Raw genomic sequence first — 1,153,433 nt, forward strand, 5'->3', positions numbered from 1 at the left:
TGCTCTTCTAATTTACAAAGGAAAACAATTCAACAGTAATCTGAAAAATAAATTTAAATAATCACAGGATGTTAGGGGTTGAACATAATTTCCTGTCACAAACACACCCACTTAACTTCAATCAGTCTTTCATTGTTTTGCACCACCCCAAAAATTAATTTGTTGAAAACCCGTCAGGCAGTCCCATTGCTGCTTGAATTAAATGATTAAGAGAGCCATTATCTCATTAGTGGACCATTTTACTAAACTGTAGCTACACAAATTGGTAGTTTGTAATATGGGCACCAGTGGTTTTCTACAAAAATTGAGCAAAGTGGTTCCAGCTCAGGCAACACACTTACTGCCCTTCAACCTGCAAGAATGCCAGTAGACTTAATAAAATAGCTTAGCAGTTCTTTTCCACTTCCACAGAAAGGGTCATTCATCATTTTCACCATAGAACAACAAATTTCCTTTTAGCTTCCTCCTGTTCCCAAAAATATGTTTTAAAAAAATTAGAAGAGATGGTCTCCTGGCAGTGAGATATTTTCCTCTTATCCTTAGGAGCTTGTTGACACTAGGAAAATGACCTGTTATTGATAATTTGTCCAACCTGGCTCCTCTATAAGTGGTATTGAAACCGACTTGGCTGCAAGGAAGCACTGCTCCATTTTCAGTGTCCTCTGTAGCAGTGGCTCTCAACCTTTCCAGACTACTGTACCCTTTTTGGGAGTCTGATTAGTCTTGTGTGCCCCCAACTTTCATCTCACTTAAGAACTACTTTCTTACAAAATCAGACATAAAAATACAAAAGTGTCACAGCACAGCATTACTGAAAAATTGCTTCCTTTCTCAGTTTTACCATATAATTATAAAACAAATCAATTTGAATATAAATATTGTACTTACATTTCAGCATATAGTGTATAGAGCAGTATAAACAAGTCACTGTCTGTATTAAATTTTAGTTTGTACTGACTTTGCTAGTGCTTTTTTTATGTAGACTGTTGTAAAACTAGGCAACTATCTAGATGAGTTGATGTACCCTCTGGAAGACCTCTGCATACCCGCCTCAGGGGTACGCGTACCCCTGGTTGAGAATCACTGTTTTATAGCATGTGTGCTAGACTCTCCGCTGATGGAATATGCTGCGTAGTATATTTTCTGTAGTGAGGGCTGAAAAACAATGCTAAGTCATAAAATCATAGAATATCAGGGTTGGAAGGGACCTCAAGAGGTCATCTAGTCCAACCCCCTGCTCAAACCAGGACCAATCCCCAACTAAATCATCCCAGCCAGGGCTTTGTCAAGCCTGACCTTAAAAACCTCTAAGGAAGGAGATTCCACCACCTCCCTAGGTAACCCATTCCAGTGCTTCACCACCCTACTAATGAAAATTTTTTTTCCTACTATCCAACCTAAACCTCCCCCACTGCAACTTGAGACCATTACTCCTTGTTCTGTCATCTGATAGCACTGAGAACAGTCTAGATCCATCCTCTTTGGAACCCCCTTTCAGGTAGTTGAAAGCAGCTATCAAATCCCCCCTCATTCTTCTCTTCTGCAGACTAAACAATCCCAGTTCCCTCACCCTCTCCTCATAAGTCATGTGCTCCAGCCCCCTAATCATTTTTGTTGCTCTCCGCTGGACTCTTTCCAATTTTTCCACATCCTTCTTGTAGTGTGGGGCCCAAAACTGGACACAGTACTCCAGATAAGGCCTCACCAATGTTGAATAGAGGGGAATGATCATGTCCCTTGATCTGCTGGCAATGCTCCTACTTATACAGCCCAAAATGCTGTTAGCCTTCTTGGCAACAAGGGCACACTGTTGATTCATATCCAGCTTCTCATCCACTGTAACCCCTACGTCCTTTTCTGCAGCACTGCTGCCAAGTCATACGGTCCCTAGTCCGTAGCGGTGCATGGGATTCTCCCGTCCTAAGTGCAGGACTCTGCACTTGTTCTTGTTGAATCTCATCAGATTTCTTTTGGCTCAATCCTCTAATTTGTCTAGGTCCCTCTGTATCCTATCCCTACCCCCAAGTGTATCTACCACTCCTCCCAGTTTAGTATTAGCTGCAAACTTGCTGAAGGTGCAGTTCATGCCATCCTCCAGATCATTAATGAAGATATTGAACAAAACCGGCCCCAGGACCGACCCTTGGGGCACTCCGCTTGATACCGGCTGCCAACTAGACATGGAGCCATTGATCACTACCTGTTGAGCCCAACAATCTAATCAGCTTTCTATCCACCTTATGGTCCATTCATCCAGCCCATACTTCTTTAACTTGCTGGCAAGAATACTGTGGGAGACCGTATCAAAAGCTTTGCTAAAGTCAAGGAATAACACGTCCACTGTTTTCCCCTCATCCACAGAGCCAGTTATCTCGTCATATAAGGCAATTAGGTTAGTCAGGCATGACTTGCCCTTGGTGAATCCATGCTGACTGTTCCTGATCACTTTTCTCTCCTCTAAGTGCTTCAGAATTGATTCCTTGAGGACTTGCTCCATGATTTTCCAGGGACTGAGGTGAGGCTCAATCTATGGGAACCTATTGTTGACAGCAATTCATTTTCTTAATATATCTGTGGACAGAATATGTATATTAACCATGGATCTCTATCCTCCTTTTTTATAAAATGATGGGGAAAATGTAAAGCTTCCAATGAGAAGTACAAAGACATATCTTATAAGATCATATCCTCCAGCAGATACCAAGATGTACCAAGGTATCGTAGATAGAATACTATAAAATATAAAAACTAGGACACTTTTTAGTTTCAGAAAATATTAATATAAACTACACCTGGTGGAAACGTTATTTAGATGTCCACATGTAGTTATTATGCTCATGAAGTTGTTTTGGCTATATTGAGCCTGGCTCTGGTACTCAGCAGTAACAGAGGTCAGTTTCTGTTCCAAGGGAGGACTAATCTTTTCTAGAGGCCTTATCAGATTCTGTCTCTCGTGTCCTAAGGTCAGATTCCGTGCCTGTGTTCCACCTCATTTTTATCTATGGCAACTAGGATCATAAGAATGATACTGAGTGAATAAACATGAATTCTCTGACATCCTAATGTTGGAGTGAATAGATTCTCACCCAGTTGTCCATAGAGTTTTAGGAGCTCAGAGAGGGCTCTTTATGGCTGTCTCAGAGCTCAGCTTGCTACAATGAGACAGTATGTCAACTGAAAGCAAAAAGAAGAACAGGAGGACTTGTGGCACCTTAGAGACTAACAGATTTATTAGAGCATAAGCTTTCGTGGACTACAGCCCACTTCTTCGGATGCATATAGAATGGAACATATATTGAGGAGATATATATACACACATACAGAGAGCATAAACAGGTGGGAGTTGTCTTACCACCTCTGAGAGGCCAATTAATTAAGAGAAAAAAAACTTTTGAAGTGATAATCAAGCTAGCCTAGTACAGACAGACAGTTAGATAACAAGTGTGAGAATACTTACAAGGGGAGACAGATTCAATGTCTGTAATGGCTCAGCCATTCCCAGTCCTTATTCAAACCGGAGTTGATTGTGTCTAGTTTGCATATCAATTCTAGCTCAGCAGTTTCTCGTTGGAGTCTGTTTTTGAAGTTTTTCTACAACAGAAAAACTTCAAAAACAGACTCCAACGAGAAACTGCTGAGCTAGAATTGATATGCAAACTAGACACAATCAACTCCGGTTTGAATAAGGACTGGGAATGGCTGAGCCATTACAGACATTGAATCTGTCTCCCCTTGTAAGTATTCTCACACTTGTTATCTAACTGTCTGTCTGTACTAGGCTAGCTTGATTATCACTTCAAAAGTTTTTTTTCTCTTAATTAATTGGCCTCTCAGAGGTGGTAAGACAACTCCCACCTGTTTATGCTCTCTGTATGTGTGTATATATATCTCCTCAATATATGTTCCATTCTATATGCATCCGAAGAAGTGGGCTGTAGTCCACGAAAGCTTATGCTCTAATAAATTTGTTAGTCTCTAAGGTGCCACAAGTCCTCCTGTTCTTCTTTTTGCGGATACAGACTAACACGGCTGCTACTCTGAAACCTTTCACTATGTCAACTGAGATTTCCACATACTCCATATAACCTATTCCGAGGAGTTCTGCAACTGCCTTCCCTGGAGGGGGTGGCCTTTTTATTTTTTTCTGGTGGGAGGAGTTTCTGTCTCAGGCCAACATTTCTTCTGGACTGGTCCCAGAATTTATAAGATAGTCAGTCTGCTAAGGAAAAAGATTTTTTTAAAAAAGAATTGCTTTCAAGTAGCATTTGACATCTTATTATTACAGTTTAATTGTTACAAACATTCTCAGTGACCTAAAGGGCATGCCATTAAGTTCTGCTGGCAAGTTCATTGTGATGTAAGATGTACAGAAATATAGGGTATGAAATAACTATAGTAAAATTAAATTACCGTAGCATACATCCTAGCTTTGCAAAAATAATAGGAACATGTGGCACTGTGTAATTTACAGGTAATCAAAGCTTGTTCTGCTTTCACCAATGTCATAAAAGGAGATTTTTTATTAAAGCTTCTTTTTTAATGAACTGGAATAAGTATGTTCTGCTGCCTTACAGATTACACAAATAACTGCACAAAAGCCAAAATAATGAGACGCATTAAAAAAATTACATTGGTTGTATAACTCCTCCTCCCTCCCCAACAAATATGGAGATAGCCTGCATTTTATTATAGGTTTCATCAGTAGATTCAGATCCAGAGCTGTGATTAGGGTCTCAAAGTCTTGGGCTGAAACTGAAAGATGCACTTCAGCTGCAAATATGTAGCAATTATCATGAAATGAAGTTCATTCCACATTTTAGCAAATCACCATGGAAACCTGCATTCATTGGATTCTAATTGGAAACATTGCAGACTTTGAAAACATTTTAGGTTTAGGACTGAATAATTTCTTATTTGAGCAATCATACTATTATTTTCAGGATGCAACCATACAGCATGGTGGGGATTTTTTGACAATAATCTTTGCAAAAATATACTCCTCTAATTACACTCAAGACCTCATCTTGCAGTCTTTATTCACACTTCAGTGGGAGTTTTGACAGAATAAGGATTCCTGGATCAGGCCATTGGCATGCTAACACACACACAGACACACACACACTCACTCACTCACCATGAGAGGAGGCGGTATTGATTGTTATCTAGCAGCTTTGACTTAAAGTTAAAAATTGATTGTCTGGATATTTCCTTTTTTTTTAAATATGGTATTAAATTGCCTTCAGACACAAAACATTATGCATATAGTATATTCTCCTCCTGAAAACAGGAGGAAGTTCCTCCACATTCTGTACAATAAAAAGAACAGGAGTACTTGTGGCACCTTAGAGACTAACAAAATTATTTGAGCATAAGCTTTCGTGGGCTACAGCCCACTTCATCGGATGCATAGAATGGAACATATAGTAAGGAGATATATATACACATACAGAGAACATGAAAAGGTGGGAGTTGTCCTACCAACTCTAAGAGGCTAATTAATTAAGAGAAAAAACTTTTGTAGTGATAATCAAAATAGCCCATTACAGTTTGACAAGTGAGAATACTTAACATGGGGAAATAGATTCAATGTGTGTAATGGCTCAGCCATTCCCAGTCTCTATTCAAGCCTAAATTGATAATGTCTAATTTGCATATTAATTCAAGTTCAGCAGTTTCTCATTGGAGTTTATTTTTGAAGTTTTTCTGTTGCAAAATTGCCACCTTTAGGTCTGTTACTGAGTGGCGAAGTGTTCTCCTACTGGTTTTTGAATGTTATGATTCCTGATGTCAGATTTGTGTCCATTTATTCTTTTGCATAGAGACTGTCCGGTTTGGCCAATGTACATGGCAGAGGGGCATTGCTGACACATGATGGCATATATCACATTGGTACATTGGTTTTTTATATATACCACATCTACCGTTAAAGACTTCATTAATCCATCACTTGGTCATCTGCTGTCATGGTACCCATCGTGGATAAGTTTACTGGGTGAGGGTTTTATGGTAGAGGATGTGTGGTGAGCTTCATGGTCCTCAAAGAAAGTGACAAATAGTTATCTTGGCTTGGACCCCACGCAACATCAACACAGGTTTGATTTACCACAAAGGCAATGGAGCCTTCGGAACTCGTTTCATACCGAACATGGAATTTGTGCTGCAGCCAGGGGTGACTCTAGCTCTTTTGCTGCCCCAAGCACGGCAGTCAGGCAGCCTTCGGCGGCATGCCTGCGGGAGGTCCCCAGTTCCGCGGCTTTGGCGTCCCCACCACCAAATTGCTGCCAAAGCCGTAGGACCGGCGGACCTCCTGCAGGCATGCTGCCGAAGGCAGCCTGACTGCTGCCCTCGCAGGGACCGGCAGGGCACCCCCCCGCGGCTTGCCACCCCAGGCACATGCTTGGAGTGCTGGTGCCTGGAGCCTCCGCTGGCTGCAGCAGAATTTCAGTAGTATTTTAGAGACAGTCCACTATGTCAATGTGGGCAGCCACAAACCATGACACACATTGTTGAAGACTGCAAAATGACTCAACTTCCTGGAGGTCTTCGTACCTTAAACATTATTAATGAGAACCCTGTGGCTTGGCTTGACCAGATTGCATCCACCAAATAAATAACCATTCCCATCAGCAGGCAGGGTGGTGCTGCAGGGCTCTAGATTTTAAACCTTTCCTGTGTTTTGTAGATCACTTGTCTTTCCACCGCTGTCTTCTATATTTTTTCACTTATATCTTGCTGAGTGTATTCTTGTGTTTACTTTGTTAATTTCTGGTCTCAAAGAATCTCATTGTTGCCTAGTTATTTGTGGCATGGATTTTAGTCTCTAGTTTTACACTGGATGTTATCTCAAGTAGCTAAGCTACTTCACTTGTTCCTATTCACTTCAGGGTTGTATTTTACATGGTGGTAAAAGGCAGAAAAAATTCTTCTTTCCTATCTGACCTTGTAGCAATGCAGTTGTATGCTACCGACCATTCCAGTCAGCTAGTATAAACTTTAAAGGAACATAGGCCTTTTATAAATCTTTTGCATTAACTTCAATAGAATTTGCAGATGTTAGGAACCATACTTGCAAAACATCTCTGCCCAGAATATCAGTCTAGCTGACTATGGAATGTGCCTCTGAGTACACTCCAGGCCTGGATCCACATAGGACTTGGGTGTTGCAATGCTCAGCAATACAACACCTAACTTTTGGGCACCTAGAAAATCATAGGAACAACACTGCAATCCACAAAGCCCAAATTAGTTGCCTAGGCTCCCTGCAGTGAATGAGGCGAGATGGGCACTTTACAATGCAATTCATAAAGCCAGCATGCTAGAAAGGGAGAAATCTAAGTTAGCCAATGGGAGGCTACAGTTGCCAGGTGTCCAGGTTTCAACCCAACACCCAATCAAAAAGGAACCCTCCTCAGCCCGGTGAAAATGAACAAGTGAGGGTGGGCGACAGGTGAGCGACAGAATGAGAGAGGATGGAGTGAGCAGGGCAGGGCCTCGGAGAAGGGGTGGGGCAAGGGTGTTCAGTTTTGTTCAGTCAGAAAATTGGCAAGGGAGCTTTGGATGACAGAGGTGTGTCCTAAGTCCTGCCCCTATCATACAGGTAGGCACCCAGGTCCAGGCTTCAGGGAGACATACATCTCTGCTTGTGGTCCACAAACCAGAGGAAGATCCTACGCCTAACTCACCTGCGGGGATTGTTCTGCGGGGATTGTTCTGGTAGGCGTGCACAGAGGCTGCCTAGATCCGCATAAAACAGCCAGGATGAGGGAAGGAGGAGAACATCCCTTATAACCTTTTGCCCTGTCATTAGAGCTCTCATCTAGGATGTGGGAAACCACTGGTTCAAGTTCCCCATTTGCCTCATGAGGAGGAGTGATTTGAACAGGGATCTGCCACCTCTCACGTGCGTGTTCTAACCACTGAGCTATAGGATACTGATTCTGAGGTGGGCCTCTTCAATCTCTCCTATTGAAGTTGTTCCCCTTAATTAAATATTTGAATTAGATATTAATTGGGCAAGAAAAATAAAGAGAATGACTCAATAGCCCAATTCTACTTCTTTCATGTAAACATTTGGTAGACCTTAAACATTTTGACTTAGTCTTAAATTTAATTGTGCTTGATAAGAGTTGATACCAGTAGACCCTAAATGTTATCACTGTTCCCCAGCTTTGTTTCCCTAAAGATAATCACTTTATTTCCATTAAAGTCCTTACTTCAGAAATGAATGTGATGGTCTTTTCTGGTTGCTTTACAAAATGAAAATATAGCCCAATTTTATGTCTATGAATGCAGTCAGTAGATGTTTTAGATTCTAATTCTCTGACATCCACTCACATACATGAAACTCCAGAAATACTTAAAGTGATATTACCAAGCATTTCTTGTTAGAAATCTTATTGTTCACCTGATAGTTATGTATATAATGTATAATTAATACCATAATCATTGTGCTTACCTGAGTTTGGTAATTATTTGACTTAGACTAAGCACTGCTGCCTCCAAATCGTAAAACTTTACTGAAAATCAGCCTTTTACAATTTTATAGATTAAAATGATGGCATGTGGAATACATATGCTGCATCTAGCTATACTAAAACCTTTTCCCGCTCTGGTGGACAGAGGCCTGTAGAAAGAGGTGTTATAATTCTGATATACTTAAAAAAGCAAATGTAACTAAAAACTTTGCAAGGAAGAGATAAGAGAAAACACATATCGGTAGGATTACTAAAACAGTGAGGTACTGCAGTTTGAAAACCTTTATATACACATTTTATAAGATTAATTCATATCCAGCACATTATTAAAGTTATTCAATGTCAGTTTTTTCTTACAAAGAACTTTTAGGAGCTCATATACTACAGTGGTGGGTGCCAATGTAAGAGGCTAGATAGATAGAAACCGTGGTGCTAAGATTAAAAAAAAGCCCCTCCAAACCGCTTGATAAAATTGGCTTGACAATTGTCTATATAGTTTAATGAATGTTCATAATGTCACAGTGTTTGCATAGTAAACTAATTGGGATCATTACAGTGGCAACCAAAACCACTAATATGAAAACTTGTGTTTAGAGATAATAACTAATTGAATGCCTTTATTTCTAGTGAGATTTTTTTTTGTAAAAGTAAATAGTTCTAACGGCATGTGAGATGGGCAGCAGGGCTGGTAATTCAATTTAAATTCTATGGCTCAAAATCATTATTCTTCACAGATCCAAAGGGAATGGTAACAAAGGTTGCATAATGTTGACTCCTCTACCCTTGAGACTGTGTTGATTGTCTTATCATTAGTGAAGCAACAGCTAGCCAGTCAGTTAGTGTCAATCAAAGCTTCTGAGGCATTTTACAGATTAGTCCTTATTGATATATAATGATATATGACTCAAAAGCAAGAGATGGAGCAATTTGTCATTGTAACAGCCAGGTTTCCAATTAGCCTTTTTAGCTATTTTTGTTGGATATGCCATGCGTTTTTTATTGCTCAGTGCATTTTAATTGCATAACACAAACGCTTGAAGGAGTTGACATTAATCCAAAATCTTTGTTTTATAATCTAGTCAAGGGAAAGCACATGTGGGGAAGAAGGAGGAGGGTAGATTTTCTTATTTTATGCCTTACCTCATCTAACCTATTTTATTTACTTCTGAATTCTTGACACACTGAGGAGCTTAAGTTATAAGCAAAACCCATGAGATTCTGGCAGCATTTCAGGATTGATTTCTGCTACAAGGAAAGTAACAGAGAATTCTGTGGCAAGGGTAAACTAGTAACATGGGGCTGGATTCTGATCTCAGTCATGGTGGTGTAAATCCAGTATAACTCTGTAGATTAAAGTGGAGTTACTCTAGTTTTACACCATTGTATCTGAGATCAGGGGCTGCTCATTCCCTCCCCCGCCCCTCTGAGCCCCTGGGGAGCAGGAAGCTACTCAAGGAATGAGGAAGGACAAGGAGCAGGTAGGGTCATGGCGTCGCCCCTTCCTCATTATACTACAGCATGGTTCTCTATTCACTGGACAGAGAACACTTATACCAAAGGGAATCAGTTCAGCAGTGGCTGATAAGCCATGCAAAGGAGATTTGGTGCAATGTCAGGAGATGATCTTCTATAGTTAAAAAAGGATAGCAGTACTTTAATTACCCTGTGTCTTCCAGGATTATAACCAGTAGAATAGCAGACTATTTTGTTCTTCTCTTTTTAATTTATAAAATGTAGCTTTTGGGGGTTATTATATTCCTTATTGTATCAGGCCAGTAATCCTGCTAAAATTATTCTTGAGTTGGCATTGTCATTATAAATTCCAGTTTTTAGGTTTCAGATCTCAGCTATTTAAAATCACACGGATCTGCCATTTGGCTGGCAGCTTGATTCAGAAACTATTGTAGCTCCATTAAGTAACTTTTAGAGGATTCTATATTTTAAGGCAACATAATAGCAACACGGAATAAGATGCTTTTCTCAGAATAAGAACAAAGAAAACTTTTAAAAACTTTTAAAAAATAAATGTAAGCTATAGATTTCACATAATTAAATCAAATATTAACACAAATCTACTAGGATATGAAAGAATAATCACAAGTAGACAAGGAAATGGTGACAGAAATTCTGTTCATAAAGACCTAGGCTCTGAAGAAAGATTCTTTCAGGTGTGGACCATGTCTTTATCAGCTTGGGTGGGTTTTTCAGAACTTAAGAGAGTTAAGTGCCCAACCTCCTGTCAGAGTTCAGGGCACCTGCACCTGTATCCCCACCTATGGTCCAGCAAGGACACCCGCTCTTAGGCTTCTGGCTCCCCAGCCGTGTCTCTCTCCCTCCTGACTAGCTTATTTCCAGGCTGCAGAGTGAATTTGCTATGAATTTCCCTGGCAAAATCAGACTGCCTCAGCAGGCCTTCTTTACTTTTCTCCTGAGCAATGGTTAATAGTGCAATTCCCCGCAGTTTAAATTACCACGCACCTAGTTCTAAGCAAACCCATTTATTCTTAAGGTAAAGCATTACAGGGGAAACCTATTGAAATCATTAAAAGAACTTACACACACGCTAAGAAGCTTACCAGAAATCACACCAACTCCGAAAAGGGCTCTGGCTGTTGAACAGTCCTTCAAACCACACTCTGGGGGTTTCTTGTGGTTACAAATTCATAACTCCTTTGGCTCAGAACAAGAAATCCTAGGAATCTATGAGATACTCCTTTGTGCCATTTGGGCCTTTTGATCCTGGGAATAGGTAATTCATAGACAAAGGTCCCCTTCCCAAAGTGAAGGTTCTAAAGATCAGATCCAGAAATTTGCATCCCCTCCACCCACATATTTCCTAGGAAACTAACAAATCATTCTTGTCCCATTGTTTAAAAGAGTTGAAGCTCATAACACTTCCCAAGGTTTACATTGGTCACGTCTCCTACCCAAGTTACATATAATCCCACAACAACACATAGGCATTTGCATTTTTAATACAGTGAGCTCCTAAAATGCTTAAATGATCAATCTTAAATCAATATGATTTAACTTAATTCAATAAGGTTTGTCCTGGATATTGCAGGAACTTGCCATAGCTGTCACACTCTCATTAAAACTCAAAGGAATTTGGACATCTATTTGTGTCTTTGAAAATCCACCCAAAGAAAATAGACTATAATGCATTCTACATAGGGATACGTCTGGAGAACACTTGGAAGCTGAAGTGGATGCAGAATAATGTGGCCTGCATATTGACCTTGATCCTGCAAAGTCCTTACATGTGTGCTTAACTTTTAGCACATGCATAGTCCCCAGTTTTTATTATGCCAATCATGGAAGCCTTTATTGCTTGTTAGTCAAGTTTTCCCTCTTACACCTTTGTCCTTGTAAAAATCCACAGTCACCACATTATTTTCCTTCAAATCCCTCCTTCAAGTTCTCCTCTTTCATGATGCTTATGAAGCATCGTCAGCCACTGTGCTGTTTATTGCACTAATCATAATCATCTCACGGTTACCTTGTCCTGTTTTATCTCATCACATCATATATTTAGACTTTAATCTCTTTGGGGCAGTGACTGTCTTGATTATATATGTGTGTACAGTACATGCCCAGTGAGGCCCGGATCCAAACACAGCTACTGGATACAAAGCATAATAAATAAGATTAGGTGTGGAGAAGAGTATTTTTAGGGGAAAGGCTAAAACATGGCACTCTCTTCCAAACATAACTTTTAGTCACATCTGGTGGGGTTATGTAAGTGTAGGAGAAACATGGCCAGGCTAGAAGCAAGTGTGTTGGAGCAAATGGTCTCTGAGTAGGGAGAAAAAGAAGGTGGAGTAATCTTTCGGAAGGGTGGGAGTGAAGTTGCTGAAAATAATTTTATTCCCTTTCAGCTCATGAAGTTACCTTCAACAGTACAGATTTGTGAAAAACCATCTAGTAAGCCCCTTTGCACTGATGCATTGTAAATGACTACAGTAGATGTAAGTCAGCAAGGAATCAAGCTCTAGATCTACATAAATCATTAGGCAGAATAGAAATAAATGCACTTACATAAAACTATATTACAGGAGAGGTATCTTCCTTGAAAAATGTGTGTGTGCCCTCCGTATTTATTTTTCATAAATATCTTAGCATTCATGTAGAAGAAAGAGACCGTTATCCTGTGACAATGTTCTCTTCAATTCATATTATCTCTTAATTAAATTAATGTATGCTGTATTGCAGACACTTATTAAACTAATCGCCTGCATAAAGCAGGGATATAATAAATATAAACATTCCAGTCATTGTTTCCTTATGAATCAGAGATCATTGTTAATGGCTTGCTAGCGTAAAAATCTGGATTTGGTTTAAATTCGGTTATAATATGAGAATTAATATATATTAATATTATAATATTAATAGTATAATATACTAGTATAATTTTAGACTGTATTGGGCCTAATTCTCCTTGACATTACACCACCTTTATATCAGCTTAGTTCCATTGACTTCAATGGAATTTCCCCAGTGTAAAATGGCATAACAGCGTGGAGAATCAAGCCCTAGAATTGAAGAGTTTGTCTAACATTACGAAAATTTGCACCTGCGTAACTGTATTAATAGAGTTACAGTGATGCAACCACCTAATGTAGAAATGCTAACCTGGTGTAGAGTGGTGCTTACACTGGTGTAACTTCATTTGGCAAGTTATTCTCGAGGGGAAGTTTTCTGAAGGCACGAAGGATAGGAAGTTGGGCACCTATCTGCCCTTTTTGTCTTGGAAAATGGCCCCTTTATTCTTTCAATTGTCCCAATATACAGCTGGGCATTTTATGGTTTGTAGCATTTATGTTTATATTAGTTCTACTAAGAAATTTAGAGAAACAAACTTGTTTATTCACATATTAGGGTTATTTTCCCCCAACAGTTTTCATGTATTACTCGATATTAATTGTAATAAGTCTCATAACTGGTGCAAGGTTTTTAACTGTAAAACCCTGCCAAATTATATTTTACTTAAGAGATCAAATTTTTTTTGCCTTGTGCATTACCTCAAGAATCTACAGTATATATTAATTATGAGCCAAATTTGCCCTTTGAATGAATACATTCTGCTCCCACTGAAGTGAATGAGAGTCAGATGGATTCATGAGTAGACTTTGCCATTTCTAATTTCCCTGGCAACTGCATCAAAATTCCTTCAGTGAATTTAGACCTAGATCCTCAAAGGTATTTATGCACCTAACTACCATTGACTTAAGTGAGAGTTAGGTACCTACATACCTTTGAGGATCTGGACTTTAGTCTTTTCCTCTAAATTAGAGATGGGCCTGAACCAAAACCTTACACCAGAACATCCTAGACACGAACTTCACAGGTAGCCTTATTATAAAGGTTGACCCAAAACCCACCCTCAAATTTTGGGCAAGTTTGGATCTGGAATCAAATTTTGAGATTCATATCCACCTATGCCCTATAAAAAGCATTATTCACTATAAACTTTTATACTCATGTTGGGGAAGGGTTTTTCAGTAGCTAAATACCAAGGAGTTAGGCACGTTAGGAATAATGAAGATAGGTGATTATCTGTCTTTCTGTAACTGGTATAATTTACCCTGATGTGTTTCCAGGACGCTTAAAGATTTTGCAGAATGCCAAACCATCTTTGAAAAATATAGCAGAAAAGAATAGGCTTGCGTGTAAATTGTGGAGTAGGCTGCCAACCCAGCAAGGGATTGGTTGCCATGGCTGCTGGTTGTAAAAGCAGATAGCTTCTTGAGCATCTGATTATTGTAATATATTAGGTAGCAATCTACATGTATGAGAAAGTAAAAATGATGTAAAATAAAATCTGCATAAGCAGCATTATGAACAAGATGTACTGAGTCTTTTGTGTCTATCTGTGTAAGATTTCAGGTATGGGTCACAGCAGACATGGGGTTTGGATTTGATGGACAAGTGAGCTGATTCAGTATGCTAAATTCTCTGCTCCTACATCTGACAAATGCAGGCTGATGCTATGATATTTATCTTCACTTGTCAGGATGGGTGGGATAATTCATTCATGTCTACACTGCTTAATTATTTCTTTTCCTTCTCATCATGAAATTGAAAAGGAAAAGGGAGAGAGAAGGATACATCTGTATTCGAGCTTCATGTAGCCATGATTTTCACACAAATAAAGATTTGCCTATCATCAGGATATCTTTAATGATTCTTTTTGTATACCATTGTAAAACAGCAAAGCCAATTTTTCTTATGGTAATTTTATGTGTCATTGAATTAGCTGAAAATAAAAATGAAAAAATAAAAATAAAACACACTTACAAACTTCTAATTCATAATTCAGTTACTCCAAGCCTTTTATTTTTATTTTTTCTTGCTCTTAGAATGTAAGTACAGGTGTTTGTTTCTTTGGTACACAAGTCATTATTGATGCTTGTGTGATGTCAATTTGCTATAGTATAACAAGAATTTTCATGTTCAGCTATAATGACTTTCAGAGGGAATCAGTTGTTTCCAAGGCTTAAGCTGCGATTGGAAAAGTTCCAAATCATTACCTAAATTTACATTCCACTGATGTTCAGAAATGTATCTTTTATAACTAAGGACTATGTCCCACTCCCATTAAAGTCAATGGGAGTTTTGCCACTGACTTCAATTTGAGCAGACTCAGGTCCTAGCTTTTTAGGAATAAACAAAACAGTTCTGTTCTGCCAATATTGTTGATATATTGTATGTTTTTGTATTGAAACAAAAGAGTGGCATGAAGTCTGGTAAAGAACTGCATCCTTTGTAGAGAATGGATGATTATGGGAATAGCAGTAACATCCTTGCAGATAAATATATTTATATACACTACATGTATTGCTGAAACTTATTTCTTATCCTTTAAGGTGTAATGTAGCAGCTTGTACCAGAATGTAAAAGCTCTGAGAAAGGAGTTTTGCAAGACAGGTGGGTAAGGCTCTTGTTTACCTTAATCATCAGTTAAAAATCCTTATGATGAGACAACCTGGCTGCTAATTATGGAAGGGAAGGATGGGAAATAGGAAGACTTCACCAGTTACAAGAACAGGGATATATTGAAGAACAGGGATATAATGATATTGACTTCCATGGAGTTTAACATTTCCCTTGTTGATACAGGTTAGGCAAAATATAAGAAAATATTTGAATTTGGAAATAAAACATGCTGAAAACTCACCTGTATAATGTTCCAGCCCAGCAAAGAACTTAGGCACCTGGGACTACTCACATGCTTAAAGTTAATCATGTGCTTTGCTAGATTGGGGGCTAAGTGAGATCAAATCCTGCAGTCCTAACTTGGTCCTTACTTGGGCAAAACTCCCATTATTCAGTTGAAGGATTAAATGAGGTTTGAAGGATTTAACGGACTGGTTGTGTAAATGTGAAAGAATGAGGAATGTGTGAGTCTTCCTTCTTTTTGTGATAAGTCACATTATATCTTTCCTACCAAGATTCATAGATTATAAGGCCAGCAGGGATCTCGGTGATCATCTAGTGTGACCTCCTGTTTAAAAGTGCTAGTCCCAGAAGCAGAAATAGGCAAAGACAAGGTGGTGTTTTGGGCAAATTTACTGTGTGTTTGGCTACACAGAAAGGCAAATACATACAGCAACTTAAAAGTTTTCCCTGCAGTAGGAATTCAGTAGCCCAAAATTGCCTGCCAAAACACAGCCTAATTGGCCATTGGAACATTTTACCAACATTTGTGGTAGAGTCTCCATCACTGACAATTTTTGTCAAGATTGCATGTTTTTCTAAAAGATCTGCTCTAGGAATTATTTTGGGGAAGTTCTATAGCCTGTGTTGTACAGGAGGTCAGATTTAGAGTGACCCAAAGTAAAAATTTCCTTAAGTAAAAACTGGACACTGTGTGGGGCTGGCATCACCTGGTGTCATCACTTGCCAGAGCCCCACCGCCTGGCACCTCGCATCACCCCTGCCCCCCCCCAAATGTTCCTCCACATACCCCTTAGGGGGTGCACCCCAGTTTTTTGGCAAAACCCATTTTTACCGAAAACGTCAGGATGTCTGGAACAGGGCTTAAAAAGGGGACTGACCTGGCCAAAATGGGAAGTTTGGTCACCCTAGTCAGACTAGATGAACATAGTGGTCCCTTCTGGCTCTGGAATCAATGAAATACCATGCTATACAAACCTAATTTGTCTGGGGAACTCTCAGACATTATGGGAAGTGTTATTAAAATTAGATGATAGATAAGTTTTACAGTCCAGGAGTGCTTGTTGGCCAGTTCAAGGCATCTCTTATTGAACTGAGTTCTTTAAAAGCAATATTGTAGCAAATGTTGTCTGAAGACAAAAGCTATAATACATCACAGTGGGCTTCCTCTGAACTCTTCTATAATCCTGTCATGAAGAAACACTTCATTCTTTTGTTCTTTGATAAATGTGCATCCCTGAAGCAATAGCCACATGAGGTCACTGTTGTTCATATATGAATTATAAATTTAAACTTTGATGGTTTGAGTTGACTGATGCCAAGATGTGAGGCTGAGAAAAAGCAAAGTACTATGCACTATACACTGATAAAAAGTACAACTCAAGAATTAACAGGCACTAGTGATATTTATTTTAAATAAAAACTTTAACTCTGAAATATAAGAATATTATCAATTGTAAATCAATTCTTTAGATAAGGTTTTAAAAATGATCTGAAAAGTTTTTTATATTGGCCAAAAAACTAATGACATTATGAAACATATTGTATTGTTACATTCACTTTGGGGCTATTACCACATATATCTGAGTTATATTTTAATTGATGGGCTGTGTTGGCACATGAATACCAGCAGAGCCCTGAGAATGAATTATAGCCTTATATTCTCTGTGATTACTTTGTGTTTTTCAGAAGACAGGTTTTTTGTTTTTGTATTTAAAGTTCCATGTCTGGAGAGGTGTGACATTCCACAATGCAGCATTTCCTCTCCCACTCCCCCAAATGCTGTGTTCATGGTAAGAGGGTCTGGCATTAGAGGAAAGATTATCACGGACTGTACTAGTGCATCCTATGCACTGATTTGATGACTGTGATGTGAAAGCAGCCTAACTGTAAATCTACTTATTGGATTCTTTTCCTTAGCCTCTTATGAAAAAAATTCTACCTCTTCTCTATTAGGCTGATATAATTTATGTGATTGGCTCCTCTCTTACACAAAAAACTGCCTTCATGTAATATTGATAAGTGAATTGCACAAAAGTCAAGAATTTTTCCTCTTATTTATGTGCATTAGACTGAGATCTTATTAAAATACCAGACAGTATATATGCAGTAACACAAAGTGCATTATGAGTGTACCTGACATTACAGAAAAGGTGCATTTACTTTCCATTATATTATATTAATTAGAGAATAATATTTCACAGTGTTCATTGTTGCATGGTCATGTAATGAAAGACCTTATTGTAATGATACAATCAAGAGGACAGAATTAACTTGGCAATTGAGAATCTCAACTCTGAATTTCTAGAATGTATATGATTTATTTATATGATTAAATATATATTTATATGATTAAAATCTTCACTTCTAACATGGAATCAAATTCATTATTACATTATTTCAAGAAAAATTGCTTATAGTAGTTGTGTTCATCAATGCACATTTAAACACAAAACATGATTTGCACCATTCCTAAAATAACCAGTCAGTGTATACAAAATAAATTAATTTTACAGCATATTTCATAAAATAATTTATTTATGTATATAAACCTCAAAGCGTTTTACAGGATTATAAACAAACTCTATATAACGTACAAAAAGATGAAGAATGTTAAAATGGCAAAGTCAAGCATTCAGCAGAAGTAAGGAAATGCTAAAATAAAAGTCATGCATGTATCCTTAACTCTATTCCAGACATAAGCACTGAAATACATTCTTTGTTTAGAATACAGTATAATATTTTTCAGATGACAATTATTTAATCAAGTTTAGACTAATATGTAGGACAGTGGAGCACTGTGCACTAATGTCAGAAGGTAAACAAAAATAAAACATATATATCACTGATATGAAATATACACAATACAATAATAAAACTTAAAGGATATAGCGCAGATGCGGTATAATAAAATGGGTAAATAGTAGGTTAACAGGGGACAGCATTGTCAATTTCCATCTATAGTATATTGGCTTAGAAGAATTACATAAAATGAACTATTTCCATAATTACATAACCATGAGCTATAATTCTATAGTATATCTTACTGTTCTCGCTGTGTCTCAGTATTCCGTTACTAGAAACATTACTGTGTAATACAATTAACTATACTAATACAGGTAGGCCACACTAATGTTTGAATGGCAATGTAAAGAACATGCCATATTTTTCAGTTTAGTTTGTGACTGTGGGGGAAGTCAAGATGATGGATCTTGAAGGAGAAACAGTTTACTTTCTCACTGAGGTTCAGTTTCTTTCTTTCTTCCTTTCTTAAAATAAGACAAGAAAATATATGCCCTTGATCCTGCAAATACTTAAGCACCTGTGTAACTTTACTCACGTGAATGGTCCCATAGACTTGATGAGACTACTCACCTGAGGGAAATGATGAACATCTTTAACTGCTTGCAGGTTTGGGGCCAAGACAGAAAGTATATTTTTTGCTCTTAGTAGAAGAAAACCAAAGCATTGCAGACTTAAATTATCTAACATGCTCTTTCCATGTGAGTATTTTGCAGCTCTTTATAGATGTTAATGAATTAAGCTATCTTAAAACAAAACACATGGGCCAAGATTTTTCAAAATATGTAGGTGTTGCTGCATTCAATGCCCAAGTTTCATTTTCCAAAGGGATTTAGGCACTTAGGAGCCTATATCCCATATGTGTCAATGGGATTTTGGCTCCTCGGTGTTTAAATCCCATTTGAAAATGAGATTTAAGCTTCTAAATTAGCTGAGCATTGCAACACTGAGGATAGCAACACCTAAATACCTTTAAAAATCTGGGCCTTAAACATAGGCTAAACTTTACTCCCAGGGAAAGGGACTTTAAGGAGACCACTCATGAATGTAAGGTTAAGCTTGGTTTGAGTGCTTTGCTGGATCAGCGCCTTGATCCTCTCAACCCCCTTCTGAAGTAGATACTTATTTTTTCTCCAGTTGTTACAGTGGAGGATACTGATGCACAAAGAGATTATGTGGCTTTCTCAAGGTTCCACAAAAAGTGTACAACAAAGCCAGGAATAAAACTCAAATCTACTGCTTTCAGTACTGTGCTTTAACAGCAGCATTTTGTCATACTTCAAGACAAAAATATACCTGTGTGCAAGAGCAGGTCGCTGAAGGATGTGGACTGATCCAGACTTCCTGACCCCTGACGCAGACTTGTTTCCTTTGAACATTACATTGATGCCTGGTAGTCCTGTGCTGGAGGGCAATTCCAGAAGATCCTTGTTAAAATGTCTCCACCAATTTGAAGGGAAGATTTGGATGATTGCCCTACCTCATACTGAGTCATTCCCTCTCTGGATACTAAGTCATTCCTGCCAGAGAGCTCACAAAAATACTTAAGAAAAGCAAAATATTTTATCTTTGGAATGGACCAGATTGCACCCAATGACTGGTATTTTGAAAATAAAAAAGTCTCCATGAAGGATAACTCCAGACTTCTCTACAGTGTTTTCACTGCATGCCCTGCCCTTACAAATTATACAAGATGAACACCATGGTATTAAATCAATATATTAGGTATATTTTCTGGATCAAACCTTATGGCAAACATTTTCAGTTTAGTACAGCTTAATCTGTTTGTTTATGGAGTAGTGTTGTCTCTTTCTTTTGTTATTCTTGTAAGAAAATATTTCTGTCTGAGTGAGAAAACAAACTGTTTTTCCCCCAGTCTCTTACCTTTCTTTGTTGAAAGAACAAGCACCTCTGGTGCAAAAAGTTTATTGCAGGGTAAGGAAGACATTTTTTTTTTAATCCCCTTATCTTGGCAGCACATTACTGCAGCCCTGGGAGTGGTTTCCATCCTCTTTACTGAGAAAATGTGTCTTATTGGAGCCAGCCACTACTATTCTATGAGATCAGCAACCCAATAAAATGCATTTGATACCAATGGTCACTGGGCATTGCTGCCCAAGTGCATCAACCAGCTAGATGTGGTTGAAATTGCTGGAGGGGAATTCTATTAATGTCTTCAGGTAACTTTAAATCAGTGGCAATGTCTAATTACTTCTTACCTTTCTTCATGGAATTCCACAGGCATCTCTCAATGTTGTTCAATGTGTATGTGAAACCACTTGGAGAACTGATAAGTCAACATGATCTTTTGTATCACCTGTATGATGACTAGATCTATACTGCTGTCTGATCTAATCACAGTGCTTAGATCTCAGAGTTAATTTTATCAGTAATAGTTAAATCTTTAGAAATTTCAGGAGTGGTCTATTTGAGGGACCCATGTGATTCTATGTGCAGCGAGGTTAAAAATCGGTGGGGTTGGAAATTCTCAATGTTATCCAGTGAGGACAAAACTCTGGGTTGCTCTCCCCTTGGATCCATTACATCTGTGGTGTCATTCAGGGTAAGGCTCAGAACTGTTTAATTTCCATTTTTGATGACGTGGGCTATGGTAAGGGAATATAGGGTGGCATGTGGGGTTTTTGTTCACTGGCTCTTGGATTCTTTACAGAACTTTCACCCTATGTGATGGCAATTTTCCTTTTATGGCCAGATTCAAACACCCATTAAACTCGGTAGAAAGATACACACTGATTTGAATGGGTGTTGTTGAGTCCATATTTTAAGGCATTTAGCGGTCATTAGGCATGGATATCACAGAATTTAATATAATAATAATAATAATAATAATAGTTGGTCTTTAAATTGTGCATTTCAATAAATGAATGTATTGTTGTGTGTACAATAAGGACAATTCTCTGGATTATGAAGACATATTTTCACTCCTGAGCAAGAAACATTCTCTTGATTCATTTCAATTATCAGTACAAGTTACAGCCAAATATAAACATCTGAATGGACATAAATTATGGCATCTAAATAATCTGATAGTTTACTATTAAGTAAATTCTGCAAACTGGCCTTTCAGTTCACATTCAAACATAAATGTTTCCCCTGATATCTTCTTATATATTTTGTTGGGATATATAATCAATAGTGATAAAAACCGATTTAGGCATGAAGAAATTGCTTTTATTGAATTCGATAGTCTTAGGGCATTCTTTTTCAAAACCATGGTATTCCTCTCCCTGACCCATCTATAAAAAGAAAGCCAATTAGGTTTACTGAAAGAGTTGAAGGTACTTTAAACAAAAAGCCCCCTTTCTCTCTCTCTCTCACTCACACACACACACTTATTTCAACCTCTTCTAACAAAAGTATCATATTATGAGATGGACACTGTACGTGACATTTTGAGAGCACATCAGTTGCCCTTCACTACATTTTGTATCAGCTTAACAAGTCAATGCTAACCTGGTTGACATCTAATTTAGACACTGCTAATGAGGCTGTAAAAATTGGGGTCTCTAGAGACACTTGATTACTGACATATACTGCTCTTTTTATCCAAGAATTATATAGCTGTCTGTCTTTGGTCATTAGACAGGGAGAAACATCGCCGAGTGAAAAAGTTTCAATATTCTTCAATAGGTTTTCAAGAGCACAGCTTTCTGTTGTAAGTAGAAAACAAATGTACTTAACCATGCAGTTTTCAGCAAATCTTGGCGCATTATACTTTTGTATTCATACAGAAAGAAAATATGCATGATGTAGTTGCTGTAGCATTATAATGGCTTAATAGAACCAATATTAGGCATATTCAAATAACAGAATATAAACAAATGTATGTGCTGTCATTCTGAAAGCTTTCATATGGTAGCAATTTTCAAATTAGCAAACTGAAAGTTATCTAAAAGGCAACATATTGTTATATTCTAATGGCCCATTATGGCATAACTTATTTACTTCTGTAGTTATCTGCTCAAGCTTAAATTCAATTTCTGCGGTTTTGGACACAGACGCCCCACAGGGCTTTTACAATTTGGCTGCTGTTGAGCCTAATCTTGATTCAAGAACCAGACGTTTTTCTGGATTATTCCAGTGGAGCTAACACTTCAGTGTTTGGCAATGCATCTATCTAAAATAATGTAATTCTGTCTAGGCATTTGTACTCTGTTCATTAGCCCTAAATAGTACAGTGCAAAGAATCACATGTGCTAACATCCCCTCACATACAATGCTGAAACAAGACTGTCCTGAGAATATTTAGATAGAATAACTTTTATCAATGGTGAGAGGTTGAGTGAAGCCAGATTGCAGTCAATTGATCTGAAAGGAAAACATCCAAGGTTCTATATATTGGTTCTATTGCTCTACTGACTGACAGGCATTTAAATACTCTCATTCATGATCGTTTCCCTTGACTTTTCCTTTTGCCTAGCTCTCAAGGAGAGAACATGAATAAAGTCTGCTTTTCTTTCCCTATCCCTAACACATACTGCTGCTGTCCTCTCAGGTTCAGCCTCTTAACTTGGCTGTCAACTCTCTAGGGCAATTACACAACTGGTCTCTTAGCCTGTCTCATAATCTCTCATTTCCCATTAAGTTCAACCTGTAGTATTGTCACAGAAACATTGTAGGAATTAAATATGGAAAATACTTTGAACATTTTGTCTATCTCTCCTGCCTCTAAAGGATTGTTCCTTTAAATGAGCCAGATCCTTAGATGGTCTAAATCTAAGTAGCTTCATTGAAGTCATGAAGCTATGCTAATTTACACTATTGAGGATCTGGCCAATATATTTGTGCTATTTTAAATGTTTGACCTGTGCTATTTTAAATGTTTCAAGCTTCCACTGCCCAGTATGTTTTACTATTGGGATTTCTTTTCTAATATTCAACCTAAATTTTGCATTTTTCTGTTTCTACATTATTCCTCTCCATCCTGATCCAAAACCCACTGAAGTCAGTGGAAAAACCCACACTGATTTCAATAGGCTTTGGATCAGGACCAGGTTAGGTTCCCTCTCTAGGTCCTCAGTTAGCCATGCTAATCGTATTCAGGATAGGATTTTCAAACCTGCCTGAGGAATGTGGATGCCCTGTTCCCACAGGCATAGTATACAGGCACCTTTATTTTTTTTCTCATGGACCAGTTCCTCCACTAATTTTATAATTCTATCACAAAAGCAATCAACTTTGTCTGGAATGAAATTTAAAACCGTTGTACTTGTTGCTCATTGTTAGAACATGGCCTCCTTGGAAAAAAATTATCACAGAAGCAAAAACAGCACACAGGACACTCAATGAGTCACAACTCTCAATTCCCAACTTGTCACCCCCTTCTTGCAATTGGTGGAAGAGACAAACTGTTTTCCAGCTAGTGGAAGCAACCAGTGGTGAAGCTGTGAGAGTATAAACTCTTTGAAGAACCGGGAATGTTTATATAAAAGATTCTATTTTAAAAATTAAAAAGAAAAACAATGGCCAAACACAAATATAAGGTAGATCTCATTTTCAAAAGGGATTTAGACACTTAAGAGCCAAAATACCATTGACAGTTGATGTGATTTAGGCTCATAAAAGAGTTAGGTGTAGCACAGAGCACAGCAACACCTAAATATCTTTAAAAATCTGGCCTTATGTCCTAATTTAAAACACTAAACACTAAAAAGACTAAATTCTTCTGATCCCATGTTACCTTTGTAGCCTTCTTTGGGTCTTTATACCACCAAAACCAATTAATTCCCAAACAACCTCCTCTTTCCACTCCCAAAGAACCTTCCTTCCTTCCCCTCAAAACAAACAAACAAAAAAAACAGTTAACTCCACATGATGAAAATGGATCAGGTAAACCTTTGCCCTCATTAATACAAGAAATCCTATAGTATTTATTTAATGTAACTACTTTACAGCATTGTTGGCAATGCTGGCAAAAATGCTGGCAAAAATGGCTACCAAGTTACTAAACTACATTTCCCAAAAGGCATACACAGTCTAAAGGCAAATTTCATATTAGCCTCCCAGACCTAAGAAGCCAGTGGTCACATCTCCATTTCAATGAGCATCACACTTTGAGGGAAGACACATAGGGTAAGTAGCATCTTCACATTCCAATGGCCATATAACTGTCTGGGAAAATACACAACATATTAACCACAAGATAAAGTACCCCAAAAATACATAAATCATTAATGACATCCTATCACTCTCAGGTTTGCATAATATAACATTCATTTTATAATCAGCTGCATGTTTGTTTTCACATTCCTCACCAGAAAGAACTCCTGAACACAGAAGTCCTCTCAAAGATTCTTTTAAATACGTCTTTTGCCCAACTGGGCTGAATTAAAATATAAAACAAATAAACAAACAAAAAACAAAAACCCAAACCCTGAATATTTTACAAAATCTTTTGGCCTATCTGAATCATGTACAATGCTACATAGGGTATTTTACTGAAATTTCCCTAAGCAGCTTCGCAGAAGTAACCAAAACAAGCTTCTGCTACCCATGTGTTTTCTGACTTTTGATTGAATAGTTTGTAATGGTGAAAAAGCCTGTTTCATAGAAGAAAGGCTGCGTAACCACTGATGGAAAAGAGACATTAAAGCATAATTTTCTGAGATGTTCTGAATTGTTGCATTACTGTTATTAGGCTCCAAATAGAAAAACTGGTCTTCAAGACAAATTTAATGGCTACAGACATTTAAATGGCATGTGAAATGGAAAAAATATTCTGTTTTTTTTTAAATAATGATTACTTCTTATAACTAAATTTTATAGCACTGCATATTTACAAAGCTTTGGAAAGACACATTGAAATAGTCATTACTAAAAAAGGATTCTCCTTTCATTCGGTCTCTCTTCTTCCACATAAAAGAACATATTGCAAATATAAACACACTTCAAGTGAATATGTACACATTTTTTAAAACTATCATTTTGCAGGTAGATGACGAGATCTTACATCAAAAAATAATTTGTAAAAGTTTACTGATACTCTTGTTTCTGATATGTGTACTGCCTGCCTGGAAGTGCAGGCCCAATATCTTTATGTATTATTGACCATCTACATCTTAGAACAATGTCAATTGGATGTCTGATAATGCAAAAGTCAGTTACAGATGCCCCCCAGATTATGCAAACCTGATTTACGCAAATCTGCACTTACGGAAAAAGTTCCGTAAATTAGAAATAGGAGTGGGTGCAGGGGGTGGGGGGGTTGCGTGTAATTGTCGGGTATATGTTTCTGAGTTACGCAAAATTCGAGTTAAGCAAGGCGTTCCGGAACGGAACGCTTGCGTAAATTGAGAAGCGTCTGTATATGGAATGTCTATGACTCTAAAAGCTGCAACCTAAATTAACTCAGTGACATTATTAAAAGCTACATACATAAAAGCTTGTTTGTTTCTATACTCCAGCTTGTATCTGCATACTGTATTGGTGTTAACAAAAAGGGAAGGACATACTCAAAACTAGGCTGAAAACTAGCATGTAGAATTGAGATTATGACTATTGGCACAGACCTGACCAAGATAAACCACAGTAAACCAGCAACAGCCCCAGGAAATATTGTACGTCAGAGACACCCCTCTGAGTCAAAATTCCTTCTCTGCTTCCTCTTTCCACCAGGAGAAATGGGTTAGAAATTTACTGCTGGCCAATAAATTGCTACACAATCTTTCCCCATTCCTTGATAAAATAAGAGTCCTGTGGCACCTTATAGACTAACAGACATATTGGAGCATAAGCTTTCGTGGGTGAATACCCACTTCATCAGCTGCATGCATTCTATTTTAATATTATGCCATTACAAACTTGTTTGCACCTTTACTAAACATTAAGATATAGCTACAAGTATGTTTTAGTCAGAATGCTTGAAACATAACAATATCTATGTATGTTATAGTTAGTTACGATATAAAAGATTCAGGATGGTTATGAAAATTGCAGGAGGCTTCTGTTTTGCGTCATGCAAAGACAAGCCAAATGTCAGGAAGACCCTTCTTAGCCATGAAACCATGTTTATCACCCCTAAGAGTGTCTTATCTAGACCAGGACATCTCCTTATGTATAAAATACCAGTTTGGTACAAATGTAATCCTTATCTCAAGAAAACAAAGCATGTAAAACATTTATGTTTTAGAAAAAGACCCAACTGTGAAAAAGAATGTACAGTTGTATTATCAGAGCAATAAATCTATGTATTAAGTGGGTTTTTCACCCTCCTGAGAAAAACTTAAGTAAACCTACGCAAACAATTCTAGAAATATCCTTGTTGAAATGAATTTTCTAATTACTCTAAAAACTTCCTCCAAAAAGCCTCTGGGAAAAACGTGTAGTTGGAAATGTTTTAAACTTTTGTTTATTTCTTAAAATTACAAATTATTTCTGCTGGCATAGTTGCAAGTATTGTTTAAATGCAAATTAGATAAGATTTGATTCTCTTGTACCGTGTGACACATGAGTGTTTCCACCTCAGTCTGTCTAGCATCACTTTTCTTGATTCATCAGAGTCTGTTTCCATGATAGCGGCATCTTCTCAGTAGTTTTCTAATATGTCATCTGCTATTCCATCTTCCACCAGGTGGTATCCTGTCAAGGGCTTGTCCAGGAATATGAATTTTTGACATCCATACAACATACCACTTCAGTCTTCTTTCTTAATATATTGTCTGTAAGTGACCAGTCCTTTGTAACACATCAGTGGAAAGCACCTAACATAGTTTCCTAATGTCATTTCTATGTAAATAGTAAAATGTTATATGCAACAATATGGAATCTAATGATCTTGCTAAACTAATGCCTAATGTAAGAAAACATTTAAGTGTAGAATATTTGTATTAATGGGGTTAATTCAGTACAGGTAGTGCTCAAGCAACTCCCACACCCAACTCAGAAAGACAAGATTCATCATGACTCCAAATATTAGTATAAAGAATCAACTTCTTTAATAATTCTTTAAGCTTAAGAGTTATTTAATTGACAGAGACTTCTGAGAACTAAAAACTTTTATATAAAAGAACAGGAGCATTTGAACTTTTGAAAAGTTTAGTAGTTATCAGTAGTTCAAAGTCAAGCTGGAAGGGCATATTGAGTGGGGTCCCGCAGGATTCAGTTCTGGGTCAAGTTCTGTTCAATATCTTCATCAATGATTTAGATAATGGCATAGAGAGTACATTTATAACATTTGCAGATGATACCAAGCTAGGAGGGGTTGCAAGTGCTTTGGAGGATAGGATTAAAATTCAGATGGACAAACTGGAGAAATGGTCTGAAGAAAATAGAATGAAATTCAATAAGGACAAATGCAAAATACTCCACTTAGGAAGGAACAATCAGTTGCACACATACAAAATGGGAAACAACTGCCTAGGAAGGAGTACTGCAGAAAGGGATCTGGGGGTGATAGTGGATCACAAACTAAATATGAGACAATAGCATAACACTGTTGCAAAAAAAGCAAACATTCTGGGATGTATTAGCAGGAGTGTTGTAAGCAAGACACAAGAAGTAATTCTTCCTCTCTACTCTGCACTGATTAAGACTCAACTGGAGTATTGTGTTCAGTTCAGGGGGCCTACATTTCAGGAAAGATGTGAACAAATTGGAGAAAGAGCAGAGAAGAGCAATAAAAATGATTAAAGGTCTAGAAAACATGATCTCTAAGGGAAGATTGAAAAAAAATTGGGTTTGTTTAGGCTGGAGAAGAGAAGACTGAGAGGGGACACGATAACAGTTTTCTAGCACATAAAAGGTTGTTACAAGAAGGCGGAAGACAAATTGTTCTCCTTAACCTCTGAGGCTAAGAGAAGAAGCAATGGGCTTAAATTTCAGACAGAGCGGTTTAGGTTGCACATTATGAAAAAGTTCCTAATTGTCAGGGTGGTTAAGCACTGGAATAAATTGTCTAGGGATGTTGTAGAATCTCCATAATTGGAGATATTTAAGAGCAAGTTAGACGAACACCTGTGAGGGATGGTCTCAATAATACTTAGTCCTGCCATGAGTGCAGGGGACTGGACTAGATGATGTCTTGAGGTCCCTTCCAGTCCTACGATTCTATGAAAATAGAATTAATTTTCCCATTGAATTCTAATAAAATTGAAGGAATTCAATAAAAAGAAGACATTATTCACTAACTTTAGAATGTTTTCTGGGATTTTCCTGACACAAGAACAAAGCCAGTTAGAAATGTTGTATATTCATTAAACAGACTGCATATTCAGAAGCTGAAGGTGTTACCTTAAACCAACTCACAACAGCTTGGAGCCAATGAAGGATGACAGCAAACATCTTTGAATCTAAACAAGCTTGAAAAAGATTCCTGCTTTCATGAAAATAGGAAGAAGAAGAATATAAAACTCTTATGTGAGCAGCTCTCTCACTCTCACACTCACCCTGCTATCTTGTTTAAACAGCAAGCACTCCAAGACTCATCCTGTCCATCTCTATAAGCAAGCTACCACAGACAGTTAAGAAAAACAGAGAAGACTGAAGAAGAAACCAACCCAAGGAAAACTTTCCCAATGCTTCAACATGGATTGGTAAAAGGCAATTAACTAAGACACTGCCAAGGGATTAGTTTTAAAACTCTTGTAATGATTTTATTGTCATATGGAAATACTGTTGTAAACTAAGATACTAACAGTTGCTCCTGTTAATCACCAAATGAGTAGACTATGTATTCCTAGAGAGGAGACAGGGGCTAAACATTGGCAAACAGAAATAGTGAGCTTTAACTGAATTTAAATTTCTTAATATTTACCATTGGCCTGTCTCAAGGCAGCTCCTTAAATGGTTTCTTTTAAGTAAATGATTTAAATGTTTTCTTCAATTTCATAGGACTTAATTAAGATTGGTTACTTTGCCCAATTATGAACTGTTTCGGTTATCATTGATATACCAAACAGGACCTACCTGCTCTTCAATGAATTCTTTTGCCCAATTATAATCAGTTTCAGTATCTATGATATACTAAAATGACTCTCAATAGATTTGGGAAACACTATACTCTGGTCTTAACTTACCAAATGAAAGAATGCCCCCAAAGGCAGTCCACTCTCAGAGGTGTAATCTCTGGTGAAAGCTCGCCACAGAGACATACAGATGAGATTGTAATGGAAATAACCTGTTTATCAGTTGTATTCTGTCATTTCTATTGTTTTGTTTAATGTTTTCTTTTTCTTTCTTTAATAAAATAGCTCTGGTTAATAATTGTGATTATTTTGCTTGCTTTTAATTATGGTGCCCCCTCAGGTTTGTAAAACAACCCCATGACTAAAATAGTGGGAGTCACACTCCTGAGTTAGCAGTTAGAGAAACAATCAGTTAGAGCTAACCTATCATATCTTATTTCTCTAAACTAACTATTTTTAGTATTTTTTAAAATAAAATTTGGGACAGGCCCTCACACAGACAGAGAGGAGACTAATGAGCTCCTCTGGGCCAGCTCAACACCAACGAGGGCACCTGCAAGACCTGTTCTGGCTGGGATAAGGGGAGCTTAAAAAGAAACTGCCACAGGGAGGAGCAGTGAATAGGAAGAAGGCTGCCCCACCTCAAACATATGAGACAAGCTTGCTGTGAGTGAGACTGCAATAAAAAAAAAATTCAGCCTCAGAGCAGTATGCCCAACATGGAGGGGCTGGAGGTAGACCCCATTTTAGACTAAGCCCAAAGGGCTGACCCAGCAAGATTGTCTGAGATCCAGGTCATCCTTCCTTCTCTTTGTTTTCTTATGGGCTCCCCTCTCCTGTAAGGGAAGAAAGAGGAGAGAGGACTTTTGTTTATCAGGTTAACGTGTGTGTCAGGAAAAGGAAAAATCTGAAGAAAGAAAAAGCAAAAGAATAAACCAAATGAAACTAATAGAATGAGAGAAGAACCCCCTTGTGCATCTGCTGGGGGGTGGGGCAGAGAAAGACATTATGAAGGACCTGAATTGTGGATGGAGATAAAGAGGAATGCATACAATCAATTCCATTCAAGTAGGTGTTATCCTATTCCTTTATCTAGTATGATTTGCATTATACTCACCAGACGTGTCCATTCCTAGACTCTTGCTTGATGTCATAAAAGTAGGTTTAATGTTACAGTTTATGGAGGGCATACAGAACAAGTGTGTTTGTTCTTAAATTATAACCTTATTACTCATGGAACATATATAAGAAATCTTCCTTGCTATAAGTAGGGAAAATGAAGATTTTACAAACTTCTTATATTTAATTTATTGTATTTAAATTACACTTCCCATATGATTTTTAAATTCCTTGTTTAAAATATACAAATAAAATCAACTAACATGATCTAAGAAGCACTTAGCGTTGGAGATTTTGGCAATGTAAAAAACTGCCTGGTCAGAGCATCTTCATTTCATGATTGTACTTTCCTGTATCATATGTTTTATAGATAAATGGCAGGAATAGATAACCAACCTTTTAAATTCAGAAGAGTGCTTATAATATATCTATTGGCATCCTCTTAAGACAGCTGACTTCCCCTGAAGGGTCAAGATAGATCATCACAATTTTAAAATGACAGCAAAATCATGAAAAAGAAAACCCTTAAAAGCTTCAAAGTGCTTAGATCAGGGAAACTGGGCAACATTTAGTCCAGAGGGTTGAAAGGAAAATAATGTAAGATATTTCTTGTTGGTTACAATTATGGTCTTAATATTATGACATTGTAAGTAAAGATTTTAATAACAGTCAGCTTTTATGGAGCCAAATCCTCAATAGTTTTCAGTGGTAATTCGACCAGATCCTTAGTAGTTACCCAAAGTCACATAGTGGGCAAATAGTCAAAATGAGACTAGAACCCTGGGTTCCTGACTCTTAACCCTATGCTTTATCCCCTAAACATGTGTAGGATACACTGGAGTGAATCTTTTCTCACAGTTGTATTTGAACAGCAACCAGAATCTTTTGAATTATGTCTGTGGGCTAGGAAAATAAATAACTGTAATTGAAATTAAGAGAATAAGAACTGCAGGAGTTAACTGAAAGTGAGCTGGAGAATTCCCCAAAAAATTGGGGAATAGAAAGGATTTTAGCAAGTGGGGAGAACCAAGGTGAAGGAAGTCCAACAACAGCAGCAGGTTCTACAAGTAGTGAGCATTAAAGGAAACAGGTTAACATGTGTGTCAGGAAAGGGAAAAATCTGAAGAAAGAAAAAGCAAAAGCGTAAACCAAATGAAACTAATAGAATGAGAGAAGAGAAAGTTCCACCAGGTGAGGGGTAGAGGCTGCCCAGAGGCAGAGCCTTTCTTACATGGGTGCATCAAATCTGTTCTGACATTGGACTCTTGGCCGGTCAAGCCTTTGCAGCTGCATAGGAACGGACCAAATGGTGAGCGATCGCTCCGGATGACCATTCGGCTAAGCATAGAAGAAGAAGAAGAGAAAGTGGTGTTACTAAGGATTACCTGATGAAATGGAATCTTCTTCGTTAGTCAAAGAGCACACCAGGCTTTGACAAAATAATTCCAGGGTCCAGACTAAATGAAAATTCTGTGGTGAACACAAGACGATATTAGAAATGGTATTGCGCCTTTCATCCTTACCCATCAGTAATCTCTTCTCTAGTCTTTGCCATTAACATCAGTTACCTCAACAGGCCTTTAAAGTTTATTAATTATTATTATTTACTTTAAAGGCTGAGGCTATCTTAAATATTTCAGGGGTATTATAATGGCAAATACTGGTGAAATTAAAATTACTGATATCCCTTCCTGGCTAAATTCATCTGAAGTCTCTTCAAGGCAGTGACAGCACCTAGCATACTGAGGCACTAGTATAATAATATTCCATACAGTACATGTGAAGAATATAATATAGCTAGCTCTCTGAATCCTGGAATGGAGAAATCTGGCTAGAGTCTTTAAAGTCCCTCCCCTGCTAATAGGGGCTACTCTGCTATGCACTCATGCATCTTGATATAGTTATGGAAAATGGATTCTGAGGCTACTAAAAATGAGACATCTTCACCGGAGGATGGCTGTCTCTAGAGAGGATAGCAATTGGGGATGCATACACTGGAACGTCAGTAAAATTTGTATCAAGAGAAGGGAAGGCGCGATAAAGGAAGTGCTAAAGAATCTTAAAGAAATTGTGTCAAAGTCCCATGGAATTATTGATAACTAGGTAGAAAATACTCTAATAAAGGCTCTGCTCTGGTGGCTGCAGGAATTGACAAACCTTTCTAGTTCAAATCTAACCTTACGGCAGAACATGAAAAATTGGAAAGAGTATTAATTGCAGCAGATCAGACAGTGCCGACACCTGCCACCACTGAAGAAAAATGCACATAAAATCACTTTGAAAGAATCTGTGAATATTAAAAAGTAACCAAAAAACCTGTAATAAATGTTAATGAAGGACTGAAAAAAGGCAAAGGCAGTATCAAGTGTTTATTCAGTGTACGCTTGTAGACAGCTTAATGGTTCAAGAGGAGGGAGTTATACTTGCATCTTGTAAAGAGAATGTCAGAAATTAGTTTGGAGGAGTGATTTGAATGAGGAGAGACTAAAACTAAGAGGTTAAAGCAGGTATCCCATGGATGGAGAGGGGAAAGGGGATAAGAGAAGATTCATGCAACAGTTCAAATATTCCATGAGTCTCCAAAGTCAAGATCTCAACAGATCTGATCATTTTGACATTAGAGGAGTCTATTCTTATAAAGAGAAAATAATCATGATGAGGGATCAAAGCTTACTGTGATTTCAAGGCTCACTGGGGAGTTAGTGTTACCAGTAGAGAAGTTTACTTCACAAGTATTATGAGAAGGTGGTAGCCAGCCTCTCCAAAGTTATGATTGCAACCAGCTTCTATTATAAGAACTTATTTGTGCCTCTCCCCTGAAATTTTGACCTGGTAAATTGTTTGACTTGAACATTCCTGTATTTTACTCTTAAAGAAAAGGAGAACGGTTCTGCAAAGACTGAAGAAAATTCATCAAACTGTTTTTCGAGTTATAGGTCACTAAAAATTACTGATCTGAAATTTCTTTCTCTAACATTTTTGTCTGTCTCTAGCTCACAAATGGCTTCTTACTACTATATCTATATTTAAATCCTGTATGCCAGATACCTATGAAGAAAATTAGAATCCAAGGAAGACAGATAATCCTTTTGGGAGATTCTATACTAAGAAGAATAGAAAGGACATGCTGCAAGGGATAAGTGGACAACAGTATGGTGTGCTGTCTTCCTGAAGCTAACACACAAGGTGTGACTAAAATGGTTTCTGAAATCAGTGGACAAGAATCCACTGGTGATGGTGCATAATGGCCCTAATGATGCTGCTTCACAGGAAATGCACAGAAGCAACTCACTGGCTCACACCCCTTTGTGGCTGGGTACTGGGTCTTCACCCAGTCACCTCCTCCTGTTGGTTACCTGTGTCTGGGTCTTCTGTGGCCTTGCCCTCCAGCCATGCCACTTGAAAGTTCAATCCCTGGCTGGGGTATCCAGGTCCAGTTGCAACCAGTCAGGACCAAGCTGGCTTCTCGCAGCTGGCCTCTTCAAAGTCCCTTCACTCTGGGGAGGGACCCTACGACAACTTGGTACCAAACGTGGGATTATGAGACAGGGCTGTGCAGTTCAGATGACCTGCATCTCAGCAGAAGAGAAACCAGTCTTCTAGAGGACAGGCTGGCTACACTAGTCAGAGTGTTTGAACTAGTCTTGCCAGCTGGCTGGATTTTAACTGGCCTGGCCAGTTTTTATAGTGCTTTGCTGCTTGCAAGTTGCTGGTGAAAATGTACCTGTCTTTTTCCCACAGCACCAACATTCCCTCTTGAGCTATGTGCATGCATGGCAACGGCCGCACAGTGATCTTGTAACTACCAGCACATTCATGTCACATGGCTGAGAGGGGCGCATGGCCGGAGCAGCACCCCAGTCCCATTGCATGTGCCGGGCCCTCAATCTGCTGAAGCTGTGGCAGCACCTCTTGGCACTGGGGAGCGGGATGGACCCAAGGCTAACCAGCAGGGAGGGGTAAGTAGTGAGGACCAAGATGGGGGAGTCAAGAGCTTCTAGAAGGGATGGTAGTGGGGGCTTCCTCAAGGGCTGAGGCTCCTGGGAGGGGGTGGGTATAGGCGGGTCATAGGAAAGTAAGAGAAAAGAAGACTTGAACCACCATTTGTGCCCAGCCTCCACCTGCACTGCTGCCTTCATGAGGGGTGCAGAGGGGGTTTCAATCTGCTAGTGTAGGGAAGAAGAGGGTCAGGCAGTGGAGGGAGGGGCAGTGTCTCGCTCTTTCTGTGTCTCAGTGGCAACCTTCTGTTAAACTAATGGGGAGGGTAAAAGGGGGAACTAATGAGCACTTGGTTAGCTCAAAAAACAAGAAGCTCAGAACAAAATTAATCAAAGCTCCAAAGGATGAAATTCTTTAATTGCCTGTACACCAATGCTAGGAGCCTAGGTAATGAAAGAATAATTGGAATTGTTCATTTATGAGCATAAATTTAACCTATTTGGTGATACCGAAACTTGGTGGGAAGTATTGTATGAATGGAATGTTAAAATCAGTGGTCTCGACCTATTTAGGAAAAAGGTTTGATTGGTCAAAAGGGGAGAGGGAGTGGCACACTAGGTCAACAATGACATTATCTATTTCCAAGCCACTGACAACTCAGACTTAGCAATTGATTTTGAATGCTTATGGATCAATGTTCTAACATATAAAACACAGACACATGTCTGCTACAGACCACCAAATCATACTAGAGAACAGGATGACCATCTCCTTAAGCTCCTATGGGGGGAAGGAAGCTGTGTTATCATGGTGGACTTCAATCTGAGTGACATATACTAGAGGTCTCGAGCTGCCATTACTAAAATATCCTCAGCATTCCTAACAATTATAAATGACAAATTTCTAACTCAAAAAGTGTTGCGTCCAGTTCTATAATAGACTGGATCTTGACAGACAAAAATGAATTGATCACAGAACTAAAACTTAGTGGTTGCTTAGGTGCAAGTGAATATGACACATCTGTTATGTGCAAATTGAATAAGGTCCAAATCTGTAATATGTATACTTGGGCTTTAAAATGGTCATCTTTGCAACGCTGAAAACAATTATGAACTAAATCATGTGGGAGAAAGAATTTAAACAAAAATGTCAATGAAAATTGAGAACTGTTTAGGAACATTGTACTAGATGCCCAAATAACCACAGTTAGAAAGGCTACACTGGTTTAAAAATGTTTGGCTTAGAGGGGAAGTGAAAGTAGCTATAAAACCTTTTAAAAGATATATAACAAATGATAGGGCGAGGGAGGTTGATACCAATTAATATAAAGTAGAGGCTAGGAATTATAGAAAATTGATAAAGGAAGCAAAAGGACAAAGGAGAAATCTATAGCCAGTAGAATGAAGAACAATAGAGTTTATTAAATATACTAGGAACAAAAGGAATCGTAACAATGGCATTTGTCCACTGCTACACAGAAATGGTGGAATTTACAATAATAATACAGAAAAGGCAGAAGTGATTAATAAATATTTCGGTTTTACATTTGGGAAAAAGCCAGATGGTATAGTCAATCATCTGATGATGAAGAAATACTTTCCATTCCAATACTAACTCAGGAGGATGTTGAACAGCATCTACCAAAGTCAGACATTTTCAAAGCAGCATGTCCAGATAACTTGCATCCAAGGGTTTTAAAAGAACAGGCCAAAGAGCTATCTGGACCATTAATGTTGTTTTTTTTTTTTTTCAGTAAGTCTTTTAACTCTGGGGAAGTTCCAGGGGACTGGAAGAAAGTGAATGTTGTGCCAACATTAAAATGGGATAAACCAGGTAATTATAGACCTGGCAGCCTGACATCAATCCTGAGCTAAATAGTGGAACAGCTGGTACAAGACTTAATTGATAAAGAATTAAAACAGTATAATATAATTCATAGATTATAAATCCAGAAGGAACCATTGTGACCATCTAGTCTGGCCTTCTGTGGAAGGGACAGACGATAGGACTTCCCTGAACTAGCTGGTGTTTGAACTAGATCATATATTTTAGAATTCATTGGTCTTCCATTCTGATAATGGCCCTTACCAAGAAAGCTGCTAAAACCGAATCAGTATATGGCTGGCAATCACTTGAGTGGCAAATGCTTTGATGGCATAAGCTTGCTAGCAATGGGCATAAACTGAAAATCCAGCTAGTCCACCTTGAGATCCAGGTGACACTCGATCTGCAAGGAGGACACATCCCTTTGGGATTTTTCCATGATGATGGTTATTGTAGCGGGGTGAACACCCGCTCCAGCCCTGAAGGGATTGGAAAAGCCCTGCAGAGGGCTGGGGCTGTGTAAAGGAGCAAAACCACGCCCCAAACTGAGCCACTCAGCCTTACAAGAAGGCCAGGGCAGCCAGAAGCTGAGGAGTCTCCCTCTCACTGCAGAGAGAGACAGGCCTGGCTGCAGGGAACTCACCTGGGGACCTAGAGTGAGGCAGGGCTGGGGAAAGGCCTTGGGGGCTGGGAAGCCCTAGGCCAGCAACTCCCCAGGCCTAGGTCCTAGGCCCATATAAGTATTGTGGTTGCAGAGGGGCAGCCTGAGGGTGGGTAAAGGCAGCCAGTCCAAACCCCTTGTTGCCTGTGCTGATTGGCTGATAGACTGCAGTCTGCCCCAGGGCACGGGGGCTAGAGGGTGACTGGCAGTAGCCATAACTGAGGCCACATTGGGATAGGAGGTGGGGGTTCCCCTGGGTGGGGAGACCCAGAGAGAGAGTGGGGTACTGCCAGGGGGGCAGCACCTAAACCAAGGGCACCGGGGTCTGGGAGGGACACGGGGGCCAAAGACAGGCGGGACACCTCGCCTGCAGAGGGCACTCCGGATGCTGGTGAGCTAATTCCCGAGACAACCAGCAGGAGGCGCCGCAGGGGTGAGTCTGGGCTTGATTACAGTTATATATATTTTAGAAAACATCCAATATTGATTTAAAATTTTCCAGTGATGGAGAATCGACCACAACCCTAGGTCAGGTGTTCCAATGGTTAAGTGACTGTTTAAAAAGTGTGGCTTATTTCCAGTCTGAACTTGTCTAGCTTCAAATTCCAGGCTTTGGATCTTGTGAGACCTTTGCCTGCCAGATGAAGAGACCTTTATTACTGGAGGGAGGGAGGTTGTTCCACATACAGGTATTTATAGACTGTAATCAAGTTAGCCTTTAACCTTCTCTTGTTAAGATAAACAGATTGAGCTCTTCTCATAAGGCATTTTTTCCAATCTTTTAATTATTCTTGTGGCTTTTCTCTGAACTCTCTCTGATTTATCAATATTCTTGAATTGTGGACAATGGGTTACAGTAAGCCAATAGCAGTCTCGTTAGATACAGAGGAAATATTATCAAATACAGGGGTAAGATAACCTCCCTACTCCTTCTCAAGATTCCCCTATTTATTCAACCAAGGATCGCATTAGCCCTTTTGGCCACAGTGTTGCACTGGGAGCTCATGTTCAGCTGATTATCTGCCACAACCTCCAAGTCCTATTCAGAGTCACTGCTTCCCAGACTACAGTTCCCCATCCAGTAATTATGGCCTGCATTCTTTGTTCCTAGATGTATGACTTTACATTTGGCCATACTGAAACACATATTGTTTGCTTGTGTCTACATGATGAAGTGATCTAGATTGCTCTGTATCAATGACTCATCCTCTTCCTTATTTACCCCAATCTTTTAGTTATCTACAAATTTTATCATTAATTCATTTTTATCAATTAAATGGAAGAAAAAATAAATAGTGTAGAGCCAAAAACCAGTCCCTGTGGAACTCCTCCAGATGCACACCTGCTCAGTAATGGTTCCCTGTTCACAATTACATTTTCAGACCTATCAGTTAGCCAGTTTTTTAATGCATTTAATGTGTGCAATGTTAATTTTATATCATTCCAGTTTCTTAATCAAAATGTTGTATGGTACCAAGTAAAATACCTTACAGAAGTTTAAGTATATTACAGTAACACTGTTAACTTTATCAACCAAACTTGTAATCTGATCGGAAAAGGTATCAATCTATTCATGACCCGTTTTATGGAAAACAGATCATGTCATACTAACCTGCTATCTTTTTTTATGAGGTAACTGAGAACCAGAATGTTTAAATGACTTGCCAAAGGCTATAGAGGAGGTTTATAGCAGACCTAGTAACAAACCTCATCTTGAATCCTTTAAATGACTCCTATTTTACTCACTAGACCAAAGTGTTTCTCATACAAATTGCTTCAAATCTCTGCACCTAGATGAGGTGAAACGGGACCAATAATGCTCACCCATCTTTGTATAATGCTTTAAGAGCTACAAATGGAAAAGACCTAGTTTAATGGAAAGCATTATTATTTGCCATATCTTTCAAATGTGCTAACTAAGGCACAGACAACTCTCCAATACCCAATTCTACAGGCCGCTTTCCTCAGATCCCACTGAGGAATACACTAAGAAACTGCACCATCTACTCAGGACACTCCCTACACTAACACAGGAACAAATCAACATACCCTTAGAGCCCCGACCGGGGTTATTCTATCTACTACCTAAGATCCACAAACCTGGAAATCCTGGACGCCCCATCATCTCGGGCATTGGCACTCTCGCTGAAGGACTGTCTGGATATGTGGACTCCCTACTCAGACCCTACGCCACCAGCACTCCCAGCTATCTCCGTGACACCACAGATTTCCTGAGGAAACTACAATGCATTGGTGACCTCCCAGAAAACACCATCCTAGCCACCATGGATGTAGAGGCTCTCTACACAAACATCCCACATACAGATGGAATACAAGCTGTCAGGAACAGTATCCCTGATGATGACACAGCACAACTTATTGCTGAGCTCTGTGACTTTATCCTCACGCACAATTATTTCAAATTTGGTGACAATATATACCTCCAGACCAGTGGCACCGCTATGGGCACCCGCATGGCCCCACAATATGCCAACATTTTTATGGCTGACCTGGAACAACGCTTCCTCAGCTCCTGTCCACTCATGCCCCTTCTCTACCTACGCTATATTGATGACATCTTCATCATCTGGACCCATGGGAAGGAGGCCCTGGAAGAATTCCACCATGCTTTCAACAGCTTCCACCCCACCATCAACCTCAGCCTGGACCAATCTACACGGGAGGTCCACTTCCTGGACACCACCGTACAAATAAGCGATGGCCACATTAACACCACCCTATACCGAAAACCCACCGACCGCTACGCCTACCTTCATGCCTCCAGCTTCCACCCCGGTCACACCACACGATCCATCGTCTACAGCCAAGCACTGAGGTACAATCGCATCTGCTCCAACCCCTCAGACAGAGACCAACACCTACAAGATCTTCACCAAGCATTCTCAAAACTACGATACCCACACAAGGAAATAAAGAAACAAATCAACAGAGCCAGACGTGTACCCAGAAGCCTCCTGCTACAAGACAGGCCCAGAAGAGAAACCAACAGAACTCCACTGGCCATCACCTACAGTCCTCAGCTTAAACCTCTCCAACGCATCATCAGTGATCTACAACCCATCCTGGACAATGATCCCTCACTTTCACAGACCTTGGGAGGCAGGCCAGTCCTCGCCCACAGACAACCTGCCAACCTTAAGCATATTCTCACCAGCAACCACGCACCGCACCATAACAACTCTAACTCAGGAACCAACCCATGCAACAAACCTCGATGCCAACTCTGCCCACATATCTACACCAGCAACACCATCACTGGACCTAACCAGATCAGCTACAATATCACCGGCTCATTCACCTGCACGTCCACCAATGTTATATATGCCATCATATGCCAGCAATGCCCCTCTGCTATGTACATTGGCCAAACTGGACAGTCACTACGCAAGAGGATAAATGGACACAAGTCAGATATCAGGAATGGCAATATACAAAAACCTGTAGGAGAACACTTCAACCTCCCTGGCCACACAATAACAGATGTAAAGGTTGCCATCTTACAGCAAAAAAACTTCAGGACCAGACTCCAAAGAGAAACTGCTGAGCTCCAGTTCATTTGCAAATTTGACACCATCAGATCAGGATTAAACAAAGACTGTGAATGGCTATCCAACTACAGAAACAGTTTCTCCTCCCTTGGTGTTCACACCTCAACTGCTAGCAGAGCACCTCACCCTCCCTGATTGAACTAACCTCGTTATCTCCACACTGATATATACCTGCCTCTGGTGATTTCCATTACTTGCATCTGAAGAAGTGAGGTTCTTACCCACGAAAGCTTATGCTCCCAGTACTTCTGTTAGTCTCAAAGGTGCCACAGGACCCTCTGTTGCTTTAGACAGGCTTAGTGACTCGCTTTGAGGCACAGCGGTCTAATAATGTACACATTAAGGGACCTGCTCCAAAGCCCACTGAACTCAGTAGGAGTTTTTCCATTGACTCCAATGGACTTTGTATCAAGCCCTAGCTGTAATACCAAACAGACAAGGCTCTAGATGTGGGTCTAGCAGTTAACTTACTGTGACTCTTTGCCAGCATTCTGAATGTTGGTAGGCTGTGTGGTGCAGGCATACATGGTCGAGTTGCCTACCTAGTAAACATATGTAGGTTGCCAGGTGTGCATAGGAGGTCTTCATAGGAGCCTTTAACTTCTTGGGCAGCACCACTCACTCCTTCAATATAATCTTCTAATCTCGTGCTCTATCCCATTCCATTTCCTTACCATTTTGAAACCTGTATTATCAGTTACCGCACAGAAGAAAAATGTGTGTTTAAAACCCTATACTTGGGAAATTCCCACAACAAAAAAGTTTTTTTCAGAAACCAGTTAAGATTGCTAAGCAACAACAATGTAGTTTACCTATCACATCACTTACAAAAGCCTGATTGCTCAAAATCAAGAAAATGAATAGGTAAGGATGTCACATGTTAAACACACTATTCTTATTACTATAAAGAACTTGATATATTCATCAAAAACTGCAGGTTGGGCGAGAGATGGTTTAATAGAAAATCCCCATTACGTTAGCCAGAAGGTAGGTGTAAGGCCAGAGTGGTGGAACCCTACTCCCAATAGGCAAATGGTACTAGATGGTATAGGAAAGAAAAAGCTCAGTTTTCCTCCCAGCAGACAGAGTGTGGTATGAGGAGACTTTAAATTCTCTGTCATATGCTGATGGGATTCCCCAAAGGTGGTCTAGTGACAGGCATCAAACACCTTCCTCTCTGCAACAGAGCACTGTCTCTTTGTTTCACTGATGGAATGATCCCACTCATCCTTTGGATCAGCATCTGGCTAGTTAGTTTGATGAATTTTGCAAGCCTTGATTCCATCATAGGTTGATAATATAGCTCTTGCCATTTAGCTAAAACAGAGCTTTGCTTAAGAAACTTACATATTTAAATCCATTTCAATGCTCTGAATATCATTAATTTCAATAGAAACTGCTTCTTAGTGAAATGGATTTCAGGCATCAGACTGTTATATGACAGATGATTTTGTCACTATGCAAAATGTGAAACCTGTAATCAACTTGTTATGGCATTTCAAAAAAGTATGTGACAGTAAAATAAGTAAACTGTCATTTGGGCAATCAAGTCTTGAAATCCTGCAGGAGGGAGAAAAAGTACTTGACATTCAATCTTCATGGTAGGGGATGAGGTTCAAAAAACAGTTTAAGATTACTACAGCCTTTCAGGTTTCAATAGAGTTCTTGGTGAAAGGTATTTAAGCTTACAATAATTTTCTGTTATGTATAACATTTGTTTTTTCTCCTCATTGATTTTTCCCCATCCCCTAGTAATACATAAAAGGTCTATGATTTTAACAAGTATGTTAGTTAAACTGAAATGACATTTCCTTCTCCCACCATCACCACCGCTGCATTTTTACATTTTGCCAAAACTAGTTTGAAACTAAAACAGGTATAGTGGACAGGTATCTATATTGATTTGCCTAGACTTGTGTCCGATTGTATTGACATGATGTTAAAGGATGGGCATGCTTAGATATGGATGGAATATTGTGTACATATGCAAAATTGCTTGTGATATACATGTACGGGCATATTACTAAGGAAAATAGTAAACAATGTAAGGTAGCAAAATACTGTTTCCATTCATTCACCTGGAAGCTTCACCATTTGGGCTGACATCTCCCCAGCTTGGTCTTTGCTAGGGCTGTCAAGCGATTAATCGCACGATTAAAAAAATTAATCACGATTAATCGCGCTGTTAAACAACAATAGAATACCATTTATTTCAAATATTTTTGGATGATTACTCATTTTAAAATTTCAATTACAACACAGAATACAAAGTGTACAGTGCTCACTTTATATTTATTTTTATTACAGATATTTGCATGTAAAAAACAAAACAAAAAATTTCAATTTACCTCATACAAGTACTGTAGTGCAATCTCTTTATCATAAAAGTTGAACTTACAAATGTAAAATTATGTACCAAAAAAACCTGCATTCAAAAATAAAACAATATAAAACTTTAGAGCCCACAAGTCCACTCAGTCCTACTTCTTGGTCAGCCAATCACTCAGACAAACAAGGTTGGTTACAATTTGCAAGAGATAATGCTGCCTGCTTCTTGTTTACAGTGTTACCTGAAAGTGAGAACAGGCATGCACCTGGCACTGTTGTAGCTTGCATTGCAAGATATTTACGTGCCAGATACTCTAAAGATTTATATGTCCCTTCATGCTTCAACCAGAGGACATTCCAGAGGACATGCTTCCATGCTGATGGGTTCTAGTTGATAATGATTCAAAGCAGTGCGGACTGACGCATGTTCATTTTCATCATCTGAGTCAGATGCCACCAGCAGAAGGTTGATTTTCTTTTTTGGTGTTCTGTAGTTTCCGCATCAAAGTGTTGCTCTTTTAAGACTTCTAAAAGCATGCTCCACACCTCATCCCTCTCAGATTTTGGACAGCACTTCAGATTTTTAAACCTGGGGTCGAGTGCTGTAGCTATTTTTAGAAATCTCATATTGGTACCTTCTTTGCGTTTTGTCAAATCTGCTGTGAAAGTGTTCCTAAAACAAACATGTACTGGGTCATCATCCAAGACTGCTATAACATGAAATATATGGCAGAATGCAGGTAAAACAGAGCAGGAGACATATAATTCTCACCACAATGAGTACAGTCACAAATTTAATTGACTTTTTTTTTTTTAACAAGCATCATCAACATGGAAGCATATCCTCTGGAATGGTGGCCGAAGCATGAAGGGGCATACAAATGTTTAGCATATCTGTCATGTAAATGCCTTGCAACACCGGCTACAAAAGTGCTATCCGAATGCCTGTTCTCACTTTCCAGTGACGTTGTAAATAAGAAGCAGGCAGCAATATCTCCCATCAATGTCAACAAACTTGTTTGTCTTAGCGATTGGCAGAATAAGAAGTAGGACTGAGTGGACTTGTAGGCTCTAAAGTTTTACACATTTTTGTTTTTGAGTGCAGTTATGTAACCAAAAAAATCTGCATTTGTAAGTTACACTTTCACTATAAAGCACTTCAGTACTTGTATGAGGTGAATTGAAAAATACTATTTCTTTTAGCATTTTTACAGTGCATATATTTGTAATCAAAATAATGATATAAAGTGAGCACTGTGCACTTTGTATTCTGTGGTGTAATTGAAATCAATATTGAAAATGTAGAAAAACATCAAAAATATTTAATACATTTCAATTGGTATTCTATTGTTATAAGTGCAATTAATCATGATTAATTTTTTAATCATGATTAATTTTTTGAGTTAATCACATGAGTTAACTGCGATTAATTGACAGCCCTACTCTTTGCCCATGACCAAAGCTGATTTTGGGGAATATGAGTATAATCAGGTAAGCTATTTCTTAGAGCAAGGAGAGTGGGGAAAGAACACGTTCCTCCCTCCTCCTTATGATCATTTTTATGTTACTAACCTTTTGGTGGAATCACTGATGTCTGAAAGTTAACATTTTGTGTAGTACAATCTTCAGTGAGAAGCAGTCTCCAGCCTAGTTTCCAAGGAAATCAGTTTTGATCTGAGCATTTGAAAACTGCTTGCTGAACACACACAACAGATCCTAAGTTAATTATGTTTGAACCAAAGAAACAAATACACTGTACATATGTGCACAGCTGACTTTTCTGCACACTGAACTACATGGGCCACAGAATGGATCCTTACTGACCTGGGGAAGGACCAGAGTGTCTGCCCTACAGCTCTTTTAGACTAGCTCCGCCCTGGCTGATGTAAAGTGCACAGAAGTGAACCTCACAATGGTGGATATGGGGACGGGGGCAAGAGTATAGTCCGCCCTCACTCCATGATGTTCATCAGAGCATAAGCTTCTTTATTTTTTGAAATAATATTTTATGATTGTAAAGAAAACCTTCCAGAGATGAAACAACAGCAAACCTATGCTGTGCCGGCGAGTCTGTTACAGACCATATAGCTAAATGAGAGGTGTGAACTCTTCACAACCATCTCAGTGAGGGTTAACAGACTCCCTCTGGAGGACAAGTTAAAGGTCAACATTGTTAACAATATTTGACTGACATTGGTTAGGAGGGAGGGACATGAGCCTAGCTCTTCTCATGCAAGCTGGGATTTGAACAGGAATACCCAAGCTGTTTGCGGAAAACTAGAGAGATTCTGTAATAAATACATAGGTCATGTGAACTTCTCCTGACCTTAACTTCTCATCTGACTGCATAGCAATGCCCCAAGGATTCAAGAATACTCACAAGAGGAGACAGACATAAGGATTTCAAGCAAGTCATCCAAAGCTAAGACATACAGTTGAACTGGCATATTTATATTCCTTTTTTCTGCTCTGCTAGCTGATTTTCTTTCCTCTTCAGTGCAACTGCTGGTGGAGAGGAGCTGGGGCAAGAATGGAGAGGAATGGTTGCAGAGGTAGAGAGCAGGATCTAGCATTGTGGGGCAGGGAGCTACAGAGCTCCTGGGGAAGAAGCAGGCTACAGAGGGATGTGGAGAAGGCAGGAAGAAAAATAGCATGGAAAGAAACACAAAGGATTAACATGGAAGGGATAGAACAAGATAAGGGCAAAGGGGGTGAGGAAGAAGAGGTGGAAGAAAAGGGGAAGTGGGAAAACAGAGCAAGGGATACAGATGGAAACAGAAGAACCAGGGGAAGGAGGGAACTGTAATAAAGGAGGGGAAGTGGAAGATATAGAGCTCCATGAAGGACTGTACTGTGTCTGGGCTCTTATCATTTTGTTGTAAAAAGTTTACAGTGTAATAAATGTGTAACACACAGGAGTGCTAGTAAGAGGTAACTGCCCCCCGGTCATCTGTCTTGGGCTAGGGTCACAAAGGTTACTACCCCATCACATGACAGTGGTCAGTCTCCAGCAATTCTAGGAGCTACTGTTGCATTGTATCTATTAAAAAGAAAATCAAATTAAAATCAAACATATGAACCAAAATAACAAGTACAAATCAATGACATCGGTTAATAAAACACACGGAGATGTCAAGGGTGGTACTCAAGGTAGACAACCAGTGTTCTCTGGTAGATGAGAACTATTCTGCTTCTTGCTGGGCATTTGTAACAACTGTCTCTGAATCTCCATGGCTTTCTGATCACATGGCCTCTTCTTGTTCTCCAAATAACTCCTTCTGCAGTGACTTCCTCAGCTGCGGAGGTGGATTTACAACCTGGAGCCTGTGTCTGCTGTTCTCCCTGTCTTTTATCAGTGACTGGGCAAGCATGTGTTACTTCCGTCAGCACCATCAATAGCATGCTGGGTGTCTTCAAGAACCAGTCTGACTTTTTGGTTTTGTCTTCTGTGTCCCCTCCTCCCACCCCCCACCCCCCATGGCTGATTCTCAGTGGCAGTTACACCAATTTTGTGTTCTGAATTGGACAGGATCTATCACTTGCAATGGGAGTAACAGTTTGAGCTTCTTGTTGAAATGTTTCTTCTGTTTTCGTTTCTTGCCCTATAGTGCTTCTGTTGACTTGGTTTGAGGTTAAAAAGGTTATGAGCCCTGTTACATGACAGGTGACTGGACATGGAACACTGGGTAGGGCTGGTCAGAGCTCTGGGCATTCCCTTTCTCGGGGACTTGGCTGGCTGGTTCTTACTCATATGCTCAGGGTCCAACTGATTGTCAAAAGTGGGGTTGAGAAGGAATTTCCCCCCACATCAGATTGGCAGTGACCTTGGGGGTGGGGCTGGTTGCCTTCCTCTGCAGTGTGCGGGTACAGGTCTGTGATGGGGGAGTTCACATGACAGCACCCCTGAAGAAGTTAAAATGGCTCAGAAGGGAGTTACTTGACAGGACGAGCTGCACATGAGTGAACTATAGGCTGGATATACAGCCCTAACTGAACCTGAAGCCCAGCTGGGCAGGAAAAGACTAGGCTTGTATAAAGCCAGAGAGCAGAAAGAGGCTGCAGGCGGACTGAGTTAGCAGTCACTGTTGATATTGAGAGAAAGAAGCAGGAAAAAATCTAGGGAGAACTGCAGCATGGGTGAGACCACAGGGGCCTTAGCTGCTGATTGTAGACAGGGCCAATTGGGGAGGAGGGCCATTTGGCCTGGGCCTCAAGCTTAAAAGGGGCCTCAAAGTTAGACACTTGTTAATTTTTTGGCAAATAAGAGATGTGATTTGGTAAAAGACAATTTTTTTGCACAGAAAAGGGCTAGAAAAGCATTTGTTAAAAAAAAATCAAATTGTGTCACTCTGAGCTTTTTTTGTTTTCATGTGTCGTCATTTTTTATTTTTATTATGGATAGGGGCCTCAAAAGCTGGAAGAGGCCAGGCCTCTCTGGACCTCTGAGAGGACCTGAATGTAGGGTCCCTAGACTGAAAACCATTGTAGAGGGTGGACCTGGGTTCTTCTACCAGCCACTCGGAGTGGCATGGACAGGGCAGTGGACTTTGAAGACTGCCTGAGGCAGTTTGGAGAGCCTTTGATACCCCAGAAGTGAGGAGACTACAGTGATCTGGCTGGAAGGCCAAGCCACAAAGAGTAAGCACTGCAGCTCACAGAGAGTAAGAGGCCGCCGAGTGAGAGATTGGGACAAGGGGGTCTGGAGAACTGCAAGAGGAGATGAAAAACCACTGGTGAGCTAATCCTCAGATGAGCCACAAGGAGGTGCCACAGCGGTGAGTGGAGTGAACCCTGTGACAGGGTTACTTGCCAGGATTATCTGGATATATCTCACTTAATAATTTCCCCGCCATTGCAGGGGCCTTGAGCACTGGCGCACCTCGGTCCTTCCTATTCTCTGTCTATGGCACGTAACAGTCTAGAGACCCTTGTGAGTCTCATTTACTTTGGTCTCATTTCTGTTGTTCAGTTTAGTGTGCACCTGCTGGGTGGTGGCCTATAATATACAGGAGGTCAGACTATATGATCTAGTGATCCCCTCTGGCTTTAAGCTCTATGACTGAATGAGGTATCAGGACTCACTCAGACACACATGATCTCAGCAGGCTTGTGGGTTCAGGCTTTGATAGCGCTCATGCACTGAGTGGTTGGTTTTCTGGAGTGAGGCATTCATTCACAGTAAGTATCCAGTGCACTGCATATCCATTGTGTAAGTCATTGTCTAAATTTGATTAGTAAATCTAGTGAGATTCCTGCAATTCATAATTGTTGATATAATTGCTAAAACAACAGCAGTAATCAGTAACTCAGCCAAAAGAGTGACCTCCCTGGAACATTGTGCCAAGTGCTTCTGATAACACAGCAGGTAAATGGCTTTGCACACTTATAGATACTGGATGGTTTAAATGACATAATGCTGTCATTTCCCCCACTTTACCCACATATTTTGGACACCATTGAAATCAAAAAGACAGTAACACACCAGCCAATGCAAATATTTTCCATAGTGCTTTACAAGACACTGAATTTATCTCTTCCAACATTCTTGAAGCAATTTTGAGTGACATCAGAAGTTGTATGCAGTGTTGTTATAGCTGTATCAGTTCTAGGATACTGGAGAGACAAGGTGGGTGAGGTAGAATCTCTTATTAGACCAACTTCTGTTGGTGAAAAAGACAAACCTTTGAGCTACCCCGAGCTCTTCTCCAGGTCTGGGAAAGGTACTCAGAGTGTCATAGCTAAATAAAAGATTGAACAGATTCTTTACCATAAGCACATATTCTAAGGGACCATTCAAGGTAAAGTGGCTTGTTAACACCCCTCCGATCATAGGACAAAAAAGGAGCTAGTTGGTTACAGATTGTTGTAATAAACCATAAATCCGGTGTCTTTATTAAGATGATGGCTTTTAGTGTCTAGCAAAGTTATGAATTTAAACTCCCAGTCTCATCTTTTGAAAAGTGTTGTGCAGATTTCTTTGAGGATGAGGACTGACAGGTCAGATTGAAATGATCACTTTGTGAAAAGTTTTCACTAGGGGACAGGGGGGTGTTTTTGTTTTTTATCGTTTTCTCGTGAGTTCATTTGAGAGCATAGTGATTGTCTGGTTTCAGCCACACAGTTGCTACTGGGACTATATCACATGTTGTGATAGGCATATGTAGGAATCCATGGAGCTTGAAAGGTCTGTTGTGCGGGGAGGTGTTGATCACTGCAGATTCTACATCTGTTCTGGGGATCTGGTGCTGCTTTCAGTTGATGTCCCCTGGTCTGTGGGAAGCTGGCTTCTGATGATGAGCCTGGTGAGGTGTGTGTGTGTGGGGGGGGGGGGGGGGAGGTGTCTGTTTGAAGTGTGTGTGAGGGAGGTTCAGGAAAGATTTCCCATCCGTTTGCTCCCTCCACCAGATCTGCCCCAAGACACTCCCAATTTCCCAAGCCCCTTTCCTCTTTCCAACAACACTCCCCCCCCCCCCAACAAGTCTCTGAGCCCTTCCAGCCAACCTGCCTCTCCATGCCCCTGGGCTTCCCACCGCTCATTCCTTCCATCCCCCGCTTGCCCTTTTATCGCTTTTGAGCAAGGAGAGCTGGGGGGCCCAAGGGCAGCAGCTTCTCTTTCTTAACAGCCACGTGCAAGGACCTGGGACGCGCTCCCGGGAGCCGCCGCTCCAGCTGGCGTGGGGCGGAGGCGCTGGGGACACAGTCCCAGGCAGGCCCCCCGGTGGCACTGCCCGCGTTCCCCGCCGTTCCTCCCGCGGTGACCCGGCAGGCGGCAGCAGAGAGCTCCTCCCGCGCCACATCCCTCTCTGAGCAGCCGCCACCGCCTCCCCTTCCAAAAATGGGAGCGGGGGCGGGGGCCTCAAATGCCCCCGCGGCTCCCGAAGAGGAGCCGTGTCCCCGCCGCAGCCGCCACCTCCGCCCGCCCCGGTACCTGACCCAAAGAGCGTCCCCCCCCAGCAAACTCCGTGCGAGCATCTGCCGCCGGAGCGTGTGGCAGCTACAGCAGCTCCCGCCGCCGCCCATCGCCAAGGCCGCCCGGCTGCGCGGGAACAGGGGCGGGGAGGGAGCGCGGGGAAGTGAAGATTGGGGCGGGGGGCAGCAAAGTCTGTTGCAGAACCCGAGCCCTAAGGAGTGGGAACCCCTCCTCCCCCCCCCGCGCCTCAGCCGGGCTGCGCTGGAGCAGGCAGAGCAGCAGCAGCCCCCACGTTTCGAGCCAGCCCCGTGCCATGCCGCTGAGCAGCCGCCGCCAGCTCCGTGCCACGCTCTCCTCCCGCTGCTGCTGCACTGGGAGCCCGGCCGGCGCCGCATGGAGCAGCTGAAGCCTTCGCCCAGGGGACTGGGGAGACCCGGCTAAGCCTCCCGGCAGAGGAGCGGCCGCTGCTGGCGCTGCCCGAGACCCGGCTGGGGAAGAGGAGGAGGAAGGGGGCGCGCTGCTGCCTCGCGGAGCCCCTCGCCCAGCATGAACTGAGCTCGGCCCCGCCGCCGCCCCGCACAGCAGCGCCGCCGCCCCGGAGGCTTTGCGAGCCGAGCTGGGGGGCAGGCTTTGAAGCCCAGATGCCTCTGGGGCTTCCCAGCACAGTGCGGCTGCTCCTGCTGGCACCTGGCGCAGCATTGCCCCCCGCGCTGCCGCCGACGCGCTTGCTGGAGGCTCGCTCCGTGCTGCACGGGGAGAGCGAAGGTAGCAGCGGCTGCTAACCCGGCGCAGCGGGTCCTAATGCCTGTCACTTCCCGGGACGCGCTGGTGGCGGCGGCGGCAGCAGGCGAAAGCCCCCGGAGCCCCGCGCAGGTTTGCCTGGCCTCTCCCGCAATCTGATTGGATCAAGTTGGGCTCTACGTGGCGAGGGCTCTTGGAAACCATGGGTTATTGCAGCGGCAGGTGCACGCTGATCTTTGTCTGTGGCATGCAACTGGTAAGTGACACGGCGCTGTGTGCGGTGCCTTGACAATAGCGGCAAAGAAGTGCAGGGCAGAGAGTGACACATGGGCTGCAAGGGGGAGGTGGAAGGTAAAAAAAAAACAAACTTTTCAATGGATCATTGATACAAGGTATCATTCGTCACTTGGAGCTACTGTCCCAGCTGTCTTAAAATAAACCCCTCCAAACGAGGGAGACTCCCTGAAATGGGAGAGGTCTGGTGGTACCTTTGATATGCATTGGAAAAAAGGGTCCGTTACAGGTGTTGCTTAGACAGCTATAGAGTTTTGTACATGCAGTAAAGTTGTTAAAAAACACTACAACCTCAGGACCGTTTTGACAGGCATTGGCTAAACTTGGTGTCTGGTTTCTTTCAGCAAACTGATATTTAGTTAGCACTTAGTTTGAGGATGCCATTGTTGTTGTTAGTCATGAACAGCTTGCCATACAGGTGTGAGTGAATTTATATCTGACTTTTTCTGCAGATATGTTTCTTCTTTCAGGATTAGTGGCTGAGGTTTAACTGCATTGCATTGTTACAGAAGTGAAAAAAAAATGCGAGAATACATTGCAGGTATTGTATTCATAGCCATCAGACATAGAAACTGTATGGAGTTTACAAAATATGCAAGAGAGGTACAATAACTTAGAAAAGGCTTTTAATTAACTTTTAATTAACTGCTAACAAGCTAATGAAAGGAAATGGAGAATTTCCAGCTGGATTATTGTCTAATTTGAGATGGTGGAATTTGTAGAATTCAGATTAAATGTGATGCAAGTACACGTCACTAAGGACCCAGCCACAAAAAATGCCACCTCTCTGAATTTCAATGGACCAAGTGTGGAACATGTGGTAGGGGACTTCTTTAAGCAGTTAACCTTGATCAGGAATGAAATAATTCACATTACCCACTCCCCTCTATCTCTTATTGTATAGTCTTGCTGGAAAAGCCTGAACTGGTATCAATGGCAACCAGCATTACCACCAATTCTTCCAATAGAGACAGGTACTAAGAAGACTGCAGAAGAAGAGGAAAACAGTGGATTTCAGAGACCTAAATCCAGTACATAAAAAGTAGATTTATCAGTAGAACTGAAGCACTGTGGTCTTTATATATGTTGTGATTAATCCTTCATCCTTCTGTGTTGTGGGAAGCCTTCTATTTGTACAAATGGTGTTCTCCTCAGAAGTTATCTGATCCTTTGCATTCGGTGTGTCTTAGTAGATTTGATTTATTCATATGCGGTCTAAAAAGAAAAAACTTGAATAGAAGTCTGTAGTACATGAGGAATGTAACCTTTTCCCAGCAATTTGGAAATATAAAATACATCATTGAAGTTTTCCAGATCTATTTAAGTTTCAGACCCATGCTTTTCATTTTCTGTGAAAAGGCAACAAAATGTTTAAAATGTACTTTATATGGACAAAAGATCCTTTTGAACAAATATTAGCTTGAGTGAAGGTGCAGAAATGTAAAAACTTTCCTGTTCTTTGGGTCTGCACATTTGCTAACTCATCGTGTGTGTGTGTGTGTGTATATATATATATATATATAAACAAACAAATCAAAACACCCCACAGGGATATATGAATGAGTGAGTAGGTGAAATAATGCAGGATCTTGTTTCATATTATTTTACTTTTTTATCTTGACTTGGTAGGGCTCTAGAATAAGTAAAATATAATTAAGTATTATATTCCACCATTGCTTATAAAACCTTTGAGAATCAATATATTTCAAATAGACTGCAAGGCACTACTGTTCCCCTTTTTGATTTGAGCAGCTACCCAAAAAATGTGCATTTAGTTGGTTGGTCCAGTTAGGAGGAGAAAGTGGTAATAGTCAGGTACTTCTCTGATGTTTATTTACAAGGATTGTACAGAGTCCTGTGTCTCTGAATGCAGAAGGAATCAAATAGCAGAAAACAGCTTCTTTTGCTCACAGCACCGAGAGTACTTTTAGCCTGCACCCCTAACCCAAAAACATCTCCCCATATATCTTCCAGGGTCAACCTCTGTCAGCTGTTTCTTAAGGCACTCTCTCTATCTCCCATCCCTATCTCTCTTTTCTTTTGTTCTGCCTTCTCCCTACCCCCAATCCTATCTAAAACAATATTCAACAAAAGCTCCTGGGTGAGTTCACCTACTCCTTGTCTTAAGTGGGAGCTTTTATTCACAGTTATGCTAATTGAAAGGTGTCAATCTCCATGGGGTTTTTAACTTAACCCATAACAAGGTTTCAGTTAGCTCATATCAGTACATAGTGTCCTGAGAAACCTGAAAGCTTTAATTTCTTTACTGCACAAGAGGGGGCACATTACTAATAAAACAAAACACCTGAATCATACTGCATCTGTGTAGTGACATTTCAGTAGGTGAAAAATATAGTTGGTCATACAAGAATACTCTTCTCACTTTATAAAAATCGTGTCCCCCCTGCCCTTTATGTGCGTGCATTGACGTAGGTCATGAGCCTTCAAACCCTTTCTCATATGAGTGCTTCCATTGATTGATTGGTGTGACTGCGTAAGGACTGCTTATGCATCAGCCCTGGTCTACATTAAAAAATTAATTTGGCTTAACTGCATTGCTTAGGGATGTGAAAAATCCACACCCCTGAGCTGCGTAGTTAAGCCAACCTAACATTTGTGTAGACCGGGGTGGCCAACCTGTGGCTCCGGAGCCACATGCGGCTCTTCAGAAGTTAATATGCGTCTCCTTTTGTATAGGCACTGACTCCGGGGCTGGAACGACAGGCACCCCAATGTGCCGAGGGGTGCTCACTGCTCAACTCCTTGCTCTGCCACAGGCCCTGCCCCCACTCCACCCCTTCCCAGCCCCTCCCCTCAGCCTGCTGTGCCCTCGCTCCTTCCCCCCCCCCATGAGCCTTAAAACAGATGATCGTGAAGTGTGGGGAGGGAGGGGGAGGCGCTGATGGGTGGGGCTGCTGGTGGGTGGGAGGTGCTGGGGGGGAAACTGATGGGGGGCTGTTGACGTATTACTGTGGCTCTTTGGCAATGTACATTGGTAAATTCTGGCTCCTTCTCAGGCTCAGGTTGGCCACCCCTGGTGTAGACAGTGCTAGGTTGATGGAAGACTGCTTCTTTTGACCTACCTACTGCCTCTCAGTTAGGTGGATTACCTACGCCAACAGGAAAACTGCACTGAAGAGCTAGAGTGGTGCAGGTGCAGGGGAGTAGCTGTGCCACTGTAGCATTTCGAGTGTAGACAAGTCCCTAGCTACCATCGCTCGGGGAGATGGTGTTCCTACTGTGATGGAAAAACTTCTTCCGTTGCTGTAGGCTGTGTCTATATACACGTCTGTGCTGACATAGTTATGGCTCCAGCGCTATGCCACTGTAATCTCTATAGAGTAGAATGGCCTAAATTTTCAGGATTCAGCCCATAATTAACACCATGTTAATGCAGATGAAGATGATTTAAAAAAAATGAAGTCAACTGGCATAATATTGTGAACAGCATTACGTGACTGTTAATAATTTTTTTAATCCACATCATTTTTAACAGAGAACTTTTTTAATGAAACAACAATGGTTTAATTTTTAAAACAATTATAAAACATACACTTTTAAGGGAAAAAAGTTTCAGATTTTAAGGAAGGAAAGGGGTTTTGCACCTGTGTTTCTGTTAGAAGAATTGTTGTATATTTGCTTAATATAGATGTGGTGATTTAGTTAGTCTTGGCAGGATTGGCAAAATATGTAATACAATGGTATACTGTTGAACATTAGAAAAGTTGCTGCAGGCTTATCTGTACAGTGTATGGCCAATCTCTGAAATGGACCATAAAGGCTAAATTTTCAAAGAATGCATCAGGAATGCAGTTAGATGCACTTGAGAGCACCTGCTCAAACACAGAATTATTTTCATAAATGCAATTTAAACACCTGCTGCTTGTGCAATGTACTGTATCATCAATTATCAAAATACTCAAGGAATAGTTTGCTTCCAACTGCACACTGATCAGTGTTCCCTTGATTAACATACGCAGTCCCTCCTATTTGTGCTCTCACTTGTATTATGCAAAGCAGCTTCTGACAGTTCATTTTCTTCTGCGTTTGTTAACCAATAAGAAAAATTAATGCTGCTGTGACTGCTGCTGGAATGCTGTGTCCAGTTCTCGTTCTCAGAATTCAAGAAGGATGTTGATAAATTGGAGAGGTTTCAGAGAAGAGCTACGAGAATGATTAAAGGATTAGAAAACATGCCAAATAGTTATAGATTGAGCTCCTTGAGTCCATTTAGTTTAACAAAGAGAAAATTAGACTTGATTGCAGTCTATAAGTACCTACATGAGGGAGGAACAAATATTTAATAATGGTCTCTTCAGTCCAACAGAGAAAGATACAAGATGATCCAATGGCTGGAAGCTGAAGCTTGACAAATTCAGATTGGAAAAAAGGCAAAGTTTTAACAGTCAGAGTCATTAATCACTGGAACAATGTACAAAGACTTATGGTGGATTCTCCATCACTGACCATTTTTAAATCAACATTGGATGTTTTTTCCAAGGATCTGCTCCAGGAATTTACTTTGGGGAAGTTCTATGACCTGTATTAAACAGGAGGTCAGACTAGATAATTACAATGTTTTCTTCTGGCCTTAGAATCTGTGAATCTATAGCAGGTAAGAGTTAATTTTGCTCATGTCCGGTCCAAACTCTTAATTAATTTAGTATATGAAAATAACCTCAGTATACCTCTTAATTCTTCAAAGATATTAAACTGATTCTTTGTAAATTTCTCTCCTCCTCCACAAGAGGCCACCAAGCATGGATGTGTGTGAGTTGGGGTCTCTGTTTCTTTCACTTCTCACCCAGATTCCATGTTGTTTTGAGAGGAAGTCTCCACTATTCTACCTCTTCCCCAACCTTTTTTTCTTTTGGGTCTCCTTTTCCATTAATAGCCTGTGCTGTTGCTTACAGTCTTCTCACCCAGCAGAAAAATGGAACTGACAGCCTTATTGTCAGTTTCAGTGCTGTCCATAAAGTTCTGAAGAGCAGTAATGAAACTGGCCAGAGCCTTTGCAGTTTCCCTCTGTTACTGTGAAGGAAAACTATGAACAATGGCAGAAGCATTGAGCTGGTCAGCAGGAAATTCAGGAAGACAGTACTTCATTTTGTCAAACTTGGAAGTTATCGTCATAAGCAAAGGCTAGAAATTTTAAAGTGGAACTTAAAAATCTTTAGAAATTAATAGCTTATCACTCCACTTCTGTTCATTGGGGAAAGGGTCTCACTTCCCAGAGGCAAATAGATGAATGGTATTCTTTATCTCATGCAATATTTTATACTATTTCTATATGTCACCATTTACATTTTTCTTTGTGTTCTATACTGTCATGGGGTCCATTCACTGCTAAGGCACCTCCTCCTGGCTGGTTTGGGGATTAGCTCCTTCCAAGTCCAATGCCCCTTTCTTCACTTCGTGGTGCCTCTCTCAATCTGGTACTCAGATACCCCTTCTTAGAGACTCAGTCCTCCAGCCAGGTCACTAGGTCCTCCCCTTCTAGGGTAGCAAAGTCCTTGGATGACAATCCCAGGCAGTCTTCTGCTCCATGTCCCAGTCTGTGCCTCTTCAGCGGTTGGTAGAGGAACCCAGCCCCACCCTCTACTCTAAGTTCCAGTCCAGGGCCCCTGTGTCTAGCAACTGTGATCTGCTTGCATCCAGAGCCTGTTGCTGTTTCCGCTGGACTCCTTCTTCTCTGCTCTTATCTTCTGCACACATGCACTCTTCCCCCACTCTGGATTTATCAACCCAAGCTCTCTTCAGACTCCCTAACTCTGTGGTCTTAAACAGACCTTCCTTCTCCCAAGGAGTGACTGCAAACTACTTCCCGTGTAGCCCTTTTCTGCTGCCAAATTCCTGGCTTTATACCAACCCCGCCTGTGCCTTCCCAGCTGGACTCCATTCTCCATCAGCCTTTCTCCTCTAGGTGCAGCATCTCAAGTTAATTAACTTAATTTAACCTGCTCTCCCTTGTGTGGGGTGGACACCCCATCACATATACCTGATTGGTTATAATAAATTGTGCTCACGATTTGTTTTTTTTTTTTTTTAAAGGCACATAGCCCCATCATTTAATTTGCAGAAAATTTACATACACACTTTACAAATAGGCATCAAGTTTTTGAAATGTTACTAGTGATTGTGGGTACCTCAATTTTTGGATGCTCAGCTTCAGTTGCTTTAAAGGGGTCTGATTTTTCACAGGGTATTTACTCAGGACTTTCTGAAAGTTAAGACACCCCCAAAAAATTGATACAGCAAAAATCACTAGTCATTTTTGAAAATGTAGGCGAGGCATGGGGAACCTTTTTTGTATCAGGGGCCATTGACCCACCGAAAAAAATCAATGGCGGGCCCTGCACGTTCAACTCACGTGCCCAAGGGGGGAATGCAGAGGCTCAGCACTTCCTCCTGCAGTGGGACAAGCCGGCGCTTGCATCTCCAGCCCCACGGTAGGGGGTACCACAAGCACTGGCTCGCCCCACTGCAGGCGGGAAGCCCTGAGCCTCGGCGCGCCCCGCCCCCCCTTCCAGGGCTGGAACCACAAGTGCTGGCTCGCCCCCTACAGGGCTGGAGCCACAAGTGCCGGCTTGTCCCGCTGTGGAAGGAAGCGCTGAGTTTCCACGCCCCCCTGGGAAGGTGAGTTGATCGTATGCGGCCCAGGGGCCGGATGAAAATGAGCAAGGTGTCCAGATCCGGCCTCCGGGCTGTAGGTTCCCCATCCCTGATGTAGGCTTTAATTCTTACCTGTGCTTTATGCCGTTTAAAGTAGTGATCAGACACTTAATGGATTCTGACAGCTTGCTTCAAAAACTCACTTGAGTTTCATGCCCGTGCACAAGTTATTAACATGAGTGTAAAGAAATCTCAAACAATTTATTTCAGAAACACCACCAATTGGGGTATATTCTATACTTATCTGTGATATTGATGTACTGTATGTGAACCCATACTTCGTTACACTGTTGCACCTGTATGCACATATTTGTTCTGCTGGAAATAAAGTCCTGTAAACTTTCAAATGGAGGAAATGAATTACATAGAATCAGAAAGTAATATCTGCAGTATGCCTTTCATGGTCAGTGATACAACTAATCTACAGTACACACAGTGCTAGCCTTCATACTTACAGCATTTTCTCTTCCAATTATTGCATAAACTGTAAAACAATGATATATTTAACCACTCAGAACAGAGCTTTATTCTTTGGAGAACAAGTGTGCCTTAGTGATCATTTTTTTGTAAAAGTAAGAAATATAACGTATCAAATTTTGGCTTGAACAGCAAGCAATCTTTATGCTCATTTTTATCTGTCATGAACAGAATATTTTAAATCATCGTTACTGGGAAACTTGTAGATTCTCTCATGCTTTGTGGGTGTAGGCTTTTCATGTCAGAAACTGAGGTTGAACGCAAGCTTAATGTCTGAAATGAGAATGGTGATTTTAGGTCCGTAGCAGTTTATATCACAATTCTACCCCACTTGATTTGGCACAGTTTTGTATCATTAGTATCCTTATTTTAAGAGACGTACTTGTCTGAATAGCTTGCAGACTGAATTATCTGCAGTCCTCCAGGGAGCTATAGCTATCCAGGTTAGAGCTAAGGTCACTTACAGAGCTGTATTAGAAAACTCACAGGGTTGTGCCTAAGCAATATTTACCTGGTAATTTTCGGAATAATTAATGTTCCATTTTAGATATGTTCTTGCACCATGCTCTTCACCATAGTATCTGTCTGCCCTCCAGCAGTGCATTAAGTGATGTAACTGACATCATGTTTGCATTTGTTCTTTCATCCTCTCTCCAACTGGGAAGTGTGTACAGGGGAGTGGTTTTTTTTGTTTTGTTTTTTAATTCTTTTGATAATGACACATATGATGCTATATTTTTATGTTAGAGGAGGCCATGTCAGAGAAATGTGCCTTGCACTTAGAGCGGAAGGTGGTAGGTTTGTGTGGTCCTTAGTTCCCAGATCCATAGGCTTTTTACAAGAACAAAGATTATTTTTGCTTCTGGAACTAGGTCTCTAGATGCCTTCAAAATTGTGTATGGGTTAAAAACAGGTTGTTTCTTCTTCAAAATTCTTTGTAGTTTTGTTTTAATTTTGTTGGAAAAAAATTGAATGGATGTAGATGAGCACCCTAGCCTCTTTCTGTCCCAAAACTTTCTGATGCCACTAACTATACAAAGGAAGTAAACACAGATTTACCTGCAGCAGACATTCAACAGATGTATATTTTTGAAAGCTGCTGTGTAATGCTGCAGACTGCATTTGAGGAGTTGTCAGGATTATATAAGTCAAGGACTTGAGCTAGAATTTAAAGAACTGATATCTTTTGTTGCAATGAAGAAAATGTATAGCAAACCTTTTAGGTGAGTAAAAACTAGAGGGGGTGAGGGATACACAGTATATTTCTGTACTGTTATTCAGATGAAATACTCCAAATTGATAACTAAGATCTTTATTTCTTAAGATTTTTTGGGTTATGCATGGTAACAGGTACAGAACTTCAATAATACTATAAGTAAGAGATGTTATGTAATTGGATTGTAATGAGTTGACTTCCAATATGAATGATACAATGTTATTTTTTATAGAAAGGTGATTAAATTATATATGTTCAGATGTACAGTACAAATGGATTTTTTTTTTAATTACAGGGTTGAGAGAACCTCAAATGGCTATTAAAAATCGAATCCAATGCTGATAGAAAGTCTCCCATTGAGTTCAGCGGACATGGATTATGGCCCTAAGTTCAAATGCTCAGACACTGTGATGATAGGTGGGAGGTAGAATACCCAAAACTGCCTTTTGCGTCACCTAATGGCCATGAGCAGGAGCGGGTTTTCAAGGTGGAGCAGTGCTAAACCTAGATACCTATTCTAATGAAATCTTGTTTGAGAAAATATGTGTTGATGGATTTTACCTGAAGTTGTTTACATGTTTTCTTGGTTTAATGGTGTTTTACTGAGATGAAAATAGTGTGATTAGTTTGACATTTACAGTGTGACAACAGCCATTGCTGTCTCTTCTACCACTTCACGGCTAAAAAACAGACAAAAATCATCCAGGGCTTGCTTTGTTATGCCTTGTGTTTCGACCATTTTCTATTCACTGGTTTCATGTAGTAGTGAGTTTGTAGAGAAATTCAGTGAAAGTACAAAAGTTTTTAACCATCAAAGATGTTTTATTCTTGTTCTAATGAAGTCTTGTTATTGTTGGTTTTAAATATGGATAGACTAACATTGCTCTTCTAGAGGGAAATAATACTGCTTTCAATATCTGGTGAGTCAGAAGATGGAAGATCTAGTTCCTTATAACTTGTAAAGAGATAGAGTGGCTTGAATGACTCCTCCTTGCCAGAACCAACAAGTAGTCCCAAACCACTACCCAATTTATTTAAAAAAAAAAGATGCAATATACTATTGTCTTGATGTCTGAAAATATTTCACATTCTATAACTCTCTGGAAATGACATCTAGAGGGGGAAACTACTGATCTCTGTGTTCACTAAAAAGTAAACATGCATATCTAATAGTTCTATTCAACACACATCATACTTATGCATTTTTAATTTCAAATATTGCTTTGAATTCATAAATAACTTATGAGAAATGTTTCAGTTTAAGACTATCTGTTGATTCCTACTAAAATTTGCACATCATATACTATACCTTATAAGTGTCCTTCATTTTAAACTCATATTTTACCTTTCATGCACAAACCTGCTGCTCTCCTATATATGTAATTGTACGTTATTTAAGTGAGAGATACTGGAGTGGGAAACTAAAAGTCAGAAGAATGTTACTGATGTTGAAAAAAATGACTCTTACATTGTTTTATGTTTCTTACACTGATAGCTTTCTGATAGCTTTCTAGTGCTCCTCTTTTTAGGCCATTTTACCTACATATGGTTTGATTCTGCTTTTATTGAAGGAACTGAATAAATTACCAATGACATCAGTGGGAGAAGGATTGGATTCATCATATACCTTATTATGTTAAGGTTCAGGGTCGTCCCCCCCCCCCCCCCGCACATCAAAAAGGTCTTGATGGTAGAGTTTAGCGGAGAAGACACCAATGTGAAGTTAATGATATCACTTCTAAGGGAAACTCAGTGTTTCTTCCAATATAACAACACCTACCACCTTTATATTTTGTATCCCCTTTATAGAGTTTGTGTGTGTGTGTGTCACTGCGGCCTAGTAAACCATGCCCTCAACTGGAACTCAGAAGAGCAGGATTTTATCCACAGCTCTGTCCGCGGCCTTCTGCAATGACCTTGGGCAAGTCATTTCACCTCTCTGTGCTTCAGTTTCCATATCTGTAAAATGGGGATTTGATGATACATACTTCCTTGGTAAATCACTTTCAGATCTACTGATGAAAATGCTATAAAAGAGGTAGGTTTTCATCTTCTTTCAGAAAACATTACTGCAAAATCCTTTGCAGACTCTGCCTCTATAAGGATCACATTACTTTCTTCTTAAATCCAGCCACTTCTGGTGGTAGCATTGTCACAGCTGCTTCTTAACAGCACTGCAGAGTAGGACAGAAGTGAACAATAATTTCTCTTATTAAACTACAATGGAAATTGAGACAGAACAGAATATAGAACTGTTAATTGGAATTTAGCTGACATAAGCATAAACAGTACATGCAATTTCATCTGTCCTATATTTAAGCTATGTTGCAGACCTAACAAAAGGGCCAGATTCTGGAATAGTATGTTATACCTTCCCAAATTCTCATACAGAAAACAGTTTATAGAATAAGATACTATTCACTAAGAGGAAGGATAGTGAATCTGGCTTAGAGACAAATGTTGGCTAATATTGTATCTGAAATCTTAACTGCTTTCTGAACTAAAGTAATTCTTTCTCAGGTGACTCATGCTATGGTTCACTTTACTAATTAAAAATTCTTTTAGAATTCTCCACAGAAGAGCTTACTAATTGGCTCTCAACAATTATTTTCCTTTTAACTTTAAGATAAAAAGCTGTAGTGCAAAAAGGAAGATAGATACTATGATGTCTCTTTAGAACAATGCATTGGGGTATGAAAAGTAGTTAACCAATAATTCATAACAAAATGTGAAGCTTACAGATGTTAGCCATGACCAACAATGGCCCTGAGTTTTCCTTTATTCTCTGGTCACAGATTGAACAGACTATCACAGAAACTCTCATAAAGCATTGAAACAGAGAGGAAAAAGCTGGTGTATATCAGTGCTGCTTTCACAAATAAACCACAAATATGTTATGTCTAAGACAACACTGTTCAATGTTCATGAGAACCACCAATGACATGAGTTTTTATGAATAACACTAGTTACTGGCCAGTCATGTGTCATTGCACCATTATTCAAGTTGGCAGTGCAAAAGACAAGAAAACATTAGGAGTTAAGGGAATGCTAAAGAGGAAGAGGCTGAGCTGGAAAATAATTTTAAATACTGATGCTGTATTTCTTGGTAATGATGTTGTAAAGCTTTTAAAAACAAGGTGCACAACCACTCCCATCCCTTGTATTTTTGGCCAATCATATTTTTAGTTTCTTTGACATTAGCAGTTACTTGTCATGACAGCCACTCGTGATAAGCCAGGTGATGGCAGTAGTAGCGTTGATTTTAAGACTCTGTCTCAAATTAACTGTATACTGAAAAGAGAGTTCATTGTCTTGTGTTTTCCATGCTAAGCAAAGCTTTCATGATAACTGGCAGTAAAAGTGGGACTTGCAAAAAGAAACCACAACAAACTTCAGCTGGATGTAGCATCCAGGAACACACCTAGTAATGTTTTATTTCAATTTTTGGCAGCCTCTAAGAATAGTTAGGGGCTCTGGCATCTAGTGCAATGCATTTACTTGTAATGAACGCCCTAACCCACAGTTGGGGCTATAATAGTAGGTAAAGAAAAAGTCGTTGGTCTCTACTTCTGAAAGAGACGTTGTGCTGTATAATGCTCAATTGTTCCTTTCCAGATTCAGAGTAAGAAAGTTATTTATGCCCACTGATAAAGTGGTATTTGTTGTATAAAATCAGATAGGCATGTGAACAGTACCAAAAGGCAGCTAGTTTAGTGAGCCCTATTCACTGCACAAATGTGCTGTTCTCATAGAATCATAGAATATCAGAGTTGGAAGGGACCTCAAGAGGTCATCTAGTCCAACCCCCTGCTCAAAGCAGGAAATTTCTCATGAATTTGAATAAAAATGCTTTTTGTGGTTGCTGATATTTGCAATCATTCCTATTTTGTAGTATGCATAAAAATATCATCATGTGGGTCCCATGTCAGTATTATATCTGCCATGACTAGCTCCCAGTTAGGGGTCAGCTATTCCTCTCCATACAAAACATGCATATAACTCCCACAGATAATAAAGTTCTGAGTGTAATTCACCACAGCATTATACTAATTTATGCTCATATAACTCTATTGGTTTCAATTAAACACTGATATAAAACAGGAGTAGTACAATTCTGAATCAAATCAATGCATATTATTCAGTGGAGACTAGACCATTATTTGTATAGTTAGTGTGTTTCTAGTGCTGATGTTAGAGAATAAAAGGCCAGTGGTAGCATACGCTGGATAAGACTCCTGGATCTTGGCTTTAATACAGGGAACCCTTATAGAAAGCATGTGCTGGAAAATAGAGTATATATGTGGACATCGAAATCATATTAATTGCCTGCACTAGAAAAGAAGGGTCAGATTCTTAGGTGCTCCATTAGCACAAAGCAGCTGGGATGCTGATTTAACTGGCTCCCTGAGGATTCTCCTTGTGTAAGGGAAATCTGAGTTGTATAGAGCCAGCATAGCAGCTCTACACTGACACTCACCATAAGGGGCATTCCTGGGATAAAGGAGTGGTGGCTGGGGCATTCCTATGATCCAGAGATCCGAAGCTGCCAGGGGCATCGGACCTGGATGGAGCTAATCCCCAGACCCAGCCAGGAGGAGGTGCCCAGGAACATATTCTTGAGAGCCATCTACTGACACCGTATCTATTAATAACTAACTGTTTACACATGCAGACATAGAACTCTTTTAAAAATGTGCCCCCCTAATTCTGCCCAGAGTGAAGCTCAGTCAGACTAGAGCACTTAGCCACATGTAGTCCCGTGTTTATGTAAATGTTTCCTATTTTTATACAAAACCCTCAAACCAATTACAAGATTGTATACCGTATTTGGAATAAGGTGTATGTTTTTAAACACTGAACAGAACAGAATACTCTCTTTATTGAGAGCAGAAACAGTTATTACTAAGATGGTGACCGCTATTCCAGACAATTTTGTTGAGGATTTAAGTGGTCTAAAGTGATCTAATACTTCTGTGCTGAATGGATTGAATGGACTGATTGAATGGATACTCTTTTGTATTGCATTATTTGAGAATTTTGCCATTTAAAAAGGGATGTTTTGTTGGCTTTTGACACCCTGTTAGCATCTTTTTATTTGAACCAGATGTGATGGGTTGGATCACAGAAACCCCCTTGGGAACTGCCAACTGATGTGCCAAGACTACTTCTGCCCCTGCTTTCCCTGCCAGCTCGGGACCCCAGCACCCTGTCGTGCTGAGCCAAACACGCCCGTCTCCTCCAACACAGACCCAGGGTCTGAATTACTTGCCCCAAAGCTGCAGACTTAACTGAAAGCAGCTTACAGAAGTGTTCTTGACTTTAACACTCAGATTCCCAACTCCCAATGGGGTCTAAACCCAAATAAATCCATTTTACCCTGTATAAAGCTTAAAAATTGTTCACCCTCTATAACACTGATAGAGAGATATGCACAGCTGTTTGCCTCCCTCCCCCCCACCCAGGTCTTAACACATACTCTGAGTTAATCAATAAGTAAAAGTGATTTATTAAATACAGAAAGTAGAATTTAAGTGGTTTCAAGTAGTAACAGACAGAACAAAGTGAATTACCAAGCAAAATAAAATAAAACATGCAAATCTAAGCCTAATACAGTAATACAACTGAGTACAGATAAAATCTCACCCTGAAAGATGTTTCAATAAGTCTCTTTCACAGACTGGACACCTTCCTACTCTGGGCACAATCCTTTCCCTGGTACGGCCCTTGTTCCAGCTCAGGTGGTAGCTAGGGTATTCCTCATGATGGCTGCCTCCTTTTCTCTGTTCCACCCACTTATATATCTTTTGCATAAGGCAGGAATCCTTTGTCCCTCAGGGTCCCCCCCTTCCCCTCTGAATTCCAGTTCAGGTGACATGATCACATGTCACTGTAAGACTTCATTACCCATTTGCCAGCACACAGGTATACAGGAAGACTTACAGGTAAAACAGAGCCATCTGCAGTCAGTTGTCCTGGTTAATGGGAGTCATCAAGATTCCAAACCACCATTAATGGCCCACACTTTGCATAATTACAATAGGCCCTCAGAGTTATATTTCATATTTATAGTTTCAGATACAAAAGTAGTACATATATACAAGTAGGATGATCATACTCAGTAAATTATAAGCTTTGTAATGATACCTTACAAGAGACCTTTTGCATGAAGCATATTCCAGTTACATTAGCATATTTTCATAAAATCATATAGAGTGCAACATCACTGGGTTTAGGATAGAGATCCTATTGCCATAAGTTTTTTGGCCGCTGGAGGAAGAATGGATGGAAGAATTGAAGGCCCCAGCAGCACTGATCAGTCAGCACCACTATTAACAGATTCAATAGCAATGAGTCTAGGGAAAGGGGACACTTGCTTGCTCTCTCAGTAAGACAGCTAAGTTGATCAGGTGGGAATTGGGAGATAAAAATACAGCTAGTGGAAAGCTCCAAAGAAAAGTCACTTTTAAAAGAAATCAGTGCCTCGCAAAAGTAAAAATTTATAATGCTGGCAAGAATCAGGCAGAGGCCATGCAACCTGCGTCAAAGAGTTGTACTAATGTACCTAGAGCTTGAGTGTAGAATGCTGGCATCACATTGCTGCGTCTGCCTTTGAACATACATGCATTACTTTAGCTTAGGTGACATGGCCCCAACCCCACATCCTGGATCTTAGTATTTTCAAACTTTGGGAGAGTATCCAGGCCCATTCCTACAATTTAGGACTCAATTTTGACTAGTCATATGATGGCAGGACAAGAGAGTAAAGCCCCATCCCAGTCTGTGCTCACAGTAGGACAACTCAGATTTTGGCTGGGGCTTGGGGTAGACTGGGGCTACACACTCAATATTCTCCCTTTGAGCATGTGGATGGCGGGAGGGAACGAGGGTGGAGCCAAGACTGCATCACCCTTACTTCTTGCAATGGCCAGCAGAGCTGGCCTGACCCAATGGAGGGGAATTGGCTGTAGCCTGAAAAGGTGAAGTAACCTATTTCCTCTTTGCCCCAGGGCAAGAAGGAGAAGAGGGGAGGAATTGTGACTTCTTTCCTGGAGTGGTCATCCTTACATTCAACCCCTTATTTAAAGGATCAATCTAGTCCTCAGTGATGGGGATGAATATTAGGTTGATTTCTACTAAACCTGTTGTATGTCACCAAAGCTATACTAAAACCCAAATGGAGACAAGCATAAGGTCAGTTTATTAACATGCAGCCACCTGAATCCTCAGGAATGTCAAAGTTGATCAAGATAAAGCATGGTTCACAAATTGTATTTTTAAAAGGTCAAGAAGTGAAGATGATTTATTCATTTCAATTGAAATTCACTGGGCCTGGGGTTAGGGTGAAGGTAAAAGGAATTAAAACTTGAGCTATTTATATGTTTAGATCAACAATTGTGTCAGCCCCAGCTGTTTGTGAATATTGTCCAAGTCTACATAAATATTTTTGGATAGTAGTTCATTTCAAAACAATTATGTGTGCAAGGCACACTTTCTGCATTTTGGCATTGAATTAGTGTTCCAGGAACATTGAAAGTCTTACTTTTTCCATAGATAATTTTCTAACCAACTTAATTTGTGTTCCCACAATGTTAGAAAGAAAATATTCTGCATGCTGTTTGTTTGACAAACATCGTAAGGAGGAAACAGCATGGTGAATTTTGAAGGTAGAATCTTTTCTCATTGGGGTTAAATATCTTTGAGATATACCCCCCAAAAGTTGTCTTGAAATACTGTACTACTCTAACATGTCATAATGATCACTCAGAAAGAGCTTCCCAAAGACATATATCTACAAAGTTATTTACTTAGTGCCAAACAAAACAAAATCTTCACACAGTACTACTGTGTATTTTCTTACTTTGTCTTATAAGCCTAACAGGAGAGAGGTGGTTATACAGTCTCTCCACTCTTTAGAAGCACTACAAATCCTTTGACTAGTCAACTAGTATAATTTTATAATATTTTTTTCTCATGGAGTTAGAACTTTTACTACTGGAGTCCTTACTGTATTTACCTGTATCCCTGACTTTATCCATTAGAGGCTGCTTTTCCCACCACACTTGCTCTTTACTGTCTTAACCAGAGCAGCTTCAATTCCTCAGAACCTAATTTTTGCAATAATTTGCTTGCATTTTGTGCTACAGTTGAAATTACATTCCCTAATGACCCCTTAGTTATAGTGAGTTTTGCATCTAATAGGCAAACTTTAAAATGTATATTTTAAGATAAATTTAGCAAAAATAAAAAGGTTTTTCCTCAAAGGTCCTAGTACTCTCTTGAGCCCTGAAGCAGTCCGATCACCACGGGTACACGAATAAATAAATAATAAGTAGTCCTTTGACCACTGATAGAATAAAAATAATAATTAATAATAAAGTGGCTTTGTTATAGAAATCACTCAATTGATGAAAAAGAGCTGGGTAGTGAGGTATTGGCCTACACTTATTAGGTAGTGAGGTATTGGCCTACACTGGCTTTACACCATCTGTTGTGATGGAGTGGGAGCATGAGGGAATCCCTTGAGTCCTGGCTGGCACTGTGTCATTTACTGCAGTTCCTAAGCTGCTCTGTGCTGTGCCAGGCTGTTTTGGTCTCCAGTCAGGGTGATGCTTAGGGAGGAAGAAATTTTAGAGTAAACTTCTTCCCCCATCCTCCTTCTCTGGGTCCTGTGGTGAGTACAGCTCAGCCAGACCCAGGGTTCTGGTCCAGAGTTGTTAAATTAGAGCATTTCTTTTACAGTGCCATTAAAGACAGAAACAAATCCACAAAATACCCAAATCACCACTGATGCCACTGGGTGATCAAGATGCTAAAGGAGCACTCAAGGAAGACAAGGCCGTTATAGAGAAGTTAAATGAATTCTTTGCTTCTGTCGTCACTGCAGAGGATGTGAGGGAGATTGTCACCTAAAATGAATGTCTCAGGTGTGGCAAAGCTGAGGAACTGTCCCAGATTGAGGTGTCAGTAGAGGAGGTTTTGGAGCAAATTGATAAATTAAACAGTAATAAGTCACCAGACCCAGATGGCATTCACCCAAATATGGAATTGCAGAACTACTAACTGTTGCATGTAACTATGATTTAAATCAGCCTCTGTACCAGATGATTGTAATGCCAATTTTTTAAAAAGGCTCCAGAGGCAATCCTGGCAATTACAGGCCAGTAATCCTAACTTCAGAACAGGCAAATTGGTTGAAACTATAGTAAAGAACAGAATTATCAGACACATAGATGAATATAATTTACTCGGAAAGAGGGAACACAGCTTTTGTAAAGGGAAATCATGCCTCACCTATCTATTAGAATTCAACAAATGTGGACAAGGGTGATCAAGTGGATATAGTGTACTTGGACTATCAGAAAGCCTTTGACAAGGTCACTCATCAAAGGTTTTAAGCAAACTAAGCAGTCATGGGATAAGAGGGAAGGTCCTCTCATGGGTCAGTAACTGGATAAAAGCCAGGAAATAAAGGGTAGGAATAAATGGCCAGTTTTCACAGTGGAAAGAGGTAAATGGAGGGGTCCCCCAAGGATCTGTACTGGTACCAGTGCTATTCAACATATTCATAAATGATCTGGGAAAAGGGATAAACAGTGAGGTGGCAAAATTTGCAGATGATACAAAATTACACAAGTTAGTTAAGTCCAAAGCTGACTGCAAAGAGTTACAAAGGGATTTTGCAAAACTGGGTGATTGGGTAACAAAATGGCAGATGAAATTCAGTGTTGATAAATGCATATTGGAAAACTTAATCCCAGCCATACATACAACATGATGGGGTTTAAAAAAGCTGTTATCACTCAAGAAAGAGATTTTGGAGTATTGTGGATAGTTCTTTGAGAACATCTGGTCAATGTGCAGTTGCAGTCAAAAAAGCTAACAGACTATTAGGAACCATTAGGAAAGGGATAGATAATAAGACAGGAAAATATCATGATGCCACTATATAAATAATTGGTACACCCACACTTTGAGTACTGCGTGCAGTTCTGGTCACCTTATCTCAAAAAAGATATATTAGAATTGGAAAAAGTACAGAGAAGGGCAACAATCTTCCCATCTTTCAAAAAGCGAAGAAGAAGAACCCGAGGAACAACAGACCGATCAGCCTCACCTCAGTCCCTGGAAAAATCATGGAGCAGGTCCTCAAGGAAACCATTCTGAAGCATGTGGAGGAGAGGAAGGTGATCAGGAACAATCAACATGGATTCACCAAGGGCAAGTCATGCCTGACCAACCTGATTGCCTTCTATGATGAGATAATTGGCTCTGTAGATATGGGGAAAGCAGTGGATGTGATATATCTTGACTTTAGCAAAGCTTTAGATATGGTCTCCTACAGTATTCTTGCCAGCAAGTTAAAGAAGTATGGATTGGATAAATGGACTATAAGGTGGATAGAAAGCTGGCTAGATTGTTGGGCTCAATGGGTAGTGATCAACGGCTTAATGTCTAGTTGACAGCCAGTATCAAGTGGAGTGCCCCAAGGGTCGTTTTTGTTCAACATCTTTATTAATGTTCTGGATGATGGGATAGATTACACCCTCAGCAAGTTCATGGATGACACTAAGCTGGGGGGGAGAGGTAGATACACTGGAGGGTAGAGATAGGGTCCAGAGTGATCTAGACAAATTAGAGGATTGGGCCAAAAGAAATCTGATGAGGTTCAACAAGGACAAGTGCAGAGTCCTGCACTTAGGAAGGAAGAATCCCATGCAGCGCTATAGGCTGGAGACCGACTGGCTAAGCAGCAGTGCTGCAGAAAAGTACCTGAGGATTACAGTGGATGAGAAGCTGGATATGAGTCAGCAGTGTGCCCTTGTTGCCAAGAAGGCTAACAGCATATTGGGCTGCATTAGTAGGAGCATTGCCAACAGATCGAGGGAAGTGATTATTCCCCTCTATTTGGCACTGGTGAGGCCACATCTGGATATTGCATCCACTTTTGGGCCCCCCACTACAGAAAGGATGTGGACAAATTGGAGAGAGTCCAGCGTGGGGCAACGAAAATGATCAGGGGGCTGGGGCACATGACTTATGAGGAGAGGCTGAGGGAACTGGGCTTGTTTAGTCTGCAGAAGAGAAGAGTGAGAGGGGATTTGATAGCAGCCTTCAACTACTGTATCTGAAGAGAGGTTCCAAAGAGGATGGAGTTCGGCGGTTCTCAGTGGTGGCAGATGACAGGACAAGGAGCAATGGTCTCAAGTTGCAGTGGGGGATATCTAGGTTGGATATTAGGAAACACTATTTCACTAAGAGGGTGATGAAGCACTGGAATGGGTTACCTAGGGAGGTGGTGGAAGCGCTATCCTTAGAGGTTTTTAAGGCCCGGCTTGACAAAACCCTGGCTGGGATGATTTAGTTGGTGTGGTCTGGCTTTGAGCAGAGGATTGGACTAGATGACCTCCTGAGGTCTCTTCCAACCCTAATCTCCTATGATTCTATGATTCTTGTATGAACAAAACTGATTAGGGGTGCGGAACAGCTTCCATATGAAGAAAGATTAGAAAAACTGGGACTGTTCAGCTTAGAAAAGTGACAACTAAGATAGAGGTCTATACAATCATGAATGGTGTGGAGAAAGTGAATAAGGAAGTGTTATTTACCCCTTCATGTAACATAGAAACCAGGGGTCACCCAATGAAATTAATAGGCAGCAGGTTTAAAAAAAACATGAGGAAGTACTTCTTCACACAACACAGTGAACCTGTGGAACTCATTGCTGTGGGAATGTTGTGAAGGTCAAAAGTATAACTGGGTTAAAAAAAGAATTACAGTAGAATCTCAGAGTTATGAACATCTCAGGAATGGAGATTGTTTGTAACTCTGAAATGTTTATAACTCTGATTAAAATTCTGAAGAAAGCGGTATGGTTGTTCTTTCAAAAGTTTATAAGTGAACATTGACTTAATATAGCTTTGAAACTTTACTATGCAGAAGAAAAATGCTGCTTTTAACCATCTTAATTTAAATAAAACGAGCACAGAAACAGTTTCTCTACCTTGTCCATTTTTTTAAAACGTTCCCTTTGTTTTTAGTAGTTTACGTTTAACACCGTATTGTACGGTAGAGTATTTGCTTTTTTTGTCTCTGCTGCCTGATTGTATACTTCTGGTTCCAAATGAGGCGTGTGGTTGACCGGTCAGTTTGTAACTCTGGTGTTCATAACTTTGAGGTTCTACTGTAGGTAACTTCATGGAGGATAGGTCCATCAATGGCTATTAGCCAAGATGGACAGGGATTCAACTCCATGCTCTGGGTTTCCCAAAACGTCTGACTTTTAGAAGCTGGGACTGGATGACAGGGAACGGATCACTTGATAAATCGCCCTGTTCTGTTCATTTCCTGAAGCATCTAGCACTGGCCACTGCTGGAAGGCAGAATACTGGGCTAGATGGACGATTAGTGTGACCCAGTATGGCCATTCTTATGTCATCCACAAAAAAATAAATAAAACATACAATCCAAACAACAAAAACCAAAAATACATGCAGGAGAATGTATTGAAAAAAACAAAACAAAATAAGATAGGCTGTTTCTCCAGGCTCACTTGTTAAAGAAGATGGATATAATTGTAAATAGGAAAGCTGTGAAATATAGTTAATAAAATCCATCCTTACAAGGATTATTTACGCTCATAATGGTGACTGAGTTCCTGTTTTTCAAGAGCTGACAGGCAGTGATGGAGTATGTGCCAGTGTTTTTCTTTCATAGCCTCACTTCTGCCACCCTCCATATCTTTTAATTACTTAGGGCTTATGTGCACTGCTTCCTTAAGACTTAGTAGGAACAAAAAGGTAGATAGATTCTAAGCAATGGCTCAATCTCATTGGCTACATATATGTAACTGATTGTCTCCTGAAGTTGAAGTAAGGGGCCAAACTTAAATATCCATCTCCTTTTGGGTTTGCTTCCACTGATAACGGATGCCTCAGCTAGCTAAAAATATATGTAGGGCCTTTGTAGTTACAACCTAGAGAGAAACTCATATCTCTGGGTCAAGTCTTAGTCATGAAATGTTACTGAAAATTATTAAGATTCCTTAAATCAGTAACTCATCTAGTCATGAGATCATCTGTACTCTCTTCCCAAATAACCTCCCATATTTTAGACATTGCAGTGGCCAATGTTTTCATTTCTCCTTTAAGACGAGAGTTAAAAATACAAGGGAATGTCATATAATGACACAGACACACTGGACCCTGCCGCAGCAGAACAGAACAAAAAGTAGCAGAGAAATACAATGTAATTTTGCACACTTTAGGGGAAAATTTAAATCTAGCTATTGATTTAAGTGGCTAGAATTACACTAGGGATTATTAATTTGAAGAAGTGCAGTTGTGGAAAGAAGAGCTGGATTGCTGAAATGTTAAGAGAGCATTATAATAGGATTTTTTTGGCAGGGGCGGGCAGACGAGAATGGAACTGATCTTGCGTTCATGGAACTTTGGCATCACAAAGGATTTTTTTCCCCTTGTACCTCACCTTTTTTCCTCCATCCTGTGGTTTTGAAAGCCAACAATGCAAAATGAATGATGGAGTCAAAGGGGCTTTCTGTAAATAAAGAATACACAGCACACATACGACTGCAGTGCTGCCAACTCTCGTGACTTTTTTGCAAGAGATGGGGTTTCACAGGGGGCTGGAGCTCATCTGGTGATGAAAGTTCAACCCTGCCAGAAGCTGGCAGATTTCTCTGCCCTCTGTTTGCTGTTTTCACAGGAGGGGAGAGGGAAGAAGCAAGCAAAGAGCCCAGCACTCAACACAGCTCTGCCTTCTCCTCCCTCCTCCTCCGCTGTGAGCATCAGGGATGGAACATCTGGTCATCCCCCCTGCAGAACCTGGCCTGGAAAGGGACAGAGAGGGGTGAAGAGCCCCTGGAGATGCACCCCTTCAGCCTGGATGGGAGACAGTGGACCCTCTGCAGCCCATCCCCCTACACCTGAAGAACCTCAGGAGGAGCAGATGTGAGAGTTGGAGGGACTGAACTGAGGTGGGTGATGGGGAGGGATTGAACTGATGGAGAGGGCTGGATGGGGACACAACTAATTGGTAGAGCCCTGCGCAGATACACAAATGTGTATCCACATCCGGTCCACGATCCACAAAAATTATCTGCAGATTCCGCAGATTTGCAGGGCTCTACATCGGGGCTGGACTGAGTCTCCAAGGCACCCTTCCTCCAGAGCCCAGTCGGGAAGAGCCGCACTGGCAGCTGTGGGGAGCTGCAGCAGACCCTCCACCTGCTCTGGGTGAGGGGGCCCGAGCAGCCCCCCATTCAGTGTCCCAGACCCCCACCCAGGGCAGGTGGAGGGACCCAGGCTCCCCACAGCTGCCAGTGCGGTTCTCCCCAGCCAGGGGGCAGCTTGGAGCCGCAGCCCGTTCACGGTAAGAGCTGGGTGAGCAGCTGGGCGGTGCCAAGGGGGATCCTCCACCTGCCCTGGGTGGGGGGCCGATCAGCCCCAGTTCCTACACCCCAAGCCCCCTAATCAGGGCAGGTGGAGGATCCGTGCCATAGTTCTTCAAGCCGCCCACCTGCTCTTACTGTCAGAGCCCTTCTAAGGATTGGATAGGACCTCCAGAGCTAAACCATGTGAGTCTCTACAGACTGAGCTAAAGAGCCATTTTTTCAAGCTGAAAGCTGTAACAGAGCCATGTCCTCTGTGAATCAGGCACAGTTAGGGACATGTAACACACTGACTGGTAGGTTACAGATGCATTTTAGGCAAAATATTGTAACAGTCAAAGTGGAAACTGAGGTCAGAGATTGTGCTTGAATGAGTTCACATCTGTTACAGATTTATTAGTGTATTTCTAGTTAGAGTCAGGTTCTCCCACAGAGTGTAGGTGGTGCTCAAAGCTTTAAGAGAATGAACAGTAAATCTGTTTTTGATGAAAGTATATTGCTGTAACCTTTAGGAATAGATCTGAGTTTACTTTAAAGGGTGTGTTGTTAGTGAACTCATCATTAGCAGTCTATTATGGACAGAATAAGTGATAAATGTTTCATATATTTTCTGCTCAATCAAATTAAAAGAATAGCATAATTTTACATTACCACTTTGCAATGCTACGATTAGACCATTAATTAAAAAAATAAAAGTTAGTGTAAGTGGTATGTAGCAGGGTTCCAGGACGCTGGGTAAGAATGCAAGACTCCTTTCCTGAGTCACTATAAACACAGGTGCCTGAACACTGAATACAAATGGAGAGCATTCATTGCTGACTCTTGATTGTAAATGAACCTTGTTGGCTCCAACCATGCTATAAGAGGGATTGGAATGTCTCCCTTGGCCAGAGGGAGGCCTGTAGGGAAATGGGGAACAGTGAAACTAGGAGAGAAAATTTATGCTGAGCTTTGTTTTGTTATCTGAATCACCAATAAAGCCAAACCCCAGGAAGGGGTAAATTTGGACTATGTATGGCATATGGAGACACTGTTGAAGGCATGGTGGGACTTTCATCTGCTTATAGACTTCAAATGTATAGTGGCCTTGCATAAAAGACTGGAGACACTGTACTGTATGTATGTATCTGTGATGGGGTCCCCAGGGTGCAACCTGACGGTGGGGCTGCTAAGTCCCCCAAACCCACCAACCTGGGTTTCCTCTCACACTGTGATGCTGTTGTCATGCCATAAACCTCTGACAGGTATTGCACCTAGACAGACATCCACGGTCAGGGACAGACCCAACTGAGTTACATGAATGATCTCCCAGCCACTCATGAACTATCAATAGGGAGGCTCCATCCAATTCCCCTCAGCTCCCCAGCCTTGCACCCCAGAACTGTACTGTCTTGCACTGGTCAGAAGCCTGGTCAGTGTCAGGTCACTATCCTTTGTAAACTGAGCTGAGATTTCCCAAGCACTTCAACCAAAACACACTGTTTTAGGTAAAATATAAAACAGAAATATTAACTACAGAAAGATTTTAAGTGATTATAAGTAGCAAGCATAGAGATCAGTCTGAGTTCTACAAGTTTAAACGGGATTTGAATCAAGCAGTGTCTCACCCAAACAGGTCACAAATTCTCAATACGCAGGATGGAACTGCTTTCCAGCCCAGGACCACCCTTCCTCAGTTCAAAGTCTTTGTCCTCCAGATGTTCCTCCAGGTATTGAGTTGGGATGGGGTAGGGGCAGAAAGGCCAAACGATGATGTCACTTCCCCTCTTTTATAGTTTCTTCCAGCTTGCTGGAAAGATCTTTTGCAGTGACCTGGGGATCAGGGAGTCCCCAGTGGTCAAGCAGTCTCCATTGTCCCCGTGTTCTCTCTGAGAAGTCTCCATTGTATACAGTTTCTGGGATAGTGGATTCTTTCCATGATGGGTGTTGATGAGCCATTAACTGCTGTCTAAGCTACTCCATTGTACCTGAAAGGCTGGTTGTGAGTGTTCCTAGCTTCCCAATATATTTCAATAACACACACATAGCAAAACTCCATAATTTCACACACACTGATAGCGCATACCATCTAGCAGGATATTAATGTTCAACAGATCAAGACTTTTAAAATGATACCTTGCAAAGCATATTTTGTACAAAACATATCATAATTATACAACAGTGGTGAATATGGCAATTTCAGGGTGCTGCTTTGAGGTAGAGTATCACAGTATAGCAGGTTCTTTCCCACCTTCATAGCTTTCTCAAACTGATGTCTTCTTTAGGGCTGTTTCACCTAAGGCTTGAGATGAATGTTTTAGGAATGTCTGAGCAAAATCAATTGAACCATTTAAGTCATGAGGACATGAAAAAATACTCCATGTTCTTATCTTCCAACCACAAACATATGCATAACCCAAACATAGCTGTGTGTGTGCACTTCAAACCTGACTTATTTTGTAGGTATTATTCATAATTAATGAATAATCCTAGTTTGGATAAGCTTGGCCCAGTAATTGTAAAGCCATGAGAAATAATTTTTTTTAGAAATGTGTATGTAGCCACTAGAATTTTGTTATCCATGTTATTTTTAATCTGTTTATAGCTAACGAGAGCAGATAACTGTGGTGGGGAGTTTATTATTGTTTATATAACAATAGTCCATAAAGGCCCTCACTGAGACTAGGCCCCCATTGTGTTTGGGTGCTGTATGTACAAAGAGTAAGAAACAATCCCTGTCTCAAAAATGTTATAATATAAAGAGACAATACTGACAAGGAGGAGAAAGGAAGTATTATTTTTCCCTTTTTACAGATGGGGCACAGAGACATGAAGGCCTCGATTCAGAGCCATAGAAATTAAATGACTTGCTTAAGGTCACACTGGAAGTCTGGCAGAAATGGGAACTGAAACCATAATTCCTGAAACCAGCACCTTAACCAAAAGACCACACTGGAGTTTCTGGAGTGATTGAACTTTGATCTTTAGTAAGCTTCTGGCCCATTGTTTAAAAGCCTTGGTCAAGAAACAAGCTGCAACTTGGGTTCCAGATCATCTCAGTCGACAGCAAACCGGATTCAGGAAGCCCCAGGACAAATACCTGCATATCAAATAACTTAAAAGTGCCATTGGCAATTGCATTTTTTAAAATAAAAAAAAATTCTAAGAAAATTCCATACAAAAGGAAAATGCAGCATTAGGATTCAAAGTTCAAGTGTAATTCTGATTCCTTTTGCTTGTGTCTTAAAGTATGTTCTCTCTTTTATATCATCATAAATAAAATGAATAACTCAAAATGGAATTTCTTTAAATACATTTCTCATACTAAGTCACTGTTCATGGCTTGATTTGCATCCAGTGAGATTTTTAAAACAAGCCCAGGTTTGAAAAAAAAATTAAAATGTTCAGTATCTGCTAGAAATATCAAATAAGGCTGCATCCTGCTTTGTGGCTGTTGTCATAAAAGATCATCCTTTTTGTATTCATTTTTTAATCTTCTTCATCTTTTCATCATCTTCATTCCGATAGAGTGCAACAATTTGTGGCTTATTGCTGATACCACCTTTAAGACCTTGGAATCAACGCCAGAAACTGATCTCAAGCATCAGAAACTCAGAGGCAGTGCATATAAGCTTCATTACATTTCCTGCCTTTAGTCTTTGAGGACAATCCAAAATATTCCTATGCAGCCCAATATTTCTTACTTGGCCTTTGAATGGCTTGTTCGGGTAGTTGTCAGACTTGTTGCAGTTACTCTGTAATCCAAGTTTGGCTCTTTCACCATCCTTTTTATACCATCAGTTAAATGTGCCTGCGACATACAGTAACTCCTCATTTAATGTCGTCCCGCTTAACATTGTTTCCATGTTACGTCCCTGCTCAATTAGGGAACATGCTCATTTAAAGTTGTGTAATGCTCCCTTATAACATCGTTTGGCTGCCTGCTTGTAAGATTCTGTGGAAGAGCAGCGACTTTACAAGGGAGCATTGCACAAGCCCCGCGTCTCCACTCCTCCCCCTCCCTCCCAGAAAATCCTAAGCGCCGCTAAACAGCTGTTTGGCAGTGCTTAGGACTTTGGGGGGGAGGGATGTGGCGTGCTCTGAAGAGGAGGTGGAGTGGGGGTGGGAAGAGGTGGGCCTGGAGCATTCCCGGCAAAATCCGAGCCTGTTCTCCGGGGAAGCTGCCGCTGCTGCTGCAAATGTGCTTCCTAGCATCCTTGCCTGCCTGCAGTACTATACAGTATACAGTATAAGGCCTTTTGTCTGCCCCAAAAATATTTTCTTGGAACCTAACCCCCGCATTTACATTAAATTTTATGGGACAATTGGATTCGTTTAACATTGTTTCACTTAAAGTTGCATTTTTTCAGGAACATAATTACAGCGTTAAGTGAGGAGTTACTGTATCTTAGACAAGTATAGAGCTTTTGCACAGCACTGTTCCAGGTCTTTTGTGCCATTTTTATCCAATCCTTATCCATCCACCCTTTTGGCGGTTTACTGCACAATGAATCTAGAAGAGAATTTTGTGGGTTCTGATAATATTTTGATTATTATTGCTGTAAGCTTATTGCCATGTGCCAGGCTTGACAAAAGCATAGCAAAATGTGGCCTTTTGTCATCTTCACAAATACTGTACAGTTTTTATACTACTAGAAGGATGGTCTGATTTTCTGTCTTATCAAAGTTCATTGGTGTCACATCCCTGTTACAAGTCTGCTGCAATACATACGCATGTTCTTAGTATAGCCTGATTTTGAATTTGTGAAAACTGTTTGCTTTAAGGCTGAGATTTTCAAAGGTGCCAATGGGATTTAGACAACCAGTTCCCATTAAAATTAAATCTTAAATCAACTAAATCTTCTTGGCAGTTTTGAAAATCTCAGCCTTAATCTTTTGGAAGCTTTTTTGCAATCTTTGCCCTAATAACTTAACAGTCCATGAAATCTGTACTGTATTTCACCTGCTTGACTACCTGAGTAGTCAATTTCTTCCCCACCCCATGTTGCTCTAAAATATTGACATATTTTCTTGGCCTATACACAAATATAAATGGCATTTCAACATGGAATACAATACTGGGAACTAGCTCGTGCTTTTCTAGTTTGGGTAATTAAAAGTACTACTTATCAGGTCCCCCCACCCCAAGAGCATTTAAAGCATGTGAATTTAAAGTATACACTTTTTTCTGTAAAAGGTGATGAAATAATTGTATGTAAAGCATACTGTATGGAATCAGACAAACATCTAAACAAATAACTTATTGGGCCAAAGTCATAGTGAACAACTAACTTCTGAACATCAAATAACTTCCTATGATGCCTCTATAGCTGTTAGATGCACCCATAATATAAATGTCTATTAGTCCCTGCAGTTATTCCACATTTAAGAACTACTGATGACCAAGAATAGTTGCTATAACAACTTCCATTTGAAGGCAACTAAGAAAAAAAATCTGTAAGCCTGAAGTGTTTGTTTATATTTAATCCATGTTTTCCTTCCCTTCTGTCTGTGCAAATACAAAACCTGTTGATGTTAACACCAGAGCTGGCTTGGCGCATACCTGCACTTGACATTGATGCAGGGGGGAAAATGAAAAAATTAAGTTATAGTGTATTTTGGGAGGAGAAATTATGCTAATGATGAAATAATCAGAACATGACACATCTTCTGTCACTGATATATATCATTATTGTCATTTTTATGGCTGTATCACACAGTCAGAATTAGAGCTTAGTTGTGCAATGCACTGTATAAACATATCAGATAACACAGTTTCCTCAAAAGAGCTTACAGTCCAATGCTGGTTATGATGGCATACATCCTTGGATAAGATATCAAGGGTCATATAATTTTCCAAAGTCCTCAGCCACTTGAGGAGATATAGAACAGATTTGATTGATCTTGTGAGCATAAGGAAACTGCTAATCTCCATTAAATTCATTAGAGCTGTGTTGGTTTATAACAGCTGAGAATCTGGTCCAAAATGTCAAGAGCTTCCAGATGTAAAGAATTGGTTGGAGAACACACACACTCTTACTTTTTGCACTAGTGTTGTTTCGTTTTGGAGCCTTGGATGAGAAATAAACAGGACTGGGCCCAAACTATAAATACTGAGGATCTGTTTTTTCACACTGCAGAGAGCAGGGGTGGCTCTAGCTTTTTTGCCGCCCCAAGCATGGCAGGCAGGGTGCCTTCGGCAGCGCACCTGCAGAAGGTCCGCCGGTCCCGCTGCTTCGGCGTACCTGCCACCGAATTGCCACTGAATCCGCAGGACTGGTGGACCTCCCGCAGGCATGCTGCCAAAGGTGGCCTGACTGCCGCCCCCACAGGGACCGGCAGGGCACCCTCCACGGCTTGCTGCCCCAGGCACGCACTTGGAGCAGTGGTGCCTGGAGCCGCCGCTGGCAGAGAGGTTTCTAAAGAGAATTGGTGCTGCCAATGATAATGCCTGCAGAGATGGAAGTTCAGATCCTAGCATTAAACATATTGAAATTAAAGTTAAGAAGGTGACTGGGATTTAACACTGTGATCTTTTGAAGTAAAGCTCCAGTGCGCAACCAGTCATCCTGCCAGTCCTTCTACATGGATATTTTTCTCTAGAAATGTGCGGAAGGGTCCCAGCTTATTATCTCTAATCTTAGAGTTAATTTTAAATGCTTTTGATTTATTACTGCATACATAATATTTCTGCTGACTTGTGGTGTTTAACAGTGACCCCCCCCATGGCTGATTAGGAAAATTAAAGATTTCAACTGCTCACCTGGCTCTTCCTATATTGGTTAAGGAAGCATTATATCAGTTTTCCGCTTTCTGTGTCCTAATAGAACATAGTGTGGTGCATCTTCAAACTGCTTTACAAACATTAACTGAATTTCTTTGCAACCTTGCGAGGTAGATATCATCTCTGATTTTTGCAATAAAAAAACGGAGATTGCTACTCTGCCATTGATAAAATAGTAATAAATCTGCCGAATTCTGCCTTCAGTTACGTGTTTGCAAGTTCATTGATTTCAGCATCCAACAGGTTTCCACTGAGAAAACAGTTTACTGGTTGGTGCATGTTTAATTTGATTTCATATGCAATCTTCAAATCGTGATACTTTTAACAGAGGCAAAGTGAAGAACTATATGCCCACAATTTTTAAAAGAAATCTGGAAACTCTGATGAAATCACTATGACTTTGGCCCAATATGTTAAATTTTTGCAAACAGAATTTTATACCAGCAGCACACACATTTGACTATCAGTCATAGGAATTAAACTCAGGAGCTGGAATAGCATTTTGGAATAACAACTTTATTTAGAACTGTTCTCAATCCATCTTTTTGAAGAGCGCTTGCTGTCTAAAAGAATATAAAGATGAAATTGCCAGTATGTAGAATATTGGGTTTTTCCTGGGTTTTAATTAAAATTGAAAGTTTACAGTAGGTAGAGTGCATTTTATTAGATACTTTATCTTGTTCAATCAAATGTATGTGTTTGAATGTTTTTCCTTAATATTTTCATTCTTTCTTCAATTTATCCTAGAAGATTTAATAACATGCTGCAAGAATTGTAATTGACTAATGTTATGTTCTTTTTTAATTACAGTTATTCTTTAAATACTAGTTAGACAAGTATTGGTATTCTTACCATATGATTATATACTGTTCTTACAATATTTACTTTTTGAACTGTAAGAGTTGTATTTAGTAAAAATTTACATATAAATTACATATCTTGCTTCAAAAAATTGCAGAACACACAGCAAAAAACACCCCAAACCCAAATCCACAGATTTGCCATGCAATCAGAGCCAGTTTTGGAAGCTTACAAAATTGCTGTTGCAAGCATACCTCTCAAGTGTTCCACATCGTCAGAAATGTTCCGCATTTCAGATTCAAAATATATGTTTGTTCCGCATGCTTTTGGAAAAAATGAGCCCACCTATGTTCCAGAAGGTGAAATTCCCTTAGAATTTTGTGCACACTACATTGAAAATTGTTTTTGATATGTTCTGATCACTTTATTCATTTATTTGGTGAGAAATCAATCTAGTCCTATTATTAGGTATTATTCTCTATTATTCTCTGCTCTACATTAGTGACCTGTGTTCCACATCAGCAGAAGTGAAATATAAAACAAAGAGACAATTCAGATAAAAGACTCCTTACCTTTTAGTTTTACGATTAGCATAAGGGCCCCAATCCTGTACTGAAATCCTGCAAGCGTACCCTGCACTCACACATTGGCTTCAATGGGACTGCCCATGGATGCAGCTCTCAGTGCAGAATCAAAGTACTATTTTGCTTTAAATGTACCAGTTAAATGCAAGGTTCTACAGACTTAAATCCAGTGAGTTCCTCTAAGTTACATTTGTCATGCAAAGACATATTTTTTCTAATAAGTTTTTGATTTAAAGTAGGCAGAGCCTTTGACATTCCAGAATGCAGTAATAATGGGTCCCATGGCATCCTGAAGCAGTGGCACAGAATCCTCCCTCCATCACAAGGTATACATGCTGTCTGAGATACAGAGTACATAAGTAAAGTGCACAATGCTAGATGATATGAACTTTTGTAATTTGTTTAGAATGGTGTAAAGAAAACACAAGTGCCCACAAGTAAGGCAATTGTTTCTGCTTTTAATTTTGTGGGTGCACAATTTTTACATCTCTGTATTGTTTATGCCTTTTGAAATATATAGCAAAATACTATTTGATCATATAGTTAAAGACTGTCCTAATACATAGAATCATAGACTATCAGGGTTGGAAGGGACCTCAGAAGGTCATCTAGTCCAACCCCCTGGTCAAAGCAGGACCAATTCCCAACTAAATCATCCCAGCCAGGGCTTGGTCAAGCCTGACCTTAAAAACCTCTAAGGAAGGAGATTCCACCACCTCCCTAGGTAACCCATTCCAGTGCTTCACCACCCTCCTAATGAAAACGTTTTTTCTAATATCCAACCTAAACCTCCCCCACTGCAACTTGAGACCATTACTCCTTGTTCTGTCATCTGATACCACTGAGAACAGTCTAGATCCATCCTCTTTAGAACCCCCTTTCAGGTATTTGAAAGCAGCTATCAAATCCCCCCTCATTCTTCTCTTCTGCAGACTAAACAATCCCAGTTCCCTCACCCTCTCCTCATAAGTCATGTGCTCCAGCCCCCTAATCGTTTTGGTTGCCCTCTGCTGGACTCTTTCCAGTTTTTCCACATCCTTCTTGTAGTGTGGAGCCCAAAACTGGACACAGTACTCCAGATGAGGCCTCATCAATGTCGAATAGAGGGAATGATCACGTCCCTCGATCTGCTGGCAATGGCCCTATTTATACAGCACAAAATGCAACAAGGGCACACTGCTGACTCATATCCAGCTTCTTGTCCACTGTAACCCCTAGTCCTTTTTTGCATAACTGCTGCCTAGCTAGTCGTCCCTAGTCTGTAGCAGTGTATGGGATTCTTCCGTCCTAAGTGCAGGACTCTGCACTTGTCCTTGTTGAACCTCATCAGTTTTTTTTGGTCCAATCTCTAATTTGTCTAGGTCCCTCTGTATCCTATCCCTACTCTCCAGCGTATCTACCACTCCTCCCAGTTTAGTGTCATCTGCAAACTTGCTGAGAGTGCAATCCACGCCATCCTCCAGATCATTAATGAAGATATTGAACAAAACCGGCCCCAGGACCGACGCTTGGGGCACTCCGCTTGATACCTGCTGCCAGCTAGACATGGAGCCATTGATCACTACCCGTTGAGCCCGACAAGCTAGTCAGCTTTCTGTCCACCTTTTAGTCCATTCATCAAGCCCATACTTCTTTAACTTGGCGGCAAGAATACTGTGGGAGACCATATCAAAAGCTTTGCTAAAGTCAAGGAATAACACATCCACTGCTTTCTCCTCATCCACAGACCCAGTTATCTCCTCATAGAAAGCAATTAGGTTAGTCAGGCATGACTTGCCCTTGGTGAATCCATGCTGACTGTTCCTGATCACTTTCCTCTCCTCTAAGTGCTTCAGAATTGATTCCTTGAGGACCTGCTCCATGATTTTTCCAGGGACTGAGGTGAGGCTGACTGGCCTGTAGTTCCCCGGATTCTCCTTCTTCCCTTTTTTAAAGATGGGCAATACATTAGCCTTTTTCTAGTCATCCGGGACCTCCCCCGATCGCCATGAGTTTTCAAAGATAATGGCCAATGGCTCTGCAATCACATCCGCTAACTCCTTTAGCACCCTCGGATGCAGCACATCCGGCCCCATAGATTTGTGCTCATCCAGCTTTTCTAAATAGTCCCGAACCACTTCTTTTTCCACAGAGGGTTGGACACGTCCTCCCCATACTGTGCTGCCCAGTGCAGCAGTCTGGGAGCTGACCTTGTTTATGAAGACAGAGGCAAAAAAAGAATTGAGTACATTAGCTTTTTCCACATCCTCTGTCACTAGGTTGCCTACCTCATTCAGTAAGGGGCGCACACTTTCCTTGACTTTCTTCTTGTTTCTAACATACCTGAAGAAACCCTTCTTGTTACTCTTAACATCTCTTGCTACTGGAACTCCAAGTGTGATTTAGCCCTCCTGATTTCACTCCTGCATGCCTGAGCAATATTTTTATACTCCTCCCTGGTCATTTGTCCAATCTTCCACTTCATGCACACAAGGGGATGAATTAAGGCTGCACAGGTAATATTATTTCTGTTATTTTTTAACTTTTGAGAGCTTGATTGTGCAGCCTTAATGTTGTTTTAATGTAGTGTTTCTAGATGTGATTTCTTAATTAAAAAATGAAAAAAAAAACCAGAATGTCCTTCATGTGGACCCATGTTAACCCCCAGCTTGGTTCATCATCAGCATTTGAACTTTTAGATCCACATCACAGACCTCTACTATTAGTCCTAACTGAGTAACTGGTAGCAGTAGTAGGCTGTTATCCTCCATTGTATGGACCAGTCACTAAAGGGGGTGACAAACCCTATGTTATGTTTAAGAAACCTAGGCTTCTCATGTTGGTGAGGCACTGGCTGAGAAGAGAGAAATAGTTTCTACTGTGGCACAATGGTCTTCGGTAACACTCTTCTTTCTCTGACAAGTACAACTATGCTGCTTTATAACAGTAATCACACACATAAGTTTCAGCTGTGAACATACTGTACTGCATGCCTAGCATGTGGACAAAATAAAAATGCTGGCATATACTTTTATCTGGCTTTATATGATGTTAAGAAATCTTTAAATCCCACATTTTGAAATTAAGGCTGTTCTGTCACTTTCCAAATAAATTAAATAGAAAATTGGAAAAATCTGATACCATACTTTTTTGGTAGTTTCTGTGTCCATTAGTGTTAGTGAATTCACTGTATGTTATTTTTACATAGTACTGCTTTAACTAAGGTAACATAGTTTTTCGTAAATGCTCTATTCTTATTCAAATTGAAAATAAGGCGTTATAATTTACTCTACGTTATCTTTAAAGTTTGTGCAATTTTTCCTGGCTATTAGTGGTCACAGTAGCCTCTGTTGTCATTATGCCCATGTGCCACTGCCTTTTAGGGGACTGGAATGTCAGACCTACTGAATATTTGTAATTGTTGCCCTGCAGTATCAGTCTCACAAGGTAAATGCCTTAATACTGCTGTGGCCAATAGAGGGTTTCATTGATACTTGAGTCTACTTGCTGAGTCATCAGGCCCTGTGCTTTGGGAAAGAAAGATCATGAGTTTAAATTCAATTAACAACCATGAAACCTGTGGCCACAATATATCATAACTGACTATAATTTACTGGCAAATGAGTCACTAATGTATTGGCCAAAAGCAGCATTTCTTGCCCATCACAGAAGAAAACACAACTTTCACATTTCTATCACACAATTTGTTTTGTTAGATCATACCTGACATATGGGTGCTTCTTTGTCAATAAGACGTTTACACTGAGCCAAAGTTCAATTCTGAAAAGAGTCTTCATTTGCTAGTATGTTGAACCACTGCAAAGCTGATTGAGTGAAGCAAAGTCTTACGCTGAACTCAATGGCATTTTTGTGTCTGTCTGTAACATAAGTGGTATTTTTTTAACCCTGCTTCCAATCAATTCCAAAATTTTAAGGCGTGTTCTATGCGTCAATGGGCAGAACCCTGTTAATTTTGATGATGAAACTTAGAAGGGGGAAAGGGAGGATACATGGAGCACCTTGCATCTGAAAGAAAGAAAAGAAGTAAGAATGGTGTGTGTGTGTGGCCGGCTCCAGCTTTTTTGCCGCCCCAAGCGGCGAAGCAGAAGAAAAAAAAAAAGCCGATCGGCGGCACTTCAGCGGCAGCTCAATCGCGCCGCTTCATTCTTCTGCGGCAATTCGGCGGCGGGTCCTTCACGCCCTCTCTTCCTCTTCGGCGGCAGTTTGGCGACAGCTCAAAGAGGAGGAGAGGGGACCCACCGCCTAAAAGCCACCGAAGACCCAGATGTGCCGCCCCCCTTTTCATTGGCCACCCCAAACACCTACTTGGTTTGCTGGTGCCTGGAGCTGGCCCTGGTGTGTGTGTTGGAATGGGGGAGAGCTTTGACTAAGCATGCCCAGTTTCCATGGCTGCACTTGGAATTTTGGGTGAAAATCAGCTACAAGTTTATTTCAGATTGGACCCTCAGAATCAGTGGCCACTACTAAGAGACTTGCATAATGCTATTGTGGCACAGATTGGGGGAAAAGCTAGATCTCTTGACTTCAGTCCCTGTGCTTTCACCACAAGCCATCCAGAACTTACCATGTATTAAATAAAAAAATAAATAGTAGCAGTATTGGTAGCATAGTAGTTTACTACATCAGCAGTTTGTAGCAAGATTCTGAGTCTGTGGTGTGTGTGTGTGTGTGTGTGTGTGTGTACACACATAAATCATATAGTCTAGGAAAGTGGTTCTCAAACTTTTTTTCCGCAGAGCACTTGAAAATTGCTGAGGGTCTTGGCAGACCACTTAATGATCTTTCCAAATGTTGTTTGTACCATTAGCTAACTATTGTAAAGTGCTTTGGATAAAAGCACTACATATAAAAAAAACCTTAATAATAAATAACTTTTTTTGATCTACAAAGAAAAGCACACAACTCATATTTTAATATCAGTAGTCTTACCTTTCTAATGCGATGGATGTGCCCTCTCTCCACCGCTGCCGCAGCCCCCGAGCTCGGGCTGGGAAGGAGGGGAGGTCTCATCCAACCCTTCTTCTCACCTGACTGCCCCCTACCACCTACCCTCTAGTCCCCCCAAGGCCACCACCTCACCTTACATGTGCGTCTTCTCCAGGGTCCAGGCACCTAATTAGTGGAGCCACGCCTGCGCAGCTCCACCAATTAGGTGGGCGGCCCTTCATTCTCTTATGTGCAGCTGCCCAGGCACGCACCTAACAAAGAACTTTCCGCAGACCACCTGAATGAAGCTCACGGACCACGGATCAGTTTGAGAACCTCTGGTCTAGGATGTGGGAAAAGAATTACAGCTCTGCAGGTTTCAACAAGAATCATTGGTGACTTATTATAAACAGGGTAAAAATTCACTCTTAACTGAAAGCCTATGGCTAACTCAACCTTTTCTCTTACAGCGGGAATAAAATCAAAACAATGTGTGGCACGAGGTGTGTTGAACAAAGGAATTAAAAATATAAGAAAGTCAGTTAGAACTGTGCCTTAACATATCAACTGGAAAACATTTAAATAGCAATTGAAAGAAAGGCTGTTCTTGGGTATTATGTTTCCACCTGTTATGTATTTGACAGACAAATAGATCAAATAAGGGGCCAGATCCTGGAGCTACATTGAATTACACTGGCTGAGGATTTGGTCTATGTTTTTTTCTTTATTGTTGGGGAGTAGGTTTTGCTGCTGCTCTCAGAAAATCAGCTTACACTGGACACAAATGGCAGCACCCATGAATCTGGCAAATATTTGGTAATAATTCTGTGGTTCAATATCTTTTCTGTCTCTTTGTGGTGGCTCATGGAATTCTGCCATTAGCCCGTCATCTCTCAGTTGTGCAAAAGTACTCTCTTCTAGCATTCATGCATGTACTCAGCGTGAAGTTATCCACTCCACTAAAAAGGAGAATGCCACAAAGCAGCGTGTTCCCTTTCCCCTCCGTCCCTCCCTTTCTGACCGTCAAAATCTATGGAGTCCTGTCTTCATAGAACTCTAGAAGAAGGGTTTTCACGGGGAGACAATGTGGTAGCTTCAGCACCCTTCTCCTCTGTGCCTTCTTGGGTAGAATCCAGAAGCAGAGATGGAGGGAAGTGGAAGGGACAGTTGGGCCCTTAGCTAGTGACATCCCTTTCACAGCTTTGTATTATTATATCTTTAGCAATTATGGATTCAGTTAAGTGTTTTTAAATAGCCTGCTCACTTTATTATACTATATGTATTCATTTCAAATGCAGAATAAACCATGTAAAATCATACTGCAAGAACAAAAAAACCAGAGTTGAGTAGCTGGAGACATACTGTTATTAGGCTGTCAGCTTTACACTATTCTTAACTTATCTTAGATCCTAAAATATGCAGGACAGCCAATTTTCAACCAAATGACCCAGAAAGGAATCTATTTTATCTGAAAGTCAGTTTATTTGCTGAGAAGTATACTAGCACAGTGGTCGGCCACATATTGCTGACCTTTGGTAGCTCACTGGGCCACTCTGCCACACTCTATAAACAAACTGAATAGTTATAGCTAAGATGCACAATTAAGGTAATGATTTCACTGTGAAATGTTTAATTGACTCATAACTTTTTGGTCTTATTCATATGCATATTTATGTGTAAGGTTCAATAAAGTTTTATCTCTGTTTTCTACTTAATTTATAAATCAACAGTGCAAGTACAACACCACTTTCAGTGTACAAGTGAGCTACCTGGATTACAGATTTCAAATCCCACTTTCTAAAGATTGCTAAATACTAAATGAATGAGGCAGGGCTTCTATGAACAAAATAATGTGGTCATGTAATTAAAGACTGTATCATAATGCATATGCACAAGAGGGCCAAATTAAGCTTTCAAAGGCATTTCCTAACTTTTGAGTTCTGGACTTAATGTTCTTTTAACAGAGTTTTTTGTGTGTAATTTCCTAGGCTTTTAAAAAAGCAAACAAAAAAACAAGAAATTCTAATGTGAAACCATATTGACACCCTCATGGGTTATGAGTAGGTTTGAAAATTGTATCTGCACAGCACAAATCTCTGCCACTTGAGCTGATGGAGTAACTGTATGTGGGCCAGCCATTAGAGGCACACACTTTGCTAGCAGGTTTTACAGTTATTAGAATGCGGAACATAGGGTCTCAGGAATCCTAGGTGTTCTTTCAGGTTCTGAGGGGAGTGGGTCTAGTGGTTGCAGATCCTTCTGCCCCTTGCCCCCTTAGCTTGTCATGAAGCTATTGGATTTGAAGCAGGTATTATTTCAAGGAAGACCTATGGCCTGTGATATGCAGGAGGTCAGACTAGATGACCTTATGGTCTTAAAATCCATGAATTCTTTTCCTCCCCACTGTCTTGATGCCAGTAGGTGAAGCATTGACTGCACAGAAGAGACACTTTCCTCATTCTTTGTTCCAGAGCCAGTGTGTCACAGTGGCCTGCAGCAGCTGGGAGCAGCAGTTCAAGGAAAAATCCTGCTCAGCCCCTGCAGCTCTGGGCTGAAGCATGCTCGAACCTTCTGATAATTTAGCTGATAAACTCTAATATATCTCTACTGAGCATGCCCAAACTGAGATTTTTCATAGTCTTATAACTTGACCAAATTTGGATGGATTTTCACAGGGACAGCAAAAGGCACAGCCCTGATACCAAGGCAAAGTCTTTGCCATATTTCAAGTGCCTGCTCGAAAGTATGGAGGCACCAGAGCTTCTCAAAAAACAGTTGTAAGATTTTTTTTTAACATGAGCAAAACAACTTTTTTTCTCCTAATGTCTTTCTCAGAAATTGCTGAACCATTTTTGCTGAAACTTTAAAAAAACAAAAACAAAAAACAGCCTGAAGCAGACACACAATATGGAAAATTTTCACTTGAATAGTTAAAATTTGCAAAATTATAAGCAACTGAAAATAAGATCTTAAATTGGAGCACTGCGTATAATGATTTAGAGCTGATACTATCATTAGATCTTTGCAGTAATTGCATTTCAAAAGAGACACTGAAACAAAGGATTAAGTTGGGAAGAATATCAATTTCCTCGTTGTTTTATATCAAGATTAGGGAAAAGGAAGGGGTAGGTCAGCCTAAATACTCAAGCTAACGACTGTATCAGATACATTGTTAGTGGGGTAGAAAACAATGGGGATAGAGGGAATTAAACAGCAATGCAGCACATTCCAGTTATTTGAATTGGTTATCAAGGATTCAATTTATCAAGCTATTCAGTTTTTGGATAGCATCCACGTGAAGTTCGATTACTAAAGGCAACTTATTTTCCTTCTAATATAAAGCTTGGGCATAGGAAATTATTCTGCAAAACTGTGTTTCACTTTTGTCTTGGTTAGTTCTGCATCTCTACAATTTTCTAATGTGCATTATAGCCAATAACAGGCTGCTTACCCATGCTAGTGCCAAACTGACATTCCCGTATCTCCTTCCTATTGAAAGGCGCGGTTATTACATGAGTCATATGTATTAAAGGAAACTGAATGAGACAGAGCTGATGGTAGAATGAATGAACTGGAGAAGTTCATTAGAGAGAATATAGAAAGAAGCTGAGAATGAAAATCATGGGATCATCAAGAGAGACTGTAAACAGGGAGGATAAAATAAGAAGGGTGGGGAGGATAGAGAAGGGGTGTGGTGATGAAAATGGAGTGTTTTGTTGGCTAGGGGTGATTAAGAGCTCAGTCCTGCACTACTGAAGCCCGTAAAAGTTTTGCCATTGACTTTCAGTGGGAGCTAGATCAATCTCTGGGGAGACTGGGCACTTTTCGGGAGTTATCAGAATATAGTATTGCCAGCAAGTTAAAGAAGTATGGGCTGGATGAATGGACTAAAAGGTGGATAGAAAGCTGGCTAGATTGTCGGGCTCAACAGGTAGTGATCAATGGCTCCATGTCTAGTTGGCAGCAGTATCAAGCGGAGTGCCCCAAGGGTTGGTCCTGGGGCCGGTTTTGTTCAATATCTTCATGAATGAGCTGCAGGATGGTGTGGACTGCACCCTTAGCAAGTTTGCAGATGACACTAAACTGGGAGGAGTGGTAGATACGCTGGAGGGTAGGGATAGGATACAGAGGGACCTAGACAAATTAGAGGATTGGGCCAAAAGAAATCTGATGAGGTTCAACAAGGACAAGTGCAGAGTCCTGTACTTAGGACGGAAGAATCCCATACACTGCTACAGACTAGGGACGACTAGCTAGGCAGCAGTTATGCAAAAAAGGACTAGGGGTTACAGTGGACAAGAAGCTGGATATGAGTCAGCAGTGTGCCCTTGTTGCATTTTGTGCTGTATAAATAGGGCCATTGCCAGCAGATCGAGGGACGTGATCATTCCCTCTATTCGACATTGATGAGGCCTCATCTGGAGTACTGTGTCCAGTTTTGGGCTCCACACTACAAGAAGGATGTGGAAAAACTGGAAAGAGTCCAGCAGAGGGCAACCAAAACGATTAGGGGGCTGGAGCACATGACTTATGAGGAGAGGGTGAGGGAACTGGGATTGTTTAGTCTGCAGAAGAGAAGAATGAGGGGGGATTTGATAGCTGCTTTCAACTACCTGAAAGGGGGTTCCAAAGAGGATGGATCTAGACTGTTCTCGGTGGTACCAGATGATAGAAAAAGGAGTAATGGTCTCAAGTTGCAATGGAGGAGGTTTAGGTTGGATATTAGGAAAAACTTTTTCACTAGGAGGGTGGTGAAGCACTGGAATGGGTTACCTAGGGAGGTGGTGGAATCTCCTTCCTTAGAGGTTTTTAAGGTCAGGCTTGACAAAGCCCTGGCTGGGATGATTTAGTTGGGGATTGGTCCTGCTTTGAGCAGGGGGTTGGACTAGATGACCTCCTGAGGTCCCTTCCAACCCTGATATTCTATGATTCTATGATAGTTTGTTTTGAATATTGACATGTTCTGTTTCATATGCATTTTTTATATTTCTGGTACATTTGAAAATTATTGCTTTGAATTTTGGTCCTTGGTTACACATTTATGAGGTCAGTGCCACATATTAAAGGTAAAATTTTCAAAGCACTCGGTGTTGGCCTAACTGCTGTTGATGTCCGAGGGAAAGCTTCTATTAACTTAAATGGTTACTCTTCTCCTGATAGTGTTTTTGAACTAAACTTGTTTTCATAGAGTGTTTTCCCCACTTCAGTTATCCCACTGCACTTTGCAAGGCAAATGGAAACGAAAGTCATGAGAATCATATATTAAATTTTATAGTTTTAAGTTTAGCGTTGTTTTTTCTTACTTAACATTAATCTTGGCCATCCATAAATTGTTATTCGCATTCTCAGCCACTAAGGCAGATACATTTATTTAAGAAAGAGAGAAAACAATTATGTATGGTGCTTTCTTGTCCAATATATGCTCCCGGCATAGTACGTAAGGAAAGCAAATCAGTTGACCTAAAACCACCTATCGAAACCTAATTTCAGTAATGTTGTTATTAGCTGTTCAAAACATCTATAAGGATAACTTCACTGCAGGCTATTTTAATGAAGCCTTGTTTGTTTAAGGCTAATTTTGAACAGGAGATAGCCATATATTTTACAAAATAAGAAGGTGTAAGGCATAATTACTTGCTATCTTGGGTGTTACTTATTCTTTGATTTTGTTCTGTCACTTTCTCCATATATATATATATTCATATTCCTGTTTCCTTTAGCTTGGTGTTCCAGAAAGAAAAAGTAAATTCTTTACGTGAGTGGAATAATTTTCTTTTCAAGAGGACAGCAACTCTGCTAACATGGAAAATAATGAAAACTGCACTTCAGCTTTCTTCTTGTGTACTGGTACTATATGCACAGGCATTTAATTGGTAAGAAAGGCTGTGCAAATAAAGACACAGTAAAGGAAAATATTCTCATTCATTATAAAAGTGACATTTGAAAAATAGGTGTTATATAAAAAAATAATGCTGCCAAGGTAAGATGTGTTACGCCCATGCTAGACACTGATTTAAACAGCAAATATAGTTGAATTGCATTTTGATACCAGTGTAATTTCTTTCCTCCTACTCTATATTATTACCCAGCAGTGGTGTATGACTAACAGTACTGTTCAACATTGGATAATTCTATTGTTCAGCATCGACATATTGGTTAGAATTCAACTTTACCATCCATCTTTGTTGTCAGACTATTATGGTTCCTATAGTGTTTCTGTCACTGAGTGGTATGTGCTATATATGACATGTCTGATCTAACTGAATTTAGACATGCATTTGTGTTTCTGCATTAAATGCTGCTACAGCCTGACAACTTAGCTATTCGTGTATCTAACATGTAAATGTTATTTGACAATATCTAAATTCATGTGAACCTACCCTAAGCAGATGTTCATATAAATGCATAGAGTTATGACAAAACTATTACAATTAGTGTAATGTTTTAGAGAAGCAGTAAGATTCATTTATTACGTTTACTCTGAAGAGTGTAAGTGTATGTTTAAGAAATTACAAAAGATATATAGTTCTGGAAGTTTAGATATAAGTATATTGTGCTCCCTCATATACACCTCTATCTTGATATAACGCTGTCCTTGGGAGCCAAAAAATCTTACCGTGTTATAGGTGATACCGCGTTATATCGAACTTGCTTTGATCCACCGGAGTGCGCAGCCCCCCCCCCCGGAGCACTGCTTTACCACGTGATATCCGAATTCGTGTTATATCGGGTCTCGTTATATCGGGGTAGAGGTATAGCTTGAGATTTTACTATAATATAAAAGTGCCAAGTGACCCATAACTTAAATTCACCAAATCAGAAAAGATATAACCATTACAACTTCACGTTGAGACATTCTGAATGAGTCTTAAATTTCTTTAACCTAGCTAGTTTGACAGATTTTTTTAATGAGTTGTCAAATTTCTGTCATAAGTATTGAGCCAAACCCTGAAGTGATTTTTTTCCCCACATTCAGAATGTGATAGCAGGACCGAAAGTGTAAGGAATGCATGTTATTCCCATGCTGTACAAGAAAACCTTTTTGATCACTAAGCCACAACTGCCCTTCCTGTACCACCCAAAAATATTTCCCTGATTTCTTCCTGAGATTTTTGGGCATATTCCTAGAAAAATTAATAGTAAATAAAGCTTTAAGTAGGTTTGTGAAGCAAGTTGTTGATGTTGCTTGTTAGTGTAAGAACATGAACAAATCACAACCTTAACATGGTCTAAATTGAATGGTGAAGAGAACTGAAATAAATCATATTTTTCCACTTGCTTAGAATGATTCCTAGCTCAGAATATTCTTCTACTTTTAAGAGATTTGACTGTGTTTAGTACACATTGCCTTCGGTGGAGCTATGATGATTTACACCAGCTGAGGATCAGTCTTTTGTGAGTGAAAAATACACAATTTTCCTCATTCACCGTGGTAGCTGTTGTATTACTACACATAGACACAGTTATGTCGAAGTAGTATTCAAGATAGCCAATGTTTTAATTTGTCTTACTATATTGCCATCCGTACTTGAGGTATTCTAAAGAGCTTTATAAAGCCAAAGGCGGCATCTGTTATGTGCTCAGGATTGCTCACCCACAGTTTTCGACATTGGAGTATATTTTGCTAAGAGAGGATAGGTTTACCAACCTCCAGGATTGGCCTGGAGTCTCCTGGAATCGGCATCAATCTCCTGTTGACTATTGACTATTCTGGGAGATTTTAATAGGCTATTTTAAGAAAATGACATTACATCATGTTGGGGGGGGGGGGAAATCTCCCAGAATAGCTACAGTCAGAGTTGGCAATCCTAAAAGAGAATGATGGCCAGGACATCAGGATTAAGCCCCTTTCTTTTCTAACTTAAACTTTGTACCTCTTAGAATGCAGCGATTGGATTCCCCCCACCAATTAAGCACTAAGGCTTCAGTTCAGCAAAGCATTTTAGCATATACCTAATATGTTGCTTAACTGGGGTCGAAAGTGAAGTATCAGCATTTGGTATGAGCCTGAGCCCTGGTGTGACTTACCTCTCAGTTTCCTCTCTGCTGGAAGATGTCAGTCAGACCCTTACTATTAATGTAACATTTTGAGTGTAAGTCTCATTTTGTTTTCACTGCAAATAAATGTGTTCCATAACTATGGGCTTGTCTGCCTGTGTGTTTTTTAGTTAATAGTCTATAATGGCTCCAAAGGAGCTGTAATCCTGTAAAAAAATGTAATTATAGAATTTTTTAAAAAATACATGTAATTTTTTTGGATAGCCCATAATGGCCGCAATGTGTAAACATGTAATTATGGAGTTTTTCTAAACAGTTACTATTTACTCAGTAGGCCGTAAGAGATCCAGAAGGAGTTCTTTATAACTTTGCAGATCATTGAACCTATAGATTGTATAATAGTTCCTTTGAAGCCAATATGTGCTATTTAACGTGGGTGCTGTGCAGAAGTCTACATGCCTAGAATTCCATTTTAAAAAGAGAATGGTAGAATTATCTTTTGTTCATAATAGCAAAGCAGATGTTCCTTATTATGGGAAGCATCAAAATGTTAAACAAAAGTTCTTTGGGAATGTTAGAGATTTAGGATGTTTTTTATTTTAATTTTATGATTATTTTGTTAAGTAACTTTTATTTGTTTCAGGGCTAAGATTGTGCATGTTAAGAATTGATCCAGATTTATTTTTTGTTGCATCTCCATTGGAAATCTCTAGATATAGAGATCTGCCTATAGAACCTTATAATGGAAATACTGATATGTTTTAAGATTAGGCTAATAACACTAGTAACAATCATACTTTAAGCAACCTGCTGTTAAGAGCTTTTCAAGGGTCTAAGCAGGGCCTACCATGCTAGGTTTCAGGGAGATTCCCAGGAGCAGGGCAAGAGTTTTGCCGGAAGTATATTCCTTCCCACCCCACCTTCCCACTGCTGGAAATCTTCAGTGATGTGTTCCCCCCCATGACCAATTTAGCAAGTTCTGTCCTAGACCTAATCATTATGTCTGATCCATAGCCCACAGAAGTCAATGGAAAGACACCTGTGGACTTTAATAGACTTTGGTTTGTGCCCTAGGCCGGAAGCCAGCAGGCAGAGGCAGGTGAGGGAGGGAACTGATGTGGAGATAGAATGGGCTGGAGGGGCAAGAAATCATCTTCATGAAGACAGATCAAGTTTGGGATACTTTCCAGAATAGGAAGATGGCAGGAATCTTGAATTATGGGAGAGATTTGAGTATGTTGAGGGAGAAGGAAATGAAAAATCAGCTACTGGGTGGTGGTCTGATTGCTTTAATTTTTTTTTAAATAAGCTTAAAATCTGCTTTTACAGCTTGTGTTCAGTTTACGCTACATGAAAATCTTGTAGTAGTTCTACACAAAAGACAGCCAAGATTAAGTTTATACAAACAATCATTTCAGTTAAGTCTTCAGCATGAGATACAGCCTCTTTGTCCAGTATATTGTACTTTTCTACCAGTAAAAATAAACAGCGGAACAACACATATCAAACGATGCATTCAAACAAGAGTCTTCCAGCCATTCAGGCTACACGAGACGGTCCATTACTTTAAAGAAATAGATAGTCCAGAGAAGAAATAAAAACGACAAGTTAAAAAAAAAAACATAAAACCCTCCTGATTTCATTACGTGATGGGTCATTTGGAGTTGCATATATTTTCAGAGCCACTGGGGACTGAAAAAGATCCAGGTGCTGCCTAAGTTCTCCAGACACTTGCCTGTGCTCTCAAAGGAGCTATACTGGACTAGAAGAATGGGAATACTCTGATTTTATCTAAGTTAGTCTCAGGACTGCAGCTGCATGTAGGAAACAAGGAATGATTAAGGCATAAGGGTTCTAGTCATGTTGGATGGGGTGGGGATTGGAGAAGAAATTAATCAGTTCTCAGAGAAACTCCTTTTATACTTCTCCTTGCTCTGAGCTGAGGGTAAATATCAATTTTTTAAACTAACCATTTCCATAGTGAAAGGGAGGGGGGAGAATACAGAATTGCGAAGACATATGTTGTATTCCTGTGCAGTATTTCAGGGCCAGGAGATCAAAGCTTTCATTTTCATAATGTCATTGAACCTCTCTAAAATGTAGTCAGCTGTACCCATATGTCGGAGCAATTGTATATGAAGAGTGAAAGTGACAGAGATTGTGGGCATGAAAAGCTAACTAGGTAAAAGCAGATGCATCATATTTAACTGATGACTGAGAAGGGGATATATTTCTGTTTCTTTTTTCATGTGAGCCAGAGTCTATTCAGCTGCTCAAAACAAAAACAAATTTACTCCCTCCCCATCGCTCAACAACTATTCATTTTATGCAGGGGAAGGGCACAGGTCCCTTCAACGAGTGTAATGAAACTAAATAATTATGTTCACAAATAGGAAGAAAAGAAATCACCTTAAACTAGTCAAGAATGAATTTGAAAAATAGTTGTGATTAAGAATAAATATTAGAATTCAAGATGGAGAATTTAATTAAGATAACAAACTGCAGCAATCTGTTAGCATATCTGCGACAAGGGTCTAATCGGAATGAGGAGTTGACTGTAACGTCAACATGTATGTTGAAGTTGGATACAACACCATAAATTAGGAATAGCTAACACTGTCAAATCTTAAGTATGTCTTTAGTTTTGATTTTATGATGTAGTGTAATGATGTGTCATTATCTGACTAATTTGTTGGTCTGATACTGTGTACAAAGGGGCCATTAGAAACACCCAATATAAAACATTTCCTGTCTGTTATTCACAGAAGCACTTATGAAAAGTAACATTGTGAATTGGATTGGGGCTTTGAACCAGTTACTAGTAGGTAATGAAAAATACCATTACCAAAGGCACTAGTTGGCAGTCTCAGTAGAGATATAATGTTCTCTCCACTGAATGGACATGGAGTCTGAACTGCTTAGCCAACAGCTTACAGCGTCAAGCCTCTTTAGCCAGCAGACCCAAAAGCACTCTCTAGAGCTTTTTCCAGGGTTACACTGTGCTCAACAGCTACTGCTTGACTTTCTTGCTTTTGCCTCTGCCTCTCTCTCTCTGTTCCAGTCTTGTTCTCAGTTTCTGTGTGTTCTGCCTACACACACACACACACAGACATACACATACACCTCAGCAAAAGCCCTCCTCCCATTCAATCCAAAACTCCTGGGTGGGTCTATATAACCCTTTTGTCTTAGGTGTGGACTTACTATTCATTTATTTTTACAGTCATGTTAATTGAAGGGTGAGTTCACACCCATCAATCTCAGTGAGGTTTTAACCTGACTCATAACAAAGTTTCACCTAGCTCATAGCAATAACCCACAACTCAGTTTCGGCCATTGTCCCAATGAGGCCTAAAATGGTGAAGCCCAATAGTCCATCCCAAACAGAAAGAGACTAAACAGTTAAATAATTTACAAACGATACAAGGTTAACAATTTTGTACGTCTTCCGGTCAAAATGTTTTCACATCACCAACCCAAATTGATTTTTATTGCCACCCAAACCCCTGTGGGATTTTCGCTCCCTGATGGACTTTCTTTCAACCAGCAGCAAGTGGCCCTTTCAGTCAGCCCCTCAGGAATGCCTAGTGTTTATGTGGAATTTCCTGGCTGAGGCAGACCCTGCCCATTCTGTTAGAATGGGGATTCACCTCAACTTTTCTAGTTTCAAATTCCACAGCTATGTTCTCAGATTTGAGGGGGAAGGGGGCAGCCAAGCTGAAGTTCTGTCCCTCAGACGGTAAGCACTAGCATTAGCATCTGTGTCCAATATGAAAAGGGTTTTGAAACATGGATACGACAGGAGCAGTCCCAGGAGCCCTTTTCAATTGTAAAAATGCTAAATCACACCCTCCTGACCACTGAAATGGTTTCCTTTCTTGACTATTTGCTGCTTGTCAGAAACATTCAGCAAATGAACAGGGATCAGTTCTTGTATCAGATCCACAAGAGCTTTAGTAGCTAAGAGCCCCCCGAGACCCTGGATCTCAAAACAGGTGTCAACAATTCCCCGTCTTTCCCTTGCTGGAAAGGTATCACAGCATGTAGCAGTTATAATGGTTTCTGACAACTTGTTTATTGCAAACCAGTTGTCTACAAACCATTTGTCTCACCTTGGCCTTATCTTTAAAGGGAATTTCCACAGACTGAATTTGTAAAGACATTTACTTTCTGGACATTGATTACAGGGTTATTAGCCATAATGAAATCCAAGCCAATTAGTAGCTCTTTCACTATTTTAGCCACCCAGACTTCTTGTTCTAATTCCAGAGGTCCAGTCCTTAAGCCCAATTTTCCCAGTTTTTGGATGGGTGCCCTTTCCCCAATCACTAGCTCCATTTGAGATCAGTTAGGTGGTTTAGTTTTGGATTCCCTATTCCCTAGCCTTTTTATTGTGTCTGGTCTAATAACTATTATGTTGGAGCCTGTGTTAATCGCTGCTGTGCTTTTTACAGATCCTATTATGAACTCAATAGCCAAACTCCCATTATTGTTGTTAAATTGCCCAGATGTAAACAAAAAGTGTGGGGCTGATCCTTGTACCTCCACCAAGCTTTGCCCCCTCAGCTTGAAGTTCCCCTGTTTCATGAACTGGGTGTGGAGCTTTTACTAGACATTTCTGAGGTGCTGTCTTGGCCTGCATTAAACTAACTCTCCTTTCTGTGGCCAATTTTGTCGCAGTACCGGCATTTAACTTAACTGTTTCCTTTGCTTTAATTTTAGCATTTTTGCCAATTTCCCTTCCAATTTTATCAGTTTTTCTAATCAGTAAGCTCATGAACCAGATTAGAATCCTCTTTTCCCTTATACATATTGGACACAGAGCTGTACTTATAGAACTCGTGGTGATCAACTGCCGTCTTCCTTACTAGTGGCTGCTTCCTCTTCTGGTGCATTGCTGCAAAGGAAGATGCAGGTTTCACAGCCTCTGACTGTCTTTGGCCTATGTCTGCTGATCTTGAACTGCAAATTCAAGTCAGCTAAACACCTATAAATTGGTCCATTGCCAGTCTATCCTGGAAGGCCTTGGTGATATCTGGGTATGGCAGGAACACGTCTCCACAGGTCTCTGCCACTTCAGATGGCATTTCTTCATTCTATCTCCTTCTAGCTCTTAGCTGTGCCTTGACCAGTTCAGATTGATGGCTAGATCCAAAACATTTGTACCAGGTCTGGATAACTCAGTCTCTTTCCTGGGGGTAAGTTCTTCAGCACCATCACAAGTGGGCCATCCAAATTCACTGCAGTAACACCCCCTTCCTGTTCATCCTGCCAGCCATTAATTTGAGCTATAATGCTGAATTGAGCCAAGTAAGCCTCCCAGTGGGCTTTTGCATCACTTGAGTTGGGACAGCCCAACCTCTCCCCTCTGGGTCTCTGTGGTTTACAGTCAGATTGTTGGTCCCCTCATCAGTCTGTTTTACCATTCCAGTCTGGGTGTATTGCAACTGGGTTTCCCAATCTGTATGGGTACTTCATAGTTGCTGCTCCAACAGGGATCTCATCTCAGCCCTCACATCATCTCTGAGCTCCTTCTGGGAAAGCTCCAGTTCTTGTTTAGGATTTTGTCTTAATTTCTTTTGCCAAATCTCTAGCTCCTGTTTTAAGTCTTGTTTTAGATCCTGCTAGCCAGTCTTGAATTCTGCAAGCACTTCCATTATTTGTTCCATATTGGTTCAATTGGTATAGCAGCTGATAATATCTCTCCTTGGAAACTGGATCCCATCCCTTACAGCAGTGTTGCTCTTTCCTGACCTGAGTGGCTAGTCAGCATTCAGGGCCCTGGAGATGTTCCAGTTGGAAGTAGAAATAGATGGAATCTGGTATTTTCTTTGATGCAATCTTGTTTATTTACAGGTGTGTACAAAGTCCTGCTTCTCCAAACACAGGAAGTACCAAGAACCAAAAGGAGCCGTTTCTTAGCATGCATCCTAAAGCCTGTAGCCAACAGATCCAAAAGTGCTCTCTCTAGCTTTTTCCAGGAACACCCTATGCTCACTGGCTATTGCTTGATTTTCACCTCTGCTTCTCTCTCCTCTCCCCCCCTCATACTCCTCTCTTTGATTTGTGTGTTCCCAGTTTCTCATACAGACATCCCCAACCCCCAAAACAGCACTCATCATAAGCACTCCACTCACTCACTCCAAACTCTTGGGTGAGTTCACAACTCCCTTTTGTGTTCCATAGGGCTAGTGGCTAATTTATCCCTACATTTATGTTAATAAGTGCACATCCATCAATCTTAGTGAGGTAACTTGACCCATAACAAGGTTCCACCCAGCTCATAACAATATGCATGGAGTAGATAGGGAGGGAATAAAAGGGCAGGCCCTGAACTCAGTCCCTGCCTGCCATCCCAGAGGAGCTAGATGCTTGCTTCTGTAAAAGGGATCAGCAATGAAGTAGTTAATAATGTTGATATTTAAATTACCATAATTCAGCCTCAAGGTCTATATCTCATTGAGATGAATGGGGAATTTCATACCTCTTGAGACTAAATGTTGTGTCTTTTCAGAGCTCTTGTACCCAGACTTTGCCAAGAGGGTCTGAGAAGAGACTGGATATGCCCTTTCCCACAGCCTAGCAGCTTAGTGTACAGTGGACGTGTAGCTAATCCACTGCCTCTATCAGTACCCGTGTGTATCCCTATATGCAAGGCTTAGCTCTTGGATCTACGTAACAGGCATTGGGCTATATTTTTTGTTGTTTCGACTTGAGTTCTTTATGTGAACAAAACCAAATCCTAGGAAGAGGTTAATTTTTTTTACTCACTACAGTATAACATATGTTCACTGTGTTTGGAGCGGGGCAGGGAAATTGCCTGTGCACAGTGCCATTGAAGATAATAAGAATTTTGCCAGCATAGGATCTCCAAACTTGGGCCCACTGTAGTCAATGGAAGGAGACTTCTCCCCATGCATCATTTATTAAACACAAGCTTCAGAAATCTTTGTAATCTCATGTCCAGCTCTTTTTTTAGTAATGAATAATGTAACGGTTTATAGGCAAAGAAAGAAAACCATTGTATGTTCAACATAAAGCTGTATTTAATACCATAATTCAAAATGCCTTTCCAAAATACACTACAGTTGAAATTATAGGTAAAACCTTTTATCCTAGCAACTAACATTTTGCTAATCTGCTGTTTATTTCCAGTTCCTGAGTCTTCACTGAACTATATGGATAAAATCAGACCCCTTCCTCTCTACCAACTCATTTAATCCCCACCCCCATTTTTTTGGAAACAGAGCCAATAAAAGAGATACAGTTCCATTTCAGATGTCATTTGTGTCAATCTGTGTGAACACTGCTGTTTAGGGACTCTATGAAATCATCTACAGTAAGATTGCCCTAAAAGTCCTCAAGCAGTTGTTGGTTTTAAAATATTCCTGTTTGTAGTATGTTGCCATTAATGGATAGAATTCCTTTAGGCATACAATTTGCATTTTCTCAGTATCAGCCTGCACATAATGACAGGTAAAAAAGCTTTTGAAACAAACATAGTAATAAAATATTTGATGGAATGGAAAAGTACAGAAATTATGAGAAAGCTCTAGTTTGCAAAGAAAAGCTTAACATAACATGCAAATTCCTCTGGCACAGAGAGATTAATTACTTTGTACAGTAGCAAGATGATAAAATTTTCACCAAGAGTGAAATTCACACATCATAGTAATGAGCCACAGAAAGCCACCAATGAGTTGTAGAAGGTGTTTCATTAACTATAAGTGATGCAAAGGCAGACAAAATTGTTGGAAAGAGATCTTTATGATATTATATTATTTATTAAGCTATATAAAAACTAGATATTATTAAGTATGATCAGAAAGGCTAAAGCACAAAATGTGCTACACCTAGCAAGGGACATAAAAAGCAATAGGAAGAAGTTCTTTAAATACATTAGGAGAAAGATGAAGGAAAGTGTAGGCAGGCCCTCTGTTTAGTTGGGAAGGAGAGCTAATAACCGATGACATCAAGAAAGCTGAGGTGTGTAATCCCTGTTTTGCTTCACTCTTCACTAAAAAGGCTAATGGTGACCAGACACTCAACACAAGTAATTTTAACAACCAGGGGGAAGGAATGCAAGCCAAAATAGGGAAACAGTCTAAGGAATATTTAGACAAGTTAGATGTATTCAAGTTGGTGGGGCCTGATGAAATTCACCCTAAGGTACTTAAGGAACTAGCTGAAGCAATCTTGGAACTGTTAGCCATTATCTTTGAGAACTTATGGAGGACAGATGAGCTCCTAGAAGACCAAACATAGTACCTGTCTTTAAAAACAGAAGCAAAGGGACCCGGGGAATTATAGACAAGTCATCCTAACTTCGAGACTTGGAAAAATACTGGAAGAAAAGATTGAACAACCAATTTGTAAACCCTTGGAGGATAATATGATTATAAGGAATAGCTGTCATGGACTTGTCAAGAACAAATCATGCCAAACCAACCTAATTTCCTTCTTTGACAGGGTTACTGGCCTCGTGGATGTGGGGGAGCAGTAGATGTTCTATATCTTGATTTTAGTAAGGCTTTTGATACAGTTCCATATGACATTCTCAAAGCAAACTAGGGAAATGTGGTCTAGATGAAATGACTATAGGGTGGATGCACAACTAGTTGAAAGACCATACTCAAAGGGTTGTTATCAATGGTTGGCTGTCAAACCAAGAGAGTGTATCTAGTGGCATCCCCCAGGGGTCAGTCCTGAGTAAGTACTATTCAATATTTTCATTAATGACTTGGATAATGGAGTGGAGAGTATACTTACAAAATTTGCAGATGACACCAAGCTGGGAGGGGTTGCAAGTGCTTTGGAGAATAGAATTAGAATTCAAAATGGCCTTGACAAATTGGAGAATTGGTCTGAATTCAACAAGATAAAATTCAATAAAGACAAATGCAAAGTACTTCACTTAGGAAGGAAACATGAAATGCACAACTACAAAATGGGGAATAACTGGTTAGGTGGTAGTACTGCTGAAAAGGATCTGGGGTTTATAGTGGATTACAAATTGAATAGGAGTCAATAACGTGATGCAGTTGTGATATCATTAAACATGGGAAGTCATTGTTGTACTTTACTCAGCACTTTACTCAGCACTGGTGAGGCCTCAGCTGGAGTACTGTGTCCAGTTCTGAGCACCACACTTTAGAAAATATATGGACAAATTGAAGAGTGTCTAGAGGAGAGCAACAGAAATGATAAAAGATTTAGAAAACCTGACCTATGAGGAAAGGTTAAAAAAACTGGGCATGTTTAATCTTGAGAAAAGAAGACTAAGCAGGGACCTGATAATATCTTCAAATATGTTAAGGGCTTTTATAAAGAGAACAGTGATCAACTGTTCACTCTCTGCACTGAAGGTAGGACAAGAAGTAATGGGCTTAATCTGCAGCAAGGGAGATTTAGGTTGAATATTAACAAAAACTTTCTCATTATAAGGATAGTTAAGCTCTGGAATAGGCTTACAAGGAGGTTGTGGAATCCCCATCATTGGAGGTTTTTAAGAACAGGTTGCGCAAACACCTCTCAGGGAAAGTCTAGGTTGACTTTTGTCCTGTGACAGCACAGGAGGCTGGATTTGATGACTTCCCAATATCCCTTCCAGCCCTACATTTGTATGCTTAGTGATCAGTGTTACATGGTGGGCTCCAGTGTCTTGACAGTTCACAGTTTGGACTCCTCTTGCATTCCTATGCCCCTGAGGCCATTCCAAACTAGTTCCCTCCTGAAACCCAGCCCTGTTTCTCCAGTTCTACTTATACTGCAGAGTTGTGATTAGAGGATGGACCAGGAAAGGGCATATGGCCAGTCAGTTCGTAGACTGAGCGGCCTAAAACCTGGGTGCAGACAATATTCCAACTAATGGGCTGGAGTAATAGCTGTGGAGAAGAGACTGAGCTTTCTTGCAGTCTGCCTAAAGGTTCAGGTGAGGAGTCTGTCTTCTTTCCTTCCTCACGCCTAGACTTTCAGACTTCCCTGCACAAAGACTCTTTAGTCAGACTATTCTCCGGAGTTGAGAGCTCCTCAGTAAAGGGAGCGAGTTATGGCTCTATGATTCTCACGGTACAGCTGCACCATCCCTGGCAATTCTGAAAATTACAGGAACACAGTGTGCTCCAGCCACCCCCAAATACATTCTCTGTCGCTCCTGACCATGCCCTATGCAGGTACTGGGCTGGGGGATGGTACAGGGGCTGGCAATGCCAGCTCTATAGCACCTGATAGTTTTCCTAAATTTGGGGAATTCTCAGCAGGGGAGATCTACTTATTTACTGACTTCCTTGCACCTATTAATCACAAATCAAAGAATCTGGACTTGCCGTAGGATAAGGGAATTAACTCAACAGCCAAGTGGATAATAGCAAATTGTGGCCAACCTTCCTAACCATTTCTCTGTGTAGTTGATAATATGAATCTTCAGAGATTAAGAATATGGAATCATTTTTTAAACACATTTTTAAAATATTGGCGTCCCAATCACATCCTCCTCAACTGGCAGTTTTGCATTGATGGGTTTCTTGATTAGTTGCAGAACTAACAACGAAGTTTTTGCTGCACTGGGGAAAAAAATGATGAATAAGGCGTTGTACGATGTGTTATCGCTGTTGTGAAATGAAATTGTCAGAGTACAGAAGCTGGAATAAGAAGTGTCAGATTTGCAAATATGGCTATTTTTAAACATGGGCCACCTACGTGAGCATCATCAAGACTGGAAAATGTGTGCCTCAGATTACATAAAGAACACTGGAGGCGGGTTGCCAGTGGGTTGCCACAGGGATTCATGTCAACCCAAATTTTAATTTAATGGGCCAGATTCTCTGATGCATTCTCTGGCACAAAGGGGCTGGAAAGCAGCAGAATCGGGCCAGCTATGAATTCCCACAATGTACCTGACCTTCAATGCTACTCCCAACACACACCCAGAGTAGGGAGTATTTTGAGAGTGTGACAAGAGCATAGTTTGTAGACTGTCACTTGGAAACATGGCTGGAGGAGGAATGGGGTGGGCTTCAGACCCTGAGCTTCAGCTGAGCTGCAACTTCAAAGCACTGTCTCTACAGCTAGTTTTGTGAGTACTAGTGTGAGCCCCACTAACCTGAGTATGTAGACCTGGGCTGCAAAATGCTGCGTAGACATACCCTTATAGGCTCACTGACAGCCCTTCCTGTCTGCTGCAACAAGCAGAAACTTAGGCAGTAAGAATGTGTGAGCCAGCATCTTTATTAATGACCTAGAATGGGTAAGCAGCTTGTTAATTACATTTTCAGACTATATGAGACTGGGAGGTGTTGTGAACATCAGCAAGGAGGGAAAAATAATACAAACAACGAGGTTAGCAATATGCAAAAGAAATGAGAATCAATCTGGGAAAAGCTAAGCAATAATGGTAATAATAAGAAGAAGAAACTGAAATAGCTATCCAGTGGGAGGGCACTCCAAAGAAAGCAGCAAGACCAAAATATACCTAAGGGTGATGGTGGACAGGAAATAAGCGATGGGGTTGCAATTCAATTTCAATGATAAGAGAAATGCAATGTGTTTTTGAGCTGTGTACGTAGAAGTGTTGTCATGCCATGGACCAGGAAGATGACAGCTCATCCCTATGTGGAATGTTGTGATAGGGAAGGAATTGATGGAGACTCTTTATTTTAACAGTGTATTTTTATAAGATTGCCAAGGGCTCCCAGAACCAGGGTTGGGGCTGTTTTGTTTTTTGTTTTTTGTTGTTGTTTTGGCAGCATAGTGCAATTTGATATACATAAACAGAGAACACTGAGGCCAGATACAAAATTCCAGGTTCAGTTTGTGGCACCTAAGAAGGGGAAATTTGTCAACATACTGGAAAGAATTCAGAGAAGAGCAAATTTTAAGAAAAGGTTAAGGGGCTGGAGGAATTGATGTCTGAAGACAGAGTTAAAGATTCTGAGCTGATGTAAATAGGTGTAGCTCCCTTGAAGTCAATGGAGCTACACTGATTTATAATTTCTGAGACTCTTGCCTTTGTGTACTACTTGGCCAAACAATGACAAAGCAGCCATATGATGGTTATCTAAAATGTAATGGTCACTATAAAAGATGAGCATTTACCAACAGTTATCACTTCATACTGGGCTTAGCTGCTTTCTATGGCAATAAAGTGCGGTGGGTTATTTTCCCTTTTTCAAAGGGCTCAAGTGGGATTTATGTAGTGCATAGGCCTTGACCTGGCCCGATACATGAGGTGAATTTCACCTTAAGTGTAGGAAAGAAAAGGGGTAAGTTAGTAGTTTGATGACATAGCTAGTAGCACATGGCAGTGCCACTCAGAGTCCTGCCTCTTGTATTCCTGCTGCTCAGGCTGGCACAGATGAGGATCATTGCTGAAAGGATATTGCTGGTCCTGTTGAGGAGGGTTTGCTTGTGTAGTCACTATAAAAAACAACAACAGGTGGCTAACCAAGATGGGATGAGCGTTTGCCCTCTCTTCACTCTAAAGTTCACAAAAATAAAATGTGTGAGGAAGTCCATCCCCTGTTTTATCTGGGCATTCTAACATCAAACATAAAACTCTGCAGGCCAAGCCAATTAAAAAAGCAAAACACTAAACCTCAAGACAGCTCCTAATTCCAGTGGCAGATTGTAATTTTCACTGTTCTCTGTAATTTACAAGTTTTTGCTCCTTTCAGTTGTAAGATCTTTGGCCCTTTCACATCTTTTGGAGTTTGACCATGGAAACATTTACCTAGGGGTAGGGGTGAATACACTTAAACTGCTTTCTGTGCCATAAAACTTAACCGGAAGGTGCCATTAAGCTGACCTGAGCTCATTCTTTAATAGACTTCAGTTGACCAATCCTATCTGAAAGACATTAGCATGCCGTGTCCAGAAATACAATATTCTGCTTTTAGTGAGGTTATTGCACCAGTCATTAGGTATTTTCTGTTGAAGAAAGGGTCACAGTTTTAATCTTTCAGTCTAAACAAACTGTCAGTAACCAGAGAGGAGTTTTGCCCTCTTTGCCAACTTTACATCTGTGTGATCAGGACTGGGTTGAAAGCTAAATTATTGTCTGTGGCACTCACATTAAATCTGGGGTTCAATTAAAACAGAAGGAATAAAATGTAATAATCCTACACTTGCCATTAAGCCTCATCTGTACTAATAGCAGAGTTCACAGCCAACAGAAGCAGTAGTTAAGTCACTTTGAATGAGATTTCAGAGAAGTTCTTGAGCAATATAAAATGGCTTTGTGATTTCTGAGGTTTCTGCTGGGATGGAAATTAAGGCAGCAAACTGCCAGAACAATCCATAATCCTGGATAGTATGGTTCAAGTCACTACTGCCATAGAATTGTAGGACTGGAAGGGACCTGGAGAGGACATCTAGTCCAGTCCCCTTCACTAATGGCAGGACTAAGTATTATCTAGACCATCCCTGACGTGTGTTTGTCTTACCTGCTCTTAAAAATTCCAGTGATGGAGATTCCACAACCTCCCTAGGCAAATTATTCCAGTGCTTAACTACTTTGACAGTAAATTTTTCCTAATGTCCAACCTAGGCTTAGCCCTTGCTGGAATTTAAGCCTGTTGCTTCTTGTCCTATCCTCAGTCGTTAATTAGAACAATTTCCCTCCCTCCTCCTTGTAACAACTTTTTATGTACTTGTAAACTGTTATCATGTCCCCTCTCAGTCTTCTCTTATCCAGACTAAACAAACCTAATGTTTTCAATCTTCCCTCACAGGTCATATTTTCTAGAGCTTTAATCATTTTTGTTGCTCTGGACTTTCTCCAATTTGTCCACATCTTTCCTGAAATGTGGCACCCAGAACTGAAAACAACACTTCAGTTTCAGAGTAGCAGCCGTGTTAGTCTGTATCCGCAAAAAGAAGAACAGGAGGACTTGTGGCACCTTAGAGACTAACAAATTTATTAGAGCATAAGCTTTCGTGGACTACAGCCCACTTCTTCGGATGCATATAGAATGGAACATATATTGAGGAGATATATATACACACATACAGAGAGCATAAACAGGTGGGAGTTGTCTTACCACCTCTGAGAGGCCAATTAATTAAGAGAAAAAAAACTTTTGAAGTGATAATCAAGCTAGCCGAGTACAGACAGACAGTTAGATAACAAGTGTGAGAATACTTACAAGGAGAGATAGATTCAATGTTTGTAATGGCTCAACCATTCCCATCATGTGCCAGCAATGCCCCTCTGCCATGTACATTGGCCAAACCGGACAGTCTCTACGCAAAAGAATTAATGGACACAAATCTGACATCAGGAATCAAAATACTCAAAAACCAGTGGGAGAACACTTTAACCTGTCTGGTCATTCAGTGACAGACCTGCGGGTGGCTATATTACAACAGAAAAACTTCAAAAACAGACTCCAACGAGAAACTGCTGAGCTAGAATTGATATGCAAACTAGACACAATCAACTCCGGTTTGAATAAGGACTGGGAATGGTTGAGCCATTACAAACATTGAATCTATCTCTCCTTGTAAGTATTCTCACACTTGTTATCTAACTGTCTGTCTGTACTCGGCTAGCTTGATTATCACTTCAAAAGTTTTTTTTCTCTTAATTAATTGGCCTCTCAGAGGTGGTAAGACAACTCCCACCTGTTTATGCTCTCTGTATGTGTGTATATATATCTCCTCAATATATGTTCCATTCTATATGCATCCGAAGAAGTGGGCTGTAGTCCACGAAAGCTTATGCTCTAATAAATTTGTTAGTCTCTAAGGTGCCACAAGTCCTCCTGTTCTTCTTTTAACACTTCAGTTGAGGCCCAATCAGCACCGAGTAGAGTGGAAGAATTACTTCTGGTATCTTGCTTACAACACTCCTGATAATACATCTGAGAATGATGTTTGCCCTTTTTTGCAACAGTGTTACACTGTTCACTCACTGTGATCCATTATGACCCCCAGATCCCTTTCCTCAGTACTCCTTCCTAGCCAGTCATTTTCCATTTTGTATGAGTGAAGCTGATTGTTCCTTCCTAAGTGCATACCCTAGTGGCTGTAGATAGCACAGTCCTTTAGAGAAATTGACCTCACTGGTAACATGAGTGCACTTTCTGAGGAAAGGGTAATGTTTCATGAACAAGTGGTTGGTACTCATTTTAGAAGAGATTTATTTTCATTTATGGCTACCTTACTCTAGAACAGAAATCTCTAGCATGGTTTTGTATAAAAATTAACATTTCAAACACAAGTTGCAGTCATCCTGTGCATATCTGCATCTGATTTGCCAGGATCATGTGTTCCAATGGCCTACTTCAGGATGGTGTTATTCTAAGGCCAACACGTAGCTGAATTGCTGTTAAGTCATTTAAAAGGTTTTATTTTACTTAGACTTAAACACATTATTAGAAAATATTGGACTGGTGTGTGAGCAATAGCAGAAGGTACTTTAAACTGCAATGTCAACTCAAAGCTAAAAAATAATATATGTAATATTTCAATAAAGTTTCATAAAATCCCATTTGGTATAGCTACTAACTCTTATTATACATATGTATAAGCTGCCCATCAACCAAGTATCTGGATACAGTTTACAAACACAATTCTCCACAAATTGTTACCTTTTTCAAAAAAACACTTACTGTACTTGGACCAAAACCAGGTGGGGGCCAAAAACTCTGCAACGCAATTTAGAGGAAAGTTGCAATTAAGAGGCATGGGGATAAACATTAGTTAACATTGGGTATTGCATTGAAGTTGTAAAGTGCTGAAAGAGTAAGTGATAACGATAATTACTGTGAAGTTCTGCAGCCAGAATAAGGTGTTTAGAAAAACCTCAAATCTTACCTAAATCAGGACAATCAGAAAGATGACACTTGATACAATTATGCATACAGTTAACCATCCCCATCCAAGTAAAATGGATTAAAGAAATGCTATGTAAAGCTTTACTGCATAGACATCAAGATGTTTCACATGCCAGAGAGTTCTCCTTTTTTTAAGAGGCAATTCCTCCTTCACCCACAGGGCTATTTTTGTGCCACACAAGGGACTAAGATAGAATTGAATCCATGATCCATATAAAGAAAACAAAAAAGCAATTCTATTGATTAAGGCTACATTTCCTTTCCTCTTCACAGACTTGAAGTAATTGCCTATAATGGATTTTTTTGAAAGCTCAATAAATTAAATACAAAAAACTACATCTAAGTAACATGAAATCTGTGACACAAAACAATAAAAATAGGAAATCTGCAGTGAAAAATAGCTCTCATCCAACTGACTAAACAAGGCATAGGGTTGGGAGGTAAGGTAGAGATGTATGTTAATGTCAAACTCCTTCCAAGAATACTTTCATTAGATTCCATATTACTTACAGTATGTAACGTATAAATTTTTAAAGGCATGCCATTGGATAGATGGAAAACATCCATCAACTTTTTTTTCTGGCTTGCAGACAATTAAAATGTGTTTTCAAAGGGAGTTAAGGGATAGCCAATTCCCATTGGGATTCCCAGGGAATTTCATTAGGAATTGTGCATCCAACTCTGGTAGGCCTCTTAGAGTTTGTCAACACTGCAGTTAAAATCCCATAGCTGGCCCATACCAGCTGACTCGACTCATGGGACTCGGGCTAAGGGATGTTTAATTGTGGTGTTGATGTTTGGACTCATGCTGGACTCTAGAACCCTGCAAGGTGTGACGGTCCCAGAGCTTGGGCGACAGTATGAGACCAAATGTCTACACCACAATTAAACAGTCCCTTAGCCCAAGCCCCGGGAGCCCGAGACAGATGGTATGGGCCAGACACAGGTTTATAATTGCAGTGTAGACATACCCTTAGAAAATCTCAGCTTTAGCATGCTTCACTATATTTGCTAAATGTTCCTGCAAAAAATCTTTTGTAAGACACTTACAGCACATTTAAGCATTACATTTTCTCTGTGAAGCCTGTACATACCAAGGCTTTTTTGTTTGATTTGCTTTTTCTGCAGTCACAATGTTAGTGATATTAATGCAGCACCTGGATTAGGTATATTGGTTAATTGGTGCTGTAAAATGGGCAAATGAAACTCAAGAGCATAAAACATTTATGTGCTTTTTACAGAAAGACTATTTTATAATACCTATATTTTTTTAGTAACAGAAAGGTAGATATTTTTTAAAAAGAGTCTGATAGTCACTCTCTCTAGAGCCCATCGGTAGAGTTATCATCCTCTAATCCGAAACATTTTAGTCACTAATTAAAAAGCCAACCTTTTGCCTATAATTACCATAACATTTCTGAATGGGCAGAGTCCACACACCAGTCTGAATACAGAACATTCACACTGTGTAAATTCCCTAAATTCACTTCCTTGCTTTTGGTTTTCGTGTAGTCTAATCTTTAAAAAAATCACCTAAATCCTTAGTCTGAGAATCTTACTGAGCTGGCTGTCTCTTGGTGTTTTCTCTGTGAGATATTTTATTTTATACCCTAGAGATTCTCCAGCTTTCATCCTACAGAACTGGTGTTAGTAGGACTCATCTGTTCTGCCTACCACGCTGAGTCAGCAGAATAGCCCTGTATCTTAATGCAGATTCCTAGAACCTGATGTTGTTTCAAAGTTTCCTGACACTTAGCCCAGGATAATAAGTAGTGTTTTGGATAGTGTTGCATGGTAACTGTTGGTAAATACACTCTTTTAAATGGGAACCCTTATGTAATAATATATAAAAGATATAGCAGAAGCAGCTTTTTTGCAGTGCCCAGTGTGACTGATTGACTTTATTTTTGTGGGCTGTGAATTTGTCTACCTTTTGGTGATCATACAGAAAGGTAATAACTTCACACAGATGTATGCACAGAAATCAATCTCCAATGTTAATTTTTCTCTCAATTTCGGCTTTCACCTGTTTTAACAATGTCATGTGAAATTAAGGGGTTGACTCTGATATAATTTTGCTCATAACACACATTAGGAATCCATTAGCCTTAATCATTTGTTTCACCAAAAATGGCTTTCCATTAGTACCCTTTGTAGAATCAAGAATGGCTAAATGATTTGCTTGTGAAAGGGAGGGAAGCAGAAATTCAGAGAGATGAGTGCTTTCCTGATCTGTTTATTTTTGTGGTCAGCCAGCTGGAAAATAGTACTAAAATAAGCATGGCCATTAAAATAATAGGACTGGAAAAACTACTCATGCTATTTTCCACAGGGCTATGCACAGGTTTCTCCATTTAATTCCAAAAAGAGTTCTCATACAATCATGGAAATTAGAGACGGGAAAAGATACTATTCAGTCACCAAGTCCATCCCTCTATTCCAACCCTCTGTCAGTGTAGGATTGTTCCCTACAACACATTTTCAGCTGATTTGTGAAGTTTTAGAGGATCCAAGCAATGGGTCTTCAGTCATTTCCTGTAGGCCAGGGATTCTCCAACTTTTCGCGGCGGGGGGGGGGGGGGAGGGGTTGAACCTTTTCTTTTCTATTGTCTCATTTTTCAGATACGATGGTTGTAGGCATCAATATAATAACCTAAAGGATAGATGGAGGCCACCTCCCCTTCTCTTTATTACTTTGCAAATGGATCATCTTCCATCCCATTCATAGTCATACAGCAGCATTGGGCAACTGGAACAATTGCTTACATGGAACAGTAATATTAAGCAATTTATGCATTGTTGCTGTCTTTTAATGTCATTTGGTATCAAGAAGTAAGAAGGAAAATCAGCACCATGTGACCAACCAGTTCTTCATGGACCACCAGAAAGTGGTCCACAGACCACAGATTGAAAACTTCTGCCTTAGGCTATTCCATAGTGTAATAGTTATTACTAAGATTTTTTATATCTGATCTTTTTCTTTATGTAATTTCATCACAGTGTTCCTATTTAAATACCCTGATACTACCCTATATAGTCATCCTCCCTCTGGGGAACAAATTTGTCCTCAGACAAGCTCACACAATACCCACTGAGGTGGTTTCATACTACCCTTAGTTGTGTACCTTGAAGTATATATATTTAGTTATTTTAATCTTCTCTTCAACCTCTTATGTACTGTCTGTTTTTTCCTCTTTATTCTTATTAATATATTGCAGTATTCTCTACCCAAAATATACCATATATACTCATTCATTAGTCCGTTCGTTTATAAGCCGACCCCCCCAAAATGGATAGGTAAAAATAGCAAAAACTGTATGACCCTTTCATAAGCCAACCTTATATTTCAGGGGTTGGAAAACTTTGGCTCCCGGCCCGTCAGGGTAAGCCGCTGGCGGGTCAGGATGTTTTGTTTACTTGGAGTGTCTGCAGGCATGGAGCCCCTCAGCTCCCTGTGGTTGCAGTTTGTCACTACCTGCAGCTGCCATTGGATGGGAACACCAAACCGCGGCCACAGGGAGCTGAGGGGCTCCATGCCTGCAGACGCTCCAGGTAAACAAAACTACAATGTATTAGATCAGGGATCGGCAACCTTTGGCACACTGCCCGCCAGGGTAAGCGCTCTGGTGGGCTGGGCTGGTTTGTTTACTTGCCGTGTCCGCAGGTTCGGACGATCGCGGCTCTCACTGGCTCTGTTCACCGCTCCAGGCAAATGGGGGCGGCAGGAAGCAGCGGCCAGCATATCCCTCGGCCCTCACCGCTTCCCGCCACCCCCATTGGCCTGGAGTCGCAAATCGCGGCCAGTGGGAGCCGCGATCAGCCAAACCTGCGGACGTGGCAAGTAAGGGTCTTTACCTTGGCGGGCCGCGTGCCAAAGGTTGCCGATCCCGGTATTAGATATTCAATTCAATTAGATATTCAATTCATAGAGTTTTACATCATTAAATTTTGGTGTAGACCCATTTATAAGCTGACCCCCGCTCTTTGATGAGTCACTTTTTTACCAAAAATATTCAGCTTATGAATGAGTATATACGGTATGCCAGAACTGAAAACAGTATTCTGGATTTATCAACATCTGTAGAGAAAGAAATCTTTGGATCATGGATCACGTAATGTTTTATTAGGTAGCCCAAAATCATTCTGGTTCCTCCTATCTCTCCTTCTTCCTCTCTGTACGGTGTTACTAACTCATATCTAATTTGATTTCCACTATTGCCCCTAGTTCTCTCTTAGAAGCAGTGTCAATAGGGCACAGAACTGAGACTCAAGAGACCTGGGTTCTAGTCCCAACTGTGCCACTGGCCTGCTTGATGATCTCAGGCAAGTCATTTTACTTCTCTGAGCTCAGTTTCTGCATCTTTAATATGTGGGTATTGATACTTATCCTTATTTGTAAAATGCTTTGAGCTGTATGGATTAGAAGTGCTGGCTAAGAACTTGGCATTATAGTTATGACTGATTTCCAAGTGCCTGCACAATAAATATTTTCTTTTTCTAAAGTCCTCTCTAAAATAACTATTTCCCTAATCCTTGAGTTTAGAAATAATTATAAAAATAAGCCAGAGGGTCCAAGTTACTTGTTATGCAGTTGTACTGTTTTTGTCTTGTTCTGTTAAATTGTTCATTTGTCTGCCTCCGTTGGTGCTTATGTCATCAACATAAGTACTATACAGCAGTTAAGGATTGTGTGTTATCAAAGGTGATGTATTTACTGCAAAGGAGCCGTACACATGGTCTGCTATTAATAATATTCTAGTGGAAAATTATGGATACATTTTTGTAAGAAATGAAAGAGGATACTCCCTTTAATTCTGGTCAATATGCTGTGCATTTATTTCCCTGTTACCTCTTACTGGAAAAAGTATTTTGATTTCCCACCAGGAAAGAGGTTTGGACTAAGTAACTTTCTTTTAATACATTATTTTTAACCTGTAGCAGATTGTATCTCATTTTAGCTGCACCCTTACACTCTAGTGTTCTGTGGAAGCCTCAGAAATGCTACAAATTAAACTTGTATTAATCAGTGCAGTCTCTATTGGTCTTGGTCTTTGCGGTCCTCAGTCTATTTCTAAAGATCTTCCATTTTTTCAGGGAGGCTTGTTTACCCTAAATGGCATCCCTTAAAACAAGTTCCGCTGCCTGTCTCCTCACAGACCTTCGCCTATGTGGAGAAGGCGGAGCTGGGTGAAAATGTCAAGTAAGCCAGCCAGTGCTAAGGTGGTAGAGCTTGAGCTGGCAGAAACAAAAGCAACTTTCTCGGGGAGAAATAACTGGCCCTGAAATAACATTTCAGCAATGAAACATAAAAGCTATACACAATGGGAGATCATTAAAAAGTATCCTGTCACTTCCATAAAATCATGGATTGTAATGCAGATTATATTGATTTGCTGTCAATTTCTGTGTGAAACTGGAGTTTCCTCCAAGTGAGCACAGGTAGTAAATCTCTTTGAGTTACAGTGGTGAGAAGCAGGGTAGCTGGTGGGATGCCTCTCTTACCAAAAACTTGAGATCAGAAGGTTATTAGCAGGAGGTTTCCAGACTTTCTGAAGGTTTAATAAATTATTAACTAATTGTATCCACACTGTTTGCTGTATCATCAGTGGACAGTTTAGGAAGAAAGAAAAAAGAAAGATCATGCAGTGCTGTGCTGTGCCTTTATATTGGTTGTAAAGAAGGATATTATTCTTGTTGTTCGTTTCAAAGATTAAGAGACATTATCTCTGGTGGAAGTAAGTTACACTTTCCCAAGATCTAAATTCAAATCTTACATGTCATGGTTCCCTGCAGTTACCAAGGCTTTGAGAAAATTCCTCATTGGTGCCTTTTTAAAATGCTATAACTTTATCAGTTTTACCTTTCACAGACACTTTAGCCCCTGCCCTCATGGGAGACAACTGCACAGGAAATAGGAAAAGCCACTACAAACAGCCATATCAGGGCTATAGAAGAGGATGCTAGACTTATCCTCTCAAATGATCGCCTGTGACATTTCAAACCATCAAATGTGATAGTAAAATTCTGTGAGTTAAGCTGAGCTGCCAAAATCATGCAGAATAGAGGTTTATTACCATTTTAGTACCATGTACTCACATTGAGCCACTCACAGCTGGACTTCAGTGGAGTCCCAGAATAATGGCTCCCTGCTCCCACCATGATTCTAAAGCGGTACTATGGGAATTTGCACAATGGTTAATGAGTTACTCTTGGTGTCTGAGGACAAATGTCTGAGTAAATCTACCTCTGTGGAAGGCCAAAGACAATGGCCTGTTTCAGTTACTCTAGGTCTCTTTATGTTGCTCTGGGACCTTTAAGAACTTGGAATCAGCCCACTGCAAATACCTGCTGGACAAGAAGCTTTCCCAGCCACTGTAGACCTAGCATTAGGGTTCTACACCAACCCTGCTTGCAGCCCCTGGAGTAGACGTGACAATTGCAGTGTGGGTGTGGGGAATGAGTCAGTAGAGGGATGTGGTGGGTCAGGGAAAGAATTTGCACTGCGGATCAGGCATGCCTCTAGCTATCCCAGAATACTAGCAGTGCAAAGCAAAGGTGGTTTAGAGTCACTTTCCTTACACTGTTTTTGCGTCTAGTGCAAGAATCGAGTAAAAGAACTGGGGCTAGGGAATGGGAATCAGATCATGAAGCTGCGGGTGATACCTTCAAGATTCACAACTCAGAGGCTGAGAACTACTGTAGATTTTCCTCACTTTTCAAAGAAACAGCACTCACTGTGTTTGTGTCCCCTCAGTGTATCGTATCAGATCTGTCAGTTTTTGTTTCATGGTAGAACTAGCTTTAAAATATTATTTTACCATTTCTTTCCCTGAACGGCTTTCCAGCTGAAGCGGAGGAGTGTGCTGTGATTTATTTTTCAGCTTGGTTTACCATTTTGGAGCAGTTTTCCATAGTTAATGTACTGTATGTACATACTACTACTTGTTGCTGAATTTAGCCCTGGGGGAAGTTTAGCTCTGGTGAGAGGTGTCAGCCTAGCAGCCCTGGAGACTGAGCTCCTCAGTGTAACATGGGCATTGGCATTAATAATTTCCCTCACACCACTCCATTAATATGCTCAAACTGGATGTGAAGTGGACCACAGTAATCATCAATCCCATTGGTACATTCCATCTTGGCATCTCTGCTGAGATGTCAAAGGTGCCAATTGCGGAGGTGGCATTATCTCTTTTCTGCTATGGCAACTTGTCCATTGGGAGCTGGACTGAGTTTGCTACCTTATGTCATGCAGGCTGCCACACATGTTTTTTGCAACAACAGAAAGACAAGTATAAAACTTTCTACAGGCAGATCCAGCCAGCCCACAGCTTTTAGTGGCAAGTTATTTTCAGTTCTTCTTTTGTAATTTTAGAATTAATTATTGCTGGCTTGGGAGTTTTCACTATATTAATTACTGGAAAGGTAAGCATTCTGTACTGTAAAATGCCATAAAAATGGCCTAGCTGGATCCATATATTGGGCCAGATCCTCAACTGGAGCTCTGTAGATTTATACCAATCTGGGGATCTGATCCAACTTGCTGATTTCCTAATTTTTCTCAGGACACAGCATAGGCCTGTCAGCCATTTGATATTGATAAACTGTTGGTTTCAATACAGGTTATTGAACATTGGCTATAGGGAAGTTTGAAAAATATGATTCAGGGCTACAGGAAACAAACACAAATTGAAGACCTAAAAATAGCAGGTCAGAATCTCAGCTGTTGTACACTGGTGTAGATTTATTGACCTCAATGGAGTTATGCCAATTTACACCTGCTGAGGATTTTATCCAATGAGAATATTCCAGTTCCTGGAAATGTTAGGATGGCAGAAACTGAGACTTTTTGCAATGGGCATTCATAATTTTGACTTCTCTTTGTAATGCTATGGCAGGAGTTGAAATTGCTCCCTGTTAATTTCATAATCATTTTCTTTCCTGACGTTATTCAAAATCCTCTGCTGCAGGATTTTCTAGATCTTGGCTACAAGAAGTAGATCAGTAGCTGCACCACATGTTAGATTTTAAGCAAACTACAGCCTCACGCCAAAAATAAACACTGTTCTTTTCAGGATTTGAAGACTGAATGAGCCATAACTTTATTTGTTATTGGCCTATTTGGCTAATTATGAATACATTTTTAATTACCCAGTGGTGGCTTTGGATTATGGTTAAATTCAGGCAAAGAACAAGGAAGAGAGTTAATCGGCAAGAGAAGTCAATGAAGTAATCAGTCTGAATTACAGGATACTAGGGATTATTCAATGTGAAGTTCATGTACATCATGATTGTGAGTGCCGATAGAACAAACTGCATTAGGGTCTTGTGTTCAATAAGTCTCTGGTGCATAAAAAAAAATCAAGCTTGAGTTGCACAGGATAAGATATAAAGTCTATTCCACATTCAAAATATTTATTTCAAAATCTAGTCTTGAAAGTGCTAGACCATTGTGAGGGATGGGTCCTCATTTTAGAACCAAATTTACTGTATCTTATCCCTACCTATTGAAGTCATGTTGGCTTCCTTAGGCATTCTCTGGTTGCTGGTTTTCTCTCACAGATAATCACTGAAATTTCTTTCTTTCTGAGGTGCTGAATCATGGAACTGTTTTACTGATTATTGTGTTGTCTTTGATCTTTACAGGGCAAATATTGGAACGGCCTTCCGAGGGAAACGGTGGGGGCGAGGGACTTGTCTGGCTTTAAGATTAAGTTAGATAAGTTTATGGAGGGAATGGTTTAATGGTAAAACATAGTTGTCAAGGAAAACCAAGCAATGGTAGGTAAATAGCATAATGGCTAAAAGGGGTCAGGATGGAGACTCTTGCCTATATGCTCGGGGCTTACTGATCGCCATATTTGGGGTCGGGAAGGAATTTTCCTCCAGGGCAGATTGGCTGAGCCTCTGGAGGTTTTTCGCCTTCCTCCGCAGCATGGGGCAGGGATCTCTAGCAGGAGGGTCTCTGCCGATTGAGGTCACTAATAACAGGATTGGGGACTTCAGCAGCAGAGTCCAGGGAAAGGGCGGGGACGGTTTTATGGCCTGCAGCGTGCAGGGGGTCAGACCAGATGATCATAATGGTCCCTTCTGACCTTAAAGTCTATGAATCTATGAATCTATGAAAGATTTCTAAACCTGCTAAAACTTCTCTATAAAAAGTTTAAAAATCAATGAACCTGGCATCAGAACTCTTCCTCTCTAGGTATTTGAGTGTATCCTTCATTTGGGATAATGTGCTATTATGTTCCAGGAGACTGAGAAGTGGTAAGCTCACGTAGCCACACTTCCCTTGTGCATGGCTGTACCATTTTGCTGCAGGAAAAAAATATTAATAAAAGGATGGCCCCAGAATGCTTTTGGCCCAGTACTAAATCTGAAAGAGTGGAGTGGAGTGTGTGGGGAAGTGGGGATGGGGGCAGGGGGGACGGAGAGCGAGCCTGCACAATTTGGAAGACCCCACAATAACAATAAGTCAGTGTGGTCACAGGAGAGTGGTTTATCTAACTTATTAATAGCAAGCCAATAAAAGATTCTGGTAGAGAGTTTGTTTAGAATTCATTGTTCTTTTTGTTTAGTGTTAAGTGGCAAAGCCTGTGGAGATAAGGACCTTTACAAAATGGTTTTGTTCTCAACAGAAGTTCAGCTCCAGTGATGGCCTTCAGTTCTAAAAGGGATGTTTGTAATTAACAGAGTGAAGGACACAATTTATCAGCTGATAAGACAGGTGCTGAAGCTGCCTTATAAAGAGGAAGTCTGTATTAAGAAGGAATTAAGCTGCTTAGTATCTCCACTACACTTGTACATATTTGGGAAAAGATAAGACAGGAGAACTACAGAGACCTTGAATACCTTTACTAATGGATTTTGACAGTTAAAATTACTTGATCCAGAGAATGCCAGCGTACTTATTTTTTCTCTACTTAGGCTTAAGATACCCTGCTACTTCAGACTCATAAAGTAAGTCTGCATATTGTTAGATAACTAAGCTTACATAGCAGATTCTGGCAGGTACTCTATAGAAAAAAACCCAGCATTAGAAATTTGGTTATAGTTGGAAAGTTGACTGTAAAAATGATTTTCCATATATTTTTTTTCTAAGTATCAGAGGAGTAGCCGTGTAAGTCTGTATCCATAAAAACAATGAGGAGTCCGGTGGCACCTTAAAGACTAACGGATTTATTTGGGCATAAGCTTTCGTGGGTAAAAAACCCACTTCTTCAGATGCATGGAGTGAAAATTACAGATATAGGCATAAATATATGTTGGCACATGAAGAGAAGGGAGTTACTTTACAAGTGGAGAACTAATGTTGAAGGCCAATTTAGTCAGGGTGGATGTAGTCCACTCCCAATAATTGATGAGGAGGTATCATCATGAACAGGTCGGATTATGAACAGGAGTATGCCAGACAACTCTCCAACACCACATTCTACAGGCCACTATCCTCTGATCCCACTGAGGAGTACCAAAAGAAACTACACTATCATGCTCAAGAAACTCCCTACAGCAAGAAACTACAGCATGGGAACAAATCTACAAAGACACACCCCTAGAGCCCCAACCAGGGGTATTCTATCTGCTACCAAGATCCATAAACCTGGAAACCCTGGACTTCCCATCATCTCAGGCATTGGCACTCTTATAGCAGGATTATCTGGCTATTTGGACTCTCTCCTCAGACCCTAGGCTACCAGCACTCCTAGCTACCACTGACTTCCTGAGGAAACTAAAGTGCATTGATGATCTTCCTGAAAACACTATCCTGGCCACTATGGATGTAGAAGCCCTTTACACCAATATTCCACATGAGGATGGACTTCAAGCTGTCAGGAACAGTATCCCTGATGTAGCCACGGCACACCTGGTGGCTGAGCTTTGTGATTTTGTCCTCACCCACAACCATTTCAGATTTGGGGACAACCTATACCTATAGCGGCACTGCTATGGGTACCCCTATGGCACCACAGTATGCCAACATTTTTATGGCTGACTTAGAACAATGCTTCCTTAGCTCTTGTCCCCTAGCGCCCCTCCTCTACTTGCGCTACATTGATGACATCTTCATCATATGGACCCATGGAAAGGAGGCCCTTGAAGAATTCCACCAGGATTTCAACAATTTCCACCCCACCATCAACCTCAGCCTGGACCAGTCCACACAAGAGATCCACTTCCTGGACAATACAATGCTAATAAGTGATGCTCACATAAACACCACCTTATACCAGAAACCTACTGACCACTATACTTATGTACTTGCCTCCAGCTTCCATCCGGGACACATCACACGATCCATTGTCTACAGCCAAACCCTAAGATACAACCACATTTGCTCCAATCCCTCAAACAGAGACAAACACCTACAAGATCTCTATCAAGCATTCTTAAAACTACAATACCCACCTGGGGAAATGAAGAAACAGATTGACAGAGTCTGAAGGGTACCCAGAAGTCACCTACTACAAGACAGGCCCAACAAAGAAAATAACAGAACACCACTGGCCATCATGTACAGCCCTCAGCTAAAACCTCTCCAGCGCATCATCAATGATCTACAACCTATCCCAGAAAACAATCCTCACAAGCCTTGGGAGGCAGGCCAATCCTCACTTACAGACAAACCCCCAACCTGAAGCAAATACTCACCAGCAACTACACACCACACCACAGAAACACTAACCTAGGAACCAATCCCTGTAACAAACCCCGTTGCTTTCTCTGTCCCCATAATTACTCTAGCGACACCCTCATAGGACCCAACCACACCAGCCACACCATCAGAGACTCATTCATTTGCGCATCTACCAATGTGATGTATGCCATCATATGCCAGCAATGCTCTTCTGCCATGTACATTGGCCAAACCGGGCAGTCTCTACATAAAAGGATAAATGGACACAAATCAGAGATCAGGAATGGTAATGTACAAAAGCCAGTAGGAGAACACTTCAGTCTCCCTAGACACTCAAAAACAGATTTAAAAGCAGCCATACTTCAACAAAAAAACCTTCAAAAACAGACTTCAAAGAGAAACTGCTGAGCTACAATTCATTTGCAAACTCAACACCATCAATTTGGGCTTGAATAGGGACTGGGAGTGGCTGGCTCACTACAAAAGCAATTTCCTCTCTCTTGGTATTGATACCTCCTCATCAATTATTGGAAGTGGACTACATCCACGCTGACTAAATTGGCCTTCAACATTAGTTCTCCACTTGTACGGTAACTCCCTTCTCTTCATGTGCCAATATATATTTATGCCTGTATCTGTAATTTTCACTCAATACATCTGAAGAAGTGGGTTTTTTTTACCCACAAAAGCTTATGTCCAAATAAATCTGTTAGTCTTTAAGGTTCCCCTGGGGTCCTCATTATTTTTTCTAATGACTTTCATATCACATTTGTTCAGTTTTCATACAGGTTACAGTTATATCTTTTTAATAAACAGTCATCAGTACATTGTCCATTATTCAGGCTTTATTGAAGGGTTACAATCTAGCCCAGAGTTACACATCTAGCCATAGAAGGCTAGAAGTGTAACTGAATGCATCTAGGCTCAAGTAATGAAAACAAGGAAAAGGGGCTAAATCCTGAAGAAGGGACTAGAAACTATGACTGCATTAAAGAGGCAAGAAGAAAAGCAACAGGGCAGCCTGCTAAATATCTTCAGTGTCTGTATACCGATGCAAAGAGTATGGGGAACAAGCAGGATGAACTAGAAGTCATTGTATATGAAGAAAATTATGACTTAATTGGCTTTACTGAGACTTGGTGGGACAATGCCCATGGTTGGAGTACCAGCATTAGGGCTATAGCTTGTTCTGGAAGGATAGATATGGGAAAAAAGGAGGTGTTGCGCTGTACATCAAGAATGTATACACTTGCTCCAAGGTTCAAGAGGAAGTGAGTGGCAGATCTCCTGAGAGTCTCTGGGTGAGGCTAAAAAGGGAAAAGAATAGTAGCAATGTTAGGGTGGCGGTCTATTATAGACCATCAAATCAGGGAAAGGAGGTGGATGAGGCATTCTCCAAGCAGGTGACAAGATTAACTAACACACTAGCTAATATTAATGGGGGGTTTTAATTTCCCTGATATCTGCTGGAAGACTATTTCAACAAAGCATAATATGTCCTGCAAGTTCCTAGCATGTGTAGGTGGCAACTTTCTGATCCAGAAAGATAAGGAAACAACTAGGAGGTCATCCATTTTGGATCTGGTTTTGACCAGCAGGGATGAATTAGTTGCAAATGCTAAGGTGGTCAAGAAATATGGAGGAAGTGATCATGATCTAATAGAATTCAAGATCCTAAAGAAAGGAGGACACGAGAACAACGAAACAAGGACACTGGACTTCAGAAAGGCAGATTTCAACCAACTGACAGAAATAATAGGCAAGATCCCAGGGAAAGACCAATTAGGAATAAAAGGAGTCAAAGGGGACTGGCAGTTCCTAAAATATGTAATACTCGAGGCTCAACATCAAGCTATTCCAATTCAGAGGAAAGATAAGAAGAGCCACAGGAGGCCAATGTGGCTGCACAAGGAGCTTTTTAGTTATCTTAAAAAACCCAAAGGGATACATACAGGAAATGGAAGGAGGGGCATGTCACCAAGGAAGTATACATGGGAATAGCATGAGTGTGTAGGGACAAAATCAGGAAAGCCAAGGCAAAGAATAGATTTCTTCAGCTAATTCCTTCAACACCCTGGGGTTTATAACATCAGGCCCCAATGACTTCAATTCATTCAAATTGGTCAGAACATCTCTGACATGTTTTTTTACTTATCCTGAGTTGCATCCCTTCCCCTTTATTGTCTATGGTGACTTTGCTAGTCATCCAGTTGCATGTTATTTTTTGTGAGATGACTGAAGCAAAGTAGTAACTGCTGTAACTCATTCTTTGCCTTTCAGAGTAGCAGCCGTGTTAGTCTGTGTCCGCAAAAAGAAGAACAGGAGTACTTGTGGCACCTTAGAGACTAACAAATTTATTAGAGCATAAGCTTTCGTGGACTACAGCCCACTTCTTCGGATGCATATAGAATGGAACATATATTGAGGAGATATATATACACACATACAGAGAGCATAAACAGGTGGGAGTTGTCTTACCAACTCTGAGAGGCCAATTAATTAAGAGAAAAAAAACTTTTGAAGTGATAATCAAGCTAGCCCAGTACAGACAGTTTGATAAGAAGTGTGAGAATACTTACAAGGGGAGATAGATTCCCCTGGACACTACTGTGCTAATAAGCAATGGTCACATAAATACCACCCTATACCGGAAACCTACTGACCGCTACACTTACCTACATGCCTCCAGCTTCCATCTAGGACACACCACACGATCCATTGTCTACAGCCAAGCTCTAAGATATAACCGCATTTGCTCCAATCCCTCGGATAGAGACAAGCACCTACAAGATCTCTATCAAGCATTCTTAAAACTACAATACCCACCTGCTGAAGTGAAAAAACAGATTGACAGAGCCAGACGAGTACCCAGAAGTCACCTCCTACAAGACAGGCCCAACAAAGAAAATAACAGAACACCACTAGCTGTCACCTTCAGCCCCCAACTAAAACCTCTCCAGCGCATCATCAGAGATCTACAACCTATCCTGAAAGATGATCCTTTACTCTCACAGATCTTGGGAGACAGACCTGTCCTCGCTTACAGACAACCCCCCAACCTAAAGCAAATACTCACCAGCAACCATCACTGAACAAAACCACTAACCCAGGAACCTATCCTTGTAACAAACCCCGATGCCAACTCTGTCCACATATCTATTCAAGTGACATCATCATAGGACCTAATCACATCAGCCATACCATCAGGGGCTCGTTCACCTGCACATCTACCAATGTGATATATGCCATCATGTGCCAGCAATGCCCCTCTGCCATGTACATTGGCCAAACCGGACAGTCTCTACGCAAAAGAATTAATGGACACAAATCTGACATCAGGAATCAAAATACTCAAAAACCAGTGGGAGAACACTTTAACCTGTCTGGTCATTCAGTGACAGACCTGCGGGTGGCTATATTACAACAGAAAAACTTCAAAAACAGACTCCAACGAGAGACTGCTGAGCTAGAATTGATATGCAAACTAGACACAATCAACTCCGGTTTGAATAAGGACTGGGAATGGCTGAGCCATTACAAACATTGAATCTATCTCCCCTTGTAAGTATTCTCACACTTCTTATCAAACTGTCTGTACTGGGCTAGCTTGATTATCACTTCAAAAGTTTTTTTTCTCTTAATTAATTGGCCTCTCAGAGTTGGTAAGACAACTCCCACCTGTTTATGCTCTCTGTATGTGTGTATATATATATCTCCTCAATATATGTTCCATTCTATATGCATCCGAAGAAGTGGGCTGTAGTCCACGAAAGCTTATGCTCTAATAAATTTGTTAGTCTCTAAGGTGCCACAAGTACTCCTGTTCTTCTTTTTGCGGACACAGACTAACACGGCTGCTACTCTGAAAGGCAAAGAATGAGTTACAGCAGTTACTACTTTGCTTCAGTCATCTCACAAAAAATAACATGCAACTGGATGACTAGCAAAGTTACCATAGACAATAAAGGGGAAGGGATGCAACTCAGGATAAGTAAAAAACATGTCAGAGATGTACGGACCAATTTGAATGAATTGAAGTCATTGGGGCCTGATGTTATAAACCCCAGGGTGTTGAAGGAATTAGCTGAAGAAATCTCAAACCCACTGGCAATAATATTTGCAAACTCATGGATGACAGGAGATATCCCAGAAGACTGGAGAAGGGCTAACATAGTGCCCATTTTTAAAAAGGGGAGAAAGCAGGAGCTGGCGAACTATAGACCAGTCAGCCTGATGTTGATATGTGCAAAGCTACTAGAGCAATTTATAAAACATTCAATTTACGACAACCTGGAAGATGAAGAGAATTACTAGCAGCCAGCACGTATTTACTAAGAACAAATCATGCCAAACCAGCTTGATTTCCTTCTTTGACAGGAAAATTGGTTTGGTGGGTAGGGAGAATGCACTGGACATAATATACCTGGACTTCAGCAAGGCTTTTGACATAGTCCCACATGACATTCTGAAAAGTACGCCAGAGAAAAGCGGGCTCGGCGGAACTACCATTAAGTGGATACATAATTGGTTAAACAACCGCAAACAAAGAGTAATTATTAATGGAATGGTGTCAGATTGGAGGGAGGTTTCAAGTGGGGTTCCACACGGATCTGTTCTGGCCCAGTGTTGTTTAATATCTTTATTAATGACCAGGATGTAGGAATAAAGAGCATACTGCTCAGATTTGCAGATGACACAAAGCCAGGGGAAGGAGGGTGAGCGGGGGCGGGGAGGTTGCCAACACATTGGAGGATAGAGCTAAAATTCAAAGGGATCTTGATAAATTGGAGAACTCGGCTGTAGACAACAAAATGAAATTCAACACAGACAAATGTAAGGTGCTACGCTTAGGGAGGAAAAACCAAATGTACAAATATAGAATGGGGAATAACTGGCTTGGCAGCAGCATTGCTGAGAAGGATGTGGGAGTTGTGGTGGATCACAACCTCAACATGAGTCAATAGTGTGATGCTGTTACAAAATAAGCAAATGCATTTTTAGGTTGCATTAACAGAGGTCTAGCATGAGAGGTGATAGTACCGCTCTACGCGGTGCTGGTTAGGCCTCAGCTGGAGTACTGTGTCCAATTTTGGTCACCATTGTATAGAAAGGATGTAAAGAAGCGAGCAAAAAAGATGATCAAAGGGATTGGGAATGCAGGCCACATGAGCAAAGACTGAAAGAACTGGGTATGTTTAGTTTGGAAAAGAGGAGATTAGGTGGGACATGACAGTGGTTGTCAAATACTTGTAAGGCTGCCATAAAAAAAAAGAGAGGAAAAATTGTTCTCTCTTGCCACAGAGGGCAGGACAAGAGGGAATGGGTTCAAACTACAGCACAGCAGATTTAGAATAAAACTCAGGAAAAAAAATACCTAATTGTAAGAAGAGAAGAACAATGGAACAGACTGATTTGGGAGGTTGTGGAAGCTCCTTCAAAAGAGATTTTCAAAAGGAGGCTGGATAGCCACAACAAATCCTGCATCTTGGCACGGTCTAAATGACCGTTGCAGTCCCTTAACTCTATAGTTCTATGATTCTATAACCAAGGAATGATTCTCAAACTTGTACATAATACACCATTTTTAAGGTTAACTAGGTCTTCTCATGGATCACTTGCTGTCCCAATCCTAAATGCACACCTTCCCTGCGGCAACTAGAGACCTTGTTAAAGTGTTATTAGATCTCCATAAATGAGACAAAATGAAAATACATATGCTTTAATGTGAAGGATGAGTGGAATGATTACATTTCTGCCCCTCACTACACATACACCAACACACTTATTGTGCATCTGTGATGCTTATTTCTCTTCTATGATGTAGGAATCCATGTTTATTAGTCCTAGAGATGGTCAGAAACTGTGTGAGTTTTTCCATCTCCGTGGAAATTTGCTATGACATTTTTTTTGTCTTTTTGACAATAAAATCAAGAAACCAAAATTTTCAGTGTGGGATAAGTTGAAATTTTCCAAGAAAGCAGTCACTTTTCACAAAAAAAAACAAAAAAAAAACACATTGAGTTGAAAACCTAAGTCCTGTCATAAACCAGTTTCCATGGAAAATTTTAACCAGACCTAATCAGTTCCAAGTCTCCCCTTATTGTCCATAGCCATGCTGTTTTATTTTCTTCTGATGCTTTGCAGTCTGGTTTTGTCCCCCCCTGTGTTTGTCCTCCCTTGAGCTGAATTTTGGTGTCATCATAGATTCTGATCTTGGTTGAAATTACACCAAAGTAACTGGAGACAAAAAAAAATTCCTGGGTAGCAAAGTAAACAGGTAGAGACATACAAAGGAGCTCCGCATGAAAACTGATAGACGTTGAATTGAAATTTTCTGACAGGGTAGGACTGCCTCTTGTTTGGTAGATCTTGTTTTATCATTGCGATGTGTGTGACTGGTGTAGAGAAATAGATAAGGAAGTGTTGTTTACTACTTCTCATAGCACAAGAACTAGGGTTCACCAAATGAAATTAATAGGCAGCAGGTTTAAAACAAATAAAAGGAAGTATTTCTTCATATAACGCACAGTCAACCTGTGGAAATCCTTGCCAGAGGATGTTGTGAAGACCAAGACCATAACAGGGTTCAAAAAAGAACTAGATAAATTCATGGAAGATAGGTCCATCAAAGGCTATTATCCAGGATGGGCAGGAATGGTGTCCCTAGCCTCTGTTTGCCAGAAGCTGGGAATGAGCGACAGGGGATGGATCACTTGATGATTACCTGTTCTGTTCATTTCCTCTGTGGCACCTGGCACTGGCCACTGTTGGAAGACAGGATACTGGGCTAGATGGACCTTTGGTCTGACCCAGTAGGGCTGCTCTTATATGTACCTTACCCTGCCATTTACATCACCCCTTAATTTAGCCCCCAAACTATTCTTGTTGTGCCCTGGTCTGTCTTAGTATTGTAGCACAGACAGCAGATTGTGCAGTAGTAGGAGATGACTTGAGGCAGGAGGATAGAGGGAGTTTCAGATGTCATTTTAAACTGCCTCATTTTTATGTAATGCTTCTACTATAAAAGAGTTAGTGTATAACAATCAGTTTATTCAGAGGGGAAATATCTGCTTCCTATGCACTCTTCTGTGGCATTCAGAAAACAGCTGTCAGACAAAATAAAAATACATGATAAAACCAACTCATCTTTTTAATTGATTTTAATCTAGCTGCATCCAGCCATAAAAAGCTCTCCATTGATGGTATGGCAAATAATGTGAATGCAATTAGTTAGCAATTCAGTGTGCCTGCAGAAAACATTTTCAAAATCTCCTACAAAAAACTTTCTGGTATTTTAACCAGCAAGTTGATGTTATGAGCTATATCAAATAAACTGGTTGTTAGCCCTACTGCTTGGCAATGGAATTCATAAATGCAGTTCAGGTCAAGGGAACACCAACTTTTTTTCTTGTATATTACAATTTTATTTTAATTGACACAAAATTGTAGTAATATAAATATCTTACATTAAATAGACAAAATACAAAGGGATAGATCCTTAGCTAATAAGAACATTAGAATGGCCATACTGGATAAGACCAATAGTCCATAGAATCATAGAATATCAGGGTTAGAAGGGACCTCAGGAAGTCATTTAGTCCAACCCCCTGCTCAAAGCAGGACCAATCCCCAACTAAAATCATCCCAGCCAGGGCTTTGTCAAGCCTGACCTTAAAAACCTCTAAGGCCCAGTATCGTGTCTTCTGACAGTGGCCAATGGCAGATGCTTCAGAGGGAGTGAACTGAACAGGGCAATTTATTAAGTGAGCCATCCCCTGTCATTCAGTTCCAGCTCCTAGCAGCCAGAAGTTTAGGGATGTCCAGAGAATAGGGTTGCATTCCTGACCATCTTGGCTCATAGCCATTGATGGACATATCCTCCATGAACTTATCTAATTCTTTTTTGAACCCAGTTATACTTTTGGCCTTCATAATATCCCCTAGCAACAAATTCCACAGGTTGATTGTATGTTGTGTGAAGAAGTGCTTAGTTTTGTTTGTTTTAAACCTGCTGCCTATTAATATCATTGGGTGACCCCTGGTTTGGTGTTGTGTGAAGGGGTTATTCACTTTCTCCACACCATTCATGATTTCATAGACCTTGATCACATCCATCATTAATCATCTCTTTCCAAGCTGAACAGTCCCAGCCTTTTCAATCTCTCCTCATATGGAAGCTGTTCTGTACCCCTAATCATTCTTGTTCCCCTTTTCTGTAACTTTTTCAAATCTAATATTTATTTTTTGAGATGGGGTGACCAGAACTTCACACAGTATTCAAGATGCAGGCATACCATGGATTCACATAGTGACATGATATTTTATATCTTCTTATCTATTCCTTTCCTAATGGTTTATAACATTCTGGTAGCTTCTTTGACTGATGCTGCACATTGAGCAGATGTTTTCAGAGAACTTATATGGTGACTTCAAGATTTTTTTCTTGAGTTGTAACAGCAAATTTAGAACCCCCATCATTTTGTATGTATAGTTGGGATTATGTTTTCCAATGTGCATTACTTTGCATTTATTAACATCGAATTTCATCTGCCATTTTCTTTCCAGTCACCGAGTTTTGAGATCCCTTTGCAAATCTTTGCAGTCAGCTTTTGTCTTAACTATCTTGTGTAATTTTGTATTGTCTCCAAACTTTGCCACCTCACTATTTACCCTTTTATTCCAGATGATTTATGAATATGTTGAACAGCACTGGTCCAAGGATAGATCCTCCGATGACACCGATATTTACCTCTCTCCACTGTGAAAACTGACTATGTATTCCTACCCTTTCCCCCATGTCTTTTAACCCATTACTGTTCCATGAAAGAATCTTCCCTCTTATCTCATGACTGCTTAGTTTGCTTAAAAGCATTTGGTGAAGGACCTTGTCAAAGGCTTTCTGAAAGTCCAAGTACACTATATTCACTGGGATTGGCCTTGTCCACATATTCGTTGAAGTTCTCAATTAATCCTAATAGATTGGTGAGGCATGATTTCCCTTTACAAAAGCCATGCTGACTCTTCCCCAACGTATGTTTATGTATGTGTCTGATAATTCTGGTTTTTGCTGTAGTTTCAACCAATTTGCCTGGTACTGAAGTTCAGCTTACTGACCAGTAATTGCTATGATCACCTCTCGAGCCTTATTTAAAATCCATGTCACATTAGCTATCCACTAGTCATGTGGTACAGAGGCTGATTTAAGCAATAGTTACATACCAGAGTTAGTAGTTCTGTAATTTCATATTTAAAGTTCCTTCAGAACTCTTGGGTGAATATCATTTGACCCTGGTCACTTATTACTGTTTAATTTATCAGTTTGTTCCAAAACCTCTTCTACTGACCGCTCAATCTGAGACAGTTCCTCAAATTTGTCACCTAAAAAGAATGGCTCAGGTGTGGGACTCTCCTTCACATCCTCTGCAGTGAAGATCAATGTAAAGAATTAATTTAGCTTCTATGGAATGGCCCTGTCTTCCCTGAATGCTCTTGTAGCACTTCAGTTGTCCAGTGGCTCCATTGATATTTTGGCAGGCTTCCTTCTTCTGATGTACCTAAAAAAATTTGTTGCTGTTAATTTATGTGTCCTTTGCTAGTTGCTCTTCAAATTCTTTTCTGGCCTGCTTAATTACACTTTTACACTTGACTTGTCAGAGTTTATGCTCCTTTCTGTTTGAATTCCAATTTTTAAAGATTGCATTTTTGTCTCTAACTGCCTCTCTTATGCTGTTGTTTAGCCATGGTGGCATTTTTGCATGTGTGTCCTCTTACTGTAGCTTCATTGAGTTCAGTAGAGTTGAGCTGATTTTCACGACACTGGCCCAAAGAGAATAACATTGTGGGCTTCTCAAATGAAACCCACCAGCTCATCCAAACATAAAATTACCAGGATACCACACATTCTCACTTGCAATTCAGTTCTGTAATTTGCTCATTTGCTTCATATACAGTAGTTTAAAGGTCAGGTTAAAAAAAGAGAGAGATTCTTATTTTTTTTAAAGATGAAATGATGAGAAACACTATATGTAGTGGCTCTTGAACTTTAATAGTTATATTGGCAATTACTGCATTTGAGGATTATAAATATTTTTAGTCAATGCGTATGTGTTAATTTGCTATAAATATAGAAATCTGTTGCTCAACATTATTTAAATCTATCCACTGAATTTAAAAATAATATTTATTAATACAATGCCTTAGATCTCAAATCATTTTATATCTACTAATTAGTTCTCACCATATCTTGTTGGGAGTAGGTGCCACTTTATAGATTAGTAAACTGAAGGCCAAATAGGTTAAAGTCAGCATCCAAGATCATGCAGTAGATCCATGGCAGAGTTGGGGAGAAATGAAGAACCTGATTAAACAGTGTTCAGCAACACTAGGGAAAAAGTGTTTTTTGGGGGGTGGGTGGAGTGGATATAGGTAGCCAGAATGTAATTATCCAAACTGAATTTGACCAAGACACTGAGGTCAACACCGCTATTCTTGCAAAATATGCTACTGGCTCCTTAATGACCACAAAATGGTCAGCACAATACCTCAGTTTTACATCTCCTATGGATGATAGCACCTCCAGAATCACAATGCCCCCCTTGAACCAGGCTGGGACATTTGATTCAATACTATCTTGGAAGAATCGTACTAGCTACCTATTTTACGCCGTTTCCTATGATACCTATGAGTCACCAATCCAAATTCAAAACCAGCCTATTACTCTGTGCAGCCTTTGATGTCTGCCTAGTACAGCATGTTAATCTTTACATGCTGATAATTGGCCACTGATTGCCACCCTTTACTTCCTGTCTAGGGTGACCAGATCACCACACTAAAATATTGGGACACATTGGGGTGCTATCAGCCCCGCCCACAGTCCACCTCCACTCCTCCCAGGCTCTGCCCCAGGTCCCGCCCCCTCCCCGCTATGCCCCACCACTGCACCCTTCCTCATCCCCCGGCCTGCTGCTGGCTTGCTGCGTCCCTCCTCAGTCTCCCGCTCACCTCCCCACTCGCTCACCCGCCCGCTGCTTGCCTCTTCACCCCTCTGCCTGCCACTCACCCCTACAGAGCTGACTTCCCCTCTGCCAGGTGGGTGGTAGCCCACCTCACACCTCTTCCCTGCACCGCCCTCGCTCCACCCCCATTCCACCCCCTTCCCCCAAGTCCCTGCCCCTGCCCTGCCTCTTCTCCACCTCCAGCTCCTCCCCTGAGCACGCTGCATACCTGCTCCTCCACCCTCCCTCATGGAAATCGCTAAGCGCCACCAAACAGCTGTTAGGCAACAGGAAGCACTGGAGGGGGGGGAGGAGGAGGGACATGGTGCGCTGGGGGGAGAGGTGAAGAAGGAGGCGAGGAGGGGGGAACTTGGCTGCAATTTTTCCCCGTGGGTGCTCCAGCCCTGAAGCACGCACGGGGTCAGCGCCTCCCTCCCACTTGCCTCCTTACCTGAATATCGGGACAAATGGCATCCCGATCATACATTGATCGGGACAAAGGGTTAAACATCAGGACAGTCCCAAGTTTATCAGGACATCTGGTCACCCTATTCCTGTCTCTTAACTGATTTTAATCCAGGACAGTCCTTTATTGCTCACTTTGCAGTCACTAGAGGTTTCCCCTCTAGTCTTTTGTTATTTTGTTTGTGTTAATGCCTAGTTAATCTGCAAAGGCTAATATGGTGAAGGAGCAATCTAATTGAAAGATTGTTGCTCTCTATGAACTGTATGTCTTGAGTCACTCTTCCTTGGAGTGAGTTTAACTCTGCAGCACTAACAAGGTGTTCTTGGGTATGTCTACACTGCAATTGGAGGTGTGATTGCAGCTGGGGAAGGCATAATCATGCTAGCTTTAATTTAGCTAGCCCAACTAAAATAATAGTGAAGAAGTAGTGACACTGGCTTCGGCGTGAGATGTGCTAGCCCACCTGGTCCCCCTGGGTACATACTCTCATTGCTAGCTCATGCTGCCATCACACCTCTGATTGCAGTGTAGCCATATCCTTGGAGCCAACACATCTGGCACCTACTCTCTCTGGCAGTCTGTTAGACCATAAGCTTGGCAAGCTTCAAGGTATGTTACAAGACATACCTCTATGTTCAAGCTTTTGAATGACCTCCAGACCATTAAATCCAGAATGCACAGATTTTAAGTCACTTTAGACCTATATTTTGTAAATTTCATATTTAGTTTTAATTACCATGAGGAACACAGGTGCTGAGGAAAAGGATGCAATTTTCAAACAGGTAAATAAATAATATACTCACCATATATACATATAGGTATATATATACATACAGGTATATATCATACCTGCAGGCAGGCTCCTTGACATTATCCAGCAAGTGAAAGGGGGAGGAGGGTAGAGGAGTGAGCAATGGAAGAGGGCCTTGGGGAAAGAGGCAGAGAAGGGGATAAGGCCTTGGGGAAGAGGCAGAGAAGGGCAGGGCCTTTGGGGCAGGGGCAGGGCTTAGACAGTTGGCAACCCTATATATGTAGCATGTAGAAATCTTTCTAGTCAACATCATTAGTTCACATGATATAAACCTCCAGAGAAAGAGCAATGACAGAACTATAATAGGCTAGTCTCTTCGGTACCAGTATAATGTAAACAGAAATGCAATACAATGCAGTTATAATACTGGGCCCTTAACATCCACAAATCCTGGCAAATGTGCTCTATCAAAGACTTAGTAAAACATGCACTGAAGAACAATAATGATTCTATTCACATCAGTACTAAAGGCACATTTGGCACAATTTAAATGTAAAATGTTACCTATATTTATATTTTTGTGTGCTGCTATCAAAAGGAACCAATGTATTTGTTAAAAATTAAAATACATTGATAAAAACAAGGAAACTTGAATTAAGGCGACTCTCTCTCAGCTTTGACAATAGTGTCTTTGTATGATCTGTAGTACTTAAGTGCAACTGGACAAACTCTTTAGAGTTAAAGCCTTAACTAAATTTCTTGGCTTCTGATATTCAGAGTAAGGGCTTGTCTACACAGTGAGGTAGTGTGCACTATGTGGGTGTGATTTCTAAAGTGCATTAATGTGTTGTGCTGTAGTTGGTCCTTGTAGACCCTGCTTCTGTGTACTAAATGTTCCCTACGGTGCTTTAATGTAGTGCTGTTTCAGACATTTAGCATGTACCAGCAGGGTCTACATTGGCAAATTAATGTACACCATATCATTGTGCTTTTGAAATCACACTCCCCACAGTGTGCATCATTGTACCATGTAGACAAGCCCTAAGATCAAACTGGTTCTACAGGGAATACTCCTATCTTAAGTATTAGCTTTAATCGTTGGTGACCTGCTCCTAAACTGTCCCTATATGACAAGTGATCACTTTCCCTCACCTCTTTTTAAACTGTCATTTGCATTTAGAATTAGTGTTCTAGCCAGTGGTATCACTAAGGACTTCTGCTCCCAGGCTGGTGAATCTGGGATCTCAAAGGAAACCAGAAGGATACCATGGCCAATGTTCCACTCCTCTTTTTCATCTAGGTCACTTGTGCCTGTAACTAGTATTGTCCTTGTATAATACATAGCCTCTTACTTGAAGGCCACAGCAGTTAACTTTCTATGGATCTTCGTTTGATAATGGTTGTCTAAAAAGTTAGATCCCAATGAGGGAGAAGTGAACAGCACCATGAAGACATTAGAAATTAATGAGAATTAGGCACCCAAGTCCCCAAGGTGACCTTAAAATTCTCACCTTAAAAGTCTCATAACTGTCAGCTCAGTATAGTCAGTCTAGTAGCTTGTGGAATGAACCTATTTCATTTCCCCTTTGGTTAGCACAACCTATTTTTAAGATTCCTTGTGCTCATGACCTGTGTCACCTAATTTTTCCATCTAGAGTAAACTAACAAAATTCTCCCCTAAACATGCTGTGTAATTCCCATTGATCCCAACAGAAGTTACACGTGCATGGCAAGGGCAGATTAGACTCCTAAGTTATCTTTATGAGAAAGAGGAGTGAATTACTTTTTGTACTGCTATCATATTGCACATTTTTCCTCTGCAAGAAGTTTCTTTGAAAATATACCTATAGGCACAATATTTTATGACTCTAAGCATAATCAAATATCACTTTAAGAGAGAATTATTTTCTTAGTTGTCATCTAATGATCCCCACTTTTATTTTAAGTACTCTCTATGGGATAACATGAGACCATTTCTGCCTGAAGGGTAACTTTATTAGGTACATGGAAAATATTGATAATTTATATAAGCTAGCTTGCTATCTTCTCTTCTTATTAATGATTTTTGCCTATAGTGGTTTTATTACCTTTATATTTCTTGAATGTATTGATTCATTGGACATCCTCTGGAACTCTGTACTGCATTGATATATAATTCAAAATTTTTATTGTAAGTCTTCACTTAATGGAATATGAGATTTTAAAATTTTAACAAAGATACAGTGCATTCACTTTAAAAGGTTCTACCACACTGAGAGATATTACTAGTTCTACTAGTGTTCCACATTTGAAGTATGGGAAGTGTTTTTTCAAACTGGTAGGCTCTTTCAAAGGGCAAGAAATATTTAGAGTATGATCACTGTATGGCTGCACAACTTCAGTGGGAATAGACAAGTATACCTACATGCCTCCAGCTTCCATCCAGGACACGCTACACGATCCATTGCCTACAGCCATGCTCTAAGATACAATTTGCTCCAATACCTCAGACAGAGACAAGCACCTACAAGATCTCTATCAAGCATTCTTAACACTACAATACCCACCTGCTGAGGTGAAAAAACAGATTGACAGAGCCAAAAGAGTATCCAGAAGTCACCTACTACAGGACAGGCCCAACAAAGAAAATAACAAAACGCCACTAGCCGTCACCTTCAGCCCCCAACTAAAACCTCTTCAGCACATCATCAAAGATCTACAACCTGTCCTGAGAGATGATCCCTCACTCTCACAGATCTTGGGAGACAGACCTGTCCTCGCTTACAGACAGCCCCCCAACCTGAAGCAAATACTCACCAGCAACCACACCACTGAACAAAAACACTAACCCAGGAACCTATCCTTGCAACAAAGCCCGATGCCAACTCTGCCCCATATCTATTCAAGGGACACCATCATAGGACCCAACCACACCAGTCACACCATCAGAGGCTCATTCACTTGCACATCTACTAATGTGATATATGCCATCATGTGCCAGCAATGCCCCTCTGCCATGTACATTGACCAAACCGGACAGTCTCTATGCAACAGAATAAACTGACACAAATCTGACATCAGGAATCATAACATTCAAATACCAGTAGGAGAACACTTCAACCTCTCTGGTCACTCAGTAACAGACTTAAAAGTGGCAATTTTGCAACAGAAAAGCTTTAAAAACAGACTCCAACGAGAAAGTGCTGAACTTGAATTAATATGCAAACTAGATACCATCAATTTAGGCTCGAATAGAGACTGGGAATGGCTGAGCCATTACACGCATTGAATCTATTTCCCCATGTTAAGTATCCTCACACCTTCTTGTCAAACTGTCTGAAATGGGCTATCTTGATTATCAGTACAAAAGTTTTTTCTCTTAATCAATTAGCCTCTTAGAGTTGGTAGGGCAAGTCCCACCTTTTCATGTTCTCTGTATGTGTATATACATTTCTATCCCGATATAACACAACCCAATATAACGTGGAAAATCAGTGCTCCGGGGGGGGGAGGGGGAGAGAGTGGGGCTACACATTCCTGTGGATCAAAGCAAGTTCGATATAATGTGGTTTCACCTATAACGTGGTAAGATTTTTTGGCTCCAGAGGACAGCGTTATATCGAGGTAGAGGTGTATATCTCCTTACTGTATGTTCCATTCTATGCATCCGATGAAGTGGGCTGTAGCCCACGAAAGCTTATGCGCAAATAACTTTGTTAGTCTCTAAGGTGCCACAAGTACTCCTGTTCTGTAGCAGAATTTGATTCATGGTTTTTGAACAAATGGTTCAAACAACAATGAGCCCCATTACATCTTTATGCTATGCAATGCTTCTAGGTGGATCATCAGCACTGAGGAGCACAACAAGGACCTCTGGATCTAAAAGCATCAGCCTCTACTGCCTTAGCTAAAAGATCCTGTCTTGTTAGCTCCAAGCGAGTAGCACACTCGTCAATCTGCATTTGTGGCCCAGAGAGACTTACTGTGTAAGTGAAGGTTACATTTAAAAAAAATCAGAAGATTACGCCAAGCTCTAATCTTTTTTCTTTTTTTTTTTCTTTTTGCATTCAATCATTTGGGTATTTGTGATTTTTCTACAGCAATATGAAAATTGAGAAATAAACTATCATACGATAATCATGAATAATGATGGCAAGCCACTGTAGGGAAAATGGTGCCATAATGTCCACTCATTGACTGTCTTTGCGTGACTTGAATTGACTAAGAATATGATGAGAAAGGTAAATCAATATAAGATATAGTTTATAAGAACTATTCTTCCCCTGGAATCTGATGATGATGATTTTGTAAGTTACACAGAGGAAAAATTTGTCTTTGTGAGGGCAAATGGAAAGGAACTCTGAGTGAACTGGTTTCCAATTGGCTGAAGCATAGGTGCAGTTTGTCCTCTAAACAATAATACATCTGTTCAAAAATAGTACTGTATTTAAATGTAGCAAAATCCACAATACTAAATTATGGCATCTGAATCATTTGACATGAATGAAATAGTCATTGGAATAAATCATTGTCACAGGGTCAATATCTCTTTCTTTGAAAACAAATGGTTGTGTCTTTGCCTGAGCATTTATTTTTGCTCAATACCTTGTCTCCAGCTCTGTATATAGCTACAATACCAGCTGAATAACATATTGTGGAAAAAATCATGTATACCACAATATTTTTATAGACCAAACCAGAGTTGGGTTTCCACTAAATAACAGAACCAATATTTGAGTCCACTGGTCATTTTTAAAACACTTGATAGTTTGGGCATTGCAATTAGATAATATTATTGAAACATTAACATTCCACAGTAATGTTAATTATTGCAAAGGCAAAATTTTGATGATTTTAACTGTGCCTTCTATACATGCATTGAGCCTTACAGTAATGAAAAAAAGATGGAATGAGAGATGATTGATTTCCTTTTGCTATATTCTTATTTGATTTCTTTACAAACAAATTGTCTGAAGCTTGCTTTAGATGTATAGATAGCAGTGTTTAACATAAAGCACTTTCTAATAGTGGCTAAGTGATGGGCATCTTGTTGAGCATATGCTTCAATGATTGTTGTTTGTGCTGCTACATTGCTTTCTAAAAACCAAATGAAAATAATGTGAGAGAGAATGAGGCACCTAACCAGATAGCCCAAGCTGTACTTCAGCTTAAAAACAAGAAACTTCATAATTTTATGGAGAAGTCAAAATCCCTGCTTTTAAAGGACTTGTTTTAAAATGTAAAACCTTGTTCCAGGTGGATGTCACCAATGAAGAGCTTATTTCACAGAAGGCTGGCTGTTAATTCTAGGGCACTACATCAAATTCCAGAAGATAAATTAACAAGGAACAAATTTGTACTGGCTCTGTCAATAACTAATCTGACTCTAGAGCTGTAGTTCATAGACAAAAGGAGCTTTGATAATCAGACGAGATGACTAAAGGCCCTTTCTTTCTGTTCTTATTCAAATGTTAAACGTCTATCAGCACGAGCACTGCTATTAATTAAAAAAATAAACTGCTGATGTTTGCTTCTTTTCCAGAACACACACACACACACACACACGCACACACTTTGTTACTGAGACCTTTAGAAGCTGCTGGTGGCTAGCTCATATGCTCCTGAGGCTGTTCACCCTTTCTGCAGAAAACAAAAATAGCAACTTATGCCGTGACATTTCCAGATAGAACATCTGGGAAGTTTAGTGTGACAGTGACAGCCAAGCTGACAGTGATGCTGACTAGTTTTGTTGCATATAGCCTGGGCATCTGCAATCATTGCCTCTCCTTTCCACCTCCTCACCCCCCCCCCCACCCACCCCCCAAAAAACTCGGTACAGCCCATCTCTATTTTGGCTTTGAAGATAGAATAATATCCCGCATTTACTTCGAAGCTGTACACAGGATTGTATATCACGTGTATCACAAAGCAAGCCGTTCAGAGAAAGGAGAGACGAGCACTATAGCAAGCGAGAGGAAGCGCAGCTGTAGAACGTGGTCTAATTGCAGACATTGGGTGGATTTGATAATCAGATGTCTACTCTGCATAAAATGGAAGTTAAACAGCTAAACATTAATTACTCCTATTATTGCTTTTATATATTGAGATGTGGGATAAGATGAAAGAAGAAAAACATCTTGGGAATAGAGCCAAGGAAGGGGCGATGGGAAAAAACATTTGCATTTAAAATCTAAAATTACTGTTGCAGGCAATGAAAAGCTGTACTGGCCAAAAAGAAGGCACTTTAAAAAAAATGAATCGAGTTGCTCCATCAATATGAATATTTAATACACTTATGTAAATGAATTCAAAATATACCCAGAGTTTTGGAAACATCATTAAAAATATCTTCTTATGCTGCCATTTATAAACATTATAGTGAGGGACCAAAGCAGAGAGAGAGAGAGGGAGAGCTCTGTGCCTGATATGAGTGTTTATGTTGGAGTCAGAATGTGATAACCTCTGTAAAGGTGTGATGCATCTGGGAGAAATTTGCAATGTTCTTAAATAGAGATTTGCTGTTACCTAATGGTGTGTATAATAAACACATAATAACATGATTTTATGTTGGCTTCATTTCCAGCTACATTATTTCTTTACTCTTCCTAGCTTTCTCCTGAAGGTGCACTTTGCAAGGAATGGCGCTTCTGTTATGACTGAAACCCAGTGAGGAAATGTTACACAACGTTACTGGTGTGTTCCTATTTTGACTGAACGAGTGACTGGGTGAGATCATAGAACCTATCAAAGGATCAAGCCTTTCAAATACACTGTGGTTTTTAAAAGTAGTTTCAATGAGAAATGACTTGAAGAGAAATACCCCACTATCTTAAAAAATATTCATGTGGAACATTTAATACCCATCTTTGTAAAGCACTTTGAGAGCCTCTCTTGTCAGATGCTCAGTACAGGGAAAATATATTTAAATATAATTATTTTTGTTTACAATTAATTTGGGCAGACAGTACTATATTTCAGGAACTGATGGATGTGGTTAGAGATATAGTACTTGAATCTTTGCGTGTTTGTTACACACATCTTCATCACAAACAGTGACCTTAGTAATTTTGTAGGGTTCTAGAAGTACCTTTAAAAAGTGTAGAGAAAAAGGGTATAATATATAGCAAAAAGGAAACAACAGTTCTCTATTGGATGAACAGAACTCTTCAAATCAGCTTTCCAGTGAGAAAACTCATATTTATTCATTCAGAATTTGCTTCCATAAGAACACAGGAATAGCTGTAGCAGACTGGCCCTGTGATCCAGCGACTTACTATCCCATCTCCAGTAGTGGCCAATACCAGATACTTCAGATAAAGGTGCAAGACACCTTGAAATAGGCATTTGTGCAATAACCTGCCCACAAGAAAAAGTTTCTTCCTAGCCTCCTTTAATTAAAGGTTTTCTTATGCCCTGAAGCATGAGGCTTTATATCCATTCCAAAATTCTTGCTTTTGATATTCACTTAAAAAATTGTACTGAAAATACCTGCTAATAAAGACATTTAATAGATTTCAGAGGGGTAGCCATGTTAGTCTGTATCAGCAAAAACAAAGAGGAGTCCTTGTGGCATCTTAGAGACTAATGCATTTATTCGGGTATAAGCTTTCGTGGGCTATAACCCACTTTATCAGATGCATGGAGTGAAAAATTCAGTAAGCAGGTATAAATATACAGCACATGAAAAGATGGGAGTTGCCTTACGAAGTGGAGGGTCAGTGCTAACGAGGCCAATTCAATCAGGTGAATGTGGCCCATTCCCAGCGGTTGACAAGAACATGTGAGTATCAACAGAGGAAAAATTATTTTTTGTAGTGACTCAGCCACTCCCAGTCTTTATTCAGGCCTAATTTGATGGTGTCAAGTTTGCACATTACTGGTAATGCCAGTTCTGCAGTTTTTCGTGTAAGTCTGTTTTTTAAGTTTTTTTGTTGAAGAATTGCCACTTTTAAGTCTGTTATTGAGTGTCCCGGGAGATTGATGTATTCTCCTACTGGTTTTTTAATGTTACAATTCTTGATGTCTGATTTGTGTACATTTATTCTTTTGCGTAGAGACTGTCCGGTTTGGCCAGTGTACATGGCAGAGGGGCATTGCTGGCACATGATGGCATATATCACATTAGTAGATGTGCAAGTGAATGAGCCTCTGATGGTGTGACTGGTGTGGTTGGGTCCTATGATGGTGTCTCTTGAATAGATATGGGGACAGAGTTGGCAACGGGGTTTGTTGCAGGGGTTGGTTCCTGGGTTGGTGTTTCTGTGGTATGGTGTGTAGTTGCTGGTGAGTATTTGATTCAGGATGGGGGGCTGTCTGTAAGCGAGGACAGGAATTAATTTGCAAACTTGACACCATCAAATTAGGCCTGAATAAAGACTGGGAGTGGCTGAGTCACTACAAAAAATAATTTTCCCTCTCTTGATACTCACCCCTTCTTGTCAACTGTTGGGAATGGGCCACATCCTCCCTAACTGAATTGGCCTCGTTAGCACTGACTCCCCCACTTGGTAAGCCAACTTTTTGGTATGGCAACATCTTTTCATGTACTATATATTTATACCTGCCTACTGAATTTTTCACTCCATGCAGCCCATGAAGTGGATTATAGCTCATGAAAACTTATGCCCAAATAAATTTGTTAGTTTCGAAGGTGCCACAAGGACTCCTCGTTGTTTTTCCATTTAGTATAATATTCACAGAAAACAAAGACTAGATGGGTACTGTCAAGGCTGCTTCCCCACTTTGAACTTTAAGGTACAAATGTGGGGGCCTGCATGAAAACTTCTAAGCTTAACTACCAGCTTAGATCTGGTCCGCTGCCACCATCCCAAAGCTAATTCCCTTCCCTGGGTAGCCTTGGGAGACCTTCACCAATTCCCTGGTGAATACAGATCCAAACCCCTTGGATCTTAAAACAAGGAGAAATTAACCATCCCCCCTCCTTCCTCCCACCAACTCCTGGTGGATCAAGATCCAACCTCCTTGGATCTAAACAGAAGGAAAAATCAATCAGGTTCTTAAAAAGAAGGCTTTTAATTAAAGAAAAAGGTAAAAATCATCTCTGTAAAATCAGGATGGAAAAATAACTTTACAGGGTAATCAAACTTAAAGAGCTCAGAGGACCCCCCTCTAGCCTTAGGTTCAAAGTTACAGCAAACAGAGATAAACACTCTAGCAAAAGGTACATTTACAAGTTGAGAAAACAAAGATAAACTAACACGCCTGGCCTGGCTGTTTACTTACAAGCTTGAAATATGAGAGACTTGTTCAGAAAGATTTGGAGAACCTGGATTGATGTCTGGTCCCTCTCAGTCCCAAGAGCGAACAACTTCCCAAACAAAGAGCACAAACAAAAGCCTTCCCTCCCCCCCCCCCCCCCCAAAAAAATTTGAAAGTATCTTGTCCCCTTATTGGTCCTTTGGGTCAGGTGTCAGCCAGGTTACCTGAGCTTCTTAACCCTTTACAGGGAAAAGGATTTTGGAGTCTCTGGCCAGGAGGGATTTTATAGTACTGTACACAGGAGAGCTGTTACCCTTCCCTTTATAGTTATGACAGGTACAATGATACCGTGCAGAGGTCCTACCCTTTCCCAGGCAAATGAAGAATTAATAACAACTGAGGCTCACATAGGTGCTCCAGGGAGCGACCATGAAAGCAGTTGCTCCCGGAAGAGGAAGAAAGACTGTCTGAAAGAATGCAGGGCTATTGGTCTGAGGAATTGTTTATGTGTTATATTCTGATGGGTGTTCTCTGATTTTCTGTGACCAAGAGATAATAATGTAGCTCTGTGCTTTTTAAATTCTACCTTCAGCTGGATTCCCTCTCATTGATGTATCATAGTCAACATTGTCTGACAAATTTTTTGATGGTATATTAGGGCTCCTTAGTGATCATTTCAGCCTAAGAGAATTCTGAGAGCTCTGATCTAACTTCCCAACACAGGACATGGGTCAGTATATTACAACAGATCAAACAATCCCTTTCTAAAGTGGAAGTGACATGATGAATTGTGCTTGAGTAGTCCCCACTAACCCCACACACTGGCTTTGTGCTTATTTCAAAATATCTTTCAAATTCTCTCTTCTAGTTTCAAGGTTTCTGGCTCTTGCATTTCATTGTTTTCTATTCTCCGTTCTGTTTCTTAAAACCTAAATTGAGGCCCATAGAACAATGCCAAGATTCAATGTCTCAGGATTAAAGGAGACTATCCTTAGTTGCCAGTGTGCAGCAGAGCAGTATTTGCTGTTTCACAGTGTGAGGAGTGTGCAAATATGACCAGCTGTTCCATGGAGTTTTGGCACACTGGAGCTTTTCTGTGCATCCAGGCTGGCCATGCCCCAAACTTTCGCACTCCTGGGCTCTCTGCAGAGCTCTGTTTGTCAGGGGACACAAAGTCACCCTATGAATCTTCTCTACAATGTGGGGTACATGTGTGTTGTGACATGCAGTCTATATGGTTTTATAAAAACATAATAAGAAGTGAATATAATGTAACTGGAATAGTTTTATAAAAATATGATAAGTGAATATAATGTAACTGGAATATGCTTCATGCAAAAGGTCTCTTGTATCTGAAACTAGAAATATGAAATATAACTCTGAGGGCCTATTATAATTATGCAAAGTGTGGGCCATTAATAGTGGTTTGGAATCTTGATGACTCCCATTAACCAGGACCATTGTCTGCAGATGGCTGGGTTTACCTGTTCCTCTTCCTGTATATGTGTGTGCTGGCAAGTGGGTAATGAAGTCTTGCAGTGATATGTGATCATGTCACCTGACCTGGAATCCATCTTTAACCTGGGTGCTTTTCCAGTGAGCAGGGGTGGAAACCCAGAGGGACAAAGGGTTCCCACCTTATGCAAAAGATATATAAAGGGGTGGAAGAGAACAGAGGGGGAGAGGAGCCATCATGAACAATCCCCTAGCTATCACCTGAGCTGGAACAAGAGCTGTACCAGGGGAAAGAATTGTGCCCAGGCCTGGAAGGTGTCCAGTCTGAGAAAAAGCTTACTGAAGCATCTCTGAGGGTGAGATTATCTGTATTCAGTTTGATTAGACATAGATTTGCACATTTTATTTTATTTTGTTTGGTGACTTACTTTGTTCTGTCTGTTACTACTTGGAACCACTTAAATCCTATTTTCTGTATTTAATAAAATTGAGGATCCTAGTTTTCCATGCCTAGCCATTTCTCCTGAAATGTTTCCTTTGTGCTTTGCCATCTACCCTACAACATCAATAGAGGCTACAGCACCTGTAGTATGTTTTTTAATCTACTTCCTCTATTATAGTTGTATGTCCATTGTGACTCTAATTAGGTCTGAAATAATTTGTGATACTAGTATATGAATGATTCTATGCAAACAAAAATGAACTGTATACACGGAGCTATTGTCTAGTTTAGATCTAGTTTCCTGGATAACTTTCTACAGGATTATCCTTAGTTATGCACATAAATTGAGGGGCGATCCAAGAACCCGAGGCAGTGAGTCTCACCTCTTTTACAGTCCCTGTGTGCTATTGTAGTGATGTGTAGGTACTGTAGGAGTCCCTCAACTAGGTGTGGCAAAATTCCACTGCCACCAGCACCATTTAAGACCGCTCAAGGTTGTCTGCACAGTTCCCCTTGCAAGTCCCAGTGTGAGTGTAGAGGAAGTGCTGGGGATAGATTTAGGGAGGGGGCCTATAGTACATAGTGTTATAAGTATTCTGTGCGGCGATGCCACACATAGCCAGCCTAAAACAGGATGCAGTAATTTAGAGAAACCACCTGAGATACCTAATCTGTGGACTGTTTCAGTCCCAGGAACAGCCTGCAGGGTTCAAAGGTGGCATAAAGTGACCATTGCCTCTCTTTCCCCTGGGCTGTGAGTTCTTTCCTGTGCCAGCAGGAGATGCAGCACAGAATTTTACCCAGAGTTTAACCTTTTACATAGTGTCTTCTATATCACTTATGAAATTTCATAGCTGGGCACTCCCTTAGGCTCCTCGGAATAGCATTGGTGTCATTCTCTGTGAAGAAGAAAAGTTATATATAGCTATCCATTTTGCAAAAACTAGGATCCGCATTATAGTACTTCTAATGGATGGTGAAGATTATATTTAGCTATCTCTATTCAGTATCTTGGACATGGCAGTTTTACACAGGATGTAAACAACTCAAAAATGCATCATTTGGAAGACATAGTAATATAAAAAAATAACTGAGGAGGATAAAATTGGGAAAATATCGGCTATGCAATTTTAAGACTGTGATATGAGTAACAACTATTAGCTTGTGATTGTGTGCCTGTCCAGCCAATCCATTTATTAGGGCTTTTAGCAGTATTAGTGAGATGCAGTTTTGGGATTGCACACACTAAGTTAGAGTTTTGATTTCACTTGGACTACAAGGCTAGCTTTCACCCTGAAGCTTAGTATTATTTTGTGCCATGTGTTAATTTCTTGCATGAATGCCTTATTTACCTTCATTTAGACTATGCTGCAGGTGGAAACAGAACAGTACTTATTGGCAATGTTTCTGGTGGTAAAAACTGAAGGACAGTTCAGGGTCTTGCATAGCTCTAGGGTGTCACTACTGTGAAAGCAATTTTGAGGTGTGATTTGTCATTTAGGAGGAAGACTGGCCTGTTAAATACTGGTACTATCTAGTACTAATTACAGGAATAAAGTCTTCTCAATATCTTCAAAGCAATCAGACCTTACTCTTACAGAGCCTGAGCCAAACCCCATTAGAGTCAATGAGAATCTTTCCTTTGACTTTACTGTGTTTTTAATCAGGACCTCAAAACATTTCTTTTTGTTCAAGAGTACATGGTAACCATAGCTGAGCTCTGTGCTCTAACAGTACAGAGCTATGTAATAAATGAGTCAGTTTCTGTTACTAAATCATTATTAGATTTCAGCGGCTATTCTGGTTACTATTTTCTTTTAAGACATACTATTTATTGCATATTGTTCTCTTTTATGTGCATTGTATAAGTTGTATCAATAGAGTTTATAGTAGGTTTCCTTTAATTCAGACTTCAGTAGTTGTAATTGTAACAGATATTCCACAAGGATAGCTGGATATGAATATAAATGAAGACACTATTGCAGCTAGCTTTGCAGATTCTAGTTGTCGTTTATGGTTTATGCATCCTTATTCACCCTCCCTCATCAGTTTTCTTTTTTCTTAGTTACTTTGGTAGTTTTTGATTTTCAAAGGTGTCTTCCAGAAACTCACCAAATACGTTGATTCAAAGATGTTTCCATTATCCTGGAATTTTTGTGCCAGTTTCATACTGCAATCATTTGGTCCAACATTAATTCAAATGCATTCCAAAATGTGAAAAGACCAACTCAGCTGTTATATTTATATAAAATAATAAAATATATTATAGGTTTGGTTAAAGTCCATTCCTGCATTCCTAACTCAGGTAGGCCTCCACTTAAACTAATGGGAGTTTTGTGGGAATAAGTACTGCCTGACTACATCCATAATAATAAAGGATGAGTGACATTGTTCAGGTAAAATAAGAAAAGCCCTTGTCCTTCACCCACTTTCAAACCAGAACCAAACCTTGAACTGGTTTCCAAAGTTCAGATCACTTGTGAACCATTCCTTCTGCTATTTTCTCCCTCTCCATATTTTGTAGTAACGGAAAGACTAATAGTCCCTTTAAAGTTAGAAGCTTAAACAGCAGAGATAAGCAGATATGTTTCAGATCTGCAGTGACGCTTATTGGTGGTGCACTCAAAAGTGCAAGTGACTATAGCAGAGGGTCGACCTGTATGCTGAACAAAAATGAATTCAGTCTAAGAACCTGCCTAATGCTTCAACTATCAAGTGTTTACATTTAACATTTGGTTGTTTTTTCCGTGTGGAGGACGTTTTATAGAAATTAAGAATGGAGGCAGATTATATTTATATAATGCTATATATATGACCTGTTAGAGCAACAGCATATTTTACCTGCCTCGCATATTATCCAATTGTATCATTGAGAAGTGTGTCCAGTCTGGAATTCTGCTTTCACAAACACTGATTGAATAAATAATATGAGTGTAAGAATTCACATCATCAGAGCTGAGAGTACAGAGTCTCTAAAAATAGCCCAGTGTTTATGAGGCAGAAAAACCTCACATAGAGGAGAAATGGGTATTATGGCGTTTGTGTTACAACTTTGATTTTCCATTCTGATCTCAATCCTTAGTGGTTTTGAGGTGTTTTCTGGCTCTGTTATTTCTGTCATTGTTTTGAATGTGTATACATCTTGCTTGACAGTACGATGGGTAAAAATATTGTTTTCTCATCACTGGGAACTGTTTGTTGTTTTACATACAGAGGAGCAGGCAGAGCCAGCAATATGTAAATTAATTGTTTGTCTTGCCCCAAAGAAACAGGCTCTAGACGAAGATGAATTCTAAGTGAAGTGTGAATGTACTGCCTAGTGCTGTGGTGCACGAGTGGGGGAAGTTAAATTGTATAATCTTCAGTGCCTGTTGAAAGATCTGGGCGAAGAATTAACATTTTATGGCTTATCACTCTAGCAAAGACATTGGAAAGAAAAGGAAGTTCTGATTGGTTAATATATGCACATCCTGAGAATTTTAGATTGTTGAGTGTAATACACCACACTGGCTGAGCAGGTGAATCAAATACTGGGTAGCTACAGGAGCAATCCAAACCCAGGCCACCAGGGGTTTCTGAAAAACCTCTGCAGCTATTCTTTTATAATACTCCAATGCAATGTGGCTCCATTTAAAACACCTGTACAAGCTGGTTGGCAGTAGCTCATGCTTGTTGTTAAAATGACGAAAGTTTTACTCATTTTTAAAACTACATTAGTAACAGCTTCATAGAAATGTAAGTAATTACAACACGTTTGAACGGATAGAACCCCACATATTCACCTGTGCTAAATTTCTGCTCAACGTGGCAGAGAGTGGAGGCCATCAAGGAACCTGTGATGATATGTACTAGCCCCTACCCCAGCACAGGCTAGAGCAGCAAGGGGGCTGTACACCAACTGGGCATAGCTGGAATGTAGCAGGTTCCAGTTGTTCCTCTAAAATGCCCCCTACACTGAAAGTTTACCCCTCATACTGGGTGGATTCTCAGCTGGCCAGATTCGGCTGCCTTCCAGTCTGTGCACCGCAAGAGTGACAAAAAAGGGGCCAGAATGCCCCAAAGTATTTGGCCCATAATGTGAAAATGGACGGTCAATTTTTAGGCCTGCCAACCATCCTTTTAAAGTTATTTCATGATTAAAGGAGTGTTTCAAAGAGCAGACAATTTTTATCATGTTATTTTACATAATGTACAATAATTTTAACAGTCCAGTTTGGCAATAACCCAGTCACCGTCAAAAAGGTTCTTGACATGAATTTATGCTTGAGTAAACTAGCTGAGATTTTTAAAATTGTATGTTTCTATTAAACTCCAATATAAAATACCACGTAAAAACAGAATAATAACTGTTAGTCACCTTCAGACTGGAATTTGTATTGCCTGGTGGTTTAAATAAAACAGGAATATACTTTGTATTTTATGCAAATTGAATATTACTTTGGAAAAAAATCAAACTCCTTAAAATACATGAATGAAAAGTGATACATCCATAAATTATCAAGTTACTGGTTCATTGCATTGTTTTCACATCTCATCCTGCTGCACTTTTCAGTGGTTAACGTTGTCGTTCTAAGAAGGCCAAAACAGAGAGTTCTTTCTAGCTTAAAACTCTAAGTGGGAATATATCTGATCAGAAGCGCAGTGTCTGAGAACAGGACAGCTTGTTCCAAGGCTTTCCTCACGAGAGATGACTGTACAGCGGAGAATCTCATCCAGCAGCTGTAGATCAGGAACTGACCATCCAAGACAATTGAGATAAAATACCTGCTTCCACAGGGATGTAAAGTCAAGATCATTTGGAATGGAGTCAGAAATGAATCAGCTTTCAAGTGAGGTTCATATTTCAAAAAGAAAAGAGGCTATGTGGAAGGCTGTAACCTTGCTGGAGCATCTTTTCAAAGAAATACAATTGTATTAAATGCACAGGGACTGATGTCTTAAGAAGTGTGAAGCTAGATATATGCGAGTTTCTCCTCTTCACAGTTCTATAGCCCAGGCTGCAGTTGTCACTATCAGCAATTGAAAATTCATAATTGGCAGTTGTAAATCTGTAAGATACATTCTAGCAAGGAAAGACAATGCAGTACAAACATAGTGCCATAAATGTACTGACTTCCCTCCAGTGTCCCATTTTCTTCAACAAAGGGAAATATTTCTTAAAACTGTACATAAAGCTTTTCTTGTCGTATATTGCTATTATTCCTGATCCATTAAACACTTTCACTTCTGTAATCAAACTTGTGGGAGAATAGCCATAGACCAAATGTGAAAAATCAAAGCACAATTGCTTGTGCATTATTATTGCTATTAATCAGCATCATGGGATTTCTACAGTAGTGCAGTGTGGCTGCAGTACATTTTACACGTTCATAAGCACTCACTGTTCTGATCAGCAACCTTCGGGCCGCAGCCCGCCAGGGTAAGCACCCTGGCGGGCCGGGCCAGTTTGTTTACCTGTCAGGTCCACAGGTTCGGCCAATTGCGGCTCCCACTGGCCGCGGTTCGCCGCTCCAGGCCGATGGGGGCTGCAGGAAGCGGCGTGGGCCGAGGGATGTGCTGGCCGCTGCTTCCCGCAGCCCCCATTGGCCTGGAGCGGCAAACCACAGCCAGTGGGAGCCGCGATCGGCCAAACCTGCGGACGCGGCAGGTGCTTACCCTGGCGAGCCGCGTCCCAAAGGTTGCCGATCCCTGAGTTATGCCCTTAATCATAAGACTCAGCCCTTCAAGAGAACTTCTTTTGGGAATACAATCCTTTTACCTTAGGAGCTTCTTGCAGACAGACACCCCCCCCCCCAGTGCTCAGCTACAAGCCAGCCTCCTGTGGCAGAAGCAATGCACTAACTCTGAACATCTGACCCCAGCGGCCACTGCAGGCACTCACTCACAGTACACACACCTATTCTTAAAGGGGCAGTCCCCAATTCTCTTATTCTATAATTTTATATTATTAAGAAAACAGCAACAAAGAAATATTCCAGATTGTTACTAAATAGAAACAGTATGAACCTATCTCTATAACATCTATTTGAGAAACATCAGACATCCTCACTGATGCTGCCCTCCCCCATGTTTGTTGCTAGGATTTCTTAGGGTATATCCCATGGTTGTTTGTGCTGCAATGTGCTGAGTGTCTGTCCTTCTGGATACGGGAGTGGGCAGAGAAGGAGGGATTGTGGGAATGTATCGGAGGACTGTCTGCACGTGAGTGTTTTAGCCTGTGTCCTCACTGCAAAGTGGAAGGGTTACCAGTCTGAGTGAAAGTGGAAACTGCTCTAACCCACTCCCACATCTGTACCAGCTAGCTTGGGTTGAAAGCACTGCCAAGCTCAGGTGTGAGGGTTTTGTGTGTGGATCCATGTGGGCTTAGGGGCAACACTTGGATAAAAACCCTGGTTAACTCTGCAGTGCAGACATACCCTATGCAGAAGCGCCACCAGCTTTTCTGCCGCCCTAGGCGGCAGAAGGTCCTGCCCCAAAATGCCACCCCCCCACAGAGGCGGCGGAAGGTCCTGCCGCCAAAATACTGCCGCGGTTGCCGCCCCCCAAATTGTAGTGCCTTAGGCGACTGCCTAGGTCGCCTAAAGGGTTGCACCGGCCCTGACCCTATGTGTTGAGGCAGGTCTGAGTGGCAGAGGGTTTGAGAAAAGATTGTGAGTATTCATCACCTCTAGTAAAGGTTTGCCTAGGTGGGTGGCTTACATTAAATTGGATCAGCTTCTATTTTGAGTTATTCTTCCTTCCCTCAACCCTCTCTTACCCCTTCAGGGCCCTTGCTTCTAACCCTGTGTAAGAGGATGGCTGGATTAAGCTCACTCTAGATAATTTTCCTGTATGAGTGTGGGGGGCTGACAGAAGGGCATGGTGTTTATGTTATCTTGGTGGGGGGTGGGAGTTGAAACATATCAGAAAGGGATGGGGTAGATAGCCCTAAGGAGGGGAGTACAGGGTTAAGAATTTCTATTGTTGATATTTTCCTACTCCCTTTCCCCTAGGTTTTTGTATAATGGGCTAATTTGACAAGGGCGATTGTACAAAGTGTATTGTAATTGGCTGAAGAGAGTGGGGTGTGGAGGAATAAGAAAGATCTTGGTTGGATGGTGGAGGTTATATTATTAGAACAGACTTTGTAGCCTGCCCTGAAGATTCCTGTTTGAGTGTCCATGGTGGGAGCTGCATCTCTTTGATGGCAACTTTAGGGTGGCATATAAATGGAACAATATTCCTATGGACTGGGGGTTTGGGGACCCTGGAGACAGTATGTCTGTATAGTGCCTAAAACAATGAGGCCCTGATTTTTGGCTGGATACTACTGCATGACATATGATAGATCATGATATTAGCAGTTCAGTTACAAAGGCTTGAGCCTTCAATCCCTGTGGTAGAGGTAGGGAGAAATATCATGCATCTGAAGAAGTGGGTTTTTTACCCACGAAAGCTTATGCCCAAATAAATCTGTTAGTCTTTAAGGTGCCACTGGACTCCTTGTTGTTTTTATTGATTTCAGTGGAGATAGGATTTCACCCAGTATTTCCTGACTTTTGAGTGCTTAAATGGGCAACCTTCACGTTCTCTATACAGAAATTTTTGTATGGGATTTTAGTGCAGATGTGAAAACGAGATCTGAAGAGGTTTGTTTCCAAACAGTTAGGTGTATAGTTTGGATGGCATAATGTTGTCAAGCCAAAAGTATATGATTTAGTCTTACAAGTGACACATAACTCTCATGGCAAGATTGTCTCTGCTATGAGTCATGTCATAATGTGCTGTGGATCTCTCATAAAAAATAAACCAGATGTGTTTTGCTGGCTCAAGCAATTTCTGCCCATAAAAAGCCTTTAGAAGTGTAAATATAAAATATTTTAACAAATATCCCAACTGTTTTAACCTCCCCAGCTTTTGATGTGCTTTTAAAAAATATTTGCATTTGCAGACAGTTTACTATAAACCCTCAGCTTTTTTAATATAAACTTATAAAATTCCCCTTCACTGTAAGTGATCCAGCAGAAGGGGACTGGATTTCAGATGCCTTTGAGGTAATTTTGTATTGTGTCTTCATGTCTGACTGAACCATGGAGCAGTTTTAGGAGCAGGGGATGGGGGAAATGTATAACTGGACCAAAGGGATTTCACTTAGGAACAATCAGACTTGAGCAGGATCAATGAAGAATTCAAGTTAGGGAGAGAAATTCCAGCTAAGGAGTTCTAGTCTTTGGAAGACATGACCCCAATGGCAATTATTTGAAGATGATGGTGTAATTTTTTTCATCTTAAGAACCACAACTGAAGACATGGTGTAATGCTGTAGTTAAGAGAACAGCTTTTATTACTGGGTGAAATTTTTTGGTTATGTTATTCAGGAGGTCATACTAGATCGGGGTGGGCAAACTATGGCCCACAGGCTAGATCCGGCCTGTGAGCGCTTTAAGCCGGTCTGCGAACCACACTACATGGCTTGGCCCCGCTCCGGCCGGGGCACTGGGTTGGGGGCCGGACCACGCAGCTTGGCCCTGCTCTGGCCGGGGCGCTGGGTCGAGGCTGCACCAGCGACTCGGCTCCGCTCTGGCGCTCCAGCCAGGGCGCTGGGTCGGGGCCACACCACGTGGCTCCCAGAAGCCACGGCATAGCCCAGCTTGAGCTCCTAAGCGCTCCAATGGGAGCTGCAGGGGCAGTACCTGTGGATGGGGCAGCTTGCAGAGCTGCCTGGCCGTGCCTCTGCGTAGGAGCCAGAGAAGGGACATGCCGCTGCTTCCAGGAGCCGCTTGAGGTAAGCGCCGCTCGGAACCTGCACCCCCTGAGCCTCTCCCCACGCCCCAACCCCCTGCCCCAGCCCTGATCCCCCTCTTGCTCTCTTAACCCCTTGATCCCAGCCCAGAGCACCCTCCTGCACCCCAAACCTCTCATTTCCAGCCCAACCCGAGAGCCCGCACCCCCAGCCAGAACCTGCACCCCTTCCTGCACCCCTGCCCCAGCCCTGATCCCTCTACTGCCCTCCAAACCCCTTGGTCCCAGCCCAGAGCCCGCACCCCAACCCCAATTTTGTGAGCATTCATTGCCCGCCATACAATTTCTATTCCCTGATGTGGCCCTCGAGCCAAAAAGTTTGCTCACCCCTGTAATAGATTATCATAATGATCTCTTAAATCTACAAAATCAAGGTCTCTCTCTCATGGGTTCAGGCTGCTAAGTTTCTGTTTGAATGTTCAGAGGTCAAGCACTTGTACACAGTCATATTGTATTAATCATAATGTAAAACAAGATTTGTCTCTGTGACTTAGTCAAAATAGAACATGTCTTAAATGACCACTGCTTCCCTCCATTGTATGTCATATTAGGGAGTCAAATTATAAAAATCCCCACATAATGCAGGATAGGGGGCTATGAGGAGGGAAAGCCAAGTACAATGCATGTAATTTTCTTCCACTTCTACACACCTTGTAGGGTCTTTAGCCTCTGAGCAATCAAAATTGCAAGGTTACAGATTAATGACCTTAGAGGTAGGGCAGGCTGGAATTGAGGAACGGACATATGCTTAATAATCTCCAACTGTAAGATTGTGCTGCAAATTCACTTTACACTCCATAGGGTGGGAATGTGCACTCTGCAGCCATGAGGCCAGGTAGTGTCAGAGTAGCAGAGAACATGGTCATGTTGTCTGTGCTGTATGGGCCTGAGAGCAGCACAGAATGTCTGAGAGGAGTGAGAGATGTATCTGTAGTTTCTGGGTGTCCTGGGGTTCCACAGGGGCTTGTTGTCACACATTTCCTGGTCATACCACTCTGGTGGAATGTGGGGTTACTAAAGGGCATAGGTCTTTGCAAGTAAGACAGTCTCTTCTGCATGTTTTTTGCATAGAAAGGGGAGAATGTGGGATTCAGCACTTAAATTATGCTCAGATCACAGAATCATCGTGACATAACAGAGCATCCACCTTTAGAAACCCATGTGGAGGGCAGAGCTGATTGGAAAATGTTCTATGAGAAATTTCAAAAGAAAAACATTTTCAACTTTTTCAAGATTCTTGTGGATTTTGCACTTTTATGATAAAAAAAACATTTAAAAAAACAAACAAGAAATGAACATTTTTTCCCTGGAAATGTTCCTTTAAATAAAAAGGCAATTTTTCATTTGAAAGAATAAGTCAACCAAAGAATTTCAACCAGTTCTAATGGAGAATGCAGAATTATTTTGCTGATTTTCTCCATTTACAAGACCAGGAGAGTTTTATGACAACCAAGTCAGCTAGATAAATAGTAGGATTGGTGCCCTGAAGTAGGAGAACATTAGAAAGTGAAAGGGGCGGCAAGTGACCCAGGGAGAAGCCCTTGGAATAGGCCAATTTGGGAGGACATTTGAGCAAGGGTCCTCGTTGAGCTGTTTGTAAATATAGTCCTGCCACAGAGCTTTGTCACTTGAATCCCATTTATAAAGCTGCAGAATAAAAGGGGGGAATTTTGGGTAGGATCATACATGTTTATCTCTGAAAAATGAAAAACAAAAGTCACATGCAGAAAATATACAATACATGGGGCCTGATTCTCGACTCAGTTACTCTAGTTTCACAGTAATGTGACTTTGTTGATTTCAATGAGCTGCACTGACGTACAATTGGAGTAATGCAGTGATGACTCAGGCCCTATATGTTTACTTGTAAGATTAGATGACTGCGTTTTCTGTTTCTATGTCATTGAAATGTCGCATTATTTGTTTAGAACGCTATAGCTGCAACTTTATACCCCTTTGCTTGGCTTTGGAACTAACGTCCTCAATTTAAAAGATATATTGCACCCAAGAGGCATTTTTTAAAAAAAGGTTATTTTGAAGAAGTAAATTGCTATTGTGTCATTTAAAACTGCAACTGTGTTTACAATATAAAAGAAAAACCTTTATTTTAGAATATTGGAGAGCAAAGATTTGAATGGTGTCATAATGATGCATAATCTGAGATAAAATTTTACTTTTACAGCTAAATTCCTAGTAGGAGAGAGAACTCTCTCCAAATTAATATTTCAACTAAAGAATAAGTATATGAGGCAGGAAAAGAATGCTTTGGAAAATTAGGGTGATTAACTAAATTCATGTTTGTGTATATGTATGTGCATCTGTATGTTTATAGAATCATAGACGTGCAGGGATGGAAGGGACCTTGAGAAATCATCTAGTTCAGTCTCCTGTGCTGTGGCAGGACAAAAATACATAGATCATCCCTGACAGGTGTTTGTCCAACTCCTTCTTAAAAACATTCAGTGATGGGGGATTCCTCCATTGGAAGCCTATTCCTGTGCTTAACTATCTTTATAGTCAGAAATTTTTTCCTAATATTTAACCTAAATCTCCCTTGCTGCAGATTAAACCTATTACTTTTTGTTCTACCATCAGTCGACATGAGAACAATTCACCACCAACCTCTTTATAACCATGCTTAACATATTCAAAGACTGTCATCAGTCTTCTTTTCTCAACACTAAACATGCCCAGTTCTTTTCAAACTTTCCTCATAGGTCAGGTTTCCTAAACCTTTTAGAATTTTTGTTCCTGTCCTTTGGACTTTTTCCAATTTCTCCACAACTTTCTTAAAGTGTGGCACCCAGAACTGGACACAATACTCCATCTGAAGCCTCACCAGTGCTGAGTAGAGCAGGGCAGTTACCTGCCATATCTACTACATTATGTTATTGGCTCATATACAGTTTGTGATCCACTATTACCCCCACATCCTTTTCAGTAGTACTACCACTTTGCCAGTTAGTCCCCATTTTGTAATTGTGCATTTGATTTTTCTTTCCTAAGAGCAGTACTTTGTATTAAAATTCATCATGTTGATTTCAGATCAATTCTCCAATTTATCAGGGTCATTTTGAATTCTAATCGTGTCTTCCAAAGTTCTAGCAACCCCACCTCTCTTGACATCATCCGCAAATTTTATAAACATACTCTCCACTCCATTATCCAATTTATAAATGAAAATGTTGAATAGTACTGGACCCAGGGCAGACCCCTGGAGAACCCCACTAGATATATCCTCCCAGTCTGATAGTGAACCACTGATAACAACTCTATGGAATGATCAGAAATATAAATATAGATATATATTTAAATAGACCAAGGATATATACACCTTCCTGTGGTGTTAAACCTACAAATCCTCCTTCTCTAATATTTATTAACTGAAAATAATAACAGATTAATAGCTGAAGATAGTATTGACTCCAGGCAAATTAAAAGAAGGGTATTAGCATGGCTGTTTATATTTGACCACACTTGATGTGAAACATTGTCTACTGCCAAACATTACAACTTCATTACTCTTTTTATCCCCCTATTCACTTGATCATGTTGATAAACTGGCTGTGTGATTAACAAAACAGCATGCTTTATTTTTCCCATTATGGAACAGTACAGTACATGGAGAAGAGATCCACTTACTCTTTGGTTTTCACCTGCTGTGTCAGAATGAAAATAGTAAATCAAGTGTTGTTGTTTTCTTGAAATGTTGTGCAAGAAATAGTTTATTTGAATGCTCTATTCCTTATCTCAAACGGTTAACATTTTTGCCTGTCTATACATTTGTGCTATATAATGGGACTATATGTGCTCCCTCTGGTGGCTAAAATGTGAAAATTCTTAGTTGATGAATTACTTAAGACCAAGTGGGATCTTCAAAAGCAACTACATAATTTATTATGTATTATTTATATTACTGTAAAACCTAGGATTCCCAGTGATAGACCAAGGCTACATTGTGCTAGGCGCTGGTTTAGAAGACCTGTTCCTTATCTTACATTCCATTGTGTATGGGAGGAGCGCAGAAAGGCCCAGAAAAGTGTATCTTCCTCATGATCAAAAGGGGAGATCATTTGGCCTTGATTTAAACATACGGTAGTAATATCCTGACATTAATAGAATACGATTCTGAATTTGGATCACTGAGCAAAATACTATCAGGACTCTGTGTGTGTGTGGTGGTAATTTGAGTGGTCCCATATTTAAGCAGCAGAAGGTGGGTCCATGAGTCGCCAAGAAAAAAAATGGCAAATTTCAGAAGTCATTTTTCAACAGATGGACGCAAAATTAGGAAGGTGACAGCAGGCGGTCAGCAGGTGGAGGAAGCAGGAAAGCAATACCATGTGATGCAATGCTTGACATTAATTACACCTGTCTGAATTCTGCACGCCTTTTGGCTCCAAATGCTTGCTACAGTTAATCACTATGGAGAAAAAATAATACAAGATTAGAACACAATAAAAGTGCAAAATGATTAACTGGATTTAGTGAAAGAGCATAGGAAAACAGAGCATCCAAAAGCACCACAATCAGCCTGAATTTCCAAAATTTTCTTCAACTGTGATGTGTTTACTTGGGGGAGGGTGGGAAGGGCAAGAGGATGGATAGGAAACTGTCATTGTTCATTTAAGAAATATGTTAAGGGCCAGAAACCTTTCCAGCAATAGTCTTCTTAGTTGCTTGGAGTGCAGTCACGGGCATCGTGAGCTTGGGGAGGGGGAAAAGGTTAAGTTTTTCCTCCCCAAAAATTTTACAAGTCATTTTCCATCAGTGAACTCAGTGCTGTCTCTGCTGTGTACATAACCTGTAGTGTTCCCCTATATTAATGCAGGTAGAAGAGTGAAACAGAGTAGGATCTGCTGGCTTTGTCATAGGAATGGATAAAGCAGTATTACCAGTGAGGGAGGTAGAGGAGACAATTCCATTCTTAGAATGTACAATATTTTAAAGAAGATAAAACATTTTCTCTGTGTTGTCCTGATTCAGCAAAGCATGTGTGTAACTTTGAGCACGAGGCATGCCATTCACATCTGTTGTCCTCATACATATGCTTAAGTTGGATCATTAGAAGAAGTTTTTGTTCTGATTCCCACCCAGAAGTTAAAAAATGTGAAGTTCCCTTTGGTGTCAAGTATCAGAGGGGTGGCCATGTTAGTTTGTATCCACAAAAACATCTGTAATTTTCACTCTATGCATCTGAAGAAGTGGGTTTTACCCCCGAAAGCTTATGCCCAAATACATCTGTTAGTCTTTTAGGTGCCACAGACTCCTTGTTGTTTTTGAAGTTCCCTTTGTTTTTTTTACTGGTATTATGCTGGTATTATCCTAAACAATGTAACCTGTCTTTTGTCTGATATTCAGGAGTTCTTATCACCTTGTTTTGGATGAGGCTGAGAGTGACTGCATCAAATGGAGTTAGCAAAACAATGGAAAACATTTCAGCAACAAATCTGGACATATTCTGCTCAGCTCTGGCATCAACTTTTAATTGTTGTCTTTCACTAAAATAAATACCTTGTTGGCAGATGAAAGTAAGATAACGTCTCTCATGTACAGCAAAATTATTTCCCAGCCTTTTGCTTCAACAAGGATTCCTGTCCCCTCTTCCCCCGGGCTGTTGTAAAATCGCAGATGAGCAGATGGACAAAACACTGATGGCCAGAATGACTTAAAGCAAACCCTCATTTAGTAGGGTGGAACTTGATGTCTTGTCTAGACAGTGAGCTCTGCATATAGGACTCTGATATAAAGAAAAGGATCTGGACTGGGAGTGAAGGAAGATCACCTATGGTGAATGGCAACATACAGAGTGGAGTGAAATTATTCCTTAGAACCAGATATAGACAATGTAGCCCAGGAGACAGATATACAAAATGCCAAGGAACCCTCATATCCTCTGTCAAGGTTCCCTCCCCACTCTGAACTTTAGGGTACAGATGTGGGGACCTGCATGAAAGACCCACTAAGCTTATTTCTACCATCTTAGGTTAATTTTAAGCTGCCACCACCATGTGTTCCAAATATTTAGAGAGAGCCGTTTGGAACTCTGCCTTTCCCCAAATATCTTTCAAGTCCCTAACCCTCCTTTTCCTGGGCAGACTTGAGAATAATCCCCCTCCCCCACCCCCACAAGTCCATTCACCCCTTTTCCTGGATAGGCTCAAGAGAATCCCCTCACCAATTAGTCCTGGTGAACACAGATCCAAAACCTTGGATCTTAAAACAATGAAAAATCAATCCGGTTCTTAAAAGAAGAATTTTATTAAAAGAAAAGGTAAAAATAATCTCTGTAAAATCAGGATGGAAAATAACTTTACAGGGTAATCAGATTCAAAGATCCCAGAGGAACCCCCTCTAGCCTTAGGTTCAAAGTTACAGCAAACAGAGGTAAACCCTCTAGCAAAAGGAACATTTACAAGTTGAGAAAACAAAGATAAAACTAACAGGCCTTGCCTGGCTGTTACTTACAAGTTTGAAATATGAGAGACTTGTGCAGAAAGATTTGGAGAACATGGATTGATGTCCGGTCCCCCTTAGTCCCAAGAGCGAACACACCCAAAACCAAAGAGCACACAAACAAAAGCCTTCCCCTCACCCCCCAAGATTTGAAAGTATCTTATCCCCTTATTGGTCCTTTGGGTCAGGTGTCAGCCAGGTTACTTGAGCTTCTTAACCCTTTATAGGTAAAATGATTTTGGTGCCTCTGGCCAGGAGGGATTTTATAGTATTGTATACAGGAAGGTTGTTACCCTTCCCTTTATAGTTATGACATCCTCATTTACTCAGCAAATGCCTCACAATTACCAAATACTCAGAGGCTTTTAAATGGTTTCCACCTAAGATGTTAAGGTAGATCTTTATGACCTGAGGAAAAATACAGGGCTCCTTCTTGGAACAAGAACATAACTAATGGATTCTCAAGCTTCTGGGCAGAATGTGCCTAACCAACAATAAAGAATCTAGCCAAGTCTTTATAAATGCAGTTAAAGAAGTGATTGATGCAAAGGGATAGCCTTTCCTTCTCCTCCACCTCTCGAGAACTAGAAATAGAAAATATATCTAAGAAATAAAAAACGAAAAAAGTTACTAAGAAACAAACCAAGGCTTAGGTATTCACCTTCTTCCTCAAAGAGCTCTGTCTTTACAGAAGAGGTATTGGAGTCTGACCTAGAGCACTTATAGGAAGAAACTCAGGACAGATTTTTCCCAAAGGATTTCTTTGATACTGTGGTCAAAAGAGTCAAAAAACTTTAGAGCTTCAGCTAAAACAGGACAAAAGGAAAAAGCCAAAGGGGAAATACAGATAGTAAAAAAGGAGTCTGATACTTGCCCCTGAGGACAAGACTTGTAGATGAATTCAGAGGGCCGTGAGAAGAAACTTTAAAACATCAGCAGTGGTAGTATAGGCCCATTCATTGCTTTCTTTCAAGCATTGCTCTTATGACCTAACCCATTAAAGGATAAATCAAAAGATAAGCAGTTTATCAGTATTGTGCTAGATTTTCCTAGCAGCAATTCCCCATTTCATATTCTTCTCTAGTCAGAATTAAGATCTCATCTAGGGCTGCGGTATCAAATGCCACTTTCAGGAGGCTGCCTTTGTGGAAAGCTAACACCCCTGGACAGATAAAGCTGCCTCAGAACATGTAGAAAACAAACTAAGGCAAATATGAGGGGGTTTAGAAAGTGATCTTCATTTTTCCCTATCAGTCCAATCACTCACGGGAAGATTACAGCTACATGTCAGGGAGGTATTAGCCCTAGGGAGCAAAACAGCAAGAGAAATCCAGATAATCATTTCCTCGGTGAATAGGCTATTTATATGGTCTGCACATGTACTCTTTAATTGAGAGAGACTTTCCAACAGTTGAAAGACTGCCTTTCTTGAAGTCAATATGGATAGTGACAATTACAGACAATTGGGTGGTTGCAGTTATATGAGAATGCTATGCTCTAGGAAAGATTAAACTAAGGGCTGGGTGAAAGCTGACAGGTGCGGAGGAGCACGTGGTTCAGACAGAGACATCCCTTAGGGGAGGATCTATTAATAGAGATTCTGTATGTCCTAGTAAGGAGGATAGGATGGAAGATGATAAAATACAGGTAGGATCTGATGAGAAACAGTCAACTGTAAAAAAGTCCCATTCAATTACATCATGTAATGCAAGACAGCTAAAAAGTTAAAAGTTTTTAAAGTGCATATATACCAATGCTAGAAGTCTAAATAATAAAACAGGGGAACTAGAGTGCCTCATATTAAATGAGGATATTGATACAATAGGCATCACAGAAACTTGGTGGAATGAAGATAATCAATGGGACACAGTAATACCAGGGTACAAAATATATCAGAAGGACAGAACAGGTTGTGCTGGTGGGGGAGTGGCACAATATGTGAAAGAAGTAATGAAGTAAAATGAAGTAAAATCATAAATGAAAGAAACTGTACCATAGAATCTCTATGGATAGTAATTCAATGCTGTAATAATAACATAGCATTAGGGATATAATACCGACCACCTGACCAGTGATAGTGACTATGAAATGCTCAGAGAGATTAGAGAAACTATTAAAATAAAAAATTCAATAATAATGGGGGATTTCAACTATCCCCATATTGACTGGGTACATGTCACCTCAGGACGGGATGTAGAAAGAGTTTCTTGATGCCTTAAATGACTACTTCTTGGAGCAGCTAGTCCTGGAACCCACAAGGACTTAGTCCTAAGTGGAGCACAGGATCTGGTCCAAGAGGTGAATATAGCTGGACTGCTTGGTAATAGTGACCATAATATAATTACATTTAACATCCCTGTGGCAGGGAAAACACCACAGCAGCCCAACATTGTGGTATTTAATTTCAGAAAGGGGGACTACACAAAAATGTGATTAGTTAAACAGAAATTAAAAGGTACAGTGACAAAAGTGAAATCTCTGCAAGCTGCATGGAAACTTTTTAATGATACCATGGTAGAGGCTCAACTTAAATGTATACCACACATTAAAAAACATAGTAAGAGAACCAAAAAGTGCCACTGTGGCTAAACAACAAAATAAAAGAAACAGTGAGAACCAAAAAAGCATCCTTTAAAAAGTGGAAGTTAAATCCTAGTGAGGAAAATAGAAAGGAGCATTAACTCTGGCAAATGAAGTGTAAAAATATAATTAGGAAGGCCAAAAAAGAATTTGAAGAACAAAAGACTCAAAAAAGTAATAGCAATTTTTTTTAAAGTAAATCAGAAGCAGGAAGCCTGCTAAACAACCAGTGGGGCCACTGGACGATCAAGGTGCTAAAGGAGCACTCAAGGACAATAAGGCCATTGCGGAAAAACTAAATGAATTCTTTGCATCGGTCTTCACAGCTGAGGATCTGAGGGAGATTCCCAAACCTGAGCCATTCTTTTTAGGTGACAAATCTGAGGAATTGTCCCAGATTGAAGTGTCATTGGAGGTATTGGAACAAATTGATAAACTAAACAGCAATAAGTAACCAGAACCAGATGGTATTCACCGGAGAGTTCTGCAAGAACACAAACGTGAAATTTCAGAACTACTAACTGGAGTCTGTAATCTATCATTTAAATCAGCTTCTGTACCAAATGACTGTAGGATAGCTAATGTGATGCCAATTTTTAAAAACGGCTCCAGAGGTGATCCCGGCTATTACAGGTCTGTAAGCCTAACTTTCAGCACCAGGAAAACTGGTTGAAACTATAGTAAAGGACAAAATTGTCAGACACATAGATGAACATAATTTGTTGGGGAAGAGTCAACATGGTTTTTGTAAAGGGAAATAATGCCTCACCAATCTATTAGAATTCTCTGAGGGGATGAACAAGCATGTGGACAAAGGGAAACCAGTGGATGTAGTGTACTTAGATTTTCAGAAAGCTTTTGACAAGGTCCCTCACCAAAGGCTCTTTAACAAAGTAAGCTGTTATGGGATAACAGAGAAGGTCCTCTCATGGATTGGTAACTGGTTAAAAGATAGGAAAAAAAGGGTAAGAATAAATGGTCAGTTTTCAGAATGGAGAGAGGTAAATAGTGGTGTCCCCCATGAGTCTGTACTGGAACCAGTCCTATTCAACATATTCATAAATGATCTTGAAAAAGGGGTAAACAGTGAGGTGGCAACATTTGCAGATGATACAAATCTATTCAAGATAGTTAAGTCCCAAGCAGACTGTGAAGAGCTACAAAGGAATCTCTCAAAACTGGGTGATTGGGCAAGAAAATGGCAGATGAAATTCAATGTTGATAAATGCAAAGTAATGCACATTGGAAAACATAATCTCAACTATATGTATAAAATGATGGGGTCTAAATTAGCTGTTACTACTCAGGAAAGAGATCTTGGAGTCATTGTGGATAGTTCTCTTAAAACATCCAGTCAACGTGGAGCAGCAGTCAAAAAAGCGAACAGAATGCTGGGAATAGTTAAGAAAGAAATATGTAATAGGACAGAAAATATCATGTTGCCTCTATATAAACCCATGATATGCCCACATCTTGCATACTGCATGCAGATGTCGTCGCCCCATGTGAAAAAAAGATATATTGGAACTGGAAAAGGTCAACAAAAATTATTAGAGGTATGGAACGGCTTCCATATTAGGAGAGATTAATAACACGGGGACTTTTCAGTTTGGAAAAGAGATGACTAAGGGGGAATATGATAGAGGTCTATAAAATCATGACTTGTGTGGAGAAAGTAAATAAGGAAGTGTTGTTTACTCCTTCTCATAACACAAGAATTAGGGGTCACCAAATGAAATTAATAGGCAGCAGGTTTAAAACAAACAAAAGGAAGTATTTCTTCACACAATGCATAGTCAACCTGTGGAACTCTTTGCCAGAGGGTGTTGTGAAGGCCAAGACTATAGCAGAGTTCAGAAAAGAACTAGATAAAATTCATGGAGGAAAGGTCCATCAATGGCTATTAGCTAGGATGGGCAGGGATGGTGTCCCTAACCTCCATTTGACAGAAGCTGGGAATGGGAGACAGGTAATAGATCACTTGATGATTACCTGTTCTGTTCATTCCCTCTGGGGCACCTGGCATTGGCCACTGTTGGAAGACAGGATACTGGGCTAGATGGACCTTTGGTCTGGACCTCTATGGCCATTCTTATGTTCTTATGTTTCAGGCAGGAATTCTTGAATTCCCCTACCTTTCAATGGGCTTGCAATCAAAGTAACATGGACAAGGACATATATAGTGTGGAAGAAATCCTGGCCTCAGGGAAGTCAAAGGCATAACTCAGCGGAGCCAGGATTTCACCCTGTGCCCCTAGAAAACATAAGAGGCACCATGCACCTTCAATAAATTAAGTAACGTTAACTGAATAAGAAGGAATAGTAAAACAAAGGAGCCTCCTGTTACAGCTGCTGCCCTGGGTTCAGTCCCAGAAGTCTTCTTACTGACCAGTTTTGACCTTTGCCACTTATGCTCCGCAACTCAAAGGCTCTGTACCGGTAAAGTGATCACAGTTATCGACATCACATAAAACACCATCTTTTGAATGTAGCAGCCATGGGAAAAAACCTGACAGAGGTAGTTCTGAAAGAAACAGCAGGATGAGTAGGAAAAGAATAATGGTAAGATAGATCTCCCCTTCCCTCCACTTTAACAAAATTCAAAGAAGAGGCTGGAGAGGAAACAGATAATAGGCAAGGTAAGAACAAGAAAGTTGTAAAATGTATGTTGCATGGTTTGGAGGATGTCCAGAATTATTGGTACCCAGCTGGTGGATATTCTTGAAGTCCTTGTCATGGAGGTCATTGTTGAGATGGGTGCAAGACAATGTCAAATGGACAACAAAGATGAGTGCAGACCGAAGATATTGGCTTATATGAAGGCTAGGGTCAGAAAATGAAGCATTTTAGAATGTTTTTGTACATAAGGCACTATATTTATTGCTATAGGCTAAAAGTGAAAGCATTGGCATCTGGTTAATGGACTAGACTACAATTCAGAAGATCTGGGTTCAGTTCCTAGCGTAGTTACATATTTTCTGTGTGAGCCTGGACAGGTCAATTAATTTCTTTGGGGTAGATTCACAAAGGCGTAGTGATGCTCAGCATTGCAACACCTAAATTTTAGGAGCCCAGAAGTTCACTGGAACAATACTGTGATTCACAAAGCCTGAGTTAGTTGCCTAGGCTCCCTATACAATGACTGGAGAAAGAAAGAGGCGCGTTAGACTGTGATTCGCAAAAGCCAGCACATTAGGTGGGGAGCTGCCTAATCTAGTCAATGGGAGATGCTGACCACAGAAGTATGTGCTAAGCCCTGGCCCTCCCATGGAGATAGGCACCAAAGTTCATGCTGTGGGAAGGCACCCAGCTTTGCAAGTGATTCTCAGCTGTGAACCCTCTTTGGAGTTAAGCGCCTAAGGCATTTTTGCAAGAAACTGGGGAAGAAGGTCTCCCTCCTGACTTTTAGCCCAGTGATGAGGGTACTCAGCTGAGATGTGGGAGACTACTAGTTCAGGTCCCCCCTCCACCTGAGGGAAAGAAGGGGTTTGAACAGGGCTCTACTACTTCTCAGGTGAGGAATATGGAATATTCTGATGTGAGTCACCCTCAGTGTCTCCTGTTGAAGCTGTTCCACTGTGGATAAATAATTAGAGTCGTTTGGGCTAAAGAAGGAGAGCACAAGCATGGGTTTGACTCTGTAGCTTGGTGGTTAGATCACTCACTCAGGAGGTGGGAGACACAGGATCTTGCCCCCCTGCTCAGGAGACACAGGAAAATCTCCCCTCCCCCATCATAATATCCCATAGCCCAGTGGTAAAGCTTATCCCTGGGAGGTGGCAGATTGCTGTTCAGATCCCCTTTCCTCATCAGGGGAGGACAGACTTGAACCAGGGGTCTCCCACATCCCATGTGAGTACCCTAACTATTGGGTTAAAGGTTATGAGGGAAGGCCTTTGTTTGTGCAAACCCAGCTGAGACCCTCACATGAGTTGGATGGCTGAACGAGGGATACTTTGAGCATTAGCCTGCTAAACCCAGGGTTGTGAGTTCAATCCTTGAGGGGGCCACTTAGGGATCTGGGGCAAAATCAGTACTTGGTCCTGCTAGTGAAGGCAGGGGGCTGCACTCAATGACCTTTCAGGGTCCCTTCCAGTTCTATGAGATAGGTATATCTCCATATAATGACTGTCTTTTCCCAGTTTGTGAATTGCTCTGGGCCTTAGGTAGGAGATAGGCATCTGGAGGCAGGCAGCAGTGCGCATACCCAGAGGCTGAAACATAAGCACCTAGGCAACTTTTTACTGAATAAATTTAGGCACCAAGTTTCAGTGCCTACAGGTTCAATGGGAGTTTGGGGAATTGAAGTGGAGCCTAAAAGTGGGATTTAGGCACCTAAGTACTTTTCTTAAGCTAAGCCTTTGTGCCTTAGTTTCTTCACTTGTAAAATTTAGATAATATTAATTCCTCCTCTTCCCTGCTACCATGTTTGTTTGTTTTTATTTAGACCGTCCGCTCTTTGGAGCAAGGACTGTCTCTGAGTAGGTTTGTACACTGCCTAGCATAATGGGGCCCTGATCTTAATTGAGATCTCTATTTGTATTTGTATTATAAATAATAATATGATTATACAAAAGTTAAATAATAATGAGTTTTGATCAAGTACAACAAACTAGAAAATATAGTTAATAAAATGTATATATGCATTGCTGGTGGCTAATCTTCTAATATAGAAGTTCTAGTAAAGAAGCTTTCACATTTTCAGTGTGAGCGTTCACACCAAACATATGTAATAATTTACAGGGCTTTGAAATAGTAAACGAACCCACATTCTCATTTTTCTTGACAGCTCTGGATGTTATGTATCCTATAATTTCCCTCTGGATCTGCTTAAATTACACAAAATTCCCCATGATTCTCTGGTGAAAACCTTCATTGCTGAGAAACATTAAAGATATAATGACAGGATTTCTGTATTTTAATTTTTTGCCATTTCATTCATACTCTTGTCTTCCCTATGCAAGTTTAATTTCTCTTCAGCTTCAGGAATTGCTCTCTCTGGATTCCCGTTGATAAAAACTTCAAGCCTGAAAGACCTGCAACATTTAATGTATACTGTACATTGTTTTATTCACATTAGCCCACAATTTGAATCTGTAGATGTTGTCTCATACAGCTTGACAAATACAATATATCTTTTCAGTTAATTGCAAGCCTCATGAGTCTTTCACCATACCACTCTTAAGACAGAACTCTTTCACTACAGGAAAGAGAGCTAATGGGATCTAGGACCTGAGTTTTGGATTTGAGCAATTCTTGAGTTCTTATCTAATCTGAGCTTTACCACTCCCTTGCTTAGTGGCCTCAGACAGGTAATTTCCGTCCGTCTGTTCCCCCTCTTGGAACATGGGGATAATACTTACCAGCCTCCCTCTCACCTGGGGGATTAATTAGTGACTTTTTGTACAGTGTTTTGACTATATGAAGCAGTGGTGGGCCGCAGGTTGCCCACCACTGGTATAAAATGATATAAAAAGGATAATCTTTATCATTTGTATTATACTTTCAGTACGTTCCATGGACTTTTAGCCACAGACTCCCACTGCCTTTAATGGGAGTTGTGCAGTTAAAAATCTCATGCAATTCTCTGGCAATGTGGTAAGAGTTTAGTGGCTCGTGCTCTGATTGTTAGACTGCACACCCTTCTTCCTATTCTTCATTATTTTTATTGCACTAGTGCCTAGAATCAGAGCCCCACATGCTAGGTGATGTGTATCTCAATATTACGAGAAAGTTCCTGCCTCTAAGAGCTTGCAATGTAAGGCCCTGGTCCTGCAGATACTTACATATTTCGGACTACTCACATGTTTGAAGTTAAGTATGTGCATACATCAGCGTTTGCAGGTACAGAACCTGAGCAGGCAAGACCAAGTGAGCACTCTTATCCCGATTTTACAAAAGCAGGGCTGAGACACAGAGATTAAGTGACATGCCCACGGTCACACAACAAGCCTGTAGTAGAACTGGGAATTGAACCCAAATCTCTTGAGTCCCAAGCCAGTGCCTTAACAAGGCCATCTTTCATCTTAATAGGCCCAACTACCTGAATTTGTGTACATTTTGCTTGCTCTGGTTAGGAAAGCTCCTTTTACCAGCTTGTTTTTCTGGTTGAGTCTGGTTGAATCTTCATACTATTTTACTTACACAATGGTACTCTTCAATTTATAATATGTACTGATCCATTGGAGAAAATTGTTTTATTCTGGGATTCACATAATAACAACGCTGCTGCCAGTCTCTAAGTATTACAACTGTGTTTTTCTTCAGCAGATGTTTGTGTGTGGAAATATACAATTTGCAGTTGTTCTATCAAATCATGTTTCTTTTGCACAATAACATGTACAAGTGTGCTAATGCAGTGGGAAATGAGTCAACACTAACACAAAGAAATTGAAATTGTGCTTCAGCAGATAGCATTGCTCTCGTACAGAACTTAGTATAATGTTTGTCAGATAACAATGTGACTTGACACTTACATTATAAACTCATGGGGGCAAGGACCCTGTCTACTGTTATGTTTACACAGAGCTCAGTACATTATGGGAACTACAAGAAACAAATAATGACATTTTTATCCCAGTACTTCAGACTGCTTTACAAGTATTATAAGCATGTGTTTGCTAAGGGGTGTCTTCCCCTCAGAGACATTGTTTTGGATTCCTGCTTGTTTACAAACAAGCCTATTCATTTAACCCAGTATAGTCATACAGTAAACATCCCAATATTTAACCTAAAACAGCCATATGGTAAACACCCAATAACAACATCAATATATAGTATTCATAAATTAGTACAGAGCAGCTCTATGCTTGTCACAATGACTAAATTGACTTTGAATGATGAGTTCACTTTAAGCAATGGTCTGTACTGTAATATCTTAAGATTCATCCTGCAATGTTCTATGCAGGAAAATTCTTTAAATCCTAAATTTAGGGCACTGAAATTGTGCAAATCATAATTAGTTGTCCAATCTACTGATACTTTCTTCACAGATATGTGTGTAATTATGTAGGTGAAGCATGTCCTTTGCCTGCACAAACATTTTTATTTGCTAAAATATAATCAGTTATTGGTCAATAAATTCCTTTTTACACTGTATTTTCCTAGGAAGAGTGACTTTAAGAGGTAATTCTAATATGCTCTCTAATATAAATACATGAATTGCACGTCTTCACTTCAAGGCCTTTCATGGCTTATCCCCACCTTACCTATAATATCTCATTCAGAATCAAAAGGTCAACTCCCAACTCCTATCAGCCCATGATGTCCTCCTGCATCACCCACTTGTTCGATTTTCAAACAAGCGCCTTCGTGCTTTTTCCCATGCTGCCCCTCATGCTTGGTAGAAGCTCCCTGGTAACATCTGCAAAACTAACTCATCCTCCTTCAAAACCCTCCTTAAAACTCTCCTTTGCCATGATGCCTACAAAAAATTTCACAACGGTTAGACTACTAGTGTGCTGAGATCACTGCCTAGCATGCTGACCAATAATGTCTCTTTATTTCCTTGTATTTCCCATCTAACTGTATCCATCTGGTGTCTCTTGTCTTATACTTAGATTGTAAGCTTTTTGGGGAAGGGACTGTCTTTTTGTTCTGTGTTTGTACGACACCTAGCACAATGGGGTCCATGATTGGGCTCCTAGGCACTATGCTAATACAAATAATATATTAATATATTATAAGCAGGATCACATGCAATAGCTATAGGCAAAGTTGTCTCAATTATATTTCCATTCCATCCTGTACTGTATATCCATTCCAAACCCCTGATTTCTACCATTCAAAGTTTTTACCTTTCATGCTGTGTTTTCCAGGTTTGTTTTCTGCCTGACGGTGAATTTTTGTGTTGTTGCTGAAAGTCTGAGATTCTGCCATTTTTGAACACTTAAAAAAGTGAAAAAATACATTCTCCTCCCCAAATTCTTTTGATCTGTATTTGAACAGCTCTGTATGCAAAATAGCTGGAGGTGGAAAGTTCAAATTGGCTATAAAAATTGCCCCTATTGAGAAGTTCCTTGCAACGTCCTGGTGACTTTGACTTGTAAGCCTTTCAAAATGGCATGCTCATCCTGGACCAGCTTTAGTGAATCTGGTCTAAAGTTTAATATATGGAGTTTTGCATACACATAGAGTGTATTACATGTACTAAGGAATAGACATGCTATGCACTCAGGAAACCATATACGGTATTCAGTTTTTTATTTACTCTGTATATTTCATAATCATTTTAACATTAATATATTGCAAAATAAAAACTAAATAACCAGAGATATTAACCAAGGACTTCACAATGAAAAAACTGTCCATTTTATATAACAAAAACTGCAAATTCTGAGCAATAATTTTCTTAGAATGTCTTCATATGTATTTTAGCAGTGTCAAAGAGATCACTACGTTTTCAATGTGCAGGCTGAAAAAAATCAATTTAAACTATTCTGTGCAAAAAGAAAAGATAATATTTGATACATTGTTATGTCTAATTTTCATGGAAGCTTGTATTTATATAGATCTTTTTATGAACTACAAAGCTCTCTTTTTGTTTAAACTTCATAGACGTCATATTCAATTTTCAAAAATATGGAAGCCTTTCAGTGGCCTAAACAATACTTCTAAATCCCCATGAGTGTTAATTGATAGAGAGAATGACTGCATCATATTTGAAATGTTGTGAATTCAAATCCTAATAGGATGGTGCTTTCACTCTTTTCCATCAATGCAATTACACTTTAATTCTTGTGGCACCTTAGAGACTAACAAATTTATTAGAGCATAAGCTTTCGTGGACTACAGCCCACTTCTTCGGATGCATATAGAATGGAACATATATTGAGGAGCTCCTCAATATATGTTCCATTCTATATGCATCCGAAGAAGTGGGCTGTAGTCCACGAAAGCTTATGCTCTAATAAATTTGTTAGTCTCTAAGGTGCCACAAGTCCTCCTGTTCTTCTTTTTGCGGATACAGACTAACACGGCTGCTACTCTGAAACTTTAATTCTTAGATTATTCCTAGTGCAAAAAAAAAGTGATCTAAAGGTAAACATAACACGACATAAAAAAACAGGTAAGAAAAATTATAGTACATCAGTGTATGCAGCCATGTTAAGAAAAGGGTTAGCCCTTCAAAATTATCAAAATTACCCTTAAATAGGACACACTTAAGGCCAATGTATGATTCGTCTTTCTGCTGTAAATCATAGGTCTCAATCTAGCATCCTATTTGCTGTGGTGGGTAGGGGCACAAGCACAGAATTGAGGAAAGACTGCCCAGTTAGCCCTAACAGTGTTTTGGGGGTTTTTAAACTTCTCTCTGTCATGAGGTTTTCTGTAGTGCCCATAACTGTAATAGTTCTTTTTTTAACATGACTGTTTTTGTACATATCATATGCAGTGATGTCATTTCTAGGCTGGCTCTTTTACAAATGAAGGATCAGGTCCTTAAGTCCTTTCTTGATTGCCTAAATAAAGACTAAGTACAAACTTCTGAGGTCTAGAAAATTGACTCAAAATGTTGCACATCAGATGGAGGTCTATGTCATTAACAAGGAAAAACACACCACTGATTATTTACAATAGCATATTTGTAGCTCATTAATTTCAAAGGGAAATGAAGACAGTTCCAGATGCCATCAGAAATAAAGAATATGAATTGGCTGGTGCAGTATTTTAAAGAATAGAGTCCAAAGCTGTTAATGAGACGTAGTAACTGCCTTTTGTAAGAAAGACAAGTTGTTTTAATCAAAAAGGTCATGCATGTCAGATAGCATTATTGTTTTCTGTGTTAGCTTGACTCTATCTCCGTCTGTGGGAATTAAGATTTCAATGTACATTACTCATAGTTAAGACATATCTCGGGACATGGAGGTATCTGTATTCCGCTCTGCTGAAACTCTGTTTTTGATTTATTGGCATCACTGTTAAATACTATTTAAATACAAGCAGTCAATGTATGTCACTAAAGCCCTAGAATGATGCAAGTGCTAAATTTACAACACAGAAAATAGCTCAGGGATCAGAGGAGTACAGCTAGATTCTAACTCACGCATGAATGCTAAGAACACCCTCTTCATCTCCAAAAGGTTCAAGCAGTGTAGTCTTCTGTGGCTAATAGTTATCCGGCGCACCACAGAAAACTCTCAACACAAATTCATGGATGCACATCCCACACACGGCCGGCTCACAACATTTTGGCACCTGAGGCGGAGAGCTCAAATGACGCCCCCATGCCCCCTCGCTTGGGCCAAAACTTTGAAAGGTCTCAATTCTGCCTTCTTCCTGTTCTACTCCTCTCATGGTACTGCTCTGCTATCTATCCCAATAAAGGAGAACTAACAACTTAAAAAGCCTTCTTCAAACATTTTAAGTAACACTTAACTTTCAAACGCCTGAACAGCAAATGTAACTTTTCTTATCTGCATAGTAAACACTGGCATTTTTGTCTGTTTGAATAATCAAAGTGGTGCTTTCCGTGCCTTCTTGGTTGCAAAGATTTGAACTGCTTCCTGAAGGTCCACAGTCTGGGCTAGCTCATGCTCTATTGAGATGGTTGCGAGGCCGACCAGCCTCTCCTGTGTCATTGTAGCGTGTAGATGTGTTTTTATTAACTTCAGCTTGGAGAAGCTGCGTTCTCCACTGGCAACTGTTACAGGAAGTGTTAGAAGTATGCACAGAGCAACAAAAGCATTTGGAAAGAGGGTGGTCATCTTATTTGTGCACATATATTCCTGAACAGTCTTTGGAGTTGATCCTGCTGAAATGTATCTTGAAAGGGCTTTCAGTTCATCACCTAAATCACTCGCATCAATATCGCGCACGTCATCATGTGTTAACACTGTCTCTAGTGCCCTGCATTGCTGGTGTAGGTCTTCTTCAGGTATAGTGAGGAGTTTTGGAATATCATACAACATCCCAAATATACTGCTGTGTTCCTTGATCTGCATGAAACGTTCTTCAACTGATTGTATTGCACAATCTAGCACCTGGTTAAAGAATTCAACTTTGAATTGTTGTTTGGGGTCTCATGGGATTATCCCGTGCCTCGTAATCAAAATGTCTTCTTCTTTGGTGACTCTTGTATTCTTAAATGGGTGGGAAAATAACTTCAGTGTGAAGTTCCTCTGCCACCTTCTCTGCACTCTTCAGAACGTTTTGAATTCCCTCATCTGACCAGTAAGACTTTAGGTATCACTTTGCTTTGTCCAGTTGTTCCATTGCTCCAGATATACCAAGGTCAACACCTTGGAATCTCTTGCTTACAACATTTATTTCAAACAGTATGTCATTCCACAACACTAAGCCACGTAGAAATTTGAAATTATGTATGTTTCTGGCGATTCCATTTCCCGCTGCCACTGTTCTCCCACGAACAGTCCCTGTCATAGCATTATCCTCCATAATGGCAACTATGGCATCATCTATCTTCCCAATTTGGTGTTTGATAGGCTTTATCACCTCCACTCGACTTTTCCATTGTTTGGCACTCAGTGGTTTCAGTGTCAGAGAGGATGTTCCCAGATGTTGCTTCAAAATTTGCCATCGATGAGTTGATGCAGAGAAAAATACATAGATGCTTTGAATTACATTAAAAAATTCCGCAGCCTCACTAGAAGCTGATGCTGCATCACTGACCACCAAATTCAATGAATAAGAACTGCATGGGACAAAAAAAGCTTGAGGGTTTAACTCTCAGATCTGTGTCTGCACTCCTCTGTTCTTTCCTCTCACATTGGCACCATTATCGTAGCCCTGACCTCTCATATCAGCTATCGCAATTCCCATATTTTCCAGCTTTTTAAGAAGCACATTTGTCATACCAGCTCCTGTAGACATCAGTGTCAATAAATTCTAGAAAATGCTCTCTGACAGTCACCATTGCAGGGACATTTTCACTAGGTTCTGTTATTGTTACAAAATGCACCATTAAAGTGCATTTGTTCTGTATGGCTGATGTCAGGTGTGCAGAATAACAGAGTAATATCTTGCTGACTCCAGATCTGGCACAATCTTCTGTTTGACTTTTGTTGCCAGTAACTGTATGATCTCCTTTTGAATTGTTTTTCCAAGGTAGTGGTGTGTGTACATTTTTTGGGTGGTGACTCTTCTTAGATGCTCCTGGAGTACAGCATCAAACTCAGCCATCAGCTCCACAATTTTAAGGAAGTTTCCATTGTTTGGCACATACAGCTGATCTGAAGTGCCACACAGTGCTAGGTTTTGGGTAGCAAGCATTCTCACAATGGCAATGAGCCTTTTCAGAATATTTTGCCAGTAAAGAGACTCTGATGCAATCTTCTCTTGCTGCTGATCATCTATGGTGGCCTTTAACCTTAGTCTCATCTCAAGCTCTTTCCACCTATGGAATGCTCTCTGGTGATTTGCTGCCTTCTCATGGCATGCCAGATTTCTAGCCAGATTTTTTCAGTCCTTTGTTCCTGTAGAACCCAATGTGGCTGGAACATTAGACTGGAAGAGTTTGCAACAATAACAGTATGCAGCATTCTGAGTTTTTGAGTACATAAGCCATGGCCTCTCCACTTTGTCACCATTGGGGATTTCACGCCAGTAATGTGTTGGATGGAAACTTCTATTTTCATTGTCTTTGGGGAACATGATGTTTTTTACTTGCTATGGTCCATGCAGTACAAGGAAGTCCCTCAGGCTACTGCTCAAGTGGGTCCACAGTCCTGGATCATCTAGACTTAAGGAACTAAACTTAGCAGCAGCTGTTTCTTGCAGCTCCACCACACTCTTCTCTGCTATACACTTTTCTTCAGGAATATGCATGGTTACATCTATTTGAGATGGAGATATGGATGCTGCAGTAGCTGCCAGGTCACCTGCATTCTGACTAACTGGAAGATCAGGCATCTCCTTACCACTCACATTCTCACTAGGGCCAGAAGGCTCACTGTGAACATTTGTGTCTATGTATCTCAGGAGAGCTCCTTCCTGCTTAGATAGAAAAGCTTCCTTTTCTTTCTTTCTTTCTTTCTTTCTTTCTTTCTTTCTTTCTTTCTTTCTTTCTTTCTTTTTCTGAATGCTGCCCCAGAGGGGCATGTTCTTCTTTCACTCATGACTGCTGTTCTGTGCCAGTTATAGTGGCTCTCAACTCTCAATTGAAGGGGACAAATAAGCAGGCTGGTAGCAGGGCCTGAGTGAGGGAAGATATCAGCATCTTAAGGGCCTAACTGGCTCCTACTACTTCAGTTGACTGCCTGTTCTCCTCAAGTGGGTTCAGGGAAGCAGCAGGAAACAGGAAACTCCCTGAGAAGCTGGTGTTAATCAGTCCAGGCTCCTGGGGGTGCTAGAAAGGTACATAAGAGTCTCCTCCTCCTCTCTCTCCCTACAGCTCCTGCTCCTTTCTGTTATTCCATCTCACCTTTTCTCCTGCCTGCCGGTTCTGTCTCTTGCGCCCTCCTTCGTCCAGCACAGCACTCCACCATCTCTGTGCATCTAGAGCAGAGAGAATACATATGCACCAGCGGCAGACACAATTTTCTACACTCTGGGTCCTAGTGGTGCCCCCCCCCGAGTCTGGCACCTGAGGCGGCCGCCTCAGTTCGCCTCGTGGTAAGACCAGCCCTGATCCCACATATGGAGCAGCTTGAGCTGCATTATTTATATTACAGAAGTGCCCAAAATGTGCTAGGCACTGTACTGACAAGTGAGAAGACATAATCCCTGCCCCAAGTTTACAATCTAAAAGACAAGGGAAGTGTACTCTATTCATGAATCATTCACAAACCATTCCTATTTTCTACAAATGTATTTATTATCTATACATATTCACTAAATAATTTGTGTGAACAAATTTCAGCCTATATGGTGTTTGCAAGCTGTTCAGTTATTCTTTCAGGCTGTCTGATTTCAACACCTAAAGTCACATAGTATCTGTCAAGCTCCCTGGAGTAGCTCATGAGTGTGTATATCACCCTCAGTACAGACTGCTAAGAAGCAGGGCACAAACTCCAAACTGATTCTGAGTTCTATACTTCGTTTTCACCAACTAAATAACAAGTAACTTCTCAAGCACCATAGCAGCCTAATGATGGAGTCACAGCCCCCTTGAGTACTCCAGTCTATCTTGCCACTCAGGCAAACTTGCCATTATAATGGGTGGTCCCTTACACCAAAAATCACAATATTATTCAGGTTACTCCCAGTCCCAAAGGATCAGTCACTTAGCCCAGGTCAATTGCACCTTAGACCTCACACCAAAGACAATCCTTGTAGCCAATCCTATAATAAACTAAAGATTTATTAACTAAGAAAAATAAATGAGAGAGTTTGTAACTGGGTTAAAACAGATAAGTATACATATACAAATGTGTTACAGTCTTAGGTGCTAAAAGGTGATAGAAACTGCTGGGATATGCAAGCCAAACAGCTTGGAGATCCCTTGCTTATGCTTAGAAATATTGCCCTTTCCAAATTCCAAGCAGCATAGTGATACAATTCCTCCTGGTCAGGGATTTTATTCCCTTTCCCAACTGTTTTCTTCTGTCTTCTCTTCATGGGTATGTGTGCGGGGAGGGGGAATCAACAAAGTCTTGATCCTTTGATGTTTCACAATGATTCATTTGGTTTCAATGGACCTCCTTGTATACAGGACCAGCACTTTACATTAATTAATGCTTCTTGCCTGTTTGGTGAGTTACCCAGTTACACAGTGTAGTGAGGCTGAGTGGCCTCCCTCCGACCCTGAGGGGGGAGGGACCACTCTCCGCCTGCTAGGGGATGGAGCCAGGCCAGGCTCGCCCCCCCCTGAGCCAGAAGCAGAGAGGTGGAACAGTAAGTATAAGAGAAGGGGCCTCCAGCTCAGTTGGGCCAGAGCCAGGGAATGAGTCGGATACTTCTGCCTTGCCACTGGCCCCTGTACTGAATTGCACCAACCCCTGGCCCCACAGGAGGACCCCGAGTAGCTGCTGGGACTGCTGGCTGTGGAGTACCCTGAGGAAACGGGGGATGCTTGGACTATGGTGCCCTGTCCCTGGAATGTGGTAGGAAGTAGCCTAGGGAAACCAGATTTTAGTCTGATTTTGCTGTCAGAACATGAGTCAGCATGTTTCGATGGGCTCCCCACTGACCCAGATCTCTCCGCCACTGTTAGGGCCCTGGGCTGGGACCCGGTGGAGTAGGGTGAGCCTGGGTCCCTCTACCCTCTGCTGCCAACCCCACCCCTGGGGTGGCAGCCTACCCACCTTAGATTGAATGACATGTGTTTGTCTGCTGTCTGCCATCTGCCCAGCCAGGCTGTAGACCAGGGGTTCTCAAACTGGGGATCGTGACCTCTCAGGGGGTTGCGAGGTTATTACATGGGGGGTTGCGAGCTCTCACCCACCCCAAACCCCACTTTGCCTCCAGCATTTATAATAGTGTTAAATACAAAAAAAGTGTTATAATGTATGAGAGGGGTCGCACTCATAGGTTTGCTGTGTGAAAGGGGTCACCAATATAAAAGTTTGAGAAACACTGCTATAGACTGTTGCTGCTCTGCCCTATCCAAAGGGCAGAGCCTGACTGTTTCTTCTCTGCCCTAGCCAGATGGCAGGGCTAAAGACTGCTCTTTGCTCTGCCCCATCTGGCAGCCAACTGTGGCTCTAGCCACATATCTAATAATTCCCCACTCCTTGAAGTATGATATTTACAGCAATGGAAGCTTTCAAGCAGCAGATATATGTGTACAGTATAAACAGACTCTCATTACATTTCCTTGGATTGCTAGAGTTGCCTTTTGCTTGCTTGTTTGTTTCTTTCTTTCTTTTCTTTGACAGTTTTACCATTTTGTGGCTTGTCTCATGTATATGTCAATGTATATAGCTGTGATTATCTTGGAGCAGCTGGCAAAACTGTTTTCATCAAATGTGAAAGCTAATACTACATTACCTAAAAAAACAACAACATCATCATCTCCCTAACAAATATCCAGCCCCACATTTTGGGGCACGTAAAGTGTTGGGATGAGTGTGGCTCTCCCAAAATTTTCCAGATTCTTCCCACACACGGATGTGCTATTTTGGCTCTCCAGTTTTATATGGAAGCTTGTCAATACAGAAAAATAAGCAAGGACCTTTAGTTGCACAGGAATTTCCCTTACTACTGGTCATAGCGCTGTTGCTCTAATGGCAATATTGGTCTGTGTATGCTTTAGCCCACACAGAGAAAGTCCTGTGACATAGCATGAGAACAGAGGGAAAAATAAATCTTTTTTTTTTAATTCCTTGGGAGTCGGGGGAAGAGGAAAATGAGAGGAAAATATATTTGGCTCATTATTTGTAAAGGGTTTATTGCTGTAATAGCTGGATTGAAATCATGATCATGCTTTTTGATCGCAGGAAATGTTGATAAAGAGTAACATGGGAAACGGTTGCTTTTACAAATTGTTTGGCAAGCTTGCTGCATTCATTCTTTTCATTGCCGAGGAAAGATTGTGTACTTTCTTTCATTTTTATTCTAACCTTGCTGATGCCCCTCCCCCCACACCGATTCACTTGAGTGAGAACTGGCATGTTTCTTCTGATTTTACTCCTTTTCTCCCTCTCTAAGGTCTTTCTTGAAGTACAATAGTATCTAGGTATTGACTCCTTGTAATCCAGTTTACAGAATACTGGTTGAAGGTGCAGTGAAACCAGAGATGAACAGATGTGTAGCCGAAACAGTCAGGGATAAGGCAGTGCCAGTGCATTTGTGAATAACAATGTAGGGGCATGTATGAATATTGCCTTTGATGGTTAATAACATTAAAATGTATTAGTTCTTATGTGCATTTATCATATACAAAATAACAGTGTGACTGATTGTGCCTCCATGAGCTGTGCACATGTTCCTCCACAGAGAGGAACTGCTGTACCTGAACATCTCACTTCAAAATAGAAAGGGGGTGAGGCAGTCAGTAGCCTCCATAACAGTGCCTCCTGCTTGCCCAAACTCTGTAGAAGACATTCTGCTGTCCTAGGGATCCATTTGGGAACAGGGGAATGGGCAGGCTAGGGGTGCATCTAACCAGGAGAGAATTGTGCATCTCTCCATTAGACCCATAGAGAAGCCCCCGGCACCTTAATGCAGTCCCTCCCAGCCTATATTAACCTTCCATAGCATGGGCCCCTCTCTCCAAGGTGGGGATCCCTTTTAAAGAGGGTCTCTCTGGGCATTTGCTGACCGGGAAAACATGGCAGCACAGTTTCAGTGGTGCTGCACTGAGATTTTGAGGGGAGTTGCTGAGGGACACAGCCACTGTTAACGCACAGGCCTCCCACTGGTCTCCTGAGATCTGTTTTAGCAGCCAGCCCAACAGTCTGTTTCAAGAAGAGGGGGTTGGTAGGGCAGACCTTGTTTTCCTGCAAGGTCTGCCCTACCAACCCCCAGCCCTGGCTCAGCTCCCACTATGCACTTCCTCTGCTCCTCCTCTAGCACTGCAGAGCATCTCTGGTGGAAATCCCATGACAGGCTGACTTCCTCCACTACAGATCTATTCTTTCATTCAATTCTGCTATCTTCCTAGCTAAGTGACTCTACTTCTCTACCCTAATTCAGTGGTTCTCAAACTGTGGGTTGGGAACCCAAAGTGGGTCATGACCCCATTTTAATGGGGTCACCAGGGCTGGCTTAGATTTGCTGGGGCCTGGGGCCAAAGCCCAAGACTAACAGATTTATTTGGACATAAGCTTTCGTGGGTAAAAAACCCACTTCTTCTGGTTCTTTCCCATCACAATACAAACATGATTTAGTTTCTCCCATCTCAAAAAAACCCCCAAACAACAACAAAAATAACAACAAAAAACTCTTTGACCCCAGTTGCCTCCAACTACTGCCCAGTAGGGGAATGCAACTGGACATCTGTGACTAGATTACAGCCCTTTTACACTGTGGATGTGTCCTCAAGGAGTCCAAAGGTAGCTAGAGACCCTGGCCCAGTGTATAACCATACAATATGACATAAAGGTTTTTGAATGCAAAGCACAAACCTAGAAAGGAATCTTTGAACGATAGGAAAAGTATTGCTTCATTGCCATCAGTCACATATCTAAGAACCGACACACAGCAGTGGCTAATCAGAAGTGTCTGGTCATGGATTTAATCTTGTAATTTTTTATTGCTGCCAAAAGAACCACAGCTGGATATAAATTCTGAAGAAATAGAAGCCTTTGAAGGTTTAAATCATATTGTGCTTAAAACACCACAATGTTGTAATATGCAGCAGATACTCTCCAATGGTGGTATTGTGTGTGTATGGGGGTGTATGTATACACACACACACACATATATATAGCATACTGTTCATATCATATATCATAGCAACTGTTCTATCTGTGGAATTAATATTGCATAGAATATGTTTGTTTACAGTGTAAGCAACATGTTTAAAATGAGTATTTTAGAATGTTAGTCATCGTTCTGTTCTTTGGTCCTGGAAGCTCTCCACAGTATTGCATTGCCATGACATTACAATTTGTGCTCTGATGTGATAAATGTGGCAATATAGTTCTACGATAGGGACAAAGGGGATAAACACTCTCAAGTGCTATTTAAAATGGAGTGATTAGAAATAGAGACATAAGCACTAATTGCAAATACATGGAAATATCTCTATTTTAAATATTGTTTCGATGAGGCACCAGTCATTTTCTTAAACTACAGCAATGTGGAAGTGTTTGTAGAGACTCAACTGAGAACCATTACAATAGGCTTCCCAATAAAAAAGGGCCTTTAAAAAGAGAATTGAATGCAAGTTTTATTAACCACAGCAGAGTAAGAAGCTGATAGTACCTGGATTCTTCACTTGACTGCAAACCGAGTAAATAGCAAATGATATTAACACATCCCCTCAGCCAGTGTAAATTGGCATAGCTCCACTGAAGTCAAGGCAGCTATGCTGATTCACCCTAGCTGAGGCTCTGGCCCCATATTTTTATAATATAGAATATATTACATATACACAGATGATACAAAACAATCTATGCTTTGATGGACTGAAGAGGCAAAATAGTTCCCTTCTTTTCCCTGAAAGTGCCATCATCCCAATACAGTTTAAAGCAGAGGGCTGTAGGTTCCAGTAACTCAACTAATTATAATACTATATTACACACAAAAATCTATGTTAAAGGAACATTATTAAGGTTGCAAATCTAGCATGCAAAAGTTACGAAATGCCAGAATTGTGGTTGCCTGTGAAACCTTAATCCAGGTCCCATGTGCATGTGCATTATAATATAATATAATTACATGATAACATACTATTTTTTCCACAGGACCCATTCAGTGCATGGGATTGATCATACATTGGGGATGAATCAGAGCTATGTAGTGAATGCGGCTGTTGTCTGTAGGACTTTTGCTTCATTTGTTGCAGAAGGTGGGTTGTGAATGAGACGGGTTTGCAAGAAGAGAAAGGAGAGTCTCACGGTTAAGGGACTTGAATGCTGTCCCTGGAGAATTGGATTCTATCTCTGCCTCTGCCAGAGTTTCACTGTGATACTAAGAAAGTAACTTAAACCAATTTTTTCACAGATGGCCACTAATTGTGTGCTCCTCATTTTCTGGGTTCCTGATCTGAGACCCTGAACTCTGATTTGCAGAAGGTCTGAGCACTCTCAGGTGCAACTGAAGTCAATGGGAGGTATTCTTTGATCTTATAAAGTGTTATATTCTGAAGTATCCTGAAAAATCAGGTCCTAGGTATCTCAAGTTTAGCACGCAAAATTAGTGGATACTTTTGACCTTAATCTCTCTGTGCTTCAATCCCCATCTGTAGAATGGGGATGATAACAACCACTCAACTCACATTGATATTGTGAAAATATATGAATATTTGTGAAGCATTCAGATACTACAGTGATGAGCACCATAGAAAAGTCCATGAGGAAATTAATAATTCTGTATTCAGAGCAGTATTTGAATAGTGTGCAGTATATAAGGCCAGAGCCACACATTGAACAATGAGAATAAAACAAAATATTGAATAGCTGCTCATTAAGTGAGCACTGTCCTGTAACTGACAGTAGGTTATCATCCTCTGTGTGGATCAACATTATCAGTTTTCACAGATATTTTCTGTCAGCAGAAGAAGGTGAGACTCTGGAACCTTGGGTTACGTTCCGAGCTCTGGAGGAAAGTATCACGCAGACTCTTCTGCCTGTTGCTCCACAAGATTGACCCCTTCTGTCCTGACCCCTCCAACCTGCCCCTGCCCTACTCCTGACTCTTACCCACCCCGGCTCCTCATCAATGACCCGGTCTCCTTGCCCAGCCATCCCTAGTCTCCCAATCCAGAGTTCCAGTCTTCCCCTTATGCTCCCTGTTCTGGTCTCCTTGCCCAACCATTCCCAGTTCCCCACCCTCCAATTACTTGTCCACAGTCTCCTTGCTCAGACAGTATCAGTTCCCCTCTCTTGCTTCCTTGTCCTCCGGCCAACCGAACTGCAAGTTGCTGCTCCAAAGCTTTGGAGCACTAGTGTTTCTCAAAGAAAATGTTGCTAGAACTTTTTAACATGGACAAAACAATATATTTTACCTCACCCTCATTCTCAAAAATGGTTGTACCACTTTGACTGAAATTTCCCCCTAAAAAATTCACCCCGAGGCAGACACCAGCCTTGGAAATTGTAGCCCAAAGAGTTAAATTTGGCCAAAGTTATAAGGCACTGAAAACTGGGTCTTACAATGGGAAGTGTCATGCAACCTTAATAATTTGTGGTGCTACATGGCCTACATATAATTAGAGATGTGATTTCTTAGATTACCAGGGTTCAGATTTAGGGATTTAAAAGTCAAAACCCACATCTTATATTGGACATGGAAACCAATTAAGTTTTGGTACAGTTTTACTAACACTGATGTTCGACGCTCCCTGTGAGTGTGTCATCAAATTTTGGACTTGCTGAAGTTCTTAGGTGTTACTAAGGTGTAGTCCCATGTAGAGCATTTTATCACCTCAAGACTGCATTACTGAAAAGGCATCATAGGCACCAACTCTGTGGGTGCTCCGGGGCTGGAGCACCCATGGGGAAAAATTGGTGGGAGCTTTGCACCCACCGGCAGTTCCCGGCCCCGCCACCCCATCTCACCTCCGCTCCGCCTCCTCCCCTGAGTGCGCTCCATTCCCCCTCCTTCCCCCTAACTCCCAGCGCTTGACTCCGCGAAACAGCTGTTTTGCAGTGGCAAGCGCTGGGAGGAAGGGGGGAGGAGGGGAAATGGGGCGCGCTCGGGAGGAGGCGGGGCTTGGGCGGGAATTTGGGGAATGGGTCCAATAGGGGCAGGGAGGGGCGGAGTTGGGGCAGGGACTTTGGGGAAGGGGTTGGAATGGGGGCAGGGTAGGGGCGGAGTCGGGGGCAGGGGTGAGCACCCACCAGCCCCGGGAAAAGTTAGCGCCTATGAAAGGTAGGGATCAGTATGGCAAGGTCTATATTCAGAAGGAAAGGCTGCAGCCTTGCCATGAAAAAAATGCATCTTGGGGCCTGTTGGCACCTGGATTTCAGAATCTGTTGGGAATCCAATAGGCCACCTAAGTTGTATATGTGGGCAACAAACAATGGGCAACACCCAGTCCTCAGCTGTCCCTCAGTCAAGGGGTATATGTATGTTTTTGCTATTTCTTTCAGTTGCTTCCCCAAACCTATTACCCTTATGTCGATCTTGACCTAGAATGAGTCTCAGGCAGCTAATGTGCATCTAAGACACAGTCTTAGTCAAACACTGGGCACACTGCTCTACAACACTTTCAAAATGAGGCTGATTCCCATACTGGAAGTGTCAAAACTATCTCCTGAACTCCTTGAGCAACATTACATCAATGTTGAAATAGAGGGTTAACAAGATAGAATTTTGTAGAGCCCTGCATGAGGAGAGCCCTTGGGGCAGAAGAGCAGTAATAGTCCAGTACTGCCCTTAGGAACTTCTCACAAAGAACCAATCAGGAACCTGTTGCTCATTTATAACTAAGGCCTAGCCTACATCCAGATTTTGTACCAGTATAACTATTTTTCTTTTTTTACCCCATCTAATCACAGCCGTACAACTCCTAGAGCGGATGCAATTATACTGGTATAAAGGTGTCTTATTCAAGTACACCTCTACCCCGATATAATGTCCTCGGGAGCCAAAAAATCTTACTGCCTTATAGGTGAAACCGTGTTATATCAAACTTGCTTTGATCCGCCGGAGTGCGCAGCACCCCCCCCCCCCGGAGCGCTGCTTTAGCGCGTTATATCCGAATTTGTGTTACATCAGGTCACATTATATTGGAATAGAGGTGTTTACCTTATTCCCTTTCCCCTCTGGGAATAGCTATTCTGATATAATGTACGGTACCTTCATGTGATATATCTGGATCCATACCAGGGGATTTGTATTACTTTAACTATGCCAGTATAGTTAAAGTGGCACAAGCCCTAAGGCCACTTATACCACTCTGGTAGTCTAAAACCTCTCTAAGATCCCTTTTATCCTGCCAGACCAGTGTAAAGTGGCATAAATGTAAATGAGAATCAGGCCCAGGATTCTAATGTAAGGGAGATGAGTGTAATGTTCTCTCAATGATTTGAATGTCCTCTAGTGACATTTCTGATGCTAGGAGATGCCTATTGGACAAAACAACCTAGAATCCTTAACGCGTAGTTAGATGAGTTGATATCCAACACCTCTTATGGCCTCAGTTACATTTAAAAATGAAAAGCCATATGTGAAGGATATACTACCAATGCAAACGCTTCCTGTTTTCACATGTCCAACAAAATGTGATCTCTATAGGGAGAGAGCCTCTTTCTCTTCCAAATAAAAAGATGTGGTGTTCTGTTTAAAGAGCACTGTATAGACCGTGCAGAGACAGAGAATTGCAAGTGATCTGGACATTGTATTAATTTACTTGCTACTTGAAGTCTTCTCTTTATTTTCACAGAACTGGTGATTTTCTTTTATTGAGGTTTTCACTTCAGTGCTTTCTGTAGAATAAAATTAATTACAATTCATTAGCTGCTTTTAATTTAAAGGCATAACTAAATGCTAATGAACCCACATCTTCGTAAATTCCCTCAGCTAAGTCACAAAAGAAACAAATACTTGTTAGTTTGCTTTAACGTACAGTAGCCTTTAATACTCTAAATTGTATTTTTGTACTTTTGATATAAATCTGCCTCCCACTCAATACAATAATATATGCAGATGAGCACCTTATTCTGTCCACAGTGTGCTGGTTACTTCGCAACAATAATTAAACTGTTAATTCAGGCCCTACTGCTACAACGATTGATATGGAATCTCCTTTCCTGCTCTTATGCACAGCCCTACTGAAGTCAATTGCAGGATCAGGGCCACCATTCATTGCTATGTGCCACTAGCCACCTCCCCCCAGCTCAGAATCTTGCTGTTTATTGTTATCCTCTATTTACTCTTTTATTCAGTTTCAAAATTCACATTCCAGGCCCATTTAAATTTTGTGAGACACTCTGTCACATTCCTTTGTAAAATCACCATGGTACTCTGTTCCCTTCCCTAATTTTGTAATTCTATTTAAAAAAGCAGCCAAGGTTCTCTAGTAAGATTCATTCCTTATGGCCCCAGTTTAGGGAAGTACTTAATTACATGCTTAACTTTAACCAGATGTTTATATCCCATTGACTTCAGTGGAACTTCTTGTGGGTGCTTAAAGTTAAGTATATGCTTAAGTGTTTTGCTGAATCGGGATCACTGTGCTATCATGCATCAAATAATATTTTCTTTTATTATCTACAGGCACAGCAATCTTAGGTGCTACTTGTAACAACAGTAGGGACAACATGCTCAGATATTATATAATTTTCAGGTTGACGGAATATTTTAACAATTTAATTTATGCTGGTGCTATTAAATGTCTGATAGATAAAATACACTATATCAAATATTTACATAATATAGTAACAAGTAGCTGCTTCAGTACATGTTAATTACGTACAAAACATTAAAGCTGCAAAACCAACTTTAAAGCATTTGAACTCTAAAGTAAATCTGTTAATTTGCCTTTAACGGCTAGCTATGATGAAAGCACTAGTGAAGGACTGAGTGCGTAGAAGAAAATTCACAAATCATGAACAATGCAAACAAAAAGGCAAGGAGACCATCCTCTTTGCTGAATTGAGGGGTTTACTGGTGAGACAAAAGACCAAAAGGTCAAATTCAACCTGAGACTGTGCCCACTGCTCAGCATCATCCTTTGAGCCAGATGATAAGGAGAAAGCTGAACAAATGAAGGTTTTTATTGGTAGTCACTTAGCACTCGTTAAGGAGCCTCAGGGCTGGACCAAATTTGCATACAAGTACAAAAAGAGTTTTTCCCCAATAAAAGATGGATGCACACAATTAATAAGAATGGCCTTACTGGGTCAGACCAAAGGACCATCTTGCCCAGTATCCTGTCTTCCGACAGTGGCCAATGCCAGGCGCCCTAGAGGGAATGAACAGAACAGGTAATCAGCAAGTGATCCATTCCCTGTCGCCCATTCCCAGCTTCCGGCAAACAGAGGCTAGGGACACCATCCCTGCCCATCCTGGCTAATAGCCATTGATGGAACTATCCTCCATGAAATTGTCTAGTTCTTTTTTGAACCCTGTTAAAGTCTTGGCCTTCACAACATCAACATTTGCTTGTGTTCATCTCTTCCTTAGCAAATTAATTGCACTTGCTCTTTTGAGTTCATTAGCAACCTACACATAGTCATTCTTGACTATATCCTGTAGTGGAAGAGGATGGGAGAGCATGGCTGGCAGTCCTGTATTTGGCCCTTTGGATTGATTATTTGCTCAACTGGAGAAATTGGTTGTATTTGTTGGATACAGTTACATTCAGAAATAAATACACCTTTACCTCGATATAACGCTGTCCTCAGGAGCCAAAAAATCTTACCAGTTATAGGTGAAACCGCATTATATCGAACTTGCTTTGATCCACCGGAGTGTGCAGCCCCACCTCCCCGGACCACTGCTTTACCGTGTTATATCCGAATTCGTGTTATATCAGGTCACATTATATCAGGGTAGAGGTGTATTACCTAATCTTCTGGAAATAAAACAGATGTGTGGGGGGAAACATATGACTATGAATGTGGAGTCTTTCCAGATTTTAATGGGTTTGGGATTTAGGATTAGGAAGATTCAAAAAGCTATTGGACACTTATATAGATATTAAAAAATAGGCAGAGTTATCATAATTAATGCTAACTAAATTTTTAAAGGGATATTAAACCGCATTCTGCCGTGTTTAAACCAATCTCTGATTATTAGAGATTGGGATGAAATCTATATGGGAGGCAGATTATCCGACGTCTTCCTACAAAGGAGTTCTTACACCTTCCTTTGAAGTCTCCGGTAATGGCCGCTGTGTGATACTGGATATTTGGACTTCTGGTCTGATGCTGCGTGGCAGTTCCTGTGTTTCTGTTACACCATAAAGCAACAAACTAAATGTGGCCTCAGATGAGGTTTGTGAAAACGATTAGCATCATAAAGGTCTGTTCAAACTCTGTTATACTCAGGGCACCCCTGGTTGTTTGCCAAGAAGAGTCATTCTTAATTTGCAGATATGTTTTCATCAAGTTTTTTTAAACTTTATTTTTATTTGTGTTTATATAAATTATAAATATGTAACAAAACATATATAAATACATGCACAAAATGGAAATAGCATATAAATAACAAAATTTGATTTTCATTATTTGTAAAACCTGGCAACAAAACAAAATAAAATGAGCCCCGCATCTTCCCCCCAAAAAAACCCAAACCGTGAACCCTTAGAGGTCATGAAGGGCATCAATTATTATAGTGATTATCTAGATAAATAAGTGAGAACATAACCTATGAGTATCAGGGACTAATATATACCAAATTACAAAAGTATGCAATAGTTTCATGTGTGAGCTGACATCCTCATATTTTTTCCAAAAGTTTCTATTAGAGAGCACCATTTTTTCCCATTAGTGCAGTAGTAGAGGGCTCACTAAGTCAGGCTGTGTATGAGGGAAGAATTGTAGAGTTCCATTTTCTCAAAATAACTCTTTTGGCCACTGAAATTAGTTGCTGAAATCCCTTAATGTTAACTGATAATACCACTGCCCTAATATACACAAACATAGAGAAGGAAAGATAGCAACACTTAAAGTTTTTGAGAGAGCACTGAATATGGTGTTCGAGCACACACTTGACAGGTATAGAGGATGTGTGAAATGTTGATATGTGGCTATTTGCATCTCCAGCATTCACTGTGTGTTGCCAATCTAGCCTTAAACAAATGTTCTGGAGTCTAGTAGTACTGTTTAATGTCTTGTTTTGGAAGAATTGCAAGGCTAAAGAATTTGAAGTATCTTTCACATTAAGCCAGATATCCTCCCAGGTTTCAGTTGTGATGGTAAAGCTAAATTGCTTTTCCCATTTTTCTTTGAGACTGAGATTGAGAGGGTAATGCAAAGCATAAGCCACATTTAAGTAATTCCTACAAAGTGACTTTTGTTTCCACATTTCTTAGTATGTTCTTCTATAAGTGAGCGAGTTGAAACAGAACAACTGTCCCTCATCCTTGAGCATAGTTTCTGAAAGAGGGAACTATGAGACAGCAGTAACGGATATTTGTTACACGAGTAATTAAAGGAGGCCAGTTTATCATCTTGTATTATAGCTTTAATTTCTGTTAAGCCTTTTTATATCCAAATTATTTTATGCATGGAGTTGGCCATAATCCTGAGACGTGGGTTGTCCTGTAGTGGTAAGAGAAAAGAATTAGTAAATCCAGATGCTGTAATTATCTTAACGCATTGTAGGATGCCCCAGGTAGAGGCAAAGACTGGATTTTTCCTTAAGATTGTGGTAGTCTCTTAGGGTATATAAAAGAAGAGAGGGAACCAAATGGTATAGCAATTTTTTTTATATATCAAACTGGGCTGATGTGTATGCAGAGCTATTGGAGGGGAACCATTTTGCAACTGGACACATTTGGAATACTTGATAATATAGATACAAGTCTGGCAACCCTTATTTGCCCAGGACTTTGTAAAGATCTGGTGTGACAAGGGAAGTCTTTATGCCACATAAAATTGCATGATAAGCCTATTTGAGCAAAGAGCAAGAGAGAGAACTTGAAAGGCAATAGGCTAATGATATAAGTCATTCTTGGGTAGATATTCATTTTGGCTATTTCTAGTCTCCCCAGTAAGGATATAGGGAGGAGACGCCACCTCTCTAGATCCTTGGAAATTTATTTTAATATAGAGTCCATATTTATAGAATTTTGGGGGGGAAAGTTAGGAGAAATTTTAACACCTAAATAATTTATTTCCTTGCATATTTGAAATAGAAAATGCTGCAAGTGAGAAAGATCTGGTATTTTGGATATATCCATTGTTTTTGTTTTATTTCATTTAATGTGAAAATCAAGATCTTTTCAAAAATATCAACTACAGACGCCCCTCGACTTATGCAATCATTCCTTTCCGGAAAGCCTTGCATAAGTCAAATTTTGCGTAAGTCAGAAACGTATACCTGTACATTACGCAAAAAATTCTGCAACTCGAAAATCCTATTTCTGGCTTATGGAACTTTTTTCGTAAGTGTGAATTTGCATAAGTCGGCTCTTGCGTAACCTGGGGAGGGTCTGTACATTAAATAATGAGGGATTGAGGAGGATGGATTCTTCAGGAGTACAAAAATGTCATCAGCATTTAAATTGATGTTGTAGTCTTTCCACCTTCAATGGCTGAGTGCTGATGTACATTCGTTGCCAGTGGTTCAAGAGAGATATTAAAAAGTAAAAAGGCAGGATAAGAGGGGATAGCCCTGTCATGTCCCTCTTTCTAGTTGAAATGTGGGAGAAAGAATTCCATTAATTGAAGTGAGGGGAGAGTTTTATACTGCACTGACCCAATTCAGGAATATTGGTCCAAAGCTGAATTTTTATAGGACAGCCATTAGATAAGGCCATTCAACCTTATCAAAGGCTTTTTCTGCATCTAGAGATAAGACTATGGAGGGAACATCTGAGCTTCCTGGATCAAGTGAGCGATTTTTCTCATATTATATTATATTATATCTCATCATATTTCTCATATCATACTCAATCTTCCTTTAATGAAACCAACCTGATCTGTATGTATCATTGATGGGATGATGGTGTTCAGTCGTCTTTCTAAAATTTTTGCAATTATTTTGCAATCTGTGTTCAATAGAGATATGGGGTGGAAGTTGACAAAGTTGCAACCCTCTTTTTTCTTCTTTTTAAAGTAATTAAATCCGTTCTCATGTTACGAGCCATGGCTCCTTTTTGGAATGTTTCAGTGAAAACTTTTCAAACACTAGAAGATAGCTGATTAGAAAATGTTTTGTAGACATCTGTTGGAAAGCCATCCACCCCAGGGGCCTTGCCAGAATTCATATTTTTTATAGCCCATTTAATCACTTATGTTGTGATAGCTTTTCCATAAACAACATTTGTTCTGAAGTTAGGGTATTAAAAGGTACACCATCAATGGAATGATCAGATTTATTAGAGTGAAATGTCTTGTCTGATTTATATAAAGCTTGATAGAATTGCTTAATTTGATTATTTATATCTATTGGTTCAAAGATGGCACTCCTGTCTTCTTGTAATAAGGAAGAAATATTACTGTTGGCTAGTTGCATCTTAAGTCTTCTGACAAGCAGTTTACCTACTTTATCTCCCCATTCATAATATCTTTGTTTGACCCTACTGAATGCAAATTTAACTTAGCTGGATCAGCATACACTATATATTTGGCAATGATTAGAGAATGTCCTGTGCATTCTCTCCAACTCATCTCTTTCCTTGTCCAGAGATTCTATTAACTTGAGTCTTTTTCTCTTCTTTTGGGAGGCTTACTTGATCCATTCACCCCCTACAGTAGTTTTCAGAGCTTTCCAAAATATGGTATCTGAGACTTATTTTCTATTAAGTTAGAGATAATTGAATAAACTGTAGAACAAAACTTTGCATCTTTTAGTAGGAGAGTGTTCAGTTTCCACCTAGAAGATTTTAATGATGTGTAACCAGTGTCTATGGTAAATATAATGGGAGAATGATCTGAAATTAATATTTTATCGATATCTGCTTCTAGGCTTGCTGAAATCAGTTCTGAAGATACTTCAGAATTGACTTTTTTCTTGTAAGAGGAATGTACTGTAAAGAAATATGGATAATCACACTCCTTGAGATGTCTCAGTCTCCATACATCTTTTAAATCAAGTTCATTCATTAATAATGATGGTTGGTCTATTGTGTTTTGAGAACTGGGTCTCATGTAATTGGATTTGTCCAGATGTCTATCTAGCATAGTATTCCAAATTGTCTCCTAGTAATACAGGAATGTCTTTTTTTATTAGAAAGAATGTCTGCAGTGTCTTTGAAAAATTCAGAATTACCTCCACTTGGATTGTAAATGCTTTCTAGAATTAACTTTTTTGAGTTGAAACAGCCTTCAAGAAGAATGTATCTTCCTTCTGGATCAGACCAAAACTGTATACATTTAGAAGTTATACTTTTATAAATTAAGATGGATGTGCCTCTGCTCTTAGAATTCAGTGATGAATGATACTCAACACATACCCACTTCTTCTGGATTCTATGGGCATCTAATTTTGCTAGATGATTTTCCTGCAGTCAAGTTACTTGGCACTTTTTTGATCTGAGGTGTCTCAGGATTTTAATTTTTTTGGAAGGTTGATTAAGTTCCCTAAAATTCTAGGTGCACACTAAGAAAATTCATGGCAAAGTTTCAAACGATTATATATATATATATATATATATAACACCTTATTCTGAAGGCACGTATTTCCCTGTTAATATTGTAAAACCACATCTCTACGATATAATATGTATTTATCTGTATTAGAGACTTAGAAATGTATTGGAGCATAAGCTTTCGTGGGTGAATACTCACTTCGTCAGACGCATGTCATGTGTCTGATGAGGTGGGTATTCATCCACGAACGCTTATGCTCCAATACATCTGTTAGTCTATACGGTGCCACAGGACTCTTTTTTGCTTTTTACAGGTCCAGACTAACACAGCTACCCCTCTGATATTAGAGACTTGTGAGCTTTGAATGAATGTATGCTGTCAGTTGTCAAATGTCCTGCACAAATTGAGTAACTAGTGCTATTTAAGATTTGGATTATGATCTACTTTACATGTCAGGAGTATTGACTATTCCAAGGAACTTGTGGTTACCATAACGCAATCCATCAAAGGCAGAGCTAGTGGAGAGGTTCTGTCTAGCAGTGCAAGTTGTGATGATTAGTGAAGATAATACTTCAGTCATTAGATGGTGCTATAAACCCCAATTTAGTGTTAAACTTTTACACTATATGCATTGCTGATAATATTCTTCTCCTCTAGACCCTCAGCAATGCCCAAGAGGCAAAGGATGTTTCATCGAGATCTGTTTTCTAAGTTGTCTTTTTTTTCCTTCCAGTTTGTTTAGTCTAAGCTTTAAGGATGAGATTTCTTCTTTAATTTCACTGGTTTCAATGGCAGTGTCTTGTAGCTCATTTTCTAAGTGAGCCATTTGGGATTTTACATCACGTACATCTTTAGAGAGTCCATGAATATCTTTTGAGATTGAATCCAATTGGTCTGTGAGGAGCTCTTTCAGTGGCACGATACCTTGCGCTATATTCTGCTGTGGCCTTGCAGTCTTCTCCTTCAGCTGCTTAGGTGAGTCAGGTTTAGGTTTTCTGTTGCCTCTCATTTTTTAATTGGAATCCATATTCAACAGTTTAAATTAATTCCCTAGATAAACTTCAAACAGTTATGACAAAACCTTATTGCCAATTTGCTAGGAAAGTAATTCTTAGAGATGAATCGATGTGTGGAATGAGGAGGTCCAGGACTAGGCAGCCATCTTCCTCACGAGTAGCATGAGACTCCTTTTATCAAGTTTTAATGAAAAGATACATCATGTAACCTTAAAGTTAGCATGCACTTATATCTCTCTTAATAAAATAATAGGCATTGTTCAACAATGTACCTCTTGAATTGGTTATTCTTTTATGAGTTTGGAGAGGATCTGATCTTGCAATGTGCTGAGCACTCAACTTCCCTACTTTAAGTGGGAGTTGAGGACATTCAGGATCTCACAGGATTGGGATCAGAAACAGTCTCAGAATTCTCTCCTGGGGTTTATTTTGTGTTATTGCTTTGCAACCCATTAAACGTGCCTATCAGATAAATGACTAAATATGGACGGCTTAGGTTTTGTCTTCCTTTTTATTTGTGCATGTTTTCAGCCACTCTTGTTTCCAAAAGAGTACATTATGTTTACTTCTGAATGCTTAATTATTTTATTTCTGTGATATAAATTCAGGGGTATGAGCCAACTATTGGTTACATGAAGGTTCCTTTCATGCCTTAATAGGGTGCCATAAATTAGATGAGCAAGAGAAATCAAATACATCAGTATCTATGTATCTTTTTAATTCATAAAAATATTCCATAAACCACAGTGTGCTACTTGATTTACAACCTCTTCTTCTGTGTCTCTCTCATGGAGAGATTCCAAGTAAGATTGCACCAAGTGCAAGTGTGAGGCATGTGGTGTGCCTCCTGTAGGTAAAACTTTTCTCTATGCAAGCTGAAAGAGAAGGTAATTTGAGCCAATGGGAATGGATGAATCCTGACTATTGAAAGGAAGGCGGGTCCTGTTTAAATATCTCTCTTAATAAAATAATAGGCATTGTTCAACAATGTACCTCTTGAATTGGTTATTCTTTTATGAGTTTGGAGAGGATCTGATCTTGCAATGTGCTGAGCACTCAACTTCCCTACTTTAAGTGGGAGTTGAGGACATTCAGGATCTCACAGGATTGGGATCAGAAACAGTCTCAGAATTCTCTCCTGGGGTTTATTTTGTGTTATTGCTTTGCAACCCATTAAACGTGCCTATCAGATAAATGACTAAATATGGACGGCTTAGGTTTTGTCTTCCTTTTTATTTGTGCATGTTTTCAGCCACTCTTGTTTCCAAAAGAGTACATTATGTTTACTTCTGAATGCTTAATTATTTTATTTCTGTGATATAAATTCAGGGGTATGAGCCAACTATTGGTTACATGAAGGTTCCTTTCATGCCTTAATAGGGTGCCATAAATTAGATGAGCAAGAGAAATCAAATACATCAGTATCTATGTATCTTTTTAATTCATAAAAATATTCCATAAACCACAGTGTGCTACTTGATTTACAACCTCTTCTTCTGTGTCTCTCTCATGGAGAGATTCCAAGTAAGATTGCACCAAGTGCAAGTGTGAGGCATGTGGTGTGCCTCCTGTAGGTAAAACTTTTCTCTATGCAAGCTGAAAGAGAAGGTAATTTGAGCCAATGGGAATGGATGAATCCTGACTATTGAAAGGAAGGCGGGTCCTGTTTAAATTTATAATAGTTTATGAATGGACAAAAATAAGTGATCTTGCTAAATCCTAAGAAACTGGAGGAGAGCTTTAATTTGGTTACTTAAAGAAGCTGCTGGTAGATCAGGGTTAAGATGACATGGTAGTTCTAAATCAATTGCATGGAGGAGTGAAAAGCAATAAATGTGGCCATCAGTAGTTGTACTAAAAACACCCTTGGAAAAGATGTTTTTTCAATGGGAAGAGAATAACTGAGATGGATATTAAAGGAGTCCTCTAACGTCTACCAAAGCAATGGTGTGATCTCCTGCTGACTTATGGTGCAACAGTGGAATATGTAAAAGATACATGGCATCTCATCCCCCATCAGGATGAAGCTCATTGAGGACTCCCTAATTTAGCCAAGGTGCACGTTGCTAAGAGATTGAAAAATCAACGGTGCCACCTTAATGTCAAGCTTCTCATTTACGTACAGCTACACAAGGTGTGTGTGACATCCTGGTTGCTGAAGCCAGTGAGCAAAAGTGCTACTGCATTCTAAATAAGTTACAAGCAATAGAGAAGCACTGCTGGAAGTCCTGCAAAGAGAAACTACAATAATTAAGTCTTGTAACCCTCTGGTCATGCCTCATTTCTGTGTATTTAGAACAGAATAGGCTGAGGGGCAGCTGGGTGCAGTTAAAGGGAATTTATTTAACTTTAAAAATGTATATAACATTATAAAAATTATACGGAATCTGATTGTATTCTTCTCCCCCACCATTATTTAAACATGATATTGCTTGTAATCTTAGACAGTAAGATCTTCAGGACAGCAGTGGTCTCATATGTTTGTACAGCTCTTTGCACAATGGAGTCCTGAACCTTATTGTGACCTCTGGATGCCACTGTAATATAAATATTAAGGGTAATAATAAAAACATGATAAATCATGCAACTGGGGAAAAACATCTTTGTGCTACAGTCAAACATTTGTTTTTCCTTAGAAAGAGCATGGTTGAAAATGGTATCAGGATTATTTACCTGATTCACTAGCCCCCAAACTATTAATTTCAGTAACATAAGGTATAAAGCTATTTTGGAAAGGTCCTGTGTGTATTTGTGAACTACATGGGTGGTGGAACAACTGTTCATCATCACTAAGTCACTCTTTTCTTCTTTGTTTGACTTGAACTATTTAAGTTCCAGACATAACAGCAAAATTTCATCAAGGATATCAAAAGCTGCTGAGACACATAGTGGATATGAATGTATAGTAATGAACAACTAATCCCTATCCGAAAGCAGCAGATCATTCATGTCTCTTCCATTGACCTAGCTACCACCTTCCACGGAAGTGGATTAACCCCAGCAATGGGAGAACCCTTCCTATCACTATAGAGAATGCCTACGCTGAAACACTACAGCCGCACACCTGCAGTAGTTCAAGCGTAGACTATCTTGACTTCAATGGAAAGCCTAAACCCTGGAATCGAAGTGGAATGTCATTGGCATGCAAATGCACCTGGGACTGTATAGGACATCGTCTCAATCTCCTTCTCCAAAAATTGGAAGGCTTGAAAGTGGTCTGAAATAGCACTTGCTTCATAATCAAGAAATGTTTCTTGACAAGGGGGCAGATCTGGGCATATCTGAGGAAGATCACCACTTTCCCATGCCAAATGAGAGGTTAATAATGTTTGTAAATTATAGTACAACAGTCATAGTACCTGCTTCAGACAAACAGGATGGAAAGGGATCAAATCCAGAGAAAAATGGATCTCAGGGTAGGGTGACCAGATGTTCTGTTTTTAAAGGGACAGTCTTGTTTTTTGGGACTTTTTCTTATATAGGCACCTATTAACCCCCCCCCCCCCCAATCCAGTTTTTTCACAGTTGCTATCTTGTAACCCTATCTCAGGGCATCCATAAAACCATAGATATTCTGATTGTAAAATAAGTCAAATCCAGCTGGAGAAAAGTAATCTATTGCAGTCCAAAGGCCAAGAGAGATCAGGCTGCAGACTATCTCATCCGTGAACGATGTAATAGATTCCTCTCTGAAAGCAAGAAAAGGAGATACGCCCACCTGTGTAAAGTGTGGCTGTACACTATCCTTCTCCATGTGGCTTCTCAATTATCTTCTCTCCAGTCTGCACCCAGCCTACTTCAACTCACACAGATCACCATTATGTTGCAGCAGCTTCTTTGCTAAAGGGGCAGACAGTCTAGTTAAGGCAGGCAGACAGGAAGACAAGGGCCTATTGCAATTAGTATAAAAACCATGATTTGAAGAGGGTAGTCAGCTATGTCTTAGTACCAGTAAGGAGAGTACAAAAAGTCATAGGAATCATTAGTCTCTAAGGCATAAGGAGTTTAATTGGCTCTAGCATGAATGTGAATTACCCCTTGCATTTAAATATATATGATGGTAGTTGGAGTATTCTGTGAGGTGATCGAATTATCCTATGCATTTTAAACCAGCCCAAAAGATGAAGTAGAACATATGTCCAGCCCTGAGGAATTTCTCCTTGGCCCTTGAGGTAAAACCCATAGAGTCTATCACTTCCAGGAAGTCACATGCCAGTTTATACAAGATAACATCTGTATGCAACATAGGTTTAGCATACATAAATTTAAGTAATTCTGTAACAAATATGGTTCTTTTATGTATAGTTCAGCTCATGTAGCATGCTATATGATGTTACCAGGTAAATACATACATTATACAGACTTCTGTATTCATATACCATGAAACTTCTCTCGACTGACCCTCCAAGAAACTGACAAAAATCAGTTGCCTAACAGTACTAGTTGTTTTAATAAGAAGAATTGCACTTAATATTTTTGGTGATATGTTGGTGTAATTTCTTAGGACAGGAAGTTGCATAATAAGAGTGGTTTCTTATATAGGTTTCTCTGCAGTGAAACCTATGTAAATAAGATATTTTAGAGCTCTGAATGAGATTCAGAAAACTAGTTTCGAAGACATGAATAATGTTAGCACTTTCAAACTCGCTATCTAAAGGGATTCATGATTGAGCAATAAAAACTGCATTTAGTATGAAATTTGGCATATGGATTTCAAATGAGATCAGATTTTTATTTTTTGTTTTGTTGATGTTGAAAAATCAAAGCCAGTTTATCTGCTGCTGCAACTCCACTGAAGTCAATAGGTTATGTTAATAAAGTGTTTGGCCTCTACACTCTTTAAGACAGAAAACAATTGTGGAATTTTCTAGACACATTGGGCCAGATTCTCAGGTGATGTAAATTGTCATTGACTTAATTGGCGCTATGCTGATTTACACAAGCTGAGAATATGGTGCATCATTGCTTTTTCTTCATCTTGACTTGCTTATTTTGCCGTTTTAAAAAGTGAGATCAACATTTAATTACCATATGACAACTGAATATGCACAGCATCAGCTAAACAGTTAGTATGATTCATTAGCAGTGACCAATTCTAAAACCTATGCAAACTGTAGAAAGCCTAGAATAAATCTGTGAAAAAACGTAGAGCTGTCTCTGAATTTTAGCAGGCATAAACCAAAAATTACTCTAATGACCGTGTAATTCACTGGTAAAACATTACTACCTCAGGGTTTCCAATTATCTGTATAGTTTTTAGCAATGGCTGGATAGAATTCAAAATGTGCTTGAAAAAAAATTAAAAAAAAAAAAAAAAAAAATCTTGTCTTCCTGGAGAAAAGCACCAAGATTAGAGCTGGTTTCTGCTTGTCCATCCAGCTATGTTAGCAGTGACTAGATCTGATAAAAATCAATAGAAAAGGTGCACAACTGCCTAGAAAACTGTATTCAAAGAGCAGCTATCAACAGCTCAAAATCAAGCTGGAAGGGCATATCAAGTGTGGTCCTGCAAGGATCTGTCCTGGGTCTGATTCTATTCAATATCTTCATAAATTATTTAGGTAATGGCGTAGATAGCAAACTTCTAAATTTTGAGGATGATAGGAAGCTGGGAGAGGTTGCAAGTGCTTTGGAGAACACAATTAAAATTCAAAATGATCTTGACAAACTGGAAAAATGCTCTGAATTAAATAAGATGAAATTCAACAAGGACAAATGCAAAGTACTCTACTTAGGAAGAAACAATCAATTGCACAAATACAGTATGGGAAATGACTGCCTAGGAAGGAGTACTGCAAAAAAGGATCTGGGGCTTATGGTGAATCACAAACTAAAAATGAATCAACAATGTAATGTTGCAAAAAAAAAAAAAAAGATTCATTCTGGGGTGTATTAGCAGGAGTCTTGTAAGCAAGACACAAGAAGTAATTCTTCTCTACTCAGCACTGATAGGGCTTCAGCTGGAGTACTGTGTCCAGTTCTGGGTATTACACTTCAGGAAAGATGGGAACAAATTGTAGGAAGTCCAGAAGAAAGCAACAAAAATGATTAAAGGTCTAGAAAACATGACGTATGAGGAAAGATTGAAAAAAATCTGTTTAGTCAGGAGAAGAGAAGACTGAGGGGAGACATGATAACAGTCTTGAAGTACATAAAGATTATAAAAAAGAGGGTGATAATTTGTTCTCATTAGCCATTTAGGACAGGACAAGAAGTAATGGGCTTAAATTTCAGCAAGGCAGATTTAGGTTAGAGATTAGGAAAACTTCCTAAATGTAAGGGTAGTTAAGCACTTGAACAAATTACCTGGGGAGGTTGTGGAATATCCATCATTGGAGGTTTTAAGAAAATGTTAGACAAACACCTATTAAGATGATCTAGATAATATTTAGTCCTGCAGGGGACTGGACTAGCTGACCTACTGAGATCTCTTCCAGTCTTACACTTCTATGATTCTGTGTTTCAAGAAGACAATCAGAACCCCATGTAACAACCATCAAGGAAATACAGAAATAAACCATTTCTAAATGACATTAAAGTTGTGAGACAGGCCACAAAAGCCAAGAATTCCATAATTCAACTGAAAAGGGCAGGCTATGAATTTTTAAGGCCCCAAGCTGGGACCATTTATGATTACCCTTTATACCAGTGGTGGGCAACCTGCGGCCCATCAGGGTAATCCACTGGCGGGCCACAAGAGAGTTTGTTTACATTGACCGTCTATAGAGACGTGCTGGCCGCTGCTTCCCGCAGCTCCCATTGGCCAGGAACGGCGAACCGCAGCCACTGGGAGCTGTGGGTGGCCATGCCTGTGGATGGTCAATGTAAACAAACTATCTCCCGGCCCGCCAGCAGATTACCCTGACAGGCCGTGTGAAGCCTGTGGGCCACAGGTTGCCCACCATTGATTTATATTTCCCTCAACACTCCATGTAACTTAAAGAGCTTTTTGAAAACTTCTTTTGTTTAAGGAAGACTTTCTGGTCATTGCACATGTTCAGAGGCTTTTTCAAGCCAATAAATTCTTAACATTTCTTAAGTAGTTGCAAGTTTTAGATGGAATCCAAACTAGTGACTTCAGGGAATGTGCACCTGACTTTGCAAATCCCAAAAGGAAAGAACTTTGTGTGCTGTGTTTATTTGTATTGGTTGTCTGTCACTAATACAATGTTATTTCAGTATCATTTGCATCTGTGGGGAAAAAAAACTACCATCTCTGCACACCTTCAGAAATGAGAAAACTGGCAATTTCAGGATATGACTAATTGTATGGTGAAATCCTGGCCCTATGGAAGTCAGTTAAAGATTTGCCAATGAGTATGTTAGGGCCAGGATTTCATCCCTAATTGTCAATCATTACTACTGTATGTTTACACAATGCTGCATCAGAATAAGTTAAGAATGTTCCCTGCCCCAAAGAGCTTTAATTCAAGTACATGTATCATTATATAAATGAAAGAATTCCTTATCTAAATGATAGAAATATAGGACCATCCCAGAGTAGCCTGTGTGTGGTGTCTTCTATAAAGGTTAATAGATATTGCTGAGGATTTTACTTGTTATTAGGGCCAGGTTTTCAAAAAATCTCAAAGCAGCTAATATGAAAATCTTGCTACCGATTTTGGTGTCTCAATGTGAGCTGAACTCTTTTGAAAATCTGAGCCCTTTTGTGGGTCCTAAAAGTATTGTCTCATGGTTAGGGTGAGAACACTGGAATGGAAGACTGAACAATTCTGGAAACGAATGAATCAGAGGATATTCTTGACCATAAGATACATTGAGAATGTGGCAATTGTACAGTCATTTTAAAAAAAGAATGTAGCAGAATTATTGTTTTCTCCACCCTGTTGAGCAGTCAGGGTGTAATATTTCATTACAAGGACACTCAGAAAAATATTTTTGCTGGCTGTGTCCCTTCTTATGGCATCCAGAGGTGAGTTACCGTGTTACCACCTGCCACCAGTGTGAGGGAGTACTGCCTATGTGTGAAGGAGTAACTAACACAGCTGCTCCCTAACACAACCAGCCTGTCAGCTACTCAAGCACTCTCCTCTGGGCTATACGAGCCCTGTTTTTCCCCTGCAGTTTGACAACAGATGCACCCCTGCCCCTGTATCCCTTCAAAATGTCCCCCTGTGGTATCCGGCCCCTGATCTCTTGATACCCACAGAAATTCCTGATCCTCTGTTCCCACAGGAACAGTACAACAGTTTGCCAGTTTTACCTTAGACACCCCCCCACCCCACACACACACACTCCTGTATAATGCATAACACTTGAGTTCAGTTATAAAGTAAAAAAGAAATGTATGTAAGAAAGAATAGAGATGCACATGTAAAATGTCAGCTGATTTATACCAGCCTCCTGATTTTATTTTTCAGGAAACTGAATGCTGGTTTTAAAAATACTTTGAACTGGTGAAACCTAGCTATATGCGGATAACTGTGTATTTACTCAAACTCCAGAGTTACTTAGGTGGAAACAAAAAGGGTGTAAACATTTCCAGCTTGAAATATTAATAAATCATGAGTTTGAAAACCATGAGATTTCTAAAAATAGTGAAATGAGCTAGCTAGGTTTTGTAGAAGAGGTTTTAGGTGGAAAGCTACTTTCCCTTGTTACTTCTAGAGCACCATAAAGTATGTGCATGTGAATCTGTGTCAGGGCCAGCTCCAGGCACCAGCTTGTCAAGCAGGTGCTTGTGGCGGCCGCTCCGGAGGGCGGCGGCACATCCAGGTATTCGGCGGCAATTCAGCGGACGGTCCCTCACTCCCGCTCGGAGCAAAGGACCTCCCGCCGAATTGTCGCCGCAGATCGCGATCGCGGCTTTTTTTTTTTTTTGACTGCTTGGAGCAGCTAAAACCCTGGAGCCAGCCCCAATCTGTGTAATTATAATTATTCATGCTCTGACACACATCTTCCTATATAATTTACACATAACAAAGAAGTTGCACTGAACATTAGCTATGAAGTTGTGACCAGTGCCTCCATAATATAAAGCATCTTAAATATGTTGAGCTGGCCAATTAGGGGTGAAACTTTAATTCTTTTGGCAGTAAAATTGAAGTAAAGAAATAGCAGTGAGGAAACAGAAAGGAATCATCTCAAGAATCTGTCAGAAAGAGTTGACGGGCCCTGCAGAGCAATGCTGAATATGAATTCACAAGCCCATCGTAGCTGAGAAGCTATATTCAACTGGATTATAACTATACCATAGTTAGCTTTGAACTGCCTCCATTTTACTCTGAGCTTCCAGTAAAGCTTTACAGATAGCAGCTCCACTGAGAGCTCTAAAGCTGGCTATGAAGAAAATGACAGAGGTTCTGTTTGGAACCTTCTGACAGCCATGGAAGAAAAAGAAATCCTGACTTTGTGTTTTCTTCTAACTGTGTAGGAGGTATAGAAAACTTTCGGTTCTCAGAACTAAAGTCCTTATTTGGAAACGTGCCCTGTGTATTGGGGAGCAAGGGAGGTTAAAAAAGTCTTTCCTTCCATGTGTCCCTGTGTGTAGCAGGTACAGTAGCAGTCCTTCCACTCTTTCCATGTGGCCTTTGAGGTGCACAAGACCCCAGAACATGCCCTTACTCACCGTGGCCGCATGCAATGATCAGCAGAGCCGACTAGGTATAGCGGCGGCAATATGCTGCACCTCCCAAAGGGGTGTAGTAACAGTCACACTATGCTCCACAGCAGGGAGCAATTCCTTCTGGATCTCCCCCATTACAGGACTTACAAGTAGAACTGAACCTTTTAAGGGCCTTTACCCACATCAAGATAGAAAGGTGGAAGGCTACTCTATCCATATTTCCTCATCCTTTTTTAATGAATTGCAGGACAACACATTCTTCTGATACAGAGACCAAGCATGCTGGCTTGAGCTCCATGCAGCTGTTGATGTGAGGCTGCAGACTTTTGCTCTTTTATTTGAATACAACAGAAACAATGCACTCCCCTCACCTGACAAAGAAAATGCATGGGTGACAAAAGATATGTATGCTTCACTACAAAACAAAATCAGAGCGAAGTCCTGTAGGTTATCCAGGCAACTTCATGTTTCAGCCAGAATACAGGCATTTAGAATCAACAAGCAAAGGGGTATGAACAAGTCTTTAGGTACATACCTTGTCCCCAGAACTCAGATGGCACTCATCAGAAAAGGGCCCTAAATAGCCTTTGATTGACAGACCCTCAGAAAAAGTCTTGACAAATGGTAATTTCCCCTAATCTCAGGGTGAACCAGCACATAAACAGTTCCTGTTGTCCTAAGGGTGAAAGGTGATACAAATAGGGTAACATTTGCCCTGAGTGAAGAGGTCTGCAACAAGGCCCTCTGCACTGCCTAACATCTGCATAGGAGCTATAATGGTGTTCCATAGGTCGAGTAGTCACATATGGGTACTGCACCTTGTAGAAATAATCTTTGTGTAGGCCTCAAAGAGGCCAATGTGGAAGAAAGCATTGGGGGAAAGTAGGGAATGGTTGGTTGTGTAAGGTGGGAAACTGAGTCACAAAGCAACTCAAATTAGGTTTAAGCTATTTTCACCTTCATTTGAAAATTTTCAGACAGAATTATTGTTACTTAGTGTTTCCGGACATATATTTATGCCAGACAGAAACAGATAAGATGGAACAGATCAAGTTACCAAGTTCCTGAGTACCAGGAAGTCTGCCTCTACTTTGTGATGTTCATCTTAGTCTCTGATTCCTAGTCTTGTCCTTCAGTCTTGTTCCTTCAGTTTCTGGTTCAGTTTTTCTCCAATATGGGCCTTGTTCACTTAGTTTCCACATACCTTTCCACGTTACATAGTCATTAGCTTTCCTCCAATCAATGTTAAGCATTGTGTCTTACATAACCTGTACAATATGCACGTGCAAGCTGCAATTTATACAATTTTGCCGTTTATACTATTTTCTGTCATTATGTTTCCATGTCACCTTGCTCTTGTTTTTCCCAGCACAGGAGCACTTAGCATTACATTTGTGTATTTACTAATTAATTTCCTTTTATCTAAATTTTCTAATGCAATAACAAAATGTCACCTTTGTCCTGTCAGCAACAAGCATTATCTAAACAAGCCTATGTAAAAGAAAAATTGGCAAGACACATGCCAGGCAGAAACTTAGATATAGTCCCATCCAAACTCATTCACTATCTATAATTATAAACTAGCAAAATATAACTAACAAAACTCTTCTTTTTACCAATCTACAATTCATCTTTATATTTCAATCTTGTAATTCAGCATGTGTGTATCATCACAGCCTTTAATTTTTATTTGAATGGGGAAGTTATGGCAAATACAGTGACCTTTAACGTCAGTATTTTTTTGGGGGGGGGTTCAAACCTGCATTTTCAGGGGACTTTTTACTCAAAGTCCTAACCTCATGTTTATAAATTATTAAAAGTCTTGTCAATCATTTTGCATTTTAAGGGGTGCTTTTATTTTAGTTTAGTGCAGGATATTTATTTGTATTTAATTGTTTCCCAACAGAATGGTCTGGGGACAGACCTGGGAAAGGGCTGTGGAACTGTGTATGCAGATGTGGTAACCACAGTATTGCACTCAACTGCCACAGAGGGGTTGTGACCACTGCTCTCATCCACAGACTGGGATAGCAGCTCACATCCATCCAGGTCCTAGGATGGAAATTTAGTGCTAGAGAAGTTCTGGCCTTATATGTCTTCTGCAACAATGTTAACTTCAGCTGTGTTGCATATAGAGTAATGACAATTGAATGTTTTATCCATAAATCTCAAAGAGCTTCATAAAGGTGAGTATGCATTATTAGCCCAATTTTACAGATGGGGAAACTGAGGCACAGAGCAGTTCCAAAATTAATTTCCTCTTCATATGAACCTTCATCAATTACTTTGTTGCCTAATCTATACTATAAAATACACAGATTGTGAATTGTAGCCAAGTGGCTAAAACTTTAACTTTTGTATGTCCTTTCTTGTTATTGCTGGATTTCTCTCACACAAAGTTGCATCAATGTTAGCTTTAGTATTTAATATGTGGTCATTCATTACTTTCAGCTTCTTTCTACTCTGCTGGGAGGCTGATTACCAGTCTGCCTTGGCAGTTAAGACACTATGGAGCTGGGCTTGGCTGCTGGGCTTCATGCAGGGTACATACGCCCCATCAAAGCTGACTGATTTTAAAACTTTGTAGAGGTTTCCCTTGAATCTGATGGAGACATCCAATTAGGAGAGAGGAAATAAGTCAGGCTTTTAAACCAATGATAAGTGCGATGGAAACGAAATAAATTATGGTCTAGTTCAGGCAGGTTAAAAGTGACATAGTATTGGCCAAATCAGGTACAGTCATTATGCAGTGCAGGTATATAATAGGGCAGGAAGAATGCTTGGAGGGTGAAAAATTACTGTGCCAGAGTCACTAATAAATTATAACGATGACTACCCTCATACACACAGCTGGAGAAACAATTGGGTCACTGCTCCTATGTGATGTTCTGCATCCCTCAAAAAGATTTCTTAGAAAAATAAAATCAGAGGGCAACTCAAAGGGCAGGTCCCAGGGAGATAAGGTGACTAAAATCATTATGATGTAATTGGAATACAATTTTCAAACATCAGATTGCTTTTGGCACTCTTATAAGCTACTTTGCCTTTTCTTTTTGTCCAAAACAAACTGTAAAATTTGCAGTTCTCCAGGTATCATTAGCTGGATCCAATTATTAGCCATATTATAAGCAAAAGAACATTAAACATTACTAATCTAATGCCCAACCAAAAGAAGGCAGCAATAATCATCTTCGTTCTTTCACTTTTCCCTCCGTTTGAGTTTTATTAAACCCTGTTTTCTCTCTGAAGTCAAGGTCTCTGACCACTGTAGTTATTTATCAGTCTTCTGGCTGTGTCATATTCAGAACTGATTCTTAGACCCTGAGTTCGTAAAAACACAGTGGCAGTCCTCATAACTGATTAGTTGTTTGGTGATTCCAATTCTTGAGACCCCTAATGTCTGATCCTGTTGCTCTTAGTTTTCTCGTCACAAATCAATCAAAAGAGAGCCTAAACATACAGAAGTTGCAACGGCTCTGCTACCCCATGAATGAGATCATGTTACCTTATCTTTAAGCTGAGAGCCACCTTACCCATTTGCAAAATAGCAACATTTAAAGTGTGTTTATAATCAGTAAAGTAACTGTGCAAATATAGTACCACCTTAATAGCTCTGCTCTCTGAGACTATTCAGAGTAATCTCTGCTGACTTTCTATAGAATAGACTCCCTGGTTGAGTTTTCAGTGCTGAAAGTTAGGAAAATTATCTTTTTATATATAAAGTGAACACATTTGATCTCAAAGTCACTAAGAGACAATAAAAACTAGGGTTACCATCCGTCCGGGTTTCCCCGGACATGTCCGGCTTTTCAGCCTTCAATGGCTGTCCGGGGGGGGGGGGATTTCTAATGAAGTAGAAATGTCCGGGATTTCCCCTCCTGTGGAGTACGGCGTGGCTGATTGGACGCCTGGCCTGATTGAAAGCCGCTCGCAGCCACTAGGGCCTCTAGCAGTCAGAGTCCCTCCCCCTCACCCTCCTCCCCCACAGAGCAGCGCGGAAGTGTTTACTCCACGTGGAGCCTGCATTTCTCCCTCTGCCGGGGGAGCAGGGCGTGTGTGTGTGTGTGTAGAGGCTGCAGGGGGGGGGGTGTAGAGGCTGCAGGGGGAGTGGGGAGCAGGGGGCACAGAGGCTGCAGGGTGAGGAGGAGCAGGGCAGGCAAGCAAGGGCATAGAGGCTGCAGGGCGAGTGGGGAGCAGGGAAGCACGTAGCAACCCCCAACCAAGATCAGAGCGGGAGGGAGGAGGGGGAATGCGGGGTGCTCAGAGGAGGGGGCAGAGTTGGGGCAGGGACTTTGGGGAAGGGGTTGGAATGGGGGTGAAGAAGGGGTGGGGTTGGAGCGGGGCCGGGGGCAGGGAAGGGTCCCCGTGGAGTGTCCTCTTTTTTAAATGTTTGAATATGGTAACCCTATAAAAACAGAGCACCATGATTCCATTTTTACAGTCACATTTCAGAGTATAGGACACTTCATCTCTTTGAGCACTTTGTTCTAATGCTGAGAATACACTTTAGCCCTTCCATAGTGTCACATGCAAACTTTTCTAATCGGGAAGCAAAGAATCTTACTCTACAGAAAATAATGGCTGTTCTGCACACAAGGAGTGAGGCTTTCATTTGCTCCCCCCATCTTTTACAATAATTAATTCCAGTGGGGGTCAAAAAGCTTCTGATGTGTAGATTGTAATGGTTAGTGCACAGAACTAAATTGTAAGCTGCCACCCAAACAGCTTGACTTTGATGGGGTTGCATGTCGAGGAGGGCAGAATTTGACCCTTCACAAGTGAGTTTTCTTAGCTGTTGAAAATCTAAGCCTAAATTTTCAAAAGTAACTGCTGATTATATCCATTCTGAAACAGTCCCACCAAAATCTCTACAATATCAGATGTTACAAAAAGACAACTATTACTTCACTTCAGAGCAATATTTCTGCTCTCAATATGTGAGAAATAAGTGATATTATTTTGTTTTATTTTCCTCAATTTTTCCTTCCATTATTTTTGTCTCTAGATAATGAAGGCCATATTAGAGGTTAATGCATAACCTGGCATGAGATTTTTCTAGCCATAACAAAAACCCTGCTTCCACATGTCTAGACAAACTTCCTCAGGATGGAGACCAGTGCAAGAAAAAAAAGTTAGAGCAAATGCTCATTAGTTTCTAAGCAGGGAACAAGTGGATTTAAGACATTAGTTTAGAAAGAGCAAAGTCAGAATTTCAGAAGGATAGAATAAAGTAGATAGAATAAAGATACTGTGTCTTTGCTTAATGTATAATACATTTGAATTTTGATTTAGATTCCTATGGAGTCCACCCTACAAAATCTTTTCATTTAAAACTGAAAGAAAATAAAGATTTCTTTGCTTACAAAGTATTTCTCTTTCTTCTGTAGGGCCCATAAGGGGACCACTCTCTTTACAGCTGATAATGGTGGATTTGCAAAGTGTTGGAACATCTTGCAAACTTTGCAAGATAAGTACCTTAGGCCAGGTCTACACTACCCCCCTAATTCGAACTAAGGTACGCAACTTCAGCTACGTGAATAACGTAGCTGAAGTTCGAAGTACCTTAGTTCGAACTTACCTTGGTCCACACTCGGCAGGCAGGCTCCCCCGTCGACTCCGCGGTACTCCTCTCGCCGAGCTGGAGTACCGCAGTCGACGGCGAGCACTTCCGGGTTCGACTTATCGCGTCCAGACTAGACGCGATAAGTCGAACCCAGAAGTTTGATTGCCAGCCGCCGAACTAGCGGGTAAGTGTAGCCAAGGCCTTAGATAAGACAGAAATGTAGGTTATATGGCTCCCATTACTGTAGAATTTGAGCCTCTCACAATCTTTAATGTATTTATCCTCAGAACAGCCCTGTGAAGCACTATTATCCCCATTTTACAGTTGGCAATCAGAGGCAGAGAGAAACTATATGACTTAACCAAGGTCACACACAAAGTCTTTGGTGGAGCAGGGCATGGAACCTGGGACTTGAGTCCCAGACCAGTACCATAACCACTCGACAACCCTGTCCTCATGTGTTCCATTCAAAGTGCCCCCAGATGCTTTTCACTCCACTCAGCACACTAGCACTGTTAGCAGTCAGTTTCCTTGTTGGCGGTCTATGTCCTAGATAATCCCACCAGCATCCACACAGTTTTAGGCTCCAGTCCTGAAAACGTATGCACGTGCTTAACTTTAACCATGTATGTCATTACAATGATGTAAGTGGAACTACTCATGTGCTTCAAGTTAAGTACATGTATAAAGGTTTGCAGGGTCAGGGTCTTTATTAGCAAAGTCATTAATTATGTTCCTTAAGTAGAGTATATAAGAGCTGTTATTTGCCTGCACAGTACAGGCTAAAAGCATTAAAGGAGTGGGAACCTGACATAAGCCTGCAGTTAAGTTTCTGGGTATTGTAGAGTTCATCACAGAGCACCATTTCATGACTCTAAATCTTGTTGTACAGCTAGGTTGAGTATGTCATTCAAGATGACTAGGAACAACTTACTCTTATTTAAAGTTTGTTATATTGATTTCACCTATGTTTGTTACTAGTTGTAATCATTACTCATTATTAACAAATATCCTAATTATCAATCAGAATATTAAAAATCAGGGAACTTTTTGTTTTTAATGTAATATACAAAAATCAGTAGAAAAAAACCAACAAGAGTTATCAATATTTTGTATTCAAAAGCATTGAAAAACAGTGTGGACTAATTCTACATTTGTTCCTGGGAAATAAACCATATGATCTAACAAGTCCTTCTCAGTTCTAATATCTATGGCCCAGATAATTCCTCATGTGTGGGAGGAAAAAACAAAACACAAAAGAGATAACTTACTTCAAAATTGCTGCATCATTTTCACAGCTGTTTTTTTGTGGCATTATCCTGTTAAAAAGTCAGGGGTGGCAGCTTACTGCAAGGAATTGGGGATGGCATGCCAGCTGAGTGGTCATACAGGATGGGGTTTGGAAGAAATACAGGCCTGTATCCATAAATCCCTGAGCAGACAGGCAGAGCAGAAAAAAACCCCGCTCAGCATACTTGTTTCTTCTGGTAGCTGTCATTGCATTCCTATCCCATCTGTGAGATAGTCTGAGCAGCATTGATCTTCACAACTTTTTACCATGGACACCCACTGCCCAGGGGAGAATGGTGTCTCTAAGTATGGTCTAGCTGACCCCGAATGCATGGAGTACTGCTCGCTTGGAGGCATGGGACAATAGGTCATGTAATCATCATGCTCTTTCCCACTGGCCTCTGACTCACTCCTTCACACACTTTCATCCTTCCCTATTGCTTAAGGGATGAAGGAGAATCTGTTCCTATGATCATGATACTTATGTTAATTTAAGTAAATAACATCTCATCATTGTCATATTGCTATTTTTGCTAAGCCACTCTAAGAACAAATGGATATAAACTGGCCATCAGGAAGTTTAGACTTGAAATTAGATGAAGGTTTCTAACCATCAGAGGAATGAAGTTTGGGAACAGCCTCCCAAGGGGAGCAGTGGGGGCAAAAGACATATCTGGCTTCAAGACTAAGCTTGATAAGTTTATGGAGGGGATGGTATGATGGGATAGCCTAATTTTGGCAATTAATTGATCTTTGATTACATTGCTCTACAGCCAAAATGCTTCTGAAATAAATGTAGTCAAACTTTACTAATTCTGGGTCACTGAGAACGAAAATGATGCTTAAAATTGTTGATTAGCTCTAGTTTTCAAGATATGCTATTGGGTCAGTATATATGATGCTTGACTTGGGAATGGCGAAGGATAAGTGAGTTATAAAGGGAAGGGATCTCAATTTAAACCAGAAATGACTAAAATACATCTTTGACTGGATCTATGAATAAATCTATGACTTGCTTTTTAGGCAAAACAATGAATGATGCAAACTGAAGCTGGTATTGCAATTCATATCATGTATGACGCATCATGTTATTCCTAGAAGTCATGGATGATGCAATCATAATGAAGCTTACATCACTCTGCTGAACAAATTGCCCTATATCAGCTCTAGAAATCATACAGTGTTGTGCTTTCTTATTTGTCAGTGTTTGATTTTGCAAAGGGACACATTTCTGTTTAGCCAAAGTGAGCAGAGATGCCTCGTACTTGTGTGAACAGTGCAGATAACTTCTGCTATGTTTGTGGTGAAGTGACTTTTGCATCACAAAAGTGCAATATAACCACTATGGTTAAGAAAGCCTATCACCTTTATTTTGGCTGCAAAATTGGAGATCAGGACAAGAGGTGGGCCCCACACATATGCTGCCACACTTGTGCAACAAATCTTCACCAGTGGTTGAACAGGAAAAGGAAACCTATGCCTTTTGCAGTGCCAATGATTTGGAGAGAGCCAACAGATCATACCAGCAATTGTTAATTCTGCATGGTGCCTCCAGTTGGGAAAGGTGTGTCAAAGAAGAGAAAGTGGACTGTGCATTATCCAAACATTCCATCAGCTATATGCTCAGTACCCCACGGAGAAGGACTGCCGGTTCCTGATGCACCAGAATCATTCTCACTTGAGTCAGACGAGGAAGAGGAAGAGGATGAAACTTCTGGTCCTGAACCATCAATGTCACAGGACCCACATTTTCTCCCATCCTCCTCCTCTGAACCACACCTCATAACACAAGGTGAACTGAATGACCTTGTCAAGGATTTGGAACTACCCAAGAGTAAGGCAGAGCTGTTGGGCTCCAGACTACAGCAGTGGAATCTCCTGGCAGCTGATGTTATGGTTTCCATGTTCCGTGACCGTCAAAAGGATCTTCTCCCATTTTTCTTCATGGAAGGTGCTCTTGTAGCCTGCAACAACATCGATGGTGTGATGGCAGCCCTCAACATTGTTCACGATCCAGATGAGTGGAGACGGTTCATTGAAGACGAATCTTAAAGCTGTTTTACTGCATAATGGCAATGTTTTGCCATCAATTCCAGTTGGTCATGCAGTCCATATGAAGGAAACCTATGACAACATGAAACAACTTTTGAGGTGCATAAACTATGACCAACATCAATGGCAGCTTTGTGGCGATTTGAAGGTTGTGGCTCTCTTGCTTGGTCTGCAGACTGGATACACAAAGTAATGCTGTTTTCTCTGCGAATGGGATAGTCGTGCAAGGGATTCCCACTACATCAAGAAAGATTGGCCACTCCGACAGTCATTGGAGCCTGGGAGGAATAGTGTTCAGCATCCACCATTTGTTGAATCAAGGAAGATTTTGTTACCACCCTTACACATCAAGCTGGGTCTGATGAAGAACTTTGTCAAGGCCATTGACAAAAACACAAGCAGCTTTCAAGTACCTCCATGGAAAATTTCCAAGGTTAAGTGAAGCTAAGATAAAGGAAGGTGTCTTTGTTGGTCCTCAGATTCGTGAACTTCTTCGAGATGATACATTTGACCATGCACTGCGTGGCAAGGAAAAGACGGCATGGAAAGCCTTCCAGTTAGTGGCAATAAATTTTCTCAGAAACAACAAGGCAGACAACTACAGGTTGTTGGTGGAAAACCTCCTCAAGGCATACAAAAGCCTTGGTTGCAACATGTCACTAAAGATACATTTTTAGCACTCTCATCTAGATTTTTTTCCACCGAACTGCAGAGCAGTGAGCGAGGAGCATGGCGAGCGATTTCACCAGGACATTGCAACAATGGAGAAACGCTATCAGGGCAAATGGAGCTCATCAATGCTTGCAGACTATTGCTGGACAGTGACAAGAGACGCTCCATTTAATGAATACAAGAGACAAGCCAAGAAGCACCGAGTAGACACTGAATAGGTCTAAACTATGTACATAATAGTTGTTTGCCTTTTGTGTCATAATAATTTTTATTTATATAACCCTTTTGCTGATTTTTAAAGTGTTACATAAACAGGACAGGTGAAATATTATCATGTAAAGCAACCATAAACACATGAAAAGACCTAGGTTTACAATTTATGATTAAAACTCTATCTATACAATATACATAGACATAAAATGTAAAAACTTAAATATCTTAGAAACAGTAGCCAGTTGTTTTAATTGTCATATTTGAATTCAGCACATCAAAATACATAATGAATAGCACATTTTATCTCTGAAGCAGATGACTTCTCAAAAATTGCAGACCAGTGTTATTAGTGGTAAATATGCCCACTGGCCTGTGATGGGATGGGATCTGAATTACTACAGAGAATTCTCTCCTGTATGACTGGCTGGTGAGTCTTGCCCACATGCTCAGGGTTTAGCTAATCGCCATATTTGGGGTCGGGAAGGAATTTTCTTCCAGGGTAGATTGGTAGAGGCCCTTAGGGGTTTTTCACCTTCCTCTGCAGCATGGGGTATGGATCACTTGCTGGAGGATTCTCTGCACCTTGAAGTCTTTAAACCATGATTTGAGGACTTCAATAACTCAGATATAGGTTAGGGGTTTATTACAGGAGTGGGTGGGTGAGCTTCTGTGGCCTGCGTTGTGCAGGAGGTCAGACTAGATGATCATGATGGTCCCTTCTGACCTTAAAGTCTATGACTCAAGGATGTTGTTCATGCACTAAAGTGCTGAGAAACAAGCTCATCCACTCCTTTTTTAGCAATGATATAATTATATACTCAGGATTGTCAATTTGTTTCAGAATTTTCTGTTTCTTATACAAGAAAATATATAGAGAGATATGTAGGGAGAGGTGAGCGAAATGGGCCTGTGTAATCTGATTCCCATTTCTGTAATGGAGCAGATTTGAGGAATTTCAATATGGCTGTTCTTATGTGTCAGACCAATAGTCATTCTAGCCTTCTGTCTTCTATCAGTGGTCAGTGCCAGATGTTTCAGAAGGAATTAACAGAACAGGGCAATTTCAAGGGATCCATCCCCATTGTCAGATCCTAGTTTCAGGCAGCTGGAGGTTTAGGGACACCCAAAACATGGGGTTGCATCCTTGTCCATCTTGGCTAACAGCTATTCATGGATCTATCATCCAGGGATTTACCTTATTGTTTTCTGATCCCAGTTATGCTTTTGGCCTTCACAAAATCCCATGGCAACATGTTCTATTGGTTGATTGTGCATTGTGTGAAGAAGAACTTCCTTATGTTTGTTTAAAACCCACTGCCTATTAATTTCAATGGGTGACCCCTGGTTCTTGTGTTATGTGAAGGGGTAGATAACACTTCCCTATTTACTTTCTCCACACCATTCATGATTTTATAGACCTCAATTGTATTCTCCCCCTCCCCCACCACATTAGTCGTCTCTCTTTTCTATCATGAATAATCTCAGTCTTTTAAACCTCTCCTTGTATGGAAACTGTTCCATACCCGTAATCATTTTTGTTGCCCTGCTCTTCACCTTTCCCAATTCTAATAAAAAAAAATAAAAATTAAGAGGAGGCCACCAGAACTGCACACAGTATTCAAGGTATGGGCGTACCATGGATTTATAAAGTGGCATTATGATATTTCCTGTCTTATTTTCTATCCCTTTTCTAATGGTTCCTAACATTCTGTTACCCTTTTTTGACTGCTGCTGTACATTGAGTGGATGTTTTCAGATAACTTTATACAAGGACTCCAAAATCTGAGTGATAACACCTAATTTAGAACTCATCATTTTGTATGTATAGTTGAGATTATTTTTCAAATGTGTATTACTTTGTACTGATCAACACTGAATTTCCTCTGCCATTTTATTGCCTGGTCACCCAGTTGTGAGAACCTTTGTAACTCTTTGCAGCCAATTTTGGACTTAACTATTTTGAGTAATTTTGTATCATCTGCAAATTTTGCCTGTTCACTGTTCGCCCCTTTTCCCAGATCAGTTATGATGTTGAATGGCACAGGTCTCAGTACAGATCTTTAGGGGACAAAACTGCCAAAAAATATTTCCTGAGAAAACTGAGTTTTTACAACTATTTACTCCTAACATTGTACTGCCAATACAGCTAAGAGAGGAGATGAAATCACATCGACGGCTTGCACATTAGTGCATTGTTCTCTGAATTCCAGCTGCAGAAACTCTAGCATGCATTGTAATTAGAAACACACCTTAACTTCACTTATAAATATTTCAGTTGGTTCAGAGATACTGTTGCTGATGCCAGAAAGAACACAACTTGACTTTCAGATTCCAAGTTTGTATTGGTAGGGCTGGAAGTTATAAAATAATAAATAAACCAAACCATTCCTTTTACCTGGAAACCAACCAAAGTTTCTATAGAGTCTCTGAAAGACAATAAACATGGACCCCCCCCCCCCCACAATGTTTCCTGCAGGGTCACTTTTCAGAGCACAACCACACTTTAAATCCACCCTCCAATCTCCTCATTTGCTTCACAATGCATTTTTGGTAATCTTCTGACTGATACTTCAGGTAGCAACCTGAGCTCAGTGTGCCATAATGCAGTGAACAACTTCTTGCATAGATGATATATCACCATGCTACTGTTCAACCTGGTCCATCAGCTAAAATATTTTACGGTTGATTTCATAGTTCACTAAAAGAGTTGCATTTTCACACAGTTAGGCTACAGATGAAAACATCATTGGGCTGTAGGAAACTATATTACTCAGTACTTCTAACCTAACTGGCTATGCCTTTGGTAAGCAATAAAAATCATTAACTGTGACTGCATAATTATGAATTATAACATCTCATTCATTGCATACACATATCGGTTAGCTCAGAGGACTTCAACTGCCTTTCTGTATATGTATATTCATAATATGTGAAACTTTGGGCTATAGATCAGATTGTAACAAGAAGAAAGAGTCAACTAATAAGAAAAGAATAGATTTTCTTTTAATTCTGTCTTCCACAATTGCTGATTTATTATCTTGTGGGTGAGTGACAGAATTTGGGATGAATTATTGAGGAACACAATTCCTACAGTATTTTTTTCTTTCACCCAATTTGTGGATCCTTTTTTCTTACAGGCACTGGGCTAGCGACTAAGCTTTCCCTTCCCAATTTATATAATCTACAGGAGTTCCCTACCTACTCCAGTCTTCCCTCTGTATAGCCATATCTGCACTTGGGAAATATTCTAAAAGTTTCACACTGTTAACGTGAGTTTAGCTGCACAGGTGTTAGCAGCTTCAGCACTCTAGGGTAGATTGTTAGCTAGCTGCTGCAGCCATTTTAAACACTATGTTTATTAAGACCTGCAGCAGGGTTACATGACATGGTGTAAAACAGCAACTGGCTGTAAGGGTGTCTACATCAGTTCTTCCAGCTTCCTAAAATCAGTGGAGCTAAACCTTTGCTAGCAGCAGTAGAGACTGTTTAGAAAGTGTCCCTAGTGTAGAAAGGGTCATACTGAGTGACTCTCCTAAGGAACTGATTGTATTCTTCTAGGTATAATTCTGCTTCCTAGCATTGTTTTATGCACTAGTTCCATGAAGTTAGCTGAAGCTACTTGCAGAATCCTAAACTGTGATGGGATGATAAATGGCACACATATCCCTATTTTGGCACCCACCCACCTTGCCACAGAGTCCATCAACAGAAAGGGCTAGTTTTCTGTGGTTATGCAGGTGTTTGTGGATTACCTGGGACTTTTCACCAATATCATTGTGGGCTGTTCAAGAAAAGTGCATGACACTCACATCTTAAAGAACACAGGATGTTTCAAAAATCTGCAAGCAGGGACATTCTTTCCTGACTGGTGGATTACCACTGGCAATATTGAAATTGCAATAGTGATCCTTGAACTCCTGGCTCATGTACCCTTACACTGACCCCCTGCACAGCAACAAGGAAAGATTCAATACCAGCTCAGCAGGTGCGGAATGACAATTGAATGTGCTTTTTGTAGACTGAAGGGGTGCTGGCACTGTTTACTCACGAGATTGGATCTCAGTGAGAAAAACATCCCAATGATTATAGCTGCCTGTTGTGTCCTGCATAATATCTTTGAGGCAAAGGGGGGGAAAGCTGTCACCAAGGGTGGTGGTGGACTGGGTGTCTGCTGACTTTGGACAGCCAGACACAATGGATATTAGAATAGCCCAATGTGGATGAGGGAGGCTTTGAAAGAGCATTTTATAAAGTCATTCACAGTAGTGTTGTCTGCTGCTTTCATGGTATGTCTGTCTTGTGTAATCTATATTATGTATTGGTAAGTCTTTGCCTACTGGTATCTATTCTGTTAGGCCAGAGCTTTGGGTGCTGCTACAATTTGTGTGGAGCTGGCTGTGCATTAATAAATATGAGTGGGTGTTTTACTGAACTTATGAATTTAGTGGTGCTTGGTGTGCATTTATAAGCACTGTTTGCTTTCTTGAGTACTGCTATGCATTAAAGCATATTTGTTGGGAACTAATAAAGATCATTTGAGTCTCCAAAAGTATAACTTTACTGAGAGGAAAAAACAGTGCAGAAAATCCAAGTGCCAAAAACACATATAATGTTATACACCTTTAATGGGGTAGGGGTAATTTAAAATTAAAAGGAAGTAAACATTTGTGTCCACAATGTAAACAAATGTGTTGTGGCTACACATACACCAACCGTGGCTCTCACAGGTCAGTGTATGTGAAACTGTAGTTTTCCTTGCTGACTCCCAGTGTGCAGTGGTAGGGGTAAGAATGCAGCCTGTGATACCACATGGTACATTGAGAGGGGGGTAGGGTGTAGGGCACACCAACCATGGAGTCCTCCAAGGACTGCAAAGGCATATTTGGACCTGTGGGCCAATCAGAGTCTGCAACATTTGGGTTTCTACCTGAGATGTCCTGGTGGATTTCCTGCTCTTTGTCCTGCTGGGCCTTTTTCCTACCCCTCTCTTTTGCCATGCTGTTGGTCATATTAGCTGTCCAAGCACTTTGTTCATGGTCTGATGCAGCACTAGCTTGCAGGATCTTATAGAACAGGTCCTCGTCTTTCTCCTACTTATCAAGGTCAGGCATTTTGTGGGCATGGAGAGGGCACCCCTCAAGGCCATCATGCCAGAAGCTGTTCATAAAAACAGACAGATGTACCACTAGCTTTACAGTCAAAAGGGAAAGATAAGTTTTAAATCTCCCTTCCCATATTCTCATAAGTACTTTTAATAAGAGATACTTATTGGCACTTTAGCTTTGGAGCACCTTGGTACAACACTGCTCTCCAGAACCTGTCATGATGGACTGGCTGTACACTTGACAATTTTGGATATAGACCCACACATATAAATAGGCAACATCTTTTTATACCTTACCTGTTTACCAGTAAAAGGCGTCTCCTGCTGGTCATCCAGGGAATTAGCTCTTCCAGCCTCCAGAGCACCCTCCGCAGGCCGGTGTCCTGCTTGTCACTGGGCCCAAGTCCCTCCTGGATCCCGGTGCCCCTTTCATGCTGGGGTGCTGCCCCCTGGCAGTACCCCCACAGATCTGGGTCTCCCCTCCCCAGGGAACCCCCCACCCTCTATCTCCATCTCGCCTCAGTCTATGGCCACTGCCAGTGATCACCTAGCCCCCGTTCCCTGGGGCAGACTGCAGTTTAAGTGCCACTCGTCACTGGTAAAGGGGGTTTGGACCTGCTGCCTCTGCCTACCCTTGGGCTGCCCCTCTGCAACCCCAGTATCCTTTCCAGCCTTTAACAAAGCCTGCAGCCTGGGGGGTTTCCAGGGTGGAGCTCCCCCAGCTCCTCTAGCCTTCCCCCAGCCCATCTCCACTTTAGGTACTCTTTCCCAGCTCCCAGGCAGGCAGGCAGGAGGCCCTTCTCCCTCAAGAGCTAGAGGAAGAATCCTTTTAGCACCTGGCTTCACTGGCTTTTATAGGGCCAGCTGCAGTGTGATTGGGGCGTGGCCCAGCTGTGGCTGCTTCCCCAATCAGCGAGTCTTTGGCTCACAGCCTCAGCCCTCTCCTAGGGCTGATTTAAGCCTTTTAAGGCAGGAGCGGGTGACCACCCCGCTACACCACCAATGAAGTAAATTCTAAATGGATTAAAAATTGGTGTAGGGCAGATATTGGAGTGTATCTGATAAGGAACATGATAAGGGTGGAGAGACATACTGTAACATGTAGATTGTCATAAGGAAAGAGTATTGAGCTTAGTTTCCTTTATATTATAGTTACTATAGTAACTTTAAAAAGAAGAACAGGAGGACTTGTGGCACCTTAGAGACTAACAAATTTATTAGAGCATAAGCTTTCGTGGACTACAGCCCACTTCTTCGGATGCATATAGAATGGAACATATATTGAGGAGATATATATACACACATACAGAGAGCATAAACAGGTGGGAGTTGTCTTACCACCTCTGAGAGGCCAATTAATTAAGAGAAAAAAAACTTTTGAAGTGATAATCAAGCTAGCCGAGTACAGACAGACAGTTAGATAACAAGTGTGAGAATACTTACAAGGGGAGATAGATTTAATGTTTGTAATGGCTCAATCTATCTCCCCTTGTAAGTATTCTCACACTTGTTATCTAACTGTCTGTCTGTACTCGGCTAGCTTGATTATCACTTCAAAAGTTTTTTTTCTCTTAATTAATTGGCCTCTCAGAGGTGGTAAGACAACTCCCACCTGTTTATGCTCTCTGTATGTGTGTATATATATCTCCTCAATATATGTTCCATTCTATATGCATCCGAAGAAGTGGGCTGTAGTCCACGAAAGCTTATGCTCTAATAAATTTGTTAGTCTCTAAGGTGCCACAAGTCCTCCTGTTCTTCTTTTTGCGGATACAGACTAACACGGCTGCTACTCTGAAACCTTATAGTAACTTTAGGCATTTTATTTGACAGAGTATTCACAGTCATGGCATCCCATTATTTACTCATCCTGTTTCATGCTAATCACAGACTTATGCAAAGTTAAAGGTAGAGTGGAGCTGAATTCCCTTCCTTTTGTGATTTTAAGATAGACCCTATTTTTTAAACATCTTTTAACTATTATTCACAAGGTGGTATAGCAAAAAGGAAATTCAATTATGCACTATATTATTATACTAGTATAATATAAATGATATTAGGAGTTGCTTAAATCCATGTCCATTGTTAACATTTTCAAAAATGATATATAATGTTAGGGGGATTGTGTGTGACAATATGCAGAGTTTTGGAGAATGAAGCAGTAGGATTATTCTAGCAATGTAAAAAAAACACATTGCTCAGCATACGAAGACCACAGTATATTGCTGAGATGAAAAATGTGTGACAGAAGACAACCACAATTGATTTAGGGGGTTATAGGGCCATAAAATAAGGAGAATAATAAACTAGACATGGTTTCTAGTTCTCAAGACAGAAAAGGAGACCAATGGGGATTTCATAGAAGTAGAAATGATTCTTGAAACAAGTTGCAAAAAAGACTAATAGCATGATATTCTGGGGTGTATTAAAAGGAGTATTGTATGTAAGGTTGTGTCTACACTAGGAGCTAGAGGTGTGATTCTCCTGCTTGTGTACACATGCTCCCACTAGCTCTCATGAAGCTAGTGTGAATATAAATAACAGTGTAACTACAGTAATACCATTAGCAGCAGCGGAGACACGACTGAGTCATGCTGAGTACAAACCTGCCTGTGCTTCTACTCCTACTACCAGTGCTCTTGCGGTTATACTGCTAGATGTAGCTGCTAAACTGTGGCTACACTGTAGATGTAGCCTAAGATGCAAGAGGTTATTGTCAGGCTGTACTTGGCCCTGGTGAGGCCTCAGTACCGTGTCCAATTCTGGGCACCACACTTTAGCAAAGATTTGGACAAATTGGAGAGAGTCCAGCAGAGAGCAATGCAAATGAAAAAGAGTTTAGAAAACCTGACTTATGTGGAAAGGTTAAAAGAACTGGGCATGTTTAGTCTTGAGGTGATCATTTGTCCTCTATGTCCACTGAAGGTAGGACAAGAAATAATGGGCTTAATCTGCAGGAAGGGAAATTTAGTTTATATATTAAGAAAAACACTCTAACTATCTGGGTAAGCTCTGGAGTAGGCTTTCAAGGGAGGTTGCAAGATCCCCATCCCTGGAGGTTTTTAAGAACAGGTTGGACAAACACATGTCAGGGATGATCTAGGATGGTTTACTTGGTCCTGCCTCAGCACAAGGGCCTGGACTGGATGACGTCTCGAGGTCTCTTCCAGCCCTACGTCTTTATGATGCAAGTATGCTGTTTGGGACAATAACTCAAACAAAAAGTCAAGGACCAAAGATGAACAATGGACTAAAGCATAAACCAAGTTAATCAATATTTTTTTACAGCAAAGGTAGCTGAAATATGAAATAAACTTTCGGGATACAATTTTGGCCCTTTTGAAATCAATGGCAAAATTCCCACTGACTTTGGTGGTGGCAGAATTTCTCTCACTATGTCAACAACAGAAGCTGGTGGCACAAATCAATTCAAAAAAATTTCAACAAGAAAAAGTCAAGCCACAGCCATCAGGTATATTTGTGGGTTTAAATATTAGGAAATGGGCTGTTTTCTGGATTTATAAAGGCATATTATTTTGTTCCCCATGATTTTAGGAAAAAATAGTTCAGTTAGACTATGCTTTTAACTTGATTTTGTCAGGTTCTATTTATAATCCATTAAATAGATGAGCCCAACCTAAACAGCTGAACACCACTGTCAGGAGGATTCAAAATCTGGATTAGGAGCCATATTTTTCAGCTCAGACCTGTCTCTTAAATCTTGAGTGTTGAAATTTGGATTCTGCCATAATGCATAAAGGTTTCAAATGACATTATTTCATAGACTCCAAGTACCTAATCCAGCTCCCATTGGCTTCAGTTTGTGCTGGATCAGGACCCAAGAGAATAAACTCAAAAACTGATTTATAAAAGCAATCAAGTGCAACAATTTATAACTTTTTTTATGATTACATTTTTTTATTCTTATATTTGAAAATTTGTTTTTCTATTTAAACCTGTCTAGTTTTGGGTTGCTTTTGTAATGGTTCGCAAACTTTTTGACAAACAGTTGTTTAACTTAAAGAAAACTCCAAGAATTCCTCTTCATGTGCTCATTCGTCTTCATCTGCTGTGTTCTGCTCCAAGGTAACTGTACACGGGATCAGTGAATATAGGACATTAAAGATGGTGTTATGGCACATCACTGATTCATTAAACAATATCATGCAGTTCATTATCAATACATAGAAACTACTTACGTTGTTACTGAGGTTATTCTACCATTTTATTGTATGCCTGTTCTTACAATAACTTATCTGTGCTTAGGAGTTTTTCTTCTAGAGCTAGCTTCATGGGTCATTTAGTACATCTCCTTAGGCTCAAAGTCAGTTTCTCATAGACCATGGCCAGAATTCATTTCTTAGCACTTTTTTAAACTTAATTTTTTCTAATATTTTTCCATATCACAATTTTTCTTATTAACTCTGTTTCTAGTGCTGCTGCATCAGCTGCAATAGGCGTTTTCACACTTCAGTTCTGCTTTGGCTGCATATTCTGCTTCAGCAATTTAAGTTGATTCCCATTCATCACTAAGACTGTGTTCTCCCTTCCTGAATGAATCCCCTCCTTACCTAATATACTAAATTACTGGAACCAATTTTGGCTGCCTTTTCGTGTTTCTTAAACTGAGCAGTGACTATGAAAATCACATTGCAGCTTTGCAGAGCATCAGGCCTAGCTGTCTAGTGTTTTGTACAGTCATGCCAGACTGGAGGGTTTACTGCTGTAAAATAAATTGTAATTGCAATTGTATTAAGCACCCACTACAAAAAAAAACAAAAAAGCAAAAAAAAACATTTATTCAGTCAAGATGCATATGAACATTTTTCCTTGGGGCTTGTCTACAAGGTACATTTGTCCGCACTAGAGGAGTGTTAATGTTGGTGCGTGCTGGACACTAACTAACCCGTGTGAACCTTGCTGGTACACACTAAAAGTTCTATGGTGCATATTAATGTAGTACTGTTTGAAACTGGGCTACATTGATGCACACTATGGAACTTTTAGCGCATGGCGGCAGGAAGGATTGAAAGAATTGGGCATATTTAGGGTATGTCTACACTTATCATATAAAGCGCAAAAAGTCCCTTATTTGCGCTAAAACCGCAGGAGCGTTTACATTTGTGAATGACTTTTTGTGGTGAAACTCAGAAGTTTCACCGCAAAAAGAAAACCACCTTCTCGAGAAGTGTACAGCTCTTACCGCTGTTCTTTTTGCGCTGCTGTGAAAGTGAAGACATGTTCTAGCAGTGTAAACACCTTTTGGCCTCCGGAGGATATCCCACAGTTCCAAAAGCGACCACTCTAGCCAGCATCTCCGCTGCTCTGACGTATGGACGTCCACCCCTCCCTCTGTAAGCCCCAGGAAATTTGAAACTCCCTTTCCCTTTGTTTGTAGATGTGGAGGGGAAAGCAGCCAGACAGCAGGAAGTTTTAAAAAAAATGCCATGGAAGAAACAAGAAAGTAATGGGGCTCCTGAGACATGAAGCAGGGCAGCACGGGGCATTCAGCAGGGACCCAGAATGCCTTCCGCTCACTCCCCCTTCCCACCAGACCTATTGAGAGAGCCGCACTGTGGGATAGCTGCCCTTCAGCGCTGCTCTCATCGGTGGAAGTGCTGCTAGTGTAAACACTCTCTGACGCCTGAGGAATTGACTAAGTACACAAACCAGCACTTTACTTTCACCGGTTCCCTATCACCGGTGAAACTTACAGCACAAAAACTCTGTACGTGTAGACATACCCTTAGCCTAGAGCAGTGTTTCCCAAACTTGGGACACCACTTGTTTAGGGAAAGCTCCTGGTGGGCCGGGCCGGTTTGTTTACCTGCCACGTCCACAGGTCCGGCCGTGGCTCCCAGTGGCCGCGGTTCGCCGCTCCAGGCCAACGGGAGCTGCTGGAAGCGGCGCGGGCCAAGGGACGTACTGGTTGCCACTTCCCACACTAGAAGTAGCACCAGATCCTTCCAGATCAACAGATGCAAAACCTGCAGACATATCTACATTGCTGGGATGATTAATATCCACTACAACACAGCTTTCAAAATTCATGGGTCCTAAACATGCCTAGCACAACATGCGGTACCTCATCCAGTGCACTAAATGCCCCAATAACAACTGAGTAGGTGAAATCAGACAATCATTACACTTTCGAATGAACTCTCACAGAAAATGATAAAAGCCAAAACACCATATTACCCGAGGGTGGACACGTTTCACAAAATGTTCACTCAATTTCTAACCCCTCAGACCTTGTCCTCAAAGGAAAAATGCACAACACTTTTAAAAAACGAGCCTGAGAGCTTAAATTCATAACTTTGCTAGACACTAAAAATCATCAGCTTTATAAAGACAGTAGATTTATGGCTTACTACAACAATCAACCCGCTAACACACACACACACCCCGGTCGCTGTTTCCCTCCCTCTTTAACTACAGGGGTTTAACTGGCTACTTCACCTTGAATGATCCCTTAGAATATGCTAACTACATATGCTAAACAATCTGTTCCACCTTGTATTTAGCTATGACGCTTTGAGTACCTTTCCCATACATGAAGAGCTCTGTGTACCTCAAAAGCTTGTCTTTTTCACTAACAGAAGTTGGTCCAATAAAATATATTAACTCACCCACCTTGTCTCTCTAATATCCTGGGATCAACACAGCTACAACAACACTGCTAGTCTGACTTTATTTAGCTTGATACATGAGATTTACAGTGGCAGTATATGAGCTTTCAAAAAAAAAATAGTTTGACCTATCTAAGAATGAAAATTGCACTAGTTTGAGATCTTGGCCTTGTGAACGTTTTAAAGCTAAATGTATCATGAACCATTAGAGCTGCTAATGGGTGTTGGGAAGCTGCTAATCTTTGCTTTCAATGGTAAACAGCAATTGAGCAATTGTTTCTAGCCCTAACAAACTGTGAGATACCATATCAAATCTTACAATCAGGTCTTTGTGATTACTATCTTGCTTTTATTCTTACCTCCTTTCCAAAACTATTTTGAGAATTATTAGTGATAGAAAAACCAAGACCCCAGTCGTCCAAACACTTATATTTAAACACATGAGCAGTTTCATGATCTACTCACTTGCTTAAAATTAAGGATATATATGTTTGCAGCACTAGAGCTCAGTGCTGTAGCCATATAACACCTGAAATCTGGAAACTCAGGCCTTGGCTACACTTTAAATCAGCCCCAGGCGCCCTAACTCTTGAGGTGTCCACACTGGCAAGACACATACAGCGCCTGGACTCTGCAGCTGGAGCACTCCTAATAATCCACCTCCACGAGAAGCATAAAGCTTGCTGCGCCCCAGCTGAAATGCCCAGGTGTCAGCAGGACCGGTGCAAGGAAGTTTCGTGCCCTAGGCGAAACTTTCACCTTGCGAACCCCCCCCCCTCACCCAGCTAACCCCGCCCCCCCTGCGACAGCTAACCCAGCCCCCCACCCGGGGAGCCCGCCACCCCCCTGCCTGAGGAGCCCCCCCTGCAGCAGCTACCCCCCCTCTGCAGCTAACCCCACCCGGGGAGACCGCCTCCACGGCAGCTAACCCCACCTGGGGAAACTCACCCCACCCCACAGAAGCTTAACCCCCCCTGGGAGCTCCCCCTCTGTGGTAGCTAACCCTGCCTGGGGAGACTCTCCCCCCCGCCGCGGCAGCTAATCCCACCTGGGGAGACTCCCCGCCCTGCGGAAGCTAACTCCAACTGGGGAGCCCGCCCCAGCTCACCTCGGATCCGCCTCCTCCACTGAGCATGCTGGCGCCGCTCTAATTCTCCTCCCCTCGCAGGCTTGCGGTGCCGATTGGAGGAGACTTAGAGCGGGGGCTGTGTGCTCAGCAGAGGAGGCAGAGTGGAGGTGATCTGGGGCGGGGAGCGGTTCCCCTGTGCGCCCTCCCGTTACTGCGGGTGGCCCTCCCTGCGTGCCCCCCCCCCTCCGCCCCAGCTCACCTCCTTGTCTGAGCGGGCTTTTAGGCGCCCCCAACTAATTTGCCTAAATGTTTGCACTGGCCCTGGGTGTCAGTGTGGATGCTGTGTTGCATTACTGTGCTGTGACTGACCTCCGGATACGTCCCATAATCCCTTGAAGTCAAGTGGCCACTCTTCTCATTGTTTTGAACTGGGCCACAGGCATGCGGATATCCTCTTTCAAAGCTCCATTTCTAACAGCCGGCATGCTTATCTGCTCCAGGACAAAGCAAACCATTACTGTGGAATGCTGCTGCTGCCAAGGTGTGTGTGTGTGAGAGAGAGAGAGAGAGAGAGAGAGAGGTGGGGTGGGGTGGGGTGGGGGTGGGGGCTGATGTTGGGGTTTCCCTAGGGTTACCATACGTCCTCTTTTTCCCGGACATGTCCGGCTTTTCGGCAGTCAAACCCCCGTCCGGGGGGAATTGCCAAAAAGCCGAACATGTCCGGGAAAATGGCGGCTCTGCTCCTCCCCGACTCTTCGGCTCTGTTTAAGAGCCGGGCTGCCCGAGCGCTACCGGCTTCGGGCAGCCCCCATGCCTCCAGACCCTGCGCCCCAAGCCGGGCACTTCCCCTCCCGGGCTCCGGCGGCGCAGGGTCCGGAGGCATGGGGGCTGCCCGAAGCTGGTAGCGCTCGGGCAGCCCGGCTCTTAAACAGAGCCGAAGAGGAGCAGAGCCTCCAGCCGCGGCGGCTCTGCGTAACTTACACTGTGTCAGTTACACAGAGCCGAAGAGGAGCAGAGCCTCCAGCCGCGGGGCTCTGCTCCTCTTCGGCTCTGTGTAACTGACACAGTGTAAGTTACGCAGAGCCGCCGCGGCTGGAGGCTCTGCTCCTCTTCGGCTCTGTTTAAGAGCCGGGCTGCCCGAGCGCTACTGGCTTCGGGCAGCCCCCGTGCCTCCGGACCCTGCGCCGCCGGAGCCCGGGAGGGGAAGTGCCCGGCTGGGGGCGCAGGGTCTGGAGGCATAGGGGCTAGGGTGACCAGATGACAGGAAGAAAATATCGGGACACAAGGGGGGGGAGGGGGGGGTCACTGGCGGAGCAAAAAAAACCAAAAAACCGAGTGCTGCCGGTGTAAGGACACAAACAGCTCCCTCTCCCAATTCCCTACTGTGACCCAGTGCTGCCGGCAGTCGGGGGCGGGAGCTGAGAACAGCCCAGGGCTGCGGGCAGTCAGAGGAGATTATGCACCCTTCCTTAGGTATGCATACCTTCAGCCTCTGGTTTTTAGGAGCGGGGGGGGGAGGGGAGAGAAACCAACAGAGAACAGCTGAGTGCTGCCTGCAGTCAGAGGAGAAGAAAAAAAAAAAAAGCCGAGAACAGCTGAGTGCTGGCAGCCCGGCAGAGAAAAAAAAAAAAAAAAGCGGAGTGCAGTGTCCCGACCGAAGATCAATCGGGACGCGGGACAAATGCCTAAATATCGGGACGGTCCCGATTTTATCGGGACGTCTGGTCACCCTAATAGGGGCTGCCCAAAGCGCGAGCGCTACCGGCTTCACGGTTTGCCGGGCAGCCTCCAGACCCTGCGCCCCCGGCTGGGCGCTTCCCCTCCCGGGCTCCAGCTGCGCTGGGGAAGCGTCGGCTGGGGGCGCAGGGTCTGGGGGCTGCCCGGCAAACCCTGAAGCCGGTAGCACTGGGGCAGCCCTTTCCCCCTGGCTGGGAGTGGGAGGGAGGAGGGGGCGGAGTTAGGGTGGGGAAGGGGCGGAGTTGGGGTGGGGCTAGGGGTGCGGAAATGGGCGGGGCAAGGGCCCGTGGGGGGTCCTCTTTTTTTATTTATGAGATATGGTAACCCTAGTTTCCCCCTTCCCTCTGCAGCAGTCTGAACTTACAAGATAAGCGTGCTGACACACTCTCTGCCCCCCAAAACATAGTCTCTCCCCCATATACACACAACACACTCCCTGTCACACTCCACCCACCCCCGATTTGAAAAGCACACTGCAGCCACTTGCACACTGGGATAGCTACCACAATGCACTGCGCTCTGTGGCATTGCAAGAGCTGCTAATGTGGCCATGTCACTGTGCTTGCAGCTGACAGTGTGAACACACTGCAGCTTTTTCCCTGCTGTGGTCTCTGAGGGCCAATTTAACTACGAGCACTCTACATCTGCAAGTGTAGCCATGCCCTCAGTTAAAACATAGGACTGGAAACAACTCCCACGGAAGTCAGTAAATTAGATGAGGCCATTAATTACTAAGGCCCCAATCCTGTGAAGATTTATGTGCACATTTAACTTTACACACTGTGAGTAGTTCCATTGCTGTGCACGGTTGCTGTGCTGCTGCTACTACTCACAGTGTATAACATTAAGCGTATGTGTAATGCTTCATGGGATCGGAATCCAACCCTTATAGCTATTAAGATATTTGCACTAGCGTCATGTCAGAATTGAAGAAGAGAAATTAAAACAAGCGGGAACTTCAGTATGGAAGGCCTGGAAAAATTCTTCCAAGATCAATAAACATTTCTAAGCACCAGTACTGGGGCCCAGTATTCAAAAAGAAAATATTTGTATCCGTGTTGTATTACTAAAAATCTGAGCGAATTTTAAGAAATATGACTCACGTTAAATCATGTATGTGGTTTTGTTTACTGTTTACATTTCACTTAGCTTAGACAGTAAAACTAGAATGAGCAACTCCTAGCCAATTTCATTTTCTGCTTTTCATATATATTAGTACTGGCCTGTACTGTTTAGGATCCTGACAATCCAGGGGAATATTAATGTTAAAATAATAATAATAATAAAAAATGAAATTGGAGGGAAGGGGAGAGAGAAATCATGAAAGCATTTATTTTTAAATTAGGGTTTGAGAAATGTCTTGAAACTTGAGAAACAGAATATTTAAATTTTGAGCCTAAATAAAATTGAACGTTATGATAATGTAGGGAACAAACAGAAAACAAATATATGATTTTTTTCTTTTATGGGGGAGGAGATGATGTAAAAGGAAATGAATGCACACAAGGTGATAAATAGGGTTACCATATGTCCGGATTTTCCCGGACATGTCCAGTTTTTTGGTCCTCAAATCCCCGTCTGGGGGGAATTGCCAAAAAGCTGGACATGTCCGGGAAAATAGGGAGGGGTCTTGGGGCTTGGGTCCAGCCTGGAGCCGCTGGAGCCAGAGCCGGAGCTGGAGCCGCTGGGGCCAGCGCTGCTCGACCAGGGCCGGTGCCGGGCCGAGGCCAGGCCCGAGTCGCTCGGCCAGAACCGGGACCCGAGCTGCTCGGCCAGAACTGGGGCCTGAGCCGAGCTGGGCCGGAGCCGCTGGGACCGGGATTGGGGCCGGAGCTGCTCGGCCGGGGCCAGTGCCCCGGGACCCGAGCCGAGCTGGAGTCGCTAGGGCCAGGGGTGCTCGGCCGGGGCCAGCGCTCTCGGCTGGAACTAGGGCCGGCGCCGCAGGGCCCAAGCCGAGCTGAGCCGGGCTGGAGACGCCAGGGCCGGAGACGTCTGGGCCAAAGCCTCTTGGCCAGGGCCAGCTGGCCGCCGGAGGGAGCCGCTTGGCCAGGGGGGCCGGACTGGGCCGCACCTCCTCACGCCCCCTCCCCCCCCGCCACCGCTCCAGCCCCAGCCCTAGCTTACCTGCTGCCTCCCTATTTCAGGCTTCCCGCGAACATTTGATTCGTGGGAAGTAGGGGAGGGGAAGGAGCAGGGGGGCAGAGTGTTCAGGGGAGGGGGCGGGGACTTTGGGGAAGGGCCGGAGTTGGGGTGGGGCCGGGGCAGAGTTGGGGCGGGGGCGGGGCCCCGTGGAGTGGAGTGTCCTTTTTTTTTTATTAAAATATGGTAACCCTATGATAAGTAGAAGCTAATGAAGGACCTGATTCTGAAATAGCTGCAGAATTCAAAAAGAGGGCCCAGTAAATTGCCATATAACTACATTCTAGAGAAACAAGTTATTAAATTCTATAAATCCTGTTGAGATTAAATGAATTGTTTTGAGTATATGACATTATTAAGGGTTAGAATGTGACTGGAACTACACACCATCCCCCCACATACCTATGTAGGCACCTGGGAATTGGGTCCAGGCATGCAGGAATAAAATGGCACTGTATACCAACTTCCTCCCCTCTCTCCAGAGCAGATGGATGGGACCTCGGCAGAGTCTTGTTCAGCAGCCAACCACTAGCTCTCCAGTACAAGGGGAAAGTAAGGAACAAATTATCCCTTAAAGGGGTGTCTCTGAGGCACAATGCCTCCTGGGGTTACTCCCAGGGTGATGTACCTTACTTACCACCCCTTGCTCAGGATTATGTCTAAACACACAATCTAGCTTTGTGTGTTTTGGTTGTTTTTCTTTTCTGCAATGGAGATTACATAAAAAAGAAAGGCACTGCACTGTTTGTAATGACTCTGATATCAATGAAGTGAGTTTTTCAAGTTAGAAATATCCCACCAATAATAGCAATTAACTGATAACTCTACAACAAGTATTTTCATGCATACTCTAGTGCCTCCTTTGAAAGAAAACAATAGTTTCAAAATAAAGATAGCAACTAATGATAGCCATTGTTCTGTTGAAGGCATCATTCTTGATTAGAGTTGTGTTTTTATCCTTTTGTTTTCACTGTTGTTCAGTGCAAAGGCATTTGAGCAGATTTGCTTAGCTTAACAAAGCTGACATTACATCACACTTGGCACATTAGGAAAATGGACAAAGAAGGGTTTGCTGGTGGCTCTGTCATTAGTGACAAATGCCATCCCACACAAAGAGAGAAATAGAGAGACCTCTGAATTATTAAACATCTGATCAGCAACTCCGCTGGGAATTTTGTTGGATCATAAATGCTGGTAGGTTGTCAGGGAAACAGGAATAATGTAACTGAATGCTCAGATTTGTTGTAAAACGGTTTCATCTTTCATATTTTTGGTTGCTAATAGCTGAGCTGGATTTGCAGACTAGCTGCAATGGAAAAAAATTAATATGCTTTTGGTTTAATACAGACAGCTGTCTAAATATGCACTCAGAATATGTGGGATTTCTATTTTAGTTTGCATGAAACTTATTTTTGCCTTTTTTCATACTATTAAATATTATACTAATCAAACGCTCCCAAATGTCAAGATTTCTAGATATTTTGGTGGTAATGCAAGCAATTAAGTGGTGCTGTGCTGATGACAATACTTGTGTTCCAGTCAACGTTCAGATTCGTCCAAATGAAACTGTTTCAGCATAACACTTCATTTTAGATGGCTTCGCTCATACAAATTATATCCACAAACCATATAGAGTTAATACATTCAGGGCAGCTACATACACTTACAAAAGCTGAGGCTCTGGCCCCTTGGAGCTAGATAAAACAATCATATGAAAGGGAAGGTAAGAGACATAGGCAAGAGAAAAAATGTATGTTCATCTGAGAAATGAGAAGGGACTGAAAATGTGTGAGCTGGAGAGCTAGGAAGACAGTTCTAGATTGCAGGAGCTGCAGAGGGGAAGACTCTCACACCAATAAAGGCATAGAGGAAAGCAGCCTGTGGTATGTGGAAGGGGCCATGAAGAGGGGTACTTGGCTGTAGCACCCTCCAACCTTTCTCCATGCCAAGTTCATCACAGAGGAGATTTGCTGACCATCAGCTAGATGTAAAGCTCACTTATTTTCATGGGCATTTGTGAAGGGGGTGGTTGTTAATTTGGAAGGTGATTTGATAAAAGGAGCATGGCTTTACATTGAGGATCCCCTATCCTGAAGCCTTGTCTACATTCAGGAATAGCCCCAATTCACTCATTGGTGGCTAGCAAGCTGTAACTGCACAGGTGTTGACCTGTGTAGGTGAGGTTCAGTTGGGTTTGCAACCTTTGAGATAATCAGGGTTTATACTGATAATGAGAAGAGGTGAATTTTAATTAACTCAATGGTGCAAATCCCAGTTTGCCATTGTCTGCACTCATGGAATGTTACAGCTTCACTCATTGCTGGCCACAAAGGACCGTTGAGGCTATTCCTGTGTGCTAAAGGCTATATTACTCTGCAACCAGTATTATGAGTTTCTTGCTGGCAATTTTGTGCCTTATTATTCAACATGGAGGAGAAAACCAAGCTTGTCATCCATTCAGACCAAATGTCAATACTGTAATTTTATGGGAAGACCTATAAAGAACATCTATCCTATAGGAATCTTAGACTACAGTGTTACTGATTGTGGGGGGGGGGGAGGGAAATAATTCTGAATCTTTGGGTAACTCCTGCTGTTCCAACACTGAAGATGTGGTATTGGGACATTAAAAACTGTCTTAAGAGGTCCACATTAACCTAAGTTAACATTAACATGGTAGAAAAATACTATGCAATCTGGGGCCAATATAGAGCAGCCTTTGTCTTTTTCTGAGTTATCCTCAAAATAGGTTTAATTTTACTGATGTTTATGTCACTGATAACTGTTATATCACACTTAAAAACTCATGCACTTCAATCAAAAAATTGTACAATGAATATTTCAACCATCTCTAGTCATTAGGGGTTTTATTTAAGTCCATATGCTAAGCTTTCCTTAGACTTCCAACCAGAACAACCTCATTGTAGATGGCAGACATTTTTTTCCTGAGAGGTGTCTGGACTTGAGCTGAGACAGATGTAGTAAGAGCTCAGGCTGTATCTTGGTGTGAAGGGAAACTTTTCTTTTATAGTCATACTTGCTATCAGAAAACATAAACCTTTTCTTTTGTAGTCATACTTACTTTGGATTGCTAGGCTAGGAGTGCATTGAGCAGCCAATGGACTGCTTCTGCTACTGAGCTTAAGCATCAGCCTGCAGATTCCTGCAGCCAATCAGGTGGCACGATCAATCAGACAGCTTCTATTGGGGCCAGCTGCACTCACTGGATTGCCCAGAGACTTATTCTGCTGCAGGTTGGCCACTGTGATGGTCCCTCTAGATTCCTAACTTTTTCAGGTAAGTATCTGAGTTCAACACACTGATTTTGCTTGAGCCTTTTCCTGCAGTCACTAACTTTCTGCCCCCTTACCTATGGTATTTATGATTGAACATTCAATTAAACACATTAGTGCCAATTTTTGTTGAATGGGCAAATTTTAAGAAATGCACCAATGTATTTAGGAAGTCCCAAGATTGAGGCTGAGTAAACCAGAGCCAGTTAAATATGGGAAGGAAGTGGAGTCTGGAATCCGGAAGTATTTGGCATATGTAATAGAGGTGATTACTGATTTATAGCGGTTACTGGTGCATTGCTTTGTGTGACTGCTGAAAAGGGTGACATAGATGTGCCATGTGTATATAAAAACCATTAAAACACTTATTTCTTTTTTGTGCCAGAGCTCCAAAATAGAGATATGGGAGTTTTAACAGTTTTATGAGTTATAATTTACATATTTATAAATTTAACTCAATAATGATGTAGTTATATCATCTACAGTAATTAATTTTAGGTGCCTGGGGCTGCAAAATATTCACACTTGATACATTTAACATCTTTTTTCTTATGACTAATTAGCAAAGTGACAGTGCTCACTTATTTCAGTTTTATGCAGGAAAGCAGTATTATGGAAAAAACAACATTTATCATTAATCTGTGTAGCTGAGAAGGAGGTGTTACTCCATTTTCTCCATTTTATAATCCTTCAAAAGTATACATTATGGTGTATTAATAATATATTATCTTTAGTTGATATTTTCATAGTAGGCATTCCAAATTGCAATCCATGTTCCCTTGATCCTTGGCATTACTACTGAGGTCAGGATTTCTGCACCCTTTGCTTAGCTGGGATTGAGGATGGATCAGAGGGTAAAGCATCCCTTTGAAGTTTTTGAGTTTAGCCACCATGGTATTCTTTTTGAAGGACTTCCCATTTCTATTAGAGTTCCCTAAAACACTTCTGTTTTTATTTAGGCAGCCAAATGAGTGATAGCAGTGAGAATCTGGTTCCTCATGTGTCTCCCTTGCTTTGTCACCTCCACAACGTTCTGAGAGTGTTGCACAGCAGTTGATGGCCTTTCCCATTAGAAGTTCTCTTTGCTTTAACATAAAATTAGATTTTGTCCTTATGGATACAATCTTTGTGTTTCTCTGGCCCCCATTGGCTTTGGTAGGCTTGGATTGGGCCCATTGTGCACATGGTCCACCACTTTAGGATTTGGAAGTGAGAGTATTGCCACACAAAATGAAGGACAAACTTTTCAATAATAGCAAAGGCATGAGAGATGCGATTCCTTCATACCTATCTTTTGCACAACAGATACCTGAGGGTATTCTACAGGATATTGAATATATGTAATTAGCTAAATAACGACACAACTAGGCACAAAAAAGTAAAAGGATTGTTTCACTATGCCTACATAACAATGAGAAGTAAAATGCACATATCATTTTATAGCCAAGTTACTTGGCTTCACAAATTAAATGACAGGACAGACATCTGTGTTTCTTTTAGTCCAGTGGTTCTCAGTCTTTCCAGACTACTGTACCCATTTCAGGAGTCTGATTTGTCCTGCGTATCTCCAAGTTTCACTTCACTTAAAAACTACTTGCTTACAAAATCAGACATAAAAATACAAAAGTGTCACAGCACACTATTACTGATAAATTGCTTACTTTTTCATGTTTGCCATATAATAAAATTAATCAACTGGAATATAAATATTGTACATTTCAGTGTATAGTATATAGAGCAGTATAAACAAGTCATTGTGTGTATGAAATTTTAGTTTGTATTCACTTTGCTAGTGCTTTTTATGCAGCCTGTTGTAAAACTAGGCAAATATCTAGATGAGTTAATGTACTCTCTGGAAGACCTCTGAGTACCTCCTCGGGGTGCACGTACACCTGGTTGAGAATCACAATTTTAGTCCATAGAGAGCTAGACTAAATTCCATGATACAGGCTATGAACAATGAGATATGAAATCAAAGAAAATATATTGGGATCCTAATGGTTTATCACAAGCTTGGCTGAAAGATTCATATTGGTAACAAAATTCATTCTGTGGGCCGAGTTTGTTTGCCCATTCATGTTTGCCCTTGTCTGAATGATCACTGCAAACCTCAGGCATAAGAGCTTAATACTTAACTGATAGAGAATAGGGATGGTAACCTAGTAACCTTTGTTACTTCAGAGGCTTAAAAATGAGGCTAAGTGGTTCTTTCATGGCAATAGTGATTATAGTGTTTCATTTCATTCTTTCTAAATTACATTTAACTCACTTTTAAAAAATCAAAGTTAATATCATGCAGTTTTTAAAAGAACTGAACCTAATTCAGGGTTACTACTGCTATGCCCTTTCCTCCCAGGCCCTTTTAGTAAATATGCAATATATATAAATTAATATATTAAAAGTGTTGTGATAATACATTGTGCACATACAGTTTGTTTTATATTTAATATGTTCATCCGACTGCAAGCAGTATGGATGGCAGAATCTGGCCAGTGAATGTTCCAGTTTGTACAGATATCTAGTACATCCAGACAGCGTGCATTAAACTCACTGGTGTTCCCTCAGATAACCACTTTAATAAGATATTTCCCAGAGTTTGGAGTAGTATCCAAATCCCATTGAAGTCAACAGGATAATTTCAGTTGATTTCAGTGGGAACTGGAACAGGCCCTTGAAATGCTACACACTTTCTTTTCTGTAAGCCAGTTTTGGGAAATTTGCCATAGAGTTTTCACTCACAACTCCTGGCTACCTGTTGCCTGCTGGAGATTTCCTGCTCCTGGAAACGAAGTCATAGAGCAGGACAAGGATACATTTTTACAGAAATTATTATTTTTTTAATCCTCAGCCTGTTTTTCCTGAGCCAGTCATAGTTTCCAAGGAAACAGAAAGGGATTAGGAACCTGAAACCAGTAACTGAATTTACTCCTTACCTTATTTTGTTATACCATGTCTGGGATTTGGGAAAGTTACTAGACTGGGAGTACGAGAATGAAAACTCTCAGACAAAGATTATAGCTTTTTCATTTTGCTGGTTGCCCGCTGGTTATCTGATTTTTTTTTTTAAGACAAATGTTTCTCTCTTCTATGTTACCGTTAAAACTAAATGATTTAACATAATCCAAATGAAGAAGTAACAGTCTAATCTGTTAAAGTATAACAACTCAATATTTTTGCTTCTGAGTCTTCACCTATTTTATTTATGAGTGAAGACCTATAAGTAAAAATAATGAGCTGTTGTTCCTTACAGATAAACAGAATAGTTGGTTCATAAATTGAAGTTAATCTATTTTTATAAGACCTATTTTGGTCACTCCTGCAGTATCTATCTTATTTAGAAATGTTGAGGGTTTTTATTACTGAAGTGTGTTTCTTAGGTAAGTAGTATTACATTTTCAGTGTTGGAAAAGCCATAAGCTTAATAGATTTTCATTAGAATATAATTCTAAGGGGAGTAGAGATCTCCAAGAAAACTTTGCAGCAGGGACAAAACACTAATTCTTTTCCCCATGTATGTAGATAAACTTGCAGAAAGGAGTCTTTGCTCATGCCTAAATAATTCATTTTAAACTGAAAGGAATAATAGAAGCTGCTGATGGAGCATATAAAATTAAATACAGATGTTCACTAACATATTTAAGATATTGAACACAAGTAATTAATCTACCTTAGGTTGTAAAGAAAGAGAAGATAAACCGTATGTAGAGACCAGTAGAAATGCTAAGACCACTAACCTGATTTAGCTTGTGAGACAAGTACTCTCATAAAACCTAGCAGAGCGTAAGGACAAGGAGGGGCATGAGAAGTATTCAGATTAAACCAGTGTGGCCTTTCATTTATGGAGAGTACAAATTCTTAAGGATGCATTTGCCCTTTTCTCATGCAAGAGTGGAATTGTGAGATCTAGATGAAACAATATTTTGGCAAGGTCATCCTAAAGCTGAAAGGTGCTACAACGAATCACTGAAGGAAGGAAATTATGATTAAAAGGTTGTTTTACAAGAGAGTTACTATATAAATTAATCTTATAAGACTTAGGTAATGCTAATATGTTTCCATGTAATTTTAGATCTTAGTGGTCTCTTCTCTGGAAGGAGGAAAAAATGACTTAACTTTTTGTCTTAGTTTTTGAGTTAATCCTAATGTTTTAAATGCCAGTGCTCATTCCAGACTTTTTAATATGAAACTTCTGAGCTGAATGCATTTGATAACGTAGTCTCAATTCAAAACCCAGCAAACCGGATAAATGTTTTCAGCCAGGCAGGGAAGAAGGATCCTTCTGGTCCAGCATGTGGTTGCTACAAATGACGATGGATAATAGATACAAAACATTTCACTTCTGGGTCACTGGTTTGAATATTGCGCAGTCAGTAGTGACTGAAAGTGGTTAGTATATGATAGCTGTTGGTGAGTTTGCATGAAATGAGTTGATTGCCTCCCTCTGCTTTGTAGCTGGTACATGTACATTTCATAAAACTGACTGGTACCTTGTCATTGTGCAATTAGATTTTATATCAGGTTTTTTTACTGTTAAAATTATAGAAGGTAAGAAATGTCATGTCACATGTGGCCAGTTAGCATTTTGTGTAAACAAACATTGCTTACAAAAAGTTTGATAATTCCTTGTTGCCTTTAGAGGAGTCAGCTTCAGGAACTGCTCACTTGGATGCACCAATACTGGAAACATTTTATGTACTTTTCAGCTACAAGTAACAGATATTCATCTAAATCTTAGACTGCATCTTTGCTGAAGTAATTATCTGGGTTATTTAATCTTGCAGTGCATAAAGAAATGTGTGTCGTACAGTAGGTATGTTTTTGTTGTTCATGCTGCATTAGGCAAATCTTTGTGAAATTAGTTTTTCCTAGAAACACATCAGTAATGGCGGGGTTTGAATGTGTCTTTGCCCTCGTCCCCCAAAACCAGATTAATTAAAAGTGGTTCTTTGTAGAAGCCTCTTGTGACTGTATGGGAATTTTTCCTTTTTTAACCTGATGAGCTTAATAAATATTTAAATTATCCCTTGTTAAAAATCAGAACCATAGAGCAAGTTATTCCTGTCACGGAAGCACTGAGAATTTTTTTGCAGCAGTATTTGAATGCAGTTCAAAGGAGATGATGCCATTGGGGCTTAAGGAAGCTGTAAAGTATATGGCTTTTGCCTCCTATCTAAACGTAACTTTCAAATGTATCAACTGGGGAACTTTAAAAAAATTGATCTAAAGGTAAGTATTGTATGTAACTAGGTTGAAATTAAATCTAGCCTCTTGACATCAGAGCTGGGTTAACTAAGGTCCTGATGCAGTGCCTACTGGAGTAAATAGAAAGACTGCCATTGCTTTCAGTGGCTATTAGATCAGGCTCTAAACGATTTTGAAAATAGTCTTATGGATAAAATTACTGTACATAGTACTCAGTTCAAAGAGATTCCTCAACACTTTTGCACTGAGCATCATTCATTGTGTTAATCTATGTCTAATGGACGTAGATTAGCTAGCATATCAGTCACTCTCTTAAGAGGCAGTTGACGTAAACTTATTGGCTGCAGTCACAAGGATTTTAAACAAATATCTATCTTTGTTTAATTTAATTGGAGAAGGACATTTCTCTAATATCACAATCAGAGGAATTTGGCTGGGGATGTTCTTGAGTTAAGTCTCGCATACGTTTTCTAATGTCACACCAAAATTCTTTCAATTTGGGAAAGTCCTATATCATATGAATATCGGTCCCTGTGCTGCAGTGTTTTGCCTATACTTTTATCTGAATTTTGCATCTGTTATTTTTGTAAATCTGGTATATGCAAAATATTTTATCATTTTCCATTTGTACTTTTAGCATGCAAGAGCCTTGTACCGTTTTTAAAGGTTAGCGTTATATTTTTCCACAGCCTTTGGAGAGATTTGTTGGCTTACTTTTTTTCCCAACTTAACCTCATGTTATCAATATTGCCCTGCATTTCTTTAGAAAAATGGGTATTCAATATATCTGTTAGGCTTTTGATTTGTTTTTTTACAGGCAACCTGATTATTTCAAAACTTTTTTTTCCCAGTTAAACTGTGTCTCGGGATTATAATTTTGTAAATAACAGAAACCTGAAGATACAAACATGCGGTTTTTCTGATATATTGTGTATTATATAATTGTGTAAAAGATTTTAGTGGCTTTTTATGTAGATACAGGAATAAAAAAAATTAAGAGAAATGGAAGGAGGTACTGCTTGTTTCAGGCTAAAGTTCATCTGTTTGAAGAAACCTACAGCGGGTGGGATGAACGGATTAATATAAATAATGTATATAGTTTTACAACATTAAAGTACTTCCTGCAATCCATAACCCTCGTTGGCCTGTCTCCACTGTACTCTGTTAGCCCCTTAACCTGCAAGCTGATCTGTACAGGAAGATCCCTGCAACCATTCAGAGCCCCATTGATTTCTAGCTGAACTCAGTGCATGTGCAAAGGCCTAGCCACATGGATCAGTTTGCAGGATCAAGGTTTTAACTTCTGTATCCAACACCCTCTCTTGGAGTGCCAACAATTCTATTTATATTTTATAAAATAAAAACAGTAATTAAATATACTAACGTACTCACAAGTATATGTAAAGTATAGTAAGAGTATCGCCAATATACAAAAATATTCTGCCCTTCCTTTTCTGGGGCAATGCCCTTTTAAATCTTTTGGGACTCACGATAGCACTAATAGGTGTTATGCTGTTAATGGTATGAGCATCAACAGCTAGTATCCGTCTTTAGAATTTTTCATTTTATACCATGAAAATGATTATAGATAAGGTTATGTTTTAGTCACGGGTACTTTTAGTAAAAGTCATGGACAGTTCACGGGCAGTAAACAAAAGTTCACAGCCCATGACCTGTCCATGACTTTTAATATATACCCCTAACTAAAACTTGGGTGGGGGGCTGCGGGTGCTCAGGGGGAGACAGGGGGGCAGTCCGGAGGAAAAGTGGGTGCTGGGGGAGGCAGTCCGGGACCCCTGCTGGTGCTTGGGTGTGGCGGGCCACGACACATGGCCCAGGAATCCTGCTGGAGCTGGGGGAGGGCGGGCCGTGGCGCGGGGCCCGGGACCCCCACTGGTGCTGGAGGGGGGAAGGTTTGGCAGGGCTGGAAAGGGCTCCCTATCCGGCTCCACATATCCCTGCAGCTCCTAGGCGATGGGGCTCCATGCGCTGCTCCCGCCACAAGCTCCAGCTGCGCAGCTCCCATTGGCTGGGAACCGCAGCCAATAGGGACTGCAGGGTGGGGCCTGCAGGCGTGGGCAGAGCATGGAGCTCCCTGGCCCCTCCTCCGCCTAGGAGCTGCAGGGCCATACCAGTGGGAGCCAGGGAGTCCCCCACCCCACACCCTGCAACTCCCTGCCCCGGCCCCCTCCCACACACCGAAACTGCTAAATCTGTGACTTCGGTGACCTCCATGACAGACTCGCAGCCTTAATTATGGATACCAAAAAGATCATGGACAGAATCTCTGAATATACCCCTGCATATGAGTTTGCTGGAAAAGGGCTTAAGTGATTGTGACCCAGGGACCTCTTTGTGCCAAATGGCAGAAGGCACAGGGGTACATAAGGGTTATAGGGATCCCCTGGGTCCAGTGTCTACATATGAAGTCTACCAAATAATATTATATAAAGATCTCTAATGAAAGTCAGTCACATTTACCATCATAATCAGTGTGAGATGTACGTGCAGATAATATGAAAATATATTTATATATACAGAATAATGTTCTTAGGGCTTGAGTTGAAGGCAGATCACTCAAAGATAGTGCGCCTTGGACACTTATCTCTCTAGCTAACCATTGTGAATTGTGTGTCTATTAGTAAATTGAGTTAAATGCTAATGAAGAGCCTGAGGGCACATCAGAAGAAAATTAACAGGAAGAGATAAACATCAGCAGAAGATCCCTATTTTCAGGAGGATATCAAAGGCCTTGTCTGGTATACCTGGGGATGCAGAGAGGTGCCCTCGCATCCTTCATCAAGGGGGGGCAACTTGCTAGTGGGCTTTGCCTCATGAAAGAAAAGTTGCAACCCTCCAGGTTGAAAAATGCTGTGAGAAGAACTTTGGAGTAAGCAGTACCTTATTAGACAAGACAGAATTTTGTTAGCTGAGTTTAGGCTCTAGAAGGTGTGTTATGATTTTGTTTTATATGTAACCCTTTGTTTTCATTATTTCTGTTTGCTATCATAGGAATCTCTATTCTATGTTAAATAAACCTATACTTGCTTTCTCTATAAACAAAACTAAGTGCAGTGTGTTAAGCAGAGCAGTGTTCTGAGGCGAACTAGTAAACTGTGGTTCCTTTGGGAACAGCAGGTCTGGTAATTCTAGAAGTGTCTGGTGGATATGGGGCTGGTCGTGCCTGGGGGGATGCCTCTCCTGCAGCCACTCTAGGCTGCTTGGAGGACTCCTCTACTAGTCTTTTTCTGTGGGGGAGGGAGCGGGAGGGGGTGATGACAGCAGGGGGCCTCTGGCCCTAGTCCGGCCTGTCTCACTCAGCTTTAAGATTATTAACTAATTTTTATATTTATGTTGCACTAGTGCCCAAAGGTCCCAGTGAAGATCAGGACCTCATGCTAGGCATTGTACAAGTAGGTAATGAAAGGTCCTTTCCTCAAAAGCTTATTATCTAAATAGGCAAGCCTTTCAACCAAATCTTCATAAACATATCACAAATGCCGTATGCCTTCATCAACAATCCTTAATCTTACGCTGTATTTTGCTGATTATAGATTAACCAGTTCAATGTTGCAGCTTTAAATCTTTCTTTATGTGTATTTCTTTTTCTAATGTATTGCAAACGTGGCAATCGGTTGTCACGGCTGATGTTCCAATATTACTAGGTGTATAAGTGGGGTACACTCATGGCTCGATTAGTGCTGAGCACTGTGGCCCTGATCTAGCAAATGTTCCTTAAGCACCTGCTTAACTCTGAGCTCATGAGTAGACCGATTGACTTCAATGGAGGGAACTCAGCAACTGCAGAAGTTGCTTAGCTCTTATTATGATCAAGTCCTGTCTGTATCAAAGACTATAAAGGCTTTTCCTTGTGACGTTTAAATCTATTAAAGATAACCTAGTAGTGCTCTTTTTTGCAGTGTAGAATACATGGTATCTAAATATAGGCAAATAATAAATCTGTATCATTAATCATTAATGGGGTAGTAGCAAAGCACAGGATCAGCATAATCCTCTTGGACATTGACGAGTTCGTACTGCCACTTTAAATAATGGCATACAAAGCAGCACTGCTACCGAATATAGATTTACTATAGTAAATGAGTTTGTGTTACTGTATATATTTTGCATTATATACCCTGTTATCAATAACAGTCCTCATGTCTCACAAAGGGCAGCACAAGCAGGAAAAGAATAATTGCCATTCTGCATGGAGTCAGTTTATTGATGAGGTGGACAGAAGTAATATTTTTAGCCTGCTGGCTGTCCATCTGTAAGCAGTTTCCTGGAGCTGCCACTTCTCCTTTCTCTGGAAACTGTTATGGCTTTGTCTGCCTAAGGAAAATAATGAGATCCATCTATCAAATAGAGAACAAACAATAAACTCTATACCTTCCAATTAATTTGTTTTTCATCTCTGTTTACCACTGTGCATTCAGTTAACTATCCATCATATCACATGCATGTAAAGAAGTACATTTTTTAAAAGGTTAAATCCATTAACTCTTTTGCTAGGAAAATATAGTTGAATGCCCTCCAGCTAAATGAGAGACTTGCAAAAATCAATCCCTTTGGAGAGCCTGAAACCTATAGTATTTGGTGAAACCTACTGAAATAATACCATTCAAACATAAGGCCCAGTTCGACCACCCTTGCAATGGCCCGTACCTTTGTTTTACCAAAACTATCCATGGAGTAAGATACCCCTCAACATGAGTATGAGTGGCAGAATATGCCCCATTAGGTTGTTCTTGTGTTTATAGTGGCAAATAAACATCTTCTAAAGATGGTTTGAGACAATACCCCAGGTTCTAATGCTGTCCCTCACTCCCTAAATTTTGGGGAAGTTCTATTCCTGATCTATAATTAGCCTGTTGGCCACAGCTCTACTTTACCCACTTTTAGTTTTTGATGCTTTCCTAAGGAAATTAAAATTTCCTTTAAATTTGTGACTTTTCAAAAAAGTACCAGATACTATCTGAAGAACCATACAATCCTATTGTGGTTGATGTGGACATGTAAGTAGAGGTGTAGAGAGAATGTCACCCTTTATTTTGATAGGGTAACCTTTATTTTTGTGGGCACAATTTGTACCTGTATTTTTTGCGTCCATAATCTTGGCATTTGGATGGCTGACTAATTTACACCTGCAGCTAGTTCACCCTGAGTCCTAAAATATAAGAGTATATACACGTCCCTTCTTTTGTCCCATGTGCTATTCAATCTTCTCATCTAACTCAGTGTAGTTCACGCCGAGAATACAAGAAATCCCTATGATGACAGGAAGAATTAAAAGGTTTCAAGACTGTAGTATGAAGAAAACGGCATCAAAATACGATGGGTAGAGAGGGTCAAGGAAATACAAGACAACCACAAAGAAAAAAAAATTACTTCCTATGGATTTTCTCTTTTTTTATTGGATCTATTTTCAACTGCCCCTAAATAAAACATGTAGATGAGATTTTATGCACATGAATTGACATTTTGCACAGTTTCTGTTATATACGCAATATCTAATATGCAGTAGGTGTTTTAGCTCCAATTTGTTAGCAAGCCACTGTGTAGCCAAATACTTTTTGGGAGCTCACCCACAAATGCATCAGAGAGACATGTCCATTCATTTTGAATAAATGTGAGTTAGAGGGGCAGATGTATAATCTGGGATGACTTCCAGATTTATTTTTTTAAACAACTGATCTGTTCAATGTTGGCTACATTAAATAAGATCCTGCTGTCTGCAATAATACTACAATCAGTGGTAATATTGAAGATGTCCTAGGAGTTCAGGTATGAACAAACTTCACTAAAGGTTCAAATGTTTTATTGGTTCAATATATACCCAGGCTTCAGCCTTGGAAGTTACAAGCCTTTAAATATGAATGGAGGATTTATTTTGGTGCTTTAATTTTATTATTGATGTCTTTATAATATACAGTGGGCCAGATTCTCATCTGGTGTAAGTTGTTGTAGCTTTTTTTGAGCAAATGCTCAGCTGCTGATTGGGTCCAGTATAGTGTATGCATTAGTTATAAAGCTTTTACTTGATTTTTTAAAAAAATCTTTAATAAGAGAATGTTCCTTAGCTTTCCTTGGCTTTTACCATTGTCCAGTTATGTCCTACTGGTTTCTGGCTAGCTGTCTTTCCTTCTGTTCACCCAAATCAGACTGATGCCTCTACTCAAATCCTTTCCAGCAACAACAATAATTATGTACAGCCATAAAAATGCTGCACCATGAAATTAATTTGTTCTGAATTTCAGCAAACTGTGGGCTAAGTCCAGACTAAGTCCTAAAGGAGAAAAATGCATTGATCTCAGTTGGAGTTAGGACTGCAGATGTTGGCTGATTATTAGGCATTTATATATACAGTGGTTACATTAAAAAAATTAAATTGCCATTTACAATCATTAATATTATTTTAATATTCACAGGATCCCCATGTTAAGTATGCTAATTAGACAAAGGGCAAAATCATAAAGATTTTAATGGCAACCATTATACCCAGAAAGGCCTGTGTGTGAGTGTGTGTGTGTGATATAGATATGTGGGTATTTAGATATATTGGCATACCTGGAGAACCCAGTTCCCAAATATGGGCACCTTAACATGATGTCTAAATCCTACTCTTTGGATGTCAAATCATCATTTAGGAGGGGTATTTGGAGGGGACCAAGTTTGGGAAAAAAATAGGCCTACACAGTGGATACTGCAATTCTGATAAAATGGAGTACACAAAGGTGTTGGTGTGACGTCATCTGAAGGCTTGAGGCACCAAAACTGAGTTAGATGAGCAGATTGAGAAGCATAAGGGACATGTATACACTTTTGTATTTTAGGATTAGAGTCTCAGCTGGGAATAATTTAGAGGAGCTTCATTGAATTCAGTGGAAGCTATATCAGTTTACACCAGACGAGAATCTGGCCTTTAATTTTTAAAGACTCGGGGTCTCAGCGTGTTGAAATGTGAAAACATGGAATAAAGAGATTTCTGTAAAACCAAACTGCTTAGTATTAGTCAGGAAACCCTGAAACCAAAGTGGCTAACAGGCTGTTTCTCTCATTTTCTATTCTGAATGAACGCTGGATAATGTGCAACAGCGGCGTTGGAATCATTTGTATAGTGGGGGTGCTGAAAGCCACTACATGAAACCACAAACCCTGTATAGGATGGAAACCACTTCAAGCCTGGGGGTGCTATCACACCCCTAGCATTCCTAATTCCCGCACCTGGGATATGTAGTCAGATAGAGAAAAAACAGGTTTTGCCTGAGCTAGACACAGCTGACTTCTCAGTTTCCAATACACTAAAGGGTTTTATTGGATATCTGTAAAGCTTTACTTATAGAAATATACATGTACCATTATAGAGGCAGACAGAACTTGCCTGCATTAGTCCAGCTCCACTGTATGATAATGAGATACAGTACCATTCAGATTATCTACATGCTTAGCACTTAAAAAGCAATTGGTGCTGGTGTATTTTTGTTGTAGCTGTATTTTTTTAAAAAAATGAGGGAAATCATTAATTTAAAAGAAAAAGTGTCAGAGAGAAATGCAATAAAATCTGCATTCCAGACAGCAATGCAGAAACAGTAATGGCGCTCCATACCCTCTACCTCTGCCCCCACTGCCCTGCCCCCTGGCACATTGAGTAGTTGGATATTTAAGGGGGGGACTTACTTCAGTGATTTTTCTCTGAGTAAGAACTGTAGGATTAGGCCCTACTAGTAAATTATGACATAGGCTTTGCCAAAATTTGTAATGCATAACACACATTCCAAATAGGATTTACATGATAGACTGGAACAATTCAGTCTCCCAGGTATTGTAAATAAAGCAGATTTTTTAAAAGTGTTTTAAATATATACTTCTTTGATGGACTAGCATGGCTCACAAACTACTGCACATTTTAGGTGTTTAGAAGACAGTACTTCAAGCAGATTAAACACCCTTCAAGCTCCAAAAGAGACATACAGCCTTGCACTAATCCAGTAAAGAACTGAAGCAAATACCTCACTTTAGGCTCCTGAGGAGTCCCATCATCCCAGATTTTGGCTGTCAACTCACTTGTATCAGTGGGATTACTCGGGTACTTGAAGTTACACGGGCTTAAATTGCTTCACTGGATTGAAACCCATATATGGCATTAAAATATAGTATTTTTCCTTTTTGCCTTTAGGAAACAAACTCCTCCACATATTGCACATCTCACGCACACAAACTCCATATTTTTCCATAATTTTGTTGTCTCATGGATCAGGCAGAAATTTTCTTGGAACATTATAGCAGAAAGCTTTATTGCATGGTAGTGTTGGTAGGGAAATGGATCTGAAATTTAAAAATAAAGTACCCACATCTAATTCTCTTATCCTTTCCTGTTACTTTAGTTTGATCCTTGTGTGATCTTGCTTAGTAGTTCTAGAGGGGTACTTTAAAGTAAATGATCTTCATGAATTATCTAGCCACTGCTGAATAATAGTAATAAACTTCTAAACCATAAGATTACATGTGGCATCTAGTACAAGATGGACTGTGAATTGTCTCAACAGCCAGCCTCAGAAGATGAAGACTAAAAATAGAAAAGAACAAATCACTAATCATGAGTGTTCATATCCCCTTCAGATAATGTTATGGTGTACTAAGATTTTGGAGTTTCAGACTTTACTTGACTCACTGTCTTTCCTTAACTTTAAATTTATTTCTTAGAAACAAAATCTTAATATGTTAGAGGAATAATCTTCAGTGACAAAGTTTTATAAAGATGGGGCCTGATTCTGATCTCATTCACATGGTGCCACTAAAGTAGGGACCATAAAGAAATGTTGGATAGCCAGAAGCCTGACAGAAGGTTGAAGCCAAGTGGAGAGAAAGACCAACAAAAAGCCAAAGAATCAGATGAAAAGTTTTAGTAGGAGGAAAAGTTTTCCACAGTGTGTGAGAGGGAATAGAGCATGAGAAAATACAAATATGGGGAAAATGGGAACCAGATGAAGCAGAAGAGATGGCACAAACATATAGGTTCATGAGATAACACCAGACATGTAGGAGAAAACTGCATTAAAATCATGCTTTATTTGTATACATGTCCTATGTTTCCATGCTCTCATCCCTGTGAGGTATACTGGTTTAATAAGATATAGTGTGTGTGTGTGTGTGTGTGTGTGTTTTAAGTGCACAATGTTGAGATCAAAGAGGCAACTAAGACTATGGCTTTGTCTATGTGAGAAAGTTGCATCAGTTTAAAATAATTAGTTTTTTCAACTGATTTAGTTAAGCTGGCGCAAACCCCTATGTGAACATTCTTTTTTCAGATAAAAAGTAGTTTATCTGGTATGGCTGAAACCTGTTTCCAGTCAGCTTAACCAAGACCAAAAGAACCCCTCTTACACCCAAATAAAAGTGTCCACAAAGGGATTTGTACTGGTTTAACTAAATAGATTCAAATTCACACCTTCCCTTTAACTAAGGCAACGTTCTTATGTAGACAAGCCCTAATACAACTACCCCCCATATGAAATTGTCAAATGTCACCATGGGACAAGTTTTATAGCTGCAATCTCTTGATAAATTAAGCAATTACTTTTGGGACAGCTAGTTCTAGAGCAGTGGTTTACTGCTGCAATTACCTGCTGCATCTACAGGTTTGGCTAATCATGGCTCCCACTGGCCGCGGTTCGCCACTCCAGGCCAATGGGGGCTGCAGGAAAGGCGGCCAGCACATCCCTCGGCCCGCGCCGCTTCCCGCAGCCCCCATTGGCCTGGAGCGGCGAACCGCAGCCAGTGGGAGCTGCGATCGGCCGAACCTGCAGACACGGCAGGTAAACAAACTGGCCCGGCCTGCCAGGCTTTCCCTGAACAAGCGGCAGACCAGTTTTGAGAACCACTGTTCTAGAGCACACAAGAGGAGAGACTATTTTCAAATTAGTCCAAAGTAACACGCAGGAGTTAAAGTTAAAGTAACAAGAAGTAGCTAAAGTTGAGCCCTTAGTTAAAGTGACCATGATATAACTGAAAATCAACATTCTTGTGATTGTACCAAGTAATGCTTCTGTGATGTTACACATTTAGAATGAGGGAATTAATAAAATGAGTAAGCTAGTGAAAAATGACCTGCTAGTGAAGAAATTAAAATCCTCAGACTCAGTATGGAATACTGATACCTAAATAAGGGTACCATAATAAAGTCATGCATACTTCTAAACAAAAAAGGAAGCACAAATGGCAAGGTTCAAGAGGATATTTAAGGGTTTCCTTCAGAAATTTGAAATCAAGCCCAAAGTGAAGAAAATATAAACTATGGCAGATAAAGTGGAAATTTGGAGGACTAAATTAGAATTGGAAAAACAAATACTCAAAGACACAAAACAAATACAAGAGATTCTTTAAATATATCAAACAAGAAGCCTACAAGAGAATTTGAGGAGCCAGCAGACAACCAGGGAGTAATTAAGAAAGATAAGAATATTGCAGAGAAGCTAAATTTCCAATTTGCATCAGTCTCTACCACAGCAAATGTTATAGAAAGACCTTCTTGGAGTAGAGTCTCTTTTCAGCTAATAAAGCCGAGGTACTAACAGAGATTGAGGTATCAAAAAGAGAAAATGTTGGAACAAATAGATAAATTAAAAATCTTCAAGTCACCAGATTCAGATACTAGTACTTTCATATTCAGATGTAAAACTTTGTTTTACATAACTGGTATGGCTCAGTGTAATTGAAGGGAAGCATATTTACCTATGCTGCACTAGAACTTCAGTACTGGAGACAAAAAAAGAGTAAAGAAAAGCTTTAAAACAAGTGAAATCAATATTTGTTGTAATTTATAGCAGAGAGGGGCCAGAGTAATACTTTTTGTAGTTAAATTGCCCTAAACACAGTTCCTCTGCTGTAGTTCAGGCCTAGATTCTGAATTAAATGTAGAGATGTTACAATAGGGTTACCATATTTAAAAAATAAAAAAAGAGGACACTCCACGGGGCCCTGGCCCCGCCCCTTTCCCAACCCCGGCCCTGCCCCAACTCCGCCCATTCCCCAAAGTCCCCGCCCTAACTCCCCCTCCTCCCTCCCAGCCACGCGAAAAGGGCTGCCCAAGTGCTACCGGCTTCACGGTTTGCCGGGCAGCCCCCAGACCCTGTGGCCCTGGCTGGCGCTTCCCCAGCGCAGCTGGAGCCCGGGAGCGGAAGTGCCCAGTTTAGGCTCTGTTTAGGAGCCGAGTTGCCCGAGCCAGCACTACGGGCTTCAGGCAGCCCCCGTGGCTCCAGACCCCAGCCGCCGGTCGGGCACTTCCCTTCCCGGGCTCCAGCTGCTCTGCTCCGGTGGCGCAGGGTCCGGAGGCACGGGGGCTGCCCGAAGCCCGTAGCGCTGGCTCGGGCAGCTTGGCTCTTAAACAGAGCCGAAGAGTCAGGGGAGGAGCAGAGCAGCCACGGGAGAGGAAGTGCCCGGCCAATATTTTTCCCGGACATGTTCCGCCTTTTGGCAATTCCCCCCGGACAGGAGTTTGATTGCCGAAAGGCCGGACATGTTCGGGAAAAAACGGATGTATGGTAACCCTATGTTACAATCAAAATAACTTCTCAATTATTAACTTTAATTTAAAAAAAGTTGTTTTCTTAAGGGAATCCAGAAATCAAATGCATTCTGTAGAGCTCTCAACCAGGGCCGGCTCTAGGCACCAGCAAAACAAGCTGGTGCTTGGGGCGGCACATTTTTAGGGGCGGCATGGCTGGCACCAGAATGCCGCCCCTAAAAATGTGCCCCAGCCGCCCTAGCTCACCTCCGCTGCTGCTGCCACGGCGTGCAAAACACCTGATTCGCGCGCCGCTACTCGCCCTCCCTCCCAGGCTCTCAAACCCCGAGCGGCCGTTTCACGCGCCGCTGCTCCCCCTCCCCACTTGAGAGCCTAGGGGGAGGAGGCAGGGCTAGGGATTTGGGGAAGGGGCGGAGTTGAGGCGGGGCCGGGGGTGGAGTAATTAAAGAAGGGGGGGGGGCGGCCAAAATTGTTTTTGCTTTGGGCGGCAAAAATCCTAGAGCCGACCCTGCTCTCAACCTTGCTGCTTTAGTTAACAGAAGCCAGTGCTCAAGCTATTCATATCAGGTTTCAGGCTGCTGCTATCTGTCTCTCAAAGTATTTAAGGGACATCATGTTAATATTTAAGCACCTTAGACATATTAGTGAATTTATCCTCACAACACCCCTGTTGAGATTCAGTGATCAAATACCCAGCTCACCCTGAAACCATTGTACATCCTAGGATGTGGGAAGCCCAGAGCATTAATCCAATCCCATCCTGTGCTGGGGAACCATGCTGCTTCCTCTGTCTGCCAAACCTTCTGCATTTGCAGGGGTAGGGAGGGCTGGATTTTACCCAAAGGGTTTGTCTTTCTCTGTTAAAAATATATGATACATAGGAACCAGTGGTTATTTGAAAAGAGATACTACTGACCATGGTTTTGAAGTCACCCTGGTGTCTTTGAGATATACTTTTTTTTCTGTACTGAGCAGGTGGAACTATCTAAGAACCCATCTCACAGAACCTTGCAGATGTGAAAGAGCTCCGACATTTTCATAGTGATTATCATACTATAGTGTATTGAGAAATGAAATACTATACTTGAAGTAACTAACACACATCAGATTTTCATCCCAGGTTTCTGATTATGATTACAGGTGGTGCAAATGAACCCTGTTCCATTCCAGCTGCTCTCTACACATACTTTCATGCACTTAAGCCATAATCAGCATAACTGCATCTCCCTTCACTCTCAGAACTCACGGAAACACCTTTTTGATTAATGGGTTTTTCTATGATAGAGAAGTGCAGTTATAAACCATAGTTCCCTTTATTATAACAAAGGAGAAGAGTGTCTCTACATAGACATTACAAGTTGTACAGAAACCAAATTAGAAAATCTTTGGGCCAAATTCATATCAGGGATGAGTTTAGGAATGATGTTCAAAGATGAATGTGGTCCTTTGTCTGACAAATAATTTGCATAAGCTTATTCTGTTTTATGCTTGGGTAATAGCAATAGGAATGAAGGTTTATTACTTTGTAAATCTCCAACATAGTTAGGCTTGGAAATATTATATTTTTATTGATAAAATAAAATTTCACTGTATACACACAAACCAATGAAAAAACATTTCCATTGATAATAGTCAACATTTACAGAGGCAAATGAGAAAAATCCTTCTTGAGAACTTAAAGTTTGATTTAAGGATATTTACATTGTATATTTTAACATGTGATGTCAACATTTGTGTTTGAACTAGGGCTCTCAATTAATTGCCGTTAACTTACGCGATTAACTCAAAAAAATTAATCACAATTTTAAAAATGAATTGTGATTAATCACTGTTTTAATTGCACTGTTAAAGAATAGAATACCAATTGAAATTTATTAAATATTTTGGACATTACTCTACATTTTCAAATATATTGATTTCAATTACAACACAGAATACAAAGGGTATAGTACTCACTTTATATTATTTTTATGACAAATGTTTGCACTGTAAAAATGATAAACAAAATAAATAGTATTTTTCAGTTCACCTCATATAAGTAAGGTAGTGCAGTCTCTTTATCGTGAAAGCACAACTTACAAATGTAGATTTTTCTTTTGTTACACAACTGCATTCAAAAACAAAACAATGTAAAACTTTAGATCCTACAAGTCCACTCAGTCCTACTTCTTTTTCAGCCAATCACTAAGAGAAACAAGTTTGTTTACATTTATGGGAGATAATGCTGCCCGCTTCTTATTTACAGTGTCACCTTAAAGTGAACACATGGCACTTTTGTAGCTGGCATTGCAAGGGATTTATATGCAAGATATATTAAACATGCCCCTTCATGCTTTGGCCACCATTCCAGAGGACATGCTTCCATGCTGATGATGCTCATTAAAAAAAACAATGCATTAATTAAATTTGTGACTGAACTCCTTGGGGGAGAATTGTAGGTCTCCTGCTTGGTCTTTTACCTGCATTCTGCGATATATTTCATGTTACAGCAGTCTCAGATGATGATCCAGCATGTTGTTCATTTTAAGAACACTTTCACTGCAGATTTGACAAAACGCAAAAAAGGTACCAATGTGAGATTTCTGAAGATAGCGACAGTACTCGACCCAAGATTTAAGAATCTGAAATGCCTTCCAAAATCTGATTGGGACAGAGTGTGGAACATGCTTTCAGAAGTCTTAAAAGAGCAACACTCCAATGCGGAAACTACAGAACCCGAACCACCAAAAAAAGAAAATCAACCTTCTGCTGGTGACATCTGAGTCAGATGATGAAAATGAACATGCATCAGTCCACACTGCTTTGGATCATTATCAAGCAGAACCTGTCATCAGTGTGGACACATGTCCTCTGGAATAGTGGTTGAAGCATAAAGGAACATACGAATCTTTAGCGCCTTTGGCACATAAATATCAACACCAGCTACAACAGTGCCATGTGAATGCCTGTTCTCACTTTCAGATGACATTGTAAACAAGAAGCGGGCAGCATTATTTCCTGTATATGTAAACAAACTTATTTGTCTGAGCGATTGACTGAACAAGAAGTAGGACGAGTGGACTTGTAGACTCTAAAGTTTTACATTGTTTTATTTTTGAATGCAGTAATTTTTTGTACATATGTCTACATTTTTAAGTTCAACTTTCATGATAAAGAGATTGAACTACAGTACTTTTGGTAAGTGAATTGAAAAATACTATTTCTTTTATTTTTACAGGGAAAATATTTGTAATAAAAAATAAATATGAAGTGAGCATTGTACACTTTGTATTCTGTGTTGTAATTGAAATCAATATATTTGAAAATGTGGAAAACATCCAAAAATGTTTATATAAATAGTATTTTATTATTGTTTAACACACGATTAATCACGATTATTTTTTTAATTGCATGATTAATCACCATTAATTTTTTGAATCACTTGACAGCCCTAGTTTTAACAGTTATAAAACTTTAACTTTTTGAATCTGTGTCATTAATTATTGACTGATCCCTCATAATTTCTCCACAACTGTGAAAATTTAAAACAATAAAAATGGAAAAAATGTTTTAAAATATACATAGATATATCTGTCAAAATATATATAAAAGGGAATTCCGCCAAGCCTTAACATAGAGTTTTTCACAAATTGTTAACATTTTTCCATCTGTTCTAAACCCTGCTGAGAAAAAAGAACTCTCCCGGAAACTCTTTCGTGGCAAACCTGTCTAACTTTGTTTCTAATTCAATGAAGAAGTTGTTTTTACTAGGCAAGTGAGGAACTGGGCAATTTTGTAAAACAAATCATGGACAAAGTTTTGGTACTGATTGTGACCTATTTTATTCTAATGGCCATCTAGTGCTACCAGTTTTCAGTTAATCTTTGATAACTCCCTACAACTAGTAATGCTAAGAAAGTAACAAGACATTTCCATTATTAGAATTATTCTTCAGATTAAAGTTATTCATTTTGGGATTGTAACTGAGGGTCTGCTAAACAACCTTTTTTTACTCATAAAGAATTATTGCAGACTACCTTTCGCACAGACAAAGCACAGGCTTTTAAACATTCATGAAACTCCTGGCGAAGCAGCAGCCTGTCTCTTCCTCAAATATATTTTCACAATTTGCTTTCGCTAATTTCTATGTTCTTTTTTGTCTTGCATTGTCAGTGGTTTCCTAGGAATTGAGTATTTTGTTGATTTTTGTCTTTCTGCACTGGGTAAATATTTTTGCTGAGATCTTGGCCCCTGATACAACCCTTAATGCTGTCCCAGGAATAAAGCTGCCCTAAATGAGGATCTGGGGCTTCATCTGTCATGGATGCCTCCTGAAAAAGCCCAAAGCTGAAATAGCAAGTTTACGCTACCCAGCACAGAGGGCTTGGCCAAAAGGCTGCTATGCTCCAGAGCACACCTTGGCCCCTGATCAGGACTGCAAAGATGCACAACCCCACACCCCTTTGTGTCTTGTATCAGGTGCCCTTTAGCTGGACTCAGCCGGCCTGCACGTTGTATTATCATAGTACATCACAACATAGTGGAGAAATGGTATAAAGCACTAAGATTTTGATCGGGTAGCATTTTACAGCTTATTGGCACTTATTTTTCACTGGTGCCAATGATGGTACTGCCCGTTTATCACAGTTGCTAACCGCATGAATGTGTGCAGCTCTTGGGACTGTTTTTTAATTAATTTCTGCTGAACCGAGGATGAAGGCTCTCATAGCTTGTATTTTGGTGTGACCACATCAAAATGGCGGTATTATATTTTTGAATTGCACTGCAAGGGTGCTAGCTATGCCAGGAAAATAGATAATTAGGTGTTGATTATAATCTGGGATATGCAGGCACATGATAAATTACTTTAGTACTAAGTGTATATCCCAAGGTCTTAGCAAATTATAATAAATATATAAAATGTTCACAAGTTAATCACAAAATTTGATTATAGAAAATTACAATGTACAGGTTAATCACATTCATCAAAAATTTTGTGTTAAAATGCAGAGGTTCTGCTTGACTTTGCTATTGCAATTATGTTCCCAAATGATCAGCCGTATTACATAAATCCCATGTGCACATTTCAGAACAAAAATAGTATAGCTGAATGTAATGTTAAAGTGTATTTTTTCTTAAAAGATTTAAATACCAGAAATATTTGAAATTCATTTTCATTATAAATTGGAAATGAGATGACTTACAGGTAAGGAAAATGGTATTTTTCCCCCATTGAGAAATAAATGCTTCCCAAATAACTTCCCAGAGCAGCTGCTTCAATATATCAGGCTATGCAGACCCTTCAGACGATATGACAGCTAAGTCAGTCACCTTGCACTGGGCACTTTCCATATGACAGATTTCTGACTATTTTCTCAATTTGTTCTATTTCTTTGTTAGTGCCCCTGCTCCTTTCTGGGCTGCCCCCAGATCCCCTGTGTCTGGAATCAGAGATGAGTGCTTTAGGGCAGGAATGAGATCAGTGAGATAGGTGAGCAGAGTATGTGACACAGAAACAGAATGTACGGAAGTCATTTGTTCTCTTCCCACATCCCTGCACCCACCTCTGAGGACAAATGACAGCCCTTCCCTTTCTGAAGAATTTTTCTTTAGAAGCTCTGCCTTGAATCATTTCTCCTCCAAATCATTAGTCCCAATATTGTATTTGCTCCATTTTGCTGTTATGATCATCCACTTGGCCTGCATTCCTCCAGGATGGTGCTTACTCTTTAGCTTTACTCCATCTCTGACTCAGCAAACATCATAGACACACAAAGTCAGAAGCTGCTATTATTTACATTGTGGGTTTTTTTTTAATTTAAAAGTATGCATATATGGTATGGCATATTGAGTGCTCTGGAGTGTTTGATCCATCCACTGAACAATTAGAAGCAGTGCAAACTATTGTATATTGAGATATACCTATATCTCATAGAGCTGGAAGGGACCTCAAAAGGTCATTGAGTTGAGTCCAGCCCCCTGCCTTCACTAGTGGGACCAAGTAGTGATTTTTGCCCCAGATCCCTAAGTGGCCCCCTCAAGGATTGAACTCACAACCCTGGGTTTAGCAGGCCAATGCTCAAACCACTGAGCTATCCCTCTCCCCCTATTATGGCATACCCCAACCCTGTCCTAACTACCTAAGGTGCTTATATGGTACCCATCAACGTAGTTACCTGAGTGCCTCATAATCTTTTTTAAAAGCTAAGGGACTTTCTCAATGCCACGCAGAAAGTCTGGCAGTGCAGAGACTTGAACCAACATTTCCCAAGTCTTAGACTATCATCTGAACACTGGGTCATCCAGCCTTCCTGCAAGACAAAAAAGGAATACAGTCTCCAGCCTCATATAGTTCTTGGCCTTCCCACTGAGAATGCTGACACCCAGTCACCATATGCTGTGTACCATGTCTGTAAGTAGAGAAGACTGGGGATGAAGCCTTTAAAGCAAATCAACCTACAGACAACAAATCTAATGGGTAGTCTAGGGTCATTTTCTAGTTATGAACCACTCAGCATAGATGAAAGAACTAGTGTATTGAAAAAGTTGGAGCTCATGGCTTATATACAGCTACGGTTAAGTGTTTTCATCCCCCTGTTGTGTCTAGAGAAGGTGATAGTCATAGCAGGGAGGGGTGTACAGTAACTCCTCACTTAGTCGTCCCTGTTAACATTGTTTCGTTGTTACGTTGATGATCAATTAGGGAACATGCTCGTTTAAAGTTGTGCAATGCTCCCTTCTAACGTTGTTTGGCAGCTGCCTGCTCTGTCCACTGCTTGCAGGAAGAGCAGCCCGTTGCAGCTAGCTGGTGGGGGCTTGGAACCAGGGTGGACCGTCAGCCCCCCTATCAGCTCCCTAGACCCCTAAGTTCCCTGTGCAGCAGCTGCCCAGCAGGCTAGCAATTGCAGCTGTCCCTCCCCCCACTGCCATGTGTTGCTCCTGCCCTCTGCCTTGGAGCTGTTCCCCGAGACTCCTGCTTGCTGTGCGGGGGGGAGGGAAGGAAGAGGGGGGCTAATGTCAGGGTGTCCCCCTCCCCCCTGCTCTTGCACCCCGCTTACCCCATCATCCATAGAGCAAGGGGGGACACACCAGGGCTCAGGACGGAGCTCAGCAAGCTGATCTAATTAACAAGGTAGTGTACTTAAAGCAGGGCCAGCTCCAGGGTTTTGGCCGCCCCAAGCAGCCCAAAAAAAAAAAAGCCAAAAAAAAGCCGCAATCGCGATCTGCGGCGGCAATTCGGCGGGAGGTCCTTTGCTCCCAGTGGGAGTGAGGGACCTTCCGACGAATTGCCGCCTAATACCTGGACGTGCCGCCCCTGTCCGGAGCGGCCGCCCCAAGCACCTGCTTGCCAGGCTGGTGCCTGGAGCCGGCCCTGACTTAAAGGGGAAATGTGCATATCTCCCTCCATTCCTGCTGCCTTGTAGAGTGAGAGAGTTAACCCTTGAGGGCTCAGCCAATTGCTAGTTCATAATTTAGCAGTAAGGGAAATATCCCACCTTCTGACTCCTCCACCTCAACCAAGCTTCACAATCATCATCACTGTGTACCAGTATTAAATTGTTTGTTTAAAACTTATACTGTGTGTGTATACACACATATAATATAAACTTTTGTATGGTGAAAAAAAATTCCCTGGACCCTAACCCCCTCATTTACATTAATTCTTATGGAGAAATTGGATTCGCTTAACATCGTTTCACTTAAAGTCGCATTTTTCAGGAACATAACTACAACGTTAAGTGAGGCTAAGCATAGTGTAAAAGGTGACATGTCATGGTGCGAGGAAGGTGTGCCCAAAGTCTCTCCATAAGATGCATGTATGAAAAGTGTAAGTGTAGCTGAACCAGGCACGTTAAATCTATACTACTGATGGCCATTGATGCTATTTGTTAGGTGTGGCCAGGGAGAATGTTTTTTAATGCCAAGATAAGGAGAGCTCTATAGCAGGGAGGGATTCAGAGGGGTCAATCTGTAGGTATATAGATATACAGCATATATCCACCAGAAGAAAAATGATGGAAGCTGAATCACAAAATAAGATACTCCATGTGTTAGTGCACAGGTGGCTCAAGGGTACAGCTTGTTTCCAGATGGCCCTATACAACCCAGCACACATCAGGTCACCCAGAGAAAGTGTGCAATCAATGTTCATCAGTGCTGGTCCTTACAGCAAGCTGCTATCCAAAGAGAGAGGACAGGGTTTGGGCAAGGGATACAGTCAGCTTGTGCCTTATACAAAGTAAATTCTCCATAACAGAGGCCTGAAATCTGGTATGGCCAATCTCTGTAAAGACATCAACCCTGATGGCAGCTAACATATTCTGGAATCATTCTCGTAACAGCGGATGGCAGCGATTCGTCAGCTAGCCCCACGTTTCTGTGACAGCACAAGAACATGCATCAGGCATACACCGTGAAGTCAGATCACACACGCATTATAATGGCTCTTGCACTTCTCAGTCTAGCAACCACTGTGACTTTCTCTCTCTCACCCTTAGGGCCTTGTCAGAACCAGTACTAGTTATCACAGTAATCACTTGAGCTGCTGAGGCTGCCACTCTGAGCAGTCCTATTTGCTTTTCTGATGGCTTCTTCAGCAACACAGTCCTTATCTGGGTGGGGGAAAGGCGGAGGGCTGGTGAGCTCCTCCCATAACTGGTTGTGCACAGGCCATTCACGCAGTTTTAAGGGGGACAGTTGCATGCTTCAAATTCAGCCTTATTTTGAATTAATCTTTTAATTCATGCAATCTTACTGATCCAAAGGGGAGAACTGGGGTTATACTATGTAGCCAGTAGCAAAATTCTGGATTGACGTAACTAGGCTCACATTCTGTTTGTCTGTCTTTATCTCTGCCTAGAGAAAATTCCCCGGTTTTGTCACATAGCAACACCGTTAGACTCCGTAACTGATCCATTTGAGTCTAAGTTTATCTGCAGTTTCATTCATCTTTCCAAATTCACTAGTTCAAAACCCGTAATTTTGTAAATAAGGGATTTTCTTAGCTGAATATTTCCAGCTCGTAAATTTATAACTGTCCAGATTTCAAGAACAGCCTTCCCAACACCTACAGATTTATCCCGCCTGAATTGATACCGCATTGGAAAATTACAACATTGAAACTCCCAAGGAAAGGAATATGAACTGGGGCTAATTAACAAATGCTATGTTAAGCTACTAGTGCTGCCCTGATTGAATCTGACACTACAAAGCAAATTTCTACAGCTCATTACAGTAGCATTTTTTATAGCTATATTTTTGTAATTCTTTTCCTCTATTTTTACAAATGAGAGAGAAAATTAAAAAAATATATAGTCACTTGATGCAGTGTATTGTGTGGAGGTTTAAACCCACAACTCCCATTAAAGGCAATGGGAATTTTGCAACTGAAACCATGCATAACACTTGGTAAATGTGCCCCCATAATATTGGGGTGTGTGTGTGTGTGTGATGTGGGACTTATAGCATGATTTTTGCAGCACAAAATGAATGCAACTGTGACATCTTGTCTGCCACATCCTGTATTTGGAGCTTGATTCTGCCTGGTGCTTAGCACTATGGCCCCCAATCCAGCAAAACACTTAAGCACGCACTTAACTTTAACTTTGGTAGAACCACTCATATGCTTAAAGTGAAGCAGTTTAAGCATGTGCTTAAATATTTTGCTAGATGGCGGCCAGAGCGCTCAGCATCTAGCAGGTCAAATGCTTGGTGAGTTTCAAAGTTATTAAAATGCCTCTGTTCAATCAAGCTTTGAGTTGAGCTCCAGACTGTTTTATTGGAAAGGATGTGCAGGTTTGCTTGTGGAGTTTTAAAGACCTGTCGTTTGTGAATTTTGTATTCTTCTAATGTAAGGCATGCAAGAGATGAGGTACCAGGGCAACCATTAATAACATGCAAATAAATGAGCGAAAAAGCAAGGATACATTTATGTCATAAATAAAATAAGGATTTCCATTGCACACGTGCAGAGACGTAGCATATATGCAGAAGCACACTCTCAACACACAAAGTCTAGTTTTCTAGTTTTCTTTTAACCAGTTAATGTAGATCAATGGTTTGCAACCTGTGCTCTGTGGACTGCTGGGAGTCCGCAGACTATGTCTAAATTTTCCAAAAGGGGTCGGCAAATGAAAAAAGGTTGAAAAACAGTGATTTAGATCCACAGGAAGATTCTCTGTTTTCTGACATCAATTCAACAGGACCCTTCAATTCAAAGTAGATTGCTTGAAGGGTCTAAACCTGTGAACAGCATTATGCACATGCCTAAATTCTTTGTAAGATTGGGCTTTGCTGAGTGTATTGGGTAACTGAGTTAACTGATATTGGCTCATAACCTTAGAATCATATGTAGAAACCACATGCAAAAAAACTTTACATATGCAAAAAACATGAATACAGAAAATTGTGCCTGCAGTTTTAAAAACTGCTTTTTTGAAAAATTGGCTTAAATATTGCGAGATTCCATTCTTCAAATTTTGTGTAGCTAACAAAAGCCACCTTTAAGAAAACAAATGTGAGAAGCAACAGCAGCAAAAAGTGGATAGTAACTGCTTACAGCCTGTTGCCTGTCCCAAAAATGCCTTGCTGTGCAAGAGCCTTTCAAAATGTGAAGTAATGTAGTGAGATCAGCATGTCCTCCCTGTCACCAACTCAGTCCAGCCCCCCCGCTGGACACTGGCCAGGCTGTTGTGCTTGGACCATGCATGATTCTAAGCCCACTGAGTCTGAGCAGAGTCCAGACACTGTCTATTGGCTTCTTGGTTCACTCCAGGGTACAGACTCACTGGCTCTCAGAAGTGGGACTCTGTGGTCAAGCTGCCATAGACCCTGAGACCAGTACTGAACCCCCCAAAACTCCACAGCAACTTAAATACACCCTCCCCAGAGCTCCACCATTGTGGGTACTCTGGTTTACAGTTTAACCTTTTGGGAACACATGAGAGTTACAGCAAGGAACTCAGAGACTTGGCAAAGTAACTTTTTAAACACAAGTATCAGAGGGGTAGCCGTGTTAGTCTGAATCTGTAAAAAGCAACAGAGGGTCCTGTGGCACCTTTGAGACAGGACCCTCTGTTGCTTTTTAAACACACACATACTTCATAGAGAAAGCATAAGAGACTGACAGATCCGCAGGAAAATAACCATACCTAAATGCAAAAGCCTGTGCCCTCACTAGGGTGACCAGGTGTCCAGTTTTTGTCCAGAACACCTGGTCAAAAAGGGATCTTGGTGGCCCTGGTCAGCGCCGTTGACTGGGCCGTTGACTGTCCGGTTGGAAGCACCACACAGCAGGGTTGGCAGGCTCCCTGCTAGCCTCCGTACCGTGCAGCGCCCGGAAACAGCAGCATGTCCCCCCTCCAGCTCCTACGGGTAGAGGCAGCCATGGGGCTCCCCATGCTGCCTTCGCCCCAAGTGCTGCTCATGTGGCTTCCATTGGCTGGGAACCAACACCCCCACCCCAGCCTGGAGCCCCCTCCCATACCCCAAACACCTCATCCCTGGCCCCACCCCAGAACCCGCACCCCCAACCAGAGACCTCACCTCCTTTCACATCCCAACCCACTGCCTGAGCTTGGAGCTCCCTCCCGCACCCTGAACTCCTCATTTCTGGCCCCACCCCAGAGCCCGTACCCCCTCCCACACCGCAAACCTGAGCCAGCCTGGTGAAAATGAGCGAGTGAGTGAGGGTGGGGAGAGCAAGCAACAGAGGGAGAAGGGGATGGAGTGAGCAGGGGAGGGGCCTCGGAGGAGGAGGGGTGGGACAGGGGGAGGAGTAAGGGTGTTCAGTTTTGTGAGAATAGCATGTTGGCAACCCTAGCCCTCGCCACTTCTAGAACACTTAGGATTTTTCCATCAGCCCTTCCACGGTCCTCAGACCCTCGAGTTCTCATGATCAGCCTTTAGGTTCTTCCTTTCTGCACCTGCAAGGTGTTCTGTTTAGCTTGCCTAGGTCTAGCAGTCAAAATATTCCACCTAGCTCAGAAAACATATCCCTTGGAGTTCCTGGAACCTCCCAGAGTCTGTTTCTTTTAAAAATGCCCTTTATAACATCTGGTTTCTGTTCCTGTGTTCTTCTGGTGATTTTTCACTGCTCCAACTCTGTATACAAGCTGGATGCACTGGTTTGCCCTAAGCTGGAGCTATCCCATTGTTCTAAGGTGCTCCCACTGGGAGGCTATATAGGTTAATGACTTTCCATTGTTCTGTCTAGGAGATACCTGACACAGTCCTTTGTCAACATCTCTTGAAATTTCAGTCTACAATACAGGTAAAGAGTAAATAGGGAAGGGATCCTACAGTCTTACAACCCAAATGGTGCTCAGAAAACAAAATATAGTTTGATATAGATACAGACGTATACTTCCCATTGGTTGGTGAAATTTGCAGCTCCAAAGACAAAAAATAGAAGTGTAGTTAAAAAAGTGCAGAGAAGTTTATTCAAAATAAAAGGCTAAAATTTCCAAGGGAGCTGGGACCTCAGCACCTTTGAAATTGAAGTAATATATTGTGGCTAATTTATTGCTTTAGCTGTTTTATTCAGATACTGCAGCAGGAAAATTTGGCCTAGACTTCTTTTTTTTCCACCGAATATATTGCAACTTATTTTTCAATTAAAAAGAATGACTCTTGGGCAGGATTGGTAAATTTCAGCATAAATTTTTATCGCAGAGTTATAAACCCCTGAATATAAGGGAGAGGATTGTAACAGCCTGACATGACCGTATCTCTGGAGTTGCAAACAGGAGCAGTATAATAAAAGAAGCTAGCAATGTCTTTCATTGATTATGTTGTTTGATGAATGTAAAGTAATTTACTGAAATGCAATTAGCATTCGCAATTGCGTTACTATGGGGATTATTTTTAATGCTGCCTTTGAATTGAAAATCCATACATTTTCTGGTCATGAGCCATTTCTAATGAAGCTTTTTTTCTTTTTATTATTTTAAGGTTTCAGAACTATAATTTGTAGAACGCAGAAAGGAAATAAACCTGGTCTTGTCATTTTTAAGACGTGCTCAAGGGCAAATTGTACTAATTAATGCTTCTACTGATAATATAGATCTAAACAGGTATTGTGAAAGAATTTGTTTGTTTGACTTTTTATTAGAAGGCTATATATCTCTCATGAAAAAACAAAAAGCTTCTGGGGATAGATATCTTAGCAACCTTGAAGTATTTTTTTTAAACCAATGAGTTAAGGGAGCTTATAGAGCAGAGAATAATAAGCAAACCAGTATGCTGAAACAATCCTATCTAAATGTGATGTCATTGTGTCAAAGTAACTATGTGGCAGGGATAAACAATAGAATTCCCAAAAATGTGCAGATACGAATGATTGGAAGGTTAGAATAAATCAAAGGGAGATAGATTTGTAGGCAGTTGATTTGGTGATAGAGATGGGTTGCAATTGGACAGGCACATGATTAATTTATTTTTCACGTATCTCAGTCAATGTACTACTTGGGTATTACCTCTGGATATACAGTGCATTTGAGTGTACGTATAATTATATAGAACATTATGTGATTATATATATATATAATTTTATTGAGAATGCAGTTTAGGGTTTTTTTAAAAGCATACCACATCCCTTATTAAGCACTCAGTCTATTTCAAAAAGTTCATCAATATACAGTAAATAGCTCTCTAAAGGCTCCATTTTTATTTTCTTCCTTTGGAAAATAATAGGAAGCAATCATATTTTTCAACAAGCTACTTTGTATTAAACATCAAGTTCTGTTGTCCTCCTGGGTACTGTTAAATATATTGTCATAATGACTGGTTGAGTGTTTGAAAAATCAGTTGGTGAAATTATAGTGTCTAGATGCAATGGTGTGTGCACATATATGTATGCATGAGTGTATTTCAGATCTCTGGTGTTTCTTTAATATGAGTACTTCCATGAGAGAGTTTATGAACTTGGAAAGGTTATTACTTAAAGAATCAGGACGGCTTGGTGCAGAAAATCAAAAGAAAATAAAACCCTGAAACAAATCAAGCATTTATCTAATGAAGTAAATAACTTTGTCTGCATGAATAGGTTATTATTCTGTCTACTTGTTTAATCAGCTTGACAGCAGGAAACCAAGGTGATCTATTAGTGCTGCAGCATTCTCTTTGCCTTCAATGTCATGTAGTAATCCCCTTTATAACAGATCATGAAGGTTTGACATACTATTCTTTGGTAATTTCATTCCTTTTAATATAGTCTTCTGGAAATCTGTGTGAGCTATTGTCATTACTTAGTTGGACAAATTTGCATACACAAAGTGATAGACGATCATGGGCTCCGCCCATCTGTTTTTATTAGATTAAAAAAAGTCTGATTAGGAACACATTTAATGAAGTCCTTAATTTATAGGCAGTCTTTTCATGGAATTTTGTTTTATGTTGATAGTCTTAACTAGCATAAGAGAGGTCAGGCACGTTACCCATTTCACATTAAGACATTCTGTGTCTGTTATGTTTTTAACCATATGCTTTGCTTGTCATTTGTCACTGTGCCCCTGAATCAGAAAGCACATTCTATCAATAATATCTATATTCAGAATTTTCTCGTCAGCGTTGGGGAAGAAACTGACCTATCTTTATGATCAAGGAAAATACTGATAGACAGGTAGTGTGGATACTTTTAGATATGGTCAGAAGGTTAAACATTTATCTTTAGAGATTTCATTGGGGAGTGGGGCTAAAATGAGCTGAAAATGCAGACATAAAGTCAAGATCCATTGACCTGGGAGTTTTAATCCTGGGTGCCAGGGGAACTCCCACCGACTATCCCCACTTCACCTCAGAATATGGCTACTGCCAGTCAAAACCTAAAATCCCAAACATTCCTATTTGCTATGGTATTTTTATTCCTATCACTGAATGAAAAATATGTGACATTTTTAATGGGTATACATTCACTGGTAGTCCAGCAATCATACTGCAAGATATGCATCATGAAGGAACAGACCTAGTTGGTATGGATTTAAAAAGATGTAAATGTTTTTACATGTACAACATTATAATGAGTGTTTGGGCATGCTGAATGTGTAGACAGACAAGAACTCCTCCTAGGCAATTATGTTTGATGTCAGGTCTGATGCCAGGGCAATTTTTTCTAGGATTTCAGGATATTCTTGGATTTTATCTGTATATGATGAAATATTCCCAGACAAAACCTATATCAAAATGGAAGTAAAGGCAAGACCACATATCCGTAATTAAAGGTAAAATACATTACAGGGATGTTGTACTTATCCCCAAACCAGCTTTTACAAACACAGGAAATTCAGAGTTAAAGTTAAATTTAAAAGAAATCCAAACATTTTAAGAAATAGAAATGCATATTTAGAGCACCAAATAACCTTAACTTTGCCGTGCAATAACCCTGCATATGATTATGATTAAGGCATTTTAATGTTTTAGGTCTTGGATTAAATTAAATGTATTGCGAAAGATACACAACATTTTTTTTCTTTTTTCACTCTCAAACTATCAGTACAAGACAGATCTATGTTGTTATTTTTCATACCTGAAATTTTATGTTTCAGCAGAGATTGGTGTGTAAAATCTTTTTCAAATAAACTCAAAAGAAATTCCCTCTTTCACAAAAGATCACCATCTTCCATTGTTCTCAGTGAGATTGTGGCAATAAACTCTCCTCAGGGAAGAGGGTAGACCCCTATGCTGTCAGGATGCAGAGAGGAACACTCAAAGGTAGATGGCTGCCCTTCCTAAAATGGCCAATTAATTAAGCCATATGGCCTCAGTCCCATTGAGAACAATAAGAGTTGGCAGCCATTTTGAAAGAGGTCAATTCAGTGTGGAATTATCTTTAGTAGAAGTAGTAGAACTACAATGGGGAGAAATTACCATTAAGCCTAAACAAAATATTTAAGTGTGGCATATTGAAGAGATTTCAGTGGGTTTTAATGATATAGGAAGTGTGAAAAGCCTCCATCATTCTGTTATTATGATTGTTAGGTACCATAAAGGACTCTGACACCAGGTGCTACAGGTGCTGAAAGGATTCATTTTTAAATTAAGTGATCTCCTAAAATAAATAACAGAGTTACTTGTAAATTATCAGAAAATTCAGCCTATATTTAGAGTAAGTGCTGTAATTTTTGGGAGAATACACTACAGTATTCATTAAAAACAAAGAGATTGTGAATTCCTATTTTAAGCACAAAAGTCAACTAATCCTAAGTATGGAACCACAAATGGCACTTCCATAATTAATGATATAATACAGATAATATGCTGAAAAACCTTTCAATTTTGACCTTCAGGTGATCCAAAGCTGTATTTGGAAGGAAGGGAAGAAAGGGAAAGGGAAGGGAAGGAGCATAGATGGCTTTCTACCACGTTTCAGACCTCCCTGTCCTGATGCCAGCTGGGAGCTGGTTCAACCACTGTCATAGGACAGAGAAATCTTAAAGCTTTTTAACTTGTACCAACTAGAATGGACCCTAGGTACCACTCCACCAGGATATGATTGGAACTACGTCAATTCCAGCCACACCTCCCTCTGGCCGTAGGACACCCCCAGCATATCACCTATGATGGGGAGGGGCCAGAAACAGATGGTTTTATGTATTTTATATGATCCATGAACTTTTGATATGGATGGATATTTCTCCATCATTATACTAGGTGCACTGATGTCCAGGGATCTTTTAAGGGTTGCTTTTAGAATTGTGCTTTTACTGTTTTTATTGGACAAATTTGAAGTAGTTTGGTCTAGGTACCCAAACCTATATGTTTCTTTTTCTTTCTGTGTGTCTGAGTGTGTGTATGCACACATGTGTGTGCATGTACACTCTTGTACTCATGCTTAGCAATGGGTATCACATATCTTTTGTGCCTGATAATGGTACCGGAAAGTGTGAACTCTCTTTCAGTACCTTTCTTGGCTGCCTATGTTGTTGAGAATGCTTGAGATAGAGAAATATTTAAATTGTATGAAATTAAGAGGACCTAGCTTCACTTTGTGGTGGGAAACCCTCTTCATTCATAACGCACATCATTCCCCTGAGACAATACAGTCTAGTAGTTAGTGCAGGGCTTTTGGAGCCAGTCAATATGTTCCATTTCCCACCTTCCCACTGCTTTTCTGAGTAACCTTGGATAAGTCATGTAACCTCTACTTACTTTAGTTTCCCCATCAGCAATAATACTTTTTTAAAATGCTTTGGGATCTTTGGATAAAAGCACTATAAAAGTGAAAAGTATTATTTATTATTATCATTACCTGAAGACATTAACTATGTATTTTTAAAAAAATATCTGAGGACATTTATCTGGCTATCCATAATATTCAGAGTTATTATAATGAACACTTCTTCTTTGAGTGCTTGCTCATGTTGATTCCAATTAGGTGTGTGCACACAGTAGCTGGAAGTTTTTTCCCCTAGCGGTATTCATTGGGTCAGTTCAGGCGTCCCTTGGAGTCACGCCTCCATGGTGCCGTATATAGAGTCCTGCTGACCCACTTCCACTTCAGTTCCTTTTACCTCTCACTACGCCATTACCCAGCAGGCTAAGGATGATGCAGCCTTTGGGTTCAATCAGCGAACCCATGAGCTCCAACCTCGCCTCCAAGTTCCTGCTTGGGAGTCACCTAATTGGAATCGACATGAGCAAGCCCTTGAAGAAGAAAAACAGTTACCTACCTTTTGTAACTGTCGTTCTTCGAGATGGGTTGCTCATGTCCATTCCAAGACCCACCCACCTCCCCTCTGTTGGAGCATTGCTGGCATGAAGGAACCAACCCGAAGGATACTGCTAGTGAAAAAACCTTCTGGCTACTGTGCACACAGTGCACGCGCACCTAATTGGAATGGACATGAGCAGGGCCGGCTCCAGGCACCAGCTTGCCAAGCAGGTGCTTGGGGCGGCCACTCCAGAGAGAGGCAGCATGTCCAGGTATTCGGCGGCAATTCGGCGGACGGTCCCTCACTCCCGCTCGGAGCGAAGGACCTCCCACTGAATTGCCGCCGCAGATCACGATCGTGGCTTTTTTTTTTTTTTTTTTGCGCTGCTTGGGGTGGCAAAAACCCTGGAGCCGGCTCTGGACATGAGCAACATGTCTCAAAGAACAACAGTTACGAAAGGTAGGTAACCATTTTTTTCAGCAATTTCAGAAGGGATGTAAGCCTCATGCTTCAGGGCTTAAGACAATACCTAAAAACTAGACGTAAGGATTAGACCTCCAACATGGGTCATCAGCAGGCTTATAACTTCTGCAGATTTTCCTAGGATAGTAAAAGGCACATCTTGACATCAATCAAAACCTCCTAACAAATTTCAAGTCCCTAATCCAAACACAGAAGAGCCTCTCCACAAATCTCCATGTTTCACCATGGTGAAACATATTATTCATATTCTCAGAAATGGCTAAATTGTTTTAGTGGAAACTTAAAAAAAATCAATCTGAGGCAGACACTCAATGTGGAAAATTTGAGTCCCAGAAGTTGAACTTTGGCAAAGTTATAAGCATAAGAACGGCCATATTGGGTCAGACCAAAGGTTCATCCAGCCCAGTATCCTGTCTGCCGACAGTGGCCAATGCCAGGTGTCCCAAAGGGAGTGAACCTAACAGGTAATGATCAAGTGATCTCTCTCCTGCCATCCATCTCCACCCTCTGACAAACAGAGGCTAGGGACACCATTCCTTACCCATCCTGGCTAATAGCCTGTAAACTAGCACAGACTCACCCGGCAGCGCCTCCTGCTAGTCCCCCAGGGAATTAGCTCATCCAGCCGTTGGAGCACCCTCTGCAGGCCGGTGTCTTGCCGCCACTGCTGGCTCCCGTGTCCCTACTGGATCCCGGTGTACCTTTAACTGGGTACTGCCCCCGGCAGTACCCCCACAATTCTGGGTCTCTCCCTCCCAGGGGAACTCCCACCGACTATCCCCACTTCGCCTCAGAATATGGCTACTGCCAGTCACCATCTAGCCCCTGCTCACTGGGGCAGACTGCAGTGTAAACTCCATTCATCACTGGCAAAGGGGGGTTTGGATCTGCTGCCTTTGCCTACACCGGGCAACCCCTCTGTAGCCCCATTACCTGTCGTGGCCTTTATCAAGGCCTGCAGCCTGGGGGTTCTCCAGCTAATAAGATATAAAACCATCCGCTACACAGCCATGAATGGACGTAATCTCCATGAATTTATCTAGTTCTCTTTTAAACCCTGTTATAGTCCTAGCCTTCACAAGTTCCTCAGGCAAGGAGTTCCACAGGTTGACTGTGCGTTGTGTGAAGAAGAACTTCCTTTTATTTGTTTTAAATCTGCTGCCCATTAATTTCATTTGGTGGCCCCTACTTCTTATATTATTGGAACAAGTAAATAACTTTTCCTTATTCCCTTTCTCCACACCACTTATGATTTTATATACCTCTATCATATCCTCCCTTAGCCTCCTCTTTTCCAAGCTGAAAAGTCCTAGCCTCTTTAATCTCTCCTCATATGGAACCCGTTCATTTTAGTTGCCCTTCTCTGAACCTTTTCTAATGCCAGTATATCTTTTTTGAGATGAGGAGACCACATCTGTATGCAGTATTCAAGATGTGGGCGTACCATGGATTTATATAAGGGCAATAAGATATTCTCCATCTTATTCTCTATCCCTTTTTGAATGATTCCTAACATCCTATTTCCGTTTTTGAATGCCGCTGCACACTGCGTGGACGTCTTCAGAGACCTATCCACAATGACTCCAAGATCTCTTTCCTGATTAGTTGTAACTAAATTAGCCCCCATCATATTGTATGTATAGTTGGGGTTATTTTTTCCAATGTGCATTACTTTACATTTATCCACATTAAATTTCATTTGCCATTTTGTTGCCCAATCACTTAGTTTTGTGAGATCTTTTTGAAGTTCTTCACAGTCTGCTTTGGTCTTAACTATCTTGAGCAGTTTAGTATCATCTGCAAACTTTGCCACCTCACTTTTTACCCCTTTCTCCAGATCATTTATGAATAAGTTGAATAGGATTGGTCCTAGGACTGACCCTTGGGGAACACCACTAGTTACCTCTCTCCATGCTGAAAATTTACCATTTATTCCTACCCTTTATTCCCTATCTTTTAACCACTTCTCAATCCATGAAAGGATCTTCCCTCTTATCCCATGACAACTTAATTTACGTAAGAACCTTTGGTGAGGGACCTTGTCAAAGGCTTTCTGGAAATCTAAGTATACTATGTCCACTGGATCCCCTTTGTCCACATGTTTGTTGACCCCTTCGAAGAACTCTAATAGATTAGTAAGACATGATTTCATAGAATCATAGAATATCAGGGTTGGAAGGGACCTCAAGAGGTCATCTAGTCCAACCCCCTGCTCAAAGGATCAATCCCCAACTAAATTATCCCAGCCAGGATTTTGTCAAGCCTGACCTTAAAAACCTCTAGGGAAGGAGATTCCACCACCTCCCTAGGTAACCCATTCCAGTGCTTCACCACCCTCCTAGTGAAAAAGTTTTTCCTAATATCCAACCTAAACCTCCCCCACTGCAATGTGAGACCATTGCTCCTTGTTCTGTCATCTGCTACCAGTGAGAACAGTCTAGATCCATCCTCCTTGGAACCCCTTTCAGGTAGTTGAAAGCAGCTATCAAATCTCCCCTCATTCTTCTCTTCTGAAGACTAAACAATCCCCGTTCCCTCAGCCTCTCCTCATAAGTCATGTGCTCCAGTCCCCTAATCATTTTTGTTGCCCTCCACTGGACTCTTTCCAATTTTTCCACATCCTTCTTGTAGTGTGGGGCCCAAAACTGGACACAGTACTCCAGATGAGGCCTCACCAATGTCGAATATAGGGGAATGATCACATCCCTCGATCTGCTGGCAATGCCCCTACTTATACAGCCCAAAATGCTGTTAACCTTCTTCGCAATTTCCCTTTACAGAAACCATGTTGACTTTTGCCCAACAATTTATGTTCTTCTATGTGTCTGACAATTTTATTCTTTATTATTGTTTCAACTAATTTGCCTGGTACTGACGTTAGACTTACCGGTCTGTAATTGCCGGGATCACCTCTAGAGCCCTTTATAAATATTGGTGTTACATTAGCTATCTTCCAGTCATTGGGTACCGAAGCTGATTTAAAGGACAGGTTACAAACCATAGTTAATAGTTCCGCAATTTCACATTTGAGTTCTTTCAGAACTCTTGGGTGAATGCCATCTGGTCCTGGTGACTTGTTACTGTTAAGTTTATCAATTAATTCCAAAACCTCCTCTAGTGACACTTCAATCTGTGAAAATTCCTCAGATTTGTCACCTACAAAGGACTGCCCAGGTTTGGGAATCTCCCTAACATCCTCAGCCGTGAAGACTGAAGCAAAGAATTCATTTAGTTTCTCCACAATGTCTTTATCGTCTTTAAGTGCTCCTTTTTTATCTTGATATTTAGCAGGCTTCCTGCTTCTGATGTACTTAAAAAACATTTTGTTATTACCTTTTTGAGTTTTTGGCTAGCTGTTCTTCAAACTCCTTTTTGGCTTTTCTTATTATATTTTTACACTTAATTTGGCAGTATTTATGCTCCTTTCTATTTACCTCACTAGGATTTTACTTCCACTTTTTAAAAGATGCCTTTTCATCTCACACTGCTTCTTTTACATGGTTCTTAAGCCACGGTGGCTCTTTTTTAGTTCTTTTACTGTGTTTTTTAATTTGGGGTATACATTTAAGTTGGGCCTCTATTATGGTGTCTTTGAAAAGTGTCCATGCAGCTTGCAGGGATTTCACTCTACTCACTGTACCTTTTAATTTCTGTTTAACTAACCTCCTCATTTTTGCGTAGTCCCCCTTTCTGAAATTAAATGCCAGTGTTGGGCTGCTAAGATGTTCTTCCCACCAAAGGAATGTTAAATGTTATTATATTATGGTCACTATTTCCAAGCAGTCCTGTTATAGTTACCTCTTGTACCAGATCCTGTGCCTCACTCAGGACTAAATTGAGAATTGCCTCTTCCCTTGTGGGTTCCTGTACCAGCTGCTCCAAGAAGCAGTCATTTAAAGTATCAAGAAATTTTGTCTCTGCATTTCATCCTGAGGTGACATGTACCTAGTCAATATGGGGATAATTGAAATCCCCCACTATTATTGAGTTCTTTATTTTGATAGCCTCTCTAATCTCCCTCAGCATTTCATAGTCACTATCACTGTCCTGGTCAGGTGGTCGATAATAGATCCCTACTGTTATATTCTTATTAGAGCATGGAATTACTATCCATAGAGATTCTATGGAGCATGTGGATTCATTTAAGATTTTTACTTCATTTGATTCTACATTTTCTTTCACATATAATGAAACTGAAAGCAGGCAAGTGCTGGGCAACCTTAGCCATAGGTGGCACTATCACCTCTGCCTATAATAATAGTGTATGTATTACCACTGGTGGCTTAAGTCTGTGTTTTATTTGGTTTCTTTTTTGTTTGTTTGTTTGGCAATAAGTTCTTTGATAATGTGCGTCTTCGTCTGTCTCATTTGTCTGCCTGGCGGTGGTCTGTCTGATATAATTTGTAAAATGAATTCAAATTTATAAAAGTATTGTATAATTTAGGGAAATGTTCACTATGTACAAGAAAGATTAACTTGGGGGTGTATTCTGGCAGCTGGAGCTGGTAAAACAGGCATTGACAACCTGCCTTGCTCAATTTCCTTCCCTGAAGCAGAAGCTATGTAGATGCTGTCAACTTCTTTGAAGGGGCAGGTTTTTGTGCTGACTGAAGCCTTATTTTAGCAAGAAAGATGCAGTGAAAATCTGGAAGATCTGTTTGTCTGCTTTCTGCACCTGGTGTTTTAGATTTCCACTGAGTAAATTGCAACCTGTTTCTCCCCCCTACAGATTTTTCCTCTACTTTTCATAAAAGCTTAGCCTTTTAGTTTAAATAGTCAAACTGGAACCAACTTGCCAGTCTCAGGAAAAAACTTGCAGAGTCTAAAAAGTGTACATATTCACTAGAAAACAATCATGCCAATTAATCACTTACATTAAAATTCATGTTACTGGTAGTCATTGCTGTCTGGCTATACCGAAAGAAGGCAGGAGACATTTTACATGGGTTTAATTAGGCCATAACTTTATTATTAGATGTCTGGGACAACCTGACAGATAAAAATGTACAATGAAGGTAATTCCATGTTTATTCTGTAATTACCCTGGGGGCTTTTACCAGCTCCCCCTTTTTCCATCCAGGTCCCTCCAGCAAGCAAATCCATTGCTGGGACCTTACCACCACCCCCTCGTAGGAGGGCTAAGGTGAGCTATAAGAATGGGGGGTTGGCTCCCTGCCGTACCAATCATAGAAGTCCCCAACCACCCCCGGTTGGTTCCTTAAACAAACACCTCTTTTTTAAGTCCTTTTCCAAGCCATTTATCCAGGCAATGTATCCCTTCCCTATGGAGTACCTGCACTGGACATCTGCCCTACTCTTAAATAATGAGTTGCGACATACATGCCATGCATGAACAGAGCCCTTCCTGAACCTGCTTTGGGGAAGGTGAAAGAACCCCAACTGCACCCCAGCCAATCTGGAGATAAGGGAAAAATTCCTTCCCATCCCCCCCAAAAAAGGGGCAGCTAGCATAATGTCCATGGCAGGTCTTGACCAAACTTGGTATTTTACCACTTAAAGGGGAGGGAGAGTGGGTCCTGCTTCAGCCTGCTCCGTGTAAAAGGGAGGGGCTTCAGGTGCAGAGCTGCCCCTTTAAAACACTGCATTTCTAGGGGATGAGTCAGTGCTGACCCTTTTGCAGCAGTTTTCATCCTCCTTCTCCCCCCAACCATAAAGCACTGTTCCCTTCATTCAGCCAGCCAGCCAAATACCCCCATGCTTAAAGATGCAGAGCGGTCATTCTGATACTACTGTAAAAACAGTAGTCTGTAGTAAAAGACAGTATTTGCTAATAATTTAATTACCATTCTAAATATAGGGGAAGGCTGTGGTATCTCAGGTGTTAACTGCTGGCAACTGATAGTGTTTTAATGGGGCCATTGTAAAAATGTTGTTATATCTGGTCTGACCAAAGACCTCCTATACCTCACTCTTTGGTTTAGTACAACAAATGGTAAAACAGCCAGGAAAGGACATTAAAAATCCTGGCCATGAAAAATGCAAATATTTACTTTAACATGGAGCATAAAGTGATTCTTTTAGGTAAAGAAAATTCTTTCTTCCTGTTATTACATAGTTGCGGATATTATCTGAGGATCTCAAAGAACTTTACATAAAATAAGCCTCCCAAAACCCTGGTACTGTGCCCAGAGAACTCTGAAAGGGAAAAAGGGAAATAAATTAGAATCAGTAAGTAATATGCCTGTACTGGATTCATTTGTGGGATGTGAAATTCTAAAAAGAGGACAGAGAGAGTTGGGAGTGGGATTCTCAGGTAATAACAGTAACAGAAGCTTTAGATGTGAAAATACTTTGAGAAAGGAAAATCTCCTTCCCCCAAAGGGTCCGAATGGATAAAAATAGTACAGCACATAACTGCTGGAGTATGAAAAATATGATATATTAGAGACACCAAAGAATGGTGGTGTCTCTAATATATAAATGAGGAGAAGGAGTAAATGTCACTGGAACAGAATAGATAACTGTCTTTTGCTGCCACATAAATGCTGAGGTCATAAGGTGAAGCAGGAGACATTTCAGAACAGGTGGCATTGATCCTGTGATAACGGTCCATTACCATGATCTTATTTCTATGAAACTGATTGATACAGATGTAATCATTTCATCTGATAGCTGTGGGTGAAATTGAATAGTATTTACTCACTGTGTGCCTGCTGCTATATGGCATGCCCACTCAGAGCTCCCATTGGCATCACTGTATCATTATTAACATGCCAGGTTATAATCTGATGGGAGAACAGAGGTGGGGCATGCTTGACAGAGACAAACATATGTTCAGAAGTACATTTCTAAAAATGTAACATTCTATTTCTATGGAGAATCTAGTTGCTGCCTGAAATTTCATACTTTTAAAATCATGTTATCAGCAAATCTTGGTCAGGTATCCAGCAGTCTAATAAACCATAAACATTGACACTACATAAGAATGTAAAACAGTGAATCTACAGGTTTTGTAAAAAAGCATGAATGATATAAATTAAAGGACATCCTCAGATGGTTAAATCAGTGTAGCTCTATTGACTTCAGTAAACTACATTGATTTATACTTCCTGAGGATCTAGCCCTAAAATTGGCAGCAGTTTTGTTATTGTTTCAAGAGTTATATAAGCTAAACATTTTCTATTAACATGAGTCAGTAATGAGTAAAAAAATAAGGTACAAAAATCCAATAAATGGACTTCATTGAAACATTATGCATCAATATATTTTGACATTTTATATGCTTGTTAACTCAATGTAATAAATAATATACAGTATATCAATCATCCCAGCCTTCACACCACTTGGAATGTACACTAATTGTGATGTACAGGAGCACAGTTGTAAGACCAAACATATGTCATATAAATGTGAGCCAAAGAGCTCTGTAGCTATATAGGTCTTCAAAAATAGTCAATATGTGATAAACACTGGTACTAAGAGTAAGTTTTGATAAAGTTTTGAAGCACAAAAGTTCCCTCTAATCTTAAAGAGGTTTCATTTACTAATTTGCTTTATTCAAGTAATTGATGGCACGTTTTACAAGAGAAAAGACACAGTTAAGTGTTTCTGTTAGTGCTCCTTTGAAATGGTTTTGTACTCTCAATCAACTTTCCTCCCTTGTCCTTAAAGGATTGCATAATAATAAAATATAGGGAAGCAGTGTGGTGTGCACACGACTAGGATCCTGGAACTCCTGATTTATAATCTCATTTTTGTCATCTGACTCTATGGATTGAATTCTAAACTAATTTACAACAGTGTAAACCAGGAGGAATTCTGTTGATGTCAATGGGTAGAATCTTAGCCCCAGTGAGGCCAATGATGAAAGTTGGACCGGTGTAAAATCAGCGTAAATGAAGAGAGAATCAGAGCCACTGTGTTGCCTGAGGAAGTCCTCTTGGCCTGATTCCCCATTTCCCTACATTTTGTGTAATCATACCCTCTTAGCAGAGATCTAAATGACAACGAAAGGTACAAGGCAGCGGAGAATCAGGCCTTGTGTGTTTTGCTTTCTTACATGTAAAATGGGGATAATACTTAGCAGCTGAACTGAGGCGTTGTACAGTGTGTTGGCAATGCAAAAAGTATGATTAATATTAACTACGGAAGAGGTGAATGGTTTTATTTAGCAGTTTCATTCCCTGGCATATATGCAAAGGGGAATTTAATGTAAGCATATATATTAATTTAAAGTTAGTCCCCATCAAACCAATGGATGGATGCCAAGCTCTAGCTCAGTGGTTCTCAAACTTTTGTCCTGGTGACCCTTTTCACATAGCAAGCCTCTGAGTGCAACCCCCCTTTATAAATTAAAAACACATTTTTATATATTTAACACCATTATAAATGCTGGAGGAAAAGCAGGGTTTGGGATGGAGGCTGACAGCTTATGACCCCCCACATAATAACCCCGCAACCCTATGAGGGGTCCCGATCCCCAGTTTGAGAACCCCTGCTCTAGCTGCTTGAGACATCACAAACTTTATTGCACTTTCACAAAAGAAAGTGGAAGTTAAATCACAGCCTGAAGTTTTGAACCAGTCTGCTCGGTTTGGTGTGTTTTGGTGCTGGTATATTACAGAAAGTTAAAAGCATTGCTAGTAATCTACATGTGAATTTAGTATTCATGAAAATGAAAGACTAACAGCATTGACTTGAGTATAGTGCAAGTATTCTCTGTTCAAGCTTCCCCACTCATACGCTCAATGAAGCCCTGGCTGAACTCCATTGAAGTCAGTGGAATAGTGCTTGCTTATTGAAGAGCTGTATTTGGACTAATTGTATAGCCCTATCAATCCTTCAACACATCCTCCCCCCCCCCAACTCTATAATGCGCACCGTATACCAGGGGAGAAAAAACTGTGGTTACAAGAGAGCTTTTGTGTACAGTTTTTTTTCCCCAATACACCATTTGACAAACTAACTTCTCTTTAGTGCAGTTACTGGAAATATACTTTGTTCCTGAAAAAATAAAATAAAATGAGTACATTGATTGTATCGCACAGTCCATATAGTGTACAGTTATACAGGGATTAGTTTGTATGATTTTACAAGGAGTGGTAGTAGTAGTAAAATACCTTGTAGGCTGATCTTGTCCCCAGGGAATTTTTTTTAAAAGACTTGACAATTGGAACACTGAGAAAGCAACAAAATAATTGCATTTTGTAAGTATTTTTGTGAACCTCAGGAAGAAGTCCTTTCTGACAGGGATTTTAGCAGTGTCTGGAGATATTCCCTTCCCTTCAGTTTTGATGGTGGAATTTTAACAAGGGAACTAGTGAGCAGCCCATCCAGCACATCATTGCCCGTGCCATTTCCCACCTAACTCACACCTCTACTCTGATGGTGAATGAATACTCAATGAATATCCAAGAAGGACTATCAACAATTGAAAATTGTCCAACTTTTTTTTTTCAATTTGCCCTATCCGATAACAGGAATATTATTCAAGGGTTAGAGTAAACTCACTATAAGTGGCTTTGTTTTGCAAGGTTAGCATATGTGAAAACTATTGCCTCATATACTCATCTAGGAAGAAAGTTGTGCCAAACTGTATTATGGTTTACTGATGTGCACACATGGGGACTAAGAAAAGTGAACTCCTATTGACTTTGACTGAAGCTCGGATTTGAACTCTTGTCTCCGGTGGAGGAATGTATTGCATCACTTGCCTCTCCCCCCCCACAAAAAAAAGAGGTGACTAGCATTTCAGGTAAATACCAGGCACAGGATCAAATGGGAACATCAAAGCTGAATCCCTTCAAATTTGTTGGGTGAATGAGGACTTGCATCTCTTTACCTGAGTCTGCCTCCGTGGCTTTGAGTATAGGTCAGATCCGAACTCAGGAGATCTATTTTCCAGGTCTATTTCATATACAATTATAATCTTTTGAGAAGAGTTTTTGAGATTGGATAAAATCAAATCTGAACCAAACCCTTATCCTTATTCTTCCTTCATTAGAAACCCTGAACTTGAACCTAAATGTAATCCAGATCCAGATCTGAATATAACTTTCTCAGCCCATTTCCCTCAGACATGTTTCCCAGAATGCTCTCTGTCTTGATGTTGTGACCTATCAGTGGAGCAGGGTGGGAAATGGCTGTAACTTTAGGGAGTAATTTTACAGAGACTACATGGATGTATTTTAAAATGCAAAATGTTTTATACAGTTAAACCCAACATGAAAAATGCAAAATAGTAGGATGCATTTTCAAAAAATCTCTGCTGTTTTGTAGGAATAATAACTAATTTCATAGCTATTGAATCCCAGCAGAATATGCCACAGTAGTTCCATCTGCTATTCAGTGTGAGCCCACCTGTTGTTTTGAGGTTTGCATAGAATCCTTGATAGATTTAATTGAAATTAATGGAGGATAGTGACCCAGGGACTTCTAGCTGCCTACTGGCAGTGGGCACAGGGGGTGCTCCGGGTTCAGATATGCATAATCGTTCCCCAAAGGATGGCATATAAAGTCTCCACCAAGAGCCATTAGCCCGCTGGTCATCATAGTCACTGTGAAATGTATGTAGAGATAACATTTACGAGGTTATGTATCTATACTGAAAATAATGTTCTTAAAGAGTTGGGATTAGGGCAGATCATCAGAAGGTGACATGCCTCAAGAATGTTCCTTTCAGGTAGGCGGTAAGATACTTATTTCCCCATCTGGTCATATGTGTACTGTGCATTGTCCACATCACAATGGTTATCATACTGAGCCTGATGCTAATCAAGAGATTTATTTTCCCTGTGGCTTCCCTCTCTTGTCAGTTTCACAATCAGCAGGGGGAGGAGGAGAAGGGTGTGATCCTGTTTATTATAAAAATGTATAAAAAAAGGACTGTCATGATATATCTAAGGGTACCTGGATCTTTCACCAAGGAGGCAAGGTGACAGCCTGACATGTCTCATGAACGGAAGATCACAGCCAAGCCTGGCTGTAAAATGCTGGAAGGACTTTGGATGAGCATTGCTCTATCAGACATGATAGTATCTAGTTAAGTAAGTCTAGGTTCTACAATGTGAGTTATGGTTTTATTTTATATGTAACCATTTGTTACCAGTACTTCAGATTGGTATCACTTCAATCTCTATACTTTGTTGAATAAACTTTTACTAGTTTTCACTACGAACACATCTAAGTGTTGTGTGTTAAGCAGAGGGGTGATTTGAGGTGGAACTGGTAAGCTGGAGTATACTGCTTCTTTGGAAGCAGCCAATCTGTGAATATTGCGAGTGTCCAGTGAAACAGGGGCTGGACATTGCAGGGAGATGCTGGGAGGGCTCAGGGATTGGAGTGTGTCAATTACTAATCTGGAGAGAGCGAGGGATCTGCATAGGCTGAGAGGGAAGTGCTTGTGTTGCCAATGACTGGTGGAGTTGGGAAGCTGATCCATGGCAGGCCCAGATTAAGCTTCCTCATGCTAAGGGCAGGCAGTAGCGAGGTGCCTCATAGCTCTGGGTACCCCAGGGAAGCGTCACAGGGATCACATGGATCAAAAATAGATGTTAATGGAGGATCCGATGCTAAACATAAAGTAGAACTAACAGAATTAGACTTAATGGAAAGCATAAATCGGTGGGTGGGTTGCATCACAGAGACCCTGTAAGTGAAGTACTTTCTCAGATTTCATCTCATCAATGGAAGAATTTATTGGAAGTAGCGGAGTTTTGAACTAGTATCCTAATGTGTTCTGTGTAGCTTTGTAAAAGACAGTTAAAAGCATAGGAGGAAAAAGTAAAACACTACTGAGGTGTACACCTTCAAGGATTTTCTATTTATAATACCCTTCAGTATATTTTCTTCCTGGGTGTTATGATAAAATCAGAGCTTTCTGTTTTAGGAGGGGCAGATAAAGTAGATATCCTACAGAGCATGTTTCCCCGTAGGACTTCAAATGAAAAATAAGCTAGCCAAGTTATTTTTAGGTGTCTGGGCTATCATGAGATTTTCACAAGAAATCCCCATGAAGAACATCTTTCTGCAGCTCTGACCCATAATAAGCCAAGGAAAGCAAAAGCCGCTGAATACATTGTGTCATACTATAGAGTTGTTTTTGTGATAACTCATTTCTAGGCCATCATTTTACAAAAAAAGGTAGGAAAATAGATTATAATTGTGCAATATCAGAAGAACTTCGTAGTTGTAGTTGTGCTTAAATTTCTGTTCTGTATGTGAATGGATAGGTATTGAAGACAGATTTTGTTATAGGCAAATACTAGTGTGTGCCAATCATATCATTGATTTAGTAGGGCGTTTCTGGGAATTAAATTGTTAATGTGGATGTAGGGGGTGATATTTATTAGAGTAACTGATATTTCTGCTTGAGTGCTATTCAGTGTGCTCCAATTTTATTTATGGAAGTCTGAGAATAAATTATTTTTGTATGTTTCTTTAATAATAACAACACCGTAAATAGCATATTTAAGTACTGTATGCATGTCTCAATGATGCAACAGACTTATTCAACTATAATACTACAGTCTATTTATTTAACCAGTATATATTAATTTTGTTTTATATTTAATTTAATTGAGGCTGTACCCATATTTGATACATATAGGACAGGGATAGGCAACCTATGGCACGCGTGCCAAAGGCGGCACGCGAGCTGATTTTCAGTGGCACTCACACTGTCCGGGTCCTGGCCACCAGTCCGGGGAGATTCTGCATTTTAATTTAATTTTAAATGAAGCTTCTTGAACATTTTAAAAACCTTCTATACTTTACATACAGCAATATGTTAGTTATTTATTATAGACTTATAGAAAGAGACCTTCTAAAAATGTTAAAATGTATTATGGGCACGCAAAACCTTAAATTACAGTGAATAAATGAAGACTTGGCACACCACTTCTAAAAGGTTGCCGACCCCTGATATAGGACTTTGTACGTATACACCCTTAGGCCCTGACCTGCAGACACATCAATACATCTGAAGAAGTGGGTCATAGCCCACTAAAGCTTATGCTCTAATAAATTTGTTAGTTTTTAAGGTGCCACAAGACTCCTTGTTGACTTTACACATTGTGAGTAGTCCCATTGCCCTAGCTAATTACTCAAGGTAAGCCCTTATAAAGAAACTCTGGTTCTTTTTGTTGCTATCAGGCTTTCGAGTTTGCAAATGCACTCACAGCACTAGCTATGTGGACTTGTTATAATAACACCTAAGTAAAAATAAAATATTATTTCACAGTTAAGGCTGCATACAATATGTTTATGGTAAAACATTTCCAGCCTTCTCTTGATGCATTCCAGGCATACCCACTTGCCAAACACTTGCACCACTTGATGGGCTATACAGGTAGGAGGTATCTGCCTGAGGTCCTGCATGTCTGGCTTGATGAAGTGCCCCACAAACCTAGAACCATCTGAGGTTGAGTCCTGCTCCAAATGTACTGAGACAATGGATGGTGTCATGTAGAAATCTCCCATGATCCCATCATTACAAATTAAGTCTTAGTTTAATTTATAAAGGGCCAGATCTTGCAGCCTATACTCAATTAAAACTCCTCCTTTTTTTTAAAATGAGAATTTCTTGAAGTAAAGACCAAAGGATTTGGCTGGTAGGTAATTAAAATCTGGAGAAGTTGTACCTACTCATGCCATCCTCTTCTTTAACCATAATTGTGTTTTGCTTAATACTTTGTCAATTTTAATTATGTCTAAACATCAGACACAGTATGTAATTTATTTTATCTCTGGTTAAAAACAACAACATGTTGTTTCCTTTATAATGGTTCTCTTAGGCACCAAAGGCGTCTCTCTGTCTTTGGATGTTGCACTTTGCCCTCAGCAGCATACCGGGAAGAACTAACTAATGATCGGTCTGTGAGTGCTCTGTTTGTATTTGTGGGTGTGCATGTATAGTATCCCTGTGCTACTGTACCTGGTTCTTGTTTTACTCTAGTTTCACTTATATAAACCTCCAATTTTAAAGCATGATTATGAACTATCAATATTTATTATCTTACTTTAAAGAGATTAACATAGACTCCAAAGGTGGGATCCAAAAGGAATGTAGACACTGTCAAGCCTCAAAGCTGCTGCTGACTAGACACCCCCGCCCCCTGTTCCTGCCACCTTGTCTGGTTCCTACCGTTTGTTCCTGCTCCCTCGTCCTGACACTAGTTATTGACTTTGCCTTTGACTCCTGGAGCGGCTTCTACCTCTGACTCCAGTTTGACTCTTGGTATTGCTTCTATCTCTGACTTGTTGGCATGGCTCCTGATCATGCCCCTAACTTTGCTCTGGGTTTTGACCATTACATGAGATTGCCCACATATGGGCCCTGGCAGGTGTTGAGTGTCACAGTATCTAGCTTTAAAGCAACCAGAAAATCGCAGGAACAATACAGATTTGCAAAGCCTGACTTAGGCACTCAGGCTTCCAACACAATGAACAGAGAGAGAGAGGTGCCTAAAAATGTGATCCACAAAAGCTGGCGCACTAGGCAGGGAGGTGTCTAAACGAGCCAATGGTAGATGCCAACTAGAGGGGTGTGTCCTAAGCCTCTCAGAATTAGATGCCTATGCCTGGGCTTTAGGGGGACATCTATCTCTGCTAGAAATCCACAAATGGGAACCAGCCACCTGGAGTTAGGCAGCTTAGATGCCTAAGGCAATTTTTGTGAGAAAAAGTTTAGCACCTGCTTTGTTTCACCCAAGATGGCCTGTGGAGGAGGAGGTGGTAGAGCAGAGGGTCTGGGCCCAGGGTCTCCTGCCTCCCAGGTGGGTGCCCTCACCACTGGACCACAGTCATTTTCTCTCTCTGGTCCAAGAATTATTTAAGTGTTCATCCACAGTGGAACAGACATTGGCCCAGAGAGAACAAGAAAACGATGCTGTAGAACAGTAGTTAGGACATCCACCTGGAAGGTGAGAGATCCTGAGTCCAGTCCTCTTGAGCCAATTACTCTTTCATTATTTATCCATAGTGGAATGGCTTCAACAGAGAGGGTAAAGGAGCCCTCACATGAGACTATTCCATAACCTCAGGGATTAGAGCACTCTTCTGAGAGTTGGGAAACCCCCTATTCAAATCCTTTCTCCCCCTCTGGCAGAGAAGGAGGAATTGAACTTGGGACTTCCACATCCTGGGTGTGTGTTCTAACCACTGCGGTAAAAGCCATCAGCTAGCTTCTACTGCCTCTTCTGGATGGATTTTGAATGGGGCATGCTCCGTGGCTGCCTACTTGGTCCTATCCTGCATGTAACTGAAGCAAAATGAGCTCCTGTCTTCTCCTGGTTTGTGAATTACTCTGGGGTTTAGGTGGGAGATAGGTGCCAGGGTGTCTGGAAGTGAGCAGCAGTGTGCATTTCCCAAGGTCTAAACCTTAGGTTGCTAGGGAACTTTAGGTGCTGAGTGAGTTCAGATGTCTTTAGTTTTAGGCAGCGCCCAAGCAGGAGTTTTGTGGAGCACAGTGGTGCAGCACACAGGGACTTGGGTGCCTAACTCTGGAATGCCTAAATTGTTTTGTGGATCATACCTCAAATAACTAATGGAAGAATAATGGGAAGCATGAATTCCTAAGAGAAAATCTCCAACTGGAAACATAGGTGCTGGGACTAAGGGTGCTGCCACACCCCCTGGATTGAAGTAGTAATAACAACCCAAATACAGGGTTTCGCCTTGAGCATCCCCACTATAAATATTGTTCCAGCACCACTGACTGGAACATCTCACTTACCCTCCCTTTCAGCATATAGTAGGCATTTGTGTGAACTTGTGTATATAGAAAGTGTGTGTGAGAAAAATGTGACATTAAACAATGTGTTTGCCTTATGCTTAATAATCTAGTAAGAAATACAGTGTCATTGACTAAATACTTAGATTAACTGTACTATACATACAGTGCCTAGCTCTTCTATGCAGAGGAGTATGAAATGAATGCCACTCACTGGTGGAAGGAGAATAGGTACTATTCAGGCAGAGTGCAACAAAAGCAGCACACTTTATTTGCTGAATGGCAAAGGAAGATTGCAAAGGCATCAGAGGTTTTCATATCTATGTCCATAATTGATGGATCCTCTGAAATGTTGTCAGCAAAATGCTTTTTTTTCCATACCTATGCCTAATGTGATCTTTTCTATGCTTCTAACCCTATCATATTATACTGTAAAGAAGAGTTGCATGAATTTTGCCTATCCTAATAAGCCCTGCATGCAAAGAATTTGGACCTTGAAGGTGGTGATCTCCAGAAATGCAAGTTGAAAGCAAATTTTAGATTACTGTTGTAGCACGTATTCACAAATAAAACTAAAGAAAAATAAGTCCATCACTCTTTGATTCTAGAGTGGGTGCTAGGTACGGTGCACACACAGAATAAGAGCCCAAGAGCCCCAAAGAGTTTACAATCCAAATAGACAAGACAGACAAAGGGCGGGAAGGATTAAACTGTGATCTGACCAGGGGACAACCGTTGGTGGGAGTGATGAGTGGAAAGACCTGCTATTTCATACTCAGCCACAAGGGAGCATACCAGGGTGAGTCCATTCTTCCACACAACACCATTAAAGGGAGGGGGTGAAAAAAAAAGGCAGAAGCCCTGTCCGCTGAATCGTTCCTCTTAGCGGAAATATTCTCAAAAGAGTGCTGTGAGAGATGCAGTCCTGGAGATAGCTTAAGTCACATTGCTTTCTGCTTTGCTACTGTCAGATGAACACTTATTAAAACATTCCTTTTTTTAAAAACATTCTGATAGTGATGGAACTCAAGCCAGATACCCACCTGTGCTCTGATCATCCCATCAATTGCACATGCAGTGTTGACAGTGGTTGGGCCCCAAGTGACTAAGCTAAGTAAAAAGCAACAGTTCCCAAATCTTTTGGGCAGGAGCTACCAGATTAACCCCTTAGTTATACCAGCCACTGTACCCTGCATCCCAGTCACTTGTTTACCTCACACACTAACAGAGTTGTATAATACAATTCGACCTGTATTCATATAGGGTTAGCCTCTGTGCAGACTTGAAGGGCAAGGCAAGAAACTTACTCCCCTTTACATGACTGCCCGAGCTCATGTCCACTAGTCCCTGTGCTCTGGGCAGCAGAGTGACTTCTTGTTCCTGCCCTTTGCTAAGGAGCAGGATGCCAGAAAGGGTACTGGTAACAGACAGGACTGTGGACTGCCCCATCCTATACACACTGGCCCCTGGAGCCATCATGATAGGAGCAACAATGACACCCTCCCATATTGAAGAAAGACTATCTTTCCAGTGCTGTTCTGCACTGCCCCCTGCATAAGAATTAAAGCCACAACCTAGCCCAAAGTATGCACATGCTAACAATTTAGCTGCTCCAAACCACAGCATTCTGGGAAAAAACCTATAGATTAAAGCTGCCCAAGCTGAACTATGAGTTAAAGTGCACACAGATGAATGAGAGACATCAGGGACATTGCACTAAGGCCCAGCATGGATTACTCATAATTAGGATAGAGAGTATGAGAGAATAGAATACTAATCACAAAAGCCTGAAGTGCCAAGCCTGATATGCATGTCAGTGATGGACAACTACTGTGTAGGGAACAGTTCTATAAAAAGCCACCAATAAGACTAACTTTGAGACCATGCTAATATCAACCTGTGGAGGAAGAGCTTTGCAGGCTTCACTATTGCAGGCCACATCTCCCCAGTGTGTCGTTCTGCTACTCCCAAATCTAAAGGCTGGTTGAATCTTTTTTGTAATACTGACATAAAGGAAGTAGGCCTCTTATAGCTGCTCTGACATCCATTTGAACACTTTTGTCAAAATCAGTAATCAAGAGATGAGGCAGTAATATAATAGGATCCCACTTCAGGAAAGCAGTAATTGCTTCCTCCTTCAACTGACAAAAGGATTTTTATTTGTTTATAAATTGTTTAATAAGGGAGGGAAACCCCTTGAGATGCAATCATCTTTCTTTCAAGTCAGTACTGGGAGCAACAAAGTCTGGGGCAATAGAACAAGCAATAAACTTAACCCTTATTGGCAACTTGCTAGCTATTTTCTTTTACTTACCAACAAGTCTGAATCTGTCCAGAGTAGAGAGTGAATGAGATCTTATGACTAAAGTGATAAGACAGTGTTCACCTTCAAAGCTACTGGGAAGTCAAGTTAGATAGAAGGAGATTGAAATTGAGATGATTTAATTAACCTTTGTTGGAATAACAAAACAGGTACTAAGCAGATCAGACTGCTTGTCTTCAGTTGGTGAAATCTTGAGGCTAATAATAGACTTTGTAAATGAAAAATAGTAACTGTCTTATACTGTATAGATCTCATAATACTTGAAGAAACAAATATATAATGTTGTTGTAGGGTTTACCCCACTCTCCCCTTCAGTCACTATTGACAGCCCAGTCAGTCATATATATGTAAGGTTGGTGAGTTCAAGTTACTTTGAGTATCTTAATTTTTGCATTTTCTGATTCTGGAGTGTTTAGAAGTGTGCCCTTATATTCATGTAAGTTTTGTATTTTAATATGTTTTACATTTTTTTGTTTGGAAGTCAAGAAATGCGCAGTCGGAAGCTTTGAACAAATAGAACAAAATGGAAAATCTGTGCTTTTAAACATCTACTTTTTACAAGCTCAATAACTGTTGAGGCCTAGCGCCCAGGCCTACAAGCAGACTCACACAGGCAGACCTCTGTGCTTATAGAATCATAGAACTGGAAGGGACCTCGAGAGGTCCTCTAGTCCAGTCCCCTGCACTCATGGCAGAACTAAGTATTATCTAGACCATTCCTGACAGGTGTTTGTCTAACCTGCTCTTAAAAATCTCCAATGAAGGAGATTCCACAACCTCCCTTGGCAATTTATTCCAGTCCTTAACCATCCTGATTGTTAGGAAGTTTTTCCTAATGTCCAACCTAAACCTCCTTTGCTGTAATTTAAGCCCATTGCTTCTTGTCCTATCCTCAGAGGTTAAGAAAAACAGTTTTTCTCCCTCCTCCTTGTAATGAAGATATCCCATCTCCCAGAACTGGAAGGGACCTTGAAAGGTCACTGAGTCCAGCCCCCTGCCTTCACTAGCAGGACCAAGTACTGATTTTGCCCCAGATCCCCAAGTGTCCCTCTCAAGGATTGAATTCACAACCCTGGGTTTAGCAGGCCCATGCTCAAACCACTGAGCTATCCCTCCCCCCCCCTGTAACAACCTTTTACATACTTGAAAACTGTTATGTCCCCTCTCAGGCTGTCTACTCTGCCACCTTCAACGCTGAAACTTTAGTCGTTCAGGGGTGTGAAAAAACACACCCCTGAGCGACAAATGTTTTAGCACTAAAAAGCACCAACATAGACAGCACTTTATCGCCGGGAGCCGTGCTTCCGGCGATAAAGTTACCAACCCTCATTCGGGGTGGGGTTTTTTTATTCCTGGGAGAGCTCTCCCCCAGCAATAAAGCATGACTACACTGCCCACGTCACAGCACTGCTGCAGCCATGCTGTAACATGGGCTATGTCGACATACTCTCAGTCTTCTCTTTTCCAAACCATGTGGAATCCTACTGACTTTAGCAAACCTTCCTGAAGAAACAAAGGCCCAGATCTATTCTGAAGTCTGGCCTAGGAACTGTCACCTCTCCTCTTTCCTTCTTTCTTAAGGGTCTGTTTTTTCCCCTTGAGATGTTGGGGGTGAGCAAGAGGAGTTACCTTTAATACTGCAAGGTTTTTTGTTCCAACATTCCTCTTCTCCCACAATAGGTCTTTGTTTTAGCAACCTAGCTCCTTTGAGACAAGTAGAAAAATGGCATAATCTGGGCTGGGGTTATTTCCATTTACATTCCAGGACTAGAGGAAGTGACTGATTCAATAACTGTAGAACTGCCGTCTCATCTAGAGACAACATATGTCACCTTCACATTTAGCTCCGTCTTCATTGCTCAAATTGGTAGCCAAATTATCCTTGTAACTGAGATCAAGTATAAAGAACCATGTGTTGCTGCCACATCACTGCATCAGACTTTTAACATTTGGCTATTAGTGACTCATCCTCATTTGTGAAAATAGGCATTCTCTCCTCTCCCCCTTCCCCACACCTTGCCTTTTTCTGTTTCCTGTTTGTTTCCATCTCTATTTGTGTATTTCCCACTGTAATTCCCACTGTTAAAGGGGCTTAGGCACAAACAACTAAAGAATAAACCCCAGCACCTTTCCTTTGTTACTCAGAATTTCTTTTGTTTTTTCGGATCTTGCTTTTCACATCCGAATGTCTCTAATAGACTATGTCTATGCTGCCGTCTTTTAGAGCTTTAATTGGTATTACACCTCCTTGACCTAAAAGAACAAGAGCGCTTTTTCCAAAGCAAGCAAATTATACACTTCTGGTTTTGCAGCAACATTGCGCTCTTGAGCAACTCCTTTAAATGAGTTCTGTGTAGAAAGCACTTTTGAATTACAATATATTGAACTAATAAAGTCCACGTTAGTTATTATGGTACTTTTATGCCACTGTTAACAGAGCAGTGCTAATCCCATAATTAAAGTCAGTGTAGTACCATATTCATCTCCTGTGTGTATATTTAGATCTAAACCATTTCACCTCATTTCCGAAATACTGTAATTGGAGGAATTATTTTACTCTATTATTTTTATGAGTTAAAACCCAGCTTTGGGCATATTACGAAAATTAGAGATAAAACAAAGTAAAAAAAAAACTTAATTAAAGATAAGGACAAAGATAAGTCAAACCACCCAGCACAATTTCTAGGGAATGTCAAACAAACTCTTTATTTTTTTGTGCAGCACGGTTGGTTTTTGAGAGCACAGAGGAAATTCATGCTGGTCAGTGTTTCCCTCACCCTTCCAATTCTGTTTAATGAGAGGAGGAGGGGAAAAGTATTGGTTAATTTTAATGGTGCTTGGTGAATGTAGGGTTTGTGTTGAATAGTAGATAGAGAAGACTTACTTTAAACTCTGCATGGAGAGTGGCATGATTGAGAAAACAAACTAAACATTAGAATCTCTCTTAACAAGATTTTTAAATAGAAAAATGCTCTATTTGAAATTTCCGTGTATTATGGCCTCTGTAAGAAGTTGGGCTCATGGAAGAAAGTTAAAGGTGGCTTTAGGCAGGACATCTTAATACTGGGGCGCACCGCCTGAAAACATAAACCACACACATCTGCACACATTTCACCAGGACATGTTATCTAAAGTCCTGTTGGAAGCTTACTCAGCAATGCCTTGGCGGGAGGGGGTAATTAAACTGAAAAATGTAGATAAAGGAGGAAGTGCCATAGCTGCCTTTAGCATTTTTGGTTGCTCATGTGCAAAGGGCTGGCCTGAGGATTTTGAGGAGGTGCTAATGAAATGATTCTGTAGAATATATATACCCAACTTTAACTGCCTAGTTTCATATGGGGGTGTCTTGATCTGGTTTTGCCAATTCTCATGACTTGGTCATGTCTTTGCAATATTTGGTGATTTCTCCCCCAAAGTCCCACCTGCTACAATCAGTTTATTAATTGAGAATCTCAGTTTTTATTAACTTAAAAAATCAGTTTCTGACCCTCCTGGTTGTGAAAAAAAGCTTGAAAACATAAACTCCAAGAACTCCAGTACCAGAAAGTATATATAAAAAACCCAAAACATTTATTATTTTTAAATCTTGTCCTTTTTTAAAGCTAATTTCATGATTCCCAGGGCCTGACTCATGATTTTTTTTTTTTTAAACGTTGGGATTGGCAGTACTACTTTCCACACTCCCATCACCTTCCTGCATCAGAGGTGGAGGTCAGCTTTCAAAACTGTCTCAGCAAGGAAGAATGTTAAGAACCTACTCTTTCTTTAGAACAAAAGCTGAGAGTCTCTTTTCTATTTCTATTTCCCTGAAAAAACAGGGTTCCTGGCCTTGGGCTTTATGGCCCCCCAGGGCAGGCTCTAGGAAAGGCAAGGGAGTTGGCAACTGGAACTGGCACAAAAGCCAACAAAACCTACCTTTCAGTTGGCCAGTAGTGAGTCATTTATAATAGTGTTTGTGTCATCAGTGCAACCCTGGTAGAGGATATTACCCTCACTTCATTTTAATTAGGGGCCGACAGCTAAAAATAATCACCCTGTTTGTGAAAGGAGAGACAAGGTGAGATAGATACACAGACTCCCACAAGCTCAGAAAAATAGTAAGGTAGAATTCACTGAATAGCAATTGAATTGGGGAAAATTAGTATTAGCTTCAGAGTGAGAGAGGGAGAAAAGCCCAAAAGTAATTCCACATTTTACTGGCATATACAACTGCTTCTCCTCCCACACGCTGAGCACTAATAGCTGCAGCACATCCCGACCAGAACTCTCAGACACACATAGGGGTCATACAGTTCCCTGGAGCTCTTTCCTATTGCAAACCATTAAGTGAGCAGAAGAAATACCACAAAGAACAGAGCTATAGTTCAGGCAGTAAACACATTATGTCTCCTGTTGCGACTGCATCTTCCTGTACCAGCTCAGGAACACTTTGAACTGGAAAATGGTTTATGTATCTTTGCTGAAATTAAGCACTTCTGAAAAATACATAAAGCCTTCGGCAGATATGAGAACAGTATTGCAAACTAGCATAAAAAGACAAAAAACATTGGGCCATGAAGTCCCTCAACAAGAATCTGTATGACTATTTCTTTTTGCTAGGTTTTGCCTAGTTTCAAACCTATTGAAATACCATGTGTGGAAAAGTTCTGCTCCACTAAATGTCGGGTTTACATTCTATTTAGGAGAGACTGTCAAAACAGGAGCAGAGAAGGCAAGCAGGGAAAAAATCAATGGGACACAGTAAAAAAAAACAAATGTAGAGCCGTTGTGAAAAAGAGGAGGAGGGAGAACGATACTATCTAATAAAATAGTGTTGTCTTTTTTTCTTGACACTAGTATAACCTCTTCTGAGTGGTAGAAGGCGTTTGGGGCCTTGCAGATTGGTTTCCCTGCACAGGAGACATCAGTGACACAGCCTGTAACTTGTTTTATTTACTCACACACTCCACTCCTGGAACATAGGTGGTCAAACAGCATACAGGGCAACCTTTCCCCCCCCCCCCCCCAGGAATCTCAACACAAAACCAGTGCCAGGTTCCCAGGCAGTAACTCTGTCTCAAGAATTGACTCAAGTCAGAACAAACTCTCCTGCTGCTCATGCAGCTCCTTCTATCCAGAACGTTGTATATCATCACAAGATTTCTTCCACGATTAAAAACTTGCTTGCATGCTAAGAAAAAGAATATGGAAGACTAGGTAACAACACCACCTGATGATGCCTAGATAGTAATAATAGTTATAGTACAATATATACTGGCTGCTTGCTTGTGTCAGTGCAAATTTTCTTTCATCCCTAATATATATCAAAGGTTACTCTTAAGATCAGTTTTTGTTTTGTTTTAATTCGATTTACTTTTATCCCTGAGGTGGGGTGTAGTTCAATTACAGTAGGTAACGAATACTCAGTACCTTGAATATTGAATACTTTTTGAACGGACACAATGATAAACCTAAAAACCCCAAAAGTTTACCTAGCTCTGTAAAATCTGGCTCTCATCCTGCACTGTTAAGGTTATGTGCAACTCTACCTACCTGAATAGTCCCACTGGTGAATAAAGTTATGTGCATTGATAAGTGTTTGCTGGATCAGGTCCTATAGTATTGGTTTGACCAGCCAGGTCTAAAAATAAAGGCTGGAATATTAAAAGTTGCTGAAAGGAGTTGAGTAAAAATTCTAGTCAAAACTATTGTGTATGCAGTAGCCCAGTACTTCCAGCTCCAAACACTCAAATCTTGAATCTACCCCCAGTTCCCCAAAAATCTGAGACTGGCTTAAAAATGATGATTTTAATGTTTTGGAGGGGTGGGGTGTCTTCTGTTTTCTGGTACTTCAAAGGGTGCTTAGGTTGTGATATCAAGCTTTTCTCCACAACCAGGATAGCTAGAGGCTTACTACTTTTGTCTTTTTTTTTTTTGTTTTTTTTAATGACAGCTGAGATTCTCATGTAATCACTTGTCTCCAAGAGCTGGGACTTTAATTAAAACACCAAATATTGTGAGACTTGTGATAAAATTGTGAGAGTTGGCAACACTGCTTTGTTAATTATTAGCCACAAGTACCATATGTGAGAAGCCTGTTAATGGGTAATGTGCTGTTTGTGGTTTAAGCACATTTGTTTAAAAAACAAAACAAAAAAATCCAGTGCCATTGATACTCTAATCTTCTTCAACAGTTGTTTCTGGAAGAGAAACTGTTCCTAATGCTCCATTCATTCTTTCTTCTTTAAATATACCACCAAAAAGCAAAATAAAGGCTCAGTACAAAGAGAACAAATACTTGATCTGCAGCACTTCTGTTCAGTTTCCAGCAAAGCTTTGTCAATCTAGATACAAAACCTTTGTCCTGTAAGCTAACAATATTAAAAACATCATCTAAAACATGCCAAACACACAATTCACTAAAGGCATAAGTTGTCATGGGATAAAAGGGAAGGTCCTTTCATGGATTGAGAACTGGTTAAAAGACAGGGAACAAAGGGTAGGAATTAATGGTAAATTCTCAGAATGGAGAGGGGTAACTAGTGGTGTTCCCCAAGGGTCAGTCCTCGGACCAATCCTATTCAACTTATTCATAAATGATCTGGAGAAAGGAGTAAACAGTGAGGTGGCAAAGTTTGCAGATGATACTAAACTGCTCAAGATAGTTAAGACCAAAGCAGACTGTGACGAACTTCAAAAAGATCTCACAAAACTAAGTGATTGGGCAACAAAATAGCAAATGAAATTTAATGTGGATAAATATAAAGTAATGCACATTGGAAAAAATAACCCCAACTATACATACAATATGATGGGGGCTAATTTAGCTACAAAGAGTCAGGAAAAAGATCTTGGAGTCATCGTGGACTGTTCTCTGAAGATATTCACGCAGTGTGCAGAGGCAGTCAAAAAAGCAAACAGGATGTTAGGAATCATTAAAAAGGGGATAGAGAATAAGGAGGAGAATATATTATTGCCCTTATATAAATCAATGGTATGCCCACATCTCGAATACTGTGTACAGACGTGGTCTCCTCATCTCAAAAAAGATATACTGGCACTAGAAAAGATTCAGAAAAGGGCAACTAAAATGATTAGGGGTTTGGAACGGATCCCATATGAGGAGAGATTAAAGAGGCTAGGACTCTTCAGCTTGGAAAAGAGGAGACTAAGGGAGGATACGATAGAGGTATATATAAAATCATGAATGATGTGGAGAAAGTGGATAAGGAAAAGTTATTTACTTATTCCCATAATACAAGAACTAGGAGTCACCAAATGAAATTAATAGGCAGCAGGTTTAAAACAAATACAAGAAAGTTCTTCTTCATGCAGTGCACAGTCAACTTGTGGAACTCCTTACCTGAGGAGGTTGTGAGGGCTTGGACTATAACAGCGTTTAAAAGAGAACTGGATAAATTCATGGTGGTTAAGCTATTAGCCAGGATGCGTAAGGAATGGTGTCCCTAGCCTCTGTTTGTCAGAGGATGGAGATGGATGGCAGGAGAGAGATCACTTGATCATTGCCTGTTAGGTTCACTCCCTCTGGGGCACCTGGCATTGGCCACTGTTGGTAGACAGGATACTGGGCTAGATGGACCTTTGGTCTGACCCGGTATGGCTGTTCTTATGTTCTTATGCATAGGCCCGTAGAGGTAAGTTGCTAAGGATCTTGTAAAATCAGGTTACGTCTTCACTTACCGGAGGGTCCGGCGGCAGGCAATCGATGTTCTGGGATCGATCCCGGAAGTGCTCGCCATCGACGCCGGTACTCCAGCTCGCCGAGAGGAGTACGCGGCATCGACGGGGGAGCCTCCGTGTTGCGTCTGGACCTGCGGTAAGTTCGGACTAAGGTACTTCGTTATTAACGTAGCTGAATTTGCGTACCTTAGTCCGAAGTGGGGGCTTAGTGGGGACCAGGCCTCAGCTCTTGCCACTCTGATGCTGAAGCCCTAAAACTCCACCTGCCCTGCAGAAAGGGCGTATCTTTTTTAGAGAAAGGGACAGGAATTCAATGTCCTCCAGTATTATTCACCTTGCATGGCAGGAAATCTTCATAACCGGTGACATTTTAAGGTCCAGGTCTATAGCTGATTTTTAGAAACATGGTGAAGCTCACCCATATATCTGGTGGCAGGACCATGCCCTTTAAATGGTTTGTTCTATCTGCACAAGACTTTCTGATTATTTTGTAACCCAGCATCTTGTGGAGCTGTAACTGATTGCATATTTGGCATTTTTGCTACATCACCTGTGTGCCTTTGTGTTCTGGACTCGCTCATCCATAATAATCGAATCTCTTTCTCTCTGGTGTTCTACCTACTTAGCCTTTCTTCCTCCACTCCGTTTCCCTTTGAAGGCTGTGTGAAATATTTACAGCAAAACCAATAGCTTGTCATATGTGTTTCTTTTCAATTTCAGAAAAATCGTTCAAATTAATCAAAGCACGGTGAAATTTTGTGATGTTTGTCGGGCTTTTTGCTTCAAAAATGAATACAATGTTTGAATGGAAATGAGCCTGTTTTCCCCGGGAAGTGGTAAAACTCTGGCACTTCCACTTTCTAAATTTTATTCTGACAAACATCAGTTTTCGTTTCAAAATACAAAGTATCAACATTTTAGATTTTTAATGCAAAACTGCCACTTAGGAACATCATAAGAATGGGCATATTGGATCAGACCAATGGTCAATCTAGCCAAGAATCCTGTCTTCTGACAGCAGCCAGTGTCAGGTGCTTCAGAGGCAATGAATGGAACAGGGCAAGTGTGGAGTGATCCATACCCTGTCGTCCAGTCCCAGCTTCTGGCAGTCACAGGTTTAGGGACACCCAGAGCATGGGGTTGCATCCCTGACCATCTTGGCTAATAGCCATTGATGGACCTATCACCTGTGAACTATAATTCTTTTTTCAACGCAGTTATACTTTTAGCCTTCACAACATCCTCTGGCAATGAGTTCCACAGGTTGACTGTGCATTGTGTGAAGTAGTTGTTCCTTTTGGTTGTTTTAAACCTGCTGCCTATTAATTTCATTGAGCAATCATACAGAATCATAGAAGATTAGGGTTGGAAGAGACCTCAGGAGGTCATCTAGTCCAACCCCCTACTCAAAGCAGGACCAACCCCAACTAAAGCATCCCAGCCAGGGCTTTGTCAAGCCAGGCCTTAAGAACCTCTATGGATGGAGATTCCACCACTTCCTTAAGTAACCCGTTCCAGAGCTTCACCACCCTCCTCGTGAAATAGCTTTTCCTAATATCCAACCTAGACCTCCCCCACTGTAACTTGAGACCATTTCTCCTTGTTCTGTCATCTGCCACCACAGAGAACAGCCAAGCTCCATCCTCTTTGGAACCCCACTTCAGGTAGTTGAAGGCTGTTATCAAATCCCCCCTCACTCTTCTCTTCTGCAGACTAAATAAGCCCAGTTCCCTCAGCCTCTCCTCATAAGTCATGTGGCCCAGCCCCCTAATTCTTTTCGTTGCCTTCCACTGGACTCTCTACAGTCTGTAGTGGGGGGCCCCAAACTGGACACAATATTCCAGATGTGGCCTCACCAGCCCTGAATAGAGGGGAATAGTCACTCCCCTTGATCTGCTGGCAATGCTCCTACTAATGCAGTCCAATATGCCATTGGCCTTTTTGGCAACAAGGGCACACTGCTGACTCATATCCAGCTTCTCGTCCACTGTAATCTCCAGGTACTTTTCTGCAGAATTGCCACTTAGCCAGTCGGTCCCCAGCCTGTAGCAGTGCATGGGAACCTTAGTTCTTGTGTTATGTGATGGGGTAATAACACTTTTTCTCCACACCATTCATGATTTGTATAGACCTCTATCATTTAGCCCCACTTAGTCATCTCTTTCCAAGATGAACAGTCACAGTCTTTGTAATCGCTCCTCATATGGAACCTGTTCCATCCCCCAATCATGTTTGTTGCCCTTCTCTGTACCTTTTTCTAGTTGTAATATGTCTTCTTTTGAGATGGGGCAAAGAGAACTGCACGCAGTATTGAAGGTTTTATATGGAATTTATAGATTTATATGGAAGCATGATATTTTTCTGTCATTATCTGTCCTCTTCCTAATGGTTCCTAATGTTGGCTTTTTTGACCGTTGCTGCACATTAATCAGATGTTTTCAGAGAACTATCCACAATTATGCCAAGATCTTTCTTGAATGGTAATAGCTAATTTAGGCCCCATCATTTTGTATGTATAGTTGCTCATTTAGTGAGATCTCTTTATAACTCTTTCCAGTCAGCTTTGCACTTAACTATCTTGAGTAATTTAGTATTATCAGCAAATTTTGCCACCTCACTGACCCCCTTTTCCACATCATTTATGAATATGGTGAACAGCACTGGTCCCAGTACAGATCCTTTGGGAATTCCACTATTTACTCCTCTCTCTGTGAAAATTAACCATTTATTCCTACCCTTTGTTTCCTATCTTTTAACCAGTGACTGATCCATCAGAGGACCTTCCCTTTTGTCCCGTGACTGTTTATTTTGCTTAAGAGTCTTTAGTGGGGGGACCTTGTCAAAGGATTTCTGAAAGTCCAAGTACACTATATCCACTGGATCAACCTTGTCCACGTGCTTGTATATATCCTCAAAGAATGGAAAATCTCTAATTTTGCAATTGTGACTTTCCATTAAAAGCCCCTATTCCCAGTTGTTTGTAACTGCCAGATTTGACTGAGTTACAAGCCTGCACAGTTGCACAGTTTTAGACTTTTGCTACTGAAATCTCTAAAATTCAGTCTTCACTGAGCATGCTTCCAACGCCCACTGAGCCTCCTGTGTGGCAGGCACACAGCTCTTGACAGAGGGATGCAGAAACAGTAACCACCCCACTGATTACAGGCTCAGCTGGGAACCAGAAGTAGACCATGAGTTTTCATCTCTGCTCTTCCACTAATTATTCCATAGTTAAGGGCTGTAAAGTGCACAAAACTATTGTTATTGAGGAAGAACTCGTATCCCAACCGAAGGAGGCAGTCATGTATCATTTCTCCGTTTCCTCAATGAGGTAATTGAGAAGTTGTGCAAAATAACTTTTAGTATAGCTGGAAATAGAACCTGGTATCTAATATGGTAGACCCCCAATCTCATTAACTGAGCCACTCTGCCATTCAAAATGTGTGTGCTAAATCTGTGTGCTTGGCTATGCAGACTAGACAACACTTCCTGTAGTATTTCATTAATGCCTAGGGGTCCTGTTGTACATACAAAACAAAAAGATGGTTTATTTGCCCTCAAAGAGCTTGCAAAGTTAATATGAGACAAGAAACAAAAGATGGCCACAACAAACAACGGGTAGCGCAAGTTAACAATGAGCCCCTTCAGGGCCAGCAACAGAGCTCAGGATTCCTGATATATACATTCCTTTGCTACCTGAGAGTGAGCCACTGGCAAAATGTGTCATGTCCCCCTGTAGTAGTTGAGCCACATATAGGATAACAGCCTATTACTTCTATAAATTGCTCCTATAAGATCCCCCTTGTGCCTTATTACTCTAATATTGAAGTAAGATCATAGCTTTACATGTTTTAAGATTAGATTTTTTTCTTTCAAAGAGCAATATGGTTCTTAGGTTAGTGCAAATTTGTGGAGATATGTGTTAAACTTTCTCAGTGAAGAGGACTCCAGGAGCAAGTTGCAAGTATAAAATGTGCAGCATTTCAGGGTTGGAAGAAAATAAAGAAATTTGTCAGATTGTATTTTGGCCACCAATCCAGCACAGCACTTAAGCATGTGCTTAACTCTAAGCACGTGAGTGTCTCCATTAATCAGTGGATTAAGTACTGGTTAACTGACAGGTCTCAATATGTAGTAGTCAGTGGGGAATAGGGCTACCATACGTCCAGATTTCCCCGGACATGTCCGGCTTTTCAGTCTATAAATAGCCGTCTGGGGGGGGATTTCTAAAAATCTAAAAATGTCCGGGATTTCCCCCAGGTCGGCTATTTATAGATTGAAAAGCGGCGGCCAAGCGTCACCGGGCAGCCAAAGCCCCTTCCCGGCTCCCCCATCCCCTGCAGCCTTAGCATGCCGCCCGGCCCCGCAGCTGTCTTCCCCCTCCTCCCCTCCCCTGAATGCTCCGCCCCCCTGCTCCTCCCCCTCCCCTGCTTCCCGCGAATCAGATGTTTGCGGGAAGTCTGAAAACAAGCCGGGGCAGGCGTGCAGCAGCAGGTAAGCTGGGGGTGGGCGCGAGGAGGGCTCCGGGGAGGCGAGGCGTGGCGCGGCCCAGTCCAGCCCTGGCCGAGCGGCTCCCTCCGGCCCTGGCTAAGCGGCTCCGGCCCCGGCTGGCCCCAGCCCTGCGACCCCGGCCGGAGCAGAGTCCAATTCCTGGGCTCTTGCTAAAGCCAGCCCTGGTCAGGGGACAGGGAGGGGGGTTGGATGGGTCGGGAGTTCGGGGGGGGGGGCTGTCAGGGGGGCAGTGGTGTGCAGAGGGGTTGGGACAGTCAGGGACAGGGAGTAGGAAGGGTTAGATGGGTCATGGGTTCTCGGGGGGCTGTCAGGGGGGCAGAGGTGTGGAGAGGGGTCGAGGCAGGCAGGGAGAGAGGGGGTTGGATGGGTTGGGAGTTCTGGGGGTCCTGTCGGGGGGCGGGGAGCAGTTGGATAGGGTGTGGGAGTCCCGGGGGTCTGTCTGGGGGAGGGGGTGTGAATATGGGGTGGGGTGTGGATAAGGGTCAGGGCAGTCAGGGGACAGGTAGGGTCCTAGGGGAGCAGTTAGGGTGGGGGGTTCTCAGGCGGGGGCAGTCGGGACAAGAAGCAGGGAGGCTTAGATAGGGGGTGGGGTCCTAGGGGGCAGTTAGTGGCAGAGGTCCCAGGAGGGGGCAGTCAGGGGACAAAAAGCGGGGGGGGGGTTCTGAGGGGGGCAGTTAGGGGGTGGGAAGTGGGAGGGAGTGGATGGGGGTGGGGCAGGGCTGGGGCAGGGCTAGAGCGGGCCTCCTCCCTCCCCAGTGTCCTCTTTTTTTGACTGTGGAAATACGGTAATCCTAGTGGGGAATCCTTCTTGAATGGAGGTATTTTCTAGTGAGGTTCCACAGGGATCAGGTCTAGGCCTCTGACAATAGTTAATATTTTTTATCAGCCATCTGAAGGAAATATAAAATCATTGCTGATAAAATTTGCAACTGACACAAAGATTAGCAGAGTGATAAACAATGATGAGGACAGGGCTGCCATACAGAGTGGTCTGGATCTCTTGGTAAGATGAGCCCAGTGAAACAAAATGTGTTTTAATATAGCTAAATGCAAAGTTATTGCTCGAGGAGCAAGGAATGCCGGCCACACCTGCAGAATGGGAGACTTTATCCTGGAAAGCTGTGATTCTGAAAGTTATAAACAAGTGGAAGTGAGCTCCCAATGCAATGCTGTCACAAAAAGTACTAATGCGCTCCTTGGATGTATGAACAGGGAGTGGTGAGTGGAAGTAGGGATGTGATTTTTTTTTTTTTTTTTTTTTGTTCTGCCTCTGTAGAGAGCGATTCTGGAATACTGTGTCCACTGTCCACATTTTTAAAAGGATGTTGAATAACTGGAAATGATGCAGAAAAGAGCCACAAAAATTACATGGGGACTGAAAATAAAAGCCTTATACAGTGAGAGATTTAAGGAGCTCTCTTTTGATCTTACCTAAATGAAGATCAAGTTATGACTTTATTATTGTGTATCCATACATAAAGGGGAAGAAAATACCAGGTACGAAAAAAGCTCTCTAATCTAGTGGAAATAGGCATAACAAGACAGGCTGGAACTTAAAGCCTCACAAATTCAAATTAGAAATAAGGCACAAAATATTAACAGTGAGGGTAAATAATGAGCAGAACAAACTACCTAGGGAAGTGGTGGATTCTCCATCAAGACTGGATGCCATTCTAGAAGATAGGTTTTGGCTTGTGTTATGCAGGTCAGACTAGATGATCTGATGGTCCCATTGGGCCTAGAAATGTATCAGTCTCTTAGAACTCTAAACAGAGTTGCTGTACCAGACCTAGCATAGTTACCAGGACACTTGCTGTAGGCCTGATTCAAAGCCCAGTGCAGTTAGTGAGAGTCTTTTCTTTGACTCCACTGGGCTTTGGACAGGTCCCAAGTCATACAGTTCTATTAAATAATAATGAAAGTAAAGATGGGATCATTTCTGATAGCAATTAAGATAGGGTTACCATACATCCGGATTTTCCCGGACATGTCCGGCTTTTGGGGCCTCAAATCCCCGTCCGGGAGGAAATCCCAAAAAGCCGGACATGTCCGGGAAAATAGGGAGGGAGGGACCGGTGGTGCTCGGCCCGGGGCCGGCGGTGCTCGGCCGGGGGCCGGGCCGGGGGTGCTCGGCCAGCGGTGCGGAGCCGGGGGCTGGGGCCGGCGGTGCTTGACCGGGGCCCTGGCTGGGGCCAGCAGTGCGGAGCCGAGGGCCGGGCGGTGCGTGCAGGGCCGGGTGGTGCTCGGCCGGCAGTGTGGGGCTGGGCGGTGCTCAGCCGGGGGCAGCGGTGCTCAGCCGGGGGCTGGGCCGGGCCGGGGCCGGCGGTGCTCGGCCGGCGGTGCAGAGCCGGGGCCCGGTGGTGCTCGGCCGGCGGTGCGGAGCCGGGGGCCGGGGCCGGCGGTGCTTGACTGGGGGCCCGGCTGGGGCCAGCGGTGTGGAGCCGAGAGCTGGGCGGTGCTCGGCCGGGGGCGGGCCGTGCGGTGCTCGGCCGGCAGTGTGGGGTCGGGCGGTGCTCGGCCCGGGGGCGGCGGTGCTCGGCCCGGGGGCTGGGGGCCGGAGCCAGGGGTGCGGGGCTGGGGTCGGGGGCCGGGGCTGGTGGTGCTTGCCTGGGTGCTGGGGGCCGGCGCCCCAGGGCCTGAGCCAAGCCGGGCCGGAGACTGGGCCACACCCCCTGCCCCAGCTTGCCTGCTGCTTCAGGCTTCCCGCGAATCAAATATTCGGGAGAGGGCGGATTTGGGGCGGGGCCGAGAAGGGACGGGGCTGGGGCAGGGGGGGATGGGCGGAGTTGGGGCGGGGCCGGGGCCCGTGGAGTGTCCTCTTTTTGGACACTTAAAATATGGTAACCCTAAATTAAGAGTATATGAAATAAACTATGAATGGGAAAAAAAACATTTTCAGTTTGCTAGATATTCTAGGTTTAGAAGCCACTTGCTGATCTGATGTTTGCAGCTGATGTTCTTGAAGAAAATCATTCAGCACTGGCAAAGTCAATTCACTTTTATGCACTTAATGTTTCATTATAATTTCATTTGTTTTTATGTACTTAGCTGGGCTCTTGTACTCATTCCCCTGAAACACTTTAGTGTAATGTTTATGGAAGTGAACGTAACCTTGGGGACAGACTTCTAGCCATTTCTTTATCTTCTGAGAATACAAAATCCATATGGTGCTCTCTCCAAAAAGGAAAGCATTTCTGCTGCCTTAATGCCAAAGCAGTTGTCATTACATTTAAATAAAAGGTGAGCAGTTTGAGGAAAAATCTAATTATTCATTGTTGCTTGTATTTGTTGTACAAATTGAATATTTACAGTTTTATATAACAATGCAGAAAATCCAAGTTGTACATCTCTATCAATGAAAGTTATTATTGTCATCAATGTTGGCCATAAACTCCTGTGCAGAGCAACTACAGAACTAATTACTTCAAATTGATTGCATACAAGCTAACTAGTAAAAGTGTTGTCAAAATTATCACATGCAAAATCATGAGAAGAGTGTTGTACATTATGTGTACTACTGTTCAAGTAGCTGTCTTTAGTATATTCCAGTTTGAAATTACTGGAATCGAACAGTGTTTTAAAGGTTCTCTTGAAGAGGGGAAGTTTAATAAGGTACTCCTTTATATATTTAATTCATAGTTCATGTTTGTATATATAGATAAATATCTGTGGAGTTGGGGCCTGAATTCCCTGTTTATCCTCAGTTTTTGCATGTTTGGATGACTCCAGTCCCATGGACACATGTGCAAACTGTAAATGTAATAATTGAACATATAACATGAAATTCAAATTCCCTGTTTGGTAGTATTGACTGGTAATACTTGAGCACATGTATGTTTGTGGCAAGCAGGCACAAAAGGGTTGTGAACATGATCAAATCAAATTTCGTATCAAATTCCAGCAAACATTTGTGGAAATGTTTTCCACTATTAGCTCAATCTTAGCCAAAACCAGCACTTCACTTGGTGCCCAGAAATGAATCGGAAAGTATTGCAGACTAGCTGTACTTAATCGAGGGTTAAATTTCCAAAGGAGCTCAGGGTCCATAGTCAGGGCGCAGCACTGAACAGAGCTCCCCTACTGTTTTGGTACTTGAATAAGGACCAGATTTTCAAGTAGCTCCCATTGCGACACTTATGGCTGGAATTTCAAAAGAGGTCAACAGCCAACATTCTGAATTCTTTGGAAAATATGTCCCCAACTGTGGGAGCTTAGCTTTTCTGAATATCCTGGTCAAGAGTGTTTCCTGCAGGGAATTCGTTATAAGTAACTGAACAGCATTCTATATGAGCTGAAGTTTCCAGGTGGTGTTCAGTTCCTGTGTGATTTTTCACTTGTACGGTTTCTTATATGTATTTAGCGGAGAAAAGTATTGTGGTATATGATGCATTCACAGATCTTTTCAGTAGCAACTTCATGAGTGACAGGTAGCTCAGGTAACCTGTATGTGTGTGTTAGGATTACACATCTCTTGAGAGGAATATGACTGGGACTAAACTAAGCAAGTATCTCAAAGAATTTTTAAATTGGACCTATTTTACATGAACATTAAATACTCAACTGCCAAGTGATGACACTCTTGAAATATCTCAAGTTTGAAACACCTAAGTAAGATTGTATGTCAAAACAGAAAGTTTTGTCTTGGTAGCAGAAGAAAGGTTTTGCCTTGCTTGCTCTCCTGAAAGCTATGTTAATAGCTCTTACATGTAAATTAAACATGATTGGATTGATTCTTAACATCTCAAATTTAACTGTGTAATTTAAATGGAATCCTTTATGTGTATTAATTTTAATAAATGACTGGGAAGTTTATTGGAGTGAGGAAGGCAATGTACTGTCTCTGAAGCCTCAGTGGCTAATCTAATTGCTATTAATAAACTGTAGTAATCTAAGTCCCCAAACCTGGGTTATTTAATCAAAGATAGAGATGTTAAAGAAATCACAAACAAAGAGTTTTGCATTCTTCAATGGGGAGCAATCCCAGAATGGAAATTCCTCAGTGCCCCCGAGAACCTCTAAATGGAGGGTGTAAGTCAGTGTGTTGGGGAAATCTCTACTCTGTGTTCACTTGGTTACTTAGCCATATCCAGTATCATTTTATTTAAATTGGCATAGGTTGCTATGGGGCTAGATGATCCCTAGCCCCACAGAGTGGAAGGAAGAGTGCAGGGAGCTATTCTTCTAACTTGCACCCCAGCACAGGGTCCAGCACAATCTTGATCCATGTGGTTCATGAAGCAAGGACTGAGAGACTCCAGCATCACCAGGGGTGCTAAATACCCGAAAGGGGACACAACAAGGAGAGGGTCATGGTACACCTGCCCAGAATGATGTGGGTCGGAGATAGCCATCTACATCCTGCTAAAGGGTCACTCACTAATACACCTCTACCTCGATATAACGCGACCCGATATAACATAAATTTGGATATAACGTGGTAAAGCACTGCTCCAGGGGGGCAGGGCTGTGCACTCCAGTGGATTAAAGCAAATTCAATATAACGCGGTTTCACCTATAACGCGGTAAGACTTTTTGGCTCCCGAGGACAGCGTTATATTGAGGTAGAGGTGTATATGGAGACTTCCTCCAGGAGCTACCTCCATGCAAAGCCTCTTCATGTCTCCCCATACCAAAAGTAGTATAAAGATACACACCAGCCCAGGATACAACCAGTGGCAACTTCTATTTAGCAGAGGTTGAAGGCTATAAACACTATTGCTTTGTTTTGATTTATACAGCCCATCACACCAGTCCCTTTGTTGCCTGTACAATCATTAAAAAATTATATACAACATCCAGTAATTAATGTCACTCATGCACTGTCCTGTTTAGGAAAAGAGCCTGCCTTAAAATGGTTATATAGGCACTCAGAATTTGTCTCTGGCGTTATTATTGCAGGACAATGCTAATGCATTAGCTAGCATATTCAGATTGTACCTTGTAATGATTTCATAGGATTTTTTTTTCTTAGCCAGTTATTCCACCTTTGCAATTCTCCTTATAAAAATAAATTGACCTATTGGCTTCCAGGAGGACAACTTCTATGCTCCTGAAAATAAAACCTTGCACCTTTCTCCTGACCACAGAAATGTTCTTGATGGCTCAGCTTGATCCAAGCCTATTCTAGTTAACGAAAAGACTCCCACTAACTTCAGTGAATAGAGAACAGGCATTTATTGTACAATTGTAGAGTGCACTGGCACCTTGTTTTGCACCTGAAAATTCACATGGACAGAATCTCTGGTCAGTCAAGTTCACTTTGCACTGCTAAGCAGACAGAGTTTGCCCCTGGAGATTTCCTGCTGTGTATAGGGCATCCCTGCTGTTACAAAGCCAGCAAAGGTAGCTCCACTGGCATAGCTTTGCCACCCATTTCTGCCATCCCTTATTCTGGAATCCCCACCCCCCAGCCTAGCATAAGGGGAAGGAGAAGGCATGATAGGCAGGGTGATGGTCCACTATATACTGTTGTCCAGTGGTGCAAGTTAAAGCTGCCCTGTTGTAGCTTTAACACTAGGGCTGGGTGTCACGAAGAGAACTCCCAACCACTGCATCACTTCCATTGCTTGGTCACAGCCAAACCTGTGGATTTAAAAGGCCAGAAAGGACCATGGTGGTGATTTAGTCTGACAGTAAGAGGCAGGAAGATTGTTTCTGTGCCAGATTGGGAACAATATTTAATTGACTGGTCTGAGGCGCCAGAGGAATTCAGGGTACAAGCCTATTAGGACCAGAATTCATTAGATCTTAGTCACATGCTCAAATCACCAGATAATCTATCCTCTGTCCCATTTAGATCATATGTTTATGCAGGTTTGAAGCTGTGTTCAAAGCAGCATGTGATCTGCAACTGTGAGATGCTTTTTACGTATTCTCCCAGCTTCTTGAAAGCACTGTCTGTAACCAAATATTAAAAATATATATAAAATGAGAAAAATAGAGACAAATGTGGGAAAAAATCTTGCTAATATCAAAGTGATGAGAAATAATCCAGTGAATTAAATGAAGTTCAAGTCAATGTATTTAGTACAGAAATAAAAATATTTGATCTTCAGAATTGTAGTAGTTTGAGCCTTTTTTTTTTTCCTTTCGGAGGGAATCTGGACACATGATGGTGTTCTTGCTCAGTAGTGCTGAATTGCATGAGAGATTACAAAAGTCAAACAGGGAGTCTTGTTTCTTATTAGAAAAAACAGACCTTTAGGGGTTGAATAGCTCCGGAACTTGGTAATAAGCTACAAAGCCTTTCATTTCAAGGTCACTGGTTCAACTACAACCCAGGCTGGTGGTAACCAAAATTTACCATCTAGTAGCTGGTAGGTTCTTTTAATCCAAGTAAACTGGTATTGTAAACGTCACTACCAATTTCTGGCACTCTTGTTGGTAGACTCAGCAGCGAAACTGAGTGGGCTATGGAGGATGAACTGCCCTTACCCATTGGAGAAGGTAACTTGAAGTCAGTGAAGTGTGGGAAAGTTGGTGCTGCCATGGCTTGTGCTGTACTGTTTTCTAAGGAAATAAAAGATAGATAAATGCTGAAGGGAAGCGCTTAGTGGTCCAAACCTCAGGCTAGGAAAATGCAAACTCTTTTGATCCATAGAGATCTCATCCTGAGATAGAATAAGTGATTGTTGGGCAGTTTTCTTTGTGTGACTCTTACAGACAAGACCTTGAAAACTGCAATTCTCTCTGCTCTGTGTGGACACCAAATATCCCATGACAGATTTCATAAGTAAAGAGTTTTGTCTGGTGCACTTAGTTAAATGCCTCCCCTCTCACCCTGCATTGTTGTTTAATGGGCTGCACACCAGCTGGCTGCATTTCAATGCTGCTGTATGTGTACAGTTTGATAATCACTTTGCAGCAAACCTTCAGGATGAAAGGCACTGTATAAAAGCCAATTATTTATTTACTTATAGAAGATTTCATTCTCCAGGGCCATAAATCCAGCACCATTCCCTGGCACAAAATTAACTTTAGGAACCCCCACCACCGGCACACTTAGCAACAATCCACATCCTTGTTAGTGGAGAGGCTCTGGATTGAATTGGCACAGAGGCGAAACTGAACCAATGTAAGTGTTTTATTCATGTCAGCTTTGAAGGCATGTTAATGGGTTGTACCTGTTCTATGAATTGCTGTCAGTCTGGCACCTTTTATGAGCAGTAAGGGCCAAATGCTGACTTCATATAGATATCTGTACAGCACCCACTGAAGGAGTTACATGCATGCAGTCTAGAGGTGAATATGATTCTAAGGGTATATCTACACGGGAAATTGTTCCAGAATAGCTATTCCTGATTCACTTCGTGCATGGGCACCAGGGCCGGCTCCAGCTTTTTTGCTGCCCCAAGCGGCGAAAAACAAACAAAAACAAACAAACAAAACCACGGTTGAGCTCCCGCTGAAGTGCCGCCGAAGAGACGGAGTGAAGGACCCGCCGCCAAAGTGCCACTGAAGACCCGGACGTGGCGCCCCAATAGCGGACGGAGTGCTGCTCCTTTCTATTGGCCACCTGAGGTACCTGCTTCCTTCGCTGGTGCCTGGAGCCAGCCCTGGTGGGCACTCTTATTCCAGGATAAGAGTGCTTTCTTACGAATTAGCATAATCCACTTTTGGATCCATTTGCAAAGCGGATTAAGCTAATTCAGAATAAGGCACTTGTGTCCTGGAATAACTGTCCTCACAAGAAGCTAATCAGGAATAGTTCCACTTTAAATGTATGCCCTCCCTTAGCTTTCAAGCCCTAAATTCACTGTTAATAAAGTAAGCACAGGGTACTGCTTCATTTTTGTTATTGCTTAGGTTATTTCATATAGAGTTATGGTTTATTTTTCAGAAATTAATTGTGGCCTCTTGAACACTTTTTAAAAAGTGGCACAAAGCTTTCTTGCTTATTTCCAGGCCATTGATCTGTAACACACATGATGTTTTTGTTTTTGTTGGAGTTACAGCCTTTGGTGGTGTTACTTCTTTCAACTCTCAGCTTTCTGCTGCCCAAATCTGTCTTATTACTTTCATGGCCTTTTCCCAGTAGAAACAATCAATAGAAAGTGTTTTTAGCAGTGTCACAGTACACTGGTTTATTGCAGCGTGGGCGCTGGATGGTATTCAGACAGTTGACCTCCCGTGCACTGTGATTTCAGTTAAATAGCAAGTATCATGTGGTGCTCCTTTAATATGTGTCCTCATTGTGACTGAACATGGAATTGGGCAAGGATAATATGCATACTTTAGATTCTGAGTGAAGACCTCTTCCACAAGACTTTATTTTATTCATTGTAACTTTAAATACCTCTTAAAGAACAATAGTTTACATTTATAAGGCGTTTTTCATCATTGTTTCTCATAACAGTACAATGTTTATGAAATTAGTACAAAAATAAAAAATGTAAAAATTAGGGAGTTTGGGTGAAATCCTGATTTGCCCCCCACCTCCCTTCAGTGGGAATTAATTTGACAGGAATGTTGCCACTTACTTCAGTGGGACTGAGGTTTCATTGCTTATCCCGAATTTCAGGTCTCTGGGTGTCAGTGTATACATACCTCAAAAACTTTATCATCATGCATGTACCAAAAATGAGGCTGCTGGATTTCAAGATATTATACAGTACAGGTTCCTACATACAGTATGACACTTGAAGTTAAAACTCAGTTGTACAAATTATCTTTTTTTTTTTAAAAAAGGTAGGTAGGCTATGCTGAGTTCTTAATGCAAGACTCACCTCTTTCATATGCAGTTCCCTGAGTTTGAGTCTACTTATACACATTAAGTTGCTCGCATGCCTAAGGGTATGTCTTCACTGCAAATAAAAACTCACATCTAGCCCATGCAAGCTGATTCCGGTTTGCGGGGCTCAGGCTGGGGGTCTGTTTCATTGCTCTGTAGACTTCCAGGCTCAGGCTGGCACGGGCCAACCATGGGTGTCTACCTGCAGTGTAGACATACCCTTAGTGTTTGCAGAACTGTTTTAGTTAACAGTTGTTGTTGTCACAGAATTGTATGTTGACTAGATGACAAATACCAGAAATAACAACAAATAACACTTGGCTTTTATGTAACAATTTACATAATCAAATATATGAATATTAACTAATTTCTGTTAAAATAATAATGTATTAATGCAATTCAGAGAATTGTTTGCATACAGGGCAGACAAATGGGAATTAGTATACATTTAGGTAACTCTTTATGTCAGATTTGTTTTTAAATTCTCAGTAGAACTACTTGAATTTACAGTGAATACAGTTGCTCACATGCTTAAATGTTTGCAGGATGGGCAAGCACCTTACAGACAAACAATGTACAGAGGATGGGAGGCAGACGGGTGCAGGAGTAGGTATCAAAGTAAGTACTTTGTATGTATTAAAGTCTTTGAGCACAAGGAGAGTGCAGAATTGAGCAGCCGTTTTTGATTCTCAACTTCTAGTGTGGTGTGATTGGGTGGACTAGGGCCAGAGGTCCCCCTGTTGGAGGCCTCAGGGTCCTGCCACACCTGTCCTGAGATAGAAGCTGTGGAGCTAAGTCCTCCAAGCGGCCTAGAGAGACTGTACAGGAAAGAGGCCAATCAGGGGAGGTTGCAAGGGGTTAGTCAATCATAGGGTTGCAGGCTAGTATAAAAGGAGCTGCAGTGCAGACCAGAGTCAGTTCCTTCTGGAGCCAGAGGAGTACAGGTGGTGCTCCTGGCTGGTGAAAGGGACCTGTAGCACCAGGGGCAGTTCAGTGCTGGTGGGGAGTGAGGAAGAGTTCCTGCCTGGCTGTTGGGCCTGAACATAGAAGAGCCCTGAGGTAAGGGTGAATGTTTGGTGAAGGCTGGGGCTGTGGGGACATGGCCCAGAAAACTGAAAGCAGTTTTGTTAAAGGGACAAGGTGGCACATGACTGCTATTCTTAGGGTCCCTTGGCTGGGACCCAGAGTAGTGGGCAGGCCTGGGTCCCCCTGTAGGCCACTGGTGAAGTGGCTAACAATTGGACAGTGATAAATTCCCAGAAGGGGATCTGAACTATTTAGTGGCCCAGCTGAGGTCAGAAGGACCAAGAGAGTGTGAAACCATTGCCATCAGGGAGGAAGCCCTGAGGGTACAGCCCGATACCAAGGCTGGGACTCTTTAAAGACTGCAGACACACCCAACCAGAAGGGGCGCTCTTGAGAGGCGGGTGCCACACCATTACATGCAGATTGTAAAGACAGGATATGTGTTCTTTCCTTTCATGGAGATCTTTCTTTCTACTACACAACTTGCTTTGTGTCTATCTGTACCTAGCCAGGTTTTTCTAACTACAATGATGAGTGACATATCTCACTTGAGATTTTAATCTCTAGATCCTTCAATCCAACACGTTTTGCCAGGCCTAAATTAGATTACAAGAAAAATAAATTAAATTAAAAAACAAAACAAATACAAAATGCACTGTAAAACCTGAATATAATTTTTATTTTGTAAAGAAGATGTAGCTTGTCATTGAGCCATGAGGTAAAGCCTTATAAATCCTCGTGTTTTAGAGCTGGATTTTATTCTTGCTTAGATTAATCTAGGACTGAGGGCTACAGTGACATGTAATCCACGTGAGGAAACCAAATAGTAGTTATATGGAGCGTAAAGGAGGTTTCATGGTGGAAGAGAAGAAAACAAGTGAAAATGTTATAATGAAAAAAAAAAGATGGTAGCAGAATGTTAACTTGTTGTTGGCCCTTTCTCTGGGATGGGGAGTTATTGTTTTTTTAAATAACAGAACTTTTGTCCTTTTATTTGCTGCCTAGTGATGGATTGTTAGACTTTTCATTTAGATTCCAAAGCTTCAGTAAATTTATACTGTACAGATGTGAGGGAGCACAAGTACATCAAGGGGATGGGAATAAAACCCTAGCTAATGAGGTGGATAATTCATTGGTAAATATAGGAAATGGTTTATTGCATTTTGCCTACTTATTTATTGTCTATAGAGGCAAATAAAGGTCACCGCTTGCTAATGGCACTGCAACCTCAGCCTCCCTGGTATCAAAATGTTTTCTGTGGAAGCAGGGTTTTAATAAATCTTTATGGTTTCATTTTAGCACCAGTCCATTTTCTTTCCATACTCTAGTGCTCAGTAATTTATTCATGACCTTTATCTGCTTTTAAGAAATGCAGATAGGGAATTATGGCTGTCCACACCATTGGAAGTGTCAAGGCAGGGATGCCTTGAGAAACTTCTAGGGATTTTAATAATGAGATCCATTTCTCAATCAGAATAAAACAGCTGAAAATGCTTCCAGTAAAGGGTAGGTGGTGTGTGTGTGTGTGTGTGACATATGTGAGTGCACCTACACATATCAGATGTAATACATGCTCCCACACAAAAACTTCATTAGGGTGAAGCTAATGCTGCAGGAGTAGAGAGGTCAAAGGCAGTCTCAGACATTAGACACCTAGAGACTATTAGCACTTCCTCCTGCATCCTTGAGCTCCTCCTAAATGTTCCCCAGCTGGATCCCCCTGCTCCTGGCAGTTCCCTCAAAAGATACCAGATGTCTTCATGCCCCCCCCCCCCCCGCAGCAGTTCCACGGTTCCCCACCAGTGACCCAATGACTGGGTGTGGGGCTGCCAGGACTAGAGGGTGCAGCTGGAGAAATCATGGAGAGAAGACTTAGTGCTTCCCTGCCTTGTCCACCAGACAAACCTCCCATGGTTTATCAGAGGGCAAGTCTCAGTACTGCGAGCCACAGGAGTATTTTGGGTGGAGAAGAAAGGGAAGCTCTGGTGCTTCCTGCCTCCCCTTCCCTCCCCCCCCCCCCACAGCTTTCTCCTTTTGTAGAAGGAGAAGTTGCTCCTTAGGACCTCCCCCACAATCATCTGGTGGGAATGGGCATGGAGACATGAGGAGAGAGGCTCTATGCAAAGGGCTATGGGAGTATAAGGGCATACAGAGGGTGGGAGATCGCTGAGGACCTGTGGGGCAAGGGAGCTTCCATTAGCCCAAATGGTAACAAAGTGATCAGGAGCAACTCAAGAGGTTGTAGTCTAGAAAACTTGAGCAAAAACAGTTCCGCCACTTCTCAGAATGAGGGTATGGGGAAAAGGTATTGTTTTGCCATGTTGAAAAATGGAAATGAAATGAGAAATGAAAAACTCTAGCACCTCCATTCTTTGGAGCAGAAGCTTGAAATTTTGGCAGAGGTGTGCCTTTTAAGTAAGGGATGTGCCTTTTGGGTTTTTTGGGGGGCGGGGGGGCTTGGAAGGGGCAGGGGTAAAGATACCCAAATGATAAGTTATAAGACTTGAAAGAATCTGAATTCACAAATGCTCAGACTTGTTTGAGTTTGGAAGCTAAATTTTCCAAATATGTCATCTTTAGCCATCAGCTTCCCAGCAGTCTGGAGGAGGAAAAACCTGACTCAAATGCAGAGGGGCCCAGATCTGAACCTGAGTGGGGAAGCGGTGGAGGGAGTAGATTGGGACACAGCCCTAGGGGAGATGGAGCGGGGCTCGATCGGGACTATCTGGGGAAGGAGACTGGAGCAATGAACCTGAGGGGGAGACTGGTATGAGGAGCTTGGGGAGGGAAACTGGGACTGGGAGCTGAAGTTAGGGGAAGACTAGGACTCAGACAAAGAACCCAAAGGGGGAGACTGGGAGTGTTTGCGTATAGTAGAACACACTCCCTTTCAAAATCTGGAATAGAACCCAAGCTTTCAGAGTCTCATCATTCCTTGGCTCTCATTAAATTACTGCAAAACTCATTGCTGTAGTCACTGGCCTGCATAAAAGATAACTCCATGCTCTCAGTTACTCCAGTGGGAATAACCTGCAGTGTGGGTCTGTAGGTTCCACCCTTACTGCTGGTCAATGCCAAACATTTTTAAGTGCCTGATTTTTTTGAAACCTTAATGTTCTTGCAACATAGCTTTTTGGAAGTAATTATAACTCAAATGAAAGTTTACGACTCTGCAGTCATTTGCTGCTGTCATATAGCCAGCAATCCCCAATGGCATTCCTGATTTTAAAATTATTATTTTTTTAAATGAGTCTTTCATCAAGTTTGGTGCTGTGCATTAATCTCTTCTACGAAAGTTCAGTTTTATTTCTCTCTTGTTCTGTTTTTCTGCTTGCAAATAGCACAAAGAGTAGAACGGGTCTATATTTAGTATGTTATAATTCAGGTACCCCTTATTTAATTCAGTTTACACCATCTAGAAAAAAATCCTACTTTGGCCCCAAATCTAACATCACAGTTTTGATGCCAGTATGGTTTGTGTGTGTAGTTTAAAGAAAAGTCCTAAACTTGTCCTATGATAGAAACACAGCTGCAACCTTAACTAGGGAGCGTCAGCTATCACTCCACTATTGTATAAGTAATCATTTATGTTCTGGTGCAGGTTAAAGTAACCTACATGTTCCGTTTCTTGCTTTCTTATCACCCTTTAAGAGATTTTTTTGGAATACTAGGATATTTTTTCTGTATAATAAAAGTCAGTATCATGCTTAAAGTAGAGAGTTTTATTATTTGATCAATGTAAGAGTCTGATAAATTGGAACTGGGGATTAGCGTTCTCTCTCAGCAGTGTAAATTGGATAGTATACTGCAAAAAGAGACATTTATAGTAACCTCCTTTATTAGGCTGCTGTCCTGCCCACTCCCTAAACATTTACATCTTTTATCCACAGTTATAAAAGGTAAGTGGGGCTGGCTGCTCTGATAATTGCGCAGGATTGCATTTGCGCCTTTTATTTTTCACCAGAGATTTCGGCTCTCTTGAGGAAATCCTTTAATATTGTGACAGGTTATTGAATGGTGTCTGGCTTGCAAGGTGTAGAGTGTGGTGCATCATCTCATTTACAGATTCATTTATCTTATTATGAAATGTGGTTAGATCTTTTAGAAGAAAATGGTACCACACCCCTTATGTTTTGTGATTTTGTATTACTTGTATATGTACAATATTCAACTGAATTCTAGACCAGGCTGGTCGAACAACTATTAAGGTTGCACAACACTTCCCGTTATAAAACCCTATTCTGAGTTGCTCTCATTTTTACCAAACTTTTAACTGTTCAGGCTAAAATTTTCCATGCTGGTTGTCCTTCCACCCCCACTCCCCCCCAGCCAAAATGATTTAGCTGTTTCCAAGGCTAGGGAAAACACATTGTTTTGCCCATGTTCAATTCTGTTAAACTTTTTCTGAGATGCTCTAGTGCTGCCATGCTTTGGAGCAGGGATAAGAAACACATTAGGTAAGGAACCATGAGGGCAGAACTGGAGCAGATGGCCCAGGGGAGTGGGAACTGGGATTGGCTAGCAAGAAGACTGGGACAGGAGTAGGGCGGTGGGGGAAGGTGGGACTGGCTGGGCAAGAAAACTGTCCCTGGGATGAGAACATTAAGGCACGTGGGGCTGGGATAAGGAAAAATAGTATGTGCTTATGTAATTGAAGACTATCATAATATGTATACACCAGGGGCCAAATTAAGATTGTACAGGCAACCTTAATTTTGGCATTTCCTAATTTTTGAGTCTTTGACTTTACAATTTTAATCTTTTAAAATAGTTTTGTGTTTGAATATAATATACATATACAGAGACATCTATATACTGTCACTTGTGATACAACTATTAATTATATGATAATTTGATTTAATAAAATATTCCTATTAACTTTATTTTGCATTAATATGTGGAGCATTAACCAGGCTTGTTGAATTGGGCCGGACTCTTTATACACACAGCAAATAACAACTGAGTTGGAGTGTTTACCACAGCCTTGGCTGGTTACATAGTCTTTGAGATAGTTGGTCTCTTCAACTGGTGACCATAGTGGGGGAGACTTATTTCTGTCTCCCTCTCACTTGTCTCTGAGTCTAGTCAACTATCTTTCTGTGGAGTCTCCTTTATCCTGGTGGGGTTGGCCTCCAGAGGTTCCCTGTCTCTCAGTTCTGTGATGATCTTTATAGGGTCTCTCTGGTGTTGTATCTGCTGACTCATACTGTCTTCTGTTCCTTTGGATCACTTATCCCTCTTCTGTAGTCACATCATATGTCCTGGGTACTATTGCTCCCCTCATGACTCCTTTAGTCCTTTCCTTCTGGTGTGTCTCTATCGGCTGGATCCTCACAGGAGACTGAATAAGACCTTCAGAGGAACCTAACAAAGCTAGGTGCCTGTGCAGCACAATGATGGATAACATTTTTTGTTGACAAAAGCAAGTTAATGGCTCTTGACAGAATAATTTAAGCTAAACATACACTTTGCTGGGTTCTACATTGTCAGTAAAGACCTGACATTGTTATGAACAGCTCAGTGACTGTCAGCAGTCAAAAAAGCAAACAATGTTGGAATGGTTTTAGTGGAATAGAAAATAATACTGAAAATATTAGTAATTATATATAAATAAGCACTCATCTGAAATACTATAGTCAGTTCTGACTACCTTGTCTCAAATGATAAAACAGAAATAGAGGCACAGAAAGCCTTCCATACGGAAACTTACTCAGAATGTTTATTTTAGAAAGGAGATGAAGAGGGGCATAAATAGACTTATACAAGAAGACAAAAACTTATGGAGAAGGTAAAGCATGTGCGCCTATTTACACTTCATCATAATACAAGAACAAGGGGTCATTGCATGAGAACTAAAGATACCAAACTTAAAACTAATAAAGAGAAATGCTTTTTTTTTCCACAGTCAAATTCACCTATGGCACTCAGTTCCACAAGATATAGCTGAGGCCAAGAGCTCAATGCAATTATAAAAAAGAGTAGACATTTAAATGGACAACATCTTCTTTATATTAGTAAGTAACTTATCCTCTTGGCTGAAGGCATAAGCCAAATGCTGACTGCCTAGGGTTACGAAGAAACATCCCCCATGTCTCCTTGGTTATATGAGAATACGAATTTAAAGGGTTAAAATTGTAAAACAAGCACCAGGAAATTGTTTCTAAAATTGGATAGCACTTGGATGAAATGGCAGGGCATATTATCCCTAATCCCACAAGGGTCTTCACATATACCTCATCATACAATTTAGTCCTTAGCACACAATGTAACTCCAACTGAAGTCCATGGGAGTCTTCCTCTTGACTTTAATGGACATTAGATCAAGCCTCAGTTCTTCAATGTGCTTAGCAGAATTTAGCAAAATCTTTGTCAAATAATACATTTCTGAGAAATGCATTTTTGGGGCACCAAAAAGATTCAGAAAATCTGATCAAATTAAGTGAGTAGCCAGAAACAACAATTTTTTGAAAACGCCAAACCATTTTGAAACTTTTTTAATTTGAAAGAACATTCTCAAAACAACATTTCAATTTGAAATAACATTTGAAACGTTGTTTCAATCCAAATATATTTTTTTAGTTTCTTGTTTTACATTAAAAAAATTAAGTTTCTGTTCAAAACAAACCAATTTTTGGAGGATTGGCCACTGAACTGAAAAATTCACTCAGCTCCAGTGCTTAAAATGTGCTTAACTTTAAGCATGTGAGTAATCTTATTGACTTCAATGGTACTCTTCATTAAACCTAAACTAGCCATGAGCTTTTAAGTGCTTAGAGAATTGGGACTGTGTTGAATGATAGCTGGTCTGCCAGAGATAACTATGATGTAAAGGCAGGCCATAAAGGCTGTTGCAAACTGATATTGCAGTTTAACAGGCTTTGTGTGAGTTTCTCAAATAATTGGCGGTCTTGCTTAACAGTGTTCTAAACATGTTGGACTTCTGTCCTTTAAAAAATAACTTCTTTACAACTTAAACCTTTTATAGCTCAATTTGATTTAAAATTTATTAAAACCTAGTTCTACCTGAAAGAAATGTGGTGTGTGTAAATAAAAAAGGCCCAGAAGCACTGTGTGCCAGGGAAAAAAAACAACCCTTGGGAATGATACAGAATTCAGCCCTTGCCAACCCACAAAAGCAAGTGATGAGTCAATGTTTTTGTTAACATGCTTCTTGAAAGACACACTTTATATAATGAACAATAAAATGTGTTTTTTCTGCTTACGCCGCCTGCCCTAACTATTATAACTCAACAATGGATTTTGTCTAATTATTCAAATAAGTGTATTTTCCTTTATGCTGTATTTTCACATGTGTGAAGCTATTTTTAAAAAAAGTAGTAAGCTTTTCATGCCTTAAATTAAAAACATCACAGAATATGATAGGGCAGTTTGTAATTGTCAAAAGAACTAAATCTTCCTTTTAATTTTGCTGCCATTTAGATGATTTAACGGTGCAAATCAAATTAGTAGTGTTTGAAATAAGGACTGCTAAGGATAAGGATTTGGTTAGGCAGCATTTGTTAGGAAACAATATTTATTTTAATGGTAAGTACTTATTGACTAATAGTATTGTCACATTTGCTTTCTCAGTGCTGCTCCTTTACAGTGCTCCTCCCTATAGCTCCCCTCATGAGAATTATTCCTAGTGCAGGGGGGGTTCTCAGCTGGCTCAGAGCTAACATGGCAATATCAATTCCAGCTCTGTTCATAGCTGTGGCATGGTAGAGACAGGGAGGGAGTATGGTCTCCAAGGAGCCACTACCATAGTTAAGAGCAACTCTGAGGCTGCTCTAAACCACATCATGTTGTCTTGTTGATTACAGAGCTGCAGAGGCCATGAGCTTGTTACACCACTGTTACTCTAGTTTTATACTGGTGTAACTCCATTGGTTTTTTTTTTTAATGGATTGATGGCAGCATAAAACTGGAAAAATGAATACATTAATCAAATCCTATGTGACCAGCACACAGATGCATTTATATGAAACAGACTTAAGGGCTTAATGGAAAGACTCCGATTGATTTCAAGGTCCGTTTCTTTCTTTTGTGAAAATTGAGCATAAACACAGTACAAACAGGTTAATCTTTGGGCCCTCTTTAATGACAGTTTTAGAGGCTTTACTAATTGCCTGTAGATTGATATCATCATAGCTTGTTGCTCCAAAACCACAGCCAAACCCAGCATTGTCACTCATCTTGAATAGTTCCTTAGGGGTACAGTATGTTGACAGTGGACAATGGTCTAGTGCAGGGGTAGGCAATCTGCAGCACATGTGCCAAAGGCGGCACGCAAGCTGATTTTCAGTGGCACTCACACTGCCTAGGTCCTGGCCACTGGTCCGGGGGGCTCTGCATTTTAATTTAATTTTAAATGAAGCTTCTTAAACATTTAAAAAACCTTATTTACTTTACATACAACAATAGTTTTGTTATATGTTATAGACTTAGGCTACATCTACACTACAGGGGGGAGTCGATTTAAGATATGCAAATTCAGCTACGTGAATAGCGTAGCTGAATTCGACGTATCGCAGCCGACTTACCCCGCTGTGAGGACGGCGGCAAAATCGACCTCTGCGGCTTCCTGTCGACGGCGCTTACTCCCACCTCTGCTGGTGGAGTAAGAGCGTCGATTCGGGGATTGATTGTCGCGTCCCAATGGGACGCGATAAATCGATCCCCGAGAGGTCGATTTCTACCCGCCGATTCAGGCGGGTAGTGTAGACCTAGCCTTATAGAAAGAGACCTTCTAAAAACGTTAAAATGTATTACTGGCACGCAAAACCTTAAAATTGAGTGAATAAATGAAGACTCAGCACACCACTTCTGAAAGGTTGCCGACCCCTGGTCTAGTCTTTGCCTTGGTTTACCACATTCACATTTGGGGGTCACAGTTGCACACTCTATTGTATTTAGATACTTTTGTCAGTGTGTTGCATTTGTTTGTGTGAGATTCTCCATGTGACACTGCAAGGTAGAGAGGAAAAAGACTTAGAAATGAAATATACAGTTTACAGACTTAGCACCACTAAATCTGAGATCGCCTGGAGAGCACTCTCTTCTCTTTCATACTTTATACAGGAATAAACACAGGAAGAGGCTGTACTCTGTACTGAACCAGATGTACATCATGCAAAGGTCTGATGTGCTTTTTATACTGTGTATGACCAGATCTATGGTAGCAGAACAAAGAAAGCCTTTTCTCCTCCATGTTAATGTGCATAAAGACTAATAACCAGTTAAGAGAAAGGAGATGTTGAATGGTGGAAACCCACTAACATTACACTGGTCTACAATTTTTGAGAAGTCGTCTGCTTCAGAGATAAAATGTGCTATTTATTATGTATTTTGATGTGCTGAATTCAAATATGACAATTAAAACAACTGATTGGCTACTGTTTCTAAGATATTTAAGTTTTTACATTTTATGTCTATGTATATTGTATAGATAGTAGAGTTTTAATCATAAATTGTAAACCTAGGTCTTTTCATGTGTTTATGGTTGCTTTACATGATAATATTTCACCTGTCCTGTTTATGTAACACTTTAAAAATCAGCAAAAGGGTTATATAAATAAAATTTATTATGAAACAAAAGGCAAAAAACTATTATGTACATAGTTTAGTCCTATTCAGTGTCTACTCGGCGCTTCTTGGCTTGTCTCTTGTATTCATTAAATGGAGCATCTCTTGTCACTGTCTAGCAATAGTCTGCAAGCATTGATGGGCTCCATTTGCCCTGATAGCGTTTCTCCATTGTTGCAATGTCCTGGTGAAATCGCTCGTCGTGCTCGTCGCTCACTGCTCCGAAGTGAAAAGTGCTAGGAAAAAAATCTAGATGAGAGTGCAAAAAATGTATCTTTAGTGACATGTTGCAACCAAGGTTTTTGTATGCCTTGAGGAGGTTTTCCACCAACAACCTGTAGTTGTCTGCCTTGTTGTTTCCAAGAAAATTTATTGCCACTAACTGGAAGGCTTTCCATGACGTCTTTTCCTTGCCACACAGTGCATGGTCAAATGCATCATCTCGAAGAAGTTCACGAATCTGAGGACCAACAAAGACACCTTCCTTTATCTTAGCTTCACTTAACCTTGGAAATTTTCCACGGAGGTACTTGAAAGCTGCTTGTGTTTTGTCAATGGCCTTGACAAAGTTCTTCATCAGACCCAGCTGATGTGTAAGGGTAGTAACAAAATCTTCCTTGATTCAACAAGTGGTGGATGCTGAACACTTTTCCTCCCAGGCTCCAATGACTGTTGGAGTGGCCAATCTTTCTTGATGTAGTGGGAATCTCTTGCACGACTATCCCATTCGCAGAGAAAACAGCAGTACTTTGTGTATCCAGTCTGCAGACCAAGCAAGAGAGCAACAACCTTCAAATTGCCACAAAGCTGCCACTGATGTTGGCCATAGTTTGTGCACCTCAAAAGTTGTTTCATGTTGTCATAGGTTTCCTTCATATGGACTGCATGACCAACTGGAATTGATGGCAAAACATTGCCATTATGCAGTAAAACCGCTTTAAGATTCGTCTTCGATGAATCAATGAACAGTCTCCACTCATCTGGATCGTGAACGATGTTGAGGGCTGCCATCACACCATCAATGTTGTTGCAGGCTACAAGATCACCTTCCATGAAGAAGAATGGGACAAGATCCTTTTGACAGTCACGGAACATGGAAACCCTAACATCAGCTGCCAGGAGATTCCACTGCTGTAGTCTGGAGCCCAACAGCTCTGCCTTACTCTTGGGTGGTTCCAAATCCTTGACAAGGTCATTCAGTTCACCTTGTGTTATGAGGTGTGGTTCAGAGGAGGAGGATGGGAGAAAATGTGGGTCCTGTGACATTGATGGTTCAGGACCAGAAGTTTCATCCTCATCCTCTTCCTCGTCTGACTCAAGTGAGAATGATTCTGGTGCATCAGGAACTGGCAGTCCTTCTCCGTGGGGTACTGGCCGTCTAGCTGATGGAATGTTTGGATAATGCACAGTCCACTTTTTCTTCTTTGACACACCTTTCCCAACTGGAGGCACCATGCAGAAATAACAATTGCTGGTATGATCTGTTGGATCTCTCCAAATCATTGGCACTGCAAAAGGCATAGATTTCCTTTTCCTGTTCAACCACTGGCCAAGATTTGTTGCACAAGTGTCGCAGCATATGTGTAGGGCCCACCTCTTGTCCTGATCTCCAATTTTGCAGCCAAAATAAAGGTGATAGGCTTTCTTAACCATAGTGGTTATACTGCACTTTTGTGATGCAAAAGTCACTTCACCACAAACATAGCAGAAGTTATCTGCACTGTTCACACAAGTGCGAGGCATCTCTGCTCACTTTGGCTAAACAGAAATGTGTCCCTTTGCAAAATCACACACTGACAAATATGAGAGCACGACACTGTATGTTTTCTAGAGCTGATATAGGGCAATTTGTTCAGCAGAGTGATGTAAGCTTCGTTATGATTGCATCATATATGACTTCTAGGAATAACATGATGCAATTCATATCCTGTATGACGCAATACCAGCTTCAGTTTGAATCATTCATTGTTTTGCCTAAAAAGCAAGTACTGTCCAAACCCAGTCATAGATTTATTCATAGATCGAGTCAAAGATGTATTTTAGTCATTTCTGGTTTAAATTGAGATCCCTTCCCTTTTATAACTCACTTATCCTCCGCCATTCCCAAGTCAAGGGTCGTATATACTGACCCAATAGCATATCTTGAAAACTAGAGCCAATCAACAATTTTAAGCATCATTTTTGTTCTCAGTGACCCAGAATTAGTAAACTTTAGACTACATTTATTTCAGAAGCATTTTGGCTGTAGAGCAGTGTTATCTCTTCCAGGCCAATTTAACATCTATTTTGTTTCTCTTGTAGCCCTGTTATTACCAATGTCTACTTAAGCATTTATAGAGATATACTTAAGCTAGAGCAATATCTGTCCTGCACGGGAGCTTTTCTTATATGCTTTCTTTTTACATATAACAGGAGTGTTACAAACACAGACAATTACTGAATTATTCTTACTTTGCAGACTAGTAAACCTATGCTACAACCCTTGCAGAGATTGAGCACAGTCTGCTAAAAAATTACTGCTTTTCCTATTAGTCACTTTTTTTGCTGCCATAAAAATAAATAAGAAAACAGTTGCACCTTGTTGTGTATTTAAGTATTTTGGCAGATCAAGGCAGAATTATTGAACAGCCCTGCAAGTTCAATAACACACATACCTAAGATGTCAGCAACAATGAAGCAGACTTATGCACAATCAATGATCTTGTGAATTTTGATTTTTAGTTAAACAGAAATTTATCAGAAATCCTTCACGATGACATTTTCAATATGTGTCCAGCACTCACTGTAAGTATTTCTCTGACTGGCCAAGGTGCTATGGGGGAAATGAATAGAAAGCACCAGTGACTTTCTATGACTGAATGTTTTGTTTAATCTGTTCCTGAGACTTTTTTTTTCTTTTTTTTTGAAGAAGAACATGATATGTAAGTAGAGGTTTCCTTCAAAGTTGTAGACACACAACTGGAAACTCTAGTTTAAGATTTACTGCTTGTGACTATCAGAACTTATTCCCTTTAATGAATCTGCGTGGGAATCTTTTTTTCCTTATCTGTCATTATAATTCAGATTACATCATTTGTGCTACTCTATGGGGAAAGGGAAATCTTCTACATCCTTTCAAATGGGGATTCCAAATTGTAAGGGGCAAGTTTTATTTCGGAGATCTTCATATATATCTCTAACTACTACTTTCATATGTGCCATCTACTTCACTGTATCTCAATAGAACATATCACCATGGTATTTAAGTACCCTAACAGTAATTAAAAGATTTGTTCTTTGCTGGTAAGTGATGAGCTTCCTCCTCGCCTCACATGGTCAGAGAAGATCATTGCTTTAAGAGTTTCTATCTTGGGAAAGAAAAAATCTTGCTTGCCACGTTGACACCTCCTTTACTATGTGAATGCCTGGCTATAACCTATGCCTTACATTGTACTCCCTGGGTCAGAACAAAGCTCACTGATAAGACTCCCATTTATTTCATTGGGTGCGGGCTGAAGCCTCAAATGCAGCTCATCCTAATCTGTCAGGTGTTTTTGTTCTGCAGCTGAGTGCCCTTCAAGAAGATGTACTCGGTCTCCCCAGCCACCAGAGATATATCATTCTTAGCCCTATAATCCAGGCCTCCTCCAAAAACAAAGACCCCTTAACTAATGAGTGGATTTCAAAATGAAATCTGGGGCTTTAGCCAAAAAACTAATATGGCCAGAAATGCATCTGTGACTGAAATCCATCTTTGATCTCAGTTCTCTCTGACTTTCTTTCTTAGAGATGAAGACTTCACATGTCCACTTCTGATATGCAAAGTCCTTAACAGGCTGGGAAAATTTGCCCTGCCCTAACTAACCTATTCTGCATCTCCATAAAACTTCCAACAGCGATGAACACTTTACAAATGATTAAAGTCAGTGCTGGTGTGTTGCTTAGGGTTACCATTCGTCCGGATTTACCCGGACATGTCCTCCTTTTGTGTGCTAAAAATAGCGTCCGGGGGGAATTTGTAAAGCACTCACAATGTCCGGGATTAGCAGAGCGAGTGGCTGGGAGGGCTGCAGGGAAGTCCCGGGCTGGACTCAGGAGCAGCTGTAGAGGAGCCAGATCCGCCCTGCATTCTGAGCCAGCAGCTCCCTTGCAGCCCAGTCCAGCAGCACTGTGCAGGGCCAGACCGGGTTTTGTTGTGCAGGGCCAGGGACCAGGTTTTGTTGTGCTGGGGAGCTCAGCCACGTGTCCGGCTCGGCTGCACAGAGCCCAACACTCTGTTCTGAGCAGCAGGGTAAGGAGGTCAGGGGGCAGGAAGGTTCTGGAGGTGGAGGTCAAGAAACGGGGGGGGCTTTTTGGGGGGAGTGGAGAAAGTTTTGGGCAGTCAGGGTACAGGTAGGGGGTAGGGTCCTGGGGGGCAGTTGGGGGGGGTCTTAGGAGGGGGCAGTTAGGGGACAAGGAACAGGGAGTCTTAGGTAGGGGGTGGGGTTCTGGAGGGCAGTTAGGAGCAGGGGTCCCAGGAGGGGGCAGTCAGGGGACAAGGAGCAGGGGGGGAGTGTTTGGGAGTTCTGGGGGGGGCTGTCAGGTGGCAGGGGTGGGGAGATGGATCGGAGCAGTCAGGGGACAGGGAGCAGAGGGGTTTAGATGGGTTGGGAGTTCTGGGGGGGGCTGTCAGGGGGTGGGGAGTGGTTGGATGGGGCGTGGGAGTCCCAGGGGTCTGTCTGGGGGTGGGGGTGTGGATAAGGGTTGGGGCAGTCAGGGGACAAGAGGCAGGGAGGCTTAGATAGGGAGTGGAGTCCTGGGGGGCAGTTAGGGGCAGGGGTCCCAGGAGGGGGCAGTCAGGGGACAAGGAACGGGGGGAGGGTTGGGGGTTCTGGGGGGGCGGGAAGTGGGAGGGGCAGGGGCGGGGCTAGGGCGGGGCTCCTCCCGTCCTCTTTTTTTCTTGCTGAAATATGGTAACCCTAGTGTTGCTCTGAAAATTTACCATATGTGGTGCAACCTAGATTAATAGTTCAGAATAGAGTCACAAAAAGGACACCATAAAAATGGTTCCCATTTCAAACAGAGATATGTGATCTTCATACTGACTTCTCTAACTGTAAGCAGGATTTTTAACAAATTCATATTTGCATCATCCATGACTTGGAAGGTATGGCCCTGATTCTGCACTTCCATTCATGTTTGACTTTAAGCACATGCATAAGTCTTTGCAGGATCAGTGCCTTTGTTATGCCTCAATAAACAGGATATTAAAATCCTTTTCTGTTGCCAAATATTTGCCAGTCTTTTTCCCCCTCAATATTTGTCTTAATTTTCTATCTAAAATTTAAGTGAAACGTATTCATTCAAAACTGAACAACTTTTTTCAATTACAGCATGTCAGTAAGTGATCCTGAGTGATAGCAGCAGACCTAGGAACAAAAAACATTTGCAGTCTTTTAATCTGCTTCATAAGCACTCATATTTTGACAGGATTCTAAGCTTGGGTATATTATTTTGAATACTTGTTCTGGATGAATAGAGGACTCTAACAGTACTTTGTTTATTGCGGATTTTAGAGGACATATTCTGGACCTTGTACATTACTACTCTTATGACGCGCAGGAGCCCTAACAAATCTTCAGTATTCCCCAGAGAAATCCCCCAGTCAGAAGAGCAATGTAGGGCCAACATATGTGACCTTATGCTACCTCCTCTTCCAGAGCTGGGATAGGAGGGTGGTGGGGACAGAAGTGGGTGGATATGGAGTGGGAGACATGCGCTACAATTTGCACTATAGCTTCTGGGTTGCAGAGCAATTTGTTAGCAGTAATACAGAGCCCTCGGTAATTTAGAGCATTCCCCAAGGGTGCTGTAATGCATCGTGAAGCCCACAATCCCAGAGGTCCAAAGGTATTTTACAGCCAGATGTGCCCCCACATCTCCTGGGTTGCGCCTTCTAACTCAAGTTAGCATTTGCTTTAGGAGTCTGCCTTAAGACCATTCCTAATCAACAAAGCACTTAAATATGTGCTTTAAAATTAAGCATGTACTTTGGTGCCTGCTAAATAAGCATGGACTGCTGAATTGGGACCTCTGTACTGTGCCCTCAATATTTTTTTTATCTTGCATTGCTTGTTACAACCTTTTGCAAAACTAGTCAAGTATCTCTTCTACCATTTTGATTCCTTTCCATGTCCATCTCATTACTCACTTCTGTTACTTATGGTGCTTGAAGATAGTATGTTTTTCTCCCCTAACTTTCTTGTTAGTACAACAGCAATGAAGATGTTAACAGCATATCCCAAATCACCTTTTTTTATTTAACCACTTCTGCAGACCCAGAGTGAATAGCATGATAGTGTTTTAGTGCATGTTTTATATCAGGAGTGGAAATTTTAGAGGGTGGTGGTGATTTATTTTAATTCTCACCAATAGAAGTAAAAATTTTTTCTTCCACCAAATGGATATTTAGAAAACACAAATATTACCTCACCAAATAAAAATGTGATGGTAGGTCATATTTTGAGCCTAAATTACTACATAATATGGCCCAGATTCTCTGCCAGGCACGGCATGGGAAAGGGCCTAACGGTTGAGGTTCCCTAATTTTGAGGTTGGACCTAGGTGCTAGTCTATGCTCTTTAGTGAAAGCTCAATAATAAGAACTATCACGTGGTATACAGACTAGATTTTGGGCAAGTCTGTAGTTGAATGCAGGAATAAAATATTATAGAAATTCTATTTACCCTGTCTTAGGGTATGTCTACACTGCAGCTGGGAGCAGGGAAGACAGACGTGCACTAGTTCAAGCTGAGTTAGCGCATTTAAAATAACAGTACAAAAGTTTTTGTTAGGCACCAGCAGAGGATTGGGCTAGCCACCTGAGCTTCGACCCCTGGGGTTGGACAGGCTTGACAGCCTGAGCGGCCACCCATTCTGCTATTTTCAGCATGTTAGCTTGAGCCAAGCCAATGTAAGTCTGTCCACCCGCACTGCAAGGCATGCTCCCAGCTGCAGTGTAGACATACGCTTAGGCACTTATTACCATAATTTCTGAGCACTTCAAAATCTTTAATGTTTTCATTCCCCACCATATGTGATATAGTGGCCAAAAATCTAAACGTATATGGGGGGAAACCATTATAATTTTGATTACAGAAACTACTTTCTCCAACATGAAACATGTTTAAGAAAATCTGTCAAGAAGCCCAAATTGTTTTTAAAGAACTAGTGAGAATGTGAATCTTCTGAGTTTTGTTCATGATGTAGAAATTGGCACAATTATATGACCGAGTCCCATTTCTCACATGTAGCCCACACACTTACTAATTATTATGCTAAAAACCCCTGTTCATGGTGCAATATCTACCCATCAACTCCCCAGCAAGCATATAAGCATATACTGTATTATTCCTCTTATTCATTGACACATGCTGTCAAGGCTGCTTCCCCACTTTGAACTTTAGGGTACAAATGTGGAGGCCTGAATGAAAACTTCTAAGCTTAACTACCAGCTTAGATCTGGTCCGCTACCACCACTCCCAAATGCTAATTCCCTTCCTTGGGTAGCCTTGAGAGACTCTTCACCAATTCCCTGGTGAATACAGATCCAAACCCCTTGGATCTTAAAACAAGGAGAAATTAACCATCCCCCTCCTTTCTCCCACTAACTCCTGGTGGATCAAGATCCAACCCCCTTGGATCTTAAAAACAAGGAAAAATCAATCAAGTTCTTAAAAAGAAGGCTTTTAATTAAAGAAAAAGGTAAAAATCATCTCTGTAAAATCAGGATGGAAAGTAACTTTACAGGGTAATCAAACTTAAAGAGCCCAGAGGAATCCCCTCTAGCCTTAGGTTCAAAGTTACAGCAAATAGAGATAAACACTCTAGCAAAAAGGTACATTTACAAGTTGAGAGAATAAAGATAAAAACTAACATGCCTTGCCTGGCTGTTTACTTACAAGTTGGAAATATGAGAGACTTGTTCAGAAAGATTTGGAGAGCCTGGATTGCTGTCTGGTCCCTCTCAGTCCCAAGAGCGAACAACCCCCAAAACAATGAGCACAAACAAAAGCCTTCCCCCCACCAAGATTTGAAAGTATCTTGTCCCCTTATTGGTCCTTTGGGTCAGGTGTCAGCCAGGTTACCTGAGCTTCTTAACCCTTTACAGGTAAAAGGATTTTGGAGTCTCTGGCCAGGAGGGATTTTATGGTACTGTACACAGGAGGGCTGTTACCCTTCTCTTTATAGTTATGACACATGCATTTAGGTCTGACAACTGCACTATATATATTTCTGGGTTGCTATATAAACTGTGTATTGTGACATCCTCTTTCTGCTGTCTGCAAGGATGCAACCTTCTAAAATCACCCATCTATACTGCTGCATTTAGTGGGGATAGGGAGCACTGTGTCTGCATCATTAGCTGCTGCTATTTATCATTTATTACTTACTTTGATTTATAATACATAAATAGAGCCTATTCTGGGCTCTAGGCTCTTTTGACATAAATGAAAAATACCATCTCTTAAAAAGATTAAACTCCTCACCTCTAAATCAGACAATAATTAATCAAAATTAAATCAAAACCCAACCAGTGCTCCCTTCCCAACAACTACCAGCCCTTTTGCCCAGACTTTTGTGGATTGAGGGACATATAAATGGGAGCTCAAAGCTGGGAGACCACTAGCATATCACTTCTATCAGAAGATAGAGAACCAAGCTATCCCCTGGTGCAAGCAGGCACTTTTCTCACCAAAGTCAGTGGAAGTTGTTTGGGAGTATCCAAACTGAATTTGGGGCAGAATCTTTAGTGGGCGAAAAATTTAAATTCCTGTGAAAGCAGATTCTGACAGGAAGTCTTGAGACCCGGAACATGCTCTGCAAGTCATCACTGACCCCTTCTAATGACAGAATAAAGAAGTACATAGAAGAATGCCATAACATTTCTCAGGCAACTAGAAAAGAGGTGGCACCATTAATCCTCAGTTTGTTGTATATCATTACATTGGTGCTGAAGCAGTTTGCATCACAGATCACCTGACTGAAATTTATGCTGATAATATTGTCTTTCTCTTCTCTCCCCCCGCCAGTACTCTACATCAATGGCCTTTTGGATAGTGGGAAGTACTTCCATAGCTCACACTTTGTCACATTGTTTGTTTTTTCTTGTTGAGCACTAAAAGTGCAAGTAAGTGTTACTGGATCTCAGTTTATTATGAACACTGTCTGGCTAATGGTGCCTTAATATTACTAACCCCTGGAGGAAGCAAATCTTTTGGGTAGCGGAGGTGAAGGGGTAGTATATTTTTGAAGATATAGTAAAGCATGACTGTGGTTGTATCACTAAGTAAGCAGATCAAATATATCTAAACATCTACTCTCCAAAGAGTAGCTGTGTCATTCATTGAAGTACTAGCCAGTACCAAATGTTCTGTCCTGGGAGCAAGAAGTTGAGGAAGATCCTCTGGTGGGCTCATTTTGTTGAAGGCTCACCTTCAAATTTTCCTCTACAGTACAACTTGGTTTAATTTATTTTTAGAACAGTTTATTTTGATTTTTTTCCTCTTCAGTTTCACACTTTGGGCCTGACCAAGAGCCCCTCTCCTCTGTGGTTAAACCCATGTGACGGGAGATGGGGGAGGAATCTCTTGTGAACCTCCTCATTAAGTTCCTTCTGTGTTTCATTAGGAGGCAAAGTTTATGCTCTTTTTGTGGAACGGACAATGGGGCTGTGCCACAAAACCCTGTGGATCCATGGGAGGCAGAGGCCTAGTATCTCCACTGCAGCTCTGTGTCCTAGTGGGTCTTCCAGCCTGCTGCCCAGCTGTCTCACCTCATCAGTGTCTCGCAGGATCTGGCCTTTGTGGCCCTGCAGTCCTACTACACCCTGCCCCAGGAAAGGAGTAGCAAAGTTGGGTTATCCAGGACTGCCTAGAGAGGCAGCCCATTAGAGCCCAGCAGGATCAGATCAAAGGAACTGTAGGGGTCAGTTCCTGACTGGGACCAGAGGGGCAAGACAGGGAGTGTCTCTCTGACCAAAGGAGTTCGAGAGATAACTAGTTTGGTTCTGGCTGCATTTGCTTAAAGTTGGGGGAGAGAGTGGATCTGAGAACTTTATCTTCACCCCTCATCTCAGAGTTAAGGGTGCCAGGTGGGCAAAGGCCCAGGGAAGTAGCACCAATGAATTGAAGTGAGCAGTATGTGGCTGCTGTTGAACCCAGAGTAAGTGAGCAGGCCCAGTTTACTCCATCAGCAAAGTAGTACAAACTTCAAGAAGGGGACAAGGATTTTTCAGAAGCCTGAGCAAAGGATGAGTTTAAAGGGTCCGGAGCCAGGGCTGAACACTGTGGTGAGGGTTGGCAGCTTGTTGAACTCTTTGCTAACTCAGAAAGGGTTCATTTTTGATTGTGTGACCCAGCTGAGGGCTGAGACACTGAAGACCTGCCAAGTGAGGTCAACAACCTACAGGGGGTGCTAGGAGCAGGAACAAGCCTGCAGTAGTACCACATGCTGCAGGAGGCACTCAAGAGGTGATTGCCTCCTGTTACACACTCCTCTGCCAAGGAGGCAGGACTACAATAAAGATAATACAGGCCTAGGCTGTATTACTGTGACTTTTGTTCAGAATTTCCTCCAGGCCCAAGGAGGGACAATATATATCCCATCCAATCCCTCCTGTGAGAGTCTTTCCGTTGACTTCAGTGGGCTTTGCGTTAGGCCCATTATGGCACCTCTCAACTCTAGAGGCTTGTTCAGTAAAACTACCGAATCTGGTTGTGAAGCTCCTCAGATCTTGTTAATCAGGAAATCCTGTTAATAGATTCAAGATGCTGGCTATAGACCAGACTGATTGAAAGGATTCCACTATATCCATTATGACAGCATATTTTAAATCTGTGTGGGATTACTATATATTTAAGTATAATAAAATGGGCCCATTTTGCAATGATCTACATTTTCACATGTCTTCGGATAGTCTTAAATATAGATGATAAAATATGCTGTGGCTAACAATACTATACATAGGTCAAATTTGGAAAATAGCCAGTATCCAATAAATTAATATATATATGCAGCATGAGAAATACACACAAAATTAATTGTTTGATATGCATACTTGAAATATAACATTTATCTACTTTATGAAATAAATATATGGAAATAATTTTTCAGTACAGTGGGTAGAACTCAGATAATGTCTCCAAATATGTTTATATAAAACAATCTTCATATTTGTTTTTCCACTAGTTGACTAAAATACTAAATTTTGACTCAATCCTGTCTTTTTCCTATGGCATCTCCAAATCTTGCAAACTATTTTGCATTATAGGACCCCAGTACAGGAAGGTTGATGTTGCAGGCTTCTGCCTGTTGGTGGCACTCTCACAAAAGAGTCCCTAGTAGGTGTAGTGATGCATGTCTGGATGTAGAGGAGCAAAAATGGAGGTTGTCTCTTATATCTTTTAAATTACTTTTTCATCTAAACATCAATAGATACCATACTATAGCTCATACATCACTCATTTGGCACTTCAGAAAAGCTATAATTGACCTAGGTTACCAAAAAAAAAATCTCTAAAATCATAGGTCTTGCTAGAAATATATCTGAGGAAGTTGCTAACTTTAAGATACAGTATGGATTTCAAAAGTTGTAAAGAAGAGAGGCCTAATGGACATGGGAATGATTTACTATATTTAGTAGGGTTTTTTGTATTCCAGAATTTAGAATTTAAATTACACACAAATACCACAACAAATTATTCTTCTCCTGTGCCTCTGAAGTTTGGTCATTTCATGAGTAGATATTAGGAACGTCACAAAACATTATTACAGCTTTTTTTAAAGAATGTTCAAATTTGAGAACTTGATTACTACTGCAAGACTTGTCCTAATATTCCAGTCTGCAATTTGTGCTGCGTATAAATGATTGGCATATGTAGTAGAGGGTAAGATGGATAGCCCTGCTACCCTGTGCTTACTAATTAGCCAACATTGAATACAGTCTCGTCATGGGACAATAGTCCTCTCCATGAGGATGGGAGAGCAAATTATTTTGCTATTTAAATCAAAAGACTCAGGAAAAAAGCAGTCTGGCATTAGATACCACTACAAGAAAAATGAAAGCAACGTGTTCACAAAAGACTGTGGGACGTTTCATACTGTATTAGGAGTCTGGGATCTCTGACAACAGTAGATTTAAAGATCTGTACCAGTAGCTCTAACCTGAATGAACAATGATAAAGTGAAAAAGAAGAAAAGAGCATAAGCAGACAGTACTGCCAAGGTCCATTAGTTTGATTCTATATAATCAATTTTCTGCTAACATCTTGTTTAATGCTTACAACACTCAAGATTTTTTACTTCTGCTCTCTTTTGAAAAAAATATATTTATATTCACTGGTGGAAGAAAGTTAAGGGTTTGTTAAAAGATAAGTACTTTACCATAAATCTTGATTTTTCTATTGTCTTTCATTTGAAACACACTAGCTAAAAATTGAATAAATGCCCTATAATTCTCCTAGCCAGTTTTGTACTGGGGCTCACATGTTTTGCACAAACTGCAGTTTTTAACACATAATTGAAGCTGCTGGTCTGGTATTTTGCAAAAACAGTGGTACTGAGGGCTGATATTGAAAGTGTATTGTGAGACAAGTTTAGACATTCAAAACCAAATAACTTTTAATAGAAGTCCTAGCAGTTAAGGGAAATTAGCTACTATCTATTGTTGGTGGTGATTTTGTTGGTGGTAGGAGTGTAGCAGTTCTATCAATTCCAGCTAGATGAAGCACCTTAAATAATTGAAAAGGAAAGAATACAATAGTTTCACAATTATCCGGTTATAAATAATTATTTTCAAATGTTTGTCAGTCCCTACTGCTCAGGTACTTCTCAACTGGTCCAAAATATCTGCTTATTTCCACATTGTACAGAGAAGAAAGAAAACAATTTTCTTGGTTATAGTACTAGTAGCTGCATTTAATTTTTGGTTGTTGTTTAGTATTATTCTGGACTGTTGACTTTGTTCACTTTTCCTCTTTGGGTGTAAAGATTACAGCAGTAATCTCTGGGTATGTCACACAGGTCTTCTAGGTCTTCTGCCTTAGGCAAACCATCAAATGTTCACACTTGCCTGCCCAAACAAACAGCAGATGAGATTTTGCTGCCCTCTAATGTTTTACAACTTACGGATGCAACCTGCTCTGCTTGCATGAGGGTGCCTACTATAATGAATTTAAGAATCATAGTAATGTAGGGCTTGGAGGGTCCTCAAAGTCTCAAGTCCAGCCCCCGGAGCTGTGCTAGGACCAAGTAAACTTAGATCTCCCTGACAGGTGTTTGTCCAATCTGTTTTTTAAAAACCTCCATTGAATGGGATTCCACAATTTCCCTTGGAAGCCTATTCCAGAGTTTAACTTTCCTCATCATAGAATCATAGAAGATTGGGGTTGGAGGAGACCTCAAGAGGTCATCTAGTCCAGCCCCCTGCTCAAAGCAGGACCAATCCCCAACTAAATCATCCCCCCCCCCCCAGCCAGGGCTTTGTCAAGCCTGACCTTAAAAACCTCTAAGGAAGGAGATTCCACCACCTCCCTAGGTAACCCATTCCAGTGCTTTACCACCCTCCCAGTGAAAAAGTTTTTCCTAATATCCAACCTAGACCTCCCCCACTGCAACTTGAGACTATTGCTCCTTATTCTGTCATCTGCCACTACTGAGAAGGAGCCGAGCTCCATCCTCTTTGGAACCCTCCTTCAGGTAGTTGAAGGCTGCTATCAAATCCCCCCTCATTCTTCTCTTCTGCAGACTAAACAAGCCCAGTTCCCTCAACCTCTCCTTGTAAGTCATTTGCCCCTGCCCCTTGATCATTTTTGTTGCCCTCCAATGGACTCTCTCCAATTTGTCCACATCCTTTCTGTAATAGGGGGCCCAAAACTGGACACAATACTCCAGATGTGGCTTCACCAGTGCCGAATAGAGGGGAATAATCACTCCCCTTAATCTGCTGGCAATGCTTCTACTAATGCAGCCCAATATGCCGTTGGCCTTCTTGACAACAAGGGCACGCTGCTGACTCATATCCAGCTTCTTATCCACTGTAATCCCCAGGTCCTTTTCTGCAGAACTGCCACTTAGCCAGTCGGTCCCCAGCCTGTAGCGGTGCATGGGATTCTTCCATCCTAAGTGCAGGACTCTGCACTAGTCCTTGTTGAACCTCATCAGATTTCTTTTGGCCCAATCCTCCAATTTGTCTAGGTCACTCTGAACCTATCCCTACCCTCCAGCATATCTACTTCTCCCCCAACCCCCCCCCCCCCAGTTTAGTGTCATCTGCGAACTTGCTGAGGGTGCAATCCATCCCATCATCCAGATCATTAATAAAGATGTTGAACAGGACCGACCCTTGGGGCACTCCGCTTGATACCAGCTGCCAACTAGACATCGAGCCATTGATCACTACCCATTGAGCCCGACAATCTAGCCAGCTTTCTATCCACCTTATAGTTCATTCAACCAATCCATACTTTTTTAACTTGCTGGCAAGAATACTGTGGAAGACCGTATCAAAAGCTTTGCTAAAGTCAAGGTATATAACGTCCACTGCTTTCCCCATATCCACAGAGCCAGTTTTCTCATCACAAATCAGCAAACTTATAATTAAAGTTTTTTACCTAACATCTAACCTAAATCTCCCTTGCTGCAGATTAAGTCCATTACTACTTCTCCTACCTCCAGTGGACATGAACAATTGGCCACTGTCTTCATTATAACAATCCTTAATATATTTAAAGACTGGTCTCAGGTTTTCCTTCAGTTTTCTTTTCTCAAGACTAAGCATGCTCTTTTTTTTTTCACCTTTCCTCATAGGTCAGGTTTTCTAAACCTCTTATTTTTGTTGCTCTTGTCTTGATTCCAGTTTGTCATTCCTGAAGTGCCCAGATTTGGACACAACTCCAGTGGAGACCTCACCAGTGCCAAGCGGAGTGGGACAGTTACCTCCCATGTCTTATGTATGACGTTCCTGTTAATATACCCCCAGAGTGATTAGCCTTTTTTGCAGCTGCGGAACATTGTTGACTCTCATTCAATTTGTGATCCACTGCAACCTCAGATTTTTTTCAGCAGCATTCCCACCTAACCAATTATTTCCCATTTTGTAGTTGTGCATTTGATATTTTTCCTTCTTATGTGTAGTACTTTGCACTTATCTTAAATGAATTTCAGCTTGTTGAATTGTAATCAATTCTCCAATTTGTCAGGTTTTTTAAATTCTAATCCTGTTCTCCAAAGTGATTGCAACCCCTCCCAGCTTGGTGTCATCTGCAAATTTGATAAGCATTCTCTTCACTCCATTATTCAACTCAGTAATGAAAATATTGAATAGTACTGGACTCAGGACTGACCCCCCCCCCCCAAGACCCCACTATATATGTTCTCCTAGTTTGACAGAGAACCATTGATAACTACACTTTGAATACAGTCTTTTAACCAATTGTGCACCCACGTTATAGTAATTTCATCTAGACCACATTTTCCTAGTTTGTTTACAAGAATGTCATGTGGGATTATGTCAAAAATCTTACTAAAATTAAGATGTATCCTAATTGCTGTTCCCCACCCCCTTCCACTAGGCCAGTAACCCCTGTCAAAGAAGAAAATTAGGTTGGTCTGGAATGGTTTGTCCTTGACAATTTCATGCTTGAAATTCTTTTTAACCCTATTATCCTCCAGGTGTTTAAAAATGGATTATTTAATAATTAGTTTAGTATCTTTCCAGGTATCAAAGTTAGGCTGGTCTAAATTCCTGGCTTCTCTTTATTCCTCTTTTTAAAGATAGGTACTATGTTTGCCCCTTTCCAGTCATCTGGGACCTCACCTCCATGAGTTCTCAAAGATAATAATAGCTGAAGCAATCTCAGAACCATTAGCAAGTTTAAGTGCCCTAGACTGAATTTCATCAGGCCTTGCTGACTTGAATACATCTAACTTATCTAAATATTCTTCAACCTGTTCTTTCCCCATTTTGGGTTGCATTCCTTCCCCCTTGCTAATATTAATTATGAAGTATCTGGTCACCATTAACATTTATAATGAAGACACAAAATAGGCATTAAACACTCTCAGCCTTCTTGATGTCATTAGTGCTCCTTCCCTGCTAAGTAGAGGACGTGCACGTTCCTTCTTTCTCTTGCTCTTAATATACCTAAAGAACCTCTTGCTACGTGTAACTCATTTTATGCCTTAGTCTTTCTGATTTTGTTCCTACATGCTTGTGCTGTTCTTTTATACTCCTCCTTAGCAGCTTCTCTATTTCCATTTTTGGTAAAATTCCTTTTTGAGTTTCAGGTCATTAGAGAGCTGCTGATGGAACCCTATTGATCTCTTACAGTTTTGTCCTATCTTTCCTTTGTATCAGGATAGTTTGCAGCTGCGCTTTTAATATGGTCTCTTGAGAAATTGCCAGCTCTCCTGAACTCCTTTTTCCCTTAGATTTTCTTCCCATGGGAGTCCATTGTCCTTATTCTGCTGCTCTCGTTCTATCCTTGGATTTCATCATCACTTTAATCCAAACTGTGTTCCAGCTTCAGATTCACAACCAATTCCTCCCTGTTGGGCAGAATCATGTCTAAAATGGCCGTTGCTCTGGTTACTTCCTCTGCTTTGGAACAAAAGGTTGTCCCCACTACATTCAAAGAACTTACTGGAAATTTTTTGTTTTGTCATATTACTTTTCCAACAGAGATCTGGGTAGTTAAAGTTCCCCATTAATAACAAGTCTTGTGTTTTGGCTATTTCTGTTATGTATTCTAGAAATGCCTCATCCACATCCTCTTCCTGATTTGACCGCAACAATGACATCACCCATATCTTTCCCTTTTTATCTTTACCCAGAGACTCTCAACTGGTTTGCCTTCCACATCCTTGTGGATTGCAGAACAAGTGTTTGTATTCTTTATGTATACTACAACACCACCTCCTTTTTTACCCTGCCTGTTCTTGCTGAAGAAGCTCTATCCCTCTATACCAATATTCTGGTCACAAGACTTATCCTATCAAGTCTCTGATGCCAATTAAGTCATAATTTAGATTATGTACTAATGCTTCCATTTATTCTGTTTATTCCACATACTCCTTGCATTTGTGTATAGACATCTAAGAAGTTGAGCTGATTCTCCCACTGATTTCCTTTTAGATGCTCTACAGTGTGAGACAGGAACAAGATTGATCCAAGGACTGCCAACTGAAGCACCTGAGCTATCTTGGCTGATGCTTCCTTCAGTGGGAATGTGCAGACCAGGGCCGGCTCCAGGGTTTTGGTCGCCCCAAGCAGCCAAAAAAATAAAAATAAAAATAAAAAAGCCGCGATCGTGATCTGTGGCGGCAATTTGGCGGGAGGTCCTTCGCTTCGAGCGGGAGTGAGGGACCGTCTGCCGAATTGCCGCCGAATCGCTGGACCTGCCGCCCCTCTCCGGAGCAGCCGCCCCAAGCACCTGCTTGCCAGGCTGGTGCCTGGAGCCGGCCCTGGTGCAGACTTAGGGTTAAAATTGACCATAGAGCATCTCTGTGCCCATGTGAAGCCCTGTTGACTTCAGTGGATGGTGTGCCTTCATGCAATCATTTGCAGGATCTAGATTCAATTGCTTTCATTTTATATAGGACTTGTTAATATCAGTTTTCCCTTTTCATATGTCACTAAAAAACAACTTCTTAAACACCTAATGGGGGAGATTTTCAAAGGAACAAATGGCAGATAGTTGACTAACTATTTTGCCTATGAGGCATACCTACTGGGGGAGATTTCCAATCACTGTGGTGCTAGAAGTGCTGTTGCAGAAGAGACAGAACCAAGATCCTGATTACTTCTGTTCATTTAAAGATGTCTAGGACCTGTTTTGGCATTTGGAATGTTAGTCATTAATGTTGGACAAATTCTAATGGAGGAGATGCTTTCTATCAACTTTTCCTTTGCAGAAGCAATTGAACACGATGATCTCTTTGCATTTCTGTTGCAAACTGCAACTGTGGAGTAGTGTTGGTTTTTATTATTAAATAGCTGCCGCATTTCACTCCACTGGAGACTACATTTTTAGTGGTGCCTGTAGTTTTCCTTTATATAGTTTATAAATTCAAATTTTGTGAAGTTCTTGAGAAACTTTGTATCGCAAGGAGCTGTATTAATGTCTTTTTATTATTATTATTTTTGATATGTCTGGATTTAGTAAGTTTCTTTATGGATCAAATCTCAACTGAACATATGTTGCTTAATATTTTGTTTCCTTCATGAGGACTTTGCAAACAATAAACTTATGGGAGGGGGAAAGAACCCCTAAAATAAAATAAAGAAATCCAACAATGCCCACAACTATTCTTGAATTGGAAATTAAGGGAAAACTCCAAACAAAACACTTTTAGAGGGCTCCTGTTTCCTTGATGAAAGGATCACATACAACGACTAATAGGTGGTCCCCAGATGTTGAACATTTTAAAATCTCTATTACACTTTATAATACAGTGACCTTAATTACATTGCAATTACACTATAGTTATGTTTGATATGTCTCATTACTACCAAATTGACATAACTGGAAGGTTAACTGCATGATTTAGATTAATCAGGTGCAGCTACCATGTAGCTAAAGTACCTGTATTCTTTAAAAAAATGTATATTTATGGCAATTAAGGGTAATTAATAATAAAAAAGTAACCCCAGGGTAATCACATCGTAATTACATCATTCTGTTATGATATATACCAAAATTGCTTCATTGTTAACTGTTATTTGGTATAATTTTTTCAGAGCTACAATAGACATGTTGGACCAAATTCAGAAGTGATGTAAATGGTGTAAATTACACTAATTTACACCCATTTATATGAACTGTGTATCTTTCCTGATGACAAGCCTGGAAATCAAGGGGAAATAACCAGTAAGAGTTTGTTGAATACCTTTTGGGGAAGAACATATTTTGACCAGGTCTACACTACAAAGTTTTGTTGGCATAGCTGTCGGTTGCGGTGTGGGTGTGGGTATGGGGGGGAGAATACACTGCTTAGCTGATAGAGCTATGCTGGCAAAACCCCCATGCAGATGCAACTGTGCCAACAGAAGAATTGCTATCCTGTTGGAAGCAATGTCATGAAGAGAGTTGGTGTTACTATGCTGACAGAAAAATCCAATTGGCCTATGCTGCATCTACACTAGAGGGCTCTTGTATAAATTACAAAGCATTTGTAGTGTAGAGAAGGCTTCTGGCTTACACTTACGTACAGTCATCCATTGGTTTGGTTTTATATTTTTCTGCTTTTTCCATTCCACTCTGGAGTGTAACATACACCAACACCCATCCATTTATTTAGACCAGTTTCACACTGTTCCTGAATTTAGCCTTTATATGTAAGAGGGCTGACTAGATTGCCCTTGGGTCGGTATGAGAGAGAGAGAGAGATCCTTTTGTCTCTTTTTCACCAGTTCAAAGCAAACACGGGCTTGTGATAACTTTATATGGTTATCTAGAAGACTATTCAGGAGCCTAAGTGGATTGATTCAGAGTCTCAATCCAGTTCCCAATGAACAGGTGTCCACAATCACAAAACCCACCACTAAAACTGGCACTGATTAGTGCTTTGGTTGATAGTCTCTGCAGAGGAGTTTAGAATTAAATAGGAAAAACTTCTGAATCACCCTCCCCCACATAGGAATTTCTCCTCCTGGACAGGGTTGAAGCAAACTAGCTGGGTGGTGAGGTGAAGCTTGCACTGCTGTGTCCATGCTATGCCACCTTTGTAAATAACAAGAGACTTCAAAACTGATGATCTGACACCTTTCACAAACGGTGAATGTATACTTTGAACAGCAGACTAAATAGCTGGGTTTTAACTTTTAAATAATTCTCTTTATGTTTGCAATGAGGTCTGCTACTTGAGGTTGAATATGATCTACTGGTAAGTAAAGACTTGGTGATAAGAAGAGACTACTAGTTAAAGCAGTAAGTCCTAGTTTTTAGAAAAATATCATATACAGCAATCTGCAGTAACCGTGTGGCATGAAGAATGCTCAATATTGGTTGCAGGACTGTGATGGTGAGAGCAAATGAAGTAGATGTTAGGATTACAGAAGACAGCAATGGCTAAGGGGGGGTTTTAAAAAGGAGGGGATAGGAGACATTTTAAATATTGATTCTTAGTCAGTAGTACACTCTTTATGTAAAACATTCTTTATGTATGCACCAAACCCATATTTCTTGTGAACCTAGCAGAGAGTTTCATGTTTATCCCTCCATGTCAATTCATTTCAAGTCACTGCAAGCTTTTGCGTTCTACTTCAACTTTATTTCCCCATTTTTGTGGCAAGCATATCACGTTAGGAAGTCAAATTGGGGTAAGTGAATTAGCTAGTAATATTAGTTAAGTAAAATGAAACAATGTCTTCCAGGCATTGGTTCAAATTTACTGATTGCCTAAGCCTGCCTAACTCCATTGACTTCAATGTAATTGCACCTAGTTATAGTGGCAGTAAATTTTGGTCCTCTTATTGAAAAGGCAAATCCATGTAGCTTCATTGAATCCCAACAGTTCTGACTCCAATGGAGTTATGCCAATTTATACCAGCAGAGCGTATGGCTTCAAACCTGCAGCCTCATACAACTGAAGGAATTATACAGCCAACATCCTTGTTACTTACCATTTCATGTGGTTTAATAATGTTGTAAACTTGGGCTGTGTAATTCTTTCAGTTATATAAGGCACCTGTTTTTTGAAGTCACACACCCATACAGTATACTCCCATTTTTCTGAAACCCCATTAGCCAGACCTCTGCATCATATAAACCCCTTCCTTGTTCCCCTGCATGAGATACATGCCTTCAGCAACATCTCATGCTGGTGAACAAGGAAGAGATTCAGATGATGTGGCGGTTTGGCTAATAGAGCAAAGACACCCTTCTCACCATGAGGAGAAGGAGGACAAGCTCCTGGCCATGGGGGAGGCCACCCTGCTACTGAATGGCTTCCACAGCAGCATAGTGACCCCTTTGCTGTCATGGGGGAGGAGCAAGCAGGGCCACGACAGCAGCACTGCAGAGGGTTTCCTGCATGGCTGCCGGGCCAGTGACAACCGATCCCACCAGGTGGAAGGAGGCTGTGGTCCGGGTAGGGAAGAGCAGGGGTCTTGGCTCTGCCCTGCCAGAACTGCAGCCTCCCCGTCTCTACCTTGCTTGTGCAGGGACTGGGTGTCACCGACCCTTTGGCAGTGCAGGGAGCCCTCTGCAGCACTGTTGTCACGGGAGTGAGCAGGGCGGAGCAGAGACCCCTAGCCAGGACTACAAGGAGGAGGACAATGAGCCCTCAGCTGCAGGGGAGGCCACCCTGCTGATGAACAGCTCCTGCACTCTCAATTATCCAAACTCCTCATTGTTCAAATAAAATCTGTGTCCCCCATGCTGTTTGGATAATCAGGAGCTTTGTGTGTGTGTGTGTGTGTGTGTGTGTAATTGCACAGCTTCCTTGATTCAGTAGACTTTCACCCTTTACAGCAACAGAGAATCTGGCCGACAATAGGTTTATATGCAAGATGGAGAAAACATCCTCTAGGTGTATGCAGTGTGGCTAGAATCAAAAGGGAGTGATCTGTGGAGTTGAGGAGTCGGAGTGCATTTAAGGACTATATTCTGATGAGTGAGAGTTAAGACATCATGTGAAATTGGTTGTGGATATTGTTGATTATTTAACTTTAGGTGATTATGTTGACAGGAAGTACACTTGAGTAAGCTAAACTGTAAATTAAAGAAGTTTTCTTGTGTGGGAATTTTACTAAATTCATTTTTTAAAATATCTCAGATTTGTGAATGCTCATATGTGACGTCTAGAAGAAGAGCACACCACACAAAGAGAATGAACCACATGTGAAAAGTTGTCACCTTGGTTTATGCACTATTGGAAGGCACTCATGCTACAGCATTGAGGGTAGTGTAAGAGCTACCTAGAATAGAAATGTCTCAAAGTGAGTGCCAGGTTCCAAAAAGAGATCACCAGAGAAAGCCATTGACTTAGATTCTTATTCCTAGATTAGTCACACAAAGTAAATGTTCTCCTTATTTTGACAAATCATAATGCTATGGACTTTATTTTTAGAATACCTCTGGCTTATTAAGCAATAAGACCCCTGTATTTCCTATCAGCAGTCATTCTGAGTATATGCACGCCAATGCTGGTGCCCAAGTGGCATTCATTAACAAAAGCTTTTGTTAATTTTGCGTAACAATAGAAATGTATTCTACACCTTATTTTGCTGTAGTCTAGATGATGATATTTTTAAGGACTGTTTCTCATCTTGAGGGGAAAAAAGGAGGAAATTCAAACAGAAAAGGATGGCCTTTGGGGGCTTGTAACCATGGTAACTGGAAAGCCCACTTGGTATAATTTATTGTAATTTAAGAAAGCTAACACTGGTTTATTTTTTCCTTCACAAAATCATGGAATCTCTCATAGGGGAATCCATACTTAAACAGTGTGCTTCTATTCAGTGCCTCAAATGCACAAAAAATATATTTTGGGGGAAATTATTTGATTTATCTGGGATATTTAAACACGTTTCTGCTTTCACTTTGCAGTGAGGTTAAAGTTTTTTCAGGTTGGTCTGTGGAATTAAGTTGGATCAAAGAGCTCTTGGTCTTCCAGTTCATCGAGGACCAGAATGTGTGGGTTTGGGGGCACTGGATGATCTTACTTAAATTTGTCATCTTTGTTGTAGATGTACATGTACTCCTTTCCCCTTCTGCATGCCAACATTGCAGTGATAACTTTCCACTCAGGGATGATTTTCTAAATAAACATTCCTTGGGCAGGGCATTTCTCATGGTTGGCATGATGGGGTGCACACATGCCACTTCCAGCTGTGCGAAGAAAGGGTGAAAATTAAAAGCAAGCACTTAAAGCAGCCCTTTTGCCCCAGACACAATCTGAGCTGCTGACTGGGAAGGGTGATTCCTCCAAATGAGGCAATTTGGGAGCAAGGAAACTCAACTTAAGCACTCTTAAGCTAACTCCCCTCAGGTTGGAAGGGAGAGTAGCCTCCTTCTAACTATACTTGAGGTTGGTAAACCTTGAAGCAAGCTTCTTAGTCTGTGGTTTAACTAACATAGGGACAAAAGGGCCCAGGTAGCTAGCCCCTAGGAAATAAAATAGATTCCCTGAAGCAAGAGCTGGGTTTTTGTTTTGTATTTCCTTCATCTCTGAAGATGGCAAGGATTTTGTTTGGGAAGTAGAAGACTGGTTTTGTTCCATATTTCCTACACAACCCGGGACTATGTCAAGTCTCCCTGTAATAAAGACCATTTGTGAATTGGGCAATGCCCCAGGGGCAGGGATATCATTTATTGTTAACCCTTGTTGGAGAGACCACCACCCACGTTTTTAAAATCCTTCTTGTGTGATGTCCCATTGATTGATTGTGGTGGAGAGATGGAGCCCCAAGTACTCCTCATTCACATTTTAGTCTCAGATTGCACACAATATAAATGCTAGAGTCAGCGTTTATGGTCAGAAGGGAGATCTAGATCCTCTGGTCTGACCTCCCATATATCACTGCCCACCACTCAGCATCTGCACACTAAACCCAACAACCTAAATAACACCAAAACATTACAGCCCACAGAAGATGAAACTATTAAGTGCCACAGGCAGAGAACTCTAATAGTACCTTTTACAGGTAAGTAATCCTTAATAGGAAACAGACTCCGTGCTAATTTAAGAAGTATTCCTTACATCCACATCAATAACTTAATCGCTTTGGGAGCTTCAATACTCACTTCAGCCCTAAGTATCACAGCTAATATTGGTAGCAAGATCTCAGTATGGAAACGGCTGCTATGTTAAAATCTGTCAACTTCTGAAATATCTGTAATGGCCCTAGGGGTATGTCTACATTGAAATTAAGTACTCATGGCTGGCCCATGCCAGCCAACTTGGGCTAAGGGACTGTTTAATTGCTATGTAGTCATTGGGGCTCAGGCTGGAGCGTGAGTCTAGGACCTTGTGAGGTGGGAAGGTCCCAGAACTCGGGCTGATGCATCTGAAGAAGTGGGTTTTTTACCCACAAAAGCTTATGCCCAAATAAATCTGTATAGTCTTTAAGGTGCCACCGGACTCCTCATTGTTTTTATGGATACAGACTAACATGGCTACCCCCGATACAGAACTTGGGCTGCAGCCCCGAACGTCTACACAGCAGTTAATCAGCCTGTTAGCCTGAGCCCCATGAGCCTGAGTCAGCTAGCACGGACTAGCTGCGGGTGTCTAATTGCAGTGTAGACATACCCTAAAAGAGAAGTTCTCTCCTACAGAGTCTATGTTCTGTGAAGGGAGTGCCCATACACCTGTAAAGTGTAATACAATCCTCATCACTTTTAAGCACAGGGAGGCTCACATGTCTAAAAAGCAGCTAGATTTTTATTAACAAACAAAAGAAAACAGATAGGATTAGGTTCTAATTTTGACTTCTCGGAGTATCTTCCACACACACAGAATTCATTCCTTCTGCTCAGAATTCAGCCCTTTCCTTAGGAACTACTTCAGTAATGATTTTCTGAGCACTAATGGATTTTTCTAGTTTGGGTTCACCCTCTTATAGGACTCTTTCCCAACATGCTTTTCTGGTAACCATCACTTTAAATTGGCGAGAACAAATCACCTGTGGCTCTAAAATGGCCATTTTCTGCAGGTATACTTTTTCTCTTATATTCAGTAAATTGTCTTGCTCCTTTCTGGCTTTTTGGTCCTCTTGTTCCCGAGGTTATACTCTGCTTAGGGAAGAGACTTTCTCCTATGGAAGTTATAATCTTGAGAGAGCTCAAATTTCCAGAAGGTCTAAGCTTAAGGCTGGCTCAGTAAATGGAGACCTAGAACTAGTGGTGGTATATGATATTGAATTAAAACAGTATGTGAAAAAACATATGCATGGGAGTGAAGACTTTGAAAGTTCAGCTTTAACTTTTGCATTCCTAACTTATTTTGCATTAATAATTATTTTTCCTGGAACGTAACTCTTAAAAAAAAAATAGAGAGAGATGGAGAAATCTTCCTAGTCTCCTTTCTAATGAAATACTTTGTTTCTTTTTCCACCTTCCTTTGTTTTTATTCTATTACTTCCACCTCAGGTTTGGTTCATTTAAAATGAAATTATTTTCCCCATTTCTGTTGTGAAATGGTGTCTATACCTATTATTTAACCTCCCTCCACAGGAATCCCCTTCGGTTCCTGGGTTTGGAAGGAAAGACTGCCGGCATACAAAAGCTCTGTTTTAAAACAACAACAAAAAACCCCTCCCCTAAGCAATGAAAGACTACCAGTTTTAGTTCCAAAAGACAACGTTTTATTTTCTGAACAGAATACTCAAAACATGAATCTTCTTCATAGCTGTGATGTGGAAGGATGCAATTTAAGGTTCTGATCCTGAAACAGACTCCACTTGGATGGCTACCTGTACTATGCAGAATCTGTTGCTAGATCTGATTTTGACTTCACAGGAATGGCCCAGTGGGTAGGGCCAATCTGGGAACTGAGACTTCCTATATGACATTGGGAAAGTCACTTAATGTCTCTGTGCCTCAATTCTCCCATCTGTAGAAAATGGGAACAATAATATTCCTGACCTCATGGAAATGTTGTGAGGATAAATATATTAAAGATTGGGAAACACTTTGAGATTTACTGATGAAAAGTGTTTATATAAGAACTAGGTAATAGTACCTAGCTATGTCTTTTACATACTATAATGATGAAATATTTTGAAGAAATAGTTGACAGTAGCTATTTAAACATCTGTGTATATTGCCATTATGATGAGTTATTTTCAACAGTACTGGCTTGATGAGTGTAGGTCCAATATATTCTGAAAATTATATTGCACCCAGGTCTCAGTCACTATGTGGTGTCAGGAAACATTTTGCTGGATCTATATTTGGTGACTATAGGCAACCACCTATTTTACCTTTAATATATAGCTGGCCCTGTTCTTCAGGGTGTTGTACCATAAGCGTTTGAAATTTCAGGCTACTCGAAATTTCCTATCAAAGCTGCCATCTCCTTGTACAGCTGTAACAAACAATAGTCTGCCTTGTTTCAACTTCATAAGTAAAAAGCTTCAAAAATATGAACTGTTTCAAAAGCTATTTTTCTTGCCAAGTAAGTAAAGGACAGGTAGGCACCCAGCCCCATTTGTGCCAATGAAAAATATCCCCTTTGAGGTATACAGCACTTAGTCTGCATAAAGGGCTCTACTAACATAGCAGTAAGCCACAATAGGTTGTGCAGTAGTAGTAGGATATTGATGCATACCTCTTTTGTATTATCAATGAACCACGTTGATCAATAGCCTACTGATACATACCCGGGTGTGGCTTATTGCAATAAGTAGAGTCATATGAAATAATGGAAAAAAGTTATTTGCAAATATTTTATTTGAAAATCTTCAAATAAATTGATACACATTCAGAAACTGATACTAATGCCTCTGATTGTATGGCCCAAATAACTTGTAAATACAAGATGCATACTATATACCAAAACAAGTTGCTATCTGATACGATTGAGTGATCACTGTGTCAGCTGCTTGGGCACTAGGTATTGTATTATTTTGACAGAAAAGCCCCAGAGAAATGAATGGGACTTGTTCAGGGAAAGTAATATTTAAAATTATTACAGATTATTTGTTAGCATTCCACTGAGTAACAATAACATGGCTTGTGCAAGATCTTACCTGATAAAAATACAAGAATGGTATTCTTTTCATGGAAATATTCCCTAGAGGATACAATGTTCTAATTTCAAAACAAAACAGTGAAATTAAGTGCACAAAGCTATTTTAAAGTAACACAGTGACTGACTATTAGAAACTGCAGTTGAGTCTAAAGCAAGAGTAAGAACCCTTCTTCTTCTAAGGCTGCATCATGTGTCCTTTATCCTTTAATTTCCTTGTTTTTTTGATCCTTAGCATTGGAACTAAGGTTCCTTAGCTCAGATCCCACTCAAATCCTTAGTACTGTAGCATTTTGTATTGAATGTATCATGACCTCAAATCACATCTCCATTATGTAAATGAAGTGTAAAAATGGCTTACAGCTCCTGCAAGGGGCACTGCTGCAGAGTAAGCTGCTCACTAAATTGCACTGAATAGAATGAATGAAATAAGAACATTCATGCTGTTACCTTCAGTGGATTAAACCTTTGGTACTCATTTCAAGCTAATCAAGACTTCAGACTGAAAATCAAAAACCTGACCTGAAGAAGAGCTCTGGGTAAGCGTGAAAAGTCGCCTCTCTCACGAACAGAAGTTGGTCCAATAAAATATATTATCTCAACTACCTTGCCTAACAAAAAAACATGTTCACGTGGTCTCAGTAGAAGGAAGCACAGAGGTGTCAAAAAAACTTTCTTTGCTCTTAATAAATTCGCTGAATCTTTTAGATATGTTTGTAAGAAAATGTCACACCAAATTATTTTCTAATTATGCATCAGGGTAGCCGTGTTAGTCTGTATCCACAAAAACAACAAGGAGTACGGTGGCACCTTAGAAACTAACAGATTTATTTGGGCATAAGCTTTCGTGGGTAAAAAATCCACTTCTTCAGATGCATGGAGTGATGCAGGCATTACAGGTCTGTCTCATCTTACGCTAGGGTTACGTTCCGTGGTCAGCGCGTAAAGCGAAAACCGGGTATAGTCAAAATTACATCAAGTTTAATGGCGGGCAGAATCGCCCGCACTACAGGAACAGTATTTAAATTGTTATATTTCTCTTTTTTTGTTTTTGCCAACCGTGTAAAGCTGAATTCGCGCATGTTAAATGCGTGTAAGATGTGAAAGACCTGTATTATACTGACATATGAAGAGAAGTGAGTTACCTCACAAGTGGAGAACCAGTGTTGACAGGGCCAATTCAATTAGGGTGGATATAGTCCGCTCCCAATAATTGATGAGGAGGTGTCAATTCCAGGAGAGGTAAAGTTGCCTTTGTAGTGAGCCAACCTCTCCAAGTCCCTAATCAAACCCAAATTAATGGTGTTAAATTTGCAAATGAATTTTAGTTCTGCAGTTTCTCTTTGAAGTAATGGTCACATTCATAAACTTGTAATCCATTCTAAGAGACAGTGTGGCTTAGTGGAAGGGCTGCCACCCATCTGGTTGTCACCCAGACGGTCCTAGTTTTGGCTTGTGTGTCTGTGTGCCATTTGACAAGCCCTGATGTCTGGGGTTTTTTTATCGGGGGAAAGAGGCAGAGCAGGGGCATGGCCTTAGGGGGAAGGAGCAGGGTCCTGAGAGGAAGAAGTGGGGTGGGGCCTCTGGGGTCTGGTTTCCAGCCATTAGAAAGGTGGCAGCCCTCCTCAGTGGATAAGACTATGTTAGAGACCCAGGTTTTGTTCCCTACACTGCAGGGTGTGATCTTGTACAGCTTCTCAGTTAACCTAGTTAAATGGGGGAATTACATCTGCTTCCTTTCTAAGGTGTAGGGTTCAGATCTTGAACAGAAATATAAATAGTCATTAGAGATGGGACCAGACCTTGCTATTCTGGCTTTGAGCTCAGTATACTTTCCCCTAGGCTAATAGGGTATTTGCAATTCTCACTAACATACACATCTGCATGATATTGACATTTTCCTCACTGGGTAGGGCTGTGAAACAGAAACAGCAGGTTCTGGCTAAAGATCCAGTACACTTGAGCCACTCAGTGCTAGGCATCAAGCTCAGTGGTTTGAGCATTGGCCTGCTAAACCCAGGGTTGTGAGTTCAATCCTTGAGGGGGCCACTTAGGGATCTGGGGCAAAATCAGTACTTGGTCCTGCTAATGAAGGCAGGGGGCTGGACTCAATGACCTTTCAAGGTCCCTTCCAGTTCTATGAGATAGGTATATCTCCATATATATATCATCTAGTTCTGTAGCTTTTTGTCTTTGCTTGTGCTAGGTGTAGTGTTCTGCTAAACAATTAGATAAATTCTTCAGGGAATATAAGTGTCACAATTGGCAAGACACGTCACACATGCTACTTTCCCTCTCTTGCTCTGTCCCCTCTTTACTTTCACCCAGAGTCACTCCTTTTTCTCCTTTCATTCAGTTTTTTGTTCCTCTTCTTTTCTTCTCCATCTCTCACAGGCCTTGCAGATTTTGTGCTCCAAAACCAATTCACTTTTGCTCAACGTGATGGTTCTGTCTGGCTCTGTCTGTATATTATTGTCATAGAAGTAGTCATGAGAGATGGGATCAAATAAACTGTCAGGATCTGTGGCGGGCCAAAATCCTCTGGAACTCTTGTCATCCTAGCATAAGTCACAATGTCATCTCCAGCAGAGGGTTTTTGACTCATGGGGTCTATCTTATTTTACTCTGACATTAGCAGTTTCAGTGTGAACGATCCTGCCTCTTGGTTTATTTTCTGTGTGTGACAGAAAGGTGCTCTTGGGTTTATGGTATGGATTACATGTGGTCAAATAATGTTTAATTGAGTCTGTCCTCCACCCAGGCTGTTGATTAGCATTGATTAGGCAGGGCTGTTTTTGGCTGTTTTTCCTGAAATAAGGGTATTGTGCCTTTAAGAAATTACACACTTAGTTCTTGATACAAAAATGTTGATGGCAAGGCTTCTGTTTACTTCAGTAGGCTTTGAATAGGCCCTTAGTGGAACAAGCCAAGCTCAGAGCCATCTTATGGGTGAGGCAGAGGCAACAGTTGAGCAAGTTACAAGTCAGGGCATGTGATTTGTATATATGCTCCAAAGCTTCCTTGTTATCCCCGTGGTCAGGCAACCATAAGCAAACAACAAGCCATTAGGCATTCCTCCTTCCCAACTGAGGTTGTAATTTTGGAGAAGCCTCTTCAGATTCATCAGGAAATTCTTCCAAAATACTTTGTTTCCCAGAAATTTGCAAACTTGACTTAATGAAGTAACTTCCTTCCTTTCACAATTAATATTTTTGATATTTGTATTGCATAATTCTTTTCAGGAAAAAACTCTCATCTGGCACTAAATGTGGAGACAAAAGCTTCTTTTGTCATTGTAAATCTTTACTGTTTTTAATTGAGTGGAAATTTCATGCAAACAACAATTGCATGAGCTGAGACACAAGTTACCACACTATCTGCAGTTTAAATTCTAACCTTATCCGTTGTTTAGTGGCAACACTTGCTTGACCCATGAACTTTCTATTCACTGCTCACTGTTGTGTGGGCAATTTATTTAAATTACTTGATAACTGAATTCTTTCCAGACAATAAACAAGTGCCATTAAATATATTGTCTTGAACACATTTACTTTTTAAAGTGTTTTTGAAGCACTGAGCCCAGCAGAACTATGCACCTAACACCCATCTACAGCATTTACATGCCCTGCTGTAACGCTTGCTGGTGTGGCCAGAACTCATCAACCAACTGCAGATCCCCCCATTACTGAACTTAGCAAATGAGCTATACAGAACCAGAGCAGATGGACCTCTTCTTTTATGATTATGCATGTTATCTTATGAACCATTTTTATAGCTTGTGCTCCTTTAATTTGGCAGTTTAATATATATACTCATAAACAGACTAGCCATCTAGTTAAATTCATCTGCATTACTTAAGAGGTTAAAGGTATATTGCAAAAGCTTTACTGGGGTAGGGACAAGCTTAGGCTAGATTCATTAACTTTAATGGAGCTACACATATTGACTTCTGCTGAGAATCTGGCCACTTGTTTGTAACCTTCCCAAAGAGCAAAAAGCATATAGTTGTTTAAAAATGTAATTAGCGCTGTCTTGCATTCTATTAGAACAGAATCTTCCGCTGCCGCTTGTGGTCCTGAACCACTGTCTCCCTAGACTTAGATATTGCCTTTAATAGTTTGCTCAATGGAACAGAAATTAAAATAAAAAACATAAGTTGAAATAATTATTCCATTGCATTTCTGCTGTCTCATAACGGTCTCAAAAGTAGAGCTGGTCTGGAATGTTTTGACAAAACTAGTTTTTATTGGAAAATGCTGATTCATCAAAACTGAAACCTTTCACCAGAAAGGGTTGGTTTTCAAAACATGCATTAAGAAGGCTTCTCAGGTTCAAGATGGGTTTCTGGAGAGAGAGACAGACAGACCAGCCAATAGCCTAGTAGTTAGAGCACTCGCCTGGGATGTGCAAGACCCAGGTTTACATCCCTGCTCTGTCTGAGTCAGAGCAGGGACTTCAATCAAGTCTCATGATTACTATAACCCCAGAGCTATAAAGTCAGTCTTTGCCCCAATGAATATTTATTTATAGAAAGTGCAATGGCACCAACAGGAGAGTTTGAGACCCACCCCAGAAAAGCCAGATATTTATGACACTTCCCCAGGATGTGGGAGACATGGGTTCAAATTCCTGGTCTGAGCCAGGATTTGAATCTGAGTCTCACATCCCATGCAAGTGTCTCAAACATCAGACTATTCTATGGTAGATCTCTCTTTCTCTCTCCCCACCTCACCTCCTCAACTGTCCCCAATTAAAAAATTGTGAAAGGTCTTGGTTTCATCCCAATGGGCAATGTTTTGAGATCTTGATTTTTATTTTTATTTTTTCAGAATGGGGAAACCCTTTCCTCTCCAGCTCTACTTTTTCCTGAAATATATCCTGGTTTATTGTGATACTTTAAGACAAAATGAATGTTTGAGGGAAATTCAACACTGGTTGAGTCATTTTTATGCAATATTTTTTAAAAAGCATTTGTCATCTGAATTTTTAAAAGTAGACTTATTTTAATTCAAAGACATTTCAACTTCATAGTTGTTAATGGTTTTAGTCCTCACTGGCTCATGAAGAAAAATGAGACAAAAAATGAAACAGAATAATGAAAGTGAAATGTTGTGCAAAAGTACTTATTCTTCACATCTGATGGAGTTGATTGTCTACAAGTCCGTATGTGAGGAAGAGATTTCTGCTAGGAGAAAGCTCTTTAATTCATCAGAAAAAGACATAACGAGATCCAACAGTTGGGTTTTGTGCTAGCAGGGCTTTGGGCCAGCATGCAGGAGTGGGGCTTAGTAGTTCTATCAGCTCTCCAGTAGCTCCTGTAAGCACTGATTTACTCTGGTTCACTAGTCAATAAAAATTACCAGCACTTGATGACTGACTAAAACAGTCCCATATTTATAAAGCTAGCAAGGCAACAGGAAGGAGAATTTAAATACATCTCTTCAGGATTCAAGGCTACTCGTTGAGTTTGTTTCAGTTTAATAGGTCCATGCCTAGAAAAATGAAGACTTCTATTCTAGTGAAAACTTTGTATTCTAATTTTTTTTAAAGTCACAATATGTAGAAGTTTTATGAAACAAAGTTCAGGGTAGCTGCTGAAGGCTTGCGTTCCAACCATTTAGCCAGGTGGGTGACCATTTTACGCTGATAACCACTGATCTCCCTATTTTACAGGTCTATCTAGGTGTCTGTTGGTTTGACAGAACTTAGCATCTTGTCCCAGTTTGTTGCAACCCCTGCAGACTGGTCATCTGAAGGAGTCACCAGCCAGCTGAGCAGAAGGGCAACCCTAGAAAACTGGGCAGTTTTTCAGAATGGTTCCATCCTTCCTGTCTAGTTTACAAAACATATTTTTGTAAAACAGCTTCTGAGCTACTCCTAGCCCTTTTACACTGCTGCAGAAGTGGGAGAGATGGGTTGGCATCCTTTCCCCTGCTCCTAGCCACCAAATGCTTCCCACAGCCCTGTCTTTTCACCAAAACTCTCTACCACACACTCACCCATCACTTGCCCGCAACATGTGTCCTTATGTGTCTTCTCTGTCCCTGCTCCCTCCCCCATTAATAAATCTGTTCATTCTATACCCAGGGAGCAGCACCAACCTTCCTAGAGCAACTTTTGACAGCTGTAAGACTCCGAGGACCTCAAGAATACAAAATATAATCTATCTTGAAACAGCCACAATCCCTGTGGATAGAGGGAGGGAAAAAAGACTGTCTGTTTAAATACCAAAAATCAATTTTAAAATAATATGAAGAGACAACTTAAACCAATAAAAGCCAAGTGAATTTGGAGTGTAAGTTTACTGTTTCAATCTTTAGTCACATAACTATACCTATGTATTGCAGTTGGCTCAGAACTATGTGTTCTATCCTGAAGGTCAGTAAGGTGATTTAAAGTCACAAAGGTAAACTGTTTATTTGTTCATTATTCATTTTTACTTTAATTTTCTTTGTTTTAATACATTAAAGAAAAAATAATGTAGAATTAAAAATAAGTAGATGTCGCCATGGTAGTGATGTTGATTTAATCTATTTGCCATTCTGTTTTTGCATGCTCATATCTTATTGAAAAATCTTTTGGGCTGAAATTTTCTGTGATTTTTCTTTCAGCCCAATGGTGAAATTTTGTGGGGAGTCTGAGCAATGTGAACCCAACACACTTCAGTTATGAAAAAGATGAGGGAAAAGTTATGAGCTGGATAAGGGTTTTAAGTCCTTGCCCTCAGAAAATGCTTTTGCAAGTTTAGAATTTCCAGGGGTCTTATTTTCTCCCTAGAGGATAAAAGTTCCTTACTTGGAAAATTACTTATCCTTCAAAGTGTGTCAGGGGTGTGTGTGTGGAGGAAGGGGGGGGGGGGAAGAGAAATAATAGGAGAGGAAGAAATGGTAAAATTGAGTGCCAATTTGTTAGTCCTCCATTAGGACTTGTCTCCTGACTAACTATGTGTGCACACATTCACACAGGACATGAAATTCAGGTTTGTACATTTGCAGTAAAAAGGCAATAAACCTTCCACCAGTATTAATTATGGGACTACAAATTGAGATAACGATATAATATAATAAGCTAAATTATTTAGGCGTTTGCTCCATGATGTTTTTGTATTGTGATTGCCCTGTGCAGTTCCACAGCTGTGTAAGGGTATGTCTCCATTACAGCGCTACAACAGCATTCCCTTACATTATCCTATACCTTGTTTGCTAAACCTGTCCATGTGGTAACCCTTTTAAAGATGATTCTAGGTGAATTTACAATAGGGAGGCCTTTCAGGATATTAGGGAAAATCTTTTGGGGCTTTCCACAAAAGGAAGCAATCTACACGTGGAAGAGTTCATTGCTTGTATAATGCCATCTCTTCATTGAATTTGGTCCATGAATGCTTGGATTAATAATTTTGGTTTTAGATATACACCTTCTGAGCTTAATTCTGCCTGTAGATTTACATAGACAACTTCAATTGACTTTTGTGGGAGTTAAAAAGATGTTTGGTATTAAGATACATAATTAAGAACATAACTGTAGTAATCCAAATCATGCATAATGTGGAGTGAGTTAGGATTATTATGAAAACTAACTTTTATATTTACATTTCTTGATGTTTGCATATTTAAAACAGTATATTTAATGTTACATTTATATGCATATTTGCTTGAATTAATATTATTAACTATATAGAAAACACCCAATGTTTTTAAAGTTCCTACTGACATTTGTTCAGTAGCTCTTAAATCCCAGTAATCAGTGTTAATTAATCTTTTGATCTACAAATTTCACTGGTGCAAGATCTTTCTGTGAGACTGCATTCATTCATCACATGCAGTATGTGTCAGTGAAACCACCATCCTTCACAGTATGAGCTGGGCAAACCATTCACAGTGAACAATTTACTCAGTGATTTTAGCCCTGTTTTTGGTTGGCAAATTAATGAAGTATGTTCATGAATATTTATGAAGGTTAGTGATTGAAAAGTATTCAACAAATCTGTTTTAGAGTTTTATACTGCCACCATAGTATCTGAGTACCATCTTTGTTTTAGGCAGATAGATTTCATCCTCAGGGTCACTTGAGATATTTTCCTGTGATCATTTCCAGTGTTTGCTATTTGCACTGTAAGATTCACATGCTAAATCCCATGGTATCGATAGTATTCACAGATTCAAATTTGGATAATAGTAAAGAACTTGTTACTGTGTTTCATCAAATCATACTTAGCTTGCTTAGGAACACAGTTATGTAGATTATAATGTAGATTATAATCTTTTAGTTTTCAAACATATGATCACGATAAATGTATTGATGTGGGAAATGGGTAGGGTGGCCAGACAGCAAGTGTGAAAAATTGGGACAGGAGGTGGCGTGTAAAAGGTGCCTATATAAGCCCCAAATATCAGGACTGTCCCTATAAAATCTGGACATCTGTTCATCCTAGAAGTGGGCCCTACTCTCAGGTCTAGTCTTTAGGCTCTAGTCATACAAAGACTTACATGCGTGACTTCAAGGTAAAATCAGGCAGTGAAACTACTCAGTTGCTTAACGTTAAACATGTGCATAGATATTTGCAGAACTGGTGCTTTACTTAACATCTTCATTAGTGATCTGGAAGGAGTAAACAGTATGTTAATGAAATTCACAGATAACAAATATGTGTAGGTGATGCAAACGCCAGTTATAAGGAGAGAAGTAATCCAAAGGTTGGAGGAATTAGTTTATAAGAGAAGATTTAAAAGAGCCAAGCCATACCTATTTAGCGAAGTGATAACTAACAGGAAAGTTCTATATTAAAGATATGAAAGATATTAAAATACAAAGATGGAGAGGACAAGTTTAGTGGGGTACAAAGTGGTATAATTACTGTGGGAGTACTGAGAGACAGTATCAAAAAAAAAAAAAAAAAAAGCTTCCTGACAGTGAGAGAGGCTAGGCTCTGCAATAGCAATAGCAGCCTTTCAAGAAAAGTAGTGGAAGCCTCATCTCTTCAGACTTTTAAAACTAGACTAGACAAAATATTAATAAAATATACTGTAGGGGACAATTCTACACTGAAAGGGAGATGGCTTTTTTCCATCTGTATCTCCAATCTGTAGCTCCAATAATTGTGACATTTTTGTATATTGTATTGGGTCTGCAGTTCCATCCATGATGTTATTGACATTCTTAATCCAGTAGATAACAAAAGTAGCTAGCGCAAATGTTCAGTTGCTATTTTCAGAGGTAAGTAATTTTCTAGTTCACTTTTTTTATTTTTAATTAGAAAACTCAATGGTCCATAAATTACAAGTGCCCTTGGATTTTTAAGGTTGGATTTAATTTTCTGGTTGAATATTCTGTTGAATATTCATTTTGATTGAATATTTGACTCAAAGAAAATAGCTAATCCTGGAAACTAATAGAAAAGACCAAGAATTATGAAGGTAGAGACTAGAACTACAAAAGCATTTTTTTCTAAGACACAATACAAGAGACCAACTTGACTGTGGAAAACAAGTAGGCTCAATTATGTGCTAGAAGAACTACTAAAAAATGCAAGTTGTGTTTTAATATAGCCAAATATAAAGTTATACATTCTAGGAAAAAAGAATGTAAGTTATGAGTCCTCCATCCTGTATCTTGTGAAGTAGTGACTCTGAAAAAGCTTATGGTGATAACCAGCTGAGTTTGAGCTCTAAGTGTGGCCAAAAGGACTAATGCAATCCTTATATGAATAAACAGGGGAATACTTGATATTTTACTTCTGTATTAGGCACTGGTATGACCACTGAAGGAATACTGTGGCAAGATCTGGTGTCCACAGAACAAGAAGGATGCTGATAATTGGAGAGGGCTCAGGGAAAAGAATGATTAAAGGGTTAGAAAACATGCCTGATAGTGATAAACTCAAGGAACTCAATCTGTTTCACTTAACAAAGAGAAGTTTACAGGGTGACTTAATCATGATTTGTAAGTACCGACCGGGGGAACAGAAATGTTGATAATAGAGGGCTTTTCAATCTGACAAACAAAGAAACAGCAAAATCCAATGTCTGGAAGTTTGTCAGACGAGAACTAAGCTGCAGGTCATCATGACGGGGGAGAGGCCGGACCAAATTTGAATGAGTGGAGTTGCAACCTGGCACATGTGCCACTTGCTCAAATTTGGCCTGGTCGCTCCTCCGTCATAATGATGGGGGTGTGACTGGGCCAAACATTAGCAGCACTATGACCCCGTGTGCCAGGTCATAGTGCCCAGCATGGATAGCTGTGCCCAGCCCTGTGGGACAGGAGCTGCCACTGCAGAGTGATTACAAGTCAGGCTCGATCTGCAACACACCCCTCCCCAGGGCCTCCCACCTCTAGGGGGCAGGGTCTGCCACGCCAACCATGTGGATAAAATGAAGTAACACAATTTATGAAAAATAAAATGAAAAATCATGAAAAAACCACAAGGCTTTAGCTATGACCCATTAATTTGAGTTTTGTCTGTAATTTTTTGCCAGTTTCGCCCCAGGATTTTATGATAGAATGTTATATACTTGAATGAAGGTGACAAATAAAGCTGGTATATTAGGTCAGGTAAAATTGATTTGAAGTCTCTATTTTGAAGGTCTGCTTTTGAGACATGATTTTACTTCTCAGCTTTGTCGGAAAAGTCTCTTGGACAATATTGTGATGATAGAGGACGAAACTTTCATGCTCTAGATTCAAGAACAGAAACACTATAATAGGTCAGCTTCATTCTCCAGAGTCTTTTGTCCATTTATTGGGATTCTGTTAGCCCTGCATAAAATAGGAACAATCCTTAATTGGCGTTGTATCATAGGGATCTTCCTGACCCCACTGTAGCTGATTTGAAGGTGCTATTTATCCTGCCTGTATTGTAAATAGTCACATACTGTTTTCAGATAGTTTTGTGCCCTTTCACTGGAAGACTTCTATCCAATTTTAAAAACCAGAATTCAGTAAAAAAAAAAAAAAAGGTTAAGCTCTGCAGCACTGCAGTGTACTATCCCAAGTTTTTTTTATAAGGCAATATTGAATTCACAGTGGTCAACAGGAAATAGTACAGTTGTTAGCTTTAATGGCACCACTTCCTGCAGGAGCAACTTATTAGGCAAAGTGTGGCAAGATATATTGTAAATGTAGCAATTCATTATTAACGTGTGGTAAGTCTAAAAATACCCCATTTAATAAGTACATCTTGTTAGTTGACACACAATTATGTTAATGCAGTAGAGCTGAAGAGTAATTTAAACGTAATTATCGTTTTAGAGCTTAAAAGATAAATGGTACAGAACATGGAACTTGTTCACATACAGTATGTCTGAAATATTGTATTATCTTTCAAAATACATTTCTGCAAAATGAAAAAAATAAAATAGTCATTTGTGAATTAAATACAGGTCTGATGCTCAGAGTGATAGTTCACTTCCAGGTTGAGACTTGCACAGTTATTAAAATCTGGAAAACAAATTAATGATTGAGATTCAGACAAATCGCATTAACATTTCTGGCTACAGTTTTGTCACTATATATATATAAAATCTGCTTTATTGAATAACCTAATAAGTGTTTTTAGCCACTGATTAAATGAGATTCAGAACCCAAATATTTTTTTGAATCTAGGATTTCATATTCTACTTTTCAGCATAGATTTAAATTTCATTCATTTTCATAAAGGAAACTGTACATACTTAGTAAGCAACATGTATCATGATTAACTTTCCTTTGCTTCCTCAAGTAGCACAGTTATTGATTTGTTTTTATTGTTAAATTGTGCAGATTGATCAGGGCCGGCTCCAGGCTTTTGGCCGCTCCAAGCAGCCAAACAAAACAACAACAACAAAAAGCCGCGATCGCGATCTGCGGCGGCAATTCGGCGGGAGGTCCTTCGCTCCGAGCAGGAGTGAGGGACCATCCGCCGAATTGCCACCGAACAGCTGGACATGCCACCTCTCTCCGAAGTGGCCTCCCCAAGCACCTGCTTGGTAAGCTGGTGCCTGGAGCCGGCCCTGAGATTGGTAGCAAAGAGTAGGTCTAAAATCTTGTGCAATATACAGTGGCATTGGAACAACTATTGTAGTGTGGGTGCTGGAAGCCATTGAACAAAACTGTATACCCTGTATATCGGGATGGGGAACCTTTTTTCTATGAGGGGCACTGACCCACAGAAAAAATCAGTCGTGGGCCACACAGCCCCGCGGGGGGGCACAGAGTCTCGGGACTTCCCCCACTGTAGAGGGGTAAGCCAGCGGTCCCAGATCCAGCCTGGGGGAGGTGGGGACGTGGAGGCTCGAGGCTTCCCCTAGGCTCCAGGGTGGGGCCAGAAATGAGGAGTTCAGGGTTCAGGAGGGGGCTCTGGGCCGGGGCCAAGGGGTTTGGAGTGTTGGAGTGGGCTCAGGGCTGGGCCAGAGGCTTGGGGTGCAAGCTCTGGGAGTGTGTTCCGACTAGGGGTAGGGGGTTGGGGTGGAGGTGCACGGTCTGGAAGGGAGTTAGGGTGCAGAAGGAGGTTCTGACCTGGGGCAGGGGGTTTGGGTTGCAGACTCCAGCCAGATGGTGCAGTGGGGATAAGGCAGGTTCTGTGCCTGTTGGGGCTCCACACTGCTCCCAGAAACAGATGCCATGTCTGGCCCCCAGGCGAAGAGGCCAGGGGTCTCTGTGCAGTGAGCGCTTCCTGTGCCTGTAGGTGCCACCCCCACAACTTCCATTGGCCACGGTTCCCGGCCAATGGGAGATGCAAAGCTGGTGCTGGGGGCAGGGGCAGTGCGCAGAGCTTCCTTGATCGCCCCTCCGCCTAGGGGCTGCAGGGACATGCCGGTCGCTTCTGGGAGCTTCGCAGAGCCGACCGTACTTTTAACAGCCTGGCAACCCCAGCTTCCCTCTTCAGCAGGGTGAGCTGGTGCTCACAGCTCCAGCCCTGCTGGGGTGGCAAGGCTCAGGGCTTCCAGCCAGCGCTGTGGAGACTTGCCATGGGCCAGAAGAAATGAAGCAGCAGCTGGATCTGGTAAGTTCCCCACCCCTACTGTATATAATGGAAACCACTTCAAACCAGACGGAGCAACCCCCAGCACCCCCACCTCCAGCACCCCTGGCAATATAGGTCTAGGAAAAGTAAAAACAAAACCCAAATAAAATAATAATGGTACACTGTGTTAAATGGTGCACTAAACCTTTACTGTCATCTGTTTGGAGAAAATATTTAGGAGTCTTGCCCTTCTGCATGAATGTAATTGTTACAAGATGTATATTGATTTCTTACTTTTTTTTATCTTGTGCTTATCTAGTATTTTAAATTTCTATTGTTTTTAACAAAAATCTTAAATTATTTTTCTCAGATCACAAAATATGTAGGTTGTGAAATGTATCTGAGTTCAGTGTGGTATAATTCTTTACTTGGGTTATTTTCTGATGGATGAGTGCTTGATTTCTTAACCTTAGCGCCACATTAATATTAGCCTTTTTAATCATATATCTATTAATCATATCTGGGGCATAAAGGTCACTTACATTATTCAGGCTGACCCCCTTTCTCCTCTTCCCCCCTCCCCCCGCAGTACCACTCACTACATCATTCCCAGTAAGATTCTAGCTAACCTGTTTTTGAATATCTGCTGTGATTGTCTTGCCCCTTAGGCATCGGTTTCCCTGGCCAATTATTCTTACTGTTGAGAATGTTTCCTTTCATATCAAGCCTAATTTTTTCCTTTCTGAGCTTCAGGCCATTGCTTCTTCCTTTCTCAGTACTATCCTTTTTCTTTCTCTTATATTATCTTGAATGTATTTATAGACTGCCATCGTGATTTTTCCCTTTTCTAGACTGTAAATTTAAATTCCCTCATTCTTGCCTCATTTGTTTTCTCCACACTTAGTAAGACTTTTTGCTGCTCTTTTTTTTTCTTTCATGTTTCTCCGCATCCTCCTTAATCTAAGAACTAAAACTACACATGATGCTCCAAGAATGGTCAAATCCAAGCTATGTAGAGCAACCTTGTTTCTTTCCTGTTTTTTTTATGTGATTCCCCTATGTGTACATATTCAAGAATAACATTTTTTCACAATGTCATCACACTGCAAACTCCTATTTACTGTAGCCGGCTGGATACTATATCCACCCCTATTTCTTTACTGGAGTGGATATACTTGGAGCAGGCGCTCAACAATACAAACCCTGTGGTCTTGGTGAAGTAAGTAGGCAGCACCCAAACCAACTATCTGCCTCCCGGATCTGCTGCTCCCTGCAATGCTTTCCCCAGTTGCTAGGTACTGCAGCAAGAGCCCCCTGTTTCTCTGCCTTCCCATCCTACCTCGTCTGTTATATCTGCTGTGCAGAGGTCTCCCATGCTCTGTAGAGAAACAGTTGGTTGGAATTATGTTGAACTGTATTATGAAAAATGATCAAGGAGTAAATAGACCTGCAGCAAGATCCTTAGCTCAGCTAAGACTGCTCTGAGCTTCTTTGGCCTCCCAAGCAGCTTGAAATCCAGCTTGATTGGCAAATAAAGGGTTCTCCTTAGTGTAGTGGTACTTATGCCCTGTATAGCCAGGACATCGCTATGTACTGCGGATCCCTGACAGAATGGTCCTTGAACGTAAGTGGGATTTAATTAGGACATTGGCATTGTGCCAGTCATCTGCACGAGGAGGAATTTCACCTAGTGTCCATTTAAAAAAAAAAAAAGTACATGTATTTTATTACTTTACTAACATATTAGTTTTATATTGATGAATTTACATAGTCAAGTGCACATCCACCAACAAGAATAGCATACAAATGTCTAATATTCACAACAGGATTCTTGGGTGTAAACTCCTTACTGATTCTAATGTCATCCTAAAGTGTAAGTAAATGAAGCCTGGTAATGTTCTTCAACAGAGCCAGCTCTCCCATGTTGTTATGGAGGAGGGCAAGAAAGTGAACCAGCAAGCCAAGCAGTGCAAAACCAATTTAATAATCCTAATGGCTTAGTACTAGCTCATACAAATGATATAGCAACACTTAATAGATACAGATTAGCATTGTACATGAAATTTTGAATTGTGCCTGAGATGCAAACCTTGTCTTGATCTGCCAGCTGTATCTCTCTGTACCAAACTCATCTTTGTAATGTGTCCTTGAAAATTTAATAAAGATAATATTTTTTTAAAAGCCAATCTTATACAACTTCAAAAACTCTATATGAAAATATATTCAGGCTCAGAGGCTAGAGAACATGTTGGATATTAGAATTTTTTTACACTGGATTGGTCACAAAAACCATACCAAGGTACAGCCTGACAAATACCAGTCTGTTCAAGATGCTGTTTGCAAGACATTCTTGCCCTGGAATGACAGTCTCAAAAGGCCTGCTGACATTCCCTATTATTCTGTAATGCATTCTTATCATATCTTACATGTGATTACAATCTGGGATAAAGAACAAAATGTGCCCACAGTGTTGTTCTGCACTAACCAGGGCATTGTAGGGGACAGGGTTACAATCTCTTATGAAAAATCCAGCATTGACCCTGAGATATAGAATACCAGAGTAGGTTGGGTTTTTGGGGTGAAACCCTGGCCTCACTGAAGTTAATGACAGTTTTGCCACTGACTTCATTGTGGCCAGGATATCATCTATGACCTGTGTTGATATGCACCTTCCGATGTTCCTGGACTTTACCACTGTTAAATTAAATGACAGTCTCTAAAATGCAGAGTATAATGTTGATTACGTAATTTTGATATAGCTTTTTATTGTGGCATTAGTAGTGTTTAATAGAAATTTAAAACACCCGGTGTTTAAAAATAGTTTATAACAGTTTAGCAGATTATTCGCATATTGCAGCTGTCTTTCAGGTTTAATGTCCAAAGCTTAATTCTGCATTGTGATTCATATGGGAGGACCTGTATGGAGCCCCTTTGGCTTCAGTGGGCTCCAGATGTGTGCAATAGCCTACCTGTTCAGATCGCAATTCAGGACTGTGTTCCAACTGTATATTTGTTCCTCTCTGATGCTTGCTAGAACAATGACTTAGGTCAACATTTTCAAAAGCGGACACAGATTCTGAGTGCCTCGGTTTTGGGCTATCCAGCTTTGATGCTCCTAAAGTGACTCAAGCTATGTACCACCCAATCAGTGGCCATTTTTAAAATGTGTTGGCTGATGTCTAGTTACAAGCTCCATGAGATTCTTACTGTGATCTACTATTGAGAGATAAAGCCCAAATCAATAATGGACTGCTGGTTAAATATATCCTAATGAAAGGCATGTGATTTGTAACCTGTTGAAACATTAGCAAGAAAACACCATGGGAAAAAAACACAATTCCTATTTTCCTGGGTTTTTGGTCATCATATATCTCTAGATTGGTGTGGTAATTCAGAGCTGAGAATTGAGTCCATGTGATATAATTGTAAATCATTAATCCCTCTTTTCACTGTGTAGTATTTTGTAGATCACTAAGAAGAGAGCTTTTTATTCTTTTCAACAGAACAGCATCTCTGTTGGCCCCTTTTCAGATGATAGGTTAATTTTGTTGCGGATTGCAGGGAGAGCAGGGAGTGAACATCCAAACTGAGTGAATTACTAGTATTGTCATTCTTGCAGTTCTGCTAATTAGTGAACAAATTCTAGTCCTATAGAAATACAACATATAACTTATTCAGAAAATGTTACTTCAAAGGACCAATTGCAAATCCAAAAGCCTCATTTATAAAGGGAAAAAACCCAGTTACCTAATTGATATGCCATAGACTTCTTTTCATCTGAGATCTTCATGACCTCTATGGCTGCTCTGTGTTTTTTTCCCCTGTTACATTAACACAGGGGTTCTCAAACTGAGGGTCAGGACCCCACAGGGAGTCACAAGGCTATTACATGGAGGGTCGCAAGTTGTCAGCCTCCACCCCAACCCCTGTTTTGCCTCCAGCATTTATAAAGGTGTTTTATATATATATATATATTTGTTTTATTTATATATAAATTTATAAGGGGGGGGTCGCACTCAGAGGCTTGCTGAGTAAAAATGTTTGAGGACCACTGCATTACCACTTTAAAACTCTTCTTGATTAACTCATCTGAGACTTGACCTTTGTCACGGAGAGCTGTGTATTCTGGAAATCTTTTTTTCTTTTCCTTTCTTTCTCTCTCTTGAATGCAGAGGTATATAGTGGTGCCTATCTAGGATATTCATTGCTCCCCAGCTGATGTCACTGAGTTCACCTCCGCAATAGGACTGACTGAGGCTGCCCTAGGCATTCTTACTGAAATATGCTTTACATCATTGGCAGTTTCTTGATTTAGAACATAGGCATATTATGATCAGTGGAACTGGAGTCAGAAGGCCCATGATCCCTGGAGGGACTGTTATGGAGAGGTCCCCAGGAAAATGGGGAATGTGAGGAATTCATCTGGAAGCAATGCAGCTACATGAATAGAGCAGTGCATGGACAGGGTTTATTAAAGTTCCACTTTTTCAGCTTAATCTGCACTCAGCTTCACTTTTTACTAATTGAATCATAGGTATGATCATTGATTCATCTTGTCCAGTATTCTGCCTCCAGCAGTGGCCTATACTAGATATGGCCAAAGAAGGCAAAGTTCACCCATAATGCATCTGAGTAACTGTGTGATATTGAATCAGGTGGGAAGATTAGGTGCTTGATCACACAAGTTTCATTCTTGTGAATATTTTTTTAGCTAGTGTATCTGCAATTGTATCAAAGTGTGGCTGGCCCCTTTAAATGAAGTGGGTCCAGCTCCCCTTGTGCCAGCATACATGCATCTCATGTTGACCTGATTAAAAGCAGGGCAGCAGCTGGGGATAATAAATGATGTGAAGACAGTGTAATTGGAAAGAGGTCCCTGGAGGGAGTTCTCTGGAGAAAGCTGAGGGCAGGAAAGTAGTGGAGGGGCAAGCCTACTGACCTTTCCCAGACAGAGGTTTGGAAGCCAGGAAGATGACTGGGATCTCTGTTGTGATATAAAGGAATCTGGAGTGAAGGAAGCCCAGTGTGTCAGAAGACACTGGAGCTGGGGCATGAGGTGATTTGTTGGACTGGCTTTTATTACTACTATTACTATATGCACTGTGTGTGAGATAAATGGACTTTCAAGGACTATTTGCACTAGGAGGAATAACGAACTCACCCCATGCAGGACTATTATGAGACTCAGGAGAACTTATGAACTTTAAGGAACCTGAGAGGAGAAACTGAGAGGAGTAACCCTAACATTATTACACCCAGCTGCAAGTGGGAGCTTGGAGTCAAGGGGGAAATCGTGACAATAGCTATACTTATTCATGTGTCCCTTTTTTTCCCTTTAAATCTCTCTAACTATATGCCTCAGAGTCAATACTATCCCTCAGCAGTGAGTCCCATAGTTGGAAATAGAGAAGACACAGATTTGGCTCCAGGCTATGAGGAATGTTTTTTGGGGAGAGCCAAATGTATTATTTAGGGCTAGATTATAACTGACCTCTGCATGAGTGTGTAAGGTGGAAGAAACCATACAAGGAGTCCCCACTTCCCACCTTGCACAGTCCATGTAAGGGCACATCACAAGTGCAGTCCCAGTGCAAGGGGAAATGTTATCCACTGATTTCCTAAATATCAACAGCACATAGCATTTAAATTCCTTTTATGAAGGTGTCATTAAAGAGAAGAAAATGTCCAGTTTCAACTTTCTTTGGAAACCAGTTAGAGATATCAGACTTTATCTGTAACTAAACAGCTTTCCTAATCTCACTAGAACAAATATGCTGTTAGCTATGGATCGGTTAACCTCTTTGTATAGGGAAACATTTCATGATTTCATATGGCTGCAGTTGCTTTAAAAAAATTGCAAAAAGAGACCTATAATTCCTAAGAATTGCATCACAGTATCGTGTATGGATTTTCTGATTGCATGTTGAAAGTTGTGTTATGTTTACATACTAGTCAGCAGGTTTTGGGGGGAGAGTTAGCCAGTACTTAATCTTGTAATTTGGGGCCTTTAGGAAATAACACTGCATCACGTTTTCAAATATCAGAGCCAGAGATTTTTTTTAAAACTGGATTTGGGGAGGTGGAAAGCAAGACTTAACTAATTAAAAGTGATTTGTTTTCATTATCTGGTTGAAGCATTGTATTCCAGATGCCCAAGATACCTCTGAGATGCAGGCAGAATTTTGTCACATCATCCAGGAAATCCTTATCAAAACACAGCTTGGTTCTCTGGTGGCACTGAGTGTATGGTTTGATAAGTGGGTCTTATTTTGCTGTCTGCACACCGGTCCTTTGTAGCAGAGGGCATTTATTAAGGAAACAGATGGGGAAACATCAGTTATCTTTTGTGCCTTCTGTTTTCTATAAAGGCCAGAAAGACATGGAGAGCTCAACCGAAATAATTGAAGGCATTCTAGAATAAGTCAGGTATCAGGAGAGAGCAGATTTACTCAACTCTAGGACTGGTATGCTTGCTAACAAAGCAAAGTATTTTAATAACCTTTTTTACATTTGTGTTTTTTATAGGTAGGCTATCAAACTAGCTGAAGATTTGAAAAAAAGTAGTGGGTTTTATTTTTAATGAGGTTGTCCCGAGTAAACTAGCTTACATTCACAGGGGCTGTCATGCTGAGGGTAAAAGCTAAACCTTGCTGAGTTGTGAACACAACAGTTATTTAAAGGGAAATGATCTGGTCCCATATGAGGAGAGATTAAAGAGGTTAGGAGTTTTCCACTTGGAAAAGAGGAGATTAAGGTGGGATATGATAGAGGTATATAAAATCATGAGTGGTGTGGAGAAGGGGAATAAGGAAAAGTTATTTACTTGTTTCCATAATATAAGAAGTAGGGGCCACCAAATGAAATTAATGGGCAGCAGGTTTAAAACAAATAAAAGGAAGTTCTTCTTCACACAGCGCACAGTCAACCTGTGGAACTCTTTATCTGAGGAGGTTGTGAAGGCTAGGACTATAACAGGGTTTAAAAGAGAAGTAGAGGTTAAGTCAATTAATGGCTAGTAGCCAGTATGGGTAAGGAATGGTGTCCCTAGCCTCTGTTTGTCAGAGGGTGGAGATGGATGGCAGGAGAGAGATCACTTTATCATTACCTGTTAGGTTCACTCCCTCTGGGGCATGTGGCATTGGCCACTGTGGGTAGACAGGATACTGGGCTGGACGGACCTTTGATCTGACCCAGTATGGCCATTCTTTTGTATATAACTTATCCTATCCTACTTTTTGTGCTGCTAGACACTAGAAGCAGGGCCCAGGACTTCTGATAATCCTAGGTTGGGAACCACTGCTGTTTAATTTGCATTTAGTGAATGCTCAAACTGTGCATTGTGTCTCCGAAGACTGTGCAAGATGTGCTTTAAGCACAAACCCAGGACCATGAAAGAGAGGAGGGGGAGTCCTAAGAAGGCTGAAGGGGGCTGATAAAAGCCCAGAGAGTTTAATTTGTGAAGGATCCCATGGACATAGGAGGAATTAAGGAGCTCATTGGGACCTTTGAGACTGGGGTAGTAGAGAGGCCTTTCCCCGCTTCCCCCAGCAGCCTGCTGGACCCAGAACTGTGCATGGAGACTCTCCCCAACTCTGGGGGTAGGTAGTGCCTTCCCTCCTGCCTACCATGTGGCCTGGGAGAAAAATTGCTTAGAGGAGTCAGCTAGAGACTCCAGCTGGTAGGAACAGGAGCAGCGAACCAGGGACCTTTTTCACCTTCAACATAACTGGCCTGTGCTGATTTGCTGTTTGCGCCAACCTTCCCCTCTCTCACTCCACATCTCCCCCTCTTTTCCCCTGCCCTGTTCCCCTCCTCTTTTTTCCATTTAGATGATCCCACTCCTAAGTAAATGCACCTCCCCACCTCAAAAAAGTGGGCATTTACTGTTATCACATTGTTCACTCTGCTTTTGTGTCTCCCCTTCCCCCAAATCTGCCTTGTCTATGAGACAGACGCTCTTTGGGGCAGGGACTGTCTTTTGGTTCTGTTTTGTACAGTAGCTAGCACAATGGGTGCTATGATTGGGGTTCCTAGGTACCATGGTAATAATACTTGGAACTCAGAGCCTTTTTAAGGTCATTGTAAATGTTGGAATGAATCAATGCAAACATATTTTGATACAATTTGTTTTATTTCATATAATTTCAAAAATGGCTAAAGCCAGTATCCCTTAGGCTGTATCGTTATGTCATTCTCACCTTTTTCTGAGCCCTAGTATTTAGAGGTAAATACTGCTCTCTGGCCTGATGCTGACATAAAAAGATTAAGGGCCCAGGTTTTTAAAAACGAGTGCCTTTGCCTCTGACGAAGTGGGTATTCACCCACGAAAGCTTATGCTCCAATACGTCTGTTAGTCTGTAAGGTGCTACAGGATTCTTTGTCATTTTTTACAGATCCAGAGTAACACGGCTACCCCTCTGATACTTGCCTAAAGTTAGGTTGCTAAGTCTAAATTTAGGCACATAAATAAGTGGCTTGTTTTTTGAGGTGTTCAGTACCCAGCCACTTCAAAATGCTAGACTTTTGGCTGGGTTTACGTAAAATAAAAGCCAGGAACTATTTGCCATATTATTTTTATTTTTTTGGTTAAGATCCCTGTCTTCTGAAGTCTTTGCTTGTTTTCTATTAGTATCATTCATTCTTCCCAAAGAAATTAAATCAATCCATAACAATGACATTTGTCATAATGTGTAGTTTAACTATATATTTTTCTGATAGCAAATGGCTGTGCACTTTTTGCCAGATTTATTTTCTGTAGGCATTTCTTTCTTTCTTTTTGTTACAAATCAAGTTAAAGAATGTGTATCCTGGGCTAGAGGTCTGTGACAATCTTATAATATAGTGACACAAAAAAGGCAGCCTCTCCAAAATAAGTAAATAGCCAGATATAACAATCAAATGAACATTCCAGTGAAACCACAGTCAGAAAGAAGAACCCATATCATGCACCATAACCCATGCAAAGGCATTGGGATATTCCTTGCAATGTACACTGAAAGATTTGGTCTACTTTGAACTAAATGGGGAGAGATTTTCAAAGCTGAGATGCACTTTTTCATGAACAATGCCCTGCCAACAGAGAGACCCTCACCCCCATTGTTTCTTTTATACTGAAGGGATTGCAATTCTAGTGCCTCTGCTGACCACACCGGTAGCAGTATGGTACGGAGAGAGAAATGTTCACTCAAATGAGTAGTTCCAAAGCCAATTAGGGCTCTATAATTGAAAACCAGCTCCTCAAACTCCACCTGGAAATCAGTGTATAGCTAGTGCAGATTCTACAGCAGCGGTATCTACTACCTAGATACATATACCTTTACTAAACAGCTGCCATGTGGTCCAGTAGCTTCAATCCTAGGGTAGATTTTTCTATATTAAGGTGTAGTACTATGTAGAGCACATTGCAATAGTCTAATCTGAAAAGAAGTAAAAAGTAATGGATTATCATTGCTATCTGCATCTAACAGAAATGATTGCAAGTCCTGGCCAGAAGAAGATGGGACGAAAGCCTTCAACACTGCTACTACAATATTCCAAATAAATGAACACTTGAACCTCCCCCAAACCAACATGGATTTTTTTTTTTAAATTCTGATAAGTGCTCCTTTCCACTTCTCTCTAAACAATTCATCCACATGACTCTTGTCCCTTTTCATCCTTTGCCACTATTAATCCTCCAGTAGATCCCAGCTACCTTTCCACTGGTTAACCTTCAAATGGCCCAGAGCAAATAGGCCTTCTCTATCCACAGCTCCCTCTTTCTTCACATCCAATCTACTTGTGATCCCATTGTGAGGTTCTGGCAGCCTCTCTGCTATGTGTTGGCTACTGATAAATTCAGAGCCTGCACGCTTTTAAGAAAGCAGAGAACTCTCCAAAGCACGTTGTCTCAGAGTGTGCAAAATTTATAATGCTTGGCGCCAATAATGGATTACTAGATCCTCTGGCCCCAGTAAAGAGAACTTGAAAGAGAAGGAGAGGGGTCTGTTGGAGGGTTGTGGGTTAACATTGGTGGAACAATCATGGAAAACAATTGGTGGAAAAATCATGGAGCAGGTCCTCAAGGAATCAATTATGAAACATTTAGAGGAGAGGAAAGTGATCAGGAACAGTCAGCATGGATTCACGAAGGGGAAGTCGTGCCTGACTAACCTAATTGCCTTCTATGATGAGATAACTGGCTCTGTGGATGAGGGGAAAGCAGTGGATGTGTTATTCCTTGACTTTAGCAAAGCTTTTGATACGGTCTCCCACAGTATTCTTGCCGCCAAGTTAAAGAAGTATGGGCTGGATGAATGGACTGTAAGGTGGATAGAAAGCTGGCTAGATCGTCGGGCTCAACGGGTAGTGATCAATGGCTCCACGTCTAGTTGGCAGCCGGTTTCAAGCGGAGTGCCCCAAGGGTCGGTCCTGGGGCCGGTTTTGTTTAATATCTTTATTAATGATCTGGAGGATGGACTGCACTCTCAGCAAGTTTGCAGATGACACTAAACTAGGAGGCGTGGTAGATACACTAGAGGGTAGGGATCGGATACAGAGGGACCTAGACAAATTAGAGGATTGGGCCGAAAAAAACCTGATGAGGTTCAACAAGGACAAGTGCAGAGTCCTGCACTTAGGACGGAAGAATCCCATGCACTGCTACAGACTAGAGACCGAATGGCTAGGTAGCAGTTCTGCAGAAAAGGACCTAGGGGTTACAGTGGACGAGAAGCTGGATATGAGTCAACAGTGTGCTCTTGTTGCCAAGAAGGCTAACGGCATTTTGGGCTGTATAAGTAGGGGCATTGCCAGCAGATCGAGGGACGTGATCGTTCCCCTTTATTCGACATTGGTGAGGCCTCATCTGGAATACTGTGTCCAGTTTTGGGCCCCACACTACAAGAAGGATGTGGAAAAATTGGAAAGAGTCCAGCGGAGGGCAACAAAAATGATTAGGGGTCTGGAGCACATGACTTATGAGGAGAGGCTGAGGGAACTGGGATTGTTTAGTCTCCAGAAGAGAAGAATGAGGGGGGATTTGATAGCAGCCTTCAACTACCTGAAGGGGGGTTCCAAAGAGGATGGAGCTCGGCTGTTCTCAGTGGTGGCAGACGACAGAACAAGGAGCAATGGTCTCAAGTTGCAGTGGGGGAGGTCCAGGTTGGATATCAGGAAAAACTATTTCACCAGGAGGGTGGTGAAACACTGGAATGCGTTACCTAGGGAGGTGGTGGAGTCTCCTTCCTTGGAGGTTTTTAAGGCCCGGCTTGACAAAGCCCTGGCTGGGATGATTTAGCTGGGAATTGGTCCTGCTTTGAGCAGGGGGTTGGACTAGATGACCTCTTGAGGTCCCTTCCAACTCTGATATTCTATGATTCTATGATTCTATGAACCAATGAGATGCTACTGGGTGGAGCCAGGGGGCTATTGGAAGACACTGAAAGGGTGCTGGTGAGTGGAGGGTTTTAAAAAGTTCAGCTAGGCATGCAAACCTTCTGACACTTACTCATAGCTAATCATTACCTCTGATTCTGGACTGGCCTGTTGTTCCTTTAAAGTGCAGCTTGAGTTTCTTATGCTTAGCATAAGCTACACATCATTACCCTGTAGTACTGTACTTCTTCACCAGTGCAACTTTGTCTTCCATTGTGTAACTTAATAACGTGTAGCTGTGTTGGTCACCATTCAGTGGATGACAGGTGGCTGATAAAGTATTCAGTGGAATTTTCCATCTGTCATTCCATTTTCTTTTTCTATCCAGGGCTTTCAGGGCATATATTTTCTCCTTAGCAGCGCACTTCGAACTACGAAAAGAATGTCTTTCTTGCGCCTCAACTTGCATGATGCTGCACTAATCTGACAGGTTTTAGTGATTTTTTTTCATTATAAGGTCCTGTAGTGATTTATTTATACTGTATTACTGGATTCTGGGTGTACACCCTGCAGCAGTAACAGATGTGTCACCTTCTGGTGCTCTGCCAACTAGTGTTCATCTGCTAAAAAGGCTAATTAAAAATTAAAGTATATTTAGGATGCTTTTAAGGCATCAGAAACACCATCACTTTGTTGTTATTAATGTACCTCATAGACTTACATTTTTCATGGCATACATTATAAAAGCTTGGTAATATAGTTAACTGACATATTAATTAGTGATAAATAGATAGCTGCCTGCGTCAGGTTATTGCAAATGAGGGGGAAATTATTTAACAATCTTCTTTGGAAGCACTGAGTATTTGGGAGACAGTATGGTTCAGCAGATAAGGCACTCAGCTGGACCTTAGGAGATCTCAGTTCTATTTCTGGCATGGCTGCTGGCCTATTGGGTGACATTTCTTCACCTTTCACTTCCTCAGTTTCCCCATCTGTAAAGTGGGGATAATGATACACTCCTTTTGTAAGGCACTGAGATCCATGCATGAACAGCACTATGGAAGAGCTATGTGGTGGTCGTGGTGTTGCCAGTTCCTGGCATCTTTCTCTTTTTAACTAGTGTATCTCCTACTATTGTTTTATATTCTCATTAGGTGCTTGCTTTTATTGTGCAATGTGAGATTTAGGTTGTACCATGTCCTTAGAGTTCTGGGCAATATTTTATTTTTATACTTTTTTTTTAACTAGCTTTATCATTAAACATGAGCTTATACCACATATGCAAGTATGACCCAATTGAAACAGAAGGTGTATAAGGACTTTCAGGAAGTACAAAATGAGTAAGTGAATGAATCCTAATTTTCAGGGAGAACTCTCTTAATTCTTAGTCCTTCCCTTAAGCCATTAGGCAGCATCTCCCAGCAGGAGAATATTTTCTGATTCTTCCCTTAAAGGAATTTAAAGGGGCATCATTATTGAAATTATCATATTGATGTGGTATTTCATAAATAAGTTTAGTCTCTCTAATTTAAGGTTACAGTATGTTCAAATAGAACCCCAACCTACTAAATTCCTATGCTGCACACAGGGGAGACTACAATACTTCTTTTGCATCATCTCCTGTGACATGGATGCAAGTATACCGTATATTCTGCACTAATTACATATGGGCTATTGGTATGCACAGTTTGTTTGTATCAGTGTTTTTTAACTTTTTTTTAATTGTGGACCCCTAAATAATTTCAATGGAGGTGCAGACCCCTTTGGAAGCCCTAGACATAGTCTGGGAACCCCAGGGGTCTGCAGACCACACGTTGAAAACCACAGCTTTTGTATGGTACCCGTTGTGAGATTGGAGTCATTTCACTGATCCTTGAATGGGAAAAAAGCTTTACGCTTTTTTTTAATAGGTACATGGAATGTACATATGAGGACCAAACCTATAGGTCTCACAAAGGGAAAATTTCCATGGACTTTGCTAGTTTTGTCTGCATAAGGGCTATGTGGATGGGGTCTCTATGAACTATCTGTTTACATTCTGAAATTATTCTCTGCACTAAAACTCAATATCAGAAGGATCCACTGTATGTATATATTCATTTTTATAAAAGCAAAAGTAGATACCCATCTTGTCTTGCCATAACTTAATTTCACGGTAAAGTATACAAACTGCTATTCTCAATATAAAAGAAATGTGTACCAGAAGATAAATCCTTACACAGCAACAACAAACCCTTTCCAACCCTCACTCTCCTCCCTTTCCCATAATCTCCTCTTCCTCCAAATATCTGAGAGAGACACTGCAATTCGTAGCATACTTTAGTGAAATCTGGACTTTGGACTAAGGTGACCAGATGTCCCAATTTTATAGGGACAGTCCCGATATTTGGGGCTTTTTCTTATATAGGCTCCTATTACCTCCCACTCCCATCCCGATTTTTCACACTTGCTGTCTGGTCACCCTATTTTGGACACAAAGCCTACACAAGATCAGGAATCAAATTCCCAAGATTAGAACCCACAGGGAGAACAGCAGGGCAGCCTCTATACTACAGAGATTCCAGCTCAAGTGCCTAAGCTGGTCTCAAAATATGGTCTAGGGAAAGAGGCTGTCTATCAGGTAACCAACTGCCAAGATTTAGAGTCTGTTGATCAACTTTTAGTAGGTAAAAACATATAGTGTAGAAGTTAAGAAATTTCAAAGTAACGTGTACAAAACTCTGCCTTCTCTCTTCCAGAATAACTAATTGTTAGTACTCTAGTATTCACTAGAATTTATAGGTCTCTTCCTTATGTTTGGTTAATAAGCTTTCTCCTTGAGTTCCATAATAATTGCACTGAATATTTTCTTACAAAAAATGATGATGAATTATGCATGCTGTCTCCCCCCACAGAACAAGTTGAAACCAGTTGATAGGAAAGGCATCTGATCAATTTTTATATCCCACCACAGTGATTATTGGTGTGACCGTAGCCCACTTCCCTCCCTCCCAACTGCTTTTTGCAGGGAAGTGGGAGAAAATGCCAGGATAATTTTGAATGTTGGGTCCTGTAATTATTATTTTCTCTACTTTCCAGATGGAAATCGGTGTAATTTTCAAAATTTTTACCCAGAGAGATTGTGATTTGCCTAAATCCAGAGGCTGGTGTAGAGCCTGGAACAGAACCCAGTGCAGTATTTAAAGCATAGACCATCTACCTTATCAGTTATATGATTACTAATGACATCCTTCTCAGATGTAAGAGGAGCATATATTTCTTAGACAGAAGATACACTGGTGATAGGAAAGTTAATGCCACCTCACAAACTAATCTATAATTCCACAAGCTGGCACTAGCATCAAATGTGAACCATGTTTTTAAATGAAATAACTCCTTGAAGGAATGCAGTAGTTGTTCCCTCAGCACATGAGGGTTTAAATTTCCTTGCTCAGCGATGTCTGGCTTTGGGGTTGGGACCTGAGCAGGAAGGTTGGCAGCGTATCAGAAGTAATGCTCACAGTGTGGGAGGTTCTCACCTTAGAGGGTGGGACCAAGCAGAAGGCCTGGCAGCAACAGGCATTCTTACCATTCCTGAGGTGACCGTATGAAATTAATGTTAACATTACTGAAATAGCATGTCGGCAGGTGCGCTGCCAGCTTTTCCGCCGCCCTAGGCAGCGGAAGGTCCCACCCTGAAATGCCGCCTGTGGTTTACATGATTATTCGAGCAACTTACTAAGCACACTGACATAGATGAAGGAAACCCCCCTGCTCGCTCTTTATTGTTCTTTTGTGTATTTGTTTTTACCTCTGCTTAGGCTTTCTCTAGTGCTCTGTCACAATATTCCTGGTGTAGAACTGTCAGTAGCACTGTAAGTTCAATGGGGATTGATCCTGTCTTAGAACAGCAGGGATGGAGAAGGCTGACTCTTCACCGCTTTAAGCTCTTTAGTGTAGCCATAGCTTTAGTCTCCATCTTCTAGTCTAATCCTTGTTAAATGGGTCAAAACAATTGTAAACAACTCTCTTTCTACAGATCATGATTGGATAGATGATCACATTTTGTATAGCTCTAAGAGGTCACTGACTAACAAGTCAAAGCACTCTGAATGGATAAATTTAAGCAGCTAACCTAAAATTGTCAGCTCATTTTGTGGGAGGCACTTTAGAAGAGTTGGAGTCAGACCGTTTAATTTGCCTTTCATAGTCTGTCATGATTATTTCTTACAACAAAATATCCAGTGCAACAAATTAGTGTGTGCTGCTTTGGTCAGGCTGCATTCCAATTCCTGCCATGCCACTGCTGGCTGCCTTAAGCACTTCTTCCAGCACAATAATTATTGCCGAGTTTCTAGACTTCATCAAACCAGCAAGGTGATCACCCCCCTGGAACAGCTGGGGATATGAGGTATGGAAAAGTAAAAAGAAATTGCTGCAACTCTGTGCTATCATGCCAGCAAATGCCACTTGAATGATGGCAGCTATTGGCAGGGGAGGGTTCTGTTGGAGGAGAGCTTGCAGCAGTACTAGATTATAGCTTTTGCTGCTTCCAAGTGGAATTGCGATGGGCACCGAAGCAAATAAACCAAATTGGAGGGCAAGAAAAGTGGAGATTAGCAGGCAGATGCAATAGGGAAACTATGAATTGTGACATTACAGTGTTTACTTCATCGTATATGCTTGATTCTTTTATGAAGCAACAAACGTACACAATCAACAATGTGGCATAAACTAAGGAGCTATATTAGACAGCCCCTTATTTTGTCCATAGCACTTTTCAGCAAACAGGTGTCATTCTTGTTCTTATATGACAAATTACTACTTAGTAATATTTTATTATATGAAGTGTAGCAGCAAAACCAAAGTGATAAATACATCTTGCCGTAGCTGGCTTTTTAAAAAGATTTAACCTTCAAAATAGGTTACCTGGAGTCTGTCACTGTGCTTGAGTGAATGTGTGTGTAAACAATGATGGGTTGATCCAGAGTTGGATGCTTAGCACTAGTGGGTGTTGTGTGTGCTCAGCAACCATCAGAATCAGGCCATAAGTTAGTGGAACATTAGGCCTGATTCTCCTCTCATTTATCTTGGTGTAAATCAGAGTAACATCACTGACACTAATGGAGTAACATGAGCGTAAGGGCTTGTACACAGTGGCACTTACTTCAGTATAACGTAAGTCTCTCAGGGATGTGAAAAAGCCAGCCCTCCTGAGTGACATAAGTTACACCGACCTAAGCGCCGTTGTGGATGGCGCAATGTCAGTGGGAGAAGCTCTCCGGCTGATATAGCTACCACCACTCGGGGAGGTGGAGTAATTATGCCGATGGGAGAGCAGAATTGAGTGTGTGCAGGATCTTGTTTTGTTTAGGGTGTCTCTTTTTGTAATGTATGTGTTGCTATCTGTTTATATTAGAGAAGGCAGATTGAAGAAGTTCACCTTGCACTACAGCTGTACTACAGACTGTCATAAACCTCATCACCTTCTGGTTGGTCAGAATATTTTTATCAAAATTGCATTTTGGCAAAATAGGCTGTTGCTTTGAAGCGAAAATGTTTTTCTGAAACACATCAGTTTCCTCAAAACTTTCTCTCTCTAACCCCAAAACCTTCAGAGAGACAGTGGCCAGGAGAGTCAGACTCACGCTGTAGCGGAGTACTGGTTTGGGATGTGGGAAACTCAGCTTTAAGTCCCTGCCCTGCCTGATTTGGAGTGATCTGGGATGAAAAAAAATCTCATCTGAATGAGGCAGAGAAGGGACTTAAACCTGGGTCTCCCTCATCCCAGGCCAGTACCATAATTACCAGTTTATGGAGTGTGTGACATTTGCAAAATCATTCAAAAGGTTTTGGGGGGTTTTCCGGTGCAGAATGAAAACAAATTTTGAAATCACAGAAGTTGCTGCAAACAGAATTGTCATCATCTGATCAGCTCTAGACCACAGTTCCTGTAGGAGTTCATTCCACACTGACTGGCCTCTGAGGAAGCTCTGAACCCTGCACATATGAGTTTTATCTTTATGGTCCAAATTTCCTTTGTGCCAGAGGAGCAGAGTTGTTGACTATGGCATTCATCCTGGCTCTTTAAGTGATCTTTTTAATATTCTGGGCTCAGCCCATTGAATGCCTTGAAGATAAAGCCTGAGATCTTGTGCTTCACTCATTGGTCTGTGGGGAGCTAGTGAAGAAAGCAAAGGATAGGTCTGTTTGCTGTAGCCCATGTTGCTGAGATGTGCTGCAGTGTTCTGTACTACTTGGAGTTCCCTAAGGGCTGATGGCTTCATGTCCAGGTAGTAGGCAAAGTTTAGCCGTTGCAAACTTTTCAGGAGATAACCAATATCCCATCTCTTTCTTCTACACTGGCAAAGTGATCAGCAAAGTTGAAAGATCTGTTTATAGATAATGCCAACACTTGAAATCTAGTAAATACTTCACACTGTGTAATGATAATGAATATTCTAGCAGGAGTATATTAAAAAGAATTTTATAAGGTCCAATGAAGTCGGGCTTCTGCATATTCAAATTTGATGTGGAGTGAGTGACTATAAAGCAGTAAGCTCTCTGTGCTTATCAGTACCAGCATGGCTTAGCTATTTTTTTGACAATAGCTTTGAGTAAGCTTGGTATGGGAACACAGGTAAAACCACCTTCATGTGTAGAGTCTGGCTATTTTCACCTGATATATTCCTTTGATACCATTCCGCATTGATTTTTACCTTCAATTCTCTCACTCCTGATGAGTTGTGAGCACTCTCTTCTAATGCATCTCAAAAATGATTGGCTGAGGATTCTTATAGAGCATTTGTTTCTAATCCTCTTCAAGCCACCTTTCCTTCCAAAAAGACTTAGTGGGTGAGGTGATGTTGTTGTTGTTTTCATTGTAGGTAGCTAATTTTGTGCAGAGAATAGGCCAAATTCTGCTTTCAACTACACCAGTGTAAATGTAGGATAATTCAATTATCTTCAGAGGAGTTAATCTGGATATACCTTGGGGTAAACGATAGGTTATAGATGTACTGTAGGTTTATATTGTGGAAATGAGAACATAATCTGGCCCTCCATGTGTAACTTGTGCACATCTTTGTGCATTAGAGAGTTTCTGTATTATTAAATATTGTAATAACATGGTAACAGTTTTGATATTCTTGATATGTGCTTGCACCTATCTGAATGCATAGTTCTGCCTGCATTCATACTTTTGCGCAATACCTTTTTTCCCTTCTGATTTAAAAAAATATATATTAGAGGCCTGTTTCAGCACTTCTTCCTTTCAGCTACTAGTTACAGTAACTCCTCGCTTAATGTTGTAGTTATGTTCCTGAAAAATGCAACTGTAAGAGAAATGATGTTAAGCGAATCCAATTTCCCCATAAGAATTAATATAAATGGGGGGGTTAGATTCCAGGGAAATGTTTTTCACCAGACAGAACACTATATATACACAGTATAAGTTTTAAACAAACAATTTAATACTGTACACAGCAGTGATGATTGCGAAGCTTGGTTGAGATGGTGAAGTCAGAGGGTAGAAGAGGGTGGGATATTTCCCAGGGAATGCCTTACTGCTAAATGATGAACTAGCACTCAGCTGAGCCCTCAAGGGTTAACACATTGTTATTAATGTAGCCTCACACTTTACAAGGAAGCACAAATGGAGGGAGGGGAGACAGCATGGCAGACAGAGAGACAGAGACACACACCCTATGTGTGAGAGAGAGATGTGCATTGCCCCTTTAAGTACGCTGACCTCACTCTAAGTACATTACCTTTTTAAGTTGAGACAGCAGCTGCTGCTAGCAAGCTCCCTCCGTCCTGAGCCCTGTCGTGTCCCCCCACTGCTCTATGGAGATGGGGTAAGCAGGGGGCAGGAGCAGGGGGGAGGAGGACACCCTGACATTAGCCCCCCACCCCTCTGCACAGGAATCAGGAGGCTCCCGGGAGCAGCTTCAAGGCAGAGGGCAGGAGTAGCACATGGCAGTGGGGGGAGAAACAGCTGAACTGCTGGCAATTGATAGCCTGCTGGGTGGCTGCCGCACCGGGGACTTAGGGGAGCAGGGAGTTGATGGGAGGCGGCCGGTCCACCCTGGTTCCAAGCCCCACCTGCTAGTTCCAACGGGCTGCTCTTTCTGCAAGCAGTGGACAAAGCAGGTGGCTGCCAAAAACCGTTATAAGGGAGCATTGCGCAACTTTAAACGAGCATGTTCTCTAATTGATCAGCAATGTAACAAAGAAACAATGTTAACCGGGATGATTTTAAGTGAGGAGTTACTGTACATGGAAGTTGATGGGAGTTAGGTGCCTAACTCAGGTGCTTTTGAAAATCCCACTAGGTATTTATCTCCCTCTTAAAGTGCCCAAATGCCTTTATAAATCTGGCCCCATGGGCCTTAAAAATGGAAATCATTAGCACAGATGGAAAGACTCTATTCTGCAGTCAATGTTTTGTTGTGTTGAAATGTGTGGTGAAAAATATTAATGTGTGCATCTAAGCAAATATTGTAGGTATTTTTGATGTATTCTGTCCTTTTTGTCTAATATGTTTTAACAAGATACTTTTTTTCCATTTGTCTGCCTTTAAATAATTCCTCTGCCCCCTAAAATAAACCCTCCTTTATCATGGTTGAGTGATTGAATCCTGCTCTGGGCAAAAAAGCAGGATATTTTTGTCTCATAACATGGTTTCATTTTTAAGGAATAAAATAAATTTCCTATCTTGAGAGGACTTATCAGTTTGAGTCTGAGCCACTTATAGTATCTTTGCTGATTTCATCTATATCTCTTAGAACTTATAGAATTCAAGCATGTCTTACTGAAATCATGCATAGCTTGCTATTGCATCTGTTTATGAACAGGAAATCAAATACTGTATAGTGACTAGTTCTCTTTAGAATAGAACTTCTACGTTAATATTGTGTATAATAAGCCTGTAGCTTACAAGTTGTAGCAATGCAATAGTTAACTTGGGTAGAACATGATTTCCATAGAGTTGACTCTTCACATTTTCTTGCAGAGATCCAAAATGGAGTGTTTGTGATACTTCTCTGAGACTGTTTTCCTGTATGTCAGCCAGAAAAACATAGCTACTTTAACCCTTCAAATAAACCATCCCACAGAGAATATTGCTTCAAGATCCTTTTTCTAATCTAAATACCTCTATAGCATGTGCTTAAATCCATTCCATTTTAACCCAGTGGGACCTGTGCATTAAGTTAAAATTTTAAGCATGCATTGAAGTGTTTTGCTGAATTGGGACTCTAAAACAGCAAAATTACTATGTTCAAGAATTTTTCCTTTTGTCACACATCATTGTTAATAAAATCGAATGTGTGTCAGTTGAGATTTCTTTCATTTAAAATCACCCAGTGAAGGTGGGCAAACAATTTTTGTACAAAAATTAAATCAATGAGACACCCTCCGTCTATCTAAGTAGAGGACATATTGATATTTGCACTACGTTTGATAATATCAAGTGTATCTAATTACTAGGGTTGTCAATAAATCGCAGTTAACTCATGCGATGTAACACAAAAAAATTAACCGTGATTAAAAAAATTAATGGTGATTAATCACACTTATAACAATAGAATACCAATTGAAATTTATTAAATATTTTGGATGTTTTTCTATTTTTTTAACATTGATTTCAATTACACCAAAGAATACAAAGTGCACAGTGCTCACTTTATATTATTATTTTTATTACAAATATTTGCATTGTAAAAATGATAAATAAAATAAATAGTATTTTTCAATTCACCTCATACAAGTACTGTAGTGCAATCTCTTTATCATGAAAGTGTAACGTACAAATGCAGATTTTTTTTGTTACATAACTACACTCAAAAACAAAACTTTAGAGCCCACAAGTCTACTCAGTCCTACTTCTTATTCTGCCAATTGCTAAGACAAACAAGTTTGTTTACATTGACGGGAGATACTGCTGCCTGCTTCTAATTTACAATGTCACCTGAAAGGCGTTCGCATGGCACTTTTGTAGCCCGCTTTGCAAGGTATTTATGTGCCAGATATGCTAAACCTTCGTATGCCTCTTCATGCTTCGGCCACCATTCCAGAGGACATGCTTCCATGCTGATGATGTTAAAAAAAAAAATGTCAATTAAATTTGTGACTGGACTCCTTGGGGGGAGAACTGTATGTCTCGTGCTCTGTTTTACCTGCATTCTGCATATATTTCATATGGATGATGACCCAGCACATGTTTGTTTTAAGAACACTTCCGCAGCAGATTTGACAAAATGCAAAGAAGGTGCTTACCCTGGCGAGCCGCGTGCTGAACGTTGCCGACCCCTGAGCTAGAGTCTTAATTTTATGTCCCCAGGAATAATGATGACAGTTGCAATTTAGCTAACAATTCCATTAATTATATAAGTGAACCTAAAAAGAATCCAGTTCATTCTCCCTTTGCAGTCTCTCTTTTGCAGGGCAAAACTAGTGTTTAAAAGGTATTTTTTAATTATATTTGTTCAGAAGAGTTGGCAGCTAACACTCTGAACACACACATTAATTCTGTGGATTGATCTCAAGCCTTTTTCTACAGTGTTTGATGTGGGTTCATTTTTATGGGTATTGTTTCTGTTTTCTGACTGGGTGAGTATACAATCATTTTGTCTCAAAAACTCAGACCAACTAAAATTTTGGGTTCTGCAAATTCTAGTCTATATCCCTTTAAATTAGCTTCAGATGAATGTTTGTGCTATTAAAAATTACTCACTGGAATGTCAATGCAAAGTGAAATTCATTTAAAAATTTGACTGAACAGAGTAGGGGAGAAAAAAGCCCAGCTGTGTTCATAACTTCTGTTGCTTTTATACTGGTAATTATTATTATTTTTAATCTAGTCTCTTCCTTTCAGCAGCTCTTCTTTTTTCCCATACTATTTCAACTATATATATGTATGGACTTGATTCTCTCTGTTACTTTAGTTCTTTCACTGGGGTAACTGCACTGAAGTCAATGGAGTTACACTGGAAAATCAGGCCCTATATCTGCAATTACAATCCGGAATTGTTTAAAACGTATGCTTTTACTGTGCAAACCACAAAGGGAAGAAATTAAGGCCAACAGTCTCAAAATTGAATGCCTGGTAACACAATGCTCTTGCAGCTCCTGTTACGAAGGTGTGTCTAACTTTAGGCACCTAACTTTGAAAATGTTTGCTCTAAGTTTACAACAATCAGTGTCTTTTCAACAAAGCAATAAACTTTGCATTTTAATTTATTTTTGTGTAAAGTTCTGCTCTGCACACTCATCTGAGGTGTCTAAAAAAGAGTGTGTGTAAAGTTTCATCCCATCAGGTAACCTTAATTATTTGTCAAAAGCAAAAAATTTTTAAAGCTAACAGTAGATGAAAGCAGTCAGATTTTTATTTATTTATTTTATTTATTTAGCTCATCAGCCACAACTTGGACAACTAAAATCCATCTTTAGGCACCTAAATAAAGGAGGGCTAATTTTCAGAGGTGGTGAGCACTGTCACTAGTCACACCCATGTCGTGCTCAGCAGCTCTCCAAAATACTAAACTTTTATTTAGATCTCTAAATGTTAATTAAGGGGCCCAAGTTTAGGCACTCACATTGGAATGCTTTGGCCTTACTTTCTAAGGATGACTAACACGGTCTGCTGTTTGGTACTCAGGCAGTAGAACCATTATAGCAAACTATGTAAAGTCCCCTTTCCGGTGACTTTGGATAAGACCATCAGCTGAAGGCAAGTATCACTCTGTGTAGCTGAAGTGGGGTCACAAAAGTGCTCTTTTTTGACCTCCCCTGGTCCCTAGGGCTGATCTCATAGACTCATGGACTTCAAGGCCAGAAGGAACCATCATGATCATCTGTGACATTCCATCCCCCTGGTGGTGCTTAGAGTACTCTAAAGACTCCTCTCAGTCTCATCTGTGTCAGCTGTTAGTGGCCCAAAAGGTGCATTACTCCAGTCCTTAGCTGGATGAATCTGAAATACTAAGCTTAGATCCATTTAAGTAGATGGCTGGGGCATTTATGAAAAACTGACTGCAGGGTCTCAGATGGCTACATGTATAAAAACCTAGGTAGATGGTAGCACTACCAGACAATGAAACAAATTTCTAATTGCTGGGCTGGCTGAGGGACTTTTGAGCTCTGCTCAAATTGTTTGATTTAATTTTTAATGATGTGTGATTTCAGGACTCCATCTTCATAACTGAATTCAACAACAAAAATTTCTTCATGGCATCCTGACACACACAACTATAATGGCACGAGTCTATCTGTCTCTGAACCTTGTCATTCATAGGCTTCCAGTTTAAAGAAAACAGTCCATATAATAACCTTAGAAAAATGACAGGATTAATAATGGAAAGAGAAATGAATGAAAATATGTTAAGTGAAGATTTACTATAGAATATACTCTTATTCAGTTTATATAGCCTTGTAAGCAATTTTTGACAGAACTATTAGATCTGTCACAAAAAAACCCTTTGATATATGTTGATGCAATTTCTTTTTAGCCTTACAGTTACAGTGGGAATATTAAGTTCCCTACTTTTTTATAATTAACTACAGTACTTCTATTTTCTTCCATAATTGGTACACTTATCTGTGTGATTTCCTACTGTTTGAATGATTTGCCTCATCCACTCTATATTTTGTAACTGACTGACCCCCCATAGTTATTCGACTAGAAGTCTGCACAGTTTATTTTTTTTTTACAACTGCTTTGCCAGTCTCATTTTACTGTTTTTTCAGCTGATGAAAATAAGAGCTCTCTGTTATGAATGAACATTTTCCCATTGTTAGACAGTTAATAATAATGCTTTAGGCAGGTATTTTGTTGATACTGTTACTGGATTTCACAAAGACCTGCACAGTGTCACAGATGGATCTCATTTATATAAATTAATAGTTAAAGTAATTTTATAATGATACATTTGGAGGTTTAGGGGGACTGGGATTTTGTGAAACTTGCAAGACAGCTTGGTCTTTTAGTCACATCATTGCAATTACAATTAGCACGTTACGCCTTGCTTCTTTGGGAATTCTTCTGACATGTAGTGTTGCTGTGGTGTATAATATTATGAACCAGGCTTGCAGAATCCTGGGTAACTTAAGAACAGTGATTGTCTAGCTTGGTCCATGACTCTCTTAAGCAAAATTCTAAGCAAAAATCAGGATGGGCTATCAATCTGATATACTGTATAGTGCTAACCTGTCTCCAGAGAGGAGGAATTACAGTGGTCATCATTAAATCTGGGATTTTAAAAGGAACATAAAACTCAGTGGGATTGGGATGCCAAACTCCCTTAGATTCCTTTAAAAATTCCAGGCTAAGAGGTCAGCATTTGTCAATAGACAACATATAGTTGCACTTTCCTGATATAAATTGGGGGAAAATGTGGTATCTGTTATCACTATGTGGCAGTGATTGGCAAATGCCATCCTTTTAATGGTGATGTATGTATTTGGTAACTTTTTAGCAAGGTCTGGCTGTATTTTGGGTCTTGAATGCCTTTGTGGACAGGGAAATACCTCCAATAAATTGTACCACCTAAAAAATTTCAGTGAACTAAAATTAATTATTCAGCTAGCATTTAATTTCAGACACAGATATTAACTTTTAAATTAAATAAAAGTGTTCCTGACAAAAACACCTAATTCAATTGATCCATTGTGTCTTATAAACTGAGTAACTATTCACCAACAGATTTTGGGGTAGGGGAGGAATTGCAACTTCATATAGGAGCAGCAGATTTAAAAGAAAAAATCCCAGTTCAATAAGGAATTCTCAGAATTCTCACTAGAATTCTTGTCTAGAAAAATAGGTTTGGTCAGGGAATTTTTTTCACTGGAGGATGCATTTAATGTTATCAGTGTTTTTTGGATATGTAGTTTTGAACGTGCATCAGTGTACAGGCTGCATGTTAATTAAATGTAACTACACAAGTTAAGTATCAGGGGGTAGTCGTGTTAGTCTGTATCTACAAAAACAACAAGGAGTCTGGTGGCACCTTAAAGACTAACAGATTTATTTGGGCATAAGCTTTCGTGAGTAAAAACCTCACTTCTTCGGATGCATAGAGTGAAAGTTACAGATGCAGGCATTATATACTGACACATGGAGAGCAGGGAGTTACTTCACAAGTGGAGAACCAGTGTTCAGAACCCCTCAGACAGAGACAAACACCTACAAGATCTTTATCAAGCATTCGTAAAACTACAATACCCACCTGGGGAAGTGAGGAAACAGATTGACAGAGCAAGACGGGTACCCAGAAATCACCTACTGCAGGACAGGCCCAACAAGGACAATAACAGAACACCACTCGCCATCACATACAGCCCCCAGCTAAAACCTCTCCAGCGCATTATCCACGATCTACAACCTATCCTGGAAAATGATCCCTCACTCTCACAGACCTTGGGAGGCAGGCCAGTCCTCGCTTACAGACAACCCCCCAACCTGAAGCAAATACTCACCAGCAACTACACACCACACCACAGAAACACCAACCCAGGAACCTATCCCTGTAGCAAACCTCGTTGCCTACTCTGTCCCCATATCTACTCTGGCAACAGCATCAGAGGACCCAACCACATCAGCCACACCATCAGGGGCTCATTCACCTGCACATCCACTAATGTCATATATGCCATCATGTGCCAGCAATGCCCCTCTGCCATGTACATTGGCCAAACCGGACAGTCCCTCCGCAAAAGAATAAATGGACACAAATCAGACATCAGGAATGGTAACATACATAAGCCAGTAAGTGAACACTTCAATCTCCCTGGTCATTCTATTACAGATTTAAAAGTCGCTATCATTGAACAAAAAAACTTCAGAAACAGACTTCAAAGAGAAACAGCAGAACTAAAATTCATTTGCAAATTCAACACCATTAATCTGGGCTTGAATAGGGACTGGGAGTGGCTGGCTCACTACAGAAGCAGTTTTTCCTCTCCTGAAATTGACACCTCCTCATCTATTACTGGGAGTGGACTACATCCACCCTGATTGAATTGGCACTGTCAACACTGGTTCTCCACTTGTGAAGTAACTCCCTGCTCTCCATGTGTCAGTATATAATGCCTGCATCTGTAACTTTCACTCTATGCATCCGAAGAAGTGAGGTTTTTACTCACGAAAGCTTATGCCCAAATAAATCTGTTAGTCTTTAAGGTGCCACCAGACTCCTTGTTGTTTTTACACAAGTTAACACATTCTGCTGAATTCTGAAAGGTGTTCCTATTCAAATCGCTTTGATTTTCTTACTCTGGTCTAGCTACTTCAAGTGTTCTTGTTTGGCAAGGGTCACCAACTGCCCTAACTTGTCTGGAGATTAACATGATGTAAATATTTCTAAAAAAGAAGCTATCTTGAGGATTGTGTAGCTATTCGTATTTGCTGTGTAACTGACAGCAGTGGTGACATTATTAAGGTTTGTTGGGGCTATTCCCTGCCTATGATGTGTTTTTATATTTGATTTGCATATAGGTAAAGTTTTTAAAGTTTGTATATGTGTGTAATATAAAAATAAAAAACCCAAAACGTCAAACTACTTTAAAAGAATGTCAGGTTTGCAAAGTCAAGCACTCAAAAGTTAGGAAATGCCAGAATAAAGGTTGAGTGCTTACCTTAGTTCAACGCCTTTCTGCATATGCATTAGGATACAGTCGTCCATGACATAATCACATAAAAAAGGAGGGCAGAAGTGGGGGCGGGGAGGGGGTACGGAGGGAGGGAAAAGGTAAGCCAGGGTGTGTGTTTCTATAGCCCAGTCAAATAGAAGGCAGTAAGTATTTGGGAGTAGGGAGAACTACAGTGACAGAAGGGATAGATTAGGGGGAATACAGAATGAATCGGTTCTGCTGTGAAGGAGAAAGAGGGATGGAAGGAGATTGCAGGATGAGGCTTATTGATGGGAGAAAAGATGTTGAGGAGAGATATTGTAACTAGAGCTGTGCAAATAACTGATAGTTCAGTTTGCTGGAAGTTTGGTGGGAGGACAAATAGAAAAAAATAACTTTTTTTTTGAGTCAAATGATTATTTTGTTTAGATTTGGGGCATTTTTAACCTTCTATTAATAAAAGCAAAGGGAATGAAGAGCTAGATTCATAAAACAGAGGCAGTGGTGTCCTCCTTTATCCCATAGCCAAGTGGTTAGGGTGTTCACCTGGGATGTGGTTCAAATCCCTTCTTTAGGCTAACCCTTGGGCTATAGGTTATTCTGGGGTGGGTTTCCCTCAGTGTCTCCTGTTGAAGCTGTTCCACTTTGGCCCAATGACTATTCAAGTGTTTCAGAAAGAGAGAGACTCTATAGCCTGGTGGTTAGAGCACTCACATGAGAGGGACATTCCCAGGTTCTGATCCATGCTCCAATGAATATTTAATTATTTATACCAAATGGGAACAGCTTCAGCAGGAGAGATTGAGTCCCACCCTAGAGTATCGAGTAATCTGGTGGTTAGGTCAGTGACCTGGGAAGGGGGAGACCTGGGTTTCTGTTCCCACTCCAAAGCAGGGATTCAGACCTGGGATTCCCACATCAAGGGTGAGTGCCTGAACCACCAGACAACTGGATATTGGGGGTGTGGTGTGGTGGATTGAGAGAACAGAGGGCTGGCAAACACAAACTCCTGAGTTTTTGTGAATGGTGCCTATCCCTTGTGAATCTATCCTGAAAAATCTAAATGTTTCATTGTGATAGTGTCTGAATGAACCACTTCCACATTTAAAGGGGAAAAAGAATCATTTATTTTTGTTTTGACTAAAACAATTTGCCAAAATCAGCACAGCTGTGGAAATCAGTTAACCAAATCAGTTGATCCAATATGCATTTTTTTAATTGAAAAAGTTTCAGCTGAAAATATTTCACTGAGCTCAGGTATTAAACCCACCACTGACTTTCAACATCACTGAAGAAGTACTTTACTAGCATTTACTAGTGTATATGACAAAATGATTTGTGCTGTTTCTGCTGCAAACACAACATCACTGTGAACAGGGTCTGGTATCGCAGCAGAATCACCCATATGAATATTTTAGCTAACTGCATATAACTCAGTAGACTGTCAGTGAGAAATGCTGCTTTCACTAAAATCAAAGGGTGAAACATCACAAACTCATTTCATTATACTGCTGAGTGTACTAGATTCAAACTCAGGACAATTTTCTTGTTTGGGGGAGGGAACATGTCTTCATATCTATTTTTTTTCTGACCTGTTCTAATCTATGCATTCTGATGCTTTTAAATCCTAGGTTTGTGTGCTGGAGAGGCAGATATTTGACTTCCTTGGTTATCAGTGGGCACCAATCCTGTCAAATTTTGTGCACATTATTATAGTCATACTTGGCTTATTTGGAACCATCCAGTATAGACCTCGCTACATAACAGGAGTGAGTATCATTTATGTTTTTATTTTCTGAGCATCATAAAAATGGGAGAGATGGATGTGCAAACTTTACCCTTTTGCTTAGGAATTAAATATACATCTCACCCTTGTTTAACCTGCATATGTATTTATTGTACAACTGTAACATTGTTATGGTTCACCTACCATAATTAAATAACACCATGGAACAGCAGCTGAAAATCAATAATCTCACCAAATATATGAAAAATATGAATATAGCATAAGACTTAATAAGTTAACATTTGTAAAGTACTTTGGAATCCCCAAAGAAGAGATGATATAGAAGCACAAACTATTATACACCCTGGATTTTACCTGTTGATCATTGAATTACTGTAATTTGTATTGACTGTTTCTTATTAACCCATATTGTTTAGAGAGCCAAAAATATGCCTGCTTCTTACAAACAAGACAGTATTGTGGGTGTGTGAGGAGAGGAAGGTAAGGAAGTGACAAGACAAGAGTATAAAAAGACAGTATGTGAATCTCAGGAGTTGACCTGATTTTTTTTCCTTTCATCCATCCTCCCTATAACCTATCTGCATACACACAAACAAATTGGGCTTTGTTGTACTCTCAAACACATTACAATTTTAACTAGATTTTAGATTTACATTTTTAGCATTTTGTTTTTAAAAAAGAAAGATCTAAAAAGCTTAAATCTTAAAAACATTGCTCAGAATGACTTTATCTAAAAATAAATCCATAATAAAAAAAATACTAATTCAACAGTACAGTGTAGATTTTTCACCGACACAAACGCAAATCAGGAAATCCCGGAGCTGCTGTTTCATCATCAACAGTAATTCAGCCTTCAGGCATATGCTTGTTTGTCTGATTTGTACTGGTCACTATGGGATGAACTGTGACTTTGCCATAAGCCTGTTTTGGAGTTAGTGTATTGTTGAGACGCTCCTGGATCAGCCCAAGAGTGAGATTGTAATTCCCCTTGCTGCTCCAGGGAGGGAAAGGAGTAAGTTGTGTTGAGTGTGTACCTGCCTCTGAAGAGCTGGCATCCCCTCTTACATTGTTACACAAGATGTGGGTAACTGGCCCATGAGATAAGGGGTCATGATGTTCTCCTTATGTCCTTATAGTCCCTGAGCCATAGATTAGTCCTATGGTATTAATGTTAATGAATGAATATTAGTATGTGTAGGAGTGAAAATGTGCTTCTGTATATATGCAGTGGTGTTGTAGCCATGTCGGTCCCAGGATATTAGAGGAACAAGGTGGGAGAGGTAATCCTTTTTTATTGGACCAACTTCTGTTGGTGAGAGAGAGAGAAGCTTTGGGTCTGAAGAAGAGCTTGAAAGCTTGTCTCTTTCACCAAGAGAAGTTGGTCCAATAAAATATGTTACCTCCCACACCTTGTATGTCTAGCCTGAGATCTATACGGCTTCAACAACACTGCAAACATCTTATATATATGGAAAGTGTGTGTGTAAATAATATACGCATGCACATAATTAACAGTGTTGCCAACTCTCATGATTTTATCACAGGTTTCATATTTGGAGTTTTTCATCAAGTCTCACCTTCTGCAATCCTGTGATTATGTGAGAATCACAGCTTTCCTTTTCTGCAAAAGAGTCAGTTTCTAGTCCTTATGGTTGTAGGGGAAAAAAAGCTTGAAAACAGGACCCGAGTGCACCTTAAAGGCTAAGAAACCATAAGGCAAATAGAAAGAACGTAACACTTATTTTTTAGATTCTTATGATTTACATTTTCAGTCAGCTCTGAAAAAAAGAAAACACCCACTTTCACACCTGGAAACATTAAAAGGGAAATGGGATTTTATCAAATTTTTGCTTTTAAAAAAATATTACCTTTGGGCTCAAAACCACTCTAAGAAATTTACGCACTTTTTTTTTTCCTGAAAATGCCAGAACATAGGGGCTTATTCTTAAAAGGGCCACTTCAATAGGGAAAGGCAGAGTTTTCGGCAAGAACAATGACTATACCCGAAATCAGAATGAATTCAAATTCTAGTCATAAATAGATGTTAAACTCCTGGGCTGATGCCATTCCTGCCACTTTTTCCTGTTCATTGTCTCATACACCCTCTCTTAGAGCTGCCCCCGACTTTACTCTCTGTCTTAAAGGGCCTTGTGACCTGGCATCCATTGTCTAGAACTGAAGTATGTGTTCCCACACATACAGCAGGTGCCTGATGCTGCTGCACCCCTGCAGTTGGACAGGGGTGGGCAGCAAGTAGCCTGATGGTCCCAAAGGGCATCTAACAAAGGGAAACACTCCCTCTGTCACTGCAACAGCTGCATAGAGACCACTTTCCCCTTAGTGCTGTTACAAGGAATCACACTAGGAATTAGAAGTTGCCCCAGCTATCAGAAAGTTGGTAGGAGACCACAAACTCATGAGGCATCTATTACCCTCCAGTCAGCCTGTCAGCTGAATGTAGTGGTATAATGCGTGTTTCACTTCAGCTGCTGCTCTGTTTGGAGTGAGTGTGTCTGAGGATGGGAGTAGACTGATTCCCGCCCATCATGGTTTTCATGGGTCCATACCATGTATTCCATTGAAGCTAGGAGATGGAGGGAATTTCCATGTGAAAAATCAGAAGGTGGGTGCTCAGTTCCAGGAGAGCACAGTAAGGAGTAAGACAACAGTCTTCTGGGCCTGGGGACTGTATCAATGAAGTTTGCTTATTTCCAGGGGTGTGGGTAGGGGTCTGTAAAACTCAGACTGCCAAGTGAATATGCAAGGGTTAGGACAGCCATCTTCTGTGAATGTACCCTGCATCATCCCTACTCCTCAGTCATATCAGTATCTGTAATATTTCTTGCTTCTATAACACTAATACATTTTAATTTTATATAACATTCTTCATAAAGAGTATTACACATTTTCTAGAGACAGTGAATCACAAGTTAAAGAGAACAGAAGGACTTTAAGGTGAGATTTAAAGAAACAAGTTAGTGTCTCAGAGGGATGTGGAAATGAGTTCCTCACAGATGTGACACAACAAGTGAATGAGTGACCCTGAACTCTGGAGAATCACAAGAAGCAGAGAGAGAGGGGGATAGGAGGCCAAAACTGGCATACTGGGGAACAGGTGAATATACTGTCAGAGATCTTGGGAGATATTTTAATTGAAATGGGAGATGGTAGAGGCAGACAGAGAAGGTGGTTACGGTAATATTGCAGGAAAAAATAGTATGGTTGAAGTTTAGAGAGCAGATATTAGAGGTCTGTCAGCGTTCAGAAGTGACATGATGGAGATGTGAATGTGTTTTTAGCAGAGCTGTCAGTGGGGACAGGCAGTATAGATGTCTGGGGCTTCACCTAACCAAGGGGCCTGGAAAAGAGCTGATCAATCTCTTCCTCATCCTGGTGTGAGCCACACACAGAGGCTCAATCTCTTCCACTCCACTTAGGATACTTCCTGCAGAGCAGATTCAGAATGCACTGATGTGTGCAGTCACATTTCCTGCTCTACAGCTGGTTTGAAATGCAAGAAGTAGGAGAAAGCTGCTGAACACATTGATGCTGTGTGGCTCCTGCTCTGCAGAAAAGTTCAGCATCTGTATTCATCCTTTTTCCTCCCCTTCCAGGAGTTCTGAATATTAGGGGCGGGGGATGTAAATATTTGCACTAGGTTCTATTCCTGTCTCCTGACAAAGAAGGTGAAAACATTTAGGAAGACCCCCAGTCTGTAGGGATGATGGGGTGGTAAAATTGAACTCTGTGTTGCTCTTTTTGCCATGGGAAGAAGGTGCAAGGAAGGTTAAAATGGAGTGATGTGAAGCAATGAAGGAGAGTTTGGGGATGGGAAATGCGTAGAGGGGAATTTAAGGAGAGAGGCCACTGGGTGTCAGTCTCGCGTCATCTCGGGTGGCAGATGTCAGCTGCCACTTTGGAGCTTTTGTCCTGTTGGTGTTGTTGAACCCGATTCTTCTAGACTAGAGCTTGTTCCAAGGTATGTAAATCCTGGATGTGTGCCTGATAGAAAAGACCAAGATAAAGGAGAATTTTGGCAGCATTTTGGAGGTGATAATTGGCAGCCTTTCAGACAAGGGAGGGGGAGGATTTACAGGGGGAGGGCAGGGAAATGGATTAAAGCGGTGGTTCTCAAACTTTTTTTTTCGTGGACCACTTGAAAATTGCTGAAGGTCTCGGTGGACCACTTAATGATCTTTCCAAATATTGTTTGTACCGTTAGCTAACTATTGTAAAGCGCTTTGGATAAAAGCACGATATAAAAAAACTTAATAATAATTAATGTTTTTTTGTTCTACAAATAAAAGCACACAACTCATATTTTAATATCAGTAGTCTTACCTTTCTAATGCGATGGATGTGCCCTCTTTCCCCTGCCACAGCAGCCCTCAAGCTGGGGCTGGGAAGGAGGGGGGTCTCCGAGCTGGGCTGGGAAGGAGCGGGGTCTCTCCCTCTCTCCCCCACCACAGCAGCCACAGAGCTGACTCTGGGAAGGAGGGGCGGGGTCTCTCCTCCGCCACAGCAGTCACAGAGCTGAGGCTGGGAAGGAGGGGGGGGGGGTCTCTCCCTGGAAGCTGCAGCCCTGAAGCTGGGGAAAGTCACCTCTTTCTCTGCCTGCTGCAGCCCTGAACATTCCAAATTCCCCCCACCCCCTCTTCTCACCCCACCTAGCCCCTATTCCTCCCAAGGCCACCACCTCACTTTGCATGCGAATCTTCTCCAGGGCCCAGGCACCTAATGAGTGGAGCCACGCCTGTGCGGCTTCACTCATTAGGTGGGTGGCCCTTCATTCTCTTTTGTGCAGCCGCCCAGGCGCGCACCTTACAAGGAACTTTCCGCAGACCACGAGGACCATAGTTTGAGAATCTCTGGATTAAAAGTTTGAATAAGATTGCTGATCTTGGGAGTCAAGAAAAGATCTGATATAAGAGATATGAGACAAGAAGACCTTTTTAACCAGAAGAGGGATTTCGGTTTTTTAAGCCTGCAGTAGTAGGGAACGGGGGGAGGGATAGCTCAGTGGTTTGAGCATTGGCCTGCTAAACCCAGGGTTGTGAGTTCAATCCTTGAGGGGGCCACTTGGGAATCTGGGGCAAAATCAGTACTTGGTCCTGCTAGTGAAGGCAGGGGGCTGGACTCGATGACCTTTCAAGGTCCCTTCCAGTTCTAGGAGATAAGATATCTCCATTATTATTATTATTATTAACTATAATGTGACTAAGCAGATTTTTAAAATTACATCTTACCGATTTATAAAATTACATCTTACCAAATTTTAAAATTAATAATAGATATAGATTGTATGTGATACAAACATACAAAGAGGATAAGAAACAATGTAATGTTGCCATAGTTTAATGTATTCTATTATATCCCTCTATTAGGGATAACAATAAGAAAAAATAATAATAGTAAACATTAATGAAGACTCATATAGACCTCTGAAAGTACTAAAGAACATAAAATGCTGGAGAGAAAGAGCAAAGATCTCAATTTACCACAACACAAATTTGCAGTCAGTTAAAGGAGGACGAATCTTATATAGTTTAATACTTGGCCGCATTAAGTCTTGGAGAAAAGGACAGATTATCATTGGTACATTACTTAACATGTAATTGCTGATATATATTAAAAGAGCGAGAGAGAGGCAATTACCTTATGTCTGAGCTTCTTGCAGCATCATCAGTCTGCTGGACCATTAGGCCCCAGAGAGTATAGCTGAGCTAATCCATGCCTCCTTTAAAGCAAAGAATTGCCAATTGCCTCAAGCCTTACAGGTAGACCAACTGAATGCCATATAGTGAATTTATCCGGGAATCTGCCAAGATTTCAAGAAATATTTCAATAATATGTTGAGCTACACGTGGCAACTTAGTACCCACTGTACTGTTAAAAATGTTCATGGTGATGCATAAAAATGTGCAGAAGCTCATCTATAACATACATCTATCAGGATATTGTCAAATAGTTCAGCTACAAATCAGCAGTCCCACAGAAATGCTTAAACATAAGCCAGTAACAAATAGGAATAATAGTGAATTTTAAGAGTTCTGGATCACCCTGTTCTCTGCTACCTTTTTCACTTTGAAATTTAGGTTCTGGGTATTCAGTGAGTTAGGAGTCATCAGTATTGGTTTTGGTAAAATAATTTCAGTGATTATTTTTTTTTACTTCCAAATATCTTATAACAGAAGATAACACAATGGATTGCCAGTGCTTTTCCCAAGAAAAGCTATTTACTCACAGTATGAGAAAGGCTTCATATTTTCAGCATTTTCTAGTAACATTTTTTTGTGAGGTTAAGTCTTGCCTTATTGACCCCGTTCAATTTGCTTTCCAGAGATTTGTTTTCTTTAAAATAAGGCAGTACATGTCTTCAAACCCTGCACAGAAATTATCCAAGAAAGATATTTCTGCTCTTACATTCTGTATACCTTTGGGGAAGGATACTCCTTTATGATCAGTGTAACTAAGAGAAGGCTGAAAGGGAATGAAGTCCCTTACATGTTCTGACCAGTCTGTGAAGCTTGATATTCTTGAGGTTCAGGAACCTCGTATCCTAGCCAGAGGCACTCACTTAAGTGGTGGCTCCTTGAGAAGTTCTTGTCTAGATTACGATCCTTTAAGGCAAAACTTTCAGCAGTTCATTTTACTATTTATGGTATGCTGCAGCACCAAATCATAACATGAGTTAAGGGCATTACAGCCTCAGAGAATCAGCTGGTTCATATATTGCAAGTACAGGTAAACAAATTGTATGTATAAAGAAGCATTTGCTCACACAGTTTACCAGTTTGAAAGCACAAATGCTAATTTGTGTTCGCAAATAATAGGCTTTTGCACACACAATTCGAAGCCCCTGTTGCTGTTGGTAACACAGTTATGGAAGTGTGGGACCTGAACATTTTTTAAACATATTGCCTAAGAACAGATAATTATTTTCTTGAACTTCTCATTATTTGAAATTATTTCCCATAAATATTTGTGACTGTTTGCTTTGTAGAGGAGCAATGTCTTCTGACACTTGCTATTTATTTTGTTAGTCTTGATTGGAAACATAAGTTATATGTTCTCCCCCCGCATTCCCCCCCCCTTACACACACACACGCACATCCTAATTAGAAGACCGTAATTCTTAGATACAGGCTTCTGGTACAAAAACATTTTAAAAATACAAAATCTCCTTTCTGCAAATATTATCCAATATCTGCATCAAATTAACTGTTTCTTTAAACATCCTGCCAATGTCTTCATTTGCTAAAAGATCTGTTGAAATTAAAACACAAGGGAGGTGAGGACAACTGAAGTGAACCCATTTAAAATTTTGAATAAGTAGTTGTAGGAAACATTTTGCAGTATTCACAAAGCTCTTGCTGTGTGATTGGCTTTAGTCAGATTGGAAATATTATGAGACTAGCCTTTTAGTTTGTGTTTTAATACTTGTACTTACTGTCCTGGAAAGAAGAAACCAAGAAGTACATGATCATGGATGTACATTAGAGAGAAATAATAGGGTGTCAGATAAAAAGTGAAATAGGTGCACAATCAAGAGTGCTATAAATATCTATATACCAACACAAGAAGCTGAAAAGGCTAAACTAGGGGATCTTGGATGCCTGGCAATAGAAGATAATTTTGATGTAAAAGAAGTTCTGAAACATGGTGGAATGCCAAAAGTCCGTGGAATACTGTGTCACTGGTGTGTACATTATACAAGAAAGACCCATTTGGGTGTAGAAGTTCGGGAGCAGCATTGTACCTAACAGATGTCATAAAATCTAATGAGAGGGATTATCTGAGTGGAAAGTCCCATACAATAGAATGTATATAGCTACAAATCCCAGATTATAAGAATACAAATATACTAGTAGATTTATACTGCTAACTTTTTCACCAGAAAGATGATATTGAGTGTGCAAAGGAGAGCAAGATCAGAGGCAACAAATCTGTACTAATGGGCTTTAACTACCTGCCGGCTGATCAAATGTCATGTCAGGGCAAGGTTTAGAGAAGCAAATTTTCAATATTTTAAGAAATTGCTTCTTGGAACAGTTAGTTCAAAATCAAACAAGAGCAGAGGCTACTTTCAACTTAGTTCAAAGTAATGCACAGGAGTTGGTTCAAAAAGTAACTGTACTGAGTCAAGAACTAATAGCGACTACTGTATGATTAAGTTCACCACCCTGTGGAGTGGGATCTTACCAAATACTGTCGCTGACACTAAACTTCAGAAGTAGAGATTTTTAAAAAATAATGAGGAATCTAGTTAAAATGACCCTAAAGTCAAAAGTGAGGAATAAGCATAGGGCAACTTAATCATAGCACAATAGAGACCCAGAAAGCATGTATATCGCTAAATGAAAAAGGAGACAGAGGGAAGGGGAAACAGCATGATTACATGCAGGGGTGCCACAAGGGGTGGTGGATTCAGAAGGGTGAAGTGACTCCCCCCAACACCTTTTGGTAAAATGTTGTCTCCTGACTGGTAGTGCTTCTGCAGCCTCCGAGGCAGTGCATTGCTGAGCCCACAGGTCTCCTCCCCCTCTGCATAGAGAATGTCAGTGGTGGAGGAGTTTGGTGCTGGTGCTGTGGGGGCGGGGAGTGGTAACCTGAGAAATGGTATTGCCACTGCCAAGCCTTTTTTACTCTGCAGGCCTCACCCTGGAACCCGAGCTCTGTTGCTGTCTCCCAGTTACACCTGAGGTGGTGTGGGGTGATGTGAGGCTGGCTCAGTACAAGGTGTCTGGCTGGAGTGAAGGGCCAACCTGGCTGCAGAATGCACTAGCACAAAATGGAACATGGCGTAGAAAAGTACCAACCCCACCCAGCAATTCAACTTCATGGCTCAGGATCAAATCTAGAAGGGCCTGTCCCCTCCCTGCACCCTTTCCCCTGGGTGTCTACATCAATCTCCTCCATCTACTACTGATACTATTTGATAAAATTTTGGGAAACATTTGGTAAATTTTTTTAAACATCACCCTGATATGCCTTCTTTAGACCTCAATCGGTGCCCCAGGTGATATGGCAAGGTGCTAGAGGGTACTGGAGCCAAACACGTATCCTTATGGAAATTCAAAGTTGGTGGAGCCATTAAACAGGAACATAAACTGTGGCAATTCACATATAAGATGGAATTCATGTCAGCTGAAAGGGAATTTAAAGAGCAAACCGGCCAAATGCATGAAAATAAACAAGAAATACTTTGAGTGTATTAGAAGCAGCAAGACTGAGAATGGGTGAAGCTGCATGAGGGGAATTCTATTACCATTTATGGTATGCTGCAGTACCAAATCATAACATGAGCTAAGGGTACTAAAGCCTCAGAGAATCAGCCTCAACCCAGAATTAATTCTGAGTTTCATTTTCTTTATGCCAAACAAATTGACGCTAAGGGCACGTCCACACAGTGATGGCCCAGTGGGGCAGGAGAGTTACTGTTAATGGGGCAAGAAACAAAGCAGCTCTGCTGCAGCAGCGGATTGCCCAGTATCTCCACGAGTGTTCTGGAGATCTCTGAGGGAGATTCCTGTGAAGTGAGGGAGTCAATCAACAGCCTGTTCCGCTGCTCAGAATAGGCATGCGGTGGGAGACAAGCCTGCTTTCTGCAACCCTCCTGCCCCCAACAACTCACTTCAGCAATTCCCAAAATCAGATCCACTTACCAGGGGTCTCCTGTCCTGTTTGCACTTTGCCAAGATCTGACAGCTGTGACTGGGTAGGCTCCTACAGGGTAGAAAAGAGCTCCTGGCTGCATGCAGCTCTGGCCTCAGAGTCATCCTCTGCCTCTGGGTCCCCCTCCTCCTGGCTCGGTCCACTCTCGACTGGCATGCAAGCCAATGAAGTATCCACAGGTGCCTTAGCAGTGCAGGTAGGGTCACCACCAAGTATCCCGTCCAGCTTTCTGTAGAACCGGCAGCTCGTGGGCACAGCACTGGAGTGGCAGTTTGCCTCCCGGGCCTTGTGGTAGGCGTTCTGCAACTCCTTTACTTTTACCCTACACTGCAATGTGTCCCAGTCATGGCCCCTTTCTATCATGCATCGTGAAATCTGTTTGTAGGTATCATAATTCCTACGGCTGGAGTGCAGCTGGAACTGCACAGCCTCCTCTTCCCAAATGCTGATGAGGTCCAGCAGCTCGGCATTGCTCTAAGCGGGGGATCACCTGGTAAGTGGAGCAGGCATGCCCACCTGGAAAGATGCGGTGAGACCACTGCACGAATCACCGAGCAAACAGGAAGGGGACTTTCAAATTTGCAAAGGAATTTACAGGGCAGGGATGATGGTTGATCACCTGAGGGCAGGGCAGTAGAGTTCAAACCGATGACCAGAGAGGTGAGAACAGGCACTGTGGGACACCTCCCAGAGGCCAATCGCAACGCTGTAATCACCACGTGTCTACACTGGCATCACAGCGCTGTAGCCCTGGCGCCGAAAGCTCTACGCCTCTCGTCGGGATGGTTTTTTTTAGAGCGCTACACTGGCTTAGCAGTGTGTACACCTCGGGAGTTATAGTGCAGAAAGCTGCTTTACTGCGCAGAAACTTGCCAGTGTAGACAGGACCTAAGTGAAGCACTGGTCTTTTACGGTAGAGTAATTATTGCACAGGAGCACTTTCATGTAACTCCTTCTTTGTCATGAATATCAGCATGCATTCTCCTTGGCATCAGTTGTTCTAAGTCTTCATGATCATCAGCGTTCCTTATGTAAAAGAATTCCTACTGAGTAGTTTTGGTTGAGGAGGCCTGTTGATTGCCCAGCTGTCTCCTTGCTAAAGAGATTAGTTGTTCTGGTCATCTTTGACTTAATCATGCCTGCAGGTCTCATCAGTGATTTGTGAGATACCTGCATATTTATAATCCCTGGCACCACAGCATGTTATCACTGCTGTAGAGCTGAATGGTTTCTTGTTTAAATTAATTATCAGTAATCCACTACATCCAAATGGGGCAGGGTGTTTTTTTCATTTATTTCCTTTGCATATTTTTGCCTTTGACTGCTGGACACTACATCGCTAAATGACCACTGGAAAGTTTGCTGTATTTATTATTTTATTTTCAGAGAAATATTCACTTTTGATACATGCAGTGAAAAATTGGTATGTGCATGTGTGACAACGTCCTTTGGAATTGAAAGAAATTTTACTTCTCAGCACAGTTACTCTGGCCCTAAAAAGTACACTTTGTAATATAGTATTATTTTATTGTTGCATAAAAATGTTACATTTTAGTGTACTACAGGTTTAAATGTTCTTCAGTTTTCATTTAAAGGAACAGTGTTAATAGTTTATTTTTACAGTAGCTCCAATTTTAAAACTTTTAAGCAGAGAAAAAGAGTGTGTGTAAATTTGCAAGTAAACCCTATTGTCATCGCTGTACAGATTAATTAATCCAAGTTATGAGTACAAGAACTGATAAATGCATGCATACATGCCCTCTCATAAAACTTCTGGGATTATAGAGAGAACAATAAGAGAGAGAAGTGCACAAGTCCTCTAATGGTAGAAAAATGATACAGTGTACTCTTTTCCACCAATTTAGAACTCGTGAGCTGCTTCTTTCATCTGACAAAAAAGCCACAGAGATAATCCATATTTAGATTATATGGCGCCTTTGATTTTGGCTTCTCTTTCTGGTGACTTTTCTCTGTACCTTGCAGGAAACCCTAGCAGAGTCTCAAATTTTGCCAGCGTGGGGCCTGAGATAAGCCTCTGGCAAAAAAGACCCCGATTGAAGGAGTTACTTGCTGTATATTATTGCAGAATGTGTCTGTATTGCGTGCAGAGAGACAGAAAAAAGGAGGTAACCTGAACTAAGTATCTTCAGTTCTCTCTGCTTGCCTGGGCCGTAGAACCTGATTTTAATACTGCTTTGAACAAAGCCTAAGGGGAAAAAAAAAAATCCTACTTGCAAAACTGTTTGGCTAAGGAGTGATAGATGGGACATATTTAAAAATGAACGCAGCCTAAATCCCTTCCACGCATAGCTAGATCACTCTGAAGTGATCACCTTTTGTCTCCAACCTTTTTTCCACTGAAAAATGCAGATTCAGGTTGACCAAAACATTCAAATTTGCTGAATTTTTTGCTGGACCCTCCCTCCCTTCCCCCCAAAAAATCCTCTGAAAAAATTAAAATGTTTCAATTTTGTTTGATCTGAAACTTCTTACTTCAAAATATACTTCAATTTTATTTTTAAAATGTTAACTCACAAGAAACAAAATGTTTTTATTTGGGTCAAATGAAATATTTCATTCAACCTGAACCAATTTTGATTTTTTTTCAGTTTGCCAAAAAATTTAATTTTTGGGAGGCAATTTTAAAAAAATCAGCATGACCAGCAAATCAAAACCTCACTTATTTGTACAGCTCTGCTCTAAAACACAAGGGGCTAAAATCAGTCCAAGGAAAATTGTGAAAACTCTTTTCTCTTTAATCTAAAGACCTGTCCTACCTTCTTAATCTCACCTGGGGTCTCATGACACAGATACTTCCCAAGAGAACCCAGAATTTAAAGATTGGAAAAGCTCTAATCAGGCAGTTAAAAAGAGCCTCCAGGCTCTCTGGGTCACTGGGTCTTGAAAACTTAATCTAATTGGCCTGCACTCAGCAATTATGGTGATAGGTACTCTAGAAAACCCTAAAACAGACTGATATATGTTCAAGCCTCTTCTTCAACAATAGTTATGTTTGGAGTTTATTTTCATTTATTGAAAATTCATTTTAGCCTCATTTTCTGAGCGTATTTTAACTTTCCACTACAATAAATCCCCTTAAAGACACTTAGTTAATATTTCACGTAGGTATAAATTTAAAAAATAAGTTATTGGAAGATGACAAATTACAATTTGCATCATCTAATGAAGTACAGCATTGATTTCCAGTAAATTTTATGCATCACCTGTTCAGTACTTGAAGCTTTCTGTTATTTTCACAGTTTAAAGCTTTAATTATGAGATATTTGTAACAGGTTTAATTAGTGCAAAATTCAGCTACAGTCATCCTTTGTAAATGCTTTTATCTCATTTCAGTGAAGAGTAAGCAAATAAAAAAAAGCCATTGAGAATGTCTGTCCCTCATCCTCTTCACAAAAAGATAGATGGCTTTCCCTGGGGTCTTCACTGAGTACAGTTCCAGTTTAGAACTGCTAGTAGTATATAGTGAATATGCATTTTTATTCTAATTCAAGCTGGAGAGTTCCCTAACAGCTGGAAAGGTGCCAAAATATGATGTTCCTCCACATTCTCCTTCTCTTCCTTTAGATTACCTCCTCTGACACATTGCTGTAAATGACAAAAGGGTTCTACTCTAAATATTTTTAACAAAAAACCTTTTATGTTGAAATAATGTCAGATTGTCACTCTGTAGCTTAAATCTTATCAGAAGCATAGAGCAATGAACAGCTTGGTGGATTATGTGGTTCTCAGACATATAATGTAAGAGATCAGGGTGAAGATCTATGTCTTTTGGTTCTGCATCCTACACTGCTGCAGGAAGTATTGACATTTTCTCATAATAGCCATCTAGGGATAACTAAAAGTCATGCAAGGATTTAAGTTATGTTTCTACTGCCCTGGTATGATTTAGGACTAGGTGTTCACCTGTAACCTATGTAATCAAAGGATATTCCTTTTACCTACAGAAATAGCTTCAATCCTTGTTACTATGCTTATGGAGTTATGTGTCATGGTAAAAGTGCCCAAATGCCCCACAAATCCACAGGGAAAATAGTATATATTGGTTATGGGTGGTTGTTTTACAAAATGACCTGAAGCTGTGCCAATGACTGGCCAGGTCATGACTCAGCCTTTCCTCTCAGGCGTGGCTTATGTATAGGATACCCTAGACACTGTTCACTGTCCAGGGGAGAAACTCTGAATCACAGCTACTTGACAGTGTATTGAAATGCTTAAAAACCCACAGGATATGCACTTCTATGTGTCTTCCACAAGAGATGAGCTTGTTGAGTTTCTTAAGCACACTCTTTGGTAACTGCTCAGATGCAGTAAATAATCAGGAAGATGACTGAGGCCTGTGGCTACAAACAGAATTGTATGCCAAAAGCAGTATTATAGAGGAAAACCTAGTACTGTACTTTGTCAGACCATTTATTTCAGTTACTCCTCAGATAATAACTGACTCTTGTGCTGACCTGCAGCAGAAGCTATGTGCTCTCTAGGATGGGTAAATTCTTGTAATGGCCTAGGCTGAACTGAAAAATATTATGATACTAAGGGGCAAAGAAATGTGTTGAACTCCTGCAATCTGACCAGCAAACATGACTACATAACCCAGCTCCTGCTTAATTTCCTCTTATAGAAGTTGCAGTGTGGAAGGCTGCAGATTCACAGACTGCTCTGTAACACATACCCATAATGTTCCATCTTTTCTACTGCTTTTTCTTATCTTTTTCTACTCCCTGACTTTGTACTTCTCCATACTCAGGGAGATTAGAGAGGCTATAAAAATACAAAAACTCAATAATAATGGGGGAATTCAACTGGTGAGGCCACACCTGGAGTATTGCATCCAGTTTTGGTCCCCCCACTACAGAAGGGATGTGGACAAATTGGAGAGAGTCCAGCGGAGGGCAATGAAAATTATTAGGGGCTGGGGCACATGACTTACAAGGAGAGGCGGGGGGAACTGGGGTTATTTAGTCTGCAGAAGAGAATAGCGAGGGGGGATTTGATAGCAGCTTTCAGCTACCTGAAGGGGAGTTCCAAAGAGGATGGAGCTAGGCTGTTCTCAGTGGTGGCAGATGACAGAACAAGAAGCAATGGTCTCAAGTTGCAGTGAGGGAGGTGTAGGCTGGATATTAGGAAATATATTTCACTAGGAGGGTGGTGAAGACCTGGAATGGGTTACCTAGGGAGGTGGTGGAAGCTCTATCCTTAAAGGTTTTTAAGGCCAGGCTTGACAAAGCCCTGGCTGTGATGATTTAGTTGGTGTTTGTCCTGCCTTGAGCAGGGGATTGGTCTGGATAACCTCCTGAGCTCTCTTCCAACCCTAGTATTCTATGAACTATCCCCATATTGACTGGGTACATGTCACCATGGAACGGGATGCAGAGATAAAGTTTCTTGACACTTTAAATAACTGCTTCTTGGAGCAGCTAGTCCTGGAACCCACAAGAGGAGAGGCAATTCTTGATTTAGTCCTAAGGTGAGCACAGGATCTGGTCCAAGAGATGAATATAGCTGGACTGCTTTGTAATAGTGCCCATAATATAATTAAATGTAACATCCCTGTGGTGGGGAAAACACCACAGCATCCCAACACAGTAGCATTAAATGTCAGAAAGGGGGACTACACAAAAATGAGGAAGTTAGTTAAACAGAAATTAAAAGGTACAGTGCCAAAAGTGAAATCCCTGCAAGCTGCATGGAAAATTTTTAAAGACACCATAATAGAGGTTCAACTTAAATGTATACCACACATTAAAAAACATTGTAAGATAATCAAAAAAGTGTGACTGTGGCTAAACAACAAAGTAAGAGAAGCAGTGAGAGGCAAAAAAGGCATCCTTAAATCCTAGTGAGGAAAATAGAAAGGAGCATAAACTCTGGCAAATGTAGTGTAAAAATATAATTAGGAAGGCCAAAATAGAATTTGAAGAACAGCTAGCCAAAGACTCAAAAAAGTAATAGCAAAATTTTTTTTAAAGTACATCAGAAGCAGGAAGCCTGCTAAACAACTAGTGAGGCCACTGGATGATCGAGATTCTCAAGGAGCATTCAAGAATGATAACACCATTGCGGAGAAACTAAATGAATTTTTGCATCAGTTTTTACAGCTGAGGATTCATAGATTCATAGATTCTAGGACTGGAAGGGACCTCGAGAGGTCATCGAATCCAGTCCCCTGCCTGCATGGCAGGACCAAATACTGTCTAGACCATCCCTGATAGACATTTATCTAACCTACTCTTAAATATCTCCAGAGATGGAGATTCCACAACCTCCCTAGGCAATTTATTCCAGTGTTTAACCACCCTGACAGTTAGGAACTTTTTCCTAATGTCCAACCTAGACCTCCCTTGCTGCAGTTTAAACCCATTGCATCTTGTTCTATCCTTAGAGGCTAAGGTGAACAAGTTTTCTCCCTCCTCCTTCTGACACCCTTTTAAATACCTGAAAACTGCTATCATGTCCCCTCTCAGTCTTCTCTTTTCCAAACTAAACAAACCCAATTCTTTCAGCCTTCCTTCATAGGTCATGTTCTCAAGACCTTTAATCATTCTTGTTGCTCTTCTCTGGACCCTCTCCAATTTCTCCACATCTTTTTTAAAATGCGGTGCCCAGAACTGGACACAATACTCTAGCTGAGGCCTAACCAGGATGTGAGGGAGATTCCCAAACCTGAGCCATTCTTTTTACGTGACAGATCTGAGGAACTGTCCCAGATTGAGGTGTCACTAGAGGAGGTTTTGGAACAAACTGATAAATTAAAGAGTAATAGGTCACCAGGACCAGATGGTATTTACCCAAGAGTTCTGAAGGAACTCAAATATGAAATTGCAGGACTACGAACTGTAGTCTGTAACCTATCATTTAAATCAGCTTCTGTGCCAAATGACTGGAGGATAGCTGATGTGAAACCAAGTTTTAAAAAGCGTTCCAGAGGTGATCCCGGCAATTACAGGTTGGTAAGCCTGACTTCAGTACCGGGCAAACTGGTTGAAACTATAGTAAAGAACAGACTTGTCAGACACATAGATGAACATAATTTATTGGGGAAGAATCAACATGGTTTTTGCAAAGGGAAATAATGCCTCACCAATCTACTAAAATTCTCTGAGGGGGTCAACAAACATGTGGACAAGGGGGATCCAGTGGATATAGTGTGCTTAGATTTTCAGAAAGCCTTTGACAAGGTCCCTCACCAAAGCCTCAAAGGTAAGCTCTCATGGGACAAGAGGGAAGGTCCTCTCATGGATCAGTAACTGGTTAAAAGATAGGGGGAAAGGGTAGGAATAAATGGTCAATTTTTAGAATGGAGAGAGTAAATAGTGGGGTCTGTACTAGGACCAGTCCTACTCAACATATTCATAAATGATCTGGAAAAAGGGGTAAACAGTAAGTTGGCAAAATTTGCAGATGATACAAAACTATTCAAGATATTTAAGTCCAAAGCAGACTGTGAAGAGCTACAAAGGGATCTCACAAAACTGGATGACTAGGCAACAAAATGGCAGATGAAATTTAGTGTTGATAAATGCAAAGTAATGCATATTGGAAAACATAATCCCAACTATACATATAAAATGATGGGGTGTAAATTAGCTGTTACCACTCAAGAAAGAGATCTTGAAGTCATTGTGGATAGTTTTCTAAAAACATCCACTGAATGTGTAGCAGCAGTCTAAAAAGCTAACACAGGGATGGGAATCATTAGGAAAGGGATAGATAATATTATATTGCCTCTATATAAATCCATGATATGCCCACATCTTGAATACTGCATGCAGATGTGGTCACCCCATCTAAAAAAAGATATATTGGAAAAGGTTCAGAAAAGGGCAACAGAATGATTAGGGGTATGGAACAGCTTCCGTATGAGGAGAGATTAACAAGATTGGGACTTTTCTGCTTGGAAAAGAGATGACTAAAGGGAGATATGATAGATGCCTATAAAATCATGACTGGTGTGGAGAAAGTAAATAAGGAAGTATTATTTACTTCTTCTCATAACACAAGAACTAGGGGTCACCAAATGAAATTAATAGACAGTAGGTTTAAAACAAAAGGAAGTATTTCTTCACACAACTTACAGTCAACCTGTGGAACTCTTTGCGAGAGGATGATGTGAAGGCCAAGACTATAAGATGGTTCAAAAAAGAACTAGATAAATTCATGGAGGATAGGTCCATCGATGGCTATTAGCCAGGATGGGTAGGGATGGTGTCTCTAGCCTCTGTTTGCCAGAAGCTGGGGATGGATCACTTGATGATTATCTGTTCTGTTCATTCCCTCTGGGGCACCTGGTATTGGCCACTGTCAGAAGACAGGATACTGGGCTAGATGGACCTTTGGTATGACACAGTATGGCTGTTCTTATGTTCATTCTCTTCTAGGCTCTGCCACTGCCCCATATCCACTAACATTACAAATGTCTAAAATGGCCACTACATTGCATCCACTTCTGGCTGAAATTTGTTTGATCACTTTTTTCGTGATTTAAATTAATTTGAATTCTTATCATGACCAAAAAATAATGAAGGGAAACAAAGAAGCCAGATCAAAATAGTTTCATCATTGTCATGGAAAATCCCAAAGGGATGTGACGTCCCTGCAGATCGAGCACCACCCATAGCTATATCTGCCTATGTCCGTAAGGTGGTCTGGCTGGATATTCAATTAATGTCCATCAGTGGCAATCTTCTCATGCCACCAAAGCTTTTGGCACCCACATGATTGCCGTCCATGTAGCGGTATTCCTTAGTACACACACTTTGGAATTTCTTGGTCTTCCATTCTAATGTCCATACCAGTATAGTTGATCCAGTGATGACAGAAGCAGCTGCTCAGTTTGACTTTGAGTATCCTTATTTCTATTCTTGTCCTACCACTTAATATGGAGCAGCTGCTGAAGTTGATGTGAATCAAAAAAATCAATCACATATTTTTCAGCCTTCCTCAGCACCCACATTTCACTTCCATATGGTAGAGTTTGTATAACTGTGATTCTATAGAGCCACAGCTTTGTGAGCAGCTTAATGTCACAGCGTCCACACAGAGTGCCCTTAATGGTCTGAAACATGATGGCAGTTGTTGCTACACAAGTGTCCATGTCTTTTGAGTGCCCTCCAGCACTGCCCAAATATTTGACAGTTGCCACCTACTTGATGTCCTTTCTAGACTGACTAATGTCGAGCTTATTGTAATACTGGAGATGGAGACTGCTTGATGGTAACGGCCAGGGACTTTCTTTTACCAGAATTAATAACCAGACCAATGCATGCTGCTTCTTGTCCGACCAGATTGTCCATCAGCTGCAGCAATTCACCAAACTGAGTCACCAAGATAATGTCATTGGCATATTTGAGATTCATTTCATCGGTGGGGAGATCAGTGGTTTGAGCATTGGCCTGCTCAACCTGGGGTTGTGAGTTCAATCCTTGAGGGGGCCACTTAGGGATCTGGGGCAAAATCAGTACTTGGTCCTGCTAGTGAAGGCAGAGGGCTGGACTCAATGATCTTTCAGTTCTATGAGATAGGTATATCTCCATATATTTATTAATTGTCCACCACCTGCCTTCATGCAAGAAGAGATCTGGAGCACGGTCCATAAGCTATAGTCTGGGAAGGCACCAGAGGTTTGTAATACAACCCCTGAAGACAGGTAAGAGTATTGTGCATAGGCTGTTACAGACCTTTTGGCATACCAATGTCAGATATGATGACAGGAAGAAGGTTGTTTTTCTGACTGTTCAAAAATTGTGATAAGGTTATATGTATAGAAGTATTACACCGGGGTCAGCAACGTTTGGCACGCAGTAAGCACCCTGGCGAGCCGGGCCAGTTTATTTACCTGCTGACGTGGCAGGTTCGGCCGATCGTGACCCCCACTGGCTGCAGTTCACCGTCCCGGGCTAATGGGGGCAGCGGGAAGCCGCGGCCAGCACATCCCTCACTCGCGCCGCTTCCCGCCACCCCCATTGGCAAGCCACGTGCCAAACGTTGCCGACCCCTGTATTACACTGTTGATGTTCCTTGGGAAGTCTTTGCTTCAGTGTTAACATCTCAAATTAACGATGCACTTTGTGGCAAAGGGATACTTAGTGTGGCTTTAGACCTGGTTATTCCACTGTCAACCTGATCTAGATCTCGAAACACCAAAACCCAGTTTTCAACTTGGCAACTGGGTTTTTAACTTATTTGACTAGCTCTAGTTATTCCAATTGCATGATCAGTTATTCAAGTAAGGATGGGCATCTGTCTGTAGAGTAACCTTCTAGAACAGTATTCCCTTTCTATCCTTTTTGTGAAAGTAATGTATAAGTTCTTCTTCTCAGTGATGTGACTGCTTCCTTTCTTTTGTGAGTTTCAATGTCACTGAGGTCATGCTTCAGGAAAGATGCATGGAAAATCACATATAACAGCACTATCCCATTCATTTACCAGTCACTACTTTTGTTAGTGAGAGATGCTGAAGATGGTTTTTAGTCATATTCTAAATGTGGCTCTGCTGCCTTCCAACCAGAACCTTATGTGAACACCTTCCCTGTAAATCATCTTGTCACAAAGCTCTATTTCAGAACTTTAGAGATGTTTCTTGCTTACCCTCTGTACTAATCTTTTTCATTTTTAATATTTTCATTATAATTTTCAACTCCTGAATCTCAGCAGAAAAAGGGACGCAATTTTTTTTTCAAGCTTTGCCTGTCTTTGTGAGTGCCATTACCAAGGAAGAAACATTTTCCAGGTGACACTGAAAAGAAAGATAAACAACATGTATGATAGTAAAATGCAGCACTAAAGATGTTCCAAAATGTACATTGCTCACTGTTTCAATCATTTAGCTGTCAACTGCGCTATTTATTTGGAGATTGTTTTATGGGTTATTATCTATGCTCAGGCTTTGATGATAATGCCACACACATTCATGTGGGATAAACTGAACCATAAATAAGGAATAATCTTACATTTAAAATAATAAAAATCACAGTGAAGCAACATCTTATGTCTGTGAACTCAGCAGATATGGTGTGAATTATAAATATCTACAAGTACACTTTATACATTCCCTGATATCAACATACATTTTGTTTCTAAACCACTTGAGTACAATACTTTTTGTTGTTTCACAAGTAAATGTTACAGTTCCCTCTATGTCAGCCTGGGATACTAAAGGCATTGCTGCTGTGTTTGGTCTCTGGCTACATTCAATACTTTTGTTGGCTAGAATCCTCTATTCTTGTTCCATGAAACTCTCAACAGCAGTTCTCTTTGATTGCAGAGTCACCTTCCTGTGAGTGCAGAGATAATCAACTTGAGGCATCTCTGCTGCTGAATTCACCCAATAAGCCCACTTAAGGCTTCTCAGATGTTTCTGCTCTGAGACCAAGGGAAACTTTGCTCGCCCTCCCTCACAGGGTAAAACAGGGATTAGCATTCAGTTATACTAGGAGTCTACTGTGATGGGTTGACTAGCCATCCAGAAAAATGTAGTGCTTGTTAGAAATGGCTACAGAGCTCATTTAGTTACTTATACTAAAACCTTGGTAATGGACTGATCATCACTCACTGGAAGAATTACAAGAACAGGAGAGGCCGAAAAGATAACCTGGAATATAATACAAGTATTTGGGGCATATGCACCTCAAATGGTCTTTTGAGTCATCCTGTCCTTTAGCTGTTGCTTATTCATATCACATTTTCCCTGCTCCTGTCATCTGCTGCTAAGCATACTGATCAACCTTGATTTAGGCATTATGCTTTCATTAAAAGCATAGCACCCTCTAACTCATGCATAAGCAAGGACAATTATTGTTTAGTAAGCAACCATGTTTTCTTTCCATAAATGTTTCAGTATGGAAATAAATCTAAAAAAAGAAAATCATGAGTTTGAAGGTAGCTTCACTTATGCTAATATTCATCATTTGCTGTCAGATAACTTGGGCATTTCTAGCACAAGCTTACAGTAATCACATCTTTTTTAAAAAAAAATATAATAAGTTATAAGGAAAGAAGGGCTGATTCTAGGTGGTAGCACTGGGAACTTCAGATGTCTTGTGTAATATTAATAGTGCATCTTCCTAAAGAGCAAGTGCCTGTTCAGCACGTGTGTCAGTGTATGCTGTTTAGATCCTGCTTTTCCCCATTCTCCAGATTTAATTTAGGTGCAACAAGAATAAGCAATCTTCCTCCTGTTTTAAATTAAATTACAGGAAATAGCTGTGCATAGATTTAAAATGTCGTCTGACATACAAGCAGAAGTAGAGGAGCTGAAATTGTTTGGTATCCTTCACTGCGTATTGTGTTCCTCTGGCCATGGGAGGGGCTTCCAGATCCACACCACTTTAAATACATAGACCAAATTCTGTACTTGGGTACTTGCCTACAATTCTTATTGCATTCAGTGGGAATTATTGGTCTGTTTCTAAGAGAAACACTGAATCCTATTGAGTGTTCACCCAGTAATGAACCCCCTGTCTAGTGCTGTCTTGTTTCTTCATGCTGCTATGTGCCAGTGGACACAAACTGAATGGGCTTAATAGTCATACTCTAACCTAAATTCACACAGTATTTTCATCATAATTGGGGTTATTATTTGAAGCACACTTATGTTTGTGCTGGGTCATAACAGACAGTTTGAAAGTTTCTATAATAAAGAAAATATAACAGCTGTCTGAACACTCCATTAAGTCATTAAAATCTTTGAGATCCAAAGTTAAAGAGCTCTGTAAAAGCAAGGTGTTTTTATTATGATCTTCATTGTCCCTAAGATGTATGTACAGCATTTCAGAAATATGCCAGTGTGAGCTTTCTAACCCACTTCCCTTTGCAGTACTCGTGAACATCACATATGAATGTTATTTAGAACAATAGCTCTTGAACATACTAGTTAGGAACCCGGTAGTTCAAAAAGTATATATAACATAATAAACCTTTCTCTACACAAGCTACTAATACAATGTTATTCTTGGTATTTATGACCAAGATTTTCAAACCTATTTTTTCCCCCTTCATTGGGAGCTGTGTTTGCTGAGCATACCTGTAATTCAGGCCACATTTCTTTGGATGCCTGAATATGGATTCAGTAGCCTAATTGTAGTCACCCAGTTTTGCAAATTTTAACCTGTTTTTTATTTTTATAGTGACAGTGCCCAAAAGTCCAAAACAAGAGTGGGATCCCAGTGTGCTAAACTGCGTGCAGACTCAATTCATCATCCCAAAGAGCTTACAAATATAATAATTAATATGGAGCCACTTATGTTGTGTTTACATCTGTCATTCTCATTGTGCTTTATAACTGTTGAGTCAGCATTGCTATCCCTATTTCACAGATGGGGAAAAAGAGTCAAAGAGGTTAATGATTTACCCAGTTCACATGGATGTTTTGACACATAATCTGGAAGTGGTCCTTTATGATGCACATTTTAATGCTGTTTTCTTTGGTGTTAAAAGGCTCTTTCATGGTCATGCTATCTGTTCTGACTCTGTCTATTCAGTTAGGCATTATAATCCTTTTCTGATTGCTCTTTTTAAAATATACAGTTTAATATCCTCGTCAAAATATAGAAACAGTATTATAGTCTACAGATCTATAAATTTAAGCTGAAACACAGACAATAAAGGTCACACATAGTTAAAACCTTGTATATACTACCCAGGCCTACAAATGATATTTAGGTGCATCTTTGTATTTTTAAGCTTCTGTGTAGGAATTTAGATGTTCCTAGCATATTCAAAAATCCTAGTTTCAAATCCTTGCATGTAAGAATGGCTGGAGAGTGAGTGCCACTACAAATCTAAGTGTACAAATTTAAATCTTCAATGAAAACCCAAAGTACAATTGCAGTCAGGTTCATGCTAGACTTACGGAAGCTTACAAATAAGAAAAAATAACTTGCCTAAAAAGTTGTAAAGCTACCGAGGAATGATTTGATTCACACAATGCCTTAAAATGCCTCCATGGGGCTGAATTGTCAGAGAACATGCTCTCTTTCGAGGCAAAATCACATAGTGGGAAATTTCCCACTAAAGCTACAATAGTTACAGTAGGGTACAAAAAAACCTGCCAATGTTACTAACTTTAAATAGCTATATTAAGTTTCCCTATCTGCAATAGTCCCTTGTACTTGCTGTGGTAAATACCTTGAATAATGCAAATATTGAGGTTAGCTACGTGGAAATTTTATTTTAAAATATTCAAAATACTTTAATTAAGTGCCACCACTGAAATCCTTTTTGGACCTTGAGGAAAAATTATCCTTTATAGATGTCACAAAGCCAATAATGATGTCATGAAATGGTAAGAAGACATCTTAGAACACAGTCTATAGTTTGAATTCTATTATCCTTTAAAAAGCCACAGCTGCTTAATGGGGGGTACCTATAGTATAGACACCATACCTATGACAGTTTCTAGATTTAATATAAATAGACCTCTACCCCGATATAATGCGACCCGATATAATACGAATTTGGATATAACGCAGTAAAGCAGTGCTCCAGGGTGGGCGGGGCTGCGCACTCTGGCGGATCAAAGCAAGTTCAATATAACACAGTTTCACCTATAATGTGATAAGATTTTTTGGCTCCTGAGGACAGCATTACATCGAGGTAGAGGTGTATTCGGCCTGCAGAGGTCTGAGGAAGGCAGGATGACACTGGGGCTACTATATTCTTGAAAGGGGTACAGCATGCATTCTCTGCAGCATTGGCCCTCCTTCTACCAACTAGTATGGAATCAGGGAGTCTGAGCCTTGGCCTCAAACTACACAAGCATTCACCCTTCAGCGGGTGAAATCCTGAGTCCATTGATATCTGGGAGTTTTGCAATTGGCTTCAATGGAGCTAAGCTACACTGGTGACTCTGATTTTTTCCCCTCCTCACCCCACAACACACCCCTTGCACTCAAGATGGTAAGCACCTGGATTGTGCTGCTACTTGCTTAGCCTGGGGATACGGTTTCTTGAACTCCAGTCTTTCCCGTACAAGGGTAGCCAGAATCTGGCACTTTACTTTCACTAGAAGAAGGGGGAAGAAATCCCATTATGCAATACAGAAGCTTTTAGGCAAGAAGCTTATTGAACACAATGTGAATTTACTGTAGAATTACTCAAGGAGAACCAGCCACCATACAAGTTGTCCTTTAGATTTACAGCTCTAATAACATGCCCTACATGAACTTCACATGGCAGGATAATATTATGTCAGTTCTCTGAAGTATAGAGTGAACTCATATAGATAAGTGGATCAGCCAGACAACGATATACATATAAAGAGAAGCCAATTGTTTCTTTCCTTAAGAATTATGCCTTTTCAAATGTCATCCTTTGGATATATAAGTAGAAATAGAATTATCAGTCATCTACAATAAATGGCATCCATGTAAGTGTTTAATTTGGTCCATTAGAGCAGACAGTTGCAATCTGAACGCAGATCAGACAGATGCATGTATAAAAATGCCAAACATGTTTGGAGTATTTCCTACAGTTTTCTCTTAATTTTAGCACAGGTACACAGTGACTGATATTTCATATTAAAAATGTGCTCCTATATAATGATCTCAGACTTTCATTTTTTTTAAAGTAACAAGAAAATACAAAGTCAAACATCAGAAATGGCCATAAACACCAAATAATTATGAGAAAGATGAATAATTCAGCAGTTCTGAGGAGGCACTCAAATGATCTTTTAAAATAAGAGGCCAAGATGGTGTGTGAAATACATATCTTAGAGCAGTTAATGTGCCAAAAACATTGAGTAGCTCAGTAATGTAGGTGCAGTGTATCACCCCTTCAAAAGAGAGGCAGCCCCTGATGTTGGAACAATTTAGTCAGGATTGTGGTGGATTCTCTAGTGCTGGCAATTTTTAAATCAAAACTGAATGTTTTTCTAAAAGATAAGTGCAAGGAATTATTTAGGGGAAGTTCTCCTGTAGGTCAAACTAGCTGATCACAGCGGTCCCTTCTGCCTTGGAATCTGTGAATCTATGAATAATACATAAGCAGTGTTGGTGCAATGAATTTCTCCATCTACAAAGCAAAATATAATGTGCACTTAATATTAGCATTGGTATCCTTTTATTTCTTAGGGGTATTAACATTTGCCATTGTCAGATACCTACTGAGTTTGGATCCAATCACTAGATCCTGTGTGCTTCTAAGCCCATTGAGTCTGAGCAGCAGCCAGACACCAGCTCTGGCCTCTCAGGCTCACTCCTAGGTTAGCAGATACAGACTTCCTGGCTGGTATCCCTTCTTGGAAGTGTGACTCTGTGCTCCAGCTTCCCAAGGCACCAAGATCAGTGCTGGAGCCCAATCTCCCTATCATTGTAAGCACGCCCTCCCGAGAGCTCTACCCTTATGGGTATTTCAGTTTACAGTTTAGTCTCCAAGGCCTGGCAAAGGAACTTCTTAAAAATACACACTCAACTCAGAGAAAACATGGAGACTTACAGATCCATGCAAATAACAAAACCTGCCTGTAAAAATCCTCCTTCAAGTGTCCTCACTGCTCCTAGAATACTTTGGGTTTTGGTCAGTCCTTTCAGGGTTGACCCTCCTCTCCTTCTGCCCAGCCTTCAGGTTCTCTCTCCCTGCACCTGCAATAAATTATCTGTAGCTTGTTCAGTTCCGGTGGGCAAAGGTTCCCTCTAGCACAGGAATCATGTAGCTTTAACAGCAAGGTAATGCCTCTCCCCCTCTCCTCCTTTTTCTTCAGGGGAATTTCCATTGCTCTAACCTCACCCCGCCCCCCCTGCAGTCAACCTTGGATAACCAATTTCCTTTAGTTTGGCCAATCTCTTTCGTATACTCATTGTTCTTTGAATCACTTCTTTATTTGACTTGTAGCACAGGGTGTGTGATGCATGGCATGGTCCCTGTCAGCAAACAGCTGACTCACTACGAGCTGAAGGTTGGAATTGTATATAGAGGTCATAAAATCAATCAGAATTCATAAGTCATTCATAAATAGTTTCCCCAAACCTTCAGAGGCAAGCTAGTGACTATGCTGGAAAATAAAGTCCTGATGATGAGTGATCCTGAGCAATCCATTCAAGGACTCCCATGAATTTAAGTGAGCCTTCAGAGTGAACCGCACCTTGCTGGATCAGACCTTACATTTCAATGAGCTACATATCACTACATCTGGATGTTCCTATTACTTGAAATGCATACTGTTGCACTATGTGTCTATGTCTGCACAACACTAAATCATATACCCAATATTACATTTCATGTTTTTATACTTCCAGCAACTATCAATTTTTAATCCAGACTATTTTAGGCTTTGTCTTCATTGAAAAAAAGCGTATTATTATGAATTTATGTTTTATGTTATTATTGTGAGATAACTAATGTGTGTTAGTTATCCTGATGTAAAATCTTTGTGGAGACAGGCAGTGTAGTTTTTACCAGGAGGTAGCTAGATGAGGTCAACAATATATCCTAGCCTTTAGTTGACATTGCCTAGCTTAACTCACAGGAAAACTACAGCTTGGGTTCTGAAAACAGAAAATCTTTGTTTCTGTTTTTTTTATTGAAAAACCAGAAAGTTTCTAAAGAAATTAAAAAAGAAAAAGTCAGTTTGGAGTGTGGGAGAATACCCAGCCCTGTCGTGGGAATAGCTGAGATACGAGCCTTTTGCCCATTTGATGGGTAGTGACGTGGAGGCCCCAGGCTGAGGCAGAGCTGATGCTAAGCATCAGTGAAGTATGTGGACACTTGTGGCACACTTTTGCCCATGGCTCCCCTTCTGCTACACCAGGTGCTAGGGCTACAACTGGCTGCAATATAGAAAGTGTTCCTTTTTTAATTTAAAAGATGGAAGGGTGCAGCTTCCTCGGGATAATGGGTAGGAACTTCATTATGGGGATGGAGGAGAGAGCTGAAGAAACTGGCAACCCTTCTCTCTCACCTTCACTTCTCCCTCTTCCTCACTTCCCCAACTGCACATGCATGTCCTTTATGTATCTGAGACATCAGCACAATACTGCGGGAACATCTGGCACTGAAAGGCAAGAAAAGGGAAATAACATCTGAGGCAGGGCAGGGGGAAAAGGTGTCCAGATCTGTAATTTCTTGTTCTTTTCTTTTTAGTTTATCTTACTTTGGAGGGCTGCTTCATAACTGAATAGCCATGAATATGTCAAAAGTTTTCTTGAGGGGGTGCCTGCATTCCATGGATTATTAATTTGTGTGTGTCAAAACACAAGCTCAAAGAAAATTTTTACTAAAAAACAGAAGTTTTAATTTGGATGTGTCACCGGAATACTTTCTGCAAGTTATAGTTCAGGTGCCTCATACTCTCATCCTCTATTGGCTGGGTTCCCCAGATGGACAAAGGTTTGTAACAATTATGGGGTCAATGGGGAAACAGTCACAGCTTTAGTGTTACATTTTTATAGCAGTAAAAGTCAAAATCTAAATATTAAAAGCACACTAAATCCATCCAGAACTAGAGTTAACTTTCAGCTATATTGCTACTTAGTTGCACTCTCACTAAGAAAAGGATACATAAAAAAATAATCATTTACATATTTGACTATACACAAAATATTACAGGTGTACCTGGCTTTAGACAGTGTTGTCTCCTAACTGAGTAGGAGCTTCTGGAAAGAATCACACAGGTGCTGTATATAGATTTAAATTAAGATTCCAGAGGCTGTGTGATAGTGGTTAGCCTCAGAATGAATCTGCCACAGTAATTTGCAAGCCATAGCAGGCTATGAACTTCAGTGGGTTTCATGGGCATGGTGGCATAATGAATGTCCTTCACTTTCTTTAGGATCATTCTGTGATGCCATCTCTGGAGAATGTGTATCCAAAAAATTCTAACATGGGTTTATCTTACATTTGTCTGCGTTTAATGTGAGATTCTGTTCCTACAGTCATTCAAAACCAGCTGCTACTCGAGTGTCATGTTCTTCAGATGTGGTGCCAAATACTAATTTCTCATCATTCATGTTAAGAACTCCAGAGATTCCAGCTAGTAGCTCACGTATGGTCTTTTGAAATATTTCTGTGGCTAAAGAAATGCCAAAACTGAGTTGTTTATAGTGCATAAATCCAAGTGTGTCATGAAAGTTTTTATGTACCTTGACTTCAAGTAAAGCTCAAGTTGGTGGTATCCTTCTGTGAGGTCAAATTTGGGGAAGAATTTAGCTACATTCAGATCTGCAATAATCTCATCTATAGTGGGGTGGATGTGTCGCTTACATTTGATAGCCCCATTGGGTAAACACATATCCATGCAGATTTTGATCTTGCCTGTTTGTTTTGGTTTCTGGGCCACTACTATAGGTGATACCAATGGGGTGGGGCCTTCCACTTGCTCGGTGACTTCAAGCTCTTCCAGGTGTGCTCATTCTTCTTCCACCAGCTTTCTGACATGAAAAGGACCATGTCATCAGTTGAGCTCCACATTTGAAGCATTTTACATTTGTCATTTTTGTGGCTGGACCCTGAGTTTTCCATCTTGATAACTACACACTCAATTCCTGATTGAGTTCCTAGTGTGCAGTACATGTGCTGTCTCTGTATTTGTTGCCAGGTTGTCTTGCTCTATTTGTTGAGCGTGTGTTTCCGACATCTTGTTTGCTCGAACAGTGGCCATCCAATATTCTGATGAGTCATTTGGGGGTCTTGGAGAATTTGTCTTCTCAGTTTAGCTGACAAACATCCTTGTTTTATCTGCCCTCTTATCTTGTGATCCACTTTTGTTAACTCACATGAAATCACAACGTGATGTAGGTACGCATGATACTCATGCATGCTTTTCCTCTCTCACTGACGTTCTTGCTGAAACATATATTGATCATAGTCAGTGTTTTTGTGATTTAAAGTACTTTGCAAGTGTAGGTAGAATCATCTTTCTCCATCACAAGAAATAGATTTTCTAACCTTTTAAGCCAATGTTCCCATCTGGGTCCCAGAGTGTAATAAGATTCATGGACAGAAAGCTCAGGGAAGTTCAAGAACATTTTTTTTCCAAGTTAAGACTACAGTACTGCAAAGCATACTTTGTGGCTGTGGAATATGAGGTAGACCCTTGATAGATTTGTCACAAAACTTTGGTTAGCAATGTTGTGTGTACGCTTGTTTGTTAATTATTTTTGTTATTTAACTTAAGATGGACATGTTCAGGCTTTCTGATTCTCTACAGAAGATATGCCGTACACTTCCAATCTGCGCAAAGTACAGTTGCTAAAAAGTGCCAATTACAGCATGGCACGAGTGTGGCTTCTGCAACTTCAGGTAGGGAGACTTTGTTTCTGAGGGCAGCATTGTACAATCTAAAAATTCAACAGCTACAAAGTTCATACTTTGTTTTTTGTTTGTTTTGTTGTTGTTGGTCCTCATTGCCAGTGTTGTTTCCTAACTGAGTAGGAGCTTCTGGAAAGAATATATGTGCTGTATACCATTTTAATTAACATTCCATAGACCACTTGTTTAATCCTGCAGCTCAGAGAATACAGCATGCAGCTTCTTGACCATAGCAACTGGACTCTCCAGTAAAAACCTAAAACATGAAATGGACTAAAAATACTAAAAGTGCTCTCTGCAGGCTATTCATTTGGATTGAGTTGCTTCTGCCAAGCCAACTGATGAATAGTGTATTCCAAGATAGGACTTCCATATGAATTTTCTATAGCAAATGTAAGAGTTTCTATTTATATACCTGAAACTCTAAAAGAAAAACCTGGCATGGATCACAGAATGAATTCTCCATAAACACTACACACGAGTCTCTCTTCCTGTAAGGTTCCTGGGGGGAATGGTAGGAAAATGGAGAGGGATACTGTTAACAATTTCACTGTTTGACATTTTGATAGACAAATTATTTATATTTATGGAAGAAAGAAAGCTATTAATCCATCTCCCGTAAATGGCTCACAGTCAATAGTTGTGCGTATCCTGTGGTAACACTGTTGGAAGTGGAAGTCTTTTAAAATCCATAAAGGCTGACAATTGTAACTGAAATGCTTTTCCTCCTTTCAGTAACCTAATGAATGAACTATACTTTAAAAACATATCTGAGTAAACAGCTATATTTTGGCTTATCATTTAGTTTAAAATGTTCTCCCAGTTCTAAGTTTTATCCTGCCAATTTGTCTGATACCATATTACCTTCCAGAATAGGCATTTGTCCAAAGCTTTATATCAGCTTTTAACAAATTAGGAGATTTTTGTTGGAGCTAAATTATGTATACTCTGTTAGATTTTAGTAATAAATTACCAAGATTTAGTCACTCTTAGCACATATAAACCAAGGCATAGTTGAACACTTTGGCCAACTGTTAATCAAAAGTTTAAGGGCTCAATTCAGTGCAATATTTATTACAGAACGAGAATATTCTGTTGTAGATTGGGACCTCACTACACTTAAGAAGTTTGGACTATGGTTGATGTGCAAAAAAAGAAGACTTAAAAAAAGGGGGTGAGAATTAGTGCTAATGGAAGCTCTGGCTGGGGATGGGAATGGTAAGGTGTAAATTTTCCATGTAATTCACCCAGTGCAAGTGCTTATTCTACAAATCTCCTTGTGCACCTTTAGATTGACAATTGTGGTGAGTTATGAGAAGTTTTTTGAAGCAGAAAAAATGTATTGCTAGTAAAGCCCCAAATCCTTAAGATACTTTTATATGTGCTTTAACTTTGCACATATCTGTGTTTCCACTGAAGTCAATGGGACTACTTATGGCCATCAAGTTAAGCACAAGCATGTTTGCTGAATTGAAGCCAAAGATGCTGATCCAAATTGAAAGTGAATCAATGGAAATCTTGATCCCAGCCTAAATTAAGATGACCAAATGATTTATCCTATAACCGAAACCCTTTAAAGTGGTAACAGCTTTAGTTCATATAAAGAATTATGGAGATCTTAATTTAGATTTGGATAGAGCCATGTTTTCATTGATGGAAAACATTTTGAAGAAGACCCATCAAATAAATATAACTGGACAACCTTAAAAAATATACAAATAATTATACAAAATTTTAATAAAATTCCTTTGCTCCTTGTGTATTCACTTCCAGAGAGTATTTGCAGAAATGAGCTTTAGAATCATGAATGCTCAGAAGTGGGGTCAGGTATGAGGGGAGAAAAACTCTAATCTTGCATGCTTGAATATTTCCCCAAAGTAAATTCAAATTGTATATGCAATTGTAATATTCACAGTTCTCTGTGTCTGTTAGTTATATAAGTGACACAACCAGGTATACAAACAATCCAATATGATTTATGGAACTAGCCCAGAACAGTACAAATATTTAATTCAATATATTCAGTACAAACAACCTACAAGTCTTCATTATTCTCTATTGCGTCTAATTTCAAATAGTAATTTTCTCAAATGTATTTGCTTTTTGTTGATAATTTATGAAGAAAAAAGACAGGAAAATAGTCCCGTAAACTACTTAATATAGATGTCTTGGCCAGCTCTACCCCAAAAATATTGTAGCTCTCCATTGCATTCACCTCTTCTCTCATTTTCCTAATACATTCTAAAAACTTGTTTCAAATGAAAACATAAAATAAAAGCTGAATCGTGTGTGGGTTTAGATCCTAACTTTTTTTTATAATACATTCAAAGAGATGTCTTTAAACCATGTAAGATGTTTATTAGAGTAGAAACTTGCTTTTTACAAACACGGATCATATGAGTGATCAGTTATATGAACTATTTTTCCCAACTGAAGAAAAAAAGCACATAACAAAAGTAATATCGATGAAGAACAAGTCAACATCTCCCTACACGTTCTGATGCCTTCAGTGCATTGAAACGCGCTTTGCAGTGATTTGAAAGACAAGAAGAAAATCAATGCAGTGCACCATACTACAACTTATGCAGTATAATGTATTTTGAAATATTACATTTGATGAACTTTTCAATTTTTTTATGAAGTCTTCAATCCCCGTTTAGTGTAAAATAGGGATTCTGTCATCACTGTAAAGTATTAAGGTCTTGTTTTCAAAATTTGGTGTCTGCACAAATGCAGTTTTGCCTATACATTTTTGTGTACTATCACCTGCAAACACCATTTGGAAAATTACAGACTTTCATATCTTTTTGCTGTGTATAAGGCTTGTTGGCAGAATCCTGAAAAACTGATGTATCTCCCAGATAATAGTGCATAGATTGGAAAGTTATTGGGAAATCCTCAGCAAGGAAAAGTTGATTTATTATCCAGAATCAGCCCTAGAGACACTTCTTTACCAATTTGTTTCCCTTTCCAACAATATGAGAAATTAGATACCACATGAGTTCCTGAGGCTTGTCTATACAGAAAGTTACTATGCAACACCAGGGTGTGAATCAACAGCACACTAGCTTGCCACACATTAATGTCCGATATGGATTCTGATATATAGCACACTGAAAGTCCCAAAGTGCCATTTGGCTTACTACTAGTAATAGCAAGCTGATAGATTCACACCTTGGTTTGTCATGCAGTAACTTGCTGTTTAGACAAACTTTCAAACTATGTCATATGCAGCCATCACATACAGTTACCCCGAGTACCTGGCAATATGATTTTAAATACAATAGTCCTTGTCGGCAATTCTCAGCTGGTGTAAATCTACTTTAACTCTATTGACTTCACTGGAACTATGCTGAAATATACCAGCTGAGAATCTGAGACTGCCCAGTCAAACATAATATTAGTTAACCTGTTTACAGCAGGATGCATTTTCCCACTGTAGAGAAGTTTAAAAAAAGAAAAAAAAAACAAAAACAAATGCATCACAGCCTGAAAATAAGCAGTACTAATAGGAATTATATATGATGTATAGGATTAGAGGCTGTCAGATATAGTTAGCACTTGCTTATCCAACACCTGATTACTTGCTTCTTCAAATTCTGACATTTCAGGTGTAGAACTAATAGGTTACCCTGTTTGCTGTTTATTTCAAGTAAAATTAATCCTCATGAAAGATGGCAGGTTGAAGGCTGTAGAAAATAAAGTCATGTATTTATCCACTGATCAGCTACCAACTTACCTTAATCATCAGTACGGCAGGCGCCGCCATACCCTCCTGCCAATGTACCTCAACTCTGGCCCACAGGTGAGAGAGTAGTTTTAGACTCCATGTGCAATATTTATGTATGTAAATTTTCCATGACCAAGTATTTCAATCTTTGGCACATCTGCCACATCTAATCTAATCAAAGTGGGTATTTTACAGCACTCATTACTGTAGTGCCATAGTGCTTAACAAATATTTATTAAGTAATTAAAATCTAAAAGTACAATGAGAAAGTAGTAACATCTTTCTTTGTCCTCTTTCTTCCAATATCATTTATTGTATTAGCAGTTGTACTTTTTTTCTAATTTCCCCTCCTTCTTCTTGTTCTGTACATATTTTAGAGGAAGCTTTTGTAGCCCCCATCACTATCGCATCTAAGCACAGCACAGGTAGTTCAGACTTGCTAGGTGATTCCAATTAAGTCCATAGTGGATTTAATGGAGCAATCTTCTCTTCACTTTTCCTTTCCTAGGTGATAGTTTGTTTTTGTGGGGAAAACATAGCAAATGGATTGTTCTTCACTAGTCCATTCTGTTCAGCAAAGCAGCTAATCTTTAGGCATGTGTTCTTAAATTCCATTGATTTCAATGATATTTAAATTCATGCTTAAAGTTTAGCATGTATTTAAGTATTTTGCTGAATAAGCATGTGCTTATGTGCTTTGCTGAACTGAGGCCTCAGTCCTTAAAGTGTGATCATTTTGTCATTGGGCCAAGGTACTCCATAGCATAGCTAAGACTGGCTTCCAAGAAAGCCATTGTTGATGACTGTTCCATTATTCCTGTTAACTGCAGTTGATGCAGTAAAGTCCTGGTCATGGTGGCTCTTAAAATATCTCAGACCCAGTCTCCTGAATGCTTTGAAGATCATAGTTTCAAGACCAGGATTTAGAGTTTAATCTGGAATTCAGTGGCAAACCTATTAAAAGTCTGCAGTACCAGGTTGATTTTTCCATTGCCTTCTCACTTAACATGTGGGATGTCACACTTGACTTCAGCTGGCGCTTCTTAAATGCCATCATAGTCACACCCAGAAATAATGTGGTGCGCTCGTGCACAGTATAATCATATTTGTAAGAAATTACATTATTCAGCGGCAACTCCTTGAACAGACCATTAATAAATGGGGCCTTTATAGAGCAATCATCTAATATTCTAATTTTATGTCTCTGTTTTTTAAAAAAAGTAATAGTTGAAATGTGTGGCAGAATTAATTATTAATTAATTTGTGTGCCAAAGAGAAAAAAAAAAAAGAAAGAAAAGTGACTGGCTGGCTAGGATGTGAAAAGCAGAAGCAGCAGAGCTTCTATTGTGAAAGTAGGCACTGCCATCATAGATACAGAGTAAGCTAGGTCTAAAATCAGCTAAGATGCTCATAGACGATCACCTGTATTTAGTACTGTTACAAGAAGTGAATTCTTCAAGACAGTAATTCAAACTGAAAAGGAAGAAGCTAAGTGTGTGGACAAAACAATGGATGGAGACAAGTGCAGGTCCATAAATGGATTTTTCCATCCCTAAAAAAAAAAAAAAAAATTGTCCATATCCTGAATTGGACTGAAAAGCCAAAGTCTCAATTTTTGGTGAACTGATTTTGTTTGTAATAAAATAAAATAAATAATTTGTTTTAGTTCAATCAAAATCTTTTGATTCAATACATTCAAAATATTTTTCTTTCTCATTTTTAATGTAAAATAACATACGTTTCCCAATGAGAAGTCAGTGCAAACTGCAAAATTAAAACATTTCATTCTGAAATTGTCCAAATGGAACATTTCAATATTATTAAAATGTTTTCTCAAACTTTTCCAAAACGAAAATTTTGTCAAACTGACATGTTCCTGGAGGAAGTTCTGGTTTTGACAAATCCTCATCTTCTGACTATAAAAAAAAAAGTCATTGAAAAATTCCTGACCAGCTATATTGAAGACTCTGGTTGGAAACAGTCCAGCACTCGCACAGAGATGGAATAACTCCTCAAGTCTGTCTATAATTCCTTAGATTCTTTGAGAGAATAAATGCACTGAACAAGAAGTCTGGGTTTTGGTCTGCATACTGTACTTTCGGGCTACAAGGGACACCGTGTCTTGAAATTCTTTGCCTTGAGTTATCTTTTGGAAGTGTGCAACAATTGTTCCAGATGGAATTGAAGTAACAACGAACAGATTGTAATGTTCTTCAGAAAGCAACCCAGACCAGGAGGACTTTTGAGCCCTTCTGCAGAGAAAGCTTTAAACTTTCTGTCAGGAGCTATGACAAAGCAATACTGATTTGGTGATTCAAATTTGTGAGATATATAGAAAAATCATACACCACCTTTTCTGACTCCTATGCTCACAAATGAATCAATAAAGCCATCAAAGCCTCCCAGACAGTTGTCCAGAAAGCGACAGGAGTTTAAAGATAAGGCTATAGATGTATATTTTTTCAAAAGGAAATTGCAAGAAGAAAATAAGCAGATATCATTTATGGAAAAAGTAGTAGGTTACAATGCCAGAGAAAGTATTGAAGGCTGCTTATCTGATTTGTCTCTGGAGAGCAACACAAGGCAGAAAATCTTATACTACGGGGGAAACTCTTATTATGCCAGAAGCAACTGACATATGTAAAGGTATTCTTGGAGCACAGCAGAAGCGGGTGAGAACAGACTAGAAACTATTTCTGTAGTATGTCTGAAAACCGAATCAAAGACATGACTTCCGTTGTAAAGCCTCAGCTCTTGGACAGAAGTGGTGGTAGGTTCGTATTTCAGTTTACTGGATCTTCAGATGCTGTTGGGCTGGGATGACTACATGTGCTATATTTATTTGTACCATTTTCAATACCTGATTGAATGAGGAACTGATTTCTTACCAAGATATCCCTATAAATAAGAGAGGATCTGACATTTGAAGAGGTTTGGATAACGTTTTTTTTCAAAATACCTTAGAGCAGGAGGAAACACGTTGATGCAGTAGGATTTGCACTGATGAAATAACGATCACAGGAAAAAAATAGGTGTTTTCCCCCCTTTTCTCAACTCTAAGGTAAAACTTAGCATTAAAACTAAAAATGTACTCCGCTTTTCATAATGCAGCTAGCACAGTCATGTATGTAAACCCTCCATGGTTTTTATCCCATTATTATCTCACCACTGTGCACTTTTGGCTTATTAGTATTGTGGTGACTTCTCTTTCAGGGAGAGTGGGCTGAACATACCTGAGAACATTGTCCTTGTAGGGCTACTTGAGATAAACAAAAGGCTTCTCCAGTGTAGCCTTATTTGCTGACTCTGCAGCTCTCCCAGTCTCTGCTGGCTTGGGGAGGTGGATGAGCATCGATTGACTACATGGGGATCAAATCACCACATTGTTCAATACTCATTACCTCTCTATCTGCATCATAGGATTTTTCTTTGCTTTATCTAGGGCTTTTAATCTCTGAATTAAAGTTTTCCAAATTGTATTGGCTATGACAAAGAGTCATCCTTTTAAATTTGTTGTTTCTCTTAGTGCTTGTGCTACCATAAGGACAGCCTTTGTCAGTGAGAGGGTAATTCCATCTTGAGCACTTTGGCAGGTGGGCTTTTATGAGGGGTGAATTTCAAGAACTTGAGATGATCGTTCGTTGGTCTCAGAGTAGTATGAGTTCTAAAAATGTTGCAGAAGATCTAGTTCTGGTCTGCATTGTTTCAAATGTGAAGATTATTGAACTAGCTCTCCCTACTAAAAGCCCTCCCATGTTTTGTAGTGTTAACTAATGTGGTGACCTTCCTGGTCATTACCAGATCAACAAATATGTCTTAATAATGAGGCTGTTTGCATGAGTATCCCAAGAAAACTGACAGACGCCTCCATCCCTTGTGATATATTGGAATTTGCCTAGATAAAACAGTTATTTCGGTGATAATCTTGCTGCAGCAGAGAGATGGACTGAATAATCAATATGTTTTTTGCTTTCTTCTAATTTTGGGGATTCTCTATAAAGTAAAATTTAATCACAATTGTTACTCTTGTGGCATCCTGTTAATTACATCCCTGTGTCCCATGCTTTTAGCACAGTAACATTTTGTATTTTATATATCCACATTAGGGTCCCTGTGCTCTCTTTTCACCCTACAGCATGAAGGGGAGTAAAGGAGTCAGACTAATAGTGTAAAGGGCCCATACATCCATGAAAGTGGGGAATAGTGCTAATGTGTGGCATATTACCCCCCTTTCTTCGAGTCCATATGAGCCTGAGCCTCCATGCTAATTCCACATTGTTGGAGATAGGTGCAGTTTCACGGGGCGTACTGGAAGTGGAGAGGAAGGAGTTGAAGAGCAGCCACCTTATGCAACACACTTTCCTCTAAAATTATGGATATCTACGGGCAGGTTTATTGGGAAGGGATTCTGGGGTGAAGCTAATGGCAACATAGATCTGCAAGAGTGATGCATCATGGGACCTAACCTACAGCTCAGACATCCAAGGTCCCTTCCCTTCCAGTGGAGAATCTAGCTGGAGATTCACTCTGGAGGATCCTCATTGTCTGGAATCATGACCTGCAGAGGAGCCAGTATCTGGACAATCTAACATGTGTAGCTGGCTTGTCATAGGCTGCCTAATTGGCTACACTGCCAGATTGGTTGGAAATGTCAACAGGCCAGCTCTTAAGCCCAGCAGCAGAAGCAGTTCAGTGGCTGCTCAAAGCATTTTCCCATAACTGTGATAGCCCCTGCACCTGCTTTTACCCAGCCCAGCTCTTGCCTCAATCCACGAAACCCTGTTCTGACCCTTGGCTCCAATTCCTGACTTTGATTCTGGCATCTGGCCTCTAACCACTAGGCACAACTGTGACTGTTCCAGTCAATGACACTCAGACACTCACTTCTTGCAGGTTTATCCATGTGAGGGAAGGATGTAGCCCTAGATTCCCTCAAGTACCTTTTCTGCTACTAACCTGTAGGATGCCTCTCAGCTGATAGTGTCATATTAAAGGCCAGAAGCAGTTTCCTAAAATCTAAGCAAATTATTTCCATTTGTTTATCATGTTAATTGTTTGATTACTTCTCTAGTTGATCTGAACAAGGATAAAGTGAGACACCTATAATAGGTTAAATGCAGAGACTCCATTTTTATTAAGTAGCTATTAAATCAACATGGGTGGATAGCACCCCAACAACCATACAGCAGGGAATTTCTAGAGTAGATTTCAATGGTCAAAGATATAACAGAAACCATAAGGTAGGAGCGTGATCTCATCCCTTTAAACCAGCTAGGAAGCTTGTCAGGATGGCCAGAGTCCCTAGCCCCCACTCCACACCCAGGGAAAGGTGTAAATATGAAGGAGCCTGAAGCTGTGCAAGACATTGAGACCAGAGCTTTCACTAAACCAAACTAGTTCTCAGGACTAGTCCCAGAGAGAGCCTCCAGCTGCAGTTAGAGGTCCACATCTGCAATCTGCACTTGATTCCTGCTATAGGGGAGGCCAGTAATTAGCTCACACCTTGTTGGGCAGATAAAGCTGAACCAATGCATCCTTTACTTCTTGGTGGCAGTACTTATAGATCATTCACAGACCTCGGTGCATCCGGAACAGCAGCAGCAGGGTAGACAGGAATGCAGGTTGGCCATCCTACTTTGCAGCATTTGCAGCTGTGGGTGCCGCAGCAAGCACTTCCATAGTTTCATCTGCTACTCTACCTTTTCCTTCCAACATACTCGCAGCAGCAAAATGGGTGCCAGACTGAATGTGCCCAGGTATAGGGAATCAAGTATCAGGGGGTAGCCGTGTTAGTCTGTATCTACAAAAACAACAAGGAGTCTGGTGGCACCTTAAAGACTAACCGATTTATTTGGGCATAAGCTTTCGTGAGTTAAAACCTCACTTCTTCGGATGCACTCATGGACTTTCACTCTATGCATCCGAAGAAGTGAGGTTTTAACTCACGAAAGCTTATGCCCAAATAAATCTGTTAGTCTTTAAGGTGCCACCAGACTCCTTGTTGTTCAGGTATAGGGAGGAGGTTCCTATTAAAAGCTCCCACTTAAAGTCTGGGAGCCACATAATTCCAAGGCAGTTAATGGCACCCTTGGAGTCTGAGGTGGCCAAAGTTACCAGCACACATGCTGCCCTGCCCATCACTGGGGTGCTGCTGGCTTCCAGTGATTGAAATAAGTGCAGCACCCCTTTGCCAGAGCAGGTGCTCCTAGCTGAGCCAGTTAAGGGGGTTGGGCTGCATCGGGCTATAAAGGGTCAGAGGGAGTTCAGTGAGGACAGAGTGAAGTTGCAGGGAGAGGAGTTGGGGCTGAGTAAGAAGACCCAGCTGAAAGTTTTGTCTTTTTGGAGAAGGCAGGCAAGGCCTTGCATCTTCTCTGGCTGCTCAGGCAGCAGGAAGGGACAGTACCTCACAGATAAGGGGTGTGCCCAGCTTAAAGCTGGGTGGAAGATTTGTTTTTGTGGTTACTTTTTGACTGGCTGACCACGACCATGTGGAGTTTTGTTTATGGAGCCCTGAAGAAGGGGGAAATAGAGGCAGGGCATTGCAGATGCATCCCTGGACAAAAGGGGATGTTTGGTGTTGCCCACTGTGTTGCACTCCAGAACAGAAGTAGCATCATCTCCCCAGAACTCCAGCAAGTATGGGACAGATGAGGACCATGTGAAGGGACTTAGGGGAGAACTCTAAGCTCCTGGCCCCAGCAGCAACATCTCCAGATACCTGGCTCAATTGAATCCCCAACCTGGCTGGCAAAGTGAGCATTTGTTTAAGTACTAAGGTGAGTGCTGATACTCCTAAAGTCAAGCTTTCCAATTTTGTCCCATCCTATCACTAGTTAATATTTTCCTAGTCCTAGAGCCTACCTTATGCAACAAAGCTATAGTTTTTCTGTATTTCCAAATGTCCATTTCAAAATACACATTACATCACTTTTCTACAGTATCTGAGAGGCTGTAAATATATGCCAGTGGTTCCTTTATCTCTCTTGCCATTTCATTAGTGTTCTTTAATAGAAATCTATCTGGACTAGAAGTTTTCTTAATTTTTAGACTTTCTACTTTTTTGCTCACCAGTTCTGGCCAGACACTGATGTCCTTTAGTTGTTTTTTTTCTCTTTCCTCTTGGGATTTTCTGTTTCTGGCATCCGTCGCCGTGTATCTTTGTGACATCTAAATTTTATCATTGACTTTCTCTTCTGTCAATAAATTAACCTTTCCAGCTCTTAAAGGCATTACTATATCCTTCAATGACCTCTTGTAGTTTATGTATCTGGCCTTTTTTTATTCATTTAACCTCTTGTATAATTTTCCTTTCACCCTTTACTTTTCTTTAATATTTTTTTCTTAAATCAATTCTGTATTATTTCTTATTTTCTTTTTTCTGTTTTACAAATGACCTATCTAACCTGAGTACAGCTGCTTCTGTAGGCTGGCAGAGGAGTTTGCAAACTATTAAGTGTTGCAAAGTGCTGACCATTGAAAAACAGTCTTGCAGGGCATAGAACAAGATCTGGTAAATCCCCTTACCTTACCAAGGTGTTGTGAAGATACATTCATTAATGTTTATGGAGCTCTTCAATACTACAGTGATGAGCACTGTAGAAAAGCCCATGAGAGAATTAATTATTCTGTATTCAGTATAGAGTTTGGATGGCATTCAATACATAAATCATTGGGGCCACATTGACTGATGACGATAAAGAGACAGTGAATAGCTATCTGTTCGTTGAGCAGCATATAGTATAGTATGTGATTGGTCATTAAAAACTGGAGAGGTATTGACATTTCCTAACTTTTAAGTCCATGTCTTTGCTACCCTAACTTTCTTTTAACACAGTTTTTTGTATGTGACACATTAGTATACTGGTATGCGGTGGTGTGAGGGAGTCCTCCTTGACTCCTCCAATTCACCTTGAAGCATGAGTTTTAATTTAATGTAAGCATGAATTTCATCTTGCATAGCAACAAATGTTTTGAATGGTCACAAAATTAGCCAGCTGTTTTAAAAATCTAACAGTATTTTCCTGGGGGACCTCCTGCAGAGCTGATCTCCACACTGCAAAGAGGAGTAACTCCTTTTAGAGATTCTAACTTCACTGCCCATTATTTCATGGGATGCTCCTTGTTTTTGCAATATAGGGTATAAAAAGAGAGACCTGCTACGTTTTTATTATATATATATATACGTATGTATGTATGTAATTTGAATAACTCAGAAAGGCCCCTCAAAAAAACTCATCCCCTTTCTAATCAAAGGTACCAGACAGTACAATTGCTTGTCATAAAACTGCCATCACAGTCTCTCTGGTTTGGCACTTCTAGGTGCAGTGACAAATCTGTCTGGCTCAGTTGTACTCTGAATTTGTGTGGCAATCTGGGCTCGTTGAGGCAAAACTGAACTTAGCTCTCTTGTCAATGTGTGAAAGCTACTGCTCCTTTCATTATTAATATCATCAAATATTATCTTGACATATGGATATATTCCCATTCCATTTAAAGTGTCAGCTGTTTATTTCCTCACTCAGTTGACCTTTCCTATTTCCTTATACTTTGTTGCGCTATCATCCTTTCTACAATCTGCTTTATTTCTTAAAAATGCTAGGAAAGGGTGGGTGTCATTCTGAGTGTTTATCAACATAAATGTGTCTGATTTTCCATTCGTGCTATATATGGGGTCATAGTATTAAGAAAAACCCTTGTTAAAGCCCATAATAATCTTTTGTTGCAGGCCTGGTTTAGGTCTTGCTATTCATATACTTAAATATTTCAGCTGTATTTGTTATGGCCTCTAATGATCCTCTATATATCAGAAACTAGGCTAAACATGATTTTATTCAGGGTACATGGCCAATTTCAATATATATATCTATCAGATATCTTGTAAGAAATTTCTTAAGTTTAAGGCCCTACTTATGAATTTCAACAACTTCTTTTTGAGTCCAGTTTTTGAGGGATTACATGATCTCTCTGGACTCCAACTTGATGAGATAATGCTTTACTACTATTTGATGACAGTACTGTGTGGTGGTGGGGAACTAGGTCCAGAGGCCCCCTGTTGGAGGCCTTGTGGCCCTGCATCACCCTGTCCCAGAATAGAGCAGAGATAATTCCTTCAGGCAGCCTAGAGTGGCTGAGATGAGCAGCCAATCAGAGGGACTGATGGAGCAGCCAATATGGGGCCTGAAGGGCCCTATATAAGACAAGCAGCAGAGCAACAAAGTTCAATTGCTAAGTGGAGTTTGAGGAGTGAAGAATGGATGCCTGTCTGGCAGGAAGAGCAGCAGGACCAGCAGCAGGTCAGTGAAGGCAGGCTGAAGCCCAGGGGGACTGAGCACAGAACCTGACCAGGCCAACGAGGGTACCAAGATGGGCACTGCTGGTCTGGTTGAAGACTGAGCCCAGGGAGCCTGCTGAAATACCACCAGCTGTGGGTACTGAGATGGGCCTGTGCTGGTTGGTTGAAGAAGCCTCCGGAAGAAGCCCTAGAGCTATGGCCCCATACCAGTGCTGAGATAAGAAGTTGGACTGTATACCCCAGAAGGGGGGACAGTGTATGTGGCTCGACCGGAGGGCTGAGTTACTGAAGATCTGCCAAGAGACCCATCAGACGGGAGGGGGTGCTCATGAGAAATGGGTGCCACCCCAGTGTAAGAACTAAAACCAAAAGCAGGCTCACACTCAACCAACCAAAGGGGGCTGTCTGTGAGAAGTGGGTGCTGCCCCCAAAAAAGAGAGTAATTGCAGGTATATCATCCAGAGAAAATGGGGCACTCGTGAGAGGTGGGTGCTGACCCGGTTACAAGTACCTAGAGTAGTTTAACTTGTATTAACTTCTATCTTGAGTAGAACTGTTGGTGACTTTGTAAGGATTTTTCTTCCTTTTTATACAGCTTGTGTGAATAGAAAAGGAGATTGGGAAGAGTTTTCTTCCCAACTCTAATACTGAATCAGTCTGTGACAATTAAGCAAGTCTCTTTTAACTTACCTGTGACTCAATTTACCCACATAAAACATGTCTAATAATATTTATCTCAGAAATGTGTATCATAATTTAATTATTTGTTAAGACCTTAAAATGTAGGACTTGGTCAATTAATGTCTTTACTCCAGTTTTGTGCTAGTTATTATAGATTTTAATGAAGTTAGAGCTGCATAAAACTGGAATAACTCACTGGTGAATCTGGCCCATGAAATATAGCCATGCCATGAAGGGAAAATATTTTAAAAATTATCATTAAAAAGTTTCTTCTAACTTTGGACCACAAACACTAAAGTGATTGTCATAATCATATAGTGATTGCAAATTATATGATCTGATCTGCAAAAGGCAGAGTTAGGGTTGTTTGAATGTCTTATTTGTGTGTTTACATACCCTATCATGTTTGGATTTCCTTTAAGAGTAGCTCTTTCCTGACTTTGTAATGCTTGGTTTGGGATAATTGCAACATTTCTAAAATAGGTTTACCCTTATATTAATGGTATGTACTCTCAGCCTTAACTCCATTTTAATTTAGGTTGTTGTTTTTTATAGTATAGTTTGTTCTGTAGTGCCATTGTTCATGTAGTCTTACCTGTGGGCAACGCATCTCTCTTGCTCTCTTTGTATTCTTTGACTCATTAGCATTATGCGGTTTTCTGCAATGCAGCATGTCTCTGAGTATCCATGACCATAAACAATGTATCTTTTTTTCTCTAGAGGAGTTTTAAAAATTGTTTTGGCACATAGGTTTATTTCAGCAGGTGTGATAGTATGTTGAGAGATATGGTGTATTGGTTCTCTGAGGCAGTGCTGAAACACCAACTTCCTGCAAAAGAGATGCAGGGTTATGCAGGCTAACCACATAAAACCATTATTTGGCATCTATGGCCTAGTACAACAATCCAACTAACTGATGAGTGGGCACCATGCCATCCGAGCAGATGTGCTTGAATGTACAGAGCCAAAAGAGAATGTATGTGCATCAAGTGTGGATGTTGATGGCAGGCTTCCCAGCCAGTGATGTCTTAACAACTAAATGTCCTGAGTTCTTACATTTGTAGTTAAAGGGATGCCAGCCTTACTTGGGATTAACTTTCAAAGTGTAAAAATAAAAAGTTGTAAAGAACTTTTGAACAGGTCATATTAGACAAGAAGTGAAGATAGAGACAAAACATAATGGAGTTTCTACCTGCTAACTTCTCTGAGGACCAGAATATGCTAATGCCAGCTCCTTTACTGCATCCTGAATACTGCAGAACTATGGCTAAATCATGGGAAATGGTGCATAAGCACTCTTCTGGTTTAATGAAACCTTGACAGATTTGTTCAGAAGAAGTATGGTTGTAGGTATGTACTCTTGCTACATGTGTGCACAGTCAAGTATTGATTAATAAAGAAAAATACTTGTAGTACATTGCATTCTTTAAATATGTGCAATCCGTTTTTATTAACGATACATATATATTTTCTGATTTCAGTGCAAAATGTACATTTTCAAATGCTACATTGTTTGTTTCAAGAATTTAATTATGCCTATTTTGATTTTTTGTTTTGTATCTTTTACGCCTACTGCATGAAGGAATTTTGTATTTTATTGGTGTTACAGCTATCATTAATAGTTCATCCAATGATTTTGCAGATGTTTAAAGAAACTGTAATGCTGTAGTGAACCACATTGATTTGTCAAACCCCTCATTTACTGAAGTTCAGTTGTGTCCCTCTAAAACTGCACTACGCTCCTGTAGTCTCAGCCTTCTAGGGCAATGAACAGAATTCTAGCCAGCTCTGCAGACCAGTTGGCTTTAAACCTGTGGTGGGAAACCTGCGACCCATCAGGGAAATCCGCTGTCGGGCCACCAGACAGTTTTTTTTTTTTTTTTACATTTGCACAGCTGGCCACAGCTCCCAGTGGCCGCAGGTTGCCCACCACTGCCTTAAACAGTTGTGTTAGCTGAAGCCCCTTTAAAGCTGGACAGTTTTCAAAGTCACCATAATCATTCTCTTTGCTGTTCTCTGGAGGATGAAGTGCAGCAATTGTAGCTGTCTGATCCTTTTCAAAACAGCCAACATCTCTCAAATCAGGGCTGCCAGCCAGCAGGCTTTGGAGCTCTTTGTGTTCTATCCCCGACCCCTGGAATGTAAACTTTTCAAAGTATCTTAGCTAGCTCTCACTGACTTACAAAACCTGGATTTTCCAAACTTTTTGGGTGGCCTTGATAACTTAAGAAAACTGCTATTGTACAGAACTGTGTATAGAACAGGGATCGGCAACCTTTGGCATTTGGCCCACCAGGGTAAGCACCCTGGTGGGCCAGGCCAGTTTGTTTACCTGCCGCTCTGCAGGTTTGGCCAATTGTGGCTCCCACTGGCCACGGTTCGCCGCTCGAGGCCATTGGGGGCTGCAGGAAGTGGCGGCCAGCACATCCCTCGGCCCGCGCAGCTTCCCGCAGGCCAGTGGGAGCTGCGATCGGCCGAACCTGCAGCTGCAGCCGGTAAACAAACCGGCCCGGCCCGCCAGGGTGCTTACCTGGCGGGCCACGTGCCAAAGGTTGCCGATCCCTGGTATAGAATGAGGAAAGACTCTGTACTTCCTCTTCCCACCCCCCATCCCACCCACAAGTGCTGGAACTAGGGATGCTGTGGTTGCTGTCCTCCCCCTGGCTTGAAGTAGTAATAACAACCCAAATACATGGTTTCCACCTTCAGCACCCCAAAATAAAAATGGTGAAGAGAATTCCTTCTATATGAAGTTATTAGAACATGTTTTTAAGACCAGACTGCCTAGCCTAGGTAAAGGTGATAATCAGATCTGTCCTAGACAAAGGAATGTGGGTTTACCTCAGCTTACATATGAGCAGTAAACAAGCCATTGAGCTAAACTGGAAGGGATTTTCCTGCATCTGACCTCAAGAGACCTTCCTGACTTGTAAGACAAAAACATCCTTTTGGGGATATAAGGAACAGAGAGAGACTCCAACTGTATCCTTTGTTTTAGGAGACAAAGAAACCAAGCAATTTGATCTCCGTGATGGGTGCTGGCTAGCAAAAGCTGGAAATGAGATGGTGAGAAACTATCTTGAAGAAAAACTGTATCTTGCCAGATTAAGTTTTAGTCTTTTAGTTGCGTGGTTTGCTTGTAACCAGATCTACCTACATCCCTATTACTTAGTATCTCTTAATCCATGATTCTTTTCTTAATAGACTTGTTTTGCTTTCATATAAACCATCAGTGCTGTGTACGTTCAGTAATGTGTGCACTTCTAGAAAGCTGACAGGCTGGAGTATTTTACTGTCTCTCTACAGGCAGTGATCTTAACCCTTTCTCTGTGAGGGTCCAGAGAGAGGGACTGGTCCCAACAGTAGGATGAATTCAGGGCTGGAAGCATACTAAGGTCAGCCTGCAAGGAGTAACCAGATTGGGCAAAGCCAGGATGAAGCATGCGGGCTGCTGACAGGCCAGAGCCCTGGACCAAAGTGGCTCAGCCAAAAGACAGCCAGTATTACAAGGCAGACAGCAACCAAACTTACTGGCCTGGGTGAACCCCAAAATATCACAATTGAATCAGCAAAGACAGTGCATAAGGTCTTAGGGAAAAAATAATTTATTCATGTATACATTGGAGGAGAATGATTCCCTAAATAGTTACTCAAATATCCAACAATCCTAAGACACTAGGACACTATTATGATAGGTATCAATATAAGAATCTAGATAAATGTCAGAGCTCTATTCCTAGCTAAGAGTGTACTGGTATATCTTTTTCTTTCTGTTAAAAATTAATACTGGAAGATTTTTGGATCTCATTACTTGTATATTTTATCAGAATGTTTAAATTGGTACAGCTGCTAAAAGCTCTATTCATATAAAACTCCATGACTGAATCATAATCATGATTCTTGTTTCTAAATTTCTTTGAAACAAGCCCTAGGCACTAGGAATGTGGTCTATTTTTCTCCCTGGTAATATTCCTGAATCTGGCTGCAAAACAAAATAAAAAGATCATCCACTTTCTATGTTTCTTTCTCCATTTAAAAACTCTTATGTGAAAAAAACACATTTGCAAAAATTTAGTACGTCATGATTTCAATTCCATTAAATCTGTATACCTTTTCAAGCATTGGGATTTCATTGAAAACCAATCCCTTCAGCTGTTTCTATGAAGATTATTCTTCTGTACGTTTTGCAAAGTTTAGTAAGCACTCAAGAAATAGGAAGTGCACTCTTATTAACATAATATGCACCCAACTCAGAGGAAGTCTGCTTAGCTTTCTGTAAATATCTATCTGGATGTGTTGGAGGCTTATACAGTTTATTAACATAGCCACTCACATGATCTGTATCATGATATCTAAAGATACATGTTACCTGCCATATTGATATGCTAGAAAACTGGCAAAACAATGATTCAGACACCTATTCTATACAGGGATGGTTATTGTAAGAAAGATGGGTATAAAACAAACCATTATGCAAATGCTTAACTAATTACCTGTACCATCTTTCAGTTTTTATAGAATTTACTAAATAGTCTTAATGACAGCACCTAATAGTATAGGATATAAGAAGGCAAAAATGGTATTGGGCTATGATTTGGCCTCATAAATTTTAAAAAATGATGGCTATATAACAGGGGTCGGCAACCTTTCAAAAGTGATGTTCCGAGTCTTCATTTATTCACTCTAATGTAAGGTTTCGCGTGCCAGTAATACATTTTAACGTTTTTAGAAGGTCTCTTTCTATAAGTCTATAATATATAACTAAACTATTGTTGTATGTAAAGTAAATAAAGTTTTTTAAATGTTTAAGAAGCTTCATTTAAAATTAAATTAAAATGCAGAGCCCCCCGGATCGGTGGCCAGGACCCGGGCAGTCTGAGTGCCACTGAAAATCAGCTTGTGTGCTGCCTTTGGCACGCGTGCCATAGATTGCCTACCCCTGCTATATAACCATTTAAATTTTTAGAATCAAATTACAGACACAATAGAAAATAATACATGTACTCAATTACTGTCTTGGGAAGGTGACTTTGTTTATATTTTTGACTAAATGTCCCTCAGAATAGGGCCTGGCTTGTGCCAATTAGTTATCAGTTCTGGTGTTGCTGCTAACATAATGGAGAAAAAACACCTCAAAGCTAGATTACAAAACATTTTGTTAAATTACTTGCATTCCAAGTCACCAAGGTCTCCTTCCCAATAGATCTGTGGTAGTCAACCCTTTTAACCTATTTGTCAGTGAATATTAGCCCAGGATCTAACTAATATGTCTAACTGCCTAAAATAAGCTCCTACATTTATGAAGCCAATGTAGACTGAGTGCAGTACAAGAAACTTGCATACTTAGTCTCATTTTTTTGTCTGTATAAGGACATAAAATGAACTTGAAAGACAGTATGAAACTATTATGGTAGACACACGTACAATTCTACAATCTTAGTTAACGGTAACTTGTAGTACTCTTGATTGGAACCTGTTCCAAAACAAAGGTACACAGTAACTCTGAGACAACCTTTACAGAACATACACAAGCATGTAAACTTCCTTATTTATTAGGCACTCAGTTTCAAGAAGTGGTCAGCTGGCTGATCTAGTTCGTTACCCAAAAGAAAGTCACTGTGTTACTTATCACACACCAGTTCAGCCGCGGCTTTCAGCTCAGTTTCTGCTCACAGTAAGAGATGACACTGCAAACACAGAAGGATCGAAGGATGGACATGACTATAGGCTTTTCCCAATACAATAGTGGGTGATCCAAATTGGTGGAAAATAGAAAGAGTTAAAGGTGCCTATCCAAAAAAGGTACTTGATGTAACCCAGAATTCTTGCAGGTGGCTGGTTTAGGACTGGTCTTCTTCCTTCCAGGTTTAGCTTTTGAGAAGCAATGTGCTGAAGGAGACAGGCCACTTTATCTTATTTCTGCTTCATAGAATTGGAAGGGACCTCAGAAGGTCATCTAGTCCAACCCCCTGCTGAAAGCAGAACCAATCCCTAGACATATTTTTACCCCCGTTTCCTAAATGGTCCCCTCAAGGATTGAACTCCTAACCCTGGGTTTAGCAGGCCAATGCTCAAACCACTGAGCTATCCCCCCCCTTTGATTGTCCAGCTTGATTCCTCTTCTTGGAGGTGCTGGCATAGAGCAATCAGATGCCATACACTTCTTCCAAAGATTCATATGTCCCATCAAAATGAGAGTCATCCTCTCTGACTATCCAGTCAGAGAATGATACATGAGGTTTTGAATTCTTACAATTGAGGCTGGAGTTTTCCAGTCTCTCTGTGTAACACACAAACTGGTGTGACAAGACATAAGACATGTTAGGCCATAACTGTTGGTACTACCATCTTGGTACATATGTTGAATACTAGTTGGTTTACTCCAGTCAGCAATTTACCTCCACAAGTTGCTTTCCCTGGACCCCTTTGTGGTGTACCACTTGGCCAATTTTGCAGTTATGTTTGCTCAATTTGCAGTTTCTCCACCAATACTCTTCTAGCTGCTGAAATGTCCATTTTAAAGTTCATATAATTTATAAAGGCCCTCCATATTCTTGATGCTCTTTAAACTTGTTTTAACAATCCATTATACAATGCAAAGTCACTTCAAAAACTGTTGTTCTCCAGCAGGCTGGAACAGCTGTATAAATCTTCCATTTCTGTTCTCTACAATGGTAGGGCCTATGTATAATGGGGCTGAGTCCATGCATTATTAACCAGACAGTTACATTTCTGATTATTCCACTCTATGGTCCGTTGTCCTTATAAACATATTACTTGGTTTACTGCCTCTTTCAGCACAGTGTATTTTACTAATTATGATAGGAGATTGCAAATATTAGATTGACTTCTTCACTATTACTTAAACTAAAAAAAAATCTATATGAGTGCAACTTTTCTTTCCTACAGCACTGCCCATGAGGTAAATACTTTCACTAAAGTTTGCAATATCTTGCCAAAAGTTGCATCTCTTGGATTTAACTTCCCTTTTATAGATATTTTAATTATCATATTAGAATTCTTCAAGTTCCCCATTTTACTACTATATCTGGCATGTCATATATCAAAGATTGGTATTTATTGGATTTTTTTTTTCATTCAGAGACCAGGAAAAATGGGAAGTCTCCCTAGCTACACCAGTAGTACACTCTTGTGAAAGGTTGTAACATTCTGAGTTTCCTCTGATTCTTGAACAAATCTAGTCATTTGACTGTAGGTTTTTGTTCTCTCAACTAGGGTGACCAGACAGCAAGTGTGAAAAATCGGGACAGGGGTGGGGGGTAATAGAAGGCTATAAAAGAAAAAGACCCAGAAATCGGGACTGTCCCTATAAAATCGGGACATCTGGTCACCCTACTCTCAACCCTCAGTTCTATGTTTTCTAAAAGGTTTTGATGTTTGAGCAATTCTTGTCAGAACTCATGATTTTGGGGGCCTTAGATTCTACAGTACGCAATCTTTTCTTGTACATCTTCTCTTGTTAAGGTAACTAATAGATCAGGGTGGGAAATTGTTTTCCCGCCTTGCAGATATTTGCAAGAATTAAAAATTGTCCCATCTTGAATTGGGACAAAAAGTTAAAATGTTAAACTATTCACAAACTGAATAATAAAATAAAAAATATTTTGGGTAAGTCAAAATATTTTGTTGTGATAAATTGAATTTAATTTGAATTTTGATTTTCTTTTTCATTAACCTTTCTTAGGCTCATTAGCTTAAATTTTTGAAACAAAAAGTAATTTTGAACCAGGAAATGAATTTTTCATGGAGAAAATGTCAAAATGAAACATTTCAATAAATCTTAAACTTTTAACATGACATTTTTTTCAAGCTGGGAAAGTTGTCCAGCCTGTTTTGTGACCAGTTTTAGTTTTGGTCAAATCAGCATTTTGACAAAAAAAATTGTGACCACCCCAATAGTGAAGAACACAACTATCTTAACTTAACTTTACCTGCTCAACTTGCATAAAAATTCCCTTTTCCCCCCATCATAGACTGCACATTTTATGGAAGTGATGTACAAAATTTTCTGAAATACTTTTTCAAATATTCCTGTGATGAGTACACTTTATACAAAATAATATCTACACTAGTCATCTTCATGTAGGACAACTCCCATGATTGTAGTACCAGCATTGAGGGTTATAGCCTGTTCTGAAAGTAAAGATATGGGGGGGGGAAAGGAGGAGGTGTTGTGCTATATGTCAAGAATGTATACACTTGGTCCAAGGGGAAGTGAGTAACAGGCCTCCTGAGAGTCTCTGGGTGAGGATAATAAGGGAAAAGAACAGTAGTGATGTTATGGTAGGGTCTATTATAGACCACCAAATCAGCAAAGGAAATGGATGAGCCATTCTAAAAGGAGGAAACAAGATTAGCTAACACACATGAACTAGTATTAATGGGGAATTTTAACTTCCCTGATATCTGTGGGAAGACTGTTACAGCAAAACATAATACGTCCTGAAAATTCTTAGTACGTGTAGCGGACAATTTTCTGATTCAGAAAGTTGAGGAAACAACTAAGGGGTTGTCTATTTTGGATCTGGTTTTGACCAACAGGGTTGAATTAGTTGTGAATGTGAAGGTGGTCAGGAACTTGGGAGGAAGTGATCATGATCTGGTAGAATTCAATATCCTATGGAAAGGAAGGCATGAGAACTGCAGTACAAGGACACTGGAGGTCAGAAAGGCAGATTTCAACTGACTCAGAAATAGTAGGCCAGGTCCCATGGAAAGACCAATTAGGAAGAAAAGGAGTTGAAGGGGACTGGCAGTTCTTAAAAGATGTAATATTTGAGGTTCAACATCAAGCTATTCCAATGCAGAGGAAAGATAAGAGTCACAGGAGACCAATGTGGCTGCACAAGTTGCTTTTTAGTAACTAAAAACCAAAAGGGATACATACAGGAAATGAAAGGAGAGGCATGTCACCAAGGAAGTATACATGGGAATAGCACAACTATGCAGGGACAAAATCCGGAAAGCTAAGGCAAAGAATGAGTTACAGCTTGCAAGGAATGTTAGGGACAACAGGATGCATATCTTCAAATATGTCAGATAAAAAAGAACTATCAAGGACCACGTGGGTCTGCTACTCAGTGGAGAAGGTGAACTGGTAATGGAAGATGTTAGGAAGACAGAGTTGCTCCATGCCTATTTTGCTTCAGTCTTCTCACAAAAAATAACATGTGACCAGATGACTAGCAAAGTTACCATAGACTATAAAGGGAAGGGATACAGATTGGGATAAGTAAAGAACTCATCAGAGATATTCTGACTAAAATGAATGAATTCAAATCAGCAGGGTAGGATGCTATTCACCTCAAGGGATTAGCTGAAGAAATATCAGAGCCGCTGGCGATAATATTTACAAACTCATGGATGACAGGCAAGGTCCTGGAAAACTGGAGAAGACCTAATGTAGTTCCCATCTTTGAAAGTGGTGGGTGGGGAGAAGGGGCCAAGGAACTATAGACCAGTCAGCGTGACTTCAGTATCTGGAAAGCTACTAGAGAAATGTATAAAACATTTAATTTGCAAGTACCTGGAGGATGAAGGGGTAAATCACTAGCAGCCAGAATGGATTTACCAAGAACAAATCATTGCAAACCAGCATGATTTCCTCCTTTGACAGAGTAATTGATTTGGTGGATAGGGGAAGTGTGGTGGACATAATATACCTGGACTTAATCAAGGCTTTTAACACAGCCCCACATGATATTCTCATAAGTAAGCTGGAGAAATGTGGGCTCAACAGAACTACCATTAAGTGGGTATATAATTGGTTAAACAACTGCAAACAAAGAGTAATTAATAGAACGACGTCAGATTGGAAGGAGGTCTCAAGTGGGTTTTCACAGGAATCTGTTCTGGGTCCAGTGTTGTTTAACTTCTTTATTACTGACCTGGATGTAGGTATAGAGAGCATACTGATCAAATTTGCAGATGACACAAAGCTAGGGAGGGTGCCAAGAAATTGGGGTATAGAGCTGAAATTCAGAGGGATCTTGATAAATTGGACAACTGGGCAACAAAATGAAATTCAACAAAGACCAATGTAAGGTGCTACACTTAGGGAAGAAAAACCAGATGACAAATACAAAATGGGGGAAACCTGTCTTGGCAACAGCACTGCTGAGAAGGATCTGGGAGTTGTGGTGGATCACAACCTCAATGTGAGTCAGCAATGTGATGCTGTTGCAAAAAAGAAAATGCAATTTTAGATTGCATTAACAGAGGCATAGTATGCAAGTCATGCTAGGTGATAGCGCCGAGTAGAGCAGTACTGGTTTAGGCCTCAGCTGGAGTACTGTGTCCAATTTTGGTCACCAATGTATAGAAAGGATGCAGAGAAACTGGAAAGGATCCAGAGTTGATCAACAAAGATGACCAAAGGAGTGGAATGCCAGCCCTATGAGCAAAGGCTGAAGGAACTGGGTATGTTTAGTTTGGAAAAGAGGAGATTAAGGGGGGATATGATAGCAGTCTTCAGATAATTGAAAGGCTGCTATTAAAAAAATGGAGAAAAGTTGTTCTCTTTTACCATAGAGGGCAGGACAAGAGGCAATGGGTTCAAACTACAGCATAGCAGATTTAGATTAAATCTCTGGAAAAACTTCCTTAGGACAGTGGAACAGACTCCATTGGGAGGTTGTGGTAGCTTCTTCAGTGGAGATTTTTGAAAGGAGGCTGGATAGCCATCTGTCTTGGATGGATTAGACAGAACAAATCCTGCATCTTGACAGGGGTTAGGCTAGATTTGTGGTCCCTACTAACCCTATCATTCTATTTGCTAAACTTGTGTATTCTTGTAGCTAAGAGTCATTGCATTGGATCATCAAGTGGTGGCTTGAAAACTATGCTAGATTATGCTAGTTGAGGAGTGTGCAGCTGGAGGGGATTTTATTTCCATATAAACTGTCTTGTTTGTACACCCCTATTTGACACCTACCACCCCACACTGGAATCTATATGGAGTATCCTTAAACACCTACAACCCATACTTGATGGGGACCACATCCTGTAAGAAATCTTTCCTGAACCCCCTCTTCTGGCCTTCAAACAGTCCCCCCTCTCCCGACTCTCCAAGCTCATCATCAGAAGCAAGCTCTCCACAGATCAGGACACACCAACTCAAAGTGGCACCAGACCCCGCCAGAACCACAGATGCAGAATCTGCAGATATATCTTCACTGCTACAATGATCAACACTCCCCACAGCACACCTTTCAAGTTCCATGGGTCCTACACATGCCTATCACAACATGTGGTGTACCTCCAGTTCACTAAATGCTCCAACAACAACTATGTAGGTGAAAGTAGACCAGGGATCGGCAACCTGCGGGAAGCACATCCCTCAGCCCGTGTCGCTTCCCGCAGCCCCCATTGGCCTGGAATGGTGAACCGCAGCCAGTGGGAGCTGCGATCGCCCGAACCTGCGGACACTACAGGTAAACAAACCATCTCAAGCCGCCAGCAGATTTCCCTGATGAGCTGCATGCCAAAGGTTGCTGATCCCTGAACTAGACAGTCACTACACACTTGAATGAGCTGTCACAGAAAGGGTGTCTTTTATCACTTATTAGCAGTGGGCAAACATTTTTTTTTTTCACAAAATGATCACTCTGACCTCTCAGTCCTCATTCTCAAAGTAAGTGTGCACCAACACCTTAAAAAAAGAAGTCTGGGAACTTAAATTCATAACATTGCTAGATGCTAAAAATCATGGACTGAACAGAGATGCTGGATTTATGGCTTATTGCAACAATCTGTAATCCACTAACAGCATCCCCTCCAGCTGCCTCCCCTGCTTTCCTTTCCCCGCTATGACTGGAGCAGTATTGACATGCCACTTCACCTTGAAATATGTGTTAACCAGTTATGCTAAACAATCTATTCCACCTTGTATTTAGCTGTGGCACTGAGTGCATATCCCAGACCTGAAGAAGAGCTCTGTGGAGACTTGAAATCCTGTCTCTCTCACTCTGACATTGGTCCAATAAAAGATATTACCTCACCCACCTTGTTTCTCTAATATCCTGGGACCAACATGGCTATAATAACACTGCATAGTGCTGACCTAGTCCATCTAGAGAGTCATATATGAACATAAATATTGTCTCTTAATATGAAGGCAGAGTGAATTGTATTGATCAATGTCTCTCAAGGTTTCATGGAAGCCCTACTAACCATAGGTAGGTTTGGCAAATAGGTTTCTGGGTGATAGTTCTAAGTGTTTGATAGACTCTCTTGCAGAGCTGCAGTGGTAAGCTGAGAGTGGAGATGAAGGACTAGAAAATGTATGCAGGGGTCAGATGTCACTTTATTATATTAATGTACCAGCGGAGATTTAATTCTCCAGAATCCCAGATTTCATTTCATTTTTTCAGGGGGGGGGGGCAGGGCAGGGCAGAGAGTCTTTTACTCTTATGGTTGTGACTAAAACCTAAAAAATGTTAACTGAGTGTAAACAATGCAGGGATATCCATGTGAGTGTGCAGAGAACTTCGGGCAATAGTTCTGAAAGTCTGAACTGCCCCATTCAACTCAATAAGATGCCAACTCAGATGTCACTTTATTATATTAATGTCAATAATGTCATTTAAATTATTTCATTCCTCAGAAGAGATGAGAGGGAGGATAACACTCTTGCTCAGTTTACTATGAAGTCTCATTTTGGTGCCATAAGTTGGCAGTATTTGGATGAGCTCTATTATTATTTTTTCTTTCACAATCAACGTGAAGCTAAAATCAGAGTACAGTAGAGCTCAGAGAACATACATGATCACATTCTAAACATCTGCACAACTTATAGTGAGTGTCTTCTCATTTTGGAAAGTCACATGGGAAGAGCTGATTTTATGGGTGGAGCTTGGAAGAGTACCGTCATCTATTGCCCCTTCCCCATCTGACTGCTGAGTACTGCAGATGCTATAGCGTATGTTTTCAGCTTACTTGAGAGTAATTTGCAATTTTAAAAATGTAAAAATATAATAAACCAATCTTTTGAATACACAGAGCATCAGAATTTAATGTTGCTTTTTCAATTATAGAGGCAAAAGAACATAAGAACGGCCATACTGGGTCAGACCAAAGGTCCATCAAGCCCAGTATCCTGTCCTCTGACAGTGGCCAATGGCAGGTGCCCCAAAGGGAATGAACAGACAGGTTATCATCAAATGATCCATGCCCTGTCACCCAATCCCAGCTTCTGGCAAACAGAGTCTAGGGACACCATTCCTGCCCATCCTGGCTAATAGCCATTGATGGACCTATCCTACATGGATCTATCTAGCTCCCTTTTGAATCCCATTATAGTATTGGCCTTCACAACACCCTCTGGCAAGTACGTTGCATGAAAAAATACTTTCTTGTGTTTGTTTTAAACCTGCTACCTATTAATTTCATTTGGTGGCCCCTTGTTCTTGTATTATGCGAAGGAGTAAATAACACTTCCTTATTTACTTTCTCTATACCACTCATGATTTTATAGATCTCTATCATATCTCAGCTTAGTTGCCTCTTTTCCAAGCTGAAAAATCCCAGTTTTATTAATCTCTCCTCATACGGAAGCCATTCTATACCCCTAATCATTTTTGTTGCCCTTTTCTGAACCTTTTCCAATTCCAATATATCTTTTTTGAGATGGGGTGACCACATCGGCATGCATTATTCAAGGCATCATAACAATTTCTGAGGAACACATGCTCTTTGTCTGAGGATTTTCAAAATGATATTCAAAAGATCAGTCTCCAAACTTGTTTTCACTTAAAAGGTATGTGGAAGTTTCTTTCCATATGGGGAGGTAACATGGCAAGGACATTGGACCCAGGGAGTCCAGAGACTGGGCTTCTATTGATAACTTTGCCACTGAGTATGGAACTAAAACAAGTCATTTAATCTCTCTATGCTTAACTCTCCTTGTCTGTAAAATGTAAGTAATTTTCTTCTTAACAGATGCAGAGCTCGTCAAGCCAATATGTTGCAGCCTCATCAGTGAAGTGCAGAGCCCACAGACCAAATCTGGTCAGAGGGCATCAGATCTGATCAGAGAGCAGTTGTCAGTGATGTGAGACATTATCTGTCTTTGGCCACAGCCGCATGTGGGATCCTCTCAATGGCCCCAGATGTGAAAGCTGGCTACATATTGGCCCTGGCCCATTTGAAATCAATTCAGAAGGGCCCATGAGCATGTGGTAAATCTAAGTCAGATAACCATGTTTGGGTCAATTTTAACAGATTGGTTTCTGACATCAGCTGCAGACCATTCTTTATGCCACATTGACGTTTCAGAGAAATCTGAGCAGGGCAAGTGAGCCCACAACTGTGGTAAAGACTGACTTAGACTACAGAGTACATATGTACTTCTCATGAACAAAATAATGAATTGGAGATAATCCAGGGACAAGGAACAGGGAGGCTTAGGTAGGGGGTGGGGTTCTGGAGGGCAGTTAGAAGCAGGGGTCCAGGAGGGGTAGTCAGGGGACAAGGAGCGAGGGGTGTGTGTGTTTGGGAGTTCGGGGGGGGGGGGGCTGTCAGGGGGCAGGGGTGGGGAGAGGGATAGCAGCAGTCAGGGGACAGGGAGCAGAGGGGTTTAGATGGGTCGGGAGTTCGGGGGGGGGCTGTCAGGGGGTGGGGAGTGGTTGGATGCGGCATGGGGGGTCTGTCTGGGGGTGGGGGTGTGGATAAGGGTTGGGGCAGTCAGGGGGCAGGTAGGGGGTAGGGTACTAGGGGGTCAGTTAGGATGGGGGGAGGGTACCAGGAGGGGGCAGTCAGGAGACAAGGAGCAGGGGGAGGGTTGGGAGTTCTGAGGGGGGCGGGAAGTGGGAGGGAGTGGAAGGGGCAGGGGCGGGGCTAGGGCAGGATGGGGGTGGGGCTCCTCCCGTCCACTTTTTTGCCTGCTGAAATATGGTAACCCTAAGAGTGGCATATTGATGATTCCATTACAGTTTATGCCTTGTTTATGCAACTCTTTTCACTGAAGGAAAGAATTTTGATTGGCTTCATGGATTGGTGCCTATGTTCCTCACAAATTAGCAATAACTGTAATCAGCATGTAAATCTTCCACTTTAGCCTTCCTGCTATATTTCTTTTCAGTATATATTTTCACAGTAGCAAGATGGCAATTCTCTCCTGGTTGTAGGTATTGCCCCCTGGTGACATCTTCTGTCTGGTAGTAGTCAAAGGTGTGCTCGTTGAGATTCTTGGCTTGTTGGTTTCTGACTGTTGTATCTTTGTGGTGGTCGCTGTCAGATAGTGCAGCTCCTTAGAACTCCCAGACAGGGGGAAAAACCAGACAACTCTGGCTCCTTGAAGATTTCTTATAAAATGTTTCTAATTAGCTACATATAATAGACAGCACCAGAGGGATTTGTTCCTTGTTGCAGACCTTCAGTGTCGAATTTCCAAAATGATTAGCTGAAGCTCATGAGACAAAAAGCGGCATTTATGATTGAATGTGATCCAGAGATAAGAGATGTGCCAGATCTGAAGCAGTTGAAATAACTGCCAGTGGGGAATGGGAGCATCCTTGTTTTTCGAGATAATTATGCTCAATACTCATCTCCAAATGTTCAGGTAGCAAACTCTTAACATGACATTTTCACAAGTAGGGGGTCTTTAAAATAATTTGAAAGCTTTTTGTTGTGGTCGTCCATTAATAGCAGATGTTTGTTTTTAAAAATTCTAAAATTCAGATGTTGGCATTTTGAATGATTGTGACTGGACAGTTGAAAAAAAAAGTTATGTTTTTATTTTAAACATAAGATGCTCTGCTACCACAAACAAATCCAAAGTGGCTTACTGCATTGCATTGATCCATCACTGTGTGCTTACTTTACAAGGTATCTTTTAAATCAGCAATTGCATGAAAGCAACGTGGAAACAGAATTCAGAATCTTCAGCTCAGTCAGACTACCTCCACAAGAGTGCATGTGTAAATAATATAAAAAATAAAATAAGAAGGTTACGTTTGTGAAGCCTTAATTTTGCCCTCTTCTTGCTTTGGCATATATGACCTTTGGTATTGGATAGTAACAGTGCTGTACAGTGAAGCAGCCTGCAATAGACTGAATTGCTCAGTATACCATCACTGAACAGGTGCCTTCTTATTGGCTTAAGGTTGGATTTTTAAAAACACCAACATGACTTAGTCCCATTGACTTCCAGTAGGTATTGTGCTAAGTCACGAAGGTGCTTTTGAAAATCCCATCCTTAGAGAATGGACTTGTATTATCTATAAATCAGAAATCAGCTTGCTCATAAAGCGTAATCTAAACCTTAAATCTAAACATTTATTTAGTCTGCTAGATTAAAGCTTTATTTGCTATCATTTTAAACAAAGGGTGCCTATCCAGTAGTCTGGCTGGCCGACAATGATTTAATTATCGGTAATGTAAAACTTAATAGCTAAAGGTATGTCTTGATATGGTCACATGCAAGAATTTTCAAATAAAGTTAGAACAAGATTATGGAGGCCGATGCTTCAAGTAGAAAGTGGCATGACAGACCATATACAAATCATGAAATATCACATTGAGAAGTACAAGCAAAGCACCACAGGACTCAGTATTAGATTTAACAATTTAAATTTTAGACAGGAAGGTGTAAACAATAGATAAATGACAGTACATTCCTAATACCAAATTAGGAAGACAGATTGTAGCAGGAATGAGAGAGAGATTGCAAAAGGATCTTGAGAATTTAGAGGAGTAGGCAGAACTTAACTGAATGAGATTTACTTTAGATAAAAGACAGATGATGCACTTATAGCAAATTAATATCAAGACCTATAAAAGGTGAAAATGCTAGTTAAAAAGCAGTAAAGTGGGGAAAGATCTGGGAGTAATACATTAATTCAATCTAAACGTTTCACAGTGGAATGCTGTCAAAAAGTAGAAAATGTTCTGTTGGACCATATAAAAACTGAGTATCATACGAAATGGAAGTACCGTAGTTCTTTTTTTCATACAACTATGGTAAAGACTGACTTAGACTACAGAGTACATATGTACTTCTCATGAACAAAATAATGAATTGGAGATAATCCAGTGAAATACAAAAAATATAAAAATATTAAGCATATGAAACAAAGTCAGATTAAAGGAATATAATGTATATGGCTTGGGGAAAAGGAAACAAAACAAAGGGGAATGTGATCATTTTGTGAATTCTTGATCGGCAGAGGACATGGGTGGCATAACAAGGGGAAATGGCCTTGAACTAAAACTGGGGTGGGGGGATAGTTGGTTTATGAAACAACTCTCACATATGTAATATCATGGGCCCATAGAATAAAAATACCAAACACACACAATTAAATCAGCAGTAACTAGCAAATAGGAATAAGTCATTAGAAAATCATTTGCAGATGTTAAGGTTTATTAGACATTGGAATAATTTATCAAGGGAATTTTTTGAGGCACTAACATGATAGACAACAGGTCAGAAATTAGCGTAGAAGATCTTCAGTATGGTAGGGAGGTGGCATATTAAAACCTAGAATGTATGATGTCTCCATTAATACAAAAATGTCACCATATATGTAAATGTGGATAGAAGGGCAGAAGGAAAGTGTACCTCTTTACCCGCACAAAATATGCATATTAGAAAATAGATAACACAAACCATTGAACAGGTTTTGCTCAAGCTTTTCTACCTCCACTGTCCAGTATAATTCAGATGAAACTCAGATGAAAATGAACATTTTCAATGTTGTATTAAAATGAACATTGTGAACAGGATGCCAAATAGTTTTGTGTAATGGTTTGAAATGCCATAAAATATATTTACAGTGAAGCAGTTAGAATTCCCTCTGGATTCCTCACCAACATGGTAAAACAACTAAAGAAACATCTTCCAGATATTCCATATCAGGTGTGGTACAGAGTCAAGTACATGCTGGGATAGGATTTGGGAATTTAGTGAGTGCCATTTGAATAAGCATATAGTGCAGATGCAGGCACTAAAACACGCTTAGGTAATGCCAAAATGTGTCTCATTGCTTTGATACTAAGATTCTCCCATAACTAGGAATGCAACAAAATCAAAATGAATTTGAACATTAAATTTCAGGACCATCGCCTCTCCTGGGATACAGAATTTCTAATGTGAATAAGCACTAAGCAGCTCTCACCAGTTTGTGGCTAGGGAAAAGGAGACATTTCTTCTTGCTTTTATTTGCAAAATGTTTTCACTCAGCTCCACTGTATTTATAGTCTCTCTCTTTTGTGTCTGTCTGAGACTTGGACAAACAGTTTAAGCTTTATTTAAGTTTAACTCATCTGATTGCAGAATTAATAATGTATTATTTCTCTCTTCTTCTCCTGCAGTATGCTGTCTGGCTAGTCTTCTGGGTCACATGGAATGTGTTTGTTATCTGCTTCTACTTGGAGGCTGGGGATCTTTCAAAGGTAATTTACCATCTGATATGTCTAAGCCATCAGTACATTATTAACATGCCCCCATTCAGAGGCTAAGTCTTCTGCTACTTATCCTCTTGGCATCATTTAAATGAGGTTTGCATGATGGAAATTCCGCATATGCCATATATCTTACCATATATCAGACAACTGAGATATTTGTGTTTTTGATATCAACTATACTTTTAAAGGAAAATTCACTTTCTTCTGGTAGTAATTCAGTGCAAATGCCACCTTTGGGAGAGATACTAATCAGATTTTATAAATACAAAGGGAGATTTTCGCAATTGCTGTCTCAAGGGTAAACATGTTCTTTTTGTATCATTTAACTTGCTTATTGCTTTGCTGAAATCTTTCCAGGGGCCTATACTGCAATGTAATAATGGTAAAACAAGGTATCACTGGTTAAATTAAAATGTAAAGTGAGATGCCAGGATAGACTGGATTGTGGAATCAACCTCAGTTTGTTACTCAGAATCCTAGATGACCCAAGAAAAAATTCACAGAAAAGAAGGCATTTTTCACTCTTATTTCACTGTGTAAGTGCTGCCTCTCAAAGCACTCCCCAGAATATAAGTTCAGTGTACTGTTCAACTGTATCTTGTATTCCCATGCGTGCTGCTCCTGCAAAAGACTGGATGAAATCCTAGGCTATGTCTACACATAAGACGCTGCAGCGGCACAACTGTAGCGCTGCAACTGTGCGCCATTGTATTTCTTCAGTATTGTAAGTTTTCAGTTTAAACGAGCCCCTCGTCCTGTTGAAGTCAATGGTAAAATTCACTTTGACTTCAATAGTACCGAAGTTCCCTCTCTGTGCTGCTTAACTTATTTTTAAGAGAGGAAGATATGTCATGCTTTCTGCCTTTGTTACTTTAGATAGACCAACTCTATTAAAGAGCGGGGCAACGATGTAATAAATACAATGACCTTCCGGACAATATTTTTTGTTAAATTACAAATGCTTTGTATAGTGTGAAGTGAACTATAACAGATGTTATAACAAGCTACTTATGCTTCTGGCATCATGTACAAACTAGTATTTTATTTATTTTAAACTCATCCTCCTTAGACCTGCTGCATACATTGGCTATTCTCTGGGTGTGAATGAAAATGTGGGGTGCTTGTTGTAGGCTGATTTGAGAAGGAATTGATTTGTTTTTTCATTGCATTTTAATGGCTAAAAATCATTTAAGAACATGAAAGTGCTGTTTTGAGTAGAGATGGGCCAGAGCTGAGATTTCCCCTCCACAAACGTTTGGGGGTGTTCACCTCAAGGTTGTTCCCCTCCCCACAGAACTGGGTGTCTTGTTCAGGCCTATAAAGCGGATACATCTGAAAAGTTCATTTTGGTTCCAATGATATGCTCTATACTTAGAATGGGGGGAAAAAACAGTGTATTCCCATCACCTAAATTAGGTTTCAAGCTACTTGTCTCATCTCCTGGGGCTGGGCAGCAGGGCATTACCTCACATCTAGGCATTCAGAAATTCCTTCACACTGAATGGTTTTAGTGGAGAGAGAAGGCAGAGAAACATTCATGGATCTGGCCCATGATGGAATATCGCAAGGCTTTGGAGAGGATGGTTCCATTTAACCCTAAATAAATGTGGTACCTAAAACACCACTATTTACAAAAACTAAGCACATACTTTGACACATCTATAGAACAATAGTCTAGGACATGCTGGGGCAAATTCATCCTTGTTGTAACACATTGTGTGCATCTTCAGGCCAGCAGAGGGGTTAAACAGTGGATCACGGCTAGCATTGTGCCTCATACATCTAGCTATCCTCGTACGTCTTGCATTGAATTCTCTTTATTACATGTATTTTTTAACTGAGAATAAATACGACATCAAAGATTTAATGATACTCAGGAGTATTGTCTCCTGTTAGGAAAGGCATGTGGAATCTTATAAAGATATAGCACTGAACTGACTCTAAATAGAGTATAAAAAGTAACCTTTAGGGGAGCATGGTATTAGCCTATATCTTCCACTAGGGACTCTGCTGAGGTCATAAACAATGAGCGAGGAACTTGCACAGCATAGTTTTAGGAATTCCTAAATTAAAATTACAGCTTAATAATAGTTCATCTGGGGATAGTTTATTTTATATGTATGATATATAGCTTTCTACCAAATAAAATCAAATCAAAGTTTTTTTGGAAAGTTTTGAAACTTGCTTCTGTTCTTTGGACATCCATTTTCTTATCACCTAGTAATTTAAAGGAGACAACATATTTCAAGCTGTTAATATATCATACTAATGGTTTACTAGCTTCTTTCTTTCTAAATTAGTTTTCAAGGGCAGAGGTCATGGTATTTTTATAACTGTGCCTTATTACAGCAAAAGGGCCCTGTAAAGACAGTGACATTGTTAGAGCTATGAGATTATTCCCTGTTTAACAGAGCGAAGGAGCTAAAGGATTACCAGTGAACAGCCATGTGGAGCTGTTCACATTCTATGCCGATATGGGGAATGTCTGTCCATACAGTGGAGAGCGGTATTGCACTTTGAGTATTTTCTGTCCTTGTGCGTTTTTTGTAAATGCCTTTGCTGACAACCTAGCTTCCATAACTATCCAGAATAATTATGATTTATTTGTTCATTTCCAAAAAGAAGCAAGTTTGGTGGTGGTGGGGATGTTTTTTAAAGCTACTTGGTTGTTGTATGGGTTTATGGATTGCCATCTGGAATGCCCACTTCACAGTACATTCTGTTACACAGTAACCCTTTTAAGTAATATTTCACTGGTCTTCATGTTTTCTCCTTGGCCATATGGAGATCCTCTTAGTAAGGCACCATACACAATATAAGTGGGAGTTTGTAGGCATCTTTAAGAGAAACAGACAAGATTACTACTTAAAATGTATTCGTTTTTGTCCCAAGGGTGGAGACAACCCACAGCATACAGAAGGTATAAACTCCCTTGGGTTAATATATGCATATGCTGTGCCCTTGTAATAAGCATACTGTCAAAAATCAAAGAAAATGTATTTATCCTTTACAAGACAAAAGTAGGATGAGTTTCCATTGCATTTTAATTTTGCATTTACCACTTTAAAAAGGTCAAGAAATATTTCCAGGTGTCACCCGAGTGAGGTGATTCTGCAACTTTGTAATGGAGCACAAGAGCAATTAAATGTAGGGCCGTATTCAGTACTGCTTATTCGTTATTCAGGCAAAACTCCCTGAGGTTTCTATGGGAGTTTTGCCTGAACAATGACTGCTAAATAAAACCCCTCAATAAAGAAGTGCTGCAAATGCTTATATAACACAGTTGGTTCCAGGAACATGAAAGCTTCCACTAAAGACATCTGCAGATGCTGTAAATTCCACAAGCTGAATAGCTGAGGAATAAGAAGTTTACAAGCCAAAGGCCTGCAAATGTTTTTTTAGTTTAAAAATGATAAGATATTGACTAAAAAAAAAAGTGTTGATGCACTATTTAACTTGTACAATTAAAATCACAACAGCAGCATTAATTTAGACATGTTGTACAAATTAGGGTTACCATACGTCCGTTTTTTCCCGGACATGTCCGGCTTTTTGGTAATCAAACCCCCGTCCGGGGGGAATTGCCAAAAAGCCGAACATGTCCAGGAAAATACCGGACGGGCACTTCCCCTCCTGTGGCTGCTCTGCTTCTTCCCTGACTCTTCGGCTCTGTTTAAGAGCCAAGCTGCCCGAGCGCTCTGGCTTCGGGCAGCCCCCTTGCCTCCAGACCCCAGCCGCCGGCCGGGCACTTCCCCTCCCGGGCTCCAGCTGCTCTGCTCCAGCGGCATAGGGTCCGGAGGCATGGGGGCTGCCCGAAGCCAGAGCGCTCGGGCACCTCGGCTCTTAAACAGAGCCGAAGAGTCAGGGGAGGAGCACAGCAGCCGGAGCCCGGGAGGGGAAGTGCCCAGCCGGGTACGCTACTGGCTTCATGGTTTGCCGGGCAGCCTCCAGACCCTGTGCCCCCCCGGCAAGGCGCTTCCCCTCCCGGGCTCCAGCTGTGCTGGGGAAGGGCCGGCCAGGGGCGCAGGGGCTGGGGGCTGCCCGGCAAACCGTGAAGCCGGTAGCGCTTGGGCAGCCCTTTTCACATGGCTGGGAGGGAGGAAGGGGAGTTAGGGCGGGGACTTTGGGGAAAGGGCGGGGAATGGGCGGAGTTGGGCGGGGCCGGGGTGGGAAAGGGGCGGGGCCAGGGCCCCGTGGAGTGTCCTCTTTTTTTTTATTTTTTAAATATGGTAACCATAGCACAAATAAGGCAAAAGTCTATTTAGACACCTCAGTGTAATTGTGGAGTATGACTGCACTGACTTCAGTGGAGTTTCTCCACAATTGTATGAAGCTGGCTGAGTTCTGCTGATGTTCTACTTTTTGATCTTTGTTGGTTGTTACTGTGTAGGTTAACTTATTTGCATTTGTGTTGCATTTCCTGGCATCTTCCTTTTTTTAACTTAGCAACTGTAATATTGCATTAATGAACTGTAGGTTTGCTTTCTTTCTCTCTCTCTCTTTCTAACATTACACACAAAAATACATTAAAAGAATGTTATATTTGCAAAGCCAAGCCCTAAAAAGTTTAGGAAATTCCAGAATTTAGGTTGCCTGTGCAAACTGAATTCAGCCCCCTTGTGCATATGAATTATGATATGGTCTTTAGTTACATGATCACATACTATTATTTTCCAGAGGACACTTACCACATTCAGTGCACAGGATGGATCTACTCTGAGGATGAATCAGAGATGTACAGTAAAGCAGACTATTGTCTATAAGACTCCTGCCTCATTTGTTGCTGAATTTGGAATGTGTGTAATGAATGAAGCATGAAAGAAATGAATGGATGGTGCTAGTCAGTAACTTATTTTCTCCTCATTGTTCACTGTGTGGCTCCAAGCCATATTTACTTCACACTATTTGCACTTTGCTGAGAATACTGAATGATTATTAATATTACCCTAGCAGCTAGGAGCTCTAGTCATGGCTATGGTGCTCTTCCCTATAATAGCTGAGTGATTCACAAACTTTAATGCAGGGCCGGCTCCAGGCACCAGCTTAACAAGCAGTTGCTTGGGGTGGCCAAGGGAGAGGAGCGGCATGTGCGGCAATTCGGGGGCGGCAGGTCCCTCACTCCCTCTAGGAGTGAAGGACCTGCCGCCGAACTGTCGCTGCCGATTGTGGCTTTTTTTTTTTTCCCAGTTGCCGCCGCCGGTCGCGATTGCGGCTTTTTTTTGCTTCGGGCAGCAGAAATGCTGGAACCGGCCCTGCTTTAATGCATTTATTTTGAGAACACTTCTAGGAAGTAAGGTGGTATTACAAATCCCATTGTACAGATGGGGAATTGAAGTGATCAAAAGTGTCCGCTAACTTTGGATTTCCCATTTGAGAAGCCTAGGGGCTGATTTTCAGAGTACTTAGCACTTTATAGGTTCAAAGCACTGTTCCCACTGACTTCAGTTGTAGCTGTGAGTGCTCAGCACTTCTACAAATCAAACCCAAGGGTCTCCGAAAATGAGGAACACACGGTTAGTGGCCACTTGTGAAGTTTGGTTTAAGTGACTTGCCCAGGATCACATAGGAATTCAGTAGCAGAGGCAAGGATAGAATTGGGTTCTCCAGGATCAGCATTCAAGTGCCTTAACCATGAGGTTGTATTTCACATCTTGGATGGGATTGTTCTGTAGATGGCATAGACCCTTTGTCCCTGCCCCCTCTAGGCTGTTGCTGTTCCAGTCTTCCCCCCTCACATTCCACATACTATCCTGGCTCTTCATCCCTGTCCCAATCTCCATGCCCAGTCTTTGCCTTGGAGCTCTCCATATCATTCCCAGTCTTTCTCCACCCCATCCAAGCTCTGACTCTTCCCTTCCCCTTGGCTCCTCATTCCAGTCTACTGCCTCTTCTTTCTGTCCACACACCAGTTTCTTGCCCCTCTACATTCAGGTCAGGGTGCTTTCTCCTCCATGTGGCCTGGGTGCATTCAGGGGGAGCATGGGAGAAAAGGAGACAAAATATCTCTGTGTGTGGGGGGGGGGGTGTTCTGCTGCCCAGTGCCATACAGTGAGGAGCAAAGAAACGTCCAATTCAGATCAAATCTTCAGAAAATTTACTTACCAAACTCTAACAAGTCTCTACTGAGCATGTGTAAACTGATTTTTTTTCCCAAATTTGCCCAATTTTGGTATCTTTTAATAGGACGTCCCTGTTACCAGAGTGACTTTCTGCCAGATTTCAAGTTCCTGCTTCAAAGCAGGTGGGCACTACAGCTTATCAACTAAATGGTTGTAAGAATTTTTTAATATGGGGAAACAGCGTTTTCCCCCACCCTCCTTGGTCTCATTCTTGGAAATGGCTGAAATGTTTATAATGTATCCAAAAAAAATCAGCCTGAGATAGAGCTCCAGTATGTAAAATTTCACAACCAATACTTTATTTTGGCAAAACAATAAGCAACCAAAAGCAGGGTCTTATAATGAAGGGTGTTGGGCAGCTTTACTACATGTGGTTCTGCCTGTGTTGCCTATCATTTGTGGTAGAATAGACAGCTATTTAACCAGCTACCAATGAAGTGTTGAGTAGTAAGCAGTGTGTTAAAGAAAATCAAACCCTGTTTGCCTTGGCTTATCACAAGGGACATACAGGTTGTGAGGTGTTAAATGCTTTGACCCCAGGACTGTAAATTATGATAGCACAGAAGTTTTCAAGGCCAGTGGAACTGAAGGGTTTCTTTCTTTCTGCCTTTCTTGCACCCTGGATCAAGTCATTCTGTCATTTTTGTTTATCAATCAATCAATCAATCCAAAAGATGGCTAGAGAGGGTAAAATTTTGTCAGCAGCTTCCATTATTTTTTGTTCTACGTTTTTGAGAAAATAAGCTTATACTATGTAATTCTTTAACTTCCTTGGCTGCTGCATATCCTTTCTGGTCAAGGAATACAATGGCAGATGCAATCGGGATCAATGTTGAATGGAAAAGGAACATAGATATTCAACCTCTGAAATGGAAACCTTGAAACCAAATGTATTGATATTGTTCTGAATTTAGAATAAACATGCATCAGTTGAGAGCAGCAAGAGCTGCTGTGTGCTGAGCAGTTGTGAAAATCAAGCTACTTCATTTATATTCCTAAATAGGAACTGAGCTCATTGGCAACCCAGCCACAATTGTGGGTATGCAGACCTGCCATGTGTAATGCATCTACTATGGCACTCACATACTCTCCGCCCTACTGAGATGTCTCTCTTCAGCTGGGCTACACGAATTGCTGTTTCTGGCTACTGGAGCACAGTAGCATCTAATTTCTTCTTGTTGCTCCTCCTACTGGATCCCTGTGGAAGGATCAGCAGAGAGGAGGCGTAGGCGGCAGCAGCCAAAGGGGAAAGAGATAAGGAAGGGGTCCAGTACTGTTGCCTGGCTCACTTTGCTTCCTTTGGCCACCCATCCCTCCCCAACATGAGATTTTCCCACCAGCTCTCTCCAGCCCTGTAGTTTTATTCCTCTAGCGTCCCCAAAAGCCTCTTTCCTCAGTTTACACACCAAATACCCAGCCCTCACCTTTCACCCCCAAAAGCCCTCCAGCTACACATGCCCAATTTTCCTCCTACTTCCCCATCCAGGCCCCTGCTTCCTACCCAGCACCCACCTAAGCCAGAATCCCCTAGACACCTGTCAGAAATTCCAGACTCCCTCCATCATCCTCACATCTAGCCAGTGTTAGGGTGTTTGGGAGGTAGGTACCTCCCAAACACCCTAACACTGTCCATCACCCACTCATCTGCACAGCTCAGACACCCTCTGGTACTCACCCACTTGTGTAACGTAACAGTCTTCCACCTTTTCTAGCTGAAGCTGCCAAGTTTCTACATATCCTGCCCTTGAACTTGCTTGGGGACAGGGTGTGTCAAGCCACTAGCTGAAGTTTATGGGCATATGCAAATATGTATAACTTATATAGACTGTCAGACATGGCGCTCAAGAAAACTCAGCAGCTGAGCACTTTTCAAAATGTGTTCCTAAATCTTAAGCAATTAATATGCTGGAATTCAGTAATGACACTTAAAATAAAATAAACTCAATTCAATTGAAAACATGGAAAAAAGATGTGGAGGAGAGAAGAGGAGAAGAAAAAGACATAAAAAACAAGACTTTAAATTCATCGCTAGTATAATTCTGTAGTAGCAAAAGAATGAGTTTGGCATGAGGGCTGCATTTGCACCACGGACAAAGTGACCCTATATTTCCTATCTGTGACAGTAATAACTATATTGTTTTAGTTTCACATTTACTAATTTTCATAAGAGAGTGATGGTTATCAGTTGAATGTCACTGCTGCACATACTCTAATGAGACAACCTGCAGGATGTTTAATTTTGAACATATTACCTTGCTTGGATGTTGTTTTAACAGATGTCCCGTTACGATAACAGAGAAATTAAATTAGTTTTCCATTCAAAGCATCTGGTTAACTTTGTAGGTAAATGCCTCTGAGCACTAAATCTGACCAGGGTTTTTGGATAAATAGCTATCAGAATGTTTTAAGTAAATGACTTTACTTTTTCACTTCTATTACTTAGAGCAGATTTGACATGCTTGATCATATATCTAACAGATGAAAATTGAAAATATGCTGGCAACCAGCAGTGTTAGGTTATTTTGAGGGTAGTTTCATGGGTAGATACTATTCAGCATGCTTAGGTTCCAGTTAAATTAGTTTGCAGCAATTTTTTAACCTCAAGATCTCAACCAATGAGAATGGAACTGATTACAAAATAAAACTGTTTTTCTGTAGATTCAGTATATGGTTGAAAGCATTTATAAAAACTTGCATTTTTTCTTTTTCATAGGACTGGTAATGCACATGGCAATAGGAAGTGATTCAAAGGTGCAAAAAATACAAAATATGATTGTACAAACTCTGACCGGCATAGAATGTGGCCACATTATTGTAATCATAGCTTATATTTTATGCTAAAATTTAATGTAAACACGTGTGTGTGTGTGTGTGTGTGTGTGTGTGTGTGTGTGTGTGTGTAACACACACACTCTCCCCAGTAATCCCTTTACTATAATAATTATAGTTCTAAGTAAAGGAAAACACGAAAATAGCATTTGAAGGGAAAATTATGGTGATTAATTGTAGTAACAAAGTTGTAATTACCATCTAATATGTATATTAATCTAGGATTATGTTTAAAAATGATCCAGTTTGGGGTGTATTGGAAACTGTTACAGTTGCAAGGGGTTTCCCGATCCTGCTGGCAGGCTAGGGAGTTCTGAGGGAAGGCATGTGATCTGGGTCCTCTGTGGAATCTCTGCAAAGTGGAGCAAGATGGGTTGAGTTGTGCGCTTCTGCCATAGGGAGCAGCCTACTATGTCTCTCTTTTTCGAAGCTATACCTCACAGCAGCACACTGTATAATATGTATGCATGTACATTTGATAATATGTATATACAAGCAATGCAACGTAATGGAGATTTCTTCAGGTTTTTTCAAACACTCCACTCTAGACACTGTAGCAAAAGAGCAGTTTTTAGATGTCACATTATTTATTTATTTTATTGCAGTATCACATAAAGGTCCCAATCAGATATCGGGGCTCCATTGGGCTAGGTGCTCTATGAACATATAATAAAAAAAATACTCCTTGCCCCAAACAGTTCACAATCTTAGCATATGAGGAGACAGAACAGGAGGAGGAAACAAACAAACGGGAAATGCAGAAGAGGAAGGGGGACGGGGCTGGAAGATGACACTGAAAATGTCTTCAAAGCTATGATGTCTTTTAATGAACTACCATTTACCCCCATGCTTACCAGCAGGAAATCCAATCTGATAAGACAGAAAATGCAGTTCAAAATTTTGATGGGGAAAGTTCTATTATTGATTTTTAATATATATATATTTTAAAGAACATTTTGTTACCTCACAACAATGATGAAAATACATTCCACTTTTCCACTGCATTCAAATCAGTTGTATTTCTCTTGTCTCAAACTCAAGGCATCAGACTGTTGTGATGGCCTCTTCTTGTTTGATTAATTAGTCTTTTTGCTTACATTTAAGATGCTTTCATATTGGCCTTAGTGATTTACTGTTCTTTCTAGCTATGGATGAAATTACTGTAATATACTTTTTTCACATTTCCCTTTTCTTTGAATGTAAATGAAGAATTATGCTTCCAATTACAACACACCAAAGAAATCACTTTATAATCCATGTGGAGTTGAGGATGGGGCGAGACTTTTAAATAACATTGAGCCAATATACATTCTTAGGAGGTTGATACTGAGAGGATTTCCCAAAGGAAACAGATTTTGAGCTCACATATACTAAATAATCCAGGAGTTACTACAACATGAAGCTGGTGTGAGATCAAAATTACACCTATTCTGTGGAGTATTTTGCCAGAAACACCATTTCAGTTATAAAAGAAAACAATCTACTTAGCACTGGGATTCTCCAGGGTGGAGATAAAGTGAGTATTCAAGCTTACTTTTTCACTGCTCTTACTTTGGTGTTGCCCAGTGCAAGTCAGTCCCTCAGAATAGTTCAAGCAGCTTGAGGGGCCAAAAATGCAGCCAAGGATCAATACAGCCTCATCCTGACCATGTTTTTCTCTCCTGCTACACAATGGCAGTAGAGAGGCATTGTAGTGTAAGAGTCCCTATGTCTGCTCTACGCCACAAGAGTATTGCAATGCTTTACATTGGGATGAACCTCCTTGGGAGCAGTTATACTGGCAGTAAGGCCAAATTACACTGGCAGTGTGATGCAAAGCAGCTGCATGGTATAAGAATTTTAGGTTCATAACCCATAACTACTACTACTAGACTGCTTAATTTAATACAAATATTAATATAGGTTATTCTCTTGTAGCTTGTCAATAAGAGCACTGTATTAGTTTCTAATGCTACCATTAAAAGGCAGCAGTCTGTGGTATAGTCCTATGTGAATTAATTCACTTTAGCCTCTAGGATTCCTGAGAAACTCGGTGATGCATTTTTATTAAGTGTTCCTGATAAACGAGGCAAATTTCATCCCTAATTTATCTCCATCGACTTCAGTATTATGCCAAATTGAATCTGGTGCACTCAGTGTTTTGTGCTGGTGTTCCCACATACATATGATGAAAGTCTGTTGAAAGGAACATATGTGAACTTTTTTTCTAAAAATCCACTAAACCCCACAATTACCTTTGTGAATTTATTTCCTCAGTCCAGGCTGAGCCTAGTGCTAGTGCTTCAAAACCTGCTGCTGCTATTTCAATTATCTTAATTTTAAGGGGCATCCTATCTATTCCGGAGTAGACTGCAGTACTATGGCATTATATCCCACTTATCAGACTACCACAAACACTTGTTTGGAAAGAAATTGGCTTCTGTATTTGAAGGGTTGGACCGACTTGATTAAGTAACCTTATGAATTGAACAAAAGTGTGGTTTATTGTGGGTTTCATTCTAAAAGCCTGGTGTTCAGCAGGCAATAGCATAACTCAGGCTATTTTTCTTTTATTCTAGAATAGTTGGCTAATTAAGCAAAAATGTAACCTGCTGTGTCTGACAGTCTCACTGATATTTGCAAACGACCAATGAGGCCGTTTTAAAGAAAAGAATAGAAAAATACCTATTTATATATTAGAAGGTTGATAGATGTTCAGCCAATCCAATATTTCTGAAGAAGCGCCCTCTTTTTCACATACTCCATACTTTAATGTATGTGCTGGTGTTTGTAGCTAGAAGGTGAGTTCCATTTGTTCTCAGTGTACTGCATCATTAAATGTAGAGGCATCTCCCTGCCTCATTCAGGGGATGCCGTTTTGTGTGTCAGTTCAGTTCTCTCTGTCAAGGGAACTTTAAATATGTAGTTTCTCTGTTTTAGTCACTTTGAAATAAATAGTTTAAATTGACAAATATATATTGCATTGGATGTATTAGAAAACATAACAATGTACATGTTTTTTTTTTCATGTTGTACCTCTTAACTGCCATTATCCATTGTAGCCACATGTGCCGGGCTTTAGGGGGGCCTAATTCCAGGTCCTATCACAATTTGGGATTCCCAGCCATTCACTGGGCCAGAGAGAGAGTAACTCCATATCCCAGTAGTGGGCATGCCTGTGGACATGGAAGAACCAGGTTCCAGTCTCTGCCCCTTTCAGGCTGAGTGGGGTTTTGAACACTGGGCTCTAGAGTATAACGGCAGTGCTGCCCACTGGTGGATTTTTAGGCATCTAGTGGACATCATCAGAGGAAACTTTGCCACCTACAGTGTTAGGTGGCAGCTGAGCAGTAGTTTCCAAGATATAAATTTTGGATTTAGGTGCCCAAAGTGCCAATAGGGTGCTTAAATTCCTTTGGTAGTTGGCTTATGCCTTGTCGTATGAGAGTTTATATCCTATCAACATTTTTCATTTGAACTAATATAACTGCATCCTTGTAAAAGGCTAATCCTTTTCCTTTAATGTTAAATTTTTAGCCTCTGTATCATCTTGTAGCTATGAGTTCTACATAATACAAATATTATAAAAATAAAAAAATCTTTTTTATCAATTATACATTTGTTGTCCTTCAATTTCATTAGGTTTGCCCTTGTTCTTGTATTATACATTACTGTCCTTATGCTATAATTCATTATTCTGTGCATCTATATCATGTCCCTCCTTATTTCTGTTATCTCTAAACTAAACAGTCCCTATTATGCTCACTGGTATTCTTTATTCACCAAAAGCTGATTGAGTCTCTCTATTTCTTTGAAGTGTCATGCTAGAAAATGTTAGTGTCACATCACTGATTTCAACCCAAAGTAAGCACATACAATGTATATCTATTCATATGACATTAGCAGCTTTTCTGGGGAGTGATACTGTACATTTTTATGGCTAAGGTGGTTAAAGGGAATCAAAGCACTAGCTCGTATATAAAATTACAATTTTAGTTATGCTGTCTGCCTTCTTGAGTTTTAATTTTTAATAAAGGAAATTTTATGAGATTTGATATCATCAGACAGCTGTTTACAACAAAGGTTAGGGGAGTGCTCACTAACTGACTATATGATACTATATAATTTTTGTTCATTAGCACATGTAGCCTGCTATAGGAATGAGAACATAATGAGAATTGCATGACCCTTGGGTTTTCACACAAAGAGGTAGTGTAAAGGAGTGGAATCAAGCACGCATAACAGGTTATTGAGATTTAATTGTAATATTACACTTCTACAAGGCACCTTCAAGAAACTGCAGTTCATATCCCAATTTAGGTCTCCAAGTGGGAATGGATGGGGTGGTCTCCAACTTCTTCATAGGGGACAGCATGACTCTGCTGAGCTATTGAAATAGTCACTCAGGATGAAGTTCACTGGCAGAATTTATGTGGGGAATTTGTTCTATTCCCTGCACCCCTGCTTTAGTCAGTTCTATCAGTCCTTTTTACAAGCACTAAAATTCATCCAGTAAAAAGAATTTATATGAAGCCTTACTACTGACTGTTTTTTCCAGTGCACTGGTATTTTTACATAGATATCATTATGTGCTGTATAAGAGGACAATTCCCTTTTGTCCACTGACATTGTAAAAAACATCATTTTTTATGGTTGTAAATATCAAATAGTGATTATTTTTAGTTTTTTCACTGCATACAGGAAGAGGGCATAATGCTACCTGTGTTTGCAACACTTTGCATAATTTCATATAATTTCCTGAAAAATGTATTTGCAGCCCACATATTCAGAGAAGTGGCCCTTGAACTAATGTGCTTCAATTGTGAAAAAGGGACATCTTCATTTATAATAGATTCAACAGTGAAGTAAAGAAAATGTGGCAGTGATAGCTTTTTATAAAGTTTCAGAAAAAATGCTGCGTGTTTTCAATCACAGATTGTATAGTATGTAAGATACTACCCCCCAACCCCTTTATTATTTATAGGCTTTTATTTCAGAGTAGTTCAGTGGTACTGAACATCAAATACCCTGAAAATCTTCCTAGTATAGCCATGAAAAAACGGCCCAGGTTTGAAAAACCTTATACAGAAAGTCATGCTAAAATGCAAATGAATAGCAAGCACCAATATTTTCACTTTTCTGATGATGGAGTGATTGAATTTCAAGAAGTATGGAGATTTTAAAAACCTGCATAAAATAAGTGCACGCTTGGAAACAAAGAGCAGTGTTGAATATTGTGACTGTAAATTTTTGGTGCTGTGTAAGGCTCTCATAACGAGAAATATGTAAAGGACTACATAAAACATTCAAAACAGAAAAAAATGTGGTTTGGAGATTCTTCATACTAAACAGTGCATTTACACAATCTACAAAATAATGTCTCTTTATAGCTATCACTATTCTGTTGCATATTCTGGTGATAGTTATAATACAATGTTAAAAAAAGAAAAAGCAAACTGCTAAATATTTAAGCATTTCAGCAAATATTTTATTTAATATTTTTGAAATTATATATTGTAGAAATGTGTGCTTTCTAGGCTTCGACATGTAAAGCCACATGGCACTATTTTTAGTTTAAGCACTTTTGGAAGATGATTTGAGTTGTTATTTAGAGCTAAAAATTGTTTATGAGCAAATTACATATTCATGTCATTGTCAAATAATGAGAGCTATAGCTAATAGTTTAAATTGCCTTGCAGATTTTGCACCTGTATTAGGATGATGCTAAACCTACTTGCAGTAAAAGCAGTCGATTTGTCTTTCTGATTTTTTGTTTTGTTTTTCTTAAATCCATGCTGCCATTCATGGTGAAGGTAAATGGAAACCTAGGGTAAAATCTATGTATCCTGAAAATCAATTAGTTTTGCAGTTGACTTCAATAGGGCCAGGATTTGAACTAGAGTCTTTTAAGGGCTCCTCAAAGTGTCATCTCTTTTCCCTCACAGCATGAATATGCCTCAAAACACTGCATATAAGAAAATACTTAAGTTTCATTGATATGGAAATCATGTTATGGAGCATGCTTCATGCAAACAGTAAGTGACTAAACCAACATCCCCTTAAGGCATGCACGCCTAATTTCCTTTCCTGCCAAAATGTTGTTAAACTAGATTTAGAAAAAATACTTACTTGGTATGAGTGATACTATAGAATGAATTCAGGTTTTGATAAATTGCTTATTTCTGACCTTCATAATGTAGCAGGCTTTGAATATAACAGGTGTGTCAATGTTTAGTGGACCAAAATCCTCACTGAGACTTTTTTAATACTTTAAAAACTGGCCTCACTGAGATTAGCCATATATTTATCTGCAGAAAAGAGAGATGATTGTGTCACTGCACTAGAACTCAGGAGATCTGGGTTCAGTTTCCAGCTCTGACACAGACTTTCTCTGTGTCCTGGGGCAAGGTACTTAATCTCTGTCTCTTTTTCCATTTCTGAAAAATGAGGACGACTGTCTCCCTGCATCACAAGGATGTTCAGGCTATATCCATTTATATTTGCAAGGTGCTCAGCTGATACAAAATCATAGAATCATAGAATATCAGGGTTGGAAGGGACCTCAGGAAGTCATCTAGTCCAACACCCTGCTCAAAGCAGGACCAATCCCCCACTAAATCATTCCAGTCAGGGCTTTGTCAAGCCTGACCTTAAAATCCTCTAAGGAAGGAGATTCCACCACCTCCCTAGGTAACCATTCCAGTGCTTCACCACCCTCCTAATGAAAAGGTTTTTCCTAATATCCAACCTAAACCTCCCTCACTGCAACCTGAGACCATTACTCCTTGTTCTGTCATCTGCCACCACTGAGAACAGTCTAGATCCATCCTCTTTGGAACCCCCTTTCAGGTAGAAATAAGGACCTTAATCAGAGAATTCACCCAGCATGACTCTGTTGTTACTATTTGTTTTACAGTTACACCTAGGAGCCTCAGTCATGGACCAGGACCTCATTGTGTGAGGTGCTGTACAAACACAGAACAAAAAGAGCTTACAGAATTTTTTTGTAGCAAGAAATGTGTTTAGTAAATTAAACCTTTTATTTATTTTTTCTTGCCATAAATTGTTTGTAAACTGACTGTGGTGATCATAATTGGATATTCAAAATTATCTGTGTTTCATAAGGACAAATTATAGCTGATGGGTTGCTCACCATGAATAGTGTTCATCTGAAGTTCTTTATTTCCATACACTGTGTGAATGTTGGTCACTTTAGTCCCATAGTATTTTTTTCCATTCTGGGTGAGTATAACTGCAATAAAAGGGAGAGGTGACCAAAGGAATAGGCATTTGGTTCTTTCAGGGAGATCGTGGGAGCAGTTTGCGGTGTTAGAAGGAGCCAGGATATCAAAATAAGGACATTTGATTTTAATCTTTCTCTTTGTGTCACTTGAATTAGGACTTGCCTGAAACAGTCACATTTTTCAATCAGCGATATAATATTGTAGGATGGGGCAGATTTCATTTCCTATCACTGTGTATGTGTAATATACTAGAAGATTGTATAGGTCTCTTGTCATCCATTCACAATGGCCACTGACAAATACCAATTGGATGTGTTATCCATAATTAGAAAGGATGCAACTGGGTCCTTGTAGTGATCTCTGTATCAGCCCCCTGGCCAGGGATTTGGAGAAGAGAGCTGTAATTAAGTCCCTTTTGTATTAATTAAGGAATGTTTTATTTGTAACTGCCTTTTACTTGCTTATCAGTAGTATTTATGATTTACTCATCAGCTGTGGATGCAGGGAACAAGAGAGAGCAATGGGCAGTATTCAGGGCCAGCTCTACCATTTTTGCCACCTCCCCCCCCCCCAAAAAAGGCGCCCGAACTGCCGAAGCAAAACAAAAAAAAACAAAAAAACCCCAAAGCCGCTTGGACTGTACCACCCCAAGAATGGACGGAATGCCGCCCCTTAGCATGTGCCGCTTAGCTTCCTCCGCTGGTGCCTGGAGCCGGCCCTGGCAGTATTGCCAGGGCTTGTGTGATGGCAAGTCTTGTGATAGTTGGTGTTTTCCTTAAAGACCCATGTCTTGGAGTCACCTTCCTCGAGGATTGGTTTTAAGATTTATAACAAGTAGGGGAAGGAATTTACAAGTTGTATCTTTAACTGGGGTATGTAATTTTAATTGCTATTTATGGCAGTTGACAAGTATAGGGAAGAGGCTGAAAGGAACCAGCTTCAAAGAAAATATGAGCAGAAGACCTGGAATATAGTTGGTGAACCCTGTTATGCTGTATGGAGAAAGGTTGACCTTAAGTCTTTGAAGACTCTGATAATCCTCATAAGGAAGAATTAGGGTGTTTGATTTAGAGGTGAGCCAAATACTAAGGGTTGGACTGAAGGAAAACAACCCTGAATATTGGTCATATGGTGTTAAGTCATTTATCACCAGAGTGGATCTAAGTAAATGTCTGTGGGGTTTTGGGAGGGTTGGTTTAATGCCCTATCCACCCAATTAAAGATCAAGTTGCAGCCTGCAGCTTTAAATGCATTCCTGTATTTTATTCTTCATGCCCCCTGATGAAATGATGGTAAATCTGAACCATTGTTTCTTTTGGAAAATATGCCATTTAGGACTTCAGTGGCTACTGTTTAAATGTTATTCATGTCTCTCTTAATATATATTTATTTTGGGGCCTGGATGAGCTGTCTATCACTGATTTAAAACCGGTATAATTATTCCAGGGATTCCTGAAACCAAATGTACTGGCATAAATTATGGAGATTAACTGCAAACTTTACTACAATGGGATTAAAAGACTATTTATGTACTGAAAGTTTATGTTTGACACATATTAAAGAGTCAGATTTTATCTTATGAAAGTTAAGTGTCCCAGACAAAAGCTTCTGGGAGTTTCATTCTGACTAAATTTATGAGTGAGGAAACTTGAAAGTTCATTTCTACAACATAAAATGAGACATAGCCTGGTACTTTTAAGGTTCTTGAGAAGAAGTGTATGATTTATATTTAGATATCACTTTTCATTTGGAAGGATTGCAAAGTACTGTACACACTATATATACAGGAATGACTTCACCCATCACTGAAATTTAGCAGTTGGTTAAGACTGCACCACAAAATTACATAGCAATACAGTACAGGAAGTGAAGAAGAATATATTATTCAGTAGGAGGAATTTAGGTAGGCAAAATGTAATTAATTAATTTTGGAATTAACCAGGGTTGACACCTCTAGTCTAACGAAGGGTACCATGGGACCTTTAACAACCACAAGCACTCAGACTTTGGATTTATGTCTCGTCTGAAAGACAGGTTCTAAGAAACTCTCTAATGTGAATTTTTTTATAGCAAAGTGCTTTTTTACAGAAAATATTTAATTGTAAGCAGTGCTTCACTACAGCAAAAGGGAATCTACCTGTCAAAATAACCCTTCCTCTTCATCTTGGGGGTATTGGCAAAATCCAGCAGCCATGGAAGGCCATATATCTTCTTAATGGGAAAAAGCTGTGTAGCAAGACCTATACTACTCTTCACTCTCTATTTGGTGCAGATGCAGCAAGACAGGGAGACAGGGATTTCTTTTCACCATTTCCCTCCATGAGATTGTACCAATGTCCTTTATTCCTCTCTCTTGTGATCTGCAAGAGCACAATCCGATAACTAGCAAACAGGGTGTTAACTTCCGATTGGCTTCCCTTTCCCCTTCTAGGGCTATCCAGGGGGAAATAATGAAGGGCAGCTGGAGAGTGCAGGTCAATCAGATTTCCCAACAGGAAAGAACAAGGAACTCTGAGTGGCTGCTTGTGAGAAAGGCCACCAACTGTCTTGGAGTAAGGAAGACTCTTTCTATCCATCTGTCCATCCACACAGAGTGTCAGGACTGTGCTGGTAGCCAAGACTTTGGTTTCTCTGTTTTATTTTCAACCAATATGTCATGTTTTGATTGGCTACTTAGAATTGTAAGACTGGAAGGGACTTCGAGAGGTCATCTAGTCCAGTCCCCTGCACTCATGCCAGGACTAAATTAGACCATCCCTGACAGATGTTTGTCCAACCTGCTCTTAAAAATCTCCAATGATGGATATTCCATAACCTCCCTAGGCAATTTATTCCAGTGCTTAACCACCCTGACAGTTAGGTTGGGCATTAGGAAAAACTTCCTAAACCACCCTTGTTGCAATTTAAGCCCATTGATTCTTGTCCTATCCTCAGAGGTTAAGGAGAATAATTTTTCTCCCTCCTCTTTGTAACAACCGTTTATGTACTTGAAAACTGTTATCATGTCCCCTCTCAGACTTCTCATCTCCAGACTAAACAACCCCAATTTTTTCAGTCTTCTCTCATAGGTCATGTTTTCTAGACCTTTATTATTTTTGTTGCTCTTTGACTTTCTTCAGTTTGTACACATCTTTCCATAAATGTGGCACCCAGAACTGGACACAATAGTCCAACTCAGGCCTAATCAGCATGGAGTAGAGAAGAATTACTACTTGTGTTTTGCTTACAACACTCCTGCTAATATATTCCAGAATGATTTTTTGCTTTTTTTCCCGCAAGTGTTACACTGTTGACTAATATTTAGCTTGTGATCCACTGTGACCCTACATCCCTTTCTGCAGTACTCCTTCCCATGCAGTCATTTCCCATTTTGTATGTGTGCAAGTGATTGTTCCTTCCTAAGTGGAGTACTTATTGAATTTCATCCCATTTACTTCAGTCATTTCTCCATTTGTGCAGATCATTTTTAATTTTAATCCTAACCTCCAAAGTACTTGCAAACCTCCCAGCTTGGTATCATTAGCAAACTTTATAAGTGTGCTCTCTATGGCATTGTCTAAGTCATTGATGAAGATATTGAACAGAACCAGATGCAGAACTGATCCCTGCAGGACTCTCTCAATATGCCCTTTCAGATCAAAAGCCTTACTAAAGTCAAGATATACTACATCTAGCCCTTTCCTTCATCCACAAGGCTTGTTATCTTGTCAAAGAAAGCTATTACTTTGGTTTGATACGATTTGCTCTTGACAGATCCATACTGATTGTTGCTTATCACCTTATTATCTTCCATGTGTTTACAAATTGATTGCTTAATTATTTTCTCCATTATCTTTCTGGGTACTGAAGTTAAACTGACTGGTCTGTAATTTCCTGGGTTGTTTTTATTTCCCTTTTTATAGATTGGCACTATATTTGCCCTTTTCCTCTGGACTCTCTCCCGTCTTCCATGACTTTTCAAAGATAATCGCTAATGACTCAAATATTACCTCAGTCAGCTTCTTCAGCATTCTAGGATCTATTTCATCAGACCCTGGTGACTTGAAGACCTCTAACTTGTCTAAGTAATTTAACTTGTTCTTTCCCTATTTTAGCCTCTGATCCAACCTCATTTTCACTGGCATTCACTATGTTATAATCCAATCACTACTAATCTTTTTGGTGAAGACCGAAGCACAAAATTCATTTAGCACTTCTGCCATTTCCATATGTTCTGTTATTGTTCCCTGCTCCCCTCCTGCATTGAGTAATGGGCCAACTCTGTCCTTGATCTTCCTCTTGCTTCTGATGTATTTGTAGAATGTTTTCTTGTTACCCTTTGTCTCTAGCTAGTTTGATCACGTTTTGTGCCTTGGACTTTTTAGTTTTATCTCTACATACTTGTGTTATTTGACTTAGTTTCCACTCTTTGTAGGACTCTTTTTTGAGTTTCAGATCATTGAAGATCTCCTGGGTAAGCCAGTGTGTGTTTTGCCATGCTTCCTATCTTTCCTACTCATTGGGCTAGTTTGCTTTTGCGCCCTTAATAATGTCTCTTTCAAGTCCAGTCCATGAAAACTTACTTATTGTAAATGTTGTTTTCTGAAAACCCTGAGGAATAAAAAAACCTCAAGGACAAATACAGTTGGCCTGCAAAATTATTTTGGGGTATTTTTTTTTGCTTGGTTTTGCTTTGCTTTTCTAACTGGTGAATCACTCTGACAACCCATAACTCCTTTCTTCTGCTCCATTAGAGCAGAGAAGACAACAAATATGATAATCCTCTTGGACTGAAATGTTGTACACTTTGGTGGTGGGTGTTAAAAGCTGCATTTCAAGGGGATTAGCATAGTGAAACTTCATTGAAAGAGTGAAAGTTCTATATGTGCATGGAAAGAATTCAGGACTTCATTTGATCTACTGCACTCTCAGTGTAGTGTCACTGTAAAAGCTCAATGAACAATAGTTGTATTGGTTTAATCAATATCTGTTTTTAAACCAATTTTATTATTCTAGTGCAAACCCTTCTGTGTGCACCATTAGTTTGGTTTACCACTGGCTTACATCAACTTGTCTGAACTTTGGTGTGTAGATAAGAGCAAACTGAGTTTACTTTACAAAAATTTATCATATGGTGTATTTGGGAGAGAGGAAGTTTCAAGTAGTTTCAATGGACTATTTCCTCCAGGTGAAGATTTGTGGTAATCATCATTATTTATGATGGCAGAAGATAAAACGACTCTGCTGATTTAGGCTATAACATTTAAAAGCTGCCGTGTTTGGAAGAACTGCCTACATCTTAGCTATAATTGTTAATCATTTGTTGAACCAACCCCAGTCACTTGTTCATTTTAATCATTTCAATGCCATTAATCCAGTTCATGAAAACTTACTTACTAAATCTTGAGTAAGAAAGAAAACTAAGGGAAAATCTTGTGTTTACCATCCAAATTTATTGCAATGAAAATGATGGTCACTTTTTCTAATACTTTAGGCATTCTACCTCTTCATTTACTTTATTGACTGCAATGTGATTAAAAGGTTATGCTTGAAATTATAAATGATAATTGATTATTAGTGTGGTTTATTTACTTAAGTTATTCTCTCCCCACCCCCATCTTGCCAGTTTATGATCTAAGTAATGCAGTTGCCTAGCTCTCCTGCAACCCTCATAGGAATAAAAAGGCAAATGTCTTACTGTAATACTGTATCTAGTCAATATATGATTTAAAGAACAATGTGGAAAGAGGAAAGTGCAGTTCTTGTCTGGTTTTTGACATGTAGCACTCAAACTAATCAGAAAGCTACTGGAACAAATTAATTTATGGGCAATTTATATTTTGTTTATTTCCCCCACCTTTTTTCATTTATAAATGAAATCGCTAATGCCCAGGCAGGAGACCAAATTGAAATAAATACAAACAAAACCCTATATCCATGACTAAATATCCCTGAGTGTCGGACAGCTCCATAAATCTGAGACGCTAAATTAATGAGGTTTGTTAGGATTTCCTTTTCCCTCCTCACCAAGACTGTTACCCTGTATAGAAATACTGTCCTTCATTCAGAGCTCTGCCAGAGATGGACTACTTTATTTTTAAAATTTTTGAGAGACTTTCATTGAACACAATTGTACATAATTTGAAATACAGTTGTACATCATTTGTAAAAGAATGGCCAATGGGCTGATGTCATTGAATAGGTTGTGCTTGCTTACACTGGCAGAAAATATGGCCTTATAGTCATCATTTTGATAGCTAGACCCAGCCTGATTTCATTAAATTTCAGTAATTAGGCACAATACTGCATCCATTTAATTTTTTTTTTTTTTTTTTTTTTTGCGGGGTTGGGAAAGGGGAGCTTATATGATTATCCATTATGTTCCATTTTGTAGTTGCTGCCTTTCTTTCTTTAGTGATACACCTCTACCCCGATATAACACGACCCGATATAACATGAATTCGGATATAACGTGGTAAAGCAGTGCTCCAGGGGGCGGGGCTGCATGCTCCAGCGGATCAAGTTCGATATAATGCGGTTTCACCTATAACGCGGTAAGATTTTTTGGCTCCCGAGGACATGGGGGTAGAGGTGTATGTCATTATGGACAAAGAAATGCAGCCAGTTGCATGAAATCTGCTGATGTCTGGTGCAGAACTAGGAGAGAAGGGCTTAGAATGATGACTTGGTCAGCCCACATGCAGAATGATTGCTGAAACGTATAAAAGATGCCTTCCTCTAACAAGTTCTTTTTTAAAAAAAATATTTCTGGTGGCCCTCAGAATATAGAGCTCCAAACAGTTCCTATAACTGAATGTAAGAGAAATCTCTGATTATTATCATCTCCATTGTAATGCAGAAAAGTATAACTATCAAAGGCAGAATTCACAAAACACTGAAGTTGAGAATACGTTTTGCCTTGACAGTAAATGCACAGCTAAAATGGTAGGTAACACATTTAAAATACATATAAAGCTATAAGGGGAGAATCTTAACAAATTACAATACTTTTACTCATGCACATGTCATTTTTCATTATTTGAAAAGAGAAGCCAAAATGATGACTAATTAGATAAGGAATTTAACAGTATAATATTGTCATACTTTTATTTAGCCATCACACAAAAAGCCATTAAAAAGTACATTTACGACACTTGGCTTAGAATAGATTACCTCATGGCTTTGTTGCAGCTATGCAGTACAAAATGTATTTATGATGGCAGAAGATAAAACAACTCATCCTCTGCTGATTTAGGCTATAACATTTAAAAGCTGCCGTGTTTGGAAGAACTGCCTACATCTTAACTATAATTGTTAATCATTTGTTGAAATGCTAGAAATCTTCTTGACATATGCAAAAATAAGACTAGTAAAACATTTGCAGATTAATACTGCAATAATAAAAAAAACCTCTAAATATTGTTAGAGGTCTGATTTGATATTTAATATCAACAAATCTACTTTGCACGGGATGTAAGGATTTAGGACCTTAGTCAAAAAATAATGCATGTGGTAATAAAAATCCACAGTATTGCAAAGTCCTTTGCAGTTCAATTCATGAATACATTTCCATGTAGATGAAATATTATGTGACTTTTCACTCACAGATTAGTGCTCCTAAAAGTGCCGTGAAATTTTTTTACTGAGGATGATATCCTATAGACAACTCTAGGACTTAATCACTAATTTCAAAAAAGCCCCAGAGTATCCAGTATATTATTATTCAATCTCTTCTTTAAAAAGCTCTCGACTAGGTGACAATTCTTTCACATTTCTTAATTGGTTGCATAAGACAGGTTTCTCAGTAACTCAAGTAATGTTCGTTTTATTGTTTTTTTTCAGATTACTTAAGAAAGTAATCTTAATGAGTCATGCTGGGTGGTGGGGGTGGTGCTGGAGGCTTAGACTAATCTAACTTAAAAACTACTACCTACTCCACCTATTTTCATTTTTTTACAGACCAATATTTCCTTCATCTCGGTAGGGTTGCCAATTTTGAATGGGGGTTTCATTGCATGATATAACCTTTAATTCAAGATTAATCTTTTAATTCCTGGACAGTCCAGGACAATCCTGGAGGCTTGGCAACTCTACAGGAAGGAAAGCTCAGGAAGTTACTTTCTTGCTTTTCCTAGGGAAAGTGTAATGTTCTCTCTCCAGGGGCTTGGTAAAACCTTGCTGCTCCAAGAAAACAGGAACAGCTCAGAGTGGTTCTACTCTGAATAGCAGCTATATAAAAAGGAATGCACTTAGTCAACAGATTTGCTCCCTTTGTGCAAATAGAGAGACCTCTGCTGACTTTTTATGACAAAAATAAGTTTGTATTTCTTTTTACTGCCTTTGTATTTCAAAGGCAACATAAATGTGAATGAATGAACATGACTCTCTAGTCTTTCTTGCATATAATCAAAAGATTTATTTACTAAATTACACTTGTGCAAACCTTTTAAGGCAATTCAGAGATGTCACTGAAGACATAATCTGAAGATATTGGGAGTCAGACATTGCAATGGTGGACATGATTTGTCCCTCAAAACCATTGTTACTGGCGATGATAGTGAAGGAGAGCCCAGGCTGACCTTCAGATCATAGGTTGAATTTTCATGGGAGGCTCTCTCTCTCTCTCTCTCTCTCTCTCTCTCTCTCTTTAACTTGTAAACTGATAGCTTCTAATCTAGAAATAATTCAGACAATAAAAATGGAACCCTGCTTTGCTATTTTAGTGTCCCTTTTCACAGTAGAACGACACTTCAAGACCTGTACTTGCAGTAGATTTCTCCACTTTTCAGATGCTACTAACTACTCTGCTAGCCTGATTTGATTCATTTATTATGATTGAAATCCTCCTTGTGTTAGGAATTCTGAGCTGAAACTCCTGAAGATGCACGTGAGTAGTCCCACTGGGTTAAATTCGACTACTTGTACACAAAAAAACACTCTTGCCAAAGTCTCTAATTACCTCTTCCTAACAAATCTCAGAATCGGTACTCCATTCTCATCCTCCTTGATGTATTATTCATCTTCAATTCAATCAACATACTATTCTTCCTGAAATCTTTTCCTCCCTTAGCTTCAGTGATTCTGTCGTCGCCTGGATCTCCTCTGACCTCTCTAATTGCTCCTTCAACATATCCTTCGGAGGATACTCCTCATCAGCCCTCCAACTTTCTGGTGGGGTTCCACAGGGCTCTGTCCTTGGTCCCTTTCTCTTGTCTCTCTCTCTAACTTATCTCATCTGCAAACACAAATTACACTACTATCTCTATGCCCGACAACTCTGATCTACCTACCTCCTTGTGTCTAAACTAAAATCTTTACCTGTCTCTCTGACCTTTCCTTGTGGCTCTCTACCAGGAGGCAGTGCTGTAAGGTGTAGGACCTGAAGCTCAACCTGGTTGAAACACATCTGTTAATCTTTCTCCTCAAATCCTCCCTGCTACCTCCATTCTTGATCACTGTTGACAACACCACCATCCTGCCTGTCACTCGGGCCAGTAACCTGTGTGTCATCTTTAACTGATAAATCTGCCTAGGTCCTCACATCCAGGTTAATCTCAATCTTGCAGAATCTTTCTGCATTATATTTCTAAGATCTGACAGCTCAACTGTCCATGGACACAGCTAAAACTCTTTTCCAGGTTCTCATCATTTTGATTACTGCCACATCCTTCTTGCTGGCCTTGAAAAATGTAATCTTGTCCCACTCATATTCATTCTTATGGGGAAATTGGATTCACTTAACGTCATTTTGCTTAAAATAGCATTTTTCAGGAACATAACAACAACGTTAGACAAGAAGTTACCGTACTACTACTAGTGCTACTACTATTACTACTACTACTACTTAATAATAATAATAATAATATTTAATAATACAAAATTATTCACTTGAGAGTTTGAGGGAATGGCCTTAATTTTTCACCTTTCATGCATTTTTTTTTTCATGGAAGGCGCTGATTTGGCCACATTAGTTTTGGAATTATTAGACATTACTGAAATAAAAAGGAAGATTGTATCTCAATCACTTATTTGATATTGATAATCTTTATTTGGAAATCTCAGAAGCCAGTATGGTTTTCAATAGAAAATGTTGAACCTCAGGATAAAATATTGGATTACTAGAGATTTAAACATTAGATAATTAGTCACTTTTCTTTCATTTATAGAACTTATATGTCAGCATGTCAGAGTAAGTTTAAAACGAGGATAGCTTCAATAGTTATGAAAAGCTTATATAAATATTTATATTTATTTAGTGTGATTGTGGGGAAGTATTGAAAGAAGAAATAAAATAAGAGTAATCACAGGAAGTTGTCATCTTGACAGTTTTGACATGCAGAGTTGGATTGAAAGAAGAAAGTAGGAAGTATTGGAAATTAGAAAGATGTTACAAAATAAATTATATAATTTATTTTAAAATTCTTTGTTTTTTTTTTTTTTTAACTTTGCAAATAACAGTTGTTAAACCATAAACTTAAATAACCCAGTTTTTTTAAAAAGAATATTGCATGTACCTTCACTGATTTCCAGGGTTTTCTAATGGGAAAGTCACTTCTTTCAAGCCAATTTTGCATCTTCAAGTAGGGCCTCTGCTGGACAATATCTTTAAAATGACAGATCCCACTGAGGGAGAAAACACTCCTATGCATTGTATGGAGATAAAACAGTCAAAGGGATTTCTGCTATGAGAATTTCTCTCTTATACTTGTGGTATATTCTTATGTAGATAATTACATATTTAGTTGTCTAATATATAGATTCCTGTATTTTAAGGCTACAAGAATTTTTATCATCATCTACTCTGTTGTACTGCATATTCCAGGTTTTTTACTTTCATTAAGTAATTCCTGCATCAAGTCTATATCTTCTGGTAGAGCTACAGAGTAGCATAGCATATATTTTGGAAAGACAGAAATTCTTGATTTAAAGATTTCAAAAGCTAGAGAATCCATCATATCCTATATTTATTATTCCAATGGTTAAGTATCTTCACTGAATTTGCACCTTTCTTCTCTTTTGAATTTGTCTAGCTTCAGATTCTAGTCACTGGCTCTTGTTATGCCTTTTTCTGATAGATTGAAAAAACTTCTACTACCAGAAATCTTCTGCCCATTCTTACAGACCATCATCAACTTCCCTCTTCATATTTTTTTTTATAAACAAAAAAAAATGATGTTCTTAAGTCTTTCCTCGTAAGGCAGATTTTCTAGATATCATATAATTCAGAACCCTTTCCCCGTTTTCAACACTAGATATAGAATTCCAGTAACCGTCTCACTAATGTTGTATACAGTGGTATACCACTCTCACTCTGTATTCCCTGCTTATATATTGAAAGGTTGTATTTGCTCTCTTAGCCACCAAATTGCACTAAAAGATCCAGCTGATTGTTCACTATGGCCAAATCAGTTTTTGAGTAACTGTTTTCCAAAATATAGTTCTCCATCCTATAAATGGAATCTGCGTTCTTGATTCTTGGCTACAAGACCTTAAATCTAGCTGTATTAAAATGCATGTTGTTCATGTAAGCCTGGATTACCACATGATCCAGATTACTCCGTAGAACTGCCTGGTACTTATTATTATTTACCACTCCATCAATTTTTGTGCCATGTGCAAATTTTTCCAGTAACAATTTTATAATTTAGTTCAGATAAATCACAAAGATATCGGGCCAAGAACAGACCCCAGCAAAATCCCCCTAGAAACATCTCCATTAGATCACAATTCTCCATTTACTACAGCTTTTTGAGATCTATCACTTACCAGGTTTTAATCCAATTTAATATGTGCTATGTTGATTGTTTACTGCTAATTTTATAATAAAAATGTGTGGTCAAATGCCTTACTGAAGTCTAAATATATTATGTCAGTACAGTTACCTTTGTGAACCAAACTTTTAAGCTAATTAAAGAACGATATCAGGTTTGTTTGACAGAACCTATTTTCCATAAAATTGGCATTAATTTTGCTATCATCCTTTAATTCTTCACCAATTTGAATCCAATCAGCATTTTCTATTGCTTTGCCTGGGAACGGTGTCAACCTAACTGGCCTATAGTTATCTGTATCGTCCATTTACCTTTTTAAAAATATTGGCACAAATGAATAACTACTGGTGATTTCCATTAAGCCTATACTTTTTACCATAACTTTAGATACATATGCAGAGCTAAACGTCCAACCTTGAAAGCCAGTTAGTGCCGGGAGGCTGTAAAATGAACTAAATCTATGAGTCTCTCAGGAAGTCTCTGTTCAAGCTGGTTGGGAATTTTTTTGACTAAAATGGTTTTCCGTTAGAAAAATGCTGATTTGTCAAAAACAAAACTTTTCAAAGAAACGTATCAGTTTAAACAAATATTGTCCAGTAGGTTTCTTAGGTCCAGAATGGAATTTTTGGTAAAAAAAAAAAAAGAGAGAGAGAGAGAGAGAGAGAGACAGACAGACAGACACCACCACCTGTCCCCCCCCAAGAATAGCCAATAGGCCCATTGATTAGGGTGCTCCCCAGGGGTGTGGGGAAACCCTTATTCAAGTCCTCACTTTGCCTGATTCAAAGTGGAGACTTAAAGCTGGGTATTTCCACATCCCAGGTGAATGCCCTAACTAACCACCAGGTCATGGGGTCAGTCTCTCTAGCCTGATGAATATTTAATTACACAAAATGGAACAGCTCCAACAGAGCTAACTGAGAGAGAGACTAGCATGGTAGTTAGGGCGCTCACCTGTCTGATCTGCACAGCAACTTGAACGTGGTTGCCTACATCCAAGTTGAATGTCCTAGCTGGGCTATTGGCTGTGCCTATCCAAGCTGGGCTATTGACTATTCTATGGTGGGTCTTTTTTTTTTAATGAAAGTTTTCTGAAGGTGTAGATTTTGTTCTGCATTGGAATGGGGAAAAATGATGAAATATGAATTTTTGTGAAATGGAATTTTAAGGAATGTAGGACTGGAAGGGACCTCCTGGGACATCCAGTACAGTTGCCTGCTATTGCAGGCAACCCCATCATATAATCCCATTCATAAATTCATGAAACTCCATCTTAAAACTAATGTTATTATTTGCCCCCTCTACTCCTAGTGAAATGCTGTTCCAGAACCTCATGTTTAAGACTTCTTCCAATTTCTAGCCTAAGTTTATTCATGGACAGTTAATACCATGTTTATATCTTGTACTCCAGCAGCCCTAGGCCTATGGAGCTCCAGTCACAATTCAAGGCTGCTGTCCCTGTACAACCCTTAAGGGAAAACAGTGGGCAAATTGTGCCCCGTTGTGTCAGGGAGGAGGAATGGAATCCATGTTATGTAGCATTTGTCTTGGTGCATAGATGGTTTGTGGACATATGAGGGACTTTATTAACAGATATGTACATGTACAAGGTGGCATATTAAAGGCTGATGTTGGAGCTTTAACCCTAAGGCTGCATCTACACGTGGAGGTAGGACTGTGATTCCCAGCTGTCAGTGAGCTAATGCGCTAAAAATAGAACTGTAGCCATGGCAGCATGGGCAGTGGCAAGTGGTGGTGGTGGCAGCACAGGCTACTGCCCTGAGTACAGAACCACTTGGGACCAGAGGTACATACTCAGGGCAAGTAGCTCATGCTGCCGCTCACCGCTGCCCATGCTTTCACAGCTACACTACTATTTTTAGTGCACTAGCTTTATCAGAGCTAGCCCAAGTAGGTCTACATGAGCTGGGAATTACACCCCTAGCTCCAAGAGTAGACATAGCCTCAGCCTCCTGACTCTTGTTGGACAGTTACATTTTCTGGGCCAGATCCTCATCTGGAGTCACCCAGTATAGCTTTATTGAATTCAGTAGTGCTTCACTGATTTACAACTCCAGAGAATCTGGCTTTCAGTTTCAAAATTGCATTAACATAGTATTTTGCTTTTAATATAACAACGAAAGATTCAATAATTATATGGCATTACCCACAACATTTCGGAAGTCTTTAAAGGTAAGTGTTCTCTATTCATCTGGAGTGTTTCCAATTTGTGACAGTTGAATACATCAAAAGGTGCCCTGTATAATCTCACTGAATGGTAAAACACAGAAAAGCGAGTACAATCAGAACAAAAGTGCTTCAGAAATCATGTCTAATGTTTTCATGCCTGCTATTGCCCACTCAGTGGCACACCTTCAGAAAACAAAGCTTAATTTCTCCAATTTGCAAATCCTGCCTTTTCTTGTGTAATAAGTGTGGTAGGCAAAATTACAGGGATTAATTTTGGTTCTTAGTATTGTTACTCCAGCCAATATGAAATGGAAATATCTTGATAAAATTCCAGATGTACTTAGTTGCCATCTCAATCTCAACAACAAACTGAAGGAAAAAGTGTTCTTGCAAGGTGGTGGCAGGAATATTAAACTGATATTTTAATTGTGAGGTGTCATTGAAGTTCACTGAAGAGCGTAGTGCCCTCTGTAGTCATGAACTGAAAGTATTGTACAGGAACCACGATTTCTGTGTTGAAAGGATGAGGTGGAAACAGAATCTACATTTATAACAAGTAAACATAAAATAAATGTATAGGGATGGGGTAAACAGATTTTTGGGTGGGTTAAGTGTAATCTGCACTTTAAGTAAATTCTGGTTTTCTAGCTGCAGATACAAAAGGAAGGAATAACCCATTCTTCTTTGTGAGATGACCTGAGATTCCTTCACCCCAGACTACAAAAATATTGTTTTCATGTGTAAAGATAGAAGGGGCTATATGAAATATTGTCCATACTACTTATATTTTTCTCCCTCTCAACACAATTTACCCTCTCTTTCTCTTCACTGTATTTATTATAACCATTCCGTAGTTCTTAGCAACCTCTCGATTGCGCATCTTTCTCCTTTTCCCCCACTCAATATTTAGTTGTTACTGTATTCACTAGGGAGATGTTCAAAGGAAGTTTTGTTCCTCCCATACCCCCTCAAGTGTATGAATGGGTAAAAATGTGGTAGTGGTACTTAAATAATGCTTACATTGGCCTTATGTGTCACTGTAGGTCTCTATGCCGCACACTAGCTATACTGTGAACAAAAGCAAACCAATGACCATGCTACAGTTCTGGCCTGGGGTGAATGCATATCTTTCAGTAAAATTTTAAAATTAAATTACTTGGCTTTTGCAAGAAAACAGAAGTCTGGTATGTGGCACCTGCAGTAACTGCTTGTGCATGCACATATTGATTTATAAAGTTTTAGTTTTTATTTTTTGAAAAAGATCCAGCTGAGACTTCTTTGTTGGCATTTGGACTTGTGTAAAAACAATATGGTGATATCTTAGATTTTCATATAGCACCCTTTACACCACAAGATATTTTACAAAGCCTCTTTGGTCTTGAAGTCTCCTGAGATCATTTCAGGAAATTTCCAGTGCTTATTTGCTTCAGGAAATAAGAGGATAGTTGTTGTTTTTTCCCTTGGGCTGTTTCTTCTTCCAGATTTGATGAAATCAGGATGCAAAAAACAAATTCCTCTTTTGAACAAAGAACAATATTTGTGGTTGGTTCCACTTTCTGGCAAAAGTGGAGGGTGGTTTTTATTTCATGGGAATTGGTTTGTATATCCCTTGAAACAAGGGAATTGTTTAGTCCAAGAATACTGCTTTTGTTTAATAAATGCAATTTCTAGTCATTTCTCTCCCCACAAATGTCCAGAAATCATCTGGTCCTGGGCTTTGAGTATTTTGAAAAAAGGATTTAGACTGATAAATTTTCTAAGTTATGATGTATTGCATAACCTAGCACAGATTGTACAGGATGAGTTGGTTACTACCTTCAAACATTTGGTAATTTGTGCTAATCAATCCAACTGCCACAGCAGCTGCCTCTGGATGCAAAAAGTTTGTTAGCCTAGTAGTAATCAACATACTGTGCAACATACTGAAGAAGTTTTGGCTAAATAATTATGAAATGCCTAAGTCACTGATTCTCAACTTTTTAAAATAAGAATTATCAACAATGTCATTTATTGTGTTTGACCTCTAGTAGCCTATCACTAGATAGATGTTAATCAATTAGTAGAGTTCCCCTGTTAGGTGGGTCTCAGCTGGAAGGAATTGATTATGAGGCTGACCCTATCCTTCTTCACCAGTTGCTGCCAGTTTTGTTGTGGACAGAAACTGGAATGGACGCTTGGAAGTAGCTGAGTCCTATCTAGTGTCTGGCCTTGGTGAGTGCGTGGTCTGCACATTAATGCAGCTGAGACCCAAATTGACAGTTTCATGTTCAAAGGCCACTTCTTTATTAGGTGAGCCAAAGATAGTCTCCTCTTGGTGAAGATAATAGGAACAGTACGAACTCCTCTCAGCTGAAAGTCCCTGTTCTGTACTTAATATAAATTTTCACTGTAAGTGCCATTAAAAACTGGCTGTGTAAGTGCTGTGTGTCTGAGTGATCCAAAGATGCCTCGGTCCTTATTTTTAAGGTAGTATTTAACTATCAAAGTTAGGAGGATAAAGTTTAATAGCAAACAGCCTCTAAACAGAGACATATGATCAGATGATGATGATCATGTTTATTGTTGTTTTATATTGCCACTCAGCTTCACTTGCCACTGTGTCATTGAACTATGCTATAGTTTTAGACCAGTGGAGTTCTAAGTGCTTGTTTACAAAGGAAAGCTATACCAGTTTAAGGTAGACTGTGCATTTAAACTATAAAGCCATATAGGTGTACATTAAATTCAAAGCTAGCTCGTGTTTGTCTATGCTTGCTCCAGCCACACCTTTGATCGCAGAATAGAGTTACCCATAGTTAAAACTGAATAATTGTTAACTGTGTGGACACTCTCATTCTGGCATAAGAGTGGCTTTTTTGGTTTAGCTTAACCTCCATTCCAAGTGACATAAAATTAAAAATGACCTCTTACATTGGAATAAGAGCATCCACATGGGGATTATTCAGGTATAGCCGTTTAAATTCACACCTTAGCTTAAAATGGTATAACTTTCCCATGTAGACAACCATTTATTATAGAGGTGGGAAGTCCCTTGGTTTCTGTCCATCAAACAGAACTAACCTACACATTGTCTCAAGCTGGGCATGTTGGCATGATTCAGACCAACTTAGAGGTTAGTAGTTATTTTACTTCCACTTCAGATGATTCAGCACATAGATCTTCATTGGAATGCGCCTTTTCAGTTAGTATATTTCTGTTGTAAATAAAGTACAATGACCAGTGGGGCCATGCACAACTTTAATCTTTCCAACAATGGCATTGCTCACAGGCATTTTGTATTGCAACTGTGAAAGTCTAAGATAGCTTTAAATTTCAATTTAAAGCTATGTCTGCACTGGCACTACACACAATTCTCTGATCTTACTGGGTTCTTTTGTCTCAATGGGTAGGGTTAGCTACACAGCAAATTTAGATTTGGTGGGAGGAGAGATATCTCAAGGCTGATCTTGTATAAACAAAGTGCATTGAAATGCAAAACCAAACCACTGGTTCCAAAATTGTGAACTTCAACCAAAATTTCAACTAGTGTGTGGAGTGTAATAGGATATTACTTAGAAGACAAGTGTAACTCTAATCCACTGTAAGTCTCACTTATGCATAATATTTCTGCCAGAGTTTTACCTATGTATTTCTAGAATTCCAATTACCATGGTATATCTGAAAATCACCCCCTGTGGGTCTTAAATTGGGCCACACAAAGTTAGAGACCACTTTTGAAAATCTGTCATTGCACCACTTCTATATAGTAGCGCCTTGCAGTAGCAATACAATTTATATTAGCTACACAAATATTCAACACAATTCTGTATTCTACTAGTGCAGTGTCAGCCAGTCTGACTTGGCAGAAAAAGAGGGGAGTAGGATATGAAGACTGAAACAGGCATAACAGGCCAGAATGCATTTCCTGGTGAAACTAGAAAATATTATTGAGGCTATTTGTCACTTGTTTAATACCTAGATACACTCTCTTTGGAATCTGGGGCTGTGGTGAGACAAACCAAAGAGAGAAATCCATTGTACAATAAATAAATAAAAGAAGGATTTTTAAAAAGTTCTTTATCTGCTGACAATATTAAAATTAACTCAGGTACTCCCTTGGTTTTGTAAACACTAAAACTATACATTTTAAAGATATTTCTCATGGACTGGCAAATGGAATGAGCAATTAACTTTGTCTTCCCCTATGGATACCATATCAGGATTAGGGGCCAGATATATAGTCTCCTTGAGACCTCTGTTAATCAAAGTGTAGTTGCAGTCAACTTATTTATGAGCAATTATTTAAGAAATGTTAGTTTGGTGACAGGTTAAACAAAATGTGCATTATTTATGTATATCTAAAAACCATAAACCAAATTTTGCATTTAATGGGAAAATCTGCAATTTTGAAAAATAAATAATTCCAAAATAGAGCAAAATCAAAATATTTCAAAAATTTCCAGTGAAATTAAATAAAAAATAAAATGGGTTCATCTAACATCAGTCAAATTTTAATCATATATATATTGAATTTGAAAAATCATTTTGAAACAAAAATGGCAAAACTGGACATAGTATCAAAACATATTGTGTTTTTTTTTTTCAAAACAATATTTCATTGATCAAAATGCAGTATCTAATATAATTGTGTGCATTCTAACAGATGCTGGAAGCAAAGCTGGTCAGAAATTTTTCATTTTTTTTTTAATAAAATGTTTCATCAAAACATTTTGAAAGTGTTGGTTTTGATGAAAACAGCACTTTTAGCAGAAGAATATTTAGGTGAAAAATTTCTGACCAGCTCTACTCCCAGCAACTATTTGATTGCACGCAAGATAGTGAACATCTGCCATCATAGGTGCTGGGGATGCTGCCATGCCCCCTGGCTTGAAGTAGTAGTAACCCAAATATCTAGTTTCCACCTTGAGCACCCCCACAATAAAAATTGTTCCAGCACCCTGTCTGCCATGTGTGTCAAATACAGACCATAGCAAAGTATTTTGTAACAAACATTCCTCCTCCCCAAAAGAGAAACAAACCCAAATTCTAAGATTATAGCAAAAACCCACAAACATTTAGCTCCTACAGTTAAAGACTTTGGCATTGTAATAAATAGCTGGGATTTAGAGAAAGTACAAAGAAAAGGGAAATTCTTGGATTAAATATTCAGTGTCGGTACAGAAAGGAAGTAGAAAACTCCTCTGAATGCAAGACAAGTTTCATTTAACTCCGGTATAGTTTTTGACCCATTAATAATAGCATTACAGCAAAGGAGGTGAAGAAATGCATTAACAAAATGCATACATGAGTAGAAACTCTCCAGGAAAGAGTTAAGCATAAGGGATCATAACAGTAGTAGCAGATCAATAATCTGATCTGTGCTCAGGATGTTTTAGAAATTGAAACTGCACCCAGTTTAACAGTACAATATTATGTTTTACCTATATTCATAGTTATATTGTCAAAGGGACCTGCAAAGAAAAAAAGTCTTCTGTGCTCTAATTTTACTTATTTTTGTTATATGCACTAGGCATGGTTATATATATTTTTTCCTATTTGTTTTTCTTACCTTAGAAATTAAGGAGTTTTATAACTTATGCATAACAGGCAGTTTATTATGATATCACGTATTCTAAGGAGTTGACGTCTAGTGAAATGAGAGAGGGAGTATGTTTTTGTCACTCTGGGTTTTGTTAATGCTTTGTTAACTCAAGCGCCCTAGCTGCAATTGAAAGAAAAGATGAAAGATAAAGAATGGCCACTTTTGGTCCTGCTTTTGAGGGATAACAGAACTCACAACAGTTCTGAAGGAAGACCTGAATTGGCATTCCTGATATTTAAAATATAAAGCAACTGGGATAAAAATGTGTACACACACACACACACACATACCAATAACCCACCACCAACAAAATGTGTACACACAAAACAAAAGCCAACAACCTTCAAGCTTTGTTTATGCTTCAATGAGACAAAAAAAAGACACACACCATTCCCCTCTTCCCCCCCCCCCCCTCCTTTTTACCTTTATACTGTCGGGTTAAAGACAGTTGTTCTTTTCCTATAAGACAGGAGGGTGTCAGTTCTTTCTTTTGTCTGAATGGAGGATCACACGCAGGAAGACTTCATTTGGACCTTAGCTCTGGCAAGAAGTGTTTTTGAAAAGTATTTTTAACAACAACAACAAAAGGCTATTTTAGGTTCCAGTCCTACACAGAGCACCATTGACTTTGCAGAGCTCCTTGCAAGGCTCAGGCCAAAGGGTAGGTTTTGGATTCTATACAGTTGAAGAAAACCATATTTGAGACCAAGTGTTCTTGAAAATGGTATGAGTTTAGCTGGTGCCCTGAAAGGGGTATTGCCATTCTAAGTTTTTTTGCTGTTACTTTTGCCATCTTTGTTCAAGGTGAAGACAATCTGTGCATGTACTGTGAGTAAAACATCTGAGAGAGACTAGCCTGAGCCTCTGAATCACTCAGTTTCTTTCTCAGACCCCAAGTCAGCAAAACATTTAAGTACATGCTCACGCCCATCCATATTCAGGAAGGCACTTAGGCACTGACTTACCTTTAAGCATGTACTTAAGTGCTGTCCTCAGTAGGGATACTTTCCTGAATCTGAGCCTTAATAAACAGTTAATTAATGAACAGTTAATAAACAACCCTTACCAGAAAGCTCAAACTTTTCTTAGCCACTGAAGGCTGGGGCATTTTATTAATTGAATATTTTAATAAAAGGATTTTATTTGGGGAGTATTATTCTTTACCCCATAACATAAATAGGGAAAGAAGATTGTTTTTGTGATGGTTCTGCTGCTTCTGTGTAGTATTTTTCCAGATTTCCTGTTGAGAGTCACAAAGTAAATCCAGGTAAATAAAGAACATTACAGCTACTATTTCTATAGGCCCAAACTTGAAAAAAAAAATCTGGGTTAGTGGTCTGACAGTATTAAGGACTGGAACAGATATGTGTGGCTTTTAGAGACTGAATCAAACCAATATATATAATAAGAATAAATCTCTTTAATTATATGCTGAGATCGAATGTTGCCTCATTCATGGGTATTTTTAAATTAGGAAAATGCTATTTTATAGTCTTCAATTTGTACAAAGTGTGGCTTGCTTTTTTTAGGTATATTATTCCCCAGTTCATGACACTTAAATTTGAACATCATAATAGTTCCATCCAATTTTTTAATTAACTTTTCCTCATAATTCTCAATAAGTTTCTACTGCAATCATGGAAGAATATGGGCTTCCTCTAGAGACCAGTATGATGTCTGTAAATTCCCACCGAAATTACCTAAAGTGACTGTGTAGACTAGTGGATAAGGTCTTTTGTACTCCAAAGCTATTAAATTCAAATCCTGCTGGATTTTTCATTAGTGCAATTATACATGAATTCTTACCAATTTTCTAAAGGGAAAAAATAGTTCAGATACAAACATTTCACATTTGAAATAATCCAAATTAGAGAAATGGTAGGTTCAGACTTATAAAAATGTAATAATTTTTAAAAAATTGAAAAGTGTTAAGCATTTACAACCATACTCAGTGTGAAACAAATAGGTCTAATTTGTTATTCTTTGTCCAATTCATAGTTCCAATATGTGGGTTTATTAACCTTAAGAAAGGGGACCAGGTTACCCCTAACTGACTGTTTCAATTACTTATCCTTTCTTAATATGATGGTTTTTCTACATAGCACATCCTTATAGATTAATATATTTTTAAGGCTAGAAGGAACTATTATGATGATCTATTCTGGCCTCCTACATAACACAGGCCATAGAATTTCCTATGCCAGGCTCCCAGCTTCTGGTTGAGATGGAGTATATCTTTTAGAAAGACATCCAATCTTGATTTTTAAGTGATACAGAATTCGTCACAACCTTTGGTGAATCATTTCAGTGTTCTTTTATCCTCACTGTTTTTAAAGAAAAAAGTTTATTTTTAGTCTAAATTTGTCTAGCTTTGGTTACCAGCCATTGGATCTCCATTTGCCTCTTTTCTGCTAGATCAAAGAGCCTTCTACTATCAGAAGTCTCTTCCCCATGTAGATAGTTGTAGACCATAATCAAGTCACCTCTTATGTTTCTCTTGGATTAACTAGATTGAGTTTCTTTAGCCTCTCACTGTAAATCATGTTTTCCAGACCTCAAATCATTCTTGCAGCTCTTTTCTGAACCCTTTCCAATTTTTCAATGTCCTTTTCGAAATGTGGACACCAGAACTGGAGACAGTATTCCAGTACAGAGTAGGGTTGCCAACTTTATAATCACACAAAACCGAACACCCTTGCCCCAATCCCTGCCCTACTCTTGCCCTGAGGCCCCGCCCCTTCTCCAAGGCCCCACCCCCGCTCACTCCGTCGCTCGCTCTAACCCACCCTCACTCACTCACTGATTTTCACTGGGCAGGTGGTGTGGGAGGGGTGAGGGCTCCAGCTGAGAGTGCAGGCTCTGGGGTAGGGCAAGAAATGAGGGATTAAGGGTGTGGTAGGTGGCTCAGGGCTGGGGCGGGGGGTTGGGGTGCAGGGGATGAGGCCCCTAGTATATAGCAGAATGATTTCTCCCCTCTAATTTATTCAATATATTTATATTCTGATAGTACTCAGAGTCCCTAGTCAGAAAAGAGCTGTGTCATGTTGGCCTTTTCTGCAACTTGACTTCAGTAGATTATTTATGAGGGATGCAGAAGGGGATAGGCTTCTTCTCCCAACTCTTGCAGGGTAGGGTAGAGAGCAACAGTGTATTTATCTGCTTCAACTTTCAGCTCTGTTCTGGGGCGGGCAGGAGAGGCAAAAGGAAGGAACAATAAAACTAGAAGTGACGCTGTCTGCAGGGCAGTGCTCAATGCTTGGCAAGCAACTTTTGAGTTGACATTACTCCAGTGTTGACTTGATTAAATATATGTCCGTGATAATGAGACAATTTACTGATTTAAAATTATTAAAGTTCCAGAATTAATTTAAGAATTGTATGTACCAAAAGTAGTAATTTTGTTAAAAACCTGCCAAATGCTTAGTTGATTAAGGGCACTTGCAAATTGTTTTATTTTGTAATAATTGCCTCTTTTATTTACAGAACTGAATATTTCAATACTCTTATGAAATAAGAGTAATTTGTGGTATGTGTATTGTAAATTGTCATTTTTGCAAAGTGGAAAAAATAAAAACTTGTTGATTTCTAAAGTTGGTAGTCATAATGCTGAGTTTGATTTTCTGCTTTCAGAGTTTATTTTTAAAACATAACATGAACATAAAAATCTGCTGTTCAGAATAAGAAGTTTGGAATGGAGGGTTTAAACATCCTATTCATAGTGATCATTCATATGCCATACATTTCCATCCTTCTCCACCTATCTGTCAGCTTCTCAAAAGGGAAGATATTTTATAGAAGTTCTTTAAAAAGCCAGAGCTATAATTAAGGCTTTTGGAATTTAGCTTCAAATAGCAAAACAAATAACATATCTGGGACTGAATTCGCCACTGCATTTACACCGGTTTTACCTTGGAGTAAATCTGTTGAAGTTTGTGGAATTACACTTACATAAAACTGATGCATTAATATAAACTTTTATGTAGCACAATAAAGAATCAGGCCCTCTGACTTCACAGGTATCATTTGATTTTTCTGGATCTTTTCCATTTGTCTAAATGACGTATTATAAAGGCACCTAATCATCCCAATTATGTTTCATCTAATATCACTGCATTATCTTCCCAATAAGTTTTCAATAGCTTGCTGTGCTATTGTGTAGTACTTTTCATTGAGAATTATCCCAAAGCACTCTACAGATTTTGTGTGTGAGAGAGCAACAGAGAATGCTCTTTCCCTTCCTTTCTAACAGTTGTTTTGGTACCATCTATTCCACCATCCCCATCTTAGGCTTTCCAAAATCTCCTTAGATTTTCCTTTGCTTCACATATTTCATTTTCTCTTTGCATAAGTCATTTTGTAAGTTTTCCCTACACCAAGCTGCCTTTTGTTTGCAGCTGAATTACAATACATTGGCTCAGTTATTTCATTGTCAGTTTCATTTATCACAATCTGTGATACTCACAAAGCACCTACAGTTCACCTACAGCTGCAAAGGTGACTGCATTGATACCATTCACTTGTCCTTTTTTCCACACCCTGATATCTTTGTTGGCCCTTATGGGTATCTTTTCACTTGCCGTGACCTTGTGCTAACTGTTCATATTTCTATCAAGCATACAGATGAAGGGATCAGAACAAAATCAGCCTGGCTAAGTTATGACTAAAAATATTATTCCTCTGACTCATTTTAAGGAGGGGGGCTGGGAAAAGTATAAGAGAGAGAGAGAGAGAGATCCTCTGCCTCCAGTGTGTGTGGTATCCATAAATAAATACAAGGAGGGATGATTAGTCATCCCAAGAAACAAAACCTTCAAATAAAATGGGCACAAGTTTCTCAAGACAGACATTTTTGCTTGCAGCTGTGTCATAGCCATCATCTCAGTCCCCCTGCAATTTTGATATCATTTTACTCTACAAAAGCACTGCAATTAGCATCTCTAAACATAGCCAGCTCAGAACTTGCTGTTTGGAAATTGTATAAATTAGAGTTATTGTATAAAAGATTCCATCTTAAGAATCCATGAAGCTCAGGTTATTAGCAAGACCCACAAGCTTCTAAAAGATGCCTGAACCATGATGGAAAATTCATGCCACTTAAGTGACTTGGCTATAATCTCTTTCCCTTTCAACACCCCTTAAAACTCTCCACATGAAAACTGCAGCAGCCTTATGACAATTCTGGGCTGAATATTTTCTGGATGTTTGCTCTTTGCTTTAAAAAAAAGAAGCCTATGGGTAATATACAGTGTCAGCACATTTGGAATAAGCTAAAGGCAGAAAAATTCTTTGGAAATATAATAATATTCTCTCATTAAATATCAAACCTTTCCAATGCTGGAGGACTGTATATATGCTCATATATAAAATTAGCATGGTATATTATTTTCTATAGACATCTTGGTCTTTTATAAATGCAGATCATGCTAGGATGGGAGAAATCCATGTCAGCATGTATCTATTCTCCTTTTGGATAATATGTGTCCCCTACTATATTATTTCACACCTTTTTTTAAAAAACTGCTTACTTTCATTGCTGCTAAGTCTAAACTTGGTCGTTTTATTCCATATAGTAACTATTATCTATGTGGAGAAATTCCACCTAGCCACCTAGACTCCTTTACCCTCCAGAACTTTTATAATAAGATAACATAATTTTTTTATATTTGCAGTGTTGTAGCTGTGTTGATCCTGGGTTATTAGAGAGACAAGGTGGGTAAGATAATATTTTATTGGACCAACGTCTGCTGGAGAAAGAAGTTGGTCCAATAAAAGATATTACCTTGCCCACCTTGTCTTTAATAAATTATTTTACAACTGATTGAGCAGAACGGCTCACTGCATTTTAACTATAACCTTTATTAGTCCCTTTTACAGTTTTAGAAAAATTCCCTTTAACATAATTGGTGCCTCTGTTTTTATTTTTGCTAGTATTTGATTTGTTTCCCATACACTTGTGCTGTTAAGGACTGGCCTATAGACCAAAAAGAGTTTTATCCACCACTTTCCAATATCCTTCCTTGATTTAGGGTTTTGTAATGTATTATCCTGAAGTGTTGATTGCCTTTTCATGTGTTTATCACTAGTCTTAATATCAAGTTTTTCTATATATTTCATGGGGTTGCCATTTAGGACCATGATCTTGGTATCTCCAAGTCATTCTTAATTTATTGCTGTTTTTCTTTTAATTGCATAGTTCCCAGGTTTGTCTCAGCAAATTTTTTCTTCAGAGTGTGTGCACATTCTTTCTGTTCTCTGATATATAACCTGTGCAAAATTAGCCCCATGGTCCATGCCATCACCAGAGCCAACGGGATAGGCAAGGATCAATTGTCTAATGATATGGACCATACAGTAAAAAAAAGTGGATGGAATAAAATTTAAATGGTGTTTAAAAAAGGGTGGTGGTGGGAAGGGGGGACTTCAGCTTCTCAGGTCAGTGTTTAGTGTTTGCAGCAGTGGGTCCAAAATCTGACGCCAGGGGAAAAGCCTGAGTCCTTCCAGGAAGACAGGCCGTGGTGCCAATATTCAGCCATTTGAGGATGATTAAGCAAGACACACACTCATCCGCTGGGTTATGAGCATAACATTTACAGTACACTTTAACCTGTGTCTTTCATATGATAGTATGTATTCATGAGAGGTTAGAATGGTGGCCTACTGAATCAGGCTCTTGCCTCTGGAGATCTGGTTTAAATCTAGTTTCAGGTGATAAGCCATATTATTGTGATTGTTGGTAGTTCATTTAATCCATCTTTCTGTATCATAGTGGGTTTAATTATTTCTAAATAGATGGGTCACAGGAGTTAAGTTTGATCTACAGTTATCTCCTTTGAACTTTCTTTTGTAGCTTTGCTGCAGTGTCTAGTTAGACTTTTAACATTTTTCCTAGTATTTTATCTAATTTTTTCCTACTGTCGTTTAAGATACATGCCGTAGTCTCCTGGACTAATGAGAACTGAGCTTTCACATCTACTTATGTAAGCAGAAGTGTAATCCATGTCAAGAGTATTGCATTTATAGTCTTGAAAAAGGAACCCAGGCAATAGCAAAATTGATTGGGGAGATATGGCAACACAGTATTATGAGTGGGCATCACTCTGTAGATATCATTTCCTCATGTCACCATTCCATGGCATGTCACCTGCACTGCAGGCCCTCCATCCATAGAGGATCAGGAAGCTATTGCTTAGCTGTCTTTTTATGTAGCCACTTGTGGGGGGGAATCCTAGAAACTCATCCCGGGAGCACTGGATAAAACATAGGCTGATCACTTCCCCATATGATCAGCCTAGCCCACCTTCTATGACCCAACTCTGGGAGCACAGACAGAGGAGTTTGGAGTCAGCTTTGTTGAACTTGGGTAACAAACTTGAACCTGAACACACCTCTAAGTATAGGCAATTGACATGTCTCCCCTCTGTCTTTGCTCCTTAACGTGTTCAATCAGCTTAATCTTCTCTTTACAGATTTGAATTTCAGGCCCATTTATTATTTGTGTTTGTTTTATCACCATACTTAATAGAGCATTCAGTGTGAGAAGAAAAATTGTGGTATCCAATTCATAGTCTTTACTGGATATTGTTTCTATATCATAGAACTACTCAATTCTTATACAGTTGTCAGCCTTATCAGAGGGGCTAAGGCCTAGAATAGAAGGAATAGTGGCAGAGATGTGTGGCAAGCTTGCATAGTGCCTATAAATGCTCAGTGAAATTTACACGAGACTGAGGTGATGCGTAGAGAGCCTTTTGTGGAGACAAAAGTAAAATTGCCTAGTTTACATGATTCCAGCTTAGTGTAACACTAAGATAGATAAAGATAAAGATCTATCTATATATGAACGTATATGGCCATCATCCCCATAGTATCTCAACTCTTCCCAATTTAATAACAAGAACAGCAACAATTAGTGCAGTTTCTTTTCCTGATAAGGTTATGCTGGACATCAATACATTTTTGTCATGAAACTTAAATTGGCAATAACAGAAAAATTAACATTCAAAATGACAAATGAAAGATGAGCTTACAAAGAGCTGAATACACATCAGTGGTAGGTTCACAGGGGTCATGGCCTAGAATATTCCTGTCTAAAGCCTAGTAAAAGCTAGTCTGTCAGTATTTTCTTTCTGTCACCAAGACACACATATATAGTGTGTGTCTGTGTATATGTATGTATAGTGGAACTCAGATTACCGTTTTTATGGGAATGCTTAGCCCTTGTGAGGGGCAGTGCTCTTCAACAACAAGATTGAGTATAAGTCTTATTTCCTATCACCAGCCCCTATGACTTCATATAACATTCCAGAATTCTGATAAACTGTCATGGAGAAAAATGATAAAGTGATTTATACTCAATTTTGCTGGAAGGGAGAAATGCAGGGGTTGTCATTCTGGGTCTTCAGAACAAATGAGTTACAGTTCACGAGGCAGCTCAATAAGGCTATCATTTCCCATCAGCTCCCATCACTGACAGTCACAGATTTACTAGACAGGGAAAAGGAAAATGGCTGCATTTTGGTGCCCAGTCAGTCGACACTATTACTCTATCAACCAGACTTGTATAGACAAGAGGCTACCATGAATATTTGATAGAAGCTTCTTCCCAGAAATGCTTGTGGAATGCAGTAAAGTCCTTCTTTTATTTGCTAAGAAATGCTCCCTCTCTGTCTGCTTGGATCCCTTTGAAATTGGCCATTTGTAAACCACAAAGGTTTCTCTGATTGTGTGTGCGTGTTTATTCAGCAATCTGTTTGTGCCACACTACTTATTTATAGCCCTTTCAGAATGAAACAAAAGAATCCTCAATCTGCTGGGATTTCATATACAATACATTTGTCATTATCCATCTAACAGAATAGCAATATGCACATAGCCACAGAGCCACCTGTGTGCCCAGAGGAAATAGACTTTCATCTGCTATGCTTACAAATTGTTGGAAATGTGTATGTTCCACTTTCAGGCAGAAAAAGGCTTATGTCATGACCGAAGTACTTATTCTCTGCATCTTCTCATTAAGGCAGATCAACATAACTGGCTTCTACATTATCCCAGCTTTCAGTTATGCAGAACTTTTCTGGCAATCTTTGGCTTCTGTTCAAAGAGAGACTGAATATGATGCCTGCATTTTTCAAGGATGCTTGCATGCCATGATGCAACTGAAATCCAAATTGCCTCTGTGATACTCATCTGTTAAAGTATATTAAAAAATAAATCCTAATGGTGAGGTTTTCTTATGTAGATTTCAGCTTTAAAAATTCTCTGAAGCTGGGTGTAGGGGTCTATTCTTTCCTTGAAACCTAAAGTTGATTCCTCTTTACTTTTATTACATCCTTCTCTCACCAATGTTGACACACAGGGTGGAAACCAGTCTCTACCATCCGTCTCTGTCTTTAGCTGCTGCTTCCATCTGCTCTCTGGTTTTGAGGTCAACTGTTCTGCCCTCCTTGCTAAGGGTTCTTGTTAAGATTTCTCTTGGGCACCCTTATTTCCTCACACCAGTTGTGTTTTGGCATCCAGAGTACATGACCCAAATATATCGAACGTTTTCTACTGATTTTGGTGGAGACGAGCTGCTGGTTGATAATTGCTCAGATCTCTCCATCCAGTGAGTCTCTCCATCCAGTGTCCAGAATCTTTTGTAGACACTTACTTTCAAAGGCATCTAGCTTTCAGTTTAGCATGTTAATAGCTCTCCAGCTCTTGCAGCCATATGTTGGCACTGAAATTTTGGTTGAGTTGAAAATTGTCAGTTGTGTTTTGGTACTGCATGTCTTTAATTTCTATACGTTGTTAGGTTTAGGGAATGCTGTGGGAACCTTTTCTTTCCTTAATGTCCCTTCTTTATTGAGGACTGAGGTTTGAGGATAATGGAAATGTATGTGTAGATGGGCAGAATAATGGCCCTTAAGGAGTAGATTAAAATCCTAAAATTCAGCCTAAGTAAGGAGCATTGCTCCACATGCAGGGCAGAAACCAGCGTGGGACTCCAAGTTGTTATAAACTGATTCTGGCTTCCCCTCCCTCATCCCCCCATGTCAGCTCCTGTGCACAGGCTGGTGCATTTGAGAAGGAGACTCCATCTTTCCCCTGCCCCTGACTCACACACCACCCACCTGCATGGGAAGAATAGCAGCAGCCTGGTGTCAGCTACTGTCTCCTTCCCACATACACAGGCTCTTGTGATGCAGATAGCCCATGCTGTGACATAAAGGGACTTCATACATCCCTGATGCCTCTGCATGGGCATGCAGGAGGACTCACAATCTGGACCAAAGAGAATATCAAAAATGAAACCCAATATTTCTAAACTGCACTGCATCCTTGTATCAAAAGGATTATTTTATTATTACTTTTGCCATCTGATCACTTGACTTCTAGTGATGTTGTTTGCAGTGTTGTTGTTGTTATAGCTGTGTTCATCCCAGGATATGAGAGACAAGGTGGGTGAGGTACTGTCTTTTATTGGACCAATTTCTGTTCGTGGAAGAGAGACAAGCTTTTGATCTTCATAGAGCTCTTCTCCAGAACAGATGCAAGACCTGCAGACATATTTCTGCTGTCATGATGATCAACACCCCCCACAATAGACATTTCAAGATTCATGGGTTGTACACATGCCTATCACAAGATGTAATGTACCTCATCCAGTGCATTAGTTGCCCCAACAAAAACTAGGTGGAGGAAACGGTCAATGACTACGCTCTTGAATGAACTCGCACAGAAAAATGATAACAGACAAACAAACCATATTATCCATGGACAATTAAGGACAGATACTCTGAGTCACACTGATGTGCCTCACTCCATGTGAAATCCCATTGAAGCTATGGGTATAAAGCCCTATTCAGTGTGAGTAAGAATATCACAATTTGGCTCAAAATTACCTGTGGACTTTGAATATTTTCTGGAATATTGGGCAAACCATTTAGAAATTCAGTAGCTCCTAATAAATGTTAAAAAGAAAAAGAAAAAACTGCACAGTCACACCTTCCTCACCCCAATACAGTGGAGAATCTGGTTCCTGCACAGCTGTGATGTGATTATGGATGTCTTGTGGCTTCGCCCACTCAGAATAAAAAACAAACAAATTTAAATGAGAGAAAAATAGGAGTCATAAAGTATAGCTATGTATATATAATTCTTAAAGGAAAAGCTGTCTACATACAAGAAAATGGAGCTTAGACACTATGGTGAAAACCACTTTGGAAATAAATCTAAGATACTGTAACTAGATTAGAAAAAATGTATCTGAACTTCAGGGTGTGTAAAATTGGTCTGGGTATGTTGCAGCAAGCTGCCTTTATCATAGTATATTCAACACCTCTACTATTTATCCTGGTTGGAATCACAGTAACCAAACTTTTCTGAACCACAAAAAAGGGATCCATTTGAGTTTTAATGAAAGTTCAAGTTGCTTTTTATTTCCTCTAGATCTGAGCCTGACCAAAAATTTTGGATCCAGATCTGTTTCCCAGCATTTGGGATTGTTTGGGTCTGTAATTTGATCCAAGTCCATTTCTAATTTTATCCAGACTGGTTCACCAATCCCTACAAAGAGGCCAGTCTGCTCTGTGATGTAAGTTCACCATCAGTTCATCTCTATGCTAGCTGATTATTTTCCTTATGTCTTCCCTCTCTATCTTTCACAGCCATTGTTGAGAAACCTATAATTTGTGCAGAAGTTTCAAAAAAGCTCGAATTTTATACTTGACACAACTCAGATTTCAGAAGTATGAGAGGAGTAGGGGCTCAGTAGCATGATGCTTAAATGAACTCGACCTTTTTTTCTTCTGAGGCTCCCGGTTCAAATATGGGTTAAGTTACACGTGAAAATGAATTTGCAGTTTCAGTCCAGAGCTCAAATTTGAAATCTGTTCACGTCACAGAGTCACTCTGTAGTTTGGCACGAGTAACCGTAGGAAAAGACCAGGACTGGAATAACAAGACAGAATAAATGTACAACTTCAATGCTGGACAGCTTCCACAGCCTGCTTGCCCACGCTTTCTGCACCAGTTCTTCATTTTTTATTAGCATTCTGTTCTCAAAGGTCATATCCTTCTCTCCGCTTTTTGTTCTGGAGGAGATAAAATGATCATAAAACCTGCTTCTTTTTGGCCACAAGTCTGTTGAAAGAAAAGGGATTGAAGCCAACACAGCAGCATCCCGTCTGTGCTTACAGTAGCCCCTCTGTCCAAATGTTACATATTGGAGTTGTCTGCTAGGTGGTGGAGCAATTCTCTGTGCATCCTTGGCGACTGCTGTGTATAAGAAAGTGCTTACTCTGCCAGCATTATCCCATACTGGGAGACTCCCAGTAAACACTATCATACTTCCTGCTTTTTGTGGGGCAGGGAGGTGTTACTAAGAAGCCCCTAGCCACAGAAATCCAAGGGATATGTGATAAGCCGGGAGAAGAGATTGATGCCTAGAGAGTGTTGACATCACTGGACGCCTGCGTGAATGCCCCAGCCAACCCATGGGATTTCCCTTTACATCATGGGGCACCCATGGAGTTAGAGCACTGTGCTACTGCCTGCTAGGCTAGGAGGAAGCCAGGTATCCCACAAGCCAGGGAGACTGCCACCTGTGAAGCCAGGGTTTCTCAGCAGCATAACAGACAGCTATCCAGGAATCCAAGGTTGCTACCAGCAGGGGAGCCAGTAGCTCAGGGAGTCAGAGATTCTGACAGCCAGGGATCTCGTCACCTGGGGATCCTTCATTCCCCAGCAACCCACCAGGCAGTCAGGCCAGGAGCCAGGGAACCTGCCTGGTCTCTGCTGAAAGTTTAGACACAGTTGACATGTTCTGTCAAATCTGTGTGTTCCAATAGAAAACTTTTCTGTTAGAAAATTTTTGACCAGTTCTGCATCACGGCAAGATGTTTTTTAAAAATGTGATGAGAAACCACATCCCTGTCAAAAACCCTTTCTAAGTGGAAACCCGTCAGTTTCATTGGCAGCAATGTCTGATCATTGTTGATTGTCACACAGAAATTGCAACAATCCAATTTCAGTAAGCTGTATTCTACAGTACTTTCTTCATCTGCATAAACATACAGACATTTACAGTAAAAAAAAATGTAGGAAACCTCTCTTTCTGCAAAATTACTTGCACATCGTAGCTTGAATGACTTGCCTTCTTACTTGCATCTAGGAGTAATCTGTTAACTTTAATTTGAGGTATTCTTCCAGGTCTTATTTTTTTAGACATCCTTGTGTAAAATAGTTGTTGTCATCATTCTAGTGTTTCTTCATCTTCCAAATACCTTGGCTTATATTGATATATACTGTAGTAACTGCCTATCATCAGGTTCTTCAGAGAACTCATCTAAAGCATGCTTGTGGCCCTTAAATACAGAACGCAGACTAGGTTTCGCTATTTGCCTGCAAAGCTGTGGATTCTTTTATGGCATTTATTGCTTCACTCTTACAAAGTTTAAAATATGCAATACTAGAGTTGTGCAGGAACCAGATTTTTCACTTTGCAGGAAATTCTTTGGTTTTGACATTTGTTTTCACTCTGATTTGGGATGAAAAGAAAGAATTTTGAAAATTCTTGTTAAATGAAAGTAAAAGAAAATTGTCAGTTGAAATGTTTTCTTTCAAGAAAATACAAATATTTCATTTTGATTTTGACTTTATTTTATATTACTTGTAATACAAAATTTATTTTGTAGTGAAAAGTCATTTAGATAAACAAAAATTGAAAAGTTTTATTGAAAATTTATTTCAATTTTTAAAAAATATTTAAAATGATCTCAATAAAAATTTCATTAAAATTCTGTGGAACAGTTCAATGTTGACAAATTGGCATTTTCCTGATGGATAAAACGTTCCATCAGAAAACTTTTGACCAGCTCTCCATCTTACCTTTGTGCATATCTGACAATATCGTGGGATGTTATAGAACTTCACAGTGGTCTCCTGAGCTCTTCTGAGTTCTTCATATTCTGTTTGCATCTTGCCAGCTAAAGCTTTGAAGAAACTACAGAGAGGGAAGAGAATACAGACATTTGTAATGAATTTCTTACACAATTTCTTTCTACCCACTATTTAATTATGCACACTTTCTGTTGATGTATTCCAGCTGGATTTACCTAACTTTGTAGCTCATGATCAGGGTCCATGTTCTGAACTTGTGTAGTTTCTTTGTGATGTGTTTGTTTTTTCTAAAGATTTTCATGTTAGCTTTGCTGTGTCTATGATCTTCTTCTATCCACTTCTTTTTTGCTTTGTCCTCTAGCTTTGCTTCTCTATCACAGTATTATCATACTTTCTTAATGTTGTATTCATCTCTCATCACAGATTATTTATTAATTTCCTTTTCCTTTATGGTCTTTGATATGTTCTCTGATGGGTAATTAACGCTTACCCAATAACTTTATTTTTTTATTTTATATATATATATATATATATAATTTTATTCCTGGTACTTTTCTCAATACGGGATAAAACTTCACTACTAGCAGTTGATGTGCTATTAGTGCAACAGTATTAGGAAGATACAGTATGACTGTTTGAAATGCTTGATTTCTATTAGTTAAGATTGGAATATAATTCATTTGGTTATATTTGGATTAGTTTCCCAGGAGCAATCAGAAGGCCTGATTCACCACTGCATTACTCTAGTTGATTTCAATGGATTCACTGTGGTGTGAAATTGGAGTAACACAATGGTAAATTGGTCCCAGAGTTTGTATTCTGAGCATCTTAGATTTTTTTTTTCCATTAAATTATTATTATGGATTGGATTAAAACCTAGTTGAAACTGCTGGGTATGAATGTATCTTTCATTTAAGATAGCTGTGAGAGACATTTAAGGAGCCCCATTTAAAACAAGGCACAACGGAGTCTGCCTGGAAACTAGCAACCTGTGGGTGGGGTGTACACTGGGTATCATTTGACCAGGTGTGTGTGTGTGTGTGTGTGTGTGTGTGTGTGTGTGTGTGTGTGTGTGTGTAAGATGAGCTGAAGTGCAGTCAAAACCTGAGAAAGCACAATGAGAGAGACTGGGACAGAGACAGAAGCAGAGAAAGAAGGCTAAGCAACATCCTGAAAGCATGGTATGCCCCTGTGAGAAGTCGAAAAAGAGACTTTAGGTCAGGGATTCTGACTGAGAGAAGTTTGGGCCTGTGAGATAGGACACTGTCTCCTAATATTTCAGTTCCTCCTGAAACCAAGAATATGGGATTTTGTACGTTCTTTGTAAATAAACAAGATTACATAAGTGATTCCAAACTCCATCTTCAATTTCTCTTCCTAACTGGAACTATCCACAAGACCTGGAATTTTTGGCTAGTTGTTTGATCAAAAGGGATAACAATAGAGTTTAAGCTAGTGTATGGTGTGGTCCAGTGGCTTAGTGTACTAACCTTTCATTTTTCACAGACCTGTGTTCAACTCCTACCTCTGGTCACAAGTAAAAATGAGATTTGTGATTTTATCCTAGTACCTATCTGACCATATGACACAAGAGACCGTACAATCTGATACAGTTGGCAAGTCTCTGCACAAGAGAGATCCAGGACTTGAAATATGGTTTCCACTTTACATTCAAAGACCAAATAATGCTCGTGTCCTCACTTCTTCTATTAGTCTATAGTCTACACTCCTTTCTTCCTGATGGCATCATGATAAAGTCTCCTCCTTTTTCCAGGGAGAGATTTGAGACCAGATTTTCTTCTCTGTTGCACTCTTGTGAATCAGCACTAACTCCAGTTAAGATTGTGGATTCCAAGTTCCAAGATTTACTTAAGTGCAAGTGATCTCAGAATCTGGCTTTTTATTTCTGTCTTCCCTCTCTTCCATCTTGGCTTCTTGTTGAGTTCAACTCTCCTTACTGCTAAGAGGAGCTACTAATCAGACATGCTTCACTAGTAGACCCAACAGTGTATGATCCAGGTGAGAATATGAGCAGCAATTGTTAAAGCATCAACCTTTTGAGGGGTTTTTTTTTTAAGAGAGTGAGAGAGAGACTTTATAGATCAGACATAGAGGACAAAAAACTGGGACCTCATCTATAAAACCTGGGCAGGTGATAACCATTACTAGAATAGCAATTGTTGCAAGTTAGGAGTGATATATATTAGCAGAGCAGTAGAGTTTCTTCCGGCACTTTTCCTAGTCTAAACCAGCTGTTAGTTCATGTACCCTACATTCGCTTTCAGATTTTAACTCCAAAATATTCTGAAACTGCATCCAGAAAAGTGTGTTTGAGGGACTGGAATTTCTTCTTAGAGCAGGCTACGGTAGAAAATGCAAACTATCTAGAACAAAGGGGCAGAAGGAAGGAAGGAAGAGACCTAAAACTTAATGTGTGGTGGTCCATAGTCTTAAGAGCTGAATCTCTGAGACCATTCTGTGTTGACTGAAATAGCTTTCCAACTCAGGGTGAACAAAAAACAATCTCCATTACAAAAACACAAAACTGTAACAAAGTGTTTTCTGACTCTGTGCTAATATTCTCCATTCAGTGCACACACATGCTCTTACTGGGAGTTACACACATGCACTGAGGGGAGATTTTATTCCATAGACTGCATAGATGTATCTATTTCTCTTGCATCAAGAACTCCAGCACTTGAAATGCTGAATACTCCGATGTATATTTAAGGTAATCAAAAACTATTATTCATCTACATGATAGCAAAGGATGAGAGAAATATAATTAGTGATGCAGAACATCATTTTTTTTATGTTGTAAATATTTGTTCATTAACAGCAAGGAAGACTATTTTTAACCAAATAGGAAAAGGACGTAATTGTTTTAAAGGTTTTTGCAAGTTATTTTTTAGAAGAGATTGCTAAACAGATCTAATACATTTGCACAAGTCAGTTCCTAAATTTTGTATTCAATCTTTTATATAATTTAAAGCTATATGATAAGAACATATATTTTAAATCACTTCATCTGTAGCTTTAATCAAAAGCACTGTACTTTCCCCAATGACCCTTTCTGCTTGAATTAAATTGCTCTCCTGCCTGAGGGAGTATGAGAACTTTAGACCTATATACTTCAGATTACTTAAGGCTTGTAAATCTGCCACCTAGGAAGACAATGTAAGAGTCAGTAATGATGCATAAAAAATAGCCTTAAACCAGCTGTGAAGCAGTACAGGAGAGGGCTAAAATATGCATCAGCAACAGCAGAAGTGGAAAAATCAATGGTATCTCTCAATGCAAACTCAACTTCCCTATGTAGCAATTTAACGTGATTGTGCAAGGTCCCTCTACATGAAATCACTTATCTATATTCATTGCAAGGAGATCCATCTGCACATAAGTAGGACCTTAAATAGTTCCTTTTTTTTTTTTTTTAAGTATTAGAGCAGAAGCACTTTGTGATAACTCAAAGGTCTTAGGCAACTTAAGGTCTATTTCCAGTTCTTCCACGGATTTGATCTGTGAGCTTTGCCAAGATACAAAAAATCAAACTTTAACAAACTCAGAGAACTGGTAGGTAAGGTCCCATGGAAAGAAAATAAAGGAGTTCTGGAGAGCTGTAACTTTCTCAAGGAGACAATACTAAAGGCACAACCACAAACTATCTAGATACAAAGGAAAGATAGGAAGAACAGTAAGCAGCCAAAATATGGCTTCATCAGGAGTGCTTTAATTACCTGAAATTCAAAGAGAAATCTTACAAAGAGTGGAACCATAAACAAATTGCTAAGGAAGATTAGAAAAGAATAGCACAAGCATGTAGAGACAAAATCGGAAAGGCTAAGGCACAAAATGAATTACACCTATCAAGGAACATATTAAGACAATAAGAAGAGGTTCTTTAAATACATTAGGAGCAAAAAGTGTAGGTCCTCTACTTAATGGGGAAGGCGAGCTAATAACTGATGACATCACAAAGGCTGAGGTGTTTAATGCATATTTAGCTTTAGTCTTCACTAAAAAGGTTAATGGGGACCAGATACACGACACAATTAATATTAACAAGGGGAAAGCCAAAATAGGGAAAGAACAAGTTAAAGAATGTTTAAATAAAGTAAATGTATTCATGTCATCAGGGCCTGATGAAATTCATCATAGAGTACTTAAGGAACTAGCTGAACAATCTCAGAACCATTAGCAATTATTTATGAGAACTCATTGAGGACGGGTGAGGTCCCAGATGGCTGGAGAAGGGCAAGCATATAACCTATTTTAAAAGGGGGAACAAAAAGGACCCAAGCTGAATGGCCTGTAATTCCCTAACTTCAATACCTGTTGAATAATTTGTTCCAATATTTGTCAATGAATGTGTAAGCATCTGGAGAATAATTGGATCATAAGGAATAGCTAATGTGGATTTGTCAAGAAGAAACCATGCCAAATCAACCTAATTTCCTTCTTTGATGGGATTACTGGTCTAGTGGATGGGGCAAAACAATAGTTGTGATATATCTTGATTTTAGTAAGGCTTTTGACACAGTCCTACATGACATTCTCATAAGCAAAGTAGGGAAATGTGGTCTAGATGAAATTACTGTGTGGGTGTACAGACCGTACTCAGAGAGTAGTTATCAATGGTTTACTGTGTAAGTGGAGGGTGTATCTAGTAGGGGTCAGTCCTGCATCAGGTACTAGTTAATATTTTCATTAATGACTTGGGTAATCAATGGAGAGTACACTTCTAATATTTGTGGATGACACAAAGCTGGGAGGGAATTGCAAGCATTTTGGAGGACAAGATTAGAATTCAAAATGACCTTGACAAATTAGAGAATTTATCTGAATCAAGAACATGAAATTCAGTAAAGACAAATGCAAAGTATTTCACTTAAGAAGGAAAAATCAAATGCAGAACTACAAAATGGGAAATAACTGGCTAGGTGGTAGTACTGCTGAAAAAGATCTGGGTATTATAGTGAATAACAAATTGAATATGAGCCAACAATGTGATGCAGTTATTAAAAAAAGGCTATTAACACAAGAGTTGTATATAGGGCATGGGAGGTAATTTTCCCATTCTACTTGGCACTAGTGAGGCCTCAATTCAGCTGTGTTCAATTCTGATCATCACACTTGAGGAAAGATGTGGACAAATCGGAGAGAGTCCAGAGGCGAGCAACAGAAATGAGAAAAGGTTTAGAAAACCTGACCTATAAGGAAAGGTTGAAAAAAATGGGCTTGTTTAGTTTTGAGGAAAGAGGACTGAGGGGCACCTGATAATAGTGTTCAAATATGGTAAGAGCTGTTATAAAGAGGGCTGTGATCAGTTGTTTTCCATGTCCACTGGAGTTAGGACAAAAAGTAATGGGCTTAATCTGCAGCAACGAAGATTTAGATTAGGTATTAAGACAAACTTTCTAATTATAAGGGTAGTTAAACCTTGGAATAGACTTCCAAGGGAGTTAGTAGAATCCCCGTCCCTGAAGGTTTTTAACCACAGGTTAGACAAGCACCTGTGCAGCATGGACTAGGTATACTTGGTTCTGCTTCAGCACAGGGGACTGGACTTGATGACCTCTTGAGGTCCCTTTCAGCCCTACATTTCTGTGATTCTATGATATTCAAAATGAATATCTAAACTTAAGTTCTTAAATCCACATTTAGTCACTTTAATGACATGATTTTCAAAACAGCTGAGTGGAACTGGTCAGATTTTTTTTCTCCCCCCATGGAACAATTTATTTTTCACTGAAATTTTCAGTGGAAAATGTTGACTTTTCACTGAAAAACTGAAAATGTTTTGGTTTTTAGCAAACTGTTGCCAGCTGAAAATATTCGAGTTTAGGTTTTTGAACAAAGACTTTTTGTGAAAAGAAAGCCCTTTCTGGGAGCATTTTCATTTAGTTGAAAACCCAATTTTACCTAGAAATAAACGTTTGACAAACTTTTTGATCAGCTCCAAAGCCTACTGACGCGGAACAAATAATACATTTTTCAATTCAGTGGCTGAACTGAGAAATCGGTTAACAAAAATCACTCGTTCAAACCAATATGAAACATTTGGCTCGTTTTTGAGTGTGTTTTGTCCTTTTAAAAATAATTAAATCTAGTACAATTTCTAAATTATTTGTCAGTTTGAAAGGAAAGATTGAAATGTTTAATTTGAAAATGTTGAAAGAAAACATTTTGACTTTTTCAGAATTTTTTTTTTTTTTTTTGCCTAAAACTGCATTTTTTGTGAATAAACTATTTACCTAAAAATTTGCATCCTACCCTAATGCTGAGCAATCGGTAGCTTCTCTGGTTAGGTTTGCTAGCTGTTGTGAGTGTGTACATTCATAGAGAACATGCATGTAGTATCAAAATTAATGACAGACTATTTTGATTTTTATGCTTTCCAAATTCTTGCAAATTGCAGTACGTTGCCTGCTCACAAGAGCAGAACAGAGAGGAAGACAGGAAGGGATGGTATGACATGCACATTTGTACATACAAATAGAAAAGAGAGCAGGTAGTTTTTAGGCTAACTGAACCCTTGACTGGGTCTCTTCAACAATATAGTGACAAAATAGCTATTCTACAATGAAAACTAATAATGCAATAGAAAGACGGGCCTTTTTAACCAAATTAAGGCTCATAACTTCATACTCTGTCACAAAATTAATTGTGTATATAAAGTGAAGGCTGTAATAATGGCATAGTAGATGAAGAACTATCCTCTCATGGCTAGGGTCACTTTAAATGTAACCTGAGGTTTTCACCACAATTAGTTTAGTGTTATTACCTGGTAGGCAGCAGACCTCTCCTCTCATTAGAATTAATAAAAAGCATATAATTTATCACAATTAGACTTAATTGGTCATTCTCCGCTTCTGTTCAGCAGAAGCCCAGAAATGAGACTACAGCATGGACATGACTCCCTTCTCAACATCCTAAAAGCTGATTTCCTTCAAGTCACCGTCAAGTTCATTGATAGGTATTGAGAGAATTTCACTTAAAAATACTAAGGCTATGAATAAAGGGTTGAATTCTGCACCAGTACCTTTCACATACCTCACCACATTTCTCCTCAAAATATATATGTTGCAAGCAATTTCAGATAGCAGTCAGGTAACTCCTGTGAGAATGTGTCTCAATGTAAGCAACTATCAGATGAGCATCAGTAAGTGTAACATGCTGTACATTAGAATAATAGAATATTAATAATAGAATAGATATTCTATTAGAATAATAGAATATCAGGGTTGGAAGGGACCTCAGGAGGTCATCTAGTCCAACCCTCTGCTCAAAGTAGGGCCAATCCCCAGACAGATTTTTGCCCCAAATCACCCCCTCAAGGATTGAACTCACAAGCCTGGGTTTAGCAGGCCAATGCTCAAACCACTGAGCTATCCCTCCTTCACATACATAAATAAATGGATATTGAAGTATGATGTTGAATGCCAGGATGGCAAACCCTTGCACAGTGAGAAAAGAGAAAGAAAAGCTATACAGTGTCTTGAATATTGCAAGAAAGTCTTTCCACCATTCAGAATATATTTCGGAAAGGCTGTAACACCATTCAAGGTTGGTTTGTTTTTCTTTTTTATTCTTTTGGAATGTTTGAAATCCTGTCCTGCAACATTGCTAGAGGTGTTCAAGTGCTGTAGGTAAAGCAAATGCAATACCATTGACGTCAAAATAGTTGTATGTAACAGAGGGCATCCTTTCCAAAAAGTTGTGTTTAGTTTTCACCGGTAGCTATTGTAGCCAAAGCTCAGCTTTACTAACCAATGTGAGATAGCTTTGGGAGCATTCAGAGTACTAACGTGAAGACAAGCACTGCAAGCACATGGCTGTGGCTTGTATGCTTGCCACCTTGGTGCTTTTGCCTTCTGGAAAAATGTCATTGTGCTATGATGCTATGAAGTGTGACACTGCATTAGTCTATAGTATTTCAGGTGTCCTACACAATGTGAAATACCTTTGTCAAAACTGAGGTTGTCCCTTTAGGGAGGGAAGAAAAGACAGGTAGAGAAGCAAACTTCAATTTGATCCCTCTCCTGGGTAGAATCCTATCTTCTACATTTCATAAGCTGATACATGCGGCTGTTCTAGCCAGAAGGAATCCTGCGGTAGAATGGGAAATGTGGTGAACACATGACTTAGCCTAGAATGCCCTTGTCAGGTCACAGTTATAATGGGGGTCACCTGGGAAAGAACAATTATTTCATAACCGATGTACAGCGAGACTGCCAAAAGGCAGCTATTGGCTGCTTCATGATATAGTAAATTTAACACGGGGTGACTTCACTGTTGCATAACCTCCCCCTCTGCCAACTCAGTTGTATTTTGTACTAATGGTATCTAAATTCAGAGACTGTAACATCTTGCTGCTCTTTATCCATAATAAATAGTACAGTAGAAACTTGAAGTTATGAACACCTTGGAAATGGAGATTGTTCGTTACTGTGAAATGTTCATAACTTTGAACAAAACTTTATGGTTGTTCTTTCTACAATTTACAACTGAACATTGACTTACTATAGCTTTGAAACTTTACTATGCAGAAGAAAAATGCTGCTTTTAACCATCTTAATTTAAATGAAACAAGCACAGAAACAGTTTTCTTCCCTTGTTAAATCTTTTTAAAACTTCTCCCTTAATTTTTTAGTAGTTTACATTTAACACAGTACTGTATTATATTTGCACTGTTTTTTGGGGGGGGGGGGGGGGGGTTGGTCTCTGATGCTGCCTGATTGCATACTTCTGGTTCCAAATGAGGTGTGTGGTTGACCAATCAGTTCGTAACTCTGGTGTTCATAACTCTGAGGTTCTACTGCAGGGGTAGGCAACCTATGGCATGCGTGCCGAAGGCGGCACGCGAGCTGATTTTCAGTGGCACTCACACTGCCCGGGTCCTGGCCACCGGTCGGGGAAGCTCTGCATTTTAATTTAATTTTAAATGAAGCTTCTTAAACATTTTAAAAACCTTATTTACTTTACATACCACAATAATTTAGTTATATATTATAGACTTATAGAAAGAGACCTTCTGAAAACGTTAAAATGTATTACTGGCACGTGGAACCTTAAACTAGAGTGAATAAATGAAGACTGGGCACACCACTTCTGAAAGGTTGCCAACCCCTGTTCTACTTTATCTAAACTACAAAGACCCCAGTACTATTTCAAATCGAAGTAATTTCTGTTTACAGTGTCCAAAATGTTGGTGTTACTGCTGGTGTTCCTGTCTCTTCACCAGTCGTTAATCTGAAATAAATCATTCATGTGGTTAGTTTGTTTTAGGCTTTAAATATAACATCTACTACTCCATATGACTTTTTCTTCTAGTACATTTCCAACATTGCTTATTTCAGTTACTGTATGTACATTTGTTCACTAAGTCATTGAGACAGTTTGAAAGAACATACCTGAGCCTTTGAGAACACTAAAAATAGATGCGGATGTAAGGATCTTAGCCACATGCTGTGCTAGACACAAAGGATTTTGTTCCAAAAGATACTGTTGTTTCATAAACTGAAGGGAAAGCAGCTTTTTCAGAGCACATGAATGTAAAGTAATACAATATTGGGGGAAATGTATTTTTGAAGAATCAATATTTTACCCATTCACTTGAGATATAAGATCCATGTCTTTGAATGTGCTCGTTGTGACCTGTAATCAATAGAAAATTTAAACAGCAGTCTCTTCAGTGCAGTAACAGCGTACATTTATACATCATCTTTCCCCAAAGCTGATCTGTGATCTTTCAGCATATCAAACAAACTAGTTATGGCTAATTCTAGTGTGGTGAAGGCCAAAATGAAATACACAGAAGGCTTCCTATTACAAAAATATACTGCTAAGTATATGCTGATTCAAATCTTAGACCCAATTTGGGCATGAAATGAACATGAAAAACTGGCATTGTCTAGTTATGTTACTTCAAATGAGTTAAAAAGAAACCCTTAGGCTCCAGTGTTATTCATATCAATTATATCAAGAATAAATATTTTCATTTTTAGAATGCCAAATTTTGGGGATAAATGCCTGGATTACACATATTCTCTCTCAACTACCCAACAATTGATTCTGTTCATTTTATTGAATTGCTTTTGCAAGAAAGTCACAGTGCTGATTGATATGTGTAATTTCTATTTACCTCGTGGAGGAATACATATTTTAACCCACCAAATAGTAGTATTCCTTTAATACAGCTGTTTTTAAAAAGATTTCCAAAGAAACTGTTTTCCATCCTTTTAAAACCGAGTTATTACTGAATCTTGAGTTACTGTGGATTAACTTTTCCAATAGACTTCTGGTAGCCGCACATTGTCAGGTCAGGTATTGTAGTAATACAGATTAGTGAAAATTCTCCATCTATCCCACAACAAGGGATAGATGGAGAATATTCTCCACAGGAAGTAAACCACAAATAATTTAAATCAGTAGTTCACTTCTATGTGCTACTGATGTGATCCTTAAAACTATGATTATGAAACAACCTCAATTTAATTTGTGGCATAGATGATAAAAGTGTTGTTTTGTAGGAGCTGAGCTGAATAACGCCAGATGGATTATCTTAACCAAATGGATTGATTTCCAACTGTAACTGAAAAGCTGAAATTCCAATTAAGTAGGCCGATTTTAACTTATTGTTTTTCCGACTGAGTGGGGGAAAGGGGAAAAGCCAGCTGAAATTCTCTCATTTATAATAAATGTAGTTAATTTTTCAATGCCATTAGAGTCAAAAGCGGTAAACTTTTTGTACAAATTGTTTAAACATGCCAGTGGAATTGCTGCAGGGGGCTCTGACTAATTATCCTACATTAAACCATGCTAAAGTAACCCAAAAATAATTTTTTTGTTTGCTATGAAAACTAAAAAGTGTGGGCCAAAACAACTAGAAAAAGTACTTTAAGCCATACAATTTGTCTTTAGAAAGTAGTCGTTTTTTCACAGTATGCAAAATGAATGTACAATTTTCTTCTTGTTAAATTCACTGTTTTTAAGAGATGCCATAATCACCATGACCAGAATCTGAAAAGATTGATTTTAAGAATACATAAACTACAAACTATTCCTTAAGAAAGAAAATGGGATGAACTTACTGTATCATTTTTCAATTTTCATACTGTCCTTGAATATATAAGTAATTATGCAGGTTTGTTAAATTAAAACAGAACCCAGATAGGCATTTTGTCAACTAGTATGTGAGTAGAAAACAGATCTAAGGATCTCCTAGCTAAGCCTCCAGGTGCCATTTTGTAGTTCCAATATTTGTATGTCTGAGATCATTCAGATACATGTAAGTCAGAAAATATTTGTAAAATATTTGAAAGGTATTATTAATATACAGACAGATATTTGGCACTAATTTTTATCCCTTCACCTCTGAAGTCTTAATTACTATAAGTCCAATTTCACAAGCTTCATAGTGACAGAAAAATTATAACGTTTTGGAAACCCAAAAAAATAACAAAAATAGTTTATTTTCCTTTATAGAATAATAATGTGATTTCCTAAATTGTAAACTTTTTGGGGCAAGGACATGGGTGAAAACCTGGCTCCACTGAAATCAATAGTAAAGTTCTCCCACCTTTGAAATGCAAATATTTGCCCTCCCACCCACATGAGTTCACCACAACCCCAACCACAGGCAACTCCACAGCCCCCATTCTCCCTTCAGTAGAGAAGTTATAGTTTCTAGAGAGATTTCACATATAGATAAGATTAATAACATAGTTTCCTTACCTTGGTCATGTTTCTCTCCAAGCTGCTTTGTTTGTGTCCCTCTTCATTGAGATTATTTTTTTCCCAAACTGCATTGATTTTATATTTTAACTATAGACTTGAATGTGAACATTTTGGAGCTTTATACATAAAAAAAATCCATTGAGTCTATTTCTTGAATTTATATATGCGGTTTGATTTTGATGTTTCCAGAAATTTCTTATTTTTAACAGCAATATTGTAGCATCTTTAGCTGGACACAGAAACTTTTAACATTAGATTAAAAAATAAACCTGGCAGATTAAATTCTTTTTATGGCAACTGACAAATCCATAAAAACACACAGCCAGGCCAGTCAAATACCGGCCAGGTGGTAGCCCTAGTGGAGCCAGGATTTCACTCCATATGTATGTGTGTGATTTTACAGCACCAGCACAATAGAGTCCAGGTACTGTCGGGGAAATCCAGATGCCACTGCTATATGAATATTATAGAATAATAATTTTATGGGACAATAATTTTTAAGATCCCATATATCAAGACTCTTCAAGAACAGATGAAAATGCTGCCCATTCAAATCTCCCCTTTCTAATGAGATCTCTTCCATTTCCAACCATGAAGGGTCACAAGTGTAAGCCCTGAAGCCTTAGAGAAAAGGGAGCTCATTACTGTCATCCTGTTGGTGAAATGGGTGAAGAGTGGCCCAGAGCTGCTTAAGATGGGCAGGGGCTCCACTGGCGAGGGAACTCTCTGCCAGTTTCTGTTGCAAAGCAAGAGAAGTTAACTGAATTGAGCAGGCCTTGTTTGCATTTCATTATTTTGATGGTTTGGAGCATTTGCTTAAGATTCAGTTTGGGGGCAATAAAATGTAATTGACCTTGTTTGGAAATACAAGGATAAAACATCCTGTTGACTTGGGCTACACGGACTGCGACTGCTGTCGGGTGCGATTGGGTGGATCCTGGACAGAGCTAAAGCAGGGGGAAAGAGGGGGAGTGCCAACTGCTGGGAATATGTCTCTGGTGGTGAGAACTCTGTCAGGACTCCTAGATACCATTGATTCCTTCCTAAGAGCTTAGCTGAGAATGCTGAACAGTCAACATAGTACAGTGCAGAGCGGAGGTAGCAGCAGCACCTTGGTGACAACAGATGGCACAGAGCAACAGTGGCTGCAGCTCTGAGGTAGCTGATGATGCAGAGAGGTGGCAGCAGCTTCTCCCAAGTGAAGGACAGCTCAGAGCAGCACTGGCACCTTTGAGGGAATGGATGGTGCAGAGTGCCAGTAGAGCTTTGTCTGAAAGGCAGCTTTGTCTGAAATCAAAGAGAGAGCAGCAGCCTACCTAAGGTGCAGGCCTCCCTACCCAGCAATTATCCCCAAAAGCAGCCCAGGCAGTGCTGACCGGCTAGAATAATTGGCCTGCTCCAAGCCAGGACTGTGTGTGGGAGCTGGCAAGGAGGGAAGTAGCCAGGACACATCAGCCACTCGCAATGGCCAAAAGAACACTGATGTTTGGACCTCTGTTAAGACACCCCGGGAGTGGGAGTCTTACATCGTAGAATTTGTTAATTGCTGGTTTTCCAAATTCATTCTGTTGTTTTCCTCCTACCCCCCCCCCCCCAATGAATTTCTTTGTTGCAAACCCTGGACTCAGAGCTTGCAAGTGGGGAAGAATTGCCAGGGTGGTGTTTATAGTTTCTGGGTGGGGGCTCGAGACATAGTTAAGACTTCAAGAAAGCCCTTAGAAAAATCAAACTGGTCATCTTTGCTGCCGAGGACACCTGGCAGAAGGGTTACAAAAGGTATAAACCTCTCCCTGCTCCAGGACTCAGTGTTGTCCTTACTGGCTCTTGAACTCTTAGCTTTGCAGAGGGGAAAGAAGGAAACGCTTTGTTGGAAGGCAGTTCTCAAAAATAAAAATGGCAACCATTTGACACTGCTCAGAGGTGTGATATTGTTACTATATGTTACGATTATTCCTGGAGGAAACAGATCAGTAGGCAGAGTGCAAGTGAAGTCTTCAAAACTGCATATATAATTTGTATTTAGACACACTGGTGATCGTTCCTATAAAAAAATCAATAAGTAAATGCTAAGAAACACAGAATTTATTAGAAAACAACAGAGGGTCCTGTGGCACCTTTAAGACTAACAGAAATATTGGGAGCATAAGCTTTCGTGGGTAAGAACCTCACTTCTTCAGATGCAAGAAGTGAGGTTCTTACCTACGAAAGCTTATGCTCCCAATACTTCTGTTAGTCTTAAAGGTGCCACAGGACCCTCTGTTGCTTTTTACAGATTCAGACTAACACGGCTACCCCTCTAAGAATGTATCAGATATCTCTGCAGTTTGTCACATGGCTATCACCACCATGTATGGGGGGCGGGGGTGTAATATGAGGCAAATAATGTAATTCCTGTACACAGAACTAGAGATGCAGATTGTAAAATTTGTTTAGAGTTTAATTGGGTTTAGCTATATGAATTTAGCCAGTGGGATTGTGGATATTTACATAAAGCAGAATTTTGGTTTTTAAACCTACATGCTGGCTTCTGCATGAGGGATATGCTGCTTGATCAATGCTTCACCTTGTAGTTTGTTTTGCTGATTTGAAATGTAATTAGTAAATCTGTAATAAAACATGACAAGACAACAAAAGCTGCTAGTAGTTTGAATCCTCAAAGCACATTGTTTAAAAATACCATGCTTCATTGCCACATGAAGGCCAAACATAACTTTGATTTATGAGTAGAACAGGATGATTTGGCCATTCAGTTTAGTTCCTTAGAGTAACCTCAGAGGAAGGCAGAATGGCAAAATGTCATTTTTTACTCCTGTTATGGTAAATAAAAATTACCTGTGTGACTTTGATGTGACATTGAAACATGGTATTTTTTATGGTGTGCTAAGGTGATTTGAACTGCAGTGAAGAATTGTCAGTTTTCTTAAAGGGACCTTTCTACTAGCTTAAACTGTAAACACCTGAAAAATACAACAATTTTTCCCAGTGTAAAACTGACTTTTTAGATTTGGCTGTGGGCAGTTACTTTTAACTGTAGTTACCTTGAAGTATCAAAAGGGAAATCTGGTGTGTGTTTGTGTATGGTATGATTTCAGTAAAGCAGAAAACATTGCTACTTATAAAGATGAAGCATGTTCAATATAAGTGAAAAATTTATGGTAAATCCTTGAACAATTCTTCAGCATCATCATGCATAGCTTCATGCTGAACCTATTGAGCCAGAAATGTGAGAAAATGAAGTGACTGAAGCCTGTCAGAAAAGAAAAACAGCCAGCAAAGCGATGATATAGAGCCATGGATGGCAAAATTGAATCTGCTATCTTCACTGCACTGATTAAAGACTATTACCATTCTGCTGGATGAAAACCATGGTAGAGATGAGCACAATAAAAAACGGCTGGCCATTAGCAACTATGGAGGATTCTGAACCAAGGAACTAATTTCTTCCATTATAATTCAACCTAGTAATGTAAAATATCTCATGAAGAATTGTCATTAGGTGTGTGTTTGTTTTAAGTTGCTGCATATTTCGGTATTTAGTAGATGTTAACAACCTGTTAAGGAATGATCAGTTTGGAGGATGAACTCCTGGCCTCATTGACATCAATGGGAGTTTTGCCATTGACTTCAGTAGGGCCAGGGTTTCACCCTCAAAATGCTTTTAGATCTTAGAATGAAAGATTTGTGTGTCTCTAATATGACCTACTCTACTCCTGGTATTTCTAAGGCAATTATCAGTGTAGTATCTAAGCACCAGAAAACAATTAAAGATAGCATTGCACATGACCATAATGTCATAATTTATGTGGGGGTGTTGTTCTTCTATCTTCTCCTCCTCTCCCTTCTTTTACAGGGTGCTTATGGTTTGTTGTTAATTATTAGAAATATATGGCTGCCTGACACTGACTGTGTCTGGCATCACCTTCTCTCATGCCTTACCACAAATGGCTCATAAACTTTGCCCAATAGCACCATATTGTCTGTCAACTTGAAGAGTGCAACTATTTTGCATAAAATTGAGTGTGTTGTAGCTGTTCTCATAGTTAACATTAATTTGCAGCCCTGTAGACTCTACAGTTCCCAACATGCTGTGCTCATGCTTGATCAAAGTTGAGTGATTCTATACAGGTCATATCTGTATATTAAGAATGAGGATGTCTATCTACCCTATTTCACTTGGGCTGCACTTGGATTTGAGTCGCACTCCAAATACTACTCTGACAGATTTCAGAATCTTACTACCCGCTGTTCAGTCAAATATGAACTATTCAGTTACACAAAATTATTTACACTCTAGTTGATTTGAATTTGGGGCAATCCATGCTTAAATGTAATTTGAGCAACAGGTATTCCCTGCTTTAACTATTATTGCATGCAATTAGTGTTTGTGTGGCAGTCTTCTCTTCTGTTTAAGAAGTAATGTAGCTTTTTATCTGGTTATTTGACTTACACTATCTTCTCAATTGTGGAGTTAATTTTAAACAAAAAGATGAGCTGATGTCTTGAATGTATCAGAAAATAATAATTTGTAAGACAATTTGTGGTCTCTGTTGAAGCATTAATAGTTTTAGTTCCTTACAATGAAAGGTTCCCTCTTAACGTCATTGAGTATATTGTAAATGACAAACTGCAACTTGTATACACAAGGTGTGAAATAAATGTACAAATGGCCTGAAAAGATGTTTTAAGAGGCACGAAGGTCAAAATTCACTAGGACTTTGACATTAGATTAGGTAAGATTCAGCAAAGGAATAAACATTTATATGGATAATAGATAATGGCACATCCAGTTACATTCAACGGGATAAAACTATATAAGGGGTATAATAAACTGTCATGCTTTTGAGTATAAGGCAATCGCTAGTTGCCTGAGGTTTGGAAAAAGCTTCTACTATAGACAAGTTTTTCCATAATTTTCTATTACTGGATTTTTTTTCAATCTCCCTTGATGCATCTGGCACTGTTTGTTCTTAAAGAAAAACTTTGGACTTGATAGGTTGGATCCACTATGGCCATTCCTATTTTCTTATGATGACATAATCAGCTGTACACTATAGTAGGTAATTATTAAAAAGCATGAGTAAGTCTATTTGATAAAGAAAAATTAGACAAAGAAAATTCTGTATGTGATTAATTTTCCTGATAGCTTTACTGAAATAATTATCTGTAATTAGATGATAATTAAGATCCTATCAGGCATAGAAGAAATTTAGAGGAGCATTTCTTGCACTCTGCAGGTTGCTACAAAGCAACACCTCGCTGATGGCTGTGCAACTGGACCCAGACCAAAAGAAAACCTCTATTCTAGCACCTGTCTTGCATGGAGGTAGAAAAATACAGTGTGCCCCAGCAACTGAAGTTAAAATTAAATAGTGCTCTCTTGATTCATCAGTTACTTGAGCTTGCTTTTATTTTAAATTAATTAGGGGAAATTAATTGATCATCCTCTTTGTCTCTGTCTGGAATGAAACTGAGATCTCTTGTTAGTGTTCTTCATCCCTCAAAAATCATGATCATGAAACAAAAAAACATGATTAAGACATAGGGGAAACTACCATGACATTTGGATTATAATAGGTATGTTTGTAATGGACATCAATACACATTGAATGTGTACCACATCAACTAATAGAACAGGTGAAAACACAGAAGACATATGGATGCCCCCATCAGTCTCTGGACTTTGTGTGTGATTGTACAGCATGAGCACAATAAACATATGGAGTGAAATCCTGGCCTCACTAGGGTTTCCACCCAGTATTTGACTGGCCTGGCTGGGTGTTTTTATGGATTTGCCAGAAAAATAATTTAATCTGCCTGTTTTTTGTTTTGTTTTTTTACATGGGTCTAAAAATCTGCCTTATTATCACAGTACACTGGGATATCTAATATTAAAAGTTTCTGTGTCGTTACCGTTAAAAATAAGAAATGGCTGGAAACAGCAAAATCAAACCGCAAATATAAATTCAAGAAATAGACTCAATGGATTTTCTTTATGTATAAACCTCCAAAGTGTTCACATTCAAATATATAGTTAAAATTTAGAATCAATGAAGTTTGGGGAAAAATAATCTCAGTGAAGATGGACACACAGAAGACATTTGATAAAGCCTCAAAGCCTGCCATTTTGAGCCTGCAATTTTGAGTTAGGCCTTGTCTACACTACGAGAGTAGTTCGATTTTACTTGCATCGAATTTTTGTAATCGATATTGCAAAGTCGAACGTGTGTGTCCACACTAAGGACAGTAATTCGACTTTGTGCGTCCACACTAACGGTGATAGCGTCGACATTCGAAGCGGTGCACTGTGGTCAGCTATCCCACAGTTCCCGCAGTCCCCTCTGCCCATTGGAATTCTGGGTGTAGGCGGCAATGCCTTCTGGGTAACAAAATGAGTCGAGGGTGCTTTTGGGAAACTGTCGTCATCCGTCCATCACTCCCGCCCTCCCTCCCTGAAAGCGCCGGCGGGAAAACAGTTCGCGCGCTTTTCCAGTCATTGACAGCGCGGACGCCACTGTACTCCGAGCATGGAGCCCGCTGCGACCATCGCTGCAGTTGTGGCCGCTCTCAACGTCTCGCAGCTTATCATAAAGGTTTCCCTGAGGCAGATGCAGAAAAGTCAGGCAAGGAGGCTACGGCACCGCGGTGATGTCCTGAAGTCTGAGAGTAGCACAGACCTGTCAGAAAGCAGGCGACCCAGCGCCGAGGACATCACAGTGGCAATGGGTCATGTTGATGCCGTGGAACGGCGATTCTGGGCACGGGAAACAAGCACTGAGTGGTGGGACCGCATAGTGCTGCAGGTCTGGGATGAATCCCAGTGGCTGCGAAACTTTCGCATGCGGAAGGGAACTTTCCTGGAACTTTGTGAGTTGCTGTCCCCTGCCCTGAAGCGCAGTGACACCCGGTTGCGAGCTGCACTGAGTGTACAGAAGCGAGTGGCCATAGCCCTGTGGAAGCTTGCAACGCCAGACAGCTACCGGTCAGTCGCGAACCAGTTTGGGGTGGGCAAATCTACCGTGGGGGTTGTTGTGATGCAAGTAGCGAAGGCAATCGTTGATGTACTGCTGCCAAAGGTAGTGACCCTGGGAAACGTGGAGGCGATCATAGATGGCTTCGCAGCGATGGGATTCCCAAACTGCGGTGGGGCCATAGATGGAACTCACATCCCTATCCTGGCACCGGACCACCAGGCCACCCAGTACATTAACCGAAAGGGATACTTTTCCATGGTGCTGCAAGCACTGGTGGACCACAGGGGACGTTTTACCAACATCTACGTGGGATGGCCGGGCAAGGTTCATGACGCTCGTGTTTTCAGGAACTCTGGTCTGTTTAGACGGCTGCAACAAGGTATTTACTTCCCGGACCACAAAATAACTGTTGGGGATGTGGAGATGCCTATAGTCATCCTCGGGGACCCAGCCTACCCGCTAATGCCCTGGCTCATGAAGCCCTATACTGGCGCCCTGGACACTGAAAAAGAACTCTTCAACTACCGGCTGAGCAAGTGCAGAATGGTGGTGGAGTGTGCTTTTGGCCGTCTCAAGGGGAGATGGAGAAGCTTACTGACTCGCTGTGATCTCAGCGAAACCAATATCCCCATTGTTATAGCAGCTTGCTGTGTGCTCCACAATCTCTGTGAGAGCAAGGGGGAGACCTTTATGGCGGGGTGGGAGGTTGAGGAAAATAGCCTGGCTGGTGATTACTCACAGCCAGACAGCCGGGCGATTAGAAGAGACCAGCGGGAAGCGCTGTGCATCCGGGAGGCTTTGAAAGCAAAGTTCCTGAGTGAGCAGGGTAACCTGTGATTTTATAGTTTGTGTACTGAGAAGCTAAACCTGCCCCCGTTTCTTTACCCAGGTAATGTTGACTATCCTATCCAGTTACATACCCCCTTCACCCCCCCTCCAACACACGTGTCGAAATAAAAATAGTTCTACTTTGTTAAAGCACACCGTTTTCTTTAATACTGTTTTAGCGGGAATTTTTTAAAACTGGGACGCAGACTGTGGTGCGGGGCGGGTCTAGTGTTGTGATGCGAATGCAGCTTCTAAACTCAAGGATTGACAGGCTCCGCTGCGGTGGGATGCTTGTTTCAACGGAGCCTGTCACCCCTCCTGATCGGGACTGTGTGTATGGGAGGTCTATTTGACTTTGTGGCAGGGGGAGGACGGTTACAGATCCCATGCTGTGTGGCTCTGTGATCCTGTCTAAGGACCGGCGCTTAAGATCTGTAACTGCCCTCCCCCGCCACAAAGTCACAGAGCAACCCACCCCCCCCAACATTACATCAAAACAACCTCCCAGACTAACCGGGGCAACTAGTCACTGCATCACTGCACTGTGTATGTGCCCTGCTGCTGTGCCTGCCCCCGACTATGTACCCTGCCAAAGGAGACTGTCCTGTCCAATTTCCAACCCCCTTTCCCCTCCTCCTCCAAAAGAACATGATTGAAACAGTAGTTAACAGAAACGAATTTTTTATTATCAACTACACATGGCATTGGGAGGTGAAACTTGGACGTGGGCTTGTGTCAGGCGGGAAGGAAAGAACTTTTCAAATTTTGGGAAATGAGAGCCTTCTGCTACTAGAGCTCTCTGCAGGGGTGGAGTGAGAGTTAGCAGGGACTCTGCCGCCTCTCCTTCTTTGCACTTTGGGTGAGGTGGGTATGGGACTTGGTGGCGGGGGAGGGCGGTTAGAGATGGACTGCAGCGGGGCTCTGTCCTCCTGCCTCCGTTCCTGCAGAACATCCACAAGGCGCCGGAGTGTGTCCGTTTGCTCCCTCAGTAGTCCAAGCAGCGTTAGAGTCGCCTGCTGGTCTTCCTGCCACCACCTCTCCTCCCGATCCATGTTGGCTTGGTGCATTCGGGTCAAGTTCTCCCGCCACTGGGTCTGCTGTGCTGCCTGGGCTTGGGAAGAGGCCATAAGCTCAGAGAACATGTCCTCCCGTGTCCTCTTCTTCCTACGCCTAATCCGCGCTAGCCTCTGGGAGTGTGATTCCAGGCTAGGTTGTGAGACAGTCGCAGACGGGGCTGTGGAAATGGGAAAAAGGGAGTGAATTCCTCTGAAAGATAAATGTAGTTGTGAACAAAGAACATAGTCTTTCTCTGTGAACAAGACCATGCACAGCACCTTTCACATGCGCACTCAGCACAAGGTCGAATTCTCGGCCTTCGCATTCTGTGCCTGGGGTCTTGAACAGCACATTTGAGAAGCGAGGCAGCACAACGGAATTTCTGTTGCAGGCAGACATGGTAAGCCGTACACTTGTGGCAGTTTAAAACTTTTATATTACCACTGGCCTCATTTCACATTTAAATCAATGTCAGTCCCTGCTGCCAGCAATCCGGCAAGCGGGAACTCTGCCCCTGTCCCACCCCCTCGCGGCTGTCCCCGGGAACGATCCCTTTCGGCTGCCCCTCTCCCGCCTCCACCGCGTGGCTGCAAACCAGCGGTGACAGTTCTGTAAAGGAACGGGAAAGCAGTCCCAACACTAACATTCCCCTACCTAATTAAAAGCAGGTCACCATGGCCGACATCACCCTGATGAGGATCTCCGAGAGCGACAAAGAGAGAATGCTCCGGGAAAGCCTCCAAAGACCAGGGCCGTATGCCGCCCTGCTGTGCAGAGCAATGATCCCCGAGTACCTGATAATCTCGTGGCGCGGCAACGTGTCGTACTTCGGAGGACCCAATAAGGCCGCTCTCCCCAAGAACCTCATGCAACGGCTTTCAAGTTACCTCCAGGAGAGCTTCATCGAGATGTCCCAGGAGGATTACTGCTCTATCCCCGCACATATAGACCGCATTTTACTGTAGCTGCAGTAGCAGGGAATACACAGTAGAGCGGCTTGTGCAGGACAATCACTGAAAACCGGACATTGCTAGATTTCTTTTCAAAACTTGCACTGCCCCTTACTAAACCGTTAAGCGCCTAGGGCACACTAATCATGAACAACCCATTCTTTTAATTGTTAATATTCCTGTTTTGTTAAAAATAAATGTTTAGATGTTTACAACACTTACTGGCTGATCCTTCACCAGATTCTGTGTCCGGGGTAATGGCTGGGGACGCTTCGTAGGGGATCTCTGTAAGGGTGATGAAGAGATCCTGGCTGTCGGGGAAATCAGCGTTGTGAGAGCTGCCAACTGCCTCGCCCTCCTCATCTCCTTCCTCATCTTCCCCGTCCCCTAACATGTCTGAGGAACCGGCCGTGGACAGTATCCCATCCTCAGAGTCCACGGTCACTGGTGGGGTAGTGGTGGCGGCAGCACCGAGGATGGAATGCAGTGCCTCGTAGAAACGGGATGTCTGGGGATGGGATCCGGAGCGTCCGTTTGCCTCTTTGGTCTTCTGGTAGCCTTGTCTCAGCTCCTTGATTTTCACGCGGCACTGCGTTGCATCCCGGCTGTATCCTCTCTCTGCCATGTCTTTAGAGATCTTCTCGTAGATCTTTGCATTCCTTCTTTTGGATCGCAGCTCGGAAAGCACGGACTCATCGCCCCACACAGCGATGAGATCCAAGACTTCACGATCAGTCCATGCTGGGGCTCTCTTTCTATTCACAGACTGCATGGCCATCACTGCTGGAGAGCTCTGCATCGTTGCCAGTGCTGCTGTGCTCGCCACGATGTCCAGACAGGAAATGAGATTCAAACTGGCCAGACAGGAAAAGGAATTCAAATTCAAATTTTCCCGGGGCTTTTCCTGTGTGGCTGGTCAGAGCATCCGAGCTCGCACTGCTGTCCAGAGCGTCAACAGAGTGGTGCACTGTGGGATAGCTCCCGGAGCTATTAGCGTCGATTTCCATCCACACCTAGCCTAATTCGACATGGCCATGTCGAATTTAGCGCTACTCCCCTCGTCGGGGAGGAGTACAGAAGTCGAATTAAAGAGACCTCTATGTCGAACTAAATAGCATCGCAGTGTGGACGGGTGCAGGGTTAATTCGATTTAACGGCGCTAACTTCGACATAAACGCCTAGTGTAGACCAGGCCTTAGTGGAAGGAATGGCAAAGGCAACTTATTGTGTAGTGTTGCAAATGGAGGCATGGTTGCTTCAAATGAGATCAACCAGCAGAAGTATAATTATATAATTTTGATAAGTGTTTGAGGTCTTTCTTCATTCAGAGGATGAGTTGAAAGCACCTCGGGCAGATACTCTGTTACTCTGGTGTAAATGCAGACTAACTGCATTGAATTAAAAGATCTATGCCAGCGTGACTAAGAGTCCTGTCTGGCTTCTGATCTCTAGTTGGTTGAATTTTCACTCTTTTCAGTTTTTGGGAAAGAAAACAGGAATGTCTGTGTTTATTGGAAAAGAGAAGGTAAATGTTACTATAATGATAAATGAAGCTAAATCTTTAAATAATAGGGTTAACAATGTAGTCCAGTAACCATTTGAAATTGTTTTCCTTTATTATTTAGAAATGATTATATCATTCCAGCTGAATTTACCAATCCTTACTTTAAGCTTTTAACATGGAGCAAAGGTGTGTCAAACAAACTTATGAAAATTCAGATATCAGGCTTCTTGGCAAAGCAGATCTACTATTGTTGCACATTTGCAGTTTATATTGGGTGCACCTGAATGTAATGAGATGCAAGTGATTAGCCTACTAGTTTGAAAAGCAAAACAAAATACTGAAGTCAGTACTATCCCTTCAAAGTAGTTATTCTAGCCCTGTAATTTTGCAGTGTCTCATACATGGCAAATGGCCACCAAAAGTAGAGAGCATTTGAGTCCTTTTCTGTTCCTGCCACATAAGGTAATCATGCTTTATAAACTCAAGGCTTAATTTTGGAAATACAGGCTTCCTGAGGATCTTCCTTGAAACAAGAGCACTCAGAAGCTTCAGCTAACACAGAATATGGCTGCCTGCCCTGTGAGCAGGTTAGAGTATCAAGCATAATACAGTTGTGCTCTGTACTTTCCAATGGCTGCCAGTTAACTTCTAGGAGAAATTTAGGGTGCTGGTATAAAGCACTTAAATGGTCTAGGTCCTAATTATCTGAGAGACTGCTTTTCACTTTGTGTCCAGACACCTGTGCTTAGTTATCTGTCCCCAGGGTAGTGTAGAAAGAAGTCAGAATCAGCGGGTATTTGTAGTGGTAGGCTTGTACTTCTGGAATTTACCCCTGCTGGAAATACGTGTGAGGTCTGTCTACTTTTAGAGCATGATATACACCACAATTTCGATCAGGCTTTCTACTAACTGTAGGCTTTGGCATCCCCGGCATTTAAACTAGTTCCCTATTTGCGATCCTTAGGTTCTTCCAATGAGTTGGTTGACTTGCTGTAAGTGATCACACAGGACAATGTATGATCCCAATTTTAGGGAAAATGTCACTTTACTCCAGATTTAAATCCTATAATGTTCTCATTGAAGCCATGGTGATGAGTCTTATAAATGCATAATAGTAAGAGAACAAAAATAATGAGCTGGAAGCCGGAGGTAATGCAAAGGCACAGCCTGGTTCCCTCTGGTGAAACCCGTGGCAGGGGAAAGGAACAACACACGGACTGAACAAAACAGTGACAATTCTAAGAGTTTCCTGTCCTGTTTAGCAGATGATCCAGTCTTTAGTGTGAATTGAAACACTTGGCACTGGGCCTTGAAGTCAATGCTCAAACCTATTCCTACCACTGTCATAACCAAAAGAACCTTATCTTTAGGGTTACCATATTTCAGCAAGCAAAAAAGAGGACGGGAGGAGCCCCGCCCTAGCCCCGCCCCTGCCCCTCCCACTTCCCGCCCCCCCAGAACCCCCAACCCTCCCCCCGTTCCTTGTCCCCTGACTGCCCCCTCCTGGGACCCCTGCCCCTAACTGCCCCCCAGGACTCCACTCCCTATCTAAGCCTCCCTGCCTCTTGTCCCCTGACTGCCCCAACCCTTATCCCCACCCCCAGACAGACCCCTGGGACTCCCACGCCCCATCCAACCACTCCCCACCCCCTGACAGCCCCCCCCAGAACTCCCAACCTATCTAAACCCCTCTGCTCCCTGTCCCCTGACTGCTCCGATCCCTCTCCCCACTCCTGCCCCCTGACAGCTACCCCCCAGAACTCCCAGCCCCCCACCCCCTCCTTGTCCCCTGACTGCCCCCTCCTGGGACCCCTGCTCCTAACTGCCCTCCAGAACCCCACCCCTACCTAAGACTCCCTGTTCCTTGTCCCCTAACTGCCCCCTCCTAAGACCCCCCCCAACTGCCCCCCAGGACCCTACCCCCTACCTGTACCCTGACTGCCCAAAACTTTCTCCACTCCCCCCAAAAAGCCCCCCCCCGTTTCTTGACTGCCCCCTTTAGAACCTCCCTGCCCCTTCTCCTGCCCCCTGGCCCCCTTACCCTGCTGCTCAGAACAGGGTGTTGGGCTCTGTGCGAGCCGGACACGTGGCTGCGCTCCCCAGCACAACAAAACCCGGTCCCTGGCCCTGCACAGTGCTGCCGGACAGGGCTGCAGGGGAGAGCTGCCGGCTCAGAATGCAGGGCGGATCTGGCTCCTCTACAGCTGCTCCGGAGTCCAGCCCGGGACTTTCTTGCAGCCCTCCCAGCCGCTCGCTCTGCTCTGCCGGGGGAGGGGGGAAATCCCGGACATTTTGAGTGCTTTACAAATTCCCCCCGGATGCTATTTTTAGCACAAAAAGGAGGACATGTCCGGGTAAATCCGGACGAATGGTAACCCTATTATCTTGGCAGAGGCTAGTATGCCTACACATCAGTGGAGATAGCACCATGGTGGGTGTGCACAGTAGTGGTACAGCGAGTGAGAAAAGATCTTAGTAGAAGAATATTTTCCATATCTTGCACTAAGCAACGGTGAGCTCAATCATGTGAGATACCGAGCGCCTTCAACTCTCAATAAATTCACTGGGAGTTGAAGGCCTGAGCACCTTTATGTATAAAAACAGTTAACATTTCCTGACGTTTCTTAAGCATTTTGTTAATACACCTCTACTCTGATATAACACAACCAGATATAACACAAATTCAGATATAACACGGTAAAGCGGCGCTCTGGGGGGCGGGGCTGCCCACTCCGGTGGATCGAAGCAAGTTCAATACAATGCAGTTTGACCTATAATGCGGTAAGATTTCTTGGCTCCCGAGGACAGCGTTATATCGGGGTAGAGGTGTATACAGATTGGTTGATTTATTTTACTTAAAACTTTGACTGAACCAATCTATACATTTTAACACAAAAGGCCAAATAGGCTGGCAAAGTTGAGGATTTTTTTTAACCTAACACTGGTATATGTTAAAAGTTGAGTCATTTCATATTTGAAATTAAATGTAAATGCTGCAGAAATGATAGGATAGCCTCAAAGAAACATTTTCAATAAAAGCAGTTACACATTCAGCTACTGCAGCAAAATCCTAAATCCATCAAAAATCTAACTGCTATTACTATATGACAGAACAGTGAGAAACTGATGGACCATATTTGCAATAACGTAGCTGGGCTGAAGGTATTTTTCCACCTCTCTCTCTGCATTAATAATGACAGGTGGTTCTGAAGATAATTTTAACCAGATTATGATGAGCTGTAGTTCAGATTCAAAGACATTTTTTGCAGCTCTCTTGCTTAGTATGTGACTAAACACACTTTTAAATGCAATTCTTCAAAAAAAAAAAGTATTTGAAGATTTATGTGTATGAGAACTGATGAGGTGCTTGCCTTTTTGAAAATAATTCTTTGAAAAACTTAAAAAGCACATATTTCAAAAAGCTATCTTTGACTTTCATGTGAAGATACATATTTCGATATAAAAATGTTTGTAAATGGAATTTCCAATTTGCAGATTTCTCCCTCTCACCAAAAAGTGAGTACAAACTAAATGAGGAACAAAAAGAATCGGGTGCTACTTTTAGACCTTGCAAATGAACAGTGACTGCTAATTGCAAGGTAGTATTTCTTTTAAGAAGCAAAGAACTGACTGTACTCAGTTTACCGCACTGCCTTGTGCTGAGGTTTGTAAGGCTTTCTTCAAAGCTTACTCTTGAGCAAGGTTTGAGTTTCCCAGATCCTTTTCTTTCAGAGTTTCATCTTCAGTGTTGTGTGTGCGCATATGAACACATGCATCCAGATTTGTACAAGTGTGTGCATGCTTGATCATGTGTCTGCCCATTTACTAAAATAGCTGTATTGTAACAAAAATGGGAAAACTATTAAACATACCATTTTTGCTATAAATTATAATTTAGACAGAAAAGGGAGTCTCTGAAAAATGATTAACAGCCCCTCATAGAATCATAGAAATGTAGGACTGGAAGGGTCTTTGATAGCTCCTCTGGCACTGAGGCAGAAGTATTATCTCGAGACCATCCCTGACAGGTGTTTGTCTAATCCATTCTTAAAAACTGATGGAGATTCCACAATCTCCCTGGGTAATTTATTCCAGTGCTTAACTGCCCTTACAGTTAAGAAGTTTTTCCTAACGTCTAACCTAAATCTCCCTTGCTGTAATATAAACCCATTACGTCTTGTCCTGTCTTCGTTGGTTAAGGAGAACAATTACCACACTTTTCTTTATACCAACCTTTTATGTACTTGACTTTTCTCATGTCCCCCCCCGCCCCCCCCCCCTTAGTTTTCTCTTCTCCAGATTAAACAAACCAATTTTTTTCAATACTTCCTTCTAGGTCGTATTTTCTAGGCCTTTAATTAGTTTTATTGCTCTCCTCTGGAATTTCTCCAATTTGTCCACATTTTTCCTGAAGTATGATGCCCAGAACTATACACAGTACTCCAGTTGAGGCCTTATCAGTGTTTGGTAGAATGGAAGAATTACTTCTCATGTCTCGCTTACAACATTTCTGTTAATACGTCCCAGAATGTTGTTGTTTGTTTGTTTTGTTTTTGCAGTTGACTCATATTTAGTTTGTAGTCCACGATAACCCCCAGATTCTTTTCTGTAGTAGGAATACTAACAGAACAGGTGTCTGGTTGGACATTTGGTTTCAGTATAGTATTTTCTGCTAGTGTTTGTTTTCTGTGTCTGAGTATTAAAGCTGCACTTTGTTTTTGTCAGTTAATATCCCTGTTTAAAAGTGTACATAAGTGCAAATACATTAGTGTATGAATACAGTGTGCTCTGTGTATGTGTGAATTTCTTTGTTTCTTATCAAGGAAATAATCCAGTCCTGGAATGTATAGTATCCCAACTGCTTGTAAAGCAAAAATATGTTTATGCCCCATCACACTCTCCAGTCTTCATGTTAAATTATGCCATGCTATTCTTCCAACTCAGCCATAAGAATTTTCTCCAAATTAACATATGACACACAAACTTAGTTTGGAAGCTCATTTTTCTCCCTTAAAAATGTGGAATTATTTGTATTAAATTATTAGTATGTAAAAAATATAGAAGCTAATGGTTTTAGACATGATTTGGTAGTCCTATACTGTGACTCAGAAATGTAGATTTTGTTTAAAAAACTATGGAATTTGGTAAAGTGGTTCAAAAAATAGTCTAACCCTGTTCATTGTTTTGAATACAAAATTAAATAGATACTGGATTTTAAAATTTAAATAACATACACATATAATGACTTTTTCCAATAAACTTTAAGACATTTCTTAGGTTTGTTTCTAAATATGGATTTAGCATATAAATTGTAACTTCTTCCTGGTAGCCATTACAGACAGTTGAGTAAAATATTTCTTTTATTAGGGAGATTATAATTATATATTTAACTGTTCTCTCTAGCAATGTATGGAATACTGAGTAAATAATTCCCATTTTTAAAAAATCCACTATTATGAATGTTTATAATAAATATAATACTTTTTCTCTTCAAAGAATTTTGCAAGTGTTAACTAACTAATCTCCAAATTACCCCTGTGTTTTAAGTACAGGTCTGTCGCATCTTATGCACATTTAACATGCGCGAATTCAGCTTTACGTGGTCGGCATAAACAAAACAAAAGAGAAAAATGACAATTTAAATACTGTTCCTGTAGTGTGGGCGATTCCGCCCGCCATTACACTCAATGTAATTTTGACTATACACGGTTTTCGCTTTACGCGCTGACCACAGAACATAACCCCAGCATAAGATGAGACGGACCTGAGTAGCTCTCTGTGAGCTGAGGGGTGAAAACATTTTGTATTTTACAGATGGGAAAAGTGAAACAGATAAGTTAATTTACTTGCCACATTTCATTCCGTTTGTTCCCTGAAACTACTGGTCACTCTACATACCCCCTAGTTCTTGTCTCTCAGCCCCAATCTTGATTCCATTTTACAAACAGTTAATAATCCCTCTGACCCTCTTAAAAGCCGCACTTTAATCTCTCTGTTCCTGAATTAATTAACCTCACTGTGGCATCGTGTATGGAATTCCATCTTGGTCCTGATTAGACTGAGGGAGGTTACTGTTCAAGGGTAATGATGGAGGGATTGTAGTAGTAGCCTGGAGCCAGGAAAGAGAGAAAAATTTGGAGAGTCAAAGAAAGAGGGGTTGCAGTGTCATATAGGGTGATTTTGTTAGGGGTAGTGGTATCCAGGACATCAGCTGGAGTCTGAGGGAAGTGGGTTCAGTTAGAGGAGCTGCCTCAATACCAGATGAGAGGTTGAGTACAGTTGATATTGAGAGGAAGAGGGGGAATTTCAATGGAGGGGAAAATGTGTGTAGTCCTGGGAGGATTGGATGGTGTGAGAAGTTATGATGAATAGGATTAGAGAGGGAAAGGCTGTGCAGGGAGCTGAAGAGAGGGATAGACCACAGGGATCAAAAGTAGGCATGAGTGAAGGAGCTACGAGTCTGCGAGGCTGGTAGGAGGTAGTGGGATGGAGTCCATAAAAAGAAGCAGGGTGGATCAGGGAAGAAAAAAAGAAGATGGAGCAGGCCCTGGATGTGAAGTCAAAGGCAGTTGTCTGCAGCACTGGCTGCAGATTTGACAGGAGCAGTGACATGACTCGAGACATAAGCAATTATTTTTCAAATTTTAAAAAGTTATCAAGGTGGGGTTTTTTTTAAGTATTTGATATCAAGGGACATTGTCACTGATGTTGAATGTTTAAAAGAAAAAGTAGAGAGGCTTAAATGGTTGGTCATTAATTAACATTCTTTAACCCATCTCCACCGAATAATAACATGAGTAGATGACAAAAGTATCAGCCAAGTTTTTTTTTTTACTTTCCTTAAATGTTCAAGGTTTAATTGGACTACTATTCACTATAGCATTAATTTTGTACTTTGTTCAGTTTATACTCTTTACAACTAAATGAACATTTATAGAGGCATTATATATATTTTGCTCCCTTTTCTGACACCAGTGTCCTGTTCTGACACCAGCATCACTCATCATCTGAGCAATAGTAAATATCTGGGGCATTGCAGGTTGGCTTCTCAGTGAAGCAGAAAGCGGTGATGGAGAGTCTGGGTATTAAGTTGTTACATTTCGGGTATGTCTATACTTACGCGCTGGTTCGGCGGCAGGCAATCGAACTTCTGGGTTCGATTTATCGCGTCTTGTCTGGACGCGATAAATCGAACCCGGAAGTGCTCGCCGTCGACTCCGGTAATCCTGCTCGGCGAGAGGAGTACGCGGAGTCGACGGGGGAGCCTGCCTGCGGCGTCTGGACCGCGGTAAGTTCGAACTAAGGGACGTCGACTTCAGCTACGTTATTCACGTAGTTGAAGTTGCGTACCTTAGTTCGAATTGGGGGGTTAGTGTAGACCAGGCCTCAGAGACATAACAAATCCTGGAACAGAGATGGTCAAAGACCATACAGGCAGTTTCTTCCAGGAATCTCAGCTCAATACCATGCACACTTTCCAGGGAGTAACTCGGCCTCAAGAATGGACTCTAATCAGAGTCCAAGGCAACTCCCTCTTCAAGGACCACTGCCTCTATGCAACCGAAGAAGTGAGGTTTTTACTCACGAAAGCTTATGCCCAAATAAATCTGTTAGTCTTTAAGGTGCCACCAGACTCCTTGTTGTTTTTGTAGATACAGACTAACACGGCTACCCCCCTGATACTTGCCTCTATGCAGAATCTCACATAACCAAAACTAAGAACAATCCAGTATATCTTCCTAAAATGTCTTCTGAACACTTGCTTGAACACAAAGAAAAATAACTTGGAAGACTATGTATAGCAGCGCTGTGTAATGTAAGCAATATTTATGGTAATGAATAGGTAATACTCTCTCAGGACTTTGAAGTACTATATTCTCCTAAGTGACCAACATTAGAACACAGCAACTAGTTCAATTCAGGCCTTATAATTATGAAGTTGTGGTTGACAGAGTACACCATTATTTCTTAAATAATGGCTGCAAGGAGAAAAAGTCACATGATTTCTCATTTTAGTGTTACTGTACTTCCTGATTCGCCTATCAAACTACACTCCCACCAAGCCACCATACATGCATTCAGTTTGCTTTTGCCTCATCCTTTTTTTTTCTCCCCCGTGTGTGTGGGCATGCATATAAAATATCTTTTCTGTTGATTATATTTTTAGTTGACAGCAGATACATTTTCAAGATTTTTTTTTACTAATACAACATAAAAGATTTGATGGACTACAGAACAATCTATGGAACAAGTGCTGAAGATCAGTTTATATTAATAAATGCAGGACTTAGGTGCCATTTTCAGTTAAACTACACCCTAATTAGCTAGCCTGCTTAAACTATGATTAAAAGCTGTAGTTTAAACAAGACCCAACCATGGGCTATCACCACATTAAACCTTGAACTTATACAAAGCTTTAATTCAGTGATGGGGACACAGTTTCTGTTTATTCACTGGCTTGTAACAGTGTTGTAACTAGGTTCCTTGACTCAGTTATAGAAGAAGTGTGGTCAGGTCTTTAGGCTAGGCCTGGATAGGCTGAAATGTTTGCGCTTCACAAAGTGAACTTAATCAAGCAGACTGTGAAATGTTCCTGAAAAAAAGTTTACTCACAAACCAGTTTTCTGTCAAAAGAGCACATGGTTAAAATACAGCTCTTTTTCAGAACTAATTGCTGTATTTTTAAGGTAACTACTGGACAGTATTATAAATTGATGCATCAAATAACAGGCCTTGTCTATATGAGATTGTTACACCACTTCAACTAAAGAAGTGATATTAAACCAATTTAGGTAAAGCAGTGATCAAGACTTTAAACCAGAGTTTTTTCAGTTTAGTTTGTCATTTAAGACTCTGTTTAAGCTAAACTGAAATAAGCCACTCTTAAATTGACATAAATGCCACAAAAGGGTTTGCACTAGTTTAACTAAATGAGGTTAAGAAATTACTTAAGTTAAACCAGTGCAACTTCCTGGTGTAAACAAAAGCACAAAAGACATAACTGAAGTCCTCAGAGCCTAAACTGATAAAAGGCAGTTGAAAAAACATGCACAGTATTCACTCTTGGCAGAAGAATGGAAAAGGAGCCACACATGACAGATGCTTGTTCACATAACCTTGTGTATTGTTGGAAAGCACTCAAAAACCAAGGTGAAGGGTGGGGCATCAAATTCTGAATTAAAGACAATAGAGCTGCAGAGGTTAGCACTGTAAATAAATAATTTGTTAGAGAATGTAAAGAGGTCTCATGTACAGCTCTCTGAAAAGTGAGCAGATATATCAGAGGGAGAAACGCAAAGACAAACTGGATATGACCACCTTTTGGTTTTACATGGGCCAGATCCTCAGCATGTATAAATCAATAGTGCTCCATTGAAACCACTGAAGGTATCTCAGTTTACTCCAGCTAAGGATCTAGCCCGAGGGGAGTTTAGAACTATAAACCTGATTCTCTTCTCACATAGGCCTCAAATCAGTACAACATTCTTTTTTAGGAAAGTACTTAAGCAGATGCTTATCTTTAAGCACATATTTCAGTCCCAATTAATTCCTGAATAGGGATGGATTTAATCATGTGCGTAAGTGCTTTTCTCAATTGCACCATTATAACTCTACTAACTTCAGTGGAGTTGTCTTGATTTACAGTGGTATAAATTAAAAGGAAATTGGAATTTATAAATTCAAACTACCAGGTACCCGAGCCCTATCGGTAGGTGGAGATTGAGGTTCCCAAAAGTTTTATCCTCTGTGGATGAAGAGGCTCCACAGTCAGCAAAACCAGTGCAATTCTCCTGCACACTCGGGGGACAGAATTCCAGTAGACTCTGCATGGGGTGCAGGTTGCTTAGTGCAGAGTTCAACTCTTCAGGGCCTCTTGTGCTGCATCATGTAGTGAGTAGAGGCAGGGACCAGGGTGAATGGGATAACGGTGGGGCTTGGGGCAGAGGTTCCACCATGAGAATTTGGGGGAGGAAAATATCAGTTTATAAAAGCTATTTCAGCCAATGCAAACTGGTCTGCAATCATTTCAATTGGGAACGGTGGCATCAATTTTAAGATTATGAAGTAATTTTGTTTGATGTCCCAACTAAATGCAAAAAGAAGTCAAGAAGTGGCAAGTTTTCTTGCATAGTCATTTTGTTTCTTGAATGTTTTTTCTTGAAACCCAGCTGGATGTTGACATCGAACTTGACCTCCTCTTACAGTATTTGTTCCACTTGCGCATATAAAATGTTGCCAGAATGCAATTATTTAAAAATAAATAAGTAGCAACTTGAATGCAGATACAGATACCAAATCCAGTTAAGAGGGACTTTTTTTTTCCAAATCTGAAAGCAGGCATTATCCTTCTTCAGTAGAGAAGCACAGCTGTGCAGTACAGAGATACTAATACATTCTGCATTAAGTAGATTGTAGGGGAAAACAGACACTTCTTTTGGATACAATTCAAATGTTTGGCAGCATCTTCTAGCTTCTGAGGTCACTTGCTTTACTTCATTACAACAGACAGACATTGTTCATACCTTGTTGTACGTCAATCAAGTATAAGTGAGGTATTTTCATGCTATTGGTATGTAGTTTAATGAGAAGCATTTCATTTCAGAAATTTAAAATTTTAAGTGACCAGATGGCTAACTGCCAAATACAAATTACCACGTGTGTGCTTTTAAAAGGAAAAAAATATCCAACCAGTTCAGTAACAGCTTCTTACTGCCCAGTATAGTACAGTGTGTAAATATAATTGCAAGCTAAATCCTGCTCTCATTTTAACCACTGTAAATCTGGAGTAACTCCATAGAAGCCAAAGGCTTTATTCTAGAATTACAGTTTTAATTAAGATTAGAATGTAGGCTCTGCTGTATAGATACGTTAAGGATGGACTTAAAATATTGCATTTATAAAAATAAATACAAGCAAAATTGCAAATTGGGGAAAGAATAAGATTTCAAGAGCATTAAACATTTTTAGGAAATTAGACAACAAAAAATCTTTTAACATTTCAAGACTTTTGGCCATCTTTGTTCTCATTCTTCTGATTGCTCATTTCTATAGTTTTCAGCCAATTTTTTCAAACCTGGTTGCCAAAGGTTAGGTTCTTAAATCCATATTGATGTGCCTAAATAGAAATAGCTTACATTTCAAAGTTGCAAAACACCTTCAGCTCTCACAGACTCAGCACCTCTCATTAGACAGCTATCCAAATAAGAATAAAACATAGTAACTCTGTCTGGGATAAACATTTATACGAGATATAAATCCTCATGTTCAAGGCATAGCTTACAGGCTTTCAGAAGAAACTTCCTCCTTGGAAATATTACTGACTAATTTTCCATTATGGGGATATTATACCTTCCTCTGAAACATCTGGGTTATGATCTTGACCCCATGGAAGTCGATGGGTTGGAGAGATGGGGTGTGTAATGGCAGTCCCTCCATTTACTGTGTTCTTCTCCAAGGAGCAGGTATCATTACAACCCTCTCGAAAAATTTTACCCAAGGTTTCTTCCGAGTTTCATATTAACCAAACTATTCACCTTCCAGTTTTCTTTCCTAAGCCGCATCAGTTTACACAGCATTAGAGAGCATTAGCCTTTACTTGACAGAATCAGGTCATTCATGAAGACCCCTTCGACTCTTTGTTTCTATTGCAGATAGGTCTGCCTCCGCTCAGAGACTTTCTAAATGGATCTCTGGATGCATTATTGCCTGTTATGGTTCTGCTAAGGTTTCACATTCTAATAGATCACAATCTACATCCATAGCCCTACTCTAAAACGCTCAGTTGCTGAAATCTGCAAGGCCTGGTCTACACTAACCCCCCAATTCAAACTAAGGTACGCAACTTTAGCTACGTGAATAACGTAGCTGAAGTCGATGTACCTTAGTTCGAACTTACTGTGGTCCAGACGCGGCAGGCAGGCTCCCCCGTCGACTCCGCGTACTCCTCTCGCCGAGCAGGATTACCGGAGTCAATGGCGAGCACTTCTGGGTTTGATTTATCGTGTCCAGACAAGATGCAATAAATCGAACCCAGAAGTTCGATTGCCTGCCGCCGAACCAGCGCGTAAGTATAGACAAGCCCCAAGGCTGCCACATGCATATATTTTCCACCCATTATGCTTTGGTTCACTCTGCCACATCAGATGCTGCAGTAAGCCATGCAGTTCTTTCTTCTGTGAAGGACTCTGGTCCAAAACTCCCAACTCCTTAAGGGATTATTGCTAGAGAGTCACCTGAAGTGGAGCACTGACAGGGACACTACTCAAAGAAGAAGGGGAGGTTACTCACCTTGTGCAGTAACTGGAGTTCTTCAAGATGTGTGTCCCTGTGGGTGCTTCACTCCCCATCTTCCTCCCCTCTGTTTAGAGTTTCCTCTGTGGGACTTTGAAGAGAAGAAGGAACTGAGGGCAATTTGCCCATACAGCCCTATATAGGGCACATGCATGGGCTGAACAGGCATGCTACTAAAAATATCCAACCAAAGGCACAGGGTGCACGCACACCTGAAGTGGAGAGCCCACAGGGGTGCACATCTCAAAGAACTTGAGTAACCTCTCCTTATCCTAGTTACTCCCTTGTTTGACGCACAGCTGGTTCTCAGAGGTTTTCCTCAGAAAACTCTCTTCTACTATGCAGTCTGTACCATCTTCATCATGTTCCCATATTTCACCCCAATCTTCAGATATTGGTTGGTTCTTCATCACTTTTGAGAGATAATGACTGACTGCCTGACTGAAAAGGGATGACTGATGAATAAAAAGCCAGGAGTGGCTTTTGCTGCCAAGGTCTCAAAATTTCAGTTATTTCTACATATCATAGTATTTGGGCTCATTTCTTCCACTTATTTTGGCTTAAAACATTAGTAGTGTTTTGTAAGTAAGAGTAAGAGTAAGTAAGAGTAATAGACCACCTCCCTAAGTGGCATTGACCATGGCCCCATATACTGATGTCAACACAGTATGAATGTAGACACTGCATTACCTCTGTTGACACTAAAAGTCCTCCAGCAGCTGACCCACAATGTATGACATGGATTGCTCTGGCCACAGTTGTGAACTCCACTGCCCAGGGGTCACAGAGACCGGAATCTTCCCTCCTCTTTTAAAACCTCACGAGTGAGTTGGAAACATGCCAGGAAAGGGAGAGGGGGCTCCAGCTCGCTCAGCCCCTGTCCTTGGCAGCTGGGCCCGTGCATCCTGCTGCCGCCACCTCCCCAGCGGGCTCTCTCTCAGGCAGCTGCTGCACTGTACAGAGCAATGACCTGGAGCGACCATCTTCAGCCAGTGTGAGAAGCGGCTCCCTCTCACTCCCCACCCAGGCCCAGCTGCCAGGGAGAATGGCCAAATGTGCTGGGGGGGGAGGGGAGGCGTCGTGGGAGAAGGACAGAGCCCTCCTCCATAGGTAACTCTGGTAACCACTTGTAGCTACTCTGTGAAAACCACCAACGATCATGAATTGGTTCTGCTATGTCTGACAGCAATCTGTCCCCCAGGAAATTGTGTTCCTGGTGGCTCTTCTCTGCAAATATCAGAGGATTGTGCATCCTGTGGTTGCAATACTCATGACAATAATGCATAGCTGTATACGTTCCATGCTTCTGTCAGAGATGGAGGACAGTAGCAAGTCCCATGCATATTTGTGGGATTTTAAAAATAGGAACAAAACTTATGGAATAGACATAGCATTATAGAATGGAGAAAGTCATTCCTGTGCGACTTGCTTCTGCCCCACCATGAATTGCCAAAACTTCCCAAAAGACAGTGAGATGGATGATGGCGAGTTGTACACTGGGATACCTACCCATGGTGCACCACAGTGTGCATCAAAACAAGCACTGCTGGTGAGTATGCACAGCACTAACACAAGGAGCCAAGTATGTACGCGCACCAGCGATATACTGACTGCAGAGACTTTATGCCAATTTAATTTGCATTAGTACAAGTTTGTAGTGTAGACATGCCCTTAGTAACCTTACTCCCAGGTTTGTCTACATGGGGACACTCAAGAAATTTAAGGAGAATCAATTAAAGTTGTGAAGTCAATGCACATAAGTTAAAGCACGCTCTCATTTAGGAGTAAAATGATCCTAGCTCACTTACAGCAAACCACGATCATTTCACTTCTGGATGAAACCATCCACATGGGATTTAACATATTTAACTGAGGGGCATTGACTTTACACCTTACGTTGATTTGCCTTAACTTTCCTGTGTGTCGCTTTGTAGACGTGCCCTTAAATGGGTCCCCCATTTTTCAGAGGTTTCTTTGCATGGATCTGCTCTTTTAAAAATAGAATGGGAACCCAGTGTGGTTGCATAACCTCTGATTCAACTGCCCACTGAAACTCAGAGGGCTTATTTTGCATCACAAAACATCCTTATGGTTATCATTTAGTCAGTCAGATCAGGAACCAAATTCCAGGTCTTGTTCTCTCAAGACACTTTTCATGAGGACAAGGTGGGGATAAAGATTCTGCTATTCACTTCCAAGATAAGCTTAGAATTACACCTTTGTTCAAATCTTTGAAGTGATGTAAAGAGTAAAGTGTATGTTTATTACATGAATACTTTATCAAAAAGGCAGACTTCTCTGAGGGGCAGTGGCATGTTCAATGAGACCACAATTGTAGAGCTATATCTCTAAATATATCTAAGTAGCTATATCTTCTCTAATTACCTAACTTTTGTCAAATGTTTTCATCCTTATTTTATAATTATATGAGGTTCTACTGCTTGAAAAATGCATATAGTGTTCATTTGTAATCTATCCTCCTGCTGACAAATGAGTAAACCCAGCTTACCTGGTTTGATATAGAGGAGCTCACAGAGACCAATTTTTCAAGTAGGAAAAAAAATTCTTTACATTTGTTGCTTTTTTCTTTTTTACACATTTGAAGGCTTGAGAATTCTGCATTTTCCTATGCACCTGTAATCTCAAAATAACCACAGTAACTTCATACACTAAACATACAATACATATTAATACAATTAATGCAGGCTAGTAACCCTTTGGGGCAGGTTTCATACTGAAGCAAATTTAAAGTGGCTGAGTTATAAACCCCTCAAAAAATTAGATTTGTGATGAGACCGCTGACAGACCCTTAATAAAAGGAGTAGAGCTAGTATGAGCTGAGCCATTATAACTTTTGGTAAATTAAAACTGATTATTTATATCACATTTTAATGGGTGTATTCCTTTAGAGAAAAAATCCATTTTTCTAATTCTCTTTATTTCTAAAATTGAAACAAATACACAACAACATGGCTTCAACATATCTAACGTTAAGTTGATTTATTCATTTTTGCTGCCTCCATTTTTTGTATGTGTATATGGGTGTGTGTATGTGTATGTGTATTCTCTTATATATACACAACACAATACACACACATAATACAGGACCTGTATCCATAAGCCTAACTGATTGCTCTGTGTACATTAGCTCTGCTTAGCAAACTACAAGACAAAGTGTTTGCCCTTAACTCCCATGGGATTTTCTTCCTCTCGTATAGTAAATCTTTCAGAATGGTCTATGTTATAAAGCTGTCTGTAAGAGAAAGCTAGTAGAGTAGGTCCTTGCTCTCATCAGGAATATAGATCTCATTTTATAAATAGTTTCATTAAAACTTACACATCAGCCATAAAGCTTCAGATGTCGGGCTTCCAGTATTCATTATCCTTATGGGGGAAAAGAAGTGTCCTTGTTCTAACCTGAAATCATTAGGATAGGGTATTGTAAATATGTGACTGTCAAAAATGTGTTATTTGCCTGTCAAGCCGTGGACTAATCTTGAACAAAAGTGATAACTATTTTTGAAGCATGACAGATCTTAAATACTGTAAATGTTTCCACAAAACAGGCTTCAGTACATTGGGGTAAGATATATAGGCACATTTGTAGGCAGATATATAAGATCAAAAGTTTTGTTTATTTAACTCCAGTCTTTGTTTTCCTTCTTCTCTTGCTTATTACAGTTGTGGACACTGTAGTTTTGAACACTATCAGCCGTTAGAAGAAGAGCAATAAAAATGATGAATGGGCTTGAAGGACTGATTTATGAGGAAAAACTAAAAGAGCTAAATGCATGGTGCTTGTCTAAATTATGACTAATGAAGGATATGCTAAACGTCATAAGTATTTTAAGAGTGCAAACACCAAGGAGAGAGCAGAATGGCTTAGGGGTAGTTCAAACAAAAATAACTAGGAGTGACTGGATGTAAACAAGCAAAGGAAGATTGAAGCTGAATATCATACTTTTCCTAATACTAAAATCTATTACAATAAGAAATAATCTCCCAAAGGAAGTGATAGAACCTCAGTAACTTGAGCCATTTAAAATTGACTGGATAAAGCACATCACCATTATATTCTAGGGTAGGGGTTCTCAACCTTTTTCTTTCTGAGGCCCCCCTCAACATGATATAAAAACTCCATGGCCCACCTGTGCCACAACAACTGTTTTTTCTGCAGATAAAAGCCAGGGCCGGCATTAGGGAGTAGCAAACAGGGCAGTTGCCTAGGGCCCCACACCACAGAGGGCCTCCATGAAGCTACATTGCTCAGGCTTCGACTTCAACCCCGGATGATGGGTCTCAGGGCTCCAGGTTTCAGACCCATGCAGTGGAGCTTCAGCTTTCCGCTCTGGGCCCCAGAGAGTCTAATGCTGGCCCTGCTTGGCAGACCCCCTGAAGCCGTCTCACAGCCCCCCAGGGGGCCCCAATCCCTGGTTGAGAACCACTGCTCTAGGGAACCATTCTTCATTTTAATAATAACACTTCTAATAGAAGTTTTTATGTAAGGATCTCAAAGCGCTTTACATGCAATACTTAACTTAAATTATGTGACACTTTTTGGGCAGGTCAGTATTATTTGGATATGGACATTTGGTTGACAACCAACTGGTCAACTGAACAAACACCAAGTGTCATTCACTCTAAAGCCCATATCACCCATTAAGCTTGACAACCTGGAATGTGATGCATTAATAAAACTGGTACAGGAAGGCCAGCTCCCAAATATCTGAGAAGGGTAAATTTAGAGAAGGGAGAGGGAAGTTACTTTGGTATCACATTGAAGCTATTCTCCCAGGTGATTTCATTTACATGGCTACATGTATGGATGTACATGGATTTCTTATAGTGTATTTCCCCCACTCCATCAATCCCGAGCCTCATTTGCCCATTAGCCTGCTCAGTCTCACCAAACCTGGCCCAGGTTGAGCTGCACAAGCTGCAATCAGGAGGTGAGGAATAGGCCCAGCAAAGAGGTCATGCAACCCCTAATGGGATCAGGATGAAGGGAGGGAGAGACATGCTCCCATCACTATCACTCCTCCTGTAGGCAGCCACCATTTCATTTGCATGTTTACTCTATCCACCAGAGGCCTAGCTTTCTCTTGTGATAGTCTATTGAACACATACCAGGGAAAGCACTCATAGCTACAGAAAGTCTACTTAGAGCCCCAATTAAGCAGCCACCAACAGAAGAAAAGTCTGTAGAGATATATGTCAAAGTCTACATTGACCTTGTCCTGGCAGCAATTCCAGCATCTACCAGCTGACTTCAGCAAATTAGAGATGAACAACTAAAGGGTGAGACTTGCCTTAACTTATTCAACTTTGCCAAAGAGGATGAGTCCATCGGGTGGTTAACATAGGCTAACCAAATCCTGCCACAGATTAACAAGGGCAGTGGTTCTCAACCAAGGGTACACATACTCCTGGGGTTACGCAGAGATCTTCCAGTGGTTACATCGACTCATCTAGATATTTGACTGGTTTACATCAGGCTACCTAAAAAGCACAAATGAAGTCAGTACAAACTAAAATTTCATGTAGATAAAATGAGAAAGTAAGCAGTTTTTCAGTAATAGTAATCATTTGTATTTTTCTGTCTGATTTTGTAAGCAAGTTCTTTGTTTCTTAGGACAAAAGATATATCATAAACCTTCCCTTTGTGGTTCTTAACTTCATTTTCTATGGCCTTTATACTTTTCTCTTTTAGCTTATATTTCTGACAAGCAATGGAGGAATTATTATGCAGCAATGAACTCTGCAGTAGTATCAATAAAAGAATGCAAAAGAGAATGATCCCCCCATCTTCCTGAATTTCAGAAACTATTTTTGAGTGACATTTGTTTATATTCCATTGTTAATTGCAGCACCAGATAATATAGTAGTATTTTTGTAGGATACAATAGCAAGTACAGAAGCTGCACTTTATATCATTTGTGTTCGAGAAAAGTATGACTAATGCAGTGCACACCAGAAAGAAATCTGTCCTGAGTTACTATGCATGAGTCACAGAAGCCATATTATTGTATTTAGAATAATAATAAGACAAGAAATAATAGACTCCTAAAATGTAATGAGGTAGTTTAGTTAAAAAGTATACTGCCTGTTTGTGTCAACCTACAAGCCAATGAAATGTGTGCTTGTTTTACTTTCTTTCTTTTCTTTTTTTAGCCATGTGCAATGGGGCTATCAATTGCCATAATTAAATTTAGACCATAACCTTAACTAGGTAATATGAAGTATTCACACCTTTGTTTACATAATAATATTGTCTGTATAACACAGGAATGATAGTGGTGAAAGAAAACAAGTGAGACAACTCCAACATATACTGTGTGTATGTGTGTTATAGGGAACTTTAAAACAAATGAACTTGGTGAATAGCATTGAAGATGCTGTGTACAAGGCCAATCCAATCCCAAATATCCATGTAGAAATGCTTAGGATATGCTGATATGGAGAATGGGAGATTGGTTCTACTCACATAAATAAAAGAGCAGGTTATAAACATATGGCTTGTGTTTGTACCTGCTGAAAGGTGCATACCTTAAACTAGCAGCATTTGTTTTACCTCTTTGTATTTGAATAATCATTTCTTAAAAAAAACAAACAAACAAAAAAACAACAACAACTTACAAGATGAAAGCAAGGGAGAGCCAAGAAATTGAGGGAACACATTTTTTACTTTATTAGATGGTAATGGTGTCTGCTCAGCATGAATTCTGCCATTTTAGAACAAGGCATATACTGGAGTAAACCCAGCCCTGTGGGCAGGGACACAGGATACCACCGGTGTTGTTTAATCCTGAGATTTAAATGTGGAGGAAAATACAGGTCTAGAAAGCAGTCAAGTTTCAGTGGACCCCATAGAATCCACTATAAAGGAAACAGGTTTCTTAGATCAGGCTAGCTAATGAGGGTTATTCCTTTATCCTCCATAAACTGGAGGATTATAGGACAGCATGAGAAGTCATTAAGCAATGGTTCTTTGCCCCAGCAGGAAGAGAGATGGATATTCTATCATATAATTTTCCTCAGTGATCCTTGATTTTTTTTTTAATCAGATATGTAGCTTTTTTAATCAAGTATGTGTGTGGGTTTTTTTTAACATCTCATTTGTCTGTTAATGACTCCACTATACACAGAGGACAATATAAATTAATTGTCCTAGAATTCCAATTGCAGACTGCCTTCTTTACCGCTCTTGTCCCTAGATTCAGTTTTGCCTCAGCCAGCTTACATTAACACCCATTATCTGAAATGTGAGCAGTGGGGAAAAAAAACTTGCATTTTTCTTAAAGAAGGTACACAGAAACTGATTTTCATCATGTAGCAGAAAGTGAAGTGCATTAGCATTAGGCAAAATACCCTACTGATGCTTATATCCTTGAAGGAAAATACTTGAACTGTAGCCAGGATCTTGGGTAATTAATTTCAGTGGTCAAAAACCATGATTGCTGTCAAAGACACTCAGCTTCTGAATTATGCCCATGTGTTTTTATCCACCACAAAGATAATGCTTGGGTTGCTAGGGAACTTACTTGAGTTTAACAAAGGGTAATGCAGGCATTTCTTCTGCTTCTCAATGATATGTGTGCCAAAAGCTTTATTTCTTTAGGAGCAAGAGTATTTCTTGGTTGCAATAATTAGACTAGTGCATATTCTGGGATAATCTCTGCATATAAATATTTTCGTGTGTTCTGACATGATAGAGGATAAAGATGGATCCCAAATAAAGTCCAAAATATGACCATCCCTGGGTTCACAATCTGGAATAGAATCTGGTTCCAAATTTTTCAAATGGTCTGTATCTTTATGATGGGCTGAACCCAAACCAGCTGACTGAGGCAGCCCCGGTGCTTTGCAGTGTTTAAAATCGAGATCCAAATGTTACTACCTGTGTCCTTCTCTAGCACAGAACTTTGCAAACAGTATATGACTCCACCTCATCCCATAAATATATCACTGCAATTTTTTTTAAAAACAAAAAAGGATAATATTCCTGTCCTAGGCTTAAAACCTATAGGGAAAAAATCATTGTCTGTTAATTCTATGGGTGTCATTCTGTGCTGCACTTTTTGGATGCACACAGCATAGTGAGGAGAGGAGGCTAAAATGGCTTAAAGCTACCCTTGTGCATTCCTGATTAGGAGCTGCTCTGGGAGCCTGAGCAGCCCTTGGTAGTGATTAGACAGCCCTGAGTGCTAAATGACAGGATCCTTCCTTGGCTGGCGAGAATGTGTTTGGTGCTAAGTGCTATGAGCTCGCCCCCCCTCCCCCCCCCACACACACACCTTTGACACCACCCCTACACCAGGGCTTAGATGACGGTCCTCTGCATACAGCTTGTGGCTGTCTACCACAGTTCCTGCACTGGGGGAATTCTCCCTTGGCTAGCATTTTTAGAGCCTCTTGGTGGTGCTTTGGTCCCTTTATGTGTTGTAAAGGAGCCATAGCAAGAGTGGTAATCTCACTATATAGGTTGTTAAAATAATTTCTATAGAAACGTACTAAATTTTAATAGAATCCTATTTGTTTTATCCATTGTACATTTGATAGAAACTTTCCACAAATGCTCTATCTTCAGTATAATCATGGTAGCACAACCACATTTACCTACAATTTTCTTCTTTCTATAAGGTTGCCAGTTTTGGTTGGCTGTATTCCTGGAGGTATCATCACATTAATTAAAGATTAATCTTTTAATTCCTGGAGACTCCAGGACAATCTTGGAGGCTTGGCAACCCTATCTTTCTATTATTAACACTATTTTTTCCAGGGGTGTGTAGATTAATTTGAAAATTAAAACCTTACTTTATAATAGTGTGTTAAAGCTTCTATGCTGTCTTTACTAGCATTCTTTCCATTTCGTAGTACATTGATCACTGCGAGCGGATTTTCTTTGGCAACAATGAGAAATGAAGCCTATCACTGCACTGAGGAGACACTTTACCATTATTCAGATCATATATAAGGAATCGAGAATGGAGGCTTGATGCTCTTCAGTGGAGTGATTTATTTCCATTTCTTGCTGACAAAATAATAATGCCATAAGTTTAAAATAACAAGGTAAAGTGAAGAAAATGAAAGCAAGTCTCTTGGTTTTCAGTCTATTACTAGAATCTTCACAGCCAGACTCTAAAATCACAGACATTCAGGATACCAAATAGGGTTTCTGAGTCTGATGGCAGATTTCATGTTTGAGCTTAAGAATCTTTTTAGGTGGGAAAGTGACTGTACATATGGTATTGAAGGGTTCCATTTTTATTCCTCTCCTAGACTTCAATCAAAATTACTCAGTTTACCAGACTGATTTTTCTAGCTGCCCTGAAAATTCTGTATAGAATCTGAAAGTCAGCTGTGTTCTTCCTGTCTCTTCTGGGTACACGCTAATGCCAAGCCAATGTTCTGGCCAACAGTGGCTCCATACCCATACACATTCTTTCTAGACAGATTATTCCTGTATATAATTTGTCAGAGTGGAATGGGAGAAGGATCTACATCATTAGCAAACGCTTGGAGGTGTATATACTATTTTAACCTGTAAATGAAAACTTGAACAGTTAAAAGGGAAGTGATGAGAACATTACGGTTCTTCTTTGAATAGTGTCCCTCTAAGTGCTCAATGGTAGGTGTGTCTGCATCCCTGCACTTCTGATTGGCAATTAGCAGTCTGTTCACAGATTCTTTATCTCTTTAGAAGTCTTTCTTTTAGATATCCTTAACGTTTTGGTTCATCTTTTCTTCTCAGTATTAAAGATATAGAATTTCTTTTTTCCTATCCTCCACCTAATTCCATTGTGATCGATGCAGTGAATTCCTGTGGCTGCCAACATCACTCAAAATCCACCTCTTACGATAGGGACTGGAAAAGGCTTGACTTGTTTGGAAGGAAGGCTCTTCTGCAACCTTGCAATTCAGAATTGCAAGCTACCAGATCCTAATGGCTAAATATAACCAGATGAACTGCATCAAACTCAACACCTTTATCGACCACCTTCTGGAGTCACAATGGGAACAATTTCAGGCCATCATATAAGAAGGACAGTTAGTGGTGAGAACAGAACTCCAGACCACACTAGATGGCATGGATACAGTGGCCTACTCGATTTCAACAGCAATCATGATGCAACACACATTGTGGTTGCATCTTTCAGGGCTGCTGAAGGAGGTAGAGACAATAGTCAAGGATCTCCCTGTCGAAGGCTCCAACTTCTTTATGGATAAGACCGATGCATCACTCCACACACTCAAAGACTCCAGGGCCATGCTACGGTCACTGGGGATCTATACACCCCGACAGAAAAGGAAATTTAGCCATCAGTCTTCCCATAAGTCACCTTGGCCCCAGTACCCACCACAGTGCTGCTATGAGCCAAAGCAGAAAAAGTCCCCATTTCAGAGCATAAACCATCAGGACCTCAATCCTCAATATCAGAGCCTTCCACTTTGAAACAACAGTACTGATGCCTTGGTCAAGGCCCAAGAGACCATTGTGACATCAGCTGCAACTTTCCAACCTCTTGCATCCCTTTGCCTTGCTCTGTTCACGTCCATCACCTTGCTCTGTTCCTTCAAAATTGGGAACACGTAACCAACAGATGGGTCCTAAAGATTATCTCCATTGGGTATTCTATCCATTTCACCTTCCTCCCCTCCTACCCATCCTCCATGTCCCTCTTCAGGTACCCTTCTTAAGAGAGGCTGTTAAGACAGGGTAAAGGTCACCTCATATGCCTGGGAGCCAAAGAGCCCGTTCCCATACATCTCAGAGGCAAAGGTTTTTATTCCTGATTATGTCCTGATCCCCAAGAAAAAGAGAGGTTGGAGACCCATACTGGACCTCAGAGACCTGAACAAATACATGAAGGCTCAAAAATTCAAGACTGTCACACTAGCAGTGATTATCCCATCTCTGGAACAGGGAGACTGGTTCTCGGTCCTCAACTTCCAGGATGCATATTTCCACATATCCACTCTACCATCCCACAGATGATTCCTCAGATTTACCCTAGGTCAGGACCATTATCAGTACAGAGTACTCCCCTCTGGCCTCTCGTTGGCTCACAGAGTATTCTCCAAGGTCCTCTCTGTAGTAGCGACTCATCTGCACACCCTGGAGATCATGATTTACTCATACTTGGATGACTGTCTCCTCAGGACCAACTCCTTCGAAGACACCCTACAGGCCACCTACGGAACTATGGACAAGTTCACGAATCTGGGGCTACAAATCAATGTCCAAACATTGACCTTAACTCCGGTATTGTGCTTGGAGTTTAAAGGGGCTGATCTGGACTCACTGCAAGTGAAAGCATTCCTCCTGCTACACGGATTTCGCAGCCTGACCATGCTCATAGAGACAATTCAAGCCAGCCCACAAATGTCAGCCACCCATTGCCTCCAGCTTCTGGGACACATAGCAGCAGGCATGTTTGTAATATCTCATGCCAGACTACTCATGAGCACATACCTCAGCCCGTGCCGCTTCCCGCAGCCCCCGTTGGCCTGGACTGGCGAACCGCGGCCAGTGGGAGCTGCGATTGGCCAAAGCTGTGGACGCTGCAGGTAAACAAACCGTCCCGGCCTGCCAGCAGATTTCCTTGACGGGCCGCGTGCCAAAGGTTGTCGATCCCTCCAGTAGAAAATCGGCTACCCGATGCATTTACCTGCAAAAGTGGATTAGGTTTCAGGTTTGGTGCAATTCCAGACACTATACCCCGGGATCTTCCACCCTTCCCATGATGTTGGACTACCTACTACATCTCAAGAGGTCAGGGCTATCCCGCCGTTCGGTCAAAGTGTACCTTGCGGCCATAACGGCTTTCCATCAGCAAGTAGGGGGATACTCAATTTTCACCCACCCGACTACAAAGAGATTCCTCAAGTGCATAGTGAACCTCTATCCCCCCCGCCTCACCAGCCTTTTATCTGAACAAGATGAAGGCCTTTAGGAAGTTTTTCCTCTCCATTGAAGAAAGGTCAAAAAGTGCAGCAAAATCAGCCCAGAGACTCTCCAAATGGGTCTAAAACTATATCAACCACTGCTATCATGTTTGCAAAGTGTTACCTCCATTCAGAATCAGCACAAACATTTCCACCTCTGTCACCTTTTTCAAGAGTGTTCCTGTCTCGGAAATCTGTAGGGCAGCCACTTGGGCTTCTGTGCATACCTTCATAGAACACTATGTGATTACCGGAGACTCTGCTTCCGACGCCATCTTCAGCTCAGCAGTATTGTCATCCATAATAGGTTTGACTTTGAAGCCCCAACCTCCCATTGGGGGTACTGCTCGGGGGTCACCTACAGTGGAGCACTCATAGGGACACTACTCAAAGAAGAAGAGGAAGTTACACACCTTGTGCAGTAATGATGGTTCTTCGGGATATGTGTCCCTATGGGTGTTCTACAACCCACCCTCCTTCCCTCTGCTTTGGAGTTCTCAATGGGGGCTCTGCGGTAGAGAAGCACTAGTTAGCCTTGAGGCAGAGCGCGGGGGGGACAGCACATGTGCAGGCCCACCAGACACTGCTACCAAATATCTCCTATCAGAAGCACAGGGACGTAGATGCACCTAGAGTGGAACACCCATAGGGACCACACATCTAAAAGAACCATTGTTACTGCACAAGGTGAGTAACTTCCTCTTTGTGCTTTGCGTATTAGGAAATAATAAGAGAAGTACAGAGCTGGCTAAGTGTCTAGGAAAATGGATGCAGCTGTTGGTGATCAGAGCCCTGGGTGTGGCTGGTGGGTGCAACCAACAGTCATTAGAAGTCAAAGAAATGGGATTCGGTGGAGTTATGAACTCTTAGGGGAGACATGGTTTGTTAAAATCCAATAACTTTAGAGGGTGAGCAGGGCATTTGATACCATGGGTCTATGTAATGTATGCTAAGTCATGTTGTTATTCAGTCTTCACAATGAATTCAGGAATGTCCTTGTCATTCTAGCTGTACAACACCAGTGTATGGATGTATCCAACCCAATGTGCCTAGAGCTGAAGGAAGTGAAAGGAAACAAGTGACTGAGTGGTCTGAAATAATGAAAATTGATCATTCATTTAAAGTTAAATGTAAATATTGTCAAGAGTTGTTAAGTAAGGAGACAGAAAGGATTTGTGCCATTTCAAAATACAAAAAATTGGTTCCTTTGACTCCTTCAAGTTCAAATGTGCCATTGATTGAAACCTGTCTATTGAAAGCACAGAAAATTTGATGAGTCTGATGATCCTGTAAATGAGACATTTTTATGTCATCATCATCATCATCATCATCTCTGAAACATAGTCGCAATGATAATTTATGTTCCTGTTCCTGACCTTCAGCAGCGTTTCAATATCTGCTACTTTCAGGAGCAGCCTTTGTTCATTTTCAACACCCCAAAAATGACAAAGATCAACCTGTGTTTATGCCATAAAAAACCACTAAAAAGCAAAAGCTTAACAAGAAGGTTTTAACATTTTGGTCAAGTTATACTAACCCCGTCACCTACAAGATAGTACAAAATGGACTGAAGCTCTTTTCCATGGATGTATTTACTAGTCCAGACTGATTTAATCTCATAGGTCTGCTATTAAATGCGGCAAGTGGAGAAATATGGGGAAAATTAAAGGAAGCAGTAAAAGTATCAACAGTTATATTTGTAGATTTCAAGGACAGAAGGGGCAATTGTGATTATCTGGTCTGACTTCCTGTACAGACCATAGAACTTCCCCAAAATAATAAGAGCAGCTCTTTCTCAATAATTCCTAGAGTAATGATCCAAAAATGACTGCCATCATGTGTACAGGGAAGAATGAGTTCTCACTTAATTTGTTCTGAGTGGTGGAGGGGAGCTGTAGAATACTATATCCAAGATGGTCAAGATACAATTTCTAAACAAAATCTGTTTGTGAAAGAAGTTTGCAGGGCGACACCCTTGAGCACACCTCCTTGTGGCATGGTGTGGCTTTGCTGCCAGTTGTCTACTTTATTAGATGCATAAATACCAAGGCCAGAAGGAACCATTGTGATCATCTAGTCCAGTGGCGCCCAAGCTTTTCCTGTCGTGCCCCCCCCTTACCAGTAATAGAATCTGACGGTGCCCCCACTTCCCCCATTACAGCACAGTTCGCTCAGCAGAGGCACTTGGTCTCAAGGTGGAGCTGGAGGCTGAACTGGGGATGGGGGAGGAGCTGGGGCTAGAGGTGGAGCTGGCTTGGGGGTGAAGAGAGAATGAGGGCAGAGCTGGGCTGGCAGAAGAGCAGAGGGTGGAGTGGAGCTGTGGTTTGGGCTGGAGCTGGGCTGGGGGCGGAGCAAGCCCGCCTTCCCCCCGCGCTGAACGTTCCTCCACACCCCACTAGAGGGGCACACCTCATAGTTTGCAGATACCTGATCTCCGCTGACCTGCTGTATAACAAAGGCCATAGAGCTTCCCAAAATAATTCCTAGATCACATTTTTCTCTCCCTCTTGTGTTCTTGCAATGATTTACTTAGACCCAGGAGCTGTGAACAAGAACCCCCCTTTATGGGGTCTCATTATTTAGCTCCTTTTCCAAAGAAAACCTCTCTTTGTTAACCTCTCAAGTCAACCCTCCCTTAGGATCTGGGTCAATGCTGACAACCATCCTCTCCCAAGCTCAGGAGTGCCCAGCCCTCCTCCCCAGTTTGGGTTATCATTTGAAGTGTCTCACTCTTCTTAAGCCAGGAGTCCTCTCTGGATATCTTCCTGAAACAAGGTTATGCTTCAGGCCAATGGTAGCCCTCAGTCAGCTCTTTCCCAGATAGCCCCTTTTTACTCACTACTTTCATCTGTCAGATTGGAAAAGTTCACAGGCCACAGTCCACCTCTTGCTAGGATCTCAGACAGCTCCTCTGTCTAGGGAGCATCTCCCTGCAACTCAGCCCTGATGGCTTTTTTTTCTAGCCCACATGCTCATTATTCAATTAACTGCCTAGATGGATTTGTTCCTTTAAATTAACTCATGGGTAATCTGGGCCTGGTATCCCCTTAAAGGGGCCAGCAACCACATAACAGAAGCTTTGTTGCTTTGTTTGTAAACATGACGGAATATTGGGAAATTAGAAATCACAGAAGACAGGACAATTGAATTCAGAATTTTGTCAATATTGAAAAGACCTGCAGACCTGGCCAGCCATCAACTCAATAAGCATATTTATATTAGTTTGGTCATAATAGAGTAGGTTCTGAAAAGGCAAATAATTTGGCAAAAGTCTGTCAGTATCTAAGGGGTAGAAACAGAGTGGCAGCCCTAGCCTAGTTTGTCAGAATGGGAAGTCAATTATTTTGTTCTTCTGTTTTACTTGCAGAATGGAAAGCTTTTAATTTAGGTTGTATCTGTTTTTTTCTATTTGAGGAACAAATATGTTTATAAATCCAAATTACCAACTTTACAGTATTACTAACCAGATATATGTAAATGTTTTCTTTTAGTTAGTCTTGTTTAGCACTGTCTTCAAATGCAAAGTAGAAAAATGTTAGTGTTGAAATGTATATATAAAACACATGCATTATTTCTTATATTTTTAGTATTAGTAATAAGAGGTAGAATAATTTGACTGAAAAGGTTTCTTCTGCAATGTTATATCATTTTGAGGCATTACAAAACCAATTTTGCACTTAGCAGATGTTATGTGAAAGAAAAACACAATTCTTTGTTGAAAAATACTTCAACTATAATTGAGATGGAAGAAATGTCATTCAGATATGGCTAATAATACATGTTGTGCACTATGCTCCAATGCTACAAACCATGTCTTTCATCAAAGCATTTAGCATGTACGTAAATTCCATTAAAGAGATTTACTGAAGAGGGATGGACTTAGGCTGTGATGGATACAAACCTTCCACTTTGGCAGCAGCTCAATTGCTCTGCTTCAGTCTTCGGCGGCAATTCGGCGGCGAGTCCTTCACTCCCTGTCTTCCTCTTCGGCTGCACTTCGGCGGCAGCTCAATCGGGTTTTTATTTTTTCTCTCTCTTTTTTTTTTTTTCGCCGCTTGGGGCGGCAAGAAAGCTGGAGCCGGCCCTTGAGGCAGAGAAGGGTCACTAGGATGATCAGAGGAATGGAAAACCTACCTTATGAGAGGAGACTCAAAAAGCTTGGCTTGTTTAGCCTCGCCAAATAAAGGCTGAGGGGAGATATGATTACTCTCTATAAATACATCAGAGGGACAAATACCAGAGAGGGAGAAAAGTTGTTTAAATTAAGCACCAAAGTTGACACAAGAACAAATGGATATAAAATGGCCATCAACAAGTTTAGACCTGAGATTAGACGAAGGTTTCTAATTGTCAGAGGAGTGAAGTTCTGGAACAGCCTTCCAAGGGGAGCAGTGGGGGCAAAAAACCTAAGGCTTCAAGACTGAGCTTGATAATTTTATGAAAGGGATGGTGTGATGAAACTGCCTACAATGGCATGTAGGCAATCTGCAACTGTTAGTAGCAAATATTGACAACAGCCAACGATAGACCACTAGATGGGGAGGGCTTTGAGTTACTACAGAGAATTCTTTCCCAGGTGTCTGGTGTTGGGTCTTGCCAAAATGTTCAGGGTTCAATTGATTGCCATATTTCGGGTTGGGAAGGAATTTTCCTCTGGGTCAGATTGCCCGAGACCCTGGGTTATATTTGCCTTCCTCTGCAGATTGGGCACTGGTCACAGGTCACTTGCAGAAATAAATTAGTGTAAATGATGGAGTCTCAGTAACTTGAAGTCTTTAAATTATGATTTAAGGACCTCAATATTTCATGCGGCGGTTATGGGTCTATTACAGGAGTGGGTGGGTGAGGTTCTGTGGCCTGCAATGTGCTGGAGGTCAGACTAGTTGATCATGATGGTCCCTTCTGACCTTAAAGTCTATGAGTCTAATATGATATTAGTTACTGCACATATGCATTAATGTTATCATCTTTCTCAACACTGATAAGTTTGTTTGCTTTTTGATCAAATGGTTTCTAGAGTTACACCCTACCATTTGCTTACATTTTGTAATTACATATCCTTATGAAATATTTTATACAAAGTGCTACTCACAGTAACTAACACATATACATCTTTCAAAACATAGTATAAAAGAAAATACTATAGAACATTAAAGAGAAATAGAGCTTATAAAGCTGCATTTTAGAGTCTGCATAAACACATTTGGAGGTAATAAACATCGCTTTAGCCACAAAACCATGTTTACCTTCATGACATTTGCTTATCCTAGGGGATAATGTAGAAGCCTCTTGGGATTCCTTTGGATAGCTTGAATATTTCACATAATTACATAAACAAAAATATATGCATGTGAGGTACTTCTCTCCAAGTCCCTTACGCATGAAAGTAATGATAAATATATTTGTAAGCCTCAGTAAAGGCACAAACAAGCTTAATGACCTAATATTAAAAATATATAGTTTATTAATATCATTTTTGCATCCATTTTGAGTTATCTCTGCTACAGTATACGTACCCTAAGTTATTATGAAAAAAAAACAATGAAAGTGACTATTAAAAAATCATAGTCAAATGTACAAAGTACACAAACGGGGTGTGTATGTGTGTCAGGGGAGGGGGGGAGGATATAACTCCTTTTCAGTTGTAGGCATTACTTGTATAGAATGATAGAACCATAGAGTGAGAAGGGACAGCAAGAGTCATCTAGTTTAACCTCCTGACAAGATGCAGGATTAGGTGTGTCTAAATCATCCAAGACAGATGGCTATCCAGTATCCTTTTGAAAACCTCTTTCTGAAGTTCTTACAGTTAAGCAGTTTTTCCTGAGATTTGATCTACATTTGCTATGGTGTAGGCCTTGTCTTCACTTACCGGAGGGTCCGGCGGCAGGCAATCGATGTTCTGGGATTGATTTATCGCGTCTGGTTAAGACGCGATAAATCGATCCCGGATCGATCCCGGAAGTGCTCGCAGTCGGCGCCGGTACTCCAGCTCGCCGAGAGGAGTACGCGGCATCGACGGGGGAGCCTTCCTGCCGCGTCTGGACCGCGGTAAGTTCGGACTAAGGTACTTCGAATTCAGCTACGTTATTAACGTGGCTGAATTTGCGTACCTTAGTCCGAAGTGGGGACTTAGTGGGGACCAGGCCGTAGTTTAAACCCATTGCCTTTTGTCCTGTCCTCTGTGGCAAGACAGAACAACTTTTCTCCATCTTTTTTATGGCAGTCTTTCAAGTATTTGAAGACCTTTATCATGTCCCCTTTAATCTCCTCTTTTCCAAACTAAAATACCCAGTTCAGAAGGTAAAAAAATTTCAGACAGAAATAGGATTTTTAAGTAGATAGTCTCTCTTAATTCTGCACTAGGCTGATGCTAACCAGAATTTACGGTTTGTCATTACATTTATTCTGCATACTCCATGCTAATTTTAGCTGAAGTGTTTTTCCACTAGTAGGATAATGCACTGAGTTTACCACTGGCACCTAATCACAGTAGCTCTTGACAGACTCTCTAACCTATCCTCCTTCATGGGATTACACAGCTCTGTCCTTTCCTTCCTTTGTGTTGCAGTGAAAGCATTACACTGATGCCTCAGGTGCAGTATTTGTTGCTAAAAATAACACACCAACAAGAAAACAAATGTGTAAATTGCATTTGGCCAGACATCATATTTAATGTTTTTCTTAAACTGTATTATTACCTCCTACTTGCTGCAACATGTTTTTATCAGAACAGATAACATACCATCATGATTTTTCATGAGGAAGAAAGGGATTTTAATGAAAATGCCACTTTTAATAAGAAAACTCAGTATTATGCAGTCTTGGTTTTTGTAGCTGAGATATTAATATCTAGCACTTTTTTTCTATAGAATTCAATAACTAAGATGGAGAAAGGAAGATCTGGAGAGTTAAATGAGCTATGCTATACTAAATATATAAGAAGGTCATTGGAAACAACAATGGAACTGCCTTAAAGCCTTTCTTACAGTAGATTTAAAGCTCCTTGTGGTCTAAAAAGATTTTTACATGGTTTTCTCAGTTAAGTAGAACGGAAGTCCTCCTTACTGTCTAATATTCTTGCTTACCTCAAAAGGTGCACGTGATAGTGAATCTTTATTTGCGAGGTGGGTGTAGTGAAGGAAACAGTGGTCCTGAGTACAAGACAAATTATGAGTTAGCTTAAGGTGTCGCTTCTTTGCAACACCATTTTGTATATGTGTAAGAATGGTGGCTACGTGGATGTATTTCAGATATATCTAGACACTACAATTGGAGCAGAATTCAATGGTCAGCTTGTGAAGCATTTTTTGAGACTGCATTTAACTTGTGCTCAATAATCTGCAGTAGCAGCCTATTTGTTTCTACATGCTTGGTGGATTTTAAGATGTTGGTATAAAGCCCTAAATAGCTTGTGATCTACCCATCTAAGGCCCCAATCCTGCAAACCTGTATGTACATGCTTAACTTTGTGTGTGTGAATAGTGCCATTAACTTTGATGGACTACTCACATGCATAAAGTTAAGAACTTGCTTAAGTGTTTGCAGGATATAGGCCTACAAGACTGATAGTCTGCCACAGTTGCACTCAGTGGAGACACCTGAACTTAAACCCCATTGGTGTAAAAGAGTGGGGCTTCTGGTAAAGTGTTGTTTATTCTTTAGTGCCCAATTCCTTAGTGATTATTGATTGTTGATTTCCAAATTTAATTACTGATTAAATAGCTGGGGGATTGTAGGGTTCTAGTCCCAGAATCAGGTGCAACAGAATAAAAATTATCCAGTTTAATATCTGGTTGAGAACCCTGGTTTGCACAATGAAGACACTCACATGGAGGGCAAAGCAAAACTCTAAGCAATTTTGTTAGCAGAATGACAGTTAGCAGTAAAAACAAAAAACTTCTGAACCACATAAAGATATAGCAAAAATGCAAAGTTAATGTTATCTCTTGTACTATTCCTCATACATATGCTCATATACACACACCCTTCCTTAGGGATCTAATGGTAAGAAATAAAGGCCCTGCTCAGTCCTTGGCATGCCAGACAAGTCCAATGGTCCAGATCTCCCTCTTACATCATGGTTTGACGTATTACATTGCTCTACAGCCAAAATGCTTCTGAAATAAATGTGGTCAAACTTTACTAATTCTGGGTCACTGAGAATGAAAATGATGCTTAAAATTGTTGATTGGCTCTAGTTTTCAAGATATACTATTGGGTCAGTATATACGACCCTTGACTTGGGAATGGCGGAGGATAAGTGAGTTATAAAGGGAAGGGATCTCAATTTAAACCAGAAATGACTAAAATACATCTTTGACTGGATCTATGAATAAATCTATGACTGGGTTTGGACAGTACTTGCTTTTTAGGCAAAACAATGAATGATGCAATCTGAAGCTGGTATTGCGTCATACATGATATGAATTGCATCATGTTATTCCTAGAAGCCATGGATGATGCAATCATAACGAAACTTACATCACTCTGCTGAACAAATTGCCCTATATCAGCTCTAGAAATCATACAGTGTCGTGCTTTCTTATTTGTCAGTGTTTGATTTTGCAAAGGGACACATTTCTGTTTAGCCAAAGTGAGCAGAGATACCTCGTACTTGTGTGAACAGTGCAGATAACTTCTGCTATGTTTGTGGTGAAGTGACTTTTGCATCACAAAAGCGCAGTACAACCACTATGGTTAAGAAAGCCTATCACCTTTATTTTGGCTGCAAAATTGGAGATCAGGACAAGAGGTGGGCCCCACACATATGCTGCAACACTTGTGCAACAAATCTTCACCAGTGTTTGAACAGGAAAAGAAAATCTATGCCTTTTGCAGTGCCAATGATTTGGAGAGAGCCAACAGATCATACCAGCAATTGTTATTTCTGCATGGTGCCTCCAGTTGGGAAAGATGTGTCAAAGAAGAAAAAGTGGACTGTGCATTATCCAAACATTCCATCAGCTATACGCCCAGTACCCCACAGAGAAGGACTGCCGGTTCCTGATGCACCAAAATCATTCTCACTTGAGTCAGACGAGGAAGAGGAAGAGGATGAAACTTCTGGTCCTGAACCATCAATGTCACAGGACCCACATTTTCTCCTCTCCTCTGAACCACACCTCATAACACAAGGTGAACTGAATGACCTTGTCAGGGATTTGGAACTACCCAAGAGTAAGGCAGAGCTGTTGGGCTCCAGACTACAGCAGTGGAATCTCCTGGCAGCTGATGTTAGGGTTTCCATGTTCCGTGACCGTCAAAAGGATCTTGTCCCATTCTTCTTCATGGAAGGTGAACTTGTAGCCTGCAACAACATCGATGTGGTGTGATGGCAGCCCTCAACATCGTTCATGATCCAGATGAGTGGAGACAGTTCATTGATTCATTGAAGACGAGTCTTAAAGCTGCTTTACTGCATAATGGCAATGTTTTGCCATCAATTCCGGTTGATCATGCAGTCCATATGAAGGAAACCTATGACAACATGAAACAACTTTTGAGGTGCATAAACTATGACCAACATCAGTGGCAGCTTTGTGGCGATTTGAAGGTTGTTGCTCTCTTGCTTGGTCTGCAGACTGGATACACAAAGTACTGCTGTTTTCTCTGCGAATGGGATAGTCGTGCAAGAGATTCCCACTAGATCAAGAAAGATTGGCCACTCCGACAGTCATTGGAGCCTGGGAGGAAAATTGTTCAGCATCCACCACTTGTTGAATCAAGGAAGATTTTGTTACCACCCTTACACATCAAGCTGGGTCTGATGAAGAACTTTGTCAAGGCCATTGACAAAACACAAGCAGCTTTCAAGTACCTCTGTGGAAAATTTCCAAGGTTAAGTGAAGCTAAGATAAAGGAAGGTGTCTTTGTTGGTCCTCAGATTCGTGAACTTCTTCGAGATGATGCATTTGACCATGCACTGTGTGGCAAGGAAAAGACAGCATGAAAAGCCTTCCAGTTAGTGGCAATAAATTTTCTCGGAAACAACAAGGCAGACAACTACAGGTTGTTGGTGGAAAACCTCCTCAAGGCATACAAAAGCCTTGGTTGCAACATGTCACTAAAGATACATTTTTTGCACTCTCATCTAGATTTTTTTCCACCGAACTGCGGAGCAGTGAGCGACGAGCACGGCGAGCAATTTCACCAGGACATTGCAACAATGGAGAAACGCTATCAGGGCAAATGGAGGCCATCAATGCTTGCAGACTATTGCTGGACAGTGACAATGATGCTCCATTTAATGAATACAAGAGACAAGCCAAGAAGCGCCGAGTAGACACTGAATAGGACTAAACTATGTACATAATAGTTTTTTGCCTTTTGTTTCATAATAAATTTTATTTATATAACCCTTTTGCTGATTTTTAAAGTGTTACATAAACAGGACAGGTGAAATATTATCATGTAAAACAACCATAAACACATGAAAAGACCTAGGTTTACAATTTATGATTAAAACTCTACTATCTACACAATATACATAGACATAAAATGTAAAAACTTAAATATCTTAGAAACAGTAGCCAATCAGTTGTTTTAATTGTCATATTTGAATTCAGCACATCAAAATACATAATAAATAGTACATTTTATCTCTGAAGCAGACGACTTCTCAAAAATTGTAGGGCCTAGGGGCTGTCATGAATATTCATACAAATGCCCAGCCTCCCTTGCCCGTATCTAACTTCCTCATCCTAATAATGTTGGGATGTCCTTCTCCTATAGGCTAGAATATTAATGATTTTAGCTTATTATCATATACGTTAATTCATGGCCAAGGCAAGTTCACAATTAAGTATTTGCCAGCCTTTTATTCTAAAATATCCAAACCTAGTACCAGTTCAATGTTCCTGGGGTTACCTGGTATCATTTTGTACAAACTCCCTCCTTAAACACACTGTTCCCAGTTTCCCGAAACTCAGGATGACTGTTGGGCCATTTCTATGCCAAAGTTCATGGTCTCAAAGTCTTATGCTAACTGATTTTGCTCCATAGCAGCTTGAATTTATTAACCTCCAGGGATGGCAGCAAATCCCACCACTTCTCCCTGGCCTGCAATGAGATTAGCTTTGGAGTGGCTGGATGGGGAATCTGATGGTAATTCTGTTAGTGGGTTGATTACATTTATGCTATCTGAATGTAATTTCTGAAGTCTGTTTATTTCTAAAAGTTTGTAAAGGATGACCAATACTTGGGATGGCCACTCTTCTGTTTGCTCTAGTTTTCATTCTGTAGTTTATTCTACTATTTGTTTTAAATAATAAATAAATGGTGAACTGCTTAAAGAGATTTCAGGTCACCTTAAAGAAGTGTTGAAATTTATAAGATGAAATCTGGCCCCACTGAAGTCAGAGGGAGTTTAGCCATTGATTTCAGTGGGGCTAGAATTTCACTATTAGCCTTCAGATCTGACCAGCTTTGGTAGTAATCCCAACTGTAAACCTTTGTCTTCAGAAGAATGCTGTATAATTTCTTGTGTTTCAACAAACATATTTTGAAATATAAACATAAAGAGGATATGTACCTTATTGTGAGCCAAAACTGGAGTTTTTCAGTAAAAGCAAGTTTTCCTCTTTCCCCTGCTTTTTGGAGAAGGGGGGAAGTGAGGGCGGCAATGTGTGTACTGTGAAGAGAGTTGAATGAGGAAATTGCTGTTTTTTGCTTCATTGTTTAAATTAGTTTCTATTTTTAATTTATTTCAAAGACACCTAAAACATTTGCATAGGCACATTTTCATGTTTCCTAGAAATATACATCAATAGACAACCAAATCCCTTAAATTAAGAATGTAAATGTTGATTATCTCCAAAATTATGTCACTTAATCTCAGGATATTGATATAACTTTCTTGAAAGTTTGAAGTAAAAGTCTTCTTTGTTATAAGTGTTTGAAGCAGTGAATAATGACCCTTTTCTGCAGTTGAATGGCTGCTGTTTACTTTTTTATTCAGAGCCCAGTTGTTTCAAAACAGAGACACTGACAAAGTTCAAGCTTTCCAAATACAGCACATGGGTGTTGTCATCTCCTGCACTGGCTAATGAAGAAATTATACAAATAAAGAATAATTGTTCCCTTTATTTGTTATAACAGATTTATATTTATGACAAAGTAGCCAATGGAAAAAAATAAAATGATTCTCCTGATGCTTATATCTAAAATTGTGACATATTGAGACACACTGAAAGTCTAGAGTTTAAATTAAGCTCTTCTAGGAAGGGAAGAAAGTACCTGATCAGTGGAGCTCAAAGCCCAGCAGAAGCAGAGTTCCTGCTATGTTCCCTCTGATTGTTGAAGCACAGCAGCACAGGCATCTTGCCCAGAGGCTCACCTCCTAATACTAGTCTGAGGGAAATTCTGTGCTGGAAGCCTAGCCACCCTTCCTAGTGGATGCTGCTAGCCTCTAAGTCAATCTCTCTTCCCTTTTTTTGGTATGTACATGTACCTGTCACAGCTGGGCACCAGGAAAAATCTGGGACCCCAAAATACTTGAAATCAGATAGTGTTCACTTCACATAGCACCGCTTTGCCTTCCCCTCAGATAGACAGTATCTGGCCTATATGGCTTCCTGCCATATAGTTCAGCACCCCCCAACAGACTTCAGTTGTGGTTTCCTCAGTCATCCTCCTAGTCTTTTAAAAGAGTCAATAGGGTTGGTACTTCCTCAGTCTTCCACAGATAATGCTGCATTTATGTGTTTTGCATAAAAATTATAGTAAAAAAATATAGTAATTATAGTAAGTAACCAGGAATCTCGACTTCATAGAATCATAGAATATCAGGGTTGGAAGGGACCTCAGGAGGTCATCTAGTCCAACCCCCTGCTCAGAGCAGGACCAATCCCCAGACAGATTTTTGCCCCAGATCCCTAAATGGCCCCCTCAAGGATTGAACTCACAACGCTGGGTTTAGCAGGCCAATGCTCAAACCATTGGCTGGTTGTTTTTTTTAATATGTGAAGGCCACCATGTTGGCCAATACTCCAGAAATTGAATTGGTAACCGCCAGAGCTTAAAACATGAACTGCTGCAGCTTGAGCTAAAAAGCCAGGGCTCTGTAGCTAGGCACTATAACAACTCATATCCTCTGTGAACTGGCACAGAGGGGGACCTATAGGATGACCAGGTGTCCAGTTTTCACCCAGTCAAAAAGGGATCCTGGTGGCTCCCGTCAGCACCGCTGACTGAGCCGTTGACTGTCTGGTTGGCAGCACTGCACAGCGGGGCTGGCAGGTTCCCTGCTAGCCTCCGCGGTGCGCGGCTCCTGGGAATCAGCCAGCATGTCCCCTCTCCAGCTCCTACGCAGAGGCACGGCCAGGCAGCTCTGTGTGCTATCCCGTCTGCAGGTGCTGTCCCCACAGCTCCCATTGGCTGTGGTTCCCATCCAATGGGAGTTGCAGGGGCAGCACTAGGGACGGGGGCAGCGTGCGGAGCCGCCTCGCCATGCCTCCGCGTAGGAGCCGGGGGGGGGGGGGGAGGGCATGCCACTGCTGCTGGGAGCTGTTTGAGGTAAGCAGTGCCTGGAGCCTGGACCTCTCATCCCCTCCCATGCTCCAGCCCTCATTCCCCTCCCACCCGCCGAACCCCTCGATCCCAGCCCAGAGCACCTCCTGCACCCCAAGCCCTTCATCTCCAGCCCCACCCCAGAGTCCGCACTCCCAGCTGGAGCCCTCATCCCCCCCCCCCCATGCCTCAACCCCCTGCCCAAGCCCTGAACCCCCTCCCACCCTCCGAACCCCTGAGTCCCAGTCTGGAGCACCCTCCTACACCCCCTCATCCCTAGCCCCACCCCAGAGTTGGGAACCCCAGCCAGAGCCCTTAACTGCCCCCGCACCCCAACCTCCTGCCCTATCCCAGAGCCCCCCCCCAAACTCTGAACCCCTCAGCCCAAGCCCAGAGCCCTCTCTTGCACTCTAGCCCGGAGCCCTCTCTTGCACCACTAGCCAGAACCCTCACCCCCCTCGGATCCCAGTCCACTGCCTCAGCCTGGAGCCCCCTCCCACACTCTGAACTCCTCATTTCTGGCCCCACACTGGAGCCCTCACCCCCAGCTGGAGCCTCACCGCCTCCTGCACCCCAAACCTCTGAGCCTGTCCGATGAAAATGAGCAAGTGAGTGTGGGTGGGGAGAGTGAGCGACGGGGGGGGAGGGGATGGAGTGAGTGGGGGGCAGGGCCTCAGAGGAGGGGCAGGGCTGGGGGTGGGGCAAGGGTGTTCGGTTTTGTGTGAGTAGAAAGTTGGCAACCCTAGGGACCTATAACACACTCTTCAGTGGGTTACATATACGTACTTGCATACACACAATGGGTGCTTTAACATCATGCAAAAAGTGTTCAACAACTTGCTGAATCAGGCCCTTACTTAAAGTGTTGTTTTAGTTTAATTATATATTATAAGAGTTCATGGTATGCTAGTAAATGTTCTATAGCAGTATTTCCCAAACTTGGGACACCGCTTGTTTAGGGAAAACCCCTAGTGGGCCAGGCCGGGTTGTTTACCTGCCATGTCCGCAGGTCCGGCAGATCGAGGTTCCCACTGGCCGCAGTTCGCCGCTCCAGGCCAATGGGAGCTGCTGGAAGTGGCGCGTGCTGAAGGATGTACTGGCCGCCGCTTCCAGCAGCTCCCATTGGCCTGGAGCAGTGAACCGCGGCACTGAGAGCTGCGATCGGCCGTTTACCTGCGGCGTGGCAGGTAAACAACCCAGCCCGGCCCGCCAGGGGCTTTCACTAAACAAGCGGCATCCCAAGTTTGGGAAACACTGTTCTATAGTATATACTGTAGAAGTCAAGGAAGTTCCAATTCTATGAGACTACAGTACCACAAAATGATCCTAAATCTGCTGAAAATTGAGGAAAGGCCACTGTTTGTTTTTGCTTGATGCGAATTAGTGAAGTGTATCAGGGAGCTTCTATTTTTGTACAAATATTAATTTGTACATCTAGCCAAATATTCCACTTGGATGTATCTGAAGCTCCTGCTCAAGTCACTGGAAACCCTTTATTGACCAAATGAGGGGAGTAATTGGCCCGCAGTGTTTATTCATTTACCTTTCAGTGTCTGGAACTATTGGTTTTGAAATAAAATATTGTACAAGGATGGACTGCTGGAGAATTTATTTTGGGGCTACTGTTAAGTTGGTTCTATTTTGTAACCTCGTACTCTCAGAAGCATCCTTTTAAATTCTCCTATAAATGGATCTGGGTCAGAAAGACCATTTTTCCTATGCTATCTTTCACTTCTGCATATCCAATAATGTGCCTGCCTCAGAGCAGCCTACACTTCAGTTGCTAATAGCCTCCACAAGGCTACACCTTCTCTTCCTCTATTACAAAAACAATTTCTGTTTTGTAAGTAAAGGATGGATTAAACACCTGTTTGAAATGAAGTGCATCTACTGGTAATTTCTTACTCTGAAAGCAAGTTCCGTAACTGATTCTTAGGCTTGCACAAAGTCTCTCCAATATAAATTGACATTGATTACATAAATGACTCTGGACCAGGCATGCTTGCAGACGGTAATAATAATAGGCTCTGCTAATGCTGCTTAAGACTGAATCACAAAGCACACCCTTGAGGGAATAAAGCAAGAGAATTCAAAATTAGCTGAAGTACTGAGCTGATCACTTGTTAAATAATTATCATTTACTTACTTGTTTGACTGAACCGCACCCCACTCTTCCTCCCCCGTTGGACACATTTACTCTCTCCCTTAGCTCGAATAAGAATTATACTTCTGTGCCTAGATACTTATACACCATGTGCTGCAGTATTCAGGCAAAACATCCATGATGTTGATACAATATTTATACAGCTGGATTCAGTGAGATGCAGCATCTCCTTCTTCTAAGTTAACAAGCTTCTGTCAGCTGCTGGATAGGGTAAAATAAAAGACATGTAACTATAGAACAAAACCCTCCACAGAATATGTCTATGGCACTCTAGAGGCCCATATAATTCACAACCTCATTTAATGCCACAGCATCCCAAACACAGTGCAGAATGTAGATACAAGTATTTCTACTTAACTTATTTAATCCTAAACAGTTGGAAACATTCTATTTTTGTCTTAACTCAGGAAGCAGCAGCAAAACAATCAGCTCAATGTCCACTGTCAGACCTAAATGAGCTATCTGTTTCCCTGTTTGCAAACTTCTGCATATAAGACCCTTGACTTCAGTGGAAGCGGGACTGGTTTTATGTAGCTTGGATGAAGCTGTATAAGCAATGGACAAGCAGAGATTAATATACAGTACTTCCTCCAGTGAGTTATGTTATGTTCATTATTTTTGCCCAGAAAGCAACAACTTAAGTACCTTGCTTAAAATCCATTAATTTACAAAGCAGAATAAATTATATAAATGAGCACCATATGACTGAGCCACTGCATAAATGTTGGCATATGGTATTACACTAAAAATTGATAATAGATTTTTAATATATACATATAGAGTTGTGCCTACTATTTGAACTACAACAAAAGTCTTTGGTAATCTAAATTTCATACCCAGAGATAGTACTGTACTATCACAAATTATGACATCTCATTTTCCTAATGTTTCCTTAGTGTTCTACTAGCATTTAGCTCTCTTCAATATGGAAATTTTTGCAACTCATCTCTTAAAAAAACCAATACATATGAAAAAAGAGTATATGTAACCCACATATGAGCTCTGTATAAGTAATGTCTGATTTACACATTGGATTTAGCTCATATATTGACTCATCTATGAATTAATATGGAAGTATCCCTTTGATATATAGGACAATCCAATATGTAGGATTGTATGGTGTAATATATAGTATACTCCTGTTTATCCAAAACCCTGTTATCCGAACCTCCGCATTATCCAAATCCCTTCCTTGTCCCCTTTGTGTCTCATGCGAGGTATAGGGAACACTGCAGTCCTGGCAGGGCAGAGCAGAGTTGTGGCCGGGGTCTCCCTCCGCCAGGATTGAGAGGAGGAGGAGCTCCCAGCTGTGAAGAAAGCTACCCTGCTGCTGAATGGCTCCTGCCCTCTCGATTTATCTGAACTCCCGATTAGCCAAATAAAATCCATGTCCCCCATGCGATGCAGATAACCAGGAATATACTGTACATGCAAATGAAACACACGTTTCAGTGTTACCAAGTCTTGCTACTTTATCACAAGTCTCACAATATTTGATTTTTTTTCTTAAAGTCCCATCTCCGGGAGGCATGTAATTATGTTTGAATCCCAGTTTCATTTAAAAGAAAGAAAGTTTCCAATGCTCTCAGTTGCAGAGACCATATGGAAAATGCTAATCATAACTCTTAAAAGTTCAAATACCAGAAGGCAAATCAGACCCCAAATGTTTTAAATCTCATGATTTTAAAGCCAATCTCGTGATTTTTGAAGCCTGCCCTTGAATGTGACGGGTTGGCAATACAGTTGTGCTTCCCACAGAGGTCTAGGTCAGGCCAGCATTCCATTCCAATCCAGTCCAGCAGCAGTCTTCTGGGAGTGGAGTAGAGAAATGTGATAATTGGCCTTAACACCTCCCTCCCACACACAGTACAGTAACTGCTCCATCTTGCTAGTGTTACCTGCTGAGACTACAAATCCCAAAAGCACCTCTGTGGTTCCCTAGCAACTCTGCAAGTTTTTCTATGTATTTGTAGCTGCAATGGGTAGTGCTAGCAATGGGGACTACACTATGTTGTTCCACACTGTTCCTAGTTGGGGGTGGGGAGAAGCCTACTTCTTCTGCACATGCTCTCAGAAGACCCATATTGTAATGTGTAGGAGGAGTAGAAGAGTGGTGGACGGTTATTTCTGAGCATTTCCTGCCATTTGGGTTTGGGTGGCAGATGCATAATTTGATATAGACCAATTCGGGGAAAGTGTGACTTTGGCATCTGGATCCAACTCCCAAGCCAAACATGACTGCATCTGCCCTTCTCTAATTTTAATAAATAAATGGCATGCCTATTTTTTATAGCTGTGAATAATAGAATCACAGAAAAGTAGGGCTGGAAGGGACTTTGAGAGGATATCAAGTCTAACCCCTGTGCTGAGGCAGGACCTAGTAAGCCTAGACCATCCCTGACAGGTGTTTGTTTAACCTGTTCTTAATAACCTCTATGATGGGGTTTCCACAACCACCCTGGAAAATTATTCCAGAGCTCAACTACCCTTATAGTTAGAAAGCTTTTCCTAATATCTAACCTAAATCTTCCTTGCTGCTCCTTAAGCTTACTACTTCTTTTCCTACCGTCAGTGGACATGGAGAACAATTGAACTCCTTCCTCTTTATAACAGCCCTTAACATATTTGAAGACTGTTATCAGATCTCCCTTCAGTCTTCGTCTCTCAAAACTAAACATGCCCAGTTTTCTTAATCTTTCCTAATAGGTCAGGTTTTCTAAACCTTTTATCGTTTTTGTTGCTTTCCTCTGAACTCTCTCCAATTTATCCACATTTTTCCTAAAGTGTGGTGCCCAGAACTAGACACAGCACTCCAGCTGAGACCTCACCAGTGCCAAGAACAGGGGAACAAATACCTCCCATGTCTTATATATGACACTCCTGTTAATACACCCCAGAATTATATTACCCTTTATCACAACTGCATCACATTGTTGACTCGTATTCAATTTGTGATCCACTATAATCCCCAGATCCTTTTAAGCACTACTACCACATAGCCAGTTATTCCCCATTTTGTAGTTATGCATTTGATTTTTCCTTCCTAAGTGAAATACTTTTCACTTGTCTTTATTGAATTTCATCTCGTTGAATTCAGATCAGTTCTCCAGTTTGTCAAGGTCATTTTGAATTCTAATTCTATCTTCCAAAGTGATTGCAACCCCTGCCGGCTTGGTGTCATCTGCAAATTTGATAAGCATAGTCTCCACTCCATTATTCAAGTCTTTAAAGAAAATATTGAATACCCAATGCAGGACTGACTCCTGCGGGATCCCACTAGATATGCCCTCCCAGTTTGACAGAGAACCATCAATAACTACAGTTTGAGTATGGTCTTTCAGTCAGTTGTGCATCCACTTTATATTAATTTCATCCAGGCCACATTTCCCTAGTTTGCTTATGAGAATGTCATGTGGAACTATGTCAAAAGCCTTGCTAAAATCAAGATAATCACATCCACTGCTTTACCACATCCATTAGGCCAATAATCCTGTCAAAAGAGTAAGTTAGGTTGGTTTGCCAGGATTTGTTCTTGACAAATCCATGCTGGATATTCCTTTTTGTCAAGTCCTATCTCTTTAAATATTTGGACTCTGCTCACTCAGAGAAAGAGCCTCACTTTGGTTTCAGTTTTTCAGTCAGAACAATAAAGTCTCCACAAGAGACTGCTCTATTTCCATTAGCTCTCTCTGTCTGGGTATATCTCCTTCTCTGTTGGATTCAGATGTAACACTTATAACCAACCCTATTATCTTTTAGATCGGGGTAGGCAACCCATGGCATGCAAGCTGATTTTCAGTGGCACTCTGCTGCTGGCCTGCGGTCCCGGCCACCGGCCCCGCTCAGCCCACTGCCAGCCTAGATGGATGGAACCCCGGGTCGGCAGCGGGCTGAGCGGGGCGAACCCCAGACTGGCAGGGTGCTGAGCGGCTCAGCCTGCTGCCAGTCTAGGGTTCCATCCTCCAGCCCCCACTGCCTGTCTGGGATACTGACCGCCGGCCCCTGCCAGCTGGGGTCCCGGCCGCTGGCCCGGCTCAGCCCGCTGCCAGTCTGGGGTTCTGTCCACCAGCTCCTGTAAATGTAAAATTTATTACTGGCATGTGAAACCTTAAATTACAGTGAATAAATGAAGACTTGGCACACCATTTCTGAAAGGTTGCCAACCCCTGTTTTAGATGCTTACAAATTGCTTAATAATGTGTCCCAGTATCTTTCCAGGTATCAGAGTTAGGCTGACTGTTTATAATTCCCTGGGTCCCCTTTGTTCCCCTTTTTAAGGGTGGATACTATGTTTGCCCTTCACCAGTCATTAGAGACCTCACCCGTCTTTCATTAATTGTCAAAGATAATTGCTAAAGGTTCTAAGATTGCTTCACCCACTTCCTTAAGTACCCTAGGATGAATGTCATCAGGCCCTGCTGACTTGAATCCATCTAACTTATCTAAATAGTTTTTAACCTGTTCTTTCGCTTGTGTTCCTTCCCCTTTGCTGTTATATTAATTGTGTTGCATATCTGGACACCATTAACCTTTTTAGTGAAGACCAAAGCAAAATAGCCATTAAATACCTCAGCCTTCTTGATGTCATCAGTTATTAGCTCTCCTTCTCCACTACGCAGAGGATCTACAGTTTCCTTTGTCTTTGTCTTTCTCCTAATGTATTTTTAAAAGTATGTAAATAATAGTTTGTGATCATTTCTAGTGGAGTACTTCAGGGATCTGTTTTTGGCCAAATGCTCTTCAAATGCTCTTCAGTATCTTTATCAGTGATCTCGAAAAAAATATAAAAGCATTGCTGCTAAAACTTGCAGATGACAGAAAAATTGATGCACTTTTAAATAATGATGGGGACAAGCCAGCTCTACACATCAATCTGGCTTGCTTGGTAAAGTGAACTTATTGAACAACAGGTGTTTGAACATAGCCAAATGAAAGCTCATAACCAAGGAACAAAGAATGTAGGTCATACTTAGTGTCCTGGGATGCAGTGATAGTGGAAAAGACCTTGGGATCATGTTAGATAACCATGGGATTTGAACTTCCAGTGGGATACTGTAGCTAATAGGGCAACCAGGATCCTTCAATGTATAAACAGAGGAATATCAAGTAGGAGTAGGGAGGTGGCATTACTTACGTACATGGAATTACTGAGACCACCACTGGAATATTATGTCCAGTTCCGTTGTCCACACTTTAAAAAGTATGTTGAATAACTGAAAGGGTTCAGAAAAGATCTACAACAGTGATCCAAGATCTGGTGAACTAGCTGTATAGTGGGAAACTTAAGAAGCTCAACCTGGTTTATCCAGGAGAAGGTTAAGAGATGACCTGTTCATGGTCTATGAGTACCCGCAGTTAAAAGAGATTGCTGATGGTATATGGTTCTTTTATCTAATAGAAAAAGGCATACTGAGATCCAATAGTCAGAAGCTGAAGCTAGACAAATTGAAGGGGCATATTTATAACAGTGAAGGTAATTAACAAACTTACCTAGGAATGGGGTGGATTCTGCATCATTTGCAGTCTTTAAATTAAGACTGGATATCTTTCTAAGAGAGAGATGCTGTAGTTTAGATAGAAGTAATGGGCTTGATGCAGTAATTCTCTGCCCTGTGTAATGTAGGAGGTCAGGCTAAATCAGAGGTGAGCAAACTACGGCCCATGGGCCACATCCAGCCTGTGGGACTGTCCTGCCCGGCCCTTGAGCTCCCGGCTGGGGAGGCTAGCTCCCGGCCCCTCCCTTGCTGTCTCCTCTCCCCCACAGCCTGAGCTTACTGTGTGTGCTCTGGGCGGCGGGGGTGCGAGAATCTGCCGGGCAGCGCGGCTGCGAGAGCCTCTGGCATGCCCTGGTGTTCTAGACTGTGCAGCGGTGTGGCTGCAGTGTGGCTGGCGGGGAGCAGGGGTGTTGGATAAGGGGCAGGGGGTCCCGGGGGGCAGTCAGGGGACCGGTAGTGGTTGGATAGGTGTGGGAGTCCCAGGGGGCCTGTCGGGCAGGGGTATGGATAGGGGTCGGGGCAGTCAGAGGACGGGAGCCGGGGGGTTGGATAGGAGGTGGGGTCCCAGGGGGTGCGGTTAGGGGTGGGGGGTCCCGGGAGGCGGCAGTCAGGGGACAAGGAACAGGGGGTGTTGGTGGGAAGTGTGGGGGGGCAGATAGGGGGTGGGGACCAGGCTGTTTGGGGAGTCACAGCCTTGTCTACCCAACCCTCCATACAGTTTTGGAACCTCAATTTGGCCCTCAGGCCAAAAGGTTTGCCCACCCCTGGGCTAAATAATCATAATAATCCCTTCTGGCTTTAAAATCTATGAAGGTCCAATATGTGAACCTAGGCTGCTTTTATTTTATTTTATTTTTATTTATTTATTTATTTGAGGTGCTGTACACCTTCCATTCCCCCTGACCTCAATAGATGCACTCAGCACTTTGCAGGCACCCTCTTGTTCTTTATAGGCTACTGAACAAAGTAATAAATGAAAGAATTTTCTTCCACGAAAGAAGCCTTGATTATCTGGACCAATAGCGGTGTTTTTCGGTGGCTTTAATGATATTTATGGAAATGTGAATGTTCCCTCGGTCCCACCTAAACCCCTGAATCAGAGTTCATTGTGCACTGTCAGGTCTGGTTTGTGACCATCTGCCACTCAAACAAGAAATAATTACATTTACATATGCAAACCCAATCATAATAAGTAACCTAGGACTCAAAAGCAAGGTCATTGTATTAAACTGATTACTTTTATCTAACTATCCTTAGAACAAACGAGAGGACAGACTTATATGGGCTTTCATAGCCACCAAAACAGCTCTAAAATTAGAGATGGAAGCCACAGAGTTCAATGGTGTTTTGCATCTGTGGTTCTTGAGCCAGATCCAGATTGTTCCCATTAGTTTCAGTGGTACTACATGTGCAGTTAGACATTACTGAACATGAGTAACAGAGGCAGAATTGTTCCTTTAGATAGCAATTGAGAACAGAAGCAATAAAAGAAAATGGGACAAATCAGTAAGGCAAATTAGATTTGGCCCACAATGGGCTAACTTCTGTCCTCAGTTGCATGAACAACACTCCCTTTGATTTTAATGGGAAGAACAAATCTGCTACGGAGACCAGAATTTGGGGCAAAAAAGTACTCTTTTTATCAGATTTTCCAGGAATTTAGAAGTTGGGGGGGGGGGAGGAAAAATAAGATAACATAGCAAACAAATTAATAGGACTTGTTTGATATCATTTTTTTTACACTGAGCATAAAGAAATCTGATTTTGAATCTTTAACTGAGCCCTTTAGCACAGCAGTGGTCTCTGGTATATGACATTTTGACTTGCATTTAATTGATAAAAGAGACTCAAGTATAAAACTTCAAAAGTGCATTTCATCATAAATGTTAGTAAATGACTTAATTATAAGGAAATGGTACCATTTTCATGTTATCTTTATAAACTTAGAATAATTAGTCATGCTGTCCTTTTTGCATTTGATATTTTTTTAGAGTTGAAAGACCCATACAGTAAGCAATCTGGTTCACAGCAAGGTGTTCAACTTGACATTTTAAAGAGCATGGATATTTGTGTCCTCTGTCTCTTCAGCTGCATGCATGACGATTAAAATATTTCTGTTGTATTTTATATCTTTCCCTCTTAGCATTGCTGCTCTTTGTGTCTCATAAAACATACAATTTAAGTGAATTGTAAACAACCTTTTTTCCAAAGCAGTCCTACTTAATACCTTGAAACAATTTGTCTGTTGTAATTTAATACAGGTACACTTGGGAAAAGTTACCCTACAACTTGGATGTGTCTCTTCACATATGTGTGGTGGGATAAGGGCAGGCATGTCTCTGTGAGTGTGTGGTTTTGTGTGATATTTACTGTATACACACAGTTTAATTTAGAGCTGAGTGAATACAGGAAAAAAAAGTATTTGCAGCTATTCCTGTGACTTTATCTGCTGATACACTTCATTGGCACTCACAACCCCTTTTATTCACAAATGTTAGAGTGAGCGAAATTTTATTCACAAGAATGTTCATGCAAAGCAAAATTATCATGAATACTAGAAAGAATAAATGTTTACTGTAGTGCTTGCAGTGGAAGAGAGCTCATGGTCATTTTAAAAGACTTTTTTCATCATTCCTACAATAGATTAATCAAATAATTGTGAATATTCATGGATAATTCACGAACAGAAAAGGCACTCTTCCTTTTTATAAGGCTTAGGGCATCCAGTCTGGGAACAGAAGCAATACCAAGTGATTTAGGTGGCTAATCATACAATATGAATAATAAATTACAAATACTGATATTGATCAGTTTATAAATAAACCAATCACGCAAATGATTGCAAATAGCATACAAATTCATGAAAATCACAGCCTGTTTATGAATAATTTGCAAAAGGGCTAAATTTATTGACTAAACTATCCCATAGTTTGTAAAGACAGAATAATTTTTTGGATTTTTAAAAAATTATGAGTTGTACTGCTTGGACGCATTAAATATTTTTAAATAATCAGGAATCAATAGACAGAAAGTCAGTAAGACTGGGCAACATGGTGACAGTTCATTAAAAGGAGTATTTGAATAGTGGGGGTAGAAATGACCATGTCTATAGCTGTGCAAATAATGGATTGTTTAAAGCAACAGAGGGTCCTGTGGCACCTTTAAGACTAACAGAAGTATTGGGAGCATAAGCTTTCGTGGGTAAGAACCTCACTTCTTCTTGTTTGTTTTCCTGGCAATAATGAGGGTAGATGGGACAGGGGGGAGCCTCCTTCACTTTATGAAACAAAAAAAATTGAAAGTTTTGGAAAATCAAAAAGTAAAAAAAAATGTTTTGGATCAAAGCATTTTGTAACATTCCTGAATTAAAAAACAAAATAAAATTTTGAAACAAAAGAAAGTATGTTCAAGCCAAAATATCAAAATATTTTGTTTTTAAATATCCAATTGCAATGTTTTATCTTTTCTGGTGGTGCATGTTTTTGTGCTTTTTATTTTATTTTATTTTTTATTTATTGACAACAGTATTTCAAGAAAACCAACATGAATTTGCAAAATGTTTTCATTTTGCCAAATCTGCATTTTTTCACCCAAAAAGGTTTAGGTTGAAAATTTTCACTCAGCTGAAGTCATAGCTCCAGCTACATAAAATAGTCAACTTGGTGGCTCAGTGTTGATGCACATGAGTTCAAAACAGTTTGAGGTACCATAGCAGAACTTGAGCTCATACCAACTGCTGATACTACAGTATAGCAATGCATTCTTAGAGATGCCATCATTCAATTAGATTTTAAAACTTGGTTTCTTCTGTCCAACTCTGGTAGCTGCCCAGGTAGAAATTTAAAATATCATGCCTCTTCTTTAGAAAAGGTCACCTAAGTTATCTGGCCAGACTTCTCTCTTTGAAACTAGAACTTAAGACTGCATGAGAGTTATCATCACATGTAATATTCCTGCCCTGTAAGTCTGCATTGTCACTGCAGCATTTCTATCTAATTTACTATTTATAAAATGCTTTAGAAAACCATTACTAGACAATGAAAATAGGGTGTGTGAATAATGGGATAATTTAATAAGGTGCAAAACTTGTGCTAAGGAAAAAAAATTAAAATGGGAGGTGAAGCAGGGTAGTATACAAAAATTTCAAATAACAAATGTTATTTTTGTTTTAAAGAAGTTTCTGTTAAAGATGAGTGAAAAATGCAAGGGGCAGATGGAGAAGGTCATTAAAGCAGAAGTGAAAGTAGAATAGACCCTAAATCAGTCAAACTGTATAGAAAGTTCATACCCTAAGATATAGGTAGAATAAATAGAAAAGACAATATACATAGTTCCTGAAATATTACAAGAACTTTATTTGGTTCCCTGCTGATTAATATGCAAGATATGGGATGCAGAACACATATGCAGTCTACAATCAAACACTAGTTATGCCTAGATTGAAAATAATAACGTTCCAAAGAATGATGATTTCATGCAGGATCTGTGGCACCACTTCCCAACTGGTTAATATGAAGTATGAGAAGCGAAAAAGAAATGTTAGCAGTAGGCTAAAGATCTCTCATTTATTCTTGGGACTAGTGGGAACAGGGAACCCAAAGAGTGGGTGAGACATTGATTTTGGTGGGTTTTCTCTGTTTGACAGCTAGTAAACCCGAAAGAGATCAGAACAATATTCTTACTGGAAATGAGTTTGGACACAATAGGTCTGTTAGTCAGTGGTGCTGGAACAATTTTTATAGTGGGGGTACGGAAGGCGGAAACCATGTATTTAAGTTGTTATTACTACTTTAAGCCAGGGGGTGCAGCAGCACCTATTCCAGCACCTATGCTGTAAGTTTCTCCATCTCAGTGCTCTAGTGTTCTCTCAAGTGGTTATTGAGGTACTTGTCCATCTTTTCATCATAAATGACTGCCCATTTCCTGCAAAGAATACAATATACTAGCTTATTGGAAATGTAAGTAAAGTGTTATGTGATATGGAAAAATCACTTCCTGACAAATGAAGATGTCTGCCAGAAGTCCCATAAAATACACAGAGAGCTCAAAGGAGTTTTGAACCAGTGACAAGCTTTTATAAGTTTCTTCCTGTTAATCTTGGGGGGGGGGGGGGAGAGAATTGATCCATTTTGAATAATAGGATACTTACCTCTATTCTTACTACTTAACCATCTGTGGGAAAGGGGGATGATTTTAGCAAGCCCCTTCACTAGAAAATTGCCCGGTGAAAATATTCTTTGTGGGGGCTGCGCCCACCCTACACTCACCCTGGTGTATCATCTCTTATCCCAGAGGGTTTGGTCAGCTTCCCCACTCCAACCTATTGCCTCCCACCACTCACAAATTCAGAGCTTGCCACAGCATCATTTGATGCATGCATCTGTGCGCAGGCGGGGCCCTCCCCAGTGACACCCTGCCCCATCATTCCTCCCTTCCTGGCCCTGGTGCCACTGGACATGGGGCTTCAGGATGCCCCCCCAGGATTCTCCTCCCCCAACCTTCACAATCATCTCAGGATCCCCCCTTCCCCTGGAACTCTCCGCCATCCCCCACAATCACCTCAGGTTTCTCTTTCTCCTCCCCATCACCAGCTAGGGCTAGAGTGTGCTCAGCCTCCCACCGTCCCCACTTCCCAATATCTCTGTCTGGCAGCACCAACATCCAAGCAGGGCCCTCTCCAAGTGATGCCCAGCCCCATCCCCTCCCTGGTCCTGGCACCGACAGACAGAGATAGATTTGGAGTGGGGGGCTGAGTCCACTGTAGCCACCTGCTGCCTATGCCCATTGCTAACAACTTTCAAGGTGACAAAGAGTCCTGTGGCACTTTATAGACTAACAGATGTATTGGAGCATAAACTTTCGTGGGTGAATATCCACTTCCTCAGACTCATGTCTGTTAGTCTGTAAGGTGCCACAGGACTCTTTGTCGCCTATACAGATCCAGACTAACACGGCTACGCCTCTGATAACTTTCAAGGTGTAATTCAAGTGTACATATCTGTACATGTTAACATAAAGATTCTGCAGTTAGAAGTACATCCATTGATGATGTACAGAAATCCAGCTTCCAGCCCTCAGTTCACCCTCTACACTAAGATTTTGGCTTTGTGAGGAGGAAGGAAGGTCTTGTGGTTAAAGGACAAGACTGAGAGTCTGGATTCTTAGTTCTATCCGTGGCTCAGTCTGCCACAAACTTCCTGTGAAACTTAATTTCTTTGCTTCAGTTTACTCACCAGTAGAAGGGGAATAATAATCCTTATCACCCTCACAGGGTTCTTCTGAGACTAAATTAATTGATGTTAGCAAATTCTATCTGATTATCTTGATATGTTTTACAATGTAAGTGCACAGTATTTTATCTTTTATCTTTTTAATGATTGGCTGTCTGGCTCCTGTTCTTGTCCCCAGGTAGAAAGAACCTGTACCAGCTGCAATAGCTAAGTTTTTCTTGTCCTTTGTTTTTCTTTTACTTTGATCTTAGTGAACAAAGTCAGTGTCTTTTGAGATAGCAGTGACCACTTACTAGAAGGTGAGCTGCTATGATGCTTCAGTGCAATCCTCTTGGTTTAGGACTGGCACTATTTAAAGTCTGTTTCCAGGGCGCACTACCTCAGCTATAGGATACAGTTGCTAGTCACTGAATTCTGCCCATGCATGGTAACACAGCATTAAGGGAAAGACCCCTGCAGGCTGCTGAGATAGGTCTCACAGGCAGTTTGACCTAGTTGGAGACAAGAAGTCAGTGCAGCTGATCTACTACATGGCAGCCCTTGCAGGAGGGAGTCCAACCTGGTTTTCCTGGTTCTCTCTCTTGGTCTCCTCTTCATTTCCCTCCTTCTTCCTCTCTCCCCCTCTCCTGAGACAGAGGGCAGTTGTGGGGCTTGCAGCACTTCCATCCAGCATTGTCACCTCATGGCAGTCATTAGAAAGTATACAGACATTCCTATCCACTCTGCCTAGACTCCCTGTGGCTGTAGGGATCTTAAGCCATATATATATATATGGCCAAACAGCCAAGTTATCCAGGATGCAATGTGAAACAACATGTGATATTGTAATTCTTGCCATAGATAGATATACCTACTTTCTTTGCGGATGCACAAGCTGGTAGAAATCTGAGGGCAGTGTTATGCGCTGTTTGGGGACATACTTTGTTATGTTTCAATTTGTGTCTTAAATTGTAGCCTTAACTCTGAACTTCTTGGCTTTCAGACATTTAAAACTATGATATTCTACTGTTTTATTTCGCTTTGTTTATGAGTACATATTTATAACTGTAACTGCATGAGTCTGTACTTACAACCACAACTCCATCTTATGGGTTTTTTCCCCCTCCCTTATGGTTTCAGGCCATTAGGTCTTAACTGGTGCCAACTATGGATGATTGTCTCTCAGACCGGAATCCTAGGTATCTGCAGTGCAAAAAATTACCACATACATTCATGTGGGTAAAAGGACAGAGTAGTTGGGAATTCACTTCTCACATGAAGATTTTGGTATATCTTTACACTCTCACACTGTGTTTGAAAGTAAGGATGCCACATAAACTTCAGAGTGCATGTTTTCTTCATGCCACCCACCTCCCTCACTATCTTAATGTTACCTAGAGAACTGTTAAATAAAGGCAATGGACTGCTTTCATCCCCCGCCCTTATTTTAGATTTCCATATTTTTCCCTTTTAAACTAGTTTCCTTCTAAAGGATATGGTGTTAATAATTCTTTTTATATTCACTTTTTCCACAGAACAGTATGAAATTAAGGATATGAGGTGGGTACTATACAGTACATTACAACTGTAGGTTCCCAGTTCAAGCCGTTACATTTGGAGATAACGAAATGCATTTATCTGCTGTGGCATTTTAGATAGCTCCACAACCTGCTGCGTATTCTAATGAAACCTGTATCACTACCAATTAGACACCTGCAGTAGAAGTGGGCTATGTAAATGCCTTGCCCCCGAATGTTATTTTCCCTCTCTCATTAAGCTTTCAAACTAAATTACATCACAGTTAATGGCTAGAGACTTCCCCCTCAAATTCCAAAGTGTTGCATGGAATTTAGCCAGACATCTCCCACTGATTTTAATGGGAGTTGTGTGGCTGCAAGTCTTTTGAAAATGTATTTGCATTGCTTCCTACATGAATAACCTAGACCCTTAAAATAAATAAATAAAATATTTTGGTAGGCTTGGCAGTACTGTGGATTATTGCTTAAGCTTTTCACCTCAGGAGGCCCTTGAATTCAAATGTGACTTGATATGAATTGCATGTGATGTGAACAAATGTTTTTGGCTACATACAAACAGTATAAAATACACAGCAGGTAACTGACTTATGGGGCAATATTTCCATAAGGGGCTCTGGTTAGATCATAAACCATAAGAGCAAAGCAGGCGTGATTTCTGTAGTCACCACAAGCCCAAGTTAGAATGATAGCTTCATAATTCACAGTTACCTGTTGGATATAATACATGGTTCTGAGTACCAGCTCCAAGCCCTACACAGGATACACATCCCTCCTTACTCTTCCAATGCTGTATTAACCCCTTCGTCCTCTCTGGGATGCTGCCCCTCTCCCATTCTTCCCTATTCTATGCCAGATGCTGTCTCCCCCACACTCTGGTTTGATTGACTCCTGCTGTAGTTGCTTTCCTCTCCTTCTCCAGTGTGCTGTCTGTTCTGTACCTTGGCAGGAGCAGTGAGCATTTCCCCCAGTCTTTCAATTACACATGCAAACATAGTTCTGCACACAAGCTGTGTTCATACATCAAAACTGGCTGAGGAGGTACCTAAACAATTTGTGCTCAGAAGTGAGTTTTCATAAAAGTTGTACCATCCCAACTGTAAAATTGATAGAATGTACTTTATTATCATATCCATCTAAATGTGAAATTTTTGCGTTGTTGATCAGACTTTTTTTTATTTTTTATCTTGAAGAAAAATTTCAGTGAGAGCAATACAAAAACAGCATTTCCTTTGCACAGAAAACAATGGTAATTAATGTCACTTTATCAGTTTTCACATTTTTAAATTCCAAGAGATAGGAGGGACAGGGTGGTTCAAATATTTATCTTCCTTTCCTAAATCTAGTTTTAAAACAGGTTTTCAATTGGATAAAAACAGAAAACAAAACAATCTTACAAAACCCCACAACTTATTTGGAACTAATTTATGGCATCATGATATATTGAACAAACACTTCCACAACAGCAGCCATCTCTAAAAAGAATAATGTAGATTTATAATGTAATTAGACTATGTAATACGATTTGTTTTCAGTATCAAACTGTGTTGTCTTCTCAAAATATTCTTGTAGATTTGTATATTACTATAAAATGTACTATTCTTTCCAGAAGAAGAGACTGAAAGAACACTCCTTGCCCTAAATTTGTTTGTAGGTTATCATATTTATTTCACGCTGGCAATTAGCAGCACACAATAGTTTAAGCACAGGTTGTTGCAGCATTGAAAATGTAGAATATAATTTTTAAAACCCTTAATTCTGTTGCAACTAAGATGTGTGTTTGTTTATACTTAGGGTACGTCTTCACTACCCGCCGGATCGGCGGGTAGTAATCGATCTATCGGGGATTGATATATCACGTCTCGTTAAGACGCGATCTATTGATCCCCGAACGCACTCCCCGTCAACTCCGGAACTCCACCGGAGCGAGCGACGGTAGCGCAGTTGACGGGGGAGCTGCGGCCGTCGATCCCGCGCCGTGTGGAGCCCCAGGTAATTCGATCTTAGATACTTCGACTTCAGCTATGCTATTCGCGTAGCTGAAGTTGCATACCTTTAGATCGATTCCCGCCCCCCAGTGTAGACCAGCCCTTCCATATGCAAGCACATACATATCAATGTAGTATGTTACTATTCTTATAAATAGGTTGTATGACTACTTCTGTCTGTCTAAAAGGTTACCCTTGGATAGCAAGGAATTTGTATTTGTTAAAAACAAATGTTGCTGGTGGCAGTGTTCACTTGAGTTGGCAATAAGGCTGTAAATATCTGTAAAGTGAGCTACCTTCAATACAGAGAGACTTACATAAAGGGCAAAATGTGAAAAGGCTGTAAAATGACTCACTAAACAGAAGTCAAGTATCAGAGGGGTAGCCGTGTTAGTCTGAATCTGTAAAAAGCAACAGAGGGTCCTGTGGCACCTTTAAGACTAACAGACGTATTGGGAGCTCCACTGGCCATCACCTACAGTCCTCAGCTTAAACCTCTCCAACGCATCATCAGTGATCTACAACCCATCCTGGACAATGATCCCTCACTGTCACACCTTGGGAGGCAGGCCAGTCCTCACCCACAGACAACCCGCCAACCTTAAGCATATTCTCACCAGCAACCATGCACCGCACCATAACAACTCTAACTCCGGAACCAACCCATGCAACAAACCTCGATGCCAACTCTGCCCACATATCTACACCAGCAACACCATCACAGGACCTAGCCAGATCAGCTACAACATCACCGGCTCATTCACCTGCACGTCCACCAATGTTATATATGCCATCATGTGCCAGCAATGCCCCTCTGCTATTGGTACATTGGCCAAACTGCACAGGAAACTATGCAAGAGGATAAATGGACACAAGTCAGATATCAGGAATGGCAATATACAAAAACCTGTAGGAGAACACTTCAACCTCCCTGGCCACACAATAGCAGATGTAAAGGTAGCCATCTTACAGCAAAAAAACTTCAGGACCAGACTCCAAAGAGAAAGTGCTGAGCTCCAGTTCATTTGCAAATTTGACACCATCAGATCAGGATTAAACAAAGACTGTGAATGGCTATCCAACTACAGAAGCAGTTTCTCCTCCCTTGGTGTTCACACCTCAACTGCTAGCAGAGCACCTCACCCTCCCTGATTGAACTAACCTCGTTATCTCCATACTGATTTATACCTGCCTCTGGAAATTTCCATTACTTGCATCTGAATAAGTGAGGTTCTTACCCACGAAAGCTTCCCAATACTTTTGTTAGTCTTAAAGGTGCCACAGGACCCTCTGTTGCTTTTCACTAAACAGAGTAAAACTTTGGTGTTTGTTTTCTGATGGGGACTGCAGTTCTTTTATTACTTTGCAATGACACTTACCTAGGTGACAGAAAACCTGTGGTTTTGCTTTATTTCCTGTCTTTCACAAACAGAAAGCAAAGGGTGCATAAAGCACGCAATAATCCAAGGCCTTAAAACAAACAAAAATTATGAATTTTAAACAGAAACACTCTGTTTATTATTGACCCACTTATTAGGAGTGTTTCCTGTCAGTTTAGAATTCCTTAGAGTCATAAATAGACACTGGTCTGTAACTGAGATTCATTATTACTGATTAAAGAACACTCCTGCCATTAATTCATTGACAAAGAGTATGTAGTCTTTTTCTACTTGTTTGCCGTGTAACCTATGGAAAAAGATTTGAAAAGTTCAAAATGCTAATCTGGGTGGATTGATTTACACTTCACTGTACCTGGTCTACATTGGCGCTGGCATGTAGGGTACACATGTAGCTCCATGCTGCAGTGAAAGGCTCCGGTGGAGGGAAGTGGTGGGGAAAGGCTCCTACAAAGGGGAACTGCCAGAGCCTTTCCCCACTGACTCCCTTCTGCCAGAGCCTTTCCCCACTGCTGGAGTCTTTCACTGCAGCAGGGAAAGGTTCCAGAAGCAGGACACTACACTGATAAAAGTACCAGTGTACACATGGGAGACACTGCTTGGATATGTAGAGAGCACTGTAGGGTATTATATACCCTAAGGGTTCAAGCACGTAGGGCACTTTACTCTACTTGCCTAAGCCATGCCTCGCCATCCATCCTGCTACCAGTGCTATCTGGGTGTGCCATATCTGTACTCTACACAACGTCATAAGTGTAGACTTACCCTAAATATTTTGTCCTGTTTTATTACTTTTCATTCTAACAATTCTAAAGAAGTTTTCAGAATTTAAGGGCCTGATCTAAAACCCACTGAAGTGGAATGGAGAGACTTGCTTTAATTCAGGCTCTAAGGGCTGGGATTTTCAAAGAAGCTTAAGGGACTTAGGTGCCCAGCTCCCATTCAAAAACCTATTCTGTGCCTTTCCCTAACAACAGTTTCAGCCTCTTGGAGCTGATAGCATCAGGTGTGTCAGTGTTGCCAACTCTCTCAATTTTATCACAGGTCTCATGATATTTGATGTCTTGTTAAAACACTAGCTGCTGGAATCAAGACACAGCAGGAGAAGCTCTTGGAGTCGTGAATATGTGAAAATCTCAGTTTTCATTTTTTAAAAAAGCAAATTTCTGGTTGCCTAGAAAAGCTTGAAAACATGCAATGACTGTGCCCTAAAGGCCCAGAAACTAGAAGCCAATGAAACATAATGTAAACGTTTTATTATTTTTTTTAAATCTCAGGATTTCTGAACACCTGACTCATGATTTTTGCATGCTTGAGATTGGCAATACTGGCGCTGCTCCAACTTAGCCAGGAATCTGATCCTGCTCATTGCAGCCCCAGAATTAAGATGTGCAAACTATGCCACTATTGCACAATTACTTTTAGGCATCCTGATATACAGAACAAAGAGAAAGGAGAAAGATAGTCACAACTCCTCTTGGTGTCTTTGCAGTGTGTGTGGATATACAGTGATCATCCTGTGACAGTTTCTTGTTAGTGAAAGCCTTTTCGACTCTATAAATAAGCCTTCCCATACTTGGTCTAGAAAGTACTCTAGAAAGTATAGATTAATAGCACAGGGAATGTTCACTTTGTTGGTAATGTTACATAATGACCACTTATTAAGAAGGGCTTGCTGCTTATGCCACACAAGCAGTACTACTTTATCAGATTTCTTTTTTTGATGGAACAACTGAAAGGTTGCTTTGACAATGTGCTATTGATCTGGAAGAATCACAATCAATAAGTATTATAGCTACTCAGTGACTGGGTTATTAGAAAAATAAATTAGGAATTATCCTGCTGGCAAATAACCATTATTTCACATGGTGGATTGAAAAATTGTTCACGTGTCATGGCATATTGTTCATTTGCAGAAAAAGATAGTCCTTTTCTAATGTTATAAATTTCATTTATTGATTGCAGACCATGATTAAGTGGTTTCTGTAGAAACATTGCTGCTCTGAGTTTTCTCTTTTAAATTAAGAATCTGTTGTACTTCACCACAATTTATCATAAAAAACTGTGTACATGTGTATGTATTAGCAAGTCTTTCTCTTCTTCTCTTTCAGCATAACTGACTCGGTGACCTCTCTGATTTAAAAAATATATTTTTTTGTCTTTTTCCAGCTTATCTCTGTGTTCAGGTATAGTGAACATATATTGCTTCTTATTGTGGCTTATGCTACAGGCCGTTCTGATATTTGCATCGGCACATCATGTGCATTTTGAACTAAAGAAGTGACAGCTTATCTCCATGTTGAAAGCTGGGTTTGTACTGGTATTATTCTGCAAACTCTTGCTTTGGACTATCTTGTAATCTGTTAAGAAGTTTTATATTGAGGAAAGAAAAAGGGATATAAACTCCATGAGAGAGAAAATAATTGGCACAAAGTAACATCCCCACATAGCATTATATGCAGGTGGAGACTCATGCCTTCTGGCCCAGTACAGTGGAAAATACGCTGAGCTAACTATTGATTGAATATAAGGATATATCCTTTTCAAGGGGATTTTGCTTTGTTGAGAGCTAGTCAAGAATTGATAGGGGCTGATAAGACAACTGCTCACCCATAAAGAAACTGAAAGGATAAAAAGGAGGTTGGAGTGGGAAAAGAACCATTCTCTAGAAGTTATTGAGATGTTCCATAGCTCTGAATCACAACTTATTTTGAATGTATTGACATTTTTGGAGGCATTCATACACAGTGCTGATGGGCATGATATAAAAACCTAGACAGAGATATTGTGTTAATCTATTTATAAACTTCTGGAGTCTGTTGTTTTATTATATGATGTAGCTATATGAAAAGGGCTCATTTCCAGTAAAATTCATGTGTATTCATCATGGCAGAATAACATTATTAGCTGAACTCCCTTTAGTCAGATGACTAGCTGTTTTCATCCAAAGAATATATATTGCAAGGATTCCATGGTCGGAAAGAAAGTTCATCAGAATGTGTTCGCTAGTGGCATTTACACTCTTCTGCCTCTCTCTTCTTGTCTATCAATTAAATGGTTTCTGAAGGAAATTACACTAGCAATGATATAACGCAGCAAAAGGATCATAATAGATCAGATGAATGTGTGTTAACAAGGATGAGGCTAGAAGTCATGTTTTACAAACAAACAGAATCACACAATCCATATTCTGCTTTAGTCACGGGGTTATTTTTAATGCAAAATGACTTAAAATTCAATAACTAAAATGTAAAAGTTAAGAAGCCAGGTCAACACAAATCAATGTTTTAGTTGAACAGCAAAAAACAGAGTTGAATACTGATACTAACTGCTGTACATATTGACTGTCTCAGCCTAGTTTTGGAATCATACCAGGACAAAAAGGTTAGTAAAATGTGCAGGCCAATTACCGCTCAGATTATTTAATAAACCATAAAAATTAAACCATATTATTAAACCATAAAAATATTAGAAAATTGAATGCAAAATCTAGTGTTAATGTAATGTTAAGTTAAATGGTGCTTCTCTAGGGGACAATGTCAAGGTGCCCTGTCTCTTGCAGTGCAGAAGGAGCACATCCCAACCCTCTGTGTAAGGCCATGTGGCTCACTCCCTTCCCTCTTTGCCATGCCTAGGGAATCTGGTGCTGGCAGCGGACCTAGACTTAAGTGTGCAATATAGTTAGGAGAGTGGACTATAAATGTCTATAAGGACTATAAATGGGTGAGGAGAGAGGAACAGGGGGAGTCCACTTATTCCTTCTCCTTCCCCTTTGCAAACCAGTTTATGACTGGGCACAGTCAACCCCTAAAGTTACAGGATGATCCACTATTTGAATGACATTACATCCCAGTACTGCCCTCCCTGGCCTTTTCAGTGTTGGAGAAGCTTTGCCTGAACCATCAGGGGACAGAATACCTCTTTAAGGGTTGCCTGCCTGTATTTTTCCTTCCTTATGGCCACTCAGACTTCTCATGGGATTAAGAAGGGAAGAAGGGGAGCTTTTTGGTTAGCTGGCTGCACAGAAGGATGTAGCATAAGTCTATTGGGTCCTGCACACCCAAGAAGAGGGCTTTTAAGCCTTTCCCACTGCCAATCTGAGACCAGGAGCAAACATTCCTATCCGCCACTTGGGATAAGCATACAACCAGATTTTGGGACCTTTCTGTGGTCATCACACAAGTTGCCTTTGGGGGATCGGAAGGAATTTTCTCTTATTGACTGATTGATCTGGGTGGATGGGGTGTGAATTTTGCCTTCCCCCCGCAGCAGTGCAGGGACCTAGTGGGTATGGGATGTTGGAAAATTCATTTTGTCACAACTTAGCAGGTGCCCAGTACAGGTAAACATTCAGTAGGGGTGTCTGGTTCCCTGATAAACCAGAACAGAAAGCAAATTAGGAGAAGGCATCTCCTGCAGAAGGTGGGAAACAGAGTTGGGGATCATAATGTCTAATATAGCAAGGAGAAAACTCACTCTTCCCCACCCACTTAACCCTCATATGAGGGAGGGCATTGGGGTTTCAGCAAAGGTGCAGGCCTGAGGGGAGCCCTCTCCCAGATAGTACAGAGAGATGGGGAGCTGATGGCCTGCACTGGATGAGATATTGGCAGATAGTTCCCCAGATGTATTATTTAATAAAATTGTGGATTAGTTAAATCACATTCCTGTGGTCTTATCTTCCTGTGATGTCTGGGACAATGTTAACTTGGGTACATTGTACAGATGAAATATTTTCTATTTCTCTCCACTTGTTAACAGACCTCAACATATTATTCTGTGGTACTAATGCATACCATAAAATATGTTGCCAAAGCTTTGAGTCTTTAGCCTCAGAAATTTAACATTGCATTAATTCTAGTTTTTGCATTTAGTAGGTAATATCTTGTTACGCAATGCAAAAATAATGAAATAAAATTTAATTTATGGCTGTCTTCTGCAGAATCAGCACCATTTTATAAGTTAGGTTTGCTTTTTACTGTAATAATTTTAAAATGAGTTTAGAGTTCAGAAAAAGTCCAGGCTTTCAGCACTAGAAATTGTGGTTTTTAATCTACAGAATAAATATGGCAAAGGTGATATCCACACACTACCCTATCTAATGTACCTCATTAATTATAAGAACATACAACCTCCAGATGGTGAGAGGGCCATTCATATTTTATGCTGATCTACTCATTGGCCTTTCCCAAAGACTTCCACAAAACTCCTTCTCCTCCTCCTGTGATATATCCCATGAACTAGGGCTGCATGTGCTAGTGTAGAAACTGGATGAGGGACTGAAGAAAATAGTAATTTGCTTACCACATTCTTGTAAGTAAAAGCAAGCATTGAGGCAGAGCAATAGACAAACATCTTAAAGGCACTTGTCTGAAAATGTTCTGCTCTATTTGTGAAACATATACAGAATCCTGTATTTGAACAATACACCACATGTTCAGTAGGTGATAATTTAAAAGGTTATGTCTGGGGTAGGTACTAGGGAGGGAAGAGGGCAAGGAAAAGGGGCTAAGGCGTATTTTAGGGAAGTCTGGATATCTGCCTGTTTGAAATATTTTACATACTTGCCTTTCTGTGTAATCTGGTCCATATATAAAAAGGCAAATGTTTTGCTATACAGAAATATTTGTATGAGTTATGGGGATGCATCATCTCTGAATGATTTACCAGCATCCAGAAAAGGGGTTGAACTTTATCAGAGGCAGGACGTCATTTTAGCCCTCCTTTCCATTTGATAACAGACTATTAGCAAGGGTCTCCAGAGGAGCCTCTTCTGCCACATAATTACCATGTCTGCTATCCAGGATAACAGTTAATAATGGCTTTTTTTGATGAGAACACCTATTCTCTTAGACCTGCAGTATGACTAGTTCATGTTTCACAGGCCACCAAGCTGATACCAGAAAACTCTTGTTCACTATCTAATGAGTTTATTTCTTCAGTGGATCATGCCTTACAATCTGCTGTGGGAATGGGTATAATACAAGCACCAAATTCACAGAAGGTGGCACAGGAGAGGTAGCATCCCTTCTCCACTCCCCACCGGTTGACAGGATGTGCAAAATCAGCACATTCCCAACCCACCCCGCCCATACCTGCCACATTGTGAGCTGTGATGCCCCTTACTAGAACTCCCAGCAAAGGGGAATCTATAACCGTTTTCTATTTCTGTGTCTCCCTCCATCTCCACTTGACTTTGTTCTTGGGGCCCTCTGACAGTGTACATTAAGAGATGGATATAGCCTCGGTGAGAACATTTATAGTTAGATATTGTTGTAAGAAGAATCATTACTGGGGACAGCATTTTGCTTCCTTCAAGCAGGTAGAAATTTACTGCTAGCCTATACCAGCATACCATTACTATTTCCTGCCTCCCTCTCAGCTATTCCTCATATTCCTCATCCCTGGTTGTCCATTTAACCACCCATCTCTCCAGGGAAAGAGTAAGGCAGTGCGTAGCTCTGCTTACTTCTTTATCTATATACTTATACAGCTTTCATCACCAGAATGCCTCATAATCATTAATGGATTTTCTTCACGACACAGCTGCAAGGTAAGGAAGCAATATCTCCCCTTTTACAGATGGGGAACTGAGACAGAGTAAATAAGTGATTTACCTAAGGTCACATGGGAAGTCTGTGTCTAAGTCTGGAATTAAAGCCATGTTTCTTCAGTCTCAGACCAGTGCCCCTATCCACTAGATGATCCTTCCTACCTAGCCCTGGGCCCAAGTTCTAGGTAGCTCATGTATGGTTATATAGTTATTCTTAATTCCTTGAATTCCCTTACATAGGCAAGCCTATATAACACGGTAGGAAATGGATGGTCATTCTTCTGAGAAAATGCAATAAGCTCGTTTCATGCACTATGATCTGGTGATCCAAATACCAGCGAACACCTAAAGGAGATGTTTGCATATGTTAAGTGTCAACAGGGTGCCTGAAGCTGTCCAAGACACTAAATATAGACAAACCCTACTTTGCATTGGCTGAAGTTCGGTTTCTTCTTCGAGTGATTCTACAAGTGCATTCCACTCTGTACGTGCACATTCCAAGTGCAGCTGTCAGTATATTTTTTGGTACTAAAACTGCGAAGTTTGGCTGTTAGTTCCATCAGGGTCCACCTGGCAGCTATCTTGACCTACCCTCTGGTAGGTAATCACTCTATCTTTTCTGATAGAATATCAGTAAGATTTTTGGAAAGATTATACCTGAGGTACAAGATCCTGTTCCCCCATTGGATCTAAACTTTGGTATTGTCAAAGCTTATGGGTCCTTCTTTTGAGCCTTTTGCAACCTGCTGTTTAGTGCATCTTTCAATGAAGGTAGCATTTTTGGTGGCCATCACTTCTACTAGGAGGGTAGGTGAGTTGGGGTCCTTGATGTCTGACCCTCCTTACACTCTTTTGTTAAAATACAAAGTTTATCTGCATCCTCATCCAAAGTTTGCCTCAAAAATGGCATCTAGCTTCCACATCAACCAAGTGATTTATGTACCTTAGTTCTTTCCGAAATCACACTTGAATAAAGATGAAGAAAGGCTGCACACTCTGGATGTCAGGAAAGTTTTGGCATTCTATCTGAACAAGTCCAGGTAGCTTCTTCCCAGGTCTTTGTGATGATCACAGACAGGATTGAAGGGGCTCCCCGTTTCTTCTCAGAGAATGCCATCTTGCATAGCCTTGTGTATTCGCGTATTGCATTTGCTACAATTTAGCTAGTTTTAGAGTAGCAGCCGTATCAGTCTGTATCCGCAAAAAGAACAGAAGTACTTGTGGCACCTTAGAGACTAACAATTCAAGTTCAGCCCCCAACTAAAACCTCTCCAGCGCATCATCAAAGATCTACAACCTATCCTGAAAGATGATCCCTCACTCTCACAGATCTTGGGAAACAGACCAGTCCTTGCTTACAGAGAGCCCCCCAACCTGAAGCTAATACTCACCAGCAACCACACACCACACAACAAAAATACTAACTGAGGAATCTATCCTTGCAACAAAGCCTGATGCCAACTCTGTCCACATATCTGTTCAAGTGACACCATCAGAGGACCTAATCACATCAGCCACATCATTGTTCACCTGCACATCTACCATGGTGATATATGCCATCATGTGCCAGCAATGCCCCTCTGCCATGTACATTGGCCAAACCAGACAGTCTCTACACAAAAGAATAAATGGACACAAATCTGACATCAGGAATCATAACATTCAAAAACCAGTAGGAGAACACTTTAACCTCTCTGGTCACTCAGTAACCGACTTAAAGGTGGCAATTTTGCAACAGAAAAGCTTCAAAAACAGACTCCAATGAGAAACTGCTGAACTTGAATTAGTATGCAAACTAGATACCATTAACTTAGGCCTGAATAGAGACTGGGAATGGCTGAGTCATTACACACATTGAATCTATTTCCCCATGTTAAGTATCCTCACACCTCTTGTCAACTGTCTGAAATGGGCCATCTTGATTATCACTACAAAAGTTTTTTTTTCTTCTGCTGATAATTGCTCATCTTAATTAATTAGCCTCTTAGAGTTGATATGGCTACTTCCACCTTTCCATGTTCTGTATGTATATATATATATATATATCTCCTTACTATATGTTCCATTCTATGCATCTGAAGAAGTGGGTTGTAGTCCACGAAAGCTTATGCTCAAATAAATTTGTTAGTCTCTAAGGTGCCACAAGTACTCCTGTTCTATTAATTTGGCTAGTGTTATCCTGCCGAGCAGAGTAACAGTCCATTCAATAGCGGCTTCTGCTGCTTTCCTGACTAAAAGTCCTATTCTAGACATTTGTAAGGTGGCAACTGAGTCTTCGGTGCATGTTTGCTCCCCATTATGCCATCACTCAGCAAGTGAGAGATGATGTCAGATTTGGAAGAGCTTTCCTTCAGTCCTTGTTCAGATAGGCTCTAATCCCACCACAAGTTTTCATGGATTGTGAGTCATCAAGAGTGGAATGCGCATGTGCAATCACTCAAAGAAGGAAAAACAGTTACTAACCTGTTCCCTAACTGTTGTTCTTTGAGGTGTGTTGCACATGTCCATTGCGTGACCTGCCCTCCTAATCCTCTGTATCAGAGTTTTTCCGGCAAGAAAGAACAGAACGGAGTTTGGAGAAGCTCCACCCTTTATACCTGCATGCAGTGGCATGTGGCAGCAGAGGGAGCTCAAGCTGCCCCGATGGGTTCCACTGAGGGAAAAATTTCTGCCAACTGTGCTTGGGATGTGCATGTACCAAGAGTGGAATGGACATGTGCAACACATCTTGAAGAACAACAGCTACAAAACAGGTTAGTAAAGGGTTCTTTTCTGTATAAGGCATACAAATATTATTAATCATAATCTCATTTGTCCCATAAGGATGCTATCCCTGAGAACTGTATATAGAGGTTCCCTAAAAATATAGAAAGGCCAGATCCCCAGTTGGTGTAAATGGTGATAGTCCATTGCATCCATGGGCTCCAGTTTATACTAGCTCTGAATCTGGCCCTAAAAGGGAACTACAACCTTCCTGTAACTATTATATAATCTGTACTTGTGATTAGAATGAACAGTGAAATCGATACAAGTTCTTGTATTTACAAGCTAGCCAGATACATAGTCAATATGGTTCTTTTCTATGAGTAATAAGGACAATCGGTGAAGCAGGCTTATTGTTTCTTTGATCATTACTCCTTTCTTTCATGTTATTTCCAGCCAAAAAGCAACAGCTGACCTTTGAGAAAGCCAGGAAAACATAACTTTCTCCTTGCCATTCTACTTTGCAGGCATCAGGTACATCCTTACTCTGAGCACTGTTTAGCATAAGCTATTCTAAGATAGATCCTTCTGGTGTATTTCTCGCTGTGCTTTCGGGGACATGGTATTCCTTTCCTGACCTTCTCTAAATGCTATATGTTTCTGTGGGTGTTTCATTATTGCGCACAATTGTGCCATCTCTTTGGCTCCCACAGTTGCACTTCCTTAGGGTGGGGGAGTGACAACAAGTGGGCACCAGGCAAACATCTCTCGCAGGCTGATTCTGCTGCAATTTATGTATTTTACTGTAAAGGAAGCAAAAAAATAAGATTTTTTAAAAATTATGTTCTCCTTCAAGAACACTGGGATGTGTTCTTTTTTGCCTCAGTCATCCAGAGTTTCTTATTATATAATATAAATATTTTTATTTTATTATGCCAAGAGAAAATTATGAAATTAAATATTTTATTTTTTAAAGTTCTACACAAATGTTTCACTCAAGTCTGACTCTCTAATCATACACATTAGTTAGAATTTTCTACCAAAGAACAGCTTGTCAAATATACATGAATGTCATTCACTCATTTTCCCAGTCTTTAAAATCTATTTGCATTATATAACAATTAATAATGGGCCAGATTCATCCCTTGTGTAACTCATTAAGTTCAGCAGAGTTACATCAAAGACAAATAACTTTTCCCCTAGTTTGGAGGATACACACTAAAGCCTATATCCTTCAAACCAGGGGAAAGTTATTTTTGTTTATATAAAGAAATATTATTTTATAAAAATCCCCACAACTTTGGATAAATTTATTTTCAAAAGATATAATGATCCCTGATAACATCAGTGGCGGTGCCACCAACCTCTCCTCATTCAATCTCCTCCTAAATGTCCACTTCCACACAAGCCCTACAAGGAATTAACCAACTGCTGTAAATATGGCTAGGTTGAGAGTCAGATAGAGGAGAAGCTGGGAATACTGTATATCAGTGCTTAATTTGGGCCAGAGCTTGCCAGAGCTGAGCTCCGGCACCTTTAGGCGTGGCAGTTCATAGCCCCGGCACCTCTGGGCTTGAAATATCAGTTGTGAATGTAAAAAACTGGCTTGAGCCCCGGCACCTAATTATTTGAGCCCGGCACCTCTGGGCTTGATGCATCAGGTATGAACATAAAAAAATGGCTTGATCCCCGGCATCTAATTATTTGAGCCCCGGCGCCTCTTTCATTACAAATTAAGCACTGATGTATATAAAAAAAGACAAGATGAACATAGTCATTACTCTGAGCTCAGGATGTATATATTGTGTTCCTTTCCTCCATCCTTGTGTTTGTGCATCTTCTTATAATGTAAGCTTGGGGCAAGTACCATCTTCCTATTTATCTGTACCATGCCTACCACATTTTTGGCACTGCAGTATCATAATACTTGGCATTTCTGAGAGTTGCTTATGTTAGAAATACAGTTTCCATCTTGCATTCTTTGAAGAAGACAGATAAGAAAGCAAATTCTTGTAAAATCCAAGCTAGTACATGACAACTGCCTAAAATGCATAAGATACTGTAACTGCTTGGATATTTTCAGAGGCCATTTCAGTGTCCCTTTCCCAGCAAATCATACAGGAAAATGCTAATAAAGTGCTAGATCACGAGTTTATGATTCACCTGAGCAGTGCATTGCTGCTCTGCCCCTGAAGCAGCCTGGGAGCGAGAGTGTAACTTAGTGATCATATCCCTCCTACTCTCCCAGCTGCTCCTGGAAGGAAATAAACTGTTCTGTGTCTATATGCAGCACAGCATATGTCTGCTGACATGCTGATGCAGTTATGTTTGCCTGGCATGTTGGGTGAACAGGGCAGAGCCAAAACTCTGCCTCTTCACAGCCCCTTCTCATATATTCTGCCCACAACTGTGCATGAAGGGAATGTAATGGCTCTGTGGAGCCTGCTTCCCCTCCCATGTTGAGTGGTGTTAGCTGTCGAAAGGTAATAAAGAGGTGCCTTATGCTCCCTTACTATCTTGTGCAGCTGCTGTAGCAGGACCACAGTCTGGCCTAAAATATATAATGTACTGATATATTTCAAATATCTCCTCTCTCTCTCTCAGAGGAGGTATTTAATTATGCCTTAAAATAAAGAGAACCATGATTGTGGGTAATTGAAAATAAAAGATTTGTGCAAATTCCAACTGCAATAACAAGAAGGTGTTTCAGTTAAGGGTTATGCATCAATTGTGCCAAATATAGAGTCTTAGAGATGGAAGAGACCTAGTAAATTACCTTATCCACACTCCTGCTGGCGCATGATTGTTCCCTGCTCTGTTTTCTCCAATTCTTTTTATAATGTAGTTTGAATCAAATACAAGGACTGGGCATTCCACTACTTCATTTGCACAGTCCACCAGAGGATTTGGCAATACACCTTTGTAATATGGGGTAGACACTTCATCTGTAGGCTACAAAACCATTGAGTATTGACTGATATGAGAAGCCTCTTGGTTTTTTACCTTCAGTCATGTATGGTGGCCAGTACACCATCGTAATTTATTGGCACAATAGTTTTGATAGCCTTAGCCATTGGTGGTATAGTGGATGGGGAAGTGATGTTAACGTTCCTCTCCAAAAATCCTTTTATAGCAAGGTATGGAATTATACTAGAACATTATTTAAACTTAATAGCATTCCATTGAGATTTTGTTTAGTTCTCTATCTTTCAAGGATCAGAAATGATGCACATTGTCCTATGAACAAGATATTGCACATTGTACTTCAAGGGAGATAGTCTGGGGTTTAGTGTCTATCTGGAGAGACTATTAATGACTTGCTTGGGAAAATAGTAAAGATACAAAACAACATGCAGATTGCCCATGTGTTGCTTACTGTATGCATCATTTGGGGCCTGACCCATAAAACATGGAAAGACTGCCATTGCCCTCAATTGGCTTCGGATTAGGTGTTCTGTGAAGAAGCCTGACTATAGGAAAAAGGGGAGCAGAGTGTAGAAGATAGAAAATATGCAAGTAAAGAAAGAGAATGGGCTACCCAACACGGGTTTTCTGCTGTTTAACAAAGCTAGGATTTAATTTACAAAAAGCAACAAGCGGTTGTCTTTTTGAATGGGATATTGAAACTCAGCAGGGTTTGGTGTAATAAGCAATTCATTGTTTTAATTAGGAAGGTATGTAGGACTATGTGTACTAAATGAATTAACAAAATACCCAAAGAAATCTAAGATTTCTACACTTTTTGCATGCATAACAACAGAGCGTTTCAGCAGATCTGCTGTCACTTGCATTTGTCTGTTTACAGTGAACAGTACAGTGATAACACTAGTGACCTGAAATAATTGCCATTTAAGTACACTTTGGATGAAAGTTCATTTTATTGCTGATAGATGCCTGGAGCTCATATTGTTGCAGTGACAGCAGCCTCAAACTTTTTTCTTTGGAGTAGAGGAAGGAACAGGAGCAGGTGCAAAATGACAGATCTGTGAATTCCCTCCCCTCTGTCTACCTTCTCTTTCCTTGCCCAAGGCATGAATCAACAGCTCCAGCTAGAAGGAAGAAATGAATTATTTTTTGTGGGGGATATGAAAAGGAACACTGCCTAGCTAGCAACCTGTTAAGCTGATATGGCTAGATCCTATTTATGGCTCCATGCTGTGTCAAAGATCAGGCCTCAGGAGACCTGGTCTGCAGTGGATTGACTTTCCAAATGGAATGGAGCCCAGTGAGTTCAAAATCACTCAGCAACAAATGATTTATTCAACACTTCTTCTAAGATCTAGCTCCACCCAGGGCATCCTATGAAATATTGTGGACAGGATTGCAAGCTACAGGAGTTTATTTGAAAGGCAGGTTTATTTAAAGCAAACCTACTGCCCTCTATTTGCTGGAGAAAAGAGGGGTTTTTTAATCCTTTATTTAGTAAATAAGATGATCTCAAACCTGTATAAATTATAGAGTTCTGTACTATGAAGGGGATTTATGCATATAACACAATTAATGGTCAGCTATCTGTATAAATCCCTGATTTGTCAATAAGAAAAGTGATACCTTAAAATATCAAATATACAAATCAAATATATTAGATGATTAAGATTGTATGTGGTCTATTCAGGAAGGCACCCTAAATATAATAGATATTTTGGTTTCCAAATAATACAAGATCACTTAATTCATTCTTGTCAGACAAGAATAAATTTGTGCAGCAAAGTTAGCATGAGCACTCATAGATACAATTCACAGGGAACCATGAATTAATTCTGCAGTCAATAGCTCAAGTAGATGTCTGTTTTGCCATAACTGACTATGCATATGTTATGATAAAATAGTATATCTGTGAACGAATATGCATTCATTACACTCCTGCTATTAAGACACTTGTATTTGAATAAGCTTTCTCTAAAGTTTTCCTTTAAAATGCATGCATTTCCATATGATACAGCTTCTGGAAGAAGGGTGTTTATTCAGGAAGAGGGTAAAAAGGAGGAGAACAATCATTGTTTTGTCCAAATAATATCCCAAGACACATAAAAGATGTCTTGGAGTTTGCAAGTTGTGGATCCAAATTCAACATTTCAGAGAGCACCTTGCAGCTGAGAATAAATTTCTCTTTATTCTCATCTGACTATGACTATGAATCAGAAGGGGTAAGAGACCCTGTTGATAACTTTGGGTCTGAGCCTTCTCCCACTGAAGTCAGTGGCAAAACTCTTATTGACTTCAGTACAAAGAGAATTGGGCACATTGTGATTTTCTTGTGATTTCCTCACTGATCTGCATGTCTCTCTCTTCCACCTCACATCTTGTCTTTTAGATTGTAAGTTCTTTGAGGCAGGGACTGTCATTTAGCATATCTTTGTGCAGTGCCTAGCACAACGCGCCCCACCCTGCTTGTGACATTTAGGCTCTATTACAATATAAAAGTTCAACAACAGCAACAACTATATCTTCCTGTTTTCTAGGCTCTTAGATAGTCTTATATATGTACAGTTTGAAATCTACAGTCTTAATTTTAACATGTTCTTGCATTATGGTCATGCCACATTGTTTTAACCAAGTGCTTTGCATGACATCTGCAAAAAGTGTAGAATGTCTATCAGCTCTAGTATAACTGGTGTAATTTTGTACTACTTCATTTTATGTTAGATGAGAGATATTAAGTAAAAGTGAACCAGTCTACCTTCAGAGCTGAGTGATGGAAAGGGTGGTTGAGCAGACATAACCAATACCAAGAGGCCCTTGCCTGACGATAGGAGAGATGGGAAAGAGGCTTGTAGGCACAACTGCAGAATGGTCAGGAAAATCTGAAAAGGCGAGGCCAGGCAAATGTGGAAGGGGGAGAGGGAAGAAGTTGTTAATTATACATAAATCTAAATAAGAGAGAGAATGAAATCTTTACACAACCAAATGCTTTAAGGTTATTTATTGTTGGTATAATTTTTTCACACAAATTCACAACGCATTTGTGTGACTTTTGACTTCTGCATCAAAGCTGATCTTGCAGAGCTAGCATCTGCTTTGATTTCTGTTCTATTCACCTTCTTAAATTGTGTGCCATCATCTCACCAAGCCCATCTCAGAAGTTTATGGATATTTTGTCTACTGCGCTGGGCTCAAAAGTGGTGAGAAATGTTATAAATACATATACTAAATGAGATAAAGAATTCATTAAAGTTCATAGAATCAGAGAAAACAACTAATACTCTTGTTGGGAGTTATATTTCTCCTGCTGGAAGTTAGGACACCATTTTATTTTTAACTTTACATTTTATTAAGAACTTTATAGCAGTAAAATATATAGTAAATTATTTTGTAGTTTGTATTTATCCCACCATAAATCTCTCTTCCCTTGAGAAAATTTTCAAGGTCAGTCTTATGTACATGGGATCTAAGATGGAAAATCTTTGGGTGCATCTGCTAAATCTATAAAATCTACTTTGAAACTAGCAAACAGGTTTAAAACCTATTTGTGCAGATAGTGTAGTGACCACTTCCCTAGAGGTGTCCATTGACAACTGAGTTTTGTGCTTACTGTCATAGCACCTCAGGACTGAGTCCTCTTGAATTAACTCCTTCAGTTTCTCAGACTCGTTAATATTTGCATCCCCTTGTCCACTAGACTTTCTTCACAGTAGTGCTTGGATTCCTGGTTTTAGAAGCTAGATTAAGACACACATTTCCTACATGACCATTCCAAGGAATCTTTGTACCCCTTTTTTGTCTGTTATGGAAGGCATGTTGGTGTTGGCCTCCCCCTTACTGTGATCAACCTGCACACCTGGCTGAGCTAACTTATCTTTCAGGTAAGTTATTTCCATTACATGGAATGTACTTGTTTGTTTAATTTTATCCCAGCAGTTCTGGTCCTTTCAAAGCTGCTTGAAGCCTCTGTTCATGCTCTTCTACTGTTTTTTTCCCAGATCAAAATGTCATCTATGTAAATGTTATTACCCTCTGTACAATCAAAAAATATTGTATTTTGCGAGTGAAACACCTTGGGTGCCAAACACAATTCAGATGATAGTCTGTGGAAACAATGTCTCTCAAGAGAGGTGTGGAATGTGCACAAACATGTGCTCTGTTTTTCTAAGGGCTCTCCCAGAACCCTGCTGTGACACATCAAGTGTAGAAAAATATTTGGCATCAGCCAAATTGTTCCCTTGTAGGTAGTGGAAAGTGTTCCCTTTTTACATCCTTATTCTGTTATTTTGGGTCCATACATAAGTGAAGGGGTTCCATCTTTGTTTTCCTACAATGACTGAGAGTACCCCTTCTGTTGGTTTTCCTACTCACTCTGATTCCCAAAATAATGAGCTTATCCAACTCCTTTGAGGGGAGTTTTCCTATGGGTGGGAATTGTGGGATTCTGTACTCTACCAAGAGCTTTCCTATGGAAGACATCCCCAAACTCTTCCTCCCTCGTTTGGTCCCCTACCCATCCAAAAAGTACCCCCCCTTGATAAGACAAAGGGCTTGACACACTTGTGCCCAGTGTCCAACTTAAACATTTATTAAATGTCCCATTTGCTCTCATCATCATGCCCAAATCATCATCAGCTACAATGTTGTCCATGGCTCCTATAATAATTCCTCTGTGCTACTGGTGTAGTCATCATCCTTTTTGTCTATATTGTGCACAGGCTGTTGGTGTTTGCAAACTCTTGCAAGGAGATGTCATCCATTTAATTTCTTGCATCTTTTCTGATATACGGGGCATTGTCATGGCTTGTGCTGGTTGCTGCAATGTGTGCAGTTCCATATTCTATTTTTAGTGGACTTCAGCTTTGAATTCTAGATGCCTTTCTGCCTCAGGTACCTTTTCTTGTGGCATTTTGGATCCTCTCTCAGATCTACAGTGTCAGAGAACCTTTCACACTCCATAAGCTTCATTCTGCACTGGGTGACTTCTTTTTGCTTGGCAAATTCTAATTACTTTGTCAAGGGTTAATTCTGGTCTCTTAGTAATCTCTCTCTTAGTTTTTTGTTTCAGATCCCAATCAGTCTCTTATCAGGGACTCAGATCAGTCACAAACTCTTCTATGATTTCCTCTTCTTCTTATACTCTGTTTAAAAACATCTCTCTGATTGTTTATTTTTACATGGGGTGCAGTACTGTTTTTGTAATATAGTTTGTTAGTCGCCTCTGCCAGAGTTAACTGAAACTATTAAACGCATCAAGTGCTTCAGAACAAGGTATTGTCAAAAATAAGGCAACCTTGCTTACAGATACAGAGTGAAGTGTCGTTTAAACTTTCTCTCATTTTCCACATTTCCTAAGTGCTGGCTCTGATGGGGCTTTTAACTTGCTCTATTCTTCCACTCAGGGTCTTTTCTCAGTTCCTTTTTACTCTTGGTACCATATGGTGTTTAGTGAGTACTCAGTGCTTAAGGAGCTTGTGAGAGATCTCCTTTATTCTGTGCCTTATTTCAGCTAGCTGTGCATGACAACAAGAGCTTCACAGCACCCTGCCCAGACTCTGTCTGGGAAGCTCAGCCCTTAAAGGCACAGGCCCCAATCCCACAAACTCTTATACATATAAAATGCCTGTTTGATTTCCTGTTGGGGAGAGTGCTCTGCACCTAGCAAAGCACCATCCTACTAGATCAAGCACTAGATTAAAAAACAGATCTTTTCAGGCACAATTTAGGCTTTTGCATCCTAGTATTTGGCTCTAAGAAGCCATTTCTGATGGTTCATCTGTCATAGAGGGAGCTACCTGGAAGTCAGAGAAAAACATTGATTGAAATCCATAGTGCAGAGGGCTAACACAAGCCTCATGCATCATTTAAGTCCAACTTAAGCTTTCAAATATAGGCTCTAAGTGGTGCACAGGAATGAGTTTCGTTCTTTGTATCTAAATTGTCTATTTTCTTAAAATGACCATGGTTTAATGAGTGAAACTTTTGGCAAGTGTAAAGATGAGGCATAAACTTCTACAGAGAAAAATAAACTTGGTCTGATACCTCCCATGAAGAGGGCTCCGAGAATAGACTACCCTGAAATATACCTCTCACTGAGCAAACTCGTTCTGAAACCTTGACTTGTTTGTTTTGTTTTGTTTTCCATTTGTTTTGCTCTCCAAAATTAGAAACAGGACATCTGGAAGCTGACGCCGATCAAGCCCTTTATCATCAGATGTCATATCAATGTTTTCATGTTACATTTTGACAAAATGGATAATTTCCAATGCACATAAATATGCACTACAACCCGTGTTCATAAAATTAGATAGTCTTATGCAATTTTACAAGAAAAATATATTTAATTATCTTGCCTCTTCTAGCGAATGTATTAAGCTGAATTGCCGTAAAATGTATTTAATGGTATTTTGAAAGATACTAACAGTGGGGGGGAAAAGATTTACATTTAAATCATATCCCAATCAACCTTAAGGGTGCTGTTTACACAGTAAGGGTTTAAAATGTTAGCTCATTAAATATGCACAATGTTTTGCATTGCAGAAAGGATGTGGATTGTACTTTTGATTTCCAAGCAAATTAAGCCTGCTGTCAGAAAGCATACTGTAGCAGGATACAGTGGGCTCTGCGGAAACCAATTTAAACAATTTATGCCGGTGCTTAAAAGTTTTGTGAATTGGATTGCAGATAAATTCTCTCTGACAAGCATAGCTACTTCTTAAAAGAACAGGCAAAAACCTTCTCTCTCAGATTCGAGTGAATGGGATTTTTCATTTTCTTCCTGATTGCAAACACCACTGGCCATCATGTACAGCCCCCAGCTAAAACCTCTCCAGCGGTCTACAACCCTATCCTGGAAAATGATCCCCCACTCTCACAGGCCTTGGGAGGCAGGTGAACCCTGGCTTACAGACAGCCCCACAACCTGAAGCAAATACTCACCAGCAACTACACACTACACCACAGAAACACTAACCCAGGAACCAATCCCTGGAACAAACCCTGTTGCCTTCTCTGTCCCTATATCTACTCTAAAGGCACCATCATAGGGCCCAACCACACCAGCCACACCATCAGGGGCTCATTCACCTGCACATCTACCAATGTGATATATGCCATCATGTGCCAGCAATGCCCCTCTGCCATGTACATTGGATAAACCAGACAATCTCTATGTAAAAGGATAAATGGACACAAATCAGACATCAGGAATGGTAACATACAAAAGCCAGTAGGAGAACACTTCAATCTCCCTGGACTCTCAATAACAGATTTAAAAGTAGCCATACTTCAACAAAAAAAACTTCAAAAACAGACTTCAAAGAGAAACTGCAGCGCTACTATTCATTTGCAAATTTAACACCATCAATTTGGGCTTGAATAGGGACTGGGAGTGACTGGCTCACTACAAAAGCAATTTTCCCTTTCTTGGTATTGACACCTCCTCATCAATTATTGGGAGTGGCCCACATCCACTCTGACTGAATTGGCCGTCAACATTAGTTCTCCACTTGTAACTCCCTTCTCTTCATGTGCCAATATATATTTATGCCTGTATCTGTAATTTTCACTCCATGCATCTGAAGAAGTGAGGTTTTTTACCCACGAAAGTTTATGCCCAAATACATTTGTTAGTCTTTAAGGTGCCACAGGACTCCTTGTTGTTTTTGTGGATACAGACTAACATGGCTATCCCTCTGATATTTGAAAAGCTAAGGGCATTTCTTTAAACACAAATGTGCATGGTATTTCTGCCTCTAAAAGGAGCATATTCCTGAACACTGAATGATCAGCTCTCTGACAATGCTGATGACTCATTTGTGGGGATGGCTATGAATGATGAAGCTGATGTCATGAAAGAGCCATGATATCAACTAACAAGCTTATCAAATGCTTAAGCTTATTACATATTTAATAAAAGCCACAGCAAATGATCTATGATTACTAAAATTATGTACTAATGTGTTATTAAATAACAAACTATAGTATTTATTAGTAATAATAATAGTGCATCTATACCTGTCATGTAGCCCATACCAAAGCAAATAGTTGCTTTGTTGTCTTTATGAAAATACACAAAAACTGCTTGGTAGTTAGGCTAAAAATGAAGTGACAAGCTGTAATTCTTTTATGGTTCTTTCTCATCAAGTATTTTAGGGAATTTATACTGTCATAATATTTGTACTATCAATATAATATTAAATACTACCTTCAGTATTGAAGAAATTGGGTTTTATTGTGCAATACCCAGCAATATTTTCTGCCATCTTCCCTTTGGATAGCAATTGCAGTGACTCCAATTTCTACCCATAAAGACTATTTTTTCAACAGTAACACCTGTCTCCTAAGAGACCTCAGTCAGACACTTGTGTTAGCATCTCTCAAGTTGCCTCTGAATGTATGTGTCATGCAATTAGGCTGCTGATGGGCTGCCATGACAAACTGGATGCTATTTGCTTTGGATGTACTTTTGATTTTGATGATGTACTTAAGTTTTTCTCTTTGTAAATACTGTCTTCTGAGATCTGTACATTTATTATTATTATTATTTGAACAAAAAATACCCATAGCAATACCTTTACTTTATGAATCAGGAGGATCAGTTATAGCATGTTGCATTTGTTCCTATGTGAGCATTATATTTAACAATATCTACTATTCTATGGAGTAATTTCTGGACCAAGGAGGGAATTAGTTCCTGTTTTTTCTGACTTGAAGGACTAAAGGAGCTGTTCTCTAATTCTGAGTATATTAGTGATCATATACAGCTGAGATGGAATAGGATGGCATTGCAGTTTTTCATTTGGTACAGGAAATGCTTTTATATTCCTGAAATATATAGGCAAACCTATTCTTAAAAATTAAGATGTTTATACTGTAGTGTGGTTAAAGGAGTATTTTGAACTCATCTTAATATAACTGGAGTTGCAGCCAACTAGATTTTATATTCCAGTCACTTTGTCATATTACTTAGCTTAAGTCTTCATTTTACTTTAATGTACTTGCAGACAACTTCTACTTTCATTTAAATCAATGGCAAAATTCTTATTGTGTCCAATGGGAGCAGAACTAGGACATATGGTTAAGACTCTAAATCCCAAAATACAACACTCCTGATGTGTGTTATTGCTGAGATACACTTATGTATCTGTTTTAATTGGAGGCTTAAGTTTGAACTCATTTAGTAATGTATAAATAGCCAAAGACTTTTGGCCAGTGACAGCAAAAATTGTTCTTGGCTATTCAGGAAATGCACGAATAATCACTTTGCAGGAGGTTGGTCTATTCAGGACAAGTTCATGCTGCTGTGGAAGCCAAACCCTCTGCATCAAAACAGCCCACTTTTTTTTTCAGTTTACCCTCTCTGTTTTAGGAGATAAAGGCTTTGTCTACATAGTCTGCTACTAAGCCTATGTTGGTATAGCTATGCCAGCATCGCCACCAGCGTAGATGCAGCATAGAATCAATCATAGAATATCAGGGTTGGAAAGGACCTCAGGTGGTCATCTAGTCCAACCCCCTGCTCAAGGCATATGCCAACGGAAGGAGTTTCTCTGCAGGTGTGGGAACACCACCCCAAACAAAGTTAGCTGTGCTGACAGTAACGCTTTTCTGTTGGCATAGCTGTGCCTACACTGGGGTTTTGTCAGCATAACTATGCCTATAGGAGGTGTGGTTTTTCACACCCCTACCGACAAAACTATGCCAGTATACGTTTTAAGTGTAGACCATGCCAAAGATATTACGTACATAAAATTATTAGTATATCATTTGAGGTTGAGGTTTGCCCTCTGCTACTTCTGAATTGCTCGGGGGCCTAAACAAACTTATCTCCACCAAGCAATATTATTATGATGAAGGCTTTTTAGTGTTTGTGGTTCCAGATTAAATTGATCTTTAAAGCCACATTATACTTTCCTCTTTTTTGGGTGTTGCTATAGGGCAGAGCTAAGGTTGTATGAGTGCCCTAACTGTGCATTCATACATTAACATATCTGCCTTTCTTTTAAGGTTACCTTTAACTCTGAATTTCCTGAGTTTCTAATGTTTGGTTTGGGATAATTACAATATCCCTGTTATGTAATTTATCCTAAATTATTTATATATTGTTACCCCTTTAGACTCCAGCAGCTAGTCAAACTCAGGGAGTTGCAGATTGTTCCAGTTTGGAGGAGAAACTGATGATAGGTTATTTTCTTTGATGCAATCTTCTCTCAGCTTCTCTAAGGGTCACATAGCTTGTCCTCATGCACGCGCGCACTCTCTCCCGCTCCTTCCCCCTGGGTCAAAACAATACACGTGAAGCCCTCCACTCAGCTCATTGAAATTTCTTGACAGTTTTGCATTTGCTTCTGTTTGGGGCAGAGACATATGCCTGTGTTTTGGGTTTGGAGACTATTATTTCAGTCACTTCTTTACATTCATCCTGACTTAGAGGTGATGGTTATGCCCCACCCTTAACAAGGTATATTCCACGTCAGTTTTGCTTATTGCAGTTTTATATGAAAATGTATTATGAATAAAGGTGGTATCAGTTGCAAACAACATCTACAATTAGCAAGTTAAGACAATAAAATCGGAAGTGAACAACTAGAACATGAAAATGTAAAATCTGATTTAAATAATAAAAATCAACATTGTTTATTTTAAATCATAATTTATATGCAGCCTGTCTTGCACCCCAAATTCCCCTTCCGAGCCTCTCTTTCATACCCCCGTGCATGCACACTTTCTGCTTTCTTCCTCCCTTCTGCCATTACTATTGAGGTTTACTTAGTGTTGCCAATTTTGATTTGACATATTCCTGGAGGTTTCATCATGTGACACAAACTCTGATTAAAGATTCATCTTTAATTCCTGGAGATTCCAGGACAATCCTGAAGGTTGGCAACCCTAGATTTAATTGTAATTTCTCAGAAAGTTCATTCTGTAGTCAAAGAACAAATGCTGTAATTTGGGGAAGAATGATGCTGTATTTTTCATACATAACAAAAAGGTTCAATCCCTTCTTTAAGTCCAAAAACTCAACTCAACTTTAACTTTTGGAGTCACAATTCATCCATCCATAATAAATAGTAGTGTTTGATAAATACAGATTAATCCAGTGGAGGCATAGATATAGGATATACATTGACTACAATATCATATATTATCAGAACATACAGATGAATTTGTGTGAGAGGTTCCTAGGACACTGGACATACTGCTTGGAATAATATTATTCAACAGATCATGCTAAAAAACCTGAAGATTAAACTATTTCTCTTATCTAAAGAATGGCCTTTGTACTGTATGCTAGGCAAAATGGTAGAAAAGATTTCAACCAGCAACTGTAACTGCTTATTTAAATATTAATAGTGCTCCACAAAGTCATTATAACTAAAAGAAAAGAATGCTTTTAAGCATTTCATATTCATCAGTTCATGAAAATACGTAACAAATTATGACACATCTAATAAAGATGAAAAGAGATGTGAATCCTTGTGAATGTTTAATACAAATAATAAAGAACATGAATAAAATTTAATTATATCAATAAATATTTAAAATTACTTTCTAAGCTACATTTTATTTTTATTTGAAACATCTTTATGTGGAACACTTAAGAGAACTCTAAATAAAACGACGCCAGTTGTTCTCACAAGAGGAAATTAAAGTTGCTGTATTTGTTATCCTGGTAAATATTTCCATTTTATATATTCTTTAGAAATGTCAGCAGTCTTTAGACCTATTACATTTAATCCTTTTCTCCATACAGAGAGGCAAATAATTACTACTTTGAAAACCCATCATAAAATCTTTATCATTTAAAAATAACTTTGCATTTCATAAGACTGTTAGCATTGTACAATTTAAGCTTATTATTACATTTTTGCAAGTTCAATATTGCATTTGTTCAACTTCCCTTCATGGCTAGCATCATTCTTCACAGCACATCATCCAGACTATGATCTATGTGTTTAACTCTGTCGTGGTCATAGGGCTAGCATTCCCTTTGTCCCCTTTCTCGTCTCTCTGAGTTCACCCCCTCAGGTGTTAGTCTTCTCACTCTTACCTGTCTCTGGGTGATTATTCATTCTAAGACTAAGACCTGGTGACATTACCCTCTCCAACCATTGTCACCCTGCAGGTTTGACTGGCTACCTGTGTTTCTTCCTTCAGGTGCTTGTGACCAGTGATATAGTAATGAGCAGCTTTCTTAAAAAAAAATATGTTTCTTAGCCGATGGAACAAAGCTTTGGAGAACAGTTTCTAGAACAGCAAACAACCTACACATGTCTGTCTGTCTGACCTAAAGTGTTATCATCCCATGATGGTGACCTAGGCAAGCCTAGTTTCTCCAGATTACCCCCCCCCCCCCCCCCACACACACACACACACACCGTGGGTTATTTCTGTGTCTCCATCTGGTTTCAAGGTGGTTTCCTCCTTGCATCCCTGAGAAAGTGTCCTTCTAAACGTGCCAGGAGTCTTTGTTAGCAGTGTTGGAAGGCTTGGACCCTCCTTGTCAAACCAGTCCCATAGGCTCAGCAGGGACCAAGCCAAGTCTGAATTAATAGTTCTGGTATTATCCTTTAAGGATTTTTAAGAGCCAACTGATAGGTGTCCATCTTGAGCCACCATCTCCTTTTCTGCCTGACAGATTCCTAATGGCAAATAATTAAAGCAAGATATGGAAACACTATCCCAGTAACTAAGCCAACATATAGTATTAATAAATTATTACAAGCACTGCATATTCATCACAATCTCCACATAGTTAACTTGTAAAATATTTATTTGCTGAATAGTGCTTTGTACAGTTGTGTGTATTTTTGTAATGAAAGCCCCATTCTGTGAGCTCCACATCAGTCAATGCTAGTGCAGATCCTGTGCCTCCACATGCTTCCAGTGGTAGCCACGCTGTACCTTGACAGCTGTTCAACAACAACCCCTTTCCAGGAGCAGAACCTGTGACTGTGAAAACTTCTCCCCCCAAAGAGATGTTGCCTGCCCAATGTCCCAGCAGGGTACAAGCAAAGTTCTTCCTAACCTAGTGCTGTTGGGAAAATTGAGTGGGCCATACAGATATAAGCGAGAATCCCTTATTGGCCAATTGGTGAAAGATTCTCAAAGATCCATTTGCAATCATGAAAGACACAGAGCTACCCGCACATCAGCCCCCTACAGAGAGACAGCTGGAGAGAATCTATGACCTTCCCTTTCTCCTGCAGGAATTCTGCAGGGTTACTTTAGGCTTTCAATGAAATGCACTGACCACCCCAACTGATGCATAAGGATTAGAATCTATGGAAAGCTGCTAAAGCAGTAGGTGGTACATTTAGATGAACTTCCTGTTCCCAACACCACTCTGAACAATCCTATGGCTCCTAAGCACATAGCAAGAGTAGGTCTCCTCTGCAATCCCTTGTCCTTGAACCTCAGTTTAGTGCAGAGCAGATTTAGGCTTCAATAAAAGGACATTGCTTTCCTTACTGCTGCATTCCCTGGTTCCAGGATTGGACCTTTAATGCTGAATGCATTAAAGATAAAATTCCCATAAGAACCTTGATTCTAAACTTTCTGGATTTTGTGTTCTTAAATCTCAACCTTAACATAGTATGTGTGTAAGGACTAAGGCAAGACTTCAGGATTTGTCCAATAGCTTTTAGTCTTTCATAGAAAGAGGACTGCATTCATCCCTGATGTAATTCCACTGAAGTCAATGATGAATTTGGCTCAAAGAATGCAATTTGTCTCTGTGCCATACAATGGTCATAAAAGGGGAATCCCTATCTAAGGCAAGCTTGGCATGAGTTCACACATGCATTATGTGTTAACAATTCTGCTTGATGGCACTAATGCTATTGCTTATGTGAGATGTACAAAATGACAGTAATATAATTAAAAATGCTGGCTCCAAGTTGCAAAGCATATAATTATAAAATAGAGTAGTAAAAGTAAAGTCACATAAATTCAGGCTTGAAATCTGACTTTGATTCACTGCTAATAACAATACAAAGTGTTCTGCACTTTAAAGGAGAATGGAGTAGCTCTTCAGTACAATAAATTTCAATTCTGTTCTTTAATCTAATCCAGCAACACAAAAACACAATTAAAATACCTTTGTTAACAGAATAGCCTCTGAGATAATTTTGTTTTTTCCTCTTTTGTGCCTGCGTCTGTTTACATTTTTAGGGTTAGTTTGATTTTCAGCAGATCAGAAATTTGTGTCACCGTGGATCAGAAATGCATCATTTCACATTCTGATTTGTTTTGAGATACCTGTGACACAGGCCCTTGGGTTGGCTGCCATTACCCTGTTCCAGTCCCCTAAGTGTATCACTTTCAAGTGACAAGCCAATTCCTCTACTTCTGTTTGGGGCAGGGCCGGCTCTAGCTTTTTTGCTGCCCCAAGCAGCAAAAAGAGCGCCGCCCCCCGAGCCCCCCCGCCGAGTGCCGCCAACCTGCCGAGCGCCGCCGGAACCCCCCCTCCCCCGAGCGCCGAGCCCCGCGCCCCCCCCCCAGAGCGCCGCCCCCCCCCGCCCAGTGCTGCGCCACCAGAGTGTCCCTTTATTGGAATACAGAAGATAAGAAGCTTCCAGGGATTGAGACTGAGAGGAACTGCAGGATTCAGAAACCAAATGATGTACAGACTGAGACTTTGAAGAAAACTGAGTAAACTCTTTAACTGAAAATCAAATTGCCTGGGCTGGGTTTTGTCTAGAGATTGACCCAAATTAAAATCACAGGTTTAATCCCTCCCAAATTTTGAAGGCAGAAGGTATTTGAAATACAAACCCAGTTCCTAGACTGATCTTTGCAAATGTCTCTTCATTATAATAGGGCAAATTAAAATTCTGGATCTCAGCGCTTGTGAACTTTGGGATATTTGAACTCTGCATCTAGATCCAAATTTGGCATCTTGAATTCATCTCTAGTTGTGTCCTAATTTGGCATCAGGGAATTGAGTTAATGCTTTCCTGAAACTCAGAGAACGGATGTGTGTCAGTCAGGAAAAATGATGATATCTGCATAAGAGATGGTGTATCCTAGGGTAAAATATCTTGATCTGGAACACTATTACTGCTTATTCCTTTTACTTCTTTTTATGTTCATCTTTCACAATGATTAAAGCCCAGGTATAAAGCACAGCATTCCTTGAGCACATTTGCTTTTATTAAACAAAGATAAGTGTTCTCTACCAGAAATTCCTAAACCTAAAAGAAATAAGTTCATAGCCAAATTCTCAGTGATATCATTCCACTGAAGGCAATTTAGTTATGTTAGCAGAGAATTTGGCCCTATATCACTATAGGACTGCAAAGATGCCGTCAAGATTAAAGCAATAAAATGAATAAAAACAAACAAAAACCCTGCCTCTTTTTTTCCTCTATCCATAGAAGGTCTATAGAAGTTCTTATTAAGCTATATATCCCTAGTCAAAACTGATATTGGAGTTCTGTTTTTCCTTTCAAAGAATCAATAACCACTTCCAGAGTATTGCACTTCAGGATGCTTTTCAGAGACAGGGAGCACCTTCTCACCAGTACAGTACCTCTTGAAGGAGCTGTGCCTTTATACTGCTATCACATGTATTATGTGGCTACACAGGACAACTGAGATCAATAAATTGGCAGAACTGCCAGTGCAAACCATTCTGCAGAAAGATTACGGTATAACAGTATGAAAAATGCACTGATAACTTTCCAGATTTTTGACGGACACGGTGGAAATGCTGTTATCTGTCAGTGGACCAGATAGCTTGCTTAAGGCAAGATTACTGCAAAGTGACAAATAGAAGAAAACTTGCAAGAAATCAAATTCCTTTGCACAAAAGAACCCCAAACAACAATTTAGAGCAACCAGGATTTTTTAAATCTATTCATTCTTAATTTTAGATAAGAAAAAAGACCAATAAAAACAAACAAACCACTTGTGACTCAGGATGTGCACCCATACAGGGCTTTAACAGAAGCTAGAGAGACCCCATTTTGTGCCCGTGGGCAATCTACTCAAACCTTGGGTCTTGGCACACTTACACTGTCTAGCAGCGGAGTAGAGCGCAGTGGGAAATAGGTAAAGCTTTGGCTCTGCCCCCAGTAGTGCTTGTGCAAGGGGTGGAGCTGTAATTTGGTCAGCAGTCAATTACTAACCCTTTGGAGCTAAGGGGAAAGCAGGGAAGAGATTGTGCCTCTCTGAGCCATCATTCTTTCCCTAAGATGCTCCTGGGGTGGTGCAGCACCTATGGGCTGTATCCTAGGGAGCCAGTCTAGTTTATAGAGATACCGAACAAATATGTTCAATAAACTGCGGTAAAAACTCTACAACCAAATCTAATTCCACAATAGTTACAGCAAAATAACATTTGAAAATTTCCAACTAACCAACCCAAAAGCAGTACTCAGTCCGGAAGAGATAAGCTACATATCTGAATGGGAAAAGACCCTGGGAATCATGTTTCACTGAGGAGACTGTGCCACACCAGACATTAGCCGTAACAGGCTTCTTAAAATTGGACATTTGTCATCAAAAATAAAAATGCAAGTAAAATTGAAAGTTAACAGCAATAATCCCAAAAGTGTGAGGTGAGGTTTCCCATATGTCTTCCACACATACAGTTGCCTAGACAGAAGTCATCACTTTTCTTAAGAGATTTAGTCTCTTATTGGTTACATTTTCATTTTTAACCATTGACAATAAACTATTACTCTAAAGGCTTAAATCAGGGAGAGACAGGGTTTTCTCTGTCATCGGAATGAACATTTTAGAACAGAAAGTTAAGAAATATACAATGAAATATACACAATAGGCCACCATAGTGACTGTTTTAGTGTATCTCATATGTTTCTAGTAAGCTTGGTTTGCCCTTTAAATAAAGACAACTTCTACTAGACAACTGCTTGCTGAAAATCCAATTACTATTGTTGTTGTTCTTAATATTACAGTAGTACAATAAGGTCCCAATCAAAACTGGGACCACATTGTTCTAGATGGTGTCCAAACATGCACTGTCTAAATACATGGAACAGTTTAAAATCTAATTTTAAAAAAGTTTTTTTTTAATGACAGATTTTGCTGTGGTTATCTTGACAGTGAGCTGTTGAATCTTTTAAAGGAAATGTTAGCAGCTCAGTTGCTTTGGGCAATTAAAACCAGTCTGGACAAAACAGTAAAAAAAATAGTGAACAGTCCTTCATTGGGATGGAGATGCATTGAGTGACATAATAGGTCTTCTAATAAAAATCGACAGAATTTAGCAGGAGGACTCAGAAGCAGTTGTAGTGCTTGAAACTACTTTTAAGTTGGTTTTTGAAACTCACTAGTGCATGGAATAAGTAGCCTAGAAAGTCCATTCTTTCACACTTGATTTCTTTATATTTGTGACTAGAAAATACTCCTATCCCTTTATTACTTAGGCTCTGATTTTTGTCTCATGCTGGTATAAATCAGGAGTAACTTTCCTGAGGTCTGTGGATTTACTCAGTTGTGTAAAACCAGAATGGCAGAAGAATCAGGCCCTCACGCTGCCTGACTTACATGAAGAGTAACAGACTAAAAAGAGAACAGGAATGTATGGATGACATAAGCAAGGAGAGGCATAAAAACATGTCTATACAACCAAGAATAAGGGTGTTGTGCTAATTAGGAATGTGGACTAGAGAAGTTGGAGATGGTACTGTAGACTGCAGCATAGTACAAAATGATAAAAATTGAACTTTTCTTTATGGCAATAGAAATTCAATTTCTAAACTAGACCTAAAAGTTGTATGAGCCTTGAATAATAATAAATAGTTCAAGTAAATCAGAGGGATAATATTCTGTTGCCTGCACAATGAAACTATACAACACAAGACAAACCAATTAAACAAGTATGAAGTCTTCATAATATCTAAATTGTGTTTTACTGTCACAGTTTGGATACTTGTTGCACAAACAGGATTTGATTATTCAATTAATGCATTCAAAAAAAAAAACCCTCCAAAAAACAACACATACTGTTGAACATTACAAAACAATTAGCCTATAAATTTATTCAGCGAGCGTCTTAAAAACAAATCCATTCCAGAATGGCTGGAAGCCTGGAAGTGACATTTATAACACATGCAAGAAGTAGTTAACATAATGTAGTGAAAGAGAAGATCAATCCTTTTACATATTTTGTTATTACATTTATATTTGGTTTATGATTTCCTTTTAATGTCTTACCTAGTCTCTTGTCTCTTAAAAGCCTGTTTACTATTTTTTGCACATCCCAATTAGATACCAAGTTACCAGTTGCATGTTCAAACATCACTAAGGCCAGGTCTACACACAGTTTTAGTACCAGTATAACTATTTTGGTTAGTTTTTTACTGATATAATTATACTGATATAATCCACAGTTCCCAATTCCTGTTCAGGAGTAAGTTTTACCAAAATAAGCATTTTATTTTTTTTAGAATAACTGTATCCACACTGGGGAGTGTTGGTTGTACCATTTTAATTATAGTGATGTAGTTAAAACTGTATAACTTTGGTATATAGACAGAGTCTAAGGCCTTGGCTACACTTACCGGCAAGTTCGACGGCTGGAAATCGAACTTCTGGGTTCGACTTATCGCGTCTAGTCTGGACGCGATAAGTCGAACCCGGAAGTGCTCGCCGTCGACTGCGGTACTCCAGCTCGCCGAGAGGAGTACCGCGGAGTCGACGGGGGAGCCTGCCTGCCGAGTGTGGACCAAGGTAAGTTTCAACTAATTCGAAATAAGGTACTTCGAACTTCAGCTACGTTATTCACGTAGCTGAAGTTGCGTACCTTAGTTCGAATTAGGGGGGGTAGTGTAGACCAAGCCTAAGAATATAAAGCTAGATTTTGCCATTTTGGCATAGGCTGTAGTAAGAAGCAGAGTTAAATCACACCCAAGAGGAGCACTGAGAATGCAACTGAGAGCAGAACTTGGCCCTTGGATTTGGAAGGTTTGATTTTTGTTCTCATAAGCACTGTTTGACCTAAAATGACTAACTCCTGAATAACACCAATGTGGGTGTGTTCAGAATTGGACCCTAAAGAGGCAAGAGAGAAATGATGATGATTGATGACCCATTAAGGTGGGTTACTGTGCTAATGTGACAAGATACTGTCCTGACCATAAATAATCCTGATAACAATTCAGTGATTTTGAATGGATGTTTTACTTATATACCTTGTCAAAAATATAAAATCAAACCAGCCTTATCATACTTCATAGATTTTAAGGCCAGAAGGGATCATCTAGTCTGACCTGCATAATTCAGACCTTGAAAATTAATACATGTATTGGCAAGGATTCATCATGGAGGACTAAAATATTCTTAAAAACAAAAAAAAGTCCTCCCCTTATTTTTTATGTTTGATCTGTGCCAGACACTCAGTGATGACTGAATGATTACTGACTCCAAGGAAGCAGAAATAGAATCATTCCTATGAAATAGTAATAAATAGGGCTTTTGATTAATCTCAGTTAATCAAACAATTCAAAAAAATTAATCACGATTAATAGCAGTTTAAATCAGACTGTTAAACAATAGAATACAAATTGAAATTTATTAAATATTTTTGGATGTTTTTCTACATTTTCAAATATATTGCTTCAAATTGCAACACGGTTGACTGTGCTCACTTTATATTATTTTTGATTACAAATATTTGTCACATGAAAGTGAGAGGAGGCATTCGCATGGCACTTTTGAAGCCGACATTGCAGGTATTTATGTGCCAGTTTTCCTAATCATTCGTATGCCCCTTTGTGCTTCACCCACAATTCCAGAGGATATGCTTCCATGCTGATGATGGTCATTAAAAAAATCATGCATTAATTAAATTTGTGACTGATCTCCTTGGGTGAGAACCGTATGTCTCCTACTCTTTTACCCCCATTCTGCCATATATTTCATGTTATAGTAGTCTTGGATGATGACCCAGCACATGTTATTCATTTTAAGAACACTTTCACTGCAGATTTGACAAAACACAAAGAATGTGAGATTTCTAAAGATAGCTACAGCACTCAAAAATCTGAGAGGGACTATGTGTAGAGCATGCTCTCAGAAGTCTTAAAACAGCAACACTCCGATATGGAAACTACAGAACCCGAACCACCAAAAAAGGAAATCAACCTTCTGCTGGTGGCATCTGACTCGGATGATGAAAACGAACTTGCTTCGGTCAGCACTGCTTTGTATGGTTATTGAGCAGAACCTGTTATCAGCATGGATGCATGTCCTCTGGAATGGTGGTTGAAGCATGAAGGGACGTATGAATCTTTAGTGCATCTGGCACATAAATATCTTCCGACGCCGGCTACAACAGTGCCATGTGAATGCCCGTTCTCACTTTTAGGTGATATTGTAAATAAGAAGCTGGCAACATTATCTCCTGTAAATGTAAACAATCATGTTTGTCTGAGCAATTGGCTGAACAAGAAGTAGGACTGAGTGGACTTGTAGGCTCTAAAGTTTTACATTGTTTTGTTTTTGAATGCAGTTATGTAACAAAAAAATCTACATTTGTAAGTTGCACTTGCACAATAAAGAGATTGCACTACAGTACTTGTATTAGGAGAATTGAAAAATACTATTTCTTTTGTTTCTTTTTTACAGTGCTAATATTTGTAATCAAAAATAATAATATAACGTGAGCACTGTACACTTTGTATTCTGTGTTGTAATTGAAATCAATATATTTGAAAATGTAGAAAACATACGAAAATATTTAAATGGTATTCTGTTATTAACAGTGCGATTAATCGTGTGATTAATCGAGATTCATTTTTTTAATCTCTTGACAGCCCTAGTAATAAGGTATAAAATCCTAGTCAGCCATAATAGTCAATCCTTCCTTTCTTTTCATGTCTCCAATTAAACCCATCTAACATGGATTGACTAAAATTGGCATTACTGTATCCAGATTCTAACAATAAGAAATTTGGGGAAAAAACAGCCATCCTGCATTTGGTAAAGATAGATATTTTTTAAAAAAACATTTATACATATCTTTATCTTTAAACAGGTTAGTTAAAACTTCCCTGGTGAAGAATTATGGGGAAATTCCAATTTAAAATTGTCCTTTTCTTCCATTATTTTCTCCAAGAGCTTACTGGGATTCTTATTTCTTGAATTACCAAGCCAACTATTTTATTGTTGTTTTTTCCAGTTATAGAGTTTGACTTTGGTATGAAAATTTCAGTCACTTCAGGTGCTCCAGAAAGTTTTCTAAGAGACCATGCTGAAAAAATTATCAGTTGCTGTTGTAGCTATTGAGGTGACATACACTTTATTTTTGGTGTGTAATTTTGTTTCATGTCGTACCAGCTAAAGTCACGCAAAGGGTTTCAATATATGTGACGTGAGATGTGAATTTTACAACAGTTTTGTCTTTGTAATTAGCAGGAAAAACATGTGGCTTCACATTAGCTTTCATAGTAAGGAAAAGACCAGAGTTGTTCTCTGATAACTCTTAAACAATCTATTTTGTTATGTTTTTTTTTCTTCTTAACACAGACTTGTACTAATGGATGAGGAACACTCATCCTTTGACCATTTTTCAATATTTCTTTTTGTTGCACAGCGTTAGCCACAGATATAGAAATTAAAATAATGAATTAAGCTCAAAATACTGATAATGCACAAGTGTACAGAATCCCGCAGTTGCATGTAAAGCCATAGCCCCTCACCTCTCAAATCTGTTTTGTTCCTGCTGCTGTTGTCAGCTGACTACTCACTTGATGAGCAGTGAGATGACATCGATAAAGATAAAAGCCTGTTCCTGAAATTGGATTAATATTGGGTTCTTCTGCACTTTCAGGCAACCTTACAATTTCTAAGATTGAGTCCTTGCTCTGCTTCTCCAGAACAGAAAATACTTTTTGATTTTCAGGTATTCTCCTCCATATACATCTTTCGATTTTCACAAAAATTCAAGCCAAAAATAGAAGAAAATGTTTTACCTTTTCATAAAATGCATCCCGAGGGAAATATATAATATACACTATACTACAGGCTTTTGACTCCCTCCAGTGGTCCACCGCATCAGCTTGGTGGTATTGTTCATCCAGAGTTCAGCTCCAACTGCTGACATTTTCTGAAAACCTGGTTTTCATTTCAGCCATCTTGGATTGTGGATCTCACTTCTAACCAAACCTTATGAAAATTAATGGAAATCTCTGCAATAGTCTCAGTACGAGGGAAACGTCGGTACCGTCAATTCCACTTCCACTGGTTGTTGTCAGGGGCACAGTTGGCTCCCAGCTTGGTCACTAGGAAACCCAGCAAGTTCAGCAGGACCCAATGAGCCTCCTTCAAAGGGTTGAGCTTTTTGAATGGGCAGGGAAGGCAGAGATTTGCTACCTTAGCCTTCCAGCTGCAACAGCAGCAGCTCAGTGGCTGCTCAATGTGTACCATGCCCACAGCTGCGCTTACCCGGTTCTCACTTCTGCTTCCTGCTCGAGCCATTACTCCAGCCTGCATCCAGTCCTTGCTCCAAACCCTGCCGTGGTCACAACTCTGTTCCTGCTCCAGCCCCAGCCTGTAACTGCTTGTTCTGATTTCTGACTCCTGGCTACTTTCCTGACTACAACTCTGACTTACCCTTCAGCTTAGGCTTTGGCTTCTGACTCCCAGCTCTGACCCCTGGCTATATGTCTGATTACAAGTCTGGCTTACCCTTTTAGCTCAGGCGTTGGCATCTGACTCTGGTTCTGTCCTTTAGTTTGTCCCCTCAACCCTGATTCTGGCTTCATCTTTGGACCGGTGCCTGATGCCCGGATCTATGCTCGTCATTACCTGAACTGCCACCGCAACCACCAGGCGAGGTCCTGCTCCAATCACTAGGTTGGCCGCCATGCTTCAGCAGCTAGACAGTGGTATCCAACATAAGTCCTCATTTGAGATAGGACTCCTCATCTCCTTGAAAAAATGTGTAGCCGGTTTCATTTCTTGGTTCTTCTAGCACAGGGGCGGGAAAACTATGGCCCGGGGGTCGAATCCAGCCCTTCAGACATTTTAATCCAGCCCTTGAGCTCCCATCAGGGAGTGGGGTTGAGGGCTTGCCCCGCGCTGCGTGTGCATGCTCCCAGAAGCAGCGGCATGTCCCCCCTCCGGCTCCTACATGTAGAGGCAGCCAGGGGGCTCCACATGCTGCCCCTGCCCCACCAATGGGAGGGAGCCTGCGATGCCTGCGGACAGGGCAGTGCGCAGAACTGCCTGGCCAGAGCCTGCACCTCTGACCCCCTCCCACAACCCAACCCCCTTCCCCAGCCCTGATACTCCTCCCACCCTCCAAACCCCTCGGTCCCAGCCCAGAGCAGTCTCCTGCACCCCTAACCCCTCATCCCCAGCCCCATCCCAGAACCTGCATCCCCAGCCGGAGCCCTCCCCCACACCCAAACCCTCTGCCCCAGCCCTGATCCCCCTCCCACCCTCCAAACCCCTCTGTCCCAGTCCAGAGCAGTCTCCTGCACTCCCAACCCCCCAGCCCCATCCCCATCCCAGAGCCTGCATCCCCAGCCGGAGCCCTCACCCTCCCACACGTACCCCAACCCCCTGCCCCAGCCCGGAGCCCCTTCCTGCACCCTAAACTCCTCATTTCTCTCCCCACCCCAGAGCCTGCACCCCTCACCCCCTCCCACACCTCAACCCCCAATTTTATGAGCATTCATGACCTCCCATACAATTTCCATACCTAGATGTGGCCCTCGGGCCAAAAAGTTTGCCCACCGTGTTCTAGCAAGATATATCCAGAAACTTTTTGAATTATCAGGTTCTGCTTCTACAAAGAGGAGAAAATAAAAAGTTGTTGGTTTCTCAGGTTTGGGGCATATAGTCATTCAGCTCACTATCATCTCATAATGATCTGTGGTCATGAGGTAGGAATTCTTTTACCTAAAATGTTGTTTGACCTGACCTGAGAAAAATGTGCTTTGTTTACTATTGTTATTGCAGTAATTCAGAAAGGCCCCAATCAGGATCAGGGCCCTGTTGCTGTACAAGCATGTAAGAAGACATGGTCCACCCCTAAGAAACTTACAGTCTAATAAAATACAAGTGATATATAGAGGGAGGAAGAGAGAGATACCATCAAATATGTACAATTTTTATATTATATCCTTCTTAAAATATTTTTTAAAATGTCATTCCTCCACTCATAGTTTAGATGCTGATGTTTCTCTTGCATATAACTGTGGACTGAAAAGCCAAAATAACAAAAGTTACATCTGGCATTTAGTAAAACTGAAAGATATCACATTCAAAATTAATAAAAGGAAATATTTTGTCACATAGTGGATAATTAAACTGTGGAACTCATTGCCACAAGATATCCTGGAGGCCAATAGTTTAGCAGAATTTCAAAGGGAATTAGACATTTATATAGATTACAAGACTATACCGACTTGTTATAATAAATAATCCAAGAGTTTTGGAAGGTATATAAAGCAAAATGGCTCAGGGCCTCATCATACCTCTAACTAGTTGGGGTTAGAACAGGGGTGGGCAAAATACGGCCCGCAGGCCACATCCAGCCCATCTAACATTTCTGTCCAGCCCGCCATGACTAACATTTCTGTCCAGCTTCCTCTGCCCCTTCACGATCTCCGAGTCTGGGCTGCTAAAAGTCCTGCAGCATAGCAGGGTGCTCAGGCAGGCTGCCTGCCTGCCATGGTCCCACGCCGCTCCCAGAAGCAGCCGGCTGCTGCTGGCACATCTCTGCGTGCCCCTGCCACAGACAGAAGCAAATGTTAAAACAGTTTCAGATAGTTAAGGGGAGAATGAGATTGTGAGGAAATGTAATTCCCAAAATAGCAATGGCATTTTTTAGGACATCTGTAAAATTACAAGATGTTGTTTACTCTATCACAAATCCTCAATAATATTATCTTGCACAGAGTCAATTTAAAGGTGAAGAGTGAAAATAAGCCTTTTCTGAAAGTAAAGGTAATCTTTATTGTAGGACAGGAGAGATCTGACAGTTTAATATGCTTGGGTTGCATTCTACTAAAACAAACCACTAACTGGTCAGTAAACTGATTTTGAATTCCCAGTCCTGGTGAACAGAGAATTTTCACATGATTATAGTAATAAAAATATGTCAGTTTCACCCCCATCCCTTTCCTACTTTCCTCCATCCTATTTCCCCTTATGCTCGTTGATATCAAATATGCATCTGGACAATTTATTGGCTTTTGATGAGCAATTTTGAGTTCCAGCATGAAGTCATAATGTATATTGTCGCAGAATAGACACTCTAGAAAACCATCAAGAAACATGCTGAATAAGGTGCATAAGCGACCTTAAGGAATTTAATTGATGTCTGACCCCCATCAGATTAGCACTTTAGAAAAGAAATCAGTTGTTTGGACATTGAATGTGAAGACATCCTTGTTTGAAATGGGAGCACAAAGTCAATGCCACTCCACACAAATGTGACTTAAAGAAGTTGTAAGGAAGGATATTTATTTATGGCAGTTTTATTTAGTTTGATATCTAATATCCACATGAGAGCAAGGAAAGAAAGGATGGATTTAAAGGCACAAAGGAAGATCTTATCCCTTAATATAAAGCTGAATTAAACCTTTCCTGTTAACTCTAATATGGCACTTCCATTTTCAAAAATATTTCTGTTTTTCTAATTAAGAAACTGTGAGGTGAAACGGGCCAAATTTCAGCTGAGACAAATTAGCTTTGGTAAGAAACACTACAGGGAATAGACAGAGAGATATAGCTATGTGTTTTAACAGGCCAGCAGCAGTCTCTCTCGAGAAAATAGCATCACTGAGATGAGACAGAGAAGCAATTAGTAACTAGAGCTGGGTGATATTTTTCAAAGTAATAGTTTATTTGCCAAAAAATGCCATTTCTGTCAACCCAAAACTATTTGTGAATTTGACATAAAATTGCTAAATAGATTCAGCCCCAAAAATAATGACAGGCTAGATTCACAAGGGAACTTAGGTGCCATTCACAAAATGGATGGACGTGGTGCCTGTCTAACCTTTAGACCAGTGGTTGGGGTACTAATCTGGGATGTGGGAAACCCAAATCTCCTGAAATAGGAAGTTGAACCTAGTTCTCCCTCTGTGTAGGTGAGTGCTATGACTAGTAGGCTGTAAAGTACTGTGGGGTGGGTTTCCCTCAATCTCTTTTGTTAACGCCATTCCACTTTGTATACATAGTTGTTGGAGCAGGGATTCAAACTTGACTGTCCCCCCAACCAAGTGCCGAAAGGCAGCAGAAAGGCAGCAGACTCATTCTCTCTTGCTCTTGCTTTCTGAACCAATGACTATTCATGTATTTTATACAATGTGCAACAGGAGAGATTAAAAGAGACCCACTGCAGGATAGTTGATAGCCTGGTGGTTAGGAGCACTCACATGGGAGGAGGAGACCCAACTTCCTGCTCTAATTACTGGTACAAGTTTGAACAGCCACAACAGGAGAGACCTAGCCCAAAATAGCCTGAAGCCTGGCGGTTAGGGCAGCTGGATTCAAATTTATGTTTCAGAGCAAGGATTTACACCTTGGTCTTCCACATCCCAGGTGAGTGCCCTACTCTCCCAAAGACATGGTCCCCAACAGTACCTCCTTCCTTGTGCCTATTGTTCATGGAGGCTCACTCCAGCTGAACAGAATTATGAAATTCTACATAAGGAGCTTCTAGTCCCCAAAGGAGCCTTCGAAGAGTGGAAGGTGCTTGGTACCTAGTATAGGTTTACATGGATCATAAAAACTTAGAATACATTCACCGAGCCAAAGCACTGAACCAGAGGTTGCCTTGTTGGATTCTGCTCTTCATGTTCTTCAATGTCACCATCATGTACCACCTGGGAGCCCAGAACAAGACCACTGATGCCTTGCCCCAAAAAGGGGACTATTTTGCCACCCAGGATCCACCCTGATACTGAGTGCCCATGTGTTCTTAAGTCCTGGTGCCACAATTCCCCAACACCTCATGTCACTGATCTGCTCAGCTACAGTGATGGATCCTCCTCCCAATGAACTTGAGGCACCAAGCTAGGGGAAAAACAAGGTCCAGGATGGCTGGCTTTACATCAAGGGCCACTGGTATGTTCCTCTGGGACCCTATCGGTTAGAGGTTCTATGGCTCTGTCGCAACTCCTGATTGGCTCCTCACCCTATATAAACCCATTGGGCATTCCAGGAAGTGTCCAGGCAACAGTGTGGCTCTTCTGTAGCTTCCATGATCATTCCAACTCTTGAACACCTGGCTTTGATCTTGACTTGATTTTGACTTCACATCCTGGATCCAGTACTATTCCCATTTTCATTAATGACGTGGATAATGGAGAGGAGAGTAGGCTTATATAATTTGCAGATGACACCAAGGGGAGGGGTCGCAAGTACTTTGGAGGACAGGATTAGAATTCAAAATGACCTTGACAAATTGGAGAATTGGTCTAAAATCAACAGGATGAAATACAGTAAAGAGAAATGCAAAGTACTGCACTCAAGAAGTAAAAATCAAATGCTCAATTACAAAATGGGCAATAACTAGCTAGGCAGTAGTACTGCTGAAAAGGATGTGGGGGTTATAGTGACTCACAAATTTAATTTGAGCCAATAATGTGATGCAGATGTGAAAAGGGCTAATATTATTCTGGGATGTATTAATAGGAGTATCATTTGCAAGAACCAGGAGGTATTTTTTCCACTCTATTTGACACTGGTGAGGCCTCGGCTGGAGTATTGTGTCCTGTTCTGGGTGTCAAATTTAGGAAAGATGTGGACAAATTGGAGACTGTCCAGAGGAAGATTACAAATATGATGAAAAAAATTAGAAAACTTGACCTATGAGGAAAGGTTTAAAAATTGTTTAATCTGAGAAAAGAACGCTGAGGGGTGACAGTTTTCCTATGTATTAAGGGCTGTTCTAAAGAGGAAGTTTCTCCATGTCTCACTGAAGGTAGGACAAGAAGTAATGGGCTTAATTTGCAGCAAGGGAAATTTCAGTTAGATATTAGGAAAATCTTTCTAACTATAAGGATAGTTAAGTACTGGAATAAACTTTCAAGGAAGGTTGTGGAATCCCTGTCATTGGAAATTTTTAAGAACAGGTTAGTCAAACACCTGTCAGGGATGGCCTGGATATACTTGGTACTGTCGCAGCACAGTGGCAAGGACTACTAGATGTCCTCTCAAGGTCCTTTCCCTCCCAAACTTTTGATGATTCTATGTTTTGTTTGTTCCTATGGATATTCCTGCCCATCTCCCTCCCCACACACACGCACTTCCTCCAAAGAGTGAAAAAAGGTAGATCTAAACCTAGACAGTTTGAAGCAGATCAGAAATCTGGGGTCAGTGTTCTTTGCATTCTTAAAGAAAACCTTTTAATTGATGATTATCAGCATAAAAGATTGAATTACTCCTGTTACTTTCTCCCGTTTTCATATCTTGTTGAATGTTTGGTATACTTGTAAGCTTCATAATGCAATCAGATTGTGAAAGTGGATCATTCTGTTGAGAAACAAAGCGATGCACTCTTAATTTAGCAAAAAGGAAGGTGGGTCTTTAAATGGCAGCTGTGGCCTAGTCATCTGCATCTGTAAATGAAGGACACTCAGGAGGTAGACAATAATCCTTTTAATTCAAGCAAAAAGGTACTTTTTCATCTTTGTTCTGTTATCCCTTTTCTTACTACTAGAAATAAATGGTTGTTATAGAGCTGGGATTGGCAGATATGTCCATATATACAGTGCTGGCCTGAGGTGTGGAGCTAGAGTAGGAATGGATTTTCTGGAACCCCTTGCTATTTATTTTGAATCTATGGCCCTTGGTGAATTCTTGGTCTTAATTCAGGGGCTCATTCTGACTTCTGTTTGAAAAGAGAAAGCAAGAAAAAATAAGTATCTCTGTGCGTTATGATCTCCTTCCAATTCTACTAAAGTCAATTAAAAGACTTCTGTTGTCTTCAGAGAGTCTTGGATCAAGACCTTTAAGGGCAGCATAATGTACAAAATGTATTACTCTTAGTGTTTGAACTGAATAAGGTTTTCAAATTGGCTCTCCTATCAAGCATAGTTCATGTTTAACCCAGGCCTCTGCCAAATATGGGTTTCTAAACTCATTCCACATTCTGACTCTCTAACCTGGAATGGGCTTCCTACACTTTTTTACTGAACAGAATAGGGACTAATCTTGTAAAAAAGATATTACCTGTTTTTGACCTGAGCAGCCCAACAAAATTCAGGACCTTTGGGATGTTCCAGTGGGGAGTAAAAAATCAATGATGGAGTCTGGTACTTTCTTTGATGCAATCTTGTTTATTTACAAGAAATGTACAAAGTCCTGCTTATTTGAATGCAGCAGGACCCAAAAGCAGGGGATAGCTTCTTTGCTTACTTTCAGACTACTTTCAGGCAGCATCTCTGACCCAGAACCTGCACTCAAGGTCATGCTCTGCTTATAAGGTGCCGCCTGGCTTTCTTGCTCTCCCTCCGAGTCTCTCTCAGTTTCTTGTCTGCTCCTTCCTTTTTACACACCCGCACCCACACCCACACCCACCCCCACCCACACACTAACCTCTCTTCCGAACAATACCCAGTGAAACTGTGCAGACTCCATGATGCCTTTTTTTTTATGCATGGGCCCTTAACTGTACCTTACAACAATCTTACGTTCACATTAGTTTCACAAGGTTTTAACTCAATCCATAACCAGGTTTAACCCAGCTCTTAACAATATAATAATAATAATAATACTTTGCACTTATGTTGCAGCTTCTATCCAAACAATCTCAAAGCAATTTCTGAACATTAATTAATTTGGTTTTCATCACTTTGAAGTAGTAAATTATTGCCATTTCTTTTACAGATTGGGAAACTGAGACACATATTGAATGACTTTACGGTGACCAGATGTCCTGATATTATCATCTTTGTCTTATATAGGATGCTATTACCCCCACATCCCAATTTTTCACACTTGCTATTTGGTCACCCTAAGTGGCTTTAATGGCCAGACAAGAAGGCTGTGGCAGAGTTGGGTATAGACTCCCTGTTTCCTGAATCAATCCTAATATCTAACAAAATCATCCTATATCCTTCATACTTACCTCTGGATAAGAAATAAATAATTTTCATCCAAAACTACATGGTCCTGTTTAGCCAACAAGTTTGTGTTTTTGAAATATAAATATTTGTCTCCGTTTCTTGTACCCTGTTTGTGACTGCTGCAGTTATGGATTATAGCCCTCTGTAGCAAATGACACATTTCATATAATCCAGGAAGACCATGTACCTGAAACTGAAATATTTTTCATTCAGAGTTTAATCATGATGTGATATGTCCCTTATGGTATGTCTACACAGCCATCAGAGGAGTGACTGCAGCACACGTACCTGTGCTAGCTTTGATCCAGCTAGCTTGAATTACAGTAGCAGTGAAACTGCAGCACAGGCTAGCCAATCATGTGCCTACCCAGGGTCCCGGGTAGGCTTAGATGCACCATGCTGCTACCCATGCTGCTGAAGCGTCACTGCTGTAGTTATTCAAGCAAGTTAGATCAAAGTTAGCTCAGGTATGTCTACATGCTTCAGTCCCACCTCTGAATGCACTGTAGATATACCCAATGGCAGAGGCTGGTTTTTCAAAGGGGGACTGGAAAGCAAGTCCGCCCCACACTCACCTGGCAGTGGCAGTTCCTGTCCAGTGATGCTGGACTTGGCTCCTCACTCTGGGCATTCCAACTTGGCTCACAGGGTCACAGCACTATTGAGGTACGTTCTGGGCACCCCGCCATCATGACAGAGGGGTGGCCAGACCAAATTTGAGTGAGTAGCATTGTGACTTGGTTCATAGGACTTCAATGCCTCACAACCCCATGTGTTCTGTTGCAATTCCTGGAGTGGGTAGCCAGAAACAACACCACAGGATAGGAGCTGCCGCTGCCAGGTGCATGCAGAGTGGGATGTGTCTCCAGTACCGTGTGAAAATTCCTATCATACACCTCCTTTTCAGCTCTTACATGCCACCTTTGCTGTGGTTAGTGATGGATGCAATGTTTAGGTGGAGCATCCAAAAGTTTGAATGCTTTTCTGAACCTCTTCCTCATATTGTTAGTCCTATCTGCATGCTGCAGTGCAGCTATCCTAACATAATTATAGCCATTAAAATACATTATAGATATTTCTCCAAGTTTTGCAACCTAAAATGATGGCACTTTAATTCTTATAAATGATAAATTCTGTCTAAGGAAAATCAGTTTTTGGCACTGAGTCTGTGTTGTGCCTGCTAAAATATGGGAAAATATGGATTTACCTCTGTTTACTGAGTAAGTCAACTTCCCACTTTGTTACCTTCAGGTCACTATCTCTTTCAAATATGAAATGAAGTAGTCTCTCCACAGCACCCTTAAACTCAGACTGCTCCAAGGGTCTATGGCTGATCCTGCTGCCATCATTTTTTGATGGGGGAGTTGAATTTGTATTTAGTTTTTAACACATGAACAACTTTAACTTTCAAGTCATTGCTCAGGACAGAATATGAACGTCTGCGAATAGTGCTGAGTTCCTGGGGTAAATTAGGGTTGTAATTGGTGTCCAGAAAAACCCCACTGAACTGCAGAAGGCTTCACTGTACTAATCAGGTTCCTCTCTGTCGTAGCAATGGAGCTGTAAAGGCTGATAGTGCTCAGTGACTTCATGATGTGCATGATGATGATTCATCTGAATCAGCTCAGAATTTCATGGCTGCCATGACAACCATGGGACTTTTTCAAGTTGTTTATTAGCTCAACCCATAGGGCTGAGCATGATATTTAGGATTTGATTAAATGATAGAGAACTAGAGATTATACTACTGCCATGATCAGGACAAACTGGAGAAATGGTCTGAAACTAAACAGGATGAAAAGCAATAAGGACAAATGCGAAGTACTCCACTTAGGAGTATCAGAGGGGTAGCCGTGTTAGTCTGAATCTGTAAAAAGCAACAGAGGGTCCTGTGGCACCTTAGAGACTAACAGAAGTATTGGGAGCATAAGCTTTCGTGGGTAAGAACCTCACTTCTTCAGATGCAAGTAATGGAAATCTCTAGAGGCAGGTATAAATCAGTGTGGAGATAACGAGGTTAGTTCAATCAGGGAGGGTGAAGTGCTCTGCTAGCAGTTGAGGTGTGAATACCAAGGGAGGAGAAACTGCTTCTATAGTTGGATAGCCATTCACAGTCTTTGTTTAATCCTGATCTGATGGTGTCAAATTTGCAAATGAACTGGAGCTCAGCAGTTTCTCTTTGGAGTCTGGTCCTGAAGTTTTTTTGCTGTAAGATGGCTACCTTTACATCCGCTATTGTGTGGCCAGGGAGGTTGAAGTGTTCTCCTACAGGTTTTTGTATATTGCCATTCCTGATATCTGACTTGTGTCCATTTATCCTCTTGCGTAGTGACTGTCCAGTTTGGCCAATGTACATAGCAGAGGGGCATTGCTGGCATATGATGGCATATATAACATTGGTGGACGTGCAGGTGAATGAGCCGGTGATGTTGTAGCTAATCTGGTTAGGTCCTGTGATGGTGTTGCTGGTGTAGATATGTGGGCAGAGTTGGCATCGAGGTTTGTTGCATGGGTTGGTTCCTGAGTTAGAGTTGTTATGGTGCGGTGCGTGGTTGCTGGTGAGAATATGCTTAAGGTTGGCAGGTTGTCTGTGGGCGAGGACTGGCCTGCCTCCCAAGGTCTGTGAAAGTGAGGGATCATTGTCCAGGATGGGTTGTAGATCACTGATGATGCGTTGGAGAGGTTTAAGCTGAGGACTGTAGGTGATAGCCAGTGGAGTTCTGTTAGTTTCTCTTCTGGGCCTGTCTTGTAGCAGGAGGCTTCTGGGTACACATCTGGCTCTGTTGATTTGTTTCTTTATTTCCTTGTGTGGGTATCGTAGTTTTGAGAATGCTTGGTGGAGATCTTGTAGGTGTTGGTCTCTGTCTGAGGGGTTGGAGCAGATGCGATTGTACCTCAGTGCTTGGCTGTAAACGATGGATCGTGTGGTGTGACCAGGGTGGAAGCTGGAGGCATGAAGGTAGGCGTAGCGGTCGGTAGGTTTTCGGTATAGGGTGGTGTTAATGTGGCCATCGCTTATTTGTACGGTGGTCCACTTAGGAAGGAACAATCAGTTGAATGCATAAAAAATGGAAAACTCCTGCCTCGGAAGGAGTACTGCAGAAAGGGATCTGGTGTCATAGTGGATCACAAGCAAAATATGAGTCAACTGTGTAACACTGTTACAAAAAAAAAAACCCACCAAACATCATTCTGTTTAGCAGAAGTGTTGTAAGCAAGACACAAGAAGTAATTCTTCCGCTCTACTCCATGCTGATAAGGTGTCAACTGGAGTATTGTGTCCAGTTCTCGGTACCACATTTCAGGAAAGATGTGGACAAATTGGAAAAAGTCAAAAGAAGAGCAAAAAAATGATTAAAGGTCTAGAAAACATTATCTATGAGGGAAGATTGAAAAAAACTGGTTTGTTTAGGCTGGAGAAGAGAAGATTGAGCATGATAACCATTTTCAAGTATATAAAAGTTACAAGGAGGAAGGAGAAAAAATGTTCTTGCTAACCTCTGAGGATAGGACAAGAAGCAATGGGCTTAAACTGCAGCAAAGGCGGTTTAGGTTGGACATTAGGTAAAACATCCTAACTGTCATGGTGGTTAAGCACTGGAATAAATTGCCTGGGGAGGTTGCGGAATCTCCATCACTGGAGATTTTTAAGAGTAGATTAGACAAATGCCTGTCTGTTAGGGATGGTCTAGATAATACTTAATACTGCCGTGAGTGCAGGGGACTGGATGAGAAGAGCTCTCGAGGTCCCTTCCAGTCTTATGATTATATGTTTTTATGGACCACTCATTGTCTCCTGTTGAAATGCTCCTGTCTCAAAGGACCTATTTTCATGGCAAGCTCAAAGAAATTTGTGGAGCTGGTTAGCTTCCAATTAGTGTTGAGGAACTATGCTATTCAATACCCCTCCACACACATGCACACACATTTTTTAGTATGTTTGTAAAAAAAAATTGACAATTTTTGTGTCAAATTAAAATTTTCCCACAAAAATGTCTTTTACAGGGGAAAAAAGCAATTTTTCATTCAAAAATGTTTTATGTATTGATTTATTTTTTTACCAGCTTCAGTTACTAAGCTGGAGATAGCAGCCAGAGAAGTTGCTGGATATTAGTTTGGCACCTCTGATTGGGTAATGAATCTGTCATTCGCATCTCATGCTTAAAATCGTGGTGTCTTAACAGATCATGATCTTCTGCTATTTGTTCAGGTAGAGGCTGTGTTTTTCCATTTCTGCTATGCAAGGTGTGTGTAACTTTCTTTTTCTCATGCAGACTTTATTCCAGTTACCCATGCCTTTCCAATGGAGAGTAGATTACTGTAATGTACATACATGAGTCTACTTGTTGATATTAATCAGAAACTAACACTGGTGCGGATATGGCTGTCTACTTGTTACATGGTGCACTATGCAGAGTATACGATACACAGTGCTTCAGAATTTGCAGTAGCAGCTAAGGCTTAAGGGCTTGATTTTGGGGGAACACTATGATTGTTGCTTCACTCATATGTTGATTATTGTTGGGATATTGGACAGCACTAGCAGTCATAAAGAAAGAAAACTAAGGTATAATGGACAACTCTTTAGTAAGGAGTTTGTGTCTATGATGTGCACTTGCATATTTTGTAAAAAGAACCTAGGGCACTAGATAAGTGTCTTTAAAATTTTAATTTGCTAAAAGAAATAAACATCTTTATGGGTATCCATTCCTGGATCTAGAGTAATCCTGTTCATCTCCTTCAGAGATATCCAGAACGATTGTTTTACTACAAAATAAGACATTTTATTTTACAGTGCTCTACAACTCTCTTACATCTTCTCTTAGACCTCTGTAATGGGGAAAATATTGCAATGGGAAAAGTCAATGCTGATTTAATTTTAAGAATCATTATATCTAATGTAATTTCATCATATGCAAGTTTCTATAAGTTTCCCAAAGTGAAAGACCACTTGTAGTATGAGAGAGGTTACCGGATGAAATCTTCTGTCAATAGTATGTAAAACCAGTTGGATATAGTGAAGATTTTGGGTCTAGACCTGCTGTTAGATAAAGAGAGCTCAGAGATAGAGGTCCTACCAATTTGGGATTGTAATGGACCTCTTTGATTCTAATATATGAATCACAGACTTCCTGATATATTCCAGCAGAAATCTCTGAAACAAGCCTCAAGGACCATGAACGGATTGATCATTTATCTGAAATAATGTTATTTCTCTGGTTATTCTGTTTGTTCAACCGCTGACAAAAGCATTGTTCGCTGCCCAACGTGTCTTCTCAACCTCAAAAATACTTTCTTTTGCTCTACCATATGGGCCCTTTATTAAATACTTTGCTATTATATTAAATAGAGAACTGCAAACCCACTGTCTTCCAAAGTCTTCTTGGCAAATATTATTATAGTTATCAGTATCTTCTTTTTCTGTACGGAGTACAATACATTTTGCAATCAAAGTGAGGAGATGGCAAAATATTGATTCATTTTAAGTAAGGAGAGAGAAATAGTTATTTGTCTAGTTATGCAGAGTTTTGCCCTCTTTGAATCTATTCATAAGAGAAACTTGAGAAAAATGTCCTGTGATAAATGTAAAGACAGAACAAGTCCTTTGAAACAAACACAAAAAACACCAAACTGAAGAAGGCATTCATTAGAATAAGGAAAATGGTATTATCCTTGGGGTGATTCTGCCTCCCTACTTCACTGCAGAATTTTTGCCTAGAATCTATCCAGACCAGCTCTTGTCTGGTTTTCCTCCACAGTACCTATCCATATAGGAACCCCTTTCAAGGTATCTCGCAATGTGTTTTACAATGTACTACAATATTTCATACTTCTACCATCTCTGTGCCCAGTTCAGCAAAGTACTTGAGCACATGACTAACTTTAAGCCTGAGCAACCCCATTGAATTCAACAGAATTAAGCATATGCTTAGTTAGGTATGGTCTTAAGTAACTTGCAGATTTGGGGCCTCTATGTAAAAAAGATGTTTAGATATATAAATATCATTTTATTTGGCTTCAAATAATATTTTTTGTTGCTTTGGTGTCCACCTAATCTAATGAAGACAGTTCCTTTGGCTCTGCAGGCAAAATGTTCAGAAATTTTAAATTAAAATCTAGCATCATAAATCTCTGTTTCTATGGTAACAAAGTGTGTGAAGCATGCTTTTTACATGGATAATGTACAGACACATATATACACACACTTAAATTTGCATGGAATTCAACTTTTAATTAATATTAGGTTAACAAACAGACATAACTGTAACTGAGAGCAATGCAAATAATAATTACTGCATCTCTTCACTTACAAGTCATAAATGGGATGCAACCATGAGAAAAACTATGTTAATTCTTAAAAGGTTATTTCTCTTAAACCATAAATGGAGTAATTAGTTAATTATTCTAGCTCAAGGGAAGACCTCCGTCCATAATTATGTATACAATTCAGTGTATCTATTGTGGAAGGGTGAAGAGCTTAGTGGACTCTTGGATTTTAGTCTTTGGGTTCAGAGTTTTAGACTTTCTAAACATCATGTTTAGACCATTAGTAGTAGAAAGCATTTTACAATAGCTGCTGGCAATGGATTTTGTTGCAATAAAAATACATTCTCATTTGAAGTTTGAAAAGAAAATCAAATTGGACTCCGATTCTGGAAAGCACTTAAGCACATATTTAAAGTTAATTTTTGAAGTTAATGGGACTTAAGCAACTGCTTTCCTGAACTGGGGCCTTGATGGAGAGAGAAAGGAAAGCTATTCCAGTAGCAGGAGCTGCAAAGGAAAAGGATCTTACACCACAATAAGTGTAAGTGAAATCACACTGAGGTAAGTGAAGTGAGTAGAAGAGGAAGCTGAGGAAGTCTGAGTGATAGGCTTGATGCCAGTCCACAGAGGCTTTATAAATGAGGATGGGAATTTTAAAGTTGGTGGTTTTTTTGTTAGATACATTTCCATTAAAGATACATTTTGAATAAAATTAAAAAATCATTTGCTTTTTCATTTAAAATAAATATATCCTTCAGTTATGTGAAAAATGGTTCCTAATCAATATATAGGAAGAAACAATAAAGTTAAGATATTATAGCTGACAAAAATACCCCCAAATAGCCAAAATGGGAGAAGGTGGAGAACAAAAATGACTATTTACCTGATATATTTCTAAAAATTAAATTAAACTTCAGTGTATTGTTGCTGAAGGTCAAAAGAGAAAATCTAGATGCCAAGATGTAGAGGTACAGTAATTATGCTAATACTAATGATAATAAAATGTAAACTCTGTACCAGTCATACAGTAAGTGCTTTTCTTTTGCAGCATTAAAGTGCAATTCAAGAAACCTGCTATATTTATTGATTGGTATAAGAGGCTGTAGCAAAAGCTTAAAACTCTAGAAACCTGCTTTGAGAATAATATGTAACTGTCAGTGAATTGAGTTTGATGCCCTTAGTTCCTACTGAACAATGCCTTGCTTTTGAAAAGAATCACATGTAATTTGATACAATTGTCAGGTGTGATCAAGAGAGACTGAGAATTTCATTTACATACCATAGGAACTGAAGCCCCCTAGCCACTTTACAAAGAGTTGAGCATGTTGAGAACAGTGTGCTGAGAAGTATTTTGTGGTTTCAGTGAGCGCCTATAGACAGTGTATCAAAAAAGAGGGCTTCAGATTTCAGCAATGCAGTCCCCAAACACCAATAAGCACACATGTTAATGTAAAAAATTTTTAAATGATGGCAGAATTAATGTACCTGGTTCATTCATAATTATTTTTAGTAAATATAAAATTCCCAACCAAAAGGATGGTTTGTATTTAAGTACAGTTTATGTATTTATAGAAGTTTCCTAAAAAAATTCCATGCATCTGCTAACATAGTTCTAATGTGCTTTCCACACACAGGCTGCCCAATGCATTGATAAGAACACTGAAAATTAGTAGGCACAAAAATGTTGAGATTGTTTGATTATAATGCATAGTAATTGCCCTGGGACTATTAAGTGAAAAATTTTCTAGTGTTGGGGAAAAAAAAGTGTTATTCTGATAATCTTTCAATTCTGCAGCCTGTCATCCAATAAAGCAGCACAAATAAGTCTTTCTATCAAACAGCTATAACTACTCTGTCAAGCTTGACTTCTTAAACCTGTCAAGTAGTCATTCCTTTTCCTTCTCAAAATGTCGAACTTTGAAGCTTTCTAACCTTTCCTAATGGAAGTTTCAACAAAATACAGAGAAAAAAATCCTATTTTAGAAATTTCTCACTTGAAAACAAATTCCACCTTGTGTTAATATGGGTATGTCAGTTTAGCTCAGTTTAGCTCGGTCAGTTTACTTCCTTGGAGGACAGTCTTACCCTAGGTTCTGGCCCATTGCTCCCAAGAATTAGTAGTGCTACAATATTTTGTTGATCTAACAGTCCAAAAAATAAATAAATGGATAAGCAGCATCTTTTATCTTGTAACTGGGATTTGTAATTGAAAGGATCTCTCTCTGTATTACTACTCCAGATGGTAATTCAAACATGAAACCTGCCCCATGTTATCATTTATATCATCATTTATGGGATCAGCAAAAGTTATTTCCTTGTTTAATTGGTTTATTGTTATATGTAGGATTGGAAACAAGAAGTCAGGTTAAAGTTAGCTAACACTGTCCATTATAACCCCCCCTGCTTTCAGTTGCTTATAACTTTGCCAAAGTTTAAGTGTTCCGGCTAAAATTGTTTATGCTTCCTCTCTGCTCCAGGCTGATTTAAAAAAAAAGTTTCAGTGAAAACAATTTAACAATTTTCAAGAACAAGGATGGGGGGAAAAGGGTATTTTTGCCAATGTTAAAATACTTCTCTAGCCATTTCTTTGATGAGTTCTAACACGTCCATGCTTTGGAACAGGAATTTGAAATTGGGCAGGAAGATGATCTTAGAATAAGAAATGTGCATTTTGCTGTCTCCATGACAATCCACTGGAATTTAGCCAAACTAAAAATCACTATTGGCACCTACTAAGTAGAGCCTGTTAGAAGCTTGTTGCTAAATTTTCTGAGCATTCCCTATGCACTGATCATGCTCCAGGCCCACAAAGTTCACTGTTTGCCAACTTCACTGAGTTCACTCATAGCACCACGAGCTAACTACAAGATGGGTGCAAAGATAGAGTTCTGAAAAAGTTGTGAGCAGGATGTAACAGCAGCAGCCACACAGAGACCTTTGGCCTAAAAGAAGGCATACTGGGTTGGGAGACCTCCTTGCATGCTTGTCTAGCTCATCCACTAATGGGTGTTCATTTTGTGCCTTTCACAGCCCTTATTATTGAGGCCAGGGTCATACCACTACTTAGGAGGAAGGCAAGGATTATTTGTCTATTTTACAAATAACTGAGAGGATACACAAGGTCACTTCTGTCCGAGTTGGGAATGGAATCTAAAATGGCAAGTTTCATGTACATTGCCACAGTACTATTCAAGACAAATGTGAAAAATGTGTTTGCTTAACTATAGTTTCTGTAATGGCTAGACTACTCCCCCCCCCACCCCCCCGCCCCAGAGCTAGGAATAAAACCCAGAATTTCTGATCTTCAGTAATCTTCTTCTATCTAGTAAATAGTCATGCAAGCCACTTGCAAAGTATGTGTTGCACACACTGGTGGTTGGTCCACATAGAGGATAATAGCCTTCTACTGCTATGAGCTACTCCTTTAGCTCAAGTGGTGGAGGCCTGTGCTGTCAGTCTAAAAGCCCTTGGTTTCAACCCTGCTAATTACCCATGTGATTATATGGGTTACACATTATTGAATTTGTTTATTCAGTTTTCTTTTTGGAAAAAAAAACATAGAAAAGAACATTGTCTGTAAAGTCAAGCACTCAAAAGTTAGGAAATGCCAAAATTAATGTATCTCGGCAACCTTAATTCAGCCCCCTTTTGCATATTGTGACAGATTAGTATTTGTCTATATCAATCTTCAAACTCCATTTTGTTTTGTGAATGCCATTTTGCCTTTTTACCATCCTGTCCCCTTTACTTTTGCACAGTAGCCTACATCTTAAGCTGGGACCTCATGGAGATGTCTAGGGTTACCATATCTAACAAATAAAAAAAGAGGACCCTCCACGGGCCCTGGCCCCGCCCATTTCCCCACCCAGCCCTGCCCCAACTCCGCCCCTTCCCCACCCTAACTCCGCCCCCTCCTCCCTCCCACTCCCAGCCACGCGGAAAGGGCTGCCCGAGCGCTACCGGCTTCACGGTTTGCCGGGCAGCCCCCAGACTCTGCGCCCCCGGCTGGCACTTCCCCAGCGCAGCTGGAGCCCGGGAGGGGAAGCGCCCAGCCGGGGGCGCAGGGTCTGGAGGCTGCCCGGCAAACCGTGAAGCCGGTAGCGCTTGGGCTTTGGGCAGCCCCCTTGCCTCCGGACCCTGCGCCCCCAGCCGGGCACTTCCTCTCCCGGGCTCCGGCGGCGCAGGGTCCGGAGGCATGGGGGCTGCCCGAAGCCGGTAGCACTCGGCTCTTAAACGGAGCCAAAGAGTCGGGGAGGAGCAGAGCCGCCGCGGCCGGAGGCTCTGCTCCTCCCCTGACTCTTCGGCTCTGTTTAAGAGCCGAGCTGCCCCAGCACTACCGGCTTTGGGCAACCCCCATGCCTCCGGACCCTGCGCCGCCGGAGCCCGGGAGGGGAAGTGCCCGGCCAGCGGCTGGGGTCCGGAGGCAAGGGGGCTGCCTGAAGCCCATAGCGCTCGGGCAGCTCGGCTCTTAAACAGAGCCGAAGAGTCAGGGGAGGAGCAGAGCCGCCGCGGGAGGGGAAGTGCCTGGCCGGCATTTTCCCGGACATGTTCGCCTTTTTGGCAATTCCCCCCGAACGGGGGTTTGAGTGCCGAAAAGCCAGACATGTCCGGGAAAAAGAGGACGTATGGTAACCCTAGAGATGTCAGAATCCTTTCAGCTTGCAGAGACACTAACAATGAGAATGCCATTAAGAATCTTGATGGTCCTCGATTCCAAATGGGTCCACATAGGGCAATAGGCTGCCTACAGTCCAAGGGGATCCCCTTTTCAGAGTTTATACCGTGGGGAAGAGGTATTAAGCAACTGAATACCTGGTGGTGGTTTTGAAGCTGCTCAGGGGGCACTTGATAGAGGAGGCCAGAATTCTATTTAAGGGCCAGATCTTCTTCAGCCAGAGTTCTCTCACCAACCATCCATCAGCTGATAAGATGACTCAGCAGGAGGAGTAGGGTTCAAGAGGGTCCTGGGACCCTCTAAGACCCTGAAAGTTTACTAACCAAAACCCAAGAGGCCTTTGAAAGGTGGTGTAGGAACCAGGGCATGGGTGGTCATGCCTAATGGTTAGAGTCAGGAATCTGGAAGCAAAGTCAGATTCAGAGTCAGAAGTCAAGCCAAGGGTCAAAGCTGGAGTCAGTGTCAGTGGTAGGGCATAGGATCAGCGACCTGGAGCAAGGCAGGAAAGCAGTGACCAGGAACAGACAGTGGTCCGAGATAAAGAGGACAGGAACAGGCAGATGGCAGGGCTGAGGAATGAGACAAGTAGGCAGGGTACATAGCAACAGCCAGCCAGGGATTCAGCAAATTCCTCAGACAACTTCCTGTGCCTCTTTCTTGTTTAAGTAGAGCATTCCAGCTCATTGATGGGGCTGGATGTCTCTCCCAGTCAGGAGCTTTGTGGGTGGAGACCTCTATGAGCTAGAGTTTTACTAATTGCATTCTCCACTGGTTCAGGTAAGCTGCTGAGCACTGCCTGAGGGCCCAGGTTCAAGGCCTGCGATCACCTACAGTTGACAGCACTAGAAGGGAGGGTTTTGCAGGCCGGCATTTGCTATTTTTGCCTAGATCTGTAACTCTTCTGCTTGGTCTATGAGTAAAGTGTCTAATATAGAAGTTCCTTTGCAGAATCCTTTGGATTAACTGGCACAATATCCTCAAAGTGTTGAGTGGTAAACCAGACTACCCATGAAGATAGGTACTGGGGAAGGTAGGCTTTTGGGGAGGCTTGGGGCATCAGCACTGGTCTTTGGGCCTAGAACACCTGTACCTTAGGGGGTATTACACAGGGGGTTTATGCCCAGGAAGTGTGCCAGAGAGGTTGAGCATCTGGACACTGTTCAGACCCAAAAGACTTAAAGGAATGTGGGATCCAAAGGTTTGGGTCCAATACAGCAATCTGACCACAATGGGGAGCTCAGCCAAGGCCACAACATATATGCATTATGACATAGTCTTTAATTACATGATCACATGCTATTTTCTCTATATGATCTGTGTCTCACTCATTGCACAGGATTAACAGTAACAGAACTCTATTCCTGGCTCTGCCATAGACATCTCATATGATGTTGGGCAAGATTATCCTCTTGCATACAATCAAGTGAGCCAAGCTGCACAGGCAACCTTAATTCTAGGATTTCCTAACAGTCGAGTGCTTTACTTTGCAACCTTAATGTTCTTTTTAACACAGTGTTTTTGTATGTGATTGTTATTTATGCCACAATGCAGTTGTGCCAAGGTGCTCCACAGACTAACCAAATGGTAGATCCCTCCCCTGCTAAGTTTTCTACTTGATTTAGATGAGGGATCGGCAACCTTTGGCACGCGACCAGCACATCCCCGGCCTGCGCCGCTTCCCGCAGCCCCAACTGGCCTGGAGCGGCAAACCTGCGGACGCAGCCGGTAAACAAACTGACCCGGCCTTTCAGAGTGCTTACCCTGGCAAGCCACATGCCAAAGGTTGCCGATCCCTGGTTTACACAAACAGTTGGTTCTAAAAAAACTCACCAGTTTTGCCTAAAATAGAGACCTCCGTATCTTCAGTACTCCTTTCTAGTTTCTATTCCCTTGTATGATTGAAAATAACTTGGCTCCGACTATTGAGATCATGTAACAGATTATCTATTTCTGGTTAACTAATACTTCATTACATCATGAAATTAGCAGCTTTTGAGAACCCCCACTTGATATGACAACAGATGAAAATAAATAAATGGAAACAAAGGGGAGGAGGGTTACAGTAGTTCAAAATCATTCAGTGAGCTCAATGTCAAGTAGGTATTTAATTCATTCCTCTGATGCAAGATGAGGTGGAAGTTGGTGATATTTACATTAACACATTTTTTAGAATGTGAGTTAAAAGAAATGAATGTTCTGGTCACAACTCTTCTACTTCTACTTTTTACTGATTTCTACCCTCGTCTTTTGAGGTTCTGCATTCACAAGATGGCCTACAGTGTGTTCCAATAGATGCCGTGGAATACAGTATACCATAGGAAAAAATAATAAATTTCTAAACATTAAGTAATAAAATTAGATTATAAAGATCAAGAGTCCAATTAGCCACAGTGCATTTTCAAATTGTGATGCCACCAGGGAATAGCCTGGATTCTGCTCCCACCAATTTTATGCTAGACTTCAGCTGAGTTACTCCGGATGAATACCCTACATGTCAGAGCAGAATCAGGCTCACTATTTCTCATGCCTGGAAGCTTGAAAATCAAAATAATACTTTTTTGATTCCCCCCACCCCCACGCTACTCAATACTGTCATAATGTGGCAGGTATGCATTTCCCCAAGGATCTTACATCACAGTAGATATGAAATAAAACCACACCATATTTTCCTGCATGTTTTACATCTATCACAATGGGGCTAAGTTATGATTGAAAACTTTGGGCATTACAACAATACATGTGATAAAGAGTAATAATAATCACTAGTGACTGCCATTTTGGATTGACTTTGCACAGTCATTTGTGACATTTCCCTATCCTTTTTATTCAAACAAACATGTCTTTGTGAGATTCAAAAGGGGCCATGAAGACACTGTCCTCAGAGAAGAGAATCCAAACTGGTGAATGAAAACAAGCCACACCATCTGTTTGTGAATGTAACAGTTTTATCTTTTACTTTAAGGCAAATTTCATCTTAGTGCAGGCATCATTCAAATTGGCTCTTTAAAGCATAATCTAATCTTTTAAGAAAACTGCTATATGCACTCAGTTGCAGACTCCATTTTGAATTCAGTCTGTTTGAGTTGACACACAGCTTTCAAAGTTTTCAGCAAAGTCACCTATCCTGGGTATGACAGCACATCAACATGATGCAAGTATGTTCAAATGTGCTGTCATTTTAAAACCATCAGCAAGGACTCAATCCACAAGAGCTGTGTGCAGATTTCTGTGGTTTGGCCATTTCATTTTCAAATGATTCTTTAACAGGGTTTGTTTGGTATTAATTGCGTATCAGTGTACATGACATCACTGCATACAGGAAAAATCTGGTAATTTCCAAAGGCATCAGAGTTGCTGAATTTTACAATAACACTTAGTTTGAAAAAGAATATAGTAAACTATAAAAGGCAAATTCAACGCCATTTTACAGTTGCAATGAGACATCTCAAGACATGGTTAACATATAGCAATATGTATATTTAAAAACAAAAACAAAACCCTACCAAGTCAACACACTACAATGCACACAGTTCTCCTGCTAGGAAGAGAACGAACTACGTGTGACAGGTGTTAATCAGATTACTTAATGCACTATGAGAAAGGGATCAGATACTACAGAGGGTAGTATAAGAATTTATATAGACTAGACTAGGTACTGCTTAATGACACCCATCTACAGTAGACAGGCTGAAAATACTCAGTCTAATTCTACTCAGATATATGGGTGCAGTTCAATAAGTGGGAGTTTTGCCTGAGAAAGGATTCAGGGTTAGTCATTTAAGGCCATATACAAAGCCCTGGTAAATGAACTTTGCATCAGGCTTCTACAGCTGTTGATGGAAGAGTAACATAATACTCCCAGCTACCAAATCATGAAGTGACATTGCAACTGCTCTGCAGTTGCTTCTTCAATCTCAGGGTTGTAGCAGCTTTCATGGAAATTGTGCCCAGTTCCCATCTGAGCGGAGTGGGGTTGGTCAATGAAGCCACATATTTATAAAAACAACAAGGAGTCCTTGTGGCACCATAAAGAATAACAAATTTATTTGGGCATAAGCTTTCGTGGGCTAAAACCCACTTCATCAGATGCATGGAGTCTCTAAGATGCCACAAGGACTCCTGATTGTTTTTGCTGATACAGACTAACATGGCTACCGCTCTGAAACCTGACACATATTTATGGATCCATTGACCATGCCCAGAGCTAGGCTCTGTACTAGGACAGATTTTGCCCCTGCAAAGCACAATTCTGTGGCATGCATAAAGTGCAAGCTACTCCTGGATGTGCTCTCAGCAGCCTTCTTCATTCAGTCCCTCTCCTGTAGAGTAGTGTCTGAACAAATATATAATATAATTTCAGGTTGACCTGAAACATTTCATTTGAGTTTATCTTCTTAAATATAAAAATAAAGTTAAATTTGAAACAAAGTCTTTTAGAATTGAAAAATCTACTATTGCTACCACTCAGGGAGCTGCATCAGTGGTGAATTTCATTTGTGTTGGGTAGATGAGCCCTTACTCAGATTCTCCCTACAGATTGACATTAAAACCCACTAATAACACTTCAAAGCACCAAGATACAAATGGAAAACTGAGGAACAGCACAGAGCTAACTGCAAAGCAGCCTCTCTGGTTTTCAAAATGAAGTTTGGCTGCTTGTAGTGAAATACAAGACAGACACAACATTTCATATAGTAACAGGAGCCACAGATGGCAAAAAAATGATTAAACTATCAGACCACTTACACCAAGTCTCTGGAGCCAGTGCAGAATGATTCCCAATATTATAGTGCTTTGTAGAAGAATTTTCATTTATAGTGAACTTCTAAAAGCTATTTGAATATAATGGTTAGCTGTTTGAATTCCCTTTGCAGGGTGTTCCTTTTCTCTAATCCTTAGCTTTTCTCAGACATTAGTGTTCTTTTTCAGATCATTTGCTACAGAAAGAGAGTTGCCTTTGCAGATTGGCACATCCTTCCCAGATTTCTAGGAAAAAGTCTTTCCAACATGATGAAAAGACAATGGCAAATCAAATACAGTACGTTTGGAAGATGTTCCATATGGGATTTAATTCCATTTTCCTGTAGGACAGTTTTCTAAGACCTTGTTCAAAATGACATCTTTCTGACTGAGTTGCTCAGGGTCAGCACACTTTCTGCTTAAAGTTAATGTAGTTCATCTTTTAACTTTGTCTGCATTGAATCACTAGTCGTTGGAGAGTATTGAAAATTGAGATGTGATTTAAATATGGGTCTTAATGGAATAATAATTTGGTGTTGCTTCAGCAGTGGCTGAACCATGACATCACTCCCAGAATTTCCCTGAGTGCACATAGGTGAAGTAAGATTTTGTTGTTTGTACAGCGGTAGCAACTGGGAGGCTCTTTGTGCTTGGTGCTGTATAAATGCACAACCAAAAGATGGTTCTGATGCTGAGAAGTTTACATTCTTAAGTAGGAGATCTTATGGATAGAGTTGGGTGAAAAACTGATTTTTCAGTTGGGTGGCACTTCTGAAAAATCAAAAACAAATTTCAGTTCAGGTCAAACTGAATTTGATTTTTTTCTGAATTGAAAAAGTCCATTTCAAATTTGTTCAAGAGCAAAGATTTGAACTTGGGTCTCCTATGTCCCCAGTAAGTTCCTAAACCACCAGGCTAAAGTTTGTAAGGGAAAGGCAGTATAACTACCATCTCTTTCTTGAGCTGTTTTGTAAATGACCAAAAGTAGATGTTTCAAATTCATTAATAGTTTCAGATAGACCGAAACTGCATTTTTTTTTGTCAAATAAACTATTCATCCAAAAAATGTCACCAGCTTTCTACTTGTGAGTTCACCAAAAATAAGGTTGTGGGTTTAGTATCTGATGTGACCAACTATCTCTAAATACCAGTTCACATGAACATTCAACAGCCTGTAAAATTTAAGTGTAGATTACAGGAGATTTTATGGCTGAAGCACATGACTGAGAATCAGAATACCTCAGACATTTCTGACACTGCCACAAGTTTCCTTGTGTGATCCTGGGCAAGCCACTTCTGTTCTTTTCAGGTTCTTACATTGCCAACCATCCTCATGGTATCCGTGTGCCTAATCTCTTTGGCCCTGAATTTCCAAATCTGTATAATAGGGATGATAATAATATTTACTTGTCTCGGGGGGCAGAGAGATGATCTTATGCTCAACGTATTAATTGCAGCCCTGTGGAGAATGGAAGTTCCATTTCACAAAGTATTTTGAAATTTCACTTCATTCCGAATGAAAACAAAATCCCCAAAATTGGTTTCTGATCAATTGAAATGTTTTGTTTTGGTTTTGACTTTAAATTTTGTATTATAACATATACTATCATACAAAATAAAAAAATTCAAAACAGAATCATTTCAAAATGAAAAATTGATTTGAAACATTCCATTACCAAAACTTTTTTCTCCCATTTTTTCTCTGAGATTCCAGTAAATTTGATCTGATTTTGTGAAGCGTTCAATTTTAAGAGAACTGCATATTCCAGTGGAATATGGTTCTAAGTTTCTCCCACCAGCTTTAGTATTAATGTTTGCTATGTGCTTTGTTATCTTTGCATGAAAAGTGCTACAGAAATGCAGTGTTATTGTCAATGTTTTTTTTCAAAGTGAAGCAACTTCTTCAAATTACAGGAGCATATAAAATCATCTGGAACCACCAAACTATTTCTTTTAATATTATTGTGCCTCTGTAATGCAAAAATGGTAAAAATGAGAAAAGCTGAATTTGGTTAAAAACAATAATTAATTTCAAGGGCTGGGTTAAACAATTTTGACCTTTGTTGTAGTAAGAGAACAAAAGCATTAAAAAGATGATTTTGGATTTTATTGTTTCAAATGCTTTTATGTGATCCTGTAATCAAGAAGGGCTGCTACAGTTTTTGTTGTTGTATCTGTCTGAAAATAGCTTAATTTAAAATTAGTTTTCACATTTAGATGTCAATGGGATAGAATCCACTAAATTCAACACCTGAAAAATATTCTTCTTTTGTAATCTGCCAAATAAATGAGTTACCTTTGCAACAAAATGTCATGTTTTGTAAGAACCACAGAATTCTATTAACCTGCTTTGAAGAAGTTTTCTGCCAGATGCTTGGCCTGTAAATGAGTTATGGTAAAATGTGAGACAGTTATTTGTAAATAATCAATAATAGGTGAGGATAGTTTAAATTGGGAAGCCTTGCAATCTTTCTTCTTTTATCCCAGAAAGAGACCACTACCAGTCTGATCAGCAATCAAGATGCTGTGAGCATCATATATCCTTTAGATGATTAAATGTGAATGTACCCGTGTGCAAGATCTGATTCCATATATTAATACAAACCGCTTTAGTGCATTGATTTTCTGCTTGCTGATGTGATTTTTGGCCTCTCTCTATAAATTTAAAGGATTTCATTCAGACTATGAGGCATTTTGAAACAATTTCTATAAGGACAGGATAGGACATGTACAATTAGTCCTGGGTGGGAGCAGGAGGAATCCATTTCAAATGAATGAGCCCCACTCAAGCTATGCACGTATTGCGTGGAAACCCTGACAGGTAGTACTCACTGAACACGAACTCCCATGTTTTCCAGTAAGTTAATGTACATCACATTTTTCCTGCACAACTTTCAAATTAAAGTGTATATTCTTCCATGTAAGTGGCTAAGTCTGGCAGCCATATAGTAGGATTTAGGTCAGGCATTTTTATGTTAGCTGTCATGGGATAACACGGTACTTGCTTTTCCTCTAATAAGGGCAAACCTGCATGCACAGGTTAAATGAGTTCTTGCTTTTCATCCTGCAAATGCACACCAATGCAACAGGGATACTGTTAATACCAAGTGAAATCTCATCAGAGGCCATTTTCTTGTGGCCACAAAACCAGGTTTATATAATTTTGTGCTGAGTCCCAATGTACTTTGTTGCATTATTACATTAACTGTGATTCTTGTCTGCCCCTACTGGGTATGATACTAAGCTGCTTAGTCAAGTAAAATTCCCACTGAAGTCAGTAGGACTTTCCCCACAGTACAGACTGAAAGATCAGTCTCATTTTAACCACTGCTATCAACACTAGAGGTGGGACATTTTTTTTCCGGCGAATAGTAAATTTGCCCAAAGTGCATATTTCAGCACACGGAAACTATTTATGAATTTTCTGAATAATTTCAGCCCCAACTTTTTTTTTTCACTGAGGTACCATTCATAAATGGCTAAAGAAGTCATTGAAGCAGAGACATGAACTTGGGTCTCTCAGCTCCCACCTAGATGCTCTTATTTCTAAGCAATAGAGTCATTCTCGCTATAGCTTTGATCCATTGATTGTTTATACATTGTGGACCAGCTTGAACAGGAGCGACTAAGAAAAAACACACATCAGAATATCCCAGTCCAGTGACTAGGGCATGTTCCTGCAGTATGTGAGACCCCAGTGCAAATCCCTTCCCCATTATCAGGCAGGGAGGAAAATTGAATGTGGGTCTCCCGCATCCCAGCAGTGCCACTGGGCTAAAACTTCTAAGAGCCTACTCATCTGCTGAAATTTTGTGACTGTAGGCATTTAAAAATGCCAGAAACAAAATGTCTTGGTTGAACAAAACATTATGTTGGACCTGAAACTGGTTTTATTTGCCAACATTTGTTGGAATTTTCAAATTTGGTTTGACCTGAACTGATTTTTTTTTAACTGCCAGCAAACTGAAAAATCTGTCATTCGCACAGCTCTACTCAACACTCCCAAGTCACCAGAATAGTGACTGAGGTACAGAGCAGCGTTTTTGAACTTTGGCTTTCCTGAGTTTTCCAAAGCCAGAAAAATCAGAGTGGGGATGGAATACAATCCCATTAGAAAAGAGGTGGGAAATACTAATTAATATGGTGATTTATTACATGAAAATAGAAAACACTTTGTAACCTTGCACAAAGTAGAGACTTATTCATTCTTTATGCAGTAGGATAGGGAGAGAAAAAAAAAGCATTGCAATAGCCATGTAAACAGTGATGGTTTTGTTGCTGAAGACTGTAGTATTCCCAAACACTTAGAACCTAGATCCTCCAGTGCAGGACAGCTGCTTGCACTGTGCCGCTGGCACATTCTGATCATTCAGAGAGCATATTCAGCACTAGGGGATCACCTCAGGGTATGCAAGCTGATCACCTGCTGAAGGAGAGGTTCTTTTGCTGCCCCATCCTCACCATGCTGCCATTGTAGGAGGTGTGGTTCAGGAGTTGGCTGGCAGCCAGTGTTAGTCACAGCAGCCTGAGGAAGGGATCTCAGCATGTAAAGGTGAATTTCATGCCACCATTGCATCCTATTACTCAACTTGCACTCTGGTTTTATCAATGTTTTCATCATTGTAAAATTATATCAGAAACCCAACATATTTTTCCCAAACTTTTTTGAAGTGAAATGCAATAATGTTGTGTAACATTCATATACGTAATGTTTCCCCAGTATTAAAGCTTTTTTTAGATGTTCTGTGGTAGTCAGAGTATTAACTTCATTCTTATTCTATTGTTACTGAAAATCTCTCACAAGTAAGGGGAGATTCTTAATGCGCACAGTTTCCTTTTTCTGAGATATAAAATTATCAGGTGTAATTCTTTTATTTTGTTACTGCAGGCTTTTTTCTTTCATCTCTATATTTTGCAAATAATTGTTTGATTTTCATAATTTATTTTTCCCTTACTAAAATACTGTCATAGAATGAAATATATAGTGTTACATTTATAAAGGCATCTGTACTAAAGAAGTTAATCATAAAACACAGTACTGCAATTGCTATTGGTGGTGAGGATAGCAGAAAATTTCAGACTTGTCAAGGATAAGCAAAAATATATTAATAATTACAATAGTTTATTTCTGTTTCTCTTTTCAACTGTTTCTAACATACCAGTACCAACATATTTTACAGCTAGGTTGTGAAGAGGAAAATGTTGTTGGTTTTATCATGATCCCTGAAAGATACTGACTAAGGAAACCATGTTCTAGGGCAGTGGCTCTAAACCTTTCCAGACTACTATATGCCTTTCAGGAGTCTGATTTGTCTTGCATACCCCCAAGTTTCATCTCACTTAAAAACTACTTGCTTACAAAATCAGACATAAAATACAAAAGTGTTACAGCACACTATTACTGAAAAATTGTTTACTTTCTCACAATTGCCATATAATTATAAAATAATTGAATTGGAATATAAATATTGTACTTACATTTCAGTGTATTGTATATAGAGCAGTATAAACAAGTCATTGTCTGTATGAAACTTTAGTTTGTATTGACTTTGCTAGTGCTTTTTCTGTAGCCTGTTGTAAAACTAGGCAAATATCTAGATGAGTCGATATAACTCCTGGAAGACCTCTGAGTACCCCGCGGTACACGTACCCCTGGTTGAGAACCACTGTTCTAGCATCTTGAGTGTCTTCTCAGCAAGTAGTGTGGAAAGAGTCACTTTATTCTCTGAACTTATTCAACCACATTGAAACAACAGAGCAAGAAAAAGGCAAAACTTTAAAAATGAGAACTAAGGGAACATTGGATCACATAAACATAATTGCTACATCACACTTGAAATACAAATGTTCCATGAAGCATTTTATTGCACCTCACATCGTAGTTCTGACTGAGAGGTTTGTATAGTATGTACCAGGTTTTGTCCTGATAGTGCACTTTCATGTCAGTAATTTGCAAATGCTGCCATCTTTCAGAATACAGCAGCATTAGTCTCAGCAGCAGCATGTTACCATTCCCTGTATTATCACGGCATTGGGAACAGCTGCTCCTCATTTCTGCCTTATACTAGAAATGAACACTGGTTTCAAGGGGTAGTCCCTGCCCTTCCATGTTATATTTGCTATGGGAGAGGGAGGAGTAGCACAGTAGGGACCCGGCAGGGCCGCTGATGCGGGGCGCAAAAGGGGCAATGATATTAAAGTCAGCAGTACGGGCTGATACTGGCGGCTACTTTTTACCGGTACACCAGACCAGCCCATACCACCTTACTTTCATCCCTGAAGGGTGGTCACCCTTTTCTCTTCTCGCCAAAACTATCCTAACCTCAGGTGAGACCATTCCCCTGCTCCACAACCCTATCACAGGTCTCCTTATTTTTCACTTTGAAAATCTGGTAACCCTATGTTCCATACGTCAAGCTCTGGGGCTCCTTGTTCCCGCTTCACCAGTGTGAGCAGTGATAGGGCAGGAGTGCTGTGATTTTGGTCACTGCCATTTGGAAAAGCCTTTCGTCTGAGATTTTCAAACTGCCTGTGTGACCTGGATGTCCAATTTCCATTAATTTCAACTATCAGCTTTATGTTTTTGGAAATCTGAACAAATATTCACATACTGTACCACAGTAACTCCCTTCTGTGACTGTACCTGTATAATCTTTTAAGGGCCCAGTCCACTGACCATTAAAGTTAAGTTGGATCAGGCTCTAAGACAGCAAAGGTTGCCTACCTATATGGGACTCTACATTAAAACATGGCAGTGCTGTTTGAAAAGAAATATATTTTGTGTGCTATGGAAAGTGTGCTGCAAAATATTGAGACAAAAGTTCCCAGCACAGTGAGTTTACAGAGTCAGCCTAATATTCTTATTTTTATTGCTGTATGGTACGTACCAAATTTAGAGACACCATCAAGGTTGTTGGAGGCCAAATTCCACTTACCTTTTTATTTCCTTGCAAAATCCATATTACTCCTGAAAAATTCAATATTTTAGTAGCTCAGGATTCATGAGCAAATGCATAATAACAAATATGCCTGCAAACAAAGAAGTGCAAGGAAGTATATTTTAGTATCACACTTTCAAGGGGTGGTTATAAACAGTGAACTAAAAATATATTATGATAAATCCTCAGCAATGTCTATTTAGCATTATTTAAATACAGGTTTTATTATGCAGTTATCTAAATAAGTGAAGCTTACTCTGTTTTTATGTCCATTAAATAACTTGTAGACTGTTGCAGTAGATCAGTAATTAAAAAAACCTTGACATGGCGAGGTTGTCTGCATTGAAAATTTTATTTTTGGCACCACCAGTTGAGCTGGGAATCTCAATCATATAATTTTGCATCACATTCCTGAATAACACTCCAATTGGCTTGCTTCTCTTTCTGTATTAAAAACTCTCTTGCATAAGTGAGAAAATAATAATAATGGGGACATAGGGTCAGACCCAGTGGACCTCTGTCTTTGTCTCCAACTCCAAAGGCAGTCATCACATAGCCCTTCTGAGGAAAAGGTGTGAAACACGCTGAGATTAGCGTTGTAGACCACCGCTTTTTGACTCTCCCCTCTTTTGGCTAAGAACATTCAGTGCAGGCTTGGCAAGCGATACCAACAGTTTTTCACCACCAGTTACAAAGGCAGAACATTGGGAGCCTCAAACCCATTCAATCTCACTTGATAGGAACTGCAGTATTGCACCTCTTGAAACAAGGGTCAGGCACAGATCCGCTCAACTCTCCTCTAGACTATCTATGGATCCAGAAAGTGTGTTGTGAAGAGATCAGTTAATGAGGTGGGTGGTGGAATATCCTGCTCAAGTCATCAACAGAAAGATACCACAAGAGCAGGCAATGATGACCTGGGGGGGGAGGGGCACAACAGTCACATGACCCTCCCCAAAATGCTGGGCGGGGGGCAAGGCCAGCAGCCGGGGAGATGAATGGGGCAGGGCCAGAGCCTCTCTTCTTCTGGCCTCCTCCTCTGGCCATGCAAAACAAAACCATCACTGTTTACATGGCTATTGCAGGCAGTGTGGCCAGAGGCTGCCTGGGAGAGAGCATTAGTGGCTCCACATGCCAGGAGAACTGGAGCAGAGCACCCCCCCCACACACACACCTGGTAATGTGCGATAGGGAGGAGATGGGGAGAACCCAGGGTCACCCAGGCTCTGGATGGGGCAGGGACAAGTCACGTGGGGGGTCATGTGGGGAGCAGCACAGGATTGAGTCATGTGAGGGGGTCACATGGGGGGTGGGGATAAGTCATGTGGCGGTCACGTGGGGAGGTCACGTGCCCCCCCCTTTAGCTGGTGCCCCCTTTGTGTTCCTCCCACTAATCGCTCACGCGAGGCGTGTTTACTGATGCAGTGCAAAGCGTCGGACAGAGTTCCACATGCCACCATCAGGAACTAAAGGGTGGAATTTGAATACCTACACAGGGAGAAGATATCTGATACTAGAAGGCTTTTAATCTGGCCAGGGGAGAACCAAGGCCTGCAAGTTAAAGTTAAAAGTTAAAGATAAAACTGAAAATAAGACATACGCATTTAACAGTGACCGTAATAAACCATAGCAGCAGATTAACAAGGGATGTGGTCACATAGAATCTTTAAATCAAGACTGGATAGCTTTCCCAAGGAGCTGTTCTAGTTCAACCACAAGTTATTGGGCTAGATGCAGGAATTTAGATTAGAAGTTCATAAATGCCCCTTCCAGCCCTAACATCTATAAATCACATCAAATATGGAGATATTTTTACTAAGTAAATATTTTCAGACCAAGTCTAGTCTTGTATTCCACTAGAGCTTTACAAATAATAAAGTAACAGATAATCAGATTCCCGCTAATGCTTTAATTTATGTGGAATTCCATGTACAGGGTAGAAAGAAAAATTAAGGCTGGTGTACTATCTTGGCATATAGGTAGGTCTCCATGCAGAATTACTCGTCAAATAGGGCAGATTAACCAATCATTTGGTGAGCATGAACATTCATGATCCTGGGGTACTGCAGAGACTAATAAGATTTCAAAACTGTATGTATATATAAAATGTAAAACGAGTAATTTTGTGTGCAGTTTCTTAGTGTTTCCTTTGCATGACCAGTTAATCATTTTGCAACTGCAGTTGCAAACCCTGGGAACGGCAAATTGGCAATTGGCCTTTTCAGGCATTTGTGTGTTTTGCCTGCATCACTTATATTTAGGCCGTGATTCAACAATATACTAAAGTTTGTGCTTAAAATTACACATACGTGATGAATTGAGTCATAACACTTAGTGGTGAATTTTCATTGAACTGTATGAATTAGCACATGCTCCAAGCAACTGTTCACATACAATAATTTATCACGCATAAACGCTGAGAATTTACTCCTCTGTAAATTTGCTCCTCTGCATTATTAGCCTTTGTGGTTTATTTGGTTGGAAGATGAACTTCTGGGCCAAATGCTTATGTGTTTACATCTGACACTCATAATGTAACTGCAGTTTGATAATATATTAAACTGAAATGCCATCTGTAATTTTCCTGGTGGCATGGAATGTAAACAAAATAGTCCTGGTATATCGAACATTCCTTTTTTGAACTTCCAATGAAATGATATTAAAAGATGTCTCAAACACATTGTATGAAGACATTTATGGCAACAGTGTTTAAAAGGAATAATATTTTTTCTGAAGGTAACATGGTCCAATACAAAGTGGGTTGTCAAACATGTCAACAGTTGTAGTAGAAAGGGATAACTCGTAAAAGCTTAGAAAAAGTACAGTAGTCATGCTGTAGATTTTAAGGACGATGGGTTTAGGATCCTTTGTGTAGGTTTGATGCGGTAAAGTTTCAGAAAATATAAGAACTGTGTTAATGTCCATGATTCTACTTGAAATGTTGCCTTATAATTACACTTACTGCTATCAACCCATTCTTCACTGTAACCTGAAAATATAAAACATTCAAATGTAGGATACTGCTTCTTGCGCAGACTATAAGTTTAAAAAGCATTGCATTCATGCTATATGATAAAGGAAATGCAAAAGGGCTTAATCCAAAATCCATTCAAATGCATGGAAAGACTCCTGTTGACTTCAGTGTGTTTTGGATCAGGTCCTTGTGCAGTTTTGTTATTTTTGTAATATAGGGAATGCAGATTCATGCTTTCCTTTGTTCTTTTTAAAGGAAATATCTAGTTATATAAAACAAATTGTAATCATTGCATCTTACTTAAATAGAATAAAGCAGGGAGGTATTAGAGGGCTTTCCCTTCATCCCCTCCCCTAGTTCTTGTCACGCAGACAGAAAGCAGAAGACCAGAAGTCCATAGTGCAGGCAATGGGATGTTTATTGGGGTTAGTTCCAAGCAAGTATATCCATAGCTTCAGAGTAGCAGCCGCGTTAGTCTGTATCCGCAAAAAACTCTACACACCAGCAGAGTCTGTTTCCCAGTGTTCCTTTCCCAACTCTGACGCTGCAGAGCGTTTACCCCGTGTTCCGCTTCCCAGCTCTGATGCCGCAGAGCCTTGCCCTGTGTTCACCTTCCCAGCTTTGATGCCACAGAGCCTTGCCTGTGTCCCCATTCCCATCTCCTCCTCCTTAGCAGGCCCAAATATATATATATGCAATGCACACCCACAGTCCTACCCCTTACAATTTATGGTCATGTTCCATTTTACGGGTCATGAGTCTAAGGTCTTCGTCTCACCTGTTTTGTATCCCATGGGAGGCGTGGGGAGTGAGGTTGTGCTATGGTCAGGGACAGGTATTTCTTTGGCCTTTTAGTGTTTTATACCTTCACCCAATCCCCCTTTGCACCTCCCAACTGGATGCTTGACCTTGCCTTGAGACGGGTTGAGGCAAGCTCCAGTAACACTTAAGCTGCTTTTATCTGTTCCCATTATACTAACAAACCCATCTAGCTAGGGAGAAGCAACACACATGGTGTCTTTGTTCACATGTATTAGTATAAGATATAAAAGTATCACAAGGTCAAACACAAAATTCTATCTCAGGCTGACAAACAAGTCTATATACTAACAGGAGGCAGTTTGGTCTACTGGACTAAGCACAATGCTGAAAAAAGGAACTCCTCAGTTCCTCTGTGTGGCCAATGTCAAATCACGATAACTTCTCTCTGTTTCCCCATCTATAACAAGGGGTAATAATACTTACTACCGCCACTACTTACCTCACTTCAGCTATTAATTTAATGTGCTTTGAAAAAATAAAGAGGTGAATGTCTTTGTTATTAAATCACTAAACAAAATAATTAAACTGTCTAAATAGAATTAAAAAGAATAATTAGCAATTAAACAGGATGCTGTTATCTACAGTGTGGGAGTGATAGGAGTAGGACTTTGAGAAGGCAGAACCCATTTGAATTCAAAGGAAAGCAAGAACAGTGACAACTATTACAAAGTTCCATTCAAATTGTAATTCTCCATTCATGAAAAGGTGACTAAAATATGTTTAAATTAGCCATTTATCGTATTAAATGATAGAATTTATGGTGGTAAAAGTCCTTTCTTTCCTGTGTTATCAAATGAGTTTTGCATTCTCTCCATATTACTCTACAAGATCAGAAAGATGCTCCTGCTACAAAAGATCCCTAAAATGGCAGCCTTGGTAGTGAGTCAACTGCCACCATTCACAGTTATGGAGACAATAAAACAGTTACAGATTTTAAAAAAATAATCTTTAATCTGTATTCATTGAGCCAAATGCTCCCCATAGATGTGTGTGTTCACATCTCATTGGAAGTCAAATCAGAATTATGTCTATGTATTAGAGAACAGAATTTTTGACCCTTATTTCAGATATATGTATTTTGCTAAGGTTTTATAGCTAATTATGGCAATTTTCCTTTAAATACATTGCAAGGGTTTTTTGTCAAAAGAAGAAAATCAGGGGAAATGTGTCCCGCACCCCTGCAACAAAAAATGGCATCTAGCTCAATTAATTCTTCTGCCTTTAAAATTATGACAACTGATCCCTTCAAAGGCAAAATATAGGCTTGATTCTCCAAATACTTATGTACATGCTTAACTTTATGCTTTAGTAGTCCCACTGAAGTCAATGAGACTTCTCCTAGTGTGTAAAGTCATGCATATTGTGAGTGTTTGCAGAATCAGGGCCTATACGCTCCAGTGAGGTCCTTACTCTAACACAAACTTCCTTGTGTGACCTTTGGCACGTCATTTAGCATTTCCGGCCTCATTTCCCATGTGTAAAATTCACAACAATAACTGAGCTTCCCCATTTGGACGCTCATCAAGGTGCTGTGTTTGGGTCCTGATACACAGGACTATGTATGCTGAGTTTCTTGTGTCAGAGTATGTTCCATCGCTGTCTCTTTTTTTGGCCTTGCTGGTATACTTCCTGAGCATAGCTTCTAGCTCTTACCCCTTTATAGACATTGGACCTTGTGGTCCCGGTGCCCTAGACCCTCAGGACCAGTGCTTACTCCTCAAGGCAACCCAGTAGCTTAAACACACCCTCTCCCAGAGCAGTACCCTGGAGTGCATTCTGGGTTATGGTTTACCTCTCCAGGGACTTATGATGGTTGAAGAACATAACACACAGGCTTTTCTAAGGTTTTCAACACAATTAATCTTAGCTTTAGATAGTACAACAGATATACAGATCTAGGTAAAAAACAATAAAATATCTATGTACCATTCCTTGCCTCAGTTTCATCACCAATCTTGAATCTTCTTTGAGATTTGGTCAGAGTCCTCTAGGGTGTCCCTCCTGCACATGGATTGTCTTCCAAATTGTGGGGAGAGAGAGAGAGAGTATTTGTGTCTGTCTGTGCTATCTTTGTTTGTCTTCTCCTGCTCTTCCCTCCACCCCCATGACCAGTGAAATACAGAACAGTGCAGCTCTAGGATAGGGTGTGTTTAACAACTTGGCTGTCTTGAGGGGTCAGGGCACCTGGACCACAAGGTCCAATGTCTATTAAAGGATAATAGATAGAAGCTATGCTCAGGAAGTGTGCCAAAGAAAGATATAGATAGATATCTATATCTATAAACTTACAGTTCCTTTTGTTAGGTAATCAAAGACCCTCACCAGGTGATCTGTTTCTTAGTTACCAGCCCACCTGGGCAGAACCAGTTTTCTTGTTTGGTCACCTTCTTTAGCATATCCGTTGTATTGCCCAGGTAGACCTATTCAAATGTCAGTGAATCTTAATAGTCTATTCATCTAATCCAGATATGCAGTTGTGCTTCCCCTGTCTTCTTAGCACAATGAATATGAAGCTAGAACACAATAAAGACTGTCATTATGATCCAGACAGTTCATAAAATCAAAATGGAATTCGTAAATTGTACATAGATTCCCTTAATCATCACATGGGGATAAGATGATGTCCCTACCTCATACATGTATTGTTAGGATAAATACACTAATTCATAAATCATCATGAAGCTATCAAATACTATGTTACTGGGGGCCATACAAGTACCTCAGATAAACTACTTGCAGGATTTGGCCATATATGTGAATTAACTGCATTGTATGAGTTTCAGACTCTGATACCCTTCACTGAATAAATATATGAGTATGTCTCAAACTGTATACAGGGTCCAGAGAAGAGCAACAAGAATGATTAAAGGTCTTGAAAACATGACCTATGAAGGAAGGCTGAAAGAATTGGGTTTGTTTAGTTTGGAAAAGAGAAGACTGAGAGGGGACATGATAGCAGTTTTCAAGTATATTAAAGGTTGTTATGAGGAGGAGGGAGAAAACTTGTTCACCTTAGCCTCTAAGGATAGAACAAGAAGCAATGGGCTTAAACTGCAGCAAGGGAGGTTTAGGTTGGACATTAGGAAAACGTTCCTAACTGTTAGGGTGGTTAAACACTGGAATAAACTGCCTAGGGAGGTTGTGGAATCTCCATCTCTGGAGATATTTAAGAGTAGGTTAGATAAATGTCTATCCGGGATGGTCTAGACAGTATTTGGTCCTGCCATGAGGGCAGGGGACTGGACTCGATGACCTCTCGAGGTCCCTTCCAGTCCTAGAATCTATGAATCTATAAGGGGGAGCGGTGTATTGACAAGTTAGATTATTAATAAAGATGTAGTGGGACTGTATTATCTCCATATTCAAATTGTCTGTGGAAAATTCAAATGACCTGCTTTATGCAGACACCAATCTGCTGAACTCTCACCAAGAATTAGGAACTGCAGAGGAGTTATCCAGTTTGCAATAAATGTTTTAAAAGGCTTTTCCACTTGTTGTGTCATCATTAGAAATGTAAAAAAAACCAAATGAATCACAGAAACAATGTTTCTTTCCATGGATTTGGTGATTACTGATCACGCAGAAGCCGATCCTGAAGTCAGAAAATGAATCATTGAGGAGAGTGGAAGCTGAGCAATTAGGTATGTGCCCTACATGTTTTCAGATCTGGCAGGTCTCTAATCAAAAAATCTTCAGCCAGTTGACCTGCTCATTAGCATTGCATTAAAAATGCTACAAAACAAAAATAAAACCTTACAGCCCTTACACAAAAAAAGTAGCTTAGTGAAACCTGTATGAGGCAACCATTCAAGGGAGTGACAAGAAGGGACTCTCCTGAAAGATGTAGGGGAAATTTTTCAAAAAAGCTTTTGTGACTTAGGGAGCTAAGTCTAATTTTCAAAAGTGATTCAGATGCTTTGTAAAACTTTATCCATGATGTTTAAAAAAGGTAGATGAGAATTTTAGTTGAGCAGTTGTAGGGAGTCCCATGAAAGATAAAGAATATTTATGTTAGCAAATTTTCTAATGATTTTTAAACCTCTTAATACACAAATATTTCAATACTTTTAATGTTTTAAAGACATAAAATAACAAAAACCTTGTTATATATAAATATTCATTTGTAGCCTAAACCTTGATATGTCTGCCAGTTACTCTAGACATTAGTCACATAAAAATATAACATTTAACTGCTGCTTTTACATACTTCGGCTATTAACATCCTCCAAGGTTGCCAGTTAAGGCAGAGTTGAAAATCTGGACCTCTACCTACCAACCATTGCAATGTTCATGTGTTTCCTTCACTCACCCTTGAGCATCAGGACTTGATTTTCCTTTGCTTTGTATTCTGACATAATGCCAAGCAGAGGTGCCTTGTAACAGGTTGTGTTACCCCCCCAGCGCCTCCTGCTGGTAGTGCCAGGAATTAGCTCTGTCTAGCTCTGGAGCGCCCTCTGCAGGTGATGTCTCACCCGTTGTCTGCTCTGCTGTTTCCTCTGTCTGTGGGGCCCCATGTCGCTCCCAGACCGTGGCATCGTCTTCAGGGTATGGCCCTCTGGCTCTGCCCCAACTCCATTGTCTCCCCACATTCCAGGGGAACTGGCAGTCCAGTCCTTCACCCAGCTTCTCGCCGCAGTGGCGAGCTAGAGCCTGTAGTCTAGCCCCTTGCTCAGGGTGAGCTGCAGTACTTTGGCTCAAGCCTGCACCCAAGTGCTGCAAATAGTCAATTAGGCTAGACTCTGGTTTGGAGAGGGGCAATAAACAAAGTATCTCAGCTCTGCCTGTACTCAGGTGGGACTGCAAATAGTTAACAAGCCCAGGCAGGAAGTCTCTCAGCTTGGGCCCGTACCCAAAGTCATTTACCTCAGGCTTTCTTTCTGCTAGCCTGAGGGAGGGGGAGACTGTCACCCACTGCTTGGGTGGCAGGGGTGATGCAAGCTCTCCCACTCCACTGCGTCCCGGCCCAGGGCCCTAAGGGTGGTGGAGGGGTTTGTCACCGGGTCAGCAGAGATCCAAGCCGCAACACACTGACTCACCCTCTGCCAGCATTGCAACCAGACAGGGGTCTACTACCTCTGGGCCACTTCCACACTTCCCCTCCAAAGGTACCTGCTGGTCCAGTGAGGTAAGGTGATCTGCAGGGGCCTCAGTAGCCAGTAGAAGCTCTGCCAGGGTTGAACCAGACAGTGGTCTGGGACAGCCGTCTGTCTTCTGTGGGGTAAGGTCGTCCAGGAGTCCGGGTGGTCCAGCCCAGTCGTCTGTTTCCCCCAGAGTCAGGTCAGTCCAGGGTCCAGGCAGTCCGGGACAGTTGTCTGCACTCTGCAGGCCTGCTGCTGTCTCCCAGTGTGAGAGCTCAGGGGCAGCGTCTGTCCCCTCCACTGGCTGGCCACCCACTGAGCTTCTGGGTCCCACCTTTATACTCCTAGTCCCGCTCATTAGCATCTAGGGGCAGAGCTACGGGGTAGGGCTCCACCCATGAGGGGGTGGAGCCACCCTCTTCGTCTGTGTCTGGGGAGGGCCAGTCCACCTCACTACATGCCTGAGATGAAGCTCTGTTGGTATAAGAGAAAGGGAATGGATGACAGGGCATTATCCATTAGGGCCTGTTATATTAATTTAGATCAGGGATCGGCAACTTTTGGCATGCGGCCCATCAGGGAAATCTGCTGGTGGGCCGGGATGGTTTGTTTACCTGCAGTGTCCGCAGGTTCAGTCAATTGCAGCTCCCACTGGCTTTGGTTTGCCATTCAAGGCTAATGGGGGCTGCGGGAAGTGGCGCGGGCTGAGGAATATGCGATCGGCCAAACCTGCGGACACTGCAGGTAAAGAAACCGGCCCAGCCCATCAGCGGATTTCCCTGATGGGCCGCATGCCAAAGATTGCTGATCCCTGATTTAGACGGAGCATCTGGGTCTAAAGAGTCAAACATAACCCAGCCATTGTCCAACATTAAACAGCTGAAAACAAGTGTTTGGTATACAGAAACCTCGGCCTGCTTAGTACCATGGCAAACACATCATCATCAATATTTTAAGCTTTTATAAAAGATACAGAAAAGAAGGGGGAACAAAAATGGTTAAAGCATTTGATATGTAAAGTTTTAAATAAGGCTTTCATTTTAAACCATATCCTATGTGTCCTTTTGCTGGAGAAAATCTTTAGAAAGGAAAAATAAGTCCTTGTCTGACAGTATTTTAGATGGTATTAAAGATGGTAATAGCTGTCCTTTGCAGGAAAGAGAAATTAGTTGAAATGGGCTGGAGCTGTTTTTGTTGCTATTGTTGTTAAAGTCCAATCCTGTTTCCCTAGAAGACAAATACACACAAAAGGGAAGATAAAAGAAAAGCAAAAATAGAAAATGCAGCTTCTGTCACTGGTGTTTAATTTCACTTGCAACCCCTCTGATGGAAAAACACAGTTCCAGCACACAGACTTATCAGCCACTTCAAAACCTGGCAAATTTGTATGAGCATTGGGCTTTTAGGGCATTACATTTAGCTGCCTCTATCTGGTCTTCTGGTCACAGGCTTACTGCAGTGTTGCAAAATATGCAGTCTTGGCTGGCTAAGTGAGACAGAAGGATATGAAAGAGAAGAAATGAGGTTGGGAAGGAAAAGAACACAGGAGGAGAGGTGTGACAAAGTCTCACATCTGAGATGATATTCAGGGTTTAATTGGAACTGGTGACGGTAGTGATGTCATCTGGCTCCCTCTCTTTGGCACTGTCTGATCAGGACATCTTACAGGATTTGGATGATGAAGGACCAGGATCCCTGTAGACAATATGGGTGCTCCGGTGTGGTTGTGGGCAGCTATGATGCTGAAGCTTTTTCCTTCCCCTTCTCTCCTCTTTCAGCCAGCCAGCATTGCAGGAGTCAGCTTTTCCCCACTGCTAATTTGTTTAAGGCGGGTGTTTTTAAGAACCCCAAAAGGGAGAGTTGGCTAAAATAGCCCCTTTCTTTATTATTTTGTTTACTAATTAGGCCTAATTTCTAACACACCAATTTTTATTCATTTATTTATGATTCTACACTGTTCTTGTTTACCAGCATGATCATAGCACAGTCCATGTATTACTTACAAATCCTTTTGGTTTATGCTAATTTAGTTTTTTTGTTCTGTTTTTAGACCTTCAACCTTCAATTCTTTAGGTGGGACTGTACCAGACTTGTATCCTCTGCAGATCAGGCTCAGAAGGGGACTTATAACACACTCACCAGTGGGTTACATACTTCCGCTGATCAAAGGAAACTTGTCCCAAGAATCTAAAACCCATGGAAGCTCAAATCCCAGAAGAGCCCCTGCTTATGTGTTGGTCAACACACCAAAACTTGAACTGGGGACCTCCAGAGCTAAAAGCATAAGATGCTACAACTGGAGCTAAAGCTCTCTAGCTGAGAACTATAACAGATTCACATCCTCTGTGGACTGGGTTACACTTAACTTTAAACATATGAGGATTCCCGTTGACTTCAGTGAGGCTATTCACATGTTTAACATTAAGCCTGTGCATAAGTGTTTGCAGCATTCTGACTACTATGAGTTTCTATAAGGTAAATGAAATGCTTAAAGGCTAGTGCTCTAAGAAAGATCCTTTAAACAAAAAGAAGAAGTTGAACTGCCATAGTATTGTATTAGAAAGACGAGGTGGGGGAGATAATATCTTTATTGGACCAAATTCTGTTTATGAAAGAGACAAGCTTTTGAGCTAACACAGCCTCTGAACAGCATTAGGACAAAGTACATTACAACTGAAAGAAGCACAATGACATCAAACACACTAATGCTATATGAGTGAATCACCAAAAGTATTAACTAATTGCATAACGAAGCTTCTTTAGCTCATACCGTCTCAGCCCCTTTGCACTGAATCATTCTCTCTAAAAAGCATAAACTCTGAGAAATTTGAAAGGATGGACAGAATTAAAAGAATTGATTTTGTGCCTTACTTACCACCTCCTGTTTTCTGAATAATGTTCAACAACAAGAAAAAGTTCTTCCCCGTTTCTGCTGTGAGTTACATGATCACTGATTAATTTTGCATGTTTCATAGAATTGTGCTCCAAGAAATAACTATTACATTAAATTCTGAGCTGAATATTGATGTGGCATTAACAGCCTTTACAAATAAAGCTAAGGGTTTAGATGACATGGCAAGCTAGGCTGGGTCATAGCACTCTAAGCCTTTTAGCACTGTGTATGGTCAAGTCAAATGTATTAGTTTCTAATGAAATAACTGGCTCAAAAGCTTGGAGGAGTTTTTACTGAATAAAAATAAATGAGCACAGCCTCTCAAAGCCAGAAAAATCTAGTTTAAATCCTGTGAAAGAAAATTAGAAATAACCTGATAGAGGGATCAAAAGATGTTTGGGGATTATAGCCATAGTAACAATGAATTTTATGATCTTGGCGCACCAGAGAAGGCAAGTTTGGAGTCGTTGCATTTTAAGAGATGAGAAAAATTTAATTCATCTATATGAATATGTTTGCTGTGAGAACATGTGTAGTGCGAGTATTATCACCACAAGTATGCATCAGCTGTGGGCAGCCAATCAACGAAGCTTATACAGAATATGCAAACGTTATATTAAACGCAAACAGGTGCATTAAAAGAACATTATAAAGGTTGAAAAGCCTTGCACTCAAAAATTAGGGAATGCCATAATTAAGGTTGCCTGTGCAACCATAATGCAACACACTTGTACATCTGTATTATGGTACAGTCTTTAATTATGTTATTTTTACGCAGGACCCCTGCCCAAGTCAGTGCACAAGATAGATAGTGATCACATAGTGTGGCCCCACGCCTTATTTACTGCATATTTTTCAAACCCTGCTCTTAAGACAGAACTATTCATTTCTTCATGGACTTTTCTATGACACTTATCACTCCAGTATCTGAGTGCATCACAAAAGCTTTATTTTCACAACAATCCTGCGAGGTGAGTGGGTGTTGCTATCCCCATTTTACAGATAGGGAGCTAAGGCATAGAATAATTAAGGTCAAAAGTATCCAGTAATTTTGGATGCCCAATATGAGACACCGAGCACCTGATTTTCAGGGCACAGATCCCAAGATTTTTGTTACAGCTGTGAGTGTTCAGCACTTTTGCAAATCAGAACCCAGGATCTCAGATTGGGCACCCAGAAAATGAGGAATACACAGTTAGTGATCACCTGTGAAAGGTTTGATTTAAGTGGGTTTTTTTCATAGAGTTTTAGGCCAAATGGGACAATTGGATCATCTAGTCTAACCTCCTGTATATTAGAGGCCATTATGTTTGTCATTCACCCCTGTATTGAACTTAGTAACTCTTGTGTTGACTAATAACTTGTGTTCAGCTAAAGCATATGTTTCAGAAAGATATCCAGTCTTGATATGAAGTTCCCTTGGAGTTTGTTCCAATGTTTAATCACTCTCACTCCCTCACTATTAAATTCAAATTTATAATTTGAATTTGTCTGGCTTCAGCTTCCAGCCATTGGTTCTTCTTATGCTTTTCTCCAGTAGCTTAAAGAGCCCTTTAATAAGTGTCTTTTCTCCTCATGAAGATATTTATACATTTTAATCAAGTTACCTCTTAGTCTTCTTTTTGGTAAACTAAACAGATTGAGCTCTTTATGTCTCTCACTGTAAGGCATTTTCCCCAGCCTTTGAATCATTTTTGTGGCTCTTTTCTGCACCCTTTCCAATTTTTCAGCATTTTTAAAATGTGGACACCAGAACTGTACACGGTATTCCCGTATCGATCCCACCAGTGCCATATACAGAGGTGAAAACACATTCCAACTCCTACTCACTACTCTCCTGTTTGTACATCCGAGAATCACATTAGCCCTTTTTGCCACAGCATTGCACTGGGAGGTCATGTTCAGTTGTTTGTCCACTATCATCCCTAAATCCCTTTTTTAGAGTCACTGCTTTCCAGGACACAGCCCCCATTCTGTAGGTATGGCCTGCATTCTTTGTTCGTAAATATATGGCCTTGTATTTGTTGGTATTAAAACACATTTTGTTGGGAAAAGCCCAGCTTACCATGCAATTTGAAATACTCTGTATAACTGCTCTGTGCACCTTATTATTTACCATTCCACCATTTACGTGTCATCGGCAAATTCTATCATCGTTCTTTGTTGATTGAATACAATATCACTTTTTCTGTTGTTTTCCTCAGGATTGATGATATGCCAACCAGCTTGTCATGCCCTTTCCCCTCCAACCCCCTTGTGCCAGTCCTGTTTCTTCCCCACCCCAGGTTCATCATCTTAGTCCCATTCTCCTCACCTAACCAGTTACACAGTCTCCAGTTCTCAGGCTTCTCATCCCAGTTGCAGTCTCCTTGCCAAACCAGTCCTAGCCTCTCCCTCTGGAGTCTCCATCCCAGTCGTAGCCTCCCCACAACCCAGTCTCCTTGCCCAGCCATTCCTAATTTCTGTCTCCCGTTCCTCATCCATCTGTTTCTCCCACCCATGTTGCCTGTCCTTACTGGCTCCCAATCCCAATCTTCCTCTGCAGGGTCTTCATCCAATCTCAATCTCCCACCACCAACACTGTCTGCTCCCTGGCTGCTTGTGCCAGTCTTTGCCTTACCAGTGCCAGTTCTCCTCTTCATTCTGGTTCCCCTTTAGATTTGTCTCCCCTTCTTCTTGCTCCACTGCTTCCCAGCCATCTTGCCCAGCCAGTCCCAGTGTCTCCTTGGCTCCTCATCTGATCTCAAACCCCCACCCAATGGCTACCAATTCTTCCTTTTTCTCCCCACTTCAGGTTCCAGTCTCCCCTCACCTGTTTCCCAGTCCCAGTCTTCTTGTTCAATCAATCCCAGTCTCTCCCTGGCTCCTAGTGCCCACCCAGTCCCACTCACCCACCCACTACAATGCTCAGTCCCATTCTTCCACATCCTTACTAGCTTCCAGGCCCAGTTCCCCTCTCCCAGGCTCCTTGAGCCAATCTGTTCTTGCTGTCTCCTGGTTCAGTGTTTGTCCCTTCCCCTTTCAAATCAGCTTCTTCCTCCTCTTTGTTGTCTGTGTGCCATGGGGCAGGGACATTGAAAGTCCAAGAGTGACAGGCTTCCTACTCTTACTTCCAGTGCCCCGCCCCGATATACCCAGAGAAGTCCATGGAAACAATTACAGGAAATGTTCTGCTTGACACTAGGCTGGATTATGACCAGTACAGATGGAGTCTTGGAGGAATTCAGCTATGACTCCCTAGCAAATCTCTTCTAAGAAAGTGTGAACGGATTTTTAAAAGGTTTATAATTTGATCAAATTTGGGTGCATTTTCATAGGGATGTCAAAGGTTCCATCCATGACACAAGGGCCACCACCCTGCCAAATGTCAAGTCCCTGTTCCAAAGAAGGAGGTGAGAGAACTTCTGAAAGAAAGGGCCATTAGAATTTTTAACACGGGCAAAACAGTATAGTTTCCTGTGCAGGCTTGTCTCTTTCACCAACCGAAGTGGGTGCAAAAAAAGACATTACCTCAGCCACCTTGTCTCGCTAATATCTTGGGACCAATATGGCTACAACACGGCAAAGCATATAGTTTCCTGGCTTTATTCTTGAAAACGGCTGAACCATTTTAGCTGAAATTTTCCAAAAATGTTCAGTGTGAGGCAGACCCTCCATGTGGAAAATTTCATTCTGAATGGTTGAAGTTTGGCAAAGGTCTAAGCAACTGAAAACAGGATGTCAGGCAACCTTGATAACAGGCAGTGCTACCAGCCCATAATACTGGTTTTCTATCAGTCAGGAAAGATGTGGGCTCAAAGAGTGGGTAATTTCCTTGTTTGGAGAGAAATGATTGGACAGAGACTTAACATAAGAACAGCCATGCTGGGTCAGACCAAAGGTCCGCCTGATCCAGTATCCTGTCTTCCAACAGCGGCCAATGCCAGGTGCCCCAGAGGGAATGAACAGAACAGGATCAAGTGATCCATCCCCTGTTGCCCATTCCCAGCTTCTGGCAAACAGAAGCTAGGGGCACCATCCCTGCCCATCCTGGCTAATAGCCATTGATAGACCTATCATCCATGAACTTATCTAGTTCTTTTTTTGAACGCTGTTATAGTTTTGGCCTTCACAACATCCTCTGGCAAGGGATTCCACAGGTTGACTGTATGTTATGTGAAGAAATATTTCCTTTTGTTTGTTTTAAACCTGCTGCCTATTAATTTCATTTGGGACCCCTAGTTCTTGTGTTATGAGAAGGAGTAAATAACACTTCCTTATTTACTTTCTTTACACCAGTATTTGGTCCAGTAATGCCTATATGCTGTTGTTTTAGCAAGGATGAATAAAAACAGGCAAAGCAGCAGCAAAGCTTACATAGATTTAGCAACACTTCCAGAATGCCACCATTCTTTTCGTATCTTCACTGAGCTACAGGTTCATCTCAGTGTGTGTCTGAGTTTAATTTTTGACTTTGAGATGTCTGGTTCTTGTATTGCTGCTGTTGTCAGTAGGATATGATCATACTTTAAGAGACTACCCTTATAATGTTTGCAGATGATACCAAAGTGGGTGGGATTGTAAGTGCTTTTGAGGATAGGATTAAAATTCAAAATGATCTGGACAAACTGGAGAAATGGTCTGACATAAACAGGATGAAATTCAGTAAGGACAAATGCAAAGTACTCCACTTAGGAAGGAACAATTAATTGCACACATACAAAATGGGAAATGACTGCCTAGGAAGGAGCACTGCAGAAAGGGATCTGGGATTGTAGTAGATCACAAGCTAAATATGAATCAAGTAACACTGTTGCAAAAAAAAGCAAATGCTTTTAGCAGGACTGTTGTAAGCAAGACATAAGTAATTCTTCCACTGTACTCCATGCTAAGTCATCAGCTAGAAAATTGTGTCCACTTCTGGGTGCCACATTTTACGAAAGATGTGGAGAAACTGGAAAAAGTCCAGAGGAGAGCAACAAAAAAGATTTAAGGTCTAGAAAACATGACCTATGAGGAAAGATTGAAAAAAATTGGTTTGTTTAGTCTGGAGAAGAGAAGACTGAGGGGAGACATGATAACAATTTTCAAGTACATAAAAGATTGTTACAAGGAGGCGGGTGAAAAATGTTCTTGTTAACCTCTGAGGATAGAACAAGAAGCAATCGGCTAAAATTGCAGCAAGGGAGGTTTAGACTGAACATTAAGAAAAACTTTGTAACTGTAAGGGTAGTTAAAAACTGAAACAAATTGGCTAGGGAGGTTGTAGAATCTCTGTCCTTTTTTTTTTTTTTAAGAACACGTTAGACAAACCTATCAGGAACAGTCTAGGTATTACTTACTTCTGCCTTGAGTGCAGGGGACTGAACTAGATGACCGCTTGAGGACCCGTCCAGTCCTACCCTTTTATAATTCTCTCTCTCTCTCTCTCTCTCTCTCTCTCTCCATTGTGGCTTATTGAAATACAAAATCCCTAGAGTTACCCCATTGGCAAAAGGTGCTGGATCAATTATTCCATCTAGAATTTTGGACAGAGTGAATGAGGATTCCCAGGATATGAGTTTGTATTCTGAGATCAAGCCCTCTTCCTCAGGCCAGGCCAAGGAAGGATGAAGTTTACTAATTTAAGGCCCAATGGTGGACAAACCACTGTGGCTGCACAGGAGGTTTTTGAAAGAATAAGACCCCTTTGTTTCCCTCTGTGGCTCCCACATCTCCACTGCAGGTGTGGGGAGAGGAAAGCAGGAGCTGCATGCCCATTACTTCCACTTCTATAGATGGGTGGGGATGGTGAGGAATGGGCACAGACTTGGTTCTGATCCTCACCTTCCAACACTGGACAGGCAATTGAGCCATTTTAGAGAGGGTAGTAATCTGCTACAGGTGAGTCACAATTTCTTCCTTGGATGGTTCAGTCATGAACCCACCCTTACACAAGGCTGCTTCCTACAGCATAAGCTAGCCCTTACTGAAATTACCATAATGCCTAGTTGTAATTTAGTTATGAGAATGAATAGAAGATCAATGGGATTTGGCAAGAGATTAGAAAATTAAAGTGTTCATTGGACCAACTGCAGAACGGTTATCAAAGAAAATTCAAGAGTCTGGATTAATTAAAAATAAAAGCAGAAAATTAAAAAGAAATGCAGTTTTCTGGGTAGAGAGAATTTTACAAGAGGAACTGGCCTTTTTAAAATAAATATTGTATGTGCAGTATTTATATATTGCTGTTGAATTAAGGGTTGGAGGGCAAAGACCCCATTGTGACTATTAGATATATTTGAACAAGTTTAATTCATCTTTGTCAATGATTTTGACTTTGAGATGTCTGGTTCTTGTACTTCTGCTGTTATCAATGATGTGTGTACATTAGGATAGTCAGTGGGATATGCTCATACTATAATAAAGCTTTCTTTTTTAAATCAGGCTGGAAGGTCATTTATACAAACAGGAGAAATTTTGTATCCAAGGCATTTATTAATGTCCTCAGACATTAATAAATTAACCAAGGTAAGAAAAAAAGGTTCTAACTTTTAAGAGATTTCCTTAAAATTTGACATTATCAAGTATTAATATATTCCTGTTTTTATTGATCTAATTGTGATGCCTTGAACATTATATTAACATCTGGGAGTTTGCTAATGAGCATTTTGGATAAGTCTATACTCTTCTGGAATATTAAACTAAGGAGAGGGAGTTCATTATCTTCACTGAGAAATGGAAATGTGTTTCTAATCTAAGAAATTAATCAATTGTAGAGAGCGATTTTTGTCTGGGATTTAAAAAAAATATATAAATAACATGTAAAAAGATTAAATTTTACATGATTCCCTGCCGCTCACCCTTTTTTATCTATTTTAGTAAAAACCCTGATGCAGCAAATGAAAATTTTGCAGGCATGCTTTTGGAAGAATCCTTTTGTTTTCATTTAAGGAAAATGAATATGTTCCTGTCTTTTCTTGCTTCATGCAGATTAAGAACAGGGCATGGAGATTTGAGGGTTATGTGGGGATGGTGTTTACTTGTGAATAGCTTGAATTAAATTTTAAAGAAAAATATCTGATTTATACAGTTCTAAATAAAGCATTTTCTTTCAGAAAGTCATAAGCAAGTGAAAAGAGAATTATGATGAGAGTTCCAACCTAACCTTAATTTATAACTAAGTACAACATAACTGTAGTGGCTGTTACTACTACCAGGTATCACATATGAAATCTGAAATTTACAAATGTGTGTGTGTGTATTTAATGGGCTATGAAGTCAACAGGAGTCTTTCAACTGATGTAGGTTTTTGGATCAGGTCTCGCTCATGAATATTAGGTTAGACATTAACAGTCTGATAAGGAGTGAAAGCTGAGTTTTAGTTTTTGCTGCTGGAAACCCTAAGCTGGCATTAGTGGTATTTGGCTACTGAGTGGTAACCTATTGCAGACTTGTTTTTCCTAAGTTCTGTTGAATGAACTACATCCATAATCCTCTTTTCCTGACAGTTGTATCATGGAATGTTTGCATTCACTTCAGTTATATTTTCTTCCTAATTCAAGACCACTTCTAGAACTAAATTTTATAACATATAAATTCTGCTAATTGAAATCCCTTCTAGAAACAGATATTATAATGATATGACACATAACAGCACTGGCAACAGTCTGAGTTTTATTTACTGGATGTGACCATCTGATATGGGTCAGTGTTCCAAGAGGTTAATAGCCTTGTCAAATGAGCAGGGTCAGTCTCCACTGACTTTGTTGGTAGCTCATCCTGTCTTTTGGCATTCCACCCTTATATCTTTCTCCCAGAGATTTTTATTCTTAATTACATGGGAGACACCACACAGAATTTTCAGTCATGTTATATATGTGGGTAAATAGGTCAAGCACGGTAATTTACAGAACACCATGCCAGATTATAACAAGAGAAACCTATTTATTTACATACAGTCACACGTTCCATAGTTTTGCTGTGAATAGTGAAAAAATCAGAGTTTAGCAAATTAATCTTCATACCTAACTCCATAAAAGATGTCCACTGAATATCACCCACTCATAAAAGGCCCCATCTCATCTGAGTGAGAGGTTTACAATCTTTAGTTTGGGATCTATCACAGATTTAGGTCTATCTTATTACAGATAATTTCCATATTTATTCAAACTGTCTCTTCTGGATCAGCAGAATAATAATCCTCTCTGAAAGTAATAACTAGATTTTAATAGGAAATGTGAAGTATGGATATTTACTTTGGTTCAACATTTATTAGTAATATCACAATCTCAGTTTCACTGAATTTATAACTAGAGAGCCAATGAAAATGTTTATTAGTACCAACAAACACTGTAAGTAAAGAATGTTTTAGACTGTTATAAAGAATCTCTTCAGTACAGCTCTTGCATATAAAACAAAAGTCATGAACAATGATCTGCTCAATATCAGGAAGATATGCCCTATTTTAGTTCAGAGTTTAATATAAAAGATATATAACCGATAAAGAAATGTTATGAGGCTTAATTGTTGATATTTCTAAAGTACTTTGACTATGAAAGGAATGGAGATGTAGCATCTATGTATAAGTGTGCATGTACCATGAGCAATTATTTACAGTTACTGCTGGGAGGAAAGGCTGTAAAGCAAAGACTTGAGTTTGGCTGGGAGAGGGTACCAACAAGTCGAATGGCACAAGAACCAGGAAACTAAGATGTGGGGTCAGTTTGAATTGGAAATTAGAACGAGGCAAGAATGAAGAACATCAGCTGAGACTGGGAAAGTAGGAAAGTGAGAGACTTTGGTTCAGCCAGAGAAAGTTAAAAATGAGCACACTGTTACCTTTCTCACAAACTAAAATATAAATGGCAGCTATGTTCACAACAGTAATTGCCAACAAAAATAACGAGATATAAATGCAGCCACTTTCGTTTGCAGACAGATTTTAGTTTTAAGATTCTAAAATAGAGGTAATAGTATTACATTAAAATATTCCTTCGACCTCTGAGAGGGTCTTTTTAACCTTTTGAATAAAAGGTATACCAAACATACACTCTCCAAGATCATGTCATTTCTTTAATTTCTGGCCAAAGACATTTCTGATTCCAGAGTAAAGGTTTCAATTGGTGTTATTATATTTTGCCAAGTGACTTCAAGACCAATGCAAATCCTGGGAGAAGCTGATCATCTACAACTTCCACTGACTTCATGATCTGGTGAAAAAAAATATTCTGTCACCCTATTCTTGAACCCTTACCTAGTCCATTTTTATGTCCTTACAAAACCATTCTTTCTTTGGGTCTTTCAAGTTTGTTTACATTCTTTCCAACATCTCTCCTTGTCTCATATCTGAAAGCTTTATTTCATGCATAGCATGTTGTTTGCCTTCATGCTAGTAAAATTTTCAGCTAACGTAGTTTGACTGAAGGTCTGAATTAGTTGACACTTATAATCCAGGACTCATGATTTGTTTCACCTTGATCTTTTAACTGGGGCAAGTTGACATTGACACTCAACCTACTGTCTGAAAAATTCCCACATGTTTTCAATTTCCATGTTGTCTAGTAGTTCTACTCAAACTGTAGCTTTCGGTCTACAAGCAAATTCATACTTTCAGAATTATGTAAGAAATGGTCACCTGCAAGTCAGACTAGATTCCTTGGCTTTTCCATGGTTAATTAAATCCAGTCTGTCATGATAAATTTGTCCCTGCAGTAAGTTGTCATTATTAATAACAATATGTCTTGGTTGTCTTCCTCTCCCATAATTCCAGTAAAAATCATGTGGTTGTTTAGAGTGAAATTGTGAAAACAGCAAAACAGTAAAGGTCAGCAGTAGAGCTGGTCAGAAATTTTCTGATGGAACATTTTTTCCATCAGAAAATGTCAATTCATGAAAATCAAAACATTCTGTAGGAATGATTTTGACAAAATGCCAATGGAAACCAGGCAGGTTAACAACATAATCCTGCCTGATATTGGAAATCTGCTCTGGGCCCTTGGCAGCCCAGGCTTCCAGTTCCTTGACCCCAGCTGCCAAGTTCCCAGTGTCATGGGTCCTTGGAAGCCTGGGCTTCCAGGATCCACAGCTTCCCATCAGCCCACCAGGTGGAGGGGTTCCAGAGTGCCCAAGCTGCCCAGCTCCCTCCCTGGCAGACTGCTGGAACTCTGAGCACCTCAGGGAGCTTTGAAAGTAATGTCATTTTCAAAATAAAAATTTGAAATTCCCAGTGGAACTACTTATGATTAAGGCTATAATTTTGTCACAGAGGTCACAGAATCCATGACTTCCACAGACCTCCGTGACTTCAGCCCATGGCAGCTGGGAACAGCGGGGACAGCAGGGACCCCCTCGAACTCTGAGCTGCCACAGGCAGCAGGGGGACCCTGCAGCTCCTGGCCGCTGCGGGCGGCGGGGAAACCCTGCAACTCCCTGGAGCTCTGAGCCCCCATGGGTGATGGGGGCCCCTGCTGCTCCAAGCCAGAGCCCCCACAGCTGCCCAGCCATGGTGGGTGGTGTGGGGACCCTACCGCTCCCCATTTTGTCACACATATTTTTAGTAAAAGTCACGGACAGACCATGGGCAATAAAGAAAAATTCATGAAAGCCCATGACCTGTCCGTGACTTTTACTAAAATATGTGTGACAAAATCTTAGTCCTACTTAGGATAATAAACACTATGTGTTCGCAGGATCAGGCCTTAGAAAGAGAGAACTTATATGAAAAGCCTAACACATCAGTCCTGCAAGGATTTAGGCACAGACTTACCTTTATGCACTGTGTTAAGTTTGAACTATTCCCAATGCATAAGGTTTGAAAATCCTTGCAAGATCAAGTTGATAGTGTATAAAAGACATATTGGACTGCTTTAACAGTGAAAATTACATGGGTGTAAATAAATGATAAAGTATTACAAGATGCTACATGTGTAGCTAAGGTTGCAAAAATGTATAATTTTTATTTTTAAATAGTATATGACCATGTAATTAAAGACAGTGTTGAAATGCGTAGGCACAAGAGGGTAGGCACAGATGGTGTGTGCAAGCATAAGTTTGGCATTTCCTGACTTTTGAGTGCTGAACCATGCAGTTTTGATTTCCTCCTCACATAGGGCCTGATTGTGCCATCAATTAATATTAATGGGTATGTATGCTTAAAAATAAATGGTACAATATAGTTCACCTTTTTAGCTGGAATGTTGTGAGTGCAAAAGGGGATTAGTGCTATATTCCTTGTGCACTTTAAACTCCCTTTGAAGTCAGTAGAGCTCCACTCACTTATACCATCAGAGGAGCTGGTCCAGTATTGGGAATTCAAGGAAGTTTTAATTATTTTAATTCTTTCGTACCAGAAAGATAAAAATAGATGGGGTCAGTATAAAATATATGTGCCCTGGAAACAAAATGTCACTCTAGTAAGTAATTTATTAGTAAGAGTTTTACACAACACAGGCCTTAAGTGTTTTATTGCTAGTACTTCATAATAAAGTAGTTATATAGATATTATAGTCATGAATTACTAGAGATGACCTTTGATTTATTGTGTATATATATATATAATCTATTTTTATCTTTCTTCAAAGCCTATATTTAATCAATCAGATATTTAATATTTATTTCTTGACAAGGAAATTAACTGTATATCCTAGAGTTCACAAGTCCCAATGTATTACAATATTCTTAACACTATGAAGTCAAATGTCTTTGATTTTTTCCCCAGCTGGTATTTTTTTGCGTATACCAGCATTGCAATTCAAAGTAATAAAAGCATCGATCTTCTATCTCTGACACCATAGTTCCTCTAATTCTGTGAAAGCACTCAACACAAACAAACAAAAATGCAGTATAAGAAGCCCCTAGAGACAATTCAACAAGATTTTGCATTTCCCAGGGCCAAATCAGCTGTTGAAAACTTAATTTAAGACACTGATTCCAGACACTACAGTTAGAATGGTAAATCTACTGTCTGTCAGTTTCTTAAATAAAGATTTCAATCACTGATTCAGTCTACAGAGAAAGAGAGCTCCATTCTAGCTGCCTCTCTGGCGAGCTCTGCTTATTAAAGTTCATCACTGTGTTTCACTTTAGTGTTGACAGGAAACTGGAGCATCTTTGGATTCAGAGATGGAAAATGAAGAGAGGTTTTGGTGGGTGGAGTTTTAGCTAGCATAGATGAAAACTTGGCAAACAGAAAACACTGGCTGAGCAGTGTGATTATACAACTCAGGTTGAATTAATACAAGTGGAACAAAATATTTTAAGACAAATTCCCCAAACTGTGGGCCAGATTCTGTCTCATTTCTGGCCTGTTTGTGACACCTGAGTGGCAGAAAGGAGCTGGGACCTTGCCCCATCTGAACAGTTGATATTCTTTGTAGCCTCTCAGCTGGGGTGAAGCCAGTTCCTACGCGTCTTGCCCCTCTTCCATCCTATTGTAGGGAACATGTCAGGGGTATCAGGGCTGAGAGAAGGTGAGGTGAAATTCAGCTCCATTTTACCAATTCACAGTTATCCTGGTGTCTCCAGGTATACCTTCACTGAAGAGTTAACCCACCTGGTACTGCACCTGCAAGTTTCTCTTCCTCTCCTGACATGAGAGTGAAGCAAGCTACCAAGAAGAAAGCCACTTGGGGAGACATGGGTTTTAAACCAGAATTTTGGACAGAATGATAAAGGGAAGCAAGACTGAGACTGGGTATTTTGGTCATTGTTAAGGTGTGTGGCAACAGTTAATCCAGCCCATTTCCCATCAGGATACCACCCAGTACACAAGGCATAACTTATTCTTATCATATGTACACTATGCTGCAAAGAGGATTTCTTTTTAAATCCACACCCCAGTGTTAACATGACCAAACTACATGTAAAAGCACACTGTAGACCATCCTCAGTAAAGAAAAAGTATATATAAAAACATTGATGCAGGAACTCAAAAAGTTCAACATTTGTATGCCTATCAAACCTATGAGCAACACTACCATGACACATGGATCTCCATCCCAACTCCAGCTCCTCCTCCATTCTCCCCTGATGTCTTCCTGTGGGGGAGGACAAAGTACTTCCTGGCGTGGTGGAAAACTCTCCTCTCCAGTGTCTTTGACAGCCCAGAAAATGCAAGTATAAACTATTATGAAATTGGAGTCATGACAAGAAAGGTTGATTTGGTTTAGGGTTCCTGGGTGGAGAAAGAGTGGGATCCCCAGCATTATAACTGTTGTGAAGTAAGCCTGTGTACATCAGAACTGAAAGGTGATTTCCCTCTTCACAACATTGTCAGATGAAGGGGAGCATCAATACATGAATGTCATGAGATGATTCAAGACAATATACTCCTTTCACCTATCTACAATGTAACCCTCATCATTCTGCCAGTGAAGCTGACAATTCACGTGAACTGCATCATTAAAGAATAGTTGACCGAGGAATTAATTTCTTACAGGAGTATATATGGAAATAGGGAGTGGAGGGGTGTGAGAGAAAAACAGATTCTAATCTCTGATAAATGGCACCATGAGTTTCTATTCATCTTGTAAAAGCATTTGCTTTGCATTTGTGCTTAAGGGACAGAGCTACTTTTACAAGATAATACCTGAGATCAAAATGCATGTGTATATGAAATTTAAATATGTGTTCTCAATCCGAATATATTATTTTAGTTTACATTTTTAAATTAGTTTTTATTTTAGTTTACATTTTTTAATTATTTGTTTTAATTAATTTAATTTTAATTCAATGACCTCAGTCCATAACTGTCTCTAGTAATCTAATACCACACCTATCAGTTTCCTGGCTGTGTCTGTTATTTCTTCTATGTGACACACTAAGTTCTCCATGTCATATAGCTGATTACAGTATTCATGTGGTGATGAATATTAGGCTTGCAAAAGAGTGGTTGCTTTTATTTATTATGGGGCAGATTCTGCCACCCTTGTATTTTGTAATCCCTTATTCTCCAAAGTAGTCCCCTGGATTTCACTGTGACTATGCACAGAGTACTGAACAAGTCAATATGTGGAAGGATGACAGAATCTTGCTCTCTGCACCAGTTCCTCAGCTGGTGAAAACTGGAATTGTTTCATTGGCTTCAGTGGACATGTTCTCATTTAAACCAGCAGAGGATCTGGCTCACTGGGTTAATTACATTCCTTAATATGTACTTTTGAAAATTAATGGAAAATGTACACACATTGTATGCAACATCATGTGTTACATGCTTTAAGCTGACCATGAATTATCATAGTCTCAGGAGGTTAAAGAGTATTAAAGTGACCATAAATATTTGTTTGGGTTGTCATGCATTAGCCACAACTCAAAATATGATTATAATTTGCTAATGTCAGCTTCTTTGAGGTCATATTTATGTCTCCTATGAACTTTTGTTTTTTGTTTTTTTCAAACATATGCTTTAGTCTTTGTGAACAGTGCCTGCAGTGTAGGAGGAATTGTGAATCTCATTTGTTGTGAAAACATTTAAAATGTTTTTCCAAATGTAACCAGAAAAGCACACAAATGCAGGAAGCAGCCAATACACGTCCTCCTTATTTCACACTGCCGTCTAAAATATGCTTATATCTTAAATCCGTAGTCAGATGAGAGTGAAGACTCAAATAGTAGATAAATCAAATTACTTTTAATAAAACTAAAGCTGTGATCATTACTAAGTGACATAGTATAGCACCACACAAAGAAAGAGCAGGTTCATTTACTGTTAAATTAATTACTGCGTGTAAAGTGAAATGAGTTTGATATATCAAGTCTCAATATAGCCTTAGGCACTGTGCTAAACTTCAACACCTCCAAGGACAAGAATAAACTTTTTATGGACTAAAGTTTGTCAGAGTCATTTAACATATCCTAACAACTATTGCCTTGTTGATTTAAAAAATAAAATGAAGCTTTTATAGAGCAACCTGAAGAAGATAGTTATACTTTTCAGAATTTATAGGGTAGGTATAACTGTGTCCCTAGCCTCTGTTTGCCAGAAGCTGGGAATGGGCGACAGGGGATGGATCACTTGATGATTACCTGCTCTATTCATTCCCTCTGGGGAATCTGATAGGATAACGGGCTAGATGGACCTTTGGTCTGACCCAGTATGCCTGTTCTTACATTCTTATGTTCTTATGGTATGTTCCTATCCATGTCTTCATGGCCAGCAGCCTGATCAGAGCTGTTCTGGGTTCCATGCTACTTCTCCATTCCTATAATGATTTCTCAGTGTGACCTGCCCCCCTACAGCTCATTCCCAGCTCATAAAATGGGTTTGGTGGCAGGATATGTCAGAAGTATGTGCAAAGGAAGGAATGGGAATACTTGGCAGAGGTAGATGAGACTGAATCAAAAACAGTATTAGCTCCTGTAACAGGACTGCTTCTTACTATGAACCTCACCTTGTTACACACCCTCCCCTTTTGGAACTTTGTCCACACCAGTGTAAGTTCTATTGGAGAGCACCACTCCAGCTGAAACTTACAAGTGGTTGAAATTGCTCTAAAACAATTAGATGCATGACTACCCCCAACAAGATTGTCTCTGGATTCAGACACTGGGCAGTTAGATCTCGCAACCTCTGGGTTGCTATATAGGGTCCGGCTCCCCGTGGACATGGCTGTGTGTGGAATTTATGCCGGTATGCTTCAGCCATGAACCATGCGCGGTACAAGCTCGACTGCATCACTCAAGTTTCTATAAGCAGTTTTAGCCTCTCAAGTCAGAAATGGCATCACCCTGGCACCCTAGAGTCATCCCAGGCAACCTGCTCAAAGATGCAGAGAAAGGCCTCATCAACATCTTCCAGGCCCAACTTTGCCAGTGAGAGGCTCGGCCTGCCCTGTCCCAATCCTCCCAGAGATTCGGGGCCCATCTGCCCTGTTGCTGCAGAAACTGCTCCTGCTGCTGACATTAGGACTCCTGCCACTGCTGCTGGGTGACCAGCTGTACCTCCTGCTGCTTTTGTTGGCTTTGCAAAAGCAACAGGAGAAAGATCTGAGTCTTTTGCTGCTGCTCTACTAATAGGCAGATAATTTCCTCCATTTCTTCTTACAGTTACCTCTTCTATATCAACTCTCCTCCTTGGTTGGAGGGGGGTTTGGGATCCTCTGACTATGCCAATTTGTAACAGAACTGCTGCTTACTGAGCCGCCCCTCCTGGCCAGGGTTGTTCCTGCAAGCTCCCCACCTCTGATTTTCCTCTTGTTCAGGGACCTTCAAAAAATAAGAGGCTATCTCTGGTTAACAATACCCCTGCCTTGGGGTATTTTAATACCAGAGCCAGTTTACAACAACCTAGGTTGACCATCTTTTCAAAAGACAAAAGCTGCCCTGGCCCTTCCTAGCCCCCCACTCCTCTTCCTCCTGAGGCCCCGCTCCCTGGTCAGGCTGGAAGCCAGAGCTGAGCCATGGTAAGAGCCACCCAGGGAGCCCAGGCTACGGTGGAGCGCTCCGGACCCTCCAACTGCCCTGGGGCTGGGGGGATGAGGTGCCAATGTCCCTGTTGGAAAGGTGAGTCCAGGTTCCCTGGGTGGCTCTTACTATTGCCTGGCTCTGGCTTCTGACCTACGCAGGGGATGGGGCCTTGAGGGGGAGAGGAGGAACAGGGTGTGGGGTCTTGTGGAAAGGGGGGGATTAAGGCCCACCTGAGCCTCTCCCCCCCCACCACCACCATCGGGAAGAGGCTGATGCCGCCCCTGAGTCTCAGGCAGTCATGGAGTGATGCTCTAGGGAATCCGGGACAAATGCTGTACCAGAGTCATTCAGCCTAGGGTCAGGACTTAAACTCTGCATTTCAGGACTGTCCCACCCAATATGGGATGGGTGGTCACCCTAAAACAACCCAGAGTCCCAAACTAAAGTCTCTTCCAACAAGACCAAAAAAAAAGTCCATGGTTAGCTCTGGCATTGTCTCTCGCCTCCAGGGCTCTTCCAAGCCTGTACGGAGCCTATTTAAGGAGCCCCTTGAAGGGGGAAATGGAGGCAGGGTACTGCAGAGCTACACCTGGTGCACAGGGGGTGCTGCAGGATTGGCATGCCCACTTATAATGTTATTGGAAATTAGGAAAAAACAAATATCCGTCAGTTTACAATTACACATTTTTAACAGCATTTAATAATATTTAACTGATGGTTTAAAACCAATGTGTATTCCACTCTGCTGAGCAGATAGAGAATGAATTCCATGACAAAACTCTTGATTAGTTGGGTTTTTTCCATGAATATTCTTTGTTAACCCAGACAGCTCACTATTGAACATAACTCCTCTCTAACAAATTTAAGACTTAGGGTTAGATTGTGCCTCTAAGTAGCTCCTTGCTTTGAAGGGTAGAAATTTGCTACTGTGCAATACGGCAGCAAGTAACAACAACTCTCTGCTGGTTCAGCCGAGTTGGTCAGCAAGTGTAGGAGATGGGCTTGCCTGCACAGAGAGTTATCCTGGAATAGCAATTCCTGTTCCATTATTTCTGATTAACTCCATGTGTGGATGCTCCTATTCCATAATAAATCATCACTTATTCCAAATTAGCTTAATCCACACTTGAAGGATTAACAGCATCCGCATGTAGTTAATCAGAAATAGCCAATCTGCTTTACATTCACACCCTACCTTATTCTGGATTAAACTTTCATGCGTAGACAAGCCCTAAGGCTCCACCGGTTCTTCATCCCCTCTACTCACCCACTCCTGGGGCAGTGGGAATAAGCCAGGGCACAAAACTTCTTTACTTCTACATGTCCAGACCCAAGGTCTAGGCAAGCTATATAAGGGTTTAAGGGGGGGTCCTTGCTCCTTCTTACTGCTTTGTGCTCATGTGTAGTCTAAGGTTCAGTCTAGTACTCTGTCTCAAACTTTGTCTTACCCCCATTGGGAGCCCTAAAGACCTGGAATTGTCTGTTCTCCTTGTGCCACTCCAACCAGTGCAAAGGGACCATAAAGCAGGCAGACCTCACCAAATATCCATATATTCCCATATATGGGGAGAATTTCCAGGTGGTGGAGAGCTGTAATAGCAGCTCTGTGACACTCTTTTGCAGCCCACCAGTGCTGGAGGCATAGTTGGAGAAAAGATTTTATGTTGGGCTAAAACTAGAACTCTGGATTGGATAGAGCTGATCAAACAGAGTGCTTTTGGCACGGTGTATAAATAATATTTTAGCTAAGATAGCAAATCAATCACTCTAGAAGGGGAAGATTTTAAAATAGTTTCTTTTGGGTCTCAATATTTTTTTCTCCTTGGCTTAAACTTTTCCATCCGCAGCCTCAGCAGCCAACTAGCTTTGTCCTGGTTGGTAGAGGAAGCTAGACCCAATCTTTTGGATGTTGTCCAAATGTAATAAATCCATGTCCTTAGTGTTTTATTTGGAATTAGGAGGTTATTTCTGTTTGTCTCAATGAATTCTAAGCACTATTGATCTGCATATTTGCCTGGATAAACCAAGACAAGAAACATAGCAACTATCCTGAAAATAAAGTACAACTAAACTGTTTTTAAAAGTCCTTCTACACTGCACATGAGAAACATTAATACTACTATAAGCCAATGGACTCAAACAGTTTTAATTATTAGTAAACAACCAACACCCTGGAAGTCTTTCCAAAATGAAGAGAAACATGTGAAAGAGCTGCAAGAGAAGATTGAATGTAGAATAACTTTGATGTGGGAAGAACAATGGTGGAGACTAGGAGCATTGGATGGTGTCCTGATTCTTTCTCTATTAAGTGCTGTTCTCATTTAAGAAAAAAGAAATGCACAAAGCCCAATTATCAGCCTAAATTAGGCCACTTGGTTTCACATTTTCATACTGAAACAGGAACATAGCTCCCTAAAATAGGTATCTGGACACCTGGTAGTTGATTTGAGCATCCAAATATAGAACTGGGTACTTAAGTAAGGTGTCCAAGTTTGAAAATACTTCTCCACAGAATTTACAGTATCCTATATTTTGCTACTGATGAGCTAAGGAGATACCAAAAGACAAAGGTTCTATCCTGCAGTCATGTACCGGGTGTCAATCAGGAGTAATTCCATTTAAATCAGTGGTGTTATACCAGGATAAAACTGGTATGAGTAGAATCAGGCCCACTGTACAGCTGCATCAACAAAACTTCTAGGTTCCCATAGCACAAACTGTGAGATATTACAGTATTTCCTTGTAATATTTTTTAGTGGGGAACTATGCAGATCATTTGCCGAGCATATTGCTAAGCCTATAGTGAAGCTGAACTCTCCCACAATAATAGTTGTGCTGCTTGACTGGAGTTAAATCTTGTTATGAGTTTTCCTCCAACAGACCAGAAATCTTAGCCATGTTGAATGTACTTGTTCCATTAAAAGGTAGAACTAAGATGTTAGTTGAGATTGCACTAATCATAGCTCAAAAGGCTTCAGGACAGTGTGGATGGGAGTGGACAAAACATTAGTATTCTGCTGTACTAAGGGTATGTCTACACTACGGGATTAATCCGAATTTAGATAATTCGGATTTGAGAAACAGGTTGTATAAAGTCGAAATGAATGCGGCCACACTAGCACATTAATTCGGTGGTGTGCGTCCAAGTACTGGGGCTAGCGTCGATTTCTGCACCGTTGCACTGTGGGTAGCAATTCCATAGCTATCCCATAGTTCCCGCAGTCTCCCGCGCCCATTGGGATTGTGGGTTAAGATCCCAGTGCCTGATGGGACAAAAAACATCGTCGCAGGTGGTTCTGGGTACAGCCTCACTTCCTCCCTCCCTCCCTGCATGAAAGCAACGGACGGCAGACAACCATTTTCGCGCCTTTTTTCCTGGGTGGGTGAACACTGCAGACTCCATACCACGGCAAGCATGGAGCCCGCTGAGGTCAAGACAGCACTCATGAATATTGTAAACACCTCGCGCGTTCTCGTGGAGTTTATGCTGAGCCAGGACCAGAAAAACGAGGAGAGGAGGCAGCGGCAGCGGCAGCGCAGCGACAAGCATGATGAGGACATGGACACGGACACGGATACAGAATTCAGTGAAACCACAGGCCCCGGTGCTTTGGAGATCATGTTGTTAATGGGGCAGATTCTAAACATGGAACGCCGATTCTGGGCAAGGGAAACAAGCACAGACTGGTGGGACCGCATAGTGTTGCAGGTCTGGGACGATTCCCAGTGGCTGCGGAACTTTCGCATGCGTAAGGGCACTTTCATGGAACTTTGTGACTTGCTGTCCCCTGCCTTGAAACGCCAGAATACCAAGATGAGAGCAGCCCTCACAGTTGAGAAGCGCGTGGCGATAGCCCTGTGGAAGCTTGCAACGCCAGACAGCTACCGGTCAGTCGGGAATCAATTTGGAGTGGGAAAATCTACTGTGGGGGCTGCTGTGATGCAAGTAGCCAAAGCAATCACTCAGGTGCTGCTACGAAAGTTTGTGACTCTGGGAAATGTGCAGGCCATAGTGGATGGCTTTGCTGCAATGGGATTCCCTAACTGTGGTGGGGCGATAGACGGAACCCATATCCCTATCTTGGCACCGGAGCACCAAGCCACCGAGTACATAAACCGCAAGGGGTACTTTTCAATGGTGCTGCAAGCACTTGTGGATCACAAGGGACGTTTCACCAACATCAATGCGGGCTGGGCGGGAAGGGTTCATGACGCTCGCGTCTTCAGGAACACTACTCTGTTTAAAGGGCTGCAGCAAGGGACTTACTTTCCGGACCAGAAAATAACCGTTGGGGATGTTGAAATGCCCATAGTTATTCTTGGGGACCCAGCCTACCCCTTAATGCCATGGCTCATGAAGCCATACACAGGCAGCCTGGACAGGAGTCAGGAGCTGTTTAACTACAGGCTAAGCAAGTGCAGAATGGTGGTAGAATGTGCATTTGGCCGTTTAAAAGGCCGCTGGAGATCATTATTGACTCGCTCTGACCTCAGCCAAAGAAATCTCCCCATTGTTATTTCTGCTTGCTGTGTGCTCCACAATCTCTGTGAAAGTAAGGGGGAGACCTTTATGGCAGGGTGGGAGGCTGAGGCAAATCGCCTGGCTGCTGATTACGCGCAGCCAGACACCAGGGCGATTAGAAGAGCACACCATGAAGCGGTGTGCATCAGAGAAGCTTTAAAAACCAGTTTCATGGCTGGCCAGGCTACAGTGTGAAATATCTGTTTGTTTCTCCTTCATGAAAACCCGCCCCCTTTATTGACTGATTTTCTGTAAGGAACCCACCCTCCCCCTTCCCCCAGCTTTCTTTCAAACCAAATAAAGTCACTATCATTTAAAAATCATTTATTCTTTATTAATAGATTAGAAAAAGAGGGAGGGAACCCGGGTGGTATTTGGGAGGAGGATTACTGGGAAGGAAAAAGCCACAAAGAAAAGGTTAAAAAAATGACAGCCTTTTGCTTGGGCTGTCTACTGGGGTGGAATGGGAAGGTGTACGGAGCCTCCCCCCCCGCGTTCTTACACGTCTGGGTGAGGAGGATACGGAACATGGGGAGGGGGGAGGGTGGAACAGGGGCTGAAGCGGCAGTCTGTTTTCCAGCAGCCGTTCCTGAACCTCCACCAGACGCTGGAGCAGCCCCAGCGTTGCTTCCTTCATCCTCTGGTCTTCCTGACGCCACCTCTCATCTCGAGCGTCTCTCCTCTCCTCACGTTGGTCTCTCCTCTCCTCACGTTGGTCCCTCATGTCCTCACGTTGGTCCCTCCTCTCCTCACGTTCACTGACTTCTTTCCTATACTTTGAAACTGTTTCCTTCCACTCATTCAGATGAGCTCTGTCACTCCTGCTGGATTGCATAATTTCAGAAAACATCTCTTCTCGCGTCTTCTTCTTACGACGCCTTATCTGTGATAACCTTCGGGATGGAGGAGGGAGGCTTGAGGAATTTGCAGCTGCTGTAGGGAGGGGAAAAAAGAGAGAATTGTTTTAAAAGCTACATTTTGCAGAACAATGCTTATACTCTTTCACGGTGACCAACACTGTTCACATTACATAGCACATGTGATTTCTGTGCAAGGTCGCATTTTGCCTCTTAATGCTGAGTGCCTGTGGCTTTGCTGCTAGAGATCACAGGTCTGGGCAACAGAATTCTGCTTGCATGCGGCCATGGTAAGCCATTCTCTTACAGCTTCTGCGCCCTACTTTCCCACATACCAAGCATAGCTTGTAGAGTGCTGCAGAAGCCTGGCCAATCTCAGCCAGTTGGGGGGGGGGGGGAGTGTGGTGGGGCTTGTCTGGGCAAGTAGAGTGCTGCGGTTTTTCTGTTAACATTCAGCAGCACCAGAAAACAAACTAACCACGGTACCCCTCCCCCCCACCGCGTGGCTGGTATCAGGGAAGATCCCTACAGGCACCAAACTAATCCCCCCCCACCGCCGCCCCCCCCCCCCCCTCGCCATGAATTCTCTGGGATGATCACAGTACCCCTCCCCCCACCGCGTGGCTGGTAACAGGGAAGATCCCTGCTAGCCAAACGCGAAAAACTCAGGGCCAATTTCCCATCTGCGCTTGGCTAACTGCAGGGAAGGATTTATTTTCCGCCACAGGCAAACAGCCCAGTAGGAACGGCCACCTCTGTCCCCTTAATTAAGTTCCCGTATTTCAACCAGGTTACCAGGAGTGATATCACTCTCCTGAGGATTACACAAGAAGATAAAGAACGGATGTTGCTTGAATGCCAGCAAACACCGGGACCATACGCTGCCAGGCTTTGTCAGGCAATGATACCAGATTACTTGCTGCAAGCATGGCGTGGTCAAGTGTCCTACCATGGAGGAGGGAATAAAGATGCACTGCCCAGAAACCTTCTGGCAAGGCTTTCGGAGTACCTCCAGGAGAGCTTCATTGAGATGTCCCTGGAGGATTTCCGCTCCATCCCCAGACACGTTAACAGACTTTTCCAATAGCTACAGACTTTTCCAGTAGCTGAACTGACCGCGAATGCAAAGTCAGGCAAAGTAATCATTAAAAACCGTTTGCTTTTAAAACAAGTTTTATATTTTAAAAGGTAAACTCACCTGAGGTGCCTTCCATGGGGTCAGAGTCTTGGGTACTGGCTTGGGAGGCTTGGGAGGCTTGGGAGGGTACTTCAGTCAGGGTGATAAAAAGATCCTGGCTGTTGGGGAGAATGGAGTGCTGTGTGCTCTCTGCAAGCTCATCCTCCTCCTCCTCCTCCTCCTCTACCCCATCGGCAGAATCCTCAGGCGTCGAGACTATCCCCGACCCAGAATCCACGAACACAGGTGGGTTAGTGGTGGCAGCCCCCCCTAGAATTGCATGCAGCTCGGCGTAGTAGCGGCATGTCCGCGGCTCTGACCCGGAGCGACCGTTTGCCTCCTTTGTTTTCTGATAGGCTTGTCTGAGTTCCTTGACTTTCACGCGGCACTGATCTGAGTCCCTATTGTGGCCTCTCTCCATCATGCCCTTGGAGATTTTTTCAAAAATTTTTGCATTTCGTCTTTTAGAACGAAGTTCTGCAAGCACTGAATCCTCTCCCCATACAGCGATCAGATCCAGTACCTCCCTCACGGTCCATGCTGGTGCTCTTTTTCGATTATCAGCCTGCATGGTTACCTGTGCTGATGAGGTATCTGTGGTCACCTGTGCTCTCCACGCTGTGCAAACAGGAAATGAAATTCAAATGTTCGCGGGGCTTTTCCTGTCTACCTGGCCAGTGCATCCGAGTTCAGATTGCTGTCCAGAGCGGTCACAATGATGCACTGTGGGATAGCTCCCGGAGGCCAATACCATCGAATTGCGGCCACACTAACCCTAATTCGAATTGTAAAAATCGATTTTGGCACTACTCCGCTCGTTGGGGTGGAGTACAGAAATCGATTTAAAGGGCCCTTTACATCGAATTAACTAGCGTCGTTGTGTGGACGGTTACAGGGTTAATTCGAATTAAAGCTGATAAATCCGAATTAAAGTCGTAGTGTAGACCAGGCCTCTGTGACAAAACCATTCAGTGTTCTGAAATTTTGGAGGATTTTGTAATTTCTTTAGTAATTTCAAAGGGGCTCAGTCATCCCCATATATCTTAATATCTTTTCATGTGATTTAGTGGGCAACTTGGAAGAATACCATCCCTAGAACTCACTTTAGATGAATTTGGGGAACTTCTTAACACATTGGTGAAACATCCCGATGAACGTGCTTCTGATGTCTCCATTTATCAATCAGCAATTAGATGGCCATGCAATGGTCCTGATTCTTCTCTCTTGCACTAATGAAAATCAGGAATAATACCAATGAAAATAACACATTTATACTGATGTAAAACTGGTTGCGTGAGAGGAGATTCAGGGCCAGTATGTTAGGGTTATCTGACCCCCAAATATCAAAGAAATCAAATAAAAAAAAGGGACCCAAAGATCCATGTGCAAGAGAAAGGAGTGACAGAGATCAATCAATATGCAACAGGAGAAATGAAAGTGAGCAATTAGAAATCCATGATCTTTATTCAGGAGTAAGGCAATGGTGTCATTATATAGTTACTGTATATGAATGTGAAACTTTTTGATGTGATTACTTCATTCTTATATATTTCTGGTTAATAACCTTTACAGTTCCAATTTTAAAAATATAAATCAGTCATATTCCATAAAAAATACAACCATTTGAATTTCTGTGCATATTACTAATTTTGAGACATTCAAGGATGACAGAAAAGGTCTGCTTACGGGAACGGATGCCAGGCTGCTTTACATTGTTTTGCCCCACTGGTGAATACAGATGTTTCTTTAGAGAGAAAAAGGTCTGCTTGCATGATGAAAATGATACTGCCCGATGAGAACTAGTAGATGTGGGAAAGTGAGATAACAGGAGAAAAAGCTGCCTGGAGAGGCCTCTGTGCATCCAAAACACCCAGAACTATAGAAGCTTTTAGAGGTTGATTTTTATCAGTGAAATTGCATGTGATAATTCAGTCTCCAAGCAGCTTGCTCTTGATAGTGTGTGTTTGAAAAATGAAACAAGTGGGGTTGCACTGCTGTATTTGACAAAACTTGTATTGAAACATTGCAGGCTTGCACAGATTTCAGCAATTCCTAATTAGAACAATGAAAGCATCTGATTTCCCATGACATGATGACCAGATTAACTGAAGCTGATACAGGGAGGTAGAAATTATATCTCCCTGTACCAGCAAACTTTGTTGCTCCCTATGAGGCAGCTGCCCTGAAGTCTAACTACTTGCTGCCTTCTCTTGAGGTTTTCTCTAGAATGAGCTGCTCTAACCAGTGCCAGAACTCCATAGGGGAACCTTTGTAATGGAAAAGTTGACTCACTATAACCCCTGACCATCTCTGTCCACGCGTTGGCCTTTTACTGTCCCCTAGTGCAAGAGAGGTTGTGACCATTTTCTGACAATGCAATGTACTCCTTTGGTGGACAGTCTACTGCAGGGACCTTTCACTAATGTCATCTTCAGCATAAATTGTTATGCACTGAGGGGTTAATCTAGAGGCCAATGTTTTAAACTAGTCACATAACTATCAGTGATCAGTATGGTTTAGAGAATACTAGGATAAACTGAAATTATAATTTCATAGACAGATTCCTCTCAAAAACATCTGAGTTTAGAATGCCTCTCTGGAATCTCCAGACTATAGCTTTGTTACATAATCCTCGCATGTCCACATCAAATATCTTTTGTCATTTCAAGAATGACAACAAAGATACCTTTCCAAATATTATTTCCCAGTTTCTCTTTCTTGATGCGTAAACAAAATCTAGTTTAATTTTCCTTAACAGGTTTTGTAAATATCACCAGGATTTACAAAAGCTTCACAGTAATCGTCAATAAAGCTTGTACAGATGTATTTGTGTCATAAGAGGAAGCAACTGTTTGATGAATTAGGATAATAAAATCTTCCTTGACATACAGGCTGTGAACAATACCCTATTGGCATGCCCGGCATGTATCAACATTCCTGTTAAGTTCCTCAGCTTCAAGGCTTATCAGGCTACTTCTCAGCATTTCCCTGAATAACATCTGAACCTCAGATGTTGAAAAGAACACATACAGGAAATACACAAGAGGATAAAAAAAAATCCCTTGCTGCTTCTATAGACTTTTTCTATGTCCACTAAAACTGTATTCAAACAGTGTGCATAGTAATGTGTGTAAATAGTGAGAGGAGTTTTTCATGAAGAGTTCTGAGTGCTCCTGCATAATGGATGTTAGTGATGGATGCATCCATCCTCAAACTGACTTACACAGTTCTTCAAAGAGATTCCAGAGCTCACCAGTTTTGTCATTAGAACTTTTCACACACACAGTGGTCCTTCACCACCCACCAACTATGGATACTTGTCTCATCTGCCTGTAGATGGAATGACATACACTTAAGGGCCAGATCCTCAGCTGGTGTAAATTGTCAAAGGCTCTTTGGACTTGAAGCCCATGCACCTATGATAATTTACATCAGCTGCAGATCTGCCCCTTAGTCTTACTTTGCACACTGGTTTACTAACTAGTTCACTTTGTATTGTGGGAGACATAATGGACTCTTGGGCTGATTCTGAGCCCACTTGTACCAGTTTTATATGGTAATTCCCTTGAATTCAAAAGAGTTACTCCTTTTACTCCTCTTACAACAGTTAGAGCTCAAAATCAGGCCTATTATATTCAGATTTGTGTTGGGACATGTGGATGTATTTGCTGAAACCAGGATCCCGTTTGGCTTATCACCTCTTTTTGCTTCTTAAAATAAATTTCTCTTAGTTGTTGACTCAGCTTTGCAGTTTTAAAATCTTATTAATATTCAGCACTTTTTAGCACCTTCCACTCAAAGTTGGGGTTCTGTTTTGGTTTTTTGAAACAAATTATAATTACTTAAGTCTTCCAACACTTCTCTGTGATAGGTATCACCCCCACTTTACAGATGAGGAAAACAAACAATGCAGAAGTTCAGTGATTTGCTCAGGGTCGCAAAGCAAGTCTTTGGCAGAGCCAGAAGTTAAGCCCAGTTCTGCTCACACCCACTGTGGTGTTCTGCACTTGCTCAAGCTTTCTTTTTTTATTTTTCAGAGTTCGTTTTGCACTTCTCATTTTTATTTTCTTAAAAATGTTGGTTGATCGTGATACTTCTGAGTTCACTGTGAGCTATAAAACAGAATGAAACAATTAATCCTATTCATTCTTACTGCTGCTCTGATAAGAGAGTAGAAAGGTTAAGAATTTCTCATGGTAGCTACAGTGACTTAAAGAGGAAAAACTCTTCTGACAAAATGTGATGAAATTTGATTTCACTCATACCAGTATAAATCCATTAACTTTACTTCAGCAGAGATATTGGTGGGGTGAGATCTTCACCTTTGTTCCAGTCTCTTTATGCCAGGTAGGGGGGACTTCCAATTTTCTTGTGCGGAAAAGGCAATCAAAAAACTCTTACTCAGGCAGATGTTCTGGGCACATAAAGACGATTCATCATTCCAGATGTTGTTTTACAATGCTTGGGACAGCTGAGGTATTGAGAAAAATTGGTTTCCTTTTGGAGTAATTTTAATATAAAGTGTTAGGATTCTCTACTTCATTGTATTACTTCTGCCTCTGTTGTTTCTATATTCAAATATTCCCCCACACACTAGTTTTTATTTAATACTTTGATACACTAGATTTACAACTTTGATACACTAGTTTTACACTAAAATACACTAGATTTTCAACTCTGTTTATTTCAATATGGGTTATGGGTCGAAACATGTGGGTATGTCTACACTGTAGCTGGGAAGGCGCTTCCTGGTGTGGGTAGACAGATGCATGCTACCTGTGCTCCTGTTAGCATGCTAAAAATAGCAGGTTAGCCAGAGTAGCCAGAGTAGCAGTTAGTCCAGCAGCCAGTAGGTTGCTTATAATAATCTATAACACCTTTGACTGATGTCCTTACCACCATCTACAACACATACAATTCCTGGTTGTGATATGTTTATTACATCTAATAATCATTTATTGACCCATTATAAACTATTTATAAACGTAGCCTTAAAGTGTGACTGATTAAATATTCCTTCGCACCATCTTGGGTGTACCAGCTGTGAGGAACTCACAGGATGCCTTCCTGCCTGCCTTTTTGACTCTAGCTATGTCCCATTGCCTTTGGACAGGGCAATGGATAATTGCTGCTTCCTTGAAAATTGATACAAAGTTAGAGGGCTGAGACTATTCATCACAAAAGAATTCAGAAGTGGTTGCTACGTATAACAGGCAAATCCTGTCTTCCCCTTCTTCCATGACTGCAGAGGGTCCCCTATGCAGTGCAACTGGTGTGGTTCTGCTTCACGAGTGGGTAGGAAAGGATATAGGGAGAACTTGCAGTGGGACTGCACTTCCTCAATTCCATGAAGACCAGCTCCTGGGATCTACCTTGTAGGTCTTGGAGGATCAGGACAGGGACGGACTGGAAGGAGCTGGGATGGGGTTGTGGATCTGCCATTGTGCATGTCCATCAGCCATTGTGGCTTCCATTTCAGCATAGGCACAGTAGCGTTAGGAGCAACTATAGCCTCAGGGCTACAGAAACAGCCTGGAGCAAATCTTGTGTTGGAAGATGACTTTTCTCCACTTCCCATATGACCGACACCCCCATGCCAACTCCCAATTACTTGAGTGTGCTACAGGGGACAAGATTTCTCCAATTTTCAGGAGTAAATGAAGTTCTTTTACTGCACTTGCCTTCTTTATGCCTACTGTGAGATGTCTAGAGAAGCGCTTGGGGTGATATTAGCACTGACACACCCAAGAACACCTCAATGCCAACTGCAAGGGAGGTTACAAGAATATCCTGATCCTGGCACGTACATTCTACTTCACCAAAGAGAGTCATGTGAGGTCTCTAATAAACACTTCTGTCACACTGATTCTAATAATAGTTGCAAAATGTACATATGAATGATGTTTAAGGAGTCATGTGTATATACTGAAAATATGTTTTAAAGTCTGTCACCAACCAAAGAAAAAAACAGGTTTCTTCCCGACAGTAGGTAGGCTGTTTCTCTCTCTATCAAAATATAAATTAAGCATTGTAAGCCAACACAGTGGAAGCCCCTGTTACATAGAGAGTCAACTGGAAAGGAGCACACAGGGAAAAAACAAGCCATGGGGGTTAACCTGGCTGTGTGCAAAGACTGGATTTGGGCGGGGGGAACATATGTGGGAGGTAGAGAGGGCACTCCCTTGTCCTGCACCTAGGAACTAATCTGGCAGTACCATTACATTAATGAAAATAGGATCACAACCAGCCCTGGTTGAAACACTGCAGAAGACATTTGGAGTGAAATAATCTTCCCTACATAGAACATTAACATGTTACACTTTCTAAAGACTAAGCTTATTATACTTTAGTTTTATATGTAGCTTTTTATTTCTCTTATCCTTACTCATTATCTCTGAAATTTTGATCTCTGATAATAAACTTATGATTTTTTTTACTAGAAATATATCTCAGTGCTGCGGTATTAAGTGCTGAGTCTGAGCTGAATCAAATAAGCTGGTGTGTACACTGTCCCCTTGGGGACAGCAGAGCTGATATTTCTGTAAGTGTTCAGTGAAGAAAGGGCTGGACACTACAGGGGAATGCTTACAAGGGAATACCTCCTCAGGGACTGGGGTACACCTCTTGTTCACCTGCAAGGCTAAGCAAGGACTAGCATATCCCAGAAAAGACTGCTTGGGTGGCTAACAGAGCTGACACCCAGTTAAGTGCAAGCAAATCTGCTTCTTGCTGGGGCCAGGAAAGTAATAAGGTGACTCAAAATCCTGGGTACCCCAAGACCCATCAAAGTACCATTCCAGAATTATAGCCTTCCCTTTTTCTTTTGCAGGAAACGGATCTTATTCTGACCTTTAATATCTCAATGCACCGTTCTTGGTGGATGGAGAATGGCCCAGGCTGTACAGTGACATCTGTGACTCCAGCCCCAGAATGGGCACCAGAGGATCATCGTTACATCACTGTCTCAGGGTGTTTGCTTGAATACCAGTATATAGAAGTGGCTCACAGCTCCCTTCAGATCTTCCTTGCAGTAAGTGTTCACAATCAACCTCCCTTCCAGCACTTTTTCTATAATTTATCTTACAGTGAAGGCTGACCTGCCTCACCAGTCCAAAACTGGGACTTCTTATGATCCATCTAACCACTCAGAAAAAAAAAATTTTTAGCTACCTATATTTTTGTAAACTCATTCTCCAAAATGGCTTTTCTTGCTTAAACTTTGGGGTGGGGGGAGGGGAGGAGAATAAGCTTGAAGTAGAGAGCAAGCATGGAAAAACTTTAACTATAGATGCTGCTGCCAGCTTTGCCTATAATAATAATGATTGTTTCTATTGCAGCAGTATTTAGAGAGTATGATTGAGTCCCCATTGAGTTTAGCATGCACAAATGGGTAAAACAAAGATAGTACCTGCTCAAGCAAGGTCACAGTCTTGGATTATGACAAGATGCAACTTGTGGATTAACAGACAAATAGGCTTGAGGTGGAGGGAACAAAGTAATAATAAAGACAGGTGTATTTGCATAAATATATAATCACAGGATAGTGTTCAGGCCCAAAGTCTGTAGCTCAGGCTCATCTCAACTCAATTTTGTGGATAATGAGTGATGAGCGAAAGAACAAAGAAAAAATATAGTTCAGTGTAGGTTCTGTTCCCATTCAGAAAAACATGGTGTGTTGTACGTCAGATCTTTTAGGGATGTCAATGTCTGAACACAGCTGTATTTCTAGATAAGGCCTCCCTTTTCATGCCACAGAAAAAGTACAGAATGACAATGTGTTGAAATCCCAGCATAGTTTAGCCATGGTTAGGCCTTTTATTACTGCTTATGTTACCATAGCTGTCGTTATTATAGGTACCCATTCACAAAGCAAAAATTGGGGTCAGTTTTCCAGACCATCATATTGGGTTGCATAACACATAGTTTAAATGTTTTCTTATAAATAATGACCACTGTTCTGCATGTAAATATGGTTTCAGTAATAGAACCACTGGGTGACATGCAACACAAAGTTAGACAAGCAGAGTTTTCTTCTCTTTTCAACAAACTAATCTCTAAGACATGGGGGGGGAGGGATAGCTCAGTGGTTTGAGCATTGGCCTGCTAAACCCAGGGTTGTGAGTTCAATCCTTGAGGGGGCCACTTGGGGATCTGCGGCAAAATCAGTACTTGGTCCTGCTAGTGAAGGCAGGGGGCTGGACTCGATGACCTTTCAAGGTCCCTTCCAGTTCTAGGAGATGGGATATCTCCATTAATTAATTTATTTATTTAAGACTTTGGGGGGCCATCAGTAAAAAAATAAAAAAAGAAAGCTTGAGCAAGTGCAGAACACCACAGTGGGTGTGAGCAGAACTGGGTTTAACTTCTGGCTCTGCCAAAGACTTGCTTTGCGACCCTGAGCAAATCACTGAACTTCTGCATTGTTTGTTTTCCTCATCTGTAAAATGGAGGTGATACCTATCACAGAGAAATGCTGGAAGACTTCAGTAATCGTAATTTGTTTCAAAAAACCAAAACAGAACCCCAACTTTGAGTGGAAGGTGTAGAAAGTGCTGAATATTAAAAAGATTACTGGAAAGAAGTTAATCTTTCCTTTCAATTCTCTTTTATGGGCACTTAAGTGGATCTTGAACTTTAACTGTAAAATCATAAATTGCAACCTACAAATTGGTTGTTTAAATTTGTTTGTTTTTTCCCCTGTGTGTTCGTGGCCAGTATCAAGTTAATGTTGATCTTAGCTTTTTCAGGGACAGTAGCATCACTGGTTGCTCTTGAAGGGGTTCCTTGCAGATAAATGTTTCAAAAAGGAGTAAGGACATAATTCTGATTGGAGCCAGGGGGGAAAGTAACTTAAAGGACTTACCAGTATCCCGGAGTCCTGAGCGGGAGCGTGGCCTCAACCGGAAGAAGCGGGGCCTTTCATGATTTAAAGGCCTTGGGGCTCTGGCTGTGGCTGGGAGCCTCAGGGCCTTTAAATCACCCCGGAGCAGCAGCAGCAGGGCTCAGGTGGTGATTTAAAGGGCCTGTGTCTCCCTGCAGCTGCAGGAGCCCCAGGGCTCCAGCAGCAATTTAAAGGGCCAAAGGCTCCGGCCGCTGCAGGGAGCGCCCGGCCCTTTAAAGCGCCACCAGAGCTCCGGCAGCGGGGCTCGGGTGGCGCTTTAAAGGGCCCGGGGCTCCCCGCAGGGGTCGGTACCCTGGGCCCTTTAAATCACTGTCGGAGAAGCCGATCCAGTCTGGCACAGCTTACCGGCTCTTGCCAGTACGCCGTACTGGACCATACCGGCTTACTTTCACCTCTGATTGGAGCTGACTTTTATGATTCTTTGAAAGTGACATAACATATTCAATGCATTTTCTATGACTTTTTACTAGTCTTGCAAAGTGTGCAGCTAAAGAAAGTTGTGCAGTTCATATGTGTACGACTTAGTGAAAAGAGTACTTAAGATACATTATGCATAGGCAGAAGTGAGAGTTCTTGGCCCCATCCTTTTACACATTAAATAGAGGGGTTTAGAGGGAACTGTTGTATTTTCGCAAAGGAAACTCTGCTGATGCGCTACAAGAACTCCATAGCACTTAAGGTTCCCAGGGGAAGAGATCTCTCCTGAGAACTTCCTAAGCTGTGTTGGACAAAGTGTTTTGGTGGCATGTAGCCAAACAGTGCCAGATTATGGAATTTATATGTGCTATTACAAATATTATGTGAGTCATCTGTAATTAAACATTCTAAAGAGTTTTTTCCTTTTCAGATCTAAAATACCTTGAGAACATTAAAGAGTCTGACCTACACTCTTAAAAGTCAAGAGATTCACCCCTGTGCAGAGGACCAGCCACAGGCCTGGGCACCACTTATATCCCACATACCTTCAATATAGGTCATAAGAATAGCACTGGGTGACGTAAGTGATGCCCAGATCTTGGGCTGGCTTCCACAGAGGATAGGATTTCATTCAATACAAATAAACATCAAGGCCTATTTCCTAACATACAGCTGGTAACTTTGAAGAAGCAACAGAACTGTTCTGATGACTGTTGTTTGCAATATTATGAGCTACTGAAAGCAAGTAGCCTTGTAAAAACCTCCAAATTAGGAACAGATATCAGAGAGGTACCAAATGCATGGATATGCCTTCATAGAACAAGGACTATCCTGATTTTTGTATTGGGTGCTTATCTAACATGGTGTTAGAAATGCCTAAGATAGTCACTTTGTGCCCATTTATAGTTGCCTGATAGCCATGTTGATTTTTTTATTACTTATTTTGCTCAGCTGTTGATTGATTTTATGTTGACAGATGTTGCTTTTGAAAGGAGCGCTTGTGATTTCACCCAGATATTGTGGAGGTCTCATGTGAACTTGCTATGCTTGGCTTGCCTCTCTGAAACTGTGCAGTCTCAAAGATCCCATTGCCACACCTATTGTGCTTGTCAGCTTTTCTTCAGTGCTTCATTGAAAATAAAAGAAATCGGGAGCTAAGCCTCAATTGTCAGCTATGTTTCTGGTTTGGTTCTTTTCAAGCCAAGCTTGGCCTACATTTTATCACTTTCTTTCTGTGCTGTTCATCATCTCACCTCTTCCCCTCCCCCTCCCCCACACCCTCACCTCACTCCCACTCCCAACCCCACACCCAGTCATGTGAAAAGAAAGAAAGGAATCTATTTCATTTTTAGTTCTGCAGCCTGCAGCGCTGCAAAATAAACAAACATTTTTCAGGCACCACCTGCAGCATGCCGCTGTACTTAGCAGAGCAGAACTGCTAAGGATGTGATTTGTTCTGTTTAGTATGAAGCCCTGAGCTTTGGGAAAAGATGTGAGGGAGAAATTTCTACAAAACCATCCCACACATTCCCAGCTATTACTGCAGTTGAAACTGCTAACTTGGAACCTTAGTTTCATTATGTCTCACAAAGCAACAGAGTTTTTATTGGAATACAGTGTCCACTTACTGATATCAATGAGGTATTTTGGTATGTTACTCAGCTTTTACTCACAACTTACTCAGACAAACTCTATTTACAAGTGTGAGAGGGGGCGAGACTTCGCGCCTGGCAGTTGCAGTCCATGGTGGCAGCCCCATCTAGTGGTTATGGGGCTGGGGAACCCAGGCCTTCCCACTCCACAGGGTTCTGACCCAGAGGCCCTCTGGAGCACTGTAATGCAGGAGTCCACTACCTGAGATCCAGCTAATGTGCTCCCCTGAGCCTCTTCATACTGCTCTGCCCCTTGCCTTGGGTATGTCATGGTGATGGTTGTTTCTGGCTACCTGATCCATGGATCTCAGCAGGGTAGGGAGCCTTGACTCTGTGCAGCCAACCTCCACCTAGGAATGCCTAGGAATGCCTTCTTGGCCTAATGCCTCTGTAGCAGTGAGTGCTGCCCCGGTGTGTTCCTGCATTCTTAACTCTCCAGTGTATGGTTTATCCACCCCATCACAATAAGCTATGCCAATGTACACCACGTGAAAGTCTGGCCCAACTACTAAGTAGAACACTAAGTAAAAACCGAGTAAAATACAGAAAGATTCAACCTGATATTTTCAAAATACCATCTACTTGTGAAATATTTACTTTTTACTTGGCTCCATTGACTTTCTCTGAAATGCAAGTACTCTATTTGGTAGAGATTTTTGCATTATTTGTCTCTTTCTTTTGTTCTTCCTCAATTCCATTATCTGTCTGTTTCTGCAAATATGAGCAACTTGCTGGAGAATTCTGCTTGTAGAGCTTTCACCTGCCTCCCATTTACCAAATGGTCCTTAGCAACTTTTTGGTTTGGTTCCTATTTGTCTATTCATCTGTGTTGGTTTCATGGTCAGCAAACATGTAGTGGGCTGATCAATGATTCACTCTTTCTCTGGCTCCTCTGTATGACCAGACTGAACTATTGTGGTGATGGAGTAGCTTAGACACTCAGCGTGCTCCATACTTTAAAATGTCCTCATTCACTTAATGGCTATTGATTTTGGCCCTGTACATCAAAGTCATCATTTCATGTTCAGACCTCCTGAGTTATCGGGGATGAATATAATTAAATTACAAACTAATCTCTGGAGATGGTTGTCCCAGGTAAAGGATGAGATCATTGGTGGAAATATAGTGTGAGGATGTCTGGTTTACTACTGGTCTGTGGATTAGATCATTGCCGTGGATATTATCCACAGACGAGATACTGGGTGATATCTTAGCCCCATTGACTTCAATGGGAGTTATGCCATTGACTTCAATGGAGCCAGGGTTTCACCCACTGCATAGGCAGTGGCTGTGCTTACTTTCCCACTTTGGGCAACAGCATAATCTGTGGCAGGGTGTTTTCTTCACCTCAGCACTTCTCCCTCAGGCAGCGGGGGGCCTGGAGTAAATCAGTCTGACTCTGGAGGGTTTTTCTCTTATCTCTGTTTTTTTCTTTCCCTACTTACATGGTGGGCCCCAGGGTGGGCCGAAGTTGTTCTCTTAATTAAAACAAAATAAAAAAAAAAACCCAAACCCACACGCACAGTGAAAACAGAAATACTTTTCCCTGACCCTCTCTGGGGCGTTACCTTGATATGCTGGCTGCAGCTTGTCTCTCTTCGCTCTCTTTCTCACTCTCTCACCAGAAGAGGGGTTTTTTTAAAGGTCACTGGCAGCTCTTAACTGGCCTCAGGTGTCTCCAGTTAACCTCAGGTAACCGTTTTTTCAGCTCATAGCGAACAGGGCCTTCACCATTCTAGGGCTGATACATCTGCCCTCCTCCAGTCTCTCAGATCTGCCAGGATTGACTTTGTCATAGATCGAATCCTGACCTGGAAGGTTCACACTATGAAACGAATTCAGTCTTCATTCCATTTGAGCCTTGAGCCTCTCTGCTAATACTAACAAGAGTGACCACATGGATGTTGATTCTTAGGTTGTGGACAGCTGTCCACTCTAATTGAACCAATACCACTGTCTAATTTACTTATTTTACTTTTATATAGACAGCATCACTCATTAGCTGAGCTATCTCCTCTCTTTCCTATAAAGCGGGTGACTGCAAAGCATGAGTTTCTGATTATCTCCAAGAAACACATGTGGAACAATAAAGTCCAATCAGAATTTGAAATCTAAGTTTAAAGACGTGTGAGTATTTCACCTACCGTGAGAGTCTGGGCCCTGTTGGACAGCGCCCTCTTCCGGCTGCCCTGCAGCTTGCTCTAGCTGAGCCAGCACCCTCCCTGCGGGAATTCTGCCTGGAACCTTCTCACCTAGTGCAGGAAAGGTAGTTTCCAGCAGGGTCGGTTGCTGTGGTTTCTTTGTTTATGTCAAGTCTCCTCAACAAACAAGAGCAAAACTTTCCCAAGTCTGTCCCTCAGCTCCCCACCTACCCACCCCAGAAGTTCCTCAACCCAAAATTTGTGGCTCTTACCTCAGAGCCTTTTAATAATAGGACTTCCCACAGTCTCCCTTCTGTCCATTTTTTGTTTCCGGAAGCAGTTCCTCCCAGCAATCGCTTCAGCCTCTGGCAGGTATTGCAGCTCCTCCTTTTATGAAGATCAGCCAGTTAAACTGCAAGTCTTTTCCCAATGGGTGGGGCTAATCAGCCAGCTGCTTGCCTCTGACCTCAGTCAAATGGCATCCGTTATACCTGCACACCTACATACAAATATAAGATCTCTTGCATTAAATAGAACTTGTCCAGAAATTGGCGCAAATTCAGATCTAGGGAAGGCTAGCACGCCCACTTTTCATTGGGAATTGCATGCATTTAGGCCCTGATCCAGCAAAGCAGGTAAGCATGTGCTTAAGTCCCACTGAAGTTAATAGAATTCAATCATGTGCTTAAAGTTAAGCATGTGCATAATTGTTTTGCTAAACCAGAGCCTTAAAGCACATCTGAATTTGGCCCTCATTGTTTAAAGAGGAAGGATGTTTTTGTAGTTAAGACACTGGATGGAGATTCTGCCTCAAGATTTGCTACAACAGACTTTTTGCATGTCCTTGGGCAAGTCACTTCATCTCTCTGTGGCTCGGTTCCCCATCTGTAAAGGAAGGAAAATATTTTTTGTGTATCTCTTATCTGTTTGGTAAGTAGACTGTACGTTTTTCAGAGTGGGGAATGTCTCTTACAATCTCTGTGTTTGTACAGCATCTAGCACAGGGGGACCTTTAAGTAACACAAATAGTGACAATAATTACATTTCACATAGCAGTGGAGTCCAGACTCACTATGTACAACTTCTATCAGTCTATATTCTATTGTCTGATTAGCCATTACCTGCCTTCATTCCCAAAAGGCTGTTCCTTCAAAAGTACACAATTAAAATCCATGTGTAGATCAAAACTTTGAAAATATGCAAAACAAAGATCAGTCATGCAAATAAGTGTGAAAGAATTACATATCTATTTGCCAACACAGGATTTGGACTATTTATTATGCTTGTCTTTTACTTCTGCACTTTCACACTCACAAGTCTATTGATTTTAGTGGAACTAAGTGCCTGAGTTATGGGAATATGATTAATGTGAAGGCATCACCTTAGGCAATTTGGTTTTTACTTATACAGGCACCCTGGAAAAGATGAACTGTGTAACATGTACCACTAAATATGATTCAGTAATATTACTCCAGTAGAACAAGTGAATAGGCATTTCTTCATATACTGTAAATACATTATTGCTGGTAACTTAACGATCAAATAAATAAAACCATAAGAAAATTAGTGTATGTAAATATTGAACAATACTATAATAATCTTGTTAATAGTATATTGTATGTTGTATATTGTTTGCAATTTTTTTTATTCCTTCCTTTATTAATACAAGAAAACATGCATTACAAGAACTACCATTAGACCATAATTAAAAATTATTTCATGGTTTAGAAAACTATAATCAATACTTACTAATCCAGGTTGCTTACAGTAAGTACCTACCACTCAGAAATCTGCATAGCCTTTTTAGTTTACATGATCTTTCAAGCTATGATATTGTCAAATTGATTTAAACTGGCATGAAATGTAATTGTGTTAAGAGTAGAGAGGAAGGAGGGCCAATGGTTAGCATGCTAGTTTAGCACAGGGGAGATCCAGGTGCTACAGACTTCCTGTGTGACTTTGCGCAAGTCATTTAGTGCAGATATAAGTACTTAAGTCACACAGGTGCTGGGAGGTGTGATTCCCAGCTTAGATAGGCATACATGCACTAGCTCTGCTTCAGCGAGTGTGCTTAAAAATAGCTGTGTGACTCCGGTGGCTTGGGCCAGTCACTTGAATACAATCCTGCTTAACCCTCTGGGTACATACTCAGGTGGCCATCATAGCCGTACTGTGATTTTAATACACTGAGCAGAGCTACTGCCTGTATATCTGCCCAGGCTAGGAATCATACTTCCCAGCTGCTGTGTAGAAATATGCTTAGTCTCTATGTGCCTCAGTTCCCCATATGTGAAATGGGGATAATAGCTCTTCCCTACCCATAGGGCTATTGAGAGGATAAATGTGAGGCAGTTAGATACAGTGTTGATTGGGGCCATATAAGTACTTAAATACTTAAGATAGACTAGCATTGCTATAGTTTGCTAAAATATATAAAGAGGGGATTTTCAACATGCCCCCCTCAATGATTAGCAATCAAAACATATTGCTGATGGCATCAGGTAAGAAATGTGAATAATCTGATGCCATGTTCTGGAATTATTAATCTGTTTCGGTGCATTATGGCATTTACTCTCAGGGGATGAAGACCACGCTGATTTAATAACCAACCTGGTTTAGAGGAAGTGAAAAACAGCTATAAAAATAAAAATATAAAAAAATCATATAACAAATGAAAGAAAGGGGAAGTTGATAGAAATAAATATAAATCAGAAGCTAGATATTGTAGAAAATGTATAAGAGAAGCAAAAGAACACATGGCACAATCTCTGGCCAGCAGAGTTATGGACCATAAGAAGGACTTTTTAAAGTATATTTGGATTAAAAAGAATCCTAACAATGGTATTGGTCTGTTACTAGATGGAAATGGTAGAATTATCAATAATCTTAAAGAAAAGGCACAAGTGTTCAATAAATATTTCTTTTCTGTATTTGAGGGGGAAACAGATGATGTAGTCCTGTCATACATGATTATGAAACACTTCAATTTATATAGTAATTCTGGAGGATGTTAAAGAGCAGCTACTAAAGTTAGACATTCTTGAATCAGGTCTCAAATGTAACTGTAAATGGGGAATTGTGATTGAGCAGATGTGTTTCTAGTGGGATCTCACAGCGATTGGTTCTTGGTCCTATGTTATTTAATATTTTTATTAATGACCTGGAAGAAAACATAAAATCGTCACTGATAAAGTTTGGAGAAAACACGAAGATTGGGGGAGTGGTAAATAATGAAGAGGACAAGTCACTGATACAGAGTGATCTGGATTGCTCGGTAAGCTGAGTGCAAGCAAACAATATGCATTTTAATACAGCCAAGTGTAAAGTCATATATCTAGGAACAAAATATATAAACCTTATTTACAGGATCATGGACCCTATCTTCGGAAATGACTCTAAACAAAGACATGGGGGTCCTGGTAGCTAATCAGCTTAACCTAAGTTCCCAGTGCAATGCTGTGGCCAAAAAGGCTAATGCAATCTCCAGATGTATAAACAAAGAATCTTGAGTAGGAGTTAGGAAGGTTATATTACCTCTGCATGCAGCACAGGTATGACTGCTAGTAGATTATACAGTCCAGTTCTAGTATTACATTTCAAGAATGGCATTGATATATTGGAGAGGGTTCAGAGAAGAGCCACAAGAATGAATGAAGGACTGAGAGACTCATGGAGTTCAGTCTATTCACCTTAACAAAGAGAACATTAAGTGGTACCTTGATCACAGTCTGTAAGTACCTACACGGGGAATAAACATTTGATAATGAGATCTTCAGTCTAAAATTGCTGGACCAGCTTTTCTTTTGTGGCTGCAGACACTATTCAATATCCAGAAAATTCAGCAGCAAAAGTCGGACTGAGAATTAAAATTCTTCTGGTCGGCAATTTTGAACACCCTGCGGGCTTCCGCACCCTAGTGGGTGACCACCCAGTTAAGATTCTCAGTGATTTCACCTACCTTGGCTCTGTTGTCAATAACATGAGTGGCATTGAGAAAGAACTTGAAGTCACACTGCAAAATAGTTATGGGGTGCCTCATTAAGAATGTCATTCGCAAACTGAATACTCTGATACGTAGAGAGATGAAGCTGAGGATATATAATGTGTAAGGAACATAGGCCATATCTGGATTTAAGCCTGAGTGACTTTGGTTGGCCAAAATGTTTAATAAAAGTTAGCATTGCAAAGAGATGCTTGAAGCAGCTTTTTGTGTGTAGGCAAAGGGTTAGTAGGATACAATGTTATATACGTGTCCTAGTCGCTATCCCACTTCATAGGATATGTTCCCAGTGTCATAATTAACTAGTTGTCATGACAAAGTATGAAAATGAGCAAATACATTACCTTGAATAAGTCCTGAATTATATTTAAACAATCCAGACATTTCAATGTGGGGGTAAAACAGAAACTTGTCTCACAGCCCCTTATCACATGGCACCTTCTTGCAATCTGTTTTCAAGAGACATCTGTTCACAGTTAGTAATGAATTGAGTTACGACATGTCCAACCTAGTGTGGAACCTTCAATGAACCTTCAAGACAAAGATGTCAAATCGTTGGTCCCCGATGACCTATACCAACATGCTGGAACCCCTACATAGACAAAAGTGTCCCTAAGGGTGCAGTAGAGAGATCACTGATCCCTACAAAAGATGCCAACCAAGCAGAGAAAATGGAGGGAGGGAACTCTCTAGCACCAGCAAGATAGCTGAAGTTATATCCTGCTCCATTCTCTGGACTGGCCACCCAGAGAAGGAGTGAAGAATGCCTACAGACTAAGCCAAGCCTGAGGTGCCACCAAGAGAGAGAGTGAAGATCAAACCCCACTGCATGTGAAAGCACAGATCATGTCTTATGATCTATGAAGATACCAGTGAATATCAGCTTAAATTCAAGCTAAAACCAATCATGTGAGTTAGAAACTTTGAATAGAGAATCCTTCTATAAAGCAATTTGAATCACTCCAATGCTCCCATGCGTGTGTGTTTGTGTATTACTAACTTTTCCACAAAATAGACACTAAACCCTCATGTCTGTTATTGAAACAGTGAGAGATCCCTGATTAAACCAGTGTCATTCTAAAGCGGCTATAAGTCTGCAGGTTTAGAAATCATTTTGTGTTTATGCCAGACTATCGGAAAATTACAGGCATTGAGCAACATGGGGTGGGAAATATATTAGACAAACCCAAGCTCAGTATAATCTATGAGCAGTAAAGCTTATGGGAGAGAGGTAGTCAAAAGGGAAGCTACTGGGAAATCGTTTAAAGAGGTTTACATCCTTAAAATCAAGGCAAAGTTACAGCTGTTGCTTTCAGCAGATTTTAAGTTAAATTAATCAAGTTAAAGGAAAAGGGACTCTCCCATCAACCTTTCTGTAAAACCTTAAGAAAGATTGTTTTTCTTAATTTGTTCAATGTGATTTAATTACTAATTGCAGTAATTGGTGAGCCAGTTCCAACCATTGGCATTGATTGTATTTCAGTTTTAATATTACTTTGACCAATGTAATATGCTCTTATAAATTAAGTCAGGAGAACTATGCCACCTAGCTTAAATTTAAAACAAATATAGCTGCCTGCTTAATCTTTTTAATAAATTTCTAAAAGACACACTGATCTGGTCTATTTCCCAAAACTTCAGTGCAGACAAAGAAACCTACATAGGCGAGAAAGGTAAAATCCATAACATTCCTGAGCCCATTATAGATTTCAGTAAGTTAGAATATAGTCCTATTATTCCTACAATGCTTCAGTGGTCAGTATTCTGACTTACGGGACTGAAACATGGCCCCTCTTTGGCTACATCTACACTATGAGCTCATGTACACATACTTGTGCAGGCTCTCATCCATCTAGCATGAGTATAAATAGCAGTGTAGCCAGTGCAGTATGAGTAGTGGTAGCAGAAGAAGCTGGTTTCAGGAGGGTTTGTATTGAGCATGGCTCAGCAATGCCTCCACTGCTACTACCCATGCTACCACAGCTACACTATTTACGTTTGCACTAGCTTGATGAGAGCTAGCGCGAGTGTGTGTACATGAGCATGGGCCACATACCCCTAGTTTGTAGTGTGATGTAGCCTCAGTCAAGTTGGAAAAAAGTTGGACATCATTCAGATGAGCCATCTCTGAATTATCGAAAATGTCAAATAATTAAGGCTGTCATGCAATTAAAAAAATTAATTGCAATTAATCACGCAATTAAAACAATTAATTGCGATTAATTGCACTGTTAAACAACAGTAGAATACCATTTATTTACATATTTTGGATGTTTTCTACGTTTTCAAATATATTGATTTCAGTTACCACACAGAATACAAAGTGTACACTGCTCACTTTATATTTATTTTTGATCAAGTATTTGCACTATAAAAAAACAAAAGAAATAGCATTTTGCAATTCACCTAATACAAGTCTGTAGTGCAATCTCTTTATCATGAAAGTTGAACTTGCAAATGTAGAATTATGTACACAATAAACTGCATTCAAAAAAAAATTAAAAATTTTAGAGCCTACAAGTCCACTCAGCCCTACTTCAGCCAATCACTCAGACAAACAAGTTTGTTTACATTTGCAGGAGATAATGTTGCCCGCTTCTTGTTTACAATGTCACCTGAAAGTGAGAACAGGCATTCTCGTGACACTGTCATAGCCGGTGTCACAAGATATTTACGTGCCAGATGAGCTAAAGACTCATATGTCCCTTCGTGCTTCAATCACCATTCCAGGGGACATGTGTCCAGGCTGATGATGGGTTCTGCTCAATAACAATCCAAAGCAGTGCGGACTGACACATGTTCATTTTCATTATGAGTCAGAGCCACCAGCAGAAGGTTTATTTTCTTCTTTGGTGGTTCAGGTTCTGTAGTTTCCGCATCGGAGTGTTGCTCTTTTAAGACTTCTGAAAGCATGCTCCACACCCTGTCCCAATCAGATTTTGGAAGGCACTTGAGATTCTTAAATCTTGGGTTGAGTGCTGTAGCTATCCTTAGAAATTTCACATTGGTACTTTCTTTGCGTTTTGTCAAATCTGCAGTGAAAGTGTTCTTAAAATGAACCACATGTGCTGGATCATCATTTAAGTCTGCTATTACATGAAATACATGGCAGACTGCAGGTAAAACAGAGCAGGGGACATACAATTTTCCCCCAAGGAGTTCAGTCACAAATTTAATTAATGCATTATTTTTTAACGAGCGTCATCAGCATGGAAACATGTCCTCTGGAATGGTGGCCAAAGCACAATGGGGCAAAAGAAAGTTTAGCATATCTGACACGCACTGCCAGGTTTATAATGGTACCAGTAGCCATCATCTTCTAGGCTCTTCATAGTATATTAAAGGGGCTTTGAATTCAAATGAAAGATCACAATCTCTAAGGAAATAATAGTGTTTGACATAGGTTTTGAACACTTCTAATAGTCAAGTACATGAGTATGTAATTCCTATTTTTAGAATAAAATATAAATTGAATCTTTTTAAATAACACTTCTCTTACAAAGACAAGATCAAAGAACCCACCCATAGCCTAATAGGGAAACTTGGGTGAGCTCAGAAGAGAGGAAACTGAGGAGAAAGGAAATTTGGAAGAGTAAAAAATGAGGGGGAATGTTAGGAAGGAAGAGTCTGTCCAGAGCCGAGGGCAGGATGTTGTGAGTAACTTTGTGCTTGTGTAGAAGGACTGTTACAAACTGTGAGTGCCAGTCTAAAGCTATACAAAGTGAACATCTGAAGAAGTTTCTCACAAGGTGCTTTCAAAGTGCCTGATGCCTCTTGTTGTGCTTGTGTAGTCATAGGGATATAATTTTTATAGGAAAATGAGCCAGAACTTCTCGTAATCAACTTTTGACTCTTTGAACCTGATGGTAAAGAATAACCTTATTTGATTAGCGTGGAGTTCTGTTCTAGGTCAATACAGTTTTCTGTTTAAAAAATCTAACTAGTATAGATTGGTACTTGAGAAAGACTAGTCTTTACTGCATAACTGGGTACAATTAGTACAATGGAAGGAGGGTATAAACCATTGCTAATTTAATAAGTGTCATGCTGTGTTAGCAGAGGAGTGACATCAGGTTCAGGTTTCTTTGACCCTGCCTCAGAGCACAGTATATTGCTGTTTCTCTATTTGACAATAGTGTTAGGGCACCTGTCATTAGTGTTTTGAAGGAGTAAAATAGAGAGATTTCTCTATGCCTGCATATGTTATCTGTTCACTCCCTTTATCAGATTCCACCTGCTTTCTTTTGCCCGTCTTTGTCGGAAACTCAATTGCACATATCAAAGCTTATACAGTACTTGCATAAATTGCTTTCTAAAAAGCAGGGAGCTTTATATGTAAAATTGTACTTGTTCGTTTACATAAAGGATTCTCTTCTAAATAAATTTCATTCACATGAAGTGAGTTCCATGCTAGTTGCATGGGAAAATTGTGCAGTCAAGTCAGCTTTAGGATTATTTGTATGTCCAGGATTTACAGCACCAGATTTATTTTCCTAATATTAGCACATGGTGATCCAGACAGGATCAATTGTTCCCCCACCCGCCCCACCCCCCAAAGCATATGAATTAGCCTTTCAGTAGAGTAGTCTGAGGATACAGCTGCCTTTCATGGATGAGAAGTGGTAGCATCAGCATGAGCAGACCGCGACCAGGCAGTTCTTGGGAGCATGCTGGGACTCACTAGCTCTCTCATACTAGTGAAGGCAAATGGTGAACTTGTTCCCACTGAGAATCAGGCTGGTCCCAACTCTTTATACTGTCAGAGTTCAATGTGAGACTCATCTCTTTGCGGCATGCAGGTGTTTTCCAAATAGTTGGGTGGGGACCAGCCAACTCCACTTGGATTCTGACCCTCCTTGTAAGATATTCTGAGGGGGAACCTCTTTGATGGCTATTCTCCCATTTTGGATATTCCTTACATGTGAAAATGTATGTAAGAGAATCCAGATGATATAATGATGGGTACTTTAGAAATGCATACAATAATAATAATGATTATTAAGGAATGCAAGCTGTTTATACTCTAAGGTCTTCCATTATAATATATGGTCAAACAACAAGTAATTCCTCTTCCCATATTGGAAACACACATCCAGGATGCAGTTCACCAAACTCTTCCCAGAGATTATTTTGAAGGTACAGAAAACACACCCCAGTTGCTATTTAGAAAGAAAATCCTGAGGCGCAGATATGTAAATACCTGCAGTACATAACTATCTTATTGTACCCAGTATTCTTACTAACTTATATTGCATAGTCCCCTGCTAGGGCATTTAGTCAGTACCTGAGGTTTGGTCTATACTACATACTTACTTCAGTATAAGTACATAAGTAAGGGGGGAAGGGATAGCTCAGTGGTTTGAGCATTGGCCTGCTAAACCCAGAGTTATGAGTTCAATCCTTGAGGGAGCCACTTACGGAGCTGGGGCAAAAATTAGTAGTTGGTCCTGCTAGTGAAGGCAGGGGGCTGGACTCAATGACCTTTCAGGGTCCCTTCCAGCTCTATGAGATAGAGGTATATCTCCATATATATATACACACATTGTTCAGGAGTGTGAAAAATCTACACCCCTGAGTGACATAGTTATACTGACCTTAACCGCCCATTTAGACAGGACTATGTTGGTGGGAGAGCTTCTCCCACCAACATAGCCACTGCCTCTCACAGAGGTGGGGTTATTAAGCTGACTGAAGAACTCTCATCCATTGGCTTAGAGCATCTTCACCAGGCGCGCTACAGTAGTGCAACTGTGCCAATATAAATTTGTAATGTAGACCTGCCCAGAGTGTAGTGCATTCACTTCAGTGTGCTATTGTTATGGCTTCCATGTTGGCCAACGTGTCAGGGATTGAACTGGTGATATCCAGAGCTAAAAGCATGAACTGCTCTAGATTGAACTAAATAGCCAGGGTTTTAGCTGTAATTGTTACAGATTCCCATCCTCTCTGGATTGGGCACAAACCTGTAACACACATTCACCAGTGCATTACACACTATTATGGCTGGTGTTTTAGACCATCTTTTCAAAGTTGTGTGCAAACATGTATGTGCAACAATTGGAGTTACAGCTAGCAAGGGATGTGAAAGGTAACAAGAAGGGTTTCTACAGGTATGTTAACAACAACAAGAAGGTCAGGGAAAGTGTGGGACACTTACTGAATGGGGGAGGCAACCTAATGACAGATGATGTGGAAAAAGCTGAAGTACTCAATGCTTTTTTTGCCTCGGTCTTCACAGACAAGGTCAGCTCCCAGACTACTGCACTGGACAGCACAGTATGGGGAAGAGATGAGCATCCCTCAGTGGTGAAAGAACAGGTGAAGGACTATTTTAAAAAGCTGGACATGCATAAGTCCATGGGTTCAGATTCAATGCATCCGAGGGTGCTGAGGGAATTGGCTGATGTGATTGCAGAGCCATTGACCATTATCTTTGAAAACTTGTGGCGATCGGAGTAGGTCCCGAATGATTGGAAAAGGCAAATATAGTGCCCATCTTTTAAAAAGGGAAGAAGGAGAATCCGGGGAACTACAGACCAGTCAGCCTCACCTCAGTCCCTAGAAAAATCATGGAACAGGGCCTCAAGGAATCCATTTTGAAGCACTTGGAGGAGAGGAAGGCGATCAGGAACAGTCAACCAAGGGCAAGACATGCCTGACCAACCTGATTGCCTTCTATGATGAGATAACTGGGTTTGTGGATATGGAGAAAGCGGTGGACATGATATACCTTGACTTTAACAAAGCTTTTGATACCATCTCCCACTGCAAGTTAAAAAAGTATGGATTGGATTAATGGACTATCAGGTGGATAGAAAGCTGGCTAGATTGTCTGGCTCCATGGGTAGTGATCAACGGCTTGATGTCTGGTTGGCAGCTGGTATCAAGTAGAGTGCCCCAGGGGTCAGTCCAGGGGCCGGTTTTGTTCAACATCTTCATTAATGATCTGGATGATAGGATGAATTACATCATCAGCATGTTCATGGATGACGCTAAGTTGGAGGGAGCGGTAGATATGCTGGAGGGTAGGGATAGGGTCCAGAGTGACCTAGACAAATTGGAGGATTAGGCCAAAAGAAATCTGATGAGGTTCAACAAGGACAAGTACAGGGTCCTGCACTTAGGATGGAAGAATCCCATGTGCCGGGGACTGACTGACTAAGCGGCAGTTCTACAGAAAAGGACCTGGGGATTACAGTGGACGAGAAGCTGGATATGAGTCACCAGTGTGCCCTTGTTGCCAAGAAGGCTAACAGCATATTGGGCTGCATTAATAGAAGCGTTGCCAGCAGACCGAGAGAAGGGATTATTCCCCACTATTCCGCACTGGTGAGGCCACACCTGGAGTATTGCGTCCAGTTTTGGGTCCCCCACTACAGAAAGGATGTGGAGTCCAGCGGAGGGCAATGAAAATGATTAGGGGACTGGGGCACATGACTTACGAGGCGAGGCTGAGGGAACTGGGCTTATTTAGTCTGCAGAAGAAAAGAGTGAGGGGGGGTTTGATATCAGCCTTCAACTACCTGAAGGGGGGTTCCAAAGAGGATGGAGCTAGTCTGTTCTCAGTGGTGGCAGATGACAGAACAAGGAGCAATGATCTCAAGTTGCAGTGGGGGAGGTTGGATATTAGGAAAAAACTATTTCATTAGGAGGGTAGTGAAGCACTGGAATGGGTTACCTAGGGAGGTGGTGGAATTTCCATCCTAAGAGGCTTTTAAGGCCCGACTTGACAAAGCCCTGGTTGGGATGATTTAGTTGGGGTTGGTCCTGCTTCGAGCAGGGGGTTGGACTAGATGACCTCCTGAGGTCTCTTCCAACCCTAATCTATGATTCTTTGTGCTACCCTGCATTTCATTGCTGTGGCATCTGCAAAAACGTTAACTGAGCACACAAAAGGACACTTAGGCATACACCTGGGTATTTGCTTTGAATTATCCCTTATGTATCTGTAATTATGAACACAAAATGGTGCACGCACAATTTTTAAAAACTGGTTTGCTGAATTAATAGAAGGCAAAAAAAAAAGTTTTTTCTCTCAGCAGCTGCAACTTGGCCTTATTGAAGGTACCATATCAGGTAGATTTCCACTCTCACAAGTATATTGATTTTAGTGGAACTAAGCACTTGAGCATAGAAAATTCTACATGTGCATAACAGAAAATGGAAGCTGAGAACGGTGACTTTGATGACTTTTGTGACTTCTGACTTCTGTGAGTGTGTAAAACATCAGTCAACATCACATTATGAATTTTTTGCTTTTTTTTTCATTTTATGGTGCCTTTTAAAATACTGTAAATGTACTATTCATGAATTATTAAGGCAGGACATGGAGGTGGAGTGGGAAAAGTGGTCACGTTATTTTGGTCCTGGGAGGGTCCTTCATATGCTAAGAAATTCTTCCTTGAAAGGAAGGGCCAATCGAAGAAGCCTGCGAAAATTCTGTGTTCTCCTTGAGATATAGTTTTAGTGCTGGGGGACAGGACAGACATCTGGGTATTCAGAGACTATCTCCACTCTCAAAAGATCTGAGTGATCACCCACTGCAAAACCCTCATCTGATCACCCAGAGCATGAGTATGAGTTGCAGGAGAATGCTGATGCAAACCAAGGTGTCTTTTCTATATCCTTGATTAAATAAGAAAGTTGGGTGATGTAGGAGGATGACACCACTCTATAGAAGGCAACTGATGAGGAGTAAGTCTGCCATGCTGTAGTCAAGCATCAGGTGAAAAAAACTTGTTAGCTATAGAAGACAAATCCCATTTCTACATATATGTAGTGTAGGACACAATCTATGCGCTGTCGGAAATACTCCTGTGTTTGCAGGGAAATCGATGATTTAAGGACTTTTCCTTCTCTAGCTTCTATGATGCTTCAATTCTATTATTCTATACTAGAGAGGAATCTGTGATATTTTTTGGCATGAGTGTTTTGGAACTCTCACCTGATGCCAAGATTTCAACTGACAGGTAATAGTGAAAATGTCATTGTTCCACCCAAATAAAAAGAATGACCTTTCCATAAAAGCACAGGTAATCTGTTCTTAGCACATACTTTGAGAGGATGTCAGCCTACTCTCAATCACTTCCTCAGCAGATGATACCTACAAAGCCCACTGGAAATGGTTTGGCTAGACAGCACATTTGTGTGCTGCTGATATATTGTTTGGGCTTTCAAGATGTGCTCTTTAGCAGCACCATTCAGTTAAACTGCAGAACCATTTAGATATCACAGTTCTTCAATTCCCAACCTCTGTAAATTGATTGGCACAAAGGGATTCATATTTCCAAAGCCAATAAGGCAGATTCCTTTTTCCAGCAGACAGGATTTTTTTTTTATCTGCAACCTTGAGCATTGCTAACTTAACCTCCACTCAATTCTAAATGTGGAAAAGGAAATGGTTACATTTTAATGAACACAAATTAATAATGGAGTGCCTGGACTTTTTTTTTATTTATTTTTTTGTGTGCAGGCTTTATGTGGTTCTGGAGCAGATGATTCCTGTGTGATTTGTCACTGCCAGAAAATGACATTTGCCAATTCTTAGGGGCATTTAGCTATTGACAGTGTGGGTTGCTATACATGGGAGTTTTATATTGACATCATAGAATTTTTTTTTTCTTTAAATGCATTTACAGAGAGTAATGAAATGGTCACATCTGGACTCTTCCCCAGAGGTTCTAGTCAATAAAATATTAATAGCTGTCATTTCCAGCAACGGCAATACGACAATAGCACAATGGAGGAATCTCTAACATTCCCTGCACCCATAGGTCTCCCTAATTAATTAACCAGCTATCCTTCTTCCTTACCCACCCGTGAAGATCAGGGACAGTAAAACCTGTGGATGAGATGTGAATTAATAGGGAAATTGGTTTCTCTGTCTGTCACCTTGTACTTGTCACATATTTCTTCAGGAAGGTTTTCTGTATTTGAGAAATCAAAGGGTCATATGATAAGTGATAGTAACTGTCCTTCAGTCCTCACTCAGACAAAACTACCATTGAAGCTAATGGGAGTTTAGCTCAAATAAGGACTGCTGAATTGGACCATGTAATTATAGAGTAATACCTGCAGGAAACCCACATACTGAAATTCAGTTTATACTATGCAGTCTTAACTTGTGCACTCAACATTTTGCCAGCTGTTTCAGGCTCCTAGTAAATACATGTACTGCATATTCTAATGTCTCAGAGAGAATATGAGGAGGATGTCATGTTCTTGTTTCAAGCGATTCTGTGCTCCCCTCTCTGCACAGCTAGTGGGTATGTCCTAATAGTCACTTATGCATAAGAGGAAATAATTCAGTTTAATGAAACTCCAAATATCAGTCACTTTGTAAAAGACCATTGCATGCTTTTATCAGTTAAAGGCCCCCAAACTCTGTATAAATAAGAGAGAATTTTTAAGCAAACTGGACCCAGCATCAATAAATTATCATAGACTGATTACTAGACTTTTATCCAGTTAACGTTATAATCCCCCAGTGAACCGTTGTATTGTCAGTGTGTCTGCTTCAAAACATGTCTTCCTTAGAAAGCATTCCTTCATTCAGCTTCTGCTGCTGGAAGCAGGCAACAGCTTGAAGCTAGCAGCTGCTCTTGAACAAAGCAGGTAGAGATGCAAGAAAGGCTGCTGAATCCATAACAATAAGCACATCATGATATAATTACAGTAAATCTCCAGAGTGGCCCATGCGCACAGAATGCCATATGTTTTTGGTTGAGGAAGTGTGCAATACTGAAGGCATAGTTTAATATAGGAATGTTCCATAGTACTTCTGCTAGCATTAAACTGATTTTTTTATCCAGAAAAGTAGCATATATAGTTGTTGGCAGAACTGAAGATAATATTTGCAGGATCAGCTAACTATGCTGGTAGATATAATTAATACTAACAAAAATTCTGAAGGACACGAACAGGTAGAAGGAAGGTTTCTGTTTCTTTGCAGTGTAACTGTACATATTCTAATAGGCAGTACATCCATTTAACCTCTCTTTGATAAGGTGTTCTTTGAACAGTGCATGTAATAGCTGTTCCATTTTTAAAATGTCTTCATTTGACTTTGACCAGGTTAATAGGATTTACTGCTTCTGCAGCCTGCCCATACAAAACAGATTGTCAGTATGGACAATACCTTCTGGTCTGTCAAGGATTAATAAACTATATTCTCTGTCCCTGCTTCAGGAAATGATTTATTCTCCAGAAGATTTAGACACAAACGGGTGTGAGTCTCATCTGACTCACTTAGTGCTTAGTAGCCACTTGGTATTTTCTCTATCAGCTGGTGATGTTTGCCCCATTTTCAGATGACACACCCTGATTCTCCTTTCGAGAACTGTGCAGAAATTTTGCTGTAGTTAGATGCTGACTGTCTAAAATAGATCTCCCAGATATATTTCAAAGATGGCCTGTACTCTTGAAAATATTTTCAGTTACAAACAGCACAAATCAATTTGGTCTTCAGAAGCATTCATCTCTTAAATCATTGTTTTATGCTTTGTATGAACTTGGTTTTTATGTTCCAATGACTCTGTGTTCTGTAAAGAAGTTCCTGAAATCTTTGTGTGCCGTAAGAAAAGGATTTGTTCCTTGGTTGCTAGCTGTTTCTTGCCATGATTACTTCCTGCTGCAATGATCAGAATATAATGCTGCAGCAAAATTTGCAGCAATTCAAATGGAGTAAAATGAACATATATTATTGTTCTCTAAAGATGCAGATCCTAATTCCAGCTATTATCCAGATACCAAGTGAGTGAACACGCGCACACAAACACACACACACACTTTATGATTTGTTAAGGTCTAAGCAAGAGTGGGGCCCAAGTTGCTATCATAGGGAGAGGAACAGGGATTCTGATATAACTGCCATTTGACTGCTCCTGCCAAAAGAGGCGAGCACAGAAGCACATAATCCCAGGAACCACAGGGCCTCTAGTGGTCATTTTGAACCTAAAGTCAACCTGCATACATGTGCTCTCCCTCATCCCACACCCCACGCCCTTTATTTAATTTTACTATATTAAAATATGAGGAATACCTAAAATCCTACCACAGCATATTGCAGTCTCCATCCTGAAGTGCTCCCTCTGGGCCCGATATTCTGCTGGTGTGCACTTAAAACTGTCTTAATCCTTTTAAAAAAAGTGACTCTTTACAAATATGTGACAGATGCTCACTCTTAGAAGGAACAAGCTGGAGATGGCTGCTGGAATTTTAAAAATGCCCACATCATCACCTTGAGTATTTCTCCAGATGATTGCAATTCCAGACTAATGAAATGAGGCCTATCCATTGTCCATAAACTCAGTCATTTACTCATAACATCTCAGATTTTTTATCTAGACCACTTAGCGCTGATAGAGACTCACCAAAACTAGATATGAGCCCAAACCCCGGAACAGAACGGCCATACTGGGTCAGACCAATGGTCCACCTAGCCCAGTATCCTGTCTTCAAGGCCAGATGCTTCAGAGGGACTGGACAGAACAGAACAATTATCGAGTGATCCATCCCCAGTCATCCAGTCCCAGCTTCTGGCAGTTGAAGGTTTAGGGACACCCAGAGCATGGGGTTGCCTCCTGACCATTTTAGCTCCTGATGGACATGTAATAATACAGCACATAATCAAACAATATAGTAAATAAGAATAATATAGTGTTTTTGCTTTAAAAGTGCTGATGTAGCACCTGATGTAAAAGGTTCTAGGGCACATTTAAGTAAATTTGTGGGTGAATTAGTGTTTATGAAAATGAGGGATTTAATGGCAATAACATGAATCAAGTGAATTTCCCCATAGGGACTTTCCCCTTGATAATTGCTGTGTATTCTAATCCCCTGCTATTCTAGTCCTTGGGCTCTGATTGGGAAGACACCTGCTGAATTATACCAAGTTTGTGGGGTTTTCCCTTACAATATTAATTTTCATTGAGTTTTTCATAATTATAAACAAATGAAACTAACTTCAACCATACAAATTAGGGGCCAGAGTTCTGCTGATATACACCAGCTGCAAAATTGACTTGGTAAAATTATCATTATACACTAGAGAATTTGTTGACTGTATTTACTGTAATGTTTCCACATTTATTGAACAGCACTGTGCTTTTCATGTGAGCCAGTTAGCAAACAGCAGTGTGTTGTTTACTTACCTGTATTTAAAACACGGTACACAATGCAAATTTATTATAAAATACAGCTCCTAGAAGTAAACTTGGATATCCTTGAACAATCTCCGCATGCAATAGTACTAGAGCTGTACTACATTTATTTTGTTTACTGACTATAACTACACTAAAGCTATAGAGATAAGCAAGCTAAGGTGTGTCAGTGTCTTGCAATTTGGAATGTCATGTGGTAATATTTTGTCATCTCCGACTCCATTATAATTGCATATGTGACCAAGGCAAGTGATTGGAAGTGCAGTGGATGCACAGAGACAGATGGATTAAGACTGTTGTAATTGTAGTTTTACTTGATTTTAATTTTAACAGGCTCCAGGTGATTTCTATTTTTTACAGCGTCACTCATCTCAGTAAATCCCAGCAGGCCTGGAAACGGGGGAGAGACGCATTCTGATTTTTATATGAACCCGTTTGCATTGTGAGCACTTAGGAGAGTTCTGCTGTGAAAAAGCAATTAGCTTTTTTAGTCTAGGGTGCCATTTAGAATATTCAGGCTCATGTGTTTCATCATAAAATTGACCTTTTTAATTTTTTATGGCTGAGATTCTCCACTAAAAGAGTTAGCATAAAAAAAAATACAGCCCTAGAGAAAATACTGAAGGCACATGTAGAATTTATTAAAGGAGGTCTGGCCCTCAAGTGTTACAGATAGCAACTCTATCTGAATACAATAAATGTGAAGCATGTGGTACTATGTGCTTAATTTTTAAATAATTGGTGTCATTAAGTAACATAATGACACTAGTTATATATGAAACATAGGCAAGCAATGTGCAGTTTTGCATTTACAGTTTCTGTCACTTTTTGCTCAGTGTAATTGCTTTCCTCTCTAGAAAACAGGTCTGCCTCTTGTTACCTTTGAATGCCATTCCCATGTGCTAATCATCCTAATGTGTTAGGATTTTAACCATACCACTTCCCCAGCACACACACTCTCATACTCATATTACTAATACATTTTCCTAATAAAACTCCAGAGTATTTTTATGTGAGAAACACTGTCATTCAGGTTTATTTTGCTTCAGGACAGGTAAAGGACTACATGGAGACTTTTATGTCCAAGCTACCAGATCAAATCCAGAAGGGGTAAAAATAATAGCTTTGGTACCCACCACCTTTCCCTTGCCCTCCTGACTACTATAGGTCCAAAGAGCCATCAGAAAATCTTAGTGACACATAGAGTTGAGTGTACCTGTGGGTACCAGAGTGTCAATGGCTGTGGATAACAAATGGTTGCAGTGTTATACTAATCCATCAATATTTGCCCTGCAGCTCAGTGGTAATTTCCCTCAGGGAGTTGTGGAAGCCTCCTGTACCCCTCTGTCTTTGGGAGTGGACAGTCTGTCCCGCACATTGAAGGCTGATAGCACCTTTATCTCTACTTGGAGGCAGTGATGACGTGACTATGTTTCATGTCCCTGACATCACTCTTAGCATTGGTCTAATAACCACTGTTCTTCACCACCAGGCCCTTTTCCATAGTAGATTATCTCTTCAGACAAATTGTGGAGAATAAGTGAAGAGCCGGAAGAAGGCAAAATATAAGCAGCAAAATGAGAAATAAAGAAAAGTGAAACAATTCATCCCTGAGCTTAATTAAGTTAAATGAATGTAGGCCCTCTTTGACCAGGGATGAATTTGGCCCGGATCTTTGAGCTCAGTCCAGCACCTGTTGAAGTCAGTGGAAAGAGTCCATTGACATCAATGGGCATTGGTCAGCCCCTTTGATTCTTGTCCTCACCTTCCAATAGCCTCTTTCTCCTCTGACCACCTGCCAGAGCTCTGCTTGCCCCAAAGAAGATGGCATTTTGAATTAGCTGTTTGAAAGCAGCACTATGTAGATCTCCCTGCAGAGTTAAACTGATGGTGCAAACAACTCTTACATTGGCCATTATAGTCCTGTAACCTGAAGATGACCTAATTCTCATTCATAATTAACAAAGCAATCACAATACAGAAAAAAAAGCCAAAGTATTTCAACATTGTGAGTGTAATTTTCCAAACCGAGTAATTTTAAAACTACATATAATATGGTCCATAAAGGTTCATTTGGCTTGCTGCCTCACTCACATAATAACAGTATTACCTAAAAAATGAATTAAAATGTAACCTCTGAGGTCTCAATAGAAATTATCTTGAGCTGATGTGCTGTAGACAGTAAATATGGTATGTAAAGAAATGGCCATTATTTGTGCCATTCTATTGAGTATATTTAAATTCAGATTCAATTTTTGCAGTATGTATCTTAAATCAAAGATATCCTACAAATGCATCTTTATATAGGAATTGATCTATCAGAACAGTCAGGGGTCCTTATACTCTAGTATCCTATCCTCTGAGAGTGGCCAATGGAGAATGTTTCAGATTAAGGCATAATGTAACCCAATCCCCATAATGCACTTAATTGGACAATATTATACTTTTGTTTTGCTGATTATCTGGGGATTAGTTTATGCTTTGAAATATGAGACTAGGTAGCTCTTGTTATTTTGTCCCAACTAATTTAATTACAGTTGCTACTCTTATTCATGCAAATGAATAATTCTTTTAGATAAACTTATCAAATTATTTAATAGCGTGCAGGTTCATTTTATATTATATTTAAAAATATTTCCTGTCTTTTATACAGTTGTTTCCTCCACATCCTTTCCTTACTTTAAAACTCCTTCCCATCTCCAAGGTTCATAATCTTTGTGTAATCTATCACTTTTCTTTTGTTCTCCCCTTTTCACCATGTCCACTCTGTCTTTAAGTTCTGTTGCATCTTCCTCTTGTTCCCTACCACCCCCACTGCTAAATCCCTGGTCTACCACTGGATTATTTCTTGCCTTTATTATGGGTAGTCTTTCTTCTGTCTAGGCTGTCTACCTTTCACCCCTCTAGTCCAAAATGCAGTTGCTAAAGTCATATTCCTCTCAAACCCTACTCTTTGAATCCCTTCATTGGCTTCATATTTCTTGCAGCATCACACTGAAATTTCCTATTCTGACCCTAAAGGCCCTACAGACTCTTGACTGCATCTACTTCTCTGTACCCCTTATCTTTCCTTTGGCTTCCTGTGCTCTTCCCAATCCTTTTGCCTTGTGCCTCTTCATCTCCTTTTCCTGCTAAAGGCTTCATGACATCTATTATGCTCTCTCTACCCATGGAACTGTCTCCTTTCCCTCATCCACTAAGCACCCTTTCTGTGTTCCAAATCCCTCCTTAAAACTCACCTCTTCCCTTGTTCTTATCATAAATCCTCCCTCTTCTGGATGGTTGTCCTGTGCTTTCTCTAGAGTTTGTGTTTGTCCAGTCTTATTTAGGGTATAACCCCTTGGGGGCAGTGGATGTGCCTGTATCTGTGTGGTAAAGCACAGAATAAATTCACAGCACTTTGTAAATGTTTTTAGGTAGTAGTGAGAGTACAGTTATTTGATTGATAAATCAATTTGGAGAAATACTTTCGATGATTAATGATTCTGTCATATCATCTAGGTCACATGCTAATTGTTTTCAAGGTTCTGACAAATATAACAGCAATTAATTATACTAGCCATAGCCTGCTTACTGCGTATAGCTGAAACAGAAGTTTTACTTTCATTTCAATGGCAAGGAGTTTCAAAGATAGTTTATTTACTTTCTTTCCACTCCCTGCCCATCAGCTGCAATAATAAGAAATGTTTATGTTGGGGATTTTGCTCATTAATAGTTTATTTAAGTTTAAGCTCCTTCAATCCACAATGCAGAGAAAAGAACACAGGCAAACATGGAGGTTTTTCCAGGCAGACAACAGAAGAAAGTACCGTACTTACAAAACTAATTTTCATCTAAGTATGGTAGATTGCAGCTCCCGGAGGCAGAGTCCTTGATATCAGAAAACCAATTTCTGGCAGATTGAAGGGGTTATTCCCCTTTGGTTTTCCGACATCAGACAGGAGATGGGAATGGAAGACCCTCTCTCAGGGGGCTGGAGACGTCACAAAAAAACAGATGGGACCTGACAGGCTCTTTCCAGAAGATGGAGTCTTTGAAGCAGGAAGCAGGGATGCCTGAGTGACTACTGAGAGGCACCTGCTTTTAAACTGGGAGAGTCAAGGACTCTGCTGACAGCAGGCAGCATTCACTCACATGCTACCAACTGTTGTGTTTATTATAGGACGGTGGTTAACCCTATACAACACCAGTTACCTCAACTTAATTCCGAGAAGAATTTTTTTGTGTTGTTTGGCTTGCTTTTCCAGTTCTCTAGCTCTAGGGACTTTGTTGTGTAAAGAAATACCCTTTGGTCAGCTCCAGGGTATATTATATTATCATTTACGTATCATCTGAAAGGAACTGCAAACTTCGCATCTACCCACTCCTTCCTGCTTCTTACAACCCCTTTACAACTAGGGACTGGAAGACTATTAAAAAAGAAATCAAGTTTGGAAAATGCTTGAAATGTAAGTAGTTAAGGCCCAGCTCATGGCTACCTCTGAAATTCTAATCTCATATCTTGAAAAACTAATTGCGTGTGCACAAACCACCACACACCGTGTCTGTGGGAACTCAAAGCAATTTGAATCTCTCTTGGCCACCCCAGAGTGTTAATTGTGTGAGGTGGGATGCTTACAAGCAGGTACTGCTCCTTACTATCTGCAGGGTAAATGCATGCTCTTAAGCCATGTGGAGAATATTTTGTGCAGGGAGGAAGGAAATACTGAAAAGGAAAGAAGAGGCACAGTTTGTTTTTGTGTGGACTGTATGTACAACTCATTCATATACAGTGAAACCGCATTTATCCAATCTAATTGGGACCAGGGCCAGATCAGATAATCAGGAGAATGGGCAGGGCACAGGCTCAGTTCTGTTAATATGGGAGCCAGATAACGGAGGCTCGGATAAACAGGGTTCTACTGTATCTCTATTTTGAATAAATGATTATTGGGATCAATGGCAAAGAAAATTTCACTCTCTGTTTTACTCTCTTTTTGTCCTTACAGTATCACAGGATTTGGATGAAATAGGGGATTGTGTTGCACACTTCTCTTTTTTGTAGAGTTCCACTTGGAGCCAGAGCAAACTACCCAATTTCCATGTAAACAATACCTAGAAACTAGTTAATGTGGAAGGCAGGGCAAGAATGGTGTTATGGGTAAGCAGATAAGCAGCTGGTCTGTTGAGGACACCGCCTCTCGTGCTGACAAAAATTGTCTCATTGCTTCCTTGTGCTCCCTCATCTGTCTATCTGTATCCATCTGTTGTCTTGTCTTATACTTCAGATTGCAAGCTCTTAAAGTCACGGACCATCTTCTTCTTCTGTGTTTGTACAGAGCCTAGCACAATGGGCTCCTGATCCATGACTAGAGTTCCTAGGTGTTACTGCAATACAAATAAATAATACAAATGGTAAGTGTGTATGTTCCTCAAGGAAATTTACTGTGAGGGTTGTTTCTAGTGACAGAGCACTGAGGCTGATTTACCTGATCTTGGAATGTGAAGATCTAGAGTGTTTTCTCCTTGGACTGTTACCTTAGACTAATAGCTCTTCAGGCATCACAAACGGAAGAATTAAGAGTATCAATATCAGCAGACTATGATGAATTTTTCCATGTATGTGTGTTGTTGTGTGTATCTGAAACGCAAGTATTGGAGTGGGCCAGATTTATGGTGTTTTGGAGCATGTATATGTGCTGCTGCTTTGTGGAAGAGGAATGCTATATAATGGTGACAGAGAAGGGGTCTAGAATGAAGGGATGTGTGAACATCCTCACCAGATCTGTTGTCCAACCCAACTAACTGTCCAGGGGAGATGATTCATATAACATTGCTGCAGGAAAAGAGATGGCACTGGTGACTGCAGTGTCTCTAAGGTGCAGCACAGAACTCTCAGCCCCAGGGAAGAGGAGACCTAACGTGGCTTTTGTAGTAAAGTGGTCATCAAAGAATTAATTGGGTTACTCAGCGTATTATGGGTTGGATCCATGCTCTACCCATTCCTCACTTCCTGTTTAGTTAGTGTGTGTTTTCCTTCTTGGCTCTTTGAGCTCTGGTCAAGTGTAGTTGAATAAAGCAGCATGTTCCCAGCCTGCAGTATTGTAAGTAAAGTGTGTTTCTTCTGCACTGAGTGGACCCTTTTACAAAATTGGCAATGAGGACAAATATAAGAAAGGTACCTTATAGGAAAATTGAGGAGTTTAATGCAGAAAATGAGAATTGGCAGCAATATATTGGAAGATTGGGCCATTTTCTTGCAAATGAGATTATAGATAAGGACAGCCAGAATTTCCTCAGTGTCTGTGACAGTAAAATCTACTCCCTGCTAAGGAGTTTGTTATAATCTCAGACACCAGGAAATAAAAGTTTAAAAGTCTGCAAAATATCTTAACAGAGCACTACAAACCAAAGCTTAGCACTATTGTAGAATGTTTCAAGAATGAGGCGGCAAGATGAACTGTAGCTGTGTATGTGGCAGAGATAAAATGACTAACAGAATAGTGCTCATTTGGAAATGTCCTAGAGGACATGGTGTGGGACAGGTGGTATTAATTGCTTGTGGTATTAATAATAAGAGAATTCAAAGACTATTGCTGTCAGAGGGGAACTTAACCTGGCCCAAAGCAGTAGAAATTAGCAACCGCAATGGAATCAGCAGTGAAAAACTTACAAGATTTGCATTTAGAATGCAGGAACAATCAAACTGATTTAAAAAGAGAAAAAAAGAGAATCTGGGGAACTACAGCCTCACCTCAGTCCCTGGAAAAATTATGGAACAGGGCCTCAAGGAATCCATTTTGAAGCACTTGGAGGAGAGGAAGGTGATCAGGAACAGTCAACCAACAGCAAGTCATGCCTGACCAACCTGATTGCCTTCTATGATGAGATAATTGGCTCTGTGGATATGGGGAAAGTGGTGGACGTGATTTATCTTGACTTTAACAAAGCTTTTGATATGGTCTTCCACAGTATTCTTGCCAGCAAGTTAAAAAAGTCCGGATTGGATGAATGGACTATAAGATGGATAAAAGCTGGCTAGATCGTCAAGCTCAACGGGTAGTGATCAACGGCTCGATGTCTAGTTGGCAGCCGGTATCTACCGGAGTGTCCCAGGGGTCGGTGCTGCGGCCGGTTTTGTTCAATATCTTCATTAATTATCGGGATGATGGGATGGATTGCACCCTCAGCAAGTTCGTGGGTGACACTAAGCTGGGGGGAGAGGCAGATACGCTGGAGGGTAGGGATAAGGTCCAGAGTGACCTACACAAGTTGGAGGATTGGGCCAAAAGAAAGCTGATGAGGTTCAACAAGGACAAGTGCAGAGTCCTGCACTTAGGACGGAAGAATCCCATGCACTGCTACAGCCTGGGGACCGACTGGCTAGAGCGGTTCTGCAGAAAAGGACCCAGGGATTACAGTGGACAAGAAACTGGATATGAGTCAACAGTGTGCCTCAGCATTTCCACACATGAAAACTTTGGATCAGCACTATGGACTTAAAAAAAAGAATGAAGGGATATCACCAACATCAGGACACCAGCAGACCCCAGCACAGGCACCCCTTCACCTATGGGAATGGCCAGGATACCCATGATTCCTCGTACATATGGACTTTGCCAGCCCACATATGGCAAAAATGTTTCTAATCAGAGTGGATGCACATTCAAAATGGTTAGAAGTGCATGTAATGACTCCACCACCTCCACTGCTAACTGTGAAAAGCTCTGATGGACATTTGTCCGGCATGGACTGCCAGCAATACTTCTCGCAGAGAGTAGACCAAATTTTACAAGCACCCAGTTTAAAGTATTTCTGAGAAATTTTCTCCTATCATCCACTTTTCAATGGCTTAGCAGAGAATGCTGTGAGGATTTCTGAAGACAGGATGAAGAAGTTGATTAATTGGAGCTTGGAAAAGAAGTTGGCTCAATTTCTTTTGAAATACAGAGCCACTCTTTAAACTACAATGCGCGTGACCCCAACCCAGCTGTTGACAGGAAGGAAGGTGAGGGACATATTTGGACTTAATCTATCCCAGCACAGAATCAGAATGTGTTACAGAAACAAGCTTTTCAAAAACAGAGCCATGAACATTATGCTTAAGACAGAGAGTTGGGTCCAAGGGATTTAGTATATCTTAAAAGTTTCAATACTCACCAGCCAATGTGTATGCCAGGCACAATCCTAGAGCAATCTGCACCCTTGTCTTTTAAAGTCTGTTTAAGTGATGGTCAAGTCATAAGATGACATCAGAATCATATCTGCTCGTGGAGTGACGTACCAGCAGCAGAACCTTTCTCCTTGGATGATGACCATCTGGAGGAGTCAAGGCCAGGAGAGGATTCAGTTTTGCCAGGAATGCCTAAGGTGGGAACAGGAGTACTTGTGGCACCTTAGAGACTAACAAATTTATTTGAGCATAAGCTTTTGTGGGCTACAGCCCACTTCTTCGGATGCATAGAATGGAACATATATTGAGGAGATATATATACACATACAGAGAGCATGAAAAGGTGGGAGTTGTCTTACCAACTCTGAGAGGCCAATTAAGTAAGAGAAAAAAACTTTTGAAGTGATAATCAAGATAGCCCAGTACAGACAGTTGATTGTATCTAGTTTGCATATCAATTCCAGCTCATCAGTTTCTCGTTGGAGTCTGTTTTTGAAGCTTTTCTGTTGCAAAATTGCCACCCGCAGGTCTGTCATTGAATGACCAGACAGGTTAAAGTGTCCTCCTACTGGTTTTTGAGTGTTATGATTCCTGCTGAGCTGGACTTGATATGCAAACTAGATACAATCAATTTAGGCTTGAATAGGGACTGGGAATGGCTGAGCCATTACAAACATTGACTATCTCCCCTTGTAAGTAGTCTCACACTTCTTATCAAACTGTCTGTACTGGGTTATCTTGATTATCACTTCAAAAGTTTTTTTCTCTTAATTAATTGGCCTCTCAGAGTTGGTAAGACAACTCCCACCTTTTCATGCTCTCTGTATGTGTGTATATATATCTCCTCAATATATGTTCCATTCTATATGCATCCAAAGAAGTGGGCTGTAGCCCACGAAAGCTTATGCTCAAATAAATTTGTTAGACTCTAAGGTGCCACAAGTACTCCTGTTCTTTTTGCGGATACAAACTAACACGGCTGCTACTCTGAAACCTGTCAGAAGGTGGGAATATCTATGGAACTGCTGGATCAGGAGACTGGGGGAAATGGGTCTCTATCCCTGGAGGAAGCCTCTGGTTATTTTGAAGACTACATCCAGGCTGTAAATTAGGAGGAGAGGGATGTAATAAAATGGTCATCAAGGAGATAACTGGGTTACTTAGAATATTATGGGTTGGGGCCATGCTCCAACCCTCCCTTATTTCTGGTTTAGTTAGCCTTCTCTGTTTGTTAATGTGTTGAATAAAGCAGCACGTTCCCAGGCTGCAGTACTGTACACAAAGTGTGTTTCTTGTCCACTGAGAGGTTCCTTGTACAAAAGCTTTAAGCTGCCTTTGTATCCTACCTGGGCTGCACCGAGGACTGAAATAGCCCTCAGTATAACTTAGACAGCTGTAGAAGTAAATTATGGCAACCTCCCAGGGTTTGCCATATGGGCCACAGCGCTCCCAGAATTACTGCAACACAGCAGGTGGTAGCCCCATCTTGGGTACACCCCCACACCTATAGGAATGGCCAGAATACCCACGGACTTGCAAGGGGGTCCTTGGAAAGCAGCTTTATGGCTGCCTTCTGCAGTGCCTGCACCAGGGAACCCTACCCCAGCTGGCTTGAGGGATTTTAGAGCCATTTTATGCTGCTCTAGCTGGCCCTTTAATCCAGTGTAAAGAGCCAATGTAGGGATGAGGATCTCACCCTTGGTCTCTGTTCCTGACTTTGCTCGTGACTCACTATATGATCTTGGACAAGTCACTTAACCAGTTTATGCCCATCTCTAAAAGATGATATAATATCACTTACCTATCTCACAGGGGTATTGTGAAAATTAATTGCCTGAAAACAGCTTTGAGATCTTCCAGTGAAAGGCACTGTACCACGTCAGGGCTAAGTACAATTATTATTTACTGTAATATCAGTAACATATGCTCAGATATCTGCCACCAAAACCCAAGTGGTTTAAATTAACTTTAAGTACACAGCACATTAAATCTGCCAAAACAACAGTATGCGAATATGGATTCCTGATGCACACTCTGGGACACTCGCAGTCAAGTGAGTCCTGCCGTGCCGCACAAGTCTCGTGACAAAGGAAGATCTGCATGTGTACGTCAAGTTTTAATGAATCATTCTTTAGACCTCTACTATCAATTTCTTTTTATGCACTTCATTCATCACTTTTAAAAATTAGACCAATTCAGTAACATAATTTCAATGTATAATTGAATTTGCTAGTTACTCTCAGGCTTTACAAGTTAATCAAATGACATAGTCTTAAGTAAGTTTTCAGTGCTTCGTACAGGCTATGCGGGTGGCCAATCAGCCCATTAGGAACAGAAAACTCTTATACATCAGGCTCATTCAGGTTTCTTACTAATTAAACTTGTTCTCTTTACAAATAATAGAATAAATGCTTTTTTCCTTCCAAGATAAAAATTAATAACACAAGGCTATGAGGAAGGATGAATAAAGTGTAATCCCAGTTAGAAGATTGGAAATGACAAGTAAATGAAAAATGCTAAGTGAGGTGGAAGAGAAATGTGTAATTGAGCAGCACCAGAACCATATGTCAGATGCCTTCATAGAAAGCGACAGGAAAAGAAAATCTTAGCTGCAGCTCTATAAAAACACCAAAGTGAGTGCTTCTCTCTCTCTCTCTTATCTTGATGTAGTGGACTCATCAGGGAGATCTTACCTGATCTAACATTTGACAAGTTAGTATCTGCCTTGATGTGTTCTGACATCCAGTCAGTCTTCCTCTTCTTTCTTGCCAGGGCTAGAAAGCCATTCAAATTAAGCTACAACAAGGTAACAAAAGTAAATTAGGCTGAGACTACATAAATCTTCTGTTAGAATGATTTAAATATATTGAAAGGTTGGCTGTTTAAAGGCGTAATATGTTTGAATTGTTGCTTTTCTCAAATTTCTAGGCTTTGTGTCAGATATGATTCCAAAAGCCTGGTAAGCAAATAATAGATGTGTGTCATGCCCTGAATGGAATCAAAGAGAAGGTTAGCTTTTCTTGCAAACACAAATGGAACACAAGGATCTTAAAGCTCATACCGTTCAGTTATGTATATGTCTGTGGAACCGCTTCAAAGGGGTTGCTACTGTTGGCAGGCCATTTCATTAATAAATCTCCACGTGGTTTTTAATCTGGCTCAGATTATAATTGAAGTTAATAGACCCAGTTAATCTCCGGTATAATTCCATTGATTCCAGAGGAGTTACACCTGTGATGAATTTGGCCCAGTAAATTTTATTAATCTCAGCCTAGTTTCTTGTGTGGCCCAATTTGCAAATCCCGCTCAGGAGAGTAGTGTGAAAGAAGCTTCTGCAGTATATGCCTATCATACAGAACCAGTATATGCATATCATATAGCACCAGATCCTCAATGGGAGTTAGACACCTAAATACCTTTGAAGATCTGGGTCTGAGCTCTTAATGGTGTCAGCCTCTGACTTTCATTAACATTAAAAATCCCCAGTTCAGCTGAAAACATTAAACACTTTAGATTCATCCCAAATGATGCGTTTTTTCCCTCTCTCCATCTCTTGCATAGCATCCACCAGCTCCCCAGCCCATGTCCCCGCCTCCCGGGTAAGCTGCCCAGGGAAGGTGGAGGGTCTGGGGCTCCCCACAGCAGTCCGGGCTCCCTAGGCGGCTCTTGCCAGGGCCCGGCTCTGGCTTCCGACTGCATCGGGGGCGGGGCCTCGGGGGAGAGGAGGAGCAGGGGGCGGGGCCATTTAGCAAGAGAGGGCTATGGGCCACCTCAGCCCTCCCCACCAGGAATGAGTTGGTGCCGCCCCTGAGCCTCGGGCAACCGAGGAGCGGCACCACAGGGAATCGGGACAAATGCTGTCCTGGCATCATGAGCCAGGGACTGGGACTTGAACTTTCCATTTCAGGACTGTCCCACCTAGTTCGGGTCAGGTAGTCACCCTACCTGAGTGACAGAGCAGTGCCAGCAAAAGCCAGAGTGCAGGCACAGTTCTGGTAGCAGAAAAGTCCTTTGGACTGTGTAGTTTATGCCATTTGGGGAACTGGTATGAGCTATACCAGGAAAAGAACTCTAGAAGCTATGTCTCCGCAAGGCGGAATTGCCAGTGTGGCCCTACCAGTATATCTATACTGGCAAACCCTCTCTGGTGTAGACAAGGCCTCAGTGTTAGGTACTATAGATAACTATATCTGATGAAGTGGGCATTCACCCACAAAAGCTTATGCTCCAATACTTCTGTTAGTCTGAAAGGTGCCACAGACCCTCTGTTGCTTTTTACAGATTCAGACTAACACGGCTACCCCTCTGATACTTGTATCCATTTTAACTCCCTCCTTAAGACTCACCTCTTCTGTGAAGCCTACTAAAATGATCCTGCTAACTCTGACTAGACAAGTGATCATCCATCTTCCCCTTCCTTCTTTTCTTACTTCCTTACTGTTGTTAACCCCCATATTCCTTTCAATTCCCCCCCCCCTTTAGCCAATTAAAAACAGCAAAAAAACAACACCACAAATTGTAACTAACAAAACTGGGCCAACCATTACCATGTTCATTAGATTACATGTTATATCCCTTCCCCCAATCTGCCAGATCCCTGGGTCAGATGCTGTATCGTTATCTGCTTTGTACAGTACCCTGCACAATGGGGCCCTAATCCTCACTGTGGTCATAGGATGGTATCATAATAAAAATTGTATCAGTAATAATAGCTGGTCTTCGCAGGCATATGTGCTGTCCTGTTCTTTGACTATTCCATTTAAATCATATGATGGACCTGGGGCACATGTCAGTCAGGGTGCACATTGTCCCCCATGTAATGCTAACATTTTAAGTAACTGAAAATTAATATAGTGTCACTGACTGTTAAGTGAGTGTATTTCACTACATTGAAGGAAGGAGAACAATAGCAAATCAATGTACTGTTAATTATGTGTGTGCATGTATCTTTCTCTCTCTAGCTTTATACTGAATATATATTTTATAATTAAGATAGTGGTCTCTTTTGATTCATTGGATGCTAGCATATTAAAACATATTATAATTCTTTATTCCTCTTTTTCCATTAAGCAATTAAAAAGAAAAAGATTACATTTTAATTCCTCTGTTTATTTAATAGCTATTTCAAAATCTTTCAGAATAATTAGTGCTCCTGGTACTATTGATTTCACATAGCCCACTATAGAAGGAACAGACTTAAATAGATCTATTTATATTTTTCCAGTTCATTGACAATGAAAACCTAAGAAAGATGGTGATAATTGTATCTTTAAATGCCAGTCTGCAAGAGAGTGAAGGCATTGGCTGTATGAAAACCAATTTAATTCTCCATGCATATGAGGGCATCTGAAACAGTACTTCGTGTCAGAGCTTCAATTAACAAGATTCAGAAAATAAGAATTTTTTTAAAAGATCTAAAATATACATCTCCGTCTAAATTTTTTTAATGGAATTACACTTTTAAAAGTGTGTCTGATCAGACTCTTACCTTCCAGAGAACTGGCACATTTCCAGATTTGTACTTGAAGATTTATTGTACTTCCACCCTCTTTTCTACTGCCAAGCACTGTCTGCTTTCAGCAATTAATACAAATGTTATGGCTTTTGATTTGCATCACTGCAGCACATGAACTCAATTACTTTTCATCTGTAGCTTTGAAATGGGATAAACCTCTTTGTGATGAAGTTTCGTATTGCACTGGTAGGAATTACTGGACCGTGAACTCTCACCATTAAAGTCAGCCATGAAGAGCGCCTTCCTTTTGTTTTAGTTTAATGTGATTCCACTCACTGATATGTTCCACTGTGGCAGGTCATAGAGGCAAATACCATAACTGGATTTTAAAATGTCTTGTTAATTTTCTTACCAATAAAATACATAGTTTTGCATGCTAAAATAGAGGTAAGCAAGTTTCATGCTTCAGGGCATAAGATGATCACCACAGGGGGTCAAGAATGAATTTTCTTTCTATATACAGAAGGGCATTATTTGTATACCTCTAAGGTATTGAGTATTGGCTGCTGCTGGCGGCAGGATAAGAAGCTGGGATTCCAATCAGGACTGTAGAAAGTTATTTACAAGATACCTCTTTTCACAGTTTCTGGTCCAAAAGAAAAACAAAGACAAAGGGAAATGACAAAGACTAAGGGAGAAAGAAAGGGCCAAACCATCAGTTGTTTCTGAGAAGTGCTCAAATGGTGCTGAGTTAAAAAAGGAGAAGTGCAAACGTATCTTATGTGCGCACGAACACACACACACAGGCAGAATCCTAGGCTGTCTGGGTGCTGAGCCAGTTCCTGGTAAAAATTAGAGCAATGTGTCTGCACACAGAGTTCAGTAGTCCTGGGCAAAGTTCCAATTTGGCAGTAAGTCTTGGGTGCTCCTGGTCATCTTTGGCGCCAGTAAACTTTCCCCAACAAACCCTTCTGGTGCCCTCTTCTTCAGCCATCTGCTAAGCCACACAGAGCGACACCCTCCCCACTTAACGAGCTACAGCCTCCCCCCTTATTCCCAATTCAAAGTCACAAGCCCCAGTACTCACAGCCCCATGAAGCTTTGGGCAAGAGTAATACTGGGTCCAGCTCCAATCTGTCCTCATCAGGCGATTCCTCCATGGCATAGTGCTCCTGGCTCCTGTCGTGGGTGTCCCCGATCGGCCGCTCTGTCCCTCCCAGGCTTCAGGCAGGTTTTTGTTCTGCTTCACTCTGTAAGGACCTGTTTGCTGCAGCCCTTCTGTCTGGAGCTCCAGCTACACACCCTCTTGCTCTCCCCTTACCCTCTCTGCTCCCCTTTCCACCAAACAGCACTTCCTCCTTTGGAACAATCAATACTTCCCCCCTCAAAATAAAGATATAAAGGGGCCATGCTCTCTAAACCCCAAAGGGGTGACAATAGTATGGTCAGCAGCAGTGCTTCCACATTGCCCTACCGATGTACCTCAACCCTAGACTAGCAGGACCTCCTTTAGGAGTAACCAGCTATTTAGTCACCGTGTCCCTTTTGCTTCTCTATTGATACTGCCAATAAGGTTACCAATTATAGTGCCAATTGTAAGGTGGTTTTTGAGATGTGGTTTTGTAATTACAATCCACTGGGAACCTGAGACCACCAGAACAAGAAGGTCTGGTTTCAGGAGTTCTAAGCATCCACAACTCCTGCTGAAAACCAGGCCCTGGGTTTTGGTGACATCTTTCCTTGGAAACAGTGCCTTGCTAACCAGGAGGATTTACTTATTTCCTCTCTTGTCAAGTGGCCATGCTAAGGAAACTTGGTGACTGTGTAGGAAAAATGGATTTTTGTACATGTGGGGTCTTCTAATAGTTGAAGCACAAATGGTCTCTCTAGCCCTGGGATGCTTTTTACCAGTTCCACATTATTGTTAGTAGTATTTGTTGTTTGCAGTTCAGTTGAAGATTTAATGACTCCTGTTGGTTGTGGCTCCCATAACATTGTTTTGGCTGCTGAAAAGTTCAGTTTAGTATTGTAGAGCAATATGATGTAGCACCATTGACAGCAAAGGAGCTACACCAATATATACCAGCTGAAGGATCTGGCCCTTGCTTTCTTATAAAGGCTGTGGTATACATCTCATCAACATGGCTGCCAATTGCAAGTTTCTGTCTCTTACTAAAGGACTGGGGAACTCTTGTAGCCATACTATGATATACAGGCTCATTTTACCTCTTTCAGTTGTATGACAATATTCTTAAAGCCTCACTAAACCTTTCTAGTCAGAGAAGCTGCAGGCTGGCTTTCTTGTTGAATAGGTAAATGCTTGTGTACATAGGAATTGTAAACACAGTGCAGGACTGATCCTGTAAGCAAACGATCCTTTAAGATGACTACACTGACTTGGGAAGAAGAACCAGAACACTGAGGAGAAATAATAATTATGTAACACTTAAAACAAGATAATTTCTCAAGAACGTGTATTTATAATGACTGAGTTATGCAAGTCAGTCCTGCATATAGCCTCTATTCAAGTAACGTAAGGCTGCAAACATAATGCCTGATTCTGCAGTTCTTACTCATGGGAGTAAATGAAACTACTGTCATAAGGAAGGGCTAAGACTGAGCCCAACCATTATATAGCTTGTCTAAATTGGGATAGCTGGGTCAAACAAGCTAAGTAAGACTCATTCCCAGGGAATTCAGACTTTCAATTCTACACAAATTTCAAAATCCCCAGGTTGCTAGACAGTCAGGTCTTAATGTCCAAGGAAGTGCGAATAGGAGCCCAACTGTGAAAACATTTTTATCATAGGTTGGAGCTGACATTTATAACAGCAGTAAAGCAATTGTTGGGGTTTAATAGCATGATGCATTCTCAGTTACAGTTATACGCACACATCAACCAATGATAGTCTCTTCTGTCAGCCAGTATCATCCAATCTAGGATAGCAGGCAAGAGACAATGATGTGTCATCTTGTCACAGTTAAAAATAATCCTGTGAAAGTGAGAGCATCACACAGTTTGTCAAGTATACTTAATTGAGTTAAAGACGCCAAACAACCGATCAAATGACCAGGGTATCATAGTGACATAATAAGCAACAATAGATGACAGCATGGATTAGAGAGAGACTTAAATGATAGGTAAATAATGTGAATTACGAGCTTGTAAATACATCAGGGGATTCTGGCAGTGTCATAATAAAGCACAAGTGCATAGTTCACCTCGTTTAAAATGGCATCACAACATCCACTTGTGTTCATAGCCTTGTTCGCAGTTTTCCTAGTTTTGTATTTGTTATGATATATAAATTAAATTACAGATTTAAAATGAGCCTTTTTGTTTGTGGTTTTTAACAATTTGAATACATTTGGTGGATGGTACCACTTTTTTGATTTACAACTGGGATGTTTTACTGCCTTTTTTTTTTTTTTTGTAGTTCTTGTTTTTTAATGAGACACATAACACACAATAGTTGATCTTGGATTAGCTGTATTTTTCAGATTTAGGAAGTGTTTATTATGATTTTTAAATCTCTCTGTGACTGATTCTGTTCTCTTCCTCACCTTGAGTAGTCCCCTACTCCTTGAGTAGATCCCATAAGGGGTCAGTCTCTATGATTTTTAAAGAAAATCCACTTTAAATTTGCACCTCAGGTGTGGTGCTTTGTGAGATCTGAGGCCAAAGCACATGCAACACTGGTACCCCCCCAGCCAAAAAAAAAAAAAAGAAGGCTTTCAGGGAAATGCAGAGATGATATATAAATAGGGCTGTTGATTAATCACGGTTAACTCATGCAATTAACTCAAAAAATTAATCACGATTAAAAAAATTAATTGCGATTAATCACAATTTTAATCACCCTGTTTAACAATAGAATGCCAATTGAAATTTATTAAATATTTTGGATGTTTTTCTACATTTTCATATATATTGTATACTGTGTTGTAATTGAAATCAAAGTATCAATTATTTTATAATACAAATACTTGTACTGTAAAAAAGATAAACAAAAGAAATAGTATATTTCAGTTCACCTCATACAACTACTGTAGTGCAATCTCTTTGTTGTGAAAGTGCAATTTACAAATGTAGATTTTTTGTTACATAACTGCATTCAAAAACAAAACAATGTAAAACTTCAGCGCCTACAAGTCCACTCAGTCCTACTTCCCAATCACTAAGATAAACAAGTTTGTTTACATTTACAGGAGATAATGCTGCCCTCTTCTTATTTACAATGTCACCAGAAAATGAGAACAGGCATTTGCAAGGCACTTTTGTAGCCAGCATTGCATGGTATTTATGTGCCAGATATGCTAAACATTCGTATGCTCCCTTATGCTTCTGCCACCATTCCAGAGGACATGCTTCCATGCTGATGACGCTTGTTAAAAATATAATGCATTAATTAAATTTGTGACTGAACTCCTGGGGGATGGGGGGAATTGTATGTTCCCTGCTCTGTTTTACCCGCATTCTGCCATATATTTCATGTTATAGCAGTCTCGGATGATGACCCAGCACAAGTTTGTTTTAAGAACACTTTCACAGCAGATTTGACAAAATGCAAAGAAGGTACCAAAGTGAGATTTCTAAGGATAGATACAGCACTCAACCCAGGGTTTAAGAATCTAAGTGTCTTCCAAAATCTGAGAGGGACGAGATGTGGAGAATGCTTTCAGATGTCTTAAAGGAGCAACACTCTAATACGTAAACTACAGAACCTGAACCACCAAAAAAAAAAATCAATCTTCTGCTGGTGGCAGCTGACTCAGATAATGAAAATGAACATGCATTGGTCTGCACTTCTTTGGATTGTCATCGAGCAGAACCCATCAGCAGCATGGACACATGCCCCATGGAATGGTGGTTGAAGGGACATATGAATCTTTAGCGCATCTGGCACGTAAATATCTTGTGATGCCAGTTACAACAGTGCCATGAGAACACCTCTCACTTTCAGGTGACATTGTAAACAAGAAGCGGGCAGCATTATCACCTGTTTGTCCGAGCGATTGGCTGAACTAGAAGTAGGACTGAGTGGACTTGCAGGCACTAAAATTTACCTTGCAGTTTTTTTGTACATAATTCTATATTACTAAGTTCAACTTTCATGATAAAGAGATTGCACTACAATATTTGTATTAGGTGAAATGAAAAACTACTATTTCTTTTGTTTTTTTACAGTGCAAATACTTGTAATCAAAAATAAATATAAAGTGAGCACTGTACCCTTTGTATTCTGTGTTGTAATTGAAATCAATCTATTTGAAAATGTAGAAAACGTCCAAAATATTTAAATAAATTGTATTGTATTGTAGTTTAACAGTGCAATAAATCATGTGATTAATTGTGATACATTTTTATCGCGTGATTAATTGCAATTAATTTTAATCGCTTGACAGCCCTATATATAAACTTTCCTGTAAATTCATCTTTTGTCCCAAACATTTCACATGTAAAAAAGAGAAGTCAAGATAGAAAAAAAAAGCAATCTGTATCAAGAGGTGATATCTAGAAGACCAGATCCTAATGTAGAACTGTGGACAGGATACAAGTTTATTATAAATCGTTATTGGGTCTGGTCCACCTCATTAACAAGGATCCTAAAAAACTTTATTTTACAAAGTGTCTTAAAATAGATATAACATTTGTTTGTTAGTTTGTCATTTTTAACATTTGTTGAAAAGAAAAATCACCCCAGTGCTGACATCTTACCTTGTAATTCAGCATACAGCAATTTTTTTTCATGTTAAGTTATAAACATCTGAATATATAAGACTATCAAAGGAAACATTGGCAGAGTACTACAAAGTACCACTAAAATTTAGGATTGATTCGGAAAACAGATGGGAATGCTGTTATATATTTTTCAGGGAACACTGCACTGCTTAACATCCTCATTATATATGTTACAATGCAGAAAATAACCAATTAACAGATGAGGGAAGAACAGGTTCATGCTGCCTTTAACCAGAAAAGTAATTATCACTTGCAGAAATTACCACCAGCATATTTTTCCATATCTGAATCCAGGGGTGGGGTGAGGGTGCAGAGAGCAGAACTTCAACGTAACAGTAATGAATTGATTTGCTGCTGCTCCTCCCACACCCATGTGTTATTACTGTTCACTAACTCTCCATTGGACTCAAAACAATGTTAAGACAAATCTGGTACATTCAGCAGCACAGTAGGCATACTTCTACTTGGATATGTCTACTGCAAAATTCAGCAAAAGCTAATGCAAGGCAAGTATATGATTGCTACCTTAGCAAACTGTTAGTTTTCTGTAAAGGGGAACAATTGTAAAATGACATTAATAAATAGAGCCCTGCATGGATACAAAATTTGTATCCACATCCAATCCACAATCCGCAAAAATGATCCCCGGATATAAAGCAGATATCCGCAGATTTGCATGGCTTTACATATAAAATTTGGATCCTTATCCATCTGGGATCCGCAAACATGGTCCGAGGATATAAAGTGGATATCTGAAGATTTGCAGGGCTCTATTAATAAAGGCCCCAGTCCTGCAATCAGGTTGTGCAAACAGACACCTTGATGTTAAAGCAGCTCCACGTGGGTGTCCATGCAGATCTGATGGCAAGATTGGAGCCTAAATAGTTTTACCACCAGCTCATGGAACCTATGATAGGAATATACAGTCTTTCAAATCATTCAGTCTAGCCTGTTTGCTGACAGAAAGCTATCATCTGATGGCTGTTCGGTGACATATATGGAATGCCTTTGTTAGTCTCAGTCTAATGTCCAATGGTCGTGTGTCCATATCTCCAAGCCACCACAAGAACTGGCACTAACTGGTACCTTTGTAGGCCATCTCTTCAAAGCACTGAATGGTCCTGGAGACACCTAAAAGTGGTCTTTATAAGCCATGTTGGGCACAGTGCAGTGTAAGGAAGTTTCTGCTGCTGGTGCCTATCCTTAGCATAAACAGATTTTTCTAGCCCTGGCAAATTTGTAACTTTGATGAACAATAAATTCACTCCCAAAAATACAAATTATACTTTTCGTGACAGTACTCTTATTCAGAGCAGAAATAAATAACCAGGGAGATTCTTCTATTGCTAGCATCTGCCCAAGGAGGTGGATGGTTGCTAATGAGCTTTGTAAATAAGCCAGCTTTCAGTGACATTAAAGAAAACAAGTGTTTTATATCTTTTTTATTGCAAAGAAAACGGCAACAAATGGCTTCCACCAGATAAGTAGCAATAGACAGTTTCACTGGTTCATTTCATAACAGATAATAAAGAGAAAGCAATCCAAAGTTTCTTAGTCCCTTCCAAGTGCTCTGACCTTTCAAGTCATTGAGCTACTAAATCAGCTAGATATTGTTTGGGTTAACTATCAGAATCCTGGTCTCCCCCAAAATAATGTTTTTTCTATTGGATTCTTAGCTTAGTGCATGCAAAACTGAAAACTACTGTTTCAGCAAATGAAATCGCTTTGCCTTTGTAACCAGGGTGAGGTTGAAAAGGGAAAGTACCTTCTGATTATTGCCAGGCAAACAATGGATTTTTTTTGTTCACTGGCAATTCTGAAAAATAAAAATAAAAATGTTTTCAATCAAACAAAAAACAAATGTTTTTGAAACTTCTGGCACAAAAGTTGAAAAAATTGGATTAACAAAACTCTTTATTTTGACAAAATCAATATGTTTTGTTTTGATTTTGTCTATTTTAAATATTTTTTTATTAATTTTAACAAAATTAAAAGAAACTTTAAACAAAAAGTCACTTCAATCCAAAAAACTCAAAATATATAATTTTGAAAATGTTGAAACAACATATGTTGATATTTTCCAAAATTTTAATTAGGTTTTTTTTTATTAAAACACTGAAGATGTTTCATATAAAAAATTTGCCCAGATCTACCTTTGATCTTCAAACAAGATGTCCTTTTTGGAAGAGGATTTATGTTTCTAACATAAATCATGAAATATAGTCTGGAACTTTGACAGTTGCACTACTTCTCAGTTTAGTTGGCCCACGTTACAAGCTGGAATAGTCACAAGGGAGTAGGTGGTATAAAACCAGGGGAATTCTTCTATCAAAGGGGAGCCCTGAGCTATCTCTTTACATTCCCTTTGTGCTGTTTAAGCAACTCAAAGGAAATGTAATCTGGACTAGTGTCTGTACTAATTTTTCTCACTTTCAATATGAATAGGGTTTTTAACATGAAAGTACAACTGTTTTGGTGTGATATTCCCTGAAAGTAGGTTTGTCGTTACTTCATCATGCAGAATTCCCAAATCCTCATATTCCTGGGCCTTATTTTGGTTTCCATTAATCCTAAAGAAAACTCAAGAGCAAATTGAAGAATAATTACACATATTTCTAACATAATTGTTTGTAGCTTTTGTACTTTTAAGTCCAGTGCATCTCTAACTCATAACGTGGTCCCCACTGTTTTGTTCACTTATTTAACAGGCTTTCAGTTCTGGTTTCTATCTCTCATATTTTTTTCTAAAGCCTTTTATTTGCCACATAATTATCTCTTTTCTTCTTTTCTTGTCTCTTCTCCTTATGTGTTAGAACCACAAAACCTAAGGCATACATGAATGTGACTCGTATCAATAAAATTATTAATTTTATAATTTCAAGTAAAGAGGTCTAAATATAATGCAATTCCTCTCTCTAGGAGAAATGCAGAGGAAGTAATAATCCCGGACAACAGATTGTGAACATCTGTCAAGCAAGGAAGCAAATCATATAATCACATCAACACATAAATCAATGGTAGCTGGTTTACAATAGATGAAAATAGGATGAGACATTACAGTCACTGGTGACAGAAGGACATAGGCTGTCAAAACAAAGATATGCTGTATAGGTCTTCTGTATGAACTTGGTTCATCTTTTTGCACAGACTTAGGACAGACTTCTATTTTGTTCCCTGTTCACGTTAACTATAAAAAGTTTTTAAAAAGAAGAAGTTAACAGGATTTAGGAAACTATTGGTATTCTATTACTGATACACTGATAAAGAGATGGAGGATTTTTTCCAATGGTTTGGTAAGACGTAAGTTATTGGGAATTGGGAGAAATTATTTTTTGTTTTGTTCAAACAAGAGGAATGACATTCAAATGTCTCTGGGATGTTGAAACATTATAGGGAAACTAATGCTAACTGAATCACAAACAATATTGGCTGTAAAAATTCAAACACTATAGTTGAGAAACAACTTTATGTGATGTATTTTGTTTCTTAAACTGATCACAACTAGGGTACTTTTACCAAATAAAAGTCTAAATACACAGATATCATGCAACTATTGATATACATTCACACTCATTGGTAGTAATTAATATTACTATTTACTAAGTTAGTTTTGGTAGCACAACCAATGGGCTACATGCTTTCCTTGCCCCAAGGAGCTCAGTATTTAATAACAGACAGTCAAAGACTAGGGGAAAGATTAAGATGGTACTTGCCATAATATCTCCACATGACTTGCAGCTTCACCACTACTAAAAGGAATAACCAGACACCCCAAATCAGCTGATCGGTGGCACTGCCAAACAGCTGAGGGAGGGGCTTGGGGGAGAGTGGAGAGCAGCGAGCAGAGGGCGGACAGGGGCCTCAGGTAGGGGGGCAGAGCAGGAGCAGGAAGAAGCAGAGCAAAAGCGTGGCTTTGGGGGAGGGGACACAGTGGGAGTGAGAAGAGACAGAGTGAGGGTGGGGTTTTGGGGTAGGGGCCGGAGCATGGATGGGGCCTTAGGGGAGGGGACGGAATGCGAGTGAGAAGAGGCAGAGTGAGGGCGGGGACTTGGGGAAGGGGCAAAGTAGAGGCAGGGCCTCAGGGTGGAGCAGGGGTGGAGCGTCCTGGGAGAAAAATAAAAGTCAGTGCTTGTGCAACCACATCATCCATTTATGGAGGGCCATGAGATTATTTAGCACTGAACTTCCTGAAATAATTTAGAGCAATAGTAAGTCTAATATAAAGCTGAAGCATCATTGATCTCTCTCCTAGGTTTACAAAAGTTACAGGGGAATACATTGGTGAGTACAGTGGAATGTTCAGCCTGACAGCCAATCTCATGCTATGTCTTTAATCTCAGAACTGCCTAGATGTAATCCGTCAAAAAGCATGAAGTTGAAATCTTTCCTGAGAAGCAACTGTAAGATAGTAAAGTTCAATTAGGTTCAATATCCTTCAGGCTACAGTAGGCCTTTTGCTCCTTCTGATAAAGTATGAGTATCTCTCCCAATTAACTAAGTTTTCAACATGAATGAAAAATGCCAAAGGCCTGAACATTGATGTGAGCCCCCAACCAATTCACAACTGATGAAGCATATCTGAATGATTCCAGACTAAATTGTCTGAGATTTAATTGTCCTCGGGATCCCTAATACTATAGGAGAAAGAAAAAGATGCATTTATCCAGTTCAATATACTGCAAAATATTCCCTAACAGCAAACAGATTTGGCAGTGTTCCAACACTAGAAATTTTAATCAGGCCTAGATGAAAATCCAAGATTATGTATTGCCATATATATTATAATGTGTATTTCTATTGGAGGACAATATATTTAAGAGATGGAGTAATTCAGTTAGTCTATACACCATTAAAACAACCAGTTCTGTTTTCTGTGTCCTGATCACATGCTCCAACTAATTATAATGATCAGTGAATCAATGATGTTTCGGGGCAATTTACTCTTAAAAACTATTTTGCAAACACAGAAATTATTTTTGTACCCCATGAAAAGGAAACATTAACTTGTATTATCATGGCTATTATTAATTATTATTATTATTTATTTATTATTATTATTATATGCATAGAAACAGCAGAGGTCTAGGTTCTTTACAGATAGGTAATAAGACTTGGTCCTTGCCCCAAGGACTTTAAAAATCTACCCAGGGAGAGGCTGGGATGTGACAAAAATTTGTGTTTCTGAATGGTATATTCCTTTGTTCTCTTCATTGGGTTTGTTCTGGATATTTTAGCATTATTTAGCATTGGTGTAGAAAAGAGACAGAGAGGGAAGGACTACATTTATAGATCTTTTGGAAGAAGTGCATTCTAAGAAGGGAGTTGAAGCATAACAAGTTGGAGGTATGGATAGACCTGGTCAGAGAAGAGGTCCTGCATGTAGGGGTTCATGTGGAAGAAGGAAGAAGATTTATAGGATACATCTCATCCAAAAAGCTCAGGTATGCTGTGTAACACTGTGGCAAGAATATCATATGAAGTAGCAGGGTCAAGAAGAATGTTACCTTTCTGTTGTATGCAATGCTGAGTATTAATTTGGCTGGTAAGGACCTGATTCCAATGCTAGAAAATGAAGAGAAGCGGGATGAAAAAACAAAGTAAGGTATCTAGGTTTGATCTAAAGCCAGTTGAAGTCAATGGAAATCCTTGACTTGCAGAACCAATATGTTGTGATTCACCAGATTCTGCATAGTGAAGCATGTTCTTAATTAGATTAAGAAACCAATTATACGGCTGTACTCTGGCCTGAAATAGCCCCCACCATGTTGGGCTTACCGAGGTGCACTTCATCATCCTCAGTGTTCAGCAAACAGGATTAGAGAGAAGAATGAGCTTCCTGTGCCTTCTCCTTCCGTTGTGTTCTCACACGCAAGCAGCTAGATGTGGGCCATATATTTTAAGGTACTACTGTAGTTCAACACTTATTCCAGCTCTGATAGAGCTGTGTTTAGCACTAAAATGTTGGTTTTAAATGTACTACATGGGAAATATGTCCAAGGAATTTATGTATATAGCTGTTCTGCACTGCTTTAAACATTACTCCCTAAGGGCTCAACTCACTAAACTGTTGTTTGTTCTTTATGTGTCTTTTACCCTTAAAAAAAAAATCCCAACACTGCTAGTGTGATTATCAAGTAGGGTGGCCAGATGTTCAAACCCACCAGGAAAGACTGCTCCTAAAATATTTCACGCCTACAGGTATTGTGAAAAATATTGAATTGCCATTTTCTATCGCCTTTACATAGCACAAAGCACAGGGAAACAGTGGTAAAGTAACAAGCGGGGAAATCGGGAGAGCAAGCAAGGGCAGGTATCGAAAAATCTGAAGTGTCATTTTCATTATCGTTTTGATGATGTAATTGATTTGACTCCAAAATGGAAGCTAGAGAATTGTATTTTAATATGCAATATTATATTAAATATATAAGCTGCTTCTGATGTTACTCAGTGCTTTATGGAAATATGAGGGGTGTTTTGCAAATATAGTCTAAGTGATTAATACCACCAATATGAATGCAGTATAAATCATGTCAGACCTTCCAATCTAGTACCTGACAAAAAGCCAGTGTGTATTAGTTCTGACTTGTTGCCCAGTGCTGTTCAACCTTGACCTGAGTCTCAATGTACCAAAGGAATTAAACGTATCTGGAAAACAACGATCCATGTAATATGTCTATAAAGAAGTATATAGAAATGGAAGGACTTTTAAGACAGCAGATGCTTGTTTTGCAGTTCAATGTCTACACTAGCAAAAGTTGTCTGCTCCTGGAGGGCAATTTTATTCTTGTTAGTTGTGTTTTTAACTCAACTTCTTCACCACCCTTTAATTATTTCCCATTTTACTACAAGATACATGTTGAGTATTGCTGCATTATAGTCATTCTGGCCCAGTGTAGATTTAGGCCTTGAAGTGGTAGTTATCCATCACTAAACTTCCTTTCCCAGAGTTTTACCTTTGAAGACTTTTTCTTAATTATTTTATTAGGAAAGATTTTTTTTTCTGTGCTTTGGGGTTTCTTCCAAGAAAGCATTTGCAGTCATAATTAAGAAATGTGTTAAGCCTTCTGTCAATTAGCTTAATTGATGTAAAAAGCTGATTGGGTCCTGGGAGGGTTGGCTTTCCCCAGCTGAACCTTATCAAAGAGCAGCTTAGCACAAAAGGAGGAAGAAGCCAAAACATATAAGACAGCCAGAAAAGCTAACAAAGCTTCAACAGAAGGTGAAAATCAAAACTCACATGCACAGACTACTGTGTGGGTGTTTTAAAAAGTACTCAAGCATTTTTAAAATGTTTTCATTCTAGTGCATGGCAGAAGCATAGTTTAAAAATAAGTGTATAACTGAAGAAAAGAAATCTGTGTTGGTATAAAAGATTTATCTGGAAAGATTATCAGAATCTGTGAAGAAGAAAGGTTTTCCAAAAGGAGATGCTCAGTGAGCTCTGATAATCTGGAGAAAGAGCTTGGTTTCTGCTGGAAAGTCTCCTTGTGAATTCCAGAGGTTAGGGAGATCATGGGATACCAGATGACCTTTATCTGAATGTATTATGTGACTTGGAGTCTTGTATGTAATCTAGTGAAAGCCAGCCCATGATGAACACATGAATGCCAAAAGTGGGATAAGAAAGAGCATTTGAATATTTGGATCTCCACTTGCACAATGGAAAATTCTATTAATATTTAAGCTGCTGTCTGAGCTAATGATAGATATGATGTGCACATGAGCATAGTCACTCAAGGTATGTCTGCACTGCAAAAAAAAAAAAGACCAATGGCAGTGAGTGTCAGAGTCCAGGTTAACTGACTCTGGCTCACACTATGGGGCTAAAAATAGCAGTGTAGACATTTGGGCTTGGACTGGAGCCCGACCTTTCCCAGGTTTCAGAGTCCAGGCCCCAGCCCAAGCCCAAACGACTACACTGCTAGTTTTGGCCCCGTAGCATGAGCCCCAATCAGTTGACCAGGGCATTGCGACACACTGCCATGGGTTTTTGATTTTTTTTTTGGCAGTGTAGAGGTACCCTCAGATACATAATGAAATGACTAATCTAAAATATTTCAAGGATGCTCCAACATTTAGTAAACAAGGTCTAATGGAGCAAGCACCACAGGACTCGGGGTCAGGTGGTACTCAGTTTCAGTTTTGCTGATGGAGAAGAGGGGCTCATTCATCACCTGTACCTGAGGTTACACTGCAGCTCAGTCTCTGACCCAGGATTATAACCTAGTCCTCTTAAATTTCAGTCCTCAGGCTACTTTGATAGACCTCAGTGCCCTCCCAGCAAGTTCACTTTATTGTATCTCAGCCTCTCCATCTTTAAAAAGGAGATAATAATGATTACCTATTTCACTGAGAGATCCACACTATCACCTTCTTAGTTGAGTTGAAGTTGGAACTTGATTTATTGGCCTTCTCTTTTTGGCTTGAGGATGTATGTGGGAATGACCGTTCACTTTCTACAAACATTTGGATGCAGACCACTAACACTACGTACATGATCATATCCAGTACCCAGCCTTATGGAAGGAAATCCGGACAGAAAGAATAAGGGTTAATACTGCAGCAGCATCCCACAAAATGATAAATCATGCATGTGTGGCTTCCAAAAATCACATGCTGCATGGAACGGGCTGCACAAGCTCAGGGAGTGGCTACTCCTGACTGGTTCCTTGCTGACCCCTGTGTTTGGGGCTAACGTGGCAATTGTGATGTGGTGTAGGGAAAGATGAGACAGTCTAGGATTCATGAATTTTTTCATATATTTTTCTTCTCTGAATCGTTTTCCTGGCTCTTTGATTTGATCTGAGAATTGTTTGAAATAACTACAGTAATTTTTTCTGATTTGCAAATGGGTCAGACAGGGACTTGTTCATTACTCAGTAAGACATGGACTTAGGAAACAGGAGACCTGGGTTATTAGAGTGGTCAGAAAATGGTAAATTGCAACTTTTTGGTGAAAAATTGGAAACCAAAAATTTTCAACTGAAAATAGAAAAATTCAGCTGCAAACTCAAAATTTTTCATCTGGATATGCTGCCACGGTGTCTCATGGGAGTTGTAGTTTTGGTGCCTCATGATCCCTCTGAACTTCTGTCTCCACATGTGTAAAACAGCGAAAATGCTTATTTACTTGCCCCACAAAGGGGCTATATGAATTAAATAGTTAAAATATATTCAGTTGACTTTATGCACTTTGAAAAGGTGCTATGTCAGTATTATGAAGCGCCCCAACAGTTTGTTGGAGCAGAAAGTAGCACTGTACAAGGGAGAATAAACAACCTAACAATGTCTTAACTCTGCTGCCACAGTCTGTGGGAGAGATTGATGAGAGGGGATGTCCGGCAGAAATATTTTCTAAAGAAAGCGAAGATGATTTAAACAGCTTGTATTGTAGAGCACATTGTGAGTTAAAAAGCAAGTCAGATCTGAAGACCGAACTGTACTGCAACTACAGGTGGTAGAAGAAATGTTAGTTAGCATAATATTATATATTGCAGGGGTGGCCATACTTACCGACCCTCCAAGCCACATACAATCTTCAGAAATTTGAGAGCCTCAAGACACACACAACCTGCCGAGTGTGGGGCGACACCTGCTGGGGTGTGGGGTTTCTGCCCTCCTCCTATCCCCTGCAGGCTAAAGCCCAAAGATCCCTCTCCCTACAGGGCAGAAGTCCCTACCCCCGCCACAGGGAAGAAGCCATGAGCTTCCCTCCCCAGTCTAATAGGCAGAGAATGGGAGATGTGGGGGCTCTGCTGTATTAACACAGAACAAAAAGATAGTCCCTGCCCCAAAGAGCTTCTGTGATTTCTGTGCTGGAGCGGCAACATTTTAAGCAGCTCTAATGTAAATCATTAGGGATCTTGGCAGTCAAGGCAAATGTAGATTAGTGTGTGCTGAGTTAAAGCTAGTTCCCTATGGAACTGAAGGAATTTATAGGCAGTAAAAAACACTAATAGTGTAACAGCATGTGAGCAGGGCTGGCTCTGGGCACCAGCAAACCAAGCAGGTGCTTGGGGCGGCACATTTTCAGGGGCAGCATTCCAGCCAGCCTCTTTTTTTTTTTTTGGCACTTGGGCGGCAAAAGCCTAGAGCCGGCCCTGGCAGCAGCAGCACGTCCTGCACCAGGGGCGCCCTGGGGCCGCTGCAGTTCGCGTCGGGGAGCAGCGCCCGCAACTTATGGCCGGGCGGGCTCCGAGAGCGGGACACTCGGGCTGGGGGCTGCCCCTTGGGGCACACGCAGGGCGGCCGCCCCCCAGCGCTGCAGCCGGGGCTGGGCGAAGCAGTCTGAGCCGCCCAGGGACTGCGGCAGGGCGGCCAGGAGCAGCAGCAGCAGCGGGGCCATAGAGGGCGGGGAGCTGCCGTGCGGGGCCCGCGTCCTGCTCTCCAGGGCTCTGATCCCTTTGGGGCTGCGCTGCCCCAGCTCCTCAGCCCCCTACCAGGGCAGTCCCCCAGCTCTGCCCTCCCGGGTCCCAGCCAGTCCTGGAGGCGGGAGACCCGGCTAGAGGGACCCTGAGCTGAGGCGCGGCCCGGGAGCCCCGCTGCTTACCCCGACCCTGCCAGTGCCGAACCGGCTGAAGGCGAGGGGGGAGCAGGCGGAGTCAGCACTAGTGGGGGGAAGCCCAGCGCTGGGGCAGCAGGGAGTGCGGGTGGGGTGGGGTGGGGGAGAGAGCCCAGGGTTGGGACAGCAGTGGGTGAGAGTGTGGGTGGGGGGGAAAGCCCAGGGCTGGGGTGGGGGGCAGCTAAAAAATTTTTTGCTTGGGGGCGGCAAAAAACCTAGAGTCGGTCCTGCATGTGAGACAAGTGTAACCAGTATTCAGTCTGTGCACTAAATCTAATGATCCCAAAGAAAAGGGCAAAGATATGCGAAGTCCTACTGGTCAGTACACTTCCCCAGCTGCAAAACATTGTGTACGCATTAGCTTCACATAGTTGAATAAGAACTTTTGAAAATTACATTACACATAAGAAAGGGATAAATCCCCAAAGAGACCCAAGACAAAGGTTGAAATGTAGTCAGTGGTCAGAGACACACATTCAGCTATTATATGTGGCTGACTCTGGGCCCAGCTGTGCAGCTATTACTCACACTGAGTTGTAGTCACATTCAGAAGTCCCGTTAATTTTAGTGGGATGACCCATGTAAGGTAAGTACTACTTTGAAAGTGAGCAAGGATTTACAAAATTAGACCATCTGACAATACCTGACATACTATATAGTGTCTGCCACTCCCTGGTAGTTGGAAGGTTTAAACCGTTGTCCCGAGAGTGTCTCTGCTATAGCTCGTGTACTACACAGCTCCTTGAAGGTATTTTACCTCACTAAGCTGTAAGGCTTCCAGACTCTGCTGTTCAGGCACTATATCTCCTCCACCTCCCCAGGCAGTATATCTCCTCCACCTCTACTTCATCAGAGGCAAAATTTATACAATTTCCTATCTTTTTAATGCGCATCTCATGCATTCTATACTACTAGATGGTAAGAGAGTTCTCTAACCCTGGGTGCAGCCCAGGCAGATGTTCAGCCTTCAGATTTCTTGCATGCTTAATTTCTAAAAGAAATGCCTGACTGGGTGGTTATATGATGTTCTGTGGAGAGTAGCTGTATTTGCCTCAAGGACCTTCCTGCAGAGTTTTAAAATACTAATTTTGGAAGTTTTTGCCTCTATCCACTTTATGTCAACTCCCAACTCTCTATATTATAGATACCTAAGGCGTATTATGTCCCTTACAAAGATAAATGAAAGGAAAGTGCGGGAAGGATAGGACAATGGTTTTCCCTCAAGCTCTTCTCTTGTCCTTTCTCCCTCCCATATTACATTCCTTGTATCCTGTGTGTTTTATTATAGAAGACATACACTACGATTTTCTTTCTTGTCTGTATTTTTCTTTTTCTCTGGCTCCAAATCTGATTTCGTTTTAAATGAGGGGCTGAAGACAAAGAGAGCTCTCATGTATTTCCTTATTTCCAAACACAGGATGAAATTCAGCTCTGGTGTATGTTGATGGAACTCCCTTGCAAGTCTCTGGGTCAAACTCTGCAGTAACATAGACAGTGGTGGTATAAGTTACGCATTGGGTGAAGTGCGTGTAATAGCTCATTGTATTACACTACTGCCAACATTCACTGGCTCTGCAAAATTAAAGTAACTTCCACACAGAGGAACCAGCAAAAAGAATCAGAGGTCAGTCTGGGGGAGGGAAGATGGTGCACAGCTGTAGTCTGAGTGAGTAGGAGACTTTAACCACCACAGCTGTTCTACCAGCTTCACAACCTGTTCCTCGCTGAAGGAAGCTGCCCCATTTTTCACACATGATGGCTCCATTTTTCGACAAATATTGATATACATTAAATTGTGACAGCTCAGCATGGTACCCACCATCTGAGAATGAGCACCAGATCCCACAGTCCTTGCACACCCCAATCTCACATCAACATCAGTGGTTATTCTGGGAATGCTAAGACTCCAAAGTTCAGATCTGGTTCCCTACATTATACTGCAAGTGTTTTACTGAAGTATACATTCTGTTGTCCCCAGGACTCTAGAGAAATGGGATATAAGCAAAGGTTGTCACAGTGTGCAAAAATTTAACTAAATTCATTATTTAGTATTAAAATAGATGTGTTGCATAAAACATAGCTGTAAGTCTGGGAAAGAGCAAATGCCCACATCCTCTCTGTAAATGATGCCCCTAGTAACCCCAACAATGGTGATAATGGACTGTCGAACTGACAATTAAAATGTGAACTCTACCCCATTTTCTCCTCCCTCTATCCCTGCTTCTGTTGTTGCAACCAGGAAGAAACAAAAGAGAATCTGGACAGGCATCATTCACCTTCACAATTCAGGAGGCAAGAAAAGTGGCTAGAACAATGCAGAGCAAATTAAACTCTAGGGCAACAAAGATCTGGTTTTCATTACAACAACCACGCACATGGGTAACAAAGACTAACACCAAGAAAGAACACTTGTCTATATAAAAGAGTTTGGTATTAACACTAGTTCCATATTAGCCATGGCACCCACCATCTGTATATTACTATATATTCATTCCTGACCCAAATAGAACCACACTAAGCTTCATGTCTCCACTGGCTTTATGTTGTGTTCACTGCCTGGTAGGTTTAAACCCTCCACGGTAGATACTCCATGCTGACACTTAAGCTCAAACTCAGCTGTGGGTACCTGAGTTGTGTCTGCAAATCATGCACAGTTAAAGCATGAGAAGTGGATCCATTGTATGAAATGATGCCCTTGGACACAATAATGGAAGGTTTCCACAAGCAACAGGTGAGCACCCAGACTTTCCAGGCACCGAAATAGGCACCTACGTTTGAAAATGTGTTGCTTTCATTGCAAAAGCAACAGCAAGCCTTTGGGGGAGTGGTCCCCTAGCTATAAAAGAAAAAACTCCCACCTAAAATAAGCCAGACTGCACCTGGGTAAAATATCCTACAACACCTTATTTCCAGGGCTGGCGCAACCCATTAGGTGACCTAGGCAGTTGCCTAGGGCGCTAACATTTGGGGGGCAGTGACTGTGGCAGCCGGATCTTCGGCCCCCCCAGTCATCGGTGGTATTTCGGGGGTGGAACCTTCCGCCGCCTAGGGCAGCAAAAAAGCTGGTGGCGCTCCTGCTTGGTTCTATCATCATTTAAAAGGGCTGAACGTCTCTCAAAGATCTTCCTGAAGGTGCATCTGCAGACTCATTCCACTTTTAGTCAGGGTAAGGAAAGTTTCTTGGTAATGTGGGGAAAAATCCTCTTTTAGAGGGACTGGCTTTTTTATGCCTTCTTGTCTCTACAGCACAGTCCATTACTGTGTGAAGGATACAGCTTTTCCAAATGCACAGCAGTGTGATGACAGATCAGCTATTATGATATGTAACCACAGACCAACCCTCATAAAATTCTCTCTTTAGAACAAAATTGTATTCAACACAATGAAAACCCTAACAAGGATGTGCTTTCTGACAGTTTGGCTTTTCGTGCTATTTCAATGCTGAGATTTTTTTCATACTTGTATTACTAACTGAACCCTGGAGTAAAATGCCTACTTCTATGATTAGAGATCAGCAATCTGGAGTGCTGTGGATTCAAAATGTACAGGAACTGCCAAAGTTGTCAACAATTTTGAAGAAATCTGAGAAGCACAAACAAAATTAAGAGTGACTGGAAGAAAAAAGTAGAAAAATTAAAGGCCCAGTTTACCCTCTGTGTTAGTCCAGTTTTCAACCAGTACATTTCACTGAAGTCTGTGGAAATGAACAGGTGGAAAACTGCAGTAACACAGTGGTGAATCAGCAGGGCCGGCTGCAGGCACCAGCCAAGCAAGCTGGTGCTTGGGCCGGCAGCTTGTAGGAGGCGGCATTCCACCCAATCCTAGGGTGGCACGGCCGCTTTTTTTTGTTTGTTTGTTTTTGTTCCGCTTCGGCCGCCCTGTAGGGGGCAGCGGCGTGGAGGACGGGAGTGCCCTGCAGCAAGCCAAGCAGGACAGCCCGCGTCTTTCCCCCAGCTGACCGGAGCCGCATGGCAGCGCCCCGCTGAAGCCCTGGCCGTCCCCCTTCTCTCTCTCCCCTCGCTCCCTCCTCCTGCCCCCGCTAGCCGGGGCACATCTGCAGGGCAGGGAGTCCCCCTGCACCCTGGCTCCGGCCGCGCCACAGGTTTTTTTTTTTGCTTGGGGCGGCCAGAAAGCCAGAGCCGGCCCTGTGAATCAGACCCTAAATAAAATATTGCCAATTCTCATATTTGGTGCATTTCTTAAATCCGCAGCTCTGAAATCATGTTAGTTGGGAATTTTCTGATGAAACTGGGTTTTATTTGAAAATATCAGTTTGTCAAACCCAAAATGTTTCATAGAAGCATGAGTTTAATGAACTTTCCATGAACCACAAGCAGGTGCTGTGAGAGCCCAGGATTCCAGGCTGTGGGAAGATGAGGCCCTGAAACAGAGACCTATGTACAGCATTATCCCACTGTGCGCTTAGTAACTGAAACTGGCTTGGAAATTAATCAAGCATGTTGAGGAAAACATAATGGATGGTGGCTGTGTGAATGCTATGCCACAATTGATATTAATGATACAAGAAAAGGCTGGGCTAAACTGAAACAAAAGGAACTGGTTACTGAGGTAGTACGAATTCAGGACATGGCCTGTGCTATAGGTTATCATAATTTTTCCATAGCTGGCAATATTTGCCTTACAAGTGATGCTGGGTTCTGCGTGCCTGTTACCAGTACCATTCTAATAGGAACCCAGGCTTTCAGGCCAACGAGCGAAGGCAGCACTGTCACTGAAACGATCATCCCACGTGAACGCTTGCAAGACTTACTGATTGAACTGTCCCGTCCTGTCTCCCCCCACCCCGTGGAATGCTTGCAATTGGATATACACAATTTGGTGGCAAGAACTAAAGAATCCCTAATACCAATAACTCAATTGATCCAGCAACAGGTGAATGAAATAGAAAATATCCAAAGAGAGGTGGAAACACCCTGGTGGGCAGTTCCGGAGGATGTGACCTTATATCCAGTGGTCTGAACCCTTAGCGTAATCCTAATAGGGATCCAGGCCCTAACAGTTGTTGTTCTCATGGGAATGGGCTGCTATATGTTACATCAAACCAAGAAAGCTAAGCTACAGCGTCGAGTGAAGAAGGGGATGGAAATGGCAATCAATACTGCTGTGGTTCAACCAAATAATCATTTCAAGGAGTAAGATGTAAAGCATATATTGCTCAGTATATAAGCCCCCTTCATATATCATATAGGAACATTTATCATCCATATAGCAATCATGATAGTCATTTATGTTAATATAGTCATGTTATCTAGATAGTTTAGATATCTGTCTTTCTTAACGAAGCCCTTAGTATGGACTAACAAATACCAGCAAAGGCTGTCTCATACCATTCAGTGAAGTTAACAATACACAAGCACAGACCCCACATCTCAGTCAAGGTCCTGGGCCTAACATTCCCATGCCCACCATAAGGGACTAAAAAAATAATAATTGGATAAAATCTGTCTATCTGTCGTATGAGGGAATGTGCAGACTAAGGGACGGATGGGGCATGAATGTATGGATGGCAAAATAAGGTAACCACATAACAGTGTTTAGCCCACTGAGTTATCTTTAGTCCATGCATTATGCTTTTCCAGGATGATGGGCAAACATCCTTCCCATAAAAAGATGACAAATGGGGGAATGTGGGAAGATCAGGCCCTGAAACATAAACCCTTGTATCAGTGACCCGGTATGAGGCCTAAGGCCTGAACTAAAGTAATGGCCAAGATTTTGCTAACATAAAGCAAAGTTAAGCTGTTAGCCAGAGATAGGCCCTGCTCACAGAAGCTGGCAAAGAAAGGGCTGAGGTTGCAAAAATACATATACCTAAAAGGTACTGGACACTAGAGATACCAGAACACTCCGATATTTGCACATTCCACACACATAACAAGGAACAGGCTGACCCATCCTAAAGACAGAGGCAAACAGGTAATATGATGGATAGAGTTGTTTTGTTTGAACCAACATGTACAAGGTGAGAGGCAGCACTTTGCTACATAGAGGGGTTGCACCTCAATACATCAGGAATGATGTGTAACTTGTTTGTACCTGTGTATAAGAATGCATCCCTGGGGTGGTGTGTCTGTCCAGCCTACGGGTCAGTGGAGTGTCCCGCCACTGACTGAGCTGTGTCCATTGTCAGGGGGCACATACATGTCCTTTAGTGTCCGCTGGAAACTATTACTGTGCTTTGTGTGGCAAAGTACCTTCTTCTCCTCAACAGGCTCAGTCCTTTTTAGCCTTGGAGACACAGGCTTGGGCAAAGCAAATCCTCATAGGTAGCACAGGGTCTGGCTATTCCTTCCCTCAGTCAGTCCCTTGTGCTTGTTTTTCTTTCCTTCTGGGGACAGAGTGCAGCCTTTCTTGCTGGAAAGGTTCAGAGCCTTGCTGCACCTAGCTTACTTGCAGCTTCCCTGCTTCTCTCACTCTCTCTCTCCCACTTCCATGCCAGGGAGGGTTTAAAAAGGTCTCAAGCAGTTGGAGCCAGCTGAACCTAATTAGTTCCCTGGTAACCCCTTTTCCAGCTGCACCTTATTTCCCCGTGGTTATCTCTCCTCAATGGATTGGGAGAGGCTGTTTAACCCCCTTGGACTAATTACCAACTCCCCCCCTTTTGTAGCCATTTGTCCTGGGTTTACCACATTTGTTTGACAATAAACCTGGCTAGGACTTTTCAGCTTGGAAAAGAGGAACTAAGGGGGGGATATGATAGAGGTATATAAAATCATGGGTAGTGTGGAGAAAGTGGATTATAACGGGTTTAAAAGAGAACTAGATAAATTCATAGAGATTAAGTCCATTAATGGCTATTAGTCAGGATGGGTAAGGAATGGTGTCCCTAGCCTCTGTTTGTCAGAGGGTGGAGATGGACGGCAGGAGAGAGATCACTTGATCATTAACTGTTAGGTTCACTCCCTCTGGGGCACCTGGCATTGGCCACTGTCGGAAGACAGGATACTGGGCTGGATGGACCTTTGGTCTGACCCAGTATGGCCATTCTTATGTTGTTCTTATGGCCAGGTGCCTTCGTATCTTATCGGAGTCTGTGGTCATTGGGGGTTCTCTCGGGGTCTGCTATGCCAGCGATCTGCAGAGCCAGGGCAGCACACAGAGGGAACACATGCACGCAGCCGACTGTTATCATTACTGACCAGAGCAGAGCACCACACCAGTGGCGTCTGACAATACAGGATACCAAGCTCTGAGCAGCCCTGCCATATGAATGGGCCCAGGGACTCCACAACTTCCAGGATCCTTGCTGCAGAGCCTGAAGCCTGGAACCTTGGGTGATCTCAGAGTTTCTAGGGTCTGTAGCTTCTGGACAGCCCCACCATGCAGATTGCCCCAGCCCACAACCAGGGTTTCCAGATTCCCAGGGCACCTGGCTGCCTGACTCCTCAGCTTTGTGAGCCAGCTGCCCCAAAAGTGAGGTAGCCGAGGGAGCCAGTTGGCCTGGTAGTCTGGAAGCCCTGGGGTCCCTGGCTTGGGCGTTCTGCATGTCAAGGTTGTCCTGGAGTTATGGACCCTGGAAGTCCTGATAGCTTGGGAATGAAACTGACTTGATTCTAAAGAAATTTGAGTGTAAATACCAAAAAGAAGCACAGGAGTTACTTAGGTACAACAGGGTATAACTAATGCTGTGCAAAAACTGCTAATGTAAATTACCATGTGTTTTGGCCATTTCTGGTAGTTTTGGCCTCCCATGATTGCAGGGAATCACTGCAGGAAAATAAATCCTGTCAGGCTCCACCTCCTGTCATCCTTCCTCTCATACTTAGATATCCATGAAAGATGAAAACCATTATATCTATTTATCTGTCATCTCTGTGGCCTGATATATCGATTGTGTATTAATTATAAACTAGAATCTTGTGGTTACCGGTTAGCAGTTTAGTCATTACAGCATACTCTTATGATCTGGTTAACTGCGTATACTAAGGCTTTTGGGCCTTATGCCTTATTTACCTAAGCTATTGTATTACAGGCTTGATTTACTGTGTTAACTTATGCCTATGACTTACCTAGCAAATACCTATACCTATCGGCTATATCTCCAAAATGTCTGGGTATCTATACATATGTCTCTTTTTCCTGTGCACTGGCAGTGCTCTTTATGCCTCCTTGTTACCCAAATACTATTTCAAATTTTTGCAGATAGATCTCAGGTGACTTGTACAAAATCTGAGACTGTAAATACGAGTAAGGCTGACCTGTAACAATGGAGCATTCTGCTCCTCTCAATTTCGGAGACAAATTCAGTCATAATGAATTTCCCTAATCTGTTATACCCTTATCACTCCCCTTGGCATATTTAAAGATATTAACAGCTCTTTCTCCCACTTTTGATGGAAACATAAAGAGAGAGAGAGAAAATCTCATGAGTTGTGTTGTGTCTTGGCTTTACTCAATGTTTAGTGTGATCATGCAGCTGCACAGCTCATCTATCTTCATAGATGGTTATATGACTTGGACCTCATTGCATGGTGCCATATTGCATCCTCTTATGTCTTGCCAATTAAATTATCATCTCTTCCTTTTATTCTGCCAAGACAATAGAACCAGGCAAAATAAGGTTGCACTTTCCAATTTCAGTGTTGAAATTTTTATCCAGGACATCAAAACATGTGAGAACCATCTCTCCTCTCACTGTCATTAAGGCATAACCCTAGTTTTCATTCTTCAAAGATCCAGGTTGTGTGTTTATGTCAATGGCACTAAACTTTATCTGCCAAAGACCTACTTTGTCACTGAATGGAGTCTGTCACTGAATTAAAAAAGAATGAGGTGTGAATCTTTTGGAATACAAAAATGCATGAAACAAAGTTACAACAAAGCATTAATAAATTACTATTTCTATTCATACAATACTAAAATTTATTCATTAATAACTGTATAACATAGGATAATTAGTTTTCATATAGCACTTTCCATCCAAAATCTCAACGCAATTGGCATACTTTAATGAATTAAACTTTACACCAGCACTATGAGATAAGGAATATTGTCTCCATTTTATAGGTGGTGCAAATGAGACCAGGAAAATTGTATGCGCTGTTGTTGTAGCCTTGTTGGTCTGAGGTTATTAGAGAGACAAGCTGGATGAGGTAATACCTTTTATTGGACCAACTTCTGTTGGTAAGAGAACATTCGAGCTTACACACAGCTATTCTTCAGGTCTGGGAAGTGTACTCTGAGTGTCATAGCTAAATACAAGTGGAACAGATTGTTTAGCATAAGTAGTTAACACATATTTCAAGGGACCATTCAAGGTGAAGTGGCCAGTTAACACTTCTCCGATCATAGGGAGGAAATGAGAAAAAAAGGCTGTGGGAGTGGAGGAGACTGTTAGTGGGTTATATATGGTTGTAATAAGCTATAAATCCAGTGTCTCTATTCAGTCCATGATTTTTAGTTTCTAGCAAAGTTATGAAGTTAAACTCCCAGGCTGGTCTTTTGAAGGTGTTATGAAGGTTTCCTTTGAGGATGAGGACTGAGAGGTCAGATAGAGTACTTATTTTGTGAAAAGTGTTCACTCACAGGTGATATGGTGTTTTTGTCCGTAATCATTTTGCTGTGTGAGTTCACCTGAGAGCATAAAGATTGTCTCATTGTACCCACATAGTTGTTATTGGGGCATTTAGTGCAGTGGATAAAGTACACCATATGTTGTGATAGGCATGTGTATCATTGGCTTCATGGTGCAATTGTCCAGAAATTCTTCTTCAAGGTGGCTCATGATGAGGTTAGCATATTGGGGAGCCATCCTAGTTCTGTTCCCATGGTTTGGTCAAAGTGTTTGTTGTTGAATGTAAAATTGTTATAGGTGAGGATGAAATAGATGAGTTGGGCAATGAGTTTGGGGTGGATATTGGACTGTTGACCATTGTCTTGTAAATATTTTGCACAGACAGTGATGCCATAAAAAATTGACTGTGAAATCCTTAACAAACATCACATCCACAAAAAAGGTAGCTATACAGTCACTGAAATCCAACCACCAGATAGTGATCAAACCATCAGGAAAAGGGGTGCCATCATAGTCCTCAAACAAGATGTCTATGTTGATGGGTTCAACCAACAACTCTCCAATACCACATACTATAAAGGACTCAAAGAAGATTCCGCACCACAATTTACAGAGGAGTTTAAGGCTACCATAAAATCCTTTCCCAAACAACTCCAAGAGAAACTCTAGAATCTCAACCCCCACGAACCTATGCCAGGGACCTTCTACATTTTTCCTCAGATACACAGACAAGGGAGCCCAGGCAGCCCCATCATACATCGCCATCGTACTCTTACTGAAGTAATATCGGGACTCCTAGAAACTATCCTCAAATCACTCATCACACAAAGTGCCAGCTTCCTCCAGGACAATAACAACTTCCTCCACAAACTCTGCAACATTAACAATCTCTCTCAGAATACCATCCTTGCCACCATGGATGTCACTTCCCTATACACCAACATCCCTCACAATGACAACATGGCTGCTTGTCTCAAATATTTCCAAGATAATGGACAATATTCAGATATCCACCCCAAACACATCGCCAAACTCATCCATTTTGTCCTCTCCCATAACAGTTTTACATTCAGCAACAAAAACTTTGTCCAAACCATGGGAACAGCCATGGGTACTAAGGTGGCTCCCCAATATGCTAACCTCTTCATGAGCCACCTTGAAGAAGAATTTCTGGACAATTGCACATGGAACCACATGCCTATCAAAACATGTGGTATACTTCATCCAGTGAATTAAATGCCCCAATATCAACTATGTGGATGAAATAATACAATCATTATGCTCTCAGATGAACTCACACAGAAAAATGGTCCCTTGAAATATGTGTTAACTACTTATGCTAAACAATCTGTTCCACCTTATATTCAGCTGTGACACTCGGAGTACATTTCCCAGACCTGAAGAGGAGCTCTGTGTAAGCTCGAAAGCTTGTCTCTCTCACTAACAGAAGTTGGTCCAAGAAAAGACCTTGTCTCATATAGAGAAGTTAACAGTTAAATTGCTTACTGCTTGGAAGTCTGCAGTAGGAGATAGAGTGGTTCTGCATCACCATAGCAAGAGCTCCCAGAGACATTGTGCATTTGTATGTCACAATATCTTAAGGGGCAAAGAAGGAGCACAGCCACTATATCACCATGAGGAGCTGGGTGCAGTGTGTGCTGTTGGCCAGTGCAGAGGGAACAGAGATATGGGCTTTCTTCCCTTCCCAACCATCTCTGTGCAGTCTGGTGCCAGCAATGCAACTGGACTGAAACTGTCCTTCCACACTAGTGCACAAAGGCAGCTAAATTGCCTTCACAGTCTTTCCCTCATGCACATGCAGAGGCTAGTCATCACAGCCTGGCTCTAAACAAGTTGTCTCAGAAAGTCTGTGGCAAAACTGGGAAAAGAACAAAAATCTTCTGATTTTCTATGCTATGCTTTAAACTCAGCCTTGTCTGGAGCTCCCTGACATCAGTCAGCCATCACGAGTGATAAAGACTAACATGTGCCTTGTGTTTTAGACCATGTCTACATGTATAAGCTTACAGGGAGTCCTCCCCCCTGTCTCCCCAGGGTAGGCTGCACCCCAAACCCCACATCCCCAGCCCCACCCCAGAGCCTGCACCTCCCCGCACTCTAGCCCCCTGCCCCACCCTTGACAGGGCCGGCTCCAGGCACCAGCCGACCAAGCACGTGCTTGGGGCGGCACCTTAGAAGGGGCGGCCAGTGGCGGGGGGGCGCTCGCGGTGGTTTTGGTTTTTTGCTTTTTGTTCGGCAGGGCGGCGCTCGAGGGGTTTTTTTTGTTTCGGCTGGGCAGCATGGGGAATGTTTGGGCGGGGCGGGGCGGCGCTGGTGGGGGGGCGGAGGTTTGGGCGGCCCGGCGAGGCGCTTGGGGCGGGGGTTTGGGCAGCCCGGCGCGGCCCGCCGGTCCAGGGGTTTGGCCGGCCCAGCGTGGTGTTTGGGGGTGGGTGGGGGGTTGGGCGGCCCGGCGCAGAGCTGGGGGGGGGTGGGCGGCCCGGCGCGGCACTGGGGGGGGGGGGAGTGTTACGGTGGGGCGGCGCTCTTCTTTTTTGCCTGGGGCAGCAAAAAAGTTAGAGCCGGCCCTGACCCTTGAGTCCCCTCCCACATTCCAAATCCCTTGGCTCCATCCCCGCCACACATCACCTCCATATTGGTGCATATAACAAAATTAATTCCGCACATGGATGTAAAAAATTAGAGGGAACATTGCTCCTGGGGGAGTTTTTTCACACCCCTGAGCGACAAAAGTTTTGCTGACATATGTGCTAGTGTAGACATGGCATTAGTCACTCATGTTTCCCCTCAGGGCAAATGCTACAGCAGCATGCTGAGCAATGTTTTACTCAAAGCTAAGAAGAGAACTGCATTCAGGGCTGTTGAGAGCCACATGCAGCTTGAGAGCTTCTGAATGAGTATCACTGATTTAATGGACAGCAGAGAAGGGACTCGCTCAATTGAAACATTTAGCATTAAATTGGTCTCTGATGTTTGTCGACAGTCTGAGTTCTAATTGTGACTTCCCTGGATGATCCTGGCTGGCACAGTCCCAGATATTGCATTATATTAACAAGGCTCATAAACTGTCAGATATAACTCGTCCACTTAACTCACTAGAATGATGCATAGATTCTAAGGATACAGCCTTTCCGAGAATTGTCTTTCTATCATTTGTCATTCCCCCAAAATGATTCAAGACATAGGGAATTACTGGAAACTTCAGCTAAAGTTTTTTTTTTATAACGCATATTTCTGAGGCGTCTATATCCTCTTTTGAGGATTTATACCTAGTGGTGCTCTTTTGCTCCAGGCTGTGATGGGGACACATAACTTTAAACTCATCCCGTTCATTACTAATGTCTATGCAGCATACAAAGTAAACAGTAAAGTGATTTTCCCTCTACCCTCCCTCCCATCCCACACACACACACACATTTATGACAGAAGGCATGTGTGATGAAAGTTACCCCTGGCTGTGGGTTTTTTTGAATTGTCCTTTTCTTTGGAATTCCTGCAGGGTAATCTCTTTTCACACAAGCCAGACCACCCGATATGATATTCCTTTAAAATTTCTAGTGGCTTTCTTTGCAGGGAAGGTTTCATAAGGTGCTGTAGTGTTGGCTTTTTTAAGCCTGCTTAGCCTATTTTGTTGAACTGAAACAGTAGCATTGCTATGTCTATTTCAATATAAATCACACAGGTAGCAAAAGCCTGATCCCTGCAATAGTCTAACGCTAGAAAAAAAGCAGTGAAACGTGAGCTGTGTTCAGTTGTTGTAAATGTTAGGTACCAGAGAAAGGGCTTTCACTGAGCATGTCCTTGAAGTCCTGTGGGACTTGGAGTAATTTTATATTGTGCTTATAGGGCCAAATCCTCATGGCAGGTCAAGTGTCTGGGATGTGCACTGGGCAGATGCACAGGTAATAGGAAGGAGGAATTCTGTGGAGTTGCTCTGTGCAGGTTGCTTCAGTCTGTTTACTAAAGTAGTCCCCCATGTCCCTGCCAAAGAGCAAAAGACTTGAGTATCTGTATAGGGTAGGGTTGCCAGGTGTCCGGTTTTTGATTGGAACACCTGGTTGAAAAGAGACCCTGGTGGCTCCGGTCAGCACTGCTCACTGGGCTGTTAAAAGTCCGGTTGGCAGGTCTATCCGGCTCCATGTGGCTCCCAGGAAGCAGCGACAGGTCCCTCTGGCTCCTAGGCATAGGGGCAGCCGTGGGGGTTCTGCACGCTGCCCCTGCCCTGAGCCCCGGCTCTGCAGCTCCCAATGGCTGCAATTCCCAGACAATGGGAGCTGCGGATATGGCTCTTGGGGTTGGGGCAGTATGCGGAGCCACCTGGTCGCACCTCCACCTACGAGCTGGAGGGACATTTCACCACTTCTGGGAGCCACCTGAGGTAAGCACTGCCTGGAGCCCACACCTCTCACCCCATCCCACACCCAACCCCAGGCCTGAGCCCCCTCCTGCACTCCCTCCTGCACCCTCATCCCCGGCCCCACCCCAGAGCCCATACTCCCAGACGGAGCCCTCACCCCCTCCCGCACTCCAACCCCCCAGCCGGAGCCCCTTCCCACACCCTGAACCCCTCATTTATGTCCCCACCCTGGAGCCCAATCCCCCTAGCCCTGATCCTGCACCCCTCTCCAGAACCCCAACCCCTCGTCCCCAGCCTGGAGCTCCCCCACACACCCTGAGCCCCTCATTTGTGTCCCCAACCCAGAGCCCATGCCCCCAGCAAAAGCCCTCACCCCCCTGCACCCTAACCCCCTGCACCAGCCCGGTGAAAATGAGCAAGTGAGTGAGGCTGGGGGAGAGTGAGCAACGGAGGAAGAGGGGTGGAGTGAGCAGGGGCGGGGCCTCAGGGAAAGGGCAGGCAGGGATGTTCAGTTTTGTGCAGTTAGAATGTTGGCAACCCTAGTACAGGGACCGGATTCTCTGGCCCCACTCCTCTTCCTGCCCCATCCCCATCTGCCATATGCACTTTGCCAGGTGGGCTCCTTGTCTCCATTCCTGCCTCTCCATTCTGTGCACAGGCTTTGCTACCAGTGGCTCCTCTGTGGTCATGGAGATGAGATTAGCCCCTTTGTGAGCTAACCACCTGCCCTTTGTTAACTTTGTTGTTTATGCACTTATAGATTTCTGATCAATATGGCCCTCGGTTATTACCCTGATTCCTGCTTCCTTCACAAATTATCATTCTTGTCTTTTAATAATCAATTGATATTCATTGAAGAATAAATTAAATCCTTATTTGACGAGCACAGTTTAAAGTGTGATCAATAGTCTTTTATATGGATGGAAAGACATCCTGTATTTGGTTTTCTTTTTGTGATGGAAAACTTGGCCGTTCAGACTGCTGAACAGCAGCTTCAGCTGAGCCGTGCACTTCACATACAGTGCATCAATCTGCCTTGCCACAACAGCCATCACTAGCCAATCACAGCAGCACTTTGATCAGAGCCACACTGAGCTGTTACACCTTGACCACCCACCAGGAAGCTAGTGTAATATTGAGGCTGTCATTCCCAAGACTGTAACTGCCCTCGGAGCCTTCAAATGCACTGCAATTCATCAGAATGAAAATAAATAGCATCACGGGAAAGGAGTCAATCTTTGCAGGAAAGTTTCTCTCACCTCCTCTGAAACATTCTGTCTCTTGGTGTAGGTGTGATAGCATTGTTCTAATTTAATCCAATATGTCACTGTAAAGAACAGTGAATTACCTCTGCTTCTACAACACCCTTTCCTTCCACATTGTTTTCAGATTAGCCTGCAAAATCTTTGTGAGCTGGCAAACCAACACAGCACTTTTCTTTTTATCCTGCATTTCTTTTCCTCCGAATGCTGCATCTTTGGGAGTATAAATACAGCTCTAAGAACCCATTGTTCACATTCAGATCTCCCAGCCTCACTTGCTATGTGGACACCTGTACATGAAGATGTTTTCATTCAGCCAAGGTACTTGCACGCATTTGTTTACCAAAGGTTTTTAGTGTTCTCTTGTATCATCAAAATATTTCCCCCTATACAATCTGCACAATCCTCAGTAATGCAAATTTTTTCCCCTGGCCCCCTAAATGAATGCCTAGCATTTATAATCAACTGTTTCATCTCATCCAGGTCGATTTTAAATGCTAGGCATTCATTTGGTGGGCTGTGAGCGGTCTGTGGGTTTGTTAGATCTGTAGCATAAAGAACCAATTTTTCTTTTCCTAATCCTAGAGCTGTCTAGAAAAGGTGACACACAGTAAGACATACCGATAAGAAAAGCTACAGCTGCCCAAGGCAGTCAGATACCAAAGCCAGATGATTAAACCATTCTGTAGCATTCCCAGAAGACCAGCGGGGAATGTCTAAATGCCTAGTGCTATAAAACCTTCAGAGCAAAACATAAGAATGGCCATTCTGGGGCAAACCAATGTTTCATCTAGCCCAGTATCCTGTCTTCCGACAGTGGCCAGTGCCAGATGCTTCACTCAGAGGGAGTGAACAGATCAGGGCAATTTATCGAGTGGACTGTTATAAAGTGGACTGTTGTCCAATTCCAGCTTCTAGCAGTCAAAGGTTTAGGGACACTTAGAGCCCTAAATAGTCAAGCAGGTGTTTACAAAAAAAGGTCAAGTGGAGTTAGTTTCTCAAAAGGAAAAAAAGAAAAAGTGGACATTGGTTTGCTAACTTAGGTAGTTCTCTGTTCAAGTGACAATAGGCCTTGATCCTAAGATGCTCCCATATCTACCAAATGCAGCTCAGATAGGGAGCTGTGTCTGGCTCTTCAGTACTGTCATCTATCAGATGGGGATTGCCATAGGTCAGCATATTCTGGCCATGCCCCCTACTGCCAAGAAAAATCCCCCTGTGCTCTCTTTGTGCAGCAGAGACGGTGCAAAAGGAGTAGAGTGGAACTCAGGATTGAGCCTGATAGCAGTAAAATACTCTGTTGTTTGGGCTTACATCAGGTACAATGAACAATACTCAGTTTCAGTTCATACAGGTTTGCAGCCTCTAAATTTTACTTGTAGATTCAGGTTTGAAAAAACTTGAAAACAAAGTGAAACTCAGGCCAAACCACAGCATTTCCCAATGCTTCAAATTGAAACCATGTAAAGGTACCAAAATGCACATGCTTGGAGTTAAAACCATGAATTCCCTTCTGCCCCCCCTCCCCCCCCCCCCCCCCCCCCCCGCAAATACCTACACATATGGAAGATTTGTGTAAAGTTTAGCATAGGTTTGCCCAAAAGTTAGCATAGGTAAAGTTAAGGGTTTGTAACAAAACTTCAAAACAAGTATTACCTGGTTTCTGCTGTTGTTAAGAAAGGTTTGCACAGCTCTCAAGTGACAGATATCAGTCCTTTGATTTTCGGTGTCCCTGCAGTGTCTCCTCCGGGCATTGGGTAAGAAGGCTAGCCAGGGAAGAAGCTAAGAGAACAGCTGCCCTAAACAATATAGATGTGGAAGAGCCCAGCAGCATTTCAAATAAAAATGTTCTAGCTTGTTCTTGGTGCTGATCTTGAGATTTTTATGCAAGGAAGAAATTAGAAACACCAGCCAGAAAATAAAGACAGACCTGCCCCAAGCAACTTCCAAATTACCGCTATAAAGGAGATAAGATGCACTGGACAAAACAAAATATAAAAATTAAATGTAACTTAATAGTATCCTCTGTATTTCCCAGTATGTACAGGTTTCTGTAGCTATCATTTAGGTTATATTGTTCCCATAAGGGGAAAAAAGCAACCTCTAAGATTTTTTTTAATTAAAAAGCAAACTGATGCTTACTATGTAGGTTAAGATACAAGCTTTTCTCAAGTTTTTCAGTGCCATGCTTGGAAAATGGAAACTGGATGGCTCCAGTGACTGGGCAACAAAATGGTAGATGAAATTCAATGTTGATAAATGCAAAGTAATGGACATGGGAAAACATAATCCCAACTATATATATAAAATGATGGAGTCTAAATTAGTTGTTGCCACTCAAGAAAGAGATCTTGGAATCATTGTGGATAGTTCTCTGAAAACATCCACTCAATGTGCAGCGGCAGTCAAAAAAACTAACAGAATGTTGGGAATCATTAGGAAAGGGATAGATAAGAAGACAGAAAATATCATATTGCCTCTGCATGCAGATCTGGTCACCCCCCTCAAAAAAGATATATTGGAATTGGAAAAGTACAGAAAAGGGCAACAAAAATAATTAGAGGTATGGAACAGCTTTTGTATGAGGAGAGATTAATAAAATGGGACTTTTCATCTTAAAAAAGAGAAAACAAAGGGCATATGTGAGACAGGTCTATAAAATCATGACGGGTGTGGAGAAAGTAAATAAGGAAGTGTTATTTACTTCTTCTCATAACACAAGAACTAGGGGGTCACCAAATGAAATTAATAGGCAGCAGACTTCAAACAAACAAAAGGAAGTATTTCTTCACACCGTGCACAGTCAACCTGTGGAATTCTTTGCTAGAGGATGTTGTGAAGACCAAGACTTTAACAGGATTAAAAAAAGAACTAGATAAATTCATGGAGAATAGGTCCATCAATGGCTATTAACAAGGATGGGCTGGGATGCAAAACCATGCTCTGAAGTGTCCCTAGCCTTTGTTTGCCAGAATTTGGCAATGGGCAATATGGGATGGATCACTCGATTATTGCCTGCTCTGTTCATTCCCTCTGAAGCACCTGGCATTGACCACTGTCTGAAGACAGAATACTGGGCTAGGTGGACCATTGCTCTGACACAGTATGGTTGTTCTTAAGTTCGCCAGTAGTTTAACACAGCTTCTACAAGATCAGTTATTCTGGCTATCAGTCAGGACCAAGAGACTTGATCACATCAACTAAATATCTGCTTTATATAGCATAGCATTTGTTAATTCCACAGCCAAAGAGTTCAGTGTCAGTGCAAACTGCATCCTCCAGAAGGGTTTTGGCCCAGTAAGTTAATATTTTTAAAATGCACCTGCCTACTGTTTCAATAAGGAGTAGTTAAACTTGTAAGCAGAATGAGAACTCTCAAAAAATCAGGATAACAATTGTACATATAAACATAAATAAAGCTGCATCTCTGTAGAATAGTCTCTGTACTGTGTTACTTCAGTGTCATAATAAACTCTAGCAGTGATCTGCTGTCTACAATACCGTAACACTTCAGGCAAACAAAATATAATTTGGAAAGGTTAGTACATGGGACAGCTTCAAAACCCCCATAACACTAATCTAATTCTACAGCTATTGATAGAAAGGTCTCTGTCTCCTTTGTTCTACTAAGTAATGGGTATGATTTTCTTGAGAAATCAATATACTGCAAGTTTTCTTGATGGTAATTTACCAACCCTCATCTTCAATTGGGTCATAATATTATGTACATATATTAAACTGCAAAAATCTATTTCAAAGAAACACTGACCCTTAATCGTATCGCGTTACGCAGAATCTAGTCACACAGATCCCAGTAAAGTTAGTGGAAGATACATAGCTAAATGGCAGGTGACTGAAAATTTAGGTACAATGGTTTGACTTATATGGTTCTCATAAAAGCAATAAAATCTAGAATTAACACTGGCACTCTAAGCCTGATCCTATAGCATTGGACCCAGCCTTCTGTTCCAAACCCAGTCCCATTTTGTTTTCTCTTCAGAGATCTTCAACTTCTGAGTGATCCTTTTTTAACCCCTATGTGCTACAAAACTTAGGCTTGGCATGAGAAGTTAAAATACAATACTTAGTTGCCTCTGTGGATGCTGCTCTGTTTTTCAGCCCAAAGACACAATGCATTTGTGTTGGATTGACCTTTCTTCTGACAAAGAGCAGTTATAGAAGGAGATAAGAATTATTTACTTTCAGTGAGGACAGGACCTTGTGCTAGTTCCAGAACCCTTAAGTCATTCATCTTCATATTTATAACGTTCTCTTCTTCAGCCCCGTGTGCAAAACTTACCCTCTTCTAATTTTGTTTTCCTTGGTGTCGTTCTTTGGTTCAGCTAACTGGCTTAATAAAGATTCCTCTTTACAATTATCAATATCGGTGCTATAGTAAAAAAAAAATTGAACAGGCATGATGAGTTTTCCAAAAAAGCCTTTTCCCAAGCCTGCTGCCATTTGCAGTGAATGAAAACATTTTGTCTCAATCAAAGGGGGGGAGGAAAAATAACTAGACAGGATTTTGATCAATGTTGATTTAGATTTAGTGTGATCACAGCACTTGGCAACCTTGGCAACTCCAGAAGTGCACTCTGATCAAGCTCAGGGTTAACTTATAGCCTCACAAACACCTTAAGAGTATACTTCTGGGTTACAGTGGTAAATAATTTGTCAGTTTTTCTTAAAGAGATTTTTTTAACTTTGTGTAGACATGAGAGGGGTGTACCCATCAAACAGAATATAAACAATCTGAAGTAATCTTTGAAAACTTGTAGTTCCTCTTGGGGTTGTGTTGCTGGGTTGGGTTTTTCTTTGTTGGTTTAAGGTTTGGGGGAGAAAAAGTGGGTACAGTAACTCCTCACTTAAAGTCATCCTAGTTAACGTTGTTTCGTTGTTACGTTGTTTCATTGCTGATCAATTAGGGAGCATGCTGGTTTAAAGTTGTGAAATGCTCCCTTCTAAGCTGCCTGCTTTGTCTACTGCTTGCAGAAAGAGCAGCCCGTTGCAGCTAGCTGGTGGGGGCTTGGAACCAGGGTGGACTGGCAGCCCCCTATCAGCTCCTCCTATCAGCTCCCCGCTCCCCTAAGTTCCCTGTGCAGCAGCTGCCCAGCAGGTTAGCAATTGCAGCTGTCCCTCCCCCCACTGCCATGTGTTGCTCCTGCCCTCTGCCTTGGAGCTGCTTCCCGAGACTCCTGCTTGCTGTGCAGGGGGGAGGGAAGGAAGAGGGGGCTAATATCAGGGTGTCCCCCTCCCCTGCTCCTGCATCCCGCTTACCCCATCTTCCATAGAGTGGGGGGGGGGGCACCAGGGTTCAGGAGCAGGACCGGCTCTTGGATTTTTGCCGCCCCAAGCAAAAAAATTTTTGGCTGCCCCCCCTTTTTTTCGTGCCCCCCTGCCTTCAGCGCCCCAACTCCACCCCTTCCGAACCCCTTCCCCAAATTCCCAGCCCCGCCTCCTCCCCCAGGCGGGCCACATTTCCCCCTCCATTGCTTCCTGCGGGTGCCCCCGCGACCTCCCACCCTAGCTCACCTCCACTCCACCTGCTCCCCCGGGCGCGCCACTGCTCCGCTTCTCTCTCCTCCCTCTCAGGCGAGGGAGGGGGGAGAAGCAGAGCAGCAGTGCGTTCAGGGGAGCAGGCAGAGCAGAGGTGAGCTAGGGTGGGGGGTGCAGGAAATAACGGTGGGTAGAGGAACCGCTCCCCGCTCCAGCTCACCTCCGCTCCACCACTGCCGCCTTCCCCGAGCGCCCGCCACTCGGCTTCTCCTTGCCCCCTCCCACCCTTGCTGCGCGAAACAGCTGTTTTGCGCCCGGCAAGCCTGGGAGGGAGGGGGGAGAAGCGGAGCAACGGCGGCCCACTCAGGGGAGCAGGCGGAGGCGGAGTGGAGGCGAGCTGGGGCGGCAGGGGCACTTTTTCCCTATGCCCTGGAGTTGGCGCCTATGATGGCTGGTGCCAGAATGCTGCCCCTAGAAATGTGCCGCCCCAAGCACCAGCTTGTTTTGCTGGTGCTGGCTCTGTTCAGGAGAGAGAGAGCTTGCAGCAGCTGCACTCTCAGGAAGCTGATCTAATTAACAAGGCAGTGTTCTTAAAGGGGAAATGCGCATATCTCCCTCCATTCCTGCTGCCTTGTAGAGTGAAAGAGTTAACCCTGGAGAGCTCAGCCAATTGCTAGTTCATCGTTTAGCAGTAAGGGAAGTATCCCACCCTCTGACTCCTCCACCTCAACCAAGCTTCACAATCATCATCACTGTGTACCAGTATCAAATTGTTTGTTTAAAACTTATACTGTGTGTGTATATATAGATAGATAATATAGTCTTTTGTCTGGTGAAAAAAATTTCCCTGGAACCTAACCCCCTCATTTATATTAATTCTTATGGGGAAATTGGATTCGCTTAACATCGTTTCGCTTAAAGTCGCATTTTTCAGGAACATAACTACAACGTTCAGTGAGGAGTTATTGTATTTTACTACACTGGTTCAGACTATCATGTAATTTCCATCTTTATCATATGAAAACAGCCTTCAATCACAAACTAACACTGGGTTTGGGAGGATCGGGATAGGAGAAGAGTAGCTTTCAGAAACAGTAGTCTTTAATTATAGTCTGTTGTAGGCATATCTGTGAGAGCAGTAAAGAGCTTCAGAAAATCGTGTCTGTGATGGCATTCAGTGTCAAAGACAAGCATTTAGTCATCTATGTATCTAAATTAGATGAATTATTGTCCCTCTCCTCTAGAGTCCCTAACCACAATGAATTAGAGAAGGGCATAAAGCCAAACCCTGGCTCAAACACTGGGTAAGTTCCAGTCAGTATGGGAAAGATCCAAACATATAACCGGGGGAATTGGGGATCCAGAGCTGATCTTTGGTGCTTTGGGCCCATTTCTTCTAATCCCTAGCCTCTGTTTGTCAGAGGGTGGAGATGGATGGCAGGGGAGAGATCACTTGATCATTACCTGTCAGGTTCACTCCCTCTGGGGCACCTGGCATTGGCCACTGTCGGCAGACAGGATACTGGGCTGGATGCACCTTTGGTCTGACCCAGTATGGCCATTCTTATGTTCTTATGTTTACGGTGTCTATAACGGAAGTAGCAGTGACCAGAATGCACTCAAAGTAACAAGAATTTCCATGGCAGCTTTCCTAGCTGTGAAGTGTTTCTCTAACCCAAGGGCTCATTCACTATCTTCTCATAACAAAATTTTCCCATCTGAATGAAAAGTTCTATTTTATATAGGTTTTGATACCACACTTATCAGAGTAGCATCTGAACACCTTCCAGTAGTGCATTAGGTGACATGACTAACATCTGTCATATGTTTGTTCTCTGATACTCTCCCCAGGGAGGGGAGTGTGTGCAGTGGAGTGTTTTGGAATTTATTTTATTATATATACACACATTGTTATATCTTTATGGTAGAGAAGGCAAGGTCAAAGAAATGTGCCTTGCACTTGGAACACAAGGTGGTGAGGTTTGTGATGGTCTTTAGTTCCTGAGGGAGTTCATTCCATAGGCTTGGGCTGGCCTCTGAGAAATACAGATGAGCTTTATCCTTATTGTAGAAAGTGCTGTGCCAATATGCCTGAGGAGCAAAGTTTTCAACCATGCCTTCAACCTGGAGCTTTAGACGATCTTTTATGCTACATCTACACTTGTGCACTTCCCTGCATACTTTTCCATGTATTGTTAGCACATGTACCTTGTACCCACACCAAGTGTCCACATATGCTGAGTTGGACACAGGTACATGCTGTGAACAGGCATATGCCCACCTCCACACTACTCCTTTTTGGTACATAATGACAGTGCTACCACAGAGTCCTGTGCGTCACAGAAGACAACTGGGAATTGCCTTGCTGTGTGTTGCTGGTACTGTACACCATCTTCACACATTTGGTAATAGCAGCTTTCGGTCATCTCTCCCTTCTTCCAAATTGTGTTGGAGACACGCAGCAAGTGTGTATGATGATATGGTTCTGCTCCTGCTACCTCTCACTGGACAAATGTTCATGCAGCGCAGTATCGGACACTGGACAGAATCAGTCCAGAAAAAATTGAGACACTAAAGACAACTGACCCAGAGGAGGAATGAACATCCACTGTAGTGCTAAGGAACAGATGTGTTAAGTGCAGGGATTGCAAAAGGATGCCCATGGATGGACCACTGCTTCTGGTCCTGGAGAACCAGCACAGTGTGGTGGGACCACATCATCTTGGAAACCTGGGATGATGACCAGTGGCTGCAGAACTTCAGAAGGAAGAAGACCTTCATGGAGTTGTGTGAGAAGTTTTCAGCAGCCCACCAGTGCCAGACCATTCAATTTTGGAAACCCATGTCAGTGCAGAAGCAGGTGACTATCATCCTTTAAAAGCTGGCAACACCTGACAGCTACCAGTCAGTTGTAAACCAGTTCAGAATTGGGAAGTCAACTGTCAAAGTGGTGTTGTACAGGTTTTCCAGGCTATCAACACTGTGATGTACCCAAGGGTGGTTGCCATAATCCAAGTCCCTGAAATTATTGTGGAATTTCAGAGGATGGGGTTTCTAAACTGTGTGGCAGCCATTGATGGAACACACATCCCTATACTTTGCCCACCAAAAGGGGCCAGTAAATATGTGAACCACAAAGGTTAGTATTCATGGGTTCTCCAAGGTTAAGTGGACTACAAGGGTCAGTTCATGAACATGAATGTTGGACAAATGGGAAAGATTCTAGATGCCAGGGTGTTCGGGAGTTCAGGGTTGTACTGAAGTGGGGAAGAAGGGACTTTCTTCCCCACAAGTGATGTGATTATGTTCAGTTTTTCTGTGCCAACATTTATTTTGGAGGATCCCGCATACCCATTCCTACCATGTCTCATGAAACCATACCCTGACAGTGCCTACTCAAATAAAAGGGAGTTCAAGTAAAGATTATCTGCAGAATGGTGACAGAGTGAGCCTTTGGGCAGCTGAAAGCCTGTTGGTGATGCTTCTGGATCCATCTGGATACCAGTGTGGCCAATGCAGTTCTGATTATTGTAGTGTGTTGTGCCTTGCACAACATCTGAGAGGCTAAAGGGGAATACAGCGAGTGGGCCCAGGACACATCTGTTTCTAAAAGCCTGTACATGCAGCCAGATCACACTCATGTAAGAGCTCCTGGTTCCCAGCAGGCCAGGGAAATTCATGATGCTGTGTGCTTTTACATCATGGAACAGCGAGGAGCCAGAAAGTAACTTGAGGTTGTGCCAAGGGACACTACTGTGATGCTATGGTGCTGCTGGAAAAGCTCGATGCAGCTTTGCCAAATATTTCTCTTGTGAGATACCTGCATGGGTTTCAATCCCCTGCAGACAATGTTAATGTACTAACTGAAAGCAGACAATTGAGCAGTGGGGCCCTCAAGGTTAACCCTTTTGGTTTTTTGCTGAGGCGAGTTTCAGCACACTTTAAGGGCATTATCAAGCAATGTTTTTGTTATGTGTTAACTGCTGTATTTCGGGCTGCTTTATGGGGAGCATTGTTAACATAATATTAAAAAAAGTTCTGTAAGGTGTAGGGAGGGACTTCACACATTCCTTCCTCACAGTGTTTTCTGACACTGTTGCTCAGACCACTTATCAGTTCTATGTACAATTACTCCCATGGCATGTGTACTCCAATGGCATGCCTACTCCCATCATTTCCAGTGGTGACTGTTTGATGGGGATGGGGGCAGTGGGGTTGTGAAAGCATCACTCAGTGTCAGATATCTTCAGTGTTAATTTAGTTTTGTTTCCCTTGCCCGTATTGTCACTTAAATCATTAACGAAGCCTTAAAGACGTTTCAATCAACGTGTGTTCTATTTTTCATTCTGGTGCTTTGGATAGCAACAGCTATTTCACAGCTTACTTCATTGTCATGAATACTTAAAAAAATAAAGTTAGCAAATTTATGGCCGGTGTGTGTGTGGGGGGGAGGGATGAAATTGTTTGCACTTCCATAGCACCAGACTTTTCAGAAACCCCATCTCAGACCTTTGGGAAGTATCACATTGATGGTACTCTGAAAACAAGGTGCACACACAAGTGGAGCTGAAACTGCTTGTGACAGGGACAAATGAAACAAAAAATAAAGGTCAAATTCCTTGAGAAGTGATCAAACATTAATGTCTGTGGACATGTCTCCTCACCCTTCCCATCCCCCTCACCCTGACAGTGCGGGGGACGGCTGTGGAATACTGTGCAGGAGAACAAACAGGAATGCCTCCTGCATGAGGCTTGGGGGCCGAACACAGGCTGGGCTATAGGGACTAGATTGGGCTCTCCTCCTGAATGCCCTGGGGGGGGTTCCCCAGCAAGGGGGTTCAGGTACCTACTGAGGATCTTGTGCAGCCGGGAGTCCGAGGATGGGGGGGATTTACCACCTCAGCAGCAGCCTGGTGGCAGCTGGAGGAGTAGAGAAGGAGGTGGTGCTTGTTCCTGGACAGGAGTAGGTACAGTGGCGGGTGGGTCCTGAAAGCATTCCTCCACCAGCTGGACTAGGGCTGCATGAGTGCATGATCCCATTCTTGATGCACACACTCCCATTACCTGTGCTGTCTCTCCATTTGCAGAAGTGCCTTATCCTACCTAAGAGCCCATGCCTCCCTTTGCCTAAGAAAGTCGAACTGTTCCTGGCTCCTTCTATCTATGCCAAGAAGCAGATTTTCCAGGGTTCTTCATCTTCCTCTGCTATCTTTGCAGTGCAACTCCTGCCTTACCATTGCAATGATTTCCCTGCCAGCATCGGAATGTCCTGCCACGTCAAAGACAAGGGTAGCATTTACCTAAATGTACCTAAATCCCCCCACATAAGGCAACTGTTCTGTGAAAGGCCCCAATCTTAATACTGTGAAAGGCCCCAATCTTAATAATTTTTAGCATCCCATGAATGCAACTGTTATAGCCTCCTTCCTTCAAACTACTTTTGCAGCCCATGAAGAAGGACTGAGGATAAAAATGGTAAGATACCTGCATTACTTTTATTAAACTGTTGTAATGTTTACAGAGCATCAAGGGGACCAGTTTGAGTCTGATTTGCTTCCTTCAGAGGTAACGTTACCAGTCACCTTTTTCTTCTTTGAAGGCTGGCCATCACTTGGAGAGCATAGCTGTTTTGAAGGTATTGGAATGGAAAAGAGACATGGCTTTCCAGTACTGTGAAGAACACCCAGCCACCTATGCTGAGAGATGTTTCTGCTAATAGTGACCCTCTACATATTGCTGAGTGGAGGGTTTTGGTGAGCTACCAAGGTGTATCAAGCACATTCGCCCTTCCGTTAAACCTAAAAAAACCAGCTTGAATTTCTGCTACATCCAAAATTTGCTGAATTTTTCCTACAGAACTGGGTGGCAATTCAGGAGAAAATTGACTGTATTCTATGCTAGCATGGAATAGGAACAGAGAACCACAGAAGACATCCGCCAACTCCCTAATTCCTCCTGCATCACCAGAACGTTCAGCCCCTGTGTCCAGCAAACAGCATTGAAAGGGCTAGGGACATAGAGTGTGACTCCAGAAGTGTATGATCTTCCCTGAACTTTTTGATTAACACCACAAGCCAGGCGCCTCTCCACTGCTAAGAAATATGGCATTGTGTTGTTGCAGCCACCAGAGTGGATGCTTCACCCACCCCTGTTTCTCCTAGCTTCTGCCTAGTGGCTTAGCACAAGAAGAAGAGAGACACCAGAGACAGGGACAGTACAAAACATTTGAAATGGGCATCAGGCAAATGGACCATTCTGACTTTCTTTGGACAGCCAAATAGTTCCCTTCCTGGACCTAGGGGCATCCATACACAAGCTACCAACCACCCCCACCCACTTCTGCATGGCTCCCTTTCATGAGGGGAAGGAAAGATGGAGGTGGGGGTGGAGAGGGGTGGTGTTGGGTCTCTGCACAACCATAACTGTCACGAAACTATTATTTTCCCACACAGGCCCTTTAAAACCTGCCCTTTCCCTCTCACCTTCCCTCCCTTCCTTTCCGCCTCTGTCATGCAGCCTCGGGACTATTGGTGTCAGTGCTGCCTGAGAAATGTGCAGATACAGGGAGCTTGTTAATAACTTCTTGTAGCTTCTGCTAAATGTTTCACAGTGTTTCATGGGATTTCAATGAAATCATTGAATTACGGTTGTGTGTTGCTCTAGAACCGTATCGGGGTGGGGTGAGGGCCAGGGTGAAGCATTTACCACCAGAGCAAGAAGGGATATTGCTGGTGATGGTTGCAGGATCCATTGTAAAACTTACCAGTGTCGGATTCTGGTTCCTACAGCAGCACTGGGTCCTCAGGCTCCTCGGGTGGGCTTCCTCAGCCAGAGCCGCTGGGTGGAGGTGCAAAATCACATGCTCCTCTTTCTCTGTGTCTCCTGGGACTTCCTCCGACATCCCTGCTGCATCTTCACGCAGGCCCTCTATGGCATCCCATCATATGATGAGACTGGGTGAGGTTGAGGAGGGAGATGTGAGGCACTTCAGGGTCCATGCTTGCAGCCCTGGAGAGCACCTAGTCTTGCTCATCATAGCACAGGCATGTGTTAGGTCCCTTCCCGGAGTAACTAGTGGAGTCCTTCACCCTCCAGTACAGGAGCCTGAGGTGCTTCGAATGCTCCCAGCACTGCGATGGAATCTGATGAATGCCTGCCTCCTCAAGCCTCTGCAAAATCTCCCAGTACACAGGAATGTTTCTGCCTATGTGGAAAAAGTCATGGAGGATGGTTTACTCTGATCACACATTGATTAGGATGAGGATGTGCTCCAGAGACTAGGCAACTGCTCTCAGACCTTGATCCAGGATTGCCAGTACAGATCAATGGAGTTCAGCAGAAAACTGTTTGGAAGTGCTCAGTGCAGATTGCTACTACTGCTGGCAAGGGGGCAGGAGGCAGGGACCTTTATACTTTTGGGCAAAGGTCAGGCAGCAAAGGGATCAGTGCATTGTGGGAATGGCCCTCAAGGATTATTGATCCCCGTAACCTGGTATATATGCCCCTTGCCCTCGTTCACATTGTACAGTCGAATGGGTACAGGGCTATGCAACATTGGCGGTGTGTAAATACCCACGCCCCTAATGCATGCTAGCTTTTGTGCACTGGACTGTACTTCAGGAACATGCTTCAAGGTTTCAGATGTGAACAAGAGGGAGGTTATGGCACAACAATGCACTTGTAACTGTAGTCAGAAGTGTAGATTTGCCCTTGGAGATATTGGGCCCAGACCATTTAGCACCTTGAAGATATGAACCAAGACCTTGAATTTGACTCCTTATTCTATGGGAAGCCAGTGTAGAGAGCACAGGACAGGTTTGACACTGATGTTCATGGTAGCCTGTGCTGCTGAGGATACATGCTGTAGCATTCTGTAATAGTTGGAGTTTCCTAAGGGGTGGTGGCTTCATGCCCAGGTATATTGCATTGGTAACTCTTCACTTGTTTAGAGACACCATGCAATAACCGTGTGAAAACAACTAAGGTCTACTTTGCTAAATGATATTTATTCAGTGCAGTCCATCTGTGCTCTGTGAACCTTCAGTGCCTCAGCTTTCCATGGATACCCTTTATTGTTGATAGAAAGCATCTCCCTTTGAAAACAGCAGTTGAATGTCCATCACTGTATCTGAGCCAATACATTATTGTGAAAAATAGCTGTGAAGTTAAAATTAAAACAAAGGTTGATATACGTGCATCAAGAAAAGAGCTAGAGAAACATGAGAGAAAGAGAGGTTTGTTTTATGAATCCCGATTATCTCGCGGGAGACAAACTTCCATTTGTGTTCAGAGCAGAACTATTTCTAGCTTAAAGGCACTGTTTTAATCAGCAAGCTCATCTGATGAAATGCTGTAGGATTTACTTATATATTAAAGGAGTTCCCCAGATATTTAAGAGATGCAACTGGATGCAATTAAAAGATCAGTAGTAAGCATAATTTGTGATACAGTTTGTTTGCTTCACTTTGTAAGAGAAGTTTCGTTAATAACATGAACTTGTGGCATTTTAGCAAGAAGTGAAATACCAAACTATTGTCAAAATGTCTTTACCACTGTGACTGCCTACCAGAGACGCAACTAACTAGGATCTGATGATCTGTAAAAAGAGAACAGAGAAACTATTAAGCTGAGGCTCACATTCAAGAGTGGAATCATTTATGAATGTTTCTGGGCCTAATTCTTTGCTGAATTATACTCCATGTGACATCATTGAAGTCAATGGGGTTACACAGGATTATGTCAGTGGAGTAATTTAGTCCTCTATCTTTATGCCAAGTTACCAAAGGAAATAGTGAACCAATAAAATAGAGATGAAATGCTGCTGTTAACAGAAGATGCCACTGTTCTTGGTACAATAGGTTCTTTATGTCCAACAGCGAATTTTCATGCCTCCCTGGTGTCAAATCCTCCCAGCAGAGCTATAGGTCAGATATGAAATAAATGACTGAAATGATCATTTAGCTCTGTTGTAACATAGAAATATAGCCTCTATTGATGTTTTTTGTGCTCCCAGTAGAGATTTAACTATCCCCCACACACCATCTGCATTGATTGCAAGTGATCTCCAAATGGAGACTTGATCTGGCCAAAAAAAGGTTTTTTGTTATCATTTGTTTGTTTTTTAAGTCTTCTGCATGACAAATCTAGACTCTAGTATCTCAAAACTGACGATGATGTTAGGCAAAAGCGTTAGACCAAACGATCACTTTTCAGCACAAAAAAAATTAAAGAGCCTAGACTCAGTTGACTCCATATCATCTTTATGTAGACCTTAATGATGAGCTAGAAGAGGTTAACATTATGTAAAGGAAAACTTCTCAGATATCATATGTGAGGGACAGCCTTGAAGAGCACATAAGATGCTGCAAAGAGCTTTCACGTGGAATCTAACTTCTCAGAGACAAACTACTGGACTTGAACCAGTAGAAGGACTAATAGAGGAATTACATTATATTTGGCCTATGCTATGTGTGATGTTTAACATTTTTGGAAAATATTATCTGGGGTAATCCACTGGTGACCCTGGTCTTCCAGCACAAATATATATGTTCTTTGAATGATATTGTTTCCATTTAAGATTATATTCTGTACACATTCTTACAAGGGGGATCTAAGGAACAAAATCTGTGTTTGCCAACTGCTGTAAGAGACACTGACATAAACATATCCATAAATCTATCCTCCGATGTAGGACTAACTATTTCTTGGCTCTGAGAGGGCGGTCCAAACACAGAAACCCCTTCCACAGTCACAACTACAGGACTCATTTCCAAGTGGCAGATGAAGGAATACTCAATGAGACAACTCATTGGACTAGATCCTAGGCCTTCAGTTTTTTCACTGAAAAGTTTTTTTGGTTTGTTTCTTTGTTTCATTATTATTCTCTCCCCTCCTCCTCCCCCCCCCCCATGGGGTTTCATTCAAAAATAGTATTTCTGACAAAAAAAATTCCAAAACAGTTGCCAAAAATCAAAAACATTCAGTTTTTGTTTTTCAGTTGTTTAACAAAAATGCACATGTGTATGGGAAAGTTTTGACTAAAGCAATTTTCCTTTCATTTTTCTTGGAATGTTTTGCAGGGGGAAAAATAATTTCCTGACTAGTTCTAATAGAGTCACAGAAAATAAGAGAAATCCACTCACTAAAGGACATAAAGAACTATAATAAAGAATTGGCAATGCCTCAGCAAAGAGTCTAGGAAGTTTTTGGGTTTGGTGTTTTAAACCAATTTTTGTATTGGCTTTATATCTAATACTATTACATTTTGTTTCAGCTGGCAGGGTTCATCTATGCCTGTTATGTTGTGAAATGTATTACTGAAGAAGAGGACAGCTGTAAGTACTAAAGCTCTATTAATACTAGATGAATTCTTTGTGATATTCTTAACTCTCCTGACACTCTCTGAGCTTCATCCTAAATACTTTGTTATAGGGTCGTCAGGAGCATGCCTTCGGTCCCACACACTTGATCTATTAGTAAATGTCTAGCAAATCAAGGAAGTGATTAAATGCAACTTTTTAAAAAATTCTTTAGTATTCTGAAAGCATGACTTACAGCTTTTTTTTCTCAGCAACATGTTGTTAAAGCAAAACAAATCAACTCCCCTCTCTCCTAGAATTTGTAAACAACACTTTTTTAAAGACTGTTATTAACTATTGTGAAAATAATTGGCTACTGATGGGGGTACATCTCTTCTGTGTTGACTGCAAGGGATTGTAACAGCACTTCTGGCAAGAACTGGCTTTAGATCATTGCAGGAATTTCATTTAAGAGAGGTGAAGCTGTGTTCCTGTTTAGGTCCTGCTGCTCCAGTGTACAATTAAAAGTAGTGGAAATGTTTAAAAAATATCTTTAGGTTTCTCTTACTTACTTGTGTCAATAAAAACCTGTTGAGGAGAATTTACTGTGAATAGAAGCTATGGATCCAAGTAATCTCATTTATTATTTATTTTAACTTTGATTTTTTTTTTAAAAAAAGAGGCACAGCAGTATTTCAGTGCAGTTTGGGATTGAAATGCTTCAGAAACAAATATCCGGACTGCATGTAACTTTGATAAAATATACATGGATCCTAGAGACAGATTTTTCCAACAGGAAGCTTACAGGCTTTTACTTGATTGGGAGCGATAATAAACCTGGTGGGGTTTCCTTTGTATGTTTTGCTGTGAGGAAAATAGCTGGAACCCTATAATCTATTAGTTTTGCAGTGCCACTGTGAGCCATCATGGAGATTTAACATTTAAGTAAACCTCATTTCCAACGTCCTAGAGAAGAGATTCATTTCAGCCTTCTCTTGTTTTTGTGGAGGTAGGAGTGGAATATTAGTAAAAAGGGCTCTGAGCATGTTTGGTGTGAAGGCCTACACCATGAATGTAGTGCCACGTCATGAAATGATGTAGGCATAAGCTCTTTGTCCTGTTGTCTAATTCGATAAGTTGGGTAGCAACAGAGCTAGAGGAGAATTAGACCACCCCAAAATGGAATCATATTTAAAACAATTCTGCCTCCTCTTCTAAGAGAGTACATTCATTTTCAGTTTTCTGTAATGCTGCTGGGCCAAATCGAAGTAAAAACTGAGTAAAGACATCAAGATTTGGCTCACTGAACAGGTGAAGAATTAATTAAAAACTCAAATGATTTCTCCTGTAGTTTGTAAAATGGTATTTCCGTCTCAAAACATGTATAGCTAATATTATACAATTTTCCATTCACTGTTGTGAGAGCTACCCAGAGAAAAAGATGTTCATGCTTTTCAGAAGATTTTCTTGTAGATTTCTTGCCTATTTTGGTTCTCTTATAACTTTGCTAGTGTACTATATACCATCGGCCTGATCCTCCAAGTAGGTGCAGCAGCTTTGCACCACACCAGCAGTGGAATCTGACTAAAGAGTCAGCTTATCCAGTTCTGGGAGCATCACCACAGTGCAGGGATGGCCCCAGATACGTAAAGCCAGCACTGAGGTTTCTCCACCACCATTCCACCTGGGGCCAGTTTATGGAGCGAGGCCGGAGAAATGGGAGTGTGGTTGAGATGCCCCTAGACTACAGTGATCCCCAGCTATGGTTTTAGTCTTTTCATCCTATTAACAGACGTCATAAAGCAAAGCAACTTGAGGAAAGTTCTCCCTTATACTATGGGACCAGTCCTATATACTATGGCCCTGGTTTAGGGGAGTACAAAAGTGAGTTTTTCTCTGCCTTTGCATGGCACCCTGACTTATAACATGTGCTCCTCAGCTGGGCAAGAATTTGGACCCCCTACATCCACCTTTATACATGTTTATTTTCTGATTTCTGAATTACCAGTTAACTGTGTTTTCTAGTCATTCTCCTCCCTTTCCCTGCACATACATCTTTTACGGCTCCCTGTCAGGACAGTTAAGTGTCTGCTGTTGTGATTTCATATCTCCTGGTGTTTATATTCTACACACAGATTCTGTGTGTAACTTCTTCAAAATATTCTGGGCCAGATCATCTCATGTGCAGCAAGCCAGAGTGAAAAGGGAATGCTTTCAGGAGAAGGGAATTTTATCCCCAAGGGGACTCCATGGTCATCACTGTAGCCTAAGCCCCTGCAAAAGCTGCACCTCACATTTATGTGGTTGTTTCAGACTGTTGAACTGAGTCACTGCATGGCACACAGGGATTATAAATCCGACCCCAGATGTGCTGGTTCCCTGATACTTACTTACCCCATATATCAGAACTACTTTGGTTCTGCTATATCTGCCAGTTCCTACATGCCCAAAAGGGGGAGGAGGGATTGCATCTTTATATAGATCTATATCTTCTTCCTGTTGGCTGTTTCTTATTTATTTATTATATTCAGGTGGTGCCTAAAGAGTACAATCAAGACCAAGGCCCTATTGTGCTGGCTCTTGTATAAACATTGTCCTTGCCCCAAAACACTCACAGACCAAATTGATTTTTAAAAAACAAGCCACAGACAAAGGGTAAGGAAATGAGATGCAACCGTGACAGTCTTTTGGGGCGCCCAGAACCATAGGCCTCTCTGCCACAGCAAGAGAGAGCTTTGCTGGAGCTTAAATTTTGTGGCAGCTCCAGTCTGCCTGCCTCACCAGCAAACTCCTCGAGACTCTGCCAGTCTATCTTGCCTTGCAGCTAACATTCAGTGAACCCCAGTTCCCGAGTTCCCTAGAGATGTCTGTCTGCAGTGTCCTGTTCCTCTTGCTGGACTCTTACAGAAATTACCAAATCCGCTGTCTCTGAAGAGACAGAACACACACCGGGCTGTTGGCTCCACTGAGGCTGCAAACCTTACTTAGTATACCAGCAGTGAGATGAATTTATAAACCAGGAATAAGTTTATTAATAAAGAACAGAGATTTCAGTGATACTATGCAGAGATAATAGAAACAGAAAATGGTTAAGAATAAAACAAAATACAACATATTTTCTAGTGTGTAAAATTTTACAGATTACAATCCTGGTCTCAGGCACTTTCTCACCTACAGTCAGTTCTCAGCATCCTCAACCCACATGCTTGGGGGAATCCACCTTTTCACAGATTCCAAGAGTGCTGGTCCCTTTGGGAGTCCCTTTTTTCCCCTTTGGCAGTCCAGAAATCCTTTGAAATATATCCCTTGAAAAGTAAGTCCAGACAAAGTTCCTCTGCCCTTCTGCTTGCTCTCTGGGGTGTTGGTGCCTTCTTCACCCTCTGGTCAATTTTCTTTCTCAACTGGCTTGATCACTTTGTTTTCCTTAAATGCAAATGTACTTCTATTGTACTTTGCTTGCAATCTACCCAAGTGGTTTTCTCTTCACTTGTTCACTTGATCTATGCAGACAGGTAAATCCACAATCCCTTTTCTGGGGCAGGCTTCTTTATCAGCTGCCTCCACAACATATTTTAAGACCATATTTCTAGAACCCATATATAACTCTTTATACACATGCTGTACATACATCACACAGTGACATTAATGAGCAGATTGTCACCAGTTTTTACGTGATACCTTACAAGACACTGTTTGGCTGAATATTCTGACAACAATCTGTTGGGTGTGTCTTTTGCCGGTTGGCATAAAAGGGGTCTTAGGTTCACAGCAACATGAAAGCCAAGTGATCAAGCTTATGATGGGTGCCTGATTTACTTAACCTAGAGCGTTTGCCCTAACGCTCAGGTCTTTTCAGGCTTCTCAGGTCCTCACAGTTATGTCCATAATCTCAGGCTTTTGGTTGACCCCTGCCATCAGTGGTGAAACAAGCATGAAAGTGGTGCCAGATAAAAGCAGAGGAATAATAGAAGGAATAATGGGGGAAGGAAATTAGGTGTAGGGAGAAAGTGGAGCATAAGGTGGGCATTGTAGCCAAAAGGAAAAGCTCTGGCTTTTAACTTGCCTAATGCAGGCCAGTATAATGGGCACACTTCTTGTTAATTCCATGTTCTTTTTTATTTGTGGTGTGATGGGAATAGAGGCTGTGGTGAGGCGAAGTGTTAGGAGGGGCTGAGAGCATGGGAAAAAGGAAGGAAGGGAAGGAGAATTTGGGGGGAGAAACATCCAGGGCAGGAGGAGTAAGGCTGGCAGCAGGGAGACAGTAGGAGAGTAGGGTGGAAGGCGATGGGGGACAAACAACCAATCAGCAGACAGAAAAGAATGGCCAGCATTCTAATGGTAATAAACACCCTGCTGTCATCCCCAATGTCCAAGGGCTGTGAAGGTGCCTCACCCCCTGCCTTCCTAATGCTACTCTTGGCTGTGGCTGAATAAGCCCCTGTTGCTTCTTTGGGACCTGCTCTGCCTCCTGTTTCATGTGCCCAAGTAGGGAGGGAGACTTGAAACTTGGAAGCCTGGTGCTTCTGAGAGGGATTCCCCTGGAGGTCTAGATCTGGGAAGAGGGGAGAGCCTGAGTCCCCCAGCTGGGCCTCCCATTACTCCTCTCCATCATTTGCCCTATTGCCATTGGTATGACTCAGTGATTGTCATTCTAACTTCATTAGCATTATTAGTGCAGCAATTAAAAAAATAAACCAGGAAAATGTTGACAGCTATCATTGCTTGGCTGCATTCAACAGCTGTAAACTTACCAGAGCTTCTCATTTGTTTCCTGAAATCTTATTAGGGCTACAATTTTAAAAGATTACAAACTATTTTTAATACTTTGAAACGTTCATTTAATGGGCTTTTGCTCACTAGCAGTTTGGCTCCCTGCTATAAGCTGTTAGCTGCCTTCCGTAAAGTAAATTCAACATATTTTCAAAAATGTTATTAAATATTCAGATACTTAGTGACAAAAACAGGAATGGCATCAATAAAACAACATCCTCCTGGGATTTTTATACTGCAGGAAATTAAACAAGGAACCTGGCTGCTTAGCTGGAATGCACCCGCACAAACTTTCAACAGACTCAACCTCTCCTCTGCTGGTGGACGAGGAGTGGTAAGGGGGTCAGTGGAGCCCAAAGGTGGGCAGCACTGACTAGGGCGGAGGTGCAGCTGAGACAGCAGGGGGATGTGCCAGTGCAGTGCATCCCCACCTAGCACCATCCATCACCGGGGCACCTGTGCAGCCACAGTTACAAACTAAAGTTGACCTCTCCCTTTGTAACACACCCTCAAAGAAGACAGCAGTAGAACTATTATCTGTCCTGGAGCACAGGGAGGTCTGCTTTGCATCACCCGGTACTAGCAGGGGTGAATCTAAAATATGGCAACTGTGGCTTCTCACCTTACTGTGCCACATCACTGCCTGTTAAGAACTTGTTCCCTCTTTTGTTATTTCAAAGTGAAATGCAAAGCAAAAATGACAGCTTTCCATGCTGAATATCCATCAACCCAGACTTTTAGGGATATTTGGCACAGAAATAAGTTCTAAGTAACCTTTTTTAATTTCTTTACTTCCCTCAGTGAAAACCTCTTGGTACTTCCTGATTCACTGAAGATATCCCAGAATACAATGTCACAGATACTACAACCCCCATAAATCAATGATATTTGTAATGTTAAAGAATGAGGTGCTCTGGGATACCAGCCATGAACTGATAAGTGCCATGATGATTTCACAAGGATGGGAAAAGAGAATTTTATTTGGTTAGTTTTAAGAGATGTGATCTTCTGGCGAATGCACAGGATTGGGAGCCAGGACACCCGTGTTCTATTTTTGGCTCTGATATAGACTTTTTTGTGACCTTGGGCAAGTCATTTAACCTGTCCATACCTGTTTCCCGTTTTTAAAATAGGGATAATAATAATAAATGTGCTTGGGGTGCTAGGCAATATCATAAAAACAGTTTCTCATTCATTTATAAAAAGAACACCCCAGCATAATTACAGACCAGGTGAGTAAAGACAAAACAATAATACTAACATACGTCTCAGGTGTGTTGGCAGGCCTTCATAACTTTGAGCTCTTTGGATGAAAGGGCATATAGAAGTCCAAGATGTTATTGTATATTACTTTATTTCTGTGCCGAATGCCTCCCACAGTATGATTAGTGAGGCATTATTGAGAATTAGTACTGTGCCTTAGTCTCTGCTTAAAAAGCTCTGAAAGTACAGTACAAAGAATCAGAAACATGTAATAAATGTTAAACTGCAAATCTGTCGCTCTTCCTCCTTGCTTCTCTCTGATGTGTGAATTGGGAGTTTTGAGGCTAAGAGGATAGAAAAAGTCTCCACTAGAACTGTGCCTTCTCCAGTAGGACTGTTTATCTCAGTATTCATATTTGTGTTTATATGTTTTGCCTCAGGAAGCCATTTCTCAGGTCAGAGTAATGCAAAAGAAATCTACCACCTAAGAACTGAAATATCCTGGGAAGCCTGACTCCTGCATTATTTTGGCCCCATGAATGGCTCTTTGAGGCATTAAAAAAACTCTCAATAAATGCTATAAACCAATGCTATAAACCAATGCTTGAAACACAAATATGAGAACCCCCCCACACACATGCATGCACCTGTTTTCCCACCTATTCAACAAGCTATTTGTGCCTTGTATGAGCAGACTGAGGCTGGGAGGCTAAAGATATATTTGAAATTTGTCGAAGTGCTTTGGCCCAACTGCACTCCCAAATTTACAGCCACTGACTGGCTAGAATCTTTTCTGTGTACTTGTTTCATTTAGTGCTGTGACTGCTACATAAAGCAAGCGAAGCCAGAGAGGGAGAGGGGGAAAGCAATGGGATGTTTTTCCGCTGTCAGGATGCTGATGCAAACACACACAGAATGGAGCTTCTGAAATCCCGTGACACTGTTTGACATATTTCATCCTACAACAAGCTGGCTTGGGAAACCAAACTACCACCACAAGCAATGAGCATGTAGGAAACTTACTGGGAAGTCTATACAGCATCAGCCTTTTGAAAGTAACAATAGCTGATTCCCACTTCATTACTTTCAGTTGTGTTCTAGCCTTAGAAATGGCCTCTAATAAAAACAGAGAGGGTTGGCTTTTACCGTCTCATTCCCCCAGCAGCGAGATGTAAACACTCTGAATCCCAAAAGGTTTGGCCACTTGTTCTAAAGTACACATTGAAAACATCTAGGAAGCAGCCTTAACTGCCAGAGGGGGAGTATATAAATAGCAGATAGAAAAACAAAAACTAGTTGTGTTTGACATGTAAATTGAACTACACTATCCAGGTGTTTACAGGACCTACACAGACATTATGCTGCCTTAGGTATGATCAGCTGGCACTGTGCTGCAGAGAGAGAAACAAAGTGAAAGCTCAGAGGAGGGGCAGTTTGTTTAAATAATAGCAAGTAATTAGGCTGAAGACAAAATCAGCGATGGCATTTTATAATTACAATTAATTTAAAGGTTAATTTCCTTTGGTGCTAAAATCTTATTTAAAACATTTACCAGGAAAGGAAATTAGGATGTTACTATCAAGATGCACAGAGTGCTTCTGGGAATCCATGCCTATTATCACTAGAAAATTAGGTTAGGTTCAAAGTGGGAATTTCAATTCATTTTAGTGTATAATAGATGGTGGTCAGGACCTTGAGTCAGAAGGGTTGGTTGGAGTAGACTGTAAGATTTGCATTTTCTTTGTTTTCGGGATTAATTGCAAATGCTTCCAACAAAAGGGCTGGGTTTATATGTGAACAAGCTTGACATGAAAGGAAAATTGGCTATGGATTGCTGCCTTCATAACTAATGAAGTTGATGTTAAAGGAGTCCCTAAGAGACTGGGATGTGGCGTGAAACAAAATATATAAAAAAATAAAATAATGTGGGGGGAACCTGGTGCTGTCTCTGGCTTCGTAGATGTTAATTTCCCTTCTTCCTCACTGTCTTGCCTGCCCCTCCCCCCACATCCCTCACTGCCTCCTATGGGGATTGTCAAGCTCGAGTTTCAAAAATATCTAAATAACGTAACATTAATGCTTGAAGGAAGTAACATTTCCATTTTGGTGGCTCATCACGATGGAATACTGTTTAATAAAATCAATGAATCACAGTAGCCAAGGGGATGTATCTGCCTTACATTATTGTATTTTTTTCATTCATCATCCATTGCTGAATCTTATTAAATTAAAAGTGTTTTTAAATAAGGCTGCTTAAAATATTATATTGATTCCACTAGTATAAAAAGCCACCTTAGAAGCAAATTGCACTGGAAAAGATGCAGGGAGCATGCAAAGTAAATCTCCTTTCTATAAAGAGAGATTAATTTTACACCCAAACCCTTTCAAAAATCTTACTCTGCTACTCTCAGATGTAATTGTCCTTGGAGGAGAAACTCAAGACAGGAGATCAAGATAATAATGCCCTACACAACTTTATCAAGTCCATAATAGAAATGGGTTAGTAACAAAGGAGTTTTGCAGTTCTGACTAGACACTCAGGTTAACCATTCATCATATACAGATTTACATCATACTGGACGCTGTACAGTATTTCTACTGTAGCAAATAGTTTGACATCTAGTCTTAATTCAAACTGCTGTGTTTAAAGAGACTTTGAGTTGTGTCTACATTGGCTGGACTATCTACTGAGAATGCACATATATGATTAACTCAATGCAATGTATAGTTTGTCACAACTGCTCCAAACAAGTTCAACTGAAAAGCATTGTCACTCATTTGTCTGGCACTCTTTAAAGCAGGTTTGATATGAACAGCTAACCTCCAAAATCCCTTGTTTGGGGGTCCAAAGCTATTGAGCTGTACTTTTCAAGGTGTGTCTGCTCACTTGCACAGTGTGGCATTCTTGTATTCCGTCCAATTTAGTGTTTTCCCTATTGTAGGAGTCAAACTGGATTTTTTGTAGTGTCCTGGGTGTTTCTAGACCTATCTGACACATATCTTTGTGCTACATTTTCTCTAGTCTATTAGTATTTCACCCCCTAAAGGTTTCCATATTTCTTATTACTTTTGCCTTTTCCTTTTAAATTTTTGGATGGCTCTTCATTAATCTTTCCTCGTTAGTCTTCACACATTCAGGGCCCAGTTCTCCTCTTTGTTATGCTTATTAATTCTTATTATGCTTGTTTATTTGTATTGTATCATTTCTCATTTGCTATTGATATGTCAGTTCCTGCTCCGATTGTCCCATGATGCCAGCCTCCATCTTCCACCTTTGTGATTTCTGCCTGCTGCCTCTCACACTTGGGAAGCACTTCCCATAAACATCCACAAAATTAACTCGTTATCCTCCTTCTAAACCCTTCTTAAAACTCTCCTCTGCAGTCAGGCCTATAAAAAACTTGACATCCGTTACACTATTGAGTGCAGAGACCACAGCCCATCATGCTGACCAATATTGTTACTCTCCTGTGTGGCTTTATCCATTTCTTGTCTCTTGGCTTATATTTAGATTGTAAGATCTTTGGGGCAGGGACTGTCTTTTTTTGTTCCATGTTTATACAGTGCCTAGCACAATGGAGCCCTGGGCCAGGACTGGGGCTCCTAGGTTCTACAATAATACAAATAATAAATAATAATTGTGGTAGTATGGCTCCAGTCTGCGCTTTCCTTATCACCAGCTTAGCCCTTGTGATGAGATGGCCTATAGCAAATTCCGCCTAAGAATTCCTTTTATTAGTGCCCTGATGATCCTATTTAACTTGCATTACCTCTAGATGGCACTGGGCAAAACTTATGGAATCCTTAGCTAATTTAGAAATATTTTATCAATTTAAAAATATCTCAAGGACACTTTGAAAATGTTCACATGCACAAAAATTGGAGAGCAAATGAAAATTGTTCTGGAAGGCCCAGCCTGTCTAAGATATACTTAAAGAGAAAACATAACATATATTTTTAAAATTATTTTAGTGGGAGTGGAGACATTTAACAGAATGGAGGAAAGAGCTTGATTGGGATGTGATAACACAAAATTCTGACAATCTGATTTTGCTGATTATAGCTTATACCAGATGGAGTGAGGGAAGAGCTGGCCAGGGATCAGCAGGGCTCAGAGAGGCCCCGCAGGGAATTGTCTCAAAGAACAAATTAAGTGGTATAAGGATCTGCTGGAAAACCTGGAAATTCATGAGCTACCAGAAGGGACTGCCAAAGAACGGTTTCCATTGCTGTGAAAGGGAATGAAATTGCAATTATGAGAGCACATCAAAACCAGAGCAGAGAAATATGGCTAGAGGATTTCCTTCTGCTAACTCTTTGGAACTCTTACGTAGTTTCAATCTATTGCTATAATGTCTCACTGGTAATGGCACAGCTTCACAAACTGGCAGATACGCTCTTTGTCCCTGCCACTTTTCTGCTATCCTCTTCTGTGGGTCTTAACTGCGATATCCACAAGACAAAGCCTATGGCATTCGATTAGCATTGTAAGAAAACTTTTTTGAAGATTTGTATTAGAGCAAACCTCTGCCTATCTGCTGAACAGTGCGTAACAGCCACGCTCACAGCATACAAAGGGTAAGGCTAGGGTAGGGTTGGCAGGCAGTGAGTATCATGCCATCACAAGACAGCCTAGCAGAAGGCCAGATGGCAATGGTAGCCTGCAAGAGCATGAAGCTCTTCCTCCTAGCTTATAGATTTTCTATTTATTTTTTAAGCCAGACTTCTGGTTTTCTGCTTTAATTTCAAATTTAATAAAATTGGCCCTAATTTCACGCCATTAATCATTTCTAAATCGTGTCAAGATTTGTAAAATTCAGCATTTTTGCACAGCTCTTAACTACATCCGGTATTCTAGTCTAGTCCAGATAGGTTCTTATACCACCCTCATCACCGTGGTAGCTGAGAGCCTTCCAATAGTGCATTGAGTAACGTGACTGACATTTGTCATGTGTGGTCCATTCTCTCGCAGCCTCTCTCCAGGGGGAGAATTGTGTGTACAGTGGAATATTTTGTTTTGATAAGAATGATTTTTTGTAACATGTATGGCTATTTCCCAACCCACTCGTTCCCGCTCCTCCTCTCAAGAGTCTGTATCCTTTCATATTTAATCTGTACTGAATTTTACGTCCCTACTAAATTTGATGAACACCATAATGTCAGTGTTATTTCTATAGGCTCATGCTCCTAACTATGCTTGTTAAACTTCTTGGGTCAGATCCTAAGCTGGTATAAATTGCCATAGCTCTACTGAAGCCATTTGTATTATTTGCTGGAGGGGGATGTCCGGTCACCTGAGTTTTCTTTTAATATTCTTCCCTTTTTTCTGCATGGACATCATTTTGCTACATTATACCACATTATTTCCTGCCTACTTCTCTATCTGATTATGTCTTTGTTCCTCCCTGCTGGTCTTGGTAGAAACTCCTCACTCTTTTATATAAACGGGGCCCCTTCTGTTCAGATATACACATCCCAGCTTAATAGGCTCTTTGCACACCAACAAATGTCCAACAACTGAAGTTGAATACGGAATTCAGACTTACGATCCCATCCTACAGACTGAGACAAATTCAAAGCTCCTATTGACTTCAATGGGAGTTTTGACTATGTGCCAGGATTGCAAGATCAGGTCTTTAGTGGGTGTATTAATAGAAAATATGTCCATTATTTTGAGCCATAACCAATTTTAATTACATGACTTCCCCAGTTATGTCCTAGAAAGAGTTTATGGTGCTTTTGTAAACCTGACCTTAAAACCAAGGAGCAGGTTAGTATCAGCAAGGCAAGAAAGAGATTCAGACTCACAAATGAAAGTGAGCTATTCATTGTTAAATGTTCCATTACCAGATTTCAGGCAAGTCTCTCAGTATATCTCATCTGTTGATATGGTATGTGAGTAGGATTGTGTGTGTGTGTGTTTATGAAGGCAAAACATGATTAAAGACCTGAGTTTGGTAATGATGATATACAAGATAAAAGTAAAATATAGTAGGCAAAAATGTGTTTGATGGATATGGTTAGGAATTGAAACATCTGTAATGATTCAGCTAATGAGGCTTATTTTATTCATCTCATGTTACTGCTGCCAGGAGTGTATCTGTAGTATGACACTTTTAGTGACCTTTCAGGCACAGCCAGGATAAAATGCCCAGCAGAAAGGGCAGCATTTTGCATACTTTGAGGAACTAACTCAAAATCCATAGGGAGCTTTTAGCACAGTCTGGGCACCACAGGCTTTGCAGAGCTAACTGAGATGCTGCCACAATGAAGAAAATGTGCTGCAAAGAAATTAGAGGCATTCTCTGCATCAGAGTTAATATCATACTACCCACCATTCCTAGTTCACTTGCAGCACTGTTGTTGTACGTAAGGAGCCATTGTATCCCTTTAACAAGGTCACAATCATATTCTCTCCCCTACTGTCATCTGGATATACAAGTGGGGAGCCTGTACTGTCTGGTTAAAACAGAGCTGTCTCTATAGGCCCATCTTGTTTATATCACTTTGTAATCTGGCCTGTTTACACACTGAGTTTCCTTTGTGCAACAAAGCAAAAGACAGGGACACATAGCCATGCAGAGATAATAGCACTCATTTTTTTCCTGAGCCCACAGAAACTCCTTTTATTGCTGGGAATTTGTTTCTGAACATTTTGGTTTAGCTTTCTGGGAAAGAACCTAGAAAGTCCCTCAAGATATTTCTTCTTGTGGCTTCAAAACAAAGCATCCCTGCCTGTGATAGAGTCATTTTGTCATTACTTACAGAGTACAACTTTATGTTACAACATACATCTGAACACACACACATACTATATAGAGGGACAGGTCCCCCCAGCTGACTTAAATTGGCATAGATCTGTTGAAGCCAGTGGAGCTATGCTGATTTATAACAGTGGACAATCTAGCCCAGACAGCTTGTTTTCTGAATTCTTTGTTCAGAAGGTGAAGGCTGAAAAAGAGAACATTTATACAAAAAGCAATTCACTACAAGACATACCAGCAAAGGCCTGTGTCACCCTTATCTTTGAATGTATCTGTGTTTGAATAAGAGCTCATTCATGTCCTCCTTAAATCTCAATCCTGTGTTTATTACACGTGTCTCTTCCCATGGAAATAATTATGTCACAAAGTTAGCATTGTGACTGTATACTCCAGGAGGAGGAATATATTCACTGTGCAAGGGCTGCATCTAGAACCTCATTTGTAGTGTACCGAGTGAATGGCTGCAGTATACGGAGCTGATGTAAGGGAAGTGCAGATGTGTGCCTTAACAGGTGTAAGTAGGAAGTCAGATGTACATAAGGGGCACTATATATAAATTGGAGGGGCTAGCATAGAAGACCGGGCAGTGTGAACATAGAGCTCTGTAATCCACACTAAAATCCATTTAGTTATAGTCTTTGTTACTCCTTTTTGCAGTACAAATGGTCTTAATTATGGACCGGATGGGGCTAGCTCTGCTCATGCTGAATAGCACCTCACTGAATAAGTAGTGCCTTTAATTACAGTGGGATTACTTACGTTCTAGTCTATACTGCTTCTTATTCTATCCCCATCACCATAGTATCCAAGTGCATTAAACAATGCAACTAACATCTGTGGCATGTAGTTCATCCTCTCTCTCATCCTCTCACCCAAAGAAGAATTGTGAATGCAGTGGAGTGTTTTGTTTTGATAGGGATTTGGGTGTTGGCGTGGGGGGGGAAGTTGTTGCTTTGATTTGTTTTTTAATGTACATACTATTATGTGTTTATGTTGGAGAAGGCAAAATGAAGAAGTTTGCCTTGCTCTTGAAGTGGAAGATGGTGAGGTTTGAGATGGTCCTTAGTTCTTGGGAGAGTTCATTCCACTGTCTTGGACAAACCCCCAAGAAACTTCTGTCCCTTGTACAGATGAGCTTTACCCTTATGGATGAAAGCACCATTGTGCCAGAGGAGCAAAGTTGTCGACCAAGGCCTTTTTCCAGCGCTTTAGGTGATCTTTTAGATACACTGGGCTAGACCAGGGATCAGCAACCTTTGGCACACGGCTCGTCAGAGAAATCTGCTGGAGGGACAGGACGGTTTGTTTACCTGCAGCATCCGCAGGTTCGGGCCAATCGCAGCTCCCACTGGCCGCGGTTCGCCGTTCCAAGCCAATGGGGGCTGTAGGAAGCGACGTGGGCCAAGGGCTATGCTGACTGCCACTGCCCGCAGCCCTCATTGGCCTGGAACGGTGAACCGCGGCCCTACGAAAAGGATAGTTTAGAGTTTTGGGAAAGTGGATATGTGTATGTTTAAGTATGATTATTTGTTAGTGTTTATCCTAGAGTGAAAGCTCTTCGTAATGATGTGTTGTGAGATGCAGTATTTAAGTTGTCCACTATGAAAGATCTCAAATACAGATTTGTGAATTATAAAAGGAATGACAGGTGAACTCTAATTTTATTATTGCATTCATATCAGAAGGGACTTTCCTATATTAGAGAGTAATTTGCTACTTTCTGGTGCATACAAATACCTTCAGAATCACAGTTTGCTCAAGGACATCCCAGTACTTAGGGGAAATACAGTTCCAGATCTGAACTTTGCAGCTTTGCCGTCTCTCTTGCTAAGAAACATCAAGGTGGTGTCCACTAGAGCTAGGTGAAATTTTTCGGCTGAAATTTATTTGGGTCAAACCATTTCATGAATTCATGTAGATTTCGATGAATTGTTTCAATTGAAAGGAAAAAAATTGGAAATGCCAAAATAGTTCATCTAAATGTCAAATCTCGCTGATTTTTCAGGCTAGAGTCATAAGCGGATTTAGCCTCCATTAACAAAACGACAATGATGGGAAGTGCCCCCTTTTTACCTAATAGCCCAATGGTTAGGGCACTCACCCTGGATGTGGGAGACGCAGGTTCAAATCCCCACTCTGGAGCAGGGTCTAATCACCAGGCTATAAGCTATTCTGGGGTGGGTATCTCTCAATCTCTCCTGTTGAAGTAGATGCAGTTATTTATGCTGCATTAGTGTACAATATGTAGGTTAGAATATTTCATGGAGATAGCATCCAAATATATATGAGGGCTACAGTTAAGTAAGACACAAAGACCTCATATTTCACCATTTAAAAGAAAGCGCTTGAGTATGGGAAACTGGGAGTCTCTGACTCGGATGTGACTGTATTGTCCCAGAAATGATATAAAATAAATAAACATGGGTAAGCAGTGGTGTGAGTTGGAAAATAGCCCCCACTTATATACCTCCACTGTATTTGGAGTTTCCTTAGATCTGTGAAGGCCCATCTCCAATGCTCAGATAAATTGTTCTAAGTCTCTGTCTCTGCATTTCAACCCAAATGTCAAAGCAGGGAATCAGAGCAACTTCTGTCTCTCAAACAGAATAGGATCAATATGCTTTCTCTGCTAGAACACTGAACCAGAGTATGTCAGTGAGCTTGACACAATAATCACAGTCAGTTGCATTGCATCCATGCCAATAAATAAATGGTTTGCAGCATTTGTAATATCCAGATAAAATGTAATTTTATACTCCAATAAGGTGGTCTGCTTGAGAAAAAAGTGATGCATAATTCTCTCTGGTGTAGATGGATTTTATAAATCCCTCATTGTCTGTCTCTGAAGACACTGCCTCTCCTCCCCCATTTACCCCCCACCACCACCACCCTCTATACAGTTAGTCACTCTAATTTTAGTAGATAGATTATTAGGGGGTCTGTCCAAAGTAATCTGTGTGGAAGCTTGTTCTTGAATGATAGTGCCTATCTCTTCTGAAAAGATGTTGCTAATGAAAGCAATTTTTCCCCTCTTTCAGTTGATTTCATAGGTGGATTTGACTCTTACGGCTATCAAGGCCCACAGAAGACATCTCATTTACAGCTACAGCCCATGTATATGTAAGTACTTAACTTCTGAGATATTCTATGGAGTGCTAGGCAGATATTAAAGGATTATTAAACTGAAAGATTACGTGTCTTAAAAATTCAGGATAGGCAGAAGCCTTTCTTGATAGACTGAATTCAAGTTCTGCACTTAACCACTAACATTATCCTTCTTTGCAACATAATGATTTCTTGTGGTGGGGTACCATGTGTCATATTTGTTTTAATAAGACTGATGTCCTGACATGGATTTTACTAACCCTCCCTCAGGCAGACTGAGACTTGGTCTATACTACAGTCTACATCAAACTCCTGGTGTAGACAGTGCTATGTCGACAGGAGGATTTCTCCCGTCGACATAGCTACCACCTCTCAGGGAGGTGGATTAACTATGCCAATGGGAGAAGCTCTCCTGCTGGTGTAGGTAGCATCTTCACTAAGTGCTACAGTGCACCAGTGCAGTGCTATATGTGTAGACAAGTCCTGAGTAAAATCTGACTAAGGATTTGGCCTGGTGATTTTAGCTGTTTATCAGAGGTTTAGAAACATATTATGCAGCAAACATAGTTAGCATTTCTCTCATTAGAGCATCTATTCTTTGAAGTGTCCCTCTACTTTCTTTGCTCTCCTCACTTCTGTTTTCTTTATTTTACTGGCATGTTGCTTTTGAAATCAGTTTAACTAGGATGGTATATTTTGACTATACTGTGCGAGTGACAGTTCCCTCCACTGCCTAGAAATACAAGCTGATACATTTTGGGGTTGAGTGGAAAAGAAAATGTCAGCAAAAGCAAAAGACTGGAGCAGATTTTCACTGAAGTCCTTGCTCATCCTTAGACTGCAACATGGCAATGATTTACAAACATCAACTGTACTAGTGCCAAGCAGAAAGCAAGTCACAGATTCATTACTGCCCAGGTGAATCTTGCCTCACTGCAGTGCAAAGGTGTAACTTTGGGGTTTTGTTTAATATCACAAGCTCATTAGGTGAAAGTATGGCATGTGATGACTTGCAAGAGGGCATCATTTCCTTTGTCCCTTTTCTCTTCCAATCATTTGTACGGAAGGAGAGAACTAAACATAACTAGGCAACATCAATTCAACCCTAGTACCCATTCAAACTGTAATGGAAACATTTAACTAAATCTTGTAATTACTTTTTTAAAAAGGAAATCTGCTGATGAACGAGCAGCCATTATTATTTATGTGGGTCTGGTATTTACTTCTTTAATTGCTGGTTGTGGATCTCATACTGGGAGGATGCTCAGAACTTGGCCCTTTGTGAAGCATGCTAGTTTCTGGGGGGATTTTAACAGACTTAAATTACAATAGTGCATAGCACCCATTCCAGCCCAGCTTCAGCTTCCCATCTGTATGTGCTCAAATAAAGATTTTTCACCTGCACTTTGGGCATCATGTTGTACATTTAGAAAATGTTATTTCCTTCCTTGTACTCTGTGTGGCTCATGGGTACTTAGAACAATTCTAATCCTATTTCTTTCTCAGTGTACTATACATTGTCATCAACATATGGAGCCCTCTAGCTGAGATATTATCCCATTCTCTTTATGCTCTCAGTGTTTCTTCTTCAAGAGTAGTTGATTGCATTTACAGAGCCTGCTAACGCTGAGTGGAAGGAACACTGGAGCTATAGAAAAGAGAAGCCAATATAAATTTTAAAGCATGTAGCTGAGACAAAGAAAGATATGGTGAATCTTTAAAACTGAATTCTGTTTTATGGCAGTACTGCTTTCTTGCTAGAATGTAGGTGATTTCTTTGCACTAAAAGACAGAAATCAGTATGTAAGTTGATGTTGTTTCCAATAAACCCAGAGAAGGCATATTGTCATGTCCCAGTGACAGTCAAACAAAGACATGTAATGTTTCCCTCTCACCGTACAGTATTTGATCAAGGTTCTATAGAATTTCTACCCGCAATGTTTAACCATCTTTGACAGCATGTGGCAACAGCCTTATACTGCATACTGCAGAGGCAGGCCAGGAGCACACACACGTGTATCCTGGAGCAATGCCTTGCCTTCAGCTCTGTTAACGTGGGCAGATCATTAGATAGTGGAGTGACAAATTCAAATTTCAGTTTAATCAAATTGCAGTTTGACTAGCTCGTAGCACTTTTTAAGATAATACTTAGTGGAAATCGCATCCCTGAAATGATAACAGAAGACTACATTAGGTTGCTTTAAAGCGTTATTTGTATCTTTCGTTTCCCCGTGGCTCTTGTCTACTGGAGAACAGCAATATTAACCCCATAGGATTCAAAGAAAAAGTAATTTTAAAATAGCTAGACTTCACACTACTGTGTGTGGCCAAGAAGATTTCTTTGTTTTACAAACAATCAACACCCCTCAGGACCCCTGTGAAGTAGGTAAAGGATATGTACATATTGCTAAATATGCTGTCAGCGAAATACAACCATCTCTGGGTTGGAATGTAACAGCTGTTTAACAGTGCACAGAAACACGACACAACGGTGCAGGAAGAAACATGAAAAAGAATAGTGAGTTCAGTTTAAACTGCAGGGGAGAATTTAGATAGTCTGAAAGTAATTGCTCAACTCAGAATGTGGTTTGCCAGTGAGGATTACTATGCAGATCAAATTCTGACTTGGGCAATTACATCCCCCTTGCCTAAACTGAAATCAGGCACAAACCATGGGCTCATTATTGACCACAAGTGATCAAGACCTAAATTTTGTAACTTATATGAAAACATCACAGTTCCCCTTAACACCATGTTGGGTTCTAGGCTCAGCACTGAACTAGAGGAAAGAGCACCATCTATTGAATCAGCAACACCACTTCCAGCAGCATTGAGCACTTCCTTGGAGGTCCCCTATCCATCCCAGTGCTGCTTAGTTTCTGAAATCTTCCAGGATCACAGCACAAGGCGGTATGTTTTCTGGACATATATGGTTAATCAAATCCCACTCTTCAAAGTATGTATAATTTCATCACTTGCAGGAATTAGCTAAATACATTGGACTAGATTAATCCATTTTGAGGAAATCTTCAGGTTGTGCAGAGCTGCCTTAGATACTCCGACACCATCCACCTTCCTGGCCTCCAGTTGCAAGGAAGATTCCTAGTAGAGAGGGAGTATGGTTTGGGCATTCCTACATGCAGTGCTCCCAGGATGCTGAAATAAACCCTTGGAGCTATGGACAGCCTGACCAAAATTAAAGCATCTTTAAGGCTGCTCTAATTTATGCCAGGCATAAAGGGTGCATAAAGGTGACTTAAAGCCACCTATGCAGTCTCCTTTCTCCATTCTTGCACTGAATGCAGCTCAGCTGGACCTGAGGATATGCACCATTGTGTCTATGCAGAGAGAGAAGAGAGGTGGCCTTCCTCTGTAGTACTAGGTATCAGAGGCAGATATTTGTTTATTTATGTTGTAGTAGCACCTATTGGCTCCAGTCAGGGTGGGGGTACAATTCTGTTAGGTACTGTGCAAAAGCAAAGGAGGACATACTTTCTTCTCTGACAATATAAATGTTCAGGGATCTAATCTGAGTATGGCTGCTCCTGTGTGGAACTCATAAAGCTTGTTGAATTGTGGATTACAGCACGGATTTCGATATTGAGTGCAGAGATTCATCCCCACATCTTAGTTACATCTGTGCAGTTCCAAGGTATTTGTTAGCCTTCACCAGCAAGTTGTTCACAGGAACTGATTGATTTTGTGGATTATGATGGGAGAATTCCATCAACCTGAATTTTTATTTGTATTCTAAATATCTATTATGTTTATTATTTAAATGCCAGCAATGTGCTCCGCACTGCACAAGACTCAAAAGACAGGCAGTTGTGTACAAATCATTTTCCTTTCCTTCCTTCCTAGTCATACTCATTTACAAACTGTCTGACCATAGAAATAGGCTATAAAAGCTGCCCAAAAACATGCAGTCTAAATAGAACCAAACAGAGCCGGTGTCCATATACACCTCTATCCCGATATAACACTGTCCTCGGGAGCCAAAAAATCTTACCGCGTTGTAGGTGAAACTGCGTTATATCGAACTTGCTTTGATCTGCCGGAGCACGCAGTGCTGCTTTACCGCGTTATATCTGAGTTCATGTTATATCGGGTCGCGTTATATCGGGGTAGAGGTGTACGTCATTCCCAGGCTAACACAGCTGATACCCCACAAAGCAGCTTCATGGCAGTCTGTGTTGAAGATGCCAGTGCCCACTTTCAGACAATAGGACAGGAGTGTGCTCACAGGCTTTGCATGATAAGACGAGGGAAATGAATAGTCCAAAAATGGAAGAACTGGCATGGAAGGCAAACTGCACAGTAGGAGTTGCTCGGTGGCACTGGAATTAGTGCAGTGAAATCCCAAAAAATTAGGGCTGTCGATTAATCGCAGTTAATTCACGCGATTAACTCAAAAAAATTCATCACGATTAAAAAAATTAATCATGATTAATTGCAGTTTTAATCGCACTGTTAAACAATAGAATACCAATTGAAATTTATTAAATATTTTGGATGTTTTTCTACATTTTCATATACACCTCTACCCCGATATAACGCGACTCGATATAACACGAATTCGGCTATAACGCGGTAAAGCAGTGCTCCGGGGAGGGGGGGGCTGTGCACTCCGGTGGATCAAAGCAAGTTTGATATAATGCGGTTTCACCTATAACACGGTAAGATTTTTTGGCTCCCGAGGACAGCGTTATATCGAGGTAGAGGTGTATATTTTATTGTGTTGAAATTGAAATCAAAGTGTATATTATTTTTGGTTACAAAGAAATAGTATTTTTCAATTCACCTCGTACAAGTACTGTAGTGCAATCTCTTTGCCATGAAAGTGCAACTTACAAATGTAGATTTTTTTTGTTACATAACTGCACTCCAAAACTAAACACTGTAAAACTTCAGAGCCTACAGGTCCACTCAGTCCTACTTCTTGTTCAGCCAATCGGTAAGACAAACAAGTTTGTTTACATTTACAGGAGACAATGCTACCCTCTTCTTATTTACAATGTCACCAGAAAATGAGAACAGGCATGTGCATGGCACTTTTATAGCTAGTATTGCAAGGTATTTACATGCCAGATATGCTAAACATTCGTATGCCCCTTCATGCTTCGGCCACGATTCCAGAGGACATGCTTCCATGCTGATGATGCTCGTTACAAAAATAATGCGTTAATTACATTTGTGACTGAACTCCTTGGGGGAGAATTGTATGTCCCTTGCTCTGTTTTACCCGCATTCTGCCATATATTTCATGTTATAGCAGTCTCGGATGATGACCCAGCACATGTTCATTTTAAGAAGACTTTCACTGCAGACTTCACAAAATGCAAAGAAGGTACCAATGTGAGATTTTTAAAGATAGCTACAGCACTCGACCCAAGGTTTAAGAATCTAAGTGTTTTCCAAAATCTGAGAGGGACGAGGCGTGAAGCATGCTTTCAGAAGTCTTAAAAGAACATCACTCCAATGCAGAAACTACAGAAACCGAACCACCAAAAAAGAAAATCACCTTCTGCTGGTGGCACTGATTCATAATGAAAATGAACATGCGTCAGTCTGCACTGCTTTGGATTGTTATTGAGCAGAACCCATCATCAGCATGGACACATGTCCCCTGGAATGGTGGTTGAAGCACGAAGGGACATATGAGTCTTTAGTGCATCTGGCATGTAAATATCTTGAGATGCCGGCTATGAGTGTCATGAGAACACCTGTTCTCACTTTCAAGTGACTTTGTGAACAAGAAGCAGGCAGCATTATCTCCTGCAAATGTAAACAAACTTGTTCGTCTGAGCGATTAGCTGAACAAGAAGTAGGACCGAGTGGACTGCAGGCTCTAAAATTTTACATTGTTTTATTTTTGAATGCAGTTTTTTGTACATAATTCTACATTTGTAAGTTTAACTTTCATGATAAAGAGATTGCACTACAGTACTTGTATTAGGCGAATTGCAAAATACTATTTCTTTTGTTTTTTTACAGTGCAAATACTTATAATCAAAAATAAATATACAGTGAGCACTGTACACTTTGTATTGTGTGTTGTAATTGAAATCAATATATTTGAAAATATAGAAAACATTCAAAAATATTTAAATAAATGGTATTCTATTATTGTTTAACAGTGCGATTAATCGCGATTAATTTTTTTAATCGCTTGACAGCCCTAAAAAAAATACTTTGAGTTTTGGAACATGGTTCTGCACTGTGTGATCATTGCCCTGGGAGAACGTCGGAGGGCGGGCAATGCAAATAGAAAGTAAATAGAAAGAGATTTTCCCTATGTTGTTCACAATAAACATGTTTGTTCAAGAAAAGAAGAGATGAAACAAAAAAAATCCCTGTCTGATGCTGAAGCCTAATGCACTGGAGAAATTGTTCCTTGAGTAAAGATTTCCTTGTCATTCTATTAGGTCTGTGAGCCTGAGTTATCTGTCATGTATATGCTACACAGAAATATTTGTAGGCTTTGCTTTTTGGTTACATGCAGTTTATTTTATGGAGGGACCTGAGCTCTGAAATTCAGATCAGGAATCCAAATGTCCCCAAAGAATGAGGAGGTTTGGATACAGTGACCCGGTTTGGTCCATCTCTAGTTTGGTTGTTTGGCCTCCTTCTCTGTTTCCAATTTCCTCTGCCTGCTGAAATTGCATAATCACTCTGACTGTATTGGTCTCCTAGCCTAATGCTGCAGCTACATGTCCGGGTGACTGAATACTAATTTCACATACATTAGATCAAAGAACTAAAGTACATTGTGCCATTTTGCCATTCACATTGTCTGAAGAGCAGATGTAAGCAAGGCATAGGTCTAATCAGCAGAATAGGGCCCCTGATATGTAGCAGGCCTCATAATGCCCAATTCATCACAGTGATATGAATATGATATGATATGATTGTCTCTTTCAGCTGAAATACCTTAATTAGGACTTATATTTGAGTAATTTAAACAATACGAGCAAAGTTTCACTCAAGTAAACTACCATTGAACACCTGTATAGCAACTGGTACCAATACAAGTTTAGCCATAGGGCTCTTACTAAAGTCGGCTGGAGCTGTGCAGCTAAAACCTTGCACAATTACTTTGCTGAGGTAGCCACAGGTGACTTAACTATGCAGCTGCTTTTCAGCCATTCTGTTCTATGTACCAAACCATTTTTTTTTTCTAAAGGCATCTGCATTTTGCTGGATTACTATTGTTCAGGTCATCCTCCAGGTTACACATGGTCAGCAGCCTCAGAGGATTACATAATTAAATACTGCTCCTACCCAGAATCAAGGTTTTGAGAACCTGCATCAAATACCTTGATAATATTTTAAAAGATGCTAGAGATTATTTGAGCAAATCACTTGCCTGTCCTTTCTTTCTGTGCACACACATATGCAATCTGTCTGACCATACAAACAGGGTATTAAGGCAGAGGAAGTGATCTCTGTTTCCAGGAGGTTGTTTTGGAAAGGCTAGTTGCACATGTTTCCAGTCTAGTGGGTGCCTGAAGTGAAGGGAGGTGATGCATCAATCCATCTGTTAGTTGGTTACAAATATTGTTTTTTCCCTTGTCTCTCTTTTAGGTCAAAATGAACAAGGTGACTTCTGTGTGGGGGCTGAAGGACCTTTCAAAAAACTTGTTTCAGGATGGCCCCCTGTGTTCTACAAACAGCAAAAAAACAACCTTTGTGTTTAAAAAAAAAAAAAGAATGAGCATACGCTGAGACAGAGAAACAAAAGGTGCATTCGACCTCTCTTTCCAACAAGTACAGACAGAGATGCACATTACCCCCTTCTTGGATTTCCTGAATACACAAAAACAACTGCCAGGCCTTTGGAAGGTTCAAAAGGAGAAGCATTGGTGCCATCTGCTGGCTATTACCTGTGTTTACTACCTTCATTCCTACTTATTTGAGTTATGAAATGATTTCATCCAATTCAGTTCTTTCTGAGACCACTTGCACCAAGTCTCCTTAGTCATTATAATATTTAAAAAATACCATGATGACCTTGTAACAGAAGCCAATAGACAGCAAGTTGTTTGCCCTAAAGGCTGTACAAGTACATACTTGCCTTAACCCAACTAAGTTGCACATCAGAGAAACTCAGTGCAGGCTTACTGAAGCGACTTCCTTTAGATTCAACCTGCTGCTGTTAATTCTGAAAGATTTTTTTTCGTGTCAGGGAATAAGGCTCTGTTGCTCAGCAGCTCCAGAGTGACCACGTACGAAAACTGCCAGCTAACAGAAAAGTGCTTTACTAATGAGCCTCCACAATGGTCAAGAAAACAAACAGTTTATAACGCTTAAAAGAGAAATAGATCTCTGGGGTTGGGAAAGGGGTAAAGGGAATCCCTCATTAAACCAATAACTGAACCTACTGGAAATAAACAACAGTGTTTCATAACCCCACTGTTTTTATTTATCACACTGTAGGTGCTTTTATAACTAACTCTAAATATGTCTTTTACTAACTACAGAGACATCTGCAGATTTCTAGCAACAGAGGCCAACTGAATATGTATTAGCTACGTTTACTCTTTTATATCTAATTTCAATTGAAAATCCTATGTAAGTGAGCATTCTTTTTTCTAATTGCACCGGAAGGGATCTAACTTCTTTTGTTTGTTTTGGTTGGCGTAGAGTGGGGAGGGACTAGCTGCATTGGTGAAATATTGGAGAACTTTTTGTGGTATATTTGGGGATTCATTGTGTGTTAGAATGTGTATTTTATCTTCCTGTAAAATTGTGGCTGAAAAAAACTGTGCTGTTATGTAGTTGGCAACAAGATGCCTTTGGGGATTTTACTAGTAGGTCAATGTGTTTATGACATATTCTGAACTCATAGGAACATTTGTTTTGTTCTGAATTTGATCTGTATTTTCAAGCACTTAGGCAGCTTTCATTAGAAAAAAAAAGATTTTGCTCAGGCTTTTCAGGAACTTGAATTATCATTCCTTCTTTGTTCAGAAACCGCCCAGACAAATGCACACACCTGCCACACATACCTGACAGCCACGTGTGCTTGAGGGCATGAGTGTTCAGTGCTTGGAAAGGTGCAAGTCGTCACAAAGCGACTCTTTTCCTAGCTTGCCAAACCTTCACAGTCTCTGTGGCTTATAGGTACTGTTGCCCTGTGCACTAACTCTACTTATCCATTGCTATAGAAATTGGTGCCCTTCGCTGTGTATGCATGAATGTAATGTGTCACAAACAATAAATCTGGACAATGACAGTGGAACAAGCATTCCCCACTAAAAATAAGATACAAGACAGGTTTAGGAACTATACTTACATTAATTCTGTAAGATTTTCTATATATGTGTGTGTGTATGTGTGCATGTATGTATGTATGTATATATAATACACACCTACATATATTGAGGGAAGATGCATAATGTTGTGGCTTGAACATGGGGCTAAGAGCCAGGAATTCCTGAGTTCCTGATAAGCTATGTGACCATAGACAAGTCACTTAAGCCCTGGACCAGCAAATCCCTTAAAAACATGTTTAACGTCTTTGGCTGAATTGGTGTCTTCTTCAAAAAATTTCCTATGTGGGCGCCTAAATTTAGACCCCCTAAATCTATATTTAGTAGAGCTGGCTGGAAATGGAATTTCCATTCTATGGGAAATTCTGACAGTTCAAACTTTTTTCATTTGGAATAAAAAAAGCTGAAATTTCTTGCAAAACAAAATATCTGACAAATTTTAAGTTGAGGCCATTGAAACAAGTTGTTGCTGTTGAATCATTTCGTTTTGATCATGTTGATTTCTTTCCTTTAGACTTTTATATTTGATTAAAAATTAAATGTTTATATATGCATATAAATTAAATATAAAAGTCCAGATGAAACTAATCAAAATGTCTAAACAAAACGAGAAAGTCAAAACAATTCATTTTCACTTCTTCCTGTCAAAAATATTGTTCCAATTAAACATTTTGATTTTAACACAACTGTATTTTTCGTTTACATTTTTTTTTGACCGGCTCAAGTATTTAGGCACCTAAATAGTGGCCTGATTTTCAAGGATAATGAGCAGTCATGGCTTGCATTGACTTTCCATTCACATTGAATGGGAGCTATTAGTGCTCTGCCCTTTGAAAGTCAAGCAATTTATTTCGGTGCCTCAGCATGGATTTAGGAGCCTAACTTTAGGCATCCAAGTTAGAAAAGTTTGTCCTTAACATCTCTCTGTTTCAGTTCCCCCAACTATAAAATGTGAATAATAATAACTACCTCACATAGTGATTGTGAGGATTAATTAATGTTTGTGCAGTGCTTAGAATTACTATGTAAGTGCTAAGTATTATAAATAATGTGTGTATATTTATATATTGCATATGTACACACATATGTATACATACACTCAAGTATATAGAGATATATACACATATATAAAGTAGGCATTCATATTCCTGCTTAAGTTGCAGTGAAAGCACTAGTATTTCAGGACTGTTGACTACTACACTAAAGGATGATGTTTTGGAAGCAGTTTGGAGCACAGTAGTGTGAGAATATCTGGAATGACATTTTTGATTTGTACAGCTGTATCCGCCTCAAAATCCAGTAAAGAATGTTATTTTTCTAGGCTGGGTTTTTGTTATAAAGCTAAATATTCAGAAGGCAAGAGTTACAATCCAAATGTGTCTTTTTTCTTTTTTGCGTTTGTTAATTCTGAATGTATTTTTAACAAAAGTGATTTTTTTTTTACTTACTAGTGTAATTTGCATTAAAAAAATGGAAAAAATATAGGTTTCCAAGCTATTCATGGCCCCCTGCTACTATTCACAACTTGCAAGAAACTTAGAATTACAGTTCCTGGCTGAGCAGCAATACAGAATGAGGACTCCATTTAAATTTACAAGATTCCCATCCTAATCTGTGCAATACATGGATGTGTCAGTGCTGAAAAGAAAGTGCCAGGTCATGACATCATTTTAACTGAGTCATAGGTAACACGTATTTTCATTATCTCCTGACACTAAAAGGATTCTTTTACAAGGCTGGCTGAAATAGACGCATTGTCATTTAGAAAATGTCTTTTTATTTTGTCTACTCATCGGGAATTTCAAGTCTATGACAGGTTTACAATTACCAACAGTGCTAAGTACTGTATTAAGTAATCCTTGTTAAGAGGGAGCTATGTAATATGGATTTTTCCACTGCAGTTCATTTTCTAAAATGCTGCTTCATTTGCCCATACAGTGAAATAACACAATAAAATGAAAATATGTCTTAAGCAACCACTTCAAGGGACTCACAAAAACTGGTTACTTTAGACTACATGCTTAATAAAAGTGGCCCAGAATTCTATTCAGTATGTTTAGGGATACTTCAGGGTGGTTTCTTAAGATAGGTGATTGCTTAGGAAGAGTGGCCTTCTGTATGGGTATTTTAATCCTTTCATTATTATTGTTCTGTGCATAGGTAGTGTGTACATGATACATTTCAGACATGTGAGAGGACAAGATCTGTGTCCCAGGATGCTGGTTATGGTACTCAGCTATTGTGTAGCATTTTGGAAGGGGTTGGGCCAGACTATAAACTACAAATGTTATACGCGGTGATTCCTGGTTGTATCTAAATGGAGCTTATCTATTAACTCTGAAGCTGATGCTTTTAATCTTTTTAAATACTGATGGCCGCCCCGCAAAAACAGTGAAGCACCCCCCTCACACACACAACCTTTAATATACCTTCAGAATGCTATACAACATTCAGTGTAAAATCAAACCTGAAGTCCTGGACCATTTTTATTTTCCAGAAAGAATGAATTGTCTGTATTTTTCTTCTTAAACTTTATTAATCAGAAAACAAGTTTGTTCTTGTGAAGATGTGTAGTGAGTTTAAACCTGGCTGAAGGCGACTCATGCATTCATCAGGTTTGTATTCTAGTCATTCCCTTACTATTACAGCCCCCTTGTATTGTATATGGATTATGGACTTCTCTGAATCGACATTGAGCCTAAACCAGATTTTATTAAAAGAACACCGCTGGTTAGATATGCTGCAGGCAGCAATGTATCAATTGCTCCATTACAACTTGAGAATAATGTAGATTGGATGCTGGCTACACACTCCAGAAAAGAGTATGTGCTTTTAAATGTATCCAGCTCTTGTGACAAATGCACTTTAGACTGACATAATCTATTTATACACAGAGCAGGTATCATACTGACTGAGTGCTGGCTATCCTTATCCTCAGACTTCCAATAAGAGTACCAGTTAGTCCACTAGACCCTGGACTGAAACCACCAATGTGACTGAACCTGGACTGAGGCCATCAGTTCATGGCAAAAGAGTGTTCCTGTTCTTCTGTCAGGTGCTCTCAGCTGTTTGGTTGCATCATAGTATGGAGCATGGATCATATCAGCATGTATTGTAACTTGGAGAACAATGGCACACAATTCATGCCAGATTAGATGACAATTAGCCACATGGCTAATTCAGTGAATAAGGTAGCTGGAGTCGACGTAGCTTAAGTAGACTTACTGTGGTGTCTTCACTGAGCTGCATCGATGGGAAACGCTCTCTGGTCGACTTACCTTACTCTTCTCAAGGAGCTGGAGTACCGGAGTCGACCAGAGAGCACTCTGCTGTCATTGATTGCAGCAGCATCAATCTCCCCGGTAGTGAAGACACGCTCTAAATTATGTACAAACAAAATATTTTTCTGCAAACAGTGGGAAAAAAACAAAGATATTACACAAAAGGACGAGCTCCTGGTAGCATAGTACATATGTTCCTTACACATCTCTTGCCACTAATTGCCTTTCCAGAAACCCAGAAGTGTGTTTTTTTAATATACATTCTTTCTTTAGCAGGCCCTTTATCTGGCATCTGGCTCCTAAATCAATTGTAAAGTCCATCTTTATGGACCTGGTCCAAAACTAACTGAAGTCATAGAGTCTTTCCACTGTCATCAGTGGGCTTTGGATCAGGCCCTACTAAACATGCCACTTTTTTTGCATATGAAACAGCTCAGCCCTGATGTCTCCATGGCCTCATTCACTGCACTTCCACATTCACCAGTCCCCTGCTTGGCCCTCACATGATGCCTAATGGGCCACCATCTTCCTCTAGGGAAGCCTAGCTTGGGAAACAATGGGAGTAGTGTCCATCTTGCTGAGGGAAGTCTGTGGCTTCCGTCCCATTGACATTAATGGGGGGGAAGGGGTGGCAACCATTTTGGATAAGGGCAAAGCTTCAAGCAATTGAAGACAGAAATCAATGAGATCCCTTTTAAAAAACAAATATCATGAGACTCGCAATAAAATTGCAAGAGTTGACAACACTGCAATCACAATGACATTCAAGGACTTTCTTTTTCTCTTAAGCTAATCCTTGTAGAAATCCTTTTCAGATGTGTAATATCTGCTAAAAGATATAGTTCGGTGACTACAAAGAGCACATAAATATCAACGGTTACAAGAGGAACGATTCTGGGAAAATGTATTTGTGAACAAGTTCACGGAATCAGACTCAAATTTCAATCTGATAACATGTATGCCTCTTTTCACTCTCTCTCTTTCGCTCTCTCAAACTTTCAAGTGACTGGTTTATGTTTGTACAAATGTGTAGGAAGGCACTTTTATTCATGGTTATACAAGTATTCATGTGCAATTCAGCATATTTACATGTGATTATTGATATTCATGCAATTTCATGTATTTGCACCAGAAGTGCTGGGATCCCTCTTCTGTACATACTGACCTTGTGTGTTTGGTAGTGAAGACGTCCTAAAATTACCTTTGGAATTGCTCTCCGTTTCTCCCTACTATTCCCTAATTGCTAAATAGGCCTTGGACCTGTGGGGCCATGGCCATGACTCAGTCACTTTTTGGCCAGGCCAAACCTGAATTGCACTTGTGATAAATGGGGGAGGGGGGTAGCTCCCTTTTGGGGACACCCAGCCAGTCAGTAGCTATAGAATCCTCCTTAGGAGCTGTACCCTAATTGCCCTACCTGTAAAAGGTTAAGAGCAGCTTAACCTGAGTTGGCACCTGACCAGGGAACCAATAGGGAGGCTGTACCCTTTCAAATTGGAAAAACTGCTGGGTGTGGGGGGGCGGTTTCTTTGTCTCTCACGCTGGAGAGAGGGGAAGGCAGCAACAAACTGTAAACTTTAAGCGAGGTATGGAAAATCATCAGCATCATACCTAGAAACTTCTCATTTGGAACCCCAGATATGTAAGTAGCACAGGAAGAGTTAAGAGAGAGATGCGATTAGGAAACTTTTTTGGTTGTTCTGGTTTGTGGATTTCTCTGTGCTAACTCCAGGTGCTTTTGTTTTGCTTGTTACCTTTAAGCTGAACTCCAAGAAAGTTATTTTTGGTGTTTAATCCCTAAAGCCTGAGTTTTCAGGTGTGTTTCTTTCTTTTTTAATAAAATGTACCTTTTTTTAAAGAATCCTTTGATTCCAAAGTCCTTAGACAAGGGGTTGGTCTGTGCTCACATTACTAAGGCAAGTGGTTTGTATTTTATTCTCACGCCTCCCCAGAAAAGGGCGTGAAGAGGCTTGGGGGAATATTTTGGGGGGATAAGGATTCCAAGTGACCCTTCCCTGAATATTTGTGAAAATCACTTGGTGGTGGCAGCAATATCTGTCCAAGGCAGAAAACTGTGCCTTGGAAGAGTTTTAACCTAAGCTGGTAGAAGATAAGCTTAGGGGTCTTTCATGCGGGTCCCCACATCTGTAACCCAGATTTCAGATTTGGGCATGTACATCCTGACAGCACTGCAACCCCACACATCAAGTTGCAATGCCACTCACTCAGATTTGGATGGGGTGTGGATGTAGGGGCTCTGGAATTAGGGAGGTCAGGCTGCTGGTTGTGGGGGAGGGGGGAGCCTGAGAGGATAGGAGGAGGGTCAGGCATGGTGGGAAATCTTTGCCCCATTTCCCCCACACACACTTTAAATAGAGGTCCTCTTCCAGAGAGCTTCAAAGCCTCAGTGATTTTTTCAGACATGCATTCTGCTTATAAAGGTTAGGACATCCAATCACATACAAAAAAATCATACCATGTGACTCAGGTAATAATCACAGAAACTGAATTCCTCACACTCTGTGAAATTCCCATATTGTTAGTAGTATGCCCTAATTATTATATTTATTATTTGTATTATGACATCAACTAGGAATCCTAGACATGGACCAGAACTACATTGTCCTAGGCGCTGCACAAACACAGAAAAAGACAGTTCCTGCCCCAAAGTGCTTAGAGTCTAATCAATCTAGGCACAGTAGAAATAGCAAAACGCAATAGCTGTGTTTGTAGCTGTGATACAAAAAGTAGATGTAACACAGTAGGGAGAGAATTTTGGTGTGCAATAAAGTAGATTATAGCCATAAAGTTATATTGTTAATTTGTATAAACGTGCACACCTTGATAGTTCAGTAATATTTTAATATAGTTCTTGGTTCACTGGGGCAAAAATACTTTTGCTTGTTCTGGTTATTTATTTTCATATTGGCTATGTTGTGGTATGAGGCCACAGGATTTGATTTAATTAGATTGGAGTTTAGTAGTTTTGCATGCATTGGTGTGTTTTTACTATCATGTCAGCCGCATAGGTACTTGGTTATGGTAGTTAAATCAAAATATATTAATAATGAAATGGTCAAAGCTTTACAGAAAACAAATAATTTTTGGAAAATCTTCACTGGTGTGTAGATAATTATCAACCAGAAACTGGGCCAAATGTGATGTCATAAGGGATTTAGCCAGCTCTAGGTAGATGAAAGAGCTGTTTGCCTTAGAGATGTGTCTATGTATTGTAGGTCACTTTTTAAAACTGGAATAATATGAATTTCATTGTCAGAGGAGATCATTATTGTGCCTTCTGGGTGAATTTCAACCCTGCTGCAGGAGAAGGCCTATACAAGTATAGTTCATGCTGGCCCTTTGTTGAGGAGTGATTTCACCCTAAGAGTTTACTTCCTAGATGTAGTGAATCATCCCAGATTAATCAAAGTGCACTAGGTGCACTTGCACAGAGGCCCCGATCTCAGGAGGGCCCCTGACCAGATGGCTGGTTTTTAACCAGCCTCGCCAGTTTTCCTTCTGCACTGCTGGTTGCAATGTGACTGTGGGGGAGGTTCACGTGTAACATGTAAGTGACAAGTTGAAAGAAACCCCAACCCATTCCAACCATTGCTGCATGGGGCCACTACAGCCTGCAGGTCCCATGGTTTCTGGGAGTGCTGCTGGAGCAATAGCCAGGTCTCGTTCTGTGAGCTTGCCCTCAATGCCCAATGTAGCAGCTCCTGCTCCACTTGGCACCAAAAAGCAGGATGGACCCAAGGCTTGCCAGCAAGGAGGGCTAAGGAGCTGGACTGGATTTGGGGAGGCAGGGGCTTCTGATACCTTGGGAAGGGATGGTGGGGGGCTCCCTGGACTGACGCTCCTGGGAAGACATGGTTTTAGGTGTCATGAGCCAGGGAAAAGCAGGGGTCAGGTTGATGTTGAGGGGAAAAGGCCTCAGAGAGGAAGAGGAGGGGCAATCTGGAGGGGGGGGTTGCCTTCGAGGGGAAGAGGATGGTGGTGATGGGGCAGGGTGAGGAACACCTCAGAGTGGAAGAGGAAGGTTGGGCTGGTGGTGGGTGGCAGTGACTGGAAGGGGAAGAGGGGCGGTCAGGCTGGTGTGGGGGAGCAGCACCTTGGAGGGGAAAGGGAGTCAGGCTGGTGGGGGGGAGTAGTACTTGGAAGGGGAGGACGGGGATCAGGTTGTTGGTAGGGATGGTGCCTAGAAGGGGAAGAGGGGGGGTCCTGTTGGCATGAGGAGCAATACCTGGGAGGGGAAGGGGAATCAGGCTGGTGGGGGGAACAGCACCTGGGAGGGGAAGGGGAGTCAGGCTGGTGTGAGGAGCAGTACCTGGGAGGGGAAAGGGGAGTCAGGCTGGTGGGGGGAACAGCACCTGGGAGGGGAAGGGGAGTCAGGCTGATGGGGGGGAGCAGTACTTGGGAGGGGAAGACGGGGGTCAGGCTGATGGGGGGAGCAGTACCTGGGAGGGAAAAGGGGGGGTCAGGCTTGTGGGGAGAGCAGTACTTGGGAGGGGAAGGGGGGGGTCAGGCTGTTGGTAGGGATGGTGCCCAGAAGGGGAAGAGAGGGAGTGAGGCTGTTGGGGGGGAGCAGTACCTGGGAGGGGAAAGGGGGTTCAGGGTGGTGGAGGCAGTCATTGTTAGGTTTTCTACCCCTCAGCGGTTACAACCTAGTTTGATCCAACCAGTCCTGACTGGGGAGCAGGAAAGCCAAACTTCAGTGAGTGGGATTGCAGCCTGGTATGCTGTGTTTCAGTGCTGCTCAGCTTTGGTGCCCTAGAGCTGGACTGCTTCTTGGCACTCTCCCAGACAGCCATAGCAATCAGAGCCACGTAAGAGCAGGGGGGGGCTTCTCAGGTCCCTTTTCAGGGTTCGGCTGGTCTTTGACGTGTTTTGCCTCCTTATTAGTGTTAATATCACGAGCCATCAGAGCCACAGCATCCTCTTCAGTGTCCCAGTAGCAAGCCATCATGCCACCCAAGTCCACCTTTCTTCCCAGGGGAAAAAGAACTAGCTTTCCTGCTCATTCAGCTGCTGAAGCCCAGTCTCACAATCAGTGTCTCGGAATCAGTTTCTTATTTGTATTGATTCCAATCAATCTTGTGGCCAGAGCCAGCTGAGACTCAGTGCCTCTTTCCCTTAAGAGCTGGTAAAGTTACTCCCTTCGCCCTGCCCATTTTTCAATAGGCAGCGCCTTTCTGGTTCAGGAGGCTCCGGTATCCAATACTCTAATGTACTTGCTTTTTTCTGGTGTGTATCGTCTCCAGCAAATTCCACTTTCATCGGGAACCTTTTCACCTGTAGCTGGGGAGCCAGCTGGGCAGTGTCGAGTTCAGTTCTAAGTCTCATTTCATAAATACACTCAGGTGATTAGCCTACTTAGCAAATGCTTCACAGAGCAAAAGCAGAAAGAGAGAGTGGGTGTTTGTTGTTGTTTTTTTTAATTCAAATCGCCACGTGTGTTTAAATTCAATATTTTAGATCAATTAATATTAATATATTTCATATTAGATTTTTAAAAGCCATCTCCAATCTAATAATAACTAAAAATGGAGATGTTCTCATATTTATACACTGTCTATCACATGCTCTGTCTCATTTAAGGAAGGTGGGGGAGCCCCCAATTTGCTTTATTCCAATCTTGGAGGGTACAGAAAACAAAAGTTTCAGCTAATGACATCTCAGTAAACTAACAGATTCCTATACAATACATGTTTAGATATATATATTAACATCCTACGCAACCTTTTATCCTGATATGGGTTTAAAGCAGCAGCTATGAAAGAACAACAACAACAAAAGACTGCAAATTGATGTGTCACAAAAAGGATGATGGATTGATTCAATTAATCAGTAAGTCATTTCTAAGAGTTCTGCGGGGAATTATTTACCAAAGCCATACCTTGTTTATTCTCTTCTCTGGAGGGTATGCATGCTGTCATTTTTCTTCATTATTCTTCCTGTTTCATACATCAACTTTTGGTGTATATTCTCATGATGTGTGGGAAGCTGCACATGTAAATCTCCCCACACACACACACACACTTACTAATTGAAAGCTTTGCACTGACCACTTCCACTAGTACAGCCTGCAAGCATTGTTTAGTGCCTTTCCAACAGTGAGAAACACTAAGCAGTAGTGTCAAAATGAGAGTTTCTTTTTTATTTAATCTTTGTTTTTACTGTCTGATTCATATACAATAGATTTAGACCCCAGCAAAGCACTTAAGTGTGTGCTTAATTTTAAGCATGTGAATAATCCTATTGAAGCCAATGGGACTATTCATGTGCTTAAAGTTAAATGCATATTTAAGCACTTTGCTGGATTGAGGGGGAAAATTGGATCAAAATACCGACTCAACCATTATTACTATTTTAAATACTGCCATAGGAGTGCATACTCGGCCCTACCCAACCTTGGCACTGGAAAAAGATGCTGATGTTTAGGTGTTTGTGGTATTTCAAGGGTTAAATACACCTCTACCATGATATAATGCTGACCTCAGGAGCCAAAAAATCTTACCGCGTTATAGGTGAAACCGCGTTATATCAAACTTGCTTTGATCCACCGGAGTACGCAGCCCCGCTCCCCAGAGTGCTGCTTTACCGCGTTATATTCGAATTCGTGTTATATCGGGTCGCGTTATATCGGGGTAGAGGTGTATAAGGAAATGATCCCTGCAGTGACAAGGCATATACTGTAAAATGAGATCAAAAACACAAAGAAGGAATAGTTGGTGTGTGTGTGTGTGTGTGTGTGTGTGTGTGTGTGTGTGTGTGTGTGTGTGTGTGTGTGTGTAAATAAACACATGCACACACATATATACAGTGGACATGCTTTAAAAGCTCATTCCAGTTTTAGAGGTGTAGCTGGTTCTAGCAGTAGCTCTGATTTAAAATATAGGGAATATCACTAGAACTGGTAATGCCTCCAAAACCAGAATGAACGTTTCAAGTGTGTCTACTATACATGTATCTGAGTTATGGGTGAGATTATAAAAAGTACTCACATTGGCCAAACTTTGCTCCATTGAAGTAGGTCCACTGGGTTACAGTTAGGCCATAGACTTCAATGGAGCCTTGAAAATTTATACTAGCTGAGTCTTTACCCTGGAGTGTTTTTGAAAACTCCACCCTAGTTACATTTATACACACATACATTATATGTGGTGGTAACATCTCTGTTATGAAGGCAGCTGGGACACTAAGGGCATTAGCCAGCTGAGTTTGCCAGCAGACAAAAGAAGGGAGGTATTTTTTCTTCAACCTGCAGGTACTCTGCAAGGAAGAACCCACAATGAAAGGAAAATGGTGGTGTGCCAACACCACTGCTAGCTCTTGTGGGGGCCCTGGACAGACAGATATCCTGACCCTGGCGACTTCCACCCAGGCCTGGTCTTGACTTGCTGGGGACATGACCGGCATGTCACCACTGATAAAAGCCAGGCAGAGGGAACAACTCAGTGTGAGACGTGTCCGCTGATGGAGTCTCTCAGGAAGCAAGTAAGAGAACTGCAGGAAGAAGTGGCTCATCTGCATAGCATCCAGGAGCACAAGGGCTTCATTAACAGGATGCACATGGAGATGGCTGGGATGGAGGATGCTACCCAACTAGAGAACCTAAGTGGGACTGGAGGAGGAAGGAGAACCAGCTGCTCTGTGAAGAGGACACTGGCCGCTGGCCTCCTCGAGCAGTAGACAGTGTTCCACCCACCATCTGGTCCCCTATCCATCCAGGTCAAGAACCAACATGCTGTACTGGCAACAGGAGGAAAAAAGCAGACCCCAATGGCTGAGGAGGAGGAGCCACCTTCCCTGAAGGCTGGGAGGCTCACAGCCACCAAACCAAAGAGGAGGAGGCTGAGGGTGCTAGTAATCAGGGACATCCTGTTGAGGGGGATGGAGATATCCATCTGCCAAGCTGACCTGATATCCCAGTAGGGTGCTGCTTGCTTGGAGCCTGAATCCAAGACATTATGGAAAGGTTGCTGATGATCATCCAGCCCTCTGACCACTATCTCATGCTCTTCATCCATGTCGGCACTAGTGATACTGCCAGGATGACCCTGAGCAGATCAGCAGTGATTATAGGGCTCTGGGAACCAGGGTGGAGTCAGGGATGCAGGTTGTGTTCTTTTCTATCCTCTCGGTTGAGGGTAAGGGCCCCGGAAGTGATACACACATCCTGGTGATGAGTGCCTGTTGTAGAGTGACCAGACAGCAAATGTGAAAAATCGGGACACTTTTTTTACAGGGGGGCTATGGTTGCATATATAAATCAAAGCCCCTAATATCAGGATATCTGTTCACCCTAGCATGGCTGTGCAAGTGGTGTTGACAGGAGGGCTGTGGCTTCCTCATCCACGGGATGTTGTTCTGTGAAGGAGGACTGCTAGGAAGAGATGGGATCCACCTGATAAAAAACAGGAAGACCATCATGGAAGACAGGTGTCAAGTATCAGGGGGTAGCCGTGTTAGTCTGTATCTACAAAAACAACAAGGAGTCTGGTGGCACCTTAAAGACTAACAGATTTATTTGGGCATAAGCTTTCGTGGGTAAAAACCTCACTTCTTCAGATGCATCTTCAGATGTTTTTCACTCTATGCATCTGAAGAAGTGAGGGCTTTTACCCACGAAAGCTTATGCCCAAATAAATCTGTTAGTCTTTAAGGTGCCACCAGACTCCTTGTTGTTTATGGAAGACAGGTGACGTCCTAGCATACTGGAGAAGGGAAATCATACTGCCTATCTTTAAAAAGGGGAACAAAGCGGACACATGGAATTATAGACCAATCAACCTAACTTTAATATTTGGAAAGATACCGGAGCAAATTATTAAACAATCACTTACAGGATAATAGGGTGATATCCAACATGAGTTTGTGAAGAATAAATCATGTCAAACCAATCTAATTTCCTTCTTTGACAGGGTTACTGGGCTAGTGGATGTGGAAAATGCAGGAGACATGATATATCTTGATTTTAGTAAGGCTTTTTACACTGTGCCACATGATATACTCATAAGCAAACTAGGGAAATGTGGTCTAAATGTAATTACTATAAAGTGGAGGCACAAGTGCTTGAAAAACTGTATTCAAAGAGTAGTGGTTCACTGTCAGATTGGAAGGATGTATCTAGTGGGGTCCCCTAGGAGTCTGTCCCGGGTCCAATACTATTCAATATTTTCATTAATGATCTGAATAATGGTGTGCAAATTACGCTTATAAAATTTGTGGATAACTCCCAAGCTGGGAGGGGTTGCAAGCTGTTTGGAGGACAAGATTAGTATTCAAAAGGATTTGATAAATTGGAGAACTGATCTGAAATCAACAAGATTAAATTCACTAAAGATAAGTGTAAAGTAATATACTTAGGAAGGAAAAATTAAATGCACAATTACAAAATGGGAAATAACTGGCTAGATGGTAGTACAACTCGAAAAGGATCTGGGAATTACAGTGGATCACAAACTGAATATGAGTTAACAATGTGATGCAGTTGCAAAAAAGGCTAATATCATTCTGGGATGTATTAATAGGAGTGTCATATGTAAGACAGGGACAGTAATTGTTCTGCTCTATTTGGTATCAATGAGGCCTCAGCTAGAGTGCAGCTTTGGGTGCCATACTTTTAAGAAAGATCTGGATTCTCTCCAATTTTTCTACAGGAGAGCAATAAAAATTATAAAAAAATGTTTAGAAAGCTTGACCTATGTGGAAAAGTTAAAAAAATAGGTATGTTTAGACTTGAGAAACAAAGATTTGAAGGGGGAACCTGATAACAGTCTTCAAGTATGTTAAGGGCTTTTATAAAGAGGTCGATGATCAGTTGTTCTCCATGTCCACTGAAGGTAAGGACAATGAGTAATCATCTTAAACTGCAGTAAGGGAGCTGTAGATTTGCTATTAGGAATAATTTTTTAACTATAAGGATAATTAAGCACTTGAATAGGCTTCCAACAGTGATTGTAGAATCCCCCTCACTGGGGGTTTTTAAGAACAGGTTAGACAAACACCTATCAAGGATGGTCTAGATTTAATTGGTCGTGTCTCAATATGGAAGACTGGACTAAGTGACCTCTTGAGGTCCCGTCCAGCCATACATTTCTATGATTCTGTGATAATTTGCAGAGTCATGTGACATACTGCCTTTACCATGCATCTCTGAGCGCCTCACTTGCTCTCTGACCACAAATTTCTCTCTCTCGGGATTACTTCTAACACTGCAAACCTTTGAGTAGATTCAAACAGTGGCTGGTTTGGGGGTTGTTTGTTTTTAAATCAACCTCCCTTAAAATGTTTGCTTTTTCCCTCAAATTTGGAAATTCTTACTAACCATACACTGGCTTGAAGCCCAAGATAGACAATAATAGCTCGTACACCAATGACAGGTTTATAGTCTGGTATTTCACAATATATATTGCTGGAAACAGCTGTATCCCCATGGAAAGGGAATATTCCTGAATTCTCAATAGCACATGTACCTCTTTCTTTTAATCCTGGATGAGTCTAAGAATTGAACCTTGTGTTCCAGCGTTATTGTGTAAAGAAAAGCTATTTTGGCTAATATTGTCAAGATTTCTAAAATGTATTGTCATTTTGCTCTTTTCTGAATCCTTCACGATTGGATTCAGGGACTGATATCCTGCCTCCACTGAAATCAATGGGAGTTTTGCCACAGATTGCAACGGGGTCAGGACTTCAGCCTTGGTAACTGAGCACACCTGAAAACCCGGTTTTACAAGTACAGGAATACAAAAATGAGCCCCAATAATTTTAAAAAAACTCTAACATTTCTGAAATATATTAGGGGGGCTGTTTGCTATATACAGAAGATATGGAGTGGTGTTACATTTTATTAATAGTCGTTTAGACTGACTTGCTGACCTTGCTCATTGCCACACTCATACCAATAAAACATTTATACCATCCCATTCCTTTGTGTGTTTCATTTCATATGACTAAAATCTCTCAGTGGTGGATTAGCAGTGAAGACTGCAGAAAAAGTGAGTTTTAAGGAGCATTTGAATGAAGGTTGCATGGTTATTTGATGGATGATATAATAGGTTGAAGCCTTTGAACAACCTCCTCAACATTTGCCTTTTTTAAATAAATGTTAAATATTAATTTTAGTCTTACACTACTAATCTAAATATTTTGTATCATTCTGGCTTCCTGCTGAATTAACTAAAGTGCTAAAGACTTGCTAAGTCTTCTAGTGAGCAAACTGCTTTACAAGCAGGGAAATGTTTAAACCTAGATGGCAACATGAGGTGCCACAGCAAAGGGTGGCCCAACAAAGTCCTATATTTCCCAAAAGCACCAATTAAACTGGAGCTATTCCTGTGTACAAATGTCTCTCTGCTAATTAAACAACCTTGTGATGTAAAACAATCTTCACACAGGGCAGGCTAGATGAGATCCCACTATATAATTTCCCTTTAAAGCTCATTTTGCCATCTGTGTGAGTGTTGTGCCTCAGGGGGAGAGAGGGTATCAGACCCTTTCTTGATGGGTGCACCATAAAAACCTCGATAGATAGATAGAAAGTGTCTGAATGGTCTCAATTAGAACAGACACTAATGGTGCACCAAAGCTCTGTGACAGATGGAGCTTGAGAAGAAAGCAATCATTTACTTTCCCACTATAATCCAGGTCTGTTTCTTACATGCCAGCTCGTCCAGTGAGTCAGGAACACAGCCATGTTTCTAAACTTGTCTTCCATGCCAGGCCATGTGAGACTTTTGCTACATGACAATCTCATCCCTGGTGGGTTTTTAAATAAATTAAACTGAAATCTTTAAAAGCATGTTTTATGCATTTGAAACTAACCAGGGTTGCCATGTCCTTGATTACGTAGGTAACATTCTAGTATCCTACTCGTGATCAGACGAACATGGAGCTCAATGGAACGACCCCACAATACAGCAGCTGAGGAGCTAGCGTTCCAAGTGTAGGAAGTTGCAAGGAGCATGGACCATGCTCCAAACTTTTGATATTAGGAAAGCATTGCATAGGGCTCTTTAAAAAAAAAAATCTTTAGGTAGGGGAAATTTAATGATGATCTGGACTCGTGAATTTATTCTAACCTCCCATAGGTATTTGAACACATCTCTAGTCACCTGCATAATTACTTAGTGTTTTTATTACTCCTCATTTGAGTGGAGGAACATGATTAGATAACTGAAATGTAGGATAGTGCATGGGCAGACAGCCATTACAAGGCTGTAATTCAATTGAGCAGTTCTGATAATATAATAAACTGCAAGAGCAAAGCTCAGTAAGACTCAAGTTATCAGAACCCAAGACAGACTTACAGCCTTAGTAATGGCTGTTGGCCCATATATTGTTATTTGTAATACAATCAATGCCGCTTTTAAAACAAGATTAATTTATTTGAAAAAATAAAATTTGCAATGCATCAGAGACACTGGGAAGTCAGTTTACAGTGCCCATGGCATAATCTTATACAGTGCATGGCATCAGTGCATGAATCTACTGACCAAAAATGTGAACCTGAATAAAGGTTAGTGATGTTTTGTAAATTACAAGGCTATAATGCTCCTCACAGCAATAGTTTTGTATTCATTTGTGTAGGCATCTCTTCCTCTGTAAATACTATCTGAAATCATTTGTAGTTGGTTAACTTAAAATATATTTTGTCAAGAGCTAAAACTTTCTTGCAGTTGGTTTACTTTTATGGATCCCATTTTCAAATGTGACTTGGACACTGAGGCCTAGATATTTAAAGGTATTTATGCGTTGCTGCACTCAGCGTTACAGCAAATAACTGATTCAGGAGCCTTTATCTCATTTACAACATTTAAGGGCCTAAATCCCATGGACTGTCAGTGGGATTTTGGCTTCTACCTGCCTACATCTCTGTTGAAAATGAGATCTAGGCTCCTAAATCAGTTAGGCACTGTAACCCTAAGCACAGCAACACCAACGTACCTTTACCTGGGCCTTAATGCACAGGTCCTCAAAGGTATTTAAGCACATAACTTCCATTGAAATCAATGGGAGATAGGTTCCTAAATACCTTTCAGGATCTGGGAGTAGAAGCCTAAGTCTCACTGCAAATCAGTGGGCCTTATGTTCCTAAGGATCACATTTTTAAAGGTAAAGATGCAGACAGACACCTAGTGGGATTTTCAAAAGCACCTAGAAACCTAAATCCTGTCGATTTCAAAATGAGTTAGGTGCATCTAGTTGCTTTTGAAAATCTGAATCAGTGCCTATTTGCATTGTTAGTTGCCTAAATAACTGTAAAAATCTAGCCCTAAGTGATTAAATTATTTTTGAAAATGGGACTTGGGCTCTGTAGTGAGACACAGTGTCCTACCTCCAGACTTGAGAGCGAGGGACCACTACACTCATCCTAGTGGGTGGAACCGAACCTGCCCTGCCCCTCCCCTCTCCCCCGCCAGAAGTACCAGGGTGGGACAGGAAGTATAAAGGGAGGGCTTTGCTGCTCAGTTGAGCAAGATCCAAGGAAGGAGACAAACGTCTCCACTCCACTGCAGAACTCTGAAACTGAACCTGTGCTGTGCAGCGCCCTGCCCAGGGGGAGAGTGACCCTGGAGAGGAGTTGCTGGCCAGCCTGCCGCTGTATACCCAGAGGAGCCAGAGGACCCATGGACTACACACTGCCCCACCCAGACTGTGGTAGGAAGTAGCCCAGGGAAACCAGACTGTAGTCCAGTTTTGTTGCCACAGTTGGTTGGACCCTCCCCGCTTACCCAGTAGCAGACCACTCCGCCACCGTTAGGGCCCTGGACTGGGATGCGGTGCAGTTAGGTGGGCCTGCATCCCACTATCTGCTGCCACCCCCGGATCTGCTGCCTCCCCCTGTAGTTGCCTGTGGTCTGCCCAAATTGAGATGTCAGATCTTTTGTTGCTCCACCCTGTCTGAGGGTCAGGACGAGCTAGATGCTTACTGGTTGTCAGCCCAAGCCAGAAGCCTGTGGGCTAAAGCCAGCTCTGCTCTGCCCTACCCACAGGATTAGAGTGCCAGACTGAGGCCTGGTCTACACTACGAGTTTTGGTCGAATTTAGCAGCGTTAAATCGAATTAAGCCTGGACATGTCCACACGACGAAGCCCATTTTTTCGACTTAACGGGCCCTTTAAAACAGTTTCTTTACTCCACCTCCGACGAGGGGATTAGCGCTAAAATCGGCCTTTGCGGGTCGGATTTGGGGTAGTGTGGACGGAATTCGATGTTATTGGCCTCCGGGAGCTATCCCACAGTGCTGCACTGTGACCGCTCTGGACAGCACTCTCAACTCAGATGCACTGACCGGGTAGACAGGAAAAGCCCCGCGAACTTTTGAATTTCATTTCCTGTTTGCCCAGTGTGGAGAACACAGGTGACCACGCAGAGCTCATCAGCACAGGTAACCATGATGGAGTCCCAGGCTCTCAAAAGAGCTCCAGCATGGACAGAACGGGAGGTACGGGATCTACTCACCATATGGGGAGATGAATCAGTGCTAGCTGAACTCTGTAGCAGTAAACGAAATGGCAAAATATTAGAAAAAGTCTCAAAGGCCATGAAGGACAGAGGCCATAACAGGGACGCACAGCAGTGCCGCGTGAAAATTAAGGAGCTAAGGCAAGCCTACCACAAAGCCAGAGAGGCAAACGGAAGGTCCGGGGCAGAGCTGCAAACATGCCGCTTCTACGCGGAGCTGCATGCGATCCTAAGGGGTGCAGCCACCACTACCCCAACCGTGTGCTTTGACTCCATCAATGGAGAATCACGCAACAGGGAAGCGGGTTCGGGGTACAAGGAAGATGATGATGAAGACAATGAAGATAGCTCACAGCAAGGAAGCGGAGAAACCGGTTTCCCCAACAGCCAGGATATGTTTATCACCCTGGACCTGGAACCAGTAACCCCCGAACTCACCCAAGGCGTGCTCCCAGACCCTGAGGGCACACAAGGGACCTCTGGTGAGTGTACCTTTGTAAATATTACACATGGTTTAAAAGCAAGCGTGTTTAATGATTAATTTGCCCTGGCAATCGCGGCCAGTACAGCTACTGGAAAAGTCTGTTAACATGTATGGGGATGGAGCGGAAATCCTCCAGGGACATCTCCAGAAAGCTCTCCTTCATGTACTCCCAAAGCCTTTGCAAAAGGTTTCTGGGGAGAGCTGCCTTATCCCGTCCGCCATGGTAGGACACTTTACCACGCCAGGCCAGTAGCACGTAGTCTGGAATCATTGCATAACAAAGCATGGCAGCGTATGGTCCCGGTGTTTGCTGGCATGCAGACAACATCCATTCCTTATCTCCCTTTGTTATCCTCAGGAGAGTGATATCATTCACGGTCACCTGGTTGAAATGGGGTGATTTTATTAAGAGGACATTCAGAGGTGCCTGTTCCTGCTCGGCTGAACAGAAATGTTCCCCGCTGTTAGCCACGCGGTAGGGGGGGAGGGGTGAAGTGATCATCCCAGAGAATTGTGGGTGGGGGGGGGTAGTTGGGTTTGTGCTGCATGTTAACCCGGAAACCGCAGCCCTCCTTTTACATTGCAAACCTGTTTTAAATGGCCAACCCAACGGATGCTTGGTATGGGAAATGAGGGCGCTACTGTTTGAAACCATTCCCACATGTTAAGAAGGTTAAAAAAGCCAAAAGACTGTGGCTTACCATGGCTGCCTGCAAGCCGAAATCTGTTGCCTGGCACTGCGTGAGTGATCTCTCACACCAAACCAGCAGGCCCTCAATATAAGAGGAAAAATGTGACCTTGTAACGAAAGCACATGTGCTGTGTAATGTGAACAGCAAAATTTAACGTGAAAGAGTGTACCCATTGTTCTCTAAAATGTGTCTTTTTTAACCACCTCTCCCTTCTCCTCCACCAGCTGTTTCTCCTTCACAGAGGCTAGTGAAGATTAGAAGGAGAAAATGGCGGACTCGGGATGATATGTTCTCGGAGCTCCAGATGTCCTCCCAGGCTGACAGAGCACAGCAGAATGCGTGGAGGCAGTCAATGTCAGAGTGCAAAAAAGCACAATATGAACGAGAGGAGAGGTGGCGGACTGAATCGCGGGCTGAAGAGAGCAAGTGGCGGGCTGAAGATGATAGGTGGCGTCAGCTTGCTGACAGAAAGCAAGTGTAGATGCTCCGGCTGCTGGAGCATCAAACTGACATGCTCCAACGTATGGTTGAGCTGCAGGAAAGGCAGCAGGAGCAGAGACCGCCACTACAGCCCCTGTGTAACCAACAGCCCTCCTCCCCAAGTTCCATAGACTCCTCACCCAGACGCCCAAGAACACGGTGGGGGGGCCTCCGGCCACCCAGTCACTCCACCCCAGATGATTGCCCAAGCATCAGAAGGCTGGCCTTCAATAAGAGTTCAAGTTTTAAAGTTTTAAACTGCAGTGTGTCCTTGTCCTTCCCTCCTCCCGCACCCAGCGCTTCCCTCCTCCCTCACCGCTCCCGGGCTACCTTGGCAGTTATCCCCCTACTTGTGTGATGAATTAATAAAGAATGCATGAATGTGAAGTAACAATGACTTTATTGCCTCTGCAAGTGGTGCTCGAAGCGGGGAGAGGAGGGTGGTTAGCTTACAGGGAAGTAGAGTGAACCGGGGTGGGGCGGGAGGGTTCATCAAGGAGAAACAAACAGAAGTTTCACACCTTAGCCTGGCCAGTCACAAAACTCGTTTTCAAAGCTTCTCTGATGCGCACCGCGCCGTGCTGTGCTCTTCTAACCGCCCTGGTGTCTGGCTGCGCATAATCAGCGGCCAGGCGATTTGCCTCAACCTCCCACCCCACCATAAATGTCTCCCCCTTACTCTCACAGATATTGTGGAGCGCACAGCAAGCAACAATAACAATTGGAATATTGGCTTCGCTGAGGTCTATCCGAGTCAGTAAACTGCGCCAGCACGCTTTTAAATATCCAAATGCACATTCCACCACCATTCGGCACTTGCTCAGCCTATAGTTGAACAGGTCCTGACTCCTGTCCAGGCTGCCTGTGTACGGCTTCATGAGCCATGGCATTAAGGGGTAGGCTGGGTCCCCAAGGATAACGATAGGCATTTCAACATCCCCAACGGTTATTTTCTGGTCCGGGAAGAAAGTCCCTTCCTCCAGCTTTTGAAACAGACCAGAGTTCCCGAAGACGCATGCATCATGTACCTTTCCCGGCCATCCCACGTTGATGTTAGTGAAACGTCCCTTGTGATCCACCAGGGCTTGCAGCAGCATTGAAAAGTACCCCTGGCGGTTTATGTACTCGGTGGCTTGGTGCCCCGATGACAAGATAGGGATATGGGTTCCGTCTATCGCCCCACCACAGTTAGGGAAACCCATTGCAGCAAAGCCATCCACTATGACCTGCACATTTCCCAGAGTCACTACCCTTGATAGCAGCAGGTCTTTGATTGCGTTGGCTACTTGGATCACAGCAGCCCCCACAGTAGATTTGTCCACTCCAAATTGATTCCCGACTGACCGGTAGCTGTCTGGCGTTGCAAGCTTCCACAGGGCTATCGCCACTCACTTCTCAACTGTGAAGGCTGCTTTCATCCTGGTATTCTGGCGCTTCAGGGCAGGGGAAAGCAAGTCACAAAGTTCCATGAAAGTGCCCTTATGTATGCGAAAGTTTTGCAGACACTGGAAATCGTCCCACACCTGCAACACGATGCGGTCCCACCAGTCTGTGCTTGTTTCCCCGGCCCAGAATCGGCATTCCACGCCATGAACCTGCCCCAGTAACACCATGATTTGCACATTGCTGGGGCTTGTACTTAGTGAGAGGTCTATGTCCATATCAATTTCCTCATCACTCTCGTCGCTGCGCTGCAATCGCTGCAATCGCCTCCTCGCCTGGTTTTGCTTTGGCATGTTCTGACTCTGCATATACTCCAGGACAATGTGCGTGGTGTTCATAGTGCTCATAATTGCCGCGGTGATTTGAGCGGGCTCCATGATCCCAGTGCTATAGCGTCTGGGCTGAAAAAAGGCGCAAAACTATTGTCTGACGGAGGGAGGGAGGGAGGGAGGGGCGAGTGACGACATGGCTTACAGGGAATTAAAATCAACAAAGGTGGCTGTGCATCAGGGAGAATCACAAACAACTGTCACACAGAATGGCCCCCCCGAAGATTCAACTCAAAACCCTGGCTTTAGCAGGCCGTTGATTTCATGGAGGGAGGGGGAAGCAAATGAATACAGAACAAATCTGGTCCATCTATTTTTTACATCTTAAGCTGGCAGCAGACAGTGCAGCATGACTGATAGCCATCGGCATCGTCTGGGTGCTTGGCAGAAAATGCTGTACTACGACTGCTAGTCATCATCGTCAAGATGGTTCAATAGGCCAGGAGACAAAACAGGTCTGCCCAGGTGCCTCTGATTGAACTCACTGAGGAGTACGACGATGACGGATATCAATCGTAATACACCATCCACTGCTAACAGGCAAGGAGCTGCTGCTGTGTAGCAATACAGCCCCACGTCTGCCAGCACTCAGATATCCGATGAAGGCTACCAGTCATACTGCACCATCTACCGCCAAAAGGCAATTAGCTGCTGCTGTGTAGCAATGCAGTACCACGTCTGCCAGCACCCAGATGACATATGGTGACGGTGAGCTGAGCGGGCTCCATGCTTGCCATGGTATGTTGTCTGCACAGGTAACCCAGGTAAAAAGGCGCGAATCGATTGTCTGTCGTTGCTCTGACGGAGGGGGAGAGGCCTGACGACATGTACCCAGAACCCCCCGCGACACTGTTTTTGCATCATCGGGCATTGGGATCTCAACCCAAAATTCCAATGGGCGGCGGAGACTGCGGGAACTGTGGGATAGCTACCCATAGTGCAACGCTCCGGAAGTCAATGCTAGCCACGGTACTGGGGATGCGGTCCGCCGACTTAATGCACTTAGAGCATTTTATGTGGGGACACACACAATCGACTGTATAAAACCGGCTTCTATAAAACCGGCTTCTATAAATTCGACCTAATTTTGTAGTGTAGACATACCCTGAGTGTTTGCTGGCTGCCTCAGCCCAAAGGCTTAGGCCAAAGCCTGCTCCCTGCTCTGCCCCACCCACAGGGCCAGAGCCTTAGATTTTTAATTACTGCCAGCCCAGCCAAGGGGCTTCGGGCTAAAGACTGCTCAGTGCTCCGCCAGCCTGAGGGAGGGTCAGCACCTCAAACTGTTTCTGCTTGTTTGCCTCGCTAGGCTGCAACTATAGACTGCTTATGACTCAGCCCACCAGCAAGACCCGAGCTTGAAAGCTGTTGCCTGATACAACGAGGCGGCGTGGCCTCCCTCCCCACTTGAGCGTGAGGGACCACTACAGCCTCCTAAGTCACTTTGAGTATGTCTATGCTGCAATGAAAAACCTGCAACACCAAGTTTCAGAGCCTGGGTCAGCTGACTCAGGCCTGCAGGGCTCAGGCTGTATGGCTAAAAATAGCAGTGTAGACATTTCGGCTCGGGCTGGAGCCTGGGCTCCGAGACCCTCCCATCTTACAGGGGTATCAGAGCCCTGGCTCCAGCCTGAGCCTGAACGTCTACACTGCAATTTTATAGCCCCAAAGCCCAAGCACTGTGAGCCTGAGTCAGCTGACCCAGGCCAGCTGCAGCTGTGCTGAGGATCTTTTATTGCAGGGTAGACGTGCTCTTAGATGCCTTTGAAATTTTTACCTTTTGTTCCTAGACCCTCAGGACAGGTACACTGTACAAGTCAATAGAGATTAATTAATTAATCCCAGCAAGCTTTAGCATTCCAAGCGTATTAAAATCATCTGTCCTAAACAAGGGTGAGAGGCTTTTTTGCCCGAATGACCATTAAGTGGCAGATAAATGCATTTTTTTAAATAGCTCTCTCAAGTGTCATTTAACAGCTCTGCCTTTTAAAGACTTTGGTAGCCACCTGCAAACTTCTCCTATATGTCAAAGTGGAAAATGAATGAGGTGACAAAACCAAGAAAGCCAGGGAGGGGCTAGTGCCCCCATAATGGAAATATTGTGAGGGCTCTGCATCCACTTGAACTTGTGTATGCCCTGGGGCGTGAGGTGGGAGAGGTGTCAAAGGGAGAGAGGGATCCAGAGGGGCTGAAGAGGTTGCCAGGATTGGGCCAGGGAGCAAATCCCAGAGGGGCTGTAAGGACCAGCAACTCCCAGGATCCTCCTGGGGGAGGGATAGCTCAGTGGTTTGAGCACTGACCTGCTAAACCCAGGGTTGTAAATTCAGTCCTTAAGGGGGCCATTTAAGGATCGGGGGGAAAAGCTGTCTGGGGATTGGTCCTGCTTTGAGCAGGGGGTTGGACTAGATGACCTCCTGAAGTCCCTTCCAACCCTGATATTCTATGATTCTAAAATCTATTGCAGGCTTACAGCATTTATGGTTTTGTATCAGACTGTATGAAAGTAGTTTGGAAACACCTGGGGCCCAGATGGGAAAAATGGCATGAGCTAGCAGCTCTCTCGAAACAAGCACACTGATATCAGACTAACAATGCAACTGCTGACAGTTTTTTGACATATTTAGCATGCCAGAGGTTTGGACAATGGGTGCAGAAACTGCCACTCAGTCTGCTTCACTTGAGGAATTAAGTATGGAACAAACCCCTACAATACAGCAGGGCGTGTGTTATAATAGTTACACTCCACAGGGACTCAATACACCCACTTGTTTCATATGCTTTGGATATGAGATATGGAATGGGAATCTTCCTACTGGAACAACTGTTATTACTTAGAGAGGTAAAGTCTTCCTCTGGGTGTCATGCCTGTGTACAGACTGGAAGATTGGGAACATAGCCCATTTATGTTTAATAGAAATATACCTGCTCTATATGAGATAAACAGGGCTTGATTGGCAGTTTAAAGAGACTTTCAAGTGTCTGATAATTAATTTATGCCCACTTTAAGGCTCCTTTATACTGCTAGAGGGGAGTCAAGGGAGCTTAGCATAAATGACAATCAGGCCCAGAATATTTAACTGAGAGTTACCAATCCACCGAGGGGCATGGCTCAGCATTCATGTCGTGCTCCCTCTCAGTACCTGGCCCAAGCCAAGAAAGCTATGAGCCAACCAGCAGACCAAATTCAGTGATGAATCCTGTTCACATGCCACCTAAGGCACATTGTGCATATGGTAAGAAGACCAATCCACCCTTCCAACTAAAAAAATCTATTTAAATATTTACCAGCCAATGCATGTACGGACAAAATCGGAAAGGCTCAGCAAGAAACATAAAAGACAATAAGACAAGATTCTTTAAATACATTAGGAGGAAGAGAAAGATGAAGGAAAGTGTAGGTCCTCTACTTAGCGGGGAAGGAGAGCTAATAATTGATGACATCAAGAAAGCTGAGGTGTTTAATGCCTATTTTGCTTCTGTCTTCACTAAAATGGTCAACGGTGAGCAGATATTCAGCACAATTAATGTTAACAAAAAGCAGGAAGGAACACAAGTCAAAATAGGGAATGAACAGGTTAACGAATATTTTGATAAGTTAGATGCATTCAAGTCAGCAGGGCCTGATGAAATTCATCCTAGCATACTTAAGGAAGTAGCTGGAGCAATCTTGGGAATGTTAGTGATGATCTTTGAGAACTCATGAAGGATAGGTGAAGTCCCAGAGGATTGGAGAAGGGCAAATAGATACTGAAAGAAATGATAAAATAATCAATTTGTAAGCACCTAGAGGACAATAGGGTTATACAAAATGGCCAGCATGCATTGTCAAGAACAAATCATGTCAAATCAACCTAATTTCCTTTTTGACAGGTTATCTGGTCTAGAGGACAGGGGAAGGGAAAGCAGTAGACATGATATATCTTGATTTTAGCAAGGCTTTTGATACAGTCCCACATGATATTCTCATAAGAAAACTAAGGAAATGTGGGCTAGATGAAATTACTATGAGATGGGCACACAACTGGTTGAAAGACTGTACTCAAAGTGTACTTATTAATGGTTTGCTGTGAAACAGGGAGGATGTATCTAGTGGGGTTCTGCAGGGTGTCAGGTTCTGGGTCTCGTACTATTCGATATTTGCATTAATGACTCAGATAATGGAATAGAAAGTATGCTTATAAAATTTGAAGATGGCATCAAGTTGGGAGGGGTTGCAAGCACTTTGGAGGACAGGATTAGAAATCAAAATGGCCTGGATAATTTGAAGAACTGGTCTGAAATCAACTAGATTAAATTAACTAAAGACAAGTGCAAAGTAGTACACTTAGGAAGGAAAAAATACAAAATGAGGAATAACTGGCTAGAAAGTAGTACTGCACACAAAAAAAGATCTAGGGGTTACAGTGGATCACAAAAAGAATATAAGACAACAATGTGATACAGTTGCAAAAAAGGGTAATATTATTCTGGGTTGTATGAAGAGGAATGTCATATGTCAGATACGGGAGATAATTGCCCCACTCTGCTTGGCACTGGTGAGGCTTCTGATCAAAAACTGTGCCCAGTTCCGGGCACCCCACTTTAGGAAAGATGTGGATAAATTGGCGAGAGTCCAGAGGAGAGCAACAAAAATAATAAAAGGTTTAGAAAACCTGACCTATGAGGAAGGATTTTAAAAACTGGCATGTTTCGTGTTGAGAGGAGAAGAAGACTGAGGGGGGACCTGATAACAGTCTTCAAATATGTTAAGGGCTGCTATAAAGAAGATGGTGATCAGTTGTTCTCCGTGTCCACTGAAGGTAGGACAGAAAATAATGGGCTTAATCTGTAGCAAGGGAGATTTAGGTTAGATATTAGGAAAAACTATAAGGATAGCTAAGCTCTGGAATAGGCTTCCAAGCGAGGTTGTGGAATCCCTGTCAGTGGAGTTCTCAAAAAACATGTTGGGCAAACACCTGGTCTAGGTTTACATGGCCCTGCCACAGCACAGGGGGCTGGACTTGATGATTTCTAAAGGTCTAAAGGAATTTAGGAATGTTGAATTATACCTCTGTAGATTCGGCTCTGGTGGCTACAGTTTCAAGCTTTACAGAGTAAAAGTCAACTCTGCTACCTGCTTCAGATTTAGAATCTCTAGGAACACATAAAGAACAAGAATAGTGCCTACACATACACATTCACAAGTACAAGGTCTACTCTGTTTTACAAGTTTTATTAAAGTCAGAATTAAAGTTATGATTATCCATGTGTATAAAAATCCTATAAAGACCTATGCACAAGTTACAAATATACTTATACTCGCATAGGGTTGTGCGCAGGGATTTAAATGTGACTACTTTTGGAGGAGCAGTTTAAACATTGCTCCCCCATCCAGTACCCCCAGGCCCTACTGCCTCCCCCACCCACTAGGCCCCCGCTGCCTACCCATACGCCCCACAGTGCCCCAGGGCGCCACTGCCTCCACCCTCCATTGTCATGAGCTCCCTTCTGTGCACCCCAGGTGGACTCCAAACACCTATTAGAGGCTGCTGGCAAGGAGGGGACAGGATTCAGCCAGCTTCCCCACACCCCCTCTGCCAGCCCAGCTTTCCTGCTCCGGGTGCCGTCTAGTGGTGTTCAGTGGGAGCACTAGCTGCAGTGCCTTTCCCAGGCACGTCCCTTCAGCTGCACTCAGCCAGACTCCCACCCTGGCAGAGAGCGGGAAGGACAGGCTCAGGGGAGGGAATCCCAGGATGGAGAGCCAGGGCGGAAGCTGGGGGTGGGGGTGGAGATGATTATTGGAGAGGCCGTGCCCTGCTTACCCCCCTCCCCCCGTACATACCCCTGTACTCACATCCTTAACGCTATGAGGGTCTGATGGATACCTTGCCAATGAATCATCAATAGAGGGATGGTTGCTGCTGGAATTTTCCCATAGGGAACTCATTTTACCCAATCTGGGAGCCCTCTTTTAGCTTGTGATTCTGACTATACCTAATACTCTGCTCATGTGCATGAAGGTGTCCACCCTGTTTTTCCTTATTTGTAGGGTCCTACCAAATTTTCCATCCATTTCGTTCGATTTCACAGCCATAGGATTTTAAAAATCGTAAATTTCATGATTTCAGCTACTTAAATCTGAAATCTCACAGTGTTGTAATTATAAGGGTCCTGGCCCAAAAAGAAGTTGGGGGGCGGGAGGGTGTCACAAGGTTATCATAGGGGGAGTTGCAGTACTGTTAACCTTACTTCTGCACAGCTGCTGGCTGTGGTGTTGCCTTCAGAGCTGGGCAGCTGGGGAATGGTGGCTGCTGACTGGGAGCCCAGCTCTGAAGGCTGAGCCACCGCCAGCAGCGGCGCAGAAGTAAGGATGGCATGGTATGGGGTTGCCACCCTTACTTCTGCAGTGCTGCCTGCAAAGCTGGGCCCTCAGCCAGCAGCCACCACCCTCTGGCTACCCAGTTCTGAAGGCAGCAGCACAGAAGGGTGGGATGGGATGGTATTGCCACCATGACTTCTGCACTGCTGCTGGCAGCGGTGCTGCCTTCAGAGCTGGGCGCCCGTCCAACAGCCGCCACTATCTGGCTGCCCAGCTCTGAATGCAGCGTAGAAGTAAAGGTGACAATACCATGACCCCCCCCTAAAATAACCTTGTGATCTCCCTGCAACTCCCTTTTGGGTCAGGCCCCCCCAATTTCAGAAATGCTGGTCTCCCAGAAATCTCTATGGTATAGGGTAAAAGCACACAAAAGACAAGATTTCACAGGGGGAGACCAGATTTCAGGGTCCGTGACGCGTTTTTCATGGTTGTGAATTTGGTAGGGCCCTACTTATTTGTATTGTGTCCCCCTAGAATATTTGAGTGCCTCATTTCTCATAGGTTGTTTATAGTTCCTTTTATGCTCATTAGCATTTACACACATAGTGCACCCTACGGTTAGGGCATGTGTTAGAAAAATGTGACTATCAGCTATCTTGTAATCAAAAATTAATCTTGCAGCTAATTTTTCACAATACTACCCATTGGCACAGCTTTTCCCATATTTTTGTGGCATCGGGGCATTCTTTGGTCACTTATGTCAAGCACTTCTTAAGTTTATGGCCTAGTATGGCCAAGCTGACTTCTTACAGGCCTCAGCCTGTAGTCTTTGCGTTTCATCCCTACTTTTTTAGATACCTAATGCATAGTTATTGCATCTGACCACTGATCAATCTTATACTTCTATAATCCTAACATCACACAGCACACAGTAAATGGATGCTAAGATAAAATAATTGGCTACAAATGTTGTCACTCTTGTATTTCGTCCCTCCACTTGACTGTTTATGGCCCTTTCTTGCTTAGTCATGTTAAATATAGAGTGTGTACTCTTTGGGGCCAGCATTGTGCCTTTGCTTGGGTTTTCAGGGTTAAAACATGCTCTTTGTTGATGAAATTCATTCTCCATGCTAGTGAAGACAAAAATGTACTATTCTTGTGGACAAAAAGACTTCCAAAGGGCCATAAGTTGGTGAAATCAAAACCAAATTCACCAGAACACACAAAGGCACTTCTTCTCGAGGAGGACTTTGTCCCTACCAAGTTTCAATTTCCTACACCAGGCCATTTTGAATGTAGAGTACTTCAACACTACAACTGACTCACACTCCAAAACAGAACGGCTATTATAGACACATGGCCCTTAAGCAGGCTCTTCCACCAATTCAAATAACAGTGGTTCAGTGCTCTACCGGAGAGGAGGCCTATGAAACTAGATTCCAAGTCCTGTCATGATCTCTAGTAAATTGCTCTGAAAACATTAGCTGGCAAATTCATCTTTGAAATTCACTGGTTGCTGTTAGAGAGATTTAATGGCAAGAAAATAACTCAGAATTCCTCTTTAACTGCTGTAATGCAGTCTGTACAGCTGATTACTAGGTTGTCATTTTTAATGAAGTTGAAAACATGCTGACAACTCAGTAATGTTTTCTTTTCAGCTCTACAAATGCTGTAGCAACAGATTACAGCCGAATTGGAAGTGCTTAACAAGAGCATTACAAAAAGGAAAGAACAATTGGATGTGGGGGGAAGAGAGTGAAAAACATGAAAATAAATTAAATTAATGAAAAGGAAGGAGGAAAGAGAAGCCAATCCAGTACTCTTTATTACTCTAAAATTTAGCACTACAATAGCAGAAAAACAATTCAGTAATGAATTCCCTTTATGGTTTCATGTACCAATTTGTAAACTGTCTCTCTACTTCCATTATTCTCTCCCTGGGGGCGGGAAATGGATGTATGAACGATTCCAAACTATGAGTGTTAAATAGAACAAAGCATCACACATTTCACATGAGGTATTTTGTGTAAATGTACCATTCTTCTGAGTTTAGGAATAACCTACAGTATTCTAATTAAATTTGTTTTTAATTTTGTGTGTGTTTTGAAGTGCTAAAAGACCGGCTCTAGGTCAAAGACACTCACTAAAACAATCACAAACATCAGCTGTTATTTGCGTTTTAAAAATTGAAAACAAAACTTAGACCCTTTTGTGGTGCAGTGAAGGTATTTTAATCATAAATGGCTGATTAGAGAAGTTCATTGCAGGATTGCCAATTAAGTATGGTATTTACACAACATTATTCTGCACAGAAAATTGCAGTGCTTTTGGGGGAAGAAATTGTTCTAATTATTGTAGATCCCTATTCATCTAAGGTATAAATTTGCACGCTATACCCCAACTGTACCCTACACAAAGCCAGAGTAAACAGACTACATGAAAGGGTGATGGAGAGTGAATCCACCACCAAAGTTGTGGGAAGAGTACAGGACAGAGGGCAACTCTATGGCCTCTACGGTAAGCCCTGGCTGGAAAAGGGACAACAAACCGTGTACAGCCTCTATCTGAGAGTCTGTGGTCCCTGGATCCATGTAATTGCAGACCAAGTCATACACCTCCCACCACATTGCCTGGTTGCTCCCACACCTCCATAAAGTCATGGTGGACTATTTAGAACAGGGGTAGGCAACCTATGGCATGCGTGCCAAAGGTGGCACGCGAGCTGATTTTCAGTGGCACTCACACTGCCCGGGTCCTGGCCACCGGTCTTGGGGGGCTCTGCATTTTAATTTAATTTTAAATGAAGCTTCTTAAACATTTAAAAACCTTATTTACTTTATATACCACAATAGTTTAGTATCAGAGGGGTAGCCATATTAGTCTGGACATGCATCTGACGAAGTGGGTATTCACACACGAAAGCTTATGCTCCAATACGTCTGTTAGTCTATAAGGTGCCACAGGCCTCTTTGTCGCTTTTCACAATAATTTCATGGCCGGTGCTACCATTTAGGCAAACTAGGTGGTTGGCTAGGGCGCCAAGATTTGAGGGTGCCAAAAAGAGGTGCCCCAAATTTTTTTACAGCGTTCTCTGAGCGCGCAGTCGCCGCTCTACTTCTCCCGCCTCCCAGGCTTGCAGGGCCAATCAGCTGTTTGGCGCTGCAAGCCTGGGAGGGGAGGAGAATTAGAGTGGGGGCGGCGTGCTCGGGGAGGAGGCAGAGCAGAGGTGAGCTGGGGTGGGGAGCTGTCGCACAGCTCCCCGGGCCGGGGGCGTGGGGAGCTGCCACGGGGGTACCTCAGGGCAGCGGGGGGAGCTGCCGCAGGGCTCCCCACACCAGCTCACCTCTGCTGCACTCCCTCTCCGAGCACGCCGTTGCTGCTCCACTTCTCCCGCCTCCCAAGCTTGCGGCGCCAATCAGCTGTTTGGCACCGCAAGCCTGGGAGGGGAGGAGAATTAGAGTGGGAGCGGTGTGCTCGGGGAGGAGGCGGAGCAGATGTGAGCTGGGCTGAGGAGCTGCTGCACGGCTCCCCGGGCGGGGAGCTGCCGCGGGGGGTGGGCGCCTCAGGGCGGGGGGGTGGGGGCAGGGAGCTGTCTGTAAGGTGGAAGTTTCGCCTAGGGCGCGAAACTTCCTTGCACCGGCCCTGAATAGTTTAGTTATATATTATAGACTTATAGAAAGAGACCTTCTAAAAACGTTAAAATGTATTACTGACATGCGAAACCTTAAATCAGAGTGAATAAACGAAGACTCGGCACACCACTTCTGAAAGGTTGCCGACCCCTGATTTAGAACTAGCACATAGACCAGCTCCACCATGCACATGGGGTGAAATCTTGGCCCTGTTGAAGTCAATGACAAAACTTCCATTGACTTCAATGGAGCCAGGCTTTTGCCCTTGTGATGAGAAATTCCCATTCCACAGCCATGCACCCACTGTGCAGTGGAACTGCCGGAGTTGTGCTGAGCTGAGGATCTCTGAGGGCTGTTACATGATTATTCTCTCCCTCCCCCTGAACGTGGACCTAGTCCTAATGTTCTTACTCAGGAAAACTCTTATAGCAGGCATTGGGAGTTTTGCCTGGGCAAGGACTTAAGGACAAAGCATACCCCGCTTCTGTGGACACAAGGCCCAAAACATAGCAGCACCACAGCAGCTGATCTGAGGGCATCTACACCCTCGTCTCTTTGTCCCCCCTCCTGTGACCAGGCTGGCGGAGGAGAAGGGCAAGGTCCACTGACTTCATGAATTATATGTATCCATTGACTGAAAGTTAATATAGGGGGAGCATACTGGGCCTTGGCCTCAAGAGCTGTAGTAAGGCTCATGAAGTTACTGCAGGGTCTGCTACAGTTTGGGGGAATGTCGTGGGATGTATAGAGCCCATGCAGGCCCAGCAACCAAGGAGTTAATGCCAGCACTGATTGGCAGCCTCAGAGCAACTGAGAAACAGAGAGGTGGAGCCGCTGACAGAGGAGCAAGCAGGCCAGAGAAAGAAGGACCTGCCAACAAGCTGGCGAGAAGCTGCCTCAGGGTGACAACAACCCAGGGAAGGGACAAAGAGAGCCTCAGGCTGCAAAACCTACAGAACCAAGGGAGGTAGGAAGGAGCTCAGGGCACAGCAGGAGGACTGATTCTGGTTTCCTGGGTTAAGGGCCCTAAGCTGAAACCCAGTGGAGTGGAAAGAACGAGGAGTACTTGTGGCCCCTTAGAGACTAACAAATTTATTTGGGCATAAGCTTTTGTGGGCTAAAATCCACTTCATCAAATGCATGCAGTGCAAAATACAGTAGGAAGATATATATATATATATATATACAGAGAACATGAAAAAAATGGGGGTTGCCATACCAACTCTAACAAGACTAATCAATTAAGGTGGGCTATTAACAGCAGGAGAAAAAAACTTTTGTAGTGATAACCAGGATGGCCCATTTCAAACATTTCAAACAGTTAACAAGAAGGTGTGAGTAACAGTAGGGGGAAAATTAGCATGGGGAAATCATTTTTAGTTTGTGTAATGACCCATCCACTCCCAGTCTTTATTCAAGCCTAATTTAATGGTATCCAGTTTGCAAATTAATTCCGGTTCTGCAGTTTCTCGTTGAAGTCTGTTTTTGAAGTTTTTTTTGTTGAAGAATTGCGACTTTTAGGTCTGTAGTTGAGTGTCCAGGGAGGCTGAAGTGAATGTTCTCCGACTGGTTTTTGAATGTTATAATTCTTGACATCTGATTTGTGTCCATTTATTCTTTTGCGTAGAGACTGTCCGGTTTGGCCAATGTACATGGCAGAGGGGCATTGCTGGCACATGATGGCATATATCACATTGGTAGATGTGCAGGTGAACGAGTCCCTGATGGTGTGGCTGATGTGATTAGCTCCTATGATGGTGTCCCTTGGATAGATATGTGGACAGAGTTGGCAACGGGCTTTGTCGCAAGGATAGGTTCCTGGGTTAGTGTTTTTGTTGTGCGGTTGCTGGTATTTGCTTGAGGTTGGGGGGGCTGTCTGTAAGCGAGGACTGGCCTGTCACCCAAGATCTGTGAGAGTGAGGGATCGTCCTTCAAGATAGGTTGTAGATCCTTGATGATGCACTGGAGAGGTTTTAGTTGGGGGCTGAAGGTGATGGCTAGTGGTGTTCTGTTATTTTCTTTGTTGGGCCTGTCCTGTAGTAGGTGACTTCTGGGTATTCTTCTGGCTATGTCAATCTGTTTCCTCAGTTCAGCAGGTGGGTATTGTCGTTTTAAGAACGCTTGATAGAGATCTTGTAGGTGTTTGTCTCTGTCTGAGGGATTGGAGCAAATGCGGTTGTATCTTAGAGCTTGGCTGTAGACAATGGATCGTGTGATGTGGTCTAGATGAAAGCTGGAGGCATGTAGGTAAGTATAGCAGTCAGTAGGTTTCCGGTATAGGTTGGTGACTATCGCTTATTAGCACTGTAATGTCCAGGAAGTGGATCTCTTGTGTAGACTGGTCCAGGCTGAGGTTGATGGTGGGATGGAGTGTGTGAGCCTTTCCTACCTACCCCTTAACAGAGATTTAAGTACTAAGGGGAGGGGGGGTGGAATTCCAGGGCCCTTGAGCACAAGGATCAGACAACCCCCTGCCAAACATAAGGTGAAGCCAATACACCCCAGTGGGACAGAAATTAATGTCCTTGGATCCAGAATAGGACTATAGAGACTCATCAGACAAGAAGGGTGGACTGCCTGCCCCACTAATCTGAGCAGACTGTGCAAAACCCTGTCTGACCAAGGGGAGGTGCTGATGCACTGGGGCACCAGCCCACAGGGAGAGAATTGTGTCCTGCATCAACCCTTCATGGATTACCCATCCAAACTTATTTGCACAGACTTCACATAGGAGATGGGGATTTCACCAAGTGAGGGGCCTGACCCTAAGTGGTACTGAGCAGGTGCGAAGCCCTTGTCAGGAGGTGCTCAGCACTGTTCAGGACGGGTCCTACATGTGTAGACTTAAAATCTACAAATAATGCCAATTTTTATTCTGAAACTCTCTTTGAAAATGAGTTGCTTCTTCATTTACCTACTACTTTCTGAGTTCAGGGTACTGAGCGTTCTCTCCAGCAGTTGATAACATCAGCAGCAATGACAACATGATTATGTTTTCCTGTACACAAAGTGCAACCATGTACTGTCAGCCCAAATGACTTTTATTTTATATATTTTAAAAGCAATGGTAAAGGACTACAGTATAGTCTGTACATCAGAGCCCAGTGTGTGTGTCTCTTTTGTCCAGGTTGCAGTGACTCAAAAACAAAATGGCTACTGACCCTGTACACAGGCAGAGCTCCTAGACGTATGGAGCAATATGCAGTTTCCTGGCCACATATACAACATGAACCATGGTAGGAATGCTGTATTAGATGGTTGCTGTATCATCAGCTACTGTACAGCAAATACTGAATTCAGTTCTTGGCAGATGTAGTACAATAAGTAAAGGAGAAATTGATTATTTATACTTTCTATTAAAATGTTCTAGACTACACATTCAATGTGGTTGAAATAGCATTTTAAACAATGGAAGTTTTTTTTTAAAGCTTTGCAATGCACATCAGAAAAATGGAAAATGTTATAAAAAACGAGGAACAAAATTTCTAATTTCAGGCAGAAATGCAAGAAAAGAGTGTGGATGTTGCTTGACTAGTGCAGTCTGTGTAAAAGTAAACAGCAATTGCTTTGCTGTAGTATAAGTATTCCATTTTAAAAATGCTGAAAGTGAATTTACAGAAGAAAGCTAAATGTTCTTCTTCAATCCAAGCAATCTAGTAGGTAAATTAGAATGCAGAGTGTGTGTGAAGTTCTGTTATGTTGCTATTTGCCATATGAATCTTACACATTCTTACTACCAGCCCTGTAAATTACCACTTTAAAACCTACATCACTGTTAAATGCCCCTTTAATTCCCAAAAGACACAGTACAGTCACCTTACTTCATATTTTTAGTATGTTTTTATTATTTAGTCTCCTGGAGCTTGATTCACAAAATAAATTCTGGATCCTTATCTATAAACTTATTTCGCAGAAGCAGCACAGAATGCTGTTTCCATGCTTACTAATCAATTTTATGTACAATTCATTCAAACCTTTTTTCTCCTCAGTTTTCTAACTGGGTCTTCCCACAGAAGGAGGCCTGAGGCCAGTTCAGAGTTGGAGCCGCTCAGTCCCTTACTGTCACTACTAATGCAGAGCCAGCTTGTGCTGTCTCTGACTTAAAAAAGGAAGAACTTTCCTGGAATTGCAGATTTATTGCTATTAGAGAAAGAAAGATTTATTTGGGTCATCCAGTACTGCTGACTGTAAAGGCAGGATTGTTTGATGGTTTCCAAATGTGTATTTCCTAGTGCTTTGTCCAGTCTTCTGTTTTCCAGCAATTTCTGTTCCTCCCCCACTTCCTTTACAGACTATTCCACAACCTAATATGTCCCATCATCAGGAGACTTTTTTTCCTTCTGTTCAGTCCAACATTTCCCTCTCTTAATTTCATCTCTTCTCCCTTAGTTAAACTAGGGTTACCATATTTCAACAATCAAAAAAGAGGACGGGAGGAGCCCCGCCCTAGTCCCGCCCCTGTCCTGCCCTAGCCCCGCCCCTGCCCCTTCCACTCCCTCCCACTTCCTGCCCCCTCAGAACCCCCAACCCTCCCCCCCACGCCTTGTCCCCTGACTGCCCCCTCCTGGGACCCCTGCCCCTAACTGCCCCCCAGGACTCCACCCCCTACCTAAGCCTCCCTGCTCCTTGTCCCCTGACTGCCCCCTCCTGAGACCTTCCCCACATCCTAACTGGCCCCCTAGGACTCTACCCCCTATCTGTCCCCTGACTGCCCCAACCCTTATCCACACCCCCACCCCCAGACAGACCCCTGGGACTCCCACGCCCCATCCAACCACTCCCCACCCCCTGACAGCCCCCCCCCAAAACTCCCGACCCATCTAAACCCCTCTGCTCCCTGTTCCCTGACTGCTCCGATCCCTCTCCCCACTCCTGCCCCCTGACAGCCCCCCCCCAGAACTCCCAAACACCCCCTCGCTCCTTGTCCCCTAACTGCCCCCTCCTGGGACCCCTGCTCCTAACTGCCCTCCAGAACCCCACCCCCTATTTATGTACAGGCGTGACTACCTGCCCTTTCCTGGTTACTATACGCGGCCAGTCCGCATCCACATCCAGTAGTTAAAAAAAAAAATAAACTAATAATTTAAATTGGAATTTCATCCATTAATAAGTATTTATTATATAATTAAAACCATTCTATTGAAGGACAGATATTAAATAACACTAAATATGTTAATGTTCAAAACAATATTAAAAATTTGAAAATTTAGAGCATGGAAACCAAAATAGTACAATTTAGTTTTGGCAAGATACACGGAATGGAAACTCCGGGATCTTTACCTGTCACTGAATATAGCCATCATACCAATAGTGGAATATAAAACAAGTCTACATATACTCTCCTTAAAATTTTTACTTCTGTCCATTCCCAATAATTGTAACAAATCATTATTCCCTTCACTCCACTTGCCACGCGCCCCAAGCACAAAACCAAAGAAGTGGATATTTTTACCTCCCGTTAAGTTTTTAATTTCTTCCTCTAACTCAAGATAATAAGCCACCTTCTCACTGTGGGCTTGTTCCAAACTTCCGGCATTATCCTCCCATCGCACTGTAACATCAACCACCACTGCTGTATCTCCTTTTATAAATATAATATCCGGCTTTCTTAACTCACCCTTACTATTTCTCAAATGGGGCTCTATTATTGCCTTCCACCCTAATTTACCAACCTTATCTACAACTGCAGACACTACTCTATTATGCCTTTTTATCCTAGCATTCTTAGTCTTATAACATTGTCCTGAGATATGGGGAACAGTCTCCCGCACTTTACCGCACCATCTACAAAGAGCATTCACACCTCCTCTTCCTCTTGCTAATGTCTCCCTAGTAGGATAAATATTTGCCCTAAGCTGCAATGCTGCGATATATGCCGACGATTTAACTTTACTAGAGTTTCTAAAAATCGAATTACTAATTAAATCATTTTAAAAATATTTTATCCCTATTCCCTGACATCTCAGTTCCGACCATTTTAAAAATTCCTCTTCTCTCCATTTCTTGGGATGAGATGTTACTGCACTAAACAACAATATTTTATCCACAAGATTTTCTCCTGCATATAGATAGGTCCATCCAATCATCTCTCAAGACAATATGTCTCCTCCATTTACGAATTAACATATTTGGGATTTGCACACTAAACTTAGTGAGAGCTAAACCACCATCCCTACCTCTAGAATAAAATATCCCATCTGTGGTACACTGAGGTAAATGTAAAATCTCTTTAACTATTTTTCTAACTAACACATCAAGATCATCTAAAAGATTAAAAGGGGGTTCTATTAAAAGAAGATTATAAAATAGCTTCGGTAAGATGTATGTCTGTAAAATTAATATTTTGGGGGCCGGTTTTAATGGGGCCTTAATTAAATTCTCACTCCAATCTTTCAATTTTTCTTTAAGTACCGGTCCCCCTACACCTATCCAGGGATCTATTCTAGCTCCTAAATATTTTTCAAAATCCCCTGGTTGAACATATTCAATCTCCTCTGACCCTATCTGCCAATTATCCTTAGGATTAACTACATAGGTTTTATGTTTAGTTAAAATATGAAAGCCTTTCGTTTTCTTCACATTAACAGAGAGATTAGTATTTTTACAAAACTCCTCTAAGATACCCAAATTTTTGATCATTCCTTTATATGAGCTACTTAAAATTGCCACATCATCGGCAAAATCCAATGACGTGACACTATTACCCTTAACATAAAAACCACTTCCTTCTACTTCTAATCTAGTTAAAAGGGGATCCATAGCAATATTAAACAAAATTGGGGACAACGGGTCACCCTGCTTGACCCCCCTCCTAATTAAAATAGACTCAGTAGCTTCATTACCCACCCATACCCTAGTTGTGCAATTATCATAAAGGTCCCTAATAATATCTATAAAATGTTCATCTATACCAAATCTTCTCAACCCGGCTATTATATGTCCGTGTCCCACAGAATCAAATGCTTTAGCCAGATCTACAAACACTATTGCAATTTCATTCCCATTTCGTTTAGCCCCTTTAATCAAATTATCTAATATAGCAATATTTTCCTCACACCCAGGGGCGGATATAAACCCTTTTTGTCTACTACATATCTTAACTGTTTCCACCAGTCTTTTTGCTAATATTTTGGTATAGATTCTAATCCAAACTGACCCAATTGTCAATGGTCTCCAAGATGTTAACTTCTTCATTTCCTCCTCATCTTGTGTCTTTGGTATTAAAATCGTTCTATTTTTCTTAAATTCATCTGGTACCTGTCTATTTAGAAACCATATATTAAAAAATTTTGTAAGTATTAAGGAGTCTAAATTAAAAATATCCCACAAATTGCTCACTTTTACTTTATCTGGGCCAGGAGCACTATCTTTTCTTATTTCTCTTAAAGCTATTCTAATCTCATCCACAGAGATCGGACTCATTAATATATCATTATCCGCATTCTCTGTGGATGATGGCCACCCTATCATATTACCATGTTCAATTGTTCCCAAAATATTTACATAGTATTCCTCAATTTCTTTCATAGGGATAGCACACTTAGCCTTATCTGGCTCTCCCATTATAATGCGAGTCAATCTTCTTCTATCCTTATCAAATAATTGTTGATAGAATTTATACTTAGCTTTCTTTGTAGCATATCTCCTACTTGCATTAAATTGCTTCCTTCTCCCCTCCTTTCTCATCTGCCCTTTTCCTTTATTCCTCAACTCTATTTGACTTTCATTTCTAGGGTCCTTTCCCTCTACTAATGAATAACATAATTTTTCCAACATTGCCCATCCGAGAGCTTTTGTTAAATCCTCCTTTAATAATCCTTCAATTTCCCCTAAACTATTTATTATTTCTCTTCCCTCCCTACTTTGTTTTCCCCGTTTACATATTTTCTCCACTAAATCCACTTCTGGATGTCCTTTTAGTGGGAAAATCCTCTCTCTTGGGGGCGGAATTTCTAATATATTTACTCTAATGTCCTCTACCTCAGTCACTTCCTCCCTATCTCCTGTTACCACTAACTTCTTCTTTGCTAATTCTCGTCTTTTATCTGATATTTGTTTATTCGTTTTGGTCCTCATCTCGCTCTCAATACATTTATTTATATTCCTTTTCCCAATATATTTCCTTTCCAACTGTATAAGCTGCGCAACCTCATCTTTGGTCCATATACGAGATCTAATCGATCCCTCTTTGATCTTACTTTTAGCAGCCATATCTTCTTTTCTTTGCTCATTCCTCACAGCAGGGTGTCTATGTCTACAGTGTTGGCTCAATCCAGATCTAGTATGAAAACCAAGCCCACAGACCAAGCACGTATGGCTCTTCATTGGGGTATCCACCTTCTTGGGTATGCACTTGGGGTAGTGGCAAGCTATATTACGATATTGAGAAGATTTTCCACCTTTACTACATACAACTCGTATGGCTTTACTTTTATGAACCACATTAATGTGTTTGGCCCATTTACCAAATGTTGGTAATATCTGGGGACATATTGGACAATTAAAACTATCAACGGGATACTCTAAATAAAAAAACCCATCCTTCCACGAACTACTTTCTAATATATTTATATTACTACCAGTACTGTTAAGATCCTTATTACGATCCCTATTAAAATCAGTACTTGGTCTAAAACTATTTAATAAACTAGACCCATTAACTAAATGAGCATTAAGATATCCCGATTCCCTAACATATGGATCATCAAATGTACTTAAATACTTAAAATCTGGATTAAAACTGTCCATAGTTAAATCATTAAAAGTGTCCCTTGTAAAAACCATCGGTAAGATAGATAAAATCTCCTCACCACGATCATCACAAACATTCTCCTCTACCTCCTCTCCATGCTCCACTGGGAGGACTTGATTCTCACTCTCATTCTCATGAGACTTCATTATAGTCCACACCATTTTATCCATTGGTCCAGCGACCCTGATCACACCCCTAATATATTTAACACTGTCGGCCGGGGCATCAAAGCCAACAGCGGGGGCGTTATTAACCCGGTCCAGTGCCAATCCGGTATAAAAATATAAATTACTTTTTTCCATAGCTAAAAGATTTACCCTTCTCAGGGGGAAACTAACCCTTTCCAGGGGGAAACTAACCCGTACCTGGGGGAAACTTACCCTTTCCAGGGGGAAACTAACCCGTGCCTGGGGGAGGCTACCCTTACCAGGGGGAATCTAACCCTTACCAGGGGGAGTCAACCCGTACCTGGGGGAGGCTACCCTTACCAGGGGGGCATCCATGTGGCACAATATGGGGCTGCCCAACCCCGTCCCACACCCCACTGAATGTGGGATGTGGGTTCGTCCTCCGCAATCCGCCTGGCTATCCAAGCCAGTTACCGACTCTCACCACGAGGAGGTAGCGGTTGGACTTGCAATCCAGAGGCTTTCCTCAAAGAGGGGTCCCAAACAGCATAATGTCGAGCTCTAACGGGCGTGTGAGAAAAGGCTCAGATCTTGGTAGGGGTTGCCCCTATTGACCGGGCTCACGCCCACCCCCACCTCACCGATAACCCATTCTCTCACTACCCTCAGGCAATGTTTCCGTCCAAGCCCGACAGCTGAGAGGGTCCAGAGACACATGGAGAGCCATTAAGAGAGCCATTAAGCCTCCCTGTGCCTTGTCCCCTAACTGCCCCCTCCTGAGACCCCCCCCACCTGTACTCTGACTGCCCAAAACCTTACACCCCCAACTCCCAGACAGCCCCCCCCCGAACTCCTGACCCATCCAACCCTGCTCCCTGTCTCTTGACTACCCCCCCCCCAGAACCTCCCTGCTGCTTCTCTGACCCCCGGTCCCCTTACTGTGCTGCAGAGCAGTGCGCTCGGCAGCGGGGGAGTGGAGCAGGGTTGGAGCTCCAGACTGCCGGAGGCCGAGGCGACGGCCGGCAATCTGTGAATGCAGGGCGGGGGGAGGGAGGGAGAGGAGGGGAGTGGTCACAAGTTGCAGGGGAGAGGAGGGGGGAAGTGAAGGAAGGGCTCTGGCTGCCGGAGCCCCGTGCGAGTGGCACCATCCGGCCGGCTGCCCTGTAAGCCCCGCACGCTCTGCATGGGGGGCGGGGGAAGTCCGGACATTGACAAATTCCCCCCGGACTCTATTTTTAACTGAAAAAAGCCGGACATGTCCGGGGGAATCCGGACGAATGGTAACCCTAGTTAAACTTCCCTTGTACCACGCTAAATAATCCTCTTCTTTGTCACTGTTTATACCCCCACTGTGGTGTGCAAATCCCCAGCTTAGTCAGGAAGGAGTTAGGGTTCCTCTGAGCATTCTCAGCCTCAGATTGGTGCAGCTGTGAGGTCTGCCAAGCCTGGAGTTGGGCAGGTCCTTAAAAGGGAGGATCCCTGCTCAGTGCAGGATGACTCTCTGAAGGAGCAGGACTGAAACTCAGATCTCCCTAGTGCATGGAGTTGGCAAACTATGGCCTCTGGGCCACATCCAGCCCGTGGGACCGTCCTGCCCAGCCCCCGAGCTCCTGGCCCGGGAGGCTGGCCCCGGCCCCTCCCCTGCTGTTCCCCCTCACCCACAGCCTCAGCTCGCTTGCTCCTCCGCTGGCGCAATGCTCTGGGTGGCAGGTTTGTGAGCTCCTGGGGCAGCGCAGCTGCAGAGCCCGGCCTGACCCAATCTCTGTGCTGCATGGTGGCGGCAGCGTGGCCTGGCTCCAGCCGGGTGGTGCGGCTGTAGCGCCGCTAGCCACCGGTGCTCCAGGCAGCGCGGTAAGGGGGCAGGGAGCAGTGTGGGGTTGGTAGAGGGCAGGGGAGTTCGGGGTGGTGGTCAGGGGGTGGGGGTGTGGATGGGGTCAGGGCGCTCGGGGGGGAATAGTGGGTTGAATGGGGGAAGGGGTCCCCGGGGATAGTCAGGAAGGAGGGGGCGGCAGGGGGCAGTCGGGGCAGGGGTTCTGGGGGCAGTCATGGGACAGGGAGAAGGGGTGGTTGGATGGGGCAGGGGTCCCGGGGGGGGGGCATCAGGAATGAGAGGAGGGGTTGGATGGGGCGGCAGGGGTCTGGGGGCAGTCAGGGGACAGGGAGCAGGGGTGTGTGGATGGGGCAGGGGTCCCAGAGGGGCCATCAGGGAACGGGGGGGGGTTGGATGGGGCAGGAATCCTGGGGGCGGGGGGCAGATAGGAGGTGGGGGGCGGGCCACGACCCCCTCCCCTAACCAGCCCTCCATACAGTTTACGAAACCCAATGCGGCCATCAGGCCAAAAAGTTTGCCTGCCCCTGCCCAAGTGCCTGCAAGGAGGGGCTGCTGACTCGGAAAACTGAGAGCCTTGACTGCCCCGGCTGTCTCAGAAGGAAGAACTGTAATGGAACGCTAAATTGTGTTATACTGTGTAACCCCTACTGGCGCTGTGTGTAAAAGACCTTATTTAAGTAACCTCAGCCATACTTGGCAGAGCATTAAAGGGTATTATAGCTTATGTCTACACTGCAATTAAAAACCTGCAGCTGGCCCATGCCAGCTGACTTGGGCTCGTGGGGCTCAGGCTGTGGGGCTATTTAATTGTGAGCCTTTCAGGCTCTGACTGGATCTCATGCTCTAGGACCCTTCAAGGTGGGAGTGTCCCAGAGTTCCACCTGCAGCCCAAGCCTGAAAGGTTACACTGCAATTACCAGTGAAACAATGAACCTTTCTTTTGTCTTCAGTCATGAGTGACGGGTGAAGCTTCCCCTGGGGGAGGCTAGCTCCCTGCCCTGCCTCTTCTGCCTGCATCCCTGCCCACACTCTAGGGTGACCAGATGTCCCGATTTTATAGGGACAGTCCTGATTTTTGGGTCTTTTTCTTATATAGGCTCCTATTACCCCCCACCCCCGTCCTGATTTTTCACACTTGCTGTCTGGTCACCCTACCACACTCTGACCCCGCTCTGCCCCAGGCCCCACCCCTACTGCATCCCCCTGCTCTGCCCCCTCCCCACTTTACCCCCCATAGGCCACTGCCACTCGCCACATCACTCCTCTCCTCCCCCGCGAGGCCCCACCACTCCCCTCATCCCTCCTCTCCTCCATCCTCCTCCCCATCAGGGGCAGGGGGCTGAGGAGGGACGCGGCGAGCAGCAGGCAGTGGGGCCTCTCAGGAAGGGGGGTGAGGGAGAGGAGGGACGTGGCGAGCGGCTGGGACTTCTGGAGGGGGAGGGGGAGTGGAGGAGAGGAGGGATTCACCAGGCAGGCGCAGGCAGCGGGGACCTCGGGGAAGGGGCGGAGCAGGGAGGGGAAGAGGAGGAGTGCAGGCGGGGCCACCACATCCCAGGTGTCTGGTAGCAGGTCAGTGGCAGCTGTACCATGGGAGGCTTAGCCTCCTCTGGCCTGTTATACCTGCCGCCCAAGTCTTCAGTGGATTTTGGATTAGATTCTTGGTCCCTTTTGTGTTACTTCTTTCCCTTCACTGGTGTTGCCATCCAGTCCCAGTGTCTATAAATATTGTTAATGTATTGTTTGCCTTCTATTTCAAACTTTAACAAAGATGTTAAATGGTGTCAGTCCTCATGGTATCCAACAAGAAATCCTCTTCCAATATGATACATTTACACTGACTATTACCAATCACTTATGGTATTTCAGTCAGTTTTCAATCTATATGACAGCTTTCCTGTCCAAGCCAATTTGAATTAGTTTTTAATTTAAAATGTTGTAAGACATTGTAATAAATGCTGTACTGAAATTCAAATATATGACATCTATTCCTTTCCCTTCGCTCACTAATACTACAAGTCTATTAAAGCAATTAAATTTTGTCTAGCAAAATTTATTCTCTATAAACTCAAGCTGCTTATTGCTAATGCTTCCTTTAAATGCTAGGGTGATGCAAAAGAGGAATCCCAGATCCAATGAATCTCTGTAACCAGGAGCTGTGAGTGCACTACACCAATTTATCCCCAGGCCCTGGAGAAAGGGCAGACTGGAGGTGAACTCAGATTGCCCCACTACACAGTGAATATGTCTTGCCTCTTGGGAAATTTGGAGGACTTCAGCCGACTAGAAGTTCCTTCAGGAGCTGAGCTGCTATGGAGGTTAACCAGGTTAGAAGGCAGTGTAGATGTGTGGTTCATCCAAAATCAGTGGAATAAGGGGACAAAATCCTGGCCCAAAACACTGGTGAGTGCCAAAATACCCTGGTATTTAGAAGCCTAATCAAAGGGTTTCAGAGGTTTAATACTCTTCAATTTGTATATAGCATCGCCACAAAAATAGTTTAAGAAGTTAGTGATTAGCCTCTGATTAGCTTACTCATTTGTATAGGTGTAAATCACTTGGAATATAATATTGTATGTATTACTTGTTGTCTTGCATTACCACCTAGGAGTCCTAGTCATGGACCAGGAACTATTGTGCTAGGTGCTGTACAACAGTGGTTCTCAAAGCCGGTCCACCGCTTGTTCAGGGAAAGCCCGTGGCAGGCCAGGCCAGTTTGTTTACCTGCTGCGTCCGCAGGTTCGGCTGATCGCGGCTCCCCATTCCAAGCCAATGGGGGAGGCGGGAAGCGGTGGCCAGCACATCCCGTGGCCCGCGTCACTTCCAGCAGCTCCCATTGGCCTGGAGCGGCGAATCACAGCCAGTGGGAGTCGCGATCGGCCGAACCTGCGGACGCAGCAGGTAAACAAACTGTCCCGACCCGCCAAGGGCTTTCCCTGAACAAGCGGCGGACCGGCTTTGAGAACCACTGCTGTACAAACTGAACAAAAAGACAGTCCCTCCCCACAATCTAAGTATAAGACAAGAGCTAACAGATGGACAAAGATAGATGGGGAGGTACAAGGAAACAATGAGACAATATTGGTCATCTGATAGGCTGTGATCTCAGCACACCAGCAGCCTAACCATCGTCAAGTTTTTTGTAGACATCACAGCAGAGGAGATTTGAAGGTGGATGAGATGGCTTGAAATGCCTTTATAGGGAATGCATCCCAAGCGTGTGGAGAAAGCATGAAGATGCTTGTTTGACAATTTAACAAGTGGGCGATGGAAGCTGGCACCATGGGCTGATTGGAGAAAAGCATTGATAGCTTGGCAGCTAATGAAAGATGATGGATAGGGTGGAGATTGACCTGAAAAGCCTTGAAAGTGAATACAAACAGCTTATGTTTAATGTGACAGAGAAGAGGGAGGCAGTGGAGGGATGCAAAGAGGCTGTTCTAGAAACTGAGACACAAGATGGTCGTTTTAGCTGTGTGGATTTATAAAAAAGACCAAGTTTTAGTGTTATACAGACAGAACTGGCTACATTAAAACGTAGCCTGATTGTGAGGACCTAGAGGGAGAGCTCTGAGTCAAAGAGGACACACAGGTTACAGGCCTGAGTGATAGGCAGGATGGTGGTATTGTCCACAATGATCAAGAAAAGAGATAGTGGGGAGGTCTGTGCAGAAGGAGAGATTAGGAGCAGGGCTGGCTCCAGGCACCAGCTTGCCAAGCAGGTGCTTGGGGTGGCCACTCCGGAGAGGGGCGGCACGTCCAACTATTCGGCGGCAATTCGGCAGACGGTTCCTCACTCCCGCACAGAGCGAAGGACCTCCCGTTTAATTGCTGCCGCAGATCGCGATCGTGCTTTTTTTTTTTTCTTTTGCGCTGCTTGGTGTGGCAAAAACCCTGGAGCCGGTCCTGATTAGGAGCCCTGTTTAGCTTGAGCTGGTTGCTAGACATCCACAAGGAGATGTCAGAGACAGATTGAGATTTTAGTTTGGACAGAAGGAGACAAGTCTGTAAGTCCATATCTACAGCTATGAGCCCTCAGCATAGAGCTCATGGAAGGAGGTGGAAGTTTTCTCACACTGACATTGTATTCTACCCTCTTCCCTGGACCAGCCACCCAGAAAAGAAGAGGAAAAAGATTCTGACCATCGGCTAAGCCAAGCCTGATGTCTATCCTGGAAAGAAAAGACCAGATTCATCCCTGCATGCAAAAAGCTTCAGGTTCATCCTATCATCAATAGAAATACCAGTAAATACCAACTTAGTTCTAAACAAAGACCAAGCATGTAAGCCAAGACTGTGAGAAGAAGGTGTGCAAATCTTTCTGTAGAGTAATTTAAGGATGCTCCAATCACTCCCACTGGTGAGTGTGTGTAGATGTGTATGTCTCTTTATACGTCACTAACTGTTCCCCAAAGTAAACACTAAATGCCTGAGATCTCTGGGTTAAACCAGTGTCATTCTAAAACTGCTATAAGTATGGGATTCTAGAAATCATTTTGTATCTGTAAGACTGCCAGAAAGATGCAGACATTGTGTTAGAGTGGGGACAGGAAGGTAAACTAGATAAAAGCCTGGTGCAATTTCTGTGAACAGTGATGCTTAATGGGACAAAGCAGCCAAAAGGAGAAAGTTACCAGGAAATCATTTTGAGGGTATACTTTCTTAAAACCAAGACAAGGAATAGCCCCTGCCTTTAACAGACTCTTAGCTAAATGCCTTAAATCAAAGGGAACAGCTTCTCCCCTTAACCTTCCTGCAAAACCATGAGAGAATTGTTTTCCTTGACCTGTTCATTATAATTTGATTTAAATTACTTATTGTAGTAACTGGCAAGCAAGATAAATTGAGCTATTGACTACATTTTCATTTATAACCTTGATTTGACTATTGCATTGTAGTATTGTAAATTAGGTTAGAAAAATTATAGGTTAAATTAGCTAGTGACATTTTTGTCTTAGAACTGCTTTCTTAATCTTTCAATTATTTTATAAAAGATACACTGAACTGGTTTATCTACCAACATTTCAATGGAGACAAAGTAAGCTACATAGTGGTGAAAGGGATTATTTTTAATGAGTTCACTTGAGCCCATCTTAGATTTTCATTAAAATAACACCCTATTATCTGTACATAGTGTAACTTTCACCTTCCACTGACCCCCTCATCTTTTGTGTTACACCAACTTAGAGACTCCCTTAAATTTATAGGCATGTAAATCATACCCCCTTATTTGACCCAAAACCAAGCTGAGGTGCTCTGTTTTGAACTGGTCAATCAATAAAACAATCAGGTTAATTAAATAAGGAAACAATACCAGAAATCACCTTGAGTACCTAAGAGTTAACCTAGTATAAAAATTCAAAATCACACCACCACTTTTTGCCTTACATTTTAATAAATAAATAAGCTTGTACCATTTTGAATAATTAATAGTGTATTCAGGCAGGGCTACTGGAACAATTTGTGTAGTGGGGGTGCTGAGAGCCAGTGAACCAAACTGTAAACCCTGGATATAATGGAAACCACTTCAAACCATGGGGTGCGGCAGCACCCCTAGTCCCAGCACTTATGCAGGCTATAGTGTGTTCATCTCATTGTGTTAACAGCTTGGGTATTAATATATGACCAATTCAGCTCAGGCCATACTTTACAGTTTGTACCTTGCCTCAAAACTCTCACATCTAAGCATCTGTTCCTATTGCTACTCCTGTACATTCTATTGGTCTTTTGATATACTTTATCTTGAGCCCATCAAGAAATCTTAATCTTGTTCCATAAATGGCTTGTGTAAGAGCTACAAATACTTTAGATGTTCTCCTCTTGAAGGATTAACTGCTTCAACCTGCAGTAAAAGGCTATAGAGTTGGAGGTAAAATTTTAATAGCATTCTCATCTCAGGAACCAAGTGAAACTGTTCCTGCAGACCCTCCTGATGGCATGAAATAAGCTCAGCCAAGCAGTAACACATGAGGAACGCTGTGTGACTTGCCTCATGGGACACTTCCCAGCAACACAGTTCAAATACATAATGCAGCAGTGAACAGGAGCCTCCAAATGTTCCTAGCTATCCACATAGAGCAAAAGAGCTTGTACTAAAATTCTGGACATGAATACAATTCACAACCAGGTCTGGGTCATGAATTCAATTTCAGCTCAAGCAGGGGCGGCAAGTTATAGGGGCCCATGGTGCCCGTGCTCCAGCAAATTCAGGGCACGGGGGCCTAGCTCCACCAATGTTCGAGGCCAGGTCTTTCCCCTGGCCCCAACTGCCACCCCATGTGCCTCCCCCGGTTCATTCTCTGGCCCCGCCTGCCGCCCCTGCGCACCTCCCCCGGAGTGTCCCTACCTGTGCCCTGGGCGGCTGCCCTGCCGCTCCGCACTGCGCTCCCTCGCCGGCCGCTGCTGCTGCTGGCTACAAAAGAGAGTGGGGCCAGCAGCAGGCTGAGCCGCTGCCTGCGGAGGAAGGAGGCGCACACATGATGGCAATCCACCCCCCAGCACCCACCACAGGGGAATCGAGGGGGCTTCCTGGACCTGAGAGGGCCCAGCCCCTAGGAGCATGTGCAGTGACTGTGCCAGGTAAGTGTGCTGCTGGGGGGGAGAGAGCTAGGGGGGACTGTGGAGTCCTCCTCTCTTGCCCCAGCCCCTGGGCAGCCTGCCTGCACCTCAAACTCCTCATCCCCAACCCCGCCCCACCCCAGAGCCCGCATCCCTGGCCAGAGCCCTCACCCCTCCCCGCACCCCAACCTTCTGCCCCAGCCCTGAGCCCCCTCCTGAACTGTGAACCCCTCATCCCCGGTCCCACCCCGCAGCCCTCACCGCCGCACCCCAACCCTCTGCCCTAGCCCTGATCCCCCTCTCACACCCCAAACCCCTCATCCCCAGCCCCACCCCAGAGACCCTCACCCTCAGCCAGAGCCCTCATCTCCCCCACACACCCCCACATTGTGCAAAATAGGGAAATTGTTAAACACTTACTGTTTCCAGTCCATTTTTACATTATTTTAAAAAATATATATCGGCTTACAAGGCAGGTGTGTGTGTGTGTGTGTGTGGTGGGGGAGGGCGGGACTTGGACCCCTTCTGGGCACCACCAAAAATTATACAAACCTGCAGCCCCTGAACTCAAGCAAAGTCTGATTTTAATGTGTTTGCAGCTTGAGTCAAACATACTTCACAGTTCCACCTGCCTAAGGCTAACCAGGTTCTTTATGAGCATGGTGAGCTTGTTGTTGCTCTTTACAAACAAGGGAACCTAGAATTTTGTGGTAGAATCCATTAAATATCCTCTAATACTGTACAAACCACACGGTACCTGTCAAGGTTCCCTCCCCACTCTGAACTTTAGGGTACAGATGTGGGGACCCGCATGAAAGACCCTCTAAGCTTATTTCTACCAGCTTAGGTTAAATTTTAATACTCTGCCACCACCAAGTGCTTTAACAAGAAACAGGGAAAGGACCACTTGGAGTTCCTCCTCCCCCAAAATATCCCCCCAAATCCTTACACCCCTTTTCCTGGGAAGGCTTGGTAATCCCCTCACCAATAGTCCTGGTGAACACAGATCCAAACCCTTGGATCTTAAAACAATGAAAAATCAATTAGGTTCTTAAAAGAAGAATTTTATTAGAAGAAAAGGTAAAAATCATCTCTGTAAAATCAGGATGAAAAATAACTTTACAGGGTAATCAGATTCAAAGAGCCCAGAGGAACCCCCTCTAGCCTTAGGTTCAAAGTTACAGCAAACAGAGGCAAACCCTCTAGCAAAAGGAACATTTACAAGTTGAGAAAACAAAGATAAAACTAACATGCTTTGCCTGGCTGTTACTTACAAGTTTGAAATATGGCAGACTTGTGCAGAAAGATTTGGAGAACATGGATTGATGTCCGGTCCCTCTTAGTCCCAAGAGGGAACACCCACCAAAACAAAGAGCACTCAAACAAAAGCCTCCCCCCCCCCCCCGAATTTGAAAGTATCTTGTCCCCTTATTGGTCCTTAGGTCAGGTGTCAGCCAGGTTACTTGAGCTTCTTAACCCTTTACAGGTAAAAGGATTTTGGTGTCTCTGGCCAGGAGTGATTTTATAGTATTGTACACAGGAGGGTTGTTACCCCTCCTTTTATAGTTATGACAGTACCGAACACTGAAAAATGATAGATCCACACAATAATAAAAAAGTAATAATTCTTGTTAAATTGCTAGTGCCACCTGTTGGTGAAAGGTTAAAATTGAAGGTGCTTGTTGCTAATATGTATATTTCCAAATAGCTTTAGGCGGCATTGTTCCCTCTGTTGTAAAACCTTCAGGAGAGGCCTGAGGGGAGTACCCCTTGCAGAGTTTCCACTGAGTCATTCTGTCCGGGCTGGGATTCACCACAGGTCCAGTTCTCAAACTCTTCAGAGCTCCCATGGATGTGTAAGAGCCCAGGGTTCTCCGCATAGAGGCCCTATTCCTTCATATAAGCTCCCTTCCCACCAGCTTGTTAGGTGTATTTATCCCGTGAAGCTCTATTATCAGGGAACTCCTCTGCGAATGCTTCTGCCATAATGGAAGCTTTCCCTTCATGCGTCAGGCTCCACAGGAAAGGTAATACAGTCCTTAAGCCATATTTCTTTTCATGGGGAATCTTCACATGGTCAGTATGTAGGGAAAGAATGTGTCCCACAAGTCCTACCCCTATGTAAGGCAGGGTAGGGTGACCAGACAGCAAATGTGAAAAATCGGGACGGGGGTGGGGGGTAATAGAAGCCCATATAAGAAAAAGACCCAAAAATCGGGACTGTCCCTATAAAATCGGGACATCTGGTCACCCTAAGGCAGGGTCACCTACTCAGTGTCTCCAGCTTGCTGATTCTCTGCCCCTCCTAGTGTGAAGGACATGGAGCTGACGTGTAATAATGTTGTGAATGCTGTAAGTGATCTGGTCAGTGAGGTATGACTGTATAGTTATATTGAGTTATTAGAATTTCCCACATGAATGCATTGATCTAGCTTAATGAGAGGTGTATCATGATTGGTGGAACTGGAGTCAGTGGGGCCATGTTCCCTGGAGGGACTATAATGGACAGGCCACCTGGGGAAATGGGTGCAGTTAGGCTGAAAGCCTCACAGCCACATGGACACAACAAACAGTGCATAGGGTTTAATAAAATTCTACTTGTTTGATTTAACCTGCATTCAGATTCACTCTTTCCTAATGCAATATGGTGGCAGCGGAGGAGCTGTGAATTCTCTGAAGAGTAGCTGCTGACAGCGTGAGCTATGGAACTCAGTCTAAAGAACCCCAGATCCCTGGGTTTTGCAGACACAAATCTGGCCTGGCAATGGACCTGACTGGAGGAGGAATTTGAGCTGTCCCCAGACCTGGCCGTGCAGAAGGACTCCAACAGCAGGAAAATAAAACTGTTATGCACCACTCTGGAGCGCACCACTGCCTCAAGCCTCCCAGCAGTCCTATGAGCCCTGGGGACCTATTGCTCCCCAAACAGAATGAAACTATGGAGTGACATGGGTTTGTCACTATAGACCAATCCAAAGGGATGGGAAGAGATTCCTGTGTTATAGCCTTAGGCACACTGGCTGCTACATACAATTTTGGGGACTTGATTCAGGATAGAATAGTCTGCAACATTGGGGTCATCACCTGCTGGAGTGGCTGCTCCGGGAAGGTGATCTCTTGTTAGACAGATGCTGAGACGTAGGGTGTGCAGTGGAAGCCTCAAGACAGAGGATGAAAACTCTAGGAAGCACAGCACCCCTAGATATACATGCGGTGAGACAAAAAAAAATGGCCAAGTTTCTCTCCCCACAGTGTGATGCATTTAGTGTGGGGGACAGCATGAGCAGGTAAAGGAGAAGTGCCCTGCACTAGCACAGCATTGAAAGGAATGTGGCAAGTTGAACCATTTTAGCAGGGTGTGCAAGAGCAAAGTCCCAGAAAGATTCTGAGGAACAAACTGTAGAATGTTGACAGTTTCTGTTGAAGTTTCCACTGTCAGTCTCAATCACATAGGATTTGGGTGCTGAATTCTTTTTTCTGTCTGACAGCTTTATGTCCATCCTTTTTCTCCATCCAGTTTGAGACACATGGTCCCCAATTTCTAGACCCAGAAGATCACTAACGTCTCTTGTAAAAATGTTTGTAAGCTTTTTTTTTTCTGATTTGGCTACTCTCTTCTTGTCTGGCCACTTTGGAGTTAGGTACTTTTCTGAGTTGCACTGGACAGGAGTAGCTGCTATTGGTGTTGATCTGTAGCTCAGAAGAGCAAGGAATGGATCTTCCTGCTGTAGGATGTTCTTGGCTGTCTGTATAACTCTTTCAGACACATTACTCCATTCTCTTGTGAGTAATGTGGGCTGCTAGTAATATGATCAAAATCTAGTAATATGATCAAAATCACGTGTCATTCAGAATAACTCATATTCTGCTGCAGTGAATTGTTGTCCATCGTGCTGTTGTGATATATTAAATGAGCAAAAGTGCACTTCAGTTTCTCAATAACATTGCAACATGCTAGGTCTTTCAAATATTTCTATATATCTGGAAAAATAGTCCACTATGACTAGGTAATGATGTCCTCTTAATTTGCATATGAGGAGTCTAGAGACCCAGGACATCATGGTGGAATTGAATCCAAGACTGACTTTTTTCCTGCTAACACAGGTTTATACCTCCCTGCTGTATGCCCCCTAGAGGCTCTGTCTTTTCACAACTAACACTACATTCCCCCTTCTGAGGAAAGGTGATAAACATAGGCACAGACCCTGGAGCACCCATAGGAAAAAAATAGTGGGTGCTCAGCACCCACCAGGATAATCAGGTGTGGCAGCTGCAAATCAGCTCTTGTGCATGTGGGGCTCCATCAACCTTTGGCGGGTGGCCGGATTAGCTGTTTCCAACCAATCAGCTGCAGCGCGCAGCCGCCTATCAACTGTCTTGGCAGGGAGCCAGCAAATGAGCTTTTGCCACATGTGGCTGCAGTTCCTAGCCCGGCTCCCACTGCTGGTAAAAGTGGTCCCTTTCTAGGGCAGAGGGAGCAGAATGCCATTTAGGGAGGGCAGAGGGGGCGTCTGCTCCTCCCTGAGTTTCCTATCACAGAGTGCAAACAGGAAAATTGAACTGCTTCTCCCTGCTGTCACCAGAGGTACCCGAAGCTCTTAGCTGTGAGCTGAGCAAGAAGTTAATATGGCTCTTCCCAGAGGAGCTGGATCAGCAGCTCCTCCGTCCCCCTCGGCTCTGGGCTATGGGAAATTTAAATTCCACATTGTGTGGGCAGCTGCTGCTCCGTAGCTGAGAGCAGGAAAGCTGTCTGCATTGCTCTGTCCACCCCCCACCCCTTCGCACACAGAGGGAGTCTTTAATGAGGTTCTCAAATGCCCCCTCAGGCTGGGTTGCTGAGAGCCTGTGCACCTTAGAAACCCCGCTGCCAGCCCCCCAGCCAGAAGCAGTGCTAGCAGCCCTGGACCAGAGGGGCACTCAAAGCACTTCATGTAGGTAAATAGCTCCCACCCAGCTGATAGGATGAGACCCAGGAGAGAGCAGGTTCTGGCTAGTCTTGGCCCAGAGAAGGTACCTGATGAGTGCTGGTCTCCTTAAGTCTCTCCTACAAAGCTGATCGGTTTTATTTTCAGTGCTGCCCTTCGACATTTCAGTTGCTCTTGATGGAAATCTGAGAAGCAGAGCTATGTACAATAACTTCCTCTATAAGAAAATAAAAATGTTTTCTTTCTTGAATTAATCTATGGATCTTGGGGACTTTTTTAACAACTGGAGTGATCTTAATTCTACCTGGTTGTTATAGCCTTAGAACAGGTCTCTTTACTAACTTCCTTAATATTTGAATATGCCCTCGAAAATGACATCATTTAGAGGGCAAATTTTCTTAACATTTAAGACGTAAAGCGTCATATTGCCTTTTCAGTAAGGCACAGTTAAGAATCATCCAGTTGAGTCACTGTAGAATAGGGGTTCCCAAACTTGGTTTGTGGCTTGTTCAGGGTAAGCCCCTGGCAAGCCGCGAGATGCTTTGTTTACCTGACCGTCCGCAGGTACGGCCGCTTGCAGTTCCCAATGGCCGCGGTTCGATGTTCCTGGCCAATGGGAGCTGCGAGAAGTGGCGCGGGCCCTAGGCCACCGCTTCCCGCAGCTTCCATTGGCCAGGAACGGTGAACCGCAGCCACTGGGAGCTGCAAGCGGCCGTACCTATATACACTCAGGTAAACAAAGTGTCTCATGGCTCGCCAGGGGCTTACCCTGAACAAGCCACAAACCAAGTATGGGAACCCCTGCTGTAGATACATACTCAGGATTTCTGTATTACATTATAAAACTGAACTGTTTCCAGAGCTAAAACAGGCTTTTAGATCAGTCATTTGTAAATGCAAGTTCAATTTTTAAATTTGATTATATGTTTTGAATCTTTACACCTTTAATACCTTGAACTGGAGTGTGTTTTAATTTATGATGGCAAAATATCAAATGCATTGTATAAATAGATTACAATATTTAAGATTTTATTTCTACTTACTGAGTAACTTAATAGGAAAAGAAAGCACACTGCCATAGGAAAAGGTGATAACATTTGTATCTACTGGAAATACACCTTCAGGTGTCTTAGAGCTGATAGGAAACAAACAAAAGAAAGTATTTCTTCACACAACGCATAGTCAATCTGTGGAATTCATTGCCAGGGGCTGTTGTGAAGGCTAAAACCTTAATACTTCCATTGCGACTAGCATTACACAGGCAATAATGGATTTAGAGTAGGAGGCAGGGAAGTATTAGCCCCATTTGGAAGGTGGGATCTAGGGCATCCAGAGGTGAACTGACTTTTCTGAGGCTAAGCAGAGAATCTGTGGCTGAGGAGAGAATCAAACCCAGAACCCCAGGCCTGTGCCATAACCACTAGGCAACCCTTCCTACCCTGAAGAGGGGAAACCTTCTGTGCTGCTTTCAGTGAGTAGGTGGGGGTGGCCACTAAACAGAGCCACCAGGAGGGGGAGCAGAGAGAGACGAAGTGGGGGTGGGGATCTTGGGTGCAGAGTGAGGTTGGGGCCTCAGGGGAGGGAGCTGAGCCATGTGGGGACCTGCTGGCAAAGCCAAAAGTCAGCGCCTATAGTGATAAACCTTTATGCAAACTTTTCATTAAACAGCAACATAGAACTAAATAAAATGTCAATGCAAACAAAAATAAACAACTCTAGGAAGGACAGGGTAGACCACCCAAATTTTTAGACTTGGGTCAGGGATTTATTCTGGACTTTTATGACATTTGGCTATTAGTCCTCTGACTTTCTTGGCTTTTCAAGATCGTAAGTAATCCTCCAGGCATGCAGAAGGCATCTTTCTCTAGCTGGATACTTCCTTGCAGGGAAAGGTTCTGAAGGTCATGCTGGCAGTTCTATATTCACAGGTTCTGTTTTGGGGTAGGGATGAGAGTGTCGAAGATTCCTGGGGTGACGCCACAAGATGACACTGGTTCCAGCAGATGATTCCTGCTGGCACACTACTAAAGTAGGATTGGGAGGTTCTGGCACATCCCTGCACTGTCCCCTTTTGTTGAGACTCTTTCAGCCAAATGTGATCTGGATTCAATACTCTCAAGGATTCGACTTTATGTCACCTGTCAAAGTTCCTCTTCTGGTTAGTTTTATATTGGTGTAGCGGGGCAGTCACCCCGCTCCCTGGCTAAGCGGGGTTAAAAGCAGCCCTGGAGAGGGCTGGAGCTGAGAAAAAGGCTAAGCTAATTGGGGAAACAGCCATAGCTAGGGCCACGCCCCAATCAGGCCACAGCTGGCCCTATAAAAGGGCTGTGAGCCAGCAGCTGAGGCAGTCTCCCTCTAGCTGTGGAGAGAGAAGGATTTGGCTGCCTGGGAGCTGAGCAGCATGCCTGAGGTAGAGCAGGGTGGGGACAGGCAAAGGAGCTCCAGCCTGGCAATTCCCCAGGCAGGTACTGGGGTTGCAGAGGTGCAGCCCAGGATTAGGAAAGGCAGCAGGTTCAAACCCCCCTTGCCGATTATGAGTGGTTTATAGACTGCAGTCTGCCCCAGGGAGCGGGGGCTAGATGATGACTGGCAGTAGCCACTGAGGCAAGGTGGGGATAGAGGGTTGGGGGTTCCCCAGGGAGGGGAGACCCAGACACTGGGGGGGTCCTGCAGAGGGCAGACCCCTGAGGTAAGGGACACTGGGGTCCAGGAGGGACACGGGGGGCCTGAGGCAAGCGGGACATTGGCCAGCAGAGGCTGCTCTGGAGCTGGAGAGCTAATTCCCAGGATGACCAGCAGGAGGCGTCATGCCGGTGAGTCCTTCCCCCCCGGTACAATTGGTCTTCCTTGAAGTCAAGCCAACAAGGGTTTAGTTGGGAAGGGATGGTCGGGTGAGTGGACCGTAGCTTTTTCCCATCAACAGTTCTGCAGAGCTGAAGCCCAACTAGCACACCAGTCAATACCTCTGGTAAATGGCAAGATGAGTATCTGAGGATTTAGAAAGGAGCTGTGATATTTTCTTCTGGAAGTGTGCATTCATTCTCTTATAAGGTGATTCTGGAATCACTGTTACATCAGCACCCTGCAGAGTCCCATTGCCCCTGCACCCGAAACCCCGCAATGAGCCCCTGTACATCCAGATCCCCCCCTGAGCTGCAAAAACCCAGATTGCCTCATACAGAACCCTCTCATCCCACATTTGGATCCTCCCAAACTAAGCTCCTCCACACTTGGATCTTGCTGGGTTGAGCCTGCCTGTCCACACCTGGTGTGCCTGGCATGGAGGGGGAAGGGCCCCAAGGTGTTTCTGGGGCAGGCCCGGCCCTTGTGATATGTCAGGGTCAGGTGCAGCTTCACCACCGAGTCCCTGTCTTGGGGGTGTTGGGCGCTGGAGGGTGATCTCCCACATCCATGCAGCCAGTGGCCTGTGCTCCCCACTGCCATGCTGGAGCCTCCACATTTATTTATTGACAAATAAAATTTGAAGAATTTTAAAATATTGTGTGCAGAATTTTTAATTTTTTGGCGCAGAATTCCCTGAGGAGTAAACACCATATCACCTGTGGGTGAACAATTTTCACAAAGTGATCACTCTATATCTGACCTATCCTTCCTTATCCTCAAAGGAAACCCGCACAACACTTTCAAAAGATGAGCCTGGGAGCTTAAATTCATAATTTTTCTAGACACTAAAAATCATTGTCTTAATAGAGACACTGGATTTATGGCTTATTACTAAGGCACTACCAAATTCATGGCCATGAAAAACACATCACAGACTGAAATCTGGTCTTCCCCCATGATATCTGGTCTTTTGTTGCTTTTACCCTATACTATACAGATATCATGGGGGAGACCAGCATTTCTCAACTCCTGACCCAAAAGGGAGTTGCAGGGGGGTCGCAAGGTTATTTTAGGGGGGTACAGTATTGCCACACTTACTTCTGCACTGCCTTCAGAGCTGGGCAGCCGGAGAGCGGCAGTGTTTGGCTGGGCACCCAGCTCTGAAGGCAGCACCCTACCAGCAGCAGCACAGAAGTAAGAGAGGCAATACCATACCATGCCACCTTTACTTCTGCACTGCTGCCTTCAGAGCTGGGTGGCCGGACAGTAGCGGCTGCTGACTGAGGGCCCAGCTCTGCAGGCAGCAGTGCAGAAGTAAAGGTGGCAATACCATGCCATGCCATCCTTACTTCTGTGCTGCTGCTGGCGGCAGTTCTACCTTCAGAGATGAACTCCCAGACAGCAGCCACTGCTCTCCAGCTGCCCGGCTCTGAAGACAGCACCTCCACCACCGGCAGCACAGAATTTTGAGTAGCAGTACCACAATCCCCCCTACAATAACCTTGTGACACCCTCCCCAACTCCTTTTTGGGTCAGGATCCCTACAAGTACAATACCGTGAAATTTCAGATTTAAATAGCTAAAATCATGACATTTACAATTTTAAAAATCCGGTGACCATGAAATTGACAAAAATGGACTGTGAATTTGGTAGGGCCCTACTTATTACAACAATCTGTAACCCACTCAACGCTTTGTCCTATGACTACAGGGTTTTAACAGGCCACTTCACCTTGAATCATCGCTTAGGACAGGGGTCGGCAACGTTCGGCACGTGGCTCGCCAGGGTAAGCACCCTGGCGGGCCGGGCCAGTTTATTTACCTGCTGACGCGGCAGGTTCGGCCTATCGCGGCCCCCACTGGCCGCGGTTCGCCGTCCCGGGCCAATGGGGGCGGCGGGAAGCCGCAGCTAGCACATCCCTCGGCCCGCGCCACTTCTCGCTGCCCCCATTGGCCCGGAACGGCGAACCGCGGCCAGTGGGGGCCGCGATCGGCCAAACCTGCCGCGTCAGCAAGTAAATAAACTGGCCCGGCCCGCTAGGGTGCTTACCCTGGCAAGCCGCGTGCCGAACATTGCCGACCCCTGGCTTAGGATATGTGCTAACTACTTATGCTAAACTATGTCTACACTGCCTATCTTACAGCAGCACTGCTGTGCTACTACAGACGTCGCTGTAAGGTACGCAGTGTAGCTGCTCTTTGTCAGCGGGAGAGAGCTTTCCTGCTGACAAAATAAAAGCACTCACAATGAGGGACAGTAGCTTTGTTGGTGGGAGAGCATCAAAAGTTTTACTGACAAAAGTGCAGTGGAGGCATAGTCTTAGTTGTGACACTTTTAGTACCTTTCCAAGATGTGAAGAAGAGCTCTGTGGAGCTCAAAAGCTTGTCTCTCTCACCAACAGAAGTCGATCCAATAAAGTTATTACCTCCCCCACCTTTTCTCTATAATAACCTGGGATCATCACGGCTATAGCAACATCACATACATGAGGGGGAAAACACACATTTTTACTAAAGCCTCATTTAATTGCTATGCACTTCTTTCCTCTGTATTAATATTAACCAGGATATTTATGTGTAAACAGAAGCATTATCCTTTATACTCATGAGTTAGTATTAGACTTAGTGGGGAAAAAATATGGGAAATGGATCTTTGTGTGTGTGTGTGTGTATGTGTGTGAAATTGTTTTCAAAATTTTCAGGCTTTTCAATGCAATTGGGGGAAACAGTGTCCTTTGATTTATTATTTTTGCTTTCCTCTCCCCACTTGTTCCTTCCCCCGTCTCCCCACTTTTCAGTCACAAAATGCAAAAAGCTGGAGGGAAAGGAAAAGAGAGAAGGAAAACAAACAAAGAGGAGGAAATAGAAATAAACAAATTTTCAAAACTGAAAAATGTTCATGAAAAATGTTGAATAAATGACAAATCACTGGTTTTTGAAACATGCAAAATAAGAATTTGGAAAAAATTTTAATTGCAAATAACATTTCCTTATTCTAGTTATTACACTATTCTGATCTGCTCCTGTGTTCCTCCTGTCTAATCTATTCAGACCAGCAACATGTCTGCGTAAATGGGCTTAGCATTGGAGTTCCATAGGAAACAGAATCCTAAACCCCCATCATGTCATGTATCACTAGCAGTGCTGCTCATTGGCCACTACCTATGTCTTGCTTTGCTATAGTCATCACAGCACCTATGCACCTGTAAGAAGGGTCTGACTGAGTTCTCCCCTGACATCTAGTGGTGAGCTGGGGGAGAAGGACTTCAGGAACAAAGTGTATCTGCATAAACACACCTACTCTGCCCAGATGTGCAGCATGATAGAGCTGCTTTGCCAAAGTGGTCAATTTTGACTGGGGTTGGGTTACAAATCATTTTGGTATTGAGTGCAGGAGTAATAGACTATTATGTTTATTATATTAGTCAAGGGCAGCAGACCTGTACTTAGCCTGCCCTGATTGAGGTGGGTCACCCTAAACTGAACCTCACTCCCTGGGGTGGGGAATAGGTATGCCAAATCCTTATGAAGGGGAGAGAGGTACTCTAATGTGGGGGTATAGGCTCTCTTTAAGGCATCCTAGACACTATTTGATCCTTCTCTCTTTAAAGACAGAGCTGATTAGACTCAATTGAAAGTCCTTGTTTTGTTCTGTAATCATTAGTGCTGAAATCATTCATAACCAGCTGCTGAACCTTAAACCTGGTGTGGGACAGTCATGCAGTGAAAGACTCTACAGCCTGCATTGGCAGTGCAGTTTCCCACTACCTGCTGAAAACACCACAAACTGGATTAAGTGGTAGAACCTTAGAACATGTCACAGTGGAGACACGTTGGTAGCAGAGCAATGGAGGCAGCAGTAGCAGAGTGAATAACATCAATTGTGACCCAGCTGCAGCAACTGGGGCATTGCTTGATGCCTTACCCCCTTTCCCCAGGATGGGAGGTGAACTCACGTGAACACATCTCTGAACTCTGGTCCTCACTGACCAAGGACAGCAACTGTGAGTGGGATGCACCGGAGGGAGAGGGGAGTGGTATGTTAAAGGAACATTTGTTTGCCAGACTTTCACACTGCAAGGTGAGAACCTGAGGCAAAGGACACTGCCCAACATATTCTGTGGTGGATGTTTGCTCATGGGCATATGCTTTCTAATTGTGATTGTGTGTTTTCCAAAATTAATGCTTGGTTTCTTTCCCCTCTTTATTACAAGCTTTCTTTGCTATACACAGACTCACTCCTTGTGAGGGAAAGTATTGCCTCTTAGAGGCTCCTGGGGTGGTGGTTAATTTTTCCAAATTACTGGGTGGGGACTTGAGCGGGTTCTGTTTTGTATGGTTAATAGGAACCCCTAGATGTTGCACCCCGCCCTTGTCACTGCCACCTACACCTTGCAGAAGAGTTACACACCCTACATGGGGGTTTATAGTCTGTTAATGAATACAGCCACAAATCTAGTAGCCACACCTCTGACTGTGCCCCAGAAAACCACTACCAGCCTCTGAACTAGGGGTCGGCAACCAAAGGCGGCATGTAGGCCTAGTTTTTCAGTTTAAAAAAGACATTTCTAGCAAGAATTGTATATAAACAAGTTTCTGGTTGACCTGTTCTAAATTCTAGTACAAATGGGGTTATACAGTCTCAATGTGTTACTCAGAGCTGCTCACAAAAGTCCGGGTTATTTGAATTACAAAGTGTGTAATCTGACCTACAAGAGAAACCTGGTATTTTAATACAAGAATCTCTCTCCAGTACATGCTGTTCTGGAGGAAATGTGCAGTAAAAATATGTACTTGCGTTAGCACTCATACATAGCTTGATCAACAGTCTTTAGTTCATTTTGGAAAAATATATTATATTAAGTAATCTATAAATAAAAGTTTGCAGCTCAGTTGATGCAGTTTGTTGGTTGATTAGTAAAGTATTATAGGTTGAGCTTGTAGCACGATGTATTAAGATTGCCCAACACACACCATTACAAAAATTCTGTTTTCAATTGCTTGTCTTTGCCAAACTTTAATTTTATGGCTTAAAATTTTCCATTCTGGGTGTCTGCCTCAGGCTGAAGTTTATTGATTTACTAGTAGATGAAAGCCCATGCTGTCTCACGGGTGTGGCAGTTGGGTCAAGTAATCCATCATCAGAGCAATCTCCTGCATACAACCAATGAAACTTTTGCATGCAAATTAGCTGTAGAATATGGGTGGTGATATCACAATGGTCTACGAATCTTGGTGTGGCATAGATATATGCCATACTGTAACTGTGCATCATATTGGTATGACTTGTAACATCAAAATGGTCAAGAACTTGAAAATCGGACATTAACAGATTGCAAAACCCAGTAACAAATCAACCTGGTGATCTTCTGAACAAATAGAGCTTTCAACCATGCTTGTAGCTGTTTCCATAACTTCACACTGACTCAACAGACATTCTAGGTTTCAGAGTGACACAGACAGGTGACGTTCCTGGAACCATATTCTATAGAATTTTTTTTTTTTTTTGGTCTAAAGTTTCAGCAAAAATGGCTCAAACAAAATTAGGGGGAAATATGTTTTGTCAGTGTTAGAAAAATTCTTCCAACCATTTCACTGAGAAGCTCCAGCACTGCCTTTGGATCCGGGATTTGAAACTGGGCAAGGGCAATGATCTGGTGTTGGGGAGCTGCCTTTTGCTGTCCCTGTGAAATTAGCTCAAATTTCACTACATTTTAAGCCTCTGAAAAAGCTTGGTTCTCACATGCTCAAGTGTGTTTGGAGTTTGGCAGCTACATTTTCTGAAGATTTCTTTTGTACTGGACATGCTGTCCCCCCCCCCCAGCTCCTATATGTGACCCGACTGCATGCACCATTCCCACTTGTAACTGAGCATGTTCTATCCAGCAGCTAAAACGGAACTTCCTTTGCAACTGCTTGTCCCAATAGCTGGAGGGGCCACTGTGGCACCAGGCACCAGACTGAGAGCAGGAAGACTCACTCTCTCCTCTGCTCTCAATGTCCCCCTCTTCTCCTGCTGGTGCCTCTGCATTGAGGAGAAGGAGGAAACAGCTGACTTGCATAACAAGGAGTAATGGTCTCAAGCTGCATGACAGAACAAGTTGCAGTGGGGGAGGTTTAGGTTGGATATTAGGAAAATCTGTTTCACTAGGAGGGTGGTGAAGCACTGGAACAGGTTACCTAGGGAAGTGGTGGAATCTCCTTCCTTAGAGGTTTTTAAGGTCAAGCTTGACAAAGCCCTGGCTGGGATGATTTAGTTGGTGTTGGTCCTGCTTTGAGCAGGGGATTGGACTAGATGACCTCCTGAGGTCTCTTCCAGCCCTGATATTCTATGATTCTATGCATGCAGAGGGCTGAGAAATGTGGGAGAGGGACAGGGGAAGAGAGAGCTGCAGGTGCCAGAAGGGTGGGGGAAGCAAAGGGGGACGAGGACTGGGATTGAAGGCTGCGGGGGTGGTTGAGAGGAGAAGGTGGGGCAGGAGCCAGGGATGAATGAGCAGTTGGAAAGGAACAGAGGGAGTGGGGAGAGGAGCTGGTGGAGGGGGGAGAGGAACAGAGAGGGACAGACAAACTAGGAATACAGAAATAGAAAGGTTTATAGTCTTTAGAGCACACTCTCCTACAGAACCTGGAATTGAGCCTAGGAGTCCCTAGTGTGTATATTTGTCATGGAAGTTGGAAGGTGTGTAATGAAGGAGGCAGGAGATTGGAGGAAGGATTGTCTCATGGTTAAGGCAGTTGAAGGCTGCCTTGGAGAACTGGCTTTGATCCTTGCCTCCACCACAGAGTTTCTGTGTGATGCTGGACAAGTCATTTAAACCAAAATGTTCAAAATTACTATTAATGGTGGGTGCCATTTTCTGGATACCAAACGTGAGACAATGGGGGGTCAGATTTGCAGAAGTGCTGAGTGCTCCCAACAGCAGATTGGAGCTGTGCTTTGAACATACAAAGTGCTATAAAATGCTAATTACAGTACTCTGGAAAAATAAGCCCTGGGTGTCTCAAATGGAGCACTGAAAATTAGTGGATACTTTTGGCCTTAATCTCCAAGTGCCTCTGTCCCCCAGCTGTAAAATGGGGATAACAGTACTCCCTATTCTCAGGTGTGAAGATTATTTCATTACTTGTTTGTGAAGCACTCAGATACTATGGTGAAAGCACCATAGAAAAACCAATGAGGACACTGATAATTCTGTATTCAAAGCAGGTTTTGAATGTTGTCTGGGGCCACACACTGACAGAGGAGAAAAAAAGAAATATTGAATAGCAGCTCACTTATGGATTGAGACAGTTTAACTAACTACCATTGGTACCTCTGGAAATCTGACCCCCTACAACAGGGGTCAGCAACCTTTCAGAAGTGGTGTGCCAAATCTTCATTTATTGACTCTAATTTAAGGTTTCGCGTGCCAGTAATACAGAAAGAGACCTTCTAAAAGTGTTAAAATGAAAGTCTATATTATATAACTAAACTATTGTATGTAAAGTAAAGGTTTTAAAAATGTTTAAGAAGCTTCATTTAAAATTAAATTAAAATGCAGAGCCTCCCGGACCGGTGGCCAGGACCCGGGCAGTGTGAGAACCACTGAAAATCTGCTTGCGTGCCACCTTTGGCATGCATGCCATAGGTTGCCTACCCCTGCTCTACAGTCACATCTGGACCTAAACATCCCCAGAGTTTGTAACTGAGCCTTTGATTTGACCTCTTATTCAAATGTTATTATCCTAAATGGTGAAATAACTCTGTATCTGACAACTGTCAAAGGAGATAAACTTTGAAATAAACTCCATGCTGGCTAGGACACCCTGTAAAGGATAGTATATTTTCTAACTCACCATGTTTTTCCTGAACATTATTGCTGCCCAGCATGCTCTTCTTATGCTTCAGATTCTCAGTCTATACAGGTACTTGCTCATGCTCTCTCTTTTCCCTCCACAACAAGCTGAATGTTTCGTGGAGTTTTAACCTAGTGACTACATTTATGGTGATTATCTTCAACTTCCACCCAAGAAAGGATGGTTTTGTGGTTAAGGCACTGGACTGGAACTTGAGAACTTTTCAGTTCCTGGCTCTACCATACACTTCCTGTGTGATCTTGGGCAAGATACTTAGAGTGAAATCCTAGCCCTATTGAAGTCAATAGCAAAATTCCCATTGACTTCAGTACAGCCTGTCTCTCCCCTGTAGCCTCTCAGAGCCAGATTTTCAAAAGAATTTAATGATGCAGATAGGTGTCTAGTGTGATTTTTATTTTTTTCCAAAAGCACTACCATTGGGAGTTAGGCACCCAACCTACTTGGGTCCTTTTGGAAATTCCACTATGCACCTATCTGCACCTTTAGGAGCCTAAATTATTTTGAAAAATTGGTCCCCTGTGCCTCATCTCCATATCTGTAAAACGAAATAGTGATGAGGATAAACTCATTCATGCCTATGAGATGCTCAGATCTAACAGTGATCGTCATTTAAGCAACTGCAATTAACGAATATTATGGTGCTAAGCTGGTTCTTAAATTTCTTGTGCTTACAATACATAAACAGAAGAGGGAGCTCTAAGACCAGCATGATTTTTCAATTAATAAACTGTATTGATGGACCAGATCTGGAAAAATGGAATACTTGGATAAACAAAGGCAAACAGAACAAAAAAAAAAAACTTGTCAGCCAATACTTTTAGGTACTGTTCCCATAGCATCAGTTTGTTATTTGTTTTCATTTATAGCAAAGAGGGAAGTAGGGTCATACTGGTCAATGCACTCTGGTTTATCAATGGGGTATCACAATTTCAGAAATACTTCATTTTAATTTTTTTAGTGGTGTATTAAGATTCTCTGCTACCTTGCAGTGAAATTGATGCAACATTGTAAGATGGAGGCAAATGTTGCCAGATCCGAATGGCTTTGTTTTACACTATCTTTGCACAGGTGTCAATAACTACCAAAGGGGTAAGACAATGGAGAATAAGGGTCCAGGAACAGATGGGATAGGTCAGAATGAAAGAATGGGAATTGGAGAGCATTCAGTAGAACCTTAAACTCATTGAATACTGAAACTTAGTTTACAAGTAAGAGAATTTCCCTCACTTAGTTCTTCTGTTACCATAACTTTGACATGTACGTGGGCCTGTACAAGTTGCTTCTCTTTAAATTTTTAACTTAATTTATAAATCATGCAGCGGCAGAGGTTATTTCCTCCCCATGACTTTTGGATAGGTATCACTGAACTGGTTATTGTGGTTTGATTACTTGATTAGACTCCTAGCTAATTTGGGTCACATGTGAGTATTTATCAATTCTGCATAACACTTCTGTGAATCCATTCTGTCTTCATAAAAATTGGCTGTAATGAACTGTTCCTGCGATAGGACATACACATCCCACACCAAACAGGTTAAAAGACTGGGACCAATGAGGGAAAAATCTACCTAAAACAACAAATTACCCAAACTACAAATGTTGGAGGGAAGCCCTTCTATCTGTAGATGGCTATAAAAAGGAAATAAAAATTAGTCTAATTTATGTCAGAGTATTTTTCTAAAAGAGATGCATACTACTTCACAGGACTTGAAGCAGGAAGAAGGTTTGGATTATCTAGGAAAATCAAAGGCTGCTACTAAGAAAGCATGAAAGAACTAAGAAAATAATCCAATGCAGCTGACTTTATTCTTTGTCTTGATGTTTAGATTCTTAGCCCTACTTGTCCCTGTACAAGCCAAAGACTGACTGACCATTCACTCCCATGATGACCTGGGACTACTTGAAGGACCATCCTGAAGCAAGGGACTGACCAGCTTGTTTACTGTTGTAGCAATAGAGAGTGCTCCTGGCATATTCCTGGACCATATTTCATAAACCTGCTGGATTAAATGTCTGATGGTATAAGATAGACACCTGTTGTTGTTGTTTTTCTATGTCGGAGATGCTTGAATGAGTAAAGCAGTGCCCCTCTGCCCCCGAGTCTCCCCCGCTCTCCTGGGGCAGCAGCAGTGCTGTGACTCCCAGTGTGCGGCTCCCGGCGACCCTGATGCCCGGCCGCGGGCTCCTGGGCACCATGTTGGCTCTGTAGCTTCGCGCTGGGGTGTGTGTGTGTCCCCTCGGCTGCCATCAGGGGCAGCGCAGGGGAAGCTGGTTGTATGTAGGCCTCAGGGCCGGGGCAGGACACATGGTGACAGTGGGGCTGGCTGCCACCCTCCCCTCCCCTCCCCGCCAGTGGGAATGCCCAGAAACTCCCACACACACTCTGGGGAGGGGAAGGGGTAGAGCGCGGTTTGAGGGGAAGGGGCAGTTGTGGGGCAAGTCCAGGTGCAACAGGGGAGCTAACGGTGACTCTGTGGGGGGGGAGGTAAGAGAAGCTGGGTGGGGTGGGAGTTATGTGGGGGTGGGGGGACAGATGGAGGGCGGGGAGTCTGGGTTGAAGGTGAGGATTGGCTCTGTGGGGAGGGCGGCAGTAGAAAAGAGGGGAGGGAGGTGACAGCCCTGGGGTGAAAATGGAGGGTGGGCAATAGCAGGGCAATTGAGGAGAGCGCTTATGTGAAGGTGGGGGTTAATTGTGTGGCGGAGGACAGAAGGTGGGACGGGGGAGGGGAAGAGCCCAGGTGTGAAGATTGGGGGATGGGTGTGAGGCTGGATTGTGGTGGTAAAGTATGTGCATGTGTGTCTCAGTGGCCCTTTCTCCCTGCAAAAGACAGGCACCAACAATTTTCCTCCCCACACTTCACCCCAGTAACTTTTCTGTTTCACTTGAAGTCATGAGGGGTGGTGAGGCAAAGGGAGAAATAGGCTAAAGAAACTAATTTTTTTTTAAAAAAAGATTTTTAAACATGATTGTATGAAAGTAGAAAATCCAGCTTTCAAAAAAATGTATTTACCAAACATTACTTTGGGTGGAGGAGGAGGTGGTGGGGAGCTGCAGGTGCAACTCCACTGATTGCCACATCCGGGCTTAATATGGCCCATAAATATGCCAGTTAGGCACTTGTGTTCAGGTCCCCAAGCAGGTCCTGAGTATTTAAACAAAGACAAAACTAACAACTCTTTCCCACACAAGTAAACCAAATTTAAGAGTATTCTGAATATATTGATGGTAGCCCAGTTTGTTCTCTATAGGCTAAGTGGAGGTCTCAGTCAAGTGTGGCTTCAAATATCTTATTTTGAATAAATGTTTTCATCCCCATCCCAGCAGTACTGGGTTTACTATGGCACCAATGGTGCTATTACGCCGGGCCCACACTAGGAAGAGGCTCATAACAACTACATGGGGGCCCACAAATATGTTTGGCACCAGGCCCACAAAAGGTTAATCCAGCCCTGCAGACAGGTAGTGTGGATATATATTGTGTGAATGCAGCCCATGTAACACACAGAGTTGTGTATGCAGCCACAATGGTAAATAGGTTGAGAACTACTGAAGTAAAGTGTTTACCTCTGGCCTGGTGCAGTGCTTGTCTGGGGCCTTGGGCAGTAAACTGAGACACTCTCAGGAAATTTGATTTAAATGATTGTCTAATGGCTATGTCTACACTTAAAATGCTACAGTGGCACTTTAGCACTTCAGTGTAGACACTATCTATGCTGACAGGAGGGGTTCTCCTGTCACTGTTGTTAATCCACCTTAATTCCTGAGAGGTGGTAGCTAGGTTGATGGAAGAGTTCTTTCCACTCTCTATACCAGGGGTTAGGTTGGCTTAACTACCACATTCAGGGGGTGTGGATTTTTCACACCCCTGACCAGCATAGTTGGTTCAGCCTAGCTTTTTAGCTGACCCACTTTTAGCTGCATTTCAAATTCACCAGTTTAGGTCATTATCATGAAGAAACATGCAAACACTCAGTGGCAGAGGCATCTAAGTATTGGAGAGAAGCTACCTTTTCAGTGTTGATAACCTTACAAAATTAAGGATCTACTCCCATGTAAATCATAAGGCATTTTGCCATTGACTTCAGTAGAAACAGGATCAGGACCTTTATGCAAAGTCAGTGACAATCTTCTTATTACAAGATTGTCTTCTAACTGCCAATACTAAACTTGTCAGCAACGTTTCATAGTGACAATTATGGTGTCTTTCTAGAAAGCCTGGAGTGTCATGTTGGGTGGCATAGTGTAACCCTTGCGGGATTACACTGGCATTTTATTTTTCCTATGCTGTGTACTCTGTTTTACTTAGGTACAGTTTGTTCAACTACACTTAGGGTACGTCTTCACTACCCGCCGTATCGGCTGGTAGCAATCGATTTATCCGGGATCGCTATATCGCGTCTCGTTAAGACGCGATATATCGATCCCCGAACGCGCTCACCGTCGACTCCGGGACTCCACCAGAGTGAGCGGCGTAGCGCAGTCGACGGAGGAGCCGCGGCCATCAATCCCGCGCTGTCTGGACCCCAGGTAATTCGATCCAAGATACTTCGACTTCAGCTACGCTATTCGCGTAGCCGAAGTTGCGTATTTTGGATCAATTTCCCACCTCCCCAGTGAAGACCAGTCCTAAGTTTTCATGGGCGGTGTCCCAGGTTTCCCATCCAGGGGGCCATGCTCCACAATATTGCTGTATTTCTATTACATTAAGCCAGTTTGATTTCTTTATCTCTTAGATCCATAGCACCCAGATCTATTTTTTGAAAACTGACAATGTTCATTTTTAGTATATAGAATTTCTTTGACATCCCACTAACATTATATCAGAAAAAAAGGTGAAAATGTCTTGTTCATAAATCTTACTCAGTAGCTTTAATACTGCCCCTTCATGGTTTATGTTCCTTTGATTTCTATAGTAGCAAGATGTTGAGGGCTGTGCAGAAATGTAAATTCATTCCTAAAAGTCTTTTAAGCTTTCACCATTAGAGTGAGGTTTTTTGGTAGATACTGAGAGGGATGGATACCTTGTTGCTCCTTTGCAAAACTAAAGGCAAGGTAAGGAAACTGTTTCTGTGCTTGTTTCATTTAAATTCAGATAATTAAAAGCAGCATTTTTCTTCTGCATACTAAACTTTCAAAGCTGTATAAGTCAATGTTCAGTTGTAAACTTTTGAAACAACCACCATAACATTTGTTCAGAGTTATGAACATTTCAGAGTTATGAACAACTTTCATTCCTGAAGTGTACGTAACTCTGAGGTTCTACTGTATAGTCAAATAGTTGTTACAACTTTTGGATTACAAAACAATTTTTAAAACATTTTATACTGTATATTTAAGCAAAAACTATTACGTCTGGGGCCAAATTCATCCCTGATATAACTCCATTACTACTTTTAATCTGGGATGATTTTAGATCTTGGAATCCATTATCAATCTAAATTATTTTACTGTTATAATTGTAGTGGGTAAACAACGTTTCTCTGAAATGTTCCTATTCTGAACATTATGTTCCTTCCTTGATAGATATCAGACTAGAACATTTACCTGGCAATGATGAAAAATAAAAGGTAAACAGCAATGCACTCTCTCCCCGTATACCGTATACTTGGCACACATCCAGGTATTTTCATTGCAAACTGGATTATTCCACTTATTCTCTGTTTAGAATTCCTTTTTAAATGAGATACAGATCAGTGTCACTGTACATACTATTTTAGTACCAGAGACAGCATTCATACTGAACAAGAAATCAAATATATGCTTTATAGCAGAAAATTCAAACTACATTCATCAGCGTCTCTGCCAATGGTTTTGGCAAAACCAGCTATTTCCTCCTCAGTCTCTACATTCTGTGTCATTGAATAAACTTTAGAGGGAGCCAACCTTTTTGAAGTTTTAAAGTCACTGGGGACTCCCAATGACGTTAATACTCTTGGAATGTTACTCAACCAGTTATACCAAATGGAACTGTTTACTTTATCCCTGGAGGCAGCTGCTGCTTTCAAAAAAGAGAAATCTTTTAAAACCACTGCAACAAGAGTCATTAAGACTTTACACTTGGGTATGCTTTTGAGGATACTAAATTGAATATGTAAATAGAAAATCAAGAGTGCAGGAAAATGATTAGGGGTGAGGGTATATTGAAGAAGAAGAATTGAAGTCCATCAAAATATCAGACTATCAAGAACTCCATCTTGCTGAATTCTCCTTTAAAAAACATACAGTGAAGTAAATTATATTACAAATGCTCTAGCTGGAAACAAATGATTGAACCCACCAGCCCAGTGCAAAGCCACAGGCAAACAAGTCACTTATGTTTCGTTAGCAGAGGGAGACACTAAGGCCTTGTCTACAGTACTAAGTTTAGTCGACATAAGGCACCTTATGTCAATCTAACTACGGAGGTGTACACACTACGATTATCCTCCCGCCTCTGTAACTTGCCAGCTACGCCAACATAATAAAACCACCTCGGTGACAGAGGTGGTACTTAGGTCAACGCAGTGCCAGTGTAGACATTGAATTGCTTACGTCAATTAAGTGGCTTCCAGGCGGTGTACCACAATGCCCACCATGACCACTCTGGTCACCATTTTGAATGTCACTGCCCTGCAGCTAGTTACATAGGTATGTGCCCCTTCCCTTTTAAAGCCCCAGGAAGTTTTGAAATTGTTCTTCCTGTTTGCCCAGCATGGACAGCTAACATAACTACTGTCCAATTAACTGTGCCAGCTCCACGCAGCAAACGTGCTCCTGCCTGAAGTGGTGGATCTCCTGGGTCTATGGGGAGAGGAGACTGTGCAGCTACAGCTCTGTTCCAGCAGCAGGAACTTTAACATCTGCGGGGGCATGGTGGAGAAGGGCTACAACAGGGGGACACAGCAGTGCTGTGTAAAAATCAAGGAGCTGCAGCAGGTGTACCAGAAGGCAAGAGAGGCACGTAGTCACTCTGGTGCAGAGCCGCAGACATGCAGCTTCTACAAGGAGCTCCATGCCATCCTCGGCAGCAGCCCCACCTCCACTGTTAAATGCCTCATGGATACTTGGGGCAAGATGGAGTCACAGGGCACCAGAGTGAATCCTGAGGATGACGTGCTGGATGAGGAAGTGTAGGAGAAAGCACATGGGGGACAGGCAACAGGGAGATCCAGTGGCATGATGAGCCAGGACCTCTTTTTTACTCCTGAGCTTCTAACCACTCCCAGCAGTTCAGCTGTGCTGAGCCTGATGCAGGAGAGGGAACCTCTGGTAAGTGCTCATGTTGCTTCAATACTGCATGGACATCATATCTGCTCATGTATTACTTTATTAATCGGGCTAGAAAAGGTAGTGAAATAACTAATGCAGGTACAGTTGCTATCTGCTCCTTATTCCCCTGTACAGCTAGGCACAGGGGACACATCAGGATGTCCCATGAATCCTCCATAGAGATCTCTAGGAAACTTTCCTAGGGGTAATCTTTAATCCTCTGCCAAAGGTTTCTTGGGAGGGGTGCCTTGTTTCTTCCCTGGCAGTAGGACACTTTCCCATGCCAGCAATATGTTCAGCAGGCACCATTCGGGCGAGCAGCATGCAGACCTGGTCTGCAGCCAGACACAGGCAAGAGCTGCTCCCTTGCAGCCTCGGTTACCCATGGAGTAAAATATCCGCTACAGTCACTCCCACTTGTGGAAAATGGTGCAAGTATTCAGTACAATAGTCCTATCCACTTGTACTGATACACCAGAGTTACTCCCTCTTATTGTCCCATCTTCCCCCTCCCCCTACGAGCCGTACTCACTGGGGCTACCACCCTGCTCTATGTCTCCCAAAGGAAAGTGAAAAAGTTGTGCTTGTAATTTGGCTCAAGGAGTGTAAGTGCCCTGACAATGGAATCTCTGTCCATTGTTTCTTTAGCAGCTTCATTATCCATGGGAGCAAGGGGTAGATTGGGTTTCCCAGGTTCACTATTGGCATTTCTAAACCCCCCAATGGTAATCCTCTGGTCGGAAAAGAAAGTCCTTGCTTGCATCTTTCTATTCAGGCTTGTGTTCCTAAAGATGCGTGTATCAGGCACCTTCCCTTAGCAGCCCAGGGTGATGTCGGTGAAAGTCAAGATCCCAGTGATCCACCAGCGCTTGCAATACCATAGAAAAGTAGCCCTTTCTGTTGATGTACTCTGTGGCAAGGTGGTCTGGCAACAAAATAGGTATATGTGTGCCATCCTGTCCCCCACCACAATTAGGGAATGCCATCGCTCCAAAACCATCCACTGTGACACGCACATTGGCTAGAGTCACAGTCCTTCACAGCAGAAGGCAATTAATGGCCCTACACATTTGCATCACAGCAACCCCCATGGTGGATTTCCCAACTCCAAACTGATTTGCAATTGATCAGTAACAGTCTGGCATTGCAAGCTTCCACACAGCGATCGCCTCTCACTTCTCCACTGCCAATGCAATTCTCATTTTAGTGTCTCTGCGCTTTAGGATTGGGGTGAGATCCGCACAAAGTTCCAGGAAGGTGGCCTTGCACATCTGAAAGTTCTGCAGCCACTGCTCATCATCCTATACCTGCATAATGATGCAATCCCACCACTCAGTGCTTCTTTCTCGAGCCCAGAACTGATGGTCCACCATGTGCAGCTGACCGTGAATGCCAACAGCAATCTTGACTTGGTTCTTTCCATGGCATGCAGCAAGGCAGATACCAAGGCATTGTCATCAGAGTTGCAGCTCATGAAATACTGCAGGATCAGGTGCGTTGTGTTCATAACACTCTTCACAATAGTGGAGAGCAGTCCAGGATCCATGCTTGTTGACAGACATGGCAGATGTGCAGGTTACAGGGGCTATTGAAAAGTGGCACAAAATGTATTAGGATGCTCATTGAATGATGTGACGGGGAAAACTACAACACAGGATGCTCAACCTGCCCCCATGAGGCAATGCAAAACCTTCCCTAAACACCACGCAGTAGATGGTGGCGAGTTGCACCGTGGGATAGCTATGCAGAATGCACTGCTCTCCGTGTTGATGTAAGAGCTGCTACTGTGGACACACTCTGCCGACATAAGGAGCATAGTGTGGACGTGCAACAGTGGTTTAATTACAGAGGTGGCTGTATGTCAACGTAACTTAAGTCAGCATAACTCTGTAGTGTAGACAAAGCCTAAGGAACGGTGTTCAGTGCTTGTTGCTGTATCACAGGAATCATGTCGGACTAGGATAACAAGAGTCTCTAGCCAAGAGCTTATAGACTTTGTGCCCTGAGCCTGCAAAGGGCCTTATGCACTGAACCGCTTCAGGAAAGCACTTTAGTACATGCTTAATTCAAGAGAAATGTATACGTCCCACTGAACTCAATAGCATGTATTTAAAGCCCATTGTTTGAATATGATTTAAGCATGTGTGTAAAGGTAACCACATGCTTAAGTGCTTTTATGAATGTAAACACTTTCCTGCATAGGGACCTTAAACCATTTCACTGTCCCATTGATGGTATCTAGAGTCAAGGCAGGAATAATTTCCAATAATCTGGGGCAAAACAACATAATAATTTAAGCCAATGAAGAGTGATGGAGGCCAGGGTGTTCTATGTTGGAATTTTAGAGGACCCCCCTTCCTTTCCCTCAGCAGAAATTGAAATCCAAAATCCTCATTAGGCTGACACAATGTCCTTAAGGATTTCTTTATTGTTATCTTATTACATTATTTCTACTTTATTTTATTTCCCTCTTAATATTAGATAGTACTTATCTAACAACTGGGGTTGCTGGATCAAGACTGCACGAAACTCACTTAAAAATTGATGGTCCCACAAAGAAGCAGTAAAAGATGTGAAAATTATATTTAACAGTTTCTCAGGGTATATATTTAAAAGAAAAATCTATGTAACTTTAAGCATGTAATCCTAGGTGCTCCCAGTTCTCTCACTTTAAGATATAGGCTTTATAGCCTGCAAATGGAAGCTAATCCAGTAATAGTTACCTACTGTTTAGGGAAGAATTTCTGTAAACTTTTCTAGTTTAAATTGACTCATCACCTTCTGCTCTCTCTGTGTCCCAAAATCACATCCTCATGTAGGTGTGTTGAAGCCTTCTGTTTAGTAATCAATTCCGTCATTTCAATTCTTGTGGCTAAGGTTTATCCTAAACTCTCACAGTTTCCATTCAAGAAAAACAAGTGTGTGGTTTCTAAGGGCTGGTCTATACTGGGAACTTACAGCAGCATAGCTGTGTCTCTCAGGACTGTGGGAAAAAAGCACACGCCTGAGAGATGTAGCTATGCTAACCTAACCCCTGTGTAGACAGTTCTTGGTTGACAGAAGAATTCTTCCATTGACCTAGCTACTGTCTCTTGGGCAGGTGGATTACGTAAGCCAATGGGAGCACCCCTCCTGTCAGCTAGGTAGTGTCTACACTGAAGCACTACAGTGGTGCAGTTCGCCACTAAAGCGGTTTGATGTAGAAAAAGTCAACTCTGTTATATATTGTATAAAAGATATTACCTCACCCACCTTGTAACTGTTATATATCATTTAAAAGCTTTATCTAAAACCTGAGGGTGTACCTGTGTATATAAACTATAATGCTGTATAATAGAGGCTTTCAAAGTTTTTCACAATGTGAACCACATTTTAATACAAACATTTTCCCTGGACCACATGGCTTACCATTCGTCATGACATAACATCCCTGTGCCAACTACAGCAATTTCCTACACGGAAATGTAACTTTCAGAAAGCATATAAAGTATTCTTTGCTCGTTTTAGTTGAGAACCTCCTCTATATAATACCTCCTCTGATGTTAATGGCCTGTGATATATGGGAGGTCAAACTAGATGATTTAATGGTCCCTTCTGGCTTAAACTCTGTGAATCTGTGTGCTCTGAGCTAGCCAGGAACCCTCCTCCTGCTGCTGTTGTAGCAATGCTAAATGCAGGACCAATGGTGGTGGCAGGCAGGCAGGGGCCCAGCTGCTGCTCATGTTCCAGACAGGGGAGCCATTGCTTCCATGATCCAGCAGTATGTCGAAGAACTGCCAGGTGTAAAGTCAGTGTACTCGGCCTGAGAGTTGTGTTTTTCTACCCTTTCAGCTGGGCAGTCCTTTATTCAAAGTCAAACACTTTCATGATGTCCTTACTTTAGGGAAGAGTAAAAAGTGTATAGCACAACTACTGAATTTGACCTCACAAACTCTGAAGCTTTGGGCCACCCCAAAGTTAAAATAGAAAATTTATTTTCTTTGCTGTAAAATTGTAATAACATTTTCAATGCCTGGAAAAGCTGATTGTCTTTTGTGACTTCCCCCGCCAGGGGTTCCAACCCCCTGTTTAAGAAATGCTGGAAAAACACCTTTTGTTTTCAAGCTTGTGTGCCTTAATTTTGTATGGTATCACTACGTGATCACTGTAGTGTTTAATATGTTCTATAGAAACATAAGCTGGACAGCAGCTGGATGGGAACGGTGGGTGCTGGGGATTGAACATATTTCTGGTTGTGCTACAGAACTGACCCTACTCTTTCCTGCAGTGCTGGGTGGAGGAGGGATTGGCATGTTTTCCAAGAGACTACCCCTGCTACTTTTGGAACAGAGCAAGGGGGATGCACTGACATTTGCTTCCTTTTGATGGTTCTGGCATCCACAGGGCATTCTGGGGGGTGTATTCTACAGTGCCAGCACTATGAAAGTGAGGTGGCCTCTGTCTTTCAATATATGCACCTATAGGTAGCTTGGGTGGGGCCAGGGGGAAAGAGAAAAAAAGAATAATCACTTTGTCATTTTCAAAGATCTAGGTCTCTCATGAACAATACACACACACACACCATTTTTAGTTTGTTTTTAAAGCTACCCTTTCTTGGCAGTGAGGGGCTCCCTGAAAGATTTCCCTGTACCTCTCTGGACTAGTCTGACCCTACACAAGGGGATGTAATTGCCTAGAAAAGATGTAACAGAGTAAAGAGGATACCATGTATGAAGAATATAAATCAGGACAGACGCTCACAATTTTAGGAAGAGCTGGTAGAGACCTGCTACATTTCGGTTACTTAACACTTTTCATTATAAAAGATTCTTGCAAAAAAAATGTTCTTGTGTTCTAACATCTCTACTGATTTCAGAAAGCCCAGAGATGTGCTGCTTCTTCATACCATGCAATTCCGTTCAGGTTTAGCTGAGTTGTAAACTGTTGATATAGCCATTCCCATCCATCAAGCGTGTTGACAGCAAATGTTGGATATCGTATCAAAATAATAACTGTAGAAAGTTCATGTTAAGAGCTAGGCCCACATTGCCAACGCCACAGCTGCAACCCACACACTTAACCAGAAACCCAAATGAGACAGCCCAATTGCTGCTAGAGCAGCTGTACTGGGAGTAGAATGAAAGGGAAGAAAGCCGGGCTGGGCCCTTTCTGACTGGAACCTCCTGGTACCCCCACACGTCTCTCATGTTGGGCATTCAGAAAATGAAAACCAAACAATTAGTGACCGCCAGTGAAAAGTTTGGTTTAAGTGACTTGATTAGCATCATATAGGAAGAATGTGGAAAAGGCAATAATAGAACCAAATTCTCCTGTCTTCTTGCACTCCCCAGTCTCATTCAGTATACACCTTCCAACTTCTGCAACAAACAGTGTTTTTATTAAAATAATTTTTGGCAGGAATTTTTTGGTATATTAAAATTTTCTGTTTTTCAACAAAAAATGAAAATTCAAAACACTTGGTTTTTGGGTTTTGTTTCTGGTATTTTTTTTCTCCTTTCCCCATTTTATTCCCTCTTTCTTTTTGCCATTTTCCACTCTAATACGGAGTGGGAAGAAAGAAAAAAGAGAAGTGTGAGAGAAATGAAAATGGTTTTATTTTTTTCTTGACATATTCTACCATTTTTTACCAGTTCTCTGGAAAACACAAAACAAATTAGATACGTAGATCTTTTCTGGAGGAAGGGCTTGAGATTTGGTGACAAAGTAGAAGGAGGGAGCAACCACCCGCTTTCATATTTACTTGATTGTAACAAAGCAAGGAAAAATCAAAAGTGAATTCTCCATCAGAGAGCACACAGCATATTTCCTCTCTACTGGCTGCAGCAGCTCAACACAAAATGGCAGCTGAGTTTGCAGTAGGGAGGGTGTCTTTTCTTTATGTAAGCAGAGTCAGGATGAGCTCTACCCTGACATTTGGTGGTGAATTACGGTGAGTGTGGAAAAGAACTCCAGGGGCTGATCTTGTTTGCATAGGCACACCCACCCGCCTGGCATGAAACAACAGCAACTCAAAGTGGTTACTTTGGCTGGTGTGGGATCCCCAGTTTTCTCTGTTATTGGGACAGGAAGAATAAAGTTTGTTACCCTGATTCTGTGAATCAAGGCCAGTGAAACTGTTGTATGACAGAAGGACTGAGTGAGTCCTTCACCATTACCTAAGTAGCACTTGCTTGACAAGGGGCATGGGTTACAAAACCTAGTGAATAGAGAGAGGATGGGGACAGGTGTTTGTACCTGATGGTATGGGCCCCTCTCTGAGGGGTTGAAACACCAATTGCACTACTGCCTCTCTCCACTGTTGAATATCAGAGCTAACTTTGATTCCATTAGGAGTCTAGTTACAGATTGCTGAGCTGAATTCACTTTGGGCCAATGGTGCACTAGCACTGGGGCTCCCCTACTATGAGCTGAAATTGCTAAGAGCTGAAATCACAAAAGAGCTAAAGTTATTACGAGCTGAGATCACTGAGGCTGTGTTAACTAGTGGGGGAGCCTGAAGCTATATTGCTAAACGGCTGGTGGAGCAGCTAGCAGAGTGGAGCCTTGCGGGGACGGTTGGAGTGGAGCTGAGCAACTCACAGGTCGGTGAGCGGAGCGGAGCGGCTGGAGGAACAGCTAGCAGAGCAGAGCGGAGCCTTGTGGGAGCGGCCCAAGGTCGGCTGAAGTGGAGCAGAGCTGAGCGGCTCACAGGTCGGTGAGCAGAGTGGAGCAGCTGCCAGAGCAGTTCGTGGGACGGCGGGAGCAGCTCACGGGGCAGCTGGTGGAGTAGAGCGGCTCGTGGTGAAGGCTGCAGCGGAACCCCGTCGGCCTCGGATCACGTAAGGTGCCCCTTAACACCCTGCGTGCCCCCCCCCCGAACTCCGGGGCTGCACTGACCAGGGACAGAGACTTTGGGGGGGTTGTTGGACTTTTGGGACTTTGGTGATCCTTGGGTTGCTGGTTTCAAGAACCCAAGGGAAAGGACACAGCCCAACTTGCTGGGGTGGGTTTTTTGCTCATGGTTTGTGTTATGAATCCTGTTTGTGGTGTTTTTCCAATTTAATGCTGATATCGTTTACCTCATGTTATTAAACATTTTCTGTTACACTCAGACTCCGTGCTTGCGAGAGGGGAAGTATTGCCTCTTAGAGGCACCCAGGGGGTGGTATGTAATTGTCCCAGGTCACTGGGTGGGGGCTCGAGCCGGTTTTGCATTGCGTTATTGAAACGGAACCCCTAGATACAGAACCCGGCCCTTGTTGCTGCCAACTTAGATGGGCAGAAGGGCTACATTTAGATAAAGGTTCAACACACAGACACAAATTATCAATAGCTACATTATATCCTTATGAATATTTTGCTCGTAACGATCATGTATTTGGGGCCTGAACATGCAGTCAGTGTATATGAACAGCTCTCCCAGATTTCATTGGGAATCATTCATATGCACTAGTTGTTGCTCTTGATTTTTCATCTTGTCCTCTAACTGAGAGCACAGCCAACACAAACTAGGATAGCAAGTTGTGATTACTGCTCCTCAGAATTGCCCACAACTTATTAGTTTTGCTACCGTGCTTCTCCCACACCTTGCCCTGAACCATTTGTTTGTCTCATCTACTTATGTTTTCTCTTTTGGGTTGTAAGCTTCTTAAGACAAAGATGGTTATTTTCTGTATGTTTGTACAGTGCCTAGCACAATGAGCCCTGACCTGGTTGATTTCTAGGTGCTAACACAATATTGTAGGTTGGATGTAGCATCATTGAAACTGGTGAGTGTATCAGTTGCCTTTCATTTGAGATAAACGTAAGAAACAATAAGGGCCTCAAACAAAAGCACAGGCACATGTGAGTCTGTTTAGGAAATAAAACTATGTGGATGGGCATTGAGGGGGGGTGTTGAGATGAGGGTGGTGTCTCTGTGTGGGAGAGGAGATTTCCCTCTTCCTGAAGAGGGGAGTTTATTTCAATATGCCTATTTCTTGTCCATCACATAAACTAAAGATAGACCTGAGCCATAAGTTTGAATCCAGATCTGGACTTGCTTATCACTGGACAGAAAAATTCCATGTGTGTGTGAGATTTTGGTCCTTAATTGACTGACATGTTCACTACCACACTTTTCAGTTGAGTCCTCAGCCAGGAGTGACAAAGTTATCAACTCTGGGGAAGGGAATTAGATCTGGTGGGTGGAGACTTGTACGTAGGAAAATTCACTGGGAGGTGAATGGGCACTGTTAGACTCAAAACTGGCTTTTAATATATTGTAGCTAATATAATGTAGGAATGATCAGCCCCAGTACTATACATACCAAGCAAGTCTAAAGGTACAGCAACACTGCACTAATCCTAGGGCAATGTGTCGAGTGCATACACTACATATCCCCCTAGCATTGGTATAAATAGCAGTGTAGATAGTGAGGTGCTGCTTTGGTGAGTAGACTAAAAACAGGCCTGAACCTTGTGGTATGTATCCTACATGGCTCTCTACAACACCCAAGCAGTGTCTCTCCTGAAGCAGGGAAAGGCCCTGGCAATGCGGAGGCAGCAGGGAAAGGCTCCAACAGCTTCTCCCTGACAGAATCTTTCCCCAGCACAGAGAGCCTTTCTCCCCACTGCTTCCCCCCTGCCAGAGCCTTTCACTGAGACATTAGCTACATGCTGAAGCATTGGTTCAGCTTGCACATACCCTACATACTGCCGCCTGTGGTGTGTAGCATAGATGTATCCTGAAAGGGAGCCCCATACTCCCCTTTGTTTTGTTTTCCTAAGGCAGCTGCTGAAGCTGCTCAAGTTGCTTTAGGATCTGAAATGGCAATACCCTCTTCTCTGCAGTGAAGCCTCCTGCTCCCTCTCTCCTGAACAGCGATCAAAAAGCTCATGTCACTTCTTTATTTTGATGCAGAGCTTAAAGACAATCAGCTGGAGAGCAGAAAGAGTGTGGCCACCACAAATGAAATTTACAAAGCAAGAATGTGCCACAGACCACAACATCATTAAGTAATATATTGTATGGAGTCAGGAATGAGAATAATGTCCCCAGAATCTCTGCTTTCAAGAACAGAAGAGGAAAATTCAGAAACAAAGACATCTGTATTGACACTTCCCATCACAGAAATGGTGATTCAGGAAGTAGGTATGTTGAGGGGTGAGAGCAGGGAGTCTAAAAAAATAAATGAATAGACAACATACAGTACTTGTTTTCTCTCTGAATTCTCTACAACAGGATTTCCTTCTCACATCATGTGGAGCCATGTAAATATGGCCCCTTTGGCTCAGTGGCAGGAATCATTTCCTCTCTAATGCTTACAGGGAAGGGAAACCAAAAGAGAGGTCAGGATCTTGGGGATTTGAATCAGCAGATAGCACTGACTCAGGAAAAGGAAAAAGATTATGGAGAAAATGTTGTTGCTGCTCTGTAATCCTCTTCTATCGCACACACACTCCTCCCCCCACCCTGAATCATAGGGATTTATAAATTTTTAAAAAATCTTTATTTTACATTTCTAATTGATGCGCAATGCAGAAATTAACAACATATCTCAAAATGTCCGTGTATCAAGCTAGTAAGTAGAAATTCAGTACCTACCTGTAGATTGATATAAAAAAGTTCCCTTTCTGAGTTTGCCCACTCAAGGTATATAAAAGATTATGGGCCCAATTGTTCCCACTCTCAAAACAAAACAAAAACATGGAAAAAGAAAAAAGGTCTTAAAAAAGAGACAACTACCCTGACACAGTCCTACAGGCATTCCCCACCTTCCATTTCCCTCTCTGTTCTTGTTTTTTTTTTTAAATAAAATCTTCAAAACAAAACCAAGAAATTACAGTCTAAATCTGGATGAATCACAGATACAAAAAGAAAACATCCCACCCTCCAAACTCTTTGTCCCCTTCTCCCATTCCACTGACCTCATTCTTTTTTTCCCCTCCACCATTGCCGGTTACCCACTGCACAAATAGTTTGAACTAGAGTTTCAGATACATTGTTCTGTGCCTGAAGACAGGCCAAACAGCAACTCTGCCATAGGCAATATAAAACCCAATATGTTAACAACTACCAGTCTCAAGGAAAATATGCGGCAAATGTCTGTCTTTCCTTATCAAGGCAGATGCTGAGTCCTCTGGTGTCTGAAAGAGTCCAAAAGGCAATTGTCTTGCATAAGTTTGGCAATGGAACAGTGGGACTCTCAGTTTTGAAGCCAACAAATCCCAAATGCAGACATTAAGGGAGCAGAATAATAAAAAGTGCTCCATTGTCTCCCCTGATCCAGACTAGGCTTCTCAAGGACAGCCTTTATCTTCAGTGTACTTCCCTCATAGCCTATATTCTAACATGCAATTTACTATGAAATACCCACCACCAAATAGCGCTATACTTACAGGGAACTCTATTTCAAAGGTACAACAAAGCCTCCCTGAGACAATCTTCTGTATGGCTAAATTGTGTTCTGAAAAAATATTCCTTAAGCACCCTCTGATATAGCACTCTTCTAACCTGTGAATTTACTGTGCTGGGATGCTGTTGCATGAATCTGCCATCTTACAACAACTTATATGTAAGAAGGAGTCTGCCTGGCTGTTGCAGGGGGGGGGAATCCTTTTTAGGGGCTTTTTCCCACTAGTTACTCCATGTCTTCCTCTGTGACATTTCCCAGTAATACTGGAAAATGAGTGGCCGCCCCCAGTTGTGTGAATCCTATGAAAATTAAAAAAACAAAAACACCACCAGTTAGAAAGCTTCAGCACATACCATCCCCAAACCCCCTTCTTTAACTGGCAGGCAGATCATGCTTCTATTTACTACGTTACATTTATTGCCCCAGAGCATCTGAAAAAAATAATTTTGTCAATCTGATGCAGTTTTCCAGGGAGAGGATACACATATGCCACATAAATACAAAGGAATTTTTTAATTAACATCACCCTTTCTGTCATCTCTTCCAGCTCATCACCTTAACCTGGCACAAGGCAAACCGTTTCTCCAAATTCAACTCACCTACTGAATCACTGATGATAGCTCACACCCAAATAACAGAAATCAACTGACAAACCCCTTCCCAGCTCCAGTTCTACAACCCTCTCCACTGAAAAAATCAAAAGTATAAAACAGTACACCACTTCATCGTAAGAATCAGGTCCTGTGGACCAAAAAGATGGGACCCTTCAAGCTTCCAAAACATCATGCCTAGAACATAGTTTTGTTTCCTGGCTAGATCCAAATCCTGCCCCTCCAAAAACTGAAAGATCATCTGCCTTTGGCACACGCTCAGGATGGAGCACACATTCCAAGTTGCAATGTTCAGTATCATCTATAGTCATGACAGGTCCAAGTCGTGACAGATACATGCACTCCACACCTAGTTGTCAGCTTTCTCACTGCTACTAAACTTCTCTGACTTACCATCTCTTGCTCACTCCTTTTCTTTAACCATTTTTTCCTTGTTGGCTGATCCATTTATGCTCTTGGTTTTCCTAAATCCCCAGCTCCTAATCCCAACTCTGATAGTTCTTTCTGAAGTTGCTCAGACCCACTAACCCTGAGTTCCTTTCCCCCCAATTAATGCGCTTGCAGTGCATCCACAGGCTCCTTTCTCGTCTCTCCCTTGTTTCCAAAAGTGCTTAACGTGGAAAACCTGTTATCCATTTCAACTGTGAAAATGCTGTGTGGTTTGGACACTTGTAGGCCACCCTCAGTTACCATAACTCCAGCAGTTTCATTGGATCCTCTCTTTCCCTGTCTGAATTCAAGAAATTCCTCTGCTCCTGAAGTTGAGCACATCAGAACCTGCTCCCCAACTATAGGGTCTCCCAAACGCATTGCTGGCCAATCCCTCCCTGGGGACTGGGATTCCTGCATAACCAACTGCACTTGCAGATGTTCTTTCCCCGCCCCTAACCATCTCTGATAGTCTCCCCCACATTACTAGGGCTCATGTCCACATCTGTGTCATCCTGGCTCTCAATGATTCCCACTCTTTCGCCCAAAAGTAGAGCAACCTTGCCACTCAAAATAGGCTTTCAGAAATCTTTGCAGGACTCCTCGGAATCCTCTGACCCTCTGCCTCAGGGAAAGAGGAAGGGTCCTTGAGAGGATGGGTATTACGCCCCTATTGTGCCACCAGGCACTGCCTATAAACATGACCACTGTCCCTACCAACTTCAGTTTTGTGAGTAAAAGAAACAAAGCACATATACTTCCTCACACCACAGCCCAGACTAAAATGCTCTGTAGAGCCACAGAGCAAACAAGTGCATGGCTACTCTGGATAACGACAGTAACCCTGCTCAGAACCTAAATAAAATATATTGAGGACATATTGTTGGAAAAGTTCAATGGTGCCTTTAATTTCACCATTTCAAACCCTAAATCAATCATAAACTTTAACTGGAGGCTGCAACTCTTTAGCGTAACGTGGAACACAATGCAGAACATCCACTTCCGGTATGTTTTCATTTTGCAAGAAAATAGTCACTGTCTTAAGGGCAGTTGGAACAAAGAAATAGCTATGGTTTCATCCCAGTCTTAGTTCTCTTCCTAATTCCAAGCTGCCCCCAGAAAAAATTTACCTCACCAATGAGAGTAAATGTTAACATCGAATTCTCTGCTGCCCAATGGATGTATCACAGGTTTCAATTATACAGGAAAGAATCCAAAAGATTTTAACAAGAGCACACCAACAACAAAAAAGTCCATTGTGGGACATTTGTCCATGTTCTCCGTGTAGTGCAGTCAAATCTAGGAAATGCTTCCATTATGAGGAGTCTTGCCCAGAAGCCTGATCCTGGCCAGCTGTGACTGCTGCATAGTATCTCCCTACACAGCTCATCAGGGACTCATGGCTGGAAACAGATACCTCAGTGCCTTCCTTATTTTCACTGTTCCTCAGTTTCCCTCATGTGTTCCCTGCTTAGTACTGAGGCTTCCCTTTGTGTTCCTGGGAGTCTCAGGGTCAAGAAAAACAAAATACCCCATTTCAGATTCTTAAGGGCTACTTTTCCCTCTGGTCAACAATACCCTTAATAATCCCCTGAGGGGAATAAAGCAAATGGAGTTACTACACATATGCGCCAAGTTTCTAATGTGCCAGGGATGCCCTCCCCAGCTCTGCCCCAGGCCTCATCTCTGCTCCACCTCAGCCCTGCCTCTTCCAACCCCATTCCGTCCCCTCCTCCAAGCACATCTGGCCCTCGCTCCTCCCACCAGTGCCTCCTGCAAGCCTTGGAACAGCTGATTGTGGCGGGCGGGAGGAGCTGGTGGGGAGAGGGAGGCACTGACGAGTGGGGCCGCCGGCAGGTGGGAGGTGGGAGGTGCTGAGGGGAGAGGGAGGAGGAGGCACTGATAGGGGGGCTGCCGTGGGCTGCTCCAGCCCTGGAGCACCCACAGAGTCGGCACCTAGAAAGAACCCAGTACTACTCCCCTCTCCACTCACAGGGGAAAGGGAAGCTGCAGTTGTGGCAGCTAAACAGCCCTTTAACTCTACATTTCTGATACAGCCTGACTGTGGCAAAACTCCTCGAGACCATATGCATAGCTTGAAATGGAGGACAGGCTCTACGTTCCATTTCCCAGAGTAAAGGGACTTAGTTCTGTGACTGCTAAAAGCAAATATCTCCAACAGTCAGTGATGGGACACTAGATGGGGAGGCTCTGAGTTTCTCCAGAGAATTATTTCCCAGGTGTCTGGCTGGTGGGTCTTGCCCACATGCTCAGGGTCTAACTGATCAACATATTTGGAGTCAGGAAGGAATTTTCCCCCAGGTTAGATTGCCGGAGACCCTGGGGTGGAGGTGGGGGAGGGTTGCCTTTCTATGAAACAGGGGCATGGGTCACATGCAGGTTTAAACTAGTGTAAATGATGAATTCTCTGTAACCTGACATCTTTAAATCATGATTTGAAGACTTCAGTAACTCAGCCAGAGGTTAGGGGCCTATTTCAGGAATGGGTGGGGAAGGTTCTGTGGCCCGCAATGTGCAGGAGGTCAAACTAGATGATCATGATGGTACCTTCTGACCTTTAAAGTCTATGAGTTCCACCCCCTCCATACCCTGGTCTCCTTCTGGCAGCTGCTCCCCAACAGCAGGAGGCCACAAAGCAAACTCTTTTTCCTTTTCAATATGTACTCCGATTTTCTGTGCCTTCTCCCCCAAATCCATGCACAGTTCCCAAGTCAGCTCTCCCATAGCTACTTTCAGCCAGGAGGCATATGACAGAGTGCTGAGAGCCAGTACCTATTGAGTTCTGAGAGGTGAGGGAGCGCAAGCCCACCCACATCTGAAGGCCCTTCCCCCAGGCTGATCTAGTGCTCGGATCACGTAAGCATTAATATGTTCCCCCAGAAAAAAAGGCCTGATGAAGGAGTGGAGAACTTAGTTAAATAATAAGACTTGTGCAGGGAGGCTGATGAGCTAAGAAGTCAATTAGCCCATTAGCTGAGAGGGGAGTTAAATAGCACTGGAAGGAAGTCTAGAGGAAATAAGATCTCAGGGTGGTAAGAGCTCTTCCTCAAGAAAGAGCTGAGGGCTAGAGAAAACTATAAATAGAGTTGCTGCATGGCATTTTGATGGTTGTTTGGGCGAGGTAATATAAATAAAACACATGGAGGTGCTAACAAACAGAAAGCATCCAAGGCTGTTTGGGTGGGATCTCAACAGAGGAGTGGAGCCTGCCCTGTTACAAGGCACAACCCCCAGCAGCACCACAGGAATAGGGCTCAGAACATCAGCTGACAACACTTCAGGATCCACCAGGCCATGCACAGTAACTTCTGTATCAGTCTCCAAACAGACAGACTTTTCCACCATCACATCCAAAAATACTTCCTTCAGTCCCACTATCTGAGATGGCAGCCACCTTGGTAGGAAGATGAAGTGAGAAATCTTTTTCTCTCACACGCCCACTCCCACACATTGGGTAATGTGGGGATGGTAGCCTAGTGGGAAGCGGATAGGGCTGCTTAGACTAGATGTTCATGTGAAATATAGGCCTGCACACAGACAGTATACATATCCCATACAAAGCCGAGGTGAAGTTTTCTTTTTATTTGACCTCCAACTGTTCTTTCCCTTGACAGCGTGTCTGGTTCCTATGTCCTGTTGCCATTGGCTCCTCCAATGTAGTTGCGCATTGCAATCATGGTGTTACTACCACCATGGGGTAAGTTAATATTTTTAAAGAAAGTTTTAGAAATCCAATCTATTTTTTATTACTTTTCAAACTTTCAGACCTAGTCTACACACAGTGCTTGTATCGTTTAACTTCTTCAGCTAGGGGTGTTTATTTTTTTTCTATCAAAATAGCTAAATTGGTACAACCCTTTAGTAGACCGTGTTATACCAGTATAAAGGTACTTTATTACCATAAAGCTTATTCCTCTTCCCTATGAGAATAGCTATACTAACATAAGGCTGCTAGAAGTGCTTCCATACTAAGGGGTTAGTGGTACATACATACATAGTGGTATAGTTAAAGCAGTGCAGTTTTTGTGTGTAGACAAGGCTTTGGTCAACTATATCTTTCTGAACTTCACTATTGTCAGATTCTTTCATCTTTTCAGCCCACTGCTGAGTGTATTCTTCATTTTCAGCAGTCTACGGAGACTTGAGCCTTGTCTATACACACAAGTTGTACTGCTTTAACTATATATGCTTATAGCAGTGTAGCTTATTCCTGTATGGGAGGGGAATAGGCTATATGCCACTTTTCTACTGGTATAATTACATCCCACATTAGGCATTGTACTGGTATAAACAGTTTGGTTAAAAACTCCCCTAACCAAAATAGTTATGCTGGTACAAAATTTGTATGTAGACCAAGATTTGATCATTTCTCTCTGACTAGCTGTTAATGGACTACTTGCAGAAGTACCTCTGATTCTCCCCCACAGCTTTAATTTGTCACTCAGTGCATTGGCAGAGCTGTGGCTACTGCCCATGCTAATTACACTCTCAAAAAGTATGCCTAGTTTCCTTTCACTAGGACCTTGTCTAAACATACAAGTTGAACCAACTTAACTGTTTTTCTTAGGCCTGGCCTAAATATACAAGTTGCACTGATTTAACTAAAGGTGTGATTTCACAGAATGTAATGCCAGAAGGGACTATTGGATCATCTAATCCAGGGGTAGGCAACCTATGGCATGCATGCCAAAGACAGCACACAAGCTGATTTTCAGTGACACTCACACTGCCCAGGTCCTGGCCACTGGTCCGGGGGGCTCTGCAATTTAATTTAATTTTAAATGAAACTTCCTAAACATTTACAAAACCTTATTTACTTTACATACAACAATAGTTTAGTTATATATTATAGACTTATAGAAAGAGACCTTCTAAAAAGGTTAAAATGTATTACTGGCACGCAAAACCTTAAACTAGAGTGAATAAATGAAGACTCGGCACACCACTTCTGAAAGGTTGCCGACCCCTGATCTAATCTGACCTCCTGTACATCATAAGCCAATACATTCCACCCATTTATACCTGTCTTGAACCCAATAACATGTGTTTCACTAAAGCATAACTTGTGTCTGACTAAAACATATCTTCCAGGGAGGCATCCAGTCTTGATATGAAGACACCAACAGGTAGAGAATCCACCACTTCTATTGTGAGTTTGTTCTAATGGTTAATTATCCTCACTGTTAAAAATGTGTGCCTTATTTCTAATGTGAATTTTTTTGGCTTCAGCTCCCAGCCACTGGTTTTTGCTACACCTTCCTCTGCTAGATTAAAGAGCCGTTAATTTACTAGTACCTGATATTTTCCTCCCATGAAGGTACTTATACACTGTAAACAAGTCACCTCTCAGTGGTCTTTTGGGTAAGTTAACCATATTGAGTTCTGTAAGTCTCTCACTGTAAGATATTTTTTCCAGCCACTGAATCCCTTTTGTGGCTCTGGGATGACCCCTCTCCAATTTTGCAACATCCTCTTTAAAATGTGGACACTAGAACTGGATGCGGTATTCCAGTAGTGGTCTCACCAATGTTGTATACAGGGTTAAAATTTCCTCCTTTCACCTCCTCACTATTCTCCTGGTATTTTCATCCAAGGATTGTATTAGGGCTTTTCGCCATAGCATTATACTGGGAGCTCATGTTGAGTTGCTTATCTACTACTGTGACCCCTAAAACCTTTTCAGAGTCACTGCTTTCCAGGATACAGGCCCTCATTCTGTAGGTATGGCCTGCATCCCTTGTTCCTAGATGTATAACTTTGCATTTGGCAGTATTAAAACACATTTTGTGTGTATGTGCTCAGCCTACCAAGTGATCCAGGTCACTCTTTGACTGCCCATTTACCATTCTGCCTATCTTTGTGTCATCTGCAAATTTTATCATTAGTGGTTTTATATTTACTTCCAGATCAGCAATGAAAATGTTGAAGTGTTGCACCCCGTACTAATCCCTGGGGAACCCTACAAGAAACACTTCCATTCAATGATTCCCCATTGACAGCTACTTCTTGAAAGCTATCAATTAGCTAGTTCATAATCCATGTAGTATGTGCTTTATTGATATTATATAGTGCTAATTTTTTAATCAGAAAGTCATGCAGTTCTATGTCTTATGAAAGTCTATTATATCTATACATGTGTATGTGGTCTTTTGAGCCTAAGTTGGTAGGAGCAGGGAGCAACGTCATTTAATGTAGGTGTGGAGAGATTGCACTGGAGGAACAGTAGTGAGTAGGTACATGTGATGTTAATCTATGGCAACTTTGTTTGTGGACACTCTTACAGAGATTTAAACCTAGTTTATATTGATTTAACTGGCACTAACACAAAGCTGCATCAGTTTAACTAAACTGAATTAGCATCATACCTTTAGTTAAATCAGTGCAACTTCTGTGTATAGATAAGCCCTTACTTAAATATAACCATAACCCTATATTTTTATTTTGAGGCATCATCATCAAACACACATAGGGCCGGTCCCGCCAGTCAAAGTGACTACAGCTGATGGCAATGGACCAGGCATTGTACAGTGAAGTTCCTAGATCTGGCTCAGCCCTGCAAATCCAGGGGCAGTGCCAGGGTCAGGGCACGTACCCCTTCACGCATTGATGGAGAGTTTGAGAGCACAGTGTGCTGGGGTGTTTTTGGCTATCCTGGGAATGTGACCAAAGAGCATGCATCTCTGCTTGAGAATATAATAGTGATTGAAGGAAGGCCAGATCTCTGCAAGATTCACAAAGTCAAACCACCTTATGCTCAGGATTTGGTGCTGACAGCATATATGGAATGCTTCTGGGTTTTCCATGTCTGCCTGTAAGAAGGTTCAGGTTTCTGACCCATATAGCGATATAGGTAGTACACAGGTTTGATAGATCCTGAACTCTGCCTCAGTGCAGAGATGTTTTTGCATCATAGGCGAGACATGGACTCATACAGGAGGCGGTGAGACCTAGTCGTCGAAGAACATCTAGTTTATTTTTGAGAGAACCCTAGATAAATCTGTTCTTAGTTTAAAAAAAAAAAAAGTTCCCAGTGCTACTCAGCGAATTAATGGCCTGGTTAGCAGTGTCAGCACATAGTAGCATACAGTTGTATCACATCTGAAATACTTAGCCAGCACATTCCCACCATTAAATCTTTTTAGGTGTGAAAAGTGCATAGACAATACGAATTTAAAACAAAAGATAAATCCGATTACAAACACATGATTGTGTGTTTCTCATTTGCTATATTCTGTATTCTTTCTTTGTTCTACTGCTCCCTATTTTTTCCCTAGGGCAAGGGATCTATTGGGCACATTCAGAGGTGCAAACATATATCTTCAATATCTCTTGTTCTTTTTTTATTTTTCCTCTTCAGATTCCATCAATGCCCTAACATTGTGGAAACTGAACAACTGTTTCTCTGGAAGAGTTTTACATTAATGTTACTGTCAAAATGACTACAGAAATCACTACTGTCCTTGCAGTACAATCTCTCCCCATCTACATTAATTGCTTTGCTCACTATCCCTATCCCTACGATCAAAAACCAACATTTGAGTCTTGTGCTTGGATTCCACATGTTGCAGGCTGTCTGGGTCACTTTTTAGTACTTAAAATTTTTGTTCTCTATTAATACAGGATATTTTCATTCAGTAAGTATTGGAAAAATACTTTATTGGAATGATTATTTTTTAAAGGATGGCCAGGGCAGTATGCAAAAATGCATGTGCAGCTACATGCATAATTATCGCTGTTGCAAGTACAAATGGACAGTTGTTTAACTCCCCATTTTCATATGCATAAATGTCTGATTTGTATGTGAAATTACAGGAGCTACACACACAAACAGGGTGTAATTTGCACATAGATTTTTGTTTGGACTTTAGCACCTGACCATTTGAGAACCAGACTTTCAACTGCTGACAAAACACTGCATCATCTTGCTTAAGAAAAAAAAATGATTTTTAGTAATTTATTTTAACTTTGTTCCCTGTTGATTGTTGTTGTCATGTGCAATGACAGAGTGTGTCATTATTTAAAGTCTGAGCAGCACTTACAAGAGATGAACCATCTGTCATTGTGTGCATTTTGCATCATATGCTGGATACGTAATGCGTCAGACAAACTGTTAAACATGTGGTCAGGACCATTTGCTTCCTGTTCCTGCTTACTAATTGTTCTTGATTTCTGCTAGGCTCCATCAAAAGCAGAACTATCTATAGAATAATCAATAAACAGTTGTTCTGCTTTTGCCGAGTCACAAATTATTAAGACTGAAAGAAATTCCTTTGGGCTGGGGGGAGAGGGTTGCTTTTGTTTGTTTGTTTGCGTTTTTCTTCATTTACCATTGGTTTTCTGAGACTCTCTTGGAAAAATGTCGTGCCTCTCCAGTAAAGCCTCTCTCTCAGTTTGAGAAACACTGCAGAACTGTACAAGAGTCCTAATCATCTCACACATTGCAGTGCCAAAGCCTACAAAGGTCTTCTCTGAAGAGCGACCATGTAAAACTATCATCCTCTTACTCATTGTTTACAGTGTTGTTATAGCCATGTTGGTCCCTGAAGAAGAGCACGGCGTAGCTCAAAAACTTCTCTTTCCCCAACAGAAGCTAGTCCAATAAAAGATATTACCTCATCCACCTTGTCTCTCACATCCTCTTACTCAGCAGAATGATTTCCTGTGTATAGTCAGTCACGAGTTTTTACTTCAGTGACTGATATAAGGTGTGTGTGGGACGGGGAGGTGAATTATGACATTTTACTCGTTAGCCCTGGAAAGCGAACATAGTTATGGGAAAGTGAGCTGGATTATAATCTGGTTTGTGCAGCAGCAATTCAATTGTTAATTAAATTCTTTTATTGGCCCAATTCTGCTCTTAGCAGGCTGTGAAAAATTCTATTGCTCAGAAGTCTGACAAGTAGAAGTGTTACATAGGCAAGTGAAAATGTTGCGTTTCCACCTTCTGTACGAGGACTGGGGGGTGAGAGGGGGGAGTTGAGGGTTGGTTGACTTTCATGTTTTTATGCTAGATACCCTAGAGTATGGTTTAATTCCTTACAACATGCATTATTATTTAGTAGTGGTCTGGGACCAACTGAGAGGTTTTCCAGACTGTCCCATGCCCAGTGAAATTAACAAGGTAAGAGTGTGGGGTGTGTGAAAACATATGTATAATAAAAGTAAATTTATATAAAATTATAAAGAGGGCTATGTCCATCTCTCCCTCAACCTAACCATTATTAATTATCTAATTTCTTTTGGGAGCATAAGCTTTCGTGGGTAAGAACCTCACTTCTTACCCACAAAGCTTATGCTCCCAAAAGAAATCATGCTCACTTCTTACCCAGGAAGAAGTGAGGTTCTTACCCACGAAAGCTTATGCTCCCAATACTTCTGTTAGTTCTGTTAGACCCTCTGTTGCTTTTTACAGATTCAGACTAACACGGCTACCCGTCTGATACTAATTTCTTTTAGGCACCATAGTAGCATTATGTCCTGAGGTGGTAGTGGTTATATATTATTTGTATTCCAGTAGTATCTAGAGATCTCAGCCAAGATCAGGGCCTCATTGTACTAAGTGCTGTATGTGTATAAACAATCTCTGTCCCAAAATAGCTTACAGTACAAATAGAGAAGACAGGCAAAGAGTAAGAGGGGAAACAGAGTCACAGAGAGGTAGAGTGACTTGTCCAAGGTCACAGAGCAAGTCATCATTAGGCTGAGATTAGAAACCAGGTCACCCAACTCCCAGTCAAGTGCCCTATCCAGTAGGCTACACTACCTATCTCTAATATATTTGTTAAAGTAATATAGTGGTCCTTTGCAGAAATAATAAATCTCAATGGGGTCAATCATCAAGTAAAATGAACTTTTGTTCATGACAGCAGATTTAGTTCAGTGACAGACATGAGCATAAGAAGTCTCCAAAATCATTCTGAAATTTTCCTTTAAGAAATAAAGAACTATAATTAAGCATCTAATTTGAGTGGCTTTATGTATTTCCACCATCTGATCAAGTTAAGTACATAATTTAATTATATTCAAAAATCCTTCTAAATTATTAACATTGTAACAACCCTCAAGCACCAAATTATAAAAGTATAATTTGATAATCCTGTAATATGGGTAGACATTTGTTTTAACAAATGTTCAGCTGCTTTTCAAGTTTCCAGAGAGGAATGGAAAGATAGCAATAGGTAATTTACATGTCAGAGAATTACATGTTATATTTTTGAATATATAGCTGCTTAGTCTTACTTTGACAAAACAGTCTATTTGTGTATTACTAGGAATAGCTGATTAATGTAATAATCGCTGTAAAAATGTATTTGCTCCTTTGCACAATTTATTTGTACCGGACTATTTGTCACGTAATTCTATGGAGAGCTTTTATTTTAAAGATCGGTACAAGAGCAGCAATGTTACCAGCAATGGTATAAAAATGAGGGATTCCCTCTTTGGGAGAATCTAGAAATAGTGGTAAGGTTTAGAATGTTTTCATACTTCTATAACAGTTATTTTCAATGGATCATAACTTCAGATTCCCAAAAGAGAATCTAACAAAACACATGTTGTGGATATAGGCATTCCATTCATGATTAACATTCATTAGCAAAATTATATAGGTATGCATTTCCTTTTGAATGATTACATGGGAAACTAATCATTTTTGGATGCAGGAAACATCCCTTGATTTTGTTATGGATTATGGACTGTCAAAAGGATCTTGAAATAACAATAACTGTGCTCCTTGGAGTAGGGTTATCTGTGTAATTCCCCGTGCTTGGAATATGCATGTGCCCTCAGCATAAAGTTGTAGTGATGTATGGGGTTAGCCTTGTGGGGCCAGATTTGTAAAGGTATTTATGTGCCTAAAGATGCAGATAGGAGCCTAAGGCGATTTTCAAAACTAACCTACTCATTTATTTCAATTTAAAAATTGATCTTTAAAAATCTGGTCTGTGATCCCCTGAAGATCCAAACACTTACTGCAGTTTTGTATTAGGAAACACTGAATCTATTGTATCCATTTATCCATCCATCCACTTTATCTATTTTAAAATCAGTGGTTTAGATGAATGTATGACTGGATTGAATAGCAGTTAGAAAAACTAAAAGAAGCAATCCATACTTTTCAGCAACTGGAGAATCTCCAGTTTAGCAGTTATAAAATAAAGGGCTAACTCAGAGACCAACAGAAATTATAGAGAACAAAATCAATGCCTAAAAACATTTAATTCTTAGGCCTGGTCTACACTACGAGGTTATATCGAATTTAGCAGCGTTAACTCGAATTAACCCTGCACCCGTCCACACAACGAAGCTATTTATTTTGACATAGAGGTCTCTTTAAATCGATTTCTGTACTCCTCCCCGACGAGGGGAGTAGCGCTAAATTCGACATGGCCATGTCGAATTAGGGTAGGTGTGGATGGAATTCGACGCTAATAGCTCCGGGAGCTATCCCACAGTGCACCACTCCGTTGACGCTCTGGACAGCAGTCCGAGCTCGGATGCTCTGACCAGCCACACAGGAAAAGCCCCGGGAAAATTTGAATTCCTTTTCCTGTCTGGCCAATTTGAATCTCATTTCCTGTTTGGACATCGTGGCGAGCTCAGCAGCACTGGCAACGATGCAGAGCTCTCCAGCAGAGGTGACCATGCAATCGCTGAATAGAAAGAGGGCCCCAGCATGGACTGATTGGGAAGTCTTGGATCTGATCGCTGTGTGGGGCGATGAGTCCGTGCTTTTGGAGCTGCGATCAAAAAAACAGAATGCGAAGATCTACGAGAAGATCTCAAAAGCCATGACGGAGAGAGGATACAGCCGGGATGCAACGCAGTGCCGCGTGAAAATCAAGGAGCTGAGACAAGGGTACCAGAAGACCAAAGAGTCAAACGGACGCTCTGGATCCCAGCCCCAGACATGCCGTTTCTACGAGGCACCGCATTGCATTCTAGGTGCGGCCACCACCACTACCCCACCACTGTCCGTGGACTCTGACGATAGGGTATTGTCGACAGCCGCTTCCTCGGAGATGTTCGCAGATGGGGAAGATGAGGAAGGAGATGAGGAGGACGAGGCAGTCGACAGCACTTTCAACACTGATTTCCCCGACAGCCAGGATCTCTTCATCACCCTCACAGAGATCCCCTACCAACCCTCCCAAAGCGGTAACCCGGACCGTGAATCAGGGGAAGGATCAGTAGGTAAGTTTTTTAAACATTTATTTTGAACAGAATAGGAATGGTATCTTAACAATGGGTTTTTCATGATTAGTTTGCCCTAGGCGCTTTAGTTTTTAGTCCTTGCCAGTGCAGCTACTGGAAAATTCTGTCAATATGTCCGGGGATAGAGCAGAAATCCTCCTGGGACATCTCCACAAAGGTCTCCTGGAGGTATTGTGAAAGCCTTTGCATCAGGTTCCTGGGGAGAGCGGCCTTATTGCGTCCTCCATGGTAAGAAACTTTTCCGCTAGCAGCAAGTACTCCGGGATCATTGCCTCGCAAAGCATGGCGGCATACGGCCCTTGTGCTTGCTGGCATTCACGCAGCATGCGGTCTTTCTCTGTCTCCGAAATCCTCATCAGAGTGATATCACTCATGGTGACCTGCTTTGAATTAGGGGAATGTTAGTATTGGGACTGATTGCCTGTTCCTTTACATAACTGTAATCGGCCGTTTACAGCCACGTGGCGGAGGTGTGACAGGGGCAGCATGCAGGGATCTTTCCTGGGGACAGCCGCGAGGGGGATGGGACAGGGGCAGAGTTCATGCTGGCTGGATTGCCGGCAGCAGGAACTGGCCAACGCTAGGAGCATTGCTTGGAACATGAAAGGAGGACACTGCTATAAATTAAGCTTTAAGCAGCCAAAAGTGTACGGTTTACCATGTCCGCCTGCTTGCCGAATTCCGTTGTCCGGCCCCAGTTGTGTGATCTGTATAGCAAGACCCCAGGCACTCAATGGGAAGGCCGAAAATTTGACCTTGTACTGAGTGCGCATGTGATAGGTGCTGTGCATGGTCTTGTTCACAGAGAAAGACTATATTCATTGTTCGCAAAACTGTATCTTTGTGAGGAATTCACTCCCTTTTTCCCATCCCACAGCTGCGAGTGTCTCCCGAGCTATCCCGGCATCTCCCTCCCAGAGGCTGGCACAGATCAGGCGACGAAAGAAAAGGACACGGGACGAGATGTTCTCAGAACTTATGGGCTGCTCCCGAGCCGAGGCGGCACAGCAGACCCAGTGGAGGGAGAACATGTCGCAATACCAGCAATCACACAGTGAACGGGAGGACAGGTGGCGGCAGGAAGACCAGCAGGCGACTCAAACGCTGCTTGGACTAATGAGGGAGCAAACGGACACGCTCCGGCGCCTTGTAGATGTTCTGCAGGACCGGAGGCAGGAGGACAGAGCCCCACTGCAGTCCATCTCTAACCGCCCTCCCCCGCCACAAAGTCCCATCCCCCCCTCACCCAAAGTCCCAAGAAGGAGGGGCGGCAGGGGCCGTGAAAACAGTCACTCCACCCCTGCAGACTGCTCAAATTGCAGAAGACTCTCATTCCCAAAGATTTGATACGTCCTTTCCTTCCCTCCAAATGCACCTCACCCAATCCCCCGTCCCAGTTTCATCCCCTAACTGTGTAGTTGTTAATAAAAAATACGTTTCTGTTAATTACTGTTTCTGTCATATTCTTTTAGAGGAGAATGTGTTTGAAGGGGGGGAAGGGGGTTGGTAATTGGAGAGGACAGTCACCTTTACCAGGGTACAGACACGGGGGCAGGTTCAGCAGAAGGTCACACACACATTGCAGTCACTGGGCACCCTGGTCAGTCTAGGAGGTGGTTTTCATGTTCTGTGGCGGGGGGGGGGGGGAGGGGGGCGGTTACTGATCTTATGCAGCGGTCCTTAGCCTGGATGACAGAGCCAGGCAGCAGGGAATCTGTAACTGACCCTCCCCGCCACAAAGTCACATAGCCTCCACACACAGAGTCTCGAAAAGGAGGGGTGGCAGGCTCCATTGAAACAACCAGTCCACCACTGCGGACCGCTCTAGGAGCAGGAGCCTGTCATTCCTCGAGTTTAGAAGCGTCCTTTCCATCACTACACCCGCTCCCCACCACAGTCTGCGTCCCAGTTTCAACACTTTACCACGAAATCCTTAATAAAGAAAACGGTGTTAATGAACAAAGTTTCATTTATTTTATTTTTAAAGGTGTGTTGGAAGGGGGAGAAGGGGGTTGGTAACTGGAGAGGATAGTCAACATTAACTGGGTAAAGAAACGGGGGCAGGTTCACCTTCTGTTTAAACAAACTTAATAGTCACAGGTTACCCTGCTCACTCTGGAACCTAGCTTTCAAAGCTTCCCGGATGCACAGCGCGTCCCGCTGGACTCTTCTAATCGCCCGGCTGTCTGGCTGGGCGTAATCAGCAGCCAGGCGATTTGCCTCAACCTCCCACCCCACCATAAACGTCTCCCCCTTGCTCTCACAGAGATTGTGGAGCACACAGCAAGCTGCAATAACAATGGGGATATTGGTTTTGCTGAGATCAGAGTGAGTCAGTAAGCTTCTCCATCTCCTCTTCAGATGTCCAAAAGCACACTCCACCACCATTCTGCACTTGCTCAGCCGGTAGTTGAAGAGTTTTTTTTCACTGTCCAGGGCGCCTGTATAGGGCTTTATGAGCCAGAGCATTAGCGAGTAGGCTGGGTCCCCGAGGATCACTATAGGCATCTCCACATCCCCAACAGTTATTTTGTGGTCCGGGAAGTAAATACCTTCCTGCAGCCATCTAAACAGACCAGAGTTCCTGAAAACGCGAGCGTCGTGAACCTTGCCTGGCCATCCGACGTTGATGTTGGTAAAATGTCCCCTATGGTCCACCAGTGCTTGCAGCACCGTTGAAAAGTAGCCCTTTCGGTTAATGTACTGGCTGGCCTGGTGGTCCGGTCCCAGGATAGGGATGTGAGTTCCATCTATAGCCCCACCGCAGTTTGGGAATCCTATCGCAGTGAAGCCATCTATGGTCACCTGCACGTTTCCCAGGGTCACTATCTTTGAGAGCAGTAGCTCAACGATTGCGTTGGCTACTTGCATAACAGCAACTCCCACGGTAGATTTGCCCACTCCAAATTGGTTCGCGACTGACTGGTAGCTGTCTGGCGTTGCAAGCTTCCAGAGGGCTATGGCCACTCGCTTCTGGACAGTCAGGGCTGCTCGCATCCAGGTGTCCTTGCGCATCAGGGCAGGGGACAGCAACTCACAAAGTTCCAGGAAAGTTCCCTTATGCATCTGAAAGTTTCGTAGCCACTGTGATTCATCCCAGACCTGCAGCACTATGCGGTCCCACCAGTCCGTGCTTGTTTCCCGGGCCCAGAATCGCCGTTCCACAACATCAACATGACCCATTGTCACCATGATGTCCACGGCGCGGGGTCCCGTGCTTTGTGAGAGGTCTGTGCCCCTCTCAGACTTAATGTCCTCACTGCGCTGCCGTAGCCTCCTCGCCCGATTTCTCAGCATCTGCCTCTGAAAAAGGTGCATGATAAGGCGCGAGGTGTTGACAACGGCCATAACTGCAGCGATGATCGCAGCGGGCTCCATGCTCACGGTGCTGTGGCATCCGTGCTGTCAATCACCAGAAAAGTGCGCGAACTGATTGCCCGCCGGCGCTTTCACGGAGGAAGGGCGGGAGTGAGGGCTGAATAAACGACAGTTACCCAAAACCACCCTCGACACATTTTTTGCCCCAGCAGGCATTGGGGGCTCGACCCAGAATTCCAGTGGGCAGCGGGGACTGCGGGAACTATGGGATAGCTGCCCACATTGCACCGCTTCCAATGTCGACGCTCGCCCCGTTAGTGTGGACTCACGAAGTCGAATTACTGTCCTTAGTGTGGATACACACGTTCGACTTTGTAATATCAGTTCCACAAATTTGCTTTAAGTAAAATCAAACTACTCTCATAGTGTAGACATACCCTTAGAGTTTCTATTAGAAAAGAGAAAAGAGACTTTATTTTAGGGTGGTATGGGATGTTTTTTTCAGTGCATTTTTTGTCAGTCTCAGGATCGAGTTGCATATTTGATCGTCTCTTTAATACATAACCTTGAAGCTGATAGGGATATGTTTGGGCAAGCTCTTTAAACACAACCATCTTTAGCTGCGTTTTAATCCCCAACTCTGAGTTTAAACTCCAAAAATCATAGAATTGTACACGGCAGCACTATTGGGCAAACTGGAACCCTACAATTAGCTGAATGTCTACAGAGCTTAATTCAATCAAACTGTTCTGTGTATGTGGTGGAGTTAACTCTTAAACTATGGGCCCCAATGTTTAGAAGGATGGTAATGGTGCCCAAATGAGAGAGACGGGGAGAGTGGAGAGGATTAGAGTAGAAAAAAAGTATAGAGTTTTCATTATGTTAAGATCATGGTGAGACATTAGGAGATACCAGAGAGACTAGCTGAAAAATGGGATTGGATTGAGCAAAGCAGGTCAAGAATGGAAAAATAAATTTGTGAGCCATTAGTGTAAAGATGATAGCCGCAGCTATGTTTGAAAGTGCAAGCCAAGGCTGTAGTCCACGAAAGCTTATGCTCTAATAAATTTGTTAGTCTCTAAGGTGCCACAAGTCCTCCTGTTCTTCTTTTTGCGGATACAGACTAACACGGCTGCTACTCTGAAGCCAAGGATGGAGTCTTGTGGTACTATCATGAAGAGGAGGAAATGGGAGGGGGACCCATAGAAAGAGATAGTTAAGAAATACACAGAGGGTTAGGTGGAGAACCAGGAGAGTTTGGTGTCACAAAAATTAAGGGAGGACAAGATTTTGAGAAGGTAATTATGATTGACCATATCAAAATCAGCAGAAGTGTTAAAAAGGATGAATATTAAGGCTCTGAGATTTGGCCATAAAGAGATAAGTAGAGATCTCAATGAAAGCTGTTTTCAGTGGAGTCAAGAGGGGTAGATCCTGGGGAGATAGATTAAGAAGGGTCATCCAAATTTTTCAGAAGAATATTTCATCCCACAATCCTGTGTATGGTTTGTAAACATGTAGGATCCAGCATTTTCACTGATTATTTGGGCCATGCTTGGTTCTCAATGACATTGCAATATCATTAGAGTTACCTTGTAATTTCAGGGTAGTATCGATGATGGCACCTGCATAGAGACTACTAGAAGCTAAAAAGATGGTGCTCTGTGGCATTGGTTGAGATCTTTTTAGGATTCAGGTCAAAATGATGCATTTTGAAGACTGGTTTAATAGATAGAAATCACCATCCCATGATCAAAGAATCCAGAGCCTTCGCTCCAACACCACTTGCATAGCCATTTGTTGACTTCCACGATTCGACGGTCTCTACCAGGGCCTTTTCCTTCCACGGGGAGGATGGATGAGAACACCACTTGTGCCTCAAACTCCTTTATCATTCTTCCCAGAGCCACATAGTCTGCAGTGATCCACTCAAGGTCATTCTTGGTAGTGTCATTGGTGCCCATGTGGAGAAGCAGGAAGGGGTAGCGATCCGAGGGCTTGATGAGTCTCAGCAGTCTCTCCATCACATTGTGAATCCTAGCTCCTGGCAAGCAGCACACGTCTTGGTTTTCCTGGTTGGGACGGCAGATAGATGACTCAGTCCCCCTGAGGAGGGAGCCCACGACCACCACCGCCTCCTTCTCTTGGGAGCAGTGGTCATGGAACCCCCATGTCTAGGACAGTGCATCTCACGCCTTCCAATAGGTGGAGTCTCCTTCTGCTCCCTTCCCTCAGATGTATCATCTAGTCCACCCTCCGCATTAGTACCTGTGAAGAGAACATGAAAATGGTTGCTCACCTATATCTGCATTGCAGGTACATGGACGCTCCTCTTTCTTCTTCTGGAGGTCACATGCTGCCAAATTTCTTCACCGTCCTTCTGTCCCCGTTGCGCAGCCTGCTCTGATTCTTCAGAATGTTGTGCCTGTAGAAGCATATCCTGACGTCTGTCCAGGAAATCTTCATTTTCTCTTATGCAATGCAGGGTTGATACTTGTTTCTCCAGACCTTGAACTTTCTCTTCCAATATGGAGACCAGCTTGCACTTTGTACAGCTCCCAGTCTACTGCACTGGGCAGCACAGCATGGAGAGGAGGTGACCAGTCCTCTGTGGAGAAAGAAGTGGTTCAGGACTATTTAGAAAAGCTGGACGAGCACAAGTCCATGGGGCCAGATGTGCTGCATCCGAGGGTCCTAAAGGAGTTGGCGGATGTGATTGCAGAGCCATTGGCCATTATCTTTGAAAACTCATGGCGATCGGGGGAGGTCCCCGATGACTGGAAAAAGGCTAATGTAGTGCCCATCTTTTAAAAAGCGAAGGAGGAGGATCCGGGGAACTACAGGCTAGTCAGCTTCACCTCAGTCCCTGGAAAAATCATGGAGCAGGTCCTCAAGGAATCAATTCTGAAGCACTTAGAGGAGAAGAAAATGATCAGGAACATTCAGCATAGATTCACCAAGGGCAAGTCATGCCTGACTAACCTAATTGCCTTCTATGATGAAATAACTGGCTCTGTGGATGAGGGAAAAGCAGTGGACGTGTTATTCCTTGACTTTAGCAAAGCGTTTGATACGGTCTTCCACAGTGTTCTTGCCAGCAAGTTAAAGACGTATGGGCTGGATGAATGGACTATAAGATGGATAGAAAGCTGGCTAGATCATCGGGCTCAACGGGTAGTGATCAATGGCTCCATGTCTAGTTGGCAGCCGGTATCAAGCGGAGTGCCCCAAGGGTCGGTCCTGGGGCCAGTTTTGTTCAATAACTTCATTAATGATCTGGAAGATGGCGTTGACTGCACCCTCAGCAAGTTTGCAGATGACACCAAACTGGGAGGAGTGGTAGATATGCTGGAGGGTAAGGATAGGATACAGAGGGAGCTAGACAAATTAGAGAGTTGGGCCAAAAGAAATCTGATGAGGTTCAACAAGGACAAGTGCAGAGTCCTGCACTTAGGATGGAAGAATCCCATGCACTGCTACAGATTAGGGACCAAATGGCTAGGCAGTAGGTCTGCAGAAAAGGACCTAGGGGTTACAGTGGACGAGAAGCTGGATATGAGTCAACAGTGTGCCCTTGTTGCCAAGAAGGCTAACGGCATTTGGGCTGTATAAGTAGGGGCATTGCCAGCAGATCGAGGGACATGATCATTCCCCTCTATTCGACGTTGGTGAGGCCTCATCTGGAGTACTGTGTCCAGTTTTGGGCCCCACACTACAAGAAGGATGTGGAAAGATTGGAGAGAGTCCAGCGGAGGGCAACAAAAATGATTAGGAGGCTGGAGCACATAACTTATGAGGAGAGGCTGAGGGAACTGGGATTGTTTAGTCTGCAGAAGAGAAGAATGAGGGGGGATTTGATAGCTGCTTTCAACTACCTGAAAGAGGGTTCCAAAGAGGATGGATCTAGACTGTTCTCAGATGACCAGATGACAGAACAAGGAGTAATGGTCTCAAGCTGCAGTGGGGGAGGTTTAGGTTGGATATTAGGAAAACCTTTTTCACTAGGAGGGTGATGAAGCATTGGAATGGGTTACCTAGGGAAGTGGTGGAATCTCCTTCCTTAGAGGTTTTTACGGTCAAGCTTGACAAAGCCCTGGCTGGGATGATTTAGTTGGGGATTGGTTCTGCTTTGAGCAGGGAGTTGGACTAGATGACCTCCTGAGGTCCCTTCCACCCCTGAAAGTCTATGATTCTATGTTGAAAGTGTCTTGGCTGTTGAATATATTTGCTCTGATGCGAAGTAGTGATAATGAAAAGTGAGAGTATAACTCAAGTGTGGATAAGAAATAGTGTGTTTTTGTGTGTGGTGTTTGTATGATAAATCATATGGAAAAAGTTATTCCTCTATGGTGACAAATCAAAACCAGTTTTACAGTTTATATTTCAAAAACCAAGAAACAAACATTCAATGAAGGCTACTGCACAAAATAATTAGTATTCTGTGAAGTATTTCACAATTTAATTATTTGTTTTATCTACTTTATCACCCATTTATTTTCAGTATAAAGACTAACATCACTGGAAGTAGAGAGAATCTCAGCTGAAGTGAGTTCTACACCCTATGGGTAAACACAGCAGGGTGAGGAGCTGGCCGGGGTCCCCCCAAACCAGCCGATAAACTTTACGTGCCTACTCGCGCGACCCTGAGACGCTCTCCCCCACCGCTGCTGGGGTCCGGAGCCCCGCGCCTCTCGCTCCAATGGCTCCTTCCCCACGGGGCGGCGGGACGTGCCGTATGTGCCCGGGGCCCTGGGGGGGGGGCAGCAGCCACAGCGCAGCTGGGGCCTGCTAATTCCCCTGGCACCTGCAAAACAGCTTTTTTTTTTTTACTTTTTTTTTTTGCCCTCCCCCCCCCCCCCCCCCTCGCGTCCCGATATTTCCTGTCAGTGATCTGGTCACCCTACACATGTACCAGTGTGGGGGGGTGCCTGACCCCCACATCACATCAAGGATCTTTCTAGCAGCTGGAAGGAAGTATAAAAAAGAGGGACAGTGACATTATCACTTGGCCTCTCTCTCCTCCACACCCCCTATCTCAACGCCTGGAAGCTCGCTTGGAAGACAAAGACTTTGACTTGGGAGATTGGTCCAAGCTGGAAGGGAGTCCAGTCTCTGTACTGTGAACTATGAACTGCCAGTAACATCTACTATGGTGAGAGACAGCTTGATTCAAATCCTGCTTAATCTGTTAAAGTTAGAATTTAGACTGTGTTTTTATTTTTATTTCTTAAGTAACCAATTTTGATTTCTATACCTGCTACTTATAATCACTTAAAATCTTTCTGTAGTTAATAAATCTGTTTTATATTTGGTTGAAGTGCTTGGGGAATCTTAGCTCTGATTACAAAGGGTACGTCTTCACTACCCGCCGTATCGGCGGGTAGCAATCGAGTTATCCGGGATCGATATATCATGTCTTGTTAAGATGCGATATATCGATCCCCCAATGCGCTCACCGTCGACTCCGGAACTCCACCAGAGCGAGCGGCAGTAGCGCAGTCGACGGGGGAGCCACGGCCGTTGATCCCACGCCGTGTGGACCCCAGGTAATTCGATCCAAGATACTTCGACTTCAGCTACGCTATTTGCGTAGCTGAAGTTGTGTATCTTGGATCGATCCCCCCCCCCCCAGTGTAGACCAGCCCAAAGGCTGATGCGTGTCCACTTTCCTTTGAAGAAGTGGTGATCTAATTGATGAACTTGCACTTTCCAAGGGAGTCTTGAGCAGTGTAAGATGGTATATTTCTGGGGTGCAAGGCTGGGGGTTGGGGTGATTGGCTGGTGCCTCTTTCTGTATGATTCATGAGTGGCTTGGGAAGCATTCATGCAATTTAGGAGGGTGTGGGGCTCTATATGCTGGTGGCTGAGTGATCACAGTGCCTAGAGTGGTTTTGCTACTTGTCACTGGTGTAGCATTGTGTGAGACAACCCAGGCTGGAGCATTAAGGTGGCACAGTGGTCCCACAGTTCCAGGTAGTACCCTGGGGATCCTGTCACATTAGAGACCCCAGAACAGGGAGGGCCAACGCACCATGGCCCTCCCATTTTTGAAAGTAGATGGGCCAGGCCCGTCCACTTTTCACCATGGGCCCGGCCTCCTGCCCCTCCTGTTCCCTCCGACGCCCCAATCCTGGCCAGCTTGGAAGCTGGAGCTTGGCCCAGGTCAGAGCGGCCTGGGGTGTGGAGGGTCTGCAGCTCCTCACAGCTGCCTGGGTGTCTCTTTCGCTAGGGTTGCCAACTTTCTAATCATAGAAAACCAAACACCCTTGCCCCACCCCCTCCCCGTGGCCCTGCCCCTTCTCTGAGGCCCCGGCCCTGCTCACTCCAGGCCCACTCCCTCCATTGCTCGATCTCCCCAACCCTTGCTCACTCGCTCATTTTCACCAGGCTGAGGCAGGGGGTTGGGGTGCGAGAGGGGGTGAGGGCTCTGATTGGGGGTGCAGGCTTTGGGGTGGAGGGCTGGAGATGAAGGGTTTGGGATGCAGGAGGAGACTCCGGGCTGGGGCCAAAGGGTTCGGCGTGTGCCCCCCCCCCACACTTTTAGGAAGAATCCATTGCCCCTGCATCATACCCTTCTACCAATTTTTGTGTAGACATCTCTAAAAGATTATCAGATGGCAATACTGTATTAGCTCTCTTAGTTAATTTGAGTTGATTGCAAAATCAATTAATTGAAATTACAGTGGCCTAGATCCTCAAAGGTATTTAGGCTCCTAACTTCCATTGATTTCAATAGAAAGTTAGGAGCATCTGGGGCAATGGACCAAAACCTCTAGCCTAGACAAGATATAAGAGGAAGAATAAGCACCTTTTATTAAATGCCTGCTATACTTGCCACTACCAACACTGCAGCTGTCCTAGAATGGGCTTTATGTTATCTGCTATATCTATGTTGATGTCGAGTTCTGAAAGTTATTTTTCCTTGCTTTTGGACAGGCTTTCTAAACAGCATGCACAGGCATTTTTTCTTCAATCCTCTTACTTGCAAATGACCAGACACATTGGATGTGTATTTATCAATTTGTCTGATTTAAATCACTTTTGCAGATGTCAGATTTGGTGTGCCAATCATAAACCTAAATACCTATGATACTAAGAGGATAAAGATGATGTCTCTATTTTTTACTGTTTGTTTTCTTTGGGAGTAATTTTTAATTGGACGTTGGATTTTTATTCAAAATATATCACATTCAAAGTACAAAGACCCTTTAAAATTGAAAAGGGTGTTTGCTTCCTAATGAGTGTAATAACTTTCTCTATCAATGTATCCGTTAACCTGGGGGGGTGAGGGGGTGTACTAGTGCATAGGTGACTATTGCTTTTTAGAGTGAGGACAGATCATCACATCTGGCTAAAATGAGCCTTTTTTAATGGAAAGGTGCGGAGGTGGTCATCTGATTTTTCTGTAACTTAGATTTACACAGGTATGCTGGAGTAAGAATATGGAAATACTATCTTGTGAAGAACCTTAATGACAAACTCTCTCTTGTGAAGAATTAGTGGACAAAACTGTAAATACACAAAAGGAGCACTTCCTTTTTATTTTAAAGCTGAAACTACTCTGAAGAAACATCAACGTTTGTGTCAAAGATTGTTTAAAGTCCTTATAGCCTGCTCCTGCTATACTTTGGGTATGTGGTGGGGAGCCAGGGAAGCTAGTGGGATTGTATGTGTGAGTGAAGGAGAGGGGCAGTTTTAATGGCTGTGTGTGAATGTGTGTGTTGGGGGGGGGGGGCAGAGTTAAGAGGGTAGGTAGGAGAGAGAGGCAATGTTAAGGGGTAGGGGTGTATGTGTGAAAGAGGGGCAGGATTAAGTGGTAGGTAGGAGTTTGTGTGTGTGAGTGTGTGGCAGAAAAAAGGGGTAAGTAGAGATATGTAAGAGAGAAGGGGGTGTTTGTGAGGGGCAGAGGTGAAAGGTGGGTGAGTAGATAGGGGTGTGTGTAAAGTAGGGTGACCTGACATCCCAATATTATCAGGACCTTCCTGATATTAGAGGCGTTGTCTTATATATGCAATTATACCCTGCCCCCCCTCAAAAAAAAGTTTTGATATTTCATATTTTCTATCTAGTGACCCTAATTAAGGCAGGCGAGGAAGAGCGGTTGGTTGGTTGGTAGGTGGGTGGGTGAGAGAGGAGCAGAGTTTAGGGGTGGGAGGGCAGAGATGTGTGTAAGGGAGGAGCAGGCAAAGACCCAGAGGGAAGTGTGAGAAAGGGGCAGGGTTAAGAGGTGGATGAGGTTGTGTGTACGTGAGGGGCAGGACTGAGGGTGGGTGGATCCCTCGTGTAGGCAGGAAGGGGCGGAGAGTGGCCCGGCCTGGATACATGTGAGAGGGGGGCCGGAGCCGGTGCGGTTCCTGGGGGGGCTGCGCTGAAGCTGGGCTGGGCAGTCCGAGCCCAGCTCTGTGACTCTCCGGGGGCCACAGGGGCGACCGGGGCTGCGGCATGGGAGCGGGGCCCGGTGGAGCCCCCGGGCGGCGTTGACCTGCGCAGCCCCGGCGGCGAGCGGCGGCAGCCGCTGGCCCCGGGGAGGCAGCAGCGGTTCCCCGCTGGGTCGCGGAGCTGCGGGGCCCGGGACCCGGAAGCAGAAGCGGGGCCGGAGGCGGCTGGATGGGAAGCGGCGGGGATGGGGGAGCAGCAGAGCTCGCTGAGCACCCTGCGGGCGGCCGCCGCCGAGGCGCCGTTCCCGGCCGGCGGGGCCCGGGAGTCGGGGCAGGAGGCGGCCGAGCCGGGGGAGCCGGAGCCCGGTAGCAGGCGGCGGAGCGGGGAGCAGGAGCCGCTTCCCGCCGGGGCCCCGGGGAGTCCGGAGCGCAGCGAGGAGTCGCCGCCGCCCCCTGAGCCTCCCGCGGAGGAGCCGGGGGCCGGCGGGGAGCCCGGGGTGCCCGGCGGGGAGGAGCCGGGGTGGGACTGGGGCAGCAGCCGCTGCCGCATCCCCCCGCGGCGGCACGTGTACTGCACCGTGTACTGCGTGGAGAACGACCGGGCTGGGGCCGGGACGGGACACTCGCCCGCCACAGCCCCCGGGGCCGTGCCCGCCCACCGCGCCCCCGTCGGAGACCCATTGACCTCGGGGGGCAGCATCGAGGTGGACTTTTACCTGCTGCCCGAGCCCTACTTCGGGCCCCTGCTGGTGCTCTGCTGCCGAGTGTGCCTGGAGGAGAAGCCCATCAAGCCCCTACCCTGCTGCAAGAAGGCGGTGTGCGAGGAGTGCCTGAAGCGCTACCTGAGCGCCCAGGTAAATGCCCCGGTCCTTCTCACCCCCTCTGTGGAGATAAATGCCCCGGCCCTCACCCCCTTTGTGGAGCGCCCTGACCCATCCCATCCAGCACTCAGGTAAATACTTCAGCTCTCCTCAGCCTTTCGATGGATGGCCCTGCCCCATCCCATCTTGGCTCCCAGGTACATTTCCTTGCCCTCCTGAGCATCCAAGCTATCAGCCTAGTTGAGAGAGCTCTGCCATTAGGGCAGACTTCATGCCCCTATTCTTATCCCATTTCTTAGACCCCAAACATAGTTAAAACTTGGTATTTTTCTCTGAAGTGACTGGTTATAGGGCTGCTCCCTCTCTCAGGTGTAGCAGAAGGACTTGCTGTTCACTGGAGCTGGACATGATGGAGGTGTACACACTCTTCCTCTCAGTGGTTGAAGGATTTGTGTGTGTAGGTTGAAGATGCTCTAACGTTTAAACTCATTTTCTTTAAATTTCTCTTGAATTATCCCAGCCTGATAACATCAGCAGGTCAGTAAAACATGAAAGAGACTGATTTTCCCCCCCTCCCCCCCCGTTGCCAGGGGCCGATTAAAACTTTCCACTTGGTACTGGCTAGCACATCAGTCATTTTGTATGGACCCTATGACTTTTTTCAGTGACTAGTGGAACTGGGATAGGCTTAAATAGGAAAGGAACCATCTCACTCTGCCAATCTCACTTAAATGGAGATGGATGGCAGGAGAGAGATCACTTAATCATTGCCTATTAGGTTCACTCCCTCTGGGGCACCTGGCATTGGCCACTGTCAGCAGACAGGATGCTGGGCTGGATGGACCCTTGGTCTGACCCAGTATGGCCATTCTTATGTTCTTGGATCAAAATATAATTTAAAACTGTTTTCTTATCCTAATCTAATATCAATAATAATCTCCATAGCTGGATTTAAAACTAGTCTGTATGTATCAGCAGTACTAATAGATTTATCAGGTTTATTTCATACAGCATACTGCAAACAACTGTTGAATTGCACACCAGGGTTGATTTTTCAGTAAGTTACTTAAAACTAAGGTGAAGCCTTATAGCCCAGTGTAGAAAGACTTTGTATCACCTTGTTCAATCAAAAATATTTACCAAACTGCTTCCAAATTTGATAGGAGTACTTGTGGCACCTTAGAGACTAACAAATTTATTAGAGCATAAGCTTTCGTGGACTACAGCCCACTTCTTCGGATGCATATCTGAAGAAGTGGGCTGTAGTCCACGAAAGCTTATGCTCTAATAAATTTGTTAGTCTCTAAGGTGCCACAAGTACTCCTGTTCTTTTTGCGGATACAGACTAATACGGCTGCTACTCTGAAACCTCCAAATTTGATTATTTTTTTATTAATATCTGAGAGCTATTGGCTTATTTTAGTAACTGTTTATTACTTAAATGCTAAAGTATCATGCACAACCACATGCTTTATCATGCTTCACGTTGTAGTGAGCTTACACCATCTTTATCTCCGTTTTTGCATTTTCATATTGTTGCCTCTCAGTCTGAATTTAAAAAAAAGTATGTTATTTTATAATTTAAAGTGCTTACTGTGACATGATTGACTTAATCTACCCCAACACTTTTCCTTAAAACTAACAGAATTGCTAACTAGCTTAGTAACTATAAGGTTTTTTCTTTGAGATGACTGCCTGACAGACATACTCTGGGTGAGTCATGAGTTCCGAACTTTGGTCCTCATCCTGCAGAACCTTACATACTTGCAAAGTCAACAGCACTGTGTGCATCTGTGTTTTCAGGATCAAAGACCCTTTTGGGTAGCAGGGTGTGTTAAGTAGGGTGCGTGTATAGTCCTGTTTGTGCACTCCCATTAGTGGATATAAAAGTGTTTATAACACAAACTACAGCACAATTCCTTCTATTAAATAAAAATTAGGGCTGTCAGTTAATCGTAGTTAACTCGTGCAATTAACTCAAATTAATTGTGATTAAAAATTGTGATCAGTTTTAATTGCATTGTTAAACAATAGAATACTAATTGAAATGTATTAAATATTTTTGGATGTTTTTCTATATTTTCAAATATATTGATTTCAATTACAACACAGAATACAAAGTGTACACTGCTCACTTTATATTATTATTTTTGATTACAAATATTTGCACTGTAAAAATGATAAACAAAAGAAACAGTATTTTTCAATTCACCTCTTACAAGTACTGTAGTGCAATCTCTGTTGTGAAAGGGCAACTTAAAAATGTAGATTGTTTTGTTACATAACTGCACTCAAAAACAGAGCAATGCAAAACTTTAGAGCCTACAAGTCCACTCAGTCCTAGTTTTCATTCAGCCAATCACTAAGACAAACAAGTTTGCTTACATTTACGGGAGATAATGCTGCCCATCTCTAATTTACAACATTACCGGAAAGTGAGAACAGGCGTTTGCATGAGACTTTAGTAGCCCGCATTGCAAGTAAGGATGTAAATACTATTTAAAAAGTTAATCATTTAAACGATTAAAAAATATTTTGTTTAAATGGTTAACCGATTAAAGGGCCTGCTGGCGTGGCTGGGGCTGCTCCGGTCGAGCAGCACTGCTCCGGGTGGCGTGGCTGGGGCTGCTTTGGTCGGCACAGTGCCATTGGGGTCGGCGGGCAAGCCAGCCATGAGGTTAGTGGTTAAGGCAGATTAACCAGTAAGACTAATACTTACTAGTTAACCAGTTAACATTTTACATTCCTAATGGCAAGGTATTTACATGCTAGCTATGCTAAGCATTTGTATGCCCCTTCATGCTTCGGCTACCATTCCAGAGGATATGCTTCGATGCTGGTGACACTCATTAAAAAATAATGCGTTATTTAAATTTGTGACTGAACTCATTAGGGGAGAATTGTATGTCACTGGCTCTATTTTACCTGCATTCTGCCATATATTTCATGTTATAGTAGTCTCAGATGATGACTCAGCACATGTTGTTCATTTTAAGAACACTTTAGCTGCAGATTTGACAAAACGCAAAGAAGATACCAATGTAACATTTCTAAAGATAGCTACAGCACTCAACCCAAGATTTAAGAATCTGAAGTGCCTTCCAAAATCTGAGAGGGATGAGGTGTGGAGCATGCTTTCAGAAGTCTTAAAATTGCATCGCTCTGATGCGGAAAGTACAGAACCTGAACCACCAAAAAAGAAAATCAACGTTCTGCTGGTGGCATCTGACTCAGATGATGAAAACGAACATGCGTTGGTCTGCACTGCTTTGGATAGCTAGTGAGCAGAACCCATCATCAGCATGGACGCACATCCTCTGTGGTTGAAGCATGAAGGGACATGTGAATCATTAGCGCATCTGGCAGGTAAATACTTTGCAACGCCGGCTTCAACAGTGCCATGTGGACACTTGTTCTCACTTTCAGGTGACATTGTGAACAAGAAACGGGCAGCATTATCTCCTGCAAACTTGTTTGACTGAGCGATTGGCTGAACAAGAAGTAGGACTGAGTGGACTTGCAGGCTCTAAAATTTTACATCACTTTATTTTTGAATGCAGTTTTTTGTACATAATTCTACATTTGTAAGTTCAACTTTCATGATAAAGAGAGTGCACTACAGTACTTTTATGAAGTGAATTGAAAAATACAATTTCTTTTGTTTTTTTAATTACAAGTATTTGCACTGTAAAGTGAGCACTGTACACTTTGTATTTTGTTATTGAAATCAGTATATTTGAAAATGTTGAAAACATAAAAAAAATTAAACGGTATTCTATTATTGTTTAATCGCACAGTTAATCTGTTTAATCGCTTGATAGCCCTAATAAAAACCAATTGTAAGACTAAAATAATGCTGATAAGGAAGGCGGGGAGTGTAGGTCCATGCAGTCAGTCAGTCGTGAAGAACCATATTTACTGTAGTAAGTAAATGTTCCTCTTGTTTAAAACATAAAATTCTTCCCTGGGTAAATAGCAAGTCCTTAGGATACCCACTGTGATAAAAAATAATCACAGGAGATGTTGAGGTGTCTCAATTTACCAGTGACACTGTTATTCCGATCAGTCTGAGGCCATCTGATTTAGAGGTTAAGGTCTTGTCTACAATGCAGTTTTTAGCCTGTGGTGTAGCTGCACCAACGCAAGCTCTTAGTATAGACAGTGGTGTAAACTGTGACATGCACTGATGCAGTCTACCTCAGTACAAGCAGCAAAGAGTCCTGTGGCACCTTATAGACTAACAGCTGTATTGGAGCATGAGCTTTTGTGGGTGCATGCATGCATCCGACGAAGCGGGTATTCACCCACGAAAGCTCATGCTCCAATACATCTGTTAGTCTATAAGGTGCCACAGGACTCTTTGCTGGCTGCTTTTACAGATCCAGACTAACACAGCTACCCCTCTGATACTTGATACCTTAGTATAGACACTCACTAAATCTAGGGAGTAATGCGGTGTAAAGGTATGGATAAAACTCCAGTTATTGGGTTTATGTAGTTCTATAATGAGAACATCTGAGATATGTAATAGGAACTTTTAACACCTGTTGGTACTGGAATCCTTGCTGGTTCATATGGCATATCAGTTTGTGGAAGATTACTGACAACTAGAACTATCCCTCCATGCTATTAAGTCTAGAGATTGTTTCAGCTAGGGTAATTGTTTGGGTTTTTTTGTTTTTTAGAACTTATTAACTAGCATGTTCTTACACTAACACAGAAAAGGCAACTTAAACTTTTTCATGTTCTAGCTGGTTGAGTTGAAACATAGGCTTCCTCCTAGGCTTTAACTCGACCAGCTAATGTGTGTGCCAAAGTACAGGTTGCTTTGTCTGTGCTAGTGTTGGAATGTGCTAGATGACATTTGAAAAACAAAACCCGAAATCAAGACAAACCTGGAATGTCTTATGGAATGGTGTAGTTTTGTTCAGATGGTAATAAACTCCAGGTTGTTGCATCTAATAGGATGAGAAGAATTTGAAGGGGGCACATACAGGTATGTTTGTTTCCAGTCCAAGAGAAATGTATCCAATAAGGATTCTTGGTACTTACTATCCTCAGACTAGAACGGATTTCATTTTGCATTGAGTTCTATGGGAAATAGGTCCACCTGAAGAAGTTTTCTATCTGAGAGCATGGGTTTGCCAGTGCACTCTTCAGTGGCCACTTGTGCTGGATACTGTACTTAGAACTGAGGTCATCTGTCAGGATGTTATCTTTGCCTTTAATGTGGAAATTTCCAGTTCTTCATAGCTTCCTGATGTGGTAGTTGTGCTGAGCCCCACCCTGACAGTTGACTTGGCACACAGCAATAGTATTACTCACTAAAAGTTGTGAAAAGGAACACTTTGAGGCAGGATAAAAATGCCAGGCAGGCTATCAAGAACATGACAGCTGGACTCTTCCTAAAACTAGAGACCTTGTATTATGAGATGGTTCAGCTGAGCTCTGCAATCTAAACCTGATGTGTCTATTACTAATACTGTTGATGATGGGCTGGGTTGAAGGGAACTCCTCAGCAAGCATGCAGTGCTTTTATCCACAACCACGGAGATTCAAGTTGCAGGGTGCACAGTGCTTGCCATGATTGTCTACAAATTGAGGTGGTTGAACTGTTTTTAGCTAATCCTGCATTGATCTCAACTAGAGTTTGATTATAGGAGCAAGAAGCCTTCAGACTGAGGAGTCTGATGCAGAATCTCAGTTGTCTGAGGATTTGTCCTGAGCTAAAGCAACTTTGAACATAGCCTGTAACTAGTCTAGTGGGAGGTGCATTATCTGGAGTCTGAAGCTGTCCCTGTTAACTACTCCATCTGCAGGAAGGTGGGCTTTGAGGGATGGTTCTTAGGCCTAAGAAATAGAACAGCTAATTATCTTAGGAACCTAGTGTGCAGCCCTTTGAGGTGTGAGGTCTAGTATTGACTAGTCATTAAGAAATGGACATACACAAGCTTCCTTAGGGCTGCTATTACCTCCATATGCTCTGTGATGGGTCTTGGGGATGACTATACAGCGTCCAAATGGCAGACACCTCTCCTCCCCCGATTGTGTTGTTCCGCTGAAGTATTTGCTATCTTCAAATCAAGAATCTCAGACTAGTCTTCTGGATACAAGAATGTTATCACAAATGCCAACATCACTATATAGAATTTCATCTGCTTGGTAAATTTGTTCAAAAGTCTCAAATATACTGAGATGCAGCTCCCTCTTTTGGGACTCAGGAAATAACAAGAAGTAGTACTCCTTCTCCATGTACTGTTAAAGGACCTCTCCTAAGACTCTCTCTGGAATAGAAAAAAGATTTGTCTCTATAGCACTTTCTTGTGAGAAGAATTCCTGGGAAAGAAGAGAAGGCAGGATGGAGTGGAAATAGGTCTTGGAAATTAGTTCCAATAGTGTAACCTCCTTCTAACTTCTCCATGTAGCAAGGGAAAAGGAAAGGCAGCTGGCAAGAAGGGAAAATGTCTACATTCAAGTTTGGTTTGAACCTCTCAACAGACATCATCAGGCATTCATAACTACCATGAGTTTAAGAACTTACACAGAATAGAATACAATAGCCTTGTGAAATGTAGTATTTTGGTCCAGTTGTTGTAGGAGCTGAACCACTGGCGATGACAAACAGTCTCTGATGGTAAAATCTGCTTTTCTCTTCAGAAGATACTGATTGCCTCTGAGTAAGTCCTTGCCTGGACAACCGGTGGAAAAATCTGGTCTTTGAAGTTGTAAGGTGATAGAACATATTAGCAGAAATATCAAAGCCTAAGGACTTCAGAATTGCATTAAAGTTTCTGCGTCATTTTCCTATTGAGCAAGTGTGGGGCCTGTAGTGACAGATTTTCAGCAGTTTTTAATCATGGCTTCTGAAATGGTGCTGAACAGGGTTTGTTTGTTTTTTTTTCCTCTCTCCTACAGTTGCAGTTAAATGGTGTTCACTAGTTCATTGCCAATGACTGTTTTCTGCTTTCTTTAATTTTGCTAGCATAGGACAAGACTTAAGAATCACAGCCACCCCTTCCCACATATACGTCAAATTCCACCTAAATCTGTCTGTGGAATGTGCCACCTAATGCTTAAGCAGTGTGGCAGAGCACTTTCTGCAGATAGAGAATACTCTGCAGTTGCAGAGTAATTTCCCCGTTTTACAGATGTAAAAACCAAAAGCTGAGATTAAATCAGTCCCCACCCCACCCCCAGTAAATTAGTCGTTAGAAGTTTAGCAGATGAGACCAGAGTTCTAATAATGGTCCTGATATTGACTTACTGTATGTGACCTTTGGTAAGTCACATACTTGTTCTCTGCCTCAATTTACCAATCCAAAACTTGGGCATGATATTTAACCGACCTCTCAGGGAGTCCTTTAGGGTTGATTAGGAACTGGTTGCCTGAGAAAATGCTTCTGTTCCCTGTATCATTAGGTTTACTGCCTTTAAACAGCCATTGGGGCTGTGGGAAGGAGATGATTGGAGTAAGATTCCAATGCCTGTGTGCCAGGTGGGGGTGATCCTAGAAAGCATGGATCTGGCTATAGGGATTCCATGGCATGGGAGCTGAAGAAGACAGTCACTTGCAAACCTCAGCATAGGTAGCATGTTGGGGTGGGACTGGAGAGTGAGGGGGTGGAACTGCAGTGCTGTTTCTGGGCAGCACCATCTATGGGTAGCCTCCTTAGTGCTGATTAAATTACCCCTAGGGCTGCTCCCCAGGACCAGGAGGCAAAAGGTGGCTGAAAGCTATATTAGCAACCCTTCCCTTGGGCTGTAAATTTTGTTCTGCGTAGTGTATAAACTAAGAAGAGAAGGGAGAGATTAATGTACTTGACTTCTCAATCTTAATATTGTATTCATTCTGCTGCTCTTACATGGCATTCAGCTTTCTTTATTTTAGAAGCTGTGTACACACACAAGCCTGATAGATGAATGATTCACTTCCTCCTCTCTACTAGTGGTTTGTAAATCTGAGTCAGAGTGAATATTTGGTATTTGTTTATTTGAGAATTCCCTCTAAAAACAAAACCAGACATAGTGAAAGCATTTGGTACAAAGATTATGAATAACTTCAGCTATTCATAAAACAAAATCTTGGCTAAATTTGTTCTGGATGGATGAACTGGATGAAACTGAGGTGAAGAATTACACTTACAGTAACTTTTTTCTCACTTCATTAATCTGTAAACTTGATAACTACCACGCAAAACTGGTAGTCTTATTGCCCAATTTTCAGGAAATATTAAAATGACTAACTCATATTAGTGAGATTTCATTATTTCTATAAATTGTAGTACAGTACATTAGTAAATATGTGAAGTATTATAATTAAATCTATGCTATCATTTTCCTCATAAATGAACCAAGTAAATCTTGTGGTACAAGAAATTTGCTGTTTTTATTGCTTTGTTTATTTGTGGATCATCAAGTTTTGAGAGTTAAGTTTTGGTCCCCCATTTGTTAGTGATGTGTTTTACTTAAGTTTGCTTGCAGTATTCATTCCTATGTTAAAGGAACATTGTCAGGTCAACTTACGTGGCATACTATGTTCTGAATATTTTTATATAGTAAGTTGACCCCTTAAAGATGCTGTAAGTGAAAGAAAATGGAGGAAAATACTTTTTGTTTCATTTTCTCCTCTATGGAGTCAGTCTGTCCCCTGTTTATGTGGGTCTTTCACACAACTGGAGGGAAAAAAACTGAAAACATGACTGTAAAACCATGCGGGCTGGTGGGGAGGTGGGAGCAGGTGTATTGCCTACCTTGATCTTTAAAACTGACTAGATTTTAAAGCTGCTTCTGTTGTGCTTGCATGAGCTAGATCTGACTCCTTATGTGCTAGATCCAATTTATGCTTCTCTGGTGGTATAAAGTGGATGCAGAGCTACCCATCTGAGAATTACGCTGGTGTGGGAAAATCATCAGCAGGTGTGCAGCTGGCATATCCAGATCTAATCCACATAGCCCCTCCCCCATCTGTATATGGAGCCGGAGAGTATGTGTCCAGACTGTGCTGTGCTTTAGTGGCTGCTGGCTGGCATAACAGTCCTGGGGGCTGTTAGGAGCCGTTTTAGCAGTCTTGAAACTGCTCTAAACTATGTTGGCCTTGGGGATGGCTTAGAATAAATCCCAAGATTAGGAACCCACAAAGAGATCTGTTGCTGTCCTTCCAGTAGATGTTCCCAGTGCTTATTGGACATGGTTGAGGATTAAACCCAAGAACTTGAAAGTCAAATGGTGTGCAAAATAAAGCCAAATGTTGAGTATTTTTATAGCACTCTCAGATATGTAAAGAGATTTTCCCACAAACTTTTATTTTTAGAGGGAGAAATAACTGGTTTGGGATTAGGCTTGGAAAATGTTGACCCCAAAGGAGAATGTTTCTGAAAGTTATGCTCATAGAAAAACAGAAGATGTTAATAGAATTCTGTATGTAATTGACCTAATGAATGTATTAATTACCATAAATACTAACAGAAAATATTGGTGAGTCTGAATTATAATCAGGTTTGGCAATCTAGCTCCCTTATAAATCATTTGGCCCATGTGACGTGGAATGCTGTTTCATACTCAACATTCTCATGGAATTTGGCAAGCATGCTCAGATAGAATGCTGTAGGTTTCATAAATGTATATTCTGATGTTGATAAAGTTTGTTTTGGGGTGGGGGGAGATTATCTAGGTTACAAAGTATTCAGTGACCAATAGGGTAGGGCAGATGGGGGTGTACCTAGGACACAGCAGGAGGAAAGTTTGAGAAGGACAGGGCAGATGAATGACTAGCAATCCTGTGAGCCTGAGACTGACAGCTGCATGGGGAGAACATACCAAATAATACTAGGAAGTGCTGCATTGTGTATTACACCACTGTTCTAAGCTCTTATTTTTATTTCCAGGCAAAAACTACATTAAATAGAAGTTAAGATTGATAATACATTGTAATGGGTTTGGGCCCTTTGGGGCGTCACCTGATGTGCTGGGATGCCACTGAGTCAGTCTGTTCTGCCAGCCTGGGTCCCCTTTACCTGGCCTTGTTAGTCTAGGCTCACAAGCCTCTTCCAGCCAAGCACACAGGCAGGGCCACAACCAGATGCACAGAGAGACAGAGATCCATCTGCTCTGGAAAGATTCAGCCTTAGGGGCTCACCCCAACACTCTGGTGCCCCTCCCTTTAAGAGGTACAAACCCAAAGATTTTATTAAATTTGCCCCCTCCCTCAATGTGGAGGGAGATATGCACAACTTCCTCTCTCTTCTGTTCCCCCCCCCCCTCCCCGATTTAAATCACTAGTCAGGAAGACTTGATTTAATCATGGATTTCTACATAAGAGTGCATTCTTGTTGGTTGTTATAACCTTAATATATATTCTTCACAACTCAGAGATCGATGTAGGTTTCATTTTTAGAAGGTACACACTATACATTTTAAAGTGGTTTATTTTGAAAACTTTTCAGAATAGTTTTATAGCTATATCAGAAAATGAATGATTGTGTGGTTATTTCATTTACCAAAGGTAATTGAAGCAGATAGTTCACCTCCCAAAGACTTCATAAATATTTCCAATTCAACAGGTTAATCATTAATATTTGGAGGAAATTCTTGCCATGCTGTATTAGGAGGAGAACATCACCAGACAGACATTTAAATTTGTTTTATTTAACTAAAACAACGTTATGTATTCTGGACTTTTTTCTTCAACAGCAAACATCTACTATTTTAACAAAACAAGCATAAGAATTTTTGAATTTAGTTAAACATTCAGGTTTTTTTAAATCAGGTTTGTTTTTGTTAAAATTGTTTTTAGCTAAAATAGTTAAATATTTAAAAAACAAAACAAAAATTAAATAGACTATGTTAGCCAGGTCAACATGAGAAACTTAAAATATTGACTTCTGCAGCTAACTCAGTCGTCGTCACCTTCATTTTTATGTTTGTTCATAACCTGGAAAAGAAAAACAAGCTTCCTGCTTTTTCAGGTCTCAAACGATTTCTCAATTTGGACTGAATTAGCCCAAAGGAAGAATATATTCTTTCTAAACCGGCAGAAGAAGCTACTGTTGTTAAAAGTGAGATTATCACTTCAACAGTCTCTGAATCCAAGTGCTTAAGTGACTTCCACCAGTTCACTGGTGTGACTTTCTTTAAAACATCATCAGCAAACATATTTCTTGAACGGTTCACCCTTAGCTCTGAAGTTTATTATAGTTGGCATTATGACGGGATGATTGCTGGATGTCTATGTCAGAGCCAACTCCTCTTCTTCAGCAGTTAAGGTTTGACCTTGGTGCCGAGTATTGAGAATATTTGCGAGAAAATGAGCTGGAGATAGTACTTGTCCCATTCGTTTTTTTAATGCTTGTAATTTAATTCTGTCATTGCATATTTCTCTTTTTAAGATCTCACTCAGTTCCTTCCAAATTTCAACAGCATCAGCAATTAAACAGCTATTTCCCTGCATTTTGTTCAAGCCTACAGAAATAGGCTTCAGGGTACTCAGCATGTGTTCAATATTTCTCTTAAGCCCAACATCTATTTTTTCACGATTTTGTTCACAAATTGTCATCCGATTAGGTCAGTTCTTGATATAGTGCTCAAAACAGTCCGCTACTGAGTTCCATCGCACATCTGTGGGAGAGTTAGCTTGGTTCCTCCCACTTTTTTCAGAGCAGGTGCTGCAAAGTGGTTGTTACAGAAGTATTTTACAATTTCAAAAACATTAGCCTTTATTTCTGGAACACTGAACTCTTGGGCTAGGAGGTGCATCAAATGAGCACTGCAACTGTATGTTATTAGCTTTGGACTCTCTTCACTCTCTCCTAAATTTATTCTCATCTTGAATACATTACAGCATTGTCTGTGACCAAGCTGCGTACTAGACATTTGAATTTTTTTTCACAGTTTGTTATAGCTTTTACTGCCACTTCTTGTAAGTATTCTGCTGTGTGTGCATTTCCTTTTGTATCAATTGTGTCTGTAAGGAAGACATTCCCTTCTTCTGTTGTCACACAGGCACATACAATAGGATCATTGTGGACGTTGCTCCACCCATTAGGACTCAGGTTAACAATTTCACCCTCTAGACCTTTAGCACACTGCTCAATTTCTCTTTCATACACTTTATCCAGCAATTTGCCTGCAACATCTGCTCTGTTGGGTGAACTGTATCCTGGTCTTAATGACTGAACCATGTTAATGAAGTGTGGGTTCTCAATCAGACAGAAAGGAGAGTTTGTTGCATAAACAAACCGGGCAATTTTTTCATCAATTACCTCTTTTTGTAATTTGATGGTTCTTATCACAAACTTATCTATGGTTGTTTCTGCATGATGGAGATTTTTTTTTTCTTTTGGCTACAGGTGATATACTGTGGCTATGTGACATACATGATGTGACTGAAACACTATCATTGGCAGATAAATCAGAAACTGTAGAAAATGATGATGGTGATCTTGAAGGTGGATAGTCTTCAGAATCCTGTATGTTGAGGATGGATTCTCCTAAACAAAAGTCAATGCAGTTATTTAATTATTATTACCATACTGCTCATGTAGTATTACACATTGCATTCACTGACAGTGCTACTTTAAAGGTGAAATTGTAAAAGGAAGATCTGCCTATTTCAGCTATTTATTTGTTTTATCACAACTGCATCTAAAATGATAGTACCATAGAGTAACAACTATATTTTTTGCTCAAACATGAGAATTTAAGAATAGTCAGAAGGGAGACAGGCAGTCCTTAAGAAAGAAATATGAAATAAAAAAAATTACCAACCTGAAGTTCCTGCTTGTTCAGACATGTTCCTTTCATCATCTTCAATGCAGCTTCCTCCTGAGAAGGAACACTTCTCATGATGTTTCATTCAGGCAACCAGGCCTTGCATTTCTTTGTTGCATTGTTTGCATTTTGCACGCATGCCTGTCTTCCCACAGGTAGAGAACTTCATTAAAATATTCCAAAACTGAGTTTCTTTTACAGCCTGCTGCCATTATAGGTTTTCACTTCTAGTGAGAGAAAGGTACGGTAGATCTCAAATCAATGAAGGCTACACTCAGAAAGACCCCAAGACTTCTGGAATATGCTGCTCAAACAGTTTCACTTTTGTTTCTACTGCCTGTCCCTTCTCACGTTTATCTCCAGACTTCTTCTCCTTGTCCAGATCTCTTCCGCCCCCAACTATCTTCTATTCATTAAACTTTTTGAAACTTTGCACTTTTAGAGAGAGGTAAGAGATTGACTCTGTGTACACAAATTTGCAGAGGGACAGTAGGATTGAGGTCTATTATTTCTCACCTCTCTATATTTATTTATTTATTTATTTATTTTATTTAAAAACATTTTTGCTGTTAAGAAGCATGTTATCTCTGGAGACACAAATCCACAGGTTGAGAATTGCAAAACTAAGCATCTCTGATGGTATCTTCTAGACTGAGCACTGTGTTCCATTGGGTAGATAGAAAGATTAACCTAAATAATCTATACAGAAGCCCCTGGAACCCGATAAAATTGGGTTCCTAATCCAAAAACTATTGGAACTCATTTACAAAACTTTTCTTAAACATTACACGAATATATTGTTTCATACTATAGAATTAGAATTTATAATCCTTATTCCAGGATGAGATATATTTGCGCTATAATGCATCTTAATCAAAGCTATCTTTAGATAGGTTTTTTCCTCAAAAAGCATTTTATCAAAAAACTGATTTAAATAAAAAAAAATTCAGATTTAAATTTTTTTTTTTTTTGTAAATCATTGATTTTTATCCACCCTGGATATTACATAAACTGGGTTATATTATAAACAAGAAATAAGTTTATTAACTAAAAAAGGTGAATTTTAAGTGAATATAAGAGATAACAGACAGAACAAAGCAGATTACTGAGCAAATAAACCAAAGTACGCAAACTAAGCTCAATATATTTAAGAAACAGGTTACACAATGTAATTTCTTACCCTAAATGTTATTTTAGACAGGTTGCAAAGTTTCTGTGGTTCAGAGTTCCGGTTATATTCCTTTTCAGACTAGACCCCTGTCTCAGCCCCCTTGCCTTCCCTTCAGGTGGCTTTAGCAGTCTTTCTTCTTGGGCAGACAGGCCATGGAGAGGAGTTTTGTTTGCCTTCCTCCCCACCCTTAAATAGAATTTACATAAGGTGGGAATCCTTTGTTTCCCAAACTTGACCCCCCTTTCCATCCAGTGGAAAGTTACAAGAAGTCCCAGGTAATGTGTAGTATCAGGTGACAAGACCCACCTGACTCTGTAGTATCACAGCGTCCATGAGTCAGTGTCCGTATGGAGTGTCCCCAAGAAGGCCAAGCCTTTTCACAGTCCATTGTCCTCACTGATTGGCCATCAGCCCTGTCTGGCTTTTGCATTTTTGTACCTGAAGTGTTACCAGTGGGCGTCATCCAAAGTAGCATAGTTGAAATACAGATACATAGTCAATATTCCTAACTTCAGATACAGAAATGATTTAGGCATACACATTGCAAAATAATCTCATTCAGTAAATTATAACCTTTCCAATGATATCTTACAAGACCCATCTTGCATAAAGTACATCTGTTATGTCATATTCAGATCGCAAGCATATTTTCATAAAGAATATGGAATGAAACAACACATACTTATCCATAATTAAGGGTTTAAAAAAAAAAACCCAAAACCCAGAGATGCTCGTAATTATACCAGTACCAACTGTTAAAAAGCAAGAAATTCAGAGTTAAGATTAAATTTAAAAGAAATTCAAACATGTTAAGTTATGGAAATAGAGTTAGGGCACCCAAACAACCGTAATTCTGTCCTAAAGTGACACTATGGAAAAAATCATATTAGAATTAAGGTAATGTTTTGGCTATAGATTAGATTAAATTGACTCTTAAAGACATTCGATTTTTTGTTTTTCTTCTAGCACCATGAAGGGAATATTTCTTACAGGACTAATTTTTAAATGTTAACTCTAGCCAATTGTAAATTTCTAAAATCTTAGAAAATTCATTCTGTGCTCAAAAAGCAAATGCTGTAATTTTGGGCAGGGTATGTTGTATTCTTTAAGTATAAAGTGGCCGAATATAAGTGTAAATCTAAAATTTGTAGAACCATGAGCAGAGCTTTATAATAGAACTAAATTATAGTATTGCAGGACTTTCCCTGAAGAGGAAAATATATAAATCTTGGGCACATTTCATTTATCCTACTCATAATCATTTTTATATCTTCTGTTAAAACAGCTGTTTCACAGTTTCTCTCCATTTTTTTTGTAGTTAGGGCAGCTATAGAGTAATGAAAAATTAATTGATTCCCATTTCTGTGGAAGTTTAGTAGTAAGCCCCTCTGCCATGTACATTGGCCAAACCGGACAGGCTCTACGCAAAAGAATTAATGGACACAAATCTGACATCAGGAATCATAATACTCAAAAACCAGTGGGAGAACACTTTAACCTGTCTGGCCATTCAATGACAGACCTGCGGGTGGCTATCTTACAACAGAAAAACTTCAAAAACAGACTCCAAGGAGAGACTGCTGAGCTGGAATTGATATGCAAACTAGATACAATCAACTCAGGATTGAATAAGGACTGGGAATGGCTGAGCCATTACAAACATTGACTCTATCTCCCCTTGTAAGTAGTCTCACACTTCTTATCAAACTGTCTGTACTGGGCTATCCTGATTATCCCTTCAAAAGTTTTTTTTTCTCTTACTTAATTGGCCTCTCAGAGTTGGTAAGACAACTCCCACCTGTTCATGCTCTCTGTATGTGTGTATATATATCTCCTCAATATCTGTTCCACTCTATATGCATCCGAAGAAGTGGGCTGTAGTCCACGAAAGCTTATGCTCTAATAAATTTGTTAGTCTCTAAGGTGCCACAAGTATTCCTGTTCTTTTTGCGGATACAGACGAACACGGCTGCTACTCTGAAACCTACGTAAAAACTGAGAATCTTCCTATCTGTATAGTTGTTTTATGTTCACTCTCTCACTCATGTTCAGTGTATTTCTTATATTCTCTTCTACATTTAGATCCCCTGAAAAGAATGGTTTCTAGTGCAGAATGTTAAATTGACTTCACTGTACTGCACGTCCATTTGCTGCCTGTAAGGATATTTAGCCTCAGAGTCAGGTTGATGTCAGATGTCTTTAAAAAAAAAAAAAAATCTGTTGCTGCTCTGTGGTATTAATTCTTTACCACACATCTGCTCTTAGCCGTTCAAGTCACAGAGGACAAAAATCAGCCACCTTCTGTCTCAATGGGCCATCAGCTGTTGTCACAGAGGAAAACTGAAGCATATTTGCTTCATTGTAAGCAAAAGATCCTTCAGTGTAGTCTGCGCTGGCAGCACAGCCTATACTTAAGGTTGTTCGACACTTCCTATTATTAGACCTTTATTTCAGTTGCTTGAAGCTTTGGCAAGCTTCACCATTCGAGCTGAAATTTTCCAGGCTGAATTTTTGGGAGGAAATTTTAGCAAAAAACGGATCAGCCATTTCTGAGAACAGGATTATGGGAAACAGATTTTTTTGCCCATGTGTTTTTTAAACAACTCTAATAATTTGGTTGAAAAGCACTTTGTGCCTCCCTGCCTTGGAGCTGGGGTTTGAAATTTGGTAGTAGGTTGCCTTTGTGTCAGGGATGTTCCTTTTACCTTCCCTCTTGAAAAACCACCCAAACTTGACCAGTTTATAAACCTTTGGAAAATTGCACTTAGCACACCCTCAGAGACTTGTTAGTTTGGCAGCTAAATTTTCCAAGGATTCAATCTGCATGGAGTATGCTTCAGCCCAGGGCTACAAGGATAGAGCAGGACTCCTTTCAGGTGCTGATCTGGGCTGCTGTGGTATCCGGTACTGGAACAGAGAACAAGAGAGACATGGATTTCCTGTGCTCTAAATAATTCCCCTGCTGGCTTTCAGGTAGTGAGGAGGAGGAAGAGTGGCCTGATTGAAATGTAGAGGGAACAAAAACTGAATGGGGATGGGGAACTTGATGGACAAGAAGGCTGGGAATAGGACGAGGAATCTAGGATGAGGAGGTGGGATGGGGCTGGAGGGAGAGGGCTGGCAGAAGGGGTCAGGCTTGTGCAGAGGGTTTGGTGGGGGGAGGAGCAGAAAGGTCTGTACCCACTTCTCTCCAGAACCTACAAATAAACCCGTAAGAACATAACATAAGAATGGCCATACTGGGTCAGACCAAAGGTCCATCCAGCCCAGTATCCTGTCTACTGACAGTGGCCAATGCCGGGTGCCCCAGTGAACCTAACAGGTAATCATCAAGTGCTCTCTCTCCTGCCATCCATCTCCACCCTCTGACAAGCAGAGCCTAGGGACACCATTCCTTACCCATCCTGGCTTCTAGCCATTAATGGACTTAACCTCCATGAATTTATCTAGTTCTCTTTTAAACCCTGTTATAGTCTTAGCCTTCACAACCTCCTCAGGCAAGGAGTTCCACAGGTTGACTGTGCACTGTGTGAAGAAGAACTTCCTTTTGTTTTAAACCTGCTGCCCATTAATTTCATTTGGTGGCCCCTAATTCTTATATTATGGGAACAAGTAAATAACTTTTCCTTATTCACTTTCTCCACACCACTCATGATTTTATATACCTCTATCATATCCCCCCCTTAGTCTCCTCTTTTCCAAGCTGAAAAGTCCTAGCCTCTTTAATCTCCCCTCATATGGGACCCGTTCCAAATCCCTAATAATTTTAGTTGTCCTTCTCTGAACCTTTTCTAATGCCAGTATATCTTTTTTGAGATGAGGAGACCACATCTGTACACAATATTCAAGATGTGGGCGTACCATGGATTTATATAAGGGCAATAAGATATTCTCCATCTTCTTCTCTATCCCTTTTTTAATGATTCCTAACATCCTGTTTGCTTTTTTGACTGCCGCTGCACACTGCGTGGATGTCTTCAGAGAGCTATCCACGATGACTCCAAGATCTCTTTTCTGATTAGTTGTAGCTAAATTAGCCCCCGTCATATTGTATGTATAGTTGGGGTTGTTTTTTCCAATGTGCATTACTTTACATTTATCCACATTAAATTTCAGTCCAGTCTCACCATTCTTCTACTGTCTCCAGCCTTCTCTAATGGCTGGTCCACATAGAGGATGACAACTTACTGCTGTTTCTAGTTACTCCGTTAGCTCAAGTGGCAGAGTTTTGTGCTGTGGATGTAAAGGTTACAGCTCTGCTGATGAAGCGTGTGGGAGTCAGTATTTCTTTGTGTGATGACATTTCTGGGTTTCATTTTTTTTTTTTTTAAACAAGGGTCTTACATGTGGAAAACTGTTAAAATAACATTAAGATTGCAAAGTGAAGCATGAAAAGTTAGGAAATGCCAGAATTGAGATTGCCTAACAACCTTGATTCATCCCACTTGTGTGTATACATTATGATAAGTCTTTAATTACATGATCACATTTTCTCCATATAACTGCTGCCTCATTCCGTTTACAAGATGGATGGATGGTGCTCACTGAACAAGCCACTAGTTGGTATTTAATCATTATTGTTCACTGTGTGGCCCCATGCCTTACTTACTGCATTCTATTCAAACTCGGTTCTGAAGACAGAATTGACTTCCTCCATGGCACTAATCACTATAGTATATGAACATTCATGAATTTATTTTCACAACATTCCTCTGAGGTGGTGGTTTTCCAGATGTGTAGATGGGGGAACCAAAGAAGAGAGAGGTCAAAACTGTCTGCTAATTTTGAGTGTCCAATTTGAGATGTCCCAGGGTCTGATCTGTTTTTTCAGAATACTTAACATCGTATAGCACAACTCCCAGTTACTTCAGTTGCAGCTGTGAGTGCTCAAGTTGAGCATCCATAAAATGAGGAACATTCAGTCAGTGACCACCTGTGAAATACTTGGTTTAAGTGAATTGATTAGCATCACATGGATTCTATTCCTGCTTCTACTTCAGAGGTCTCAATCTTCCAGGGCAGCCTTCAGGTGCCATGACCATGAGACTGTTCTTTCTCTTCTTGGAGTTGCCTGCCTCATTCATTGCACATCTTCCCAATTGTGCAGCAAATGAGGCAGGGATCCTACAGACAAAAGTCTCTCTTATTACACAGCCCTGAGTGATCCCCAAAACAGGTCCATCGTGAGCATGGAATGAGGCAGGGATCCTGTGGAAAAATGTGGTGATATAATTAGAGACTGCATCATTATGTGTACACACACGGGAGCTAAATTAAGTCTGCACAAGCAATGTTAATTCTGGCATTCCCTAATTTTTGAGTGCTTGACTTTGTAACTTTAGCATTCTAACAAGTGTGTGTGTGTGTGTGTGTGTAATGGATTATGTAGTATGTCATGTCTCACAAAATAGTCTCCTCTGCTTGTCTTGAGCAGCCAGAAGGCCATCTTCACTGACTACCTAAAGATTCCACCTATGTAAGGGAATCACCACAGGGTGTAGGTCTGCTGTAGCAGTGCCTTTGCTACATCCTCTCCAGTGCAGGTGGTGATGTCAGCTCCTCCGTTCCCTCCCCTGGACGTCAGGCTGATCCTTAGCTTCTGGAATGGGACCATTAGCTCCTGGACACAGAGCCAACTTTTGGAGAATGCTGTAACTTATGCAGCTGGCTGGATAAGGAAGAAGAGAGTGTAAAGATTGCTTAAAGTTCAGTTCTGCTGGACCAGAGAATCTGGCCCAGCATCTCTAAAATATTATTTATTTTTACACACTTAATGTAAGTGAATGCAGTGTGTAGTGATTGAGGAAGCCCTTATACTCTTATATGGGGTAGAATCCTAGAAAATCTGTTGCCTTTAACTCATGTGGTATGTAACTTTTTAAAAGCATCTCTCCCCTTCCCCCCCTCCCTACACACATTAGAGCATTATCTAAGACTTTATTATCCAAAAAAAGTATATATAAACTATGGTAATCTGTCCTGATTTTAAGGAGTACACGTAGCAGTTAACAAAAATTACTAAGAATGATATCCATGTTTGGTGACCTGCTTTTTGACTAAGGCCCCAATCCTGCGAATGACAAGTAAGTGGAACTGTTCTCATGTGTAAAGGTAAGCATTGGTGTAACTGTTTGTTTGCAGGATTTGGGCTTCAATGTACAAAGCAAGTGATATGACTGGAAGCTAGCTGAAGTGGTGTGGTTATTATAGGCATAATCTTTTAAAATTAGATCACGTTTTTCCTAATGTATCCCATAGTTCAATGTGCAAAACTTGAAACAAAAGCTATATATAATATATATGTGAAAGTCTGTGAGGTTCCAATTGACTTATAAGAGTATGACTATTTTGTTCCCCAGTTAGAGTAGAATTATACAGCACATACTTTCTCCAACTATCTGTGGTAGTATTTAGCACACTTGCATGTTTAGTACACTTCTATAAAATAGATTTCAGTGGAGGTGGAAAGTAGACTTCAGAGATTTTATTATTAAAAACAGATTTATAATTAGGGTACACCAGGCAGCAGAATACGACAAAGGATCATTTTTGTTTTTAATAAAATGTTCCATTCAATCTAAATGATTCCATAAGCAGCACCAAGGGAAAATTTAAGAGCATTTTAATGTTGCTTGGCAGGGAATGGCTTGTGGGTTTAAAAAGTAATCTTGTGGCTTTGTAATGTTTGTCATTTACTAATTGAGTGACCCAGAAGTAGACTGTGTGTGTGTGTGTGTGTGTGTGTGTGTGTGTGTGTGTGTGTGTGATATATATTTATTTTCAGGGTCCCATGATTTCCTCCCTGTTATGGAATTGGCTATGGAATGTGAAGCAGGATTTGGCTGCCACATCTAATTTTATTTATTCTTTTAACATTGATTTTAGCTCTTTATGGTTGTGACGATAACTACCTAAATGTGAATTGATGCAGTGTGCTTTACTGTGCAAACAGCATGAAAGGAAAGCTTTTAGAGTAGTATGACTTGCTCCTGTTCACCCTAATAAGATGTTAGTCTGAAATTCACTCATGCAATTTTAAAGGTCTTGTTAACTTATTTCACTGCTGGTAGTATTGGCAGACTGTCCAGCTAATGTTTTTTATCCATCACTTGTTAGCTGTAGTGGTGGAGAAATAGAGGGGGCCACAACAGGACATCTGGCTGTTGACCTGGATTGCTGGGGCAAGGAAAGGAGTCAAAAACCTTGCCCACTTCCCATGGTTTTCCTTCATCTCCCCTGGAAAAAAATCAGGCGCGTGTGGTCTCTGCTCACAAGGGGAACAGGAGGAGGAGATGCATACTTTCCCAAGTACCAAAAATCTTAACTATCCTCATGGTGTAAAAAAACAACAACAAGCCATCTATTGTCCCTTCCAAGTTGCCAAAAGCCCCATCTTGACAGAAACCTGCAGGTTTTATGCATTAATTCAAAATCTTGCAGCATACTAAACAATGAAAATCTGGAGGCAGCGCATATGAGTTTGTTTGTTTGTTTTTATTTTCATATTAAATTAAACTCATTAATAAAATCTTGAATGTATCTGAATCTACTGCAGAAATTTCATTCTGATTCAGAATTAGCCCTATATCACAGAAATCAGGATTTTGCTGCAGAATTTAATTTGTGTGCCAGAGACTATTCAGGCCCCTTCATATAATCTGATCCTGTGGAGCCCTGAGGGAATCTTTGTTTCTTTCAGCTTTCAGAGTTGTAGCCGTGTTAGTCTGTATCAGCAAAAAAAACAGGAGTACTTGTGGCACCTTAGAGACTAACAAATTTATTTGAGCATAAGCTTTCGTGGGCTAAAACCCATTTCATCGGATGCATGCAGTGGAAAATACTCTCTCTCTCTCTCTCTCTCTCTCTGAAAAAATGGGTGTTGCCATACTAACTATAATGAGAGTAATCTGTTAAGGTGGGCTAATATCAGCAGGAGAAAAAAAACTTTTGTAGTGATAATCAGGATGGCCCATTTCCAACAATTGACAAGAAGGTGTGAGTAACAGTAGGGGAAAAAATTAGCCTGGGGAAATAGATTTGACTTTGTGTAACGACCCATCCACTCCCAGTCTTTATTCAAGCCTAATTTAATGGTGTCAGGTTTGCAAATTAATTGCAATTCTACAGTTTCTCGTTGGAGTCTGTTTTTGAAGTTTTGTTGTTGTTGTTGTTGAATTGCAAGTGACGAGGGAGGTTGAAGTGTTCTCCAACTGGTTTCTGAATGTTATAGTTCTTGGCGTCTGATTTGTGTCCATTTATTCTTTTGCGTAGAGACTGTCAGGTTGGGCCTATGGCTTAAATAAAGACTGGGAGTGGATGGGTCATTGCCAATATACTGTCGCTTCTGGTGTCGCCCATGCCAGCCACTGAGGTGCCCTGTTTGAGAGGTAAGCCTACCTTGGGACCCTTCCAGTGGTCTCCATCAGTGCGGCACCGCTCCTTGCAGCAGGCGGTGCCTGGCCAGCGCTCGTCTGAACACTGCCACCAGCCCCCGGACACGGGTCGGCTTACCTGCCAGAGTTCCTGGCTTCGGTCCCCAGACTTTAGGCAGTATTCCTCAGGCTCTAGGCGTTGATTGTCAGTGGTCTGGCACAGACCCGCAGAGATGCAGCACCAGTCCCCAGAGCCCTGGTGCCGGAGAGTCGAGATGCCAGTCCCCAAAGGCCCGTCACCAGATCGCTGGTACAGCTCACCGCGGGCATGTCAACAGTCTCCGAGACATCGGTCTTTTGGCTCCCATTCCCGTCTATGGAGCAGCACCGCACTCTAAGCGTGAGGCGTCGATTGCTTGGGTATTGTTGCCGATTCGCCAAACGCCAGCACCGAGAGCCATTGTCCCCGTACAAGTCCTCAATCGAGATCTGCGGCCAGAGCTGACAGGATTGGGGGAGACAGGCGGCCTCGGTACTCTCTTGGTACCCCAGACAAGTTTCTTCCTCCTCGGGCTCAGATAGCGAGGAGGAGAACCTGCCCACAGGCGAAGGCCACCCACCAAAGGCATCGGCATTCCCCACTGGGCCACCAGTGGCATCATGGCCCCAGAGCCAGTGGCCAGCCCCCTGGCAACTATGGAACCCCTGGGGGTTTCCACCCTGTTGCAGGGACATAGGTCGGTCTGGGGGCCTCTAAAAGACGGCCAGTGACAGTCTCGTGCCCGACCCCTAACTCGGACGTGGTGTCAGAGCAGGCTCCCCAGGGTCAGCCAGCCTCGGCAGAGGCTCTCCTGGCAGAAGTGGTGGAATTTGTAGACCTACCTGTACCTGCCTCCTCCTCATCTTCGCCCAGTGAGGCGATAGTGAGGCCCTCTCACATGGTTCCCCAGGATGATGCAAGGGCCCATCAGGAGCTTTTGAAGGGGGTGCCTCAAACCTGGGACTGGAAGCCAAGGAACTGGCAGAGCCCTCGGACTCCTGTTTGATGTGCTAAGTGCCTCCAAGGTGGCATTGCCGGTGCACAAGGAAGTGGTGAAAATTACTAAGGTTCTGTGGCAGACACCCTCCTCCCTGCCCTCATCTCCAAGCGGGCGGAAAGAAAACACTGCGTCCCCACTAAGGGGTATGAGTATCTTTATACCCACCCTGCCCAAGCTCACTGGTTGTGTCGGCAGCCAATGAGTGCAATAGACAGGGCCAACCTGGATCGACACCTAAGGACAAGAGGCTCGATATCTTTGGTAGAAAAATTTATTCTATGTCCAGCTGAGAGTGGCCAATCATCAGGCCTTACTTGGCCATTACGATTTTAATATTTGGCAGTCCGTGGCCAAGTTTGCGGATTCACTACCAGAGGAGCCCAGGAAAGAATTCCTGGCTATCCTCTGTGAGGGCAGAGCTATGCCCAGGACAGCCCTTCAAGCGGCCTCAGATGTGGCAGATTCTGCAGCCCGGATCATGGCTTCGGTCATTTCTGTGAGGTGTGCATCCTGGTTGCAGTCATCGGGCATATTGATGGAGGTTCAACAATCCATCCGGCACCTCCCATCCAATGGCCTGGCACTGTTTTTGGAACAGACAGACAGTAAATTACATGGCCTGAAAGACTCTAGGGCTACCTGGCCCTTTACATGCCGGGACCGGCAAGGAAGCAGTTTAAACCACAGCAGCCACACACATTCGATTAGAGCCCTTCCGCAAAAAGGGCAAGGGCTATAAGCGCCGGCAGGGCCATCAGCCGGCACCCTCAGCTCACTCGAGCTCTACCCGTTACCAACCGGGTAACAAGCAGGCATTTTGAGGGTGTGCTCGAGGCTTTCTCGAGCCTGTGTCCTGGATCCAGCACCCCTGTTATTTTCCAACCATTTGTCCCCCTTCTTCCCTGCCTGGACCTCTATAACATCGGACCAGTGGGTCCTCAACACAGTAGCAGGGGGATACACCCTCCAGTTTATTTCTGTCCCCACCCTCCTTCCCTGTCCCTCTTCAGAGACCCTTCTCACGAGCATCTGCTCACTCAGGAGGTGCAGGGCCTTCTGCGGGTGGGAGCCGTGGAGGAAGTCCCTCTGCACTTAAGGGAGAAAGGGTTTTACTCCTGCTATTTTTTTGATCCCCTAAGCTCACGGGGGTCTACGCCCCTTCCTTGGCCAACGGAGCCTCAACAAGTATCTAAAGAAGTTGAAGTTCCACATGGTCTCCTTGGCCTGCATCATTCCTTCCCTGGATCCAAGAGACTGGTATGTCACACTCAACCTGAAAGACACTTACTTTCACACATCGATATTTCACGGACACAGACAGTTCCTACGTTTCATAATTGTGACTGCCTACTACCAATGCAGTGTTCCCTTTTGGCCTAGCAATGGCGTCAAGGGTGTTTATGAAATGCATGTTGGTGGTGGCAGCCTACCTCAGATGTCAGGGTATCCAGATTTACCCATACCTCGACGACTGGCTCTTCAAGGGCCGGTCCAGGTCCAGCACAGTGTCGAGACAGCATGCAATCCACCTGGAAGCCTTGCACCTCCCCGGCGTCCGGAACACACTGGCGGATCGTCTCAGCAGGTGGTTCTTCTCTCACCACAAGTCAAAATGCTCTTCCAGAAGTGGGGAGTTCCCCCAGTGGACCTGTTCACCACCAGACAGAACAGAAAGTGCATCAGTTTTGTTCTTCCAAGGCTTCAGCAGAGGCTCACTGTCTGATGCCTTTCTCCTGTCGTGGTCAGGAGACCTGATGTACGCCTTCCCGCCAATTCTCATCAGAAAAGTCCTCTCAAAATTCAAGAGAGACAAGGGACAGGTCATCATGATCATCCCAGCATGGCTTCACCAGCATTGGTTGGCATGTTCATGGACCTGGCTGTACCAGCGCTGTGGCCACTTCCTAACCACCCAGACCGACTCTTGCAGGATCACGGTCGACTCCTGCACCCGTACCTTGCCTCTCTCCACCTCACAGCTTGGATGCTGCGTGGCTGAATCCAGAGGAACAAGCTTACTCTAGTCAGGTACAGCAGGTTCTCTTTGAGAGCAGAAAGCCAGAGCAACTTACCTGTCAAAGTGGAAGTGTTTCTCCTGCTGGGCATCGGAGCGGAATATCTGATCGACCCAGTCATCTCTGCAGTCCATCCTGGATTACCTGCTTCACTTAAAGCACCAAGATCTCTCACTTCTTCAGTCAAGGTGCACCTGGCAGCCATATCGGCCTTCCATCCTCGCATCCAGTGTAGATCGGTGTTCGCGCATGAGGTGTTGATCAGGTTCCTGAAAGGCCTTGGAAGACTTTCTGCCGATCTGGGACCAGGTTCCTCAAAGGGACCTCCACCTGGTCCTCTCCAGGCTCATGAGTCCACCCTTTGAGACTGACTTCTTGTTCCCTTTCCCACTTGTTGTGGAAGGTTTCATTCCTTGTAGCTATTATCTCAGCAAGACGTCCCTCACTTTGGAACCCCCATATACACAGTATTCTACAAGGACAAGGTCTAGCTGCGGCCCCATCCGGCCTTGCTGCCAAAGGTGGTGTCACACTTCCATATCAACCAGGATATCTTCCTCCCGGTGTTCCGTCCAAAGCCTCCCATGACCAATGAGGAGAGGCGGCTGCACACTGTAGATGTCAGGCGCATCCTGGCTTTCTACCTGGAGAGCACCACGCTCTTCCGCAGATTGACCCAGCTCTTTATCGCGACAACTGACCGGCTGAAGTGCCTTCTGGTGTCCTCTCAGAGGATTTCGAATTGGATCACCACCTGCATCCGCACTTGTTATGAGTTGGTACAGGCTGTGCCTCCACCAATAGAGAAGGCTCACTCGACTAGGGCTCAGGCATCTTTGGCAGCCCTCCTGGTGCATGTTCCTATCCAGGACATCTGCAGGGTCATGACGTGGTCTTCGGTACACGCGTTCACGACGCATTACGCCATCACCCAGCAAGCCAGAGATGACACTGTATTTGGCAATTTGGCAAAGCTGTGTTGCAATCGACACATCCATGAACTACCACTTGCTTCCGATGCTGCTGCTTGGGAGTCACTACAATGGAATGGACACGAGCAAGCAGTCAAAGAAGAAAAGATAGTTACCTTTCGTAACTGTTGTTCTTCGAGATGTGTTGCTCATGTCTATTCCATGACCCACCCTCCTTCCCCTCTGTTGGAGTTCTGGCAAGAAGGAACTGAGGGAGGGCAAAGCCAGTGGCACCCCTTATACCGGCACATATATTCGCCACTCCAGAGGGTGCCAGAGCCAGTCCCCCACGGATACCAGTGAGGGGAAAACTTTCGGCATCGGTGCATGTGGCGAGCACACACACCTACAACGGAATGAACATCAACACGTCTCGAAGAACAACAGTTATGAAAGGCAACCATCTTTTTCAACTACTATTTAGTCCTTTTGTCTGTGACGAGTCTGAAGTGCTGAGAGTTTGCTGTATTATATTCTTATTCACCAATTAATTTTCAACATCAAGAACATATTCTGCCCCTGTCAGGGCTGTATCCCCACTTTGAACTTTAGGGTACAAATGTAGGGGCCTGCATGAAAACTTCTAAGCTTAACTACCAGCTTAGCTCTGGTCCCGCTGCCACCATTCCCAATGGATTCCCTCCCTGGGAAGCCTTGAGAAACCTTTCACCAATTCCCTGGTGAATCAAGATCCAAACCCCTTGGATCTTAAAACAAGGAGAAATCGATCAGGTTCTTAAAAAGAAGGTTTTTAATTAAAGAAAAAGGTAAAAATTATCTCTGTAAAATCAGTATGGAAATTAACCTTACAGGGTAATCAAACTTAAAGAGCTCAGAGGACTCCCCTCTAGTCTTAGGTTCAAAGTACAGCAAACAAAGAAACACTCTAGTAAAAGGTACATTTACAAGTTGAGAAAACAAAGGAAAACTAACACGCTTTGCCTGGCTATTTACTTACAAGTTTGAAATAGGAGAGACTTGTTTAGAAAGATGTGGAGAACCTGGATTGATGTCTGGTCCCTCTCAGTCCCGAGAGCGAACGCACTCCCAAAACAAAGAGCACAAACAAAAGCCTCCCCCCCCCCCCCAGATTTGAAAGTATCTTGTCCCCTTATTGGTCCTTTAGGTCAGATGCCAGTCAGGTTACCTGAGCTTCTTAACCCTTTACAGGGAAAAGGATTTTGGAGTCTCTGGCCAGGCGGGATTTTATAGTACTGTACACAGGACAGCTGTAACCCTTCCCTTTATAGTTATGACAGCCCCCATTTATACCTGTGCAACCCAATACAAAGATAGTGGGGTTGCATATGTGCAACTGAGAGTGGAATTTGACCTGGAGAATCTTTATTATTCCTGGCCAACTATGTGTGAACCAGAAAGAAGACAGCCTGAGTTCCGAGATTCCAGGCTGAGTTCACAAGGGCGGCAGTTTACAGATGAAACGAAGTGGTGGCTTTTTAACAGAGCAGTTCACTGAGACGACGCACATCAAAACCCCTATTCTTTTAACAGTTACTTTACTCAGAAAATTGCATTTTTAAAGACAATAAATTTCAAGTTTTATGCAGCCAAAGATATTCCCCCATTGCATAACCTGTCCCAATAAGGAGCACATTCAGAATCAACACTCTGTCCCACCATGTTATTGCAGGTAAAAGCCTAAGCTTGAACCAAACTTTGAGGGTTAAATTTAGCTTATGTTGGATCAAAAAGAGGAAGTAAATTCCAGAGTTAAGAGCCATGTAATAGGAATGTCATGCCACTTGCCACTAAACATTTAAATATAAGAACTATCAACTCAGACTCCTCAGCTGATAACTTCTTCCCTGGCCAAAGAGAGAAACATAGTTTTATGACCAGTAAGCGCAGTTTCATATGTGGACTGCTAAAATTGACAGTTTTGAGCTACAGAACTGCACTGGAGTTGTGAAGATTTCTAAATGTTGTATTATAGAGGGGCAGTGGGTCTTGCTTGTCTGGCCTAAATTAAATTGATTCAAATGTTTAAAGTTGAACCATTTTAATATTCTAGTTGATAACAAGGGCAGTGTGTGATACACGTTGCTTTGAGCACTATTAGCATGTAGTTTCTTATGTTTAAAATAATTCTGTTACAGTCTGCCTTTACTATTCACACTATTTTTAATGATATATGGATGTGATGTGTTTATTTGTATTACCGCAGCACCTAAGAATCCTAGTTTTGGAGCAGGAGGATCCCATCATGCTAGGCAGCAAAAGTATGCTAACAATTTATGAATGTTGCCTTTGGAAATTAAATAGTATAAAAAGAATTGAACTAGGTTACAGTGCCCTATAAATGAAGAGATTATCATTCTCAGATTTAAACAGGGACCTGATTCTGGCTAACCTTCAAGAAGACTGAGTTGATCCCTCTGTAACTAGTCAAAGATTTCTAAATGGAGTGTGAAGAACATATCCGCTTTGGTGGTAGTTTTGGACTTGGATTTGACAGAGTCTGTGGAAAAGAGTCACTCTGAAATTTGAAACCCCCCTCCCTGCAAACTCGTATGCTTTAGAGCATAAAGGGATTAATTAACAAAAGGGACTTCTACTCCGAAGCACATTAGGAATCCTGCTCTGAGACGCTTATAGTTCATAAAACAGGGGCTCTCTCCATGCTTCTCCTAAATTGTTTCTCTACTACCCTTCTCTGGAGCTTGTCAATTTCAGTTCCAAGCTCTTAAGTGTTTTGAAGCTTACTGGAGCTAAATTCTCAAGTATTCAAGCCACCTTGAATCCTGTGATGCATCAGTGCAAAGTTCTGTAGCACGCACTTTTTAGGGGTCCAGTTTAGGGATTCTGTGGAAATCATAACTGAACTGTCTGAATTTTGTGCATGTAGAATATGAACCACAACCTACACATCAACAGTTTGATCTATATATACACACAAACATTTTAAAAAATTAAATTTTGAAAAGTCATTTATAAAATGATCAGTGCACCCATTTCCCTTTTCTTGCTTTATCATGGCTTTGTGACTCAAATCCAAAGAAAAACCGAGGCAGAAAGGTGAAGAGAAGATCATCAGAAAAAATGCCAGCAATACATTTGTATGCAGTGTTGTAGCTTTGTTGGTCCCAGGGTATGAAGGAGACAGGGTATGAAGGTCCAGCTTCTGTTGGTGGAAGGGACAAGTTTATGAGCTTCACAGAGCTCTTTGTCAAGTCTAGAGAAGGTAACCAGAGTGTCCAGGCTAAATACAAGGTGGGACAGATCAAGCACAATGTTGTAGGAGACCACTTAAAAGGAAGTGGACCGTTAACACCCTTGCAGTCATAGGAGAGTGGAGGGTTAGTAGGTAGCAGGATGTGTTGCAAATTGTTGTAATGGGCCATAAAACCTGCACAATTCTCTTTACCAGCTGGAGTCATGATTCTCCCATTCTTAGACTTGGTCTCAAGCTGCAGTACCCTGTGTACTAACAATGCTTTTTTTGGTCCTACTGAATTCCGTACCGGCAACTCTTTCCTTTGGGAGCTATAACCAGTGGTAGGTAAGGCATGTTGGGTTAACATTTTAAATTTCAAACTATAAATAAAGGTATAAAAACTAGATGAGGTTTGGGAATTTAAACTGATGAATGTACTTAAATGTGCATTATAAAATATTTAAAACATGCTGTTAGGTCCAAAAGGTCAAACTTTTGTATCAGAGGTGTTTGCATTATAGGTGTATATGTAGCACTTTCTTCTTTACTTGCCTCCCCACTCCTTGCTGTAAGCAGACTATATATACTAAAATGTTCAAGAATCCTGTCCTCCAAGTGCCTCAGCAGGATTTTTGTGTGATTTATGCCTTTTTATTTTTTATCAACAAAGAAGTGTCTGAGGACAATGAATAGTGCATATTTACATACTTATAAAGCTGCATGCCACCCCTGGAGGCCTGGAGTGAGAAAGCACTTGGCTTAGGTTATTTCACCCCACTCCAGGATCACATGGGGCTGGAATTCCTTCCAGAGGCATAGTCTGAGCTTGGGAGGGGAAATGAGAGACTTTGCTCATAGAGATGCAGCAGCATGACTTGAACCCTCTCAAGGTCGATCTACATACAAACTTGCACTGCAGTAATTAAACCTGTTCTAGTTGATCTCTTCTGGGGGGAGGAGAGGGGTGTTAGGGAAAGTCTCTGTGGATGCTCTTAAGTAAGAATAAGTGTCCTGTTCTGATTTAGCATACACTGAATTTTTACATACATAAGCAAAATAGAACACATTTTAAAATAAGATCTAAATTAGAACTGATTTAGTTACTGCAGTGCAAGCTTGTGTGTGGAGAAATCTTCAGTTCCTGAAACTCTGCCAGGAATGCATTACCCATATTTTCTTGGGACAGATTTTCCTCTTGAGAGGAAGGAGCATGACCAGTCTCGTAAGAAGGCTATTGGATATTGTTGGTAGGAAAAAGCAATCTGGTGCAGAGATTGGGAAAGGAACTTAATGTATCTATGGAAAAGAATGAATAAAAGAAAAGTGAAAATGAAAAGTAACAAAGGAATATAGTTTATAAAGAAATGGGAGATGGGCAAGTATTCTAGGTACAAGTATGTGTGGTGGGGGGAATTGTATCAGAGGCTAAATTCTATAAAAATCACTGTTTGTTTCTACTGTTGAATCACAAGTTGCACATACAAAATTTAAATAATTGTACAATCTCTTATAGTACCATTGTCTTCTGTCTTTCTCCTCTGGTTTATCACCTGTTCCTTCATGTCTACTTGGATAGTGTTAGCACAGTACCTGGTGTGGTGGGATCCTGAGGTCTTTGAGAGCTACCCAAATAAATCTAAAAGTTATATAAAAGAAATTTTAGTGGTGCTAACTCTCACAGTTTTGGGGGAGTGATGTGATTTTGGTTGTGACTTGTGCCAATGTAGTGAATTTGAGCCTGCAAATTGGCTGTCTGCCCCACTTGCCCTGCCTCTTGGGGCAGAATAACTAATCAGAGCTGCTGCAGACAGAACTGTGTCTCTCCCCACCCCGCCAACCCCTTAGCAACCCAAAGCCATTCTCATAGGAGGAGAGAGTGGAGATGGCTCTGTACCCTCCCCTTCTGTGAGCCATTGGGACAGGATGGTTCCTCTGCCCCTGCCTACTCTGCAACATCTGGCCAGGAGTGGGGCGGGAGAGGGGAGTATTTCCTCCCTCCCCCCTTCCCCAGTCTGGAAGCCATGGCAGTGAGGGGTGAGGAACCACAGGAGGAGCAGAGGTGAGGCTGTATGAGTGAGTGCAGAACTGGGGGCAGCTTGGTGGACTGAGCTGACTGGGGGAAGGGGAGCTGGGGGGCCAGAATTTTCCCTTCACTTGCATTTGTGCAATCCCACAGTACTTCTTCCTCAGTAACACCTTAAATGGCTTATGCACGTGTATCAGAGGACAGAATTTGGCCCTGTGGTAGGAATTAAATTATTCCCCTAATGGGAGAGTCTAGATGTAATCCTGCTCTCTTTTCCATGTCTGTCTGCAGTCCTAATAGTAGCAAAATGCAGTAAATGGTTATTTTAGTCAGTGAAGTTAGCACATGAGTCTCAGAATACACACCAAACTTTCTCAGTAAGAAGGTGTCATTTTTAGATAGTCATATGTGGTCACCTTAGGCAAATCATTCAGGCTGTGATTTTGAAACTGATATGTCTAAGTGAGTGGAAAATGAGGCCATTTTGGTGCTTAACACCGGGTCCCCTTCTTTGAAAATTGTGGCTTTAACCTCTCTGCCTTTTTCCTCTGTAAAATGGGGAATTGCGAGATTTAATTCACTGTGTGGTTCTAGAGTACTGCAGTAATTGAATACCATAGAAATTCCTGTACATAAAATTTGCATTTATATATTCAGTTTATGAGAGTAGAGTAGATGCTTCAGAGGGAGTGAACAGAAGAGGGCAATTATCAAGTGATCCATCCCGTCCTCCAGTCCCAGTTTCTGCCAGTGTGACGGTGCTGCCCATGGGAGACTGCTGAGGTCACTCAAGGTGAACTGCAAACAAAACGGGCAGACAAACCTCAAACGCTGTTGGATATTCCAATACTTAGATTTACCAAGCCAGCACAAAACAGCTTCTGTAGTACCTCACTGCCACTTAGAAGTCCAAACCACGCAGTTCCCTTAAAGTACCCAGCCTCAGGCCTCCGTCCAGACACACACGTCCGATATGATGATGATTACTGAGAATCTTATCTCATCATATTAAAGAAAAGGTTCTTCCAATCCCAAAGGATCAGCCACATACCCAGGTTCAATTATAACTTAGATCTTACCCGAAATACACGCTATAGCCAATTCTTATTAGCTAAACTAAAATTTATTAAAAAAGAAAAAAGAGTGAGTGTTGGTTAAAAGATCAATATACATACAGACTTGAATTCAATTCTTGAGGTCCAGATACATAGCAGAGGTGAGCTTGTAGTTGCCAAAAGTCCTTTTAGAAATAGTCCAATATCCATATTCAGGGTGGCTCCAGTCAATGACTAAGGATTTCAATCTTTGTGGCTTAAGGTTTCCCCCTCTTAAAACCCAAAGCAGATCTGAGATGAAGTAGGATCATGTCCCAGGGTTCTTATACATTTCCAGCAGCCTTTCGACCTGAGAAAACAATAGGCTTAACTCTCCTTCCAAACATCCTGGCAATTAGCACAGGGTAATTTATCCATTAAACAGTTCAGATACAGGTTACCACAACCTTCAAAGAGACACATAGACAATAATACTATTTCACTCAAGTATCATCACAAATGTTAATATTCCTTTTTTGATCTTTGAATTAAAGTTATAGCAATAGACTTGTTTGCTTACATCACAAGACCTGAGCAAACAACTACCCCTGAGATCTCTAACAATGCAGACTTGCGTTTTAAAGCTCTATTCATTTACCTATCTTCCTAGCCAGTCTTCCTTCCCAGCCATGGGTCAGGTCAGTCTGAGTTAATTAACTCTTTCTGGCCCTGTCACCTTCCAATGAAATATTATATTACACTCATAACATCACAGCCAATCATTGGTTTAGGGATACCCAGAGCAAGCAGTTGTGTTACTGACCATCATGGCTATCTTCCATTTGATTGAGAGTGATGTAGAATAAGAAGGCAACAGCTTATTCTTTGCTCTTCAAGGGGTAGATAGAATTTGCTTTCCCCATGTCAACTTCTAGTAAGAAGCACACATAAGAGCATTGAGCTAGCAAAGGCAGCCAGAGGTTTCTGGAGCAAGTGTAATCTATTTTCCCTGGTAAAAACTGGGCTCTCTCTTTGGGTACATGGTTTTTATCCTTTCTGTATGAAATCAAAAATATTACCTTAGCTTGCTTGTATTGCATATCTTAGTAAGATGTAAAATGAGGAACAGCTAGACTGTCTCTCTCAGTAGCCAATATAAAAGATAAATGTTAGAATATAGCCTCACTGGCACACATACATATGCTTTGTGCATGTGATGTAACTGATGTGGATGTGACAGAAAAGCAAAACTTAATATTTTCCAGAATGTGTTCAAAATAAACTTAAAATAAAATGTTTCAGAGTAGCAGCCGTGTTAGTCTGTATCCGCAAAAAGAAGAACAGGAGGACTTGTGGCACCTTAGAGACTAACAAATTTATTAGAGCATAAGCTTTCGTGGACTATAGCCCACTTCTTCGGATGCATATAGAATGGAACATATATTGAGGAGATATATATCTCCTCAATATATGTTCCATTCTATATGCATCCGAAGAAGTGGGCTATAGTCCACGAAAGCTTATGCTCTAATAAATTTGTTAGTCTCTAAGGTGCCACAAGTCCTCCTGTTCTTCTTTTTTAAAATAAAATGGCATGTTTTGTTAGTGTACAGATAGCTAGAATTCAGAACAAATGCATTTTCTTGTGCAGTTCACAAGATGTTTTGGAAATGCTTTACTTTTTGCATAGTAGACATGGAATACTTACTCCATAGCTATCTGATCTCTTACCTGGTAATTTTTTACCCTTCTATTTACGTGCAGGTGCAGCTGGGACAGGCAGATATAAACTGTCCAATCACAGAGTGCAGTGAATACCTGGATGAAACAACTGTCCTCTACAACCTGCCACATGATGACATCATCAAGTATAAATACTTCCTGGAACTCAGCCGTATTGACTCCAGCACCAAGCCATGCCCTCAATGCAAACACTTTACCACTTTCAGGAGGAGAGGTCACATTCCAACCCCAGCGAAATTGGAGAACAAATACAAAGTGAGCATGCTCACCAAACCTATGGATTAGATGACACAGCTGTGAGCAGCAAAAGTAGGACAGCATGTGGTGGGCATTAAATGGGCTTTCCTCCATTACTGGAGCCTAATGTAAGCTGTGATTTAGAATATGAATCTATAGTATGATACCTCTGAATAACTGGTCAAGTCATGTAACAGTTCAGTTGTCTGTTTGAACTTTCTTGTTATTTATTTCTTGTGGTGGTAGAACAGTTTTGGCCATTAAATTTTCATGGTACCTTGAAAGGTGACTGAGCCCTTCACTTTCCTCTGTGCACTAACTGAACATCAGTTTGGTCAGAAAAGAGGTAGGGTCTCTAAGATTGACTTTCATAATTAACCAGAGTTTTTAGCCACACAACTCCAGTCAACTTCTCACAATTATCAAAAATGTTTAGGTACAAGTATAAAGCCCTATGTGTTGGGGAATGCTATGTTGCTCATTTGCTTATAGGTGCAACTTTTTATTTTTTTAATGGATAAGTGTTTTAAAATTCCCCAAAGGTAATCTAATTATCAGTTGCTTAGAATTCTCCATTATCCTATTGAGGAAGGTATGATACCGGAGTGTCAAGGAAGGTAGAGGTGAAAAAGATGTATCAAATATTTATCTGTCCTCCTGTCATGCCAGAACATAATACTCTGAGAGGGGATTTACTGGGTATTAAGATGATGATGGTACATATGCTCATAGCCAAAAAAGCAAAGTGCCATCCACTGTGCCTACAGTTTGACTGAAACTCAAATGCATAATGCAAAAATGACTAGTTATAGGTAACTACTGTCCAGTCGCTTGTACTAGTCACTTGTACTAGATTTTCTCAAAGTTGCTTAACATTCTGAGAGCAAGTGTATGTGTATGATAAGTGATTAAGTTTTAAAAATGTGTTTACAACAGTGGGCATTAAATATTTTTGGGGAGAAAAAAAATCCATATCTGAGGAATAGTGTTAGTTTAGTCTTTAACACTGCTCTCCCCCCCCCTTTTAATTTTTTTTTACTTAATTTAAATCTTGTTGCTTCAGATACTTTTTTTTTTTTTTTTGTCGTCACCATTTTGAGGAAGCAACATGTAGGATGACAGTTATTACACATTTTTCACAACTATTTTACTCATTTCCTCTTTCTTCACTCTCCCTTTCCATGACTTTATGGTAAAATACTAAAGATGACAGCACTTTTTTATATAGTAGAGCCACATTTTATTAGTTTATTTTATTGGAGCCTACTTACTGCCATTTACATATTATTGGTAACCTCTAAATAAGCTGCAAAGATGTGTAGCATGTTCTGTGCCTTGAGTCACCACCATTTGTGCTAGAAAGCCCTCTATGGTGGCAAATGGCAGAGTTATTTCAAAGGGCGACATGATTCTGGGCATGACACTCAAGATATCATCCTTTGTCTTCTGAGTATTTTATCAGTTAATTTAAGAAACATTTGTTAGTAAATGAAAGAAAACTACCAGCTCACGATTAAGAATATTGTAACTTGCCTGTCACAATCACTGGTTTTTGCTGCTTGCTTTAATGACAATAATACAAATTTTCCAGTCTGTGGAATATGCTGGTGTCTCGTTGGGTTTCAGGTCACTCACGATGTGTCTACACTGCGGCCAGGAATGAGCCTCCTTGCCTGCTTGGACAGATTCATGCTAACAGGGCACTAGCTATAGTGATAAACATATCAGTATGACATTGTGGCTCGGGCTTGAGCTCTCAAGCCTACGGGGTCGGGTGGGCTTTACAGCCTGAGTCGCAACATCCATACTGCTATTTTTAGCGTGATAGCTCGAGCCCCATTAGCATGGGTCTGTCCACCTGCCCTGGGAAGCTCGCTCGCTCCCAACTGCAGTATAGACACATGCTCAAGGGAAGCTGGATTCACAATGACAGCTTCCTGGGCTGTGACCAAGCTGTGCTTATCAGCTTAGTTAGGAGTAGTGTAAAGGTATTTGTCATCTTTACCCCTCCCTCTCAAAATCCTCAGGCACTCCAGCCATCAGGCTTCTTCAGAGCATAAATTAGAGCAGCCTTACAACAGTTGTATTTTATACTATCTGTCCATGTCCCCAAGGGACAATTCAGCAGCTGAATATCGCTGAGGTAGAAGGACACACTGATCACAGTGCTTACACTTCTAGTCTCATCCTAGACAGGGAGCGTCACTAAGTGGCCTATTAAGCTCAGTCTAGGGCTTATAGGAGAATGAGGCATAATATATATATTTTTTGAAACTGTAGGCATTTCCCCAAGGAATGTAGAATTAAATATGACTGTGTGAAATAAAGCTTCATGGTAACATTAGTTCTTTTGTTACATTTATCCTTGTTGGATAGACCACTGCATTTACAGTAGAACCTCAAAGATATGAACACCAGAGTTCCGGATTTACCGGTCAACCAGTCACCCTCTGCAACTGGACATAATCAGGCAGCAGCGTGGGGAGAGAAACACGCACGGAAATACTTTATTACCTTGGGAGCACCAGGTTCAGGGCTTTAGATGTGTGTGTGTGTGTGGGGGGGGGGGAGACACGCTGAGGCTCGGGGTTTCAGCCCTGTGAGGGGATACTGGGGCTTGCCTTTTAGCTACAAATGGAGCACTGGGTCCGAGCCCCAGCATGCACGTGCGCTTCCCCCTCCTCCACCCACACACCCTGAAACCAGGAGCGGAGCCATGGGGATCCCTGGCACTCCCCTTCCCCCCAAGGCCAGAAGCCGGGAACAGAGCCACAGGGCTTAAGTCCAAGCTCCAGCGCTCCCCCAGATCTAAAGCCCTGAGCCCTGATGCTCCTGAGTGTCAGAAGCCATGACCCCCCCACTGCCCGGAGCCCTGACACCACTCTCCCTCTCCCCCCCGCGGCAGCCCCAAGGCGTGCCTCCCCCCCCCCACCCCACCCCAGTGGCTGAAGTCCGTAACGTCTTGTTCAGAGTTACGGACAACCTCCATTCCTGAGGTAACTCTGAGGTTCTACTGTAGCTTTATAAGTGTTCTTCCCCTTTTTTTGTAGACTTGGTCTAAGATCCATTTGGTAAGTCTGGACTTGCTGGATTGTGTTCCCTCAGAATGACTGAAAATCATGCCTTTTCACTTTTCCTTGTGGAACCGAGTTCATTTGAGGCTATCCTACATTTGTGTAATTTGGTAAAAAGCAGTAATCTTTCTGTGACAGAGTCCTCCAGATGGAAATACTTGAAAATGGCAGCCTTTGGACAGCTTGCTCACATGAGCTATTCAGGTCACCTGTTTTTGTTTCTACTAGTTACACTTGAAAGAAATGGCTGGTTGCAGGTCTGGTCATCTGTCTCAGTGCATATCAGAGTAGCTGCTCTGTTTGCCGTTACTGCTCATCAGATTTTCTGGAATTATTTATTTCTCTCACCAATAAAATGTGTGATGTATGGAGCTCTCCAGTCACTGCTGCTGTGCCCACAAAGATTACCCTCCTGGGCTGCTGTTACTGTGCTCAATGCTTCTTTTCCCTGCTCCTCACTCCATCTGTAAATTATACCAGAGGAAATTCTTCCTATTGGCCATTGAATAAGTAACAGGAAATATATTGCCTTCAGAAGAACCAGCTTACATATGTGAGGCTTACAGAACATCAGCAGTGGGACTGAAGTCTAGAAATACTGTGTCAGTAGTTCATTTTTACTCTGAATAGTAATTCGGGGGAGGGGGGATGGATTTTTGTATCTCTTAGAAACCAAGAATACACTTTTACTAGATGTAAAAAAAAAAAAAATAGCATACTCACATACTCAAAATAATTAATACAGTTTGAAAACAATTATTACAAATATTCACATACCTTCTAAAACCTAAATTCATACTAATCTCAGCATTGTTTGTTTTCCTTGCTGCAGATGAGTCTTCTACAAACTAAAGCCTAAAGATCAGTTGTTGTTGATTGTATTCTAGCAGTGATTATTAGAGACATCAATCAAGATCAGGGCCCCATTGTAGTAAGCACTCTATGAACATAGAGTTAAGGGACACTCGCTGCCCTGAAGTTTAGAATTTAATTCAGGGGTTTCAAACTCATTTTGTGGTGTGGGCCTAATTACCCATTCAGTCAGTGGGCTGGGAGTAAAAGGTGTTAACTGATTTTTCCCAGAATCAATAGAGTTCTGGCCACTGGTGCCTAGAATGTTTCCTTTAAATTTTGGAATTGATTGGTTAGGGGGTTTACAAGTTACTGCATTACAGATAGACTGAGAAACACTCGGCAGCAGTTGGCCAAGCTTGGAAGGCCTTCTAATTATTACAACTGCTGAAGGTCTTCAGTTTTTAGAAGAGGTAACTATGGCTACATATTCATTTTGGAGTGGAGATCACAAACTGAAAAATCACAAATGTAGCACATGTCATTATCTACTGTAGAATACCAGCTCAGCATAGGTTACTACGTCTATTAGCAGTGATAAGTGAAAGTTTTTAAAGACTTTAAAACAAGTTTGGAGGACACTCTTCTAGGCTGGTAGACCAGTAATTAAAGCTACGAGCTCTGTGTGTTGATCTCTAGGGATGTATGCAAACCTATATCAGTCTTCTGGGAAGGTAGGATACTGAAAATAATAAGCATCCTACTCTGCAAGCTCTTTGAACAGCTGAAAATGTCCATATCTTTAAAAAGCAGGCTGGTGACAGAAATGCTTCTGACAGGCAGAGCAATAGGAAGTATGCATGCTTGTTTAAAAACCAGGCACCATGAGACTGACTCCAACAAGAAACCCAGCAGAGGCTTCAATATTTTTAATTTTGTAGAATTTTATCCGGGGAATGTTTGTATTGGGGATAGATGAGCATAGCTGGAAGGGGAAGGATTAATGTAATCTTTAAATGCAACTTTCAACATAGGGGAGATACAGGGGCCTGTCAATTTTGTCGTCCCTTTTTAAAATAGGACATATTTGTATCCCTGCATACCTATGTTCACGACCTGGCTATTCTATGAAGTTGTAACTCCTGGAGAATGTGTTTCACCTGACTCTTAAAATTTTGTAATATTTTAGGGCAGGAAGTGCTCTCTAAGTGGGTTGTTTTATGTCGGTCAAAGATGAATCATGAAATGACAGGGTTGGAAGTGACTGGATTTGCTTCTGTACTTGCAGAAACAGTCTTATATGGTATTACTTTTCCCATAGTGATATTTAATGTTATTTTTAAAGGGGTCTTATTTAGAGCTCAGTGAAATTTTTCAGACAGAGAGTTTATTTGCTGAAAAATGTGGTTTTGGTGTTCTGCTCTTCTTTGAGTGCTTGCTCATGTCGATTCTATGCTAGGTGTGTGCGTACCACGTGCACAGTTCCTGGAGATTTTTCCCTCTGTGGGGGCTGACCTATGCGCACCTAGCATGAAATGGATATGAGCAACACATCTTGAAGAAAAACAGTTATGGAAGGTTAGTAACCGTGGTGTTTTTTTTATGTTTTCTAAACAAAATGTTTTGTGTTTTTGTTTAGAAACTTAGCTAGATTTATTTTACAAAATAAAACACAAGTTCCAGGTTGGAAAGTCCACTATTCACCGAACCAAAAAAACCCAATTTTACATTCAGCTCTAAACTTATCACTATGGCATTACTATCTCCATTATGCATTACATTATCATCATCAAAAGTGCCTAAGTGACAGAAGAGCCAAAGATCCATTGACTTGCAGTGAGACCGAGGGCTGGTCTACAATGAAAACTTACATCGGCATAGTTACATCTCTGAGGGATGTGAAAAATCCACACCCCTTTGAGATGTAGCTATGCCAACCTAACCATCATTGTAGACAGCACTAGGATGATAGATTTCCATTGCGCTAGCTACTTCCTCTCCGGGAGGTCAATTAACTACAGTGATAGTAAAACCCCTCCCGTTTCTGTAGTGAGTCTACATTGAAGCATCAGAGCAGTGCAGCTGCAGCTGTGTCACTAGTGTTTTAAGTGTAGCGATACCATGACTAAGTGCCAAAGTCTCTTTGAAAAATGGGACTTAAGCTCCTCTGTCACGTAAGTACTTTAGAAAGTTTACCTAAGGCCAGGAGGTTAAAGAAACAAAAATTTAGTTACTTATAGCACATCAAATTCCTAGCAGAAAGTTTTTTAAATATACTCTTCTGTTTTTATTTATTTTTTGTTTTTATCTTGGACATTGAAGATCAGTCAGTTTGACTTTCATGTTCTGATGCACTGTCACCCACGAAAGCTTATGCTCAAATAAATTTGTTAGTCTCTAAGGTGCCACAAGTACTCCTGTTCTTTTTGCGGATACCGACTAACACGGCTGCTACTCTGAAACTTGTCACAATCTGCAATATTTGGATTACAAATGCTGCAGAGAAGTACTTAAATGCAAACAAGCTTTCATTTTTTTCCTAAATAATCATGGAAACATTCCTATTAATATATTAACTCTTTTCCACAATCTTTGTGCTGCCTTCCTTGAAGACTACAATAGTCCTTTAATTACATGATCACCTACTTCTTGTCAAGTGCAATATATTTTGTTTTTACAATGTTGTATGTGTGTATGCAGCATCTTGTAGTACTATGTAGCAATACTGAGTTCAAAGACTGGAAAATATTATATGTTGAAAGTACTAAGTAAATGACATTTATACAATCTACAGAAAGCAAACTTTCAGTTACTTCATATTGTGGTATCATATAGGCCATCTAACTTAACAGCAAAGTTAACTGTCTCATCCTTTGAATTGCACATAAGGAAGGCTGTACTTGTTAGAGAGAGAGTATGTAATGCATGACAGCCTAAAATATTAAAATTCATAGTTTACAGAGGAGAACCTGCATCAGAATTCTGGCACTGATTCTCTACCTCCTTGCTTTGTGGTTTTCAATTGTACCTGTGCAAAGTGGATGAAAACACCATTAAATGAGAGCAGTAGGAAGACAGTGTGAGCCCTTCAGGGCTTTTTTGGGCGGGGGGCTGGTCTACACACACATTTTAGAGTGGTTGTGTTACCCCATGGGTACACATTTAAATCTGATTGAATTAATTGACCTTGCCTCTGTAAACTTATAGGGGCAAGATAAACCTATGTCAGAACGCCAAGTTGCAATGGTTTAGTTAAATTGATTTAGAATCCTACCTCACATTAAACAGGTGCAACTTTGTGCAGACCAGACCTTTGTGTTTGTACAGGGCCTAGCACAGTAGGTCTGGGGCCTCTAGGTACTACCTCAGTACAAAAACTATTTGCTCTGTGCATATGTAAATTACTACACTAGGTACAGGGTAGTGAAAATGAGGTCTTGTAAATCTTTAAAATGTGAATGCACCATTGTGCGAATCAGAATAGTGAAGGAAAAATACTAAATGTTACACATCTAATTTAAAGCATTTAAATTGTATTAAAGTTTGTAGAAAAAGCTATGATATTACCTGAAAACACATTATCTATCAGGTAACGAAGGTTTGTACCAAACTGCTTATTCACAAAAGGGCAGAGTGCAGAATTGTGCATTCAACACTAACTTTAGCCCAATCTAACAAAACACTTACCATTTGAATAATTCCATTGAATTCAGTGGGATTGCTCATGTGCTTAAAGTTAAGCCCCTGTTTAAGGATTGGGGCCTTTGACATCTTCTGATCTTGAGTAATTAATCGTGAAGCTTTAACGTTTTCTTAATATAGTTTCTTACATATAGAATTATAAATTAAATTGGTACTTCCTTGTATACTTTTTTAAAGACGATCAGTCTTTTAGGTTTGTTTGACCTTAGCTGTCATATGAAATTGAGATCTTAATTAAAATTAATTATAAAGGTGTTTATAATGGTGGTGGTGATTTTTTCCACAGACATTCAATGTCCAACTTGCAAATTTGTCTGGTATTTTCTTGTTTCACTTTTGTTTATGCAGATCCAGTGTCCAACTTGCCAATTTGTCTGGTGTTTTAAGTGCCACTCTCCCTGGCATGAAGGTGTTAACTGTAAAGAATACAAAAAGGGAGACAAGCTGTTGCGTCACTGGGCCAGTGAGATTGAACATGGGCAAAGGAATGCCCAGAAATGTCCAAAATGCAAGGTAAGCTATCCTCTATTAGGGCAAAACATAAGCTTTCAGAATTGCATTTGAATAATCTAAATAATTATCCAAACTGAGGCTTCTGTTTGTTTAATATTACTTCAGCAAATGTATAATGGAATGGATGCATATTAAGGAGGTGCTGGGCTCCAGCTTCATAAATAAGATTGAGCTTTGAATTTAACAAAAAGGTTGAATCCCTGATTTATGTATAAAGAGTGTATTTTCTACAAAATTATATTGCTTTATTCTCTGAGTTGAGAATGTAAATTCCCAGAAATTTCAAGTAAATATGAAGTAAACATTATTCTAAAAATAGGTCCTTTAAGAAATTTAGTACCCCTCTTCGTATTTCCCTTGTAGTTAAAACTCTCTCTCGTGGTTGAAGTGTTTTTTAGGATTAATGGTCACTTTTTCATAACCTTTTTCAGTCTCTGCTGAAGAAGAAGCTTTCAGTTAAGAAGAATGTTCTACTTAAGCAAATTTCATTAATTTTCCTCTTTCAAAATGGCCACCTTTTCCCACTGTTCAGATGGGATCGAGACCACAGGCTGTTCTTAGCAAAGTTGACTACTGTTTTCATTCACCTGAATTTTATGTTGCTCTTCTCCTACTTCCAGCAGCATGGGAGGCCATGACCTTTCCTTAGGGCAGGGTGGTTTTACTCCTATTTATAAACAATGGGAAGTGGAGGTTATTTTGAAAGAGGACATCCTACCTAAGGGCAGCCCTTGATTGTTTGTAGGGGTGATGGCTGGCACTATGAAAGTAGGCAGTTCTTTGGAGAAATTCAAAGATTTTATGCACTAATCTCTGTCATCATAACTTTCAGTTAAGAAAAATAGCAGCAATAATTACCACTTATCCTAAATATTTCCATTTTTAAAAAAGCATTCCCACGACAACAGATCTGCTCACCAGGGAGTCTAAGATGGGGAAACCTTGTGCATGGGGAAGTGTGCAGGAAGGAGGGGGGAAATCTGGTGCGGGAATGTACAGGTATGTTGGGGACAGGAGGAAGGGGGATACTTGATAAGGTAAGGGCGAGAAGTGCTCTCAGGGATTTGACAGGGCGGAAGGGAGGGTAAAATTATAACATACGCTCCAGTCGCAATGCGAAGCAACCGTAAACCCAGTTCAACTAGCCAATATAGTGGTGCCTTTTTGTGGTGTTCTAAGGTGGGGTAAAGTAGATACAGCATACTGTGTAGTCTGGCCACAAAAGTGTGAAATAAAAAAATAATTAAAGTTGATACCTCATATTTTCAAATGATTAGAAAAATATTATGGTAACTTTTTCATTGGGTTTCTTGTTTACTGTTCATGTATGAAATTTAATAATTAAGAAAGGGCAATTCACAAAGTACACTTCCTTAAAGTAAAATACATCATATGGATATTGTAACTGTCCTTAAACTCTGGGTTTATAAAGCTTGAAATTTAGAGTTAACCTTACCTTAACATGTTTGGGTTTCTTTTAAAGTAATGGAAAATGCACAGATAGGGCATCCTAACAACCTTAACTCTGCCCTGTAGTGATACCAAGCAATAAATAACATGATGATTAAAATGAAGGCATTTTAGTGTTCAGGGCTCCAGATTAGATTAATTTTATGTTTAAAGACACAAATATTTTGTCTGTTATCTCACATGATGTCACTACAAACACAGAGTTACGGTGGTTTGGAGCCCCAAGCTGAGTATCTCCATACCTTAACATGTTTGGATTTTATTTTAAGGTTAATCTTAACTCTGAATTTCCTGGGCTTATAGTGCTTAATTTTGGGATAATTACAGCATTTCTAATGTGTGTTGCTCTAAATGACTAATGGAGTTTCAACTCCACCTTGACATTTTTGTTGTGGAATTGATAATAATCAGAAATGTGTTTAAAGTAACTGTGAAAACTGAGCTTTATTTACCAGCCTTCCTAAATCCATATGAGTCCCCAGATTTTTGACAGTAGTGCCAGTTTGGCCTCCTTGAGGTTTTTAAAATCTCTTCTCGCATTGATTTTGGTAAAATTTTCCAAGATCTCTCTGATATCGATATCACCATCCATTAGTGTCATATGCAATGATCATCAACTTTAAAGTAAATCTTCCAGTTCAATAAAGCAATTTTTTTGGCAAGTATTCAAATCTTTGGCTAGAAAACTGCACAGTATTTTAATAAGAAGAGGATGTTTATCAGTATACACTTGAGTTTGTTCTGATTATGGGGAAGGAAATACCCATGATGTCATATTTTTCAGTGAATGGGTTCATGTGTAGTGGGGAAAGACAATTCCACTTCTCAGAACTTTTGCTGCTTTCTCTTCGATTTTCATGGTATCTTTTGTGTGTAGTAAAGGGAGCCGTTAACAAAAGTTAAAGCATGTGAACTTGTTAAATTCTCTGTTTTCTTAAATTCAAGTATGTGATATGATCGTCTCTCAGAGCTGGTCAAAACTTTGAAAAATTTCCAAAAAAAAGTAAAATATTTCAGAACATGGTTTGCAAGCTCTTATACTTGTTTTTGACCAGCTATGAGTATCTGCTTATCGATATCTTTCAATATATCTAGGTAGTTATGTGGCCAACATCACCATAATATCTGAGCATCTGGACATAAAGCCCAAGATTTTTTTAGAAATAGAAGCCTAAAGTTAGTTGCCTAAATCTATATTCAGCATCTGAATAAAGAATCTTATTTTCAAGTGTGCTGGGCACCCGGCATCTCTCGTTGACTTTCATAGGAAGTGTTGGATGCTCAGAACTTCTGAAAATCAGGCCACTTATCTGGGAGCCTAAAGTAAGGGCTCCTGTTTATGGAAAAACTTTGCCGAAGAGTTCAGGGTCCATGTTTAGGAAATAATAATAATCTTGCACTCCTCAGTCTACTGAATTTGGTGGGTTGGGCTATGAAACAAAAGGCCTGGTCCATGCAGAAAAAGTTAGGTCGACCCAACTACATCACTTGGCTGTGAAAAATCCACCCCCATCCCTGAGTAATGTAGTTAAGCCTACCTAACCCCCACCGTAGACAGCGCCAGGTCAACAGAGGAGTTATTCCATTGTCCTAGCTACCACTTCTTAGGGAGGTGGATTATCTATGCCAACAGGAGAACCCCCTCACGTTGTCATAAGTAGTATCTACACTGAAGTGTAGCTGTGCTGCTGTGGCATTTGAAATGTAGACAAGTCCAATGTGTGGGAAAAGTACCTTTGTTAATAAAAGGCCTTCTGCAGTTCAATGACGTTTGTTTAGAAATTCGGTATTTCTGTTGAGTTGTAATCTGTGTATGAGGAAGTGTGACTATTGTTTATACAATTTTTTTTTTTCCCCACCGTGCCAGAGGATGGATGTGGCAGGTCTTCAAAGTTGAATGTTTTGTGTTCTGATTTGAAAGTAAATTCTTGAGGCTGTACTGTCTTTCATGTAGGTCACTCTTTTAATTCATTTTGGTAGTGACTTTCTCCTCTAACTACTTAATATTAAACCAAAGCTGCATTAGTATCTGAGAGGGAATTCTGGTTGTTCAGCATTCATCTTTGGAGGAGAAGAGAGTTCTCTAAGCTTACGCAGTCTGACCAGTTTGTATCAAAATATTATTTGTTTAAGCAAGATCAGATCTGTGCAACTGGCAAGTAATAACAAAATAACTGCTTAGAAGGATTGCAAGGTTGCTGTGTTTCTGCTTTTTCTCAACAGTTATAGCACAAAGTACACCACCACCGAGTCTTACCACTTTTCATTTGTAGGTCTCAAAGCACACAGAAAGATCTCAGGAAAGGTGAGCTGCACCACGAAATAGCAGTTGTAACTTTTACAACTTTTTTTTTTTTTTTTTTTCTTGTATATGAAGTAGTGGGATATCTTGAAGCAGATGGAAATCCCATGTGCAAATTAGAAAAGGAGGGGGGAAGAAGAATCTGCAACTGATGTACTGTTCCATTTGATCTATCCTAACTTGTTCTAGGTCCAGTGCATTCTCACTTGAAGTACTTCATTAAAACAGCTTTCTTAGATACTCTTAAGCAGTAACATTTGTAATGTGATATGGTCAAAATCAGCCATTAAACCAGGATAATACAAAAAGTAGTGAAGCTTAAATATTAAAAGGAGCAGGGTATTACTGTTTGTTTGTTTTAAGCAAACAAGATTGAAGTACAGGAGTACTTGTGGCACCTTAGAGACTAACAAATTTATTAGAGCATAAGCTTTCGTGGACTACAGCCCACTTCTTCGTTATGCATAAGGTGCCACAAGTCCTCCTGTTCTTCTTTTTGCGGATACAGACTAACATGGCTGCTACTCTGAAGATTGAAGTATTATCTGTTAAACTGAGAACATATTATGATTTATTTTTAAGTACAGTTATACTTTTTCTGTACTTCCACTGGATCTTTTTGAATGGCTGTGTTTTGCGTCTTCGTGTTTTCCACCAACTCCCTTTCCCAGCAAAAAAATCCAAATGCTATCCCAAAAAAAAAAAGTGTGGCCTTTTTTGTGAATTACTTACTAGATCATGGTTTTTTTGTTTTATATAGAAGGACAATGAACATTTTAATGCTGACTGAATATTCTATTAGGACCAAAGAAACAATGTAAAATGATTTGCATACTGTTATGTGATGGAACACAAACTTTATTTTCATATTCCAAGAAGCTGAAGACCGATCTGAATCCCAGTTTAAGGATAAACTGAGGCTTCAGGAACTGGTGATACAGGAAAGGAACTTCACTTTCAGAAATGGATCCTTCCTGAACAAACCCACCAGAACTTCTGTTACCTAGGAGAATGTTAGAGGAGCGTGTGAAAGAGGATGCAGTATTACTTGTATTGCGTACAAGTAGCTTCAGTACAGATACGACAATATCCTGCAATTTCTAGGACAAAACTAATGGAATTAAGTTAAACCTTGTTGAATCGTGGTTAGTTGTTTTTGGGAACTCGTATTAAACATACAAATGTGCTATTGTGGTGTTTTATGTATGAGCATCAAAGGACTTTTGGGGACAATATGTGTGAAGTGAATCTCCTAGGAAACACTTGGGGTGCGAATCCATCCTTTTGAAGCTGTGCCTTGAGCAGAAAACCATTGTCTGGCTGATTATCTATTCATAGTCTCTTCAAAGGCCCAAACTGGATAAATGAGTGACTCTGAGTGTCATGTGAGGGTTCTTGTGGGTTTTTGGACTGCTCACCTGCCAGAGTCCATGTTGGGGTGATCTCTGGTAAGTTTATTAGCATGTGTGTCGTTCTTGTTTTTTAATGTTTTCTCTGTAATGTTTTACTTGAAGAATAAAATGTGCTTGCTTAGAAAAAGCTGTGTGGTAACTTATAACTGTGGCAATTATATTGTGTGTCTTCTCTGAAGAGAAGACAAAAGAAGCCTTCTTAGCCAGCTTGTCTTTTGCTGGAAATATTACAGTATTGGCAGGGGCCTGTACACCCTGGAAATACCCTAATCAGAAAGATGCGAGACTCCACCCACAAGAGGCAACTGCTGGGGAACTAGACAGCTAGAGTTGGTGCCCTGGATGAACCAGAGGGGAAAATACAGATGTAGTTGTGCTGAACTGTGACAGATTCTAAGAGATGATCCTTTAAATGAATCCTACCTAGTATAGCTTTGCAAATAGTTATACGTGTAGAATTTCTTTTTTTATGTACCTTAGGAAGTGTCTAAAGAAATTGCTGTTTACCGAAGAGACTGAGCCAACCTTCTTCAAAACTAAATTTAGTTTTACACACACCCACCCACCCACCCCCCATATTTGATCTGTTGAGAAAGAGAGGGAACCAGGTCTGTTGTGACTAAGAAAAGCTAAACAATAATTTCTTATTGTAGCAAGTGATGTTGGAATGGCATTTGAATGGATTTATGATTAATAATATTTGAATTTCAGTATTTCATTATGGCAATATATTTTAAACCCAGAGTACAATGTTTGCCTAAACTTTAAGCTCAAGTATAGTTTGTCATTTGTTCAGAACCTAAAAACTGTAGCAAAGCAGGGAAGTAAGTTTGACTTCTTTTGATGTAACATAGGCTATGTATAAACTACATACTACTGGTGGTAACACATAAGGATCATGTAGGTACATGCATTAGTGAAAAGCAGGCTGCATCCACACTTCGGGGTGTAGGTATGGGTGTCAGTGAAAGGCTGCGGCAAGGGAGAGGCAGTGGGGAAAGACTTCAGCAGCTCCCTGCTGCTGGAGCTTTGGCTCTGGCCTGAGGGGAAGCCACAGGGAAAGTGTCCAGCGGGAAGCTGCTTGAGCCCTTCCCTGCTGCCTCCCCACTATCAGAGCCTTTTCCTGCTGCTGGAGCCTTTTCTTGCATCAGGGAAAGATTCCAGCAGCAGGGAGGCAGCGGGACACTATGCTACTAAAAATAGCTTTGTAGACTGGGAAGGCACTGCTTGGGCATGTAGAGAGCCGTGCTGGGTACATACCACATGGTTCAGGCCTGTCTATACTTCCTAAGCAGTGCCTCACCATCTGTAGTGGTATTTACACCCGTGCTAGGGAGGCACTTATTGTATGTACGCTACACGCCACAGTAAAGAGTGCAGTGTATATGTACCCGAAGAGACAAACTGGTTATTCTCATCAGGAAGGCATAATGTAAAAGTATTGCCTCCAAAGGGTACCATCTTACAAGTTCTGCCTCATTCTATGAGCAGGTAGGTATTGGGGGAATGCTGATGTGACCCAAGAACCTCTTAATGCAAACTGCCAAAGGAGGTGTAGAGGGAATACAGGAATGTCATGACTCTGGTGTGTGCATTCTAGATCACCAAAGAATGTCATGTAAGGTCTCAAATGAAAACTGGTGTCACACTGTTCATTATTCCATTGTGAAGTGCATGTACAGATATTGTGGAAGGAGTTGTGTACGTACTGAAAATATGTTCTTGAAGTCTGAATCCTGGTACTGGTCACCGGCAAAGGTGAAAAACAGGATTTCTGTCAGATGAGAGATTTATCCATCTATTTGTTTATATGTAAATTGTGGTCTTCCTATGGTCTTCCTATCACGAATCTGAACTAAATGCAAATGAAGATTGTCAGAATTTCAGAACGAAACTAACAACAAGAAGAGTTGGGGGGAGAGAACTTTGTCTAGAGGTGCACTCTAAAGGTTTGCTTGACTATATTTGTGAGGCAGAGAAGACAGCTGGGCACCTTTCACTGAGGAAGTAAAAGGACCGCAATTTTTCTTCAGGAAAAAAGGGTCTCAGGCAGCCTTGGTTGAAAACACTGAGGAGAACTTTGGGTAAGATAAACTTTAGACAAGTGAGTAGCTTGTTAGTTAAGGTTTAATTTTTAGGAAGTGTGTTATGATTTTGCTTTATATGGTTATATGTAACCATTTGTTTCCAATATTCTTACTCGCTATTACTTGAATCTCTGTTCTTTGACAGCAAATTTATTCTTGTTTTCATTCTCAATACATCAGAGTCTCTGTTCTTTGACAGCAAATTTATTCTTGTTTTCATTCTCAATACATCAGAGTGCTGTGGTTTTAAGCAAAGTGCTGGTACTGAGTTGAATTTTACAAGCTGATGTGTACCATTCCTTTACCAGCGGGTCTGATCATTCTGAGTGTGTTCAGTGGATAAAGGGCTGGACACTCTAGCAATGTTCCAAGTATTTGGGGGTTGCTGTGTGCCTGTCACTATCTGTATAGAGAGAATGAGGCATAGAAGCTTGGAAGGCATAGCACTTGTGTTGCCAGAGGCTGTCGGTTTCAGGGAACTGATTCACAGCAGGCGTAGATAAGATTTACTTATGCTAAGGGTAAGTGATGGTGAGGAACCTCACAACCCTGTGGAGCATTACAGCTGATTTGTTAGTTGTGGTGCAACTTTTCGTAAAGTCAGCATATCACCAATAAAGTGTTACCTTATTTATGCATTTTTCTGATTTTTCTTAAGTTGGTGGGTGTTTTTAGTGTTACAAGAATGTTCCCTTGGGGAATATCTGGGGAGATCTCTAAGAGCATTTCTTGTTTTCCAACATTTTGAGGTAGGTGTTTTGGAATTTCAACAGAGCAGAAGGCACCATTGGGCGGCCACAACTTTAATCCCACCTTAAATTTTTTGAAAGTGAATACTACCTTACTGTATCTGACTGAAACATTTATTTAGGTGTAGCTGCTGCCTACAGGATATGCTTACACAAGCAAGCAAAAACATGTGCTGTCAAAACACAATATGTTATATTTAGCCTTTCACATTTGTAAATGATAACTAAAATGGCAGGATTGGGGTTTCTTTGGATTCTGTATTACATGATTTATGACTAAATAATTTGTTAGCTTTTTTTAACTGATCCTGTGTGTTCTGTTTTGGGATACCTAGTGCAGTGTGACTTTCTGAATAGTTCTGCTTCTTGGTGAAAAGTCCTGGGTTTATTTCAGTCAGAGAGGTCTAGAGCAGTATAAAATCTCCTGTATACATATCCGATGAAAAGGAATATAATTAGTATACCCATTTCCTCAACCAAAAGTTTTTGAAAATTCTTGAAAATAGTATGGTTAAAAACTCCCCCACAAAATTCCCCTTCTTCCTCAGATGTAGTTCCTATACAATAAAACAAGGAAGTGCTGTATGTAGAAAATGTGAACTTGCCGGGGATATTAGGAGAAAACACATTTTAGGATGACAGAAGAAAACTTTAAAAAGCTGGTGAGTTACAGTTGTGGAACTTTGAACAGCCGAAGGAAGTTAAGTGAACAAGAAAACTGGTACAAATCAGGACATATTTACTCTTTTTGTGGATCAGATATTCAAATTAACATGAGTATCATAAAATAATCCAGAAAGTTGACTGTTGGGTATTTCCAGTTGAATCTTTTAAGGAACTCTCTGGGCTCCTTTTTATTGAAGGAAGCGAATTAGTGCAGATATATGAAAGGATTTAAATCTACAGCGGGTTTCCTTTTTGAAAGAAGTGTAACAGAGGTTAGCTAGTCATTTATGACACAGTAAAATTGTTTGAAAATGTTTATCTGGAGGATTTTTTTAAGGGCTCTTTCTTTAAAGAGGATGTTTATTGGATGGAAAGATAGTTATGGTGGTACAAAAGATGGGGAAGAAGCTTAACTTTTCAGCTGATAGCTCATTAAGTAACTTGCTCTAAAATATTGTTCACTAGAAACTCTCATTTAGCCAGCAGAGCAGGTGATCAGGGTGGTTCGGAGTGCCAGAAACATTTTGATTGGCAATTCCTCCCCACAAGTAGAGTCAGCCCTGTTAGCCAGCTCATATATACTGTAAAGAAATATGCAGTCATTTATGTTTATTACATAGTTACAAAATAGCCATGTAGATGTTTAGAGATCTATTCCAGACTCTGCCACTGATTCAATGCGACATCCTGGCCAAGTCATTTAGCTCTGTGGTGCGATTTGCCCATCTGTAAAATGGGTATAATTTCCTACCTTCTGTAAAGCACTGTTGGATCTTGAATAAAAGTGCTATGTAGGCTTAATCCTGTAATATGAAGAATGTTCTTTGACTTCAGTGGGAGTTAAGGGTGCTCGTTGCTATGCAGGGTTAAGCCAATAATAGATTCTTCAGAGATTCAAACTGTCTTCTGTTTGGTTATTCTCCTTTCTCCATTTCTGTGTTGTCCTCCTCTATAACAAAGAAATGAAGTTTATCAAGCAACTGAAATGTACTAATTATAGCAAAGTGAATTTCTAGGGCTGCACATTCCTTGTGGTGGTTATTGCATGTCATACTCCTGCTGTTTTGCCCAATAGGGTAGAAACATGCAAATAACATTTGATCTATTAACAATCACTTTTCCCCAACCTTTAGCTGCATGATCCATCTCCACTGGAGGATTATAGAGGGGGAGGGAGAAATACCCATCTGAACCAGAGCTGAAGTTTATCAAATGAAATGTCATTTCTGAATTTCTAAGCATCCTGACTGAATTATACAGACTTCATCTGGCACTGTTATTCTCTGCATGTGATATGAAGCTCCAGGAACAATGTTAAAGATGTGTGGCCAATTTTTTGAAACTAACCTGAATAACAATAAAGTGGTAAATTTTGAAGAAAATGTTTTACAATTGAAAATACAGTCCCTGGAGAAAAAGTGAAGCCAGTTGCTTCAAAGTTACAGCTTTCAGAGGCACTTGTGTACGTATTCTTGGGGATGTACACTCAGGTCTGTGTAATTTCTTTTATTGTTCCCTCTAGCCTCTGCAGGTTTATTCCATGTTGGCCTCAGTGAGGAATCTCAGTTCATTTCTCAGTTTTCTTTGGAAATTAGGGACAAATATATATATTGCATGTGGAGATATTTAGCTTTTTATCTGGAAATAAGAAAACACATCTCACAGTTATAGTATGAAAGTTTCCTTCTTATGTTGTAACATCCCTGCAGACAAAAAAGGAAGATCAGGAATGGTGCGGGTCCACTGCTCAATGGAAAACATGATCTGGGAATGGAAGATGTTAGGAAGGCAGAGCTGCTACATGCCTACTTTGCTTCAGTCTTCTTACAAAAAATAACAAGTGACCGGAAGTTACCATAGACAATAAAGGGGAAGGGATGCAGATTGGGATAAAGAACATGTTAGAGATCTTCTGACCAATTTGAATGAATTCAAGTCAGAAGGGCCTGATGCTGTTCATCCCAGGTACTGAAGGAATTAGCTGAAGAAATCTTGGTACCACTGGCAATAATATTTGCAAATTTATGGATGACAGGAGAGGTCCTGAAACACTGGAGCAGGGCTAACGTCTCCTGTATACAGTCAGGAGCCAGGGAACTATAGATCAGTCAGCCTGACTTCAATACTTGGGAAACTACCAGAGCAGTGTATAAAATATTCAATTTGCAGATACCTGGAAGTTGAATCGGTGATCACTAGCTGCCAGCATGGATTTACTAAGAACAAATTATGTCAAACCAGCTTGATTTTCTTCTTTGACAGGGTACATGGTTTGGTGGATAGGGGGAAAGCAGTGGACATAATATACCTGGACTTCAGCAAAGCTTTTGACACAGCCCCACATGACATTCTGAAAAGTGAGCTGGAGAAATGTGGAACTACGATTTAGTGAATACATAATTGGTTTAACAACCACAAACAAAGAGTGTAACTATTAATTGAATGATGTCAGATTGGAGGGAGGTCTCAAGTGGGGTTCCACAGGGATCTGTTCTGGGTCCAGTGTTATTTAACATCTTTATTAATGGCCTAGATGTAGGAATGGAGAGCATACTGGTCAAATTTGCAGATGCCACAAAGCAAGGGGGTAGGGGGTTGCCAACACTTTAGAGCATGGGTGGGCAAACTTTTTGGCCTGAGGGCCACATCGGGGTTGCAAAACTGTATGGAGGGCCAGATAGGGAAGGCTGTTTCTCCCCAAACAGCCTGGCCCCCGCCCCCTCCCACTTCCCGCCCCTTGACTACCCCCCTCAGAATCCCCGACCCATCCAACCCCTCCTGCTCCTTGTCCCCTGACTGCCCCCCCGAACCTCCGCCCCATCCAACTGTCCCTTAACTGTCCCCCGTAACCTCCTGCCCCTTATCCAATTCCCCCCCCCCTTACCATGCTGCTCAGAGCGGCAGAAGCTTGCAACCCCGTCGCCACTGCAGAGTTACTGCAGGGGGATAGGACAGCAGGGGAGGGGCCGGGGGCAGTCTCCCTGGATGGGAGCTCAGGGGCTGGGCAGGACAGTCCTGTGGGCCATAGTTTGCCCACCTCTGCTTTAGAGGATAGAGCTAAAATTCAGAGGGATCTTAATAAATTGGAGAACTGGGCTATAGACAACAAAATGAAATTCAACAATGACAAATGTAAGGTGCTACCCTTAGGGAAGAAAAAACAAATGCACAAATACAGAATGGGGGATAAATCACTTGGCAGCAGCACTGTTGTAAAGGATCAGGGAGTGGTGGTGGATCACAATCTTAATGTGATGCTGTTGCAAAAAAAGCAAATGCCATTTTAGGTTGCATTAACAGAGGCCTAGCATGCAAGTCATGGGAGGTGATAGTATCGCTCTACATGGCGGTGGTTAGGCCTCAGCTGGAGTACTGTGTCCAATTTTGATCACCACTATATAGAAAGGATGTAGAGAAACTGGGAAGGATCGAGAGGTGAGTGACAAAGATGATCAGAGGGATGGAATGCCAACCATATGAACAAAGGCTGAAGGAACTGGGTATGTTTAGTTTGGAAAAGAGGCCATTAAGGGGGGATCATAATAGCGGTCTTCAAATATTTGAAAGGCTGCAATAAAACATATGGAGAAAAGTTGTTCTCTCCTACCACAGAGGGCAGGACAAGAGCCAATGGGTTCAAACTACAGAACAGCAGATTTAGAATAAAATTCAGGAAAAATTTCCTAACTGTAAGAACAGTAGGACAATGGAACAGACTGCCTTGGGAGGTTGTGGAAGCTCCTTCACTCAAGGTTTTCAAAAGGAGGCGGTGGGAAAGCCATCTGTTTGGATGATTTAGATGCACCAAATCCTGCATCTTGGCAGGTGGTTAGACTAGATGACCCTTGCAGTCCCCTCTAATTCTATGATCCCCTCAGTGAGGATATTCTAGTTGCTCATCTGCAGAAGCCATAGTAAGTTCGGCATTGAGCATCTGTATGACACTGAAGAGCTCCTCTATTTATCTGAGCTTAGACATCCAAAGCAGGGTCATGATACCTGATAAAAGGTGCTTTGGATAATCAAGGTTGAAATATATTTGCTTTGGAAAGAGTCACATCAAGAGTGTGTAGCAAAAATTTCCAATTTGAAGATGCATGCACCTTCAGAACTTGTTAGCTAATACTGGCAGCTACTTCATGACTACCACTGGGAGTACGGCTAGGATGATAGGGCTGAGCTTTGGGGGTGCCCCGGACCAGCTGCCTTCCTGACTGTGGGACTGTGCAGCTCCATGCATATTTATGGAAGAGGAGGATGGGGATGGACAAGGACAGCAATAAGATCATGCAGTGACTCAGTTTAAGTATGTGCATGGGTGTGTTTTAGTGGTTTATTTAAGGGTGGGCTTAATATTGACGAAAGATATTAAAGATATGAGAATGAATCTTCAGGGATAATTCCCTTATTCTTGCATGCTAAGATTTTTTGGGATACTCTTTAGTAGTTGTCAGGTTGAGGCCTATTCTGACTGCAGACACTAGGAACTGGGATCCAGAACTTGAAATGTTTTGTCTTTTGTGAGGTATTTTTTATACAATTTTCAATTTTATATACAAATTGGGGTATATCTGGTAGTAGTGTGATAGAAACGCCCGTCATTCTGTTGTGTGAGACATGTTTGACCCTAGGCTCTGCAAAGTGGTGCACTTTAAAAGTGATACTTTGGTCTCTTTTAAAGTGTAAGTGGTTGAAAGTGGTGGTGTAGAGAAAATGTGATGCTAATGATGATTTTCAGCATCTTCTGCTCCCTGATGTAGTAGTATCACTGACAAGGATCTCTGAGCTGATGCCATGTCTTTTTCTGAGGAAAAGTGCCCCAATGGCCCTGCTTGTTTAGATAAAGAAAAAGTTGAAGGGGTAGAGGAAGAGAGACGTAAAATGGCCACAGATGATATGGGAGAACTCATATCAGAGAAGGGGATGTAGAAGAAATACTTTACTCTTCAATTTAAAAAAAAAAGTGTGGTGGGGGTCGTTTTTAGTGTTCATGTTATAGTAGTGTCTAAGTTGGGGGTTCTCATACTTCATTGCACTGTGACCCCCTTCTGACAATAAAAATTACTACATGACCCCAAGAGGGGGGACTGAAGCCTGAGCCTGCCCGAGCCCCACTGCTCTGGGCAGGGGGGCCAAAGCCGGAGCCCCACCACCATAGGGAGAGGGGCCCAAAGCCCAAGGGCTTCATCCTTGGACAGGAGGCCTGAGCCCCGCTGCCCAGGGCTGAAGCCAAAACCTGAGCCCCAGGTGGCCCCAGCCAGTCTAATGCCAGCCCTGGCGATACCATTAAAATGGCGTTGTGACCCACTTTGGTTCCTGACCCACAGTTTGAGAACTGCTGGTCTAAGGTATGCTAGTTTCTGCTCAGACATAGGAAGACAGTCCCTCCCTTAAACTGCTGATAATCGGAAGAGAGCAATGTGTGTGGGGGAGAGACAAAATACAACTTAAAATTTGAGTGAAGATAGGAACACATCTTGTTTCCGTGGGTTTTTGTTGCTTGTTTTTGTTGTACTTTGGGGGCAGAGGGTGGGGAAAGCAAGAACTGGGCAGTGGTGCAGAGTTGGGTTTCTAGTTGTGATGGTAAGGGTGGAGGCTGGACCGTTTTTAGAAGGTGGCTCCAAGTATAAGGGGCAACAGACAGAGGCATAAACGGGTGGTAGGAGATAAAGTATCAAGGGTAGAACATGTAAAGCACTATCCAGCTGCTTCTGAATGTCTCTCAGTCAGTTAGCTGACTCTTTAAAATGAAGAATTTACAAGTACTTTTACCAGATCTGAGCTTGACGTTTTGCAGGGCCCTGTGCATGAAGTGCAGTGTGCAGGATCCTCATGCAGACATCCATAACTTGTACATTAGGATGGCAAGGTGGAGAAAAGGGGAGTTCAGCCGTTGCAGTTGGGACCAACATGCTTGAGGCCAGGAGGGCTTGAGCTCACTTCCATTTTCAAGGTGGAAGAGTGTCATGACAGGTCAGCAGGCGGGGAAAGGTGCCTTCCTAAATTATGTTTTTCAGTACTTTTTTAATTGAACTATAGTTGTAGTACTGAATAATGTAACTGAATAATCACCAGAGTTCTTATCCTTTTAAAACTGCAATAACATTTGGATTATTTGGAGAACTCCCATGGGATCTTGTCTGGGATGCAAAAAAGATTGTTCTCTTAATAAAAAAAAAAGGGGGGGGGGAGATAATTGGGGAGGTAATCCTTAAGTGGAATTCCAGAAGTGAATTTAAGGGAAATATTCAGGTTTGCTGCTCTATGAACAAATGTGTGAATGTCATTGTACACTTATTGAAGCCAATCATATTACTGATGGAATGGCTGGGACAGTAACAGGGTGACTTACTCTGGGAATAAGTCATTGTGACTCTTCATCTGATCTTTGTTCCAGATAATTATTAGGTAGTACCTGCTTTAATGTTTTTTTTTTTGTTTGATTAAATTAACATTTTCTTTTTCTTCCTCTTGTGCTCATAAAGATCCACATCCAGAGAACAGAAGGGTGTGACCACATGACCTGTTCACAATGTAACACTAATTTCTGTTACCGCTGTGGGGAGAGATACCGCCAGCTCCGTTTCTTTGGAGATCACACATCAAACCTCAGTATATTTGGATGCAAATATCGCTACCTCCCTGAGAGACCGCATTTAAGGAGATTAGTGCGAGGCTCTGTCTGTGGTGAGTGGATGATGTGCCTTGCAGAGAACTACATTATGAAGTGATGAGTGGTAAAAGTATTAACTAATTAACAATTGGTCCAAAATGCATCATAGACTTCTTATAAAGAAGTTGGGTTGTTTCAAGATGCTTCATTAAAAATATAAACAAATTTAGCATTTGGAATTTTTAATCAATGGGTTACGGGTGAATAAGCTCTTTTTTTTTACTTTTACTTTTCTAATGGACTTCTCTTGTATTGGAACTTTTTCGTAATCGGAGTGTTACTGTAGCAAGCAAATTGAAAAAACTTTGCATCCCAAAATAAAACTCTTTTAATGGGGAACTGAAGCATATACTTCCGGAAAGATAAACTTATAGTTGTCCTGTGCTTACATTTTCTAAGTATTCTTTTGTTGTGACTTAGGGCATTTAAATGAATCCTTTGTTCCGTGTTGTATCCTAAGAAACAAGGGTGCTGTGGTAAACATCCTTTATGAAATACTCAGATTTAAACACTGGAATTCTACATTTCTCTTTTGCATTCGGTCCCATATTATTTTTGTGCCCCCCCCCCCACACACCTGTTTTGATTAGTGGGAGAATCAGAAAGCTCTTTTTGGATAATGCAGTGAAAACCACATTGGTGGTCTTATATAGTAAACAAGGGCATTGTCCCAGTGATGTTACCCTCCTGTTTGTCTCACTACCAGACTTAGACCTCTGAAGCACTAATGCAAAACAATGCTCATCTACAGCTGACTGAGAATTTTCTGTCAATGTTTTTTCCATTGAAAAAAGTTTTCTGCAGAAAAATGTTGATTCTCTCCCCCCCCCCCCCCAAAAAAAAAAAAGTTGTATCGTCTATTTTTGATCTGCTATCTAAATGTAATTTTTTGAGTTGGGTCATCCTGAATTAAAACATTTCATTTCATGTCAGTTTGACATTGAACTGTGCCTATTATAGGGCCTCATGGGAGTTGTAGTTTTGACATCGCTTGCCCTGTCCTATTCTACAGTCTAGACTAAATCACAATCTCCCCTTTGGTTGAACTACCGTGGTGCATCATGGAAGATGTTGTCTGGCCAAGAGAGGAGAATGGGGTCATGAGGAACATGAGATTCCATGGCAGCTTGAGTGGACATAGTTCAAAAATGCGGCAGTGAAACATTTTGATTCAGGAATATCAAAATACTTTCAATTGAAAACAGCAAAATGAAACACTTCAGCACTTCTGGATTTACATTTTTGTAAACTTCCCATTCTGAGTAAATTTCTGACATTACAACTTTCATCCCAAAGGAGGAAGAAAGCAAATGTTAAAATATCAAAAATGTACCTCAGGACAAAAGTTTTGGTTTTTGATCATCAATGCTATCACATTCATGGCCAGCCACCTCATTGAACTTTAACTTTCAAAGGTATTATACTGGTTTTGAGAGTCAACATGGACTAGAAGGAAGTTATGAGACTGGGTGAGAGGAATTCCTAACTTACAATCTGGGGACTTCTGACTGCTTTCTTTGTGGCCTTGGGCAAGTTATTTTAATGTCTCTCTTTCGCCAATTCTGTAAAAAGGGAATAATATTACTTTACCTTGTAGGTTTGTTGGGTGGAGTAAATTATTTACTTAGTGTTTCTGCATCAGTTTGAGGATGCTCTTGTAAATGCTAATTTTTTTTCTTATTATTCTCGTTTGTTACTCATAGTTTAACTAGCATGTGATGCTGGTGAATCCTATTCCAAATGTATTTTATAGAGTTACTACATTTTATTTGGGGAAGACTGTTGTCCTCCCTTCTCTTTTCTGCTTGCTTCTGATCCCCTTTGCTTAGCTCATCATCCTTCCTTTTGCCCCTTCTCTCCCCCCACCCTACCCCGCCACACATTTATTTTCCCTTTGCTCTATCCTCTTCTTCCTTCCTGTCCCCTTCTCCATATTAGGGTCTTCTGATAGCTGTTGTGCTCTTTGCTTTTGCCATAAGAGCGGCCATACTGGGTCAGACCAGTGGTCCTTCTAACCCTAGTACCCTATCTTCTGACAGAGGCCAGTGCCAGATGCTTCAGAGGAAATGAACAGAACAGGGCAATTTTGAGTGATCCTGTTCTCCAATCCCAGCTTCTGGCAATGGGAAGTTTATGGACACCCAGAGCATGGGATTGTGTCCCTTACCATTTTGGATAATAGTCTTTGATGGACCTATCTTCCATTAATTTATCTAATTCTTTTTAGAAACCAGTTATAATTTTGGCCTTCACAATATCCCATGGCATTGAGTTCCATAAGTTAGCTATGCATTGTATGAAGAAGTGCTTCCTTTTGTTTGTTTTAAATCTGTTGCCTATTAATTTCTTTGGGTGACCCCTAGTTCTTGTGTTATGTGAAGGGGTAAATAACACTTCCACCTCTATTACATCCCTCTTTAGTTGTCTTTTTTTCTAAGATGAACAGTCTTTTTAATCTCTTCTCCTCTAGAAGCTGTTCCATACCCCCTAATCATGTTTGTTGCCCTTCTCTGCACCTTTTCCAGTTCTAATATATCTTTTTGGAGATGAGGCAAGCAGAACTGCACTCAGTATTCAAGGTGTAGGCATGGATTTAGATAACATGGTTTTATATAGTGGCATTATGATATCTTCTCCCTTTCCTAATGGTTCCTAACATTCTGTGATCTTTTTTGACTGCCTCTGCACAATGAGCAGAAGTTTTCAGGGAACTATCCACAATCCAAGATCTCTCTCCAGAATGGTAATAGCTAATTTAGACCCCATCATTTTGCATGTATAGTTGGGATTATGTTTTCTAATGTGCATTACTTTATACTTTATCTTGAATACTGCATACAGATGTGGTCTCCTCATCTCAAAAAAGATATACTGGTATTAGAAAAGGTTCAGAGAAGGGCAACTAAAATGATTAGGGGTTTGGAACGGGTCCCATATGAGGAGAGATTAAAGGGGCTAGGACTTTTCAGCTTGGAAAAGAGGAGACTAAGGGGGGATATGATAGAGGGTATATAAAATCATGAGTGGTGTGGAGAAAGTGAATAAGGAAAAGTTATTTACTTGTTCCCATAATATAAGGACTAGGGGCCACCAAATGAAATTAATGGGCACCAGGTTTATAAGAAATAAAAGGAAGTTCTTCTTCACACAGAGCAGAGTCAACTTATGGAACTCCTTGCCTGAGGAGGTTGTGAAGGCTAGGACTATAACAGGGTTTAAAAGAGAACTAGATAAGTTCATGGAGGTTAAGTCCATTAATGACTAGTAACCAGGATGGGTAAGGAATGGTGTCTTAGGCTCTGTTTGTCAGAGGGTGGAGATGGATGGCAGGAGAGAGATCACTTGATGATTACCTGTTAGGTTCACTCCCTCTGGGGCACCCGGCATTAGCCATTGTCGGTAGACAGAATACTGGGCTGGATGGACCTTTGGTCTGACCCAGTATGGCCGTTCCTATGTTCTTATACTGACCAGCATTGAATTTCATCTGCCATTTTGTAGCCTAGCCACCCAGTTTAGGGAGATCCCTTTGTAACTCTTCTCAGTCAGCTTTGGACTTAACTATCTTGAGTAATTTTGTATTGTTGGCAAATTTTGCGACCTCACTGTTCATCCTTTTTCCCAGATCATGTATGAATTTGTTGAATAGCACAGGTCCCAGTACAGATCCTTGGGGGACTCTGCTGTTTACTTCTCTCCGTTGTGAAAACTGACCATTTATTCCTACCCTTTGTATCCTATCTTTTAGCTAGTTACTGATCCACAAGAACACCTTCCCTCTTATCCCATGACTGCTTAGTTTACTTAAGAGATTTTGGTGAGGGACCTTGTCAAAAGTTTTCTGAAAGTTCAAGTACAGTTTATCAGCAGGATAATCCTTATCCACGTGCTTGTTGACTCTCAAAGAATTCTAATAGATTGAGGCATGATTTCTCTTTGCAGAAGCCATCTTGATTCTTCCCCAATATATCCTGTTCATTTATGTGTGTGATAATTTTGTTCTTTACTTTAGTTTCAACCAAATGCCTGGTACTGAAGTTAGGCTTACTGGCCTGTAATTGCCAGGATCACCTCTGAAGCCTTTTTATCATTACCTTAACTACCCTCCAGTCTTCTAATAGACGTTGATTTAACTGATGGGTTACATACCACGGTTAGAAGTTCTGCAATTTCATATTTGAGTTTCTTTAGAACTCTTGGGTGAATACCATTTGGTCTTGGTGACTTATTACTGTTTAATTTATCAATTTGTTCCAAAACCTCTTCTATTGATGTCTCAATCTGGGACAATTCCTCAGATTTGTCACCTAAAAAGAATGGCTCAGGTGTGGGAATCTCCCTAACATCCTTTGCAGTGAAGACCACTGCATAGAATTCATTTAGCTACTCGGCAACAACCTGGTCTCCTTTAAATGTTTCTTTAGCACCTTGATCGTCCAGTGGCCCACACTGACTGTTTGATAAGCTTCTGATGTACTTAAAAAAAAAATTGCTGTTAGTTTTTATGTCCTTAACTAGTTACTTTTCAAATTCTTTCTTGTTCTCTCGTTATACTTGACTTACTAGAGTTTCTATACTCCTTTCTGTTTTCCTCAGTAGGATTTGACTTCCAATTTTTAGAGAATGCCTTTTTACCTCTAACTGGTTCTTTTACTCTGCTGGTGGCATTGGTCCTCTTACTGTTTTTTTGTGGTCTATATATTTAGTTTAAGCCTCTATTATGGTGTTTTTAAATAGTCTCCATGTACTTTGCAGGCATTTCACCCTTGTGACTGTTCCTTTTAATTTCCATTTAAATAGCTTTCTTATTTTTGTGTAGTTCCCCTTTTTGAAGTTAAATGCTACTGTGGTGGGTTTCTTTGGTATTTTAACCCCCCTACAAGGTTGTTAAATTTAATTACCATATGGCTACTATTACCAAGTGGTTCAGCTATACTTACCTCTTGGGCCAGACCCTGTTGTTCCGCTTTGCACTAAATCAAGAATTGCCCATATACTTTTGTAGACATACTCTGTGTTAGCATCACTAACAGTAGCAGCAGCTCTCCACTCCATTCATTCATTACACTCAAAAAAGCATCTTTAACACCCAGCAAGACATGGGGGGGGTTACAAATGCAGTCCTTTGGTTTAAAAGTAAGCAATTGATAAGAACCTGTCTAAGAACATGTAGTCATGAAAAATCTAGACTTTAAGTTCCAATGTGTAGGTATATACTCTGTGTGCTAAAATACTGCAAAGCAATTGTAATACAAAACAGAAGTAACTTTTCTGACAAATGCCCTATTCTAATTAACATTTTGTTGAGGGCACATTTAGAAATGTGGGCTCACAAAAATGTGCGCACAAACTTTGCGAGCATGACTGCTCACACATTTCTGGAAACCTGGCCTTTTTGTCTAATTTTCATCTGTTAAAAACTGATGGCACTGTGTGATAGGTTCCCAGGGGTGAAACCTGGAACTGGAGTACCGCTGAGCCCTCTGTCTCACTAACCTGGGCTCCCTCTCACACTGTTATGCTCCAGGTCCTGCACTTAACAGACATCCACAGGCAGGGACACACACAGCTGCTTTTACCAGCCACTCATGAACCAACAATAGAGTGTCTCCAGCCAGTTCCCCCTGCTCCCCAGTCTAGGATCCCAGGGCTTTACCATCCTGCTTTGGTCAGAAGCCTGACCAATGTAAGTTTATTACCCAGTCCACCACTTCTACAAAGGAAAGTGGACGTGCACTAGCTTTTGTACACTGAGCAGATTCCCCGAGCACTTCAAGCAAAACACACTATTTGAGGTAAGATATGAAACAGATTTATTAACTACAGAAAGATAGATTTTAAGTGATTATAAGTAGTAAGTGTACAGATCAAAATTGGTTACCCAAGATATAAAGGTAAAATCTTTTCAGTCTTTGTTCTCAGACGTGTTTCCAGGTGTTGAGATGTGTGGGGGGAGTGAGGCCAAATGATGTCATTTCCCCTCTTTTATAGGTTCTTCCAGCTTGCTAGAAAGATCTATTGCTATGAGTGAAGCAGCCTCCGTTGTCTACATGCTCTCTCTGAGAGGCCTCCATTGTATACAGTTCCTGGGATAATCTTTGAGTGTGTATTCCCCTTAATGGGCTATCAACGCTGTCTGGCTTCTCCAGTGTTGTACCTGAAAAGCTGGTTGTGTGTGTTTCCAACTTCACAACCTATTTCGCACACATAGCAAAACTTCATAACTTCACATATGACAGCACATTAATAGCCAACAGGATATTAATATTCAATAGATCAAGATTTTAGAATAATACCTGACAAGGCATACTTTGTACAAAACATATTGTAATCATATCACCATAGTAAATATGGGGGTGCCAGGGTGTTGCTTTGGGGTACAGAATGTCACACAGTGTTACTGTATAGCAATACCCATGTTAATGCCAACTAAACTCTAAAAAGTACATTTTCCAAGTGATGGCTTAAGTAGCTGTATGGACACATTAGTTTTCTTTTGTTTTAAATTAAATGTTACAGCACTCCTTGTTTTTCACTGAAGAAAGCCTTTCATACTGAGGATTCAAGACAGAGATAATAAATCCAGAATATTGTTCACAGCTTTCTAGTGTACTGCAAGATTCAAGTTTGGGGCTTTCTGCCCTGTGGTAGGATGGTAGGGCTAGGGATTTCTGCCCTGTGGGGAGGGAGGTCTTGGGACTTTAGCTCCGCGCTGAGGCAGGTGCTGCCCCACAGGACAGATTGTGTGGTATCTTGTGGCTCTTGAACTTCTGAAGATTATCATCTGCGGCTCGGAGGATGAGCAAATTTGGCTACCCCTGATATAGGTAATCCATCATGAAAGCTCCAGCTGTTAGCTTTCTTATTGATCTGAAATGGTGACTTCCTTGATAGATAACCTAATATGTTTGTATAAATTTAGCCTTTGTTGCCAAATGACATTTGACCTGGATACTATTAGTAAGAATATTTGGAGTTCATATAGCCCTTCTGGAGGAGATCTTTGCATTTCCCAAAGAAATTTAAACCGTTAGTCTTACTTGCTAGTTTTGGGATCTAGCAAAGCGATTAATGATTCTGCATATTTTCCAATTATCCTTGTTCTTTTTTAAAACTTTCTAATAGGAAATTGATTTGCATCATTTCACTTGCAAAAAGCGAGTTTCAGTGTCCAGACACTGTGACTTTGCCTTTTTCTAAAACTACAAGGGAGAGATTGGCCAAAACAAGAACTTTTTTTTTTCTTTTTTCAATGAACCCCTGTATCTGAGTTTTGGTTTGGATAAATTTAACCTGGATCTGAACCAACCCAGGTTTTGACTCTCTTCAAAACCTAAGTGGCACAAAGATATTACAAATTCCATGCTATCTTCATGCTAAAGCATTAACTTACTATTCCATGACTAGTACTACAGTAATGCAAATAATTAATTCTTATCAGTACAAAGACATGTATAGTTCATCAGGCTTATCACAATGCAACTGTCCAAAATTAAAATACTACTCATGCCTCTGTGATCTCTAAATATACGACACACACAGAAATCTGACTGAAAAAGGTTACATTTACCAATGAGGCCCATTGGTAAGACCTAAATGCAAGTCCATATACATAATTTTACAAAAAAAAATCGATATTTTACCACTTTGTATTGTTATGTATCTGCAAGAAACAACAACATTTCTATTGTTACAGCAAAAAAAACCAACCCCACAAAAAAATATATATTTTTTGAGGAAATACTGTTTAAATACTGATGTGGAGGTAACAAATACATCCAGCCCCAGTAATCCTTGGATCAGAGTTAAATTTGTTGTGTTATGATAACAATACATTTCTCCCTGTTCGGGCTGTATAAGATTTGATGTCCTTAACTCTTCATTTCCTTGTTTGTAAGTGCTCTTGTGGCTATATTTTCTTGATAAGTCGATAGGAGTAGTACAATGCAAAACCTCGGCCTATGTTTACTCACTGAATTTTATTGTAGGATTTCTCTCTGGGGCAACCTCTGTTTTAGCTCACTACTTCCCTGTGACACTCTGAGCTCCTAAATATGGATGGAGCTAATTGGAGCCATCTGCCAGCATAATTTAGTAGTAATTACCTGGAATTTTAATATAAGGTTTGAGCACCTGAACCTAGGATGACTCAATCAGAGAATTCTGCATTGATGTACATGGTCCTAACGTATTCCAGGCTGTTACAGAAGGGAAACAGGCTTTTTTTATGTTGCTCTAGTACAAGATGTGGAAACAAAAAATGTATGGGTAGCAAAATGTAATGGAATTCCAACAAATCTCAGAGCAGAAAATTGAAAAATAAAACCAGAATGGTTTGAATCTAATTAGGACTCAAGATTGCTGAGGAGAAAACATTAGGCTGCAGAGTAGATTTAGTGTATAATTTGGTTGTCTGAATCAGGGGAATGTTACGTATTAAATGGCATCAGTTTCTTACGAGCTTGTCTCCTGATAATTCCTTCATTCAGGAAGGTGGAAAATGTTGAAATTGAGCTGATATTTACGAGATTTCAGCTCAGCTTTTGAATTCTGCCATATGGTGGAAATCTTGTGAGATCAGCTACACCTGTAAGATTTTCACCATCTTGTGCAGAGAGTCTGTTCTTGGGAACTTTCAAGTATCTCTGAACCAGAACTGGAAAATAGTTTCATTCCAGTTTTGGATCTGGCCTTGAACTAAAACTGTAAAGATTTGTTTGGTTCTTGTAGTTGTGAATCCAGAACTCATTATACTATAGAAAATTTTGAAGAGATTCTTATAATGCTAGTTCTTGACCAATCACTACTTGGAGCAGGATTGAAGAAGGCTATAAAGGGGAGACAACATAATGTAACTTGTAGGAAAATAGCATATATGGAGTATAGTATAAATTAAAACAACCCTTTAGTGTAGAGAAGTGGGATTTCCTGACTGTTAGCCCTATAGCAAAATGAATTGGCATTTAGGTCTGGGACTCATGAAAGAATTGGAGGGATGTAGTGAGGAAGTGGAGTGCCATATGATCAAAGTGAAATATCTCCAGCAGCATTTTAATTCCTGTTTTGGAAGGAAAATGCTTATCTTAAACAAAAATCTGTTTTTTAGAAATAACGAGAAGTCTGTGCTTTAAAGTGTTTTGAATTTGTTTTTTACCATGCAATCCTGATTTCAATTTTAGTGTTTATATAATAGGGAAAGTTTTTTGCAGCAGACTTGGCAGGCTGGCAAACTTGCTGTTTAGAAGCAAATGTTTCAGCTAGAAAAACCTGCACATGTCTCTGATAATAGGCAGACCGTCTATTTAAAAATTATTAAAAGAAATCAGAGAAAGGGGGGGGAATACATACAGTTGAAGTGATAGGCAAAGTGAGGAAAGGAACAATCTTTCACCCTGCCTTCAACCAGCAGATTTTTTTTTTTAAGGGATTTTGTCCCCGGTTTCCAGGGAAAGCAGTAAGACTCTGGTGTCCAAAAAAAAAATTAGCAGAATTTCATCTCTACCCTGTGTAGCCTTCGTTTGGCTGAGTTGTAGAAAACAGGATGATCAGACTAAGGCCTGCTCTACACCTAAAACTTAGGTTGACCTCACTATGTCATGTAGGGGTGTAGTTAAGCTGACCCTAAGCCTCAGTATAGACGTTGCTAGGTCAGTGGAAGAATTCCTCCATTGACCTAGCTTCCACCTCTTAATGAGGTGGATTTACTACAGCAATGGAAAACCCCCTTCCATTGCTGTAGCAAGTGTCTACACGGCTGTGCTACCGTGATGTCTCAGCAGCTGTACTGCTTGTAGCATACATGTAGCCTAACTTGGGTTTGTTATGGCAGGGATTGTGAATCCCGTTGGTCACTGAAAACGGGGGGGAAAAATACACAGCTCGTTTACATTTATAAAAGCATCATCTGACTCCAGTTAAGTGCATTAAATGGTAAATCATGTGCTGCGTTACTGATTACATGCTACATAGCAGGGCAAAACAACAACCATAAAACAGATTCCATTATAACAACTGAAGCTTTTATATCAGAAATAACTGTTTAAAAACTTGCTCCAGTTCTAAGATTTAGAAATAGTATGTTTTTACGCCTGTTTATTCTATCTTCTACTCTCCCCTTCCTTCTCAAGACTGAGTGCCTGATTCAGCAGGATATATACACAATTTATGCTCTGCAGAAACCAGCATATGTCCCCAGTGTCCAGTCGTTGTTAGACATCTGCATGCAGATGCCAGGGTTATTTATTACTGGCCTGATAATAAGGCCTCATATATGTATTTGATTTTTTAAAATCCAGATGGGAACTGAGACTAGTATTTGCGGACTAGCTAGATCTGCCTGTATTTGTGTTTACGTATATTCTCAGTACAGATACTGGAGTGACTCCATAGTTAGTGTGTATTGAAATTCGTGCATAAATGGACAGAACACTCAGTTTCACATTAGTGGTTGAATTCAATATCCAAATAACCTAGTAGAACAATAGCTTTTTTTTTTTAAGTTTTTTTTAGTCTAATTTTTATAACACATGTAGAGTAAAAGATTTCTTGGAGGGAGTAAACAGAGGATCTGCAGTGTTTTGAGGTGGATTTGGAGTACCAGTTCTCACCCTGAAGAAAAATATCATGAAATATACCAAAATAACATGAAAAGGTACAGTAAAACCTCAGTGTTACAAACACCAGAGTTATGAACTGCCAGTCAACCACACACCTCATTTGAAACTGGATGTATACAATCAGGCAGCAGAGATCAAAAAACTCTCCCAAAAAACAAACAAGTACTGTGCTATACAGTATTGTGTTAAATGTAAATTACTACAAAAATGTTTTAAAAAAGGATTTGACAAGGTAAGGAAACTGTTTCTGTGCTCGTTTCATTTAAATTCATATGGTCAAAAACAGCATTTTTCTTCTGCATAGTAAAGTTTTAAAGCTGTATTAAGTCCATGTTTGGTTATAAACTTCTGAAAGAACAACCATTATGTTTGTTCAGAGTTACGAACAACCTCCATTCCCAAGGTGTTCCTAACTCTGAGGTTCTACTGTAGCTGGAATTGCTTGAGGTTGTTCTCCTATTGTCAGATAATCTCGTACCGTTAGCTTCCATTTAATTAAGGTGTAGAATTCTAAAAGTTTTTCTTTTTAAGTTTGGTTGTTTACTTAGTCTCCAGTATTTCTCAGCATTTAATATTTCCTATAATAGTGATTGACAGCATCATGATCCTTGTGCATTAATTGGACTAGATTCTCAGCTGGTGTAAATTGGAAGAGGTTCCACTAAAGGCAATGGATCTACACCAGTTTACATCAGCTGTGTATCTTGCCCAGTGCGTTCTATGTAGAGGCCATACCTATAAAGTGTCATTGGTGCATTCTGTTTACAATGATAAACCAGTTCTTTAGTGGTGGCTATGGCAGACCCCTTTTTAGCAGTGAAATTCATTACAATTTATGCTTCATCAAAAATATTCTGTTGTAGACTCATGTTGTATCTGCTTCTCCTCAGCTTAAAGTGGACGGTGGATATACCAGCTAGTAGTAGAAAATGGACAGTCCTGCACTGGCAGGACCAGGGATTTATTGTCCTACTTAATCTTACAACTGTAAGTTCAGTGACTCTATTAACTGAATTTGAAGGCACAGATGGGCTGATTACAAGCCGTAAGCTAGGTATTTCTCTCTGGTGGTGAGAATTCTCCTCCTGCCCTCCTCCCATCACTTAAGTTTCTTGCTCTAATGAGTTCCATTCATTCTGATAAACAGAGGTGTTCTGTTGCTTTCCCTCACTTTTTTTTAGTGTTCTAATTTAGATATTTCATACATTTTATACAAATAGTTTCTTCAGTTAAACCCCATGAATGGTGATGTGTTAAGCAGTAACTGTTATTTTTTTACTGCTGCCAAGCATGCTAACCAATATCATCTGGAGTGGATTGATTTAAATCACTGATTTTAATTATAATTTAAATCAGCAAATGGGAAACCTTGATTAAAATTGATTTAAATCAAGATTTTTCTGCTTGCTGATTTTAAATGACTGATTTTAATCTTGTTTTGCATTTGTACCTTTGAGTTAGTTCCTAAAGAATGGTTGATACTGGTAGGTTGGTAACCAGTGAAATCTTAATTTGCAACTAAATATAGCCTTTGCTACTTTTTGTTAACCAGGAGAATACACTCCATCTATGCACATTTAAAGTAACTATATAGATGTGCAAAAAGAAGAACAGGAGTACTTGTGGCACCTTAGAGACTAACAAATTTATTAGAGCATAAGCTTTCGTGGACTACAGCCCACTTCTTCGGATGCATATAGATGTGACAATCTGGATAGTTGAAAAGCTGTGTCCTCTCAACACACTGCTTTGCTGTGAGAACAACCACTCCTTGCCTGTTCACATACAGCCTCTAGCATGCAAAATCACTCCCAGCTGAATTATCTGAGTTCTTCTAGCCAGCCACTCCTGAATTACGTTGCAGAGTGAAACCAGCACATTCTCAGTCCCAGACTTGTCCCCAGAAATGTGCGTGTTGTACTGCCCAACTCTTTTTCTTTCCGTGCAGTACAAGCTCATAGAAAGTCCATCATTTCATTAATAAAAAATGATATGCACAAACCCTGTTATCTCAGGTTCCAGACACTTCAATCCAAACACACACTGGTTTAGATAAAACTAGTTTATTAACTACAGAAAGATAGATTTTAAGTGATTACAGGTAATGAGGCATAAAATAGTTACAAAGAAATAGAAGGTAAATTCAAACTAATCCCTAATTTATGAAGCTAAATGAATTCAAAGCAAAGGTTTTTTTCACCACATGCTTTCACTGGCTGAACTCCTTTAGTCAGGACCACTCCCTTAGTTCACTGATGCGTCCTTTATCTTTCAAACATTGTTGATGCTGTGAGTGGAGATGAGGGGAAAGAGGTGATTTGTGTCCTCTGTTTCTCATTTTTATATCTTTTACTCTTTGAGAATCCTCTCCAGCTGAGGTTCAGGTGACAGCCAGTCTGCTTACGTGGAAACCCCCAGCTGTTCCACTGCCAAAATGTAAATTTCTTACTCACATCCTTCTTCCTGTTTAAAGAATGGCCACTCAACCTAGTAATAGTTCACTTGATTATGTTGACACCTGGCTCAGGTTCCGGCTAACCTTTTGTCTCTGAGGAACTGGTTTGGGCTGTTTTCCTAACTTGGAGCATGTCTCAGCAGTGTCCTACAGTAAAATCTTATAACTTTACATACAATGTTGCTGCACACATTTTACCAGGACAATAATATTTAGTACATTTTGAGTTTTCAAACAGTATCTCACAATGCACAGTTAATACAAAATTTATCATAGTCTTGTAAAAGTGGTGAACATAAGGGTACAGTCTGTCACAAAAGATTAACATACATTTATTCAGATTCTTAATTTTTACGTTTTTTATTATAAAATGGTGAATGACACATTTCTTTACTAAATTGATTTCTTTTACTTGTGACTTGTGTTAAACTATATTTGCATGGTAATTGGAATTCAATTATAAATGCACAGACAGCATTTTAATATTGTTTTTATTTAATAAACTACCATAACTATGCTGGTTACAGAATAAGAAAGTTTATCAAAATATGTATTAAAGGAATTATTACATGTAGTTACTTAATTGAACTGATTGTTTCTGGTCACTGTCCTTCAAGATTTTAGAACTATTAGATCTCATCCTCTCACAGCTAGCTTTTATTCATAGATTAGAAGAGGGGAAAAAAGCTTTCCTACTTTTTTTCAACTCCCAACAGGTTTCTCACCTTTGAACGAACTAGTTGATTGAACTAATATGAAGAAAATATTCTCTCTGCATCTACAGCAGAGGCTACTTCTGCTTTAGCACTACAACAAACTCTGATTCCAGGTGGTTAGCCAGTGATTTCCAAGTTCTACCAGTTCAGTGGTTTGACGTTCTTTGAAACTTCAGTAGCAAACATGCACTGCTTGTGTATTTTTAAATGCAATTATTTTAATAAATTTCATAAGCTTAGGCCTGAGAATAGCTTGTCATAACTTCAAATATTTTAAATATTTTTACTTTTAAAAAATGTACTTAAATAACAAAAATTGGAGGTTTTTATCTATATGCTTATCCTTGATTGCCTTGTTTCCTTGTGGTCCCCACCTGTCTCTTTGCATCCATCGGCTGTCTCTTGTGTTAGATTGTAAGCTATTTGGGGCAGAGACTATTGTCTTGTTCTTTGTACAGCACTTAGCACAATGGCATCCTGATCCACGGGTAGGCGTCTAGGTTTTATGGTAATACAAATAAACTTTTCCAAGTCTTTTCTTTCAATAATGAATCATAATTTGAGAACCCTTCTCTCCCACTCAACACACTCTGTTTTTAAGGCTTTTTGAATTACACAGAAGTGTAAAAAGGACCAGTTCAGTTACTGTTGTAAATGTTTGTGAAACATCTTGTTTTCCCTTCAAACTGCTCAAATTAGTGGCTCTGGTTCTGGAGAAGCTTACATCATTGTTCTCTTGAATGATGAAATCATTCCCTAAAACCTAATCTAAGTCAGTCTGTATTTCTGGGGTATCTATTTTTAATTTTCCTCCATTTGAACTACTGGACCATTATTAACAACAAAATACTTGGCATTTACTTCCCGTTTTGCATTTTCAAACAGGTGAGACCAGAGCCCCTTTGTGCTACATGCTATACAAACACATGGAGAGAAACTATCCCTGTTTCAAGAGTTCAGTCTGTGTCAGCTAGACAAAGTAGTTGTATTGCATGGATTCTAGTTTAATCCAAATTGGTATCAGTTTGGCAAGATTTTGGCTGCTCAATCCTCCCATGCAGTTCAACAAGCTGTAAACCAGGGGTCGGCAACCTTTCAGAAGTGGTGTGCCGAGTCTTCATTTATTCACTCTGATTTAAGGTTTCGCGTGCCCGTAATACATTTTAACATTTTTAGAAGGTCTCTTTCTATAAGTCTATAATATATAACTAAACTATTGTTGTATGTAAAGTAAATAAGGTTTTTAAAATGTTTAAGAAGCTTCATTTAAAATTAAATTAAACTGGAGAGCCCCCCGGACTGGTGGCCGGGACCCGGGCAGTGTGAGTGCCATTGAAAATCAGCTTGTGTGCCATAGGTGGCCTACCCCTGCTGTAAACTAAAAAATACAAACCTAAAAAGAACAACCCATACAGGGTAACTTCTATGCTCCTATGGCTTCTACTCAGCATAACTCTTCTCACCCAGTCCTGTGAGAGCCACACCATTTCTTTTAGGTATTGATTGGAAACAGGCTTAGATGCTCTTAGGGATTGGCCCTGCATCATAAAAGTCAATGGGAGCACTATCATTGCCTTCAAAGGGCAAAGGATCAGACCCTAAATTAGCTAGCTATCAGTTGGTAATGTCTCTTTGAGCTGCTGCTACTGACTGTTAACTGAGATCCCGTTTTTGGAGCTGGGCCTAACTCCATAGATCTCCAGAATGATGGATGCTTTGGTGGGGCATCTTCCTAGGGATGGTAGTGGGGTGGATGTAGTAGGACTCCTAGAGCCTCCCCAGGGGATACTAAAAGTACTGAGCATATATGCCCATCGTTCTGCTCTAATCCTGAAATGTCTTAAAATTAGAACTGGTAATAGATGCAAGCTCACTGTGAAAGCTGAGATTCACAAAGGTAGATTGTGGCATGTGAAAGTGGTTAGAGTGCAGGAAGAGCAGAAGATTGGCTTATCACTAATGGCTTCTCACTGGAGTTGAAGGATATCATTACAAAGGGGAACTCCAGTAAAACTTCCAAAAATCAATTTTATTTCAGAAGTACCTATGAGGTTAGATTATTTCAAGGTGTTTTGGGGTAGTCAGGATGATGATGAAGTAAAATAAATAATTTTAATTTTGTAATGATTTTTGTTTTTCAGCTGGAAAATTACTCATTGCACCCTTAATACTGGTATTGGGACTGGCACTGGGAGCTATAGCTGTTGTAATAGGTAAGAACTCGTGCAGTATAATAATGACTATTCTGCTAAAAAAAAAAAGGGAATTTCTAAGTCTAAGTAGTCAGGATATCTTGAATCTGATAGTATAATACAGTTGAAGCTTACTGATCATACCGAAGGGTTAACACAAAACTGGGAATCGAAGCTGCAGATCTGGGTTCTAATCCTGATTTTGCCACTGACATGACACATGACCTTGAGCAATTAATTCAGTCTCACAGTAATGCCATTTTTAGAGATGGATAAATGGAGGCACAAATATATACATACCTCACAGGGGTGTTTTTTGTGACTGATATTTGTAAAGCACTTTGCATCTTAATAATGTTTTCTATATGAGAATCTCAATGCATTATAATTATTTTTTCCTGTACAGGATTGATGCCTACCAGCTATTTAAAAAGAACAAATTATTTTCAGCGAGTCAATACTTCAGGCTTGTCTACACTATAACGTTTTGCCACCTGAACTATACGAGTATAGTTACATTAACAAAACCTCTGTTAGTGTGGATGTAGTTATGCCAGTATGAAAGTGCGTATACCAATACATCTTAATCCTGGGTCAGAAAGCAAAATAAGCTACGTACTGATATAAGGCACCTTTATTCTGGTGTAACTGTGGCCATGCCTACACTAGAGGTGCTTTGGTGCTTGGTGTTTTTGTTTTGACTTTTTTGTGTGACATTTCTATGCTTGCAAAAGCCCTAGTGCAGGGGTTGGCAATCTTTCAGAAGTGGTGTACCGAATTGTCATTTATTCACTCTAATTTAAGGTTTCACGTGCCAGTAATACATTTTAACGTTTTTAGAAGGTCTCTTTCTATAAGTCTATAATATATAACTAAACTATTGTTGTATGTAAAGTAAATAAGGTTTCTAAAATGTTTAAGATGCTTCATTTAAAATCAAATTAAAATGCAGAGCCCCTTGGACCAGTGGCCAGGACCCAGGCAGTGTGAGTGCCACTGAAAATCAGCTTGTGTGCCGCCTTCGGCACGCGTGCCAGAGGTTGCCTACCTCTGCCCTAGTGTCAGTGCATTAATACTGACATAAAAATGCTTTTGCCTGTAAAGCTTATTTTGCTCACCAAGCTATACTGGTGAAAGCACTTTTTCTGCACTAAGAGGGGTTTGTATAGCAGTATACTGGTATAGGTATAATGGCATAACTTCTAAGTGTAAAACTAGGCCTTAGCTATAATCAGATCACTGAGATGATCCTGCAGAGTAATGTGTATGCGGTTTAGAAAAGACATGTTGATTATATGTAGTTAATCTCTGAAATTGAAGTAATTATAGCAACGTCTGGTACCAACACTGCTGTAAAAGTAATCTTAATAGGGTAGTTGTAAACCACTCTACACCAGTAATTTCACCATCTGTATTTTGACAGTTCATTATTAAATACTGAGCTAGGAGTAATGACTTCAGTAGGTTTTCTCTATGGTATGATAGAGCTGCAGTCTCCGAAAAGCACATCTTTTCTAACCAGCCCGTATGGACTAATCTTCCAATTTGGATTGAAAAGTACCTCTTTTAACAAACTGTTCTTTTTCACTTAAACACAATCAGGTTTATTAAACAGCTTGCTTTTTACAGAAAGGCTTTAAGATAAACTCAAATCTTTCTTAGGCTAGGATCAAAGGTGTCATATTAGCACACATTTGCTGATGTGAAGATAAGACATGCTGCCTTGAGCACATACTAAACTGGTTGAATTAAAGCCTAGAGAGGAACCTGGTCTTTAACTTGACCAATTTAGCATGTTTTAATATCAATGTGTTAGAACATGTTGGATAACACAGGCAAATACTACACTTTTAAATCCTAGTCTAGACAAGGCATGAATGAAAATCACTCCAAGTAATATTTATATTTCCGAAGTACCTTCTCTCTGACCAACCCAAAGTGCTTTATAAATATTGATGAACTACATCCCTTTGAAGACAGAAAGGACTATTTCCCTCATTCTGCTGAAAGGTGTTGCTGTTTCTCCTCCACTTTTCAAATTAATGGTGTCACTGGAAAGCCAGTGAACTGCAGATGTTTCGTACACTCATTGTGTCTTGATGCAGACAGCTGGTGATCTAGAGACCATAGAGACCTCACTAGGGAAAATGAAAACATTATATTTTAAACTTAATTAACCAGGAAGCAAATCAATAAGTTTTCTGTTAAAATATCCCTCCACCTAATGTTCAGGAAAGTGAAGTTACTAATAGAGGAAGACATGTAATACTTGAAATCTACATTCCATCAAAAAAAGGCAGGGACCAGGGGGGGGGAAACAGCTTTAGGCAGAGGGTAAAAACTAATTGATTTTTTTACTAAGCCAATACAAACAGTCTAATATCTGTGCAAAGCACCTTGTATTTAGCTGTGACGCTTGGAGTACCTTTCCTAGACCTGAAGAAGAGCTCTGTGAAGCTCGAAAACCTCTCTCTCTCACCAACAGAAGTTGGCCCAATAAGATATTACCTCACACAACTTGTCTCTCTCTAATATCCTAGGATCAACATGGCTATAGGAACACTGCATAAAACCACTTACTATAACATAAATCACAATATCCTTGTGGCCCAAGACATTACTTTCATGTTACATGGTAGTTCAGGTTATATCACCCATGTAAGGTTTTCTATAGTCAGAAATTGGGATTCTGGAAAGTGAGCAAATAGAAAAGAAAATTGAACTGAAAGTAAGTAACAATGAGTGTAACTTCGTGTCGGGGGGTTTAGATTTACATTTGTATGAAAACTGATTTATTAACTTAGTTGTGAATTTAAAACTGTGTAAGTTTAAAATATTCTCTTTCAATCTATGATGGAATTCTCATGTTTTGTATAATCGACACTACGGAATAGACATTTATTTTTGTTCCCGAGAGATAGGGGCATTAGCAGGAATTGTATCATGTAAATTACAAAATAAACACTGTGTTTTATCATAAAGCCAGTAGTTATGCAAGTAAATTAAATGTAAACCATAAATTGAATGGCATCCTTCTTTTATACCCACAGGATCTTTATGCCAGATAAAATCAGAGGGTTAAGGTTTCTTTGAATAAATCTGAAAGTATTTTAGAAACCTTCCTGATAATTTATAATTTCACAGCAAAAAACTTTAATGTGGAGTTAAGATTGCCAGGGCTCAATAGTTCTGTACTATTTGTGTCCTTTGGAAATTGCATAGTTTAAACTTTCACAATACCTCAAAGTATAATATAAGTTTTAAACCCAAAATTAATGAAAGATAGAGAAATGTTAGTGTAGTTACCCAAAAGAGACTATTTTCCGTTCAGTATTTGCCGTGCGAGTCTAAATGTCTTAACCATTTAAAGTTTCACAGGAATTTGTGGAGCAATATTTGGATACTGGGTTTTGTGTGTGTGTGTTTAGATGCGCACACATTGAGAAATTACAATTTACTATTTATAACTATATACTATTTTCTTTTAATTTTGTGTGTTCTTTTCTGGCAGGTTTATTTGTGTTTCCTATCTATTGCCTTTGTAAAAAGCAGAGGAAAAGGTCACGGACAGGTATGCCCTGGTAAGAATGGACCTTACTCATCTGAACTGAGCTGGTCATGAAAGGGCTACACAAAAATTGTGCGACAGAGCAATATAGTACTGGTTAACAGCTTTGAAGCCACAGTCTTGGAAAAAGAATGGAAACTTTCTGCCATATTCCCTCCACACAGTACACTACTGCTGACCAGAATGCCTCCTACTCTGGTGCACTCCAAACAAGATGGGCCCCCTAACTGCTGCTTTTTAAATGTGTTTTTTATTTTAATTTTAAAGGTTTAGGTCTAAGTTTCTTTCGTAGACAATCAAAGTCTGTATTGTAGCCACAACTCTACTGATTGTCCTGTGAAGAAAGTATTTAATTGGTAACATGTTTTCCATTTAGCTTCTGTATAGGCCTTTCAGAGGAAATGCCTAAAGGTGTTTGAACTTTTACTGTACACTGAATAGCCTAGTCTGGTTTTAGAGTCTAATTCTGTAAATATTTTTCATCACACAGTGTTCTGTCTAACATACCAATATCTAAAATCAGTTGCTGGAAGATGATGGCTGGTTATATTGTCTGCCGATTTTTACCAGCGGATTAGGGAGTTTAATCACCTATGTGGCAGAGGTTGCCACTGCCAAAATATCAGTGCCTCAAAGGGAAGTAAGGAGTAAAATTATTGGAACCAAGTCAATATTTGTTGTAGCATTTAAATTGTTAGGAATATAAGCAATGATTTTGGGGAGACTAATTCTGTAGGACAGTAGAGCAGTTCAGTCCCTCCCAGCAAAAAAGAAATGTTTGTCTTAGCTAATGAAACAAATATTACTGGCCCTTTCTGTCTGCAGGCACTCACTGAAAGTGAGATGGGGAAATGGGTAGGAGAGTCTGTTTTCATGGTGGAGCTAGAACTAACTTGTATCTTCAGTTGTATTTTGGCACATACACTACAAACTAGCTACAATATGAAGATTCAGTCTATGAAATATTATTTACCCAAACAGCACACGTTTATGTTGTTAAGTAGACTGCTCAATTCCTAAAAGACTCAATGTCTCATGGGTGGGGACAGGCACAGAGCGGAGGCAAGGAGTTAGAAACAATCCTACAAGTATTCCATACTTTGTTTTGTCTTCCTTGGTTTTGGTGATGTACGGTGACAACAGTACTTTTGTTTTAAGACAAAGGTGGGCAAACTACGGCCCGCGGGCTCCTCCTGCCTGGCCCCTGAGCTCCTGCCCCGGGAGAATAGCCCCCCGGCCCCTCCCCTGCGGTTCCCCCTCGCCCATAGCCTCAGCTCGCTTTGGCACAATGCTCTGGGCGGCGGGGCTGCGAGCTCCTGGGGCAGCGCAGCGCAGCGCAGCTGCAGAGCCCGGCCTGACCCAGTGCTCTGTGCTGCGTAGTGGCATAGCTGGTTCCAGCCAGGTGGCGCGACTCTCCTGTCCTGGCACTCTGGGCAGTCCAGCTGTAGTGCCGCCAGCCACCGGTGCTCCAGGCAGCGCGGTAAGGGGGCAGGGAGCAGGGAGGGTTGGATAGAGGGCAGGGGAGTTCGGAGTGGTGGTCAGGGGGCAGGGGTGTGGATAGGAGTCGGGGCAGTCAGAGGATGGGGAACGGGGGTTGAATGGGGGCAGGGGTACCGGAGGGGGCAGTCAGGAATGAGGGGGGAGGTTGGATGAGGTGGCGGGGGGCAGTCAGGAGCAGGGGTTCCGGGTGCTGTCACGGAACAGGGGCAGGAGTCCTGGGGGGGGCCATCAGGGGGCGAGAAGCAGGAGGGGGCGGGGCCGGGCCATGCCTGGCTGTTTGGGGAGGCACAGCCTCCACTAACTGGCCCTCCATACAATTTTGGAAACCCGATGCGGCCCTGAGGCCAAAAAGTTTGCCCGCCCCTGTTTTAAGAGCTCGGCTAGTCCTGCTGTTTATTCCTAATTTAAAATCATATTATTCTGACTGACTTCTTTTTCACAGTCCATTGCAATCAGAACAATGTAATTAAAAGTTAGGAATAAGTTACTAGAAATAAAAAACAAAAAAATCCCACTATCTTGCTATCATGCAAATATCACTAAAGTTTTTATTTAAAAAATGTTAGGAAGAAGAAATGAAAATGTATATGTAACAAGAATATCTAAACATTAAAGGAGGAGGAGGAAATCAAAAGATCAGTTTTTTTCCCATAAAGTGTCAGTTGGCCTTTAAGAAACAAAAGGAATAAGATTGCTTAAAATGGCCATATTAACTGATCACATCTAACCAGGTATTTATATATGCTGTGATTTTATTTAGTCTCCTTGAAAGCCTGTAAGGTGGTGTAAATTTTTTGCACCCAAATACAGCATACAATTTTGAGTATATATTTTGCACTGATATCCTAAAAAAAAAAAAAAAAAAAACCCTGAAACATGAATATAACAGTAGCAGTTTAGTGATCCATGTTTACCTCTGCAGTAGAGTGTACTTCAACTTCAAAGCCTCAGTGGAAGAAATTGTAGTGGATTTTGTTTACCTGGCAACACAAATGTCAGCTTACAATAGTTGGCTAGTGTTTGCTTATTACAGGCATTAGCCAGCTTGCTTTTTTTCTTACCAAAACACTGTGTACAAGTATATAATAGTAACCAAGATAGTTACAACAGCACCTCTCAGTTCATCTTCCATTTCAGTTTAAAGGTATGCTGACCCTGCAATTGTGGAAATAGGACCTTTTCTAAGAGTTTCATATTAAAAACTGAGGCAATTACCTAATTTCAAAGTATAGTATTTCCAATTAAAATACATATATTATGTAGCTTTAAAACCGTATCTGCTATGATACATCTGTCCCTTATTTTGGTTGTACCTGAAAGTTGTCAGCTGCCTTGAAACTAGTCTGTTTTAAGAGAGTCCGTTTTCTGAGGTCATACATATCAGTTGTTTTTGGATTACTCAGGGATTTTTATTCCTTTTTTTTTTTTTTTGTAAGTCAAATAACTTTCTGGGGATACATTTGTATTATTTAGAAAAGTTTCAGAGATGTATAGAGAGTTTTGGTGTTTGCAGTGCAGTCTATAAAACAGTGTCAAATCAACTATTTCATTTAAGAATATCTTAGTACTTGAGATTTTCTGTAGTTAGTTACACAGTGGAATGATTCAATTATTCTTCCTGGTTCTTTATAAATGTTTGAAATAGTCTTACAATGTGTAACCTATTTTTGTAGCTTTTTCAGTATGGGAGGTTTGAGGTAATAACCTCAGATTTTCTTATGGGAATGCAAGTAAGATCTTAAGATAAGAGAATGGAATGAATAGGATGCATTTCCACATTAGTACCATCAGTGTGGGTAGGGTAATAGATCCAGTCACTTTTTATTATAATCAAAACAATATTTGTAAACACAAAAAGCATGCCATTAAGGTAAAAAAAATACAAAATAACATCTCTCAATTCCTACAATATTGTGTCATCTGGGGCGTTAATTTAATCAAGGTAGACAAAATCAAATGGAAATTATTTTCCATTTTGTTTGTACATATAACAAAATTAGGCAAGTTTGACCTAATGAATTTATAAAGATGAGAGAGTATGTTTATCTTTTGTATGCTCTCTCTCCAAAAGAATGATAGGAACAATTGATTGTGCTTTCTTGTATGAAAGGAGAGAGATTCAGTCCTGGATTGCTTGCTTGCTTTGTAGTTCTTTTCTTCACTTTTCTTAAATAAAAAATACCTTAAAAATTTGAACACTATATTAAAAAAGACTATTTTATATTCCAGTTGTTTCAATATGTAAACACATAAATTGACACCTATTCAAATGTGAATACTTAAGTTTAACTATTTTTTGTTGATAAAATTTTGATTTCTAAACAGTCTTTTAATTTCCTGGGAAATTTAATATTTGATTTGAAAGTAAAAGTCAGTATTTTCTAAATTATTTCTGATACACACAAACTACACCAAAATTTCTGGAATAGAATTTATGTAGCTACTATGATTTGGAAATTGATCAATGGTTTTTCATTCATCCCCTTGCAAAATATTTTTATTTGTAAATTATATAGAATAAAACCTACATTACACCACTCTTTACTAGACAACAGTTCTGCTCCACCTTTATCAGTAAACCACTTCCATTAAAACACTAAGTTGTTTCCCATTTCAATGATTGTTAAGACAGGTTTCATGTTATTGTATGCTGGGCCCACGGATTCGGTAGGCACTAGGAAGTAGCTACAGTAGACGGTAAAAGGTTGTTTTTCATTTGAGGAGCTCTTTCACATCAAAAGACACATTCAGATTGAGATTCCATAGGGTAATTGGGGAGGGGCAGGCCAGTTAAGGACATGATTGCTGCCCACTGTAGAGATTCCTGTACAAAGATAATATAGCCTTAGTCTGAATTATTTTTCTACAGCCATCTCTCTGCAATTGGAAGCCTCCCTTAAAAGTAGGCCCCAACATCTGCTGCCAGCTGTATAAGCCCTATAATAGTGGCTCCAACTGCGTAACCTGGTAAAACAAGTTGGGCAGAGATCTAGGACTTCAGTGTAGAGGGCTCTGGCCTCCTGTTGATCTTCTTGAATCTGTGATTTTTGGATGCCAGTTTTGTTGCTCTTCCATGGAGAGGAACAACCTACCACCCACAATACATCTCAAAGACTTCCTCATTCTTTGTCCCCTAGCAGATGGTGCTATCAGAGGAGGAAATCTGGACCTGTGTACTTAAATTGTAACTTTAAGGTACTTATCTTCAAGGTAGTAGCCCTCCTGTGTGAAATAACATTTGAGGGCAAAAACTCAGGAGTTGTTAGCCCAGTATATAGTTATTACAGAGTTATCAGAGCCCCCTGAAATTATTAATATTGTATTGAAAAGTATCCTCTTAATCTTGCACTCTGACTGGCTATTCTGAATATATTTGTTTTGAATGGCTAGTGCCCTAGAACTCTCCATCCATATGTTCACAACAAACACTGCCATCTGCCAATCTATCTAACTCTAGTTTTCCCAATATTTCTCTCTCCCATGCTGCTCTTTGCCCCTTGAGGAAGGCTTAGTCCCCTCCCTTCTTTCACTAAGTGTAATTAAATTGTGTTTAATACAACTAGGTGAGGTTATAGGGTGGGAAGGGGACTAGAAGCGGAGACAACCATATTTATGGCAGGCATGTTATGGAGTTCTAGGTGTGGTAGCCTTTCACAGTGGAGGTATTTGTGTAACTGCAGTGATTATGCAGGGAATTGCATATTGTGTGATTGGAAAATAACTAGTTATTGTGCAAATCCTATTACCTTACCCAATAAGAGTGCAATGAATTACACAACTGAAAGGTGGGACTACAGTTATGAGTCAATAACTGTACAGCAATCCTGTCCTCCAGTTGACTATATCGCTTCCTTTTCAGTATCACAAATTATATTTACAATGTTTCCAATTTTTATCATGTATTTATAGCACAGTATAGTTATATCTTTAAAATAATTAAAAATGCACTTTCAAATCACCTCTGTGATCTCCCTTTAGGACAGCAGGGGCTGAGGATCTATCCATAGTTCATTTTTTGAGATACTATATAAATAGGTGTTTATTTCACAGCTCTTGATGACATGATGGTTTTTTTGATTGCATCTGTTCACCTTGCCTTTGGAAGGTTGGACAACATGACGTTTTAATTTTTCTATAATATTAATGTGAGGTGAATATTGCCAATAATTCTAGAAAGTATTTGCATTGCCACTATGAATTTTGTTTAGTCAGTGAGCTGTCTGTTTTTCCAAAGAGTCACAGCAGTCGGTGTGACATTAAAAAAAAAAAGGTGCAGGACAGTATATCTGTCTATTGTAGAGGACTGATAATTCTCTGCTTACATCTGCTTACATCTGTAGGGATTAAATGAGAGTTTAATAGTTTCTCTTGCCAAGTGTATCTGGGGAAATTGGTTCAAATTCAGTGGCCAAACGGATTACTTTTACAGACTTTGAACTTTTAAATCTTGTGGCATTTCTTTCTGGAATGGATCTTAAACCATTTATCATTCTTGGTCATGGTTATGGATGTGAACCATGAGCCATTATAACTTAAATCTATATTAGATCACTTTGAATGTTGCTGATGGGAAGCATCCTAAAGGAGCACTTTGAAAGAGAATTTCATGATTTCTTCATCAGTAGCCGCTTAGTTGCAGTGGGCCAAATTTGCTGCTGGTGTTTGCTGCAGGCACAACTCCATTGGAGTCACTGAAGTTGCATCCATTTTTATGCCAGTGGTAAATTTGGCCCACGATGTTTTGACCAAGTTACATGAAGTTATGTTTAAGGATTTTACATCTTCTGTAAGAGCAGAATTTTTCAGAAAGGTGCTCTCCTCTCCACCCTTGTAAGGCATCCCATCTTTTTTCTATCAAAACCTCTTAGCAGTTTCTTCATAGCACCAGTTTTTGTTTGGTTGTGTTTTTTTTTTTTTTTTTTTTTTTTTTTTTTCAGGGAAGTGAGGCTAGACTTTTTTCTGGTAGAAGAACAGTTGATCTGGTCTCAAATTGCTTTCTCTGGAAGATCCCATGCTAAGGGAATGTTGACTTGTAATAGTACCTAGCCATTTTTCCTCTTTGGGATACTAGTAAGCCACTTAGTTTATAGTGTTAATTTAGGCATTTTTTTAAAGCCTGCCTTATTCAGCAGACCCACATCAGTAAGTTTTAGGAACTGCAATCAGCCAACATCCAGAGTTTTTAAAGAGGGACTTTCAAACTGGGACAAACTTGAAAAAGAGTACTAAATTAGCAGTTTGAGTTGCTAATATTTTTTGGCATTTTACCTATTGGTAATAGAGATATTTACATCAAGGAAACGCTTTCAGAACCAAGCTTCATCATTTGTTATATTTTGCAGTGAAGTAGTCTTGTGATTCAGAAATCAGCCTGACATGGGAAAACAGTGGTCTTGATTCAACATTTTGACTACACTTATATAGGAGTAACTGGCTTGTTAAGAGGCAAGAAAAATCAAAATACATAGAAGAATGAATATGAGTTTAAAGTGTGACTGTATTTGTAAGTTTTCATACCACTGAGTTGATCTTAGCAAAAATGTCCCCATAACACATTGTGATTCCTTAAAAACAGCACCTACAACAAAATTACTTTCTGTTCGCAGGACTGTAATTTTCCTGGTCTAGCTTCTTCCATGTCATTCCAAGTGATAGTAAAGGATTTAGAGCTATCTATATTCTCTTCCTATAAAAAGTGGAAACATTAGCAGTGAAAGGCATTTAATCATTAATGCTCTTTTTAATATGACAGTAAAATACTTGCCAATACCTACGGTAGATTAGGAACTTGATCATAGAATGCATGATGTATTTGAGATATGACAGTGTGTAAGTAAGGTACAGTTACTTATTTCCTAGAAAAGTAAAATTGAATGTCTAAATAAGTTTCATCTTTCCCCTTAAAAATTATTGCAAGTCTTGTTATATAAAATTAAAAGGCCCTGTTCTCAATGGTAATTAGGAAAAAAAAAGTACTGCATACAGTGCAGCAGAAAACCTTTCATTTTCTGGGTGGCTCATATGAAAAACTGAACAGTAAATCTGAAATTATTGTGAGGAACAAAGTCAAAATGGCAGAGGTTTCTTTCGAAATTATTAGAGAAATACCCACTTTTACACTACAAAAAAAATTGAACAAAAAGTACGTGCAAGATCGTTTTAAACATCAGTGCATGCAGCCCCATGCATTTCCAGCTATAATGTTACAGAAGACCTGTCATTAGCAATTAGGAAATTCGTGGAAAACAGTGAGAGGAAAAATGATACTTTGTTAGCAGGTTTTTTTAATTATCGCTAACTCAGCATAAAGTTACTGTGATCCCTCGACTGCATCATTTTACAAAGGAAAAAAGGTGAAATGAAAAACATACAGTCAAAACAAGCTGTTAAATACGAACACTGGTGCTTGTAAATTGCTGATGCAGTCAAGAAATGTGCTCATATCTGATTCAAGTTCCAGGGGAAGCCAAGCAGGTTCAATCTTGAGCCATATCCCCCCGGCCCCTTTTTTTTTAACATGGAAATTGCAGTTAAGATTTTTTCATGTCAGTCTACATTCTCCTACTTCATACCCAGAAATTGCAAGTACAAGGAGGTAAATTTGTCTGTTTGTGCCATCTCATAATAAAATGTTTATCTTATGGCCAGTTATACATTTTATTTAATCATAATCCCAACACACAAACTGATTGTTAAAGTGGCTAAAAAAGGAAATAATTGCATTTAAAATTGACCACTTGACACAATATTGGTACAGTATTACTATTAGCTAATGCAGTTTAGCATGTATAAATAGTATCACATTTGGGATTATAGTATGATAAGAATTTTATCATTACATAATATTGTTCAGTTTAATAGCAATGGCTCCTAAAAAGAGAATGATCTTAGGTTAGTATAAATGGATGTAACTCAATAGATTTTAGTGAAGCTAGGCAGATCTATAAAAGCTGAGGATCTGACCTATTATATTTTCTATGGGAAAATTTAAAAATAAACTCCTAATGTCTCCTTTGGGATTTTTCTAAAAAAAATCCAAAATTAGACAGCCCAAAATCTTCTTTTGTCTAATCTTGAAATGTTCAGGGCCAAATTTCTTATCTTTAGTGGCAATTAAATCATTGAAATAAAATAGGTTATTTTTTGTATGTGATCTAGATAAGTACAATATATGGTGAGAAAATAAAAACATTACTCCTGCTCCTAACATGGATCAGAACATAGGTGCTGATCCTACTTCCAGCAAAATCAGTGACAAATCTTTCTCCCCTTATATGAAGTAGATAGGAATGCTGGGGCAAGAGGGAATTTGGATTCATCAAATAGTTTCTCCAAATTTATTTTAAAATGAAAAGTTGCATGCATGAATAGGACTCTAGTATGTCTCTTAGCTAGTGAACAAAGAGAGAGAAACATAAAGGCCATTACAAATTGGAAAAGTGGGTATAATATTAACACTTGCTTTTCAGTTTTGATTTAGTGTATTATGTATTGACAGCATGTTTTTATTAACCTATGTTAGTGCCTTATTGCTTGAATCAGTTGAGTTTTCCTTTATAAAAAAGCCATATAGGAAATATTGACAAGTTGATTGCTATAAATAGACATCTTTAGGCCAAAAGTCTTTTATTCTGAAACAGGAATATTTCAACATAATACATTTTAGGAACAAGAAAGGTAATCTCATCTGTTTAATTTTGGTTGATCTTAATCCTTTCTGTTTTTTAAACTACTATTCACCCCCCCTCCTTTTCCAGAAATGCATCTAAATATGTGTTGTCAGTGTTCATTTTGTCTTCTAATAAAAGTACCTGTGGGTTTTGACACAACCTTTCAGGACAAATTTTAGATGAGAGTGTGAGTGGTGGAGCTAGGTTTTACAACCTTGGAGGGCACTGGATCATTTGTGGAGATTCCCTGTTCGATGGGTGTACTCCTTCTCTGCAGCTGCATCCTCTTTGCCCTGCTGAGGGAGTGCCTACCTCCTGCAGCTGCACCCTCCATCCTGGCACCACAACCCTAATCCTGGCGCAGTGCAGGAAGGAGGCCTTGGGGATGGGGGTGGGCTGGAAAGCAAGCCTGCCTTGCACTCACATGGCAGTGGTGGTTCCTGACCCACAGGGCTGGGCCTAGTTCTCTACTCTGGGTATTATAACCTAGCACACAGGTCATCAGAGCACTATTTAGGTTTGGCCTGGTCACCTTTTCATCACGACAGACGGGCAGCCAGGCCAAATTTGAATGAGTGGCATTGTGATGTGGCTCACGGGGTTGCTATACCACTTGAACCTGTGCGCCATGTTGCAACTCCTGAAATGGCCAACCAGGCCCAGCCACATGGGACAGGAGCAGACGCTGCTGGGTGAGTTTGGGGTGGGCTTGCAGTGTCTCTGGCATCCAAGGATGCTTGAAGAGACATCCTGGCTAATATTTGACCCTCCATGATGATGGACTGAACATTTCCCTCTGAAAATGTTGTCATACACCTCCTTTTGTCAGTTACATAATTCCCCTTTATTTGACATTGGTGAGGCCTCATCTGGAGTACTGTGTCCAGTTTTGGGCCCCACACTACAAGAAGGATGTGGAAAAACTGGAAAGAGTCCAGCGGAGGGCAACAAAAAGGATTAGGGATCTGGAGCACATGACTTATGAGGAGAGGCTGAGGGAACTGGGATTGTTTAGTCTCCAGAAGAGAAGAATGAGGGGGGATTTGATAGCTGCTTTCAGCTACCTGAAGGGGGTCCAAAGAGGATGGAGCTCGGCTGTTCTCAGTGGTGGCAGATGACAGAACAAGGAGCAATGGTTTCAAGTTGCAGTGGGGGAGGTTTAGGTTGGATATTAGGAAACACTATTTCACTAGGAGGGTGGTGAAGCACTGGAATGGGTTACCTAGGGAGGTGGTGGAGTCTCCTTCCTTGGAGGTTTTTAAGGCCCGGCTTGACAAAGCCCTGGATGGGATGATTTAGTTGGGAATTGGTCCTGCTTTGAGCAGGGGGTTGGACTAGATGACCTCCTGAGGTCCCTTCCAACCCTGATATTCTATGATTCTATGCTTAAAAAGACACCACACATACACCTAAAGGCCCCTGGGGGAGGGAGGAGCAGTTGCCACCTACCCTTCTATTAGTTCTGCTAATGATGATACATTAAAAGGTTATAATCCTGGACTAAAGAAACTTATTTTTGTGTGAAGAGACTTGAGTTGAGTTAATTTGAAATGGATACAGGCCATACTGAGTAAGCAGCATTAGTTGTCCCTCTGTCTCAAAAAGGAGGATGTGATTGCAACTTCTTTCCTCCCTTCTGTGAAAATACTGGGTGAAGTCCCGGCCCCTACTGACTTCATTGAAGGCCAGGATTTACCCACTATATTTTAGATCACGTGAAGTACTTACATATGTACTATAAAAAATTACTAATCCCTTATTTTGTCTCTGTCCTCAAATCCGGTGTCAGAATAAGGAATATATTCTGTTTCTGAATTTTTGTAGATTCTTCTGAACTGTTGAAAATCTAAAAAAAATTAAAGACCAATAAAATGTCAATTGTCAAAAGAATTACTGTAGGCAAACTGATTTTTAGATGAAAACTGATGCTTGTTTTGGAAAATTATTTCTTCATGAAACTATAATCATAAATAGGCTTCCTTTATAAACTGTTTTCTACACTCTGTTAAGGTTGTGGGGATTTTGTTTTATAGAGCCTTTCCTATTACTGAAATTTCTGAATTATAGAATTCTGGAATGTTTCATCCAGTCAGTTATCTTAAATTACAGTAAGGAAAATCTTTGAAGAAATTATTATTCCCACCTGTAGTTTGACTTTTTTTTATAAAGAAACATACAAGTACTTCACTAGGATTCAGTCAGACACACTACAATTCTGAAGTTACAAAGAACAGGGAATTTGATTGAGTCTTTCATTTCAGTGAGACTTATTGAATTGCCATAACCTTGTTGATACCCTCTCATACCAATAGCTTTATTCCTGTATTATCTTAAATTTATCAGAATTAAGTACTCTACAGCCTACTGAATGAGAGATCATGCATCATAAAACTTCAGCTATCATAAGAGAAACATGCAGTATTTGTGTAACAAATTGTTCCCTCAAAAGCACATTCCTCTCTGTTTCCATGCAAAATACTGAAAGATAAGGGACAATTCTTACCTTGTGTTTCTATTTGAAAATTACATTATACAGCAAAATTATTTAAGATAACATTTTAGCAAGAGTGATTGTGTCTATATTAAATTTGTGAATGTTGATCTAAACATCTCTATGCTACAGTAATTTGACAAAAAAAAAACTCAATAGATGATTTTAGCCAGTATTTTTTTTTAACTAATCTACCTTCCAGACTGATACTTTAGAATTATATCAATGGCTATTACTGAATATGCTCCCTCCACGATTGCTTCAGTTTGTGTCAATGTTTTGTAATGAATATTTTTTGCTCTCCTTTTGAGTGCCTTTTGTTTTAGGTGGCCTATAGACAATGTTTGTCCTCTATCATCCTCTGTACAATCTGCCATAGTAGTGTCTGACTAAACTTGTTCTAATGAATGTATAACTAATAATTAAAACGAATCCTGTTCTTCAGAAACATTTAAACACAGGCTGTATATGCACATGTACAAAAACATGGAAACAAGGAAAAGCGTTGTCCTGCTGGACAGGACCTTTTGAAATTAAGTGAAATTTTTAACAGTTTATTTTCAAAATGGTACCTCACTAATAGTCATGTATAGGTATGTCATTGTACTGTTCCACTTTGCTAAATCCAATCACGCTTACTGTAGGCATTTTTAGTAAAGAGTGTCCAGTGAATCTGGTGTATATCCTGTGGGTGAAGTTCATAAGTCAGAAGCTTATGGTGCTTCAGTGCTTTTAAATGCATCCCTTTGACTTTCATCAATATTCTAATGTCCCTTATTTATGAGGAATTAAAAGGAAATTTTCTCATGATGAAATTGGAGGATGTTATAAAAAGAATCTGAATGCACTTCACCTGTTCTAGACCTAATCTTGGGAAGCCGTGTTCTGAGTGTGTTAACATATGGATTGTGTGAAGGTATACACAGTGGAATTTTTCTTTACTTGCATGCTGAGGGTCATACAGTGTCATTTAGTAATGTCAACCTAATAAAGTTTTGGAGAAGAAAAAGCTACTAACGTTTCTGAATCCTTTTTTGCAAGCAAAGGACTAAACTTCTGTAGCTGTACAAATTAGGCAAACAGCTCTGACTAACAGTGGTCATGTTAGATATGATCATTATACAACTTAATCTCTTTGAAGGATATTTAAAATGTTATAATTCTTTAACAAAAGTATTCTGTGAAAATACAATGTCACTTCAATCTATTTGTTACTTTTAACATCTTTGCTATACTAAATTGAATTTTCACTTCCCTATATTTAACTTTAAATAGTTAATCTCTCCCCATGTTAATATCTCAAAACTTCTTTCTTTATTTTAAAAAAAATTAGCACATTCCATATAAGGCTAAACTATATCCTACTGTGGAATGGTAAAATGATTAGGATTAAAATAATCTTAGATGCATTTAAATGTTAATTACTTTTGTAGAACAACTTTCCAAAGATCTGTTCCTTTGCAATGATGGAATTGTAAAAGCAAATTGCATAGAAGTCTGCTCTACTGCATTTGAAACATCAGCAGTGACTGCAAATGGAAACATATTGGCCCTTTAATTAAACAAGGTGCCTTCTCTGAGAAAGGATTACTGACTTTCACAATACTGACTTGATAGTATTGACAGAATGGTGCTTTGTCTGATTGGCAAAAGGTCTACAGGTACTTTAGATAACTTTTTTTTATTTTCCTGTTTCAAAAAGTTATTCTCCAGAACCATTCTTCTAATCACGGTAACTATAAGGATATCAAAAACTTCAGTAATCTTGAAAAGGATGCTCTCAAGTGTTAACTAGGCTTAGCCAGTACTGTGCCCATCATCAAGAATACCTATTTCTCAGGGATTGAAACTTGTGGTTTAAAAAAAGGAACTATGCCTTGTCTACATTTTGTAAGATAAAATGTATCAATAGGGTTCAGTGATTTTAATTCACATGCTAGGGTGTCTCTAAGCATACAGTCTGATCCAATGAACAGACTATCAGGGGGAGTCAGGAGACTTGCATTCTAGCCCCAGTTTTGCCACTGAGTCACTGTGTGACTTTGGGCACATTTCTTAATCTGTTTGTGCTTCAGTTTTCTCTGTCTGTAAAAATGAAATAATAATGCCTACTCACCTCACTAAAGCATATTGGCTTCTATGGATCAAAAACTCTATCTAAATGCAAAGTGTTGTATATCTCTAATAATTGACCCTAAAGTGTCTAAATGCATGAGTTTAATCATGGTTATGTGTGCAATTGCTCTTCACAGATAAATGCTGAGCTGCCACCTTCCTACATTATATAGATAGCTTTGTTTTAGATTTGCCAGAAAGGACCTTACAAAGGGTAAGCTGAAGATCTAAGAACTTGATCCTAGGCTGAGAGAGAAATTATGAGATAATGAAGTCCTAGGCCACTAATTCAATTAATGGACACAATGTTCTCTCATTGAGCCAGTTACTTCATCAGAAAGCTAGTGACAGAAAATAAGAAAATTTGCATGGAGCTTCTAGGTGACAGACCCTATGAAAAGAAGCAGGAGGGAAACACTTGCCAGTCACTCAGCTCCAAGATTTGAGCTGGATGAGATGTATCTGTCTGTAAGCCAGTTTGTACCTGAATAGTTCTAATTCCTGTGTATCTAATAAACTAGTTGCAGTTTAAAGCACCTGCTTTCTTTTGACTTCTTAAATAGTTTTAGACTTAAGTTATCCATCTAATACTACTTCAATTTGTTTTACTTTTTAAAGGGTTATTTCTATTTTTTTTAATTGCATTTAAGAATGTTGTACAAAATCCCAAATATTTTGGTGAGGGCAGGAAAAGGGAAAAGTTAACTAAATAAAATCAACATTTAAACCAAAATTCTATGATTAACTGAAAGGGCTTCCTTTTCTAATGAATGTGCACTCCATTTCTTGTACAAATAGTTAGCAGGACATCTAGATGGCTATTTGTAAAGTTCTTGTGATTGTATAATTATGATAAATCTGTGTTCGGGCCTAAATATTTGGTCCCTAATCGTTGCTGAAGCCCATTTCTGAGTTAATTATAACTGGTATAATTAATTATAATTGATGGGGAATTATAGACCAATCAGCCTAACTTTGATACCTGGAAAGATACTGGAACAAATTTTTAATAAAGGGGGAGGATAATGGGGCTACAAGGCAGGGCCGGCATGGATTTGTCGAGACCAAATCATGCTAAACCAACCTAACTTCCTTCTTTGACAGGTTACTGGCCTAATGAATAGGGGGAAAGCAGTTGATTTTTAGTATGGCTTTTTATGCTGTCCTACATGACATTCTCATAAGCAAACTAGGGAAATGTGGGCTAGCTGAAATTACTATAAAGTGGGTGTCCAGCTGTTTGAAAGACCATACTGAAAAGCAGTTATCAATACTTCACTGTCAAACTGGGAGGGCATATAAAAGTGGGTCCTTCAGCGGTCATTCCAGCATCTGAAATACTACTCAATATTTTCATTAATGACCTGGACAATGGAGTGGAGAGTATGTTTATAAAATTTGCAGATGACACCACGCATGGAGGAGTTGGAGGTGATTTGGAGGACAAGATTAGAATTCAAAATAATCTTGACAAATTAGAGAATTGGTCTGAAATCAAGATGAAAATCTATAAAGATAAGTGCAAAGTACTACACTTGTAAATTTGATTGTTTTGTTTTTTTTCTTCCTAACAACTACAAAATGGGGAATACAAAACTGGCTACATGGCGGTATTGCTGAAAAGGATCTGAGGGTGATCGCGAATCACAAATTGAGTAGGAGTCAAGACTGTGATGCAGTTACAGTAAAAGCTAATATCATTCTATGGTGTATTAACAAGAGTGTCATATGTAAGACATGGCATGCTAGATAGGGAGCTCCCTAAGTTGGGAGATGGTGAGGAGAGGCATGGGTTCTAAACCCTGCCCCTCTCACAGAGTTTAAGTCTGGGCTGCAGGGAGGTGCCTAGCTGTGTTGATGATTCACAACCAGGAACCCCTCTCTTCAAGTCATGCAGCATAGGCATCTAAACTGTTGCTTGGGTGAATGAGCTAGGCAGATGTCTGCCTCACTCCACACAAAATGGCTGAAGGATGTGGTGGTGCCCATCTTACAACTTTTTGCACAGTGATTAGAGCAATCATGGACTCATTAACACTACTATCAGTGTAAGGAAGATGTAAGATGATGGGGACTTGGGGAGTTTGTAAGTTAAATTTTTCTGGGAGCACAAAGTAAAAGATAAGATTTTAATCACAGGTGGCTAATGAGCAGATAGAGGCTAAAATCAAAATGGAATCTCCCTAGCTGTATTCTTCAGATGGCTACCCCATAGGTCAACATGACCATAAGGACCTTCATTTGGCCTACCAGCCATCAGCTGTTCTGTCCTGCTTCCTGTAGGGGGCTCTGCTGTAAGGATGGCTCTGCTTCCTGCCTCTGTGCTTCCCTGACTTTTGGTTGCATAATTAAAATAATTTTTAATTCTTGTGGTTGCCAATCTTGTAGTTGTGTATTTAAGTTGAGTAAAAATTACAGTAGAAATTTGCCTTTCAGAAAGATTTCATACAAGATAGCAGTGTCCCTAGGATCAGATTTCTAAAGATATTTAGATCACTAGTGAGATTTTCAGAACAGCTGGGTGTTTTCAACCTTTAAAAATCTGCCTTTGCTGAATATTTGGGAAAGGAGTTCTACACTGAAGTAGTGAAATGCACTCAAATGCTGGGTAAAGATGCAAAATAACAGTTGCCAAGGGCCAATGATAGATCAAAGGAAACCAAAGAAGTTTTGGCACCAACCCAAGAACTCAGGCAGCCTTGAAGTAGGGTGACCAGACAGCAAGTGTGAAAAATCGGGATGGGGGTTAGGGGGTAAGAGGAGCCTATAATAAGTAAAAGACCCAAAAATCGTGACTGTCCCTATAAAATCAGGACATCTGGTCACCCTACCTTGAAGTCATATGAGCTTAAAGAACAGATTTGTGTTATAAAAAAGGAAAATGAACACTAATTTAGGAATAAATTAGATTACAAAATCATAATTAAACAGGAAATGTTACTAGAAATGCTGCAGCTGTGATTGCTGAAGCTACTAGCACCTATTAATATTTTCACTGATTATTAAAATGTAAATTAATGACATCCACCTGCACAAAGGTAATGAAGGTAAATGATGCAGTGCTAAAACTAATAAAACATTTAAAAAAGGTAAATAATTTAAAGGAGAGAAACTATACTTAGTGGAGAAATACAAGTGTGTGCTTCAGGCAAACCACATCAGCTAAGGCAAATCAGTATACGACTCAGAAGTTTTAGGCAGACATTAACGGGTAAGGGAATCTTAACACTAAAAAATCATATATGACAATTCCAGTGTTTCCGGGGTAGGTATGTAAAATATTTCACTGAATCCAATCTCCTTTAGCAGCGTAGCCTTCTCTAGGCATTGGGCCGCATCTGGGCCTTTCAGCACACAGCCCTGGGGAGCAGCAGGTGCAGAGATGTATCCTCCTGCGGGGGAGCACCTCTGCCACCCGCACCCTGTTTTTGCAACCACTGCAGATAGCTCACTTAATGTGGGTTAGCGTCTGTCCCCGCTACGCCCTCTCCCAGGGTTTCCCCTCCGCCACCGGCGGCAGCGCATCTTCCTTAACCTCAGCGGCTGTCGCCCTCGGACCCTTTCCGGCCCCTGTCTCCTCGTGCATTCGGTTTGCCCCTGCACAGATTCTGCCGCCTTCCCCCCGCCCCCTGTGCCTAGCGGGCAGCGCCTTCAGCTGGCACCGAGCAGGGACCTCACAGCGGCCGGTTCCGCACCTGCGGGACAGAACCAGCTCGGCCCCGCCTTGCGCGGGGGCGGGGACCCCACAGACCGCCGGCGGCAGCGCGTGGCCGCACCCCCCGGGCAACGGAGGACAGCGGGCTCCATAGGCCGGGCTGGTTACCCTGGCAACCAACACCGCGTGCGGCGGCGCCTCCAGCTTGCCCAGCCTGTCCCCCCGCCGGCCGTGGTGCCCCCAGTGACGGACCTGCCGCGAGCGAGGTGAGCAGAGCGCGTGACCCGGCTCCGGGCGGCCGCAGGCGCGTGGGTGCTTCCCATCGTTAGCAGCTCCCGCCGTGACGTCAGTGCTGGCGGGGGAGCCCGGCTCCGCGCGGAGGTCCGGGCGCGGGTCCCTGACCCCGGCGCGTTCGGGGCCCGGGCTGTTGGGGGGAGGCGCGGAGCCCAGGCGGCGCTAGCGCTGCCCTGAGCCGCCCCCGGGAGACGCCACAGGTGGGCCCTGGGAAGCGGCCTGAGGTGCCTGGGGCCGCGGGAGGGGGCTGAGGCTGCTGCCGGAGGGGAGACGATCGGGCCGAGGAGTCACAGCCGAGCCTGCAGGGAAACCCTCGCGGGCTTCGCCTGGCCGGGGCGGGGCGGGGCGGGCAGAGCAGGTGCCTGGCCCCCGCCTGAGCCCGTCCTGCGCGCGTCGGGGCGCGCTGTGCCGGCGCTGTCACCTTCCTCCTCCCTTGTCCAAACCGCGCTCCCCCCTGGCCCGCCGGCTCCAGCTCGGGGGCTGGCAGGAGCGGGGCTCTTGCTCCTTTCTATGTGCTTAAACGCCGGTTTGTTACTTCTGAAAACCACCTAGCTGGCGGCGATTGGCCCCGTTGAACCCTAGGGCATAATAAGGTACAGCGGGATTAGGGTGACCAGACAGCAAGTGTGAAAAATCGGGACAGGGTAATAAGAATATAGGGAAAAGAATATAGGAAAAAGACCCAAAAATCAGGACATCTGGTCACCCTAAACAGGATTCAAGCTGTGACCCTCTATGCAGTGCACCGAAGAGGGCTCCCAGCGCTGAAACGCAGAAGCTGTAGTAACGCTTGTGGGGACGCCAGGAGGCGAGGAGCTGTTTCTACTGAACTGCCCGCAATCCCCCTCTGTAGCAATACTTTTCAGGGAGCTTTATTAGGACAGCCTTCCAGTGTTTTCCCCAGGAATTGAAATAAGGGGGGTGTTGGAATATTCGGGGGGGGGGGAGGTGAGGGCCAATGAGGATTGAGACCGTGAAGGCGAAGGTGGGCTGTATGGCACCATAGTAAAAACTGAAAAATGTTTCATGACCATTTTATTAAAATTTAACTCATGTTTTAAAATCATCACAAAAATTAAAGTTGGTTACTCAAGCCTACTATGAAGCACTACGTCTACATCCTTCTTGGTTTCTTGTTGTAATTTTGCACAATTCTTTGGTGTCTTCTTGTGTGTCCGTTACTTCCAGTCCTTCATGATATGCTCCTGATCAGGTAGAAGGCAACTTGTTTCAGAACACAACATTCTATTCAATGAGGAAAAAGAATGCTCAGCTGTAGCTGTTGTGACTGGGAGTAGCAAGAGATGAATTCCTACTTCTTTCATCCCAGGAAACGTAGCACAAAGATCGGTTTGAACCATTAGTGATGATAAAGAAGAAGTTGAAGTCAAATCTTCATTCATTCGTAGTATGATATTCCTCTCTGTGTTCAAAATTCTTTATTCTGTCCTGATCACATGGCACCCCATTGCTGGTAGCGCCTCACTCCACTTAACTGTTGGTGTTTTATAGGACAGGCACCTGTAAAAGCTACGTGGAGGTTGAGTAGAATCCAGAAATCGCTATTGTAGATTTGTAAGAATCAAGTCTGTGTTCTTTTTAAACTGGCTTAGCAAACGCATCTTGTCCTCTTCACTTAAGGAGTCAATATAAGTACCTTCATTAGTCAACTTCTGGACTGAAGTCTTTGCTTCTTCAAATACATTTTCAATGGATATCTCTGATTGATCCAAGGGTAGCTTCTATTGCTGGACACAGATCTACTACTGTTGTAGCAGATGCCTGGACGACATTGTTTAATGACCCAAGTGGTTTCAACAGTAGACTTAAAAGAGAGAGTATGGCGATTGTCTTCTCTGACCTTAGTAACAAAAGTAGTCCATCTCGGTAGATACTTTCGAAAGCCAGTAATAACAGTTGCAGTAATTTTAAGACAACAGCCAAGAATTGCTCATGAGAAAGCCAGCAGGTTTTCCCAGATTGGACTAATTTGAACTTCAATCCCAGTGTAACTTGTATTTGTTTCCAAGACGTTCAGTCCTTTTGGACTCTTACTGAAAAAAGAGTATAAAAAGCTATTAAATGTATGGCTTTTTAATGTCTTTTGAAGAGTCTGCAGCTCATACTAGTGCTAGCTGGAGTAGATGGCCTCTGCAGTGTGTAAAGGATTGATTAGGGTTACACTTTTCTCTGAGCCAAGGCTTGTACTCCACTGTGTCTTCCAGAGAAGTTTGTAGCTCCATCAAATGTAAATTCGGGGTTCAATTTACAAGCATTTAACTCTTCTAAGATGTCACAGATGCAGCTGATGTGTCTTCTATAACCTGAACATCTAGAATACATCTACTGGCCTACGACAGACATTTAGCCCTAGTCTACACTGTGGGGGATCGATTTAAGTTACGCAACTTCAGCTATGTGAATAATGTAGCTGAAGTCAATGTACTTAGATCGACTTACCATGGTGTCTTCAACGTGGTGAGTTGACTGCTGCTGCTCTCCCGTCAACTCTGCCTGCACCTCTCGTGGTGCTGGAGTAGGAGTCGACAGGAGAGCGCTCAGGGGTCGATTTATTGCATCTAGACTAGATGTGATAAATCGATCCCTGCTGGATCAATTGCTGCTTGCCAATCCGGCGAGTAGTGTAGACATACCCCAAGATAATATACACAATGCCTTAATACTTGATGCCTATTTGCATTGGTGCATTCATCAGCCATGTATGCACATATTTTCAATATGGTGAGAGAGTTCTTCACTTTATCAACTAACTGCTGAGTCTTTCACTGTTGCACCGCATGCTTCTAGAGAGTCAGCTGAGTTTTTTCAGAAAGATAGTGAGGATTTGCCAGTCTTGTTTGAAACCAGTGTCCAACTTCAGGATTAACAAATGACAATGCACTTAACATTGGCCTCCAGTTTGTAGTGTGTAGTATGATGCCACAGCCATGTTGATTCATATAAACTGAGTTGCGTCTCCAGCATTCTTAACAGCCTCATTAAGTTCTTCTAAAATTGGCTTTGACAGTGACTGGCTTATAAGGCTTTCTGCATGTTGATGCAGTCCAGAGGCATGGTGTTTTGCAGCCTTTTCATATAGGTTGTCAGTATTGGCTTAGCTGATCAGTCTGGCAAACCAAGCTCCTCCACTTTTACTATATAAATCCATGATATGCCCACGGTCTTGAATACTGCATGCAGTTCTGGTCACCCCATCTCAAAAAAGATATATTGGAATTGGAAAAGGTATAGAGAAGGGCAACAAAAATGATTAGGGGTATGGAACAGATTCCATATGAAGAGAGATTAAAAAGACTGGGACTTTTCAGGTTGGAAAAGAGATGACTAAGAGGGGATATGATAGAGGCTTATAAAATCTTGACCGGTGTGGAGAAAATGAATAAGGAACTTCACTTAACACAAGAACCAGGGATCAGCCAATGAAATTAATAGGCAGCAAGTTTAAAACAAACAAAAGGAAGTATTTCTTCACACAATGCACAGTCACCCATGGAACTTTTTGCCAGGGATGTTGTGAAGGCTAAAACTATAACAGGGTTCAAAAAAGAACTAGATAAGTTCATGGAGGTTAGGCCCATGAATGGCTATTAGCCAGGATGGGCAGGGATGCAACAACATGCACTGAGTGTCCCTAGTCTCTGTTCACTAGAAACTGGGAGTGGACGACAGGGGATGGATCACTCAATGATTCCCTGTTCTGTTCATTTCCTCTCAAGCACCTGGAATAGTCACTGCTGGAAGACAGGATACTGGGATAGATGGACCATTGGTCTGACCCAATATGACTGTTCTTACATAAAAAAATAATTATAATAATAAAAAAAAGTTTAGTACAGAAACTCCCCAAGATAATGACCTCTTGGAGATAGCGATGTTGTGAGACAATGACCTTGGCAAATAATGCATTTTAAAAATCTTGTATATTTATATAAGATTAAGATTTAAGATTCCCAGTCCCAAATCTAGCATTCTGGAGCAAAGTCACTAAAACATAGTCCAGTGCTCTGGCCGCTGTTGTTTGTCGTGCCACCGTTCACTCTACCACTCTGTCCCCAATGGCCCTGCACTGTCACCTTCTGCTGCCACCTGCCACTGTGACCTCTGCGAGTTGGTCTCTCAAGTTTCCACCCAGCTCTCAGTGATTTCAGCTCTCAGTGCGGGAGCCTCACAGTGAGTGCAGGCTGGGCTTTCTCTTCCACAGAAACACTGTCCCAAAGCAGGTCTAAGCACTTAAACCTGATTATCAGGGATTTCAGCTCTAGTGGTCACTTACCAAACCAAAAGACTCTCTATGGAGCCTAATCAGCTCTGTCTCTAAACAGGAGAGAGGGGCAGGTCAAAGAGTGCCTGTGAGTCTTAGACAGAGCCCACACCACTAAGCAAAATGCTTGTGCCCCACTCTCTCTCTTCACTAGGATACGGCATCCAAACCTCCTGCTTAGGGAGTGCAGTTCAGTTGAGGATGACTAGTGCTTAATTTGTAATGAAAGAGGTGCCGGGGCTCAAGCAAGTTTGTTACTTTCATAACTGATGTGATAAGCCCAGAGGTCCTAGGGCTATGAACTTCCAAGCCTGGAGGTGTTGCAGCTCAGCCCTGGCAAGCCCTAGCCCAAATTAAGCACTGAGGGAGACCCCCTCATTCAGTCAGGCTAAGTACAGTTCTGCTGCCCTTTACTCATACTATAAGGATAACAACATTTCATGACCCCCACATTTAATACTTAAGTGATTTGTAACCCAACACCAGCCAAAATTGATCACTTGGGCAGCACAGCTATGTCTTCTGGATACCTAGGCAGAGTAGGTGTGTTCATGTAAATACAGTCTGGTCCTGAAGCCTTTCCACCCATCCCTGGCTCATCGCTAGCTGTCAAGGGAGAGCTCATTCAGACCTTGCTTATAAATAATCATTTGACATTATTAGGTAGGCCAATATAGCTGAAACAAATGTGCTGACATTGTCATAAATAACAGCTGTATGAGGAAGCTAGTCTTTGTTCATACTTTTCAAACCCATTATGCTTTCTCAGGTACAAGTATTTTCTCATATACTGTGTATACTTTTAAAGTGTGTATTAATGTTTTAATTTCAATTCAAATTTCCAACCAATGACTAAGTTTCCAACACTGCATGTAACTGGGGGAGGGTGTTGGGGAAATTCAGGGGGGTACACCCCTCATGGGGGGGACTAGGGAAATCCCTGCATGCTTCAGATTTTTGGGGTTTGCTTGGATTTTTTTCCAAACAGAAAAGCAAGGGAAGGGAATCTTACACTTTCTGCTATATAATGGCTTTATTTTTATTTATTAAACATCATTTTTAAAAAGTTGGCTTCATCTTAATTTCATTTGGCTTTTATGAGGTGAGGCACCAGCCTGAGCTAGTATTAAACTGCCCAGGTGGCAACCCTTTGCCAAACTAAACAAGCATTAATTCAGTACAGCTTTCCAATAAGGCCTTCAGCTGTTTTGTATTTTCAAATAAATCTGCTGTTGCCTTTCCCTCAAATTCCTTAATAACCTTTACAAGTACCTAATACCACAGCCCTGGTTATTTTGCTTCTAAAAATCACATTTCATAGAAGGTTGGTAAGCTGTACCATTTTTTTAAACTCTTACTTATTACTTCATTCTAAATTGACTCATAACATTCAGCTGTTTCATGAGCAGTTTAGCAATTCTAGAATTGCTAAATGATCTTTTAACATTTGTATAATCTAACAATGCCATCTATTCTTTAGCTGTAACAGAAGGGTAAAAGGTATAGAGTGCTAAAAATTTTGATTTCCTTTTGTCACAAAATAGTCTTTCTAGGTTGAAATAATTCTGTCATTATGATCTTGCACTATAAGGACTCAATCCTCATGTTTTTAGAACTGAAAACTCTGATGCTGGATTTCACATATCCCCTATGTAATGTATATCACAGTCAAGGGTACTGGAACAATTTGTATAGTGTGGGTGCTGAGAGCCATTGAACCAAACTGTAAATCCTGTCTATAATGGAAACCATACTTCAAGCCAGGGGGTGCATCAGCATCTCCAGCACACCTACTTCTAGCACTTATGATCATAGTGCAAGACTAAGGCATTTCAGGCCACGTGTCAGTACAGGGTACATCCAAGAAAGCACAGTATGCAATCTTCATTTGCATGAGGTCTGTGCTAGGATAGTGACCTCATATCCATTATTACCAAATGTATCCTTAAACTGAGTCTTAGAAACACTTCTTCATACTAATACCCACTGATCTCTTGAGACCAGATTTCTAAAGATGCAATTTTATGCATAGCCTATTAGCTTATATGAGTAGGATGAGCAGAATATTGCACCAAAAGTTTCTTCATTAAAAATAATGTTGCTCTTTTCTTGTAGCTAAAGCAATCTCACATTATGATGTGAAACAACAATGTTGAAGTAATTTGGCCAAAGTATTCTTTTATCATGATATAACACTATGGTGCCTTTTTTTCTTTAATTAATATTTTAATGATAAAACCAGCACTACTCCATCCCTTGGAGCCATGGCAGATGTACTTTACAATGTATTACTCCTGAAAAAATTCTGCGCCAAAAAAATAAAAATTCAGCGAACATTATTTTAAAATTCCGCAAATTTTATTTGTCAGATAAAAGTGGAGGCTCCAGCATGGGCATTAGGGAGCACAGGCCACTGGCTGCATAGAGGTGGGAGATCACTGTGCAGCTTGCCCATGGGACACGGACTCAGTGGTGAGGCTGCATCCAACCCTGACACAGCGCAAGGACCAGGCCTGCCCCAGAAACACCCAGAGCCCTGCCCCTCCATGCCAGGTGCACTAGGGTGTGGAGAGGAAAGCTCAGCAAGGCAGGATCCAAGGGTGGAGGGACTTAGTGTTGGGAGATCCAGGTGTGGGTTGAGAGGGTTCTGTGTGGGACAATCTGGATGCGGGTGGCTCAGTGGGGGATCCGGGTGTGTGGGAATCTCGATATATGGGGGCTTGTTGGGGGGTTCTGGGTGCAACAGTAATGGGGCTCTGCAGGGGAGTCTAGGTGAAGGTGGTTGGGGCTCAGCAGGGTGAGGTCTGGGTGTGGGGAATATAGAGCTTGGCAGGGGGGTCTGGGTGTGGGTGGCTTGTTAAGGTGGTCCAGGTGCAGGGGGAGTGGGGCTCATTGGGGGGTTCTGAGTGCAGGGGTGTGAGGTTCGGTGGGAAGGTTTGGGTATGAGGGCATCTGGATTCATGGGGGTTGGGCAGATGGGGGAGCAGCTCCCTGTACAGGGATCCCTCCCCCTGCAGCTGAGGAGCAATGGGCGCAAGAAGCGGCGGGGCAGGGGGGAGGGAGGTTTGCAGAGCTTCCTGAAGCTGGGGGAGAAATCTGGGGGTGGGTCTGACCCAGCCCCAGATGCTGTGCAGGGGAAGAGGAAGTCCTGTCTTCCCTAGCCCAGCCGGGACTAGCAGCTGAGCCCAGCACAGGGTAGGAGCCACCAGCCGGGTCTTCCCCAGTCCCGCCCCCTGTCCCACAGTGATTTACCTCTCTGCCAGCTGCCCTGGGCACCTGAAACATACTGCTGGCGAGGGTTGCATGACCACTCTTGTGGCTTCCCTTTGCTTCCCCATCAGAGTCACTTTTCTGCGGGGAAACAAAGAAATCTTCGGGAGACATAAATTCTGCACATGTGCAGTGGTGCAGAATTCTCTGAGGAGTAAATGTATGGAATCATTAAAAACAGTAGGAACATAAGAATTGTCATTTAGCTCAGATCCATGGTCCATTTCTTCTAGTATCGTGTCTCTAACAGTGACCAGCACCCAATGCTGCAGAAGAAGGTGCAACAAACCCTGCGGTAGGCAGGTATGGGGTAATCTGTCCCCTCACCCCCAAAGGTCTCATCTTATGAGGTTTTATATCCTTTCTAAAATGTTTGTTAGCATTTAGTATGTAACTGGATAATCTTGTTATCAGTATAAATGTCCAGTAACTTTTTGATTTTTGCAAAGTTCTTGTTCTCTGTGACATAATGTGGCAAGGGGTTCCACAGTCTAATTACACATAGTTTGGAGAAGTGTATCTTTTTATCAGTTTTGAATTTGCCATTTTTAATGTCATTTAAAGTAAGGTTCTGTTGCATGGTTCCTGGATCTATTTATATTGATAGGCATTGCACTATAGCAGTGGTTCCCAAACTGGGGTTCGTGAACCCCTGGGGGTTCACGAAATGTAACAGGGGGTTCTCGTGAAAAAATTTCCTAATGGCGGATAGAGCTGTCCCTAGGGACCGGGACAACTTGGGGCCAGCAGCCCAGAGCCCCTGGACTTCCAAGAACTAAGCAGATCAAAGCAAGCATATCTATCACACTGAGGAGATTTAAACTTCAAGACTCCTTATAAGAAATGGAAAGGAAGGTGGATATTTTTTGCTGTTTTTAAAATTAAATAGACAGCTAGTATTGTTTTTAAAATTACTATGAAGAACAAGTTTAAGCTTTGTTGTAACGTGTGTTGTTTGCCTGGACTGCTCAAGACCTGAATGCTTGTGTAGGAGGAACTCTTTGAGTTGGTTTCTTAAATACCTTCATGCTGTTTCACATTTGATACTCCTTGATGAAACATAGGAGCCTTGTCTTATAAGAGGCTTATTCAAAATGATACAAGCTACAAAAGTGAGATCTTGGAAGAGTGTTGCCATTTTCATAATGTAATAAAAATACTGTATTGATAAATAACGCGGTTTCACCTATAACACGGTAAGATTTTTTGGCTCCTGAGGACAACGTTCTATCGAGGTAGAGGTGTATTTGAATTGGAAGTCATCTTGTTCTTAGCATTGATATTACTACATAGGAGTAGTAACTGAATCTCCTTTAGGAAAGTGTGCATTACAGTGTACTGCACACCACTATCATCAGTAAGTGTGAAAATATACTAGGATGAGTAGAAGATATAGGCTTAATAGAGACATTTTACCATAGGGAGAATATATTATGAGTACAATAATATTTTGTTGCTTGATAATTACAATGTACATATAGTTTTGAATTAATCTTTTCTAGCAATGGAGAATACAACTTCAAGTATAGAATCTGAATACATCAAGAACCTCCAGCAACAAATCTACTTTCTTGAACTGGAAGCCAATTTTCTATATCCTTCAATACAGCTTTCTAAAAAATTAGATAAATATACCATACCCAAGAAAAACTTATCTTGGAAATACATTAAGATCACACAAGCTGAGTAAAACATTTTAACTGTTTAGTGTTATGATTTTGATTAAAGAAAAACTTTTTCTGCACTTTATGTAATTAATTTAAAATCACTTTTTGACCTTAACTTTCCATTATTACGCGTGAACAGACTAAAAAAGCCACTGATCTTCAACCCCGCATTACCTCTGAAACGGAACACTTGCTTCAAAAGCTAGAGGTAAATTTTTCCAGTTACACAACTTTATTTTCATGTGAATAACTCTGTGGTCTATTCTGTTTCTATCAAGTAGTGTAGCTTTTTTGCACTTTGGGGTTTTTTGTCTTTTGGGGTTTTTTTGTAAATAAAGTGAAATATTGTGTCAACTTTAAATATAGTATCAAAGAATGAGTTAAAATAGCTTCAGCTTCTGCATCTGTTCTAAGTCCTCCTGCCTAGTGTTATGATTTTACAATAATTAAAAAAAATTCCTTACTCCTGTTGTTGAATGAAAGACTCAACAAAATGGGAAACTGAATGATTAAGACTCATTCTACAATGACGTCACATACTCAGTTGGACTGCTCATGAGCTTAAACAAAATTAAGCATGTGTATAAAGGTTTGAGGCCTGACTACAAAAATGCTGTCAAATGTATAAACAGGAAAAAATACAATAAATACTTTCTCAAATCTTTTAGTTATAGTCAATTTAAGTATTACTTGTAACAACAATAAAGAATTTCAGTGTTGTTTTTTTTTAAGTTGACTGTGTCCTTTTAAAAAGTTTGTTGCCTAAACTGGCCATATCTACCTATATATGGCCCTGATCTTACCAGGAGGACAAAGCTAAAGTTAGTAACCAAGGGCTTGTCTATATGGGGAAGTTGACGGGCATAGCTATAATGGAATAATTATTCTGCTATAGTTATTGTAAATATAACTTTTTCATGAGATACTCTGTTCAGGAGAAAAAGTGACTTTATTCTGGAATAGTTACTCCACAATAGATTAATATTCCAGAATTCAGTGTCCACACGGGGAGCTATATTGGCATAGCTATAGCTGAATAAAAAAAGTCTTGGTGCAGAAAGGAGCCATACAGCCCATCTAAATCCATTTACTAATCTAGGTGAGGGAATGTATTTAGTGAGGAAAACAGATCATTTTTCAAAATTTTCAGTATATTTCTATGTAAATAAATATGGAAAAAGCATTTTTGTTCACTTAGCTTATGTCAGCAAAATGAGCTCCTATTTTGTCTCCTAGGGCTTCACAACTTTGCTAAGTCTGTCGTGTTCATGCATAAATATTTTATTGATAGTCCACCATGACAGAAAAAGGAAATGATCAAGTGGGTTAAAGGAGTTGACATTTGATTTATTGTGTGTTGGTGGTTTACATCATGTTTAAATAATTTTGTATGACATGCTGGTTTGTTATCATGCTCTTAGTGAATGTGTGGAGGAGTTAACTTTAGTTAATAACAAACTAATAAAGGAACAGCACATCAGATATAGGTTGTTATAAATCAAATGAAGGAATTTTTATGAGACAGTTCTGTGTATAAGCAAAAGGAAAAAATGCAGCCATTTGACTGAATAAGGATATTGTGTTCTTTGCTTATGAATTGGAAAGTAAAATCACATAAGCTACAGAGTTCAGTTCAGAAATATATTGAAGTGGGACCTCCATGGGTCTGCAATGGGAGCTGGAATGGATGCTAAGCACTTTTGAAAACCAGACCACCTATTTAGGAGCCTGATTTTAGGCTCTTTTTTTTTTTTTTAACGCTAGCCTAGAACCACATTTTAAAAGAGGTGAAGTTTTCTAATGACTTATAAATTTACATTCTTTTCAAGATTTTTCCAGAACTATGGACCATAAAGGTTCATCAATGGTATATTTGAAGTTGATTTTAGCTATACTATGTGCCTTGTTGTACATCAGCTGCAAGGTCTTTGGGGCTGGGAGCGTCTCAGTTTTTGTACGTTGTGCATCACCAAGCATGTTGGTAATAAATAATAAAATATGTATACATGATATAAGATATGTCAGTTTCTTTGAAACAGGTCATACTGGCTCAGGGGCCTTCTGCATATGTTTGCCATCGAGGTCTTTCCACTTTTTTTGCTTTAGGGCCTACCAAAACTTGAAGCCCATGTCATAGCCATAATCAAAAAAGAAAACAATCTCCCTAAATTCTCATGTCATATTTAATCTTACAGTAGACATTTTCTGGGAAATTTTTTGGGGGGAGTAATCAGAAAAGGAGTTAAGGCAGGGGTGGGCAAACTTTTTGGATCAAGGGCCACATCGGGGTTGCACAACTGCGTGGAGGGCTGGGTAGGGAAGGTTGTGCCTTCCCAAACAGCCTGGCCCCTGCCCCCTATCCGCCCCCTCCCACTTCCTGCCCCCTGACTGCCCCCCTCAGAACTCCCAACTCATCCAACCCCCCCTTCTCCTTGTCCCCTGACTGCCCCCTCCTGGGACCCCTGCCCCCCATCAAACCCCCCTGCTCCCTGTCCCCTGACTGCCCCGCCCCCTGACAGCCCCCCTGGGACTCCCACTCCCTATCCAACCGTCCTCTGCTCCTCGTCCCCTGACTACCCCTTCCCGGGACCCCCCCACCTCTAATTGCCCCCCAGGATCCCACCCCCTTATCCAACACCCCCAGCTCCCTGTCCCCTGACTGCCCTCCTGACCCGTATCCACATCCCTGCCCCCTGATAGCTCCCCTGGGACTCCCACTCCCAACCCTCCCTGTTCCCCATCCCCTGACTGCCCCCCCCAAACCTCCTCCCCATCCAACCTCCCCCTCCTTCCTGACTGTCCCCCAGCACCCCTGCTCCCTTACCCAACCCCCCCACTCCCCGCCCCCTTACCAGCAGCAGGAGCTCGCAGCCGCGACACCCGGCCAGAGCCAGCTGTGCTCCCCATGCTGCCCAGCTGGCGGGGCGTGGCTGAGGGGAAGGGGGAATAGTGGGGGAGGGGCCGGGGACTAGGCTTCCCGGCCAGGAGCTCAGGGGCCAGGCAGGACGGTCCTGCGGGCCATAGTTTGCCCACGTCTGAGTTATGGTGTGTGTGAAAAATTTCTCCACTGTAGACTATTTGAAAATGTTCCTAACTGTTTTTCTTTTCTCATCATAATTCTAATATGTGCTGGACCTGCTGAGGAAAAGTGCCTTTTTGTGTACTGGGGATGCAGGTTTGTCGTGCAATTATAAAGATATATAATGAAGGCATCAGTAATTACTTCATAAAGATGCACTGAGACTTCTCAAATCAAGTCAAAGCCAGACAAAAATCCTTCAAATGTGACATGGTAACTTCAGAGGACTGTCACATTTTCCATGTAATAATTTTAGTTAAATATTTGATAATTTTGGCAGAGTAAAATTTTAAAATGTTTCCTCTTTTAAATTTTGCTTTGTTTTTCTTGCATTTCTTAGGGTTCCTCTAACTGTTCAACTAGTTCAATAATTCCCATATATTCCAAACTTCACACCCACATGTGTTTTGATAACATTCCAGACCCAGGCATTTTTAAAATTAAACACAAACTGTTATTCCACTTATTCAGAATAAAAGCATTTAACTATGCCAAGATTAGCCAAAGGGACTGGTCAGATCTGAGAGTTGCTTCCTTTTTCTGGTGCTGCCTGCCCGACACCAGCATGCTCCTGGTCAGTAGGGAGCCATTTACGCAGTCAAAGGCTTGGAGGTAGACGTTGAGGGAAGGAAGACAGAGTGAGTGGGCCTTCAATGAGAAGGGGGGTTTGCCAGCAAGTGGGGTGTTCTGTTAGAAAGAGGATCGTGTGCAGTGGTGGGGGCCTAGAGTGGCTGAATTCCATGTTTCTGTGCCAAGGTGTTGGCACATCATTAAGGAGCCAAGGCAACAGTGCCATCCAGAGCCCCTGATGTGCTGATGCCTCATCACAAAGGCACTGAACTTCTCCCTTCCTGAATCAAGCCCTCACAACTCTGGCTCTGATAAAGACCACGTCCCTTATGGTCTCTCATTTTAATCCGTCCCTTAGCAGGAGAGTTACAGTCTAAATCTTCCACTCTGAGAAGCCTTCATTGCCTTGCTCATGCTCGATATAGTGCATGGGAAAATATTTTCTTTTTAAAGAAATTTTAATTTTAAGCCATGGTGAATCACAAAGTTTTTAAAATGGAAGGAAAAACACATACTGTTTAGTTGTTTACACTGTAAGCAATTGGCTGTTTCTCCAGTATTTTTTAAACTGATCTCTTAAGATGTTATGTTTAAAAATGGTGTTTAAAAAAAAACTGATGAAACTGGTAAATGGACATCTATGTTTAATGTTAAGGCTTATTATTCATTTTAACAGTTAAAACTGCTTAAATTGAAACAATATTATTGCAAGTACTATAGCAAATGAGACCACCATTTTACATTCATAATTCAAAATTTTAACATGTCTGAACTTAACTACATTCAGTGTGAGTATAATAGACATTTGAAGCAGGTGGTGTGGAATGCTGACACTGTAAATATGAAATTTGTATCTGAATGCATCTACCTGTGTTTAGTTTCTTTTAAAAATTTTATTGGTTTGAATTGAGATGCAGACGACCAGAATAAATGAGCATTTGACACTTGTGGAAATATTTAGTAATAATTAAATATACTTTCACCACAAAAATATTTATTTTTTTACAGGAATTACAGTCCCAAGCTGATGGCCTCCATTTGGAACTCAAGCGAAAGGAAGCCAGTTTAAATATGCTGAAAACAGACAGAGAACGAATTAATAACCAGATCAATGTTGCAGCTGGTAATTGTTTTTCAGCAATCAAATGTCAACATCTGAATGTGTGTAGTCTTTTTTTTTTTTTTTCTTAATACTTTGAGTCGCATAAACTGCAGAGTTTCAGGTTCCAGAAAAGCAGCCGAAGTTCTGTGGCTGTGGCACTAGTGTGGATAACGGGTGCGTCCTTTTCTTTGATGTCAGGTAGAAATGGATCAATCGAGAGTTGGTGCCAATCCCTTGCTCTTTACAGGCACTCTGTATCCTGGTTGTCCAGTTCCTTTCTGCCTCTCAGTGAATAATTAGAGAGAGAAGATGTGTGAGATAATATCTTTTATTGGATCAAATTTCTGTTGGTGAGAGAGACAAACCTTTGAGCTACACAAACCCCTTCTTCACGTCTGGAAAAGGTACTCAGAGTGTCACAGCTAAATATAAAATTAATTAGATGGTTTAGCATAAGTAGTTAGCCATATTCTGAGGGTAAAGGTGAAGTGGCCTTTTAAAACACCTGTAGTCATAGGACAAATAGTGGGCTCAGTGGGTGTGACCGGGGTCCCAGTGGGGGCCAGCTGAGGTCACTCAATTAGGGTGAACTACAAAGAATGGGGCAGACAAATCCCAAAGCTGGTGGATGTGTCAATACTTAGATTTACCAAGCCAGAACTAAATAGCTTCCGTTATACTTTACTGGTTACCCAGAAACCAACAACACAGTTCCCTTAAAGTAACCCAGCCTCAGGTCTCCATCCAGGTACCCAAGTCAAATATTATGAAGATTTCTGAAAATCTTATTTCATCATATAAAAGAAAAGATTCTACTAATCCCAAAAGATCGGACATATTTACCTCCCAGGTTAATGAATATTCCAGATCTTACCCAATACATGCTACAGCCAATTCTTATTAACTAAACTAAAATTTATTAAAAAAGAAAAGAGAGAGAGAGTACGGTTAAAAGATCAATATACATACAGACATGAGTTCAATTCTTAAGGTTTAGATACATAACAGAGATGGTGAACTTTGTAGTTGCAAAGAGTTCTTTTACAATTTAGTCCATAGGTTATAGTCCAATGTTCAATATCATATTCAGGGAGTACCAGCATAAGTGGGATCTCAGTCTGGCGACTCAAATTTCCCCTGATGAAGCTTAAGCAGATCTGAAGTATAAAGGGCTGGGACCCTAGGATCTTTTTACAATTTCAGGCCTTCTTTGACAAGTTAGAGACCCTTGGGGAACAATAGGCCCTCATTTCCTAAGCATCATCATTAATTATTCACACAGATTAATATAAGGCAATTTATCCATTAGAATCATAGAATATCAGGGTTGGAAGGGACCTCAGGAGGTCATCTAGTCCAACCTTCTACTCAAAGCAGGACCTAATCTCCAACTAAATCATCCCAGCCAGGGCTTTGTCAAGCCTGACCTTAAAAACCTCTAAGGAAGGAGATACCACCACCTCCATAGGTAACCTAGGGTTACCATCCGTCCGAGTTTCCCCGGACATGTCTGGCTTTTTTAGCTTTAAATGGCCATCCGGGGGGGATTTCTAATAAGGTAGAAATGTCCGGGATTTTTCCCTTCCCCCATGCAGAGTGCAGTGTGGCTGATTGTACGGCTGTGCCTGATTGAAAGCCGCTCACAGCCACTGGGGCCTCTAGCAGCCAGAGTCCCTCCCCCTCCCCCACCTCCCCCACAGAGCAGCGCCTTATTTGTTTGGCTGCACATGGAGCCCGCAGCTCTCCCTTGGCCTGGTAGGGGGGGCAGGCAAAGGGGTTAGTTGGTCGCAGGTTCTGGGTGGGGCTGTCAAGAGAAGGGGGTGTAGAGAGCGGTTGGGGCAGGCAAGGGACAGGGAACGGGTGGGTTAGATTGGTCGAGGGTTCTGGGGGGGGCTGTCAGGAGAAGGGGGTGTAGAGAGCAGTTGGGGCAGGCAGTGGACGGAGCAGGGAGACTTAGATAGGGTGTGGGGTCCTGGGGGCAGCTAGGGTGGGGGGGACAGATAGGGAGTAGGGAGTTTCTGGGGGGGGGAAGTGGAAGGGGGCGGGGCTAGGGCAGCACCTCTTTTTTGATTTTTGAAATATGGTAACCCTAGGTAACCCATTCCAGTGCTTCACTACCCTCCTAGTGAAAAAGTTTCCTAATATCCAACCTAAACCTCCCCCACTGCAATTTGAGACCATTACTCCTTGTTCTATCATCTGGTACCACTGAGAACAGTCTAGATCCATCCTCTTTGGAATCCCCTTTCTGGTAGTTAAAAGCAGCTATCAAATCCCCCCTCATTCTTCTCTTCTGCAGACTAAATAATCCCAATTCCCTCAGCCTCTCCTCATAAATCATGTGCTGCAGCTCCCTAATCATTTTTGTTGCCATCCGCTGGACTCTTTCCAATTTTTCCACATCTTTCTTGTAGTGTGGGGCCCAAAACTGGACACAGTACTCCAGATGAGGCCTCACCAGTGCTGAATAGAGGGGAATGATCATGTCCTTCGATCTGCTAGAAGTGCTCCTACTTATACAGCCCAAAATTCCCTTAGCCTTCTTGGTAACAAAGGCACACTGTTGACTCATATCCAGCTTCTCGTCCAGTGTAATCCCTAGGTCCTTTTCTGCAGAACCACTGACTAGCCACTCGGTCGCTAGTCTGTAGCAGTGCATGGGATTTTTCCTTCCTAAGTGCAGGATTCTGCACTTGTCCTTATTGAACCTCATCAGATTTCTTTCGGTCCAATCCTCTAATTTGTCTAGGTCCCTCTGTATCCTATCCCTACCCTCCAGCGTATCTACCACTCCTCCCAATTTAGTGTCGTCTGCAAACTTGCTGAGGGTACAATCCACACCATCCTCCAAATCATTAATGAAGATATTGAACAAAACCGGCCTCAAAACCGACCCTAGGGGCACTCCGCTTGATACCGGCTGCCAACTAGACATGAAGCCATTGATCACTACCCATTGAGCCCAACAATCCAGACAGCTTTCTTATCCACCTTATAGTCCATCCAGCCCATACTTCTTTAACTTGCTGGCAAGAATACGGTGGGAGACCATATCAAAAGCTTTGCTAAAGTCAAGGAATAACACATCCACTGCTTTCCCCTCATCCACAGAGCCAGTTATCTCATCGTAGAAGGCAATTAGGTTAGTCAGGCATGACTTGCCCTTGGTGAATCCATGCTGACTGTTCCTGATCGCTTTCCTCTCCTTGAAGTGCTTCAAAATTGATTCCTGGAGGACCTGCTCCATGATTTTTCCAGGGACTGAGGTGAGACTGACTCACCTGTACTTCCCCGGATCCTCCTTCTTCCCTTTTTTTAAAGATGGGCACTACATTTGCCTTTTTCCAGTCATCCGGGACCTCGCCTGATCGCCATGAGTTTTCAAAGATAATGGCCAATGGCTCTGCAATCACATCCGCTAACTCCTTTAGTACCCTCGGATGCAGCGCATCCGGCCCTATGGACTTGTGCTAGCCCACTTCTTTCTCCATAGAGAGCTATTCCCCTCCTCCCCATACTGTGTTGCCCAGTGCAGTAGTCTGGGAGCTGACGTTGTTCGTGAAGACAGGCAAAAAAAGCATTGAGTACATTAGCTTTTTCCACATCCTCTGTCACTAGGTTGCCTCCCCCATTCAGTAAGGGGCCCACACTTTCCCTGACCTTCTTGTTGCTAACCTACGTGTAGAAACCCTTCTTGTTATTCTTAACATCCCTTGCTAACTGCAACTCCAAGTGTGATTTGGTCTTCCTGATTTCACTCCTGCATGCGTGAGCAATATTTTTATACTCCTCCCTGGTCATTTGTCCAAGCTTCCACTTCTTGTAAGCTTCTTTTTTTGTGTTTAAGATCAGCAAGGATTTCACTGTTAAGCCAAGCTAGTCACCTGCCATATTTACTATTCTTTCTACACATCAGGTTGTATTTTTCCTGCAACCTCAATAAGGATTCTTTAAAATACAGCCAGTTCTCCTGGACTCCTTTCCCCCTCATGTTATTCTCCTAGGGGATCCTGCCCATCAGTTCCCTGAGGGAGTCAAAGTCTGCTTTTCTGAAATCCAGGGTCCGTATTCTGCTGCTCTCCTTTCTTCCTATCTCATGGTCACTGCCTCCCAGTTTCCCATTCACTCTTGCTTCCCCTACTAATTCTTCCCTGTTTGTGAGCAACAGGTCAAGAAAAGCTCTGCCCCTAGTTGGTTCCTCCAGCACTTGCACCAGGAAATTGTCCCCTACACTTTCCAAAAACTTCCTGGATTGTCTGTGCACTGCTGTATTGCTCTCCCAGCAGATATCGGGGTGGTTGAAGTCCCCCATGACAACCAGGGCCTGTGATCTAGTAACTTCTGTTAGTTGCCTGAAGGAAACCTCATCTACCTCATTCCCCTGGTCTGGTAGTCTATAGCAGATTCCCATCATGACACCACCCTTGTTGCTCACACGTCTAAACTTAATCCAGAGACTCACGTTTTTCTACAGTTTCATACAGGAGCTCTGAGCAGTCATACTGCTCTCTTACATACAATGCAACTTCCCCACCTTTCCTGCTCTGCCAGTCCTTCCTGAACAGTTTATATCCATCCATGACAGTACTCCAGACATGTGAGTTATCCCACCAAGTCTCTGTTATTCCAATCACATCATAATTCCTTGACTGTGCCAGGACTTCCAGTTCTCTCTGCTTGTTTCCCAGGCTTCTTGCATTTGTGTATAGGCACTTAAGATAACTTGCTGATCGTCCTGCTTTCTCAGTATCAGGCAGGAGTCCTTGTGCTGTTATCCCACTTCCCCACTTACCTCAGGGCTTTGGTCTCCTTCCCCTGGTGAACCTAGTTTAAAGCCCTCCTCACTAGGTTAGCCAGCCTGCTTGCAAAGATGCTCTTCCCTCTCTTCATTAGGTGGAGCCCATCTCTGACTAGCACTCCTTCTTCTCGGAACACCATCCCATGGTCAAAGAATGCAAAGCCCTCTCTCTGACCACCTGCGTAGCCATTCGTTGACTTCCACGATTTGACGGTCTCTACCCAGACCTTTTCCTTCCACAGGGAAGATGGACGAGAACACCACTTGCACCTCAAACTCCTTTATCCATCTTCCCAGAGCCACGTAGTCTGCAGTGATCTGCTCGGGGGGCGCTTTAAAGGGCCCAGAGCTCCCCTCTGCTTTACCTCGTTATATCCGAATTTGTGTTATATCGGGTTGCGTTTTATCGGGGTAGAGGTGTATTTACTATTGTAACTAGAATCTTGCTAAACTCTTGCCCTTGGGATATCCTGTGGCAATGAATTCAAAAAGCTAATTACACATTATATGAAAAGCGTTTCATTTTATCAGTTTAATATTTTCTTCTTTTGACTGTTATGATCCCTGGATTTTCCCCCCCGCCCCCAACCCCTGCCCCCAGCCTGACTTCTAAAGGCAGTTCCTCCCCCTCCTTTGCCCTGGAAGGAGAGCCCCTATCCTCATTTGGTACTAATAGTCATCCCCATCATCCACAGTGGGGACCCAAACCACAGTAGAATGAGCATTTTTACCTACTAATTGGCAAGCCAATGTAGACACCTGTCTAGGAAATCCCACAGGCTAACGCAATTGGTCTGGTTTGAAAGGGATGATGTCAGAATTCTTACATAAGACAGAGTGTTTTTTGTAAGATGTGGATTTATATTTTCCCTCTAGGATAAAATATAAATCTACGTCTATCTTGGTTAAGTGTATTGTATTCCAGTGGGAAAAATGCATAGTACTTGCCATATACTAAATAATTAAAGGTATGATTGCTTAACTTATAGTACTCCATGGAAATATATTATTTATCTTCTAACTGAATCCTGTTAATTCTTAACCCATTTTTAGCAGTGATCATCTGACTACACTAGGTTGACATTAGGTTACACTAATTCTTAAGTCTAGTTTTGAGCAATGCTGAGTGTTACTGTATTGTACTTTGTATGTAATCATGATGGTAATATATACCCCAAATATATGTACAAAAAAGGCCATACTTAGCTGAACCGGGAAGGGGTCAAATCCATTGACTGGGCTGAGCAGGAAAGCCTAGACCATAGAGACGGCTGGAGGTGCCAGGCCAGGATAGAGGAGCTGACAACTTTGTCCCATTAAGATGCTAGAAGGCAGAGTTGACAACTCTACTGTCTTCTCAGGAAAGCCATAAAAACTGAGGTTCCCAGTGTAGAGACTAGCTCTCTCCCAAACAAAGAATTGAATTAGAGGAGCCTGGAAAGGAATTTTTTTTCTCATTTTTCAGCCCAGTAGGGTGACCAGACAGCAAGTGTAAAAAATCAGGATGGGGGTAGGAGGTAATAGGAGCCTATAGAAGAAAAAGACCCAAAAATCGGGACTGTCCCTATAAAATCAGGACATCTGGTCACCCTACAGCCCAATGAATTAAAAGACTAGAATTGATTGGCTACCTTGCTGATAGGCAGGGCCGGCTTTAGCAGGTGTTGGGCCCCATGCCAGGACGCAAATTGTCTCGCGCCCCCCCCCCCCCTCCCCCAACTCTGCCCCGATTCCGCCCCCTCTCTGCCCCATTGGATCCCTCCCCAAATCCCCGCCCTGGCCCCGCCTCTTCCCCAAGCACGCTGCATTCCTCCTCCTCACCCCTCCCTCCCAGGCTTGCGCTGATCAGCTGTATGCGGCGCAAGCGCTGGAGGGAGGGGGGAGAAGCAGGACATGGCTTTTTTTTTTTTTTTTCCTGCTCCGCCAGCAGCCCTGGACGTTGCGGGGCCCTCTTAGGCACGGGGCCCCATTCCGGGGAATCGGCCAAATCGGCTTAAAGCCGGCCCTGCTGATAGGGGAACCTCTCTAGTATAATTCACTGTCTTTAGTTAGGTCTCTTAGCCATAAAAGAAATTTTGAGACCTTAAATGCCACCTGCAACAGTCCCAAACACTGGGAGGAAGGGACAGGCAGGGCTGTTGTTCGTTTTTTGGTTTAGATTTTCAACCCTGGCTGCTTAAAGGAATGATGATTCCAAATGCAAAGAGATAAGCAGTGGCCCTAGACCAATGGTGTTAATTTGTAATGGTAATTACGTGATTAATTAGATGTCTGTGAAGACCTGAAAAGGTAGTATATAAGTATGAAGGTTACTGGGTTTGCACATGAACATTTGTAAATATTGCAGAAGCCATACAGATTAATGTCACTTTTCTGTGCATGATCACTAGAGTATAATTTTAATTTTCTATACTATATATATGAAGTATTTAAATGGGTTCTGTATCTCAAATGTTCCAAGAATATTGTTGTTGAACAATTTTTTTCATGTAATAATCAAGAGGGCAATCAAATAAAACATTCACAGATACAGTATGCAATTTACTGCTCGCTAAGATGATGTTGAAAAGATTTATCTTTAGTTTTTCTTTTAGTGAATATGGATATGTTTTGCACAACAGATGTGAATACTGCAGTTTTAATGCATTCTTAGTTACATCCAACTCTAGTCATGTGAAAAAGGAAGAAAGATGATCATAGAGATGTAAAGAAAAAAAGTGGGTTGGTGAATTTCAAGAAAGTTTAATCTATAAATTTCTGTTATAGTAAACTATATATAGTAAACTTCCATAGAACCATGGAGGTTCACATGCAGCTTAAACAGCATTGCAAAATGTGACATTTTTTTTTAAAAGGCTTTTTAAAAATATATTTGGCACCATCAAGTGGTAAAATTGTGTATTGCCACTTCAGATTAACAGCTCATTGTGGTAAGCAGAGAAAAAGCCAGATCAAACCTCATAGTTAGGGCCCCACCAAATTCACAACTATGAAAAAATGTCACAGTCCGTGAAATCTGGTCTCCCCCTGTGAAATCTGGTCTTTTGTGTGCTTTTACCCTATCCAATACTATACAGATTTCATAGGGGAGACTGGTGTTTCTCAAATGGAGAGTCCTGACCCAAAAGGAAGTTGCAGGGGGATCGCAAGGATATTTTAGGGGGGTTGCGGTATTGCCACTGGGCAGCTGGAGAGCAGCGGCTGTTGGCCAGGTGTCCAGCTGTGCAGGGAGCAGTGTAGAAGGAAGGGTGGCACTACGATACCAAGGCATCCTTACTTCTTGCACTGCTGCCGGCAGCAGCTCTGTTTTCAGAGTTGGGCTCCCGGCCAGCAGCTACCGCTCTCCAACTGTCCAGCTCTGAAGGCAGTGCCACCGCCAGCAGCAGCGCAGAAGTAAGGGTAGCAGTAACACAACCACCCCTACAATAACCTTGTGACCCCCCCCCCCAACTCCTTTTTGGGTCAGGACCCCTACAATTACAACACTGTGGAATTTCAGATTTAAATAGCTGAAATCATGAAATTTACTATTTTTTTAATACTATGACCATGAAATTAACCAAAATGGACCATGAATTTGCTAGGGCCCTACTCATAGTAATATGCAACATAACTATAGATACATTGTAAAATGTACCGTATATACTCGTTCATTAGCCTGTTCATTTATAAGCTGACCCCCCCGAGATGGTTAGGTAAAAATAGCAAAAACTGTATGACCCTTTCATAAGCTGACCCTATATTTCGGGGTTGGAAAACTTTGGCTACCGGCCCGTCAGGGTAAGCCGCTGGCGGGGTGGGACGTTTTGTTTACCTGGAGCGTTCACAGGCACAGAGCCCCTCAGCTCCCAGTGGCCACGGTTTGCCATTTCCAGCCAATGGGAGCTGCGGGAAGTGGCCCCTTAATTCTCCTCATAATTCTCTACCCCTAAGACTCAGTTCGCTCTGCTGAATCATCTCATACACACCCCTCAGAAGGAAGACAGAGGGTACTAAAAGAGGGACCTTGATCTGTGAAGACTTTAGGTATCCCCTTTTCTTAAGGGGATACCTAACCTAATTTCCCCCTACTGTTACTCACACCTTCTTGTCAACTGTTTGAAATGGGCCACTCTCATTACCACTACAAAAGTTATTTTTCCTTTCTTGGTATCCTACTGTTAATTGAATTGTCTCGTTAGACTGACCTCACACTTGGTAAGGCAACTCTCATCTTTTCATGTATTTATACCTGTTCCTGTATTTTCCACTCCATGCATCTGATGAAGTGGGTTCTAGCCCACTAAGGTTATGCCCAAATAAATTTGTTAGTCTCTAAGGTGCCACAAGAACTCCTCGTTGTTTTTGCCTTTTCTTAAGGTCCACTAGCCAAATTCCAGATCTGTTTTACTTCTGGTAGCTGGCCATTTTGGCCTTTTTTCTGCACTGGACACACTGTACAAGTTCAAACAAGTTAAGCGATCACATAAAGTTCTGATATTAAATTCTAAGTCCTATTTCTATTTAATCTAACTGTGCTGTTCTTGATGTGTCTGACAGTTTGGCTCAAATGGAAACCCCAAAACAAATGATCAGTAAAAAACACAGTATCCTAACAGAGAGTAGGGTGGAGAAGCTAAAATTGGAATAGGAGTTTCCAAAAATGGTAAAATGGTTGGCCAGGGTTTAAATTAACGAGAAGGGAGAGGAGGAAGCTGATCAGCTCCCATCTCCCTCTGGCTGTTAATGGGAAGCACAGAGCTCATGAGGCAGGGGTGTCTACCCCTGTGTTCCTCCAGTAGGCCCCCCCCCGCCACCTTTTTTTCACAGAGTTGGCCCCCCTTCCTGCAGCTTCAATCGAGTTTTCAACCTGTGGATGATATTCTACCTCTCCCTAGGCTATGGGCTGTTCTAGCTGTTGCAGCCTTGAGAATGAAGCAGAACCTGTGGCCTTATCACTTGAGGATCCTGTGACCCTGCCCCCATCTGTTCTCTGGTCCCAGTTAGATTCTGAAGACCGTAGCTACATGCTGTAAATTGATCCAGATCTTTCAAATTATTTTTAATGTGTTTGAATTGCAATAGTGCCCTGAATGTGGTAGGCACTATAGTGCCCTGAATGTGGTAGGCACTATGTGGTAGGCACACTTAAGATGCATTGTCCCTGCCTCAAAGAGTTTATGTTTTAAAAAGACAAAATAAACATATTGAAAGGTGGGAGAAAGGGAAACATTATACATTTTTCCTATTGTTTTATTTTGTTAAACTTATAACCAATTCCCAAGTGCCCCGGTCATTATTAGTTTGTAATTCTTATACATGTTGTTACATGCATTTAATATCCCCCAAGTTCCCCTCTTCTCTTTGAACAAGAAAACAGATAAAAGAATCATATCTAGGACTGGAAGGGTCCTCTACAGGTCATCTAGTCCAGTCCCCTGCACTGAGGCAGAACTAAGTATTAACTAGACCAGTGCTTCTCAAAGTGGTGGTCCGTGGATCGGTACCGGTCCGCGGGCCATTGGCTGCCGGTCTGCGGCGAGTTTCCTCATAAGAGCGTCAAATAGGATAATAATATGGCACCAGTCTCTGGCACATTGGAAAAAAAAATTGCTGGTCCCCCACATCAGATAGCTTGAGAAGCACTGAACTAGACCATCCCTGAGAGCTGTTTGTCTAATCTTTTCTTAAAAACTGCCAATGACAGAGATTTCACAACTTTCATAGGTAACATGTTCCAGTGCTCAACTACCTGTACAGTTAGGAAGTTTTTCCTAATGTCTAACCTAAATTTCCTTTACTACAATTTTAGGCCATTACATCTTGTCCTGTCTTTATTTGATAAGGACTGGAGAACAATTTATCACACTTCTCTTTATCTACCTTTTACGTACTTGAAGACTGTTATGCCCCCTTCCCCAGCCTTCTCTTCTCCAGATTAAACAAACCCAATTTTTTCAATCTTTCCTCATAAGTCGTATTTTCTAGACCTTTAATAATTTTTGTTGCTCTCCTTTGGACTTTCCCGAATTTGTCCACATCTTTCCCAAAATATGGTGCCCTGAGCTGGATACAGTACTCCAGTTGAGGCCTTGCTGGTGCTGAGTAAAATAGAAGAATTACTTCTTGGTTACAACACTCTTACTAATAAGTCCTAGAATGATGTTTGCTTTTTTGTTGTTGTTGACTCATGTTTAGTTTGTGATCCACTATAACCCCCAGATCCTTTTCTGCAGTACTACTTCCTAGGCAATCATTTCCCATTTTATATTTGTTTGATTATTTCTTCCTATGACTAGTACTTTGCATTTGTCCTTATTGAATTTCATCCTGTTTATTTCAGACCATTTCTCCAGTTTAAGATTGCTTTGAATTCTAATCCCTTCCTCCAAAGCACTTGCAACCCCTCTCAGCTTGGTATAGTCAGCAGACGTTATAAGTGTACACTCTATGCCATTATCCAAATTATTTATGAAGATATTGAATAGAACTGGACCCAAGACAGATCCCAGTGGGACTGCACTCAATATGCCCTTCCACTTTGACTATGTACCATTGATAATTATTCTCTGAGTGCATTTTTGCAACCAGTTGTACACCCACCTTATACTAGGTTTGTCTACGCTATATTTCCCTAGTTAGCTAATAAGAGGTCACGTGAGACAGTATCTTACTAAAGTCAAAATACAGCACATGTACTGCCTCCCTCTCCCCCCATCCACAAGGCTTGTTACCTTGTCAAAGAAGGATATTAGATTGGTTTGACATGATTTGTTCTTGACAAATCCATGTTGACTGTTACTTATTATCTTCTAGGTGCTTACAAATTGATTATTTGCTCCATTATCTTTCTGGGTACCAAAGTTAAGATTACTTATCTATAATGCCCTGGGTTGTCCTTATTCCCCTTTTTATAGATAGGTACTATATTTGCCCTTGTCCAATCCTCTCGTATCTCTCCTTTCCTCCCCAAGTTCTCTAGACTAATCTTCATGTCAGATCTCATTTGGTCTCTCTGTAGCTTGTAACAATTTGTTGTTGTTGTTCACAAACAGATTTAATGGAAGTCAGAATAATATAATTTGCCTCTTGTTTGTGATTTTTTGCGCAGCAAAGAGGGAGATTTCTGTGCCCTGAGACCTTCTTGCAGCCATTTTAACAAAAATCATATCCAATATTGACCTTGTGGCTTTATTGGAAAACCCACAAATTTTACATTCTTGCCTCTTAATGTCTTTTCTTTCAAACTCTGATGGATCTTTGATCTGTCTGGCCTGATGAAAGAATTCAATATACGTATATATCAGTCTAAAATCTTTATTGTTTAGTTTATTTAGAAAGGAACATCACAAAAGTAACTCATTATAGTAACTCAGACTTGAAGGCAGATGCTGCTAACAAATGAAAAAGACTGGGTATTTTTCACTGCTTCTTCCTCTCATGTGACACTTCAAAAATATACAGTATCTTCATCTTGTAAAGTGAGAACATGACATAATCTGTATTATTGGCAATGCTAAGCTTTTTCCTGTTGGTCACAGAAATAGTGTTTGAAAGTGGATGACTGAGGGTGAAGGCAGACTGCAAAAGAGACAATTATGAGGAACCTGGGAAAATAGAAATATAATAGAGAGTATGTTGCTGAACATATAAAGCTATTTTATTTGTGTGATTTTTTTTAAAAATACCTTTTTGTTCCTCCTCATTTCCAGTTCCTCATTTAGAGGAGAGTAATAAATGCAGTAATCATGCATCATTTAAGTTAGCACCAATCTGGATACATGTAGCAGTTATATGTTAACTTGATTAAAGAAATAATTGACCCACATTGGTCAAATAATATGTAGTTAACCTGCAAATATTTGTAATTTGAGCAATATTAGGTCGACATTTTTATTTGTAAGCAATCTATGCTGAAAAAAACTTGAAACCATTAAAATCACTCTTTCCTTTCTTTAGAACTTCATTCTAGAGAGAAGCAGGCTTTACTAGAGGAGATCATACAACTGAAGAGAAGGAAGGAACAGACAGACAGACAGGCCTCTGAAAAGGAAATGGAGCTATTGCGTGCCAGGCAGGAATTAGAACAGCAACAAACCAATCTGAGTAATTGTGAACAGAAAATCCTTGTGATACAGTCAAAGGTACACTGCCTGGTATCATTGTTTTATTACATCAGTCAGCAGCATTTATGGGATTTGATTTCTTGTGTGTTATGTCAAGGGAGCAGTTTTTAATAGGAATCAGTTATATATTTATTTCTATTAATATATCAGATGGAATTCAGTTGGTCAGAAAAACATTTTTATTATTGTCCATTTGAAATTTAGATTCTCATCGTTAAATCTACAGCTATTATAATACAATCTTTTCATAATACTCTGAAAAATCATGCAATGAGCTTTGTGTGGAATCACTATTAACTATGACTAGGGGTCTGATCCTGCATTGTAGTGAGTGTCCTCAAACTCCACTGACATTTTTCTGAAAATGGTACAGAGGCTATGAACAAGGGAGTCTAGATGAGCCTCAGGGGAACTGATTTGTACCACCTTGACATCACTTCTGAATCCAGCCATCCCCCCCGCCCTAGAAATGAATTCACACCCAGCACATACTTCTTATTTCATTAGCAGTCATCCACAATCAGCAGAGAGTCCAGCTTACTACACCTTGCCCCCTCAACATTTCCAGTACAACGTGTTTTATGAGGCTTGTCCAAGTAGATTTATACCACAATGTTCATAGTATTCCCTGTACTTAGTATTCAAAGGGATACTGTGAATATCACAGTAACATGAATTACTTGCAGAGGTAACGGTGACTGCTATATGGTTCAAATGAGTGGATTGAGTTTTAGACCTTGATCCTGCAATGACCTTTGCATCCACCTGGGGCCTTAAAGGCCTAATCCTGCACCACTGAAAATAGTGGGAATTTTGCATTGACTTCAGCTGGCACAGGATAGAGCCTGTAGAGTGTAAATTCCTTGAGGTAGGGTCTCTGACTTCCTACGTGTTTGTAAATTTCTTAGCACAATGGGGAACTAATCTTGGTTGAAGCTTCTGGGTGCTGCCACATTCTAAATAATAATAAATGACAATATGTGACTAGGAATATATTTCTTGAATTCAATCTGTGCATTTATATAAGGCAATACAAACAATTTAAATATTTTAGGATACTTTTGTGATGTCAAATAAACAAGAAAAAAGCAACAAAAATGCAAAGTAGTATTAGCAGAGTTTAAAAGGTACTAATGTTTTATCTAAATTTTATTTCTCCAGCTAGTCTGAAGTTCACTACTTGCATATTGTAAATGACTGTATAGAAAATATGAAGAATGACCCAGCACAATTTTTTCTTCAAGAACTGCTAATAGTTTATATATAATGCCAAGGCAATTTCAAATATACTATACAATTATTGTATAAACCCCAGTCCAGCAAATGTGTACACACACAAATAGTCCACTTGAGTTCAATAGGATTACTCGTGCATAAAGTTGGTGGCATGTATAAGTGTTTGCAGGATGCCAGTAACCCCTTTCTTATCTTCATTCCCCCCATCTGTTTTTTCAGTATTCTGGTAAATGGATACTTCAAATAAACAGTAGTTCATTGATCAACTATTTGTATGTGTGGTGAAATTTGATGGAGACACTTACTTGAATTGGGAAAAAAAAGTTTTTGTTGATCAGGAAATGTTAAAATAATAGACATGTAAAATATGTATTCCATCCTCTCACTGTAAATAAATTTTCTCAAGCATCCATATAATAAACCCTAACCACATACATGCAGACACCACATTCATCAGCTGGGATTGAATTTAGAACTTTCAGCACCAAAAGCACAAGCCCCTACCACTTGAGCTTTATGTACCTGGTCAAGAGTCATCATATAAATCTGGTAAAACAATAAAGGAATCAGACTACTGGACAGTTTTACAGTAGTCAAACTAAAACCAGATTATTTATTGGAACTACTTAATGAGTGATGTATGTTTTACAGTTATTTTAGAAATAAACATAAAATGAGCCCCAGTCTTCAGTCTGCTCTAACTTTGTCTCCTTTTATATATGCGGACACCAAGTTGAAGCAACGGTCAGAGCAGCAGACGGCAGTAGATTTGCAGCTTTCTGAAAAGAGAAAGGAACTTATGAAAGTGCAGTTTGCTGTGCATGAAATGGAAGACAAAATATTTAAAAAAACTGCAATGATGCAAGACCAGATCACACATGACATCAGGTATTAGCCAAAGTATTTGGCAGTTTTTCGAGGGATGGTCAGGTATTGATGATTTGGGATTTACTAACCCATTAAACTCTAGGTTACTGGTTTCAGTCTTCACTACGGATGGGGTCACTTTAAGCTGGCACCCATTTTCTGACACATTGCAGGGAGTCATGATGTACTGTTTTCAGTTCATCCCCATCTACCAAAAGATGTTACACTCTATTGGCTTTTCAGTAGAGAGACAACAGAGAAAATGGACATGTTGAAACAAAAGGTTCTCTCTCATCCACAGAGGTAGTCCTTACACTTTATGTTAGTCAATCCTGAACTGGAAGAGAGGTTGCACAGTAGCTCCACTTGTAGTGTTTTAAGGGATAAATGGTTAGTTATAGTCCCCATAGTTAACAATTTAGCACCCTTCCGAAATTTGCTTAATTTAAAATTAAAGGGTTCCTTCTGGGGAAGAGCAGCCAATTGGAACTATTGCAGGAAGCAAGTGGAGCTTTCTCCCTCTCCCCTCAGGAGACATGATTCTCACAGGAAGGGAGGAGGGAACAAAAAGATTCCAGCAGCTCAGGGCAGCTTCAATCCATCCCCTCTCCATTTCTGTGAGCAAAGAGACAGCTCTTCTCTGCACACCGTCCCTTCTTCCCTCTAACATCTGGGCTGGGAAGGGGCAGAGGGGCTGAAGAATTCCTGGGTCTGCTAGCTCACTCAGCCAGGAAGGGAAAGCCCTCTGCCTCTGGCTTGTGAGAGTGGGATGAAGAGCCCCAGGAATAGAAGCAGAGGAGAGGTTGGGGGAATTCTTCTTGAGTTTCTCTAAAATATAGTATTTTATTTTTCCTTCTCAGCTATGAAAAAATGAACATTAATCCTAAATAATTATTCTAAAAATTAATCACTGCACCTGATTGGCTCAATAGAGACGTGGTAAACTAAGGGTGTGAGCTGTGGGAATATGAGGGATAGGATGTAGAAACTGGGGTGTGTGAGAGCAGGGAAACATGAGGGAGGGAAACTTCTGCATGTGTGGGGAAACAGGTACAGGAGGAAGAGGGAGACTGGAGCTGTGTGTGCAGGGGAATGTGAGGTGTAGGAGGAAGGAGGAACTTTTAAGAGGGATGTGTGTGGGCAGGGGAAAGAGGAGTACATGTGGTAGGGGAAAACTAGGGTGTGCACTCCAGCTATTTTGTGCTGCTCTGGCAATGCAAAACAGTTGTAAACCCAGCTTAACTGACCAGTATTCTCTTGCTGCTATGCAGTGCTTGAGATGGCCAAAATCAGTCAGATCAAATCTGACCTCAAAATATAACATAAAAATGATTTAAGACTGGTAGTACATACTTTCAGATCTTTAGACATGTCACATGGTAGCATTCTCGGGGGGATTCTTGTTAGTGTTCAGATATGAAATTTTTAATAATTGTAACTGATTTTATCATTTTTACTTGAGTGTCCTGAGGGCTTTTAAATTGTGTAATATATTTTACTTGAGTAGCGCTAATTTCCTTGATTTCCTTGTTTTGAGAGAAAAAGAGAATATCTGTGTGTGCACAAGCATTACATTAATTCTCCATTGTTACAACAGTATGCCCTCCTACAAGCAAGATGTGCCTTGCTAGTGATTCATCCTTGTTTTTAGAATTAATTCTTAATAAACAGAGCTAGAGAGATTGTATAATATAACTAACAATGTTAGGTTGCTTTTTGGCAGATTTAGGATACAAAGTTTATGGAAAGGGCTGATTTAATGAGATAATTCAGAAAGCTGTATAAAATGTCCTAACATTAAGATTCTATTATACAAACCTAATAATTGGATCTTAATGTTAAGACATTTTATACAACTTTCTAAATAAGGTCATATATATCTTTTAAAAATATGGCTTGTCATTTTCATATGGAACAATTTTTAACAATTAATAAATATTATTTTCTCTGTGCATTTTTTCTGATCAGAAGTGAGATAAGTTTTCTTCATCAGCAATTGAGAGAGAAAGATCTACTGGCAGAGCAGGACCGTTTCTTAAGAAGCAAAATGATGGATGATTATGCATCCCTGACCACAGAGAATGCTGTGCTGCGTTCCCAGCTCTTGGAACTTAACAAGCAACTGAACATAGTAAGAATGGGATAGGGAATGACCAATTGGTCTTACATATAAAAAACAAACAAACAAAACCCCACTAAAAAACAATTAGTGCAATGAAGACAGCATAGATTAACATGATGTTCCTTTTCCACTGCCTTACATTAAAACGTCTAAGATTCTATATTTTTACACTTCAGACTATACTCGGTTCACTTTTCTTAGTAAAATAAACAGTTGAGACTACAAAGGAAATGTGATCCAAATTAGAGAACAACTTTAAATTTCTGAAAGCACATGATAAAAGTAGGCAATTAAATTCTCTTTTTTCCTCTCTCTCTAGAGTGGTAAACTGCTAGTGGTTTTTAAATATGAACACATCAGCATGCAATTCAAACTGAGAAATTAGCATTTTTATTTAAATATGCATGTTCTTATTAAATCAGCAGTTTCCTGAAGCTTGCACTTGCTATTTCTATCTGTAATGCTTTGGCCTAATTTTCACCTGAGCTGTTGCTTGAAGACTTCCATCTGCCTTTAAATTCCATTTGATGGCAGTGACTTCTGAACCCTAAGCAAAAAATGCTACAGTAATCCTCCATATCTGGGATAGGTGTGAAAAAACAAAGATCATTAAGAAGTGCTGAATTGACCTGCCCTCAAATATAGAATGAGTTTCAAGTCATTAATTGGAAAGAGGTTGTAGAACATAACTGAAAGATTAAGCCAATTTGTCAAATGATGCATTGCATTCTTTTTCAACTCCTGAGACATTTGGGCCAGATTCATCAACAGTTTCATGGATGCGTCTTTGAGCCTACTTCTCATTTCTTCTGCCTGTATCTGGGTTCTTAAATACTCCATACTAAGCAGCTCCTGGATGTGATGGTGCCACCCATAAGGCTTTATGGAAATATGCTTATGAATGTGTATATATATAACATAACTAGACTGTGTTTTATGCTACATATGTCATGTCATATCTCTGTAAAGGTCATGATCTACTGAATCTATTAATCCTATTTGTAGGCATGTATCATTTTTGTATTTGAAGTTATGAATATTGGCTGCATACTTGACTGATTCTAAGTAGGCTGTAGTGAAGCTGTTGGTCAGCTTCCTGAGAAAAGACTATTCTCAGTAAGTGCCCAATCAAGAAACACTTAAGCCAACAATGAACTTGGAGACACCAATCCACATCTGGGCTTTCCCAGGAATGTGGCTTGGCTGGTAAGGAACTCAGTCATGCATGGACATGTGACTTGCCCAGGTGACTCCAAAACTCCATTTTGTAGCTGGACTTTGCATAGGAGAGAGGAGGGGGTCTCCGCCCACAAGAGAAAGTCTATTTAAGTCCAGGGGAGACCCCTCCATTTTGTCTTCAGCTGGCTAAAGAGAAGGCCTCTCCACCCCCAAAGATACCTGAAAGAAACTGGAACAAAGGACAGTGACTGCAAGGGGTGTGAGTGATTGCTGGACCCAGACTAAAAGAAGATTAGTCTGTAAAAGGAAGCATTCTGGAACTGGGGAGGATCTTATCTGTATTCAGTTTGATTAGACATAGACTTGCGGGTTTTATTTTATTTTACTTGGTAATTCACTTTGCTCTGTCTGTCACTACTTGGAACCACTTACATTCTACTTTCTGTATTTAATAAAATCACTTTTTACTTATTAATTAACTCAGAGTATGTATTAAGACCTGGGGGGGGGGGAACAGCTGTGCATATCTCTCTATCCATGTTATAGAGAGCAAACAATCTATGAGTTTACCTTGTATAAGCTTTATACAGGGTAAAACGGATTTATTTGGGTTTAGACCCCATTGGGAGTTGGGCAGCTGAGTGTTAGAGACAAGAACACTTCTGTAAGCTGCTTCCAGTTAAGTCTGCAGCTTTGGAGCAAGTGATTCAGATCCTGGGTTTTTGTTGGAGCAGACGGACGTGTTTGGCTCAGCAAGACAGGGTGCTGGGGTCCCGAGCTGGCAGGGAAAGCAGGGCCAGAAGTAGTCTTGGCACCTCAGTTGGCAGTTCCTAAGGGGGGTTCTGTGATCCAACCCGTTACACTGGGCTTTTTGTGGCCTTGCCAATATTGGTGAAGTGTGTTTGATCTCACTGTAGGTGCATGTGTGCCCCATGCATGCGAGTTCAGAATCTATGAATAGCAGCATCTCAGCACTGCTGTTAGAGGAAATCTATTCTTTCTTCCCTTCTCATGACTACATTTTCTTGCTGCACCCCATCCTATCGAGCTGGAAATCTTCACCGCCTTGCTCAACAAGATCAGAAGCTTGTTCATCCCTTCAGATCAAAACCACTCATTTCAGAGCCACTCATCTGCAGAGATGAGAATGGCCCAGCCAACCATATCTTAACCAACCCGGTCAACCTAGTCAATCTTATCCATAACAGCTTTCCACCAGGGCCATACTGGACTAACTGGGGCTCATCTTCCAGAGCCTCCAGAAGTGAGTTTCCTTCCCAGTATCTCCCGAACATAGAATGTATTATCCTCCTTTGGTCTTAGTTTCAAGACCTCCCACTGAAGCTCGTAGGAATGGGAATGAAGAACTCCTGAATAATGAAAAAGAGTTTGGTTCCAAACCACTGGACCAGTGCCCTTCAACTTCTCCCAGAGACCCATCATCATCATCATCATTTCCCAAGGAAGCAGTCTCTTTGGCTGCAGTACCAGCTCCAGATAATTTCAAGCTTTTTCAAGAACTGCTGTCTTGAATTGCTGACACTGAGGACTGGGACTCTTGTGATCAAGGAAAAGCCCCATAAATTAATGGTTATCCTCCACAGGGTAGCAATGCCTATCTATGAAAGCATTTTGGAGCCAGCTAAATATCTCTGGCAACCCCCTGCTATATTTACCCCAACTACAAAGCAAGCTAGAAAAAAAAAGATCCCAAATTCCAGAGAGGGGCTTCAAACAATTCTATACACATCCAATCCCTCAGTCTCTGGTGGACTGTGTGGTCTGGGAGAAAACTTGTCAGCCTAGCTTATCAAAGACTACTCCCAAAAAAGACCCCAGTTTGGCAGTGCACATTCCTTGGCCTGCGCTGCTTCCCGCAACCCCCATTGGCCTGGAGTGGCAAACCGCGGCCAGTGGGAGCTGCGATCGGCCGAACCTGTGGACACAGCAGGTAAACAAACTGGTCCAGCCCGCCAGAGTGCTTACCCTGGCAATCTGCATACCAAAGGTTGCCGATCCCTGGGCTAATGCTTGGTTCCAACACCTAGAAAGCTCCTGTTCAAGAGGTAGAAGAGGTTCTATTACACAGTAGAAAGTCCTCAATATGACGTAACTTACCTGCAGTAATGCTCCAGGTTACAGATTTGGTGCATGTCCCAATAAATCTCCCCAACATCTTCCACATTATTCTTTGACCCTAAAAAAGTCAGGTCTATCTCTAAACTCTCTTAGGCCTTGTCTTCACTTACCGGCGGGTCCGGCGGCACGCCATCGATGTTCTGGGATCGATTTATCGCGTCTGGTTAAGACGCGATAAATCGATCCCGGATCGATCCCGGAAGTGCTCACAGTCGGCGCCGGTACTCCAGCTTGCCGAGAGGAGTACGCGGCATCGACGGGGGGAGACTTCCTGCCGCGTCTGGACCGCGGTAAGTTCGGACTAAGGTACTTCGAATTCAGCTACATTATTAACGTAGCTGAATTTGCGTACCTTAGTCCGATTTGGGGACTTAGTGGGGACCAGGCCTTAGGGTCAGCCTAAGGGCTGTAACAGCTTTCCACCAACCTGTAGAAGGGTACTCGGTGCTGTCACACCCAATCACTAAGAGGTTCCTCAAGGGTATAGTAACCTCTTCCCTCAACCTGTAATTGCCAGGATCACCTCTGGAGCCTTTGTGTAAAATCAGCATTACCTTAGCTACCTTCCAGTCGTCTGGTAGAGGCTGATTTAAGTGATGGGTTACATACCACAGTTAGTAGTTTTGCAGTTTCATATTGGAGTTCCTTCAGAACTCTTGGGTGAATACTATCTAGTCCTTGTGACTTATTACTGTTTAATTTATCCATTTGTTCCAAAGCCACTTCTGTTGACACCTGTTGACACCTTCAAACAGTTCCTCAGATTTGTTACCTAAAAAAATGGTTCAGGTGTGTAAAGGAGTGCAAAGAATTCATTTAGTTTCTCCCCTCAACATCCTTGTCTTCCTTGAGTGGTCCTTTAGCACCTTCATCGTCCAGTGGCTCCACTGATTGTTTGGCAGGCTTCCTGCTTCTGATGTATTTAAAAAAAAATTGCTGTTGGTTTTTAAGATTTTTGCTAGTTAGTCTTCAAAATCTTTTTTTCTAAAATGTATGTAAGTGTAATATTTAAAAAGTTATGTATCTATATTGAAAATTATGTTCTTAAGGTAAGCCAGGCCACCAGGAGGTGACATGCCTTGGACAGGTTCTGTCAGGCAAGGAGTAATAGAAACTTTTCTTTCTGTGTATTGTCCGCTTCACAATGGAAGCCTACTTGTATTGAGCCTGATGCTAATGAAGAGACTGTGAAATCATGAGAGAAAATCTGTGTGAAAAAAAAGAATCAACAAAGGGGTATCCTGTTTATGAGTAAAGACTTTTGGGGAATAACTGGGGCTTACTGAGGTACACCCTGGATTCTTCACCGAGGAATGAACTGTCAGTGTCTTCTGTCTTATGAAAGGAGGGTTATAGCCAACCTGGCTGGAAAACGCTGAGATGACTTTGTGTGAGCTAAACTTCATTAGACAGGAAAATATCTTGTTAATTAATCCTAGGCTGTAGAATGTGAGGTATGATTTTTTTTACAAGTAACCAGTTGTTTCCAATACTTTTACTTGTGACCTTCTCAAATCTATTTTTTGTTAAATACTCATATTTGTTTTCACTATAAACATATCTAAGTGCTGTGTGTTAAGAGGAGATGTAACTAGTGTAGCTGGTGGTTCTGTTCCTTTTGGGAACAGCAAATCTCTGAATTCTGTGAGTGTCTATTGGACTAGAGGCTGGACAGTCCAGGGAGATGCTCAGAGGGCTCCGGTTTTGGAGAGTGCCTGTCACTAACCTGCAGAGGTTATAGCGGAGCCTGCATAGGCTAAGAAGGGAGTGCTTGCATTACCTCTGGCCAGTGGAGTCAGGGAGCTGACGCATGGTAGGCACAGGCAAGGCTTCCTCATGCAAAGAACAGGTGGTACTGAATTCCTTCGTAACCCTAGGGGCTCCTGGGAAGCATCACAATAATCTTACTTCGTTTTAATATATTTTGATCCAGTTGTGCTTTTATGATGTATTTCAGGAGAGAGCCCTCAGGGAAGAGAGTTCTACATCTCAGTCTTCCAGCTTTACTCAACTTCTCAAAGTGAAAGACCAAGAAGAGCATCTGAAACATGAGATCAAGATGCACCAAGAGCTTTTGCAGCAGGAAAAGAAAAACTTGCAAGAACTTATGGAAAAGGTTGTCTGTGACTACACCAACCTTCTAAATGCATCTTCATTGTTCACCTAAAGATAAGGAATCATATTCTTTTCTATTAGATTCATTTGTTAAGAAGAGGTATACTCCACTTTGTGCTTACAGGACATGATCCAGCTCCCATTGAAGTCAACAGGAGTCTCTTCATTTATTTCAATGGGAAATGGAACAGATCCATAGTGCTCTGCCTTACTAATTGAAGGAAGGCCTAGTGGTAAGATTTATTTTTTCCATTTATGGTACTGCTGACCCAGCACCATGAATCAAAAGTGTACTGGTTCTTTCTGTTTGCAGCCATTTTATTTATTATTCAGAGGTCTCCAGACTCTCTCTCATGATCTGAAGTTGGAGTCATTTCTTCATGGCTGGAGTCACTGTGTTTTATCCCAGTTTTCCTGTGACTCCTGCTATATGCAGCTACCATCACAACACTTTCCCACTTTTCAGAAAGACAGAATATGCAGACATCTCCAGGGACGCTGTCACTGGCTTTTTGTTCAGCCAGTTGCGGAGGGGTTACCTTGAAATAATAGCACCCCTTTTTTTATTTTTCCATCAGACCATGGTATTCTAATGTGATCACATAGTAAGTAATTAATACCAAATAACCAAGTCCCTGGATTGAATCTTCTTTCTAGCTCTGAAATTTCATTGCTTCTAGCTAAGGCTATATTTTAGTCATGGGTATTTTTAGTAAAAGTCATGGACGGGTCATGCTCAGTAAACAAAAATTCACAACCCGTGACCTATCCATGACTTTTACTATATACTCCTAACTAAACTGGAGCCGGGGGGCTGCGGGTGCTCTGGGGAGGCGGGCTGGGGGGCACAGCCTGGGACACCCGCTGGTGCTAGGGAGGGAGGGTTGGTGGGGCTGTCAGGCTCCCTACTCGGCTCGAACCGGCATGTCCATGCAGTTCCATGGGGGAGGGGCGTCCGGGGGGCTCTACATGCTGCTCCTGCCACAAACGCCGGCTCCGCAGCTCCCATTGGCAGGGAACCGCCAATGGGAGCTGCAGGGGTGGCGCCTGCAGGAGTGGGCAGCTCATGAAGCCCCCTGACCCTTCCACCTAGGAACTGCAAGGACATAGTGGTGGGAGACCCCCCCCAAGTAAGCCCCGCCCCGTACCCTAACCCACTCCCCCAGCCCTGAGCCCCCTCCCACACACCCAAAGTGCTGCTGCTGGCCCAGGAGCTGCCCGACTCGGGAAGCCCCTGGACCAGCACCGGCTGCTGCAGAAGTCACGGAGGTCACTAATTATAGCTCTTGAAGAACATCAGTGTTGATTTATTATTGGTGCAGCTAATGGCATTATGAGAACTGCTCCCTGCTATAATAAGGGTAACAGCAAATACCACTTCTAAGGAAGCTTTGAATATCACTTAATAAGTCTTTAGTCCTTCTGATATATTATTATTATTATCATAGTACCTAGTCATGGACCAAGTCCCCGTTGTGCTAGGTACTGTTTAAACACAAAATAAAAAGGAGGTATAGCAGCTCTCTGGGGATCCTAAGGGTATGTCTACACAGCTGCTGGGAGCAAGTCTTGCAGCCTGGGTTGACAGTCTCATGCTAGAGGGGCTTGAGCGAGCATGCTAAAAATAGCTGCATAGCTATTGCTTTGACATTCAAGCTCGAGCTCAGGCTCTGAAGCCCACCTCCCTCCCTAGGCTTCAGAGCCTGCGCTCCAGCATGAGCTGGAACGTCTGTCTGCATTGCTATTTTTAGCATGCTAGTGTGGCCCCACTAGCACGAGTCTGTAGACTCAGACTGCAAGATTTGCTCCCAGCAGCTGTGTTGGCAGACCCTAAGTGTCCCAGTTGGATACCATGCAGCAAGTCTGTCTGAGCACAAAAATAGAGCTCTGATAACTGGCTAAACTGGCCCTGAGTTTGGTAATTAGCTGGCAAATAAACCCACTACTGCAAAGTAATTGTCATGTATAAAACCAAGCTGGAATGGGAAAGTAGTTCTGGCTTCTCACGCCCCAGCTCCAGCAGAACACAGACCTGTCACGGAGATGATGGGTTTATTTGGTAAAGTGGTTGTAAGCTGTAGTTAGTTGAACATTCTGTTTAATTTGTAGTTCACCATAAACAGTGCTCCTAAAAGGTGGTCACAGACTGAAAGTAAAATCTGCTAATGCTGGCTACATGTTGGTAGGTGCATAATGAGAAAAACGATGTCTTTAGGTCTCAGAAGTGAGGAAGACCAAACTTTGATTGCAGATGCCTGATCTCAGAGAGCGATCCCAAGCTCAGAAATCAGTATCACCCTTTACTTAAATTAGGGCTACCATATGTCCGGATTTCCCCGGACATGTCCGTTTTTTCAGTCTATAAATAGCCATCCAGGGGGGATTTTTAAAAATCTAAAAATGTCCGGGATTTCCCCCCGGTTGGCTATTTATGGACAGAAAAGCGGCGGCCAAGCGTCACTCGGCAGCCAAAGCCCCTTCCCGGCTCCCCCCATCCCCTCGGGCCCCATGGCACCGGCCCCAGTTCCGGCCAAGCACGCCAGCCCGGCCCCGGCCAAGTGGCGCCGGCCGAGCACCCCCGGACCCAGCAGCTCCAGCCCGGCTCGGGCCCTAGGGCGGTAGCCCCAGTTCCGGCCGAGCGCGCCGGGCCCGGCCCCAGCGGCTCCGGCCCAGCTCGGGCCCCAAGGCAGCGGCCACAGTTTTGGCCGAGCGCACCAGCCCGACCCCGGCTGAGCGGCGCCGGCCGAGCACCCCTGGTCCCAACAGCTCTGGCTCGGGCCCTAGGGCAGCAGCCCCGGTTCCAGCCGAGCACGCCAGCCCAGCCCCAGCCGAGCACCTCCGGCCCAGCCCCAAGCCCTGCAACCCCGGCCCGAGCTCCGGCCGGAGCGCAGCCTCATTCCTGGGCTCTTTAAAGCCGGCCCTGGTCAGGGGACAGGGAGGGGAGTTGGATGGGTTGGGAGTTCGGGGGGGGCAGGGGTGTGGAGAGGGGTTGGGACAGTCAGGGACAGGGAGCAGGAGGGGTTAGATGGGTCTGGGGTTCTGGGGAGTCTGTCAGGGGGGCAGGGGTGTGGAGAGGGGTCGAGGCAGGCAGGGAGCAGAGGGGGTTGGATGCATCAGGAGTTCTGGGGGGTCCTGTCAGGGGGCGGGGAGCACTTGGATAGGGCATGGGAGTCCCAGGGATCTGTCTGGGGGCGGGGGTGTGAATATGGGGCGGGGTGTGGATAAGCATCGGGGCAGTCAGGGGACAGGTAGGGTCCTAGGGGGGCAGTTAGGGTGGGGGGTTCTCAGGAGGGGTCAGTCAGGGGACAAGAAGCAGGGTGGCTTAGATAGGGGATAGGTCCTAGGGGGCAGTTAGTGGCAGGGGTCCCAGGAGGGGGCAGTCAGGGGACAAGGAGGGGGGAGGATTGGGAGTTCTGAGGGGGGCAGTCAGGGGGTGGGAAGTGGGAGGGAATGGATGGGGGTGGGGCAGGGCAGGGGCGGGGCTAGAGCAGGGCTCCTCCCCCCCCCCCCCCCCCGTGTCCTCTTTTTTGCTTGTGGAAATATGGTAACCCTACTTAAATTGGAAATTGTTTTTTTTTAGATAAACAAACTATGGGAGTGGTGTAATCCCAAGTGTTCCAAAAGCTTACATAACAGGAAACATTTCTGTAAGCAGTCACTTGTATTTGAAATTGAAAAATATTCCAGTTTGTGTGTCCTTGTGTGTGTACATAGTTAGCATGCATATACATTTTTGTCTTTTATGATCTTGACCCTGGCTTGTTCTTCTCACAGATTCATATTTTGGAACAAGGAAGCACATCTCTTGACTTAAATGTAGCAACAATATGTAGTCGAATAGCTGAAATGAAGGGTATGCTGGACAAAGAGGAACAGGATAATATTGAACTACAGAGAGATAAAGCTTTATTGGTAGATCTTGTATCTAGTTTACAAAACCAGGTAAATTGCTTTATCTAATCTATATGATGAAATCAGGAACCTTAAAATAAACATAGGGCCCAATCTAACTTTCATTGAAGTGAGTGGTAGACTGATGAACTGATTCAGTGCATTCCCACTGCCCCTGATAGGTAGGCCCTACCAAATTCATGACCATGAAAAACGCATCAAGGACCGTGAAATCTGGTCTTTTGTGTGCTTTTACCCTATATTATACAGATTTCACAGGGATGACCTGAGTTTCTCAAATTGGGGGTCCTGACCCAAAAGGGAGTTCCAGGGGGGTCACAAGGTTATTTTGGGGAGGTTGCACTATTGCCACCCTTACTTCTGCGCTGCCTTCAGACCTGGGTGGCCAGAGAGCGGCAGCTGTTGGTCGGACACCCAGCTCTAAAGGCAGCGCCCCACCACCAGCAGCAATGCAGACGCAAGGGTGGCAATACCATACTATCCTTACTTCTGCGTTGCCTTCAGAGCTGGATGGCCGGAGAGCGGTGGCTGCTGACTGAGGACCCAGCTCCAGAGGCAGTGCAGAAGGGTGGCAACCCCATACCATGCCATCCTTACTTCTGCATTGCTGCTGGTGGCAGCTCAGCCTTCAGAGCTGGGCTCCCGGCCAGCAGCCACCGTTTCCCAGTTGCCCAGCTCTGAAAGCAGTGCCGCCGCCATCAGCAGCGCAGAAGTAAGGGTAGCAGTACTGCAACCCCCACCTACAATAACCTTGCGACCCCCCCCACACCCACAACTCCCTTTTGAGTCAGGACCCCTACAAATTACAACACTGAAATAATGAAATTTTACTATTTTTAAAATCCTATGCCCATGAAATCGATGAAAATAGACAGTGAATTTGGTAGGACCCCACTGATAGGGCTTCTGGAAAGCCCCTGGCAGAGGTTCACACTTTCCCCCTCACTAAAACTTCAAATGAGGATGAAGTTGAAAGCCCTACTTTCCCTTTCCCTGGGGGAAATCCCCCCTAAGTACAGAAGACCATAAATCTATCCTTTAGTATTATAATTGCATCCGTTACATGAACTACGCTGTGACTCTTGTCTGTTGTAACTTGTAACATAGATATTTCCTAGGAACCTGTGTTTCTTTATTTTTCAGAACTGTGCTAAACACCAAGTATACTTTGGATACAAAAATAAACAGCAAAAGAACTTAGAAAAAGTGAAAATGAAAGCTACATTGAGTTTTTTATTCTCATTTTAAATATTCCATTGAATATGAATGTAAAGGAGTAAATTATAAGTGTGGTGCCCTCAAGTATAACTTAATATTTTCCCAATCTCCTATTGGAAAAAAAGTAATCAAAGCATGACCTTGGCATTTCCAGCCAAAGTATGTGACTAAAGATATGTCTACACAGCAAAAAAAAAAGAAAAAGAAAAATCACAGCTGGCCCGTGCCAACTGGCTCGGGCTCAGGCTGTGGGGGTGTTTCATTGCTGTATAGATTTCTGGCTTGTGCTGGAGCCTGAGCTCTCGGAGATTCCCATCCTACAGGGTCTTAGAGCCTGGGCTCCAGCCCAAACCCAAAGGCCTAGACAGCAATGAAACAGCCCCACAGCCCAAGCTTCATGAGTCTGAGTCGACTTGCACAGGCCAGCCGTGGGTTTTTCTTTGCTGTGTAGACATATCCTTGGAGTCTCTTGTCCCCCCTATTGGTGGTAGATCTAATTTTTGGCAGTCCTAACAGGAGTTAAGTCTCATCTACATTCATTGTGGACTGCCATTTTGCTCATGCAGTCTCTTCATGCCTATGCTGCAGCTTCATCCTGGTATGTGATCTTTCAGCCCAGGGGACTGACAATCAGTGCTGATATTTTATTGCCATCCTTAGGACTGAGTTGTGAACCATGCATCACAATCCCTCAGTATTAACTGTGGGAAGTTAATGAGATTTAAGGGTACTCAGCATCCTGTAGAATCTTGCCCTTAATCTCTCTGCAGAATGGATTTAAGGTTGATCACAAATGACAAACAAACAGAGAACCACTTAAGGCTCTCACTAAACTGAATGGTGTCATTTTAGTATATGTATCATCAGATGACAAAAAAATAGCCTGTGAAATGTACTAAATATCTCTAACAAAATTGAGTCACTGTCTTTGATTACTCTGTGTTTTAAAAACAGAGCAATCTCAACTGTGTACATATCTAGCCAATAACTCATAAGACTTTAAAAATCTTAACTCACTTGCTTTTGGTTTTGTTCTATGTGGCTTCCTTTTTCAACTGACAATATTTTCCCCATTACAGCTTGTTGGGAGGGACAGTGAACTCTCGCAAACATCTACTAAGATGCTGCAGCTTGATCAGGATATTTCAGCACTGAAAACAAAGCATGTGTTACGTCAGTCTCTTCAGTCAGAAAAATGGCAGGAAATCTCCAAAATGGCAAGCTCGATGAGGAAACTTACCAAATCAATGACAGATGTAGCAGATAGCATGGGGAAATATTAGATTGGGTGACACAATTAGAGGTGCTATGCTGTAGATAGAAAATTAATCCTTTAAGTACAACATGACTTTAATGTCAGTGGGCTAGTCATCTTTATGATCACTTTTGTTTTTAACAAAATTGATTTCAGAGATTTAAAATGCTATGAAAATACTTGTAATGGAGCAGTTTCTTTTTCACTCTACCACATAGACATGAGATTGTCTTATGAAGCCAATAAACAATATAGATTTGGTTCCTTAAATGTATTTGAAATCTAATAAGTGTAGATCTAGCTTTGGTGATTGCCAATTATTGTAATTTTGGTGAGTAAAATGTTACTCAGTTTCTCTTTACACAGTAATGTTCTTGTGTGAAAAAATGAGTGATATGTGAGTGAAAAAGATTTCATCCATAATAGGGCTTCATAAAAATATGAATAAAATAACCTATTTTTCAGCAGATTTAATGGATTTAAATTTAATCCATATCTCTTAGACAGCTTTCAAAATCTCATCCTATATTTTTAGAAAAGCAAATGTACTAATTGTGCTCTATTCAGTGAAACAGTTACATATAGAGAGGGGTTGCTCTGCTGTTTCACAAAATTTTGACTATATCCTGCCATTAGTGTGTTTTGAAATTTTTAATCCAAAATATCTATTCACATAAATTAGAGAGACAAGGTGGGTGAGGTAATATCTTTTATTGGACCAACTTCTGTTGGTGAGAGAGACAAGCTTTCGAGCTACACAGAGCTCCTCTTCAGGTCCTGAGATATTACCTCACCCACCTTCTCTCTAATATCCTAGGATCAACACAGCTACACCACCACTGCATATTGACTTAAATAGTACTTCTGTGCAGAGATCTACTCATAGAAGAATGTCTCCTTATTTGAAAAGATATGAAACACTGCAATCAATTTTTCTCACATTCAGCATACTGCTGTCACCCTTGCATAAGTAGTAAACTCTTCTGTGCAGTCAAAAGAGATGTACAAATCACAAATGGGGCAGGCTTGCCAGAAAAAAAACTATTCATATTTTACAATTATTCAAATTCAAAAGCAGCAGCCTATGCATATTAAAAGGAACTTTTTTTTTTTCAAATGTATATAAATTAAGGCTGGCTTGGGCAAATCTGGCACTTTCAAGTTTTGTCCTCAAAAAACAAAGTTGAGCTGTAATATGAAATTTGTACTTTGCAATGTTCTAAAATATTTTCCAATAAACAATCATTTTTCTTACTTATAAATGTTCATTTTAGACTACTATCTATAATCATTTTCATTTAGTTCCATTATTTTTTCTTAAAACTAAAATGTTACATGTTGTTGTTAGGTCCACAAATAAGGGTCCGAAACGTTCTTTAGCTCATGTTACCTTATTGCCCTGTTATCTTTACTCTCTCATTTTAGCCCTCCAACAAGTTCAGCCTGTAATGTGCTGAGTGCTAGAGCTGGCTGAATAACAGATTTTTCAGTTTGCTAGCAATTCCAAAACACATACAAATTTTGTTTCAGGTTGACCCAAAACACAATATTTTTGTTTCAATTCCTTATTTTATATTTTGGCAAACCAAAAAGTCAAAAAATTCATTTCAGGTCAAACAAAACACTTTGACCTGAAGCATACGTTTAGATGTTTATGTTTATATTTTGAGCATTTTTAAAACATTTTAACATGTTAAAATAAAACTGAAGGAAATTTCAAAATGAAAAGTTGTTTCAAATAAAAAAATGGAAACATTTTGTTTAGAAAATGTCAAAACTGTTTTGATTTTTTGGGGAATTTAAAAAAATTTTTTTTTTTTTAATCAAAACAATATGCAAAATTGACACAGATTTGCAAAGTGTTTCGGTGTCACCAAATCTACTTTTTTTTTTTTTTCATTGCGCAGTTCTGAATGCTCTCAACTCCCATCGTGCTCAGGTGAGGTCCACAATCAGGAACAGTCTCTATCTAACAAATGTATATATAAGAAAGAGGCAACACCTAATTTCATTATTTCCCAGTGTCAGATTAATTACGAAGAAAAAAGAAACAAGATTACCGCGGATAGTGGAGTCAGAAAATATTCTGGTATTAGCATAAACTGAAGCAAATGTGCAGTCTGCCTCAAACTATGTACTAACAATCTCCATTCTTGAATACACTCACACTTAAATGGGCCCCAGCTACCATTTTACACTAAAGCATATAGGTACACAGAGTGGTGTCCTGACAAACTTTCCATTTTTTAGTTAAGATGCTAAATTTGGGTACTCAGAGAGGCTAGTGTACAGCATAACATCACAGAGTAAAGAAGCTGTGGTTTTGTTAAATAGGTGTGGTGATTGGATAGTGTTTTATAGACATTACAATAGCTCCACTAAGGGGATTAAATGAGGAGAGTGGCCTTGTCAACAAGCACAGGAAGGAGAATGACTTTCTCTTGACTCTCTGAGCTATTTTACTGGCTATCCATCTCAGCTGAAATAAATGCAATGTAAAGGGGTTACTTTTTTGATGTACACAATGCATAACCACTGAAAGGTGGGGTGGGAGAATAGTGTTTCCAAACATAGTTTACTAAATGTAGAATAGAAATCGAAGACCAAGATAATCTAGGCCATCCCCTGCCACTACAGGATTTTACCAACACTCTATTTTTGAATGCGTTGTTCTGCCTTAGTTTTAAAGTACACAAGTGATGGGACTTTCACCATTTTCTATGAGAAATAAACTACATTTGAAAACAGTGTTTAAAATAGTTCACAAATGTAGATTTCCCTCAGTCCCATCTTGAACAAGCCTAGAGGAGCTGATCTGGATGGAGCCTAACAGAGTTCCCATCCTTGTGACTAGTACTTGACTCCTAGCCTTACAGTTTTCTTCAAAAATTGTTTTGAACACCCTGTACACAGCAGCCATCTAACAGTGTTTAAGATCAATGTAGTGGAAATTATGTGTAACCCCATTTTATTAACATTTTTCAAATAGAACTCCTTCTGTTGTGTGAAAAGGCCTATTTCATTTCACTTTTAGGAAATGTTTTCCTAGTATTCAGTCTAAATTTTCCGTTGCTTAATTTTATTGTATACCTATTTTTAAACTTTATACTGTACATGTATTCTTCTTTCTTGGTGAGCAGTACTAAAAATGAGGAGCTTTCGAAAGCCCCACTCCTGCAAAAACATAAAATTGAACATTATGAATAGATTACATGGGACAGCTCATGTGCATAAATATTTTCAGGATTGAGGCCTAAATCTGTCATTGCTGACTAACTTCTGTGTTCCAGCCTGGATGCCTATTGGCATATTTTATATGTTTAATTTGAATCATTTGGTCTTAAAGAGTCACTGGCAACTTAAAAAAAAATTTTTTTTTCTTACTATTGTTACTTGTAGCACGTAAGATGACTGTAACTGAAAGAAATTAGAAATATATGTTCTTTTTTCATTTTGTTCACTTTGTGCATTTAATAGCACTACATATAATCACTTCCACTGTTTTCACCACAGTCATTTCCCCCCGTGGTTTGTGTGAGTCTTTCATATAGCAATAAGGGAGAAAACTTAAAAAAACCTGTGAATGTAAAACCACCCAAGCTGACAGTGACACTCAGTAAAGTGTCATACATTAAATTACTTTTTAAGGAACACTGTCACCATGAGATTTTGAAAATGTTGCCATCAAACACCTAAGTGACTTATGAAAATGGAACTTATGCTCCTAAGCCACTTAGGTTGCAGATCCTCAAAAGTAGTTAGGCACCTAAGTACCTTTGAGGATCTGGGCCTTATGCTCCTAAGTCCTACTGAAAGTGCTTCAGTGATTTAGAAGTATGTCCCATTTTCAAAAGTGACATAGACCCATACTGCCACATTTTAAAGGTGCCTAAAGAGAGACATGTGTCTAGTGCGATTATCAAAAGCCCATTTTCATTGTGGGAGTTAGGTCCCCAGGGACATTTAAAAATGGGACTTATGTTCTTAAGTACCTTACGCACTTTTGAAAATTTAACCCCTGACTAATTTTTTAAAATAGTTCCAGGTACATCTGCCTCTGAATCCCCTGCCCTGCCAGTTAATCAGATTTTTTTAAAAGAGGAAAATCTATTCCCTGTTGCCGAGTGAAAGACTGGGAGAAACTGACTATGTGCAGAGTATAATCGTGGGGGAGGGAGGAACAGCAATGTATTTCTCTAATCTCTTTCAGTTACAGCCATTTTAGGTGTTACTTGTAACAATAATAAATAAATAAAAATCCTACAGGAGTGATTTATAAATTGATAATATCTCTTTAACACATTCATTAAAAAATCTTAGAATTCATGTTCAGTATGTCATTAAACAAAGATGTGTCCTTTATGTAGCTTAAAATAGATTGAGAAAGCAGGTAAAATGCCAGCTCTACTCCCTGCACAGGTCCCTTGGAGGCAGATTTGCTCTATAAGAGGACATTGGGGTGGTTTCCAGATGGAAGACTTCTGTCCAGTAACACTATTTTCATCTTGTTGGTTTTTTTAACCCAAGCCTGGAGATTCCAGGGCTTCCCAGCTGTCACTCAAGGCCGGAGTGATACCCCCCATGGTGCAAGCACCTGTGGGGCGGGGACGGCGGCGAGGCCGGTCTGCCTGTTCCAGGTGAACAGCATTAGTGTAGCACGCCGGCTCGCTGCCGTCTCTACTCGGGTCTGGCCGCCAGGGGGCGTGTGGCTGCCGGACTCCAGGGGAGGAGGCGGGGGCAGCGGGGAAAGAGGTAACTAGAGGCCACTTGCGGCGGCTACCGCAGTAGCGCTCAGCCTTTCCTACTGGATACTGTGCGGTGCAGGTGGGTGCCAGGCAGCGGCTCCTTCTCAACTTCGACCCGGCCTTACCGTCTCCTGGACAATGGAGGCGCAGCAGGCACAAGGTTAGTCCCTGGGAGGGCAGCAGAGTCCGCAGGAGGCGAGCTTTGGGGGTTGTTCTGGGGAGTCACTTTGTATTTTGCTCTCTTCGCTTTTCTGCCCTGGTGCAGCAGGTCCAGGCTCCAGAGGGGGGAAATTTCATTCCCCTGGACCCAGGGACATGCAGCGCAGCCTTGGGGGCTCTTTTTGAATAAGGGATGTTCCTTAGACTACAGAGATTATACAGCCTCCCTGTCCCCACCCCTGCAAACAAACCAACAAACACCCTCCCTGCAAGTAAATCAACTTTGAGCACCTGAGGGCAAGGGGAGGTTATTTCTGGTGTGTTTGTGTTTCTCCCTTTTCTTGGGGGAGAGGGCCCTCGTTGTGCCCCCTTAACACAACACTACAGGTTGAATGTAGAAATAGATTTGGGTTGGTTTAAAACAGAATTGGAGAGATTTGGTTTGATTTATGGGGGGGGGAGGAGGGAAACCAGGGAAATGAGACTTTCCTAAAGCACTGACTCTGTTCCCTCTCTTCTCAGTGTTAAAGACCTTACTATACAAGAAATGTTTTCTTTTTGTTTTTCTTTCCTTCTCGCTATAATTTGCTGGGGTCTGCATTATCCTATACTGTACTAAATATAATAAAACATGCTCCTTACCTCGCTCTGCAGCTTCCAGGCCATTGTGTGGCTTCCTTTATTCCTTTCACAAATAAATCATTTGTACTTTAGTCTGTCTTTTATTAACCTGTTCACTGGAACTTTAAAGGTAAATAAAAGCCTGTTGGCCACAATACTAAACACATCCATATTTTCTGTGTTTGGGGGATGGTGAATGAAGCCTATTTTGTTGAATAATTACAGATTTTATTTACCATTTAGAGATTAAACAGTTCTCAAAGTAAATTGTGGGCTTTTGTCACTAATGACATGCATGTCTGCCTTGTTTAAAAGCATCCCCGGGGTGCCGGGGGTATTGCATCTCTCTCCAAAGCTTTGTAGGGATTGCTGTGTAACAGGATCCAGAATGTAGAGGGTGTCCTGAGAGGTCCTTGAAAAAATCTCTCTCCCCATCTTCTTGTCCTGGTTCCAGTTCTATTTCTTCTGGGATCAACATTTTACACTCTTGCAACTCTAATTTCTGCTTTTCCTTTCACTATTTCTATGCATCCCCATAGATGCAGTAAATGTAGTACAGCAACATATTAGCAGAGACCTTTTAAAAAGCAAAGCACTATGTTTGTTTAAAACTATATAAAACAATCCTCTGTTTGAACTAGAGCCTTCTCATTCACAGTTCACTTCTTTCTGAGCTTTCTCCACATAGAGAAATTATAATCCTGGTCTTGTGACACTAGCAGTGTGTCACAATAGGCCAGATCATGCCACTGTTTTTTAAACAGATCTTGATTGCGGTCAGTGGGGAGTTCTATTTAAAAACTGATCGCCTAATGTGGCCCAAGATATTTTTGTTAGGTTTTTATTTATACAGTTTTAGTAAATATTTGTTAATAAATAAACTTACTGGTAGTGTTTAATTTTATTTCTTAATTATCTCAGGGTCCAATTATATAAAGTTTAATTTACTCTGGATGAAATTCACCACTGTGCAAAAAGCCAGTTTATTTTGAAGGCTTATGCAGGATTTAAAAGGTGCCTGGGGCCAGCATAAGGCCGTCTGCACAGGGATAAATTTCACTCACCTTCTAACTCCCATTGGCTTTTTTGGGAGTTGTGGAATCTCGGCATGTGGTGAGGCACGGCTCTTAAAACACAAGGGCGAGTATTATCATTTCATTGAGAGTGGCATGTTTAGAAAACACGATTTAATGGGGGTGGACAGAGAAACGGAAGGATGAAATTTACTGAAGTAAATATAGGCCGCATTGATACTTACCAGAATTGTATTAAACAGGTGCCCCAAAGGAAGGCAAAATGTTGGTTGTGAACAGGACTGTATGTATTTTCTTGGAGTAACACAATGGGGAATTTGGCCTCTGTTTAGTTTTTAAAGAAAAGGGTAAAATGTCGTCATAGTTACATGTTTGGTGCTTGCTGAGGAGCAGGAATTCGCATGTTCTGTAGGCTGCTGTTACAGAAGCTGATTGACAAAATTAATGGATTTATATAGCTCAGCTCCTGGACTTTTCTAATGCTCTACATTGAGGTTGCAGTATAATGTAGTTTTATTTTGGATCCCTGTTTCCTAAATATATCTTTTCAAATACCATGTTAGGTGATCCTGTTCTTCAAAGAGCTTGATATGACAGCATTACTTATTCTTTTCCTGCTTTGTAGGATTTGTATAAACTGTCCAATTTGTCAATTACACAGTGAAATATTTTCTCTAATTAAAAAGATTGTGTTCATGGGACAGTTTAAAAAGTCAGCGCAATAATATGTATTGCTAAAGTATATTTCAGCCAGCAGCTCTTTGTAGCATCCCCCTGCTGCCATTGCTGCCACAGAAGAGATTGTCCTTGTCAAACTGGCCTTTTACTATGCCCATTAGTAGTACAGGAGCTAGCCCTGTACTCCTAGCAGTGAGGGTGGGCTTTTGAAGGCAGTGCCTCTTGCAGCAGCTGTTGTGGCTTCAGCACTAGTAGGTACACCCTGGGCATGGCAACTGCCTGAGGGGACTAAGCCAGCTGCTGCTCCCATTTCCTAAAGGGGGCTGGAAACGTTAACAAGCAGAGTTGGCCTTAGCATTTTTAAGCCGTTTGCAAAACAGTTTTTTTTTTTCTGCCCCAAATGTAATCAACCCTGTGGACAATGACCACCCTATTATGAACAGGGCCTGCCTGAGGAGTGTGAGAGGGCTGGTGAAATCCATCTTTGAGAGACATCCCAACCTTTACAGACATGTTTATATAAAGTGTGCGTAGTGTGTGAGAGAGAGAGGATAGTGAGGGTATCTAGCTTCCCCACCCAGCCTCCTAATGCAGAAGGGCAGCCCCCAGCTACTTGTTCCTTTTAACCTTAGTGAGTGGTTTACACTCCTGAGGCTGCTTTCATAAGGAAGAAGGCTGGGTATACAGGGTTTTTTGGTCTGGGTTTTAATGAATGCTGAGATTTCTCTTCATGGGGCTCAGAGGTCAGCTCTGTTAACCTTGGGCATGCATGATTCCCTGTGAGCTCTCTTCAGCTCCTCATTGCCTAGCTAGAAAGAAAGCAGGAGAAAGGGTACTGCAAAAGGTCCTCTGGGTGGTGGGAGAATTGAAAAGGGAAGTGGTAGTTAGCATATTTTCCCCTAAAACTGGATGTCTTGGCTGCTGTGTTAATAACATCACATGAATATGGGGTGAGGTGAAATTGGTGGGGCTGTGATTTATAAGAATTGAATTTTAAAATATTTATCAAGATGGCCTAAAGCCTGAGAGAGCTGTTCTTTTATCTTTTATCCTTTTTGTACAACTCAGAAGAAAAAATAGAACTAGAGCAAGATACCAGTGATTAGCCTTGGATTTTAAGCAAATAAATGTCAATAAACCAAATGCGGTACTTTTCTTGCAAGCTTTTGAACCTGTGCAGGCTTTTCAGTGTGGCTAAAGCACTTGTCACAGAAGTAAGTTCAATTTTCTGAGGCTGAAGAAATTTGAGCAGGATAATGCTAATCCTGGGCAATAAGAATATAATGTGGTTGGATACCAGATATAAACAGACTCCCCCCATCTTAAATGGATTGCCAGTTATACAAGACTTTGCAACTTTGCCAATTTTATAAACAAAGATGATGATGGAGAGAAACAGAATGCGCTCATAAATGTGGACTGTAATTGTTCTCTGGTATTTTATTATTACTTTCCACTGGAAATACTGATCATAAGAGCTCTTTCTGGGGAGGCAGTGCAAATATATGTGCTTAGTCAGTGTAGTTTAATAGAAAGCTTGCTTGATACCCAACTAATGTGCCTCACAAATCAATAAAGTATAGAAATGTTAGCACTCAGTGTTTTTGAGGAATTTTGTTTCAGGCCTCCTACTGCTTAAAGGTAGATTACAACAGAGCAGGTTTGGTACTAGAATGCAAAGCTGTAGAAATATGTGGTTATGTTGTAGATGGCAGTATTTAGGAATTTGGATGCTTGTTGCTTAGCAGCATATTTGAAGGTAGAGTATTCCAGGAATCTTGGTTTAGAAAGAGCATATTCAATTTTCTGTTTCAAAAAGTGCCTGAATGGAAAACTAGATCTCTTATTTAACAGACATACTCTGTGCAGTAATATAGTAAAGGGGCTTGATCTGGGTAAGCTAGTTTTATTTGACTTTATTTAAATCTCATAGTAAAAAAAGTATGCACGTAACCGATTTAATTTAAAAAAGTAACTATTTCTTTTGTTGTACACTGCGCCTCTCTAAAAGTGGGCTCTTAGTTCAAAGAACTTGTTGAATGTATCTGACACTGTAATGGGAGTCAAAAGGCCTGGGTTCTATTAGCAGATCAATTACTGACCTTAGATATGACTCTGGGCAAGTCACTTTGTCTATATGTGCCTTAATTTTCCTATCTGTAAAATACGAATAATGATACTTAATCCTCTTCATAAAGCCATTTGAGTTCTATGGGTGAAAAGCAGAACTTAGTGACAAAGTATTATTATTGCAATACATTTTTATGTCCAGGACACAGTTACGTGTCACAGAAGATGTGACCAAGGTGTGACACAGTCTCTGTCTCAGATCCAAAATCTTTCTCATATTCTCCTTGCCTTCCCTCTAAAAATTAGAAGATATTATATCATGTACGTTAGTAGAACATTAACCGCGACCCCTCCCCCAAGCTTCTACATTGAACAAAAGTCAGTATTGAGCCCCACTGTTTGCAAACTCCCTTACCAGCAAGTTCAGCACATGGGCAGGGAATGGGTGTGCATGCAAAAGCATGGTTTTAATTGCGATCTGCATCATGATATCCTCTTAGGATCAGATTTGCCTGCACACTCCTTGTCACCTTTGTATATACACATAGTGCTCCTAGAAAGCTATTTTTGAAGGTTACTTTCATATACTTCTGTGTGTGGTTTGTTTGTTTGTTTGTTTTAAATGTGGTTGTTCCAGTAAAAGGGAATGCTGTGTGTCATGTATTCTTTTTTTTTTATTTGTAATATGATCTATCTAGCTGTAACTCTTTTGGTGTCTAAGCTTTTCTGGTTTTGTTCCTACATGCTTGTGCTGTTCTCTTGTAATATAACATCATGTGCTCAAGAAAAAGGAATTAAGATTTGGATTGAATAATCTCTGGGTGGTTCTGTGCTTGCAGTTATTGCCGCACAAGCTGTATCAAGAGAATCCTGGTTTCATGCTTGCACATATTATCTGCATGCTTACCAGAACAACATCAATCAGTAATGTCTCTCAGTAATGGAGACATTAATATTTCCCTATACTACTTCCTGTAAATAGAGAGTACACTACTTTTTGTATTAATAGTTTTAAGCAATGTTTAATACTCTCTTGGCACCTTGAAAACACTTTTCCTTATTGATTTCTCCCCCCCATTTTTTGGGGGGGGGGCAAATTTTGCCTTAGTTTCTCCAATGTACTGATTGGCACTCATGTGAATATTGCCTGTTCTGGTATATTAACACTCACCACCATCATCTTCTAGGATAGAGATTTCCAGACTGGGCTATAGGGATTGTGCTGTGCTGTGGCTATAACAGAGAAGTTATGTGGCCATGAATGGAAAGGAGGTAGTCCATGTGAATGGAAGAGTTCCACAAAACTGTCTATAAAGATATTGTAGGGTTACCATATTTAAAAAATAAAAAAAGGACACTCCACGGGCCCTAGCCCCGCCCCAACTCCGCCCTTTCCCTGCCCCTTCCCCAAAGTCCCCGCCCTAACTCCCCCTCCTCCCTCCCGGCCACGCGAAAAGGGCTACCCGAGTGCTACGGGCTTTATGGTTTGCCGGGCAGCCTCCAGACCCTGCGCCCCCGGCCGGTGCTTCCCCAGCGCAGCTGGAGCCCGGGAGGGGAAGCGCCCAGCCGGGGGAGCAGGGTCTGGAGGCTGCCCGGCAAACCATGAAGCCGGTAGCACTCGGGCTTCGGGCAGCCCCCGTGCCTCCGGACCCCAGCCGCCGGCCGGGCACTTCTCCTCCCCGGCTCCAGCTGCTCTGCTCCGGCGGCGCAGGGTCCGGAGACACGGGGGCTGCCCGAAGCCGGTAGCACTGGCTCGGGCAGCTTGGCTCTTAAACAGAACCGAAGTCTGAGTCCGGGGAGGAGCAGAGCAGCCGCGGGAGAGGAAGTGCCCGGCCGGTATTTTTCCCAGACGTGTTCGGCTTTTTGGCAATTCTCCCCGGACGGGGGTTTGATTGCCGAAAAACCGGACGTATGGTAACCCTAAGATATTGTCCATGCTATGAGAGTTTGGTTGTGTCTATCCTGAAGCCAGGTGTTTTCTGCACAAGGCAGGACATAGTTTCAACCCACTGTTGAATGGTAGCAGTGCTCAGGGCCTTAAAACATGGTTTCCTGTTATAGGAGAAATCAGTGCCAGAGTCTGGCCAGGCATTTTCTCAGTGTAATTTATTGTGTTTACACGCGTATGTAAATCTATACATGTAAATTTTCACAGTTGCACAAAAATTATAGGTCTTAAGCATTTTTTTCCTGTTTATCAATTTAAATTTCCACAGTTGCAGGGAAGTTGAGGGGTCAGACAGGAATTATTTAATGACCGTAGACAGAGACTCAAAAAGTTAACGGTTATAAACCTTTAAGACACCTTGTCAAAACATACAAAGCAAATATCCTTAAATCAAACTTGAATTTAATGTTCGCAAGCAGCATTTTTCTAACTTTACCTGTTTGTAATTTTCTGTTGTTGATGGAAACATTTTTTGATGTTGTTGGTTTGGCTATGTGAAATTGATGTTTATACACATTTACCAATAACAAGCTAATCCTCCCAAGCCTACATATATACCAGTCCTTGAACAGATTTGGCATGCAAGTGAACCACTCTTTCAGAAATCTCAGCAAAAACACCAGTACCTGGTTCTTGGGAAGCAACCATACCCCCAAAATTGACTCTAGTTACAGAGATGAAGCCAGAAAGCAGTCTCCTGCTGCTTGCATCACAAAATTAACAACAATGCATCATGTCTTAAAAGTCTGGACCATTCTTTCACAGTAAGAAAAAGAATTTGTAAAACTAACAGTGCCAGTTAGTAATGCCTGCCATAAAAATATGGATGTTATAAGACAGCCTGCAGTGACTTAGTGCATAACGTTTCACTGGATGTGCACAAGTCCATGGGGCCGGATGTGCTGCATCCGAGGGTGCTAAAGGAGTTGGCGGATGAGATTGCAGAGCCATTGGCCATTATCTTTGAAAACTCATGGCGATCGGGGGAGGTCCCGGATGACTGGAAAAAGGCTAATGTAGTGCCCATCTTTAAAAAAGGGAAGGAGGATGATCTGGGGAACTACAGGCCAGTCAGCCTCACCTCAGTCCCTGGAAAAATCATGGAGCAGGTCCTCAAGGAATCAATTATGAAACACTTTGAGGAGAGGAAAGTGATCAGGAACAGTCAGCATGGATTCACCAAGGGGAAGTCGTGCCTGACTAACCTAATTGCCTTCTATGATGAGATAACTGGCTCTGTGGATGAGGGAAAGCAGTGGATGTGTTATTTCTTGACTTTAGCAAAGCTTTTGATACGGTCTCCCACAGTATTCTTGCCGCCACATTTAAGTAGTATGGGCTGGATGAATGGACTGTAAGGTGGATAGAAAGCTGGCTAGATCGTCGGGCTCAAGGGGTAGTGATCAATGGCTCCATGTCTAGTTGGCAGCCGGTTTCAAGTGGAGTGCCCCAAGGGTTGGTCCTGGGGCCGGTTTTGTTTAATATTTTTATTAATGATCTAGAGGATGGTGTGGACTGCACTCTCAGCAAGTTTGCAGATGACACTAAACTGGGAGGCGTGGTAGATACGCTGGAGGGTAGGAATCAGATACAGAGGGACCTAGACAAATTAGAGATTGGGCAAAAAAACCTGATGAGGTTCAATAAGGACAAGTGCAGAGTCCTGCACTTAGGACGGAAGAATCCCATGCACTGCCACAGACTAGGGACCGAATGGCTAGGTAGCAGTTCTGCAGAAAAGGACCTAGGGGGTCACAGTGGATGAGAAGCTGGATATGAGTCAACAGTGTGCTCTTGTTGCCAAGAAGGCTAACGGCATTTTGGGCTGTATAAGTAGGGGCATTGCCAGCAGATCGAGGAACATGATTGTTCCCCTTTATTCGACATTGGGGAGGCCTCATCTGGAGTACTGTGTCCAGTTTTGGGCCCCACACTACAGGAAGGATGTGGAAAAATTGGAAAGAGTCCAGCGGAGGGCAACAAAAATGATTAAGGGTCTGTAGCATATGACTTATGAGGAGAGGCTGAGGGAACTGGGATTGTTTAGACTCCAGAAGAGAAGAATGAGGGGGGGATTTGATAGCTGCTTTCAACTACCTGAAGGGGGGTTCCAAAGAGGATGGAGCTCGGCTGTTCTCAGTGGTGGTAGATGACAGAACAAGGAGCAATGGTCTCAAGTTGCAGTGGGGAAGGTCTAGGTTGGATATTAGGAAACACTATTTCACTAGGAGGGTGGTGAAGCACTGGAATGCGTTACCTAGGGAGGTGGTGGAATCTCCTTCCTTGGAGGCTTTTAAGGCCCAGCTTGACAAAGCCCTGGCTGGGTTGATTTAGTTGGGAATTGGTCCTGCTTTGAGCAGGGGGTTGGACTAGATGACCTCTTGAGGTCCCTTCCAACCCTGATATTCTATGATTCTAAGACTTAAATCAAGAAGTTAACATAACACATGATCAATTCTTATACATTACTATCCCAGGAAACCTTATGAAATTGCACCCAGACTCCTTCAAGGTTGCCATTTGCTGAATGATTTCTACAGTTGACTCTACAGTGACTAGATTAGTCAGGAAGAGAGAGTGATTAATAACTTCTAAGGACAGAGTGGTTTCTGCAAACACGTATAGCCCAAGATGACACGAAGTGGTTTTAAAATAGCATATACATATTCTAATTCTAAAGTAAGTTCTATTTCTGTAACATACATACCCCAAAAGTGCTGAAAAAATCAATAATACATGTGGCAAGAAGATTACAAGAGGAACAAACAGTTACTTGGAGAAAAGGTTGGCTCTTTAGCTTGCTGATCTTCAGAGCATCAGAATTAGAACCTGAGTTTGGGGATCATGTGATATTGTCTCTGGCTTTGGTACCTTATTCTGGCCAGTGGGCTTCCTCAGTCACTTGGCTGGAGTGGGCTTCCTCAGTCACTTGGCTGGCATAGCCTGTAGTTGTCTTGGTCTCCTCATTCTTGGTGTTGTGGTGGCCCAGAAAGATCATGCCGCCTTGTACATGTACCTGGATTTTTAAGGTTGTGATTCCAGTTCGCTCCACCCAATGGCACTTCCCCAGAGAACTTCCACGTGAATCAGGGGATCACAAGTCTCGTATCCTGATAATGTGGTCCATTCCAAGTTGAGGTTGGGTGAGCTAGTCTTTTGGTCACTCTGGAAAGCCTAGTCTCTTACTGACAGTTCTGTAACAACATACATTGCCAATGGCAAACACAGATGTGCTCCAAAAATATGAAAAACATGGGCTCCACGAGAGATGATCCCATGAATATAGCTTGGGCCCCACTCCTGTATAGAGGTACAGATGGGTTATGTTCCTCCAGTGTCCTACATATTCTGAATGTTTAATGACTACTATGGACTCTTACATCACTCATATTTCCATTCGTTCACTTCATTCTCTCAGCATAGCTGACAATATCCTGGGCATTTTACTAGTAAAGAATTGGAGAGCTAAGTAGTAGTTTAACTGGGTGAAAGGTTTTATCTCTTAGAAAAAGTGCTGTCAGATTCTATTAATAGAAACTTTACTTAAGCACATGAGTTGTGCTTACGTCCCATGGAGGTCAATAGAGCTACCTCAATTTGAGTCACTTTGTGCCACACCCTCAGCCATCTGTACATTTTGAGATTAGAACACCTCCCCTGATTGTCAGTGTTTTCCCTATTTTAGCTTCTAGCTCCCCCTACATTCATACAGCTCTAGTCTAATTTGATTCTTTTGTTCTTAATTTGTTTTATACAAATCCTGCTGATCTGTCACTTAAAGAAACAAGCATATTTGCAGAGAACAAATCTATCTTGTAGCACAATGGCACCTATTTTCTCATCTCCCATCATTCACTTTGTCTTTGCTGTTACTGGCTATAGAAAGGAAAATGCCCCTTCCATTTGTGACATGTTTTTTCTTTTCCCCTGACCCTTTAGGAAGTTGTGAAGAATGATTGATTAATAAATAGCTCAATGAATGGTACAATACTGTTATTACTTTCACTATTAATATAGCGGAAAGAAACCTCTGCTGGCTTTGAACAGTTAGTGTTTCACAACAATTGCTTTGTATGATCATACCTACAATTTAAAAAGCAAAGCCATCTTTGTTCCTTTGGGCAGCCAAGAATATTATACTGTGCTTAGAGCTAGATGTGATTGCATAAGAGGTTAAAGTCCAAGCCTGACTAATATGTACACTGGATATTTCAGAAAATGATTTTGGTTGGAGAGTTAGCTCTTGGGTTGAAGTCTGGTAATTGTTTTTCATAGGTAATACGTGCTCTTTACTACAGCTGGAATTGTGCTGCTTTTACCCACTGAACTGCCACTTGATTTATCTGTGGCAAGATGGGCAAACTCTTTCAGAGTGCATATCGCATCTTAGCGTAGAGGTCATGTCATGGAGTATGTTCTGTTTGTTATTGCACAAGCTATCTTCCATTAGGGATGGAATAACAGCCCTCTGGCATCTGCAGCAATTCCTTCCATAAGAAAACAATATTAGGAAGGTATTTGAATCTTCTTTTAATGTGACTCTGTAGCTGAAAACGAAGACCAGTGCTTGCATACTGTGACCAGCAAGTTGGCCAGGGACTACAAACAAGTGTTCCACAAACCATAATTTGAGAACTGCTAAGCAATGATATTTCCAAATTAGGGCTAGATTGTGCTGCTTAGGAACAGCCTAGATAAGGGGCTGTAGGCAGCACTAAGGCATGTTCTGCCTTAAGAAGATAGAATGCCTCCTGGAGCATTGAGCACACAGAGGCTACACTCCCAATCAGGGCCAGCTCTAGGTTTTTTGCCGCCCCAAGCCAAAAACAAAAAACCCTGCCTCTGAGCGCAACTGCCGAAGCGCCGCGCCCCCCCCCCAAATAAATAAAAAGTGGCCGGAGTGCCACCCCTGGAATTGTGCCGCCCCAAGCACGTACTTGGTTTGCTGGTGCCTAGAGCCAGTCCTGCTCCCAATACTAGACCCTATGCAACTAGCGAGTGCAGGGAGGAAATTTAAAGCACTGATCCCACCCCAACCCCCACCCTCTTTAAGGTAGGAGGCATCCCTAGTGAGTAGGGGCAGACCAGTCCCTGCCTTCCTCAGAAGGTTGAGGTTGCAATTCTGCTTGGTTCTTACAGGGAGTGAAGAAAAGGCTTCTTGAATATTTTCTCCCATGTGCACCTGTGCACAAGCCAGGAAGAACCTGGCTTTTGATTTTTCGTCCCCTGCACTTGCCTCCACCTCTGCCTTCTTTCTCTTTTCAGTTCTGTAGGTAGGTCTAGCCAAGCCACAAGACAGCATTGGCTTCAAGCTTGGAGGAGGTGAGAAAAACAAGGCACTACTGTCCACAGGAGAGAGGACAAGCTCTAGGATATTCACCAGACTCAAGCATCCGAGGTCCATATGGCAGAAGGGAAGACTCTCTCTCAAAGAAATTGTGTGGTCAACAGAGACTAGAAAGAGAAATGACACTCGCTTCCTGCTTGGATCCTCCTGGTGTAACTTAAGGAATGAAAAAAGAACAGTGGTAATTTCTGCAATTTGAACTGGATTTTCTGACCACTTTTTAATTTTTATTGTAAGTGTAACCCCATAACCCTTCTGGGTGTGGTGTTCTGTCCCATCTAGTGGCACCAAGACCACTTAGAGAGCAATTAATGAGTCTGCTTTACAGCCTTAGCTAACAGCCAGTTGGCTTTTAGGTCATGTGGTAGAGGCTCATGCAGTAAGCTCCAGAGGTACCTTGTTGTCGGTGGGCAGGATTGAACGACCGGGGTCTGTCGGCGTTACATAAGCATGTCAGATGTCCCTTTCCTGGCATTGTGTGTTGATGGGGAAAAAAAAGAAGATGAATGACACCAATGTGGTATTATAATCTGTGTTCCAGTGTTCTTAAGCGTTCAGATTGCAGAAACTATAATTAAGTACAGGTTTTTTTCTGCTTCGTTTCCTAATAGAAAAATGAATATGAATGTTTGCCATTTAGGCATTAATGGAAGATCTACACTACACCACAATCTAAAGTGTTCAGGGAAACAGAAGATGTAACTAATCAATATTTTGATGCTGTTGTCTCTGGTTTTATCTTTAAAATGTAACTGAGTTTGAATAATTTGAATGAAAAACGAGACTCGAAACATGTATTTTGGCTGATAATTCCAGCATGTATACTTGCAGTTATAACATTTAACCTGACAATTTCCATTCAGAGGAGTAGACTGGTTTCCAAGACCATCTACAGGGAAAAGAGGCAGCGAACACCCAGTTACATCATTCTAGCAATCATAGCAGGATACGCTTAAAAACAATTGTATACAATTGTCAGTTTTTTAGAGGCAGCAGAAGTTGAAATTCTGCATTAAAAACTGGGACTTACTCTTGGAATTCAATTCTGTTACCTAGAAGAAAAGTGTAAAAGTAAATGAGTAAAGCCTTGTCTACACTAGAAGGAGTTTACTGGAACAGCTGTATTGGCACTCCCTCCTAGTGGCGATGCAGTTTGTACTGGAAAAAGTTCTTTTGAACTTTTGCTAGTAGAGCCAGTTTCCTGGCAATAACCAACACCAACAAAACCATGTCTTCCCAAGAGTCAAAACTTACTCACAGGTTAAAAAAAACTTGGAAGACTGTATGTGACATCACCATTTGGTGATGCCTGCCCTAGCAGTATTATCAACTGCATAGAACACAGGACGCTCACTTCATGATTTAGCAGGTTCTATGCTTTTTCCAGGCCAGTTTCAGACTTCGGGCTAGAAGTGGGTAGTTATCCTCTAGCTGTAGGGTTGGACTGACTTTCAGAAATTGAAATCAGTCAAATAAATGTACAGGTGCCAGAATCCTAATATGGTCAATTGGTTCCATTTTGCTGCAAGTAAAACCAGTTTTAACCGAATGTGCACAAAATTAAAGAAATTAAACCATCAGTAATCTGGCAATGAGGTAAAATGTATATCTGTTCATTTCATCTGAAAAACTAATTTTAGTCATTCTGAAATGTTTCATTTGTAAACGTTGTGCCTGGGATATATTGGAAAATGGCCTGAAATGAATTTATTAAGTCATAAATATCTTCACAAAATCTATTATTTAAAAGGCATCATTTCAATTCAGTCTCTCATTGTTTCATTAAACTCTAGGGGAAATGCAGCTCATTGACTTGTGCTAAAATTTCATCTGGTTTTTTAATTTACTTAGAGCTAGATTCTACCACATTCTCCCATACTGAGTAGTTACGTACTCGGCATATAGCTCCACTAAAATCAAGGGAGGTGTTCCTAGAGTAAGATATTGCTGGGTGTGAGAGAGGGGTAGAGTAGGATGCTGTTGAATGTGGGAAAGGGAAGGAGAGTTGAACTCCCAATGGTTTATCTTGTAAATAAGTGTCATTTTTATAAAAATTAAAACATATCAATAGCCTAGACAGACCATTGTATAAAATAATCCTGGTTGCAGGGCAGGAGAAGATCTGATAAGGAACTTGGGTGCAGGGGAGAACTGGGACTGGCTGGTCAAAGAGACTGGAACAAGGAGCTAGGTGTGAGCTTGGAACTGAGAGGCTGTGAGAATAGAGAATATGGGAGGGTTAAGGTGGAGGCTTGATTGGAGGCCACGGTGGCAGGGAGAGACCAATTGGATGGGGATCACAGGCAGCCTTAATTCTGGCATTTCATACCTTTGAGTGTTTAACTTTGTAGTCTTAATCTTTTAACATAGTTTTTTTTATGTATAATAAATAGATATACAGTGTTCCTCCATGTTTGTTTGATATGATTTATAGCTCCCAATCTGCTCACTCTTTTCCATTCAACTATCTTTGGTATTGGGGCATTTCCTCTTATGCTACTAAATTCTGTGACATCATCCCTCTAGAATATGAGCTGTGTAAATCTCATCCAACATTAAATGCTATTTCAAATAGGAAGTTAGTTGGATCTCTCTTCATCCTTCTCTTACCTTCTTTTCTCTGAATGCAGTATCTTAGGGTATGTCTACACTACGAAATTAGTTCGAATTTATAGAAGCCGGTTTTATAGAAATCGGTTGTATACAGCCGATTGTGTGTGTCCCCACATAAAATGTTCTAAGTGCTCTAGTCGGCGGACCGCGTCCACAGTACCGAGGCTAGCGTCGACTTCCGGAGCATTGCACTATGGGTAGCTATCCCACAGCTATCCCACAGTTCCCGCAGTCTCCGCCGCCCATTGGAATTCTGGGTTGAGATCCCAATGCCCGGATGATGCAAAACAGTGTCGCGGGAGGTTCTGGGTACATGTCGTCAGGCCCCTCCCCCTCCGTCACAGCAACGGCAGGCAATAGGTTCGCGCCTTTTTACCTGGGTTACCTGTGCAGACAACATACCACGGCAAGCATGGAGCCCGCTCAGCTCAGCTGAGCTCACAGTCACCATATGTCCTCTGGGTGCCGGCAGACGTGGGACTGCATTGCTACACAGCAGCAGCAGCTAACTGCCTTTTGGTGGTAGACGGTGCAGTAGACTGATAGCCTTCATCGGCGATCTGGGTGCTGGCAGCCGTGGGGCTGCATTGCACCAGCCCCTTGCCTTTTGGCAGTAGATGGTGTATTACGACTGGTAACCGTCCTATTACAAGTTGGATCATCGCACATTAGCAGAATCTTCCCTGAGCAGCAGATTGTGCAATAGGCCTGAAGGCCATCGTAATACACTAACTGCCAAGTGCCCAGTATTTGCTGCCAAGCACCCAGAAAGATGCCGAGGGCTATCCGTCACGCTGCACCGTCGTCTTAAGATGTAAAAAATAGATTTGCTCTGTATTCATTTGCTTCCCCCTCCCTCCGTCAAATCAACGGCCTGCTAAACCCAGGGTTTTCAGTTTAATCTTTGGGGGGACCATTCTGTGTGACAGTTGTTTGTGTTTCTCCCTGATGCACAGCCACCATTCTTGATTTTAATTCCCTGTACCTGTACGCCATGTCGTCTCTCGGCCCGCCCTCCCTCCTTCCCCTAGTCCGTCAGATACTAGTTTCGCGCCTTTTTTTGGAATTCTGGGTTGAGATCCCAATGCCCGGATGATGCAAAACAGTGTCGCGGGAGGTTCTGGGTACATGTAGTCAGGCCCCTCCCCCTCCGTCACAGCAACGGCAGACAATAGATTCGCGCCTTTTTACCTGGGTTACCTGTGCAGACAACATACCACGGCAAGCATGGAGCCCGCTCAGCTCAGCTGAGCTCACCGTCACCATATGTCCTCTGGGTGCCGGCAGACGTGGGACTGCATTGCTACACAGCAGCAGCTGCTAACTGCCTTTTGGCGGTAGACAGTGTAGCATGAGTAATAGCCGTGGGGCTGGCAGCCGTAGGGCTGCATTGCACCAGCCCCTTGCCCTTTGGTAGAAGATGGTATATTATGACTGGTATCCATCGTCGTCATACTGCAGTGCCTGTCAATCATGGGCACCTGGGCAGACATGCTACTGTCTCAATGATGATGGCTATCAGTCGTAGTATACTATTTTCTGCCAATTGCCCAGTATTGTCTGCTAAGCACCCAGAAGAGGCCGAGGGCGATCTGGGTGCTGGCAGACGTGGGGCTGCATTGCTACACAGCAGCAGCCCCTTGCCTTTTGGTAGACGATGGTATATTACGACTGGTATCCATCGTCATCGTACTGCAGAGGCTATCACTCATGCTGCACTGTCGGCTGCCAGCTTAAGATGTAAAAAATAGATTTGTTCTGTATTCATTTGCTTCCCCTTCCTCCGTGAAATCAACAGCATGCTAAGCCCAGGGTTTTCAGTTTAATCTTTGGGGGGACCATTCTGTGTGACAGTTGTTTGTGTTTCTCCCTGATGCACAGCCACCTTCCTTGATTTTAATTCCCTGTACCTGTACGCCATGTCGTCACTCGGCCCGCCCTCCCTCCTTCCTCTAGTCTGTCAGATACTAGTTTCGCGCCTTTTTTCTGACCAGGCGCCATAGCTAGCACTGGGATCATGGAGCCCGCTCAGATCACCGCGGCAATTATGAGCACTATGAACACCACGCGCATTGTCCTGGAGTATATGCAGAGCCAGGACATGCCAAGGCGAAACCCGGACCAGCCGAGAAGGCGATTGCAGCGTGGCGAAGAGAGTGATGAGGAAATTGACATGGACATAGACCTCTCACAAGGCACAGGCCCCAGCAATGTGGAAATCATGGTGTCACTGGGGCAGGTTCATGCCGTGGAACGCTGATTCTGGGCCCGGGAAACAAGCACAGACTGGTGGGACCGCATCGTGCTGCAGGTGTGGGACGATTCCCAGTGGCTGCGAAACTTTCGCATGCGTAAGGCCACTTTCATGGAACTTTGTGACTTGCTTTCCCCTGCCCTGAAATGCCAGGATACCAAGATGAGAGCAGCCCTCACAATTGAGAAGCGAGTGGCGATAGCCCTGTGGAAGCTTGCAACGCCAGACAGCTACCGGTCAGTCGGGAATCAATTTGGAGTGGGCAAATCTACGGTGGGGGCTGCTGTGATCCAATTTGCCAGGGCAATGAAAGACCTGGTGATATCAAGGGTAGTGACTCTGGGCAACGTGCAGGCAATAGTGGATGGTTTTGCTGAAATGGGATTCCCAAACTGTGGTGGGGCCATAGACGGAACCCATATCCCTATGTTGGCACTGGAGCACCAAACCACCGACTACGTAAACCGCAAGGGGTACTTTTCAATGCTGCTGCAAGCCCTGGTGGATCACAAGGGACGTTTCACCAACATCAACGTGGGATAGCCGGGAAAGGTACATGATGCTCGCATCTTCAGGAACTCTGGTCTGTTTCGAAAGCTGGAGGAAGGGACTTTCTTCCCGGACCAGAAAGTAACCGTTGGGGATGTTGAAATGCCTGTCGTGATCCTTGGGGACCCAGCCTACCCCTTAATGCCATGGCACATGAAGCCGTACACAGGCAGCCTGGACAGTAGTCAGGACCTGTTCAACTACAGGCTGAGCAAGTGCCGAATGGTGGTGGAATGTGCCTTTGGACGTTTAAAAGCGCGCTGGCGGAGCTTACTGACTCGCTCAGACCTCAGCGAAAAGAATATCCCCATTGTTATTGCTGCTTGCTGTGCGCTCCACAATATCTGTGAGAGTAAGGGGGAGACCTTTATGGCGGGGTGGGAGGTTGAGGCAACTCGCCTGGCCGCTGATTACGCGCAGCCAGACACCAGGGCGGTTAGAGGAGCACAGCAGGGCGCGGTGCGCATCAGAGAAGCTTTGAAAACGAGTTTTGTGACTGGCCAGGCTACTGTGTGAAACTTCTGTTTGTTTCTCCTTGATGAACCCTCCAACCTCCCCCCCCGACCCGGTTCACTCTACTTCCCTGTAAACCAACCACCCCACCCCACCCTCCCCTCCCCAATTCGAGCACCGCTTGCAGAGGCAATAAAGTCATTGTTTTTTCACATTCATGCATTCTTTATTAGTTCCTCACAGAAGTAGGGGGATAATTGCCAAGGTAGCCTGGGATGGGTGGGGGAGGAGGGATGGAAAAGGACACACTGCATTTTAAAACTTTAACTCTTATTGAAGGCCAGCCTTCTGATGCTTGGGCGATCATCTGGGGTGGAGTGACTGGGTGGCCGGAGGCCCCCCCACCGTGTTCTTGGGCGTCTGGGTGACGAGGCTATGGAACTTGGGGAGGAGGGCTGTTGGTTAAACAGGGGCTGTAGCGGCGGTCTCTGCTCCTGCTGCCTTTCCTGCAGCTCAACCATACGCTCGAGCATATCAGTTTGATGCTCCAGCAGACAGAGCATTGACTCTTGCCGTCTGTCTGCAAGCTGACGCCACCTATCGTCTTCAGCCCGCTACTTGCTCTTTTCATCCCGCCATTCAGCCCGCCACCTCTCCTCTCGTTCATATTGTGCTTTTCTCATGTCCGACATTGACTGCCTCCACGCATTCTGCTGTGCTCTATCAGCTTGGGAGGACATCTGGAGCTCCGTGAACATATCGTCCCGCGTCCTACGTTTTCTCTTTCTAATGTTCACTGGCCTCTGCGAAGGAGAAACATTTGCAGCTGGTGGAGGAGAAGGGAGAGGTGGTTAAAAAAAGACACATTTTAGAGAACAATGGGTACACTCTTTCATTACAAGGTCGCATTTTTCCTCTGCCTGCCGGTTTGGTATGAGAGATCACTCACGCAGTGCCCCAGGCAACATATTTCGGCTTGCAGGCAGCCATGGTAGGCCACAGTGTTTTGGCTTTTTTAACCTTCTTAACATGCGGGAAAGGTTTCAAACAGCAGCGCATTTCCCATATCAAGGAGGAATTGGGTTGGCCATTTAAAATGGGTTTTCAATGTAAAAGGAGGGGCTGCGGTTTCCCGGTTAACATGCGGCACAAACCCAAGTAAACCATCCCCCCCCCACACACACACACACGATTCTCTGGGATGATCACTTCACCCCTCCCCCCACCGCGTGGTTAACAGCAGGGAACATTTCTGTTCAGAAGAGCAGGAACGGGCACCTCTGAATGTCCCCTTAATAAAATCACCCCATTTCAACCAGGTGACCGTGAATGATATCACTCTCCTGAGGATAACAAAGAGAGATAAGGAATGGATATTGTCTGCATGCCAGCAAACACCGGGACCATACGCTGCCATGCTTTGTTATGCAATGATTCCAGACTACGTGCTACTGGCCTGGAGTACATGAAGGAGAGCTTTCTGGAGATGTCCCTGGAGGATTTCCGCTCCATCCCCATACACGTTAACAGACTTTTCCAGTAGATGTACTGGCCGCGATTGCCAGGGCAAATTAATCATTAAACACGCTTGCTTTTAAACCATGTGTAATGTTTACAAATATTTACAAAGGTACACTCACCAGAGGTCTCCTGTGTGCCCTAAGGGTCTTGGGTGAGTTCGGGGGTTACTGGTTCCAGGTCCAGGGTCACAAACATATCCTGGCTGTTGGGGAAACCGGTTTCTCCGCTTCCTTGCTGCTGTGAGCTACCTACAGTACCTCCATCCTCATCTTCCTCGTTCCCCAAACCATCTTCCCTGTGTGTTTCTCCATTGATGGAGTCATAGCACACGGTTGGGGTAGTGGTGGCTGCACCCCTTAGAATGGCATGCAGCTCCGCGTAGAAGCGGCAAGTTTGCGGCTCTGCCCCGGACCTTCCGTTTGCTTCTCTGGCTTTGTGGTAAGCTTGCCGTAGCTCCTTAATTTTCACGCGGCACTGCTGTGTGTCCCTGTTATGGCCTCGGTCCTTCATGGCCTTGGAGACCTTTTCTAATACTTTGCCATTTCTTTTACTGCTACGGAGTTCAGCTAGCACTGATTCATCTCCCCATATGGCGAGCAGATCCCGTACCTCCCGTTCGGTCCATGCTGGAGCTCTTTTGCGATCCTGGGACTCCATCACGGTTACCTGTGCTGATGAGCTCTGCGTGGTCACCTGTGCTCTCCATGCTGAGCAAACAGGAAATGAAATTCAAACGTTCGCGGGTCTTTTCCTGTCTACCTGGTCAGTGCATCTGAGTTGAGTGCTGTCCAGAGCGGTCACAATGAAGCACTGTGGGATAGCTCCCGGAGGCCAATAACGTCGAATTCCGTCCACACTACCCCAATTCCGACCCGCAAAGGCCAATTTTTATCGCTAATCCCCTCGTCGGAGGTGGTGTAAAGAAACCGGTTTAAAGGACCCTTTAAGTCGAAAGAAAGGTCTTCGTCGTGTGGACGTGTCCAGGCTTAATTCGATTTAACGCTGCTAAAGTCGACCTAAACCCGTAGTGTAGACCAGGCCTTAGATTAGGAGCTAGATCAGCCTCTGGCTGGCCCCAGAGTTCATTTTATCCTCCTCAAACTGTGCTGAATTCTGTTCAGCTGTAGCTCTGTCTCTGTGGCAGCGGAGTGATGCACATTGTAACACATCTTTTGTTTAGGCTGTAGCTGACCCAGAGTGTGGTGGGGTGTTTTGTTTTGTTTTTCCTGGTCAGAAGTTGCACTGGAAACATATGGTTGTGGATTGGAAGGACACTATATTTATCAAGGCTTCAGAGTCTAAAGTAGAAATTTATGGTGGTGGCTGTTTTGACATACTGGTTGATGGAGTATTTGAAGGACTAAGCTGAGACCCTTAAACAGTCTTTTTATTTTTTTTCTGCTGAAGTCTGTAATTTTTTTCTTTCATTTCTGAAGCATGGACTGGAGCTATGAAAAGGCTGTTAGTAAGACTGTTTAAAATCTCAGAATAAATTGGAAACCATAATTGGCTTTTCTGGCTAATAAAAAATAATTTGGAAATTTATTTTCCTGCAGTTTGTGTAAAATGTTTTTCTTTGTTTTGTCGGGGGTTTAAAAACCCATTTACTTAGCTTTTCTGAGCAAGCTAGCATGATGTGGTGTCTAAATGATCAATTTCTGCACAATTTAAGCTTTCATTTTTATTTTAAAGTTTCTGACCCATATGGTTACAAAGGTAAGCTTCCAAACATAAATCAACACAATGCTCTCTTCCTGAGAATGCCACCAGACAGGTCAATGCTTCTGTTGCAACTCATTGCTTTGCCAAGCAGCACCAGAGTGAAATCAACAAAACTATGGTCCGGTTCACTCTTGGTATTTAGAACCCTGTGGACTGCAGTTTGAAATTGATAAGAACCAGTTTTGTTGTATAGCAAAGTTTAACACACAAATGCCATGAGCCAAGTGCCCTAGGCAATCCACAGGGAAGGAGAGATGGAGTCTGGTAAAGTTCCACATTCTCCTTGCAGCTGAGAATAGGAAGCATCCACCAGTTATTTAAGCCACCAAATTTCTTCTGACAGTCACTAGATGCCATTTGTAAAACTCTTTCCTGTTGGTACTTATCGAATAATACATGATGCTGATGATCTCCAGAGTATCTGAACATAAGAGGCAAATCATGGCCCTGATCCTGGAAGCAGTTAAGCATGCGTTTTAAATACCATGAATACTGTCATTGGTTTCAATGAGACTACATGATAGTAAGATTAAGCATGTGCATCAGTATTTGTTTGTAAGATCAGGGCCTCAGTGTGACAGCACAGTGAATTAAGCTATCAAGAATAACCACAAGTATACTCTGCTCCAAGATTCTGGACTATTCCACTCCCCATACCTGTTGCTTGTACTTCAGACTTACCAGCATTCTCACTTCCCCATAACCTCAGCCATACAGAATGCAATGCCATCCACAGCCTCAGAAACAACTCTGACATCCTAATCAAAGGGGCTGACAAAGGAGGTGCTGTAGTCATAATGAACAGGTTAGATTATGAACAGGAGGTTGCCAGGCAACTCTCCAACACCACATTCTACAGGCCACTATCCTCTGATCCCACTGAGGAAATACCAAAAGAAACTACACCATCTGCTCAAGAAACTCCCGGCTACAGTACGGGAACAAATCTGTACGAACACACCCCCAGAGCCCTCACTAGGGGTATTCTATCTGCTACCCAAGATCCATAAACCTGGAAACCCTGGATGCCCCATCATCTCAGGCATTGGCATTCTTACAGCAGGATTATCTGGTTATTTGGACTCTCTCCTCAGACCCTAGGCTACCAGCACTCCCAGCTATCTTCAAGACACCACTGACTTCCTGAGGAAACTACAATGCATTAGTGATCTTCCTGAAAACACCATACTGGCCACCATGGATGTAGAAGAGCTTTACACCAATATTCCACATGAGGATGGACTACAAGCTGTCAGGAACAGTATCCCTGATGAGGCCACAGCACACCTGGTGGCTGAGCTATGTGACTTTGTCCTCACCCACAACCATTTCAGATTTGGGGACAACATATACCTTCAAGTCAGTGGCACTGCTGTGGGTACCTGCATGGCCCCATAGTATGCCAACATTTTTTATGGCTGACTTAGAACAATGCTTCCTCAGCTCTCGTCCCCTAGTGCCTCTCCTCTACTTGCGCTACATTGATGACATCTTCATCATATGGACCCACTGAAAGGAGGCCCTTGAAGAATTCCACCTAGATTTCAACAATTTCCACCCCACCATCAACTTCAGCCTGGACCAGACCGCACAGGAGATCCACGTCCTGGACACTACAGTGCAAATAAGTGATAGCCACATAACCATGAACAAGAAACGTGAAAAATATAGTGTATATTGATCTACTGTATAACATAATGCTATATCGACCAGTTATATTGTCATCCTTGTTGTGGACATCACACAGCAATGATCCATATTTATTAACTGATTTATTTTTTTAATTTGAAGAAAGGCTAGGTTTTTCATGTTGTTTTATTCTATATTATATCATGATGCAGTAGCGTTGTATGCTGCATCCAGTGATATTTGATTTTTTTGATCTTGTTGGTGCCTTCAGGTCAATATTATACAAAAACTATACAACAAAATACTATTGTTATCCATGTCCACAAGGGTGGTGCAAGAAGTAATCAGCTTAATTTACAGCAAGAGAGATCTAGGTTGGTGTGATGGGGTGTTTAAGCCTCACGTGAACAATTTTGGGCCCAGCCACATCTGCAGAGCATGCTCCAGATGGAGCTTAAAAGGAAGCCAGACAGCTCAGAAAGGGGCTGACAAGGCAGAGAGAGAAGGACCTGTCCTGGGTGCTCCTGAGAAGGGGTGCTGCAGCAACTCCTCTGGAAAAAGAGGAACCTATGTGGTCGGCTCTGTCAGACTAAAGATACAGTCAGTACCTTTTTTCAGTTTTGCTACAGACTGCAAAGCTTGGACTATAGAGTGGGAGGTAGCAAGTGTCCCAGGGATGGCAGTCCTAAGGCACTCATGGGTGGCTTTTGTTAACCCCCACAGGGTCTGGGACCGTAGCCCGGTGGAGTGGGAGGGCCCAGGCTCCTCTTCCAGTTCCCCTTTTCATTTAAAATAAAAATAGACTCCCTAACCACTAGGTAATGTGTCCATCAAGCTCCAGTCATCATAGTTGGATCTTAGGAAAAGCTTTCTAACTATAAGGCTATTTAAGCACTGGAACAGTACTTAGGGAGTGGAATCCCCATCATTTGGTGTTTGTCTAACCTGTTCTTAAAACTCTCTGTCAGGGATGGCCTAGGCATACTTAACCCTACCTCAGGCAGGGAGATGGACTAGATGACCTCTTGAGGTCCTTTCCAGCCCTGCATTTTTATGATTCTGTGATAATCTATCATTTGCAATAGGTTTACAAAAGCAAAAAGAGGACTCCAAATGGGCTGTATCAGAAAGACCTGGATAACACTAGTGCATGTAACAAAAGTTAGGCCTTTATTTAGGTTTCGTACAGTTGGTCACCCTTTGCCCCCTCCCTGCCACCACTCAGTAAATGTATTGTAAGAGTTTTATTGACTATTCCTTTCTTATTTTCAAAGGTCTGCTGGAAACGCAGCCATTGCACGAGACAGATGAAGAAGTGGTCACTGATATTGATTTCACAAGCATGATTTCTGAAGAAGAGAAAGAAGAATTAAAGATTGAGCTAGCCAAGGTAATGCTTTTTGATTCTCTGGATATTAATAGTTATACCTCCTGAATTTGGAAGTTATTAGCAGGATGAAGTGCAGATGTCACAAGTACATTATATTTCCTTTATTTAATTATTCTAGACTAGAATAGTGCAAGGTGATTCATTCTGTCAGATTATTTTTGGAAAACGAATCCTCTCTTGACGGCAGAGGTAAAATTAGTGGGTGTGCTATTTTAACAGACGAGCCATGTGTCATTAGTCTTAAATTTGCAGCCTATATAGTGAATGAAAGATTCCTGAAAGAACCCTGCCTCGGTTTCCCCTCTTCCAGGCTCCTCAATACACAACTCCTCATGCACAAAAGGCTTTCATAAGTCCAGTAACAACCACTCTTCTTGAAGTATGGTGTGTTAAAACAAAGCTCCAAAACAAACATCGAAGGTCTTCCTTCCTCCCACCCCTTAAAGCTGGGCCCAACTCCTCCTCCCTCAGGTATTGGTTCGTTCTCTGGTCACAGGAGAAGACCTACAGCCTGGCCTGCCTTTTTTGCCACTCCCCAAATGGAAGACAAAACTTTCAGCTGGGTCTTTCTACCTTCCTGAGGGGCCAGTGCAAGATAGTGTCTCTTCCTGCAGCTCCACTCTGCAGTGCCTCACTTTAGCTGTTCACAAGCTTCTGTTTTTCTAACCCTCAGAGGCCTGGTTTTGTCACATGACTGACTGTCATGTTACTTGATTCATTTTTTCCACCTGGGGAGGCAAATCAGCTGTGTCAGAGATGGGCTGAGATCTCTCTCTCTCTCTCTCTCTCTCTCTCTCTCTGGAAGGGCCAGCTAGCCTACGATACACTTACTGAAAAGAACTGATTACATGATTCTTAAGAGAAAACAACACTGATGGTGATTGCAATGTCATGACATCACAACTTCTTACAGTACTGTGAAGAGAATTTGCAAAAAAAAAAAAAAAAATCCCAAATGACTGAAGGACACTGGGGGAGCCTGAACTGGATGAAATTACATGGCACTATTGATTTAGTTTTGGTGAGGTTAGGAAGAGAGTCAACATCAGGCTTATCAAATTATCGAATGATTGTGAACTTCTATTCAATCTCTCATAATACAATAAGAAAGAGACAATCAGTGAAACCAGAAGGTGGGAAATTCAAAACAATAAAAGTTCCAATTCTAGGGATTTTAATAAGCCAAACATTTTGGAAGAGACAAAAACCTTCAAGCTTCAGTGTATGAGTAGACACTAACAGTTGGCAGGGTCATAGGAAAGTTCTTCTGTAATTGAACCATCCTCTGGAGCATCTGGTACTGGCAACTACAGGACACTGATACAGGACTAGATGATGTAATTCTAAGGTCAGTTCTTAGCAGAGACTAGTCTCTCTCCACTATGCAGTAAAAATATTTAAATTGCAGTTAATAGTCATAAGAACAGCCATACAGGGTAAGCCCAGTGAGCCATCTAACCCAGTATCCTCTCTCCTGACCATAGCCGGTGCCAAGTGCTTCAGAGGGAATGAACAGAACAAGGCAATTATCAAATGATCCGTTCACTGTTATCCTGCTCCAGCTTCTGGCAGTTGGAGGTTTAGAGACACCCCAAGCATGGGGTTCCATTCCTAACCATCTTGGCTAATAGCCATTGATTGTCCTATCCTCCATGACCTTATCTGATATTTTTAACTAAGCCACTGAGACTTTTGTTTGATTCATTCTGTACACTGACTTGTGATTTCCTGAAGGAGTAAAAGCCAAGTGATTGTTTCTGCCCAGTTGGGCTTTTAAGGCTAATGTCTCTGAAATGTTAGCTACATGTTGCTTCTATAGTGAATTTGTACACCTGTAAATAATAGAAAAGAAGCTTATGTATGACTGTTGATTATATTTATATATCTGGCTCAGGACATGCGGATGGGGTAGGAGTTATTTCATGTTTAAAGCAAATGTGTGTCAGCTCGCACACACTAGCTCTTGGGTTCATTGATCTGCATACTCTTCTGGCAGAGCAGACTGAAAGAGAGCGAAGGGGGAAAATAAAGAAAACTCCTTGTAGTTACCTGCAAATAATGAGTTCCCCAAGAGTCTCATCCTATGAGGTCCTGAGCACCCTTCACTCTCATTGTTGTCAGCAGGAATTGAGGGCACTCGGAACCCACCACACAGGATGAGACCCTTAATTTAAGTATTCAAAGACAAATTGAAAGTTGTTCTGTCGTCACTAGAATTACAGTATCTAGGTCAGCTGGGCTGTTTTAAGACTGTTTTAAATTGCTCACGGCATTCTAGTGGCATGTAATTATGTTCAAAGAGAAAACACTTGAGCATTGCATTTAGAAAAAGTCTGGAGAATTTGGGGAGATTCTAAGGCTATAATTAAATTAAGATCAAGTTTCCTGGAAGAGATTTTTTATTTTTATTTTTCCTAAGGGCTCTTCTACACTGACAATTGACAGCGCTGCGACTTTCTCACTCAAGAGTGTGAAAAAACACCCCCCCTGAGCACTGCAAGTTTCAGCGCTGTAAAATGCCAGTGTAGACAGTGCACCAGCCGTGCTCCCAGCGCTGGTAGCTATTCCTCTCGTGGACGTGGGGTTTTTTTAGAGCTCTCTCCCAGCGCTGTGCCATGACTACACAAGCTGTTAAACTTTAACGGTGCCAGTGAAGACATGTCCTAAGGCACAAAGAGCTTTTAGGCTCCCAACTACCACTGAAAGTAACTTCAGCGGGAGTTGGATGTAGCTGCTGGTTATTCCTTTGCCTTTGACAATCTCCCCTCCCTGCTTTAGCTTCAGGTTCCTGTAGAGCTCTCTTCTACCCTCTACTCCACCAGTGATACTAATCTTGACACACAAGCCCAATAGTACATATCTCTCACAGTTATCTCTGTGCTTTATGCCACACTCTCCTTATACCTGTGTTCTCCCTGTGTCATTCAGTAAGGACAGCTAGCCTCTCCTTCAAATCCTTCCTCAAGGCCCACTTCTTTCTTGATGCCTACAAGAAATCAGTTAATAGAATGAGTGGCTGTCAGGTATGCTTGATGTGTATTTATTTAAACAAACAAAAGAAGATATATAGTGTGTGTGTGTGTGTGTGTGTGTGCATATATCCGATTATATAAAAATACTCAGTCTTTTTTTTTTTTTTTTTTTTTTTTTAATTCCCCCTGGTCTTGTATGTTGCTGGTCTTGGGGATGGATTTTTAAAAGACCAGTGAACCTTTGATCTGTTTTCAGAGTAAGAGAATGTATTAGTGTGCGAGATAAAAATAGTTCTGGGATCAATAACATAAAACCAGCCTTGGAAGTCAGTGCTTTATTCACTAGTGCTTGCCTAATTCTTTGCAGTTTAGAGGGTTAAATCATACAATGTCCAATAGGATAAAGGGGATTCCAGGACACTTAGATAAGGTTGCCAGATGCAGGGCCGGCTCCAGGCACCAGCTTAATAAGCAGGTGCTTGGGGCGGCCAAGGGAGAGGGGCGGCACCTGCGGCAATTCGGGGGCAATTCACTCTAGGAGCGAAGGACCTGCTGCTGAACTGCCGCCGCCGATCGCGGCTTTTTTTTTCCCCCCAATTGCCATCACGGCCTTTTTTTTTTTTTTTTGCTTGGGGCGGCAGAAATGCTGGAGCTGGCCCAGGCCAGATGTCTGGTTTTCAACCAGAAAGTCAGGTTGAAAAGGGAACCTGGCAGTATCTGATCAGATATACTAACCAGACACTAAAAGTCCAGTTACTGCAGGTGTGTGTGGAGGAGAGGGTGTGAGAGTGGCAGCCTGTGTCCAGCCCTGAAGTGGCAGCTCCTGTGGCAGCATGCACACATGCACCAGCTCAGGCCACAAGCAGCTCCTTTGAAGAGCGTGGTTTGCAGGGCTGCAGCTGAGGACAGAGTGCGGGGATCCATAGTGAGCAGGATAAGGGATTCCCAGTGTGTTACCCTGGTTCTAAACATCCAAAGCCCTTGGTAACAATTACTCTTGGTGAGGCAGTGGCAAGAAATAAATCAATGGAAATGGGCCATCTGATGGGTGGTTGGCACAATCAGTACACCACAAGAGTGCTTCCACTTAAAGCTCCACTTTATTTAGTCTCAAACACTTACACACACATCCACAACAGGTTAGTAAAACGCCCCCAAAATTAATAATTACCGAAGTCTGAAGCGGTCTTCAAGTGGTACAACAGCTGTCCAATTGGCCTGTCTTTCAGCGGCCACTCGGGACCCTACAATGTGTCCACGAAGTGTTCCTGAAAAGTCCAACTACTAGGGTTACCATATTTCAGCAAGCAAAAAAGAGAACGGGAGGAGCCCCGCCCTAACCCCGCCCCTGCCCCTTCCACTCCCTCCCACTTCCCGCCCCCCTCAGAATCCCCAACCCTCCCCCCGCTCCTTGTCCCCTAACTGCCCCCTCCTAAGACCCCCCCACCCTAACTGCCCCCCAAAACCCTACCCCCTACCTGTACCCTGACTGACCAAAACCTTATCCATCCCTTTCCCCCAGAAAGCCCCCCCCCCGTATCTTGACTGCCCCCTCCAGAACCTCCCTGCCCCTTCTCCGACCGCCTGGCCCCCTTACCATGCCGCTCGTAGGCTGGGCAGCAGGGGAGGAGCTCCAGACTGCCGGAGGCAATCTGCGAATGCAGGGAGGGAGGGAGTGATCTCTGCTGCAGGGGAAGTGGAGGAGGGGCTCTCTCTGGCTGTCGGAGCCCCATGTAAGTGGCACCATCCGGCCGGCTGCCCTGTTAGCCGTGTGCGCGCTCTGCGTGGGGGGGCGGGGGTAAGTCTGGACATTTACAAATTCTCCCCGGACGCTATTTTTAGCTCAAAAAGCTGGACATGTCCGGGGGAATCCGGACGAATGGTAACCCTACCAACTACCCCATACTTTCTCTCCTTATTTATTCGAGTTAGTGCAACAATAACAAGTCAATCAAAAAAAGAACTTGTTAAGCAAGCAATTTCAAAGGTTAAGCAAGAAGTTTTTCTTAAACCATCCATTAGACAGATTGTTTTTTTTCAGAGCCCGCATGTTTTGAAGGCCCTGACAAACACATCCCAAAGGGCAGATATGGATAAGCTTCCTGTTTTTCTAAAACACATCTCAGCAATTTCAACAGAGATCTTATCAGGAAGGACAGAGGGTCAAACCCCACCCCCACCCCCACCTGCTTGCTTAGTTATGCTAAGGTCTTTCCAGTGGCTTACTAAGACCTACTGATTTAGTTGCTTTTGGCAATAAGTATGATAATGCAGATTCCAATTATTGGTAGTGGTCCTGGCATTTTACTCATCTACCAAGATCTTCCCATACACACAAGCATGGAGCGTGAGCTGCCCCACCAGCTGGTTCTTCCCCCCCCCAGCCGCACTCGGGCAGCTCCAGCAGGTGGGGAAGGGGGCTGCTGGGTAGGCAACGCCGAGAGAGGCGGGAGGCTGCTGGGCAAGAGGGGCCGCGCCCTAGTTTGCTGGTGGGGCTACCTGGCAGCTCCTGTGCAGCCACAGCACTCTTCTGACCTGCACTGCCAGGTGCCAACCCCAGCTCCAGCAGGGCCAGTCCCTTGGGGCTGCTCAGACTGGAGTTGAAGGGAGAAAGCAGTGAGGGAGGCAGGTGAGGAGTGAGTGGGGTGTGGGATCTGGGGGAAGAGGGCCTTGAGAGAAGGGGCGGGTTAGGGGGGTCTAATTTTCAGACGTTAGAAAGTTGGCCACCCTACTCTTCGATATCTATAAATAGGATACACAGGAAAAAACAAAACAGCTTTAATGGAAATTCTAATTGTGTTGACAAGAATAACTATATATTTGTCCTTCACCCTCACCACTACTGCAACTTAATTATTACATGCAGCTGCCTGTTTTGTGAGGTAGAGATTTTAAGCCCTATGCAGACTAATGGCATGAGAAGATTGAATAAATGGTAAACTGTTTCTAGTTGTCCTCTCCTTAGCCAAATGTCTTAGGTAGATAACAGCATTATTTTTGTATAAAATGTGTTTGAAAAGACATGTCTGCCAGAGTACGAAAAGTAGCACCATAGATTGCTTTTGACTGAACATATTCTTTAGACCTTATTCATGCACAAGTTGGTTAGTTCAAGGTCAGTTCTTAGTTTGACTTTTTTTTTTTCTCCCTTTAACTGAAATGTTACTAAAGATTAGATGGCAGGTTATAGGGCAGTTTCTGCTTTCTTTGTGTCTATGCAAGGAGTCCCACTGATTTCCCCCCTGTAAGTAAAATTTAGTCTGTCGTTATCAAGTCTAAAAACTTTTCAGAAATAGACAGTCAAAGGCATAGGCCTTGATTCTCTGTTCCTCCATTCCCAGGCTGGGTGTGGACAAACAAAGTTACTTTAAGACATATTTTTGCCTTTGACATTCTCAGGTCTTCAGGGCTGCTGCTCTAGCTTTTATGCTTGGCGTGCCTATGGATCCCTATAGCCAGTGGGATAGGCAGAGTAGAGAGTGCTCTTCAACCACTCCCTTTCTCCTGGCACGTCCACATACCAGGGGATGTGACAGAGATGGTATAGCTCTGCTCCGTCAGCTTTATATAAAAGTAGGAATTCCTCCTTTGCCAGGAAAATTCCCGGTGATCTCTTCAACTCTATCTATTCAGCCCCTTTAGCTGTTGGAGTGACATTAAGGAGCTGCAGTGGAGCAGAGAACCAGGCCTATAATGTGGAGTCTGGGTGTGAGCACTAAGTTGTTCTAGGCTCTATAGCTGGTACCTTAAACGTAGTGAAGTTTTTACTCTAGAAATGACTCCTTCCCCTTTATATTGGGATGATTTGATAAATTATGGGCCAGATTGTTACTAGCCCTGAGGAGGACATGTCTGGGTTGGGCAAGGTGGCTTATGGCATGACACCCCAAACCTCCTAAACAAGGGCCAGTTCCAATAGCAGTCCCTATATCTACACTATAAGAGTCTCTGTTGTACTCAGACTAATATTTGGCCACCCTTGGTAACATCTAATGCTTTAAAAAAAATCATTTTTTTTTATTTCAAACATATAAAACAGCAACAGAGATTAAAAGTCTCACATAGAAAAAGCATAATGCTTTTTTGAAAAACAATGCTCTTTATTTAAAACCTATTTGGGGAGGGGTGAGTATTTTATATGGTCCAAGACTGGAGGGTTGTGATACTTTTTACGCTGAAGCTGTAAATAGGAAATGCAAAGCTCACGCATTCAAAGGAAGACGGCTGTGTTAAATGGTCTTCCTCTGCTCCTACCCATTCCCATTTTCTGTGTGAATTAAGTGCTTGTGTCATTTAAAGACTCGTGATGCCCCCAAGCAGTTCTTGCTGCAAAGTTACTTCCCAATGGTGAGATAACTCTCCCCTTTACTAGGTGCATGGAGTGGGGAGTGTGGGGTCATACATTTAAGGAAATGTGCATTTTGAGCTGAATTTTAATAATGGATGTGGTCGTCTGGGCAGCTTCCCAGGGACCAGCAAAACTGCTCTAATCCCTTTTCCCCCACATATGCCTCACTGTCAAATACAGATTCACATGAACCTCAGTAGAGATTTTTAACTCTGACCATGTGATACTTATTTATCTTTCCATGACTAGCTAACATTTTTTTTATTCTATTCAGCTAGAGGATGAAATTTCAACTTTACGGCAAGTGTTAGCAGCCAAAGAAAAGCACCTGGCAGAAATAAAACAAAAGCTTGGTATCAACCTGATGAATGAGCTGAAACAGAACTTTAGCAAAAGCTGGCACGACATGCAGACGACTTCTGCGTGAGTACAAAACCTGTACAAATTCATTCTTCTCCACTGAGTAGCATATTGTGTACTTTGTATTTTGGGCCCTCATACAGTGCTATCTGCTGAAAAATGTGGCCAAACTTGAGTAAGCTACAGGAACTGACATGGCAGGTTCTTCAAAGCACTTAAGTGGTTAAAAAAACAACCTGTAACAACAACAAATCCTACAGTACCCCACCAAATGTTGCCCATATCACATGAACCCCAGATTGGTGGGACAATATTTTTGATCTCATGGCATTATATTTGTTTTCCTACTTAGCTTTTTTCTTTGTACCAAAACAGCAGCAGCAGCAAGAAACATACCTCTGTTTGAATTAAAAAAAATACTTCCAGTGCTCACAGAACTGCTGTGTGTGACTCCATATGGGAATTTTCTACAGTTTTTCATAGTTGACTTCAATAAGTGAAAGCAGGCAGTAGCCATAGGAGAAACAGTGCTGTATCTAATGGTTAGAACAGGGGGACTTAACTTCATGATTCCTGAGTTTATTCAGAGCTTTGCTATTGGCTTGCAGTTTGAGTTTAGTCAAATAGCTTAATGTGTCTCAGCTTTTGTTTACCTGTGCGTAATATGGATATCCAGAATACTTGCCTAGTTTCCAAGTATGTGGAGAAGCTCAATTTAGGTGAGATCCGTGAATTAAAGGTACTGTAGAAATGCAGGGTATTGGTACCACTTGCAATGTAGAAATGATGGTAACTGAAATTCAAGTGTTAACAAACCAGCTCAGTAAAAGTCTCTATCTGTAAATCTTTTAAAAAACAAACCAATGATACTGTAGAACCCTAATGGTCTAGCGCTCATTGTTGTCTGCCAAAAGGGTGCTTGTTTGTGGGGTGGGGAGTTGGTTTTTCATTTGTGCTGCCAAGTAATACTAGCATAGGCCTCGCATGAGGAAAGGAGTTACTGATGCATGTAAAGAAACAGTGATCAGACCTACCCTGAGTCCGCCACAAAATGTGGAGACCTAGGGCAGGTACAGCACTTTGAACTTCTGACTGAATAACTGAGGTAAAAGCTGTATCTGGGAGAAATGGTGTTTCAGCAAGACAGGAGACAGACAAAACAAGCAGCTCTAAAACTAAGTCGTTATTGAGGTGCAGGTCTCAGCTCCATAGTTAAGGTTGAGTTTTGCACTTAAAGCGGGGATTCAACATCGATATTTATGAACACACTGTATCTTCCCTAAAATGACAGCACTTGAGTATTGAACGAATAATAATAATAAAAAGGAAAATCTAGTGTAGATGTCACCAAACTGTAGGGAGCGCCCCCCCCCCCAGGGGGGCACAGAGGAATGTTCGGGGGAGTGGGGTGGGAGCACCACCCATCTCCACTCCTGGCTCCGGCCCCTGTTCCCGGGGCCCCTGGCCAAGGCTCTGCTCTCAGCCCTGTCCCTGGCTCCAGCTGGGGTCCCAGCCTTTGCCCCCTTACCTCTTCCGCACCCCCCTGCCCTGAGCCGGAACCCCAATCCTGGATCTTGCTCCGGGGATGGGGGAGGTGGAGACAGGGGTAAGGGAGGGTGGGAGGTAAAATTTGGGGACCACTGACCTAATGTAATTGTAGTGTGGGTGAAAAGTTTTCGGTCAAAGCTGTTTTGTGATAAAAAATTGGGGTTTTGGCAAAATGATTTTTTTTTTTTAAACAAATTGTGTTTTCCATGTAAAGGTTTGGCTTTGTGGGTATTTTTAATGAACACAAACATCCTAAAACATGAAGATGTATTTCAGCCAGGTTTAATGAAAGAATATGGTCATGAGGCACCAGAACTAAAACTTCAGTGAGGCAGCCCAGCAGAATTCATAAATCAAACTTTTCTGTTTTAAGCTTGTATAGAAGGGGCATTTAAGCAGGATGATTTGCATGAGACCTGATCATTAGGACAGTCACTACAATTAAAAATTAAGAGTGGTAAGGAAGAGTTTCAAAAGTACAAAGGACAGTTTAGGCCTCTCTATCCCACTGAAAATTAACTGGAGATAGGTGTCTAAACTGCCCTTTGTGCCTCCCCCTAAAGCATCGAAATCTGCAAAGCGCTGCACAACCTGGGCTTCTGTTGGCTTCAGTGGGAATTTACATTGAAGGATCTCTCCTGGCAAAAATCTGGTGGTAGATGATGACTGTAGGTTGAATAAACATTCTAATTCAATGTGGTAGCATGGAGTCAGTGCCTTACCCACAAAGGTTCCTTGTTTATATTTGCCTTCATCCTTATTAAATCAGGAGCCAATTAAAGAACAAAGGCCAAAATATTTGGGTGCCCAAATTCAGACTCCTAAATCCATATTAGATATCTTAATTAAAATTGCCTGACTTTCAAGCCAACGTTAATGAGATTTGTAGACACTCAGCATTTCCAAAAATAAGGCTCCTTTTTTCAAAAGCACGAAGAAGTATGCACCCAACCTATCATTGATTTTTGGAAAGAGCCTAAATGGGCTTCCAGAAATGGGGGGTACCCAAAAATTAGTGGTAACTTGAGCACCTAACTGCTATTTGTGCCTTTGAAAATCTGCCCGATGCCTAACTGTAGATATAGGCATTAACTTTAAGCATCGAGGTTTGAAAACATTTTAGATGTTCACCAACTTCATGGAAGTGTTGTTGATAGTGCCAGAAATGTCACCTTCAAAGGATTCTGTCCAGCAGAAAATGCCCATGGCTTTTCTCCTGTAGAAGACCATAAATATGGACTCCATGGGCCAATGTTTCCTATAGATTCAAGCCGCTTGCAAGGTCGCCACATAGCTTTGGGACAATCGCACACACAGAGCTAAGTTCTGCCCTCTGTGCACAGGGGCAACTCCCATTAATTCCAGTCGGATGCTATATTTGCAACAATAGCTCTGGCATTTTGCAGCAAAGTAGCTTTCAAAAAGAAAATCTGGAAGGCTGTTCAAATCTTTCAGCCCTGAATGCAAAATACCTTCTGTTTGAGCTAACTCATTTACTTTGTCCCTTTCTGGGCATCACACTTCAGGAAAGGTGGACAAATTGGAGAAAGCCCAGAAGAGAGCAACAAAAATGAATTAAAGGTCTAGACCTATGAGGAAAGAGTGGAAAAACTTTGATTATTTAGTCTGGAGAAGGAAGACTGAGGGGGAATATGAGAAGTCTTCAAGTATGTATAAGGTTGTTTATAAAGAGGAAGGTGATAATTAAGGCTGTTTTAGTCACGGGTATTTTTAGTAAAAGTCATGAACAGGTCACTGGCCGTAAACAAAAATTCACGGGCCCGTGACCTGTCCATGGCTTTTACTAAAAATACCCTCCCTGACTAAAACTTGGTCAGGGCACCACGGGTGCTTGGGGAGGTGGTGTGGGACCCCTGCTGGTACTGGGGGGGTGGGGCTGGTACTGGGGGAGGGAGAGGGTAGTGGGGCTTCCTACCCGGCTCTGCATCCCTGCAGCTCCTAGTCAGCAGGGGCCAGGGTAGGGGCTCCACTGCTCCTGCCACAAGTGCTGGCTTCTGCAGCTCCCATTGGCTGGGAACCACAGCCAATGGGAGCTGTGGGGGCGGGACCTGTGGGCGCAGGCAGCATGTTATGTGGATACCCCTCCGCTGCCTAGGAGCTGCAGGGGCGCCATGCCAGTGGGAGCCGGGAAGCCCCCCATCCCGAGGTAAGCACCTCCCATACTCCCCAACCCCCTTCCCCTACACACCCAAACTGCCAGCCATGGGGCTGCCCCAGCCAGCACCAGCTGCTGCAGAAGTCACGGAGGTCACAGAAAGTCACGGAATCCATGACAGAGTACTCGCAGCCTTAGTGATAATTTGTTCTCCTTTTCCACTGAGGACAAGACAAGAAGTAATGGGCTTCAATTACAGCAAGATTTAGGTTAGACATTAGGAAAAACTTCTTAACTGTAAATACTGGTTTAAACACTGGAACAAATTACCTAGGAGGTTGTGAAATCTCAGTCATTGGAAGTTTTTAAAGAACCAGTTAGACCTGGGTGGTCTGTCAGGGCTGGTTTTGATCAGTGTTTCTCAAATGTAGCGACTGTGGGTTTTTTATGGCCACGACAGCCTCCAAAACATGGGCGGATATTGGGGGGGGGAGGGGAGAGGGGCAAACCAGTGCCCCTCCCTGTGGCACCCAACTGTTGCTCCTGAAGAACTGTTTCTAAGGACTGTGAACTGCGCCACATTGGTATTTGCACTGGTGCTACCAGCAGAGATTGGCACCCTGCACTGCGCAGCTTCCTCAGGGGGCTCTGCCTCTGGAGACGTGGGGATGGTGTGGGTGGTGCCAGAGGCAAGTCTTGTCAGTGGAGGCAGCTGCCGCATTTGGTCACTTGGGCAGTCCCCTCACTCCCAACCAGCCAGAGCGTGGTTAACCTGGGATTCTGCAGGCAGCCAGTGAGTTCCCAACCCATCTTCCCTGGGGTGGGCTCTCGCTGAAGGGCCACAGAAGGCAGGGACAGAGAGACAGGTCAGCCTTTTCCCCCTCCTGAGGTCGCACTCGCTGTTCACAGTTGCTATAGCTGCTGCAAGCACTTCAGTGGCCCCCACGTGCTGCAGGGTTTGGCAGCTCCCAGGCAGAGTGAGAGGCTCCTGCTTCGTGACATGCACAAAGCACAAGAATAGGCGCAAACTCCGGGTAGAATTGTTGTACAGACATCCACATTTTACCAAAAAAGCAAAAGAAACAACAAAAAAGACAAGAATGTGCAAAGCACCTTATTGGTGTTTCTGTGATGTTGAGGTTCAGTAAAGAATAGAGATGACTATACATTATTTTTTATTATTGAGTCTGCAAAAAAACCCTATATAAATAAATGACAATGATTTGGATGTGTTTATGTGCACAATTATTTGTTTCTCCTAAAGTTAATTAAGTATTTCGGAAAAATTGTCCGCAAGAGTTGGTGACTGCATTCTGAGGCCACCAAAAATTTTGTTGTGAGAAGCTCTGGTCTAGATAATACTTAGTCCTGCCTCAGTGCAGGGGACTTGACCAGATGGACCATGAAGGTCCCTTCCAGTTTCTAAGAATTCTATCATTCACATCTGTTCATAATCAATTTTCTTGTCCAGTCTTTTCCTCTGTTATTCTACAGTGGGTTGATTTTAGCATAAATTACATGTCTGGGTAGGAGGTGTTTATTTTCACAGGCCCTTTTGCCTATATAAAACATACCAATAACTTCCTAAAGAATAGTTAATCAACTTCATTCATTTCACATTTGTGGTGGTGAGGAGGCATTCAGATAGAATAATTTTCTGAGCTCAGGATTGCAGTGAATAGAGATTGCCAGGAATTTGGTTAGCTTAGAGCAACGTGTTACTGGACTTATGAAAGCCTTTTGTGCATGAGGAGTTGTGTATAAATAATTGCACTTTTTAATGAAGCAGGACAATGTTGGTGTGTTTTAAAGGCAAAGCTAACAATTTTGGATTAAGGTGTAATTTTATTTTATTGCACTGATTTTTTTTAATTATTTATTTTCTTAATTAGCATTTTGCTACCCAGGAAAGGGGCTTATGTAACCTGAATTCTTGCTTGGTTATAGGTGTTTGCTTTGCATTTGAGTGGGTGCACTTCTTACTTTCATGTTTGAAATGAATTTTGCAGTTCTCAGTATACAATACTAAGCAATAAGAAATACACACTGATCATTTCCATGTTGTAACATAAGTCATGCAATGAAACAGTCCGACCTGTACCTCATCGTGGTGGAGCGGGTGTAACATCTGAAGTAGGGGATCGCTCATTGGAGCTATGCCATCAGTGATGAAGGCTTGTCTGAAATATCGCCTTGGGCCTTATGTGAGGTGGACAGGTCCAACGAGAACCCCGAAAATGATGGCTAGCACAGGCGGTGAAGATGCAGGCCTAACGGAAGCAAGGCTGATAGATCACAGCTGTCACGAGGTGGAAGATTCCTTACTTCTGTATTCTGGCAGCCACAACCACTTACGTGGAGTAGCACTACTGCGAAATGAGGCCAAGTCCTCCTTAATAACCTGGATTCCAGTGTCTCCTCGGCTACTTATTGCACGTCTTAAACATTGGCATGGTTACCGCACTGTCATAGAGGAATCTGTTGATTCAGTTGACTATCATTTTTACGATCAGTTGGAATGTCTAGTATGCACAGTCCCTCCACATAATCTTGTGATCCTGGGTGACCTAAACACACTTACTGGCTCCCTTCGAAATGTTTCTGAACATGTCATTGGTCATTATGGCTCAGGTATACCCAATGATAAATCTTGCCGCTTGCTCACGTTCTGCGCCTCCCAGAATCTTTCTATTCTTGGGTCATGGTTCAAGTGGCACTGCATATGCCAGATGTCATGGGTCTCTCATGATAGCATCACTCAGAAGGAGTTGGACCACAACAAAACATGTGACAGGCATCTCTTCACCTCCTGTAGATTATATCGTGGTGCGGAATATGCTGCAAACACAGATCACCACCTAGTGGTTGCCCATATGGTGTTTGACGCTCTGATGAGCAGGTAAGCCCTCTGTGATGATGAAGTTTGACATAGACGCACTTTGTGTGCCAGGTTTAGTCAACAGGTTTTGTATTGACGTTAGCAATAGATTCTCGGCTATAGCCGCCCTGCCGGATGACATGGAGGTTGCCTGGTCACTGTTCACTTCCATTCCCCACCAATCCGCTGAGCAGACAATTGGCTATAGGCATCCAGCACATTGACCATAGCTATCGGAGAAGGCCTTCCAAATAATTAAATTGAAGGCCATCATTTGCCAGATTGGCGATAAGCGCGCTTGTAACCAGCTGAAGCGAAAATTTAGCACCCTGGCACTCTGTGATCACGACGCATATTATAACCATGTGGCGGACAATGTTGAATTTGCCTCAGCCAGGGGTGACCTAAAGCCAGCATTCTGTGCTATTCGCAATCTCAGCGGTCAAGAGGTAGTCGCTACAAACAGCATCCTGAATGGCAGCCAAGGCCATCTATGTAAATCCGATGATGACATCCTCTCACGCTGGGTGGCGCATTATCACAGTGCCCTGAACCACCATCCAGCTCTGACCAAGCAACAGCCAGAGGATCTGGCAGCCACTGCTTTTCCAAACCCAGACACCTGTAGGGATGCACCAACATTGGATGAAGTAAAGTGTGCCATCTATAAACTGAAAGACGGACGCGCAGCTGGCGCTGATGGTACCCCTGCAGAACTGCTAAAATGTGCTATTGACCCTATAGTGGAATCACTTCTGGCCATCTTTCATCTGGTGCGGAGAACAGGAACCTTGCCAACCACCTGGAAGGACGGTGTTGTGATCTCACTTTATAAGGGCAAAGGACTGCGCAGTGATTATAAGAGCTACAGGCTGATCACCTTGCTGTCCATTCCAGGGAAGGTGTTTGTGCATGTTTTGCTGGCGTGCTTGGAGCCTCTGCTACATTGGAAGCATCTCCCCCAATAGTCAGGCTTTATGAGGAACAGGTCCACATTAGACGCCATTTTGGTCTTCCACTTGTTGTCGGAGATGCACCGTGAGTTCAGGAAGCCCCTGCATGTAGCATACATTAATCTTAAGGCTGCATTTGATTCAGTTGACTGTGTCACACTATGGAAGGCCTTAAAGGGCATAGGTGTCCTTACCACTCTGCTGGACTTGATTAGAGAGCTGCATAATGGAACCACTGCCCACTTACGTCTGCGGAATCGATGTCAGCACCTTTTAAAATCAGTATCTGGTATCAGGCAGGGGGATGTATCTTGGCCCTGCGCTCTTTTGTCAGGCAGTGGAGTTCATAATGCAACATTCTGTCTGGGCCATAGGCATCTCAGACCTTGACTACGCTGATAACGTTCTTCTAGTACAGAGCCACAACAGGTTTCGAGAGGCACTCCAGAAAATGGAGGAGGAGTGGGCTAAGATTGGCCTCCATGTTTCATGGTCAAAGACAAAGTTGCAAAATCTAGGACCAGGTTCACCTGTGACTCCAATCTCTCTTTGAATAATGAAACTGTCGAAGCAGTCTCCAGCTTTTGCTATTTGGGTTCTATACTTCCTCAAACTCTCACATGGAGGTTCTCCATCGGATTGGCATTGCAGCATCTGACATGGGTCATTTTCAACGAATATGGAATCAACCTCATCTCCGCATGACAACCAAGTTCAGGATCTATTCGAGCTGTATTCTTCCCGTACTGTTGTATGGCTGCGGAACATGGACACTACACCACTCAGACTGGGCAAAGTTGGAGGCTTTCCACACAAAATGCCAACATCGTACATGGGGCATAAAGTGGAATGACTTCATCTGTAATGTAGATGTTTATGGTCGCTCTAATCTACAGACTACTGGGGCCATTGTCCGCAGATGGAACCTTAAGTTTTTCAGACATGTTGCAAGGATGCCACAAGACGTTCCAGTAAATGCTGTTCTCTGGGTGGCTTCTAACATCTGGGATAAAATTCCACCAACCGAGGGGTGGAGGCAGCCCAGAGGCAGACCTCCTGTTACATGAGTTCATCAAGTCTGTTCTGATGTTGGACTCTTGAGCCGTCAAGCTCTTGCAGCTGCTTGGGAATGGACCAAATGGCGAACGATCGATATGGCCAACTGTTCGGCTAAGCATTGAAGAGAGAAGAATGAAACAGCCCTAAAGAGTTCCGTGCCTTCTCTTGCTGTTTCTTCCATTAAATTTCGTATGATAACTACAAATGTCAGGTTAATTTATCCTGATATGTCTGTGAACACCAATCTCTCACATGAAGCACTAAATATATCTCGACCAGACACTTAAGAGTCTTTTTTACATTTTATCCTCACCGCGGTCATCCGGTAAGAGGTAACTTTACCTGCAGTTTTGCCCATCAGTTCCCTTCTGGGGCTTTCTGGTAGCAGCAGGACACTCCAGCATCATCTTGGGTAGCAACAGCATTGGGACTAGTAAATTACCAGGGAATAATTATTATACCCAAACGTTTCCTAATGATTATCTGGCAGCAGCTTCTTCAATGTCACAATGTAGTCTGATGGCTCTCAAGACACACCCCAGTTTCACTTTGTCTTATTATGCCTCCAATTGTCACAGAACCTCCTTTTACCTAAACTTCTCTTGTCAAATCAGCTCCTCTTAAATGGACAGCAAGTCAACCCATAGGTCATGTAGCAAAATATGTACAGAGATTACTTAGATAATATTGGTGATTTATTGCATTTTATGAAACTGAAATAAAAAGCAATAATACTATTTTAAAAGCCCAAGTCAGTAATTATAAACTAAAGGGGAGTTTGATTGCATTATGGGTGTTTCTGGCCATGTTATATCATGGGAAATGCTGTCTGGCTGGGGAGCACAGACCATAGAGAAGACATGAGTAAGCAGAACTACAACGCCCATGAGGCACCATGGTGGGCTATCCAAATCAAAATATTTCAGTTTTCAGGCATTTGGGGTGTTTTTATGAAAAACTGAAATTTTCCACAGAAAACTATACTTTTTTTTTTAAATCTGCTAATACCCAGTTTTCTGTCAAAAATGGTTTCAATGGAAATTTTCCCACCAGCCCTACTTTTGAATCAGAAACACAGAGCTACTTTCACCATTCCTTCTGTTCCTATACTTCCCCCATTAATTGTACCAAAACAATTAGGGGCATAGCTATGAACTTCAATAACTTTAAGCTTCGGAAAATATGGCTCTTAGCATGGACGAGATCTGTTAGGCTTGAACACTGAGCCAGGATGCTATTTAATAGCAAATACTGCTATATAGCATTTCCATATGTGCATCTATATGCCATTCCATTAAATCAGACCTCACAAGGAAAAAACAATTACTCAGGGTGTTTCACCATTCAGAATGAGGAGTGCTCAGTGCAGCTGAGGATGGAAAGCGCAAAGAGTCTTGCTATGATCTGCAATGACTGTCAATGCCAAGGGGCTGTTATAGTAATAACCAAGCACAGGAAAGCCGTGGCCATGTCCCCTTTGGGCTGACACCTTCTGAGATTCAGAAAAACTAGCCACTGGCCAGCCCCAGCCCCAAACAATCTAGGGAGTCAAAATCATTCTGCAACCCCGTGCCAGGGCACAGGACTATACCTACAGCCACTCAACACACTTGTATAATGGGTTAGACACACTGGATCTGTGTCCAGATGAGTTCTGTGGTCTGCCATAATGCTAGCCTCCACTTTAGCCTTTCTAAGGCTGGCACGGAGACCTCTGACAGCACAGTCCAGGAAGTCTGCCTACTGTCCCCTCCCAGAAGCCTCTGCCCTTCCTACCTTTCTCCTTACCTTATCCTGCTGGCTGGTCACCCTCGCCCTCAGGTGACGGGTCTATCCAACTTCCTGGCCAGTCCCCAGTGCCAAGAAGCACTGCTGTGGTTTTGGCAGGTGAGGGCTCAGCATTCACATAGCATGGGACCTGGGTACTGGCTGGGCCATGGCGTGCTCCCAGATGTCACGTGTGCAGCTAGTAGTTAAGATCACCATGTGTGTGGCTGCAATGTGCCACTTTTTTTTGCTGTGCACATGCATCTTTTGACTGGTGACTGGCAAGGTAGTAGAAAAACTGGCCAGATGGCAACCTTAGGACACTTATGAGAGCCACTTTAGAGTTGGTATTAGGAGCTGCTATCTTGGCTTGACATCACCAGAGGATACCCCCTACTCTCCTGGCTGGATCCACCAGGTTTAGGACTGCTTTGTGCTGGTGTAAATCTGGTGTAAATCTGCCAGAGTGCCACCCAGGATTGGCCCCCTTGGTTTTGCCCAGTACAGTCATGAGAGTCCTTCTACTGACTTCAGTGAGCTCTGGATCAGGCCCATAATGCAGACAAATGCTATTCATACCTTTCTGTAGGCCACTTTCTGCCATCCTTATTCACAACACAACAGTGCCTTATTTAAGAAGTAGTCTTGTTGAAATCAGCCGGGACTACTCCTGGAGGAAGGCACTATTCAGCATGAGTGAGGGTGGCAGTATCTGGGCCTATTTTTCTATTCCTCTGCAGCTTCACCTCTGTCATGATTTGCCTCCCCTTTTCTATTCAAGACTGACCAGAATAGAATCTGACAGTTGTGCCAAATAATGTGATGAAGCAAAAAGGGGACGAGAATGAGATCACCAAATGCATTTGAACTTGTTACTTCAGGTGAAAATCAAACGCATGTATAAACTCACTCTAACCCCTTTTAAAATGATGTTCACAGTATGGAATATAGATCCCGCATCAGATTCTGCTCTGTTACTCCTGTCCAATCCTGTTGAAGTCTGCAAGGTTGCACAGGTCCGACAGCAGATCATGTCCTTTTGTGACTTTTGTTCAAAGAAATCTTTATCACAGCACTCGACTCTAAGAATTTTGTACATTACCCACATTCTCTTTCCGGAGCCTTTCTCCGCAAGTCTGACTAGATACAAGCTGTGCCTTATCGCCAACTGCATCTTCCAGTTGTTTCTCCAAAACATTTTACAGTTTTAAATATGACAGGACAGTGGACAGTATTACATAGAACAGTCAGTATTAATGCCTTCTTGATCCTGGGGATTCTCACCCCCCACCCCCCATCCTCCCTTCTGCTCTGAGTGTGGAGATCCAGACAGATGTAATAGATGAAATCTTGGCCATTGAAATCAATGGCAAAACTATTTTGACTTCAGTGAGGCCAGAATTTCATGGAGCCGAGGCAGGGGACCCAGGAGGCAGCGCAGAGTGTTGTATGCAGAGTGTTGTGTTGTATGCACAGTACTAGCCTTTGGCAGATCTCCCAGGATCTGCAAGCTTTGTGGGCGGAGCCCCCTGCCCATTTTACAGGGAGCAAGGGAAAGGAAACTGCACCAAGAGAACATCACAGGGTGTCTGTAGTGCTAGCTTTAATGTAACTTGCTCAGAGTTGTGAAGCCATGGCAATACGCACTTCAGTCCGGGCAAGCCAGCCGAGGAATGACCCCGGGTTCTGGGAAGGCTTGTACAGCACACACTGAAGCATGTGCGGCTGCAGCTTCACTGATCCGCAACCCAAGCCAGCAAGACAAAGCTAGCTTGGAGAGGTGTGCCTGAGCTTCAGTCACACTCGGTGGTTGCTGTATACACATACCATACGTGAGTCTTCAGACGCTCTGGCCTTCTCTTTAGATTTCTCCATGGGTGAGGGCAAACTGGGGCATAATTCCTTTGAATGATTTGAGATGTATTTTCCCTTCAGAGTGCCCATGTAATTTCCATTTGTCTTAATATATTTGGAGAGAGGACACATTGTTAAAAACAAAAATTCTGCCAGGCATAACTTGAGGGGGGGGGGGGGGTTGTTACTTTTTGTTCCAAATTACAGTCTGTCTAAGGACTATATTCTGACCTGGTACAAATGGATTAATTCAACTGATGCTATGAATTTGACCCTTGATAGTGTTGATCCAAATTATAAATCCCTGAAAATAAAGGTTTATCCTGAAAGTGGTGATACAGCTTTAACTAGAGCAGTGCTAGTGAAAGCCAGTGAATGCCGATAAAAGGGTTTCCCTTTTCTTTAAATACAGATTTATTTATTTTTTAAATCAATCCCTGATGAGACGCTCCCAGGTGTCATTTTAGTGAGATGGCCATCACTGGAGACAATTACAATGCTATATTAGGCAAAATAACTACATTTTGGCTTCACTGCTCCTGTAAATGCTATAATAGGTTCCAGGTAGGAAGAGGAGAGAGAGCTGCTATCACTCAGTTGCAGAGTGGGAATTAAGTTTAGGTCACTGATAAACCTTTGTGCTTATCTGCATGGATGAGATGGCAAGATGCAAGCTCAGTCACTCTGACATTCTTAAGAACGTGTTTTTAACTGTGGATTATTAGAATAAACTATACTTGCAACATATATCATTTACATGCCTGTTAAAGCTCAAATGAAATGTGTTAATTAATGCTCTAGTCATCCCTCTGCTTTTACATGAAATCCCCAGCAAAATATCTATAAAATCAAGGGTTTCCCAGAAACACAGCTGCTTTACATTCATTCTAGAGCATTTCATTCTTAAGCTGACTAATGCTTTAAACAGAAAAAGAAGCAAGCTCTGTAAGACATGGCTTGTGCCACCAGGCTCTGTTGTATGGTTTTGTTGTTGTTTGAGTCGTCTTGCATCTCGTGAAAGCTTTATCATGGAGGAGAGCTCCTAATGGATTATTCTTTGCCAGAAAAGACCGAAACAGAACATTGAATGTCATTAGCAAAATGAAGGTACATTAATTAACAGTATATGTTGTCATATGCTTTACTGAAGCTGATTTTAAAATATTATACACTATTATTCATAGTTTCATAGAATTTAATGCCAGAAGGAACCATTAGCTCATTAAGCCTTTATATCCCAGGCCATTAATTTCACTCAGTTACCCCTGTACAGTAAATTGGGTTAGACTAAGCATTTCAGTCCTCGGGAGACCAAACTGTTGTGTGCCACAGGAGAGACCAAAGTGTCACCAATGCCTGAGGCACCTGCAATGCAGGGACTTGATATGGTGAGATGTACATGTCGTTGGATTGTGACCATTGAACCATGCAGTTTCAGATAATTCTGTAACAATAAGCTGTTTTCATTATTTACAGTCCCACCAATCTTTGTGTTACCTGCCAACTTTATCAACAAAGATTTCATCTAGAGCATTGATTTAAAAAAAAAAAAATTGAATGGCATTGGACAAAGAACCAGTCCTGTGGGACCCATTAGAAATAGCCACACTTACTGATGCAACTGTATTTGAGATGTGTCAATGAGCCGATTCTTAATCTAACTAATGTGTTCTCTGTTAATTCCATAGAATGCAAGTTTTTAAATCCAAATGTCATATCAAATACATAATTTGCCATACGAGATAGAAATAATGTATTGATATCTTTGTTCTACTGGCTCATGTTTGAGTCTTCAAAGGAAGGTCAAACTTCACCTGACAGTTGAGGAGCAATTCCGTCCTGACCTGATGAGATCAGCTGGTACCTTGAAGCATGAGATTTGATTACCCTGTTTTATTCTGTGTAATTGCAAATGATGGTCATCTAAGTATCCACTTACAGTATCTAACTCGATGACATCATAAATGTATGAAGCCTGACTAAACATTGTGTGAAGCAGTATTTTCTGCTGATTACATATTGTGTGAAGCAATATTTCCCTTTCTTTGTTTGAATTAAGTGTGCCATAAAAATCAGCAGTAGTGCCTTGTTCTCATATTTCAAGACAATGCAAATAGGGGGAAAGGATTACATAACATTCAAGCTTGTTTGGTGATATGATCAAAATATACTATAAGTCTACTTTACATATGGAGGATACCTTAGCTCCCTGGGAGGGAAGTTATCAGTGCCACAGTGGCACAATAATTTGTGAAGAAGTTTTTTACTGTAAATAGTTTGTGAAAAATATCTAACTATAGAGTGCATGTCTGCTGTAAGATTGCCTCCAATAATATCATCATGAAGGTTCTTGAAATCACTAGGTACTATATCCTACAGAGAAAAATGAAAGGAGAATTTCATTAAAAAAAAAAAAAGCTTTAAACTAAATTGCTACGGCTGAAGGTAACAAAGTAACAAAACATAAATACTAGAAATACTCAGATTGAGGCAGGTCAGTTTAATTTACAGATTAACCCTGGTAGTGATTCATGTACCATATTTGCTTAGGTGTCAAATTCTATTATTTAACCCCTTTTTGGATAAAGCAAGCAGGGTAAAACATGGACAATATTTTTTTTAAAACCTCCCCCTCCCCGACATGCATTCTCTCTCCTCTGATACCATGAAATAAATGTTGATGCCTTAAATACAGGAGGCATGATTTTTATAATTTAATGTAATTCAGGAGTAATTCTATTGAAATCAGTGTCTGATTCTGCTCTTACATAGGCTAGTGTAAATCTGAAGTAACTCTACTAAACTCAGTGGCTTTACATCGGTGTGAGCATGAAGAGAGGCCTAATGAATTTACCATGTGAAACTAACACAAGTGCGTCGGTGATCCAGTGTTTCTTGAATATCTTTGCTCTAAATGTACTGCATCTTAGGCTTCTCAGTCTGAAGACTCAGGGTCATTTGGCGCGGTTTCAGCCAGCTTTTGACCAGCTATTGACCATCTTAAGACCTTGTCATCGTTATTTATGTCCACAGATCCCACACTGTCAGTGCTTACCAAGTAATTATAAATAATGGTTGCTTGAAGGCCAATAGTAAAAAGCTGTTAGACTCAGCAGATATGAGCATTTGGCAGTCCAGGGAGCTAATTAATAAACACTGTCTATTCTACACTTTTTTTTTTCCTCAGAGCAAATTTGAATTAGCCTTTATAGTTCTTAACCTGAATACTGAATTTCGTTGCTACCCTTAGAGGCTTCTAAAAACATTTAAATTGTGAAGCATATTTAAAAAACCAACCGCAAGTGAGAGTATGTTACATGAGAATTTGAAAAGAGTTGGCTCATGCTATTAATGCTGATGAAACATAATAATGTCCCCAGAAGTCAGAAACACTGCTAAAGAGGTCACCACTTACCAGTATTATTGACATGGTCTAAAATAGAAAGACTTATGCAAATAAATATGAGGAGCCAAAAGCATCCGAACAAATAGTGTTGAACAAATGCACTGTTAACATATAATTCAGTAACCATGTATAATGAGGCAAAACCACTAACCTCTGTGGACTTGTCATTTGTGAAAAAGATTACATTTTCTGATCTGAAAGGAGGATAAAAATCTGGGGAGAGAAAGAGCTTTGATTGCATCCCTGTGTTCGATTGACCCTGAGGTAATTTTAGCGGAGTCCAAGTTAAAGTTCCTATCTCCATAATGGCCAGTGTTGTCTGTTGTCTTGATGATTTATTGTTTCATTATTGTTCCCATCAGTGTTTGAGAGTTTCACAAAGCTTTCCTACTCCAGCACTGCCATTTTTTTCCACATCCGAGCTCAGCTTTCCAGAGAGTTGGTGGTGTCATTAGCTCAAAAAAGGCTATTTGCATAACAGTCTTAGATGGACTTACAGTGTTATGTAACATCTATAGTATTAGGAACACAAATGCTGCCCTCTTCCTAATAGAAACATTAGGAAGGACAGAGTATTTATGGGAGCTACAAAAAAGTAATATTAGTCAGACTGACAATCTGCCTTATTTCATCTGGTCCCTAGAATGAATGTGTGCTCTAAGCAAAGTAGTATTTTTATAGACACAAATGAGTTTGTCTTCATCTATGTATTTGTTTATTAACTAAAGAAGTGCTTGTCTGCTGGACACAGGCATTCGGGAATTATCCTTTTAAAGTTTCAGTGCCATGTGTAGAACTTGCAATACATACATAGATAAGACATCTGGGTAGTTTGTGGCATAGAGCTGCTTATACTTGCATGAAAAAGAAAAGGCGCTTACCAGTTATTTTATTCAAATATTCAGCTCTAAATTATAACAGTGAGATTCTTTTTTGAGTACAGTCACTCTGTTAAATAACACACATGCTATTTCCTAGAGGTTTCTTGCCTTGGCTTCCAGCTACATTAAACCCATAAATGAATTCCCGTGTAACATGCTCCTTATTGGCTATCGGGGAGTGCGAACCTTGTAATTATGCTAGTCTATATTATGGCCCTGATTTGTTTAAGCATCCCTATTTAGGACAACGCTGTGCACGTGCTTAAAGTTGAGCATGTGCTTAATGGCTTTCCTGAACTGGAGCAAATAAAAAATGCAGGCATGATGAATGGAGCTTAGTGTTGGAAAATGTAATCATTTAAGACCAAGGTAAGTTGATGGCAGAGAGAATGGAGTTTATTTTACCTCTACTGAAAAGAGACATCAAATTGCATGTTGCTTTTGGCTAGTCAGTTTGGGATAACCTCTAATCCCTACAAATGCAAATCAATTGTTGTGTGAGAATTTGATAAATTTGGGTTGTAGCTTCTGAATTTGTCTATAATCAGCAGCATATTTATAAAATAAATGGGAAGATTATGGTATTGGCGATGCCACGCAGTTAAATGTGATATGTGAGGGGAAGTAGTTCTTGCTAAAAATGTTTAAAGCTCTCTGGCTTTTGTGTGTTTTTGGTAACACCTACGTAACTCAAATATCCAAATATGCAGCTGGGAGAAAAGATTGCTTTGTTAAAGATTCAGCATTCCCACCCACCTCCTTTCAATACAGTGCTGAGAGAGCTCACAATACACATGTAAGACACAAACCAAAAAATGTGATGTTCTTTATTTCTAAGGTGAAAAACAAGCAGGAGTCGGGAGGGGGGATGAGACGAGACCCTTTTAAATAACAAACTAACTTTTGGGCCTTCTTTACATACCATTTAAAACAAAAAACAAAACAAACAAACAGAAAACCACCACCAGGCGTAATCCTTGTTCTTTCCTTTGCAAGTCGCTCTTTTCTCCAGCACTTGCAGTCATTCTAGCAATGTCACTTACTGAGAGCAGGAGCAGAGCATTGGAGTTCTAGAGCTGTCATCTGCTGAATCATCTGGCAAACATTTGCCTTTAGGGGGTATGGGGTATATATAATCAAAGTGTGTTCACTGGGAAACCATGTGGTAATCAATTTTGAGATTTTACCGGAGTAAAGAGCAAGGTTTGCCTGGCAGCCTTAATTCTGCTTCTTTTATCATTATATGCTATAAAAGACATAGCATGGAGGTAATGAGGGTAATATATATGACCTACTATATGGTAAATGTGAATGCCATTTTATTTAATTTTTATTTCCCCTTTTTTGTCCCCATTTCCCCCACCCACCGAAGCTATATTATTTTCATACATATGGGAAGTAAGAAAACAATTTTCTGCTGAAGGAACTAGGCAATGAGGTTTCCCAACTGGTCTCTGGTGTGTGTTTTTCTGTTGCGTGTGCTGAAAGGATAAATAAGACCAACAAAATAATAATTTTTTCATGTTCATTTCTAAAGTTCTTTTTCAGCAATATAGTCAGAGTATAAGGTAATTTATTGCAAGTGCTTTCATTTTGTTAGGTCAGTATTCCTAATTCGGGGTTCATTTTGCTTCACTGAAAATGTCATTTATACCCTAGAGAGGGCGGCTTTAATGTGATCAGAACTTGTCTGCTCAACAAAAGAACTGTCAGTGCAGAAAAGTGGAATGATAAACTGTTTCACAATTCATAGGTTAAACAGTATTGAGGGGAAATGAAAGCATGACAAGTCAAAGCATGTCCTATAAATCAGCAGTGTGTGAATTAAGAAGATTGTGTATCTGAATACACGTGCCAAACATTACATGAGTGATTTCAGAAAGATTTCAGAACTGCTTTGAATGTGCACTTGCTGTCCAGATTTCTTCAGGAGCCTTTTTTCATCTTATGAACATTTTTATTTCCTTCAGTAGTTAACGAATAACAAAGTGTAACACAAAAGATTGGCATTACTTTACCTAATTGAAAAGATAAGTCAATCATTTTAGGGCGTGTTTTAAATATATTTATGTATATATTTAAAACAGTCAAATGTGAAGCTGTTACTTTGATAGTCCAATGAGATAGAGTAGTACTGAGAGAATTAAGCTAGTTTTCCTATTCAATAAGTGTTTGTGCCTACTCCCATTGAAGTCAATGATGTACCGCCGTTTACTTCAGTGGAGCAGAATCAAGCCCTAAGCAAGCAACAGTTAAAATTTAAAAAGTAAGATGCAAGGATTAAATACCAGGTTACAATATTAATAGTGGCAGATAACAAAAACAAAAATTGCACAGACAATGACTGTGTATAGGAGCAACTGAGGGTAGTTTTTATATATTTTATATATATATTACTCCTTCATAAGCTGAATATTTTTGGTAAAGTGACGCATCAAAGAGTGGGGGTCAGCTTATGAACGGGTCTACACCAAAATTTGATGATTTTAAACTCTATGGAATCATTGAATTGAATATCTAATACATTGTCGTTTTGTTTACCTGGAGTGTCTGCAGGCATGGAGCTCCTCAGCTCCCTGTGGCCGCGGTTAGCCGTTGCCAGCCAATGGGAGCTGTGGGAAGTGGCGTGCCTGCAGACACTCCAAGTAAACAAAATGTCCCAACCCGCCAGCGGCTTACCCTGACGGCCGGGAGCCAAAGTTTGCCAACCCCTGAAATATAGGGTCAGCTTATGAAAACGTCATAAAGTTGTTGCCATTTTTACCTAACCATCTTGGGAGGTCGGCTTATAAACGAACAGGCTAATGAAAGAGTATATACAGTATATACAATATAAAAAGAAAATATGTGTGCTGGTCATCACCCTGATGATTTTCACTGGCTATGGCACACTTTGTCTTTATAAATTGCAACCGCTTTGTGGCTAGGTTTCTATTACAATAGGTTTCTATTATATTAATAATTAATATTGGTTGACATTTTTCAAAAATTGATTTTTTGTAGGAACTTTGTATTTAGACCAAAAATGCAAGAAAAATTGCTAAAATTTCACTCAGTTGTTTTTGTTACTTGATCAGCTCTGATGATGTGTCCAGGAATATAGGTTATAAGTCAAGTTGTAGTACAATTTACAACAGCTTTTGAGATTGCTTGCTTTCCCATGCCCTCAAACAGAAGATCTGTTTTCTGAGTCCTACATTGTATCTTCAGACTTTTTGCTGGGATGTAGATCAATACAATATCAGCAGCCCTGAGGGACAATTTCCCCCTCACTTTACAATGATGGATTTAGTGAAATAGTGTCTGATATTTCTATAAACTGTTTTGATTTTCATTATATTAAAATATATTCCAGAATTTAAGGTGCATAATGACTGCATTTCACTTTTAAATGGATTGCACCAACCCACTCAAAGGATATGCTCTCTGAGGGAACACGGGGAGGGATTCACTCCACTGGAAGGTAATATGGTCCTATTAGGGCCAGCCTGCATTTGGAAAACTACGTAAGAAGCATGCATTGCACATCCTAACCTGACAAACCATCTCAATTCTTAACCCTTAGTAGAAATGTTTTTCAAATTTAGAAATATGGAGAATAAAAATGAATTGCAGCACAGATGAGCATCTGTTCTCTTTTTACATGAACGACTTACCACTATTTTGCTTTTGTTTCTAGTTATAAGAAAACACATGAAACTCTGAGCCATGCAGGACAGAAGGCAACAGCAGCTATCAGCAATGTAGGAACAGCCATTGGCAAGAAATTTGGAGATATGAGGTACAGAAATTTACTTCTGGTTTTATTTCGGGGGAAGGGAGAAAGACAAAAGAACACTTGGCAGGTTTTCTTTCTAAATTAGGGTTTAAAGTATTACTACTGATACTGCTCATTGTGGTGATTTTATACTGTACGTTTTTCAGCCTAAAGGAAAAAATTGTGTATTAAGATGTATTTCTGTTATGAGTCCTGGTAGAAAGAAAAGGTATTGCAACTTGGAATCCTTTCTAAATAACTTTGCAAACCTAGGGAGGTGTATAGATAAAAGTGGGGGAAAATGCAGCTAATTTTATTCATAAATGGATTTTTAGAGACAGACCTCTTTTGAAGAAAACAGGCCTGCCTCTGGACTATTCTTGGGGGAAAATAAATTGAAAAACATTTTGGACACTTTCATCAGCTCACTCCAGAAATACACTGGTGTAATTAAAAAAAAAAAAAAAAAAAAAATGGAGCCTGCAGAGAGGTGTAGGTACAAACCCTTACTTCCACATGAGTCCTGTTGACTTCAATGGGACACTCTGCAGGACACACACATGCACATGGATCTCTTTGCAAGGTCAAGATGTTAGCCTGAATTAAAATGAAAGAATCCCAAGTGTATCTGATATCTTGGGCCTTTCCAGAGCGAGAAGCAAGTATGGTTTGACCCATTGGGATTCTGGGACTCTTCCCTTTCCACTGATCTAAAACTCTTCTTTCTAGCCCTGAAGGGCAACAAGGCACCTAGCCTGACAGACACTAGTGCAGAACCTCATATTGCTCATCTTGGTCCTCGGTCCCGTTAAGAATTACTAGTGGCACCTTTGATTTTTAAAACAGACTATTACAAAGAATAAGCAAACAGTATTTTATTTCATTGGGCTTAATCAGTATAGAAACCAGACTTTGATTTCAGGTTCACTTTCCAGTTTTCACAGGCTAGCACAAGTCGGCAAAGTTTTGGTTGCAAACACTGCTGGACTGTTTAGATCCAAAGAAGTTTAATTGAAAATAATACATATTATTAAGAAATTGTTAGGATCTGTGCTTTTCACACACCAGCTGAGTGTTGGGCTTTAGCTACCTGACAGTGTATCTTTAAAAATGTTAATTTCACTAGGATCTCTCAGAATAAAGGAACAAAAGAAGAAACTATAAACAATATGAAGTTTAAAAAAAAAGAGTAGGCTCACAGAATTTCTCCTCCAGCATTTTTAGTTAATAGGCTTTTTGTCCTGATGTATTTTTCTATATTGCAGACACTAAATTTCTTAACATTTTAGATTTGACAAGTCCTAGCACAAAAAGCCTTGTTCCGTACTTTCAAAAGGAAAGTTAGTAGACTAACTCAAAAGAAATGTGTGTGCAAATCATAGAATTGAGCAGAGAGGCTAAATATCTGATAGCAACTCGCTTCACCAGCACTGAGATTTACAGGGGGAAGAACTCTGTACAAGATACTCTTGTACTTTGAATCACTTACTGTATATCAGTTGTATAAGTAGCACTATTGAAAACTCCAAAATAGATTCATTTTTAAAAATGGAATCACTGTACAATGGGGAAATCAAGACTACATTGAGAAAATATAATTGCTGGTAGACTAGTGCAACCAGATTTCATGTTCCACTCCTGCCATTGGCTCCACATGGACCCTTACAGCCTCACAGAATAAGAGCCTTAATTCATAGAGAAATCAGCAAATTATTGCACAAATATTTTTGCCATAATTGAGCAATGCATGACTAAAGCAAATATAGTTAAATAGCACTATTAACCCAATTTACAAGTATTTCAAATGCAGGCAGGTTTTGCTGCGAATGTTCTGTGCATAATTCTTTGCAGCCAAATAAGGGGGTTTGTTTGTTTTTGTTTTGTTTTGTTCTGCTACTTATTTGTTACATTTGAAAGCTTGGTAAATCCTGATACTCCTGCCCCAGTCCCCTCCCCGCACAGCAAGGCTTAGCAAGCACCAGAACCACTGCTGCTCTTCATCATGAAGAGAAGGGAGGCCAGAGGCTGCATGAGGGAAATCTGCACCCCTTGAGCTCTGCTTTACTGAGTGGGGCTATGGCATGTTAGACTTATGGCCAGGATCTGGGCACACCCTCTGCATAATGGACAAGCCCTTTGCCACTATTATAATCTAGAATTTAGAACAGTGGTGTAGAGTGACTGTGCCAGTCTCTGCACTGGCACCTGGTCACAGATAGGGAAGATTCCATCTACTCAGCATCTCCCAGTCAAAATCCCTTTCCTTATGGTTTGCACTGAGTTTGAAGTTAGTCTCCTAGGGATAGATTCTAGAGTACTGGAGATTCTACAGTACAAGGCAAGGTCAGGTCTCAGCACGGTATGACTTTTTCCAAATTCTTCCCTCCTTGTCTCTCAAGTCACTGTTCTCCATGTGTGGATCTGGCTGAGTGAGTGGTTTCCTGCACCACAGATACAAATGGCCTCATATTAGCAGAACATGCCTCCCAGTGGCTTCCTGAGCCCAAAACGGGACTGATCATTTTCCATGACCTTGTCAGAAGCACGTGTCTCCCCTCCCCCCGCCCTTTTTTTTTCTGAAGACGTAGGGTCCCAGTAGATAATCCAAAAGAGTATTCCACCATGATACCCCTGACAGTATTTACAAAAAAGTCAACAAGGAGTCTGGTGGCACCTTAAAGACTAACAGATTTATTTGGGCATAAGCTTGCGTGGGTAGAAACCTCACTTCTTCAGATGCATAGAGAAGTGAGGTTTTTACCCACGAAAGCTTATGCCCAAATAAATCTGTTAGTCTTTAAGGTGCCACCAGACTCCTTGTTTTGTAGATACAGACTAACACGGCTACCCCCTGATACAAAAAAGTCATATATCAAAAATAGTCCAAATAGCATGTAAAGTGGAGCAAGGCTTGTGCTAGGCTCTCCCCAGGTCATGTTCCATTATTGTCCTCAAGAAGCTAAATTCTCAGAGAAAGCACTAGGAAGGGCAACATTGTGTAGTATGTAGCATGTGTGGCAGTAAAAGAAAAGGCGGGAAGAGGTGGAGTGGGGGCAGAGCAGAGGTGGAGCACCCACCAGGAAAAATATAAGTCAGTGCCTGTGTCCCTATGGCAGTACAAGGTCAGGAGTCCAAATGTTACACTGCAGAAGAGTAGAAAAGCGATATAGAAACAGTAATGCACACCACCTCCCCAATGTGCAGGAGAACAGACTGTGTTAATAGTGCCTATTGCATAGATACATGATAGGTAGGTACGTGTCTTGCTACTATAGGCATCCTGCGGGCAGGTCCTGGTGTTGGCAACCAAACCAGTTCTATAGAGTGATTGTTTACTAAATCAGCCAGCAAGAGACTCCAGAGCTCAGGATCAGGATATGTGACATTAATCCACATATCCATTAATGTCACATGTCAGTAACTCCCATGCAGTCATGTTCAATAATACACCCTAATCCATGAGCTCATCAGTGGTTGGTTTGTCATATGAGTTATCTTTAACTATCCTGGCTTCATTCTGTGTGACAGTGAATGACGTGGTCTTTAATTGTCCTGCCTATATTTCTGGCAATGCTGGATTGCATTGTGAGACTGTTGTATTGCACATGCAGTGCATTCAGTGCTGTAAGGCATAGTGTGGCTGATTCCTGCTGCTGACAAACTCTATGTACTTTGTAGCATCTAGCCCCTGTATCACTTAGCACTAGATTGTGCCATAAGGAAAAAGCCCATAGCAAGAGGTAGCATGTTGTTCCACCACTCCAGGACCAGGCCAGGCAAAGTTCTGCCCACTTCCCAGACCTTTGCTGTGAACTAGAAGAGTAGCAGATGCTGCTGCTTCTCCCAGCACACCCAAACCCACAATATGGCTAGCCCATGTAGGAGCATAGGCATGCTTTTACTTCCCCTTTGTGCCATGCCAGGGGTATGTACTCCAAATTGCAATCTAGCCCTTAGTTTGTATACTATCCATGGGTATGGACTGATGGGATGGTAGAGTTCTTCCTTTAAAATCTTGCATAAAGTGAAACAAGCCATGTAGCCCAATAACGTGCACTGAGCCATGTCACTAATCATAAACTCAATTGAGATCATTTGAGAAGTCTCTGTTAGTATATAGCAGGCTGTTTCATCACAGGTTTTATTTTGGTTGTACAGCATTATTTAGAGTAGTACATTGGATTTTTAAGACCACTGACCAGAAACTGGCAAGCATTTCCCTTTTCCATTTGAAAATTCATTAATTATAGACTGTAATATCCCAACTAATTGATATGTGAACTTACATTCTGCATCAGCATGGAAGAATTATAGCAGTTTATGGAGCAGTTTTCTTTTCTTCTTTTTTTTTAAGGGTGTTGGCAGAATTAATTTTATTTTATTAACATTTAAAAAGTATTATTATTACAATTATTACTTAGGCAGATATATTCCTGTTTTCCTAAGCACTGTTCTGGCTGGCAATTCTGAAAACACATGTTTCTTAACATTAATGCTCATTATTATTATTTATTATTTTCATTTAAATTTTTCCCCTAAATAAAAATTATGTCCTATAGCCCAGTCTTGTTGGCTGTAAGTGTGTTGTACTGTGCTGTCTCATTGAACCCAAGAATGTCTGTTCAAACAGTGATTTAATTAAGATGAAACCGTCTGAGACAGCACAAGGTTTAGTGGACTAATACTCTAGACTCTGGTACATGCCAAGTATTTGTTTGATTATGTAACACATTGTTTATGTAGGTGAAGGTATATTTGAAGGAGTTTCAACTGATCCACATTCTCCAAGTGTCAAGAAATTGATGCATATGATTTTCTTTTTCTCCCAAGGATGGTTTGGCATTTTAATGGGAGATCGTTTGGATTTTTTTTTTTACCCATGTTTTGCTTCATACTATGCCAACTCTTAACTCTTGCTGTTCTTTCTTTATGCTGCCCTCCTAGGTCACATTCGATTGGGTAAGATGCGTATTGCTCTTCATAAATACTGCTGCTGACTTTGATATGGCTTGTTCAACACTGTGCCCTCTTTCCTTTCAACATTATTCTCCCAGATAAAAATACATTCCAGATCAGCCACAACATCTTGATTTTTACAGTGTGATGAACCTAGAGGGGTTATGACTGGAGTACGTGAAAAGACCTTCAGATTGGATTCAGAATGGTGTTTACCACATTCTTGGATAGATTAGACTCAAATTCACATAACGAATGAGTTCAAAAGATGTTTCTCTCAGGCACATCCATTTACATACAGTTCGGTTATCTCAACTGTCCCTTGTTATTTTTAGAGGTTGGAGCATAAACGGCAAAAGCTCAGTACAAATTGTGTTTGGACAGCAGAGTTTTGTAACTGTCATATCACTGATTAATTACCACCTTTTAAGTGAAACAAAAATGCCCAAGTCCTGCCCTAAGATATACTGAGGAACTCCTGTTGCCTTCAGCACGAGTCCTGCAGACACATCCAAGGGTAGAACATGGCCCTAACTAATAAAAATAAGCAGGTGCTGAGCCTGCAAAGCACATAAAATTGTGTTTAAGTTCAAAATGTTCAAAGGGCTCCCAGTAGAGTCGGGTTCCCTTTCACAGCAAATATCAAAATTTGGGGCGGGGGGAGTGTTTCTGAATCAGACTGGAACCAAATATTGAAACTCTCCATGAAACACAATTACCATTCTCCACCAAACTCTGCTGAGCACCTAACGGGTTAAAGCTTCCACAGCCTTACAGGCCCCTCCTTCTTAATAAACTCACTAGAGTTTTTAGGTGTTTCATGTAATGTTAACAGCCGCCCTAGTCACCATTTTAGGCCAGAGCTTCTCTCATCCTATAAATTCAGTAATTTGGAGTGGCAAGAATACACTCTCCTTATTTTTCTTTAAAGAAAATAAAATTGCATTGGTATGAGGAACTGGGGAAATTTTCTTCATACTCATGTCATGCATCACATGGCCCCTCCCAATGAATCCTGTTTTAATGTCATTTTGGATTAAATAATCTTTTTGCTTAGAGCTTGTATTTGGTATGTGTCTGATAGTAGATGAGCAGCCTGCTCTAAATTATTCAGATACCTCCAGTTTTCTGCTTCTTTCCTACGTGGCACAAGAACGAAGTGGAAAATATGCTTGTTTCATTGTTGCAGGCATTAGTAGGGGGTTCAGGAAAAGAGAACGTGATCCACTGCATTTTTGGAATGCTTGGGCTGTAGGGTTTGTACTTTTTTTAAGTTTAAAAGCAGTGTGAAATAGTTGAATGTTAAAACCTTGTTTTGCATTTATTACTGAATGGTTATTGGTGTATTACGGTTTATTAGTTTTTAAACTATCTTGTCTCGACTGATGACTAGAAAATATACAATAGAGAACATGCCTGCATTGGCAGGAAGATGGGTTCATATAATCAAATAGATCTTTCCATGTCTAATTTTTTATTTTGTGTGTGATTTCCTCCCCCTACTTACAGCAATTTCATAGATAGACTATACAAGTGCATTTCTAATTTATAAGGAACATTATAATGTAAAATTTATGTGAATGCTTTTGTGTCTTAATTGTTATAATCACTTTAGTTGATCAGAATCAAATCCTGGTGCCATTTAAGTCAAGGCAAAGCACCCATTGTCTTCAGTAAGACCAGGATTTGGCTGTCAATCAATAGTGAAAGTAGCAATAAATGGATTTTTGGCACAGTACATACTCCTCCAGTATATGAAGTACTCCTAGCCTGAATATTTAAATGTAGTTGGGAGCCATTCTTAATTTCAAATAAAAGAGAGTTTTATGTTCACCATGAAACCCTAGAATTTCATTTATTCACCACCTACAGAGCTCTTTACAGGGTTTACCCTTCACAGGGAATACAAAGGCACTTTCATACCCCTCTGCATGATATTAGCTTGCACATGCCTTGCTTTTGTGAACTGAAAAGGTTTGATTCCATTATTGGATTGCTAGCAGGAGATACTCTGTGCAGTTCTTCTGAGCCCTATTCAGCCTCTTGATCAGTTGCAGAGGTGGTGGGGCACAGAACATCTGTGATCAAAGTGAGGAGGAGAGCTCTTTGCAGCAGGAGCTCAGTACCAGCGCTTCTGAATTAAAAATAAATAAATTGCCATGTATACGGTGTGCTGATCATGTTGCAAACTGTTGCTTATAGTGCTGTCTTTTCTCTTTCCTCTCTCGCGCTTTCACGTGGCAGTTACTCTATTCGCCATTCCATAAGTATGCCTGCTATGAGGTAATGTGCCAACATTATTTGTATACACTAAGCTGAAGTAAAACCATACATACTTTATTTGGGGATTTGCTTTTCTTGGTCCTGATCTTTCAGCTTTTACTTGCATAAGTAGGCTAGTTTAAATCAATGGGATTACTCATCTGAGTAAGGGCTGCAAGACTGGGCCCTTTGGTGGTTTTGAGTTATTAACTGTTAAAGTATTGTTATGTGCCATTAGACAGATGAGAGGGAGCTGAGAAGAATTTGAGGAGTGGATGTTTATAGATCCATATTATCGAATGTGAAATTTAAATATTTTCACTGCATCTAGGAACTGTGCTATTACGTCAATGGGAGGAGTATCTGACCCTTTTGTTTCTAAGTATCTTTATTAGACAAATTTCAATAAATAGAAATGAAAAAATAAACCTTAAGGACTAAATACGTGATCAGATATCTACTTCGGTATTGTTTGGATTTACAGGGATCAGCTGATCAATAGACCATGTCTCCTCTTCACTTCTTACAGTAAAAGAAGGGCAATATGTACCCACAGGAAAGTAGTGATGTCAGAGGAGTCTGCTAGACAGTGGGTCATTATTAATAAATCAGAACACTGTAAATTAATGGCTAAGTTGTGGAGTTAGGAGCAGAGAGTGAGGGCATGAGACTGTGCCATCCTCTTACTTCTCCAGGATTACTTCTCCTGGCTCAGCTGTGCTGGCCAACGTGTTTTTTCCCACTCCCCAGTCCTGCTTGCCTATACCCCACCTATCTGCATCTCAAGGGATGTTGCTGTAACCATGATGGGAGTAGCCCAACTAGGAGATCAAGGGAGCATCTTAATCCCCCTGCCGGGATTACTGTGATCCATGGTCTCACCTCAAGACCGAGCATATGCTTATCACATCTTATGCCCACAGCATGATTGTGATAGATAAATTTTCTTTTCCGCTGGCAATATTAAAAATCAAAAGCATTTAAAAAATAAAAAAGCTATATTCAGTTTTTGAATAAAATAGGCTGCCGTTGGCGGGCTGACTGGCAAGAGGATTGTCACTTGAACCGAACAAAAAAATCAGACCCCTGATGTACATTTTATTTCTTCTAAGATATTTTCACACCCATGACTTGCACTCAAAGGGCTCATTTCTACCCTCTTTGGAGTCAGAGATAGAACGTCAGTTGATTTTGTTAGGGGGCCGAACTGGGTGCAGATAGATGCATGCTAAGGGCTTACTGCCACTTAGGCACGTTAGGTGCCTAAATCACAGAATCAGGTCCCATTGGGATTCAGAAAACCCCAGCTCAGCTGCTTCCAAACCATGCAGGTGTCTAAAATTGGTCAGCACCTACATGTTTATTAAAAGTTCCGTAGGCGCCTGTTTCTGTCTGTGTGCGTGCGTGCTGCAGCCAGGTGTCCAGACGTCCTACCCGGAGTGATGCACGGACCAAGGGGAAATGGGCATTCCTCTGCTAGCGCGCCTGCGGGCCTTGATCTGGTGAGCAGGCTCAGCGCTTGTCTACTGGATTGGGCCCCCACAAACGAACTTACACAAAAGTTATGAAAGGCGGTTCTCCTTCTCTCTTCCCTCCAGCTTATTGCCAAAACGGCATAGGTGCCTATGAGACAGTTGCCGCTGTGAATCACAAGCGGAAAGAGGCACCTTTCTGCAGCTGGAACTTAGGTTCTTCTTTCCTAGAGGGGGCAGGGTTTAGCACACACCTGTTTGGCATCTCCCATTGGTTAGCTTAGGCAAGGAGCTTCCTAGCATGCTGGCTTTTGTGAACCCCTTGAGGTGCCTGGCCGTCTCCATTCATTGTAGAGGAAGCCAAGGAGCCTGACCCGAGCTTTGTGAATCCCAGTGATTTCCTAGAATGCTCAGTGCTTCCATGGCTCAGCTTCTTTGTGTCTCTAGCCCCAAGGGCCTGCTCCTGCTAAAGGCCGAGATCTCCAGTTCCCATTGGAAAGCAATGGGAATTGAAGGCACTCAGCACTTTGCAGGTTCAGGCACTAAATTACAAGGATATTTTTAAAAAATGTCATTTTCATTGAATTCCCTACTATTCACAGACACAGTTTATTTCAGTGGGGCAAAACAAATGGATAAAATCAAGGAAATGCAGAATTAGGGCCAGCAGTCCCTTGGCTCTTAGGAGGATACTATAAATGTATCACAGCATAGAGTAGCTGTCAGAGAATAGTAAATATTCAGTTTAAATTATTACACAGATTCTGCTCTTGCAAGTGTGTAGCTTAAAAAATACTACTCAGATTAGTGTAATTGGATTTGAATGACAGCTGCACAAGCGTCTGCTAGTAGCACACTATTAATGTGTGGTTGTATACTGACAACCAGTCCTCGCTCTGTGCTGGGATCATTGTCTAGCAGAAATTGGACAAATAAACCGTGCCGTTACTGTACACAATTAGGTTCAGAACTGACTCTCTTCTTTTATCATGTTTTTCCTCCTAGGAATTCTCCAACTTTCAAATCGTTTGAAGAGAAGGTTGAGACCACTGTCACAAGCCTGAAGGTAATGATTAGGAGCTGGGTTATGTGGCTGTGCTTGTTAAAGTGACAGCTTAGTCATCACTGTCATTTGTATCAAAGGCAGATTGGATTGCATCCTTCCATGAAGGATTTAGTGGAGCTGTAGTGCAATGAAAGAAAAGGAAGGCAATATGCAGAGAAATATTCTTTCTTTGCTTCTTGAATGCCAAGTAACAAACTAGATTGTCTGTCAGCTTAAATAAACAGTCTCAACCAATGCCCCATTGAAACAGTGAGGGTCGGGTGCTTAGCTGGTGCGAACTGACGGATGGATCTATGCTGATTTACACCAGCGTTGGATCTGGCCCAGAGTTTTTTGAATCGTTCTTTAAAATGTCAAGTACTAACTTCCCAGTTAATGTCAATCTTTCCTCTGGATTGCCTCAAAACTGTGTAAAAGTTTTTGTACTGAAGGAAAGGTAAAGTATGACAACCTTGAGCTACCCCGATTAACAGTTGATATATCAGACATGAGGCAGTAGCACCTTTTGGTGTTACCACATTAACAGAGCAGAGCATGGCACATTTAGAAGGAGCTAGCCTTTACACCGTGTGGAGGGTGAGCAGAGAGGCCATCTTCCAAGCCATCTCGTTCTTCTGATGAAGATGTGTGCATAAAAAATGCTGCTTGGTTCAGTGTGGTGTAAAGATTCAGTTGGATCACAAAGTGCATTCTTTCTTTGTGCTGACTAGAGCTATATTCATCAACCTTCAGCCTTGAGAAGAACTGACAATGTTTGTTGCATGAGTGCCAGTGTCTGTTATGACACTCTCAGGTAAATATCCTTAGGTTAGTAAGAAGATGGCTTTATTACCCAAATACAAATTACAACTAAAACTCAAGGCTGCAAGTATATAGGGAAATCTAGTCTCATGGACACCATGATTGAAATGTTATAGCAGAGAAATTTCCAGTCCAGACCTGGAGGAAGAGGGTGTAACTCCTAGTTAATGGAGGGCTGGACTTGAGTGCTCCAGAACCAACACTTCCATCAATAAATTCTTAGAGCTGTTCTGTCATTTGAACATCTGAAAGATACAAAGTACTATGGTTATAGGTTTTTTTTATGGCCAATACATCACTATATTGGATTATTGAATTTACCTGCACTGAAGCCTCACTCTACCAGTAGGAAGCTAATATACACAAGGCCAGTCCTGGGAACTGAACCCAGATCTCCAGGGTCCTAGTCCAGTGCCTTAGGTATCCTTCCACCTCCTACTACACTTTCACTTATCTCTCTATGCTCAACTGCCACCATCACCCAAAAGAAACCTTGCTGTCTGTTGGGGCTGTGTGCACACCCTACTTAATCTTTATCCTCCCCCATCCTATGCTTAATTTGCAATGAAAATTAATTATTTTCAAGCAATTAATTGCAGGGGCTCAAGTAATTTTTTTACATTCAGAACTGATGCAGCAAGCCTAGAGGTACTAGGGCTCTGAACTGCCAAGCCTAGAGGTGCCAGGGCTTAGCCCTGGCACAAATTAAGCACTGCTCCTAGCATACACACTTGTACAAGGAGGTGCAACCATCACATAGGCCCCCGTGATGACCAAAGGCCATAGCAGGATCCTATGGGGTCTCCATTGTTCTCATGTCGGGGGAGGGATAGCTCAATGGTTTGAGCATTGGCCTGCTAAACCCAGGGTTGTGAGTTCAATCCTTGAGGGGGCTACTTGGGGATCTGGGGCAAAATCAGTACTTGGTCCTGCTAGTGAAGGCAGGGGGCTGGACTTGATGACCTTTCAAGGTCCCTTCCAGTTCTAGGAGATGGGATATGTCAGTCTCCTTTATCCATCAAGAAAGATTAGTGGGTTTTGTACATAATTATGTGCTTATAGTGAGGGTAGTTACCAGAGCGACAGTTACGCTTTTTAGCCCTGTTCAGTATTTATGCTCCACTAAGCCATTGTTAAGGCTCCACTAAGCCATTCCTGCAATGTTGAGGGCCTACCTAAGATGGCCACAGCCAAGTCTACTGATCGAAAGCTGTGCACCTCCTGCTGCTCCATCACTGTCAAATATATTCAGGGTCTGCTTCAGCCAGGGTCTAGTGTGTCAACTACACCAAACGAATGCAGGCAAGCCATCTCAGCTCACTTCTTAAAGGCAGTTCCGAAGGCATCATCCTCTGACACTGCGCTGCCTGAGGAACAGACACTGAGAGCTTGATCTCATTCTGCTGAGTTTGGAACAAGTAGGCAAACAGGGCCTTAGCTAAATCATCCCATGTTGAGTGCTGAGGGTGCAAGTAAACCACCATCTAGGAGCTCTTCAGTCTCACAATTGAGGTCCCCTAACCCCTGAGTCCTAGGTAATGGGTCAGCTCCTGTATCCAGAGCAACACTGAAGTCAATGCCAAGCTCTCATGGCAAACACATTGTATCTCAGCATTGTTTTTCTCCCTTGGCACAAAGGAACAAGAGGAAAAAACTGAGCCATGATTTTTCAGCACCATAGTGATGAGGGTGGTGGTGATAGCTGTATCAAGTGCCTCTTTTCCCATACATCTTCAGATAACCTAAGGTCTGCAAGAGTAGAGCTCCTCTACTTTCAACAGCAGCAGATTTTCCAGGGAGTGGGTCTGGAGGAGAGCAGTTACAGTGACCTAATGAGCCGCGGCCAGCCCATCGCTCACCCGTGCCGCCCGCTTCTCGCCGCCCCCATTGGCCCGGGACGGCGAACCGCGGCCAGTGGCGGCCGCGATCGGCCGAACCTGCCACGTCAGCAGGTAAATAAAACTGGCCCAGCCCACCAGGGTGCTTACCCTGGCGAGCCGCGTGCCGAACGTTGCCGACCCCTGCACTAAATCAAATTTTAATAAGCTTGAAATTGGACATTAAGCAGGACAAAGGGGCCTGAGAGTTATTGCCCAACTGTCATTGAAAATCAATAGGAGCTGGGCATCTAACTCCCTGGAGCTCCTTTGAAAATCAATCAGAATTTGCAGATGACAAAGCAGTGCGGGGAGGGGCAAGTTGCCAACACTTTGGAGGACAGAGCTAAAATTCAAAGGGATCTTGAGAAATTGGAGAACTGGACTATAGACAACAAAATGAAATTCAACAGCCACAAATGTAAGGTGCTATACTTGGGAAGAAAAACTAAACGTACAAATACAGACTGGGGGATAATTGGCTTGGCAGCAGCACTGCTGAGAAGAATCTGGGAGTTATGGTAGATCACAACCTGAACAATGCAATGGTTTTGCAAAAAAAAAAAAGGCAAATGAAGCTTTAGGTTGCATTAACAGAGGAATAGCATGCAAATCGCAGGCAACAGAACCACTGTATGCGGTGCTAGTTAGGCCTCAACTGGAGTACTGTCCAATTTTGGTCACCAATGTATAAAAAGGATGTGGAGAAACTGGAAAGGATCCAGAGGGGTTAGATTAGATGACACTTGTGGTCCTTTCTAAACCTATGGTTCTATGAACTACACACTGGATCTCAGCTAGGGGAATCCAGTAAAGCAGATTTTATCTTTCACCTTATTTCTGTTTTTTAGCTACAGAGTGGACAAAAAAAATAAAATAATTGTAAATATATTTAACAGTTGTGTTTTTAGGGTGTCCAAATTCAAGTGCCCTATTGTCTGAGTTGCTTAAAATTTTGCTGAAAAATTCTACATCAGTGCTAGATCTCAGGCTAACATGACTTGTGGATTTCAGAAGTGGGTCCAAAATAAGGCTTATAATGGAAACTCGGTTGTAGTCTTAATCATAGAGCAGCTGCTTCCTGTTCATAATATGTCTCCATATCTATAGTGAGCCAACTTTTTTTTTTATATCTCATCTATTACCATTTGCAAATATCAATAAAGAGGGAATGTTTTGTAAACTCTCCTAGAATTCAGACAGATTTTCCATCTGGGGCCTGTATTGTTCAGGGCAAGGTACTTACAATCCTGTTACTTCATTTTATAGCTCTCTCAAACTAGACAAGCTGATCCTGCTCTTCATCATGTATCAGCAAATGAAACAAAGGATTACATGGGATTAACCCTTTGGAGACAAAGGACACAGTCCATTTAATTATGATCATTTTCCTAAGCATTCACTTGGCTGAGAGTCTGGAAAAGGCCTGCATTTTGGAAGGATGTAGAGAAACTAGAAAGGATCCAGAGGGGTTTGACTAGATGACACTTGTGGTCCTTTCTAAACCTATGGTTCTATGAACTACACACTGGATCTCAGCTAGGGGAATCCAGTAAAGCAGCTTTTATCTCTCACCTTCAGCTGTGGAAGGGGAGGGAAAATATCCTGCTCTATCCACAGACCTGAATCCACTTGCAGAAGTGATGCCCAGGCCAGAACTAAGGGACACACTCCTGTTAATTCAAAGCAGCTCTTATGAAAGTCCTTCTTTAATTAAATCTAAATCTGCTGTTTGTCCAGCGGAGGACAAATGCTTGGGTGAGGGGGACAAATGTGCTATAGTTTGCCAAAGCTTTATTTACAGATTAAACATCCTAGCCTTTGTATAAAACTGCTTTGAAGCAATATTTTCCTGACAAGATTTTAGCTTAGTTAGTTATTTTTAGTTGTTATACTCACTATTTCTCCATAATCCATGTCCCTGGAGACAGGTTGATGTTGGGCACTTCCCTCAGGTGCCTCATTCATAGGACTTATTTTATACAGAAAGCAAATTTAAAGGAACTTGGATCTGATTTTTTTTAAAGGCCCTTAACCCAGTTTTAATTGTTTTCTCCAGTTATCAAATTGATTCTATTGACTTCAATGGGTAACATCTATTCACTGCCCAATTCTGCCATCATTACCTACATTGAGTGGTACCTTATTCTGAACAGAGAGCCCTTGCTTTAACTACGCAGTGAGCTGCAACTCAACATATTCAAGGGAGGAAAAAATATAGTCCTATAGAGAAATAGAACAGACAAAACATACACACACACCCATACTAAGGTTAAATTTTCAAAGCCACCTAAATGATTTGGATGCTCAGTTCCCATTTAATGTAATGGGCACTTAATTTCCAAATACCGTAGGCAGCTTTGAAAAGCTCAGCCTTGATATTTAGAATGTTGTGTAGTTAAAAAACAAAAGTATCAAAAGCTCTGAATACAAGCCCATTGTATGCTTTGAAGTGCTACCTACGCTGCAGGGTATGAGAACATTTGCTTCCTCTATCTCCATAGAAAAGTCAGTCAACTTTCTTTTAAAACAAAACATTGAAGGGTTTTTTTTGGGGGGGGGGGGGGATAAGCAGAATGGAAGGAGAAAAATCACTGTGTTCTTCCCTTATTTGCCATATTTCAGACGAAGGTTGGAGGGACAAGCCACAGTGGGGGGAGTTTTGAAGAAGTTCTCAGTTCTACTGCCCACGCCAGTGCTCAGGGCTCTATCACAGGCACTCCGCTTCCTGAGAACGAGGAGGAACTTCAGTGTTAGACTGTAGCCCCTACTGGCCATCTGTATCCGACCTGGTGAGACTTAATGTTTTCTATGCTTTCTTTCCACATCCAGCTTGAGACACGTGGCTTTGTAACCTCTTGAAAATGGCCTCACTCATGTGATACTATAGTCATTCTTCCAAATGTATTGGTATTTTTACTAGGCCATTTTTACCATTAAGCATTTTTATACTCCATAGAAATTGCGCACACCATCATTTCTTAATGTTCCAATTTCTATAATGTAACCAAACAGTTCTTGCTTTATGGTATTTTCCCTCCAATTCACTCCACACCTCTGGTCCAGTTGATAATTTCTTTGTTTTTTATTTATTTAAAGGACTAAATGGGTTTTTAGTATGCATGTTTCCACCGATTCTGTAACCCCTCTGTGCCACAGCAGACAGATGGGTCTAGGACTGTGCAAGGATTTCCGTTGCCAGCAATAGTCTGTACACCAGCTGTCCACCAAATTATACTAGTGCCCTTTACCGAGCATACAGACATGACCTGAGCTGCTTAAGGAGTCAAACAGAATCATTTGTTGTTACACTGCTGTCTCTCTTCCTTTTTCACTTCCACAGCCTGTCTTTGAATATCCTCCCCTAAAGAGGAACCCAATTGTTCAGATGCAAACTAAGTTGATCAGTTACTGCAGTGGTCTCCAAAGTGGGGGTGCGCAGCAGGAGGAGCGCACTTTTTTTTTTTTTTGCTTTGCTTCGGCAGGGGGTGCGCGATCAAAAAAGTTTGGAGACCACTGAGTTACTGTCCCACAGCAGGAAACGCTACAGTTGAAAAACATGTTCTGTTTGATACTGGGACCCAATTTCAGTATTAAACCAACAAACACAAACTGTACCGGTTTGCCTCCATACCATCTCCTTAGAAAGAAGGTCAGATTAATATGACTGAATAGTGTGAGCCTCATTAGAGTTAGAACCTTGAGAGAATCTGTGTACAACAACTTAATAAAGATGTGCCATGCCTTTAGTTTACACTCCAGAGCTAGTACTTAGTATAAACCTTACATTTTATGGTAGACTGGCTGAGTACGTGCTTCAGACTGGATCAAACTGTCCTGCTTTATTGCACTTCAGGGCATAATTCAATCTTCAAGAAGCCAGAATCATCTCTTAGCTTAGATGCAGCATGATTTGTTGCATCACTTTAAGAGAAGGAACAGTAAGGTTATTATAGTGCAGCCAGCCATTGGTGGCAGTAAAAGCCTATCACGTATAAACATGAATGCGGGGGAAGGAGGAGGGGGAGAGAGAGAGGAATGTAGCCTGCTTTTAAAATAGACCTGTTCAATTATCGTACTGCAAAGCTTCAAATCAACTTTAGCCATTCTGTATCCAAGGTTTTGCTAAAAGCTTGTCAGGAAAATCCTGTATCAAAGTGGTTTTACAGGGGTTCTGTTTTTGTTTTTAACGTCTTACACTTAATTCTCCCATGTGACAAGTTGATTCTGAACACCTCTCAAATGTTTCTTTAATGTGATTTATTTTAATGTTACACAGAAAGCAAATTAATTTTTTGGTGACAATTTGCAAGTTTCTGTTGCAGCATTGTGCATAAACATTCATTTTATTTTTAAAAACAATTACATAGTTTGTGTAAATGAAGTTAGTGATTTTTATTAAAATGAGGTTTTTAAAATGAGCGTCTCTGCCTTGTGTGTTTTTATTAGCAAGATGCCCCTTGTAACATTCTATTAGAACAAGACTGTATTACAATGGAAATACAAAAAAAAAAGTTGCAGATGGATAGTTTGGGGCACCCCCATAGCTTATATTAGCTATCTGAAATCAGGTTTATTTTTCCCCATCATTGATAGTTAGAAACACACAAACCTGATTATTATTATAGCCATTTAAAATAGGACTATACCTGCTACTTGCACAGTGTGCAAGAATTCTAAAATGGCATTTTTATACTCAAAAAACTTGTGTGTAAACATACCGTTGATGCCCAGTCTCTCTTCCTAACTATTAAAGTGGTGGGCAATTGAGACATCCATATGGGAAGTGGGAGAGGGTGAGGGCCAGGTTGTTTGGGGACGCATAGCCTTCCCCACCCGGCCCTCCATACAGTTTGGCCTGAGGGCAACATCAGGATTCCGAAAAAGTTTGCCCACCCCTGGCTTAAGTAGATAGAAAAGTTGTCAGGGTCAGGACATATGATCATTTTACCATAGGAACAGGTAGTGACTTATTCTCACAGACCAGTACTGGACTATCCTAAAGGAAAAGGACAAGACATATGATTATTCTATGCTAGTACAAACCCAGGAGGTGCCATCATGCCCTTTGGTACCTGGAATGCATATGTCCAGTGCTATTGGAAAAACAAAGCAGATTGGTTAAATCTAGTTTTAGATGACCTATACATTACTTTTTACTTGGCATTTGGAGTGTAACTTTGGGAGCATACCTGTGTAAGGTGAATGAAACAATGCCACATGAGATGGCTTCCTGGAGACTGGTATCATATGGAACCTTTTTCCATAAATTGGACTAACACTGGCTATTTGGTCTCTTGCATATACAGTAGAAGTAGAACCTCCAAGTTACGGACACCTTGGGAATAGAGGTTGGTCATAGCTCTGGCTCCAACGTCTTGCCTGGGCCAGCTTGTCCCCCTCCTGACTGGGAATGGTGGATGCTGGTGAAATCAGTGCAGACCCCAATGTTGCTCCTGCTGCCTTGAGCTGGCAGCAGGGGCTCTCAGCTTTGCCTGCGAATCTCAATGTCTTCAACTCCTCCTGTGAGTAGGTGCTCCCCACAGCTACCTTGAAGATGCAGTATGGCCATAGTACCATATTTGCCCTTTTTTTGGGGTCTCCATTGCTGCCTGATTGGTTACTTCCAGTTTCACATGGTGTCCGGTTGACCAGTCAGTCCATAACTCTGGTGTTTGTATTTTTGAGGTTCTACTGTATTTCATAACGAACAAAATTGGATCAAGCAATTGACTATACAAGTTAACAGGTTGCATCAAACTAAAAAAAAGACACAACCCTAGTTACACTGTTTGATCTCAGGATAATTTTGCATTTGATATCATAGGATGCCAATTTCCCTTATCTATATTTTTTTCATGGATTCCCAGCAATTAATGGAAAAAAAAAACACTCCTGAAAAAATTAGTGATGCTGTAGCAGCAAAATAAATATTTTATTTTAGCTACAGAAGCTTTAAAATCAATCAAGTGCATGGCTCACTTGCTGTAGCAGCTATTTTTTTATTTCTTTCTGTATTAATGGAAGACACAAGTTGGACTACTTCTGGGTGATTAAATTTTCCTGTAAAACAAAAAGAAAATTCATTATCATGCTCTTATTTCCCTTTATAATAATTTGTGCCTGGAGCAACAGTATAATCTGTTACATATTCTATCACAAAAGAAACCATTAGTACATATGTTTAATTGTGAACACTAGCTGTGATGTTTCAGGAATAACCATAGCTACAAAGAAGAGCAACTGTTCATCTAGAGTATATACTATTTGGAGGGAGGAAGAGTCTAAAAATTCATGCTATGGATCCTGATTCAGGCTGGTATTTAAACTTAAGGTTCAGGTAATGAGCATTAATTCCATGTTATACTCTGGATTTGGAACTGGTGCTCACAGTTCAAGAAGAGCTGGAAAAGGTTGAGCGAAAACCCACAGCAACGATTGACGGATTGGAAAGCCTGCCTTATAGTGAGACTCAAGGAGCTCAATCTGTTTAGTTTAACAAAGAGAAGGTTAAGGGGTGACTTGGTCATCTAAGTACCGATATAGAGAACAAATACTTGACAATGGGCTCCTCAGTCTAGCAGCAAATGGTATAACAAAATCCAGTGGTTAGAAGTTTAAGCTAGACAAAGTCAGATTAGTAATAAGGCATAATTTATTAACACAGAAGGTAATCAATCACTGGAACAATTACCAGGGGTAATGTTACCCTTCTTGTCCTAGAACCTATGAATCGTGATGGGCATAAATACATGATTTCTTTTCTGAACTGCAGCCATAATGAGGTGTAAAAGTTAACAGGCATGTTTCATAGTATGTTATGCAGGTCAGTTGCCAAGAAAACTGGCTGCATGTAGCCTTTCTGAAGCTTCCCTGGCAGGAGAGAAAATTAAATCATTGGATAAAGGCTTGGCAGCAAAAGCTTAAATTAAAGCTTGTCTGATGATTGGGCAGAATATTTGACTATAAGAATCTATTTCATTTCTGGAAAGAGAAACACCAGATCAAGCTGATCTAGCTGGTGAGGGGTAGCATCTCCAGTTTCACAACACTGAGTTTGGAAGTAGGAACACTAATAAAATCGCAGCTAGGGATATAGTTACCACTTACACTTTCAGATACTTCAGTCTGATGTTCTCCTCTATATACTGACTCACTGACACTGTGTCTAACTATATAGTGCCAGTTCTTTTATTCTTGTGTTCTTATTTTTCAAAACACGTTGAGTTCTCTCTCTTTTTGAACATAGCCCTTCATTAGTGTTAAACTCTGTATATAAAAGTATCTATTTTCCCTTATCCTGCAGAGATTAAGTAAAATGAACAATAGTAAACACTATAGAAGGGAACTGAACACAATACAAGCACATCTGAAGCAACCTGTTCACTAGGCTTGATTCTCATTTACATTAAGACTATTTCACACTGTTCTTACAATGTAAAGAGACTTTAAATGTGTATATGTAGTTTATCCCCACTTTCAGGCCGCTTTACAGAGACTGAGGGCTAGATTGACACAAATGACATAAGCCGCTAACTGCCACTTTAAATCCAAGAATCATGCCCCACTGGGATTCACAGACTCCTCTCTCTCATTTACAAAAATCAAATTTCATACCTGAAGTTGAATCATAAAAGTCCTGCAGTCTTCCAGGCATTTTTTCCAACTCTTCATACTCAGATGCTTGGAGTATCATCTCACACTGATCCAGCTCTTTTACAAATCTGGCTTCTGCTGTAGACTGGTGTTCATATTCCTGAACAGATGTGCAATTAGAGAGATTTGATTCGCTATGCTGGAACACACAGTGCCAGAACTAAAAGGCCTTTTTTACACTTCGAATTTCTTCATCTGTATCACAGATATTCAAGAATACAGTAGACCTCATGTCTTTTTAAGGCTCTGATTCAGCAAAACATTTCAGCACATGCTTAAGTTCCACGAGACTTAACACGTTTGTGTGCTTTACTAAGTAGGTATATTATTATTCACATGCTGCAATGCTTTGCTGAATCTGAGCTCATATAAAGAAACCCCAGAATTTAGATTCATTAAAAATCCTTGGGATGCAGGCTTCAGAGAGCTTCTGGAACTTTGACAATGTAATTCCTTGCCTCCTCCACTTTCAGATCCTTGAGTTCTTCAGTCCAGTCCACTTCCCGAACTAGTGCCCTTAATTTTTTGAAGTTTGCCCTTTTGAAATCAGGGAACCTAGTTGCAGACCTATTTTTGTTTATCCTTCCATTTAGTTTAAATTGAATTAGCTCAGGATCACTTAGACCAAGATTATTCCCTACAACCAGTTCTTCTATGAGGTTGAATCTAAAATGGCATCACCTCTTGTTGGTTCAGTGACTATCTGGTGAAGAAATCTGTCACCTATCACATGCAGGAAAATCTGGGCCCTACCATTGTCAGTAGCACTTGCCCTCCAAGCTATTGCTGGGAAATAAAGTCTCCCACAATTATAAGACTTCCAGTAGTATTTATTTCATTAAAACATTAGAGATCTCTATCCATAGACAAATCAGATCTTGAGGGTCTGTAAGATATCCTAAGCATTAGCCCAGAGGAGCCTTCTTCCCCAGTGATTTTGACCCAAACAGACCCTTTTATCCATTCCATCACTTTTAATTTCTTTACAGTCTACCTCATCATTACACTCCACCACCTTTACTTCTGTCTTTCCTGAACAGCAAATACTCTTCAATAACTGTACTCCAGTCATTACTACGATTTCATGAGGTTTCTGTTATCCTTATAATATATGGGTCCACTTCCTGCACCAGTGGTTCTAGTTCCTCCATTTTGCTATCCTGCTACTTGTATTTGTCATTGTTCTCAAAAGGTATTTTTTAAATCTGTCATTCCTTCTTGATCATTTTAGCTTAATCTGTCTGAGCTGCTAATGTCTTTGTATCTCTTCCTATTTTTTCCTTTTAAGTCCTTTGATTTCCTTGTTATTTCCTCCCCCTCTCAGTTGCATGCAACAACTCCCACTGATTTTGAGGAGAACTGTGCACAAGTGAAAGCAGAATTTCACCTACTAACCAGAGAACAGGTGCCTATTTGGGCAGGGCCGTGAAACAAACAAAGAGGAAACTGGGCTACCGTTGGAACTTACAGCCCTTAAAACAGAACTTCTAGTTCCCATGATGTGGGAAGCATGAACACTGATTAATATACATTACCTCCTGCCTCTAACAAGACAATAGTGGAGCTGTCATGCCTAATGGCAAGATCCTAATTTGTAATTCCAGCACATTTGTGTTCAGATAATGAACTTGTCATGCTTAACTGGATGTGTGACATATTCTGCTCATTTATTATGTTCTTTGCTCTAGGTTCAAAATCGGGGATCTGGATTTTGACAGCAGTGAAATACTAGTGTAAGAATCAATTTGAATTCAAATTACATTTTGAAATTTCAATTAAGCTTTAATTATTAGTTGACTTGAAGTCTTCATTTTAACATTTTTATATCCCCCCACCCCACTTATTTTTTTTTTTTTTTTTTAAGACTAGGGCTTTTCTTCAATTCACATTTATATTTAAAATGCTGTTCAACGCTGCCTCTTATTTTCGTGAATCTATTTAATCCTATTATTTTATATTCTGCGTTTTATCCATTCTGTCGGTAAACTTCACGCTTTTGTTTGGCAGTATCATAAATGATAACTTTATCATGGTGTCTTCTTGCTCAGAAATGTCTGTCTCAGTGCAATATATTAATCATGGGTAACAGATTGATCAATTGAGAATAATTTTATACTTGCCTCCTCATGCACATAGTACAATGGGGGCTGCTCACATTGCAGGTCAGTTTACTCTAATGAAGCACTGTACCATATTGTAATTACATGTACAGTGTCTCCACGTGAGTATTTGAATTTCCCTATACTTTTAACAGGAAGTAATTGGTTTCTCAGACATCACAGAATAGAAGTTATTGACTTAAATTATGACTATTGTAGTTGTAGACATTAAAAATTAAAACTAGTGGGGAAAGAGGGAAGTAACTCAGTGTGCTAATGTCCTCATTTGCCTCCAGTGAGTTAAATTCACGTCCTAAATTAGGTTACAAAGTGAAAACAGCTTTGGTGGTCTCCTTCTGGTACCTCTTTCTTCACACTTCAAAACCATCCATCCGGTTGGCACAAATGGAAACAAGTGACGGTCGGCTCAAGGACCAAGCTAATGAGGATGTCACAAGTCAGGAACCAGCTGTACTGTCAAAGCTGTGGGAGGATCTTCCACAAACCCTGTCCTAATTCATTCTCACTTTCCACAGGGAACACTGAAGTCAATGGTATTGCCTTTGTATAACAGAGTAGATTTTTGATTGAATATTTCAAAGATTTTTTTTTTTTTTAAACAGAACTAGCTGCTTAGCAGCAGTGAAGGCTAAGGTTTGTGTATATTTTCAGTGTGGTACACTGATACCCCTATGCATGAAACCAAATGCTGATTAGGTTACCCTGAAGGTAGAAACAAAAATAAATGATACAAATAACAATATGAACTACAAAATGTGCATATGAGAAATGATATCTAATGAGAAAGGTAAAAAGCTAATGTGTGCTGTAGTTAGGTGAGGTGGGGATGGGGAATCAGCTCCTGTACAAGTTGGGACAGGAGCCCAAGGCCAAAAAAAAAAAAAAAAAAAGTATGTGAGAAATCCCATGGTATAGTTCAACTCTGTCTGAAATGACTTCCTGCCTGTTTGCTAGAGGAGTTTTCCAGTGAAAAAGGCTAAAGGAAAGGGCTAATTTTATGAATACACTATAGTATTCCATAATTCATTATTTTAACCTTGGAATGTAACTTTGAAAATCCAGTTCTGCTGTCACTTAATCCAATACAACCCAATTAAAATCAATGGAGATATAACTGTGGGCAGAATTTATCTTCAAATATCTGGAAACCTATTTAAATACAATTCAAGTGGAACAGGAAGAATATCAGTATTAAATGCAGCCTCAGGTTACAGAGGTCAAGGACTGCACACCTACCTGCTTACAATAAAATATACAAAAGCAGACAATTGGTGAGGGAAAATTACTATATAATGGAAACATATGTTGGGGGAAATAATAGCTTTCCCCCCCCCCCAACACAAATTTTTGGGGGAAAGCAGCCTAATGTTTCCTGACTTACAGTTAATGCAAGATCACAATATTCTAACATCACCTCTGTATGTATAACAGATTCTCTAGTATAAAGATAAGATATTTTCAGGTCAACATGATCATTTTTCAAATTTAATTCAAATACCACCTATTATTTCACTGTATTACTTCCCAATTCATATTTCATTTAGTTGAAATTCTCATTTAAGACATTGTGGAAGTTAAAACCATAGTCCTTTTTAAGGTTATGTTGCTTATGGAACAGCACTGTCTGACCAGGTAAATACACATACTGGGCCAAATCCCACCGTTATGTAAATCAATCCCTAGAATGCAGTGGGGCTACACAGGTATAAGAGCACAATTTGGGTCATTATACCGAATTATTTTGTTTCCTTTATGAAAAAGAGTTCAGAAAGTTGCTGCCATACAAACGTACCCCCAAAGAAAAATTCCAAACCCATCTTGCTCTAAAGATTTTAGAAAAAGATTATGAACGTCACTAAGCACCAAACACCATGAAAATAAGACAATTGGTTGGTCCTGTTATCAGCAATAATGTGGAATAAATGCATCAAGTGATTTATACTTACTTCCCAGAGTTCATAGATTTCTTTTCTCAGGCCTTCTGATAGCAGCTGGGTCAAATGTTTCATAGCTGCCTGAAAGACAGACTCCTGCTTTCATTTGGCCATTATCTGAGTACAATATCTTTTCCTTTGTTTTCTGGAAAACAATTTGTCCACCACCACCTTTGTATAAACAGTGAATCATCTCTCTCTCCACAGCTGCACACGTACAGTACTAACTCTGCTAATGAAACAATAAAAGCAACGGCTACAGAATAGCTTCTGCACCCCAGACCTGCTCAATAAATTGCAGAGGACTAGCCTCAAGCAGCAGAAAATAATCTGAAGCACCATCCACTGACCCCAGGTACCAGATATTGTTTAACACTGTTTTGATGCAATACCAAATTATTGGTATGAACAGTGGAATCCTCTTTGCATGTTGTTCCAACTAATCAATTTCATTCTAGTCCTACTCTGTTCCCCAGTAATACTTGGGTCCTAATTGGAAACAAACAATAATAAAAGCAAGGCCAAGTTTTATGCCAATATACAGTTATGTCGAAACTTACCACTCAAGGTGTTATTTTATACAAAGATAGCACTTCAGAAGTATAAATATTTAGGGCTCAATCCTGCACCCGAAGAAATCAATGACAAGACTCCTGTTTGCTTTAATGGGACCAGGAGGAGCAACAGGCACGTAGGGCCAGATTTTTATAGGTATTTGGTGTCCTAAAGATGCAGACAGCTCCCCCCTAGGCCCTTTTCCTACTAGGCACCTACCTGCATCTTTAAGCACCTAAATGCCCTTAGTCTGGCACTTAGTGGAGAAACATTCCCAGCAGGCACTAGGGAAACAATTTATATATATATATATATTTTTTTTAAAAGAGCACACTCCAAACAGGTACATAATAGAACAGAACAGTCAATGTTACAGTGAATAAAGATAGCATTTAAAGAACTCTGAATAGCCATTTAATCTTTTAAGTCCAATCTTCTTTTCACCAGGAACATATTGCTAGAATTATTTTTTTTAAAAATCTAAATAAAACAGTAAGCATAAGAGTGGCAGAGAATTCACTGTAAGCTTGTTTTTCTTTTAGACTCTTTAAACAACTTATTTGTATCCCTTGGAAAAGATTATTAAGTAAGGTGGTGCCCTCTAGCTGTAATTGTAGGAAAACTTTTCCCTTTTAGCTTTAAATAATACAGAGAGCCAGAAAGGACAAAACTGTGATTAATGGATATGTTTGTGCCCATCATTAAAGCCAAAGACTATGTACTCAGACAGTTGCATTTGTTTGTCTGGCTCACTGATTACCTGTCACACAGGCGTACTGTAAGAATAATCAGGTAAAGTTTGTATGATACTTTGGAAGTGTCCAGTGCAGAGATTCTCAAACTGGTGGTTGTTACCCCCACTTCATTTTTAATTTATAAGGGGCAGTCACACTCAGAGGCTTGCTATTTGAAAGGGGTCAACAATACAAAAAGTTTCAAAACCACTGGTCTAGTGCCATGTGTCAAGTATTAACTATCTGTCCCTCTCTCTTCTGACCTGTGCCTCTACTCCCCAGAAAATAAGCATGGACATACATGAGCAACTTCACTAACATCTCAGACTACTGAAAATCCAGTCAATTCATTTGGCAGGTGGCTGATGTTTGGGTTCTTTCAAAAAACTTCCCTTTTATTATCCTGCACTTTGTAGTGTTATGTAGACAAGCCAAATTAGCAGGGTTTTTTAGTGCTACTCCGTGGCATACATGCACAAATTCATGTTCTGTATTATGTTGTTTTGAGGGTCTCCCCAATAACTAGTTGTTCACCTCTACAAATAAAGTGCAAAGCCTTTACAAAGTTCTACAGAGTACCAGGCTGCATCTGCAACCATACCAACCTCCTCTCGCTGATGTTTCTCCTCTTTGGAGATGTTATCTGCAGGTGCTATATCTCCAACAATGCATTCAGCCATATCGTGAACCAGAGCTAGCCGTACACATCTGATAAGGAGAGAAACACTGCATGATTAGCCAATAAACTTTATAGTTACACTTTGTTTATTAATAAGCAGTATTGATAAACTCTCCCTCCCCCTTATATTATAACAGATCAGTATTACTGAAATAATTTTCCATCCCATAGTATATTTGAATCCCAATTTCTAGTTACTGTTATGTATGAAAAGATATCTGGATAGATATCCAAAACCAGAAAGCCTTGTTGGGGGAGCAAAAGATACTAAGTGACAACAGTGTAGTTACCTAGCATATCATTTACCAATCCCTACCGCATAAAAGCTAAGGACATTATCCATTATACACTACTCACATGATAACAATGTTTGCATTTAAAGATATAAGGAGCCCTGCCAAATTCAAAATGCCACCTGACAAAATACACATATATTATGTAGCTAAGTTAGCAACTCATGGTGGCACAGCCCAGCCTTCTTTAACAGAGTGCAGTAAAAAGCATTAAAAGCAATCAGCAAATTAAGTGCAAATTGCAAGACTAGAATGCAGATCTATGTAACGCACTAGGGCTCACAGGCTTCCAGCTAAGTCAGTGAACCTCTCTGTGCCGTAGCAACCTCATCCAAAAAAATGTGGCTGTCAATGATGCTTTGTGCTCTGAGCACATCCTGTAGATCTCAAAGCACTTTACAATGGTGGGTAAGTATTATTAGTCTGATTTTTCAGTTGGCTTCAAGTTCATTCATTCCTCTGGCACAATGAAATAAGGGTGAAGCTTGCTCATGCAGGAGACAGCTTCTCAGGGTCCTGCCCAAGACTGTGGAATGAACTCCCCCAGAATCTAAGAACCATCACACACCTCACCACCTTCCGATCTACATGCAAGGCACATTTTTTTCCCCACTTTGCCTTCTCTAGCATATACCTATAGTGGGAGCGGGGCCAGGAGGTGGAGGAAGAGGAGGGAGAAAAAAAATGTATATTTTATTTTTTAAAACACTTCACTGCACGCACTTCCCCCCAGGAAAGAACGAGAAGAAAAACATGTGACAGATGTTAGTAATGTTGCTTAACACACTTACTTGAAGGCACTAAGATACTACTGTGCTGAGCATGATAATAGAACAGGGCAATTATTAAGTGCATCCAGTCCCAACTTCTGGCAGTCAGAGGCTTAGGGAGACCCAGAGCATGAAGTTGCATCCCTGATGATCTTGGCTAAAAGCCATTGATGGACTTATCCTCCATGAACTTATCTAATTCTTTTTTGAACCCAGTTATAGTTTTGACCTTCAAAACATTCCCTGGCAATGAGTTCCACAGGCTGAGTGTGAGTTGAGCAAAGTAATACTTTTTTATGTTTGTTTTAAATCTGCTGCCTATTAATTTCATTGGGCGACTCCCTGGTTCTTGTGTTATGTGAAGGAGTAAATAAACCTTCCTTATTCACTTTCTCCACACGAGTCATGGTTTTATAGACCTCTATCACATCCCCCCTTTGTCATCTCTTTTGCCTGGTACTGAAATTAGGCTTACCAGCTTGTAATTGCCAGGATCACTTCTGGAACCTTTTTTAAGAATCAGCATTTATATTAGGTATCCTCCAGTCATGTGGTATAGAGGCTGATTTAAGTGATGGGTTACATACCACAGTTAGTGGTTCTGCAATTTCATATTGGAGTTTCTTCAGAACGCTTGGGTGAATACCTTCTGGTCCTGGTGACTTATTACTGTTTAATTTATCAATTTGTTCCAAAACCTCCTCTATTGACACCTCAATCTGGGACAGTCCTCAATTTTATCACCTAAAAAGAATAGCAATCTCCCTCACATCCTCTGCAGTGAAGACCAAAGCAAAGAATTAATTTAGCTTCTCCCCAATGGCCTTCTCTTCCCTGAGCCCCTTTAGTACCCTCAGTCATCCAGTGGCCCCAGTTATTGGCAGACTTCCTGCTTTTGATGCACTTAAAAAAAAATGTTGCTATTAGTTTTTGTATCCTTAGCTAGTTGCTCTTTATATTCGTTTTGGCCTGTTTAATTATACTTTTACACTTGACTGGCCAGAATTTATGCTCCTTTTTATTTTCCTCAGTAAGGTTTGAATTCCAGTTTTTAAAAGATGTCTTTTGGTTTCACCACCTCTTTTACTCTGTTGTTTAGCCATGGAGGCTTTTTTTTTTTTTTTTTTTTTTTTTTTAATTTTTTTGGCCCTCTTGCTTTTTGGGGGGTTGCGAGGGGCAGGAGAAGAGAGGCAGGAAAATACATTTAGTTTGAGAAATTTTTTTAAAAGTTTCTATGCAGCTTGCAGGCATTTCACTCTTGTGACTGTTCCTTTACATTTCCATTTAAGTAGCTTCCTCATTTTTGGGTGTACTTCTCCTCTTAGAAGTTAAATGCTACTGTGGTGGGTTTCTTTGGTATATCTCCCCCCCAGGTTGTTAAATTTAATTACATTATGGTCACTATTACTGCACATCTTGGACCAGATCCTGTGCTCCACTCAGAACTAAATCAAGAATTGCCTTTCCCCTTGGGGGTTCTAGGACTAGCTGCTCCAAGAAGCAGTCATTATTGGTGTCTAGAAATTTTATCTGTGCATCCCATCCTGAGGTGACATGTTCCCAATCGATATGGGGATAGTTGAAATCCCCCATTATTGTTACATTTTCTGTTTTTGTAGCCTCTCTAATCTTCCTGAGCATTTCACAATCACTATTACCACCCTGGTCAGGTTGTCGGTACGGTAGAACCTATAGTTACGAACACCTCAGGAATGGAGGTTGTTTGTAACTCTGAAATGTTCACAACTCTGAACAAAACATTATGATTGTTCTTTCAAGAGTTTACAACTGAATACTGACGTAATACAACTTTGAAGCTTTACTTCAGAAGCAAAATGCTGCTTCCCTCCTCCCCCTTTTTTTGTAATTTATGTTTAACACAGTACTGTACTGTATTTGGGTGGGGGGGGGGGGGGGTTTCTGGTCTCTGCTGCTGCCTGATTGCATATTTCTGGTTCCCAATGAGGTGTGTGGTTGACTGGTCAGCTAGTAACTCTGAGGTTTTACTATAGTATATTCCTACTGCTATACTCTTGTCATTCAAGCATGGAATTTCTATCCATAGAGTTTCTATGGTATAGTTTGATTCACCTTTTTTTTTATTATTTAAGCTATATTTGACTCTATGCTTTCTTTCACGTATAGTGTCACTCTCCCACCAGCACAACCTACTCTGCCATTCCTATAGATTTTGTACCCTGGTATTACCACATTCCATTCTAGCAAGTTTCTGTGATGCCTATTATATCCATATCCTCATTTAATACCAGTCATTCAGGTTCACCCATCTTAGTATTTAGACTTCTAGAATTTGTATACAAGCACTTATAAAATTTGTCAGTATGTAGTTGTCTGCCTCCATGTGGAGATGAATGGGACTTTTCCCTTTGTTTCTCTTCAGTTCCTATCTGTATTTTGTCAACTTCTATCCTCTCCTCTCCTCTTCACTAGGATGTAGAGTGTCCCCGTTAACAGAGCATCTCCTAAGGGATGCCTCTGTCCAAACTGTGTGCTCCTCTGCACCTGTTGGCTCTCCCCAAGCCCATAGGAGGAAATCAAGAATCTGTTCCACCTCTGCCACAAATTAGCTATGGAACTTCTGCCATGTCATTCAACTCTCTGGGCCTGATTCTACAGTGCCTTGCACCTCAAATTTATTGACACCTGTGCAAAGCAAATCTAAAATGCTACCATTCTGATGCTATTGTTTTATAACCTTTTCATACTCACTTCTCACTGATGTCAATAACTACATAACGTATAAGGCAGTAGACAATCAGGCCCTGTGTTTCTGAGTTATCCATTGAAAAAGGAGCCATGCATGTTCTCTGCTAGGCCAATGGACCATTCTGGTGGGCAGTGCAGGAGTCAGTGTCAGTAACATGATTTAAAGTGGTTTATACTTCCTGAAGCTTCATTAGAAAAGATGAGTTCCAAGTTACAGAAGTCTGTTATCATCAATTCAGAAAGGTGACAAAGGAAATATGATACTGTACCACTCTTGACAGCTGATACAATGCTAATTATGTTTTCCTTTATATGCTAAATTAATTACATTTTTTTAAATTTCTCTCAAGTGTTAATAGAATCTCTGTCAAAAGCTACATAAAATATGGATTTTGCTTCACCATGCACTTCAAACTCCTCTTTGAACAGGATTCTTCAGCTTTCTTATGTACATCTCTTGAGAGAAATCAAGCTGGAACTATTCTGTGTTAGCAGCCTGTCCAAGCCTCCACTTTTAACTAATAAAACAACTCAACTCCAGAAGGCACATAGCAACTTGTGAAAGAATGGAAAAAATATCAATTTTGATTCCCCCTCTGTATTCTAAAACTCCTTGCCAGGGTGTAATGAATAATTAGTTCTCAGTTCCCAAATCTCCAGACAGGCCTAATCATCACCATTAGTATTCTTACCTGTCTTTATTAAGTTGTTTATCTTCAGTTACCAAAGCCATGACTGCCATCCTGTACATATGATCTGATACACTCTCTGGTTTCTCTACATTCCTGTACACCCAGCCTGTTCGTGGTACTCTCTGCTTGGAGACAGTTTTAACAATATAAAACATTTGAATAAACGTTCTGAAGAATTTAGCTTAAGAGATACCAATGGAAATTTGTTCCATTACGGGTAACCATTTCCTTCTCATGCAGAAATGAAGCCTCAATGTTAGTGAAAAATAAACGTTACAAAGCCAGAGTTAGTTTGAAAGTACAGGCGATTGATCCTGTGACAAACTCTATTGCAATATACTACACACACAGCACACACCACTAGAAAATCTGTCCTTTTCAGCTTTCAGAGACCATTTCAGCTTGATTAACCACACGCATTCAGTATGAATAAATAATATTCAGCATTTAAATAGCACTATACCTCTTCAAAGCATTGGTCACCCATTAACTACTGTAATTAATCTTCACTCCATCTCTGCAATGTAGGTGTAATTTGTATTATCCCCATTTTACAGAGGTGGAAATTGATACTAGGTACTGTTAAATTACTTGCTCAGAGGAACTAGAATTAGGGTTTGTCTTCACTACCCGGCGGGTAGAAATCGATCTCTCGGGGATCGATTTATTGCGTCTCGTCGGGACGCAATAATCAATCCCCGAATTGACACGTGTACTCCACCAGCACAGGTAGGAGTAAGCACCATTGACGGGGGAGCTGCGGCGGTCGATTTGCCACCGTCCTCACAGCGGGTAAGTCAGATCAGATACGCAAATTCAGCTACGGGAATAGCATAGCTGAATTCGACGTATCTGAAATCGATCCCTCCCCCCGTAGTATAGACGTAGCCTTAAATTCAAGAGCTTCTGAGGTAAGCCCCATGCTCAGTCAATGACACTTTTTGGATCAGCCTTCCATCCCTCAGCTGTCTGCCAACCTGCACGTGTTTCTGCTTCAAATGGTTTTTGCCAGGACCACTCTGTTCTATACTGGGAGCAAAAATCTTTGGGTTTGGCTAAAAACGTTAAAGCTGGGGCTAAAGAATTTTTCAATTGATCTCATATTTTAATACGTCCTGGTAGCTAGAGCCAAGTCCAGAGAAACACATATTGTATGTCTGTAACTATCTATAGGGACTTGGATCCAGGCTGTAGTCAGGGCCGGCTCCAGGCACCAGCTTGCCAAGCAGGTGCTTGGGGCGGCCACTCCAGAGTGGGACGGCAGGCCCAGCTGTTCAGCGGCAATTCGGTGGACGGTCCCTCGCTCTCGCTGGGAGCGAAGGACCTCCCACCGAATTGCCGCTGCAGATCGTGACTTTTTTTTTTTTCCGCCGCTTGGGGCGGCAAAAAACCTGGAGCCGGCCCTGGCTGTAGTCCTATAACCCCCTGAGGTGTCACAAGACCAGTGGTGCAGGCAACACAAACGAGTCAAGGAAACCTAGGAGCAGCATATGGTTCAGGCAGGCTCAAGCACATAAACTCCTGCAGGCTCAAGCACATAAACTCCTCAAGACGTGAGCTGCTGCACTCAGCCTTCACTGGAAGCTAAGAAACTAACATACAAAATGAGATACAGCAGCAGCCGGGTTCTCAAGCAGAATTTTCTCTAACAGATCACAGACTGATTTCATTTTTTTATCCAGAGACCTGCACTGACATTTAGCTCAAGATCGCTAGAAATGACCCACCTACCGACATTTTAAATGGGAGTCGATGGAGGAAGGGATGGGGACTCAAGTGTGATCCTGCAGCAAATTCCTCGCAGGGGTCTATTAACTGACAAGGAAACCAGGCACTAGGCTTTGGTTAACTGAGCACAAGCCTGGGAACCCAGAGCTCCCGATTCTAGCCTCAGCTCTGCCTCCGACTCGCTTCTGTGGCCTTGGGCAGCGAAGGGGAGGCGATGATACCCAGCACCCCCTCGCGGGGCAGTTCTGGAGCCTGGCCCGGGCATTGCTACCGGGGGTTAAGCCCCGTACCGAGCACACCGACCCGGCGGGCACTTGGCGAGGCCCAGCTAAAAAGGCCAGGCAGGCAGCGAGTCTCGCAGGGTTGGGTTTCTATCCTAAGCGCGGGTGGCTGAGCTAAACCCCCCCCCGGGCCCGGATCTCCGGCCCCTGGACTTCCCCCCTCTGGTCAGGGCCTGTCCCCGGCTCTTCACGCCCACCCCGGCCTCAGCGCCATCACCTTGAGCTGCCCCACCAGCCTCAGGAACTGCAGCAGGCTCCCGGCGGCGCCGCCCAGCGGGGCCGCGGCCATGGGGCTGCCGGCGGAGCGGGCCGAGGAAGAAGCAGCGGGGCTCGCGGAGTCCGCCTCGCGCGGGGCTGCAGCTGCTGCCGGGACCCGCCTCCCCTTCCGCTTTGTCCCGGGCCAGCTCAAGCACCCGCCGGCGCCTTCTCCCCCCGCTGGCCTTGCAGCGAGACGTTGCTGCCTGGAAGACGAGGCGGGGAGCCCAGCAATGGCCGAGACACGCCAAACCCTAGTGCAGGGCTGGGGCGGGCCGGTGAGGACCCGCCCGGCCGCCCCCTGCGCCCGCCCCTCGCTCCTGTGACCGCGGACCTGAAGAACTGCCGGGCTCCTCTCCCGACCCCTAGAAGTGGCTGAGCACATTTTGCACCGATCTGCTGGGAAACTGAACACGGGTGAACTGAACATTTCCGCCCTAACCAAAGCCGAACTTTGCAGAAAGTTACCAGTGTGTAATAACAGAGGGTTATAATCAGAGATGTAGCCGTGTTAGTCTGAATCTGTAAAAAGCAACAGAGGATCTGTGGCACCTTTGAGACTAACAGAAGTACTGGGAGCATAAGCTTTCGTGGGTAAGAACCTCACTTCTTCAGATACAAGTAGTGGAAATCTCCAGAGGCAGGTATAAATCAGTGTGGAGATAACGAGGTTAGTTCAATCAGGGAGGGTGAGGTGCTCTGCTAGCAGTTGAGGTGTGAACACCAAGGGAGGAGAAACTGTTTCTGTAGTTGGATAGCCATTCACAGTCTTTGTTTAATCCTGATCTGATGGTGTCAAATTTGCAAATGAACTGGAGCTCAGCTGTTTCTCTTTGGAGTCTGGTCCTGAAGTTTTTTTGCTGTAAGATGGCAACCTTTACATCTGCTATTGTGTGGCCAGGGAGGTTGAAGTGTTCTCCTACAGGTTTTTGTATATTGCCATTCCTGATATCTGACTTGTGTCCATTTATCCTCTTGCGTAGTGACTGTCCAGTTTGGCCAATGTACATAGCAGAGGGGCATTGCTGGCATATATAACATTGGTGGACGTGCAGGTGAATGAGCCGGTGATGTTGTAGCTGATCTGGTTAGGTCCTGTGATGGTGTTGCTGGTGTAGATATGTGGGCAGAGTTGGCATCGAGGTTTGTTGCATGGGTCGTCTACAGCCAAGCACTGAGGTACAATCGCATCTGCTCCAACCCCTCAGACAGAGACCAACACCTACAAGATCTTCACCAAGCATTCTCAAAACTACGATACCCACACAAGGAAATAAAGAAACAAATCAACAGAGCCAGACGTGTACCCAGAAGCCTCCTGCTACAAGACAGGCCCAGAAGAGAAACCAACAGAACTCCACTGGCCATCACCTACAGTCCTCAGCTTAAACCTCTCCAACGCATCATCAGTGATCTACAACCCATCCTGGACAATGATCCCTCACTTTCACAGACCTTGGGAGGCAGGCCAGTCCTCGCCCACAGACAACCTGCCAACCTTAAGCATATTCTCACCAGCAACCATGCACCGCACCATAACAACTCTAACTCAGGAACCAACCCATGCAACAAACCTCGATGCCAACTCTGCCCACATATCTACACCAGCAACACCATCACAGGACCTAACCAGATCAGCTACAACATCACCGGCTCATTCACCTGCACGTCCACCAATGTTATATATGCCAGCAATGCCCCTCTGCTATGTACATTGGCCAAACTGGACAGTCACTACGCAAGAGGATAAATGGACACAAGTCAGATATCAGGAATGGCAATATACAAAAACCTGTAGGAGAACACTTCAACCTCCCTGGCCACACAATAGCAGATGTAAAGGTTGCCATCTTACAGCAAAAAAACTTCAGGACCAGACTCCAAAGAGAAACAGCTGAGCTCCAGTTCATTTGCAAATTTGACACCATCAGATCAGGATTAAACAAAGACTGTGAATGGCTATCCAACTACAGAAACAGTTTCTCCTCCCTTGGTGTTCACACCTCAGCTGCTAGCAGAGCACCTCACCCTCCCTGATTGAACTAACCTCGTTATCTCCACACTGATTTATACCTGCCTCTGGAGATTTCCATTACTTGCATCTGAAGAAGTGAGGTTCTTACCCACGAAAGCTTATGCTCCCAGTACTTCTGTTAGTCTCAAAGGTGCCACAGGACCCTCTGTTGCTTTTTAGAGGGTTATAATGCAGCTCGGATCAGTGGCGAATGGACTAAACCAGGGGTGGCCAGCCTGAGAAGGAGGCAGAATTTAACAATGTACATTGCCAAAGAGCCACATTTAATAATAATAATAGGTCAGCAGCCCCCCATCAGCTCCACCCACTGGCAGCCTTGCAGATCAGAGCCTCCCCCTTCCTCCCGACCAGCTGTTTTGTGGTCTGCAGGAGGCTCTGAGGGGGAGGAGTGAGGTCATGGCAGGCTCAGGGGAGAGCAGTGGGGGCAGGGCCTGTGGCACAGCCAGCGGTTGAGCAGTGAGCATCCCTGGCACATTGGAAAGTTGGTGCTTGTAGCTCCAGCCTCAGGGTCGGTGCCTATACAAGGAGCCTTCGTCAAGTTGCCAGCCAGCAGCACTTTGCAAAGTGCCAGACTGCTGCTCCATCCTGGATTTCAGATGCCAGCTCGATGCTCCAGTACCACAATACCCCTGGCTGAAATAAGGGTGAAATGGCATCCCATACTGATTTAGTAAGGGACAAGCAATTTTTAAACAAGGAACATCCCTTATAATACAGGACTGTTGGCAACCTGATATCTGGGCTGCAAGGGACACCTATCTCTGCTTGTGATCCACAGCTGGGAACCCCTCCCCTAGAGTCAGATGGTTGCACCTAAGCCCTTGCAAGAAACAGCATAGGCACCTGCCTACTTCCAAACAAAATGGTCGGGGAGGGAGTTTAGCTCAGTGGTTAGGGTACTCACACATTTTGTGTGGCGTTAGGCTTGCTTTGAGCACTCCTACAGGATTTGGGCCCCACAGGCAAGCTGAACAGAGGAATTCCTATCTTCCCCTGATTAGAGGGTCACACTGGGGTTTAGGCAGGAGACAGGTGTCTGGATGCATGCCCAGAGGGACTTTTACTGTAACAATTTAGGCATGTACAGGGTCAGGTGGCAGCTGAGCAGGGGTTGTGTAGATCACAGTAGTGACTAAAACTGGGACTTGGACATCTAAATCCCTTTTTGTGGATCTGATCCTATTGTTTTCACTAGTTGGCTCTTGTCATTTGAGTTATTCATAGATTCTAGGACTGGAAGGGACCTCGAGAGGTCATTGAGTCCAGTCCCCTGCCCGCATGGCAGGACCAAATACTGTCTAGACCATCCCTGATAGACATTTATCTAACCTACTCTTAAATATCTCCAGAGATGGAGATTCCACAACCTCCCAAGGCAATTTATTCCAGTGTTTAACCACCCTGACAGTTAGGAACTTTTTCCTAATGTCCAACCTAGACCTCCCTTGCTGCAGTTTAAACCCATTGCTTCTTGTTCTATCCTTAGAGGCTAAGGTGAACAAGTTTTCTCCCTCCTCCTTATGACACCCTTTTAAATACCTGAAAACTGCTATCATGTCTCCTCTCAGTCTTCTCTTTTCCAAACTAAACAAACCCAATTCTTTCAGCCTTCCTTCATAGGTCATGTTCTCAAGACCTTTAATCATTCTTGTTGCTCTTCTCTGGACCCTTTCCAATTTCTCCACATCTTTTTTAAAATGCGGTGCTCAGAACTGGACACAATACTCCAGCTGAGGCCTAACCAGAGCAGAGTAGAGCGGAAGAATGACTTCTCGTGTCTTGCTCACAACACACCTGTTAATACATCCCAGAATCATGTTTGCTTTTTTTGCAACAGCATCACACTGTTGACTCATATTTAGCTTGTGGTCCACTATAACCCCTAGATCCCTTTCTGCTGTACTCCTTCCTAGACAGTCTCTTCCCATTCTGTATGTGTGAAACTGATTTCTTCTTCCTAGGTGGAGCACTTTGCATTTGTCTTTGTTAAACTTCATCCTGTTTACCTCAGCCCATTTTATTAAGTGTAAGGTTCTCAGAGCTAGGACAATGTCTCTTTACATTCTTTGTACAATGTCAAGCATCTAATGCGCTGGCACCTAGTTAATAATAATACAGGGAAAAGACAGTATTGATGGGGGAACAAACAGTTTAGATTTAAAAAAATAGGACATCAAGGGAAAAAGCAAGTGAGCAAGTGCTCCTTGTCTGTTTCCTTACAATACATTCCTTACAGGCATCCTTTTTAGCACTTCTATAAACTGAAATAAATACACACACTGTTTTACCTCACACTCAATATGTTTTAAGCCCTCAGATTTCTTTGCTAAATTTCACATTGCTAATTAAAATGTCAGACAATGGTCTGCACGTGGCAATTTTTTTCCGGGTTTTAAAACAGAACAGTAGCTTTCACGAACAGTTTGATTAAGTTGGATCTGTTTTTTTCTACATATCCAGCCATCAACAGATGGTAAAGCTTTTTTTTTTGCTTGCATGCATATTTAAACAGTGCTCCTGAATGAATTATAAAATCCAAGTTTTATTTTATTTTTTTACAGAGTCAATCCTTTAAATGCTGTCACCAGGACTCCATCAAGTAGAGCCCATGTATCATAGATAGGGTGACCAGATGTCCCGATTTTATACGGACAGTCCCAATTTTGGAGGCTTTTTCTTATATAGGCACCTATTACCCCCCACCTCCATCCCGATTTTTTACACTTGCTATCTGGTCACTCTAATCATAGACCCAAAGACCATCATATTTGGCTTCATTTTCACTAGATTTTCATGTATCTTACAGAGTCACACGAGACACAAGCCAAATCTCCCCCATTCTCTGTAAACTTGTCAAGTACATTCTGAATTCTAGGCTGTTATGAAGTGACATGGGTATGTAATAGTATGAGGTTGGCCAGGCTGATGTGTCTCATTCAACCCTGTTTTATCTTTAAGGGTAGCTATTAACAGCACTGCCACTGCTGTGACCAATTTCTCTCATCACTTTACAGAAGGAAATAAATCCATTTCCTTTAAGCAGCAAAATCACTGATTTTTTTAAAGTGTTTAATAAAACTAGTCTTCCAAAGTTTATATCAATTAAAACACATATGCAACTTATGTAGGATAAAATTGCCTTGAAAAGCATGTGAAATATGCTTGTAATTAATATTCTTTACAACTTGTATGTAAGCAAAATTGCATTTTTTTTTTCGATCTGCTCTTGGTCAAATCACACACAGATTTCAGTAAGTCTGTAACTTTATGCATGTGAGTAATTCCATGTAACCTAATGGAACTTCTCACATGCTTAAAGTTAATCACATTATACTTAAGTCTTTATAAGTACAGGTCCTGATGCTGCATTCAGAGAAAGGCAATGCCCAATAATCATTATCCTTTTGAAAATCCCCAGCTTCTTTTCTTTTTAAGGTACTCTTAGTTAATTCTACAGGCCCTGAATTTGCTATGAAGAGCACTGACCTGGGCTAATGCTGGGCTAAGGTCCAGGAGGACTTGTGTTTCGGGGGATGAGTCTACACTAGACATTTTTTTCTTTAAAGTCCTCTTCATTGCAACCTCTGCACCAATGGTAGTGATGATGAGAGTGCTACTGTTGACTGTCCACTAGCACTTTAACTACTATGTCGTCTAAACCTGCTCAATCAGGATGGCATGGTGGTTAAAATGTCAGTGCTTATTAGCATCTGGACTACACTAGCCCTCAGAGGATCAGTACCGGCACCTGTGAGAAATAATAAGAAAAATATCTAGTTTAAAGAAGGCTGGGGTGGCACAACCTCTCTCTGAACTCCAGAGTGTGTTGGTAGAGTGTACATGCTGCATTATCTACTAAGCACAGCATGTTCTCCTCTCTGCATGTGACAGCTCCCTATTCATGTGAAACCCAATTTCTGAGCTGGGTAACCCAACAATAGAAACAGTCAGGGTTTCAGGTTTCTTGTGATTACTGTGCTACTTAATGCAGAAACCTTGGCAGTGGAGTTTAAAGTTTTCCCTACAGGCAGTAAAGATAATTGAAAGGTTTAAGGCTCATTCTCGTTTCTTTAATCCCAGATTATTTTTATTTTTTGCTTCTTCTTGAATAAAGAGAACATCAGATGAAGAAATACCAAAATGCAATATTCAAGTTTTTAACCCAGTGCTTTGTGCTGAGGTAATTCGTGTTTAATGATGACAGATGGCGCTCTCTGCCAACAGATCTTTACCTCAGATACCTACTAGCTGTCACAAGACTACCAGGTTTAAATCACTTTTTAATCCTTCTAACAAAATAACTTTGGTTTGTGCGTTACACATTTCAAACAATAATATAGAAGTCCCAAAAGCAAAAGCCAGAGGCTAAAGATTCTGTATACGGCAATTATGGATATATCTAACTGTTCCCTGATGAGATTCATGAAAAAAAGGCATTTGGAATCATTTGTTGCCAGTTGACAGAAAGGGAGGTTATCTAGTTTGTTATATATCATGCTATGATGACATCTCATAGGCTTTAATAACCAGGGGCAACAGCCTCTCATCCTGCATTTAAAAAAGCATTGAAGAAGACGCTCGCTGCAGCCTTTTACTTCCCACAGTAGTGCTGTGTTATTCCCTTCGTGAGGCAATCTCAGCAACAGTGCATAAGAGATTAACGCAAAATCTGTTTATTCCAATAATCCGCAGGTGCAAACAGGCCAAGTAATATGGATACCAGGCCTTACACATATAAGTGATGTGGCTCTGATCTCCGCCTAGCCGCACCTTACTGCTAGTAGCATGGCTGGCCTTACATCTGTGGTGCTTCATATATTGGCTCTTCCCTTTGCAGTCATCTCTGCATAACTCTGTTGGGGTGGAGGGTTGCAGGGCAGGCAGGTAGGCAAAGTTAATGTTACGATGTGGAAAATATCCATGCCACATAGAACAGCTGCAGAGCATTAATGTATAGTAATGCCTTTTGTAGATACCGGGCCAAGTTCAGTCTTGATATAGATGGGTGCAACTTCATTGACTTCCATGGAGTTGTGCCCATTAAACCTAGGACCGAAGATAGTCAAAGATCCTGTGCAGTGCTTCAGTATAGTCAAGCTGTATATAGGTGATATACACCATTTAGACCTGTGTAAGTATAAGTATTACCTACATATGTGCATGTATACACTCACATTTTGCCATATTAAAATGCATATTGTTTGGTTGTGGCCAGCATACCAAGCAATGCAGATTGCTCTTTATCAGTGACCTGCCCTCTCAGTATTTACCACTCCCCCAATTTTTGTGTCATCTACAAAATCTATCAGGAACGATTTGATATTTTCTTCCAAGTCATTAAAAATTTTTTAAATAGCGTGGGGCCAAGAACTGATCCTTTCAAGACCACACAAGGAACGCACCCATTTCAATGATGATTCCCCATTTACAATTACATTTTGAGACCTATCAGCCAGTTTTTAATCCATTTCATGTGTTTTTATATCTTTTCTAGTTTTTTAATCAAAATGTGATACCAAGTCAAATGCCTTACAGAAGTCTGTTACATCAGCAATAATATCAATCAAATTTTTATCAATCAAAACTTTATCAAATTTATAATCTCGTCAAAAAAGATATCAAGTTTGTCTGACGGGATCTATTTTCCACAAACCCATGTTGATTGGTATTAATTATATTGGCCGTCTTTAATTCTTTATTGAGTCCCATATCAGCCACTCCATTATCTTACTCAGGATCGATATCAGACTAACAGGCCTATAATTACCCGGGTCATCCCATTTACCCTTTTTAAATATTGACACAACATTAACTTTCTTCCAGTCTTCTGGAACTTCCCTAGTCTTACAAAACTTATTGAAAATCAACATTAATGGTCCAGGAAGCTCTACAGACAGCTTTTAAAACTCTTGGGTGCAAGTTGTCTGGACCTGCTGATTTAAAAATGCTAATTTCTGTAGTTGCTGTCGGGGCGGCAGATTTGTATAATTTTTTGTGGTGCCCAGAACGGGTCCAAGGCCCACTCCCTCCTCCCCCCCCATGAGAGAGGTTTGGGATGTGGGAGGGGCTCAGGGCTAGGACAGAGGGTTGGGGTGCACGGTGGGGCCAGGGATGAGGGCTTCATGGTGCAGGAGGGGACTCAGGGCTGGGGTGTGGGGAGGGGGGAGGGCTCTGGGGAGGGGTGCAGGCTGTGGGGCGGGGCCAGGGATGAGGAGTTTGAGGTGCAGGCAGGCTGCCCTGGGCCTGGGGCCAGACAGGATGACTCCCCCCAGCCCTCTCCCTGCTGACAGCAGCGAGCTCGGTGGCGGGGTGGCTCCTCTCCCCCTGGTAGCACACACACCCTGCACGTGCTCCTAGAGCACCTCTCAGGTCCAGGAAGCCTCCTCGCCTCCCCTGCTCCCCTGTGGTGGGTGCCAGGGTGGGGGCTGCCATCACGTGTGCACCCCTCCCTCCGCCTGCTGCCAGCACCGCTCCCTTTTGTAGCCAGCAGCAGCAGCAGCAGCAGCGGCGGCCAGCGATGGAGCGCAGAGCGGCAGGGCAGCCACTCACTGCCAAGGGAGGGATGCTCCAGGGGAGGCGAGCGGGAGCAGCAGGCGGGGCTGGACAATGCTCTGGGGGAAGGCACGCAGGGCAGTAGGCGGGGCCGGGGGAGAGACCATTGGTGGAGCCAGGCCCCCGAGCCCTGAATATTGCTGGACCACAGGCACCACGGGCCCATATAACCCGCCAACCGTGGCTGCTGTTTAACATGTTCCTGAGATCCTTGCCTGCACTTCAAACCTTCTGCATGTAGTGTTATTGTATCCAACAATCATTTAGGAAACTGCATTACCTGCAGGTGACATAGTAACAGAAACATGCATGATGATTAGCATGGAGCAAAGTGTCCTTCTGATCACTGCCACATGAGAACATGGAGAAGAGGGGGGAATAGATGGAGTTTCTATCCCTCTGATTTTATCAGGACAGTTAAGAAGTAAGTTACCATGACCTATGAAAGAAAAAAAAAGTTGTCATTTCCTATGTATACAGAGGAGTAACAGTGGAGTGGATAAAAGGTGAGGTTACCAGAAGACCTTGAGGAAAGAGAACAAAAAACTAAATTTAAGAGCAAATCAATCCTACATGCTCAGAAAGTTTCTAATGTAAAAAGACAGATGAATTAAAGGATTAGGTCACACTGCCTGATCAACATCATTTGATCTTCTGCTATTGAAAAAGTCCCAGGCATTTTTCTAAGTCACTGGGCTTCTCACAGGATGGAAGCAATGCAAACTTTAAATGAAATTACAAATCTGACATAGAAGAAAACTGCTAAACTGAAAACAACTCTCCTTGCTTCAGTAATGATCACTTTCCCTTTGCTATGAGATGATGCATTCAAATCACAACACAGAAGACCTCTGCATTCTGATATGACAAATAAAGGTTACAAGCTAAATGGAAGCATCTCAAACTTCAATCTCTGAGAGGTTCATACTCTGTGAAGATTTCGTCTCTCTGCCTTTATTTTTTTAAAAGGTGATTAGCAAAGGAAGGAAAATGTTTGCAAGTGTGATTCTTACGTGTTTCCTTCTTTATGGTACAGAGGTGGCTAGGTTTTTGCTTTCTCTTTGTTTTATTGCTTGTTTTATTAAACACACAAAAAGATCTGGTCCTGTATGTGCCACAAGAATATGAAGCCTGGAGAACTAGTCCATTGGTAACATATGTTAAGAGAGTAAAAGTTGAGCAATTGAGAGGGGAAGGAAGTGTGTGTCAAACAGTGTAGGTTTTGTTTGTTTGTTTGTTTTTAAATAATACCTGTTTAACTGTTAATTACTAGTTAACATTTTGAATAAAGGAAGCCTTTATTAGAGCTTCAACTCTCTCTATCATCCCTTCAGTTAAGTTTGGACAATAAACATTCTATAGGCCTCCAAGCAAAACCAAGGCAGACCACACTTGCCCTTATTGATTCTCCTAAGATAAAAACAAGCACTAAGAAATCTTTAAAGGAAATTTAAGCCCTCCTTTAGCTATGAACAACAACAAATCCTTTGCCAGGTCTCCTTGTTAAGTCTATAGTCCTTTCACTAGTTACATTTTAAAATGAGTTTAGAAGAAGCTTTTCAAAAGGCACAAATGGGAATTAAGTGCCCAACTGACACTGAAAGTCAATGAAAATTGGGTGCCTAACTGAGCTTTGCACCTTTCAAAATCTCCCCTTTAGTCCTGGTGAAATGTGCCAGTTTAGCAGCACTAGAAAAGAAACTAAAGTTCTTTATCAACAGGAAAAAGCTCAGTGCTGAAATGTACAACCCCCATCCCCCCACCCACATACCTGATTTAGGGGCAGCTTCTATGACTTAAAAGTTAGTTCAGTCTCATTGCTTTGTTCAATCCTTAATCTCTCTGCTAAGGCTGCCATTAACAGTGTCAATTGTGGTGGTAATGTGTGTATGGGGGGGAGGGGGTTGTCTTTGTGCTGTCTGTTTTTTTAATAACAGGAGTACTTGTGGCACCTTAGAGACTAAATGCATCTGAAGAAGTGAGCTGTAGCCCACGAAAGCTTATGCTGAAATAAATTTGTTAGTCTCCAAGGTGCCACAAGTACTCCTGTTCTTTTTGCGGATACAGACTAACACGGCTGCTACTTTTAAACCTGTTTTTTTAATGTGCACTTGCCCCCTACGAGCTGGAATGAATCAAATTAATTTAATGTAGATCATCAGGTCGTCTTCAGATAGTCTTATAGTCACTGCCAAGATAATACAAATAATAAACAACAACAATAATAATGCCCTTTAGGTGTCTGTTCTAAAAGATTCTGTTTGTTCCTCTACCCTGCCCCAATGTGTTCACAGAGTATTGCAAGTTAGCATTTGAGGTGAATTAACATCAATATGCCATATTATTGTCATCGTCTATTATCACATTGTATAAACCATGCAAACTATGGGCTATGATCTACCCACAGTCTTTGAACACAACTCCCATGTATGTCAATAGGAATGTTACATGTATTATTTGTTTTTAATACAAATATTACTGTAGTGCAGACAGGCCTTCGTCAGGATCAGGGCCTCATTGTGCTTGGTGTTATACAAACATACATGAAGACCTGGTCTCTGCCCCAAAGAGTTTACAATCTAAGAAGACTAATTATATGCGTGGAGGGAAAGGGATACCATCAAATATTTGAAGAAAGTTAAATATTAATGGTATGCTATTGGACATAACCAGACTATTCATAGTGAAAGTTCTGATGAACTTTTTTCTGTGTAAAAATCTCTGCAACAGGCATATTCAATTATTTGCAATTGTTAAATGAAGTTTGTCCAAAGAAGTGCCTGGGGTCTCTGCAAACTGTTCCTTTTGGCTATTCACTGTTTTTTATTTGTAGTGTATATCTAAGTCAGATGTTATTGTTTCTAGTCCACATCTATTGGATAACTGATTTTTTATATAGAAAAAGAGCAAATACCCTTGTTCCTGTGCAAAAATGTGTTTGTGTGCAAATATCAATATTCATATGAACAGCTATTCTCCAAACATTTGTATGAACAGAAATCCATTCACAAGAATGTTCTTAAATAGCCTGAGAACAGCCCCCAGCCCATGTCCCCACCCTTCTGGCCCCCTACCCAGGGCAGATGGAGGCTCCCTACAGCTGCCCGCACAGCTCTTACCCCGACCCAGCTCCAGCTTCCAACCTGACCAGGGGGTGGCGCCTCGGGCCAAAGAGCCACAGCCGGGCCATGGTAAGAGCTGCCCGGGCAGCTCTGTGGAGTTGCAGATCCTCCATGTGCCCTTGGCAGGAGGTCCAGCGGGTGTGGGGGGGAACTGGGTGGGGGCTGCTCTTGAGTCCCCCTATCATGGGCAAGTGGAGGCTCCACGGCTCCCCACAGCTGCCCAGGCTCCCTGGGCCACTCGTACCTGGGGCGGGCTCCAGCTTCCAGCCTGGCCAATTTTTGAGAGAGTCTTAAAAATTTGGCACCACATCTTTACCATTTGCATGAGTATTTGGGGATATCTGGGTGTAGATCGCAAACCTTATTCTAGGTATAAGTTTGTACGTATCTTTTGCCCTCACAACATTAACAACACTTAGAAGGTTACAGTATTAGTCGCTAGAAATGATTGGGACCTTTTTGGTTCTAAGTTTCTCTTGTCATATACAATCCCTATATACATAAATGTAGATCTGTTAATATATACTTACAATTTATGTGTTCTATTAATAAAATACTTGGCTTTCATCTCACCCTTTACCTGTTTAAGGGCATCAAGCCTTATGAGATTTGTTTGTTTCATCTATTTCCAGTGAATTTTTGCATAACTTACTTTGCTGAAGCTGGTTAGAAAATCCTTATTATTCTAACTCAATAGTACTAACCTGAGACTAGGCAAAATACTGGGGGAAGACAATAAGATTTTAGTTAACTTTCATTAGAATATATATTTCTTAATTTGATCCTTGGTGTTGCTTTTTGTAATGGGAGCTGGGAGGCTTTGAAGGTGCCATATAAAAATATGAATGATTGACTGACTGGTTGAAAGCCCTATAAAGATGTGAATATCCTTACCAAGCATGGAAACATCCCTGACTGCTGCCTCACTGAGACTGCTGACCCTGCTTGTAAATCTTACTTGTAAGGTCATTTCCTTTTCTGATTAGATCAAAATAGTGGCACCAATGTGAATATGTCAACATGGAGATTTCCTACTGGGCTCATTTTCCTTTCAGTGATAAATGGATGTGTGGGCTTTTTTTTTCAGTCAAGAAACATGTAGAAACATTTACTCATGTAGAAATATATCTCCAAGCTGCCATAGGAGTATTCAGAATGATTTCACTTAACAGTTACAATCCATGGTAAGTATTGCATAGTCTTATATTAATGCACATCAGAAAGCAGCTAGAGCCCTTCTGATCAAGGCGGGATGCCTTTCTGGAAGATATGCTTTAACCAAACACAAATTATTGGGCTCAATACAGGGGTAACTGGGTGAAATTTAATGGCCTGCAGTATACAGGTCATCAGACTAGGTGATCTAATGGTCCCTTGTGGCCTTAAACTCAGACTACTTAATTTAGCATTTGACTTTGCAACCGATGTATAATGCAAAGGGTATATAAAGACTTCATATAAAAAGAATGGTCACCATAAAAATCAGTAATTACAAATCCCAATCCAAGAAATGTTTAAACACGAGGCCAGATTCACTGCAAAGTGCTCTGTGTCTACAACTTGCAGTGGGGTCATGGGAAGCTGAACGCTCTTAGCACTGCTCAGAATCAGGCCCTTATGCCCGATGTAAGTCAATGACTTCAGACAGCAGCTAAATAGTTCTGAAATTGACCAGAGCAATAAAATGATTCCTAATCATTTCTTGATTGTAAAAAAAAAAAAAAAAAAAAAGGCAAGGAGTTCTGCTTAAAAGTTCATGGGACAACATAGCACAGGCATTTGAGGCATGAGGAGAAAAGGCTTCTTTTACTCATATCCCGGGGCAAGCACCAATGTGGCTAGGAAGTGCAGGTGCAGTGCTAGATTAGCATCATTGTTGGCATTAACCTCTTCTAAGAAGGCAGGCATCAGCAAGATTAGGGCAGAGCCATGTTCCACTTTGTCCCAACTGGCTGGTGAAAGAGGGTGACACATGTCGCACCTGTTTACAAGCTGACAGAGTTTCTACTTCAGCATGCTTTTCCTCTGGAGTCCCAGCAGGAATTGGGCTGAGTCAGACAGAATTTCTCTTGCAGTGTTAAACCATCTGTGAGTTCCCCTATGCAAAGGGAATTCTCCATTCTCCAGCTATGGCTGGAATCAGACCACTTTTGGGTATGTCTACACTGTAGCTGGAAGGTGTAGTTTCCAGCTCAGATAGACATACACATGTTAGTTCTGATTGAACTGGCATGCTACAATTAGAATTGTAGCTGTGGGGTCCATGAGTGGTGGGATGGGCTAGCCAGCCTGAGTATGTGCCTAGGGACTCAGATGAAATCTTATTCGGGATCACTTGCCCATCCCACTGTTCTCACTGCATTTCTACACTTCTGTTTTAAGGATGTTAGCTCAATCAGAGCTTGTGTGGTTATGTCAACTGAAGTGGAAATTACCCATCCAGCTTACACCCTTAGTGGACCAGAAAATCTGGCCCAGAGAATGCTGAAAGAAAGAAAATGGAGATAAAAGTAAAGAAGGAATCTGTGGGATGATATGAGAGAGACAGAAGGGAATGAAGTGGAAAACGTATAATTTGTAGCCAAGATGAGCCGAGAAGGGTGGGTTTTGGTTTGCACAAAATTTGAGAATCCAGTTTTGGTTTTGCAAAACCTAAAAATATCAAGGGCACTTCGTATCTTCAAATTTCATTTTATCTGAATTGTCAGTGTTTGACAGGGAAGGCGAAGGAGTGAGCAGAGGAAACGTTCTGATTCAGACTCACCTCTGATCTCAAAAGTTAGGGAATTTATTTGTGCTCCTATGCTCCTTAGGGCATTACATATTTGCACCTAAAATGGTCCTGTCTAATTAAAGTCTTTGGGCTTTAGAGGGGTATCTGGGTGAAAGTTACTGGTCTGTGTTATACAGAAGGTCAGACTAGATGATCTAATGGTCCTTCTTTGAAAAAATCTCCAAAAGAAAATCAGTCATTGAAGGCAAATTCTGAAAAATGTCGCCAGCTCTCCAAGATCTCACTACACAAAAAGATCTTCTGATGCAGTGCATGAGCCGCATAAATGCAGCTTAATTTTTATACATCTTCTTGCATCTTCCAGTACATAGACCCAATTATTTTTTTTGAAAATGTAAGCAAAATAATAAGCACTTTGATTCAAACAAACACTCTAACCTATCAAATGTGGACCAAGAACACAAATACTAGGTTATTTATTAAAGAGTATTATTGGGTTGTAGGCCCCAGGAGAAGCCAAAATACTGAATTGGCAGGAACCAAGTCAGAGTTGTGGATCCTGATTTTCATGGTACAACTGTGCTGTGCCTTGCTAATGGGCTGCTCTAACTTACACCAACTGGCAATGGTCCCTAAAGCATAGTATGCCAAGTGGGGATAACTGGAATGCATTGCACTCTGAACCTCCCCACCCACTGCATACCCCCAACATTGGATGTAAGTAGAGGAGGTAGTGCAAGATGTTGGTACATCAGCTTTTGTGCCAGCTGAGAATTCATCCTCCCCAGGAGTGGCACAAAGGAGATTGAATGGAGAAGAAAATTTAGCCTGAACTTTCTGGAGCAGCATATAGGTTTTGTCCAGCAACATCAACAAAACAAAAACAAAACAGAACAAAACCACTTCCCACTGTTAAGTACATTCATCTGGTGGGGGGAAATCCACTCTCCTTTCCATATCTATAGCTTCTCTCACAGCATAGTTCCATTGCACCAGGGTAGGGTTGGATTAGAGGGAGCCCAGCGGTGTAGGGGGGCTCCCTATACATACAAGCCTTTACTTTTTTTTTTTTTTTAATTTCCAAGGAATTTATTGTGATTTGTTTAAAAATGGAGAGAAAACTTGGTAAAGGCAGAAAACAAAGGGCAAGGAGCAGGAGTGCCCAGGACTCACCACGTGGCAGTTGAGGAAGCCTTCTACTCTCTACAGAGATTGGACGATCTCAGCTGCTGGAACCCATTTCCCTGTCCTTCTCGCTCCCCGCCTGCACAGTGGAAGTGAATGCAGCTGCACTGAGGAACCAGGGTCAGAAGAGGGCTCTGTGAAGTGCAGAAATGCAGCCGCAAGGGAATGGGGAGCAGTACTCGTGGAGTGCACCTTTCTGCTCCCCACAGGCTGTTGCTGCAGCAATTGGTCGGTGTCAGCTGCTGAGACCCAGCTGCTGCTAGTCTCGCTGCCCCACTACTCAGAGGAAGAGAATGGGGTTACGCTGAGGGGAGCAGAAGGCTTTATCCCAGGAGTACTGAAACCCCCTAAACTCTCTCCCTCCTCCTTCCCCCCCCTCCACTGCATACAGCCCTATGCTGACCCCAGCCCTTCAGTTCTGTCCCAGGAGCTTCCCATGCAAAAAAAATCCTGTTTTTTGTTTTTTTAAAAAGTCAACATTTATGGAAGAAGGGGGAGGGAGTCAGAAGTCAGTAAAACCCAAATACTGACTTTTTCAAAAACCCAGGAATTTTTTGTGGTTGGGGGTGGGGGAAGAGTGAAGGAAATCAGTAAATACTAATAACAAAGGGCCGTACCTATACGACACTGAAAATAAATGTTTGAAACAAACCTCCTGAATTGTGTTCTTATATTTAATTTATATTTCTTTGGCCAAGAGAATTCAGACAATGGAAGTGGAAAGGCACCAGCGAGAGTCAGTGCCAAAGCTTTGGGTGAGAATCTGCATATTTGTTTTGTACACATCACCTTTGTTAAACACACAGATAGACACAGATATTGGAGAGGAAGACGCATGTTTAAAAAAAAGTTATTTTAGGACAGTTATATTAGATCCATATGTACGTGGACAGCAGTAACTCAGTCAATCACATCTAGTTAACTTTAGTTTATTTGCATACTGCACTCATTCTATTGGTTGAAATGCTTGGCAACAGCTGTCCTGATTTCATATACTCTAAATAGTCATATTTGACTACTATATCATCAGGTCATGAATTATATCCCTCAGATAACATTATGGTCTTTTGTTACTATCTGCCAATGGGGTATTTGTTACATGTATGTCTCATGCCAGGATATCATCAGGGGGCTGTAATTTGTGCAGCCATACTACAGGCATGAAATATAGATATATGTATTTTGAAGTGTGATAAAAATCCACGACAGCTTATTCAGCATTCATCATCAATAGAACTGCAGTGTGCATGACAAACTCAAATAAGTGACTGACTAGAGCCTAACTTCAGAGTAAGTTAATCAGCCAACAATGAGCTGTCCTGAAACACAACTTTTAAAAGTATAAAATTGCCTCCCATTCTTCTGTTTTCTCCATTCTTCCATAGCAAATAAACTTACAAAAAAAGTAGGGGAAAATGTTGTGTAAGTTCAGACTAAAATTGGAAAAGGGTTTTACGTACTCTCTCCATGAGGCTCTGCTGTCCAGGTAGACACCACTGGAACTCTGGGAGTAGCTTCCTAACCAGCTCCCCTGAAGATTCTCTCCCCTCATAAGCCTTTATTAGGTCCAGATTCCTTACCTATAACTGCCATCCAACTACTTAGGCAATTAACTATCACAACTGGAACTGGGTTGGCTTATTCTTACTGGAGCCTGTCACATGTAGGCTGGGTGCACGACTCCCTCACAGGCCAGCTGCACAGGATAGTAGATAATGTTTTCACCCCTCAGTTCATAGAGATTTAAACTTATTTCAGTTGAGTTCAGAGATATGAGTAGGATGGGTGGAGAACATAGTCAGGATGCATGCATGCTGTAATGTTTATTTGGAAGTTTAGTGTATTAAAAATCAGACATTTATGCAGTTAACGTATTTTAAACTCCAGTCTAATGGTGACGACAGGTAAATTGAACAAGATTTGTTTCACAAATTGTCTGGGAAAGGAAACAAAAATGAAAACCCACAACCCCCTCGTCCCCACTTCACCCCCCACTGCCTGGTAGGCCCTGCTCCTGCAAACACACATGTAGTCAATGGGACTATGCACATGCTTAAGTAAGCATATGCATAACAGTTGCAGGAATGAGGGCTTTAAGGACCACAATATCAGCAACTCCTATTGTCATCTTACAAGAGAGATGTCTCCAATACATCCCTGCTCAGGAAAAAAAAAAAAAGTGTCAGGATCAGATGAGAGATAAAAAGATTTCAAACATTTTGACATTTTGTTTTTCTGACTCCATGTTCTTGGGTTATACGTAAAACTTTATGCAAAGATTTTCTGAAGTGCTTGCTTAGACCCACATTCTCTGCTGATTCTTTGCAAGTGGATCATAAATTCTCATTTGTTTTTAAAGCTAAGATATGCTGCCATGTAAAACAGAAATTCCCAGAAATTTCAGAATATGGATTGTCTTTTATAGGAGGTTTAAGGGGTAATTGTTTCATGTGGGAAATCAACTACAGTAATATCAACCAAAAATTCCTGCTGAACAGAAAACTATTGATTTTCATAGATTCTAAGGCAGGAAGGGACCGTTGTGATCATCTAGTCTAACCTCCCCGGAAAACACAAGCCATAGAGTATCCCCAAAATAATTTCTAGAGGAGATCTTTTAGGAGAATCCATCGTAAACCTTGGCAAATTGTTCCAATGATTAATCACTCTCACTGTTAAAAATTTACACCTAATTTTAATTTATCTGCCTTTAAAACTAAGGTTCTTTACATGGAACAAGGATTCAGAAACCGAAAGAGACTTTGTTTTTCAAAATAATTTGAGCTCTCTATTATATTGATTGCCTTCCATTTCCCAGCCTTTGTTTGGTATTGTAATTTTAAATATAAGTTTAAAATCACTGTACAGATTATGTGGGCATATGTACAGTTAGGAGTTGTGCTTTTTTGGTCACAAAATTTGGAGTGCTGCACATGTACCTTAGTGTATGCTAGTTACATTTTATTCCAAAATTATATGTATTTTGTGGTTTTTGGTTTGGATGTCAGTACATTTTGCAAAGGAATAAGAATACTGCATATCATCATGAGTATGGACCAGTGTTGGGACCTTTGAATGCGCTAAATTGCATTGCAAATATACAAAGACTCAAGAAAGCATTTCAAGACTGCTGGTATTCCATTGCAAGGCACTTCTTGATAAACTGCCATGCAAACATGTTTCATTACAGTGTACTGACAGGTCACTGTGGTGACATTAGGAAGATGATAGTAACGCTTGAAGAATGATCCAACATGAAAAATATTCATTGCTTGGTGGTTACTTGCAGGCAATTCCAAATAGTGTTACACAAGGGTCAAATTATAAAGCTTTTCCAGTGACATTCATAATTGTTTAAGATAATAAAATTGGCTGACCTTTTGTCAACTAGTTACTATTCAATCCAAGACGTGATAAAACCCACCACATCTGACTTTCCGTAAACTAGCTTCGTTGTGTTACACTTTTCCAATAGGATAGACTTTTACAAATCATGTCAGTAAGACCCCTGCTGCCTCAAAACATAATATGCTCTCATTTTGTACAAGTGAAAATTTCAACCAAACCAAATATGACAATTTAAAGAATTGCAGATGGTTAGGGGGCTGGATAGTTCTGTTAGTCTAAATTAATTAACAAACAAAAGGCGTCTTCTGGTAGCTGACACCAGTTCAGACTTGCTAACTGAAGGACGGATTTTATTTTATTTTTTAAACTGCGTCAGGCAGACAGAATTCATGGCTTAGCGTTTTGGGCCCTCCCTGGACTGAATTCTGGTTCTACTGATGGTAAGCATTTCATTTTACTAATTTTTAAAGGAGATTTTTATTGGACAGCTATAAATCAAAAACTGATTTTCCAAAGCAAGCACATAAAGCTATGATGCCGCTTTTTGGTTTTATAGGCGTTTTCTGTTTTTTGAGTTGTTTAAGGAACAAGTATTACCTCAGGGATGACTTAAATGATGGTGTCAATTACACTTTGGTAAAATTGTCAAATTTATATGTGAAAGGGGCAGAAGAATGGGGTTGCAGGGAAAGAACCTAACAAGAAGGTGTAGGAAAGTGCAAGCTGAATCCCAACTGCACCCACCCACAGAAAAACTATTTTACATCCTCCTGTCAGTTGCTTTTCATGCTACCACCCTGCCCTTCTATCACCATTTATGTCCCTTCTGAATTTAGCCCCAAGTATTTATGTTATGAATTCAGGTGACTTGGTGAATGAGAAGGAAACAAGGGGGGAACCTTATGAAGAGCTATAGAATTGCAGTTCCAGTTCATCCTACTTTTAGCTTCATATTTGTGGCATGTCACATATGAGAAGGACAGTCTTTCTAAACAAACCAACTTTTATATGGTATCATATTCATAGTCATAAATCATTCATTCAAATAGGGCTAATTGCTACCCCAGTTGTCTTAAGCCTTGTGCCATGCTGCAGGGAGCTTGGAGGAGCCCTGTGACAGTATTTTGCCACCACGTTGAAGAGAAGGTTGGGATGATTTTTGTGTCCGAGATAAACTGACCCATCTCTGCACGTCGCAAAATAAAACTGAGTGAACACTATCACATTGCCAACATTAGTTGGAATTTTACTCTACTCACATCACTTTTTTGTTTGCTTTGGCAAAATATTCTACCAAACCATTTGACTGGTTCACAAAAAACAGTCCATATTAAGTGATTACTGGAAAATAAAGGTGGAAAGTGAAATTTGAATTCATCATTGCTAGTATTCACCCCAAAGCCTGGTTGTAAGTATTATTCTTGTCCAGTCAGGGAACAGAAGCATACTCTGTGATCTGTGTCAAATCATCAGTTCATATTTACAATATCGAATTCTCACAATTGCTCTTGAACAATCTACAGACCAAAAGTTATTTGTAGAAATGAGTCTGAATAATTTTAACTAATGAATATATTTGAGAAAATTGCAAACTGCTTGTGAACAATTCACAAACACCAAAAGAGGCACCATTAATCAAATAAATTATTAATTGCAAATCATTTTCACTGCTCTCCTACTCAGTCTCACCAGAAGTTATTTATCCTTGTGACTCATAAAAATACTTCTGAGGAGCATTTTTTTCAGCCTTTGGAATAAACCATGTTGTACAAAATGTCATATTTTCAAAAATGTAACAAAGGAAGATTCTATGCCATACTTTCCATAATGTCTGCAACCCCATTAGAATTTCACAAGTTGAACTCAGAACTATTAATATACGCCATGTATTTTTCAGAAATAAAGCATAAATATTTCCAAAATGCTATGTAATATGTTTGTTTGCCCAATGGCACCGCCTTCTATTTTTATGATTATAAGAAAATATTTGTTTAAATGGGAAAATAAATGAATAGATTCTTCAGTCTGTAATTCATCCTCTGCAAATGCATGCAGTCCTGTCAGCAGGGTTCTCTGACACACTAAAGGGGATGACATTTTTGTGGGAGCACATTGTTGCTTATGTTTGCATATTAGAAGTGTACCACTCATTTGTCCCATCTCAAAGAGATTTCAACTAATCTGAAATTTTTAAGACACAATTGCATATTTCCTTTTTGTAGTAGGTGGGTAGGTTTTATTGAAATAGCAATATTTTACCATTCATCTTTGAATGCATCCGAAGAAGTGGGCTGTAGTCCACGAAAGCTTATGCTCTAATAAATTTGTTAGTCTCTAAGGTGCCACAAGTACTCCTGTTCTTTTTGCGGATACAGACTAACACGGCTGCTACTCTGAAACCAGAGAATATTATATCTATTGGTGCTGATTTGACACAAATGTTAGTTACAGAGAGGGATCCCAGATGCTAATAGTAATTAATTGCCACAAATACGTCTATAGCATTACCCATACCTTTTGTGTGCCTCTGTGAAGCCTGCAATGTGTCCAGATAAACTAATTAACACTTTTATACAACTGGAATTGATTCCCATTCATTATTCCTCCCTGTTTATCAGGCATTTTACTTGGGAATTACAAATGCCTCATTGGTTACCCAAACTCAATACCCTGGGGTTTCTTCTTTTGCCATTCAGAAGTGGCTTAATCAAAGTCAGACTGATGACATACTGTGCTGCCTTTGTAATGCTATACTTGTGAGACAAGCATCTGGAGCATTACAATATGGTACTTTTACATATATAAGTAATAATAAAAAGGGATTGGGTCGGAGCCATAGCCTTATATAAAAGATCAAATACTCCACAATATTAAGAGTATCTGTAATAAGGGTGGAGTCCACAGAAATGATCCAAGGTCACTAGATTAGCTCAGATGACTGAAGGAAAAAATGTGAGTACAAGTGCCCTGTATATGGGTCCAAACTCAGAAATACAATGGAATCTGTAACATGATGTGTTACAAGCAGCAAATTGGTGCAAACTTATCCTGTGACCTGGTTATCTACAGAAAGTCGGGACTCGATCCAGGAACTTTGATCTTCCTAGAAACAAGGGAATGCAGCATCACATACAGCTAATTTAGTAGAGTTCACCTAGAGTACAACTCAAGTCCTAACGTGGGCTTGACTGTGTGACCCAACTGCTGCGTGCAGAAAACTGCCTGCCTTCCTAAGCTAGACTCCTTTATTCAGCTCCTGAATTCTCTTTCTCAAGATGCAATTTTGGCCCTAGCAATTCAAGAAAGACCCCACGTCCTTAACACAGTAGTTCTCTGTTTCAACAGATGTATTTGGAAATCTTTACAGCATTCCATTGGAACCAATGTAACTTTGATGCTTTATTTCTCTGAGGCACAGCAAGTATGGAACATATTATCTTATTGGGGAAAATCCTGATTTGTATTATTGCCTTGGCACTTTCCGCGTGGTCTTCATGCAGTGTATCCCAAAGTGCTTTACAGAGTAATAAATTATATTACCAACAGCCATTATGACCTCAGTAAGATATACATACGGCCAAGAACAGCTACATGTTACTATCAGTTAATTAGTGGTGGTATTCATTAAATGAGGCAGTGCGAGCCAGGAAGCTATCCTTTACTCTTTGTGAACTGTGTCATGGGATGGCACAAAAGCCATCCAAACCACTGGCAGCAGGCAGAAAGGAAGTTGAATATCTCAAAGAATGTGTTATTTTGGCACACGCTTATAGTACATGCAGGCGCACACGTACATTCACCTCAGACCCTCACATACATTCTCTCTCTCTCTCACACACAGGGCTTGATTAGCCACTGCCTTGCACCCTGTAATTTATGCCTGCACAGATTGAGTGTAAACCACCCACTGAAAGAGTTAGCGTGTTACCCCCTTTTCACAAGTGTCAATAACTAGACAAGATGCAAGGTAGTGGAGAATTAGACTCATGTCATGCAACAGGCTGTATCTGAGAGGACAAGGCACTGACTTCCATTATATACGAGACCCTTGAGAAGTACATAGTCCACAGCATGCAAAGGGAGTTTTGCTGTTCTTTCCTTGTATACCACTTTGACCCATGAATAGTAAAAAGAACAGGAGTACTTGTGGCACCTTAGAGACTAACAAATTTATTTGAGCATAAGCTTTCGTGGGCTACAGCCCACTTCATTGGATGCATAGAATGGAATATACAGTAAGAAGATATTTATACATACAGAGAACATGAAAAGGTGGAAGTACCATACCAACTGTAAGAGGCTAATTAATTAAGAGAAGCTATTATCAGCAGGGGAGAAAAACTTTTGAAGTGATAATCAAGATGGCCCATTTCAGACAGTTGACACAAAGGTGTAAGGATACTTTAACATTCAATTAGTGTAATGACCGAGCCATTCCCAGTCTCTGTTCAAACCTAAGTTAATGGTATCTAGTTTGCATATTAATTCAAGTTCAGCAACTTCTCGTTGGAGTCTGTTTTTGAAGCTTTTCTGTTGCAAAATTGCCACCTTAACGTCTGTCACTGAGTGATTAGAGAGGTTGAAGTGTTCTCCTACTGGTTTTTGAATGTTATGATTCCTGATGTCAGATTTGTGTCCGTTTATTCTTTTGCGAAGAGACTGTCTGGTTTGGCCAATGTACATGGCAGAGGGGCATTGCTGGCACATGATGGCATATATCACATTGGTAGATGTGCAGGTGAACGAGCCCCTGATGGTGTGGCTGATGTGATTAGGTCCTATGATGGTGTCACTTGAATAGATATGTGAACAGAGTTGGCAGCGGGGTTTGTTGCAAGGATAGGTTCCTGGTTAGTGTTTTTGTTGTATGGTTTGTGGTTGCTGGTGAGTATTTGCTTCAGGTTGGGGGGCTGTCTGTAAGCGAGGACAGGTCTGTCTCCCAAGATCTGTGAGAGTGAGGGATCATCTTTCAGGATAGGTTGTAGATCTTTGATGATGCGCTGGAGAGATTTTAGTTGGGGGCTGAAGGTGACGGCTAGTGGCATTCTTTGTTGGGCCTGTCCTGTAGTAGGCGACTTCTGGGTACTCTTCTGGCTCTGCCAATCTGTTTTTTCACTTCAGCAGGTGGGTATTGTAGTTTTAAGAATGCTTGATAGAGATCTTGTAGGTGTTTGTCTCTGTCTGAGGTATTGGAGCAAATTGTATCTTAGAGCTTGGCTGTAGACAATGGATCATGTGGGGTGTCCTGGATGGAAGTTGGAGGCACGTAGGTAAGTGTAGCGGTCAGTAGGTTTCCGGTATAGGGTGGTGTTTAGTAGTATGCCTTCAGGT

General features: G+C 41.3%; 8 protein-coding genes and 1 long non-coding RNA gene across 32 annotated transcripts; 6 read left to right on the top strand and 3 right to left on the bottom strand.

Moving 5' to 3' along the window:
- Window positions 1–15,338: 15,338 nt before the first annotated feature.
- On the top strand, window positions 15,339–29,455 carry LOC101932997 (uncharacterized). The gene is made up of 3 exons (XR_254689.4): window positions 15,339–15,401; window positions 27,043–27,132; window positions 28,721–29,455. It is a non-coding gene; the product is annotated as an uncharacterized LOC101932997 (long non-coding RNA).
- A 20,179-nt stretch (window positions 29,456–49,634) lies between these two features.
- NKAIN2 (sodium/potassium transporting ATPase interacting 2) lies at window positions 49,635–795,415 on the top strand. Of its 7 annotated transcripts, XM_005280190.5 has the most exons (9): window positions 49,635–50,721; window positions 386,896–387,033; window positions 448,988–449,068; window positions 661,265–661,348; window positions 684,607–684,807; window positions 768,902–768,962; window positions 784,702–784,783; window positions 787,535–787,678; window positions 792,353–795,415. In XM_005280190.5, exons 1-9 carry the CDS (start codon window positions 50,668–50,670, stop codon window positions 792,360–792,362), a joined length of 855 nt encoding a protein of 284 aa, XP_005280247.1. In that variant the 5' UTR covers window positions 49,635–50,667; the 3' UTR covers window positions 792,363–795,415. The 7 variants fall into 7 exon arrangements, with proteins under 7 accessions (XP_005280247.1, XP_023969701.1, XP_005280250.1 ...); XM_005280193.5 differs by lacking the exon at window positions 787,535–787,678 and having other exon boundaries at window positions 49,638–50,721; XM_005280192.5 differs by lacking the exon at window positions 386,896–387,033 and having other exon boundaries at window positions 49,642–50,721.
- LOC135982343 (uncharacterized) lies at window positions 518,856–521,398 on the bottom strand. The gene is made up of 2 exons (XM_065588509.1): window positions 520,420–521,398; window positions 518,856–519,425 (listed from the first exon to the last, which is right to left on the bottom strand). The coding sequence occupies exons 1-2, from the start codon at window positions 520,994–520,996 to the stop codon at window positions 518,950–518,952; spliced, it is 1,053 nt and encodes a 350-aa protein (XP_065444581.1). The 5' UTR covers window positions 520,997–521,398; the 3' UTR covers window positions 518,856–518,949.
- LOC135982341 (uncharacterized) lies at window positions 674,312–677,771 on the top strand. Its single transcript, XM_065588507.1, has 2 exons — window positions 674,312–676,890; window positions 677,391–677,771. Exon 1 carries the CDS (start codon window positions 674,553–674,555, stop codon window positions 675,936–675,938), a length of 1,386 nt encoding a protein of 461 aa, XP_065444579.1. The 5' UTR covers window positions 674,312–674,552; the 3' UTR covers window positions 675,939–676,890; window positions 677,391–677,771.
- LOC135982342 (myb/SANT-like DNA-binding domain-containing protein 2) lies at window positions 676,056–678,727 on the bottom strand. The gene is made up of 2 exons (XM_065588508.1): window positions 677,799–678,727; window positions 676,056–676,676 (listed from the first exon to the last, which is right to left on the bottom strand). Exons 1-2 carry the CDS (start codon window positions 678,346–678,348, stop codon window positions 676,162–676,164), a joined length of 1,065 nt encoding a protein of 354 aa, XP_065444580.1. The 5' UTR covers window positions 678,349–678,727; the 3' UTR covers window positions 676,056–676,161.
- A 105,099-nt stretch (window positions 795,416–900,514) lies between the features above and the next one.
- On the top strand, window positions 900,515–991,669 carry RNF217 (ring finger protein 217). Of its 2 annotated transcripts, none has more exons than XM_065588511.1 (6): window positions 900,515–901,492; window positions 935,793–936,026; window positions 943,925–944,089; window positions 959,261–959,462; window positions 975,377–975,448; window positions 975,834–978,631. In XM_065588511.1, the coding sequence occupies exons 1-6, from the start codon at window positions 900,884–900,886 to the stop codon at window positions 975,908–975,910; spliced, it is 1,359 nt and encodes a 452-aa protein (XP_065444583.1). In that variant the 5' UTR covers window positions 900,515–900,883; the 3' UTR covers window positions 975,911–978,631. The 2 variants fall into 2 exon arrangements, with proteins under 2 accessions (XP_065444583.1, XP_008175977.3); XM_008177755.4 differs by lacking the exon at window positions 975,834–978,631 and adding an exon at window positions 978,939–991,669 and having other exon boundaries at window positions 900,517–901,492.
- Window positions 991,670–996,302: 4,633 nt separating this feature from the next.
- On the top strand, window positions 996,303–1,040,890 carry LOC101933998 (golgin subfamily A member 6-like protein 26). 4 transcript variants are annotated; one of them, XM_008176163.4, is made up of 10 exons: window positions 996,304–996,692; window positions 1,005,775–1,005,865; window positions 1,006,069–1,006,147; window positions 1,010,597–1,010,711; window positions 1,023,427–1,023,611; window positions 1,025,563–1,025,717; window positions 1,027,665–1,027,827; window positions 1,033,094–1,033,252; window positions 1,037,026–1,037,193; window positions 1,039,461–1,040,890. In XM_008176163.4, the coding sequence occupies exons 2-10, from the start codon at window positions 1,005,777–1,005,779 to the stop codon at window positions 1,039,662–1,039,664; spliced, it is 1,317 nt and encodes a 438-aa protein (XP_008174385.2). In that variant the 5' UTR covers window positions 996,304–996,692; window positions 1,005,775–1,005,776; the 3' UTR covers window positions 1,039,665–1,040,890. The 4 variants fall into 4 exon arrangements, with proteins under 4 accessions (XP_065444586.1, XP_008174385.2, XP_065444585.1 ...); XM_065588513.1 differs by lacking the exon at window positions 996,304–996,692 and adding an exon at window positions 1,002,265–1,002,326; XM_065588514.1 differs by lacking the exons at window positions 1,005,775–1,005,865; window positions 1,006,069–1,006,147 and having other exon boundaries at window positions 996,303–996,692.
- A 3,460-nt stretch (window positions 1,040,891–1,044,350) lies between these two features.
- Window positions 1,044,351–1,113,124, top strand: TPD52L1 (TPD52 like 1). 11 transcript variants are annotated; one of them, XM_005280195.4, is made up of 8 exons: window positions 1,044,388–1,044,541; window positions 1,068,254–1,068,369; window positions 1,075,964–1,076,112; window positions 1,096,191–1,096,292; window positions 1,101,213–1,101,227; window positions 1,103,469–1,103,507; window positions 1,105,964–1,106,024; window positions 1,111,328–1,113,124. In XM_005280195.4, the coding sequence occupies exons 1-8, from the start codon at window positions 1,044,520–1,044,522 to the stop codon at window positions 1,111,457–1,111,459; spliced, it is 636 nt and encodes a 211-aa protein (XP_005280252.2). In that variant the 5' UTR covers window positions 1,044,388–1,044,519; the 3' UTR covers window positions 1,111,460–1,113,124. The 11 variants fall into 11 exon arrangements, with proteins under 11 accessions (XP_005280254.2, XP_065444593.1, XP_005280252.2 ...); XM_065588525.1 differs by lacking the exon at window positions 1,101,213–1,101,227 and adding an exon at window positions 1,056,157–1,056,470 and having other exon boundaries at window positions 1,044,403–1,044,541; window positions 1,096,191–1,096,311; XM_065588524.1 differs by lacking the exon at window positions 1,101,213–1,101,227 and adding an exon at window positions 1,056,157–1,056,419 and having other exon boundaries at window positions 1,044,403–1,044,541; window positions 1,096,191–1,096,311.
- Window positions 1,112,946–1,129,452, bottom strand: HDDC2 (HD domain containing 2). 4 transcript variants are annotated; one of them, XM_024113912.3, is made up of 6 exons: window positions 1,129,089–1,129,452; window positions 1,126,863–1,126,984; window positions 1,122,307–1,122,409; window positions 1,120,425–1,120,508; window positions 1,116,320–1,116,458; window positions 1,112,946–1,114,765 (listed from the first exon to the last, which is right to left on the bottom strand). In XM_024113912.3, the coding sequence occupies exons 1-6, from the start codon at window positions 1,129,158–1,129,160 to the stop codon at window positions 1,114,668–1,114,670; spliced, it is 618 nt and encodes a 205-aa protein (XP_023969680.1). In that variant the 5' UTR covers window positions 1,129,161–1,129,452; the 3' UTR covers window positions 1,112,946–1,114,667. The 4 variants fall into 4 exon arrangements, with proteins under 4 accessions (XP_023969680.1, XP_005280258.1, XP_065444587.1 ...); XM_005280201.4 differs by having other exon boundaries at window positions 1,120,425–1,120,493; window positions 1,129,089–1,129,445; XM_065588515.1 differs by lacking the exon at window positions 1,129,089–1,129,452 and adding an exon at window positions 1,128,594–1,128,614.
- Between the last annotated feature and the right edge of the window lie 23,981 nt (window positions 1,129,453–1,153,433).

This window comes from Chrysemys picta, chromosome 3 (assembly GCF_011386835.1).
Source record: "Chrysemys picta bellii isolate R12L10 chromosome 3, ASM1138683v2, whole genome shotgun sequence".
NCBI classification, from domain to species: domain Eukaryota; kingdom Metazoa; phylum Chordata; order Testudines; family Emydidae; genus Chrysemys; species Chrysemys picta.

Bases quoted from the DNA above. Each gene is read 5' to 3' on its own strand.
- LOC135982341 (XM_065588507.1), top strand. From the start codon at position 674,553: ATGAAAGCAACGGACGGCAGACAACCATTTTCGCGCCTTTTTTCCTGG.
- LOC101933998 (XM_008176163.4), top strand. From the start codon at position 1,005,777: ATGGAGAATACAACTTCAAGTATAGAATCTGAATACATCAAGAACCTC. The intron at 1,006,148-1,010,596 runs GTAAATTTTTCC...ATTTTTTTACAG, and splicing joins ACTTGCTTCAAAAGCTAGAG to GAATTACAGTCCCAAGCTGA. The intron at 1,023,612-1,025,562 runs GTACACTGCCTG...GCGGACACCAAG, and splicing joins TCCTTGTGATACAGTCAAAG to TTGAAGCAACGGTCAGAGCA.
- HDDC2 (XM_024113912.3), bottom strand. From the start codon at position 1,129,160: ATGGCCGCGGCCCCGCTGGGCGGCGCCGCCGGGAGCCTGCTGCAGTTC. The intron at 1,126,985-1,129,088 runs GTGATGGCGCTG...GTCTCCAAGCAG, and splicing joins GGCTGGTGGGGCAGCTCAAG to AGAGTACCACGAACAGGCTG. The intron at 1,122,410-1,126,862 runs GTAAGAATACTA...TCTCCTTATCAG, and splicing joins AAACAACTTAATAAAGACAG to ATGTGTACGGCTAGCTCTGG.
- LOC135982343 (XM_065588509.1), bottom strand. From the start codon at position 520,996: ATGCAGAGCTCTCCAGCAGTGATGGCCATGCAGTCTGTGAATAGAAAG. The intron at 519,426-520,419 runs GTAAGTGTTGTA...CCATTTCCACAG, and splicing joins ATCTGGTGAAGGATCAGCCA to CCCCGTCTGCGACTGTCTCA.
- LOC135982342 (XM_065588508.1), bottom strand. From the start codon at position 678,348: ATGCAGGCTGATAATCGAAAAAGAGCACCAGCATGGACCGTGAGGGAG. The intron at 676,677-677,798 runs GTGAGTTTACCT...CCCTCCCTACAG, and splicing joins CCCCATGGAAGGCACCTCAG to CAGCTGCAAATTCCTCAAGC.
- NKAIN2 (XM_005280190.5), top strand. From the start codon at position 50,668: ATGGGTTATTGCAGCGGCAGGTGCACGCTGATCTTTGTCTGTGGCATG. The intron at 50,722-386,895 runs GTAAGTGACACG...TTTAAATCCTAG, and splicing joins TTGTCTGTGGCATGCAACTG to GTTTGTGTGCTGGAGAGGCA. The intron at 784,784-787,534 runs GTAAGTACTTAA...GTTGGGTTCTAG, and splicing joins CAGCTACAGCCCATGTATAT to GCTCAGCACTGAACTAGAGG.
- TPD52L1 (XM_005280195.4), top strand. From the start codon at position 1,044,520: ATGGAGGCGCAGCAGGCACAAG. The intron at 1,076,113-1,096,190 runs GTGAGTACAAAA...TTTTGTTTCTAG, and splicing joins GACATGCAGACGACTTCTGC to TTATAAGAAAACACATGAAA. The intron at 1,106,025-1,111,327 runs GTAATGATTAGG...GCCATATTTCAG, and splicing joins CCACTGTCACAAGCCTGAAG to ACGAAGGTTGGAGGGACAAG.
- RNF217 (XM_065588511.1), top strand. From the start codon at position 900,884: ATGGGGGAGCAGCAGAGCTCGCTGAGCACCCTGCGGGCGGCCGCCGCC. The intron at 944,090-959,260 runs GTAAGCTATCCT...GTGCTCATAAAG, and splicing joins AGAAATGTCCAAAATGCAAG to ATCCACATCCAGAGAACAGA. The intron at 959,463-975,376 runs GTGAGTGGATGA...TTTGTTTTTCAG, and splicing joins AGTGCGAGGCTCTGTCTGTG to CTGGAAAATTACTCATTGCA.